At 46.8% G+C, this 1,153,433-nt stretch overlaps 1 protein-coding gene and 2 long non-coding RNA genes across 3 annotated transcripts; 2 read left to right on the forward strand and 1 right to left on the reverse strand.

Moving 5' to 3' along the window:
- Nucleotides 1-109,205: 109,205 nt before the first annotated feature.
- On the forward strand, nt 109,206-115,941 carry LOC144767580 (uncharacterized). Its single transcript, XR_013598266.1, has 2 exons — nt 109,206-113,476; nt 113,515-115,941. It is a non-coding gene; the product is annotated as an uncharacterized LOC144767580 (long non-coding RNA).
- Nucleotides 115,942-244,728: 128,787 nt separating this feature from the next.
- On the reverse strand, nt 244,729-820,831 carry C7H19orf81 (chromosome 7 C19orf81 homolog). The gene is made up of 7 exons (XM_078655301.1): nt 820,641-820,831; nt 820,397-820,461; nt 679,702-679,819; nt 487,363-487,483; nt 401,015-401,095; nt 399,141-399,280; nt 244,729-245,052 (listed from the first exon to the last, which is right to left on the reverse strand). The coding sequence occupies exons 2-7, from the start codon at nt 820,458-820,460 to the stop codon at nt 244,842-244,844; spliced, it is 735 nt and encodes a 244-aa protein (XP_078511427.1). The 5' UTR covers nt 820,461; nt 820,641-820,831; the 3' UTR covers nt 244,729-244,841.
- On the forward strand, nt 733,083-733,966 carry LOC144770618 (uncharacterized). The gene is made up of 4 exons (XR_013598955.1): nt 733,083-733,122; nt 733,229-733,335; nt 733,423-733,527; nt 733,858-733,966. It is a non-coding gene; the product is annotated as an uncharacterized LOC144770618 (long non-coding RNA).
- Nucleotides 820,832-1,153,433: the final 332,602 nt, after the last annotated feature.

Below are 1,153,433 nucleotides of genomic sequence, written 5' to 3' on the forward strand. Positions count from 1 at the left end.
AGGTCCCAAAGGCGAGACCTATTGGCTATGCCAATGCTTGGTAAATGTATGTTGTGTGCACTTACAGCTTGGCACCACGAGATTGTCCAAGAGCATAGAGAGGCTTTTTTGCACAATATGTAAGCACCAATACATAAGTATATATGAAGCACAAGTGTTTATGGTCTTTAATGATGTTAAAGAGGTCTGATAACATTAACACAACCTTTTTCTCAATAGTTTATCATTCCCCTCCAAAAAGAAGTGGGACATTGAACATCGGGCCAAGCAGTTCCAGTGGTGGCTTGCCTTATGCATTATTCCATCTTTCCGCAGCATGTGTGTTATTCAAAACACATGCATATGCAGGTGATAGACATAGTTGGCTGCCTTTTGTACGGTGCACCCAATCGGCAATTATAACCACTTTTTTTTTTTATTCAAAGCATTCTCGGTCCTAGATAATAAGGACGCTTTGCATGCGAGCTGAGATCCACGCATGCAGTGGTGAACAGCGTGATCGCCTAATTTGTAATAATAAAACACATGCATCAGGTTTCACTCACAATACTGCATGAATTAGTTGACAGCCGTGAGGGTTGTAGGAAAAAGCTGGTGATTGTTGCTAGAATTCTGAGACACTTTTTTACCTAAATAAAACTATGAAAAAAGATATATCTGTGAAATGTTTTTGTGTATGTCATGCTTGTTAAGAACATTTACATGTTCAAATGTATGTGCAATTATTTTGACACATTAAAATTGTATTACAGTTTAAGATACTAAGGGCCAGATGTAGGTAAATATCATTTACCGATTCTAAAATACCGAATTTTACCGATTCGGTATTTTAGAATGATATGTAGCTAACGATTCGGTAAATTTTACCGAATCGGTAAATAACGATTCGGTATTTACCGATTCGGTATTCCCCATTCATTCCTATGGGCCTATAGGCCCATAGGAATGAATGAGAATTACCGATTCGAATCGGTAATAGGAGGTAGACCTACAAGGGTGGCAGGATTTCACATTGACACCCTGTTGCACCCCTGTATAGTGCATGGTTGCACATGTGGCAGACATACATGCCCTAAGGGCATGTATGTCTGCCACATGGCACAGTTGAAAAAAGCACAAAATTGCTTTTTTAAGGTTTTCGATATTTACCACCAACTATTAGTTGGTGGTAAATAATGAATCCTTACAAGTGAAAAGCACTCCCTTGAGTGTTTCCTACATTAAGGATTCGGGCCAGATGTAGGAGAGCAAATACCGGTCAGTAACGGCCGAATTCGGCCGTTACCGACCGGTATTTGGTTTTCAGATGTAGGGGCCATAATTTTACAGAATCGGTAAATGTACCGATTCGGTAAATTTACCGATTCTGTAAAATACCGAATCGGTAATTTTACTGATTCGGTAAATCCAAATGTAGGTGACACTCCTGAGAGTGTCACAGGCCCTTAAGAGTCGGTATTTGCACAATATGTAAGCACCAATACATAAGTATATATGAAGCACAAGTGTTTATGGTCTTTAATGATGTTAAAGAGGTCTGATAACATTAACACAACCTTTTTCTCAATAGTTTATCATTCCCCTCCAAAAAGAAGTGGGACATTGAACATCGGGCCAAGCAGTTCCAGTGGTGGCTTGCCTTATGCATTATTCCATCTTTCCGCAGCATGTGTGTTATTCAAAACACATGCATATGCAGGTGATAGACATAGTTGGCTGCCTTTTGTACGGTGCACCCAATCGGCAATTATAACCACTTTTTTTTTTAATCAAAGCATTCTCGGTCCTAGATAATAAGGACGCTTTGCATGTGAGCTGAGATCCACGCATGCAGTGGTGAACAGCGTGATCGCCTAATTTGTAATAATAAAACACATGCATCAGGTTTCACTCACAATACTGCATGAATTAGTTGACAGCCGTGAGGGTTGTAGGAAAAAGCTGGTGATTGTTGCTAGAATTCTGAGACGCTTTTTTACCTAAATAAAACTATGAAAAAAGATATATCTGTGAAATGTTTTTGTGTATGTCATGCTTGTTAAGAACATTTACATGTTCAAATGTATGTGCAATTATTTTGACACATTAAAATTGTATTACAGTTTAAGATACTAAGGGCCAGATGTAGGTAAATATCATTTACCGATTCTAAAATACCGAATTTTACCGATTCGGTATTTTAGAATCAGTAAATGATATGTAGCTAACGATTCGGTAAATTTTACCGAATCGGTAAATAACGATTCGGTATTTACCGATTCGGTATTCCCCATTAATTCCTATGGGCCTATAGGCCCATAGGAATGAATGAGAATTACCGATTCGAATCGGTAATAGGAGGTAGACCTACAAGGGTGGCAGGATTTCACATTGACACCCTGTTGCACCCCTGTATAGTGCATGGTTGCACATGTGGCAGACATACATGCCCTAAGGGCATGTATGTCTGCCACATGGCACAGTTGAAAAAAGCACAAAATTGCTTTTTTAAGGTTTTCGATATTTACCACCAACTATTAGTTGGTGGTAAATAACGAATCCTTACAAGTGAAAAGCACTCCCTTGAGTGTTTCCTACATTAAGGATTCGGGCCAGATGTAGGAGAGCAAATACCGGTCAGTAACGGCCGAATTCGGCCGTTACCGACCGGTATTTGGTTTTCAGATGTAGGGGCCATAATTTTACAGAATCGGTAAATGTACCGATTCGGTAAATTTACCGATTCTGTAAAATACCGAATCGGTAATTTTACTGATTCGGTAAATCCAAATGTAGGTGACACTCCTGAGAGTGTCACAGGCCCTTAAGAGTCGGTATTTTACCACACAATCCTATTGTGTGGTAAAATACCGAATCCAGGTGTGCATGCACATCTGTGCATGCACACTGTGCAATGTGACACACAGACATGCCCTTAGGGCATGTATGTGTGCCACATGTCACACATGCCTTTACTTCGGGTGCTAGAGTGTGTCAAAGTGACACCCCCTGCACCCTTGCAACATTCGGTATTTACCGATTCGGTAAATACCGATTCGGTATTTACCATTGATTCCTATGGGCTTCACAGCCCATAGGAATCAATAGGAAATACTGATTCGGTATTTACCGAATCGGTAAATACCGAATGTTACCGATTCGGTATTTATAAATTAAAAATTAGCTACATCTCCCTCCTTCATATTTACCGATTCATAAATACCGAATCGGTAACATTCGGTATTTATGAGTCGGTAAATGTCCCTCACCTACATCTGGCCCTCGGTCATTTACCGAATCGGTATTTAAGAATTCGGTAATTTACTGATTCCTTAAATTACTGATTCAGTAAATTACCGAATCCTTAAATTAGGCCCCTACATCTCAAATGCCTAATAACGGTCGGTAACGGCCAAAATTCGGTAATTTCGGCTGTTACCGACCAGTATTAGGCTTCCTACATCTGGCCCTAAATGTTAATGACAAATGTGTGCCAATTGATCATGGAGAGGAACCAGTAAGAAAGCAACCTATCTGGCTCCACACAGAACCTACCGATATGTCAATAAGGCCACTTTTCTTGCAACTCCAATTTTGTGCAGGATGTAGCACAAGAGGTAATTGTCATCACACCTCCTTGGGTTATGCTTGTGTCTTTTTGATTTTGGTCCTGACAAAAGCCACACTGACCCTGAGAGGCATATATAATGGCTGAAACATGTATACCATAATTTGGATAAGTGGGATCAACTAAATATCCCACTGATCCACCACTGCTTTTAATATTGACCGAGACTGCTGCTATTAAGAAATTCACAAATTGTGATAGGAAATCTCAAGCCAATTTTAAATGTCACCTTTCACTAACACACACACAGTGATAGATCACAATCCAAAAATAAAAGCCCTGCTGTAATCAGGCGTCGTAGTACACCCTGGAAGCACTCGGTGACCAGGGTGGGAACCCAATGATGAGGTATGTCACCAACCAGGTAGGTGTGTGAGGGTTCTTTTAAAACACCCTGTGGGTTACAAAGCACCAGACCTTTAAGACTATGAGAAATTGTTTGTTGGAACATTAGTCAAATAGTTAGGAGACTCGTTTTTATTTTGCTGTAGTATTGATTGACTGGGAAGGCGAAAGGGTCTTTACTCATGGTTCTCTCTCTCTCACTTTTGTTTATATAAAAAACAATGTCAAACATAGTATTCTTTTGGTAAGGAATAAACATGTAAGCAGCACCGCCATGCAGTGTAATTAATAACAGGCAGTCCTCATGCAGTCACTCCCACACACTCACTCAGTGCTGATACCCGGTGCCGCGGATATCTGGCAGGTCTGTAATGAGCGCACTTGCACGCACACACACAAAAACGCACATACACACATACACACATAGCACCACAATGCTGTGCCACTGATATCCAGCAGGTTAGTTGATAATACAAATGCGGACCCTGTGGCCCAAGCCCTCCTTCACCTTTTAGCTAACCCGACTACCCTATGCCCATGGGGTAGGGATAAACAACCCTCCCCCTGATACTAAGCGCATTGGGAATGGAGCCACACTTAGTCAGAGTCCCAGGGAAGAAGGTGGGGGTAGGTAGCATAGCATGGGGGGTAGGTAGCATGGCTAATTAGCAGTCGACAAATGGAGTTTTGGCACCACTCGGGAAGTTGACCCACAGGATGCGGAGCAGAAGCAGGCTGAGGGAGATAGTCAGCTAATCAAAGGGTTATCCAGTATTAGGGTACCTTTCTTAGATTCACATGCCTGAATCATTCCCCGTCGTCGGGATGGGAGTCCCCGGTACATAAATAAAGTAATGTCCCATTAGACATATAGAGTAATAGGCCAAAGGCCCCACATTAGTAACATATCTATGTCCTTTTGTAAAAAGGACCAAACTCTAGAGAAGAGCCAATCAGCTATCACCTCCCTCTAGAACCCTCCTGGAAGGAGCTCCTGTCCCTCAGATTGTCTACCGTACGTCGTGCTAAGGGAGTCTCCTCTGAGTTCTGCTCAGTTTACTTCTCATCTGGTTTTCCAGTGTTTTTTCTGGCTTCATATTTCATCTCTTGACTGAAGTTCCTTGGTATCCGCATGGCTGAGACACCTAAGAAGGGACTTTTTAGGTCCTGTGGTTCCTGTGGGAAAAAGCGACTACATGTAGATGACCAACATCAAGATTGTCTCTACTGCCTCTATCCGGACCATTCTTCTAAAGATTGCAAGGTATGTCGTACCTTCTCCACAAAAACCCTCAAAGATAGAGAGGGACGCCTTTTAATATGGTTACAAAGGCTGAAGGACAGAGACCAACTGGAGTCTTCTGAGGAGAGTGAGGGCTCTTCAATATCCTCTAAAGCCTCTCAAAAAAGACCAAGGGTGGCATCTCCGTGCCCTTCGTCACAGCCTCCTCAAAAGAAGACACTTAAGAAGTCTTCAGAGGTTCATTCTAAGGCTCTACCATCGAAGGTGTCCTCTCAGGAAGTTACCACCTTCAAAAAGCCTTCTTCCACTACGTCATGACGACATCGTCGACGACGACTTCAGCGACGAAGGGACAGCCTTGGGTGTCACTTCGTCGACGACAACTGTCTCCACGATTAACCTCGTTGATGACGACGACTCCATCGTCGCCACGCAGGTAAGACTGTGTCATTAACGATAAAGATCAAGAAGACATCGTCGACGTCAAAGCAACCGTCGACAAGCTCGACGACGAAGACAGCCCCGTCGATGTCCACACCATCGTCGACGAAGGCTCCGTCGGCGAAAACCATACCGTCAACGAGATCTCCATCTGTGATGACGACAGTGTCGATGACGGCTTCATTGACGATAACTCCATTCACTACGACACCTGTCAACGTTTCACCGTCGGCGACCCCACCGTCGACGGGCTCGTCGATGACGACTTATCCAAATTTGAAAAGCACTTATGTGCATTTAAGAATTACGAATAAGACGTTGACGCCGGCCCTAAAATCTCCAAGTAGGGTCCAACCACTGCCTCCAGCATGTCTTCTGGAAGAGGAGGATTCAGATGAGGGTAGCATATTTCAAACAGCGACAAGCCCTTCTGAACTTAATGTAAAATATCAAGAACGTTCAGATGAGGAAGACCAGGACCAGGAGGAAGAATATCAACCGCCTCCTCCACCCATTGGTTTGTCTTCCAGCCTCCTTGGTATTGGATTTGCAATACCTCATTACAGATTATAAACAGAGGTTTCCAACATCTCCTAAACCTCAACCTCCGGTGGTGTCTCCACCACCAAGACCACAACCTCCACCATTAAACTTAAAACCAGAGCCTGTCATTTTGCCGCATCCTCCATCTACTGATGATGATGAAGAGGAGGAAGATCAGCATGAAGAGGGGAAACTTCAAGACACCCAGTCTAACCATGATGAATGGGACGACTACGTAATTCCCTGTCCTTCTTCTCCAGTACCTGCACAGGCTGACTCACCGCCTGAAGACATCGGGGGGGGGTTCCATAACATTGTTGAGAGAGCAGCTCTACGTTTTCAAGTACCCATGACTTCCCACCAGCAGGATTGCTTTTTTTTTTTTCTTTGGAAAATAATTTTTGTTGCAGATATGCAGTACCACATTACAACACAGGGTAACACCTCGTAGTACTCCCCTCTCACCATTTGCATTGGCTTCTTCACACAGCCTGAAAGCCCACACCCCGGAGGTCGGGCGGCGGTAACCATAAAAATTCTCAGTATTCAGCAATATGCATCAGGTGGAACCCTCAGTCTTAGATACGTGCACGTCTGCTTTTCTTCCAGTCTCCCTCAAAAATCTTCGAACAATTTCGAACTGTTCCCAACCCCCACCTCCACCCCCCATTCGAATGTCCACCACCTACACAGGAATATTTGTCTCTACTTTTACCATGGGTTTCGTCAGGAGTTCATGTCTAGTGTCTACCTAAGTTTGCGATGTCCCCGGTGTGTCGGGGGGGCCGCTCCCAGCTTCGCCCAATGCAGCCTCCTCCTCCTGCAGTGTTCTATCTCTCAGGGCTTGGACCAAAGCCTCCCAAGCCGCCGCCGTGTCCAGTGCTCTATCACTTGGGTTGCGGCGAGCCATCTGGTATCGGTGTGTACTGTCACAAGCGGCCCACTTCAGAAGTTCACTGGCCCATCTCCTGTATGTGGGACCTACTTTCGCCTTCCAGTGACGTGTGATTTCCCTTTTGGCTACTATCAGGCCCATGTCTATAAATTTACTTGTGGTTTTGTTTTTAGATGTAAGGGGGAACCAGTGTAATAAGCAAACTGCTCTATCATATTGGAACGTCCTGTCCGTGACCTCCGCCAAAGTGTCACCTATCGCCTGCCAGTATTCACGGAGGCCAGGGCAGGACCATAACATATGTTCCAACTCCGCTCCCTCTAGAGCGCATCTCGGGCACGCCGCGGCGACTGTTCATTTCTTCCTTTTTCCTGGGGTCAGATAAGCCCTATGCAGCACGTAAAAATGGATCTGCTGAAAGCGCGCATTTCTCGTGCTGTTTCTGGCTCGTCCCACTAACCGGGCCCAAGTCGCCTCGGGGATCTCCCTGTCAAGTTCTGCCTCCCATTTGGACTTTAGCGCCAGCAGCTGTGGTAGATTTTCCCGTAGCATTCTAGAATATAGGCAAGTTACTGCCTTATAAGTTCCGGCTGCCATCATGGTATATTGGCAGGCCATTGTCGTCTTTGGTTCTATAAGTCCCTCTTTCCAATGTGTTTGGATGGCCCTAGTCACCGCGGCGTGCAATAAGTACCCTCCCCTAGGTAGGTCATATTTCTCTTGCAGCTTCAAAAACGGAACAAGTGCCCCATCTTCGTAGAGGTCGCCTACCACATGGATACCCGCCTCCTCCCAGCTCTGTAACTGTGACCAGTCCCCGCCGTGAGGGAGTGCTGTCAGCATCCTCAGGGGTATCTCCGGGGCATATGGGCGTTGCACTCCCGCTCGGCACCGAGATCCGTTCCAGCAAAGTTCGAACGTCCGTTCCTCGGGGGTCAGATCACTAAGAGCAAGTCTCTGCTGTAAAGCTATATAGGCCAGATCATGGCGTGGGGTGCCCCTATCTCTCTCGTTCTCAGGTCCGCGATATACCCTTGCCACCTCCTGCGTGAAGATCTGCAGTTGAGCAGCCAGATAGTAAAGTTCAAAATCGGGGGCCGCCAATCCCCCTTCATCCTTCGGGCGGGTGAGTGTCGCCAGTGCAACCCTACATCTGCCCGACCCCCATATGAAGGAGGTCATCTGAGACTTCAGCTGGGAAAAGAAGGATCTCGGTATCCAAACAGGAAGGGTGCGAAAATAATCGCAGGGCGATCATTTTCAATAATATAATGCGCCCAGTGACTGTCAACGGGAGCGTGGCCCAAAAGGCCATGCAGCCCTTCAGCGCTCGAATGCATCTGCCTATATTACCCTCCAGTATGTCCGTCGCCGTATGGTATATGTGAACGCCCAGATACTGCAAGCAAACGGGCTACCACCAAAGCTCAGGACGGTGGTCGGGTCGTGCTGCGTTCTGTCACAGGGGGAACAGGCAAGTTTTGGACCAGTTGACTTTCAGCCCTGATAATTCCCCGAATCGCTCTAGTAGGCGTTCCGCGCCCTTCAGTGCCTTCGACCCGTCTTCCAGGAATAACAACAGGTCATCCGCGTATAGGGAGATGAATTGTTGGCCCCCTCTGCTATCTATGCCCCGAAAATGCTTACCCGTGCGGACCTCAGCCGCGAGGGGTTCGATCGCCAGGGCGAACAGGAGGGGGGACAAGGAGCAGCCCTGGCGGGTGCCCCGTTCCACCGGATATTGGTGTGATACAAGGGATCCTATTCTCACCCTAGCCACTGCCGCCGTGTACAGTACTCGCGTCCACTTGATGTAACCCTCCCCCAGTCCAAAGTGCTCCATGGCCTTGTATAAATATCCCCACTCCAGGCTATCAAACGCCTTCTCAATATCTATCGATAGAACCAGGGGCGTCTGGGCTTCCATGTGCGGACTTTCCATCAAGCGCGTAAGTCTCCTGATGTTGAGAGTCGTGTTCCGGGTAGGAATAAAACCCGACTGGTCTGTGTGGACTAGGTCGGGCATGTGTTGGAGGAGCCTCTCTGCCAGTATGGCGCTTAATATTTTATAATCCGTGGTCAGCATGGATAACAGCCTGTAAGAGGCCGGGCGTTCGCTCTCTCTCCCTGGTTTTAGCAGTGGGATCACTAAGGCTTCACGCATAGAATGGGGCAGATGGCCGGCCTTCCTGGACTCATTGTATATCGTTTGTAGTCTAGGCGCTAACAAGTCTACATGTTTGCTGTAAAATTCAATAGGTAGCCCGTCCAGGCCCGGCGTTTTGTTGCGGGCCATCCGTTTAACCAACCCTTTAATCTCTCTCAGTTCTATGTCCCTCCCCAATTCGTCCGCTTGTTCCTTCTCTAAGTGTGGCAATTGGAGGGCCGCGAGAAAGACTTGAATGTCGTCCTCTCGTCCCAGCAGGGCGCTCCTATATAGGTTCGCGTAGTAGCTCTGAAACCTGGCCAATATCTCCATCTGGGAGTAATGCAACTGTCCCTCCTCACCCTCAATCGCCAGTATCAGGGAGCTACGCCTAGCAGGATTGGCCAGCCACGCCAGTAATGCTCCAGCCTTGTCCCCCTCAACGTGGGCTCGAAGCATATATGCTTTGTGATCGAAACTGCGGAGGCGCTCTACTTCTACAGCCACCGCCTCCTTGGCTGAGTTGACCTCCTCCTGTAACTCTGGGTGCCCCGGTCTCGCTTTCTCCGCATCCCTCAGCTTAGAGTCCGCCTTTCGTAGATCGTCTAACAGCACTCTCCTCACACCCACATGTTGGCCTATGCACTGCCCTCTGACTACCACCTTAAAAGCATTCCACTCCATCGCTCTAGAAGTCGTGGAACCCTCGTTCTCTGCGAAGTACTGAGTTATACCCTCCTCTAGTGCCGCGTGGAAGAGCGGATCTTCTAATGTCTCGGGGTGCAACCTCCATGTCGGGACCCGAGATGTCTCCGTGACCCAGTCCAGACCAATCAGCAGCAGATTGTGATCCGAGAATGTCCTGGTCAGGTATTCGGTTCATGCCACCGTCTGCATTACCGCTCGGGAGCACAAAATTGCATCAATGCGGACATGGAGGTCGTGGAGACTCGAAAAAAACGAGTAGTCTTGCTCAACTGGGTGATGTGTGCACCATGCGTCTGTCAAACCCCAACGTTCCTGCCAATCTAGTCTCCCTTTCGTGAGGCGGTGCACAGGGGAATCCCTTAGTGGTGGGTGGGGTCTATCAAGTGTCGTATCCGCTACTGAATTAAAATCTCCCCCAATTAAGACTGGGCCCGGTAGGAAATGTGCTAGTGTCCCTGATAGTCCCGTGAAAAAGGTCAACTGGTCAATGTTTGGTGCGTATATGCTACACAGCGTTATGTCCCTGCCCCGCAGCCTGCCCTCCACTGCCACATATCGCCCTTCCGGGTCTATTATGTGCCTGGTCACCTGAAACGGCGTACCTGCCCTAACCCATATCAAAGCCCCTCTCGCAAACGCTGAGTAAGTGGTGTTAAATAACTGACCCCTCCACCTCTTTTGCAGCGCTATCCCCCATGATTTCGTGAGATGTGTCTCCTGCAGCAGCGCAATATGCACCCCCCTGCGGACTAGATAGGCATGTACTTTGTGTCTGCGTGCCATTGAGTGTAGCCCCCGCACATTCCAGGTCATACACCGCACCCCATTTGCACTAGTCATTGTCCCATAGTCCATGGTATAGTCCCATTCGCAGCTCTGTTGTGCTATGAGTGGTGGCGTCTCCCCAACTAAACTCCAAACCGTCTGACATTGTCAATCCTACCCGTTTCAGAACCAATCTTTGCCAAACATAGATAACAACCCCAAGAATACCCTCTCCCAACCCCCCCAAATAGGCCCCAATATCAGGCTATCAGTACCCATCCAAACTAAGGCAATCCCTTCAACTTCCCGTCTAGATCACGGCCGTAACCGTGAGTGCCTTAAGGGCAATCGAGTTGTGGCCTAGGTCCGATGGTAGAGACGTCCGCCCACCCCGTTTCCATTTATTAGACGTGGTTCGACATCCCGGGCGATGACCCCCCACCGCAGTACCTTACAGTTCGTGAATTCTTTCTTCTGCAGGATTGTCCCCCTATCGTTAGGTGCGTCTCAATTGTTCATGATCTCCCCCGACGTATGTGGTGTCACCAGCGGACCCTTGGTGCTGCGTGTCTCCGAGGTCTCCGATTCCGACCCTGTATCTTTAGTCTCCGAGTTCGAGCCCAGCTGCGACGGGGAGGCACCCGATCTCGACAACGATTCTACTGCCTGCAGTGCAGCCTGCCGCTCCGCCTCTGTCTGGGACACCGATGGTTTCTTCGACCCCTGTCGTCGCCAGCACAGCCTCTGTGATTTCCGCGTTTGCGTCTTTGTCCGCTCCCTCTCCTCTCGGACTCTGGCACCGTCCGTGCCCGCTTTATATGTTTCCCACCAGTCCCAGGCATCCGCCGATGTGGGGAAGAAGTGTGTCTTGTCATCTAGGACAACTCTTAGTTTAGCCGGGAAGAGCAGGGAGTATCTAATGCCCTTGTTTCGCAGTTCACGTTTTATGGACAGAAAGGAGGCTCTCAGTTTCTGCGTCTCGAACGTGTAATCAGGGAATAGGGTTACATTACTGTTTGCTACTTGGAATGGCCCCGCATCGTGGGCCCTCTGGAGGAGAAGGTCCCTGTCCTTGTAGTGCAGCAGTTTGGCCACGACCGGTCTCGGGGGCAGACCAGGCTTGGGGGGCCTAGCCGGGACCCGATGAGCTCGTTCCAGGGTAAAGAATGGCGATAGACCCTCCGGCGCCACCGTGGTCTTCAACCAAGTGTCCAGATATCCGATCATATCCTTCCCTTCTGTTTTTTCCGGTAGACCTACTATCCGAACGTTGCTGCGCCGACTTCTATTTTCAGCATCCTCGGCTCTCCTTTCCAGCGTTTGTATCCTGCCCAGGGCGTCCGTGAGCCTTTCTTCCATGTTTTTGTGGACTGGGGCTAACACCTCCAAAGTGTCCTCTACCTCTTTGACTCTGTCTTTGAGTTTGTCGTGGTCAGCTCTCAGGAGTCCCAACCCCGAAACCACCTGCGCAATATCATGTTGCAAAGCGTCTCTAGTTGCCGCAATAGCCTCCAGGATACGGTCCTGTAGCTGCTGCAGGTCCGAGGGTCCCGCAGGGCCACCTTCCGACGACTCCGGGGTCGTCGCTCCCTCGGTTTTACCTTTGGTTTTCACCATGGTGTGAGGTCAGGTCACGCACCCGTGGTCGCGAGCTGCAGGGGCTACCTTCCGGTTTGCGTCGTCTTTGTCCTTATGGCCGTCACAGCTGTAGGGCGCTCTCTCCAGCCCCTCCGGGATCGAGTAGTTCACTCACGCACCCCCACGGGTCTGCGACCTCGTTCGATAGGTTCAGGGAAAGGAGCCCTGGGCGGGGGTCTTGCCCTATCCGTGGGGGAGATCTTGCACCCTGGCGGGGTCTTCCCAGCAGGGAGTCCCTCTTCGTAGCCTTAGTCCGTCTCGCCTTAAGGCTCCTAAGCGGATCTCAGTCCGCACCGCGGTCGTCCTCCGCCCTTGCCGACCGCACAGGCCTTCGCCCTTGCCCAGCCACCGCTCCGTGCTCTCGAGAAGACAAATAGGCCCACAATAATTTCGCCTGGGACCTTAGATCGCCTCAATGTCCGCGAGCACGGACGAGGGTCCCCCAGTCGCTGCCGGAGATCAAGGTAGCAAGCCCCTCCGTCTAATTCACCGTGCCGGGCTCCCCGAAAGCATCCGCTCTCCGGTTCTCACTCTCTGCTCCAGTCTGTATGGGTCGGGTGCAGGGCCCTCTGCGGCCAGCCTCCACAACTTTCTCGCTCGGTCAGCGGCGTCAGCTATTCCGCTTTACCCTCCGATTCCCACGGGGCGGCCGCAGATCTCCCGATGTCTCCCAGGTCTCCTTGGCGGCTCAAGACAAAGTCGCTCCTATGTGCCTCGGGGTGCCGTTTTCTCCGGTGGGGGCGAGCAGCAACCCCCCGGGGGCGGACTCCTACCGCTCTCGGGTTCCCCGTCTACTGCAGCCCCCGGCAGGCTCCTCGCCCCCACGCTCGGCGGTGGAAGCCGCTAGGCGCCCTAAGCGGGCGGGTCCGTTGTGCAGTCTCCACCCCGGTCACAGGGCAGGTCAGGCGCTCCGCTGCCCTCTGGGCGTCTCCCGCCATGGACATCACCTCTCAGCCGCACGGGGACAGGCGGCGCCTCGGTCGCACTCCCAGCAGGCTAGGGATCAGCTGGGCGTCCGCCGCCTCCGCATCTCAGCACTTCTCCGTACCTCTTGCCGCCATCTTAACTCCGGGGATCCAACCCGGTCCCAGGCGAAAGGCAGCACGTCTAACGGGGCCTCAAGACTCGCCACAACGTCGGACAAGCCCTCGCTCCGCTGATCGGTCGTTGCTCCCTGACCGTTCGGCAGCCGGATAAGCGTCTTTCAGCTAGATGCGCTCCTCAGACGTCCGCCATTTTGCGCACCTCCGCGTTCCGACCTGCAGGCACCTTTTTCGCCACTTGTAGGGTAGCTCACCGCTCCTCCGACCGCACCGAGGGTGCAGTCCCGGTTCACCCTGCCTCCGGTGTGCGAGTGGAGGTACTCGCGGGCGTCGCCGCACCGTTTTACAGGAGAACTGCGGGGATCAGGCGCGGACCTCTGAGCTCACGCCTCCATTCCCTTCGGCTCCGTAGCCACGCCCCCTACCAGCAGGATTGCTTCTTATATGATTTTAAGCAGCCTTTCAAGAAGTCAGTAAGATCTATACCCATAATAGAATACTTATGGGATCAGGGGGTGAAGATCATGCAAAATCCTTCCTCGGTTCCTCCGGTGTTGCCTCGCCTGGATAAAAAATACAAGGCACCCGATACTGCTCCAACTTGCTTAATAGGACATCCCAAGCCGGATTCGTTTATAACGCAGGCGGCCCAGAGGAAGTCCAAAAATCTTTCTGCCCCGTTAACAGCTCCGCCGGATAAGGAAGGCCGAAGATTGAATAACATTGGAAAGCGTTTTTCTTCAATTTCTGCGTTGACAGTAAGAGCGTCCAATGCTTTAGCACTCTTGGGACGATACAATAGGCAGTTATGGGCAGACATAGCTCCATACCTGGCAGCCTTACCTGAAGACTCAAAAGAAGAGGCAAAGAAGATATTGCTTGAAGGAGAACGCTCAGCATCATAAATAATAGATTGCGCGATGGATATCGCGTCAACTGGTTTTCTTCAACGGGCTGGAGCAGCAGTGTAGAGACGATAAGGTTGGTTGAAGGCAACTTCTTTTCAACCTGAAATTCAAACGAAGATCTTGGATATGCCCTATGAAGGCCAGTTTCTTTTTGGGCCAAAAATTGATGAGGATATCCAAACTATAAAGAAAGATACGGACACAGCCAGAGCATTGGGAACCCTCCAATTTAAAATTCCTTCCTTTCGTGGATCAAGAGGAAGAGGGCAGTCCTCTTCTAGAGGCGATTACCAATATCGGTCGTCCTACTCTTCTGGTCAACAACATCGTCAACAGTATCAACAACGTAAGCAGCAATCATCTTATAGTAAATAATCCTTTCGTGGAAAAGGTCAACAAAAAGGCGCTACTCGACGACAATGACCCTTCACTTCAGCCAGTTTCCAGTACATCTCTGCCCTCAAAAATTGGAGGAAGAATTCCCCGTTTTCCAACAAATTGGAAGCAAATTACAAGGGACCGTTACGTGCTACAATTAGTTCAATTCGGTCATTCACTGGAATTTGTTCACATCCCTCCCCCAAACCTCTCCCCAACCTATGCTTCACAAAAATCTACGTATACTTTTCCGGGAGATTTCTCTTATTCTCCAGAAGGGAGCGATAGAAAGAGTTCCTCTTTCTCAACGGGGGAAAGGATTTTACTCCAGTTTTTTCTTGATTCAGAAAAAGGAGAAAAAATGGAGACCAATCTTAGACCTGAGATCCCTCAACAAATTCTTGAAAAAGCAGTCGTTTCGTATGGTGACAATCCAGGAGGTTCTACAACCTCTAGATGCGGAAGATTACATGGTGTCTTTGGATCTTCAGGATGCTTATTTTCATATCCCTATTCACCGGAATCACAAAAAGTTCTTAAGGTTTGCAGTTGCGGGCAGACACTTTCAATTCCGCGTCCTACCTTTCGGGCTCAAATCTGCACCACGCATCTTTACGAAATGCCTTTCTCCAGTGGCTGCATATCTCAGGCAACAACACCATCAAGTTTTTCCATATCTGGATGACTGTCTAATCAAGGCACCATCCTTAAAAGACGAGTCCAGGTCTTCCAACGCTTGTCTACAGCTTTTCAATCATCTGGGACTCACACTCAATCGGGACAAATCAGTCCTTCTTCTTTCTCAACGTATACATTTCCTAGGCGCTACCTGTGAGAAGTTGGCCTGATGTGCAGTGTTCACTATTCTAGTGATCACTATATATCAGTCCAAACAACCCTTATTGATGATTGGTTGTAAGTCAACCTTATAGACCAGCTATCCTAGTAGCATGGATACGAGCAGTCTAAGGCTAAGACTCTAGAGGGCGTGTTAAGCCAGCTGTTTTACCATCACATTACCCCTTGAACACCCAGTGAAAGGACACCACACAAGTGTTATGAAAATAAACAATGTATTTATTAGAATCACAACAACCCTGTACTCTTTATGAGGACAGGGTGCTAAGCACACAACAAAACTCTTATGAAAATACTTAAGTTAGCACGTTATACACAAATGCCCGAGGGGCACGAAAAACCATATACTCTAAAAGTGGAATTCGAAATTACTAGCAGGTAAGTACAGTACTAATAGGCTTTGGAATCGCTAGGACTTAACTAGGGAATCGTTAGATTACTTCTAGGAGACCTAGGGGACTCCGGTGCAGAGTGTGCACTCTCACGCGGGATGCGGGACAAAGTCTATGGAGGCTAGTAAAGGCAAAGTTAGTGTTCACGGGCGAACCCGACCTGGTAGGAAGAAAACGACAGTGGGTCCTGACCCTAGGATAGTGAGGCTATGCTGGGACACCGAAGTGCCGAAGTTACCTAGCCCAGGGGCTGCAGCTGCATAGGTCTGAAAAGACGTCGGGGATCTCGTTGCCGGACCAGGAGCCTGGAAGAAGGAGGTTGCTGGCAGGCGACCAGTGAAGAAAAGTTCGATGGATCCAAGCCTGGATCAAGGAAGAAGAAAACCTGAAAGCAGAGGGGACCAAGTTCTTGAATCACTAGCCAGTGATTAAGTGGGCACCAGGATGGCACCGGGTGAAGTCACCTCGACTAGGTGAGTGGGCGACGCTGGCTCTGCAGATCTCACGGACCAGGAGGCGTTGTCGGCGACCAGGATGGAGAGGCGAGCTGTCCCACGATGGATGAAGCTGTCGGCGTCGAAGTTACCCAGGATTGGGCAACAAGCCTTGGCTAATTCAAGCCCACGCGGTGGACTCAAAATGGCGTCTTGCGTGGACCAGGAGGGTCCGGGGTGCTCCTCTTTTGGAAGGGAGCAAGGGCCAGCCTGGAGCAACCAGACCAGCAGCAGAAATGTCGTCGGGCGTCGTTCAGAAGGCCACAAGCCAGCGGGCTAGTAGCCAAACAACGCGGTGAGCAGCAAAAAGCAGAAGGGCCCCACGCAGATCGTGGAGATGCTGGGAGGCTGCACTTCGGTGCTGGAGCTGCTCAGGGTCGGGGCTTCTCGGACCCCAAAGCACTCACCAGGAAATTACTCGGCGGGCTTGCTGGAAAGAAGTCGTGCAGTCTTGAAGATGGCCGGTCCCTCGAGGTCTCGTCACACCCACGAATCTCAGCGTGACTGATGATGCAGGTAGAGGTCAGAGGTGCCAGGGAAGCCGGTTCTCGTCGAGCTGGGCAGTCTTGATCCGGAGGAGAGACTTGCAGCAGACCGCAGTGTTCTTAAGATGGTGCCTGCGGATGCAGGGTGACTACTCCTTAGTCACAAGGGAGAAATCTTAGGAAGAAGTCTTGAGTTCCTTTCGTGGAAAGTAGTTTCAGGATTCAAAGATGATCTGATCTGGAAGGGGGCCAGTTCCTACCTTTATCCTGTAAAAAGGGGCTGGCACGCGACTAAGTCCTGCCCTAGGGGTGGGACTAGGAGGGGGGTGGTTACACCCACTTCCTTGGCGGGCTTTTCCCCAGCACAGGGTCTGGAGTGACCCTGGAACTGGTTCCAGCCAGCCTATGCACAGTGAGCACAGGGGTGCCACGTGCAGTCACCTTCCTCTAAAGCCCTGCCTACCTACAATACACAAAACCCTGTCTGGGACGGTGCTGGCACCGCCCCTGGCAGGAAACCCTTTGTCCTTATCTCCTGCTCTGGGAGGACTCCCAGCAGCAGGAGGGCAGACTTGTGTCTCGGTGGCAGCATCCATTTTGTGGAGCTGAGGCTCTGTTTGACTTTAACCGGGGTTAGGGGTTACATACATGTCGTGTCCCTCTAGAAGGGTGGAATGCTAACCCCGTCGCCAGAATTGGCGAGGGGTTAGTATTCCAATTCGTATGACACCTTACTCAACATGTTTTGATAAAGCGATACCAGAGTTGGCATATAACCGCGAGGATTATAATGCACTTAAGAGTATATGGTATGCGATATCATGGAAACGGTTAAGGGATGGATCCCGAAAGCCGCAGACAGGCTCAGCTCATGCCAGAGCACCATCTCACACGATTCCAAGCACTCTGCCTTCAGGATTGTTAAGGCCTGCCATAGGAGTGACTGATAGGAGATCTGTGTGTCCATTTTTAGGGTTAGATATAGGTATACTATATCTAAAGCAAAGGGTGAGTACGCCACCTTGCCCCAGCTGTCGTGCAGCCAGTTGTGTCAGTTTAGTTAGTCAGCCCAGGGGTGGCATAATACATGCTTCAGCCCCTGGGAGACTTCTGGGTACACCTCAGCCCTGGGTACAGGGACTTGGAGAGGGCCCAGTGCCAATTCAGTACCTGAGTACAATTTGGATAGAGAGAACAGCTAGGCTGTGGGTCTGATTAGCAGGCCCACAGCCAGGGAAAGTCGTAAACCAGTGCAGCAAAAAGCAAAAATCTGGGTGATCATAGGATTGCAGACCCTACTCTCCTACATGACCCCCCCCAAACTTTGGGACAATAAACTAACCTTGACCAGGTGAGTCTTCTTGCTCTAAGTGGAAATACCTGGAGAGCCCATCAGCATTGCTGTGATCAGTACCAGGTCTATGCTCCACTGTAAAATCCATCCCCTGTAGGGAAATGGACCACCTAAGCAGTTTGGGGTTTTCACCCTTCATCTGATTTAGCCACAAGAGGGGCTTATGGTCTGTCTGAATGGTGAAGTGAGTGCCAAACAAGTAGGCCCTCAGCTTCTTCAGGGCCCAGACCACAGCAAAGGCCTCCCTCTCAATAGCTGACCAATTTTTCTCTCTGGGTGTCAACCTCCTACTAATGAAAGCAATAGGTTGATCATTACCATCAAAATTCAGTTGAGACAGAACAGCCCCCACACCCAACTCAGAAGCATCTGTTTGGACAATGAATGGCTTGGAGTAATCTGGACTCTTTAGGATAGGTGCTGTGCACATGGCCTGCTTTAGGTCATTGAATGCTTTCTGACAGCTTGCTGTCCACTGAACTTTCTTTGGCATCTTTTTGCTTGTCAGGTCATTAAGAGGGGTCACTATGGACCCATAATTTCTGACAAACTTCCTATAGTACCCAGTCAGGCCCAAGAAAGCTCGAACCTGAGTCTGGGTGATTGGAGGAGTCCAGTCCTTGATGGCCTGTATCTTACTCTCCAGTGGCTGAACCTGGCCTCCACCTACAAGGTGGCCCAGGTATACAACCTGTGTCTGCCCTATCTGGCACTTTGTGGCCTTGATAGTGAGGCCTGCCTTTTGCAGGGCCTCTAACACTTTCCTCAGGTGGACCAGGTGATCCTCCCAGGTGGAGCTAAAGACAGCAATATCATCAAGATAAGCTGCACAGAAGTCATCCAGCCCAGTGAGGACTTGATTCACCAACCTTTGGAAGGTGGCAGGTGCATTTTTCAGTCCAAAGGGCATTACCACAAATTGATAATGCCCTCCAGGGGTAGAAAATGCTGTCTTGGGTTTGGCCTCTTCAGCTAACCTGATTTGCCAATACCCAGCTGTCAAATCAAATGTACTTAAGAAGTTGGCAGAAGCCAATTTATCTATAAGTTCATCTGCTCTTGGTATTGGGTGGGCATCAGTCTTAGTGACTGCATTGAGGCCTCTGTAGTCTACGCAAAACCTCATCTCTTTCTTACCACCCTGGGTGTGAGGCTTTGGCACTAGAACTACTGGGCTAGCCCAAGGGCTATCTGAGGGCTCAATGACTCCCAGCTCCAACATTTTCTGCACTTCAGTTTTGATGCAGTCTCTAACATGATCAGGCTGTCTGTAGATTTTACTCTTGACAGGCAGACTGTCTCCAGTGTCAACATCATGGGTACACCAATCAGTTTGGCTGGGTGTCAGAGAGAACATATGTCTGAAGGATTGCAAGACTTGCCTGCAATCCTGTTGCTGATGTTCAGTGAGGCTGCCACAAAAGACAACACCATCAACTGATCCATCATCAGGATTCTGAGTGAGCAGGTCTGGGAGAGGGTCACTCTCTTCCTCCTGTCCCTCATCTGTGGCCATGAGCAAGCTCATGTCCTTCCTGTCAACATATGCCTTGAGCCTGTTAACATGGAGCACTCTGAGAGGGCTCCTGGGAGTTCCAAGGTCCACCAAGTAGGTAACCTCTCCCTTTTGCTCAATGATGGTGTGGGGCCCAGACCATTTGTCTTTCAGAGCTGCTGGGGCCACTGGCTCCAGCACCCACACCTTCTGTCCTGGCTGGTACACAGTCAGAACAGCCTTTTGGTCATGCCAAGCTTTTTGAAGTTCTTGGCTGGCCTCAAGGTTTTTGGATGCCTTCTCCATATACTCAGCCATCCTGGAGCGGAGACCAAGTACATAGTCCACTATGTTGGTTGCAGGCTTTTTGAGAGGTCTCTCCCATCCTTCCTTCACCAAACACAGGGGTCCTCTTACAGGATGCCCATACAGAAGCTCAAAAGGGCTGTAGCCAACCCCCTTCTGTGGGACCTCTCTGTAAGCAAACAAGAGGCAGGGGATCAGGACATCCCATCTTCTCCTAAGAGTTTCAGGTAGTCCATGAATCATCCCTTTGAGGGTCCTGTTGAATCTCTCAACAAGCCCATTGCATTGTGGATGATAGGGTGTGGTGAACTTGTAGTTCACACCACACTCTTTCCACATGGCAGTCAGATACCCTGACATGAAGTTTGTACCTCTGTCAGAAACGACCTCCTTTGGAAAACCCACTCTGGAGAACACTCCAACTAGGGCTCTTGCCACCACAGGAGCTGTGGTGGTCCTCAGGGGAATAGCTTCAGGATACCTGGTGGCAGGGTCCACCACCACCAGTATAAACTTGTGCCCTGATGCTGTCTGGGGTTCCATTGGACCAACAATGTCAATCCCCACTCTTTCAAAGGGAACCCCCACCACAGGTAGTGGTATGAGGGGGGCCTTTGTTGTGCCACCTGACTTACCACTGGCTTGGCAAGTGACACAGGAGCGACAAAACTCCTTGGTATTCTCATTCATATGGGGCCAGTGAAAGTGTGAGACAAGCCTGTCCCAAGTCTTTGTCTGACCTAAGTGACCTGCAAGGGGAATCTCATGGGCCAAGGTGAGAAGGAAACCTCTCAGAGACAAGGGGATGACCAGCCTCCTGGTTGCACCAGGCTTGGGGTCTCTTGACTCAGAGTACAGGAGTCCATCTTCCCAGTATACCCTGTGGGCACCTGTGGCATTCCCTGCAGCCTCAGCAGCAGCCTGCTGTCTGAGGGGTTCAAGGGAAGGGCAGCTCAACTGTTCCTTCCCCAGGTCTGCTCTGGAGGGTCCCCCTGAGCCCAGAAACTCAACTTGATCAAGTTCAAGCTCTTTAGGCTCAGTTTCCCTCAGCTCTTCCAGATCAGCCTCCTCAGAGACTTGATCCTCAACCTGGGGCAAGGGGGAAGGCAAAGCCTTACCCTTACTGCTCTTCTTCTTGGAAGGTGTCTGGTCCATCATTTCAGGATCCAGCACCTGTTCAGTGGGGCATTTTCTGGCCTGTGACCTAGTCACAGCAAGCACATGTGCTGGCAAGCCTAACATTTCCATGTGAGTCCTCTGCTCCACTTCTGACCATTGTGATGACTCCAAATCATTGCCCAACAAACAATCAACTGGGAGGTCTGAACTGACTACAACTTTCTTTTGTCCCTTCACTCCACCCCAGGAGAAAGCCACAATTGCCACACTATGACTAGTAGTGACATTGCTGGCATTGGTCACCAGGAAATCAGTACCTGGCATGATCTGTCCAGGGTCCACAAAGTTAGGTGTCACCATGGTGACACTGGCACAAGTGTCCCTATAGGCCTGAGCCATTTTGCCATTTATCAAAGGTGTCTGCCTGTATTTGCCCAAAGTATTGGGACTTATCTCAGGGGACATATCCATATCCCCTGAACAGACAAGGACAGCCTGAGTGAGTGTGCCAACTAAGTTGTCAGACCCCTCAGTACCCAAGGTTAACCCAACTAATGCCTTGGGAGGTACACTACCACTACTGACTGTACTAGGGGGTGCAGTTGCCTTAGGGGCTGTAGTGGCAGGAGTTTGTCCTCCTCTTTTGGTGCACTCACTAAACCAGTGAGATTTACTTTTACAGTACTGGCACCACCTTTTTGACTGGCCTTCTTGAGTCTTCTTCTTCTGGGAAGCCTGACCCCCACCCTCTTTGGTTTGTTGGGGACCTGGTGAAGACTTCTGGTCATTTTGCTCATTCTTAACATTACCCTTCTGGTCTGCTTTCTTCTGACCACCCTGGTTCTGGTTCTGGTTCTGCTTGATCCTTGTCCTGACCCATTTGTCTGCCTTCTTTCCCAATTCTTGGGGAGAGGTCAGATCTGAATCAACAAGGTGCTGGTGCAACAACTGGTTCTGACAATTGTTTAAAATTTGTTCTCTCATCATTAGATTATACAATCCTGTGTAATCTGTAACCTTGCTACCCAGCAACCAGCCCTCCAAAGCCTTAGTGGCACAATCCACAAAGTCAGACCAGTCCTGAGACTGAGTTTTCTGGGTGTCTCTGAACAGCAACCTGTACTGCTCAGTGGTTAAACCAAACCCATCAACCAGTGTATTCTTCAGGACCTGGTAATTGTTAGCATCCTCCACTCTTGTAGTGAGGAGCTTATCTCTACCTTTACCATCAAAGGAGAGCCACAGTATAGCTGCCCACTGACTCTGGGGAATGCACTGCACAGTGCAGGCCCTCTCCAGAGCAGCCATCCATTTCTGGATATCATCCCCTTGCTTAAAGGGGGGCACTATTTTAGTCAGGTGTTTAGTATCTAAACCCTTCTCTCTATCTCTTGGGAGATTGCTGCCACCAGTGGGAGCTAGCCCACTCATCTGCTGCTCTCTAGCAAAGGCAAGCTTCTCTTTGGCCAGGGCAAGTTCTTCCCTTTCAATCCTCAGTTCAGCTTGTCTCATTCTAGCTTCATGCTCTTTTCTCTGAGGGGAAGTAAATCTCCTCTGTGGAGGATTCCTTCTCCCCTGAGAAGAGGCATTAGAGTGCAGAGATCTATTGGAGTCCCTAGAAAGAGATCTATCTCTCCTAACTCCAAGGTTAGGCCCACTTCGGGTTAGTACTGGGGGTCCCCCAGATCCTAGCCCAAGTAAGTCTAAGTTGGCCCTGGTTAGCCTTCTGACTACCTCAAGACCTTTGTCTACCTCATCCCCAGAGAGTTCCTCTTGATCCTCCTCCTCAACTGCAGTAGCAATGTTGGGGAGATCTGGATCCCCAGAGGTTCCCTCTAAGGCTGGCATGTTCTCATGTAACTGAGAAAGCTTTCTGGCATCATATGTCTCTAAGAGACCTATCAGAAAGGGAATGGTGGGGTTAGACCCCTGCTTCAGTTTTCTGGAGACACAGATTTGTCTCATCTCCTGGAAACTGAGAGCTGCATATCTTGAAGTGACCTGTGGAGGGTCAACACTGACCAGGGGAGTCTCAGTAGAATCTCCCTGGGTAGACATGCTTTTCTAGTGAGGTGTAAGTGGTGCACTTACCTACACTATATGTTTGCCTACTGATCCCTTGCTAGAGTTGTAGTTTAGGGTGTGCTAGGCCCTAGGAGCTACAACAGCTGGTTCAGTAGAACTCAGAGTATTCTAAGCTAAGTTATATGTACCTTTAGTACTCATGTGATCTTTCACAAGATATTCTTAGGGCATGTGTGGTAAAACAACAGCAAGCTCAAATCCCAACCGCTGCTCACCAATGTGAGAAGTTGGCCTGATGTGCAGTGTTCACTATTCTAGTGATCACTATATATCAGTCCAAACAACCCTTATTGATGATTGGTTGTAAGTCAACCTTATAGACCAGCTATCCTAGTAGCATGGATACGAGCAGTCTAAGGCTAAGACTCTAGAGGGCGTGTTAAGCCAGCTGTTTTACCATCACATTACCCCTTGAACACCCAGTGAAAGGACACCACACAAGTGTTATGAAAATAAACAATGTATTTATTAGAATCACAACAACCCTGTACTCTTTATGAGGACAGGGTGCTAAGCACACAACAAAACTCTTATGAAAATACTTAAGTTAGCACGTTATACACAAATGCCCGAGGGGCACGAAAAACCATATACTCTAAAAGTGGAATTCGAAATTACTAGCAGGTAAGTACAGTACTAATAGGCTTTGGAATCGCTAGGACTTAACTAGGGAATCGTTAGATTACTTCTAGGAGACCTAGGGGACTCGGGTGCAGAGTGTGCACTCTCACGCGGGATGCGGGACAAAGTCTATGGAGGCTAGTAAAGGCAAAGTTAGTGTTCACGGGCGAACCCGACCTGGTAGGAAGAAAACGACAGTGGGTCCTGACCCTAGGATAGTGAGGCTATGCTGGGACACCGAAGTGCCGAAGTTACCTAGCCCAGGGGCTGCAGCTGCATAGGTCAGAAAAGACGTCGGGGATCTCGTTGCCGGACCAGGAGCCTGGAAGAAGGAGGTTGCTGGCAGGCGACCAGTGAAGAAAAGTTCGATGGATCCAAGCCTGGATCAAGGAAGAAGAAAACCTGAAAGCAGAGGGGACCAAGTTCTTGAATCACTAGCCAGTGATTAAGTGGGCACCAGGATGGCACCGGGTGAAGTCACCTCGACTAGGTGAGTGGGCGACGCTGGCTCTGCAGATCTCACGGACCAGGAGGCGTTGTCGGCGACCAGGATGGAGAGGCGAGCTGTCCCACGATGGATGAAGCTGTCGGCGTCGAAGTTACCCAGGATTGGGCAACAAGCCTTGGCTAATTCAAGCCCACGCGGTGGACTCAAAATGGCGTCTTGCGTGGACCAGGAGGGTCCGGGGTGCTCCTCTTTTGGAAGGGAGCAAGGGCCAGCCTGGAGCAACCAGACCAGCAGCAGAAATGTCGTCGGGCGTCGTTCAGAAGGCCACAAGCCAGCGGGCTAGTAGCCAAACAACGCGGTGAGCAGCAAAAAGCAGAAGGGCCCCACGCAGATCGTGGAGATGCTGGGAGGCTGCACTTCGGTGCTGGAGCTGCTCAGGGTCGGGGCTTCTCGGACCCCAAAGCACTCACCAGGAAATTACTCGGCGGGCTTGCTGGAAAGAAGTCGTGCAGTCTTGAAGATGGCCGGTCCCTCGAGGTCTCGTCACACCCACGAATCTCAGCGTGACTGATGATGCAGGTAGAGGTCAGAGGTGCCAGGGAAGCCGGTTCTCGTCGAGCTGGGCAGTCTTGATCCGGAGGAGAGACTTGCAGCAGACCGCAGTGTTCTTAAGATGGTGCCTGCGGATGCAGGGTGACTACTCCTTAGTCACAAGGGAGAAATCTTAGGAAGAAGTCTTGAGTTCCTTTCGTGGAAAGTAGTTTCAGGATTCAAAGATGATCTGATCTGGAAGGGGGCCAGTTCCTACCTTTATCCTGTAAAAAGGGGCTGGCACGCGACTAAGTCCTGCCCTAGGGGTGGGACTAGGAGGGGGGTGGTTACACCCACTTCCTTGGCGGGCTTTTCCCCAGAACAGGGTCTGGAGTGACCCTGGAACTGGTTCCAGCCAGCCTATGCACAGTGAGCACCGGGGTGCCACGTGCAGTCACCTTCCTCTAAAGCCCTGCCTACCTACAATACACAAAACCCTGTCTGGGACGGTGCTGGCACCGCCCCTGGCAGGAAACCCTTTGTCCTTATCTCCTGCTCTGGGAGGACTCCCAGCAGCAGGAGGGCAGACTTGTGTCTCGGTGGCAGCATCCATTTTGTGGAGCTGAGGCTCTGTTTGACTTTAACCGGGGTTAGGGGTTACATACATGTCGTGTCCCTCTAGAAGGGTGGAATGCTAACCCCGTCGCCAGAATTGGCGAGGGGTTAGTATTCCAATTCGTATGACACCTTACTCGACATGTTTTGATAAAGCGATACCAGAGTTGGCATATAACCGCGAGGATTATAATGCACTTAAGAGTATATGGTATGCGATATCATGGAAACGGTTAAGGGATGGATCCCGAAAGCCGCAGACAGGCTCAGCTCATGCCAGAGCACCATCTCACACGATTCCAAGCACTCTGCCTTCAGGATTGTTAAGGCCTGCCATAGGAGTGACTGATAGGAGATCTGTGTGTCCATTTTTAGGGTTAGATATAGGTATACTATATCTAAAGCAAAGGGTGAGTACGCCACCTTGCCCCAGCTGTCGTGCAGCCAGTTGTGTCAGTTTAGTTAGTCAGCCCAGGGGTGGCATAATACATGCTTCAGCCCCTGGGAGACTTCTGGGTACACCTCAGCCCTGGGTACAGGGACTTGGAGAGGGCCCAGTGCCAATTCAGTACCTGAGTACAATTTGGATAGAGAGAACAGCTAGGCTGTGGGTCTGATTAGCAGGCCCACAGCCAGGGAAAGTCGTAAACCAGTGCAGCAAAAAGCAAAAATCTGGGTGATCATAGGATTGCAGACCCTACTCTCCTACACTACCCTTGACACAAAGCAGAAGAAAGCTTTTCCATCTCAGGAAAGAGAGGACAAGCTTCTGTCAATGGCTTTTCTCATAATTTCCAAGAGGTCCCTGGCAGTTTGCCTCTTCAAGTCCCTACTCTGGATGAAGTCATCATGTATCTTACTGGTTCCACACTGCCGTCTCCGCATGCGCCCTCTCCAAGAAGCGCTCTCAGCACAATGGGTACAATGCACAGGTTCATTCGTTGACATCATTCGAATGACCCCTCAGATGGTCAAGGCTCTGCAATGGTGGATTTGTCCTCAGAACCTTTCTCAAGGCTTGTCTTTCTTGCTTCCAGCTTCGACGCATATCATCACAACAGACGCCTCACTTGGAGGTTGGGGAGCTTTCCTCCAAGAACTGCAGATAAGTGGGAAATGGTCCCCTATCTAGAAAGAGCTTTATATAAATCTCCTCGAACTGCGAGCGGTCTTCCTCGCCCTTCAAGCTTTTCTTCCAAGAATCAGGAATTCTCTAGTGCTTATGCGTACGGACTATACCACGACAATGCACTATCTCAACAATCAGGGAGGGACTCACTAATAATCCACATTTGTAAAGCGCACAATCACCCGTAAGGGTCTCTAGGCGCTGGGGGCCGTCGGGAAGATTAAGCGAGCTATTGCCCAGAGTCACATGGTGCTGGGCTAACCTGCCGCCGGAGCCGGGATCGAACCCTGATCCCCAGATTCCAGCGTCAGTCGCCCTGGCCGCGGCGCCACACCTCTCCCCTCACTCACTAACATTCTCTTGCGAATCGCAAAAAATCTGGAACTGGTTGATCCTGTACAATATCTCCCTTCGGGCGGAGTATGTACCAGGAACGGACAACGTTCTGGACGATTTACTAAGCAGGCAACACACAACGTGTCACGAGTGGGAATTGGACCAGGGGATCCTCAACCAAATATTCTCACGATGCGGCACTCCTCTCATAGATCTATTCACTACAAGACAGAACGCCAAATGCCAAGTCTTCGCAAGCTGGCATCCCCTGAAGGGATCTCTGGGGAATGCATTTTCGATTGCATGTTGCAAAGTCTTTGCATACGCTTTTCCACCGTTTCCCAGAGACCTCAGGAAATTGAAAGCAGAGCCCTGCACACTCATTCTAATAGCCCCAGCGAGGCCGCGCCAACATTAGTTCATGGAGCTTCGCCTTCTCTCTCTGGAACCGCCAATACGGTTGAAGCAGTTTCCTTCTCTCCTCACAATGAATCACCAGAAAGTCCAGCATCCGGATCTGGCATCTCTCAGTTTATCCGCTTGGCTCCTGAGTTCAAAGAGTTTCAGAATTTAAATATTCCGCCGGTTTTGCATTTGGTGTAAAACTCAGAAAATACATCCTTTTTCTTCTTCTCCAGTTCAAATATTGCCTTACCTTCTCCATTTGGCAAACTCAGGTCTGGCTCATGCTTCCATCAGGGTTCACTTGGCGGCAATATCCCGTTTCAGAAGGTCTTCTGCTGGCCCTTCTCTCTGGTCTGACAGATTGATCAAACTGTTTCTTAGAGGCCTCTTCAGGACTTTTCCTCCTGTGAAGACTTTGCCTCCTACTTGGCAGCTCAACACAGTCCTTAAACAGCTCATGAAACTTCCCTTTGAGCCGATACACAGAGCTGATCTCAAGTATCTTTCTTGGAAAACGGCACTTCTTCTCGCCCTTACTTCAACAAGACAAGTAAGTGAGCTCCAGGCTTTCACAATTCAAGAACCTTTCTTGCAATTCAAACAAGACAGAGTGCTATTACGAACAAACCCAAAATTTGTACCTAAGGTCCCGTCGGACTTCCATCTCAACGAGCCTGTAGTCTTATGCTCTTTCTTTACAAATCCTCACACTATGGCAGAAAGGATTTACATTCTCTGGATCTTAAACGCTGCCTAAAGTTTTATATTGAGAAGACAAAGACCTTCCGCAAATCCAGCCAACTCTTTGTGGCCTACAGTAGACCTAGAAAAGGCCTTTACTCACTAAACAAAGTTGTTCGCGCTGGATCGCTGCAGCTATTTCATTTTGTCACGAACAGGCGGGGCAGCTCCTGCAATCTAAAGTACGGGCCCATTTTCACTAGAGCGATGTCCACATCCATGGCGCTCTTCGCAGGTGTGCCTATCATAGACATTTGCAGAGTGGCAACTTGGAAGATGCCGCATACATTTACCAAGCATTACTGCTTGGATACAGAACTCATCAAGGATGCTGCAGTGGAACAAGCAGTACTTCATCATCTATTGCGATCCCACCATCCTTTCTTGTATACACACATTTCACTATTGTATTTCTTAATGATACCTTTGATTACAATTTGATACTTTCTATGTGTCACTTTGATATGTTATTATCTGGTGAATTTGTACATGCTCTACCACCGAAATGTGCTTATCATTGCTTGCTACTCTGATTCAGGCATGTGAATCTATGAAAGATAACCTAATACTGGATAAGAAATGCATTACTTACCTGTTACTGCAGTTATCCAGTATTGGTATCTTTCATAGATTCACATGCAACCCTCCCGCCTCCCCTGGAAGGACTCATCTAGTTCGCTCAGTAATACGCCTACTTAGCATGGTGCTTACGAAAATCTAGAGTTTGGTCCCTTTTACAAAAGGACATGGATATGTTACTAATGTGGGGCCTTTGGCCTATTACTCTATATGTCTAATGGGACATTACTTTATTTATGTACCGGGGACTCCCATCCCGACGACGGGGAATGATTCAGGCATGTGAATCTATGAAAGATACTAATACTGGATAACTGCAGTTACAGGTAAGTAACGCATTTCTTCCACAATTGGCCATTGGCACCAGCTAAGTTCTGCGATGCACAAAGGGGCGGTCACGAAGTCTCTTGACCCACTTCCGATCACTCTCTTGAGCATTACTCAGTCCAGTCAATTACTCTCACCACCCAGGCCTGATCCAGGCAATATTAGCTGGCAACATGAGGTCTTTGGGCCGGGTGAGGAGAGGGCAGTTGGTCCGCCACACTGAGGACACAAAAGGAACAATCAATGAATGGGGGATGAAGCAGGGGAGCCACTCAGCCGAAGGAGGCACCCCATCAGACGCACCCAGGCAATACGGGCACAATGGAACACGAATCAGCTCCTCTGCACCTCCTGAAAAAATGAGGCACAATGTCTGGTTCGCATTGATTCGAGCCGCACCAGACAACACCGGTCACACACAACAGAGTTGCAAATTCCGTACCTCCTTGGAAATGAGGCAAAATATCTGCTTGCGTTGATACGAGTTGCAACAGACAACACCATTCACACACAACAAGGAGTTACAAATTCTTTACCTCCCTAAATATTAGGCATCATGTCTGGACCGTGTTGATACTGGTCGCACCAGACACTACCGGTCACACACAAAGAAACGTTGTAAATTCCGTACCTCCATGGAAATGAGGCACCACGTCTGATGTGCATTGATATAGATCGCACCAGACTCTACTGGTAACACAAAGATGAGTTGCCAGTTCTGTACCTCCCTGGAAATGAGACACAACGCCTGGTGCGCGTTGATATGGGTCACATCAGACAATTGCGATCAAATACACAGGTGTAAGTTTAGCAGTGCTGCATGAGGTAGAATGAGGCGCTACTATGAGTACGCCCTCCCTCCGAAGGTCGCAACCTGTGATTCGGACACCGCATGCAATGAGCATGCAGTCAGCGTGTTGTACGAAAGAGATGCAGCACAATCGACAAAGCGGGCCCACTGGATCCAGCAATCGGTAAATCCACTCACCACCAACAAGACACGTTTGCATATTGAGGCCCACACAATGCAGGGGCCACACTCCTTAGGTACAAGCAATACTTTTGGGGCTCTGCACAAAGCAATCTGGTCGTTAGACACAATATTTAGTTCCACTCTCACGTCGGGATCCAGCAGACAATGTGGGCACTTAAGAGGGCACTGCTCTCCAGATGGCACAAGTAAAAGATGTGGGATGTTCCTGAGACCTCCACAAGAGTACAGAGAGCAAGCCAACAAGCCCTTGCAGAGCATACTTCAGGGTACCAAACAGTATCAGGTAGTCAGCCCAGGCCAGCCACTATTCAGGAAGGGTGTACAGTCCCTTCCAATGGCAATAGTCCTCCATGTGCACAACAGATTCCTCTGACAGTGTGCACCACACAGTTCCAGGATGTCCGGTCTGACGTCCCCACAAGTGTATCCCTACCCTGCTGAAGTATGGCACCAATAGGTATACAAAAGTGTGCCTTTGAAGTTGGGGGATGGTTCAGAGGGTTTCCTTTTGAACCACAAATGTCTCCCCTAAAACTCAGTCCTGTCTACCATGAAGCCGTGGACATGCAGATCTTAATCTTTAGTGGGGCCATGATCTGGCTTCCCGGAGGCCCAGTGTCAAAACCTCTCCCTCCAGCCTATCCAGCCAGGCCCTCAAATCGCAGAGGTCTTTCATTCACTTGCATGCCCAATGTTTATAGTTGTCTCTGGGGAATGCACAGATGTGCTCCCCAAGCCTCCAGTGTGGGCTGTAATCAAGCTAAAAGGCATCTAAGAATTTTAGAGCAGAGAAATGCCTACTGTCTAGAAGTGGCATTGCTAAGCTATTAATGACAAATCCACCTTTACCACAGAAGAGGGTTTGTCATTGTGAATCCAATGATAGGAAACATTATGAGGCTACTCCACCGGAAGCCACTATTGCAGCTTGTTTGTAATTTCAACCATTCCCCCACGTTAACCTATGGGAAGAGCAAACCTCATAGGTAGTGGAAACACACATCGGTATTCTTCACTACCTGGGCAGGGAACACACATGGGTACCTGCCCTACTTTTCACCTACCACTTGCTTTACCCCTCAAGACGTATCCTTGGGGTGCTCTAGTGGTAGTGAAAGGTCCCCTCCGGATTGGACAGTGGTTTAGAAAAGCCAACCTGATGGCAATGGCAGGATTGACACATGTTTAAAAATATCATAGGTGTAAGTGCGCACACACAGGCCTGCAATGGCAGGCTTTAGACATGTTTAAAAACATCAGGTAAGCACCTCTTCCTAATGTTTGAAGGGAGGGTGTGTGCACTTTCACGCTGTATTTACTGTGGGAATTGCCCAGAGCCTAATGTCACTAAAAAAGAATCAGCAAAAGCCAGTGAGTAAAAAGCTAAAAGTTTCGGAAAACTCTACCTCAAGCATATCGGGTCTATCATTTCACATACGTCAGACTCTTCTGGTCTCCAATATCTAAATTGTCTTTATTGGTTTTCCAAAAACATGTGATACCCAAAGCCTTCACTGAGCTGCAGTTTTTTTTTTTTTGATTTTGTGCAGTGTACCAACAATGCATCTATTCATGTGGTAACATTTAGTGAATGAAAAGTAGGTATGAAGGAAACCTATGCATTTTTTAAACATGCTCAAGATAATTAGTTTATAAACAGTGGTAATGTGTCCAAATTTGTGGCTATGCATAATATCATGCGATTCAAGAGGGTATTTGGCAAAATCTGTTCTTTGCTGCACACTGGCTTACATTTAGAAGCAAAAAATAGAGAGAAATTCAATTGATAATAAAAAACGTCCACATATCCTTTGTTCCCAACTTCATCTGATATAAACAATACCCTACTTGTCTGTATGGGTCTATCACCTGCAACAGGAAAGTGCCGAAAACACAAGAAAACATCTGTATTTTTCCTTTGAAATTCACCTATTCTGGTGATGTGGGTAGCTGTGATATTTGGGCCTGGGCTTGGCTAGCAGACAGAGATACCTTCCAAACCCTGATATTTCTGAAAACTAGACAGCCAAGTGTGCGTGGTGTAGCATACATGTATAACATTATGGGGCATATTTACAAGCCCCTATCTCCACCACAACATCACTTTTCCCGACGTTGTGGTGGCGATAGGGCTTTGCCTTATTTACAAGGCAGCGTTAAGCCTCTTAATGTGGCTTAACGCTGTCTTGTATAAGGTGCACGCTTTCATGCTATACTTAGCATGAAAGGGAGGGCAATGGGTGTTGCAGTGGGCGTTCCATGATTTTGACGCGGCACCATAGTTTCAAGGTTGGCATAAATATGGGGCAGCGCCAAAGACCAGGGAAAACCTGGTCTTACCTTGGTGAAACGAGAAGAAATGTTCTATTTCTCCTTGTTTTTGCTGTTTCCATGTGTGCTGCATTATGCACACATGGAACCCACATCACACCCCACCTCAGGCAACTCCACTGGCTCCCCGTACAGAAGAGATACCATAGAAGCTGCTGACCCATGCACCCAAGGCTCTACACCACCAAGTACCCTCCTACATTAACCACCTCCTGAACTTTCACCAGCCATTGAGAAGACGTCACTCCACCTCCCTAACACTTACCCACATTCCCCACATCTTTTGAAGCAGAAGTGGAGGATGTTCCTTCCCCTACATTGAAACAAAGACCTGGAACAGCCTCCTCACTCAGATCCAGACAATTACCACACTTACGAAATTCCAAAGGGCCCTCAAGACCTAGCTGTTTGAATGAGCCTTCCGGGACCTGCAAGCACCTGGATAACCCATTGGGTGATTAGCAGCGCTATATAAATCCTGATTGATTGACAGAAAAGGCCCAGTTGTAACATGGAAACATCATGCCTTTTGCTTTGAAGTTCACCCATTTTGGACATGTAGATAGCTACAGTATATGGGAATGGAATCAGCCAGCACCTAGGTAAACCTACCTACCCCAGACATTTCTAAAACCTAGACACCCAGGGAGTGTAGGGTAGGGTTGACTTGCATAGATCTCATTAATTGTTTTAACCCAGTATTCCCTGCAAACGTCCAACTTTGACTAAAATCGCAGCTTTTCTGCACATTTTTGTGAGGGAAAGTTCCAGAATCTGAGGAGATTTGCAAAATTCCTTCCACCGGGTGTTTACCACATTCTCAAGATAAAAATGCTAGCCCACTTTTGTAGTTGAGCTTATCACCCACAACAGGAACGGATGAACATTCTGACCAAATTAAGTCAATTTATTATTGAGGTTGTCTTTGCATGGTTACTGGTTAGGCCACTTCTTGTCTCAGTCCTACCCACAGATGGGTTACAGTTTTCATCGAGAGAAGCATGGTAATGCAGGTTGGTAAGACTTTTGCCATTCTCTGTATGGCACTGAGATTTTCGGTCATATAAATGTATGGCATTTGATTATTTTCAAACATACTATGACATTTACAGTGCAATCTGGGTAAGAAAGTCAGCAAGGTTTTATGCAGAGACCACCACTACCACAGACTCCACGCAGGGTCTACTTTTCAGAATGTCTGGGGTTTGTAGGTTTTTCTGGTTTCCGGACGATCCTGCCCAAGTATTGTCACACAGTACAATTGTGTGCAGTGTTAAATCTTTCCTGTTCCATATAGAAAGCATATATATACCTCCTATTATATTTGTAGTTGGGAGAAGTGAAAGTAAAATTCGTCATGGACAGCGTAACATGAGACGTGCATTACAATACAGATAGCAAAGTTCACTCGTGACATTTTTTCACTTAATTGCTGTATGTTGATTTAGTCTCTTGACTATGGGATAAAAATGTGTAGGAAAATAGACCCTTTCCTAGGTAGTGTAGGCTGCTTCTACATCCGATCCTCCCATCTAGCACTGGGGAACATTCTTTTTGTGTTTACTGACAGTTTATAGCGCCTGAGTGCCATGAGAGTGGATAGTTTACAGGGGGATCTTTATGCATGAATGCAAAGTAGTTTGGCCTATGGGAGTACTGATGGGTGCAGTCATATGCATGTCATTCCTACCTTGACCATCTGTTTACCTTCACAAGATCCCTATGAAAACATGTCTAGGCTGAACTTTGACTATCTCTTCATGTCTCTGTCTCACTTTGAGGCCTGACTAATGGCCAGCCCATTTAGGTTCAAGAGGAATTGTCTTTCTTGTGCCTTTAGCATGCTCACAGGAGCCCCCTTGGAGAGAAATTTTCTCTTGACTGCCAACAAGACTGCCAAAAATGCCGCCCAACATCTTCGTCTGCGTGGTAAAAAGTTGGGAGTGTCCAAGAATATTCTGTTGATCCATTCGTTGGACAGGGTTGGCATATCTGCAGTTGAAAATTGTGGTAAACCTTACAGAGTAGACTATCCTAAGTTCCCTAAAAACATTTCCAACGAAAATAATAGTTACCTTTGAGTTTGGTGGATAAGGGACTCCATCAAAAGTTGACAGATGTCCCGTGAACTGTTATGTGCCATTGACTACAATACCCTTATAATACAGTGTACAGAACATCCCTCATGTTTTGACAGAGGATGAAGTTAGCGGACAGGTGACATGTATGACTTATGTTGTGCTATGTTAATTTAATTTCTTAAGCGCAACAGTTACCTGAGGATGTCCTGGCGCTGACTGCTGCCTTCCGGTCGGCGAGGTGTGGGATGACCTATGAAGTAAAAAGCCAAGGGCCTTATTTATAAAGGCCTTGCGCCGCCGGTGCGCCACTTTTAAAATGGGAAAAAGTGACGCACCGGCGGCGCAAGGCCTTCATAAATACGGCCCCAAGAGCTCAGTGGTGTTCCTAAGGTAGAAAGGAAACACATTCCAGGCCCTGCTGGTGTAGAAAATAAAACAACAAATATGAACATTGCTGGCGCCATCTGGCTTAGTAAGGGCCTTTACGTGCCTGTAAGCAGCAACCATTTTAGACATTGCGGCCATTTCATACTCTGCTGGTCACCTGTGAGTCACCCCGACCTCGCTATCATCCCCCCGCGCTCTGACCAAGCCTGAACACATGTACCAGGGTCGTAAAACCTTGTCAGCATGACAATGCCCCGGAGTCACTTCCCTGCACCTGGCCACTCAATCCGGTCCCAGGCACTAACCAACCCCTGTGGACATAGTTTATTACCCACACATGGCAGGGCTTGTTTCACCAACAAAGGGGCCTGATCTAAACAAAGACACAAACCCTTAGATCTGACTTATCCCACGTACCTTTAGATCCTGTCGGAATGTCCAGCTGCGAGATAGCGATCATCTGTTAGATCTGGGTGGAGGGAAGATTGCTGCTGGGTCTGTATGGGAACTACCTTGAGGCGGGGATTCCAAGGATGTTTGACTATGCAATAAACTGATGCCAGGAATGTTTGACCATGTAATAAACTGACTAAAAAGTATATAAAAGGCCATGCCACAGAGATGCAGTTAGAGCACCTCCTGAGGATAGCCCCGGTGTCTGATGTTTATTATTTAGATCCTTCGTGATGTTTGCTTGTTGGAGCTTCTCAGTTGGGTGTGTCTCCAAACGAGAGACACTATCTTTCTCCAGAGTTCTTTTGTGTTCTACACAGCCTTCTGGCGGTTGTTGCTCTGTCACAGTTGGAGCTTGGGGATTGATTGATGCTGCAATTGGATCAGTGCAGGCAGCTTGCAGACTGTTGGCTTTTCTGTAGCATTGCACGGCAGGCTAAAAGACCACCCTTCTTTTCCTGAGTTCATATATCATTGCGAGGCGAAGGTGAACTATGCTGACATCCGAGTCGGAGTGCGCTATGCTTCTGCGGTAGTAATGACTACTTTAGTTTGAGTGCCTCTGCTGGTCCCTTTCGAATACCCACTTAGCTGCTAGGCCTGCCGACATGGTTTTAGTGCTATAAAATCATATATAACTGTTTTTAAGATAGTTGGAACCTCTTCCAGTTTTGATATAATAGCTTGACATAACTGAGGGCATAGCAATTGGGAAGTTTGCGGGGCAGCCTGAGCTTTGCTGATTAATGTATTAAAGACATGAGATTTTACATCAACAATACCACGCTATGAGCAGACATCAGTAGTTTTTCCATGACCAAATTTTGCCTAGAAAGGGCCGAGATAATCACATTTATGTGGTCAAGAGCTCATATCAGTTAGAAGAATCATTTTTCCCATCTTGCCTAACATTGATTTCAGCCTCTAGTCGCACTAAGTAGTTCCCTGGTTCGGTAGTACTGAGCTCTAAGTTCTTTATCTGTAACGTAATTGGGGCTCCTATTAGTCTTTGGATTGGAAGCTACAGTTTTTTTATTACTTGAAATTGACCCGACAGTGCCAAAAAGGGTGTTCGCCTCTCGGCTTTAGCCACCATGGAAGTTCAATGGGCTCGGTGGTGAATATTACCAGGAGAATCGCCACCTACCCCCGCCAACATTCTCCCAAAAACGTGAAAAAAAATATGGGTTTTAAACCTGTTTTATTTTTCTTCAGTGTGCCGAGTCTTGGGGGCGGGTCTGGGGGGTGAGAGGCACTGAGGGGGTGTCGTAGGTGCATTGCCTTTACTGCACATGACGGTTTGGCTGGCCATCTCAGGCCGGCCAAACCGTCATGCGCAGTGAAGGTGTCTCCAACCCAAGCTGCCTTGCTGGGTTGGAGACAGCAGGCACAGGCTTCCAGTCTCCCTGGGGGCACTCAGGCCAATCCTGATGCTGTACTCATGCTGTAAGAGCAGTGCTAGGATTGGCGGCAGGGAATTCTGGGAGCCTGTCTGCAGAGGAGAAGGAGAGAGCTCCAAGCGGCTGGCTGAAAGTAAGTTAACTTCTTATTTTTATTTTTGGTGTAGTCCATTGTCGTCGTGCTCCTCCTCACCACCATGCCGCCCACCACTCAGCCCTCACACTAGCGGCCACTGCAAAGAGGTGGGCGAAAATGGAAAGTGTCTTACAGGGACTGATGGCTGACTTGTGATAAAGTGTAACGTCGGCCCAGCCTGGGCTTGCTGTACTTGCTGAGTTCCGCCTTGGTTGACCAACATCCACTGAGTGCTGCAGCCGGTGCTATTTCATTTTTAATTTAGAAAGGGACACCTTTTGCGCTTGTCCATTATCCCCTCTCCTTTTGTATGCTTGCCTCGGCTCTTTAAGCCTTTTGGTTTCCGGGAGTTCAGTAAATTAACCATCATTATTTTATAACGATAGTAAAATTGTAAGAGCCTAAAACGTGGGTGTAATAGTTTGTTTACCAAAACAGTCCTGATTGGTGCCATATTAGCCTTGATGCCCCACACCCTAGTGGAATTTAAGTTATTCTGAATCCTTGCCATGGGAGGCCTTCCAAGAGCTGTTGAGCTCAAGCCTGCTATTTGAAACCCTAACTTTGACCTAAAATCAGGCAGAGGGTGTGGTCCTATCAGTACACCCACTTAATGCAGCTTATGCTGCTATATATAGTAGTTGGCAGATTGGCTATTGAACTCTTAAACCCTTGGAGGCAGATTTACAAGCCCCTTGCGCCACCAGAACATCACTTTTTGTGACGTGATGGGGGCGTATCTTACTGCTCCATATTTACAAGGACAAGAAAAGCCACCCTGCGTGACTTTTCCTGTCCTTGTAAATATGGCACCATCACATGCAGCACTTTGGTGAACCGGGCGTTGCTGTGGGCGTTCCCACGCATTACCCATGGAACCAGACACATTACCAGATTTACGCGGAATCGTAAATCTCAATGTGTCAGTATGCTATGCCACCCCAGGGGTGGCGTAGCATGGCGCAACGAGGAGAAATGTTTTCATTTCTCCTCATTTTTTCCTCTATAAATGCGTGCTGCATTCTACAGCACGCATTGAAAGAGGAAAATGCCTGTAGTGATTGTTTTTGTGCAGGAAGGTGCCACTTCCTGCACAAAAACAATCTCCCCATGACGCAGGCATCCTTGCACCATGGTGCAAGGGTGCCTGTAACGGCGCATGGCAGCTGTTTGTGCGCCAGCACAAGGGAGAGCAAAGGAATGAGACATATTATTTTAAATATGTTGAATTCCTGTGCTTTGAAAGTGCTGCAGCTTAGCTCACCCAAAGGGCTTGTGTTGCCTCGCTGCAGCACTTTCTCATAACTCTGCCCCTTAATGTGGAGAACAGCATTGTGGTGAGCTGAGGTCGGGGAGGGTACGCCACCCTTGGGTCTTACAACTAAGGGGCTAATAACACGCAGCACTCAGATTTGGTTCGTAACGTGCTCTGACCACGAGTGGTCCGAGCACCTTTATTTAAGCCCTCGGCCCGCGCCTGGCCCTACGGATGCATGTATGCAACATTGATGTCTACTGGCGGGGTGGCTCACTACATCCCTCATAACCTTTAATAAAGTGAACAAAGCAGAAATAAATAACACAAAATAAATGACAGGTGCACGGTGTAATAAGACCTTAGCATTCAAAGGGGGAGATATCCAAAGTTTTCGCGCAGTGCAGCAGCTGTAAATGCTACGCTGCGTGAAAAGGATGGAGGAGAAGAGCGCCAAATTTACTAAAATAAGGCACTCTCCTACCTCTCCTTAGCACCAGCGCTAAAATTATCTGGCGTGCTCCAAGGAGACACCATTGCACCTTGGTGCAAGGGTGTCTCCGTGAGTCTAGCAGAGGTTTTGTACTTGAAAGCTAAACTTCCAGTACAAAATTCTGTTCTGAGATTCACTTCAAGCCTTTTCCCTCTTTGTATGAGTGATGTATAGGACAGCCCACATGCAAAGTCGGAAAAGTAAGGAGAAATTAAAGCATTTCTACTAACTTGCACCTACTTTAAAAGGGCGCAGTTTTCTGACGCTAAACTTGGTTTAACAAATTGGGTTTAGTGTCAGAAACCTTGGGTGGTTTGTACGGTAATGCCTATGCTCCACAAATGGTACGCCCCATTGGTGCTAAGTAATGCAAAGAAGCGCTATGCGCTGATTTGCATTACTTACACGTTATTTCCAGCACTAAACAAGTTTAGTGCTGGAAAGTAAATCATGAAAAAAGATTTGGTGCCAATTTGCGTCACTTTTCTGACACAAACATGGCGTAAAATCTTAGTAAATCCCTCCTCAAAGTATCTCAGCTTCTGGCTAGGTTGGGGATTGGCCATCAGCATGTATGGCCCAGCACTCTGCCTCCCCATGTTTGGGGGAGTAGTTGTGGCATATCCATCAACCTGAGGCTGCACCTTCACATGCGGTCCTCCCAGGCCTCGACCTACAGCTCCCTTGCTTCTTGGCTTTCTAGAGCATCTTCGGGTTTTCCACCGCGATGTTCTCCAACCCAGTCTCCACAACCCCCTCCTCTGCTCTCTCTGGAATCTTCTTGAACCAGGATATATTTTTCGATACTTCCTTGTTTCCCCTTTCTGCAGTTATAATTGTACCTTTCTCTCTGACCACTTCTCTTCTCTCTCATTCAAAAGGGGTGCAATACTTCCAACCAGGATGACGTTCTTTGAGGACTACTTTGTCACCCATGCTGACTCCTGACACATGAGCCCACCTATTGGGACTGGCTCGGTTGCTCTGTTACTTCGCTTGGGCAGCATTCACGTCCACTACTCCCAGAGTCCACTAGGGCCCTGCAGGGAACATGTCTCTGCCAGACTGCTTCATGAGATCATCACAAGTGTGGATTCTGGCGATATGCACTTAAAAATTGCTGCAGACATGATTCCCGGTTTTCTCCCTTTCCCACCCCTATTTAGAGAGCTTTTTTCATTGTTCTCATGAATTTCTCCACCTCTCTGTTGGCCTGGGGCCACTGGGTTGTAATCTTTCTGTGACGTATGTTGAGATTGTGGAGGCAGTCCTTAAATTTCCAACCCTGAAAAGGGGGTCTATTGTCCGTCTTCACCTCGTCAGGAATCCCTAGTAGAGCAAAGATACAGTCCAATGCTGGCTTTACAGATTCGAAAGAAGTGAACCTGACTATTTACACTACTGGAGATTTCAAATGACTTTTCATCAGCACCACTGTGAGCCGGTGGTCTGGGAAACGTCCAAAGTCCATGTTGATGGCGACCCATGGCCCGGTGCTCGGATGATCAGTGATGACAGGTGCCATGGGTGATTTCCACTGGTTAGGATACAGGATCGACAGCACTTCACCCACTTCTCTACTTGTTGGTCCATTCTAGGGAACCAAACTTTGCTACTTAATTGTACCTCAGTTTTGGCTACTCACTGAAGCTCCAGATGAGCGAGCTCCACGGTACATAACCACATCTGGTGTGGCATTACAATCTGGTGTCCCTGCAGGACAAGCCCTTCTTCACTCTCACTCAGTTCATCCCCACACCTCCAGAGCAGTGACTGAACTTCTTTTCTTCTTCCGTCAAACCCCGTCACGCATCAAGGACGTTTCTCCAATGGTGGCTTTTTAACACCTCCTTGACTCTCCCAAGGCATGCATCCACTCACATGGCCTCTACAATCTCGGGTATCGACAGGGCATGGTGCTGACATGATCAGTTGTATACAGTCCTCTACCCCTGGATCGTCTTCTCGACGACTGCTGGTACCGATGTCCCCCGGATGCTGGGACAAGTAATCTGCTGAGTTATTGACTCCCGGGAGGTAGGAGACCTCAAACGCATACTGCTGGAGTTGAACTGCCAAGCTCTTGATCTGAGGTGGTCAATTGAGAGCTGTTCCTGCAAATAACTGCACCAAGGGTTTATGATTGTGATCACCGCAAACTTTTGACCACAGAGGTAGAGGTGAAAATGCTTGCAAGCCCATTGGATGGCTTAGCCCTTTCTCTCTCTATTTGAGCATACCGGGTCTCGATTGCTGTGAGAGCCCTGCTGGCGTACGTGCCCATTCACCTCTCTCATGTGGGAGTACCGCCCCAAGTCCTATTGGGCTAGCATCTACGGTCTGTTAAGTGGGTCTGGCGGGACTGAAATACGCCATGGTAGCATTGTGGAGTCCAGCTTCCTTGATTGCCTGGAATGCTTGTGCTGCTTTACAGGCCCACTCCCATGGAAAGACTTTAAGGGTCAAAGCTCAAAGTGTGTCAGACAATGTGGCCAGATTGGGTATAAATCTCCAACAATAATTAGCCATTCCCAAGAAGATTGGTTTCTTTGTACAGCCATAGACCTAATTTCCTCCACCTTTCGAGGGTCAACCTGTATGCCATCCAAAGAGAACTGATACTGAAAGAACTCCACTTTGTTAGTTCAAAACTCACATTTCTTCCAGTGCATTGTCATCCCCTCTCTGCGATCCTGCTCAGGGCAGCTCACAATATGACGTGATGTTCTTCAAGAGTGGTCGAGAATATGTGGATATCATCGCTCATGTTGAGGACACCTACAAGTTCTGAGAGGGCTTCTCGAATGGCCTCTTGAAATACTTCGGCTGCCGAGGATACCCCAAAAACTGATTCTTTTGAAACAGCGGAGGCACACATGAGTTGAAAATGTTGTGATGTAGCACGATGCCTCATCCAACACCAGCTGATGGTATGCTGAATTTAAATAAATTTTGGAGAACCACCAGGCTTCGTTCAAATCTGCCACTATTTCATTGAGTGTGTGGTTTAAATGTCTCTCCCTCCTGATTGCTTGTTTGGGAAGCTTCATGTCCACACATAATCTTATTTCCCCCAGCTACTTGGGTTTTGGGCCGATTAACAATGGCAACACCCATGGAGTGGGGCCGATCACTTTTTCAATTACACCTGCATGTTCCAGTTCCTCTTCAATCAGAGGACTGAGGTGAAATGGTACTCTGCTGTGTCTCAGCGCCACAGGGCGAACTGTCTCATCTATGTGGAGTTTGACATGACCCTTTTAGGCACCCTAGACCTTAGATGAACTCTGGCAATTTCGCTAGTATATTGTCTGCATGTGATTGGTGAATTTGTTTGGCAAAAAATACGAGTCTGAGGTCGTATGACATCCAAGCAATGTTTCAGTTTCACCAGCAGTCACGTGGAATTTGGTCCATATCATGTTACCCCCATAGGCTACTTAAACCTCCACGACTTACTGCAGTGGAATAGATTCAATTCTGCCATAAGTGTATATTTGGGCTTTCTTGTGTGCTAGGCGTGGTGGAGGCCTGATCTTCTTTAGTTGCTCCTTATCTATCACATTCACTGATGCCTCTGTGTCGATGAGAGCTGTGACCTGGGCACCGTTGATATCCTTGTGGCAAATTGGCAGAGGTCTCCTTTTCTGGTTGTCTTTCCCCGTGAAGGAGCTAGTGAACACCTCTTCCTCATCCTCTGTAGGAGTGATGTCACCAATGTCCGTCCATGTGGGGGTAGTCTCTTCCCCCAGAGAAAGGTGTCGGACATTCGCACCTCTTCTGTCTCTTACTGTCATCCCAGCTGGCGCCCTGGTGCTGAGGCACACTTTAGAAATTGAGGTGGCCATACTTCAAACACAGCTTTCCCCCTGTGCTGGGAACCCTCTGGGAGGATAGTGGGTGGATCCAAAGTTTCCACAGGCCCTATCACAAGGTCTTTATGTGAACACTCCTTGTGGACTTGTTGGATATCTCTAAATGGCTTCTACTTGTTTCTCTTTTACTTTTACTGCCGGAGTAGATGGAGAGCCCAGTGACTGGTGGGCCAGGGTAGATTCCATGTTGCCCGCTCTGCTGTCTGCCAGCTTGTGGGAGAGTGGCCCGGGATAAGAATGTCGTCAAGTGAAATCCTCTGCTTCCACAGAATGAGTTTGCAAAGATTAGATGATCAGCACCCTATAATTAACTGGACCCTGATTTCGTCCAGGTTGTCAATACCAGAGCATGTGCTTGCTATCTTGCTCAGTTGAGCAAAAAATGCATCCATAGATTCCCCTTCTACTTGTCATTCTTCTGGAGATTAAATCGTTTGTAATCGAGATTTAATTGAGGGTCAAAATGTTTATTGAGAGTGGCTGCATCAAATTTGTGGTACACCCCAGTATAAGGGAAGTTCTCGAACAAGCCGTACAATTCGTCACCACTCATTTGTAGCATCATCTATCTCTTTACAGCGCCACCCGTCTCCCTCTTGGCATGAAAGTAGTGTTGTAGATGCCCAATCCACTGGTGCCATCTTGGTGCCGCCGTTGCCGGGTCCGCCAGATGACTGAGGGGTTGCAAAGCGGTGACGGGGGTTGTGCACACCAGCAAAACCACCTTGGGTGCTCGCCGTCTCTGAGTCACTGCACCCCAGATTATAGGGAGGCACGGGCAGCCACCGCACAGTTGGCCCAGCGTGTTGCAGTGTGGTGAGCTGAAGTCAGGGAGGGTAGGCCACCCTTGGCCCTTACAGCTGAGTGGCTAATAACACCCAGCACTCTGCTGGTTCGTAATGTACTCTGACCTTGAGTGGTCCAAGCACCTTCATTTAAGCTCTTAACCAAAATCTTAGTTTTTATGTTCAGTAGAACTATTAACTGATACGATACACAAATACCCCTAGGTTTTCTCCTATAATACTATTATTGCCATCCATAAATCGAATGGCAAACAAGCTCCAGTCTTGAACATTTCATAAATTTCCCATTGATGTTCACCAGTTTTTTAGACAGGCATTAAAAATATTCCAGGGTGGTGGGGAATCATTCGAGGTGTTCTCAATATTCACTATGGTTATGACCTCCTGTTTATTCTGTTGACAGTTCCACCTCTAGCATTTCATAGCTTACTAATACAGTAACTGGCAAACCTCTCGCAAAATGAATAAAATTTAGGGTCTCAGGCCTAAGCTAGTGGTATATAGCATATGGAAGTTGTCTTCAAATCCCTACACTATGTTCTCATTTCTTATGAGTGCGGTACACTGGTTGCTCCTAATCACCCTAATCTGCCTGGGGTCGCCCTCTCTTTTACTCAGTTTCCCTGCTTTGTCGCCCATTTTATAAAAGTTTTTCCGTCTAGCTATATAAAGATTCCAAGTTTTCATTTGTGACTAACACCCTGGATTCTTTGCATTTCAGCACCATTGTGACAGAGTAACCTGTCTGCCAAGATCTAAATCAGACCTTGTGTCTTTGGCTGCCAATTATATGTCTTTTGTATTTGTAACATTTACTCTCTTTTCTTCATAACAAATTGTTTTATCTATTTTAATTGTTGTAATTGGATTATTACACTATTGTCCTTGTATATGAATGCATATGCATATTCTTTTTAACTGGTTACAAAATGAGATTGGATAAGAAAAGAAAATTCCTATATAGGAACTAGTTAGTTGTGGTATTGAACCTTAGTATTGTCGGGGGTAAGGTATGAGATTGAGAAAGAAGAGTGGAAGTCTACTATAGCTGTGTGTAAGACTATCAGTACCGCAGTGTGTCTGTGTGCACACATGCATGTTTAGCCATTGTTTTTGCATTTCTATAAAGCTCACACCACTCAAGTATAGCGCTGTAGAAGCAACAAAAATGTGAAAGCCAGCATCACTTACGAAAAGCCTAGTGCAAGAAAAAATAGTTCATAGCATGTGAAATTCCAGCTACCCATATTACCAATGAGAAGAAAAGCAAGTCTAAGGAGAAAAGAGAGGCGAGTTGAGAAGATGGAGAAGTGTGTTGATAGAAAATCCCACCTGACAGAGCAACAGGGGTGCTAGGGGAGTCAAAGCCGAACATGGCAAACAAGAGGAACCTAAGACGTTTTGTCTTGGGGAAGAGCTGGGGAAAGGAAAACACAAAGGTTTGAAGGATAGGCCACCAAATACAAAAGCAGGGACCACACACCTAATTTAGAAATATGCTGAAAAGGTGAGTTTTGTGTCTTTTTTTGAAGATCATCAGAACTCAGAAATTCTTCTCTTAAGAGGGTGTTCCAAATCAAAGGCACAGCACCGGAAACTGTTGGAGAAGCAGCTTAACTTCTATAGAAAGAGTTCTTGGGGCTTCTGAGATTCCTATTAGCTGATAATAACCTAATGGCAGAACAATGGTATTTGGTATCTGCAGATGTTTGGGTTTGTTATTCTGGCTTATAAAGGGAACGAATCCAGATCTTTCCACCCAGGATTACTTAGTGCAACCTTATAGCGCTAGAAATGTGTGTAGCTGCAGAGTGGAATCACCTTCATGGGAGATAATGAAGATGATGGGATCCCTAAGAGGGTGGAGTTTCCATAGTCCATCGCTGAGAGGACTTTAACTGTCACTTGTGCAATGTGAACCATTGAGAGGTGAAGGTTAATTCACAAATCTAAGGATTTAGGGGCAAATTTACTATCATTTTATGCAACATGGCATGAAAGGGAGAGAGTAGAAATGCTCCATATTTACAAAGATATGGAGCATTTCTGCTCTCTCCTTGCACTTGAGGACTGTGGGGCATATTATCAAGGGCTGGCGCTAATATTATCACCGCTTTAGCACCTCTTTTTGGGCGAAAAGCGGCGATAATATTATTGCTTTATTAACAAGGACATGCTAGCGCGTGTTTCCTTGCCTTAGCGCTCGTTGTCAGCACGTCTCGCATCGCATCGTTAATGAGAAGCAAAGGAGGCGTGCCTGCCAAAACTCCATGGAAAAATATCGCTAACCCAGCTTCGTGATATTATCAACGAGGGGGAGCGATATTTGAAATTGCGTTAACTATGCCTTAACGCAGTAATTTAACATCTGTTAAATTCCTGACTAAGGCATACCTAACATGGGAGGTGGATTGTGGGGCTAAGGCCACAGGGCCTTATTATCAAGTTATTGCCGTTTTCCATGGAACATCGCTGGAAAACCAGCAATGTTCCCAGATCTGTGACTGGGGGTGAATGTTTTGCCATTGCGCAACATTCCGTCCATCATCTTGTGCGTTTTGTCCTTCTGGCGCAGGGCTTTACAACATGACGCATCTTCCAGATGCGTCGCGTTGTAAATACCCCGCACCATGGCGCATCTTTTGGGCCGCTGCTGCGTCACAAAAGTGACGCAACGGCGGCGCAAAAGAGGCACAAGGGGCTTGAAAATCTTCCCCTAAGTGATTAACGCTTCTTTGTAAATAAGGCAAAGCCCCTATCTTCCCCACAACGTCGTGAAAAGTGACATTGTGGTGGCGATAGGGGCTTCTAAATATGACCCTGGGATTGCATCACAACACATGTGTGGATGGATGGGTAGGCTCATGCTCCACCCATGTAACGCCTACCCAATGCAAAGTAACGCAAGCCAGTGATATGCACTGTGTTGCATTACTTTGTATTTACTAAACCATGCAAAGCTATGACAAGTGGCTTAACATACCTTAGTAAATGCTAAAAATGCCATAAAAGTGACACAACCCATCGCAAAATCATAGTAAATTTGCGCCTTGATTACCGTTTCCTAACTTTAGTAAGAATTTAACCGAATGTAACTGATTCAGCCAATTTCCATAGGCTTTTGTTGTCATACTGATGTTTGATTAAAATGAATTCTGTTTGCTTTGGATTTAGTTTCAGGAGCTTTGCTGACATTCACTTCTGAATGCTGGGGTGACAGTTTTATAGAACAGCAATGTCATGAATAGATAAGATATTTAATTAAAGTTGAGTATCATCATCGTACTGATGAACAAATACTCCGGACTCTGACATCAGTATTCTCAAAGGTCCCATGTAGAGGTTGAACGGAGCACGCATTGACTCTTGGGGAACACCACAAAGAAAATGGGCTCCATTGGAAGTCGAGCTTCACATTCCTTACCAGCTGGTAACAGTTCAAACCACCTCAGAGCCACCTCCTTTATTCATGGGTGAAACACCAACAGCTGTAAGAGTCTCTGGTAGTTGAATGAGTTGACCACGGTTGGTTTGTGTGAGCGGGTGGATGTGGGTGTTTAAGCTTGCATGTTTGTGTGTCCATGTGGTGGGTGTTCTGTGAGCATTCTATACAAAAGACAATCCTTTTGTCTCCCTCAAGGGTTTTCCTGTGTGTCTTTTATAGTTATTCTTAGCATTGAAAGCCTGCATTCCTGTTTTAATAAATCTCACTGCTGAGATCTGTCTGTGTGTGACATGATGGTCAGAGGTCAGGTCCGAGCAAGGTCAGGTTAGTTTTTCTACTCCCTGTGGTCCATGAAATGCATTCCAGATTAAAATGGGTAACGCTGAATTACATTTTTTCTGTAAAGATTTATATATAACCTTGCCATACAAAGGAACTGTTTTCAATATTGTAACAGAGTGAGTCATTCTCTGCACAGTGATGAATCTCCTGTTGTTCTTCTCTGAACTCGAGTCAGAGCACAAAGCATACATCCCTGAATCCAGGAACACACAGGAACCAAAAAAAACAAACTCAGATGCGGCGAACTGCACAGACAGTCCCACCTCCGAGAACCTGAATATGTCAATCGAAAGGTCAAGGGTGACCCGTTCCTCTGGCGCGAGTTGCCAGCTCCAAGGTCGCGCTGTGCCCTCCTCACAGATGTGTGAGGTTTCACTGAGCCAGGTTATTGCCAGGAGCAGTGGGACAAAATCGTGGGGGAGGGCCGAATCAGGGGGAAGATCAACAGATCCACTGTGACGCCATATTGAAAGTGTGTGAAATAGCATTCAGTGGTGGCACCTGCTGACATCTGTGGTGTTGGAGCACAAGTGGGTGGAGCGAGGAATGTTGCTGGAAAACTAGTGCAACGGGATCCCTCTCCGGAGACACTGTTTCAAAATGCACCTGTGGCTACTGTGTATCTCTACTGTGCAGAAACACCGGAGGAGGCGAAGTATCCAAAGCCCAAGAGACAAACAGCAACAAACGTGAACTTAATGCAAAGGGAAATATAAGATTGAAACATATCCTAACAGCACAGTGACACAGTATTGATAATGTACTAATCTAGGTTTTTGATGCTGTCTGGTCCTGGCAGCAAACACCAGGTGACCGGCGAGCAAGTCAAGGCAGAACATTTTTCGTAACACTTCACAAATATAGATCAGGACATCATGAAAATATATTCTTTACAGTCATGCCTTCCCAGGGAGTGGCATCTTACAAATGAAAAAAGCACCAAGTATACACATATCTGGAACTTGTTCACTATATTTAACAAGGAGGCTTTGCTCACCCTTGTATACCCAACCATCAAGATCCCACTAGAGGGAGTCCTCAAATGTGCACCATAGACAGAAAAAGACAGAAGCAATAGCACCATTAACGCAACAGTGAATACAAACAGTGGGTTCCAGGTGGGAGAACATCCAGGATCTAAACAGGAGGATGCATACAGGGAAGAGACGGTGGGCGGTCCCTGTCCATCCAGTCCAGTAATGCAACAGACAATGTGGACACCCTCAACACATCAATAGTAGCACAATCTGGGCATGGCCACTAAGGTCCATCGGCTCCAACAGACCTGTTCACTAATCCCCAATACACTATCACCTGCTTGCATCCACAGCCGTGTCCTCAAGCATGGTCCAAGGCAACAATTCCATTCTCACTACCGGTTCCTGACCCCTCTGAAGACAAGAATATATGGTTCCCGGGGTTTTCAAAGCCATACCAGCACCTCTGTCCAAAGTGGGGCTGTCGGCCATCTCTCTACCCCCTGCGCCACCTGCTTACGGAACACCAGCCACCCGCCAATTTCCAAGTCATGGCAATTTGCGGTTTGGCTGATGTAAAAGTTAAATCTTGGAAACGTTTCCCAATTTCTCGGATATAGGGCTGAAGAATAAACCCAAGAGGCACACCTCTTAAGTACATGGCCCAACACAGAAGCACTGCACCAAGTCATGTGGCAAACGTCTGCCTCTACCAGTGCACAGAGGGAAGGCGCTTAGGCTCTCCCCCATATATCAGTTTCTTTGAGGTGAGGTAAGTCACATGAAGATAGTTACATTTGATTGCTTTAAACTGGGTATCCCGGGACACTTTTGGCTTGTAAGTCAGCATTTTGATCTATTCCCGATCTGTTACCTCCAAGGCCAGCAACATGTTCCATTTTTGCTGCAGGGGGCTCAGGTCCTTCATATCATCCCATTTAGGGCACCATGAAACCATTTAACCAAATGTCTTCCTTTCCCTAGGGCCAGCAGCAGATGTAAGACACCATGCATGGTTCACCCCCCCTAGCTCTGCAGAGAGCCACAAACGTCTGCGCCAATGCCTCTTAAGTGAGGAACTGTCCAGGAGACAAGTTGTGGTTGTCAACAAGGACCTCCAGGGGCATCAGGATACCTCATAACATTTGCCTTCTGTCACCAATCACACCTCAGTCCATGCTGCCAGCTGCGGCGCTGTGAAGAAAGTGGGGGGTTTCCATGTGGGAGCCCCACTAGAAGTAGTGGAGTGCCACCTCCATAAGCGCGTCTTCCCCCTCCCTGATACATGCCTCAGCAGTCAGGCTAGACGTGCTCCCTGATTGGGCACAGTCCCCAGAGGTGCCAGTTCGGCCAAGTTTGCGCCATCCAGTGAGAATGTTAGCCACTGAAGCCTGGCTGCCAGGTAGTAAAGTTCAAATTCTGGAACCCCTTATACGCCTTCCAGGATAGGCTGCCTGAGAGTGTCTAAAGACACCCTCAGGCATACTTACAAAGAAATGTCAGAGCGCTGCGCTGCGCCAATTTTGGCAGTGCCATGCTCCGACATTTCCAAAACACAGGGATGCTCCGTATTTACAACAATACAGCGCACCCCTGTGTTTTCCCTAGCGCTAAAATTAGCTGCCTAGCGCCAATGCAGGCACCGTTGCATCCTAGTGTATCATAGTGTATAGTGGAGATTTGTGACTTCTATGTGTGCTGCATTCTGCAGCACACACAGAAGTGGCAAATCGTCATTATTAAAATGATTGTTTATGTGCAGGAAGGAACACCTTCCTGCACATAAACAATTATTAATGGTGTTTTGCTCTTTCTTTGTGTGCTACAGAATGCAGCTCACATAGAAAAAGCAAAAAAACGAGGAGGAATGAACATGTTACTTACCTTCGGTAACAATATATCTGTAAGAGACATCGATTAGTTATGGATTCCTCTCCTTAGAATTACCCCCAGGCGTCAGACTGGATCAGGAGAATGTTTCTTCAGCAGTACCCCTGCATGTCGGTAGGTGGCATCGGTTGGCTCTATGTTCGTCATTGGCGTTGTGATTGCCAGTATGACGTCGCAGTATCTACTTAGACAACCCCCTGCGTGCTAATGTTAGTTCTTTACATGACGTTCCACGCCAGAAGCGCAGAGCCATACAAGAAACTGACCACAGGTGCACAAAACTAGGACCTTGAAGGGAAGTCCCTTACCCTAGAAGTCAGTTTGCAGGATGGGAGGGTTGGTGAGAATTCCATATCTAATCTATGCCTCTCTTACAGATATGTTGTTACCGAAGGTAGGTAACTTGTTCATCTGATAGAGACAAAAAGTTATGGGTTCCTCACTTTCGAATAGATACCCCAGCAATACCAACCCCGGAGGTGGATCCGGGAACCAAGTTCACACCAGGAAGTCCTGGAGAACAGAACGGCTAAAGAAGCCGTCTCTCTGGACATGGCTCTCCAGGCAGTAGAGTTTTGTAAACGTGTGCAAGGAAACCCACGTAGCTGCCTAGGAGATGTCATGAAGGGGGACCCCACATCCCAAAGCAGTAGTGGCTGCCGTCGCCCTGGTAGAATGGGCGCACAACCCCACTGAAGGTTCCTTTTTTGCTAAGGAATAGCAGCTTTTGTTGCAAAGAACGACCCATCGGGAGAAGGTTCGGTTTTGCACAGCTCGACCTTTCTTGATACCCACATAAGCAACAAAGAGCTGGTCATCCACCCGGAATTGTTTTGTGCGATCCAGATAGAAGGAAAGCACACGTTTTGGATCCAGACGGTGGAGCCTCTCTTCCTCTTTAGAAGGATACAGGGCGGGAAGAAGGTGGGCAAAGTGATGGTCTCTCCTATGTGAAAAAAGTAACCACTTTTGGGAGCAAAGGAGGCCTAGTGAGAAGGACAACTTTGTCCGGATGAACAACCACGAAAGGAGGTTTTAACCATTTCAATGCGTCGGACGTCCGGGGGCCGTCCAACGTCATGGTGGGCATGGGCGTTGGACGGATGGGTGCCGTCCAATCTGCGCACGCTTGAAATTCGCCCACACCATGGCAGAATTTGCGCCATGGTGAAGAGGTTAAAGAAAGAGCCTGCAGCTCACTCACCCTGTGGGCAGAGGTGATGGCGACCAGAAAGGCAGTTTTAAGTGTCAGGAGTCTGAGAGGGCAGTTATGTAGCAGCTCAAAGAGAGCGCACATAAGATAGGTCAGAACCAGGTTCAAGTTCCACTGAGGCATTACTAAAGGAATTGGAGGATACAAGTGAGTAATGCCCTTAAGGAAGCAATTTACAACAGGGGACTTGCAAAGAGAAGCCTGGTCAGGAAACCGAAGAAAGGCTGAAATGGCCAAAACATTGCCCAGAGCAGAGTCCTGTTGGGCCAAAGAAAGAATGAAGAGGAGAACCTCAGAAAGGGGGGCAGAAAGGGCATCCACAGCTTTTGCTGCGCACCTTGCCACAAACTTGTTCCATATACAGGCGTATACATTTTTGGTGGAGGGACACCTGGCTGCCAAGATGAAGTTACAGACTTCGGGATGAAAGTCAAAAGCTGTCAACTGTCGCCGCTCAACCTCCACGCAAGAAGGTGGAGGCTGGACAGGTACGGGTGGAGGACCGTCCTCTGTTGCTGCGACAGAAGATCCTCCCGAAGAGGGAGTCTTATCGGAGGATCGATGGCCATGTGCAAGAGCTCGGGATACCAGACTCTTCGTGCCCAGTCCGGAGCCACAAGAATGACTTGGGTCCGGTAGCGCTTGATTTTCTTCAGCAGTCTAGGTAGAAGTGGAATAGGCGGAAAGGCGTATAGAAGACCACAACTCCACTTGCAACGTAAAGCATCGCTGAGCGAGTGCCGCCTTGGAAATTCCAACGCGCAGAATTGCTGACATTGCGCATTCTCTTCGGTGGTGAGTAGATCTAACCTAGGCTCTCCCCACTGCTGAAAGTGACCGTGCACCACCTCCGAGTGAAGACGCCATTCGTGATCCATCATGCACCGGCTGCTGAGTTTGTCAACTCTGGCATTCAGAGAACCTGTCAGGTGTTCAACCACCAGTGCCCTGATGGATGTTCCAGCCATTTTCAGAGACGAAGTTCCTCCTGACATAGGGTCCACGACACCAACCTGCCCTGTTTATTGCAGTACCAAATGGCGGTGGTGTTGTCAGTGAATACGTGCACTAATCTCCTCTTAACAGAAGAAAGGAATACCTTCATTGCAAGGCGGTTCGCCCAAAAACTCCAGAAGGTTGATGTGGAGCCTGGACACTGATTTTCTCCTCTCCCTCTCTCTCGCCCCACCCCTGAAGTGATGCATCTCTCACCACTGGGAACTCTGGTTGGGGAAGGGAGAGGGATCGTCCGTTGAACCGATCCTGGTTCGTTAGCCTCCACTGCAATTGGTGTGCAGTGCCCTCCGAGATCTGGACGCAATCGGAAAGACGCCCCTGAAGCTGTGCCCACTGGAACTTCAGGTCCGACTGCAGAGCCCGCATATGCCACCTGGCATAGTCCACCAGCAGGATGCAAGAGGCCATGAGGCCATGAGCCGCAGGGTGATTCTGACCAAAACCCGGGATAGAGGTTAAAGATTGAAACCATAGCCCAAATATACCGGACTTGCTGCTCGGTATGGATAAGCCCGAAACTGCGCTGTGTCCAGAACCGCTCCCATAAAAAGGAGCTTCTGACATGGGATCAGGTGTGACTTAGGCACATTGATGGTGATCCCTAGCGAATGCAGGAGGTCGGCCATAGTCAGGAGGTGAGAGAAGACAGGCTGGGGTGAGCCCGCCTTCAACAGCCAGTCGTCGAGATAGGGGAAAACTGTAATCCCTGAGCTGCGACCACTGCCATCACTTTCGTGAACACCAGAGGGGGGCTGGTAAGGCCAAAAGGGAGCACGGTAAACTGAAAGTGCTCGTGACCTAACGTTAATCGCAGGTAGTGTGAGAAGTTGGCCTGGTATATGATGTTCACTATTCTAGTGAGCACCTTGCACCAGTCCAAACAACCCTTATGGTGATGGTTGTAAAGTCAACCTTATAGACCAGCTATCCTAGTGGTAGCATGGACAAAAGCAGTCTTAGGCTACACTCAAGAGGGCATGTGAAGCCAGCTGTTTTACCATATGCAAACCTTTTAATACCAAATGAAAGGACACCACACATGTTATATATTCAAAATATATATGTATTTATTTCTAAATAAATCCCCTTAAGTCTTTATGAGCACAGGAGCACAAGCGTATAACAAGTAACTTAATATAACATACAAAAGTTGCACAAATATGGATAGGCCCTGGTGGCCCGTTAAACCATTTACTAAAATAGTGGTATAAGAACCACGTCACGAACAATGGTAAGGCCTAGGGCCTTGGGAATCGCTGGGGCTACACTAGACTAACAGCAGTTAGGAAGTAGGAGGCCCACAGGATGCGGGTGCAGTGTCTAAATGCACACGCGTGCACCTATAGAAGTCAATGGGTGCGTAAAGGTAGAAAGTTGCAGATTTGGAAGTCTTCCGACTGGACTAGAACGTAACCACTTAAAACTAGGACACTAGGGATGTAAACCTCTACAGGAGCACCGCAGTACTCGCGTTACCTCACCCAAAAGAAGGGGGTGCATAGGTGTCAAAGTGTGTCGTGTTTCGTCGTGGAGTTCTATGAAGCCTTGGAGAAAAGATGCTGCAGGCGACCAGGAGTCCGGTTGGATCCAAGGGTGGATCAAAGATGTAGAGTACCTGAAAGCAGAGGGGACAGAGTCTGGGTCACTAGCCAGTGACCAGGTAGGAACCAGGAAGGAACCAGGCGATGTCGGGTTGCAATCAGGTGATGTCGTGAAGCTGGTCTCCGCTGCCACGTGGACCAGGAGATGTCGACGATGACCAGGATCTGGGCACGGACTGTCCCACAAAGGTTCTCGCTGATGGCGGTGTCGGTTCTCGATTCAGAATCAAAAGGCCTTGGCAAATGCAACTCATGCAGGAATCGAAGATGGCTTCTGGATCAGACCAGCAAGGTCTGATGGGCTGCTCCTTTTCAGCGGAACAAGGGCCAGTCTGGCGCAACCAGACCAGCATTGAAAATTCGAAGGTTCGTCGTCACAGAGGCCACTAGCCAACTGGCAAGTGACCGGACAGACGCGTCGAGCAGGAAAATGCAAAAGGGCCCCACGCAGCACTTGGTGAGTGTGGAGAGGGGATCTTAAGTGCGAAGAATGCTCGGGGCTGAGGCTTCTCAATCCCCAATGCACAACTTCGAGGGTGCCTCAGAAGTTGCACGGAAAGCGATTCGCTGGCTTTCCAAGATGGCCGGTCCCACGTCTCTCGTCGCCTCCACGGGTCTCAGCTGTGCTGTGGCTGTGGATCGGGCTGTTGGATGTCTGGAAGTCCGGTTCTTGTAAGGCTCTGTCGTTCGAGCTCCGGCGGGAGCAACAATAAAGCAAACCGTTGAGCGCTTGATGGTGCCTGCTTGCACAGGGTGGTCACTCCTTGACCACAAGGGAGATTATTTAGTCTTCTACGTCGAGTAGGATGTCGAAGGGTCCAGAGTTTTGTATCAGAGTTTCAGTCAGGATTATCTAAAGTCTTGGGACACAGCTCCTACTTTTATTTCAAATCACCGAAGATTACCTTCGAGGAGAAGTGTGGCTCAATGGTTAGAGCAGGCAGACCTTGATGCAGAGCTCTGGCCAGGGACCAGGGTTTGATTCCCCACTCGGCGGGTCTCCGGCTCATTAATTCCTCTGACTGGATATTCTCGCCTCAGTGCCTGTTCTGATCATGGCTCCCACGCTGCAACTCTGGGCAATAGCTTGCTTAGTCTCCACAACGGCCCCAAAAGCGCTGGGATGCCTGGCTGCACCTGGGGGGTGCCCAGGAGTGGACATTTCCCAGGAAAGCCAGGAAGGGTTCCTAAGCGGTATACGGACAGCGCCGGGACACCTCCGGTGGAGGTAGCTGTGCGCTTTACAAAATTCCGACATTTACATTTACATTTACATTTAGGTCCCTCCTATGGGTGGGACCCAGGAAGGGGGTGGTTACACCCCTTTCCCTTTGTCCAGTTTCACGCCAGAGCTGGGGCTGGAGTGCCCCAGCACCGGTTTGAACTGGCCTATGCATGGGACACCTTTTGTGCCCCAGGCAGTGTCTCCTTTCATTCAGCCCTCCCTGCCCCAATCCACTATCTCCTGTCTGGAGTGGTGCTAGCACCTCCCTGTGACAGGAAGCCTATTGTCCAAGCCTCCCTCGCTGGAAGGGCTCCCAGCAGCAGGAGGTCAGACTTGTGTCTGTGGCAGCAGCATCCATTTTGTGATGCTGAGGCTCTGGTTAACTTTAGCCGGGTTTAAGGAAAGTAACATGTCTTCTCCCTCTAGAAGGGTGGAATGCTACCCCCGTCGCCAGAACAGGCGAGGGGGTAGTATTCCAAAGCATATGACACCTTACACGACATGTTTTGATGAAGTCAAACCAAAGATAGCATTTAAACGCGAGGTTCATAATGCACTTAAGAGTATATGGTATGGCAATATCCTGGAACAGCTATAAGGACATGGTTCCAAAAGCTGCAGACAGGCTCAGTTCATGCTAGAGCACCACCTCACATAAAACCAAGCACTCTGCCTTCAGGATTGTTAAGGCCCGCCATAGGAGTGACTTATAGGTTTATATGTGTCCAGATATACGGTTAGACATAGGTATACTATATCTAAGCAAGGAGTGATTACACAACCTTGCCCCAGCTGAGTGATCAGCCAGTTGTGTCAGTTTGGATGGCCAGCCAGGGGTGGCAAAAGATATGCTGCAGCCCCTGGTAGGCCTTGGGTGCACCTATGCCCTGGGTACCTATAGTACACTGTACAGGGACTCATAAGAGTGACCCACATCCCAATTGGAGATGTACCTAAAGTACATGGTGTGAAATTTAGAGAGAGAACAGCAGGGCTGCGGGTCTATTAGCAGGCCTACAGCCACATTAAGTCGAAAACCAGTAAAGCAAAAAGCAAATATTGGGGTGAACATGGGATAGCAGACCCTACTCCCCTACATAACCCCCCCAAACGCAGGGACATTAAACTTAACCATGACCAGATAAGTCTTCATGTTCTAAGTGGAAATACCTGAAGAGACCATCTGCATTGCCATGGTCAGTCCCTGGTCTGTGCTCCACTGTAAAGTCCATCCCCTGTAGGGAAATGGACTACCTGAGCAGGTTGGGATTTTCACACTTCATCTGATTTAGCCACAAGAGGGGCTTATGGTCGGTCTGAAACTTGAAGTGAGTGCCAAATAAGTATGGTCTCAACTTCTTCAGGGCCCAAACCACAGCAAAGGCCTCCCTCTCAATAGCTGACCAACGTTTCTCTCTAGGGGTAAGCCTTCTGCTAATAAAAGCAATGGGCTGGTCTGAGGTTCCGTGGTTTTCGGGACCGGACTCCATTTTGTTTGCGTTGTTCATGACGCCATTTTTGTGTTGCCCTCACGTAGGGCGTAAAGGTAAACGAACGAACAAAGTTGCATGGGCTTCGTTGTTCATGTAAGCATTAACAGGCCCTTTTCGACTTACGAGTGAACTGCAAAGATGCTGACCCTGTCACCTGAAACTGACCCTTTGCGAGGCCAATTTTCCTAGCTGATCGTTGACTGGAAATACCAATCAATGTTCAGGATATCGTTAACTTTTAGTTCCTTGCACATATCTTATCCTACTCAACATCTGAATTGTTTCTTTCCTTACGACTTTTCATTACATGGGTATTGCTTTCAATTATGAGTTTGTCCGACCTGTGGAAATTGAATTTGGGACAGTCCTAATAATTAACTTGTGGGTTGGTACAATGTAAAGTGAGCTTTTTGGAATGTAATAATGTATGTGAAATGTATTTCATTGGTCAGAATTTGCCGCAGTGGGTGTGCATTCGTAATTAACTGAAAACAGCATAAAAAGTGATGTCTTGCTGTACAAAAATTGAGCAGTCTCCTGAGTTGTACACCGTGTTGTATTGCTTGGTTTACTGTTACTAGCTGCAGCTAATAAATTTGATCTCTGACGCCACCTAGAAGTATTCCGTGTCTCTGTATGCCAAGACAGGTGAATCCGAAGACTTCGGGTGTGTCCCTGGCACCGCTGGGTTCTAAGAAAACCCGGTTCTTCAGTTGGTGCCCAACGTCGGGCGACATCAAGCGGTACCGGTCCAAGCCCGAGGATCGTGAGGAGCCACGTGAGAAAATTCTGAAGGAAGGCCGCCACTTCATCGACCCCTGTATGTCGACGTGGACCGTAAGTTTTTGCTGCGAGGCTTCCCGCTTTCCGACGGCTACGAAGGACTGCTGCCCTAACTGTCGCCCTGTCTTTGACGCTTGATTAATCCTTTGTAAAGTGAGACGATAGACGGTCTTCTGGTGGCGTGACAGATACTTTGGTTAAGTATAAGTGGGTCGCTCCCATGACTTTGTTTTGGTTCTTGGTTTTGATTTGGTTATTGCAATAGACGAAGCCGAGGGGCTTGTATATTTACGAGTGTATCGATAGTTGATAACTGCATGAAGTTTGAAGCCAGATTAGTGAGCTATAAGATGCCTGGTCTTAGCAAAATTAGGAAATGGTTTAGTTGTGGTTGCAACAGGGATTCCCGATTGGAGGATTCGTGTCCGATCCCTCCGGTTGGAACTCCGACTTATGAGCTCTATTCAAAACACGGAGTGGGTCCTATTACTTATAATGAAGTGTGGGTTCGCTATACGAAGAAAGATGGCGTTTTACGATGGCCCCAACATGGTAGTTTCGAATTAAATATTTTAGATGATTTGGAAGTTGCGCTATTTAAGAAGAAAGCCCGGCCGGCAATGTTTGACTCTTTCCACCTTTGGCGAAAGGAAGCCAAAAAGCGAGAAATTAAGCAAGCAAAAAGAGATAGGAAAGATAAGAATATGTCAGTACTACAAGCTGCTAGGCAGTTTAGAGAAGATGGAGAAGAGCGTGCGAGTGAAGTTTCAGATAGACAGCGTTGCATGGCCATAGATAAATGTTATCCGGCCTTGCCGTCTTCTCCTCCGAAAGTAATTGAAGACCTTGAAAAAGATCCTTTGATCTCTCATTTACTTTGATTGCCACCCCCTTATGTGCAGGGTGCTACTGCGCCTCCATTACCCCCGGTTGTTCTACCCTTTGTTATTCAACCTCCTGCTGTTGTTCAGCCACCCGGTGCTCCACAGATGGTTTTGCCTCCTACTGCGCAACCCACTCTAGGGTCGCAAGCTTTGCTACCAGCTTTGCTTCAAACTCCTTTGCCTTCTACTTCTGCATCTCAGACTCTTACTCCTCTTGTTCCTACTTTGCCTTAAGATATTCATTTTCCTGTTTTTACGCCTACTTCTTCTCCTGCTGCTTGAAAACGAATGACTGCACTTTTTGGGGCACTGAATATGTAGTCAGTTTCCTGGTCCCGAAGAGCGGGCAGTGTTGGATTTATTGGCTCGTAGATGGATTTTAAATGTTTCCAGGTATAATTTACAAGCGGTTATGGATGTTTTCTTTCAGTGGGAACCGCCTAAGCAAAGGTATGTTTTTGATTAAATGTGTACTTTTCTGCGCGAGGAATGGGAAAATAATGAGTTGGGTCCGATTCCGCAGGAAGTGCTAGATGTTCAGTCAGAATTTGCTAAAGGGACGATAGTGGAGTCTGATGTTACAGATGCCATAGAGACGATACTTGCTTTCAGGTCTAGGTTACCGCCTCAGCCGTTGTACGAACCTGATTCTTCTGTTAGGAGGAAAGTGAAGCAGTATCCCATGAGAGAGGTTTCTCCTGTATGGAGAGACGCAGTTCAGGCTGATGCCGCTCATAACATTAATGCCGTTCCGGCACATTTTCAGCGAGTATGGGTACATGTTCCTTGGAAAAGAGCATAGTTCTTGGCTCTTAAGCAGACCTTACCTGACCCCCGTAAGAATCCTGCTGGTTATTACAAGGAGTTGTCCCAGACAGTGGATGCGTGTATTATGAATTTAGCTGACATAGATATGTTGATGGGTAATGTAGTTCCTCAACCTTTGTGGGCGAAGATTCGTCATGAGGATCATGGACCAGAATTAGGAGATACGTGGGTTAATATTGTTGCTGCAGATGGTCGGCAGGTAGGAGGTGCCAAACCTGAGCCCTTAGTTGCAGAATTACCTGGTAGAATTATTAATTTGATGAAAACTATGATGCCTGCTTTGCGAGTGAATTGGGATAAGTTAGCAGCATGCAAACAAAAGAAAGACGAGAGTGTGTCTGATTTCTTCACGAGGTTTGAAGAAACGTTTATCGATCATAGTGGTCAGGACATGAGTACGGAAGGTGGTCAAAGGTTGTTCGTGGACAAATTTCTCTTTAATTTGCTTCCCGAACTTTCTAATAAATTAAAGGACTCTGAGAGTTCATGGGCTGTTTCTTCGTCAGCCCAGATATTGGCTACTGCACAATATTACGAGAATAGTGATAAAGATGAGAAGGATAAAGCAGAGAAGAAAACTAAAGATTTAAAGACGAAAGTTCTTTTGCAGCAAGCTTATCCGCCTCGTCAGAATCAGCCTTAGTTTCAGCAACCTCCACAGTTTCAGAGATTGTTAAAGAAGCCTAAGCCTTATGCTCCGCGATTCTTTCCTGGTCCTAATCAGTGTGCTTATTGCAGAGAGGAAGGTCATTTCAAGAATAGTTGCCCGGCTTTGCTACAGCGTGCGAACGGCGTATCTGGTCAAAGAGGTCGTGGTGGTTTCCAGCAAGCTCCTAGAGGTAGGGGACGTGGTGTGTAACCCCAGATTGAGCGTTCCTCTTCCCTTCAGAATTCTGCGAATTATTTTGACAGACAGAATGTTCCGAGTGGTCAGTCTGCCCAGTACTATGTTGAGGATTACTGTGTCGAAGGTGAGAGTGTTGGTTATAATGATAGTTAGGACAGCCATGGGCAAAGAGAGGGAGTAGTGTCAGTTCCAGTAGACCAGAGTGGACCTTATGTTGAAGTGATTACATTAGGTGTGGCAGAACCTTTTCTTTTGGATACTGGTGCGACAAAGAGTTCTATTATGCACTCTAAACTTCCTGACGCACCTTTGTCTGGCTTGACCAATGTTTCAGTAGGATTTTCAGGCGCCCCAGTTCGTAATCCGGTTTCTAGTCCTTTGTCTCTTTCTATTGGTCCTTGTGAATTGGAAGCTTCTCTTATTCTAACGACTGGTTGTGGTGAGAATCTGTTGGGTTTGGACTTGTTGAAAAGATTGCATGCGACACATTATATTGTTCTCCTTCGGGAGTACATCTTACCTTGGGTAAGAAAGTGATTTCTCCGATGTATTTGTCTAAAGATTGTCTCCCACTGGAATTGCGTTTTCTTCCTGATACGCTTTGGGCTACAGGTCCCAATGATGTTGGTCTTTTGCAGATTCCACCCTATGTTGTCACCCTCAAATCGAATGCTAGGCTACCTCGTATTCCGCAATATAAGATATCTAGTGATGGCGAGAGAGCTCTTTTGGCGATTATCTATGATTTGGTTGAGAAGGGTGTAGTTGAAGAAACGAGAGGTAATGTGTGTAACAGTCCTGTTTTGCCTGTCCTTAAGCGTACTGATGCTTCTCAGCCACCTGTGTATCGGTTTGTGATCGATCTTCGAGAAGTGAATAAGATTGTTGTGCCACAGTTTCCTGTTGTCCCGGATATCACTGCTTTGTTGACTCTGATACCTGCTTCGGCAGCCTGGTTCTCTGTTATCGACTTAAAGAATGGTTTCTTTAGTATTCCGATTGCTGAGGAGAGTAGAGACATTTTTGGCTTCTCATTCGGAGGCCGAAGCTTCCGGTTTAAGAGTGCTCCCCAAGGTTATTGTGAAAGTCCCTCCATCTATAGTCAGGCGTTGAAAACTCAGTTTGATAGTTTTGTGTTGCCTTCTGGTGCTACTCTTATTCAGTACGTCGATGATTTGTTGGTTGCTGCTGATGACGAAAAGATTTGTAAAGAGGCTACTCTTTCTTTGCTACGACATTTGTCTGACCTTCATCATAAAGTGTCACCTTCAAAGTTACAGTATTGCCGACAAGAAGTAACCTACTTAGGTCATCTCTTGTCGAAGAAGGTTGACCCCAGAACGAATTCAAGCGATTGCGCAAATGACTGTACCATCCACACAGAGAGAAGTGCGTGCTTTCTTAGGTATCACCTCGTATTGTAGGCAATGGATCCCTAATTTTTCCTTGCTAGCGAAACCTATGTTGGCGCTGACTCTTAAAGATACTCCGCATCCTCTCCCTTGGTCTGATGAGTGTCAGAAAAGTTTTTCTGAATTACGCGATGCATTGTGTTCGGCTCCGGTGTTGGGTACTCCGGATTACAGTAAACCTTTCACGCTGTATGTGCATGAGAGAGAAGGTTGTGCATTGTCAGTTTTGACGCAACGATTTGGAGACAAGCAACGCCCTTGTGTGTATTTTTCAGCACCGTTAGATCCAGTAGCTAAAGCGTTGCCGAGCTGTTTGAGAGCTACAGCGACAGCGGCTGTTTCTATTCGACAGTCTGCTGGTTTGGTATTGGATAATACGGTGATTGTGATGGTCCCACATGCAGTGGATACCTTATTGAACAGAACTAAGACACAGCACCTTACTAGTGCACGTCTTTCAGGTTATGAGTTGACGCTTTTGGCTAGCCATGTGCACATTAAAAGATGTAATGTGTTGAATCCAGCTACGTTGTTGCCGATTTCTGTAGAGACAGATGCTCAAGAACAGCATGATTGCTTCCTTCGGACAGAGGAAGAAACGAAGGCTAGAGTTGATTTAAAAGATACTCCTCTTACGAATGTTGATGGTACCTTATGGGTAGATGGTTCGTGTTTCAAGCTTTCGAATGGTGAGACGACTGCCGCATATGCTGTCACAACTTTGCATACAGTTGTTGAAACAGCACGCATAGCACAGAATTCTGGGCAAGCAGCAGAGTTGATTGCATTGACTAGATCGTGTGTATTGTCAGAGAGAAAGCGAGTGAATGTCTATACCGATAGCCAGTATGCGTTTGGTGTTGCCCAGAGTTTTGGACGTTTGTGGAGAGAGAGAGGATTTCTTACTTCCCATGGTACGAAAATTCAGCATGGGCAGTTGGTGAATGAACTTCTGGAATCACTTACTCTCCCAAAGCAGATTGCAATTGTGAAGTGTAGTGCGCATAAGAAAGTTGTGGACGATGTGGGTCGAGGGAATGCGTTTGCGGATGAAGTTGCGAAGGAAACGGCGAAAGACATGATGAGCCGTATGTATGTTGCAGGCCCTGCTAATTGGGTTATGGCTGGTGGAATGTGTGAAGACACAATAGAAAGTGTGAAGATGATTCAGGCTGAAGCTACGGAAAAAGAAGTGAGTGTGTGGAGAGAAACTACGGGTATGTTGGATCCAACAGGTTGTTGGGTTGAGTTGTCAGAACACCAGCGGTGGTTGTTGCCAGATGCGTATGTGCTCCCAGTGGTTACTATGGCTCATGGAATGGCTCACATTAGCTCAAAAGGGATATGCAAGTTGTTGGCTCCAGTATGGCAGAACGCTGGAATTCCGAAATGTGCTGAGAATGTGGTGAAGCATTGCATGATTTGTTTGAAGTACAATCCTGGAAAGGGAACTCCAACTCCAGCTGGTCATTTTGCTCCTCCGACGTACCCGTTTGAAGTGATACAGTTAGATTACATTCACATGGAGAGATGTAATAACCTGAAGTATGTCCATGTGGTTGTTTGCGCCTTTTCCAGATGGATAGAGGCTTACCCCCTGAAGGATAATACTGCCTTGTCTACAGCCAAGGTTTTGCTCAAAGAGTACTTCCCTAGGTATGGTTTGCCGAGAATTGTATGAAGCGACAATGGGAGCGAATTTGTGGGCCAGATCATGAAGAAAGTGTATGCGGGTTTGGGTATTAATCAGAAATGTCATGCTGCGAATCACTCCCAGTCCGCTGGACTTGTTGAGTGTTATAATGGCACGTTAAAACTAAAATTAGCTAAGATACAAGCGAGCACTGGTCTTACATGTCCAAATACCTTGCTGTTGGCTCTTTTGTCAACAAGGACGACAGTGCATTCTCGTGTGGGACTTAGCCCATACGAAATAGTTTTTGGTCGTCCAGCGAATGTTTGGGGTGTGCCTCGTCCTAAGAAGTATAGCGACATTGAGTACCCTATGTTAGTGGATTACTTACATGACTTGACTGCTAAATTATGTGTTCTCCACAACAGGTCTATGACAGTTTGCCGACAGCTACTGCAGATCCAAGCCATACGATTCAACCTGGAAATTACATCTTGACGAAGAATTTTCAATGAACCAAGAATTTACAACCGAGATGGACTGGACCACATTTGGTCCTCTTGGCCACTAGAACTGCTGTTAGAGTAGCTGGTAAAAAAATCTGGGTGCATGCCACCCATTGCAAAAAAGTTCCATTGCCTCTACCGTATGATAAGTGGGTGAGAGATGGTATAGCCGATTCCGAATGTGAAAGAATTCCTAGATTCGTACCTTTTAGTGATGCACATTTGACATGGACTCAGTCAGAACGCGAGGATGATGACATTCTGCAAGCTGCTGTGCCTTCCCATCTGAGACTCGACACAACGAATCCGGAGGTCCTTTTTCAAGAACAAACCGTGCCTGGTAAAGAGCGCTACAATCTAAGATCGAGAAAGACTGAACCTATGGACAAATAAAAATTTAATTTTTTCATGTCGTGAATTACACCTTGTCAGATCAAGAGACTTTTTTACTTTTCTTTTTCGATTCACCATCCGGAATCAGCTGCAGGGTCGCTGTACAGCCTTAAGGGGTGAGCCGCGTATTGACACAAGGTCTGTGGTTCAGGGTCATTAGTACGATCTTGACGCACACTTAAGTGAAGAAGGTAATAGCCGTGAGCAGCACGTTAGAGGATGGAGTCTTTTGAGTCTGATAAGGGTGTTGAGAGAACTGATTTTAGAGTGAAAATGTGTACATTGGTTCATAACAAATGTTTTTTAATACTGTGTTTTCTAATGCTTTTGAATATTACGTTGATTTGTGTGGGTTGGATCATCTATGATTCACAACAGACGCTTGCATCTACCTCCCAACCTACTCTTTCTTTTTCTACTGTTTCCCCACATGAGTTTCATACGTTGCGTGAACATGAACAGACACGAAGATTAGAATTTGTGAACAATTCGTTTATACCATATGTTGCATCAGCATCAGCTAGTAGTAAATACTACGAATTGTTGGGTTTGTGGTCTTATGCCATATACGACAGATAAGGGAATGCCATATTTGGTTTTGCCTTTTTCGCCTAATGGGTCAGTATGGGCACTGCAATCAATGTTTATCTATGCGAATGAAGCATCTCCTGTACGTTCCGTCAAACATAATGCGAATAATAATGCCTTGATACAGGGAATAGTAGATATGGTCAGAGATATTGATGCATATAATGCTATCCCTAAAGATGAGGTACGAGCATATGTTGGTTGGAACAAGACGAGATATAGTATTAGCCTGACAGAAAAAGAGAGACAGAAAAAGTCTCCTCCTATTCGGATTGTACCCCACCGAGGTCATTTTTGTCTGCAAGGTAATGGTCAGAATCCGAGAGCTCAGCTTGGTAAGAGTGTGTGTGTTCACACCTATGTCTATACGTCCCAGAAATCTCCACCGTTCGTGCCAGCCAAAGGCACGTATTTTGTTTGCTATGATAGAGCATATACATGGTTGCCTTCTGATTTTTCAGGCACATGTTATGTGGCATTTTTGCTTCCCCCTACATACACAGCTGCTTTCAACTACCATAAGACAAGATATGGTAGAGGTGTTATCGATGCGAAAGATACTGTCGCACAAGAAGCTGGAGACTTCTTTAAGGGTTTCCTGCCCTTTTGGGGTCCTATGGCCAATAGTAGGAATATTCGTCAGCTTACGAAAGTGGTCGAGGCCACTATGAATGAGACTGCAGGTGCACTTAGCAATATTACAGCTGAGCTTCAAGCGGATCGCCTTATGACATTACAGAACCGCTTTGCTTTAGATATTATACTTGCAGATAGAGGTGGGGTATGTAAATTGATCGGGTCTAGTTGCTGTGTTTTCATTCCAGATAATGCCCCGACAGTGTACCAAGCTATCTTGAAGTTGCATAAGTCCGCTGAGTCTATACATGTAGACGAAGGGAACTGGTCGTTGATAGGATGGTTTTGCGAATTGCTGTCTAAATGGGGATGGAAGATTCTGATGTTTCTTGGTATGGCTTTAGCAATCCTTTTCTCGTGTTGCTTATGCATCCAGTGTGGTCCCGCCATTTGTGGCCTTTGTGCTACGATCTGTGTGAGAAGACCTGTCTCGAGAGAAGTGAAGGATAATAAGATGATGTTACAGCACCTTGATGACCTGATGAGAATAGATATAGACCTGGATTCAAATTGACCTGAGTTTAGGTCACTGCCTACGTAATGGCAAAAGGAGGGTCTGAGGTTCCGTGGTTTTCGGGACTGGACTCCATTTTGTTTGCGTTGTTCGTGACGCCGTTTTTGTGTTGCCCTCACTTAGGCCGTAAAGGTAAACGAACGAACAAAGTTGCATGGGCTTCGTTGTTCATGTAAGCATTAACAGGCCCTTTTCGACTTACGAGTGAACTGCAAAGATGCTGACCCCGTCACCTGAAACTGACCCTTTGCGGGGCCAATTTTCCTAGCTGATCGTTGACTGGAAATACCAATCAATGTTCAGGATATTGTTAACTTTTAGTTCCTTGCACATATCTTATCCTACTCAACATCTGAATTGTTTCTTTCCTTACGACTTTTCATTACATGGGTAGTGCTTTCAATTATGAGTTTGTCCGACCTGTGGAAATTGAATTTGGGACAGTCCTAATAATTAACTTGTGGGTTGGTACAATGTAAAGTGAGCTTTTTGGAATGTAATAATGTATGTGAAATGTATTTCATTGGTCAGAATTTGCCGCAGTGGGTGTGCATTCGTAATTAACTGAAAACAGCATAAAAAGTGATGTCTTGCTCTACGAAAATTGAGCAGTCTCCTGAGTTGTACACCGTGTTGTATTGCTTGGTTTACTGTTACTAGCTGCAGCTAATAAATTTGATCTCTGACGCCACCTAGAAGTATTCCGTGTCTTTGTATGCCAAGTGAGGTGAATCCGAAGACTTCGGGTGTGTCTCTGGCACCGCTGGGTTCTAAGAAAACCCGGTTCTTCAGGTCTTGACCATCTACATTTTTTATAAATTGTTTTTATTGTGGCGAAGATAAGAAGAAGGCACAAAATATACAATCATCGACTCAGGTCACATGTAAACAGCAGGAACAAGAAGTCCCAGAATTAATACACAGCCGTGTATGGCCCACATCCCGGAGGCAGGGCGGCGCAGGGGTAAACATACATATGAAGAGGGAGAAAGTGCAATTGTGCCTCAAAGAGCAATAAACAGTGTCAATGTCTACGCCATTTTTCTTGTGTTGCATTCCTACACTACATAACCACGTGAACTATAACGAACTACCCCATAGATGACATTTTAGTGCAGGTCCGAACATAGAAGGAGAAATATACAAGGGCCAGCTAGGGCGCAGTCACTACAATGTTATGTGGCCTACAGGGAATCTCATCTAATCCAAACATAGCTGTCAAGGAACAGTGGCGTGACTACCAGGGGTCGCTGCACCTGCTCAGACACCTCACTCTAGGCCCCCCTCCTCCCCCTCACCCTCACCAGACTCCGAGGACGCAGAGGAAAACAGCTCAGCGCTAGTGGCGTCTGAGTCATCCTCCCTCATCCCTTCCATACACATAGTTCTCCAGGCGAGTAAGTCATCCTGGAGTTTCTCGTCTCTGCGAGAGCGCTGCATGTGCGTCTCCTCCGCCAAGGTCCATTCCTTGACATCTCGCAGCCAATGAGGAAATTCAGGCGCCCTCTGACCCATCCAGGTAATGGCCACCCGCCTCCTTGCCAACACCAACAGAAGTTGCAGCAGTTTATAAGACAGACCTTTCTTTTTTGGCTTAGGCACTAATGCTAGCAGGCAGGGAAGTGGGTCCAGCTGCAAATTAATATGGGTGGTACGGGTAATGAATACCACCAACCTACGCCAAAAATCCTGGACCAATGGACATTCCCACGCTAAGTGTAAGAACCCCGCCCTCGTCATCCCACACCTAGGGCAATTGTGACGTCTATCTGACGATATTCGGTGGAGGGAGACAGGTGTCATGTAAGCACGGTGAACAAAATTAAAGTGTATAAGTTTAAAGCGGGCATTGCAAGACACTTTACGAGTCAACAATCCAATCCGCTTCTTCTGAGCCGGGTCCAATTCTATTCCCAGATCCGTCTCCCATGCCGCCCAGGCCGGCGCTAACGGGGGAGTCGAGTCTCGACGCATGGCGGAGTAAAGGAGGGAAATCAGGCGCCTACCTCTCCCACACGACAAGATGACGTCCAGCGTATGAGTGAGCTGGGGCGCCTCTGGGAATGGGGGCCACGTCGTCCTGGCCACCTCCCTAAGACCTCCATAGTGTAGGTATTGGCCCTCCACAAGATTAAAGGAGTCCCTGGCTCTCTCAAGACCATCTACATTAAGTTGTGAAAGCACAGCTCCCACCCCCAACTCAGAAGCATCTGTTTGGACAATAAACTCTTTGGAGTAGTCAGGACTCTTTAAGAGAGGTGCAGAGCACATGGCCTTCTTCAGGTCATCAAATGCATTTTGACAGCTAACTGTCCACTGAACCTTTTTTGGCATCTTCTTGGAAGTCAGATCATTGGGCCCGATTCACAGAACTAACTTAAGACAAAATCCTAAACTTACTACCTTTGGTATTCACAGAAGTTAGGATTTTGTCTTAAGTTTGTCTTAAGACAGACTTAAGACAAAATCCTAACTTAAGTCTGTCTTAAGTCTGTCTTAAGACAAACTTAAGACAAAATCCTAACTTCTGTGAATACCAAAAGTAGTAAGTTTAGGATTTTGTCCTAAGTTAGTTCTGTGAATCGGGCCCATTGAGTGGTGTCACAATGGACCCATCATTCTTGACAAATTTTCTGTAGTACCCAGACAGGCCCAAGAAAGCTCTGACCTGTGTCTGTGTCTGGGTGGTTGGAGGAGCCCAGTCCTGTATGGTCTGGATCTTACTCTCCAGTGGTTGAACCTGACCCCCACCTACAAGGTGGCCCAGGTACACAACCTTACTCTGCCCTATCTGGCACTTTGTGGCCTTGATAGTGAGGCCTGCCTTTTGCAGGGCCTCTAAAACCTTCTTCAGGTGGATCAGGTGATCCTCCCAGGTGGAGCTCAAGACAGCAATATCATCCAGATAAGCTGCACAAAAGTCATCCAACCCAGCAAGGACTTGGTTCACCAACCTTTGGAAAGTGGCAGGTGCATTCTTCAAACCAAAGGGCATTACCACAAATTGATAATGACCTCCTGGGGTTGAGAAAGCAGTGTTGGCCTTGGCATCCTCAGCTAACCTGATTTGCAATAGCCAGCTGTCAAATCAAATGTGCTCAGAAACTTGGCAGAAGCCAATCTATCAATGAGCTAATCTGCTCTTGGAATGGGGTGAGCATCTGTCCTAGTGACAGCACTCTATAGTCCACACAGAACCTCATCTCTCTCTTACCATCTTGGGTGTGGGGGGTTGGTACAAAGACTACTGGGCTGGCCCAGGGGCTCCCTGATGGCTCAATTACTCCCAACTCCAGCATTTTCTGAACCTCAGTCTTTATACAGTCCCTGAATTGGTCAGGTTGCCTGTAGATCTTACTCTTCACAGGCAGAGTGTCACCAGTGTCCACCTCATGGGTGCACCAGTTAGTCTGACTAGGTGTTAATGAAAACATGTCTAAAGGCCTGCAGAACTTGTCTACAGTCCTGTTTCTGCTGGTCAGTGAGGCTGCCTGCCAAGGTCACTCCATCAACTGAACCATCATCAGGGTTCTGAGTCAACAGGTCTGGGAGAGGGTCACTCTCTTCCTCCTGTTCCCCATCTGTAGCCATGAGCAAGCCCATGTCTGCCCTGTCCACATATGCCTTCAATCTGTTGACATGGAGCACCCTGTGGGTGCTCCTAGGGGTGCCAAGGTCCACCAAGTAGGTGACCCCTGCCTTTTTCTCAATAATGGTGTGGGGTCCAGACCATTTGTCTTGGAGTGCTGCTGGGGTCACTGGCTCCAACACCCACACCTTCTGTCCTGGCTGGTACTCAGTCAGCACAGCCTTTTGGTCATGCCAAGCTTTTTGAACTTCTTGGCTAGGCGCAAGGTTTTTGGAAGCCTTCTCCATATACTCAGCCATCCTGGAGCGGAGACCAAGTACATAGTCCACTATATCTTGTTTAGGCTTTTTGAGAGATAACTCCCATCCTTCCCTTACAAGACACAGGGGTCCCCTTACAGGAGGCCCAAACAAAAGCTCAAAAGGGCTGTAGCCAACCCCCTTTTGTGGGACCTCTCTGTAAGCAAACAGAAGGCAGGGTAAAAGGATGTCCCATCTTCGCCTAAGCTTTTCAGGTAACCCTTTTATCATCCCTTTTAGGGTCTTGTTGAACCTTTCAACAAGCTCATTGCACTGTGGATGGTAGGGTGTAGTGAATTTGTAATTAACACTACACTCCTTCCACATAGCAGTCAAATATTCTGACATGAAGTTTGCACCTCTGTCAGAGACAACCTCCTTTGGAATCCCCACTCTGGAGAAAACTCCAAGTAGGGCCCTTGCCACAACAGGTGCTGTTGTGGTCCTCAGGGGAATAGCTTCTGGATACCTGGTGGCATGATCCACTACCACCAGTATAAATCTGTGCCCATATGCTGTTTGGGGGTCCATTGGGCCAACAATGTCTATCCTCACTCTTTCAAAGGGTACCCCCACCACAGGTAGTGGTATGAGGGGGGCCTTTGTTGTGCCACCTGATTTGCCACTGGCTTGGCAGGTAACACAGTAGCGACAAAACTCCTTGGCATCTTCAGACATGTGGGGCCAGTGAAAGTAAGGGACAAGCCTGTCTCAAGTCTTGTTCTGGCCTAGATGTCCTGCTAAGGGAATATCGTGGGCCAAGCTAAGAAGAAAGCCCCTAAATTGCAGAGGTATGACCAACCTCCTGGAAGCACCAGCCTTGGGGTCTCTAGCCTCAGAATAAAGGAGCCCATCATCCCAATACACTTTATGGGTACCATGTGCATTCCCATCAGCCTCAGCAGCAGCCTGCTGTCTGAGGGGTTCAAGAGAAAGACAAGCTAGTTGAGCCTGCCCCAGATCTGCCCTTGAGGGTCTCCCTGTCCCAAGAAACTCTACCTGATCAGGTTCAAGCTCTTCTAGGACAGTTCCCTCTTGGATCACAGAATCATCCTCCTGGAAGGGCTGATCCTCAACCTGGGGCAGGGGGGAAGGCACTGCCTTAACCCTCTTGCTCTTTCTCTTGGGTTGTGTCTGGTCTATAGTTTCAAGATCCAGCACAGGTTCAGGTAAGCACTTTTTGGCCTGTGACCTGGTCACAGCAAGGACATGTGCTGAAATACCTAGCATCTCTGCATGAGTCCTATACTCCACTTCTGACCATACTGAGTTTTCTAGATCATTGCCCAAAAGACATTCACCTGGGAGGTCTGCACTTACCACAACTCTTTTGAGGCCAGTTACCCCTCCCCAGGAGAAATTAACAACTGCCACACTATGTGTAGTAGTGACATTGCTAGCATTGGTCACTAGGTAATTATCACCCAGTACAATCTGTCCAGGGTTCACAAAGTTAGGTGTCACCATAGTGACACTGGCACATGTGTCCCTGTAAGCTTGAGCCACTTTATCATTTATCACAGGTGTCTGTCTGTACTTGCCCAACGTATTGGGACTCACAGTAGTGGACATAGCCATGTCCACATCACAGATCAGGACAGCCTGAGTAGGAATCCTGACTAGGCCAGGATCCACCTCAGTACCCAGGGTTAACCCCACGATAGCCTTGGGTTGGGAACCACCACTGCTGACTGTACTAGGGGGTGCAGGTGCCTTAGGGGCTGCAGTGGTAGGGGCTGTACCTTGGTGCACTTACTAAACCAGTGAGAGGCAGTTTTACAGTAGTTATACCAAGGTTTCTTAGGACCTTCTTTCTTCTTTTTCTTGGAATTTTGGGACCCCCCTCATTTGAAGTATTTTGGGGGCCTGAAGAAGACTTCTGGTCATTTTGCTTTTGATCTCCACCCTTTTGGTCTGCCTTTTTCTGGTCACCACCTTGGTTCTGGGGTCTCTGCTTAACCCTGGTTCTGACCCATTTGTCTGCCTTATTTCCCAATTCTTGGGGAGAGGTCAGATCTGAGTCAATCAGGTGTTGGTACAACATCTGGTTCTGACAATTATTAAGGATTTGTTCTCTCATTATCAAATTATACAATCCTGTATATTCCTTAACTTTACTTACCAGTAACCAACCTTCCAGAGCCTTAGTGGCACAATCAACAAAGTCAGTCCAGTCCTGAGTCTGTGTCTTCTGGGTATCTCTGAACATTAACTTGTACTGTTCAGTGGTTAAGCCAAACCCATCAATTAGAGCACTCTTCAGGACAGTGTAGTTTTTAGCTTCCTCATGACTAACAGTGAGGAGTTTGTCTCTTCCTTTTTCTGAAAAGGAGAGCCATAAGATTGCTGCCCACTGATTTTGGGGAACCTGCTGTACCATGCAGGCCCTCTCCAAAGCAGTTATCCACTTGTGGATGTCATCCCCATCTTTGTAGGGGGGCACAATCTTGCTCAGGTTTCTATGATCATAGGACCTGTCTTTATCCTTAGGGATATTGCTGCCACCAGTGGAATCTAATCCACTTAACTTTTGCTCCCTTGCTAAAGCAAGTTTAGCTTGGGCCAGGGCTGTTTCCTCCTTTTCTATCTGAACTTGGACAGCTGTAATGCTAGCCTCATGTTCTCTTCTCTGTGGGGAAAGTCATTCCCCTTTGAGAACCCCTTGAGGCATTAGAGAGGAGAAACTCCCTGGAAGGAGACCTTTCCCTTCTATTGCCTGGGAGAAGTCTACAATTAGGTCTGGAAAGGTGAAACTCTTCTCCATTCCCATGTAAACTTAGGTGAGCCTGGCTAAGCCTCCTGACTTGGACCTGGCTATCATCTCCATCTGAATCGTCCTCCACTTCCTCACCATCTTCTGGGGTTATGGAGTCATCTTCTGTGGAGGGGACACCTTCACCTGTGTTATCTAAGGGACCTGGTTTAAAGGCCTTCTCAAGATCACCTGCCTCTAGGACTTCTATCAGGTGTTAGATGGTAGGGTTGGAACCCTGTTTCAACTTCCTGAAGGTACACAATGACCTCATCTCTCGGAAGTTGAGCATCTCATATCTGGAGGGTGCCTTGGGAAGGTCACTTATCACAGGTAGAGAACCAGAGGGCTCACCTGTGCCAGACATGTCTAGTGAGGTGTGGTGTGTGCACCTACCTACACTGAGTGTTTACCTACTAGAACCTCTCTAGGAGTTGTAGTCAGGGTGTGCTAGGCCCTTTCCTCTACAACAAGGGTACTCACAAACTTTCTCTCGGGGGCCACATTTACACTGTGGTTTGTGTCCGAGGGCCGCACCAGTGGGGGCGGGGTCAGTGGGGGAGGGGGCGGGGCTTGAGCAACAAAAAAAACTGACCATGAGGTTGATCACTGGTCCCTGCAGCGGACACCTTCATCCACTGAGCCACCAGACCCGGCATACACACATCTCTCTCTCTCGCTCTCTGTCTCTCTCTGTCTCCCTCCCTCCCTCTCTCACTCTCCCTCCCTCTGTCCCCCTCCCTCCCTCTGTCTCCCTTTCCCTCTCTCACTCCCTCACTCTGTCTCCCTTTCCCTCTCTCACTCCCTCACTGTCACTCTCTTTCCCTCCGTTCCTTTCTCTCCCTCCCTTTCCCTCTCTCACTCCCTCACTCTGTCTCCCTTTCCCTCTCACTCCGTCTCTTTCCCTACCTCACTCCCACATTCTGTCTCCCTTTCCCTCCCTCACTCCCTCATTCTGTCACTCCCTTTCTCTCCCTCCCTTTCCCTCCATCCCTTATCCTCCCTCCCTTTCCCTGCATCCATTTCACTCTCTCCTCCCTCACTCTGCCTCCCTTTTCCCCCCTCTGTCTCCCTTTCCCTCCCTCGCTCTGTCTCCCTTTCCCTCCCTTACTCCCTCACTCGGTCACTCCCTTTCCCTCCCTCACTCTGTCTCCCTTTCCCTCCCTCTCTCCGTCTCCCTTTCCCTCCCTCACTCTGTCTCCCTTACCCTCCCTCACTCTGTCTCCCTTTCCCTCCCTCGCTATGTCTCCCTTTCCCTCCCTCGCTCTGTCTCCCTTTCCCTCCCTTACTCTGTCACTCCCTTTCCCTCCCTCACTCTGTCTCCCTTTCCCTCCCTCACTCTGTCTCCCTTTCCCTCCCTCGCTATGTCTCCCTTTCCCTCTCTCACCCGGTCTCCCTTTCCCTCCCTCACTGTCACTCCCTTTCCATCCCTCCCCATCCCTTTCCCTTCCTCCCTCCCTTTCCCTCCTACCCTTTCCCTCTCTCACTCCCTCACCCGATCTCCCTTTCCCTCCCTCACTCGCTCACTGTCACTCCCGTTCCCTCCCTCACTCTGTCTCCCTTTCCCTCACTTACCCTCCCTTTCCCTTCCACCCAGGGCACAAGTCCTAAAAAAAGAAGTGGGGGGACGCTGACGTCACAACAGGAAGTCCTCTCGCTCACCCCTTAGATGCGATTGCATCAGAGAAGCCAGCGCGTGAGCAGCGTTCTGAATGAGCTCCAATCTCACCCCAGAGAGGCCAAATAGGGAATGTGCTGCTCCATTTGCTCCAGTTATCGAGCTCCCGGTAAAATAAGTGGGGGGGCGCCGTCCACCCACGTGGTACCTCGACTTAAACCCTGCTTCCACCCTCCCTTTCCCTCCTTCCCTCTCTTACTCCCTCACCCGTTCTCCCTTTCCCTTCCTCACTTAGTCTCCTTTTCTTTCCCTCTCCCTCTCCCTCTGTCATCTCACCCTGCCTCTGTGTCAGCCCGGGCTGAGACAGCTTCGGAGCACACACACACACACATAGCCGCACTGAGCACATTAACATGTCTTTAAAAGACCATTAGCATGTTAATGAGGCTGTGTTGTTCACCTCTTAGCGCCCCTGCAGCTCCACTCCAACTATGGCAGGAATCCCCCGGCCGGCCCCCACAGAGCAGCAGAGTCTCGGAGTCGCGCTGCTGTAACTTAGTTTGCAGACACTCTTTAAAAAATAAATAAATTAAAACACTGGTATGATGTGTGCAATGTCCGCGGGCCGCCAGGGAAGGCTTGCCGGGCCGCCACCGGCCCGCGGGCCGTACTATGAGTACCCCTGCTCTACAACAACTAAGTTCAGTAGTCAAAAGCATGGAAAACACAGTGGCAATAATACTATTCAAAACAAGAGCAAATTCATCATCGATGTGAGGTGTCTTTAATGTTTAGACACAAGAAGAACTAGCCGACACGTGTTTCGTCGTGTGTGGTACAATCTGCCTACAACTCTTCAGGGCTGTACAAGAATGGATAAAGTCCAAAGGTCGCTTAGTTGGTGATACTTCCATTCCGACAGGGCTCAGGACTGGATATAAGCATGTGTTTCAAGAAAGGTTTCGCTTATCTCGTACAGGTGATCCTTGTTACGTCAAGGAAAAGAATGAGAAAGTAGAGTGCATCTGGTCTTACAATTCCCGGGAAGGCACGACTGTCAGACGCACCCGTCCTACAGCACGTGTCCCTACAATTTATCCTCACCCCACCTGATACAGCTGGGTCCTTTACGCGAAACCTGAAAAACGCATACTTTTGAACAGTGTCTAATTGTAAGACCAGATGCACTCCACTTTCTCATTCTTTTCCTTGATGTAACAAGGAACACCCGTACGAGATAAGAGAAATCTTTCTTGAAACACATGCTTTTATCCGGTCCTGAGCCCTGTCGGGTTGGAAGTATCACCGACTAAGCGACCTTTGGACTTTATCCATTCTTGTACAGCCCTGAAGAGTCGTAGGGAGATTGTGCCACACACGACGAAAGTCACGTGTCGGCTGGTTCTTCTTGCGTCTGAACATTAAAGACACCTCACATCGATGATGAATTTGCTCTTGTTTTGAATAGTATTATTGCCACTGTGTTTTCCATGCTTTTGTCTCCCTAACTGAATCATATACTGGCCTGAATTTTCAATTTACTTACTCTAGAGTGTGCATGGGCATTTGTTTTTGTCTTGATACAGTGTCAGTCTAGGTTGATACTCCACTGAGGAGTTATAGGTTTTTTTCCCCTTGCCCTCTTGCACCTCATCACCTCACTGACAATCTACTCTTCCTGAGTCTTAGCGTTAATGTAGGGCAGTGCGCCCCAGCCCCAGAACAAAAACCTTTCTTGACCCTAACTACGTTCAGTAGAACTTAAGTATTTTAAGCTTTGTTATATGTACCTATGGTACCTAATGTGATCTTTCAAATGATATCAAAGATTACAATTGGTAAAACAACAGCAAGCTCAAATCCCAACCGCTGCACACCAATGTGAGAAGTTGGCCTGGTATATGATGTTCACTATTCTAGTGAGCACCTTGCACCAGTCCAAACAACCCTTATGGTGATGGTTGTAAAGTCAACCACCAGCTATCCTAGTGGTAGCATGGACAAAAGCAGTCTTAGGCTACACTCAAGAGGGCATGTGAAGCCGGCTGTTTTACCATATGCAAACCTTTTAATACCAAATGAAAGGACACCACACAGGTTATATATTCAAAATATATATGTATTTATTTCTAAATAAATCCCCTTAACTCTTTATGAGCACAGGAGCACAAGCGTATAACAAGTAACTTAATATAACATACAAAAGTTGCACAAATATGGATAGGCCCTGGTGGCCCGTTAAACCATATACTAAAATAGTGGTATAAGAACCACGTCACGAACAATGGTAAGGCCTAGGGCCTTGGGATTGGAATCGCTGGGGCTACACTGGAATAACAGCAGTTAGGAAGTAGGAGGCCCACAGGATGCGGGTGCTATGTCTAAATGCACACGCGTGCACCTATAGAAGTCAATGGGTGCGTAAAGTTAGAAAGTTGCAGATTTGGAAGTCTTCCGACTGGACTAGAACTTAACCACTTAAAACTAGGACACTAGGGATGTAAACTTCTACAGGAGCACCGCAGTACTCGCATTACCTCACCCACAGGAAGCGGGTGCATAGGTGTCAAAGTGTGTCGGGTTTCGTCGTGGAGTTCTATGGAGCCTTGGAGAAAAGATGCTGCAGGCGACCAGGAGAGAAGAGTCCGGTTGGATCCAAGGGTGGATCGAAGATGTAGAGTACCTGAAAGCAGTGCGGACAGAGTCTGGGTCACTAGCCAGTGACCAGGAAGGAACCAGGAAGGAACCAGGCGATGTCGGGTTGCATTGAGGTGATGTCGTGAAGCTTGTCTCCGCTGCCACGTGGACCAGGAGGTGTCGATGACAACCAGGAGCTGGGCACTGAATGTCCCACAAAGGTTCTCGCTGATGGCGGTGTCGGTTTTCGATTCGGAATCAACAGACCTTGGCAAATGCAACCCATGCAGGAATCGAAGATGGCTTTTGGATCAGACCAGCAAAGTCTGATGGGCTGCTCCTTTTCAGGGGAACAAGGGCCAGTCTGGAGCTACCAGACCAGCATTGAAAATTTGAAGGTTCGTCGTCACAGAGGCCACTAGCCAACGGGCAAGTGACCGGACAGACGCATCAAGCAGGAAAATGCAAAAGGGCCCCACGCAGCACTCGGTGAGTGTGGAGAGGTGATCTTCGGTGCAAAGGATGCTCGGGGCTGAGGCTAGTCAATCCCCAATGCACAACTTCAAGGGTGCCTCAGAAGTTGCAGGGAAAGCAATTCGCTGGCTTTCCAAGATGGCCCGTTCCACGTCTCTCGTCGCCTCCACGGTTCTCAGCTTTGCTGTGGCTGTGAATCGGGCTGTTGGATGTCTGAAAGTCTGGTTCTTGTCAGGCTCTGTTGTTCGAGCTCCGGCGGGAGCAATGATAAAGCAAACCGTTGAGCGCTTGATGGTGCCTGCTTGCACAGGGTGGTCACTCCTTGACCACAAGGGAGATTCTTCAGTCTTCTACGTCGAGTAGGATGTCGAAGGGTCCAGAGTTTTGTATCAGAGTTTCAGTCAGGATTATCTAAAGTCTTGGGACACAGCTCCTACTTTTATTCCAAATCAAGGGGCTGGATTACCTGCTAGGTCCCTCCTATGGGTGGGACCCAGGAAGGGGGTGGTTACACCCCTTTCCCTTCGTCCAGTTTTGCACCAGAGCTGGGGCTGGAGTGCCCCAGCACAGGTTTGAACTGGCCTATGCATGGGACACCTTGTGTGCCCCAGGCAGTGTCTCCTTTCATTCAGCCATCCCTGCCCCAATCCACTATCTCCTGTCTGAGGTGGTGCTACCACCTCCCTGTGACAGGAAACCTATTGTCCAAGCCTCCCTTGCTGGAAGGGCTCCCAGCAGCAGGAGGTTAGACTTGTGTCTGTGGCAGCAGCATCCATTTTGTGATTCCGAGGCTCTGGTTAACTTTAACCGGGTTTAAGGAAAGTAAAATGTCTTCTCCCTCTAGAAGGGTGGAATGCTACCCCCGTCGCCATAACTGGTGAGGGGGTAGTATTCCAAATCGTATGACACCTTACACAACATGTTTTGATAAAGCCAAACCAAAGATAGCATTTAACTGCGAGGTTATTAATGCACTTAAGAGTATATGGTGTGGCAATATCCTGGAACAGTTATAAGGACATGGTTCCGAAAGCTGCAGACAGGCTCAGCTCATGGTAGAGCACCACCTCACATGAAACCAAGCACTCTGCCTTCAGGATTGTTAAGGCCTGCCATAGGAGTGACTTATAGGTTTATATGTGTCCAGATATAAGGTTAGACATAGGTATACTATATCTAAGCAAGGGGTGATTACACGACCTTGCCCCAGCTGAGTGATCAGCCAGTTGTGTCAGTTTGGATGGCCAGCCAGCGGTGGCAAAAGATATGCTGCAACCCCTGGTAGGCCTTGGGTGCACCTATGCCCCGGGTACCTATAGTACACTGTACAGGGACTCATAAGAGTGACCCAAATCCCAATTGGTGATGTACCTAAAGTACATGGTGTGAAATTTAGAGAGAGAACAGCAGGGCTGTTGATCTGATCAGCAGGCCCACAGCCACATTAAGTCGAAAACCAGTGAAGCAAAAAGCAAAAAATGGGGTGACCGTAGGATAGCAGACCCTACTCTCCTACAGGTAGTGCCAATGGGCCGGCAGGACAGGTATGTGAAAATAGGCATCCTGCAAGTCCAAAGCTACCATCCAAACTCCAGGGTCGAGGGCAGTCAGGACCTGAGCCAGTGTCAACATTTTGAACTTCTCCTTCCGGAGGAAGTAGTTGACATTCCTGAGATCCAAGATAAGACTCAGGCCCTTGTCCTTCTTGGGCACCAGAAAGTAGTGGAAATAGCAACCACAACCTACTTCTGGGGCAGGAACTTGTTTGATGGTTCCATTGGCCAAGAGGGCTGTAACGTCCTGTTGGAGAAGTGCCAGGTGATCCTCTGACATGTGATGGAATTGAGGTGGCATGGATAGAGGGGTAGTCTCAAAGGGGAGGTGATGGTGTCAAGGGAGGTGATGGTGTGTCCAGTCACCCACTGGCGATTGGTAGCCCTGAAAGGTCAGACTAGGAGGGCTTAGAGGCTGCTGCAGAGGAGGCGCTGGCTCCCAGACCCACGACGGTGGGTCCCACGTCCCCGGGCAGCGCAGGCCTTTGGTTCTGGGTGGAACGTGGCGGGGCACCCCTTCCGTAGCTACAAAAGTGGCGAAAAGCAGACTGCGTGGGGTGAGATGTCAAAGCAAGGCCCAAGGATCTGGCCGTAGCCCTAGAGTCCTTAAAGCGATCAAGCACGTTGTCTGCTTTGTCACCGAACAGGTGACGGCCATCAAAGGGCATGTCCATAAGAGTAGCTTGGACATCGCCCAAAAAGCCAGTGGACCTCAGCCAGGAGTAGCTTCTAAGGGCTACAGATGTGGAAATCGCCCTGCCCAGCGAGTCGGCATTGTCCTGCCCACATCAGATGGCGAACTTTGCTGCGCCTCTCCCTTTGGCCACTACACGGGAGAGTACAGCTCGGGCCTCCCCCAGGCATTGGGGCAGCACCTGCGTGACCGAGTCCCACACAGAGTGGGAATAACAGCCCGAGAGACATGCAGTGTTCATCGACCGCAGTCCTAAGCTGGAGGAAGAAAACATCTTCTTCCCAAGAGGGTCCAGCTTATTGGATTCCCTATAAGGTGGTGCTTTAGGGATTGCTCCCTTGGAAGTCGACTCTTGGACCACCAAGGTCTCAGGGGTGGGTTGCTGGGAGAGGAAAATGAGGTCACCTGGAACCTGGCGGTGGCATCGGGCAATCATCCTATCCACAGGAGCCACGGTCAGGAGGTTAGTCCTAAACGCCACCGTAGGAAGCGTGAGGTTTAAGGCCTCAGCCGCCCTACACAACACCATGCATATGACGCACCCTCCTCTGTAGCCACGGTAGGGGGAGAAAGCACACCAAAGTTTGGGGAAGTGTCCAGACCACTGGCCTCACCCAACTTCCCTCTCAAGTACGGTTCTTCCAACTGGTCTGCCAGAGAGCGACAGACCCCTCCCAGTCCTCCGGTAGCCATTCAGGGCGATAGGAAACAACAGGGGAGAACTGGGGTAAAAAAGTACCGGTCAGCACCGGTCCCGATGTCGGACAACGTGAGTCCGGCTCCATGTCCACATTGAGGGTGAGACCGTGGTCAACGTCAGCTGGGGACACAACTGGCATCGGAGAGGGTGGAGGTGTAGCCAATGGATTTGGCGCCGGAGGAAGTGTCACAAGGTCAACAATCCTGATCCAGGCCGAGGAAATGTCACAAGGTCGACAATCCTGATCCAGGCCTGGATTCCTCGGGCCCTGTGGCACAGGGATAAAGCCGCCGGCATCGAAGGCCTAGAGCCCCCAGCCAAGTCCACGGGGCCCGAAGGAGCGCCAGCAGAGTCGGGCTGCCCAAAGATAGAATGAAGAGCTTCGTAAAAGCTACAAAGTTGGGCAGGCGTCGCCCCGTCTCCCAGAAAGGAAGGGAAGCTCGGGGTTGACGCAACAGGTTCCGCGGGCGGAGCCGGTCGACTACCACCCGCAACCCATGTCGGCCTATGGACGGGGAGAATGTGAAGAGTGACGGTGCTTCTTTGCCTTCTTTTTGTGCTTCGACTTACCCGAAGATGAAGACTTCGATGAGGAGCGTCGATGGCTACGCGACCGGTCCCACGAACTCCCTCTCGACCGGGACCTTGATCGGCAAGGAGCCGCCTGCTGGGCCTCCACAAGCTTTCGGGAACGCTCTCGCAAAGATTACGGGCCATGGCCCGGCAGTCGGAGCACAACTTTGGGTTGTGGTCGTGCTCAAGGCACCAGAGGCACACATGATGGGAGTCCGTCACCGACATCAGTTTATGACAGGAGTCACAAGCTTAAAGCCAGTCCGCCGAGATGATGTCCCTGTGTACCAGGAGTCATAACGTCTCAAAAAGACGTCGACAAAAGTCGTAAAAATTAAGTCAAAAAGTGACTTGATGTACTGCTCTCTTCGAATCTGCGCCAGGCTGGCACGGAAAAAGAAAGAACTGATGTCAGCGCGCAAGGGCGGCGTCTAAGTAGATACAGCAATGTCATTCCGGCGACCACAACGCCAACGACGAACGCGGAGTCGACCAACGCCACCGACCGACGCGCAGGGGTACTGCTGAAGAAAAATTCTCTGGATCCAGTGTGATGCCTGGGGGTAATTCTCAGTTGACGAACCATTAACTAATTGTCTCTTGTCTCTTTCAGATAAAAGTATTTCTCCTCATTGTGTCATTCTAACACCTGCTTTTGCATGGCGTTTTTGGTGCTGCCACACAGTTACACAGTTGCTCAGACGTGAGTCCCTTGCTCACTTTGCCACTGGATTCAAGCAAGCCTGGCTGAAGATGGCTGAAATGCCAGAAACCGGTCCTAGGAAGCTTGTTTCCGGTCCAGGGAAGGCATGGCTTGGCAGTTCGGGCTGGACTGTTCCCATGAGGCACAGGGTCAGACTGATTTGCATATGGTCATGTCTGAACTGGGGTGCCAGAGTGGGCTAAAGAATGGTGATGGATTAACCCAGATCTGTTGACTGGGTGTGAGTGTTATATTGGTTCAGATGCTCCGTCCATCACCACCCCCTTTTGTACCGCTTTGTTCGCCATAAGTTGGCAGGGTATGCTCAGACGTGAGTCCCTTGCTCACTTTGCCACTGGATTCAAGCAAGCCTGGCTGAAGATGGCTGAAATGCCAGAAACCGGTCCTAGGAAGCTTGTTTCCGGTCCAGGGAAGGCATGGCTTGGCAGTTCGGGCTGGACTGTTCTCATGAGGCACACGGTCAGACTGATTTGCATATGGCCATGTCTGAACTGGGGTGGCAGAGTGGGCTAAAGAACGGTGATGGATTAACCCAGATCTGTTGACTGGGAGTGAGTGTTTGATTTGTTCAGATGCTCCGTCCATCACCACCCCCTTTTGTACCGCTTTGTTTGCCATAAGTTGGCAGGGTATGCTCAGACGTGAGTCCCTTGCTCACTTTGCCACTGGATTCAAGCAAGCCTGGCTGAAGACAGTTGAAATGCCAGAAACCGGTTCTAGGAAGCATGTTTCCGGTTCAAGCAAGCCTAGCTGAAGACGGCTGAAATGCCAGAAACTGGTCCTAGGAAGCTTGTTTCCGGTCCAGGGAAGGCATGGCTTAACAGTTCGGGCTGGACTGTTCTCATGAGGCACAAGGTCAGACTGATTTGCATATGGCTATGTCTGAACTGGGGTAGCAGAGTGGGCTAAAGAACCGTGATGGATTAACCCATATCTGTTGACTGGGTGTGAGTGTTTGATTGGTTCAGATGCTCCGTCCATCACCACCCCCTTTTGTACCAGTTACACATCCTTGTAAATATGGGGCAGTGACAAAATGCAATGGGTGGATTGCCCAAGGCAACACCCATTGCACGCCCTTTCACGCAAAATGATGCATGTAAAAGGGACGTGCTTACAAGGCAATCTTAAGCCATTCAAAGTGTCTTGGCACTGCTTTGTAAACATGGAGAATGGCATAGCGCCACCAGAACGTCACTTAAAGTGACGTTCTGGTGGCTCTATCCCCTTGAAAATATTCCTCCCTATGTCACCCTTCGCCCCAAATAAGCTCTTAGAATAGCGAATCTAGCTGTTTGAATCATGAGGCAGGGAGCCAAGCTGGGAGACTGTTAAAGTAATAAAGCAGCCGGGGTAGCATAATCATCTTGCCATAATAGGGAGATGGAGCGAATGCCAAAAGGAATAGAGAGCCACTCCCCCGTTACCCTCCTATATGCCCTCAAGGGTATGATAAATTTGGATACCGAGGTACCGGAACGTGGAGGTGGCCCAGCTAAGATCCGATGGGAAGATCTCAGGTCGGTCCAACCCAGATAAGACGGGAAAGACGCAAGTCTTGGCAAGATTTACCCATAATCCAGAGAACTCATACATTGGTGGCCACATCAGACACGTACAGTAGTAAGTCATTGGCATATAACAATATCAGCGTCTTACATCAGTATACCATGCCCCTTCTACACTGCCTACACATTTCCGCTATTGGCTCGATGGAACTGGCAAACATGAGCGGGGACAGTGCTCACCCATACCGTGTACCTATTCATACTTCCTAGGAATCTGGCCTGTCCAAACCTGAGTATCAGGGTTGGTATACAAGAGACGGACTCATGCAGCCTGCCCATGAGGCCCCTAAATGCATCCGGTGCATGACTACATCCAAATAGGCCCAGCTGATGTTGTCAAAAGCCTTTTCCAGATGCACAGCCATCAGGACCACCCCAGCTTTCATCCATCATCCTGTCGGAGAGCAATCAGTACAGAGAACAAGCTGCTTAGATTAAGGGAGGTGTTACATTGTGGGATAAAGCCACACAGGTCGGGATGAACCAATGAATGCATATGGGGAAGGAGGCGCCTGACTGATCTTGTTTAAAATCTTAAAGTCCATGTTTAACACGGACAGTGGGTGAAACACCCTTAGGCGGACTCCTTGCATGGTCGACTTAGGAACGGAATTGACCATTGTGTAGTTAGTTCTTAGTGCAGTATTATACATGGCAGCAAATCGTGGGGCCATCGACCCAGCAAATGCAAAGTAAAATTCAGGCAGGCGGCCATGTGCCCCAGTGTCTTCCCTCATGCCATGTCTGTAATAGTTTGCTTGATTTCTTGGAGCGTGATGTGGCCGCCCAGCTCCTCCATTGCAGTAAAGGGAAGGCTCCGTAGCAGCAGCTGGGCCAGAAAGGCCTCCATACATGTCCTCGGGCTCTCAGGCCATTTCTCATACAGTCCTGAATAGCACTCCAGCAAAGCATCATTGATCTCCACCTGGGAGTGTACCCGTTGCCTAATCAGACAGTGTCAAACTAGTTATCAGAGCCCCACATGTCTTGGGGCGTTCTAACCAGGCCAGTAGCCTGCCCATCTTACGATCACCCTTGTGAGCCTCGACTATATAATCCTTATAATTATACCAACTGAGCTTTTCCAAAAGGATATTTTACCATTCCCTGGCCTCTCCCAGTCATGGTCCTGCATCAGGGTCAGCCTGCTCAACCTGCCTGCTGGATTGTTTAGAACAAATCTCTTGTAATACAATAAACAAAAATTCAACCTGAAATTTTAATCGGCTTCTTTTACTCAAAAAAAGTAATTTCTTAGAGTTCACAAAAGCATCAGTTTTTGATACTTAAATTTCGACAGAAAATAAATCATGAAATCTATAGACATTGACAATTACAACTTCATGTTTTTGTCACTATATATTTGTGGATATCCTATGCCTAATGCATTCCGTCCCTTCTTTAGGGGCAACACTGCAAAACAGTAAAAACAAGTAAACATTTGTCAGCTATGTACACAGTTATTTGTCTATCAGCACCAAACCCTTGAACAAAAGGTGCAAAATTGGATATTGCAATGTGCTATCGTTTTATACACACCAAATAGATCAATATGAGCCAAAATGTGAATTACTTCCAAGAATAGACATAAAGGGCCATATTATCAAGCAAGGGAGATACATTATCGCCACTTTTATCGGCAGGAAACTGCCGCTAAAACAGCGATAATGGGCTTGATAATATGCCCTTGTGAATTCCCATAGAAGCCCATGTTAACACCACAACATGGGCTTCTATGGGAATTCACAAGGGCATATTATCAAGCCCATTATCGACGCTTTAGCGGCAGTTTCCTGCCGATAAAAGCAGCGATAATATATCGCCCTTGCTTGATAATATGGCCCAGAGTGCCTACATTTAGAATTGTGTTAGACAAAATGAAATTACATAGAAAGCCATCACCAATGTCAGCCATGCATGGTGAACATTTAAAAAAACGTATTCCACGAAAAGCCAAATGCAGGAAATACCAAGACGGAAACAGTGGAATCGACCGTTCTGTTAAAACAAACATCCTATATAAAAAAAAAAAACTACCATAAACGCGATTTCACCAATGCCTCCACAACCATAAACCTTACTCACTCGTGTATGGAGCGTAATCCGATCTTCAACCTAAAACACAAAGGGAACCGGTAATGAGAAAACCGTTCTAGTAGCAGCCTGTACAACTTCCAAATGAACAAATAAGCAAATCGTACAGTATAAAAATTCAGTGAGCAGGTTCTACAAACTCTGTGTCGCCATCAGCTTATTCCTCACAACCAGCAGTGATCATATGACCCAACAGCGTAATGACGTGGTTTCTATGGCAACCATTGTAAACATTGTGCTCCATGTCACGTGCGATGTGATAACAAAAACTTTATTCAATTCCACCTGGATACCACAAAGTGTACACACGCATTTAGGTTTCTCATATATCTCGAATGCTACTCCACAGAGGGTCTACCGCGTCGATAACATCCTGAACCAAAAATAAGCAAAATCGTGTCTAAAGGTACATCCCAATGTTAGCCAATGAAAGTCGATTTGTGCCACCAATATGCAACAGAAATATGTGATCAAAGAAGTGAAAAAGCAAAGGAATATTATTAAAGGAATATGAATAAAGAATAGTAACAATTCAATACCAATATGTATAAAGCGACATTTCTTAATATGCATAGTACATATATTGCAGAGGCTCAATAGACTGTATATGCTCATATCAATACATTTTAATGAAACAACTCATTTCAATACGGTCATTAAGACCCACAGGGCTCATGGTGCCCAAACGTTTTATCCAAAAGGTTTCCCTCTGTAATAATCTTTTTGTAATGTCCATACCTGGGAAATCTGTGACTAATTCAATAATCTGGAATCTCAATTGGGCTATCGAGTGATGCCTCTCAGACCAATGTGTGGCTAGGGAAGAGGTTGTGGTTTTATTGCGTATTCTACTCTTATGTTCTGTGATTCGAGTTTTAAGTTTTCTCTCTGTTTTGCCTATGTGTAACAGCCAACAAGGGCACCTCACTGCGTAAATAACATTGTTCGTGTTGCAATCTCTGCCCGACTCCTAAGCATCAGACCCAGATCAGAGGCAGCTCACACCCCACCTCACTTTACCTATGCCAATCCTTGTATAGGACCACTCAACTGTCCCACTTGTATTCAGAATATACCTGCTCCTCCCACAACTTCTTCCCCTCAGGTATTAGCGGCACACATAAATGTACGGTCTCTACCGAAACACAAATTTGAAATCGCTGATTTCATAGACTCACAGAAAATAGACATATTGTTTGTCACTGAGACATGGGGGGACGACTCATCCGGTCCTGATTTCAGAGATGCTACGCCCAGCAACTACTGTGTCTGCAAGTTAGACAGACCAAAAAGGAAAGGGGGTGGAATAGCAATTATATATAAAGACCACTTCAAAATAACTACAACAGAGTTAAATTACATCGAGTGTGAGGCACTCCTCTTTACTATAGGCCTCTCAGGTAGAACATCATTCAAAGGCATATTAATCTACCGCCCACCAGGATCCAGATCCAAATTCCTCTCGTTTCTAGATAACATCATTGAGGCTTCAGCAGGATCACCCCACTTCACCATCTTGGGTGACTTTAATTTCCACCTTGAAGCCTCAGACGATCCTGATACGGTAACTCTAATTAATGACCTTGAGGCAGCTGGTCTTCTACAAATTGTCAAACAGCCCACACATAGAGCGGGACACACACTGGACGGAGTTTTTACTAGTAACTCAAAGATTGCCATCACTAAGGTTGTCCCTCTAGTTTGGACAGATCACGCGGCCTTATGTTTTTCTATTCCAACCAACTCTAACAATCCCCCGTCTACACCGTTTACACCTACGAAATTTAGAGATTGGAAAAACATTAATCTGGACCTTCTCACACAGATAATGCGAGACAGCCCATTGCCAATTGAACAAGATCCCGTAGTAGCCTCCGCTAATTACCTGAACAAACTAAAAACAGCCTGTAACAAGCTAGCACCTAGCAAAATTTCTCACAGAACTAGAAAACTCCCTTCCGCTCCTTGGTTCACCGAATCTCTCCGACTACAGAGACAATACTGCAGGAATCTAGAAAGGCAGTGGCGTCGCCATTTCAATCCCTGCGAAAAGACTACATACAAAAATGCTCTATCAAACTACAAAAAACTTATAACAGTAGAGAAATCCACTTACTACACCAACCAAATCAATCAGGCCAAAAACAATACAGGTAAACTGTTTCAGGTGGTCAGCTACCTATCCAACCCCCTTGCACCTCGCCCAGAAGGATCACAGGCTCTCTCAGATGCCTTGGCCAATTTCTTCGAAGATAAAGTTAGAGCTATCTTCAACACTTTCTCCCCGGACTCATCACTCACTTCCACTCCGCAATCTACCGCCGAAATTAACCCAGCTTTTTAAATTTTTGAAGCCACCACGCAAGAACTCATCCAACCCTTAATAGCCCGAACCAAATCGGGTTCACCTTTTGATCCTTGCCCCCCGGGCATTTGTAATCTTATCTCTGAAGCTATTGCCCCATCATTATCTACCATCTGTACTGCAATGTTCAAAACGGGCATCTTCCCTTCTGTCTGGAAGGAAGCTACTATTAAACCTCTTTTAAAAAAACCTACCCTAGATCCCCTCCTCCCAGCTAGCTACAGGCCCATCGCATGTCTCCCGTTCCCTGCCAAGATTTTTGAAAAAATCATGAACATCCAGTTGTCAACTTACATACATAACAACAATCTTCTGGACGACACCCAGTTTGGGTTTCGACAGGGCCACGGAACAGAGACTGCGCTCCTAAAAGCAGCGGATGAGATAAGGTCCACTATGGACAACGGAGGCTCAGCGATTCTGATACTCCTAGATCTCTCCACAGCATTCGACACAGTCGATCATGTCACCTTGATCGACCGTGTCGCGGCCATAGGAATAAAAGACAAGGCTAAAGATCTTCTTGCTTCATTTCTGTCTAACCGCCCACAAACAGTGAAGATAGGCAACTACATCTCTCAGACTTTTTCCTTACCTTGTGGAGTACCGCAGGGATCCTCGCTAAGCCCGACACTCTTCAACATATATGTGTCGGACTTAGCGAGGGTCATAAAATCCCACGGAATCTCACTCACTACATATGCTGACGACACCCAACTGGTGTTGTCTGTATACAATGACGGCACTTCTGTAGCAGCCAATTTCCAAAACGGAATGAAGGCAATAAGCTCCTGGATGTCATCCAATTGTCTAAAATTGAATTCTGATAAAACAGAAGTGATGACATTCGGGAGGCTGCAACCTACTTGGTCCCCGCAATGGTGGCCATCTCAGATGGGACAACCTCCCGAACCAGTGATCAAGGTACGAAACCTGGGTGTCATCTTCGATAACAAGATGTCCTTCCAGCAACATGCTAATTCGGTGGTCTCCTCTTCTTTCTACACCCTAAAAAAGATAAAAAAACTAATCCCTTATCTCCCTCCATCAGCAGGCAAAACCTTAGTCAGCACACTTGTCTTTTCTAAAACAGACTATTGCAACGCCCTCCTACTAAACGCACAACAAAAAGTCCTCAACAAGCTGCAGACAGTGCAAAACTCGGCAGCCAGGACACTGCTATCCATTCCCAGGTTTGCATCTATCTCCCCTTACATCAAACAGCTTCACTGGTTGCCGGTGAGAAGCCGGATCAAATTCAAGGCTCTATGCATAGCATACAAAACTATCCACAACCATGGCCCTCTATTCTTAAGACAAGCCTTCCGGCCACTCGAACACCTTAGAACCTTACGCTCATCCACAGCCCACTTACTAAGAGTCCCCCGAACACGAAGAGCTAACTGGGGAGACAAACGTTTCTCTGTCGCTACAGCCAAGTTGTGGAACACGCTCCCCCTCCACATTAAAACTGCGCCGACACTGCTCAATTTCAGGAAAAAATTAAAAACTTGGTTGTTCCCAGCCTGAATACTCCCCGATTCACAGGAAGTTCTGCAACTATAGCGCCGAGACACCCTTGGGTATTTGCGCGCTCTAAAAATTGCTCAAATAAATAAAATAAATAAATAAATCACCTTTGAAGTTTAGTTTAACTTTTTCTCCTGTGTGTGGATGAGAAATGACATTTCCTTGTGTTACATTATTGCAATGTACACAATTTGTGCATTTACATATTCCAACTGTTTCACGATTTTGTGCATTTTTCTTTTTCTTAACAGTTCTTTGATGTTTCTGGATCAGGTATGGGCAAAAAGTGGTCTGTCTATGAAGATATTGTTGAAATCTGGTTATTGCTGCAGCAGTTCTCATCTGCTATTAATGATATTGCGCATTTTTGGGGAATTTTATGAAAATTTCGAAACAAACACATTTAGTTGAACTTCTGTTCTTAGTTTTTTCTTCAAAAGATTACTTCTGTCCTGTTGTAACACAAGACTTGCTGATTCATCCAATAGTTTCGTCGGGTAACCTCGCTTTTCATATTTTGCCTTGTATTCCAATATGTTCTTCAAACAGTTTTCTTCTGATGTTACTAAACTTTTGATCCTCAAGAACTGTGAGTATGGTAAATTTTTCCGGAGACTGGATGGATGGAAACTTTGAAAGTGCAGTAAACTGTTTTTATCCGTAGGTTTTTCATATAAATTAGTCATTAGTTGTTGATTGTTGATCTCGACCCAGACGTCCAAAAATGCGATTTTAATTATGCGTAATGTGTGGTTAACTTGGATCCTGGGGTTCTTTGTATTGAGTTAATTTTTTATATACGATGTTTGTTTTAACAGAGCGGTTGATTCCACTGTTTCCGTCTTGGTATTTCCTGCATTTGGATTTTCGTGGAGTACGTTTTTTTAAATGTTCACCACACATGGCTGACATTGGTGATGGCTTTCTATATAATTTCATTTTGTCTAACACAATTCTATTTGTAGGCACTCTATGTCTATTCTTGGAAGTAATTCACATTTTGGCTCATATTGATCTATTTGGTGTGTATAAAACCATAGCACATTGCAATATCCAATTTTGCACCTTTTGTTCAAGGGTTTGGTGCTGTTTGTAGGAAGGTGGAAATCTGTCTATATGGTTACCCCCACTTTTTTCCTGGTGTTTTGCTGGTTTTCAACTTAGTTGGACTGGGACGCTGCTATTCAGGGCCCCAGTCTATCTCCTTTCTCTATAAAATGGACTCCATGTACGTTAGGTACATACCAGATTGGTTACTGGGTCACCCTTGTGAGTCCCTGTATATGGTACCTTAGGTACCCAGGGCACCCTAGGCCTACCAGGGGCTGCAGCATGTATTGTGCCACCCCTGATTAGCCTTCCAAACTGACACCACAGGTTTGCAATTGCAGCCTGGGTAAGGTGGTGTAATCACCCCGTACTTAGATATAGTGTACCTATATCTATATATATATGGACATATATTAACATATAAGGCACTCCTATGGCAGGCCTTGACAATCCTGGAGGCAGAGTGTTTGGTTTTGTGTGAGAGGGTGCCCTAGCATGAGCTAAGCCCCACTGCAGATTTTGGAACCATCTCCTTATAGCTGTTTTATAATATAGCCATACCATATACTCTTAAGTGCATTATAATCCTCGCGGTTAATGCTAACTTTGGTTTGGTTTTATCAATACATGTCGTGTAAGGTGTCAAACACTTTGGAATACTACCCCCCGCCAGTTCTGGTGGCGAGGTAGCATTCCACCCTTCTAGAGGGAGAAGCAATGTAGTTACTGGTAAACTCAGTTAAAGTTAAATAGATCCCCAGCATCACAAAATGGATGCTGCTGCCACAGACACGAGTCTGCCCTCCTGCTGCTGGCCAAAACTCCGGCAGGGGAGGCCTGGACAATAGGTTTCCTGTACAGGGAGGTGCTAGCACCTCCCCAGACAGGCTTTAGTGTATTGAGGCAGGGTGGGTTGCATTCGGTGAATGCTTGTCAGAGACTGCCTGGGGCACACAAGGTGCTCCATGCATTTCCCAGTTCAAACTGGTTGCTGGGGCGCTCAGCCCCAGCTCTGGCGTGAAACTGAACAAAGGGGAAGGGGTGTAACCACCCCCTCCCCAGGTCCACCCATAGGAGGGACCTTAGAGTTAATCCAACCCCTAAACTTGCTATAAGTATAGAACCCCAGTCCCTAGGACTTTAGATTACCCTGGACGAAACTCTGATACATAATTCCTGGACCTTCGAAATTCCATTTCAACTGGAAGATGGAAGAATCTCCCTTGTGGTTAAGGAGTGACCACTCTGTCCAAACAGGCACCAACAGCATCTTTGCCAGTCTGCATTTCTGAGACTCCTGCTGGATCCCGAAGAATCTGTGACACAGAACATGGACTTCCAGACATCTCCAATACTGATCTGCTCTCCCAGCAAAGCTCAGACCTGTGGCAGACACGAGAGACATGGGACCGGAACTCCTGGACATCCTGCATTTTTACTACTGCACCTAATTCCCGAGGTATCCTGAAGTTGTGCATTGGGGTATTTGAAGCCCCTGCCCCAAGCACCTTTTGCACCGAAGCTCAGAGGCCTACACTCCATGAGTGTCCCGTGGGTCCGCTTTGTGCATTTCCGCTTGAGTTCCCTTTGCGGTCCTAGTCCATTGGCTAGCGAGCCCCCACGAAGGGCCATCTTTGATTTCTTTAGCTTTCCTGGTTGCTCCAGGCTTTCTCCCATTCCTCTCCAAAGGAGGAGTTCCTCAGACTTTGCTGGTCTGCACCGAATTCCATCTTGACATTCTGTGTGGATTGCGTTTTCCAATCCGGATTCCGACACCGTAGTCAACTAGAGCCTTTGTGGGACAGCTCGAATCCAGCTCCTGGTTGTCGTTGACTCCTCTTGGTCCTTGTGGCTGAAGAGACAAGCTTCACCTTTTCACCTGAAATCACCCATCATCAGTTGGCATCTTCCTATCGCCATCCTGGTCACTGGCTAGTGGCCCAGACTGTGTCTCCTCAGCTTTCAGGTTCTTCACATCTCAAATCCACCCTTGGATCCACCCGGACAATTTTCCTCTGGTCGCCTGCAGCACTTCTTCGCAGCTCTCCATTGGAATCAACGACGAAACCCCACACCAAAAGATACCTATGCACCCGGCTTCCCTGGGTGAGGTAACACGAGTACGCCGGTGCTTCCGTGGGTCTTGACTCTCGAAGTGTCCTAGTCTAGAAGGGTTCCATCGTAGTTCACCTAGAAGTGCCCTTAATCTGTAAAATTGTAACTTGTTTGTTCTCCATAGAAAGTCAAAGGTAAACCGCGGCTGTGTTTAGACACTACATCCGTCTCCTGTGGGCCTCCTACATCCTAACCTTTGGTGGTTCTAGGTAGCCCCAGCAACTCCACAGGCCCTAGGCCTGCTTTCTAGCTCTCACGTGGTTCTTATACCACTATTTTAGTATATGGTTTGTGAGGCCCCTAGGGCAAAAAGTATTCTGTGCAACTTATCGTATGCTAATTAAGTTCCTTGTATTGTTCTTTTACCTCTGACCTCATAAAGAGTCCAGAGGGGTTGTGTTTAGAATAAATACATATATATTTGATATATACCTTGTGTGGTGTGCTTTCATTTGATCATTAAAGAGATTATATTTGGTAAAACAACTAGCTTAACTCGCCTCTAAGTCTTAGCCTTAAGGCTGCTCTCCACAGCTACCACTAGGATAGCTTTCTATAAGGCTGACTTTATAACTTACCATCAATAAGGGTCATTGGACTGGTGCAAGGTGCCCACCAGAATAGTGGACATCAGATACCAGGCCAACTTCTCACACTGATAGACAAATAACTGTGTACATAGCTGACAAATGTTTACTTGTTTTTATTGTTTTGCAGTGTTGCCCCTGAAGAAGGGACGAGTAAGTCCCGAAATGCATTGGGCTTAGGATATCCATAAATGTATAGTGACAAAAACATGAAGTTGTAATTGTCAATGTCTATAGGATTTCATGATTAATTTTCTGTTGTAATTTAAGTATCAAAAACTAATACTTTTGTGAACTCTAAGAAAATTACTTTTTTTGAGTAAAATAAGCTGATTAAAAGTTCAGGTTGAATTTGTGTTTATTGTATTACAAGAGATTTGTTCTAAACAATTGTATATCATTTATAGTTGTGCATGCCTGAGTCCAGCAGGCAGGTTCAGCAGGCTGCCCCCAACCCCCTTTTCAGTTTACATTAGGTGTGATTAGGCACAAACCATCAGACATTGCACACTAATCGAACTCTTTTGGAATAATAAGAGATTATGGGTAAAGATTAGGTGTGCCTAGACCACCCCACACCTGCATCAGGGTCAGCATCTGCAAGGTTATCTAGGTCATGAATGGTCTCATCAAGTGCCACCAATTCACGGTCCAATTGCTTCCAAAAGCCCACTGCCGACCCATAAAGTGTCTGCGAATGACCGTGTTAAATGCTTCCCACTCTACAAGGCAGTCTGTAGTCTTGTCTGAGTTGTGTGTAAATTAGTCAATGAGGGCCCTCTGCATCTCAGTAAGAGTTGTCCTCTAATGTGCTAAGACAGAGCCGCCACACAGGGATTGCTGGCCTGGGTGTGCCCAACCAGACACCCACCAACAGCAGACTTTGTTCAAAAATGGTGTGGCCAAGGTATTCAATGTGGTGAATATATTGGCAAAGAGAAGCTGAACAGAGAACCTTATCCAGGTGAACATGGATGGTGTAAAAACTGGAATAAAAGGAGTAACCTCTTTCCCCATCATGTTGAGTCCTCCACACATCCTCAAGTACCCAACCGGCAGTCCAATCCCAGAACTCCTTCGCAACCCTATGGGCCGGCGCCCCTGGGAGCGGTGGAGTAGAGCGATCCAGAGAGGTGCCAGCTACACTATCAAAGTCCCCTCCTAGGATCATGTCCTTGCCATGGAAAGAACCCAGCTGTGCCAACAGACGGGCCAGGAATGATAGCTGGTCCTGGTTAGGGGCATATGCACACCTGAGTAACAGTGGCATACCATCTAACTTCCGGTCCATTAGAACATATGTATCTTCTCTGTCTACACAGACTTGCATGGCCTCAAATGGAACAACCACCTGCATCCAAATCAAAGCGACCCGGGAATACGTTGAATACCCTGTGGTGTAGAACTAACCCTTCCAACATCTCTAGAGGCACTGTACTTCCACAGTCTTAAGATGTGTCTCCGGCAAAAGAGCTATATGTACAACCCTACGTTTGAGGAACATGTATATTTTGTGTTGTCGAGCCCCTGTTCCCATACCCTGAATATTCCAAGTCAGTAATTTCAATTAGGCATATGTTATGCCCCTAGGCATATGGCTTAGTGTGCCCCCAACCACCCCCACATTGGTCGCAAGGTATACACGCCGACCCCGGAAACCACAGAACAAACAGATAAACCCCCAACTCCCCATCCCCAGAGAAGTCTGGCAAAGGCGAGCCGCCCAAACTCAGGCACAATGAAAAGAAAAAACATATAGCACAAGACCATTACCCACTAATCAGTGAACTTGGGTGTGCGTGTAGGGGCAAGCAAGCCACACAATCAACACGCGTCAGTAACCACTCCCATCCCGCACCACCATATCCAGGCAGCATTACCACTCACACTAGCGCCAGAGTACAAGGGGAGCAATCAGGCCCCCATAGCCCTACAAAGGTCTTTCGCTGTATGCAAAGTCACCAGCAGCATACTCTGCTTGTCTAGTGTTGTATCATCCGAGGTAGAGTCTACCGAACGTTTATCAGGGGAAGGTGAAATTTGATGCCCTTAGTGTTGAGGCATCTTCGACTGCCCATAAGAAATCCGAAGAAAACCCCCTACGTGCACAGCAGTAACACTGCCCTTCTTCCCTTTGTATATGTCAGACTGCAACCAACATGCATTCCATACACTTCTGAGTACCTTCGAACCCCCGCCCTCACCACGTCTTCATCAAATGACTGGACCCCATGAGTGCAGTCCTCATGCCAATCCTGAATGAATCAATGTTCACAGCCACCTACCTGAAACCTACCACAGTACTCCCCAACCTCAAAAAGCCCTGAGCAGACCTGAAGGTGCTAGCCAACTACCAGCCAATTTCCCTGCAACCCTACCAGACAGAATTAATGGAAAAGATGATAAACAAGCACCTATCCATCCACTTCAATGACAACGACCTCCTCGACACCATTCAACCTAGATTCAGGCCCAACCATTATACAGAGACTGCCATTATTGCCCCTATGGATGACATCACAATGATCATGGACAGAGGTGACAGAGAGGCCGACATCCTACTAGATCTTTCTGCAGCCTTGTACACCGTCTCCCACCCCATTCTTATCCAATGACTGTACGAAGCCGGCATTCAAGGTCCTGCACTTCACTGGATTTGCTCCTTCCTGACAATCCGCACCCAGTTGGTCAGGGCGGCCGGCTTCACCTCGAGATGCCATTAACCTCATCTGTGGAGTGCCACAAGGATACTCACTCAGTACCACTCTGTTCAACTACTACATGCCCACCATTCACAAGCATCATCCATGTCAATGAAATCAACATCATATCCTATGCTAACGACACCCAGCTCCTACCCTTTCTCTCTGACAAGTCACCAGGACAAATGTGTCTGCCTGCATGACCGAAGTTGCCAGATGGATGAAAACCAACTACCTCAAGCTCAATACAGACAAGACAGAAATAGTAATCTTTGGCAAAGACACCTTGCTCTGAGACTCCAGCTGGTGGTTTGCCAAACTTGGAGTCACACCCCTCCCGGCAACCTACTCAAAGAATCTCGGAATAGTAATCGACATCTAACTCATCATGACTGGCCAAGTGAATGCAGTTTCCGTCTCCTCCTTCCACACACTTAAGATGCGCAAGAACACCTTCAAATGGCTCCCCGCCAACACCTGCAGAACTGTCACTCAAGCCCTCTTCACCTGCAAGCTGGACTAAGGCAACAATCTCAATGCTGGAACAACCATCAACTGATCAGACTCCAGACCATACAAAATTCTGCGGCCAGGCTCACTTTCAACCCACCAACCAACACTCACAATACCCTGCCCTGTCATAGAAACACCACTTATCCCCAAAGCTTTTTATGCTTTACAGTGTACCCTTTGGAATATCTGAATCCAATCTGGCTCCTGTAGTGTAGACCTGGCAAAATAGCCGCTGAGTAGGAGCTGTTCTCGGGAGCCTCCAGGTTGAGGATCTCCAAACTGGGAGATATTGCCCTATTTACCCAACCATCCACCCCCAAACATACCTACATCTTTGACCACTTGAGACCGGATCTACTATTTCTTAGTGGCTTATCTGCCTGAATGAACTCCTAAACTCCGACGTCCCCTACCTCGACTACCTCTCTGCTCTTCAGCAACACCGAGCCCTCCGACTCGGATGATCAGCGACTTCATCACCTCCAGGCGGATTGAAACTACTGTCCTTGCACCATTGGGCATACTTCTCGCATGTGGAACTGTTCTCTCCCGAGGTCTGCATGCGTCGCCCGGCCTCCCTCCTCTGCAAGGAAGACACCATTTGGTCTGGGAAGTGGTGACGCCCTGGTTCCCCCCCGGTGAGGCCATTCGAGCTGCCACCGGAGCTCTGGGGCCCGATTCCTCCACAACGCTGACGCATGGAGCTCTGCCGCAATCGGATTATCATAGCTTGATGGAAGATGTCGGTTCAAGCTAAATCACCGCCGCATTCCCGTCGGGTGAAGAAACGCGAAGCTTCAAAATGGCAGTTGAAAAGAGACCTCAATTAAACCTGCTCAGAAGGTACAGAATAAACAACCGGATTGCTCGCCATGATCGCCCGTTTTGTACGTTTTTTACCGGCCTTATCTTCTGACAATGCAAGATAACTTTTGTTGCCATGATCAGTGTTCCTAGCCTTGCGGCGATCATTTATAATAGTCGCCTGGCCCTAGGATGGCGGCTGAAGTGAGTCGTCTGCACTCTTACACTAAATCAGCTGCAAACTGTCTGCAGTGACCCACTAGGATCTTCCAGCAGGTATGGTCTTCCCGCTGTATGATTTCATTAACTTAATCTAGACATACACAGCAGTTTCCCTCACTCAATCAGCAGCGTATTGCCTGACCCTAGGATGCTGGTTCTTCGTCTATTTTGTGTTGCAGTAGTTCATTCCCCCCTCACACTGACCTAACATCCCCTTGAGCAAGCGGCCCTCACTATTGCTCTACCGCTATCAAGGGAACCCTACACAATTCCACCATCTCTGAGTGGATCAAGCTTTAGCAATTGCAAGACAGCAAAATAGGGACTGCTTATCTTGTTACCGGAAGCTTTGCCACCGAGTGTGCAACAACCCACCAGCAAGGCTCCGCCTGGGTCCATTTTACACAAATCAGAATGAGAGCTGTGCACTTAGCAGGACAGATTCGTGCAGCAACCCCTATGACACCAAAAAGTATCCAACAAGGTAGCAAATTGACTTCACATCAGCTGAGTAGGGCCCAGCACAGGACGAAGGTGAGCAATCTACTCAAATGGTGCTTACCTGAGATGAGCTAGTGGCAAAGTTGCAAGACTTTAGCAAATAAACTGTGCTGGGAGACTGAGCAATTTGGCCGAAGCCCAGTGGAGCTGCCTAGACAGCTATAGAGGAGATCAGCCCGGGTTCACCCCCTCGGCCGTCACCTACCCAGCCGGACTTTGGACACACTTTCTTCCAGTCTCCCTGCTGTGTCCCCATCCTCCCCCTCTCTCTGACTAATTACCATAACATTGCTTCTTTTTTTGTTATGTCTTACTATGCTCTTGTAACGTATGTAATGTGTAACTTGTAACTTGCATATTCTCATGTAAAGCGCTCTGATACCTCTGGGACGAGCCAGTGCTATATAAAACTCTTCAAATAAAATAAAATAAATAAAATAGTGTAAATACTTGATGTAAGACTGAACACAATAATTCAAATCACACACAATCAGTTTGGGGAATCCTGTATCCATATTCTCCAGTTCCAGAATTAGAGCCCTGAGATCTGCCAGCTGCGTTGTGCAATCATCTAGTGACCACGTATAGGTTGTATGAGGCTGGAATTCACCATCCTAAATTCTACCCTTAAGAGCGGAGCACGCCGCAGAGTCCTGGTGTTTTGTCCCTATCGCAGGTTGTTCAGAACTGTCAATATAACTGATGTAATCATACTTATCAAGAGGACTGACTTCATTAACAGAGAGTATTCATTTTCGTATTGCAGGTATGATTGTGTTTGTAGTGTAGAGTCAAATCTGTAGTCTACATCTGTTGCAGTGAGAGAGTTGGCTCACAGTATCCATCGCAGATGCAAAGCCTTATCGTTAGGAACGCTGGCCTTTGTGAAAACCTCAAGGATTTGAACTGAAGTCTCAACAATAATGCGTTTCCCCTGATCAAAGGATCTTTCTCTCAATACAGCAGTCTGTACCGCTGTCAGAATCTTTTCTGACGGTGCAAAACAAATATCGGCAATGGTGTATAAATGAGATTTATATGCAATTGATACAGTTTCTCCCTTGTTAAATGTAGCATAGGTATATCTTGATGCACCCGCAATGATACAGTTCGCCAGGTTTGTTGTGTTTATACGTGCATGTAGGTGTGTTGAAGGTAGCATGCCCGCTTGTACTGAACGTAAAAGTTGTGTAAAAGTTGTCCATTGTGTGCTTGAAAAGTCTGGACGTATCAAGTAGTCGAGCGGTTTAACTCACTATGAATAATTTGGAATGTGAGTTCTGCCAAAACTCAGGAAACCCAATATTGATCGGAATTTCTTTAAAGTGTTTGATGGTTGTAGAAGTGCACAAGTCTCAAGGCAACGTGTTGCTAGGCCTTTGCTTTCACTTGACAACTCATATCCTAAAAATAGCACATTGATGTGGGCTTTTTTTTAAACTTAGCCCATGTGAGCAAATTCAATATTATGTGATCACATTTGCCGAGTGTGTTGAAAGGTCATAAATTGTCAGATACATGTCATCAACAGAGGATAATGCCTGGTTGTCATATTCTTGCAAACATTCTCTAACACGTGCTGAAAACAACCCGAGCTGTTCGTATACCCTTGAGGCAAATGACTGAACTGCTTGTGAGGCCCCAGCACGTAAATGCAGTCAAATACCTGTTTTCAGGCACTATGGTTTGGTAAAAAAGTTCATTAGAGCTGTCTAGGGTGGTTTTGCACTTCTTTTGCACTATTTTGCTCATCAGTGCTGAGCTATGCATGTTTTGTACTGCAAATGTACATGTAGCTGTGTTCAGGTGTCTGTAATCTAATACTTGATTATATGAATGGTCACGTTTCATTACTGGATATAAAAGGGTTATTACTAGGGGAGGTGCCGTTTTCTATTTACACCTTGGTATTCAAGTTATTCAAGTTGTGTGAGTAGCTCTCTGACTTATTTTTTAGCCTTATGTTGAATGGGATATTGTCTTTGAGACTGAGGGGTCGACCTCTCTGGCATCCATCATCCCACCCCCACATGGTTGTGATATAACTCAGGAGCTGATGCTAAAGCCAACTCATTGGCCTATTAATCCTTTACTGTTTCTGGGATGAGGTTGGAAAAAGCGAGCAAAATTACAGTTTCTCTCTATAGGCAATCCATCACAAATTCAGGTTTCGGCTAAAAGAATATTGTAGCCGGATGACAAATTTTCCCAAAAGAAAACATTGATGTATCTTGGTATGTGCCCCTCCAAATGCCGTTGCATATCATATAATCGATGCAGGACGCTCACTCTCGTCTCTGCTGCCACCAGACAATCCATCAGGTTCTGGCGAACTATTGTGACTTCTGCTGCGCTGTCCAGCATGGTCAGAACCCACTCCCAAAGCAGTGTCCTCAATATCTGTAGCATGGTTGACATTTAGGCCAGCCACCTTCTTCCTTCTGAATTGAGCTTTGGACTGACTAGGTTTATATTCCTTTTTAGGTTGAGCCCTGAGTCAGCCTGCAAGCGCTGCTCTGGGGTTGATCTGTGGTAGTTGACTACATTGGCTTGTGTCTTTGTCCTTTGTAAATACTGCCTTTCGATTGGTTTATAGGCTGCTAGTCCCTCCTTATGATGACCATGTCGTCATTTGTGTCCTTCCATGGCTACTGGCCCCTTTACTTCGTGTTTCATGAGCACTATTTTCTCTCCTGTGCCCTCCCTCCCGTTGTCCGTACCTGTTGGACCTGGCCCTTTTTGGCAGGTTCACCCCTAAACTTTTTGCTTTTTCCTAGCCTGTTTCTGGAACCTGGGGTTGGTGATTTTAGGCCTCTGCGCACTTTTTCACTGTGTTACAGTGTAAAGTGCGTGAGCTCTCTGTGTATGTGTGGTGAGTGACCTGCCCTCCCACAGGAATGAATGGGGAATACGTATGACCATGGTAGTTCCTGATGTGTGGGGAGTGCAGGGTCGAGTTTGGTATGTACGAACTCGTGAGATTGAATGCTGCATAATGATATATGCGGCATGATTGTGTCTAGTGTAGAAGTGCCACTTTTAGAAGTTGGCATATTTGTGTAATTTGTGTCTGGCGTGTGATTGGCTGAGGCTGGCTGGTGAGCCTGGCTCCAAGAGTCTGGAAGGGTCTGCCCCGGTGGTGAATGGAGTGTTTAGCATGCTGATGTGAGGGGAGGAGTGAGCCTGGGCCTGCTTGTGGATTGACTGTCTGGACTGAGGGTCCTGAATGAGGCTGGGTTTTCCCCACACAATGCTGGCTCCACCCCCTGGTGTGCGTCTGATGTCCCTAGCCTGGTCAGTGAAAGGAATTCCCTATAACCAGTTCTAGCTGGTTCTCACACTGCCTGCACCCTTTAGACAAAGGATTTTGGGTATAAAAAGGGTGCTGTGACACTCTAAAAATGTTCTTGTTTTTGGACTTGAATCCTGCCAGGGGCGTGCTGCTGCTTGGGCTCAGGGGAAGGCTTGCCTCCCTGAGCCCTGCCCAGCCCCTGGATACCTGATGGACTCTGGAGACCTTTTCCTGGGGTCCCCTGCTGGATGCTGGGACCCCTCTGCTATGGGAGCGCTTCCTTTTTGCTCTACCGCCTGGGAGCGCTGTTGATTGTCCTAAAGCGCTTGGGAGCGCTTTGCCTTGCCCTTGGCGCCTGGGAGCCCTTTGTTTTGCTCCTAGCGCTTAAGAGCGCTTTATTTTGCTTTTGAGCGCTTGTGAGTGCTGTAATCAGCCCCTAGCGCTTGAAAGCGCTTTTATTTTTATATTTATGGCGAGGGTGCCCACCCCTCGTGTTGCACCCGTGTTTCACCGCCGCTGGCCCGGAGATCGAGATGGAGGCGCTGGGCTCGCCTCCCTGCCCGGGGCCGCGCTGCCATTGGCGGCCCTCAGACCCAGGAAGTCAGGCGATGTTTTGCCTGGCGGCGGGCGGGACTTCCGGTTTTACGAGAGGAGTCTCGTGCCCACTGCCGGCACCCAAGAAGTGAGGGGAGAGGTGTTGCGGGGCTCCCATGAGCTGAGGGAGCCCCGTGGTGCCTAGAGGAGCCCCGGGCCCCAGTAGGGGGCCCGGCTGAAGCACCGTCGCCGCAGCCGTTGAGGACGAGGGGGCGCGAGGTGGCCCCCGCCGCGGGCGAGGAAGAGACCGGCGCCAGAGACGGCAGCGCGACGCTGCCGCCCCTCCGAGCGGAGACTGCTCCCTGCACCAGGAGAGCCTGGTAAGTGTGGGGCTCTCCGTGGTAGTGGTGCCGGGGGGGGGAGATGAAGTCAGAGCGGCCCCGTGTGCTCAGTGGGCCGCTCCAACGTGGAGAATTATGTTCTGGGCTAGCAGGCCCGTGATGTGCTCAACTAGGGGCGTGATCCTGGTGGTGCATTCAGGGCGGCCCCGGTTGGCAGTGGGTCGCCCCAACGTTGTCTAGAGCCCACGGGGCTCCCTGGGGGCATTTGTGTTCAGAGCCTCGAGGCTCCCACGACCACGGGGACATTATTGTCCCAAGAGCCTGTGTGGCTCCAGCATTTGGCCATGTGTGGTATCAGAGCCTGTGTGGCTCCAACGCTTGGGGGCATGTGTAATGTCCAGAGCCTGTGTGGCTCCAACGTGCGCAGTTCAGAGCCTGTGGGGCTCCAACAGAGGGCGCAGATTTATTCTAGGGGCTAGTGACAGCCCCTGTCGCAGTTTTGTCTCCAGCTGCCCAGCAATTAGTGGGCAGCTGCACCGTTTAGGCGCCAAGGGAGAGAGAGTCCCTGTGTGGGATAGAGATGGCACAGAGGTGCCAGGCCTTCTACAGCTGCGCAGCACTTAGTGCCAGCTGCAACGTTTAGGCCCTTGTGATTGTTCCCAGGTGCCCAGCAAGTAGTGGGCACCTGCAACGTTTAGGTTTTGCGCCGGTGGCGCACCCCTGACTGGCGCTGCATGGCAGCGCGCCCTGACATTCTGGACACAGGGCTCTTTAGTCCCTTTATTAGATGGGGGCTGGTATGTGATTTTATTTAGGCGCAATGTGATTATCTATGTGATGGTAATTGCCTAATGTGAGTTTTGCGCAATGTGATGTGGTGCTAGGAAATGTAATGCATTTAATATGATTACGCACCTTGATCTTACACCTCTGAATGTTTTTATGCATCATGTGTTTTTGCGCTATTGAGTTATGTTCTGGCACCTCTGAATGTTTTTATGCATCATGTGTCTTCCTTGATTTTACACCTCTGAATGTGTTGGTTGATGCATCATGTGTTTTTCCTTCCCTACACCTCTGAATGTTTGATGCATCATGTGTAATGTGTTCTTACTGATACCCCTAAATGTATTTTATTCTTAGGTGGTTGTTCTTTCCAGTACAGGTGGTCCTAGTGAGGTCCTGGTCCCCTGCGTGACATTCTCCTAAGGTGGTTAGGGTTGCGTAGGTGGTACTTACCTGTTACCAGTAGTTACTGGTTGTGTGCTATACTTGCTAATTTGTGTTACAGTGATTTTATATCCTATATTCTATTTCTAAAAGTGTTGATTCTGACAGTGGCCCATGTGGCCCTGTCCTGTACATAATCCCTTGTGAATATTGCCCGTGCCAGTTGGCACAATGTACATGTGTGATTCCTATCTGATGTGGTTTTGACAATACAAAAGTTATTTTCATATAACCTTGTGTGGAGTTCCTTTTGTGGTGTGCCTAGGATGTTGTTGCTGTTGTATGCTGGCGCAAATGCTTTACACATTGCCTCCAAGTTTAGCCTTACTGCTCATGCCAAGCTACCAAGGGGGTGAGCAGGGGTTATCTTGGCATGTGACTCCCTTGCCCTGACTAGAATAGTGGTTTCTGCCTGGCTTTGGCGTCAGCCTTAGCCTACCAGAAATAGCCAGTTCTAACAGTACCTATTCTCCCGCCCCCCCACTCCCGTTGTTCGTGCCTTCTCGCACCCCAAATATCCAACCACCCGCTCTCCTGTTTGCTATGCAATAGGTCTCGCTTAAATGCGAGTCCTATTGCCTTGCAAATGCTTGTGTATTATGAAGTCAGAAGAATGTTGTGAGTCCTTCTTCGGTTTCACATACTCCTGTGATCTGCACTCTGACCGTCCACTTCTTTCGGAGCGTTTTTCGGATGATTCCTCAAAGGAATGAGATGAACGTGTATCAGTATCCTGATACTTGTCAGGTGTCTTAATATTGTCACGGTTAATAGATTATAGCGCTTCTCTGAGGACTCCTGTTGAAGAGACTTGCCCAGCCAAAGCCGCGCAAAGACAGCCTGCACGAGTTCAACATTGTGCGGGCGGACGGTCATTTTGCCTTTCACACGGTGGTGCCCTGAAAAAGGCTCCCTGCAATGGGAAAGACAAGTATCTTCCAGCACGGCATTGACTCTGAAGCCCATGCTGTGCTGGAACTGGGGGTGCAAGCAGACATGTTGTGCCCCCCTGAATGCATCCCCGTGGTGGGAGGGCCCCACCATGAGCCTCTTTGTGGCAGGCTCACCACCATGAAAAGACTTACAGCCAAACTCTTAATCAGGCCCTTAGTCTTTTCTTTCTGTTTCTTATTATCTCATTTCTTCTTAGAAGATTCGGGCACTTGCTTTGAGCTATCCATTTCAGAATAACTCTTAATTTGTGGTTTTCTAGGTACGGCTCCCAAATTATCGCAGCCTATTGTTGCAAAGTTTTTCTCAATTTTAGGGATCTCCCAGTTTTGTGCTCTTGAATTTAAGTTAGTGAGACGTTGGCGTACCGCCAAAACTACAGCTTCCCATTTAATGTTACTCAACATTATGGCGGATACAGCAGCACAATTGACCATCAATTTTATCCCCAAATCCAGGGCAGGGGCTGCCTTGGACAAATCCTGGTATCCCAAGGAAATCGTGGTAACAGGTTTAGAACCCTTTTGCTCAGTAACTTATGCATACCCAAAGAGGCCACTATTGTTAGGTCGAGCCTATAGCGGCAGTGTGCATGCGCTGCAGCTTTGCGAGGCATGCAGTATTCAGTACGACGTGGAAGCTTTGTGGAAGCTCCGCCCGCTCTTGCCCATCTTTTTCATTGGCTAGTGTCTTAGTCCTTCATAAATGCTGTCTTCTGATTCATTTTGATTCTTGTTAGTCCCTCCTTCTGATGGCTATGGCGATGTTTGTCACCTCCCATGGCTGTTACACCATATGTGGACTGTGAGCACTCCTTTGTGCCCCCCTTTCCTCCCCGCCACCACTCCCGTTGTCCGTGCCCATGCCCCCACCCTCCCTCTCATTGTCCGGTGATGCAATGCAATAGGTCTTGCGTAAATGCGAATCCTATTGCATTGAAAATGCTTGTTTGAGTAGTTGGCGAAGAGCAGGTGGAGGTGCCACAAGTAGATAAGGCTGTTCTGGGAGGGGCCGAAGCGCGGCAATTGGCAGGAAGTGATTCAGGTAAAGCTCGAGAGACAATAGCATGTGGTGGGCATTGACATTACTACATTATGGAGCCCGAGTGTGAGCCCCGACGTCCCATTGAAGAGGTTAATTAACGCACACTGCGCCTGGGGGTGGGGGCGGCGAGTGGATCAACAGGGGCGTGCCGCAGGGAAGCCCAGAGAATCATACGATGGGAGGAACTGGAACAAGTGGGACTGGACGAGAGCGCCCGGCGCCCATATAGCTCCTGGTGATTGCTTCGAGGAGCTAGACAGCCCCTCGCCGCCCTGTCCCCGGGCATCGGTTAGATGACACGGAGCAGCTGCATGAGCAGCGGGTACAGCAGCCTGGAGGAGGACTACCTTCGAGCGAGGAAATCTTCTACACCGCCCGCACTTTCCTGCAGCCCCAACGCGGCAAGGGCCCACGAGCCCGGGAGGTGAGTGAGGGAGTACCGCGGGGTTCACAGTTCAAGCTGCTGGCCCATTTCACTTTAAATACACCCAGATGGGACTGACAACACCATACAGTAATGCTTTCTTGCATGCCACGTAAAGCAGAGTTTTCAAAATGTCATTGTTTATAGTACCTTGTACATACTCTGGATATTAGATTATAGCCCACAGAAAGAAGGGTGGGGCTCTTTATTTTATATGATTCAAGTAAACGCTACACTGGCATTTCATTCCTACTGTACACTGTTTGGGATCTCTGCTTGTATTGAATTCAACCCTCAATGCAAGCGGTATATATTCCTGCAGCTTCCTTGCAGACTCTGCCCGCACTTATGTGTTACATATTATCTGCCAGTTTCTTTGCCATTTTACTTATTTTGAAATCCTTCCCTTCTTCAAGGTGCTATTGGCATGTGCCTTCTCTCTTGGTGGCTGTCACTGAGAAAAGGGTGTGGGTGTAAACACAAACCATAGCGCCACCAGTTACTGTTTGCTTGCTTTTGTCTGAACTTTGCACTTCGTGTATTGCCCTGCCTCACATTCATGTTTTATTTGGAACCGATAATTCCAGAAAAGATAATTGGTTTTTGATACACTTTAATGGAGTGTAGTTATTTTATTTGCAAACTTTTTATAGCGCTGTGCTGCAAGCTAAACTACATCTGGACACTTTTCAGTCCACTTAATAAATCCTGAAAGTTTGACAAACCATTGATCAACAGGGCTTACCTAACTATAGCGCCATCGTAGAAGCTATAATTTGGCCTGTATTTCCGACCACTAACACCAGGAGTGGGTGAGGGGTGGGTATGTAAGTGCATAGCTTCTGTGCAGTCATGGTCTCCCGCAGTGCCGAATACAGATGGAATTTCACAGCAGCACTCTGTACAATAGGTTTGGGTGAGTATTCGTGGGAGGGACCAGCGGGACAAACGCTCACAAGACGCCTTATTTGAATTCTCGAAAAACTGTCTTCAGGACGGTCAGCCAGATTTTTGTTTGGGACGTCTGACTCGCCCGGCCTTCCCTTTGTATAAACACGTTTATACTCACTTTAATGTACTATCAAATCCAATTTTCTTAATCGGAGTGTTATTTCTGGTCGGTAAACTAGCGCAGTGTAACCTGGAAGGTGCAAGTTTGAATCCCCCTAACATAGGTCGGTGGGCTAATCTACCAGCTGTAGTGCGCAGTGTATCAATCAATCAATCAATCAATCAAACCACTTGTATAGCGCACTACTCACCCGGAAGGGTCTCAAGGCGCTTGGGGGAAGGGGTCCGCTACTGCTCGAACAACCAGGTCTTGAGTTGTCTCCTGAAGGCGAGGTGGTCCTGGGTCAGCCGAAGGTGGATGGGCAGGGAGTTCCATGTCTTGGCCGCCAGGTAGGAGAAGGATCTGCCTCCGGCGGTGGCTCTTTGGATGCGTGGTACGGCGGCGAGGGCGAGGCTAGTAGACCGTAGCTGGCGGGTGGGCGTGTAGAAGGTCAGGCGGTCATTGAGGTACTTGGGGCCCAGGTCGTGGAGAGACTTGTGTGCGTGGGTGAGGAGCCTGAACGTGATCCTCTTGTTGACGGGGAGCCAGTGCAGGTCCCTCAGGTGGCTGGAGATGTGGCTGCGTCGGGGGATGTCCAGGATGAGTCAGGCGGAGGCGTTCTGGATGCATTGGAGTCTTTTCTGTAGCTTGGCTGTGGTTCCGGCGTAAAGGGTGTTTCCATAGTCCAGTCGGCTGGTGACGAGGGCCTGGGTGACCGTCTTCCTGGTATCTGTCGGGATCCATCGGAAGATCTTGCGAAGCATGCGGAGGGTGTGAAAGCATGATGAGGAGACGGCGTTGACTTGTCTGGTCATCGAGAGGGAGGAGTCCAGGATGAAGCCCAGGTTGCGTGCGTGGCCTGTTGGCTTGGGGGCGGTGCCCAGGGCTGGGGGCCACCAGGAGTCGTCCCATGCGGAGGGTGATGGTCCCAGGATGAGGACTTCCGTCTTGTCTGAGTTCAGTTTCAGGCGGCTGTTCTTCATCCACTCGGCAACGTCTTTCATCCCTTCGTGTAGGCTGGTTCTGGCGGTGTCGGGTCTCTGGTGAGGGAGAGGATCAGCTGGGTGTCGTCGGCGTAGGAGATGATGTTGAGGTTGTGTTGGCGTGCGATGGTAGCAAGGGGTCTCATGTAGATGTTGAAGAGGGTGGGGCTGAGTGATGATCCTTGCGGGACGCCGCAGATGACTTCGGTGGCCTCGGAACGAAACGGGGGGAGGCGGACTCTCTGTGTTCTTCCGGCGAGGAACGAGATGATCCACTCCAGTGCCTTCTCCTGGAAGCCGATGTTGCTGAGGCGTTGGACTAGGGTGCGGTGGCAGACAGTGTCGAACGCTGCGGAGAGGTCCAGGAGGATGAGTGCCGCTGTTTCCCCGTTGTCGAGCAGGGCTCGGATGTCGTCGGTGGCGGCGATGAGGGCGGTCTCGGTGCTGTGGTTGGCTCTGAAACCGGACTGCAAGGGGTCGAGGGATCCGTTCGTCTCGAGGAAGGCGGCAAGCTGTCTGTTGACTATCTTCTCGATGACTTTGGCAGGAAAAGGAAGAAGCGGGATGGGGCGGACGTTTTTGAGGTCGGTGGGGTCTGCTGTTGGTTTCTTCAGTAGGGCGCTGAGCTCGGCATGCTTCCAGCTCTCCGGGAAGGTGGCGGTGTTGAAGGAGGTGTTGATGACGTCCCGGAGTTGGGGTGCGATGGTGGAGTCGGCCTTGTTGAAGATCCGGAGTAGATGGTGTTCATCGTGCGGGCTGTGTCTTCAGTGATTTCTTCTTGGTGGTGCGGATGAGCTGGTGGTGCTTGCGGGTGGCGTGTTTGAGGGCTGTCATGTTGTCAGCGGTCTGCTTGAGGAGCCAGGCTTTTTCGAGGGTGCGGCAGGTCTTCTTGGAGTCTTTGAGTTCGTCGGTGAACCAGGGGGCCTTCTTGCTCCTGGGCCTGCTGGGAGGGTTCTTCAGTGGTGCGAGGTAGTCGGCGTATGCGGTCAGCCACTGGGTGAAGTTGCGGGCTGCTTCGTTGGGGTCCGTTGTGCTGGCGGGTGGGTTCTGGCTGAGGAAGGTGGTGAGCTGGTCGGCGGTGATCTTGCTCCAGCTTCTGTGAGGGACCTGTTGCGGGTGGTGGTGGGTTGTGGTTTTTCTGAAGCTGAAGTGGACGGTCCAGTGGAGTCCGGTGGAGTGGCTGAAGGTGATGTGCTTGCTGGATGAGAAGACGGGATCAAGCGTGTGGCCGGCGTAGTGGGTGGGGGTGTTGACCAGTAGCTTGAGTCCGAGGTTGGCGAGGTTGTCCAACAGGGCGACGGTGTTGCGGTCCTTGATGTTCTCCAGGTGGAAGTTGAGGTCCCCTAGGAGGATGTAGTCGGCGGAGGGGAGGGCGTGTGGGATGATGAAGTCTGTGATGTCTTCGCTGAATTGTGAGCGTGGTCTGTAGACGAGGGTGCCTCTGAGGGTCGTCTTCGGGTCGGTGTGAATCTGGAAGTGGAGGTGCTAAGCGCGATTATCTCCAAAAGCTAACGCCTGCCCAGAGCAGTTCTTAGCCATGTTATCCAATGGAAGGTGGATAACATGGCTAAGAGCATTGTCACGATAATGCATGAATATCGCTGATTTTACAGCGATATTCATGCATTTCCCGCGATTTTTACCGCTTTTGAGATAAACCTTGATAATATCAAGGTATCTCAGCCGTAAAAATCGTCGGAGCGCGGCGATATTTTAATGCCCGCTAACCAAGCTTAGTGATAATTATCGCTATAGCTTGGTAATATGCCCCTATATTCTTCTATTAAATTTAATTACCCCCTTTTATCTTAACGTAGTTTCTTGGAACTGGAGGTCATTCAAAAAACTCATGGAAACACGAATTACGGCAAAATTCAGCCCTACGTTTCATCTTTGAATGCAAGTCCTGTCATTTTCACTCATGATTTTAATTTGAAGAAACCAATTATGTTATGACATCCCTGAACGTATTCCCAGTTCTTTCTGCGCAGTTTCCACACATTTATTTTTTCACTTTTGCTGAATCAGTTTGCTGCCCTGCTGTAAAGAGAGAAGATTGATACTCCATTGGCCGATTTACCCAGACTCAGTAACGAATAAAACTTCTTCTGCATTTTTGGTATAGAAATCCTTTAGCATAAGCATTAGCAAAACCCATAGGTCTGTCGAAGGTCGGTAGCCATTTGGTTTTGCCACTGCTTGTTTTATTGTGGCTAGTTATTTGCAAAGCTTTGTTAAAGAAGAAGCTGGGCCCTCGTTAATCTAAAGGAAAAAAATGCATAAAGCAATTTCGTCGGGCCTTAAAATGCACATGTTGCTAGAGTAGTTCTTGGCACCTGAAGGAACTGCTTAGTGTGTGAATGTGCTCCTTATGAAAGGGCAGTCAGTGACTAGCAGTGAAGTTAGCCTGGTTAAAGTAGGCTGCCCCCATAACTCCATGCTATATCCTGCAGTGGGTGGAGGAAATGTGAATGACTGCAAAAGACCAATAGATGAAGAGGACTGGTTGAAAAACCCGTATTACAGTTAGCGAACCAAATAAGATGAAGAAGGGGGTAAGGATCTGGCATGGCAGACCTGCCCAGTAAATATCTGCAGGTGGAGGCCTGGAGGCTAATGATGTTATCCCGTGAGTGACTGCTTATACTGAGTAACACTAGTCTGAGTACCATCAAAGAACTTCAACAACTAACTTACTTTCCAGACCCAGCTGCAAAGCCTTTGACGCAGTACCCTTCTCTTCTCCACGCCCATGGATCTTCTCCGATAAGTGTTGAAGCCTCCATGTTAAACAACAGTAGATATTACAGCACCCAGCACAATGTGCTGCATGGATAAATACTTATAAGGTCCCAAAGGCGAGGCCGATTGCATTGCAAATGCTTGTTTATTTTATTGTGATAACTCTGTCGCCAAGTGGCCAAAAACAAATAACATCTTGTGTACTGAAATTAGCCCTTGTACAGGGGTGTTCAAGGTGTTCTGATAGAGTGCCTACAAAGTGGTATTGTAGGCTGATTGTGTTGGAGGAATGTTATCTTGTGGGTGCACTCAAATGAACATGTGTCAAATGTCATTGTGTTTAAGATGAGAGAAGGCAACTTAAGAACCTGAGCATGTAAAGATGGTGTTTCATACCTCCATGTTACAGCACCTCATTTTTGTAGACTGTGCTGCGTACACAGTATGCAGTCACTCACATTGCTTTTAGACAAATGCTGGTTACCCAAGACCCCTCCACTTTCTCACACCTGGTGTGGGTAGCTTAGGCGCGCCAGCCTCTCCTTTTCATGTGCTGCTAGTGGTGTGAGTCCTGGTTGATTGTCATGAATGCTGGAGGCTTTGGGGGAAGTGGCTAATAGAGCCATGTTTGCACTGCATATAGTGCAGCACACAGAGTAGCGATAGTTGCATGACCCTCAGCAGCTTCCTGGTACCACTTACTGATAGTCCTCCTTCCATCTCCATGCCTTCGGAGAAGGCATGTAACCATGCGAGATCACGTATACCGAAATCCAGCTATAAGCCACCATACTGAATACACACACAGCTGATTCAAGCAGTACAAAGCCTTTCCTCTGCACTTGGCTTACAGATCCTTCCTGTGAGAAGGAACTCAACCATGCCAGCTCCAGATTTGCTGCTTCATAATATTTTGCTATGCCACGATTGCGATGGCCCAATGGAGTCCTGCAGCATACCGAGACTGCTAATTGCACGCCACCTTGAAGTACCTCTTTTTATTTTTTTTGGTCCTCATCTCACCTTTCAAGCCTCTGCGGGTCTTATGAAGCCGCCTTCGTTATCTGGCGCCCCTACGGCTTACCGCACTCGCTTGGGTCGTCCGACCAGTCCCATTATTTTGTAAGGGACCCTGGTGTAATCATAAGACCAATGATATTACAGTAATCTTAGGTTCTTACCCCAGCTCACGAGGGGGTGCCAAATGTTCGTGATCTTATCCTCCACTTCATCATACTCCAATCATGCCATAGAGAATGCAACTTCAAGCCAATCCTCCCTTTGCGGGGGTAGGTGTGTCTCCTGTAATAGACATATTTGTGCAGTTGATAGTTCTAAATGTTTAAGAATTAACCTCTGCCTCCGAGGGCACCTTAAATCATTGACGTTCCATGTGACAAATATTATCCCTCTATTTTTTAAAATCACACCTGCCATTGTCCTCTTTTCCTACATGAAAGCAACGACCCTTTTTTGAGGCAAGAATTTACATGGATGTACAGAAGGTTTAGATGAGGTAAAAAAAAAAATCGTTTTTTTCCCACTGCACCCCCACCACGTGCCCCCCCTCCTACCCAAACCCCCCCTCCCATTGCCCCGTGAGGAACCTTCCCTACTAATAGGCAAAAGCCTATTTAGCCATCTCCCCCCCCGAAGCAACTATGTAATCCCAGTTATTTATTTACAAAATTTCTTACTGATTACACTTCATTTTTAATTGAAGACCCATTAATCTGTCTTAACCTTGATCTATTTCGACCCCTGCCCCTCTTTTCTGTCTCTGATCTCGGCTATGAGAGCGTCAGCTTCCTGCCCTGACCTAATCTGGTGCATACGGTTATTCCACATTACACTCAACTGTGCCAGGAATTTTAACTGCGCCTTGGCTCCTAGGCTGTTCAACTCCTCCAGCCTTTTCCCCAACTCCCACTGCCTTGCTGCGGTGATATGTGATATATCGGATCTTATATAGAAGGTAAAGGGGTTCAAGCTGTTGAAATGTATGGGGCCTTCTTTTAGTGCGTTGGAAAGGATCTGTTCTTTTATGGTGTATGTCAAAAAGTTCACCAGGATCTTTCTGGGTTTCTGTTTTGTAAGATTTCTCCTAAAAGGGTCGCGATGTACCCTCTGTATGTCGTGCAACAGGTCTACCTCTCGTGTATCTTTTAATACTGTCCCCTTCAGTAGGGATATGACAAAGCCCTTAATATCGCCCCCTCCATGGACTCCGGCACATTCAGGATTCTTAGATTATTCCGACGCAAATAATTCTCCAAGCGCTCAATGTCTACCTTGAGTTCCTTATTCTGTACAGACAGCTTAGTAACCTCTGCTTCAGAAGTGCTCATCGACTCCTTAATCTTAGGGAGTTCCAACTCCATAGCCTCGGTCCTGAGAGTTACCTCATCTACCCTCTTGGTCAGTTCTTCACATGAAGCTTTTATTGCTGCTTGGTTGGCCTCGGATACTGTAAATCTGTTGGCCATCTCAGCTTGGTTAGTTTCCGATACTGTAAACCTACTGGTGATTTCTTCCTTCATGGCCAATAGTATAGCGGCCAACGTTCCTGCAATTGCTTCTGGTTTATCTTTATGGGACTCAGTGCCTGTATCCGTACTGTCGGAGGGGTCAGATTGATGTTTTGGCGCGTCTTGCGCTGTGTTCAGCATATCTGAGCTTCTAGCCGATGATATGATATCCTGCATGCCACTTGGACCATCCTCCTCTAATGCCAAATATCGATTAGTTAGACCTATGTCTGGATGTATTGTTACCTCTACTTCCACTGGGACGGTACAGTTATCGGTGCTGCTCCCTCCGACCCCTCCCTGTGGCGAACCTCCTAAGGTGTTTGCCCCCGGGGTAACTGAGGTAGGCTGAGAGTGCCGAGGAGATTGATTAGCCTTATTGTTCTGAGCAGGCTGAGTAGAGATTGTATGCTGGGAAGGTCGAGCTTCCAATGTGTGGCAGCTGGAAACAGAGGTTGTAGTGACGGTATTAGACATTACTTTATAGTAAGTTTTAAGTGAGGGGGTAACTTTTATGCTTGCCTCTGCCACTTTAGCTCCTTTGTTTTTACCCCTGCTTTTAATATTTTTAGGGCTTAGATACTCTTCAGAGGTGTTCTGCCTAGTTTTTCCTCTTCTTGCACGTTCCTTTATTTCCAAGATAGGGGGTGATATGCGTGGTGGATATGCAGATTTACCCTTGGATGTATTTAACACTGTCCTTGCCCTTAATGTATACCTGTTTCTTATTTCAGGGAACTGGTTTTCCTCGGTGTTACTAGCTCCGTTTGTAATCTCTTTACCACCACCAGCGCCTAAGCCCTTGTCACCGCTTCCCTCTACATCCATACACCTTACCGAGGTACTCTTAAAATAGCTGTTATTTATTTGGGGGTTAAGTCCTCTGAAAGCACTGGCCCGTGTGCTGCTCTCACCCCCTCTGCCCCCCCAGCAACACTCTGCCTCGAAGCTTACACCGCTTCGCTCCCTGGACACAACGCTACTTGCGATTTCTGTAGTAGCTCTCCCCGCTTCTCCCGCCGCGTCAGCTCTAAAAAAACTCCCGCTGGCTCTGCCACCATTGACCCGGAACTCAAACAAGGCGGAATCACGCCTCGTCCGTAGACTGGCCGCCTCCTTCCACAGCCAATACCGGTTCGTCGAGATGCAGACGTTGACACCATCCCCTTCGCTTCGGTCGTGTGGGTCTCTCCTCCAGCTGGTCTCTCGTCTCTCACCATGAGCGGGCTGACGCACACCAATGTCCGGGGGCATGCTCGATCGGCAGCGGTACAGTGCCGGTACAGTGCAGAATAATGCGCAGGGTTAACAGAAAGTTTTCAAAGAAAATATCATATGGGTCTACAAGTACTCCATAAAAATGCAGGAAAACAGCTGCTCCATGGGGGAAAGAAGGTGGCTACGGCCATTTAGGTAGCGGCCGCCATGTTCCTCCTCTCTGCCGGAAGCCCCTCCCTGAAAGCCACCTTGAAGTACCTCACCCAAGGGCATTTCCTGGATTGAATTTTCTTATTTTTCTTTGCTGTATTTATGCGCTACATCCGTTTTTTTCCCTTTTCCTCCCGTCAGTGCACCGTGACAATATTCATGGGCGTTTATCCTCACCACATGACCACCTTATTCCCATCCAAGAAGCCTTGAATCTTTTTCCACTTGGCTCTTGCTGTGCTTTCTTTCTCCTGTTGCCTCCCCATTGCCAGAGAATCTGGGTAAAAGTTCTGAGACAATGTTCCCTTTTGGGACATTTGTGCATGGCTCTGCTCCTATGTGCGTAATAGGAGTACATGGTGTAATACAAGATACATTCCTATGCGGATAATAGAAGTGTGGAAATCTTAATCCCCTATTCATAAGCCATTGGTGAGTGTGATTATTGAGGTTGGTGGAAAAAGGGCCTTGTGGTTGTTGTTGTACATATGTGGAGTGACTTATCACGTCTCTGTGTTTTCTTGCAAAGGGTCCGTGTAGTCTTTGGGCATCTGTGTACCGTGTTCTGAATAAAGCAACAGCACCTGAGGGGAACCTGGCCACCTATCTTACCATCCAATGGAACAGTCTACCCATACCTTTCCTTCTCCCGTTATTCCTCCTTTTCCCCTAAGGGCTGGTCAACCACACTCTATATTTCTTGGGGTGTTAGGGATTAGCCTGCAGGTGAGAGGATGGACTATCTTCGTTCCTGCGGTACCCGGTTTTCAGGTGAGTGGATCCCGAAACTCATAGAGCTCCACTGGTTCGCAATCCACAAATGCACAATATTCAAGCTCCTCTTGCACAGGTACAGAGTGTTACACAACATTGGGCCCACATACCTCAACATCTGTATAAACTTCTGCAAACCTACCAGAAACCTTAGCTCAGCCAGACTCCTACTTGTAGACACCCCTGCATACATATGCATAACCAGATCCAGCACTTGGGCCTTCTCCTACCTCCTTGCTCTCTCCTAAACCTGAAAGGACCTGCCCGTGCACATAAGAGACACCTACTCAGTGCTTGAATTCCAAAAATACTGAAAACCAGGATCTTCACCTAGCCCTGAACCTGGCTCAGCCCATCCAGCACTAGGATACCCTCCTGGATGAGGTGTGCGCTATACAAATACACATAACACAACAGAACGGAACAAAACTGCCCTTCCTTATAGAGTGATAGTGAGTAGTGATTGGCTCATATACAGGGTTTTAGGTACTCTTTGTGCAGTAAAATTAGACAAATGCTCGATATCCTAGGTCACTGGGTGCATCCCCCAATGGTAGGTCATGGAGGAATGGGGGTTGTGCTGGAGGGCCCCAAAGTCGCTTTACGACTAGGTTTTCCATGTCAGAAAGCCCGACAAGGAAAGCCTGTGGGGAAACAGCTTTGTAATCCGAACGGCGGAAACGCCGTCCTTAAGGGATTACGTGGCGGGTCCAACAGGCCAACGGGCTCCACATCGTATGTCAGCGGAAATAACGGTCCGGTTTCACTTTTGACCGCCGGCATTGTAATGCGGCGGTTGAAAGTGAAACAACCAGTATTTTGACTGCAGGTCGGAGGCTTGCTGACCGACATCAAAATAGGGCCCAAAGTGTTTAAAATCCCCCCAAAAAGGAAATACATCTGAAAAAAAGGAAATCAAAGTTACAAACATTGGTTTATTATAAATAAGGCTTCCAGTTTCCATTTTTACAGTTTTTTTAAAGATAAATACAGACAGAAAACAGTCTATTTCCCGTCTGTGTTTATTTTTAAATGTGGAAAAATACAGAAAATTGTACTTCCTGTAAGTGACTCTGTTGTCCTTCATAAATTCCAGACCAACTGCTAAGCAGATAGACACCATGGGGATTTAAAAACAAGATTGGATTCCCGTAAATACAGGCATATGTTAACATATATTTCTATATAAATGTTAATATTTACCTGTCAGTGTAGTGTTTTGTTATATTTGGCTGCCTAATTTGCTAAAATGTGACAGGCAGCAAGTACATGTGAATTTTTATCAGTGAAATAAAAGAGAAAATATAACATTTTACGACTCCATTTAGTATCAAAACATAAAATAAATAAGAATACATAAAATGGCCCAAAAATAAATATGGATAAATACAGACAGAAATGTTAGAAGAATAAATACTATAAAACCGGGAGCCCTAATACACCCAAAAATATTTCCTTTAAATAAAAACAGTAAATCCAAATGCCCATGCATTTGGAATTCCTGCAAAGTAAAACAAAACACCACCAGCAAAAAAAATGACATTCCCAAAGGTACATATATACATTACACTTAATCATCATAAAACAAGTAACATATCACAATGTAACAAAAACATAGCGATAAATTACTAAAACAGAGTATGAAAACCCACACCTACAGACTAGTGAAAAACACTACAATTAATAAGATCAAGGGGCCTATTAGGATGGCGGACGGACCTGCGTACGTCCGCCACCCCCGAGGTGGAGGGACCGTCCGCAAGGGCAGCGGCGGTCCCTCCAGTGCAATTAGGATGTGACCGCCACCCTGGCGGTCACATTCTGTATGTTTAACCTTGCGGCGGGTGCTGCTTGAAGCAGCACCCTCCGCAAGGGAAAAAATGCATGTTTAACATTTACATGCACAAAGCGGCAGGCACCGCGCTGTGCCTGCCGCTTTGTGCATGTAAATGCTGAGGGGTACCATAGGTACCCCCCATGTGCACCCCACATGTGCACCCCCCACCCCCGACACCCTGGGAAACGCCGAAGACCACATGCTTTTCCGCATGTTTCCCCATGCATCCTAATATGGCTGGCGGTGTCTGATAGACACTGCCACCATATTAGAGCGGCGGACGGTCTCCCCGTCCGCAGATGACCCCCATGCCATGCTAATCTGGCGGGGGGTCTTTTCTCTCACCGCAGCTGTGAATCCGCATCCTCCGGGCCGGCGGTGGCTTCCGCCGGCCCAGAGGATGCGGATTCACCGCAATCCTAATCGGGCCCAAATGTACAAAAAACCCAAACAACATGTAACTAACTACTGTACTTCCCACTACATCCTCTCTACCCTCAAAACCCTAAACAACCCTTTAAATAGGACTTACCTGATCCTTCAAACGGCACCTTACCGTGACCTGGATCCCATAAAATAGACTAAAAATTACAAAACAGAAGGTAACAGTAAAAAAAACAAAATGGCAGCTAAATGAAATTAAGAAAATGCTATCTCCCAAGGGAAAATGGGTGAAAAAAGCTGAATATATATATTACAAAATGTAAATAATTATTTAACATGTAAAACATGTGAAAAAATGTTGTACAAATTGTAAAGTATACATTAAATATGAGTATAAAAAATATACAATTATGTAATATATACTTAAAAACTTATGTTAAAATGATGCTAAAAATATATATATAAAACAATTCAAGAAATGTTAAAAAAAAATGTTAAACAATAGAAAAAAACCTGGGAAATGTACACCATACAATGCTATTTAGATATTGTTTATATTGTCTGTAAAATAATAAAAATGTATTAAAAATAGTTTTATTTACCAATATATAAATGTTTTTAACTAAACATACATATGTTTAAAAAGGTAAAAATATACATTAAATACGCTCTGAAAAAATAAATAAAAATTGAAAATTGTATTACGTCTTTATTTTATGTAAAATATGTAAATAATAATGTTATTTATTACAAATGTGCAATTAACTACTTTTTAAATTCTCTTTCTAAACACTAACAATACTAATGAACTAACATGAACTATTCCTACTACATGGAAATACAATTTAACAAAAGAACTTCACACTAAGGGGTATATTTACAATGAAGTGACAGAGTGCGGTGCTAGCTTTCCTGGCTTAACACCGCACTCCGCCACTTCAGAAATGCAGGGCTGCACCATATTTACAACAATATGGTGCAGCCCTGCGTTTCCGCCTGCGCTGGTGCTAAACTTAGAAGCCTAGTGCCAATGAAGGCACCCTTGCCCCTCACTGCCAGGGCGTCTGCGTTGATGGGAAGATTATTTATGTCAGGAATGTCTTTCCAGCCGAGGGATTACAATGGCAGTTTCCCACTCCCTTTTTGTGCTGGCCTATCCAGCACAAAAAGGCATTGGGGGCCCCCAGCAGGGCCCCCAAGGGTGCCAGGCTGCCGAATGGTGGCCATGCCCCTTCTTGATCCCTGCACCCGGTGGCAGGCACCTTGAAGTGCCTGCCACCGGGTGCAGGGATGAATGGCACCTCTGCCCTTTACAATGTTAGCATGCATTCCGTTCTGAATGCATGCTCCCATTGTAAGTAAAGGCATACGAGCGAACATAGTACGGTCGCATCCTAATTCCTGGGCTGTAACAGAAGACAGGAGGTTGTTCGGTTACAGTTCCAGAACGAGTCCATCCAACATCGTAATCGGGCCCTAAATAGGTAACAATTATTATTTCCACTTCAATCTAAAGTAATTTAAAGAAGGTGTTGTACACTAAAAGAGTGACATTTACTACTCCCACTCTGATTTAAACAAATTTGGAGAAGGTGTTGGACACTAAATGGGGACAATTACTATTCCCACTCCAATCTAAACCAATTTGGAGAAGGTGTCGGCACTACAGCAGCAACATTTCCTATTCCCAGTCCAATCTAAACCAATTTAAAGAAGGTGTTGGACACTAAGTGCTAGATTACAGGTTTGGCGGTCCAAAGGACAGCCAAATCCACAGTAGTGGTCCAGCCGACTGCTGAATTACAATTTAGGTGGTCCGACTGCCGCAACCTCCAGGATCTGCTACGGCACCGCAAAACAAATTTCCCCACAGCCAATCTTTTCATGGAGGTGAGCTTGCCATGAAAATGCTGGTGGTAGGGAAAAAAAGGGGGACCTGTGAAAATCTGAAATAATTTTCGTTAGCTATGTAATTCTTCCATCTTCACTGTTGCTAGCCTTTCTATTCTTGTGTCATCAAGAAAACAAGTTACTTACCTGTAACTTTGGTTCCCCAGTATTGGTAACTTTCATAGATTTCCATGCTTTTGTATCATTCCCCGTCGTCAGAATGGGAGTCTCGGTAACAAAAATAACATAGCAGTAGATACAAAAGAGAAAGAAAAAGGCCTAGGCCTCATTCCCTTTTGTAGCATATCCGCCTCTTTTTTGTAGAAGAGACCAAACTTAGGCATCAGCCAATCAGAAGAGACTCACCCCATAGAACCCTCCTGAAGGAACCTCAGAGCCTCAGATTTTCGTAGCCGTTGTGTAACAGTCACCATATCTGCTGAAGGCTGAGCTTTCCCCGGGGAGGTGGGTGGGCGCATGGGAATCTATGAAAGTTACCAATACTGGGGAACCAAAGTTACAGGTAAGTAACTTGTTTTCTTGCCCCAGTATTGGAACTTTCATAGATTCCCATGCTTTTGTATCAGAGTAGCAAGCAGTTAGCAATAAAAAAAAACACAATTTGGGTCATAAAACATTGCAATAGCCAACACGACATAAAGATACAAAATGTGCAAAATAACGGAAAGTGGGATAGAAAGGAAAAGCTCACCAATTATTGGAATAGGTTCCTCAGGACAGCCTGGCCCACTGACGCATCCTCTTGCTGTAAGGATTCCAAGCAGTAATGCTTAGTAAAGGTGTGGATACTGCTCCAGGTAGCAGCTCTGCAAATATCTTTAACCTGCACCCCCGCGAAGAGGGCTGTTGAAGATGCCACTGATCTTGTGGAATGTGCCCGAACCCTGCCAGTCAGCGGTTTACCTGCTGCAGTATGGCAATGTAGAATGGCACCTGTAATCCATCTTGCAATCCCCTGTTTTGACAGCGGGAGACCCTTGCTTGGACCACAAAAGGCAACAAACAACTGAAAGGATTTCCGAAATCCCTTGGTACGATCCAAATAGAATTTTAAACATCGTTGAACGTCCAGAGAATGTAGTGACTGCTCCGCTGGTGTAGCCGGGTGAGGAAAGAACGCCTTCAGAATAACCGGCTCGTTCAAGTGGAAGTTCTAGGGCACCTTGGGTATGAACCTTGGGTTAGTTCTCAAAATAACAGTGTTTCTTTTAAATTGCAGGAAAGGTTCTTGGATTGTGAGAGCCTGCAATTCTCCAATACGTCTTGCCGATGTGAGAGCAAGAAGGAGAGACAATTTCCATGAAAGGAACTTCATCTCTGAACGATGAATTGGTTCAAATAGGCTTTTCATGAGTTGAGTGAGGACTAGATTTAGGTGCCAGGTAGGAGGCGGAGGCCTCACTGGTGGAGAGACCCGGAACAAGCCTTTTAAAAATTGTTTCACAAGTCTGGAAGACCACAACGAAGGACCTGACTCCGATCGTCTGTATCTTGAAATGGCTGCCAAATGAACCTTTATAGAAGAATGGGCCAGCCCCGACTTAGCCAGGGACAAGAGATAAGGTAGAAGCTGATGACGTTTTGAAGTAAAGGGGTAACTTTCTGTCTCCTGCACCAAATACAAAATCTCTTCCATTTTAAGCGGTAAGTCCTGTTTGTGGAAGGAGCTCTCGCTTGGGAGAGGACTTCCTTAATTTCGTTTGAGATGAGGAGATTCATAAATTCTCGCTGCTCAGGAGCCATGCTGTCAGGTGTAACGACTGTGGATCTGGATGCCAAACCTGTCCTTCGGACATTGTGAGGAGATCTGGAATAGCCCTCAAGGGAAGAGGAGGAGCTAGCGATAGCAGATGGAGCTCCGTGTACCAGAACTGTCTCGACCAAGCAGGGGCTATTAGGATCATCCTGCATGGTTCCACTTTGATCTTCTTGATCAATCTCGGGATCAGTAGAATGGGGGGAAAGGCGTAGACAAATGTCCTCGACCAGGCTATCGAAAGCGCATTTCCCAATGATCCTTGTTGGTGATGTCTGCTTGCATAAGACCGGCATTTCTTGTTGGTCTGTGTGGCATAGAGATCTATTGTTGGTCTGCCCCCCTGGTAAAAGACCTCTTCCAGAACCCGCTGGTTCAGCTCCCACTCGTGACTGACCGAGAATAACCTGCTCAATCTGTCGGCATTTTCGTTTAGAACTCCTGGCAAGTGTTCTGCCTGCAGCGACATTCCATGAAGGATCGACCATTCCCAGATCTCCAGAGCTTCCTGCGACAATGGGAGTGATCTGGTTCCTCCCTCCTTGTTCACATAATGCATGGCCGTGGTGTTGTCCGTCCTGATGAGCACTTGTGAATCTTTTAGGCAAGGGAGAAAGGCTTGCAGAGCCAGTTTTATTGCCCTTAGCTCCAAGAGATTGATGTGGAGCCGACGATCGTGAGAAGACCAATGGCCACTGACATGCAGGTCTTGCATCACCGCTCCCCAGCCCTCCAAGGACGCATCCGTTGTCCCCACCTGAGGAGACGGATCGCTGACGAAGGATAGACCTTGGGAAAAGTTTCTCTGGTCTGTCCACCACCGGGCCGCTCTTTTCATTGACGGAGTGATGTTTACTTTGTCGTCGAATGACCCGTGAACTTGTGTCCACTGGATGTCCATTTGTTCTTGGAGAGGACGCATGCGCAGTCTGCAGTGAGGTATCAGGGGTATACATGATGACATTACCCCCAGCAGAGACTTGTAGCGGCGTACTGAAAGACACCTTCTTCTTTGTATGTCCAGAGACATGGACTGCAGTTTCTCTCGTCTTTGTAGAGTTGGAAAAGCCTTTGAGACTTTTGAGTTCAAGATTGCTCCCAGGAAACGTGCTTCCCTGGATGGAATCAGAGACGATTTGTCCTTGTTTAACGTGAGACCCAGATTTTGAAACAGGTTTGTACAAGCCTGAACCGCGTCCTGCGCAGCTCTCCTGGAGCAACCAGTCGTCCAGGTAAGGAAAGACTTGAAAATGATTCCTCCGCAGGAAAGCCGCTACTGGCGCCAGCACCTTTGTGAAAATCCTCGGGGCTGAGCGAAGACCAAAGGGTAAAACCCTGAATTGAAAATGGCTCTTGGCTACTGTAAAGCGTAGGAACCTTCTGTGCGCTGGGTGAATCGGTACATGAAAGTACGCATTTTCGAGATCGCGCGTGGCCATGAAATCCCCCGGATTGATGAGCCGCAGGATGTCTTGAAGAGAGACAATCTGGAAAGACAGGGAGATGAGATAGGTGTTGAGCTCCCTGATATCTAAAATGGGGTGCCATTTCTCTAGTGTCTTCCTTACCAGGAAGAACCTGGAATAGAATCCTTGTCCTTCTTGGTCGACAGGAACTGGCTCTATCTCCCCTTTCAGGAGCATCTGGTGTGCTTCGAGCCGCAGAAGACGCAGGTGGTTCGATGGAATGGCTGTAGGGGCTTTGGATGGCGGGATTTGAGTGAATTCTAAGGTATGGCCCTTTCGAATGATGTTGAGCACCCGACGGTCCGATGTTATCCTGGACCAATTGTGAAGGTATTGGGATACCCTGCCTCCAACTGATGACTTCCTGGAGGAGGGTACAGTAGGAAGTAGGAAGAGCCAGGAGGCTGCTATTGACGTTTGGAGGCATCACGTCCCCGTTGAGCCTGTTTCCCCTTGTTGTAAGGCCTGGAGTAATTGGAGGATTGGCCCCGGTATTGCTGTGATCCTTAGCCATAGGATGAATATCGCTGTTGCTGATAGGATCCTCCATAGTACGTACCTCTGCCTCTGGATCCTTTAAAAGGCGTTTTGCGGTACTGAAGTGTACCCAAAGATCTGGCGGTCTCCGTGTCTTTTTTGATGTCTTGGAGAGTGTCGTCAATTAGCTTTCCAAATAGTGTTACCCCATCAAAAGGAAGATCTAGGACCTTATTCTGTATCTCAGGTCAAAACCAGGTCGCCTTCAGCCACCCTTGGCGACGGAGAACTGCAGCCCCAGCTAACAAGCAAAACGCCGTCGTAGCAATGTCCATGGCGCAGTCAATGATCTCCATCGAGGTCACCTCCCCCTCTTGTAAGATCTTTTTTGCCTCTGATTTCGATTATGGAGGAAGCTGATCCAGGAACGGAGCGACATCACACCAAAGCTGGCGGTCATATCTGCCCAATATCGCCAGGGCATTGGCAGCTCGTAACAGAAGACTCGCCATCGACGAGAATCTCTTACCAGCATTATCCAATCTCCGTCCGTCCTTGTCCGGAGGAGTTGTCAAGGGAGCAGATGGGTTGCGGGATTTCCTCTGTGCCGCTTGCGAGATAACTGAATCTGGCCTTGGGTGGTCCGTTAAGGCCGCTGGCCCATCGTCAGGTGCTTTGTACCTTTTATCAAGAAGCGGTAGCACAGGGACCACCGTCGCTGGGTTCTTCATAGCCTTAAGGCCTTCCTCCCACAGATGCTGCACTATCGGTATGGATCTTGTCGTCTTTCTATAAGGTTCCTTGAAATCATACAAGAAACACTCAGTGGCCACCACAGGCATTGCCAACTTAAATCTGCCAGCTGCTCTTTCCATTAACTGATGGAAGCCGCCTATATCCGCCGGAGGCGAATCCACCGTGTCCGGACATGGAGATGGAGGGTCCGGAATAATGTATTCATTCCATTCAGCAGCATGATCACCATCGTCTGAATCATGATCCTCATCCGAGGAATAATAATGGGTGTCTACTGGTCTGGAAGGCTCTTCTGGCATTGGTGTCTGTGGTGGAGGAGACACCTGAGCTGGTACCTCAGGAACAGCTGTTGAGGTAGATGCCGTGACAGGAACGGTTTGTACAATTAGAGCCGGAGTAGACCTTGCTGCTCTAGATTTGTAATCCTGAAGCATCAGGTGTAGGTCTTGCAAGAAAGAAGAAGGAACTGAAACCATGCTCTGATCCGAAGATTGATGTGGTTGGGCAGAATGAGGATGAGGATGATAATCACCCTCTTGGTCATACCCTCCTTCTGAATCCGTCTCCTGGCACTTTACCAGAAGTTGAGAGGGACTGTCAGCATAATCATATGAGTCCTGATCCTCCTCCTCTGACTCATCCTCATTCAACAATAGTGATGGCGGCAAGGGGGTTACCCTTCTTGGAGAAGTCATGTCCGGCGTAATTCTGGTCATTGAGATAGTGATTCTCTTTTCTGATGCCAAAATCGTCGACGGTCCTGTCGACGATGGAACTGAAAACGCCGTCGTCGGCGGCTTCGTCGACGGAATATGCTTCGTCGACACTGAGACACTCGATGACAAGATAGGCATCGTCGTCGCTGCCGTCGATGAGACTGTCGACATCCCCGCCGTCGACGTTGTGAATGTTGTCGTCGTCGAGGCTCTTGTCGACGACACAGTCGTCATCACCACCGTCGACGAACTTCTCGTCGTCGCCTTCGTCGTCGACGTTGTCGTCGTCTGCATCCTGGTCGACGACTCCTTCGTCGACGATGTTGTAGCCATCGTCGACGATCCTGTCGTCGTCGGTTGTCCCGTCGACTAGCCCGTCGACGGAAGTAGTGTCAGCTTAGGCTTCTTTGTCTTCGTCGGCGGAGCCTCCATCGGCGACGCTTTCATCGACGACGACTTGGAACTCCTGTCAGACCTTCCTGAAGCTGGGGAAGAGGGTTTTCTGAAGCTGGATCATTCTTCAAACCCTTTGAAGGCGTAGATGGTCCCACCCTCTCCTTTTAACCACGGTGAGGAGATTCGCCTGGACCTTGGCTCTCAGACTCCCTGGGGGTCTTTTTTGAGGCCTTAGTAGGATGTTCCACAGAAGGAGAAGGGGAACCCCCTACCCCTCTTGACTGACCTTCTTGATGAAGACTTAGACGCAGAGTCCTCACTTTCACTGGAGACAGTATCTTTCCTGGACTTCAATTTCTGAAGCCATGTCAGAAGCCTACCCTCATGGTCCCGGAGGGTCTTGGTTGAAAAGGTGCGACAGAACTCACAGTCCGCAGCCTTGTGGTCAGGATAGAGGCAATAGATGCAGTCTTTATGCTTATCCTCAATGAACAGCCTTTTCTTACCACAGGTGGAACATGGCTTGAAAAGGGCCTTCTTTTTCTCCTTGTCAGACATCCTGGAAGGAACAGCTAACAATCTGAAGAGAATCTGAAAAGAATCTGAAGAAAAAAATCTTGAAGAAACTTCCTGAAGAGTAGAAGTTGAGCAGAGCTCAAAGGAGACTCCCTAGCACAATGTGCGGTTGAAAATCTAAGGCTCTGAGGTTCCTTCAGGAGGGTTCGACGGGGTGAGGCTCTTCTGATTGGCTGATGCCTAAGTTTGGTCTCTTTTACAAAAAGAGGCGGATATGCTACAAAAGGGAATGAGGCCTAGGCCTTTTTCTTGTTCTTTTGTACCCACTGCTATGTTATTTTTGTTACCGAGACTCCCATTCCGACGACGGGGAATGATACAAAAGCATGGGAATCAATGAAAGTTCCAATACTGGGGCAACTTTAGTTAACTCCTTCTGTACTGAGCCAAAGCAATGTACGTGCTGAGAAAAGGCCTGTAGCTGCTGAAATGCACCTGGTTAAAGATGTAACTGTCAGATATTTTGTGCTGCTGTGAACTGTTCTGTTCCCCCTCCCACTTTGCTGACTAAGTTATTACCACTCTGCCCATGTCTGACTGTAACTATTTCTGTGTAGGGCTTTACCTTCTATTTGTATCTACATGCTTACTTTGCAACTAAGTCTGCATATAAGCACCATGGTCTGTATAGTCTGTATATTCAATGTACTACCTCCTGCAACACTTGAGGGTGTTGTATTGATGTAGTCCCGCTCATGAGTGATTAATAAACATGTTATTTTGAATTCCAGCTTCAGTGTCAATGTCTTTTTCGTTGGTCTATGTATCACGTGGACATGATAAGGGTGAACCCTGCACCGGTGTGCTCATTAAAAGGCACATTTCCACAGCCCTACAGGGTCGCCTGTGTCCCTTGTGCATGGGTGTGCATGCAGGGGGGCACATGGTGTGCTACCCATCTGCATACACCCCAATTCCTGCACAGCATGGACTGAACCACCATGCGACCCCAAAGAACTGCCTGCCAGACATGAGAAAACTCGTAATCTGGCTGTCAGTCTTCACACAGCTTTGGGGATGTGGGAGCGGGGAGGCAGCACTGCAGCCTCGCTCCCACACGGCTAAAGTCGTGATTGGGCCCTTAGAGAGTGACATTTACAATTTCCATTTCAATTTAAACCAATGTGGAGAAGATGTTGAGCACTAAAGGGGTGACATTTACTATTCCCACTTCAATCGTAGCCAATTAAAGGAAGGTATTGGATACTAAAGGGGTGATATTTACTATTCCCACTAAAACCTACACTAATTTGACGCAGGAGTAGACAACCAAGGGAGTGACATTTACTATTCTCACTTCATTCTACACTAATTTCGGGGAAGCTGCTGGACACTAATGGGGTAACATTTACTAGTCCCACTCCAATCTTAACCATTTTGGCAAAGGTGGTGAACAGTAAAGGGGTGACATTTACCTTTCCCACTCCACTCTATACCAATTTGGGGAAGGTGTTGGACACTGAAGAAGTGACATCTACCATTCCTACTCCAGTCTAAACCAATTTTTTAAAAAGTGTTGAACATTAATGGGGTGACATTTACTATTCCCACCAGTAGTGTAACAAGGGCCTCAGCAGCCCCTCAGTAGGGGGGTGGGGGGGGGGGGGGGGTGAGCTCCAAGGGCCAGTCTCAGCACAGTACCCAGACATGAGAGCTCCGGAGTGAGTACGGAGGGGGGGCCCTCTATGTATTTTGCAGGGGGCCCCCTCAAGTTTCATAATGCCACACATTCCCACTCCACTCTAAACCAATTCGGGGAAGGTGTCACTAAAGGGGTAACATTTATAACACCCATTCCAATCTATACCAATTTTTGGAAGGTGTTGGACATTAAAGGGGCGCCATTTACTATTCCCACTTCATTCTGAACCAATTTGGGGAAGGTGTTGGACACTAAAGGGGTGGCATTCACTATTTCCACTACAATGTAAAGAAATGTATGCACGGTACTGGATACTAAACATTTTATATACGCAATAAAAAATCCACAGCCACACAGAATTTTTGAGCCAGAAAATAAAAACAATCTTAAAAAGCACAATAACCCAAACTAAAAACCTATAGATGTATGATTAAACATTAACATATACAATAATATATTTATTACTATTAATAATTAACCTATTTTTATTAATGTTTACTAATATTCCTAAACTGTGAAACATAGCATGAAATAAATCCATATAAAATAATTTTCGATTTAATTATTTAAAATGTTTCACAATACAATTAATACATGTTAAAAAATATATTAACAACAGATTTTGTTTCAATAATAAACATAAAAAAGTCTTAGTAAAAATGTTGTTTAAAACATTTTTTATAAAAAAGACCCATAACATATAAATATACAACAAAATATAAGTGTATACATCATAACTAATTCATATGTATTCTGTTTTCATAATTTAATTACAAATTTTAAAACCTAAAATAAATGTAAATATAAACATAAAAATTGTTCCAGCAATTTATTTACAACGATGTTATAATTTTCAACATTAAAAAGAAAATGCTTACAAATGTTTTACAATTAAAAAATAATTGTGAAAAATAGTTAAAACATTTTGCATAAAAATAAAGTAACACATGTTCTACTTTATCACATTTATTTTTTAAATCTTTTACACTTTACAAAATGATCTATCATTTTAATAATTAACTTCATATTTACAATATTTTTGTCATATGTTACCAATTCTTTTACGAGCAATTGCGGTTTTTGATGGCGTACTTCCATGTCTCTGGTGGTACTTAGTATGGTGCCGCTAGTGCCTTGGCGGGGGCTTTGTTCTTCTGCGGTAAGCCTACAGCCTTGCTCAAGGACTACACAAATGTTTGGAACTGGGCACTGAGAAGGCACAAGCCGAGCAGTGGGGGCAGGAGGCCCTGGCTGAATTGATCGGATGTCACTTGATGCACTGACATTAGAGTATTTTACTGTGCTGCCTTTAATTGGATTTCGGAAGAGACTCTTCGTACGGCATTTACAAGGTACATTTTAAGGGTTAACACCTTAAAGTGAAATTGGAAACAGAATTGTTTACGTTTGAAAGTCAAGGAGTTCCTTGGATTAACTAAGGCCTCAAGACCTGAGACTGCAGGGCACAACAGCTGTGAGGAACAGCCATTGTTTTAGTGTGTTTATTTTGAGATTACCTTTACAAAAGCAAACTTTTGCATGGCGGATGAGGACTTGTATGTCTTTCCAGTTTGTGACTTCCATACTGCATTGGAAATGTTATCTGAAGCGTTGTGCAGTATGATATTAGATGTGGATTATATGAATGAGATTAATAGCGCTCAGTGGCATTTGCCAAGCACTAATCGATAGTCACCCATTGGGGTTTCTTTATGTGTTATTTTTTTAACTGAGAGGCCTTATATTATTCATTTGATTTATCAATGGTTGAATGTTTAAATGTCTGCACACACGAAAATTATTCAAAACTAAATGAACAGAACAAAGTACAATTTTATGAACTGCTGCAGATGTGAAGTGTAAAGTATATTGTCTATATCTATCGTTTTAGATGTAAAAGTAGACCACGAAAAAGGCGCTTTTTTACGTTGAGAAAGGCTGTTGTACAGCTGAAATGCATCTCTCTTTTCTTTGTTGCTGTGTCCGGTGAGGCCAGATCAATTAAAAAGCTTTCAATTCCTCTTCCCTTTGCCAGGCTTGCTCGCTTACTTATGGAAGGTTAATATAATTTATGTATATATTCAAAATATGTATAAACTATTATTTAGAAAAATTATATTTGGAACACAATTAATTTATACATTTTACAATATTAATTTGCATACCAATAACATAATTAACATTAAACTGAAATTAAAATATTAACTTTTCAAAATTCTCTCCATACCTATCCACTAAAATCCAACATTCTGACACTAAAAAAAGGTATGTATACTTTATTTTTACATATTATTACAACTGAACATACAAATAAAAAAAAAATCATGTTTAATAAATTATTTTATTAAACACTCAATATAGAAACATTAAATATATTAAATCAAACACACTACAATGGACAGATACTCTTTGATTTATGATTTTTAATTTGGAAATGTATGTATAAATAAGATTAGCATTAATATGTGTTGAAATGCATGAAAACAATTAATAAAAGAAATTTAAACAAAAAAACAAACACACTACAATAAAATACATACAAAATAACACTTACAAAAGATATTATATACAAAGATATTTTCTAAATTAATATTTTTATAGCTATATTAATAACAATACTTAAAACAATAATCTTACCTCGATATTCCTGTTGACCATATTTTTGACATCCCAATATTCTTGACACAATATTTTTGTATCACAATATTTTGTATTTAATATTTTGTCCAAACACACACAGAAACAGGTCCGGAGTCTGGGCCTTCACGTACATTGTTCCTAAAGCATGGAACGACCTCCCACTACATGTCAGAACCGCTTTCTTGCTTCTTGAATTTCACAAGAAGATGAAAACCTAACTTTTCGAATAATCCCTGCCTTAAGCAAGGCTAGGCACACATACACACCAGCTCAGCACCAGGATACTGTTGCGGATGATAGCATGCTTTACAAATGCAATTAATGTAACATAACAAGCAAGATGTCTACTTCACTTGTGCCATATGTAGTTGCTACAGTAGAGTTAGATATTGAGATGGGTAGGAAGTTGGGAAAGAGGAAACAGGAAGAGAATATCTGCTATCACAGGGGGAATTTGTGCTTGGCCGGGCTTTGCTCCGCCGAGAGCACATCACCGTCACTTTTTACTGACCTCTGCACCGGCCGGGCTTGGCTCCGCCGGCCCGGAACCACCACTCCCAGCAGCCCCGCAGTCAGGCTCCAGGTGACGCTGCTGCCCTGCCCATCAATCCGCGCCAGGAGGCGCATAAAGTTCAGTGCTGCCCGAGGTCTTTGCGCTGCTATCACAGGGGGAATTTGTGCTCGGCCGGGCTTTGCTCCGCCTAGAGAACATCACCATCACTTTTTACTGACCTCTGCACCGGCCGGGCTTGGCTCCGCCGGCCCGGAACCACCACTCCCAGCAGCCCCGCAGTCAGGCTCCAGGTGACGCTGCTGCCCTGCCCATCAATCCGCGCCAGGAGGCGCATAAAGTTCAGTGCTGCCCGATGTCTTTGCGCTGCTATCACAGGGGGAATTTGTGCTCGGCCGGGCTTTGCTCCGCCGAGAGCACATCACCGTCACTTTTTACTGACCTCTGCACCGGCCGGGCTTGGCTCCGCCGTCCTGGAACCACCACTCCCAGCAGCCCCGTAGTCAGGCTCCAGGTGACGCTGCTGCCCTGCCCATCAATCCGCGCCAGGAGGCGCATAAAGTTCAGTGCTGCCCGAGGTCTTTGCGCTGCTATGACAGGGGGAATTTGTGCTCGGCCGGGCTTTGCTCCGCCGAGAGCACATCACCGTCACTTTTTACTGACCTCTGCACCGGCCGGGCTTGGCTCCGCCGGCCCGGAACCACCACTCCCAGCAGCCCCGCAGTCAGGCTCCAGGTGACGCTGCTGCCCTGCCCATCAATCCGCGTCAAGAGGCGCATAAAGTTCAGTGCTGCCCGAGGTCTTTGCGCTGCTATCACAGGGGGAATTTGTGCTCGGCCGGGCTTTGCTCCGCCGAGAGCACATCACCGTCACTTTTTACTGACCTCTGCACCGGCCGGGCTTGGCTCCGCCGGCCCGGAACCACCACTCCCAGCAGCCCCGCAGTCAGGCTCCAGGTGACGCTGCTGCCCTGCCCATCAATCCGCGCCAGGAGGCGCATAAAGTTCAGTGCTGACCCTCGTCCCGCGAGGGCGCGCGCGGGACGCGCCGGGCTAAGCCCGGGCAAAGGGCGGGCCCTCTGTGGCCCTCAGAGGCACGACGAGGCCGGGACGGGCCTACCCACTAGGCTCCAACGAAGGAGGAGGTATCGGGTTGTCTTTCATTAATCCTTGTTGTTGAACTTTCTTTCATTGTTTTCCTCTCAACATGTCCCTCTGGGAGGAGTTGAACGCCTTGTGTGGTACGAACTACGCCCAGGATGTGTCTTCCCCCCTATAGTGAGTAGAGATCCTGATGCGGAAAATGACAATGATACTGGGAAATCACCAATTGCCGACATAACATGCACTAGCCCCTCATTATCTCCTTCCAATCCACCTTTAATTTCGCCGATTGAGATCGTGACTGACTCTGTATCACCATTTCATTTGACCTTACTGGCCCAGATAGAGCAACTGTTAGTATCTGCTTTAACACCCTTGGTCACAAAAATCGACGCCCTGGGAGACAGGCTGACCATTATTGAAAAAGCAATATTAAGGAGCAATACCCCAACTGAAAAAAACGCTACACCCATCCACCCCATTTTCCCCAGTAAAATTGAAAAGCTTAAGCTTATGACATGTAAGACAAGTACGAAAGCTCAAACCCTTGAACCTCTTATGCCTATACCCAATCCAAGAAGCCGGAATATTACCTTTAACTCTGCACCTGTACCCCTTAGAGTTCCCAGGACCGCACACCGGATTAATTTACCACCGGAAGCCGCCCCCTATGTGGCTGTTCTCTCTGGGGTCCCTGCACCTAGGCAGAGTAAATTGGAAACTCACCAAGACTTGTTACACAAAACTATTTCCTGGCTACAACAAAACAGACCATTGCCATCTGGTCTAGACGGTGGAATCCTGAGTGTCAGAAGGGTGGGGTGGCTAGGCATGTCGCCCAAAGACATCCCGGGCGACTTGATTCTAATTAAATTCAAGAGAGTGAACACTGTCCCCTATTTGCGATCTTCTCTGCCCAAAGAGGGAGATGGCCCCATTTGCATCTGGGACCTGCATGATTTTTATCCTGGCCCCCGACTCAATCTGCCCAAAATGCAAATGACATTGAATCACAATTCTTGGTGAAAGGGGTTCCTAAGAATTTTGTGCCACTAATCCATCTACCCTTTTTGATTTTGCACGTACATTGTCAAACGGATTTTTAGTTGTTACAATAGTTGGATCCTTTTATTCTGTATATGTTCTGCTGAGTCATTTATATATGTATGTATTTTTTATTTGCTGCTTTTATGGTTTAAACAAAATGAACCGAATAAAGCTTATTTGATATATGATATGAGAATGTGAACAGCAGGTACAAGGTCATAGCCTATATATTCTTCACCGATTTAGGACTAAGATGCAGAGTTCGACGATAGTTTACCTACCATACGTAACCTCCTATACCTCCTATCCGTAACTTTACCATACCAACTTGTCATATCAGCATACCTACCTTATCTAACCATGTGGTGCCTGGCATAGGGTGCATGGATGTTTGGTAGGCACTTTATAGCCAAGGCCATGGGTGACAGGGACCCAGCTGGGAGCCCTCAAAGTCAGTTTCCGACAGCCTTTTCATGGCGGTGGGACCGTCATGAGAAGGCTGTCGGAAACTGAAATCCTAATTCCTAAGGGGGTGGCACCACCTCCATTGTAAGGAATTAGGCTCCAACTGGTACCCCGACGTGCCCCTTGAGCCTGTCTGAGCCGGTGGTCTTATCCCTTACCCGATGTGCTCAGGCCGCCGGCATCCTAATCAGGCGGTCGGACTGCTTCCTCAGACTACAGATGGACTATCCAACCAACATTATAATTTGGCCCTTAATCTTTCATGCCAACCTTAGATACCTAACCTATCTACTAAACTTAGCCTACCTTATTTAACCTATCATACCATACACATCTGCCTACCATACCTAACTATCATAGCTAACCTAACATGCCTAATCAACCATACCTATTAAACCTACCTACTGTGCTTACTTACCTATCATACATGACCTACTTACCATACCTAAACCTCATCTGCCTTACCTGCTATGCCATACATACCTACCATACTTAACATACATATTGTGCCATGCCCAACCTACCTCCTCTAGGATGTGCTTACAGCATATGCCTGTTCAGAGATTAATGTTCCAAACTGAGCCTCTGGGAGCTTTTGAAAAGGTTTAGGGTACTTCAGCGTGATAAATACTTGTGTTTAACTAAAGAGACCTCTAGTGGCGGTCTAAAGTCCTGCACCCTGCATCAGGAAAGTGCGGATTGCAGCTTTTGAAGGGCACAACAATATGAATGTAAGGCTTCTTGGAAATAATGCAAACTATTAGCTTTGCCAGTGCTTATTTATAATTTCACATTACTCACACACAATTTGAAGAAGTTGCCAACTGAGAAAGGCTCATCCCCATAGTTTTCAGCTCTTCTCATCCTTCCTTTTAGATTTGTGGTAGACAGAACCTCATGGACCGTGTTGTACTCAAGCCTCAAATCTGTTTGTTTTGTGCATCAAGGCCCAGAATTATTACTGTTCATACAACAGAGTGCTGCGAGCAAAAACTACAGTGCTGTGTTGCGCGAGTAAGGAAACATTTTGCAGTACCAAATCTGGAAAGGGTTGCACACCAGTGATATCATATCACTAGTGGCCACTCTCAAAATGGCACTTTAGCGCTATGCATTGCTCAATAGCACTAAGTCAGGGCATGGCTGTTGTGTGCACTCGAGATGTACCCCTAGGTTCATATTCCTATGTGCTGACAACCAGCGTACAGGAAGTTGCCTAAAATGTAAATTGCTGCATGAATTATATGTCACATGTGAAAATAACACATGATATCCCTCTTGCCCATTGTTTGTGTCTGGTTTTGATTGGTGTTAGGAATTTACGGAAAGCACTGCTGCTGCCTCAACTCTCATTCTCGTCAGGGGTAGTAAGCGCTATATAAATGCAATTACAATACAATACAATAGTGTAACTCTACAGCTGACTGGTTTGGATTCCGGTGAATGGTTTGTCAAATGTTATCACATAGAAAGGTACTCCCCCTCTCTCCCTAGCTCTACACAGGTACAATAATGGTGGCCTTGTTCTCTCATTTACCACTCATATGCCCTCCTTCTAGAGTTCTGTGATAGAACGTCACCACCAATCAGCCCTTGGTATGGTATTTGTACCTAGGAGACGACTCTTCCAAACAAAAAAGGTTTGAAAAGTTTGAGGTTTCAAGTACAAATCCGAATTAATATTGGAAACAACCAGGGTCCTGCTTCCTCCAGTCCACGTTCCATCTTGCCTGTAAAAAAGGTTTCCACTGGATCCTGCTGCAGTACTTGGAATGTTAAACATTGTAACATCGATGATTGGCAGAACAAACCTGGGTATAGTCTTCTGATTAAAAGGAAATAAGTAGGTCACAAGGGATGATATAAGGGAACAGTTCTTGCCAAGCAGCAACGAGAGTCCAGATCACTGCACTCAGCTCCCATCTGAAGTCCGTGAATATTGACGCTGGACACAGCTCTGTGATACATGGACAGATGAGGAGGCGCTAGGTACATTCTGTGCTTTTGGATGTGATGCTCTGGACTTATCTTTCCATGCTGGGCTGCTAATGTGTGGCATCTTCATTGATGACACTTAACACTCCGCATTACACTGCCCTGAATAATCTTGGACAAGTCTGTCACGTGTCTTTCAGCACAAGCCCGCGCTCTGTCCGCCCCTGCCTTTAAAAGTCGTTCTCAATTAGTCTTCAAGGCGCCTTTTGAGGCCTCATCACATGGCCGTACGTGCATAAATGACCCCAGTCTGTCACTGGCACTCGTGGTCAGTGCACTCATTAACTGCCCCAGGGTTTAATGCCCATATGCAATGGCTCCAGGACAAGTGCTTTTCAAAAACTAGTCGCACCTCGCTCTCTGCCCCCACCTCCTCATCTTCTCCACCAGCGCCTCTGAGGCCTCGGGAATTGAATCTCGCCTCAGGCAGTTACATCCTCTTTAGAGTGATGCACAGGTGTGAAGCCCCAGTTCTTCCCATAAATCTCCACTCCATCCTGCCCCTTTTCATGTCTGCTCCCTTGCATCTCAGCCTACCCGACCCCTCTGCCAGGGGCGGCCTTAGGCATGTGCAAGCTGTGCACCTGCACAGGGCCACCAAACCCCAGGGGCCACCACACCAATATATATCCTTAATATAATAATCCTCTGAGGATGGATACATATTTGCGTGGCGGCCCATGGCAGAGATTTGGCAGCCTCCGGCTCTGTTCCACTTCCAAACACCCGGACCTCCCCCCTCTTCACTGGCCTACGTGTTCAGCCCCGCCCCGACCCCCTCTTCCGGGGCCCCCTACCTACGCTCCCTGCCAGGGGCCGCCATGAGCCTAGAGCACTCCATCCTCTAGCGGGTCTTCAGTCTGCCCATGCCCACTTGTACCCTCGCACTTTGCCCGTACTTTATGGCGGCTTCACCCTCCCTCCACCCAATCACCATGGTCCAATATGGTCTGCAAAATGGTGGCCTCAGTCGATGGGAATTCCTCCTATCCCAGTAAAAAAGGCCACAAATTTGGGAGTAGTTTTTGATGACGGTCTTACGTTTCAATCTCAAGTTAATAAGGTTGCTTCCCAGGTACATTTAACCCTAAAATTGATTCAGAAGGTGAAACCTTATATTCCCTCATCTACTATTAAAACACTGGTAACATCTCTGGCCTTAGCTAAATTGGACTATGGCAATGCCCTGTATTTGGTTCTTCAAAAGCAACATCTTGTTAAGCTTCAACAGGTCCAAAATTCCGCTGCCCGGATGCTGCTGAACATCCCCACGTTCCAGTCGGTGTCGCAGGGCCTTAAACATCTTCACTGGTTGCCGGTGAAAAAAAGAGCAGAATTCAAGGCCTTATCTTTGGCCTTCAAAGCCCTCCAAGGGACTGGATCTGTATACCTGAGACAACGTCTACTATGGTATCACCCAAACAGAACACTTTGTTCTGCCACGAGTAAACTTCTTCAGGTATCTAAAATCAGGAGGGTGCGCTGGGGAGGAAATAGTTTCTTTTTCCACACTGTCAAATTGTGGAACAAACTGCCTTTATCCATAAAGAACAGTGCAACTCTTCTCTCTTTCAGAAAGGCGATAAAAACTTGGCTTTTTATGCACTGATTTTTCACCTTTGGTATTTTTCCTCCGCTGTAGCGCATTGACACCCCCGGGCATTTGAGCGCGATATAAATTATAAATTCATTCATTCAACCCCTCGCCCTTCAGTGTTGTAATTGTACACTCGGTCCCTACAACTCATGCAGCTTCGTACTCTGACCAGTGACGTAACGAAAGTCGACACCCCCTCCCCCAAGCCTCCCCACCCATGCTAAGTGCACGGAGGGCCACCTTCCCTGGTCCACCACCTAGCACTTTTGCTGGGGGACCCCAGCACCGCGGGGGATTATGTTACGCCACTGACTCTGCACCTGCACTTTGTACCCAGAATGGGCTCTCCCCAGCAACTGGCGGCTTCCAGCCGCTACTTACCCATCTGTTAGAGATGACAACGGAAGGGCCTCGTGTGCGCTCATCAGCCTGTCGGTCTGAATGATGCTTTCAGGGATTGGCACTCAGTTATTGCTGCCTGCAGCCTTCAGTGCAGGAGCAGGCGCACGCTGTGAAGTGCTCTTTATTCCCTGTGACACCTACGTGAGCTGTCAGCTCTCTGAAGAAATCTTCCTTTCATCGCAGATGCCACGTATGAAGAAACTCTTTTCCTGGACGCAGAGTCCACCCCAGCACAGCTGAGCAGCAAGAAAACTCCTTTCAGTAGTAAGAACGACTCAGAACGGGCTAGTGCCTCCCGTTCTGCATTCTGCGTCAAAACGCATGAAGGAGAGGCTGTGTCCATTGACATTCCAAGGCAATATGGCGGTTGCTTTGGTCATTAAAACAGCAGTTCTAAAATCTCTCATACAACATGGTGACTGAAGGATGTAAGTTACGGTTCTTCAGTTTGTGCCTGTATTCAATGGTAGTGTTTGGTCATTAATGGACCAGCACAGTCTATGCATGTCTGGACAATTTTGTTGGAGCTGTTCAGACTGCGCATGATTATCAGTGAGCAGTGTAAACTGTTAGGCTTATTTATGAGAGGCCTGCGTCACTTTTGCACCATGTACCGTAGGGCTCTCATTTCGATTTATGAAGCCACACAAAGCCACCCTTCGTGGCTTTGAGTCACCTCATAAGTCGCTGCGTTGCCATACTCAGCGCTGGGAAGGTGTTCCATGGGCGTTGCAGTGGTTTTTCCCATGCAACACCCATGGAATTCAATGCTGTCCCAGATTCACAAAGTGATGTCAACCTGAGGAAGCGTCAAATCCATACACCTTCCGAGGTGAGGCATATGTAAAGGGTTTCTTTATTGTATTTATAGTCTGTTCTCACTGTTTATCACACGTCATTATTCTGTGTTCTGCATTTCTACTTTAGTGTTCTAAACCACCGGCACGTGCACCTCCAAACATGTTCTATGTTTGAAGGTGCATCGCTTGTGGTGCTGTCCTTCGCTGAATTGCCCAACAGTTGAATTTGCCATTCAACTGTTATGCTTCATTGAAGACAGACGTACTCCTGTGAATAGCTGCAGTACCTCAATAAACTTAAAGTTTCAACTTACCTGAAGACGTCTCTTCCTTCTTTCGATATTGTTTGTTGGCACCACTTCACATTTGGCGACAATTACAGCGGCTTTGTCACCACTTTTGTATGGATTCCTTGTCTTCATCCTCTGGAATGAATTGTATTTTGACATTTGCATTTGCATTTATTCATTTATTTGACTGATTGTTGGCCTTTTCAGACTTTATACAAGTGCAATACCTATATTATCTATTTTAGATATGGCTTCAAATCAACAAATTTTTCATTTAAATAATTTTCTTCCTATTCGTGGCAAACCAAAAGAGTCATGGAAAATATGGTTTCACAGTTTTGAAAGCTATTTAGTTGCTATACACGCAGAAGAATTTTCACCTAAACGCAAGTTAGCTATTGTGTATAATCATCTTGGCAGTGCTGGTCGTCAAGTATCTGATAATCTTCCAACTATAATAGCACCCTCTGGAGATGGGGAGGGGTGTAATGTCTATACTGAGACTTAACACATTTTTTTTTTAGAACAACCTAATGTAATGTTGGAAAGATTAAACTTTATGAAACGAAAACAAGATTGCAATGAAACAGTTGAAGATTATATTTCAGTTCTAAAGAATTCTGCTGCTGACTGTAATTTTGGTGCGTCTCCTGACATGTACATCAGAGACCAATTAGTTTACAGTTGATTTCATAAAACAATACAGGAGCGCATTCTCAGTTGCAGAGATCCTACATAATCCAAAGTTATCGACATGGTCGAGAGTATTGAGAGATCCATCCTCTCGTCAAAATGTATTTCAAGTGAAAATGCCTCAACTGTTAATTTAATTCAAAATGATACCACAGTTAATCCTATTGCTGTTAAAAACAAATTTTCTAAACCTTTCCTTAAAAGAACAAACACTGTTTGTTATAGATGAGGTTCCAAGTCTCACCTTAGTAATAGCCCCATGTGTTATGCTCTTAGTAAAAAAAATGCATTAATTGTCACAAAATAGGACATTTTCACACTGTTTGTAGGAGCAAACAGAAGGTTCAAGTTTGTTCAGTTTCTTCACAGATCTTTCTGACTCCAATATCACTTCTCTTGGTGTACATTACAGAGTTTTGATATTAATACTGTACACTTAATCTCACAAGAACTTCCTCAGAAAATTGTTTTATCTGTTGATTCTAATGATTTTTTATCCAACATTGAACGCGCTAAAGATCCCATATGTGAAGTTTTAATTGGTAAGAAGTGTCTCAATATGATGGCAGATTTTTTGGTCTTCTTCTGTTGAGTTACAATGCTTAGATATAATTCCCAAAGAGACAAGGACATAGATATGTTGGGTTTTTTCTTTTCTAATTTGAGTTGACGTGGTAGATGCATTAATACCAAAATGTATGTTGCCATAAAGGGTAAAAACGTGATTGGTTGGCAACATCTTGCCAAGATGGGCTTGAAACTGGTTCCTGGCTCAGAGAACCCCATTCAAATTAATGAAGGACTTTGAACCCCTCATTAATTAAATAATTTCAGAATTTCCTGATGTTTTTTAGTACTTGCATAGGAAAAATCAAAAACTTTGAACATCTTATTAGACTCAAGCCTGATGCAATACCCATCACACAAAAACTTAGATCCATTCCATTAAGCGTTAAGGACGATCTTAGAGAATTACTTGATAAGATGGTTACTGAAGGAATAATTGAACATACTGATTCTTCACAATGGTTCAATCCCATCGTAATTGTAAGAAAAAAGTATTCCAGTATTTGTTTGTGTGCTGATCTACGCTCACTAAACCAAAACATAATTGTTGACTGTCACCCTATTCCCAAAATTCAAGATCTTTTAACAGGTATAAGTGGTTCTATATATTTCACTCTACTTGACCTCTGCAGTGCATATCACCAAATCCCCTGCCCCCCAATCAATTAACCACTTTCATCACTTCTTTTGGAGCGTTTAAGTATCTAAGATTACCTTTTAGTCTGGCCTCCGTGGCCAGTGTTTTAAAAAAATGTATGGATTATTTGTTAAAAGACATTACGTCTGTTCAAGCCTACCAAGATGACGTTTTGATTTTCTCAAAGAACAAGAGTGAACACATTCACACCCTGAAAGAAGTTCTTTCTCTTTTCAAAGATGTTGGCATTCCTTTAGGCAGCAATGAATGTACATGTTTTAAAACAGAGGTTGACTATTTAGGTCACTCAATTTCTTCTTCTGGTATCAAACCTATGTAGTATTCAACTCAAGCTATTTCTAATGTTCTCATTCCTACAAACAAAGATTCCTTGAAATCTTTTTTAGGAATGACTGAATATTATTCAAGGTTTATTCAAAGTTATTCTCAAATTGTACAACCTCTGCGTGTTCTTTAAAAAAAAAATGTTAATTTGGTTTGGTCTCCAGAAATTAATGATGCTTTCAATCTCATCAAAAAGGTAATTACTGAAGCTCCTGCATTATCTTCTTTTACTCCAGGTGTTAAATGTTACATTTTTGTTGATGCCAGTCAACATGGTGTAGGTACAGTGCTTTGCCAGTGGTTTGGATCCAAAGAACACACCATAGGTTTCGCGTCCAGAGCTCTATCTCCTGCTGAAAAGAACTACAGCACAATAGAAAGAGAAGCTCTTGGGCTGTTGAAAAATTCAAATTTGTATCTGGGGTTCTCATTTTAATATTTTTACTGACCACAAACCCCTCCTCCATTTACTCAATGGAAATGGCACTGTCAAAGCATCCGCAAGACTGGTTTGTATTTTATCCAGACTTCATGAATATAATTTTGGTATTCAACATATTTCTGGTGGTCGCAATGTTAGAGCAGATTGCCTTTCTAGAGGACAATCTCTTTGACTCTAAATTTGATGATATAGAATGTGTGGTTGCTTCTATTGAAGAGTCTTTCTTTTCGTCTCTTTCTCTTTCACAAACTGATTGGATCCAAGCATACAAAGATGATTCCAACCCCCATGCTGTCAACAAACATGATAACTTCAGGATGGCACAAAGTACGTTCCCTTCCTGCCCCATTAAAATCATTTTCCCAAGTGTCTGATGATCTTTCCATTGTCAACAATGTCATTTTAGGGGGAGATCAATGTATTCCTCCTATATCCCTTTGCAACAAACTTTTTCAAAGTGCACATGAAAGGCATTTAGGTGTAGGTGCCACCTCTAGAAAATTAAAGGAACATTTTTGGTGGTCCGCTTTAGATCGAGATGAGACACAATGAATGAATAATTGCAAAACTTGTCTTCTTTCTGATAAACACTGGAAGACCACCAAACTTCCATTACATACTGTACCTACACCAGAAGAGGCTTGGGTCAAACTTGCTATTGACTTTGCTGGCCCCTTCGAGTTATTACCTCAAGACAAAAGATACATCATTACTCTCATTGATTACCACACTAACTGGGTGGACTTTGATTTCTGTGACACTCCTAATAATAATAATAATAATAATAATAAAACCCTTTCAGTTATTAATTTTCTCTCCAGAGTTTTCAAATATGAAGGCTCACCTAGAGAAATTGTTACTGATAATGGGTCACATTTTTGGTCTTCCATGATGCATAACTTTTTAACCGCACATGATATCAAACATCTAAAGGTTGCTTTATACTCACCTTCTTCAAATGGTCTCATTGAAAGAATGAACAGATTTACTAAGAAAGGAGTTCAGTCAGCCTTTGCATGCAATCTTTCTGTTGAAATTTTTCTCAAAAACAAAATATGGTCGTACCTTGTCACACCACACACCGCTATTGGTATCTCTCATTTCAGATTACTCAAAAAAAGGGATCCCAATGGAAACATTTGCCCTTCTTGGATCAAACTCCTTAAGAAAAATGATGATTCTTGTTTATCATGTCATGACAAACTCATTTAAAAAAAAAATTCTCTCTCAACAAATTGTACAGAAAAAACATACTGACCAACGTTTCACTTCTTCAAGTGATTTTCAAATTCGAGATTGTGTTTTAATTAAAAACCTCATAGGAGTTCCTAGGGGTGTTTCTAAATTTTCTTTACCTACGCAGGTTCTTAAAACCTCCAAAGGGTCACTTTTTCTTGATAAAAAGGGGTGGTGGAATAAGAGAGCTGTGGTCAAGTTATTACCCGAACAGGCCAACAACATTTTAACCTCTAAACAAGTACTTGTGAACGATAATGATTGTTCACATTTTCCTTTAGGTACTTTTTCTGATACTTCCACCAACCCTATTTTCCACAATTCTATGGATCAGACCTCAGTTAAGTGATAATAGAAATGTTTGTTCTAATGAGCTTGCTGATATTACTTCAACAAACCAAACAACCTCCACTACTTCTTTACCTTCCGTTTCAAGTTCACATAGGTCGTTTCGTAATTGTTCAATTCCTACAAGATTTAAGGGTTTTTACATGTCTTAAATAAACCATTATCTTTTCACAGGTTTTTTCTTTATTTATAAAAAGGGAGATGATGTAAAGGGTTTCTCTACTGTATTCATAGTCTGTTCTCACTGTTTATCACATGTCATTATTCTGTGTTCTGCATTTCTACTGTAGTGTTCTAAACCACCGGCACGTGCACTTCCAAACATGTTTATGTTTGAAGGTGCCTCGCTCATGGTGCTGTCCTTCGATGAAGTACCTAACAGTTGAATTTGCCATTCAACTGTTATGCCTCATTAAAGACAGACGTACTCCCGCAAATAGCTGCAGTGCCTCAATAAACTTAATGTTGGAACTTACCTGAAGAAGTCTCGTCCTTCGATATTGTTTGTTGGCACCACTTCACAACATAACAAGGAGAAATATGTTAGTTTTTTCCTCTTTCGATGTACCTGATTTTGCAGCACACACACGTAGAAAGAGGAAAACACCTCTTAGGATTGTTTTTGTGCAGGAAGGTGGCCCTTCCTGACCAAAATGAATCCTGCATGCAACAGAGGCACCCTTGCACTATACTGCAAGGGTGCCTAAGTTGACACTAGGCTGCCGAAATGGCGTAAGGACAAGAATGCACCGCATTGCTTAAATACAGCGCATTCCTGCCCTTTCACATTGGCGAAGAGCAAAATCCCATAAATAAGCCCCTGTGTATGTGTGTGTGTGTGTGGCCATTGCTGGAGCAGCGCAATGTGCATCTGATCATAGGTGGACCAGTGTAGTGTGTCTGGAAATTAGTAGCTGAGCAATGTGTATGTAGTCACTGGTAGAGCAGTTCAGAGTGTGTCTGGTCTTTGGTGAAGCAGTGTAGTGTGTGCTAGTTAAATCATTGCTGAAGCAGTGCATTGTGCATCTGGTCAGAGGCAAAGCTGTGCAGTTTATATCTGGCTATTAGTGGTTAAGCAGTGGATAGTGTAACTGGTCATTGATGGAGCAGTGAAGAGTATTTATGGTTGTTGGAGGAGAGGTGTAGCTCGAGTCTGGTGATTATTGGCAGAGCAGTACAGAGAAAGTGTGTGTGGCATTTATTGGGGCAGTGCGTTTATGTGGGTTTACTGTTAAAGCCCTACAGTTTTGGATACATTTAGTAACAAAAGTGATACAAACCAGTGCAAAATGTTTATTTTAAATGTATTTCCCTGGAATGTCGCCTGAAAGTAACGCAAAACAGCGCCTAGTGTTTCCATGCAGCCATCCATGGCTTCTGAAGCAAAAACGTATCTAGAAATAGTAGACAGGGTTTTGACTAAAAAAATAACACTATTTCGACATTGGTGTGATCAAGAAGAAATGCTTTTATTTGTCCAATATTTTCCACATTTGTATGTGTGCTGCACTGTACAGCACACATACAAAGTAGCACACGTTTAAAAGTTAGTCCAAGCAAAGTATTTTGCACTGAAGAGGGCATTCAGGGATGACTGAACTGTGGTTTTACTTACATTTGGAACTGCTGTTGTGTAAAATGCTGAAGGATTTGGCACACTAGAACTCTTTACCACTTTGAATATTGGTTGGAATTTGCACTTTTTAAAACAATTATACAGCCTTGCATATTAGATACCCTTTAAAATTCTCCATAGGAAATACCAGCTTCCTTTTTCAAGAAAATCAAAAAGAGCTCTCAAACAATCGTATGGGTAGAGAGGAATCCAAGGAAAGCTTTTGACAAATGTGTTCATCCAGTAAATGATGGAGAACTGGCAAAGGGTGACATTAGGCTATACTCGGCGTCTCCAATCTTTTGAATGAGGAGTGCTACTTCTGTTTAATGAACCCATCCTGAGCTTCTGTCTCATATATGGATTAGATCACGGTACATAAAGTCCAAGCCACTTAAATAGTTCCTCTAGAACACCCAGTCCTGCTGCATTGAGCAGAGACATTACTCATGGCATACAACTATACCCTGTACGGTCCCCCAGGACTGCTTTGTCACTTTAATTTTGTTTATGAATCACCCGCGAGAGGCGAGTTTCTGTTTGGAGTCGGCTGTCTTTTTGTCATCAAATACATGGGATGACACCTCTCATTATGTGAGCTAGGAGGTGAAAGACTTTCATTATCCTGCTAATTGCTCTAAAATTCACTGCTTGTTGACCAGATACTGGCCCGGCCTCAATGATTTAATATTAAGTTAATAGTATAGTGACTAGAATAGTACAAGAACTATTGGCAAGGTCGGCCCTAGAGTCTGCTGCTGTAGGAGTCTGACACACTCTCTCTATCTTTGCATGGCGTTTTGAAGTAAACATGTCTCTACAGCCATCCCAAAGCGCTAGAGCATACATTTGAGGCAAAGATGAACACAAAATAATGATTGGAAAGATTGTTTTAGGAAGTAAAACACTCTTGAAAAAGTAAGGAAATGGAAGAAATGAGAGAAAGAAAGAAAAGGCGAATGTGAAAGAATTGCCACAGGAAAAGAGAGCCTTGCCACATCACAGACGCCTTTTGGGGGAAAAGCCACACCAGCGTTAGCACTTGCATACCCTGCCCGCCTCCCGCTGCTCGCTGGTCAAGTCGAGCCGCCGAGTGGAGCGCGGGGCAGGAGACTACAAGCCCCATCAGCCCAAGCGGGCTGCAACGTACCAAGCCGCGCCAGGAGGCGCATAAATCCAGCGTCCGCCCTGACGAGCGCGGAATTGCCACAGGAAAAGAGAGCCTTGCCACATCACAGACGCCTTTTGGGGGAAAAGCCACACCAGCGTTAGCACTTGCATACCCTGCCCGCCTCCCGCTGCTCGCTGGTCAAGTCGAGCCGCCGAGTGGAGCGCGGGGCAGGAGACTACAAGCCCCATCAGCCCAAGCGGGCTGCAACGTACCAAGCCGCGCCAGGAGGCGCATAAATCCAGCGTCCGCCCTGACGAGCGCGGAATTGCCACAGGAAAAGAGAGCCTTGCCACATCACAGACGCCTTTTGGGGGAAAAGCCACACCAGCGTTAGCACTTGCATACCCTGCCCGCCTCCCGCTGCTCGCTGGTCAAGTCGAGCCGCCGAGTGGAGCGCGGGGCAGGAGACTACAAGCCCCATCAGCCCAAGCGGGCTGCAACGTACCAAGCCGCGCCAGGAGGCGCATAAATCCAGCGTCCGCCCTGACGAGCGCGGAATTGCCACAGGAAAAGAGAGCCTTGCCACATCACAGACGCCTTTTGGGGGAAAAGCCACACCAGCGTTAGCACTTGCATACCCTGCCCGCCTCCCGCTGCTCGCTGGTCAAGTCGAGCCGCCGAGTGGAGCGCGGGGCAGGAGACTACAAGCCCCATCAGCCCAAGCGGGCTGCAACGTACCAAGCCGCGCCAGGAGGCGCATAAATCCAGCGTCCGCCCTGACGAGCGCGGAATTGCCACAGGAAAAGAGAGCCTTGCCACATCACAGACGCCTTTTGGGGGAAAAGCCACACCAGCGTTAGCACTTGCATACCCTGCCCGCCTCCCGCTGCTCGCTGGTCAAGTCGAGCCGCCGAGTGGAGCGCGGGGCAGGAGACTACAAGCCCCATCAGCCCAAGCGGGCTGCAACGTACCAAGCCGCGCCAGGAGGCACATAAATCCAGCGTCTGACCCGCCTCGCGGGACGCCGGGCGAAGCCCGGGCCAAGGGCGGGCCCGTTTCAGCCCGTTCCAGACTGTGCAGGACTGGACTGGGCCACGGTATTTACATTTACTTTTTAAGCCCGTAACCTCTATTTTGTGACCCACTGCTGGTTGTTGACATTGTAATTGACTTATAATTACTACTAGTTTGGTAGTATTTGATGTCAGTAATTATGAATAAGCGTACCAGAAGTAAAAAGACCTCCAGCCTATCTGACATCACTGGCCCACTGGACTTATTCATTACCAAGACTCACGAAGTCATAGATAAAAGCATACACATCTTAGAACGCAGGGTATCCCATGAATTGGAGGTAGCAAGAAGGTCGTCCATGGGTCCCCTGGCTTCTGCACAAACCCCTACTCAAAGGGGACCAATTATTCCACTGCTTAAGCAAGCGGACAACACGAACGTATTAATACACACTGTTCCTAATATCGTCGATCTATCTGCTACCCAACTCTCACTGGGGTCTAACTCCTGTGAGGATTTAGAAAAAACACCTGATCTACAATTCTCCCAAAATGAGCAGGATATTGTAGAACCTAACTCTACGGGTAACCGGGAGGGTGCCATAAGTAAGAGGCAAAACACAGAGACGACCTCACACGAGACTATTATAGCTCTGCACAACAACATGACCTCACCCAAATTAAATACTGACACAACCTTACCAGATCAACTGATTTCTTTCAACACTGGTGCTGATTGCATATTAACTCTACATGACGCCGGTCTCCGAGAGCTGACAGAGAACAAAGCTCTCGGGGGTGGCATACAAAAACCATGCACTGCATGTGTAACATTACATGATCTCATCACAAATAGCATGGGGCGGCTGCTAAAACATCACTTGCAACCACTGGAGAAGAGCATCATGATTATCGAGAAGCAATTAGCTAAATTAAATATCTCAGCTTTCAAACAGAACACACTGGGTACACCTGCCAAGGGCCTGAGGATTGCAAAAGACACAAATAATCCGGCGCAAACGCCGTCCTTAGCAGTTACTCGGCCCAAGCCCCAGCCGCTTGAAAAAGTTGTAAATCCGGAAGCCCAAAAAAACGATAGGCAAAACAAACAAATTACCTCAAACCCTGCCCCAACAGAAGGGATTGATAAACGAAAAGGCCCAACTGATAACTCCCAAAAAACCCCGGCTCCTGTGGAGCCAAATAGCCAAGTAGCAAAGCAGAAGGATCCCTTACAGACACTACAAAAAGTCCAACAACCCCAGCCACAAGCCATGGAGAGGAAAGCCCCAAGGCACAGGCGTCCGATACACCTGCCGCCCGAGGCGACCCCATACACTGTTATACTTACTGGGGTTACCGAGCTGGCAGACGGTACAGACGAACCTCCTTGGTCGCTGCGCAACAAGGTACTGCAGTGGTTGAGCCAAAACAGACCTCTTCATCCATCTAATCAAAGTAGAATCATCTCAATGAAAAGAGTGTTCTGGATTGGCGATACCAAAAAAAGTCTACAGGGTGACTGTATTGTACTTAACTGTGAGGACCCCGCCACAGCTGATTATATCTCCTCATGGCCAGCCCTAGAAAAAAGGGGGGGGTCGATGTACAGCGTCTTGCCTTCTTTTACCCACCTCTAAACACCTTTAATTATGGCGACCCTAATAGTTGGGAGGAAGTACAGGATTGGCCTTGGACACAGGTGGGCCACTATAATAGGAACAGAAATAGGAACAGTAACGATCACTGGAATAGAGGATGGGATAATCGCCCCTGGCCACCGAGAAGAGAAAATTCACACCACGACTACTGGAGGGGGGCCCCCACAAGGAATAGGTACGACTGTCTGGACATGGTCGATTGACCAATAATGGCAACAGAATATAAAGGAAACAATCTAGGTACCCCAGTTGAGTCCTGTATAAATGATCATAAGATTATCACTGCCAATATTTTGCCCTTAGCGAACACATCCGATTCCCCATTAGGGGAAACATCCCTTACTCCCTTAATCTCGCGGAAAACCGCGCAACCCCATAGGGAGCTAGAATACAACATAGAGGGCGCTGAGAGGTCAATTCCCCAGACACTAGCACCTGAAACCAGTCAACATAAACTTAACCTTAAAATAACTTCCTGGAACATTGCAGGGCTGAACAACAAAGTAAGGGACCCCTCATTCCTATCCTTCATGGAAAAACAGGACATAATATGTCTACAGGAATGCTGGGACCAGGAGGAGTCCCATATTGAGGGTTTTAGTACCTTTTACATCCCGTCGATACAGGGCAATCGAGGTAGAGGGTCGGGTGGCTTGTGTATCTTCGCTTCCAATTTGTTTAATACAAAACTGTCCACATACTTGGCAAGCGGATCTAAAGTAGAGGTGGCTAGATCTTTGCAAGGACTTATGGTCAAAGCAAAGGGGTGGTCCCTCTTTGTGGTTAACATATATATTAATGTGCCAAAAGTGGAGCCTAAAGCTTTAATAGCGGAGCTCACTACAATGCTCATGAGGGGCGGCCGGGATGCAGACTGTATCCTATTAGTAGGCGATTTTAATTGCCATCTATGTCCTTATAGTGCCACAAAGAATTGTGGCATTTATAACTTAAGAGGGGACCCCACCACACATTTCGAACATTCCATCATGGGTAACATGCTAAACCAATTAATGCATGATTGGGACATGGGGTTTGCCAATGAATTATGCGAGCCTTCAGTAGCTTTCCAGACAACCTTCTTTGGTCGAGGGTCAGGCACTACAATCGATTATATCCTAGTGTCCAATAGGAATCAGGTCTGCCTGGAGGAGTTTACCACGGAAGATTTGGCACTAAGTGATCACTTCCCGATTTGCACCACTATTTCTGCCGGGAAGACTGACAGCCCAGTGTCAAGCATACCTAGTATCCTTCATGGTCACTCAGTGTCATTGGCAAGAAAGAACGGTTATGCCATAAAATGGGCAAAAATCGATGCCACAACCTTCCTGAAGGAATTAGTCCAGAAAGAATTGAAGCAATTTACGACCTGCTTAGAATTTAATATTAACCCTCAGTTAACTATAGAGGCCTATGGAAGGATAACAACCACGATAAATGATAAGTTAACAAAAAAACTAAAGACAGGGACAGCAAAGAGAGCACATGGCTGGTTTAACTCCGCCTGCTCCAAAGCACATAATGATCTGTTAAAGGCATTAAAGACACTCCCTAAAGACATTAGTTTGATTAAGGAGGCCAGGCGCGTCTATAAGCAGACCCTACGTGACAGACAGGACGAACTGAAAAAACAGGCCTGGGAAGCCCTAGTAAAGGCAAGCGCCGTTAGGGATAACATTTCTTTCTGGAAAGAAATTAATGCCCCTTTTTTCTCCACGGACAGCAAGGCTGACTCGATGGAGATAGTCATAACTGAAGACGTCTGGGTCGATTATTTTACCTCCCTATATAAAAAAGATCTAATAACCTTGACCCCAGATTATGATAATAACAATAGGCAGGGGGATCAGCTAGCGAAACACGATAGTTTCCCTTTAAACATAGTTATTACCCCTCCAGAGGTCGAACTAGCAATCTCTCAGAGTGCAAATTTAAAAGCCCCCGGCCCAGATGGAGTCCCCATTGACTTATTCAAAGACAATGTAGACTTATGGGCTCCTCTATTAGCAAATGTAATAAACGCGTATAGCAAAATGGGTTTCCCTGACACATGGCATGAAGCCATAGTTATTCCAATATTCAAAAAGGGGGATAGACAGGACCCAAAATGCTATCGCCCTATCTCGTTGCTAGATACACTGATGAAAGTGGCAGGCAGAGTATTGCTAACCAAACTACAAACCTGGTCTAAGAGTAAAGGGATCCTATCGAAATTACAGTATGGCTTTAAAACGGGCGTAGGCACTGTAGAGCAGGGTTTAAACCTGGCCTTAATAACAAACAAGTATATTAGAAGCAAAAAAGGGAATCTCTTTTTGACATTCGTCGACTTAACCTCGGCCTTTGACTGTTTAGACCATACTGTGTTATGGAAAACCTTGGTTAAGTTGGGGATTGATAAAAACATTCTTTATTTCATACAGGAATTATACAGAGACGCAGGTGCCACAGTCAGATACGGCAAAAATGGTGAGCGAACCAAAAAATTCCCGATAGCAAAGGGCGTTCGGCAGGGCTGCATCCTTGCGCCATTCCTTTTTAATTTATATATCAATGAGATAGCAGACTTTTTAAAAGATCTTGAAGTAGATTACCCCAAAATAAACGGCATCTCAGTACCACTATTACTATATGCTGATGACGCCGTGATCATGGCCCGCACACAGCTGGGTCTTCAGAAAGCATTAACAGGATTCTCAACTTTTATGACTACGAGAGGTTTAAAAATAAACGAGGGAAAAACATTTACAATGTCATGCACCCTGAGGAAAAATATACCAGACTGCAAAACCTTCGTTAATAACACCAAAATAGCTATGACCAAAACCTTTTCGTATCTAGGCATCATATTTAACAACAAGGGCACATGGTTAACAGCAATAACCTCCCAGAACCTGGCCTTTTCTCGCACGATAGGTGCTCTGAAACAATTTGCAAAGAGACTGGGCAGGAAACCTGTGGACATATTACTTAAGATTTACGCAGCTAAATGCGTGTCCACCGCTGTATATGGGGCCGGTATTTGGGGAGTAGCAGATAGTACACCAATTCAAACAGTGGAAAATGCCTTTCTGAGGTACTTATTAGCAGTCCCCCGCTCCACGTCCACTACTGTTTGCCACAACGAACTGGATAGAGTCCATATCATCGACCTGATAAAGATAGCGCCAGTAATGTTGTGGTTTAAGATCTGGACATGTGATGATACAGGCTTCAACAGGGAAGTAATCCAAGACTGTTTAAACTACTCCGCCTCTAGCAAGCAGCCATGGTTAGCCTACGTGAAAAAGTTTTTGTTCTCCATTGGTAAACCAGATCTCTTCTCAAACCCCACATCATGCTCTCAAATAGCAAAAAAAGCCCTAAAAGTGGCATGCCTTGACTTATTGGAGGAACGAAGATGGTACCTAGATGGGCACAAGTCCACCATAGTAGCCCATCGCAACATCTTACATGGTACAGGTCTTCACGCTTATTTAGCCCCAACCTATTCGTGTTATCACAGAATGCTCCTGACTCGAATGAGGACGGAGTCTTTTTATAGGTTAATATCATTCCCTGTTCCGAATGATTGGTCTGCCAATTTGGAAAAATGTCCGTGTGATGACCTATCCAAACAGTCAAATCTACATTGTATTCTCTTTTGCAAGTACTATCAGTGGGGGAGAAAAAGATATCTGTTACCATTGTTAAAGTCATGGGGCGTGAGAACTTGTAAAACTGCACTGGTCAGACTATACATGATGGAAGATGAACTTACCATAGTGACAGCGATAAAATTTTTGGCTTTCACTGTAAAGTGTAGAGGGACCATGGGAAACGATTAGGACTTTATGGACAAATTAAAAAAAAAAAAAAAATTGTAAAATCGTATTATAGTGTACCTTACAACACCAGATAATATGTATACAGTAGACTGTATGAACTCCAAGAGCCTTTTAATGAATTTTTTGAATTTTTAGATGCTTTTTAATGAATTTTACCTGTGTTTTTTCTTCATGCTATGTATTTTTGTAAGAAATTTTATAACCAGAGAAAAATTACTCAGTCTGCTTACGTTTGTATTCTGTATGCTTTTATGGTTTTTTGTCAAAATACCGAATAAAGCTATTTTGAATTGAATTGAAAAATTGTAAAGAAAGAAGGAGCAAAGGAGAGAAGGAACAAAGAAAAGGATAGGGTAAGGAACAGAGGAAGGAAGGAAGAGAAGAAGTAATCAGCGAAGGAAGGAGTGGAAGGGAAAAAAAGGAAAAGATGCAGAGGAAGAAAGTAGAAAAAGGAGGACTAGAAAATAGAAAAAGAAGGGCCAAAGGAATCGTAGACATAAGCAAAGAAAAGGAAGAAGAGGGAAAGGAAGAAGGACCAAATGAGAGAAGAAAAGGAACTAAGGAAGGAAATGAGTAATGAAGCATAGAAGGATGAACAGGAAGAAGAACCCAAAAAGTGAAAGAAAGAATGTGAGATGTAGAAAATGAAAAGGAATTGGAGAACGAGAGAAAGAAAGCACAGAATGAACAGAAAAGAGAACGAACAGTGAGAAAGCAAGACAGGAACAAAGGACAGAAGGTATGAAGAAGAGTAAAATAGAAACACTTATGAAAGTGAGATGCAACAAAAAGAGAAAGTAGAGTGAGAAAAGAGGAGAGAGAAGAAAGTAAAGAATGAAAGGAAAGGAGGGAAAGAAATAAACAAAAAGAAGAAGAAGAAGAGGTAGAAAGGAGATAGTAAGAAGGAGGGAGAAAGAAGAAAAGAGCAAGCAGGAATAAGCAAGAAAGGAAAGGTGAAAGAAAAAGAGAAAGAAAAGATGGGAACCGGCAAGAAATAAATAAAGGAAGAGAGAAAGAAAGACAGAAAGGGAGGAGAATGAAACGAGGAACGGAACAAAAACAAAATATCAGTGTAGTGCAACTTTCAAAAATGTATCTTTAATACATCATAATAGCTTAATGAAATACAAGTTCAAAGAGTGAATATTTATCAGGGTGAAAGTTTACAAATCTGTGCTCTGATCTGAGACATTTCTTTATGATCAGGCTTCTTCACAGGTAGCAGCAAACGATTGTCTATTTAAGAAGAAGGTGGTCTGTGTGGTCCCCCAGTCACCTTTCTTAACGAAGTTAAAAAATGCATCACCAGGGAGTCAACTTCTGACTGCCTAACTCAACTTAGAGGCACTGAGCTACTCCAAGACAGGCTACTGGTAGCTCCCAATCGACCTGATGGAGACTTCTGGGCCATACTACTCGGCCTCTCAGCTACTCTTGATTAATGACTGGCTCTTTGAAAGGCGAGATATAATACAATACAATCTCATTTATAAAGCGCACAGTAAATACCACCCATAGAAGAGGTAGAAAATAGGTTCACTGTATCCTTATCAAGAATTAAAAAGAAAAGTTTTTAATGGCTTTCTAAAAGCAGTTTCAGACTTGATACTTCTAAAACTAAAAGGAAGAGAATGCCACAGCTTAGTTTTCAGAAAAATAGATCTGCCTCCTCTTCTGACCCTGTGAATGTGTGGGATGTAGAAAAGTTTGACATAATTAAATCTCATGCATCTCCGGCGAAGATGGTTTAAAATGGCCTGTAAGGTAAAGAGGAACCTTATGATGGTAGGCTCTGAAAGCTAAGGTCAGAGCTTTGAACTAGATTCTCTTATTGACTGGAAGCCAATGGAGGGCACGTAAGTGACCCAACACAGAAAATAGACACAGGGTCTTCAAACTCAGCTGGGTAGCAACTTTTTTGAATAGTCTGAAGATGCTGAATCAAAAAGACCGGAAGGCCCAAATACCAACAATTAGAATAGTTCAGCATGGAAGTTATTAAGCTGTGGACAATTGTCTTTCAATACTCTATTGAGATGAGATGCAGCATCATTCTCGAAGACCTCAGGGTGAAAAAACAGAAGGAGGATAAAGCCTTAACCCGGGGGTCAAAGATCAAGCCTGAATCAAATTTCACTCCAAGGTTTCTAACCAAGGAGCAGGGCTAGTGGAGGCCCCAGCTCTGATGGCCACCAAAGACTGGGTGATGGGGGACTTAGTACAGAGGAAGAGTCTTTTCAGAATATGGGGCCATATTATCAAGAAAGGGCGATACATTATCGCCGCTTTTATCTGCAGGAAACTGCCGCTAAAGCGGCGATAATGGTCTTGATAATACTCCCTTGTGAATTCCCATAGAAGCCCAGCTTAAAATCCAGAACCTGGGCTTCTATGAGAATTCACAAGGGCATATTATGCCCATCATCGCCACTTTAGCGGCAGTTTCCTGCCGATAAAAGCAGTGATAATGTATCGCCCTTTGTTGATAATATGGCCCTAAGTTCCATACAGCTTGTGTTCATCCAGTCCACCACAGATTTCAAACAGAGTTTAAAGGAGTCAAGGGGAATGGTCATGTTTTCCGGGAAAGCCAAAAGAAGTTGAGTATCATTTGCATAGGATATAACTCTCACTCCCTAGAATTCAACTAACATGCCAGAGGTTCCAAATAAACGTTAAAAAGTGTTGGGCTGAGAGTCGAGCCCTGTGGGACCCCACATACTAAGCGCCTCATTTACAACACCCCTAGCAGCACTTTTGCGCTGCCTGAGCATCACTTATTTGTCGCTCCGGTGGTTTAATGTGCCACAGCATATTTACAAGGCCACGCAAAGTCACTTTGATGGCTTTTCATGGCCTAGTAAATATGTGCCCCTTTTGTGCAAAACACTGAGTGAAAGGGGCGTTCCATGGGTGTTGCTGTGGGTATTTCCATGCAACACCCATGGAATCTGAAGCATTCCTAAATTTACAAGGAATCATAAACCTGGAAATGCATCAGATTCTAACACTACCCCAGGGGTGGCGTTAGAGAGGTGCAATGAAGAGAAATATCCTTATTTTCTCCTTGTTGTTTCCTCTTTCAATGTGTGCTGCATTCTGCACACATAGTAAGAGAAAAACATCTCTTGCGATTGTTTTTGTGCAGGAAACTATCCCTTCCTGCACAAAAACAATCACACCTACAACGTAGACACCCTTGCACCATGGCACAAGGGTGCCTGCGTTGGCGTATGGCAGCCATTGTGCGCCAGCGCACCGGTAAAGGACAGGAATGTGCTGTATCTCATAGATACAGCGCATTCTTACACTTTTCTTTTGACGCAGCGCAGCACAGCAAGATTCCTTGCAGCACTGCCCAGCGCCCAAACCGCGTAAAGGAGGTCCTAAGGATTTAGCCTCAGAAGTGAAAGGGGGAAGGAAAACAGCCTGAGAACGCTTGCCAATGATAGATTTGAGACAGCATAGTTTGCGGCCTCTGACGCTGATCATGTCCAGTCTCTCCAGCAAAATAGCATGGGAGACCGTGTCAAAAGGCGTGGAAAAATCAAAACCAGCACAATGACTAGAGTATTTAAATCAAAATTAGCTCTACGGACTTCTGGTAAAGCAGTCTTGGTGCTATATCCGGCACAAAACCCTGATTGGGAATCATGGACCAGGTGGTTTGCTTCGAAAAAGTTAGATAGTTGTCTATTTCTATTCTTCTAAAAAAGTTAGCGGTTGTGGGCAGGAGAGAAATACGTCTAAAATTGTCGAAGGCCTTGGGATCAGCAGAAGGCTTCTTCAACAAGGGGAGAAGAGGGCATGTTTCCAGCGGGAGGGAACCAACTCCTGGTTAAGAAATTCGTTAAGCAGCCTATTTAGCCAGAGGTTCACCACCAGTTCAATCCAACATTGGCAGTCGTTTAACCACTTAGAACTCAACCAAGACAAAACCGAAATACTTCTCATCTCCAACAAAGAGGAGAACCCTCATATTTCAGAATGGCTAAAAGCTTTGGATGCTCTTAATGGTAATCACACTCTGACCCACTCCATTAAATCATTAGGAATTACCCTAGACTCAAAACTCGACATGGCCACTCACATCAAGAACTCCGCAAAAAGTGCCTTCGTCAACCTGAAGTTACCTAACAAAATAAAACCTTTCATCCTAACCAGCAACCTCAAACAAGCCACCCAATCACTGGTGCTATCCAGACTCGACCATGGGAATGCCACTGGTACAACACAATCGCACCTAGCCCCCCTCAAAACTACTCTCAAGGCAGCAGCTAGAATGGTCACTGGAATCAGGAAATATGATCACATCTCACCAGCACTCAGAGAACTAAAATGGCTCCTAATCAAACTGTGTGCCAGATACAGAACTGCCTCACACATAAAGCCCTGCACTCAGGAAAACCTGAGTATTTGACTGCCAAACTCAAGCGGGCTGGTCAGACAAGGAACCTCAGGAGCTCCAGTATCCTACTACTCATCCCCATGAAAACACGCAAACAAAAAACTGCTGCACGGTCCTTCGTCGTAAATGCACCCAAAATCTGGAACTCCATTCCAGTCAGTATCAGGACTATCCCGTCTTTCACAAAATTAAAAAAACAACTTAAAGTCCTTTTCCTCAAACGCACCCTCCCGAATGGATAGCCGCCATCAATACGCTATTCCCTGCACGTCGTCTCTTCCTGACATTGTAGCTCTAAGACTTTCCATCTCCCTGCTATTCGACCCCCAACTGCTCCTCCCCCCCTTAATTGGTTCAATCCCAAGACAAAGTGCACTCTATGAGGTTATCGCAGGACTCACGTACTACCTCAATGCTGCTCAGCACACTTGGACTGCTGAAATTATATGTAGAATACTGTATGAATCTTGCTCAAAAACTGTTGTGAAGCACTCCGAAACCCTCGGTTCAGGCTAGCGCTATATAGAACTCCTTAATAAATTAATAAAAAATAAATACCACCGGTCCTGGTAGATGGAAATGGCAGGAAGGCAAGGGTCAAGAGGGGATTCTGATTTTCACTTTGCCGATTCTTCAAGTGAGATGGAGGGAAAATAGATAGTAGGGACCTAGCAAAAATATCAGGTGATGCTTGAGTGGTGCAACTCCGACCTGATAAATGTTAATAAATTACTTGAATTTTCCTATGGAAGAAGCTAGAGAGGCACTCTGTGCGCTCCAAAGAGGGGGCAATAATGTTTTTAATGGCCATAGGGGACAGAAAGGAGTTAAGTTCATGCGAACAGTGGCAGCTCCTCCGCTAAGGCTGGAGGAGCATCGCACTACTGCTCAAAAGGAAAAAATAATATCGCATAACGTATCATTACTATAATTTAATTTTTCCCCTTGCAGTCAGCGGCGGAGCGGGGTTGGCCAGAGCAGGAAGAGGAGTGGTTTGTGCATGACTGTTTGGCCGGCCCTTTTGGGCCGGCCAAACAGTCATGCGCACTTTGCATGTTTTCCTACCAGGCTGCTTTACATAGCCTGGTGAGGAATATGCACAGGCGCCCTGCCCCGTCTGAGCACTGATCCATGTGCTCAGACCAATCCTAACACTCTACTGCTGTGTTGTAATTGGCTCAGGGGAGTCTGTCTGCCCGGGTGCTTCCTGCTACCAGCCAGGACTGGAGGCAGGAAGAAGGAAGATGAAGAGAACGGAGGAGAGGCGGTGGCTGGTCGTTGCACATAAGCCTTTTTTTTCATTCCCTCCCCTTCCACCCCCATCCGGTAGCAGCAGGTACTGCACGCGGATGGTTCGAAGCTTGTGAAATTAACCAACCAGACTGATGCATATTTTTCAAGAGCAGCCTAATAATCACTTTTACATTCTTGTCATAGTTCGATACCTATTGCCTTTGCAACTTTTTACATAGGGATTTCTCCACCTTAAGGGAATTGGAGAACCATGGTGCAGAGTGCTTAAGCCTCTTTGAGGAGTACCCTTTCCAGGGTGCAATGGTATCAATCGCTTTCGTAATCCAACCAGTGAAGCTGGATACATCACGCTCTAAAGAACCAGTCCTTTGACAAGGAAAGAACTGAAAAGACTCCAGAAATGGAGACTGACTGATTTTATACCAGGGTCTGGACCACTTCTTTATGGGTCTTTGAAGTTCTGGGGAATAGAACTAGCAACATTGAATGAGATCAAAACGTAGTCCGACCAACTAAGATTCAGAACTGATTTCACCTTGACAGTCAATGAGTTGGCCAGAATCAGGCCCAGTGTGTGACCACCGGTGTGGGTAGGCACTTTAATAATGTGCTCAAGATTAAAAGCTTCTACAGAACTAAGAAATTGCTGCGCACGTTTATGATTAGGGACATCTACATGCAGGTTCTGATTACCTAATACCATGTAATTGGCGTGCAGTGGGAAAGATGACCTAAAGTGTCAGTTTTGCGCTGTGGGGAAGCAGCTATAGAATCCGGAGGCCTATAAGTAAGTATGCCAGAGACAGCAAAAGTAGGGACTAGAATAATAGAAAATTACATTTCCTCAATATTATGAAAATTAGTATGTTTTGCAACAGAGCAAGAGTAGGCTGAACGGTGTATATTAGCCATTCCAACCTCATTTTTGTCCATTCTATGAAAATGCTTAAGATAAGCACCTGAACTGTCTTTCAGTCAAGTCTCAGTGAAGAAAAGTGATTCCAATTTGCTGTCAATTAAAAGATAAAAAATGTCCAGAGCATGCTTAGGTAGTGAACGACAGTTTAACAAACCTGCCCTGATGGAGGTAACTGGGGGAAGAGGTGAAAGAGTCTTGAGGAATCCGACCCTGGATCTTAATGTGTTGGAAGCTGAAAAGTAGAGGGGCTTCAATTGAGAAGTCGCACCTGGGGCAATTAAGACACTCTCCTAGTTTGCCAACAAAGAGCTCACCTGCATGATCACAAGGTAAGGAAGAAGGGCAAGCAGCTCAGCCTTAGAGTAAATACAACGGGGTGTGGTATGGACGGTCGCAAACGGGTTTGCCTTAGCCAAGCCTTTATCGCACCAGCGCCGCGTCCGCTGCATGTCCACAGCATCTCTCAGCGCAACCACAACAAAATGGTGGCTTGATGTCGGAATACCCACTAATCCGGAAGTGAGTATCGCAAAGTGTAAGCATGCTTTTTGAACGTTAAATCAAATCAAATCAAAGCAAGTGCGCATTGAAATCAGGACAAAACAAGTTTTTTAGCAGCACATCGTGATCAAGCATGTAGATTACCGCCTTACTGTCCTTTAGACCGAAATCTGAGGTCCATGCTCTATGGTGGTCAGATATACACAAATATCCCTCCAATTGCCAAAGTAGGTATTGACTGCTGGCACAAGGCACTTAGATGAGGTGAGACGATAAACCTATGTGAAAAACTCCTCTTTGTGTGTGTCACTGACTAACATATACATCGGAATTAACTGGACTTAAGTCTTGGGACACCTTTGGACTCTCCAAACTGGGGGTTGTGTAGAAAGTGATATATAGCAGGAAATTTCAGACATTACATTAAGAATTTCAATGGCATAACTCGCAGATCCTCAGGTGAAACACACCCTAGAGGCTCAGAAACTGGGTCCTGACACACTGCCAGAATTTAGCCCACTGGATGTTAAACTAAGGCCTAAAGACTAATAACGTTTCCCAGATACATTGTATAATAGTTGGAAATGCAGTCAATAATATGCTAACAATCACAACACAATTGGAGGAAGATGTGGGACAACTGGTTGAAGTCAATTTGAGAGATGCCCTAATGGCTCCGAGAGTACTGGCAACCTCTACTAAATTGCGCTGAATCCAAATCAAATACTTACACAGGATAAATTATTCTCCAGCATGACTCTAGCAAATGGACAGGAATATATCTCTCAAATGTTAAAGATGAAATGTAGCTGTTCAGAATGTGTTTGACGCAGTGTGGGAATGTGAGGTCATTTAAAGATATTGGCACAGCATCTGTAGGACACTGACTGAAGGGTTGGGCTGCCCATTGTACTTTCGCCCAAAGTGGTACACTTGGGGTAATGGAGGATAGGTATATGGAAGCACATGGCTCACCAAAGGGCTAGGACTGCTACTTGCAAAGCAAGACAAAGCCAAATAGTGGATGTCTGAAATAGTTCTTCCTATACCAGAATGTTCATCTATACATTTCATAAAGAGGGCACAAGTATGCCTACAGAAGTATAATACGACATGAGGCATTTACAGTGACATGAGACACATAAACATAAGAACTTAAAATTTACTTACCTGTTACTTTGGTTCTAAAGCACGGGCATCTTTCATAGATTCACATCTTTGAATTATTTCCCGCCGCCAGACCAGTAACCCCAGTAACAATGTAAGCTCAGCACAGTAAGCCTTACACTCAGTAACATTGGAATTGCTAAGATCTTTTCTTTCGTAACCTATCCACATCATTATACATTATCCAAACTACAGCCAAACAGTGACCAGCATCCCCAGCTATTCCCTAGACAAAGGCTTCCAATTGTTCAATGTTCTTAGCTCATAACATGTTCCTGTGAGGTTCCTTTTTTAGTTTGCACTATATTCTAATTGTGTTCTGTGGGAATTACCTTTTAAGAACTGTTTGGGGAGCTTTTTAAACTGCATATTGCTGCTATTTTTCTGTCTTTTATTTTGGAGTGTGTTATACTCCTTTAGCCTTTTAACGGGACTCGTTTGGTCCCTGTTGGCCATTTTGGTTCGGCCACGTGCTGCTTGCGGTCAGTGCTCCAGTCCCTGCACGCCGTCCGACCACAATCCCTACTTAATGGGCTGGGATTGGGCACGCATCGCCTGTGAGGTTCATTTTTTTTTTTATTTGCACTATATTCTAATTGTGTTCTGTGGGAATTACCTTTTAACAACTGTTGTTGGCATTTTAAACTGAATATTGCTGCGCTTTTTTTTCTTCCTTTTATTTCGGTGTGTTATACTCCTTTAGTCTTTTAACTGGACTCGTTTGGTCCCTGGTGGCCATTTTGGTTTGGCCACGTACTGTTTGCGGTCAGCATTCCAGTGACTGCAAGCCGCCTGGCCACAATCCCTACTTAATGGCCACTGATCAGACGCGCAGCGAGCACACCGATGGCGCACCAAAGGCACGCCTAAGGCAAGCCCGTCTGTGCCCGTCCGCGCCCAACCGGGACCAGGAGCCACAACCCCTGCTCAAATTCAGGAAAGTCGGATTAACTACACCCCTAAACAACTACTGGATATCCGCAGCTGCCAATGCATTAACTGCCTGCAATGGCACCCTGCTATTGCCGAGACCATGTTGAATAGTTGCGATAAGTGTAATGGCTGATGGCCTTTTTAAAGATTGAAAATAATAAAGGACTTTTTTGAAAAATTCAACAGCCTGTTTGGACTACTAAATTTTGGTGCACCATCCTTTGCTTTAAAAAAAAAAAAAAAGTTGCGATAAGTGTGGCTTCATACTGGACCCTCAGTCCCATAAAACCATATAACTTAAGATATTCTTGATAATCCCCAGCACTACAATAGAGCACAGGATTTTAGAAGCTGACATATTTGATCTCTTGACCAGTGCGCGCCCGGACGCCATCTTCTTAACTTAGACCTGGCTTCACGGGAGCTCTGACCCTGATGTAGCGGCTGCGTTGCTAGCTGGTTACTCTATTGTAAGAAGAGACTGTGAAGACAGAATGGGTGGCGGTCTTGCAATCATTTTTAACAATCGGTACACATGTAAATTTGATAAATTAACCTGCAAGGGATGCGAGGCTATGCTATTTCAATTAGCCTTGCCCCCCCAGTTCACCCTTTCAGGAATGTTACTCTACCGTCCCACTGGGCCGGCTGGCCCTTGGGCTGCTTCTTTTCCTGACCTGATTGTTCCTCACCTGCTTGCAGCAGCTAACTTCACAATTGTGGGTGACTTGAATCTTCACTTTGATGATCCCACTTGCTCTGTCAGTACTTCTTTAATTACTGATTTAGCGGCCATGAGCATTTGGTTTCAAAATAATTGGCCCACCCATATGGCAGACCATTTATTGGATCCTATTTTTTCGACCCTCTATAACATATGCTGCTCTCCTGCTCTCCCTGTCCTGTGGTCAGATCACTTTTTGGTCGGCTTTAGGGTCAAGTTAGATTTGAATAATCCATTTGTTCCCGCCTTAGGCAATAAGCTCAACTCAAGGAATTGGAGGAAATTGGATATTAAACTTTTTAACAAGTTTTTAATTAACAATGTCCCTACCATTAACCTAGTCTCCATGACAGACCTGGAGACGATTAATAACTGGGGGCATATTATCAAGGGATTTATCTCCGCTTTTTGGGCTTTAAAAGCCAAGAAAGCGGAGATAAAATTATCTCCCTATCAGTAACAGGGTGCTAACACGCAAATTTGCATGTTAGCACCCTTTTTCTCTACGCTTCCCCTTGCATCTCTAATGAGATGCAAAGGGCGCGTTCCAGAGAAAAATAATAGGAGAAATATTGTTAAGCGACATTTCTCCTATTATCAAGGATTTCGCTAACCCTGTTAGTGATTAAAAAAAAGCAGCGCTAACCGCGGTTAGCACTGCTTTTTTTACACCTGGTATTTTCCTGACTTAGCCATGATATCCTATGGAAGGTGGATATCATGGCTAAATTTGTGAGCCCCTATCATCAAGCTAACGCCAAACTTCGAGAGATTATCGTTGGTTTTCCAGCGATAATCTCTCATTTGGCAGTTAGCGCGAGGATTTTTATCACTTCTGAGATAAACCTTGCTAATAGCAAGTTACTTTCTGCGATAATTTCCGGCGATGCCTAGCGTTAAAAAATTCGTTGCTCAGCATCGTTGGTAATATGCCGCAGGATTTGTAACTCTATTGATACTTGCCTTCCCCTCTTCACCCAGAAGGTGAAAAATCACCATCCTCCTGCCCCCTGATTTTCACAAAGTTTAAAAATAGAAAAAAGCAAATGTAAAGCGCTGGAAAGGCGCTGGAGGTAGGACTATGCATTTGAGTCAAAAATTGCTTACAAACAAGCAATTAGAGAATATAATTCCCTTTGCAACACTGCCCAGGCTGATTATGTAAGTTCCACCATCACTAATGCCCAAAATGTCCTAAAACTCTATTTAAATTGGTGAAGGAACTTTCTGGCGCAGCAAATCAAGTTCCCCCTCCGATTCTCATGGAATCTCAATGTGAGGACCTTGCAATGTTTTTTCTAAACAAAGTGGAGAAAATTTACTCAGCATTAAACACTACAAATTGTACTATCACACAGCTAACTTCAATCGCTCCTCCTCTATCTGATATTGATTCTCAGTTGGAGGCTCAACTGGAGACTTGCTTAAGCAAATTAGAACATTGGCTTTAGCTAGATATCAATTCTTTTAGTCAGATTTCAGTGAGTTTCAAATCTGGTTCTCCCTTAGACCCGCTTCCTGTTGCTGTGTTACAGAAAATTGAGTTACCTGCCATGAGGTTGATCATAGAGTTACTGAATGCATCCTTGCAGGAAGCCGTGATTCCACCTGAGTGGAAGTATGCTATGATTCTCCCACTTTTAAAGAAAGCAAATGCTGATCCGACACAGCTGTCTAACTTCCGCCCCATTTCCTGACTTAGTATGTTGAGTCCCAAGGATTCTTACATTCCTCTCAATCAGGCTTTTGGAAAGGCTTTTCAACAGAAACCACGCTTTTGGGAGTAACTGAGAATTTGCACAGTCGTTTAGATGCTGATGACACTGTGGCACTCATACTATTAGATTTGAGTGCCGCTTTTGACACTGTATGCCACACTGTGCTATTGCAAGCTTTATGATCCATTGGTGTGGTTGGGCCTGCCTTGAAATGGTTGGCGGATTTTTTGGTGGACTGTACATACCAGGTGTTCTCCTCAGCTGCAACTTCCAAAACCCACGCATCCCTCTACGGGGCACCACAGGGCTCTATCCTGAGCCCTTTATTATTTAATATCTATGTGAAACCTCTGGCAGATATCGCCGCAGAGGCAGGGTTGGCGATCTTTTCCTACGCTGACGACACCCAAAAATTTTTCTCCTTTTCTGTTGAAGGAGTGTCTAAACCATCATCCCTTCAAACAGGGTTATGTAAAATTGCGTGGTGGATGCAAGCCAACTCACTAAAACTTAACGGGAGAAGACCGAGGTGTTGATACTGGGGCATAATAAAGAGCTTTGGGGTCCCCAACATTGGCCACCTGAACTGGGTGCCCTTCCTCAGCCTACCCACCAAGCCCGTAATCTAGGTTTCATTATGGATGATCAGCTTTCTATGAAACACCAGGTGGCAAAGGTGGCCGATACCTGCTTTTGCATCCTTAGATGGCTCAGGAAAATTCTGTGGATGCTGCCAGTCTCTACTTAAAGAACTGTAGTCCAGGCTCTTGTCATCTCACGCTTGGACTTTGGCAACATCCTCTTTCTAGGAGCCAACAAGGATTTGATACACAAGTTGCATGTTCAGGGCCGGACTGACTAGCGGGCGTTTTGGAATGCTGCCGAGCTGGGGGCTGATTTCACTGTGGTGGGGGCTGATTCGTTGATGGAGACCTGCGTGTGCTTTGAAATAAACAAAGCAAAACGAATTTCGTTGAGCACACGCAGGTCCCCATCAACGAAATCAGCCGCCAGCCCAGAAGCATTTCAAAATACCCCCAACGCTAGTCCAGCCCTGTGCAGGCTGTACAAAATGCTGCAGCCCGCCTACTTTGTCACATTCCGAAAACTGACTCCATCTCAAGCTCTCTACGTGAACTTCACTGGCTTGAAGTTGAAACGGTTTAAAATTTAAAAGTTTAACCTATATGTTCAAAATTAAAACTGGCAAGGCCCCGGACTACTTAAACACTATAGTCCAACAATATGTTCCGTCCCTCTGCTCAGCCACTCAAGTGAAATTCACGGCTCCTAGGCACAGACTCTCACCTATGGGCGGCAGATCCTTTTCTTGCCTGGGCCCCACTTTATGGAACTCCCTCCCTCTGTTATTAAGGAAAGAGACCATTTGTGTCCACTTTCGTAAGTCATTGAAAACTTGACTATTAAATCAATAGGTTTCTTCCTTTCTTTTTCTCTCTTTGGTCCCCTCAGGCGGCGCCGGGAAACCCTTTGGTAGCTGTGCGCCTTATAAATTCGAGATAACATAACATAACATCTAGCACTTTATTGAAGCCTCGTGTGAAAGGGAGGGATGTGGGTCACATGTGAGCTTATGAAAGATACCAATCCCAGAGACCTGAGTTCAAGCTAAGTAGCTTTTCTTCCTCCTCCAGCATTGGATCTTTCATACAGTCACATGTTGAATTAAGATCATTATAGCAGTCTTCAACAAATCAGCTGGTAGGCATGAGGCTTACCTTATTTAAAAGGTTTTTTGGTTACTGCCCTTTCTATGGCTGCATCTGTGGTGGTATCCTCACCAATGAATGAATGCTTAGTAAAAGCATTTTGTTGCTACTTTGCAAATATCTTTTAAAGAAAATCCAGCAAAGAGTGGAGTTGTTGTTGCTGCCGTCACTGGAATGTGCTTTAACAGTTTTTGTTAAAGGTCTTTTCAACAGGGCATGAGGTTTTTTAGTACAGGTTGCAATCCATCTTTCCAAGTTTTTTTTGGATATTGCATTGCCCCTTGTAACTTAGCCAAAAATGACGATGGAACTTTAAGGATACACTTTAGATTGGTTGTTAAAGTCACTTTATCCTTTGAAAATGTAAAAATGTCTACACAATAGTGCTTATAATTCACTCACTCTTCTAGCTGAAATGATGGCTAAAAGGTAAGCTGTTTCCAAGAAATTTGCTGGATTGTTACTTTACGAGTCTTCTCAAAAGGTGGACACATTAAGGCTTCTTATACCGTATTTAACTGCAATTCTGGAGCAAGTGTTGGAGCCAGAGGAATCATCCTTAAAAGTCCCTTCATAACTCCTTTACGTAATCTTTGAGAAAATAAAGGCAACTTGTCGAGTTGTCTTAAATGTCGCAATATTGCAGCCAGGTGCACTTTAACTGATGCACCTGAACGTCTGGCTTTGGCTAGTGTCAAAGAATCTGGTAAGTGTTAATGAGAAAGCAATATGTTAAGTTTATGTTTTTTAGCCCACTGCAGAAAAAGTTTCCATTTTAAATTGAAGGGTTGTGACTCAGTATCCTTTTGCGGCGTGTTCACAACAGTTGTGGATCTGCTGACCTGGATTGGTGTTTGTACAGACATGTTACAAAATTCTAGATTTCAGTGTTGACATGCCCATGCAGGGGATATCAGGATCGCTGTGCAGTTCTCTCGTTTTGCACTATAGATGGGAACGCTTTTAGGCCAAACTTGCTGCCCTTAGTTCCAGGATATTGATGTGTAACTGACGCACCTAGTTTGTTCATACACTTGTTTCCATACCTTTTAGATGAGCACACCATCTTGTGGGTGACGCATCCGTAGTAAAGATGGGACCTCACTTGATCCAGTGGTTGTCCCTTAAAGATGTTCCCTGTGTTCGACCACCATTTGAGTGCTTGTGTCATGTGCCCCGTTATCATCATGAGGTCGTCCCAATCCCCTGAAATCTTCTGCCATTGATCGCTCAGTTGTCCCTATATTATTATCCTCCTGTGTAAGCAACGATGGGGGAAAAAAGAATGCAAGAAATCATTGTCCCTGGGTTTACTTTCACTTTTCTTACTGTGGTGATCTTTATTTTAAAAAAAATGTTGCCCGCAAATCAATTATTCGCTTCTTTCCTGAGACGGGTATACTAAACTCTTTTCTATGAAAATCCTTGCACTTATGAAAATCAACTCTATGTCAGGCGGACCGAACTATGCATCATTTTAGCTTCACATGCCAACCCTCTATCCCTAGCCAGCGACTAGTGACTACCGGCCTGTGTGGGTTAGCACCCATTACAGCCGCCTCCATACGCCTCATTTTGCTTTATTCCCATCATTGTAGAGCATGCTCCCAGTGTAAAGTATGCCATTCCTTAGAAAGGGATGCCACCAGACATCAATTTATGAGTGCTGTCTCATTATACACCCTGGCCGGCTACTTTGTCACACGCACCTTGGACTCTCTACCGCTTCATCAATTCTTTCATTTAGGTTGCAGCATTTGTCTTTCTCGCTACTTCAGCGAGCATCCTGGCATGTTACAGCGGGGGCTAATCAATCCCCTCTTTTAGGTAAGTCATTGGATGGGGTGATTTGTAAGGAACATATGCAGTGGTACACTCCTACGGTGGAACACCACCACTCTTCCCCGCCAGGGCAGCCCACTAACATTGGACGTTCCACCAGGTGGCATTGCCACCAGATGCCTGATTATTTGAAATATGGAATTATATGCACTTGGACCTGCTGTCCATTTTTTTAAATCAACACCAATAACGTTTTTATACTCTGTCCTACGCAGGTGCTTGTTTTTCCTGATTGTTGTGAATGTGGCTTCTTAACCATACTGTATTTGTGCTTTATCCCCTCCAGGTGCCTTTTTCCAGAAGGTATAATTCTAACCTCTTGTTTTCACCACTTAATAGGACTATTACACTTGCACAAGGCAGCACACATGGAAAAAGCAAAAACGAGGCGAAATAATGCCTTTCTCCTCGTTTCGCCAACTTAAGATCAGGTTTTCCCTGGTCTTAATGTTGGCGCTGACTCCTATGTACGCCACCCTTGTACATAGGGGACAGTGTCAAAATCAATGGGGTTTGAGGTGGAACGCCCATCGCAACACCCACTGCCCACCCCTTTCATACTAACCATAGCGTGAAAGGGGACCTTATTTACAAGGCAGGGTTAAGCCATGTTAAGTGGCTTAACGCTGCCTTGTAAATAAAGCAAAGCCCCTATCGCCACCACAATGCAGGTAAAAGTGATGTTGTGATAGGGGCACATGCTCCTAAGTTTCCTTATATCTGACGTCACTACACTTAAAACCTTTAAGTCACTCCTAGGTCAGGCTCTTCAGTCCTGAGGACAGAATGCTTAGGTGTGAGGGCACCCCTGTATCAGAGGGACACCCCTATAAACCCTGTAGTCAATTCTCCAGGCTTTGTAAGTGTCGTCAGCCATTTTAAGACATATAGTGGACATCAGTCATTACGAGGTGTCTAACAATATAGTGGCTGCACCGAATTCGGTCATGTTTGGTATAAAACATGTTGGAATCATTCCCCAACAGTGATTCCAGTGTTGGAAGTATGATGCCATGTATTGGGGGGCTCCTTAGGGGATACCTCTGTACTCCTGGTAAAATCCTTTCAGAGTCTGCAAGCAAGCTAGTGCTGCTGTTGACCACAGACACGATTCTGCCCTCCTGCCGCTGAGCTGAGCTCAAGCATGGGAAGGTAGAACAATATGTTTCCACCTCCCAGACAGACTAAGTGTATTGGGCTGAGGTGAGGGAGCTTGCCAGCGCCACCAGACTGTTTTGAAGGGTAGATATGGTGCCCTCCTTGCACACTCCAGTTTAAACCAGTTCATGGCGCCCTTGGCTCCAGCTCTGGCTTAAAACGGAACAAAGGACATGGGCGTATCCTCCCCTCTGTCCTGCCCCACCTCTGGGAGGGACCCCCAAATCGTCCTAACCCTTTCCTTAGGGTATTTAATGGCTCCCCTGTGGGTGGGTTCTCAGATTCATCATGGGACAAGACTCAATCCTAACACTATGTCGCTCTTTAATTGTCTGGACACTTGGACTTTGTTGGACTTTGTCTGGAACTGAGACTGTACCAAGGAAGACTCCTGCTGCTCCTGGTCTCGCTATTCTTCAAGCCTTCTTCGTCGCCTATGTCCGTGCTTCATCCAGGTACTTCAACAGACCTGTGGGCATCAAGGACACCTGAAGAAATCTACCTTGGAGTGAAGGAGTCACTCCCCTGCATCTGCTGGCACTGCGAGGAAGCTGACCGATCTGCTATTTCTGTAGTCCTACAGACTTCCAGAGGCACAGCAACACAGGTCGGGGTTCTGCAACTTCCTCCAGGCCTGACCTGTCCTCTGCAATTTTGAGGCCAGTATCCCTTGTTGAAACCGCTGGGACCAAACCCCTGTGCACAGCATCGACTTGCCATTGACACGGCTTGTTGGTTCTGCACTCCAGAGATCTTCGGGCTACAAGATGCCCCAGCCTGAAGCATCTCTTCTCTCCAAAACCAGCATCCTCACTGAATCCTTTGCAGTGTGGACCTTCCTTCTTGGTGAGTTGCGTGAGGTCCTCTTGCGACTCCTGTCCCTTCTGCCTGATGGTCATCCTATGGGTCATCGCCTGCTTTATTTAGTAGGCTCCCCTGCTTGCCCTGACTCTCCTGCTCCCTTGAACCTTGCTGGTCCGAACATTGCTGCTTTTTCATCGTCCACTCCAGTTGCGGCTACCACGGCTTGTTGGTGATCTCGCCGGACACCGACCACCTAGTCACCGACTACCGACGTGGGACAGCTTGTGCGCAGCTCCTGGTTTTCCTCAGCATCGGCTGGTCCACACAGCTGCAGCAACGAAGTCACCGTTGACTCTTCAGAACTTCCCGACATCCGTGGGCATTGTGTCGCCCTGCCTCCTCGTCACCTGTGAGTGGAATCGACTCTGTTCCCTCTGCTTACAGGTTCTTCAGGTCCAGGATCCATCCCTGGATTCCACTGGACTTCTTCACAGTCTTCTCCAGTGGCATCTTCATCGAAGTTCTCCATTGTTGTCTACGGCAGGTTCTGATGTCATATCACCCCTATGCACCTGACTTCCTTGGTGTAGGTAACCTGGTTCCCAGGGCATCCACAGGTGGAGTAGCTCTCCAACCTCCTGTCTTCCAAAGGGTTTCTTTGGGGTCTCTGTGGAAGGATCCTTATTCTTCAAAACTGCAACTGCAACTGCGACTTCTCCATTTCCACTCTGCACACAGCCTCCGTGGGCGTCCTGGGTACTTACCATGGATGGTTCTTTGTGTCCCCGGCTCCTCTGGGTCTTCTCGTCCAAGTCCCATTCTTCTTTGCAGTTTGCATTCAACTTTCTTAGTTTATGTCTATAGTCAGACGTGTATTAGGAGGCAGACAGAGCACAGAATGGTTAAAGTAAGAAAATGACATCTTTCTAAAAGTGTCATTTTCAGACCTGCACTTTCAAAACTAACTTTTCTTATACAAGATGTAACAATTTCTATCTCCTATTGTGCAGGAAGCGGATGTGAAGTGTCGCAAAGCAGTCAGCGAGGAGGAGGAGGCGGCTGCACGGTTGTGTGAGGGGAGGGCTCCTGGCCACAAGTTGAGTCGTGCATGCCGAAAGGGAGGTTTGGCTGATCCCCTCAGGTCTCAGGGGGTGTCCAGCACCGAGGGCCACCAGGCACCACAGAGCGATCAAGGCCTGGGCTTGGGCCAGGAAGTACAGGAAGCCCGGAGACCAAAGAAGCTTGTCACAAAGTGAGCCAGAGGGGAGCATCGAGCCGGCTGCTCTGGCGCAGGTGTTAGCACTCCCATGGTGGCTCGGCGGGGGCATACAGCCACAATTAGAATCTTGCTTTGGCCCTCCCATCGAAGTTACGGTGGGTGGTGTGTGGCAAGCTAGAGCGACAAGTGTGCATGGGGTTGTGTGGGAGAGCCGTGGTTAGTAATGCAGCCCTAGGTTGAGCCACGAGAACAGCGGAAATGGTCCGATCTGGAATTAGGTGAGGCTTGCGGTTCTAGGTGTGCTCTCGCTCCCCCCCCCCCATTCTACCTGGTCAAAGAAGGAAAAAGTAGAAGCGGCACCAGGGGTAAAGAATATATCAAACAAAAACCAGGTAGACAAGAACACAAATTTGAAGGATTGCAGGGCTGGAGACAGCTTCTCTTTCTTATTTTTCAAAGTCACAACCATTTGCCAGGCATCTATTAGGCCATACGATTCACAAGGCCACAAGTGCAATATGTGCAGGGCGCCAGCATGCCAGACAAGAATTGGAAAGGCACAAGGCACAATGTAATAGGCTGGTTGTGTCGAAGATCGGCCTGAGATTAGTGGTTATGCGGTCAGGAAAATCTAGGTCCTGCCTTCAGACCATCCAGAGGAAAAGAAAGCGGGATATTGCTTCACTGGAGACCCCACGACCGAATAGCGTTAAGAGGAAGATGTTGGCAAAGATCACTGCCGAGACTCCTACTGAGGCTAGTCCCTCATCAGCCATTAATTCAATAAGTGAGTGTGCAAAAAGGGCAATGATCACATCTGTATTGCAGCATGGCTGGAGCCAAGGAAATCAGACAAAAGTCACAAGAACATGATTTCCCATCACTTTTCGCCCTTGTATAAAGAGGAAGGTCTGCACCCCTATAGGATAGCCGTACATATATGGACAATGGGGCAGCTGTCATTACCACCAACCCATCTTAATCCCCAGACATTATTATTTCCAAAAGGATAAACCCCACCGCAGTGGCAAGCCAAGCGTCAGCCTCAATCCCAACTTCAATAATGTCCACGGGACCAGCTTATCATACGGACGCTTAGGACCCACCGGATCACAGCACATGGGATTGAAAGATACTACTTCAAATAATGCCTTCTCAGATGCCAGAGATAAAACAGAAAATAGAGGTCTTCAATATCATTTTAACTCAATCCTTAAATAATTCCCAGCCTTTAAAGATGAAGTCAGCGCACCTTATTTGAACACGTTCGCGAGAGGGGCAGTAGTGAGCCAGTCAGAGTTGTGCTACATTAGTGATGCTGTGTTCAGCTCAAATGAAGTAAAGGAAGCAGACACGCTGGATGCCCTATGCGCAAAAGACCAAAGAACAGAGCGCATAAGGAGAACAAAGAGTATAAAAGAGGCCACACCTGACATCAACAGCTTCTTGGAGGCAGTACTAAACATAATGCAAGCGAGAGTGGAAGCACTGAACGCTCACACTAATAAAATAAATATATAGAAGTGGACCTGGAGAATCAAAATAGCCTGATTCAAAGAGTACAAACAAGAAAAGAATATGAATTTACAAAAGCTCATGAAAGGAAGTAATCGATATATTAGTACAAATACCAGTACTCGTGGAGGAAATGCTTGGAAAAATATGGAATGTATCAAGTGCAACAATACTCCACAGCGCTTGGGAGGGATGTGCATCAGAGGCTGAGCAAATTATGATGCCAACTACTCCACCCAATCATGAAAAGACCATAAGAAACCCCCAAGCCAGTTCAACCGTGCAAGGGTAAGGAAGCTACTTAAAGACAGGGGAGTTCAGGAGCAGAAGCAAGGGACAAGCCCACTGAGATGCCACCATTCAACAAACCAGCACTTCCACGCATGACCAAGTGGAAAAAGAAAGCATGCAAGGAAAGGCAGACATCAAACTTACCCAGTGAGAACCTGTACGGGGAAAGTCCCAGGTGAATACAACAATGAGGTCTCTACCCTACGTTTATGGAGATCAAGCAAAGAGAATCAGAAGCTGAGCACCAAGAGCCTGGAGGGCACTGGGAAAATTGGTCACCTCTACAGCATCCATGGCTCACCCAGCCGGTTATGGATGAAGAGGAACAGCAAGAGACTGTGAATGAGCCTAATGGTATCCTAAAGATGAAGCCACTACAAAGAAGGAAGAGGCAGAACTTATCCCGCAAACAGGAGACCTATTCGCCACAGTAGCACCCCAGGTGGCTCAAAAAATGGAGGTTGTACATCAGAAATGAGGACCAAGGATGTCTGATGCCAGCAGGATTTCGCCCCCAACCCAGGACACGCCTAGAGTACCTGGTTAAAATGTTGGCCCACCACATGACATTGGACTGCAGCCAAGGGGATAACGGTGCTGTACCACAAATGAAGGAGAACATAGGATCTAGTCCTGGTTCGAGGCTGACCTGTGGCTTGTGCAGGAGTCAACCAGAGGAGCGGCTGGTGCATCATGCGATGACTTCCTACACCCAAGAGGGGGAAACATAAAAGAAGAGAACATACGCCCCTTGGAAAGACCTTAGAGAATATTAAGGCTTCTGCTGTCTACATGGGCCAAAGGCAAGACTATTATGGATCCCCGAATACAGATCCAGAGGACCCCATGACATTTTAAATCACTCAAAAATATTAGAACTAATCAAGGGCTTGATAGGCCTAGCGAAAGTTAAATCTAAAGGCATCTTCTCCATCAAATTCCTGGCACTTCACCGAAAACAAGTATCTGAACTCATGGTCATGTTTCACTGTTCACAGATCCAGGCTAAAGTCATGGGGCCTCATTTATGAGGCCGTGCGTCACTTTTACGCCACCGGTGCGTCACTTTTTGTGACGCACCAGCAGCGTAAAAAGTGTGCTTTGTTGCACCATATTTACAAAGTGACGCATCTAGGTAGATGCGTCACTTTGTAAACCCCTGCGCTACATTATACCTACGCCAGGTATAATGTATGCAGGGGGGGGGCGTTCTGACGGAAGACAGGGTCTTAGAAGTGACGCAGTGAAATCTATAAGATTTCACTGCGCCACTTCTAGGACACAAATGCGTCAATTTCTTACGCCTGCCTCACAGCAGGCGTAAGACTGAGGAAGGCCCTTTGACATGGGGCTTGCCCCATGTGAAAGGACACATTGCTGGAGTTGCGTCACTTTTGTGACACACTCCGGCAATGCGTCACTTTTGCGCCATACAGATATGTTAGAAATCCTGCCGTATCTGTAACTCCTTGCGCCATGATGCATCATACTGTAAATATGACGCATCAGGGGTCTCGCAAGGAGGGCGCAGTGAAAAGTGACGCATCGCTGTTTTCACGCAGCGATGCGTCACTTTTCATAAATGAGGCCCATCGCTCCTAAGGAGCTGCTAAAGAGCTGGGGCATAAAAATAGTGCACTTCCAGGAGAGTTATTACCCTCACCTGCTCTTACCCCCGAACCAACCTGCACGGTACAGTGAAATTCATACAACACCCTTCCTGGAACAAAAAAAAGGCTGGATCCAACAGGTACACTCAATTCTAAATGGTGCTGTGGGTTGGTCATTGTCCACGAAAGTCTCAAGGCTGATGATAGCAGCACCAATGGCACATGAAGAGGAAGGCGCTGGGTCTGGACAAGTTACCAAATTGGGTGAATTGGACAACTGGGGTTGGCTACCATCGGTTCTATCAGCGGAGGGTCACGAAGACTGAAAAGAGAAACCTATGGGGTAGAACACAAAAAAAAATGGCAAGCTGAATATTTGTGCTTAGAATCTGGGAGGACTTGCCTCGAAAACTGACGATGCTTCAATGTCGGAATACTTCAAGAAGTTTAATATAATTGCAGTACAGACGACATGGGCACAATCCAGCATCCCATTAATTGGGTTCATTGAATACAATAGATGGGTATGTAAAAGTAGCACCCATAGAAGATAAAAAGGTGGGCTAACAACCTACTTGCATTCTAAACTCACCGTAAAGGTTTTGATGCTGGATATAAATGAATCCTGGTTACTAGTGCTATGCTTGGATGAGTGAGCCAAGCAGTCCATAACTCTACTGGTCCCAGTTAATATTTATATTTACCCAAGAGAAAAATGAAAGATAGTGGAGAAGTTCATTGTTAGAAAGTCATCCTTTTCCCCTCTTCAACCACACTTTTTGCTGAATGATACTGGTAGTAACTGACTTCGTACCCTTGACTCAGCTAGCCAGGCCCAGGGCTATGTGTAAAAAGGTATGTAATAGGGTGCACTTACAATTGTCAATGACAGACCCTATACGTTTCTGGTATATAATAGGGCTGGGGTTTCAAACTGCCTATAAGCCCCTACCATGTAATACGTCTTGGAAGTTTAGAGGCCCAGCAGATATCCTATACTTGCATGTGTGCACTGCTGAGTGCCTGTTGCAGACTGTCTTTACAAGTAAATTGCATGCAAAGTCGACTTTGGAGGTATTGGCACTTAAAATGTGAAAATCTACCTTCTTTTTTTTGACATATTAGGCATCTCTAGGTCTCCCCTAGGTATCCCGGGGCAGGGGCCCATGTAACTATAATCAGGGACCTTATAAAATATGTTTATTGTGCCCTGGTGAGGAAAAACAGCACATTTATTTTCTGCCCATGGAAAATACTTAGCTCCACGGGTTAACATTGCAATATTTTATTTAGATAAAGCTATTGCTAGGAAAGGAGACACAATATAATGTAAAGACTTAAAAGATTGGTATTGAAATATGGTAACAATGTGCCACTGTTGAATTTATCATAGCTGGGACAGAAGAGAAGTTATAGAACTTTCTCTTCTGTCAGTCAAATTCAAGCCTTCTAGTAGTCTCTGCTGATTGTTCTTGTCTGCCTTAACAGTCTTAGCCAGGCTGCTCTGATTAGGTGATAAGTGCCCTGGCCAGAAAAGAGGCTATCTGATGGAGAGAGCTCTGAAGCTGATGAGGAAGGGTCATGCACAGGGGGCTCAATTAATCAAACTGAGCTCAATGAGAGAGGCGTACCTCCCCCCACATCCAGTGCCCCAGTAAGATGGCAGGGTTAGGACAGGAATTTGCAGAGGTTAGGTGGAGGATAGCTAATGCAAATGAGCCACATTGTGGGTTAGTTTAGCTAGCTCTTATTCCTGTGGGGAGAAATCCTCCATGGTGCAGTGCATTGTAGGACAAGAAGATGCCACACTTTGTAGGAAGTTGTCATGCTTTGGGGTGCCCCCCTGCTTGTCGCCCCAGAACCCTGAAAAAATATGAGAGCAGCATAATCTCCCAGATCTGCTTACTGAAACTACAAGGAAATGCACTGCCCTGCTGGAATGTAGATTTGCATGCAAAGGCTACAGGTTAACAGAGCCCAACATCATCGCCACCAAGAGTTCCCATCCTGGAGTGTGTCCAATGGACTTTTAAGAATTTGGCCAGGTGCATCGTGGGAATTTTAGTCTATCCCAGAGACCATTTAAGAGATTCCTGGCCTTTGGATTGGTGATTTGGACACTTTGAACCTACAAGGAGACCTTCAGGAAGTACCTCCTGAAGTGTGGAGAACTTTTGTGAAAAAAGCTCCATGATGTGACTGACCCCACCTTGAGAGCCGACTACCTTCAACTGCGACCAAGCCAGAATTTAAGGGTTGTCCCGCTGGAAGCTCCAGAGCTCCAGACTTACAGGATTTGACTGGGCCTCTTGGAAAGTCAAACCTATGAACCCTCCCCAATTCTGGCCTCCTGTGGAGGGTCAAACGGTGTCTGAAGTAAAAGCTCCAGAAAAGTTCCTACGTTTGAAGGTAACATTTTGACCAGGTCCTTCCGCTTAGTGTATCTGACCATGGCTCCATCACAGTCGGATTCAAACTTTGACTTATCTCGGTCATGTGCGACCAGATGTTCCAGAGTAGATCTGTATGTTTTTAAGCACTATAAAGTGGTTAATCTTTAAAAATTCATATCTCCAGTTCTCTACATTGGATCTTTGATGTTTTGGTGTCTATTTTTGTATTTTTATTATTTATAAGTTTTATAAAGCGCTAGCTAGATTGAAATGTATTAGGGTGCGTTACATAAAAAGAAATAGCATAATGTATCTTTACACAGGATGCATAAAATGAGAAATCGACTAGCGTAGCTCTGTGTAGGATGCTTGACACATAGATTCAAGAGCAAGCCTAAAATAAAGATGAAGAGAGTTGGTAAGCAGGAAGGGTGTGATTACAGTATGAGGATTAGTTTATGACAGCCTAAATTAAAGGATGAATAACATATTATACAGCTGATACAGTCAAATAACCAACTGTCACAAACGGTCAAGTCTTGGAAAGAGTGAGCTATTGGAGCCTACTTTGGTTTTCAGGCGTCACAAGATATTTGCTGACGAGAAGGAGTTTCAAGTTCCTATTAAATAAGTGGAAGGAAGGGTTGCACCGGAGGTTCCTAGGGAAAGAGTTCCATATCCTGGATTCATTTCCAGAAAAAGAGCGAGTCTGGGTGGTTTTCCTCTTCAGTTTCAGAGGAACAAGATGAGAGTCGGAGCTTCTCAGAGTTCTGGTTCTTCCAGCTGTCGTACGTTTATTGTCTAGATAGTTCAGGGTATGTGTGTGGGGGGCTTTGTTTGTGATGTAGGCAGTCTTGAAAATACATCTTCCTTCAATGGGAAGCCAGTGGAGGGACTTGAGGACTGGAGTGATGTGTTCAAATCATTTAACACCAGTTATGAGTCAGGCTGCCGTGTTCTTAGGGGGGGGCTAGGCGAATTTTCGGCATCCCTTTGAAGATGGCATTCCCATAGTCAATCTTAGAGAGGACTGCAGATTGAACTCCCATCTTGAAATCATGGGGGGAATGAAAGGTTTAATTTTCTTGAGGTGTTTTAACCCCTTCAGCGCTCAGGACGAGCTCAGCTCGTCATGAGCGCCGGCGCTCCGGTGCTCATGACCATAGGAGTTACAGATTCATCAGTATTTCTGACGTATCTGTAAGCACAAAAGTGACGCATTGCTGGAGTGTGTCACAAAAGTGACGCAACTCCAGCAATGCGTCCTTTCACATGGGGCAAGCCCCATGTGAAAGGCACCATGTGAAAGAGCCTGCGTCAGTCTTACGCCTGCTGTGAGGCAGGCGCCAGATTTTGATGCAACGGCTTCCTAGAAGTGACGCAGTGAAATCTCATAGATTTCACTGAGTCACTTCTACGAGGTTTTTTGCGGGGGAACGCCTCCCCTGCATACATTATACCTGATGCAGGTATATTGTAGCGCAGGGGTTTACAAAGTGACGCATCTGCTTAGATGCGTCACTTTGTAAATAGTGCGCAACAGGAGGCATGTTTTACGCCAATGTGGTTACATTTCGGGGTGAACAGTATTAATTCCGTTTTGATTTAACTTTAAGTGGTACGATTTAAACCAGGGGCCTCATTTATGAGAAATCAAGCATCGTTGCGTGAAAGCAGCGATGAATCACTTCTCAGTGCGCACTCCTTGCGACATACCCGATGCATCATATTTAATGTATGACACATCATGTCGCAAGGAGTTACAGATTCATCAGTATTTCTGACGTATCTGTAAGCGCAAAAGTGACGCATTGCTGGAGTGTGTCACAAAAGTGACGCACTCCAGCAATGCGTCCTTTCACATGGGGATAAGCCCCATGTGAAAGGCACAATGTGAAAGAGCCTGCGTCAGTCTTACGCCTGCTGTGAGGCAGGCGCCACATTTTGATGCAACGGCGTCCTAGAAGTGACGCAGTGAAATCTCATAGATTTCACTGCGTCACTTCTACGAGGTTTTTTGCGGGGGAACGCCTCCCCTGCATACATTATACCTGATGCAGGTATAATGTAGCGCAGGGGTTTACAAAGTGACGCATCTGCTTAGATCCGTCACTTTGTAAATAGTGCGCAACAGGAGGCATGTTTTACGCCACCGATGCGTCACAAGAAGTGACGCATCGGAAGCGCAAAACTGATGCAAGGCCTCATAAATGAGGCCCCACGTTTGTATTTTGTTAATGTGGCTTTGAGGTGTAGGATGTCACATGGTGATTTGATTTTGTAGTAGAGTTGCGTGTCATCAGAATATAGGGTATACTTGACCCCTGCTTGTTCCAGGATGATTGTAAGGGGTTCCATGAAGAGACTGAAGAGGGAAGGGAAGAGTATTGAGACATGGGGGACACCAAGAGTAACTTGTGTAGATTTGGAGAGCAGGAGTTGATTTTAATTTGTTGTGAACGATGTTGAAAGTAAGATGTAAACCATTTATGTATAGTGGCATTGATACCAGAGTAGATCTTAAGTGTCTAAAGTAAAGCTGAGTGATTGACAGTGTCAAAAGCCGCTGATAAGTCAAGCAAGATGAGTAAACATGCTTCACCTTCATCTAAGGTTTTGAGGATGTCATCAGAGATATTTAACATTGCAGTGCTACAGCCTTGTGTATTCATGATTGGAAGGTATCAAGGTTGCAATCGTCTATATGTTGGTTAAGTTGTTGAAGAACGCACTTCTCCATGGTTTTGTCTAGGAACGGCAGGTTGGAGATAGGTCTGAGATTGTTGAGATCATTAGGGTTTTTAGTATGGTGAGATTTGTCCTAGTTGGAGGGAGTCAGGAATGGAGCTTTAGGCGAGGGATGAGTTGATGATTTTTGTCCAGAACTGGACAATGATGTGGTTGAGGACGATTGGGGACGGGAGGAGATCCATAGTGTGGGAAGTAAACTTTAAGTTCGCAATTATATTGAAGACTTCTTTTTCTGTCATGAGTGTGAACATTGGTGTGAGATTTTTATTGTGAGTTATGTCTTACTTATTTAATGTATTGGTGTTTTTAAATGCTTTAAACAATTGTCTCCTAAGTTCGACCTGACTGCTCATTGTCAGTTACCAAAAACTGAGCAAGGGGCTAATTTACTGATACCTGTACTGGACCCCATACCGTGTTGGTGGCCTTATTTCTAGTGGTAGGTGCATACTTACACTACAAATAACCCAATATCCAACACTGATTAATCTGCTCCTAGAGTGGAAAGTAGATAAACAGATGGCAAATCTGGTAATCACCAGAGATTTTAATCTGAATTTTTATAAAGATACACATGAGTTTGGTGATGAAAAGCTACAGGCGTTGCCAGCCCAAAGTTATCCTCCGCATAGATGATATGACAATCTTGGGAATAAAATCCCGAAGGCTTGTGAATCAGCTGGCCTAGTAATGCTAAATGAACGCCTCCTGGGGACATTCCACCTTCATGGATAAGGCACTCCTGCAAAACGACTTTCTACCTTGATTATATGATGTGGAGTGCCTTTCTGTTCAGTGGGATAGTTTATTTTAAAATTGATTATAGACCGGAGAGAGATCATCACCAACAAAACTTCTGTCTAAGTGCCGACACAACTTCTCATGCTCGGATAGTGCAGACAGAAGCTTACACTGAAAATCTAAAATGCCTTAAATGGAGCCTGGATAATTTTGAAGGCTTGGTAAGCACAGCAGAGGGAATCTTGAAAGATATTATCAACCAGCGAACAGAACCTGACAAAGGTGAGGGAGCTGCTGGGATGGGAAGGACAAGGGGGGACAGGAGGGGGAGGTCAAGGGGGGGGGAAGAGGGGGGAGAAAAATGTAAAAAAACTGGTTAATCTTTCTGAAATGTTTGAACACTCCACACTGTCTTCTTTTTTGCTAGTTGTGAGTACACTTGGTAGGATTCATAGGTTATATGGTCATGTATACCGTATTAAAAATTTGGGGACACTTGGAAAACTGAAAACTTGCAATGAACTGTAGAATTGCGAGTATTAATGTGTGTGGGTTAAATGACTCTAATAAGAGAAACAGGGTAGCGGCGTTGTTAGGGGGGTTGCATCTGGATATAGTTTGCTTACAAGAGACCCATATAGAGGTGGCTCAGGCTTATTTGCTTGGGCAACTAGGGTTCACAGTTTTAGCTAAATCAAAACAGGCTATAAGGAATAGAGGGGTCGCGATACTAGGGAAGATCAGGGATATGATTGTGAATAAAAAACAGGAAGATGAGTTGGGGCGGTGGGTCATGTTGGATTTGACTTTTAGGGGTGTGAGGTTTACTTTGGTAACTATATACGGCTCAACGCAAGATGACCCGGAGGTGTTTCAATTTGTAGACTCAGAGCTGGTTAATTGGCCTGAACCGATCATACTATGCGGAGACCTGAACATACATGATTTTAGAGACCCTATTCTACAGTCAGGGACTCCTTATTCAGGAAGGAAAAAAAGAACCTATAGGGCATTGTGTGATTTGGTTAGTAACAACTCTTTATTCGACCCTTGGATAGAGCTGCATTCAGCTTTAGATGGTAGCACATTTTATTCTGCCCCACATAAACGGATGGTTAGGCTGGATTATTTTCTGGTTTCTGGATCCCTCATTAATGCAGTTTCAATAGAAAAATACCCCCGCCTAATTTCAGACCATAACCCTTTGGTTTTAACAATTAAAATAGGGTTGGATAGAAGGGAAAAAAGGGAGTGGACTTTTGAAAGGGCATTACTGCAGGAGGAGGGGTACAAAGAGCGTATGGGATCATGGATCAGAGACTATTGGGACTTCAACAGGGGTACCGCTAGCCCGGGAATGGTTTGGGACGCCTTTAAGGCGGGGGTAAGAGGGGAGACCATGAGCTATGTGGCAGCTGCAAGGACAAAGGAAAAAAACAAGATCGCGGAATGGAACATGAAACTCCTTAATGTAGAGAGGGAGTTGGGCGAGGCAATATACCAGCAACTCCCCTTAGAGCCAGTGTTATTGAAGACGGTGTCACTAAAGGCAGAGGCCTCTGAACATATGTTATCCAAGGCGGTGGGGGAGTATCTGGCCCGAAAAGAGGGGATATATGAATTCAGCGAAAAGGTAGGGCACTTGTTGGCTGTTCGCACCAGGCAGCGAGCAGCAGCAGCTGATATCCTTGAGATGATAGATCAATTTGGAAATCGAGTGGTAGGAGCAGATGGGATACAGAAAGTCTTCAGGCAGTTCTATGCAACATTATATACGGAAAACATAAAGGGGAACTCGCATGAGATAGAGGGGTATCTGAGAGGGGTGGCTCCAGAGGGTATCTCTCCAGAAAGGAAGGAGGAGTTAGAGCAACCATTCAAGAAAGAGGAGCTTATAGAAGCATTAAAACTTCTTCCTTCCGGAAAGGCTGCAGGTCCCGACCAGCTACCGGTGGAATTTTACAAAGTTTTCTCTGAAATGTTGGCTAAGGATATGTTTGATGTGATGATCAAGGCACAGCTAGGGGAATCAATCCCCGACTCCTGGGGGGGGGCCGATATAGTGGTGATTCCCAAAAAAGGGAAACCGCTAAGTCAGCCAGGATCATACCGCCCAATAACGCTAATGAATGCGGACTCAAAAATCTATTCCAAAATTCTGGCTAGAAGGTTGGCAGGAGTTATTGAGGAACTAGTCGTTCATTCCCAACATGGGTTCATACCAGGCAAGGACACCACACAACACACAAGGCAGGTCTTAACTTTTTTTGACGCAGCTAGTACCCCAGGAGACCCTATGGCTGCGATCTTCTTAGACGCCGAGAAGGCTTTCGATAGAGTCTCCTGGGAGTATTTGTGGGAAGTATTGAGATGGAATGGCATTGGCAACAGATATATCAAAGCAATGCAGGCATTGTATAAGAACCCTACGGCTAGAATTAGGGTGTGTAGGGGATTTTCAGAGGGAATCAGGATTGAAAGAGGCACGAGACAGGGCTGCCCGTCGTCTCCCTTACTGTTTGCGCTGTATTTGGATCCTTTTCTGCGCCGGCTTGAATCGAATGATGGAATTGCTAGGATGAGCTTGAATGGGTCGGAAGCGAAGATCCTGGCGTATGCGGATGACGTGGCCATCCTAACCCCATATCCAGATGAGGCAATGGTGGAAGTAGAAAGGGAGGCCGAGTCTTTTGGGAAAGTTTCTGGGTATAGCTTAAATAAAACCAAGACCCAAATAGTGAGCAATCGGTATGTGCAAAATGAGCAAAACAGCGTAGATTTAAGAAAGGTTAATTCAGCAGTTTACTTGGGGGTAGAGGTATCTGCGAATTTGGAAGTAGCAGTACAGAATAATGTGGTTCCCCTGCTAGCGAAGGTAAAATCAGACCTAGAACGACTTAACAACCTTCACCTGTCCTTGCTGGGATGTACGAATGTGATTAAAATGTTGATACTCCCAAGATTTTTGTATTTTTTTAGGGCAATCCCACTATTCTTTGAAGCAAAGTGGTTTTCAGCATTAGAGAGGATTCTTAATAAATTTATTTGGGCCCATGGGAAAACGCGTAGGGCTTATCGGTATATGACACTTCCGAGGGAAAGAGGGGGATGGGGCGCACCTGACTTCAAGCTGTATTATTGGGCTGCGACCATTCAATATATGCAAGGCTTAATAGGGGGGGGAGATGATTCAAGGGTAAGAGAGGGGTCTACTAGAATCTATAAGGCTGTATTAGGGGAAGAGGCTGAAAATTGCTTTCTGGCTTGTGTGGAATACGGGTGCTATAAAAGAACTAGATATAAGACGGTTGAGGCAGGAGTGAAGATATGGACGGCATATATGAAGAAAGTGGGGCTAGGAAGATTCAACCGCTATACAAGACTGTTTAAAAATAGGTCATTCCCAGACGAGGTGTTCGGAGATAGAGTAATGGAAAGCTGGATGAAAAAGGGGGTAACAAGCATTGGAGATTTGTGGGGGATCCAGGGTTTGGCCACCTTTTCGGAGATATGTACTAAGTTTGGTTTAAATAATAAGGATTTCTTTAAGTATTTACAGATTAGGAGCTTCTTAGGGAATAAGCAAGGAGGTCCGGCTGGCTATAATAAAGTAGAGATAATGGAAAAAATAAGACTAGGGGGGGACTGTTCTATAAGAAGTCTATATGCTAGCTTCGTGTCCGGTATGCAGGACGATTTGGATAAACACAGTGAAAAATGGGCAGAAAAGCTGGAAGGAGAATTAGGGTGGTTCCAGGATTCTTTGGAGCTAGGATGTTCAGTGTTGTGTTCGGCGTCTTTACAGTCGCAGCACTATAAAACTATATACTCCCTATACTACACGCCAGCAAGGATAGCGAAATGGGGAGGAACAGAGGGTATAACCTGTCCGCGTTGTAACTCAGGAGAGGCGGATATAATACATATGTTTGCATTATGCCCACAATTACACACACTGCTACGAAATCTTGAACATTTCATGGAGGCTTCACTTAAGATCAAGTTGGAATTTAAGCCAGTCCACATACTTTTAGGAATAGTACCAGAAGAAGGTGAACATCATGAGTTCGTTTTTTTGGCTATGGCAGTATATAGATTGTGTATTGCTAGGGCATGGCTAGACCCTAACCCCCCGACTCTACAAGTTTGGTTGGCTAATTTACTGTCCTCATACAATCTGGAAAAGCCAATTTATGCAAGGAAAGGTAGGAGGGGGAGGGAAAGAGGGATGCGGATTTGGGAACCAATAGCAGATTGGCGGTCGGGGATAGGTTAGGATATATCTCAAGAAAATCATACATTATGTTGGACAGTGTTTGAAAAGATGATTAAGTCTGAAATGTGTTTTTTTTTTTTTTGTTAAACCGGATGTTTTAAGTCACTGAGTGTACATTTATACATGGTGTGTTGTAACCTAATTGTTTTTTCTTTCTGAATAAAAAAAAAAAAAAAAAAAAAACAGAACCTGACAAAGGTATGGGAGCATCTCTCAGAGACTGGAGAAGTAGTGTATTCGACCAATAGTTCGAAGATTGGCACAATTATTACTCATGAAAGGTTCATCAACTGGAGAAAGCCGATTCGCCTCATCAGGTCCCGGATCAACAAAATGATTTGTCAACTGCGGCTCTCACTACAGGATTCAGCATTACTAAAATGCCCACGTTTGGTGCGTAGGAGGTTAAAAAAAGTGGTATGGCTGCTAAAGAAAGAGAGATCAGAAGCATTGTGGGCGAAGCTACTTTACTCCTCCAATTGAAACTATCACAGAAATTTTTGGAAACTAATCAACAAGCTGACAAGGGTCCCAGGGAGGGAAACAGTGCTATTATAAAGGAGAAAGAATGGATTAACTTGTTAAAAGCACATTATAAGGGAAGTATAGATGACCCTTACACCCCTGGTCGCAGTCCGGTTCTGCCTGAAGAGGATCACAGTACAGGTTCACATGAGATGGCAACCTTCAAAATGAATAGCAATGGTGCTAACAATATCTAAAACCATTCAATGGAGTCCTTGGTAAAAAAATAATTGAGAATGTACATACCAACAGTACACCCGGGCCCAATGGTATACTGACAGCACTTCTCTCCTTCAAAAGTTTTTATTGGAAGTTTCCAAACAAGCAAAGAATAAAAAACATTACAGACAATAAAAACATAAAGAGAAAAGTATACGGTTAAAGTACATACACATAAAGAAATGACCGTAAGAGTGATAATTGGATGGGTGGCATTAAGCATCAGACAATCAGGAACGTAACATAACGTAACGTAATAAAAATCATATGAGTGAACTTATATGTTCCATAAGTAGGAACAGTAGTATCACAGGTGAATATAGACACTGTCGAGGGAGTATTAGTATCCAGTTAGATGACGTGGAGAGCTCAAGTACAACTAAGGTGATGCTAAGATGGCCGGGATCGAAAGTGTAGTGTATATCGTTCATGGTGGTTTGTGGGCGCTGAAGTAGTTGTCGAGAGTGGCCTACATTCATCTCTGAGGAGGACGCCATGGTGAGTTTTGTAGTGATATATTGTCAGCTACTGTTAGGTTAATTTCCCAATTTAACCAGCAGGCAAAGGAGGCTTTGCGGGTGTCTTTTCAATTATTAAGAACTACTTTAACTGCAGCCATGAGGAGTAGATCTAGTAAGGCCCGGTCATTGTCAGTAAGGGACACAGCATTGAGAATGCCAAATACTAGGGAGGATATTTCTCCGGGGAGGGAGAGTGAGAAAACGTTAGTGAGAAACTCAAAGAATTTATCCCAGAAGGATTTCACACACACACATTTGAGTAGGAGGTGATCTAGATCACCGTCACTGTCCTTACAGTTCCAGCAGATTGCATCGTCTCTAATGTTGTGAGCGAAAAGATGCGCTGGTGTGCAGAATGCTCTAAGGAGTAGCCAAAATTTTGTCCGGGAAAGTGTAGGGCTGATTTTGTATCTCATGGTTGATACCCAGGTTTTGGCCCAGTCTGCGTCAGATATTGGAAAGAGGAGTGTGGGTCCCAGAACTGTGAGAGGTGTTTATTAGGATTGGAGTGTTGCAGGAGTAGGAGTTTATAAATCCAGGACACCTGGTGGCCTGGTCTGTTTAGTCTAGAGAAGTAGTTTGGGAGGGAGGGAGGGCTTGCAGAGAGTATTACTCTAATAATCACTGATTTTACCTTCCGAAAGGTGTAGAATTCAAGTGGAGCAAGGCTGTATCTTGTTTGGAGTTCCCTGAAGGAGAGAGGGTAGGCTTCCTTATACAATTGGTGTGGGGAAATAATACCTTTCTTAACCCAAAGGTCATTGTGTAGTGGTTTACCCTTATACAAGACGGAGCGGTTATGCCAGATCGATTCCCACCTAGAGTGTTGAATACTGGTGTCTAGGAGTTTATCGACTTTCAGCAGAGCAATTGTTGTGTTCTGTAAAATGGGTTTCTAGCAAGTGGTTGTGTTAAGGCTCGTGGTCAATACGGCCACTAGGGCGAGATTTCTAATAAGGGTTCTTTCCATATCTAGCCAAACGGGGGTGTAATCTGCAGGAGGTGTCAACCAATAAGAATCTTGTTTGGCGAGGAAAGCTGTTTGGTACAGCTTGAAATCCGCTAGAGACTGGTCCAGCTGGAGTTTCTTTATGCTAATCCTTGCTCTTTTCCCTTTCCAGAGAAATTTAGGGGCATATTATCAAGACAGGCGATAAAACTATCTCCGCTTTAGCGGCAGAAAACTGCTGCTAAAACGGCGATAATGGGCTTGATAATATGCTCTATGGAATTCCAATTGAAGCCCATGTTAGATGTGAAGGAAATCTAACATGGGCTTCAATTGGAATTCCATAGAGCATATTATCAAGCTCATTAACGCTGTTTTAGCGGCAGTTTTCTGCTGCTAAAGCAGCGATAATTTTATCGCCTGTCTTGATAATATGCCCCTCTGTAAGTCGGGTATCATGTTTGTGGTGGAAATCTGGAGATAAAGTGAGGGGCAGCATCATGATGAGGTAGTTCACTAGAGGAGAGATCATCATCTTGATGGTCTCGACCCTCCCCCACCATGTTATGAAGCGAGGGGACCATCCATCTAGTTGCGATTTAATTTTTTCTAGGGTGGTTTTCTCGTTGCGCTGGAGTGTTTCAAGAAGGGTGCTACAAAATTCAATCCTGAGGTATTTAATGAAGCCGGTCTACCAACACAGGCCAGAATTACCCAGCATGTCTCTGGTGCCGTATATGTTCAGAGGTTTAACCTCTGACTTGTCACGGTTCAATTTGTAGCCAGAGTGAGCAGAGTTTCTTTCTATGGTGGTCATGAGAGCCTCGATGGAAGAATCTAGCTGTTCTGTAACCAAAAGGATGTCATCCGCATAAGTGGCCAATTTTACTCGCGTCTCACCGAATTACGCGTCTAGGGTGATGGCAACAGAGGGAGAGATTGTTATTTTGGCTTTTTCCAAGACATGGCAAAGTAATCTGGTGTTATCGTTGGACATGCGGTATTTAAGAAACCCCACTTGAGAGTTGCTAATCAATTTTGGGACAATTGCATTGAGTCTGTTGGCTAGGATTTTTGCATATATCTTGCAATCCAGGTTGATAAGTGAGATTGGACGGCATTTTTTTGTTAAAAGGGGGTCCTTACCTTCTTTTGGGATGACAATTATAGTGGATTCGCCCGTCGATTTAGAGACACCACCTTGTATAGCAAATGAATGGAATAGTTTCAATAGTGATGGGCTAAGAGTTTTTTCAAACGCCTTGTAGAAGCTGGCCCGAAAAGTCATCGGGCCCGGTGTTTTGTTACTTTTTAGGGATTTAATGGCTTAACACCTCTCTTTGCCACTTTGCCATATTACCAAGGATATGGTGTAGCCTAGCGTTTCCCCCTGCGATGGCGATAAGTTTTAAAACTTCATGGTAGCGCAGGCACGGAAGGTTTGTTTATCTACAGGAAGGTGTTCCTTCCTGCATATAAACAAAGCTTAAATGCCATTTTGTAACTTATATGTGTTGTGCTGCTTCATGCATCACACATGTAAGTTACAAATTGGCATTTTTTAAAAGAGGTTTGTTTATGTACAGGAAAGGACACCTTCCTGTACATAAACAAACCTTAGCATTTAGCTTTTTCCATGTGTGCTGCACAAGGCAGCACACATGAAAAAAGCAAAAACGAGGAGAAATGAAGCATTTTTCCTTGTTTTGCAACCTTAAGAACAGGTCTTTCCTGTTCTTAAATTTGGCGCTGCCACCTATTATCGTCTCTCTTGATAATAGGTGGCAGCGTCGAAGTGAATGGGTGTTGCGGTGAAACGCCCACTGCAACACCCACAGCACGCCCCCTTTCACGATGAGTTTATCGTGAAAGGGGCCCTATTACCAAGGCAGCGTTAAGTGAATTAACGTGGCTTTAAGCCACATTAATTGACTTAACGCTGAAACATAATGACCACATAAATAGTTAACGGATGCATTTAAGCTTGTTGAGCGAACCGAGCGTAACAAATAATGTTAACTGATTAGGACTACATAAACCTGATTATGCTAGTAAACTGCCCCAAGTAGGGGTCCGTCACGGCAAGTCATGTAACCAACTTTATGGCATGAAGCCAACTTACGGTATGGACCCAACTAACCTATTTGGCAACTTCTTGTATCAAGGAGTAGCACGTTAAGGGCTCTGATAGGATAAGAATAGTAAAACAGAGATACCAATGGAGCACAAAGGTTCAGCAGTTCAGTGGATAGTTGTGTCATGGGTATCCGTCTTCTTCTTGTTGGATGAGCTGCTAGATAAGTCCATGTTCTGTGGAGGCGAGTCTACTAGATGGCGTGCAAGATCCCGAGGATTTGAGAAGAGATGTGATCTGCCATGATCGATGATCTTAAACTTTGACGGGCCAACGAAGGAGAATTGAATGTCTTTCGCCTTCAGTTTTTCTCTTAGAGCCGTTTCAACCGTCTCTTTGGCGTAATCTTGAGTAAAGATTATGTGATGGCCTTCCCAGGTGATGTGATGTTATTCCTGGCGAATTGCAGGATCGCCTCATCATGTTGCTAGCAGAGTGGCTTACAGATCAAGGGTCGAGGGCCTTTCTTCCCTTGGATAGAGAATGTAGCTGTTCTATGTGCCCTGTCTAGTTCTAGACCGTGTTGGAATTTGATCCCTGTGACCGTTGGAATCCAAGCTTCGAGGAAGGCCACGCAGGAATCCGCATCTTTTTCTGATTCTTCCGGAACGCCAAAAATACATACATTTTCTCTTCTATTGTGATCCTCTAATTCAGCAGTTTGTCGCTTGAGATCAGTTGTGGCGTTCTGAAGGTGTATAATGATGTTGGAGGATTGGGAGGTTCTGTCCTCTACATCGCTTATGCATTGCTCCGCCTCACAGATGCTCTTGTTCATAGAACTCATGTCCGCCCTGATTCCTGTAAGCTCCAGTTGCATGGTATCAGTATTGCTTTTCGTCGACTTAACTAAGTCATGGACTCCAGCCAACTTTTTAAGGATCATGTCCATCGTGCTAGTCAGATCTGATTTGGCTGTGATTGGAGATTCCGACATTGACGGTTCAGGCCTTACTTTCTTATTGTTAGTACTACTGTCCCTGTCCCTGTCCGCCATCTTCAGCAGGTTCTAGGAGAATGGGGATATGCCAGGCGAGTCAAAGAATATTCTAGGAGGTCCAGTTGGTATCTCCCCTTTTACTCACTCTTGTTCTTCTCCGCACTTTCGACCTTTTCTGGCTTGTGGATGGCTTGTGTGCACCAGGTTGTATCTGATGAGACAGTGAGGCTTACTGTGCTGTGGGAGAATGTAGCAGAGAAGTAGTACAGCAGTAACACCACTGGAGAATTAGGAGGAAGAGCTGGTTGGGACTGATGCTTGTGCTGATAGGTAGGTAAGTAGTCACCTCCCACGAGGATTGTGCTGCAAAGGAGCTGACGGGCAGGTTATAAATTGGCGGCAATTTAGGCTCACTGGCACCCCGTTTGTCGAATTGACTTTCGAGTGTAGCCGGCAAGGCCCGGTGTTGCGAGGTGTTGCGAGAACGACCTGGGTCCGTCGGGTTAGAACAAGAATCAGTGTGCACACATTTCGCAGTGCGGCATGTTGGCCGTGTGCAACCAATAGGAACCCCCGTTGTGTACACCTTGTGGGGATGACCAGCCCAGATCCGATTTGGTAGGTGCTCGCAAATGAATATCGTGGGAGTCGCCGAGCAGGGCCGAGGGATTACCACGCCATCTTTGCAGGCATTTAGAGGATGTAGTGAGCACCACAACGTAGGGCAGCAATGTCGCAATGTTGCATGTAGCGGATTTACTTCCAGCTCACAGATTACTCTTTGAGGATTCACCCTCAGCGGTCAGATTGCACGGGATCGGCGATTGGGTGATTCTATCATTTGTCACGTTTTCCTAGCTCCGAGGCAGCCATCAAACAGCAGAGCTCCTTATTCGATAAGCAGGTCCTGGTAGTCACGCAGCTCTTGAGAGTTGACGCGCATTTGGTGCCGGTAATGAACGTCTCGGCTCACACGTAATTTTTCGCCTTCATTAGCGAGTCAGGCAGCGCGTAGTAGAGCAGGGGCCTTGAATGGGCATAATGTAGCTCCTAGGCACTGGCGGGAGGATAGTCAGATCACTTTACTCTTGGATCCAGCGAGGACGTGTGCAGAAGATATATGTAGAGGGCTCTCCCCTGTGCTCAGTGAAGTAGTCTTGCTCGTAGCGCCATTTTCATCTTGGCCGGCACCATTGCAGGGTCAGGCAGTTCGTCTTCGGGGGTACGCGATGAGTGTTCCTGTTAATTTCTGCTTCAATAAGGCACTCACCTTAAGAAATGCCAGAGTGGCGTGAAGAAGTGAGTCCGGTCAGATCATCAACGGGCCTCAGCTTGCGAGTGATGAATTAGTTAATGCCGGGAATCAGCTCCATTTTGGTGCTTCGCGGTAAGCTCAGCAAGGGTCCGCTGACGGTGACGATTTCAACAATTTAGAGCATCTGCCGCTCGAAATTGAGGTGTCGGCATGTTCCACAAGATGTGGGGATTCAAGGCCAGTGATCTTTTCTTGGATAGTGTCTGGTTGTCTCCCAAAAGTAGATGAAGTCGCTCTCCTGCGTGCCGAGCGACGGATTTAGGCAGCCATTACCACCGCCGTGCAGCACTTCTGAAGCTAAATGTTACAACATGGGCCGGTTGTCTGAATTTGAGGTTTAAACAAATATTGTTGATGGGAAGCATACCGGAAAGCTGGAGAGGCACAGTTATCCACCCCATTTTCAAGGGCGAGGTAGACCTGTCCCCAAGTTATTATAGACTGATATCACTGCTTGATGTGGCCCTCAAATATTTTTCAATATTACTACTATTGCAAGACCTACAGAAGTGGGAAACGGAGGCAAATAGGCTGCCGATGAATCAAACAGGGTTTTTCAAAAAGCAAGTAACCACCACAAATTGATGGATGTGGGCCTCATAATGAAAAAGGCGTTTACATCTCGATTCATGTTTTTAGTGGTTTTTAAGGTAGCCTTTTACTGCATCTCTGGAGATTTGCTTTGGGAGAAATACAATGCTGGGGAATTTCATAAAATCTGAGTGCGATTTGGTTATATACAAAAACCAGGGTAAAGATCAAGGTTAAGATCAAGGTGGGAATCTGCATTATTTGTTCAGAAAGGTCAACACCTCCCTTGGACTGAAGCAGCGATGTGTATTGGCACCGCTGTTAAACCTGTTTATCTCTGATCTCCCGCCATCCCTAGCTGAAGTGGTGTCCCATGCACCGAGTCTCAGGACTCAACAGTGGAGTAACATCCCATATGCAGATGATTTATTGTTGTTAAGCAATATCCGAGTAGGCCTGCGAAGGCTGATCAATAGGCTCGCTGTGTACTCAGCAAACAATCAGTTTGAAATCAACCTTAAAAAGACCAAGGTTATAACCCTAAAACGACAAACAGCGAAAAAGGAGAAATGGCGTCTAAATGAGTCTAACACTGATAAAGTTACAACCTACACGTACCAAGGGTCCAAACTGAACTCAAGGAGATCCTTTGCTGCACAAAAAGCTATTACTGCAAAACCTGAAGTGTTACATTTTGCCTTTTCTAATTTGAGTAAAAGTTTGTGGGGTCACAATTTAAATAAATTGACAACAGTAATTAAATCAAAATGGATTCTGACGATATCTTATGGAGGTCAGTCAGATAAAGTTGGTTGAAAATGCGGATTTGCTAGAGAAGTTTGTTATACGAATGTATAAATGAGTGTTTGGGAAGGATGAGGGGGCAAGCCACACCGCCAACCATTTGTGTGTGTAAAAGGCCACTTTATTGAAACAGGTGCACATCACAATCACCCTGCAACATACAATGCATAACTTTCAATAACATTAAATAATACACAATCCTATCACATAACATTTAAAACTCCTCCCCTCCCAAGACTTCCAATCCTATCTGCCTTCTTGCAACTATAACTAACGAACCACTAATGTAAACTTCCAACCTACTTAACCTTTCCCCGCTCCTGTTCACCAACTCCCCAAACTTAACGATAAACTACCAAACTCCAGCCAAATTTGGCCAACTTAAAAAAAACTCTGCCAGCACCTGTTCCAAGCGACAAAATGACAAACAATAAAAAACACCTATGCACCTGTTCCTAACATGGCCCTTGCTGAACAAACCTGCCCTAACAACCTCCCAGAAAAAACGCCAAAACCTACAGTGCTCCAAGCCACCAGGTCAGTAGAAGCTAAAATGGTGGCTGGGCAAGCGCAACATACCACATAATAGCCTTGGGCTATTTTTCAAAATTGGGCTGCCTTTGGGCTACTCCCAAGGCAGCCCAAAGCCACAAAATGGCTGTTCCCATTTATGCCCCCTCCCCCTCCCAATCTGCCCGGGAGGCAGACCTCGCTGTTCTCGGCTGACCCCCAAACCACCCTTGGGAGGGATGAGGGGGCAAGCCACACCGACAACCATTTATGTGTGTAAAAGGCTGCTTTGTTGAAACAGGTGCACGTCACAATTTTATTTAAACTGGCACTTGCCTTACAAAACTAAAACCTCTCTAAACATCAATTTACCTGACCCCTTGACTTTTCCTCCCCCCACCCCGACGATCCCCACATGATAAAAAAAAACACCCTGCAACATACAATGCATAACTTTCAAAAACATTAAATAATACACAATCCTATAACATAACATTTAAAACTCCTCCCCTCCCAAGACCTCCAATCTTATCTGCCTTCTTGCAACTGTAACTAACGAACCTCTAAGGTAAACTTCCAACCTGCTTAACCTTTCCCCGCTCCTGTTCACCAACTCCCCAAACTTAACGATAAACGACCAAACTCCAGCCAAACTTTGCCAACTCCAAAAACAACTCCGCCACCCAGGAAAAGGCGGGAGGGTAGGCGACTACTCCACCTCCCCCTTTTCCTACCCCCCCTGCCCCTCACTCTCTGCTCCGTCGAACCTTGCTCCGTACCCCTTCACGCTCTACGCACCCCCAGCAACCTGGACAGTACTTCTTGTAATTCCAACAAATAAAGGTCCATCCGCATGCGTGAAAGGTGAACACCGTCGCCCCTAAACAATTCCGGCGCATCATACCTAATGTCCCTGTGCCATATTCTCGAGAATCCTAAATGACGACAAAACCTAACCATTTCAACATTCACCTTCCTCCTGGCCTTATCGACTGCCCTAGGCTTCACTGCACCTCTCCGGTGCGGAACAAACTCGGTCCAGACTACCGTGCACCCCGACCACTGCCTCTTGATCTCTTCCAAATCCCTCTTCATGGCCCTCATCAACACCAAACCCGACTCCTTGACCATGTCGTTTTCCCCTAAATGAAGAACCAAAACATCAGGACACCTCCCTGCCACCAACAGCCCATTAAGCGTCGCCACCAACTCCCTCCAGAGCATACCCCCTTTTCCCTTCCAACATACATTAAAAAAATATGGATTAAACTCAAGGCTTTCTCCAAAATAACTGTCCCGGGTCTGCGCCTGGGCCCTTTTAACAAAGGAATGGCCCACGATCCACACTGCCATATCCCTGGTGAGGGGACCCCCCACTGAACCTGAAACAAGAAACAAGAGTAAGAACAGGAGCAACATAAACAACCGAGCAATGCACGTAGTGCCTGTAACATTCGGACAACCACCTGCCCAAACGCATGATGTCCCCTTGCCCCCACCCTAGGCTGTGCGCTTCAGACACCGCGCCGATACGGAAAGAATGCGTACCATAACTCCTCCCATCCACACCCAGCAGAGCTAAAGCTTTCCGCAATATAGCCAGCAGCTGCGAGCCTGTAGCCTCCCGCCCATTCGCATGCCTGAAAACCACCCCTTCCGCCGGTGCCCCGTCCTCAATCTCAACCCCCACCGCACAGGGCATATCCCCTCTGAATTTGCCGCCTGCAAAGACACCCACCGCCCCACGCACCCCTGGTCCACTTTAAACTTTCGGAGCCAAATGCAGACCTCTAAACGAAACCTCGGACCACAAAATCGCAGCACCTCCTCTGGCTCCCAAAAACTCAGACACCCAAAAAGCCCCCGCAAACATCCATGACATTAGTGTAGCGAACAGGCAGTGTTCCCCCGCGTCCCTGCAAACCCGTCGCAAGGCACCCACCACCCGTTCCAACAGCTCCAAGGACAAGGGTTGATGAACCCGGCATACCTTCCGACACTTCCTGGCCCAACCCTCTAACATCCGAGAGCCAAGCTCTCCAGCAGATGGCGCATAACCCCATAGGAGTTTACCCATTAAGGCAATCCCAGCCAGCTTCCGTACTATTGTGATCTGTGTGAGCCCCTTCTCAATCAGTGACAGGATAAACTGTATAACGTCCTCCCATCTCCCCCTCTCCGAAGACCGCCATTGCGCCCCAGACACCAAGAATTCCTCTCATGCTGTCACATACGTCACCTTCGTCGATTGCACCAAGGATCCTAAAACCAGCTGCAACATCCTGTGTTGCCTACGTACCAATGTTGCAGCGGCATGTCGGTCGGGCCCCGATCCATGTCCTTGGCTAACCCACGGAATCTCCCCCACTGCGAACGAGACAAAGCATCCGCTATGTCATTATCAACCCCGGGCACGTGCACCGCGCGAAAAGCAATATCATGTCGCAAGCAGCCCAGTACAAACACTCGCAGCAGCTTCAGCACCTGCGCCTCCCTGGCCGACTGCCGGTTCACCACCGCCACCACAGCCATGTTATCCACGTGGAATGTCACTCGTCTGTGGGCCAGCAAGTCCCCCCACAGCGAGATCGCCACCACTAAAGGGAAAAGCTCCAGAAACGCAATGCTCCTTCCCTTCTACCCCCCACCCACGCGGGGGGCCACTTATTCGCACACCACCTCCCCTGCCAGTACAGCCCGAAGCCTTCACTCCCCGCTGCATCCGAAAAAATTTGGACCATTTGGACATCCCATACCAGATCATCCCCCCTCTGCATGGGGATCCCGTTAAAGTTCTGCAAAAAGAACTGCCACATCCCCAGGTCCTCGCGTACACCCGCAGACAGCCACACATGATGATGCGGAGGCCTTGGCCTGGCTAACGCCCTGCCTAGTCTCTGCAAAAAATCCGCCCCACTAGTACCACTCTGTAAGCAAAATTGAGGTGACCCAAAAGCACCTGTATTTCCAAAACCGTGACTTTATGTTGTGCCAACATAGCCTCCAGCAGCTCCAACATTTGCGGCTTCTTGTCCGCTGGTAAACGGGCCTCCATTGCCCCCGAGTCCAGCTCAATTCCCAAGAATGACAGCGCCATGCATGGCCCCAGTGTCTTCTCTGGTGCCAATGTGTTGGAAAAATCTGTGAGGCCTGCAAAAATAATATGACACATTTGTCCTTCACTGGGAACCAAACACCCTAGGGCAGCGCCTGACTCTCAGAGGGTAGCATTGCAGAGCAGTTTGAGGCTTACTCAAGGGAGGTGGTGTGGGCTAGTAATCGCCATTTGCAGGTGCGCAAAAATAACACTCAATGATTGATTGTCCATTCAGTACTTTGCTTTCTAAAAGTTAGAGTACATTTATTAAACACACACACCGCTTAATACTATACACCAATTTACAAATATACATAAGCTGATGGAATTACTTTGTGACATTGCATAACATCTCCACCCCTACCGCAGGGGGGGTGGGGTCCAGTACCACCACTCCCATGTATGCACATCATCTTGCCCCCAATGCAGTGAGTTGGTCTTAACCTGGAGCGAGGGCCCTGTGCACTGGCACCATCCCAGTGGCGACCCCCCCATTACCTCAACAAGCATTAAACAGGCTACACCTGCCTTGGTGACACATGACCCTGACTAAGCATCTCCTACTGACAATACAGAATGCACCTCTACATCTTAAAGGCTAATAGTCTGGGGTCTTCACCTAAGCGCATCAGCAAGAATACATGTTTACGCACACTTCAGAATGACTGTACTCAGCACATTTGGATATCATTAAAAATGCATTGCAATTACAGCCCCTAAAGGCATCACAGATGATCACAGGATTAAGTTATAAATAAAAAAACGACACCCTAGCATGAGTGTCTAGCCACTTAAATCCACTTTGCTTATGACATCACCTTACACCAATACTTCACATTGAAGTCAGTCCCTCTAAAAAAATAAAGTTAGTAAAAGCATTTGTGGTGTAAATACACCTCTTCACCTCCAGGGGATGCCTTCTTCCAGACATCCACCACCTCAGCCCACTTCCAGAAGCACTTTTCAATCACCCTCAGCTGAAGAACAAAAGTTCCAGCCCAGCAGGTTTAAAAGACATGCTGAGCCCTTGAGGGGTTATTCTCTCCAATTCCCCAAGACACTTAGGGTGGGACTTTTCTTCTTTGGGCTGGGGGAGGCTGCGTTGCTCCTGCAGCTCCCCCTGCCCCTCTTTCGACAAATGAGGGTGACCCCCCTCCTCTGGGGGCCACCAGCATCCAAAACAGCAGAGTTCCTAATGCCTTGCAAGGTATTCTGGGGCGCTTCATGCCGATTTCCCCGCATATTAAATGAGTGGCTCCCCCGCTGTGCTGGGGAGAGCCGTGATGTGTGCCCCACGCCGCTTTGGATGTTTGTGGGAGGGTCCGGTCCCACCCGGACCCCCAGGTGAGTCATTCGGCTCGGGGAGCCCACCCCCAGCGATCCGCCAATTTTCGGGGGCCCGGTCCAACCCGGGGCCCCTGGCATTTCTCTTGTTTGTCGTGGGGGTCCGGGTCCCCTCTGGGACACCCGCATGCCCACGCGTTGGAGGGCAGCCTGGGGAGCCCACCCCCGGCGGCCCCCGCCGGCTCCTCGCATGGCCAGCACCCTTGTGTGCTGCCGCGGCCCTGCAGTTGTGGTCTGCCGCGGGCAGACACGGAAGCTTGTGCCTGCCTCGGGGGAGGGCAACGGCACTCCCCTCTCCTCCGGCCACACTCCAAGGCCCGGGGATGGGGTCCCGGGCCCTTACGCCAATTTTCGGGGGGGACGCGTCAGCCCCCCAACATCCGCATTCTCGTTGGGGCCCGGAGTTGAGGTCCCTGTCCTGCCTCCTCTTCGCACGGGGGCCAGGGAGGGCTCCTGGCCCCCCCCGTAGGGGAGAATCTATTGCGCTCCCCCCGGCTTCGCTTGGGGGCCCGGGGATGCGGTCCCGGGCCCCTAGGGCCCATTTTCCCGGATGGGCGCGCCACCGCCCCCCTTCTCCTCGTCCCACAGCATCTCTTCACCGGGAACGCGACGGCGCTCCCCAGCACCAGGTTTGGCGGGGGCCAGGGTGGGCTCTTGGCACATCGCTGGGGACACTTCACGGGGTGCGCGATGGCGCACCCCGACTTTGCTTTTCCTGGGGGCAGCCCCCGGGAACTGACCTACCCAGGAGGCATCTCTGAGACCGGCGGCGGAGCCCCACACGCTTCATCGTGGGTATTCTCAGGGGTCAAAGGTCACCTACCTTCCGGGGACCATATCTCAGCCCCTGGGGGTCCGATCTGCCCCATTTTTGTGTCTTCTTGCTCCGGTGGCGTCCCCCAGCCACTGGGAGCTCTCTCCTTCATCCTCCCGGTCATTCTGCAGGGAGCGGTCTTCCCTGGCTCCTTGCGCCTCTCTTCTCCCTGCGCGGAGGCCTCTTCTTCTGCGCACCGGTCCTGGGTACTTCCTCTGGTGTTTTTAGGGGCCTGGGGGCAGTCAGGGGTGTCCTCTTTCCAACTGCCCATTGCGCCAGGCTCCAGCACCTTTCGCCTCCGCAGACCACACCCCAGAGAGAGCTTCTCTTCCTGTGTAAGTACTTTTTAAAGGTTGAGTAGGGGGGGCGTGGCGAGCAGCCGCAGAACATGGCCGCAACCTAGAGAGGCTGAGAGCTCCCGATACAGGGCCCAGTCTTTCTGCATAAATATCCGCGACCCAATCTGCCCGTAAGAGTACGGGGAAGTGGCGGAAAATGACCGGTATCATTTGATGCCAGTTCTATTATGATACGACGCTCCCAGAGGCTGCGGCAGAGTGCGGCGTCCTGGGGCCTACATGTGGACGGCAGCCGGGACCCACATTTATAAGAGTGCCCGGTGACGGCAGCCTGGAGGTCGGAACGGGGAGGAGCGGAAGTTGTGGCAGGTGGAGCGCTCCCCCCTCCTCCGAGATACAGTGAGTGGTGGCGTTCCATTGCACGGCGCTGTGGCAGGGGGTAGGGGCGGATGTTGTCCCCACAGCGCGTACTGAATGTACTTTCCTGGCGGTCGGGGCTAGAGCTGAGAAGAATCCCCTGCCGCCATATTGAGAACGTGTGCTGCCGCTTGTTGCGGAGAGACTGCGTAATTGACCGTACTGAGGCGCATCATGCACGTGGTGCTTCGCGGGTGAGCTGCCTCTCACTCGTAGACACTAATTATTACAATAGCGCAGGCTGCCATTGATGCTGCTGTGAACATTTTCCCCCGGGGGCTGCCCTGCTAACATAAATCATTCGGAAGGGAAGATCGCCTGCTATGTCTGTCCAAGGAGCGTGAGCTAATAAGTGCTGCTAATACTCGGGACCTGGTGTCTGCCAACCCACCTATACTCGGGGCGCCCATCCTCTGCACAGTGGTAGGGAGCGGTGGGGGACCTGGCCCTCTGCTTTGACATCCTGCAGAGACACACACTTGGTGGCATACCTGTTCCATAAGTCTTTAAGCAACCCCGAGGATTAGGGGACTGATTCATCCGGCTGGCCGTGGTGGCATAGTGGCCTGTCCAGCAGACGGCAATCATCATCGGCCCTGACCCATGTGGAATCCTCCCATCTGCAGCCACCATGAGCAATAGAAACACAAAAGGGGCCAATCAGGCAAAGCTAGACAAATTCGCATTTACTAAGTCGTAAGGAGATGCGCAGGACAAAGACGTCCCATCATCAGCCGGAGCGACTAGTGGAGTCACGCAGGAGGTGACCCTAAAGACATCATGACCAACCTGAATAAAGTGGATTCGCGAATTGGGACTCTCGCAGTTGATCTTGCTTTGATTTGCGCTGACTTTAACAAAATGTCCACCAAGATTTGGAGTTCGAGACTACCACGGCGGCCATGTCGTCGGACACTTCCACCCTAAAAAAAAGGTACAGCAGCTGGAGGCGGACAACAAACTTCTGGTGACCCGCCTCGAGGATCAGGAGGGGCTATCGAGGAGGAACAACATCCGCCTTATTGGCGTACCGGAGACAACAGGAGGTCCCGCCCTAGAACTCTTTGTGGAAGACTTAGTCACAACTCACCTCCAGCCGCGGTGTCTGTCCAACTTCTTTTCAGTTGAGCGGGCGCACCGGGTCCCAGCTGGCAGACCGTAAAATGGGGCTCCTCCACAACCTATCCTGGCCCGTATATTCAATTTTAGGGACCATGAAGCCATCCTGCAGGCCGCCCGAAAGGCCACCATCATGATCTTTCCAGACTACACCGCAGCAGTCACGGAGCAGCATAGAGGATTTCTCGACGTGAAGAAGGCTCTCCGGGAGCGTGAAATAAAGTACTCCATGTTATTTCCGGCTAAATTGAGAGTGGAAGCTGAAGGAAAAGCATGGTTCTTCTCCACGCCTGAAGAAGTGCAAGACTGGCTGGATGGCTGGCACAAGGCCACAAGATCAGGCCGTACTGGACATCGCGATGCACGACGTAACGATCAACAGGTGGACATGGAACAAGAATGAACATAAGTCCTCGAAAGAAGGCAAGATGTCGGAAGGTGATTGAATCTGCGGTCCTGTGGGGGCATCAGGGCCTCGCTTCCTCAGGACTGTTTACTCTCTGGTATCGTTGTACTGATTCATCCAAAGATATAAAAGTGCAGACACTTCACTTTGCTCCTGATTAGGTATTTTTGGATATAAAATGTGGGTTTGACCTGCCAATATGATATCAGGGGACACTTAGGGAGGCTGTTCTCCTCTGGATCTAATCGATGAAACTCGAAAGGGGCACTGGGTCACTGAGGTTCTCAGTGCAAAGGGCTCTAGAGGGGCGGGGGCTGTTTTCTCTTACCCCCTTCGTTGAAGAGCTGGGAAAGGGTATTAAGCACTCTGCTTTGTTGGGGTGGCGGGTAGTTGTAAATCCGCCGAGCAGGGAGGAAGGGAGGAGGGTGGGAGGAAAAAGGTGGTTCATGGGAGTTGTTATATGTTTCACTGCTTCTATGTACAGGGAACTGATCATCGAAATGTATACATGGTACAGTTTTATGGGCATACTGAATTGGGGTTGGTTTGACACACTGTACTACTCGTGGCTGTAGAGACAAGGTAGACACACTCTGGAGTTGGTACTGATGAGCCCCTGACGTTCCTGGTGACACCCTTGACAGTGATTACCTGGAATGTACACGGTCTGGGTGATGAGATAAAAAGGGGGTTGGTGTTGCAGTATCTGAGGCGAAGTGCAGCAGCGGTGGCATTAATACAAGAGACGCACCTGATGGGTTCGGCGTTGGATCGCTGGGGATACAAAATGGTGGTACATATTGGGGCGTAAACAGTTCCCGCTGATTGTACAACACACTTGGACAGATGACCATGGGCGTTTTGCAGCCATATCATGTCAGTGGGAGGGGAAACGTTTTCATATTGTATCAGTGTACATTCCCCCAGCCCTCCAAGGTGTGGCCTTTCCGGCGCGAAGCACATTCCTATTGAGTGTACCGGAGGGGGAGCTGCTTTTAAGAGGCGATTTTAACACAGTACTAGATGGCGTCAGGGACCGCTACCCCCACAGGACAAATGGAACAGGCGGTTCACCTATGAGGGGATTTATTGACGCTCTAGGTCTCACGGACGCATGGAGGTACAGACATCCCAACAAGCAGCACTACACTTTCCAATCAATGGTGCACAACAGCCTCTCCCGTATAGACTACTTCCTACTCTCCGCTGACAGCCTGCCCCATTTAACAGATGCTGAGATTCATCCCCGTGGCATTTCGGACCATTCACCCGTCTCCCTGACCTATACGATGCACATTAAGGTGAGAAAGCAAGTCTTCCCTATCTCTGCAGGCTACTTGCAAGTCCCCAAGGTCCGTTAAGATATTGTTGCAGTCACAAAACACTACTTTCAAGAGAATGTGTCCTCAGTGCAATCCCCTAGTATTTTGTGGGAAACGTATAAAACTGTGGTAAGGGGGCAGGCAATCGCCTCCATAACTGGCCACAGACGTGCAACGCCGGGCGAGTTAGATGCCTTAGAGACTAACCTTTCTGAAAATCAAGCCCGTCATAAAGAGAATCACTCCCCAGCGACGGCGTAAGCCTTATGCCTTAAACAATGCGCACTTAGAGAACACCAGCGTGAGCAGGTTAAATTGCAGTTACAAGCTACCTGGCACACGGTATATGAAGTTGGGGACAAGGCAAGCTTTTAGCATGGTTGGACAGGAAGGAAAGAGCACAGAGAACGATAGCACAGCTCTGTACTCCGTCTGGTGAAATAGTGACCACCCTGGGGGGCATAGTAGACACCTTGGCTGGGTATTTTGAACACGTATATTCTTCTGACTCTCACATGATGATGGAAGAGGCCCAGACCTACATCAAAGATATCAAAATGCCTGCTCTGTCAGCTGAAGCGGCTCTCTCACTGGAAGCTGACTTCACAACTGAGGAACTACAAACTGCCATCCAGTCCCTGCAGTCGGGAAAGGCTGTGGGACCCAATGGAATACCCACTGACATTTATAAATGAACATCTGATCTGACTGACCCACATCTCCTAACAATGTTCACAAATAGCTTGAAAGCGGGGAGCTGCCACGCGATCAACGAATGGCTACCATAGTGGCGGTGCCAAAGCCTGGCAAACCCCCAGATGATTGTTCCTCATACCAGCCAATATCTCTGCTCAAAGCTGAAGCTAAGATTCTTGCTAAACTAATCGCCATCCGCCTGATCCCGCACCTTGAGACCCTGATTTATCCGGACCAGTCTGGTTTCATGCCTAATAAAGTACCGCGCTTAACCTTAGAAGGGTACAGGCAGTACTGGTGAACATGCCATGTCTTCAGGAACCTGCAATTATCCTCTCTCTTGATGCTCAAATGGCATTTGACATGGTGGAATGGCCTTACTTATTCGCAGTCCTCCGACATCTAGGCTTTGGCCCCAAATTCAGTGCATGGGTGAACTTATTATACTCACATCCTCTAGCACATGTGGTGGTGAATGGACCTATCTCTGGAGACTTTTCCTTAGGACGAGGTACGCACCAGGGCTGCCCGCTGTCTCCATTGCTATTCGCACTGGCACTGGAACCATTGGCAGCTTGGATTCGATGGGACCCCATGATTCGGGGACTTAATTGGACAGCGACATGGGAAGACCGCATCTCCTAATATGCGGATGATGTGCTCTTATACCTGAGTTCCCCCCGACGCTCTATTTTGGTACTTTTGAATATTTGTGAAATCTTCGGTCGGGCATCAGGGTATACCATCAACTGGTCCAAGTCAGTTTTATTCATCCTGAGAGGCCCGCTCCCACTGCTACCGGCGGGCTGCCCACTTAAGATCACAGGAGACTCTTTTAAATATTTGGGTATATGGGTGACACCCAGGTCAGATGACTTTCTCCTTAAAAATGTGATGCCCCCCCTTGAGCGGTTTCGGCGTGATGTGGAACACTGGCATGGCCTGCCACTGACCCTCCTGGGCAAGGCAGCCCTTTTTAAAATGATGACGCTCCCACGGTTTTTATATGTATTGGAGAATGCCCCGTTTCCCGTTCCAGTAAAATATTTAAAAGAAATAGTGGCGGTAGTCTCGGGCCTGCTCTTGGGAAATAAACCGGCGCGCATATCTTGGGGAAAGCTGATTCGGGGCTGGTACGACGGCAGTATTGCCCTTCCGGATATCCAGTTATATTACTGGGCAGCCCAATTGAAAATAATTAAGCAATGGTTACATGCGCCCCAGACGGAACAAACGTTCCAGGCAGACAGGCATCAGGATAGGATAAGGGTAGATCCTCTTCCCTCGTGGGACCAACGGCACACACAATTAACATTTGGTACACGGAGCAGGTTCGTCTTAAGTGCAAAGATACTATCACTCAAATGACTCCACTCTGGTCGGCACGACAGCTGGGAAGACTTCGTAACAGCAAGGGATTCCGGGCATGGGACCTGATAGGCATCTCCATGTTGGGCTATTTATGGAAGAGGGGTGCAATGGTACCATTTGAACAGCTTAAGACCCAATACGAGCTAGCACCCACTGAGAGGTTTCGGTACATACAGATCAGTCATGCATTAGGCTCAGTTCTTACGCCTGGCACCAATATACCGGAGGCCACCCCTTTAGAAGACAGACTCTTTACTGAACACATGCCCAAAAAGACAACCTCATTCACTTATCGTAAACTAATTATTAACATGCCGGACCCGACACTGACACTCAAGCACAGATGGTCCACTGACCTGGGTGAGATTGACGAAGCGGAATGGCAGACGGCGCTGTCATCCCCACGGGAGGTGGCCATATCCTCGAGACTCCGATTGGTGCAGCTAAAGATACTCCATCGCCTATACTACACCAGAGTCACCCTACACACCATAGGGAGGGCCACACACTATTTTTGCCTTAGAGGCTGTGGAGAAGTGGGAACATTTTTGACACTATATGGCAATGCCCCGCAGCATATTGGGCCAAAATCATGCAAACATTGTCACAGGTGGTGGAGGTGTTGGTTGTCCCGGAACCGAAACGTTGTCTACTGAACTTATGGAAGCCAAATGATCTTTCCCACTCTGCTCAGGACTGGGTAACGCTGGGTGCAATGTTTGCCAAACGTAATATTGCCATAAACTGGGGATCCGGGGAGGTACCAACACCTAAAGACTTGTGCGTGGATTTAGATGCGGCTATGATGGCAGAAAGAGTGGTGCACATGCACCGGGGGTGCCCCCGAAAATGGGAAAAAATATGGGATGCCTGGAACAAATTCAGAGGTTATCTGTGGGATCCACCTATGCAAGAGGGAGATAATGAGTCAGACAGAGGGATGGGGGGGAGGGAGGGACTCACGAGATATGCCAACGAGGATAAGTACATTGCATCAGATTTTGTTGATGTGTATGATGTCACTGACGTCTTTTATAATCCATAATACTCAATGTGAATGCCATTTGATTGTAGTATGCCCTGCAAAAACAATTTGAAAAAAAAAAGTTGAGTAGGGGGCTGGGAGGAAGTCTCTGTGTGTCCTATCAAACAGCAACACATCACTTCCCTGCCCCCTCCTTCTTGTCCAGCCCCTGGGTTTGTTCAAAATTGCGTCATCCAGTCTCTCTTGCCACATGGCCTCTGAAACCCAACTCCTTCCCCCCTCACTGTGGTTAAGCTGGGTGCCTGGCACCCAGCGACAGCAGTTGATGGATTGGCTTGTAGCTCCACCTATCTTTTCTCCTTGGAGGGAAGATCTTTGCTCTGGGAAGAAAAGTCATTAATCTAACCTGCCAGGGCCAGACCCCAGCCAGGGACTCAGAGAAATATGACATTTCTGGACGACCCAAAAGCAGTACAAATATGACATTGGACTCTGCAGAATACTCATTTTCACATCCGCTACACTGGACATTAGTGCGTGTCTGGAATCTGTAGGCTTTGTGGAAGTCATTTTAGCCATGGGCCCCACATCCCCATAGGGGAATAATGAAGTGAAAATACAGTAAAACACACTGACTTTCCCTTGAATGTTCCTTCCCAGGGTATAAAGCCTATTCCATGTCACCACCCAATTCTGCATAGGTCCTGCCACACCATTCACTCTGTAGCTGCTCCTGGACTGCGCACGCTAGGAATCTCCCCTGCGCAGCCCCTACACTTGTGCACACGCATGTACACCTATGTCTGCATATAACCAGCAAGGTGCCTCATACTCCAGCTGCTGCGCAGCGGCCTAGTCAAGCCAGGGGGACACCAGTAAAATCTCCATGCAGTCTCCTTCATTAAGAGTTCACTGTGGGTGAGTCCCAGATTATGAGGCTCCCCCACAGTGAAAGCTCAACAATTAGGTGCTCAAAAAGCGAAAAATCCGGGCGGCCCCTAGTGTCAGAGCCACCTTCTAACACAATGGCACACCCAATTCCCCCATGATCTCCTGAAACCTGTCCAGTACAACCTGGCAGTAAGTGGACCCTGGGGTGCCAACCAAGAAAAAGTCATCCAGGTAGTGCGTTACTCCTTGGTGACCCGTCCGTTCCGTAAACAACCATTGTAGGAACGTGCTGAAACATTTGAACAGTGCGCAAGACATGGAGCAGCCCATCGGCAACGCTTTATCCACATACCAGCGGCCAATAAACTGGATCCCCAGCAAGCCCCAATCGTCTGGGTGTACTGGAAGCAGCCGGAAACCGACTTGATGTCGCACTTTGCCATCTCCGCTGTTGCGCCCGCGGTCACCACCAAGGACATGGCTGCGTCAACAGAGGACTAAGACACCGCGGTCTCCCTCACATTGATGTAATCATTTACAGAGCCAACTTCGGGCCACGACAAATGTTGAATGGGGCGGAACTGCCCTTTTTCCTTCCCAATGGGGGACACAATCAAATCCACCAATGGCCATTCACCAAAGGGTCCAACCATGCGGCTCTCACTCACCTCCTTTTCCAATTAGCCCTGCACCATCTAACATCTTCCGGGTGGACAGAGCCAAGGGCAGGGGAGGGGGAGTGGCGGTCGTGGTGAAAAAGAGCGTTTCCTGCTCAGTGCTTCCCTTGAACCCTATCGGGAATGCCGAGTCGCTCGCTTTTACGATTAGACTGTCCCCGGGTCAGGCCCTGAAGGGCCTGCTGGTATATAGGCCACCAGGTCCTGTGGGTTCCTTTTTTGAGGATCTACAGACTGCCGCCTCTGAGTTGGCGCTGACCACACAGCACTGCATTGTGGCCGGTGATTTTAATTTCCACTTGGATGTGGCAGATGACTCCGATGCGGCCAAACTGTTGGATGTTACATCTCCGCTTGGTCTTGTGCCATGCGTGTCGGGGCCTACACATGAGAAGGGGCATACCCTGGATCAGGTGTTTTCATCTGTTCCACCTACGGAGGTTGCTACCCAGCAGATGCTCTGGACTGACCACCGGTTGATCAGCTTTTCGGTGATGGAATGTGCGCGCCCGGATTACAGAGCGCCCATTTTGCTTAGACCGGCCTCGCGAGCGCTGTATAGAGTGACACCTGACATGCTTGAGCAGGCGCTGCTGGATCACCCTTGCCATCTTTCGGGTGATCTGGACAGCGATACGGAGACTCTGCAGCGTTGGCTTACTGACAGGCTTGACGAGTTAGCCCCTAAGGCTGCCTCCCGGTCCACGGTGGCTCGGCAATCTGCCCCGTGGTTTACGGAGGCGCTCCGTGTGGCCCGTAGTCAGTGCAAGGTGGCTGAGAGGGCCTGGCGCCTTATGTACGATGGGGAGGCCAAACTTGCCTATAAGGTGGCGGTCAAGGCCTACCATCGGGACATCCTTGGTGCCAAGAGGGACTATCTGGCGAGGAGGATAGAGGCATCGGCGAACTCCTGTAAGGAGATCTTTAATATTGTGAAGGAGTTTACAACCCCCAGCTCCCATCCGCCCCCGCCAGCTTCGGCGGATGCCTGGGCATGTGATCTTGCTGGTTTCTTCACAAGTAAGATCAAGGCTATTCAGGCCACCTTTGTGGAGGGACCGGATGGAGGCAGTGGTGTTAGGGCGGACCGTAGTCTTCCGCAGATACCTGCGGCGGTGCTGTCCGATTTCCCCACTGTCTCCTGTGATGTCTCTCAGACGTTACTGGCCAATCTTAAATCTGGCTCGCCACTTGACCCCTGCCCTGCCAAATTTTTGGCCGGGATCGCGGCGGTGGTGAATCCTTTGGTCAATTTTATCCTCAATACCTCCTTGAGGGAGGGAAGGGTTCCCAGCTCTTGGAAAAGAGCGATGGTGATCCCCCTCCTAAAAAAAACGGGTCTTGACACCGAGGCTTTGGCGAACTATAGGCCAATCTCGCTTTTACCAGCACTGGCGAAGATAACGGAAAAACATGCCCACGGCGTCTTGTCGAGCTTTTTGGAAGCTAACAATCTGCTCCATTCATCTCAATCGGGTTTCCGTCCTAATTTTAGTACGGAAACGGCTCTGGTGGAGGTCACTGAGATTATTAGGGAGACTCTGGATGTCGGCGGTAGGGCTATGCTGGTCATGTTAGATCTGTCGGCGGCCTTCGACACCGTCCCCCATAATGCGCTTTTAGCGAGGCTTCATGACATCGGCCTCAGGGGGACGGTGTTCAGGTGGTTTACTTCTTTCCTTGAAGACCGCCGCCAGACGGTCTGGGTTTCCCAGAGCTCCGCCGAGATGCCGCCATTGGGAGTTGGGGTTCCACAGGGTTCTGTGTTGAGCCCCACGTTATTTAACATCTTTATGTCCCCTTTGGCTGCCTTGGTGGAGGCGTACGGGGCCCAGATCGTCTCCTATGCAGACGACACGCAACTCCTCTTCACATGCGGGAAAGACCAAGAGTTTGATGGAGAGAGAATCCGGAACTGCCTTGCGCTGGTCTTCGACTGGTTCCAACGGAACAGTCTGAGGGCCAACTTGGGCAAGTCTGAGATTTTATTTTTTGGTTGCGTCGTCGAGCCGGATTGGCAGCATTGGTGGCCGTCCGACATGAATCCTCCTGCTCAGTCCTCCCAGGTTGCCAAAAATTTGGGCGTCAAGTTAGACAACCAGTTGTCGCTGCGAACTCATATTCTTGGCCTGGCCGGCACCTGCTACGGAATCCTGAAGATGCTCCGCAAATTTTTGCCTCTGTTGTCGGAGGAGCACAGGAGGATTACCGTTCAGGCTCTTGTCGGCTCGAGGCTGGATTATGCAAACGCCCTCTTTCTTGGCCTCCCCGATTACCTGGTTCAGCGCCTCCAGGTGGTGCAGAACTCTGCTGCCCGGGCAATTTTCGGTCTTGGTAGACGAGCCCGTGCTTCGAGGTTGCTTCAGACGCTTCATTGGCTCCCTATTAGGAAGCGGATCCAGTTTAAATCCCTGACCCTGATGCATAAAGCTTTGCATGGATCAGGGGCGGGATATCTGCAGCGGAGACTGAACTTTTATCATCCAGTCCGTTCCCTCCGTTCGGAATCCCTCTTTAAAGCTGTGGTCCCACGGGTGAGGAAGGCCCGCGCCGGAGGGCGATCTTTTAGTTGTAGAGCTCCCCAGCTGTGGAATCTGCTCCCACTTTCATTGCGCAGTACTGCCAATCTGCTTCAGTTTAGGAGGGGCCTGAAGACTTGGCTTTTTAATTCTTAGTCTGTTTTTTTATTAAATTGTTTCTTTTTACTTTTCTTCTATGTTTTCTGTTTTTAGCTGTGTTGTGTTACTTTTTATGAGCCACTGGTGGAAAAGCGTCGGGACACTCCTCTCGAGTAGCCGTACGCTATATAAAAACTATGTAACAACATAACAACATAACCATCTCCGGGTGCTCCTTGGCAGACCTCAAATTATCAGCCCACTTCCGAACCCGCGGCCTCTCGTAGCCGAGCCGAAAACCCTACAAAAACTCCATCCGCAACCAATCCGCAGCCCCTTTATCCGGATATTCCTACAGAGCTGCTACCATTCGATCCACCCTAACTGGAGGCCCCTTGGCCCCTCTCCCGCCCCCAGTGTGCTGGAGGGTCTCTACCGGGCTCCCCTGCCTGCCCTGCCTGTCCCCCTTGCTGTTGTCCCGTCGCTCCCCAGCATCTGACCTGGGGGTGTCCATACTTCCCGCAGCCCAAACATTCATGTAAAAACCAGCAGTGTTCTCTAGCGCACGCCCCCTTATTGTAGTCCCAACATGTACCTGTGGAACCCGACTGACCCTTGGCCCCTGCCCCCACCACTCCTCGGGTGGGTCGTCCCTGAAAGGGCTAGTAGATAATAGGTAGCCTGCTTGCGGTAAATATGATCTTACCGGACCCCGCCAAACCCATCGTGTGCTGCCACAAATCGGTGTCCAACTAACCCCATTTCGCCTCGGGGTCCCATGCGATGCAGGCCCTGAACTCCTCGTCGTACTGCGTCCAGGCGAAGCCTCCCCCCCCGTAATCTGGGCCTTCCTGATGATGTCCATATATTTAATTATGGACACCGACAGCTCGGGAAACTTCTGGCAATACACACTGGCGAATATTAAAAAGGCCGCCGTTCAATTTTCAATGGTAAGCGGCACCTTTGGCCTCTTCTGGAGCTCATACTCCTCCTCCTTAGAGCCCTCCTTCACCCTGACTTTTAATATCTCCACATACTCCCCCTTCCAAATCCGCTCCTTGGTAGTCAACATCAAATGTGCCCCCAACGGCTTTGTTACGCCCATATATGGCAGCCGCTTGATCTTCAAGTCCTTACTCTCAGGTTTTACCACATCCTCCCCGGTCGCGCCATCACCTGCCGCGCCTGCCGCACCAGTCCCACCCACGGCCCGCTTCCTTTAGTCTCTTCAACACCCGACCCCGCGGGCCTCTCACCCACATCTTTGCCACCCTCCGGTGCCTTCCCGACAGGCCCCGCCATCTCCTTGTCTGGGCCCACTCCTTTGTCAGACACATACTTCCCCCAACCCCTTCCCCCCCCCCCACTGAGACCATGCGCACCGCTGCCATCGCTGCACGTTTACCTGGATCCAAGGAGGCTGCACGCCGCTCTCCACGTCTATGCTCCTGGGACTCCGTCCTTGCCTCTCAACGGGATGCCCTGGCCGTCCGCTCCAGCTGGCCCCGTGACACCTGAAACACACTACCAACACGATTACTCGGCCCCCCTCCACCCTCACCATCTCTCAGCTCCCCTTCCTCCAGACTATCCCCATCCTCAATCAACTGCACATCTCCATCAACATTGCCCCTTCCGGCCATCGGTGCCGACTGTCCCCTTCCAGACACATTAAAAAACTCCTGGGCATCGCTCCTCCTCAGGTGTCGCTCCCCCAGCCAAAATGGCCCTGGGGGTGTAGAGGTGGGCGAGCCCGCCATGGGCCTTCGTCTGCCGGCCGCGACGGGATCCCCCGCCGGTGCCGGGCCTGCCGCGGGAGGCTCAGCCCTCTCTCCTCCTTGGCGCCGATGGGCCGTCCCTAGCCATGCCAAGTCTGGAGCCCCGCGACGTGTCTCCTCCTGTAAAAAAAATTCCGGACTGGTCCCTCTCTCTGCACCCCGCCTGCCCCCCCATGCTGCCCCATCGCCTCACGAGCGCCTGCCACCCAAGCCCTACCAACCGCACCGAAATTCCCCCCACCCTTCCTCCTCGTCGTGGCTCCATGCCAACCCACCCACCCCCGCCCGTTCTTCATCTGAGGTGGTCCCCCCATCGCCCCAGCATTCTGTGCCCCTCCCCTCCCCGCTTACGCCCCCCACGACCCTCCCCATCCTCCCAGCTCCTCGGACCCCAAAGTCCCGCACCCCAGTTGCATCCCGCCCCCCCTCCCCAAAGTAACCCCTTCCAAAGCCCCTCCCATCCACCTATGCCCGGGAACCCCTACCCCTGACCCTCCCAACACCTTCCCTTGCCCCCCTTTCTTTTTCCTTGACCTTCCCCTGCCTGAACGGCCCGAACTGGGGAGGGGCTCTCCGCCCACCTCACATGCCCACTCATACCTCGCTCTTGACTGCTACCAAGCTCAGGAACCCGGACCTCCCCGCCCCCCTGCTCATCTGCACCCCCTCCCTTTCACCAGCCCCCTTGCCCAGCGAGGCACCCGACTTCACCAGAGCCTGTTGCAATGCGGTGCCACCAGCTCCCACCCTCTGCAGGCCGCCCTCAGTGGCCCCAGGCGCTCCCCCGCTCCCTTGAAGGGCCTGCTGAGCCCACACGAAAACTCCGGGTCCCGCCCCCGCCCCTGAAGTACCGGGGAGGTCAGAGATGCACAACGAGGCCGGCGGGGAGGACTCCCCCGGGCTGCGCTCCCTCAGTCTGCTGCGCTGCGACCGCCCCCAAAGACCGGGGCAGTCAGACATTAGAAGTGCGGGTAGCTGAGAGACGCTCACCGCGCCCCCTCCCAGACTTCCTACCGCCCACACTCCTGCACCGCCTGTGCCCAAAACATCCTCGCCCAGGGCTGTGCCCCTTGCCCCAGCTCACCTGAAACCTCGCAGACTTGCGTGGCGGCGAGCAGGCGAACACAGCCGCAGCCATGCCCGCAGAAGTTCGCCACACAGGGCACAACCCCCCCGGGGGTCCACCAGCAAGTCCATTCGGCCTACCTCGCTGAGCAGGCGAATGGCTTCGAGTACACGGACATCTTCCTCGGCCATCGTAACCACCGCAGCACAGCCTAAAACCACAGCAAACCACAGCAAAACCTCGCCAAAACCACCACAAGGCCCTCGACAAAAACCTCAACTACAGCGCTCCCAGCCACCAGGTCACCTGAACCTAAAATGGTGGCTGGGCAAGCGCAACATACCCCTAAACAGCCGTGGGCTATTTTTCAAAATTGGGCAGCCTTTGGGCTACTCCCAAGGCAGTACAAAGCCACAAAATGGCTGCTCCCGTTTATGCCCTCTCCCCCTCCCAATCTGCCCGGCAGATCTCACGGTGCTCGGCTGCCCCCCAAGCCCCCTTCAGATACCAAAGTCTGCCTCCCATACCCTTCCAGTAAAGTCCGCGTTTTATAAAAATGCATTAAACAAATAAGTTGGCTAATCTCTCCTGGGTGGAGATAAATCTGACAAGGGTAAAAGGTCGATTTTTCATATACAGGAAAGTATTCCGGGGGTTTCTTCACTGGCCGTCAGAACCCCAGGAAGCACAAGACCAGCCTCTCTATCCCGCTGCGCAGGATTTTTTATGGGCCGTCTGAGGACCCACGCAGCACCAATCTTCGGTGCCTCCATTCCTGCTGGGGTGGGACTCAGTCCCCCAGCAGGCTCTCCACGCGTAGCAGGAGGTGACGTAACCGTCCCAATGCCACAAGACCGCCCAAACGCCCTCTCCCGCAGCCTGGGACACACACGGGCGGGAAGATGCTGCCGCCCCTCCCCTAACGTCTGTGATCCGGGGGAAGATACCAAGGCTCGGAGGATGGCTAGTAGTATAGAAGATAAGCTGGATTTCATCTTTTAGTGCCGCATTTTATGAGGTACTGTTAAAACTCTTTTGATACATCTGCTGCCTTGTTATCTGTGAGTTGTGCTGAACGGAACCTGGCCCCTTAGTGCACATTGTTGGCCTGAAGAAAGAGTAGGAGCTTCTTTGTGAGTGTCTTTTTTTCAAAGAAGAGCGGCCTGAGAGTGGATAATCCTCGTTTGAATTGTCCTGGGGCTCTAAATAAACTTGCAGTGCAATTGTTTTGTGCCTTCTTCCTTCTATTTAACCCTACGGCCTTGATATACAATATGGGTAAACGCAAGGCCGGTGAGGCAGTTAATAGCAAAACCTTGCCCAAAAAAACTAGGAGGATAGGGAAAGCGAAGGAAGGGCCCCCACCAAAATTAAAAAAAACTAGCAGACATCGACCATTTATTTGAGGAAGTAGAACACTTTTTAAGTACAAATGAGAATAAGGGGAAGTGTCACCCTCCGAAGGTCCCTGTTATGTTCAGGAGGAGAAAAAGCCACAGCCAACCAGGTGCAATTGTTGATCCACAAATGGCAAGTTTTGATCCCAATGAAATCTTATACTTTTCTGATAGCATGTCCGCTAGTAAAGATAAAGACAAAGCGAGTAGCCTTGAGGGAAAGTCTGACAATGGGTGTTCTTTATATCCTAAGAAAATATAATCACAAATGTTCCATGTCATCATCGCTTTGATGTACTACAGTTGGAGGGCGAAACCCAAATGACCTCAGGTCAACAAAAACGAACCTTAGAGAGGAATCAAGTCTTGCCTGCTAAGGTCATCATCCTTAATACCCCCAATGCGAGAGATTACTTTAATATATTGGAAACCAAATTGGACCAACTCAAAAATCTAGTTATCATATTGTCAGCACAAGTGACCAAGTTGTTAAATAAAACCTGCTCCTTTGACCAAGGCGCTGATGTTAAAAGGGGAATATAAGAATCTGGGCCTGTAGACCAGTTAAGTAAAACCTCTAATATACCTATGAGTAATATACTGCGTCAGGTGACCATCACAAAATATAATAAACCATCTCACGGAACAATGTCCACCTCTGGAAATCCACAAGATTAAAACCGGTAGTAGGCAAAAGCTCTGAACCTTTGTACAACCTTTTCTGGGTACATAAGGAATGATCCATTGTCTTCTCATGCTTCAAATTGTAGTAGGAGTCATTACAATGAGAAAGGCCTAAATTGACGCCCCTGGATCTTTCTTCCCTTTGCATTCCTTGCAGCTGAGGAGATCATGAGACAAAAGCTACCGGGCATCATCGCAGGAAACGGCAACCACTATGACTTTTCAATCAATTTATATGAGACAGGCACCAAAGCTGAAGCCAAATTCCCATGAGGACACCGACGCTTTGACTAACAAAGTAATTCACTGGCTAAGGACTGAGAAGAAGTGTCTTTCAGTGGTAAGATCCGACATTGTGCACGTCAAGAGGTATGCGTCTAGCCAAGCAGTGTATGATCATATACAAGTTGTTGTAAAGTCAATTTTCTTTGCCAAAAGTCTCATCAACTTTGAACTGCGTACCAGCCACCTTAAAGGGAACAGACGATTGGGAATAGGAACGAAGGCATCACCCTGCCAACTGACACCCAGAGGGAGCCTGTACCGGATCACACTAATCTGGAAGAGGTTGACTGACTAATGTATAATCCCCAAATGACCCCATGTCAGCCTCCCCCATATGCACCAGATGAAATATCTGTTTTACATCAGAATGTACTGGAAGTGGGTTGCATGCAGGGGGTCAACGAAGGGTTCAATACAATTGTTAATGGGCTAATTGAATCATGTGTAAATTATGTTACAGATAACAACATTGAACTCGTGGATGGTGCTAAGTAAAGAAGGGGCATATTATCAAGAATGGCGTTAAAAATTATCTCCGCTTTAGCAGGAGAACTGCCACTAAAGCGGCAATAATGGGCTTGATAATATGCCCTGAAGAATTCCAATAGAAGTCCATGTTCTGGTGTGAACATGGGCTTCTATTGGAATTCTCCAGGGCGGTAAATGGTCAAAATATCGATTCCAAAATATAGACAAACCAAAATATCGAGTCCAAAATATAGAATGGACAAAATATCGAATGGACAGAATATAGACCTCAAAAATATCGTTTTGAAGGTAAGTAATGTAATATCGATTTTAAAAATATAGACAGTCAAAATATCGAAGTACATAATATAGTTTATTAAAAATATCGAATTTTTAATAATATCGAATTTTTTAAAGTGTTCTTTATATTAGTATATGTGTGAAAAGTGTATATATTTTTGTAATTTATTTTAAGTAATTAATTTTATGTTATTTAATTATTGTGTAATTTAATTCTGTTGCGGGTTGTGGGTTTATAGGGGAATAGGGTGGGAAGTAATTTAATTATAATTAATTAAATATGTTAATTAATTAATTGGTATTTATTTACAATAAATTGTTAATTCATTTTTAATTGGTAATTAAATAATTCTTAATTGATCATTATTTTTTATTAACTGATTAATTGATAATTATGTGAATTAAATTAATTTATTTTCTGTAGCGGGTTGTGGGTTTATAGGGGAATAGGGTGGGAAGTAATTTAATTATAATTAATTAAATATGTTAATTAATGAATTGGTATTTATTTAGAATAAATTGTTAATTAATTTTTAATTGGTAATTAATTAATTCTTAATTGATAATTATTTTTTATTAAGTGATTAATTGATAATTATGTGAATTATATTAATTTATTTTCTGTAGCGGGTTGTGGGTTTATAGGGGAATAGGGTGGGAAGTAATGTAAATATAATTAAATATGTTAATTAATTAATTGGTATTTATTTTGATTCAATTGTTAATTAATTTTTAATTGGTAATTAATTAATTCTTAAATGATTCTTTTTTATTAATTGATTAATTGATAATTATGTGAAAAATGTTAATTTATTTTCTGTAGCGGGTTGTAGGTTTATAGGGGAATAGGGTGGGAAGGAATTTAATTATAATTAATTAAATATGTTAATTAATTTATTGGTATTTATTTAGAACAAATTGTTAATTAATTTTAATTGATCATTAATTAATTCTTATTTGATAATTTTTATTAATTGATTAATTGATAATTATGTGAATTTTATTAATTTATTTTTACTAGAGTGGGAATAGTGAAATGTACCCCTATGCTATCCAACGCTTTCCCTACTGTTGCACTCTCTGGAGTGGAAATAGTCATTTTTACCCCTACGCATCCAACACTTTCCCTACTGTTGCACTCTCTGGAGTGGGAATAGTAAATTTTACCCCTACGCTATCCAACGCTTTCCCTACTGTTGCACTCTCTGGAGTGGGAATAGTAATTTTTACCCCTACGCTATCCAACGCTTTCCCTACTATTGCACTCTCTGGAGTGGAAATAGTAATTTTTACCCCTGCGCTATCCAACGCTTTGCCTACTGTATCACTCTCTGGAGTAGGAATAGTAATTTTTACCCCTACGCTATCCAACGCTTTCCCTACTGTTGCACTCTCTGGAGTGGGAATAGTAAATTTTACCGCTACGCATCCAACACTTTCCCTACTGTTGCACTCTCTGGAGTGGGAATAGTAAATTTTACCCCTACGCTATCCAACGCTTTCCCTACTGTTGCACTCTCTGGAGTGGGAATAGTAATTTTTACCCCTACGCTATCCAACGCTTTCCCTACTATTGCACTCTCTGGAGTGGAAATAGTAATTTTTACCCCTGCGCTATCCAACGCTTTGCCTACTGTATCACTCTCTGGAGTAGGAATAGTAATTTTTACCCCTACGCTATCCAACGCTTTCCCTACTGTTGCACTCTCTGGAGTGGGAATAGTAATTATTACTCCTACGCTATCCAACGCTTTCCCTACTGTTGCACTCTCTGGAGTGGGAATAGTAATTTTTACCCCTACGCTATCCAACGCTTTCCCTACTGTTGCATTCTCTTGAGTGGGAATAGTAAATTTTACCGCTACGCTATCCAACGCTTTCCCGACTGTTGCACTCTCTGGAGTGGAAATAGTAATTTTTACCCCTGCGCTATCCAACGCTTTGCCTACTGTATCACTCTCTGGAGTAGGAATAGTAATTTTTACCCCTACGCTATCCAACGCTTTCCCTACTGTTGCACTCTCTGGAGTGGGAATAGTAAATTTTACCGCTATGCTATCCAAAGCTTTCCCTACTGTTGCACTCTCTGGAGTGGGAATAGTAATTTTTACCCCTACGCTATCCAACGCTTTCCCTACTGTTGCACTCTCTGGAGTGGGAATAGTAATTTTTACCCCTACGCTATCCAACGCTTTCCCTACTGTTGCATTCTCTGGAGTGGGAATAGTAAATTTTACCGCTAAGCTATCCAACGCTTTCCCGACTGTTGCACTCTCTGGAGTGGGAATAGTAATTTTTACCCCTACGCTATCCAACGCATTCCCTACTGTTGCACTCTTTGGAGTGGGAATAGTAATTTTTACTCCTACGCTATCCAACGCTTTCCCTACTGTTGCACTCTCTGGAGTGGGAATAGTGATTTTTACCCCTACGCTATCCAACGCTTTCCCTACTGTTGCACTCTTTGGAGTGGGAATAGTAATTTTTACCCCTACGCTATCCAACGCTTTCCCTACTGTATCACTCTCTGGAGTGGGAATAGTAATTTTTACCCCTACGCTATCCAACGCTTTCCCTACTGTTGCACTTCCAGGAGTGGGAATAGTAATTTTTACACCTCCGCTATCCTACGGTAATAATATTGTGTATTTTGTATTAGTATTATGTTAATATATATATATATGTTTTAACAGATATGATTGTATTTTTTAATTTTTATAAGTTAAATTCGTTATTTAATCAGTTTAAGGTAATTTATTAATCATTTTAAGGTAATTTAAGTATTTTTAAGTATATTTTAGACATTTATTTTTAATATTTTTTAATTTTACATTAATTTTAAGAAATTCGATATTTTTATAATGTATATATATATAAACGATATTTTGGGGTCGATATTTTGGTACTTACCTGTTTGTAGATAGGAATTCGATATTTTGGAATCTATATTTTGGGTAGTCTATATTTTGTCCCTCGATATTTAGTCAGTGATCCCTCCAGGGCATATTATCAAGCCCATTATCGCCGCTTTAGCAGCAGTTTTCTGCCGCTCAAACCGGCGATAATTTTAACGCCGTCCTTGATAATATGCCCCTTAGAACCAATCTACCTTATTTAGAGAGGAGTTGTGACACCACCACTGAGCATAGGGATTGTGTTGGGGTGATTATAGTTAACATGTTGACCAGTCAAGGGGGGTGCAACCAACCCATGTGAGACGGTAGGCTCAAATGTGATGCCAACAGTTTTATCAGATGGCGGGTGTAGCAGACCGAATTGCTCTCCAGCAACTATCAGACTATTACATTGGAATGTAACCAGGCTTGGGCACAAGTTGGTTGACCCGGAATGGTTGTCCTATATATCAAAATATGACATCTGTTTACTTCAAGAAACTTGGGCAGCAGAGAAGGTATTTTTAAACGGGTATACTACTCTCAGTATAGGTGCAAAACCAGTAGGACATTTTGGGAGAGCGATTGGTGGACTTATGGTTTTAATTAGAAACGCATGCATTAGTACATTTAAATACATGTTTATTGATAGTCATTATTTACTGGGGGTTACTATTATCTTTTCAACAGGATTAAGTATATCTATTAATAATATTTATGTTAGAAATGTAATGGGCTCTGCAAATCCCCTACTTTGTCACTTCTAGAAGATGTTATGGTTAAAGTACATGCTAAATGGAAAACCAGTGTTGCAGGAGATTTTAACACCTCTTTTGAACCTTCCGAGGATCTAAACGAGAAGACTGGAAGAGGAAATCTTCGGTATACCCACATTAGTAGGTGAACATAAGAAAAAACCCTCTAATCTTGCATTAAAACTTGCATCATTAACAACTAAGATTTTAAAACAGATTGCTTTAGGAGGTGGTAATGCTAGGCTACCCAATATATATATTTTTAACCTGATTGATTTTTGCACATCTGTTTTTTGCACTGTGCATGGTCACTTTAAGGTTTTACTGTTCCACCTCATATGGATGCCTATGGAATTATTTTAGTTGATAATAGATGCCATATCACTGAGAACACTGCTCAGATCAAGGAAGAACATCTAAGGATTTATAAATTATATATCACTTTTAGCATATTTACTGTTCTTATGAATTACTTATTTCAAACGATTTAGTCTTATTGATATGCTTTGGTGATTGTTCTTTTTATCTTATGATTTTAGTGTCTTGTGTATTATATAGCAATTATTTTTTTACATTAACTATCCTACATGTTGTATATTGTACCAATGCATGTTTTATTGTGTACACTTTGAGTTATCTAAAACTGAATAAAGTATCTTCTACTACTACTACTACTACTACTACTACATAAAAGTATAGATAATCTTGGTATCATAGATCTACGGCAACGGAACATGAGTGAACATAACTTCAAGAAAACTGCGAACAAATGCATTCAGCAGAAAAGCCTCCTTGTGGATACAGCTACATTGACTAAACGATTGCATGGGTGGCTAGTAATAAACTCTTATAACATCAGTAAGGAACAATCCTACTTTGAGGCAGCACTGTCATTAACTATCAAGGGGGAATTGATAAAGATGTGGTTTGGATGCCTTCCAACACTCAATTTTATACCCAAGTGGCAGAAGAAGGCCCAACCGGAAGATGCATTATGTTGCTAGTGTCGTTAGACAAGAGAAGTGTTTATGCATCTACTCTGTTTGTTCCCCAACCTGCTAGTACATCAAAGGTCACTGCTGCGTAAAGAGTTCTTAGCTTTAGAAGTTTGAACCAGTAGCTCGGCTGTCATGGAGGTTCAGAACTTCATGCTGAACATGCGACTGGTGCACTTTTTAACATTTTCAACAAACAGATACCAACATCTTACATTTAACACTGTCTATGGACTAGAAAGGGATTTATCAATGTTTCCAATTTATGATGGGCTGCCAAGAAGTAAACAAGAGAATTATTGACCCCTATCCAAGAGTTGAAGTGAAACGTTAAATGAAAGGACAGCCAGGGGACAAGTGTGAGGAATACTGTCCTCAAACCTGTTCACTGTTGGATGTTTAGCACTAATTAGTTTAAACAAAACTCTACAGAATGCCCATGGGAAAATATCTATTTATTATTTATACTTGTTCGCACAGGAACCCTGTCCCTTACCCATCCACAGTGAAATGCTCAGCACTGTTTGTTTTAACAAAGCAAAATGGAGTATTTATGGAAAAGGATTACTTATTTACTAAGCTTAAATGCGCAGCAATTTTTTTTTGCACAGCTGTTTCGATGTTTGAACTAGGCATTTGATAATGCTTGGCGCATACAATTTTTACCAGGTTGATATAGAATGGCCAATCTTAATTTGCTTAAATTATTTACACCCCTTTGCAGAGTAAGCCTTTAATATTTGCATGTTGCACCATCTGTATGACACTCCATGAGCCTAGGATTATATATTATTTATGCTTTTTCACACAGAATGCCCTTCGAACGAATCCACAATGTACTTTCAGTATGATCTCCCTGATCACAGTCACAGGATATAGGAAGGTCTATGATTTTAAAACTGTAAAAGTTTCCTTATTGTTACGGTGCTGTTTGAACAACACATTCATCTAGTATGACTCATTGGCATACAACCAGGTAGAAATTCATTAATTTTAAACCTATGCATCTTTATACTGTATGTTTTTAGATGTTAGCACTATGTACTTTTGTATGATCCATTGGTGCTTAGACAGTCCGAAGCACAGATTTACTGATTTTAAATGTATTGTATTGATGTTTAAGTTATGGATTTTGTTTATGGTTTTTATTAACTAATAAACCAATAATGAACTAAAAACTTTATTAAAGATGTGTTTTTAAATTGTTAGTCCAGAGACACAAAGCTCCAATTTCATATCGGCTCCCAATGGGAAGTTACACTTAAAATATGGTTTAAGGCAATCCCCATGTTAAACTACGGGAGAGAAAGGCGCTGCAGTAGTGAAAAATGAATGTAGTTTTTCACGACCAGGACATGTAGAACTCAAAAGTACATATACTACCTTTAAATACACTGGACCCTGCACTTGGGGCTGCCTAGGGCCTTCCTTTAGGGGTGCCTTACATGTAATAAAAGGAAAGGTTTGGTACTGGCGAGTAAGCTAACTTGCCAGGTCATAATGGCAGTTTAAAACTGCACACATGGGCCCTACAGTGAAAGGCCTGAGCCATGTTTAAAGGGCTACTGAGTGGGTGGCACAATATGTGCTGCAGGCCCACTAGTAGCATTTCATTTATAGGCTCTTGGCACACATAGTGCACTCTACTAGGGACTTATAAGTAAATGAAATATGCCAACTGTGGATTAGCCAATGCTACCATGTTCAGAGTAAAGAGCACAGGCAATTTAGCAATGCTTAGTAGTGGTAAGGTGCCCAGAATTCTAAATCCAACAAAAAGAAGGTTAGAAATATAGGAAAAGGAAGGGTAAAAGTTTGGTGATAACCTTGCAGAAAGGGCCATGTCAAAAAAGACTGTTAATAGAGTTTCCTGCTATGCTAACGTGTCAGGGATTCCCAGCCCAAAAGGGAATGATTTAAGCATGCCAATTCTAAATGATTCAATGTTGCATATAGGAAAGTCACTCGTAAATCAACTGATTTGGAAGTCACCAGTATGGTGTAATATTATGTGTAAGTAAATATTCTCTTTGTATGGAGTTGGTGTTCCATGGTGGAGATTCACAAACTAATCCTCAGTCCATTCAAGGGTGGGAAGAGCAAGAGTCCGAGCAAGGCGTGATACCATTATGTTATTGAGCAGTGCCAACGAGTATGTAGCTCTAAAAATGTTGGGCCTCTTGTCAAAGACATTTGGAAGTATGCCCTTGAATGTTTACACCTACATTTGGTGATAGCTTTTCAAATTTCAGGGATACACAAAGGTTCCAGGTATACTTCTAGAAAACTCTGACAGTCGCAGGTATGGAGTAGCATTCCTGAAAACCTTCATACATAATTGTACATCACACACAAATTAACTTTTGAACATACATTTGCATGATTGCCACTACATTGCTTCTTCTCCCCCGCTTCTCCCTTCCCACAGAAAATATTGTTCCCATGAAGAAACTGCTTCCCCAGACCCTAATTTACAACATGTGTAGATTTCCATGTGCATTCCAATGGACATTATTGCTCCAGGAAAGGAATTAAGGGGAAACTGTAGGAAACTATGGCACCAGAGAAGAGCAGATCCTGGATACGATCATACAGTGTTGCAGGAACTGACTCCTCACTTGTACCAGTACATACAGAAGAGTTGATAATGTACACAGACTTCACCAAATAATATACCCTAACAAAAGCATCTTTCAAATTAACAGACCCAGGATAAGCAGGAGGTCAAGCATACCCATGTAAAATGTAACACTATACCAAACAAAGCAGCTTTCTTCACCAAAACCATGGTGGCAGCTCCACATAAGACATAACTTTGAATTTAGGGCTATTAGAATGTGTACTAGATTGTGGTGGGGATGGATATGTATTGGAGAGGTGCTCATGAATAAGTTCAATGCCACCGCCTAATATATGTATTCAGTTTAGCATTGCTAATATTGTCAACTTGAGGAACAATCGAGTCAATTAGAGATGGGCTATGTGTGTGAAGCCAGGATTTTGTGCTGTACGGAACGGCTAGCTGATGGTGGAAAATGAGCTTAGAAATATTATTATCTTAACAGCTGACCTGGCATTTAGTAGAAGTAGGAGTTGGTGCTTGGACTAGAAGGCCTGTGTGTGTGACCACATATAATACTGATGAGGTAATTGGTGTTTGCATGTTGGAAGTGAGAACCTTTGAGGTAAAAGTAGGCAAAATGTGGTTAACTGAGCTGGATGCAGGTACATTGTTAAGTTTGACAGGTACGTTTGACAGCGTGGATATGACAGTGTTGGGGGTGTTGTTTGACCACAGAAAGTTTTGGAGCAAGTCATTAGAGAACATTTTGCTTCCAGTCCCATAGGATGACTTCAGAGCAGCAACAAGTCGGTTGGCTGTGGTGAGGAAAATGTGGTTGATTCGATCAATTGGTTGAGCAAAGATTTACAAGAGAGAGAAGCACAGGAGGAAGACTTACAGAAGATGGTAGAAGAGTAGGAGGAAAATGAGAGAAGATGAATCAAAACAAGTAAGTAGAAATAGTAGAAAAACAGACGCAGGTGGAAAAGAAGATGAGTTGGCAGAAAGTAAAAGAGAAAGAGCAGAGGTTTGAGAGTAGGAGGAATAGAGGAAAAGTAGGAAGAAGTAGGAGTAGAGAGGCGAAAGGGTATAACAATGAGGAGCTTAGGAACAACAGTAGTATGGGTAATAATAATGGTATGAGTATTGATATTATTATTATTATTCTGAGTTTTGTATAGCGCCTGGTTACCAAATAGGCATCCCAGCGCTCGCCAGATAATAACGCTACCAAAGAATAATGCAGGGTTAAACAGAAAACAGGAACGTCGTTAAAAGTTTGCGGATCCGGAGAAGACTAGCTTCCGAGCGAAGTTGTAGGGGCAGTGAATTCCACAAAGTGGCCACATTTATCGAAAACCTTCTGCCACCGGTTCTAGCCCTCTTCACCCTCCCGACCTGAAGAAGATGTTGATGGTCGGAGCGAAGAGAGCGAGAGGCCTTGTAAGGCTGAACCATCTCCCCCAGAATAGGTGGGCCTACCCCATGCAGAACTTTATGGGCTATACAGAGTGATTTGAGTTTCACCCTGTCCCTAATAGGGAGCCAATGCAGAGCCCTCAGCGCCGGGCGAGCAGACTGGCGCCTGGGGAGACCCGTCAAGAGCCTGGCGGCCGCATTCTGCACTTGCTGCAGTTTGTTCAGGGTAGATTCGGGTGCACCCAGGAATAACGCGTTGCTGAAATCCAGCCGCGAGATGATCAATCCCTGGATGAGGAGCCTCCTAGTGGACGCTGGGAGCAAAGGTAAGATCTTCCGGGCTGAGCGGAGCAGGCCAAAACACACGCCAGCAGTCTTTTTAGCATGAGTTTTAAACGAGAGGCCCTGCTCCAGCCACACCCCCAAGCTCTTGATCTCCTGCTTGGGGGTGGGTACCGGGCCCAGACAGTCAGGCCAGCTGCTGGGGGACAAAGATGGAGAGGAGTTCCCCAGCAGCATGAGTTCCGTCTTGGAGCCATTTAACTTTAGCGCTGAGCTGCACATCCACGTGTAGATCTTCTGCAGACACGAGTGCAGCCGGTCGGGATGATGCGCCGACTGGGAGAGGCCAACCACCAGCTGGGTATCATCAGCATAGCTGATGATTTTAATACCCAGCGGCAGTACCACACTCTCCAGGGGGGCCATATAGATGTTGAATAAGGTAGGGCTCAATGAAGAGCCCTGTGGCACCCCACACTGGAGAGGGATTGTAGATGATTTTTCATGGCCTTCCCACACCTCAAATGTCCGACCTTCCAAGAAGGAAGCAAACCATTTGAGAGCCACACCAGTGACCCCCACCCCCGACAGCCGTTGGAGAAGCACCTGATGGTCTACGGTATCAAAAGCAGCACTGAGGTCCAGGAGGATCACTGCCACTGATCCCCCCGAATCCAGAATGCTCCTTGCATTCTCCACGACCGCCAGCAGGGCGGTGTCAGTCCCCTGACCGGGACGAAAACCCGTTTGGGAATCGCCCAGGAGGGAGTTAGCTTCCAGGAAGTCCGACAGGCGACTGTTTACCAACTTCTCGGCCACCTTACTAATACCCGGCAGCAAGGAGATCGGCCTAAAGTTGGCGAGGTCGGCGGGGTCCAGGTTAGGCTTTTTCAGAAGAGCCTTAACCACCGCCCCTTTCCAACTGGGGGGGACTATCCCTTGAGTGAGGGACAAGTTAACAAGGTCCGTCACTGGGCCACCGATGGTAGAAGCCACCTGTTTAAGATATTTAATAGGTGCTGGGTCTTTCGGGGAGCCACTCTTCATGGTCCTCAAAACCGAAAGAACTTCCTCCATCGTGACCGGACCAAGAGAGGCCAACTCCACTGATCGCATCCTAAGTTGGGAACTGAAGTTGTCCTCCAAGGAAGAAACCTCCCCCTGGCGGGGAAGGGAAGCCAGTATGTTGTCGATTTTAGTTTTAAAAAAGGAGGCCAAATCTATGCATTTTTTGCGTGGGTCCTCATGGATGACCTGAGGTTCGGGGATATTCAGTAGTTCCTTTATAACCCTGAACGACTCTTTAGAAGAGTTGGCCGCAGAGCCTATTCTCTCTTCAAAGAATCCCGCTTTTGCCACCCGAATAGCAGATTTATAGCTGCTCAGAGCCGCACGATATTGTTTCCGGCTCGATTCACTCCAGTCTCTCCTCCAAGACCGCTCTAGCCTCTTGCATCCCTTCCTCAGGGTCCTCAATTCAGACGAATACCAAGGCGCCGAACCCACTCTCTTCCCCCTCGTAAGTTGTTTCTTTTTTGGAAGGAGGGTATCCAGCGAGTCCGAGAGCCAGGTGTAAAGATTGGCATCAGCAATGATCGGGTTAGCTCCCTGAGGGGGTAGTGTAGCCTCCAGGTGTGCCGCCCAGGTATCAACTGCGAGCCTCGACCAGGCTCTTTCCAAGATGTGAACCCTTGGGGCCACCGCCACTGGACTATCAAATTGCCACATTGCGGACACCAAAAAATGGTCTGTCCAAGGCAGGGCCAAAGCCGGAGATGAATTGAGATAGTCCAGATTTGAAAGTATGGGATCAAGCAAGTGGCCCTTCTCATGGGTCACACCCGAGTTGGCCAAATTGATTCCAAAAGATTTGAGATCCTCGAGTAGATCTACACCCACGGCGTTAGTGGGGTCATCAAGATGGATATTGAAATCTCCGAGAAGGACAAAGTTGGCAGTTGAGGAAGCAAGAAGTGCGGTAGTTTCTAGGAGAGAGTTAGGGAAATTTCCCAAGGGTCCGGGAGGGCGATAAATCAACAAGCCTACCAAGGACACTGTAGGTGAAAGACGAAGGAAAAACTGACAGCTCCCACAATCAGTCACCCCTCCGATCTGAATCTTACAAGCCAACGTGTCTCTGAAAAGGATAGCAATGCCTCCTCCCCTCCCTATAGGTCTATCAAGATGGGATATAAGAAAACCTGGAGGGAGTGCTCTGACCATATCAGGGCCGGAGTTAGTTGAAAGCCAAGTCTCGGTAAGAAACAACACATCGAGCTCGTGATCCAAGATGAGTGAATTAATTTCAATGGCGTGACTCGGCAAGGACCGGCAATTCAATAAGGCCATGGAAAGGGCGGTTTTCCCCGCCACTGAATTCTGGCCGGACAGACAGGCTCTACACGGTAAAAAAGGAAAGGTTCCCTCCTGTGAAAAACAACAGATGGTAGGGTGGGGCGGACGATAGGAGATAAGAACATCCCTCCCATATCGTAACCTATTGGTAAGCGGCGCCAGAGGAGCGGGCATGATGACAGGCCCTAGGCCCGTCTGGGCCCGGACGGGCACAGACGGGCTGAACTCTGGCGTAACTCCGGCGTCAATTCGGCGTCCCCGCTGCGCGTGACCGCTGCGCGTTGGCATGGCTACCTATATACTGAACCAGCAAGGTAGAGAAAGGACTGATGCACACTGCTCCCACTCACCAAAGATGGCCGCCTCGAAACAGGGCGAAGGACCCGCAAAGAGCGGTGAGTTGTACCAATTAGGGTGCAAGTAGAGATGACAGAGATGAGGGTATGCGGGCCAGGCAATTTTAAAATCAAGGAATAAGTGCCCAAATTTAAACTAAACAAAAATACAAAAACGGGAGAGTTAAAACGAGCAGACTGCTACTGCACACGCACTACTAGTAAATAGCGCCACACGCTGGTCAAGGAACGCGCTGACCGAGGTTGCCTACCTATATACTGAACCAGCAAGGTAGAGAAAGGACTGATGCATACTGCTCCCACTCACCAAAGATGGCCGCCTCGAAACAGGGCGAAGGACCCGCAAAGAGCGGTGAGTTGTACCAATTAGGGTGCAAGAAGAGATGACAGAGATGAGGGTATGCGGGCCAGGCAATTTTAAAATCAAGGAATAAGTGCCCAAATTTAAACTAAACAAAAATACAAAAACGGGAGAGTTAAAACGAGCAGACTGCTACTGCACACGCACTACTAGTAAATAGCGCCACACGCTGGTCAAGGAACGCGCTGACCGAGGTTGCCTACCTATATACTGAACCAGCAAGGTAGAGAAAGGACTGATGCACACTGCTCCCACTCACCAAAGATGGCCGCCTCGAAACAGGGCGAAGGACCCGCAAAGAGCGGTGAGTTGTACCAATTAGGGTGCAAGTAGAGATGACAGAGATGAGGGTATGCGGGCCAGGCAATTTTAAAATCAAGGAATAAGTGCCCAAATTTAAACTAAACAAAAATACAAAAACGGGAGAGTTAAAACGAGCAGACTGCTACTGCACACGCACTACTAGTAAATAGCGCCACACGCTGATATGAATAAGTGTAGTGGTGGAAACGTGATGGGGTAAAAGCAGGGTTAGAAATACATTGGGAATAGGTAAAGGGATGCACCTCCATTTTAGAACAATGGGGATTCACCATCCTTGCATAGCAAAGGAAGCACTCTTGAGGAATACAAGCACCTAATAACTAGTAGTGTGAAGATAAAGAGAAAATACTGCTTTGGGCAGATACAAAATGTGAATTGCACTATTTTTTGTAATCATCTTTAGAGATCTGGCTTACAGATAAAGCTGCCTAATGGACAAATAAAAAAGTAATTGTAGGTGTAATAGTAGGAAACATAACATATTACATCTCATTTGATGAGGATCCTGATGTGGGAACATTGAGAGGGCACTGGAGGTTGGACATCGAGTGCAGGTTGAAAAGAGGTAGACTGAAACCAGCCGGGTTGCATTTCCCCCAAAGGGCCAGTTAGATGTTCAGATAAGCGCGACATAATTTTGGACAATAGTTGTCTGTCCTGATGGAGGACAGGGTAAGGGAGAGAGAGAGAAAAACTCTGTTTATTTAGACCGTCGTCTTTAAACAATGAGATCGAAAATAGAAATGCATCACATCAATATCAAAACCGTACACAATTTAAAAAAATCATAAACATCGTTAAAAAGAATTTTAAAACACATGCTATACATAATAAAATTGGAAGTTATTACATTTAAAACAGGCGATTTCGATATGTTGCTCATTACAGTACTATCTGATGTCTTATGAGCTTGCAGTTCCTAGTAATTTAGCTTTTGCTTTCTGCGCTAAGCGATTCACCTCTTTCAGGTAGTTACCAAGAGCAATTGCTATTTCCAGATTTTCCATTCCTATCAACAAGTTCGTTGCTTGTACACGTTGTCTTATGCCATGTTTTATAAATAAAGGACGTAGGAACCGTTGTCTCACTTTTAAACATGTCAAGCAGTCAAGAAGTATGTGTAACATTTCACACTTGGCTCCCAGGCCACATTTACATATGCCATCTGGGTATAACATTTCTGCCTTAACTCTCCCCTCCATTTGCCATGGGATGGTGCCAATTCGGATTTTCAGTATTTCCCACCTAAAGGCTTAATTTGGCAAGGTTTCTAAGTATGGGTACCCCGTCTCGTTTTCCCATGATTCTATCATATTTACCACTGATTTTTTGTTTCTTAGATATCCTATATCCTGTCTTCTGGAGTACTCCCTTCCTTGTACTCTGAGTGCACTCTTCGTGAACTCCACATCTAGAGAATTTTGGTTTTATCCCACTTTTAGGTTCCCAATTATTTCCTTTATTTTTCTTTTAGTGTCTAATGCCCATCTTAGGTTACTGTGGCGGATTTCCTCACTACACCAGTGTGAGACCTTTTCCCCTACCCCCTGGGATTGGCGTTTCCAGAATCTTATCATCGCCATTTTGGCCAGAGTCTTCCATCCAATCATATCTGTTTCCAGTCTAATAGCCTGTATCATTGATGACTTTGGCAGTGACAGTAATGTTTTCAGGGCCTTACCTTCCTCCCGATCCCAGCCTCCCTTTTCGCTTAGAAGGAGCACTTCTGCACCATACAGTACTTGGGGTGGTATCATGGCCTCATATGCTTTTAATATCGGTTTGTGTGACATATCCCCATAGTTTTTATTGAATTTTTTCAGGCCACAGATGGAGGAAGATGCTTTTGTGTTTTGGTATTCCAGATGTATGTCCCATTTTAAAGAGGATTCAAACCAAAGACCTAGAAATTTATATTCTTTTACCGTTTCTAGTTTTATTCTATCTAGATACCAGCTAAAGTTCATGGTCCCTTTGACGAAGCACATGATCTTTGTTTTTTCCATGTTCACTGTAAGCAATTTATCCTTACAGTAATCATGGAATGCATTTAGTTTTCTTTGTAGCCCGAGTTCTGTCAGGTCAGTGATCACAAGGTTGTCTGCGTACAGCAAGCATGAGACCTTTCTACTATTCATTCTCGGGCTCGCGCTTCTTTCCACCTCTCACGCTGCAGGCAGCTCAGCTAGAAATATGGAAAAAAGGAGCGGAGCTAGGATGCAGCCCTGTCTCAGCCCATTCCCTATTTCAATTTTCTTTGTCAGCGCCCCTTGTATGTCTTTAATGACTTGGGCCCAGTTCCCTTTATGTAATTCTTTCAAGATTTCTAGTAAGCACACCAAGATTTCATATTTGATCAGGCACTCCCATAGTTTCACCCTGTCCACTGAATCAAAGGCTGCCCGGAAGTTGACGAAACAGCAAAACAGGTTCCCCTTTTGTTCTATCGACTTCCGGGCAAGGGCCCACAGGGCATAGCAGTGATCCATGGTGGAGTGCCCTTCTTTAAAGCCCCCCTGTTCCACCGGGATAATTAAGTTCTCTTCCACCCAGTCCTTTAATTTGCCAAGCACTATCTTTGCAAATATTTTCTCCCCGATGTCCAGTAGATTAATTAATCTATAGTTTTTCGGGTTGCTCATCACCCCTTTCTTATGTATTGGTCTTATTATAGCCCCATTCCAGTTATCGGGGAGTTTCCCAGTATCTAGAATGACTTCAAACATATTTGCAAAGAATTCCGCCCACCAATCTACTTGGGTTTTAATTATTTGAGCGGGGAGGTTATCTGGGCCTGCCGCTCTTGTGAGGTTCAAACCCTTTATCGTCTTTTTAACCTCTTGAGCGGAAAAAACGGGTTTTATATCTGCTACCAGACCGCTCCAGTCTGTGTACAGATTTTGTTCCCGGTCTTTCCGAGGGCTATACAGATCCTGTAAATACTCCTCCCATGCTGACTCTTCTACTATGCAGTTCATTTTCCCTAGTTGGCGATCTGCTGCTGCGTGGACTAACTTAAAAAAATTGCATAAATTCTTAGTTTCGATTGCCTCGAGTAATTTTTGCCAGCATCCCTCTTTAAATTCCCTTTTTGCCCTTCAGATAAGCATGCTATATTCTCTTTTTAGGCCCTCTAGGGTGTTTACACTATCTTGGTCTCTCTTTTGCTGAATGCGGCGGGTCATTCTCCTAACTTCCCTTTTTTTCTCCTGGCATTCCCTTGTGAACCAGTCGGTGGGTTTCTCTATCTTCTGGTTTTTTGCATTATTTTTATTTTTGCCTCTATTTATATTTTTTAGACCTATACTAAGGGTTTGGACCACCTCTATTTTTCGTACATACCAATCGAGGTTTCGACCCCTTGCTGTCTTCAGGTCTAAGTTCTGTTGTAATTTTATTAATCTGGAAACATATTCTTCCGTGAGCCTAGTTGTCCGGCGTCTGGGATAGTCCACCTCTTGTTCCATAACCTTTTGGCCAGATTCAAAGTGCACATCCGGGATCTCCATGGCTACCACTTCCATCTCTATTCACAATTCTGAATCCCGAGATTAATCTAAAGTTCCAAGGTGTGGTAAAGGCATAGTCTATGGGGCAGAATTGAGAGCCTGGTTTAAATGTTTTTTTTGGCGGGGCAGTCTAACTGCATCTTCCATTTAAACAGAACAGGTTTTTAGTTCCCAGGAGATTTCCCAACTGCATATCTTTAGCACCAAATATACATTCAGGGAAACTCGCTTGAGGTATTTCATAGGCCTCCAGTATATCTAGAAACCAATAATCTACCTTCTTGGGGTGAAGTTTGTGATTAAAGTCACCAATGAGAATAAGCATATCCCTGCCGTATTTTTCACCAAGGTAATCTATGTCCTCCTTGAAGAGAGCCATTTCCTCTTCATATTGCTCTGTGGTGTCCCATTGCATGTACACATTTATCATTAGAATTGTATCCATTTTTATACACCCTGATAGTATTATTCTACATGCCAACAACCATTTGCATTTCACATTTATTTCAGTTACTCACTTCATGATCTTGGTCGATACCAGAGTCATAATTCCACCAGCAGCGCGCCCGAATCTACATTTCTTTGCAGGTCGGTTTAGCTGGTAGAAGCCATCAAAAATCGGGGTCTTGCCACATAGCCAAGTCTCCTAGATACACATAATTTCTATATTTCCCCCCAGTTCCCTTATAATATTTTGTTTCAGGTCATTTCCTAGGCCATTTATATTCCAGGAGATTATCCTTATGCTATGTGGCATACCTTTTCCCTATTCAATATCATCTAGCCAGCCTTCCTCCCTGCGGTCATTAGTATGTTTCGATGATGATCCTGCCTGGTCAGACTCCTTACTCCAGTTTCCCCATCATGTGCCACCTCTGAGTTGTTAGGGACTATTTTTATGTTTCCTAGCGGCATTTCCTCTTCATCCTCCTGGTCGCATATCCTAACCTGTCTCTTTCCTAGCCCTGCGTGGCATTTTAGAAAGTTGTTTCCCAGCCATCCCTTTCCTTCTACTTCTACTAAGACTTCATTCTCATTTAGTAGGCGGATACCTTCTCTTTGTAGCTCGTTTGCTGCCTTTTCAATCGTGTCTTTTACCAGGTTTGAGTATAGTGTGATTCTAGTAATCTCTTTTCCTTCTCTATTTTGTCTAAAACCCACTACCCTAATGTCGCTCGTTCCTATCGCTTTCAGCTTCTGGCATTTGGAAAAGCCTTGCAGGAGTTGAGACCTAATCAGGGGTCGCCTTTTACCTAACTTTTTTCCCCCTAGCCGTAGCGGGATCTGTTCAAGGTATAGCCTCATATTATCTTTTTCATCTTTCCTTGCCCTGCTGGGAACGGGGGTTCATTCGTATCAGCCTTTTCTGACTGGATATGGGGTCTGTTTACTCTCACCTCCAGTGTTACCCAAGCCTCTAGATTTCCTCCCAGTTTCTTCCCCCCCCCTTAGGCTGGCCTATGTGTTTGTTGTCGACTGTCTTCTTCTGGGGTTTGGGAATGTTGTGTGGGCCTACACTTTTTCCCTGGAACTTTGTGTTGTTCGATTTTGGGATGCTCATCTGCAGGTAGGGACCCTTTTTTTTCCTTTCCTGTAATCCTATCTTCCTCTTCCGTCATCACTACTTCCTCCGAGGAGGGGCACACCTTCCTTACTGGTTTAATTCCTGCACCTCTTACTCTTTTTATTGGCCCTCGTCTTGTCTGCTCAGCCCTTCTTATTATCCTCATTGGCCACTTTGAAATATATATCTGGTGGCCCTCATTGGGTTGTATGTCGGTTTGGGGCGGGACCTCCCTTCGCGGGGCAGGATCAGGGTTAGGGATTTTGCCTGCCATACAGGGTGTATGCTCATTTCCCTTGGGGTTTTTTATGGTTTCTCCCTGTGCCTGATCTTGGGGCTCCGGATCGGGGATTTGTCTTATCATGTTTGGCATATGTGATTTAATCCCTCGCAGCTCCCCTTCTATACTAGCAAGATATGTTTTCTGAGTTTTTAGAATAGAGTTATTTGACAAAGTGACCTCTAAGAGGCCTTGCAAGGTTCTTTGTAGCATTAACATTAGATCCAGCATTGATGTAGCTGTCAATGATGAAAGATCGCGGTTAGGTTCGTGGTTTAGTTCAGATGTTTTATCCAATTCTGCACAGTGTCTTGAACTGATGTTTCCAGTTTCCAATGGGCATTCATTTTGACTCCTATTCTGACTTGACTTTTTACTCGGGGGGGTTTATGTTCCTTTCTCCGTTCCTACCCCAGGGATTGGGCTGTTCAATGGAATTGGGCTGTCCAAGGATCCTCCCTCTACTTCATAGGAGAAGGATAGACGTGGTGATGATGACAGCTGAGGCGAGATTAGGCCCCCCTGATCTAGTAGAAGCTGTAGCGATTGATTAGCCAAATTGAGAGAGTTGGACACATGTATCTCCAAGGGAAGGAAGGCACCTGCGTTCTTCTTCCCCTCTTGGCTTCCATTCAGGGATGCCACTTTACTTGTTGTAATGTCTTTGTCTTTTACAGGTGTAAACACCTTTTTAAAGTGCTTCCCCATAAACTCCTTTATTGAGTTTGACGCTGCACTACCCGGGGTTTTGGCCGTCGCCTTTGATTTTTTGGCTCCTTTCTTTTTAGCTTTCGGAGTTATTTCAAAGCACTCACTGCTCTCTTCCAAGTAGCCTGGGCTTGTCGCATTTATAGTGTTTGCAGCATTAAGTCTTGATCTCAAATTGTGTTGCATCTGTTTTTTCACTTTTTTTCGTGTCCATAATTAGCTTTCTCCCAGCGCTGTTATGGTTTGCCGAGGCTTGGTCTCTGAATAGGGTGAAGTCTGAAGAATATTTACGAGTGCCTACTGGGCCAGAAGATCTTTTTAGGCTCTCTACTACCTTAAGCGTGCCCTGTAGAATGTCTTTACTTAAGTTTGCAGCAGTCCAGTCACCCTATGTTTATTCATTTATTCATGAGGCTCTCCAGGCCAGGATTAGAAAAAGACAGGGTAAACAGGGTACAATGCGGTGTTAAGTTCAGCGCTTTCACCGCCTCGCCGTTCCCCCACTTACCTCTGTGTGCCTGTAGGATCAAGCTTTAAGCCCATGACGTGCCCAGCGTCCGGTGGTTATGTAGGGAGCCGAAAGGCCCCCTCCAGGCTGTCAGGAGGCTTCTTTCCTCTTAGGATGGGCTTAGGACGTACTTCTGCTTCTCCTGCTCCTTACTGCTTGACTCGCGAGTCTACACGCGGCACTCGTGGCACTTCACGCTGCTTCGCAGCACTCACGGCAGCCGCGGGATGCGGGTTCCTTGTTTCCTTGTTTCCCTCTCCCTCGCCCTCCGCTCAGCTTCCTGCGTGTGACGTCAGGCGGGGAGAGGGCGGTACTGCGGGATGATCGTTTCCGGCTCGGCGCGGGCGTTTCCAGAAAACAGAGGGTAAGGGAGACTATACCTGATATGGTCATAAAGCACTTTGAAGACAATGGTCTAGTTCAAGATAAAGGAGCATCCTTGATAAAGGGTAATAAGCAAGCAATATCCAGGGATGATGGATACTTTGGATTGCATTCCATCCGAGATGGGCAGGCGGAGATCCAGAAGCTTGTGGCTATGTGATTTAATATTTAAATTGGGCGGGGTGCGGCTAACCGGGCCAGGTTGTGTTGTGGACACTCCCTTCTGAGCTCCCGACTATCTCACACCGGAATCCGCGGTGCTGGCGGAGCCCAGGATTGCATCACCCTTTCCCGAACGTTCCAGTCCTGCGTAGATGTCTTTGGCTCAAGTTGATTCCCTTTTGGGTCACTGCGACCTTGGAATACATGGGTCGCACTTGAAGCCGCTGGCCTAGCTCCAGAGGACGCGCTTTGAATCACTCAACCTGCCCCCGTGGGCCCCGGAGGATGTGAGGTAAGATTGCGTCGCGCCCTGGGTGGGGAGTTTTAACAACGGCCACACCCAGTCACGCCGAGCCCCCGAGACTGAGAGACACTCATCTCACAAGCTGCGGCCTGACATTCGCCCGTGTGGGACTCAGCTTCAGCCTACAGCAGACCCTGAGCTGATTAACCGCACGGCCTACCGGACAGCGGCGGCAATTGGCGATTTCACCCACCCATAGCTGCCAAGGTATCAGATTACTGTGTGTGACATTTTCAAAATTTCAGAGTAATTATGAGTGACATTTTGAAGACTATGAGTGACACTTTTTCTCGAGCAAAATCAAGCAATGAAGACCAGGGAAACATAAATATCAGAAATTACACCTATTTGAGCAACGAGAAACGCTAAGAAAGTCACTGAGCTAAAGTGCGCTAACAGAAGGCTACTGAAAACTGAGCAGAGTCAGATTGCGTGAATGTCACGCATAATTAAAGTGAAATTATGAAAACGCCACAGTTAGCAATCTGAAACCTTGGTGGCTATGGTGATCAGTGTAGAAATGTGCTCTAATTGAGGTGTGATCCTCTGCACCCGCAAGCTGACCAGCCTGTCAGATGTCTTTACACACTCGCAAGTGCCAAGAAGCTTTCCATCAGCTACAAATGAATGTAATAACAAAATAAATACATAGGATGTTCTCTGCAGAAATCAGGTTAGCTTACTCCAGCACTTTAGAAATGTCAGTTCATTCAAGGTCCAATCAGGCCTCCCGTGATGTCTGGTTACTCTGTGTAAGAATGCTGAAAGTTTTCTTTTAAAACTAATGTGAGGTCAGATTAATCCTTCCAAAAAGAGCTGCTTTCACCTGTGAGTAATGTAATCAGACCGTTTCTAGAATGCTAATAATTACAGTAAGACGCAGTGATCTTCTGTCTGAGGCATGGTGTAGAAAGGGTAAGGGGAGAGCCATAATCCATTTATGCGAAATAGATGGGCTGGTGAGGCCACCTTTTTGAGGGGCTCAAGAAGTAACTCCCCTTCAACTGGCAACAGGGTCTGAAACTGGCAGCTGCCGAGGGCGCCTGAGCACGAACCCCCCATTAACCTGGTCCTCAGAACTTCCAGACGCCAGCAGCTAAGACACTGGCGCCTCAAATGCATTCCGACTTTCTGACTCTGATTTTGCAGATTTCCTTCGGGCGCAGATCTTGGACTACTTCAATACCAATGCATGCTCCGTCAGCTCCCCTACCACAGTATGGAAGGCTGTGGTAGTGACCCTTCGTGGCCAGATAATCTCTTACCAAACAGCTGCCCGCTCCCATAGGCTTAAAGAGGTCCCTTCCCTAGAACATGATCTCCTCATGGCCGATGAAGCCTACGCTTCCAAACCCCACCACCTAGCTGAAACATGCAGCGGATTTATAAAGGTTGCACTCAGGCAGAAACAGATGGACACTGCAACATTTGTCCACCTTGCCTCGCAGGATTGTGGGGGATAAAGCTGGGAAGGTTCTGCACTGGCCGATGAGCAGGGATGTAGCCCTCTGCCTGATCCCTTCCATTGTAAAGGCGATGGGTCTAGACGAGAAGTAACACACCCACACTCAATAGCGCAGGTATTTGCATGCTATTTCAACTGCCTCTATGCTACTACTTCTCCCTCACCTAGCTGACAGTGACAGACAGGACCTCGACGAAACCATCACGGCAGCTGAAATCACTGCAGCCATGGGGGCACTACCCACCGGAAAATCGCCGGGCCCCAACGGCTTCTCTTTGCAAATTTATAAGAAATATGCCTACCTACTATTCACCCCCTGCTGGCAAAGAATGAGGAGGGCACACTGAGGGTGGCCAAAATCCCTTATGACCTCTGTGGTGCCCCACAATTTCTATTATCCTCAAACCTCGGAAATCCCCCAGGAATTGCGGGTCCTACAGGCTCATTTGCATCCTGAATATGGAATCTAATATTGTGACCAAATTTCTGGCAGACTGACTAGCGAAAGTCATCACCTCCCTCTTCCACCCAGACTAGAACGGCTTTATGCTGGAACATAGCACTTACAATTCCCTTTGTCGGGTGCACAATGTGATTGCCCTTTCCGAGGAATGCCAGAGAATCGCGCCCTTGTCTTAATTGACTTTGAGAAGGCCTTCAGCTATGTTCACTGGCACTTCTTGTTGTGCTTGTTGGAGCAGATGAACTTTGGTCTTCTCTTTTGCCGCTGGGTCCAAATGCTCTACTCGGGCCCCTGGCAAGAGTCTGGGGTGAATGGAGTAACTTCCCAGATCCTCCCTGTTGAACGGGGCACAAGAAAGGGCTGCCCTCTCTCGCCCCTTTTATTTGCACTCACTATCAAGTCACTGGTACAGTGTACTCGGTGCGACTCACAGCTCTGCGGCTTCCATTGGCCTGACCGATGCAAGGACAGGGTCTGGCTCTATGCGGATGACTTGCTTGTTCACGTGGGTGACCTAGAGACATCTATTCCCCACTTCCGGCAAATGCTGTAGGTCTAGGCAGATGCTTTTGGCATCAGGGCGTACTGGGCCAAGTCTACCTACATTCCCACCCGGAGCTCTCACAAAAATATTAGGGCCATTACCCGAAACTTGGATGGCCAAGCAGCAGGCTTGGGACCTTAACATCATACCTCTTGTTGCTGGGGCCAGAAGTGACATGGTCCATTGAGCCACTCTTCCTCCTAATGTTGCTGGCAGAGGAGCATTATTTAAAATGATCTTGTTACCGAAATTCCTCTACATGTTGCAAAAGTACTCCTTCCCTATCCCACCTCCTTCTTCCATACACTACAATCTGAGGCGACACGTTTGGGCCGGCGTCCTGCCAAGAATCTCCTTCCGTAAATGAATGCTACACTCAAGTGACAGCAGCCGGTGTTCTCAGACCTTCATATATATATATATGAAGGTCTATATATTATTGGGCTAGCTACCTTCTCCTTATCACTGATTGGTTCTTTATAGATTACATGGACCCCGCCATAGTGGCAGCTCTGTAAGAAAACAAGTTATTTACCTGTAACTTCAGTTATCCAGTATTGGTATCTTTCATAGATTCACATGCCTGAATCATTCCCCGTCGCCGAGGCGGGAGTCCCACGGTATATAAAAAAGCAGTACCAAAGGTAAATTATAGTAGTAGGCCTAAGAGAAAGGCCTGAGGCCTAAACTGTAGTAGCCTATCTACCTCATAATGCCAAAAGGGCCAAAGATTTTGTCCCAACCAATCAGCTTACAGCACCGTCTAGAACCCCCTCTGCAGAGCCAGTTCTCCTCAGATTTTCGTTAGCACAAGTGGGAAATGAATATCCCAAAATTAGAGAACTGACTCTCCGGGGAGGAGAATGGTTGCATGTGAATCTATGAAATATACCAATACTGGATAACTGAAGTTACAGGTAAGTAACTTGTTTTCTTATCCAGTATTGGGGTATCTTTCATAGATTCACATGCCTGAATCAGAGTAGCAAGCAGTATAACCATATACTGTCGTTTGCGGATGGTGGGAGACACTGGTTCATATACTCCCAAATAGCATCCTCAGTGTTTGAAAAAACATCTCTCTCTTTTTTTCTTAAAAACGGAGTAGTCTTGATGAAAGCAAAGCTATATCCAAGTTGAAAGCGATGGCGTAGAACAGCCTGTCCAACTGCTGCATCTTCTTGATGCAAAGATTGAAGACAGTAATGCTTAGTGAACGTGTGGACATTTTTCCATGTCACAGCACAACATATATTTTCCGGAGATACTCCAGCAAACAAAGCTGTCGACGTTGGTAATGTTCTTGTCGAATGAGCTTGGACTTCCCTCTGCAAAGGTTTGTTAGCCTTGCCATGGCATAAATAAATAGTAGATGGCAGCCATCTGGCTATTGTTGCCTTTGCTCCAGCATTTCTGAGAGTTGCTTAACCATAAGCAACGAACAGCTGGTTAGATCGTCTGATATCCTTAGTTTTCTGTAGGTAGAATTTCAAACAGCGTTTAACATCCAGCGAGTGTAATGCTCTTTCAGCTGGAGTGGATGGATCTGGAAAGAATGTTTTTAATCTTACCGGTTTGTTCAAGTGAAATTGTGTTGGTACCCTTGGAATGAACCTGGGATTTGTTCAAAGGGTTACGTAGGCCCAGGCAAAATGTAAAAAGGGTTCCTTTATAGTGAAAGCTTGGATCTCACTAACCCTTTTTCTGAGGTAAGAGCCAGTAAATGGGCAACCTTCAAAGTGAGGTATATGAGATCAGTTTTATGTATCAGCTCAAATGGACGGTTCATTAACTGCGCTAGCACTGTGTTGAGTTCCCACTCTGGAGGGGGTGCTCACACTGGAGGGAAGGCTCGGAAAAATCCTTTCATAAATTGTTTGACAAGTGAAGAAGAGCAGAGAAAAGGAAATTTTTAGCATTTCCTGAATCTGAAAAGAGCAGCAAGATGTATTTTGACTGATGAAAAAGTAAGCCCAGACTGGGCTAGAGAAAGCAGAAAATGGAGAACTTTTTCTGCAGGAGCTTGAATTGAGTGAATAGTATTCGTCTCACACCAACAGCAAAATCGCTTCCATTTGAAGCGATAAGGCTTGATTGTGCTTTGGGCACAAGATTTGGCCAATATTTCACAACAGACCTGTGAAATGTTGAGGTCATTGAACTGTAAGAAATGAGGAGCCACGCGTGCAAATATAAAACTGTGGGTCCGGATTAACCACTTGGCCTCCGTCACTTGACAACATCGTAGGCCAATATTGTCTTGGCCAATGGGGTGCAATCAGAATAAGATGGCAACCCTCGCGCTTCATCTTGCGGAGCACCTCGGAATCTATGGTATTGGGGAAAAAGCGTACAAGCAAATCCCTGACCATCGCAACCCTCTTGATCCCCGTTGAGGGAATCTGCTGGCGTAATATCGGCATTCCTCGTTAGCTCTCGCTGCGAATAGACCCAAGCTTGAAAACTGGGTTAGCCTGTTCCTTTTCCAGCTTCCACTTGTGACAGCACGACTGAGACGTGCTCAGCATGCCTGCCAGGGTATTGTGGAGACCCCTGACGTGTTTGGCTCTCAGGGCATCTTGTGGAATGTGACCCCTTCCCACAATTCCTGATCCTCTTGCGAGAGCATAGCTGATTTAGTTCCTGCTTGTTTGTTGATATAATACATGCTAATGGTATTGTCAGTCTGGACTAGCACAAAGGAACCCGCAATCCTCGGGAGGAATGCTTGGAAGGACAGAAAAAAAGCGCAGAGCTCCAGCCTGTTTATCTGCTGTTGTTTTTGTCTTCAAGACCATCTTCCATGAATCTGCAAAACCTGCAGATGACCTCCCCATCCTTCCATAGAGGCATCAGTCGTAAAAACGAAATCTGGAATGGTCTGTAGGAACGTGAGACCCTGGGTTAGATTCTCTGTGTGCGAACACTAATGCCGAGAATTTATCATGCACAGCGTGACCTTGATGGTATCGTCCAACGAACCCATGGCTTGTTGCCATTGAAGTTGCAGTTCCTCCTGAAGACGTCTTATTTTGAGCCGTGCCAAGGGTATGAGATGTATCGCTGAAGAGCATATCCTCAGGAACGAAGCAAACATTCGGACTGAGACTGTCCTTTTTGAAATTAACCTTGTCAATTTTTTAAGACATAGCTGGCGGCGGTGTGACCAGAATGCGTTGCACTGGACCGTGTCTCACCTTGGTCAGAGAAAAACATGACTTGGAGAGAACGTAACTGATTTGCTGTCGTTGAGAACCAGCCCTAGAGAAGAGAAGAGATGGGTACATTCTGCTGTGGCAATCTTGGCTTCGTGTTCTAAAGAAGCTTTGAGCAGCCAATCGTCTAGATAAGGAAATACTTGTATTGCTCAAGATCTCAATGCTGCTGCCACTGGTGCCAAGCACTTCGTGAAAGTTTTTGGTGCCGATTTGAGCCCAAACGAGAGCACTTTGAACTTCTAATGGACACCAGCCACTTGAAAGCGAAGATATTTACGCTTTTTGTGGTGGATAGGTATGTGGAAATACGCATTATCCAGAGAAGCCATAAAATCTCCTTCGTTTAAACAACTCAAAATCTTGTGAAGACTAGGGGAGGGGGAACCCTGGGCGGAGTAGGAGAAGGCTGTTTGATGAATTCCAGGGTGTGGCCATTGGTTACTAGGTCTAGAACCCATTGGTCTGATGGCATTTCCTGCCACTTGTGAACAAAAGCTGAAATCTTTGGGCCCACGGGTAAGGAAGGTAAAATGGTTGGCGCCCTGCGGAGATCACTGCTTCCGGTTAGTGTCCCGGCCTTGATACTGCGATCTCTTTCGACAACCATGACGGGAGATAATAGTCGTAGACTATTGACGGTATGATGCCTGGTTCTAAGGAAGTACTGGGATTGATACTGCTTATTCTGTTGGTTTTGGTATCCTCTTCTTGATTTAAAACCACGTCCTTTCGCTCCTCTGAAAGATCCGCGCCCGTATTGAAGGGTGACTAATGATCGTGCAGTATCTGTGTCAGTTTTATATAGCTCAGCGGGCTTCATCAATATGTATACCAAACTAAAAACTCTCCATCATAGGCCATGTCTAGAATCTTGGTTTGCCTCTCAGGTCTGAAATTAGTGGCTTTAAGCCATACCTGACGTATAAGCACTGCAGCTCCTGCTAGCTGACGGAAGTTGGTGTTCACGATGTGGAAGGCGCAATCTATAGCTTCCGATGCGGCACGTTCCTTCCTGCCCTCGGTCCTCAGGAATGAGGTCAATGAAACTCGCCATGTCTGACCACATTTGACGGTCATAACAGCCGATTATGGCTAGAAGATTGGCAGCTCTAATAGAGGCCGCTGCCAAAGTAGAGAATGTATTTATTTTGTTTGTTTTTTGCCTATAAGGTCCAAACGATGTTCTTCCTTGTTAGGCGGTGTGGTGATAGGCATTGCTGGATTTTAAGATTGTTGTTGGGCGGCCTGTGAAACTACTGAATCTGGCTGAAGGGTGGCCTATCAGTCAGGATGGGCTGTTAGCAGGTGCGCAGTATTTCTTTTCTATGCGCAGAAGCACTGCTGGAATAGACATTGTCTATTATAGGTACCACTCTCGTGATCTTCCTGGATTCTTCCTTGAAATCATGAAGGAACTATTCTGTCTGTTCGACTGTAACTGGCGGTTGAAATCTAGCTGCTGTCCGCTTCATTAAATTATGTACAGGATGCTGCCATAGATGAGGCCATCGTAGACAATCTCATCGTAGACTTTGCTGTCGTAGACATGGTTATGTAGGCAAGGTTATTGGAGACGGGAACTTCCTCATAGATAACCGTCATGAACAACCATCATAGATGAGGCTGTCGTAGATGACAGTCATAGACAATGCCATCATAGATGAGGCAATCATAGGTGAGGCCATCCGTAGATGAGAGAATTATAGATGAGGTAGTCCTATGATGGCCATCCGTGGATGAGGCCATTTGTGGATAAGGCCATTCATGGATGAGGCCATTCTTGGATGAAGCCATTCTTGGATGAGGTCATTGTTGGATGAGGCCATTGGTAGATGAGGTCATGCATAGATGATGAGGCTGTCATAGACGACAGTCATAGACAATACCATCATAGATGAGACAATCATAGGTGATGCCATCCGCAGTAGAGGCAATTATAGGTGAGGGAATCGTAAGATGGCCATCCGTGGATGAGGCCATTCATAGATGGGGCCATAGGTAGTTGAGGCCATTCGTACATGAGGCCATACATAGAAGAGGCCATTGTCATAGACGACCGTTGTAGATGACCATAATAAATGAGGTTGTCTAGCTGAGGCTGTCCTAGGGAATGCCATTGTAATAGAGACCATCATAGATGAGACCGTCATCGACGACCGTCGTAGATGAGGCCATCGTCGACGACCGTCATAGATGAGGCCGTTGTCGACGACCTTCGTAAATGTAAATGTATGTGTCTTGTAAAGCGCACTGCTGCCCTGAGGCGTCGTGGCGCTGTAGACCGCTGGGGAACCCGTCCTGGATATTCCTGTGAGATGGTCCCTCCTGGGTATCTCCAAGGTGAAACCAGGCATCCCCGGCGAATGTGGGGGGCCGTTGTAGAGATGAGGCAAGCTAATGCCCAGAGTTGCCGAGTGTGATCCCTGGTTAGAGTAGGCACCAAGGCGAGAATTATTGAGTCCGCTGACCCTGGTCCACGACCCTGCCGCGTTGGGAATTGAACCCTGGTCCCGGGCCGTTCTCTGCTTCCGGGTCTGCCGCCTCTAACCAGTGAGCCACACCTCTCCACAACCAGTGAGCCACACCTCTCGTAGATGAGGCTGTTGTCGACGACCGTCGAAGATGAGGCCATCGTCGATGACCGTCGTAGATGAGGCCGTCGTCGACGACCGTCGTAGATGAGGCCGTCGTCGACGACCGCCGTATATGGGTCCGTCGTCGACGACCGTCGTAGATGGGGCCGTCGTCGACGACCGTCGTAGATGGGGCCATCGTCGACGACCGTCGTAGATGAGGCCGTCGTCGACGACCGTCGTAGATGAGGCCATCGTCAACGACCGTCGTAGATGAGGCCGTCGTCGACGACCGCCGTAGATGGGTCCGTCGTCGACGACCGTTGTAGATGGGGCCGTCGTCGACGACCGTCGTAGATGAGGCCGTCGTCGACGACCGCCGTAGATGGGTCCGTCGTCGATGACCGTCGTAGATGAGGCCGTCGTCGACGACCGTCGTAGATGAGGCCGTCGTCGACGACCGCCGTAGATGGGTCCGTCGTCGACGACCGTCGTAGATGGGGCCGTCGTCGACGACCGCCGTAGATGGGGCTGTCGTCGACGACCGTCGTAGATGAGGCCCTCGTCGACGACCGTCGTAGATGAGGCCGTCGTCGACGACCGTCGGAGATGAGGCCGTCGTCAACGACCGTCGGTCGTAGATGGGGCCGTCGTCCTCGACCTTCGTAGATGGGGCCATCGTCGACGACCGTCGTAGATGAGGCCGTCGTCGACGACCGTCGTAGATGGGGCCGCCATCGATGACCGTCGTAGATGAGGCCGTCATCGACGACCGTCGTAGGTGAGGCTGTCGTCGACGACCCTCGTAGATGAGGCCATTGTCGACGACCGTCGTAGATGAGGCCAATATTGGTGAGGCAGTGATAGTAGACGTGGAGTTTTTAGACTCCTAATGTCAGGTTAAGAGGATTTCCCTGATGAGTTGTAGGATCAGCCTCTGAGGAAGTTTTTTCAAATTGCCTCTTTCTGTGAGAAATGCCTTATAAAGACTCGAGGTGAGTCTTTATGGCTTCATGCGCGCTCTCTGGAGGCTCCTGGCGCGACTTTTCCCTTTGACCTCTCCTATGAGGTGAAGGAATCCTCGTTGACCTCATCAGAATTAGCAGATAAAAGTCTCTGTAATCCCAATAATAGCCTCATCTCTGAGAACGTGAGAGTTATTGAGGAAAAGGTTAGACATATTTCGTAGCCTATTACCTTATTTTCTGCCAATCTGCCATATTACTGCCTTAATAGGGTCAGAGAAATTAAGTATGATCCAGGTTGAAGAAACTGAGCAGAGCTCAGCGAGACTCCATTCACACACGACGTGCGGTGAAAATCTGAGGAGAACTGGCTCTGCAGAGGGGGTTCTAGAGGGTGCTGTAAGCTGATTGGTTGGGACAAAATCTTTGGTCCTTTTGGCATAATGAGGTAGATAGGCTACCACAGTTTAGGCCTCAGGCCTTTCTCTTAGGACTACTACTATAATTTACCTTTGGCACTGCTTTTTTATATACCGTGGGACTCCCGCCTTGGCGACGGGGAATGATTCAGGCATGTGAATCTATGAAAGATACCCCAATACTGGATAAACTGGAACGCCACAGCACCATCAATCTATTCTACAGCTCCCCCATCTCTACAACCCTGCTCTCAGCCATCCATTCGACTCTACTTGCCTGGCACCAGGAATGATCAGATGGGATGGGGTGCCAACAGCAATGACACAGCTGTGGGCTTGGTCCTTGCTATTCAAAACTTCTGTCTTGGAGGGTTTTAGAGCATGGGAATCCCCACTGGCATCACATTACAGGGGGACGAGTGACAGGGCACGTCCTTGTGTGTACGTTTCAACACCTACACAATGCTCAATCACAGTTCTTCTGCTTTCTACAGATATGAAATGCCTTGGAGGTCCCTTGCTCCTTTAAAGCCCCTCCTCCAATCTCACCCCCTGAAAGCACACCTGTTGGAATCGCAGTCAGGATGGACATATCCTGCCTCTTCCGCATATTGATAAATATTACTCACCACCCTATGATTACCCTCGGAGAGCAATCGGAGGGGAATCTGGGTCCTTTGAATGATGATGACTGGGTAGAAGCAAAAATTGCTTCTAGGTCCCTGGCAATTTCAATGACGTTCCGCCTCATCCAGTTGAAATATCTCCACCATGTATACTATAGCCCCAAACAGGTGCATGGCATTTGGGGCACTCTATCACTGAGGTGTTGGCGGTGCCTACACCCAAAGGGCAGCATCTTCCACATGGTCTGGGAATGCTCAACCATCCAGGCATACTGGTCACGCATTTGCACTACTCTTTATCATATCAACACAGATCAATTCCATTAGATCTAAAATTTGTTATTTTGGGCCTTCTGGACGCTTAGGGAGGGTGTCCCAATGCTAGGCAACTTGTTGGAGTGGGCTTCATCATTGCAAAAGGGGAAATTGCCCGACATTGGCGCTCCGATCTTGCGCCGACATTTCATGAATGGACAAGGTGCTGGACTTGTTTCTAAGTGCAGGGGATGTCCGGAAAAACACTGTAAAATATGGGGTGAATGGTTGACATATTATGAATCTTTATTTTCTACAGGATGATCTTTCTTATATATACTTCCGCCTCTTGGCTAGCTGGGTATTGTGAGCTGGACTTACTGTTACAGCGCTGTTAATATTATATGTTGACTTGCTTTTGTTATGGTATCTGAAAATTAATTAACATTTATTTTTATAAAAATAGTTAAATTGCTTTTTTTTCTGGGAGAATATGAGAGTGTATTGCTTGGAGTATGACAAAATTATGCTATTCGTATATACGTTTTCTGGCTCAAATGAACTTACAGTTGGTTGGTGTGAAGACATTTTTGTGCAAGGGCCTAGAAAGGACGGGCAAGCACAAAGCGCAAAATAGAGTTTCTGGTGCGGCAGAAAAATCTAAAGCGATGACGTTTTGTTTACTGTATGCCATTTACGGCCCCAACGGTAGTTTACAATAACTAGAAGTGCTAGTTTTAAGGTTAGCTGAGTGATAAAAAGAATATTAACAATGAGGTTGCATTATTCTAAGCATAATATGACTAGCGAAGCCATCAGCCTATTTTTAGGGTGGACATGAAAGCTGTGCTGTAAGGTCACTTGAAGAATCATCTGGATCCGGGAGACGAGAGTGGTTAAGCAAAGGGCAAAGGGAAGTTGCAAGTCTAGCTGAATGACCAATAGATAGAAGATTGAGCTGTGGGTAAGCAGGGCCAAGATAGTGGGTTGAGTTAGAAGAGGAGGTGGATTGGAATAGTAACATATTAGTGCCTGATAGAATAGTTTATGTCAGGGGCTACTGAGGTGAAAGCAAATTTGTATGCCACAATCTGTCATACTAACACAACCTTTTGCTAACTATTACAGTTACTGTACTATTTCTGAGCACTTCTGCCAAAGCCATTGGTGTGTCAGCGCAGTGTGACTTGAAGACTGATGATATAAAAAAAGGGGTGATGTCTTGTTGGGCATTCATGAGAAAGAATACGTAAGGGTACCCCTATTCTTAAAAATGTGGGGCATATTATCAAGGACAGGCGATCCATTATCGCCGCTTTATCGGCAGTTTCCTGCCGATAAAAGCGGCGAAAATGGATCGCCTGTCCTTGATAATATGCCCCACAGTGCTCACTACATGCCAGAAGACCTCTCCTCCACTCTCCACCATTTTCACCTCTTTTTCGTTGTTTATTGACAGCATAGTAGATCACATTTCTATCTTTAAACCAAGCTGCCCAGCCTGCCCTCATCCGAAGAACTGTTCAACATGTCCAAGATCTTCTTCCGAGCCAGCGCCCTCCTCAGGTGCAGCTTATAATCATCCATGATGACTTCATCATATCGACGCAGTGGGAAGAAATCCCCGTTGATGACCAGGCCGGCGCGCAGAAACAGGTTCCGTGTTAAGAAGTCGAGCACGGTAATCAGCCACCTGTGGAAATGAGTTTGAGTGATTGAGTGCAATTAACAATTTGCAGAACTTAGTGAAGGTTTCCCCTACACTCAGAAAAAGCACTGACTGGACAAGTATATATTTGTTATAATTGCGTGCCAGTAAATGGTGATTATTTGTTCATTACTATATTAGACTTGGACAAAAACAGCAATAAGCTTAACTTGAACGCTTTAACCACCCGATACAGTGGGATTGGAGTGCTGCACTAACAAGTGGTGCAGAGATTCAGTTAACAACTAGAACTGTAAATGACCCATCAAGATGAGGAGACTCTGCAAAGAAAGAACCTTTCTGACCAACGGTAGACAACGCTTTGAGATAACCACATATGTAAGAGACTACACGCCAAAAACAGAACCAAGTAGGAAGGTTAATTCTCTGGGTGAGCTTAATCTCATGCTTGAAACCAGACAGTTCACACTTGGCCTGGTTTTGGTCATTAATCGGTCGAGTTTGGCACCGCGGACAGGTGCTCCATAATGAATTGGTAGGACTCCCGCATCGCCAAACTTTCAGTTCACTTAGAAGTGATGGAACTACTGCATTTTGGACAATGGAGCCACAGCTGACTCTGCTGTCGGAAACCCTTGAATCCACGGTCCATACAGCTTAGGACTACTGTTTCATATTGTCGTTATCTCATCGTATTTAGACCATCATTGATTTTCCCTGCATGCTTTGCATCAGGTAAGACATCAAATAATGATCCTCACACACTGGAATATACTCACCTCATTAGATGTGAGAACCATTTTTGTTTTTGTTTTTCTGAAACGCAGTAAAAATGATTGCTGAGCTGTCCAAACAAGCAAGGCATCTGCAAGTAACTTTTCTGTGATTTAAGTATATCTGCTGCACCGGCAAATACACTGAGGGCATAGAAATGGCCACCAGCCAGGCGAGAATCTCTAACTATGGTGGGGATCCCCTGACGGGAAAGCAGAGGCCAGGGCCTCTGCCAACCTGACCTGGTAGAAGACTACCCGCCATGTTCTAAATGAACCCATTACTTTCTTCTATAGACTTGATTGACGTTCAAATACTGCCACAGTGACAGTTGACTAACTTTGACTTTGAGTTTGGAAAGGGCTACCATTGGTGAGCCGGAGGATGCCTCAAGAAGGGTAAAGAATGGCTCTGTTTATAATCCTCAAAATATGAGTACTAATTGAGCTCAATAAATCTTCATAAATCCACTATGTAAATCTTTTGATTAGTCAAGCAGAAAGATCAGAATTAAGGACATTCACAGTTTTTATTCATGCAATGGGGGCAACAATAAAGCATTTTTAGTATTTAAATTAGGTCTACAGTTATGCATTTGGCATAAGGGAAGAACAGTAATAGTGATTGACGCTGTAGCACAATCAAGATCTCTGACAGTTGAATGATGTAGGCTGTGCATCAAAGCTTATTCGTTTGTTTCCCTAGGGTTAAATAGCATTAATCCCACGATTACGCATTCTATTCAATGTGAGAGAGGGTGTCCCTCACTGCCTCTATGACAGATCGCACATGAACTTTTGCATATAGTTGTGACACCGAGATTCACACTCTTCAGAAAATTGGGTCACTGGTTGAGGGGGTGAAACCATTCTCTGTCAGGATGAAACACACGCAAACCCTAAATTAACCTATGCTTAACTCTGTGGTGTTTGGCACAGAGCAGTCAGGCTTAACTTAGAAACAATGTGTTAAATATTCATGCGGCACGTCAGACAGTAATACAGTGAAAACACAACACAAGAAAAATCCCACATCAGTTTAGAAAAACAGAGCTAATCTGAATAAATTATTTGAGGCCAAAACGACAAAAATCTAGGGGTCAGATATATCAAATATTCACGCAAAGCAGCAAGACACCTTACCCCACTGCATGAAAGGGCAGGAATCTGCCGTATTTATCATTATACAGAGCACTTCTGAGGTTCCGTGAAAATCGTCACGACGTTTTGGGCATCGCCAAATATGGACGAGTGTGGTATCTATGAACCGTAAATGACGAGTTTAGTAAGTGTACACGGTATCGCCATGCTACTCAGAAGAATTCATCTCATTTACGTGTTTCTACATCTGAACCCTTGGGTTCCATTTTAGATACGGCACCCATTTTGTTTCTTGCCCTCACGTAGTCAGCGAACAGGCAACTGCCCACATCGTGACCCTCTGTTCCCAAGCTTTACGGTGGAAGTATAGTCCTTTCATGCGTCTTTTATGAGTAGGGGGAGGACGCTGCTAAAGCAGTTGCCTCCGCCCGGAGGTGATCCTGGCGTGCCGGTCTATTGTTTCAGCCTTGCACGTGCTGGGATCAAGCCCTTTTAAGCCACGATTACGCATCCAATATTATCCTCACATTCTCTCCTCCCTGTTGTCTGATTTTCCCTGCAGCTGTTCTTGTCTCTTTCTTATGCTTATTTACAACTCAAGTGGAATGTACCTAATGGTGGGAAGATGTGCTTTTACAGTTGGAACTGGTGATGTTAATGTAATTATGTTCCGGAGCTCTGAATACATGAAAGCGACCCTTTGAATTATACTGTGGGAACTGAGCTGTAACCTTTTGCTTACGTATTGTGCAATGACAAGATCTTGTATAAAAGAGAGCGACACACAAATGCAATTTGAAGCAGACTCTTGGAACCTACACTCTGTTGTACTTCTCATGACTTTTGCATCCCTGCAGTAATAAACACTGATCTTTGACGCCGAAGGAAGTCTCCCGTGTCTCTGTCTTTAGTGCGCCAGAACAGGTATCCCACGAAGGTTTTAGGTGTTGTTCCCTGGCACCGCTGGGCCTTAAATAGCCCAGTCCTTCAGTTGGCGCCCAACGTGGGGCGACATCGGCGGTACCGGTCCAAAGCCTGGCGATTGTGAGGAACTTCGTGTGAAATCTCCGAGGAAAAGGTGCACCCCGCTTCATCGATCCTGTTGTCGAAATAAGTGGTCCGAAGATTTTTCCCGCGAAGATTCCCGCCTCCTGACGGCTGTGACGGACCGATGCCCTGACTGTCGACCTTTTTTCGACGCCTGGCGTAGACCTTTCGTACAGCGAGACGATAGACGGGCCTTCCTGGTGACGCCATTGAAGCTCTCAGTTAAGTATTTGTGGGTCGCTCCCAGTCCTTAGTTGTTGTTTCAGCTTGTTGAAGCTTTGTTGTTAGCATGGTTCCATTGCATTTGTGGTTCTTAGTTGTTGGTTCTTAGTTGTTATTTGACAGTTGCAATTGCCAAAACCGAGGGTTTTGTCTTCCACGAAGAATTAGTGCTTCGGTAACCCTTGAAGTTTGATACTAGGTTAGTGTGCACGATGCCTAGCCATAGTGGTATTCTTGGTTTCTTTAAATGTTGCAACAATGATTCCCGGTTGGAGGACTCGTGTCCGATACCTCCAGTTGGAACTCCGATATATGAGCTCTATAGTCGACATGGTGTGGGCCCTATTATATATAATAAATATTGGGTCCGTTACACGAAAAAAGATGGTGTCCTTAGTTGGCCACCGCATGGAAGTTTTGAACTTACGATTTTAGATAATCTTGAAGCTAAATTATTTAAAAAGAAAGCTAGGCCAGCTATGTTTGATTCTTTTCGGTTGTGGCGTAAAGAGGCCAAACGGAAAGAAATCAAACAGCTTAAAAAGGATCGAAGAGAAGGTTTCGTCCCGATAATGCAAGTTGTACAACAATGTCAGCGAGATAAAGAAGAAAAAGAAATAGAAGTTTCCACTAGACTGCATCACATGAGGATAGACAAATGTTATCCGGTTTTACCAGCTAGACAGGATAAGAAAGAAGAGGATTTAAAGGAGGATTCCTTGTTAGCGTATTTGATTAAATCGCCACCTCCTTATGCACAGGGTGCTACAGCCCCTGTAGTTCCTCCTGTAGTTCCGCCTGTTGTTCTTCCTGTTGTCCCTCCTGTTGTTCCGGCGGCTGTGGGTCAGCCCGGTGTTGGTCCTACGTTTGTCCCACCACCTGTCTCTATTCCTACTGCTCCTTTGCCTGTACCTTCTCAGCCTCTTGTCCCTGCCACCCCGACTACCTTGCCTGCTTCTGCTGTGTCGGCCGTCACTTCAAACGTTGTGGCTCCTGCTCTCCTTTCTCCTTCTGTTCGTAATCGTATCCCTAACACTGTTGCTACCCTTTATTTACCGCTTTCTGGTCAGTTATTTCCATCCGATACTTCTGAAACTCCCCAAAGACGGAGTCAGATCCCTAGTGGAAGGGAAAAAGAGACGTTAGTGACAATGGCACATAGGTGGATAAGACATCCTGCCAACTACCCTCCACGCATGGTTTTCGAGACGTTTTCTCAGTTTAATGAGCCTACACAGAGATTCGTGTTCGAAGAAATGTGTAACTTTTTGAGGGAAGAATGGTATAATAACAATTTAGATAACGTACCGCCCGATATGATTGAACTTCAGAGTCAATTTTTGAGCGGTATGATTGTAGGTGGAGATGTACGACGTGCCTTAGAGCGACTGTTAGCCCATAGGTCGACAGTGCATTCTCGAGTGGCGTTTGATGACGACTCTGAGAATTGGAAAGCGGCTCCTGGTCAGTACCCTATGAGAGAGGTCCCGCCAGTGTGGATGCCAGGTGATCCTGGTGCTGCTCCCCCAGTTTTGCCACATTTTCAAAGAGTCTGGATACACCTCCCATGGAAGCGATCAGAAGTCTTACAGGTCAAACAGTCCTTGCCTGATCCACGCAAGAATCCGGCGGGTTACTATAAGGAGTTGTCCCAATTGGTGGATGCTACTATTATGAACCTTGCCGACATCGACATGCTGTTCGGTAATGTTGTGCCACAACCGGTTTGGGCGAAAATCCGCCAGGAAAATCATGCGAATGAGTTAGGCGGTGATTGTGCTGCACTAATAGAAGCTGATGGCCGACAAGTTGGTGGGGCTAAGCCTGAGCAGTTACTTACGGATCTACCTCAGAGAATAATTACACTTATGAAAACTCTCATGCCAGCGATGAGGGTGAACTGGGATAAATTATCAGCTTGTAAGCAAAAGAAAGATGAGAGTGTCTCGGACTTCTTTACTAGGTTCGAGGAAGCATTTGTCGATCATAGTGGTCAGGATATGAGCACTGAGGGAGGTCAGCGGTTATTCGTTGATAAGTTCGTGTTAAATTTGTTACCTGAACTATGCAACAAATTGAAGAATTCAGAAAGTGCATGGGCTGTTTCAACCACTGCACAGATATTAGCAATGGCTCAATATTATGAGAATAGGGAAAAAGAAGAAAGTGATCGTGTTGATAAGAAAACGAAGGAGCTCAAAACGAAGGTTTTGTTGCAGCAAGCATATCCTCCACGTTCAAATCAAAATGATTCGCAACAGCAATATAGACCACAATCGCAATCCTCCAGAATACAGTCACGTTCTGACTCCTCTGACTTCAGATCTACGCTTGGGTATAACCAGTGTGCATATTGTAGAAGAGAGGGACATATAAAATATGATTGTCCGGCTTTACGTGATCGCCTTAATGGTGTATCGGCACGAGGGGGTCGTGGTGGTCCTCAACAATCATCTCGAGGTAGAGGTTGCGGTACCTTCCAAAATCAGACTGAGCGCCCTAATACGTCCTCGGACGCGATTAATTGTTTTGACCAGCGAAATGTAAGGTCCGATAAATCAGCACAGTATTATGCGGACGACTATTACGTTGAACATGAAACTGTTGTAAACGATCGTTACTAGGACAGCCACCGACAGAGAGCGGGAGTAGTATCAGTTCCGGTTGATCAGAGTGGGCCTTACGTCGCAGTTGCTACATCTGGCGTAGTTGAGCCTTTTCTGTTAGACACTGGTGCGACGAAAAGTTCCATCATGCATTCGAAACTCCCTGGCGCACCTTTGTCCGGCTTAACAAATGTTTCCGTTGGATTCTCTGGCGCCCCTGTTAGCAATCCTGTCTCTAGCCCTTTACCCCTTACAATTGGCCCTCGTGAGCTAGAGGCTCCATTGATTCTATCTACTGGTTGTGGTGAGAATCTTCTGGGCTTGGATTTGTTAATACGGTTATATGCGACATTGTATTGCTCTCCTGAAGGAGTGGAGCTTACATTAGGTCGAAGAGTAATCTCTCCTATGTACTTGTCGATCGATAAACTCCCGCCGGAATTGAGCTCCCTTCCTGCGTCTCTATGGGCCACAGGTCCCAATGACGTGGGACTCTTGGACATCCCCCCTTATATGATCAAGCTGAAACCCAATGTGCGATTGCCACGTATACCTCAGTATCGTATCTCCATTGAGGGAGAACGGGCGCTATTAACGATTGTGCACGATCTGATCGAAAAGGACGTCGTCGAAGAAACTCGGGGAAATGTGTGTAATAGCCCTGTGTTACCCATTTTAAAACGAACTGATCCATCTAAACCTCCTGTGTACCGTTTCATAATCGATTTGAGAGAAGTAAATAAAATCGTGATTCCACAATTTCCCGTGGTCCCTGATATCACGACTTTGTTGACCCTGATTCCAGCATCTGCCTCCTGGTTCACGGTGATCGACCCAAAGAATGCTTTCTTTAGTATCCCGATTGCTGAGGAAAGCAGAGACCTATTCGGATTCTCATTAGGTGGTCGCAGTTTTAGACTGAAACGTGCACCACAGGGCTATTGTGAGAGTCCGTCTATCTACAGTCAAGCCCTCAAAAGTCAACTTGATTCATTTGTATTACCGGCAGGCGCAGCCTTGATTCAGTACATTGACGACCTGTTGGTAGCTGCTGATACCGAAGATATTTGTAGAACTGCTACAGTATCGTTGTTGCGGCATTTATGTGACTTACATCACAAGGTGTCACCTTCCAAGCTGCAATATTGTTGCCAAGAAGTAACCTACTTAGGTCACTTATTGTCAAAAAAAGGGAGAAGGTTGACCCCAGAGAGAATTGCAGCGATTACCCGAATGACTGTGCCAAAAACTCAGAGAGATGTACGTGCCTTTCTAGGTATCACGTCATACTGCAGACAATGGATCCCAAATTTTTCACTATTGGCGAAACCATTGTTAGCTCTCACCTGCAAGGATGTTCCGACTCCTTTGCCATGGACTGAAGAGTGTCAAAAAGGTTTTTCTGAATTACGTGATGCGTTGTGTTCGGCTACTGCGTTAGGTACTCCTGATTACAGTAAACCGTTTACACTGTACGTTCACGAGAGGGATGGTTGTGCGTTGAGTGTTCTGGCGCAACAATTTGGTGGCAAACAGCGTCCCTGCGCATATTTTTCTTCGACCTTAGACCCAGTAGCTAGAGCTTTGCCGAGTTGTTTAAGAGCAACAGCGGCAGCTGCGGCGTCCATTCGACAGTCCGCAGGTCTGGTCATGGATAATATGCTTACGGTGATGGTTCCGCATGCAGTTGACACTCTCTTAAACCGAACGAAAACTCAACATTTGACGAGCGCAAGGTTGTCTGGGTATGAGCTGACGTTACTGGCTAGTCATATACGGATAAAAAGGTGTAATGTGTTGAATCCAGCAACATTATTGCCGATCAACACAGAGTCAAGTGATGTAGCATCACATGACTGTTATCTAAGAACTGAGGAAGAAACGAAGGGTCGTATCGACCTAAAAGATACTCCATTGGTAGATCCCGATGGTACTTTGTATGTTGACGGTTCCTGTTTTAAGTTACCGAATGGTGATGTGACGACTGCGTATGCTGTAGTGACGTTGAGTACGATTGTGGAAACTGCGAGATTGAGTCAGAACTCGGCCCAGGCAGCTGAGTTGGTCGCCTTGACAAGAGCGTGTGTGTTGTCCAGAGGAAAGCGGGTGAATGTGTTTACAGACAGCCAGTATGCTTTTGGTGTGGCACACAGTTTTGGGCGATTGTGGAAAGAAAGAGGATTCTTAACGTCGCATGGCACGAAGATTCAGCATGGACAGCTTGTGAATGACCTTTTAGGTGCACTCACATTGCCTAAACAGGTGGCCATAATTAAATGTAGTGCGCATCGAAAAGTGACGGATGATGTTGGTCGTGGTAATGCGTTTGCAGACGAAACTGCTAAAGAGACAGCTAGAAATCTGACAAATCGAATGTACGTTGCGAATTCAGTAAGATGGCCAGCAGAAACTAGCATGTGTGAGGACACAGTGGAGAGTGTGAAGGAAATACAGAATGAGGCCACTGAAATGGAAAAGACTAAGTGGAAAGAAAGCACGGGAAAGTTAGACGAGAATGGATGTTGGGTTGACTTGTCAGAGAAACAGAGATGGATGTTACCGGATGCATATGTGCTTGCTGTTGTTACAATGGCCCATGGCACAGCACATATTAGCTCGAAGGGCATATGCAAGTTATTGTCTCCTGTATGGAAGAATGATGGGATTACTAAATGTGCAGAGAGAGTGGTTAAGAATTGCATGGTATGTTTGATGCATAATCCCGGTAAGGGCACCCCCACTCCACCTGGTCATTTTGCCCCTCCTACATGTCCCTTCGAAGTTATCCAATTGGACTTCATCCATATGGAGAGATGCAACAATTTGAAGTATGTGTTGGTCGTAGTATGCGCATTCTCCAGGTGGATTGAAGCTTACCCTCTTAAGGATAATACTGCTCTATCCACAGCTAAAATTCTGCTCAAAGAGTATTTCCCCAGGTACGGCATGCCTCGGATTGTATGGTCGGACAACGGAAGTGAGTTTGTGGGAAGTGTGATGAAGAGTGTGTGTCGTGGTTTAGGAATATCCCAAAAATTTCATAGTGCTAATCATCCTCAGTCAGCAGGTTTGGTGGAAGGATATAATGGCACCCTGAAATTGAAGCTTGCTAAAATCCAGGCAACGACTGGTTTATCATGGCCCGACGCTTTGCCTCTAGCTCTCTTATCGACCAGGGCTACTGTACACTCTCGAGTAGGGCTTAGCCCATATGAGATTGTGTTCGGCCGTCCTGCGAACATTTGGGGGGTTCCAAGGCCTAAAGAATTGAACAGACTTGAATATCCGATGTTAATCGATTATCTATATGATCTGACTGCTAAATTGAGTTTGATTCATCAACAGGTCTTTGAGGCTCTGCCGTCACAAACAGAGGGTCCTGGTCATCGGCTCCAACCAGGGGACTGGGTCCTCACCCGTAATTTCGGACGAAAACGTCACCTTGAGCCGAGATTTGTGGGACCCTTCCAGGTGCTACTAGCCACGAGGACGGCGGTTCGGCTGGAGGGACGGAAACACTGGGTGCATGCCACCCACACCAAGAAGGTTCTGCTTCCTCTGCCGGCAGACACATGGATGCGCAAAGGTTTTTCTTCGTCTGAAACTGACGTTCCCCAACGCTTTGTCCCATTTAGTGAAGCTCAAACCATAGGGAACACTTCAGTGTTATCTGACACCCCTGTTGATTCCCCTCAAACAATTTCCCTTCCTTCAACACTGGGAAATACAAGTACTGAACAATTGCCTGGACCATCGAACACTTGTTCGCCATCCAATCCACTGTTTGAAGATCAGACTCAACCCGGGAGAAGTCGATACTTTCTTCGACCGCGCGTTAAGGACAAATAAAAGAGTTCTGTTTTTATCCCCTTTTTGAAATTTACAGTACATCTTACCGTTGTCATGAACATTGTGGACATTTTATATTGTGTTTACCTTTTCCTTTCAGACAGCTAAGAGACTATTATTGAAGTGATTCTAATTCACTTAACCTATCATCTGGGTTGGCCGTAGGGCCGTGCGGGTACTTCCTTCTGTTTAGCAGCTATCGACACTAGGTCGGTTTCTTTTGTCGATTTCTGGGAACTCCTGGGAATTGGCAATCGCTACTCAGAACGAAGTGCGTCAAGAACGTTGCGGACGGTTGTTAGAGGATGGAGTTCTCCAAGCTGTCGAAGCTAGAGGAAAAGGCGGCGCAAAGATCTAAATTGTACAGCACATTTCGAACAAAATGTTTTTTATTACAGGTTTTCATGTTGTTCCTAACTGTTTCTATGCTGCTGGTGGGTGGAGTATATTTTGGTTTTCAATCATTACTGCCTTCTGCCTTACCTACCTCTCCTTCTCACGATCTAAATTTCGTCTCTACCGTTTCTCCACATTCTTTTCACTTACTGCCCCAACATGAGCAAGTCAGACGTGCGGAATTTAGAAACAATTCCTTTGTGCAACTTTTGCATCAGCATCAGTTGGTGGTAAATACTACAAATTGTTGGGTGTGTGGGCTAATGCCACATACCATGGACAGGGGTATCCCATATTTGGTTCTTCCGTACAGCCCCCAAGGGTCAGCTCGGGCATTCCAAATCATGTTCCGTAGTGCACTAGATTCCTACCCCCATCGAGAACCACGCTCAGCAAACTTTGGTCCTGGCCCGTACCATAAGTCTCTGGCGATAGCGATGGCTGATTTAGATAGAGACATTTTTGATGCTTCGCTCATCCCAGAGGAGGAAGTGCAGGCCTATAAGTACCTTAGTGAGGCTGAGTATAGTAAATCAGTGGGTGATAGGCAGCTTAAAAGCTCATCTCCGATCTGGATTGTACCTCACCTAGGCCACTTTTGTCTGCAAGGTCGTGGCCGAAATCCAAGAGCCCAGCTTGGGAAGAGTGCTTGTGTGGATACTTACGTTCTACCGATGCTCTTTTCTCCTGTCTTTCTGACTGCCAAGGGTACCTATTTTGTATGTTATGACCGAGCATATACGTGGTTACCTCGTGACTTCTCAGGTACCTGCTATATTGCAAATCTCTTGCCCCCGACTTTCACTGTTGCTGCCGACTATCACAAAACCAGAGTTGTGAGAGGTGTCATTAGTAAGGAGGATACTTCCGGTCAAGAAGCAGGAGACTTCTTCAAGGGTTTTCTACCGTTTTGGGGCCCTATGGTCAATAGCAGAAACCTGAGACAGTTAACTCGTGTAGTAGAGTCAACCGCTAACATAACTGCAAGCGCCCTTGGTAATCTGACAGCAGAGCTTCAAGCGGATAGGCTTATGACGTTACAGAACCGTATGGTTCTAGACATTGTTCTAGCAGATAGAGGAGGTGTGTGTAAGGTCATCCATTCGAGCTGCTGCATATTCATACCTGATAACGCTCCAATGGTTTATCAAGCCATCTCCAAGTTGCACAAAATCTCGGAGTCCATACACGTGGACGAGGGAGATTGGACGCTTCTAGGATGGTTCTGGGGTCTTATGTCGACTTGGGGTTGGAAGATTCTGATGGTTATAGGGGTTGTTGTGACGTTTCTGTTCACGTGTTGTCTTTGCGTACAGTGTGGTCCTGCCTTATGTGGCCTTTGTGCTACAACGTGTATAAGAAGGCCATCTGTTACCAAAGAAACATTGATGGATAGAATTATGTTCCAACAACATCTGAATGATCTAATGAGAATCGAGATTGACTCCGACTTCGACTAGTTCTTGCCTACATGAGGGCAAAAGGAGCGTCTGAGGTTCCGTGAAAATCGTCACAACGTTTTGGGCATCGCCAAATATGGACGAGTGTGGTATCTATGAACCGTAAATGACGAGTTTAGTAAGTGTACACGGTATCGCCATGCTACTCAGAAGAATTCATCTCATTTACATGTTTCTACATCTGAACCCTTGGGTTCCATTTTAGATACGGCACCCATTTTGTTTCTTGCCCTCACGTAGTCAGCGAACAGGCAACTGCCCACATCGTGACCCTCTGTTCCCAAGCTTTACGGTGGAAGTATAGTCCTTTCATGCGTCTTTTATGAGTAGGGGGAGGACGCTGCTAAAGCAGTTGCCTCCGCCCGGAGGTGATCCTGGCGTGCCGGTCTATTGTTTCAGCCTTGCACGTGCTGGGATCAAGCCCTTTTAAGCCACGATTACGCATCCAATATTATCCTCACATTCTCTCCTCCCTGTTGTCTGATTTTCCCTGCAGCTGTTCTTGTCTCTTTCTTATGCTTATTTACAACTCAAGTGGAATGTACCTAATGGTGGGAAGATGTGCTTTTACAGTTGGAACTGGTGATGTTAATGTAATTATGTTCCGGAGCTCTGAATACATGAAAGCGACCCTTTGAATTATACTGTGGGAACTGAGCTGTAACCTTTTGCTTACGTATTGTGCAATGACAAGATCTTGTATAAAAGAGAGCGACACACAAATGCAATTTGAAGCAGACTCTTGGAACCTACACTCTGTTGTACTTCTCATGACTTTTGCATCCCTGCAGTAATAAACACTGATCTTTGACGCCGAAGGAAGTCTCCCGTGTCTCTGTCTTTAGTGCGCCAGAACAGGTATCCCACGAAGGTTTTAGGTGTTGTTCCCTGGCACCGCTGGGCCTTAAATAGCCCAGTCCTTCCCTTAAATAGCCCAGTCCTTCACTTCGGCACACAAAATGCTGCTTAGCTCCAGGGCAGGCACCCTTGCACCATTGTGCAGGGGTGCCTGCATTGTATGCAGGATTGTTTTTGTCTAGTAAGGGACAGGAAAAACGAGGAGAAATAAAATATTACTCCTTGTTAATCCTCTCCTGGGAAGGCATAGCATGTTGATGCATTCCCAAGTCTATGATTAATGGTTAGTCTGGGAATGCGCCAAAATCCATAGATGGATGCTTGGGAACACCCATGTTCCACCCCTGGACCGCCTTGCTGGGGCAGAGTAACGTAAGGCAGCGACTTGCACTTCTTTGCGTTCCTCCCTATTTACTAAGCAGCGCAAGGTCAAGCAAGTTGGTCTTGCGTTGCTTGGTAAGAAAATAAGTTACTTACCTGTAAACTGTGGTCCTCCAGTGGTCTATAGATCCACATGTTTGAATCATTCCCTGTTGTCGAAGTGGGAGTCCCACAGTGCATTAAAAGCAGTAAGTAATGACGTTAACATTAAAGTTAATAGAGAAAAAACAATCACTTCTATATCTTGTCCTAGTCATTAGGAATTAGAAATGGTCCAGCCGTTTTCCGCCAATGGTAATGAGGAGGAGTACAAGAGATGGGATCCAGTCACACCGAGCAATCGGCGCCATGCACGGCTTGTTGAGGAGAGTGTCTGAATGTCCTGTGGGTCGCACAGCACCCCCACTGGCATGAGTGTGTTAAGGGGCGCTGGAAGTGCGAGGTCTGCTTCTGGTCGAAGGATTGGTATCCTGGCATCCGCATGATACTAATGCTGCGTGAAACTTGACTGCGTAACATAGTAGTAGATGAGGAAATTTGGTACTCTAAACCCACCCCGCTCAAATGGCAATATTAGGGTGTCCCAACGTATCCGGGGCTGTCTACCACCCCATACTAGTCTGATCAAATGCGACGGTATAGTGGAGAAAAAATGGGTATACAATGGGATGAGGATATTTTGAAATAAGTACAGGAATTGGGGAAGGACAACTGTTAGACCTGATTTCACAAATTGACCTCGCACACCAAAAAAGTTATATGATAAACACAGTATCAATGTTCAATCTACATTCGTATTGTGAAAAAGGACAAGATTGAAACCATTCTCCCAAGAAATTTGTTCAAGTCAATTTTCTTCGTTTTATTCTTTCTTTATTTGTTCAAACACTCGCAGATAAAAATAGCCCTGTTAGACCTGTCAGCCCTAGGGTGGTCTTGCCCTGTTTTTTTGCCCTTTGCCTTGTTTTTTCCACCATCTTTTTGTTGGACCTAGGTCTCTGGGCGCCTTACCACAGCCAAACAGTGCCGAGGTGCAGGTGCTCTCTCCCAACAACATGGCTGCCACAGGCCCCAGCTACTGTGGAGTGGCCTGTGTAGACACGCACCAGTAATCAGGAGCAGGCTGGGACATCAGGATACAGTAACACTACCATTACGCCTTTTTAGTCCATAGCCTAGAATGTAGAAGCTCCTGGAACCTTCCAGACTAGGGGAGGGGTTACGCTTTGCCACCTTTAGAGGAGGGTCACCTGATCTAGGGGTATAAGGGGAAAGGAGAGAAACCTGCCTGTCAGTTGGGGCACCACTGGACCTGGGGGAACCTCTGCAGGAGATTAGGCAGTTGGGCCTAGGGGAGGAACCTACACCAATGGGACTGACTGGGCCTAGGCACTGCTTTTCTAAGTTAGGTGAGGGACTCTGCCAGCCTGCTGATCTGGCCCAGCGTTGGGGAACACAGGGCACCACCTCCAGTGTGCCAAGGGAACCATCCTGCCTCTGAAGCCTCCAACTCAACCCCCCTGTTACCCCCTAAGAAACAACACAAGAACCTACCATACATCCCCCCAAGAGAGGCTCTGTGCCCATCTAGCGCTGCACTGAAGTACTGGACTGCCTACTGAGAGCACTGCTGGGGGATCAACCAGGTAACCAGCGCTTACCACCTGAACTGTGCCCCTGCGCTGCCTTGTCTAAGCTGTGACTGTTCCCAAGCGCCACTTTGCCCTGGACTGCCTAGAACTGGTTGCTGCCGGGACTGTCTGCTCCCCTAAGTGCTATCCTGTCCTTGAAAGCGCTGTGCTGTTAAAAGCGCTGTGGCCTGAAAAGCGCTGTTGCCCAACACAATCTCCAAGCGCTATCCTGCCCTAGAGAGCGCTGTGCTGTTAAAAGCGCTGTGGCCTGAACAACGCTGTGGCCCATCACCGCCACCGCCCGGTACCTGAAAAGTGCTGTCTGGTACCTGAAAAGCGATGTGCCTTGGAAAGCGCTGTTTTAACGATCACCGCTGCGGCCCCCCGTGTTGCTGCTGACCCGGCGCTGCCTTGCACCGATCACCGCCGCAGCCCGGATTTGCCTGCGCTGTCCTGGGGCGCTGCTGGGAAGTAAGCTGGGGCCTGTAAATCACTGCCGCTGCCCAGTCGCCTGACCTGCTGCTCACCGCTGTGGCCCGTCGAAGCCTAGTGAGGGCCACCGCGGGATTTCTGTAGGCCGTGCCGGTCCTCTGAAGCCGTTACCACCGTCATGTGACGGGGGCGTCGGCCGCGTCCTAGGCCACGCCCCACCAACACCTCGCAGCCACGCACCCGCAAGCCGCGCTGCTATTGGCGGTGGGGGGCGCGCCTCGGCAAACTTTTCTCCGCATTGGTTCCCGTCCCGGGAAGGCCCGGGACCACCGCTCATCATCGGCGAGGAGGCTCCCAGGAGAGGGAGAGCCCCCGATCGACCCCGGACCTGCCAGGAGCCACAGGAAGTCATCGAGGAGCTGCGGGGAGCCAGCTTAGCCTGCGCGGGCTCCTGCATTGCAAAGCGGCTGGAACTGAGGTAACACACCGATTGGTAAATTTACCGAATAGGCAAAATTTACAGAATCAGTAAATTTACCGATTCTGTAATTTTACCGATTCGGTAAAATTACTGATTCTGTAAAATTACCGAATCTGTATGTTTTTTGAGCCCTACATCTCCATAGCCCAATACCGGTCGGAAACGGCCGAAAATCGGTATTTTCTGCCGTTTCCGACCGGTATTGGGCTACCTATATCTGGCCCTAAGTGTTATAACCGCCTCCCGCAGCGTGGGGGAAGCTCTCCCGATTCTTCCACCACCTGATATACATCAACGAGGTGCGGAGCCAGAAGTGACTTAAACGTCTTGTAAAAGCAACCAGGAAACCCATCGAGCCCTGGTGCTTTACAGCCACCAATGCCATCTATCGCCACAGTTACTGTGTCTTCCGTGAATGGTTCCGCTAAGAATTCAAAGTGTGCTTTGCCTAGCCAGACCATGGCAATCTTGTCCAGGTTCTCCCTGTAAGGCGTCGCGTGTAATAAGTGAGTACCTCCTTGAATATATTTAAGTTATCTTTTATTCGCAATCCATCATGCCTTTTCTCAGCGATATATGTCTGCTTAGGAGTTTGCTGCATTGCCCTGGCCAAGGTCCTACCGGCCTCTCCCCCTCCCCATATCTCCTGCCCACTGCATATTTTCCTAAATAGTGCGCCTCACGCTCCGCCGCTTCACGGAACTCTGCCATTAAGGCTGTACGGTGTTGTAAGTGGCAGGGGTGGGCTAGGGCAGAGTCGTTGCTTTCAAATTCTGCCAGCTGCAGTTCCAGCTTCGACACTGCGCAACGTGGGTCCCTACGCACCCCCAAACTCTTTGAGATGCACACTCCCCTCATGTAAGCTTTAACGGCCTCCAAGTGGCAGTGCCAGAGTTGAGCGAAAAATACTCCACAATCACGCCCGAAGTTCCGACTTGAATACCGTGTCCCCAGGGCCATATTGGGGAATCTCCGGAACGAGGGATCCGAAGCTGAAGTACAACGGGGGAGTGGTCTGAAAATGTGCATGAAAAATGTCGAACTGTACCAATCCATAGCATTACTCCCGCAGTTACGAGCCAGTAATACAGCCGAGTCCAGCTATTGTGTGGAGCTGAGTAATGTGTGTTTTCATTCGGCTTTGATGCCTCCATGCATCCACCAGTCCGTAAACCTCTCTAATGTCGGCTAGTGTACGCTTAGCTCTGGGCTTTGTGTCTGCCGTGGATGCTATGCTATCCCTGTCCGGATCTAGGAGTATATTGAGATCCCCTCCCAAGCAAATCTGGTCTGCCCCCATAAGCTCAATTTGTGTGTGCATAGCACTGAAAAAATCTGGATCATCAATGTTTAGTGTGTAAATGTTAACAAACAGCACTGAGTGCTCCAGCAAACACCTCTTGACTAGCAGGAAATGCCCACTGCATCTCTAGAGACCACCGCCTCTCGAAAGAGGACCCACTTATGTATCAATATTATAACCCCCTTAGCATAGAAACTGTATCCTGCCAAGTACCTGTGGGCACCCCAGCTGGTGCCAAGGTGGATTGGACCGACGTTCCCAAGTGGGTTTCCTGCAATAAAGCAATGTCCACCTGGTGCCTTTGTAAATAATGATTTACTTGTTTAAATGTTCTAGTATTGTTGAGACCCCGGACATTCCAGGACATCATTGTAATATTAGCTATTGGCTGCACTCTATTAGCCATTCTCTATATCAAAACTGTGCGAACTGTGAGGACCTGCCGAACTGTTACTGTACCGCAATAGAAACAATCGTAGAAACTGTATTGCAAACATTCTTTTGATCACCCTGTATTCCCCACCCTCCACCCATCCCCAGCATCAACCATCGGAGGAAAGACCCAACCTTCCATTATGGTATTTAAACATAAAATGAACATACTACAAATTTGTGGTAAACTTTGAAAGTGCATCTGCACTAGGGTGGTGGCAGCGCAACGTTGAGTACCCGGGGAAGCTGGAGCAATGATACCTATAAAGGTGAAGTGCAGTCCACCTAGTACGGTAGTCTCCATCGCAGCGGCACTTAAATCGCAATATATGAGTTACGCAGTTGGCAATAACTCATTCAAGCTAACTACAACAACCATTGATACAGGTGATACTGTCTGTCTAACTGGTAGAGAAGAGATCTGCGCTTGCACCAGAGTCCGGGATATTCGCTGAATGCTGTGGGGAGGCCGATCCACACTGTCACACCGACCTGGAGTAGGCATGGGAGAATTCCTGGATGTCATGCGGGGAGTCCTTCACCATCGTGGTGAATTCCGGTTAGATCGATATGGTGGACCTTCTGCCACTCAAGTGGGCCTTTTTCTCGTGCTATCCATAGTGCGGTGTCTCTATCTTTAAAATTGAGAAGGCGGGCCAATATTGACCTTGGGGGGCAGAACGGATTGGGGTGTGGTCCGAGAGTACGATGTGCGTCTTCCACCACAAAGGTAAAAGTGTAAAAGTCCTGGCCAAACAGATCGGTCAGCTGCGTTTCAATGAACCCATTCAAGCGCCCGGTGTTGGTGAACTCAGGCAGACCAACCACCTGTATGTTGTTGCGCTGCCATGCGCCTCCAAATCCTCATTTTTGATGGCAATCGATTTGAGTAGTTTTTCAATGCGCTCAAATTTTTTCGTAGCTGGGCTGCACCGTCCTCCAAGTCAGAGATCCTGCCCTCTGCTGTCATCAAGCACCCCTCCTGTTGGTCGAGCCTTATGCCCATGGTGTCTAGGCGCCTGTCGGGGGGGTCTAAATGAGTGTCCAGGGCCTTAAAGCCGGCTCTTAGTTCCACGAGCAGGGCATCCAACCCGGCCACTGAGGCCGTGGGTGCACATCTGCCCTCCACCATGCCTGATCTGGGTGCCTATACCAGGCCTCTGGGCAAGGCTGTCTCCTCAAGTGGTGCAGTGCTAGTGTGATCATGGGGCGCCGCAGGCCGGTGTCTACCAGAGCCCAGTCTCACTATAGTTGGGGCAGAAAATATGTCACCCGCAACGTGGTGTGTCCCAGTGTCCTGTTTTTCTTTTATGAGGACATGGGAGGAAGGTCGAAACAGGGGCCAGTGCCTTGAGATGCACCTGCTCAAGCGTGTTGCTGCGGCAGGAGGGACCCTTGGGAGCTGCCTTGGTGCCCGGCCCAATGGCCGGCCCTCAGGCACACCCGTGGATCCTGTCACCACAGGGCCTCCGGGGAGCGCCCACAGGTTTGAACGTCTGGTAATCCCAGGAAGCAGGACGCCCCTGCTGCCGTCGCTCACCTGTTGTTCGCCGGGCCTCCTCTCCACTGCACCGCTCATATTCTTCCCTCAGCACTGTCTCTCAATTTCTGTGGCCTCTGCCTGCGCCATACCATGCAGCCCCTGGCTTTGCAAGTGGAAGTAGGCCTCAGTACACCCTGCCTGCATCGCTGATTCTGTGTAAATGGCGGGTCCTCCAGGGAGATCGAGCAGGACACCGGTGGTCACAGACAGCGCCTCCTCATCTCTGCTGACATTTCGGCTGTCGAGACCGCCACTGAGTGGCTAAATGCCGGGGTTCTCTGCGGAGCATCAACCAGCGCGGCCATTACGGTCGGCAGCTTGGCCATGCCCCTCGCAAACTTATAGTGTTCAGGAACCAAGCCGACAATCGAAGAGATGTTGGGTCTGGATGGCAGACTTGGCCATGATTCATCGTTAACAAGTTCGGTATCGGACGTAACAGAATAAGTTTGTACTCCGATAGAAGGAAAAGCTCTGTGAACCTTAACTGGCGATGCCATCTGGGTGCTATGAGTAGTATTCAGCAAGGTTCCAGCCTCATATACCGTAGCACCCTTGGAATTAAAGGAATCGGAGGATAATCGGAAGCATAAATCTTTGACCAATTTATCAAAAACGCATTCCAGCACGATCCTTATTGGGGTAGCCAGCTGACGAAGAATCGGCATTTGCGGTTCTGACTGGTCGCAAATAGGTCTAACTTCGGTTTGACCCATTAAAGAAAGAGGCGATCCAACGTCGGTTGGTGGAGTTCCCACTCGTGGTTGGCCGAGATTGACCTGCTCAGGGAATCTGCCAGGATATTGGCCACTCCCGGGACATGTTCCGCTGTAAAAAAAAATTTGGTGCTGAATTGCCCAATCCCAAATTTGCTGGGCTTGCAGAGATAGCGTAGTTGATCTTGTGCCTCCTTATTTGGTTGAATAGTGCATAGTTGTAGTATTGTCTGTCTGAATCAAAACTGATGCTCATGAGATTGTTCATATTTAGGGCCAGGACAATTGTCTTTAGTTCCAACCGATTGATGTGTAGGGACGCTTTCAGGCTGTCCCATTTGCCCTTGACTGTCAGACCCTCCAGATGTGCTCCCAACCTTTGAGGGAGGCGTAGGTCGGTATTATGTATTCCGGAAAATCTATTAAGAACGACTGGCCTGTGGCTATGTTCGGGATGTTAGGCTACTATTGAAGCGCCTCCTTTATCTGTATTATTATTATTATTATTATTATTATATTGATTTATATAGCGCGATTGCTGCCCAATGGGCGTCCAAGCGCTGGGCATGTAGACAGAGCTGGGCAGTGCCGAAGGGTTAGAACTGTGGTGTTATCCATATATTATCTTCGAAGGGCCCTGAGGTTTGTAACCACTGACTGTTTAGTTCTTCTTGCAAGGGTCTCATCCGCAAGCGGCAGTTGGGAATGAGGGGAATGCAGGAGGACAGCCTTCTCAGAAGCGATTTGCACTTCTGTACTGAAACTGACTTTTTTACGAGGAGTAGAGTTGCCAGCCTGCAAATATTCTCTTGCCTTTTCTGCAAGGTGAGAACTTTTGCCTGGTGAGTGTCTAAGGTTGCTCCTAAAAACGTACTGACCCTCGAGGGAAAACCTGAGACTTTGAGACGTTGATGGACAGCCCCAAGGACTGGAAAAAGGAGAGGCATCTCTGAGTATGATTGCTTGCCACTGTAAAGGATTTTGCTTTTATGAGACAACCGTCTAGGTAGGAGAACATTTTAATCCCTGCTTGTCTTTGATGGGCCGCCACCGGTGCTAGGAGCTTTGTGAACACTCAAGGCGCCAAACGAAGGGCAAATGGAAGAACCCAGAACTGATAGTCATTGCCAGCCACTCTGAAGCGTAAGAATTTCCTGTGCTTGGGGTGAATGGGGATATGAAAATAGGCATCTTGAAGGTCTAAGGTAGTCATGTGAGCTCCTTGATTCACTAATTGAAGCACTTCCTGAAGTAGGTCCAAAATGGGGCACCATTCTCTCGATTTCTTTCTTATGAGGAAAAATCTTGAATAAAATCACGTTCCTCGCAGGGCACCTGATACCACTTCAGTCACTCCCTTGTGCAACATTACGTTTATCTGAGATAATAATTCAGTTAGATGAAAAGGCGGAGGACCTCGGGGTGGGTAATTTGGAGGGATTTTCTGAAATTCCAAAGTGTGACCATTGGAAACTATATATAAGACCCATCTGTCTGTTGTAATTGTAGACCACTTGGTGAGGAAACAGGAAATCTTTCCACCAACTTTGAGGGGACGGGTGGGGATTGTGGCCGGCACTGGGTGTTTGTCACTGTTTCTTGGTGTTCTCTCTGCCTCTGAAGGTTGTCTTTCCTTTATAATGCTTGTAGGAAGCGATAAGAGGGCTGCTGATGTTGTGTTGATGAATATCGGGATTGCCCCTGACAACGACTGGAACTGTTTGTACTAGTCATAAACTCCCCAAAACGAAGATGAGCCACGTCCTCTGGCTCCACGAAAAGCCTACCTCTTAAACTGCAGGGAGCCTAGTGCTTCCGCAGTATCTGTATTCTTCTTAATAGTTTGCAACGCTTCATCAATGTGTTGACCAAATAAGGATTCACCATCATAAGGCAAATCGATGATCCTTGTATGTATTTCTTGGCGGAGAGAACTAGCTCTTAACCAACCCTGTCGTCTTAGGACCGCCGCCCCAGCCAACTGTCAGAAACCTGTTGACGAAACATCTACAGCGCAGTCAGTAATCTTCACAGAGATCCTCTCTCCCTCCTGAATAATTGTCCTTGCTTCTGGACAGACTATGGGCCGCGGACTACTGACTGACTGACGGAAGTGCTTTCTGAGCGAGCGCGCTGACACAGGTGGGCGAGGTTGTGGCTTGTGGAAGGAGTCGGGCGAGCGGTGAGCGGTTGGTGGCGAGCAGCGCAGAGGCTGTGGTTGCCTGTAACAGGCCTGCGCCAAAGTGCTGGCTGCGTGTGACCCACGGGGGGGGCTAAGACTGAGGTGCAAGGCTGCTGAGAGTCGCTGTGCGAGTCGTTGTGACCCGCTGAGGAAGTGGACGTAGTGACGCAGCGAGGACAGCGAGGAAGGAGCCAAGTAAGTCTTCCAAGCGAGGGGTGAGCGTGGTGGCGTCTGCTCTGTCTGAACGCATCTGCTCTCACTTAAGGCAAGCACCCTGATCAAGATCAAGATCTTACTTCCCCCGGACGCTCTTGTGCTCCTCCCGCAAACCGTCCTAGTCTGTTCCTGAACCACCCTGAACCACTCTTCTTCCTCCGGCCGGTGTAGGTCCCCAGCAGGGCTGCCTGCAACGCGCCACTCAGCGACCGCACCTCGGCCTCGGACCCAAGCCTGCCCCGCGTCCCCGCTACTGACAGGAGTAGCTGGGACCAGCGGACAGGTGTCCGCGAGCGAGGGGTTGGGTAGGGATCAAGTGTGCGGGGGGGTTCCCTCGCACTCAGCACTGGCCACGTAATTTGGCTGCTTATGACAACACAAGTCAAGATAAGACAAGATCAGCAATCTTCCCTGGAGTCACCTTGGCCCTTCACGACCCTCCACGATTTTTCTGACACTTAGTAAATACATTTAAATGCTGCCGGCAAAATAGAGAGTGTCTTGAAGAAAGCCCCTCCTGTCCAAGTCCACAACTTTATTGGCTCTGAATAGCCCGTTCAACAATAGAAGATGAGACCTGGGAAAACAAGAAAAGTCCCCTCCATAACAAAACGGAAGAAACCTAAACAGTTGGGAACTAATGTGGAGTGCCATCCTGTCGACCATACGAGCCCATTGGCTGCTAAGGTCACACTTAAGGCCCCTAAATCACCACTAAATGGATGGCAACACATTAACAATACCAGTACGCATTCCTCATGTGTACCATCTTTGAATGGCTTAAAATGTATTTTATTTTATTATTTATTTTATTTTTGACATTTATAGAGCGCAACAAATACCCGCAGGGGTCTCGGCGCTAACGATTCACAGACTTGTTCAGGATGAAGGCTAATAAGAGAAGAGATAGGTCTTATTGGTTAAACAGCCATGTCTTTAAAAGACTGCGGAACTGAAGAAGTGAGGAACTCGTCCTGATGTTTTGCGGGAGAGTATTCCATAGTTTAGGTGCAGCCACTAAGAAGCGGCGATCACCCCAAGACACTGTTTTGGATCGTGGGATCACTAGTTGGTTTAGAGTGGAGGAACGAAGCTGTCTACAGGGAATGTAGGATTTCAATTGATCCTTGAGAAAGTGGGGTCCTTGATTGTTAAGTGCCTTATAAACTATGCATAATGACTTAAACTTTATTCTATTTCGAATCGTCAGCCAGTGGTATTCCTTTATGGTTTCAGTTATGGCCTCGAATTTGTATTTTCCAGATAGCAGACGTGCAGCAGCATTCTGTATTGACTGTAACTTCCTCGTGACCCTGACCTGGGCATTGAGGAATAATCCATTACAGTAGTCGAGGGACGACAGAACTAGGGAACTGACCAGTGTTTTAGTCGCTGCCTCCGGAAGAAAGGGGCACATTTTCCTGATCATTCTAAGCTTGTAATGGGCCGTGGTAGCTACTTTATTAGCATGGTCCATGAAGTTGAGTCCTTCGTCAAAGGTAACTCCCAGATTCCTGACTTTGGCTGTCGGGGTGGGAGGTGAACCGAAGGCTGCTGGCCACCAGCACGAAGGCCAAGCTGGTAACAGAGGTCCAAAAATAACTACCTCAGTTTTTTCTGAGTTCAGCTTGAGGCAGTTTCTAGCCATCCATTCTCTAATTTCAAGCATGCCGTTTTTAAAATTTTGTGCCACTTGTCCTCCATCACCTTTGATGGCGAGTACCAACTGTGTATCGTCCGCATAAGATGTTAGGCTCATCCCGTGTGCTTTGATGACATTAGCAAGGTCCGACACATAGATATTAAATAGTGTCGGACTAAGGGATGAGCCTTGGGGAACCCCACATGGCAGCGAGAGTTGAGCAGATTGGAAAGGTCCTAAAGTAACCGCTTGTGTTCTCATTGCCAAAAAAGAGGCGAGCAGGTCTCTGGCGGAGTGACAAATGCCCAGCTTTCTGACATGGTCGACCAAGATGTTATGGTCGACCGTGTTGAAAGCAGCTGAGAGATCCAGCAATACCAGGATTGCAGTCCCACCCTGGTCCCGGATAGCTCTGACATCGTCTGCTGCTTTAATAAGAGCCGTTTCGGTCCCGTGAAATTTCCGGAAACCGAATTGTGTCATCCAGCAGTCGATGTCTCTCAATGTATTCTGATAATTGAGAGTTCATGGCCTTTTCAACCACTTTGGCTAAAAAAGGGAGACTGGCAATAGGCCTATAATTTTTCAATTCATTTTTGTCTAAACCTGTTTTTTTTAATAAGGGAGGTTGCAGTTGCAGACTTGTGTAATTACTGGGATAATGGACTATATAACTGGTAGGAGGACTGAAAAAGGACAGGGATCAAGAACAGATCCTGTTTTGATTGTTGAGACCATGGTCCTTGTGTGGTCGTCAGTGAGTGCATGAAAGCTGGGAAAAGCATTTCCCGGAGATGAACTAAGAGGAGCCACATTCACCGTAGGTGGTTTAGAGGTGAAGGCTTGGTATATATCCTTCACCCTTCTGGATTACTTCAAAAAAGCTCCGGGTGGGGTTAAGTTCCCCTCTTTCCCTCAATCCTCAGAGGTAAATAAGCCTTGTGACGTTGATCTATCTGCAGAGCCAAGCACGTACTCGCTACAAACGCTGTCAACATCAACTAACAAGCCCGCTCCTGCTACGGATGTGTTTATTTTTGGGTCTGCACTCGTCGACCAGAACATCGTCTCGGAGGAGTTTGTGCGGGTTATCCAAAACCCCTCACCAAGTTACCAATCTTCACTAAGTCAGCTTCCCCCCCACATGACATCCACATGACATCCACAAGCAAGAGGCCTGCTCCAGCCAATTTCAACCTAACCTCAACCTAAGCCCTCAAGCACTGCGACCACAGCAATCAGAGATCCTCTCAGCACCCCCACCTCAAATCCCTCACGTGCCTAGGGAGGTCACCTCAGCGCCACACTCTCACTTAATCTTCCCACAAATTCACGCACAAAAGGTCCCTGCATCCAATTTTGACATATTCAGTTCCCCCATATTACACGTTCCAAGCCCCTCAGAGGGGAGCCCAGATTCGACAAAACTTCAACAACGCTTACACTCTCCATCAGTAGCAATAATAACCTCTCCAAAATTGCCACAAGAAAACAATTCCAATGACCAACTGTTAGCGGACCTGTCCTTCTTTTTCAAAAACCCTCAGAACTCACCCAATTCAACATCAAAAATAGAGCGACACCAAGATGTCTCCACAAAACCGAGCATCTGGCCCCAACTACTTCAAACCTTTCAATCGACAGTCACCGCCCTAAATTATCACTCGGACAAACTGGACATGCAGGTCGACCTACTGAACACTTCAGCACTGTTCACAGCAGGGATCGACAACAAACTGGATACATTAAATAACTTAATTATAGGAGCACAATCATCCTCAAAATTAGTACAATCGGTCTGCTGCTTCTCACCCAATATTGACTCGCTTTCCTCGCTTCCATCCTTCTTATCCACCGTTATAAGCGAGGTTAAGCAATTGAAGAGAGGCAATCTATCCGAATGTCAACATCAGCTACCTCAAAAATCCACAATTGTGAATTCTGAACTATCCAATCCTTTGTTTAGATCTGTAACTGGGACTCAGCCGAGTGGGGCTCCAGGACCTTTAACAATCCAGACCGATCATCCAGATGACCCCCACCACCCCAAAGGCTCTCCCACCCCAGCAGTGCCGACCGCACCACTGGCCATAAAAAATTGGGCAGCAAGCGGGCATTCACACCCTACCAGCACCAACGTGGCAGGGGTGCCTGTCAACCCAGCCGCTGTCGCCATCCCCAACCAAGAAATACTCCCTGCTCCCCTGCCCCGCATTAGCAAGAGAGAGCGCAAACTCCAGCGCAAACAAAGAAATAAACTAAGACTAAATCCAACAGTCGACCCTCCCAAACTATTTCCGTTGTTCGTAACTGCTGTCAACAAAAAAGTCCCAAGTGCCCCACAATCACTACCAACGGCAACAACCCCCTGTCAAAACCCACCTATGGAAGACTCAACCTCGAGTGCCTGCCAACAGACTTCTGGTTGTAGCCATGATCGTATTACAACATCTGCAGAAGCAGTGGCACAGGAGTCTCAGCCTTCCATCGAACCATTAAGGGTCAAACCAGTGATCTAACTCAATCAATGACTACAGTCACGACAACACAATCCCAACCAGCCCCCCTTCATGCTTACTCTGGTTGGGAAAACTAAACACTGGACCCAACCTTTCAAAAGTAATCTACAATAAAAAACCAACCTCACCCCCAAACACCCTGACACTGAGTAGATGCCCACGAAATCCTCCCCAACTCCAACTGGAACCAGATGTAGGTACTTTAACTGACAAAACACCTCAGCTCAACCCAAGCCCAAGCAGTAAGGGTGCTAAATGCGACCCACAGGGTGCCAAAATACTCTTTGCCCCTGAATACAAATCAAAAGGTCGGCACGACACCCTCAATATGTCAAATATAATAAAATAAGCGAATGGTGTCCCGGGTTTTGAGGTCCTCAGATCGGACAATATTGAGTCCATTGAATTCCTCCCACCAAGAGGCACACAACCCTCCGAGGTAACTCTGGTGTCATTCAGATCCGCCACTTGGGCACGAGCATTCCTTGAACACAAGTTTACCTTTCGGGAATGGGGCATCAAAATGTATCCCTACTCCTTTCCAGGCTATCCCACAGTGCTATTAAACCATCCAGCTATCCTGCTAAAAGCTGAATCCCCTGGAACTGGAGCCAAAACCAGGCCATACTCAATCTTAAAAAACGCCTTAGGAATAACAGAAGCGAACACAATTCCTTTCAGTGCATACCTTAATCCGGATAAAACCCAAGATTGGGGATGGCTTCCGGCTGCCCTGTCCTGTAAGAAAATAGATTGACCACGCGAAGTACCACCTCAAAACCCAAACTGTAAGGCCCCGGTTCAACTAATACCTCAAGCACTTCCACTTGTAAACCCCTCAAACCCTGAGCGAGATCCCTCTTTTACATTGTGTTCATGGAACATTAGTGGTCTCCAACATAAAATTACTAACTTGGAGACACACTCCTTCATATTTGGGCACACTGCAATAGCCGTTCAAGAAACATGGGCTATTCAAAATAGTCCTGTGACCGGCTTAATAGAATTTTGGAAACCGGCAATTAGAGACTGTCCCTATGGCCACCCTAAAGGTGGCCTGCCGATCTATGTTTCAAACAACCTAAAAGGTCCGCTCGTGCCTCTAAATTTCGACGAAGACTGGCTACTTGGTGTTAAAATCAACTCATGGAGTAAACAACCTCCACTCCTACTTCTTAACATCTACATCAACCCGAGTACGGCAACAATAAAGGTCCATCTAACCCGCTTAATGAAAATTGTGTGCGACCTGGCTGTGGATCAACCTTACTCTGACTGTATAGTCACAGGGGACTTTAATACCAACCTCTTCCAGGGTAACACTGAAGATTACGAAGGGCTTATCCCATTTGTACTCACTGAGGCAGAGGAACAGTCCAATCCACCAAATCAAGCCTACTGCGGTCTGGGAGAACTTTCAGCCAGATTCATCAAGCGAAATGCGCTCGCAAAAGGGTCAGATTCTGAGAATCTGGCCCTTTGCAAGTGCAATTTTTGCATTTGGGATTCATCATCCCAAATGCAAAAATCCCTAATAAAGAATTTGCAAATTTGCGAGGATTAGCATTTAAGGAATCTCTATTAGAGATTCCTTAAAGGATATTCATGCAACATTTAAAAATTGCGAATTCGCAATTTAGGACCGCTATTTACCACGAAGTCAAACCTCGTGGTAAATAGCGAAAACTTAGAAAAATGCATTTAAATGCATTTTTCTAAGTTGCATGTTACACACACACATGTCCTTTGGACATGTGTGTGCACAACATCAGTGTAAATTCACATTTCAGGGGTGCTACAGGGTGTCCTTTGGACACCCCTGCACCCTTGAAATGGCATCCTTATTTGCGATTAGCAAATTGCTAATCGCAAATAAGGAATAACTCCCCATTCATTCCTATGGGCCTACAGGCCTACAGGCCCATAGGAATGAATGGGGAGTTATTCCTTATTTGCGATTAGCAATTTGCTAATCGCAAATAAGGAACATGTAGGAATCGCAATATTTTTTGCAACTCCTACATGAATCCCGTTTTGCAAGTCCTTAATAGCGATTCCTTATGAATCGCTATTAAAGACTCGCAAAACGGGTCTTTGATGTGCTGCAACTTCACAGTGCCGGATTCCTGGTAATGAATGGTAGATCCACGAACGACACTCCACCAAAATGGTCCTGGACAAACGGCCGCAAACAATCCTATCTAGACTACACCATCTGCAATTCGGCCCTGCTTAAACACCTGGGTAACTTCAGTATTCACCCCCGAACTGAAAGCGACCATCGTCCCCAGTCTGTAATCCTCAATGTAAAGCCGGAGTTCCACAAACCTGCCTCAACAACATGCACAGAACGTACTGTGAAAACTTGAAGCGCCTAAGATGGAGTGAAGATATAAGCCTGAATGTCATGAAAGCAAGTCTGGCTCTTATATCAGACGGCACTGACCCGGCGCTCTCTCCAGTTGCTGCATGGTCGGCGCTCTGCTTACAATTGATAACCCTCTTCCCAACTAAACAGTATTCCCACAAGGATTCTTCTAGTCGTCAATTCTCAATTCGCCAGTTCTCAATTCCAAGTGAAACAAGGGCGCTGAAGAAATCCAGAAACAACACCTTGCGGTCTCTTACGAAATTCACAGGAAACAACGAGCTCCTGAACGCGTATAAAGCTGCAAAACAATTATTCAGGTAGGCCATACAAAAAGATAAACAATCCCACCAAAGTCAATTCTGGTGCAAACTAATTTGGGAGAGCAGAAACCGCAATGCAAGAAAATTCTGGGCTTTAATCAATCGGTAAAACTCTAGCCAATTCAGCTCTGGGTCAGCTAACATTCAAGAAGCCAGCTGGTCCGCCTTTCTGACAGACCACTTTAGGTCCCCAGAGGGAACCGTGCCTACAGAAACATGCGTCTCCTACTTGACGGAAATAAGCCCGAGCAAGAGCTGGAGCAGGCCTACTGGTTGTTCAGACCCCGGTACTGACGATCTGCAGACCACTCAAGAAATGGTTACTAAAGTATTGTCAAAAGCAAGATCGGACGGAGCACCGGGTCCAAATGGCCTACCACAGAACTTATTCAAATCAAACATAGCACTTTGGTCGAGTCATCTAACTAACCTTTTCAACTTTGCCCTAAGAACTTCAATCATACCGGACTCTTGGCACGGCCCAATAATCTACCCAATCTATGAATCAGGCTCCCACACATCACCAAGCAACTATAGATTAATTGCTCTCTTAGATATCGAGACTAAGCACTACGCAGGCATTCTCTTGAAGGAGATGAGAGCATGGCCGGATCAGAACAATCTGATTCCAATGAATCAAATTGGCTTCACTGCCAAATCTGGGACTCTGACTAATCTACTGACATTGTCCATAATTGTTGACAAAGTTTGTTCTACATCCAGGGCTGTTTTTTGTTGTTTTGTTGATTTTAAAGCTGCCTTCGATCGGGTTCCCAGGGCAGTCCTATGGGAAAAGTTAAAGAAATGGGGGATCCCAGTAAAACTTCTGGAGGCAATTATTCAGTTACACTCAGGCACATGGGTTCAAGTGAAGTTGGGGTCCGGCACACATCTCTCTCGGAAAATCATGACAACCAGAGGCGTCAAACAGGGATGTGTGCTGGCCCCACTTCTTTTTAATCTGTTCATAGCAGACCTGCCGGCAGCCCTACAAGAAACCAACAGTCACCCACCTAAGATTGGAGGCGCGCCTATAAGCAACCTTCTCTACGCTGACAACTTAGGGCCAGATGTAGGTCGCCAAATACCAATGTGAAATACCGAATCGGTATTTACTGATTCGGTAAATACCGACTCTTACAGAATCGGTAATTTTTTACCTACATCTACCTCCTTCCTATTTACCGACTCTTAAATACCGATTCGGTATGAGTCGGTATTTAAGAGTCAGTAAATAGGAATTACCTACATCTGGCCCTTAGTTCTTTTAAGTCTTACATGTGTAGGATTGCAAAGGCTCCTGGACAAACTACACAACTACACCACCGCGAATCAATTAGAGGTTAACCTAAAAAAAAAAGTGGTTACCTTTGGAAGAAAACGCAAACGTCGGGGTGGCTGGTTGTACAACAACTTGAGCCTTGCAATAGGAAGCACATACAAATACTTAGGGGTCAATTTTGACTCTAGGGGCAACTTTGTTAAACAGCGTAAGGAGATATCAGCCAAAGCTGTGACCCTGCAGGTGACCCTCTCCAAGCTCTCAAAAAATTTGTCTGGCCCAAGTTTATCACCTTTACTAGAAGTTATGAGAGCAAAAATTGGTCTGACCCTGTGATACGGCATTGAGATTTTCAGGGGTAATCTAAACACCAATCTAAACCAACACGTGACCAACATTTATAAAAAAGTCCTCCATTTGCCCAAAAATGCTTCTGCTGCCCAGATCAGACTACAACTGGGCTTATTAAATTATGAAGTCTCTAACATCGGCACATGCTTAAACTTTTGCCACAAACTTAGACAAGCAGACATAGGCTCACTAGAGTCACTAGTTTGGTTAGATATCACCGAGAAAAATCCAGGGGGCTCGTATGGCTGCCTTTTTAAGGATTCCATCCGAGAAATGTCTGCGGGCGACCTATGGGCTCTCAACCCCAGTACGACAGCATTCAAAACCACCATTAATAAATGTGTCAGAATGAGCTCCCTTATCATTGATAAACCCCATTTTGCCAAACGCAGACACGCATGGGCAATTATGAATTCTTACGGGTGGCTATCTCCTGCCACCTACCTGTCCTGCACCTACTCCCTGTACCTAAAACTTAGCTTTATGGCTATCAGACTGGGTGACTGGCAATTCCTAAAAGATTTGCCTTGCTTGCGTCGCACGTCAGAAGCTTTATGGTGCAGAGGGTGCGGCAAGACAGCTGAAACCTTGGAGCACGTGGTCTATCTTTGCCCTGCCCTCATGTCACAGCATAGACGCAAAATGAAAACGGAGTGGAACAGGTTGGGTATCCGGACCTGCAGACAGGCAATTATTGCAGCCCTAAGCCCTGAAAACACAGCTTTAAATATAGGCCTTACAACCTATATACGCTTTGCATACCGCAACTTTACGCATACTTCTCCCTTGTCAGCAATAGTTTAAATTAAATTGCACTCTATTTCTAAGCTGCTAAAACTGCTTTTTTTTTATTTGACTGCATTTTACCATAACCTGCTGCTATTGAACTGTCGCTGCTATTTTTATCTGATCTCACTTTTATCAAAACCTGTAGTTATTCACAGAATATTAGACTGTTTTTATAAGCCCAACATTGCTAATCGATAGTACCACAAACTTCTTACGTTTTAAAGCTCTGTTTGATTTATGCTGATTTTGTTTTTTTCTATTCACCTATATGTAATAAGATGCTGCATAACGCAATTTGGAAGATTTGCATTTAACGATTGTTGTCCAATGAATTTTTGTTTTTCTCGTCTTTATAATGTGTACTGTTGTTGGTGCTCTCTTTAAGGATATTATTTTATATCTAAATAAAGATTATTATTATTATTGTCCTTGCTTCTGCCTTCGAGTCCTGAGGCAACATATCAATAAATGGCAAAATGTCCGACCCCATTTAGCAGTCGTACTTACCCAGAATAGCAAGAGAGTTCGCCGCTCTAACAGTGGTTGCTGTCATAGTGGAGAATTTTTTGCCAATATAGTCAAGACATCATCCGTCTCTATTAATTTATTATTCCCACTCCAGGTAGTATTAATTAGGAGTAGGTGCTGGACACTAAATTTAAATATTTACTATTCCCACTCCAGGTAGTATTAATGAGGAGTAGGTGCTGGACACTAAATTTAATTAATTTACTATTCCCACTCTAGTTAGTATTAATTAGGGGTAGGTGCTGGACACTTAATTTAATTAATTTACTATTACCACTCCAGGTAGTATTAATTAGGGGGAGGGTGCTGGACACTAAACTTAAATATTTTACTATTCCCACTCCAGTTAGTATTTTTTAGGGGTAGGTGCTGGACACTAAACTTTAATAATGTACTATTCCCACTCATGTTAGTATTAATTTGGGTAGGTGTTGGACACTCTAGTTAATTAATTTACTATTCCCCCCTCTAGTTACTATAAATTCAGGGTAAGTGTTGGACTCTAAACTTAATAAATTTACTATTTCCACACCAGTTACTAAAAATTAATGGTAGGTGCCGGACACTCAACTTAATTAATTTACTATTCCAACTCAGTTAGTATTAAATTGGGGTAGGTACTGGACAACAAGCTTAATTAATTTACTATTCCCACTCCAGGTAGTACTATTAGGGGTAGTTGCTGGACACTAAGGGCTCGATTAGGATGCCGGTCGGAAAACCATTCCAACTGCCGTGGTAGCAGGAATTAACCGCCCACATGCATCGCGGGAAAAGCAGCGGTCAGATTATGAGGAACCGCCACAAAAATCTGACTGTGGCGGACATATTCCACGAAAGACCGCCGGGAGCGGGCGGAGCAGGTGAAAATCTGTCCGCGGTGGTCGGATTTGCTGCAGAAAGAACCAAAACCGCCGCAAGGCAAGCGGAATGACTGCACGTCAAATTATGATATCATTGCGGTGACAGAAGGATGATTTGCTGTTTCTGACCGCCGCGATCGCAACAATAGATGAATGAGAGAGCCGGCGGAAGGGCTGTTGTATTCCCACGGCCGCAATCACTCCGAACAGTGATGGCGGTTGACAAAAAAACACACAATAAGGACCAAGTGTGGCCATCAACCTGGCTTTGCTTAAAAAACACCAAACACTCCCCATGGCAGGTAAAGAATTACAAATCCCAGGTCAACCCACACAACACACCTAACAGGAATACTCCAACTCCACTTCTGAAGGAACCCCACAGCACAAAGGAGAGGCAAATCACCACACATCTCACAAGCACAACAACACACACACACCACACACATCACCACCCCCACCGTCCCAACTGCACTTTTCACATATTTTCACAACATGTCACAGAAGAAAATGCCCAAATTTACTGACAATGAGTTGTCAGTGATGGTTGATGAGGTAATCAGAGTAGAACCACATTTGTTTGGAAGCCTGGTCCAACAGACACGACAAGCCAGAAAAAATCAAATGTGGTAAAGGATAGTCAACAAAGTCAATGCTATAGGGACCATCCCCCGCTCCAAGAAGGAGATCAGGAAGTGGCGGAATGACCTCAAGAGCAAGGTGAAGAAGAGGAACAACAAGAACATTAGGCTGGCTCAGATGACTGGCGGTGGCCCTCCAATTCCACCACGAACATTCACCGAATGGGAGGAAAGGTGCTTGCCACACTGCATCCAGACAGTCTCACAGGAATACCCAGGGGAGTGGAGACTGGTAAGTACCAACAAATGGCTACCATTACACTGCTATGTATTGTCTTTCACAACTACAAAGTGACACACCCTACGCCCAAATGCATGTATGTGCACCACACTCTCCCCAAAACATGTCTCACAGATCCAGCATCCAATCCCTCTGATACACCCCAAAGCAGGCTAGCGAGATTACCATGGGATGGGGGCTTGTGCAAAGGCAGCCAGTACTACAACTCCCACCAGGCACACCGGTCCCAAAGCTGAGCAAGATGTAACACACCACCCCACACCCACAACTATGTGTCAGCCATTCCATTGCTCACCTTCACCTAACAGGTAGGTAGCCATCTTAATAGGGAGGGGGTGTGTGGGTGGGAAGCCAGCACCATAACTCCCACCAGGCCCCCTTGTCCCATAGCTGAGCAGGATGGAACACTCCCCTCACCCCCAACCATGTGTCAGCCATTGCATTGCTCATCTTAACCTAACAAGTAGGTAGCCATCTTGACTGGGAGGGGGTGTATGGGTGGGAAGACTGCACCACAACTTCCACCAGGCACCCTTGTCCCACAGCTCAGCAGGCTGGAGCACTTCCCCCAGCCAGAACCATGTGTCAGCCATTGCATTGCTCTAATCAAACTAAAAGGTAGGTAGCCATCTTAACTGGGAGGGTTTTTTGTGGGTTGGAAGCCTGCACTACAACTCCCACCAGGCCGCCTTGTCCCACAGCTCAGCAGGATGGAACACTCCCCACACCCACAACCATGTGGCAGCAATTCACCTCAACTGTGTCATAGAACAGGTAGGTAGACAGTGTATGCATCCTGCCATTCCTCAAAAAAAGCATGGATCCAAAGGACCACACCAGCCCTCACATGTCATCCAACTTGGCATAGATCCAATAGGCACTTCCAGTGTGCAGATAGAAAAGCATATGTAACTGTCACAGAAATTAAAGTTTGAACCACCAAGTCACATGTTGAAGAAATTCAGGGCACACTCATGCACAGTACTGAATGCCATGTGTTTGGGCCCTGTGGGCAGAGCAACAAGGCCCATAGTAAAACAAGACATGCATGGTCAGTTGGTAAAAGAAAGTAAAGTACATGATATGACAAAGGTATGCATAAGATTACAATGGCAAGTCCTTGCTCAGGTGTAACGTCTTCCATGCAGTGTAAACAAAAAAAAAGCCTCTCACAAAGTTGTCTGGCTGCTAGTCATTAGATGATGACATGTGCTTGTGATCACACTATCTGTATGTGGAGCATGGTATCTATTGACCTGTCACACCATGGACCAGTAATGTATGTACCTCAACATAATGTCATGATGCTCATTACCGTGCAGCCAAACAAAGGGATATCAATGTAAACTGTGTGGTGTATCACATGTAATATCCAAACATCTAACACCAAGCTTGTGAGGGTGAACTTCAATGACCATTTCACCTCTGTCCAACAGGAGATCAACAATTGACTGCAGCAGTCTCCCCCCCGGAACATGGACCCTCAGATGCAGGCTCCCTCAGTTTCTCGGATGCAGAGAACGAACCTGGCCCATCAGGACTGTTACCAGCAGGGCTGTCTGCAACACTCTCTCGGCCTTAGAGGATACCAACACCACTCAACAATCTGAGGAGGGCAGGGAGAGTGGCAGCGCCACAGGTTTGGGACAGTAGGGCAGGTGGGAGGCCAACTGGGGGACAAAATCGACAGGACACTGGTGCCGAAGCCCTGGCCAACATGCCCGAGTCCTTGGGGCATATGAACAAACCCGGGGACAGATGGGACAGATTTTGGAAGAAGTGCGTGAGCTCTGCCTACTGCTTAGACCCATGAACACGCGTATGGGCCAAATCGTGAACCTCATGAGCCAGCTTGTGGGTGTTCTGAGGGACAGACATGCGGACCAAAGGACAGCTCAACCTCCCACCAGTGGCCAGCAGGACATGAGTCCCACCACCTCAGCTGCGGCCACAGAGAGGGGTGAGCTGGGAACAGGGTGACTTCTCAGAAACCGCTGAGTCCGCAGCAGAAGCCCCCTTGGAAAACGCAAAAAGGGCTGTCCGAGAAACCCTATGGGAGGATCACGTGGCAAAGCACCAGCCACACTCAAATCAAAGAGCCAGCCATGATGGCACCTCTCTTCACCTTGACATTGACTTTGTTGACTATCCTTACCCACACTGCCATGTTGATGGCACCTGTCTGTTGGACTGTGTCATCACATCAATGTGGTGACTACTTTATTGTCTCGTCTACCATCAGTAACAACTTATTGATTCACATTGCACCATTTTCTTAAACCCCACTTGTCTTTCACAAACAATCTTTGTAAATAAACACTCTTTACACACCTATGCTATGTCTTTGCGTCAGCTCCATGTTTATTACAGGATGTACAATGTTGAATCGGATTCCAATGTAACTGAAGCTAGGATTGTGACGAGGCATTGAGAGTCTGAAGGGACCTAGAAAGAAACGAGAAACAACATTTACTTGTCAGGTGAAGGCATCACAGCCAGAACACAGCACTAGCCATCAAGGCACACAACCCAGCACACATTACAATGAGAAACAATATCAACATATACATCATGTGGCTGGTCATGACTACACTGTGCCACAAACATCAGCCATCAGCACAGAGCCAACAAAGGGCGGCAGTCAGAAAGCTCCCCTAGGCCTTTGCACAACCATCAAAGATGGCAGACAATGTCACTATTGTACAATGTCACTTACGCTCAAGGGAATTAGCGGTTGATGAGCTGTTGACGCAGGTCGACACCTTCCTCCTCTCCACTATCCTCGTCACTGGATATATGTGGGTTTGCAGGCGGGGGCATCTGCTGCTCATCATCGTCCATGAGCAGGGGGATCTCTTTGCGCAAGGCCAGGTTGTGGAGCATGCGGCATGCAACTACGATCTGACACACCTTTTGGGGAGAGTAGAGAAGTGTACCTCCGCTCTTGTCCAGACACCAGAATCTAGACTTCAGAAGACCAAAGGTACGCTCCACCACACGATGTGTCCTCCCATGGGCCTCATTGTAGCGGACTTCACTCAGGATTTTGGGATTCCTTAGTGGGCTCAGCAACCAAGGCCAGTTGGGATAGGCAGAGTCACCTATATGTGAGATACACAGACCAATTTTGTTATACAACTGTGGCAGAGGACAGCATGTCACACATACAGCATGCTACTTGACTCTGCATACTCACCCACAATCAATACTCTCTCCGGATGCAGATTTGCCATCAGCTGCGGTACAATGCTGTTACGCAGTATGTAGGAGTCATGTGCTGATCCCGGAAATTTGGCACAGACCTAAGAGATTATCATATCCACTTGGCATCCCACTTGCACATTGATGGAATGGAAATGCTTCCTGTTCCTGTAGATATGCTCACGTGCCTGTGGTGCAAACGGACCAACATGTGTGCAGTCAATGGCACCAACAACATTGGAGATGTGGGCAAGGTCATAAAATTTGCCATTCACAGCTGCCAATTCTTGGCTCCTGGGAAAATGGACGTAGCTGTCCTTTTAGGTCATCATAGCGGACAGGACATCACGTAGCACCATGCTGAACATTGGTTGGGACATCCCACATGTGCTGGACACCATGTACTGGAACGAACCCGTTGCAAAGAAATGCAGGGCTGCCATCACCTTACATGTTGGTGTCAGATCAGTCGGATATGTTCTGCGAGTCCTCAGATGGGGCTCCAACTGAGCACGTAGGTCTTGAAGGATTGGTCGGTCCAAACAGAATTTACCTATGATGTCCTCATCCTCCATGTCTACAAGCAATGTGAATGGACGATGCACATTTGGGGACACATTTCAATTCAATATCCCTATGAGATGTGTCAAACATCTTACATCTTGACCGACACAGCGCCAACAATGACGGGCCACAAACAACAGCTAACGGCACAAGACACATGTAGAGACACCTTGATCTAAAGTAGTTGAACACGTGTCCAGTATGTACATAGTGAGTATCCCCAAAACAGATTCAGACTATGTGAATGCCAAATGGTACATTATGGCATCTTGTGTCACCAGCCCTGAGAGTAATTGACACAGTAGCTGCTGTACCTGCCACAACTTCTTGCGTGATTCGGACAGGGCACCCAATACCAACATCTGAATCCTATGCAAAATTCACCTTTTAATCTACGTATTGAATTCTTACAGTTTTCCTGCGACCGCCGGAGTCTCATTGAGTGCGCCCTGGGTACTGCATCGCCCGGCACCTGGATTGGGGCAGACCGTCGGAGCCCTCCGATGCCCTCTCCGGCGCAGTCCTGAAGCTTCCTTCTCCCAAGGGGATACTTCGGGCTGTGGGAAAAGAGAGACAGTTGATTTGGAACTGAGACATCCCCCTGTGGATTTGCTAGGCCCGACTGGGTAAAGTGGCCTAGAGCCTGGATCTCCTTCACGACCTCCGGAGACTCACTGAACGCGCCCTGAGTGCTCGACATCGCCCTGCTGCTGTATCAAAGCCGACAGTCTGAGCCCTCTGCTGCTCTCACCAGCACGGTTCTGTGGCATCTTTCCCCTAGGGGGACATTTCGCGGCCATGGGCAAAGAGAAGCGGCCTATCTGGGCAGCAGACGAACCCCTGTGGATCTGCTAAACCCCGACTGGGTTTAACCGCCTAGGAGCCTGGATCTCCCTCACGACCCATCAGGGGAGGCTGTTCCCTTTTGGAGCCGGCCTCTCATGTTCTGAGGGCCTCTACTGTGGTTGTGTATGGTGGGCTGGGCACTAGCCCTGCTTGACGGTGCCGCGACCTGGCTGGGCCTCAGCGTCTTTCCCCCCCACTCCTGGTGGGACTCGATGGCCCCGGAGACCCGCCTCCCAGATGTGATTCAAATACGTCGACGCCTCGACTGCTCTGCGTCAGCACCTGCGTCAGCACCAGCCGGGTCTCGGTGGTGCCGCTTCCACGACACACTGGGCCTCACTAAGAAGGAGTACCCCTCTGGACCGAGCGGGCATTACATCCATGAATATAGAAAATGGCGACTTCCATTGACCCAGAACCCCAGAGAACCTCCCGCGGATGCGCCGCCTCGCCAGATTTATTGCCATCAGGAATCTCAGCATCCCGCTGATGCGGCCTCGCTTGATTTATTGCAAACATATTTTATTGATTTTTATCGCAGCAAGCAAATATATCAATAATCAAACTTCCCTCTCCCCCATCAAAGTATTATCTATATGCACAGGTATGCGTCCACTCTTCTGAGTAATAATGTTCATGTCCTATGTTCCCCATGTGCAATTAGGAATCGTGGCATAGTATTTATCAATTTATATGGCAAACAACCGACATTAATAATCTGTGCCATCATACTTCTCAAACCCTAAGGAGCTCCCCCATTCCCCTAGCCCCCCTCGCTTGATTTATTGCCATCAGGTGAGACCCTTAGCCGCTACCTCTGGACCGAGCGGGCTTAAATGCACAAAAAAAAAAGAAAAAAGAAAATGGCGACTGCCACTGCCTCATATCATAGTTTAAACACGGTCCTGTTATGATTCTCAGCTTCCCGCGGATGCGCAGCCTCTCCTGATCTACCGCCATCAGGTGAGACCCATGGCCGCTACTACGTCATCCGGTTTGACATCCTGGCATCCGGTTTGACATCCTGTTACCCCCACAGACCAGGCCTTGATGGAGATCGGGGGTATGGTGCCTCGACACCCTGACTTACCGTCCACGAAGCTTCGATGATGTCCTGGCTCCCGACACTCACTCCTCTCCTCCCCTACCCCTACTTACACTTTTGAGACTCCTCTGCAACGCTCTTGAGACACAGGGTCTCCATGCCTGAGCCTAGCTGATGTCCCGGCTCCTGCCACTCACTCCTCTCCTCCGTTACCCCTACTTGCGCTTGTGATACTCCACTGCTGCGCTCTTGAGTGGCAGGATTTCTTTGCATGAGCCTTGCTGATGTCCGACTGCAGATAATCAATCCTTTACTCCATTACCCCCACTCGAGGCTCTGACTTCTTGCGGACTCCCCTGCTGCGCTCCCGAGACGCAGGATCACTGACAGCTACTCATGTCCTGCTATCGACGCCTTCCTGCCCACAACACACAAACTAAGTAAGGGCTCTGTATTTTCTCTAATAGCACCCGTCACCTCATATTCTACTCAGTCCCGGACCCTCCTTTGTCCTCTTGACTGTTTCTTATCAACCCACCCCTGTTCTTTTAATGACCCTGTCTCCTCACACCTGGAGCCCATGCCATAATCTACTGTCCACTGATGACCCCATCTTGGCTGAAACTCCCTCAACTCCTCACTTCTGGAACCTAGACCATGTTTCTATCGCTGAGCATCGATCCCTCAAGATGTTCGGTAACCGGCATGATCTCACCCCACAAAATGGTGGATGGTCTCCTACCAAGCTCTAAATAAGCCTCCCTGCACTGGCACCTAGAGGACGTCCCTGCTCCTGAGAATGAGGCTTTGCCTCCTACTATTGAGTCAAACTAGTGGACAGCTATCATTCCCACACCCTCACCAATAATTCTGTCTTTGGGCAGAATTGGAACGTTGTTACTACCTCGCTATCAAGACCTTTATTATTATTATTTTTACAATCTATTATATCCTTTTAATTTGCCTACTACCTGATTATTCTTCAAATGCGGAACTACTGTCTCTCTTATCGATGGTTTGAATCCACTGTGTTCTTTCTATTTTGTTCCATTGTGGTTTTCTTCTATTGGCTGCAACTGTAATTATTATCTATTTTACCTATTGCTCGCTATTTATTGCCTGTATTATCCTAGGTTTTTTTCACTAAATCCTCAATTGTCCCGCCTCCCTTATTATGTTCACATGACCCCAGCCTGCTCTCTTCTAATTGAAATCTGTTTACTTCTGCTCTCTCTCACTCTTTGTAATTATCTCCCTTGCTTTACTCTGATTAATACTCTTTCTTACACTCTTTTTTTACACCTTTTCTCTTGCACCCTTTCACAGCCCTCCCCCCACTACTGGCTCTAATCGCTCACTTGCACCCTACAACTACTCTGACCCGCCCACCTCTCTACGTTCTATACCTAGAGCTTCCCTTCTTCCTCCTTCCCCATCACCTCGCCTCCCAAACCTAGTCACCATGCCCCCCCACATACCCCTGCAATACAACAGACTACAGACTCAATCCACAGGATTCCCCCATCATTAGACATGGCCCGAACTCATGGTCCATCCTCTACCCCCCTAATCTCTCCAAAAACTTAAAACAAAACTACTTATTGGTCACCATGAAACTCTTTTTGTCGATAACTACTTTATCCTCTCCTCCTTAATTAAAACCAATTATATTTTTTACTCCAAACGTCCCTCCAAATGGAAAAGCATCTTCCTCCAACACCTCCCCATCACTAAATCATGTAAAAGCCCATATGGTTTTAAATTGTCCTCCCCTTCTCATGCGTTCCCCTGCGAAATAGACATCTCCATTGTCCAATCCGGTAACATCCTCACCCAAGCTTCTGAAAATCACCTCACTATCTTTGAACAACATTTCAGCACCTTTTCCTACTTCTTATCCATCCCACCTCCTAACTCTTCACCCTCTCAACAGGCTGACACCCTCTCATCCTCCCCTTCCTTATCCTCAACCCCTCACCCCACCAACACTTCCACTACGTACTATGATGTCTCACAAACCTTACTATCCATCCCTCTTCTTAACTCTATACCCTCTCAACTGACTGAGCCCCTCCACCCTCCCTTTCCTTGTCCTCAACACCTCACCATACAGACACCTCGTCCACGTATATTGACTCTCTAATTGAATCCTCCAAAATCCCCCTTTGCTAGCACACCTCCCTCATCTGGACACCCCAACAACTTTCCCAACCTCTTAAACGCTTCATCATCCTAATGACTTCTCACCACCCACCACTAGACAACTCCTACCTCAATGCCCCCTCCCAGTACCTTCCCCCAGCAGTTCCTATCATTCAACTGCCCATCCAAACTTCACCTCCCCCTAACTGCTTTCTCCCCTTAACCAGGTTGTTATTCCCCCCCTCTTGACTCTTCCCATCTCAGACTCTATCTAACATTGAAAGTTCTCTCATTTCCCTGTCATCAAAACTCTCCCAGCTCAGGCATGATCATAACCTGTCATACAAACTTGATCAACTCAGGAAAGATTTTTACTCCCTCTCCTCTAACATCCGTCTTAACCATGAGATCTCCCCAAACCATGACTTACAAAACACCACCAAATCTCAACATTGGAGATCCTTCCTCCACTGCAACTGTTCCCATAGGTCCTCCCGTGCCGTGAACCATCTCTCCCCCTCAGACCTCCTCGACCTCTGTACCTCTCACCTCCCTAACTATCCAAGTGACCCACCCACCCCCCACTCTATCATTCCCGTGATCCTGGGGACGAGCAGAATCTTTTCATCCCCCATCTCCCCAAGACCCCCAATACAACTTGCCGTTATCTAAACATGCCCCCCCACAAACAAGCTGATACCCCTCGCATGCATGCTAGTCAACTGCTGCTCAGCTGTCCGGCATGCGACTGAAATAGCTGAAAACATCCTCAGCGAAGATATTGACATTGCCTTCCTCAGGAAAACCTGGCTCAATGACCACTCTACTTCTATCCTTGACCTACTCTCCCCCCCAGGCTACTCCATACTCAGAAAAGATAGACTCGATAGATTTGGAGGTGGTCTAGCCATCATCTTTAAAAACAAACTCCAAATCTCCCTTGTTAAAAACACTGACCCCATCACCTTCGAATATCTCGGAGCTAAACTTAAAATTAAGGGCGCCCCCCCCTATTCTCTACATAACATTTACCATCCTCCTGTAGAATCCCTTCCCTTCGCTGAGAAACTCTCCGACCTCCTCACCCAATCCTCACTCTCCAACTCAAAAAACCTCTTCCTTGGAGACTTCAACCTCCACTGGAATGACAACAAAGACCATGCAGTTAATCTCCTCTTGAATCTCCTGGAGATCAGTGACCTTAAACAAATCTGCCACTCTCCAACCCACTCCAAAAGGGCCACTCTCGATGCCATCATCACTAATGATGATTTGGCCCCCCTTGCCAGCATCATCCCGATCGACTGGTCCGATCATCACCTCATCCTTTTCACGATCAGCACCATGACCCCCCTCCCAGCCACGCCAAAAGCATCAAACTCAAGAAACTGTCCAGAAACTTTGATCTTAGCCCCCCGGCGAACTTGAAATTAAAATCAACACTCAACTTTTGCTAGCTCCCCACCCCCAAAATGCTAAAGCCCTCACTGAACACTATAATAAATCAGTTACTGAGGTCCTTGACCAATTGCCCCCCCCCAAACTTAAAACCCAAAGAAACATTCCTTCCAAATCCTGGTTCAACTCTGATCTCTCTGGCCCTCTCTTAGACAATCTGAAAGAACATGGAGGCAACATCCGTCCCCCTCTCATCCAGCCCTCCTCTGATCAGCTAGGTCCAACTACAAGAAACACATTCTCAATGAAAAGTCTGCCTTCTTCCGCACACAGCTTGATAGGGCCAAAAATAGACCTAGAGAACTATTCAGCATTGTCAAAAACCAAACATCCTCTGACCCACAAAAGCTGACGGCCTCTAAAGAGAAATGTGAAGAAATTGCTAAGTTCTTCTCGGATAAAATCACCAAAATAGACCAATCCTTCATCTTAAATCCGCTCTCGCCTTACCCACTACCTTCTTATAAAATTTCTCCAGAATCTCCATCCCCTTGAAATCCTCCTCCTATCCCTGCCCATCTCCCGTTTTTTTCCTTCCCACCGGAATCCAACCCTTCTCTCCCCCAGCAACATAAAAACAATGCCTCTGGCATAATTTTCACCCTGTCACCAAACATGAAGTCTATAACATCATCGCTAAGCTAAAACCATCCTCCCACACCAAAGACCCTCTGCCCCCTAACCTTGTCCAAGACCTTAAACATATCATTGCCCCTTTTTGGACCACCATTATGAACTCCTTCCTGGCCACGGGGTGTGTTCCCGCCTCCCTCCAACTGGGTCAAATCACACCCATTCTCAAAAATCCTAAAGCAGATCCTAATGACCCAAATAACCTCCGCCCCATCTCTAACCTCCCTCTTCGCTTCAAAGCCCTTGAAAAATGCGCCCTGCTCCAACTAGATAATCACATCAACACTTTTGACCTCTTTGACTCACTGCAATCTGGCTTCAGAAAAGGATGCAGCACAGAATCTACCATACTCAATATAGTGGACGACATACATCATTCACTCGACAAAGGTGAGTCATGCCTTCTCATTCTCCTCGACCTATCCACTGTTTTTGATACTGTTAACCACACTGCCTTACTAAACACCCTTAAAGTCCGCTTTGGCTTCAATGGCCTTGTTCTCAACTGGTTCACCTCCTTTCTCCAACACAGAACCCAAAAAATCAAAATCGAGAACTGCCTCTCCAACCCTACTCTGATCTCTCTCGGTGTCAGCCAGGGATCCATTCTCTCTCCTGCTCTCTTCAGCCTCTTCATGGAAACCCCCACCCTCATCCAAGCAGGAATCAATTACCACCTTTATGCCGACGACACACAACTTTACTATAAGATTAAATCCCACTCTGATATCCTCCACCTAAATGAATGAATGAATGAATGAAGTTAGATTTGTATTGCGCAGACTTAGCCCAAAGGCATCAAGGCGCATAAGATGGAATGGCTGAGTAGAAAGTAAGCAGGGGGTAGCCTAAAGGAAGGCTCCTGTGTAGAGGCGGGTCTTTAGGGCTTTGCGGAAAGGAGCGAGGGACACGAGTCCCTTGAGTTTGTTTGGCAGTAGGTTCCAGAGTTTCGGGGCAAGGGCAAAGAAGGCCTTCCCTCCCCATCTGGCCTTCATAGTCCGCGGGACTGACAGAAGGTTCTTGTTGGCAGAGCGTAATGCCCTTCCAGGGGTATAAAATGAAACAAGAGACCTTAATGTCTTCTGCACCGGATCCATGAAGGGCACAGTGGGTGAGACAGAGAACCTTAAAGTTTATCCTAGACTGCATAGGGAGCCAGTGAAGGTTTTTTCTAATAGAAGAACCTGATGATCGTCTCGGGGCGTTAACAACAAACCTGGCTGCTGCATTTTGCACAACTTGCAAACGTAGGACCAGCTTCTTATTTATGCCTAGATAAAGGGCATTGCAGTAGTCTAGGCGTGAGGAAATAAGGGCAACCAAAAGTTGTTTCCTAGAATCCAGGGAGAGGTAATTTGAGAGTTTTCTCAATATCCTTAGGATTCTACAGCAGGTGGAGACGGTTCTATTTACTTGCTTGTCGAAGGACAGTGTGGTATCAAATATTACACCCAGATTGCGAGCTGCAAGGGTGGGTGTAGGGCAGGTTCCAAGGGCAGAAGGCCACCAGTCAGCCGACCAGACTTCCTGTTTACCTCCGAAGACAAGGACCTCTGTCTTTTCCCCATTTAAGTTGAGGAAGTTTTTGGTCATCCAACCTGCTACAGCATTCATGCAATTCCTAAAATTGGAGGACTCAGTCTCCACAGATTGAGTGAGGGAGACCATAATCTGGGTGTCGTCGGCGTACAACAGTACTTCCAATCCGAAAGACCTTACAAGCCTGGCAAGAGGGGCCACATACATGTTGAAGAGTGTGGGGCTCAAGGATGAGCCCTGTGGGACCCCAGACCAAGATCCTATCATGGTTCCACAAATAACTTAACTTAACTTAACTCTAAAAAAACGAAATCATTCTCTTCTTGCCTAAAAACAACGCATTCCCCATACAAGACTGGATCTCTGATCTTAATGCTCTCACCTGCTCTCTCATCACTTCCAATTCAGTTAAGTCTCTTGGCATCACCATTGATAATAGCCTTGCTCTCACCTCCCACTTAAAAACCTCAGCAAAAGGAGCACTCTTCACTCTCCGTCATCTCAAGAATAATAAACGCTTCATCCCAGCTGATGACTTTAAAACCATTGTCCAATTGCTGCTCTTGTTGAGAATTGACTATGGTAACTCTATCCTCGCGAGGACACCAAAAGTCCATCTAGCTCCACTCAAATCGGTGCTCAACCTAGCTGCTAGACTCATCTCTGACTACAAACGCTTCGACCACATCTCCCCCGACCTGAAAACATTCAAATGGGTACTCATTGAAGGTGGATTCACCAATAAGATTGCATGTATCACGCAAAAAGCCCGTCACCAAAACACCCCGCACTACCTCTCAGACAAACTACACAAAGCAGGCTGCGCCTGACCGATGAGGAACACAAACGCCCTCATTCTTATCCCCCCTGTTAAAGAAGAAATGCACACAAGTTCGCTTTTTCTCCGGAAACGCTCCCTCCATCTGGAATTCCCTGCCTAAAGACCTACGCTGTAACCTCTCCTACTTCAACTTCAAAAAAGAGCTAAAATCCTACCTCCTCAACAAATACTGGGGTCGATAATTTCCTACCTATGACACTGTTCTCACGCTCTGCGCCCCCGTCAGGGTCCCCTCTATTTTCCCTCAAATTCTATCCCCTCCTCACTCTCCCTCCTAAAGCCCCTCCCTCATGCTACTCTTTCCCGCCGAACCCTCCTCCCTGTTCTCTGTATTTACAAATGACCTCTACTCCCCAAATTCATACTCTCTTTGTCTCCCTCCTATCTCTTCTCTCTCACCCTCTCCCAACTACCCTAGCCTATGTTCGAAACTACCCTAGTTACCTAATAGAGTTCTTTTATAAATAGCTTTCATATTTATCTGCTTTGTTGGTTATATTGGTTCTTATTGCAATATTTGTGATCAAGTGTTTTTGTATACTGTACCTCCTCACATTCCTGTAAAGCGCTCTGATACCTCTGGGTCTAGCCAGCGCTATAGAACACCTTTAAAATAAATAAATAAAATAAATAAATAAACAATGTGTGCATAAAGCGTGCATAAAGCTCAAGTATAAACATGATTTCAGCAATCTACACAGTGAATTAGGCACATTACGTAGCCAGTCCATCATTACTATTGGTTGCTTAGCCATCTCCCAATATTGAAATGTGGACATATTTGAGAGTCCATCACACAACATATCTCGGTACATGCACAACAACGTCATAAGTGACATGTGAGGGTGTACATGCCAAAGCATGTAATCCTGTGCACTGACATGACACGTGTAGTCATCTGTGAGTTGAATGTCACACTAGCATTAAATTACACTATCTGGTGGCATGATCAGAGTAAGTGTCTACCGTTCAATGCTGAGAACTAGCCATTGCATTGCCACAGCATAATGTGTTCATCGGTGCCGTAAGTGAGCACCGCCACCGCAATTGCAGACATTGGCACCAATTGAAAGATGTACGATTGGGGTAGCGACCACCTGGCCCCTGCAGTGTGACACCGCCAATGCCCATGCACATCAGCCAATGTCAACCGCGATCGTGGTAGTGAAATACACATTTGAAAATTGCGGTAGGCGTGCTGCGCTACCGCATGGCTAGTCATTGGGCACATTTGAAAAAAGCTGACCTGGAACACCAAATGCAGCAGCTGAGTAACACTGAAACAACTGCAGGGGGCTATATAAGCGTGGGAGAGAGCCACACATTTCCACTGCATCCACACACTGCTGCCTGCCATTCTTCACCACCAACTGCTGCTGTTCCTGTCTCCTGGACCCAGTGATGGCGAGAACTGAGAACATCAGAGCCCATCCTTTCACCACAGAGGAGCTGAAGGTCCTGGTGAACGAGGTGCTTTGACAGTATGGGAGGCTATATGGTGCTCCTTATGTAGTGGTAAGTGTTTCAGAGTGAAAGTTGGAGAGTGCAAAGAGTGCACACATAAAGTTGATCTGATGTAGTATGTGCCTGTGAGTGCAAGTTTGTGTGATACACTTCCTAGGATGCTGACTTCAGGTAAATGGGGTTTGTAGCCTAATTTCCACAGATCCCTGGCTGCATTTCAGGATGGGAGGGACATGCAGTGTTTTTGCAGCCATACAGTAAAACTGCTGGTTTGGAAAGTGGAAGTCAGAACAATCATTGCCTGCGCTAATGGAGTCCATTAGGTTTTCACATGCTCATTTGTGACATTACAAATGTGTTTCGTCCAGAGGGTAATGAAGGATGTGTGTACACTTTTAATATTGCCACCATGGATATGTAAGCATCATGCCCATGATTTAAATGCCTGAGGGTGACACTCTTAGTGGAAATTCACCAATGATACATCAGATTGATGTACTTCTCAAACATCCTCTTTCCATTTTTAGGTCTCGCCTACGCAACGTGAATGCGTTTCTGAAGGAAGAGACCTCTTGGAATTGATAAGCTTTTTCGGGCAAAAACGTGCATTGCCTTCAATGGCAACGCGTGCACGTTTGGCGTTTCCCTTGCGGGAGCGAGCAGCGCCATTTGTTAGCCATTATCGCGCTGGCTCCCACAAGGGAAACGCTGACTGCTCTAGGCTGCACTTCCCCCCACCCCTCAAGTACTCTTTAACTTTTGTGGCCGCGGGGCAGCGCTTGTCATATTTCGAATATGTAGTGTTTTCTTCTAGCTCGAATGACACACATGCCCTTGGCCCGTTTTTGCTACATAGGCTGTCGGTCATAGCCACGTTTTGTGTTGATCTGGGACGCACCCCCACCACCCTGGACCCGGATGCACCAGCCCCCCATCACTTCTCTCTTGTTTCAGCCAGCGTTACTCGAATAAAAAGGAGCTATGCGGGCTCCTGCAGTGACAGCCAGGGACCAGAAGCCGCCGCTGATAACATTATGGGCGCAGGTGCGCGGGGACAGGAGTGACCTATCAGCCCCGGAGGGTCGGCGGAAAAGGGCATTACTTCATTAAATCCATGTTACAGCCCACTAAGCCGTCTCAGAGAGGCTCTGTGCCATTTAAGACAGTGGCGGTGAGGGCCTGTTCTGACGGAAGCCCACGTTTGTTCCCTATCTCCCTCTCTCTCTTTCTGAAAATTGATAATGAACCTTGGCTTTCGTGTGGAGTCGGCGGCTGCAGGAGGTTGATAGGGGAATTGCACCGGAGCAGCGGGTGCGCGTCCTGCACACAATCTGAGCTGTGCACAGCCACCGAGCCGAGGTAAGCGCCGCTTATTCACCAGCTGCACGGCCGGCTGCCGGTGCGGACCCGATGCATCGCCCAGAAAAACGACTCGAGGTTATGGCGAGGCGATGGGGAGCGCAGATAGGGGGAGGCAGCAACGGCGGGGGCCCCGGTGCTGAGAGAGAGCTGGGGGGTAATGCATCTGCGCTGTGCTGCTAGTGCAAAAATATCTAGCATGGCTATCCCTCGCCCCAGGTGACATGCACTTGCACCAGGGTTTTAAGTGGGCCGGGTCCTGCTGGGGCTCAGCATTGGTTGCTCTAAAAAAGCAAGTGTTGCACGGGTCCATATTGGGCTCTCTGTTTTTGCCCTTACCTTCAAGGTGAAAAACAAATCTTAACTGTGCAGCAGTACCACCACCCATTTACTGCCTTTGTTGTAACTTCCAAGAGACTTGTAGTTCTTTCACAGTCTCAGCATTTCAGAACTGAAGCTTTTTCAATAGTATACACGACAAAGTCATAGTTGTTGCTTATTTAGCTTATGCAACTAATACCCATTAACAAAACCAATATTCCTGACTTGTTGTCTGTATCATGTTACTTGTTGTATCATATATCTAGATGAAATGACAGAAACAACAAAATAGCAGTCGGACTTCACACTGCTAAGAATATATTTTTAGCTTAGGTGTTTTTAAGTCAGGCCCTTAATTATATCGACCACGCCGCTTTGAGAGAAACACCAGTTTGTTCATCTCACTTAAATCTCTGACTCGCACTGACGAAGCTGAGGAGGATAATGCACCTGCTGGAGCAAAAGTCTCCTGCAAGGATACCACGGAACCTAACTAGTCGTGAACGCGCACTGAGAGAACTAAGGAGGATAATGTACCTGCTGTGTGCTGTTAAAGCATGGTGGGTAGGACCTATGCTAGGGTTTAAGGCCATCCCTGGCTCTGACTGACACATGCACTAGCGCTGGGGTAGTTGAGTGGGTTACTGCACCTGTCATGTGTTGTTGCAGCACAGGAGTCCGACAAAGGTCAAGGAGGGCAGCCAGAATATATGTCAGGGTTTCAGGCTACCTATAGCCTTAGCTAGCAGCTCCTGACCCCGCACTTGGATAGCTGTGTGGCTACTTGCACCTGCTGTGCAAGTAGCCACACAGCCACACTGCTATCAGAGCAGGAGTGTCCAGAGGGACTGTATCCATGCGAGGGAGGTCTCACCCTAACTGGCCATGACTAGATGGCGCAGTCCCGATAGCTAAGTAGGTTAATGTGCCTGCTGTAAGTTATGTGCTGTTAGTAGGGGTTTCCAGCATGGTTCTAGGAGGGCTGGGTCCTTGCCAGGGAGGTTCCTACACCCTCAATAACCCAGGCAGCTTCACTGAGATAGATAAGCAGGTTAATGTGCCTGCTTGCACGATGTGCTGCTAGTGCAGGAATGTGTAGCACAAGCCAAGGGGAACACAATTCATAATGGATGGATTCCCTGAACATGTGCCATGGGTCCGACCTTCGCATGCCTTAGCTAGACACCATTGGTGTGGCATACAAATTGATATTAGTACGAGTTTAATCACAACATTCCCGTTACCATGTACAATTAGCACCTCCAGCTCAGGGTTTTCCCTAGCAGGCTATTTGTAGCCTTGAATTTTTTTATAGGATTGGCAGGACTATAAGTCCCAGGTGTAAAACTTAAACCTGGCCTGGGTGAGAAGAAAGAGGTGACCCATTCCTGCATGGAACTCAGAAATGCTAGAGGCCTTGTATGGTCCCAAAGCTCTGCCCACTGTTTGGATTTCCAGATGAATCTATGCCATTGAGCATATTGTTTCCAGCTCTGTGCTCTCAATGAACTAACAAGTGCGTTTTGGGATTTGTAGCCTGGGTTCAATTGAACCAACGGCATAAATAATTCTGTAGACAATTATGGTTTTTAAAATAGAGTCCTTTACTGAAAAGGTCTGTCCAACAGGAAATGGAGAGATCTGTAAACCCTTGCCTTTGGTGCGCCACCCACTGTGAATGCGTGTGAGTATCTGAGAGCAGCAAGTTTCCATTTCGGCAAGGATCACTGTCCTTGTTCTTGGTCCATAAACCTGCCCCATGTCTAGTTGGGCAAAGGGTACATCTTAAATCAGCCCCTTGTCGTGAGTGTATTTGCAACATTTGGGTTTCCATAATTTTTATAGTATTAAGTGATACCATGTCAAGTGATAATGTTTAATAACTTCCCTATGAGACGAGAACTTTTCCAATAGAATAATAATTAGTGAGTTGTGATATCGCAAGTGCACCCAGAGTTCATGCAAAAAGTCTGGCACCCGAAACCATAATCTGAGGATCGGAGAGACGTTTTGTTCACTTCCTGTCTGATTTCACAACTGGTCATCAAAGCTCACACCCAAGTTCTCTGCCTCACAATAATTCCACTTACCCATCAGGATATCCTTTGGACTGTCTCCTCCCAACATGGTATATATGAAAAAACTAAGGAACCTCCACCAGTCTGAGGAATACAAGGGTGCACAGTACCGTAGACACAACTGCACTTCTCAGAAAAGCACAACCTCCCCAAATACTGCTACATTGTCCTAACGTTGTCCCTTACTGTCTTTGATCGCACATGGAATAGAGTACCACCCTTGAGTATGTTTCCTTCTGTGGCACGGCACGCCTTAGTGATTTTTAATATATATATAAATCATATGTTATGTCACACATGATTAAGAATTGCCCCAAGCTGCATCTGCTATTACCAATCGGCGGAGGCCGTAGATTCTCATTTTTATCGCCTCCCCTTACCTTGTTCTCCATCACCAGCCACGCACACGCTCTCAACACACGCACCCAAGATCTCTCGTGCACTCATTTCTCTCTCATACACATTTTTCTAAAACACATTTCTCTCTTACACATGCTTTCAGACACTCTCCCTTATCTCACAGACACTATTTCACCCTCACACTTTCTCCCGCTCGGACTCTCCTCTCTCCACCACACTCTCAGCTTGCCTTATCTGATGCGTTGCATCCCATGTGACCCTGGATATTTTGAACAAGTGCAGCACAGGTGCTGCTTCAATTAACAATTTATTTTTGCAACAGGTTTAATGTTACTTTTTCCCAAGCATATGCATGCCACCTTTAGACGGCGACATAAAACGTTTTTTTTCTTGATTTTTCACTTCTTTTCCTTTGTTGTTAGTTTTGAACAGGTAGGACTTCAGTGTAAGTAAGGAAACACAATACTTTAATACGTAGATAATGCACCTCTTGCCCAGTAATTTATTGGGTTTTAAATGTCTTCCTTTAATTTATGAGAATGACTGTATTCTTAATGGGATAATGTGCTGCATGGCTAAATATAAGTTTCCATGGGCGAGACCTATTGGCTATGCCAATGCTTGTTTTCATTATGTTTACTGACTCAAATGTGTAGGCAGTGTTTGCCCTCTCATATTGTACATGCATGTGAATGTTCTGATGGCCCACCTTTTACCTCGGTGTGAGTACCCCTGGCCTGCACAGATACTGCCAAATTCAACAGGGACCCATCAGTATATGGACAGAGTGAGACATATGTGTGGTCTTCCACCCTATTCATCAATGAGGTATCTTAGGCATGAGGATTGCACAAGACAGACTTTGTGAGACGGGTGTGAGAATGTAAGATCATGGCCCTAAATGTGAACTCCATGACACAGTGAGCCATTCACAGGCCAAGGACATTGAGGGGTGTGTAGTATTGGTGAAAGTGAGTCTGCCCGGACACATCATTTACAATGTAATGCATGACTTGCTACCTCACATGAGGGCCTTCTTCACATTGAGAAAACTAGAGATTGAAAGGAGTATGCTAAATCAAATGCAATAATATATCAGTTTTCTTATACGTATTTTAGAATATCAACAATTTATATAAATGCTCCTCAAAACAAGCGAAAATTAACGTTGATTTTTCTTTATTCTGTAGTATGTATTCAATTCAGCCAGCTTCCAGTAGACACATTAATTTATATCACATGAAACCACAATTAACAGATTAACAGCCAACGCGTTTCGTCCCCATCCGGGACATCATAAGGGATTCTAGTGTATTTGTCGGATTTATAATCAAGCAAAAAATGAAATCTTCGTATCCCAAAAATGATATGAAAAGTTCCTGTGGTTCACTGTCATCCAGGATCTTTAAATACAATATAGATGCCTACGAATTTCTGTATTGAGGTTCCGAAATCCCTTTCAATAGTCCCTAGTTCAAACAACGAGTACACCTAAGCCACAGTTCTTAATATCCTGGCACAAAAATATAATGCGTTTCTTAATCTGTGGTCCAATCATGTGCTGCGTGTGCTGCCGCCCAAGCTCCAAACAACAATCAAGTCCAACCAGGTTCAGTGTATAAAATCACCTGATGAATATGCCACTGGTTTCAATAATCACTGTCAATAATCATGTATGAAGTTGTCTGTATGAAGGTGTGAGAATGTAAGATCATGGCCCTAAATGTGAACTCCATGACACAGTGAGCCATTCACAGGCCAAGGACATTGAGGGGTGTGTAGTGTTGGTCACAGTGAGTCCGCCCGGACACATCATTTACAATGTAATGCATGACTTGCTCCCTCATGTACTGCATCACACATGAGGGCCTTCTTCACATTGCTTTCTGTGCTGGCATTCTGCATGTGTATGAGATGGCCATAATTTGTGTCCATCCTTATACCTGCATGCATGTCTATGCGATTATCCGATGCAAATGTATGTGTCATGCTGTATGGCCTCTGCTCGACATTTCTGTGTAGCTGTGCTAAGTTTGTGCATGCTCCTGTACTGAGACACAGTGGGACATGACACAGTGTCACTGAAACTTCCTCTTCTTGTCTCACATGCCTGCAGCTTACAGTCTACCAGTGTAAGGCTGTATGGGGGGGCCATTGCACGCAAGGTGCGGGCTCTGGGTGTTTCCAACCAACGACACACACTGTCACAAGAGGTGGGATGACATCTGCTGGCAGAGCAAAAACGTGGCCTAGATGACGCTGTGGCTGCTCCGTCCTGGCGTGCATGAGCATGACATCACTAATCAGGGCTCGAAAAATGTACTCGCCCGCTCGCAAATGCGAGTCAATTTCTTTCAGGGCGAGACAGTTTTCAGGCCTACTTGACCGGCCTGGCGAGTGAGTTCTGTGGCTGTGCTAAAGTGCAGTGCTGGTAGAAGGCTCTAGAGGGCAGCTGGGTGAAATATTCATGAACTGCCGTGACCAAATGCGGGAAAAGCAAAGGTGTTGATTGGCTGATTGCAACGCGGGCTCGGTCTACTGAGACCTAGTTGCAATCAGCCAATCAGATGGTAGCTAATCTCCGCACAGTTAAGTGTATGGGAGCATGTTTACACGTTTCTCATTGGCTGATTAACAATGAGCCACGGAAGGATAACTGCCTGACAAGAGTGTTAACTGCCTTTGCCAACCCCTGTACCCAAGACTAGAGGCAGGCAATGAACGACAGTGGCGCCCTAGCAGAGCAGAAGTTCTCCTCATGCACCTGGGGTGTTTAACCATGGTCCAGGGAGCCCTGTGAGTGGAGCTCTGCCCGTGAATTGAGCCTGCGCCTGCTGAGGACGGCTGGATATCTCTGCGGGGGCCCTACGGTAAGTGCGCTTGGATGGGGACACAGCCGCCGGTCAGGGGCTCTTTCTCCAATTGCTGAGGGAGGGTGGCTTTGAAGGGGATTAACCCACAGCGGGGGCTATTGTTACCCGGGTTTTATTTCAGACTTCAAGTCTTCTATCCTGGAAAAGCACAAACTTACCGGCAACGTAAATAAACCTACTTGAATAGAAATTAAGCATTAGGCATAATTATAATTAATGTGTGCGATCACATTGGCACTGCGAACTGCCTGCAATCAGAAGGTTGATAGTGCTCAGAGAACCAGAGCTAGATGAGGCACATGAGAAAGGTGTAGTTTGAGATCTCGAAACTGCAAAGCATTCATGAAATCTACTTAGAGGGCGGCACAGGCGGCCAGAGGGTACTCACTGCACATGCCTCGTTCAGTGGTTGCTCATCAAGGAGCCAGATGTCAGCGCAGAAAATTGTGTTTTCTCATATATTAGAAATTGGATTACCCAGCTCTGAAAGGCGGGTGAAGTCGGGGGTGCACCCGCGGTATAACAGCAGAGAGGGTAAACAGCAGCCTACAATTCCCTGTTATTTTAATTAGAAAAATATTTACCTGCATAATACGATCTATAGTAAGGAAGGAGTGAACGGGTGGGTTGGCAAAGATAAAAGTGGTATAAATATAAGGAGGCTGCAGAAAAGTGAACAAGAACGAAAATATACGTGTACTTCAAATTGTGCAACCAACCACGTTAAACGCATATCTTTTTATTTCCCTGGGTGATTCTCTGCAATTAACTATATATGAAGCATGACCGTTCATGAGAAGGACCTGGTCTGTGCCGACTTCACTAAATTAAAAGGCCAGGCCATGGAGCCCACCAGGAAGTGAAACAGATGTAGGGGTAGGTTGTAATATCAATCTATGATGTGAAATCGCAGTAAGAGGCTTCACCGTCTCTTGACAGACAGGTCCCCACGTCAGCGACCGGCAAAGGAGAGTGATGGAAAATGACGATATGTCAAGAGCAAGCAGGGCAGTATTGTCTATATGGCCCACGTTGTGCTTACACACTGGTCTGATAGCAGGTACTTAAAATACAAATGCAAGAGCCCGTAAAAACGTTCCAGTCATAGTTACTTCTGTTACAAGCCATGGTGCAATATGCCCTTTCCTAGGCCGTACTCTAGTATGTTTAAAGTACAGCAGTGTACCAAGTACTGCTAAGAGCATTCATCCAGGGCCACGCTCTAGTTTGTTTAATGTACAGTGTACCCAAGTGGCTTAGAGTGTTTATCTAAGGCAGAGCTCCAGCATGTTTAAGGTTCCGTGGTGTACCCGAGTAATGCTGAGTGTTTAACCGAGGCCGTGCTTGTAACTTTCAAAACATTGCAGAGAGAATAGTAATGATGCTCGAAAAATTGATCATGTCTTACTGGTCATAGATCAACAACACTGCAAAATCTGTATGCAACCAATTAGTGGGTCGTGTGAATTAATGTTAGGTCGAGTAGAACATTTTAGTCACTAGACCTGCAGGTCAAGTGATATTTTTAAGATTTGTCGAGCCCTGCTAATGGCACGCATCTTGGCAGTGACACAGTCAGAGCTGGATTGACATTTGAGGGCCCATCAGCAGCAACTTGGGGATGAGTATTCTGTGAAGGGTGACTTTGGGTGTGAAGTGACTGCATGTATCCCAACCCTGAGTCAGTGCGGAGCTCTGTGATGTTTCTAGTGTGATGCAATGGCTGGTAAGTGGCCTCTGTGTTGAGTGCAGCTGTCATGCATTTTTGCTACATGTACTCCCTCATGTGTTTAATACAATGGCACTTTACATTGCAAGATGAGATGTGGCCCTCTGGCATCTGCTGCATTATGGGTGTCATAGCCGGCACCGGGCAGTGAACAGCAATGTGCATCATCTTAGTGTTCTTTTGGAGATGTGTGCAGTGATTAACTTGAAAATTGTGAGTACTACACATCTGACACCAATGTGCAACAGTCGTTGTGCTTCAAAGCACAACATGGTGGACATCAGTAGCTCATGGCCATTGTAAAAGGACATTTTTGAGTCCGTATCTGTGTTGTCCCTTTAAAGTGACTCCATATGTGACTGAGACAACATTTTGAGGTGTATATCTCTCTCACCTACAGGCATGTAGGTATGCTTACAAAGATGAGTATGTTAGGTTAAAACGAGGCACGGGCCACCTACTTGGCTGTGTAAACTTCACATGGGTCATTGATGTCAACAATGCATGTTTCCATGCATCTTCTGATTTTTGCATTATGGTTGCACATGCAGACTGAACAGGGTGGTGTGCAACATGGGGGGTATCATATTCTAGTTTTGTACGTTGCTTGCATATGATGTCTGTGAGTATGGTACTATATTGAACCTACGTCTCTGTCTATTGCAGCATCTACCAAGGGCACTGAAAGACAGGGGACCGACACCAGTGGTGAAGCTTCTGGCACGACTTCTACACACAACCTCACTGAGACTGATGTGACCAGTGCCTCGGAGGGGGACTCACGCCCAGAAACACCAACATCAACATAATCTGACTCCAGCGGGGACTCCTCAATGTTATTGGGCACAGGGAGTGAGAATGCTGCCTCTTCTTCCACCACACATTGTCCAGTGCACACCCTCCCGGCTACTACCACTAGTGCTGCCCGTGCCCACAGCAGTAAGAAGGGTAGAGTGTCCTGCCCCCCAAGCACCGCTGCCCCTGCCCCTGTCTCCACTGCTGCCCTCAGTGTTGAGGCGGTGGACCTTTTGCACCAGCGTAGTCTCCTGAACGCCTTCCAGGATCATGACAAGAAGTTGGCACAGGTAGTTGCCTACATGGAGGTGATTCATTCTGATGTAGGTGGGCTACACAGAACTGTCCAGTCTTTGTCCTCCACAGTGACGGCAGCCAGTCAGTTGTCACAGGCTCAGAGTCCAGCTCCAGTCCCTTCAGCAACCACCGTGCCAGTGGCAAAATCTGACGTAAGTGACCACACAACACAGCCCTCAGGTTCCAAGTACTCAACACGCAGCAGACAACAGCAGCACTCCAAGCGGCCCAGAGGGCAGACACCATCCCTAAAACAAAAACAGGCACACAGGAGCGCAAAGGCAAAAGTTGATCAGGTGACACTCAGGGGCATCAAGCCAAGAACCCAGCCTCAGGCTCACATGCATCCAAATTAGCCCCATCCAAGGACACTTCGGTCTGCAAACCTGCTCCCAAAGACAAACAGTTGCCCTGCCTGCTGTGAAGCTGGTGCCTGCAAAGAGTCCACAGAAACAGCTCCCTAACGCAGATTCACCCACAACCTCAACTCCCACCCACATGTGAAGATGGGACAGGAGAGCAATGTGGGGGGTTTACCTGGTCAACAGGGGATGAAGGGGAAAAGGCAAGGCCAAGTGAACCACCAGATCCAGCAAATCCCCACAGGGAGGGCCACCACCTGCACCTGATGCACCTTTGGTGGAGAGTGAGGCTGTTCTGCCCACCACACTTTCCACTCCTACCAAGACAATTCTTGGCTATCGAATCCCGAAGAAGTGGAGAGGCAGCCCTCCACATTCACCCTCAAACACTGTGTCTCACGGCATCATGTCTCTGCCTCCCTGTGCCACCATGCCACCCGGTCCAAACAGCCTTCCGGTGCACACAGCCACTGATGCCTCTACCTCAGCTGGTACGCTCTCTCCCAGGTCCAGTCCGACAACTGGCCCTGACAGTCAGCTACCTCCCAGTTCAACTGACAGCCAAGTCTGATGCACAGTCCCCCTCCCAAACCCATCTGTCCCAAAGTGATGCCTGTACTGCCCATTGGTATTCCCGGAGCTGTAGTAATTCCCATGCAAGTGTACGGTGTTACTCATTCCCTGTGCAGTTTCTCATGCATACATGCACATACTTTGAACTATGGACTGGCCAATGGCCTTGCTGTTTGTCACTTTGGATGCCGATTCCCTGTGCAGTTCCTCATGCACACATGTACTTTTTGCTACTTTTTACTGGGCAATGGCCTTGCTGTTTGTCACTTTGGATGACCATTCCCTGTGCAGTTTCTCATGCACACATGTACATACTTTGAACTATGGACTGGCCAATGGCCTTGCTGTTTGTCACTTTGGAAGCCCATTCCCTGTGCAGTTTCTCATGCACACATGTACTTTTTGCTACTTTGTACTGGCCAATGGCCTTGCTGTTTGTCACTTTGGATGCCCGTTCAATGTGCAGTTTATCATGCACACATGTACATACTTTGAACTATGGACTGGCCAATGGCCTTATTGTTGTCACCTTGCATGCCCATTCCCTGTGCAGTTTCTCATGCACACATGTACTTACTTTGAACTATGGACTGGCTGTTAGATTTGGGGGTCTCTGGTTGGCACAGGTAAGTACTTGTGACAAGCAGGGACCCTCTCCTCTAGTCAGGACAAGGGGATTACCCTCCAAAATAACCCCTGCTCACCCTCTAGGTAGTGTGGCGAGAGCAGACAAGGCTTATCTCAGAGACGTTTTCAGGTTAAGCATTTATGACCACATACAGTAACTAAGTGACAACACCACAAATGGACACCACACTGGGAATATATCAAAAATAGTTATCTTTTTATATAAGACTTAGCACAAGACCAACATAACGACAAAAATGACCACGATACTATTTGCAATCAAGAGTTCTTATTAAATGCATAGTTTTTAAGTTCTGTGCGACTCGGTCTCTGGGTTCGCTCTTACAGCAATGAAAATGAACACAAAGAGTCTAATGCGGGCAGCGGATGCTTCCGTCCGATGCGTATTAGGATGGGGGTTCGAGGCGTACACAGTACCTTGATGCGAAGAGTTAGACACGGACGAGGCGCTGTAAAAACAGAAGGTGATGCAGACGCGTTGTCAGCCTCTCACGGTGCGAGCCACGGCTTGTTGCAGTCGTCGGTGCGAGGCGTAGAGCCGCGTGGAGTGAGGCGGACGGTGCTGGATGCGAGACGTTCAGCTTACGATGCGGCGTACGAGCCGTATTGCGGGAGCCGCGGAGATCAGTCTTGGATTCCCCTTTTAGATGCGATCGGCAGCTTTGAACTTCGGCGGCAGTGTGCGGGTCGTACCAGCCAGGATGACTCGATGAGGCAAAGCGTTTGTACGCGGCGGGGTCGGCCAGTCATGTTGCGATCTACAGTTCATTGGTCGCGTTGATTGAGGCGGACAGACGGGGTACGGTGCGTTGCTGGACACGATTTAGTTGTATGAGGCGTAGACAGCACCCGGCCTTGGCAAATACTGAAAACAGCGTTCCCAGCAGCGGATTGCGAGGGGGATGAAGTTCACTGGTCCTGGGACTTCGTTCAGGGGGCAAGCTCACTCACAAGCCCTTGGAGATCTTTTTAGCACAAGTTAAAAGTAAAGTCCTTGAGTCTTTCTCCTCTCCTTTAGCAGCAAGGCAACCACTTCAGGCCAATCCCCCAGGTCAGGGACAGTATTCCTCCTAAGGCTTTCCCAGTTCCTTCTCATAAGGCAGAGAGAGGTTTCTTCATGGTAAATCTGGATCTAATGTCTTGGGAGTAGGGTCCCAATACTTTTACCCCTAAATCCTTTCTTCCTCTGGGGTAGATGGGGCCTGTGACCAGCCAAAACCAGTTCTTGAGCACTTTGTTGATATGTATCTAACTTTTCATTCAGGGAGCAGGCTAGATACATCAGACGCTCCACAGGAGGTGGAGCCAGCATTGTGGTGGCAGAGCACAGCCCTATTCAGTGTCCAGGTGCACTCCTCCCACCCATCTGGAGGTAAATCTCTCTATTCACCACCAGGCTACCTAGCCCTGCCCTCTGGAATCCTCTAGCCCTGTCACTCACAGAAACTAGACAGCAGATACACATCATAGCAGAGGCGGGCTGAAATGGTTAGGCAAGCAAATACCAACTTTCTAAAAGTGGTATTTGCAAACACAGAACATTAAAATAAACTTTACTAAAAGATATATTTTATTAGTCTGTGATCAGGCTCACTAAACTCGAATCTCTACCATGTTCCTTGAGTCTGTTAGGATCATAGAAGGTAACAATTCTAACAACCCATTCTGGCCTATGAAGAACAGGTAGGCTTGCAACAGTGAAAAACGAAAATGGCTGTAATTCACTATTAGGACATGCCACACACATCAGGGCTTGTCCTACCTTATACTTACAATGCACCCAGCCCTTGGGCCTACCATAGTGGTGACTGATATGAAGTAAAGGGAAGGTTTAGGGACTGGCAAGTGGGTGCACTTGCCCAGTCAGCATGACAGTACCAGAATGCACGCAGGTTCTGCAATGGCAGACCTTAGACACCTTTTACCGGGCCGCTTCTGTGGGTGGCACAACCAGTGCTGCGAGCCCACTAGCAGCATTTGGATTTACAAGCCCTGGGAACTCCTGGTGCACTGCTCTGGAGTCTGACAGTAAACCAAATAAGCCAATCATGGAATCCAATCAATACATACATTTTATACAGGGAGCACTTGCACTGTGGCACTGATGATTGGCAGTGGCACAGTGCTTCGAGCAGCTAACACCAGCAAAACACATGAGGCACAGCAACAAAAAGTGGAAGGGAGATCCCCGCCAAGGTGCCAGGTCTAACACGTGTCCCCTCCAGCTGAAATGTGGGGAGAACTACCCTACCCCAGGGAGTTCTCATCACTAAGGCGGAAAAATCAGGTCAGACCGTCAGCATTGGCGTGGTCTGAACCAGGACGATGTTCCACCGTGAAGTCCATACCCTGTAGGGAAATGGACCACCTCAACAGCTTTGGATTCTCACCCCTCATCTGCATCAACCATCTGAGGGGCCTGTGGTCTGTCTGAACCCGGAAGTGAGTCCCAAACAGGTAGGGTCTTAGCTTCTTCAGTGCCCAGACCACAGCAAATGCCTCACGCTCACCTCTGTTCCCGTGGAAGTAACCACCTACTGATGAAGGCTACAGGTTGGTCAAAGCCCTCCTCAGTTATCTGTGAGAGAACAGCCCCTACACCATGCTCTGAAGCGTCTGTCTGCACAAGGAACTCTTTGGAGAAATTGGGTGCCAGGAGCACGGGAGCCGTGCACATGGTAGGGTCTCAAAAGCTTTTTGACAGGTGTGAGTCCAAATCACTTTCTTTGGCTACTTCTTGGAAGTCAGCTCTGTCAAGGGGGCAACAATGTTATCATACCCCTTGACAAACCTCCTGTAGTACCCGGTGAGTCCTAGGAAGGCCCTCACCTCTGTCTGGGTTTTGGGGGGTTCCCAAGCCAGGATGGTTTCAATCTTGGGCTGAAGGGGCGCCACCTGGCTGCTCCCGACTTGGTGTCCCAAGTACACCACGGAACCCTGCCCGATCTGGCACTTGCTCGCCTTGATCGTGAGGCCTGCCCTCCGCAGTGCCAACAACACTTCCCAGAGGTGGCGCAGATGTTCGTCCCATGTGACAATGAACACTGCAATGTCATCCAGGTAGGCGGCACTGAACTCATCCAGTCCAACCAACACCAGGTTGACCAACCTCTGAAAGGTGGCAGGGGCATTCTGTAACCCAAATGGCATAACCCGGAACTGGAAATGCCCATCCGGTGTGGAGAATGCTGACCTCTCTTTTGCCCCATCAGTCAAGGTGATCTACCAGTATCCAGACGTCAAGTCAAACGTGCTGAGGTAACGAGCAGCCCCTAACCGATCATTGAGCTCATCAGCTCTGGGGATGGAGTGCGCGTCAGTCTTCGTGACCGAATTGAGCCCTCGGTAGTCCACACAGAACCGGAGTTCGGGTGTGGCGCCCTGCGCTGCAGTTTTCGGGACCAAGACCACTGGGCGGGCCCAAGGACTGCTGGAGGACTCAATCACCCCAAGGGCAAGCATCTTTGAGACCTACCCTTTGATGCAAGTCCTGACCCTGTCAGTTACTCTGTAAGCCTTGTGCTTCACAGGTAAGCTGTCCCCTGTATCCACATCATGGACGCACCAATCTGTGATACTAGGAACCAGGGAAAACAGATCAGAAAACTGTCCCAGCAACTGGCGGCAGTCATTCTGTTGCTCAGGAGTCAGGGTGGGAGAGAGATTAACTCCATCCACTGACCCATCTTGCTCTGTGGCTGCCAGGAGGTCAGGAAGAGGCTCAGTCTCCTCCTCCATTCCAGCATTTGTTGCCAAGAGCACGCCCACTTCAGGCCTCTCTAAGTGGGGCTTAAGGCGGTTGACATGCAGGACCCTCAAGGGGTTCCTGGGAGACCGCAAGTCCACCAAATAGGTAACAGGACTCTTGCGCTCCACAACCTCAAAGGGGCCGGTCCACTTATCCTAGAGCGCACAAGGCTCCATGGGGACCAAGACCCACACCTTCTGACCAGGCTGAAGCTCTACCAGAGTGGCATTCTGGTCGTACCACCGCTTCATCTCCTCCTGGCTGGCTTCCAGGTTTGCCTCAGCAAGTTGCCTGAAACGCCTAGTCTGGTTCCTGAAGGCCAGCATGTAGGTATATACATTCTGGGGAGGTTTCCTGGGAGATTGCTCCCGGCCTTCTTTGACCAGACTTAGAGGACCTCTCACTGGGTGGCAATACAGGAGCTCAAAGGGGCTGAACCCTAGAGACTTATGTGGCACCTCACAGTAAGCAAAGAGAAGGCATGGTAAGAGGACGTCCCACTTACGCCTCATGGGTTCTTCCAGACCCATTATCATGCCTTTGAGGGTACGGTTGAATCTCTCAACCAACCCATTTCCTTGGGGGTGGTAAGGTGTGGTAAACTTGTAGGTTACACCACACTCTTGCCAAAGGAATTTCATATACTTGGATATGAAATTGTACCCCGGTCAGACACCACCTCTAGAGGGAATCCCACTCTGGAAAAAATTCCCATCAGTGCACGTCCCACCACGGGGGCCGTCACTGTCCTCAGAGGGATGGCTTCCGGGTACCGGGTGGCATGGTCCACCGGGACCAGGATAAACCTGTTGCCCATGGCTGTCCTGGGGTCCAGTGGCCCCACAATGTCAATCCCCACTCGCCCACTCGCTGGAATGAGGTACTGACCACAGGGAATGGCTGGAGAGGAGCCTTCTGCTTCCTCCCACTCTTTCCACTTGCCTGGCAAGTCTGACAGGTCCTGCAATGAACGTCTGAGCTCTTGCGCATTTGAGGCCAATAAAAGTGGGTGACAAGCCTTTCAAAGCGCTTGTCCTGCCCCAAATGTCCTGCCAATAGCACATCGTGAGCCAGCCCCAGTAGGAAGGCTCTGAAGCTCTGGGGTACCACCAATGCACGGGCTGACCCAGGCTCAGCAACCTTAGGCTCTGAATACAGGAGGTCATTCTCCCAGTAAATGAAATGTGATCCAGACTGATCACCGTTGGTCTGGTCTGCAGCCTATTGCTGCAGACCCACGAGAGAAGGACATTCTTTCTGCCCTCTGCAGAATTCCTCCCTGGAGGGGCCTCCTTCCTGCTGCCAATGGGTCAGCTCAGGCAGGTCCCCCAGTTCAGCTATCTGTTCCTCTGTAGGTTCCAGGGCATCCCCCTCAAGGTCTGCTTCCTCCTGGACCGTGGGAACTACCGGGGCCGGTTTCCCGCACCTCCTGCGTCTTCTCTCTAAGGCCAGTCCCTGGGCCTCTCCCTCAGGCTCCAGGATCTCTTGAGCACCCCTACTGGCTGCCATTGACCAGGTGGTCACACACGCCCAGTCAGGCAGACCCACCATCCTTAGGTGAGTACTCTTCTCCACCTTCTCCCAAGGTGAGCTCTCCAAATCGTTCCCCAACAAACAGTCTACAGGCATGGCAGTTCTCACAGCTACTTAAAGATTACCAGAGACCCCTCCCACTCAAAGGGAACCTGAGCCATTGGACACTGACTCTCAGTGTTGTCGGCGTTCACGACTCGGCAGAATGCATGTGGGACAACCTGCTCTTTAGACACCAGATGATGCTTGACAGCTGTCACACTGTCTCCTGCATCTCTAAGAGCCCCCACCTTTTTGCCATTGATGGTCACCCACTGCCCATATTTCTTATTGTTCTACTAAACTGGCGACACTTGGGATCATCGGCAAAACGACCAAGTTCACCACACTTGTAACACTTTTGGGGCCCACTTTGAACCTGTGGGCCTGTTGTGGCCCCGGTTGGTCTCGGGTGTGGGGGAGGCTGAGAACCTTTCCCTTGGTTCCCTTGGGGAGTACTTTGGGGCCTTCTTTGGAACTTCCTCTGTTTACCCTTGTCCCCCCACACTCTTCTGCTGGGGACCCTGCCCACCCTTGTCGGAGTCTCCCACTTGACCCATGTGGACCCTGGTACTGACCCAGCGGTCCGCCTCCTCAGCAAGCTTCCAAGGGTTATTCAGCTTGCTATCAATCAGGTGCTGGCGTAGATCAGGAAAACAGTTACTAGACAAGTGCTCCCACGCAATCAAATCAAAGAGACCTTGAAAATCATTAACTTTGCTACCCTTCACCCAACCATCCAGTGCTCTGCAGAAAAAAGTTACATACTCAACATAGGTACTGTTAGGAATCTTTGCACAACCCCTGAACCTTTGTCTATACAACTCAGGAGTTAACGCATACCTGATCATCAAAGCATCCTTCATGTGTGGGTAAGAATTATGAACCTCTGAGGGCAAATCTAGCAGTGTGTCCCGCCCCTCACTCAGGAACTGCCCCCACAACCCCGCTCCCCCTCTCTCTCAGGGACCCGGTGGGAAGACATGGCTACCTCATAGGCCTTGAACCACTGCCCTATGTCATCATTTAAAAAAAAAATCTTTAACCACTTCCTTTGGTATGTACACCCTTGATTCTACCTGCACTGGCGGTGTGCTGCCGCCAGAGGGAGTAAGCTCCTAACTTTTAGCCTTTAGCTCCATTTCCCTCAACTTCATTTCATGCATTTGGATTCTTCTCTCTTCCAGAGCCAGCTTTTTACTTTCCAGCTCCAGTTGCCCATTCAATTTAACTTTTGCCATCTCCATTTCATGTGCTCGGGTTTCCTTCCTGTCTGCCAACTCCTCAGGCGACAGGACTCAGCCAAAACCATTGATGCTTTCTGCCTGCTCAATTTCCACCACATCCTCAGGGGCCTTCCTTGACTCAATCCAGGCCCTCAGCGCCTTTTGGTAGTTTGGATTGTTTCTACATCCAGACTGGGGAACTCTGAACTTTTTGCAGAAGCCCTTCAGCTGGGGTACGGTGTAGCTCTCTAGTCTCTCGTCATAACATTCTACTTCATCACTGTCAGAGACTACAGAGGCTGGTTTCTCCACAATGACTGAACCAGGCATGACTTTTCTTAAAAATGGAGATCTCTTAGCAAACAAAAAACAAAAAGTATGTGGTTGCATTATGGTCTGAACTCACTAAGTAGTGTTCACCAATCACTGTACATGAATCACAATTGCAAATTCAAAATCCTCACCGCTGACCATTAATGTTAGATTGTGGGTCTCTGGTTGGCACAGGTAAGTACTTGTAACAAGCAGGGACCCTCTCCTCTAGTCAGGACAAGGGGATTACCCTCCAAAATAACCCCTACTCACCCTCTATGTAGTGTCGCGCGAGCAGACAAGGCTTATCTCAGAGACGTTTGCAGGTTAAGCATTTATGACCACAGACAGTAACTAAGTGACAACACCACAAATGGACACCACACTGGGAATATATCAAAAATAGTTATCTTTTTATATAAGACTTAGCACAAGACCAACATAACGACAAAAATGACCACAATACTATTTGCAATCAAGAGTTCTTATTAAATGCGTAGTTTTTAAGTTCTGTGCGACTCGGTCTCTAAGTTCGGCTCTTATGGCAATGAAAATCAACACAAAGAGTCCAATGCAGGCTGCAGACGCTTCCGTCCGATGCGTATTAGGATGGGGGTTCGAGGCGTACACAGTACCTTGATGAGAAGAGTCCGGCACGGACGAGGTGCTTTAAAAACAGAAGGTGATGCAACGCGTTGTCGGCCTCTCACGGTGCGAGCCCAGGCTCGTTGCAGTCGTCGGTGCGAGGCGTAGAGCGGAGAGCCACGTGGAGTGAGGCGGATGGTGCTGGGTGCGAGACGTTCAGCTTACGATGCGGCGTATGAGCCGTCCTGCGGGAGCCGCGGCGTTCAGTCTTGGCTGCGGTTAGAGGCAGATGTACGGAGCATACTCCCCTTTTAAATGTGATCGGCAGCTTTGAACTTCGGCGGCAGTGTGTGGGTCGTACCAACCAGGATGACTCGATGAGGCAAAGCGTTTGTACGCGGGGGGTCGGCCAGTCACGGTACGATATACAGTTCGTTGGTCGCGTTGATTGAGGCGGACAGGCGGGGTAGGGTGCGTTGCTGGACACAATTTAGTTGTACGAGGCGTACACAGCTCCCGGCCTCGGCAAATACTGAAAACAGCGTTTCCAGCAGCGGATTGTGAGGCAAATGAAGTCCACTGGTCCTGGGACTTCGTTCAGATGGCAAGCTCACTCTCAAGCCCTTGGAGATCTTTTTTTAGCACAAGTCAAAAGTAAAGTCCTTGAGTCTTTCTCCTCTCCTTTAGCAGCAAGGCAACCACTGCAGGCCAATCCCCCAGGTCAGGGACAGTATTCCTCCTTACAGCTTTCCCAGTTCCTTCTCATCAGGCAGAGGTTTCTTCTTGGTAAATCTGGATCTAATTTGTTGGGAGCAGGATATGTGTTCCTGTTACTAAATCATTTGCAAAATATTGTTCTAGATGTGGTAGTAGTGCACATATGTCTGATTCCAAATTTCGCTTTGCTTCTAACAAGGAATGTCTTAAGTGTGATCGTCTAGATCATTTTGCTAACGTGTGCAGATCTAAGCCCCGTCCCAGTATTGCTTCCATCCAAGATAGTGAAGTATGGAGGAGAGACTTAAATGATAGAATACTTAGTGTAGATGATCTTGATGAACCTGCAGATGATGATAAGAGAAGAAACAGGCCCACAGCTCTTTTATTGGTTGATGGACAACAGTTCTCACTCATGGTGGACACTGGTTCTAGATACACCATCATTCCTAAGATCATGTTTGACCATGAGTGGTCTGGGAAATCGTTATTACCTAAGGACATTTCTCCTGCAGGATATTAAGGAGAGTCCATAGATCTACTTGAATACTTTGTGGCTCATATTACGTTCTCCAGTAGATTCACCAAAGGGAAAATGTATGTAGCGAAAGGCGGACCTCCCATTTTGGGCTGGATCCACCATATGATCTGCACATACTAGTAAATTCTAGAGCACCCTTTCCAAGTCATGGTCGTAGAAGATGAAAGTTTAGAAGACATTCTTAAAGGAGCTGACATTGTGTTTAGAAAGAGTTAGGCCTACTCAAAGGCTATGTCCACAAAATAGTTTTCCCTAAAAACCCTCTTCCAGTACAACACAAGTTGAGGAGAGTGCCATTAGTAGTCAGAGACGAAGTGAAGTCTTTAATTAAAGATATGTTGGATAGTGGTGTCATCGAGCCTGTGGAAGCCTCCGAATGGGTGTCTCCGGTGGTAATCACCAAGAAGGCCGATGCTAAGCTAAGGGTTTGTGTGGACTTGAGGGGCCTGATTTCACAGAACTAACTTAAGACAACATCCTGAACTTACTACCATTTTGGTATTCACTGAAGGTACTTACTCATTTTGGTATTCAAAGAAGGCACTTACTCATTGATGAGTAAGTGCCTTCTTTGAATACCAAAATGAATAAGTTGCACAAAATTAGTAAGTTACTCAAAATGGTAAGTTACTCATTTTGGTATTCACAGAAGGCACTTACTCATTAATGAGTAAGTGCCTTCTGTGAATACCAAAATGAGTAAGTGCCTTCTGTGAATACCAAAATGAGTAAGTGACTTCTGTGAATACCAAAATGAGTAAGTACCTTCTATGAATACCAAAATGGTAGTAAGTTTAGGATTTTGTCTTAAGTTAGCTCTGTGAATCGGGCCCGAGGTCTTTAAATCGGTGTGTTATGGCTGACGTCTTTCCCTTACCCAACATAAACGAGTTAGTGTCCATTTTGAAAGATGCAAAATGTTCTCGAAACTCGATTTAAAGATTGCATACCACCAAATCAAATTGCACGAAAGTTCAAAACATCTAACCGCATTCATCACCACCGAAGGTACTTTTCAGTTTACATGCCTACCCTTTGGCCTTTTTTCTGCCGCTAGCGTCTTCCAGCGTATGGTCACTGACATTTTTAGGGGTATAGATAAGGCAGTCTTCTTTCAAGGCGACATCCTTATTCTTGGTAGCTCTGTGTGTGAACACAATCAAATTCTTAAATCAGTATTACATAGAATTGCTAATGTTGGCCTAACGTTATGCTAAGAAAAATGTTCCTTCTTGGTGGAACAAACTGAATACTTGGGTCATGAGATCTCATCTCACGGCGGAAACCCCCCCCAAAAATCTTTTAAGTGCAATTGAGTTAGCTCCTGTGCCCACTGATAAAGACCAATTGAGATCCTTCATGGGCCTCATCGAATATTATTCAAAATTTGTGCAATCCTTCTCTGACAAAACCCTTTATTTACGACAACTGTTAAAAAAAGGTGCAAAGTTTGTATGGGATTAACAACACTCTTGGGACCCAATCCCGAACCGGAATGTAAAACGTACAGACTGTCACAAACTGGGATTGGAGTCCGGCCCACAAGTACAGGCTCTGTACAACCATACGAGTACGATGCCATGCGTGTCATTTCCAAACGAGTCTCACAGAGCGCAGTCCGTATGTCCGAGCCGCACGTTAAACAGTGATCCGCAAGTAAAGGGAACGCGAAACATACCGACAGACACGTACCCGGATTGGACCCGAAAGACACATACACGCTCCGTACGAGTGTACGAGTACGATGCAAAGCATGCAAAAGAAAAACGACTTTCACCGAGCACATTCCGGAAGAACGAGAGGTATGGCAAACCGTGACTACCATTGAAAATAGCCTGTTACGACTGATGCGTATGCTAACGCTGCAACACAGCAGACTGTGAGTGTGACAGACTCAGAGTACCTCCCGACTGCCCCTGTATGCATCATTTTCACTCAACTTAACGTCTCCATCATGCACAACAAAACCCACGTTCAAATCCAGAGAAAAAGAATCAAACAAGCAATGCCGAAATCAAAAAGAATTCAACCAAAAAAATGCACAAAGACACACCCAAAACTCCACCTACATAAAGGCCCAAATCCACTACCATGATCCTTTGCCATTTTCAAACACATCACAGCTGAGAAGACAACTACAACCACAACTCACTCAACACACAACATTCACACCATTATAACCTCCCAAACACACTCACAACAAGCAAGAACAACTGACACCCACTCACCCTCACTTACACCCTCACACACACATCCATCTCCACAACCACACAGCACCATGCCCCCCAAGAAGAATCCAAAGTTCCCAGAAAGTGAGTTGGAAGTATTGGTTGATGAAATACTCCGAGTAGAGCCACAATTATTTAGAACCTTGGTCCAACAGAACCCCCTGTCACAGAAAACAAAGATGTGGGAGAGGATCGTCGACAAGGTGAACGCACAAGCACCTTGCATGCGCACAAAGGATGACATCCAGAACAGGTACTATGATGTGCGAAGGAGGGTAAAGAAGCTCATAGCCAGAGAGCATGCCTTAAGCCAGCGTACTGGTGGTAGCCCTCCCGCAAAACCAACATACTTCACGTCTTGGGAGGATAAAGTGCGGGCCATACTCCCACCGGAGGGCATCCATGGATTGACAGGAACACCAGAGCCTGGTGAGTACACAACCAATCTAGTCAACATTGTGTGACAACACACACATATCACTGCCAAGGGGACATTGAAAATAAGTAGCGTTAGCAAAGACCAATTAAGCCTTCAAAAAGTAATTCAGTGATGTGTATGCCAAACACAATAGCTGCTATCTCCGAGTAATATAGCACTAGGTCATAGCATGCAAAAATCTAACAACAAATACAGCAATGCATTGGTAAGAAACACCAACAAACATTATCAGCCATCTTTACAAACCTGTTACACCACCTCCCAAGGAATCCGAGTCACAGGAAGGAAGCTGGGGTATGCTGGGAGTGTGGGTGTATCCAAAAGCCTGATGGGAGTTGCAGTCACACACACCAGACCCCCTCCCACATGGTCCATCAAGCCCACCCTGAACCATATCCACCTAACAGGGAGTGGAAAAAGTACTGACAATATGGCTGACACTGGGCCTTGCTATGGGGAGCACAAGGACCCGGTGGGGCTTGAGCACTAACACACACCAAGTTTCCACTGTTAGCCATCTTGCCAGCACAGTAACACCACCTCCCAGGGAAGCTGAGTCACAGGAAGAAAGCTGGGGTATGCTGGGAGTGTGGGTGTATCCAAAAGCCTGATGGGAGTTGCAGTCACACACACCATACCCCCACCCAGATGGTCCATCAAGCCCACCCTGAACCATGTCCACCTCACTGGGAGTGGAAAAGTACTGACAATATGGGCCTTGCTATGGGGTGCACAATGGCCTGGTGGGGCTCGTGCACCAACACACACCAGGATAGCACCGCCTGACATCCAGAACTTGAGCTACGGCTCCCTGCAATGGATGCAACCTACAGGGGGGATTGGCTGGCCTCTGTGGGAGAAGGTGTGCCTGCAAGTACAACAAATACCAGCAATCCTGCAAATACACACACCTGCACAGCACAAACAAATACACCCCTTGGGACCATTCACACAAAAAGAAAATGCCCTGGCAAGATGCATGACTCATGGGCAAGATGTATGAATTGGCTGCAAGTCCCACCTATTCACTTGCCCCCTCTAAACACTTCACACTGACAGCCATTTCAACTGTATCTTTCCTCTCACTGTCTGGGCCTGTAGTGTGGCAGGGTTACCCCCTGTCCTGGCTGTGAAGGTATGTGCCCTCCATGACATTTGGGCAGGTGCACACAGAGCACATACCAAAACACACCACCCAAACCACATACACAACATTCACAGGTGACACATGACTGTGAATGGAATGGCCACAGTGAAATAGCTGACACCGTAGCATGGTGTGATTTACACAAGGTACTGTGGTGATCTGTATTCCACTACTACATTGCGCAGAGTTGATTGCATCCCTCACACAACACTCCCCTCACTGTCATTTTCACTTGCAACTTAAGGAGTAATGTGGACTGGGTAGGAGTAGGCATACAACTCAAATCAGAATAAGTCAAATATACAAACCCCTGGCCCTGACTCTCATGAGCATTGGAAAGTCTGCGATCTGCCTTGGTTAATCCCCCTTACCATGGCTGAGATCCATCACATAAATGACATCATCACGCACAGAACTCTGTCCCAACATCATTATCTACGGACAACAACATCCAATATGTGAATTGACATGGCAACTAGGGACACAAACAACACAATAGTATTTACAAAGTGAATGCAGCCACACTGTAATGTGACCATGTTGTTCAGACATAACAATGTTACTCACAAATACAAGCACAAATGCCAGCACACATTGTCCAAACGTGCTACACATCGCAAGTGGAAGTTCAGGTATGTCATTGTCAAAGTACTAATGTTCAGAGGAGGGACACACCTGTGTCTGGCACATGAGGACAGATGAGTAGCAATGCCCATGTACAGTCAAAAAATCATGATATGAGAAGTCCATGCACACAGCTCTTTGTGCCCATCAAAATGCTCATGCATCAAATGCCATTGTGCTAAACCCAAATAGACACCTGTCTCTGGCAATGTAGGACAATGCAATGTATGTACACTCTTCATGATGTGCAGGTGCAAATGTAATGTGTGTGAATAGTTCACGTGTGCAGAAACATTACATACATTGTGTGTCTCTCTTCTACCCACAGGGGATGCTGGGGACACAGCAAGGACGGAAGATGAATCCCAGTTCCACACTCAGGATGTTTCAGAGCTCCCACGTGTGGATGCCTCCAAGTCCACTTCGGACGAGGATGAATGACCTGGCACCTCTGGTGTGGCTCGGTTTCCTGCTCCAGCACACTGCCACCAGTGCTGGACCATCTGCAAACACTTCAATCACCCTTTCCAACACAGACAGACCAAGGCAACAGGACAAAACCGGCACAGGTACACCGGGCAGCCAGGAGCTGACGGACAACAACACAGACAGGGGCCCAGTGTTGCCTGTGCCTGCCAGGGCTGGTCCTGCCCATGTGGGTAAGGATGGTGTGAGGTTGGCCAGGGTGAGGTCACATCCTGCAGATGGGGCTGGACTGCAGGAAGATCCGCAGTTGGGATGCATCATAGATACGTACCAGGAAAGCACCGGAGGATTTGGCCAGGTTGTGGGGATCCTCAGGGACATGCCAGAACAGCAAGCTGCACATCATGCCAGAATGGACTCCTACATGTCACGGGTGGAACAACACATGACTCGGATGGAGTAAAAAATTGACAATTTAAATGACCTTACAGCGGTGCATAGGGACATACTGACATGCCACCGCCAGATAGCCAACAACATGACCACACCTTCCGTGTGCCAACTACATCAGTTGCCACTACATCACCAACTGCCACAGGAAGGGAGCTAGACTCAGGCGGAGAGTCCCCTGCACCGCAGCAGCCTGCACATGAGGGACCCCCTGAGAAGAAGAAGAAGAGGGGTCGTCTGAAGAAGGACAAGTACGGGGGCAGATAGCCATGCAAAAACACCAGGACGTGACTACCTGTTCTAGACATCATCCAATGTGTGCAAAGCGTTCACCTTGCTGACTGTTGCTTAAATCCCACACATGTGATGGCAGGTCTATGTTGGACCAATGTTCCAAATGACGTGGACTTTACACTAGAAATTTCATCAATCAACACTACCAACTGCAATGTGAGCTTTGGATTCCTATTGCACTGTACAGCACTTCCACTTACGTACAACTTACCTACACATGCATGTAAATAAATTCACTGTTAGTCATCATCCTGGATGAGAGGCATCTCTTTCCTCACTGCCAGGTTGTGTAGCATGCAGCACACAATAACGATTTTGCACACCTTTTCAGGGGCATATTGGAGGGTGCCTCCGGTCTTGTCCAGGCAGCGGAATCTGGTTTTCAGTAGGCCAAATGTTTTGCTCTATCACTCTCCTGGTCCGCCGTGTGCCTCATTATAACGGAACTCCGCAGGTGTTACAGGGTTCCTGAGGGGAGTCAGCAACCACAGTATGTTTGGGTATCTAGAGCCACTTACATACAAACAGACAAACATTCAATGGGTTGGAGAAGTGGGTGAACCTCTAAAGTTGCCAAAAACACAAGGGAAACAGATATTACACACCAACAAGCTAGGCACGCTGGTTCGGCAGCTGTGTCATGTTTGGTATCTGTCTCATCCGCATGAATTAAGCGTTGTGTACAGAACCAGGCAAACGTGCACACACATGTGAGATGGTCATGCTGCCAGACATACTACCAGTAGCGGTACAAAAGGGGGTGGTGATGGACGGAGCATCTGAATCAATCAAACACTCACACCCAGTCAAAAGATCTGGGTTTAATCCATCACCGTTCTTTAGCCCATTCTGCCACCCCAGTTCTGACATGGCTATATGCAAATCAGTCTGACCCTGTGCCTCATGGGAACAGTCCAGCCCGAACTGCCAAGCCATGTCTTCCCTGGACCGGAAACAAGCTTCCGAGGACCGGTTTCTGGCATTCCAGCCGTCTTCAGCCCGGCTGTCTTGAATCCAGTGGCAAAGTGAGCAAGGGACTCACGTCTGAGCATACCCTGCCACACTTATGGCGGCCAAAAGCGGTACAAAAGGGGGTGGTGATGGACGGAGCATCTGAATCAATCAAACACTCACACCCAGTCAAAAGATCTGGGTTTAATCCATCACCGTTCTTTAGCCCATTCTGCCAACCCCAGTTCTGACATGGCTATATGCAAATCAGTCTGACCCTGTGCCTCATGGGAACAGTCCAGCCCGAACTGCCAAGCCATGTCTTCCCTGGACCGGAAACAAGCTTCCGAGGACCGGTTTCTGGCATTCCAGCCGTCTTCAGCCCGGCTTGCTTGAATCCAGTGGCAAAGTGAGCAAGGGACTCACGTCTGAGCATACCCTGCCACACTTATGGTGGCCAAAAGCGGTACAAAAGGGGGTGGTGATGGACAGAGCATCTGAATCAATCAAACACTCGCACCCAGTCAAAAGATCTGGATTTAATCCATCACCGTTCTTTAGCCCACTCTGCCACCCCAGTTCTGACATGGCTATATGCAAATCAGTCTGACCCTGTGCCTCATGGGAACAGTCCAGCCCGAACTGACAAGCCATGTCTTCCCTGGACCGGAAACAAGCAAACGTGCACACACATGTGAGATGGTCATGCTGCCAGACACACTACCAGGGCATTAATGGAGTGGAAATGTTTTCTGTTTCGGTATGTCTGCTCATGTGCCTGTGGTGGCACCAAAGCAACATGTGTGCCATCTATGGAGCCTATGACATGCGGCATTCTTCACAAGGCATAAAAGTCTCTCTTAATCTCAGTGATTTGTCCTGGTGTTGGGAATTGGATGTACTGGTTCAGGAATAACAACATTGCCTCCAATACATCTCGAAACACATAACTGAACATGGTCTGTGACATCCCACCAGCACCAGCCACAGTGTACTGGAACATACCGGTGGCAAAGAAGTGTAGGGCCGTCATCACCTTTACCTTGGGGGTCAGCGCTGATGGATATATCCGGCCAGGTTGTAAATGTGGTGCCAACTCCTGAATTAGTGGCCTGGTGAGGCGGTACCGCCGGATGCAGTCACGTTCATACATTGTTGCAAGGTCGGGAACAGTCTATGGACAGCTGGTCTCCTGCAGTGTATAGGTGAGCAAAGAAAGTGTGTCAGTGACCCAACATATGTGGCAATGACCATGCACAATATCACATGCAATTACAGAACAAGACACTACAACGTGTTGTGCGTGCTGTTGGGCATGGATAACAATGTCAGCTATATGCGAGGGACATCTCATCTCCACATGTTCACACAACAAGTGCTAAGCTGTGCTGTGAACAATCAATGTTGTCTCTCCCAGTACATCATCACACATGTCACGTACCCAAAACACACCTCAGTGACTAGGTCCAACAGATGTGTCACCCACGTGACTGGAGTTTGTCTGTCACACCCACAACTATCTTGTCTCGTCACAAGGGCAGTGACATTATGTAGCATCAGATGTACATGTCACAACACACCCAGAAAACACACATAATGTGCAACCAGAGTGTTGCATAGTCAAACAATTAATGCCTGTAATGGACAGGCACTACAGCGAATCACATGTCAAAAAGCACATTAAGGTTGATGACGATTCACAACTACCACAAATAATCAGAGACATGTGTGTAGCAAGATACACACATACTCTACATCAAAAACACAATGTCAGATGTGAGACACCCAGTGACACACCGACCATGGCACCTATGAGTCAGGGTGTATGTCACATGTCAGCACACAATAGGCAGCTAGAACTGTGTATATGCCTCGTGGTGTTATCTGCACATTTGGAAATACAGTGGTGATGTGCATTAAACACAATGGTGTCTGTCACCATCACACATAGCAAAGTCTGGGAGTATGAGCCACTGAGTCCAACATACAAGATCCCATGTGTACCCACATAGTCCCACACATAATACTTCCTGAGATGTCACATCAAACACTGTGTGACAGGCTGTTCATATGTTGTTAAGTAACTTAGTCCATGGTAAGGTATTGTCTGTGTAGCATCACATAGCAATTGCCTGCAATGGTGTGCGATGTATATGTGTGCCAAGGAAACGTGTCGTACACTGAGGGAGCGAGACGTGCGCACGCATATGCCATTGCCTGAAATGGTGAGCGATGCGTGTGTGTGCCCAGGAGATGCATCGTACACTGAGAGAGCAAGACATTCACACGCATTGGGCTGTTGACTATCATGGAGACACACGCGGGTGAATTTTTAAAAGACGCGTCACACACTCACGGCCCTTTGCCGTGCGCACGCATAGGCCATTGCCTGCAATGGTGAGCGATGCGTGTGTGCTCCCAGGAGAAGCGGTGTACACTGAGGGAGCGAGACGTGTGCACGCATAGGCCATTGCCTGCAATAGTGAGCGATGCGTGTGTGTGCCCAGGAGATGCATCGTACACTGATGGAGCGAGACTTGCGCAAGCATAAGCTATTGACTATCATGGAGACAGACGAGGGTGAATTTTTAAACGATGCTTCGCACAGTCATGGCCCGAGCTGTGCGCACGCATTAGATATTGGATGTAATGGAAACAGACGCGGATTTGAGTATGCAACAAATAATGTCCATATGAGATTCAGTTGGCTCCCTACAACAATGTATCATCAGTAATGGGGTGATGTAGTTCAATTTTTTAACCATGCAGGAGGCGTGTACGAAGCGTACAATGCAATTAATTGGCCATTTTAATAACATGCAAACGTGTCGGACCTATCACATAGGTCGCCTAGGACAGATTCAGCTCTGCAGCACAGATATAAAACTGTATGTTCCTCAGAGACTACACTTGCCTGCACCAATTGCTACAGCATTACATCTCCAAGACCACTGCTGCTGTCTCTGCATCCTCTGTCCTCAAGAATGGCACGTACTATGGAGAGAGCCCCAGCCTTCACCGAGGAGGACAACCGGGCCCAATTGGACAGCCTCCTCCCACAGTACAGCAAGCTGTATGGGAAACCAGGGGAGCAGGTGAGTGCGGTCCACTGTCTTCCTAATTCTGCATGGAGTCTAACTACCACTACTAGCATTGTGTTCAGCAGTCCCAAGCATGCTCACTGAGTATTTGAAACTCTCTAATTTTGTTGTTACAATTACTGTACAGGTGCAGTGGTGCCAATGTGTAAAAGCTATTTCTTGTCATGCTCAGTTTCCAGTTTGTTGATGCAGGCTTGCACACATGACAAATGCCCATTACCATGGTGGCTCTAACTGTATACAGCAGAGTCCCTTGTGATGACATGTATGGTCAAATGTGTGATGTACAAACATGTTGCATGTGTAGTGATGGTGTCTTACATTGTCATCCTTACAGGTTGATGCCCATCAGAAAGAGGAAATCTGGAAGTCCATTGTCAGTGCAGTCTGATCAGTGGGGGTCTTCAAGTGCCAACGCCACAACTGTCAGACGAGGTGGCAGGCCCTTCGTGGCTAGACTAGGAGGCTTGCCAGGGTTCAGCTGAAGCTGTCACCTCCACACAGACGTGGCAGAGGACGGACACTGACTCCCCACATGCTGAGGATTTTGCCAGTGGTCTTTCCTGACCTGGATGGGCAGTTGAAGACCAGACAGTAGCAAGGAGGGGGTAAGTTCATTCCTCTTTGGTGAACTATGGCTAACGTGATTTTTGCACTCCCTCGGCCTCCTAAAACTCCCACAGTTCGAGTGTTTACTGAGACAACAGTAATATGGACACATTTGCTGAATTCCCATTTCCATCTACTGACCAGGTATGGCCCGTTTTGGCATCTGAGTAGGGAAACTAAACATGTTTCTGCACATAGACAGGTGTCTGACATGGACTCTGTGTGTGCAATACAAAGGTGCTGTAAATGATGATCTGGGGCACTATTATTGCTGTAGGTATTTAGCAGACACACATGCATGATGTGATACAAATGTAGGTGCCTCTGGTGAAGGAATGTCATGGTTGTGACATGCATAGCCACATGCCTACTGTTACCGGTCATCACCAACATGGACCAGGACAGGTATGCCAACTCCACACATATGGGACACTTGTATCTCCCAATCCTGGCTGTCAGCCATCAATGTGAGCATCCAGGCATGTGCAATGTTGTGTCTGCCTATGTGTCATTGTGGACTGGCTTGGCTTCTTTCGCTTGAAGAGTGTTACAAACTTTGTAACAGCTAGCCTTATGATATGTGGCTGGTGTATCAGCGCATGGCTCAAAACATAGGGGCTGAATTACTTGAGCGTGCGTAATGGTGGATGTAAAATTATAGTGCAGGTTGCTACCCTTTATTCCCAACAGGCTGAGGTGTGTACATATTTACTGATTTGTGTGACCACAAACTCAAATGTCTAATGTGGATGCCGTGTGATTATCAGATTCTTGGTGATGTGGGTAGCAGGGGCTGTACATGTGTACTTGAGAGCTACAGAGTTAGCATTGCCCACTAATGCGTTGGTGTGACACCCTGCACACAGTTGTTCTACGTATGCACTGCCTCGGTGACAGGACCGTACAGACTAATTGGCCATACAGGGCTGTGGCATGTTGTGCCACATGCAAATCAGGGTACTGTAGTAATGTCTGTTGTCCTGCATGCACTCCGTCTTAGCATTGGCTATCATGACATGAGGCCATCATGGTGTCCGGGATTGGAATCATATCCATCATGTTGACAGTGACTTTGGCCATCCTATTACTGGACACATGTACAGAGTCACTGGCGAGAGATGTGATATGTGCGTACAGAGACATTACACTCATAATCCTTGCAGACACGTGGCCCATTGTGGGGCATGTTTGCACATGTACTTAGTGACATCAGAGATGCACCAGACGGATGTGTCCATCCCCATGATGGGTCTTTGGTGCATGTGTGCCTGGCAGGATAACAAGTGGCAAGTTCACATATGTGTCAGTCTTGTTTGTTGAGCTTATCAGATGATGCCAAGACCTCCTCTGTGATTTTCTGCGATTAGTCATGTGTCAGCTCAATACAGGTTACGAATGTTAACACCTTCGCTGCGGCGGCTATTCCGCCGCAGCGCTAAGGGGGCGGGGGGCCACGCGGCGCTCCCATGCTGGTGACGGAACCGCTCCGTCCCCAGCCTCGGTTGAGCTGTGCTCATGACAGAGCGGTTCCATCATGGCTCCGCCCGCTCAATAGAACGCGCCGCGCAGGCGCAAAATCAGCGCCGCGCAGGCGCAAAATCAGCGCCGCGCAGGCGCAAAATCAGCGCCGCGCAGGCGCGTCGAGCGCTCCGTCATCAGCACAGCGCTACCGCGGCTGATGACGAAGCGGTTCCGTCATCAGCACGGAAGAGGTTAATATGTTTTTCTCAATTTTTTGCAGCAGCATCAACGACTACAGGAGGAGAGAGCTCCACCGACCAGAGGAGCGGCAGAGCCAGACTGTATCTTCCCGGAGGAGCTGGAGGGACCAAGTGGCACGGAGGGTGAGGTGAGCCACGGATCACTGACATAATATCGACTATCAAAAATATCGGCGACAAAATATCGACAGACAGAATATCGACTTTGTATCTACAAACAGATAAGTACAAAAATATTGAGTAAAAAATATCGTTTACAAAAATATAGTGTATAAAAATATCGACTTTATTAAAAACAATGTTAAATTAAATTAATATAAAAAAGTAATTACTAAAATATACTTAAAAATACTTAAATTACCTTATAATAATTAAATAATTAATGAAAGTTATAAAAAAATTTTTTACAATCATATTTGTTAAAACATAAATATATAGTAACATATTATAATTAAATAATATACAATATTATTACCGTAGGATAGCGGAAGTGTAAAAATTACTATTCCCACTCCAGAGAGTGCAACAGTAGGGAAAGCGTTGGATAGCGTAGGGGTAAAAATTACTATTCCCACTCCAAAGAGTGCAACAGTAGGGAAAGCGTTGGATAGCGTAGAGGTAAAACTTACTATTCCCACTCCAAAGAGTGCAACAGTAGGGAAAGCGTTGGATAGTGTAGGGGTAAAAATTACTATTCCCACTCCAAAGAGTGCAACAGTAGGAAAAGCGTTGGATAGCGTAGAGGTAAAAATTACTATTCCCACTTCAAAGAGTGCAACAGTAGGGAAAGCGTTGGATAGCGTAGAGGTAAAAATTACTATTCCCACTCCAGTGAGTGCAACAGTAGGGAAAGCGTTGGATAGCCTAGTGGTAAAAATTACTATTCCCACTCCAGTGGGTGCAACAGTAGGGAAAGCGTTGGATAGCGTAGAGGTAAAAATTACTATTCCCACTCCAAAGAGTGCAACAGTAGGGAAAGCGTTGGATAGCGTAGGGGTAAAAATTACTATTCCCACTCCAAACAGTGCAACAGTAGGGAAAGCGTTGGATAGCGTAGAGGTAAAAATTACTATTCCCACTCCAAACAGTGCAACAGTAGGGAAAGCGTTGGATAGCGTAGGGGTAAAAATAACTATTCACACTCCAGTGAGTGCAACAGTAGGGAAAGCGTTGGATAGCGTAGGGGTAAATATTACTATTCCCACTCCAGTGGGTGCAACAGTAGGGAAAGCGTTGGATACCGTAGAGGTAAAAATTACAATTCCCACTCCAAAGAGTGCAACAGTAGGGAAAGCGTTGGATAGCGTAGGGGTTAAAATTACTATTCTTTCTCCAAAGAGTGCAACAGTAGGGAAAGCGTTGGATAGCGTAGAGGTAAAATGTACTATTCCCACTCCAAAGAGTGCAACAGTAGGGAAAGCGTTGGATAGCGTAGGGGTAAAAATTACTATTCCAACTCTAGTGAGTGCAACAGTAGGGAAAGCGTTGGATAGCGCAGGGGTAAAAATTACTATTCCCACTCCAGTGGGTGCAACAGTAGAGAAAGCATTGGATAGCGTAGGGGTAAAAATTACTATTCCCACTCCAAAGAGTGCAACAGTAAAGAAAGCGTTGGATAGCGTAGAGGTAAACATTACTATTCCCACTCCAGTGGGTGCAACAGTAGGGAAAGCGTTGGATAGCGTAGGGGTAAAAATTACTATTCCCACTCCAGTGATTGCAATAGTAGGGAAGAACAAGTTACTTACCTTCGGTAACGCTTTTTCTGGTAGATACTATATCTGCCTGTGGATTCCTCACCTTGTGAATACCCCTTGCGTCAGCAACATTCGGAAATTCTTTTTTCGTAGCCTCGCGCCGACGTGGACTCCTGACGTCATAGAGACACGACCTCGCTCGCGACTCCGCTGACGTCACCGACGCCTATAATAGGCCCACGCCGGCGTGATGACATCAGTTCCGCCCTTTTTTCCGTTCCATCGAGGCACTCGGACGGACCAATGACAGTAGAAATATACAAGTATACATAGTACACAATACTCAAGGCAAAACACACAGTGTTAAGCAAAGGCAGGAAAGTAATTTAAACAATTCCTTGACCACAAAATATAAATACATTACATTACACTAACTCTGGCATAGAAGAGTGGACAACGGGGAGGCGGGTGGGCCAGTGAGGAATCCACAGGCAGATATAGTATCTACCAGAAAAAGCGTTACCGAAGGTAAGTAACTTGTTCTTCTGATAGATACATCTGCTGTGTGGATTCCTCACCTTGTGAATAGAGTCCCACAGCAGTCCCCACTCCCGGAGGAGGGTGTCCACTCTTCTAAACCAGGAAATAGGACAGAGCGCGCAAAGTGACCCTCCCACCTCACTTCGGAATCCAAGCAGTAATGCTTCGCGAAAGTGTGGAGGGAAGACCAAGTTGCCGCTCTACAAATATCCTCAACAGGCATACCTCTAGCCAATGCTGAGGTCGAAGACTTAGCTCTAGTTGAATGAGCCCTTATACCCTCTGGAGGTTCCTTACCGGCCAAAGAGTAGCAGATCTTTATGCAGAGGACAATCCATCTCGATAAAGTTCTCTTATGGACCGCCCTTCCTTTCTTGCAGCCAGCAAATCCAACGAAGAGCTGGTCTTCCAAGCGAAAGTCCTTGGATCTGTCCAAGTAAAAGGACACCGCCCTCTTAGGGTCCAGACGGTGCAGTCTCTCTTCCTCCTTAGAAGGGTGAGGGGGAGGATAGAAGGTAGGAAGGGTAATGGACTGCCCTAGATGGAAGGGAGTTACCACCTTAGGCAGAAAAGCAGCCCTGGTCCTAAGAACCATTCGATCAGCATGAATGGTCAGGAAAGGGAGCTTGGAACTAAGAGCTTGAAGCTCACTAACCCTCCTTGCCGAGGTTATTGCAACCAGGAAGACTGTCTTAAAGGTAAGAAGCCTCATGGGACATTTATGGAGAGGCTCAAAGGGAGCACCCATCAAAAAAGTCAATACAAGATTCAAATCCCACTGAGGCACAATAAAAGGTGAAGGAGGGAACTTATTAGTAAGACCCTTCAAAAACCTTAAGACCACAGGAGACTTAAAAAGAGAAGGCTGGTCAGGCAAACAGAGAAATGCCGACAACGCCGAAAGGTAACCCTTCACCGTGGCAACCGCAAGCCCCTGCTGCGCCAGAGAAAGGGCAAACTGGAGAACATTAGACAAATGGGCCTTCAATGGATCAATAGACTTTTCCCCACACCACGAGACAAATTTCGCCCATCTATAAGAATAGATGGACTTAGTGGAATCACGCCTGGCTGACAGGATGACATCCACAACGTCAGGCGGGAGGGAAAAGGAAATCAGGTTGCCCCGTTCAATCTCCAGGCATGAAGGTGCAATGTCTGGAGGTGGGGGTGTAGAACCTGCCCCTCCATCTGAGAGAGGAGGTCTGCCCTGAGAGGGAGACGGAGCGGCGGGTGAGAGGAGAGGTGGAGTAGATCTGTATACCACACCCTTCTTGGCCAATCCGGGGCGACCAATATGACTTGGGCCCGGTCTTGGCGAATCTTCCTCAGAACCCGAGGAATCAAAGGTATGGGGGGAAACGCGTAAAGGAGTTGACCTCTCCAACTCAACTGAAACGCATCCCCCAAGGCTCCTTGCATCGGATACTGGAGACTGCAGAATGACAGACAGTGCACATTCTCTTGAGTGGCGAACAGGTCCACCCGAGGAGTCCCCCACATCTGAAAGATGTCGTGAACCACCTCCGGGTGAAGCCTCCACTCGTGGTCGGCAGAGAACTGCCGACTGAGACTGTCTGCACGAACGTTCAACACTCCGGCCAGATGATTCGCCATCAGACAAATCCGATGGTCCTGAACCCAGGACCAGAGACGCAGAGCCTCTCTGCAGAGACACTGTGACCCTACCCCTCCCTGCTTGTTGATGTACCACATCGCGGTCGTGTTGTCCGCCAGGACTTGAACCGACCGACCGCGAAGGGAAGGGAGGAAGGCCTTGAGCGCCAAACGAATCGCCCGCAATTCTAGAAGGTTGATGTGAAGCAACCTTTCCTCTGGAGACCAAAGGCCCTTGACCTCCAGATCCCCCAGATGAGCACCCCACCCGAGTGTGGATGCATCCGTTATCACTGTGGCCACCGATTGAGGCAATTGAAAAGGCTTTCCTTGTGACAGATTGCCTTCCACGCCCCACCAAGACAGATCCGCTGCAGCCTCTCTGGAGATCCTCACTGACTCCCTGAGATCTCCGTTGTGCTGATACCACTGCCTGCGGAGGCACCACTGGAGCGCCCTCATGTGCCAGCGTGCATGGTTGACCAACAGAATGCATGAAGCCATCAGACCGAGCAGGCGAAGGACCTTCAGGACTGGAACAACCGCTCCATTGTAAAATAAAGGAATCATCTCCTGTATGTCGTGAATCCTTTGAGGGGGAAGGAATGCACGACATACGGTTGTGTCCAGTACGGCACCTATGAACAGGTTGCTCTGGGAGGGCACCAGGTGAGACTTGGGCACATTTATCGAAAAACCCAACCTGTACAACAACTGGGTTGTCTCTCGCAGATGATGGAGCACTCTCTCTGACGACTCCGCCTTGATCAGCCAGTCGTCCAAATAAGGGAATATGGAATCCCTGATCTCCTGAGATGCGCCGCCACCACTGCCATCACCTTGGTGAAGACTCGAGGCGCAGTAGTAAGTCCAAACGGAAGGACCGCAAACTGGTAGTGCTGCGATCCCACCGTAAAACGGAGATACCTCCTGTGCGACTTCAGGATTGGAATATGAAAGTAAGCATCCTGCAAGTCGAGCGACACCATCCAGTCTTCTTCTTGCAGCGCCTGAAGAACCTGAGCAAGGGTGAGCATCTTTAAATTCTCCTGCTTCAGATAGAGATTCAAGATCCTGAGATCCAGGATTGGACGAAGTCTGCCATCCTTCTTCGGAATCAGGAAATACCGGGAGTAGCATCCCTGACCCCTTTCCTGCTCTGGGACCACCTCTATCGCACCCTTTCTTATCAGAGTCAACACTTCCTCCTGCAGGAGAGACAGATGTTCCTCGGAGCAATACCCTTGGCAAGGAGGGAAATTGGGAGGGAATTCCCGAAAGGGAAGGGCATACCCATTTTCTACAAGATTAAGAACCCAAAGATCTGATGTAACCTTTTCCCAATCCTGTAGAAAATGGGTAAGCCGGCCCCCAACCAGACCCACATGATCCTGAATGTCGGATCTAGGGCTGCTTCTCAGGGGCAGGGGGGTTGGAGGAAGTGGAGGAGGAAGAGGCCTGACGTCCACGGGGACGTGCTCTCTGCTTTCCCCTATATGTCCTATACAAGGAGTTTTGCTGCTGCTGCTGCTACTGCTGCTGCTGTTGGCCTTGCCGAAAATTCCGAAAGGAAGAGCGACCAAAACCCCTGAATCTTCTGCCAGTTGAAGAGCCTCTCATCTGAAGACCCAAAGATTTAGCAGTCGCTCTGCTATCCTTAAACCTCTCAAGGGCCGCATCAGCCTTCTTCCCAAAGAGGCCTGAACCATCGAAAGGAAGATCTAACAATGTCGCCTGAACATCAGCCGAAAAGTCAGAAGATTTCAACCAGGCGGACCTCCTAGTAGCGACAGCAGTGCCCATAATGCGCGCCACAGAGTCTACAGTATCCAGGCCGCTCTGAATGACCTGGCGAGCCGCCGCCTGAGCGTCAGAGATGACTTCCTCAAAATCCTTCCTGCTGTCATCAGGAACTTTTGGAACGAGAACACGCAAAGAGTCCATAAGAGCGTGCAAATACCTCCCCATCAAGCAAGTGGCATTTGATGATTTTAACGCCATACTGGCAGAGGAGAAGGACTTCTTTGCCACCTGATCCTGCTTCTTCGCTTCCTTCTCGAAAGGAACCTGAGGGAAAGCGCTAACGTTCTTTTTGGAGCATGCCGCCTGAATGACCAAACTCTCCGGTGAAGGGTGAGAGGTTAAAAAGGCAGGATCCTCAGGGGCAACCCTGTATCTTCTGGCTACACTCTTAGATACAGCTGTAGCCGACAAAGGTTTCTTCCACACTTCTAGAATGGGCTCTGTCAGAGCATCATTAAAAGGAAGGAGAGGTTCCACCACTGAACTCGGAGAATGTAATACTTCAGTCAGGATATTAGACTTGAATTCTGCTGTAGGCAAAGTCAACTTAAGGAGACTGGCAGCCTTCTTCATAATTAAATGATAGGGTTGAACGTCCCTAGAAGGAGTACTAGAGCCTGAGGGTAACTCCCACTCTGGAGAAAAATCCAGGCTTCCTGCATCTGCCAACTCCTCAAAAGCATCTTCATCCAACTCACCCTCTTCAATGTCAGATTGTGAATCCAAAAACCTCCCTTCATCCATAAGGCGTTGAGCCTCTCTTCTGGATCTCATCTTGACACGCTTTGCCACCGGATCCACCACCGGCTCCGACGGATTCGGAATCGACGTCGGAATCGAACTCGATGGCTCAGAGGGATGTGTTCGAGGACGACTCGGAGCAGGCGAAGCCGGAACCGGCGTCGACGGCTTCGGTGGAGCCGGAAAATGCCACAGCGGCGTCGGAGCCGGCATGCAAGGCATAAACGGAGCCGGAGGGTAGGAGTGAGGGACTCCTAAATTAAAAGCTAAGGGACCCATGGGACCCGAAGGTGCACCAGAGGGGTACCACGCCCTCGAAAATACTCCGTACATTGCGTTGAGAAACGCAGATGGGTCATGGCCTGGGGTAGGAAAGGGTGGTTGGAAACCCTCAGGCCTGTCTTGAGGAGCGTTCGGATTCGGCTCACTTAAGGGAGCGGAACCCTCATTCTCAAGAGGCTCCTTCTCATCTCGGACCGGAGACGGCGCCGGAGATGGATTCGGAGACGGATTCGGAGCCGGAGTGGGAGACGGCGCCCGCGACTCAGAAGGGGAGGCCTCACCTTCAGGTTCTGGATCCGAAACACCAAGAGTTACCACTTTCGAACGTACCTTCTTCGGTGACCTCGACCTCGATCCCGACTCCTTACCAGAACGACGTCGGGACTCATGTCTCCTCTTCTTATGTTTCCTCTTCTTCGAAACATGTCCAGAAGTCGACTTCGAGGATGACCTCCCCCAAGATCCAGATCTCGACCTCGATCTTGACTTCGACCTCGCCCTTCGAGAACGAGACCTCGACGACTTCTCCTTTCCAGCTTTCATCTTAGCTACCAAGAGTTTCGCCTCTCTCTCTCTCAGGGCCTTCGGGTTCATCTTTTTACACGAAGAGCAGTCATCCACATCATGGTCCGAGCTCAAGCACCAGATGCAGTCGCTGTGAGGGTCGGTGATGGACATCATTTTTCCACATTCTCTGCAAGGTTTGAAGCCGGTCTTTTTAGAAGACATCTTCGAAGAATAGGATACAGAGAAACAGGAAAAGGTAACAATATAGGCAACAAAGTATCCGTTGGCTACAGAGATTCCCGATAACCGTTAGCGTCGACGACGCGGAAAAAAGGGAACTGATGTCATCACGCCGGCGTGGGCCTATTATAGGCGTCGGTGACGTCAGCGGAGTCGCGAGCGAGGTCGTGTCTCTATGACGTCAGGAGTCCACGTCGGCGTGAGGCTACGAAAAAAGAATTTCCGAATGTTGCTGACGCAAGGGGTATTCACAAGGTGAGGAATGCACACGGCAGATGTATCTATCAGAAAGCATTGGATAGCGTAGAGGTAACAATTACTATTTCCACTCCAGTGGGTGCAACAGTAGGGAAAGCGTTGGATAGCGTAGGGGTAAAAATGACTATTCCCACTCCAAAGAGTGCAATAGTAGGGAAAGCGTTGGATAGCGTAAGATTTAACATTACTATTCCCACTCCAAAGAGTACAACAGCAGGGAAAGCATTGGATAGCGTAGGGTTTAAAATTACTATTCCCACTCCAAAGAGTGTAACAGTAGGGAAAGCGTTGGATAGCGTAGGGGTGAAAATTACTATTCCCACTCCAGAGAGTGCAACAGTAGGGAAAGTAAATACTTCTTATATTATTTAAAAAAATATAAATTAATATCTATAAAAAAATTAATTAAAAGTAATTACCAATTTTATATAATATAATAATTAATCAATTAAAATTACAATTTACAATACATTTTTACTATTAGTTACCTATTCAAATTAATTACAAATTAACAAATAATTATTTAACAATTAAAAATTAATTAACAATTAATTCAAATTAAATACAATTAAATAAATTATTTAATTAATTATAAATAAATTACTTCACATCCTATTCCCCTATAAACTCACTACCCGCTACAGAAAATAAATTAGTAAAATTAACATAATTAGCAATTAATCAATTAAATAAAATTAATTGGCAATTAAAATTTAATTAATTACCCATAAATATTTCTTTAACAATTAATTCTAAAAAAATACCAATAAATATTTTTACATATTTAATTAATTATAAATAAATTACTTCCCACCCAATTCCCCTATAAACCCACAACCCGCTACAGAAAATAAATTAGTAAAATTAACATAATTAGCAATTAATCAATTATTTAAAATTAATTGCCTATTAAAATTTAATTAATTACCAAATATAAATTAATTAACAATTAATTAAAAATGAATACCAATATATAATTTTACATATTTAATTAATGATAATTAAATTACTTCCCACCCTATTCCCCTATAAACCCACAACCCGCTACAGAATTAAATTACGCAAAAAATAAAAAAAACAAAATTCATTAATTATAATTAATTATTACATAAATGCACACTTTTCACACATATAATAACATGACAAACACTATAAAAAATTCGATATTATTAAAAATTCGATAATTTTCACAAACTATATTATATACTTCGATATTTTAACTTTCTATATTTCTAACTTTCGATATTACATTACTTACCTTCAAAACGATATTTTTGATGTCTATAATCTGTCCATTCTATATTTTGTCCAGCCTATACTTTGGACTCTATATTATGTCCATTCGATATTTTGTAGTCGATATTATGTCTGTTTACCGTGAGCCACACTGAGGAACACTCAGCTACAACCACCTTTGCTGAGGACCCATCTAGTACCAGTGATGACTCCCTTGCGGAGGCGGGTGTCAGCAGCCACAAAACAACAGCTACCACGTCTGTCCCCGTCACCATTACTGTCTCCACCTGCCCAGCTGCTCCCACCCCTGATGTCCGTGGAGGCTCCCGTGTTAGGGAGCATGTCTTGTTCAGTCCATGCACCGCACCCCCTGCCGCAGTCTCCCCTGCTGCCCTGTGTGTGGAGTATGTGGACCTGCTCAAGCAGATCCATGTGGGGTAGACATCGATGCTGGGTGTCCACCTTGCTCACACTGGTCTGTTGACACAATTGGTGTCCTTCATGGAGGGCATTTCCTCACACATGTCTGCCCAACTACGGACCATTCAGTCCATGGCCTCCTCACTGACGGCAGCAGTGTCCCTACTCCAACAGTCCCTCATACCTCCCACATCTGCCTCATCCACATTGCCCACTACCCTACCTACCCAGAGCACACTCACACAGGCACAGGCAAGCACATTATCAGACCCTAGCAGCACACAGCAACTCAAAACAAAATCACGACGCACAAGCACACACACTCCGGGGACTGAGGGCACACACACAGGGGATAGGGCACAGACACACAGACAAGCAACCACAACCAGTCCGCAGTCTTCAGATCCCTCTCCCTCAAAAACCCCTTCCCTTTCCTCACCAGCAACACCCACTTCCCAGCAACTCTTTCTCTGTGACTTTGGCCTCTTCCCCACAGCTCAATCTGATCCCACTCACAAGGGGAAAAGGCGGTCACCACGCACAGAGGGGAGTTCCCATGCCACATGGACACCCTCCTCCTGAGGCAAAGGACACTGAGGCCCCCATATGCAAATCCCACATTCACGCACCACCACCACACAGTCTCCGTCCTCCAGCCCCAAGCACACCACTCCTACAGTTCCCCCGCCACACCCTGCCCCAGGTTCCCACACACACAAGTACACCATCCCCAAATTGCTTAGGCCCTCCCCCCTTCCACATGCACTTCACCCCCCACTTCACATCCCCAGCCTGTTCCTGTGACTGATATGGAGTCCGTGTTCCCCTCATCTGACCTGCCCACTTCACCTTTGCCACAAAACACTACATTAGACATTGTCACTGCTGTGGAGACCCCCTCCACCCCGTCTGACGTGGTCACTGCTGTTGTGACAGTGCCCACTGTGTCAGACACCCCCTCTGAAATTGCCACTGACACTCCAGCACCCACCACCCCTCACCTGCCCCATTCTGCTATCCTCTGATCGGGTGCCTGCGGGGCCTGACCCTATTAATGCCCCTCCAAGGGGAGATGTCCCCTGGCATTAGCAGTGCAGCCAAGCAATGTGGGGCACACATTGCAGTGGCACACCTAATGGACAATATTAATGGACTGGCCATGGGCCTTTATGTTCTCTTTGAATTCAACACAACAATTATTTGAAGCTGAAAAAAGCGAATTTTATGTTCAATGTAGTTTTGCATCTGCTGTACATGATGTTGTTAATGTGTATCTTGAGTTGCAGTTGTAATACCTTTCATGTAGCTATTGATTGTATTTTCAATTGTGATGGACTCCATGTTGTCGCTGCTATCTGAGTATCCATAACATCTTTTGCTGCAATCAGAGTGTGTCACGATCCCTACAATTTGGCACAGAGAGCCTCACAATTCCTTTTCTGTGTCACATCTGTTGCTTGCACTGTTGCACTTATGTTGTGCTTACACTTGTGCACAAAGTTATTTCTTGGAACAGTGGGCACTTCTACACTGGACATGCAGGTTTTAGCAAAACATGGTGACCAAGTGATCTGTGGCGTCAGTGCAAATTGCTATACCTGTTAATTGAGTATGTGCAGCTGACTTGCATACCCTACTGTACACAGTCTGATGTGACCTGACCTTTCAGTGTGCTGTAATTGTTGGCACACTTACCACAATTTAGGCAGACATGACAGGGCCCTACATAGACTACTTTATGCACACCTGACCTTCCACAGGAGTGGAGTCACCTAATGGCAGTGTCATTCTGTGGAATTGCCAGAGCACATGGGGTATGTTCTGTGAGCATGTCTCGGTGTCCTACTTTCCATTTTTCTACACAACCTGAGTTGCCCTGTGTCCATCAAACATTTTTGACCTGTGTCTTCTGGGTTGTAGGTGCATGTGAATCTACTGGCCATTAGTGTGTCATCCCGCAGTATGTTTGTTGTTAGGGCCTGGTAGGTGGGCAAACACAAGTGTGAAATATGCAGGATTTGCCAAGGCTGTTTAGTATTTCTGACATCCAGTTGATTTCCCTTTGTGGTATCTTTCCGTGACTGAGTCCCTTGTATGTCTGTGACTGCTCAAACTGCTCAGATGCAAAGCTGCACGGTCTTACTGTTTCAACATATATTCTTTGTGGCTGTCCATGTGTTCCTCTCATTTTGTGGGACTGTGGCAGGGATCCCAATTATTCAGATACATTTGACATAAGGCACATGTACTGCATACTGTGCAGGGTAGCAGACATTCACACAGATTTTAAACTGCCCATGTGTGATGAGTTTGTGCACCTTGGATCGCTCCTGCCACCCCTAGCATTGTCATGTTGCATGTGCAATGTCCACAGGCCATGTGGGATTTGCTGGTGCACATTGGTGCCATTCACGGTGTGTGGTGTTGGGAGTGTCCTTATGTGAGTTGTGGATTGGCTATGCCCGTACCTACATTTTGACATTGGATTACAGGCCAAGGCCAGTTATTTGTGTTCATGTAAGTGTGAATGTAGTTGGTGTGTCAAGACGCATGACCCAGTGTGCACAGGTGACTGGGGTCCATAGTAGGGTCAACATCCCAAATTGTCTTCACAGAGGGGTTATCATACAGGCTGCTGTCACTTCAATTTGGGGTCATTGAGGGTACGGATGGAGTGGGTCTGTCTCTTGCATGTGTTGGTTGCTGTTCCACCCAGCTTGTGTTACCTGAGTCTGTCAGCATCCCACTCATCTGACAATGCCTTCTTGCCCACGAGGGATAGCCAATTAATGAATTACCTTTGTATGGCACTGTGTAGACATATGTGTAATTTGAGCGCAGCACACCATCATGTGTTGCGTACCTGCCTGGGTACACTGACACACACACACATACATGTTGCGTTTGTGATGCAGTGTGAGTCAACCTGTTTGTGCATCTGCACCAGTGCATTGGTATGGGTTTTGTGTGCCATAGACTGGATTGTGTTTTGTGGTTCTCCACTGCTATCCCTGTGTCTCCCACATCATCAGTCAGCTCATTCATCCTGCTTGGCATGTCCCATTGCTGCCATGGTATGTGACTGTGTCACCTCACATCTACAGTCTCCACTGGATACCGTAGTTTGTGTGACATGGTCTTCTTGCCCACAGGGGCATTGTAGAGTCCCCATGGGCAATGTTTTTCTGCACATGGCTGAGTGTTTATTTGTGAGATGCAACAGACTATCCGTCAGGTGATCTGTTTGTGTTTTGAACACAACCACTACTTTGCCACTACATTTCTTGTTGTGTACGTGCCAGGTATGATACCTGTTGTATTGAAGTGGCAGCAGAATTTGTGACCACAGTCACATTTTGGACACTGTAGTGATGGTGTGTTTACACCCCATTACCATGATGTTCCTGGTGTGCTTGTTTCTTGAACACCACAATCCCCTTCTGGTCACTATAGTGAGGGGGTGTTTACACCTCATTACAACACTGTTACGGTGACGTATGTGTGTTTTACCGTCACATTCACCTTTTGGTCACAACTGTTATTGGAGGACGTTATATGTTCCTTTTCAGTGTCACAGTTGCAGGCAGTTGACACACAATATACAATCTTGACGTGATGATAGGGGTGTTGTGTTTGTCCTGCAATGCCTATGAGTGAGGGGTACTGGTAGTGGTAGGTATTCCCCCACTATGAGTTGGGTGTACTGGTAGGTATCTCCCGCCTATGATTGGTGACTGCTGGTAGTGGTAGGTATTCCCCCCTATGGGTGGTTACTGCTGGTAGTGGCAGGTGTCCCCCCTATGCGTTGGGTGTACTCGTAGTGGTAGGTATCTTCCCCCTATGTGTGGTTACTGCTGGTAGTGGTGGGTATCCCCCTATGAGTGGTGACTGCTGGTAGTGGCAGGTATCCCTCCTATGAATTGAGTGTACTGGTAGAGGTAGGTATTCCCCACCTATGGGTGATTACTGCTGGTAGCGGTAGGTATCCCCCTATGAGTGGTGACTGCTTGTAGTGGTGGGTATCCCCCACCTATGAGTGGTGACTGCTGGTAGTGGCAGGTATCTTCCCATGAGTTGGGTGTACTGGTAGTGGTAGTTATCTCCCCCCTATGAGTGGTGACTGCTGGTAGTGGCAGGTATCCCCCCTATGAGTTGGGTGTACTGGTAGTGGTAGGTATCTCCCCCCTATGAGTAGTTACTGCTGGTAGTGGTAGGTATCCCCCTTTGAGTGGTGGCTGCTGGTAGTGGCGGGTATCCTCCCATGAGTTGGGTGTACTGGTAGTGAGTGGTAGGTATCTCCCCCCTATGAGTGGCGACTGCTGGTAGTGGTGGGTATTCCCCACCTATGGGTGGTTACTGCTGGTAGTGGTAGGTATCCCCTCCATGATTGGTGACTGCTGGTAGTAGCAGGTATCCCCAACCTATGAGTTGGGAGTACTGGTAATGGTAGATATCGCCCCACTATGAGTGGTGGCTGCTGGTAGTGGTGGGTTTCTCCCCCCTATGAGTGGTGTCTGCTGGTAGTGGTGGGTATCCCCCACCTATGGGTGGTTACTGCTGGTAGTGGTGAGTATCTCCCCCCTATGAGTGGTGACTGCTGGTAGTGGTGGTTATCCCCCACCTATGGGTGGTTCCTGCTGGTAGTGGTAGGTATCCCCCTCCATGAGATGGGTGTAGTGGTAGTGGTAGGTATCTCCCCCCTATGAGAGGTGACTGCTGGTCATGGTGGGTATCTCTCCCCTATGAGTGGTGACTGCTGCTAGTGGTGGGTGTCTGCCCCCCTATGAGTGGTGACTGCTGGTAGTGGTGGGTATCCCCCACCTATAGGTGGTTACTGCTGGTAGTGGTAGGTATCCCCCTATGACTGCTGGAAGTGGCAGGTATCCCCCCCATGAGTTGGGAGTACTGGTAGTGGTGGGTATCTCCCCCCTATGAGTGGTGACTGCTGGTAGTGGTGGGTATCCCCACCTATGGCTGGTTACTGCTGGTAGTGGTGGGTATTCCCCCTATGGGTGGTTACTGCTGGTAGTGGTAGGTATTCCCCCCTATGAGTGGTGACTGCTGGTAGTGGCAGGTATCCCCCCCTTATGGCTGAGTGTACTGGTAGTGGTAAGTATCTCCCCCTTATGGGTGATGATTGCTCAGTTAAGCTTCCCGGTCAGCTGGGGAGTGTCCGTTAAGCTGCTAGCTCCAATTAAAGTCAGTGCCTTTAATTTACCTGCAGTCTCCGGCGTTGTTTCTTCACTACAAGTACCTGCGGTGTTGTTATCGACGGTGCATTATTGGATGGTAGTGGATGAGGTATAGCAGCGGTAAGGCTTGCAGAGCTGGATCCATTGCAGTCAGGACCGGGTGGAGGTGACCGCGAGTCTGGTTTAGCTCTCCGCAGTAGTGCTTTCACCGTCCCCGGGTTGGTGGGTTCTTCACTGCGGTGTGATGGGCTGGTTGCGGAATCGTGATTTGTACGGTGGATGTGACGTCATTCTGCATGGCGGTGGGTCTCTATTGGCGCCCTCAGCCGCGGTGGTGGGCGTAAATTTCTGGCGGTTCATGTCACTCCGAAGCTGACGGAAAATGGGCTATGTTTGCCCATTGTAATATGGTGGACCAGAGGATGATGTTTGCCCATTGTAATATAGCGGACGCGAGGACTGCTGCTGGAGGGCGGAAAATGACATTTTCCAGCACCGCTGTTGTGCCTCCGCCCGCCATCGTAATGAGCCCCTAAATTCAAATAATTTACTATTCCCACTCCAGGAAGTATTAATTAGGGGTAGGTGCAGGACACTAAACTTTAATAATTTACTATTCCCACTCCACTTAGTATTAACTTGGGGTAGGTGTTGGACACTAAACTTAATTAATTTACTATCCCCACTCCAGTTACTATTAATTAGGGTTATGTGTGGACACTAAACTTAAATATTTTACTATTCCCACTCCAGTTAGTATTAATTTGGTGTAGGTATTGGACACTAAACTTAATTAATTCACTATTCCCACTCCAATTATTATTAATTTGGGGTAGGTGTTGGACACTAAACTTAATTAGTTTACTATTCCCACTCCAGTTAATATTAATTTAGGAATAGTGCTGGTCATTAAATGTATTTATTTAATTATACCCACTGAAATTACTGTAAAATAAATGAAATTGGCAGACTTTTAAAATATTTTTATTATTTTCCCTTTAAATACTTGAATATGACTAACTACACTAAACATAAAATTTTAATTACATGACAACACCTATAATAAATTACTACACTATGGGGCCGATTCCGATTTGGTAAAATCCCATACGAATAGCCGTATCCTCGAACGTCCCCATACATTCGATGTAGTACGATGCGTACTTAAAGCAGTTCTCCCTCCGAATCGTACCAAAGCCCATACGACTCAATAATACATACGAATCGCATTCGGAACGCGCAGTACGCGATGTCCGTACGGATCGAAGCATCATTTTCCAACCCAGCAAGTACGATTCGTCCAGTCAACACTCCGTCCGACTTTTTTTACGAGAGCTCCAAATGTCCGGAAAAGCAGAATTCGACTCGAAGTGCGTGCAAAACGGACCCCCGGTACGGTTCATACACCCCATGATCTTAGTGGTACGGTTCATACACCTACGATCATAGGGTACGGTTGGTACACCCCATGATCGTAGGGGTACGGTTTGTACACCTACAATCATGGGGTACGGTTCGTACACCCAATGATTGTAGGGGTACGGTTTGTACACCCCATGATCATAGGGGTACGAACCGTACCCCTACGATCATGGGGTGTACGAACCGTACCCCATGAGCGTAGGTGTACGAACCATACCCCTACGATCATGGGGTGTACAAACCGTACCCCATGATCGTAGGTGTACGAACCGTACCCCTACGTGATTGTGTGGCTCTCTGTACGAATTGCTCATGCGCGACGTTTACCGTACGAATCGCGTACTTATTCCCCAGTCCAGATCGTACTTGTCGGGTCGTACGGCATGTTTACGATTCTTACGGTTCACTTTCAGCATCCGTATCGTATGGATTTTCCCTTGCTTTTTGTACGGTTTGCAACGATTCTGCCGTATTTTTTTACTACGGATCGTACTAATCGATTTGGTGGATTTGTACGATTCGTACGGAAACGGCTATGAATTTGAATCTTCGTACGGATTTGTTTCCTGATTTGGAATTGGCCTCTTAATTTAAAGTCTATAATTTTCATTCTTAACAAATGAAATATTAAATAATTTCCATTTATTACATGATATATTCTAACTATTTATATATTTTTTTATAATACACAATTCAATATAAATATTAATAGATAAAAATGTTACACTGCATCATTTCTTTTTAATTTTAGTAAATATGTTTTTTCTTTTTACATTTCTAAATATTTCAAAAAAATGTATAGAACTGTAAACAACACTATATCCTATAAACACAACTCCAAACTAATAAAACAATACATTCAATATATAAATCAAATATTACCAAATTCAATATAGAAAATTAATTTTTATCCACTAGAAACTCAACATCCCACTCCTAATTTTTTTTTCTAAATTAGAAAAAATATTTTCTAAATAATGAAATAAAATGTTGAATTTATTATAAATTATTTTTTTTATTTTAAAACACTCCCCACCCGTACCCCCATAAACCCAATATCCCGCTCCTAAATTTTTTTTTTCCAAATTTGAAACAATTTTTTCTAAATTTTATTTTTATATTTCAAATTTATTATAAATTAAAAACAATTATTTTAAAACACTCCCCACCCTTATACCCTATCAACCCAAAATCCCACTCCTAAAAAAATATTTTCCTAAAATCAAAATTTTATTTTCGAAACTTTATTTTTACATTTTTAATTTACTATAAATTAAAATAAATTATTTTAAAACACTCCCCACCCTTATACCCTATAAACCCAACATCCCGCTTCTAAAAAATATTTGTATATATTCGGAATTATGTTTTCTAAATTAAAAATCAAAATTGTTAATTTATTATAAATTAAAATCAACTATTTTAAAACACTCCCCACACTTATCCACTATAACTCCAACATCCTGCTCCTAAAAAATATTTTTCTAAATTTAAAAATATATTTTATCAATTATAAATGCAAATTTCAAATGTATTATTAATTAAAATCAATTAATTTAAAACACTCGCCACCCTTATCCCCTATAAACCCAACATCCCACTCCTAAAAAATATTATACAAATTTTTTTTTAATAACATTACATAACTAATATTATACTCAAAACAAACTCTAAATAAATTAAAATATAGTACAATAACAATATTTTAACGTAATGATAATTTAACATAAGATATTACAAACTTCGATATTTTTAACATTGATTTACATAACATCGATATACTAAACTCGATATTTATGTATATCGTTATTAAAATTTCTATATTATGTGTACTTACCATCTTTGGGTGGAGAATCCATCAGAGGCGGGGTAGAGGGAGATGGTGTTTGTATCTGATAGCCGTCCCACTTGTTAGGTGTGATACCTCATCCAGCTCACTCACCTTATTGCAGGGATTCTGCCCTAAAACAGAAGTAAGCGTAGGATTATGGGACCTTAGTGCATAGGTACTGAGTCATCCTACCACCTTAGTACCCATGAGCCCAAGACCGACTAGCTAGAGGGCCTCACTTGTCCTCCTACTCACTCACAGAGAAAAAAGTGATTAGAAACCCCAGAACACAACACTCACAAATCTCTCATGAATTGCAGTTGCAAGACACACCCTTTTACTTGCACTCTTGCACTTGTTCACAATAAGATCTGACAGAAACACAAAACAATTAAAAAATATTTATTTTAACTAACGTTCTCTAACTTGCAGTACACGTGCCATGACAAGCTGGAAAATGCATAATACATATACAGTCAGCAAAGCAGCTAGTCCATACATCATGAAGGGAGATGTCATCATGAAAATACAATAGAGCCTAACCGCCCTCCCCTTGCTAAAAAGCAGTATCATTATATATTAGGAGATCTCTGGGTTTTGTCTGCAGACTCCATACCTTAGACTACAGATGGTAGTTCTACATCATAGGTTCTGTCTCACTATTCTCCCAGGTAAGGTCCCTCTCCAAGGGGCCTATTCCGATGTCGGACGGACCTGAGTCCGTCGGACATCGGTCAGGAGCTGTAACCGACCGACCTGCTGTGGTCGGTTACGGCCCTGCAAGTACGATGCAACCGAACCCTGTTCAGTCGCACTCGTATTCTTCACAATGGGAGCATGCATTCCGAGCGGAATGCATGCCTCCATTGTGAAATGCAGGGGTGCAGTTCACCCCTGCACCCTGTGGCCGACACCCCAAGGTGTCTGCCACCGGGTGCAGGGATCAACAGAGGGGCACCATAGGTGCCCCGAGGCCGCCATTCGGCAGCCTCACACCCATGGGGGCCCTGCTGTGGGCCCAAAGAGACAGTTTCCGACTGCCTTTTGGTGCTGGGCACACTGGCACGAAAAGGAAGTGAAAAACTGCCATCGTACTCCCTCGGTCGTAAAGAGGCGACCAGGGGAGTACTGAAGGATTTCCGGTTGGTAGACGGGCTCTCCGAGCCCGATGTAAGCCATCCGGAAATTCGAGTCGGATTCCATTCTGACCGAGCTCATCCGAATGGCTCGGTCGGAAAGGAATCCGGCTGACACGTTACGATTCGGTCGGATGGGCTCCGAACATAGTTCGGAGCCCTTCCAACCGGAATCGGAATCGGCCCCCAAGTTTGTGCTACCTATTCGTGTATCTTCATAAGACCAAAGTACGTTGTCCAAACAACAGCTGCATCATTATGTTTTGTCGAGGTGCTAAGGCCTTCCAGAACAAAATAACAAAGGGCATTGTTGTTCGACTTTGCTCACAATGTTCAGACGAAATCCCAGGAACCTGCAGAGAGGGAACACAGGGATGAGTTCTCATGTGAAAAGTATGAACAAAGTCTTCCCAAAAATAAAGCCATGTAGTAACATGTGCAAAGCCACGTCTGCAGAGATCATGCTAACTTATTGAAGACAACAATGTCCCCATGGGCCACGTGATACCCTCCCCTTTGTCAGGTGAGTAGCTTTGAGGCAAACAGAACTCAAAGGTCAGAAGAGCCAAAGCGGGCTGGTCATAGGCCGTAAGCCGCAGCAGTTGTGGTTATTTAGGATAAGATAACTGCCGTTAGAAAGTAGAGTGAGTGTGGGAATGATATCTGGCACCAGGATAACTTTTAAAAAACAAGCCAAAACAGGCCAAATTACGGGCCAAAACATTACAGGCACTGTGTAGTTTCACTTGTTTACAGACCAGAGAGTGTGCTACCGTAGAATCACAATCCTCTCCTGTAAGGACAACTTCCTTATCTGCTCATTGACAGCAAAATGAGAAAGGCAAGGACCATAATTCATGAAAAAAGCTACTACCAAGGGGTCAATCTACCTACCGGATAATGTTTCATGCATGCTGGGAGATGAAACAGTGAGATAGGTAATGAAATAACCCTGTGTATTAACCACACAGCTGAATCAGTTTCTGCTATTGAAAAAAGCAACTGTTCTAGTTTCTCAATGTGTAACATTGAGTATGTCAATGTGTAACATTGAGTGCATCTTTCATTGACACAAGCTTCTGTTTATCTGTTAAGTTAAATGGTAAAAACAAGGCGGAAACATTCAAATCGTCCCCTGGCAATTTCTCACTTTTCAGCGTTTGTAATGTCCAACCAAATTGCATATCAGAGCGTAACTGATTTTGACCATGATACAGTATAGAGACTTCATTCTGAACAATGGCAATGACAGATGACAAAATATTATCTAAAGTATATATATGGGAAGACAAAGGGGGTCATTCGGATGGCGGGTGGACTTAGTCAGCACCGCCCGCCGCAATGCCAAGAAGGCATGTCATGCACTTCCATGCACAACGTGGCAGGCACCACGCGGTGCCTACCATGTTGTGCATGGAACTGCCATGTGCACACCACACACCCCAGAATCCCTGGGGGACCATTACAGGCCCCCAATTCCGTGAACCGCCTGCCTTTCCGTCCCTGCAGACATGCTAATATGGATGGCGGTGTCTCCCAGACACCGCCACCATGTTAGCAGCTTTTCCGCCTGGTCGACTCTTGGACCGGGCGGAAAACCAGCGGACGGTCTTTCTGTCCACCGGTGTCCCTCCCGCATGATAATGTGGCGGGGGGGACCTCCAAAGTGTTAATACTGTTATCAACCATGGCAAGAACTTTATCTAAATTATCTTGATCAATTTGCAGTAAGCGTGAAGCAGCTTCCAACTGAGACAGTTTCAAAAATTCATTATATGCAGCATATGCAAAACGTTTAGTGCGCGGGGATTTCAAACCTAAAAGGAAATCAGCCAAATCAATGTCAACTGATAAAAGAGAAAGGTGTTGTTTTACAGATGACAGGGTGGAATGTTCTAATCATTGTTGACACAATTTACCTACTGACTATGTAGTAACTGTATGGGAATGGGGAAAACGAGGATCCGGTCTACTTAGCATAAACCCTCTGGAGGCATTAGAAAAGTGTAACTGACAAGCATTGTTATTAGTGGGCCACATCAACCAACCCAAAGGATCAATATATTGGAGGAATTAAGAGTACCATTTTGAAACATTCCTGTAAATTCGTCAAGTGTATGGTTGGTATGTGTCTGCCATGTTTCATAGGCAGCCAAAGACGGAATGAAAGGCGTTTTTTAGCAGTGGCTAAACCAAAACTTGTCTGATTTAAAAATATCAACTGAGATGGTATTAAACACACACAATGTAAAGTTTCAGTTCCCTGCACATGCCATTATTTGGTACCCCATATTACTTTTATATCAATCCTGTTCTTCCAATAATCATAACCTTTTAAGGATAAGTAGGTTATGAAGGATCAAGAATATACCAATTTAGGGGGCGATTCCGATCCCGGTTGGAAGGGCACAGAATCGGGTTCGGCAGTAGCGGAACCGATTTGGAGGCTGAATTTCCGTCCAAGTCGTACACAGGTCCGGACGTGGAAGTATGATGCGAACAAGCGCGAAATCTCTGTCCAAATCAGTTACGGGTCCAAACCGCTCCGTACGACTCAGTCACAAGCAAACCGTGGCGCGCAATGGGGACGTTTCACGACCGAGCTAGTACGATGCCTGGTTTGAACAGCCGGATCGAGTCGGAGCGTCTGAATCACAATAGCTCCCGGAGTTGGACTTTGGGGGTCCACGTCGGACCCCTGTTACCCGCAGCCTTACGATTTGGACACAAGGGGAGATCCATGAGTCTCCCCAACACAGGCATATACAGTGCGGATGGCACCGGCGCGTACCCACTGTAGGGGGCGCACTTGTCCGCGACGTGCCCATTCAGTCAATGCGCGCCCATGTTCGCGTCGTACGACCGGCTCCCATTGACTTCTATGGTAGTCTGACCGAACGCAGTCCGACAGCATACGGCCGCATCGTACTCGCTCGGTCGGACTACAGGATTCTGGATCGGTCGGAAAACACCCGGAATCCAGCTCGGTTGGAGAGCTTTCCGACCCACATCGGATTCGGCCCCTTAGTATGGGTCAGCATGAATTTTGTGCGCATAGGTGGATTCAAGTTGTAATAATATGACTTCAAGTCAGTAAGATTATAACCAGAAAAATATACAAATTTACTTTTCTCTGTTAGTGAACTCCCCTGAAATGACGTCGGACAATGTTCCCATTGTGTATGACTAAAAGGTGTTCTAGAGTGTTGTATTTGTTTACAAAATGATGGGCATAATGTTGATAACAGAATAAGTCAGCATAATTTGCAGAATTTAAATTCAGATCTTCAGTTTCAAAAGGAGTGTAATATTTTAAATCTGAAAACAGCGTTAACATCCCAGTCATCAAAGTAAATTCTGGGCATATTAACATCACCTAAAGAAACTCAGAATACGTTTGGAGTTTGTGAACTTTCTGTCGGACCATAGACTTCGAATAGTACTTTATCCCAAACGATACTATCAACAATTTTACAGCAGAGCGTTCAGGTAAATAATGGCCATTCATCAGTAGGAAAAAAGGAGTCACAAAACCAATCCACATGAAGCTAAACACCATTGTGAGCACCATCCAGATGTTTGTCCACGGGGTAACAAGGTAAGCTCTTTTAAACCAGAAGATGAAAACACCAACCGGTGTCGGGGGGTCTGCCATGGAGGATGACGATGAAGATGAATCAGAAGAAAAGTTATCTGCCTCCATATAGTAACCACTAGAACCTAGCTGATATAATGGGGACTGCTCTTCATTAGAAGAAGAATGAATTGCACTTTCAGCAATATTAACTATAATTTTGACAGGTGGAGAAGCATACTCATTTGCCACAGTGGTCGCAGTTGACGGTAAAACAGGCAACAAATCAATTGAAGTCTCCATCTCCTGTCCTGTTGCTGTGGTGTTATCAGAGAGACCAAAGTCATTGGACGAAGTGAAACATCCCACCGGGGAATGCTTGTAGGCATACTATTGAGTATTGGCCATATGTTGTAACTTGACATGTTCGATGGAGATAAATCGATTCTCCTTGCGACCAGAAAAGGGTAGCCACGAAGAGGCACAACAATCTGCTTGCACGCGTCATACGGAGAATCAGCTTAGGCCAACCATCTTCAGTGAACCGTTGTTACCATCAGCAAATGCGAGGCTCGACAAATCGTCAAGCAATGAGGCCAAGACAAGGCTCTACGAGGATGTAGGGCCCCCGGGTTTTGTCACTCCCCTACTAAAAGCACTACAAACCTCTACGGAAACCCTAATAATGCAATCTGACAAATTGGATATCCAGATAGATCTGATGAATGTGATAGCATCTTACATAGCCGGGATAAATATGAAATTAGATAACGTGAGCAACTTAATAAATAGAGTACAAACACAAGCAGACTGCTCTCAACCTCAATCTACCTGCACTTGCGGACCAGTACTCGATAAATTAAGTTAATTACCAATCGTATTAGAACAAATACTTACTCTTAATAAGCGCTTTATCAATCCAGACCCAAAGCTCGATCGGCCGGATACCCTCAATAGTGAGCTCCTACAGCCAGCTGATAATAATCTTAGGTTAGGAAACACTACTATTAGAAGTGATTCAAATGAAATAGTTATGTCCGAGGAAAACACCCCAGAACCAATAAAGCAAGGACTAACAAAGCGACAAAGGAAACGAGAACAGAAGGCCAGGAATAAGAAATGTGATACAGCCTTACAATCAGGCATTGGGTTATTTCCCATTTTTCTAAATTCAAAAGCAAGATTAATAGAAGAAGAAGGCACTATGGATATCCAATCAGATGCAATCAAAAATGACTCCAACACCGCCAATGAAAGGCCTACTAGTAAAAGGGAACCTAAGAGCTCCCAATCATCTGGAAGCATGACAATCCCTTTAAATGCAGCAATAAATAAGCACGACACGCTGCGGAGAACACATCATTCGCCCATTATTAGTTCCGGTAATAAGCCCAGCAAAACAACAAACTTGAACAGAAAAAGTGATCCTCACTCCAATGCAAACATGCAGTTGAAATCAACCGGGAATATGATATCTTCACAAGATATAATTCTCCCTCTCGAAAATAACAACAATGAAGTGCATATAATACCTACGACAATAAAAATTGATTTAGTACCAGAAATCCTCCAAATAACAAATCAAATAGCAGAAAAATCTGGGGTTCCTGACAGTACCAACAGTCAATTATACCCGGAGCAACGAAATGAAGTAGGGGAACAATTAAGCTCTGTTCTTCTTCCCAATCGGTACTAGTAACAGGAAACCAAGATAAGGTTGATAACTCTCGGCGCGACAAATCAAGATCGCTTTTTGGAATACAAAGCAGCTTGACTCAGGGAAAGTTAAGCTTCAGTATAACGAATAAGGATATAACGCACTCAAACCAAATGGATGGCAAAGAGCAAAGGACTAATTCTCCAAAGCCAGGCATCGAAAGTCAGCAAATTATCTGGACACCGGAGTATAAAACTCAGGGCTGCCATGATATACTGAATAGGGGTAATATCTTGAAATTAATGGCCGAAATTAAGGAGTTAAGAGACATTAAATCCAAAGATCTAGAACTAGTTCAATTTCTAACGGGGTCAAAGTACTCAACAAGTGAACAGACACTGACCACCTGGTCAACCCCGGGGATCGTACAAATAATACTAGGAAGATCTGACCTATTCCAAACATGGGGTATTCACCTATCACAGCCCGACAGTCCTCGCTATCCATTCCCGTTAAAGAAAACTTGTAGTTTGCAGCCCATTAGTAGTAATAGTAGTAAAAACAAAGTTTATTTAGACAATAGTCTATAAACCATACACAAGACCATGGATCCACTTAGCAATTGAAATTTTACATCATAATTCATTTTAACATTCTATACACATTTAAAACCATAAAAACACTAAATTGACATTCTCCGTATTTTAAAATCTTAATGTCTTAAAATTTCCCATCTTCCTTGGATGCCACCGTTACAGCTTCTCTTGTTGCTTTCAAAAATTTCCCCAACGCAATTGTGATATCTAAAAACGACATTTCTGTAAGGAGAGCAACCGCCTCCGATCGTGAGTTCACCTTGTATTTTAAAAATATTGGACGTAAAAACATTTTACGCACTGTTAAAATCAATGTACAGTCTAATAGTATATGTAAAATGTCATTCTTTACACCCAGGCCACATTTACAAATACCATCAGGTTGGATCAGGGCTACTTTTAATTTACTATCGATCTTCCATGGGTTTAAGCCTACCCGAACCTTCATGATTTCGTACCTTAACCATTTACTGGGTAACACATCCAAATATGGAAACCGGACCTCCTTTTCCCATTCATTCCTTACCCAGTTCACTGATTTTTTTATCTCCAGGTACTCCAGGTCTTGTGATCTGGAATGTTCGTGCCCCCGGTCACTAAGCATTTTCTTAGTAAAAACTAAATCCAATGATGGTTGTTCGAGGGTCAACTTTAATTGCGCAGTTACTAGCTGAAGGGTTTTCCTCACTTCCCGTGCCCTATATAAGCTACTTGCTTGTATTTCCTTTCTGCACCAAATTGACACCTTCTGTTCATCACCGGGCATCTGGCGGTTCCAAAATCTTAGCAATGACATTTGTGCCTTTACCTCCCATGCTATCAAGCCTACCTCCAATCTAATGGCTTGCAACATGGAACCGTTAGGTAGGGACAACAACATTTTAATTATCTTTCCTTCCTCCCGGTCCCACGCCCTTTTACCACTCAGATAGAGCACTTCAGCGCCATAGAGAACTTGTGGGGGTATCATAGCTTCATATGCTTTTAGTAACGGTCTGTGTGACATGTCACCATAGTCCTTATTACATTTTTTCAATCCACAGACCGATGAGAACGCCTTTGAGGTTTGTGCCGCCACGTGGGTATTCCACTTTAATGCACTGTCAAACCAAAGGCCTAGATATTTATATTCACTTACTACCTCTAATTTGTCTGAACCTAAAAACCATTTAAAATATTTACCCTCTTCCCAAAACATAGGATCTTTGTTTTCTCCATATTCACCGTTAGAAACTTTTTAAAGGGTTTAATTTCCTTTGGAGGCCCATTTCGGTTTGGTCCACGATCACTAGATCATCAGCATATAAAAGGCATGCAACTTTATTACTATTCATGCGCGGGCTCGCACTCTTATCAACTTCCAAAACCATGGGAAGATCTGCTAGAAAGATTGAAAAGAGCAAGGGTGCCAAGACGCACCCTTGTCTCAAGCCATTCTTTACAGGAATTTTCTGCGTTAATGAGCCCTTTGAATCTCTAATGACCTGGGCCCAATTGTCACTATGTAATTCTTTTAGAATATTTAGTATACCCTCCGGCAATGCGTATTTTTCTAGCACTTCCCAAAGGCTACTTCTATCTACTGAATCAAATGCCGCTCGGAAATCGACGAAACAGCAACATAATTTGCCGTTTTGTTCCATCGACTTCCTGGCTAAAGCCCACAGGGCAAAACAATGATCAATCGTGGAGTGGCCTTCTTTAAACCCACCCTGTTCCACTGGCACGATTTACCGAAGTTCCGCCCACGCTTTTAGCTTACCGAGTATCATCTTAGCAAAAATCTTTTCTCCTATATCTAGTAGGTTAATTAGCCTGTAGTTCTTAGGGGCATGTACATCCCCTTTCTTATGCAGTGGTCTTATTATTGCACCCTTCCAGTTTGCAGGTACTACCCCTTGCTCTAGTATCAACGTAAAAATTTTTGAGAAGAATTCCGCCAACCAGAGCTGGTTTGAATTTAATATCAGGGCAGGCATATCATCCGGGCCCGCAGCTCTTGTTAAATTTAAAGTCCTAATTATCCTAAGGACATTTATTACTGAGCAATCATGTTTGAGATCCTCTACTAGATCTCTCCACCGCTTTGGTACCAAATTTTCAGACAACCTCCCCGGGGCATACAGTTTCTGAATGTACTCAGCCCATGCATCTTCCGCCACTACACAGGTCATTGGGGCAATCAGAGGTTCCCTAGCTGACTGTATTAGCTTCCAGAATTGCCGTAGGTTCTTAGTTTCGATGGTTTCCAATAATTTGCCCCAGCATAATTCTTTATGGATCCTTTTTACATTGCGGATTAACATATTATATTCTCTTTTTATTTTTACTAAGTTTTCCGCCTTTGCTCGTGTACATTTTTTACGTAGGCTACGCTCTTCTCTCCTAATTTCTCTTTTTTTCATTAAACAATCCTGATTGAACCATGTTCCTTTCTTACTTTGGGTATTTCCTTTCTTGTTCTGGTCATTTGCAGGGGGGCTTAATTCTATACTTATACTTTCCACTACTTGTTTTATTTTTTCCACAAACCAGAATAGGTCTTGGCCCTTCAAACTGCCTAACAGAATCTTGTGTTGCAGGCTTTCTAACTTCTCGATAGATTTTTCAGATAACCTAGTGGTCATCCGCTTCGGATACTCTGTCTCTTGCCAGATAACTCTGTCAAAAACCATATGTTGTGCTATTCCCAATTCTAACTTTATCAAATTATGATCACTACATTCCATGGGATTAATGCTAAAATTATTCACTAACTCGAAATTGCATGCCGGCATAAACACATAGTCTATTGGGCAATTATGTGCCCCATATTTAAAGGTTTTCTTTGCCGGGCGGTCTTGGACTATCCTTCCATTTAGACAAAAGAAACTTTTATTTGATAAGTAGTTACCCAATTCCACCGCATCTGTAAAGGTTTTTGTTTCCATAAACTCTGCATTTTTTTTATATCATATGCCTCTAGAATTTCTGAGTACCATTGATCAGACAATTTTGGTATAGTTTATGGTTAAAATCTCCCATTAACACAATCAGGTAATTTCCATACTTATCACTAAGTGCATCCACTTACACTTTACAGGTATCAAAATGGTTTTAGTTGTAAAGGTTGTTGATATCATTGTCGACAAGCCACCTGCCGGGCGCCCAGAATTCGATTTTACAGCTGCACGGTGGACTTGTCGAAACCCTTCAACTACTAGGGGTACACCACAGAGCCAGATCTCTTGTATACAAATTATTTCGTTATTTTTTGCAAGTTCTTTCACTGCTTCATGTTTTAAATGTGTTCCCAGTCCATTTATGTTCCAAGAGACCAATTGTGTGCTCTGTGGCTGCCCCCTTGCCTATTCTACATCACTTAAAGGCCCATTCACTGCGGAATCCTCCCTGTAACTATATGAGGGTCCTGCTAACCTGGAGTTGTTACTCCAATTCTTCCATGCCTCCAGCATATCTGTATTGTTTATTACTATATTAAAATGTTCTCTCCCTTCCTCTATTTCCTTCTCTGGGAGCTTCACCTGCCTCTTGCTTAGCCCCGCATGATACCTTAGGAAAGGTTTCTGCTGGGGCACCTTAAGCACTAGCGCTAACTCTTCTTTGGGCACTAGACGAATCCCCTCTTTACGGATTTCTTGCTCTGCGTTTTCTATTACGGACTTCACCAAGTCCAAATAAAGCTGTACCTTGGTGACCTCCTTGCCATCCCCAATTGGTTGGAATCCCACCTGTCTTAGATCTCGAGTACGTATTCCATTTAGATTTGGGCAATGGGCAAAAACATTGAGTAGGTGTGCTCTGTTTAAATACCCACTCTTTTTAAATTTTTTGCCACCCCTTCCCAATTTTACGTGTTCAAAATAAAGCCACTTATTCTCTCTTTCAACCACTTCTTCTGACTTTGTAACCCCTTGGTAGTGTTGTACGTTTAATCTAGGGATCACTTTCGGGCTACTTTCCCGGGTTACATTACTTTTGTTTTTGATGGGGGACTTCCGGGCCTGTGTCTTTGCTAGTTTTGAGGCTACGTGACTCTCATTATCCTGTTGGGTTTGCTACCTATTGTACTCTTTTTTCGCTGGGTAGCTGGCCCATTTCTCAGAGTCTATACCTTTCTGATCCCTCGTTGTTTTCTTCGATTGAGACTTAAGCTTATATGTTACCTCTTCTATTGACATCTTCCTCCCCTTTCTTTGTTTCGTCACTCTTTGATTAAACTTTCTTTGTGCATCACTACCTGTGCTTCTTATTCGTTTAGAATGCTCATAATGCATATATTTGCCTCTCCTTTTTACCAACATTGGCCATCTTGACACATAAACTTCATGGCCATCAATGTGAGCTTCATCAACCTGGCTTACAATTGGGAGATCAGCTAATCTATCATTCCCCTCTCTCCCTTGACCCGTAACCACCGGGTCTAGGACAGGTCTCAACATTGAAGGCATTTGACCTCTAATGCCCTGTAATTCTCCCTCAATTTTTGAGAGGTACGTTTTTTGACTTTTCAGGACATCGTGGTTTAGCATTGTTATTTCTAACAATCCTTGTAGCGATTTTTGCACCATTAACATCATTTCTAACATTGAAACTGCCGGGGATTCTGATACTTCCAAGTTTATATCCAGTGACCGGTCTTCACCATTTATGTCACTGCTTTTGTCCAGGCCTTCCTGGACAATGACTTTCCCCAAGACCTTCTTTACACTTCCAACTGGACAACCGTCTGGGTTCTGGGCAGAATCGTCACTGTGGTTAAAGGCCAGACTGTCTTCCTCTTCCTCTTCCGACGCCTGTTGAGTTAATCTTGGGGAGGTGAAAGTCTCGTTGACATCATTATCCCCTTCTCCCCTATCAAGGACAGGACTGATCGGTTAACCAGATCTATGGAGTCTACCAAATGTCCATCGATTAGGGAGGATCCCTCTTTCCATGTTTCCTCCTTTTCTTCCGTTTCTATAGTCTTTGCAGGAAAAAAACCTGTTTATAGTGCTTTCCCACGAACTCCTTAATTGTACTAGATGCTATGCTCCTCTTGCTTCCTCCATGTTGCACTTCCTTGGGAGCGTTGGGAGTTTTTCCTTTTAATTTTTGGGGGCATTTTGATTTCTCCTTTACCCTCCCGGGAGAAGGGCTCTCCTGGGCAACCTGTTGGTTACCCCCATTCAGTTCTGCCTTCTTTGTATTCCCTAATGTGCTTTTATTTTTCTGTGGCGCCATTTTACTCCCTCTGTGTTTCACTCAACACTTCAGACAGAGTCGAATTTCATAAAATGTTAAATTAAATTAAACTAATATTTCACTTACCTCTGTTGTGCCTTCTTCTTGTGCTTGCGCTCTTGCCCGCGCCATTTTCCGTTTCTCTCTTTGTAGGGTTATAGCTTCTCTCTCCACTCAAAACTTTACTTATTTAGGGTTATGTTTGAGGCTGCAAAGTCACTCCAAAGACTCACCCAAGGCTAAGCTCCAACTTCCTTACCCCCCCTCTACCTTTCCGTAACCCAAATGGGCTCGGGCAGAGGCGTAGGAGCTTTTGCTTGATTCTTTGATTTTTAAACAAGGTTCTACCTGTCCGAGACACTAGCAAGCCACAGCAGACCGGTGGAGGGTGTCTGGAACGATTCTATATTTAGGCGCACTCAAGCGGGTACCCAGGCCATGAGCTCCTTTTTACCTCGGCGCCGTTTCTCACACGGAGTGAGCCTCTCGGCTCGTCACCCGCTCGTCCCCGCTGTTCACTTACTCGCTTCCAGCAACACACCCTCAGTTGTCCTTAGCGTTCCGCGTTACGCTTCCTTACTTGGTTTAGCCCGTTGGCTCTCCGCTTTTCACTTTTCACGAAGCTCTGCTCCCGCTCCGGTTTTCAGCTCCAGCGTTCGGCGCTCGGTCTCCACAACACGTTAGGGCCGTTGGGGTCACAGGGCACGCATGCACACACTACGGCAACAACAGAGGTACACCAACCAGTGCAGCCCATTAGGTTACTGGCTGAATTGGCTCCCCAAAAGCCAGTCTATTCAATCCTATATAATGCCAAAGGTAGAAGTAATGCAGTCCTCACCCAGGAAGGAGTGGAAGCAGAAAGAGGGGGGAAGCAAGATCTCCAACGGAGCTCTGGAAATGGCTTCCCAGTATGTTAAATGATAAGCAGAAGAACTGACCGTATGGAGATATTGTTAATCAAGAGGAAAAAAGCGGTCTACACGTTCTATCGAATGTCTGACATAATATCGACAGACAGAATATCGACATACAAAAATATCGACACAAAAATATCGAAATCAAAAATATCGGAGTCATATCTTCATAAAGGTAAGTACAAAAATATCGAAAAATTAATATCGTAGTACAAAAATATCGAAATTAAAAATATCGTTTTTTAAATGTATAAATAATAATGTAAAAATAATTTAAAAATACATATAATTTTATAAATATTAAATAAAAACATTAAAACATAATTAAAAAATTAAAACTAATACATATACATTTAAAATAAATTAAAAACGTAATAATTTAATATATATTTTTTTTTAAATTTCATTTAATTGATTTAATTTAAATATAAATTTATTTTATTTTTACCCTGTACGCCTGTACCCCAAAAACCCAACACTGACTCTGAACCCTAAAAATACCCCTTTACCCAAAAACCCAAAACTGACCCTGAACCCTAAAAATACCCTTTTACCCAAAAACCCAAAACTGACCCTGAACCCTAAAAATACCCCTTTACCCAAAAACCCAAAACTGACCCTGAACCCTAAAAATACCCTTTTACCCAAAAACCCAAAACTGACCCTGAACCCTAAAAATACCCCTTTACCCAAAAACTGAAAACTGACCCCAAAAATACCCCTTTACCCAAGAACTAAAAACTGACCCTGAACCCAAAAAATACCCCTTTACCCAAAAACTGAAAACTGACCCTGAACCCTAAAAATACCCCTTTACCCAAAAACTGAAAACTGACCCTGAACCCTAAAAATACCCCTTTACCCAAAAACTGAAAACTGACCCTGAACCCAAAAAATACCCCTTTACCCAAAAACTGAAAACTGACCCTGAACCCTAAAAATACCCCTTTACCCAAAAACTGAAAACTGACCCCGAACCCAAAAAATACCCCTTTACCCAAGAACTGAAAACTGACCCTGAACCCTAAAAATACTCCTTTACCCAAAAACTGAAAACTGACCCTGAACCCTAAAAATACCCCTTTACCCAAAAACTGAAAACTGACCCTGAACACTAAAAATACCCTTTTACCCAAGAACTGAAAACTGACCCTGAACCCAAAAAATACTCCTTTACCCAAAAACTGAAAACTGACCCTGAACCCTAAAAATACCCCTTTACCCAAAAACTGAAAACTGACCCTGAACACTAAAAATACACTTTTACCCAAAAACTGAACACTGACCCTGAACCCTAAAAATACCCCTTAAAAAAACGAAAACATATAAAATTTAAAATATTATTATATACTTACCTATACTTACGTTGTAATGGTATGCGTTGTAAAGGTACCTGCGTTGTAAAAACATGCGTTGTAAACACATGCGTTGTAATGGTTTTTGCATTGTAAAAATTTCGTTGTAATGGTAGTGCGTTGTAAAAGTTGCGTTGTAAAGGTTGTTTCCCCGGTGGATAGCGTAGGGGTAAAAATTACTATTCACACGCCAGAGCATGGGTACTCACAAACTTTCTCTCGGGGGACGAATTTACAGTGTGGTTTGTGGCTGAGGGCCGCACTGGTGGAGGCGGGGTCAGTGGGGGAGGTGGGAGGGGCTAGAAAGAAAAAAACTGTGACCATGAAGTTGAACACAGGCCCATGCAGCGGACGCGTTTATCCACTGAGCCAACAGACCAGCATACACACACACCTCTCTCTCTCTCTCTCGCTCTGTCTCTCTCTCTCTCTATCTCCCTCCCTCTCTCTGTCTCCCTCCCTCTATCTCTCTCTCGCTCTCTTCTTCCCTCTCTCTCTGACTCCCTCTGTTTCTCTCCCTCTGTCTCTCTGTCTCACCTCTCTTTCTCTCTTTGTCTTCCTCCTTCTCTTTACTTCCCTCTCTCCGTCTCCCTCCATCTGTCTCCCTCTATCTGTGTCCCACTGTCCATCTCCCTCTGTTTCCCTACCTCCCTCCGTCTGTCTCCCTCCCTCTGTCTGTCTCCCTCCCTCTGTCTCCCTCTCTCCCTCTGTCACCCTATGTCTGTCTCCCTCCCTCTGTCTATCTCCCACTCTCCCTCTTTCTCCCTCTTTCTCCCTCTGTCTCCCTCTGTCTGTCTCCATCCCTCCCTCTGTCTGTCTCCCTCTCTCCCTCTGTCTGTCTCCCTTTCTCCCTCTGTCACCCTCTGTCCCCCTCCCTCTGTCTGTCTCCCTCCTTCTGTCTGTCTCCCTCCTTCTGTCTGTCTCCCTCCTTCTGTCTGTCTCCCTCCCTCTGCCGGTCTCCCTCTGCCGGTCTCCCTCTGTCTTTCTCCCTCTGTCTTTCTCCCTCTGTCTATCTCCCTCTCAGTCTCCATCCCTCCCTCTGTCTGTTTCCCTCTCTCCCTCTGTGTCTTTATCTGTCTCTCTCTCTCTCTCTGTCTGTCTCTGTCTCTGTCTCTCTCTCTGTCTCTAAAGCTGTCTGCATCTACCTCTATCTGTCTCTGTCCCTGTCTCTGACCCTACCTAGCTCTGTCTGCCCCTGTCTCTATCTGCCTCTGCCTCTATCTGTCTGTCTCTATATGTCTTTATCTGTCACTATCTCTATCTGTCTCACCTCACCCGGCTCTCACTCCCTGCTGCCCTCTGTCACCTCACCCGGCTCTCACTCCCTGCTGCCCTCTGTCACCACACCCGGCTCTCACTCCCTGCTGCCCTCCCACCTCACCCGGCTCTCACTTCCTGCTGCCCTCTGTCACCTCACCCGGCTCTCACTCCCTGCTGCCCTCCGACCTCTCTCAGCTCCCACTCCCTGCTGCCCTCCCCCTCACCCAGGCTCTCACTCCCTGTTGCCCTCCCACCTCACCCAGGCTCTCACTCCCTGCTCTGCCCTCCCACCTCACCCGGGCTCTCACTCCCAGCTGCCCTCACACCTCACCCAGGCTCACTCCCTGCTGCCCTCCCACCTCACCCAGGCTCTCACTCCCTGCTCTGCCCTCCCACCTCACCCGGGCTCTCACTCCCTGCTGCCCTCCCACCTCACCCAGGCTCTCACTCCCTGCTGCCCTCCCACCTCACCCAGGCTCTCACTCCCTGCTGCCCTCCCACCTCACCCAGGCTCTCACTCCCTGCTGCCCTCCTACCTCACCCAGGCTCTCACTCCCTGCTGCCCTCCCACCTCACCCGGGCTCTCACTCCCTGCTGCCCTCCCACCTCACCCGGCTCTCACTTCCTGCTGCCCTCCCACCTCACCAAGGCTCTCACTCCCTGCTGCCCTCCTACCTCACCCGGCTCTCACTCCCTGCTGCCCTATGTCACCTTACCCGGCTCTCATTCCCTGCTGCCCTCTGTCACCTCACCTGGCTCTCACTCCCTGCTCTGCCCTCCCACCTCACTGGGCTCTCACTCCCTGCTTTGCCCTCCCACCTTCCCTCACCTGGGCTCTAACTCCCAGCTCTCAGTTCCTGCTGTCCGCTCCTCTCCCCCCCCCCCCCCCTCCTGCTCCCCTGTGTGTCAGCCTCCCGGGCACCCCAGTACTTCACAGGTCTTTGAAAGACCATTTACATGTAAATGAGGCTTTGTTCACCTCTTAGCGCCCCTGCAGCCCCACTCTTGACTGCGGCTGGAATCGCCCGGCCCCCACAGAGCAGTGTCTCTGACTTCGCACTGCTGCTACAGAGGTGTTTGCTGAAGTTCAAAAAAGAACACAGGTGTCTCAAGGTCCGCGGGCCGCCACGGAAGGCTTGCCGGGCCGCTACTGGCCCGCGGGCCGTACTTTGAGTACCCCTGCGCCAGAGGGTGCAACAGTAGGGAAAGCGTTGGATAGCATGGGGGTAAAAATTAATTCCCACACTACTCCCACTTTAACACACAACACACTACACATATAAAAAAGACAATTAATATAAATTTCAATTAATCAATTAATAACAATTAATATTACTAAATTGATGTAATTATAAATGAACTAAATAACACATATTAATTACTAATTAATTAACAATAAATACCAAAGAAAATTACAATCTCTTTAATTAATTACATTTAATTATATCACACCCTATCCCCCTATAAACACACAACCCACTACACAGAAATAAATCATATAATTTATTCACTTAATAATTCTTAATTACCAATTAATTATTATTTAACAATAACAAAAAATTAAATATATTAGCACATTAACTCTAAATAATTTAATTACATAATTAATATTATTTAATTACCAATTAATTATTAATTAACAATAACAACACATTAAATATATTAGCACATTAACTCTAAATAATTTAATTACATAATTAATATTATTTAATTATCAATTAATTATTAATTAACAATAACAATAAAGTAAATATATTAGCACATTAGCTGTAAATAATTTAATTTACTAATTAATATTATTGTTTCCCAATTAATTAATTAACAATAACAAAAATTATATATATAAAAAAATTACTCTAATTAATGTAATTAACTAATTAATATTAATTAATTACCAATTAATTATTAATTAAAAATATGTACAAAAATATATTAATTAATTAACTAATTAATATTAATTAATTACCAATTAAGTATTAATAAAAAATATTTACAAACATATATTAATTAATTAATTATTATTAAATTACTTCCCACCCTATTCCCCTATAAACCCACAACCCGCTCTGATACTAAAACGCAAAATGTAAACAAATTTACAAATTTTCAAACATACATTACAAAACATGTTTAACAAACATATAAACAACACATTAAAATACATAACACTAAACAAAATTTCGATATTAGTAAAATTCGATATTAGTAACATACATACCTTAAAAAAACGATATTCTGTCTGTCGATATTTTGGACATCGATATTCTATACTATCGAAATTAAAACATCGATATTATTGTATATCGATATTTTAATTTCGATATTTTGTCTCACTACCGTTCTATCATGGAACATTGCCGGAGCTAAAAGATTGTTGGAGGACGGATCCCCTTTGGATGAATGGGCAAATTGCGATATAATCGCTTTACAAGAGACATGGCTGCAAGAAGAAATTGCGTTGGCCGGCTTCACGCACTATTCAGTACCCTGAGAAAAAAGTAAAATCCATGGTAGAACCATTGGCGGTCTCTTAGTCTACGTGTCGTCAGCTTTAAAAATTAAGTCTGAACAACTCAATTCTCCCGATCCAAGTATTCAATTAATCAAACTATCTGGCTCAATTGCAAGCAATAATATGACAACTATTCTGATTAATTATTACACTCAACCCAAAAATCGGGTGAAAAAGCTAAAAAATGCCATATTGTGCGATGTGATAACGAAACTACGCAGCACAGAGCCATTGTGGATCATAATAATAACAGGCGATTTTAATTCCAACCTGATATACTCCGTGGAGGAAGATGAAAATTTAACTTCAGATAACATGCACTGGAGTGTTCCGCAACAGATACAAGGCGGGCTAAGGACCCGTGTGGATCGATTAGGCACCCAATTGGTGATAGAACTGGAGTATTTAGGCATGCACATCTTGAATGGAAGGACTGATGAAGATCGACCACCTAAAAAAACCTTCTATGGTCCGCATGCCCAATCAATACTGGATTATACAATTGCAAGTCTCTCACTGTTTCCTCTATTAGATCGTTTTTATATAGAATATACATCTATGAGTGATCATGCAATGCAACACACCATGTTAATTTGTGTGTGGAAAGACTCCAATCCTCATACATACTTGAGGGCCAATTATGCACAATCAACCAAAAACGCATATTCTGGTCTAATTCAAATAAAATCGAGTGGTTCTCGATAATTGAGGAAATAATGAATAATTTGGGTGACACACAAATGAACTGCATACAAGCATGGTCTCTCTTTTTAGAGAATTTAAAGCTCAAAATGAAATCGCCCAATGGGAATGGCAATAGTTGCGGTTCAAACAATAAACTGCCAAAGGAACTGAAAGATTTAAGAAGGGATCTGCGAAAAACACATAAAAAGTTGCAATCGAACAACAAAGACATAACCCAGTTGGACATCTTTCTCTCTCTAAGAAAATTGTATAAAAAGAAGGTCTGGGAACATAAAAGAGGAATATACGAGAGTTTTTGGACTAAATTGCTCTACAGCTCCAAACTTCTTAACTCAATTACATTTTGGAAAATTATAAATCAACTAACAAGACCTCGGAATGTATTAACATCAAATGTGCAGGAAAGCGAATGGACTACTTTTCTTTCATCAAAATTCAAAGAAAATACAATAAAATCTTTAGGGGATCAACTTACTTCGCAACTTCATCCTAATAGGATAAAAGAGATATCGGTTGCAACGCTCGGAGCTTATACTGCGGAGGAGATAACAAAAGTAATAAAAAAGGGTAAAAGCAACAGGGCCCCGGGACCAAATGGTATCCCGCAAGCTGTTTTCAAACACTCACCCGAATATTAGAGCACACCTCTTGAGAACCTCTTTTCAGATGTCCAAACTTACAATCAAGTGCCAGAAAGCTGGAAGGGCTCTATAATAATGCCTATATATAAAGGTGGCGATAGATCTAGTCCACTTAACTACTGACGAATTGCACTGCAGGATGTGGAACCAAAATATTTTGCATCTCTGCTCTTAAAAGATCTGGTAACTTGTTCCGGAGAAAGAGAACTGATCCCAATCAACCAAACAGGGTTTAGAGAGGTGATCGTCACGATTTCAAATATTTTATCCATCACCATGATAGCTGAAAAATGCCAGCGCACAAAACAGGAGCTGAACTTATGCTTTATAGATTTGCAAGCCGCATTTGACAGTGTGGACCGGGAGCTATTATGGGCAAAACTGAGAGCATGGGCTATTCCGGAGAGCATATTGCGGGGCCTGCTACTCTTTTACTCAGATACATGGACACAGGTAAAATTAGGCGATGGTTCCCGCTTATCAAGGAAAGTGCTTACAAAATCTGGCTTAAAACAAGGCTGTGTTCTGGCTCCACATCTATTCAACTTATTTCTTTCGGATCTGTCAGGCAAATTAAACATCTGTAACGCTCACTCACCAAAATTAGGCAATTTGCAGCTTTGTCACCGTGCATATGCTGATGACATCGTCCTCATGAGCTTAACAAAAGTTGGTATGTCTAGGTTGCTAACCGTACTCTCTACTTTCTTGTCCGTAAATAAATTGTCTCTGAATTTATCCAAGACTAAAACAATGCTAATCACCAATCGACGCTCAATCGATTGTAACATCCGTTTTGAAGGAAAAAGGTTGGAAAGAGTATCAAATTATAAATATCTGGGATACTTTATTGATGAAAAACTATTTGACACACAGAGCTGGAGCCTTAATCTTTGCACTCAGCACCCTGTCAAAAAAATTGGAGGGTCCATCTTTTAAACCATTAATATCTGTAATGGCCAGCAAAGCACTTCCCACTTTAGCTTATGCTAGTGTTGCAATGCACAGTAAGGGTTCCGCTCTTTTAAATAATTTAATCACCAAAATCTACAAGAGGGTCTTCCAACTTCCTAATTCTGCATCACCAGCACAAGTGCGCTTAGAATTCGGTCTTATGAATGAGACAGTGGGTAGACTGTATACATGTATTAAGGTATGGTACCAGATTAAGATAAACGCCATCGACAATAATTTAAACAAATTTCTATGGCAGGAATTTGAAATACAAAAAAAATCTGAAGCAAATAAATTCGTGTCCAGCGCATTGAAATTAACATGTACTGTAGAGCTTTGGGATAAAATGTTGTCATTTACCTCATTCAAACAGGCAATAAATAAAGCTGCCAAGTTCCATTCATTGATAACTGATAAGGAAATATTTTCCCATTGCTCCCACGCTTGGGCTGTGATTAACAGTTATAAATCACTTACTCCGTCGTCTTACTTGGCTTCTACTTATTCAGTTTTTATTAAAAAAAGGATGATGGCCCTAAGATTTGGTAAATATCCAACGTTGGCAGACGAGCCTGCCTGGAAACAACTACCATCCGTTGCCTGTCGGCTCTGCGGTCACATCAAGGAAGACTTAATTCACATTACATGTCATTGTAAGAAGCTGAATCAAGAGCGAACACACTTCTTAAAGAACTGCTTTCTGGTTAAGAGACTGCGTACATGCAGGACAGCGGTCATTTGCTGCTTGGACTCATTGGACCCACAAATAAATTGCAAAATGATAAAGTTCCTGCTTGCCTTTGAAAAACGCCTGAAAGTAATTTAATATTTTAAAATGTATTATGTTTTAGGTTTCTGTATTCTTACATCTAACGTTTTATATTTTTCTGTTTTTTGGATTTTACTTTTGCTGTAATTTAATTTTTGAATATTTTTCTTTTATGCAATCTTATTTTTAAACAGTGGTTTGTGAACTGAATAGGAAACTTGTTATGGTTTTAATTAACTAAACAATAAAGATTAAATTCAAAATTCAAAAATTCCTTGCGACCAGGTAGCGGAGGTAAAATCACAGAATTGCGCCTGCACCCCAGAGACTTAATCGCATCACGGTTAGCTTTAGAGGCAAAAGCCACAACTTTGTCTGAATGGAAGATGCCACAGGCAAAGGTCCCTACAAAGACGCACAAATCTTTTATAAGAGTTCGAGCGTCAGCACTGCATTGCGGCCAAACCCAAAGGAATCTCATGCAAGAATTCACTGCAACCAAGATATATTTAAACACATTGTTCAAAGTCAAAGGACCGCAGTGATCAAGATAAATACAGCCAAATGGTTGATTTTAAATGTGAAGTAGAGTATGTCTATGTGTCTATGTACTGTGTCTTGTATAGCACATATATAACCTGAGGGTCTCATAGAGATTTGACGAAACTCAAGAACAGACAGAAGAAGATGGCTGGGGATAAAAGAGATTAAAATAGCCAGGTCTTAAGGTACTTACAAAACTTTTTATGCTCAGTCTCAGTTTGTAGGTGCAGTGGTAGGGAGTTCCAGAGAGTGGGGGCCAATTTCAAAAAAGATTTTCTACCATACTACACTGTTCGAACCTTCGGCATTATTAGTAGGTATTTATTTGCAGAGCGGAGTGCCCTTGGTGGCTGATATTTCTTCAGTTTATTTGCCAAGTACTGGGGGCCCTGTCCATTTAGGGTTTTATGGACAAGACAGCAAGTTTTGAAATCTATTTGCTTCTTGATTGGCAGCCAATAGAGCAACCTCAGGCTAGGGCCAGAGGGAGAGCGGGCAGGAAGGTTCAAGACCAGTCTGGCTGCTGTATTCTGCAAAACCTGGAGCTTATCAAGAAGTTCTGTATTTATGGATGCCAATAAAGCATTCCCATAATTTAGGCGATTTACAATCAGACCCTGGAGCAATGGCAGACGGGAAGACAGTGGGACCCATTTATAATTTTTACGAAGGGCATGCATTATCCCATAGATTAGATTGACATTATCACGCGTAGAAAGTTGGTTATCAACCATAACGCCAAGATTTCTGGCTGTTACTTTCGGAAGGAGTCAGGTACCTAAGGTAGGAGGCCACCAATCGTTTGTCCATAGCGTCTGTGCATTGCCAAAGAGACCAATTTCCGTACTATTTGCATTTAGCTAGAGGTTGTTTGTTGACATCCAGTTGTTTATGTCCAGCATGCATTGCCCAAATCTGTGTTTAGTCCCACAGACATCGGGTCCAAGAGTGATTAACAACTGTGTATCATCGGCGTACAACAGTGTGTCGAAGCCGTAATCCTTGATGATTTTAGCCAACGGGGATACATACATGTTAAAGAGCGTGGAGCTAAAAATGGATCCCTGGGGGACGCCCCTATTTATGGGTTGGCTCTTGGAAGTGAAAGCGCCAATTTGGACTTTGGAAGTGCGGTCACTCAGCTAACTCCTGAACCAGGCCTGTGCAAGGCCTTCGACATCAGCCTCTCTTACGTGTTCCAAAAGAATGGAGTGGGAGATGGTGTCGAAGGCGGACGACAAATCTAACAGGACTAAAATGGCCGATCTTCGATTGTCCAGAGAGAGTCTGATGTTATCCACCACTTCAAGTAGGGCTGTTTTGGTGCTGTGAAAAGTTCGAAACCACAACTGAGAGGGATCCAACACTTTATTTTTTTCTAGATGTTTAATTAGTTGACCATTTATCATTGACTCTTGGATTTTACCAAACAAAGGGAGGAGAGATATAGGTCAGTAGTTGTTTGGTTGTTCAGGGTCTGATTTGGGTTTCTTTAGAATGGGTCTGACTATGGCCTCCTTCCACCTTATGGGTACCAACGAGTGTAATAGTGAGAGGTTGAAGAGCCTAGTTAGACTGGGAGTAATAGCTGTACTGATTTTTAATATAATCTGGGAAGATACTGTATCAGTGGGGAGCCTGATTTTACCCTTTTGAGTGCAAGGGTGACTTTTTCCAACGAGAATTCTGAAAATTCCTTTAGGGTAGAGGGCCTCAAGAAGCAGTTTTCTTCTAATCTCGGAGTATGCAGTTGAACAGATTTGTGAAGACCTTTTACTCTTTTTTTGGGGCAATTTTATCAAAGGCCTGGCAAATAGCAGTGTCTAATAAATTGGCTGTGTCTTTGGGATAATTAGTATTAGATATCGGAGGGATAATAAAATGTGTGGAAAAGGGTACCAGATCAATTTTTTTCCACGGTCTACGCCATATTTGTTCTGATACAGAATTTGTTTGGCAGGAGGATGTGGTTGAAATATTAAATTTCAACAGGTAGTGATCGGTCCACAGAACAGGCAGAGGTGAGTGAGTCGTTAAGTTAGGGGAGTTTGTAAATAAAAGGTCTAGAATGTGGCCAGCTGTATGGGTAGGACCATTCACTATTGGTGTGAAACCTAAGGTACTTAGACTGGAAATAAGATCAATTGAGTGAGAATCGGTAGGGAGGTCAATTTGATAGTTAAAATCGCCAGACAGAAGAAAATTATCGGTTGTTAGCACCTGGGGAGCAATTATCTCCATGAGGTGACTGTAAAAGTGGATTTTGCTGCCTGGAGGGCGGTAAAGTATGGCCCCTTTCCGAGATCCCTTGGAAAGACTATTAATTTTGAAGATGCAAATTTCTACCTAGTCTGTGCTGAGAGAGTCAATAATGGTGAATGTGATATTGGCTCTAAATGTGATAGCTAGTACTCAACCCGTGTTGTCCTTTCTGTCCACTCTACTCAGCTGGTAGTCCGGTGGAAAGGCTATACAAATATCTATGGTGGAGGACTCTTGAAACCAGGTCTCCGTTATAAACAAGATGTCTGGCTTCTCAAAGTCAAGCAGAGTCCATATTTCAAAGGCATGTTTAGGGAGCAATTGAGCGTTACAATATAACCCTGTTATATTTTTAGGTTTGGGCCTAGGGTCGTTTATGACTGGCCTGTTGTGATCCGTTAAGCTGAAGGGTGTGCTAACGTGACTCCTGTTGGTTTCCGGTATGTGAGGAAGATTAATATTTTGTTCAGAGGAGGGAGAATTGTTCCAGGAATGAAGCTGCTTACTTGTGTATCGTATGATGTCCATCGTTATGATGATCACCAGATGTATGCAAATAAGAAACATAAGCTGTGAGATGTAAAGGGCAGCGTCGCAGGCGGTGGCAGGAGTATGCGATGGGCGTGAAACTGTAGAAGGTTTAATTTGTTGAAAAATGTCACTAGAAAGAACATATCTACGCACTTGCTGATATAAACCACAACACCCCAAAAACATTGCTGTAATAGCGAAATTGTCGCAGTCACACAGGCATGGGCAGAAGCCACGCCTTCATGTGCAGCAACGCTTAAAGAAAGTCTGTGGCCCTCGTTGGGAACTAGCCAATCCCCAACGGACAGTATAGTGGAATTTGATCGGACGTCAAGAGATATGTATAACGTGAAGGGAAACCTTAGGGAAACTCAGTTCTCTCCTTCGTCACAGCTATAGCTGCCAGTATGTCATCATCAATGTTAGTCATAGACCTAGTGACTGCTGCTACTGAACAAGAGGCTACTGCAGATTTGGCTGCCTCATCAGCCAGCAAATTACCAACTGCCTGCGTTCCCACATGCTGATGACCTAATGTATGAATAAAATATGTGAGCGACAAACATTCCTTAAGAGTGGCCACTCTGACCCAACGCGTTTTATGCTTTATTGTGCTACCTTTAGAATCATGAAAATCATTTTTGTGACCAGAAGAAAAGTTGTCATTGAAGGATTGCACACTGTAAAAGAAATTGCACACTAGTGTAGGGAGTTCAGGATCAGCGAATTCTAGATCCAAAACTAAAGCATGTAACTCGATCACTTGATCTGTACAATCACCAAGGGATTGTGTGCGCACCAAGGAAGATTTAAAATCCCCATCAACTATCGTGCCTGCCACAATTGCGCAGGCTACATAATAAGCATGCTTTGAAAAAATTGGCTGGGTGTGCAGAACCATCAGTGTAAATAATGCATCTGTACTAATCAAGAGGAAGCAATGACAATGGAGGAGGATAAACATGTTCATTCTGTAAAAATTCCTGTGTCTGCAAAGAAGGGTCAAAGATAAAAATTAACATCAGAAGAAGTCAATGAACTAGCCCACTGAATCCAAGGTGGATGTAAAGGCTTAGAATTTGGAACACTTGCCTACATGACAGCTTCTAAAGCAGGCACTGGAGAGACCATGAAAATGTGTTTTCCTTGAGCCAGAGAGCGTTCTTTTACAATCGCCATCTGTACAGCAGTCAAAGATTTTTCTGTAGAAGAGAAATGCAACTCTGTTGGAGTATACAGATGCGATTTATGCAGTGCATTGGGGCTGAGTCATCCTACCATCTTAATACCCAGGAGCCCAGGACAGACTAGCTATAGTGTCTCACTTGCCCTCCTACTCATTCACAGAGAAACAAGTGATTAGACACCCCAGAACACAACACTCCAGAATCTCTCAGGAATCACAGGTACAAGACACATCCTATCGCTCGCACTCTTGTACTTGTCCACAATAAGATCTGACAGAGACACAAAACAATTTAAAATATTTATTTTAACTAACGTGCTCTAACATGCAGTATATGTGCCACAACATGCATGACAATGCATAATACCATACAAATACAGTTAGCATAGCAGCTAGTCCATAAGTCATGAAGGGGATGTCATCATGAAAAGACAATAGAGCCCAGCCTCCCTCTCCTTGCTAAGAAGCAGTATTAATATATATTTGCAGATCTCTGAGTTTTGTCTGCAAACCCCATACCTTAGACTATAGATGTCTGCAGAGCTCAAACTAACTTAGTGAAGATGACAATATCCTTTTTCTCATCATCTGTAGTGTGATGCTCCTGACCCAGTGGTGGCGGTGCCATAGGTGCTGGAGAAAAAGGAGGAGGATATCTTATTATCAAGGGTGGCTGTGCAGTAGGAGTTTGAGGGACTGAAGTAGCTGGTTCTGAAGGAGGGAATCTGCAGAAGTAATCTTCCATCATATGCTGTAGTTTTGATACTAGGGAAACATGCATTTTAGTTGATTTGTTCCCTTTGTCTATACTGAGGCTAGTAGACGTACTCATCATCACCCTGCTGGCATTTTATTCGAAGGTCTGAAGGACTGTGAGCCACATCAAACATGCCATCATCATCATCAGAGTCTTCATCTTCGTCTTCATAATCAAATATTTCTTCGGGAGGAAAGGGAGACACCTTACCAGGAGAGGTGTGGATAGATAAAATCACTTTACCTCTTCATTGACGTAGTATCGGATCCATTATCTAGAGTTGCGGACACAATCGTCAACGGAATTAACAACGGCGGCGATGTCAAACAAACCGCCAATGAGGATGATGACGTCGGAGTTTTCATCGACGGCTATAACGTCGACAGTTTTGACGTCAATGAAGATCATCGACGCAGGTCCGTGGACCTAGGCTTCGAGTCTATCGACAGAGCCACTGTCGTTGAGTCTACCGTTGACACGGGTACCGTCGGCGAGAGATTCTTGTTTTTCAGAGCCACCGACAGCCGCAGCGGCGGTGAATGCTCCGCCGATGAATCTTTTAACGGTAGTCCTTTTTTCGTCGTCGACGTCATAGATGATACTGTCATCAACGTGGAAGGCGTCACCTTTACAGAAACTATGGTTGATGATGGAGTAGATGAGGATATTTATTATTAGTTTCGTTTGAGGCGATGAGAAGGTAGACATCGTCGTCGTAGTTGTGGCGACGGAAGCTTTTGCCGACGAGGGCGTCGTTGACGGCTTCATCAAAGAAGTGTCTTTCTGAGGTGACGAAAACATCTCCAGTAGAGACCTGGATGTTGACTTTACATTAGAAGAGGATGTAGAAGGAGTAGAGGGCACAGAACGACCCTTGTGAGAGGCAGGCTCCTTTTTAGATGAGGAGGGCTGGTCATCAGAATGATGATGTTTATTAGCATCTTAACAGCCTTGGGAGACACCAACTCCACCTCATTTGTCCTCTTTTTTAAAGCAGTGGTATTGAGAGAGGAATCAATTTCCTCATCAGACAGAGGATTGTCTTTGGTCTTCAACTTCTATAGCCACAGAAGGAGACGTCCCTCTCTATCTCTCAAAGTTTTTTTAGAGAAAGTTCTGCAGATTTTACAGTCTCTCACCTGATGATCAGAATGAAGGCAGTAAATACACTTCTTTTGGGGATCATCTGAGTGAAGTCTGTGTTTCCCACAGAAGTCACAATGATGCTTTTAAAAAGAGACCTTTTTGTAGAAGACATGCTGATCTGAAGAAGAAAAAACTGTTCAGTAGGTCAAAAGAGAAAGTACTGAGCAGAGCTCAGGGCGATTCCCTTCACACGATATGCGGTAGAAATCTGAGAGCCTGGAGCCTCTGTGGAAAGGGTTCTAGAGAGTGCTGTCACCTGATTGGCTGGATTTGGACCATTCCTAATGACTAGGACGAGATATTAAAGTGAATGTTTTTTCTCTATTAACTTTAATGTTAAAGTTATTACTTACTGCTTTTAATGTACTGTGAGACTCCCACTTCGACGACAGGAAATGATTCAAGCACGTGAATCTATGAAAGATACCCCAATACTGGAGAAATCTGACTTAGTGATTATGTTGCCCTTGCAACACCATGAGTGACACAAGGGCAGCACAATCCCTTGATAAACCTGGCCCCAATCAGTAGAAACGGAGGTACGCAAATTTAAAGATTAAAGTGAAAATAGTGCCTTGAAGCACAAAGCGCAAACTGTGGTCATCTGGTCGTGCCGGACTGAGACAAAGTCAAAGTTCAGGCCAACGCAATCGATCAGGGCCGGATACAGGTACCAAGTGAGGCATGCAGAACAAAGTTAATTAAATCCTGGTTTGCGGAGGGTCATCATGCAGTGGCGGTTCTGAGGAAGCTGCTGATCTGTGATGCGGAGTCCTGGGTCGTCGTCAAGAGGCTTGAGATGCGAAGGCCTGCATCGAGGATACAACGCACAGCAGAAGTTCAGTAAAAGCTCTGGGCTGTGATGAGAGGCCCTGCGTCCAGAATGCATTGCGCAGCAGCAGTTCCAACATGGCTGCAAGGAGATGCGTTGTGCTGCTCCGGTTCTGCGTACAGGGTTACAGGTGAGCTGGCAGAGCACCTTCAAACCCACTTCCAAAGGTCCAGGACAAGAGTGACATCACCTTGGGGGTAGAACTTACAGCAGACAGAGTCCAGGTGCTGGGTTCAAAGTGGTTGGAGCTTTTTCTGTCCCTGAGGCTCTAATCAGGAGGCCTGCTTTTGGCTATGCCTTGTGCACACTTTGAAGTGGGAGAAGGCTCTGGAGATTTCCACCACCAAAGGTACTTGGAATTTCCTGCCTCTTTTCCCTGGCCACAGCTTGTCTGGGGTCACAAAAGACTAGTTTTTAACCCTTTGTGAGTGTGCTCAGGCATAGGCTTTATGATGTGCAAGTGTGGCAGGTGATATCTTCTCCCCCTCATCAAGTCAGAGACTGGCCATCGTACCAACACCTATTCTCCCTTTTTCGCACTAGGCCCAATAGACAAAGATAGCTAAACCTAGTCATGTGACCAAAGATACAAGCTGCAGGCACTAAATGGTTAGGACAAGAAAATTGCATTTCTAAAAGTGGCATTTTCAGAATTGAGTCTTCAAATCTGACTCTACCATTAAAGAAGGTTTTAAATTACAATTCTTTAAACAAACTTTACATTCCTGCTTGCTCTCAAATGAAAGTTAGCACTTATTAAACGCAAGAAGGTGACCCAATACTATACTATGGGAGAGGCAGGCCTCGCAGTAGTCAAAAATTAATTTAGGAGTATTTCTCTACTAAATGTATGTAAATGTAGTGTATTTTGTAAAGCGCACAGCTGCCCCAACTGGGGCGTACCGGCGCTGTATAACCCTTCCTGGCTCTCCCTGTGAGAAGCCCCTCCTGGGCACCCCCAAGGTGAATCCAGGCATCCCAGTGTTGTAGGGGCCGTTGTGGAGATTAAGCAAGCTATTGCTCAGAGTTGCAGCGTGGGACCCATGATTAGAGTAGGCGCCGAGGCGAGAATTATCGAGTCCGCAGACATTGAGCTCAAGACCCTGCCGCGTCGGGGCTAGAATCCTGGTCCCGTGCCTGATCTCTGCTTCAGAGTCTGCCGTTCTAACCAGTGAGCCACACTTCTCCACAGGACATGTCCAACTTATTATGTCCACATTTTTGAAAACACTGCACCCTGCCTCTATGCTGTTTAGGGCCTAACATAAGGGTGACCCATATGTATTAAAAAGGAAGGTTTAGGCTTGACAAAAGATTTCTTTTGCCAGGTCAAAATGGCAGTTTAAAAACTACACACACAGGCTGTAATGGAAGGCGTGAGACATAAGTGCTGCAAACCCATTAGTTGCTTTCAATTTACAGGCCCTGGGTACATGTTGTCCATGGTACTTGGGACTTACAATTGATTAAATGTGCCATTTGGGTGTAAGCCAGCATTACCATGTTTAGAAAGCATAAGCACTTTAGCACTGGTTAGCAGTGTTAAAGTACACCGAGTCAAAAACAAGCAAAAATAAAGTCAGCAAAAACAGGAGGATGGAAGGCAAAATGTTGGGGGAGACAGTGCCAAGGATGTCAGGTCCAACACACTGCAATTGAAGTGTTGTATATTTTCGGTTACCACACTGGTTTACTTAGCAGTCATTGAATTACCTGTCTCATGACCATTACTTACTCAGCCACTAAGCATAGAAGGGAATATTTATAAGAGTTGCGTCACCCTTGCGCCATGCAGCAGGGTGCAAGAGCGACGCAAATCTTAAATTAGATTTATCAAGCCACGCAAGTTCACATTGCGTGGTTTGATAAATCTAGAGTAACTCAATGCAGTGCAAATTGCTGCGTTGTGTTACTCTGCCCCAGGAAGGCGTTCCATAGGGTGCAGCGTGGGTGTTCTCATGATATCTATTCAGGGATTTTGGGGTATTCTCCGATTTACCATTATTGTAGACATGGACATGCACCAAAATGCTATGCCTCTCCAGGTGAGGCATAACAAGGAGAAATATCTTTATTATTCCTTGTTACTTCCTCTTTCTATATGTGCTACATTCTGCAGCACACATAGAAAGAGGAAAATGTCTCAGAAGGTGTCTCTTCCTGCACAAATTCAATCCTGCTTACAAAGCAGGCACCCTTGAGCCCAGCGGCGGTTCCTCCACTATGGCGGAGGAGCGTCACCCCCCAAAGCCAGCATGAAAGGAAAAACGACACTCGTTTAATTTTTCGTTTCCTGATGAGTCTTGGGGATGGGGCCAGGTAGTGACAGACACTGAGGGAGTGGTAGTGCACTCCCATCATTGTGCATGAAGATTTGGCCGTCCAAACCATCATGCGCAGTGAAAACTCTCTCCAACCCAGCAGCTGGGTTGAAAGAGCAGGGCACAGACTCTCAGATTGTCCTGGAGCGCAAATTGAGGGCACACAGGCCATTCCTGTAGCAGCTCTCATGCGTGAGAGCAGCTTCAGGATTGGCCGCGCGGCATTCTGGGAGCCCGTGCCTTCTGGAATGGGTGAAAAGGAGCAGCGAGCGCAACGGGATGGATGCAGGTAAGTTTTTTTAGTCTCAATTTTTCGTATTCCTCCGGCGACCCCTAGTGCCCCTTCCCCGCTCCTCCAGCATCCTGCTGGACCATGTGTTCGGGCAAGGCAGCACATTGTGCCCCAGCGTACGAAAAAGACATGAATGTGTCTTATTATGTTAAATACAGCACATTCCTGCCCTTTTCCTATGGCGCAATACAGCGCAGCAAGGCGACTTATTGCACTGGGTGATCATTTTATAAGGAAGTCCTTAAGTATCTAGCTAATAAATCACAAGCCATTTAAACATCAGAGCTTTATCCTCCATAACGTCACTACAGTATCCAAAACATTGCTATTTAATCATCTGCATTGAACAAACAGTATCTAATTTTTGTATTATTGTATTATACCATTTATATATGACATTCATCCCATTGCTGATGTGCAAGTGTGTGCACTATCTGTCCGGTCTGAGGCAACCTTTATAATGTGTATAGTTGGAAGATTGTATGTTTGTAGCGTCAATTATATGAGTGTTGTAGCCAAAGGAAAGCTACCAGCATGCAGGTGCAAACTAGTTGCAGTGTATCAGCATGTAAGAGATACAAAATAGCGTCAGCTTGTCAAGGTAAATTTTTTTTGTATGTTGATCTCCAGTTAAGAGGCTCAAGCTGGGTGCATCAGTAATTGGTTTATTGGGTAATCATATGATGTATGTGGATATGGGATAGATACCAGAGGAGTAAGGACCAGAAGGCATGGAACAGGAAGATCTTTAAAGCACTTCTCAATTCCAGGTGATTAGGGATGTTTCTGGCTAGGGCTTTTAGATTATTCTAGTGCTTCACCCTGTGTATCGCAATCAAAGTCCCACTTATTTTGGGGTTTGTGAACTGAAGTGTACTGAGGGGTTGACAGAACTGGTACCAATCTTCACTTGAGAGCACTTTTAGGGAGAGGGAGTTCAGGTCTTGAAGGGCAGCGGTTTGCAGCTTTGAAACATGTAGAAGTTTGAAAGTGGTGTTCTGAATAAACTAGAGACTGCACAGGACAAGGAACCCAATTTAGAGTTTAGTGGATAGCCCGCCATCTGCCAAGAGAGCGAAAGTAATAGCCTCCCCTTCCCTTGCACACTGCCACCCACCATATTTCGAGATATCCATTGTCCTTACAGAGGTCTTTGTGCCTTCAAAGGAGCTGCTACCATGGCAGCTCCTCTGAGAGGACTGAGGTCCTAATTTAGAGTTTGGCAGATAGGGTACATCAACAAAATGCGGCAGAGTGCCTTGTCCACCAAACTGACAGTCTGTCCGCTCTCTTGAAAGCTCACCAGACCATCATGTTTCTGCCAGTGCCCCCTTCCCCCGCAGATGGTCTAATGGATTTTCTTTTCTCTATGGGACAGCCAGAAAAAAACTGTCTATTCCAAAGATAAAAAAGGAAAAATAACTCCCACACCCCAAGAGGAAAGTCTCAGTGTGTCAGGGTAATTTTGTTTTTGCTTTACCAAACTAAACTCCCATTTTGGGAGTTTATTTTTGGAAAACAAAAAAGTTTGCTGAACGGTCTTATGAAGCATAGCAGAAGCTCAGCAAAAGTTGAATACCTCAAGAGGAGCTGCTGTGGTGGAAGCTCCTCTAAAGAAATACAGATTTCTGCCAGGCAGGTGAAGACCTCTAAATATGACAGGTGGTGTTCTATCTGGGTGATGGCGATCATTACTTCTGCTCAGCTGGAGGTTGGTGGGCCACACACCAAATTCTAAATAAGGGCCTTAAGGGGTTTATTTAGGGTTGGTGGACAGGATGTTCACCACGTAGGAGGTGGAGTGCACTATTTACCAAACTGATAGTCCGCCCACTCTATTTAGAGTTGTGCAGACTTTCATGGTTCTGTCAGCAGTGTCCTCCTGGCTATGACGGTGGAAACCTTACGCTGACTGACTTGGGCCATCAGTGCATACATCAGACTGTTGCCCCTTTTGAGAGCAGATAGTAACGCCCGTAACTAATTTACTGCCACTGTCACTGCGATCGTGCGGAGAGGTGGACCGCGAGTACCAGGAATCCAAGCGGACCTGAAGCGTCACTGGCACGCGTCTGGTGGCGCCTACAAAGTCCTGAGCGGGCACCCGCAGCGCGTGACGCCCGTAACTAATTTACTGCCACTGCGAACGTGCGGAGAGGAGGACCGCAAGTACCAGGAATCCAGGCGGACCTGCCGCGTCACTGGCACGCGCCTGGAGGCTCCTACAAAGTCCTGAGCGGGCTCCCACAGCGTGGGACGTGGGTAACTAATTTACTGCCACTGCGATCATGTGGAGAGGGGGACCGCGAGTACCAGGAATCCAAGCGGACCTGCCGCGTCACTGGAACGCGCCTGGAGGCTCCTACAAAGTCCTGAGCGGGCTCCCACAGCGTGGGACGCGGGTAACTAATTTATTGCCACTGCAATCATGTGGAGAGGGGGACCGCGAGTACCAGGAATCCAAGCGGACCTGCTGCGTCAATGTCACACGCCTAGAGGCGCCTACAAAGTCCTGAGCGCGGTCCCGCAGCGCGGGACGGCATAACTAATTTACTGACACTGCGATTGTGCGCAGAGGGGGACAGCGAGTACCAGGAGTCCAAGCGGACCTGTCCCGCCACTGCCACGCGCCTGGAGGCGCCTGTAAAGTCCTGAGCGGGATCCCGCAGCGTGGGACGCCCGTAACTAATTTACTGCCACTGCGATCATGCGGAGAGGGGGACCGCGAGTACCAGGAATCCAAACGGACCTGCCGTGTCACTGGCACATGCCTGGAGGTGCCTACATAGTCCTGAGCGGGCTCCAGCAGGTCGGGACACCCGCAACTAATTTACTGCCACCGCGATCGTGCGGAGAGGGGGACCGCGAGTACCAGGAATCCAAGCGGACCTGCCGCATCACTGGCATGCGCCTGGAGGCACCCACAAAGTCCTGAGCGGGCTCCTGCAGCGCGGGACGCCCATAACTAATTTACTGCCACTGCGATCGTGCAGAGAGGGGGACCGCGAGTACCAGGAATCAAAGCCGACCTGTCGCGTCACTGGCACGCGCCTGGAGGCACCTACAAACTCCTATGCGGGCTCCCAAAGTGCGAGACGCCCGTAACTAATTTACTGCCACTGCCATCCTGCGCAGAGGGGGACCGCAAGTACCAGGAATCCAAGTGGACCTGCCGCGTCACTGGCACGCGCCTGGAGGCGCCTACATAGTCCTGAGCGGGCTCCCGCAACGCGAGATGCCTGCAACTAATTTACTGCCACTGCGATTGTGTGGAGAGGGGGACCGCGAGTACCAGGAATCCAAGAAGACCTGCCCCGTCACTGGCACGCGCCTGGAGGCGCCTACAAAGTCCTGAGCGGGCCCCAGCAGGTCACGACGCCCGTAACTAATTTACTGCCACTGCAATCATGTGGAGAGGGGGACCGCGAGTACCAGGAATCCAAGCGGACCTGCCTCGTCATTGGCACTCGCCTGGAGGCTCCTACAAAGTTCTGAGCGGGCTCCTGCAGCGCGGGACGCCCGTAACTAATTTACTGCCACTGCTATCGTGCGGAGAGGGGGACCGCGAGTACCAGGAATCAAAGCCGACCTGCCGCGTCACTGGCACACGCCTGGTGGTGCCTACAAAGTCCTGAGCGGGCTCCTGCAGCGCGGGACGCCCGTAACTAATTTACTGCCACTGCGATCGTGCGGAGAGGGGGACTGCGAGTACCAAAAATCAAAGCCGACCTGCCGCGTCACTGGCACGCGCCGGGAGGCGCCTACAAAGTCCTAAGCGGGCTCCCGCAGTGCAGGACACCCGTAATTAATTTACTGCCAATGCCATCATGTGCAGAGGGGGACCGGGAGTACCAGAAATCCAAGCGGACCTGCCCCGTCACTGGCACGCGCCTGGAGGTGCCTACATAGTCCTGAGTGGGTTCCCGCAGTGGAGAGACCGTAACTAATTTACTGCCACTGCGATTGTGCGGAGAGGGGGACCGCGAGTACCAGGAATACAAGCGGACCTGCCGCGTCACTGGCATGCGCCTGGAGGTGACTACAAAGTCCTGAGCGGGCTTCTGCAGCGCGGGCCACCCGTAACTAAGTTACTGCCACTGCCATCGTGCGGAGAGGGGGCCGCGAGTACCAAAAATCCAAGCGGACCTGCCGCGTCCCTGGCACGCACCGGGAGGCACCTATAAAGTACTGAGCGGGCTCCCGCAGCGCGGGATGCCCGTAACTAATTTATTGCCACTGCGATAGTGCCGAGATGGGGACCGCAAGTACCAGGAATCCAAGCGGACCTGCCACGTCACTGGCACGTGCCTGGAGGCGCCTACATAGTCCTGAGCGGGCTCCCGCAGCGCGAGACGCCTGCAACTAATTTACTGCCACTGCGATCATGTGGAGATGGGGACCCGAGTACCAGGAATCCAAGCGGACCTGCCTCGTCACTGGCACGCGCCTGGAGGCACCTACAAAGTCCTGAGTGGGCTCCTGCAGAGCGGGACGCCCGTAACTAATTCACTGCGATCGTGCGGAGAAGGGGACCGAAAGTACCAGGAATCAAAGCTGACCTGCCGCGTCACTGGCACGCGCCTGGAGGCGCCTACAAAGTCCTAAGCGGGCTCCCGCAGTGCGGGACGCCCGTAACTAATTTACTGCCACTGCCACCGTGTGCAGAGGGGGACCGGGAGTACCAAAAATCCAAGCGGACCTACCCTGTCACTGGCACGCGCCTGGAGGCGCCTACAAAGTCCTGAGCGGGTTCCAGCAGGTTGGGAAGCCCGTAACTAATTTACTGCCACTGCCACTGTGATCGTACGGAGAGGGGGACTGCGAGTACCAGGAATCCAAGCGAACCTGCTTTTGTCACTGGCAGGCGGCTGGAGGTACCTACATAGTCCTGAGCGGGCTCCCGCAGCGGAGATGCCCACAACTAATTTACTGCCACTGCGATTGTGCGGAGAGGGGGACCGCGAGTATCAGGAATTCAAGCGGACCTGCCGCATCACTTGCACGCGCCTGGAGGTGCCTACAAAGTCCTGAGCGGGATCCCGCAGCGCGGGACGCCCGTAACTAATTTACTGCCACTGTGATCATGCCGAGAGGGGGACCGCGAGTACCAGGAATCCAAGTGGACCTGCTGTGTCACTGGCACGCGTCTGGAGGTGCCTACATAGTCCTGAGCGGGCTCCAGCAGGTCGGGACGCTCGTAACTAATTTACTGCCACTGCGATCGTGCGGAGAGGGGGACCGCGAGTACTAGGAATCCAAGCGGACCTGCCGCATCACTGGCATGCGCCTGGAGGTGCCCACAAAGTCCTGAGCGGGCTCCGGCAGCGTGGGACGCCCGTAACTTACTTACTGCCACTGCAATCGTGCGGAGAGAGGGACCGCGAGTACCAGGAATCAACGCCGACCTGCCGCGTCACTGGCACGCGCCTGGAGGCACCTACAAATTCCTAAGCGGGCTCCCGCAGTGCGGGACGCCCGTAACTAATTTACTGCCACTGCCATCGTGCGCAGAGGGGGGCCGCAAGTACCAGGAATCCAAGTGGACCTGCCGCGTCACTGGCACGCGCCTGGTGGTGCCTACATAGTCCTGAGCAGGCTCCCGCAATGCGAGAAGCCTGCAACTAATTGACTGCCACTGCGATTGTGCGGAGAGGGGGACCGCGAGTACCAGGAATCCAAGCAGACCTGCCCCGTCACTGGCACGCGCCTCGAGGTGCCTACAAAGTCCTGAGCGGGCTCCCGCAGTGCAGGACGTCCTTAACTAATTTACTGCCACTGCCATCATGTGCAGAGGGGGACCGGGAGTACCAAAAATCCAAGCGGACCTGCCCCGTCACTGGCACGCGCCTGGAGGCGCCTACAAAGTCCTGAGCGGGCTCCAGCAGATTGGGACGCCCGTAACTTGTTTACTGCCACTGTGATCGTACGGAGAGGGGGACTGCGAGTACCAGGAATCCAAGCGGACCTGCTTTTGTCACAGGCACGCGGCTGGAGGTACCTACATAGTCCTGAGCGGGCTCCCGCAGCGGAGATGCCCACAACTAATTTACTGCCACTGCAATTGTGCGGAGAGGGGAACAGCGAGTATCAGGACTTCAAGCGGACCTGCCTCGTCACTGGCACGTGCCTGGAGGCGCCTACAAAGTCCTGAGCGGGCCCCTGCGGGTCGGGACGCCCGTAACTAATTTACTGCCACTGCGATTGTGCGGAGAGGGGGACCGCGAGTACCAGGAATCCAAGCGGACCTGCCGCGTCACTTGCACGCGCCTGGAGGTGCCTACAATGTCCTGAGCGGGATCCCGCAGCGCGGGACGCCCGTAACTAATTTACTGCCACTGTGATCGTGCGGAGAGGGGGACCGCGAGTACTAGGAATCCAAGCGGACCTGCCGCGTCACTGGCATGCGCCTGGAGGTGCCCACAAAGTCCTGAGCGGGCTCCTGCAGCGTGGGACGCCCGTAACTTACTTATTGCCACTGCAATCGTGCGGAGAGGGGGACCACGAGTACCAGGAATCAACGCCGACCTGCCGCGTCACTGGCACGCGCCTGGAGGCACCTACAAATTCCTAAGCGGGCTCCCGCAGTGCGGGACGCCCGTAACTAATTTACTGCCACTGCCATCGTGCGCAGAGGGGGACCGCAAGTACCAGAAATCCAAGTGGACCTGCCGCGTCACTGGCACGCGCCTGGTGGTGCCTACATAGTCCTGAGCGGGCTCCCGCAATGCGAGAAGCCTACAACTAATTGACTGCCACTGCGATTGTGCGGAGAGGGGGACCGCGAGTGCCAGGAATCCAAGCAGACCTGCCCCGTCACTGGCACACGCCTCGAGGTGCCTACAAAGTCCTGAGCAGGCTCCCGCAGTGCAGGACGCCCTTAACTAATTTACTGCCACTGCCATCGTGTGCAGAGGCGGACCGGGAGTACCAAAAATCCAAGCGGACCTGCCCCGTCACTGGCACACGCCTGGAGGCGCCTACAAAGTCCTGAGCGGGCTCCAGCAGATTGGGACGCCCGTAACTTATTTACTGCCACTGTGATCGTACGGAGAGGGGGACTGCGAGTACCAGGAATCCAAGCGGACCTGCTTTTGTCACAGGCACGCGGCTGGAGGTACCTACATAGTCCTGAGCGGGCTCCCGCAGCGGAGATGCCCACAACTAATTTACTGCCACTGCGATTGTGCGGAGAGGGGGACCGCGACTATCAGGAATTCAAGCGGACCTGCCTCGTCACTGGCACGTGCCTGGAGGCGCCTACAAAGTCCTGAGCGGGCCCCAGCAGGTCGGGACGCCCGTAACTAATTTACTGCCACTGCGATTGTGCGGAGAGGGGGACTGCGAGTACCAGGAATACAAGCGGACCTGCCGCGTCACTGGCATGCGCCTGGAGGTGACTACAAAGTCCTGAGCGGGCTCCTGCAGCGCGGGCCGCCCGTAACTAAGTTACTGCCACTGCCATCGTGCGGAGAGGGGGCCGCGAGTACCAAAAATCCAAGCGGACCTGCCGCGTCCCTGGCACGCACCGGGAGGCACCTATAAAGTACTGAGCGGGCTCCTGCAGAGCGGGACGCCCGTAACTAATTCACTGCGATCGTGCGGAGAAGGGGACCGAAAGTACCAGGAATCAAAGCTGACCTGCCGCGTCACTGGCACGCGCCTGGAGGCGCCTACAAAGTCCTAAGCGGGCTCCCGCAGTGCGGGACGCCCGTAACTAATTTACTGCCACTGCCATCGTGTGCAGAGGGGGACCGGGAGTACCAAAAATCCAAGCGGACCTACCCTGTCACTGGCACGCGCCTGGAGGCGCCTACAAAGTCCTGAGCGGGTTCCAGCAGGTTGGGAAGCCCGTAACTAATTTACTGCCACTGCCACTGTGATCGTACGGAGAGGGGGACTGCGAGTACCAGGAATCCAAGCGGACCTGCTTTTGTCACTGGCAGGCGGCTGGAGGTACCTACATAGTCCTGAGCGGGCTCCCGCAGCGGAGATGCCCACAACTAATTTACTGCCGCTGCGATTGTGCGGAGAGGGGGACCGCGAGTATCAGGAATTCAAGCGGACCTGCCGCATCACTTGCACGCGCCTGGAGGTGCCTACAAAGTCCTGAGCGGGATCCCGCAGCTCGGGACGCCCGTAACTAATTTACTGCCACTGTGATCATGCCGAGAGGGGGACCGCGAGTACCAGGAATCCAAGTGGACCTGCTGTGTCACTGGCACGCGTCTGGAGGTGCCTACATAGTCCTGAGCGGGCTCCAGCAGGTCGGGACGCCCGTAACTAATTTACTGCCACTGCGATCGTGCGGAGAGGGGGACCGCGAGTACTAGGAATCCAAGCGGACCTGCCGCGTCACTGGCATGCGCCTGGAGGTGCCCACAAAGTCCTGAGCGGGCTCCTGCAGCGTGGGACGCCCGTAACTTACTTACTGCCACTGCAATCGTGCGGAGAGGGGGACCGCGAGTACCAGGAATCAACGCCGACCTGCCGCGTCGCTGGCACGCGCCTGGAGGCACCTACAAATTCCTAAGCGGGCTCCCGCAGTGCGGGACGCCCGTAACTAATTTACTGCCACTGCCATCGTGCGCAGAGGGGGACCGCAAGTACCAGGAATCCAAGTGGACCTGCCGCGTCACTGGCACGCGCCTGGTGGTGCCTACATAGTCCTGAGCGGGCTCCCGCAATGCGAGAAGCCTGCAACTAATTGACTGCCACTGCGATTGTGCGGAGAGGGGGACCGCGAGTACCAGGAATCCAAGCAGACCTGCCCCGTCACTGGCACGCGCCTCGAGGTGCCTACAAAGTCCTGAGCGGGCTCCCGCAGTGCAGGACGCCCTTAACTACTTTACTGCCACTGCCATCGTGTGCAGAGGGGGACCGGGAGTACCAAAAATCCAAGCGGACCTGCCACGTCACTGGCATGCGCCTGGAGGCGCCTACAAAGTCCTGAGCGGGCTCCAGCAGATTGGGACGCCCGTAACTAATTTACTGCCACTGTGATCGTGCGGAGAGGGGGACCGCGAGTAGTAGGAATCCAAGCGGACCTGCCGCGTCACTGGCATGCGCCTGGAGGTGCCCACAAAGTCCTGAGCGGGCTCCTGCAGCGTGGGACGCCCGTAACTTACTTACTGCCACTGCAATCGTGTGGAGAGGGGGACCACGAGTACCAGGACTTAACGCCGACCTGCCGCGTCACTGGCACGCGCCTGGAGGCACCTACAAATTCCTAAGCGGGCTCCCGCAGTGCGGGACGCCCGTAACTAATTTACTGCCACTGCCATCGTGCGCAGAGGGGGACCGCAAGTACCAGGAATCCAAGTGAACCTGCCGCGTCACTGGCACGCGCCTGGTGGTGCCTACATAGTCCTGAGCGGGCTCCCGCAATGCGAGAAGCCTGCAACTAATTGACTGCCACTGCGATTGTGCGGAGAGGGGGACCGCGAGTACCAGGAGCCAAGCAGACCTGCCCCGTCACTGGCACGCGCCTCGAGGTGCCTACAAAGTCCTGAGCGGGCTCTAGCAGTGCAGAACACCCTTAACTAATTTACTGCCACTGCCATCGTGTGCAGAGGCGGACCGGGAGTACCAAAACTCCAAGCGGACCTGCCCCGTCACTGGCACGCGCCTGGAGGCGCCTACAAAGTCCTGAGCGGGCTCCAGCAGATTGGGACGCCCGTAACTTATTTACTGCCACTGTGATCGTACGGAGGGGGACTGCGAGTACCAGGAATCCAAGCGGACCTGCTTTTGTCACAGGCACGCGGCTGGAGGTACCTACATAGTCCTGAGCGGGCTCCCGCAGCGGAGATGCCCACAACTAATTTACTGCCACTGTGATTGTGCGGAGAGGGGGACCGCGAGTATCAGGAATTCAAGCGGACCTGCCTCGTCACTGGCACGTGCCTGGAGGCGCCTACAAAGTACGGAGCGGGCCCCAGCAGGTCGGGACGCCCGTAACTAATTTACTGCCACTGCGATTGTGCGGAGAGGGGGACCGCGAGTACCAGGAATCCAAGTGGACCTGCCGCGTCACTGGCACGCGCCTGGTGGTGCCTACATAGTCCTGAGCGGGCTCCCGCAATGCGAGAAGCCTGCAACTAATTGACTGCCACTGCGATTGTGCGGAGAGGGGGACCGCGAGTACCAGGAATCCAAGCAGACCTGCCCCGTCACTGGCACGCGCCTCGAGGTGCCTACAAAGTCCTGAGCGGGCTCCCGCAGTGCAGGACGCCCTTAACTAATTTACTGCCACTGCCATCGTGTGCAGAGGGGGACCGGGAGTACCAAAAATCCAAGCGGACCTGCCACGTCACTGGCACGCGCCTGGAGGCGCCTACAAAGTCCTGAGCGGGCTCCAGCAGATTGGGACGCCCGTAACTTATTTACTGCCACTGTGATCGTACGGAGAGGGGGACTGCGAGTACCAGGAATCCAAGCGGACCTGCTTTTGTCACAGGCACGCGGCTGGAGGTACCTACATAGTCCTGAGCGGGCTCCCGCAGCGGAGATGCCCACAACTAATTTACTGCCACTGTGATTGTGCGGAGAGGGGGACCGCGAGTATCAGGAATTCAAGCGGACCTGCCTCGTCACTGGCACGTGCCTGGAGGCGCCTACAAAGTACTGAGCGGGCCCCAGCAGGTCGGGACGCCCGTAACTAATTTACTGCCACTGCGATTGTGCGGAGAGGGGGACCGCGAGTACCAGGAATCCAAGTGGACCTGCCGCGTCACTGGCACGCGCCTGGTGGTGCCTACATAGTCCTGAGCGGGCTCCCGCAATGCGAGAAGCCTGCAACTAATTGACTGCCACTGCGATTGTGCGGAGAGGGGGACCGCGAGTACCAGGAATCCAAGCAGACCTGCCTCGTCACTGGCACGCGCTTTGAGGTGCCTACAAAGTCCTGAGCGGGCTCCCGCAGTGCAGGACGCCCTTAACTAATTTACTGCCACTGCCATCGTGTGCAGAGGGGGACCGGGAGTACCAAAAATCCAAGCGGACCTGCCACGTCACTGGCACGCGCCTGGAGGCGCCTACAAAGTCCTGAGCGGGCTCCAGCAGATTGGGACGCCCGTAACTTATTTACTGCCACTGTGATCGTACGGAGAGGGGGACTGCGAGTACCAGGAATCCAAGCGGACCTGCTTTTGTCACAGGCATGCGGCTGGAGGTACCTACATAGTCCTGAGCGGGCTCCCGCAGCGGAGATGCCCACAACTAATTTACTGCCACTGCGATTGTGCGGAGAGGGGGACCGCGAGTATCAGGAATTCAAGCGGACCTGCCTCGTCACTGGCACGTGCCTGGAGGCGCCTACAAAGTCCTGAGCGGGCCCCTGCAGGTCGGGACGCCCGTAACTAATTTACTGCCACTGCGATTGTGCGGAGAGGGGGGCCGCGAGTACCAGGAATCCAAGCGGACCTGCCGCGTCACTTGCTCGCGCCTGGAGGTGCCTACAATGTCCTGAGCAGGATCCCGCAGCGCGGGACGCCCGTAACTAATTTACTGCCACTGTGATCGTGCGGAGAGGGGGACCGCGAGTACTAGGAATCCAAGCGGACCTGCCGCGTCACTGGCATGCGCCTGGAGGTGCCCACAAAGTCCTGAGCGGGCTCCTGCAGCGTGGGACGCCCGTAACTTACTTACTGCCACTGCAATCGTGCGGAGAGGGGGACCACGAGTACCAGGACTCAACGCCGACCTGCCGCGTCACTGGCATGCGCCTGGAGGCACCTACAAATTCCTAAGCGGGCTCCCGCAGTGCGGGACGCCCGTAACTAATTTACTGCCACTGCCATCGTGCGCAGAGGGGGACCGCAAGTACCAGGAATCCAAGTGGACCTGCCGCGTCACTCGCACGCGCCTGGTGGTGCCTACATAGTCCTGAGCGGGCTCCCGCAATGCGAGAAGCCTGCAACTAATTGACTGCCACTGCGATTGTGCGGAGAGGGGGACCGCGAGTACCAGGAGCCAAGCAGACCTGCCCCGTCACTGGCACGCGCCTCGAGGTGCCTACAAAGTCCTGAGCGGGCTCTAGCAGTGCAGGACACCCTTAACTAATTTACTGCCACTGCCATCGTGTGCAGAGGCGGACCGGGAGTACCAAAAATCCAAGCGGACCTGCCCCGTCACTGGCACGCGCCTGGAGGCGCCTACAAAGTCCTGAGCGGGCTCCAGCAGATTGGGACGCCCGTAACTTATTTACTGCCACTGTGATCGTACGGAGAGGGGGACTGCGAGTACCAGGAATCCAAGCGGACCTGCTTTTGTCACAGGCACGCGGCTGGAGGTACCTACATAGTCCTGAGCGGGCTCCCGCAGCGGAGATGCCCACAACTAATTTACTGCCACTGTGATTGTGCGGAGAGGGGGACCGCGAGTATCAGGAATTCAAGCGGACCTGCCTCGTCACTGGCACGTGCCTGGAGGCGCCTACAAAGTACTGAGCGGGCCCCAGCAGGTCGGGACGCCCGTAACTAATTTACTGCCACTGCGATTGTGCGGAGAGGGGGACCGCGAGTACCAGGAATCAAAGCTGACCTGTTGCGTCACTGGCACGCGCCTGGAGGCACCTACAAAGTCCTAAGAGGGCTCCCGCAGTGCCGGACGCCCGTAACTAATTTACTGTCACTGCCATCGTGCACAGAGGGGGACCGTGAGTACCAAAAATCCAAGCGGACCTGCCGCGTCCCTGGCACGCACCTGGAGGCACTTATGAAGTACTGAGCGGGCTCCCGCAGCGCGGGATGCCCGTAACTAATTTACTGCCACTGCTATAGTGCCGAGATGGGGACCGCAAGTACCAGGAATCCAAGCGGACCTGCCCCGTCACTGGCACGCACCTAGAGGCGCCTACAAAGTCCTGAGCGGGCTTCAGCAGGTCGGGACGCCGTAACTAATTTACTGCCACTGCGATCGTGCGGAGAGGGGGACCGTGAGTACCAGGAATCAAAGACGACCTGCCGCGTCACTGGCACGCGCCTGGAGGCGCCTACAAAGTCCTGAGCGGGCTCCTGCAGCGCGGGACGCCCGTAACTAATTTACAGCCACTGCGATCGTGCGGAGAGGGGGACCGCGAGTACCAAAAATCAAAGCCGACCTGCCGCATCACTAGCACGCGCCTGAAGGCGCCTACAAAGTCCTAAGCGGGCTCCCGCAGTGCGGGACGCCCGTAACTAATTTACTGCCACTGCCATCGTGTGCAGAGGGGGACCGCGAGTACCAAAAATCCAAGCGGACCTGCTGTGTCACTGGCACGTGACTGGAGGTGCCTACAGAGTCCTGAGCGGGCTCCCGGCCAAGGGCGGACCCATCTGCACCCATCCTAGACCGAACAAGGCCGGGCAGGGCCACCCCCCTAAAAAAGTGAGTTTTGAAAATATTTAAAACATCTTGATCGTTAACAGGTACTGTGTCTTCGCCGTTGGAGGTGGTTATGGCCTAAGATGGGCAAAAGGAAGGCAACTACTACCCCCCTGGTCGTACCAGGTGTAGGAGCCCAGAAATCTCTAATAAACTATCTTACAGGGGCTATTGGGGCCATTGATGCACAAATACATTCGGTGGATGAGTCTCTGGCGCAAGGGAGGGTGGGCCCGCTGACTGTAACTGAGTGTACATCTAATACTTCTAATGTCCCCTCAAATGATATGAGAGATGGATCAGTAGCCCAGATTCCCCAAAATAGATGTATCTGAAAGTCCTTTGATCATATATCTGTTACCGACCAGGAAGTTGATTCACAATTACCACCTAAACGCCCCTGGAATCCTCAGGCCCGGCTGGGCACTAGAATTTCGCTGTCTACAAAAAATATGAATAAGCTGGCCTTGAATACAAAATGGAAGAACCCAGACAAACAGGGCAAGATGGGTGAAACCAGGAGGATTTTAGCTTCTGGGACTGACATTATGAATGCGCTAATCATGGGACACACTACAGAAATTGCCACAATTATGAGCAAAATAGATGAATTGCATAATTATGTAACTGAGGCCATGACTCAATTATCAGAAAGAGTGGGAGTTATTGAGGGGTGCTTGAGTAATGGTGATAAGGATACCTATGATGCTATATGTGTACAATCTAGCACTAGGCCTTATGTTGCAACAGCTTCAAAACCGTACGTGGGTAATCCCACTAATAATTCTGCTTCTCAAGAATCCTCTGCCCCTGTTTCTGTGACTGGTAGAGCAACCTCCAGATAGATCTAGAGTTACACCACCTACTATTAAGCTACAGGCAAATGATCAGGGAAACAGACACCTAGGAGACAAGAGACAGGAAGGGCCCACGGCTAAGGCTGGAGAATCATCAGCCACTGTAGCTAATACCTAATTTGAACTACCCCCCTGCCACAACTGCGTACACAGTAATTCTAGCTAACGTCCCTGGTTCGCCCATAGCAGCATCTGAAACCTGAGAGGCCCTGTATAACAAATCTCTTGTTGGATTGGCGGAAAAACTGGCCTATCAGATGCACTTTTTGCTAAATTTAAAATGGTTAGACGGGACTCCTGGGTGGGAAGAGACCACGAAATCCTGCAGGGAAATTGTGTCGTATTGGCTTTTAGCGATCCACGTTTAGTGCATGCTGTTCTTTCTAGGACAGGGAACGTACACATTGTATATAGGGGAATAAATGTTGTCCTTTAGGATTTTTTTTACCAGCTGCCAAATGTCAAACAGCACAAAACCCAGCACAAAACTCATTCTGGGGGCCCGTATTCAAATGCTATGTACAATTATAATGTCCTGGTTTGTAACCAGTTTGATATCTTATCTATACTTGAGGATATAGATTGACTGAGTGTAGTAGGTAAAGCAAGCACTCAAGAGGAGAAAGGGGCAGGGTGCTCCCTACTTATTCCAATAGGAGCCCCATAATTATAACAGCAGAATCAAGGGATCCAGATACCACTATAAACATGGAATCTGAGAGGGCTATAATTAAAGCTGGAGTCCACGAAACAACTGTGTGCCAAATACTATTTTGGAATGTTGCTGGGCTGTCCATGAAATGATCAGATCCCCTTTGGCTAACCTTCATTGAAAGATATTCTATAATGTGTTTACAAGAAACATGGGTGGTGCAGGAAATACATATGGTAGGATATCGAACCTTCCATACACCAGCAGCCACTACGAGCCACGGACGCAACAAGGGTGACCTATGTATCTATGTTTCAAAGACAGTGGAATAAGCTAAAACGTAAAGTTGGAACAGCTTATTACCAGATATTATTATTGTATGTGGAGAAACGGCTTTGTGTTGTAATATTAAATTTTTATAATAATATTCCTAAAGGGCAGACAATTGGCACACTAATGAACCTGCAAAGGGATTTGAATAAACTGCAGGATGAACTGTCAATTGACATGTGTGTAATATGGGGAGGGGATTTTAATCATCTCCTGTGCCAGCAAAGTGGGGTATCTGCGGATTAGACCAATGGAAAGATGATGATCAGTCTCACTTTTCTCATACGCAGACAAGGGATCTATTGAATACAATTGCCTGTCAATTTGATTTGGGCTATGCTGATGATCTGTGTATTCCTCCTGTTCCACATAGACCCACATTTAATGGCAGAGGTTGTAATTCCATCATTGATTTTATCTTAGTTTCAAATAGATATTCTGGGAAAGTACATTTGAAACTCATTCCATTACTATAAGTGATCATTATCCGTTAAGCATTATTTTTGATGTGGTGAGCCCTGAGAAGGGTAAGAAGGCTCTGAATACACAATATGATTCTGAAATTGAACTCCCTTAGCTGGTCTAAAGCAGATCCAAATGATTTTATTGAACAATTAGTAAAGACTTGCAAAGAGGATTTTGAAATATACCTCAGTACGACCAAGGGAAAAAAGGTTGTCTTAAATGCCTTTAATACAATTACTGGGGTGATCCAGAATTTATTAACAGATAAAACAAAAACAGAAAAAATTAAAGGGGCTGGGGTGGTTCGATCAGGTATGTATCAGGGCGCATACTCACCTAAAGAAATTGCTACGTAATAAAGATAAAAACCGTGAGGATGTAAGACTGTAGTGATGACCGGGTTCTACCTGCACACAATGCTATGTTAGGGGAAACATCCTTTACAACGAAACTTTTACAACGCAGTGCTATTACAACGCAGGTTTTACAACAAAAACCATTACAACTCATTGCACTGGGGGGCGCTCTAGGATAGGGAATAGTTTTAATTTACTATCCAACACCTTCCCTACTATCCACGGGGACTGGAGTTGGAATAGTAAATTAAACTATTCACTATCCAGCACCCCAAAGCGCTATGCGTTGTAACAGCATGCGTTGTAAAAACTGCGTTGTAACAGCATGCGTGGTAAAAGCATGCGTTGTAACGTCATACAGCCCTATGTTAGCATAAGTGTATTAGAAGTTTAAAAGCCATTTTGCCACTTTGCCGCTTTTGCACACAACACTACATCTATCTGTTATTGTAAGCTAAACTTCTTGATTTTCTTCACGTGAGAACGGTCTGCTTTCCACATCCTTAGACTTACACGACGACCTCAGTCTGTACACTTTGTGCTGAGGTCTTCAAGGTCAAATAACAATGTATGCTGTTGATTCAGGTTGATCGGCCCACGCTCTAGACACAAATGCACACAGCTGCGAATTACTGAAACCTGAGTGTCTTTAATATTACACTGCATGCATGTTTTCAGGCACTTAGAGAAAAACCTTTCCATCTACAGAGAGCTTGCTCATCCTGTGATGTGATTCACCTCAGCTGATCTTGGAGGTATGGGGTTCCCTATTTGAACCTAGAGACCTTCTATTATTATAAAACGAGCCAGGGGAGGGTGGTACACAAGGCACTATAAGACCTGTTTCTACTATCATTATAACATGATTTCTCCCTTTGTGTTTTATGGCATTGTAACATATGCCTGCTTATGTTAGCAAAAATACTGCATCTTAGAGCACGTATTTAAAATAAACATTTAAAACTTTATCGTGTCTCTGATTACTCATGTTGTGGACTTGTTTGAGAATATAAAGGAAAGAGTGTTCTTGATTCCCACTATTCCTGAGAGTATTCTAAGTTGCTTTTTCTGGTTTGTCTAATCATTGGTAGCTTCGCGGTAGGACGGAGAATAAATGGGACACTGATGCTAGTCGGATAGGGGTTCTGGGTACTGAGGTGAGTGTTTGGTACACCACAATTCACTGAGGTGCTCGTTTCCTGCACATAGTTGCATGAGAAGAATCTCCGCATAATGGCGCACCCAACGTTTGGTTTTATATTCGAGACACTTTAGAAGCTAGTGCTTTTCTTTGTCCACAACACCCTCACTCCTGTTTCCGGTTGACAGAAGTGACGGATTAACCTACCTATATGGATAGATTATAGGTTCATTCGAGTTTGAGATTTAAAAAGGTTCACATTTTGAATTACTACCCTTTTTGTGCTACAATTGATATACATTGTATTTCTTCTCTTTGTCCTTATGGGTGATATTGACATAGCTCAGCAGTTTGGAGTGCCTGACGATGGTATGGCAGTGATCTTTGTGGTGAGTGCCGATGTAGCGTTTCCCTTTGAGCTTTTTTACTCTTGGGTTACGTTTCCTGCAGTAAATGCGGATGATAATACATTCCATATATACACTCACACCGGGGTACCAGTGAATTATGTTCCATATAGGACACTAGAGATTCCGATTTCAGCATGGCAGCATCAAATTTGGTTTAATGGCACCCTTCCTCACACTGTGAGTCCGGCTTGGTTGGGTCCCTTGTCAATCCCTGGGGCCACTTGGCTTGTCTTAGTCGTATTCACACCTTATCCTCGTTATCTAAATACCCCTGTTGACGATTTGCGTCAACTTTATACCTCCTTGGTTGGGGTTCATAGGCCTTTACTACAAAATGTTTCTCGTAACTGCAACCTCCATGTGGGGGCACCTGGGGTTGCCGTGCAGCCAGTTGGACTGGCCGGGATGGGGATGAAGATTAGTCCCGTCATGGTTAATTTGGTTATGGGCAAGCGCCCCCAAAATAAAGACGATATGCCTTATTGGCTTGCTGAGAAATCTGATCAACTGGAAGCAGTATTTCCGAATACAACACCTGTGGAAAAACACAGGATCTATTAGTTTGCAGAAAGACTTAGGGCCAGATGTAGGTAAACGTGAAATACCAATTCCTTAATACCGAATTTTACCGATTCGGTATTAAGGAATCGGTATCTCCGGTGTACGTAAAGATTCGGTAAAAATTACGGAATCGGTAAAAAATAGCGAATCCGAAGGTATCGGTAAAAAAAAAAAAATCCGAAACCCCAATACCGATTCATAAATACCAAATCGGTAAATACCGATTCGGTAATTTAAAAAATCTGAATTTGATGAATCAGCTAATACTGTGCATCCCAATTACCTCCCAAACAGGAAGTGGCCACACCCAGACTGCTGCACTGAACCTGGAGCTGACTGTGAGGCAGCTAGCTGAGCAGAGGAGCCAGGAGCAACACAGCCTCTCTTTTTTACCAAAAAAACCCAAACCTTGGAAAATGGCAAACCAGGAGAGAGAGAAGGAGGGAGCAGAAAGAAAAAGGAACGCGAAGTTCAGTGAGGAGCTGGAGGTCCTCATTGAAGACGTCAGCAAGGACCATGAGAAGATTTTTGGCAAGCAGTCCCTCCATGTGCCAGAGTCTCAGAAAAGACAGATTTGGCTTGGGATCCAGAGCAAGATAAATGCCATTGGGGTCACCCAGCGCTCCATTGAGGACAATAAGAAAAGGTGGTACGACCTGGGAAAGACAGTGAAGGCAAGGATGGCGGCAAGGCAGAGGCAGGCCAGCAAAACTGATGGAGGGAGGAGCAGAGCACCTACACCAACTGCTCTGGAGCTCATGGTAGAGCCACCCTCCAGCCGGAGAGTCTGAGTGGCGTTGGTGACGCAGACAACTCTGCCAGAGCTGCCAGCAAACAGGGTAAGATGCATGCCCAGCATGCTGTGCTTCCTCCTCCCCAACCCCAATCCCCAGAGAGGCATAGGGACTCCCACTCGAGTCCATGTTTTACTCATAACCTGCAATGCATCATGGGAGATGTAGTCATAAGAAACACATGTTCAGAACAGTCAGTCTAGCAAACCCAAAAGCATGTTACAGCAATTAGCAAGCAAAGGATAGTCAGTGTGATTGGCAGGCATAATGTTTCATGCAATGCAAATGCTGCCAGATAAGTGAGTATATCTTCATTCTGTCATTAAAGGGAAGACATCTCGCAGTGCAGCAGAGGGGAGCAGAGGGAAGGCATCCAGGCCAGAGGGGAGACAACAGGAGGAGGAGCAGTCACCTGCAGGGCACACAACCACCGCACCACCACCACCACCAACAACTTCTCCATCCCCACCATCACCACAGCTCCAGACAACACCGCCATCACCACCAACACCATACCCACTGCCACAATGTAAATGTAAATGTAAATGTATTTCGATTTATATAGCGCACAAATCACCCAGGGGTCTCAAGGCGCTTGCTTAGGGAACCCGTCCTGGTATTCCCCTGTGAGATACCCCGGCAGGGTATTCACAAGGTGAAAGCCAGGCATCCCGCCGCGAGGGGCCGTAGTAGAGATTAAGCAAGCTATTGCCCAGAGTCGCAGAGTATGACCCCGTGAGTCGAGTAGGCACCGGAGCGAGAATTGTCGAGTCCGTGAAATTTTTGAGCCCGAGACCCGCCGAGGCGGGGAATCGAACCCTGGTCCACGGCTGATCTCAGCTTCCGGGTCTGCCGCCTCTAACCACTGAGCCACGCTCCACCACAATCAACACCACCACAGTCAGTCAGGAGGCATGCCGTGGCCACCCTCCAGCAGATGGAGGTGTCGGAGGAGGAGAGCACAGGGGGCCAACAGTCACCAGTGGCTGAGCTCGGCAACATGGAAAGATCTGAGACACCATCAGAGCGCGCCCACACATCCTCCAGAAGCCACAGGGCAAGAGCAGCCAGTCCTCCAATCTCGGACCAAGGTGACAGTGTGTTCGCTGGGCTGGAAGGCAACATGCTGAAGGTCCAGCGCCTGCAATGGAGAGCGATGCGGTCAATGCAAAGGGAGATGTCACACATGAATGTGCACATGCACAGAATTAAAAAGGGAATCAGTGCAATTAACAACACCATGTCTGAGGGCATGAGTGATGTGGCGTCGGCTGTGAGGCAGCTCAGCAGCAAGTTTGAGGAGGACCACCTGTCTAGGCGCAGGGAGAGGCACAGACTTGATGCAAACACCAAGGCGGTGGACCGGCTGTCCACTGCTACCTCCCTTATGTGCAGACGGTCAATAGCCATGCAGGAGGAGATGGCACACTGTAGTAGGGATATGGCTAGGGGGATGGTGACAATGACTTCAGCACTTGAACTGCTGCAAACCGAGAAGGTGGCCACTACAGCAGAGGGGGGGGGGTACAGTGAGGAGGCTACTAGCCATAGTAGTATTACGCCCTCTCCCACCGAGACCAGGAGTCGCAGCGAACGCCACAGCGCTGACCAGGGACATACTGGCAGTGCGGACAGTGGGACCAAGGAACGTTGCAGTGCAGCGCGTGGGCGTAGGAAAAAGAGCCAACCAGGATATGGTACTTATGAAATGGGTGATGTAACCCATGTCTGTATGGACACTGGTTTTGATCTTGGTGGTGTGCTTTGATCATTAAACATCATCAGTCAAATAGAGTAACTGACTATGTCTCCTTACTCACTCAGAAATAGTTGCGTGTTATCTCAGCTCGTCTGTGTCTCCCATCCGGTGCTACTGCCACACCAGCTGCGCAGGGCTGTGGCTGTGGATTGTCCTCGCCCTCGTCCTCAGAGTCAGTTAGTTCTACTGCTGTTCCTTCCTTTGTGGCAAGGTTATGTAGCATTGCACATGTTGCTATTATTTTGCAGGAGATGATGGGGCGGTACTGACGTGCACCTCTACTTTTGTGGAGGCACTGGAACCTGCTTTTTAGCAGTCCAAAGGTGCACTCCACAACGTTGCGTGTGCTTTTATGGGCCACATTGTATCTCCTGTCCCTTGGGGTTGATGGGTTGAGATATGGGGTTAGTAGGAAAGACTGTGACCTAAATGTAAAAGAAAGTGCCATTAATTTTTGTCACGAATACGTTAATCCAAGGTATACATCAGGGTGTGTCACATTGATTTACCTAGTAGGTATCCTTCTCCGAATTCACCAGCAGCCAGACGTGTATAGATCCCACTGTTCCTGAATATGTAGGAGTCGTGGGTACTCCCTGGGAATTTTGCAACAATGTTAGTGATGATGAAGTTTGCATCACATATCACCTGCACGTTGATGGAGTGAGTGGATTTGCAGTTGCAGTAAATGTATTCTGTAGCTGCTGGTGGGCAGATTGATCTGTGGGTCCCATCGATGCAGCCTATTACATGTGGGAACTGTGCCTTTTGGTAGTAATCCAGCTTGGTCTTCTACAACTCCGCCAGTGTGCTGGGGAAGCATATGTAATGATGCATTCTGGCCATCATGGCGTCCAGGAAGGTGTTGAAAAAATGGGATAGGCAGCTCTGTGACACACCACCTGCAGCGGCAATTACACCCTGGTAACTTCCTGATGCCAGGAGGTGCAGGCAACAGAGTACCTGTACGTGGGTGGGTATTGCGTGCGCCCTTGGTGTCTGTTGCTTCCGGACCGGTATGGTTCCAGGTCCCGTATCAAGTCAAGGATGGTGTGTGGGTGTAGCCTGTACCTGTCATGGATTTCTGGCTCAGTCAATTGGAACGGTGTGACACGCAGTCTGTACAAACGCTCTTCCCGTCTCCAAAACCTCACTCCCACTGCTCACAAACGTAGCCGCCTTGCTATGACGTAGAGGGCCGCGATTGTGTTCACACTGTTGCATTTTGGGGCTGTTTTTATGCACTGCACCTGATTACCACCTGCTCTGGGTCAGTGGTAATTAATGATTCTTTAATACCGAATTTGGACAAATTTGGTATTACCAAATTTTGCTACATCGCAATTCCGAATTTTTACCGATTTCTTATTTACCGATTCTGTATTTTTTTGTTTCGGTGTTCACTGATCGGTAAATAAGGAATCGGTAACTGTTTCCCTTTAATTTACCGATTCGTTATTACCGATGGCATTCAGTAATACCTACATCGCACAGGGCTAAATACCGGTCGGTAAAGCTGAAATTTACCGAATTTCGGCTTTACAAACCGGTATTTAGCCACCTACATCTAGCCCTAAGTGCCAGAGGTTACAATTGTGAGAATTGAGCTACAATATTTGCAGCAGTATATGTGAAGTGCTTCGGCACACCGTCTATGACTGTACTGCCCTCCGTGATGAAGTGGTCACGCTGTCGAGTTAGAAATGAGGCTTGTCGGAGTGTTTGACTTAGTTTCTGATCTAATCCTTGCCAATGTCAAGGGGGATGCAGTTAACTTTCAGGTGTCTAATGCTTTGCGCCTTCTTCCGGACGCGAGAAACACAGAGCGTTACCGAAAATCATTGCGGAGGATTATAGGAAAGTTGGCTGCAATAGTTTGGGTGTTAAGCCTTTTGCTAATTCAGCAGCACAACCGCAAATTCAGATGGCTAAGTCTACTAAAGATGACCGTCCACATTTTCCAAAGCAGAATTGGAATGGTAAAAAGCAGGGGAAGCAGCAGCAGAAACAAGGGTTGTGTCTTGCATCACCAGTTACGGTGTCTACTGGGCGCACATATGATTTGCACAAAATTTAGGTCTCCTGATAATTTTAGGTTCCTGATCAACGTTCTCCTCGTTCCTCACAGGAAACACCAGGCTCACCAGCCGGTGGAGGAGAATAGGTCGGGGTGCTCCACAAGGATGTGAGAAGCCCCGCCTGGCTGACGGTAAAGGCAAGCAGGACGACTTTCCACGTCAACGCCCTCAGTTTAAAAAAAAGAAAGTTGCTGCATTAACCGCAAGGTATGCCACATATAGTGGGAACACAGCTTTGGAACCTGACATGGGCACTCACGCTGCTGGTCAGCGCAGGTTACAATAGTGCAGCAAGCACTGCGTCCATATCTGAAGGCAACAGCGACTGACACGTTTATTACCGTGGAAACCGCTGACACTAGAGTGGCACCCTCTAACAGACTATATGCAATAGTTATTTGAGTGAAGGTGACATACAACGTGTAATAAAAGGGAATTTTTTGGGGGAAAATCTGACTTCTACATATGACATTTTGTTAGCAGAGGCAGACTGGCCCCCGCCTTTCGTTTTGGCCGCTCTGAGAGGGGAGGAGGTAATCCTCCCTAGTTTCACACACACTGTGCCCAAGGAGCAGGCGCAGAACTTTGCAGAAGAGTGGGCTCTGGTGCTTGCACCGGCGTTGTACCGCACTCAGGTGGGTTGGGATAAACTTTCGCCCAGCCAAGCGATTCCATTGCGGTCTATGCCACAGCCACAGCCACAATCCCAATATCCTATGCGGCGGGAAGCGAAGGCTCCAGTGGCGGAAATCCTTGACCAATTGGAATATCAAGGAGTAATTGAGACATGTGTGTCACCCATGAATAATCCTCTTTTCACTGTAACCACGCCTGATGGGTCGTACCGCTTGGTTTTGGATTATCGGCATTTAAACTCTCATTGTCGTACATGTGCAAAACAGAACACCCACAGTTCTGCACTAGTGGATAATCTTGTGCGTAAAAGGTTTAAAACCAGACTTGACTTTTCCAATGGCTTTTTAGTCATAACCTGTCCTCTCTCATTAGTCAATGGACAGCGTTTACTTCTGGCGGCAAACAAAAACAATTCAAAAGATTAGCCATGGGCTACAAAAACAGCCCAGGCCTCTTTGCCGCCTATGTCGTCTCTTTGTTAGACGGCATTGACCCTGATGTGTACTCGTATGTTGATGATATTTATCTCACAAACGACAAATTATGGCCGCATCTGCGTGACGTTGTCCGCATCATTGTCATGTTTGTGGACTTCGGTTACAAATTTAACTTTGCAAAATCTCATATTGCAGAGTACACAGTGTTGTTTCTGGGCTATGAGCTCAACAACGAAGGTCGAGGTTTAGCAACTCACTTCCTGGAGAAATGCGCACATTTGCGCGCTTCGACAACTCTGAAAAAGTTTCAATCTTTACTGGGCTTTTTAAATTTCGGGCGTATTCACATTCCCGAATATGCCCAGTGTATCAAGCCGCTATACTGAAGTGACAACCACACAAACCTGGTAATAAGAATTGTGCCAGGCGCAGTGGGTTTCACATACTTGACCTTTAATGAAGGAGACACAGTCCCTATTGCTTACAAGTCCCACTTGTACACCTCGGCAGAAATTCGCTTTTCAACTGTCGAGAAAGTTTTAACAGCAGTGCAGATGGCGATTCTAAAGGAAAGATCGCTGTCACAGGGGAAACACATGTTGGTTGTTACACCGTATCTTTCCCTTGAAGCAGTGACGAGAGCCAGTGTACCTAATTCGAAAGCTTTACATCCGCGTTGGATACAATGGGACACTTCACGACATCTCCGGATGCCACATTTATCTTTGATCCCTAATTGCAAATTCAGGAGTTTTTACAGTATGAATTTGTTCATCCTGCTCTTTTGTCCATGCGCCCGCTTGAGGATTACCATTGTATCATTTACACAGATGGTTCAGCTCAGCTAGCGACGGTTTCTAGGCATTCTTAAAAAGCGGCCTGCATAATAGTGGTTGGTACCATAGTGAATGGTGAATGATAGTTGTTAGAGATGAAGGGATTCAGGTAGGGGAAAACAGAGGCACATGAGGAAAATAATTCAGTGGATTGAAGGATGGGACATGGCAGGAGGATAATGTGTTGATGTGGAAGGCTTTGAGAGGATCTGTATGCGAGGGGGTAATGCACAGGGCCACGGATGTGATGCGTGAGGAGGAAAAGCAAGAGATGTGCTAGATTTGGGTTGGTGGAGGTTTAATAAAAAGGGGAAAATTAAGAATAATGTAAAAAGGAGGGAGAAAAAAGAAGAGGGGGAGAAGACAGGATAGGGAATATGGATAATGTTATGGGAGTGATATTAGATCAAATTGTCTAACAAAGAGTGAATTGAAGTGAAAGAGAGGAGGAGGTAGATGGGGTGTGGTGCAGATGAGAGAACACAGAGAGGGAAGTTCAAGATACAAATACAGGAGTGCAATGTAGTCTACCTACGGGGAGTTTAACCGAGGCTATGAAGTTCACCATTAGAGATGGCGAAGTACCCAGAGGAAGATGCAGTTTCCAAGAAAACCAAATATCTGTGGCTTTGTGGCCAACCCAAGACTTATTGACCAGTGCAGTCATAAAAGGAGCAGCAACAAGAGTGAATGGGAGCAAAACAATGGAAGTCACAGCTCATGAGGCAAAGTACCAGAGTTATCTGAGGCTGTGATGCTCACCAAGGAGCAAAAGAGGTGCAACCGATGAAAGATATAGCTTCCTAAAAACAAAAAAATAATCAAAGTCTATGTAGTTCATGTAGGTGTGACATAAATGCAACCAGTGGAAAATGCACTTCAACAATTTTTCATTGATAATCTCAAGACTCACAATTAGTTTTTTATTGAACCACTGAAATCTCCACCATGAGCGACTGAATCATAATTAGTCTTGTCCACCAGCTCTTCATCCATCAACACAAAAATGACAAACTTTAACAAGCCAGCCCCTTAATTAACCACTTGTATGCTAAGGTACCTGATATTCTCCCATGTAATTTCCATTGAAATCAATGGAAACTCCATGACGAGTTACCCTTGTCATTAGCATCCAAGTTTTAATAACCTCTCACTAACAGCCCCTTACCCACCACTACTTTGATAAACAGCATGTCTTTCGCTCCACTTAGAAGTGCCTCTTCTTAGTGTCAATTTCATCTATGAGAGAATCTGTTGTTAATAACTGTGAACCCTCCGTAGAATGTCTGATTTTACATATGAGTCTCAGGGCTATCTGTTCAATGTCTATTTAATACTTATCTCACTTCGGTTATTGCCTCTTGAGCTTTCATTCAGTGTCTACCTCATCTGTGACTGATCTTCCTGTAGTTGTCCTGAGCTTTTATGCAGCTGATTTCCCCCCTATACCTGGTCCCAATTTTCGCACAACTACATTTCCACGCTTACCTGTTCTTACGGCCAGCCGTACCACAGATCACATTGACATTCTCAAACTGGACACTGCAGACCCTCTTTTTTTCAAATGCCTTTGGGACAATAATTTCCACTGCAGTCATTATGTCCAGGTGATTGTAGTCCTTCTCGGGCTAAAGAGGAAAAAGAAAAAGAAGAAGTATGACTATACCACATGTCCCTGAGAGTTGAGGTACACCAGCATTGTTGTGGGTTTTTGGTGTGCCTGGGTGTACATCTATTGTTTTGTTCATTTGAGTGTTTCTCTAAAATATGTGTGATTGACTGTGTGTGCCTATGCTTGTGTTGTCTTCGCCAATTTTTGTAATGTATTTTTGTGTATGGCTATCCGTGTTATGGGTGTAACAATGCAGTATATATTTTTGTGTGCACCTGTATAAATGAATGGCACTGTATTTCTGTTGGTGTCCCTATAAAAGATATCCTTATCTATATTCTAAAATGGTCCATCATCCAATAAATTCACACTGCCCTGGTGTTTAGTTCACTGGCATGAGATATCATCAAATGGGAGTCTCTCTGGTTTCCTTTTGTCTGCCATTATATGTACGGGAAGTACCTCACTGCTAAACGGTTACAAGGTGGTCTTGCAAATGCCGGCCTTCGAACTGTCAGTCTGGAAACTGCTAACACTCCTACACCTATTCCCAACTGTTTGCTAAAAATCCCTCAGCCTCAACTATCCCCCCACAGCCCAATACTGGCAGCCCTACAAAAGTCCTTAGTGTAGCTGTAACCCTCAAACAAACATGCCTCAACATTTAGCCCACCAGCTGCAGCCTCTCTAACTACCACCCTGTAACTAACCACTGCCGCAGTGGCCACATACCTTCTAGAAATAAAACTAATATTCCCAGTGAGTACACATCAAACTGTTATTGCCAGACCTACTAGACATTAATCTGAATGCTATTCTACAAATGCTAACCAAACAGCTATAATCCATACAATTGTTGGACCATGACTACGATACAGACACAGTCTTCAACTAAACAGTCTACGAAGTAGCAATATTTATCTGTCAGCTAGCAACTGTAATCCTCAAGCTGGAGGCCTTCATGGATCTGGTAGGCTCCATCCAACTAAAAATCTTCACAAATTACTCAAACAACTGCAGTCTCCTTAATCCCCTAAATCCAAAAAGCCACTCTCCCACAAATTCCATATGCTGGCTGGGGCCGGACTGGGAACCCAAAGCAGTGCTGGCAATTGTGTCTGACCAGCCCTCCTGGTGTGCTGAGGCGGGGGAGGAGGAGTGTGCACGGCTGCTTTTGTTATTGCAGCAATGCTGTAAAACTGCCCCCCAGTAACAAAACCGTCCCCCACAGCTGCAAAACCAGCCCACATCCTTCCAGCCTCCGAGGGAAACGCCTGATGCCCCTTACCACCAGTCCGGCCCTGATGCTGGCTAAACTTTTTTTCTCCAGCATTTACTGTTACGAGTTTCCAACAGCTAATCCTGGGCCAGCAGTCCCCAAAATGCCAGCAGTGATATGCTATAACACAACAAACAGTGCTCTAACTACCCGTCTCATAGCTTCAAACCTCTATGACAGGTTCTATAACTTGATCAACTTGTAAACATTCACCGTCCATCCACAAACACATACAAATTACACATTGGAGTTTCTCTGGTCAACTGTAAATGCATAACCGCAACCTAACTATTAATTCTAGATGAGCTGCTCCCTTTCAAATTTGACATTAAATTCTGCAGTGAATCATGCAAAAGAGGAGATAGGAAAGCCCTTATCCTCAATTAAATATTTGCCTACCCTAAAGTGTCTTGCAACCTTATCCACTGTTTTGAAAAAAATGTATGGAACTGAGGAAAACAAGCTACTTACCTGTAACTTTGGTTCTCCAGTATTGGAAACGTTCATAGATTTCCATGCTTGTATCATTCCCCGTCGTCGGAAAGGGAGTCCCTGGTATAGATAAAATAGCAATAAAAACCATTACCAAAGCAGAAACTAGGCCTAGGCCAATTCTGTTTTTATAACATATCAACCTCTTTTTGTAAAAGAGATCAAATAAAGTGAACAACCAATCAGATCAGCCTCACCCCTTAGAACCCTCCTGTTTGAAGCTCAGAGCCTCAGATTTTCGAATGGTAATCTATAGAACCTGTTGGGAATTGGCCCCCTGTCCTGCGATATTGTAATTTGTTTGGGTTATGGGAAAAGACGATCTCCTTCCCTTCTATTTTATTTTCTGCTCCCTCCTTCCAATGTAGGTTCTGCGTGCTTGGTGGGGGCGGGTCCTCTGTAGATTTAAGGTTCTGGCATTGTCAAGCCGGCGCTTGGTTTCTCTCCCGGTCCTGTGACCTGGAAGGTCAATCCCTGTTGTGATTCCACCGGATGTCCCAGGCCTTCCTGTTGCTCCTTGCCTGACTTATGGTTTCGAAAGTCAGCGTTTTTTCCTGCATTGAGGACATCGCGTATTCATTTCCCAGGATCAAGCATTTGCTGGAATTATTTGAAAAACACCTGGATCTGTTGCCTGCAAACACTATTTGGAGGATTATTGGACAGTACAGGTAGTTTTTTTTTTTTGTGATCGAGTCCCGTTTTTTGAATCCTTTGTGCAAATTACTATCGGATACCTCGGTAGGGGCTCCTAATGGAGGGTGGCTTTTCAGGCTACGCGGCTGCGTGCCTGTGGGACACAATAGTTATCCTCTTGAGTTTTGTGATTTTTTGGCCCACGTTTTAATAAAATGATGGCTTCTACATAAGTGCACTTATATTGATAAAGAGCTGTATTTTGCGCTTTTACTCTGTGTTTTTTTGTTTACTTATCTTAGTGGTTTTTTCCCCTTTTTTGGTGATGGTTTGTTATGTGTTTATTTTTTCTCCTTTGAATATGGATGTTACAAGATAAGAAAGGATTACTGGACATTGGGTACCTGGGCTCAGTAGAGGAACATTTGATTGGAGATTTACCATTGCATGATGTTTAAAGACTCAATTGTTTAAAAAGAACTGTTGACGCCTTTCAAGAGGGTAAGAACGTATTATATATATAGAGATAGCCTGTCACCATCAAGCACATATGAATGTATGGCTGTATTAATCCCTCTATTTTGTCTTTTATCTTGTTTATTCTAGTATCCTGGGGTTACCAGTCCTTGAGCGAGGTCCAGTAATATCAACACCTTTTTGGTTTCGATTCCCCCACCATCTTCTGTTGTACTGGCCTACCGTCACTGTGACCTTTTGATTGTGTTGGTGGCTAGCCCGATAGAGGAAGAGTGGGGATAGTCACAGCTTCTGCAGTATATGGGCTTCGAGCTTGGGAACAGGACAGAACCAAAGTTACAGGTAAATAACTTCTTTTCTTACTCCAGTATTGGAACTTTCATAGATTCCCATGCTTGTATCAGAGGAGCTAGCAGTTATGAGCACATTTTCAGAACCATGATCATTATAAAACCAAGAACAAAGCAATAGTCAATTCACCATAATGACAACTTCAGTGGTCAATAAGCATTCTTAGAAATATTAGTAATTATAAACACATGAGGTTCAAAAATGTGCAAAAGCTGAAAAACAGTAAAATGGAAGGAGGGATGAAAGGGAAAGCTCACTACTACTGAAAGAGGTTCCTCAGGACTGCCTGGCCGACTGCTCTATCACTCTGCGCTGAAGAATCCAGGCAGTAATGTCTTGTAAATGTATGAGTACTGCTCCAGGTTGCTGCTCTGCAGATCTCCCGGATAGGAATTCTGGCAAAGAGGGCTGTCGAAGAAAAAATCGCCCTCGTGGAGTGAGCACAGACCCGACCTCCCAGGGGCTTACACGCTGCTCTGTGACAATACTGGATAGCGCTGGAAATCCAACAAGCAATCCCCTGCTTGAAAAGGGGAAACCCCTTTGGAGGGGCGCTAAAAGATACAAACAGTTGAGGAGACTTCCTGAAGTATTTAGTACGTTAAAGATAGAATTTTAGGCACCTCTGAATGTTCAGTGAGTGGAGTGCCTTTTCTGCCGGAGCCGTAGGACGAGGGAACAATGTTTTGAGTATGACCGACACAATCAAATGAAAGTCTGAATCCACTTTCGGTATGAACTTTGGGCTGGTACGGAGTATCACTGACCCTATTTAAACTGGAGAAAAGGTTCCTGAATAGTAAGAGCTTGCAATTCACCCATTCTCCTAGCCGAAGTCAAGGCTAGCAGAAGAGTCACCTTCCGGGAGAGGAATTTCAATTCCGCCCGGTGAATAGGTTCGAAGGGATGCTTCATGAGCTGGGTGAGAACCAAGTTAAGGTGCCAAAGAGGAGGCGGAGGCTTGACTGAAGGAAAGCCTCTGAAAAGGCCCCTGAGAAACTGTTTAATTATCCTTGCCGAACAGAGGGAAGGACCAGAATATGTGCGTCTGAAGTGAGAGCTGGCAGCAAGATGAACTTTGATGGATGAGTGAGCCAGCCCCGATTTTGCTAACGAAAGAATGTAAGGAAGAACTTCATGCGGTTCAGGAGAAAGGGGTTGGATACCCTCTTGTTGGCAACAAATGCAGAAACGCTTCTACTTCAACATTTGTCTTGTTGGTACTTGGGGCTCGTGCCTGAGAAGGTACATCTCTACATTCTGTTGAAAGGGTAAAACCAAGAAATTCTCGTTGCTCAGGAGCCATGCCGACAACTGCAGGGATTGAGGATCCGGGTGCCAGACTTGGCCCTAGGACATTGTCAGCAACGAAGGAATCGGCTGCAACTGAAGCGGAAGGTCTAGGGAGAGGAGATGCAGTTCTGTGAACCAAAACTGCAGGGGCCACGCAGGAGCTATCAAAATCATCTTGCAAGGTTCCGTTTTGAGCTTCCTGAGAAGCCTGGAGATCAGCGGAAAGGGGGAAAAGCGTAAACAAATGCACCTGACCAGGCCATCGTAAGCGATGATCCTCGATGGTGGAGCCTGCTTGCATAAAATCAGCATTTCTTGTTCTCCGGCGTGGCAAAGAGGTCTAAGGAAGACCTGCCCCATAGGTAAAAACCTTTTCCAAAGTGGACTGGTCTAGTTCCCATTCGTGGCTGACGGATTTCAGTCTGCTCAGCATGTCCGCTGTCTTGTTGAAAACGCCTGGAAGGTGCTCAGTTTTGAGCGATATCCCCTGCGGGATAGCCCACTCCCAAACTGTCTGGGCTTCTTGTGACAAAAGACGAGATCTGGTGCCGCCTTCCCTGTTTATATAATGCATGGGAGTCATATTGTCTGTACATACTAGAACTGCAGACTGCTGTATTCACGAAAGAAAAACCTGCAAGGCCAGGCAATTCGCTCGGAGCTCCAGCAGATTGATATGTAGAAGACAATGTTGGGGTAGCCCACGGCCACTTTCATGAAGTTATTATCTGAGAAGCTGGGGTGATCCTGAAGGAGAGGCCCTGAGAAATGTTTTCCTCATTCGTCCACCATGATTGGGCGTCCCTCATGAACACGGTAACGAAGAGCTTGTCTTCGAAGGATCCGTCGACTTGGCGCCACTGCAAGTCCAACTCCTCCTGGAGAGGACGCATCAGGACCTGCAGTGAGGAATTAGAAGAATGCAGGAGGAAATTGACCCTAGGAGGGACTTGTAGAGGCAAACTGAAAGTGACTGTTTTTTTAACAGTAGACGGGCCATGGCCATCAGCTTTTCTTGCCTCTCCAGGGTCGGAAAAGCTTTGTTGAGAGACCTGTCAAGAATGGCTCCCAGGAATCGGGGTGTTCTGGATGGACAGAGAATCAACTTTTCTGTGTTGAGAGTTAGCCCGAGATTGACGAAAAGGCGTGTGCACGACGCGAAAGCTCTGCTGCGTGCTTGGTAGAAGCCTTCAGACCTGATGCTGTTGTTTTTGTAGAAAAGCTCCCACAAGAGCTAATACTTTTGTAAAGATCCATGGAGCAGTTCAGAGTCCAAAACGTAGGACCTTGAACTGAAAGTGGCTCTTGGCTACTGTGAAGCGAAGGAAACTACTGTGGGCTGAACGCATGGGTATGTGAAAATATGCGTCCTCTAGATTCAATGTGGCCATGTAATCCCCTGAGTTGAAAAGACGAAGGATGTCCTGCAGAGAAACCATTTGAAATTATTATTTGATAAGTTAGGTGTTGAGCTCCCTCAGGTCTAGAATAGGGTGCCCCTTTTCTAAAGTCTTCCTGACCAGGAAGAACCGGGAGTAGAAACCCTCTCCCCGCTGAGAGAGAGGAACTGGCTCTATTGCACCTTTTAGGAGCATTTGATGGACTTCCAACCGTAGAAGACGGAGATGGTTTGACACAGTGGCGCGAGGGGGTTTGGAAGGTGGTGCATGGACTAATTCCAGGGTATGGCCGCATTGAATGATCTTTAGAACCCAACAATCCGATGTTATTTGCTGCCAGTTGTGGAAGTAATTTGAAATTCTGCCTCCCACTGGTGTTACAGGAGGAGAAGGGACAGTAGTAAGAGCCAGCAAGCCGCTATTGATGCTTAGAGGAGTCCCTCCTCTGGTGTCCTTGTCTTCCTCTGTTCTTCGACCTACAGAAAGAGGATGATTGATTTTGCCGCTGGTTATAATTTGGTCGGTAAGATTGAGAGTTTGATCCATATAAAGAATACTGTTGTTGCTGGTATCCTCCTCTGTACATTGCACTACCTCTATCTCTGGCTCCACGGAAGGGGACCTAGCGATACTGCAGAGTCCCTGAGGATTTTTTGGTTTCTGTGTCTTTCTTAATGTCCTGGAGCGCATCATCAATATGTTTTCCAAAGAGTGCCTCCCCATCAAAGGGAAGAACCAAGATCTTGTTTTGGACCTCAGGACGAAACCATGTAGCCCGCAGCCAGCCTTGGTAATGAAGGACAGCAGCGCCCGCAAGGGAGCGGAACGCCGTTGTTGCAATGTACATTGCACAATCAATTACTTCAGAAGATGTTTTCTCTCCCTCTTGAAGAATCCTCTTCGCTTCCACCTTCGCATCCACGGGCAACTGATCTAGATAGGGGAAAAGTCACGCCACATCTGGCGATCTTAGCGACCAAGTATCGCTAAGGCATCTGCCTTCTTTATCTTGAGGTGTGTTGAGGGGAGCAGAAGGATTTCTGGACTTTCTTTGGGCAGCCTGAGAGATGACTGAGTCCAGTTTAGGCTGACTGACCAGGCAGGCGGGGCTATCGTCTGGAGCCTTATATTTCTTCTCAAGGCGAGGCGGTACTGGAATAACAGTGGCTGGACTCCGCACCACTTTCAAACCTTCCTCCCAGATGTGACCAACTATTGGAATAGAGCGAACTGATTTTTTGTAAGGCTCCTTGAAGTCATAGAGGAAACATTCAGACTGCACCATAGCCATGGGCAGTTCGAATCTCTTTGAGACCCTTTCCGTTAAGTTATGGAAACCCCCAATGTCTCCGGGGGGAGAATCTACAGGCGCTGGCGAAGGAGAAGCCGGATCAGAAATTACATAGTCATCCCACTCTGCATCTGGATCTGGTATAGTGACGTTGCCCTGGTCATCATCAAAGGTATCATCCTGAATGAGAGGGACAATTGGTGGCGCATCACGAGCCACGGGCAGTGGTTGATGTGGTGGCAATAGAGGGGTAGAAGGCAATGCAGGCGGAACAGCTGTAACTGGCACCGCAACTGAAGCCGGAGATTGTGTTGGGAATCTCCGTCTATAGTCCAATAGCATATACTGCAAGTCCGTTAGTAGAGAGGAAGGCATCAAGACCATCTCCTCTGAGGAAAATCAGAAAAATGGTCAGGCGATTTAGTCGATGTTTCTTAAGTAATTTTGCCCGGCGTTGAACGCCTCTAATACCATACGAAGTTTATCAAATAAAGAGGCAGGCGCTGGAGACAGGACGACAGGAAACAAGTTTCATTCCGACGGAGCAGAACACATCAGATCGGACAACAAGGTATCGTCTCGAGGTGCTCTCTAACAGCCTCTCTGAGGCCTGGCCTTTTATACATTGGTTTACGACATGTGACCGCTCTTTATTACAATAAAGACATTGTGAAGTAATGAAAAAAAGACATCCCCGGTATCCCCCAGTTCCGGCTCATTCCAACACGTGGTTACAGTAGAGGTCCTCACCCCCCATACAATAGGAGGGGGCTATCACGCAGCTGAGTGTTCCGCTGATTCCTTTGGAATGTGTGCGCCTGATCGAATCTCAGGGGGTGGGGAGGTCATGATCAATAGTAGCTCCTTTGAAGAGGGGCGAGTGCATACAGTAGTGGGCAATAAACTGTATCCTCAGGCTAAGGGATGACCAGCGGTCCGTGCAGACAATCGGGCTCAGAGGAAGGGGTCATCAAAGGAGAGATATTCATGAAAGGAAGGATCGGTGTGGACAATCGAGCGCAGAGGAAGGGTTTATCAAAAGAGGGGTATTCATGGAAGGAAAGGAGGTGTTGGTCAGGCGCGGGGTGTGATTCCCAGAGACAGAGTCATGCGGAAGGGGGGGGTTCATGACTTGTGCATGTGAGAGCGGGGGCAGCCACGGTGCATGGGGGATGCTTGCAGGGTCAGGGAAGTGCGCTGATGATCGATCGTGAACAGGGAGACCATGGTACCTAAAATGGCTGTCGTGTATGTTCATACGTGAGTCTGAGGAATGGGCAAGATGGCGCAGATGATGTTCAGTTCACGAACTAAAATTCCACAGTCCTCCCTTTTAACATGTCTCGCCAGCTTGTCAATTCGGATCTATCCCCATAAGACCACGTATTTCTATCTCATAGAGGGGACTCATGTGCTCAGTTCTAAAGTCCAAAGTCTTAGGGCACATACAGTTAGAAATGAGTGAACACAAAGGTGGCAAACATTGAATACCTAAGCAACACCCACACAGTACCACAACTGGTATCAGTATAAATGTAAACAACCTCCATCCCCAGTCCTTGAAAGTGTCCCAAAACCAGCTTCCAAGCGACCATCCTTCTTGCTCCTGGTGAACCTCTGAGGATAGTCTGTGGAGGTGTTCGATTGCTTTGTAGACTGAAGGCGAGTTATCTGGCACGTAGGTGCAACAGCTGGAGCCGATGATGCGGCATGCTCCTCCACGGTCGGCCAGAACCACATCTAGAACAAGGCGGTTTTGAAGAGCCACCAGGCGGACTGCCTGAAGCTCAGCCGTGTTGTTAGCAAGGATGCCAGCCGTGATGTTAATGGTTGTTTCTACTGCCTGGGTCAGGTGTCGGATAGCGCGGCTATTTGCCATTGGGCCCCACAGAGGAACAAGTCCCTTCACCGCATCCAGGAACTGTGCTCCGGTGGAGTCGGCTTGTCCAATGTCTCCGGCGCGCTTTTGCCGGTGATGGTAGGCTGGGGCCACATACGTGGGGGGAAGAATGAAGGCGATGTAGCACGTACCCCTCCAACCTTTCGGGAGCCAAGTGTAAGCTTTGATGCCACAAACAAAGTACATATTCGGAGAAGCAACAAAGGAGGGGGGATCAACTGAGACCAATGTTCGGGTGATGTGGCAGGAACTGTGACCCACCAGCTGTGTTCCCTGGCCTTCGAGGCACACGAGACCTGTGACATTGATGACAGACAGGGCCACAGTCAGAGTGGCAGCCGTTCGCTTCCGCAGGTAGGAGAAGGTGGGTCTAGCTGGATTGTGGAGCACTTGCATTTCAACTCGTTCTTTGGCAGGGATGTTCATATGGAAGGCGGAACCTGAGGTCACAGGACAAAAGGGGGCAGACGTCCTTCCTGTTTTGTTCAGCCAGAACCCATAGTAGAAGTGTGACACTGTTTGACCAGAAGCGGCATTGTCCTTGTGGCTTTCCTGCAAGAGGATCAACCAGGCGAGGCAGGAGCCGTGAACTGAGAAAGGAGAAGGCATGAAGGGGATGGAGTGTCCAGTGGCATGCGGGAGCAACCCGCAGACCCAGCAGTTCGTGGCATTTGCAGCAAGGTTGTGCTGGTGCAATAATTGCACGAAGGAATTGTTCCAGAACTCCTTACGCCTTTCTCGGAGCTGAGGCGAAAGGGAGATCAGGTGATGCTCTTTCATGGTGGTTGGCTGTGCAGTGGTCGGCAATATCTGATGAGCGGGTGTGCTTTCCTCCAAGATCCAGTAGGAAGTCATGAGGAGGAGGCAAAGGAGGAAGAGAATGAAGAAGGCGATTGTCTTTGATTTGTGCAAATTGTCAGCCTTTGGGTTCCTGTAGTGGGTATTTCCGGTTGCTTCCATCATCTTCTTATCTGGCGCTTCCATCATCTTCTTATCTGGCGCTTCCATCATCTTCAAGGTGCTCGGTAATGGGCAGAACCACAGACTTTGTTTAGCTTCTCTCCGGGTAACCCTTGGTTGTTTTAGGCCACCGTTCTGAGATTTTAACTTAGTCCGTGGTCTACTTAGCCGAAGCTCCCTCCTTTTCGACGCAGGAAATACCCTTCCCGGGATGGCACAGTGGGATCATAGAATTTTGCAAGTTCAAGTGCCTCGGTATCAGGATAGCAGTTCAGTGATGGCCGGTCTTTGTTCAGGAGCTCTTCTTGGGTGTCGACGTTTTCTGTCGTGGCCAGGGTCGAGGAGACCTTCTTGCAGTGGTGTGCGTGCAGCCAGTGCCTTTTTCCCTCTACTCGAAGAGCCGTCCGAGTGGTGATCAGTACTTGCCAGGGGCCCGTCCACCGGGGTTCCAGACTCTTTGCCCGTTGAAAATTCCGGACTAAAACATAATCTCCCGGTTGGATATCGTGACCGGGACCCCTGGAAGCATCGGGGATGGCCTGCTGCACCTGTTGATGAATGACAGACAACGTTTTAGTTAATTTGTACAAATAATCTGACAGCAGGACGTCGGGGACGTCGTGAATGGAGGTCGGTGTGGGGGCAGTCCAGAGGTTCATTGGTCGCCCAAACACAACTTCGTAGGGGGTCAAGTGGTGCATAGTGGGAGTGGAGCGCATCGATAGCAATGCCAGTGGGAGGGCATCTGGCCACTTAAGTCCTGTGGTGGCCACTATTTTTGACAGTTTCAGTTTCAGTGTAGCATTGTGTCGCTCAACTAGGCCAGCGGATTGGGGGTGGAAGACCGCATGGAACCTCTGCTTTACCCCCAGCCCCTTCAAGATTAGTTGGATAACTTCAGCTATGAAGTGGGGGCCATTGTCGCTCCATAAAATTCGACAAAGGCCGTAGCGAGAGAAAAACTCTTTCAGTAGTACTTTGGCAGTAGTCATGGCAGTGTTATCACGGGTTGGATAGGCTTCCACCCATTTGCTGAAGGCACATACAATGACTAATACGTACTTCAAGCCTTGGCATCTCTCCAGCTGGATGTAATCCATCTGGAGGACCTCAAAGGGGTGGTCGGGGATCCCAAACCCTCCCCGGGGTACCACAGTTCCTTTCCCGGGGTTGTGTTGTAGGCAGATAAGGCACTGCTGGACCAGGCGTTTGGCTGAGTCGGGGATTTTGTTGTTGTGCCAGACTTTGGAAATGAGTTCAATCATGGGGGCAGAACCTATGTGTGCAGGGGAGTGTGCCATAGTCAGTATGGGAATCAAGTATGAGTCAGGCAGCAACCATTTGTTCGTGTCTTTTGTCCGCCAGCAGCCTTCATCGTCCTTTAGACCCACCCGTGCCCATTCAGTCAGTTCGTGAGGTGTGCTGGCCGACTGGATGTCCCTATACGTTTCCCTAGCGTCAGTCCATTTTTCTGCTTGTGACCTGGTCACATATATGCGTGTCGTCGTCCTATTCTCAGCTGTGGTTCGGGCAGTGATGTCGGCCAGTGCGTTTCCCTGTCCAACTAAGTCCGTCACCTTCTTGTGTGCCTGGCATTTGATCACTGCTAATCGTTTGGGGAGGAGAACTGCTTCAATCAGGGCGGAGACTAGATCTCCGTGAAGGATGGGCGTGCCGTGGGACGTCAGGAATCCCCGTTCCCTCCACAAGAGCCCAAAATGATGAACCACCCCGAAGGCATACTGGCTGTCCGTGTAAATGTTCGCCGTGGTTCCTGCTGCTATGATACATGCTCGTGTGAGGGCAATTAGCTCTGCCGCCTGTGCGGATCGTTGCGTGATGCGGGCTGTTTCAACTACTGTTCGGGCTGTCGTCACCGCATAGGCAGCTGATGTGGTGCCGTCTGGGAGTTTGATACAAGAGCCGTCTACCCATAGTTCTCCATCAGGGTCTGTAAAAGCAATGTCTCGGAGGTCAATTCTACTCCTGGTCTGTTCGTCCGTGAGGGTCACACAGTCGTGTATAGGGGGCACATCTGGGTCATTTTCAGGCAAGGGCAACAGTGTAGCAGGATTCAAAGTTGTGCATCTCTTCAGAGTGATGTGGGGTGCGAGTAGAGTCAATTCGTACCCCGTCAGTCGTGCACTAGTCAGGTGTTGAGTCTTGGTCTGGTTCAAAAGGGTGTCAACTGTGTGGGGTACTAACACCGTGAGAGAGTTCGAAAGTACAATTCCCTCACTCTGACGGATAGAGACAGCAGCGGCGGCTACTGCTCGAAGGCAGGCAGGTAAAGCTCTGGCGAATGGGTCAAGAGTGGCAGAGAAGTAGGCACAAGGGCGTTGTTTGGAGCCGATGGGCTGAGTTAGAACAGACAATGCGCATCCCTCCCTTTCGTGAGTGAAGAGGGAGAAGGGCTTGGAGTAATCTGGTGTTCCTAGGACGGGTGCCGAGCAAAGGGCATCCCGCAATTCCTTAAAGGACGCTTGGCATTCGGGGGTCCAAGGGAGTGGGAAGGGAACATCTTTGGCCAACAGGGAAAGTAGGGGCTTTATAATGAGACTGAAATTTGGTAACCATTGTCGGCAAAAAGAGGTAAGGCCCACCAATGAACGGACTTGCTTCTGTGTTTTTGGGATGGGGGTGTCTAGGATGGTTTGGATTCGGTCGGGCGTAAGTTTCCTCCCTTCTTTGGACAGGAGATGGCCTAGGTATGTCACTTGAGGCTGGCAGAACTGCAGTTTCTTTTTGGAGACTTTGTGGCCATTCTCCGCAAGAAAGTGCAAGAGTTGGATAGTGGCCGTGATTGCAAGTGGAGTGGTGTCGGCCGCCAAAAGGATATCATCGACATATTGGATCAACACCACTCCATCTGGTAGCTGGACGGCGTCCAGCTGTCTTTTGAGGGCCTGGCTGTAAATGCTGGGACTTTCAGTGTAGCCCTGGGGAGCTCTACAAAATCGGTACGAACGGTTTTTTAAGGTGAGGCCGAAGAGATAACGGCTGTCTGGATGGATGGGGATAGAGAAAAATGCATTCTTGAGATCAATAACGGTGAAGGTGGTGGCAGTGGACGGGATGAGGGTCAGAATGGTGGTGATGTCTGAGACTACGGGGTACTGTGGCACCACCACTTTGTTGACTTCTCGCAGGTCGATGATGAAGCGGTACGCTTTCTCATCTCCCTCACCTTGCTTCTTAACAATGGGTAGGATAGGGTTGTTGCAGACATTACTAACCACTTCCTCTAACACTCCTGCATCTACCAGGGACTGAATAATCGCTACCAATGCCTTCTCGCCTTCGGGTGATATCCGGTACTGTGGGAGTTTCGGGAGTATTGCGTCTGGTCGAACAGTTATGTGCACAGGGTCGATCATCATTCGTCCTACATCCGAGTCGTTTCTGGCCCATAGGTACAGGGGTAGGGTGTCGAGCAAGGATGGGTCAGCATCAGTTATAGAGTACATATGTCGTGCGGGGCGGGATCTGGACATGCTCGGGTTGTCGTACAGGATGACTCGGACTCCATCTGGGGAACACCTAATAGTAGCTCAGAAATGTTTTAGTAAATCAATACCCATAATGGCGTCAGGGGAGTTGGAGGAGAGCAGAAATGTTGTGTCAGTGGGGTTGTTTCCTAGGTCAAAGGGGATAGGTACAGACAGGGGATTAGTGGAGGGCGTTCCATCGAAACCTATCGATGTAATGTGTGAGCCAGACAAGGGTGCCCTTGGAATCAGTCGCTTTGATAATACACTACGTGTCGCTCCAGTGTCTACCAAGAATGGAGACTTTGTACCCAGGACCTTAGCGGTGACGTAAGGACCTTGCTGGTCAACACAGAGCTCGACTGGATCCCTCCCTTGCCCCTGGCAGTCCTATGCGAAGTCGGGAGTGTTCTCACTGTCAGATAGTTGGTACTGGTTCTGTCGGGGACGGTCAAATGTGTTCGATCTTCCTGGTCTGTCGCTGTTGGTGTCGTTTGTGTACCCCCGCCCCTGCCCTCTAGTCCTGGGGCCATTCGTCATGTCCCTCGTTTCTTTATTTTTAATTAGTTCCAGAAGAACCGGACATTGAGACTTCCAATGCCCGAATCCTTTGCAATATGCACACTGATTATCTTCTATGTCCCTACGTCCAGAGTAGGGAGTGGATGTGCGGTCCTTTGGGGGTGGATTTCTAGGGGCGATTGATTGGTAGCTCCCCCTGTGTAGTTCTTTCCCGACTGCCACCCCTTGTATCTGGGCTATCATCACCCTTTCTTTCAAATCTTTCTTCTTTCTCTCGATTGCCCTATCATTCTCATTCTTTTGGTGTTCGTAGTACTAAGCCATTTGGAGGATAGCGGCGGGTTTGGAGGCCCCCCAACTACTCTCGCTCGTTTGTAACTTTTGGGAAACCTCTTGTGACAGACCCTTTACGTAGTTTTGCACAAATAGGTGTTGTCCGGTTGCGATGGTCATGTCTTGGCCACTGTAGTCGGAGAACACCGTTTCAAATCGGGAGAAGTATTCTGATACGTCTTCCTGGGGTTTCTGACGGCAAGCCGTGACTATTGACCAATCTACCTTTTTCTCTGGGATCAAGGTTTTTAGCTTCTGAACTATTTTGTCCGGAAGTTCCAGTATGTCTTTTATCGGTTTCCTTCCGGGCTCTCGTCGTCTATCTAGCTCACTGAGTTGATTCCAGGTATGTCCGAACAGATCTGTGTGATCGGCTTTCCGGATTTGCTTCCACACGTCAGCCGGCAGACATAACCCGAAAAACAAATCAATGTCCGCTAGAGTCATTATCGTTGAACCCAAGGCTGTGCCTAATTCGGTGTAAAATGCTGTCGGGTTCTTCCTTAAATCAGGCAGGGTTTGCTTAAAGGTTAAAATATCTTGTCGATCCCATGGTTGGTAAACCCAATTGTACACAACCCTCCCTTTTGCATCTGCGTGGTTGATATCGTCGTTTGTTCCCTGACCTCTTGGGGGAACCCAGTAGGGGGCGGCTTCTCTGATAGGCATCATAGTGTTGGCTACTTCTAATGGGGACTCAGCCGTTTCAGGGACTGTGATCTTAACCTCTGGTTTCTGTTCCGTGAGGTGGCGGAAGACTTCAAGCGTTTGCATGAAGAGGTCCGTCACATCACGCTCAGTCCCATCTCCAACATCGACCTTTCTATATAGAGCCGTCAGCTTAGCAGGACCCTTATTTTGATACCTATCCTCGTATGCGTTCAGGGTTTGCTATCTTGTCAATCCCATCCCGCTCGTCTTTGCTCAACCTATTTGGTCTGGCTGTTGGCTGCTTGCTAGTCTCGAGTTCATCTGATGTTGTTACCAATGTGGCCGGTGCGAAGGCCGTAAGAGCCGGGGCACTAGCGCTAGGGTCACCCTCGCCCGCACTCAGAACTGGTAGGTGCTGTGCTAGAGGCTGGCAGGGGGCATAAGGAGGGGGCATGTAGATAATCGGAGGACCTAGCAGTAACTCGTCGTTTGCCCGTTGTTTGGAGGGCATCTCCGGGTAGAGCGTAGAGGGGGTCCTAACAGGGCATTGGCCTGCCGACCCTGATTCTTGCGTTTGTCTAACTTCCTCTCTCCTTCTTATTTCTTCATCTAGTTCCTTAGCGGCCAGGTGGGCTGCCTTTCATAACTCTTTCCCTATTTTTGCTTCTTCTCTTTTCCTTCGTTGCTCTGCTTCTTTGCGCCACATGCCGATACTATCGAGCATGGTGGGCGTTGCCTTATTTGTTCTAACAGCTGCTTCTAACGTTTTTATTTTATGATCATCAAAGGAACCTATCAGTGGCCACTGACTTTCGGGGTCCTTTTTTGTATATTTATGCCATAACTTACTATAAGATATAGCGACTAGTCCTTGTTTAGAGAACATGTCCTTATTAGGGGTGCCTTCCAATGGAGCTGGATGGTTCATCTCTAATAAGCGGTCCAGGTTGTACCAACTACCAATCAGTGGGGAGAAGACAGGCATGACAGATTACAACGGGGGACAAAGGTCCGCACTACCTATCTTTCACTATTTGCAAAGACTAGACAGAATATTGCTATTCTACGTTATTTGCAAGTAGAGAACCTCAAAAGAACTATACTCCAAACAATCTATGTTCGGACAATCAATCAGTGGGGAGAAAAATAGGTACGGCAGATTACAATGGGGGACAAAAGTCCGCGTTACCTACCCTTCACTATCCGCAAAGGGAGATAGAATATTCCTATTCCTCCCCGTTTGCAGGCAGCGAATATCTCAAAGAGCGACAAAGCAAATACTAGTATTTCAATCAATCAAACAATCAATCAATTCGCAATTCGTCGTGTGTCACGACCTTACCCGGACCGCATGGACAGTTTCTCGTCTTCCGCTTCCAGCGCCCGATCGTCCTCTACTCTCTGTTGCTACCGCGGCACTCCTGATGGTTCCCAGTCAGGACCGTAGATCACTCGGGAGAGGTCTGCTTGGAACCAGTGAAGTTCGGATGATCGGCTGTCAGACGAGGGTCTATCGGACAGGAGCTCTCCCGATCGTTGCAGTCGTTCACTCTGTCGTCGGGACCTCTCCCACTGGATCCACGTGTCGCTGATGGGCCCCACGTTTGGGACGCCAATTGAGGAAAATCAGAAAAATGGTCAGGCGATTTAGTCGATGTTTCTTAAGTAATTTTGCCCGGCGTTGAACGCCTCTAATACCATACGAAGTTTATCAAATAAAGAGGCAGGCGCTGGAGACAGGAAGACAGGAAACAAGTTTTATTCCGACGGAGCAGAACACATCAGATCGGACAACAAGGTATCGTCTCGAGGTGCTCTCTAACAGTTTCTCTGAGGCCTGGCCTTTTATACACTGGTTTACGACATGTGACCGCTCTTTATTACAATAAAGACATTGTGAAGTAATGAAAAAAAGACATCCCCGGTACCCCCCAGTTCCGGCTCATTCCAACACGTGGTTACAGTAGAGGTCCTCACCCCCCATACAATAGGAGGGGGCTATCACGCAGCTGAGTGTTCCGCCGATTCCTTTGGAATGTGTGCGCCTGATCGAATCTCAGGGGGTGGGGAGGTCATGATCAATAGTAGCTCCTTTGAAGAGGGGCGAGTGCATACAGTAGTGGGCAATAAACTGTATCCTCAGGCTAAGGGATGACCAGCGGTCCGTGCAGACAATCGGGCTCAGAGGAAGGGGTCATCAAAGGAGAGATATTCATGAAAGGAAGGATCGGTGTGGACAATCGAGCGCAGAGGAAGGGTTTATCAAAAGAGGGGTATTCATGGAAGGAAAGGAGGTGTTGGTCAGGCGCGGGGTGTGATTCCCAGAGACAGAGTCATGCGGAAGGGGGGGGTTCATGACTTGTGCATGTGAGAGCGGGGCAGCCAGGGTGCATGGGGGGTGCTTGCAGGGTCAGGGAAGTGCGCTGATGATCGATCGTGGTACCTAAAATGGCTGTTGTGTATGTTCATACGTGAGTCTGAGGAATGGGCAAGATGGCGCAGATGATGTTCAGTTCACAAACTAAAATTCCACACCTCCTCTTGATTATCTAAGGAGGATCCTATTGCTGTTCCTCCATGTATTCCCCATCACAGTCTGTGTCCTGGCACTTGACGTGCAATTGCGAAGGGCTATCCACATAGCCATACGGTCCTTCATCTCTTCAGAACCCTCTTCTTCGAGGAGGACTACAGGAGGTAGAGGAGTCACCCTCCTGGGAGAAGTCATGTCAGGTCTAATCTGGCGCGTCCTAATAGTAATGGCAATTTTTTCCCTCGTCGACGGGTCGAGAGAGTCGTTGACGAAGATACGGATGTCGTTGATGCAGCCGTCGTCGAGACCGTCGTCATCACAGCTGTCGTTGTTGTAGGCATGGTTGCCGTTGTCACTATCGTTGCTGTCATCCTCTTGAACACCATCGTTGATGACAAACCACCACCGCCGTCGAAGTCGTCGACGCGGAATCCTGAATCGTCAGTGCCAGAGACAAGGAAATCACTGCCGACGAGCCCGTCGACGGAGCCAGAATTAAAGGAGCAGACATAGACTGTACCTTTGACGATTTCGTCGACTGAGTTGTTGACAACGTCATCGATGAGTGAGCTTTCTTCACAGGGGGCTTTTTAAAAGCTTTTGGAGCAGCTGGTGGAGTAGATGGAGGAACAGAGCTGGATTTCCTCTCAGATATCACTGCTGCTGACAATCCTTCCCTCTCCTTTACACCTCGGTGAGGAGATTCACCAGGACTATGCCCTTCAGACCTATGAGAGGTCTTTTTCAAGGCCTTACCAGGACATTCTTCAGAAGTTAAAGGAGAAGCTCTACCCTTTTTACCGTCCTCCTGGAAGACGTAGCAGAGGATGCCTCATCACTGTCACTGGAGACTGGTTCCTTCCTTTACTTGAGTTTCTGGAGCCAGGTCAAGAGACGCCCCTCACGGTCTCGCAAAGTCTTAGTACAAACAGCGCAAAATTTGCAGTCTGCTGCCTTATGGTCTGGGTACAGACAGTAAATACACTCCTTGTGCTTGTCCTCCACACACAACCTCTTGTTAGCACAAGTTGCACAAGCTTTAAAGGGGGCTTTCTTCTCCTTATCAGACATCTTGACATGAAGTCCAAGCAGGTCTTGAAGAAAAACCAGGCTAAAAACTGTAGAAGTAAGATTAACAGGAAAAAACTGAGCAGAGCTCAGTGGAGACTCCCTTGCATAACGTGCGGTAGAAAAACTGAGGCTCTGAGCTTCTCTCAGGAGGGTTCTAAGGTGTGAGGCTGATCTGAATGGTTGTTCACTTTATTTGGTCTCTTTTACAAAAAGAGGTGGATGTGTTACAAAACTAGAATGGGCCTAGGTCTAGTTTCTGTTTTGTTAATGGTTTTTATTGCTATTTTATGTATACCGGGGACTCCCATTCCGACGACGGGGAATGATACAAGCATGGGAATCTACGAAAGTTCCAATACTGGATTAAAGTTCAGTAACATCATCTTCCAGAGTGGAAGACAAATTGCACCATTACATTATTTCAAATACTCTAAAACCCATGGCCCTGTCCAATAAAAGAACAGGGTTATACATATATATAACATATGTAGGCTGAAATTCTTGAATACAAAAGAGCAGTCATATTTGAGGTCCAGTCATACTTGAGGGGCACAACTGACTTCATACAAAAAATTGAAGGGGTAGAATTTGATGAACAGGAACAGTGGATGGTGACCTTGGATGTCACCTCCCTGTATACACAGATACCACAAGATGAAGCACTTGAGGTTATTGAATTGTATCTTGAGAAAAGACCAAGACCTCACAGAGTCTCAACTGAGCTTATACTTAGCTTGGCAGAGGTAGCCCTTAAAAATAATTATTTTAAATTTGACAACGCCATTTACCTACAAACGAAGGGGACCGCCATGGGATGTCCTTTTGCCCCAGAGATGGCGGTCCTCTTCATGGCCCAATATGAGGCCAAATTCATTCTTAATGACAATCCCTTCTCAAGTAATATCAAGCAATGGATTTGTTACATTGACGATGTCTGGTGCCTGTGGTCCGGCCCTATTGAAACTTTAGATAGTTTCTTTGGGTGGTTGAACTCTAGACACCCTGACATTAAATTCAGTTACACTAAGAGTAAAACCAAATTGACATTTTTGGATGTGGATGTCATTCCAAAAGAGAATGGACAACAGTGGCATTACATCAGAAGGAAACAGACAAAAACACGATTTTGCATTACAATAGTTTGCACCAAAAGAGCTTAAAGGAGAATCTCCCGTATGGCCAGCTACTACGCATTTGTAGAAATTGTTTAACCAAAAATAATTTTGATCTATATGCGGGGACCTTTTGCGATCAGATGAAAACCAGAGGATACCCCAAGAAAATGTTGAAATATGCCACGAAGCGCGCATGGTTCACGCTACGTTAAACATTGCTACAAAAGAAAGTAAAGGTGCCACTGGACAGGTTGGTATGTGTGTCAACCTTTGGCCCAGACACAAATACATTTAAACAAATTGTGTTACGTAACTGGCATTTATTAGAAAATGTGGAATGTTCATTCCCACGGCCGTTATTTGCAATGAAAAAAACAGGAGTCCAGGCCAAGAGATAGTGAGGGCAGATATTTTCACAAAGGAACTGAAAAAAGATCTGCGCACACAATGGGGTATGAAACCTGTGGAAGGCCATCACAAGTGCAGAAATTGTGTTGCATGTGAATCTACAATCGAAGGCACTGAGTTTTTACACCAAGGAGTGAAATGGAAGCATACGATGTTGACTAATTGTAAATCCAAAAACGTTGTGTATGCCGTGGTTTGCCCTTGTGGTAAAATTTACATAGGCAAGACGAACCAGCAAATTATTTAAAGAATAACACAACACAGATCTAGAATCAAGAAGAAAGTGAGTACTGCCACTATGGTGGACCACTTCATTAAGGCGACACATTCAGAACATGACTTTAAATGGACCCCTCTGGTCGCATTGAATATATCCAAAAGAATGGCAGATGTTGATTTGTTACTGTTAGCCAAAGAGGCATACTTGATAATGAAGTTTAATAGTGTCCTTACAGGACTGAATGAAATGTCAGAGCTATCTAGAGTGTGATGTCCAGCCATACATATGGTTGTGTGAAAAGAAATCTCAGAAGTTTTGGGTGCAGCTCCTGATATGTTAGGCACTTGGAATTGCACAAAATATGATAATGTAAATAGCCATTATATGTTCAATAATTTGAGAAAAGATGTGCACGATAAATGTAGTATTTATGTATTTAAGCGCGATAAAAAGGAAATAGGAGAAATCACGCTGATATGCACAATATATGTGTCATGTTCTAACCTTCGCGCGACATGCTCGCGACCTATGTCTAGCGTTAGCCTCGTGCGTGCGTATGGTGTACACTGTGACAGTTGGAATTGCCAGTTGATATTTCCCCTGTGACCTGTGCAGCCGCATGCGTTCCTGTTTCCTGTGGGACTCAATAAAGACTGAAATCAAACTTCATTACGAGTGTTTCTTCTTGGATACTACACTCGACTATGGCGACGTAGGTTTGAGTCCCACGAAGAACCCACGGAGACAAAAAATTTAAAAAAAATAAAAATAGTGAGACCGTGTGAAAACGCATAACCACTCACCAGAAGCGAAGCAGACGATCGAGCATGAGCAGCTTTGCGTGAGTGAAATATCGGGGAGGGGGGAATTCTGCTTATTATATGAGGAGAAATAACTGTGCTTTGGCCAGGCGAGTAAACCCTGTGTGTTGGAATCGCTTGTCACGGAAGCGCTGTGCCTCACATCACGTGGCTGTTTGTCCCGCCCCGATCACTCTTCTGGCTTCAAAGACTAACTCCTTCACTTCGAGCGAATTTTTCGCGTTGTGTAAAGGCGTGTGTATCCAGTGAGGAAGTATCGCCTGACTTCACACATGGAAGCGCGGTGAACTAACACAAACAACATACGTCAATGTTTACCCCTTCTTTTCTGGGAACTTTGAAAATTACTGGTAATTGCGGCAAACAAGGATAAATACAAAGCTTAATTAAAAGTGATATTGTCTTGGCGTGCAACGTTATACACGGTGACAAGCACACCTTCTACAGTTTATGAAATAAAGAATTTACAGTTTAAATAAGGAAATCTGAGGGAAATATATAAAAACTATTTTCTGTGCCATTTAGCTACGTTGCAATCCTTTAAGGAGACAAGAAATAACCAGGGAAAATAAAACATTGTGAATACATCTCTTTATCATTTTGAGACAATTTTACATATTAGGATCTTGTCTCTTCAGTGTAATACGACATGCAGTCTGTCCACCCTCCACCCCCATTTCTCGATGCTCCAGGAGAACCGCCCATTGTGTGGAAAAAATGGATTGATGCGTTTGAGAACTATTTGGGGGCAATAGGGGCACATAGATTTCGTCCTGAAAGGACGAAAGGAGTTTTTGTTATTACACTCTTTAGGGTTTGAAGGTAGGGACACCTTAAAACACTTACCTGAACCCGAGAATCAAGGTGAGGAGGAAATTGATGAATACAAAAGCACAGTAAAAAAATTAGAAAAGAGATATGACAAGCAACCCAGTATTGTTGTACAGAGATACAAATTCTTTAAAAGAGCTCAAATGGAGGAGGATGTTGATACCTATATAACGGCGCTCAGAAAAATGGTGGCAGAATGCGAATTTGAGAACTTTAGTGAACAGTTAGTTTGTGATCAGTTCACCAGTAAATGTAGTGACAAGACCATTAGACAAAAACTTTTATCCCTTGAAAACCCCTCGTTGGATGAATCCATTCGTATTGCTAAGAGTATAGAAACGTCACAGACATCCATCAACTAATTGGAAAATAAAAACACTGAATTGGTCACGTCCATGCGCTCATCCAACTTCAAGAAGAAGAAAGAATTTCAACAAAATAATTTCTTCAAGAGGACTGACATTTGTTTCAGATGTGGATACACTCATCACGCTAAAAGTGGTAGACCTTGTCCTGCTAAAAATGCTGTATGCCGTTCTTGTGGAAAAATGGGGCATTTTGATAAAGTGTCTTATAAAAAGGGAAATACTCGAGTGAGTTGTGTCAAAGACTCAAGTGATAGCGACAATGATGACACACTTAGTGAGTTGAAGGAAATGGTGCTGGTGATAAGTGATGATGGTATAAAAAGGGGCGATCCCAATGATTGTGTAGATCCTAATGTGATGGTTGAGGTTGGTGACAAGAGTCTAAGACTTCTTGTTGACTCGGGGTTGCGTGTTACCATGATAACTGAATCAATCTTTTGAGAGAAATGGGGGAAAAGACCTCTTCAACCACTGGATCGCGAACCAGTATCTTATGAAGGGTGCAAAATTGACCTTCTTGGTTTTTTTGAGGATGTTATGGTGTTTAAAAATAGGCGTATTCATGGGAAAATATATGTGGCCATAAATGGTTTAGACATACTAGGTTGGTTTCATCAAGGCCTTTTCAGTATGTTGTTACGTCCTGGGGCAAAAGAGCAGGTCTTAGCGGTACGTGATCATGACCATGTAGAAGAATTACTCAACAAATACCCAAAAGTATTCTCAAGTGAATTAGGCAAAATCAAAGGGTTCAGACATAAGATAAAAATTAGAGATGATGCTGTACCTGTCAAACACAAGATAAGAAGTGTTTCCTTTAGTATCAGGGATGATTTGGAGAAAGAGCTTATGTCCATGCAAAAAAGGGGAGTTATTGAACCCATAGAATCTTCGGATTGGGCTTCATCTTTGGTTATTGCTAGAAAAAAAAATTGCGAATTGAGAACCTGCATTGATTTACGCAGTCTCAACAAGGTCATTTGGGTGGACTCTCATCCCTTACCCAATATAACAGAAATGCTTGGAGTGGTAGCAGGGGCTAAAGTTTTCACTAAGCTAGACTTAGCCTCTGCTTACCACGCAATTGAGTTAGATAAAGATTCACGTCACTTCACTGCTTTTAATTACCCTTCTGGTATGTTTCAGTTTTGCCGCATGCCATTTGGCCTAGCATAGGCCGCATCGGTTTTCCAAAGAGTAATGGTCAATTTACTTAAAGGCATAAAAAATTTAGCTATTTTCCAGGATGATGTTCTCATTTTTGCTAAAGATCAGGCTGAACATGATGTGATTTTGAGTAAAATTCTTTCCATCTTCCAAGAACATGGTGTGGTCCTAAAACGCGAGAAATGTGTATTCTCAAAAAATAAGGTGGAATATTTGGGTCACACCATTTCTAGTGAGGGTGTCACTCCTAAGCCTAGCTTGGTCCAAGCCATTATTGATGCGTCAGCTCCCAAGACAAGGTAGGCGTCAAATCCTTGCTTGGTTTGACTGAGTTTTATGCCCGATTTATGCAAGATTACGCCTCGAAAGTACGCCCCATCTCTAAGTTACTTAAAGAGAGGTGTGAATTTGTGTGGGACACAGAGTGTGAGCTAGCATTTACTTGGCTCAAAGAACAATTGAGCACTGTTAAGGCACTTAAACCTTTTGAGCCCTCTTTGCCATGTATACTGACTGTTGATGCAAGCAGCTAAGGGTTGGGAGCCATCCTGACTCAGGAGTTTGGCAATCTGGAACACACAATCGATTTGCATCAAGAGTATTGAGAGAAGCAGAAGCACATTACTCAGTTATTGAGAAAGAACTCTTGGCATGTTGGTGGGGTATAGAAAAGTTCAAAAATTACCTGTGGGGCAAAAAGTTCACTTTGCAAATGGACCATAAACCTTTGGTAACTATCTTAGGAAATGTCAACAACAGCAATGCTACACCACGTATAGCTCGCCTGGCGTCTAAACTCTTGCAATACAATTTTGATGTAATACACATTGCAGGTGGAAAAAATGTTAGGGCTGATGCTCTGTCTCGTTTACCGCCTCTTTACAATAAGTGTGTGCTTTGTGAAGATGAATGTGAATATGATGACAAAGAAGACTGTATAATAGCAAGTGTAGAATTGGAAAAAGTGTGTTCAGTAATGGAAAGCAGTTGGCATGCAGCCTTGGAAAAAGATGTAATTTTGAGTGATGTGAAGAAGTACATAATGCAAGGTTGGCCAAGAGAAAGAAATGTTGGTGTTGATTTACAACCCTATGTAAAGGTTTGCGATGAATTATCGTTAGAGGATGGTCTTGTGTTCAGATCCGACAAGTTGATACCTCCTGTGAGCATCAGAATCACCATTCTTAATAAAGCTCATGAGGGACATTTGGGCGCCACGCTCACCAAACGTAGAGTGAGAGAATATTTTTGGTGGCCACAAATGGATAGGGACATTGAAGCTGAGTGTCCTATTTGTGCCTCAAGTGACAAGTGCCTTCGCACTTCTGTTCCCCCTCTCACTCCTATACCTCTTTCCGAGGCTCCCTAGGAGAAACTAGGCATTGATGTGCTTGGTCCTTTTCACAGTTTGCCTAATCAGTGCAAATTTGCCTTTGTGATGATGGACTACTACACCAAATGGCCTGAAGTAAGGTTTGGACCCAGAGCTGACTCACAAGAAATTCTTGAATTTTTGAAAGATATCTTCATGAGAGAAGGTTTCCCCAGATATGTTGTATCTGACAATGGGGTTCAATTTGTTTCTGCCGAGGTTGAAGAATTCCTTAAAGAATCCTCTGTAACTCACCTCAGAAGTTCCCTGTATCACACCCAAACAAATGCTCTGGTTGAAAGACTTAACAGGGTTGTGGGTGACTGTGTCAAATGGGCTATACAACACAATAAAACGATACCCCCCACGGTGAGGACAATGTTATGGTTCTACAGAACCACTCCTCACTCTACCACAGGCATTTCCCCTTTTGAACTTCTGAGAGGCAGGAAACCTTGTACGGAATTTAGACCTGCTTGGATGTCAAAATGGTTTAAGTCAAATAGCACTCCACAAGATATGGATGAAAGAGTCAGACACAAGGTTGGAGAAACTCAAGCCAAGCTAAAAGAATACTTTGATGAGAGAAAAAGGGTAGCCAGCAGAGACTTTGTTGTGGGAGATTTAGTTAGAGTGAAAAGACAGGGTTTTGTAAAAAAAGGTGAGTCCAAATTCTGTAATCCTGTTATTGTTGATAAGGTATGTGGAAGTGCTGTTCGCGTCAATTGGCGTAATTGGTGGAACATGAGTAAGATTGTAAAGAGTAATGTCATTAACAGTCATCGGGACAACACTAACGATGACCCAGTAGTTTCTCCTCATGTTATTCCTGGTAACAGTTCAGTTCCTGATTCATGCAATCCTCCTATTGTTCCAAGGAGGAGCTCTAGAGTGATCCGCTTGCCTGTCAGATACAGGCGCTAGTTTATTTCTCCCTTTACTTATTCTTGCCTTTGTTTCGTCTCAGTTTGTACTCAATCTCTCTCTATCTCTCTCGCTCGTTCTCTCTCTCTCTCTCCCTCCTCTCTGTTTCACATTCTTTTCTTTCTCTCGGTTCCTCACCTTGTTCTCTGTTAATCTTCTTGCACCTTTTACTTCTTCTTTGTCTGCTAAGAAAAGGAGATATATGTAATGTTCTAACCTTCGCGCGACATGCTTGCGACCTATGTCAAGCGTTGGCCTCGCGCCGCCTGCGTGCCGGCGTATGGTGTACACTGTGACAGTTGGAATTGCCAGTTGATATTTCCCCTGTGACCTGTGCAGCCGCATGCATTCCTGTTTCTTGTGGGACTCAATAAAGACTGAAATCAAACTTCTTCTTGGATACTACAATATGCCTTTTCACTTTGTAATTAATAATTCAGAGGACCGTCAGAATGGTAGTGTCAGTAAATACTTAATACTAGTGCGGAAAATACCGGAGTGATCAGCTGCACATGAAATGGGTGAACTACAACTCCCAGAAACCAGGCCTCAAATTATCGCTAAAACTGGAAGGTCAGCTAGAGAAACACTTCCGTTGTCAACAGACGTGGCAGTACTGAATAGTGGAAGAGTTCGGTCCATGAGGAAAGGCGAGCGAGGTGTGTATTCTTAATGTGAATTAGGGTGCCGCATGAGGTCTGAACGTGATCTTTAGCTGTATCCACGTTGTTATTCTCTTTGACAGAAACGTGAGATTGATTGGGAAAAGCGGAGAATTACGGGGAAGCGTCATTCAACCGCTTCGTGTATTGCAGATAATTAAGGTATGAAAAAATACTATTGGGGACAACAGCAATAAGCAAAAATGAACCGGTAATGGGTGAAGCGGGAAGCTATAAAAGAGTGTTGCTTCCTTTGACAGATTTGGTTTAACACCAAGGCGAGACCCTTAAAACAGCTGCCTCATCATCTCCAGAATAGTGATTCAAGGTATGTGAAGCAAAAGAATTACATAAGGAGTTTAAAAAGAATAGCTGGGTTCAGGTGTAGCTCAATCAAATTTTGTTTTGTTTGTATAGGATCTACAACAGTTTACCCACTGCCAAATACAGAGAGCTGCTTGGTCATTCAGAATTGGTTAAGAGACAAAAAACGGCAGGTATGAACTTAATGCAAGTGAAAGGTGTCATAAATATCTTGAAGGGTTGAGGGCAGAGAGTAATTATTCGTTTATTTGTGTTATAGATTTTCTCAATGTGTTATTATTAAGAAGCCCTGATGAGAGCCCATTGAGAATTCCGTGTGGCTTGAAACGCGTTGGCAATGTCAAATTAAGATGGCAAATATTGTTATGGATGCACGTATAATTCAGGAAATAATGGACTGAATTGCAGGAACACCAAAGAAAATACAGTGGTGTCTTTTTGGAATATATATGATACATTGGTCTTGTTTTATATTTATGTCCATGATGTTAATAATACATTGGTCTTGTGTTATATTTATGTTTATGATGTCAAATTAATGTTAGTGTAAATCGTGGTTAATGTTCTAAATTTTGTGTAAATTGTCATACATGTAAATATGTATAAGTCACTTTAAATGTGTTTTTCTATAAGGATGTGAGTTTCTCACACAAAACAAAATAGAGTTATTAAAAACATATGGTGAATAACTAACCAATCACTAAAGGAATATAGTGTGGCTGTTGTGATAAATCAAGTGTAGAATTAAGTAGGATACCAGGGCCCCCCCCCAAGTTTTTGCATGAATACAAAAGACAGCATTGCAGTACTCAACCTAAAACCTGATGCAAAGCTAGAAATAGAACGTCAATGATGCAAACGCTCTGAATAGTAGCATGTAATGTACAGTCTGTGAACATGCACTACTTTTTTAAGGAGCTAGCAATTTCCACATTCAATCAAGCGTTTTACTCGCGGTACCATCCTACTACGACTAAAGATGTTTTACTCTTTAAGAAGGAGAGGCCGGGTAGCTAGGACAGACACACGGATTACAAGTAAGTAGCATTTGCTTCTGTATCATGGGATACTTCTTGAAAATATACAACAGAATAGGAAGCTCATTCCAGATTTCTAGCAGCCTCTAAATCCAAACAGCCAAACAACCTACAATCTCCGACTGATAGAAAATAATCTCCATCAAATAAGTTCTTCAGAGCAGCCTGACCAACTACAATGTCAGTTCTAGAGTGAGTCTTGACAATTACTTTTTCTGAATATATGAATAGACTTCCATGTAGTTGCTCTACATGTATCCAACACCATGACATTCCTTGACCGGGGAGAAGTTGCTGCTTTACTTCACGGAGAACGTGCTCTAGGTTTACTAGGAAAAGGTTTGCAGGATAGCTAATGACAGAGTGAAATACATGCCACTCTTTGGCTGGATACAGCATCTTTGGATGTGGCCTATCATTTATGTAGTGGCCCATAGTTTAAAAGGAAATAATTTGGCCACAAATCTAATGAATGTAATGACCTCGCTACTGGAGTGAAGGTATGCTGAAGATAACCAGTAAGACAATGCGCTGATTCATATGGAAGTCTGAGACTGATTTCTTTAAGAAGGATGTATCCTCATAATGACCCTAATGAAGTAGCAACTAATATAGGGGCTGATTCACAGAACTAATCTGAGACAAAATTCTACACTTACTACTTTTGGTATTCACAGAAGGCACTTACGATTTACGGTATTCACAGAAATCACTTACGACTACTAACTTTACGTCCGCACCCGGACGGAATTCCAGGACTTGTGCCGGAATTTCCTCACCCGGGCTGGAATCCCCCCTCTGAGTGCATAATACTCTGATGATCAATTCAAGTGCCTACCATCTCCCACCATGTTCCAACTGAAGTAAATTAACACTAACTGCAAGACCAGCACCATAAACCACATAAAAGCAGCACACATTCAAGTAACAAGTTTGGCCACAGAGAGTTCCTGTTTTCATTTGCTGCTCATCGCTATTGGAAAATGTACAAAATGAGGAGGAAGAAATACTTCACAACTGAGGAGACCACCATGATTGTGGAGTTCATTGTGAGGCACCACAAAAGCCTATATGGTCTCCCACCTTACTGCACCAGTGGCACACAGAAGGCAGCTCTATGGCAGCATTTAGCCACTGCTGTCACAGCATTGGGGGAGGGTAGGCGCACAGTCCAGGACATCAAGGAGAAGTGGCAGGACGATAAGAGGGTGAAGGAGAAGTACTCCAGGATCAAGCTCTGGAAACAGTAGCGCCTTGGACACTGAAACCCCCCGTAAGAAATACTAAAACCGCTCCTTGGTTCTCCAATGAGCTCAAGGAGGTCAAAGCGAAATGTAAAAAGCTTGAACGCTCCTGGAGAAAAAACTATGATTCAGAAAGCAAGCTTAATTACAGAGCAGAACAAAAAAATATCATAAACTCTTGAGAGCTACTAAAGGCAATTATCTCAGGGAAAGAATAGAACTGGCAGACAACCCCACCAAAGAACTCTTCTCGGTATATAAAGAAATTACGGTACCCACTAGACTAGAGGCCCAGGACATCTACTCCAATGAGCTATGTGACTCTATTGCAGACTACTTTGTAAGCAAAGTTGAAAAAATACACACCACCTTTACGAGTGCCACTGATCCACCGTCTGATCACGGTGCGACAGTGGATATTTCAGAAAATAAACCTTGCCTGTCGTGTTTTAAAGTCCCTGACAGACAAGACCTGCTTAGCATCGCTAATAGCATTCAGTCCGGCTCACCCATGGACGTCATCCCTCCGAAACGTTGTAAGGGAATTTTAGAAAGCACTATTCATCATATTGGTCATATGATAACTCTATCCTTCCAAGAGTGCCATGTGCTGGATGCATGGAAAATGGCCCAAGTCATCCCATTAAAAAAGAAACCCAATGTGCAAATTTCCCAGTTTCAGAATCTCCGGCCTATCTCCCCCTCCCCTTCTGTATGAAAGTGGTGGAGAAGATAGCCAACATTCAACTCATGAAACATCTTGAAGATGAGTCTCTCCTTCACTCCACACAGTCAGGGTTCAGAGCCTGTTACTCTACTGAGTCAGCCCTTCTCTTCTCTACAGAATGTCTGAGGCAAATGGCGGATGAGGGACAGACAGCAGCGTTGGTACTTTTAGATCTTAGTGCAGCTTTTGACACCGTGCTGCACACAACGCTGCTGTCTCGCCTCTCAGATATGAGAGTGGTAGGATCTGCCTTTGAATGGATTAAATCTTTTCTTGAAAACAGGAGTTTTCAAATGCATTGTCCTCCATTCAAATCCTCCCCCAGGAAGCTGAGACATGGAGTTCCTCAGGGCTCCAGTTTGAGCCCCACCTTGTTCAATCTCTATATGGAACCCCTGGCCCACATTGTGCAATCTTTCGGAGTGGATATTGTCACGTATGCTGACGATACCCAACTCATGATTAAACTCAATCAGGAAGATGCCACCAATTTCTCCAACTGCCTTCTGTTAGTAGCAGGTTGGATGAATAACAACTGCCTACGCCTTAATGGCGACAAGACGGAGCTTTTAGTCATCGGTAAATCCTTTTGTGACTGGTCACCTGAGTGGTGGCCAACTGAACTGGGCGCAATTCCTTCTCCATCGGAATCAGTCAGGAACCTCGGAGTTATGCTTGATGCTGATCTCTCTTTTAAACACCAGGTCAGCAAAGTAACGGGTAGATGCTACAGCATACTCAAAACTCTTCGCAAAATCCTCTACCTTCTTCCCATCAACGCTAGGAGAAGCCTCATCCACGCATTAGTCACACCTCATCTTGACTACGGTAATGCCCTGCTCTTAGGTTTAAGTAAGAAAGGCTTACACCAACTGCAGTGTGTACAAAACGCTGCTGCACGCCTGGTTCTCAATCTGCCCCGCAGAGCATCTGGGAAGCTGGCTCTGTCAAGACTTCACTGGCTCCCCATCAGGGAGCGTATTAAGTTCAAAGCGCTTTGCTTTGCCCATCGCATTGCCCAAGGAAAGGGCCCAAGATACCTGCAAAAGCTCCTTACCGTCCATCGCCCCATCCGGAACCTGAGATCGGCCGGAGCAATGCTGTTCAAACTCCCTCGCATTGGCAAGGCCAGGATGGGAGGCCGTTCCTTTAGGTTTTTGGCAAGTAAACACTGGAACGAACTGCCCATAGATCTTCGTATGGAGCCCTCAGAAACAAGATTCCGTTCAAAACTTAAAACTCATCTTTTCCCTGCCAACTACAACTAGTGTTTCTAGCTTAATTTCCCCCCTCCCTCCGGTCTTCTGCCTTCTAGGGTCTTACAGCAATTTATAGCGCGGGGACACACTGTTTTAGTGTAACCAGGCGCTCTAGAAATGGCTATATTATTATTATTATTATTATTATTATTATTAAGTTGAACAGGATTCTCCCTGCCCCACAATCTGGAACCTACCAACATTTCTCTCCACTTGAAGAGGATATCTTCACTACAATCCACCCCCACATGCTCCATGGGCTGTCTGTGGGTGATGTTCGCAACGTGGTACCAGGTAAATGGGATGACAAGAACAAGTATACAAAATGAAAGTCTGTGTTGCATTGCCATTGTGAGTAAGAAAGTTGTCCAAAGTTCATATAAAAATATAGTCAGTCAGAGGCTTATGTGTTTCCATCTGTATGTTGCACCACAAGACCCAGAATCCTTTGTATCAGAAATGGCAAATACTTCTCCCACTATTTAAAACATGGGCCCAGTACTGCTGCCGTATATGCCCAACACTGTTAAGTAGCAATTGTCAAAGTACCCCTTCCACTTATCCAGACGTGGCTGGGTCAATCAAGAACGTGGGGCGGGGGGGGGGTACAGAGGAAAATCAACAGACAACGGAATAGGGAAAATAAATACAAATAATCCTAAAGGTAACTGATCTTGTGCCTGCAAAAATCTCAAAGCAGAAGGTGAGAGATTCCATATGTTAAAACATTGCGTTCCCATATTCCGTTGTCTATTTCCCACCCTGCAACGCCATTACATCCCCAAAGCTCCACTGCTCCTACCTGAACCAGCCGTGGCAGCAATTCACAATACTGTTTGCATGCAGATACATGAGGAAATGTCTGACAAGATCCACATGTACATTTTCCATTTGTTGACGTTTTCTCGCTTCTCACCTATTCAGTTCAGTAAATCTTTATTTCGATGATTAAAAACCATAATAAAAATTCATTATACAAAAATCATCAATTACATTTCTGACCCGTGAAACATTAAAAATAAAGTTTATACAGTTTCAAATGTATGATATTATATACATCATGTCTCAACCTCTCGTGTTTCTTAATTTTACTGCAACTTTTAAAAAACTCATGATAGAGCACAGGGTGCGCATATCAGTTGCTCTTTGCAGAAAAAGTAATGCAGTTTTGGCATGGCGAAATTTTAGCTCTTTTAAAATGTCTACAAGAAATCTACGACGAGGGATTCGAAAAAAGGAACATAAAAGTACAAAATGAAGGGTGTCCTGCGGAGATCTATTGTCGCAGCCGCAGGCACCCTTCTGCTCAATTGTTAAAGTAAAACCAAGCGGATAAGCTAAAATATTAGGTAACAAATTGATCCTAAAACGGCACATTAAAAATCTATCTTGCTGATTATACATCAGAAATAAATAGGGTTCCATACCCTCCCCATTACTTACTAAGCGGTGTGCCACTGCTGATGTTTTTAGTAAGTCAGAATTTGATCTACCCAGTTCACATTTTTCTAATAACAATTTTTTGATCCGATGTTTACAAGAGGTGACAATCGAGGTCGGGTCCCTGAAAAGTATCTGGTGATCTATGCTCCCTAGTGTGTCCTTGACATAATTTAACCATGGGATTTGAAGGCACTTGTCTTTTTGTAAACAGTCTTTGACTATTGTCCTGCTTAGCTCCGCTTCCGGATTTACCCAGATTCGGAGCCAAGTCAAAATAGGTCTCACCTTTACCTGTTCGGTAATATATGGGATCCCAAGCTCAGTGTGTGCAATTTCTGCTGGGATACTCTGTGGTGTCTTCAAGATCCTACGTAGGAATTTATCTTCTTCTACTTGTAATTGTCTTACATCCCTAAAACCCCAGACCTCTGCCCCATACATAGCCTTTGCGGTACTTACAGCTCTGTATAAGTTCATTACTTGTTCTGGTGACCAGCGACCCAACCTGCGGGCGAAGTTTAATATTGCACCGTTTGCAGAAACTAGTTTTCTACACCTTTCCTCAATTAAGAAATCAAACTTGATCTCCCCATCAAATAGAAGACCCAGGTATGAGAAGGTGGTTACGGTTTCTAGAATGTGGGCCCCTATTTTAAATACATTTTTCTTAGGGTTTTTTTTGCCCGCCACCATCACAAAGGATTTGCTCAAGTTCACGGAGAGATCTAAGTTGTCCATGAACTTCACAAATCCATCAACAAGATGTTGCAAACTCAGTGCTGTTCGTGCAAGCAGGACCGCGTCATCCGTGTACAACAGTACCGGTATGTGACGCGATCCTGCTTTGGGGCCGTCAGTTTCCAGGGCAACCAATGTTCTTTCTAGGTCATTTATGTACAGTGAGAATAAAAAGGGAGCAAGGATACACCCCTGCCTCATGTCGCTAGTGCACGGGAAGGGATCGGTACCCCCCCCCCCGTGCTATAGCGGACCTTAGCAGTGGTGTTCCAATGTAATTCTTTTAGATTGTTTATAAGTCCAGGATCAATTCCCAGGTTGCTCATTAGGGCCCAGAGCTTGTTCCTATTTACGTTATCAAAGGCCGCAGCCAAGTCCATAAATCCCATGTAAACTGTTCCGTTGCTAGCTTTTGTATATTTAGCAACTAATAGGTAAAGGTTGAGACATTGATCGCTGGTTGATTTACCCGATCTAAATCCATATTGGGTATCTACTAAGGTGTGGTGCTCTTCTGTCCATGCGTTGAGGCGGTTTAAAACCGCCCTACCCAGTAGTTTGGCTGACACGTCTATCAGCGATATTGGTCTATAGCATTGAGGATTGTCCCTACTCCCCTTCTTAAAGATAGGAACAATCAATGCTGTAGACCAAGATCGCGGGAGCCCAGATTTTATCGCTGCATTTAGCACCCTAGTCATAATGGGCGCCCAGAGTTCAATGTTACTTAGGAAAAGGTCTGGTGGCGTGCCGTTGGGCCCTGGTGCCATATTTCGAGTCAGACCTTGGATGGCCTCGGTAATTTCTTGTAATGAAAATTCTAGTTCCGTAGGCCGCGCCCTGTCGCAACCCTCTACCAAAACTGTGTCGCAGGGGTGGTTGTAAAGGCCCTTAAAATGAGTCACCCACTGCTCGGGGAGTATGTTAGTACTGATCACTGGGGCACTGCTATCTTGAAAACAGGGCCTATTGATGATTTTCCAAAATTCAGTATAGTCCCTGTTTTCACCTGCTTCCCTCAGGTCGGCCCAGACTTCCTTTTGCAGCGCGGTCTTCCTCTGTTTGATCTTGGTTTTGTAAATATGTCTACAGAGGGCTACTTTCTGCTTGTCCCTCGGGAGAGTCTTGAGGCAGAGTTTTAAATCTCTCAGTGTCCGAGAGCAATTAGTATCAAACCATCATGGTTGTGTTATTTTCTTTGTGGGACCTTTAGTTTTCAGCAGTCCATCAACCACTTTAGTTAGGGACTCGAACGCTGAGACCACCTCGCTACCCTCAACTGTAGGTTCTAAACAGACATGTATTTGTTTTTTTCCTCTTTCTATTAGGGTTCTGTAAAATTCCTGGGCGTTGATTTTTGACCATCTTAATCGTCTCCCATGATCCGTTGGCCGCACCTCAATGTCTGCCAGATCACTCCTTATTGAGAGACCATTATATAAAATTTCGAGAATTAGGGGATTGTGGTCACTAAAGGGACTCCAGTCCGTTCTCACCTCTTTAACCTGATCTTTTGCAAAAGTAGATATTATCATAAAATCTATAATGGATGAGCAGCCTCTGCCCTTGAATGTTGGTGTGAGAGTACCATCTTTTCTCGGGACCACCAAATCTATTGTGTGCGTGAGAACATAATTGTCTAACAACTTCATTACTAATTTTCCCTCCTTGTTATGCTCAAAATGTGGTCCGCTTTCTATTGGGCAAGATGACCAGTCGGGACTTACGGGGATAAGTTTTGGGCAAAGGTGGCAATTAAAGTCACCCATAACCAGGACAATTGGTTCCACACCCCCTTTCCTTTGCTCGGTTTCATCATTTAATCTACTCTCTAGTTCCTGGATAACTGCATTATTCCCATCTACAGGCCCTGAGTTGTAGAAATTTAATATCAACAACCTCAACCCTTGCCCTTGGAATACCACTGCCTGGAGAGTATGTGATGCCCAGGGAGGTTGTGTCCATGTGCCATTTAAATCAAGATCAACATACAAGGCTAGCCCTCCCTTTGCCCTGCTCGATATGCCTTCTTGTGCTGGCACGAAAAAGTAATTGTAACCATCTAACTGGTAGGGAGAGGAAATCAACCGCCCACGTCTCCTGAAGTGCTATTATGTGGGAACCACAGATATACTTCCTCCAGTCCTCGTTTTCAAATTTCCCCTCCAGGCCCGCTATATTCCAAGACAATAGAGCAAGCCCTGCCCTAGTTGTTTTTTCTCCCTTTAGACCCTGATCATTAGGGCTGTGCTCAACCTTCTTGGGCAACTTAACCCCATAATCGCCCTCTCCACTGGATATTAGGGATTCTTCTGTCCTCTTTACTTCTTGACTTTCCCTAGCCCCCTTTCCAGTAAGTTCAGTTCCCACCCTTATAGTCCTCTTTTCTGGCCAATTCCCTACTGGGGGTAGTCAGTCATTTTCATCAAGGGACTGTAGGGGACTGAATCTATTTGCCCACTGTGGGTAATCTCGAGTTGGTATAAGCTGACCTGTTTGATTGTGCATTCTGTCCCATTGTCTAGGTGGTGCCCTTCCTGTACTCCAGTTGGAATAGGTCGGAGTATAAGTAATCCGTCTCCTCGGGTAAAAATATCCCAATGGTAAGGTGCGTATGGTACTGGTCTGGTTTCTGTTTGGGTTGCCTAGTATATATTCCACTAGGTTGGTGTCCCTAAAGTTCGCCACAATACAATCCCCTGGGATGTCTTTCCTTCTGCCACCTAACCAATTTACTCGTCTTACATGGAGGATCTCACCACATTCCCCACCGTTCAAGGGCCTATGTATATTCAGCTATTTAGTTATCTTGTTTTTTAGTTCTAAGTGTGATTCTTTCTCTACAGCCCTGAGTTCAGGTACCCCAGCAAAGACAATGACGTAAGGGCATGCTTCAGGGGGCAGATTTATGTGTGGTGGAGAATTTTCTGTCTATAATTCAACGGGTGGCCTATTTGGTTTAAATCAGTTAGTCCTTGAGTTGTGGGATTCCCTTTTTGCCCCATTTGCGTACATATTCGCTGTTGAACCTTATCTGTGTTCTTAATTCCCTCCTTCTGCTTGTTTCCCCTCTCTGGGTGTACTGAAGGTTTGGGTGAATCATGTACCTGTGCGATGGTACATTGCATATTACTAACGCAGTTGTTTTTACCCGCCATTTGACCAATTGGCGTATTGGTTATTTGGTTGGGGTCTGGGGTAGAGTTACTACTTGTGGGGCCCTTGGTCTTTCCCTGTTTGGTCAGTTCGTTTACTTTTTTGTCTAACCTACTGACAATCAGTTTTAGCTGACTAGTGATAAAGACTTCCAGATGTTTTTTTAGGCCTCCAATTACCTCATCCATCCATCCTGGTGGTCCTGAATGGTGTGGCACTACTTCTACTGTAATTGCCTCTTCACTGTCTTTTGATTGATGCACCATTGTGCTTGATTTATTTTTTCTAGATTGGCCCTTCCTGCACCCCCGTTGTTTAGGTCTACACATGTAATTAGATTGCTGTCCCTGGTGATGTCTGACCCTGTCTGTACTACCAGCTGTGCACAGGGGATACCCTCGATTGAGTTACCCAGTATCTCCGTATGGGAAATTACAGATGTGTTTACATCCCTAGATTGTGTAGGTGTGACTAGGATAGGTATTGGAGAAGTGGACAGACTCCTCTCCATACGCTCAATCTCCCCTGCGACTTTCCTCAGCATCAGATCAATCGCCGTAGGTTTTGTTTTATGAGACAGTGCTACATTTGGCTCTCAGCTTAAAGAGTTTGGTGTACAGGATAAGTGTGCTTTACTTGTGGCCGAGTGCGTTTTTGGTGGTTTAGACATAGTAAGCCTCGGAGGAGAGTGCTAGAGCTTACACTATTGCCTGGCACTGTCCTTCCTCTAAAAAAACAAATAAAAACGTTCTCTCTATTATGGATCACAATATGAAGGAGATTGGTTCCTTCCCTTCCCACCAGTACATAATAGTCTATGATCTAGTATTTGTGTCGTCCTGATCAGGTATTTCAGCAATATGTGGGCATCATGGTGTCCTCCCAAAACAAATAATCGATTTAAAGTACCTTATGAGGAGAGTCAAGAGTCAAGGGATGTTACCGCTATTTATTCGCCGCTTGGCGCCCTGGTCCCAGGTGCAGCGCTAAGGATGCTGGGATATGTAGTTTGTTTTGCTCGCTGAGCCCCCCTCCACTCGGCGGCCACACGGCAAGCTGGTAATGTGCGGCGGCGGGAGGCGTGAGGTGGAAGGCAGGCTACCAGGCCACGCAGGAGATCATCAGGTGAGGACCAAGTAGAAGTGAAGTTTTCACCAGTGTCCCGGCAGCAGGAGAGTTCCCCGCTCCCCCGGAGATGTTACCGCTATTTATGCGCCGCTTGGCGCGCTGGTCCCAGGTGCGGCGCTAAGGATGCTGGGATTTGTAGTTTGTTTTGCCCGCTGGGCTCCCCCTCCACTCGGCAGCTACACGGCAAGCTGGTAATGTGCGGCGGCTGGAGGCGTGAGGCGGAAGGCAGGCTACCAGGCCACGCAGGAGATCATCAGGTGAGGACCAAGTAGTAGTGAAGTTTTCACCAGTGTCCCGGCAGCAGGAGAGTTCCACCTATTGACACATTCCGCCAGAGTACAGACAATCACAGTAGCAAAGGTCCCTGCATCTTCTGAGAGGAAACAACATCATCCAGAGCAATGCATACCAACCTTACTAACTGGTAAGTCAAACTGGTCAGGAGCTGGTCAAAATGCATACATTGTTAGCAGACAACAGAGGGACATATAGTGTCAGAATCTCAGGTAACCTGAGAGGAAAAACTAGCTTTACAACTATTGGAATTCTCAAAGGACATTTACCTTTAGCAAAGGACATTTATGAATAGCGAAAGACACAAAATAATATATCTAGGCTCATCATACCTTTGTGATTTCTGAACATTACATGTATTCCACCAACAGTTCCAGAACTGTGAACCCAATCCCGGAATAGAGTGCCACAACAAGTCAAAAAGGAGCCTCCACTAGATTGTAATTGTTTTTGTAGACAAAATCAAGAAATCCAAGGTTAAAAAACATAACAATGATGAACAAGAAGTGAGACTCAATTGTTGTCAGGAGGATTGAGAATGCGGCCACTTTCCAACTTTGAATGTTTTTTCCATACATAAATTTGACCAGTCCACCCAGCTGGTTATAGATGTTATAGTCGGATGGCATGTTGTTTGGCCATTTTCAAAACACAATAGCGAACCTTACTTCAGGAATTGTTGTGTCAATTTGATAAATGTTGCTTCTAGGCAGTGAAGCCATTATAAGTTGAATGTGTGATCACTCATGATAATTAGTGCTACACGCTTCTGCAACGGTAGGGCCCACACTGCTTATGCTCATCCTTTGTGCCTGAAATTGAGTGCATCACATGTGGCAGCAGAAATATGAAGATTATCACTTATCATTGTAGGCCCAATCCTTCCAGATTCCAAGCCCGTTAGACTTCTGATACAAGGTTGGCTGTGACATCTGGTCAGGGATCACACACTGGGCAGGTGCAGGTCCATGGTAAGTAAACCCAAAATAATGTACCTGAATGCTCATGCCCATGAAATGTGTCTTTAATCTCCGATGTATGTTGTATAAGTTTTAAATCACTACTGTCATGCATCATGGCACTGAACCACATACCAGATCACACCATGGTGGCTAGTGAAAGGACGACACAAATGTATGACAAGTGAGTGCAGAATGAACATAAAAACAGTATCTAGTGTCATAGGAAGTGTACTAGACACAACTTCAATGATATGAAAACTCCCTAGCAAAATTCCAATGGACAAATCATATTGAAATTGGTGTGCATGAGGCTCGCACTGATGCCACTTATGTACTTTTGTGATGGATGGATGGGCTGCTACGGTGAAACCTCAGGAAGTTACATTTTAAAATCTCTTGGCTCAAAGGCACAACACAAATCCAGTTTAGGCGGCAGCCATCAAAGCTTCGTAACTTACCCTGGGATCTGAGTCAAATGTTGCATTCTGTTTGAATCCTCTTCTATTGTATCCACCTTTATAAGTTAGTGTATCAATCAATCAATCATTTGTAAAGCGCACTATATACCCGCGAGGGTCTCAAGGCGCAGGGGGAGGGCACTACTGATCAAACAGCCAGGTCTTGAGTATCCTCCTGAAGGTCAGCAAATCCTGGGTCTGTCGTAGGCTCAGTGGGAGGGTGTTCCATGTCTTGGGGGCGAGATGGGAGAAGGATCTCCCACCGGTGGTTTGTTCTTCGGATGCGCGGGACGGTGGCGAGTGACAGGTCGGAGGAGCGTAGCTGGTGGTTGGGGATGTAGAAGGAGAGCCGTCTGGTGAGGTAGGCTGGGCCGGTCTTGTGGAGTGCCTTGTGTGCGTGGGTGAGGAGCTTGAAGGATATCCTCTTGTTGACGAGGAGCCAGTGCAGGTTTCTCAGGTGAAGGTGATGTGGCTGTGAATCAGTTGTGCCGAGGCATTTTGGATGCGTTGTAGTCGTTTGATGAGCTTGGTCGGGGCTCCCGTATAGAGGGCGTTTCCGTAGTCGAGTCTGCTGCTGACGAGGGCCTGGGTGACTGTCTTTCTTGTATCTGTCAGGATCCATCTGTAGATCTTGCGGAGCATGCGGCGGAGGTTGAAGCAGGAGGAGAAGACGGCGTTGACTTGCTTGGTCATTGAGAGCACTGAGTCGAGGATGATTCCCAGCTTGCGTGCATGGTCAGTCGGCGTCGGGGCTGCCCCCAGTGCCGTCGGCCACCAGGAGTTGTCCCAGGCTGAAGGGTTGGAGCCGAGGAAGAGGACCTCCGCCTTGTCCGAGTTCAGCTTTTGACGGCTGGTCTTCATCCAGCCGGCGACGGCCGGTCTTCATCCAGCCGGCGATGGCCTTCATTCCTTCGTGGAGTTTGGCTTTGGCGGTGATGGGGTCCTTGGTGAGGGAGAGGATCAGCTGAGTGTTGAGATTATGTTGAGGTCGTGCTGTCGGGCTACGTGTGCGAGCGGGGTCATGTAAATGTTGAACAGCGTTGGGCTGAGGGAGGATCCCTGGGGTACGCCGCAGATGATCTCGGAGGCTTTGGAACAGAATGGGGGGAGGCGGAAGCTCTGGGTTCTGCCGGAGAGGAAGGAGGTGGTCCAATCCAGAGCCTTGTCTAGGATCCCTGCGGTGTGGTGACGTGCGCATAGTGTGCGGTGGCAGACGGTGTCGAAGGCGGCAGAGAGGTCTAGGAGGACGAGTGCTGCGGTCTCGCCGTTGTCCAGAAGGGTCCTGATGTCATCTGTGGCGGCAATGAGGGCAGTCTTGGTGCTGTGGTTGGTACGGAACCCTGACTGGGAAGGGTCAAGGATTTTGTTTTCTTAGAGGTATCGGGTTAGCTGTCTGTTGACGGTTTTCTCGATGACATTGGCCGGGAAGGAGAGACGAGATATGGGCCGGAAGTTATTGAGATCTCTTGGGTCTGCCTTCGGTTTTTTGAGTAGGGCCTTGATCTCGGCGTGTTTCCAGATCTCTAGGAAGGCCGCAGTCTTGAGGCAGAGATTGATGATGTTGCGCAGGTGGGGTGCGATGGAGCTGCTTGCTCTGTTGAAGATGCGGTGCGGGACTAGGTCTGACCGAGAGCCGGAGGGAATTGTGCACATGGTCTTGATGGTGTCATCGATGCTCACGCTGGCACAGGCTAGCAGGGGGTTGTGGTCGATGGTGTGCGGAGGGTCTGTTGTGTTGCTGTCTGTTGGGTCTGTCTGGGTGTTGAAGCTGCCGTGAATGTCTGCTATCTTGCGATGGAAGAAGGTTGCGAGGGAGTCGCACAGGGCTTGTGACGGCGGGATGTCGTGGATGTTGGAGCTGGGGTTGGAGAGTTCTTTCATGATGTTGAAGAGCTCCTTGCTATTGTGTGCGTTTGTTGTCGAGGCGGTCTTTGAAGGAGGTCTTCTTGGCCGCCCTGGTGGTGGTTGCGGATTGCATCCTTGTGTGCTGATTGGCTGTCCGCAGTTTGTTAACTGTGCCATTTCCTCTCCAGTTTCCGTCAGGCTTGCTTGGAGGCAAGGAGTTCTGGGGTGAACCAGCTGGCCCTCTTGCTAGTGTCTCTGTGGGGAGGTTTATTCAGCTGGGTGAGGGTGTTGCCGCAGTCCTTGAAGTGGATGGCTTTGAGAGTCATGCATGCAATTTTTAACTGTATCCGAGCTTCATAAGGAAGCCAATTCAGTTCCCACAAGTCCGGAGAGATGTGGTGGTATTTCTTTGCACCAGTTAAAAGCCTAGCAGCGGAATTGAGGATAGCCCTAAGAGGAGCCGTTCTCAATCTAGGCAGGTCACAAAGTGTTGCACTACTATAGTCAAGCTTTGAGATCACTAATGCTTCTACTGCAACCTTGAGGTCATGAGCAGGGAGGAAGGGTTTGAGTTTCCTAAGTAAACGGATTTGAAAGTTTGCTCCTTTGGTGAGGGAACTGATGTGCTTCTGCATGTTCTGGCTTTTGTCTAGAATGATACCCAGAGATGATGCCGAGTCCACGAGGTGTGGATTGCAGTTAAGAGCAGTCAGCTGATTCAACCATTGTTCCATGACGAGGGATTGGTTGTGGGGTGAGATCGGTAGGAATTCCATTTGAAGAGCATTAAGCTTCAGGTGATTGCGTGTTTGTGTTTTCAGCAGGACTCAGTTGAGGGACTGGATGTCTTCAGGGGAGGTGATCTTCAGGTATAGTTGGGTATAATCCGCATACATATGATAGCGAATGCTGGGTGATTGAAACATTTCGGTCAGAGGCTTAATGAACAGGTTAAAGAGCGTGGGGGACAATGCTGAACCTTGTGGAACACCCAAGGTGACTGGTGCAGGGAGGGACAATAATTGGTCCACCTTGAAACATTGGGATCTGTTCTGAAGAGAACCAGCTTAAAACCATGACAAAGATAAAAATCCCTTTATGCATAGAACCTGCAGTTGGTGTTTAGAAAATTGCATACATATCAGAAGTGTCACATGTGTCTGTTTTGTAAATTAGTAATGCAAATGATTGAGAATGGTGTGGCTCACTGGTTAGAGGCGGCAGACCCGTAAGCAGAGAACGGCCCGGGACCAGGGTTCAATTCCCAACGCGGCAGGGTCGAGGACCAGGGTCAAAACGGACTCGATAATTCTCGCCTTGGTGCCTACTCTAACCAGGGAACACACTCGGCAACTCTGGGCATTAAGCTTGCCTCATCTCTACAACGCCCCCCACAGACGCCGGGGATGCCTGGTTTCACCTTGGAGACACCCAGAAAGGGACCATCTCACAGGGAAAACCAGGACGGGTTCCCCAGCGGTCTTCAGCGCCAGAACACTCCATGGAGTCACAGTGCGCTTTACAAGTACACTCATGCTTTACAAGTACACCCACAGAATGGTGTCACTTCCCTCTACAGCTGCTGGGTCGGGGACCGCTTTGTCAACAAAACCTATGAGGAGCATTGTTCAGCAGTTTACATCAGGGGGATCGCAAAGGGACACAAAGCTGTGGCAGGAGCTGGTGAGTTAGCTTGTGCAATGTACATCTCTGTTTCACCCTTCAGTGCTATGGTGTGAGCTGTCACTTGTAGGGGTACCCAAACCAGGTCACATGTGCGTCATCTGTTGATGCAAAGTACAGTAGATCCAACCCTTGTATTGCACCACATCTTATACTAGGTCAATTACTTATCCTGTTGCAACCTCTTTGTTCCAGGTGATGATGACGATGAGGAGTATGGACCTTCCACCAGTGTTGGGCAACGGGTAATCAAAGGGGGAAATCCACTGCTCCTCCAGGCAGTAATATTGGCTGCAAGTACTGCGCAGGAGGAGGAGGAGGAAGTACCTGAGGAGGATGAAGGATTGAATGATGATGGTGACTATTTGTTCATCCCCTCAGAGGATGAAGATTCTGATTCCTTGGACAGAAATGTTCCCACATCGCCTACATTTTGCAAGGCCTCAAACCCTCCACCCAGCAAAGTTACTCAGCCTCCTCCAAAACAAGACTGCCTGTCCTCAGCATAGAGCTAACCAGCCACAGCTCACACACACCCCAACACAGACACCACTCCCACACAGCCCTCACATTTGGGACAGACGTGGTGGTTCCCCTTCACACTCCTCCCTATACAGTGAATCCAAGGCATTCTCTTCATCGTCTGAGGGAAGTACCAACCCTGTTGTGGTGCAGGTATGCCCTCCTACCCCCAAGCTAACATCAGTACCCAGGCAGAAATCCGGACTCCTAAAATTCTTTTACCTAAAAGACCCAATGGCGGCGATTTATGCACCAACGGTGGAGGCTAGTAAGCTACCAAGCCCCATCGCGCCATCGAACGTTCCTTCTTCATTGGCGAGTAGCCTTCAGAACATGTCAAGCACCAAATTAGAGTGTCTATCCCTTCCATCGTGTTCGGGGCCCCCTCCCCAAGGCAAATTGGCATTAGTAACCGCCCAGAAGGGGACTCATGGTTAAAGCCCCTCTGCCTACCAAATGATTCTCAACTTGAGGAACTTACTGAGAGAATCACTAAGTATATTGACTCACAAGGGAGAGCACCACGAGCAGATTACGGTTTTGATGATCGACATCTGAGTCCGGGTATGCTGGTCTCAACCCCCCGCGGCCCGGAGCAAAAAAGAGACCAACAAAAAGCAAGCACAAACGATAGCATCATTATGCAGGCAAATCAACTACATTCCACTCAGCCCAGGCTAATAACAATTTCATCGGGGAGCACGTCGGTCTTAGAGCTCAAGGATCTGAGCAAAATCCCAAAAGACGAGCCCTCCACGGCATGGACCCAATCCCTGTTAAGCACCCTAGAGCAAGCAATAAGGGTGCTGAACTACCATTCTAATAAAATGGAAGTCCAGATCGACCTGATTACATTAGTGGCCGGGCATATCTCAGGCATAAATGCAAAACTGGACTCCCTATCATCGCTTTTAACAACTCAGGGGAAATTAGAGCGGAATCCCAGCTCGAGTAATCAACAACGAAATTGTGGATGTGGAAGTATTATTGAAAAGCTACGAAGCCTCCCGGCCATACTGATGGATATCCTAGGGGAGGTAAAACAATCACGCGGTCACAGTCAGGCGTTAGAAACTAAGCCCACCCCGGAGAAACCACCCATTCTCAAAAGAAAGCCGATTAATGGCCTTATAAAAAGCAAACAAAGAACGGATCAAGAACAATCACCAAAGGAACGTGGTCTAGGTAAAACAGCCTCAGACATCGAAGAAATACAACTTACCCAACAATCCTTGATTGAGGACAGACCAACAAAGAGACAAAGGAAAAGGGCAAGTAAGGCCAGGCTCAAGTACAAGAAGCAACTAAACGCAGATCCCGGCAAAATCTTCCCCATATTTAAAATCAACATCCATTCTGAAGACAAATCTAAACTTCTGAATGGGTCACCAGTGGGTGAGGACATCCTTGCAGACCCAGTCATCAAACTAAATCCATTAAACACATCAAGAGGTGAAGGCCTCAGGACTGGAGCCAACGCGAGTCCATCTCCACCTATAGGTGACAATAGTCAAATGGACACAAGATTGAACCAGAAATTAAAAGCGCAAGAGCTGGGAAGAGCAAACGTGAACCCAACACAAGTGGCCGAATACAGAGACTGTGAGCAACACAAACTGACATCAGTCGTGGCAAAAAACAGTCCGGGCTCAAAATGCACTCATAAAGAGTGTTTTAACCCTGGCACAAAAATCATTATTGAGCAACAACTAATTACAACACCAGAAAGGAACGCACACAAACCTAATGGACCAGTAGCAGCACCTGAAATTAAATCTGTGCCAACCCCCATGCGAATTACCGTCCTGGAAAAGGATCGCAAATGTTCACTACTACGAAGGGAGCAAAGCACAGTCCAAATGAAGACAACGAATATAGCTCAAACTCAAAAAACAGTAACCTCAACCAAGGTTGTACAGAAAGAACAGGAAACGATCCTCCAAGTTTGCGACAACACTCAAGCTCATAACCTGAGGTTTTGTAAAGCAGGCTCAATACAAAAGGAGAATGGCAAACAGCCTGAGCCGTTTGACTCAAAACTAACCTTTATCCCTGAATATCCAACAAGGGGGACCCAGGATATCCTTAACCGAGGTAATCTGCTGAAATTGTTTAAGGAAATATCGTCTCTAAAAGAAATCACTACCCAGGACCTTTATTCCGTCGAATTCCAACAAAACGTGAATAATGCAGCTATTGAAGACACAGTTACAACTTGGGCATCAAAGGACCTGGTAGAAGGATATACCTTGCAAGATCCCAGTTTGAATCATGGGGAATATCCATAATGCGACACAAGCGTCCGAAGTACCCCTATCCCCTACAATTTAACATACGTGATTAAACCAAGGGGCAAGAGAGCAGAGGGCGACGTGATCAAACCAAGGGGCAAGACAGCAGAGGGCAACTTACCTCCTGTCTACCGGGCGCCCGGGCTTCCACGCCAGAGCCGTTTAGCTCAAGTCACAAACCACAATCAATCGGCCTCCATCACGCCGACAGAACGGATTGGTCCTGGATACCTAACATCCTGAGTAACAAAGCTGCCTAACCCAGACCCAAACTCCTTCTCCACACCGCGAAACGAGATGATTCTGCCTAACTTAAGAAAGAAATCTATAGTTTCAATCTGCTCGTGGAATGTGCACGGTTTTCGAGAAATGGCCTAGGACCAAGAAACCCAAGCCTTTTTCCGTCGACAGGACATCATTTTGATCCAGGAGTTGTGGTAAATAAAATATTACCCCGTCATAATTTCTATACATAAACAATGCATCATGCAGTAAATGAGAGGCAGAGTCTGTGGTATCCGAGTCAAAGGGCTTTATTCCAATAACTCGAGTTAAGGGAGAATCTGTTCCATCACCTCTAAGGTTCAGGAAGGGTCTTCTAAACATTATTTTCTGATTACATATTTATACGTGCAATTTTGTACATAGGAGCGCTCGAGGCAGAGCAAGAGAAAGAGATAAGAGCATGTGGGCATGCATGAGGGTGTGCACTTGATGAGTCATAGGTGAGTCATAGGTGGGTGGATACATGGAGGGGGTTGCATGGCAGGCTGGAACTTTGCCCTACTTGTGCGTGCAACTTGATCATGACGTGCAACTGACGTGTGACTGGGGGGAAAGCTGACATTCAGTCTAGTAGAGAGGCCTTCAGTGTCAGGGCGACCAGCACGTCTGGTATTATCTGATATCTTGAGTCCGGGAATGTTTTATCTGAAGCAAAGGTCGCTCATCACTAAGAGCCAGAGAGGGCATATATTTCTTCGTTCATTGCATGGGGCTGTGGGCTTTCTACGGATGCAAGTTCTGTAATTTACTTAAACGGAGACAGAAAGGCTAGGCCCTATCTTTGCAGACGGATTCTGTTTACCTTCTTCACTGGGCAGGAATGTGATTCTGTAGAACAAGCAGATAACTATTTTGCAAAACACTGTCTTGGCACCCCTTGCTGGGCTTCTTTCAGCTGAGCCAGAAATATGCGAGGTCAGGGATACGTAACTGTAGCTCTCAGAGTGTCTGAGCTTAATTCAGAAACAGGCTCAGGCTGAACCACAAAATGGGTTTGTCGTGATTTATTTAAAAGTGCACAATGCAAATACATGGGCCTTAAATGCTAACTTAATATTTCTTACATGGGAGACTTGATGACTGGCATCCTAATGCAGGACGTAAATGCAGAGGCCTTGTGATTCAGGCCACTTAAGGGAAAAAGCATGTATGACATGCACATACATTAAACATAGGGTACACGCAGGGGACATATTGGTCATGTAAAATTTCATTTTCCTCATTCCCTCCTTGTCCCCTACGTTACCCTTCAGGACACATCTATATTCAAGAGACCGTATAGTTGATCATACAGCATAATTTGTTCATCTTTGATCCTTTGTACACGTGGATGTGGAACACAGGCAGTCGCAGAACAAGGCGGTTCTGAATAACAACAAGTCTCATGGCAGACTGCTCCTGGGTCAAGTTCGCCAGAGCAGACGCAGTCACATTCACTACTGCTTCCAGAGTTCTTGTTAACTTGCGTATTAGTTTACTGTTTTGGACGGGACCTATGAAGAAAAAGAATCCTTTGTTGAAATCTGTATATTGCTCCCAAGCTGTTCCAGATTGTCAAAAGTATCTCTTGCAGTGATGAGCGTGAAGCCATCCCTTTCTTCCCTCTACTTTAATCGCAGTCCTCGTGGTCAGTAACACTAACTTCGGTGTCTTCCAACGTGGCTCAAGGGGGCTTGAACTATCAAAATTCCGGACAAACACGAAATCCCCAGGGACTATGGCATGCTTCTTGACCTGGGTGTTGTCAGGGAAGGCGGCAGCAACCTGTGAACGACAAGAGAGTAGTGCAGACATCAAGGAAGCCAGGTAATCTGTCAGCATGTTACTGTCAACATCAGTTATTTTCTTAGGCATAGGCGTACCCCACATATTTGGCGGTCTACCGAAAACTACTTCATACGGAGATAGGCCTGTTCTGGAATGAGCTACCATACGCATGTAAAAGAGGGCAACCGGCAAGGCTACCATCCAATCCACGCCTTTTTCTGCACAGATCTTTGCTAGTTTCGTCTTGATTGTCTGATTATGTCTTTCTACAAGGCCTGCTGCTTCAGGGTGTCGTACACAATGGAACTTCCAATTATATCCTAACAGAAGAGACACTTGTTTCATTAATTCAGAGGAAAATGGCTGACCATTGTCTGAGTAGATGACACGGGGCAATCCATATCTGGGGAAGAACTCGCGCACCAATTGCCTGGCGGTTGTCACAGCAGTATAATCTGGAACTGGATACGCTTCTGTCCATCTAGATAGTGCACACACAACTACCAAGACATACTTGTAACCTCTACATCTGTCCATTTGGATGTAATCCATCTGGAGGACCTCAAAAGGGTGGTCAGGAGGATGAAATCCGCCTTGTTCCACTGGGATGCCTTTACCTGGATTGAACTGGCAACAGATCATACATGTTCGTACTTTCTGTTTCGCTGCTGCACGCAGGTGCTTGTTAAACCAGATATTCTGTAAACTGTCTATCATTGCCTTCTCTCCCAAGTGTGCTGGACTATGTGTTGTGTTTATGATTACTTGTACCATGGAATCTGGAAGAAACCATGTGCCTTTTCCCTTAGTCATCCAACCTTGGTCAGTCTGGACCCCTCCTTGTTCAGTCCATTTCTTTATTTCATCTGTAGTGGCATGCGTCTGTATGTCGAGTACATCTTGAGAAGGATCCCTGACTGTCATACTTTTTGTCAGTAATGGTACTTCTGTCCTTGTCGTGTCTGTTGGTGTCTGGGCTGTAAGTTTAGCAGTTCGGTCTGCCAGGTCATTACCCTGGGAAATGGTGTCTGTGACTTTGGTGTGAGCTTTGCATTTCAGGATAGCTATGGCTGTAGGTAAATGTATTGCTTCCAACAGGGCTTGAATAAGCGGGCCGTGCTGAATTTTGGCCCCATGAGAGGTCAAGAAACCTCTCTCCCTCCATAGTACTCCGAAATCATGAACTACGCCAAAAGCATATTGTGAATCTGTATAAATGTTCACTCTTAAGTGCTTAGCTCTTATGCAGGCTTGTGTCAGGGCGATGAGCTCTGCTGCTTGTGCTGACAGTATGTCTATTCTTTGTGTCTCTATGACTTCAGTAGCAGTGGTCACGGCATATGCTGCTACTAACTCTCCTGCACTTGTTCTCATGCATGATCCGTCTACATAGAGTGTTAGGTCAGGGTCTGGAAGTGCAATATCTGTCTGGTCTTGTCTTGGTTTCGTCACTATATTCATTACTTCCACACAGTCATGTGGTGGTGCATTTACTGTACTTAAGGGCAAAAGTGTAGCAGGGTTTAGAATATTACATCGTCTGATCTCTATGTGTGGTTGAAATAATGTCAGTTCATATCCTGTCAGTCTCGCTATAGTCAAATGTTGTGTCTGTGTCCTGTTTAAGAGAACCTCTACTGCATGTGGTACCTGTACTGTCAGAGGGTGTCCCAGCACTATCGAGTCACTTTGTCTTATGGCTAGGGCTGTTGCTGAAACCGATTTCAGGCACGCAGGCAGAGCCTGGGCCACTGGGTCTAGTGTACTAGAAAAATAAGCACAAGGCTTGTGCTTTCCTGCTTGATCTTGTGTGAGGACAGATAACGCTGTTCCATCCCGTTCAGTTATGAAAAGCATAAAAGGCTTACTGTAACATGGAGTCGCTAGAACTGGCGCTTGACATAATGCTCTTGTTCTTGTGTCCAAGGGAGGACAGTCGAAGACGCTGCCTCCTGTGTTGTCAATTGTATGAGTGGTTTGGCTAGATAGGCATACTGGGGAATCCATTGCCTACAGTATGAAGTGAGGCCAATGAAGGCCCGTACTTCCTTTTGTGTCTTGGGCTGTGAAAGGCTAGAAATGAGCTATGTATACGTTCTTGTGTTAGCTGTCTACCATCCTTGGACAGCAAGTGTACACCACTTGCTGTTCACAGAACTGTAACTTTGAAGGGGACACTTCGTGCCCCTTGTCAGCCAGAAAGTGTAAAACTGTCAGTGATGCATTTGCGCATTCTGGTTCTGAACGTGCTGTAATTAGGATGTCATCTACGTACTGTAGTAGAGCAGTGTTGGGAGGCATATAAATACTGTCCAGCTGTCTTTTTAATGCCTGACTGTAAATGCTAGGACTCATTGCAAGAGCGAAACTCCTGCCAATTATTCTGTTTACACTACGAGGGAAAAACCATTCATTTGCAAGCATGCTCTTATCTGAAGTCATTACCGTGGACCTGTCTTTACCGTGCCCACGTTTTACCGTGGACCCGTCTTTACCGTGCCCACGTTTTACCGTGGACCCGTCTTTACCGTGCCCACGTTTAACCGTGGACCCGTCTTTACCGTGCCCGTGTGAACGGACACGTCTTTAACTTGATGCATTCCCCATAGTGGTACTCACCGGGAAGCAGAACTTGAAGGCCTCGGAAACTTGATACTTGATACCACGCATGCGCCTCGGAACAGGTGGGCCTCCGGAACCTCGGACCTTGCTCTCTCACGGGTTGGGCTCTGGTTGGGATGATCCGCGATCCTCACCGCCTCGTGTGGACGCCTGGTCGCAGTCCGTCTCCTCCGTGGGCCTGAGGGAGTAAGCAGGAAGTCCCGCTGCGTGTACACTTCGAAGTCCGTCACGGCTGTAGAAGGGGGCAAAGGCTGGACCTACGTCGCCGGCGTGTGGGGAAAGGGATTAGTCCACTATTCGGGCGCCAGATTAATGTGGTAAATAAAATATTACCCTGTCATAATTTCTATACATAAACAATGCATCATGCAGTAAATGAGAGGCAGAGTCCGTGGTATCCGAGTCAAAGGGCTTTATTCCAATAACTCGAGTTAAGGGAGAATCTGTTCCATCACCTCTAAGGTTCAGGAAGGGTCTTCTAAACATTATTTTCTGATTACATATTTATACGTGCAATTTTGTACATAGGAGCGCTCGAGGCAGAGCAAGAGAAAGAGAGATAAGAGCATGTGGGCGTGCATGAGGGTGTGCACTTGATGAGTCATAGGTGAGTCATAGGTGGGTGGATACATGGAGGTGGTTGCATGGCAGGCTGGAACTTTGCCCTACTTGTGCGTGCAACTTGATCATGACGTGCAACTGACGTGTGACTGGGGGGAAAGCTGACATTCAGTCTAGTAGAGAGGCCTTCAGTGTCAGGGCGACCAGCACGTCTGGTATTATCTGATATCTTGAGTCCGGGGATGTTTTATCTGAAGCAAAGGTCGCTCATCACTAAGAGCCAGAGAGGGCATATATTTCTTCGTTCATTGCATGGGGCTGTGGGCTTTCTACAGATGCAAGTTCTGTAATTTACTTAAACGGAGACAGAAAGGCTAGGCCCTATCTTTGCAGACGGGTTCTGTTTACCTTCTTCACTGGGCAGGAATGTGATTCTGTAGAACAAGCAGATAACTATTTTGCAAAACACTGTCTTGGCACCCCTTGCTGGGCTTCTTTCAGCTGAGCCAGAAATATGCGAGGTCAGGGATACGTAACTGTAGCTCTCAGAGTGTCTGAGCTTAATTCAGAAACAGGCTCAGGCTGAACCACAAAATGGGTTTGTCGTGATTTATTTAAAAGTGCACAATGCAAATACATGGGCCTTAAATGCTAACTTAATATTTCTTACATGGGAGACTTGATGACTGGCATCCTAATGCAGGACGTAAATGCAGAGGCCTTGTGATTCAGGCCACTTAAGGGAAAATGCATGTATGACATGCACATACATTAAACATAGGGTACACGCAGGGGACATATTGGTCATGTAAAATTTCATTTTCCTCAGAGTCATGGAAATTACAATCGAGCTAGATTCCAGGGTTTAAAGAACACCAAATTTATACAGAAAGCCTATCCAAGTATGGCCATCCTCGCGGTGGATTATCAACATACGTAACCCATAAATACAACTGGGCATCTGAGGAGATAGACGTGGGCCTGAAGTGGGTCCAAGTGACCAGAATTACTGAAGCACCCTTACCGGGGATTGAACCTTGGAAGATATTGATATTCAATGTTTATATCCACCCTGACAGAAAGTCACAAAAAGAAAAACTCGAGACCTTGCTGTCACTTATTAAGGTCATGCAAAAGACCTACTCGCAATACTCACTAGTCATCTCCGGGGATTTTAACAACGCCCTTATTGACCAAAACAAGGCGAATGTGAAGACGAATGCAAACGGCGGTGGAAAAAAGTTAGTATCCAGCCTAAAAGAATATGGACTGTCAATCTTGAATGGGAACACAAAGGGGGATAGGCCGGCAGCCGTCACATATTTGAGCGGCAGGATCTATTCAATAATCGACTACTCCATAGTAAGTGACGAGTTAATCCCCAGTATCGAATCATTTGCTATAGAACATCGAGTAGAAAGTGACCACTTTCCCCAAATAATAAGCCTGAACTTTGCACCAAGCACGGCACCTACAACGACCTCCCTGTTGCATCACGCATCAAACTTTAACTTGAGGAAACTAAAATGGCGTGAAGAGGGGTCGGAAAAAATCACGGACGCAGTTAAAGCCCATATGGACAACCTAAGAAAAACAAAAGGAGGAAGACCGAGTTTCCAACTGGGAGCAAATGATCCAGGTCCTGCAGCAAAAGTTTCCAGCAAGGCCAGGGATCCATAGAAATCTCAACAACAAGAAGGAGCCTTGGTTCAACATGGACCTAAGAGCAAAAAAAAGAAAGGTCACAAAGGAGGCCAGCGCCGTTGCAAGACAAAAAACATCGGGGTCAGTGGCAAACAAATCCAACTTGAGAGAAGCCAGGTGCATCTACAGAAAGGCGCGGAGGGCGGCAAAGCATCTATATAAAGAAACTATCTGGAACAAACTTCTAACTGCAGGCAAACAACCTAACAGCCGGGACTTCTGGGGCATCATAAATGAGCTTACCCAAGGGGCAAAACTCGAACAAGAAGCCGGGGTTGATGCAGAAACCTGGACCAGACACGTGCAAACTCTATACAGCAGCACAGTGTCAGTCCACGTCAACGGCTCAGGGGCAGTCAAGGACAACACGGAGGAACTAAAAGGTGGGAACTACAAGGAACATGGGAAATCCGAGTGGGAAAAACTCCAGAAGGGGCCAACAGAGCCAGACGACCTAACCACCATAAATGAACTTATGATGATAATTTTAAGATTAAAGTCAGAGGGTGCAGCAGGACCAAATGGGCTGCCAAACGCGATTTTTAAACATGACCCGGACTTGTGGTCAGAGATCCTAACGCCCATGTTCAACCGAATATACAAACAAGCAGAGTTACCCGTCTCCTGGAAAGGCAGCATTATCCATCCCATATTTAAGCATGGCGATCACCGCAATCCCACAAATTTCAGACTGATATCCTTAATCGATATAGAGGCCAAACTCTACGCCTCCTGCATCTTAAGGGAATTACAAGCCTGGATATCAGAAACAAAGATCATGCCAAAATTCCAAACTGGGTTCAGGCAAGGAATGGGAACAATAACGAACCTCACTTGCCTGTCCATCCTAATGGACACAGCGGTAGCAAAGGGCATCCGCTTATATGCCTGTTTTATAGACATTAAGTCTGCCTTCGATCGGGTGAATAGAGAGCGTTTGTGGAGAAAATTAGAGAGCTGGGGGTTGCCACACCAACTCTTAACAGCTATCAAAGCCCTACACCACCACACCTGGGCAAGAGTGAAACTGGGAAATGGAGGCAATACTACTAGGAACATCCAAACGCACCAAGGCCTAAAACAAGGCTGCGTATTAGCCCCGACCCTCTTTAATCTTTTTCTCTCTGATCTCACAAGCGCGATCGAATCAGCAGACAGTCACCCTCCATCTTTGGCAAAAAATCCAATATACTATCTACAATACGCCGACGATATCGTACTGTTGAGTAAAACACCAATTGGACTACAAAGAGCCATCAACAAATTAACATCGTACTTAGAAAGGGAAAGCCTGGAATTAAACAAAGAAAGACCTAAAGTGGTCCGTCTAGTAGACCCGCAAAAGTTAAAGTACAAATGGATGGCCCAAGGGACAACAGTGAAAGAACAAGAGTACTACAAGTACCTGGGAATAACAATATCGAAAAGTGCAAACTACAAGGATCACAAAACAGCATTAAAAGCAAAAGCACAATCTTTAATTTTTGCGCACCGATCGTTAAAAGAAAAAATGGATTGCCCTAACCACAACCATCTATTAAAAGTAATGGCAGCGCAGATTATTCCCACTCTATCTTATGGCCTAGCTACGTGGTGTGGCAAGGAGGCGGATCTCCTAAACGAGCTACAGATTAGAATTTACAAAGCGGTTTTCAACCTACCAAAATCCGTCTCTGCCTCACAAGTCAGGCTGGAATTTGGTCTGCAAAATCAGAAGTTCCGGAGCATGAGCGGCTTCGTGAAACTCTGTAATAAACTTCGCTCTGCAGACCCAGATACACTGGACTGGCTAAGCTGGGAGGAAATAAAAAAACAGGGGGAAACCGACACCCCGAACACCTGGGGAAAGTTTTTTAAACTCTGTGTGGAAAAGTTGGAGATGGAATCAGTCTGGAAATCTGGTATAGACAAAGCAAGCCTAAACAAATTAGCCAACTCAGCAGCAAAAAGGAAATTCTTTTCAGAGGATAAAGAGTCATTGGCAAAACGACGGCATGGCTGGACTGTTATAAACTCGTTTACAACTCCAAAACCACTAGCATATCTAGTAGCCCACTTCAGTGGCCATCTTAAAAAGACTTTTACAGCCTATCGGATGGGGATGCACGTCTCAAAGGACCTCTTACCGTCCTGGAAAGAGTCCCACCAGACGAAAGAATGTCGCCTCTGCGGGTACAAAAACGAAACGCTCGTCCACCTTTTCTGTATATGTCCGGCCTTGATAATTCAGAGACGACTTCTATTGAAACCCATTCTTAACGCATTAAACATCCGTTCTTGCAGACAGGCAGTTACAAGCTGGCTCGGAGGCTCCTCCATAATCCTGGCTTGCCGCGGAGTTAAATTCATGGCAGAAGCAAGAAAACGCTTAGAACTAACTGCACAGGTGGTTTACCCAGTTGGCGGACTATTAGGGACACCCTAACTTTTAGATCTTCACGCATCTGTCCCCAACAAAATAGAGGCTGAGAGACAATCATTTTAGTATTTTAATAAATTATGCACTGTTATTTTATTAGGAGAATTTTGTAACCATTTTAATTAATTATGCAAATAAAACTCTTTGAACTTTGTATGCCCTCCTATCCACAGTCTTCCACATGCCACCCTCCCCCCTGCTGTTAGAACTGGCGGTTCATCCTTGGCCGACCCCTCCGAGAGGGCCTGCACATGGCCATGATACCCAGTGGGAGCAAGAATTCTCCCAACAGCAGGCAGATGTGAGGCAGGACATTCGTGCCATTGGGCCACCCTATCAGACATGTCTGAGACCCTGCGCCAATTCCCTCAGGTGGTGGACAGACAGACCCATGTTTTGGATAGGATGGATAGATCTTGACAAGACATGTCCAAGAATATCAGAGACATCATATCTATCCAAAGGGAAGAGAGTTTAAGACACCATGCCTTGGCCATGAAGATGATAGAGGGCATGATGAAAGTGATCCAAAGTCTCCCTTTACGGTCAACGTAGGAAGGGGAGCCATCACATCTGCCTGAAACACATCACACCCACACACCTTTACCACAAAATGCACAGGACCACAGCAAAAGTACATACCCACCAACGCCCCCTATCCAGTGACTCACCCCTACCTGCACAGCCACTACCACCACCTGCACAACATCCCCCATGTCATGCACAAACACCAAGTGTACAGACTCCATCTGCCTCTGCACATGCACTTCACCCTGTACAGGCACATGCACAACACCAACCTGCATATCGGCGTCAACCAAGACATGATCCCTCACAGCAATCCCCACCTCCGAAATTGCAAATCTGCAAGCATGATCCCCATTGATCACATCCCAGGAACTTTTTGACCAGTGTGAATATGTGTGAATATGTGTGAATAAAAAGAAATTCTCTTCACAAGACAAAACGGTTGCGTATCATGTCCTGGTAGGATAATGTTCACCAATTTTGGTGGTCTAGAGATGTGAGGATGCGTGACACATGTTCAAGTGTAACCCCGATATTGAAGCAAGCCCTCATGTGCAGAGCTGATGACTTCCAAAATACATGTCAATATTTTGTACAAGACATTCACAATGAAGTTAAACAAGATAGAGAAAGTATGATTTGAAATAAGATGTTATGTAAAAAAAAGTGTGGGGTTAGAAAAACAATAACAGTTTGTTTGGAAGGAAAACAAATGATGGGGCATATTACCAACGATTAGCGATATTTATCGCTAACGAGGCTTAGCAACAAATTTTTTAACGCTAAACATCGCCGGAAATTATCGCAGAGATAACTTGCTATTAGCAAGGTTTATCTCAGAAGTGATAAAAATCCTTGCGCTAACTGCCAAATGAGAGATTATCGCTGGAAAACCAACGATAATCTCTCGAAGTTTGAAGTTAGCTTGATGATAGGGGCTCACAAACTTAGCCATGATATCCACCTTCCATAGGATATCATGGCTAAGTCAGGAAAATACCAGGTGTAAAAAAAGCAGTGCTAACCACGGTTAACGCTGCTTTTTTTTATCACTAGCAGGGTTAGCGAAATCCTTGATAATAGGAGAAATGTCGCTTAACAACATTTCTCCTATTATTTTTCTCTGGAACGCCCCCTTTGTATCTCATTATAGATGCAAGGGGAAGCGTAGAGAAAATAGGTGCTAACATGCGAATTTGCGTGTTAGCACCCTGTTGCTGATAGGGAGATAATTTTATCTCCGCTTTCTTGGCTTTTAAAGCCAAAAAAGCAGAGATAAATCCCTTGATAATATGCCCCGATGTTCTTACTGCAGAAGAAGGGAACTTGAATTGGGGTGGGGCAACATAAATATAACACATCAGGGAGCGTCAGGGAACCAGTCTATTTACAAGGGGAAAAGTAAATAATTGTCCACAAAGAAATATCTGTTCAACAGGTCAAGTGTCCTTCTGGTCATCCTCTAGTACCACAATGTCCAAATCCTCTGAGTCCGATGCTGACTCCCAGCTGGCCGGTGCAGGAACAGGCACCATACGGGGTCGGGAAACATGAGGAGCACAGCGGGAAACGGTGTGGGGCAACGGACAGGGGGAGACATTGACGGTGGTGTGGGAAGAAGGTTGGGATAAGAAAGACGACAGGGGAATTGACATTGGCAGTGAGAGTGGCCAGCGCTTGGGCAATTTCCTGTCGCATCATGCGCACCTCTAAACACATCTGCAGCATGATGCGAGAGGACATGTCTGGCTGACCATCACATGCCCACATCAAGTCCTCTGGTACAGCCTAAAGTTCCAAAACAACAACGGCGGACCTCCTATGCGGCACCTCATGCCAATTCCTAAGTATACAGTCGCTGTGCAAACTACCCCTACGCCAGCCGTTCAGTGGCATCACTGTGCTCCAGATCAGAGAATCATATAACAAATTGGAGGTGCGCAGCTTCAAGAAGTCCACTGAACAAATGAGAGTAGAAAGATGACTTCTTTATTCACAAAATATTTCTCATAAAAGTCATTGGGTTTTTAGACAATCCAGCATACCAGTTTCATTCCCATATTGGGAACTTCTTCAGGGCAAACAAAGTGTTCCACATAAGAGTACACTTAAAGAGCAAATAACAGCAACAGTAGGTAGAGAACGAAGATGTTGAGATCAGTGACCCTTTCCAATGACCAGTGTGCTTCTGTATGGACCTCAATGGAGCAGAAGCAACTTCCCCCAGGTATCTAGGAAGAGGAGGTCTTCTGTTGGTGAAGTGGCCTCGCCAGACAGGATCTGCGACAAAGTATAGGCTGTTTAAGGCAGACGAGAGTTTTAAGTCCAGTCTTGGTACAAAAGGGAGGACGGGATACAACCATAATATGGTGGCCCCACCCAAAAAAATCAGTAACCAGTAGAGAGCTGTTGTAATTGCCCGAGAGACTCAAAGACGGAAAAACTATATATATTTGCAGTCGGTGTGGCGACAGCCATACAATGGCGGGAAGCAGAGGTGTTGTATATCCCTGGCACATAGTGGCAGGTTCAGCCACAACATCATCACTCATGTTGTGGGCCAAAATTTGTGGTAAATTCAAATCAGTTGGGGGCAAAAACTCAACAAACCTATAGTTATACATTTTTTTGATACGGACACCCTTTGTCAAAAGGTACGGGAGGGGGTCTCAGAACATATACATCTCATCCTCTGAGTCAATAGATTCCTTAGAGACATCTACTACACTGATTGCTGACATCGGTACATGACCTGATGCACGGTCAATCTTTTAACTCCTGTCAACAGCTGTGGTATACATACAGTTAGTGTGGTTTACAAAGTAGTCTCAGGATGGAATTGTTGGACAGAGTCGTAATTATCCAACTTTCATCATTGACAACACACAGCAAACCACATTTTGTCCATGACACAACAGGTTGCTCATGCGAAAAACGTGGCAACCAGCTGTTCACGGACTTGCATACCCTGACCTCGGTTATGTGCAATGGCCCAGTTGCCCGGATTCAGAGCTAGCTGAGGTACAAGAGGTATGTGTAAGCCATAGGTTAAAGCTATATTGTGCAAAACACAACAGGCTAATATGATCTTGCACACAACTTCAGGGGAGTACATCAGTACACCCCCTTTAGAGTGAAGATTTCTGAAACGCGACTTCAACAGACCAAAAGTGCACTCTATGATGGCTCGAGTTCATATGCGTGCCCGATTGTACCTACGCTGAGGTACAGTGGTTGGATGTCTGTAAGATGTAAGGAGTTAAGGGGAGAGTGCATACCCAGCATCGCCTGCGAAGGGAAGATAGGGCAATAGGTTACATTTCTATCTTGAATTTGAACAGAACATAATCTATACTTTGGTACATGCAGTGTCTGTTGAGACTGTGTATGCGGCTTGGTGATTTTTACTGTACAATGGTTGTTAATGTAAGGTGCCATTCATAGATTTCAGGGCTTATTGACAAGCCCCTTGTGCCGCCGGTTCGTCACTTTTCATATGGGAAAAAGTGAAGTAACAGCAGCGCAAGGGACTTGTAAATAAGCTCTTTCATTTGCACATATCACTTATTTTTAGTGCTTAGTGCTTACCCAGTAGCCACATGTTGCCAAATTCTCCTGCTGCCATCCGCCGGGCAAGAGGTGACATGCGGAATAAGAAGCTGTCATGGGTACTGCCTGGAAACGCTGCATGCACATCTATTAAACTCCCACTGGCATCACAGATACCATGCACATTGATGTAATACCATCGGTGTCTGTTGCAGAATATGTGTGCAATACCGCGGGGTGGCTGAAGGGCCACATGGGTACAATCAATTGCACCCAGCACACGTGGGAAGCGAGAAATGAGATACAAATCCCAGCTGCCCTTTGTCTGCTGGTCAGTGTATGGGGCATTCGTATGTGGAGGTGGGCTCTAGAATTGATGCTGCTCAGTACCAGAGAACAGCCATAACAACGCAGGGATTACCCCGCACTGCCATTACAACGACTTTCGCTGGAGGGCGCTGTTTGATAGGGAATAGTTTAATTTTCTATCCAACACCTTCCCTACTGTCAACGTGGGCTGGAGTTGGAATAGAAAATGTAACTATTCCACTATCCAGCGCCCTCCAGGGAAAGTCGTTGTAACGACTTTCGTTGTAATCCCCGCGTTGTAATGGCATGCGGGGTAAAAGCCCGCATTGTATTGACATACAACCCTCAGTACCTGATGCAAGCACCTCGAATGGCTTGCCTGGGAGATGCCCACGTCACTGGTGATCCTTTGGAATGACCCCGTCGCAAAGAAATGGAGAGCAGAAAGGACCATGAGATAGGCTGGAATGGCATGGGACCAGCAGGTCACAGAGTCAAGTTCCTCCTCTCAATCACATACCATCTTCAAGATGACTTCTGGAGGGAAACGGTATCTGACCCTGACATCTTGGCTGGATATCCCGAATAGGTTGATCCTTTGTCTGAAGATCCTCTCTCCTCCCCTCCTCCTCCTCCGCAACAAACACATTCAGCGACATGTTGAAATAGTTTGTGTGTGTCTGCTCTGCTTTCATATGTGCTGCAGGGCTGGCATTGGCATTTGGGCTGCAGTGTGTCAGCTGATGCATGGTGGGGGATGGTAGGCACTTGGACAGGTGTTTAGCATTGAGGGTAACTGTTAGAATTGGGGGTCTCTGGTTGGCGCAAGTATTCACTTGTGACAAGCAGGGACCCTCTCCTCTAAGTCAGGGCGAAGGATGACCCCTTAGAATTACCCTTGCTCACCCTCTAGGTGCGTGGCGTGAGCAGCCAAGGCTATTCTCCAGGCGTTTCTGAGTTAAGCATTTGTAATAACACACACAGTAAATATACCAATCCCCCCACAAATGGACACCAGGATGTAGTTATATAAAAATACGTTCTCTTTATGTAAAAATATATATGCAGGCAAGTATTTATCACAAGACCATTAATAACGTTTTTCTAAGCCACAAGGTTGTAAATAGGCCAGTGTTCTCTTTGCTTACAGTTCAAATATTGCTTCTTAGTCTCATTTACTTCAAAAGCGCTTCTGTGCGCTTTCCCCGGTGAAAATGAGCGAGACCCTACCGCGACTCACGCATCTCGCGGTGCGGGTTGAATGGAGACCAGCGAGGGGCCTTGAGAAACCCTTGGCCTTTTCCGGAGGTGGGGGCTCTCAGCTGCAGTGAGGAGCAGGGAGGCGATGAGAGGAGCCTCGAGGAACCCAGGGCCTAACCCAGGGCCTAACCCAGGGCCTTTTCCAGATGTGGGGGCTCTCGAGCCTCGAGGAACCCAGGGCCTAACCCAGGGCCTTCTCAGAGGTAGGCACGTACCTTTGTGATCAGCGTATGGGGAAATAAAACGTTGGGGGCCCGAGCCCGGTGAAGATCCTTGGGAGGAGGCGTCTGGACTTCGGGGAATCTGTTCTCTGGGTCTTTGGGGTCCGGTAGGGGCTTCAGGCGGAGCGTGGGGGGCTCACCAGCGAGCCTCCAAAGGCGAGGTGATACAGTGATTTCCCTCAGCGGGGGGAGAGCGGCTCGGCGGAGCGGGGCTCGGCGGAGCGGAGCTCTCCCTCGGCGGGGACGGGGAAACACAGTCGATCACGGCCTCGAGGAGGGGCTGGGGGGCACCAAGGTCACGGCAGCGAGCCTCCCAAGGTGAGGTGCCACGGCGATTTCACACAGCCGGGAAGGGCGGCTCGGCAGAGCAAGGCTCTTCCTCGGCGGAGACGGGGAAACACAGTTGGTCACGGCCTCGAGGAGGGGCTGGGGGCACCAGGGTCACAGCTCCGGCAGGAGCAGTAATCCTCACAGATACCGGCAGACGGGCAGAGAGCAGGTTGAGCCAGATGATCCTGTGGCTCAGGTCAGGGGGCAAGCTCAGTCAAGCCCTTGGAGAAAGTTTCTAGCAAAAGTCAGCAAAGTCTTTTCAAAGTCTTCTCCTCTCCTTCCTCAGCAAGGCAGACAGCAGGCCAGTCCTTCCAGCGTCTTCTTCTCCTTCTAGTTGGGCAGAGGTTCTTTGTGGGAAACAGGATTCTGATTTACAAGGAGCAGGGCTCCTACTTTTATACAGCATTTTCTTTGTTCTCACAGGCCAGGGGGGCCTCTGCATAACTTCATTCAGCCTCTGAGCACTTTGTTGGGTGTACTCTGGTGTCTTCTTTCAGTGCGAGGGGCAGGCACATCAGACGCTCCACAGGGGGTGGAGCCAGCATTGTGTGGACAGGGGCAGCCAGGAGTACCTTGTTGACAGTGCTGCGCCCTTCCTGGGCCAGGTGCCGGCTGAGTCATCAGTCGCTCCCCAGGGGGCGGAGCCATCATTGTGGTGGCAGAGCACAGCCCTATTCAGAGTCAAGGGGCACTCCCACTTCCCACTAAGGTGTAATCCTTGCATACACCACCTGTCATCCCCCAGCCCTGTCACTCACATATCCCAGACAGTCAGATACACATCCAAGCAGAGGCGGGTTGAAATGGTTAGGCAAGCAAATGCTAACTTTCTAAAAGTAGCATTTGCAAACACAGGATATTAAAATAAACTTTACTAAAATAAGTATTTTATTATTCTGAGTTCAGGCATACTAAACTTTATTTTCTACCATGTTCCCTGAGCCTGCTGGGATTATAGAGTGTAATAATTCCAGCAGGCCATTCTGGCCTATGAGAACAGGTAGCCTTACAATAGTGAAAAATGAATTTGGCTGTAATTCACTATTAGGACATGCCACACACATCAGAGCATGTCCTACCTTACACTTACAATGCACCCTGCCCTTGGGCCTACCATAGGGGTGACTAATATGAAGTAAAGGGAAGGTTTAGAGACTGGCAAGTGTGTGCACTTGCCCAGCCAGCATGACAGTACCAGACTGCACGCAGGTTCTGCAATGACAGACCCTAGATACATTTTAAAAGGCTGCTTCTGTGGGTGGCGCAACCAGCGCTGCAGGCCCACTAGCAGCATTGGCATTTACAAGCCCTGGCACTCCTGGTGCACTTTACTGGGGACTGACAGTAAATCCAAAGAACCAATCATGGAAATCAATCACAGTTACACTTTACATTGGGAGCACTTGCACTGCGGCACGGGTTGGCCGAGGCGCAGTGCCCTGAGCAGCGGACACCAGCAAAAACATCTGAGGCACATCAGCAAAAAGTAGAAGGGAAACTCACGCCAAGGTTCCAGGTCTAACAGTAACGCTCTAACGGCCAAAATGCGCGTATTCCGGCCGGATAGAGGAGATTTCGGCCGGATGCGTACATTCCGGCACAAGTGTGGAAAATCCATCCAGGGTGCGGACGTAAAGTTAGTAGTCGTAAGTGATTTCTGTGAATACCATAAATTGTAAGTGCCTTCTGTGAATACCAAAAATAGTAGGTTTAGGATTTTGCCTCAGATTAGTTCTGTGAAGCAGCCTCATAATGTTCCCCCATAGTTATAGACTCATTCTCGCTCATTCTACTGGCTGATGTAATTGCCTTACGTGAGCGATGTCGAAGTAGCACCTCACGCCACAAATTTAGTGAAAAACATTTATGGAAAGATTCCGCAACAGGAGCCATTTCCAGATTGTTTCAGCTTTTAGAGAGATGGCCCTACACCGGGAACCAGATTTGATGAGATAATTCAAAGAATTTGTGTTGTCTGTTAGGATCAGAGCTATGGTATGAAGTCTTTAAGGGTTTGATTGAGTGCTCTCAGTCACTCTTTGGCTGATCGATAGCCTTGCAACGTCTAGCTCTGGGATGCATCTGTCACAATGTTTTGCAAAGGCCTTCATGGATGGTAGTTTGATATTTTTGCACTGCCATGGGATAGAATGTTTTGTAGCTAAACAGACTTGTAATGTGCCTTCCATCTGCATCCCCATCGACCCACTGATCTTCCACACACTACTCGGGAAGCCTCATATGAAGCCATGCATTTTTAACAATACAAATTCAGTATGCATAGACCCTATAAGGACTATGGGCATAGACCCTATAGGGACTGGAGGTGTTGCCAGAATCTGACAACACTTATATAAAATCAAAGACCCTCTCTGCTCCAAAAAAATACACTTTTCCTTGCTTTGTTTTTCGATTCCACCTCTGCTCCTCCTGTCTCAAAAGACAACCCTTATACTCACAAAGGTCAACCTCCATATTCAGCACTGTACCAGCATTTGTCAAGCCATTTCTCCAGGTTGTGGGGCAGATGGGGAGCACTGAGCAATACCATTGTTTGGTGATGTTGTTTCTGATCACTGTCACAGAACACTGTATGCAGATGCTTGCAATGTTTAGCCAAAACTCTCTTCCTTTTTATCACTCTCCATTAGAATCTGAGGTTAAGCATTCAATTCTTTGCCAGAGGCATGTACTTGTTAAGAAATACGTTATCATATCACAGGTGATAAATAAGCCAAGCGAGTCAATGAAGGGCCTAGCACTTACAGTGGGGAAGAAATACTGGAGTAGTTTTCCAAATCTCTATGACAGTGCAGCCCAAATTTCTTAGAACCTCAACCCAATTTTTAGAACTACAAACCTTTGTCATCCTTCTTTAATAAACACGAGGCGATGGTCTTTTTTTAAATAAAAAATAGAAATTGTTTGCAAATGTTGGGACCTTGACCATGCCCTTCAATATTGAACGTTGGCCAAGATATTGACCTGCCCATAAAAAGGGCAGATGGTGATGAGCTGGAACACTTTTCAGAGTGGGATGCTGGCCTGTGGAGTCCATTTACTAAAATGACTATATATATGACATCACTGATGATATCATGAAGGACATAACTGGTGACATTATCCACGGATCTTTTGTTCCCATTACTCTGTACACTAATATGGCATTAGAGGCCTAAATGTAAGTACAGAATAATATGAAGCATCATTAATGTCATCACAGATACAACTCCCTTAGGTGTAGCAAATGTGTTATGTGCAACACTGACACTATACCATACACTTTATCGGTAGCCTAGTTCACGGTAAGTCAACCACAGATATATGAGAAACCCTTATTGGTCATGGTGCTCAATCTGTATATAACTGTTCAAAGAAAGCCAAGTTCCTCAGGATACTCAAAGTCTGTTCCAAATGCCCTATTTCGAAAAGCTTTTATGTTTATCAAAACCCTCACAGTCACCGAACCTACATTGAGAAATGAAGTTGACATGAGTAGAAAAGTGGGCACTGGTGTTTACTCTATGGAGTGAGGTAATTCTGTAGCACACTGTTTGCAGGCAGTAGAACTCTCATGAGAAATACACCACAGAGTATTAAAAAAGCATCTACTAAGAACAGTGTACCATGCTATGCAACACTTGTAAAAGAAAGACACTAGTCACCTAAAATAAGCAAGGTCTAAAGGTGCTATATATATCCTGCTACCTGCAGCCTTCATACTGTCATGAAAACAAGTTCATGTACATAGGTTAATACCTGGTGCACACATTCTTCTACGTTATGTAGAAATTGTCATGCTGAGACGGTACTGTCTAATAACTCAAGGCAGCTTACAATGCTTAGTATGTAGTACATAGAATCTTTGTAATATTGGAAACTTTTTCTGCAATACCAAAAAACTTGTGTGGAACATACTGCACACAAGTTGTCAACTGTCACCTGCACACAGAGTTTCTCTCCAAAACCAAGATTTATAACATCTTCAATACTTCTACACACCTATGTATTAGTAGCACATGCATTTTGTAACACTTACACCCATTAGCTGGACAATAGCTGTATAAAATTAGGTAGATAAATAATATTGTAGTTACCCGCACCTATGTAAACTATAAAACAAAAATAACACTCATTGGATAATGTCATCAGTGATGTCATCAGCAATGTCATTTGAGATGTTATCAGTGATGTCATAAATGATGTCAGTGAACATGTCAAGGGTGATATAATATGTGAGGTGATAAGTAGTGCATGGAGGGGCGCAAGTTAGCTCTGCTCTATTCAAAACGGTAATGTTGGCACTGACATATTCACCTAACTATAATGTCATTAGGTTTTGTTTTTTTCAGTGAATTTCTAAAGACTTTTTAAAAACAAAAACAGATCTTTTTCTCATATCTAACTATAACGTTATTATAACCTATGTTTTTTTCAGTGAATATTTAAGGTTTTTATAAACAAAAACATGTTTTTATTCAGCTGCGGCACGTGCAGGTAAGAGAGGAGTGGCGGAGTGAGGGGGGGATTTCAACAGACGATGAATAATTATTTATTTATTTATTTTCCCCTCGTCATTGTCCGTCGAAAACCCCCCTCACCGAGCCCCACAGCTCTTACCTGCACAGGCCACTGCTGGTTTTATCACCTCATTTTTTTTTTTTTTTAAATACACTTTATTGGTTTTTCTTGGTTTCTCAAGTCATACATGGTGTTGGGTACTTTGGATACGCGATTGCAATAGAATGCCATGCTTTATATCATGTATAAACATCAGTATTTAACAATTGGCAAGTAAAGCGTTACATTACATAAAAATTCCTTGGGTGGCATCAAGAGAATAACTAGGCATGTGTGCATTAACATAACTCCTATATTTCCTAGCACCTCGCCCACCCCTACTGGCTCTACTCCGGCTAGTATCAGTATTGTCCAGTTTTGCCCTGATTCCCACTTTTGTCCATATTAGCGTGCTTGGCATGTATAATGTGTGTAATGGTGCTGTACGTTTGGGCTGCTCTTGGGTCGGGGACCAGTCTGCAAGCCTTTCTCTATGCATCGATCACTGCAGGGATGGGCGCAGGTTCAAGGGCTTTGAATGCCTCCAGTTGTAGGTCCCAGTCCATTGATATCAGGGTTTTGCACAGACCACGGGCTTCTTCCCGTCTAATGGCAGCACTCTCCGCACTACCCCATCGCACCACTTCCCCATATCACATATAAATTGACGGAGCCTTTGCCGATTTCAACTGCATAGTTATGGCACGCCTGGCAATAAGAGAGGCTAAGTCAATGAAGCGTAAATGCACCTTTCGAGACATTGGGCGCTGATGCATCCCGAGTATGCAACTACTGGCTGTCTCCCCTATGGGAATGCCTGTCATAGTTCTGATGCTCTGGAAGACACCCGGGGTGGGAATTCTACCCCACGCAAGCGTGAGCTCTAGTGGGTTTTGATCCCAGAAAGTCTTCCCCAGGTAAGCAGTGTGTGTTACTTGCGTAGCGAGGGGAATGGAGCAGGGTATCCTGTCTATCCTCGTGTGGAGCTGGTGCGTCGGGGACAAGAATGAGTATTCTCTGCTGTTAGGATTTTTAAGACGCCACTGCCCATCCCTCGGACCATCTGCACAGTGCCTCCGCTTGTTTGATGGAGCCGGAATCAGAGGATGAGAGCGGTCCATGGCAATGTCCATGACCGTGTTGTAATCGTAACCTAATATCCACGGATAGGCCGCCCAGTCCACCAACATGGCGTTAAAGCCCACAAGAAATTTATCTTGCTTAATATTGGGGGCATAGAGCTACCTAGCACCACATGCACACTATCAAGCGTACCCCGCACCAGAGTGTTTCGGCCGTGTGGGTCCGTGTGTATCTCTAATGGCACATACGGGACCCTGTTCCTGAACTATATTGTCGCCCCCCTGGCGAAGGCAGAGTATGATGTGGAAAAGAATTGGCCTTTCCATTTCTTGCGCAATTTAATGACATCCTATTCGTTGAGGTTGGACTCCTGTAGAAACATCACCAGGGCCCTGCGCCTGTTTAGCTGCGCATCTATTTAATGGCATTTGTGTATGGAACCAAGTCCCCATACGTTCAAGGTGATTATATTACATGTACTCAGTATGTGATCAAGTGTTTATAAACGCTTCGCTCGGAAGTCCAGGGTATCCCAGCCGATGGTACAAGTCTTGGTTTTTGGAGAGAGCCAGTTCCCTTAAACTCCCTTGAGTAAACATGGAGTACCACGTCCAGAGCTAGAACTGCACTGGTCCAAACGAGAGTCAAAACAGTGTGAACAGTGAACAGGTTACACGTTGCTTTTGCATGCTGGGGGTGCTTCCTATGCCCTGCATGGTGATATAGGTGGTGACATATCCCACAGCTCCGGACTAAATACTTTTGACGTGTCCATATCGAAGCTGGGTGAAGGATATGTGCGCCGCTATCGGCTGTTACCTTACAAGTTACCTTTGCTGATTGTCCGGACTGTTCCATTCAGGCCCTCCCGCCCAACAACACATTACCCCAAAAAATCATCTACAGTCTGAGGAGTCACTGTGCCCGAACAAGGCTATGATGATCTCCGAGTGAGAATGAACAGTGTTCTCCTCCAAGGATTCAGATGTTGATTGAGGGTTACAATCTCTGAGTGTGCTTGCCGCTGCAATCACCTCAGCTCAACCCTTCAAGGTTTGCTCCGGAGTGGGGTTCCTGGCAAGTTCATTACGGCGTGGTCGTCGAGTGGTCGCAGTCTTAGGGCTTTGAGACATGCTTTATGAGGAAGTCCCATATGCTGTTCGTCAGCTTCCCCCGGAGTATCAAAGAAGTGCGCTTTTTGGTCGTGTATGATTTTCAACCGGGCTGGGAATAACATGGCATATTTAAGATCCAGAGTTTTGAGTTTCTTTTTGGTCGCCTGGTACGAGGACCGCTTGCGCTGCATGAGCATTGTGTAGTCAGGGTACAACGATATCTTTTGGTTCTCGTATTGAATTGGGGACGGCTCTCTGGAGCAGCGTGTCACGATCCCTGAAGTTTAGTATTCAAGCAATCATGTGGCGTGGTCGGGCCCATGTCGTCTGCAGCCCAAAGGGGGTTCTGTGTGCTCTCTCTACTCAGAAAAAGTCAGAGAGACCCTCTGGGGCCATGTGTTCTCTAAACCATTGCACCTCTTGAACGATTAGATCCAGCTTGTCCGGAGCAGATTCAATATTCGTTGGCGGGATGCAGTCCGACAAGTGTTGCTGAGTATCAGTGTCCTCTAGCCGTTGCGAACTTGTGGTGGTTGACTCAGGAATTTTGCCTTTTGGGCGCCCCATTTCGTGGTGATGTTCAGTGCAGTGCTGGGATGCAATCTAGTGTGCTCGAGTGGTAAGTATGTCAACCCGGGCATGGTGTCGTTGCTGTTGCGAGGTAGGGCCCTTTCGCAGAGGCCGGGGGGGGGAGGGGCAGTCTGTGGGCCTGTGTGTCTCGTCCTCTACAGGCTCAATATGGATGAGTAAGTTGGCCCTACTCCCGGGTTGCGGCAGCGGCTCCCCAGGGTAATATGATGGCAGATCGCATGACTTCTCCCTTTCAATTCAATGGCAAGGATCCAGGCCACCTTGGCGGCACTAGGAGGAGGTCATGGTCATTGAGCACTCCTGGCGCAGCGGTCACACCGTTCCAAATGGAGGGCATCGTTCGAGGCGTCTGGGCTTGTCGCTGGGTCCTCTGTTGCACATTTGCACACCTCGAAATTGAGCCTCGCATCGCCTGCGGCACAGCTCCTGGGGTGGCGATCCTAGCTCTCCAGAACACCACAGCCCTAAGCGGAGAGCTATTCTTTACCAACAGCAGGACTGGGACGTGTCCCAGGGCCCCCTCAGTCCTTCCGCGGGACCCCATCCCCCGGGGTGTGAATCCATGTGGCCCCTCTCCTCGTGTTTATTTTGTCCCAAGGACTGAAACCCCAGGGGCCCCTATTTTAATTAGGCGGGTGTCCACCCAGGACACCCACCATACATGTTGGGGCACACAGAGGGAGCCCTAGGGCCCCAGCTGACTCCTTGCATGCCGCGGGAGCTGGTATTGACCCTGCCCGCAAGGAGCAGCTATTTATGCTGTCCCCTCCGGGCGGGAGCAATCTGTTTCCCTGCCTACATCAGTGTGGGCAGTGAAACAGATCACAAGTCGCCAAAGGGGGTTGTAACCCACGTGGACTCAAATGAGTGTAAGTGTGGAAATGCCCAATGATAAAACATGCAACATCATGTGGGCCTTGCAGTTCCCAGTTGCATTCCTGTCACTAGTTGGTGCTTACAGAGTAACCCTATTCTTCTATTTGTGAGTATATACTGATAGGAAGGATTGAAGAATAGGTCTTCAGGACCTCTCTCACCTCTTGTGAAAAAGATCTATAAATAGGATTCTCTGAAGGAGAACAAACATCTCTACAAGAGGTCAGGAGAAAACATGCTAACCTAAGCGTCTATAAGAGGCAGAGCTAGAGGTGCAGCCCTGAAGAAAAGGAAATATGTTTTTTCATGCACACAGCTCCAGGTTCATGGACTTCAAGCATGCCCATGTTTGCAGATGAGGATCTGCATCTCTCATTCACATTTTAAACCTGATTTCTTTTTTAAATAAAGAATACATTGCCACGTGTCCTCGTATGTGCATGCTGTAGTTAAAAGCCAATCAGTAACCATACTGAAATGACAAAAGAGAGTGTGAGGGAAGGTTTTGCTTTTCAATTACTCTTTTTGGAGATACAAGAAAAAGAGCCTACAGTCAGTGCTTAATTTGAGCCAGTGTTTTCAGGTGGGGCCCACCGGACATCATTTTTGGAGTCCAGCACTTATTTTTTCTCTACAAACTTGGATCTAGAGCAAGAGGTAGGTAAAAACAAAAAGAAAGGAAAAAGAAGAACAGAAATACAGAACAAGCATTGGCATAGCCAATAGGTCTCGCCTTTGGGACCTTATAAGTGTTTAGCCATGCAACAGTTTTCTAGAGAACAGCCCTGCATCTGAAACTGCACTGCACGGTAGGCTGCAGGCCGTTGCTTTCTCTAAAGGACAGCCCTATCTCTGTGGCTGCCCGAGGCCACGCAGTGGCCATCAGGAGGGCGGCCCCTTAGACACAGAGGGCTTCCCCCCACCCCTCTCTAGCCTCTCTCCTCCCCCGGGCAGGCGGAGTCCCGAGGGGAGCTAGGAGGAGCTGGGGTCACGTCTGGTGCGACAGGCAGGGCGAGGGGTACTTAAGCCCCCCTCGCCATTTTCTCTACCTCTTTACCGCACCGGACGCATCGTAGTGTCCTCGTGGGGACACACATTTTCCTTTCCCTGCTGCCCTGACGCTGTTTGAGGTCCCTTTTAGTGCCGAGGTCCCACGGGGGCACCTCGCTGGTCTGGCGTCGTTTTGGTCGGCTTCTTCTGTGTGCGGTGAGTCTTGCCCCTTATGCCCCCTGGGGTGCGCAATTATAGGTGGACGGGCCTCGTTCACGTGCGGGAATGTGGAGCCTGAGCTCGGAGGTTGTGTTGTTGCTATAACCCATTGAGCATAGCCTGCCACTTCTAGGGGTTTTGTCGGGGGCGGTCAGCTAACACAGTCCGGGTGTGTATTCGCCCGTCTGTTCAGACTGTGTCGTTTGTTGTGAGATACGCCAGTACCACTGGTGTCTGGTTTGTGCGCGAGTACCGGGTAGGATTGTTTTGGATGGTGGCAGCAGGGGTCATTAGCATGTGGGGTAGGTGTCGGAGGTGTCTGCTGGGTCCCGTTGCTCCTATATCCTGGCGTTGTACCCTTGGGGGAAGGGCAGCCTTGTTTCCCAGGTTAGCGGTGCCACGGCATGGAGAGAGTGGGCGCTGAGGCTTTGGCTGCCTGGGGCGGTGTCCCGTTGCAGCTCCACAGATTCAAGCGCCCTGACGTGGGGCAGCGGGTGCGTCGGGCTGTTTCTCCCTTTTGGGGGCGGTGAGTTTTGCGCATGCGGGTCGCGGCCCCCCCAACTTTGGGGCAAGTTGTCTGGTGTCCGGTGTGAGCACGGGTTGGGGTATTAAGCCGAGAGCAGCTCCGCGGGTGCCTTGGCACGATGCGGTCACAGGCGGGTGTCGCCGGTTCACTGCTGCAAACTACCCCGTACAGGCTTAATTTCGGCATGTGGCTGTTGTCGCTGCTGACCCGGACTTATCTTAAACGATCACTTTTCTCCAAAGTGTAGGGGGTGAGTGAAAGAGGCATGAGGTCATTTCCATTAGCGATAGCCTCGGGTTTTTATCGGCTCTGAAATTCGGCAGTGCCTGCTGTGGTTTCTTTAGAAACTCTTCGGACCACGGCGCTTATTTATTTAGCTATTCAATTTTCGTGGCTAATCACAGCATACAAACTCGTCACTGCCTGGGAGCAAGCTCATACTCTGCGGCATTAGGGTTTCCCTCCGAGCTCCTCATTCAGACGGCTCACTGCTTGGGGTGGCGGCTATTTCCAGGGCTTACTCTGCACATCGGTTGTAGGTTTGTTGTGCTGGCACACTTGGGTCAGTGTCCCAACGATCGAGGAACGGCGCGGTTTTATACCGCAGTGTTGTTTGATAATGTACATGTACAAATCCGAATTCCGTGGGTTTTCGGTATAGGGTCCCTATTCTTCGATTATATTGCCGATTAAACCATGTGACCGAGCGCGGGGATGGTACTGGTCTCGGGCAGTTGTTTCCTATTTTATTCCGGCGCACGTGCGTAACGGCGGCCGGGTGCGGCCATTTTTAGGGGCACCATTGTGTGATGTCCGGCGCATAAGGGTAATGGCGCCCAGTGTGGCCATTTTTTAAGGGGCAGCTTGTTTCTCTTTTCCGGCGCAAGTTGTGAATGGCGTCTGTGAGCGGCAAATTTGGGGGCACTTTTTGTTGATGACCGGCGCATGTGGGTAAGGGGCCCGGTTCGGTCATTTTTATGGGCATTTCCTCCGGAATGTCTGGTTTAAGGGGGATACGGTGCCCGTGTTTCCCCCATTATGCTTCGTTTTCTTTCCTCACGGGGAACATGCACGCCGGCTTTTCTTTTGATATTTCAGTCCAAGTGTTCAGGCTGCAGTCTGGCAGAGTTGCCTCTTTAGGTTGGCTATCACAGGCGTTAGACGTTTATGTTGTACCTTTGGCCGCCCGCAGCGGAGCGTCTTTTAGCCATCGCAATCCATGGTTCGCGCCATCGGTTACGTAACAAAGATTGCTGGAGAGGTTTTGTCTTCTTTCTTCTTTTGTACTATCAGCAGTTTCCAGCTGAGGGGTTGGCACCGCCCATAGCGCGCCCTACGCGTGGCAGCACCGCTAGGGTCCCAGGTCGTAGTTGCGGTCCTCCGCGGTCTTTGTTCACCGCATCGTGTAGCATTGCCGTGACCTTTTGTAGGGCAGCGTCGGGCACCCCATGGACATCCGATGCGTGGGGGGCTCAGCTCTTCCGCCTAGGAGTGACTTTGCTGCGGCCGCGCAGCCGTTTTGGCTATGGTGCTCTGTTTTGCCCGTTGTCCCTGATTGGACACCTCGCCCCACCCCTTCTGGCCACTCTCGGCTCTGACAGTCTTGTGCGGGTACAGGGGGCCGTTCCGGGCTGGAACGGCATCTTTCAGCCCTCAGCGGCGGGGGGCATTTTAGCACTTTCCGGGTGCTGGGGTTGGTGGGGCGGCGATTCCGGCGGCAGTGCAGCGTGTCTTACTCGAGTACCCCGTTGTGCACGTAGGGGTGTTTTTGAATCAAGGGTGGGTGAGTGGCGTGTCTAGAGGTATCTCCCGTGTTCCCCCCCGTCCTGCACATTGTTTAGTGTGTGGGGAGTGCTGTCCTGCTGGCGAGCTGCGCGTCGATACGGTTTGCTCAGCAGTGCATAGGCAGCGCAGGCAGGGCTCCGGTTGGTACCCACGAACACCGAGCGGGGACCATTGGGTGTGTCCACATGCACCGCTGGCTCTGTGAGTCGCGGAAGTTAGTGAGTGTCACTCGGCCCCCCTTTTGTTGCTGGCAAGTATCATGCATCTCTTGATGCAGCGATCTCTCCTCCGTCTGCGTTGGTCACATCTTGGTTGGTTCCTTCGAGGAATACCTTTTAGGTAGCCACTGTGGGAGGAACTTCCTTGGTATTGCTTTGGGAGGGACCAGCATTATTTCTCCCTGCCATTTATCCGCAATTTTTCAGTTGCTTCAGACGTTTTAAGTACAGCCACCTGGAGCTGTTTTCCTATGGAGAAGGTCAGCCCGGAACTTTTTTTTTTTTTTTTTAATGCTCCCATTGTCCACCCTACTAAAATACTGTTCTTGTTACCTGTGCAATCACTCTATAATAGGTAGCAAGCAGTGTTTTACAAGAAAAAAGACAAGTGTGCAGGTTAAATTTGTGAACCAAATCAAAGTAATAATTGTGTTCAAGCAGTAAGGGAGTTCGCACACAGTACATTACAGGGTTAATGGTGTAATGTACGCAATCTACACAAGTAGGTGTATTATACAACAATAATTGGTGGGAGCTCAAACAGTAGAACTAACGTTACATAGCAAGGGCGGATCTGGTGCTAGTTGCACATCCAGAGCTCTGCCTATTAGCTAATGTGACGGTGGGCTAGGTATTAACCCGCAGTTGTCCAAATATCTCAGTGCACCTTGTGGGTATGGAAGGTTTTCCTGTTTATGTTCTCGGTGCTAACACCGGGTTCTAGTCTTTACTGACGCTCCGCAACCCTCCGCGGTGCATTGTCACGTACTCTCTCTTATATTGTCTTTAGATAGCGCTGACCTCAGACCGGATCGGAGCGCTTCTCAATAGGAACAGACCTGTTTCTTGAGAGCACTACAAGGAACACCTTACATAGGCAATCTCTCAGTTACATGGAGGAAAGTGACAGACGTGAGCAAACAATACATGTAATGGCATAGTGTGCATTACAGGGGGATAACGTGTATTGAGTGCAAGTTTAATAGCGTGCTATGTACAGTTAGAGGCACTATTCAGGAATACATGGCTTGGCAGGCCCGGGTGAGGAGGTTTCTGGGTAGTATGGTAGGGTGAGAGTCATGAGCAAATGACATGCTCACGACCATAATATCCAAGATAAATATTGAATATTCTTCCTGCCTCATCAGGAGTTTTAGCGGAACAGTTACACTGTCTGCGATGGAGGGTGCGAGTGGTTCATTATACACTTATATTGTAAGCGATCCTTTCTTCGATCCCTGCTTCTAGTTCTAATATCTAACACTTTAAGTCTCAATGACCTATCCTGTACCCTGAATATTTTTCATACCCTCCAGCTTTACAGAGTATTAGTTTGTTCCTTTTATTGCGAGCCCTCGAGTTAAGGAGTGCACTAGCACGGCTCATTCACTACCATTGCTATAGTCTTCCAATTGTGTACCACATATAGGTTTGTCGATGGCATCATTTCTTTCGGCAAGTTTTTCGCATTTGAGCATAGTGTCAATTTAGAAAGAGGTAATATAATCCTGGTTGGTATTCTCATCTTTTTACTGCACACCAGTAACTCCTCTTTTCAAAGTGTGTTTGAGGTCGCTGATAGGTATGATAGGCCCAGCGCTCCTTTATGTAAAAATGCTTATGGTGAACATCAGTACACGTGGCTGACGTCCAGCCCCTCCAAGAGAATCATTTCTGAGTTCTCTTCCCAGCTGTTGATCATTCCTTGAGCAATTTTATATTGGGAGTCTGCTAGGGACCACTTCTTTAGGTATTTTATTGGCTGTACAGGCTCAGGCTGTGGTTTCAAAATCCTCCACTTGTAAGTGAACTAAGTTTAACACTGCAGGTTGTAGACCTACATTTCACTGAGTGGCAGCAGGTGCTACCAACTGATGGCTCAGCAGTTGGGCTGCCTTTCAGATTCCAGAGCCTTGGATAAACAGACAGACAACAGCAGTATTCTGAAAGAGCGAATTGACTATTGTCATGTGACCTTTTCTTCTCATAGGTTAAGTTAACATGGTGCAGGTCCCGGGCTTGTTCATATAACAAGTTTTTATCTGCACCCTTGGTTAAGGCCCCAGGAGATTGACATACGCATGGGGTTATTATGGATCCTATTAGCAAAGGGTAAGACCTGGAATTTGCTTAATTATCCTAACTTTAGCACAGCCTAGACGGACTTCCTTACAGTCAATCCTTTGCCATGACAGCACAGTCAAGCTGTTACTCTATGGAACTGAGTCATACAGAATAGCTACCTAGCTTCCTGGGCCAGGCTGCACCAGGGAGTATCGCAGTGATGGCGGGATAGCTTAGCGCACTGGTGATGGGGCATGCCCCCCTCTTACTTTTCTAAGAGTAGTCTTTTGCATCCATTTGCTATTTTTCCCAAGCACATGTCCTGGCATGCCCCACTTGTGCATCCGCTGCGTTCGGCCACCTTCTCTCCTCACTTTTCCAGCCGTTATGCAGAGCTTTGGCCTTTGCCTGATTGGTATTTGAGGGGGGGGCGGGGCTTCTAATGAATGTTTTTTCTTTACACTACAGGACCAAAGTCGGAGAACTGCCCTACCCTTGGGGGGGCCAACGGAACCACCTTCCGGTGTAAGGTTAGCTCATTGGGGGCAGCCCGCCAAGGTTTGGGTCTGTCGTTGGTTCCCCCCAGGTGTCATTAGGTCCATGGGGTGGGGTAAACAGGTTACACCCCTTGGAGTATTATTGTGTAGTTCAGGGCCCGGAGCTCAGAGGAAGCTCCTATACTATACTCCTATGTGTGCTCTTATAGTACATTCTAGGTGTCGGGTCTGGTGCTGCTTGACTGGGCATTATTGCATCTGTTGTCGGTAAGCAGAGCTGTCTGGGGCCAAGCATGCTGACTCAGGCAGCCTCACTATGAGTAACGGAGTGTGAGGCGTCCTCGCCCGAGCAGACGGGAGGCCAGCCTCGACCTGTATATCCCCTGGGACACCACGCGGTCTTTTCCTAGGTTTACACGGAGGTTCATTTAATGCTGGTTACTCCTGTGTCTTTAGCTATTGGTATTGCTCTTATCAGCTTTTGTAGCCCTTACTGCTGTGCGATAATTTCCTGGCCACCTTAAAATATACATTTTCCATACTTGCCGTCAGGGCGTTTTGCCGGTAGCGCTCATTGGGAAGTGGCCCTCGCACCTTTCCCAGCTTTTGCGGGGGATCTGATTGTTCGGTCTGGTAACTTTTCACCCCCTTTGCTTGTTTCACTCAGGGGGGGTGGCTTTGCTCAGTGTGTTTCTTTTAGGAATGGGATGCTTGGCGCCACGAACACGTTCACGTGGGGCTGGGCTCCCCTGGCCTGTGTCGGAACAGCCTCTTGTGTATACTGGAGTATCCTTAGATTCTCATGGAGCCCCTCCCAATGTGAGCTGTTGGCCTGATGTTTTGTTGTCTCCAATTCCTGGAGGCACCTTGTACCAGTCTAAGCAATCCCTTAAGTGGGTGGTTTTAAGTCAACTTCAGACAAGCTATCTTAGAGTTAGCATGGACTAAGCAGCCTCCAGGCGAAAATCAAGTGAGCATGTGGAGCCTGCTGTCTTTTCCTTTAGATCCTGTTATATCTAATGGAGGTACACCTCACTAGCTAATTATCATAATACTTTCGCCTGTATTCTTTGAGTATAGAAGCACAAGCGTTTAAACTAAAGCACAGTGTACGCCAGCCTCACCCTGAAGCAGTGGTGTCTGGGCCTTGGCCTGCGATAATGTCTGTTACCAGGAATCATGCAAGCGTTGTGGGCTGTTTATGTGTACGAGGCTCGAGTGCAGCAGGAGTACATGACACCCCCGGCTCTCGTGGCTGACAGATATCTTGGGCTTTCTATGCTGTTTTCCTTGGAATAAGTGAGATACCCGTGCAAGCATTAACGTTTAAAATGTAGGTTATGCCGCATATCTCACAGTCATGTTAGAGATGACAGGGTGTGCTACAAACTTCCACGGGGGTCAGAGTATGATCCTTATGGAACTCAGCTGCATAACTTCCTAGCGCAGAGGGATAGCTTTAACCCTTCAGTCTTATGTAAATAAAGTGTGCACAGCGTAGGATCACACAGTCCCTCTATGTCAGCTTGAGTGGCCTTGGCCGACAAGAATGTTTTGGGTAACAGCTTTGGCCTATTTTGCAGGGATAGGTCTCTGCCCTCTTTTGGGAGGGACCTTTCTTCTGTCTGTCAGGTAGCAGTCCGGTTATATGGATACACTGCTACTGGGAAAGGCTATTGGATAGACATACGTACAAAGGTTGCAGGTAGGAAGGAGGCTAAGTAGTGGGGGGCCCGTTCGGCGACGGTTGCCGCCGGCCGGGCTGTGGCGGAGTTACAGGGCAATCCGGAAGCAGAGAAGTTCAGCACTGGACCTCAGCGGGCACATAGGGGTGCCAGAGCCTAAGACCTGGGGCCTCAGGGGAGGTTCCGGGAACACGTGTCGGCGCCCCATTTGTCCTTCGGGCGGTTGTGGGCCTGTGCAACCGGGGGTTTGCCTAGTACGCCCCGCAAGGGGCGTGCGTATTATGTTTACCATAAGGGGCAGCACATGGTGGTTCGCCACGGTGCTGCCTGGCTCAACAGGCGGGCAGGTGGCGAGAATGCGGCCTGCCCTTGGATTGCCCGTAAGATAACCCACTATGATTACGTAACGTTGTATGTAGTAAAATAAACCTGCAGCAGTTTCTTCCCAATCTAACACTGGTGTCTAGTGTGTTATTTGTGGGATGCATGCTAAGTGTGGGGTCCTGTTGCCCTGAAGTGTCTATGCGGCTGCCCGAGGCCACGCAGTGGCCATCAGGAGGGCGGACCCTTAGACACAGAGGGCTTCCCCCCGCCCCTCTCTAGCCTCTCTCCTCCCCCGGGCAGGCAGAGTCCCGAGGGGAGCTAGGAGGAGCTGGGGTCACGTCTGGTGCGGCAGGCAGGGCGAGGGGTACTTAAGCCCCCCTCGCCATTTTCTCTGCCTCTTTGCCGCACCGGACGCGTCGTAGTGTCCTCGTGGGGGGACACATTTTCCCTCCCGGCCTCTCACCCTGTGTGTCAGCTTGTGGAGGACAATTTGAACGTTTTAATGTTCTAATTTTCGTTGCAGGTGGAGTTACAGGGCAATCCGGAAGCAGAGAAGTTCGGCACTGGACCTCAGCGGGCACATAGGGGTGCCAGAGCCTAAGACCTGGGGCCTCAGGGGAGGTTCCGGGAACACGTGTCAGCGCCCCATTTGTCCTTCGGGCGGTTGTGGGCCTGTGCAACCGGGGGTTTGCCTAGTACGCCCCGCAAGGGGCATGAGTATTATGTTTACCATAAGGGGCAGCACATGGTGGTTCGCCACGGTGCTGCCTGGCTCATCAGGCGGGCAGGTGGCGAGAATGCGGCCTGCCCTGGGATTGCCCGTAAGATAACCCACTATGATTACATAAGGTTGTATGTAATAATATAGACCTGCAGCAGTTTCTTCCCAATCTAACACTGGTGTCTAGTGTGTTATTTGCGGGATGCATGCTAAGTGTGGGGTCCTGTTGCCCTGAAGTGTCTATGAAACTTCACAGCACGGTATGCTGCGGGCCGCTGCCTTCTCTAGATGACAGTCCTGTCTCTGAAACTGCACAGCAAGGTAGACTGGAACACGCTGCCTTCTTTAGAGGATATCCCTGCTTCTTAAACTGCATTGCACAGCTGCTGCCTTCTGTAGTGGATAGCCCTGCCTCTGAAACTGCACTGCACGGTTGGCTGCAGGCCGCTGTCTTCTGTAGAGGACACAGCCCTGCCTCTGAAACTGCATAGCACGGTAGGCTGAAAGATGCTGCCTTTTCAAGAGGACAGCCCTGCCCCTGAAACTGCATCGCACCGTAGGCTGTAGGCTGCTGTCATTTCTAGAGCACAGCCCTGCCTCTGAGACTGCATGGCATGGTAGGCTGCAGGCTTCTGCTTTCCCTAGAGAACAGCCCTGCTTCTGAAACTGCATAGCACAGGAGGCTGCACGCCGCTGCCTTCTCTGGAGGACAGCCCTGCCTCGGAAACTGCACAGCATAGCATGGTAGGCTGGAAGACGCTGCCTTCTCTAGAGGACAGCCCTGCTTCTGAAACTACACTGTACAGTAGCTGGAAGACGCTGCCTTCTCTAGAGGACAGCCCTGCCTCTGAAAATGCATGGTACGGTTGGCTGAAGGCTGCAGACTGCTGCCTCCTCTAGAGCTCAGTCCTGTTTGGTGAAATCTGCATTCTCTAGAGGTAAGTCCTGCCTCCCGCATACTGCACAGCAGTGCTTCCTGGTGAAATCTGCCTTCTCTAAAGGCTAGCCCTGACTCTCGCACACTGCACAGCAGTGCATCCTGGTGAAAGCTGCTTTCTCTAAAGGCTAGCTACTCCGTCGTCTAACATACTGCCGACTCTAAGGCAGCTGGCTTCTCTAAAGGTCAGCCCTGCCTCTCACACACTGCACAGCACTGCCTGCTGGAGGAAGCTGTATCCTCTAGAGGCTAGTTAGCCCGGCCTCTTCCATACTGCCGACTCTATGGAAGCTGCCTTCTCTGGAGGCCTGTCCTGCCTGGAGGAGGAAGCTGCCTTCTCTAGAGGCCAGCCTGCCTCTCACTGCACAGCACGGTCAGCTGCGGGCTCTGCTTTCCATTGGGTTTTCGGAGCCCCGCTTCCTGTGTTGTGATTTGAAGTGCAGAGGCAGGATATCAGTGCCAAGCCGGAGCCTGACAAAGAGGAGGCAGAGGGATGGAACGTCGCAGGGACAGAGACTCTTTCACTAACTAAACATGCGGCTGCAGAATAAGGAAGCTCCGAGCATGGAGGGTGCAGTGGAGGAGCTGCAACCTGTCGCCCCAGGACTTGCTCAGCCCCCCACGCCTGAACTCTCAGCTGCCAAGAAGCTCAAGGCTGGGCTCCCACGAGATACCCGCTGAAATCTGCTCCTCTGTAAGGGAACCCCCAAACGTGCACAAGTGGCAATAGAGAACAGTGCAAAACATGCACAAGTTTGACAAAAGTCCTGAATGATGCCATGAGGTCCCTCCAAAGCAGCGCTTGCGCACTGAGTAGGCGAGACCCAAAAACAGTGACAACGGAGTAAGGAGGGATGAAATGGAACCTGAGGGAATAGTATAAAGGGGCAGAAAGCATCTGGTTGTGCATCTAAGCGACATGAGGTGGAATCATGGCAACAGCCCTGGGTTTTGATTCCCTGATCTTCGATAGCACTGCTAGTGGGCACCGGAACTTATTGTTTTATAAATTAAGCACTGCCTACAGCAATCACATAGAATTGGTTCTGCAATCAAACTGGGAGTTACCAAATATTCTCTACGTCCTGTGATAAGGAAACAAAGGGCTTATTGGGATATCCTTCAACAGGTAAAGTCAAACTTTGCCTGATAGTTTCACATTCACAAGGTGAAAAACATAAAACGCACGGGACTTACATTGTTGAAATTCAAACTATTGCCAGATAGTAGCACTGTAACATAGATGTGATCAGTGAGCCAAACTGCGCTAATGATGGCTAAGGTATCACAAATCCAGAATCTAGTAGTCCTCTTTCTCGATATGCACTAAAAAGACTCTACCTCACCGGCACAAAGGTCACTCCACTGAGTTCACTCGGTGCAATAGCGGAATTCAAAACACTCTACCTAAGCCACAAGGTCCAACCTAGGGGTCAATTATGATGGCGGACGGATCGCCACCGCCATGCAGGCGGTGGTGATCCATCCGCCATACTTGCCCGTCCGCCACCTATTTCCCCCCGCCATATTGTAATGGTGGGGGGACAGTGGCGGACGGGAAGACCGTCCGCCGCTTTCCAGACCGCGGAGGAAAAGGTCTAATATGGTGGCGGTGTCTATCAGACACCGCCAGCCACATTAGGATGGGCTGAGGGAAATGCCTTTCCGTGGCGGCAATGCTGCCATGAAAAGGCATATGGTCCTTGCTTGCGGGCCCCCAGGGTGAAGGGAGGTCGGGGGTGCACATGGGGGTAGGTACCCCCCTGCGTTTCAAAATACAACATGGCCTGTCATGTTGTACTTTGAAACGCACAACATGCATTTTTTGCATTGTGGCGGGCGGTGCTTTCAGCACCGCCCGTCGCAATGTAAAAAATGCGGGATGCACCCGCCACTGTGGCGGGTGCATTCTAATTCGAGGCACGGGACATCTGTCCCTGTGTCGGACGGTCCCGTCCTCCGACAGGATGACGGACGGACTTTGTCCGTCCGCCATCCTAATTGACCCCATAGTTCGTTGTCAACCTATGTCACCAATTTCACTGTACCATATCAGATGACAAGGTGCCTAATTTTGGGTAACCAAAACAGCCTCCAGCTACCCAGCAAGATGTGACTGTTTTGGGGTAGATTCTTCCATTTTCTAGACAGTTCCCTCTAAAGTGCTCTTTCTCTTCCTGTCTGCAGTAAAGCATGCTTTATGACAAAAAGGATTCAAAAGACACATTCACCCAGCTAACTGGCTCCTAACCATTGAAGCGACAAACAACGCGTTCCAATAAATCCATCAAGCACCCTTTGAAATACAAACCATGACACTATCCCGCAGTACACGAGCACTGAGGTGGCTAGCTGTCAGTAATAATAATACTCAGAATCAAGTAGTAGGGAGGAGGAATATTCTGTGTCCATTCAACCTTCTCGTTATAGTAGCACAATAAATCAAATAAGGGGGGGGAATGGACAGCTTGTAACTGCGTTGTCACGGTTTCACTTTAAAACCCTCATACACGCATTAATGGAAACGGTGGCGGTATATCTTGGTTCTCCGCCTTCATATATGCGTCATTGCATCATCATAGTGTTTAGTTGTGTTGTATGCAAGCCTCAAGCCTGAGGCAACCACTAGAGAACGCAGTAGTGTCCAGTGATAGATGGTTAATCTCACTTGAGCAACATCGTTTACAACTAAACTTTTACCCCGCACTACCATTACAACGCAGGAATTACAACGACTTTCGCTGGAGGGCGCTGTTGGATAGGAAATAGTTTAATTTTCTATCCAACACCTTCCCTACTATCCACGGGGACTGGAGTTGGAATAGAAAATTAAACTATTCCACTATCCAGCGCCCCCCACCGCAAGTCGTTGTAACGACTTGCGTTGTAATCCCCGCGTTGTAAAGGCATGCGTGGTAAAAGCATGCGTTGAAACGATATACATCCATCTCACTTACTTACTTACTGGGAAAAAAGTTTAAAAAACATTACCACATCCTAAAAAAGGGGAAACTTTAATTAGGGCGTGGATGTGGGAAGTTATTAAAAAATTCTCTGTTGGGTGTATAATTGGAACGTGTGACTGGATCCACTATACCCTATACTCAATTAAGTCGACATGTTTCTACCCCACTGTGCCCGGCCGGGTCTATGGGGCATTCATCAGGACATGAACAGTTGTACTCACACGATTTGTGCAGCTACAATAGTGGACTTTCTTGATGCCACTGTGTTTCTTGTTGAGGTTATGTTGCACCTATAATTTTTGAAACACAAACACAAAAAAATATACACACTCTTACAACACACATAAATATCGGCTTTAATTAAGCCATATTCATATAGGTTACAGTTCGCCTATCGTTTATCTAGGACGTGATAAAATGTCAGGGCAACTTCGGTTTAATAATAGCCACACACAACAAATACAAAATAATGAAAACAAATCAGAACTAGCGGTTTTGTCACCTATTTCCATCTTGTTACCAACTGAATTCTACGAAAGCGGTACGTTCTCCTGAGTCTGACTGTAAAGATGATAACCGGGATGATTGCTCCCCACTTTTTACATTCACAGGCTTGGCGTACTACTGGAAATGCAGCAGTATGCCACACCTAAGCTTAGCAATTGGTTGTGCCTCAGCGGAATAAAGAAATTTGTCTGGTCAGCAACAACGCCAAGCTACCCGAAACTACAGTTATCTATGTCAGGTACACTTGCACCCAATTTGGCTCTGAGCTGCACTTGACCAACTGAATTAACAGTTTAGCCGCCACCGCCAAGGCTAAACTGCAGATTATTACCAGCTTCTACCATAGTTTCAATTCCCCATGAGGACCCTAATTATATCTGAAGAGGTCATGTCCCAGTATTATGAGGGATGCTCATGGAAATAAATAAGACCAACCTGCATGTTGCATAAAACCATGATTATAATGTGCTTAAGCCCCAGGATAAAATGTGACAGATTTTCAAAGCATTACACTGGCCTCCTATCAAACAATGAGCGTGATTAAAGACACTGTAAAGTTTTTCAGCCAATCTGGTCCCTCTAGACATGATATTGGTCCACTGTAATACAAAAGAAGTCAACTGTAAGATCACATGCACTAATAGGTCGACATGCAAAATACTGATTCGGTTTGAGTATCAATCCAATCGATCTCATTAATATTCTTTAGCTAGGTTGCAAATTGAGACTCGGTCTAATTGTCCAAAACCAGAGGGATCATAACCACCATGTCTGTAATTGTTTTTAAATGAATACTTATTTTTTTAACGTTAAATGCTGATTGTTTTCCTTGAAGGAAACAGTGCTGTTACTATATATATATATATATATATATATATATATATATATATACATATATATATATATATATATATATATATATATATATATATATATATACATACACACCCATGTTAGCTTTCTTTACTCTCCGCCGCACCACCACATGTCCCGGGTGCAACCCCCACAGCTGTGAGCTGCTACACAAACATAAACTCCAACATTCCAATCTAAAAGCCAGTCACGGTGGGTTTCAGTAGAATGCTTTAATGGGCAAGTCAAAAAAGTACTGACAGACGCGTTTCGACAGGACGCCTTCTTCAATGTCATCGAAGAAGGCGTTGTTCCGAAACGCGTCTGTCACTGCTTTTTTGACTTGCCCATTAAAGCATTTTAATTAAACCCACCCATGACTGGCTTTTAGATTGGAATGTTGCAAAATATATATATAGCCTTTGTCAATCTGGTTTGCCGCCAAAATACAAGCACTATAAATAGCCCATCCCACTAGACCCATGGATAAACATAGAAAACATACTATCATGTATGCAATCAGCGTGTAACCCAAAACGCCACATATATTTGCTTACTACAGCAAAAAGTAAGCATTGTTTCAGGTGAAATATAACATAGTAAACTACATTACATAATGCAAATACTCCAAAAATACTGTTGTTGCAAGCAGCATAGGCAACTAAATACACATGTAAATTTTTGAAGCATCTGCCATAGTGAGAATAATATGGGCTTATAAATTGCACCTAAATCAACACTACCCGCCCCAAACGGAACTGGGGCTCCGGGGTGACACCCACACAATCACAATGGGAAAATGATATGGACATCGCAATGGTAGCAGAAAAAGCGGTTTACACCCATAGGGGTTGCCCCAAGAAGTGGTCGCGAATATGGGGGAAATTGAATGAATCTCGGGTGAACTTGTGTGAGCCACCGTGTACAGAGCTGACACCTGAAAACAGCCCATGAAAGGGGAGGTCCCTGACGGAGTGGCTGGGAATCCAAAATAGTGTGATAGGTGGGGGGTGGTGGGTGGGGATGCTTAACGGGATAGTTAAAGTCGATGTAATGTTCTTGAACCTTGCTGTGTGCAGGCCGCCGGACCATGTATAAGTGATTATTGTAATTGGAAGTGACTGTACTTGAGTATTACGTAATTATATGTTTGATAAAATGAAAATAAAAATTGTTTAAAAAAAAACAATACCCGCCCCACAAGGCAAAAATGTATCGTACGTAGACCACTTTTCGTTGTCTACCCTACGAGGACCCTGAACGGAACCTTCATCTACTGACCATCTAACAATGAGCCACCTTTACCAACCTTATCATTGACACTGTCACCTCCACAGCCTACATTCTCCTCGGCTACATCAACTTTCACCTGTAAGACCGAAACAACCCCTGCTCCACAACACTCCAAAGCTTGAGCAACATCGGACTCACACAGTGCCTCACAGAATCAACACACACCACAGTACACATACTGGACCCTATATTCACCCCAAGCAACAGCATCAAATACAATTCCACCACACAGGTCACATGTACCGACCACTCCATTATCCACTTTCAACATACCTCAAGTGAACACCCCTACCAGGTTTAGCACTCCAAACAGCAGCTGGAGGAAAATCACAGAAGGAGATTGCCCCGGCGCCCTCAGCACTGATCAGCCTAGCCTGAAAGATGACCTCAACAAGGAAATCAACAACTGGATCAAGCACTGGGCAAACTCCCTCACACCCATCAAGCCCAACAAGCATAGTAGATCAAACAAGAAGGCTAGCTGGTACACAGAAGACCTCCGAGACACCAAACGACACTGTAAACAGCTAAAAAGAAAATGGAGAGCCAGCCACGACACCACCAACAGCGCGCTTTACAAAACGCACTTAACATAACATAACATAACATAACATAACAGAATTATCTACTAGACTGCACTCAGACGCTATCACCTGCAAAGTAGATTCACCAATAAAAAAGCACTAGTGGACCACATTGCAAGAAGCTCCAAAAGCTGCAGGGACATTTACTTAAATCATCAAGGATTTCACCGGGCCCTCAGTCACTGTCAACAACATTGCTGCCTCCCAAAAACTCTACGGTAACCTTTTCAACTTCTTCCACAGCAAAATTGCAACCATCTACACCAACCCAATGCCGGAGGACCCATCACTAACCTACCAGCCTCCAACCAAGACAACCACATGACTGAATGGACAACCCTCACGAGAAACAACATAGTGACAATTATACAGACCATTCACTCAGGGGCCCCAACAGACCCATACCCCCACAACATCTACAACCTGGGAATATCACCAATTAGCCCCACCTTGACTGACATCATCAACACCTCCATCATGTCTGCTACTTTCCCAGAATAATGAGAACTTGCAGAAATAAACGCCTTCCTCAAGAAGTCCATAGCGCGACCCTAATCAACTGAGCAACTTCCAACCCATCTCCCTGCTTCCAGCCAAAGGGATTGAGAAGGCCATTAACAAGCCACTCACAACCCACATCAAACTTCACCACCTTCTAAATAACACACAATCAGGATTAAAAAAGAACCACAGCACCGAAACAGCACTCACTGCGACCCCTGATGACATTCGAAACATCCTGAACCGCGGAAAAACAGTGGCCCTCAATCTGATCGACCTCTCATCAGAAGACTCCAAGACATTGGAATGCAAGGATCCACTCCCAAATGGATCTGTTCCTTCCTCACAAGAAGAACCTAAAGAGTCAGGTGGCCACCACTCACATCTAGGAACAAGAAACTGATATGCGGTGTCCCCCGGTATCCACCCTCCGCCCCACTCTTATCAACATATACATGATACTGTTTGCCACCATCATCTGAGCACAAGACATCACTGTCATCTCCTATGCCAATGATTCCCAACTCATCCTCTCCCTGGCAGACAAAACAAACAACACACCAACTTCACCAATTGCATTACCATTATATAAGACTAAATGCGAACCAACTGCCTTAAGTACAATTCCTACAAGACAGAAGTACTGGTCTACAGCATCAAGACCTCCCCATGGGATTCCACCTGGTGACAGTCGGAGCTAAGACCAACACCCACATACCATGCAAGAAATCATCGTAGATGGCAAGCTCAATATGACGGCTCAAATCAAATCGGTGAGCGTCTCCAGCTTCCACATCCTACGCATGCTGCAAAAGATCTTCAAATGGTTGCCTCAGAACACTAGATGGACTGTCACACGCGCACTCTTCACCAGAAGGCTGGACTAGGGCAACACTATCAATGCCGGTATCGCCAAAGAACTCCTACACAGACTCCAGAACATCCAGAACGTAGCTGCAGGACTCGACATCCCACGCTGCACCCACATCACACCGCACTTCAGGAAGCTTCACTGGCTCCGTATTCACAATCACAGCCACTTCAAACTTCTCTCGCACACATACAAAGCCCTACATAACACAGGACTAGAATATCTGAAAAGCTGCTTGCACTTTCACCAACCCACCAGACACCCTCACTGCCTCACTCACACACACATGCACCCACATCCGCAAAAGCTAAACTGGAGGTCGCTCATTCTCCTACACCGCACCAAAGACATGGAACGACCACCCTCAGCACATCAGAGTCTCCTCTTAGCTTATTGAGTTCTTCAAGAAGCTTTCAACCGGGGAACATCCTTTACAACGCAACTTTTACCCCGCACTACCATTACAACGCAACCATTACAACGCAAGTCATTACAACGACTTGCGCTGGAGGGCGCTGTAGGATAGGGAATAGCTTAATTTTCTATCCAACACCTTCCCTACTATCCACAGGGACTGGAGTTGGAATAGAAAATTAAACTATTCCACTATCCAGCGCCCCACAACGCAAGTCGTTGTAACAACTTGCGCTGTAAAAACGGCGTTGTAATGGCATGCGTGGTAAAAGCATGCGTTGTGATGTCATACAACCCTTTCAACCTGCCTCTTTATATGAGCACCTTGGGAACACACACCTACACACCTTGCCCAAGCGCCTGGATACCCTCTTGGGTGATTAGAGCACTTTACAAATCGAAATAAGAAAACTTAACTTCCCAAATGCCAGCCACCTCAATTGCTATCCCCAACTGCAAGTTCGCAGATGTAAGCTTTCAGCCTGCTTGGCCTCCAATTAACATTAATTCAATGCTGAATCCCTTATCTACCACACTGAATAGTCTATCCTTCAAATTCATGAACTAGGGCCCCCTCATTGATCAGTAAGCACAGACAGGCATATGCATGCATGTACACTTACACATCATATAAGCATGCACATGCATACACAGATAAAATGTTTGGTCCATATTATTCTAAACTCACTGTGCATTCAATGCATAGGGTGAGAGGCTGGGCTGCTGGGGGCTTCTCGAATTTTCGTATGCATGGCATCTCCATGTCCAGAGCTTCATATTCGAGGATGATCTGCTTCAGGTGACGTTTCCTGTGAGAATGTAAGACAAAAAGCATTATATATCAGGTGGCAAACCGTGGCCTGTTTTTTGGCCCAATATTGTGTTGGAGGATGTCTCTATATCGTATCTGCATCTCCTCCTCAGACCTGCACATGCAGAGTCTGTGGGAGCACCCGGGGCCCGTCCATATGGGCTAAGGGGCCTCACCCCCACCTTTCTCCTGGCAAGAAGAGTGTATGTCTAGTTGAACAAAGGTCAGCCTGACAAACACTCTTCTTGTTCAGGTCAAGTAGCCAGGAGCTGCAAAATGTGCAGGCTCCTTGCTACCTGAGATAGACTTTGCCACGCTGTGGATTTCACAGCCCTGTGGGTATAACCTCTTCAGCCTGGCAAAAGTGCCTAGAGGCCCCCACCCCTCTTGTGATGACGGGGAGCGTCACTGATTGCCTTGGACCTGGGCACTTTAGTTTGAAGCCCTGAAGCGCTGAGGGCTGAGTGTCAATCAGTACATCTTGTCACAGAGTGGGGTGGGGTCAGGTAGACCCATCCCACTCTGTGACAAAGATGGGACTGCTGCTTCCTTTGGCTCACCTAAGGTCTGCCAGGGAGGGAAGGCAACAGTCTCAAAACTCCTGGGACCTCCGAGGCTTTCCTCTCTTGGATCTGCACAGTGAGTGTGTGTGAGTGTGTAGCTATACATGTATGAATTTGTTGTGATTGCGTGTTGAGAATATGTGTGTGTAAATGCATGGGTGTGAGTGAGTGATTAAGTGACGGTGTATGTGTGACCCCGTTACTTCCCCTCCTTGGTAAAACTACTAGCCGCCACTTTCAGACAAAATATACAGGAAGAATGCAGTAGGTTCTTAGGCTCTTGGAGCAATATACTAGCAGCAGAGACCGTAGCCCTGGCAACTAAGAGGTCGTTCCTTTATGCACCTCACAGAGAGGACAGCAATCAGCATCTGTGAAAAGGCACCATGACATCGAGAAGGATGGAGCGATGCAGCTGGAAGAAGATTAGGAGCAGGTCACCCCTGCTCTGAAAGAGGTTAACTGATGCCAGCAGGGTGCTATTGGAGCTTGTCAGTCTTGCTGACATCCGATTACCTCTTCGTCTGTCTTCCCCGTCTCAGTCCTTACATTATGAGTAGTTTGTCCCTTTCTACAGACACTGTCTACCCAGTGCTTAATTTGAGCCTGTGGTTTCCGGTGCTCGGCACTGGCACTTAATTGTTAACACTGGCACTCATGACAGTCTGCAACTTGGTGGCACTTTCTGTTTAATTTAAAGATGAGCACAACAACAGTTGTTTCTTAATTCAATATACGTTAATAAAATGGACTATTACCTGCCATCCAAACCATTCTTATAGTGTTTGGCACTTGGATTAGTCTGAATTGTCCAATTTGTAAGAGTGTGATGGTTAGTAGTTGTTTTTGTACTGTCGGTGGTAAGCGCAACAGGTGGTGCAAGCTGCAGTGGCCTCCTGACGAGGGCCTGGCACTTATGCTTTTACAAATTAAGCACTGTGACTACCTAACGGAACCATAAATACATATAATCCACACTTTCAATATGGGTCCGCCTATAACCGGATACCTCAACGTACCTAGAAAATGCATCAGTCCCCACCCCACCCTCCCCAATGGCCCAGGTCCCTCAAGGGTTCGCGCATGCGCGGTGGACGTCTTGTTCTTGGTGCCACAGAGACGTTTGCAGCGCGCGCGTTTTTCCAGTCAGAAATATTGTTGATAAAAGCTTCTTTGTGTGTTGTGTGCACTGGAATCCGTTTTCCGATCAGGCCGGCTTTCCTTAAATTTCCCCTGAAAGAGTGAAATAAACCCTGGGAGTGAAAGACAGCACGGCGAGTTTCTTGCAGGGTAAAACTCTCCATGTTTCATTTCTGAATTTAAAGGAGTGAGGTCTCACAGCTGCTTCCGAATGATGACTTTTATCCTGATAGTAGTTTCTTTGTACAAAGAAGAAAATGCATCCTCCTATCTTCTTTCATAAGTAGTTTGGTGGCGGAACGAAGACATTTCCAGCATCACAACCCCACGGAGATTAATGGCCAGATGTAGGTAATTGCATTTTACCGATTCTTAAATACCGAATTTTACCGATTCGGTATTTATGAGTCTGTAAATGCAGTGTAGGTAAAAAAATCGCTATTTTTTACCGTATCTGTAAAAATCGGAATCGGTCATTCAGAATTTACCGATTTGGTATTTACCGAATCGGTATTTACTGAATCGGTATTTCCCATTCATTCCTATGGGCCTTTTGGCCCATAGGAACGAATGGGAAATACTGATTCGGTAAATACCGTTTCGGTAAATACCGAATACGAAAGCAAAGAAAAGTGAAACTGATTCAGGCAGCCAATCAGGTGCCACCACCCTCCCCCTCCCTACCAGGAAGTGGCTACACAGGCAGCTGCAACTAATTAGAAGCTTCTGGAGAGGCAGTTGGAGCTGAGCTGAGTCCCTGAGCAGCAGAAAGAGTTTTGTGCACTTTTAAATTAGAAAAATGGCAAGTAGCACAGACAAAGATCAGCCAGAGAGGAAGAGGAAACTAAAATTCAGCCGCATGGAGCTGCTGGTCCTTGTTGAGGAGGTGGTGAAGGAGTACAGAAAACTGTTTTGCAGGCAGTCCCTAACTGTGGCTGAATCTGCCAAAAGGAACATTTGGCTGCACATTCAAGACAAAGTGAATGCAGTTGGAGTGACTCCTAGAGACATAGAGGACCTTAAAAAGAGGTGGTACGACCTCAGGAGCCTGACAAAAAAAATTGGTGAACACCACAAGCAGGCAAGCAAAACTGGTGGAGGGAAGAATCCAGCACCCCCCCTAACTGACCTGGAGGAGATGGTGAGCTCAACCATAGAACCTGAAAGCATCTGCGGACTGGGAGAAGTAGACAGCTCAGCCAGAGCTGCCAGCAGAAAAGGTAAGACACATGCACAGCAATCCCCCCACACCATCATCCTTCCCTTTACCCTATGTGGCTAAGTGAACCCCAGTCCAGTACAGCTAGCACTATACAGGAGCAATGCATTATGGGACATGTAGTCATGAAATGAAAGACAATGTCATACAGGGTGAACAACCTTTATAACGCAACTTTTAGCAAGCAGTTCTATTACAACGCAGACTTTAAAACGAAAACCATTACAAAGCATTACACTTGGGGGTGCTCTAGGATAGGGAATAGTTTTAATTTACTATCCAACACCTTCCCTATTGTCCACGGGGACTGGTGTTGGAATAGTAAATTAAACTATTCACTATCCAGCACCCACCAGTGTAATGCGTTGTAATGGAATGCGTTTTAAAACTTGTGTTGTTACAGCATGCGTGGTAAAAGCATGCGTTGTAACAACATACATCCTCACACAGCATAGCAACTAGCAAGCTAGGGAAATGATTCCTGACAGAAAAAAGCGCAGGCAACATGTACATTATTCAAGTGAAAACTATTTAATTGTAGTGGCTGTGAGGCAGTAGCACTTAGCTAATGTACGCTCATATGTCCACAGGTGAGACATCTCGCGGGCGTTCCCGGGAGACTGAAGGCACGGCACCAGAGAGGGATGTGAGTCAGGAGTCAGGTCCAAGTGCACAGAATGTATCAGAGGACATAGGTGCACCAAGTACACAGCCACCATCCCAAGACACAGAAATGGCTCCAGAGTTGCAGGCGTCCCCTGAACGTACACAATCCCCTCTGTTGCTGTCATCCCCAGAAATGCCAGCATCACTGCCTGTGACAACACCTGCCGCACAACAGAGCAGGAGGCATCTTGTTGCCCCACTATTGGAAATGGAGTCATCAGCAGGTGACATGGAGGGGGAAGACACACACACCTTGCCTGGTGAAGGTAGCACTGCCGCACTGCAGTCCAGTGCAGAGGTGTTCCGTAGGGAAGCTGTTCTTTTTGAAAAACGCACATTACTGCTAGTGTGTGTCTAGGCGCGCAGTGTGGCAACTTTTAAAAAATAATTTTTCGTTTTTACATTTTGTTTTAAAACTTAAAATTGTAACTGTGTATTTTAATCCCCACCTTACTGCCCACATACCCGCAGTTAAAACGTGCCCCCACCGCTTTTAGAGCGGATTATAGTGCTCAATCAGTGCTGCTCGAGGCGCCCGGCCGCCATCTTGGGACTGCCATTGGATTCAGTGGGCCACCTGTCAGAGCGCTCTAGTGCTCTGCGTGACATCAGGTGAGCCTGTATTTAAGGCGAGCACCTGGTGGAGCTCGACCTTAGGGAAGCTGTTCTTTTTGAAAAACGCACATTACTGCTAGTGTGTGTCTAGGCGCGCAGTGTGGCAACTTTTAAAAAATAATTTTTCGTTTTTACATTTTGTTTTAAAACTTAAAATTGTAACTGTGTATTTTAATCCCCACCTTACTGCCCACATACCCGCAGTTAAAACGTGCCCCCACCGCTTTTAGAGCGGATTATAGTGCTCAATCAGTGCTGCTCGAGGCGCCCGGCCGCCATCTTGGGACTGCCATTGGATTCAGTGGGCCACCTGTCAGAGCGCTCTAGTGCTCTGCGTGACATCAGGTGAGCCTGTATTTAAAGCTCACACCCTCCCGCGCAGCGGTGACGCGCAGCGGAAGCGCCTGACTCTCGCCTGAGTCTGCGCCCGTCAGCGCTAAGGAGGCGCGAGAGGCGGGAGACTCTGATTATAGTAGGGTCGCCGCTCATCCGGACACCATGGCTCCAGGTATGTCACGTGACTTCCTACTATCATTTCAAGAGCCCCAAATATCCTGTAATTGTGCCACATCGCCCCCCAGCTGGCAGGTCCTTTCCTGCTATGCTCAGTGTCACAGGACCTTATCTCCTGAGCCGGCGCTGGAAACACCCATAGGAAACGTATTAATACGGGGCGGACTAATTAATGCTCGCTCTTTAGCGAAGAATGCCCAAAATATATGTGATCTTATTACAGAATCACACTTGGATTGGCTACTAATTACAGAAACATGGCTTAAGCCGTGGTGTAATCCGGACGTTGCCATTGCCCTTCCTCCTAACTTTCGTATTCTGCGGCAGGATAGACCTGACAAAAGAGGCGGAGGTCTTGCTATCATTTTTCGAAATACCTTCAAGTGTTCTATCCAAGAAATAAAGGACATAAAAGAGGCTGAAGCACTAGCCTTTTCTCTGAAAATACACGACACCTTTGTTTTCTCTGGGGCTTTGATATATCGCCCACCAGGCCCCCCCGCTAAGTTCTTGGACTCAGTAGGGGACGTGTTGAGTGACCTAACACTTAGGTTCTCTAATTTCTCGCTGTTGGGTGATCTCAACATGCATCTTGAGTCCCCCAGTGCCCTAGGGGTGAATTGCTTCATGGACATAGTGGAAGTGTTGGGTCTTACCCTTAGAAACCGTGAACCCACCCACCAGGCAGGACACCTTTTAGACTGTGTCTGCTCAAATTATCAGAACCTGATGATCAAACCTTCTCGCCCCCAATTGTGGACAGACCATTACTTCATCCCTTTTAATATATCTGGAGTTTTGAAACCTAGTACAACTTTTACAAAAGGTAAAAATTGTCTCAACACTAACATTATTACAGACTGGAAGGCATTAGCCAACAGGTCTGATGTTATACAAAAATTTAATGACAGTACGCCAGTCATGACTGGCAATACCTTAACAGACAATCAAAATCTATGCAACTGGATTACTGGAGCGGGTTCTCTGCTAAAAACATCTAGAAAGCAGAATTTGAATCCTAGAAAAAAGAATGCTCCATGGTTTTCGACAACTCTAAAACTCGAACTAGGTGATGTTAAAACTCTTGAACGCAGGTGGCGTAGAAATTACGACATTGATGCTCGCAAGGTCTACATAACAGCAAGGCGGAAGTACCATATAGGTATCAAGATGGCAAAAAAAACCTACTATCTTCAGGCCATAGCTTTAGCAGGTCAGGAACAAAAGACCATATTTAAGATTGTTAAGGAATTCATGGACCCTTCAGCTCTATCGCAGGAAATTCCTCCCTCACAAGAGTTATGCAATGCGATATCTGACTACTTCGTGAATAAAATCCTTGACATTACTAATACCTTCCCACCAATACCTGCCACTACGTCGATGGTCGAAGTTACAGTGAACACGACATCTTCTTCCTGTTTTGATAACTTTGTGCCAGTATCCTTGGAGGAAACTGCTGCACTGATTTCAGCCAGTAAATCAGGATCCCCTTTCGATCCCTGCCCCCCTCCGGTGTTGCATCTTTTAATTGATATGGTGAACCCAATGATCAATCGGATCATTAACTCCTCTTTAGAGACGGCAACTATCCCCAACGAATGGAAACTTGCCGCTGTTAAGCCACTCCAAAAAAAAGCCATTGCCGATCCTACTACTCTTGCCAACCTACGCCCGATTTCCCTGTTACCCATCCTATCCAAACTGACTGAAAAGGTTGTCAATAACCAACTTACCACGTTCCTGGAGAAGAATAACGTTCTCCACCCTAATCAGTCAGGATTTCGGTCAGAACATTCTACCGAATCTGCCCTACTTTTTACCGCTGAAACATTAAGGGCAGCAATGGATCGGGGAAATAAGGCTGTCCTTATCCTATTAGACCTGTCGGCAGCCTTTGATACGGTCTCACACACCATCTTAGTGGACCGTATGGCTGCCGCAGGGATAGGAGGACAGGTTTTGGCATGGTGTAGGAACTTCCTTACCAACAGACGCCAAATAACAGTGCTTGGCCCATATCAATCTGAGGTAAAAGAAGTCAGGTCAGGGGTTCCTCAGGGCTCTAGTTTGAGCCCTGTCCTTTTCAATCTTTATATGGTGCCCCTGATGAAGCTGATTATGTCATTCAATATCAGCTCTATTTCACACGCTGACGATACCCAATTGATACTGGAGTTGGATAGGGAGCGGCCTGGTGCCGAGGAAGAGCTAAAGGACTGTCTCACAGCAATCTTTAAGTGGATGAACATCAACCATTTAAAATGCAACACCGGAAAAACTGAAATCCTTCCTGTAGGTAAGAATAATCTTTTTTCCCCAACAGCTTGCTGGCCTGCAGAGGCGGAAGTGCCCCCTAATACTATCATATCGGCCCGCAATTTAGGCATTAAATTTGACCACCAGTTGTCTTTTAAACCCCAGGCCGTGGCAGTAGCAGGTATGTGCTTTCAGATCATCAAAGCACTAAGGAAGTTTTTCGATCTTCTTCCGTTACCAGCGAGGAAAACTGTCGCAGTGGCCTTAATCAGCTCTAGGCTAGACTATTGCAATGGACTCTATGCTGGAGCAAATAAATCTGTTCTCCACAAATTGCAAATGGTCCAAAATGCGACAGCCCGTCTGGTACTGCGCCTGCCTCGTAGGTCATCGGCCTCTGCAGCCTTAAACACCCTTCATTGGCTGCCAATAGGAAAAAGAATTCTGTTCAAAATTCTTCTAATCACCTTTAGGGCTTTCCATCAACGTGGCCCAACCTATTTATATAATGGGTTTAAAAGACACCAACCAACCCGCTGTCTGAGATCTGCCCATCTGAATTTACTCACCCCTCCTCACTTTAAGCTGATGACAAAGGGTGGTAAATCCCTTTTTTCCCTAGGAACAAAGGCCTGGAATAAACTCCCTCCGCAACTGCGATTAATTTTCCAGGAAGCCCCATTCAGAAAAGCACTGAAAACCTGGATTTTTTCCCTGCCTGATTCCACCGTTAGAACCCTAGTGTAATGTGTGTGCAGAAAATTAGTGACATCTTTCTCCCTTCTCACAACTCTTCCATCTGAGTTGGTCGGGCGCCAAGATACTCCTTGGAGTGAAAGTTGCGCGGTAGAAATGTCCCTTACATTACATTACATTACATTACATTACATTACATTACATTACTGTTTCCAGACGCCGCAGGCTCCGAGAAAGCAGTGTAGCTGCACGTTTGGAGGGTCCCAGTGTGTTCCGTGGCCTGGAGGGGAGCATGGTGAAGATCCAAAGGATGCAGGGAAAGGCCATCATGTCTGTCCAACGCCAAATGAGGACCCTAAACAACAATAGGGAAGGGCATCAGAGAACTAGTTGATGTCAACAAGGACATTGCAGCAGGGATGCATGATATGTCGCAATCGGTGCAGCTTCTGTGCACCAAACTAGATAAGGAAATTGCATCTAGGCGCAAGGAGAAGCAGCGTGCGCAGCAACAAAATAAAGCCATCAACCGCCTGGCCACAGCCACTTCCCTGCTATGCAGGAGATGCATAAACATGCAGGAGGGACTCACGCAAAATAGCAATGAGGTTACTAGGGGCATTGCTAGTCTGACCAGTGCTGGTGAGGTGCTGATAAATGCACAAACAGCACAAACTGCTGCTCTGGATGTGCCAGAGAGTGAAGGGAGCACAAGTAGGAGCAGCATGGCAAGCCCCCTTGTCGTAGAAACACGGAGGAGCAGCAGGCGCCAGGGTGAGGCAGCAGCCCAAACGCCAAGTGAAGATAGCCAGCCACAAACATCTGGCACTGGTAGGCGTGGACGAAAATGAGTAATTCAGTTAATGGGGAAGTGACCCAGGACTAACATCATTCAATGTATATTATTTGAGTTGCACAATTGTGCTTTGGGAACCTGCGTAGCGACAAAATTAAACTACGTTGGGTACATACTCCACATGTCTGTGTCTCTTTACTTACTTAAAAGTAGTTGCGTGTGATCTCTTCCCGTCTGTGTCTGCCATCTGTTGGTATTGCCACTCCTGCAGTGTTGGGTTCAGGCAGTGCTTGTTCGTCATCATGGTCCTCATAATCAGATAATTCCACCTCAGTGCCCTTCTTCATGGCAAGGTTGTGCAACATTACACAGGTTGCAATCATCTTGCAGCAGGTCACTGGTGTGTACTGGCGTGCCCCTCCACTTTTGTGGAGGCAGCGGAACCTGCTTTTCCACAGGCCAAATGTGCGCTCCACAATGGTCCTGGTAGATTTGTGTGCCCTGTTGTATCGCCTCTGGCTGAGGGTTGAAGGGTTGAGGTAGGGTGTAAGGATGAAGGACTGGACGGCATATGCACTATCCCCTATTTAAAAATGAGAAAAACGTTACTCACATGCACACATTCACATACATCTGAAACATGTATCAAGGGAGTGGCACACACTGTTAGACCTAGCAAGTAGCCTTCGCCAAATTCCCCCGCTGTCAGGCGTGCGTAGATCCCACTATTCTGGAAGATGTAGGAGTCGTGGCTACTGCCTGGAAACTTGGCCACTATATCCGTGATGATGTAGTTTGCATCGCAGATTACTTGTACATTTATGGTGTGGGTTGATTTTCTGTTTCTGTAGATGTACTCTGTGGCAGCAGGTGGGCAAATTGGAATGTGGGTGCCATCAATGCAACCGATGACGTTGGGGAAGTGCACAATTTGATAGAACCCTGTCTTTGTCCTGAGCAGTTCTGCGTGCTTTTCAGGAAAGGTGATGTAGTCATGCATTTGCTGCATCATGGCCTCTAGGAACTTCCTAAAGAAGCGGGACAGGCAGCTCTGGGACACCCCACCTACCGCAGCAATGACACTCTGGTAACTGCCAGAGGCAAGCAGGTGTAGGCTACACAGCACCTGCACATGGGGTGGGATGGCGTGTGCCCTTGGGGTTGGATGCTCCAAAAGTGGGTGCAGATCCCTGATCAAGTCCAAGATGGTTTGGGGATGTAGTCTGTACCTTTGTTGGATCTCTGCATCAGTGAGTTGGAAAAGGGTGATCCTCTGTCTGTAGACCTGCTCCTCCCTTCTCCAGATCCTCTCTCCTTCTGCCTGTAGCCATCTCGCAATCACGTAGAATGCTGCCATTCTGGTAAAACTGTTGTATTTTGGGCCCTTTTTTATAGCCTGCACCTGGTTACCACCTGCTTTCAATCCATGGTAAATAAAGACTCTTAAATACTGATTTTCATGCAAATTCAGTATTTTAGAGGTTACCTACATCTCAAAATGCATTTTTACCATTTCTTATTTATAGAATCGGTAAATTTACCGATTCTGTAAATTTACCGACTCTGTAAATTTACCGACTCTGTAAATTTACCGATTCTGTAAATTTACCGATTCGTTAAAGTTACCGAGTCGGTAACTTTACCGAATCGGTAAATTTACAGATTCGGTAATTTTACAGAGTCTGTAAATTTACCGAGTCGGTAACTTTAACGAATCGGTAAATTCATTGATTCTGTAGTTTTTTGAGCCCCTACATCTCGAAATGCAAATACCGGTCGGTAACGCCCGAAAATCTGTATTTTCGGCTGTTACCGACCGGTATTTAGCTACCTACATCTGGCCCTTTGTGAGGTGTTGCATCCTGTCTTACATTAGTAAATTATTATTATTAGCACTATGTAAAAATAATAAAACTTTTGACGAGTGCTCCTTGCCAGTTCATCGAAATACTGACCCGTAACGCATATACCTTTTTTTCAGTCTAAATCTGTACACTGTTCAGTGCATGTATCGAAGTCTATCTTTCCCAGCACAGAACGTGTACTGTTCTGCCAGGTACCTCAGTACTGCCCTCTAGCGCTGCTCTGCCAAATCACATGAATCTATACCTGCTGTAATGTACATAATGCACGGGTTTTAGACCCTGCAGTTATAATCAGACAAAAATCACCTCTGCGGAAAAAGGTAAATATATGTATGTGTACATAAAACACCTCTAACTGGTGATAGAGAGTTTAAAAATTATTTCTTTAGATGATATTGGAACAGAGGCCAAGGGAGCAGAAATGGCTTGCACAAGATCACCCAATGTGATGACGAGAGGGCGCATGATTTAAAGTGACGGAAAACAACCAACACGTGTGCATTTGTGGAAGGGGTAGTATAAATGTAGGGTGTAAATGAAGATGCTTCTTAGCAACTATTTATCATTTTTGCAATTTACCCCCTGTAATCGTATTTTATCTTTCTTTGTCTTGTGTTGTTTATTATCATTCTTCAACACTGTTGCGATTGCAAGATGAACACACGGTATAAAAGTATATCTGGTTTTATCCATGTTCCTGCCCCGTGTTCGTTAGCATGCAACATTTGTCATCAATTGCCCCAAATATTCCTTGAAGTAGAGGCTAATCATCATAATTAACTCAAAACCCAAAAAATTATCTGCCTTCAAATGATGCCATTTATACCTTAATACCATGGAGAACTTGATCCATGGCACTATGTACTTACATGGGGCCAGCCCCCTCGAAACATAAACAACCTGATTCACAAAAAGTAGTAAAACTACACTTACATTTTTAGATTTACGTCTGAGTGTAGTTTTACTACTTTGTTCTATTTATGAACAATTGGAATCTGCAAGGAAAGCTGTGCCTGCCGCATATTTCCTTGCAGATTTCTTAGAAAATCAAGAGACCACACCCTCGAGAGGGGATACCGCACCCTCTCTATGGAGGTCTCCATTCTGGCAAACTCTGCACATAGGGGAAGAAAACAAGTTACTTACCTGTAACTACAGTTATCCAGTATTGGTATCTTTCATAGATTCACATGCCTGAATCATTCCCTGTTGCCGAGAGGGAAGTTCCACAGTAAAATACAAAAGTAGTGCCATAAGTCATAAATAGGCCAAAAGAGGCCAAAGGCTATATCTTAGTAGCCTATTTACGTCCTTATATGAAAAAGGACCAAAAGTCAGCTCCAACCAATCAGCTATCGGCACCCTCTAGAACACTCCCAACAGAAGCAGTTCTCCTCAGATTTTCCAAGCACAAGTGGGAAGTAAATATCCCTAAAATCACTGAGAACTGGTTCCATGGGGAGGAGGGTGGGTGCATGTGAATCTATGAAAGATACCAATACTGGACAACTGTAGTTGCAGGTAAGTAACTTGTTTTCTTATCCAGTATTGGGGTATCTTTCATAGATTCACATGCCTGAATCAGAATAGCAAGCAGTACCTCAATTGTACTGTCATTAGCGGATGGTGGGAGACATGTAATTTAAAACTCCCAATACACACCCTCAATTTTGAAACATTGCAAGGACAATGCATAAGGCAATAATCAGACAGTTGCTATCAACATGATAAATATATAAAATGAGAAAAATTGTAGCATGAAAACTGTAAGCAATGCAACAGTAAAGAAAGCTAATAATAGACAAGGTTTAAAGAAATGTAAAGAATCTGACCTTAGCGAAAGAGATGGCGTAACACAGCTTGACCAACCGCTGCATCCTCCTTTTGTGCAGATTGGAGGCAGTAGCGTCTTGTGAACGTGTAGACATTTTTCCATGTTGCATCACGGCATATCTTGTCCAATGTAACTCCAGCAACCAAAGCTGTAGATGCAGCAACAGTTTTGTTGGAGTATGCTTTAACCCTCACCCTGAGAGGTTTGTTCGCTTTCTCGTGGCAGAATTGATTGGCAGATGCAACCCATCTGGCTATTGTGGCTTTTGTTACAGCTGTTCCCTGTTTTTCTTGACTATAGGCCACTAACAGTTGATCTGTCTTTCTAATATCCTTTGTCTTTTAAAGCTAAAACTTCAAACACCTTTTTACATCTAATGAATGTAATGCCCTTTCAGCTGGACTGGATGGATTCGGGAAAAAAGTTTGTAGCATCACTGATTCGTTCAAGTGAAATTGCGTGGGTACCTTTGGAATGAACCTAGGATTCGTCCGCTGGACTACATAGTTCTGTGTAAAACGTAAGAATGGTTCTTTGATCGTAAAAGCCTGAATCTCACTAATCCTCCTGGCAGAAGTAAGAGCCAGCAAGAGGGATACATTCCATGTGAGATATTTGAGATCTGCTTTATGGGTTGGTTCAAATGGCTGTCTCATCAGTTGTGCTAAGACCAAATTGAGTTCCCACTCCGGAGGAGGCCACCACACAGGAGGAAAAGTGCGAAAAAGTCCTTTCATGAATTGTTTTACAAGAGAAGACGAACATAAGAAGGGAAGCTGTAGAGATTTCTTGTACCTGGAAAGAGCAGTCAGGTGAACTTTAATCAACGAAAAAGTGAGTCCAGACTTGGCTAGTGAGATTAAATAAGGTGAAATGTGTTCAGCAGGGGCTTGAACTGGATGAACTTTATTGGTTTCACACCAACAACAAAATCTTTTCCATTTTAAACAATATGTTTTGACAGTGCTTTCAGCACGGCATTTAGACAGTTTGTCCCAACAGTCCTGTGAAATATTGAGATCTTTGAACTCTAGGTATTTAGGAGCCATGCGTGCAAGTGCAGGAATTGCGGATCCGGATGGACTACCTGACCACTGTTCCGTGATAACATGGTCGTTGTCGGATTAAGGCGAATGGGTCTGTCTTGCGACAACAGAAGAAGCTCCTGGAACCAATACTGTCTGGTCCAACGGGGTGCAATCAGAATTAGGCGGCAGCCCTCCAGTTTCAATTTTTAGAGCACCCTGGGGATTAATGGAATGGGGGGAAACGCGTAGGCATAGATCCCGGACCATCTCATTGAAAGGGCATTCCCCCCTTGACCCTGGTTGAGGGATCCTGCTGGCGTAATATTGTAATTTCTTGTTCTTCTGAGATGCCAACAGATCCTGAGCTGGTTTGCTGTTTGCCCCATGCCAATTGAGTTTGTTCTAATTCCTACTTGTGGCAGCCGGATAGAGATCTGCTTAGCGAATCTGCTAGTGTATTGTGCAGACCCCTGACATGCTCCGCCTTCAAGGATATTCCGTGGAACGTTGTCCATTCCCAAAATTCTTGCTCTTCCTGGGAAAGCGTCATGGACCTTGTTCCTCCTTGTTTGTTTATGTAATAAATGCTGGTCGTATTGTAGGGAGCGGACAATCACTGAGGAATCTGCTATCCTTGGAAGGAAAGCCTAAAGCGACAAAAATATGTCCTGAAGCTCCAAACTGTTGATGTGTTGTTGTTTCTGTATCTGAGACCACTTTCCCCGGATCTGTAAATCCTGCAGATGACTCCCCCATTCTTCCATGGAGGCGTCTGTTGTCAATACTAAGTCCGGGATGTTCTGCAGAAAGATGAGACATTGGGCAAGATTTGCTGTTTGGGACCACCAACGGAGTGCATCCACCGTACGTTCAGTTATTTGGATAACATCCACGAAAGAACCCAATGCTTGTTGTCATTGTTTCTGTAATTCCTCTGGAAGAGGTCTAATTTTGAGTCACAGTAACGAGATCAAGTTGATTGCTGAGGAGCACATCCCTAGGAGCGATTTGAATGTTCGAACAGAAACTGACTTTTTTTTTTAAAATGGTTGTCGCAAATTTTTGAAGGCGCACTTGACAGTCTTGAGACAAGAATGCTTTGCACTGGACGGTGTCCAGGGATGCTCCTAGGAATAAAATGTTTTGAGTTGGAATCAAATTCGATTTGCACCTGTTCAAAATGAGTCCCAGCTTATTGAACAGTTAGAGACAAATTGTTGTGGCAATATTGGCTTCCTGCCTTGACGGAGCTTTGATTAACCAATCGTCGAGGTATGGGAAAACTTGGATCCCCCGGAGCATTTTAGGCCAATTAGGCCAAACGGGAGCACCTTGAATTGGTAGTGGGTGCCAGCCACTGTGAATCGTAGATATTTTCAATGTTTTGGATGGATAGGGATATGAAAATATGCGTCTTACAAGTCCAGAGAAGTCATGAAATCCCCTACGCTTAAGCACCCCAGAATATCGGAAAGTGTTGCCATCCGGAAAGTTTGTTTTTTGAGAAATTTGTTGAGATTACAGAGATCCAGAATCGGCCGCCATTCTCCTGACTTCCTTTTGATTAGGAAGAAATGAGAATAGAAACCTGTTCCTCTCTGTGTGGATGGTACTTCTTCTATTACTTCCTTGAGGAGCATGATCAAGACTTCTTTGCACAATAAGTGAAGGCGAGGGGGAGGGGACCCCTGGGCAGAGTGGTAGGTGGTATCTGGAGATATTCCAATGTATGACCCCTGGTGACTAGGTCCAGCACCCTGCGGTCTGAAGTGATCTTGTGCCACCGCTGTGCATAAGAAGACATTTTTGCACCCACGGGTAGCGGAGTAAGGTTGATTGGCACCCTAATAAGCTCATTGCTTTCTGGCGGAATCACGGCCTTGTTGCTGTGTTCGCTTCTGGCCACCCTGGCGTAGGAAACCAGCCGTCGATGACGGCCAGTAAGACGATTTGTTGTACGACTGTCGATATTGAGGTTGGTATTGACGATACTGTTGATTCGACTGACAACCACCCTTGTATGTAGTGAATCCTCGCCCTCTGGCTCCTCTGAAAGGCATACGTCTACATTGTAGAGCACCTAAAGATTTTGCTGTGTCTGTGTCATTTTTGATTGTCAAAAGAGCATCATCAATATGTTTCCTGAACAGTAAATACCTATCATAAGCCATTTCCAGGATTTTCGTCTGAACTTCAAGTCTAAAAGTAGTCGCTTTAAGCCAACCATGGTGCCGAAGAACTGCTGCCCCAGCCAACTTTCATAAGCTTGTGTTGGCGATGTCCAATGCACAGTCAACTGTTTCGAAGGCAGCTCACTCACCCTCTAATAAAACCTTCTGGACCTCCTCTCTTTGATCCTTCGGGATAAGATTTATCAATCCCGCTATATCTGACCACATTTGGGGTCATAACGGCCAATGATTGCTAAGGCATTAGCCGCTTTAATTGATGCTGCAGCCATAGAAGAGAATTTCTTCCCCAAAAGGTCCATACGACGTCCCTCTTTGTGTGGAGGAGTGGTAATAGGTGTTGCAGGGCTTTTAGAACGCCGCTGTGCAACCTGAGATATGACCAAATCTGGCCTCGGGTGACCTACGAGACAAGATGGAATGTTCTCTGGAGCGCGGTATTTTTTCTCAATGCGAGGTAGCACCGACGTTATGGATGCTGGCATGTTCATGATTTTCACTCCCTCTTGCCAGATGTAATCAGTGATTGGAATAGAGCGTATAATCTTTCTAGTATCCTCCTTGAAGTCATGTAAAAAACAGTCTGTTTGTTTTACAGTAATAGGGAGCTGGAACCTAGTGGCTGCTCTCTGCATCAAATTATGAAATCCCCCAATGTCCTTTAGGAGGAGAATCGGAGAGTAAGTGCGGAGGCGGAAATGGTGTTTTGATGATATAATCGTCCCAAGGAATCTGGGGTATTTGCCTGCTACGGTAATTTGCCTTCCTCAACTTCTTCATCTGAGGGGGAAGTGTCATGGTGTCCAGTGTCAGGTGGACCTTGTGCAGGAGTTGGTGTACTAGGTAGAGTAGGGTCTGGTACTGAAACAGGAACCTCTACTTGAGGAAGTGGGGTCTCTGTCGGAATTTGTTGCAGAGGAAATCTCTGCCAATAATCCGCCAACATAGCTTGTAGGTCTTGAATAAGTGCTGGAGGAAGATGAGCCATTTCCCTCTGACGAGATTCTTGTCTGTGATGGAACTGATATGGATGACGTGCACCCATATATTGCTTATGATAGTAATGCTCCTCCTGGTAATTATCGTCCTCATCAGTGTCTTGGCACTTAACGTTGAGTTCAGATGGACTATGACCCACTCTGTATGGATCCTCCTACTCCTCCTCATCATAATCCTCGTCCTCTATAAAGCCCTCTAACAGGTGGGATGGTGGTGAGGTGAAATTTTACTATAGTCCTGAAAAGGCTGTTGAAAAGGCCTCTGAAATGCCTTTATTTGAGAAACTCTTGTCGACTGGGCCGTTGACGGTGTGGAAATAAGAGTGGTATGAAGGTCCCTCGTCGATGGTCCTGTCGTCGACAGTGGTAGGATAACAGGCACGTTCATAGACTATGTCATCTGCGGGCTTGTCGACGACGGTGCCGTCGTTGATGTTTCTCCTGTTGACGGTGTCATCATCGACGGTGTCATTGGAATATTCCTCGACCGTAGGCTCGTCGACAGTAGTCTTGTTGACGGTGCGTCGTCAACGGACTTCGACGATGATCTTGTCATAATAGTAATCTTTGTCGACGAAATAGGAGAGGTAATAGCCGTCATCGAAATAGCTGCTTTCGACGATGACGTTGACGATGTAACACATATCGTCAACGATGATGTACAATTCGTTGTTGACACAGATTTTTGTGTTTTTTACTTACAAAGTCTGAAGAAGATGATCTTGGACGCTTTGTGAGTGGAGTAGAAGGCGGAGACGAAGCTGGCGCAGAGGAATGTTTAGAACTCCTCTCTTTGTGAACAGATTTATCCTGGGAAAGTTTAGGATGTTTCCTTCCCTCACTTGAGGAGCCTTCTTGAGATCTAGCCCTCTTGCTAGATGTGGAAGCTTGGTCCTCTTCCTCAGCCAAAGAAGGAGGACATTCTTTTGACTTGAGCCATTAGAGTAATTTTGCCTCTCTGTCCCTTAGAGTCTTGCTGGGAAAGGTACAGCAGATTTTACAGTCTTTAGCCTCATGTTTGTGATAGAGGCAATAAAGACAATCTTTATGAAGATCATCAACATGAACCCTCTTCTTCCGGCAGGCCCTGCAGGAGCGGAAGAGGCCCTTCTTGTCAGACATATTTGATTGAAGAGCTGAAGAGAAGAAAACTGAGTTGCACTCAGGGAGACTCCCTTCCACACGACGTGCAGTGACAATCTGGGGAGAACTGCTTCTGATGGGTGTGTTCTAGAGGGTGCAGATAGCTGATTGGTTGGAGCTGACTTTTGGTCCTTTTTCATACAAGGCTGTAGATAGGCTACTAAGCTATAGCCTTTGGCCTCTTTTGGCCTATTTATGACTTATGGCACTACTTTTGTATTTTACTGTAGGACTTCCATCTCGGCGACGGGTAATAATTCGGGCATGTGAATCTATGAAAGATAACCCAATACTGGATAATGGAAGCCTCTGTGCAAATGCACATTTAAAAAAATACTTTTCCCTGTTGAGAAATCCTTCACTATGCATCCCAGTAACTTGGGGGTGATTAATTTCCTTTCCCATCCTGGAAAGTGATTTACAACAGCCCTTAGAATAAATAAAAAGACACCCTTTCTAGGCTGGAAAATGACATGTGAGGAGTTTGTGAATGCTCATAAGTACTTGTTTGTGAGAGGTTCACAATGCAAACCAAAGCAGCTATGCTCTAAATCCCACCCCTCGGGTGAGATTTACAAGTAGTGAGGTCTCCACACTCATGGCCGAGATCTCTCTGGACCCTTCAAAGAGCTTATGCCTGCCAGGAATCGCTCTGCGAATTATTGGCAGACTCAAGGCCAGGTATACATAGACTTCCATTTGCGTTTCCTAATAGTACATTTTTTAGATTTGCTATAAGGAAATCGTAAACAGCTATGTATAACAGTGTGTTGTACACTGTTTGAGATTCCCAATGGGTCACTAGGGACCTGCCTCATTAATATTCATGAGGCAGGTTCCAATTTGCGATCCATTGGAATGGCAGGCACTCACAGGGATGATGGCCAGCAGGGGTCAGCAGACCACCATGTCTGTGACTGCTTTATAAATCAAACAGTTTTTTGTTTTCAAATGCAGCCCATTTCCCTTAAACCCTTAACGGGATGCATTTAAAAAAAGTTTTTTAGGTCAAGCTTTAGCGGCAGCACGCAATCGCTGCTTGCTTTGCGAGGCATGCAGTAATCCAATATGGGGAGACAAGCTGCCCTCACTCTCCGGCCATATTTTTCATTGGCTTCTGTGTTTGTCCGTCGTAAATTCAGTCTTCTGGTTGATAATGGGGCTTGTTAGTCCCGCCTTATTATGCTATGTCGTCATTTGTATCCTTCCATGGCTAATGGCCCCATTTACTTCAAGTGTTACACTGTACCGTACAAAGGATTATTTTTTCCCGCTCCCCCGTCCGCACTCCATTTTCCTTGCCTTCTTGCAACCCGCCCCCCTACTCCCTCCCCCACTCCCGCTGTCCGTGCCTTCTCGCCCCCTGCCCCCACCCGCACTCCTTTTTGCAATGCAAAAGGTCTTGCGTAAATGCGAGTCCTATTGCATTACAAATGCTTGTTCCCTACCCATTAGCGACAACAACTTGAAAAGAAAAGCCACTGAAGCAGAAAACTAAAGTGTAGCGGCCAGAAAGCCTGTGACTGGAAGGGAGGTGCCTGGCTGCACAGGGGCTACTGCATAGGGGGAAGTGACAGAAGCCCGGGCCTGCCGCACACAACACCAGCGCCGCTGCTCCTTGTTCCTGCAGGTGCAGCTCGGCCCCTCTGTAACGGCGCCATGGCTGGCATCAAGGGTACCGAGGGCAGAGGGAGGGCATCTGTAGGGGCGGAGTGATTGGGATGAAATGCCTGGGTCCTTCGTGCTTAGGCCGCAGAAGGAGTTTAGGCGACCTGCAGTTGATCCAATTTCAAAGCACACAGGGGGCAAAACAGGGTACGCACAGCAAAGGGTCTTATTTGTATCTTTCCTAAGCCGAGGAAGCGCCTGGGGTATCTCTATACGTGAGAGTGCTTGTGGTCTTCAATATAGCTCTGCCTCCAGCATTCAATCAAAGATTTGTTGCAAAGTCTCAATATGCCGATCCACTTGCAAACAATGATTGAATATATAAATGCATTACACTGGAAAACAATTTTCCAAAAACACTTTTCTTTTTCTAGGAAAGGCTTGGCATTACTGTGTGATGCTTGAAATTGAGGCGATAATAACGTGTTAAATTACCTTTTGTGATAAAGCATGTTTTTGTTTTGATTTTTTTAAATATATTTATATGAAATTGCTAAAGCACTATTATGGAGCTCTTGCAATTATGGTGTTTTGCGACAACAGTTATATTCTGCAGTTAATTTCGTCAAAGGCTTCTCTGTTGGTAGCCTGCAAAACGTCGCTTACTTGTTCGCGAAATTTCCAAAATAAAAATGAAAGCACTGAAACGTCTATTAAGTGGTGTACGTCCCTTGGCCTCAGAGCCCATCTTTAGAAGAACAATAGACTCCATTGTTCTTGCAAGGATGGTCTGTGATGCAAAGGGATGTACACCATCACAGAGAAGTTTGCTTCCAACTTGGGCTCCCCTTCACAAAATAAAGCTTGGCTGATGAGGTTTGTTTCTGCTTGACTGTAGCGCTTTGACTGAAATGTGTGTAAATCTGTGAACTATTTTCGAGTGCCACAGTGATGATGACTGCAACATCTGCCCAGTGAAATACTCTTGCAATTTTTGGAGGTATAATGTTGGATAAGTTGTGAAAATGAACTCTGCATCTGGTTTTTGCTAACGGCATCCCTTCTTCTGCCCTGTTTTGCCTGCACAATTTGACCATGCAGGAACATTAGGAAATTGCCAGTGCAAAATCGCGAGTTTGAGCTATTGACATTGCAATAACAATGCCTTTTATTTTTGTGTTTAAAATATAAATAAAAGGCACTGTCATTTACAATGCGAATAGCTTAAACTCACGTAAATAAAGAGACCTCTTGCATTGCAAATGGTTGTTTAAAGAGCAGGCAGTGGTCCGTGGTACCACTGCCTGCTCTTAAAAAATGTTGCCACCCACATTCACAAAGGGAAAGGGGTTCAACTTGAAGTTGGCGGTAACTGCAAATGTTTTGCGACCGCATCCCGGATCGCAAACCATTCCTACATACCAGTGCAACTGCTATTAGAAAGGTATGCCCTTTTGCAAATCCAATTTGTGATTCTGTAATAGTTTACCGAATTGCACATAGGGCTTTGTACATTTCAATATGCGAATCGGGCCATTTGCAAGCTAAAAAAAAGCTTTGAACATCTGGCCCCAAGTGAGGTAAATTTAGTTGTTGCAGTTTAGGTTTGTGGCTAAGCCCTATTCTCTTGACCACCAGCCTGTTTGTGCACACAGCAGAGAAAAGCTCATTCACAATTATTCTGTTGCTGCACATAGAGAAAATAATTAGAGGGAACACTGGTCAGGGGCCTGACCTTCCTTAAGTGTTGCAACATTTAAGGGTTAATCATGCCTTTCTCGAGCCATCAATGCAACCAGAGGAGTAGAATTTCTTTTTAAAGTACTACCGAAAAGAGCAGGAAAGTCTCCCACTTCTTGGGGAAGTTCATAAAGGTTTGGCACATAAGTAGAAGGAGGTGGAAAACATTCCTTTACAAGATGTATTTCCAAAAGATACCCTTTGCAGAGGTTTGGAGAAAAGTTCCCCTCGAATGACAAAGTTGATTCCATAATGGCTAATCTCTTTCAAAAGACTACAATAATTTCTGAAGAGGCCTCGCAATCATAGTCAGTTGACAAAAGGTGGATATGGCTTTAAAACAGTCATACTCAGCATCAACCTTTGGCATTCATGCCCCAGCATATGCAAACTACACAACTCAATCATTATTACAAGACTTTCAGACTCTGTCTCAGCAGTTACAGATAGGAAAATGTAAATGTGGGATACTTGTAAAGTGCACTGTTACTCTACCCGAGTGTCCTGGCGCTGTAGACCGCTCGGAAACCCGTCCTGGTTTTCCCTGTGAGATGGTCCCTTTCTGGGTATCTCCAGGGTGAAACCAGGCATCCCCGGCATCTGTCGGGGGCCGTTGTAGAGATGAGGCAAGCTTAATGCCCAGAGTTACAGAGTGTGTTCCCTGGTTAGAGTAGGCACTGAGGCGAGAATTATCAAGTCCGTTGACCCTGGTCCAAGACCCTGCCGCGTCGGGAATTGAACCCTGGTCCCGGGCCATTCTCTGCTTACAGGTCTGCCGCCTCTAACCAGTGAGCCACACCTCTCCACTTAAAAGATTACACTTCCACGCTTTCAGTTATGAAGCAGCAGGTACACTTCCTTCCAGAAGTCTCATTTGATTACCTGAGTGCAGCTGCTGCGGTGGCAAGATTATCACGATATGCAGTAGGCATATATGAATATGCTTCAGTAAAGTTGAAGTTGCCCAGAAAATCATGCTAATGCAGCTTCCATTTATTGGCTCAAGGTTTATGGTATACATTTAGAAGACCTAGTAAAGAAAGTGGCACAAGAAAGAAAATTAATTACCTCTTTAAAACGTTCTGGCGGAGGTTGTGTTTTTTGGGGCCAGAATGGCAATTTGCCCACCATTTTATCCTAAAACTTTTTTTACAGCCCTTTCGAAGAAGAAGTTGTGGATGGGGCGTCTACGTTGAACAAATCTCGATTCTAGGCCATCTGAGCAGCAACCTCACTTCTTCCTCCTCCAAAAGCATGATTATGCCTCCAGACATCCAGAAATGCGGATAGAGGGAAGGATTTATCATGTACCCTTCACATAGGCATCCGCAATCATGGAACAGTGGGCACTGGACATCATTAAAAACGTACATTGTATACAGTTTCTGAAGCCCCAAACGTCATGCTCCAACAATTTAAAAAAGGCTCTATTGGTGCTAGTGAGCTTTCAGATCCTTGTGGTTTTGTTCTGAATGGATAGAAGGGAATTTGTTCCTTGCTACTTTAAGGAAACAGCAATTGGTGGCGCCCTTTCCTTTAATTTGCATCTCTCATACATTCTGAGACTGGTTTATAGTACAAGACAACATGGCATCAATACTGACAATTCTTCATTGATGTAGGAAGGTGCCCCCTTTTGACTTGGTAACCCCCACTTTTTGCCTTAGTTGATGCCTTTTGACTGACAGTGCACTGGGTCCCTGCTAACCAGGTCCACAGTGCCAATGGTGTTTCCCGTCAAACAGGGAAAACGGTCAATTGTAAACCAATTAGCAAGGCCTTTAGCACCGCTGTAAGTCCCTAGTAAATGGTTGCCATGGTACTTAGAGCAAGGGTACTAAAGAGAGTCCCTAAGGGCTGCAGCATATATTATGCCACCCTAAGGTACCCACACACAAATTGCATGCAGAATGTCAGTGCAGGCTGCATGAAATGGTGCAAACCATTTTGAAAATACAATATTGCACACTCCCTGTGTTTCATGCTCATGCACACTGCACATACACCCCTACAGAAGGCCTTAGAACCCTAAGGCAGGGTGCATTATATGAGAGAACATATTTGCATTATCAGATATGCCCCTTTGAAGTCTGGTTTCATTGCTACAACATTGCAAGTGATCAGGAAGCCATCTTAAGCATATGAACTGGGCACTGGTCATTGCGAGTTTCCCAGCTACATAATGGCTTAACTGAAAATAATGGCGTTTGGAATCAAACAACTTGTCTTAATAAATCCACACTGATGCCAGTGTTGAGGTTATTATGACATGCACCAAGAAAGCACCTTTAAGGTACACCCTGTAACCTACCAGTCATTTAGTGTGCTGAATGACTGGCTCTGGTATCAGCGCCACACAGCGGTATCAGCGCCACACAGCAGAGGCTTACCGGCAGTAGCAGAGTGCACAGAGCCATCGGGCGAAGCCGTGAGGGCAACGGCAGTGTAGCGGGGCAGACTAACAGCGGACTTCACCCCCCAGCAGCACCAGGGGCGACACGCCCGTGACGCGGAGGGAGCGCCAGGAGGCGCTGAAAGGGAGACGCCGCCGGGAGCCTCGTGGTATCAGCGCCACACAGCAGAGGCTTACCGGCAGTAGCAGAGTGCACAGAGCCATCGGGCGAAGCCGTGAGGGCAACGGCAGTGTAGCGGGGCAGACTAACAGCGAACTTCACCCCCCAGCAGCACCAGGGGCGACGCGCCCGTGACGCGGAGGGAGCGCCAGGAGGCGCTGAAAGGGAGACGCCGCCGGGAGCCTCGTGGTATCAGCGCCACACAGCAGAGGCTTACCGGCAGTAGCAGAGTGCACAGAGCCATCGGGCGAAGCCGTGAGGGCAACGGCAGTGTAGCGGGGCAGACTAACAGCGGACTTCACCCCCCAGCAGCACCAGGGGCGACGCGCCCGTGACGCGGAGGGAGCGCCAGGAGGCGCTGAAAGGGAGACGCCCCCTCTCGCCTCGCGAGTCGCGCGCGGGAGAAGCCCGGGACAAGGGCGGGACAGTCTTAGACAGTCCTAGACTGGCCGGGACTGGACTGGGCCAACTCCCCTTACTGCCGCACCCAAGTAAGAAATATTCATACTGTCTACCTATTATCACATGTGTTTACATAGTGGAGTCATATACCTTCTGTGGGTTGTATAAATAGAGTTACTCTCTTTGCTGCCTAAAGAGACCTCAGCTACAGGCCATTTCCTTGTTTGAAGCTCTTATGACTCCAGTTGTTTCAATAGCTCTGTGAAGTAGGGGTCCACGTATAACATTTGTTCTCGTCTGGGGAAGTTAACTACGAGACTTTCTCATGTCAAAAAACATGTCCAAGAAACAGCCTCCACCGAATACCAAGACTATTGAAAATTATATGGTCCAAGTGGTGAGCAAAATTAATGACAAAAGGAGACAGTCATTGGGCTTAAGTCAGTCTCTGGTTTTACATCCATTAAGTCCGACTCAAAGCCCCCTCCAGTCAAACTTTACAGCGCCGGATGCTTCCACTGACCTGATAGATCTCATGACCCATTCTAATCCAGACTTGGATCAACAGAATACCCCCACTTTAGATAATGAAGTAAACCTAGTATCTCCAGATCTAGATCTAGAAGCCATTTCCGACTCTGAGCATGTGACCTCGGAACATAAACCCGATGATCTCTCATCACCTGAACAGGAAACTCGACCTGCGAGAAGACATAGAAGAGTTCAGGAAAAACGATCGGGTTTACGATCAGGAAATAGGAAAAAAAAAGTATCACCCACGGGGAAAAATAAGGCAAAATTAACTGAAGAAGGAGAAAATAACATCCCTGAAAAAAGTGATCAGGATAACAGCTATAATGAGGACGACCTGTTGCAGAAAATAGCTGACATCATTGATTCAAAAATTAAAACCATCATCAAGCCACTAGTTGCAAAGATTGATAAGCTAAATGCGGAACTAAAAAAAATGGGTGCTCTCCAGGCAAAGACTGTGGATGGGGTTGACAACTTATCTACTCTGGTGACACAAATGGGAAAGCCAGCTGAGATCAAGGAGAGGAGTACCATAGAGAAAGAGAATGACACGACACTCCCTGTATGTCCTGTCCAAAATGGGTCAAACTCTATTAACCAGTCCGTGACAATAGATGGTGCTCCACTGACAATAAGTATTCCGACAGTGACACGTCAGGATCTAGACCCCCTTCAATTCATCGAAGAAGCTTCGCCAGTGGTATTGGTGCTGGCCAACGTGCCTCCGCCAACGGACACTCAAATGGAATCACCAGCATCTTTGTCCAGTAAGGCACTGCACTGGTTAACAACTAACATGCATATGGGACCAGGAGGCAAACATCAGCTTGCATGTGAAATTAAGTCCGTGAAAAGGGTTGCTTGGATTGGGAATCGGCCTAAAAGGTTTAAAGGAGATTGTGTCATAGTGACTTTTTGCCACGCAGCCGTTTTACCCAATGTCCTAAATCATATCTTTCCCCCACAAAGAAGAGCCGGATCTGTTGTTCCCCTCACTTTAAAATTCTTTTATGGGGAGCAACAGAATGTAACATTTCCAAAAACTCCTGGCCCGCAGTGGGAAACTGTGAGAAATAACAGAGGACCAAGGGCTCCTCCTAATGAATGGGGTGTGGTCCTTGGAAATAGATATGAAGCTCTATCAGGGCTAAATACCTGTGATTGACTGGGCAAAAGGAATTTTGATGTTGATTATCTTGTTCCCAATGGAGGACGTTCCGGGGGGGAACTGGAAGTTCAGACAAATCCTGTAACAACTGATCTATTGCTAAACGCGAGCAGTACACAGGGTGTTTTAGGTGTTACATGCAATGATTATCATCCTACTGGTTGTTTTGTTTATATCGATGAAAGAGATTCAAATGTAAATCTATCCCCAAAACTGGTTGTAAACGTGGATAATGTATGTGTAAACTATCTTACTCAGGAACAGAGGGCTAGTCTACCTACTAGTATTGAACCTACCAACGACAAGGCCTTTGGCCAATATATTCTAACGTCTTAGAATGTTGCAGGTTTGAGAAGTAAGATACCATCACAGGACTGGCAAACTTTCCTGGATTTAAAGGATGTAATCCTTCTCCAAGAAACTTGGCAACTAGACCCAGATCCTATTGAAGGGTATCTACATTTTTATGTCCCGGCTACATCAAGTAAAAAGGGAAGACCAAAAGGTGGTCTAGTGACATGGGTAAAACAAAATAGTTACTATTCAGTGGTTCAATTGGCCACCAATAGTCCCGATATACTGTTGGTCAAGCTACAGCGACCATCCTGTCAGGACCTTTATATTTTCAATGTTTATTATAGGGGCATACCAGGTGGAAAACCCACGTTGGTGGTTGATTTGTTAGATTCTCTTCTAAGACAACATTGCTTCAACGCAAATGTTATAGTTGGAGGTGATTTTAACTGTTGTTTCGAACCTTTGGATAACCACGATGTAGATCTCATGATAGAAGAGGACTACATCTGGGATATCCCCCAGCTTTCCTTACCACCAATTAAAAAATGGTCTGAGGCTGCATTGCAGCTAAAAATTCTCTGTGTTGAGTCTGGGTTGCGGGCCACCAATGGAAGAGTGGTTTCGGATAAACATGGTGCCACCACCTTTTCCAATGGGAATTCACAAAGTCGTATTGACTATATTTTAATTAACAAAGAGAATTGGGCCAGTGTTGTTGATATGTGGATAGAGCCTAGAGTGGAAAGCGACCATGATCCATTAATTCTGACATTTAAATTGTTTGGAGTATTGGAAAAAGACGTTTTGAGGGAAAATGTTCAAATAAATCTCTCAAATGACAACAGACGTATCAGATGGTCAACTTGTGCAGCCAATGAGGAAAGCATAATTGCTATGAGGGACTTAACAACCCAGGCCATTAAAGAAGTAAGGAGCATAACCACTATGGATACTCAGATATCTGAAGTTAGTAGGATCCATGATGAATTTTTTAATAGATTAAATTTTTTTTTTGTTAAAACAGCTACTAAGAAGCAACGTAGGCCAGTAAGAAAGGAAGACCAGTGGTACGATAAAACCTGCAGGGATGCTTACAAGGTATTGTCTGATGCTGTGAAGTCTAAAGATATAAATAAAATAAGGGATGCACGTGTTATGTATAAAAAGGTCCAAACAAGTGCAAAAAGGGACTGGGAGGAAGGCTACTGGAGGGATCTCCTAAAAGCAAGTGAGGAAAGATCTATGACGCCCTTTTGGAACATTGTAAAATGGGGAAGGGGGGCCATAAGAGGAGAACCCATGAATCATGTGTCACCAGAAGCATGGGTATCCCATTATGCGGCCCAGTTCGCTGCTGAGGACACTGTTGGAGAGGAGAGTGTGGCCCTAGTAGATACTGTGGAGAGCCATCTAATGTTCAGTAAAGCTGATGTCCTAAAAACTCTAAATAATATACCTAAAGCCAGAGCACCGGGCCTAGACTCTGTTCCAGCAGACCTTTTTATGCACGATAAAGACCTATGGGCCACGTACATCCACTTGCTAGTAAATGGTATCGCGAAGGGCTCGCCTATTCCTGAGACCTGGAAGGGAGCCGAGATCATCCCCATCTATAAAAAGGGGGCATGCTCGGATCCAGGCAATTATAGGCCCATTAGCCTGATCGCATGTATACAGAAAGTTCTGGCAAGACTTTTACTTCAGCGGATCCATGGGTGGATAGATGAACAGGACATACTGTCACCCCTGCAGGCAGGCTTTCGTAGCCATACAAGTACCATAGATCAAGTGTTTAGATTTGTCTTAATTTACTGGCGTGTAGTTATACTTGGGGGGGGGGGGGATGCTTTTTGCTGCTTTCGTCGATTTAAAATCGGCTTTTGATTTAGTCCCCCGCCACAAGTTGTGGAATACTCTCCAAAATCAGGGTATCCCCAATGAAATTTTGTCCTTATTAATGAGAATGCATGAAAATAATTTTGCACAAGTGCGATGGAACCAACAGGGCAGTGTCACAGATAAATTCCCTATTGCAAAGGGAGTACGCCAAGGATGCGTGCTCGCTCCAACACTGTTTTCGCTATACATCAACAGGGTGATCAGATACTTCGAACATCAACCAACAGATGCCCCAAAATTGGCAGGTAGACTGATCCCCCTGTTGATGTTTGCGGACGATACTCTGCTGATATCTAAGACACAACAGGGCCTTCAGAGGGCCATTGGAGTTTTTGAATTATTCTGTGCAGATCATGGTCTTGTAATTAATACAAGTAAAACAAAATTTATGGTTTTGCATAAACGGCGACACATTAGAGGGAAGGTCATCATGGACGGGGTTCAGCTTGAACAGACCCAGGTTTTTAAGTACCTTGGAATTAACTTGTCCTACAATCTAGACTGGAAACAACATACTAATGAGTTAGCGACAAGACATGCTCAATTAACCGGAGCCCTTACTAAGGAATTTTTTACATCTCAGACCAAACCTATCAGACCGGTTTTAAAAATTTATAATGCTAAGGTAGGAGCGGCAGTTCTATATGGAGCCGAACTCTGGGGGCCCAGTAATCTTACTAAGCTGATGGTAGCTCAGAATAGATTCTTTCGTAACATTACTGGGTTACCAATGTCAACACCCTTGATACCCTTAAAATATGATCTGGGATTCCATAGCTTTGAGGATATGGCTAGATACAGATCTGTAGCCTACTGGAGAAGGATCTGGGTAACCCCAGAGCTCTCTCAGTACGCCCAAGGCTTTTTAGAGATTCGAACCCTGGATAAAGGTTGTAAAATAGTTTGGTTAAAAGAAGTAAGAAGTATATATAGGGTGATGGGATTATCCCAATTGTGGGACGATCCTGTAAGCAATGCATTTCCACCAAAAAAGGCACTTCGAGATTTATACTGGAGCATGATTGAGACAAAGTGTTTTAGAAACTGTACTGATCGATCTTTTACTAACGATTTTCTAGAACTTAAGCATGTTCCGACTCTAGAACTGTACTGGGACTGGATTACTGTACCAGGGGACCGGAAAAGGTACCACCAATTGAGGGTGGGGACTTTACCTTTAAATGCCCTAACTGTGAAATGGCATAAGAGCCAAACCTCAAGGTGTCCTTTCTGTCCGGATCAAAATGAAAATATTGGTCATGTGTTATTTGCTTGCCCTGAATATAGTGTCCCCAGACGCTCATGGCTAAAACCGATCTGTGCCCAGCTAGGCTTAAGAACTGCAAATGAGGCTGCTAGGGTTTTAAGAACTAATACATCTCAGCCTGTTGTTATAGCCATGTCGAAATTCCTGCACTGGATATGGATTATTCGGACACGCAAAATGAGTCTGGAGTAATTATGGGAAAGACATTGTCTGCTGCTATATAAATCCGCACACATCACATTATAAGTGACTAACTATGTACATTGCACTAGTAACTGATAAATTTGTATTTTGGTATGGATGAATTCGTTTTTTATACCTGTTTTTATAAATGTTTTTTTAAAAATAGGCTTAACTTAAGAAAATGTAAAAATGTAAATAGGATTAGTTAGGGTGTTATGTACTCTACTTTTATTGTATATTTTCAATTTTTATCTTCTGTATGATGAAATAATTCATTGTGGATCCTGTTCTTTTGTGGGATAGTGGGTGGGTATCAAAAACAACCTTTTTAACTGTGAAATGTCTTTTATGATTGAAAAATATCGAATAAAGACTATTTGAATTTGAATTTGACTGGACTCTTCCAACCTCCCACCACAGATGAGGTTCTGACCCCTGCTTAGGAGAGCCAACGTTCTCTGAGGTCAGAAACAATGTCCGCTTCGAAGGATGGTGATCACACCAGATGCTCTGTCCATCAACACCCCCTTTTATGAATCGTTTTGGCCACTACAGGTGTGGAAGGGTATGCTCAGACATGAGTCCCTTGCTCACTGCACCATCAGGATTCAAGCAAGCCGGGCCGAAGACGGCTGCAATGCCAGAAACCGGTCCCCGGAAGCTTGTTTCCTTTCCAGTAAAGAATTGGCTTGGTAGTTTGGTCTGCCCTGTTCCCATGATGCACTGGGCCAGGGACAGACTAATTTGCATGTAGCCAGGTTCTGAACTGGGATGGTGCAGTGAGCTAAAAAACGGTGATGGATCAAGCCCTGATCTTTTGACTGGGTAGGAGTGTTCTGCTTAATCCAGATGCTCTGTCCATCACCACCCCCTTTTATGAATCGATCACACCTCTTTCAGCAGAATGGCTAGTGAATTAGCATACCAAGGCCAGAGGCTTCGAAGCATCTGCTGCCTATGACCCCTGCTTCCTACAGACCGAAAGAATGCCACCCCCTGCCCTGGGGCCCATTTGGCACCAGAGCAGGCGGGAAAATTAGCTAGTCAGTAGGTGTGTTGCAATATCAGGCTAAGCACACCCCTAAGGTGGGCCACCTGAAGGTATGAAATGGGGTTTCACCATCTAGTTTTTAGTGAAACTAGGAACTCTGGGTCAGGTTTATGCCAACTCTCTCCATGAATTTGTCATATAGGGGATGTAGTCACCACCGGGGTAGGTAGCTCATTGGCCACTACCTTACACTCACCTTAATGCCTCTAAATTCAGTATTTAGGTGGCCCCCTGACAGCAGGAACTCAGATCCCTCAACTGGGAACCAAAGGAAGGACAAAGCAGAGCAGTGACCGCGAGAACAGAGGATATCATTAATATGTGGCACCAAACCCTGCCTTGCTGCTAAAACCTCGACAATTGCAACAACTTAATTCCTCCAGAAGCTGTGCATCCTTTATAATTTATACTTATACTTTATAACTTCTCTTGAATAGGCTTTAGCCCCTAAATGCATTAATTATGCACATTTTACTATCTTCAACCTACATCTGGACAAATCAGATGACCCTCTATCCATCCGCTTCTTGAAAGCTTAAGCTTCCCTTAGCTTAACACAGGTGGATACTTGCCCTACTCACAGAGTTGGCCACCCCACTGATGACATCTTGTCCAATATAGCGGTACTTTGGGAAAACCCCATACTGACGATTTGGTCAGATCATTTCCTACTCCCTTTTTCCTGGTCGATGGCTGATTTGAATGAAAGTAGACCACCTGTCAGACGCAGGAGAAAAGACCTTGGAATAAGGTCTCTCTACTTGACTTTAAGAAGGTTCTTGATGAATCAAGACCAGTATGCACTAGCAGAGTCTCTGAGGATGACTTAGCTATCAGCACCTGGCTCCTGATGGCAGCGGAGGGAGTGGCATCCGTGAGGGGCCCTCAGAAGGGAATGAAGGCCCATTCAGCTTCCTGGTTTACCCAGGACTAAGTCCTGGAAACAGCCTCTGGCGGCAACAGTATCGGGGAGAAGACAAACCACACTACAAAGTGGCCCTCAGTGTTTATAATAAAATGTTAAAATGAGCTTGCTGCTCCTTTTATACCCATCGGATCATACGGGCTGATAATAATGGGAAGGAGATTAAATAAGTTACGTAACTGCAGTTATACAGTATTGGTATCTTTCATAGATTCACATGCTTGAATCATTTCCCGTTGTTGAAGTGGGAGTCCCATGGTAATATAAATAAAGCAGTAATTAAAGAACTTTCATAGGATATCATCGAGGCAACCATGCATTTACTAGCCTATCTACCTCCTTTTCTAAAAAAGGACCAAACTTAAATATAACCAATACGTAACCAGAACCCTCTAGAACCTTCCCAAAGAGAGGCTGAGTCCCTCAGATATTCCAGCACAAGTGTGGACAGTAGTACTGAATTGTAAGGGTAGCCTCTCCAGGGAGGAGGGTGGGTTGCATGTGAATCTATGAAAGATACCAATACTGGATAACTGCAGTTACAGGTAAGTAACTTATTTCTTCTCCAGTAATGGGATATCTTTAATAGATTCACATGCTTGAATCAGATTAGCAAGCAGTAATGGAAAATAAGTAAGTACCCTTAGTGGATGGTGGGTAGTGCCAATAATATTTCAAAATATATTCACAAAAGGAGTGTTTTGTGAACGTGTTGGTGAAAATTAAATGCACATAAAAGTGTTGACATGTGAAATAAACATCTGTAGTATCAACTTAAACAAGTATACCAACTTTTAAAACCAATAAAGATACATTTTCAAATGCATTTCGTTATTGACCACAGAAAAGAAATCCTCTAATTAAAGAGGCTCACCTTACAGAAATAAATGACGTAGAACTGCCTGTCCCACAGCAGCATAAGCACGCTGTATCGACTCCAGGGAGTAATGGTGCGTGAACGTATGCTTTTTTTTTCCAGGTCGCAGCTTCGCAGATTTCTTCCAGTGGAACCCCAGCGAGCATGGCAGCCAATGTAGAGACTGCTCTCATGGAGTGAGATTTCACTGTTCTTGTCAAAGGTTTGCCTGCTTTATTGGGCAAAGCTGAATTGTGGCTGCTATCCATCTTGGGATGGCAGCTTTACAAACCACAGTGCCCTGCCAACTTTGTCCATAGGCTACGAACATTTGATCTGTCTTGCGGATAGACTGAGTCTTTTGTAGGTACAATTTAAAACATCTCTTGATGTCTAGAGTGTGTAAGGTTCGTTCCGCAGGTGTAGAAGGATCCGGGGAAAAAATCCTGAGCATGGCAGGTTCATTTAGGTGAAACTGCGTAAGAACCTTAGGGATGAATTTGGGATTCGTCCTGAGGATAACCATATCATCTGTAAAACGAAGTAAATGATGTTTTATGATGAAAGCTTGTATTTTCTAACCCTACTAGTTGATGTTAGTGAGAGCAAGAGAGCTACTTTCCACGTTAGATACTTGCTATCTGCCCTATGAATGGGCTGAAAGGGTTGCTTCATCAATTGGGATCGGACTACGTTTAAGTGCCACTCAGGTGGTGGGGCTTGGACATGTGGATAAGTATGAAATAGGCCTTTCATGAATTGCTGTACAACTCTATCAGAGCTAGAGAGATAGACCTTTTGGGGAGCATTGATATCGAGAGATAGCTGCGAGGTGAACCTTAATGAACAAGTTACTTACCTTTGGTAATGATATATCTATAAGAAACATTAGTAGTGATAGATTCCTTACCTTAGAATTAACCCTAGAAATCAGTGCGCAGAACAGGGAGGAAGGGTGGGGCGGTAAGGAATCTATCACTACTAATGTTTTTTACAGATATATCATTACTGAAGGTAAGTAACTTGTTCAGCTGAAAGAAACACATAGTGATAGATTCCTTACCTTAGAATAGATAACCCAGCAATACCAACCCTGGTGGTGGGTCTGTGAACCAAGATCACACCAGAAAGTCCCAGAGAACAGAGCGGCCAAAGAAGCCGTCTCTCTGGACTTGGCTGTCTAGGCAGTAATGCTTAGTAAACGTGTGCAGCAAGGCCCAACTGGCTGCCTGACAAATGTCTTGCAGGGGGACACAACGTCCCAATGCAGTAGAGGCTGCAGTTGCTCTAGCGGAATGAGCACGCAGTCCCACCGGAGGTTCTTTTTTAGCCAAAGAGTAACAGGCTTTGATACATACGATGACCCAGCGGGAGATAGTCCTCTTATGGACGCCCAACCTTTCTTGGAGCCCATGTAGCCAATAAAGAGTTGGTCATCCACCCGGAACTGTTGTGTACGGTTGAGATAAAATGAAAGCGCACGTTTTGGGTCCAGATGGTGGAGCCTCTCTTTCTCTCTGGAAGGATACGGAGGCGGAAAGGTAATAGTCTGCCCAATGTGAAAGGCCGTAACAACTTTTGGCAAAGAGGAAGGACGGGGCCTGAGCACAACCTTGTCCGGATGGACCGACAGAAAAGGAGGCTTACAAGAAAGAGCCTGGAGCTCACTCACTTGCCTAGCGGAGGTGATATCAACCAGGAAGGCAGTCTTCAAGGTCAAGAGACGAAGAGGACAGTTATGAAGGGGCTCAAAAGGAGCATACATGAGATAAGTAAGAACCAGATTCATGTCTCACTGCGGCATTACAAACGGAATAGGAGGGAAAAGGTGTGTAATGCCTTTGAGAAATCTATTTACAACAGGGGACTTGAAAAGAGAAGGCTGATCAGGGAGCCTGAGAAAGGCCGAAATGGCAGAAAGATAACCTTTGATAGTGCCCAGAGCAGAGCCCCGCCGGGCTAAAGAGAGATGGAACAAAAGGACCTCAGAAAGAGGGGCACAAAGTGGATCCACAGCCTTTGCTGTGCACCACGCCACAAATTTGTTCCACCTGCAGGAGTATACCACCTTAGTGGAGGGACGCCTTGCTGCCAGAATGACATCACAAACTTCAGAAGGCAAGTCAAAAGGAATCAGCTGCCGCAGCTCAATCTCCATGCAAAGAGGTGGAGGCTGGGCAGGTTCGAGGACCGTCCCCTGCAACAGAAGATCCTCCTGAAGAGGCAGTCTGATCGGAGGATCGATGCTCATACTGAGTAGCTCGGGATACCAAACTCTTCGAGCCCAGCCCAGGGCCACAAGAATGACCTGGGCCTGGTCGCGCCTAATCTTCTTCAGCACTTTGGGTAGAAGTGGTATAGCCGGAAAGGCGTACAACAGACCGTAACTCCACTCGCGACGAAAAGCATTGCCGAGCGAGTGCCGCCTTGGAAATTCTAATGCGCAGAACTGATGACATTGAGGGTTCTCTTCGGTGGTGAATAGATCTAACCAAGGCTATCCCCACTGCTGAAAGAGACCTTGTGCCATGTCCGAGTGAAGACGCCATTCGTGATCCGCCCTGGTGTTCAGAGAACCTGCCAGGTGTTGAACCACCAGGAAAATTCCCTGATGTTCCAGCCATGTCTAGGGGCGCAGTGCCTCCTGACATAGGGTCCACAACCCCACCCCGCCTTGCATGTTGCAGTACCACATGGCGGTGGTGTTGTCGGCGAACACCTGCACTACTCTCCCCTTGACAAAGGGAAGGAATGCCTTCAGTGCAAGTCGGATCGCCCGAAGCTCCAGAAGGTTGATATGGAGCTTGGACTCCGCCGGAGACCACATGCCTCTGATCTCCGCCTCTCCCATGTGGCTGCCCCATCCTAGGAAGGACGCATCCGTCAGTACTGTGAACTCTGGTTGGGGATGGGAGAGGTATCTGCCGTTGATCCAATGCCGGTCCATGAGCCACCACTGCAACTGTTGTGCAGTGCCCTCCAAGATTTGGACGTGATCGGACAGGTTCCCCTGATACTGGGCCCACTGGAACTTCAGGTCCCACTGCAGAGCCCGCATATGCCATCTGGCATGATTGAGCAGCAGGATGCAGGAGGCCATGAGGTCATCTGGGATAAGGGCTGGAAAATCGGAATCAGAGCTCGAATATCCAGGACTCGCTGTTCGGGAGGATAGACCCGAAACTGTGCTGTGTCCAGAACCGCTCCGATGAAGAGGAGCTTCTGAGAGGGAATCAGGTGCGACTTCGGCAGGCACATTGATGGAGAACCCCAGCAAATGCAGGAGGTCGGTCGTAGTCTGGAGGTGGGAGACGACTCTCTGGGGGGAGCCCGCCTTCAACAACCAGTCGTCGAGATAGGGGAAGACTGAAACCCCTGATTTGCGCATATAAGCTGCGACCACTGCCATCACTTTCGTGAACACCCGAGGGGCGCTGGTAAGGCCAAAAGGGAGCACGGTGAACTGAAAGTGCTCGTGGCCCACCGTGAACCGCAGGTAACGCTGGTGGGCTTGCAGGACTGGGATGTGGAAGTAAGCATCCTGTAAGTCCAGCCGTACCATCCAGTCTTGAGGATCGAGAGCAGACAACAACTGAGCCAAAGTGAGCATCTTGATCTTCCCTTTGCGGGGAAAGCGATTGACGTTCCGGAGATCTAAGATAGGATGCAGGCCCATTCTTCTTTGGCACCAGAAAGTAGTGGGAATAGCAACCACAACCTACTTCTGGTGTGGGAACGCGCTCAATGGCCCCCTTGGCCAAGAGGGCCGCAACTTCCTGCTGAAGAAGTACCAAGTGATCCCCCGACATGCAGTGGTATAGAGGTGGCATGGTAGGAGGGGTATGCTCGAAGGGGCGGGAGTAGCCCCTTCCGACTATTTCTAAAACCCACCTGTCCGATGTGATGGTGCACCAGTGGGGGAGGTGATGGCAAAGCCTGCCGCCCACTGGCGTCTGATGGGCCTCAAAGCTCGGACTAGGAAGGTTTGGAGGCAGTGGTGTGGATGAACTGACCCGCCCGCTGGCCTCTTGGTCCGCCACGGCGGAACCCGTGTCAGTGTTGGGATAGTTGCTGCAAACGCTTGTGGCTCTGGTGCAAACTCTGTGTGGCGCCTCTTCCTGTGCTACGAAAGGAGCAAAAAGCAGCAGGCAGAGGAGGGCGGACTGCGGAGAGTCCCAAAGACATGGCCGTAGCCCGTGAATCCTTAAACAGCTCCAATGTGTTGTCTGCTTTGTCGTCGAAGAGGCGACGGCCATCATAGGGCATGTCCATAAGTGTGTTTTGGACATCCCCCAAGAATCCAGTTGTCCTCAACCAGGCGTGGCGTCGAACCGCCACCGTCGTTGCAATCGATCTGCCCAGTGAGTTGGCGGTGTCTAGGCCACAACGAATCATGAACTTAGCTGTGTCTTTCCCCTCTGCAACAGGCTGGGAGAGAGCTGGCTGTGTCTCCTCCGGACACTGAGGCAGCACTTGTGCCACTGTATCCCACAGAGAGTGGGAATAACTGCCCAAGAGGCATGCAGTGTTCAAGGACCGCCGCGCAGATTTGGCAGAAGAAAAAATCTTCTTTCCGAACTGCTCCAGCTTCTTGGATTCCCTATCTGGTGGTGTGGAAGGGAAGGCAGTCGGGGTAGCAGAGGCTTGGACAACCAAGCTCTCAGGGGTGGGGTGTTGGGAGAGGAAAATGGGGTCACCCGGGCGATGGCGTCGGGCCACGTTCCTATCCACGGGAGCCCCAGGTGTGGGCCTGGACCAAGCTCCCAAAAGAACGTCAAAAAGTGCTTTGTTGAAGGGAAACAGCGGCCTGCAGAGGTGGCTGCTGGCTGAAGCACTTCCGTCAGGAGGTTAGTCCTGACGTCCACAGTAGGGAGCACGAGGTGTAGGGCCTCGGCCGCCCTACGCAACACCCCTGCATAGCTAGCGCCCTCCTCCGTAGCCACGGTAAGAGGAGACAGCATGCCATGGTCTGGTGAGGTATCCAGATCACTGGCGTCCCCCAACTCCTCTGCCCAGTCCTGTTCAGACTCGCAAACAGCTGCGATAGGGTCCTCAGACCCTTCCCAGTCCTCCCCTTCCTCCTCAGGCTAGTGTACAGAAGTAGGAACATGGGGATAGAAATCCCCAACGCTGCGTCCACTACGGGCCTGAAACTAGGGTCTGCGTCGTCCCAAGGAGCGGGCGATGTAGGAAGTGGTGCCGGTGTGGTTGACGTCGGTGGAGGTGTTATAAGGTCAACCGGCGTCGACCAGGATCAAGGCTTGGATCCAGGGGGGCCTACGGTGCCGGGACTGGAGCCGACGGTGATGCCGGGGCAGGAGCTACCGGCGGTGAAAGGCGAGGATCCCCACTTGGGACTGCGGGCCGAAGGCACATCGGCGGGACCAGACGGCCCAAAGAGGCGAGCCATGGCCGACAGGAATTCCTGTATCTGGGCCGGAGTCGCCGACGAACCCGGAAATGGCAGGTAGGCCGGCGGCGACTGCATAGGCTCCGCCTGACATGCGGGGGAGGCACCATCCACACCCTGACCCGCGTCGTACGACCTGCGAGGGGAAGTCGAAAAACTATGTTGTTTCTTCGACTTCTTGTGCTTCGCCTTACCTGACTCCGAGTATGAAGACTTTGATCCCAAAGACCGATGGTGATGACTCTGCGCACGGTCCCTCGACCTCCCACGGGACCGGGACCTCGAACGGCGTGGAGCCAACTGCCGGGCTTCCAGCAACTTTCCCGCAAAGTCTTCAGCGCCATGGACCGGCAGTCGGGACACGACTTGGGGTCGTGGTCGCGCCCCAGGCAGAAAAGACACACTCGGTGCGGATCCGTCACCGACATCATACGGTGAGACTTGAACCAGGCATCCTAACTGCACCTTAGGAGTCGAAGACTCGATGAAAAAATGAAGACAAAAAGCCTCAAAAAGTCAGTCAAAAATTGACTGTCGGTTCCTGCTCCTCCCAGATCTGGCGCGGAAAAAGAAAGAACTGACGTCAGCGCGCGTGGGCGGCATCTAAGTAGCGCCTGCGATGTCATCTCGGCAAACACAATGCCAATGACAGACGCGGAGCCGTCCGACGCCACCTACCGACGCACAGGGGTACTGCTGACGAAAACTTTCCGAATCCAGTCTGACGCCTGGGGGTAATTCTAAGGTAAGGAATCTATCACTATGTGTTTCTTTCAGATTGAGGAGTATACCAATTAAGTTTGAGCTAAAGACAGTAGGTACAGTAGTATTTGCTCCGGAGCAGAGAGGTACAGATGTACTTTGCTTTGCAGGCACCATTAGCAGAACCGTTTTCATTTCAGTCTGTACGTCTTGTTGATGCTATCTGCTTGAGATATGGCGATAGTGTCTTTACATTCTTGTGCGATTGTCAAATGCTTAAATTCAAAGAATTCAGGAGCCACGCATGCAATCGAAGAGATGCTGGCTCTGGGTGACACATCTGACCGTGGTTCCTGGTCAACAGGGTTGGCATCAGAAGCAGACGGATGGGCTGGGCTTCCGAGAGGAGGAGAAGCTCTGTGAGACAGTGCTGCATGGGCCTTCTGGGGGCTATCAGAAGAAGGCGGCAGTATTCCATTTGCTTTGTCAGTACTTTGGGTATCAGTGGAATGGGAAGAAAGGCATAAGCATATATTCCTGACCAATGCATTTAAAAGGGCATTCACCCGAGAATTTGGGAGAGGGTATCTGCTTGCGGAGAACCGGCATTTGGAGTTTGCGTGTGTCGCAAACAGGTCCAGCCCTGGTTTTCCCCCATGTGAATAAATCCTGTTCAGTTGGTCTTGTTCGAGCTCCCACTTGTGACAGTTGTCTTTGGTCCGGCTGAGGGTGTCTGCCAGAGTATTCTGAAGCCCTGTAACATGCTCCGCTGTTAGGATATCCTGTGAAATGCAAGCCAGCTGAGAGAGAGTGAGAGATTTGGTTCCTTCTTGTTTGTTGATATAAAACATGCTTGTGGTGTTGTCAGTACGGACCAACACCGATGAACCATTTATCCAAGCGAGGAAAGCTTGCAGGGAGAGAAAAATAGCCTTCAACTCCATCCTGTTGATATGCATTTTACACTGGGACGAGGACCATTTCCCCTGAATCTGAAGGTCCTGGAGATGACCTCCCCAACCTTCCATGGACGTATCGGTGGTTACTATGAATTTCGAGTTCGAGGGAAGAAAGGAGAGGCCCTGTGAGAGATGTGACTTCAAGGTCCACCATTAGAACGCTCCTCTAATGTGTGAAGTGATAGTTATCACGTCGTCGAAGGATCCTGAAGTTTGAACCCATTGAAATTGGAGTCCCTCTTGTAAAGGCCTCATGTAAAGACAAACCAGTAATACTAGATCTATTGTGGAGGAGAGCATGCCCAGTAGAGATTTGTATGTCCTCACTGAAGTGCTCTTTTTTTTTGATAGTCTGAGAGCCAACGTTTTCAACCTTCCCTGTCTTTCTTGTAGAAGGAAAGCTTTGTTCTGAATGGTATCCAAGTCGGCCCCTAGGAACGTCATTGGTTGATGATTTCCGTTGGTTTATAGAATGGCCAAATTTTTGGGACAGATCTATGCAATCTTTGGTAGCTGCAGTCCCTAGACAAGCCTATTGAGCTTTCACGAGCCAATCGTCCAAATATGGAAATACTTGGTGACCCTGCTTTCGCAAGGCGGCTGCTACTGGGGACAGAAACTTGGTGAAAATCCATGGAGGCATATTTGAGACTGAAAGGTAGGACACAGAACTGATAGCGGTAACAGCCACTGTAAATCGGAAGAACTTTCTGTGTTTGGAGTGTAGAGGAACATGGAAATAAGCATCTTCTAAATCCAGCGATGTCATGTAATCCCCGCTGTTGCGGCGCCGAAGGATGTCCGAGAGTGTGACCATTCTGAAGATTATTGAGGAAATTGAAATTGCTGCTGGTAACCCTGACTATATTGCGGCTGAAAGGATTGATACTTTTAGGTAACCTGGAAAGTACCTCTATAGCCTGAAAATCCACGTCCTAGTGCACCCTGAAAGGGCACTTTGGGATATTATAGGGTACATAATGCTTTGGCTGTGTCTGTATCCATTTTCAATGGCTAGTAGAGCCTTGTCTATGTGTTTTCCAAATAGATGGTCCAAATTGTACGCCATGTCCAATATTTTTGATTGCACTTCTGGACGGAAGGACGTTGCCCTAAGCCATCCTTGGCATTTTAAAACAGCCGCACCAGCTCGTTGATGAAAAACTGTTGTGGCTATGTCCATTCTATTACAAAACACTGACCGGATAGGTTGTTACAGATTCCGCATATAGGAGCTTAGACTGACAATTCTAAGTTCATGTGATTTATTTCACATCATTTGTGACTCATTTCATGCACATGTCGATTAGAACAATCATTAATGTCACAGGGTGGATAGCACAGCATTCATTATACCATGCTTATGAGAATATAACACAATACAACATTAAAACTAAAAAACATAAATGATAAACATGTGAAAAGACATCAATGCCAATACAATTATGTGTCCTACAAGTTTCCTACACATAACCAGTCCATATTTGACACATAAATAACAGGCGGACCATTGACAGTTCCAGCTATCCTGCCTGTGTATGGGGCAAAGGGCTAAATAGTTATCATGCGGGTTGTCTGCCCACTGGGATGGAATTTTCTTTTGACCAATTCCCATCCAGTAACCAAAAAGCTCATTTGCCTTTTCCCAGATGTCAACGGGTTTCAAACCCTGATTGATTCTAGGGTTTTCCTCAGGACTCGGACTGGGGATCTGTGACTAAAAAACTGAAAATTACGAAGCGTGGCGTCAATAAAGTTGGAGACCCCTGTTTTTAAGTTACAAGAGTGTGATTATTGCCAATTCAAAAGTACCTTTTATTATGGAAGCCCAGACGTTTGTATGTTGTAACGCCAGTCGTGTGCTTGTTTGTTATTTACAAAAGCTGTGGGAACAAAAATCAATCTTAGAAACTAGGCAATGGAGGGATGTGGTACACTAGGGACAATTGGAACTGCTATAAATTAAATGATCGTACCTTTTCCGTGTTTCCGGGATTATATACAGTGTCCATATCGTCAAACCAATGGGGGTTGCACGTACAAGGAAAAATTCCGGGAGTTCAATTGTCAGAGTTACCCTGTGAAAGACAGATCTGTCTTAAGTATTGTGAATGCGGGCCCTGGAGTGAGCGTGCTACCGCTCACAGTGGCTGTGCAGTGTTCAGTGATAAAGGCATGCTCTCTTATCTATTGGGTGTTAGATTGTCACAAAATTGTATGTTATGTGGCGCGGACCACTCATGCATCAGTAAAACAGTCGCGCTTGCAGTACGGTACCAACCGGCGCTCGTACCGCGGTAGCCACTTGCCTTCTGTTTTCAGAGAGAAAGCATTCTTCAGAGTGTCGCAGTGTTCCTCAACCACTACAACTTGCGAGGGGTGGAGCCTGCCGGTCAGGCTTTAAACTGAAAGACCTGGACTAGATTTCCAGTAGTTTATTATATCTGTCGATGCGTGATTTCAGAAAGTTCATTGAGCCCACGAATGACGGTGTCAAAACTAATTCTTTCTTGTTAGCTGAATCGAAGGATCACCACCCTGTCAGAGACAAATTATCTTCGAAGTGTTCTCTTGCCACGACTTGCACAGGAACAGGTGGTGCCTTTTTCCCAACTCCGCCCCCAGAGTACTCAGAGTCTGTTATTATTTAAAACTAGACTCTCCAGAACCCCTGAGGGGGAAGGCGGAATTGGGTAAAATAATTAACCAAGAAGAGACTGCTCCGGATCTGTTCTGTTCGGCTTCTTCTTTCTAAGTCGATTTTCTTCTTACAACATATGGAAGTCCTAATGCACACATAACAAGGAAAACTTAAATCTCTTCTTAACTCTCCTGAAACTTCTCCCTGTAATTCCAACTCTTCTTACCTAACTATTCAGATCCTAGCGCTACTCTTCTGTTGTCTTTAATGTCTTCTCACTTATTTCATTTCTGAGCGTCTCTCTCATAAGCTCTTATTATTTGTAAAATCTCTGGATGTAAGCTTGTCTTTTTATTGTAGCTCTCTTTATCGTTAGTGACTCTTCCTTCTCTGTATTTCAGGTTTTTCTTTATGCACACAAGACTTCCTTAATTGTTTATCTAATAGCCTTTTCTTTCTTTATTCTTGTCTTAGAATGAGTCTCTAGAAACTTGTCAATGTGCTGTTATTTCCTAAACTGTACTAGAACAAGTATTTGACAACTAACGGTCAACAGTAACTTATATTTGCTCTTTGTCTCCTTCCTTTAGGCAAACTCGCGATGCTCCTCGAGTCTTCTCTTCTACTCTGTCGAGTATATTCTGGTATTCTTTCTCCTTCAAATTTCGCTGGTCGAACTCTAGATAGAATGCGGGATGAACTCTGTAACGCTAAGAATTAAGTAACCTTTAAAACCCCCACTCGACTAAGGCTCTTTTTCTGAATTTTCACTGGCATTCCGAGATGCCGACTGGTTCTCTCAAGAAACTCGGTGAAGTGCGCCTTTACTGTTGCGCAGGCACTTCACCAAGGCTCCAGCACCTGGAATGTAGAGAAACACTAGACCGCCGACTCGTTTTTCGAGTCGGCGGCCATCCTGGAATTCCGCTCGCGAACCGCCGAACTCCAACGGCGGTTCAGGGCGTTTCCCTCCTTGTTGGATCTCCTTTTTCTGTTCCTCTGCGCACAAGTTGTGTGGTTTTGCCTTGAAAGTCCTCTGACAGCCCCCACAGTTCTAACACACCCCTAGGAGAGGTTTTAATGGCTGCTAATACAGTCCACTTAAAATCATGTTGTGTGTGATTCATCGCGACAAAATGGTCCACCAGTGGAGCGGCAGCTGTCTTATTTTTTAGCCTAGATTGATGTTCCACAAAGCGCTGGCGCACCTCCTGGCTCGTTTTGCCAATGTACACATTTTTGCGAGGACAAATAATGGCATATACGAGATTCTTCGATTTGCAATTTGTAAAGTTGTTATGTCGCCAGTATTTTTGTCCATCGTTAAATAACGTTCCTTCCATCATAGTTCCGCACACAGAACATGTGCCACATTTGTGGTGGCCTTGTATTGGTTGAAGGTTGAACATGGTACGGAGGTTGTCTTTTTTTGAGGGAGGCAAGGCAAAACTGATAATTTGCTGGCCAATGCTGAAGTTCTTGAAAGCAAACAGTGGTGGGCCAATGTCTGGGATGGCACCTTTAATCAAGTGCCAATTGTTGCAAATGATTTTCTTCATAGGCTGAGTATGGGGTCCAAATGTTGACACACAAACAATCCATTGTGTAGGTGATTTAGATTTCCTTGTCAAAAGATGTTCCCTCTGTGTCTACCAAGCTCTTTTTAATGAATGGCTCAAATGTTTGCGGGGTATAGCCTCTCTCCACAAGTTGGACACCGAAGGAACATCTTTTCACAAAGAAATCTGGTTAATAAAAACCTACAATGTCCTCTGGAGGTGAGTCAGCAGGATGACAAGGAGGAGGAGATGGTGTAAGTATAATACAGCTATCTCATTTATCTGTGGGTGGAGGAGGATTGTGAATGTCTCCCTCTTCAGGCTCTTCTTCAGAAGAGGATGGATCCTCTCTAGGAGGAACAGGGATGATGGGTCATGGCGCCATCCTAATAGTAGCAGGAGGAGGCAGTATTGGTGTAGGCAGTGCTACAGGGGGTGCTGATGGAGCGGCTGTGGTACTGTCACATGTTCCTCTTGCGGAGGGATGCTTTTTCTGTAGTCCATGAGCATGGCCTGTAAGTCTTGTATTAAAAAAGAGAGTAATTGGGCAGGTTCTTGCCTTGGTGGATCAACATAATATCTACAATGCTGCTATTGTGTAGGAGGAACTGGTTAGTGTTGGTAGTACTGTTCCGATGCTCTGGACACTCTGGATTGTGTGGACTGCTTTTGAAGTGATTTTGGAGATGGGAGAATCATCAACGAGACAGTCAGTGACCCTGATTTTCTTGTAGACGGCAAATCCGCCGTTGAGTTAGTCATCAAAGCCATTGAAGGAGTGCTCGGTGACAGTGGAGCCGTTCACGGTGGAACTGTCGTCGACGGTGTCGTCGTTGCTGGCGTCTACGATGGCAACCTCGTTGCTGATGTCTTCGTCGACGAGATCGAGAGGTCAATGCTGGCTGTCGCAGGCGCCGTCGACGGTCTCAACAACGAGAGTAGTCGTCGTTGGTGTTGCTGAATAGACGGGCATCGACTGTGAAACTGACACTGACACGGATCTGTGGGTGAATTTATGCTTGGAAGATCCTGAAGATTCCAATTTTGCATTAGAAGTCCCAGAATGATGAGGCAAGACTAGCTCCAAGGAGACTTTAGATTCTTTCCCGCTTTTACGAGCTTCTTTTGCCAGATAGGAGGTTTTCGGTGTTTCTTGACTTCCTCAGACTGACCCTCAGCTGACCTGCGCCTCTTATGGGATTTAGAGGACGTGTCACTCTCCTCCTCAGGAGACTCTCCTTGTGTCTTCTTAAGCCACAACAAAAGTCTGCCCTCTCTATCGCTAAGAGTCTTTGAGGAAAAGGTGCAGCAGATTTTACATTACATTGCCTTGTGATGAGGATGAAGGCAATAGATGCAATGCTTTTGGGCATCACCAATATGAAACCTTTTTTTCCCCACAGGATTTACAAGGGCGAAATAGTCCTTTCCTGTCAGATATTGTCCAGTAAGAAAAATAAGACTTATTAGAGAGAAATGATGAAGAACTGAGCAGAGCTCGGGGAGACTCCCTTCACACACAACATGTGGTGAAAATCTAAGGGACTCAGCCTTTCTTTGGGAAGGTTCTAGAGGGTGCTGGTTACTGATTGGTCGTATATAAGATTGGTCCAATTATAGCTAGGCTATTAAATGCATGATTGCCTCCATGATAGCCTATGAAAGTTCTTTAATTACTGCTTTATTTATATTACCGGGAGTCTCCCACTTCGACGACGGGGAATGATTCAAGCATGTGAATCTAAGAAAGATACCCCAATACTGGATACATTTAAGATTGTCTCTAGCTTCCTTGACCCTAAAACACTGGTGCTCCACTGGATAAAAATCAGGAGCTTTGTGATGGACTCAGTGATTTCTTTGAGGAAAATATCACCCAATCCAGGCCAATTTGGAAAGTCCTAGTCAGCGTTTTGATCTGATACCAAGCCCAGGTGTTTTAACAGGACCCTCAGCTTAAACAAAGCTGACTTGCTTTCTCGCTCCTATGACTGATAAATTGAGGGTGATGTTAGCACTTTGTAGATCATGGTCCCCGGAAGATTCCTGTCCACCTCAGATCCTGAAGACCATAGCTGACAACACAGCCCTAATTTATCAGGAGTTGTTTTCCATCTTTCTCCACTCAGATGTCATACCTAACTCCTGGAAGAGAGCAAATGTGGTCCCTTTCTTAAGGCTAATGCGGGCCCAGATGTTCCAGCAAACATCAGACCTGTCTCCTTATTGCCAGCAGCAGCAAACGTTCTGGAAAAGGTAGCGAATCGTAAGCTCACTACGTTTCTGACCGACATTAATCTCTTACACTAATCCCAAAATGGCTTTAGAGCCTGTCACAGTACAGAAACAATTTTCCTTGAGGGCTCTGAATCCATCAAAACTAGTCAGGATTCCGGCCTCAATGTGGCACTAGTGCTATTGGACATGTCAGCAGAATTTGATACGGTGGGTCACAGCATTCTATTACAAAGGCTGAAACATCTGGAGTGTCGGGGGCTGCACTTGGCTGGCTAAGCTCCTTTTTGGAAAACCGTGAACAGGTTGTCTGGATGAACCCCTGCTCTTCCAGAGCCACATGACTGAAATGGGGTGCCCCACAGGGCTCCTCTTTGAGCCCTAGTCTTTTTAATATTTATATGAGTCCACTGGCCCGACTGGTAGATGTTTTGGGCATCAAGATTGTATCACATAGGGGTGATAGGCAGCTTCTGCTCTCTTATAAAAGGGATTCAGCGAGTGCCCAAAATTTTTTTGCCCTCTGTATGAAGGCACTGTTGAACTGGCTTCTGTCTAACTAACTACAATGCAACCCAGACAAAACTGAGATCCTATTGTATGGGTTGAACCCTTTTTCAGGGTAGACAGGAGTTTGGCCCAGTGATGTTCCACCGCCTCCCATGGCAATAGCTAGAAGCCTGGGTGGGATGTTTGACTCCCAACTCTCCTTCAAGTCTCAGATTTTGGCAGTGGTTTGAACATGTCTCTGGATCCTCTATGATCAGGAAATTCTTGTACCTCCTCCCCTATAAATCTCAAGTAACGGTTTTCAACGCAATGATCTTGTCTTGAATGGATTATGTCAACGTTCTGTATCTGGGTCTTCCTGAGTACTTAGTCCAGCATTTACAAGTGATATAGAACAAGGCAGTACACCTCATCTACAGGCTACCTAAATATGCCTCAGTATCTCTCTTCCGTGAGAAGCTATATTGGCTTCCAGTGCACAAGAGCATAATGTTCAAATTTCTGACCCGGGCCCACCAAGTCCTCTACAATAGTGGTCCTGCTTACTTAAATGAGAGGATCAAGGAGACCAGAACGGGAAGAACGCTGACTCAGACGCCGGCGCTTCATCAACACGTTGTCGATACTCGACGTTGGTGACACCTGAATCCATCGACACCGCACCGTCGTAAGGAACATATGCCTCACTACCGCTTTGACGTCACCTCCCCGACACAGTAAGGAACCGACGTCTCGCCTCCCCTGCACTGCAGTACGGAACGGAGGCTTCACCTTCCCTGGGGTCGTAAGGAACCAACGCTGCTCAGCACCAATGAAGCATCCCCCACCCGACGCCATGCAACGTCCTTGTTTTCATCATTTCCAAGGTACTGTACTTTGTGGGTCTGTTTGACTCTACGCCCAATGCTGCGTACCTCATACTTTGGGATTTCTATCTGTCATGACGTTGTGATAACTCCAGGTGGAGTTATTTGTTGTTAGAGACTTAAATTAAGAGAATCACCTATTTTTGTGGATATTTCAATAACTGGATTGTGGATTTTTGTTGTTTGGTCTTGTTTTGGTTTAGATAAAGATTATTTATTTTTCTAAACTGGTGTGGTGTCCCTTTGTAGTGTTTCCACTGTATTACTGTATGTGTTCACACATGCTTTACACACTGCCTCTGATATAAGCCTGTCTGCTCGTGCCAAGCTACCAAAGGCGTGAGCATGGGTTATTTTAGAAGTGTATTCCCCTTACCTTGACTAGAAGCAAGAGCCCCTACTTTGACACAGGTACCTACCTCTGCCAACTAGAGACCCTCATTTCTAAAGCACATCTTTTAGCAAAGGTGGTTTTTAAATTGTGTTTGAAAATTCCACTTTTAGATAATAGCTATTTTCTTGTTCAACCATCCTTTGTGCCTCTGCCTGTTTGTGGGTTGACTGTCTGTCTTTGGAGTGACAGGGGCTGGGGAGCTGCAGTGGCCCCAGGAATCAGGATGAGTCAGCACTAGTCTGAATAGGCCTGATCTGCATTTGGAGTGGTGGGAGGAGTAGCACCTGTACCTGAATAGTTCTGTGCCTGCCTTCTACAATACTGGCTCCACCCCCTTTTTTGTGTGTGGCTGGGGCCAAGGCTCACAATGACAATGGATGTTGTTGTGCACTTGCAGAGTGCCCCCCAGAACTGGTTTGAACTGGGCTCAGAGCCCCTTACACAACAACAACAAAAACATTTTGGGGTATAAGTATTAGACCTAAAACCCCTGAACTTTAGATCATTCCTGGAATTCAAGAGGAACCTTTGTCAAGGAAAGGAGCTGGAGAAACTGAGGAGAAGTACTGCCCTTGCTGTGTGTCTGGGGATGGCCTGCAGTTGCTGTTTCTGCCAAGGAACGGAGAAGGACTTTCCTGTGTGCTACGTCCCCTGTTTCAAGGAGATCTCCAACGGCCTGAATTGAGCTGGCCTCCAGTTCTGAAGTCTCAGGGACACAAAGATTTCACCCCCAGCTCCCCTGAACTCTTCTGCTGTGAGTTCTGACCTGCCAAGAGGTGCCGGTGCCTCTGGAGGTTTTGCTGCTACTTGGGAGCTGGAAGCAAGAAGAAACTCTAAGAACTACAGAAATCGACACATTGTTCTTCTTGCAGCTGTTTTCCTGACGCATCTCCATGGCTCAAGAAGAATATCCACACATTGCCGCGCAGCTGCGGAGACCGCCGCAGCGCCTGTTGCCTCTGCAAGAACCGACGCATCGAGGGATTGCGGCTGGGACTGTTGGTGATTGCATGCTGGATGCACTAACATTTGTTAAAGTAAGTAGAGATTACAAGGATGAATCTTTAGCACATGAATTATAGTGTATGGCTAGATTCCAATTAATCATATGCAAAATGGTACAGATTTTTTGTGACGCCCAGTGTAACCCTTTGCCCTCGGTGTATATTTCTGACAAAAGATCTAAAAGGGAGTTGTTTGTGTTGTTGTCATTGTGAAATGGGTGGTATTTATAAGAACTCTCTCAAGTTCTATTTTTCTTCCTAGATTCATACCCGACTCGTTAAAAAAACACAAGCAAACCAAACTGTAGGCCATCAAAAAGGGAATCAGCACGTTTTATGAAACTATGAGTGGTTGCAGAAAATGTAGAATTTAGAAGGCTGCACGTGTTATAGCCGCTCGCATTTATTCGAGGTTACATTGACAGATTTTAGTTCAGTTTACTATTCTCCTAATTTTATGTAGCTGTCTAACAACGCACTCTTTTTTTTTTTTTGTTTTAGCATTTTACTAAGAGACACTCTTTGAAGGTGATGGTGTCCTTTATTTGTCCTTTTAAAGGTGTTTTACCTCTTCCTTTGTTCTCCTCTGTTCTCGCGCTGTTTCTTCAAACTTTCCTTTTCACATTTCTCGGGGTTTCATTTCCCCTTTCAGTAAAATGTAGCGTTAATGACACATTTCCTTGAGTTTTCTTTCTGCAGAATGTTTACCGAACAAAATAGCATATGTAGGAACTCTGTGGGCCATATTATCAAGCAAGGGCGATACATTATCGCCGCATTTATTGCCAGGAAACTGCCGCTAAAGCGGCGATAATGGGCTTGATAATATGCCCTTGTGAATTCCCATAGAAGCCCAGGTTCTGGTGTTTACCTGGGCTTCTATGGAAATTCACAAGGCCATATTATCACGCCCATTATCGCCGCTTTAGCGGCGGTTTCCTGCCGATAAAAGCAGCGATAATGTATCGCCCTTGCTTGATAATATGGCCCAGTGTCTTTAAGAAACAGTTCAGGATTATGTGGTTAAAATTGTGACCTGACAAGGAAGACTTTCGTGCTTTTCCCTAGCACAGAGGATGTGGTAGAAAACAGGCTTTTTACTCTGTAACGGATGTTCCCGGGGCTTGGGATCATGTAAGATTGCTTGACGCCTTCAGGCATTTGTTTGCGCTTTATAAGTTGTTTTTGTTTAATTTCATTTCTGGGTATCTTTGCATGACTTCACAAAAGAATTATGTCTGGATGTAGATGAATGAAATGAAAAGGGATGGTGAATTGCCAAATGTAATCTTTTTATATTAAGGGCCAGGCTCATTAACACTTTGTGCCTGTGCAAAGTCAACAAATACGAAGCAAACTGAAGCGAACGTTGATCTGGAATTTACTTTCCAGTAGCCGAAACATAATGCTTTCCCAGGTCTATCACTAATGGTAAATCTGGGACTGCACCAAAATCTATGGGCAGTGCGTGGCAACACCCAAGCTTCACCCCTGGAACGCCTTCCTGGGGCAGAGTAATTGTAGGCTGGCTTGCGTAACTCCAGATTTATCAAACTATGCAGGGCCACGCAAAGTGGCCTTGTGTGTGGCTTGATAAATCTCACTTAGATTTTACGCCATCCTTGCTCCCCCTTACGTGACACAAGGGCTTCGCAAAACCTTGATAAATCTGACCCAAAGTCTTTCTACTAATATTTGGCACCAAAATAATATGGGTGAGTTTTATTAACAGTTTGCACCAGTACTAACAGCTCGATACATCAAGCTCAATTGCGCTCGCAAAGGGCCAGATTCTGAGAATCTGGCCCTTTGCGAGTGCAATTTTTGCATTTGGGATTCATCATCCCAAATGCAAAATTCGCTAATAAAGAATTCGCACATTTGCGAGGAATTGCATTTAAGGAATCTCTATTTGAGATTCCTTAAATGCAATTCATGAACCATTTTACATTGCGAATTCGTAATTTTTGGTCGCTATTTACCACGAAGTCTGACTTCGTGGTAAATAGCGAAAAAATAGAAAAAAGCACTTTAGTGCATTTTTCTCATTTGCATGTTACACACACCCATGTCCTTTGGACATGTGTGTGCGCAACACCTGTGTAAATTTGCATATCAGGTGTGCTACAGGGTGTCCTTTGGACACCCTGGCACCCTTGAAATCGCAATCTTATTTGCGATTAGCTAATTGCTAATCGCAAATAAGGAATGACTCCCCATGCATTCCTATGGGCCTTTAGGCCCATAGGAATGCATGGGGAGTCATTCCTTATTTGCGATTAGCAATTAGCTAATCGCAAATAAGGAATCAGTGGGAATCGCAATAAATATTGCGATTCCTACATGAATCCCGTTTTGCGAGTCTGTAATAGCGATTCCTTATGAATCGCTATTATAGACTCGCAAAACGGGTCTTTGATGAATCTAGCTGATAGTCACCAAAAATAGTGCAAACCGGTACAAAGTATTGATTTTTAAATTACTTTCCACTACAAAACTTGTTTTGCGCTGGACAGTTGGTTAAATGTTTGAATTACTTTCCAGCAAAGGGGGCATCCCATGGGTGGTATGTGAGAGTTCCCATACAAAACCATCCATAGTTTTTTAAGCAAACCCCTAGCTGCTAACATTTGTAGTTAGTGCTTTGTGTCAAAAAATGACACCTCCCAGGGGCAGGTATAAAGAAGAAGAATTTGCTACTTTTCTTCAGGCTTTTTTAACTTTGCATGCATCCTGTACGGTAAAAAACAAGGGGAATGTTCAAAAGTAAAGCCTTTTTTTTCTGGAACATAAGCTAGAGGCATACGCCTTGGTACAATAGTACAAAGGCATGCGCGTGGTGCTAAGCACTGTGGGCCTTATTTATGAAGGCCTTGCACCGCCAGTGCGTCACTTTTAACATGGGAAAAAGTGACGCACCGGTGGCGCAAGGCTTTCATAAATGAGGCCCTGTGATTGTGTACTAGCGCTTGGGAAGAGAGCAGCAGTTCCATATCATTGCACAGATGGTGCTGTTCTCCTCTCTCCCTTTCACGCACCGCAGCACAACTTTGGATGCTGCAATGCGCTGTGTGACAAAATAGTACATTTGCACTTTGATATGTAAAGGAATGACTCTCGTTCGTACAGGAATATTATGATTGCCTTAACTTAGCATCCTTGTACAAGAGTACAGTGGAATACCACATTCCACATGAATGGTACATTCCACAAAATGTGATCACCATCGGAAACGGATACAACACATCACATTTTACAGATTGGATACTCTCAGAGGAGCTTTTTGGACTATTTAAGAAGAGAAGGAGCTGAGTGTGTCAGAAGCATCAGCTACAGGTGTGCGGAAGTTGAGCGGATGCATGCACATCAGCTATGAAGCTTGCCGTCAGCCTTTCACAGAGAAGTGACAATACATGCTGGTGGTGTTCGCTGCCGTCAACACACTTTCCTGTTGTTGCCTGTAGGTTGTCAGGTGGAGGCAACAGGTGCCTGAAGCCAACTGGAAAATACTGCTAATCCCAAGCTACTGTCACCCTGCCATCAGTTGGAGCACCACGTGTGTGCTAACAGATACAAAGGCTTGGCATAGATATAGAGTTGTGTGGAAGCAGAGGGCATTGTGAGCCTTCGGTCCATTATGGCTCCAGGGAAGATCTGAGGGCGATAGAGAGATAGGAAGCTTAGAGCATGTGCAAAAGGGAGTGTGAGACAAGCTGGAAGTGGGGAGGAGGTTCAGGGAAGAAGCCAGACCTGTCAGTCAGCACTGACAAATTCACTTTCAATACACCACTAACTCAGTTTCTAGCCCTGATTCATCTGTGTATGCCCAAGATTGTTATTTAGATACCTTGCCTAACCCTAATAAGCCTAATACCTGATCATGTAAGCTAATCATGGGCCATTGCACTCCACTGTTTTGCTCACAGTCGTTCGTGCACAGAAATGATTCAGTCTGTGTTTTTAAGAGTAACCCAAGCTACTCAGCCCTTCCACGCACAAGGGCCCCACATTCAAAAGCCTCCCAAACAGCTTGCTAGGCTACCCATTGTTAGACCTGGCTTATCTTGGTGTGATTACACCAGGCTTTTTTGCCTCTAACTCCTTTTAGATGCTTTGGGTACTTTGTCACCGCTGATCAGTGTCAAAGTACAAGTGTTCCCTATGTAAAGTGTAATAGTAATTCGTTGGCCATGATTGGTATGTGTGCCTTACTAGTAAAGTCTCTAGTGATGTGCACTGTGTGTGCCAGGGATAGTAATGCAAAGGTGCGCAGAGAAGGGAACTCAGGCCTGCAGTGTAGGGCCTGCAGCAGTTTGCTAAGTTAGCATGTTGTCCTGACAAGTGTAACCACTTGTCAGGCCTTACTTTCCCTTTTACATACACATTGGGCACCCCTGTGGTAGGTCCCGGCAAACCCCTGGGCAGGGTGCAGTGTAAGTAAAAGTCAGGCCATATACTGAGGTGTGTGCTATGTCCTGACAGTGGAAAACACTCCATTTTGTTTTCACTGGAGAAAGGTCATTCTGCCCATAGGACAGAATGGGGGAGGCTGGGTATTGTGTTTTGGTAGCCTAGTTTCCTGTAAGTTTATAATGGAGAGGTGAAGTTTAGTATGTATAAACTCACAGTGTCATTACACATCTTTCTATGAAACCACTCTTTTAGAAAGTGGCTGAGTTCTGTGCTTTAAGCATTTCTGTGTGTCTCTGCTGAATGTGGATTGACTATCTGGATCTGAGAGGTGAGAGGAGCTCGGAGAGGTCTTGACCCAGAGAGGGGTTGAGATGGCACCAGGGTGCCCTGCATCTGGAGATTAGGGGGAGGAGAAGCCCGGGAGGTGAAAAGGCCTGGGCTGGTGCTATAAACTGACTGACCCATCTCCTGCTGAGTGATTAAGGATCCAGACCCCATTATCAAAGGGAGAAAGGTGACACTGGGAAGGAGACACCCAGAACTGATTTAGGGAGGGGTCCGGGACCCCTGAGCATAACAAACTTCAAAGACATCAAGGGGAATAACTGTGATAGCTGAAACCCCTGAACGTTGGGATGAAACAGAAATAAATTGAGACTGAAAAGGCTTGGACCCATTTTATGGTCAAGAGGAACCTCTGCCAAGGAAGGAGCAACTGAAGAGACTGCTCGGGAAAGACCAACCCTTGCTTCATGATCTGGGACTGGTCTGCAGTTTGCTATTCCAACCAAGGAAGAGGCTGTTGGGACTGTGCTTGGAGGCGCTGGGTCCCCTTGTTTGACAAAGACTGTGCTTTGTACTGTGTCTTGTAACCCCAAGGGCCCGAGGTGAGCTGGCTTCCTTGTTTGGAAACACAGGAACATAGAAGTTTCTGGAGAAGTTTCAAGTGACACGGTGGGCGCGTGTTGTGGCAGCTTGAGACCCTCGGAAGGTGTGCCCCGTGATCTTGGACACACGAAGGAGGAGTGAGACTCAAACGCTCTGGGTGCGGATTGTGGTGCACCACAGCAGGGCTCGACAAATCATAAAAAACGCTCTAGACCTGCAGGTCTAGTAGACTACAAACTCTCCTCGACCTAACTTAAATGAACTTGACCTCAAACTCTGAAAACTGAGCAAATGTGACAAGTTAACAAGATTTAAAAGCATTTTTATTGCTCATTTACTTTATGAGCAATAAAGATGCCTTTAAATCTTGCTATCTTGTCACATTTCCTCTGCTTTCAGAGGCAGAGGTCAAGTGTCAAGTTTGTATTCCTACTCGCCAGGAAGGGCGAGTAGGACCTAAAAATAGCTCGTTCTTAATCAATCTCACTCGCAAATGCGAGCGGTCGAGTGAATTTTTCGAGCCCTGCACAGGCGTTAGTGAAGAGTGTCTAGTCAGTGTGCACTGAAACTGAAGTGAGACTCGGACGCGGAGTGTGTGTGTCGAGGTGCACCGCAGGCGTTAGTGAAGAGCACCTGGTCAGCGTGAGCACCGAAGCGAGACTCGTACGCGGAGAGTGCGTGTCGTGGTGTACCACAGGCGCTGGTGGGGAGCACCTGGTCGGCGTGTGCCCCGGATGTGGAGTGAGTCTCGGATGCGCAGGGTGCGTGTTGGGGTGCATCGAAGGCGTTGGTGAAGAGCGCCTGGTAATCGAGTGCACCGGAGGAGAAGTGATGCTCGGACACGTTGAGTGTGTCGTGGTGTGGCCGAAGGCATTGGTAAAGAGCACCTGGATATTGGGGCTCTGGAGTTGGAGTAAGTCTCAGTAAAGCAGTGTGCATGCTTTGGTTCAACCTGGCACTGTGGAGGTGTTGGAAAGTGGGTTATTGGTAGCGGCAAATGTAGGTCTGCCACTGGCAATAAGGCCACTAACACATGATAGGACTCAGCATAGGTCTTAGAAAATTATTCCTTTGCTCAACCCTTGGTAACGTGGCTGCGAGCAGACAGGCTTAACTTCAAAGACAGGTATGTAAAGCATTCAAAAACCCAATTTCAGTAAATAATTAAGACACAACACAAAATAATAATCCAACACCAATTTATGAAAATAGGTAATATTTTTATCTTTTAAATGACACCAAAACGAAAATAATCCACTGTAGGGAACCAGAGATGGCTAAAAACACACCCCCTGAGATTGCTTATTTCCATGGATTCTCCCCCTACCATCTGCACATTCCTTCCTTAAGCCTACCCCTGACTCTGGGTTAAGACTGTCCGAGTGGACTAAAACCCAGGCCTCCCCTCTACCTTTGAAGCGGATGGTTTACGACTCCACCCCCTGGCCTGGCATTCCTATAGACCAGCACACTGCCCTCTCAGCAGAGTGATTAACCCGAGGGGTTCCTTATCAACTCTTCAAAGCAGCCTGACTAATCCACTAAACTCTGACCAATCAGGGCAGACCACTGGAAGGCTGAATTTGGAATTACAAACAAGAAAGTCTCATAACTTCTTGTATGTACACTTTAGGAGAAATTCAACAATATAATATTCTTGGATTTGCTACTACCATTCTGGGAAGTCTTTGAATGGTCCGGCTAGTCCTCTCCTATCAATATTTATTAATCAATAGCTTCCTACCATGTTAACCTATGGTCCATGGGGTTAGCAGTGGGGAAAATGACTGGGGCCACTTTTGTAGTGCCAGGGCTTATAAAACCATATTTTATAAGTATTTCCCTAATTTCTAAAGGACCCCCACCCCCTGTGCACCTAGGGGAGACTTCAGGGGTTCTGAATCTGCAGAAATCATGCAGATTATCCTTAATCAATTCTTCAAGCATCAAATTCGAATTTGAGCAGCTCTTTAACACAATGCGGGGTAAAATTTCACTTTACCCAGGCATATAAAAACTCATTTTATAAGGGCACTCCTTATAGATATCTGACCCCCCCCACCCCTGGGATACCTAGGGGTGACCCTGGGGGTCCCTAATATGCAAAAACATGGTAGGTTTTTCATTTGTAAGGGCCCCTACCCCCAAAGTCGAGTTTGAGCACAATTTAAGCTGTCCTGGCCACCAGGGATTCTTTTAAACTGACCTCAGGCTTCAGCACTGCACACATGCTAGTGCAGAAAATCTGCTGGCCTCTAAACTGTCATGCCCCAGGATACTGGAGACTTCTAGGTAGTTTCAATCCCCTGCCCTATTACATACTAGGGGCTTAAGGGGTAGGTCATGCCAAATACAGGGGTACCCCACCATACCATAGTGTAAGTAAGTAATATTTATTTGTATATGATTAATTAAATATCTTTACAACATTGTAAAACCTCCAATAATCGTTGTTACTTAAACATAACAAAATTGGAATGCATAACAATACACTATTGTTGGAAACAATTTTATGATTATCCTCAAGGGATTTAAAAGTTCATCCGGCATGGTTAAGTCTCTTTCTTGTTAGGTCAAAGAACTTCACACTTGGCATAGTGTATCCTAGTGTTTGTTGGGTGTCTTAACTGTATTCTAATGTGTTCCTTTTAGCTTGGCACTGGCACTGGGCCTGGTTAAACAGAGTCCAGGGTCAGTCAGAGTCAGTTACCAGCAGTTCCAGTCAGCAAAAAGTTGGGGGGTTCCCAGGGCACAGGATGACTTTGCAACAGGAGGTGATTGGCTGATCATCGTGTGCACCGGAAGAAAGTGAGTCTCTGCAATGCGGAGTGTGTGTCTTGGTGCCAACTGAGACCGCAGGAAGGAGTGCCTGGTGAGCCTGCACTCGGAGTCGACGTGGAGTCCCATCAGCGTTGTGTGTGAGGCTTTGTGCCAGAAGAGACCCGGAGGGTGCGGTGGTGAACGTGCACCCGGAGTAAAAGTAATCTCAGGGGTGTGTGGTATGTTGTCCTGTGGCCGCCTGAGACCTTCCTAACAGTCGCGGCCCGGATCCGCAGTCCCGGAGGAGCTCAGCTACCAGGCCGAGCCGCTGAGGCCCATTGAGAGAGTTCTGCATTGACGGCCCAGTTCACGGAAGGCAGAGAGGAGAGTGGGGTCGCGCCCACAGGTAATGTGGATTACTACCTTGGTGGGTGCGGACTCGGAGGGACACTCTCTCGGCCTCTCAGTCCTTCTTACGACGTGAGCCTTTGCTTTGGCTCAGACGGGGGCCCGTACTGACGAAAGGAGTGGCAATACAAGGGCCAGAGTAAGAAGCGTTATTCTGTGTCATTGTTGAACTGTATGGGGGGCTACTGTTATCGAAGAGGCTGATTGTTTTAATAGACACTGCCAACATTGCTGCTAACGAACTGCCGGACTGTCTTATGACGCCTGACATTATTATTGCCTAACGAAGTACACGGTTTTAGTGCTATGCATTGCATTATTTCTCCCTTGCCAAGTACAGGAGTGTAGCAGCCCGTATTGCATTATTTCTTCATTGCAAAGTACATGATTGTAATTACGCATTGCATTATTCCTTAATTGCAAAGTACATGATTGTAGCGGCCCGCGTTGCATTATTTCTTCATTGCAAAGTACGTGATTGGGGTGTGACGCATTGCATTATTCCTTCATTGCGCAGTCATGAACGTAGCGGTAGGCATTGCATTATTTCTCCCATTGCAGGTACCGGGGTGTATCGTTAAGCATAGTTTTATCTCTCCTTTGCCCAGCACTGGATTGTATCGTTACGCAGTGCACTATTGTTTGTCCATTGCAACGTGTGTGATTCTAACATTATGACCAGCGTAGCATTTTGAAAGCGGTGGTTGGGATTAGAACCTACCTGCCAGCCGGAACGAATATTACCCTTTATTGTATGTTGGCTTATGTATCGTGGGGTCTGATTGTATATCTTTTTGTACAAAGTTTATACTCGTTTTTATCAAACTCCTGTGGAGTCCATTTGTGGTGTCACCAGGGGGTTGCTGTGGGCGTGCTTGCAGATACAGAATACTCGTTCCTTGGAGATAGGCCGGCTACTCGTGCCAAGCTACTTAGGGGGTGAGCAGGGCTATCTCAAACGGTATCCTTACTTGGCCTAACGTTGAGTGGGGAGCCCCGGGTCTCGCACTAGGTGACAGTAGTGCAGGACTGGGACTCCAGCTTCCATCATTTGGCGGCAGAGCGGTGGGATATGATCCTAACGTAATTAAAACCTGTATGTGCAAAACCACTCACAGTAGTTTGTGTACATCATAAATTGATCGCAGACCACGATGAAACAATATATTGTTTGGATTTGGTGGTTCTATTGTTGAGTAAGCTTTAAACCCCACATCATGTCTCGGGGGGGGGGGGAGCCAGATAGCCAGTGAGCTGCAGAATTAGTGTTTAACGTTGAGGCATTGTTTACCTACAAGGTTGATCAGTTGAGGAAATTCTGCAGAGTTTTGGGATGTCCCAGGAAGAGTAGCGCCAAGAATGAGAAGCTGCAAGTGGCCTTGAGGGCCTGGTGGGAAGCCAAAGAGGCTTGGGAGACGTGTGATGTTGAGGTGGATGAGGATGACCCAAGGAATGGATTTGGTTCACAAGATTTGCCAGTGGAGGGACCAGCCGCAGGGGCTGGTAGTAGCCATTCAGGGAGAACTTTTTCACCAGAGGAGTTGGAGGGAAACCAAAGGGTCAGACTGCATGAGTTGGAGGTGTTAAAACTTAAAACCCATGCAGAGGAGAGCAGGAACGCTCTCATGTTGAAAGAGAAACTGATTCTCTCCGCTCATGAGTTAAGCATGAGGGAACTGGGCACTAAGGGTAGACAAGCCGAGCCCAGTTCAAATCATGGCAGCGCAACACCAGTGCCAGGAGGGAAGGTGTACACATTTATGCGTGTTTCACGGAATATGAGATCGCAGTAAGAACGAGGTGTCTGAAAAGCATTGGGGGCGGGCCAATGGAAACACTTTGAGGCTTCGGGGAGACACGTTCTATCACCTTTAGAGAGGGTGGGAACCCTGACCTATGCCAACATGAGGGAGGATTTATGCCTCCGGTATGGGCTCACTCCTGAACAATATCAGCAGAAGTTCAGGACCTTCAAGAAACTAGAATCCCGTACTTGGGTAGAATGTGCGAATGAGTACACACGGGCACTGGATGGTAGGATGCTGGGCAGCAAGGTCAATGATTTTAAGGGCTTATGCAATTTAATCAGTTGGGAGCACTTATGTAGTCAGTAAGCTTGCTGAGGAGGCGGACCACTGGACTAGTACCCGGGTCCACAAGGGGATTGGGAACACCACTGCCAAGAGTATGCAGGGCCCCCCCGTGGGGGAGGACAAGAGTAACCACAAGGAGTCCTCTAAAGAGCCCCAAGGTTGTTACCCCAAGAAAGGGTCCCAGTCTACCAAGGCCAGGAGGGCCTGGGCCTCCAAGGGCAAGAAGGAGCCCTGATGTCCTCCTACGTGTTACTTCTGTAAAGAAGTGAGTCATATTTCCCCCTAAATGCCCCAAAAAGTCATCTGCACCCACTGGTGCTCCAACACCTGGTTTAGTGAGTGAGCGTTAGGGGAGGAATTGAGTACTTGGAATGGGGAGCAGCAAGCAGTTATGACCCTGGCCTCCTTAGGAGACCAAGAGATGGTCAAGGAAATCCCTCTGCCTGAGAACACTAAAAAGTACAAGCACTGGGTGACCATCAATGGGTGGAGGGTGGAGGCTCTAACGGACACGGGTGCCAGTTTGACATGTGTCCGGTGTCAGTGAGTGTCTGAAAAGCAAGTCATTCCCAATGTGCTTCACCCTGTAATGTCAGCAGACAATTCAGTGTGCCTCTGCAAGGTGGTGCTGGTTCCCGTTGAAGGGGAAGGGGTCTCAGCATCCTTCAAGGTTGTTGTAATTCCGTCCATGCCTGTAGACTGTCTGATAAGGAATGACCTGGAGAGTTCCCCTGGAAGGAGGTGGAGCGCCAGGCGCATTTGGAGATGTTGGGTCTACCTGAGTGGGCTTGTGTGACCACTCGGTCTATGGTAGCCAGTAAAGGTATTCAAGAGAACCCTGAGCCTGAAACAGTGGTCCAGGTGCCTACCAGTAAAAGAAGAGGCAGGAGGCACTGGAAACCGGCCCCCACAGTTCCCACGGTCCAGGAGGAGGCACCCTTTGAGGGGGTGCCCTGGAACCTACGGGGAAAGAAGTGGCTGAACTGGGGGACCTACCCGGGCTGACCGAATGGGAGCAGGAAGGGGGGCCCTCCAGGGAGGAATTCTGTGAGGAGCAGAAGACGTGCCCTTCTCTTTTGGGTTTGCGGCAGGAGGCAGCAAACCAGGCAGCAGGTGATCAATCGGGATCACACTTGATTTACTGGGAAAACGATCTCCTGTATAGTGAGCCTAAGATGGCTGAGTCTGGGTCGGCTAGGGCACCGGTGGTATCACAGCGCTTCAGAGCCTTCATATTGGGCTTGGCTCATGATGTACCAATGGCGGGACATTTGGGGCAGGACAAGACCTTTCAGCAGCTTGTCACCCACTTCTACTGCCCCCAGATGCACTAGAATTCTGATACTCATTGCAGGACCTGTCAGACTTGTCAGGCGAGTGAGAAGGAAGCAAAAGGCTCCCCTTCAACCTTTCCCTGTGGTCAGCACACCCCTTGAGAGAGTGAGCATTGACATTGTGGGCCCTCTGGATCCCAAGATGGCCATGGGCAACAGGTTCATCCTGGTCTTGGTGGACCACGCCACCCGGTACCCAGAAGCCATCCCTCCCCAGACGATGACAGCCTCGTGGTGTGCCGTGCACTGATGGGGATTTTCTCCTGTGTGGGGGTTCCTCAGAGAGGTGGTGTCCGACAAGGGTACTAATTTCATATTGAGGTATATGAAATTTCTGTGGAAGGAGTGCAGTGTAACTTATAAGTTCACCACACCTTACCACCCCCAGGGTATTGTCTGGTTGAGAGGTTTAACCGGACCTTGAAGGGCATGAATACACGTCTGGAGGAACCCAAGAGGCACAAATTGGCACGTCCTCTTGCCATGCCTGCTGTGTGACTATAGGGAGGTGCCACAGAAGTCATTGGGGTTCAGTCACTTTGAGCTCCTGTATGGGCACCCGGTCAGAGGACGCTTGAGTTTGGTGAAGGAGGGCTGGGAGAAGGCTCCTACTAAACCCCCCGAGGATGTATACAGCTACATGCTGGCCTTCAGGAACCAAACTAGGCGTTTCAGGCAGCTCGCTCAGACGAACCTGGAAGCCAGCCAGGAGGTATGTAACGGTGGTAGGACCAGAATGCCACTCTGGTCGAGTTTCAACCTGGGCAGAAGGTGTGCGTTAATGCGCTAGTGGAGCCTCGTGCGCTCCAGGATAAGTGGACTGGGCCTTATGAGGTGGTAGAGCGCAGGAGTTAAGTGGCCTACCTGGTGGACTTACGTTCTCCTAGGAGGGTTCTCCATGTGAACTGCCTAAAATCACACTATGAGAGGTCTGAGGTGACCATGCTCTTGGCTACAGATGACGGGGCGGAAGGGGAGAGTGAACCCCTTCCTGACCTCCTCTCAGCCTAGGAGAAGGATGGGTCAGTGGATGGGGTGTACCTCTCGGCTACTCTGACACCGGAACAGTGGAGGGACTGTCGCCAGGTATTGGGTCAGTTCGCTTCACTGTTCTCCCTGACCCCAGGAGTCACCCAATGGTGCGTCCATGATGTGGACACTGGAGACAGTCCGCCTATAAGACAAAGATTTTACAGGGTAGCTGATAAGGTCAGGGCGAGCATCAAGGAGGAGGTTTCCAAGATGCTGGTGATAGGGGTGATTGAGCCATCCAGCAGCCCCTGGGCCAGCCCGGTGGTCCTTGTGCCAAAAGCTGCTGCGCCAGGTGCCACTCCTGAACTTTGGTTCTGTGTGGATTACCGTGGGCTCAATCCAGTCACTAAGACTGAAGCGCACCCAATCCCCAGAGTTGATGAGCTCGTGGATCGGCTGGGAACTGCCCGGAAACTCAGTACATTTGATTTGACATCTGGGTACTGGCAGATTGCCTTGACCGAGGGGGCCAAGGAGAGGTCAGCGTTCTCAACGCCTGAAGGGCACTACCAGTTCAAGGTTATACCCTTTGGGTTGAAGAACGCCACTGCCACCTTCCAGAGACTGGTTAACCAGGTGCTGAGTGGGCTGGAGGACTTCAGCGCCGCTTACTTGGACGACATTACAGTGTTCAGCTCCAGTTGGGAGGAACATTTGCAACACCTCTGTGAAGTATTGAAGGCCTTGCAGAGGGTGGGAATAATTATCAAGGCAAGTAAGTGCCAGATAGGGCAGGGTTCTGTGGTATACTTAGGACCACTGTTCCCACTAACGTGCGCGTGTGGGCGCGCGCTCACGATGGTCACCAGGAGCGCGCAATGTCCTGGATTCAGCGCGCACACTGTGACACATCCCCACAAGACCTTTCGCGCCACCGCTTTTTAAACGCGAGCGGCACGAAATGCAGGCGTGAGGCAGAGACATGGTTCTTGCAGGAGGGCAAAATCCATTGTGCTTAAAGGGCTTCTGCTTCAGGCCCCCACACCCCCGTCGTGTGTCAGCCCGCAACAGCCGCACCGAGTACTTCATGGGTCTTAAAAAGACCATTTGCATGTAAATGAACTTTGTCGTTTTTTCGCCCCTGCATCTTCACACTTCCTACTGCCTACTGGGATTAAGAGGACTTCCTGTGCAGAGGCCGAGTACCATGGCATTTTACACTTCGGCTGGACTGGAGCATGAGGAGTCTCTGGCGTTGAGATACTTTGGGAACAGAGGATGTTCCCGACAATCACAACCTTTTTGATACAGTCCAGGGATTAGGGCATGGCTCTCTCAGTGCCATTCCTTGTCCTAGAGCAGTCTGTTCACGATCAAATGCGAATGAAGGATTCTCGGTGTGTGTGAAGTATGAAAAACCCTAGGTGTGATATTTGTGGTAGGTGTTAGTTTTTTGCAAGGCCTTGGAGAAGACCTGTATTTTGGACTCCTCTTCGCATTGGTCCCTGGACTACCAAAAGCACCCCGGCCCTCATCTGCAGTCTGCGAAAGTCACTTCAACTTCCTTGATGCTTATCTGGATGGAGGATCAGGAAAGCCTCAGCACTTATTCCTAAAACGCGCCTATGATGCCTTTTGGTCTTCTTGCATCAAAAAGCTTCACAAGATGAGCAGGCAGACTCGTGATGGTCACGTAGGTGGCAGAGGTCACGGACAAAGTCGGTTCAACAAGAGAAATTTAATATTGTAGTTGTGCCCACATATAAATGACGTTCTCCATACCGTTCTCATATGACCGGGTCCAAGGCTTCTTGATCCTATTCCACTCTAAAGTGGCTGAAAGTAGTATGAGGGTCTATAGAGTGAAGCAGCTGGGGTTCCCACAAACAACTCGCATTTTAACTTATTTTTCCACAGCCTCGATGTCATAAGGAGCGCCTTGAAACCGAAACTGCCCTTTCAAATAAAAAGAACTTGCAACATCCAAACCAAAAACTAGATAGCAGGATCGTGCACAGCAAGAAATGTACCTCAGCACATGCTGCAAATTTAACTCTTACTGTGCAAAGTTCCAGAATCCAGCCATGTGCCTCAGTTGAATGAAAGGAAGCGGAACGACCAGAACCGTTAAATACCAAAATAACTTGCCTTCTGAAAATGCAGGAAAAACCTTCTGCTTATGAATGCGTTATTAAAAAGAAAAAAAAAACAGAAGAATGTTGCCATCTTCTTTTCCTCATTGTTGCAGTGTTATTACTTCTTCCTGACACGCCATGCATTTACCATTAGGGCGTCACTAGACTATCCTTGTATAGTTTAAGGCTCCATCCAAGAAGGGGAAAAGAAAAAAAAGAATCAATCAATTCTTGTTGCGATTTTCACTACTGCTAATAATCAATTTTACGGTGCCCAATATATTTCGCCAAATGTAAGAAACTTTAAAAATGTAAAAATACTATCACGTTTGTTAAATAAGCTTTTAAGCTATTAGCAAAATTGTTTCACAGCAATAGAAACCGTTTTTTTAGTGTAGTTCAATTGCCTTCAAGATGTAAACCAGGAGCAGAGACAAAGCATAGTGCACCACATATCGGCGAGTGTGAAAAATCAAACTTGAAGTGAAGAATTAAAACTCATAGCTGCTTTCTGTTTTAAAAATAAAACTGTGCCAAATGATGAGTAGCTCTGACCCCTGCGTAACGTAAGCTTTTGGCACTGGTGACTGATGACATATTTTAATGCACTTTGGCAGAGTGAATAGGTTTGGCTTACAAATAGAGTGAAGTCACAGAGGGGCCTGGCAGACTATGCACGCACAAACACAGATCCCCAAGCACAAAGAGATAAAGATGCAAACAGACAAATGGACATCTAGGCATACCAAGACATATGTGCATCAGAGCAAACAGACAACACATATGCACCTACAGACAACAGTACAAAGGCACACATGCAGTCTCAGACATACAGGAAGAGGAATGCACAACTGTGTGATTAGATGGATACGTGTGCAACTGTGAATGCACACATGATTTAATGTATACATGTGTACACATGGGTGCATGAATGGATTACCAAATATACATTTGTTTTTTAGGACTTGTTTTTTGGCTTACAACGGATTGGATTTGTTTTACTATGATGCGATTTTGCAGTTGTTTGCGTTGTAAGAGCAGAGAACAAAGATGCTGTCACTTTTTCTGTTGTTTACGTTTTACTACGATATATATGCTTCAGAAGCAGGTTCTAAACATCAGTCTCCTTTAAGAGCATTCGGCAGTGAAAATATCAAACAAAACATTTGAATGGGACAAGAGAATACATAAGTATTCACTACACGCCTTTACAGAAAGCAAGTCTGAAACACATTCAGGCAATTACAAAATGTGTGCCCTATCGTGGTATCTGTTAAGAAACAACCCCTTTATCAATCATAGATCAATGGCATCTAGAGTATGCACATAATGCCTTATTAGCCAAGCACTGTCCACAAACGTATAATAATTATATAGAACAACCCTCAGACACTTATAGTATAGTATGGAATTAGCCAGAGAGTGAAGCAAATGCAGCGGCAAAAATACTCTAAATGCTGGGCTCCACCTCAAACAGCACTCACTATAGCTTATAATGGGCTACAATAGAGGAGTGTGAAATGAATAATTAGAAGGAATAGTCAATAATACAAATTAACAAGCATTCTACTTTGAATACACAGTATAAATAGTTACTCAAGTATTTTGTTTTAAGGGAAAATAACGAAGTTCAATGTGGTTATCATAAGATTTTTTGTCAGCATATCTGAAAAAGAAAGTGCATAGAGAATGTTTTACAGCAATTTAAATCCAATAAAAAATACACTTGTCAAAAGACCTCTTGTGGGTAATACTGAACAGTGGGCTTTTGGGTTAGGAAATTGTTTTAAATTGGTTTGTTCTAAAGTCAATCTAGTTAGCTAGTTTCTTACTGGATGGCTTTTGTCGTTCTTGTGTTATTTATTCTCCTGGACCATAGTTTCTCTACCACCCTTTTGATTGCATGACTTGTATCCATCCACTGCTCATATTCAGATAATGAAATTATTATTATTTTTAGCACTACATAGGAGTGAGCACATGTGTTTTTTGAGTTCTCTCCTTTGCCTTGTGTGTTGACTCTCTGTTCACCCTTCCGCCCCCTTTTTTTCCGGTCAAATAATAACTTTGGTGATAAACGTAGCATTTCATAAAAGCACACACAGTACATCAACAGCACATTAAATATTATATAGTCTCTTAAAATCTACAGACTAGTGTTGTCCTGGGCACTGTCCCAGAGCCCCTTCCCCATCGCACAGGGCTGTTTATTCCCCATTTGACAATTAAGGAGACTTTCAGACATGGTCCATGCTAGTCACCATGCAACAAAGTTTAATTCCGGCCTTAAGAATCAATATGAGCAAGCCTGACTGACTAAAGCAATCTTCTCTGACCGGGCAGCCGCCGAGTTCAGAGAATATAGAGGCATGTCTTCTCAGGTTCCGGTCTCACAATGCAGGAGGGTTGTGGCATCTAGCAGACCTCTCTGGATGATGCATCGGGACAAACTATCTCTGACGGGATATCCAGACATTAATCCGTAGCTTGCATGTCTAATTGTAAATATGTTATGTAATTGTGTATATATGTGAACTCGTATAGGCTCACAACATTCCCCACCCTATGAACAGTCCTTTTGCTGAGCATCTTCCGTAAAATCTTATTATGATACCACCATTGGAGTCTTGTGCTTTTCTAAACCCAAAGTGTACTTGCCTGTGTAACCAATTCATGTCATTGCGTATGTATCTGAATTTAAAACCTGCCTTAAGACACTTCATGTGGCGTTACATGTGTGGAAATGCACTCTCTTTTCACTTTTTTAGCAAAGGTTTGGAGTGAAACTTGGCGCTGCACCACATACGCTGTCTGGTTCCCGGCGCACATAGCCGTAGTTGCAGCGCACAGAGACCTTATACTGCCGCACACAGAGGAAAAAAATTAGAGGGAACATTGCTTAGGACACCAGCTGGCACCCCTACAGATAAAGATTGATACCATCCTGGCCTGGGAACCCTCCAAGACCCAGACAGGAATGAAGGCCTTTCTAGGATTCACTGGGTATTACAGACGATTTGTGAAGGGGTATGGCACCCTCGTTGCCCCCTTGACGGAAGTGACTTCCAAGAAGCAGCCCAAGAAGGTGGTCTGGACTGAAGCCTGCAAGACCGCCTTTGATGCCCTGAAGACTGCCATGTGCATCACACCCACAGGCGCCGGATTTCTCCAGAGAGTAGTGCGGGAGCAGTACTCTCACAGTTGAATAACGAGGGCTTGGACCAACCTGTAACTTTCATTAGCAGAAGGCTACTTCCAAGGGAACAGAGGTAGAGTGCAATTGAAAGGGACGCATTTGCTGTGGTCTGGGCGCTGAAGAAACTGAGGCCCTACTTTTTTGGGACCCACTTCTTGGTTCAGACCAACCACCGGCCCCTCAGATGGTTGATGCAGATGAGGGGTGAGAACCCAAAGCTGGTGAGGTGGTCCATCTCCCCACAGGGGATGGACTTCACGGTAGAACACCCTCCAGGAACTGAACACGCCAATGCTGATGGTCTGTTCAAGTTTTTCCGCCTTAGTGATGAGAACTCCCATGAGGGTTGGGTATGCGTGTTAGACCTGGCATATTTTGTCATGATTACCCCAGGCTTTTTTGCCTCGATCTCCTTTGTTTTTAGATACTTTGGGTACTTTGATACTGCTGATCAGTGTCAAAGTACAAGTGTTCCCTATGTAAAGTATAATGGTAATTTGTTGGCCATGATTGGTATGTTTGGCTTACTAGTAAAGTACCTAGTGATGTGCACTGTGTGTGCCAGGGCTAGTAATGCAAAGGTGCGCAGAAAAGGGAACCAGGCCTGTAATGTAGGGCCTGCACACAGTTTGCTAAGTTAGCATGTTGTCCTGACAAGTGCAATCACTTATTAAAAAATCAGAGGAGGAATGGATCACTTGTCCTGAGTCACCAGGCTATTATAGTCTTTCGTTTCATGTTACCGATAAAAAACCCTCAATCACGTGCCAAAGGATCGGGTGGCGGTTTATCTTGGTTCTCCGCTTTGCTTTTAGGTACGTGGCAGCATCATCATTGGGTTAGTTTTGCATGCTTCCTCCACCCGGAGGTAACCACTGGTTGGTACAGTAGTGATCAGTAATAGTGAAAAATAACGTGATAAAATAGCTTGAGTGGCCAGATTAAGATTTTGTTTTATTAAGCCCGAGTTCAGGCTTGTTTAAAAACTTTGGTGTGCGTAGGAAGAGGAGTTAGGGATCTTCCGCACTGTTCTTTGTCCATAAAAAGGTCAACATGTTTCAGCCTTTTAATTGCCCAGGGGGGGTCAAGTAGGCTTTCTTCAGGACCTAGAGCAAACTGATATTGGGAGTGATAGAGCCCTATATTTAAAGGGTCTTGAATAAGTCTAGGTGTATTAGCCTGACTCTGATAAGGCCTGTAAGTAATGAGGAAGACAAGACAAGACAAGACAAACAAATATAACTGCCGTCAGTGGCGCTGTATCAATGGTAATTTGCTGTACTTGTACCATTATTTGAAACAGTATTTGAGAGAAATTTAAAAGAACTAGAAAATGGCAATTCTTTTCTTATACAAATGACAAAACGTTCACTCATTCCCTGTGGCAAAAATTCTCTCATTGTTCAGAAAAAAGATGAATTCCCACTCATCTCATTTCATAAAATGTCGTGGTTTAACTATGTAGGAGAGTCTGTGTGGTTGTCTCTGGGTTCTTAAGGTAAATCAGTATCTTTATTGTTAGTGTACCCAATCAGTTCAAAATAGGTATGTTTGTCCATAATCTGGAGCTTGTGGTATTGAAGTTATTTGGGTAAAGCGTTATCTGGGTGTGTTAGGTCAGTCCGTGATATTGATTGTATGGAGGCAGACTCGGTAGTTAGAGTTTGTGGTGCACCGTTTGTAAACGGGCCCTATTTTTGGAAGCGAGCGTAGTATGAACATCGCGTTGGAATAAGGTTATGAACACCCTGAGAGCTGAAGGTTGGTAACCCTCCCGTTTGTGATTGAAAATTACAATGCGAGTCAGAATAGTCTTCCGCACCTAGAACTACGTTTTTATTCAAAGGCAGTACCGGATTGTTTAAATAGTGGAAGTTCAAGATTAGTGATAAGCAGAGAGGCGGTGAACATTAGTATCGATATAGCACCCGCCATGCCCCATCTGTGCATACCTTGTTAGTGCCAAAATTCCAGCACCATCGGGTGAACCGGAGAGGTTGGTTCCTGCTGAGGAAACAACATACTTATACAGCAGATTACAAGGGGGGTGAGGGAATACATTACGGTTACGTCGCCGTGGTTTCACAATCTCGTCGAGTCTACCTCTTGTGCTGGATTTGCGCAACTTGTGCTGTCTCTGCCTCTCGGTCCCCGGTGCTAGTAGGGAACTTCTTCCTATCCTTTTGACCTGAAGTCGATTGTAATAGAGAAAAGACTATGCCCATACTTTACATGAAAGTAGTTTAAGTTTTTTTGTTAGAAACGGGCGGTTGTTTGAAAAAAGGTCCCGTATATTGTTGGTTAAAAAGGAATAGCACTGTGAGTTGTATCCCTCTTTACTGAGGATGATCCCTCCACCTTTGTCCGCGGGTTTGATCACGATATTGGCATTTCGCCGTATTTCATCAAGTGCTTTTTGTTCGGCATTTGTAGTACAGCAAATTACCATTGATACAGTGCCACTGACGCCAGTTATATTTGTTTGTCTTGTCTTGTCTTCCTCATTACTTACAGGCCTTATCAGAGTCAGGCTAATACACCTAGACTTATTCAAGACCCTTTAAATATAGGGCTCTATCATCCTTATCAGTTTGCTCTAGGTCCTGAAGAAAGCCTACCTGACCCCCCGGGCAATTAAAAGGCTGAAACATGTCGACCTTTTTATGGCCAAAGAACAGTGCGGAAGATCCTTAACTCCTCTTCCTACGCACACCAAAGTTTTTAAACAAGCCTGAACTCAGACTTAATAATAAAATTTCTTAATCGTGCCACTCAAGCTATTTTATCACGTTATCTTTTCACTCACGTTGTTATTTACTATTACTGATCACTACTGTACTAATCAGTGGTTTACCTCCGGGTGGAGGAAGCATGCAAAACTAACTCAATGATGATGCTGCCCCATACCTAAAAGCAAGGCGGAGAACCAAGATATACCGCCACCCGATCCTTTGCACGTGATTGAGGGTTTTTTATCGGTAACATGAAACGAAAGACTATAAAACCCTGGTGACTCAGGAAAAGTAATCCGTTTCCCCTCTAATTTTTTGATGATTGAAACAAGGAAGCTGAATAGATCACAACCACTTCCTTCTCCCTCCTCCTGATTTGATAAAGTGCAATCACTTGTCTGGCCTTACTTTCCCTTTTACATACACATTGGGCGGCCCTGGTGTAGGTCCTGGGCAGGGTGCAGTGTAAGTAAAAGGCATAAAATGTACTGAGGTGTGTGCTATGTCCTGACAGTGTAAAATACTCCATTTTGTTTTCACTGGTGAAAGGCCATTCTGCCCATAGGACAGAATGGGGGAGGCTGGGTATTGTGTTTTGGTAGCCTAGTTTCCTGTAGGTTTATAATGGAGAGGTGAAGTTTAGTAGTTTAGTAGTGGTTTTGTCACTGTGTGTTCAGAAACCACTCTTTTAGAAAGTGGCTGAGTTTTGTGCTTTAAGCATTTCTGTGTGTCTCTGCTGAATGTGGATTGACTGTCTGGATCTGAGAGGAGAGAGGAGCTAGGAGAGGTCTTGACCCAGGGAGGGGTTGATATGGCACCAGGCTGCCCTGCATCTGGAGAGTAGGGGGAGTAGAAGCCCGGGAGGTGAAAAGGCCTGGGCTGGTGCTATAAACCAATTGACCCATCTCCTGCTGAGTGTTTCAGGATCCAGACCCCCGTTATGAAAGGGGGAAAGGTGACACTGGGAGGGAGACACCCAGAAGTGATTTAGGGAGGGGTCAGGGACCCCTGAGCACAACAAACTTCAAAGACATTAAGAGGTATAACTATGAGAGCTGAAACCCCTGAACGTTGGAATGAAACATGGATTGAGACTGAAAAGGCTTGGACACATTTCGTGGCCGAGAGGAACCTCTGCTAAGAAAGGAGCAACTGAAGAGACTGCTGGGGAAAGACCAACCCCTGGGGGATGCTCACGCTATTGTTTGCATCTTTGGAGGAAGAAACTGACCTGGGGCTGCCCTCTTCGCCTCGCCTTGTGGGTTCTTGTTGTTGCCGCCACCTCTCGCCGCAGCTGGTGGCTGACCCTGACACTTCTTCTCTGGACCGTGTGTGAGTTGGGGAGCCAGCAGCAGCTTCAGGGGTGGTGCGCGGCAGGGAAACTTTTGCCCAGGAGTCCCTGCATAGTCTCGGTCATCTCGGCCGCGCCCCCGGGTACCACGCCCCCCGCTTGCGACGCTCTTTCATTTCAACGGCCCGTGTAACGCTCAGCGGGACGCCGAGCGAAGCCCGGGCAAAGGGCGGGCCCTCTGTAGCCCTCAGGAGCCGAAGGAGGCCAGGCTGGGCCCACTCCCTGATATTTCTTCCATCAGCTCCTGTATCGCAAGGTACCAAGTTCTCATATGTGTTGTCCTCCACTATGACTATTGCCCACTTAGCCTCCTAGCTCCATTGGGGTTATACTCTAACACCGCTTTGCTTGATCCCATCCCGGATATTTGTTGCTGCGCATCATGGCACTAACCAACGCAAAAAACTCAAGTACTTTTAACGAAGGGACTTTGGACAATTTTGTGTTTAAGATCTCCTCAGATACGGACAGGGAGAGTACCCTTGCAGAACGACGAGCAGAACGACGTCGCTCAATCGAACTGATTAAAAACAATCTGGTCTCTCCCGTGCGAACACAGCCAGAAACTATAGTACATGACAGTAGCCTTGCTGGAAACCAGGATCCAGACACAACCACTAACAGTATCCCTATCCTCTTACGAGATGTAACTTCCACCCCTGAAATAGTTAGTATACCATACAGTCCAGTCCTAACACCTCTTGCTAATATACCATCAGAGATTGAACTCATCCCTGACACGCCCTTACCTGTAGTAAAGGTCACGCGCAAAAGCGTGAAAAATTCTAAACACGCTAGACTACAAGGATCACCGCCAAGGAAACGTAGAAAAAAAGGGAATGAGTCGCAGAGGAAAAAAATTAGCCATACTGACTTCGGTAAAACTACCAAACCTCACACCCCAAGCACTGTGACGATACCCAATCCAGGCACGCCTCCATCACGCCGGGCACCAGAAACTCCCTGTAAGGATCTAATGGGAACAATTGAACATCTGATTAGAGCTTCCACACTGTCACTAATAGAAAGACTCAAAAAAATAGAAGACAGGCTCAGTTCCTTAGAGGAAAAACTAGTTGTAAATACAGGACTACTTGATTGCGTCTTCAGGTCTATTCCAGCTAATTTACCCATGGTACTGTCTATAAACGGTACTGCTCAAAATGATTCACTAACCCCAGAGATAAGTAAAACGAAATCCATAACCCCAGAGACTGGTAAAATAACGCACCACGCCGCACAACACGTAGATGCAGAGGCTCCAAAGAAGAAGACAGTTTCAAACTTAGAAAAGACACAAAGCAAACTCGACAAAAACACCTCAGAGGGACTAAGAAAGGCAAGGTGGTGCCGAGTGGAACTGCCACCGGAAGCGGTTCCACTAGTGGTGGTATTAACAGGAGTTCCAACCCTAGACGAAAGAAAGAGGGAAAATCACTCTCAGCTAAAAGACAAAACTATATACTGGCTCAGGCAGAATCGGCCCCTCCCTCCAAATCTAAACGGCGAGATACTACATGTCTGCCGTCTTCCATGGCTCGGTTCCAGAATAAAGGACAAAGAGGGAGACATAATTGTCATCAATTTTAGAGACCATAGAACAGTTGGTTACATTTTAAACTGGTTCCCTGAAGAGGGAAATAAATTGATCTCGCCTTGTGACTTGACCTATTTCTACCCCAGGTCTTTAATGGTTCCTCTCCCCAATCTTAGAAGTCATAATTCCAGATTCAATAACCATTTCCAGGATAAATATCCAATTATTCATCAAAATCGGTATGAGAGTCTTTATGGACTAGAGGGAGTCGATTGACTGCACCACACATCGCACTAAATAGCACTCTGATCTCCGCCTCTAAAAAAAACGAGACAAACCCCAGATTATCTCCCTGTGATTCTCTAAAAAAACAAAATGAGCCCCAGGTCGCTATTAAAGATCCTGCGATCACAATTATTGCCATTAATCAACCTCCCGCTGTAATCGGTCCTTCACAGGACCTAAAAACTACCCCAGTAAATATAGAAAAAAGGAGAGATAAAGGGAGAGAACCAAGTTTTTCCCTCCTTGCCTCATTCTGGAACATAGCAGGGCAACGCACTAAAGTTTTGCTAGAGGAATGGGCGAAATTTATTTCCAACTTTGACATCATTGCCCTCCAAGAGACATGGTTACTAGATCCCATACACATTGCCGGGTTTAAGACTTATTTCTCACCAGCAATATCATCGACGTCTGGACGAGCAAAGGGAGGCTTAACTATTTACATCTCCAATCTTATGACAGAGATGGAAGTAGACACCATAAAACTTGAGCCTAGTTACCAGATCATTGCTCTAACTTTAAACAATAGGGACAAGTTCCTTATAGTAAATTTCTAAAACAATCTTCCAGAAAAAGAGGCAATGAATCTTGTATCTTCGATCCGCTATACCCTCCGAATCCACACAGAGAAGGGTAATAGGGAAAAAGTGATAATTTGGGGGCGGGGGGGGGGACTTTAATCTGGGCCCTTGTCCAGCTGGCAACAATAACACATGTGGAATTCTTGACGAAGGGGATAACCCCATATCTCATTTTAGACATAGTACTCTAGGAAGTCAACTCAACGAGACTATGTTTGAGTTAAACCTTGTCCAAGAAAACAATTTTAACAATGATAAGGCAATATTGGCCCCCACTTTTCATGGTCAGGGACATCAATCAACGATAGACTACATTCTGGTCTCAAACGGGGAGAGGACAGGGGATATAGTATTTACAACATACACCAGTGCCCTTAGTGACCATTATCCATTAAGCATCACATATCCGTTAACAAGCAATCCCAAAACTAACCCTGGTTCTATTTTAGAGCAAAACAATCTGACGCTGAACAGACTAAATGGCTATGAGCTGAAATGGGGGAAAGTGGACCCAAAGAAAATAACCACGCAAGTGATCACAGGGGCTCTTCCTTCCATCTTGAAATGCCTTGACCCAGACACTACAGATGAGGAAATCATCCCTAGTTTTGGAAGGATCATTAAAACCATAAAAGATGCCTTATGGATAGAACTTAAACACAAGCCCAAGCCGAAAAAGGGCTGGTTCAATCATGAATGTACGGTCACATACCAAGATTTAAAAATGGCATTAAGGAATACGGTGAGAAACCCACTGGAAATAAGGAACCTTAGGAATAAATACAACATAGCTCTAAAAAACAGGAAAAAAGAGCTAAAGTCTCTTCTCTGGGCACAACTGCAAGAAAGCTGCACTCTTAAAAACTCTGCTGCTTTTTGGCAAGTCATTAAATCTCCTTTTTCAGCAAACAACATCGATCACCCTAAAATAGATGTTGTAATAGGCGAAAATGAGTGGGTACAGCATTTTTCTAAGATATTTAAGATCAACCCAGATGATCCTACGTTCCATGATCATTCCAACCAGGACACCCAATGAGTGGGTACAGCATTTTTCTAAGATATTTAAGATCAACCCAGATGATCCTACGTTCCATGATCATTCCAACCAGGACACCCAATATACAGATAAACCTGATAATCCTTTTCCGATTGACCTTCAGTTTTCAATGAAACAAGTCGAGCTGGCCCTACGTGAAAGTAAAAGTGGCAAGGCACCGGGCCCGGACGATGTCCCCATTGATATTTTTAAAGCTCAGATGGACATATGGATCCCACTTTTAACCAGAGTACTCAATGCAACATGCTCTATAGGTCTCCTGGCCTCATGGTCCAAATCCATACTCGTTCCAATTTTTAAAAAGGGAGATAGGAGGTCGGTAGCTTGCTATCGTCCTATCTCACTCCTGGATTCGCTGGGGAAGGTGGCAGGTCGGTTGATACTCGAGCGAATACAGGACTGGGTGGACGATGGCAGGATCATTTCGGACCTCAAATATGGATTTCGCCACGGTCTGGGTACCATAGAGCAGGCTCTGAATCTGACGCTATTAATAGATAAATATGTCCATATTAAAAGGGGTGACATGTATATGGTCTACGTGGACCTATCGTCCGCGTTTGATTGTGTGTCCCATTCGAAACTCTGGACTCTATTGAGTGGAATGGGTGTTCCACAAAACTTGCTTAAGATTCTGAGGGAACTCTATTCTAACGCCACAGCCAGAGTCCGCTATGGGGTGCAGGGAGAATTAACAAGGGAATTTGTTGTAGAAAAAGGAGTAAGGCAAGGTTGTGTCCTGGCTCCCATCCTCTTCACACTCTACACCAAAGGCCTGGAGGATGTGATGATTGGGGGATCCCAGGACCTTCCTATGGTGAATGGCCGACCAATACCTTCGCTCCTTTACGCTGATGACTCAGTCATCTTAGCCCGTACCCCCCTAGAACTCCAAAAGAGCGTGGACAGATACTCGGCTTTTATGGCAGGTCTTGACTTGAAAGTCAACACAAGTAAAACCTTCGTTATGAGGGCAGGCACAGGTCATAAACGAAAAATGAGGGACATTCACTTATATGGCCAAAAACTAGAGACCACGCAAAATTATTCGTATCTAGGAGTAGCAATAGACAATAAATTAGCCTGGAACACAGCTGTCGAAACTAGAAAGCTACTCTTTTTAAGAACCACAGCAGCACTTGTAAACTTCTCTAGAAAGTTGGGCAAGAGACCCCCTAGAGAACTAATCAAGATTTACAATGCCAAATGCTTATCAGTGGCTCTCTATGGAGCAGGGCTCTGGGGGTTCGTGCCTCTATCTGAAATTCAGAAAGTGGGAAATTCCTTCCTGAGGTATCTTTTGGCAGTCCCAAGGAGTACTGGCACCATGGCCTGCCATATCGAGCTGGGTCTCCCACATGTCACTGATTTAGCAAAGGCTGAACCAATATTACTATGGCATAGAATTTGGAGATCCGATAAAGCAACCCTCACCCAGTCCATCCTCACTGACTGTTTAGCATTGGACAAAGTCCACAACTCTAGGTGGTTGTGCTACATCAAGAAGTTCCTGCAAGATCTAGGACAGGTGAGGTACTATCATGATCCCTCTTCAATGTCCGAAGTTTCAAGTAAGGCATTAAAAATTAAATGTCTGGCCCATTTAGAGGAACTGAGACTAACGAAAGAGGCAACAAAATCTTCAGTAGCACACATCCTTCAAATACAAACGACTGCCTCCATTCAGCCATATCTCATACTTACCAACACAAGCTATGAGAGGTATCTTTTGGTAATGTTCAGACTGAACTTATTTCATCGTTTGGTAACGTTCCCCATTAGAAACAATTGGGCCAAAGATCTTCCGTTATGCCCTTGCGATGACACCTCCTCACAATCGACCATGCACACCGTCCTTTTTTGTAAATTCTTTCACGATTTTAGGAAAAAGTGGCTGATCCCATTGCTGCAGCAAATTGGATTCAGACAATGTCGTTTAGCATTTCAATTTTTGCAGCAGTTGGAGGGAGAGAGGATAACCTATTTCGTCGTGAACTTTCTCAAATGTACGGTTAGACATAGAGCATTTTTAAGCTAATCATCTGTCTTTTAATAATGAGTCATGTTATGAATTTTTTAGCGAACTTCTCAAAAAGTATTAACTAAGTTTTTAACAAACCTAAAAGCGAGAAGTCATAGGCTCAGCTCCTTACTTTCATCCTACAAGCTATAAAGAATAATAACTGTGCTTTCAATTGAGCCTTATACTTGTGAGAATAATTATGTCTCTTTTATTTGTACAAATTGTTTTTATTGTAAACCAAATGTATTGTAATATGATTGTTGTTCGCTTTTTATGATTTATATTCTAAATCGAAATAAAGCCTAACTGACTGACTGACTGACCAACCCCTGCTTCGTGATCTAGGGCTGGTCTGCAGTTTGCTGTTCTAACCAAGGAAGAGGCTGTTGGGACCGTGCTTGGAGGTGCTGGTTCCCCCTGCATGACGAAGACTGTGCTTTCTGCTGTGTCTTGTAACCCCAAGGGCCCGAGGTGGGCTGGCCTCTCTGTTTGGAAACACAGGAACATAATAGTTTCTGGAGAAGTTTCAAGTGACGCGGTGGGCGCATGTTGTGGCAGCTTGAGACCCTCGGAAGGTGTGCCCTGTGATCTTGGACACACGAAGGAGGAGTGAGACTCGGACGCGCTGGGTGCATGTCGTGGTGCACAGGAGGCTGAAGGATGAAGAGCGCCTGGCCAACTTGGGCATCGCAAGTGGAGTGAGTCTCGGATACGCAGGGTGCTTGTTGTGATGCACCGCAGGCGTTAGTGAAGAGCGCCTGGTCAGCGCGTGCACCAAAGCTGAAGTGAGACTCGGACGCGTAGTGTGCGTGTCGTGGTGCACCGCAGGCACTGGTGAGGAGCGCATGGTCAGCGTGTACACCGGAGGTGGAGTGAGTCTCGGACGCGCAGAGTGCATGTCATGTTGCACAGGAGGCATTGGTGAGGAGCGCCTGACCAATGTGTGTATCAGAAGTGGAGAGAATCTCGGACAAGTAGGGTGCGTGTTGGGATGCATCGAAGGCGTTGGTGAAGAGTGCCTGGTCATCGAGTGTACCAGAGGAGAAGTGAGGCTCGGACACAGTGAGCGTGTCGTGGTGCGGCCGAAGGCGTTGGTGAAGAGCGGCCGTATATCGGGGCACCGGAGTTGAAGTAAGTCTCAGTAAAGCAGTGTGGATGCTTTGGTGCAACCTGAGACTGTGGAGGTGATTGGCTAATCATCCTCTGCACCGGAAGAAAGTGAGTCTCTGCAGCTCGGTGTGCGTGTCTTGGTGCCAACTGAGACCGCAGGAAGGAGTGGCTGGTGAACATGCACTCGGAGTCAACATGGAGTCCTGTCAGCGTTGTGTGCGTGGCTTCATGCCAGAAGAGACCCAGAGGGTGTGGTGTTGAACGTGCACCCGGAGTAAAAGTAATCTCAGGGGCATGGGGTACGTTGCCCTGCGGCCGCCTGAGACCTTCCTAACAGCCACGGCCCGGACCAACAGCCCAGGAGGAGCTGAGCTGCCAGGCCGAGTCGCTGAGGCCCGTTGAGAGAGTCCTGCATGGACGGGCCAGTTCGCCGAAGGAGGAGAGGAGAGTGGGGTCGTGCCCCCAGGTAACATGGATAACAACCTGGGCTGGGTGCGGGCTCGGAGGGACACTCTCTCGGCCTCTCAGTCCTAATGACGACATGAGCTTTTGCTTCGGCTCAGAGTGGGGCCCGTACTGACAAAAGGAGTGGCAGTACAGGGGCCAGAAAAGATGCTGTACTCTGTGTCATCGTTGAACCGTGTGGGGGGCACTGTTATCGAAGAGCCTGATTGTCGTAATACACATTGCCAATATTGCTGCTAAAGAACTGCCAGACTGTCTTATGACGCCTGACATTATTATTGCCTAGCGAAGTACACGATTGTAGCGCTACGCATTGCATTATTTCTCCCTTGCCAAGTACAGGAGTGTAGCGGCCCGCATTACATTATTTCTTCATTGCAAAGTACATGATTTTAATTACGCATTGCATTATTCCTTAATTGCAAAGTACATGATTGTAGCGGCCCGCATTGCATTATTTCTTCATTGCAAAGTACGTGATTGGGGTTTGACACATTGCATTATTCCTTCATTGCGCAGTAAATGAATGTAGCGGTACTCATTGCATTATTTTCCCCATTACAGGCACTGGGGTGTATCGTTACGCATTGTATTATCTCTCCTTTGCCCATCACAGGATTGTATCGTTACGTAGTGCACTATTGTTTGTCAATTGCAACATGTGTGATTCTAGCATTACGACCAGCGTAGCATTTTGAAAGGGGTGGTCGAGATTAGAACCTACCAGCCAGCCGGAACGAATATTACCCTTTATTATATGTTGGCTTATGTATTGTGTGGTCTGATCATATATCTTTTGGTATAAAGTTTATACTAGTTTTTAGCAAACTTGTGTTGAGGCCATTTGTGGGGTCACCAGGGGGTTGCTGTGGGCGTGGTTGCTCATACATAACACTTGTGCCTTGGAGATAGGCGTGGCTGCTCGTGCCAAGCTACTAAGGGGATGAGCAGGGCTATCTCAAATGATGTCCTATATTAGCCTAACATAGAGTGGGGAGCCCCAGGTCTCGCACTTAGTGACAGTAATGCGGGACTGGGACTCTGACTTCCAACACCCAGGCTTCCTCAATTTTTCAAGATGTCCTTCGACATCCACGTGGCTGCCAGGGGAACACCTAGTCAGGTGGCAGGGGACTGGGAAGTGGGACCTATGCTAGGTAGGCAGGACTGAACAGTGAAAATCTAATCTAGCTCTGGAAGAATGAAAGAGACAACTGGAAAAGTAAATGTTACTGCTCACGCAAACCCCTGACATTTATTTGGCCCTGTCATTAATGTTATCCTCTTCTCAATATGCCAAACCTAGTTCTTGTCCCAAACAGATATCTACAGAAAACCTCATGCGACTAGAACACACAAACTGCAGGAGTACAACCCACTCCCATGGAGCTCAAGGATCTATAATGGGCTCTGATGAGGATCCATGCCTGTTGCAGAGAAAGCAAGCCTGATCGGTCACAAGGGAAAAGACTGGAATTAAACTACCTATGTACAAAACTAAGGATGTCTTTTTGTCATGGATTAGCCAAACTGAATGGTGGAGTTCAACGAGTGTCAGAAAAATACAGCCTAACTGGTATAATAAACCATGCCATGAAGTGTCCCTAGGTTTTCCAACTATCCTACAAAGAAAAAAAGATAAGAGACTTATGAAAGAAAGATGGTAGACGATCTGAAATGGAGTTAGAATGCACCTGATTTCCCTAGTAATGAAGGCTTGTGTAGGCGAAAGCTCAAGCCCAGGAGAAATCTCAAGCCCAGGGCAAAGAATTTCTGACTTACCAGGTTTGCTTTCGGAATACAGAGGAGGGAACATCGAGGTCACAGAATATCGAGACCAGAATATTGTTGACCAAAGTATCGACAGTTAAGTATGTACATATTTGGGTTGTATGACGTTACAACGCATACTTTTACAACGCATGCCTTTACACCGCATTTTTCACATCGCAACATCCTTTACAACGCATTCCATACATCGCATGACACTACATTTCATTTTAAGAAACTACCTTTACAACGCATTCCATTACATCGCATTCTACCTTTACAACGCATACAATTACAACGCATACCATTACATTGCATGTATGGTAAGTATTGGATAGTATAGGGGTAAAAATGACTATTCTAACACCAGGGGGTGCAACAGTAGGGTAAGTTTGGATAGTGTAGGGGTAAAAATTACTATTCTAACTCCAGGATGTGCGACAGTAGGGTAGGTGTTGGATGTTGCAATGTAATGACTGCGTTGTAATGGTAGTGCGATGTAAAAGTTGCGTTGTAAAGGTTGTTTCCCACATATTTGTGATACCTAACACTGCATAAACATATGTTGATGATATATATCTTTTAAAGGTACGTAGATATGGAAACCTAGACATTGCATGTATGGTAAGTATTGGATAGTATAGGGGTAAAAATGACTATTCTAACACCAGGGGGTGCAACAGTAGGGTAAGTTTGGATAGTGTAGGGGTAAAAATTACTATTCTAACTCCAGGATGTGCGACAGTAGGGTAGGTGTTGGATGTTGCAATGTAATGACTGCGTTGTAATGGTAGTGCGATGTAAAAGTTGCGTTGTAAAGGTTGTTTCCCACATATTTGTGATACCTAACACTGCATAAACATATGTTGATGATATATATCTTTTAAAGGTACGTAGATATGGAAACCTAGACCTCCCTCTGTGTACTTGCCTTCTCGATACTTGATATTCTGGTCACAATATTGAAAATGAATTGCTGCTAAAAAGAGGGGTTATTTAAGAGAGTGGATTTTGGAGGAGTAGGAGCAGGGAAAGAGAGAAGAAAACGATCCCTCATATGTACTGGAATGCAAGGTCTGACATTAGCAGTAGAAGGATACTTTATCCAATTCAAAGGCCGAACTTGTAAGTTGTGTCTGTCTTACCCATAGGCAAGAAAGATGATGAATTAGATGTACAGGAGTGAAAAAGACAAGAAAGCCATCCAGTGATGAGCAAGGACCGGACCCAAACCCCACTCTATATGGAAAAACGAGGTCTCCTACTGACAGTTAAGGCTGCATGTAGCCGAGAACGTAACACATAACAACCTGTTATCTTAATTTATTAAATCTGGCGACTAAATTCAGTAAGGCACATGAAAGAGTATCTGTCCATCAAACTCGTTATGTTTCATAGCTAAAGTATTTCATCAGGCTGTTCTCTACCTTGTGAAATTCCAGAATGGAAAATGATTTGGTGGGGGATGGGGTGCTAAGTAGTGTTTTGCAAATGGCCATACAATTCTGCCAAGTATGCTTTGAGTCACCAGGACCCACCGTAAGAAGTTGAAATAAAAAACAGGACATTGAAAGTCTGGGCTTAGGGGATGTGAAGGCCATTACCATTGTTTTTCTCAATGGTGCTATTGGATATTTCAACAATTTGAAAGACTTCACATTGCAGTCCCTAATTTAACTCTTAGGATGCTGACACTGCCCGCCACTGCCCGTCACTCCGTATTATGTACAAGTAATGCCTAGGGACAAATATCCAAACTCTACAGTAAGATGAAGAACTACTTGAATTATTCCTTCCTATGAGTTTTACTCTCTAGAAAAATGTACGTCTTATTTCAATCATGGTCAAAAAGCAGTTCAAACAAAAAGTCTTAAAAGCTATTTTTTTAAAACAAAACTTTTTTTTATATTTTTTCAAATTTCAATATGTGAGTACATATGCAAAAATCTATTCTTACATACAAACACTCACAATACAAAAAACACACAATATTTACACTTGATCAAACATATTTCTACTACTCCTCATAGCCCTATTAGTCAGTAAGGATGCTCTCAAATTTTTCAAGAACAAGCATTCCTTTTTTAAGAGGATCACCCTTCAAAGAAGTACTAAGAGGTATATTACTCCAACCTCATCCTTTTTACAGTACTTTCAAATGGTCAATGAGATGTTTCGACCAGCCTGTGCTACTACAGCTATCCCAGCCTCCCAGTTACTTTGCGACTCATTGGCTATGGCCTTTGAAGATAAGATCGCGACCAACTTGAGTAACTTGGGCCCCATGACAACAGAGTCCGACCACTCTCTTACATCTGAGTTGGGGACTGGGAAAGCTAGGCTGGACAGTTTTCCTCTTCCGTCCTTTGCAGAGTTTGGTGCTTTAGCGGATAGTGTTTCATCAGGTTCTCCACTTGATGTACTCCCGCACAAACTCTGGAAGGCTTTTAGGGAAGAGTTGTTCCCTCCTCTCCACGCAGTCTGCTGCCAATCTCTTGACTCCGTACAGGTCCCAGACAGTTGGAAGTTGGCGGTTGTCTCCCCTTTGCTGAAAAAAGAATCACTGGACCCCTCCTGCCCCGCTAACTACAGACCCATTTCATTACTTCCCTTTCCAATTAAGATTCTGGAAAAACTGGTCACGAAACATCTGTCTAGTTTTTTGGAAGCTAATGGTTGTCTGGATGCGGCGCAGTTTGGTTTCAGACCAGCACATGGGACCGAAACAGCCTTGGTGACTGTTTTGAATGACCTTCGTTCGCGGGCAGACCATGGACAAGCAGCCTTTTTAGTGCTGCTTGACATGGCGGCAGCGTTCGATACGGTCAGCCATGCCATCTTGACCAGGAGGTTGGAGGAAGCTGGGGTGTCGGGCCTGGCTCGGGACTGGTTGGTATCATACCTGACCAACAGACAGCAGGTGGTGGCCCTGCCCCCCTTTAAATCTGCCATCAAAAGGGTTGGGCAGGGAGTTCCCCAGGGCTCGGACATCAGCCCCATTCTTTTCAATCTTTACCTCCACCCCCTGGTCAAGCTAATTAAATCTTTTGGCATTTCAGTCACCAACTATGCTGATGACACCCAGCTCATCTTCTCCTTTGAGGGGGAGAATGCGGTGTCTCGGGAGACCTTTCACCGTTGCATGGTCACCACTGCCACCTGGCTGAGTAACAACTCGCTGCAATTTAACAGCGCCAAGACTGAGGTGCTGCACTGCTCAGTGGACCGGGCCCCTCGACCATTACCTCAGGACTTTTGGCCCCCTTCCTTCCAAGGCACGTCAGCTGCTGCTACATCAGTTCGGAATCTGGGTGTAACAATGGAACCGAACTTACAACTAGATGGTTTCATTGATAAAACAGTTTCCACCTGTATGGGCTTGCTGCGTACCTTGTGGAAGATTCTCCCTCTGCTTCCTGCCCATGCGAGACCGGAAGTAGTGCGCAGTGTCATCTTGAGCAGACTCGATTACTGCAACGCACTGCTTCTGGGGGGCACCTTCCACAGCAATAGGAAAGCTGCAACGAGTGCAGAACTTTGCGGCCAAATTAGCACTTTCCCGCCGACGTTCAGACTCGTCTGCCATGGCACTCAGAGACTTGCACTGGCTTCCTGTCCCCAAGCGGATTGAGTTCAAAGCTCTATGCTTGGCATTTCGGGCCTTGCATGGACTGAGGCCTCTACCTTTACAGGAGCTGTTCTCCTGGTATACCCCCACCAGAGCCCTTCGGTCAGCTTCTGCCTCGTTGGCTATTGTTCCCAAAGTTCGGAGAAAGCGAATGGGGGGCCGCTCCTTTGGTTTTGCGGCATCCAAACTGTGGAACGACTTACCACGGTCACTTAGGGGCTCTGAAAACTTTCTGTCTTTTAAAAAAGAATTAAAAACATACCTGTTCCCTAGACTAGTATATACTCTTCTTTTTGCTGACAAGGCTTTAACTGTGTTGGGGGACCTGCTTGATCACAGCGCCAGGATGCCCGTCGGGTGACAGTAGCGCTCTATAAGTGGGTTATACATACATACATACATACTTTCCACATATTTAACAATGCTTCAAATTCACATGGGTGTCTTCAATTAACAGGTCGACGCGTTTCAGCCCCAATGGTATCGGGCATCAACAGGACTAGGGCGGTTGAGTATAACTTTTTCAAAATTGTCCTACAAAAATTTAATATGCTTGTCTACCTATACAATATAGGCACTAATATTTACACACACATACATATATATATATGGGAACATAAGATCCAAAGGCCTTACATGGATTTCGTTATTCTCTATTTCTCGGGGTGGCGGGCCACAAACAAATACCCAAATGTGTACTATCACATACCTCGTGATATTAAACACAGAGAAAATAAAGTGTGTCCAGTAAAAAACCTCTGAACACCATTATCCTTAATGTGATTCCAATCTAACCAGTGACAACCCAACACGGGAAACACAAAACTACATTTACCACTTCACGGGGACTTTCAATGGCCTCTACGTTCGTCCAACTCTGTATTTCATACCGCAGGGGTACTGTGAACGAAATTACACTACAATGAACTCCACTGAAACCTGGAGACACCGATGTCTGATTTAATTACGTCCGCTTCAATTACGCGTGCATACTTTTCCCCTTATATTTGTCACTCCAGCACCTATCCACCCCCAACGCCTTTCAGCTGGTTATGGACTAGATCACCTACTATTGAGGATCTGATGGGACTGAACTTTCCAAAAACTCCAGAGAACCTTTTTTTGGGCTCTGAGGGTGTCTTTTCAGTTAGAAGTCATTTTGTTTTTTTAGTCGTTTTGTTGCTTTCCCCAAGAACCACTGTCCTAGTTCTAAAACTCATATTTTTACTTTCCTTATGAAAGTTTCATAAAAACGTAATACTTGATAATGTTAGTTTGTGTTAGACCTGGCACCACTGGCGTGGGTCTCCCTTCCATTTTATGCTTTGCCTCCTGTGTTTTTGCTTTGTGTTGAACTCCGTTTTGCTGGTCTAGATGCTTTGGGCTCTTTGCCACTGCTGTTCAGTGCCAAAGTGTAAGTGCTCCCTTTTTAAATTACTGTTATGGATTGGTGTTTCCATGATTGGCTGATTTGATTTACTAGTCAGTCCCTAGTACAGCGCACCGTGTGTGCCAGGGGCCTGTAAATTAAAAGCTGCTATTGGGCTTGCAGCACTGATTGTGCCACCCACAGAAGCAGCCTGTAAATGTAACTCATGGCCTGCCATTAGAGAGCCTGTGTGCAGTTTGGTACTGCCATGTCGACTTGGCAAGGGCACCTACCCTTCCTTTTTCTTACATGTCAGACACCCATAAGGTAGGCCCAAGGTACCCCTGTGGGCAGGGTGCAGTGTATGTGAAGGGTAGGACATGCCCTGATGTGTGTGGCATGTCCTGATAGTGAATTACTGCCAATTTAATTTTTCACTATTGCAAGGCTACCTGTTCCCATAGGACAGAATGGGGAGTTTGTTTATAACATCTTATAAACATAACTGGTCCTGGGCACATGGTAGGAAAATAAGGTTTACTGTGCCTGAACTCAGAATGTTAAAGTGCATCTTTTAGTGAGGGTGATTTTTACATTCTGTGTTTGAAAATACCACTTTTAGAAAGTAGGTATGTTCTTGCCTAACCATCCAGTGTGCCTCTGCTATGTTTGTGTATTGTGGGGGCGTGGCCAAGCAGCGGACCGCGATGGCCGCCTAATTCGTTTGCTCTGAAACCCCTATCTCCCCTACGCCTATCCGCTACCACGATCCAAGTCTCAAAAGAAGCAAACCGCAGCGGAAGGTGTGCGGAACGGTTATTGAGGGCTCCCGGGATCTACTATCCGTGTCTGCCGTCGCTGTGAGTCGCGTTCCTATTGGGCCTGAAGCAACATTGGAGCCGGGGCCTGAAGCACCGGGTGTGGCCGACGGAGAGACCAAGGAGGGCGGGCCGCCGCGGCGGCAGGTCCCCAGGTCGACTCTGCGACTCACAATGAACCCATCGCAAAGCGGAGTGAAACCCAGCGGCCCTCCCAGACAATGCAACAACGGGTGGGGGGGCCCAATATTTGCAGAGAAGTGGGGCAGGAGGTGGGGCCTGCACAGCATCGAGGTGGCGCTGGCACTCTCATAAAGCGCCAGAGGAGATGGTGAGGAGAAATGATATGACTGTGGTGGGACCCATCGGGGATCGTTGTTGCTCCTCCAGGGGGGCCCCCCTACTGCCCCCATGCTATCCTGCCGGTGATCTGAGTGTTGTAGGGGTTAAATAAAGTGGAGGCGAGCCTCATTTGCTGAAGAAGCCATGTACTAGCCCTGAGGATCGTCACGGTGATCAGCTGGAGCGGGACGAGGTCCAGAAGACTACCTGAGCCACCTCCACTGTGCACCACGTTTTCTTATAGTGCACCGGGCGAGGGGACCTGTATTGCCCTCTACCCCCAGAAGCTACTCCTGTGCAGAGTGAAGGAGTGCCCTCCGCTGTCCTGGGAACCCCTTTGCCTGGCGGGCCCGCCGGCTTCCGGCGCCCAGAAACTGCTCCATAAACATCGGCTCCAGTAACCCAGAGGTGAATGGAGACTGAATTACGCTATCCTGGGTGCGAGCATACACAGCCATGGACAGGACCAAAACTACAGGGTCAAAGGGCTTACAACACCGTCCAGACCAACAAACTTAACCGTTACACCATCCCCAGGGACTCGCCACAGGAGCCTAACACCAGGAGTAAATCAATGAGCGATCAAGCAGGCGAAAATCCGGAGTTGACTCTCAAAGACATCATGGAAGCCAAAATTGTCATAAAGACCTCCCTGGAGCACAAGATGGACTCCCTTTCCATTGAAGTAAACCTAATCCATGCAGATCTTACTAAACTAAAGCAAGTAGAAATCATGGCGACAAGCCTAGTTGGAGATGTCTCACAAATCCAGAGTGACGTCCAAAATCTACAGTCCTGCAAATTTGCCGAATTCAAACTAGATGATTATGAAGGGCGGCTTTGGCGGAACAATTTACGCATACTGGGGTGCCGGAGAAGGCAGAGGGGCAGGCACCGGATCTTTTCGTAGAGGACCTCTTCCTTAAACACCTGCGGCCCAAAGGCCTCTGCAAATTTTTGGTCATCGAGAGGGCGCACAGGGTTCCAGGCCGGGGGTTCCTGCGCCCGAAGTTGGCAAGAGTCCTAAATTTCAGGGACTGGGATGTGATCCTTCAGATTGCCAGAACAGCGCCTCCGCTCTCCTTGGACAATACCGTGATCACCCTTTTCCCAGACTTCATGCAAATGGTACAGAAACAGAGACGGTCCTTCCTGATGGTAAAGAATAAACTCAGGGAGAGCGGTTTTAAATATGCAATGCTCTTCCCGGCGCGCCTTCGTGTGGAATCTGAGTGGCGAGCCTGGTTCTTTGAACACCAGAGGCGGCATGTGACTGGCTTGAGAGCTGGACAGACCAGCTCACCGGTAATCACAACGGCAGCGACGACTCGGCATCCTAACTAAGGGACTGAGGAAACATAACACCCGCGGACATACATGAGGCCCTGGGACTAAAGATTCAGGTATTGGGGACTCATGGTGGTTGCTATTTGCAAGGGACCCTCTCCCGAGGCTCACCACCTGACACCTTTGAAAATGACTCTTTTTGGGAACAATCTTACGACAATTTGGAAGGGGAGAGCAAGGAAAGGGGACAATACGCCCCACATACATCTACCTTTAGTTACTTACTAGAGGGACAGACACTCTGCAAGTTGTCAATGGGCAGTTCTACGCCCAAAGTGCAGGGAAGCAGGGAGGGGGGTTGTTGGGTCGGGCGTTGCTGTTTGTTTAATGTTGTGATTTTTATATTGACAGTACATATTGACCTCGCCGTAGAGGACATAGAAACCCATTTTAGAATCAATGAGTGCGCAGTGGGACAAGAGTGCTAAAATATTAAGTTGGAATATTAACAGGCTTGGGGACAAGATTAAACGTAGTGTTGTTCTCCAACATGTTAGAAGACATGCACCCGACATTGTCATGCTCCAAGAAACACACTTGGTTGGCATTCGTGTAAGGCGATGCACAGATGGGGCTACACGATGATCGCACACTCTGGCTTCACATCTAGTTCGCGGGGTGTGGGTATTATGATGAAAAAGTAATTTCCTCTCAAGGTAAACTCCACTTGGACCGATGATCGGGGCAGGTATAGTGGGGTCACAGGTACATGGGAGGGACAGACCATTCCGCTCATGTCAATGTACCAGGTCTACAAGCCACCACATTTAAAGACCTTAGCGGTATTTTACTAGCATTACCGGATGGGTTGCTAGTACTTGGGGTGAATTCAATTCCGTAGTTTCAGGGACATTAGATCGCCACCCCGCGTGTAATAGGACAGACTTCACCCTGGTTGCCGGATTCTCTGGATGCCATGGGACTTGTTGATGGGTGGAGAACATACAACCTAGATAAAGAACAACATACGTTCTATTCTGGTGCACACGTATATTCATGAAATCAGACACTTAGCGAGTGACATTTATGACCACTCCCCATTATGGGTACATATAGTCCTCAACCGAACACAGGTGGGGAGAATTGCCCCCATCAACCCGTGGTACCTACGGGAGCCGACGATTCGTAAAGACCTGATCATATCCATAGATGACTATTTCCGAGAGAATGAGGGGACAGTTAATTCTCCTCAAACATTATGGGAAGCCTTTAACTCAGTGATCCGGGGTCAAGCCCTATCATTAATATCTGGGATGAAGAAGGATAGGCAAAAATATATCTCAGATGCTGAGGCGGAGATTTACCAACTAGAACAAGAACTAGAAACAGACATTACACTTGAGGCACTCCACTCACTCCGCCTTAAGCAAGATAGCTATAGGGCGCTAGTGACCGATAAAGCCAAAACTTTGGGGAGGGACAAAATGGGCAGAATATATGATCTGGGCAACAAGGCCGGGAAACTTATATCCTGGCTTGTCAAAAAGGAGTGGGCTAGCAGACTGGTCCCTGAACTTAGAGATGCGGAGATGACTGCCATAACTGACTCGCAGGCCATTGTCAACCAATTTGCCAGCCATTTTCACACCATGTATACGACCATATCACCATACAATGAAGACGATTCCTACAAACTCTTGAGGGATATCTCTCTCCCCACACTTTCGGTTGATGACCGTAACTTTCTTGACAGCACCTTGACTATAATAAAAATAATAATAATATTAATCCACATTTGTAAAGCGCACAATCACCAGTCAGGGTCTCTAGGCGCTGGGGGCCGTCGGGAAGATTAAGCAAGCTATTGCCCAGAGTCACATGGTGCTGGGCTAATCTGCCGCCGGTGCTGGGTATCGAACCGTGATGCCCAGATTCCGGAGTCAGTCGCCCTAGCCGCGGCACCACACCTCTTCCTGTGACTACAGATGAAATAGCACTTGCAATACCGTCATTAAATTCCGGTAAGGCATTGGGTCCCAGTGGCATCCCTATTGAACTTTACAAACTTAGGCCAGATAAACTGGCTCCATATTTGAAGGCCATGTACGAGTAGAGCCGGGAGAGGGGATTATTGCCAGTCGATCAAAGGGTAGCCACTATTGTTACCATCCACAAAGAAGGTAAATCCAAAACTGACTGTGCTTCATACCGCCCTATCTCACTCCTCAACGCAGAACCTAAAATCCTGGCCAAACTGCTGGCTAATCATTTAGTAAAAGTAATTGGGGGCCTAATACACCAGGATCAGTCAGGCTTTATGCCGCACAGAAATACAGCACTGAATCTACGTAGTGTCCATGTTGTTCTGGGCAGAGCGGCCATGATCCAAGAACAATCTATAATTATCTCCTTGGACGCCACCATGGCATTTGATACTGTTGAGTGGTCCTATCTCTTTGCAGTACTTGCGAAGATGGGATTTGGCTCATGTCTTATACAGTGGATACGCCTCCTATACCACGAACCAATGGCGCAGGTTATGGTCAACCATAAAATATCAGACACATTTCAGCTCAGTCGTGGGACCCGCCAGGGGTACCCTCTATCACCCCTATTATTTGCGTTGGCCTTGGTACCCCTTGCAGCATGGATCCAGAGAGATTCAGTTATACACGGACTGCGCTGGTCCCGATTGGGTAGATCGTATATCCCTTTCCGTAGATGAGATACTGCTGTACCTTGGCTCCCACAGGAAATCCCTGATTGCGGTCCTTGACATCCTGGCTATATTTGGCAGGAACTCTGGGTTCAGTGTCAACTGGCAAAAATCCCTCCTTTATGCCCTCAGGGGAGACCCGCCCCCGCCAGTGCGAAACTGCCCAATACAAATACTACAGAAGGTTTTAAATATTTGAAAATATTCATCTCCCTAAATTAGAAACTCTGTTATAACCGTAACCGTAAGAGGCTCAAACGAGATCTAATTAGCTGGATAAGACTTCCATTCTTGATGTTGGGAAAAGCAGCTCTTTTTAAAATGATGTTGCTACCCGGTTTTATTATGCATTGCAGAACTTGTCTGATCCTGTCTCAAACTCGTACTTTAGAGAAAATGAAGGGCTCCAGCGAGATCTATTGTGGGATGGGAAACCACGCATTGCACTGCACAAAATCACACTCAATTGGTATGATAGGGGCATCAGTCTACCAGACATCAAGAAATATTATTTGGCAGTACATCTTGCTGCTATTAACCATGGCATAAATGGCCGACTTAATGACCCTGGATATAACATGGATAGGTGGTTCCTACCCGGGGGACTTACAATCGGGTGCTCTATTCAAAACCTGGTCGATAGCCACTGATGGGCCCTACTAAACCTTCAACCGACATCTGGCATGCAGCCAACAGATCGCTTGGATGGGGGCAGAAACCCACGCTAGCAACTCCATTGTGGGACTCCCAAATGCCGGGTGACTTATGGAGATCAAAGAGATTTGACAAATGAGAACTTATTGGGATTTCGCGCAACAGGGACCTCTGGGACATGGGCGGGGTGAAGCTCTTTACCACACTTCAACAACAACACGAGTTAGCGAATTTGGAACGTTTTCGATAAGCACAGGCCCGCCATGCACTTCGGTTGCAAAGGGATCCTCCCCTCCTGGGTTCTCCCCTCTGAAGGACAGGATACTTGACTGTCATTTACCAGAAAAAAACATATCTTTAATATATAAACAACTCATAAACAACATGGAAAATCCACTCAACGTGCTACGGGAATAACGGGTCAGGGATGGTATTGAATTGGACGATGAGGAGTGGCATGAAGCAGTGTCCTCCCCGGGAATAGTCGCAATCCCAGCATGCCTTAGATTGATACAGCTCAAGTTCCTCCACAGAGTCTATGTCAGGGGGCCTCGACTGCTGCATATGGGAGTGTCAGGGGTGGGGGGGTGAACTGTAGAAGGGGGTGCACTCAGTTAGGCACATTTATCCACATAATTTGGGACTGCGAACATATCCAATCCTACTCTCGAAGGTGCATCATGTAATCAGTGAAGTACTAACAGTCATCCTACGTCCGGAAGCTCGTAGAAGCCTCCTAAACATCTGGAAGCCCACAGACTTAATTAATCATCAAACACAATGGGTTACACTTGGGCTAATGGTAGCTAAAACAAATATTGCACAGCTCCGGGGAGCAGTATATACACCCATGATTGTAGACTGGAACAAAGATGTTGATTGTTGCATGTACAGGGAAAAGACAGTCTACATAGCTCAAGGTTGCCCCCAAAAAAGGTCTAAAATTTGGAACCCCTGGAATTCTTATCAGGGGAATATATGTACCCCGCCCCGTAGCATTGAGTACGATGATGCCCCTACTCTGTAGCATCCAATTAGAAGTAATGTTGTATTTGTGATCGCTGCTTGCCTCCACTGTATACGCACATGCTAAATCCTCTGTACTGTATGTTTTATGTCGATGATTGTTAATTAAAAAAAGTATTTTAAAAAAAGTTTGTGTATTGCATGTCTAACTTTTGGATGACAGGGGCTGGAGAGGGGGAGTGGCCCCAGAGGTCTCATGAGTAATGGCTGGGCTGCATTTAATGTAGGGGGAGGATATTTCCTCTCACCTGAATGGGCCTGGTCTGCCTTACACAATGCTGTCTCCACCTCCTGCCAGGATAGTATTGGCTGAGTACAGACTCTCTGCCTTCAGAGAACAAAGGATTTTTGTGTATAAAAAGAGGGGCCCATACTTTTAGATCGCATCTGGGAATGAAGAGGAACCTTTGCCAAGGAGAAGAACCGGAGAAGCTCAGGAGGAATACTGCCCCAGTGCTGTTTGATATCTGGGGTTGGCCTGCAGGAGCTGCTTGCTGCCAAGGAAAGGAGAAAAAGGACTTTGATGTTTTCATTGTCACCTGCTTGAAAAAAGATCTCTAAGAGCTTGAAACTGAGTGTGCCTCCTGTTCTGAAGTCTCAGGGACACAAAGACTTCACCACCAGCTCCCCTGAATTTCCTAGCTGGGAATTCTAACCTGCTGTGAGGTGCCTGCTGCTGTTCTGGACCTCTAGAGACTGTTTGCTGCTCGGAGATAGTAAAGCAACACAACTTCGAAGAAGCTAGACGCATTCGCACCTGCTTCTGATGGATCGCCGAAGAAACCGTTGCAGCGCCTGCCGCAGCTCGAGAAATCGGCGCACGCTGCATATAGTGCACCGATCTCCGAAGTCCGAGATCATTGCACTGATTTCGAAGCAAGGCCTGCTGTGTGGCTGCACGAGTTCACGCATCGTCACTGGATCATCACATCAAGGCGCCAAGTCTGACGCAGTAAGAAACCGACGCACCACCTCCCTAGACAGTAAGAAACCAGCGCATCACCTCCTCTTCGGTAAGGAACCTACGCATCAACCCCCCTGCGCTGTAGTAAGGAACCGACACATCACCTCCCCCGAAGCAAGGAACTGACACATCACCTTCCCTGAGTGTAAGGAACCGATGCATCACCTTCCCTGCAGCCCGTTTTGTTTGTTTGCTTGACACATTCCAGGTACTTTGTGAGAAAAGTGTTGCATCTGCAATTTGCTTAAACTGAACTATTTTCTACCATCTGAAAGTCATATTTTTATAACTGTATTGTGGATTTCTGTTGTTTGGTCTTGTTTTGGTTTAGATAAAGATTACTTATTTTTCTAAACTGGTGTGGTGTCCATTTGTAGTGTTTTCACTGTATTACTGTATGTGTTCACAAATGTTTACACACTGCCTCTGAGTTAAGCCTGTCTGCTCATGCCAAGCTACCAACTGGGTGAGCAGGGATTATTTTAGAAGTGTATCCCCTTATTCAGACTAGAAGCAATGGTCCCTACTAGAGACCCCCATTTCTAACAGTGTGGGACACAGAAGCCCGAGACACTACACGCTTCTCACTCGAATGACATCTCTTGATGCATGGTGCTTGAATCTCTGGAGCGCCACAAGCATGAATGCTGGTTGGAGGTCCCTGGGAGAGAGTTGCTCCTGTACATGCTGGCTGGAGATCCCTGGGAGAGAGCAGTTCCTGCGCATGCAGGTTGGAGGTCCATGGGAACGAGCTGCTCCTGTGCATGCTGGATGGAGGTCCCTGGGATAGAGCTGTTACTGTTCATGCTGGTTGGAGGTCCGTGGGAGAGAGCTGTTCCTGGAGGAGAAGTGTGGCTCAAATGGTTAGAGCGGCAGACCCTGATGCAGAGGTCTGGTCTGGGACCAGGGTTCAATACCCGCCTCAGCGGGTCTTGGGCTCAATTTCCTCGGACCTGATAATTCTCGCCTCGGTGCCTATTCTATTCATGGTTCCCACTCTGCAACTCTGGGCAATAGCTTGCTTAATCTCCACAACGGCCCCAACAGCGCTAGGATGCCTGGCTTCACCTTGGGGGTGCCCAGGAGTGGACATTTCACAGGGAAAAAGCCAGGAAGGGTTCCTAAGTGGTATACGGACAGCGCCGGGACACCTCCGGTGGAGGTAGCTGTGAGCTTTACAAATGCAGGCATTTAATTTCATTTCATTTTCCTGTGCATGCTGGTTGGAGGTCTGTGGGAGAGAGCTGTTCCTGTGCATGCTGGTTGCAGGTCTGTGGGAGAGAGCTGTTCCTGTGCATGCTGAATGGAGGTCCATGGTAGTGAGCTGTTCCTCTGCATGAAAGTTGGAGGTCCCTGGGAGAGAGCAGTTCCTGCGCATGCAGGTTCGAGGTCCATGGGAATGAGCTGTTCCTGTGCATGCTGGATGGAGGTCACTGGGATAGAGCTGTTCCCTTTCATGCTGGTTGGAGGTCCGTGGGATAGAGCTGTTTCTGTGTGCAGGATGGAGGTCCCTGGGAGAGAGCTGTTCCTGGGCATGCAGGTTGGAGGTCCGTGGGAGAGAGCTGATCCTGTGCATGCTGGTTGGAGGTCCCTGGGAGAGAGCTGTTTCTGCTGACCTGCTGTGGACACCAACTAAAACCACTCCATCTGACAACAAAGAATAGGTGGTAATAAGCAGAGCAGTCACTTAGAATCAAGGTCAAAGTCAGGGGAAACCTGGCAGAATGAGTACAGTAAAGACACAGATCAAGAAAGGCTCTGACGCACATGGATCACCAGAAGAGCAACTCAGTCGCTTGGCAGGAGAAAAGGGTGAACATATAGGAGATAAGTGAAACAATAGGTTACCACAACCAAGAACGACCAAAAAGCAGCGGATATCTTTATTTCTCATTGTTACTTCCACTTTCTAAGCGTGATACATTCTGCAGCACACATAAAAAGAGGAATATGCCTGTAAGGATTATTTTTGTGCAGCAAGCTATGTAGGTAGCTTCTTGCACAAAAATAATCCTTACACAAGTCCTGCACAAACACAATCCTGCCTGTAAAACAGACACCCTTGCATCATGGTGTAAAGATACCTGCATTTGCCCATGACAGCACACAGTGTTCTAGCAACAGGAGATGGCAGAAATGCACCATTCAATCTTTTTTTATTATTTTACCCTTTGTTTTTCTAAGTGTGTATTTGTGTATTTTTTCTACTTTAATGTGTGTTTTTGAAGAATGTTGAACTTTTTTATCTTTTACCTTTCCTACTTCCTTATTACCCAGTCCTTCCTTCCTTTCCCCCTTTTTCTTTTTTTTGTCTCTTCCCCTCAGCCCCATGGCAGATAAGGGCGCACCAAGGCGCGGCCACCTTGCAGAAGGCGGCGTCAAGCAGGGGCTTAGCCCAGTGCCCTGTTTTCCGAGATAGAGGTGGCAGTGCTGGTTTTTTATATTTAGCGCCACCTCCCCTCCACCCTGACACCAGGCGGCAGGCCTGGGTCTGGATACGGGAAGTAGGAGCGCCAGGAGTGTTGGGCAAGGGTGCACCAGGCGTTCTACCGCTTCTCTGGGGTCCGGCGCATTCATCAGCAGTTGGCGCAATGCTGGTCCGACATCCTGGGCGGCGAGCAGGACCTGCTGGACCTGCTAGGAGTTGAAGTTGCAGGGCTAGGTGAGAAATTATTAAAATTATTAATTTTTATTATTACTTGTGTGCTCTATGCTATAGCTAATATATTTTCCGAAATAGCAGCAAGCATGCTGCACACATGTTAAGTTTTCAAATATTATAATATTAAATATTATAATATTAAGTCTGTCATTCTAGACAGGTGCTTAGCTTACTTGGTGCCACCCACTTAACCTAGTTATCGATTCATACTTATTGCTGCATGCTTGGGCTGATGTGATTAGTGAGGATTATGTAAAACGTTCTGTAATCAGTTATTTATAATTTCGTAACCGCATGGTGCATGCCACACGGACCTAGTAGGGATGTTTGAAACAACAATATCCATTTTTCAATGGAAGCTTGTGCTCCGGGCCTTTTTCGCCTGCCACACAAGCTTCCATTGACAAATGGAGGTTTGCGACAGCCCTATGGGCGATTGCATTGATTGGTAATAAGACTAGTGCGGTCGTCGTGACCGAGTCGCCGACCTAAGGTCGGGCAGTTCCAGAACCGCAATGGCGTCCGCCAGACATCGTCGTAATCATTATAATTAGTGCATTGGTCCGTCAATGGGGGTTGACTTGAGACTGAGAGATTTCAATTCAATTCAAAAATCTTTATTCGGATAAAAGTATATCCATAAAAGCACAGGTCGCATAGCAGCATAAAAATACACAAATCTTGTAATCGTAAGAACAATAAAAGCAAATACCGTAAAAACATTTCATAGATATACATGGAATTGTGAAGGGATAAAACAATTTTCCAGTTAATGCCCTCTTGATTTGTGCCATTCATGATCATTGTGAATGAATACAAACAAATCTGCAGAGAGGGTCCGCTTAGATCGTGTTAATCATAGTGACATTACAAATATAAATTATATGAGAACATCCTTTATAAAGTACGCATTGTATTACGAGCACGACTTTCAAAAAGGAGTCTACGTGGAGAACTAATTTATCATCTTCTAATTTAAGAATTTTCATGTAAGCAGCTTCGAGAGGGACAGGCAGGATTTTTTTTTAAAAACGTATCAAAAGCCATTTAGCATATTTTATAAAAAAGTTGCACTTTGGGAATACCCGTGGTGCCTTTGTCACTCCGAATGGAAGGACTTTGAACTGGTAATTTTGTCCTTCCAGTACAAACCTTAGATACTTTCTGTGAGCAGGATGTATAGGAATGTGGAAGTAGGCGTCCTTTAGGTCTAGTGTTGTAAGGAAAACGCCTTGTTGCAGCAGTGAGAGCACTTGTTGTAAGGTGATCATATGAAAATGATCTGATTGTATGTAATGATTGAGGGGCCTGAGGTCGAGAATTGGTCTTAGTGTCCCGTCCTTTTTGGGAATTAGAAAATACAGTAAGAAACCCCCTGTTTCTTGTTCTTGTAAAGGAACTATTTGTATTGCGTCCTTTTGTAGAAGTGACAGAACTTCTTGTTTGAGCAGAGTAAGGTGTTCTGTAGACATTGGACGCTGCCTGGGTGGTATGTGTGGAGGGGTTGTTGTAAGTTCTAGACAGTAGCCATACTGGATAATCTGTCTTACCCACTTGTCTGTTGTGATGGAATTCCAGACATGCAGGAATTGCGTTAATCTGCCCCCCACAGGAGTGGAAAGCTGTTGGGGGAGCAGAGGGAAGTCACTGTTTTGTGGTGGAAGAGCTTTGATTATTGTTGTTACCCCGACCTCTTCCTTTGTTGTTATTCCCTCTATTTCCTCCTCTAAAATATCCCTTATTAGAGGATGTTTGTGTGTTAGATTTGAAGGATGTTGTATTGTCTGCACCAGTTTGTTTGGAGCCTCCTCTGTAGAAGGAGCAATGAAAATAACTTTTAGCCTGTGTGGACTGTAAAGCCCCCATGGATTTGGCAGTGTCTGTAGCCTTCTTCATCTTTTCAAGTGCTGTGTCTACTTCTGGTCCAAACAATTGGTTTTGAATTAATGGTTGATTTCAAATGGTAGTTTGCACTTCCTGTTTAAATCCTGAAATGCGTAGCCACGCATGTCTCCTAAGTACAACACTAGTATTTACAGCTGTAGATGCAGTGTCTGCTACATCTAGTGCGCACTTGATTGAGGCATTAGTAATTAGCTTGCCTTCTTGTATAAGGTCGTGTGCCTGTGTTTTATATTGGTCAGGTAGATGTTCTAGTAGTTTCTCTAACTGATCATAATGACCCCTATCATATCGTGAAAGGGGGGCTTGTGTGTTAGCTATGCGCCATATGTTGGTAGCTTGCGCAGCTATTCTTTTGCCTGAAGCATCTATTACCTTGGATTCTTTATCAGGTGGGGGTGCCTCACCTGAAGTTTGTGAGTTTGCCCTTTTCCTAGCATTTGACACAACTTGTGAATCTAATGGTAGTTGTCCTTTAATGTAGGTTTGATCTGCAGGTGCAGGCCTATATTTTTTATCAATTCTAGGGTTTAGGATCCTAGTATGTACAGGGTCTTTAAATATCTCTGGAGCATGTTTGATGACCCGTTTAATCATGGGAAGAATTTGAACAGACCTTAGCGATTGTTCGAATGTGTCTAACAGAAAATCTTCCTCTCCCTCATCAGAATGCATAATGACCCCATGGTAAATGGCAGCTCTGTTCAACAGGTGACCAAAACCAATGTTATCTTCTGGGGGACAAGGTTTTGATGGGTATGATTGTGGGTGAGGAATATTTGGCACATCCTGTGGGTTTGGGTACTCCCAGTCTGTATCATCTATAGGGTATGGGAAAGGCTCATCTGTGTCTATCCCTTTCCCTAAACTACACTCATCATCATTTTGAGATGAGTGTGAAGATAAAGGAGGAGAATGTGGAGGATATCTCTGTGGTGAATTGTTAAGAGGAACAGGGGATGAAGGAGAAGGAAGTATAGGAGAAGAAGGGTGCTTAGGAGATGTGGCAGAGTCCTTCTTCTTGGCAGGAACTACAGGTGGGGATGTTGCATCTGCCGTTCTCTTCTTGTGTGGTGTAGTGGACACATGACCTGTCTTTGGGTCAATGAAGATCTTCTTTTGCAGAGGATCTGGTTGAAAAAGGTCTTCTCCTTGTGGAACCTTGGTCGTCGCCGATTTTTCCGGTTCCGGACGGGGTTGCTGTCTGTATTTAGCCTTAGGAGGTGTTACAATGTCCTTTGGCGTAGTTTTCGACACCGAAGGTGTTGTTTTCGGTGTCGTAGGCTGTTTGAGGGCTTTTACGCGTCGGAATCAGGCCTTGTCGGTTTTGGCTAAGCGTGGGCGTAAAATCCGTTTTGGTTGCGGAATTTGCGGATTTTTGGCAAATTCGCGGTCCGCGAATCGCGCAAATTTGCCCACAAATCCGCAAATTCACAAGCTGCGGATTTTTTTGCTTGGTCGCGCTTGAAAAATACAATATCAAGTGCGCTGCGTTGACTTACCCTGATTCTGAGTCCGCCGAGTTGTTTTTCTCCCGGTTTGCGTGTGCTACCCCATTTTGGATCTTGCTGCTTGATCGCGCGAGAGTTTTTCGAATGCAATTACGTCATCGCGGCTCGCCATCTTGCACAGCGAGAGTTTGACAATGCAGTACGTCGTAAGGGCCCGCGATTACGCATTGTGGGAGTAAACAATGCCGAACACGTAGATGCGGCGCGCAGCTGACTTCCGGCGGGAGATTTGAACAGCTCGCTTTCCCGAAATTGCAAAAATTGCAATTCTGCACAAGAAATCCACAGCAGGAAGCATAAACCTGAAAATGATGACTTTGATCAGAATAACTCCTCAGATTGACATTTGGCTGCACTTTTTGGTGCAAGGAGTCCATTGGGGGGGGGGGGAAGGAAGGATGTGCCCCAGAGTCTCCAACTTCCTGTTCCTGTCCAGCAGGCTCCTCCCAGTGCTTTGTCCATGTCCTGGTCACTTTTGATTTGGATCTGGAGCTGGAAGGATTTCTTTTTGTGGCTGCTGCTGGATATTTGTATTTGAGGACTTTTTGGACTTTGGATCACTTTTGGACTTGAGATTTTACAAGTAAGTTGGTGTTGTTTGTTTGGGGCTTTGCAGTTGCTGCAACTACAGTTTTAAAACTTTTTTCACAAGTTTAAAACAATATATATTGTGGGTAGCCACAGTATCCAGTAGGCCCAGGGTTAGTCATGGGTGCATGATACAACTGTTTCTGTGATTTGTTTTTTAACTTAATTCTCATTTATGTCATGGAATTTTAGCTCACTGTTATATGTTGATTTCTTTTTTAAGTTTGGGGTGCCTGTAAAGCCTCACTAGCCAGTAGGCCCAGGGGTAGTGAGTGGTGCATGGACCAAGTCTTCCTGTGTGGTGTCTTGAATTTAAACATCATTGAGGGCATGGATGGCATTGGATTGTGGTGATTTTTGTGTGTTTTTCGACTTTTTGGGGTGTTGTTGGGGCCTTGCCATGTGGGTGGGGGCCATTTTGAGGCCAGTTCCAGGTAGCCTGGCCATGTGGTGGGGGTCAAGGGGCCATTTTGAAGCCAGGCAGTGTGCTCAGCCCTGCACCCAGTTTGCCTTGCTTTCACCCATTATGCCCAGGGGTAGTCAGAAGTGCATGGACCTAGTCTTTCTGTGGGGTGTCTTGAATTTAAACATCATTGAGGGCATGGATGGCATTGGATTGTGGTGATTTTTGTGTTTTTCGACTTTTTGGGGTGTTGTTGGGGCCTGGCCATGTGAGTGGGGGCCATTTTGAGGTCTGGTACAGGCAGGACCTGGCCACGTGGTGGGGGTCAAGGGGCCATTTTGAAGCCAGGCAGTGTGCTCAGGCCTGCACCCAGTTTGCCTTGCTTTCTTCCATTAGGCCCAGGGGTAGTGAGTGGTGCATGGACCAAGTCTTTCACTGGGGTGTCTTGAATTTAAACATCATTGAGGGCATGGATGGCATTGGATTGTGGTGATTTTTGTGTGTTTTTCGACATTTTGGGGTGTTGTTGGGGCCTGGCCATGAGGGTGGGGGCCATTTTGAGGCCTGGTCATGTGGTGGGGGTCAAGGGGCCATTTTGAAGCCAGGCAGTGTGCTCAGGCCTGCACCCAGTTTGCCTTGCTTTCTTCCATTAGGCCCAGGGGTAGTGAGTGGTGCATGGACCAAGTCTTTCTGTGGGGTGTCTTGAATTTACACATCATTGAGGGCATGGATGACATTGGATTGTGGTGATTTTTGTGTGGTTTTTTTCGACTTTTTGGGGTGTTGTTGGGGCCTGGCCAAGTGGGTGGGGGCCATTTTGAGGCCCGGTCCTGGCAGGGCCTTGCCATGTGGTGAGGGTCAAGGCTCAAGGGCCCATTTTGAAGCCAGGCAGTGTGCTCAGGTCTGCACCCAGTTTGCCTTGCTTTCATCCATTATGCCCAGGGGTACTCAGTGGTGCATGGACCGAGTCTTTCTGTGGGATGTCTTGAATTTAAACATCATTGAGGGCATGGATGGCATTGGATTGTGGTGATTTTTGTATGTTTTATGACTTTTTGGGGTGGTGTTGGGGCCTGGCCATGTGGGTGGGTGTCATTTTGAGGCCTGGTACAGGCAGGGCCTGGCCATGTGGTGGGGGTCAAGGGGCCATTTTGAAGCCAGGCAGTGTGCTCAGGCCTGCACCCAGTTTGCCTTGCTTTCTTCCATTAGGTCCAGGGGTAGTGAGTGGTGCAGGGACCAAGTCTTTCTGTGGGGTGTCTTGAATTTAAACATCATTGAGGGCATGGATGGCATTGGATTGTGGTGATTTTTTTGTGTTTTTTGACTTTTTGGGGTGGTGTTGAGGCCTGGCCATGTGGGTGGGGGCCATTTTGAGGCCTGGTACAGGCAGGACCTGGCCATGTGGCTGGGAGACAAGGAGGCATTTTGAAACCAGGCAGTGTGTTCAGGCCTACACCCAGTTTGCCTTGCTTTCTAGTGAGTGGTGCATGGACCAAGTCTTTCTGTGGGGTGTCTTGAATTTAAACATCATTGAGGGCATGTTTGGCATTGGATTGTGGTGATTTCTGTGTGCTTTTTGACTTTTTGGGGTGTTGTTGGGGCCTGGCCATGTGGGTGGGGGCCATTTTGAGGCCTGGTGCAGGCAGTGCCTGGCCATGTGGCTAGGGGTCAAGGGGCCATTTTGAAGCCAGGCAGTGTGATCAGGCCTGCACCCAGTTTGCCTTGCTTTCTTCCATTAGGCCCAGGGGTAGTGAGTGGTGCATGGACCAAGTCTTTCTGTGGGGTGCCTTGAATTTAAACATCATTGAGGGCATGGATGGCATTGGATTGTGGTGATTTTTGTATGTTTTTCGACTTTTAGGGGTGTTGTTGGGGCCTGACCATGTGGGTGGGGGCCATTTTGAGGCCTGGTACAGGCAGGGCCTGGTCATGTGGTGGGGGTCAAGGGGCCATTTTGAAGCCAGGCAGTGTGCTCAGGCCTGCACCTAGTTTGCCTTGCTTTCTTCCATTAGGCCCAGGGGTAGTGAGTGGTGCATGGACCAAGTCTTTCTGTGGGGTGTCTTGAATTTAAACATCATTGAGGGCATGGATGACATTGGATTGTGGTGATTTCTGTGTGTTTTCGACTTTTTGGGGTGTTGTTGGGGCCTGGCCATGTGGGTGGGGGCCATTTTGAGACCTGGTACAGGCAGGACCTGGCCATGTGGCTGGGAGACAAGGGGGCATTTTGAAGCCAGGCAGTGTGCTCTAGCCTGCACCCAGTTTGCCTTGCTTTCTTCCATTAGGCCAGGGGTAGTGAGTGGTGCATGGACCAAGTCTTTCTGTGGGGTGTCTTGAATTTAAACATCATTGAGGGTATGGATGGCATTGGATTGTGGTGATTTTTGTGTGTTTTTAAACTTTTTGGGGTGTTTAACTGATGTTCCTCTGGCTTCCATTGCTTTTAGGTGCACAAGAAACCTAATGGTGTTAGCCGCGCTTTACAAATTAATTTAACATAACATAACATAACAAGAGAACCACCAGTGCCAGGAAGAAGTCCTGCAGCGGTGTGTGCAGCACAACGTCACGTGACGTCACGTGTGGCCACAGACAAGACAACTCTGCAACTCGTGCAACTGCGGCCTGCTGTTCTGACATCTGAAGAAGATGGGCCCAAAGAAAGGTGGCCGTAGCGCCTCAGCGAAAAAAGTTGCCAGTGCCACTGCCAGTAAGAAGGAGCAGAAGAAGCAAGTGGCACCAGCTACCAAGGAGACTGGTGTGCCCACCGACACCTTTTTTGGGAAAAAAAAACTACGCCTGCAGCAGCGGTGTCCGCCGGGGACCAAGCTGGAAGCAGCACCTCCGCTTCATTGGGCTCCGTGCCACCACGCCAAGTTAGGTCCAAGACCATGAGTGCTGCTGCGGCAGCCACTTTGGTTGTTCAATCACCATCGACCAGTGATGTTGGCTCATCACAAGAAAGTACCATCCAATCAACGCCGGGTGTAACTCAGCTGACGAGTGTTCAACAACCACAGCCGCAATGACAACCACAGGTGCAACTAGTACAAGCGCAAGTTCATGGGCAAGGAGAGGCGCAAGGAGAGGCGCATGGAGAGGCGCATGGAGAGGCGCATGGAGAGGCGCATGGAGAGGCGCATGGAGAGGAGCATGGAGAGGTGCAACTAGAGATTCATGGAGCGGCACAACTGCCTACAACGCTTCTTCCTCCAGAAGTAGAGGCACAACAGGAAATTGATATTCAAGTGGAGGTATCATCCGAGGAAGCCGCCACTCCTGAGGATGATCCATTGTCTTCCAGATCCCCAGCAAGAAAAAGGTCAAGGAGGTCTACTACTACTACAAGTTCTTCTTCAAACCCTCTTCATTCTGATGACATTGATCCTGATTGGAACCCACAAATGCAGTCTGAGAGTGAGGCACGCCATGAGCTGACAAAGGTAGCTAAGCCTAAAAGGAAGGTTCCCGCAAGGCTTCGACTTATGTGTGATGACGACGAACAAGAAGTGGTGTCTTCTGCTGCTGATGAACAGTCTGACGACGACCCAGTCATCACAGACGTCACTCCAGCCCTAGCGGGCATGCAGCAGACAGACATTTTCACCCTATCCCGAATGGCTGCTGAGCGGGATGTGGGCGGCGTGGCACTGGTACCACCCCCAACGCAGTTAACTACAACACCAACACGGCCTACAGCTTCCATATTTTTTAGTCAGAAGGGCCGGCAGGGACCTCCGTCCAGCTCGACCTCATTTACCTCAAGTAGTGGTGCTGTACGTGAACAACAAAAACGAATTCAGCCACACCCATCCTCCACTTCATCTGGCATTGAAAGTCAAAGTAGCACCTCTATCACCAGCAGACATTTCCAGTCCCCAGTTTGGGACTTCTTTACTGTTAGCCAAAGGGTGGAAAACATGGTCGTTTGTTCGATTTGTAAAGTATTAGTTAGTCGGGGTAAGCTTGGCACCAACTATGGTACCGGAGGCCAGAGAGGTCATCTCCAAAAACACCACACTATCCGGTGGGAGGCGCACCTAAGGAAGATCCGGGAAAACCAAAGTAGAACTGATCCAAATGTATCCATTCACATTGCATCTGATGCTGACGAGGGGCTGATTGTGCAGGGGGGAAGTCAAGAACCGACCGACATTTTTTCTGGTACACCCAGTACCCCTGGCAGCAGCATTGCTGTGGTAGCGCCCACACCCTCTACCCCTGCAACATGTATGAGTCACACTAAGAGTCTGGGAGAGACACCAATGCGAAAAACTACATCAATGAGCCTAACTGGTTTGAAGTCTGCATCATCATCATCATCACGTAAAACGGCCCAGCCCACCATTAGAAGCATGTTTTGGTCGGATGCGCCAATTTGAATGCAACCACCCAATGGTACGTCTGTATAACGCAAAGCTGGCTAAAATGCTAGCGCTGGACCTTCTCCCTTTTTCTTTCGTGGAAGGGGTGGGTTTTCTAGAATTTGTGGCAACAGTCTGCCCTAAATGGAAGGTTCCTAGCCGGTCCTATTTTGCCAGACTTGCGGTTCCAGCACTACATAAAGATGTGCTGGAGGTGATTGGGGCAGCTTTGCAGAAGAGTGCTGTTCACACTGTGCACTTGACAACAGACATGTGGACCAGTTGCCAAGCCCTTGATTACATGTGCATCACTGCACACTGGGTCTCTTTTGCAGGGGTCAGAGACAAGACAAATGTAGGTGTTCACCCGGACGCACTTTTTCAAGCTACTCGGAAACATGCAACATTAGCCATGTTTGCCATGGAGAAAACTCATACTGCACCTATCCTTTTGGAGGAGTTTGATAGGAAGGTCTCTGAATAGCTGCATCCAAGAAATCACATAGTTGGTTATGTTTCCACGGATAATGGCAGTAATATAGTTAAGGCCATGCATCAAGGTGGCTATTTCAGAGTGCCGTGTTTGGCGCACAGTATAAACATCGTGGTGCAAGATTTCTTGAAAAATAAAAACACAGTCAGCAAGTTACTGACCACCTGCCGAAAAATCTGCACACATTGCAGCCATTCTTTTAAGGCCCGGAAGAAGCTGAGGAGCATTCAACATGAACGTAAACTGCCAGTCAAAGGACTAATCCAGGAGGTGGCAACACGTTGGAACTCAACCTTTTACATGCTTGAGCGTCTGTCTGAGCAGTGGGGGGTAATAAATGAGTATGTCTATAAACTGGGTTCTACTATGAAAGACATGAGGCTAGAGTTGGAGGAATGGAACCTAGTTGCAAGCCTGACAGACATGCTTAGTCCTTTTGAGGTCTTCACGCGTGAAGTCAGCAGGGAGGACTGTTCTTTGGGCAAAACTATTCCATTGTTGCGCATGCTAGAGCACCAACTGAAGGAGGTGTCTTCAATGTTCCGAGATGATGCTGAAAAGCAAGAAGCATATCATTTGGCGGAGAGGTTATTAAGCCGCCTAGTTGACAATCAAAGGCTTAAAAACATACATACAGAACAACATTACATTTGTGCTACTATTCTGGATCCACGGTATAAAAAGGCAGTGGCCAGCAAAGCATTCATTCCTTTTGATGAAGCAGATGTTTCAAAGTACAAACATTGGCTAGCTGTGTCAGCCAGTCGGTTCGAAAAAGAGCGGCAGAAAATTCAAGGAGACGGCAGAAGTACAACTGAATCAGCAGGCCATCCGGCGTAAAGTTCCACTTCTGAATCTGTTGCCGAAGGGAGTCACTTTCCCTCACAGCCGTTAACGACACCAGGAGCAACCGTATCATCGCCCTCACCTGCAACAGGCCGAGCCATAAAATGGTCGGAAGAGGATTGGCTAACTAATCAAGGGTTTGCTCGTTACAGTGCTGCAAAGGCCACAGATGGTACGCAAAGTTGAGCAACCGGAGAACCTTGAGTCGATGGTGCAGGCCTATCTGGATGACCCAACAGAGGTCTTTGTTAATAAGAACCCATTGCTGTATTGGTACAGGAAAATGTCTCTATGGCCACTGATCACCAACCTGGCTATACATTATTTGTCTTGCCCACTCGCAAGCATGTCTTCTGAACGTGTTTTCAGTGCTGCTGGTGCCATTGTAACTTCAAAAAGGACCCGCCTCTCGCCCAAAAATGTGAAGAGGTTAACACTGATCAAGATGGATCAGCACTTCATACCACCAGATTACAAAATACGTGAATGCACGCAGGAAGAAGAGGACACCGACTTAGGTGACGGAAGTTCTTCTCTGTTAGCTGACCTACCCCCGTCTCAATTCATAGCGTTTGAGGACCAGCTCTACTTCCCTGACACCGAGGCCTGAAAATGACTTCCTTTTTTCCGTCCTTATTCACTTTTATTCCTGTGTGTCTTTCTTTGTTTTGCAACTTTTACCACAACAAAACTCTAATCACCTAATCACAAGTCCATCAGCAGCACTGTCTTCATCTTATTTTCCTTATTGATTTGAAGGTGCCGCAGTCTGCATTCCTGAGGTTCACAAGTTCACAACTCAATCATGCTCCTCTATACCCATCCTCCAGACTCCCCCTATCCATTTCCCTCAAGGCAGATGGATGGATTACGACGAGTCCCCTCAAGTGGAACTGAAATTACTGACTGACTACATGCTTGCTGATTGCTGACAGAGTTACTTCTGATATTGACAGGAGAGGCTGCCCTGTGGGCCCTCACTTTCCGAAGAAGATGCAGACAAAAAGTAGGACAGGTAATGAATAATTGAGAAGATGGCATGCAGTGGACAGCAATGGCTGTCTGGCTCTGGTGAAACCAATTGCTGTTTGTTTTTTGTGCATGAAATGATGAATCATATGTCTTATCTTAGTTATTATTTAATCTTTTACACAGTAATTCTAACTCATGTCAACTACTCTGTTTTTTTTTACCTTGTTTAATTCAAATTGTACTTCAAATTCAGGGGCCACTATGTTGCATTTTACAATATGCAAAATGTCCTTGGAGTGGACTCACTTGCCAATATACCATGATGATTGATTAAATAATATATCTTTTTTCTTTACAGTCACTCACTGGGATCGATGGATCATCAGCGCCGGTTTACGGAAGAACTATGGCCAATTCGTGAGTGGGAAACAGGTAAACCAGTCTACAACAACTACTACAGCAGAACTACATGTCTGTCTATTCGTGGTATGTAGTGGTCGAGGGCGAGGCAGTGTACTGTTGTTGTTATGTCAGGCAGAGTCCACTATAGACAGCAGTTCATGTAAAATTGGGGCTATGTGGCTTGCTGCATACAATTAGATATGCTTTGTCTGTCTGACAAAGAGCCTAGGTATGCTACATCAGGTTGCTTCACTCAGTGGTGCCTGCCTTGACCGTCTGCATGGCACTGCTTCAAGCTTGTGCCAAACATCCGTTATGTTTGTGAAATTAGCGTTTTTTCGCAAATCTCGTGAAATTACCGAAAAAACGCAAATTCTTGAGCGGAACGGATTTTTGGCCCATGCTTGCGGCAGGACCATGCAGACGGTGAAGGCAGGCACCACTGAGTGAAGCATCCTCCTGATGTAGCATACCTAGGCTCTTTCACACAGACAGACAAAGCATATCTAGGGTTTAGGGTTCAGTGCGATTTACTAGGGATTTTGGGTTTAAGTTGGTAGGGTTCCCGCTGAGTCTAGGGCTCAGGGCCCGATGCAGGCTCGTTCATAATGATATTGGCAAGGTTTTAGGGGGGTTTGGTGTTCTTTGGTCCAGAATTGGCAGAATTTTTCCCTTTTTTGGTGTTTTGCGGGCGCGTGTGTTTGGGTGAAAACTAAGTGAAAACTAGTCGTAGACCTTCTTCTTCTTCTTCTTCTTCTTCTTCAAAGAGCGCAGTGGTTCGATTTTGTTCTGCCTTGCTGAGATTCTTGGGAATCGCTGGAACAAGTGTCCAGGTAAGTTTCAAGAGGATCGCAGTGGTATAAGTGCTGAAAACAGTAATTTTTTGTGAACAACGCAATTTGCCATGTTTTGAATATACCAGTATTGCATGTTTTTGGGGAGCTGTTGGGGGGGGGGTTTAGATTTGTGGGGGTCTGGGGGTCTTGGAGCAATGCTGGGCATGCCTAATTTTGGTTGCAAGTGGTTTGAAGAAAATCCATGGTTGGAAAGGGGAGTTAGGGCCTAGCTGCAGAGCGCGTATGGATTGATCAGGGAAGTAGGCCTACATTTTTCTAAGTATGAGATTTTGCAGTTTTGCTTTTTGCCTGTTTGGGGGTGTTCTGCGTTTTTGCGGGTGGGTTCAGGGATCTGGGGGCAATGCGGGGAAGGACTAATATCGCAATCAAGTGGTTTCGGCAAAATCCATGGTGAAAAAGTTTTTCACTTTTCAGACTTTTCGCTCACTTTCGTGTTTTCGGGGGGCTGTTTGGGGGGGTTCCTAGTGTTTGGGGGGTTGGGGGGTCTTGGAGCAATGCTGGGCATGCCTAATTTTGGTTGTAAGTGGTTTGAAGAAAATCCATGGTTGGAAAGGGGAGTTAGGGCCTAGCTGCAAAGCGTGCATGGAGTGATCAGGGAACTAGGCCTAAATGTTTATGAGATTTTGCATTTTTACTTTTTGCCTGTTTGGGGGTGTTCTGCTTTTTTGCGGGTGGGTTCAGGGGTCTGGGGGCAATGCGGGGAAGGTCTAATATCGGGCGCAAGTGGTTTGGACGAAATCCATGGTGAAAAAGTTTTTCAGTTTTTGCTCACTTCCTTGTTTTTGGGGGGCTGTTTGGGGGTTCTAGGTTTTTGGGGGTGTGTTTTGGGGTCTGGGAGCACTGCTGGCACAGTCTAATTTTGATTGCATTTGTTTTTAAGGAAATCCATGGTGTAAAAGGGGAGGTATGGCCTAGCTGCAGAGCGTGTTTGGACTGAATCGAAGGAAGGCCGAAAATATTCTAAGTGTGAGATTTTGCATTTTTGCCTGTTTCTGGGGTTCTACTTTTTTACGGGTGGGTTGCCGGGTCTGGGGGCATTGCTGGGAAGGTCTAATATCGGGCGCAAGTGGTTTGGACAAAATCCATGGTAAAAAAGGGGGGTTTGGGCCTAGGGTTAGAGTTAGGGTTGGGGTTCTAAAATCGCTGTTTACACTTTACACATAGCTTGAGGGGAAAGTTCCGCAAATTTCACCCACACTTATTTATCCTTGAAAAGGAGACTCAGAGTACGCACTTTCGAAATGATGCTTGTATGTTTTGTAATACTGTCGACTCTGAAACTGAAAGTGTTATTTTTGCACTACACAATGTACCTTATATTTTTTTCTCCGTGGTGTTTTAATATCACTTCCTGTTTTTCCATCAACAATTACAGGCCGGCTTTTACCCTGTGCAATGACAAAAAGGATGACCTCAGGCTTAGCGACCCGCAATTCAGCATCTGCCAGGCAGGCAGTGGACATGGTGTCTTCTGGTCCCCAACATTGATCGGCGGAGCGTCAGATGGAATGGAGGAGTACCGCGAAAGAGGAATGGCTGGATGCATGCAACTTCCCAAATTCAACAGGGCAACTACAACAACATACAGTTACAGTATCCATCTTCATTTCGACTTATCTTTTAAGTAATGTTATTGCTGTGAACTTCTGTGAGTGTGACACTGTGCATTTGTTTGCTCTCTGCTTCAATTCATCCCTCCAGCCATTGTATACTTTTTTCTTTGCTATTTTTTAAACTAATTTAATGTACTAAGTGGTTCTTCTCTCTGAGGGCAGATAGGCAAGTGAAAATGCGTAATTACTGCAGCCCTGTACTGTCACATTGTTGTTTCTTCATAGTACATTGTAGAAAGTACTACTTACTTTACAGAAACCTATCCATTTAGCAAACAACTTCCTGCATGCAGTAGTGCATGCACTTCCTTTATGTCCCTTAAAAGATTTATGAATAGCTTCGTATCCAAAGATTTGTTTATCTTCATTTGTTGTTTGTCCATGCTGTGTTTTTTTTTCCTCTCTCCACAAAACTTTACCCACAAACCCCATTCCCATCCAAGTTTCAAACCCTAACCCTCTTCCCCCGGGCTGTGTGGTTTTCATTGAGGTGTGAGTAAATTACAACAATAATTCCACACACTTGCTGGGGAGGATAACGTGCAAGCAACCTCCTCAACTCAATTTTAAGGCAGCTAGATGAATCCTAGGATATTGTAATTCTTGTTAAAAAAATAACAATGAGTATTTTAAAATAAATTCTGAATTTCATGCCCACCATCGATTGGATCCATCGTCAACATCATCCTCCTACATGTCAAGAAGACTTGTAGTGTTACGCTGCTGTGTCACTGTTCTTGTTGTAGCCATAATCATCCATGCAATTCTTTTTTCCCCATACTTATCTTCAGCATTGCAAAGGATACTGTTCCTTCTAATACGCCTCTCAGGCCACTCAATGTCTCATTTTTTTACTTTGTTTTTCATATGCTGCTACTGCTAGTGTGGTACCACTCATACTAACACCACAACAACGGAATTTTGGTCCGGGATGGTGTAATCGCCATTTGCCATGCAGCCAGCGCTGTGCCTAGCTCTATTCTCAAACACGAATCACAGGTAAGATAAGCATTTTGGGGAGGTAGAAAGATGGGCTAGGATGCAGAGGAGAGACTGATAGTAGTACAAGTTAAGTACTAGTAGGCCAATTGAATTCACTAACTCTGTTAGTGGCACTCTTGAACATTTTTGGACGTTTTAGATAATTCATGCTGGTAAGTTTGAGGAAAACCAAACGTGCCGCAACTCCCGCCCACCACCCCACAAAATAAGATCAAAGCGTACACTATGTTGAAGTATGTAAAATGAATAATGATGTATTTCCCCTAACAAAAATAAACTAGTCCCACCCCTCCCTAACCCAAACAATTGTCCATTTCAAGTAGTCCAAAAAGAAATAATCCCCAACTCCCGATTCCCACCCCCCCAACAGTCTTTAAAAAAGGGGCAAGGGACACAGTCACTTCTGGCGGTGTTTGGGCAGGCGGTCCTTGCGGAGGTCCCGGAGCTTTTTTTCTAGGTTGTCCACCTTGTGCTCCAGGAAGTCCACTCGTAAGGTTAGGCGGCACACGGCTGCCTTCCAGGCTCTGAGGGGGCCAGCTGCTGATGGTCTTGCAGCTGAGCGGCGGCGGGGGGCTGTCCGAGCACGGCGCTGGGATGGAGGCTGCTGGCTGGTGGACACGGGGGCAGTGCTGGAGAAGGTTGTTGATGTTCCCTCCTTGTTTTCCCGAGCCCACAGCCGGCAATATTCAACCCGAATGGCCTCCATCTTCCGGGCCCTGGCCCGGACAGCCATCTCCCCTCTGGTGAGCTTTTTGGGAGCATCTATATGAAGAACGAAAGAAAAATAATGTAACCAATACTCTTTAACAATAACACAAAATAATTCAACAGAAAGTTGTCTCACAGTAACACTAGCAATTTGCAAGCACAGTATAACATTTTGGCATGTACCTTTCCGCTGTCTTTGTAGGCCTGTAACAGTGGGAGTTTCAGGAATTCTACTACCAGGCAGCACTATGGACTCAATACATAGTCAGAAAGTCAGAGAGTACACCAGTATTTGTCTTTTTTTCTCTACTTTTGCAAAAGAAATTACTTGTACTTGAACTTGTGGTAGCCGGCATAATGCCAGCTCAGTCAGCTTGCACCCAAGAAAAAGAGACACAAGCCATGCTGACGCAGACTTGCATGCATTACTTTAAGCAGTATATGCAGGTGGGTATAGGGAAGCTCTTACTTTTGTATAGGGGTGGCACTGGCCATACTCGGTTACATCAAGGGCTACTCCTCAATGTAATTTATATTTCGCACTGCCCCCCCCTGGGCCTTCAGTACTACAAAAGGAAAATGAAGATTATTCATTTCTGATCATGTCTCCAGCCGATCACATGATCTCTTTGCTTATGTGATGCATGACTTTAGGTGCTTTATTCTGATAGATTGAGTGAACAACAGGGATAGTCCACCCATGATTAATACAGCAGAAAGAAAATTATGAACATAGGGAGTGAGTGTGGTAACCATAATTGCCGGAGGAAGGGACTTGACTTGATATAATTGTCACCTATACAATACATACACAATATATGCTGTGCTTGCAAAGTAAACTACTGTACTGTTACTTTAGGCAAGGGAGAGTTTCAGAACAATCACAACTTGTAGTATTTGGATTCCCTCTACTTTGCTACTCTGGCACGGACATGCTGTTCAAACAAAGTAACACTCTTCATGCACTGAGCGTCTGCTCTACATACACCTCTGCTATGTATGAGGAAGAAGATACCATCCAGGCTTCCAAAGTAAATGTCTATCAATCTTCTGAATGTCTCAACTGTATCAACTTTACTTTTTCTCAAAAACCAAATAACACCCTTTTCATTTTATTTGGTAAACCACCGTCTTGACTTGCATTTGAGTTTCACCCAAATGATATATTGCAATGCACACCACACATGAATTTTCTGATTGACCGACACAGGCAGTCATTTTTTCTTTCTCCTCCAACCATCCTTGCTTCAAGCAGCCATGCATCTGATTCCCTCCTATCAGCCACCTCTTCCTGCATTCAAAAACACGTATCATTCTTTAGTCATAAATGTTACGACTCGCTCGTCCTTCCATTGACCCTAAGTTCTTTCCCTTATCGTTCATCACATCCCTCAAGTTAATCTGATATGTCTTGGCTTCACGATAAAAGTTTCCCAGCTGATTTGAAGTCAAATAGAGGTGGGCCATTGCTTACTCGAGAACTACCACCGCTAATGCTATTGCTAAGTCAAGGGTGACTGTCTTCTCCGTGATTGGCTAAAAAAAAACATGGTTCTAAATCAGTAACTGTTCTTAACAGTACAGTGTACTTGTAGTAGTGTACTTTCTACTGTACAGTACATCATACACTCCTTTGCGAGCCTACTCTAAAATGTCAATAAGTAAGGAGTAAAACAATAACTTACCACCGTCCGTCGCTGCTGAGCCATCCCCCTCTGCTCCTCCTGGTGGCGCCGCCGCTTGAGTGGACCCCTCCGCGCTGCTGGCCCCGGCACAGGTAGTGGCAAGTGCTGCATCAGATGTTGTGACGCCTAGAAAAAACATGTCATATTTTTAGATGCCATACACCACCCGCTATTTCGTCTCGTAATGGAAGAGAAAATGTTAAACAATTTTTAATTATTGGGACTGAAAAGAAGTCACGGTATTGGGCGGTGTTAACTTATATGCTTAGCCATAACATGCAACTCTTTTTGGCACAACTGATGAGTGATTGCTCTTTAACGTCCAACATTTTTATAATTACAGACAGAACCAACTACTCCTCATCACCACCAGGAGGACTTGAAGTTCCAACAAGGTGAGGGCTCCCGAGTGCAGCACAGTATGAGTACTGAGGTATGTGGAAAGTTGAACTGCACCTATCATCAACAATGTCCTATTTATCTTGTCCATACTTCTGTATGTGCAGAATAGTCCCTGAAACACTAGCGGTATGGTATGTGCTACTATAAAATCAAAAAGACATCTACTAGCTTATTCTTCGTGGACATTGACATTTTGTCGTTGGAAATTGTTAAAGCACTAACATTAAGAAGACTGAAATAGACAGCAAGGGCAACCCAGAGGACTGCACTGAGTGCCTCTAGAGCTATTGCTGGATCAGAGTTTTGTTTAACACCGTTTGCTGACTAGGCAAGCTTAGCTACCTACACAGACCGACTCATAAATAATAGTAAATAGTAGTAGCACAGAGAGTGATGGTAGAGAGACAGGATAAGAATGTAGAAACAGTCTATAAGAAGATCAAAGACTATTTAGTAAAAAATAGAGTTAGGGAAGTATAATTATATTAACAACAGAACTACTTACTGGGACCAGCAGAAGAACCTGCAGTGGACCGTTCCTTCGGCCCACTCTGTTCCACCGGAGTCTGGGGTGGTGCTGTGCTCTTGCCCCTGGGAGGTGCTGATGATCATGAAATAAACACAAACATGGATGATTGTTTTTTGGAAATATTTGATTTCTTTGACCACAATCCTAAATTATCTCGGGGAAACAAATTAGCAAGAATTGCACTACATGTATTGACCTATCTGATCTGGTCAACTAGGAGGATACTAGTACAGTATTGCTGGATTCGCAGACCGTCTACTTGGAAAGTTATGTAAATCACTAACTAAACCAACAACAAAAAGGTTCTACTACGATTGCCAGACACAGTCCTTCATCATGATTGCAGAGCACTAAAAAATGTCCTACTACTACTACTAATAACAAGTCATAATATACTCAACCTGAACCTATCAATCCATCACTATCTCTTCTTCTTAGTGGCAGCAGGAGTACAAAGGAAGGACTAGACTTGAGTCTCTAATCTCTCAAGCATTACGCAGTTCTGTAAAGTACTACACTCATACATATTCAGGCCAAATGAGCTCAAAGTTGCAAACAAGCATAGTAGCAACGCCATTGAGCAGGCAAGCACCTGCAATCACAGAAGCTATTTAAACGTTAATTTACCTGCATTCTTGCTCTTCGGGAAAAACATATATTAGCAATATAACACAGAGCAGAAGAAAGCAAAGTAGTTATTAAATAGCTACTCACCAGGGCCAGGGATCTCCACACCGAGCAGGTGGAGCAGGTCCTGCTCGCTTGCGGTCAAGGAGGTCCGACCACGGGTGCGTCGCTTGCTGGTAGGTGCGCAGGACCCCTGACTCCCTCCGCATGGCCCGGCACACCTTTTCCCACAGCTGGCGACGTTCCCGGAGGCCATACCCTGACGCGAGCCTGTCCCCTGCTGCCACGGTCTTGGGGAGGTGGCGCTGCACATAAAAGATCTTTGCGGCCACCTCCACCGCGCTGAATATCTCCCTGGAAATCATTTCCTCCCCTCGTAATCGCCCGCAAGGGAGCCGGGTACGGGGTGCAGGACCCTTCCCCTTCTCCTTCCCGGCTCCCTTTGCCATGGTCCTGTACAGCAGAAAGAAAGAAAAAAGGAAAGAATAGGGAAAAAGTAAAGAAAAAAAAGTTTAAAAAAGTAGCTTTAAAAGTAACGAAAAGTTGAAAAAAACACAAAATATAGATCTAGAAAAAAAGAGGGATAGATATAGAAAAGATAAAAAAAAGTCCAAAGAAACAAAGGATTGCACAGATGAAAGGAGGATTAGAAAGCATGCACAGAACCATAGCAATGAATGAAAAACAAGATGGCCGCGCCCATTGAGGACCGCGTGGGTAAGTTTGCGCGATATTTCCCCCGCGAGCACGCGAAAACGCCTGCGAATACAGAATCGCGCGCCGCATACGACGCGAGCATGCAACTAGCGCTCGGAAACAGAAACACTTCACGCAAACAAGATGGCCGCGCCCATACACGACCGCATGGGTAACCTCGCCGTGCAAGCGGCCCGCGAACACGCAAAAAGCCCCACGAACACGCAGAAAACCAAAAATCCGCAAATTCGCATGAATTTGCGGATTGCAAATTTGATTTTGAGCGAATTCACGGAACGCAAATTCGCAAATTTCACCCATACTTAGTTTTGGCACAGAAGACGATGGTTTTGGAGTGGAAACTGGTCTCGCCGGCTTCGAGGCGTCGGACGCTGGCTTCATACCTTTGTCTTTAGAAGTCGACGGTTTCGGAGCCGAGACTTCTTTCGATGCCGAATGAATTTGTGGGATCGGCACGTGCAGATTGCTCGGTACCGAGCTACCGGAAGGCTTAATGGCTTTCTTCGGAGCCGGGCTTGATGGCGGGGCTGTCGAAGGGGTCTATCGGTCCCGACTGGGCCCCGGAGGCGGAGTGTTGACCTTTGCCTTCGATCTGGGTGCTGTGTGTGGTGCAGGGGCAGTAGTACTCACGCGCTGACCCGATGGTATGGAGTCATCTGAGTCGTCTGCCTCTGAAACGATTTGGAGATCATCGGAATCTTCTTCGGGAACGAGCGGAACCTCCTCGTCGAAGATATCTACCGGTTCCGGAGCTGATCTCTGCATGTCGTGTCGACGGGCCCTCCGATCTCGGATGGTTTTCTTGGATCGAAAGGACGCTCAGGCTGTACAGCTGGATTCGTCGTGTTCTGGCGATAAGCACAGGTTGCAGACCTCGTGGTGGTCACTGTGTGGAAACTTTGCTCCACACCCGGGGCATCTCTTGAATGGCGTCCTTTCCATGAGGTGTAGGCCTCACGGCGTGGATAGGCCCAACGGCCCGCGTTGACGACCGGAATCGAGCTGATGGAGTCGAAACGATGTTAGTCGATATCGAAAGTAGTTTGATAAGTTTTTAGTACGTTTTTTGCTCTTCGAAGTGCTTGAAAAGTCTATTTCTAGCTGAAGCGGAAAACTCTCATCCGAACCCAGTGGCGGAAAAAAACAATCTAAGGATGGAGCCGATGCCCATGCGCACTATCGTCCAAGGGAGGAGTCACCTATCTCATGACTACAAAGACTTTTTCCAAGATGACAACAACATGCAATCACCCAAGCCCAACACCAGGCGGCGATCTATTGCTAAGTGTAGTATCTGCAGCTCATATGCCTCGAACATATAATTTAGTGTGTGGTCACACTTGTTAGTGTTATTAATATTATTATTATTATCTCAGTTATCAAAACAAATAACAATCCAGTGTGTAGCCATTTGTGAGACTTTGACAACAACAAGGGCTTTCATGGTGTACTGTACAGTACACTCAGGAAGGGTATCGTGCATCACATGGGATGCAGCATTCAGGGAGCTGCAGCTGACAAATGAAAATGGATGAAAGCAATAAGCCAAGGGGGAACAAAAGGCCTATGTCAAAAGCACACTAACTGCCACCACAAAATGGCCACCAGCCACATGGTCACTCACAACAAGAACAAGCAGGAGGTCTGGATAACAATGAACTCAAGAGGCCTATATGGGCCCAGGCTTATCAATATGCCCTCTAGGCCACCTGGGGAGGATCAGCCGAGGAAAATGCTGGCCTACTATTACAAACACACTCACACACTGGCCAGACAAAGGAGAGATGCTTAACAAGACATCTTTAATGCACCAATGCCAAAAACGAAAATCCACAGGGCTAAAAAAAGGTTTGCGAGTTATATCCACACACATCCAACAAAGGCATTTATTTAACACACATGAAAAAAGTGAAATACTTAAAAAAAATCCAGTGCCATTCATGCTCTTAATGATGTTTAAATTCAACAGACACCACAGAAACAGTTGTTTCATGCACCCATGAGTAGATCGGGCCCACTGGCTGAAAGGTCTATTGGCAGAAGACTGGGCTACATAGTGAATTAAATAAATATTGCAAACTGATTTAAAAAGTTAGAGACAATGTAGTGAACTGTGCAACATGTTTCCTTTATAAAAGCTACTACTGAAACTTTAAACGCTGAAAAGTACAAATAAATCTACGTGCATGGCCCAATTTAGCAAACAACACCAATTTTCCAACTTACTTGTTGAAATCTCAAATCCAATGATATATGAAGCAGCAGACACAAAGTGTGATCCTTCCAGCTCCAAATCCAAATGAAAAGTGACCAAGGGATGGACAAAACACTGGGAGGAGCCTGCTGGATAGGAACAGGAAGTTGGAGACTCCGGGGCACTTCCGTCCTCTTAAAAAAAAAAGGAAAAGGAGTCCTTACACTAAAAAATACAGCCAAATGTCAATTTGAGGAGGTTTTTTAATTCCAAATCGTCATTTTGAGAAGGTTTTGATGCTTCTCGGGGAAAGAACCTTCTCCAGATTGCAGTCGCAGTAGATTCTGCGCGTTCGGGATCGCATTCTTCACAAAACTTTGTCCAGAAGTTCCATGGCGCGACTGAATAAAGTGTTCATGATCGCAAACTTTTGTGGGACCATGCGGCTGCCTAGCTAATCTTGTGGTGCTCATGAACGGATCTGGAAATCCCGTCGGCGGTCACAGGTAAGTTGCTCCTGCGCACGCGAAAATGCATTTCGGGCACGCGAACAAAAAAACTCAGCTGATTTTTTCGGCAACTCTGCATTCTAAGCGGAACAAGGAGTTGCCAAAACTCCGCAAGGGGAGAGGAGTTTGACGCCCAGGATTAATCTTCACCAAGCACATGTCAAAGGGTGGGGTGTCTCTTGAAAGCAAAAAAAAAACATTTAAGTTTATATGCAACAGTGAAACTGTAATTGTTAATGATCAGATGCATACATAAAAAATATTAAAAGAAAAAAAAAAGTTTATATGCAACAGTGGCCTCAAGTAAAGGCTTTTATTTCCGAGTATTCTATTAAGCTTAAAATAAGTGAACTGACGGGACAGTGCTGATTTTGTTATTCATAAAGGTGAAGTAGCAGATCTGCACAGTTCACTGCCCATGTAAGGGGTTACATTTCTTATTTTAATTGTTCAGTTTTAAACACTGTAAAAACAGTGGCGTTTTAAGTCAGTTCTTTAGTACGGATTTGGCCAAATGGCATAATACGTTGGGCCTACAAGCAATGTTTTCTTTATTTTAATGCGTTTCTGAAATAAGAAAATGTATTGTAGAAAGTGCTCAGATGACTCCAAAAGTGTGCAGATATAGTTCCCTCTTTTTGTATGTCAGAGAAATATGTCTCTTACCTTAGTAATCAGCGGGGGCCACCTGATCCTTGACATTTTTTTCTAATTCTTTGATTTCTTCAAACTCATTTTATAGAGGTACTTGAGCCAAGAATCCACCACCACATAGTTTATTAAATATTTACCGAAACAGTGGATTAATTGATGGGAAAACAAAAAAAGATGTACATTTAATATCGAATAGAAGTGTTCAATTTGTTTCCCTGCTTCAAGTGCTCATTTGTGAACGTTGATATCCTTTGCGATAGCATACATGATGTATTGTGGTACTGAGCGTGTAGGAATGTGCGATACTCTGTCTAAAGTGTGCATTATGAGGGTCAGAGTCCAGGTTCAGAAAGCATCTGGGGTGTTTCTGTTGTGTCCATTCTTGAAATGGTGACACGTTTCCTTGATTTGATGGTCTAAATCAGTTGAGCATGAGTCTCCATGTTGTTTTCCCACGTGAGTAAATATCACAAAATTCACCTTGAAATGCATTTAGTATCATTCATCTACTTTTCAATTGACGGCAGAGTTGAACTGTGGTCCCTAACTGTGACATCATAAGGATGTGTGAGGCTACAGGCAAGATATATTTTGGAGCCCCCTGTTTGGAACAACTTTGATTATATCGCTCTTTTTTGGTTCACTAAAGCCATGGTGGTGCCAGACTGAATTATACATTAAGCCTTCAAAAACAGAGGCTCCTAAGAAATCAAACGTTCAAGCTACCTTGTAGTGATCAGCCAAATAGTACCAAAATAAATTAAACTGGGCATTGAGAAAGCCATTTATTTTTTAATTTGCTCCTAGTTTTTTTTTACGTGCACCTTTTTATGTGAAATTCAGTGTCTACCAGCTCAGTACTCCCACTGCAGGAAAACATCCTGAAGGTGACACTATAGATGTTTAGTGGACTATACCATACTATTAAAACAAACATTGGCAATACCAATAGGCCTAGCTTTAAAAGAATGTTGTGTGGTAATGTGAGGAGATCAAACAACAGGAGTACACCCATAAACCAGGTTGAGACCTGGGTGATAAATGTATGTAACAAAAAACAATGTCTCAACAGGTAATATTTGACAGGCTGTTAAATATATAAATAAAACATGCACATATAGTTGCAAAAGGGAAAAACAGGGAGACTAAAGGGTTGAGGGATGTGCCAGGGGCACTCTATATTCAGAACATGTACAGAAAGACAACAGCATCAGCACTGTTTACACTGAATGTGGGTATAACTCGAAAAAACTTGTGCACATGGGTGCTTGTGAAACATAGAGTGGACGCCGCAAGTGACACAGTGAAGAGAAGCGCAGGATGAGCAATAGTGATATTTACAAGGTACTTCAGGTTCACAAATACTTATTTACAAAAATTAGTAACAAAGGATTGATATATTGTGAACCAGAGAGTTGTGGCAAAAGTTGAGCTGGGGGGCCAACGACATTTCGACCCGTAGTAAGTTATGGTCATCTTCAGGACAGGGTTAGAGTTTTGTTAGTGCTGTACAAAAAAATAGAAGTAGGAGTAGATAAGGTAGGGGTCAGGCAAGGAGTGTGAAAAGGAAGAGGAAGCCGGAATAAATATCATTGGTACCTGATGTAGGAGTGCATGGGGATCAATGAATCATGAAGAGTGGGTGGGATACCCGAGTCAATGATGCCCAGCCAGCCAGAGTGCATGAGGGTTATTTGCTGTGGGAGAGGGGAAAAAGAACTTGGGTCGAAACAAGATGTTGGAGTGAAAAAAAGGCAGAACTTCAAGGTGGGATCGGAGCGAGGTGTGGATAGAAAACAGGGTGGTACGGTGGAGATTCACCAGGAAGAAGCAGGGATGTGGTATCTCTGTGATAAATTACGGTCCGGCAGAGTATGGGAAAGACGGGTGTTATCGCACGGACACCCGGTGTGTGAAGATTAGGAAGCTAACTGCTCAATGCGAATGCGTCCGGAGACCGTGAAAATTAATAAATGCTAATAAACAATGTGGACAAGGCCTTTAGCAGGTTTAGGTTTGTGGTTCTTGACCTAAACTCTTGTGAAAAGGAGTGCAAACAACACAAAGTTGTTTTAGGAAACCCCTCACCCATCTACCTAGTAGGTGGCATGCTTCACAGGGTCCCAGATGGACCACCTAATGTAATCCAGGGACAAAATATTGACTACCCAAAATATAGATTCCAAAATATCGACAGACAAAATATCGAATTCCTATCTACAAACAGGTAAGTACCAAAATATCGAACCCAAAATATCGTTTATATATATATATATACTTTGTAAAAATATCGAATTTCTTAAAAATAATGTAAAACTAAAAAAAATATTAAAAATAAATAGCTAAAATGTACTTAAAAATACTTAAATTACCTTAAAATGATTAAATAACTAATTTAACTTCTAAAAAAAATATACAATCATATCTGTTAAAACATATATATATATATACTAGCAGCCCGTCCCGACGTTGTCCGGGAGCAATTAGGCTTCAGGGCCCCCGCCCGCCCCGACGTTGTCCGTGGGTCCCCCGGAGCCTTCCTCCATATATTGCAGTATTATACCTTTATGTTTACTTTGTACGCTTTTGTAACCTGCACACGTAACTTTTTCTTCCTGTAATGCACCGTTTGGCTCACTTTTTTAATGCTCCGTTTGCTTCCTCTTGCTACCTGCACACGTCACTTTTTCCTCCTATACCTCTATGTTTACTTTCTACGCTTTTGTAACCTGCACACGTAACTTTTTCCTCCTGTAATGCACCGTTTGGCTCACTTTTGTAATGCTCCGTTTGCTTCCTCTTGCTCACGATGTACGCTTTTGTAACCTGCACACGTAACTTTTTCCTCCAGTAATGCACTGTTTGGCTCACTTTTGTAATGCTCCGTTTGTTTCCTCTTGCTCACGATTTAAATTTTTGCTTCATTTTTCCGCCGCTCACCGCTCCTAAATAAATAAATAAATAACCTACCTCATCCGCCGCTCACTGCTCCTCCCCGCCTGTCCGCCACTCCTCACCGCCTGTCCGCCGCTCCTCACCGCTCCTCCCCGTGCCATGTCCGCCGGTCCTCCTCGCGCTCCTGGACGCCGCTCCTCCCCGGCCTCCTCACGTCGGGCACGCACGTCGCGGCCGGCGCTTCTTCCAAGGGACTACTTTTTTTTCCGGTAAATTTTTTAAATAATGTATATTTATTAAGTTTATATAGCCTATGTCCATCTGCACACCCTGACGATTACAACGATGTATCGGGTGTGTGGATTGGTGCTGTGGTTCCCGAGTTTACCCGCCTCAAAGGTTCAAAGTTCTTCCTTTATAATAGTAGTATAGATATATATATATATATATATATATATTAACATAATATTAATAAAAAATACACAATATTATTACCGTAGGATAGCGTAGGGGTAAAAATTACTATTCCCACTCTAGAGAGTGCAACAGTAGGGTAAAGCGTTGGATAGCGTAGGGGTAAAAACGTACTATTCCCACTCCAAAGAGTGCAACAGTAGGGAAAGCGTTGGATAGCGTAGGGGTAAAAATTACTATTCCCACTCCAGAGAGTGCAACAATAGGGAAAGCGTTGGATAGCGTAGGGGTAAAAATTACTATTCCCACTCCAGAGGGGGCAACAGTAGGGAAAGCGTTGGATAGCGTAGGGGTAAAAATTACTATTCCAACTCCAGAGGGGGCAACAGTAGGGAAAGCGTTGGATAGCATAGGGGTAAAAATTACGATTCCCACTCCAGAGAGTGCAACAGTAGGGAAAGAGTTGGATAGCGTAGGGGTAAAAATTACTATTCCCACTCCAGAGGGGGCAACAGTAGGGAAAGCGTTGGATAGCAAAGGGGTAAACATTACTATTCCCACTCCAGAGGGGGCAACAGTAGGGAAAGTGTTGGATAGCATAGGGGTAAATTTTACTATTCCCACTCTAGTGAAAATAATTTAATATAATACACATAATCATCAATTAATCAATTAATAAAAATTAATTATCAATTAAGAATTAATTATTTATCAATTAAAAATTAATTAACAATTTATTCAAAATAAATACCAATAAATTAATTAACATATTTAACTAATTACAATTAAATTACTTCCCACCCTATTCCCCTATAAACCCACAACCCGCTACAGAAAATAAATTATTTTAATTCAAATAATTATCAATTAATCAATTAATAAAAATTAATTATCAATTAAGAATGAATTAATTACCAATTAAAAATTAATTAACAATTTATTCTAAATAAATACCAATTAATTAATTAACATATTTAATTCATTATAATTAAATTACTTCCCACCCTATTCCCCTATAAATCCACATCCCGCTACAGAAAAAAAAAATATTAACTTAATTCACATAATTATCAATTAACCAATTAATAAAAATTATTTATCAATTAAGAATCAATTAATTACCAATTAAAAATTTTATTAACAATTTATTCTAAATAAATACCAATTAATTAATTAACATATTTAATTAATTATAATTAAATTACTTCCCACCCTATTCCCCTATAAACCCACAACCCGCTACAGAAAATAAAATAATTTAATTCACATAATTATCAATTAATACAAATTAATTATCAATTAAGAATTAATTAATTACCAATAAAAAATTAATTAACAATTTATTCTAAATAAATACCAATTAATTAATTAACATATTTAATTAATTATAATTAAATTACTTCCCACCCTATTCCCCTATAAACCCACAACCCGCTACAGAATTAAATGACGAAAAAATTAAATAACATAAAATTAATTACTTACAATAAATTACAAAAATATATACACTATCCACACATATACTAACATACAAAACACTTTAAAAAATTCGATATTATTAAAAATTCGATATTTTTAATAGACTATATTATGTACTTCGATATTTTGACTGTCTATATTTTTAAAATCGATATTACATTACTTACCTTCAAAACGATATTTTTGATGTCTATATTGTGTCCATTCGATATTTTGTCCATTCTATATTTTGGAGTCGATATTTAGGTTTGTCTATATTTCGGAATCGATATTTTGACCATTTACCGTAATCCAGCTGTGCTTCAACGCCTGAGTTACAGCGGAGCAGGTTGTTAGTGTGACAAGAGTGACGTGCAATGTGAAGTGCAATTATATGTTAAAAAGATCTCTAGGAATGTCCCTTATTAAAATTTTAATGGAAGGGTCCTAGGGCATGGGTAAAAACATCATCAGGATCAACGTGAGGTTTAAAATGTACCTCTTTATCCCTTTTGGTTTTAGGTCTACTACTTTCAGCCTTCAGGTATGGTAAAGAGGCTTTCGTCAGGACCAAAATGAGTGTGTGGCGGAAAAAAGAAAAGCCACAGTGGTGCAAGAAACAGCAAACACCCTAAAGTGTGCTGTGAGTGTGGTGGGACCTTTTAACTTACAGGTCCTTAAAGTGGAGTACCTGTAAAGGAAAAGATTGTTAAGTGTAGGCACAGCACGACATTATAATTTATCGTGCATATATTATTTAGCATTGTTTAATAGCGCTCCTGTATGCTTGAAATGATGGCATCATGCATGTGACTGTGTGAAGGCTATCGCTAAAATAGCTCTGTGTGGCTACAATGTGCCCCAGTGTTAGTTACTCTTAATAAAGTCCAGAAGTTAAAGGAACACAGAGATGATGGTGGGCTAGGTATCTGCAAACACTAGGGCTAGGTATGGCGCGCTGTGGCACATTTAGTGAATATTATTTCAAAATAAAATAAAAAAACTGTTAAAAAACTATTGTATCCAGTGGTAGCGCGTGATATTATTCAGGCAGGAACACATGTAACTTGTGCTGAGACATCACGATGACTGACAACACAACACAAAACACAGAAGTCTCACTTTGACTCAATGAAGGCTTTGCCTCATGGATCCATACAAACAAGCTTTACCCCGTTCCGACCCTGTGAAAAACAAAGGGCCAGGACAGTGGTTGCAGCAATAATGGCATCGTGGCAGTAAACTTAGAAGAAGAGCAAATGCCCGCATGTGTCCGTACTCACATTTGTCGTGGTAAGAGGAATCGATAAGACCTACGCTGATCGTAAGGATGCCGCCGGTAGCGCTGGGATGTTGGTGTATCTGCAACAAGTAGGGATGGGGCGGAAATGCGAGTACCATCACGTGAGTGGAAAAGGAGCACTGTGAAACTAGAATGCTAACTTGGAGGCAAGGTGCGGTGCATGCGCATTGCAGCGTCCACGTTTGATGTGATTACATTTTTGACATTTCAAGCCTCCAATAGTATGATGATGGTATAAATTAAGAAAGATTTTAATGGGAGGAGGAGCTTCACGGGTAACCAAGATGGCCGCGTGAGCACAGGGATCCCGAGACCCTTGCAACCTCCCGCATCTATCCTGTAAATTATCCTGATCACATTGACGGGTTTTATGGGCGGATTCGAGGCATAGCACATTTGGGGACCCTCGGGGGCAAGGTGGCAGGAATTTATTGTTTACTTTGGTAGATACATAGATGATTGTTTTATAATTTGGACAGGCTCGGATGTGGAACAAAATTTTTTTTTTGATTATATGAACAACAATAATTATAACATGTCATTTACCATGTCCTCAAACAAAGAGAGAATTGTTTTTCTCGATATTGAATTGTTTGTAGAGGAGGGCAAAATTAACAGTGTACTACATAGGAAAAGCACTGCGTGCAATTCTACACTTTTTGCCACAAGCGTTCATCCTAAGGCTCAGAAACATGCAATACCCTATGGGGAATTATACAGAGCACGAAGAAATTGTAGTAAAGACGATGATTTCTTGCTCTGCTCACTTGATATGGAATCCAGATTTTTGGCAAGAGGATATGACTGTGATACCATTAGAAAAGCTAGGGACAGATCATTCAAATTAAACAGGAAGGACACCTTAAAATCAAAAGTAAGAGTCACGGACAGGGTACAACCAATACGTCTAGTGACCAATTATCATCCGTGGTCCCACAAAATATATAACATACTAAAAAAATTGGCATTTGTTAACATCAGATCAGACGATCAGCCAATATATTTCTAAATTTCCTTGTGTCACATACCGTAAGGGTACCACTGTAAGGGGACGAATTAGTCCAAGTTATCCTATGACCAAGAGTAGGGACCGAAATTGGTTGAGTAAATTGAATTGCGGTTCTTTTAAATGTGGCAGATGCAGTATGTGCAGACTAGCGGAACATGGTATTAAGGAATTTCAATATAACAACTCGCCATGCTATAAAATTTATCAACATATTGATTGTGGGACCAAGTATGTTGTTTATGTCATCAAATGTAATTGCTCAAAAATATACGTAGGCAGTACGATAAGATGCCTTAAGGAACGTATAGCTGAGCATTTCAGAGCGATAAAAAATGTGGATGGACGTTATCCATTAGCAATTCATGCATGTGAATGCCCTAGTCAGGGGAACAGCAAATCGTTTTCCTTTCACGGTATAGAAAGTATACCGAGTGATGTCAGAGGAGGAAATAGAGAATTACGCTTACGACAATGTGAAGCACGTTGGATACTTAAGTTACGTGCAGTTGAGCAGGGAATTAACATTGATTCCGAATTACAATATTTTTTGGGAAGTTGAATAGATACAATGTATTTTCTTCAGTTCTAACTGTTAGTACAAGCTTATATGAAGATTTATTACAGATCAATGTTGGCTCTCTTCTGTTACAAATGGATAAGCATGTCTCTATGTTTTTTCTCTATGTTTATGACAACTGTTAAATGTGTATATTTACTATTCGATCTAGGTCAGAATAATCTTGAATATAGAAAGATTATAAATGTATATTGTATGTGGGGCTTAATACTTTGCTTCATTTCTTTGCTCATATTTCTGATATTCTTTCCCTCACTCTTTTCGGGTTAAATCTATATTTTTTCTACCTGTTTGCCTCTCGTAACGACTGCCTAATTTATTCTTTCTTTATGGCTTGGGATCTAAGATTTTTAATTTTGATTTAACCGAGCAATTTACATCGTGGTTAATTGATAGTAATTTAATAACTTGCTTCTTAGTAATAATAACAGCCTTTTTTCATTGTCTTATAGACTGAATTATCATTTACTTGTCTATGTTTGTTAAAAAGTGAGTTTTCGTAAATATTGCCACATTGGTAAACAATTGAAACCTGACTGTTGTAAAATGGCGCTCCTAGTATCGGATAGTTTGTCTGCTAAGTCCGTTGTCGATCGTAATAGTTCCGACATAAAATACCTTTCCAAGATGGCGCTGGTGCTACACGCCGTATTGGAATAGGATCGGACACACGAGGTTGCTTATAGGACCTGAGGTGAGTGCCACTAAAAGGTTTTTCTCGTACTATACGAGTGATATAGGTTTTAATAAAATATCTGTACAAACTGGGGGCATTGTCCGTAACACTCGTTAGGCGGTAACAATCCTATACGAGTGAGATAGGGTTTAATAAAATATCTGTACATACTGGGGGCATTGGCAGTAACACTCGTTAGGCGGCAACAATCCCTGCAATTAGTTCTGTGTTAATCGGGGCATGCCGTGGTAAAATATCGATCATAAGTTTTACTCTGGACATGGCGTACTAATAGTGTTCTTTGGTGAATATTTTGCAGGCACACGGTGTTCACTGATATTAATTAACTGTTGCTCGGTTTTTAATTTGACATAAATGATGGTTTCGTATCGTGAAGCCTATATATTGCCTGGAGATATATACAAAAAATCGAATTAAGGAAGACAGATATTACTGGGGTAATTGAGAAATTAATTTTTTATGGTAAGAGAGTCTGATTATATATTATTAGGTTGGTTTAATACTGTTTTCATAAAGGATGATATACAAGCCTGAATGACTTGTATTGTTTTAATCTTTTTTATATAGAATCAAATAATTAAGGTCCTTGATATGACCTCAACTGTATGATACTGAGAGAAAGGACAGCTTAGGGTGAGTCCTGGTTATTTATAATAGGTGTTGGAAATGTAGCACCTTCTTTTCTGCACGTAGCTAAATCCTTAATCATTACACTGGTTTAATAGTTTGATTAATTTTGAAGCTTGATTATATTTGTTGAGTTTGGGATTGGTGCTTGTTAGGTGCGTCTCTCTTTTGTCTTCCCTTTTTCACATTTTTTTTCACATTTTTTATCTTTTATGGTTGCACGTTTTGGATATATATATTTTTTGGTCATTTTGGTCATCCTTTTCCTGTTAATTTTTCTTTTTTCTTTTATATTCACCATATGCTCTGATAAAAGTTTCTTTCTATTAGTTCTATTAATCTTTATGATCTTTTGGTAATGGTATCTTGAGACAAGACTTGGCTCCCCTATGTATGGGGATTATAATTGGGTACATATTTATTGTTACAGCCCTGAAGAAGTCATCTGGTTATGTCCCTTGACGAAACACGTGTTGGCGTTTGGCTGTTGTGTATTGTGTCAAGAATGTACTGCTGTATCCACAAGTCTTCATGAACACCCATGGACTAAGAAAATAAAAAATAAGGACTTTCATACTATGAATGCGTGGATATGGACAATTAATTGTGAATAGACACCATCTGCAATACTTACAGATACGTGCAAATGTGCTCGGGGAACCCTCTGTGTTTTTCACATTGACGGGTTATTGAAGACGAGTCATAGCTGAGGCGGACACTGTTGTCCAAATTTGAATCGGACTTCAGGAGCCGGAATAATATCGACTTCAATATTGCGGCCTGCCCCTCGGAGTTGCCCGGAGCTCGAGTTGGTGAGATGTCCGGGCAGTAGTGGAACAACAGCGGCCTGAGGAGACACTGATCTGACTTTCAGTTTCGTTTTCGAAGCATCAGTCTGATCCTACTCGAGAGCTAGCCTACTACTAGCGGAAGCTACTTGACTGCTAAGCGATTGTAGGTGTTGTGTGTTTTGGGCCCAGACGAACCGTGCCTTCTGGTCGCCGCTGCCGGTTGGATTGCAGTTCCCGGTGCGGCCATTTCTTTCGTCGCCCACCACTCTGGAGAGTCTCCATGTCCGAGATGGCGACTAAGCCTGATGGCGACAAGCAAAAATCCAAGATCACTCGGCGAGGCGGCTATACCCAGGCGAACTATATGGATCGATATGCTCAACCTAAAGGATCCCCTGGTGGACCGAGTAGATCCCTAGATGGTACTAAGGAGGGTCTGGCCTCGTCGACAGAATTGACCTTGCAAGACGTCATGGGTGCCATTGACGGGATGAAGGCTTCCATCGGCCAACAATTTGAGACTCTCGCCCACAAGCTGGACACCGTAGCGATCGACGTTAATTTGATCCGAACAGATCTATCAAAAACCAACGAAAAGGTCAAATCCTTGGATTTGAAAACTTCCAGCCTATCGGGTGATGTGTCCGATTTGCAGACAGAGGTCCGCAATCTGAGGACCTCTAATGACTCTTTTGCCCGCCGGTTGGAGGACTTTGAAAGCAGGGCCCGGCGTAACAACGTACGCACCGTAGGGGTCCCGGAAAGATCCGGCAGCTGATCTTTTTGTGGAAGATCTGATTACCAAGCACCTTGCTCCTAAGGGGTTGAGCAAGTTCTTTGCGGTAGAACGAGCCCACAGAGTACCGGGTGGTAAACCAAAGGTGGGCGCACCGCCGCGGCCTCTCATTGCCAGAATCTTTAATTTCAGGGATAGAGACGCTATCCTGCAGGCATCGCGGACGAATGGACCCACGAAATATGACAATACCACTGTACGTTTCTACCCGGACTTTACACAGACTATCCAAAAGCAGAGACTTGGGTTTCTGGGCGCCAAACGCCGACTGAGAGACATGGAACTGAAGTACGCAATGCTTTATCCAGCCAGGCTGCGCGTTGAATTCGAGGAACGAACATACTTTTTTGATCGTCCGAAGGTGGTGGGGGACTGGCTTGACAATTTTCACCACCGGCGTGGCAAGGAGGAGCATTCTGGAGGAGCGGAGGGTGGCCCGACGGAGCAGGAATAGGAGTGTGGCTTCCGGTCTCTGAACTTTATTAAACACGCTGACTATGGTTCGATAACTTTTATTGTATGCTTTGATATTCATACCCGGGAGTAGCGGGGAACTGGATGGGACTCTTTCCTCCTCTGGGTTTCTTTTTGTAGACTAGTTTGAAGTTAGGGCGACAGGCACACTGCAAGTTGGGGTGGCTATTTAGTCTTACGCAGGGGTGCAGGGTGGGGGGGTTTGTACCGGGGTTTTGGTCTGTGGGTGGGGGGTTGTTTACATGGGTGTGTTTTGGTTTATTGCAAGGCAACATATTGTTCTGTCAATCGATTTGGATGTTGAGCTCCGAGGGGGGTTGGATCCGCTTTCACTTCTGGGATGGGGGTAGGGGATTGAGACTAATGAGTTGGAATGTGAATGGATTGGGGGACAGGATAAAGCGAGGGGTTGTGTTGCAACTGTTGAAGCGACTTTATCCTGATGCAGTGTTGTTACAGGAAACGCATTTGATTGGTAACATGTGTCATGCCATGAACCAGAGAGGGTATCGCCTGGTCGCTCATGCGGGGTTCTCCTCTGGATCTAGGGGGGGTGGGTATTCTAATTAGGAATTCTCTTCCCTTAGCAATCGATGCCACACTTTTAGGTGATAGGGGTCGCTATGTGGTTATCACTGGACGATTGGAGGGTAGAATTATATCCTTACTCTCAGTTTATGTCCGCCCGGGTCTGCAGTCGACAACCTTTGCGGACCTAGGACGGGTGATATTGGGGCTTCCTGAAGGGATTCTGATTGTGGGCGGAGATTTTAATTCAGTCGTTTCTGGTAGGGATGATCGACACCCACCCAGAGACCTCGCTGGGTCACAGAATTGGCTTAACAGACACTCTGGGGTTGGTGGACTGCTGGAGATTGCAGCACCCGGCCCAGAACCAATACACTTTCCACTCTGGTGCACACGGTAGCCTTTCCAGGATCGATTACATTCTAATGCCAGTGGCGCATGCCCTCTCTATTACTGAGGTTCGACATCTAGCTCGGGGAATATCCGACCACTCCCCTTTGTGGCTTCGGATGGAGTTGCGTGTGGGTGCAGAGGGGCGGGTGGCCCCAATTAATCCGTGGTATCTCCGTATGCCTAAGACCCGTGCGGTGTTGATTAAATCCCTCCACCACTATTTTGTCGAAAATCAGGGATCGGTGGCTTCTGCGGTGTCGCTCTGGGAGGCCTTTAAGACAGTCATCCGAGGTCAGACGTTGTCCTTGATAGCCGGCGCGAAGAAAAGTAGGAATGAGGAGGTGGTGAGACTAGAGACAGAGATCACTGAATTGGAACGTACTCTGGAACAGGGAGTCACCCGTGAGAAGATGCATATCTTGTGTCTTAAACAACTTGATTACAGGGCGTTGGTCACAGATGCCGCGAAAGTTATGGGCAGGGAGCAGCAGGGTCGACTGTATGATGTCGGGATAAAGCTGGCAAGTTGATAGCATGGTTAGACAAAAAAGAGAGGGCTAGTCGCGTGGTTCCTGTGATTGAGAGAGTGAATGGTATGCGTGTGACTGATCCCGATGTGATTGTCCAGAGTTTTGCGGAGCATTTCCAGGAAGTGTACTCCCCCGTATCTGATAGACCGGAGGAAGACTCCCATTTCTTGTTGCGGGATATAGCACTACCCAGCTTATCTGACTCCGACAAAGAGTCCCTGGATTCCGTAATAACCGCGGATGAAGTAGCTCTCGCTATTCGCTCCATTCGTTCTGGAAAAGCAATGGGCCCTAATGGTCTCCCCATTGAACTTTATAAGCTGCGCCGCAACAAAGTAGCGCCTTATCTTCTTGACATGTTTTTGGAATCGCGAGATATGGGCTCCCTTCCTCGTGATCAGCGTCTTGCGACCATAGTGGTGATTCACAAGGAAGGGAAGCCAAGGGACCGCTGTGCCTCTTATAGGCCGCTATCACTCCTTAATGCAGAGCCTAAGATTCTTGCTAAATTGTTAGCGAACCGTATAATAAAGGTGATTGGTGACTTGGTTCATCCGGACCAATCCGGTTTCATCCCTCATAGGAATACGGCTTTGAATCTGCGACGGTTGCATGGCGTTCTCGCGAGGGCTTCGACGCTGTGTGAGCCGGCCATCTTGGCCTCCTTGGATGCCACGATGGCCTTTGATACTGTTGAGTGGCCATATTTGTGGGCCGTGCTGGCCAAGTTCGGGTTTGGTCCTGGCTTTATTAGCTGGGTCAAGCTACTTTATGAATATCCCTTGGCACAGGTTGTGGTAAATGGTCGGGTCTCTAAGCCTTTTGTTCTTGGAAGAGGTACAAGACAGGGTTGTCCATTGTCTCTTCTTTTATTTGCCCTTGCCCTTGAGCCCCTAGCTGCATGGATTAGATGGGAACCGTCGATGAAGGGTATTCGGTGGGCCCCAGACTTTGAGGACCGCGTCTCGCTCTATGCGGACAATATACTGTTGTACCTGACGTCGCCCCGGAAGTCTTTAATAGTTTTGTTTGATGTCTTTACATCCTTTGGTAAAAATTCCATCTTAGTTATTAATTGGACTAAATCTGACTTATATTTCATTTCGGGTGAAGTCCCTCTGTTGCCTCGCGATTGCCCCATCCAGGTTGCACACGCGGGTTTTAAGTATCTTGGGGTATACGTGTCATTGGACCCGAATGTCCGTTATGAACAGAATTTGCTCCCGCCGCTGAACCAGTAGAAGCTGGATGTGGTGCGCTGGCGCAAGCTCCCGCTTACGCCACTCGGTCGTGCGGCGCTTTTTAAGATTATGACATTGCCACGCTTTCTCTATGCTCTTCATAACACCTTTGATGTGGTCCCTGCAAGTTATTTTCGGGCTATTGAGGGTCTCCAGAGGAAGTTGATTTGGGACGGACGTTCGCGTATCGCCCTTGCTAAGCTGACGCTACCTTGGTACGATGGCGGTATCGCTCTCTCCGACATCAAGCGGTATTACTGGGCGGCTCAATTAGGGGCTATTAATCATAGTATGCATGGCCTCGATTTTAACCCTGCTTTTGCAATGGATAGGTCATTGTTGCCGGGAGGTGATTATTATAGAGCGCTTTATTCTAGACTAGATGGCGGGAGGCTCTCGGGGCCCACAAAGATTGCAGTACGGATATGGAACTGCGCAAACAGTGCGATGGGTTGGAAAGATCGACTGACCAGGGCGACCCCGCTTTTTGCTTCCGAGAAGCTGGGTAGCTTATGGAAAACGAAAGGATTTGAGAAATGGGATGTGATTGGGATCAGTAAGGTGAGCGACATCTGGGTTAAAGACAAGTTTAAAACTTTTGAGGAATTGCAAGTCGAGTTCCAACTTAGTGAACGGGAATATTTCCGATATGCCCAGGTCCATCATGCTTTGCGGTCGGTTTTTCCCGAGAGTGCGAGTATTCCGGAATCCTCTCCGCTCGAGGATAGAATACTAGACGGTCATGTGCCGGATAGCACTATCTCCTTAATATACAAAAAACTAATCAACGATAGAGCTGACCTGTTAGTGCTCCTCCGGGATGTATGGACGGTCTTGAATTAGACGACGAGGACTGGCAGTCCGCGATCTCTTCTCCTAAGGAGGTTGCGATCCGGCTCGTCTTCGGTTGGTGCAACTTAAAATTCTACACAGAGTCTATGTGACTGGTCCCCCTTTGATTAGAATGGGTTATTCGGAAGATGGTCTTTGTAAGCGTGGTGGTGGGTTGCTCGGGACCTTTTTCATATAATTTGGGAGTGTCCCGTTGTTGCTGCCTTCTGGACTGGGGTGCACAATAAGATGAGAGAGGCTACCGGTGTTGCTCTACTACCTGAGGCTAGACGTTGTCGCCTGAATGTCTGGGGACCAACTGATTATAATGTCGCAGGGCAACCCTGGGAAATATGGTGGCTAAGAGAGACATAGCACAGTTGTGGGGTTCCCAGAGGCCACCCACGGTCGAGGCTTGGATGGAAAACATGGATTGGTGCATGTTTAGGGAGAAGACTGTTTATGTGGCACGGGGGCGACCCAGAAAGCGGGGAAAGGTCTGGGGTCACTGGAACACTTACCGTGGGCATATTTGCACTCCTCCTCTTCCGGATGTCCCCGAAGTTCAACTTTCCCCCTGACCCCCCATTCCCGTAATGTAGAATAAATAATTGCTCTGGAACTCGTCTCTCCCCTGTGTCCGTTCCATGATATAATTTATAACTTTACTGTATTATTTTTGCCTAATTCCACGCTCGGACTATATCCTAATGTACTGTATTTTTTGCCTTGTATGTTATTTACCTTCAATAAAAAGATTTACAAAAAAAAAAAAAGATTTTAGTAAGAAAAATATTGTGTGCGCTGGAATTGGCGCGGCGTTTATAACTAGGGCTGTTTGTCTAAGGTGTTGCCGAAGCCGATGTGTAGAGATACTACCTCGGTCAAGGTGTGCAGTATTATAGACTAATAAGAAAAAGAAAGATGCCACTTGTGGCGTACAAATGACTATGTGCCTTTTTAGTGAAAAAGATATGAGTTCAGGTTCTTAATTCATTGCGTGCTTGCGGGGGGCACCATGCTGGTTAGCATTCTTTATCAGTTGTGTGCATTGTGATTTGGGTGGGTTACTGGAATTGCTGGCTCCTAATATGCTGCAGCTTCATAAGAGTGTTTTGCTAACCTGCAGGCTATATTATGTCTCTAATAGAGCTGTATGACTAATAAATGGTAGGAGTACCCTGTATTCAATAAATGCATATGGGATTGGTTAAGTGCACATGGGATTGGAAATATATTCCCTGAAGTGATAGTATGTTAGGAAAGCCCTTGTGTGTTGTCATCTTATTTTTTGGCCACCAAATGTGTGGGTGTTACTGTTTTCGTTGTATGGAATTCCATGGCACGTTGTCATTGAGTCCGTTTATGTGAGTGGCGAGTCTGTACACCCAGCGTTGCTCCTTCTCCAACAGTTGGTTTTGTAAGTTACCTTTTTGAGTGTCTAGTTGTTCAATGACTACCCAGGTCATCTCATTTGGCATATGTCCAGCCCTGAGGTAATGGTCGGTAAGTTTGGTAGTATTTTGTTTGCACCGGATGTGGCTCCGGTGTTCGTATATTCTGGACTTGATTTTGCGGCTGGTCATGCCAACACATCTCAGTTGGCAAGGGCATGTGATAAGATAGATGACGTTGGCAGAATTGCAGTTCGTGTATCTCCGGATATTCCATATTTTGTCCTGTTCCAGGTGTAAGGTTTTTCTACAATTGGTTAAGTGGCAAACACTGCAGTTGCCACATGGGTAATGGCCGGTGACGTTTGGTAAGCCCTATGCATTGAGCACAGTATTGTTGGTTGTTGCGTCATTTTCTTAGGGCCTGTTAATACCAGGCTGTGTCTTAAGTTTTGTGATCTTTTATAAGAGAATAGCGGTTTCTCCCATTGCAGATTGCCCGTAGTCAAAATTTTCCAGTTGTTCTGGATCATTTTCGCAACTGTTTGAAATAGAGTTTTATGAGTCACACAGGTTAAGGGGATGGTAGAGTCTGTGTGCTCTTTATTTTCCAGTAGACTTTCACAATTTTGATTTCTTGCTCGCTTCTGGGCTTTTTTGATGAATTTATTCAGATAGCCTCTGTGCTTCAGTTTCGATGTTAGTAGTTCTGCTTGTGACTTGAAGTCTTTGATTTCAAAGCAGTTGCGTCTTAATCTGAGGTATTAACCATATGGTAGATTTTCCCTCAATGGTCTCGGATGAAAACTCTCGAAGCGCAAAAGAGAATTCTTTGCCGGAGTTTGAAATGGGTCTTTGTTGTCAGTCAGCCATTTGATGCCTCTATGTCCAGATCCAGAAAGGTGATGCTCTATCTGCTTGTTGTATGTGTGAATCTTAAGTTGGGGTCGAGGTTATTAATCCATGCCAGAAAGTTTTGTAGTGTATTTTCGCTGTTTGTCCATATGAGGAACACATTATCTATATATCTCTTATAGAAAGTGATATCTTTACAAAGTGGAGACTGGGAATTCAGGATGTGAAGTTCTTCAAAATTAGACACGTACAGTCCCGCCACACTTGGCGCAAATGTGCTGCCCATCGAAGTTCCGTATTGTTGTAGAAAGAGGGTGCCCTCATATTAAAAAAAGGACAAATGATTTGGGTGTTCTGTAGTTTCATTCTGTGTTATCAAGGGATGTCCGAAGAACCCCTAGTGTGTCATCTTGAGGAAGACTGATATACAAGCTTTCAACATCCATACTAACTAGAATGGATGTTGAGGGATTAAATTGGAGGTTGTTTAAGTGGCTCAGTAGGTCTTTAGTGTCGTTGAGATATGCCAGGGTGGTCTGTACCACCGGTTGCAAAAAGAAATTGCGGGACAAAGGTTCTAGAAGAGAGCCTATACCGCACACAATCGGTCTACCTGGTGGTGGTATTTTGTTTTTATGAATCTTTGGGATTGTGTAAAACTACGGTATTTTGGCGCAACCAGAAGTCAGGAATGTTGCTTCTTGTTTACTGATGTCTCCATTTGATTCTGCCTCATGTACTAATATTTGTATTTTAGTTTTGAGGGCATCGCTTGAGTCTTCTTCAAGTTTTCTAAGGATTTTGGGTCGTCCAGGAGGCGTAAGCATTCGGTGTGGTATGCGCTTTGGTTTTATATACCACCTTCTTTGTCCGCCGGTTTTAAGATAATTGGATCATTTCTCTGCATCCCTGTGATGGCGGCAAATTGTTTCGCACTCGTGTTTCTGAAAACATGGTCTTCTGTGGTGTTTTCAATCCCTTTGTAAATGGCTTGTTCAAAGGTCAATAGTTCCACGGGTGTTGTACACGGAGGTGGAATGAAGGTAGATTTAAGTTTCATCTAGTCTTTTTTTGTAGGAAGTTAGGGTGGTTTTGAAGTGATTTTCTGTTGCTTGGATCTCTATCAGAATCGCCTCAGATAGTCTTTTGGCCATTTGAATTATTAAAATGATCCAGTCTCGGGTGCAGTGCCAGGCGATCTGGGCCGAGTCGCGTCTGAAGACTACATCATCCAAGAATATGCGGGGGCATTTGTCACGATCAGTCCTTTTGGGGCTCTGTTAGATCTTAGATATTCCATCAGTATCACGCCATGTAATATTGTCCTGATACGGTTTTTCTTTTTCTCAGACAGATTTTCCCAATCAGTACTCTGTGAGATGGTTTGTGCACATTTAAATCTGCCAAAAGTGGTGATGCTGCTAAGATGTTGCTAAAATCTTCATCAGTAAAAGTGAGTCCTGCATTCTCAGCCATGTTGTCAATAGGGTCTTGGAAGTCACGTATACACTGGATATGCAAAAGTTAGTTGAAAGAGAGAATTGACTCCCACAGCTGCACGCTGTCTTCATGCATAAGAGCAACTAGAGTAAGGAAAGAGTTTACTTGTCCTTTTCCCTGGGTAATATACCAATAAACAATGTGGACAAGTCCTTTAGCAGGTTTAGGTTTGTGGTTCTTGGCCTAAACTCTTGTGAAAAGGAGTGCAAACAACACAGAGTTGTTTTAGGAAACCCCTCACCCACCTACCTAGTAGGTGGCATGCTTCATCATCGGGGCCCAGCTGGACCACCTAATGTAATCCAGTTGTGCTTCAACACATGAGTTACAGTGGAGCAGGTTGTTAGTGTGACAAGAGTGACGTGCTATGTGAAGTGCAATCATATGTTAAAAATGTCTCTAGGAATGGCCCTTATGCACAAGTTACTTAACTTCGGTAACGATATATCTGTAAGAAACAGTAGTTAGTGTTTGATTCCTTACTTCAGAATATCCCCAGGCGTCAGGCTGGACCTGGAAAGTTATCGTCAGCAGTACCCTTGCACGTCTGTAGGCTCCGTCTGTGGCTCCGCGTCCGTCGTCGGCGCTGTGATCGCCGGGATGATGTCGCCAGAGTACTTAGACGCCGCCCTCACGCTCTGATGTCAGTTTTGTACATAGCTTTCCGTGCCAGGAATGCAGAGCCATGATAGAAACCGACACTGGTGCCATGAAACTAGGGCCCTGAAAGGGAGGTCCTTAACCCTAGATATTGGTTTGCAGGAATCTAACACTAACTACTGTTTCTTACAGAAATATTGTTACCGAAGGTAAGTAACTTGTGCATCTGAAAGAAACAGGTTAGTGTTAGATTCCTTACCTTAGAATAGATACTCCAGCAATACCAACCCCGGTGGTGGGTCTGCGAACCAAGATCACACCAGAAAGTCCTGGAGAACGAACGGCTGAAAAAGCCATCTCTCCGGACTTGGCTGTCCAGGCAGTAGTGCCTAGCAAGCGTGTGCAGCGAGGCCCACGTAGCTGCCTAACAGATGTCCTGCAAGGGGACTCCCCAACGCAGGGCAGTAGTAGCCGCCGTGGACCGAGTGGAATGGGCGCGCAGCCCCACAGGAGGCTCCTTTTCGCCAAGGAGTAGCAAACCTTGATGCGCAAGACGATTTGGGTCCGGATGGTGGAGGCTCTCTTCCTCTTTCGAGGGTTGCGGAGGCAGAAAAAAGGTGGGAAAGGTGATGGACTGCCCGATATGAAAGGCTGTAACCACTTTGGGCAGGAAAGAAGGACAAGTCCTCATAACAACCTTGTCCGGATGGACAGAGAGGAAAGGAGGTTTAGAAGATAGAGCCTGGAGCTCACTCACTCTCCTGGCAGAGGTGACGGCAACCAGGAATGCAGTTTTAAGAGTCAGAAGACGAAGAGGACAGTTACGAAGTAGCTCAAAGGGAGCGCACATCAGATAAGTAAGTACAAGGTTCAAGTCCCACTGAGGTATCACGGAGGGAACCGGAGGAAACATGTGTGTGATGCCTTTCACAAATCTATTTACAATAGGGGACTTGAAAAGAGAAGGCTGATCAGGAAGCCTTAAGAAGGCTGAAATGGCCGAGAGATAGCCTTTGATAGTGCCCAGAGCAGAGTCCTCCTGGGCAAGAGAAAGAAGGGAGAGGAGAACCTCTGAAAGGGGGGCAGAGAGTGGATCCACAGCCTTTGCTGTGCACCATACCACAAATTTGTTCCACCTGCAGGCGTATAGCGATTTTGTGGAGGGACGCCTGGCTGCCAGAATCACATCACAGACTTCAGGAGGCAAGCCAAATGGCCTCAACTGCCGCCGCTCAATCTCCACACATGTAGGTGGAGACTGGACAGGTTTGGGTGGAGGACCGTCCTGCTGCGGCAACAGAAGGTCCTCCTGAAGAGGCAGACAAATCGGGGGATCGACTGATATGCTGAGTAGCTCAGAATACCAGTATCTTCGGGCCCAGTCCGGAGCCACAAGGATGACTTGGGCCTGGTCTCGCCCCCACTTCTGCACTCTGGGCAGAAGTGGTATAGGCGGAAAGGCGTACAACAGACCGCAGCTCCACTTGCGACGAAAAGCGTCTCCGAGCGAGTGCCACCTTGGAAATTCCAACCTGCAGAACTGATGACATTGCACGTTCTCTTTGGTGACGAATAGATCTAACCAAGGCTCTCCCCACTGCTGAAAGAGACCTTGCGCCATGTCCGAGTTCAGACGCCATTCGTGATCCATCATGCACCGGTGGCTGAGTTTGTCCGCCCTGGCGTTCAGGGAACCTGCCAGATGTTGAACCACCAGGGTGATGCCCTGGTGTTCCAGCCGTGTCCAGAGGCACAGAGCCTCTTGACAAAGGGTCCACGACCCCACCGGCCTTTTTGTTGCAGTACCACATGGCGGTGGTGTTGTCCGTGAACACCTGCACTACACTTCCCCGGAGAGAGGGAAGGAATGCCTTCAGTGCAAGTCGGATCGCCCGCAGCACCAGAAGGTTGATATTGAGACGGGACTCCGCCGGAGATCAGAGGCCTCTGATCTCCGCCTCTCCCATGTTCAAGTTCAAGTTCAAGAATTTGTATAGCGCACTACTCACCCAGAGGGTCTCAAGGCGCTTGGGGAGGGGGTTCATTATTTATCGAATAGCCAGGTTTTAAGTTCTTTCCTGAAGGAGATGTGGTTCTGAGTGAGGCGGAGGTGAGTGGGGAGTGAGTTCCAGGTCTTGGCCGCTAAGTAGGAGAAGGATCTACCTCCCATGGTGGACCTTTGGATACGCGGGACTTTGGCGAGGCCTTGATTGGAGGATCTTAGTTGGCGGGTGGGTGTATAGAAGTATAGTCTAGTGTTGAGGCATTCGGGTCCTAGTTTGTAGAGGGCCTTGTGTGCGTGGGTGAGGAGACGGAATGTTATTCTCTTGTTGACGGGAAGCCAGTGGAGGTCTTTCAGGTGGCCGGTAATGTGATCTTGGCGGGGGATGTCTAAAATGAGTCTCGCCGATGCGTTTTGGATGCGTTGGAGTTTTTTCTGTAGTTTGGCTGTAATTCCGGCGTAGAGGGTGTTTCCGTAGTCTAGTCGACTCGTAACCAGTGCGTGGGTGACAGTCTTTCTTGTCTCGGTGGGGATCCAATGGAAGATTTTTTTTGAGCATACGGAGTACGTTGAAGCAGGAGGATGAGACGGCGTTGACTTGTCTGGTCATCGAGAGGGAGGAGTCTAGGATGAAGCCTAGGTTACGTGCGTGGTCTGTGGGTATGGGAGCGGAGCCCAGATCCGAAGGCCACCATGAGTCGTCCCAGGCAGAGGGGGATGATCCTAGGATGAGCACTTCCGTTTTGTCTGAATTAAGTTTTAGGCGGCTGTTTTTCATCCATATGGCTACTTCTTTCATGCCTTCGTGGAGATTGGTTTTGGCGGTGTTGGGGTCTTTGGTGAGGGAAAGGATCAGCTGGGTGTCGTCAGCGTAGGAGATGATGTTGAGGTTGTGTTGGCGCGCGATTGAAGCGAGTGGACTCATGTAAACGTTGAAGAGGGTGGGACTAAGTGATGATCCTTGTGGTACCCCGCAGATGACTTTGTTGGCCTCTGATTTGAATGGGGGGAGGCGGACTCTCTGGGTTCTTCCGGCAAGGAACGAGATGATCCAGTCCAAGGCTTTACCTTTTATGCCGATGTTGCTGAGGCGTTGTATGAGGGTGCTGTGACAGACAGTGTCGAAGGCGGCGGAGAGGTCGAGTAGAATGAGGGCCACTGTTTCTCCGTTATCCAGTAGTGTTCGGATGTCGTCTGTTGCTGCGATGAGGGCGGTTTCGGTGCTGTGTTTGGCTCGAAAGCCGGATTGTGATGGATCGAGGGAGTTGTTGGATTCCAGGAAGGTGGCGAGTTGGCTATTGACGGCTTTCTCAATGACTTTGGCCGGGAATGGGAGGAGGGATATGGGGCGGTAGTTTTTAAGTTCAGCGGGGTCTGCTGTGGGTTTCTTCAGGAGGGCGCTGACTTCGGCATGTTTCCAACTTTCTGGGAAGGTAGAAGAGTTGAAGGAGCAGTTGATGACATCCCGGAGATGGGGTGCGATGATGGAGTCTGCTTTGTTGTAGATGTGGTGGGGACATGGGTCGGTTGGCGAGCCAGAGTGGATGGAATTCATTAGGCGGATGGTGTCTTCAGTGGTGATTGGGTTCCAGGCGTTGAGGTAGTTGGAGGGCGGTTTAGGTTCTGAGGGCGGTGGAGAGGATTGTTCGTTGGAACTGTTTTCGAAGCTGTTATGTATGTCGGCGATTTTGTTGTAGAAGAAGGAGGATAACGAGTCGCAGAGGTCTTGGGAGGGAGTGATGTCGTTTGAGGCTGTGGTGGGGTTGGTGAATTCCTTGACGATGTTGAATAGCTCCTTGCTGTTATGGGCGTTGTTGTCGAGTCGATTCTTGAATGCTGATTTCTTGGTGGATCGAATCAGCTGGTGGTGTTTGCGGTTGGCTGCCTTGAGGGTGGTCATGTTGTCGGTGGTTGGGTTTTTTCTCCATGTTTTCTCGAGAGTACGGCATAGCTTCTTGGATTTCTTGAGGTCATCGTTGAACCAGGGGGCCTTTTTGCTGTCTTGTTTGGTGTGATGGTTTTTCAAGGGTGCTAATTCATCAGCGCTGTGAGTGATCCATTGTTTGAATTTGATGGCAGCTTGGTTTGGTTTCGGTGAGAGGGCGGGTGGGTTCTGGTTGAGCGATGTGAGGAGTTGGTCGGTGGTGATTTTGTTCCATTTTCTTCGGGGAATAGGTTGTGGGGGATGTGGGTTGAGGTGGTTGTGTAGCTGAAGTGAACACAACTGTGGTCCGTCAAGTGGAGAGCTGTGGTGTGATCGAAGGAGATGTGTTTGCTGGAGGTGAAGATTGGGTCGAGCGTATGTCCGGCTACATGGGTGGGGGTGTCAACAAGTTGTTTGAGGCCGAGATTAGCCAGGTTGTCGAGAAGGGTGGTGGTGTTGCTGTCGTTTTTCTTTTCCATGTGGAAGTTGAGGTCTCCTAGTAGAATGTAGTTCTCGGAGGCGAGGGCATGTGGACTGATGAAGTCAGTGATGTCTTCGCTGAATTGTTTACGTGTTCCTGGTGGTCTGTAGATGAGGGTGCCTCTAAGTGTGGTTCTGGGGTCGGTGTGGAGCTGGAAGTGGAGGTGTTCGGCGGTTGTGAGGTTATCGTCGGAGCTGGTCGTGATTTTGATGGTGATCTTATGGACAATGGCGATGCCTCCTCCTGTTTGGACGGTGCGGTCTTTCCGGATGATCTTGTAATTGTCAGGGATGGCAATGGCGATGTCGGGTGTTGATGATGCGTTCATCCATGTTTCATTAAGGAAGGCGATGTCCGGTGATGTAGTGTTGAGTAGATCCCAGTGTTCGGTGGCGTGTCTGTGGACAGAGCGGGTGTTCAGCAGGATGCACTTCAGGTGGTTAGAGTCGGGGTTGTGTTTGGGGTTAGTGGGTGTGGTGTGGGTCTTATCGCAGGAACATTTGCAGGAGCGACAGGCGAAGGGGCCGTGGGTACGTCCCGGGGCAGCTTCGTAGCATTGTGGTGTGTGTCCGTGGTTAAGGGCGAGGAGAGTTGCGGCGTCATACGTGAAGCGAGTGGGCAGGGTAAGGCGGGGACCAGGGGGTCTGGCGCTAGGCGCGGTCCAGGTGTGGACGGGCGTAGACGGGCTTACCTTTGGCGCACCTTCGGCGCGCATGGGGCGCGACCGCTGCGCGTGGACGCTGCGCGCAAAGGCATCTGTCATAAAAGGAGAGTGGAAGGGGCGGAGCGTGACAGGGGCCGCTGGGAGGCGGGAGTGGGGGGGAGGGGCTGGAGGCACAACACAAAATGGCAGCAGACAACAACAACAGGCAAATAGGACGAGATTGGGGCACGATGCGCAATGAGCGCTACAGCAGCTGGGCAGGTACAAATATAAGCAGGCAAATAAATTCAAAGTCACTGCGAGCAAGCACAGGGTCGATTTTGGCAGCAGTGCTAGCGCTACGGTACCAAGAGGCACTAATTAAGCAGGCAAAAGAATTCTGAAAGGGGTACGATATCAGAGGCACAAATTAATCAGGCTATTAAATTCAGAGTCAGTGCGAGCAAAGCACAGGGACGATTTTGGCAGCAGTGCAAGCGCTACGATACCAAGAGGCAGGGAGGCAGGGAGGAGCGACCGCGTCTGCAGGAGTCAGGCTGGTCACAGGGCTTCTCCGGACGGGACGTTCCTGGTAGCCAGTGGGTGGGAGGGGCCGCTGGGAGGTGGGAGCGGGGGGGATGGGCTGGAGGCACAACACAAAATGGCAGCAAACAACAACAACAGGCAAATAGGACGAGATTGGGGCACGATGCGCAATGAGCGCTACAGCAGCTGGGCAGGTACAAATATAAGCAGGCAAATAAATTCAAAGTCACTGCGAGCAAGCACAGGGTCGATTTTGGCAGCAGTGCTAGCGCTACGGTACCAAGAGGCACTAATTAAGCAGGCAAAAGAATTCTGAAAGCGCTACGATATCAGAGGCACAAATTAAGCAGGCTATTAAATTCAGAATCAGTGCGAGCAAAGCACAGGGACGATTTTGGCAGCAGTGCAAGCGCTACGATACCAAGAGGCAGGGAGGCAGTGAGGAGCGACCGCGTCTGCAGGAGTCAGGCTGGTCACAGGGCTTCTCCGGACGGGACGTTCCTGGTAGCAAGTGGGTGGGAGGGGCCGCTGGGAGGCGGGAGCGGAGGGGATGGGCTGGAGGCACAACACAAAATGGCAGCAGACAACAACAACAGGCAAATAGGACGAGATTGGGGCACGATGCGCAATGAGCGCTACAGCAGCTGGGCAGGTACAAATATAAGCAGGCAAATAAATTCAAAGTCACTGCGAGCAAGCACAGGGTCGATTTTGGCAGCAGTGCTAGCGCTACGGTACCAAGAGGCACTAATTAAGCAGGCAAAAGAATTCTGAAAGCGCTACGATATCAGAGACACAAATTAAGCAGGCTATTAAATTCAGAGTCAGTGCGAGCAAAGCACAGGGACGATTTTGGCAGCAGTGCAAGCGCTACGATACCAAGAGGCAGGGAGGCAGGGAGGAGCGACCGCGTCTGCAGGAGTCAGGCTGGTCACCATGTAGCCCCCCCATCCCAAGAGGGACGCATCCGTGTCAGACGAAGCCTTCCTCGGAGTCTGGATGCGATGATAAAAGGGCCCACTTCTCGATACCTTCAACTCTGACTGTATTACTTACACAGAGTATTGAAGTGATCAAGCGGGGGGGAAGGGAATTAGGAAGGGAACAGCTGGGAAGGAGAACTGCAAAGGAAAAGTTAGCTACAAATAACAAACAATAACGCAATTTGCCTTTTGCGTGATAACCCCACTCAGAATGTGTCTATACATTCTTGCTCAATATTGACCACATAAATGAGGCTTTGTTTCACTTTGAGTGAATAGAATTATACGCTTTTCTGAATAATGCAGCCCAACACTTAACTCTAGTATCAGCAGATTCTTCTTACTAAATGGCTAATGTAGCATTAGACTAAAACTAACCAAGATTTCTATTGTCGAATAACATGCACAAAATCCACTCAGTTTAGCATCATATAAACATTAGCACTATAAAACATCTGTGAAAACATAAATAAACACTCTGGTCCACAAGCCAAAATACGCTTTAACAAACACAGCCCTCTCTGGACTGATAGGTGCTCAGGTAAACAAAAAGTATAAGCTGGTCAGGTCCTACCTGTAGAGTACGACCTACTCTACGCACAAAGCGATGTCTGCGCTGAATGACTATAAAGGAAACCCAGCGGAATGTCAGCCATCGAAGCAAGAGTCGACCTGGGGAATCTGACTGCTCCAGAATTTGCCTCCGTCTCTGATCATGCAAAAGACTCCTGCGAACAAGCTGGCGCTAGAGGACTCACCACCACTGCTTTCTAAGAGCCCCAAAACCAAGTGAAGGTCAGAGCTCCTGGACTAACCTCCTTCTTCTCCAAGAACACCGAATAGTGAGCACAGGGAACTGGGCGCGGCCGGTGACGTCACCGTAGGCACGCCCATGCCAAATCTCGCGCATCTCGCGTGAGATGCCAACTCTCGCGTGAGATGCCAAATCTCACGCATCTCGCGTGAGATGCCAAATCTCACTCATCTCGTGTGGGATGCCAAATCTCACGCATCCTGAGTGGGAAAAAGTTAGTAAAGAGAACAAACATACTAGGACACATGAACATGCACAAAAAAGGATATGTACATAATGGAGACCACAGATTAAAATTCAACAAGGTGTGGTTTGCCTCTTTAAACATTTACGCCACCACAATCCTCCAGAGGCTACTCTATGGCTTTTACCACATAAGGGTTGATCGCACAGGAACAGGCGTATGTGCCTACAGGATGGGGCGGGCCCTAGACCGCAAGCCGCCCTAGTCCTGACAATCCGTCACTACTACGTGCTCCAGTTGGGGTAGGGAGAGGGATCTGCCGCCGACCCAATCGTGGTTCATGAGCCAACACTGCAACTGACTCGCAGTGCCCTCCGAGATCAGGACATGGTCGGACAAGTTGCCCTGATGCTGTTCTCACTGAATCTTCAGGTCCCACTGCAGAGCTCACATCCGCCACCTGGCGTGATGCACCAGAAGGATACAGGAGGCCATCAGCCCCAGGAGCCGCAGCGTCAACCTGACCGAAACTCGGGATAAAGGCTGAAAGATCGGAAGCAGAGCCTGAATATCCAGAACCAGCTGTTCGGGGGATAAAACCGAAACTGCGCCGAGTCCAGAACCACTCCGATGAAAAGGAGCTTCTTAGAGGGGCACAGGTGTGACTTCGGCACGTTGATGGAGAACCCCAGCGAGTGCAGGAGGTCGGCCATAGTCTGGAGGTGGGAGACGACTGTCTGGGGAGAGCCCGCCTTCAACAACCAGTCATCGAGTTAGGGGAAGACTGAAACCCCTGATCTGCGCTGATGAGCTGCGACCACCACCATCACTTTCGTGAACACCCGAGGGGCGCTGGTAAGGCCGAAAGGGAGCACGGTAAACTGAAAGTGCTTGTGGCCTACCGTGAACCGCAGGTAGCGCCGGTGGGCTGGCAGGACGGGGATGTGGAAATATGCGTCCTGCAAGTCCAATGCTACCATCCAGTCTCCAGGGTCTAGGGCAGCCAGGACCTGAGCCAAAGTCAGCATCTTGAACTTCTCCTTCTGGAGGAAGCCATTGATGCTCTGGAGGTCCAAGATAGGGCGTAGGCCTCCTTTGTTCTTCTTGGGTACCAGAAAGTAGTGGGAGTAGCAACCATGTCCTACTTCTGGCCCAGGAAAACGCTCGATGGCCCCGTTGGCCAAGAGGGCCACAACTGCCTCCTGCAGAAGTTGCAAGTGATCCCCTGACATGCAGTGGCACTGCGGTGGTATGGCTGGAGGGGTCACCTCGAAGGGGAGGGAGTAGCCCCTTCGGACGATTTGCAGCACCCACATGTCCGACGTGATGGAGCGCCAGTGGAGGAGGTGATGGCGGACCCTGCCCCCCACTGGCGTCGAATGGGCCTGAAAGCTCGGACTAGGAAGGCTTTGAGGCAGATGCTGCGGGAGCGGATGTGGACTGGCCTTGCCGTTGTCCCCCGGCACCGCCACGGCGGTTACCACGTCCGCGTTGAGGCTGGTTCTGCGGCCTGTGGCTGGCAGGACGTCTGGGGGTGCCACATCCTTGGCCACAAAAGGGGCGAAAAGCAGAAGATTGCTGGCACTGGCCAGACAGGCCCAAGGACTTGGCTGTAGCCCTGGAGTCCTTGAAACTCTCAAGCACACTGTCCGCTTTGTCGCCAAAGAGGCCACGGGCATCGAAGGATATGTTCATGAGCGTGGCCTGGACATTGCCCGAGAAATTGGCGAACCTCAGCCAGGCGAGGCGGCGAACCGCCACCGTCGTGGAAATCGCCCTTCCCAATGAGTCCATGGTATCCAGTTCACACCTGGTGGAATAACGTGCTGCATCCCGCCCTTCCGCAAGGGCTTGGGCGAGCCGGCCCTGTCCTCCTCCGGGCACTGGGGCAGCACAACCACAAGCGTGTCCGACAGGGAGTGGGAATAACGGCGCAAAAGGCAAGCAGTGTTGATAGACCGCAACCCCAAACTTAATGAGGAGAACAGTTTCTTCCCAAACTGATCAAACCTTTTGGATTCCCGATCTGGGGGAGCGGTCGGGAATGCGATCTGGGACGTAGATGCCTGGATCACCAGGCTCTTGGGGGTAGGGTGTACGGACAGAAACTAGGGTCGCACACAGCCGGGAGGTGGCTTCGGGCCATGTTCCTATCCACAGGGGGCACTGTGGAGGGCTTGGACCAGGTGCCCAACAGAACATCCGTGAGTGCCTCATTGAACGCTTGAAAACTAGTACTTGTCAAGCAGGAAATGGAAGGAAAAACATACACGGAGGAAATGAATTGAATGCAAAAAAGTTGTTTTATATTAAGTGTCGAAGCATCTTATAGGGAGATACATAAATTGAATCAAGCAAAGCAAAATTATGAACAGAGATATAGATTCAATCAACTCATGAGTTCATAACAAAAACATCAACTCCTGGTGAATTTCACAAACAACCAAAGAAAATAATTAAAAATGAACGACTGCAAAGTTCATTCGCTTGTTCACGTCGATGGTTGCCGTGCTCACGACATTTTTAAAATAACTGTGCCTCCATTCAAAGCGCACAAAGAGTCCCATTTGGGCGGGTTTAACTCCACGAATATTAGTTGTTTTTTCTATCGCTGTTCAACAGATCACTCTTACTCAGCCGACTTTCACACTGCAATTCGTCTTGATATGGTCCTACGATTCAAATTCCCATTTCTCTCCAGATACAGGGGGTTGTCCCAGCAACGATCTATGTTTGTCCTGATGATGGTCTTCTTGACGACAGCAATATAGACTGAAACGTCGACACTTCCATCATCTCCAAGAAGCGTTGCATTGGCACCAACAGACGACCATTTTTAAATATTTTCTTTGGTTGTTTGTGAAATTCACCAGGAGTTGATGTTTTTGTTATGAACTCATGAGTTGATTGAATCTATATCTCTGTTCATAATTTTGCTTTGCTTGATTCAATTTATGTATCTCCCTATAAGATGCTTCGACACTTAATATAAAACAACTTTTTTGCATTCAATTCATTTCCTCCGTGTATCTTTTTCCTTCCATTTCCTGCTTGACAAGTACTAGTTTTCAAGCGTGAAATCAAATTTGATTCACTGGAGGATGATACTTCTGTACTACTCCTTAATATAATTGATTGTTACTCTCAAGCAAATCCCTTGTAGTACACACTGACCTCAAACGTTAGCTGCCCAAACCTACAAGGGTATATTGGGTTCCCCTGTTTTTTCCTTGGCCTCATTGAACGGCATTAGTGGCTCCAAGGATCTTACTGGCAGCGGAAGCACCTCAGTGAGGAGATTAGTCCTCACGGCCGCCGAAGGAAGCTCAAGAGCCAAGGTCTTGGCTGCACTGCGCAACACCACACCATATATAGCACCCTCCGCCGTAGCCACGGAGGGAGGAGAGATCCAGTGTCGGACAAAGTGTCCAAAACACTGGCCTCCCCTAGCTCATCTGTCCAGTCCTGGCTCAACTGGCACTGCTGTGCCAGAGGGTCCTCAGACTCCTCCCAGTCCTCCCCTTTATCCGTGTCCTGGTATACAGGCTGGAATGATGGAGCCGGTTCGTAGGTAAAGGCCTCACCCATTGACGCCGGAGACGGCGCCAAGGGGCGCCGTTCCAACGCCGGATCCGGACCGGGGCTGAAACTGGGGCCGACGTCGTCCAAGGACGGCGCCAGGAGCAACACCAGGGGGGTCGGCGCCAGCGGAGGAGTCGTAAGGTCAACTGGCATCGACTGGGATCCAGGCGCGGATCCCATGGGGGCTGACGGCGTCGGGACCAAAGTCGCTGACGATGCCTGGGCTGAAGCACCCAACGGTGCCGGGGGCGGAGCCACTGGCCCACCGAGGCCCCCAGTCGGGTCTGCGTGGTCCGAAGGCGCGGCGGCAGGCCTCAGCGGAGGTACGTGAGTCCTCATGGCAATGAGGAAGTCACAAATCTCCTACGGCGTTGCTTGCAGGCCAGGGACCGCAGGGGGCCTGGAGGCCGCGCCTGCGGCTCCGACGGTGCCGCGTGGGCGGTGCCGCCCGAACCCTCTGCTGCATCGTGCAAGCGGCGAGGGCAGTCAGAAGAGCGATGTCGCCTCTTCGACTTTTTCTTTGAGTGCCTCGACTTACCGGAGAACTTGGAGCCCTGTCGAATGATGATGATGATAAGACGACGAGCGACGACTGCGGCTCCGCGACCGGTCCCTCGACTTCCTCCTCGACAGGGACCTTGAGCAGAGCGGAGCGGACTGCCGGATCTCAAGTAGCTTGCGGGACTGCTCCCGCCTAGCTTTCGAGGTCAAGGTCCGGCAGTCGGGGCATGACTTGTCATCGTGGTCAGCCCCGAGGCAGTAGAGACACCGACTGTGGGAGTCGGTCACCGACATCAGGTGGTGACAGGCGTCGCACGGCTTGAAGCCAGGCATCCCTACGGCACCAGGAGTCGGAGTCGACTCGAAAAAGAGATCCAAAATTGATCAAAAAAGTTTGTCAAAAAGTGACTAGAATACTGCTCTTCTCGGATCTTGCTGGCGTGGAAAAAAGAAGAACTAACATCAGCGCGCGAGGGTGGCGTCTAAGTTCTCCGACGAAATGATCCCGGCGATCACGACGCCGACGACGGACACGGAGCCTCAGATGACGTCTACCGACACGCAAGGGTACTGCTGATGAAAACTTTCCGGATCCAGCCTGACGCCTGGGGATATTCTAAGGTAAGGAATCTAACACTAACCTAAAGTTTCTTTCAGCTAAAAGTTTCAATGGAAGGGTCCTAGGACATGGGTAAAAACATCATCGGGATCAACGTGAGGTTTAAAATGTACCTCTGTATCCCTTTTGGTTTTAGGTCTACTTGTTTCAGCCTTCAGGTATGGTAAAGAGGCTTTCGTCAGGACCAAAATGAGTGTGTGGCGGAAAAAAGAAAAGCCACAGTGGTGCAAGTGTCAGCACACACCCTAAAGTGTGCTGTGAGTGTGGTGGGACCTTTTAACATACAGGTCCTTAAAGTGGAGTACATGTAAAGGAAAAGATTGTTAAGTGCAGGCACAGCATGACATGATAATTTATCGTGCATATATTATTTTGCATTGTTTAATAGCGCTCCTGTATGCTTGAAATGATGGCATCATGCATGTGACTATGGGAAGGCATGCATGATGGCAGTCGCTAAAAAATATGGAATATCCGGAGACACACGAACTGCAATTCTGCCAATGTCATCTATCTTATCACATGCCCATGCCAATATGTTGGCATGACCAGCGGCAAAATCAAGACCAGAATATGCGAACACCGGAGCGACATCCGGTGCAAACAAAATACTATCAAACTTACCGACCATTACCTCAGGGCTGGACATACGCCAAATGAGATGACCTGGGTAGTCATTGAACAACTAAACGCTCAGAAAGGTAATTTACAAAACCAACTGTTGGAGAAAGAGCAACGCTGTGTGTACAGACTCGCCACTCACATAAACTGACTCAATGACAAAGTGCCATGGAATTCCAAACAACGAAAACAGTAACACCACCACATCTGGTGGCCACCAATAAGATGACAACACACAAGGGCATTCCTCACATACTATCACTTCAGGGAATATAAATCCAATCCCATGTGCACTTAACCAATCCCATATGCATTATTGAATACATGGTACACCTACCATTTATTAGTCATACAGCTCTGTTAGAAATATAATATAGCCTGCATGTTAGCAAAACACTCCTATGAAGCTGCAGCATATTAGGAGCCAGCAATTCCAGTAACCCACCCAAATACCAATGCACACAACTGATAAAGAATGCTAACCAGCATGGTGCCCCCCGCAAGCACGCAATGAGTTAAGAACCTTGTAGGACTTGGCCCTTACCCCAGAATTTTTCGTTTTTTATTCCTTTAATTTAGGGTGCCCCCTATTGTAACAAAAGGGTATAGGCCTTGTGTAGTGAAGAAAGCCCTGTGTATGTCAAACTAATGTTAAGGTGCAGGTGCTTTCTTCCCCTAACATGGCTGCCATTGACCCCTGCTACTGCAGCGCGGTCTTTGTGGGCGCATTCTAGTGGCCAGGAGCTGGCTGGAACCCTCAAACAATGTATCAATACTAGCCTGCCAGCCTGCCCATAGCCAGAATGGTGGAACCTCCTAGAACCTCCTGGAACCTTCTGGAACAGGTGAGGTGACACCAACTGCCACTGCCAACTGTCAACTGGCACTAAATAAGGAAAGGGAGGGAAACTTTCCTGTCAGACTGAGGGAGCACAGACCTGGGGAAGAACCTGCGCAGGAGTTTAAGGCAGTGGGGCCTAGACAGGGACCTATGACACTGGGAGTGACAGGGCCTAGGTGCTGCCTACCAAGTGTTGAGGAATGCTGAACTTACCCCCTGATCTGGCCCGGCGGGAGGGGAACCCAGAGTCCACCTGAGGAGACCGGCTGAGGAGTTTTGGTACCAGCCATCAACTCCAAACCCCCCCCTTCAAGGAACCCAGAGACTGCTATTTACAAGGGCGCAAGAAACATAAAGCGCAGAGAAGAAACCAAATCACCACAGGACTATTGAGAAAACAACCAGGTATTGGCGCTGAGTCACCCTCCTGCGCTCCCTGACGCCACCTGGGTCCCTGCGCTAACCTGCCACTGTCGTGTGGCCTGTCCTGTCTGATCTGCTGGTTTGCTTCCAACTAAAATAAACTGCCTGCTGGCTAAGCGATTCTATTACCTAGCGCTAGCACCCTGGACTACCTGTCCTGCTGGCGCTACCTGAACTGCCTTATTTATGGGAATGGCCCAAGAGAAGCGCTGTGCCTGCGAAGCGCTGGGGCTGTAACTAACCCTGAGTGCCCAGCGTGTCATTTGAGGATCTGTGGCTGCCAGGAGCGCTATTGTGGAAACTGCCCAAGCGCTACTGCTGTCTGAGCGCTAGCTCCAAGAACTGCTGTGTCCCCTGCGAAGCGCTGTACCAGAGAAACGCTATCTCCAGGACTGCCATATTCCCTTCCCCTACAACTGACACCAGAAAGCCATTACCAGCGCTGTTACTGCGAAGCGTTGTGAACCTGAGAGCTCGGCTGCTGACTGGGGACCCTTGAGGTACTGTGAAGCGCTGTACATCCAGCATCTGTCATTAACTTCAAGCGCTGCATCAGCGAGGCGCTGTGTGCCCAGGACCTGAATTTGCTGCCTGGTGCTGTGTCAGAATGCTCCCTGAACTGGGGAATAGCCCCATTGGCCCTTCAAGTACTGGAACTGGGCCAGGGCCCCCCCAAAAGACACCGTGGGGGCCTCAGCTAATAAAAGTTAACCCCTGCCTGGGGTACAGTTGCATGCTAGTTAGTGTAGCCCTATGCATGTTTATGGCTCAGTAATGCAGCGTTTATTCTCTCATGAAATGTTGAGCCTTTTTATGGGGTACTTACCTAATGGAATGTTTTATACTCCTGCCCCAGTGTTCTAACTTCTACCTATCCACAGGGATACTCTTGAATACTGAAATGTTTTATCTCTGCGTCAAGAACTGCAGAGCAAGGAATTGGTTAATTGTGCCTGTCTAATGAAAGGTTTTGTTCCAACCTGAGAATTCCTGCTCATGTGCCATTGTCTTACTGGTTCTTAGGCACAGGGTTTAGATATAATTAATGGAAGGTTGATCCCTGCTTGAGGAGAATGTTATTCTGGATACATGAAATGTTTAGTCCTACATAAGGGGCTGTTATTTTTAAGCTGCAGGAGCTAGGAAAACCTTATTACTGGCCCTGCCGATTCGAGGAGCTTGCTGCGCAAAATTGCTAATGGGGCCTGGGTTCTAATGACCTGTTTATTCCTGATTAAGGAAATGGTTACTTCTGCTAATTGAATGTTTTAATCCTTATTGAAATAAGTTATTGCTATTGAGAATATGAAGGGCTCTACATGAAATGTTGTTCTCACCTGTGAACAGGATAATTCCTAATGGAAGGTCCCTACTAGATTAAGGGGGTGTTTACTCTGGTATTGGACTGTTTTAGAGGTCCCAAGGCCCACAGTTTATAGGCCTCAATTCATAAAAGGATAACCCCTGATTAGAGGATGTAATAGAATGCCTACAGTACCAGGATGAAGAGTATTAGCGAGGGCTAGGCCCAAACCCAGGGATTGTCCATATTTCGTCTAGTGTCCTGCTCAGCCTAGGCCTTATGCATGGTTCACCTGTTATTAAATGTTTACTTCTGCTCAGAGAAGTGGTTACTTCCTGGATGAAATGTTGGTGCATAACTAATGAAAAGTTCTACTTCTACTATGGAACTGCTTAATGCTCATTCCTGCTGGGAGTGATTCTTAAAATGGTTAATCCTGCACAAGGGGTTGTGTATCCTTAATGAAATGTTTTCTCCCCTTTAGTGCTGTATTTACGAAAAGCCTACAGTTATTTATTTACATGTTTACTGCTGTAAAACGCTCACCCTTGCTTGGTGAGAAGTGGGTAATATGCCTACAGAACTAATATGATGCAATGTCATTTGGTTGTCTTTGTGATGTATTCCTTACAGGTTCTGATAAGAAGCAAGGCGGAGGTCAGGCCTGTGGTTATTTATTACTTAATATTTAATATTTATTCCTCTAAGTATTTATTGCCAAGTGTGGAAATACATGTATTTGAAAGGAAAGCTAATATGGTAATAATACTGTAATTTTTGATTACCCTGATCCTGCTCTATATAAAAGTTACTTGCTTTTTATACCAACTCAATGGAGTGGCGTCAGTCATTGCGTGCCCAATTTTACCGTCTCAGTGGATGCGTGTGCTGTATGTTCACTTTACACATAAGCTTTTGGATGCCTACCCGCTCGTGCCATGCTACCCACGGGGAGCTGGTGACCCCAGTTCCTACATATTGGTGTCGAGCGGTGGGATCCAGGACCTGTGACCATGCAGCACCCTCCAGTGGGACAGGGTGCACAGCAATTAGGCTACACACTATTGTGTGTGCAAGCCTAAGTATTTGACCCCTCCACTGTCTAGCCTGTAGAGTGTATCAAGACCTGTTTGACTTAATCCTGTCACCCAAGTCCTGGTATCTTTTCCCAGATTTATCTGAGTCTCCACCTGGCATAATGGAGTTTTGTCAGGGGATGGGGGTGCCTGTTGGGCGGAGAACGAGGAAGAAGGAACTCCGTACCGCTTTGATGGCATGGGTAGGAGCCCACCCAGAGGGGAGAGGGGATGGGGAACAGGAGGGGCAGGTCACACCCAGGGAGGCGGGCACACCAGAAGACCCAGGCCTACTCAACATTGTTGTGTCTGACAATGTGCTACCGGGAAGATGTTCTGGGGCAGCGAGTAGAGTATCTGGGGGGTGTGCGTCGTCGAAGATGCTAGAGCACGAGAGGGAGAGTGAGAACCTTGCAATGGAAGAAAGGAAGCTGTGCACAGGCTTTAGCTAAAAGAGTTAGAGCTGGAAGCCTTGGAATTATGTGTGCCAGGTACTTCTAATGGTGGCAGCGTACCAGAGGTTTGGGGTTTAGACCAGTCACAGGGTGTAGAACCTGGACTGGGGTTTCAGGTTCAGGAGTTGCCTGACCTGGAAGGTGGGGTACCGGTAACTAAGGACCCTACCGGTGTGACTTCCAGGGGTACCTCTCCGGGTAGGAGGGTGCGGAACCCTGGAAGGGGGTGCGGAGGGAGGAAGGACTCTCCTCTGGCACTGGTCCAGCCACAGGGTGCAGATCCTGGGTTGGGTGGCCAGGTTCAGGGGTTGCCTGACCTGGCGGGAGGGATCTCTGTAATCAGAGTCCCCCCGGTTGTGACTCTTAGGGGTACTACTCCAGGCGGGAGGGTGCAGAACTCTGAGAGGGGGTGCAGGGGGAGGGAGGGCTCGCCTCTGTCACCAGTTCAACCTAAGGGTTTAGACTCTAGGTTGAGAAGAAGAGTGGTCCAAAGGTACCACGGGCCTGGGGCTATTGCCCCCCCCACTCTGAGAGAAAGCAAGGGCCAGAGGCTTCTGGATTGTCTAGAGGTCAGTCCTGGCCGCATCCCACTAGGAAACACCAGTGGGGTGGTTTGATTGGTGAAGAACTGGCGGATGCCATTGAAGTAACGGGCCTGCATCCACCTTTTTCCGCCCCAAGCAGGGAAGCCCATCAAGGTGATGATCAGTCTACCCTGGCTTTTGGCTGGGGGGGAGACGTGTAGGACTTGGCCCTTTCCCCAGAATTTTTTGTTTTTTATTCCTTTATTTAGGGTGTCCCCTATTGTAACAAAAGGGTATAGGCCTTGTGTAGTGAAGAAAGCCCTGTGTTTGTCAAACTAATGTTAAGGTGCAGGTGCTTTCTTCCCCTAACATGGCTGCCACTGACCCCTGCTACTGCAGCGCGGTCTTTGTGGGCGCATTCTAGTGGCCAGGAGCTGGCTGGGACCCTCAAACAATGTATCAATACTAGCCTGCCAGCCTGCCCATAGCCAGAATGGTGGAACCTCCTAGAACCTCCTGGAACCTTCTGGAACAGGTGAGATGACACCAACTGCCACTGCCAACTGTCAACTGGCACTAAATAAGGAAAGGGAGGGAAACTTTCCTGTCAGACTGAGGGAGCACAGACCTGGGGAAGAACCTACGCAGGATTTTTAGGCAGTGGGGCCTAGACAGGGACCTATGACACTGGGAGTGACAGGGCCTAGGTGCTGCCTACCAAGTGTTGAGGAATCCTGAACTTACCCCCTGATCTGGCCCGGCGGGAGGGGGACCCAGGGTCCACCTGAGGAGACCGGCTGAGGAGATTTGGTACCAGCCATCAACTCCAACCCCCCCTTCAAGGAACCCAGAGACTGCTATTTACAAGGGCGCAAGAAACATAAAGCGCTGAGAAGAAACCAAATCACCACAGGACTATTGAGAAAACAACCAGGTATTGGCGCTGAGTCACCCTCCTGAGCTCCCTGACGCCACCTGGGTCCCTGCGCTAACCTGCCACTGTCGTGTGGCCTGTCCTGTCTGATCTGCTGGTTTGCTTCCAACTAAAATAAACTGCCTGCTGGCTAAGCGCTCCTATTCCCTAGCGCTAGCACCCTGGACTACCTGTCCTGCTGGCGCTACCTGAACTGTCTTATTTATGGGAATGGCCCAAGAGAAGCGCTGTGCCTGCGAAGCGCTGGGGCTGTAACTAACCCTGAGTGCCCAGCGCTGTCATTTGAGGATCTGTGGCTGCCAGGAGCGCTATTGTGGAAACTGCCCAAGCGCTACTGCTGTCTGAGCACTAGCTCCCAGAACTGCTGTGTCCCCTGCGAAGCGCTGTACCAGAGAAGCGCTATCTCCAGGACTGCCAAATTCCCTTCCCCTACAACTGACACCAGAAAGCCATTACCAGCGCTGTTACTGCGAAGCATTGTGAACCTGAGAGCTCGGCTGCTGCCTGGGGACCCTTGAGGTACTGTGAAGCGCTGTACATCCAGCATCTGTCATTAACTTCAAGCGCTGCATCAGCGAGGCGCTGTGTGCCCAGGACCTCAATTTGCTGCCTGGCGCTGTGTCAGAAGGCTCCCTGAACTGGGGAATAGCCCCATTGGCCCTTCAAGTACTGGAACTGGGCCAGGCCCCCCCCAAAAGACACCGTGGGGGCCTCAGCTAATAAAAGTTAACCCCTGCCTGGGGTACAGTTGCATGCCAGTTAGTGTAGCCCTATGCATGTTTATGGCTGAGTAATGCAGCGTTTATTCTCTCATGAAATGTTGAGCCTTTTTATGGGGTAATTACCTAATGGAATGTTTTATACTCCTGCCCCAGTGTTCTAACTTCTACCTACCCACAGGGATACTCTTGAATACTGAAATGTTTTATCCCTGCATCAAGAACTGCAGAGCAAGGAATTGGTTAATTGTGCCTGTCTAATGAAAGGTTTTGTTACAACCTGAGAATTCCTGCTCATGTGCCATTGTCTTACTGGTTCTTAGGCACAGGGTTTAGATATAATTAATGGAAGGTTGATCCCTGCTTGAGGAGAATGTTATTCTGGATAAATGAAATGTTTAGTCCTACATAAGGGGCTTTTATTTTTAAGCTGCAGGAGCTAGAAAAACCTTATTACAGGCCCTGCCAATTCGAGGAGCTTGCTGCACAAAATTGCTAATGGGGCCTGGGTTCTAATGACCTGTTTATTCCTGATTAAGGAAATGGTTACTTCTGCTAATTGAATGTTTTAATCTTTATTGAAATAAGTTATTGCTATTGAGAATATGAAGGGCTCTACATGAAATGTTGTTCTCACCTGCGAACAGGATAATTCCTAATGGAAGGTCCCTACTAGATTAAGGGGGTGTTTACCCTGGTATTGGACTGTTTTAGAGGTCCCAAGGCCCACAGTTTATAGGCCTCAATTCATAAAAGGATAACCCCTGATTAGAGGATGTAATAGAATGCCTACAGTACCAGGATGAAGAGTATTAGCGAGGGCTAGGCCCAAACCCAGGGAGTGTCCATATTTCGTCTAGTGTCCTGCTCAGCCTAGGCCTTATGCATGGTTCACCTGTTATTAAATGTTTACTTATGCTCAGAGAAGTGGTTACTTCCTGGATGAAATGTCGGTGCATAACTAATGAAAAGCTCTACTTCTACTATGGAACTGCTTAATGCTCATTCCTGCTGGGTGTGATTCTTAAAATGGTTAATCCTGCACAAGGGGTTGTTTATCCTTAATGAAATGTTTTCTCCCCTTTAGTGCTGTATTTACGAGAAGCCTACAGTTATTTATTTACATGTTTACTTCTGTAAAACGCTCACCCTTGCTTGGTGAGAAGTGGGTAATATGCCTAAAGAACTAATATGATGCAATGTCATTTGGTTGTCTTTGTGATGTATTCCTTACAGGTTCTGATAAGAAGCAAGGCGGAGGTCAGGCCTGTGGTTATTTATTACTTAATATTTAATATTTATTCCTCTAAGTATTTATTGCCAAGTGTTGAAATACATGTATTTGAAAGGAAAGCTAATAAGGTAAAAATACTGTAATTTTTGATTACCCTGATCCTGCTCTATATAAAAGTTACTTGCTTTTTATACAAGCTCAATGGAGTGGCGTCAGTCATTGCGTGCCCAATTTTACTGTCTCAGTGGATGCGTGTGCTGTATGGTCACTTTACACATAAGCTTTCGGATGCCTACCCGCTCGTGCCATGCTACCCACGGGGAGCTGGTGACCCCAGTTCCAACAAACCTGAACTCATATCTTTTTCAATAAAAGGGCACATAGTCATCGTACGCCACAAATTGCATATTTCGTTTTCTTATTAGTCTATATTACTGCACACCTTGACCGAGGTAGTATCCCTGTACATCGGCTTCGGCAACATCTTAGACAAACAGCCCTAGTTATAAACACCGATTTCGTTTAGCCAATTCCAGCGCATACAATATTTTTCCTAATAAAATCTTTCTTAATTTATACCATCATCATACTATTGGAGCCTTGAAATTTCAAAAATGTAATCACATCAAACACGGACGCTGCAATGCGCATGCACCACACCTTGCCTCAAAGTGAGCATTCTAGTTTCACGCTGATCCTTTTCCGCCCACGTGACGGTACCCGCACTTCCGTCCCCGCCCTACTTCTAGCAGATACACCAACATCCCAGCGCTACCGGCGGGATCCTTACGAACACCGTAGGTCTTATCGATTCCTCTTACCACAACAAATGTGAGTACAGACGCATGCGGGCATTTTTGCAAACGAGCCTCGTTGCTCTTTTTCCAAGTTTACTGCCACAATGCCATTATTGCTGCAACCACTGTCCTGGCCCCTTGTTTTTCACAGGGTTGGAATGGGGTAAAGCTTGTTTGTATGGATCCATGAGGCAAAGTCCTATTGAGTCAAAGTGAGACTTCTGTGTTTTGTGTTGTGTTGTCAGTCATCGTGATGTCTCAGTCCAAGTTACATGTGTTCCTGCCTGATTTATATCACGCCTTAACTGTTTTTGAACTGTTTTTTAAATTTCTTTTGAAATAATATTCACTAAATGTGCCACAACTTGCCATACCTAGCCCACCATCATCTCTGTGTTCCTTTAACTTCTAAGCTTCATTAAGAGTAACCAACACTGGGGCACATTGTAGTCACGCAGAGCTATTTTAGCGATAGCCATCATGCATGCCTTCACACATTCACACGCATGATGCCATAATTTCAAGCATACAGGAGCGCTATTAAACAATGCAAAACAATCTATGCACGATAAATTATCATGTCGTGCTGTGCCTGCACTTAACAATCTTTTCCTTTACAGGTACTCCACTTTAAGGACCTATATGTTAAAAGGTCCCACCACACTCACAGCACACTTTAGGGTGTGTGCTGACACTTGCACCACTGTGGCTTTTCTTTTTTCCACCACACACTCATTTTGGTCCTGACGAAAGCCTTTATACCAAACCGGAAGGCTGAAAGAAGTAAACCTAAAACCAAAAGGGATAAAGAGGTACATTTTAAACCTCACGTTGATCCCGATGATGTTTTTACCCATGTCCTAGGACCATTCCATTAAAACTTTTATAAGGGCCATTCCTAGAGACATTTTTAACATATAATTGCACTTCACATAGCACGTCACTCTTGTCACACTAACAACCCGCTCCGCTGTAACTCAGGCATTGAAGCACAGCTGGATTACATTAGGTGGTCCAGCTGGGCCCCAATGATGGAGCATGCCACCTACCAGGTAGGTGGGTGAGGGGTTTCCTAAAACAACTCTGTGTTGTTTGCGCTCCTTTTCACAAGAGTTTAGGTCAAGAACCACAAACCTAAACCTGCTAAAGGACTTGTCCACATTGTTTAGTGGTATATTACCCAGGGAAAAGGACAAGTAAACTCTTTCCTTACTCTCTAGTTGTTCTTATGCAAAAATGAATAAATGACCTAGACTGCGAACTAGTTCATATAGGTGATATGGAGTGAGTCAGGGGTAAGGGGCGGTATGTGGTATGGTGCTCACCTGGAAAAGGACTGGTGTCATCACATGGACAGCCAGTATGAGAGTATATGGAAGCCCGCTGCCAGCGTCAGTTGGGATGTGTCCGGGTGCTGGGCAAACAAATAGCCGAAAGTCAGAGCGAGTCATAGTAGGTAAGGAATGATTTTGAAGAAATGGCGGGACCGGGTGTGGCGCTTACCTGAGGAAGGGGTAGGCAAAATTCAATTGTCCGTATTCGAAGTCCAGGTGGGATCCGCTTGGGGCTGGGAACCGTAATTGGCGTGACTCCGTGTTGGTTAGGCAGAGGGTGAAAGAAATCAGGAAATAGCCATACGTCAGCTGGAATTAGGTAACGGCGTGAGGTGTTTATGTCAGGGTCGGTGGGACTGTGGAGAGGTGGACAGCAATTGTCAATAAAGTTAGTTGTGAGCCCAGATGCGAATAGGAGAGATTGGAAAGATAATAGTTGGTAAAAGCAATGCTGCCAGAAAGCTCAGCAATGTATTAACACTTGACACTTTAAGAGAACATTCGTAATGTAATATGAATACAATCCATGAACTAACAATCTGAATATTTAAAGCGAGGTTGTCAGTATGCGCATGGTATACTCTGTGGCTATGCATTGGATGCGCGATGTGACGACATGCAGCCCAGATGGAAGGGTAGGTGGGCTATTTAGTGAAGAGGAGGCCTACATTGGGGGACCCCCTCTGCAAGGGTGAATCCATAAAATGACAAGTGTGAATAGGACATAGAAGTGAATCCATACAATGACAGATGTGAAAGGGGACATTGCAGTGGGGACAGTTATATATAAGAGGGAGCAACTGGTTAGATGCAGTCAGGGGTAGGGTGTGAAAAACACAAGGTATATCTAGCAGTATACCAGGTTGAGTCTATAGAACTGGTACTAAGGCATTAGAGATGAACCATGGTGTGCCATTCATCTAGGATGTTCAGACCTTGATTCACAGAGTTGTACGTGTGATCCATCTTCAGTCACACTTGTTAAGGAGTTGCTGTTGATTGCCGCCTCGGGCGGGTAGTCTTGGTTGGTCGATTACTTGCCAGACCATGTCAAGCTCACTGTGCTGTTTTTCAAGGTAGTGTGCAACAAGGGGAGCATTGTCAACTTTACAATGGATGCAGCTCTCATGTGTGAGGCCTCAGGCAAGATATAGTTTGGGGCACCCTTTTTGGAACAACTCTGATTTTATCGCCCTTTTTTTGACTCACTAAAGCCGTGGTGGTGCCAGACAATAATGAATTATAAGTTAAACCTTCAAAAACACAGGCTCCCAATAAGTCAAACCTTCAAGGTGCCTTGTGGTGATCAGCCAAATAGTACCAAATTAAATTAAACTAAGCATTGAGAAATCCATTTTTTTTAAATTTAATCCTAGATTTTTTTTTTACGTGTAACAATATTTTATGTCAAATTCAGTGTCTACCAGCTTAGTACTCCCACTGCAGGAAAACATGCTAAAGGTGACTCTATAGATGTTTAGTGGACTAGTGCATAATATTAAAACAAACACTGACAATGCCAATAGGCCTAGCTTAAAAGAATTGTGTATGGTAATGTTGTATGGTAGATAGCATGGTAATGGATATGTATTTGTGCAAAGAACTGTCGAATAATTTTAGTGTAGGTTAAAAATCCATGTAGGTTAATAACTGCCTTCCTCCCATCTGTGCTGTTGCCAAAGGAAATCACCATCAATTATCTATTTATCTAAGACAATTTAATAGCATGTGTGTGCCCCTGAAAATCCAAGCTCAGGAAGCTGGATAAAAAAATTAAATGATCACAGCTGTGTGAAGGACCAGCAGCTTCTGTGGAAGCACACAACTTCTGCCAAATCGAAACATGTACTCCTGACTCCCAACATCTGGATGGAACCAAAGGCCCTCTGCTGGCTATTCTCACATAATTACCTAGCGACAGCGGCACTACCAAGTCACACCATAATAAGACACATGCACATACTGCATGAAATTATATCTTTATTTGCTAGATTTCTGTAACCATAAATATATCTCCCTTCACTACTGGCCTGCTTGATGCATCAGTGAAAACCAATGCACTGCTCGAAGGACTTTCCCTTTCCATCATTTAAATCCAAATACTTCTCTCCTATTTTCTCTCCCCCCGCCCTTCTCTTTTCATGTGTGCATATCTTGGGCCAGATAGTTACCGGTGACCCTGCTGAGTGAGACGAATGGGGTGGAGGCATAAAGAGAACAGTATAGTAAGAGACATGAAGTAGAGGGAGAAGAGGGTAGAGATAGATATGCAGAAAGATAAGTGATGCAGGTAGAGATGTAAGGCAATAGAAATGGGTGAGTAAGGTACTTAAGGCATATAGAGATATAGTGAGGTGAGGTAAAGACAAGGATGAGGTTATATGAAACGTAAAGTACATGGAAATATTTTCAGAGAGGTCAGGTGGACGAGGGTCAGTGAGGTACAGAGAGAGGGATGAGGTAGAGAGAGGTGATTGAGTTATAGATATAGAAGAAGGTATATAGAGTATCAGAGAGGTATGGACGGATGAAGTAAACAAGATCAATTGAGTATATTGAGAGAGATGTGAGGTACACAAAGGTGAGATAGAGAGTAGAAGAGAGAAGGGGAAAGTAGAAGACGTGATGTGAAGTTAAAAAAACGGGAATATATATTTTAATTCAATTGCCCCCAAATACAGGGACATTTCTGCCTCTTCTAAAGTGCAGAGATTTGTGCTGGATGCAAGCCTTTATAACATGCTTACTTCAAAGGATCTCAGAAGATAGCCCTTATTTACTGCTTTGTTTGGAAAGCATGCAGATTGGAGCACATTCAAGAGTCCCACAGACATCTGGCCATGTACACACCGTTTAACCGCATAGCTGTGCAGAACGAGTGCTGTCTACTATCATTCTTCTGACTGCTTCACATACAGTTGCTGTTGTCGATTCCTATGGGTGTTGTACAGAACCATAAGCCTATAAGGATTAGTTACTTACCTGTAATCCTAGTTCTCTTCCAGGGGTATACTCATTCATTAAAGTCATAAGCACTGAATAATCTCCGCCCATGAGCGGGAACCCGGAACATATAATAAGATATATATATATATATATATATATATATATATATATATGTGTGTGTGTAAATACATATAATAGTAGTACATAGTAGTAAACAAATTATACACATATATATGTGTAACCAATAAAAATGCAGCCCAACATAACCCATAGGCTAATAAAGCCATAATTACATATTTTCTGCAGTATGAAAATTAATCATATAAATAATGCAATAAAAAGGTATGAGCCTCAAAAGCATTCCATAATCAGCAGAAAACCTTTATTTTCATCAAAGAATTTGTAATAAAAGGCAATTAGCCTAAAAAGGCTGCATACAGAAAACCTATCCCTGTATAGAAAATCAGACTGACACCTCGCCTTTAAGGCATCAGAGAATCTGAACACTTTGCCTTTAATGCCTCCAGGGGAACTCTGTTCCCATCATGCACCACAGGTGACAGTTCGGTCAGTTCTTTTTTCCGGCTTGTTCTGTGAGGAACCTGGAACTTGAGCTCGGCTGAATTTGACTGTTTTTTAGTCAGAATTTGGTTTTTTCCTGTCTTTTTTGACAGTATTGGCTTTTGGTGGTGTTTTTCTACCTTTTCTGACTAAGTTTTTAGAAAAATTTGGTCAGTTATGCCACCTTTATTCTATAAGTGTCCTTCCTGTGGGATTAAGACTCAGAACTCAATAGACCATTCCAAAGCAATCAGTACTTCAATGCCAGACTACTTTTGCTTCTAAAAAGAAAAAAATACCCTGATGTCCCCTTCCCCTATGATCGAATCAACTCCTTCACTCTGACGTTGGGTTCTTGTTCGATCGGATAAGGTTTACCCTCCTCTTCTAAATTTTCCAATTTGGACAGTACTAATTGTGAGACATTGGGTTACTGGTTGAAGGCGGGGAAACCACACTCAAGCACAACCACAATCTTTGTCAGGGTGAGGGAGAAGCAAGATCCAAATAAACCTGTGCTCAACTCTCTGGTAGCCTGGCACAGAGTGGTCAGGCTTAAATTAGAGTGTAAAGGATGTATGCAGCACTTCAAAAAGTAATAAAGTAAAAACACCACACAAGAAAAATTACACACCAACTTAGAAACATAGAGAACAATTTAATAAATAAATCAAGGCCAAATTTGCAAGAGTCAGATAGGACCAAAGCACCATTCACGGCTATCTATGTGCGAGACCCACACAAAGTCACAAGTGCAGGCCGACCGCGATGGAGCACGGGTCGGATACAGGGACCCGGTTACTCCAACTGAAAAGTTACCTTCTCAGTCCAACACAAAGAGTTCCGTACGCAGTAGAGGGGGCCGTGAGGAGCAGGGAAGAGTCATGGACAGACGTCGATGTAGTGCCAAGAGCAGGCCTGGCATTGTAGATGTTGTTGTAGCGCGAAGATCCTGTGGCCATCACAAAAGGTTGGGCCGGAACTTCACGGTGGTGCTCCCCACGAGTGGCAGTAGTGCGAAGCGTTGGGTTGGCAGAACTCCGCGTTGGTGGGCACTGCAAGTGACAAGGTTTTTGCACCAATGACTTGTGAGGAGACCAAGAACTTCAATTCAGCCTCCACTGAGGCCACACCAAGGGTCTGAGACCTGGGAAGCATCACTTGGGGGTCAGGGGCTTACTCCAGCTGGATTTGAGTGCTGCTTCAGCTAGTTGAAAGTCTGTTATAATCCTGTGGCTCTAAACAGGAGGCTAGCAGACTAGCCCTTAGAGTCGCTCCGTGGCAGTCCTTCTTCCGGGCAGTCTCCACAGGATTAGAAGTGTACTGAAGAATTGGTGTCTGAGGAGCGGTGTCTAGAAGTGTCATTTTTAAAATTGTAATAAAAAAATCCAACTTCACCATAAGATAGGATTTTCATTACAATTCGAAAGACTCCAAACATGAACTATTTACCTCGTTTCCATTTGGAAGTTACAGCTTATTAAATGTAATATGGTCATTCTAATGTTATCCTAAGGGAGAGTTAGGCCTTGTAATAGTGAAAAACGGATTTAAGAGTTTTTCACTATCAGGTCATGTAAAATATAAAAGCACTTATCCAACTTTTTAAATACACAGCACCCTGCCCTCTGGACTGTCCAGGGCTTACCTTGGAGGGGTGGGAGGTGAGGTGGTGAGACTTATGTGTATTAAAAAGTAAGGTTTGGGCTTGAAAAGGTTTATTTTGCTAGGTCAAAATAGCAGTTTTAAACAGCACATGGGGGCGTGGCCAAGATGGCGGGTGGTTGAGATGCGCCTCTCTGTCTCTCTGTCTGATACACCAGGCCCACACGCCAAAAAGCATCTACAGCGGAATAGAGAGCCCGAATCGAGAGGGGATTGGCCTAGCATCTTGCTGGGCACCCCCTGTGCGAGTTAAGGGAGTTGATTGCCCCGGGACACAAACCTGGCGGTGCTGCACCAAGGCCTGGTCGCGCAGAGGGGGGAGCACCCAGCCTGCAAACCAAGATTCCAGTTGTGTACTTGCCTGCCTCCCGTACGAGGCAGAGTCAATATCGGATCCCTGCCGGTGCCTGCCCGGGACTGGGATGCGGGGCTGGGTACTGAATCGAGCCCCCCTCCCCCACTGGAGTGAGCCGAGCAGCCCAACGACCCCACCCGGTGTTGAGGGCTACCTGCAGAAGTGCAAAGCGGCTCTGCCAGGGCTACAGTGAGAGCTGGAGAGAACCCAGCTGCACGGAGGAGCTCCCGTGGCCACCTACCGCTAGATGTTGAAAGTGAAGGCAGTGTCATCAAGGACACATTTGATCATCGGACCCCCTCCCCTCATGTGGAGAGGATAAATGACCTGCCGGAGGTTGGGCTGGGACAGGCCGGGGTGAGGCCTGCAACACAGACGCCGCCGCGGCTGGCGCCACCCATGGTGGACACGGACGTCCTACCTTGCGCTTCCTGACCAGGAAGGCCCTTCAGATAGAGGGCACTGCGGGGTCTTCTGGCGCTCAACGGCCGTATGGAACTCAGATAAATGTAGATTAATGCATTAAGGCTACATAACGCTGCTCTAGGCGTTTTTTTGGCATCCTGTTGGTGCTCAGGATACGACCCCATCATCGTGAGCTGCCTCGCTGGCATGTGGCTAGAGCGACGGGGTATAGAGGACTCAGGCCAGGCTATTGGCACAACTCCTGTGGATATTAGGCCTGGGCGGTAAATTCCGTTCTGCTCGCGGAATTTGGGTAATTTTGCGTTCCGCGGAGAGGCGAAATAGCCCAAAATGCTGCATTCCGCGACTTCGTGACATTTTTTGCTTGTTCGCGTTCTCAAAATGCATGTTCCCAAGATATTTCCCCCCGAGCAATTCCGCGTGTTTGTGGAATTTCTGCGTGTTCGCAGAGATTTTTTACCGTTTCGTGGAGATTTGCGTAATGCGATTACGCAAATTCCGACCACCCCTAGTGGATATCTGACCCCACAACAGCGACATCCACCACTGGGCACTGCAGTTTGACACTGGAATAAGAGACATTTGGCCTCGGACCTACATACTTAGTCTTCATTGAACTGTGAGTGCGAAGGTGGATATCAGCCCCATATCTTGTATTGACAGAATCCCCATCCATATCACCTACAGAACCCAGAGGCCTTTTTCCTAGCACGTCAGGCTCCATCTGTATAATTGTTTAATCCTGGGGTTATACTTTTCGGTCTCCCAACTGCCATCGAGATACCCATCTCAATTACACAACGGACTACTCACCAATATCGCTGTGAGACCACAAGCACTTGCAAGCCATGGCCACAGGAAAGGGGATGAAAGGCCATTCTGTGAAGGATATGCTACCTAGTTCTCATACAGAAGGCTACTCCCACCTTTGGTAGAAGTGGAAACAGCAGACTCTGACGGATCCCTGTTTACCTCTTTAAGTGAGGACCTTAAGGCAATGAAAAAAGAGTTTTCAAACGATCTTAAGGAGGTCATAGATGCCCTTGGTGACTGGGTGTACATGCTACAGGGTCATGAGTCGAGCATAGAGGAAGAGATCGAACAACTCCAACAAGAAATCTTTCACCTACAAGACCAACACCTGGATTAACAGGCTTACGCAGAGGACTTGGAAAATAGATTACGCCATAATAACATCATTATTAGGGGCATTCCATCTGGCACACAGGGCTCGGACATCACTGCGTTTGTGACTGACTTCTTTTGCACAATCTTTGAAGCATCTCCGGAGTTCAAAATTAAATTGGATTGCACCCACTCAAGAGGGGTGGCCAGTCTCCCTCTGCCAACATCTGGACGTGCGTCCATGAATTCCCTTGAAAAAATGCATTCTTCAAATGACCGAGATAAACACCCAATACAATTCTAAGGACACAAGCTGACCCTTTACCGGGACCTGGCCCCATCTACTCCCCGATTACTTCTCATCTCCGGTCCACTGGCGTGTCCTACTCTGGGGACACATTTTTCGACTGATCTTTTGACACAATGTGTTGTGATTATCCCTTTAAGTACTGTTGATGCATTCAATAGAATGTAGAGTGCATCATCAGAACCCAGGGACAGTTGTACTGGAGGATCCTTTTACCATCGGTTGCCTGCCCGTGTCCTCAGGTGGTTGCCTAATAAAGAGACATCTAATTACTTTAATATTGGCGACGACGAACTGGCACCACCAATTGAACCCTGCGTGCGATGAGGAGACACAATGCTTCAACCTACTGATTGGTAATCTCTAACCTGGGCAGGTGAGTTACCATATGAAGGTCAGCTGTGTTGTGGACACGAGATTGCGATTAGCAGAATGTATCTTTAGTTTAATGCCGGAATTTGCTTAAGAGACTTCTTTTTTTCAACTAACAGCGCACGCATGAGTTGTTTCAAAAGCAAACTCGCCGTGTTTTAAACAGAATTGTACTTCAATTGACTTTGCGCATGTGAGTTATTTCAAAAGTAAACTTACCGCATGCTAAGGAGACTTGTATTTTACTTGACGGTGCGCGTGTGAGTTATTTCAAAAGTAAACTCACCGCATGTTAAGGAGATGGGTATTTCACTTGGCGGTGCTCGCGTGAGTGATTCAATTTAGCTCAAGTCATTTCTCTAGCCCCCACGCCTATTAATAAAGATCAGATAAAGTCGTTCCTTGGACTCTCAGAATATTATTCTAAATTCATCAGGAATTTAGCTATTTCCTGTATTCCAAGACTTGGACACTTTGATGTAACTAAAAAAAAGGTGCTGTTCTTTCCCAAATGTGTGATGGTCAGGAAAAGGTTGTGGGTTTTGCTTCACGTTCACTTAAGGGAGTAGAAGAACATTACTCCATTATTGAACGTGAGGCGTTAGCTTGCATGTGGGACATCAATCACTTCAGATTCTATCTTTGGGGTTTACCTTTCTTAGTCAGAAGTGATCACAAACCTTTGGTTCACATGTTTGTATGTAGAAAAGTTGAAATCGCCACACCCAGGATCAAGAGGTGGATTGAAAGTTTGTGGGAATATAACTTTACTGTTGAATATTTACCTGGTTTAAAGAAGGTTCCCACAGATTTTCTTTTGAGAATGCCTCTAGACAAAGCTTGTACCAACAATGTGGACAATTCTGTGTTGTAGGTGAAAGAACCAGTCAGAGAAGGAGTTAAATTTGGCTGAAGATGAATCAAGAAAAACTGTGATGGATTTTGTAGTAAATGGTTGGCCTGCTTTAAGTCTTGTTCCCCAATGTGTGAAAAGTTTCTGGAGTGTCCGGGATGAACTAAGCATTTTTTAAAAGAACCTCTATAGAGGTGATCGACTAGTTCCACCTTCCAAGTTATGTCAGAAAATTATCAATCTTACACACGAAGGCCATCTTGGTCGCACTTTAACCAAGTCAAGAATCAGTGAATCTTATTGATGGCCTGATCTTGATCGTCATGTTGAGGATGTTGTTAAAGACTGCGGGGCATATTACCAACGATTAGCGATATTTATCGCTAACGAGGCTTAGCAACACATTTTTTAACGCTAAGCATCGCCGGAAATTATCGCAGAGATAACTTGCTATTAGCAAGGTTTATCTCAGAAGTGATAAAAATCCTCGCGCTAACTGCCAAATGAGAGATTATCGCTGGAAAACCAACGATAATCTCTCGAAGTTTGGTGTTAGCTTGATAATAGGGGCTCCCAAACTTAGCCATGATATCCACCTTACCTAGGATATCATGGCTAAGTCAGGAAAATACCAGGTGTAAAAAAAGCAGCGCTAACCGCAGTTAGCGCTGCTTTTTTTATCACTAACAGTGTTAGCGAAATCCTTGATAATAGGAGAAATGTCGCTTAACAACATTTCTCCTATTATTTTTCTCTGGAACGCCCCCTTTGCATCTCATTAGAGATGCAAGGGGAAGCGTAGAGAAAAAGGGTGCTAACATGCGAATTCGCGTGTTAGCACCCTGTTGCTGATAGGAGATAATTGTTTCTCCCCTTTCTTGGCTTTTAAAGCCAAAAAAGCGGAGATAAATACCTTGATAATATGCCCCTGCATTTCTTGTGCTAATAATGTGAAATCGAGGAAGATAAGAGCAGCCCCTCTTTCACCTGTTGAGCTTCTGGAACGACCGTGGACGAAACTGGCTTTGGATATTGTAGGTCCGTTTGACATTCTAGCACCTAATGAATAGTTTGTTGTAGTTCTTGTGGATTACACATCAAAATGAGTTTCTGCATGTTGTATGAATTCGATTGTCACAAGAACATCATTGAGTTTTTAAAATATATTTTTGTATACAAAGGCATTCCTGACATAATTGTCACTGATAATGCAGTACAATTTACTTCTTCAGAAATTGATGAATTTTTTAGAGATCTTTCTATCACACATCATCGCACTGCACTTTATTTTCCACAAGCCAACTGGCTTGTTGAGAGCATGTCTAGGTTGGTAAGAGCCATTGCGCAGTCTGCTGTGGATACAAATGTTTCATTAAAGTCTGTTTTGAGAGAAAAACTGTGGGAACACAGAAACACACCTAACAGTGTTTCTGGTTTATCTCCTTTTAAAAGGCTTAGAGGTAGACTAGCTGGAACTAAACTCACACCATTATGACCAGAAAATTAAAAATTATCAAACTACGTACAAAAAAAGATATGATACAAAATCTGGCAGCTTACACGTCCAGCGCTCATGGCGCTTCCCATAGACACTATGATTGCTCCCGCACACTCCCATCCTGATGACAGCAGATCTTAAGCTTCTCACCCTTATTGTGAAGGGTTGGAAGAACAATAGTTACTTACCTGTAATCTGTGGTTCTCCAGTATTGGTGTCTTTCATAGAGTGACATGCCTGAATCATTCCCCGTCGTCGGAGTGGGAGTCCCACGGTACATAAATAAGCAATAACTATGCACATAATAACCAAAAACCTTGGTAGCATCAAATCAGGAAGTAAAGTATCCCAAAGCTACAAGGAAAAAAAGTTCCACATCTATGACTATCATAGTCATTATACATAGTCTAAACTGCAGCCAATTAGGCGACAGCACCCTCAAGAATGTTCTCCTCAGAGGCTCAGGCTCTCAGATTTTCTCGCACAAGTGTGTAACCAAGACATAAGAGCATAAACCAGCCTCTGAGGGGAGGTGGGCGGGTTGCATGTGAAACTATGAAAGACACGAATACTGGAGAACCACAGATTACAGGTAAGTAACTATTGTTCTTCTCCAGTATTGGGGTGTCTTTCATAGATTCACATGCCTGAATCAGTGTAGATAGCATTACTCAAATTATGCTTGGAAGACGCTATTTGTAACATAAACATGTGTATGGAAAGCATATGCAATAACATACTAAGAATGCTATAAATATGCATAAAGACATGCAAGATTGCAACCATAGGGCAATGCTATTATATAATAGGCATGATAGTAAGCGTCTGAGAAGCAGTACAGAGGAGGAGGGAAGAACAGAGGCTCACCTTATTTTAAAAGATTGCGGAGAACCGCTTGTCCCACTGACGTATCAGCATTGCTGGCAGCCTCCAAACAGTAGTGCTTGGTAAAAGTGTGTCTGCTGGACCAAGTCGCTGCTCTGCAGATTTGTTGAAGAGGAACACCAGCAAAGAGAGCAGCAGAGGAAGAGACCGCCCTCGAAGAGTGTGCTCTTGGAGTTGTGTGCAAAGGTCTTCCAGCTTGTTGATGGCAGAAGTCAATAGCGGCAGAATTCCAACGAGATATGGTCTGTTTTGACACTGAATGTCCTTGCCATATTCTTCCGTAGGCAACAAACAATTGATCAGTTTTACGAATAGTAGAGGTCCGTTGTAAATAGAATTTGAGACATCTTCTAATGTCAAGGGTATGCAACGCCCTTTCCACAGGGGATTGCGGATTAGGAAAGAAACTCTTTAAAATGACTGGCTCATTGAGATGAAAGCGGAAGGCACTTTTGGCATAAAACTGGGATTAGTGCGCATCACTACTGAATTGGAAGTGAACTGAAGAAAAGGTGAATTTATGGTGAAAGCTTGAATGTCGCTGACTCTTCTAGCTGAAGTTAAGGCCTATAGTAGAGACACCTTCCAGGATAGAAGCTTGAATTCCACTCTATGAATAGGCTCAAAGGGGTGCTGCATGAGTTGCGCTAGTACCACATTGAGATGCCAGGATGGAGGTGGACGCCGGATAGGAGGAAACATTCGAAACAGTCCTTTAAAGAATTGCTGTATGATCCTAGCCGAGTAGAGAGAATTGGAACCATCTTACTGGAACCTTGAAATGGCCTCCAAAAACACCTTTAAAGTGGAATGAGAAAGGCCTGACATATGCTGCATGATTTAAACCAGAGAGTGAAGGGAGCTGTGTGACTGAAACCAGGGAATGGTGCCCCACCAGGGGTGCATACATGGGTGCTAGAACATACCAGGGAGAAATATGGCCTGCTCCCACGAGGTTAGTAGATTTGAGCAGTGTTTCCGCAGAGCTGCAGAAACTAAATATGCCTATTTCAAAGTGGAATACTATGCTAAAACAGGTTCCATTAATTTAGGGCTGAAAAGGAATGATTACGAGTAAAATAAAGTGCCGCAATAATGCTGCTAAATTTTCATTTTTGTGCCGCTAAATTTCAATTTTTGTGCCGCTAAATTTGCAAATTTAAACCACAATATCCTGGGGGGTCTGATTATTTATGAGTCTGTAAGTTATACTTTTCCTTACATTTACCGGGAGCAGTATAGCATCCGTGTCATTTTCTAATATAGCAGCATCATCTAAAGCCGCTTGAGCTGCTGCTGCAGCTCTCTCTATTTCGGTATCACTATCCGACATTTTAGTCGGCTGAGAGTTTGCAGAACAAGTTTCAAGGAAACAAAGATTAGGTGCACAATATTTTGCAACACTGTATCCTTCAACGTTGAACAAACAAAAAACTAATACATAGGATTTTTCGTCCAACTCAGTTTTGGCAGATATTATCCTTTCACCCACTCCAGACGTCTTTTGGAGTTTTTACGGGAAAAAGGGGTCTGTGTGAAAAACACGACTGAGTTACTTTAGTATCTAGCGTTAAATTATCGCCTTACCAAACGTTGGGCGCCATGTAGTGTAGTTCCTATATTCCCAATAGGCTCTGCGCATTGGAATAATATATCCTGCAGCTTAGACGTAGGACTTAAGTCGACCAGGACTCTGCCGAATATATTAGACTTAATTGTGAGTGCCATCTAGCTCAGAGGTCACTAGAAACTTTCTCGAAGATACAAGAAGGGATTAGTCTCTGACAACCATATAACATGATAACTTTGTTTCCCCAGAATGAAACATATCTCTAGAGTCGCGGAAACAATAGACGGCTATTTCACTCAGTCAGAAGTACATGCTTCGTTTCACCAGAGTTGCTTAGAAACAGAGAGACAGGCGTTTTCAATAAAAGTATTTATTGAACAGTCTTATTTCTTAAGCATAAGAAATGCACTGCTACAATTGAAATGCTAGTTAAGAAGTACATGCATATAATACAAATAGTATTATAAATTAGTACTGTAAGAGCATGATATGGTTTCTAAGCCATAAGCATAGAATACATAAAATGCATAAAAGACATACAGTGATAAAATAGTGGCTAAAAGTACTCAACTGGTGCTTCTAAAATACGCCTACCCCGGTGTACCTAACCTACGTCTAGTACGAGGGAGGAGTAAGTGTGGTGTAGCTTAAGTCTAGTTATTTTCTGCCAAGGATCTGTTCCAAGAATTCTCTAAGGGTCCAATCAGCTCTGTACCTTGGTTTTAGAACATAGAGGTCTTGTATCTCTCTCTCAGGACTCGATCTTCCAGCAACCCGCAAGGGTAGCCTGGAAACACCGGAGCTGGATTTCTCGGCAGGAGAAAAGACAGCGTCTTCTCAGTGCGTCAGTTGGAGGGTCGGCTTCCTTCAGCACTTGCAGCAGCAGGGCGTCGGGAAAGTAGTTAGTCGATCTGCTCCTAAACCATTGTGTGTTTGACTGGGCAAATGTAGGCATATTTATACTACGAAGGTGCCGAGTTTGACGTAAGATTGGACATAATATCGTCACTAGTGCTTCAATTCCTTGAAAACTCCAGGAGTTCTTGGATAAATTAGTATTCAAGCAGGGGAAAGTCCCTGACTGCTGAAGGCTGGTTTTTCCAAGAATTTATTGTGGATTCTCTGAGTTTAGTGGAAGTAGCCATGCCGTATTTGGGCTGCACAGGCTAAGACTAAATAAGGCGATGATTCCTATGCCTATATAAGGACTGGGTGAATTATACCTATATATGGGCATGAATCGGGAATTTTATACTAGGGTCCTAGATTCCCACATAACAAGTTGATGGACCGAATGCAGAACAAATCAAAACATTCACCCAGATCTGGGTTAAATCCATTATTTTTGCTCACCATGCCACCCCAGTTTAGACCTGGCCATATGCAAATCAGCCTTGACCCCATCACTCATGGGAACAGTCCACCCCGAACTGCCAAGGCTGGTCCTCCTGGACCGGAACCAAGCCTCCTAGGACCGGTTTCGTGGTTTCATCCCTCATCAGCCAGGATAGCTTGAATCCAGTAGCACAGTGAGCCCAGGACCCACATCGGGGTATACCCGGGGGGCACTTAGGGCGAGAAAGCAGAAGACACACATTTGATGGGCGTAATGCAGAACAAATCAAAACATTCACCCCAAGAAGAGATCTGTGTTAAATCCATCATTCTTTTACGCACCATGCCACCCCTGTTTAGACCTCGCCATATGGAAATCAGCCTTGACCCCGTGCCTCATTGGAACAATCCAGCCCGAAATGCCAAACCAGGTCCTCCCCGGACCGAAACAAGCATCCTAGGACCGGTTTTGGGGTTTCAGTGATATGGCCCATTCCACCACTTGGATCAGACCTCTGTCCCCATCCCCAGGAAAACTCCGTCCATAAGGTGAGCAACCAACATAAGCCACTGACAGCTGTCAGTGTCAAATTGATGGCCCCAGGCCATCTAGTTTTCTCTGACCTCTGAAATTTCTCAGAGGGGGGCACCCTGCTTTTATCTTCCTTCCACCCAGTTCAGGAGTGGTACCTTGAGACTGGCCACTCACCTCAGCATCTGGACCCCAATGCTGAGCATGTACCTGGTGAGCCAGGACTTCCCCGGGGAAGCACTCCTACTCCCCAAGGGTGACACAGCATGTGTCTGCCTGGTGCAGGACTCCAGCCCTCTGTCTCTGTGACAGCACAAGAAGCACCCCCTTATCAAAAGTAGCCTCACTAAGGTCCGTGTTCGGGTGCTCTGTTCTTAAAGCTGGAAGCCCGTGAACCATTTGTTTTCCAATTTTGGACTGGTTCCACCTCCAGCCCCTCCGTCTGAGCCTCCATACTCTCCCTTTGGGAGCAGCACCCCCAGAAACCAAAGCTTTCAGGGTGCCCTGGCAGCCGCTGCTTCCAGCTCGACTGACACTAACCCTTTTCTCTCACAATACACTGGGACCTGTCTGGGTTACTATGTTCCTTCCCCTCACTCTTGACCACCCTCCTTAGGAACCCTTCTCAGTGCCTTTCCAGACACTCTGGAATTAACCCAGAGGTCTGCATCCTTTGCAAGCTCCTTGGGGTCAGTAGGCTTGCAGTCAACCAGGTCTTGGTGGCTCTGGAAAACAATTAGTGAACATGTTCTCTCTGGTGATCAAATTGTAGAACAACTCGTAGGTGTTTACCTTTCTACCCTTCACCCAACCATCCAGTGCCTTGGACAGATTATCCACGAAAACCCCTCAGGTCTAGTAAGACAGTTTGGACTGCCCCTTAACCTCAACCTATACTTTTCTGTGGAGAGATAATATTTCTTGACAAGGGTTTACTTCAGGGGGATACCTCATTCTGTACCCGTTTGTCTAGGACCAGTAGGGCACCCCCTCTCCTTAGGTATACGCCTTCAGAGGCCATCTCCCCAATCCTCCTCAGGGATCCTCTGCATCTCTAGAGCTACTTCTTATGCCTCAAACCACCTGTCTGTGTTATCCCCTACAACAAAGTCAGGCACCATGTCACTGGATATGTGGATCCCTCCTTCACCACTGGACACTGTATTTTTGCTTCCACCATTTCTGCTGGACTCCAATAGCTGTAGGTCCAGCTCCTTAAAACTCTGTTCATAAGCAAACAACATGTTCCTATCTTCCAAGGCTCTCTCTTCTTCAGCCTTCTTTTGCTCTGCCTCCATGGCCAGTTTTTCCTTTGCTAAGACCCTCTCAGCCCTTCTATCTTTCGCGAAAGCTTTTCAGCCTCAGCTCTTTTTTCTTACGCAGCCAGTCTGGCTAGCTGCAGCTTCAAGTCCCTATCAGCCTGTATGTTTCTCAACTCTTCAAGAGATAGGGTGTGGTAGGATACACTGCTTACTGCATTGGATCCAGCAGGGGAGACTCCATCTCTATGGGCTCTCTGATCTCCTCTGGAGCCACTGCTACAATTTTGCCCCTCCTCATCATCAACCTTCTTATTTCCGTTCACAGTGGAGGGGTCACAAGCAGCAGGGAAGCATTGCTAATGGTTGTCAGTATAGCTCTAAGTGCAGACCTGGCATTGTGGACAGTTGTTGCTGTAGCGCAAAGATCTTGTTGTTGTGAACAGTCCGGCCAGAGCTTCGCAGTGGCACTCCTAGCAGGTGGTTGATGCTGTAGAGAGAAGGGTTGGGTTGATGGAACCTCGAGTTGGCGGGCAGTGCGAGCTTCAAGGTTTTGGCATCAACTGGCCCATTTGCTGTAGAAAAGAGCTCAATTACACTCTACTGAGGTCCCACCAGATGTCCAGGACCTTAGGAGCGCCACTTGGGGGCCATGAGCTTTCTTCTGCTGAATCTGGGTGCTGGTTCAGGTGGTTTGGAGCCTTTTATGTTCCTATGGCTCTGAACAGGAGGCCAGCAGACTACCACTTGGAGTAACTCTGAGAGTCCTGGTTTCGGGTGCAGATACAATGTCTCTGTCTCAGGCAGGAGGGCAAAAGGGCAGAAATCTAGCAAGGCAGCAGTCCAACAAGGCAGTAGTCCAGCATGGCAGCAGTTCAACAGAGTAGCAGTCCTTTCAGCAGCACAGTAGTCCTTCTTCCTGGAAGATCAATCAATAAATCAAGTTACTTGCATAGTGCAACTACTCACCCATAAGGGTCTCAAGGCATTGGGTGGGGGAGGGGGAAACTGCTGATCTGTCAAAGGCGATGTCGTTCAATCCAAGAGCCAGGTCTTGAAGTCCGTCCTGAATTGGGGCAGTGATGGTGATTGCCTGAGGTGGAGAGGCAGGGTGGGCCTGATCTTTGCTGTGAGGTAGGAGAAGGATCTTCCCCCGGCTGTGGTCTTGCGGATAAGTGGGACGGTGTCCAGGGTCAGTTGAACAGAGCAGAGGTCTCGGTGCAGGGAATGCGAACCAGTGGAGCCCATGATGAGGACTTTGGTCTTCACTGAGTTTAGCTTGAAGCAGCTGTCCATCATCCAGGTTGCGACAGCCTTAATCCTGTCGTGGAAGTTGTTCTCGGCCACTGAGGGTTCGAAGGTGACAGAAAAGATCAGCTGGGTGTCCTGGGCGTAGGCGACGGTGTTAAGTCCGTGATTCCAGACGATGGCTGCGAGCAGGGCCTTGTAGATGTTGAAGAGAGTGGGGCTCATGGAGGAGCCCTGAGGCACTCTGCAGCTGATCTCCGTGGGTCCAGAGTGAAACGGTGGTAATGGTGGTAATCATGTTGTTGCGGTTGCCGGCGTTGTGGGATCTTCTGCATAGGGTGCAGTGGGAGACGTTGTCGAAGGCGGCCGAGAGGTGCAGGAGGATGAGGGCTGCAGTTTCACCTCGGTCGAGGAGGGTGCGGGCGTCATCTGTGGCGGTGAGGAGGGCAGTCTCGTACTGTGGCTGCTTCGGAAGCCAGATTGGGAGAGGTCTAGGATGTGGTTTGCTTTGATGAACTTAGAGATTTGAGCAGTGATGGCCTTCTCGATGATATTGACTTGGAAGGGGAGCAGAGAGATGGGTCTGAAGTTCTTGAGGTCCTTCAGGTCAGCAGAGGGTTTCTTCAGCAAGGGGTTGATCTCTGGGCATTTTCCAGTCTTCCGGAAAGTTAGCAGAGTTGATGGAAGAGATGATGGTGCTGCAGAACTCAGGGTCGATGGAGGCTGTTGAAGAAGTGGTGTGGGCACAGGTCAGAGGGTCGTCCGATGTGGATGCTCTTAATGATCTTGAGGGTGTCCTCAGAGGTGAGGGGAGTCCAGCTGATCAGGGTCTGCTGGGATCCAGTGTCATTGTGTGTGTTGGTTGTGAGTGGGGTGAGAGGGTCTTAGGTATCGGGGTTGTTGAAGCTGTCATAGATCTCCTCAATCTTGCGTTGGAAGAATGTGCTGAGGTTGTTGCAGAGGTCTTGAGAGGGGAGGATGTCTGCTGTCTCTGTGCTGCGTTTGGTGAATTCTCTGAACAGTTCTTTGCTATTGAGTGCATTGGCGTTGATCCTTTCTTGTAGAGCTGCTTTCTTTGTTGATCTAAAGAGGTCGTGATGTGTGGTGAATGTGGTTTTGAAGGCTGAGCAGTCTTATGTGGTCTTGCTGTTTCTCCATCTCCTCTTGAGCACTCTACAGATGCGTCTGGACTCATGAAGGGCGGGAGAAACCAAAATGATGGTGATGACACTAGGTATTAGAGGGGGGACTGACACGAGTGCGATGGTGCTCTCCAATTTGTAGGATTGCATCATAATCATGGGTAGTTTGCACATACATATATAATCCTTTGTCGTGTTAACATTTGGTCATTAGAACGTGTATTGTAATATTGTGTACAGTGAAGTAACACGCCTTTTTGTATAAAATGGAAAATTAACATTGTAATTGTACTATACATGGTGAAGCTTTAATGTTTGATTTTACAAGTAACTAATGACATTAATTCACTGTTATGTAATGCATTTATTTAAACGTGGACAGTATTAATGTACATGTATACGTGAGATTAATGAAGTTGCATATTGATTCTTATGTTAGCTGAAATTGTAAGCCTCATGCGTATCTCTCCCTGGCTCTCTAGACAGCTTGCTAGTAAAACTCATATGTATGCAGAATCTTTTCTTTCTCACGTTTGTTGCAGGTGGAGAAATTGTCTTTGTTAGTAAGAATAACACTTTTGTTTTCGGAGTTAGGCTTAGGGAGGAGAGGATACATTTGAACCAGCCGCTGAGATAATGCGGGACGGTGTTCTTCTCACTGGAGAAGGCCTAGGAATCAAGGTAATCAACCAAGATGTTGGAAGCATCAAAAGCTCATGGATATTTACCTATGAGGAGGTATCTGACTGGGGGAACATCACTTACAACGCAACTTTTACCACGCAGTGCTTTTACATCGCAGCTTTTACAACGCAAACCATTACAACGCATTGCGCTGGGGGGCGCTATAGGATAGGGAATATATTTAATTTACTATCCAACACCTTCCCTACTATCCACGGGGACTGGAGTTGGAATAGTAAATTAAATAATTCACTATCCAGTGCCCCAAAGCACTATGCGTTGTAATGGTATGCGTTGTAAAACTCGCGTTGTAAAAGCATGCGATGTAAAAGCATGCGTTGTAATGTCGTACATCCATCTGGCTGTAATGGACAATCGCGTGACATGATGATAGGTGATTCCTGAGGTTTTGGTCTTGGGGTTAGGGACAATGCCCCGGTGGATCGAGTTAGGAGAGGAGACCTGATTGAGCGAGAAAGACCATCTTAGAACGGGTTCCATAGCTTTATGCTACTTGATTCATTCCACGTGAGTGCACTTCTTAGGAACTTTTAACGCACTGACACCTTTTCCTGAACTTGCCTGGGAAATGCTAAGTAGGGATCTCACGTTAGTGGTAGTGTAGGGACAGACCTTGCGAACTTCCGATGAAAAAGACTTTTGATGTCGTCGCAGTTATCTTCTGCGTCTTGAGTCTAGAATTGGCTTTTCTTTGTATGCTTCACAGACTAAATTTCGTCCGTAGGTTTGGCTTTGCTTTAGTTCTGATGTATTTCTACATCCTCATCTTGAGGTGTTTGTATGTCCAATTGTTCTTGGCTTTGTAATAAACTAACTAAAATTAGAACCATGGTTTGCTGCCAGTGTGAAATCTAATTAGATAAGACATTTCTCCCCTATACACTGCAGGAACCAATGATCCCTCCCTCAGGGTTTTCCGACTAAATCTGGAATGTGGAACCCAGCCCATCATTACCTAAGTGTAGTTGCTGTGAAAATGGTTTGAGATATATTGTTTGAGAGTATGGGTTACCTAAGTGTACCTTTAATCTTAAACGTGTTTCAGTTCATTTACATTTTTACACATTTTAAGCCTTGCTAGTTTTACAGTACTGGGAACTGGATCCATGCTTCCAGGGCATACCGTATCTACACATGGCTTTTTTCTGGGAAATGTGGATTGTTATAGAGCATTCAAGACCTCTGGTTGGACCAACGAATCTATTGCTGCACATTCAATTAGTTCTTGACTTTCTTGCACAGATCATTGCACACCTTCCATATGAGAGCTCTGAAGCAAAGGAGAAGTTTTTTTTTTTGCTTTCTATTCATCGTTTGAAATCAATTTGCTCCATTAGAATGGCGTCTGGACGGGACGAAGAAGAGAGGGGAAACCAGACGAACATGAAGAGAAGACAACTGAAGCACTTCACAATGTTCACATGGAGGATTAAAATCCAGAATCCATTGCCAGGGAATCTTTCATCATTTCATCCGGTGAACCGAAATTATAATCCAAGTATGTGACATGCACTTTATGCAAGAAGAACTGAGCAGGCGGAGCCAAGAAAGATACAGCTTTGGAACATCTTCATTGCACAAGCATCTTTAATGCTTTACTTAAACCATAGTTCAATGCTGCAAAAAACGAGATGGGTGCTAAAGAAGTGAATACATTTTATTCGGACACAAAGAGCAAGAACACAGATAAAGCAAGTGCTTTCTCGTCAATAGACATGTAAAACCGATTGGTTTCCCATTTTCACGTTGCATTTTTTATTTTGTACTGCCCAATAAAAATAGAAAAAAAACTAAACTTCTTTAAATTGGAAAAACAGAAGAGATGAGTGAAAGATATAGTTACTGAAAGAGTGAGTTAGATAGTGCATGAAATAGGAAGTGAGTGAGAGGAATTGCTCAGTGAGGGTTAGCAGCAGGGCATGACCTCTGGTCAAGTCCTTTTCTCAACCCGCTGCAGGAGGCCAACTTCCCCTGAGAGCATCTTTCAGACATGTGCAGCATGGGTAGATCACAGGAACTGGCCTCCGGCCAATTCATTCTGCATACCCACCACAGGCAACCAACCCCAGCTATGCACAGCCTTCAGCAGTAGCCGTTGACGTCAGGGCAACCAAACCCGGTGTGAGCAGGAGGAGTTAGTCACATGCATGAGGAGATGGCCAGAGACAGCTATGCCTCACTAGAGATTTGGCCATGCAAAGTGGGGTTAGACCTCAGGAAATGACCTCCTGCCAGGCCCAACAACCAACCTGTTGCAGGCAAGCAATTTCACCTAGATGTTTTTCCTCAAGGCGTATATCCTTTGGATATGTGGATGGCTGCAAGGCCTGGCCTCCAACCAGGCCCTGTGGCCATCATGCCACAGGTAGCCAATCCCCGCTGTGACTAAAACTTACAAACACAACAGTGATGGACAGAATGTGGATCAATGTCACACATTCACCCCAGTCCAAAGATCTGGGCCCAAATCCATCGTTTTTCCACTCCACACCACCCTGGGTTAGACAATGGCGATATGCAAATCAGCGCTGACCCTGTGCCCCATGGGAACAGTCCAGTCCGAACTACAAAAGCCATGTCCTTCCCAGAACGGAAACAAGCATCCGAGGACCGGACCGGTTTCGAGGTAACACCTCTCATCAGCCCGGCTAGCTTGATTCCAGTGGTGTGGAGTGCCTGGGACTCACGTCTGAGCATCCCCAGTACACTTAGAGCGGTAATTGCAAACACAACAGTGATGGACAGAATGTGGATCAATGTCACACATTCACCCCAGTCCAAAGATCTGGGCCCAAATCCATCGTTTTTCCACTCCACACCACCCTGGGTTAGACAATGGCGATATGCAAATCAGCGCTGACCCTGTGCCCCATGGGAACAGTCCAGTCCGAACTACAAAAGCCATGTCCTTCCCAGAACGGAAACAAGCATCCGAGGACCGGCCCGGTTTCGAGGTAACACCTCTCATCAGCCCGGCTAGCTTGATTCCAGTGGTGTGGAGTGCCTGGGACTCACGTCTGAGCATCCCCAGTACACTTAGAGCGGTAATTGCAAACACAACAGTGATGGACAGAATGTGGATCAATGTCACACATTCACCCCAGTCCAAAGATCTGGGCCCAAATCCATCGTTTTTCCACTCCACACCACCCTGGGTTAGACAATGGCGATATGCAAATCAGCGCTGACCCTGTGCCCCATGGGAACAGTCCAGTCCGAACTACAAAAGCCATGTCCTTCCCAGAACGGAAACAAGCATCCGAGGACCGGCCCGGTTTCGAGGTAACACCTCTCATCAGCCCGGCTAGCTTGATTCCAGTGGTGTGGAGTGCCTGGGACTCACGTCTGAGCATCCCCAGTACACTTAGAGCGGTAATTGCAAACACAACAGTGATGGACAGAATGTGGATCAATGTCACACATTCACCCCAGTCCAAAGATCTGGGCCCAAATCCATCGTTTTTCCACTCCACACCACCCTGGGTTAGACAATGGCGATATGCAAATCAGCGCTGACCCTGTGCCCCATGGCCAACAAGCATCCGAGGACCGGCCCGGTTTCGAGGTAACACCTCTGGAGTGGAAAAACGATGGATTTGGGCCCAGATCTTTGGACTGGGGTGAATGTGTGACATTGATCCACATTCTGTCCATCATTGTTGTGTTTGCAATTACCGCTCTAAGTGTACTGGGGATGCTCAGACGTGAGTCCCAGGCACTCCACACCACTGGAATCAAGCTAGCCGGGCTGATGAGAGGTGTTACCTCGAAACCGGGCCGGTCCTCGGATGCTTGTTTCCGTTCTGGGAAGGACATGGCTTTTGTAGTTCGGACTGGACTGTTCCCATGGGGCACAGGGTCAGCGCTGATTTGCATATCGCCATTGTCTAACCCAGGGTGGTGTGGAGTGGAAAAACGATGGATTTGGGCCCAGATCTTTGGACTGGGGTGAATGTGTGACATTGATCCACATTCTGTCCATCATTGTTGTGTTTGCAATTACCGCTCTAAGTGTACTGGGGATGCTCAGACGTGAGTCCCAGGCACTCCACACCACTGGAATCAAGCTAGCCGGGCTGATGAGAGGTGTTACCTCGAAACCGGGCCGGTCCTCGGATGCTTGTTTCCGTTCTGGGAAGGACATGGCTTTTGTAGTTCGGACTGGACTGTTCCCATGGGGCACAGGGTCAGCGCTGATTTGCATATCGCCATTGTCTAACCCAGGGTGGTGTGGAGTGGAAAAACGATGGATTTGGGCCCAGATCTTTGGACTGGGGTGAATGTGTGACATTGATCCACATTCTGTCCATCATTGTTGTGTTTGCAATTACCGCTCTAAGTGTACTGGGGATGCTCAGACGTGAGTCCCAGGCACTCCACACCACTGGAATCAAGCTAGCCGGGCTGATGAGAGGTGTTACCTCGAAACCGGGCCGGTCCTCGGATGCTTGTTTCCGTTCTGGGAAGGACATGGCTTTTGTAGTTCGGACTGGACTGTTCCCATGGGGCACAGGGTCAGCGCTGATTTGCATATCGCCATTGTCTAACCCAGGGTGGTGTGGAGTGGAAAAACGATGGATTTGGGCCCAGATCTTTGGACTGGGGTGAATGTGTGACATTGATCCACATTCTGTCCATCATTGTTGTGTTTGCAATTACCGCTCTAAGTGTACTGGGGATGCTCAGACGTGAGTCCCAGGCACTCCACACCACTGGAATCAAGCTAGCCGGGCTGATGAGAGGTGTTACCTCGAAACCGGGCCGGTCCTCGGATGCTTGTTTCCGTTCTGGGAAGGACATGGCTTTTGTAGTTCGGACTGGACTGTTCCCATGGGGCACAGGGTCAGCGCTGATTTGCATATCGCCATTGTCTAACCCAGGGTGGTGTGGAGTGGAAAAACGATGGATTTGGGCCCAGATCTTTGGACTGGGGTGAATGTGTGACATTGATCCACATTCTGTCCATCATTGTTGTGTTTGCAATTACCGCTCTAAGTGTACTGGGGATGCTCAGACGTGAGTCCCAGGCACTCCACACCACTGGAATCAAGCTAGCCGGGCTGATGAGAGGTGTTACCTCGAAACCGGGCCGGTCCTCGGATGCTTGTTTCCGTTCTGGGAAGGACATGGCTTTTGTAGTTCGGACTGGACTGTTCCCATGGGGCACAGGGTCAGCGCTGATTTGCATATCGCCATTGTCTAACCCAGGGTGGTGTGGAGTGGAAAAACGATGGATTTGGGCCCAGATCTTTGGACTGGGGTGAATGTGTGACATTGATCCACATTCTGTCCATCATTGTTGTGTTTGCAATTACCGCTCTAAGTGTACTGGGGATGCTCAGACGTGAGTCCCAGGCACTCCACACCACTGGAATCAAGCTAGCCGGGCTGATGAGGTGTTACCTCGAAACCGGGCCGGTCCTCGGATGCTTGTTTCCGTTCTGGGAAGGACATGGCTTTTGTAGTTCGGACTGGACTGTTCCCATGGGGCACAGGGTCAGCGCTGATTTGCATATCGCCATTGTCTAACCCAGGGTGGTGTGGAGTGGAAAAACGATGGATTTGGGCCCAGATCTTTGGACTGGGGTGAATGTGTGACATTGATCCACATTCTGTCCATCATTGTTGTGTTTGCAATTACCGCTCTAAGCGTACTGGGGATGCTCAGACGTGAGTCCCAGGCACTCCACACTACTGGAATCAAGCTAGCCGGGCTGATGAGAGGTGTTACCTCGAAACCGGGCCGGTCCTCGGATGCTTGTTTCCGTTCTGGGAAGGACATGGCTTTTGTAGTTCGGACTGGACTGTTCCCATGGGGCACAGGGTCAGCGCTGATTTGCATATCGCCATTGTCTAACCCAGGGTGGTGTGGAGTGGAAAAACGATGGATTTGGGCCCAGATCTTTGGACTGGGGTGAATGTGTGACATTGATCCACATTCTGTCCATCATTGTTGTGTTTGCAATTACCGCTCTAAGTGTACTGGGGATGCTCAGACGTGAGTCCCAGGCACTCCACACCACTGGAATCAAGCTAGCCGGGCTGATGAGAGGTGTTACCTCGAAACCGGGCCGGTCCTCGGATGCTTGTTTCCGTTCTGGGAAGGACATGGCTTTTGTAGTTCGGACTGGACTGTTCCCATGGGGCACAGGGTCAGCGCTGATTTGCATATCTCCATTGTCTAACCCAGGGTGGTGTGGAGTGGAAAAACGATGGATTTGGGCCCAGATCTTTGGACTGGGGTGAATGTGTGACATTGATCCACATTCTGTCCATCATTGTTGTGTTTGCAATTACCGCTCTAAGTGTACTGGGGATGCTCAGACGTGAGTCCCAGGCACTCCACACCACTGGAATCAAGCTAGCCGGGCTGATGAGAGGTGTTACCTCGAAACCGGGCCGGTCCTCGGATGCTTGTTTCCGTTCTGGGAAGGACATGGCTTTTGTAGTTCGGACTGGACTGTTCCCATGGGGCACAGGGTCAGCGCTGATTTGCATATCGCCATTGTCTAACCCAGGGTGGTGTGGAGTGGAAAAACGATGGATTTGGGCCCAGATCTTTGGACTGGGGTGAATGTGTGACATTGATCCACATTCTGTCCATCATTGTTGTGTTTGCAATTACCGCTCTAAGTGTACTGGGGATGCTCAGACGTGAGTCCCAGGCACTCCACACCACTGGAATCAAGCTAGCCGGGCTGATGAGAGGTGTTACCTCGAAACCGGGCCGGTCCTCGGATGCTTGTTTCTGTTCTGGGAAGGACATGGCTTTTGTAGTTCGGACTGGACTGTTCCCATGGGGCACAGGGTCAGCGCTGATTTGCATATCGCCATTGTCTAACCCAGGGTGGTGTGGAGTGGAAAAACGATGGATTTGGGCCCAGATCTTTGGACTGGGGTGAATGTGTGACATTGATCCACATTCTGTCCATCATTGTTGTGTTTGCAATTACCGCTCTAAGTGTACTGGGGATGCTCAGACGTGAGTCCCAGGCACTCCACACCACTGGAATCAAGCTAGCCGGGCTGATGAGAGGTGTTACCTCGAAACCGGGCCGGTCCTCGGATGCTTGTTTCCGTTCTGGGAAGGACATGGCTTTTGTAGTTCGGACTGGACTGTTCCCATGGGGCACAGGGTCAGCGCTGATTTGCATATCGCCATTGTCTAACCCAGGGTGGTGTGGAGTGGAAAAACGATGGATTTGGGCCCAGATCTTTGGACTGGGGTGAATGTGTGACATTGATCCACATTGTGTCCATCATTGTTGTGTTTGCAATTACCGCTCTAAGTGTACTGGGGATGCTCAGACGTGAGTCCCAGGCACTCCACACCACTGGAATCAAGCTAGCCGGGCTGATGAGAGGTGTTACCTCGAAACCGGGCCGGTCCTCGGATGCTTGTTTCCGTTCTGGGAAGGACATGGCTTTTGTAGTTCGGACTGGACTGTTCCCATGGGGCACAGGGTCAGCGCTGATTTGCATATCGCCATTGTCTAACCCAGGGTGGTGTGGAGTGGAAAAACGATGGATTTGGGCCCAGATCTTTGGACTGGGGTGAATGTGTGACATTGATCCACATTCTGTCCATCATTGTTGTGTTTGCAATTACCGCTCTAAGTGTACTGGGGATGCTCAGACGTGAGTCCCAGGCACTCCACACCACTGGAATCAAGCTAGCCGGGCTGATGAGAGGTGTTACCTCGAAACCGGGCCGGTCCTCGGATGCTTGTTTCCGTTCTGGGAAGGACATGGCTTTTGTAGTTCGGACTGGACTGTTCCCATGGGGCACAGGGTCAGCGCTGATTTGCATATCGCCATTGTCTAACCCAGGGTGGTGTGGAGTGGAAAAACGATGGATTTGGGCCCAGATCTTTGGACTGGGGTGAATGTGTGACATTGATCCACATTCTGTCCATCATTGTTGTGTTTGCAATTACCGCTCTAAGTGTACTGGGGATGCTCAGACGTGAGTCCCAGGCACTCCACACCACTGGAATCAAGCTAGCCGGGCTGATGAGAGGTGTTACCTCGAAACCGGGCCGGTCCTCGGATGCTTGTTTCCGTTCTGGGAAGGACATGGCTTTTGTAGTTCGGACTGGACTGTTCCCATGGGGCACAGGGTCAGAGCTGATTTGCATATCGCCATTGTCTAACCCAGGGTGGTGTGGAGTGGAAAAACGATGGATTTGGGCCCAGATCTTTGGACTGGGGTGAATGTGTGACATTGATCCACATTCTGTCCATCATTGTTGTGTTTGCAATTACCGCTCTAAGTGTACTGGGGATGCTCAGACGTGAGTCCCAGGCACTCCACACCACTGGAATCAAGCTAGCCGGGCTGATGAGAGGTGTTACCTCGAAACCGGGCCGGTCCTCGGATGCTTGTTTCCGTTCTGGGAAGGACATGGCTTTTGTAGTTCGGACTGGACTGTTCCCATGGGGCACAGGGTCAGCGCTGATTTGCATATCGCCATTGTCTAACCCAGGGTGGTGTGGAGTGGAAAAACGATGGATTTGGGCCCAGATCTTTGGACTGGGGTGAATGTGTGACATTGATCCACATTCTGTCCATCATTGTTGTGTTTGCAATTACCGCTCTAAGTGTACTGGGGATGCTCAGACGTGAGTGAGGCACTCCACACCACTGGAATCAAGCTAGCCGGGCTGATGAGAGGTGTTACCTCGAAACCGGGCCGGTCCTCGGATGCTTGTTTCCGTTCTGGGAAGGACATGGCTTTTGTAGTTCGGACTGGACTGTTCCCATGGGGCACAGGGTCAGCGCCGATTTGCATATCGCCATTGTCTAACCCAGGGTGGTGTGGAGTGGAAAAACGATGGATTTGGGCCCAGATCTTTGGACTGGGGTGAATGTGTGACATTGATCCACATTCTGTCCATCATTGTTGTGTTTGCAATTACCGTGACTAAAACTTAGACACAAAATTTGGCATTGACCAGTCAGTGGTTATTTCATTGTATTTCTTTTTTTTTTTTTTTACATTCCGTGGATCCTCATTTGGTATCCAGATCCCAGAACAATGTTCACTGTCCCAAGTGTTGGTGAAGTTCACCTTAGGTTTGCAGTACTAAGCTACGAAGCGTAACCTGGAACCACAGTATATTTTTGTGTTTCATGGCTCCGCTTTACCACCATTGTTGGCTGGAGTCCACAGTACCTTTGTTGATACTGCTCACCAAGCCGCCAATTTAGGTGTTGTGGATTTGTGATTCTTGAAAATGTAACGCGGATCTCACAACTCCTGCAATTTTTTAATTCCCATTGTGAGGACCAATCCATTGTTTCTTTATTTTGGCCGATGGGGTTTGGGTGTTCCCACCATACATCATTATTTGGCCTTTTTTTCTGGCTGCCACAAGATAATTTTCCCAACATTCAACGAGTCAGGCTAAACAGTTCCAACACCACCTCACTCTCGCTTTCCATAACCAATGTAACATGATGAACTGTCGGAAAAAAGCTACACTCTTAAGATGCAAGCAAGCCCAGAAAAACAAAAGTATCTCAGATGTACAACAAGCCAACCCCTCCTTAAAAAGAAGCCAATATGCAATTATCTTTGTTGTCTTTGCTAGATGTGACTCAGTTGTAGTGCCACAGATTGGTTCCAGCTCCGTACAGGTACAAGACTGGAAGATGGCCAACCACCCAAGCCGGCCAAACTGCATGCTTCCCCGACAATAATCTCATTGAGAAACATCAAGGAGGATGACTCAATTTAAACACCCATTAGCCAAATGGCAGCCAAGAGTCTCAAATCTCGTGGAGCTGCCAACTCTAGAGACGTTCCCACAAGAAAAAAGGAAGCAGCTTACGATTGCACAGAGGCAGTACCTCCTGCCTCCTTTCCTCCTTTTGTATTTTTCTCTCTCTCTTGTTATGGGTCAAAATCTGCCTTGAAAAAAAATCGAAGTCAAGGTTTCTAAAAATGAGTTTTAGTCGGACCCAACTGCAACCACCAGCTCAAACTAAGCCCTACATGTGGAAGAAATTAGGCCCTATCCAGGTGTGAAGGGTTGTCTCCCAGCTTCTCACTCCACTAATGAGCGTGTGCTTTGGTCATTAATGTCCTACATGGATTGGAAAAGGGAAAGCATCAGGCTGAGAGGAAAGATGAAAGGCCTCAGGTCCAAGAGCTTTCAGAAAAAATGTGAAAACCCCGAGCAAAAGATCCTCTTCTACTGTGACATTGCCATCTTGGAAAGGGTGATCCTGGGAGAAATAGTCCAGCGAGTAGAAGAATAGGAAACATCCTCATTCCCACTCAATATCTATGGTATCAGAGTCAGCAAAAGGTACTGCACATTCAGACTCTCACAACCCGATATCGCCAGCTAGCTGGAGGGTGCACAACTTCATGTTAACTTATTAATGTTGGAACACTGCTTGATACGCAAAGATTGATGTTGCAGCTCTCATCGTCGACATATTAATCAGTGGGGTGGGGAGGGGGGTCAGACAACGCCCAGGAAAATGCTACTGCTTTCGTCTGTACCAACTGAAACCCCAGTGCAATCTTGGCCTCTGCCCTACACTATTTCAGTAGATGACCCAGGACTAATCCAACTGTAACCTTTCCAACTACCTTCAATAGATGTGTGCAGTGGACACACCTACAGAATGCATTCTAGGTGGTGCAGTGTAAGCATTGTTTCCTAGTTTTAAAATTTGAAACAGCTGAAAATTAGGAAAACAATGCAACAATGCAAATACGGGGTTGTTCACACACTTCGATCAATATGGATTTAAAGTGTTCCTGTGTTCCAGCATACTGTGGGAAATATTCTAGTGTTTATGTCTACCAATGAAGACCGTCTGATGCAAAAATACATTTTTAAATCTTCATTTTGATCAATTTTACTGGGTGCTTTAAAAACCTCTAGCTGGCATACAGTCTGTCATCTTTCTTGCACAAACCATGGCCTTGCAGTTCACCAAAGAAAATAAATATGATAAGTATGAATAAATATATGATGAAAACGAATAACTAAAATATGTTAAGAATTTACATAAAGCCAATAAATAACTCATGAGACGTTCCTAAGTCGTTAATAGATTCAAGCCATTAAAAGTTCAAAATGACTTTGCTTTGGTACTCTTTCCCACTAGTAGCTTTCCTATACATTACATACTCGGTTGAAAATAACGTCGGTAAGCTAGCAATATTGAAGTAGTTACATGAGGACTGTTGATTTCTCCTCAAGTTTCCAGGCTGCTGATGAAAGAGGCAACGGCATGGTGTACATGTAATGCTCGCGTCTGCAAACGACAATTCTCTTGTTTTATTACACGCATAAACTGTTTTCTTAGACTGGGTTGTGAGCAATATATGAAAAAGTATCCACAAAAAGCAGCATTTACAACGAAAAGTTTTCAAAACTACCTTGTGGGACTACCCACCAGCCCACAATTAAGCTGTCAATCTGAATGATCAATTGGATATGGAGGGGTATTTGTAAAGCGCATACGTTCGCTCCGAAGGGAGCATCTTGGCGCTATGAAAAACCTGGGACCAGCTCAGAGGGAGGGCAGTGGGGGGTTTAGATGGCTGCTTTAGTCCAGTCGTCAGAGAGATTAAAGATCCATGTTTTGAGGTGTTTCCTAAAGGGTTTCTCTTGCGTCTGGGATCTAAGATGTTTTGGCATACTATTCCAGGCTCTGATAGCTAGGGTGCAGAGAGTTTTTCCGCCTTTGGTTTTTAGGTTGAATTTGGGGAGGGTCATGAGATTTTCTTGAGAGGATCTAAGAGTGCGACCCGGAATGTAATGAGGGAAACGTTTCGCAAGGTAAACTGGGCCAGATTTGTGGAAGGCTCGGAAGGCTACGACGAGAATTTTAAATAGGATTCTCTTGTGCAGGGGGAGCCAGTGGAGGGATCTGAGGGCAGTGGAAATAGAGGATTTACGTGGGAGTTTTAAGACCAGACGCGCAGCAGTGTGCAGGACACTTTGCAGTTTTAGTTGGGTGGATTTCTTGGTCCCTGCCAAGAGGCCGTTGCAGTAGTCCACCCGAGAGAGAATGAGGGCTACTGCAATGGTCTTTCTGGAGTCGAGCGGGAGAAAGTCGCAGAACTTTCTCATGGATCTTATAATGCCAAAGCATTTACCCGCCACGGTAGTGGCATGAGAATCAAAGGACAGATCGGAATCGAAGATGACTCCGAGGTTTCTGGCCGATGAAACTGTCTGGGGTGGAGCAGCAGAGTTATCAGGCCACCACAGAGCGGGACAAAAGGATGCGTTCTTCCCAATGGGCAGGATTTCGGTTTTGCTGGAGTTACAGCGAAGGTGATTGTTATCCATCCATTGAAAGACCGCTGTAAGGCAGCATTTAAGGTTGAGTTCGGCCAGGTTGGAATTGTCTTCTAGAGGGATGACAAGCTGAGTATCGTCGGCATAAGACGTGACGATTATGCCAAACGATTCTATGAGTGAAAGCAAGGGGATGAGGTATATGTTGAATAGAAGGGGACTTAAAATGGAGCCCTGGGGTACTCCACACGAAATTTTTTTTTCTTTGGATTGGAAGGGGCCCAGTGAGATGGTCTGAGACCTGTCACTGAGGAAAGACCTGATCCAGGCTAAGGCTGAGTGGGTAATGCCGATACCCATAAGTCTGTTAAGCAGTATGGAGTGGGAAATAGTGTCGAAGGCCGCCGTGAGGTCAAGAAGAATCAGGATGGCCTTCTTCCTCTGATCTTGAAGGTTTTTAATGGTGTCGGTCAGCTCGATCAAGGCGGTCTCGGTGGAATGTCTAGACCGAAAACCGGATTGCTGGGGGTGAAGTAGGTTGTGGGCGTCGAGGAAGGCCTTAAGTTCTTTATGGACTAATTGTTCCGTGATTTTGCCCAGTGCGGGTAGTAGGGTGATGGGACGAAGGTTAGTTAGATCAGAGGGGGGTTTATTCGCCTTTTTCATTAGAGGTTTAACCGTACCTTTTTTCCAGGTAAGTGGGACAGAGCCAGATTTGAGGGAGAGGTTGATTATTTCGTTGATGATGGGGTTTATTTCATCAATAATGATATGAAGGATCTTGGGGGGACAAGGGTCAGAGGGAGAGCCTGATTTGCATGAAAGAATCACTTCTCTGTTACGCCTATTATGCTTGGAACACATAATTTTCAACTCATTTTCCCAAAGTGTCCTAGAATGAGAACCAGGAGGGTAATATTTCACTCGTGTCGAACAATCAACTCTTACGGAGGCTCAGGAAGCACAGGGACCTAGAATCACCTAATTTGCTATGAAAGGATGAGAGGGAAACATGAGTGTGGCGAAGATGATAGGAACAGTGGTGGATTGCGACTGAATTGAAAAGAAAAATCAATGATGCATCTGTCAGTGATTGATCACAGTCACGATTCACTAACTCTATTGACAACACACTCATCCGATACAGGGCCAGGGCTTTTTTGGGCTATGAGGCATTTATTCTGGAAGCAGCTGGAATTCAAAAAGGAAGCTCAGGACAGCATGTTCTTGGAAGACACAAGCGGCCTTATTTATGAGGGCCTTATGCTGCCATTGTGTCACTTTTTGTGATGCTGCAGCAGCATAAAAAATGTGCCACACTGCACCATATTTACAAAGTGACGCATCTAGGTAGATGCGTCACTTTGTAAACCTCTGCTCTACATTATACCTGCGAAGAGTATAATGAATGCAGGGTGGGTGTTCCGACGCAAGAAAGCCATGTAGAAGTAACGCAGTGAAATCTACGAGATTTCACTCCGACACTTATACGGCATCAGTGCGTCAAATCCTTACGCTTGTTTGAAGCAGGTGTAAGAGGTGACGCAGTGCCTTTCACATGGGGCTTGCCCTATGGGAAATGACACATTGCTGGAGTTGCATCTGTTTTCAGACACACTCCAGCAATGTGCCATTTTTTTGCACCTACAGATACGTCAGGAATATTGACGTATCTGTAAATCCTTGAGACATGGAGTGCTGTACAGTAAATTTGGTGCATACATTTTGTCGCAAGGATAGCGTTATGAAGAGTGTTGCATCGCTGTTTTCCTGCAGCGATACAACACTTATCATAAATGAGGCCCAAGAAGTTTAGGGTGGGGGCGGAAAGAGCTGCTGACTTACGTGGATTTAAGGATGCAGGATCTCCCCATGTTGTTGGCGTGGATGGTATCAGAAAGAAGATTGAGGCTTGCAGGAACCTTGTTTGTACTGGCACTGGTACTGGGGTCTTGCCTGAGATCTAGACAAAAAAAAAAGTGACTAGAGCAAAAAGATCTTTTAATAAAACGTGTCACACAGAAATAAAGAGCAGTTTTTACAGCCAGAATGGAAGTGAAGTCACAAGAATCTCACATACAGAGGCTCTCTACTCAGCCTCAGGAGCAAGATGGCTACCTGAATGCTAGGCCTACCAGGACTCTCAGATAGATCCAAAATAACCGTCCTGATGAGCTCTTGTAAGAGAAGCAACGCAATAAACGCTATCGACAGCGATGCTCACTTCACATTCCATAATGACGACCCCCAAAATATTCCAATAGAGTTTACACAGATAATGGCAGTAACAAGGAGGCTACTCATCAAGTCACATAAACAACAACTGCTTGCACATGAATCCCAAACACAGAGGGTCATATTTAGAATAGAATGGTGGAGCGCGAAGTTAAGCTAAAATTGCTAACACCGCGCTCCGCCATTCTGAAAACACACGGATGCGCCACATTTACCATGATATGGCACACCCCTGCGTTTTCCCTAATGCAGGCGCCAAATTCAGCTGCGTAGCGCCAACAAAGGCACCCTTGCATCGAAGTGTAAGGGTGCCTATGTTGAGGGAATGATTGTTTATGTGCAAGACGGTGAGCCTTCCTGCACATAAGCAATCACTAATGGTGATGTGTAACTCCTATGTGTGCTGCATTGTGCAGCACACAGAAGTTGCAAATCGTCATTTTTTTAATGATTGTTTATGTGCAGGAAGGTGCCCATTCCTGCACATAAACAATCATTCCTGGCGATTCGCTGTTTCTATGTGTGCTTCACAATACAGCACACTTAGAAACAGTAAAAACGAGGAGAAATATATAATTTCTCCTCATGTTGCCATGTTAAGACCAGGTAATATTTGGTCTTAATTTTAGCACTGCCCCATCTTTACGTCACCCTTGTAAATAGGGGGCAGCATCAAAATCAATGGGTGTTGTGGCAAACGCCCACCGCAACACTCATTGCCCACTCCTTTCACACTAAGTGTAGGGTGAAAGGGGGCCCTTGTTTACAAAGCGGCGATAAGCCACATTAAATGGCTTAACTCCGACTTGTAAATAAGGCAAAGGGTTTAACGTCACAGGAATGTCAACAAAAGGAATGTTCCTGTGGCGATAAGCCCTTGTAAATATGTCCCAGTGATTGCAAACACATAGTCACACAAATAAGAAGACACCCCAATGAGTTCTACATGGTGTGTGATAGACAATGGGACATGACAACAGTGATGCCCTCACTGATTCCTGCTAATAGCATGCCTTTCTAATGAGTTCTACACATAAAGAGGCACAATAACAAATTCTATCAACTGCTAGTATCCTCTGCTCTAGAGTCCCAATGAAACAAATTGTGACCAGCGTCACTAGCAGTTAGGCTTCTCTTTGAGTCCATCTAACACAAAGACACTAAGGGCCAGATGTAGGTAATTCTATTTTACCGATTCATAAATACCGAATTTTACCGATTCGGTATTTATGAATCGGTAAAATAGAAGTAGTCAGAAGTAGGTAAATTTCTTTTCACATTTACTGAATCGGTAAGAATCGGTATTTACCGAATCGGTAAATACCGAGGGCCAGATGTAGGTAATTCTATTTTACCAATTCATAACTACCGAATTTTACCGATTCGGTATTTATGAATCGGTAAAATAGAAGTCGTCAGATGTAGGTAAATTTCTATTCACATTTACCGAATCGGTAAGAATCGGTATTTACCGAATCGGTAAATACCGAATCGGTATTGCCCAATGGGCAATACCGATTCTTTATTTACCGAATCGGTAAATACCGAATCCTGCAAGGGTGCAGGGGGTGTCACTTTGACACCCTCTAGCACCCCAAATACAGGCATGTGTGCCATGTGGCCCTTAGGGCATGTATGTGTGCCACATGGCACAGGTGTGCATGCACAGATGTGCATGCACACCTGAATTCGGTATTTTACCACCCAATAGGATTGGGTGGTAAAATACCGACTCTTAAGGGCCTGTGGCACTCTCAGGAGTGTCACCTACATGTGGAATTACCGAATCGGAAATTTTACCGATTCTGTAAAATGCTGGTGCCGAATCCTAAATACCGGTCGGTAACGGTCGAAATCGGCCGTTACCGACCGGTATTTCCTCTCCTACATCTGGCCCTAATTGAGGCCCCCTAACAACAAGGTTGTCCAATGTGTCAATAAAGCTTTCCCGTGAGTCCTTTCATTAATGCTTCCCAATGATAGTACTGAAGAAAATGATCATCATGAGTCTTGCCAATAGTAGGGGTACCTCACACAGTAGGATTTGTTTTCAGCCCAGTCAGCTATTTATCTCTAACTGAAGAGCTTATTTTTATTTATTTTAAACAAATAAACGTCAACATGTAACAAAGAGATCTACGAAGAATCAATAACAACTCTATGCAGCCCCATGTTTTCTATTCCTATTGTCACACTTACATGGAAGCCATAAAATAATATATTATTTTAAATGAACAGTCTGATTTACGTCAGATCTTAAATCGTTAAATCAGTATTTTGGAATCAATATGTTTTGATCTACACTAATCATTAAAGTTTGTTCTCCCAGCTCACCAGAGTTATGAAATGTCTCCCTTGGAAAAATTACCTCACAGGAACATAGGTACTCAAGGGAGTAACTAGAAAATAAAAAAATAAAAAACACTTCGAACCAAAGCTCTTACGGCACCAAGCAAACAAAGCAAGACATCACAACTCTCCCCAGAAAAGCTTTCTTGTCTCTTCCATCCAACCATCTATCCATTCATACTTTCATCCTTTTATTCACCTGCTGATATCCACCATTTTATCTTTACGTAACATCATCCATTCATTCTTTCATTCATCATTCAGTCGTTCACCAATCCTCCGGCCGCCTATCCATATCTAAATCTATCCATCCAGCTCCAAACCTATAAATCCATCCATCCACTGATCCATCTATCCATGATCTCTCTAGCCACCCTTTCACTCATCCCTCCCTCCATCCATCCATCTTTTGTCATTCATCTATCCATCCATCGTTTCGCTCATCCATCCATATACCCCTTCACTCCAACCATCCATCCACACACCCTTTCACTCCATCCATCCACCTCCCTTTCACTCAACCATCTATTCCTTCATTCATCCATCCACCCTTACACCCATTAATCCACTCATCCTTCCTTCTACAATTTTACTCATCCATCCATGCTTTCCCTTATCCATCCATCCATTCACCCTCTTTCACACATCCATCCATTTTTTCACTCATTCATCCACCTTCCCTTTCACTCATCCATCCTCCCTCCTTTCACTCATCCATCTAGCCTACCATCCATCCACCTTCCCTTTCACTCATCAAATCATCAATTCATTCATCCTTTCTTTTCATCCATTCGTCCTTTCACTCATCCATTCATCATTTCTATTATCACCCATCCACCTTTTCACTTATCCATCCATCCATCCACCCACCTTTTCACTCAGCCATCGATTTTTCCACTCATCCATCCATCCACCCTCCCTTTCTCGCATCTATTCACCTATTCATTATTTCATCCATCCTTTCTCTCATCATCAACCCATTCACCCGTGCACTCATCTGTCCATTAACCATTTCACCATCCATCCACTCACTCCCCTTTCATTCATTCATTTTTTCACTCATCTCTCCATGCATCCTTTTATCCAACCCTCCACCCTCCCTTTCACTCATCCTTTCTTTCCCTCAACCATCATTCCTTTCACTCGCTCATTCATACATCCTTTTTCTCATCATCCATCCATCTACCCTGTAATCCATCCATTGTCACTTTCATTCACCCATCCATTCTTTCACACATCCATCGAGCCACTCTTTCACTCATCCATCCATCTACCCTTTTATCCATCCATTGTCCCTTTCACTCATCCATCCATTCTTTCACACATCTATCCATCAAACCTTTCATCTATCCATCCACCTTCTCTTTCACCCAACAATCCTTATATCCATCTTTTTATTCAGTCATCCATCTATTGTGCACTCCATCTTTTCACTTACTCATTTTTGTCTGCCAAGTTTCAGACAGAAGAGGCCCATGAAGAACTCCACCCCGCTGCAGCTGCTAAAGCAGGGGGGTTCACGGTGTTCCTGGATGTACTAGTCTAGCGTCCCATGCCACTCATCAACACAGCTCCTCACATAAACATGCACTCCTCTTGCCCTTATAGATATAGTTTATGTCAAATAAGCATAAAAGTATTGACTTGCTGTTTCCATCAGACCCTTCAGGTTCCTAATTTGTGTATGCAGGTAAATCACTGCAACTGGTGCTTAAATATCAGAGCTATGTTACCAGCTTCACAACAGATGTTACAAAGCATAGCTATTTGCATAAGATCGATCTACCTTAGAGAGTAGAGGACATGTGTAAGAAATTGGGTTATTGGTTGAAGGGGTGGATGCCCTGGTCAGGCATCAACCACAATTTATGTCAGGGTGAACCAAAAAAGTCACTACATTAACTTGTGCTTAAACCTCCGGTAGCCCAACACAAAAGCAGTAAGGCTTAAATTAGAGGCAATATGTAAAGTATGTATGCAGCACTTCAAACAATAATTAAGTGACAGCACAACACAAGGAAAAACCCACACCAATTTACTGAAATAGAGTAATGTTTAGTAAATTATTTGACCCCAAAAATAAAACTCAATTAGTAATATCAGAGATATTCAATTTTAAAGATTTTGGTAAAAATAGTGCTCAAACGCACAAAGCGCCAACTGGAACAAAGTAACAAGTTCAGCCCTATCACAATGGAGTGCGGGCCGGCTAAAGGATCCAAATTAGGCTAACTTTACAAAGTACCTTAAATCCTGGTTGAGGAGCGTTGCGAGATCCCACGTTGAGGATGCCTCAAGCAACTCCGGTTCCGATGAACTACGGGCTGAGATGCGAAGCCCTGAATCAAGGATGCTGCACAAAGGAGGAGTTGAAGGCTGCAATGTAAGCTCCTGCTATAAGGGGATCTCGTGCAGCGGTGGTTCCAAAGAGCTGTGGGGTCCTGCATCAGGATGCTCCCTATGCAGAGCTATGAGGAGATGTGTCACAATGCCTCAGTTCTGCCCAAAAGACTACCTTCAGGCCCACTTGCAAGGATCCAGGACTGAGGTGGCACCACTTGGTGGGGCAAGACTCACAGCAAACAAAGTCCAGGTGCAGGGTTCAAGTTGGTAGGACCTTTTCTGTCCTGACGCTCTTCTCAGGAGGCCAGGCAACTAGCCCATGGAGTCACTCACGTAGTCTTGGGTTCAAGATGCAGGTCCAGTCCTTCTCACTCAAGCAACAGGGCAGCAGAGAAGCTGTCCTTCTTGCAGCACAGCAGTCCTTCTTCTGAGTCTTCCAAAGGTCCAGATGTGTATGGACGGGTTTGGTCTGAGGGTCCAATATTTATACTTGGTGCAATTTTGAAGTAGAATACGTTTTTAGAGGGTTTCACCCACCCCAGGGTTTTTTGGAATTCCCTACCTGCCTGACCTGGTCCCAGCTTGTCTGGGGTCACAACAGTCTAGTGTGAAACCCTTTGTGAGTGTGCTGAGGCATGGTCTTTGTGATGTGCAAGTGCGGTAGGTGACAGTTCCATCCCCTATCTAGACAGAGATGGCCTATCTTTGCAACACCTATTCCCCTTTGTCTCACTGTCTTTGGAGTATTACACAAAGACCAACTGCCAGCTACACTGAGTCACGTGATCCAAGCAGCCTGCAGGCACCAAATGGTTGAGACAAGACAATGCCAACTTTCTACAATGGAATTTACGCATCTTCCTGGCACAGTCCACAGACTGTCTTTTTGCTTCTTAGCGCTTGAGTTCTCCAAAACTTTAAAATTACATATCTACTATTCTACTAACTGGATTTTTGTTGTTTTGGTGTCAAATAATTTATTACAAATCATTCTAAATTGATATGGGACATTTCTTGTGTTGTGTTTTTACTTTATTACTGTTTGAAGTACTGCATAAATACTTAACACATTGCCTTTGTGTCAAGCTGCCAAAGGGCTGAGCACAGGTTAATTTGGGGTTTACTTGTGCTTCATCCTGAATAGAATTATGGTAGCTGCTTGAGTAGGGTTTCACTCCCCCTCATCCAGTAACCCAAATTCCTACAATGATAACAGTGGTGGGAGTTTCATCCCTAATTTGTATGTGTCATTGAGGGGCCTTTGGTCTGTCTAAACCTGGAAGTGAGTCCCAACCAGGTATAGTCTCAGCTACTTCAATGCATAGACCACAGCAAAGGCCTCCCTTTCAATAACACTGCAGAGTACAGGGACTAAAACACCTCATGGAGGTGGTACAGGTGTCCCTTCCCGCTGGAACTGAAGACAGCTATGTCATCTAGGTAGTGGCATACTGTCCACCAACCTCTGGAAGGTGGCTGGGGCCTTCTTTAAGCCAAAGGGCATCACCAGAAATTGGAAGTGACCCTCTGGGCCAAGAATGCTGACCTTTTCCTACTTGCCTGGCACATGGGATAATATATTCAGAATGTATCTAGGCTGTCTTCATCCAGGGTTAATAGAATTGGGGTGCAAGCCTAGCAAAGGTCTTGTCCTGGCAGGGGTATGTCATGAGTTGGACCTAGTAGGGAGTCCCTTTAACAGTGGGGGCCCACAAACACACATTCACTTGGGTTTGATGGTAGCTTAAAGCTGCAATGCCATGACCGGGAAGCCAGTGTAGGACTTCTCGAGAGCTGTTGGGTATGTAACATAAATAAATGGGTATCGACAGAGAGTGACCTCAGAAATGTAGTCAAGCAGAAGATATGTCTAATGAACAAGTTACTTACCTTTGGTAACACTTTTTCTGGTGGATACAGTATCTGCCTGTGGATTCCTCACCTTATGAATATCTCCTGCGCCAGCATTCTGCGCAAATGTTTCCCAGCTCTCCACGCCAACGAGGTTGTCACAATGCCTTGGCTCCGCATGCGGCTCCACATGACGTCACTGAAGCCATAAGAGGACCACATCGACGTGATGACGTCAGTTCCACTCATTTTTTTCGTGCCACCGAGGCAAAACAGGCGGACTGACCATAGAGACAATGCATACATAGTACACAAAATTCACATAAATACTCCCAGTATAAATTGAAATAAGAAAGCAAAGAAAGCTCACATTTAAATAAGTCCACAAATAGAGGTAATATAGTGTGACTACATAAAATCATTAAATCAACCAATATCTCTTTTTAAGGTATAAAAGGGTGGACTACGGGGAGGTGGGTAGGTCAGTGAGGAATCCAGAGGCAGATAAAAGAAAAAGAGTTACCAAAGGTCACTAACTTGTTCTTCTGATAGATACATCTGCCTGTGGATTCCTCACCTTATGAATAGAATCCCACAGCAGTTCAACCCCCGGAGGAGGGTGTCCACCCTTCTATACCAAAATGTCTTGCATAACAGAGCACGCAAAATGGCCGTCCCTCCTCACCTCAGAATCCAAGCAGTAATGCTTCGCGAAAGTATGGAGGGAGGCCCAAGTTGCGGCTTTACAGATGTCCAACACAGGAACACCCCTGGACAAAGCAGAAGTAGATGATTTAGCCCTGGTGGAATGAGCTCTAATGCCTTCAGGAGGCTCCTTACCAGTCAGGAAGTAGCAGATCTTGATGCACAAGATGATCTACCTGGATAAAGGTCGCTTGTGCACCGCCTTGCCCTTCATACGTCCAGCATAGCCGACAAAGAGCTGATCATCCTGACGGAAGTCCTTTGTTCAATCCAAATAAAAACTAATCGCCCTCTTTGGATCCAAATGATGAAGCCTCTCCTCCACCTTGGAAGGGCGAGGGGGAGGGTAATGGACTGTCCTAGATGGAAGGGAGTTACCACCTTAGGCAGTAAAGCAGCCCTGGTCCCGAGTACCATCCTTTCAGCACCTTTTGGTAACAGAGCAAGAACCTCCCTCTGAAAGAGAAGTAAATGATCCTCCGTGCAAAACCCTTGGAAAGGTTGGTAAGGAGGAGGAAATTCCCTGAAAGGAAGGATGTACCCATTTTATACCAGATCTAAAACCCAAAGGTCCAAAGTGATCAATTTCCAATCTTGTAGAAAATGGGTAAGCAGTCCTCCCACGGGACCAACATGATTCAGGATAGCAGATCTAGGGCTGATTTCCTGCATTACCAGGAGTGGTTGGAGAGGTAGAGGAGGAGGAGGAAGGTTGACGCCCAGTTCCACTAAGGCGACCTCTGCCTTTACCCCTGTAGCTCTTCTACAAGGGGTTTTGTTGCTGTTGCAGAGGCTGTCTGAACCCACGAACGGAAGACTTCCCAAAGCCACGGTATCGTTTATACCCATAACCTCTTGTCTGAGTCTGCAGACCCAAAGACCTTGCTGTTTCCTTACTGTCTTTAAATCTTCAGAGTCCACCTTTTGACAAAAAAGTCTAGACCCATCAAAGGGCAAATCAAGAAGAGCAGCCTGCACATCAGGAGAGAACCCAGAAGATCTTAACCAAGCTTGTCTTCCTGTCGCAATGGATGAACCCATCACCCTGGAAACAGAATACGCCGTATCCACGCTAGATTGGATGACCTGGCGAGCTGCAGCTTGAGAATCCACCAACACCTCACTCAGATTCCCCCTGTCCTCCTCAGACAACTTAGGAAGAAGCTGTTTAGCAGAGTCCATTAAGGCATGAATATACCTGCCCAAGAGACAAGTGGCGTTGGTAGATTTCAGTGCCATGCTAGCTGAAGAAAAGACCTTCTTCGCAGACTGTTAAAACTTCTTGGAATCCCTATCTGCAGGAGACTGCGGAAAACCCCCTGAAGATTGCTTCGAACAAGAAGCCTGCACCACCAGCTTTCAGGAGAGGGGTGAGAAGGAACATCGGATCTCCAGGAGCAGGTCTATATCTTCTTGAGACTGACCTTGAAACCGCAGGAGCCGAAAGAGGGTTGTGCCACACATCGAGGATTGGCTCAGTCAGTGCATCATTAAATGGTAAAAGTGGTTCAACCACCGAGGACGGAGAATGAAGCACTTCCGTGAGAAGATTAGGCTTTAATCTGCCATAGGAAGCTGCAAATCCAAAAGCTCCGCAGCCTTCCTAATAACCATATAATAAGGAGCAACATCCTTCGAGGGAGAAGCCTTCTGAGAAGCAAAGTCCCACTCTGAAGAAGTGTCAAGTCCACTTGCCTCACGCAAATCCTCAAACACATCTTCTGTGTCATACACTTCTCCTTCCTCCCTCACTTCAGCCTGGTACTGCTCCTCATCCAATAAGCTCTGAGCTGCTTTCCTCGAGGGCATCTTTGGTTGCGGCGTCGGCGGCGCCACACGCGGCGTCGAAGGTGGATCCACTGTAGTAGCCGGCGCCAATCGAATCCGAGAAGCTTCACGGGATGGAGCCGGGGACTGCCCATACGGCTTTGACACCCTCGGAGCCGGAAAGTACCAGGATGGCATTGCTGGCATGAACGGCATAAAGGGGGCCTGAGGATACAGAATTAGGCACAGCCAAACTAAAAGCCATGGGACCCGAAGGTGCACCAGAGGGGTATGAGAGTCCCAGAAAAAACAATTAGCATCGACAGCGTGGAAAAAAGGGAACCGACATCATCACTCCGACGTGGTCCTCTTATGGCTCCAGTGACGTCAAGCGGAGCCACGTGCAGAGCCATGGCATTGTGACGATCTTGTCGGCGTGGAGAGCTGGGAAAAATTTCTGCGGAATGCTGGCGCAGGGGATATTTAATAGGTGAGGAATCCACAGGCAAATGTATCCATCAGAAATGTTGGTATTAGCTTTAGATGTAGTGGATTACCCCTTTGACAAACCATCACAGTGATAGGAGCTTTATTTTTAAGTGAGTTTGACATTACTGACGGGAAGCAGTTAAGCACTTTTATGAGTGATACTCATTGAATGCAGCCACGTCCGATACTGAATCTACTATGTTTATACCCAAGAGGGTTTGTTTTTCTAATGTTTTTTATTTGTCATTTATTTAACTCTGAAAACAAAGTTATTTGAAAAAAAATATTGAGAATAGAGGAAAATGTAAAAGTAGACTGTTAAAGTAGTCTCATTGGCTGAATCCTAATACTGAACCTAGGAGGTCTAGGAGCCAATTATTCTGGCCAAACTGGCATATATTCCACTTTGTCAGTAGGTGCTACAGTCACCATTAAACAAATTCTAAGGAGCAAGAAAAAAGGAGAGAAAAACACGTGTGCAGAGAACACAGACTACGATGCATAGAGCTCAGTCAAAAACTGGTCAACAAAATCCAGATCATCTCTTTATGGATAACCATCAAACAGACCAAGTGATCAGTCCTATCATTTGGCCGTCCAAACTGTGACCTGGCAGGTCCTTTGATCATCTAGACCCCATGCCACACAGTAAGTTGTTGGTACTGGATCAGGTCCACAGTTAGCTATGAACCACCAATTGTTGGCCAGTTTATGATGGTAGAGAAAAAATAGTGAAAACACAGTGCAACAAACCGGAAGTGGTGAATTTAAAATAGGGTGATATGTCTAAACAAACTTTTTAATGGAAACAAGGCACATCCCCTAATTAAAAAACAGGAACAGCGCAAACGACAGTATGGAACAAATGACTGTCGCAATTTGGGCCAACATGTTTCTGCCTACCGGGCAAAACGTCCCTTGGCTTTCATCAGGGCCACTGCTCTTTAATAGTTGCTACTGTTTGAATGTGTAAAACAAATAATACACCAACCTAATAAGTGAAAAGAATATATATATAATAACTGTAGGAACGATACAACCTGTACCTACAGTTATGTACTCATCCTCCTTGTCAATGGATATTAAACGTGATCTAAGGAAAAATATATATGTATTACTCACGTTAGAACGATATGTTACATGATTCACAGGCACAGGTACTCTCATCATCTCTTATATGTATTGAAATAAAAAAAATGTGCTCACCCAGAATGACAGGGGACTGGACCTCACCTCACTTGGACCGTGCTCAGGTATACGAGGCCCCGCACTGTGGATCAAATAAATGCAAACAGGGGGAAGGCATCAAATCTCCACTAATTATGTAGAATCCAGAGATGCCTATCTATATTCCCTGCTAGATGTATCATATTTATCCACAAATAAACTCAATGACAGAACAACCCCCAATCTCTGGAAGACACCCCATAGACCTGCATTAAAAAACGCCTGTCTTTCATCTCAAACACACACAATTCATCTCAAATTGGCAAAGTTATCTCCCTTGAAGGTAGTGAGCAATGCTGTTATGTTCACTCCTTCAGTCTATAGTGAGTTATTCAGTCCAGATCACTCCTAATCAATCATAGGTCATCCCTTTCAATAATCAAGGCCAGTCACTAGCTACATATGACATCTATAGTGACTATCCATCTAGCCTGCTATCTCACCTCTCCGTCGGTGCCACCAAACTATCCTGAGGCTTGGGGGAGGCGCCGGTCCGGAGGAGCTATGCGTGTATATACTATTTCACCAAAGGGGACTACTTTTCTTTTGTGTGTATATGCCCCGTTTTTTCTCGTTTGTTCAGCAATGCAGTAAAGCCAACACCACTCCACAAAGGGTCCCTCATCCTCTTGGATGACTTAGTTAATTTGATAACCCCCGTTTAGCTCTATACCCACGGAGAACCTTTTGGTAGTAGAAAACGAGCGCGCAAAACCTTCCGCGGAACTACAGGATGACGTAAACACGGCCATGTTTGTAGTTCCGGAAGCGTGCGTGCTCTCACATATGCCGGTATCTTACAAATCAAAGTTTTTAGCAAGAGAAACAATTTCTATTAATGTGTTCAGTTGTTGTTCACTAGAAGAATGGTCGAAAGAGGAATTATACCGGATATAACCAATCCTGTGTCTCGGCTCATACCATATGGCTGGGAGTAAAACTACAAGATGACCACAAATCGGCCATTTTTGTACTTCTACCGGTATGCGGTAGAACTTAATAGGTATTGTCTCTAAGGAAAGAATAAATATTCTAGCCCCACTGATATGTTAGACGTAATGCGCATGCGCTTGCCCAATCATAATTGGTCGAATCAAATAATGTATATGACTGTGTAGCTGGGGAAGTGAACCAGTAGTAGGTCTTTAAACTCGTTTTCCCTATGACCCTTCTCTCTCTGTTTGTTGTGATGAATCCTAATACTGAAATTAGTGCCTTTGCCATGTGAAATTTAGGACAGACCCTCTTGAGAATATTTAATTCTTTGTATCTGGCAGCAGGACATGTGGGTTGTGACGGATTCCATTTGCACTTTGGTTTGTAGCTGATAGTATTGGGGTAAGATTATCAGGGAAAATCATAAATACTATCCCCATGTTAGATTAACTCAGTATAAGGAAAAGGTAGCAACCCAATGACAGCGAACAGAGAGGCAGTGAGGCACCTAAGACTGAAGATGGCAGGTTGAATATGGAAAGGAAAATAAAAGGTATTGGTATCATTTGCATATAGAGGATAGAAAAATTCAGGATAAGATGATGTCACCGGTGGACATGGTGTTGGTTGTATGTCAGAAAATCAAGTACAACAATTTTGTAACCAGAATATTGAGTACTAAAATATTGTGACGGGTAGTATACATTGGTAAATAAAGATGTACCACTCTTAACTGTACAGCTATGTACTCAGACAGGATCTACATTGTCAAGAGACATATACATGGAGAATGGTAAATCTATGTTCACCTACATATACTAACTTTCAAGACATTTTGGTAGTTGATATTCAGGCTACAATATTCTAGTAGTACAATATTTAAAACTCAGTTCTCTGTTAGAGTACCATGGGGAATAAGATAAGAGGAGATAGCATAAACTTGATCCTTGTGAAACATCAACTGGTAGATATGTAAGTGAGGGGAGCAAGGAGCATTATGAGTCAGAAGGATCCATCAGAGAGACAAGAAGAAACCCAGCTATGTGCTATGCCCTTCATGTGAAGTGTGAATAACATGGTGGAATGATGATAAAATCTTACACCATAGTGTAGGCTTTTGGTATGGCACATTTTACTGATCACAGCCTCAAAAGCAACAAACGGGTCAGGAAGTTGAGGAATAGAGTGATGGGGAGCTCAAGTGAGGATGTTGATTAAGTGAGTGTGTGGTTTAGAAGAAGGAATAAAAGAAAACATAAGTTGCGTCCACACATTCAAGCATTTTTACCACCCTATTATTGAGACATGGCGACAGAGAGAGCTTCCTTTGTCTCTGCCGTCTGGCATGTAATGCACCGATGTTAATGCCATCAGAAACAGTAGTGAACTGGCTTGCGCTTTCAAGGATGAATAGCTTGCCTCTATTTCTGGCCCCATCAATAGCACATAAGTCCAGCATGCAAACCTTGTTGCTTCACCAAACTCAGTCTGTTCTTTTGAACATTTGAGCATGTCAGGGACCAGGGCAATATGGGCACAAATAATGTACCTCTATTTATGCGGTAAACTGCCAGCCCTTGAGTTTCTTATTCTAGGAAACATTACACCTAACTATAAGTGTATGCAGAGATTCCCCCTCCTCCCTACCCCCCACCTCCCATTTAACTGGTGGATGGAAAGTCTGCCATAAAAAGCCTAAATAAGGTCGTAAGTCTGTCCTTTATACATAATAAAAGCCCGGATTGTCCTTGGAGTCATGAATTGCTGCTGTACCTTACGCAGTCTGGGTAATGGTGCATGGTGAGTTATTTTGACTGCAGCAGGTAAATGGCACATATATGCCCCATCTCCCATAATGCCAGTCTAATTTAAAGTGCATGGCGTCTATATATTTTCCATGACTGGAAGGTTTCCCCTTCAGACAGGAGGTCAATTGTTTGATGAAAGACAGAAGCTTTTCAAACATAATCTGCAAACACATTAATCAGGCACTCCATCTCTTAAAGTGTGTGTAATGGATACAAGGGACAGAAGCTTGCCAACTCCTCTGCAAAAACAATAATCTGTGCCAAAGGGACTGCAAGATATAGCTGAAGCTGAAGCTGCAGCCTCGCTGTGCTCCCACTCAATATCCCAGAGATACATTGGCTAGGTTTATCATTCAATTACCACTGCAGCAAACAGAATCATTGATCTACCATGGCCCAAAAGGACTCTGTCACTGGACAAAGAACCTGCCAGCAGCACGGTCAACTAACGAAGGTGAACATCAGTGGACCGATGATAGGCAACTAACACACAGGTTATTCCATAAAGATCATCAATGTCAGAGGGAGCACTAGGCATTATCAAAGATGAGAGTGATGGTACTCTGCTTTAAAGAGGACCTTGGTTAACTCAAGAGAACATTAGCCCTCAAGCCTCCTTCACCCACAGTGTAGACGTGGACGGGCAGCCAAGGCTACTCTCAACGGAGCTGTCATGGCGCGAAGCGAGGTATATTAACAACACAATTCATGAAGTTGCAATAAAGGTGTGATTGTCCATCCAGAGTTGTAAGTGCATATTACTTTATTAATATCTTAGAACATATAATTATATTTACACCGCAAATGGAAATTTAAATAGTAGAATCTACAAAAAGTAAACACAAACCCGGTAATGAAACATAATGCAGTGGGGGGCATGGCCACGACCACCACCGGTGACCGCCACCTAGATGGGTGCACACTTGTGAGGCTCCAGCTCGGCGGTTTACTACTTGCAATGTGCCGCAGCCGAAACTTTTACATTTCGGTGTGCACAAATAGCTGGGAAGCAGCGTCGGATTGGTAATGCAGGCACTTGGACAATGGCCGAGGGGTCAGTATCCAAGTTCCAGCTGCAGGCTGCTTTTTTTAGCAGCCTGGGGGGCCAATTTGGCGGTTTCTGCATTGTTCGATCCCTCCAGCGGCCGAGTGGGAGCCTGTGTGGCCTTTCTGGAGGCAGATGGGCGTCCATTACCTCCTTTTTATGAATAAAGGAATGAATACGCACTTATATAGCGCATGGCTACCCAAGGGCATCCCAGCGCTTCTTGAGACACATTATCATTCACCACTGCTCATGGAAAGAGAAAAGTCTTCAGCTGCTTCCTCAACCTGATATAGTTCTGTTCAAGACGAATATGGTCCGGAAGCTGGTTCCAGAACTTGGCCGCATTATAGGGAAACCGTCGACCTCCCGTCCGTGACCATTTATTACTGGTGACTGCAAGAAGTTGCTTATTGTTAGATCTAAGAGTCCGATTGGTGTGATATAATTGCACCATCGACTGAATCAAAAGGGGCCATTGCCAGTAATGGACTTATGGACAACGCACATTGCCTTAAACCAAATTCTATCCTAAACAGAAAGCCAATGCAATTGGCTCAGGGCTAACTTAGCAGAGTTACGTTTTGGGACATTCATTAAAAGGCGAGCCGCACAATTCTGGACAGTCTGTAAGATCTGAGTAGTTCCTTGTGGCGCACCCAAATAAACTGCATTCGCATAGTCCAACCGTGATAAAATAAGGGCTTGGACCAGCATCCGCCTAGCTTCAAAAGGAAGAAGGGGCAGAATCTTTCTTATCGATCTAAGAAGTCCATAGCAGTTAGCGGCAACTTTACGTGCTTGAACTGTGAAGTTGAGGTTGGAGGCAAACTATACGCCCAAACTCTATATTTGTATCTTAGGTGCAGGAGGGGGACCAAGACAGCTAGGCCACATAGAATCGAAATTTGTGGGGGTCGCATGGCCTAATATAATAATTTCTGTCTTGGCACCGGTCAATTTGAGAAAAGACAGATCCATCCACTCAGAGACCTCAACAAGGCAGGAAGTTAGACCCAGTTCAGCTTTATCTTGCTGGCTGAGGGCCACCAACAACTGGGTGTTGCCAGCGTACATGACCGTCTGGATCCCCCAGGGTAGTACCACTTCCGCAAGGGACCTCATGTAGCTATTAAACATGGTGAGACTCAGCGAAGATCCCTGGGGGACTCCAAACTGCAAGGGAATCCGCTTCGAGAGAACATCTTCTTCAAAGACCGCAAATGATCTGTCTGAGAGGAAGGACTGCAACCACTTAAGGGCAGTCCCTGCTTCTCCCACCTCCATGAGTCTTTGGATCATATTTTGGTGGTTTACCGTATCAAAGGCTGCGCTGAGATCTAACAAGATGATCACAGCACAGCCTCTGTTGTCCAAGATTTTTCTGGACTCTTCAACCACTGCGAGAAGGGCGGTCTCCGTGCCATGATGGCGTCTGAAGCCAGTCTGAGTGGGATAGAGACATTTATTTTCCTCCACAAAAGCTGCCTGTAAGGAGTTAGCATATTTTTCTGCAAATTTACTAATTCCTGGCAGCAGAGAAATGCGGCAGTAATTAGCCAGTCCTCAGGATCTAAATTGGACTTTTTCAGAAGAGCTTTGACTCTTGCCTGGCTCAAGACCTGGCTGTTCGAGCAGTAGCATACCCCTCCCCCAAGCGCCTTGAGACCCTCCCGGGTGAGTAGTGCGCTATACAAATGGCATGATTGATTGATTGCTTGCTTCCAGAGGAGCGGGACCTGTTAAGAGGGAGGAATTTATTACGTCCAAAATTACTGGAGAAACGATCTCAGAGACCAGATTGAGAATGGACGGAGGGGCGGGGTCTGCCGGAGATCCCGATTTAAGCTCCCTCAGAAGTTTCTGCAGGGAGCGTAGGGTCAGCGGGGCAAATTCCCCCAGCCTCACTTGTTGAGTAGGGGGAGGTATATTTAAGTCCAGATTGATTTGTGAAAACGTAGAATAGATATTGTTGACCTTTGTGGAGAAGAAATTTGCCATTTCATCGCAGCGCTTTTGAGCGTCAACAGATTCAATAGGAGGACTGGGAGGAGTAATCACCGATTTCATGATTTTAAAAATGTCCCTAGGGGAACTGAAACCAGAAGCAATTTTTTCATGATAGTAGCTAGTTTGAGAAGCTTTTATTTCATTTTTGTAGAGCCTAAGTGCTTCTCTATAATTGCTCTTGCTAGTCTCTGTAAAAACCTTCCTCCATTTCCTTTCAAATTGTTTGCAGGATTGTTTGAGCTATCTGAGTTTATGAGAGTACCATGCTTTCTTATTGGGCCCGACTTGATGGCATAATTTTTTCTTGGGAAGAGCAGAGTCCAAAGAGGACTCCAGCCCGCCATTAAAGTTGTCATTAGCCATCGTAGGATTCGGGAGGGATAAAGGGGTGGAGTTTATAAGATTGGTTGCCCAACTTTCCACCAAAAGTTTGGACCATATACGGCCAAACCTCTTAGTCCTAACAGAAAGTTGTAGCAAATCTCGGGGAGTCCAGATGAATGATAATAAAAAATGGTCAGACCAGGGTACTGCAATAGTCTCATCCAAGATAATGTTTGTGAGGTTTGTAAAAAAAGGGTCAAGCAAATGGCCTAATTCGTGGGTCGGGCCAGTCACAATTTGCTTAAACTCGAATGCTTCCAAGCCTACAGTCAGGTCCTGCGAAGGGGGAGAATCAGGATCATTGGAATGTATGTTCAAGTCGCCCAGAATTGAAAAATTGGGAGCAAGACTTGCCCCAATAATAGCTATGTCTGGGAGATCAATGCAAAAATTGCCAAATGCTCCTGGTGGACGGTATACAAGAATTCCTGAGAAAGTGCAATTGGGTGAAAAGCTAATACCAAAGGAAAAGCTCTCACAATCAGATAAAGGGCACATAGTAGACCTACATCTACAAATATTTTTATATATATAATGGCAATATCGCCGCCACTGTCACGATCTTGTCTAAGAATGGCTTAGTTAGGGGGAAGCGACTGAACCACATCAACGTCGAAACACTTGCTGATCTAGGTTTCAGTCAAGAAGAGAGCATCAGGGCTCGTCTCTTCTAGAAGTAAATGAATTTCACTAGAGTGTTTAGGGAGGGATCGACAATTAAGAAGTAGTATTGATTTAGTGTTACCTTTGCCATCTTCGGGGGGAGTAGTATAAAAAGACTTAAAATTAAAATTACAGAGAGGGCAAGAGGTATTTCCCTCTTCCAATTACATAATATGCGGAAACGTATTCCTCATCTCACTGCTAATCCTGAGGAGCTGTTTCCTGTTATAGCAATAGTCAACTGAGAGAAGTCGGACCGGGGTTCTGGCCCCTAGCACCGTCCTGGCATGGCAGAGGTGTCAATTCACTCCCTTTCTCTCGCTGGGCCAGCACATTAATATATGCATATTGAGCGGGTGCCTGAGCAAAAGTGGTCTCACTTGTCTTCAGGTGTGTTTCGCCAGTATAAACTAATCCTTGAATTTTTTTTAACCCCGCCCCCCTTTTTGTAATACAATTTCGTCGAATCAGTGTTTTGCGGAAAGGCAATATGCAAATTGGGGCCACTTTTTTTAGCATGCTCGGGCCGATTTTGATCCCAATCCAACTCCAACCCTGCTGGGAAGCCAGAGACCTAAAGACTGTGCAAACAATAACCGGCCGGGAGCTGTACATCCTCAATTAAGGAGATGAGAGAGGGAGGCTAGAGCAGCGGACACAGCCTTGGACGCCCCGCGGTGAGAGGAGCCGCAGGTGAGCCTGAGAGACAGTTCACCCGATCTCGTCGATCGCTGGCACCCTCCCTTCCTTCCCCGGGCACTACACTGAGCTGAGGGACCAGACACACCATCCCTGAGGACGCGCGCATGTCTCTGTTTGGCCGCAACCGTGAGGAGATAAGTGGCTGTGGTCTGCCGGAGCAGGGCCGGACTGGGAACCACAGCAAAGTGCTCGACCGCCCCCCCCCCCGACCTCTCTCGGGGGTGTTGGAGGTGCCACCGAGCTCTTTGCCGGGCTGGGTTTCGGCTGATTTTGGTACAGGGCGACTTTGCAGCTTTGCTGCAAAATCGGCCCTGTAACAAAAACGCCCCCCAGGGGCCCAAAACCGGCCCCAACCCGTGCGGTGCCCGCTATGTCCCTGTGCCGGAGAGACGCGACCGGAAGAGACCAGACCTGGTGCGGGAGTGGCGGGCTGACTAACACCATTCGAGACCTGCTCCCTGCCGACTCACCAAGCCAGAGCGTGGCCGCCGTGTGAACAGAGCAGCGCATACGATGTTCGGGTAAGTGCTCTGCTGCACAAAAGCACAGGCCTGCCTGCACAGCACCGTTATGTGAGGCAGGCATGAGATCGCAGCAGACCGCTGCTGCCAGCCAGGGCCCCCCCAGTGCAATCAGACCCCCACGGCCCTGACGACCGCGCTATAGCGCTGGCTTTGAACGAACCTCCCACTGCCTCCCTCACTATCTCAAGCACACAAATAAGTGTGCTACGCGCTTACTTTATTTAAGGCCCATTTTCCATTAACCTTCTACTAGCACCCCACCAACTGGGGATACAAGACACGGAGTCGGCCAACTATCCATCAGAAGTGCACACCGTTGGCTGACGGAGGCAAGACCTGTGGCCTCATTCTCCATACCTTTCCTTGTACAGTCAGGACAGCGGAGTATAGGACAATAAAAGAACAAAAGCCTGATACCACCCTTGGGACATTCCCTGCATCAAGAGCAAAGCATGGAAGCACAGACTCTAAACAGAGGAGGCTCACTTTTAACTGTGCGGGAACTAACGTGCCTCAGTGTACCCAGTCTGATTCTGAAGAGGCTCATAGCTGCCACACCACGGAGACACCCCCATGTGATATATCTACAATAATAACTGAACTAAGGGCTGGCTTTGTCGCCTTGGAGGCGCGGTGTGATACACTCGCAGGCAACATGGACAAGATGGGTGAGCGAATGGATAAGCAGGGAGACCGAATTGATGGCGCAGAGGAACGAATCTCAAGGCTAGAGGACAGCACCACAACGCCTGAGAAACATCTGGATAAAATGGAGAGAATACTAAAACAGGTGTGGAAAATTAGTACGGTTTGGTAAACATTATCTGCGCCATCTTGCCTTTTCCCCTGATGCCACACTTTTTGTCGTGCGCACCCGCCATTTTAGGTGCCTCGATCAGAACCACCCTCTGCACGCCGCTGGCCCCCAGCACAGCCCTTCACCCTCACAAACCCTCCCCCCCCCCGCTCTCGCATGCCTTGGGTCATAAACCCCTCTTCAGCGCAGCTCTGCCTCGGAACCCCATCCTGTTCCCAGCGCGACACCTCCCTTCATTCCTTTCATGGTCCCAGGCCCTTTGATACAAACCCCCTTTCCTGTGTGCCCGTTTGTCTTCCTCGTTCCCAGGCTGCCACCTAGCTCTGCGGATACTGTTTATTGCCCCCCCCCGTACAGTAGGAAGCTTCCCCCAATTAAAGGACCCTCGAATTGATCAAAGCCCCCACCCTATGATATCCGATCAACCCCACACATTCCGTGAATCGGCGGAATGTCCAGCTGCGCGATAATCATCACCTATTGTGACCGGGGTGGGGACTTCAACTGTAAATGCGTGTGGGAACGGGCCTGAAGGGGAGATTCCGAGGATGTCCTTTCATACTTCAAAGCATTACAAGAATGTGTTACCTGCAATAAAATTCATAAACTGTGTATAAGAGGTCAGGCCTCAGAGATGCGGTTAGAGCACCTCGTGACGATACTGGCTGTCTGAACTGATGTATTCTCCTCCGGAGAAAATAAACCTTGTTTCCTGCCTTCCAGTCTCCAGCGCCTGCCTCTTCATTGATTAATATTTTGTGGGTTAAAGAGGCGATACCGCCGGGCAAATATTGATTGTCCTTGACCTGTTTTTACAATTGGCGTCCCAAGCGTGGGGCCCATCAGCGACACGTGGATCCAGTGGGAGAGGTCCTGACGACAGAGTGAACGACTGCAACGATCGGGAGAGCTCTTGCCCAATAGACCCTCGTCTGGCAGCCGATCATCCGAACTTCACTGGTTCCGAACAGACCTCTCTCGAGTGATCTACGGTCCTGACTGGGAACCATCAGGAGTGCCGCGAGGAATACGAGGAAAAGAGGACGATCGGGCGCTGGATTCGGAAGACAAGAAACTGTCCATACGGTCCGGGTAAGGTCGTGTAAACACGACGAATTGCGAAATGATTGTTTAATGGTTCGGAAAATACTAGTATTACTCTTTGTTGACTTATTTGGAGATTCACTGTCTGCACACGGAGAAACAACAGGCTCTTTCTCTTTGCAAACAGTGAAGGATAGGTAACGCAGCCAGCGTGCCTATCTTTCTCCCCCACTGATTGATTATTTGTTCACGGATTGTTTTCGGGAGATTTCCCTCTCCCACACTGATTAATTGTTTTTTTCCCCGAACTACTGTTCGCGGATTGTTTTCTGGAGATTCTCTGTCTACAAACAGGAAAGAACAGGTTCCCCTTTGCAGATAGTGAAAGGGTAGAGGACGCGGACCTTTTGCAGGCCTACTTATTCTCCCCACTGGTTGTTTATTAACTGTTTTGATATTGGTTCATGAGGTATTCACTGCCTGCAAACAACGTAGAATAGAAATATTCTGTCTAGTCTTTGCACGCAGTGATAAGATAGGCAGTGCTGACTTTTTGTCCTCATTGTGAGCCGTCATGTCTGTCTTCTCCCCACGGATTGGTAGTTGGTTCAGCCCGGACCGTTTATTAGAGGTGGACCATCTAGCTCCGCTGGAAGGCACCCCTAATAAAGACATGTTCACAAACTATGGATTAGTTACCATAGCCTATAGTAAGCTGTGGCACAGGTATACCAAAAAAAATCAAGAGAAACAGTGGCCACTGATAGGATCCTTTGATCTTGATAAAATAGAAACGTTAGAAATAGCCCTTTGTAGTAATAAGACAACGCCTATTATGCTCGACAGTCTCGGTATGTGGCGCAAAGAAGCAATACAACGAAAGAAAAGAGACGAAGTCAGAGTAGGTAAAGGAATATATCGACAGGACAACCCCAAGACACAACGACCCGAAAGTAATCTCCCGACACTACGCACAGGACGACCAGACTTAGGGCAAAACCAATGTGCTTTTTGTAAATGTTCCGGGCACTGGAAAGCCCAATGCCCGACTCTACTGAACAAGGGTAGGAGCAGAGGGCCGACAGGAATAACAGGCCGGCAGAAAGGGAAAAGGCGCGAGACAAAGATGAATCAGACTGACATGGACAGGCCAGATAGAACCACCACGTTTGATTATGCCCGATGGCACAGATTTCCCCAGACCAATTTCAGCGACATGTTTGAGTCTTCATAGATCGAACAACGCTAAGACGGGAAACCCAGTCTAGCTCTAAATTACCCGGTGACGAACCCCGTACTACCGCTACTGTTCCCTAAAAAAAAAAAAAAAAGCCACCCCTTTCGGATAACTTACAGAAACAATACACAGAGTAGTCTCGGACAGATTAGTATACATTCCATTAATGAACTCAAACTTCGAGTGCAATAGGACTGATTACTCTCTGCTGCCCCCCCCCCACTCTGTAAAAGAAAGGAGCAATTACAGGCCTGCATAGACAACCCCCCATTACCCAGACATGCCTGTCCAAACAAAATACCTACCCCCACTCCGGAAGTTCCCGAAATGCCGCAGGTCACCGGTCACGCCCATCCGGAAGGTGAAACACACAGCACGTGTGGGGCGGGGTCTGCTGACAGCCATCGATCGAATCGCCAGTGGGGTGTCCAGGAGGCACCACGGGCCCGGCATGAAATGGCTGTCCCATCCTCTTCTTCGTGGAGTGGGCTGGGAGGGAGAGGCGACGCGAACGAGCCTCTCCCACCCCCTCGGGTAGGAGGTTTCCCAGCCCCGGTCCGGCCTCACAAATACCTCTGCTGAAATTGGTACAGGGTGGGCTGGGAGGGAGAGGCGACGCGGACGGGCCTCTCCCACCTCCTCGGATAGGAGGTTTCCCAGCCCCCGGCCCGGCACCGAAATCCTCCAGCCGGGCGGCGCCCATACTTGCGCAGCACCGAACATACAACAGCGGTGCCCATACTTGCGCAGCACCGAACATGCAACGGTGCCCATACTTGCGCAGCACCGGACATGCAACGGCGGCCATACCTGCGCAGCACAAGACATACGATGGCCCTCAAGAGTACTTGTGGAGCCCGGGATGTGGAGTGGCCATCATGTATGCCCGTGAGAAGGGGCGGTGTGGGGTGCACTGGGAGAGGGAGACGGCGCGAACGAGTCTCCCTCGCCCCCCCAGGTGGGGGCACCACAGCTGCACCCTAGCCGAATGTCCTGCTCCTACGGCACGGTGTTCCATTTCTTTCACCCTAAAGGGCCTCTTCCACTCTTGCAGACTCGACGAAGGGCGGCTGCTGCAGGGCCTCAAAATGGCCACTAAAGTAACTCTGACCAGCAGTGTAACCCGGACGCTTGCCCACCGGGGCACGAGCCCCCACCTCCGACAGCATCCCCACAGCCTTGAAGATTCTACAAAAGTCCCAGGAGCCCTCGGCCCCTGCCGGCTTCCGGTGAGGAACAACTGCCTTGGTCGCTAACGAAATAACCACAACGTAGCCACCCCTTCTGTTAGCATGAATTTTTGAACTGCCGAAAGGGACTCTGGTCCAACCGCCGATTGTAGGAAACATTTTTTTTTCCCTGATGCTACTTCCGGACTAACCCGGCCCCGCCCAAAATGGCGCCGGTATCAATGAGAACTTACGAACACCTCGTGGTGTTTTTAGCTAAAAAGACTCGATGTTCTGAGATATATATATGATCCTTTGTACACTTGACGAAAACGAGGGAGGGTTCACTCGACGAACATGTAAAAGGACCCCGTGAAAAATGTTGTTTTCAATGTACGATTTATTATATTATTGTAGCCGATACATAACCTCGCTTGTGACACACGCCCACGGTATGCATATAGGAAATTTGATTACAACTAGCCTGACTGTGCTTCCAATTATGAAATGAATGCTCCTTGATCCCTCACCTATCGATAGACCTTTTTAGTTTCCTGCAAATGACTACATAAACCCTTTTTAATGTTTTCAATGCTGCAAAATACCCCCCCTTACTGTACGTGCTTCAGCCATCGCCGTGTCCGGCCAAATACGATTACACTCTCATATCTACATGCTGAACGATTGTGCAAATAAAGGTTTTCCAAACTATGAACAGGTATTGCATGCTTTTTTTAAAAATGTGGGATCAGCGGGAGAGTTTTTTGTGCACCCTGCTTTGTTCTCTTTTTAAGGTTATTAAAAGATGGTTGCTCAGCCCCAGATGGAGGATCGAATCTAAGACACGATACTCTGCCTCCAAGTATGCGGCTGGCTCAGGAACTAACGCATGGAGAAGGACCTCGACTTCTGAGGACGGGTAAAGTGAAGCGGTGTAAATGATAGAATGTTATAAAGGTACGGCACTCAAAGGTACTAGGGAACAGAGTTGGCCGAAGAGCTGATATGCCTTAGAACATCACAGCGTTGAAAAAGATTTAAGGACCCCGACAGCTAGATACATCTACCAACTAGATACCTCGCACTAAGTGCCTCTGATTTTTTTAACGTTTCCCTACACACGGCCTATAAGGACACACTGCCCCCCCCCCTGGCTTCAGAAACCAAGACCCCAGGGATTCTATCCCGAGGAGATAAGACGAGTATGTGGTAAGTAAAGGACTTTCGTGCCCATGCATTTGATATGCTCGAATGTTGTCCCCCTCCTTTCCCCTCTTTTCCTCCCTCTACAGGTTACATTGGAATCACGACTGAGGTATGGTGAAGAGCTGAAGCCTCGCCATGTCGGATACATGAAGCGGACTAACGCTGCAAGGTGGCACCTAAACACGCCCACAAACTGCTCTTGTAACGAAAGAGCCAATAAGTTGTATGATATGATGAAACACGATCACCCCTAATCCGTGTTGCGTGAATGGGCACATGTCACGTATGTCTGAGACTATGAGAAAACGTTTTTATGCGACTGAGGCGTTGACTTAACTAATCAAAGGACCGAGAGTGCGAGAAGTGCGACACAACGGTGCCTTTTTACTCAATGCATGTCCCCTGTACCCGGCCTAATGCTCGTCCGTCCCAAACTGCATGCTTTCAAAATTCTAACACAGACCCGTAATGTCTCATGTTGTGTAATGCACTGAATAGCCTATCTTAATACACGGCCACTCCCCATGCCGCACGTGTACTATTTAGCCTATTGTTGCACCTCTCTCTCTCTCTCTCTCTCTCTCTCTCTCTCTCTCTCTCTCTCTCTCTCTCTCTCTCTCTCTCTCTCTCTCTCTCTCTCTCTCTCTCTCTCTCTCTCTCTCTCTCTCTCTCTCTCTCTCTCTCTCTCTCTCTCTCTCTCTCTCTCTCTCTCTCTCTCTCTCTCTCTCTCTCTCTCTCTCTCTCTCTCTCTCTCTCTCTCTCTCTCTCTCTCTCTCTCTCTCTCTCTCTCCTGAACGACTAGCACCTAATTGGCAAAGCCGCCACCCCTGGTGCACCACCCAATTGGCTCCAGCTACCGCAAGTATTTGCGAAAATTTGTCTTAAATAAAAATCACCCTGATGCCGTGTCACTACCTCTCCTTTCTGCTAAATATTGATGAAACCTAGAATTGGCCAAAAAGGAAAGGACAGGTAAGACGACTGAGGTTCCCTAATCTGACCCGTAATAAGGGAACTACATGTCAGTGGCTTCTATGATAAACAAAAATGCCTCAGATAACGCGACCTTCCCCGTCCCGAATTGTCTCAATACCCAAACAGTAAAAGTGACCGAAACATCCCCATCTTCCCAGAACGCCCTCGGTTTTGTATCAGCTGCCCCGGACGAGAGTTTTTTAAATGTCCCTCACCCCCGGTTGTAAGAGATGGGTCGTCTTACGACTAACACAGGCCAGCCGTTGTTTCTAGTAATGATTTGTTGATGAGCAAGCTACAGAGTTTAGAATTCGAGAAATGTCACTGAACGCTTACCAACTGAACTGTGGCCTTCTGCTAGATAACGCCCTCATGACACAAAGCAAGACGATAGTCCCTCACCACAGTTTGCTATGTTCCTAGTTGTTTTCCATAAGACCTCGTTTTTTTTTTAATGAAGTAGTCAGGTTGTAAGAGACCATGTAGGAATTAGAATGATGTTTGCAAAGTTAAGATTAGACCAAAATGAAGAAATTGTTGCAATAAACCCTGTTAGAAGTAAAATGTTTAGCTGAAAGGTAGGATGCATTGATCGAATGGAAAATTGTTTAGCCTATGTTCGCTCCTCATTAAGATACCTATCAGACCATGGTGATAGCACGTTGCACTTTTTCGTAAAATATAAAGCCCTGGAGAACGGTATAGCTTCGTAAGGCTCGTACTAGGAAAGTGGGTCTCTGCCAGAAGAACTGACGTAACTGCAATAAACAAAATGCAATGAATAGGTACCAGATCTCGTACCACGACAATGAATGTAACACCAACAAACACCAAAGAAATAGTCACGAAGGAAAGTTATAGTAAATCCAGCAAGCCCATCATCAATTATTTATATGTTGGTTATGAACCCCAAAATAACGGATGTTTCTCATTTACTTGGAGCTGGGAGAGAAATAGACTTATGTGATTACCTTCCTCTGCCAATTCTCTAAAGACTGTCTTTTCAAACTCATTTAAGGGTACCACTGTCGGTGGAGAGAGAGACCGGATGTGGGAGCACGCGGCCTGACTACAGATCGTGGAACATCTGCGACATTGGCCAAGGCGAGACCGCGACAGTAAGGATTTGCAGGACGAGGCACTGTTTCCGACAAAATGAGAGGAAAGGGCTGACCTGATGCCCCTGCTCGACGATCAACATGTGCCGAAAAGTCCCCGCTCTCTGAACTCGGTCATGGGCCCGCCTACCAAAATTTTCCGTCCCTCTGGTCTGTTCCCGATCTGGCCCTGCTCCATCCCTTTTTCTCCGACCTACCCTAAGGACTACTCACACACACACTTCTTCCACCTGAACTTTTTGACAATCGACTCAAAAGGACACAGGGCGAAAAGGACCTTTTAGACCAGGAAAGCGAGGAAAAGGTCATGCCCTGCAACGCAGGACCTAGAATAGAGCTGGACACATAGCTCCACCGCCGGTGCTCCACCGTGCCAACAGAAGACGACAAAGAATGCTGAGAACTCACTAATAATGGTCCATGACAATAGGACCTCCCCTTCGAACAATGACACCCCCGATTATTGTTTTTTTCCTACGTCTCATTTCTCTCCCAGCCACCATTGTATTGATTATGCTCCAACCAAATATGAACAGAACTTACATATGTAATAACCTATCAGTTCACATTCCGAATGACTATAAGCATCTATGAAATGTACTCAATGCTCTCACTACAGAATCGTTTTTGTCCAATATTGCATTACTATGACTTTCCTGCAAACGAGTTTATCGATAGACCCGCCTCCTAAGACGAAAGATTTTAAATGTAATGTTTATAGCTCCTCCACCTGGGTTCCTACTTCTTTACTTATGACCACCACAGTAGACATGGATAGGAAATAGGCCAGCAAGATGTCTTGGATATGTTAAAGGGAGGACTGTGGAAAATTAGTACGGTTTGGTAAACATTATCTGCGCCATCTTGCCTTTTCCCCTGATGCCACACTTTTTGTCGTGCGCACCCGCCATTTTAGGTGCCTCGATCAGAACCACCCTCTGCACGCCGCTGGCCCCCAGCACAGCCCTTCACCCTCACAAACCCCCCCCCCTGCTCTCGCATGCCTTGGGTCATAAACCCCTCTTCAGCGCAGCTCTGCCTCGGAACCCCATCCTGTTCCCAGCGCGACACCTCCCTTCATTCCTTTCATGGTCCCAGGCCCTTTGATACAAACCCCCTTTCCTGTGTGCCCGTTTGTCTTCCTCGTTCCCAGGCCGCCACCTAGCTCTGCGGATACTGTTTATTGCCCCCCCCCGTACAGTAGGAAGCTTCCCCCAATTAAAGGACCCTCGAATTGATCAAAGCCCCCACCCTATGATATCCGATCAACCCCACACATTCCGTGAATCGGCGGAATGTCCAGCTGCGCGATAATCATCACCTATTGTGACCGGGGTGGGGACTTCAACTGTAAATGCGTGTGGGAACGGGCCTGAAGGGGAGATTCCGAGGATGTCCTTTCATACTTTAAAGCATTACAAGAATGTGTTACCTGCAATAAAATTCATAAACTGTGTATAAGAGGCCAGGCCTCAGAGATGCGGTTAGAGCACCTCGTGACGATACTGGCTGTCTGAACTGATGTGTTCTCCTCCGGAGAAAATAAACCTTGTTTCCTGCCTTCCAGTCTCCAGCGCCTGCCTCTTCATTGATTAATATTTTGTGGGTTAAAGAGGCGATACCGCCGGGCAAATATTGATTGTCCTTGACCTGTTTTTACACAGGTGCAATCAAGAATGAAGATCTGGAGGCCAGCTCCAGCAGGAACAACATTCGCATATCTGCTATAGCAGAAACTACCAACATGGGGCGACCAGAGGACTTTGTAGAGCGACTCCTAACCACTCTCTTCAAGCACTGTAGATTCTTGATGACCTTAAGCTGTGGAGCAGGTGCATCGCTCCCTAGGGCAGCACGCTCCCGAAGGAGCACACCCAAGGTATCTTGTAGCCAACCTCCTCAATCACGCTTAGGCTGGCATGGGAGAAGGGGCCCTTGCAGTACCAAGTTTCAACCATTTCTATGTTCCCAGACTTCACCCCAACTGTACAAGAATCTAGGAGGAAATACAACGATGTGAAAAATGTACTTTGCAAGCTAGGTGTTCACTATTCCATGCTCTACCCAGCGCACTTGAGGGTGGAAAACGAGGGGTGAGTGAAGATCCTAGATACCCAGGCTGCTACAGGGACCTTCTGTAAATATATCTGTACTAGATCCCCTGTGACCAGCAGTCGTGCCGGATTTGGGAGAAATAGGAGCCCCCTCATCAACTTCTTAGGGCAAAGTAACATGAAAAGCCTGACTGTGTGTTGAGAAGCAAGAGATGTTACAGATGTGGACACATTTGCGGGACACTGTTTTTCCCATATTGCATCCAGCTAAAGTTATCACACTTTGCAACGGTGATCGCATTATACTATCATGAACACTTGCCTTTTTTGGGACTGCCAGTGTCCGTGGTGTCCCCACGCCTTTATAGTGTTCACCAATTCTTATTACTTGGCATTATGTGTTTTTTTTAACTGGTTAAACGGAATTCACTAAATGTTCTTAAAGCTGGTGTGGGTGGGGGAGGGGGATACTGTTGGAGAGATCTTCCCTTCGGGTTAAAAGGTTAACAGACAATGCACCTCATGTTCTTATACATAATGTCTTCATTGCCACATATCGCTTAGGTTTCCGGTCTGAGACACACCTCGATAAAACTGCTATATTGTGCGGCTAAAACAATTGACCTATCAGTCATCTCTTGGAACATACGTGGTAATTACTACCTGGGAAAAGGGAAGCAGGGACTGTCCTATCTTAACAGGCACTCCATTAAAAGTAACTTTCTCCAGAGACACACCTTCTCCGCGCTACGAGCACACATTCACCAAGAATTGGCGCACCCAATGCTACTTTTTCTGCTATAGTTCATACACCAGAGGTACCTGTATACTAATTCACAGACCAATACCTTTCCTCTGTCACTTCCACTACTCAGACACAGGAGGCAGATATCTGTTACTGCACGGAACACTCGGGGCAAAAATATTCTGTTTGCAAACACCTATGCCCCTAACACTGATGACCCTGATTTCTTTAGAGACCTATATACCCGCTGGATGGTTTCAAAGTGGATGATCTGATAATTGGCAAGGGCCTTAACATGCCACACTGCCTGGGAACGGACTCTACTAGCACACAACCAGCTGATAAAGCCCGGGCTAGGGAGGTATTTCGTGATATCCTTGATACCTATGCACCACATGGCGGACCCATCAACACTCCATCCTCGGCTTCACATTTCACTCAGGCCCCACTGAATTTGGTCACTGTTAGGTCACTGTTAGATTACTGGTTCCTGTCAGCCGCTGCTCACATGTGGTGTCTGGGATCACCGCACTCCCACGGACACTCACAGACCACCACCCAGTACTTTTGAAACTCCAAATCCCACACGGATGTGGCCTTGAATATAACTGGTGATGTGCTCAGGGACCAGGTGTTCCGTAGCGAAATGCTCTGCTCCGTCCTTGAATATTGCGTTGTACTAGATCACTTAACTACATGGCGGAACTCTGAACTACAGACGGAGAAACTGTCACAAGGAGGGAACACTAGATTTTCGTCATATTACCAAGACGCATATACCCCTCATGCCTCCTCTGACCCCAATACAATAGCTTCTTATCTCGCAGACATTGCAATGGTATGGCTGCCAGACAGCCAGAGACAATTTCTGTGAGAACTGCTAACTTTGGAGGAAGTAACACAAACAATTGATATATTAGATGGATCCAAGGCCCCAGGCCGTAATGGTTTAACCGGGGCTTTTTATAAAGCTTTTAAAGCTCCGCGAACCTTGGCATTGTACAATGACACCATAACAACAGGCACTCTGCCTCCCACACTTTGTGAGGCTGTACTAACTCTGCTTTTGAAGCCTGGTGAAGACCCCAGCGATTGTGTCTCATACTGCCCCCTGTCACTGCCGAACCTAGACAATAAGATACTGGCAACCCGCCTGGTGCTGTTGATGGAACAGCCCAGTCAGGCTTTGCCCCACACAGATCCACCTCTCTTAATCTTAGAACCGTCTTTGCAGTGCTCCATAAAATCTCCCCTTCCACCCCCGCGGCAGTGGCTCTGTTAGATGCCGAAAAGGGCTATTCTGTGTAAGCTTCGTATTCCCCCGCCCCGTTTATTGCACTGATCATGCTATTATATACCAACCCAATGACTAGGATACGGGTAAATGGCGCCTTATCGGACGCCTTCCCGATTATGCGGGGCACCAGACAGGGATGTCCGTTGTCTCCCCTCTATTTCATTAAGGCAATGGACCCCCTGGTGCGGGCAATGCAGGAACATCATGATTACAGCTTACTCATGGGCCTCTTCTGATGTAACTTTACGTGGATGACATCCTGTTATTTGTCCGGGACTTCCACCTAAACCTGCACCCACTTATGCAGGAGATAATGCGCTTTGGTGAACTTTCAGGCCTCTGCATAACTGGGCTAAATCAGAACGGTTTCCCCTGACTGAGGCAACTCACCCACCACAGGAGGACTTTCCCCTTAGGTGGACCGTGGATGGTACAAAATACCTAGGCATACATATCCATAGTGCCAAAGAACATTTTTTTCCAGTGCAACTATGGCCCAGCAATGGCTGATCTTAATACGCAGGTAGATGCCTGGATCGGACTCCCTCTATCCGTGGCTGGACGAGTGGCCATAATAAATATGATGGTCCTCCCCAGTTTCCTGTACCCCTTTACTAACATTCCTGTACCATTGCCACAAACCTTCTGAAAACTCTGAAGAGTCCTAATATGACTGATCTGGATGTGTGCTTGACCTTGTATTTGTTGGGATACACTCACACTCCCCCTGGAATGAGGAGGCGTTGGGGTCCCGGATTCATATCTTTACTACTTAGCTTCCCAATGCCACTACACAAATCGCTGGTACCACCCGGATAACATACCTACACCTGGAACGGGCAATGCTGGAGGTAATATTACACTCTCAGATCTTACCCAAGGGCATACCAATAGACACTGAAGACATACACAGTATCCACCACATGCTGGGCATGGCAATGCCTGCGACTTGTGTTGGGAGGAGGCCCCTTATACTCAAATGCTATTCCGATACACGACAATCCTTGGCCCCTGCTCACCCGGGAGAAACTAGTCCACTGTACGCTACATCAGCATGGCTTAAACAATGTGGGAGAACCTGTTCCCAGAGGGACACTCTGCGCCATTGGTGGAGGATCTATGGCAGGGGGCGCATCATACATGGACTGTTTCATTCTTAGACACCTCCGCAACACTCCGAGATCGATGGTACCTACCATGTGCCAATTGCCCCCCGAAGACTTCACTGACCGTAACAAGTACTGCAGAAGCGCATATGACCGCAAGAATATATCGAGCGTGTATGGCACTGAAACCTGATACTACTGGACGGGTGCGGGAGATATGGGCTGCAGAACTAGAGATGACAGTAACAGCCAAGATGTGGACATACTGTTGCAGACAAACTCAGCGCATATCAATTAGTCAAAGACACAAACTCTCACACCAGCAGCTATTGCAACTTTTAACCACATTAGAACCGACAACTGCTTGAAGTGCGGGGGGAGGGAGTCGACTTTGCACACTTCACTTTCACGTGCCTGACTGTACATACCTATTGGGTAGCAGTGTTCAAACACATCTCTGCCATGACTGACTATGAAGTTGTGCCTGATACCCTGGTTGCACTGCTGGGCTACACCCTTAATATACCACGCTCTAACTGCCAGCTGGTCACTCTGGCACTGTTGCTGGGTAAACAGGTGATAGCACTGCACTGGGGAAGTTCTCGCCCGCCTGCTGTTTTGGACTGGCTTTGGAGCATGAGCAGGTGCGAGAGGGTAGGGGACGATTATGCACTTCTCCAGCCACTCACCTCGTGCCCCAAGGATATTTGGTCACCTTTTTGTGCCTACCTACGGTCCATAGAGCCAGAAACTACTGAGTGAAACCCTACTGGACGACCATGTGTGGTTACACGATATTCCAGGTCGACAACCAAATGAAGGTTAGTCACATTTTATTTCGAATTCAAAAATAGTTGGACATATACAAATCTCAGCACGAGAGTATAAAAATACAAAGGAAACAGATGAATCCGAATCCCCTAAAGAACAAGTTACTTACCTTCGGTAACGCTTTTTCTGGTAGATACAGTATCTGCCTGTGGATTCCTCACTTTGTGAATATCCCCTAGCGTCAGCAACATTCGGAAATTCTTTTCGTAGCCTCGCGCCGACGTGGACTTGGACGTCATAGAGACACGGCATCGCACGCGACTCCGCTGACGTCACCGACGTCTATAATAGGCCCACGCCGGCGTGATGACATCAGTTCTGCCCTTTTTTCCGTGCCTTCGAGGCACACGGACGGACCAATGACAGTTGAAATGTACATAGTATACACAGTACTCGATAGTCAAAGTAACACACACAGTGTGAAGCCAATGTAAGCAAACATTTGAAATAACACATTTTCTTTAACCATAAAACAAATACAATACAGATATTCTGGTATAGAAGAGTGGACAATGGGGAGGCGGGTGGGTCAGTGAGGAATCCACAGGCAGATACTGTATCTACCAGAAAAAGCGTTACAGAAGGTAAGTAACTTGTTCTTCTGATAGATACATCTGCCAGTGGATTCCTCACCTTGTGAATAGAGTCCCACAGCAGTCCCCACTCCCGGAGGAGGGTGTCCACCCTGCTATACCAGGAAACCCTGGAGGACAGAACGCGCAAAGTGGCCGCCCCTCCTCACCTCAGTATCCAGGCAGTAATGCCTCGCGAAAGTGTGGAGGGAGGACCAAGTAGCGGCCCTACAAATATCCTCTACAGGAACACCTCTAGACAAAGCCGAGGTTGACGACTTAGCTCTTGTAGAATGAACCCTTATACCCTCTGGAGGATCCTTACCAGCCAAAGAGTAGCAGATCTTTATACAGAGGATGATCCATCTTGAAATAGTTCTTTTATGAGCCGCTCTTCCTTTTTTGCAGCCAGCAAAACCAACGAAGAGCTGGTCATCCACACAACAGTCTTTAGATCTGTCCAAGTAAAAGCTCACCGCCCTCCTAGGGTCCAGACGGTGTAACCTCTCCTCCTCCTTGGAAGGGTGTGGTGGAGGATAAAAGGTAGGGAGGGTAATGGATTGACCAAGGTGGAAGGGAGTCACCACCTTAGGGAGAAAAGCAGGCCTGGTCCTAAGAACCATTCGATCAACATGAATGGTCAAGAATGGGGGCTTGGAACTAAGAGCTTGAAGCTCACTTACCCTCCTTGCCGAGGTAATAGCAACCAGGAAGACTGTTTTAAAAGTCAAAAACCTCATAGGACACTTGTGTAAGGTCTCAAAGGGAGCACCCATCAAGTATGTTAAGACAAGATTTAAGTCCCATTGAGGCACAATAAAGGGAGTAGGAGGGAATTTATTAATGAGACCCTTCAAAAATCTTAAAACTACAGGAGATTTGAAAAGAGACGGCTGGTCCGGCAAACATAGAAACGCGGACAAAGCCGAGAGATAACCCTTGACTGTGGCAACAGCAAGTCCTTGCTGCGTCAAAAAGAGGCTTTCAAAGGGTCAACAGATTTCTCTCCACACCAGGTGACAAATCTAGACCATCTATATGAATAGATGGACTTAGTGGAGTCATGTCTAGCTGAAAGAATGACATCCACCACATCTTGTGGGAGAGAAAAGGAATTCAGGTTGCCCCGTTCAATCTCCAGGCATGAAGGTGTAATGTCTGGAGGTGGGGGTGTAGAACCTGCCCCTCCATCTGAGAGAGGAGGTCTGCCCTGAGAGGGAGACGGAGCGGCGGGTGAGAGGAGAGGTGGAGAAGATCTGTGTACCACACCCTTCTTGGCCAATCCGGGGCGACCAATATGACTTGGGCCCGGTCTTGGCGAATCTTCCTCAGAACCCGAGGAATCAAAGGTATGGGAGGAAACGCGTAAAGGAGTTGTCTTCCCCAACTCAACTGAAACGCGTCCCCCAAGGCTCCTTGCATCGGATACTGGAGACTGCAGAATGACGGGCAGTGAGCATTCTCGTGAGTGGCGAACAGGTCCACCCGAGGAGTTCCCCACATCTGAAAGATGTCGTGAACTACCTCTGGATGGAGCCTCCTCTCGTGGTCGGCCGAGAACTGCCGACTGAGAGTGTCCGCACGAACGTTCAGAACTTTGGCCAGATGATTTGCCATCAGACAAACCTGATGGTCCTGAACCCAGGACCAGAGACGCAGAGCCCCTCTGCAGAGACACTGCGACCCCACTCCTCCCTGCTTGTTGATATACCACATCGCGGTCGTGTTGTCCGTCAGGACTTGGACCGACCGACCGCGAAGGGAAGGGAGGAAGGCCTTGAGCGCCAAACGTATCGCCCGCAATTCTAGAAGGTTGATATGAAGCAACCTTTCCTCTGGAGACCAAAGACCCTTGACCTCCAGGTCCCCCAGATGAGCATCCAATCCTAGAGTGGATGCATCCGTTATTACTGTGGCCACCGGAGGAGGCAGCTGAAAAGGCTTCCCCTGAGACAGGTTGCCTTCCATGCCCCACCAAGACAGATCCACCGCAGCTTCTCTGGAGATCCTCACTGACTCCCTGAGATCTCCGTTGTGTTGATACCACTGCCTGCGGACGACCACTGGAGCGCACTCATGTGCCAGCGTGCATGGTTGACCAACAGAATGCAGGAAGCCATCAGACCGAGCAGACGAAGGACCTTCAGGACTGGAACGACCGCTCCATTGTAAAATAAAGGAATCATTTCCTGTATGTCGCGAATCCTTTGAGGAGGAGGGAATGCACGACATACAGTTGTGTCCAGTACAGCACCTATGAACAGAATGCGCTGGGAGGGCACCAGGTGAGACTTGGGTACATTTATCGAACAACCCAACCTGTACAACAACTGGGTTGTCTCTTGCAGATGTTGGAGCACTCTCTCTGACGACTCTGCTTTGATCAGCCAGTCGTCCAAATAGGGGAATACTGGAATCCCCGACCTTCTGAGATGTGCTGCCACCACCGCCATCACATTGGTAAGACTTGAGGCGCAGAAGTAATTCCAAAAGGAAGGACCGCAAACTGATAGTGTTGCGATCCCACCGTAAAACGGAGATACTTCCTGTGCAACTTCAGGATTCGGATGTGAAAGTACGCATCCTGCAAGTCGAGCGACACCATCCAGTCTTCTTCTAGCAGCGCTTGAAGAACCTGAGCAAGGGTGAGCATATTGAATTTCTTTTGTTTTAGATAGAGATTCAAGATCCTGAGATCCAGGATTGGACGAAGTCTGCCATCCTTCTTGGGAATCAGGAAATACCGGGAGTAGCATCCCTGACCCCTTTCCTGCTCTGGGACCAACTCTATCGCACCCTTTCTTAAAAGAGTCTGAACCTCCTCCTGCAGGAGTAACAGGTGTTCCTCCGTTCCTTGGCAAGGAGGGTAATTGGGAGGGAATTCCCGAAAGGGAAGGGCATACCCATTTTCTACAAGATTGAGAACCCAAAGATCTGATGTAACCGATTCCCAATCCCGTAGAAAATGGGTAAGCCGACCCTCCACCGGACCCACATGATCCTGAATGGCGGATCTAGGGCTGCTTTTCTGTGGCTGGAGTTGGAGGAGGTGGAGGAGTAGGAGGCCTGACGTCCACGAGGACGCGCTCTTTGCTTTCCCCTGCAAGATCTGTACGTGGAATTTTGCTGCTGCTGTTGTTGTTGCTGCTGCTGACCTTGTCGGTAATTCCGAAAGGAAGAGCGACCAAAACCCCTGAATCTCCTGGCCGAAGAACCTCTGATCTGGAGACCTAAAGATTTAGCAGTCGCCCTTCTGTCTTTAAATCTCTCCAAGGCCGTATCAGCTTTTTTTCCAAAGAGACCAGATCCATCAAATGGCAGATCCAGCAAAGTCGCCTGAACATCTGCCGAAAAGTCTGAGGATTTCAGCTAAGCTGATCTTCTAGTGGCAACCGCAGTGCCCAAGTCACCGAGTCCGCAGTGTCCAGACCACTCTGTATCACTTGGCGAGCCGCTGCCTGTACATCTGAAATTACCTCCTCAAAATCCTTCCTGTTGGTATCAGGAATCTTAGGAGCTATAGTACGCATAGTATCCATAAGGGCATGCACATACCTCCCCATTAGACAAGTGGCATTAGTTGACTTCAACGCCATACTTGCAGAGGAGAAGGTCTTTTTAGCCACCTGATCCTGTTTCTTTGCCTCTTTATCACCGGGTGTAGGAGAGTAGGGTCTGCAATCCTATGATCACCCAGATTTTTGCTTCACTGGTTTACGACTTTCCCTGGCTGTGGGCCTGCTAATCAGACCCACAGCCTAGCTGTTCTCTCTATTCCAAATTGTACCCAGGTACTGAATTGGCACTGGGCCCTCTCCAAGTCCCTGTAACCAGGGCAGAGGTGCACCCAGGAGTCTCCCAGGGGCTGCAGCATGTATTATGCCACCCCTGGACTGACTAACTAAACAGACACAACTGGCTGCTTGACAGCTGGGGCAAGGTGGTGTAATCACCCTTTGCTTTAGATATAGTATACCTATATCTAAACCTAAAATGGGCACACAGATCTTCTATCAGTCACTCCTATGGCAGGCCTTAACAATCCTGAAGGCAGAGTGCTTGGAATCGTGTGAGATGGTGCTCTGGCATGAGCTGAGCCTGTCTGCGGCTTTCGGGATCTATCCCTTAGCCGTTTCCATGATAGCGTCAGACCATATACTCTTAAGTGCCTTATAATCCTCGCGGTTATGGTAACTTTGGTCTGACAATATCTAAACATGTCGTGTAAGGTGTCATACGCTTTGGAATACTACCCCCTCGCCAGTTCTGGCGACGGGGGTAGCATTCCACCCCTCTAGAGGGAGAAGACATGTTGGTAGCCTGTAACCCCGGTTAAAGTTGGACATAGCCTCAGCTCCACAAAATGGATGCTGCCACCGAGACACAAGTCTGACCTCCTGCTGCTGGGAGTCCTTCCAGCGAGGAGTGCTTGGACAAAGGGTTTCCTGTCAGGGGCGGTGCTAGCACCATCCCAGACAGGGTTTTGTGTATCCCAGGTAGGCAGGGCTATAGAGGAAGGTGACTGCAAGTGGCACCCCGGTGCTCACTGTGCATATGCCGGCTCAAACCAGTTCCTGGGGCACACCAGCCCCTGAGCTGGGGAGAGACCGGACAAAGGAGAGGGGTGTAACCACCCCCTCCTAGTCCCACCCATAGGGCAGGACTTAGTCGCGTGCCAGCCCCTTTTCTCAGGATAAAGGTAGGAGCAGGCCCCCTTCCAAATTAGATCATCTTTGAATCCTGAAACTACTTTCTACGAAAGGAACTCAAGACTTCTTCCTAAGATTTCTCCCTTGTGACTAAGGAGTAGTCACCCTGCACCCGCAGGCACCATCCAAGCATCGCGGTTTGCTGTAAGTCTCTCCTCCGGATCAAGACTGCCCAGCTCGACGAGAACCGGCTTCCCTGGCACCTCTGACCTCTACCTACATCATCAGCCCAGCTGAGATTCGTGGGTGTGACGAGACAAAGAGGGACCGGCCATCTTCAAGACTGCACGACGCTTGCCCAGCACGACCACCGAGGGATCCTTGAGTGAGTGCTTTGTGGTTCGATAAGCCCCAACCCTGAACAGCTCCAGCACCGAAGTCCAGCCCTCCAGCATCCACGAGATCTGCGTGGGGCCCTTCTGCTCTTTGCTGCTCACCGCGTTGTCCAGGACACTTGCCCGTTGGCTAGTTGCCCTTCTGACGACGAACCACGACGACAACACCGCTGGTCTGGTTGCTCCAGACTGGCCCTTGCTCCCCTCCAACAGAGGAGCACCCCGGACCCTCCTGGTCCACTCCAGACGCCATTTTGAGTCCACCGCGTGGGCTTGCATTTGCCAAGAGTTGTTGCCCCAATCCTGGGTCCATCGACGTCGACAGCAGATACCACCGTGGGACAGCTCGCACCTCCATCCTGGTCGCCGACAACGCCTCCTGGTCCGAGAGACTGCAGAGCCCAGCGTCGCCCACTCACCTGGTCGAGGTGACTTCGCCCGGTGCCATCCTGGTGCCCATCTAATCACTGGCTAGTGATTCAGGACTTGGTCCCCTCTGCTTACAGGTCTTCATCTTCATCGATCCAGGCTTGGATCACATCGAACTTCATCACTGGTCGCCTGCCAGCAACTTCTTCTTTCAGGCTCCATAGACTGCAACGAGGATTCCCGACGTCTTTTCAGACCTATGCAGCCGCAGCCCCTGGGCTAGGTAACCTAAGCATTTCGGTGCTCCAGCATAGCTTAACTATCTAAGTGTCCAGATCCTTTTTCGTTTCAGCTCTACCTAGTCGGATTAGTCCGATAACACTAACTTTGCATTTACTAGCCTCCATAGACTTTGTTCCGCATCCCGCGTGAGAGTGCACACTCTGCACCCGATCTCCCTAGGCCTCCTGCTCGTAATCTAAAGGTTCAGTAGTCTAGTCCTAGCGATCCCAAAGCCTCTGAGAATAGTTACTTACCTGCTAGTAATTCGCATTCCACTTTTGTAGTATATGGTTTTTCGTGCCCCTCGGGCATTTGTGTAAATTGTGCGACTTTCAGTATTTCTTTAAGAGTTTTGTGTTGTGCTTAGCACCCTGTCCTCATAAAGAGTCCAGGGCTGTTGTGTTATAAATAAATATACTTTATTTTCATAACAACTTGTGTGGTGTCCTTTCACTTGGTGTTCAAGGGGTAAATGTGATGGTAAAACAGCTGGCTTAACACGCCCTCTAGAGTTTAGCCTAAAGACTGCTCTTGTCCATGCTGCTAGGATAGCTGGTCTATCAGGTTGACTTACAACCAATCATCAATAAGGGTCGTTTGGACTGATACATAGTGATCACTAGAATAGTCAGCACTGCATATCAGGCCAACTTCTCACATTGGTGAGCAGCGGTTGGGATTTGAGATTGCTGTTGTTTTACCACACACGTATCCTAAGAATATCATTTGAAAGATCACATAGGTACATAGGTACATATAACTTAACTTAGAATACTCTGAGTTCTACTGAACCAGCTGTTGTAGTGTGTTAGGGCTTAGCACACCCTAAACTACAACTCTAGCAAGGGATCAGTAGGTAAACCCATAGTGTAGGTAGGTGCATCACTTACACCACACTAGAAGCATGTCTACCCATGGAGAGTCTTCAGAGACTCCCCTAGTGGCTAGTGACCCTCCACAGGTCATCTCAAGATACGCAGCTCTCAGTTTCCAGGAGTTGAGACACTTGTGTACCTCCAGGAAATTGAAACAGGGGTCTAACCCCACCACTCCTTTTCTGTTAGGTCTCTTAGAGACATATGATGCTAGGAAAGCTTCTCATAGAGATGGGAGTATGCCAGCCTTAGAGGGTACCCTTGGTGATCCAGACCTCCTTGACACTGAAAATGCAGTTGAGGAGGAGGAAGAAGAGGAACTCTCTGGGGATGAGGCAGACAACAGACCTGAGCTAGTCAGCAGACCTACTTAGACCTACTTAGGGAAGGATCTGGGGGACCCCCAGTACTGACCCTAATGAGGCCTAACCTTGGAGTTAGGAGAGATAGATCTCCTTCTAGGGACTTCAATAGATCTCTGCACTCTAATGCCTCTTCTCAGAGGAGAAGGATTTCTCCCCAGAGGAGATTGACTTCCTCAGAGAAGAGAGCATGAAGCAAGGATGAAACAGGCTAATCTAAGGATTGAAAGGGAAGAACTTGCCCTGGCCAAAGAGAAGCTTGCCTTTGCTAGAGAGCAGCAGATGAGTGGGATAGTTCCCACTGGTGGCAGCAATCTCCCTAGAGATAAAGAAAGGAGTTTAGACACTAAACACCTGAGTAAGATAGTGCCCCCCTTTAAACAAGGGGATGACATCCACAAATGGATGGCTGCTTTGGAGAGGGCCTGCACTGTCCAGTGCATCCCCCAAAGTCAGTGGGCAGCTATACTGTGGCTCTCCTTTGAAGGCAAAGGTAGAGATAAGCTCCTCACTACTAGAGTTGAGGATGCTAACAATTACCAAGTCCTGAAGAATACACTGGTTGATGGGTTTGGCCTAACCACTGAGCAGTACAGGTTGCTATTCAGGGATACCCAGAAAATTCAGTCTCAGGATTGGTCTGACTTTGTGGATTGTGCCACTAGGGCTTTGGAAGGCTGGTTAGCAAGGTTACTGATTACACAGGGTTGTATAATCTGATCATGAGAGAACAGATTTTAGGACAAGACGGAAGTCCTCATCCTGGGATCCTCACCCTCCGCCTGGGACGACTCCTGGTGGCCCCCCGCCCTGGGCAGCGCACCCAAACCAACAGACCACACACGCAACCTGGGCTTCATCCTGGACTCCTCCCTCTCCATGACCAGACAAGTCAACGCAGTCTCCTCGTCATGCTTCAACATCCTGCGCATGCTTCGTAAGATCTTCCGATGGATCCCCACCGAGACCAGGAAGACGGTCACCCAGGCCCTCGTCACCAGCCGTCTGGACTACGGCAACTCCCTCTATGCCGGAACCACCGCCAAACTCCAAAAGAGACTCCAGCGGATCCAGAACACCTCAGCACGAATCATCCTGGACATCCCCCGCCGAAGCCACATCTCCGGACACCTGAGAGACCTGCACTGGCTTCCGGTCAACAAGAGAATCACTTTCCGGCTCCTCACCCACGCACACAAAGCCCTACACAACCAAGGCCCAGGATACCTCAACAGCTGCCTCAACTTCTACGCTCCCAAACGCCAGCTTTGATCAACCAGCCACGCCCTCGCCGCCGTCCCCCGCATCCGAAGAGCCACCACAGGAGGAAGGTCCTTCTCCTACCTGGCCGCCAAGACCTGGAACTCCCTTCCGACCCACCTCCGCCTGACCCAAGACCACCTCGCCTTCAGGAAGCAGCTCAAGACCTGGCTGTTCGAGCAGTAGCGGACCCCCCCCCCCAGCGCCTTGAGACCCTCCGGGTGAGTAGTGCGCTATATAAATGCTTTGATTGATTGATTGATTTTAAATAACTGTCAGAACCAGTTGTTGCATCAGCACCTTGTTGATTCAGATCTGACCTCTCCCCAAGAATTGGGAAAGAAGGCAGACAGATGGGTCAGAACAAGGGTCAAGCAGAACCAGACTCAGAACCAGGGTGGTCAGAAGAAAGCAGACCAAAAGGGTAGTAACAAGAATGAACAAAATGACCAGAAGTCTTCAACAGGTCCCCAGCAAACCAAAGAGGGTGGGGGTCAGGCTTCACAGCAGAAAAAAAAAGACTCAAGAAGGCCAGTCAAAAAGGTGGTGCCAATACTGAAAAAGTAAGTCTCACTGTTTTAGTGAGTGCACCAAGAGAGGAGGGCAAACTCCTACCACTACAGCCCCTAAGGCAACTGCACCCCCTAGTGCAGTCAGTAGTGGTAGTGCACCTCCCAAGGGAATAGTTGGGTTAACCTTGGGAACTGAGGGGTCTGACAACTTAGTTGGCACACTCACTCAGGCTGTCCTTGTCTGTACAGGGGATGTGGATATATCCCCTGATGCCAGTCCCAATACTTTGGGCAAATACAGGCAGACACCTTTAATTAATGGAAAAATGGCTCAGGCCTACAGGGACACTTGTACCAGTGTCACAATGGTGACACCTAACTTTGTGTTCCCTGGACAGATCATGCCAGGTGCAGATTACCTGGTGACCAATGCCAGCAATGTCACTACCAATCACAGTATGGCAATTGTTGATTTCTCCTGGGGAGGGGTAAGTGGCCCAAAGAAGGTTGTGGTTAGTTCAGACCTCCCAGTAGAATGTATGTTGGGCAATGATTTGGAAACATCCCTATGGTCAGAAGTGGAGCAGAGGACTCACATGGAAATGTTAGGCTTGCCAGCACATGTCCTTGCTGTGACTAGGTCACAGGCCAAAAGATGCCCCACTGAACAGGTGCTGGATCCTGGAACAATGGACCAGACACCTTCCAAGAAGAGGAGCAGTAGGGATAAGGCATTGCCTTCCCCCTTGCCCCAGGTTGTGGATCAAGTCTCCGAGGAGGCTGATCTCAAAGAACTGAGGGAAACTGAGCCTAAAGAGCTTGAACCTGATCAGGTTGAGTTTCTGGGCTCAGGGGGACCCTCCAGGGAAGACCTGGGAAAGGCACAGTTGGACTGCCCCTCACTTGAACCCCTCAGACAGCAGGCTGCTGCTGAGGCTGCAGGGAATGCCACAGGTACCCACAAGGTATACTGGGATGATGGACTCCTGTACTCTGAGTCAAGAGACCCCAAGCCTGGTGCAACCAGGAGGCTGGTCATCCCCTTGTCTCAGAGAGGTTTCCTTCTTACCTTGGCCCATGAAATTCCCCTTGCAGGTCACTTAGGCCAGAACAAGACGTGGGACAGGCTTGTCACACACTTTCACTGGCCCCATATGAATGAAGATACCAAGGAGTTTTGTCGCTCCTGTGTCCCTTGCCAAGCCAGTGGTAAGTCAGGTGGCATTACAAAGGCCCCCCTCATACCACTACCTGTGGTGGGGGTACCCTTTGAGAGAGTGGGGATTGACATTGTTGGTCCAATGGAACCCCAGACAGCATCAGGGCACACGTTTATACTGGTGGTAGTGGATCATGCCACCAGGTATCCTGAAGCTATACCCCTTAGAACCACTACAGCACCTGTTGTGGCAAGAGCCCTAATTGGAGTGTTCTCCAGAGTGGGGTTCCCTAAGGAGGTCGTCTCTGACAGAGGTGCAAACTTCATGTCAGGATATCTGACTGCAATGTGGAAGGAATGTGGTGTCAACTACAAGTTCACCACACCCTATCACCCACAGTGCAATGGGCTTGTTGAGAGATTCAACAGGACCCTCAAAGGGATGATTCATGGACTACCTGAACCCCTCAGAAGGAGGTGGGATGTCCTGATACCCTGCCTCTTGTTTGCTTACAGAGAGGTCCCACAGAAGGGGGTTGGCTACAGCCCTTTTGAACTTCTGTTTGGGCATCCTGTAAGAGGACCCCTTTGTTTGGTAAAGGAAGGATGGGAGAGACCTCTCAAAAAGCCTGGAACAAACATTGTGGACTATGTACTTGGTCTCCGCTCCAGAATGGCTGAGTACATGGAAAAGGCATCTAAAAACCTTGAGGCAAGCCAGGAACTCCAAAAAGCTTGGCATGACCAAAAGGCTGTCCTGACTTTGTACAAGCCTGGACAGAAGGTGTGGGTGCTGGAGCCAGTGTCCCCAGCAGCACTCAAAGACAAATGGTCTGGGCCCCACACAATCATTGAGCAAAAGGGAGAGGTCACCTACCTGGTGGACCTTGGAACTCCCAGGAGCCCCCTCAGGGTGCTCCATGTAAACAGGCTCAAGGCATATGTCGACAGGAAGGACATGGGCTTGCTCATGGCCACAGATGATGGACAGGAGGAAGAGAGTGACCCTCTCCCAGACCTGCTCACTCAGAATCCTGATGATGGATCAGTAGATGGTGTTGTCTTTTGTGGCAGCCTCTCTGAACATCAGCAACAGGATTGTAGACAAGTTCTACAATCCTTTAGACATATGTTCTCTCTGACACCCAGTCAAACTAATTGGTGTATCCATGAGGTTGACACTGGAGACAGTCTGCCTGTCAAGAGTAAAATATACAGACAGCCTGATCATGTCAGAGACTGCATCAAGACAGAAGTGCAGAAAATGTTGGAGCTGGGAGTCATTGAGCCCTCAGATAGCCCTTGGGCTAGTCCAGTAGTTCTAGTGCCAAAGCCTCACACCCAGGGTGGTAAGAAAGAGATGAGGTTTTGCGTAGACTACAGAGGCCTCAATGCAGTCACTAAGACTGATGCCCACCCAATACCAAGAGCAGATGAACTTATAGATAGATTGGCTTCTGCCAACTACTTAAGTACATTTGACCTGACAGCTGGGTATTGGCAAATCAGGTTAGCTGAGGAGGCCAAGCCCAAGACAGCATTTTCTACCCCTGGTGGGCATTATCAGTTTGTGGTAATGCCCTTTGGTTTGAAAAATGCACCTGCCACCTTCCAAAGGCTGGTGAATCAAGTTCTCACTGGGTTGGATGACTTCTGTGCAGCATATCTTGATGATATAGCTGTCTTTAGCTCCACCTGGGAGGATCACCTGGTCCACCTGAGGAAAGTGTTAGAGGCACTGCAAAAGGCAGGTCTCACTATCAAGGCCACCAAGTGCCAGATAGGGCAGACACAGGTTGTATACCTGGGCCACCTTGTAGGTGGAGGCCAGGTTCAGCCATTGGAGAACAAGATACAGGCCATCCAGGACTGGGCTCCTCCAACCACCCAGACTCAGGTTCGAGCTTTCTTGGGCCTGACTGGTTACTATAGAAAATTTGTCAAGAATTATGGGTCCATTGTGACTCCACTTAATGACCTGACAAGTAAAAAGATGCCAAAGAAAGTTCAGTGGACAGCAAGCTGTCGGAAAGCATTTGATGACCTAAAGCAGGCCATGTGCACAGCACCTATCCTAAAGAGTCCAGACTACTCCAAGACCTTCATTGTCCAAACAGATGCTTCTGAGTTGGGTGTGGGAGCTGTTCTATCTCAGCTGAATTTTGATGGTAACGACCAGCTCATTGCTTTTATTAGCAGAAGGCTGACCCCCAGAGAGAAAAATTGGTCAGCTATTGAGAGGGAGGCCTTTGCTGTGGTGTGTGCCCTGAAAAAGTTGAGGTCATACGTGTTTGGCACTCACTTTAAGATTCAGACCGACCATAAGCCCCTCTTATGGCTATATCAGATGAAGGGTGAAAACCCCAAACTACTTAGGTGGTCCATTTCCCCACAGGGGATGGATTTTACAGTGGAGCATAGACCTGGTACTGATCATGGCAATGCTGATGGGCTCTCCAGGTATTTCCACTTAGAGCAAGAAGACTCACCTGGTCAAGGTTAGCTTATTGTCCCAAAGTTTGGGGGGAGGGGGGTCATGTAGGAGAGTAGGGTCTGCAATCCTATGATCACCCAGATTTTTGCTTTTTGCTTCACTGGTTTACGACTTTCCCTGGCTGTGGGCCTGCTAATCAGACCCACAGCCTAGCTGTTCTCTCTATTCCAAATTGTACCCAGGTACTGAATTGGCACTGGGCCCTCTCCAAGTCCCTGTAACCAGGGCAGAGGTGCACCCAGGAGTCTCCCAGGGGCTGCAGCATGTATTATGCCACCCCTGGACTGACTAACTAAACAGACACAACTGGCTGCTTGACAGCTGGGGCAAGGTGGTGTAATCACCCTTTGCTTTAGATATAGTATACCTATATCTAAACCTAAAATGGGCACACAGATCTCCTATCAGTCACTCCTATGGCAGGCCTTAACAATCCTGAAGGCAGAGTGCTTGGAATCGTGTGAGATGGTGCTCTGGCATGAGCTGAGCCTGTCTGCGGCTTTCGGGATCTATCCCTTAGCCGTTTCCATGATAGCGTCAGACCATATACTCTTAAGTGCCTTATAATCCGCGCGGTTATGGTAATTTTGGTCTGACAATATCTAAACATGTCGTGTAAGGTGTCATACGCTTTGGAATACTACCCCCTCGCCAGTTCTGGCGACGGGGGTAGCATTCCACCCCCTAGAGGGAGAAGACATGTTGGTAGCCTGTAACCCCGGTTAAAGTTGGACATAGCCTCAGCTCCACAAAATGGATGCTGCCACCGAGACACAAGTCTGACCTCCTGCTGCTGGGAGTCCTTCCAGCGAGGAGTGCTTGGACAAAGGGTTTCCTGTCAGGGGCGGTGCTAGCACCATCCCAGACAGGGTTTTGTGTATCCCAGGTAGGCAGGGCTATAGAGGAAGGTGACTGCAAGTGGCACCCCGGTGCTCACTGTGCATATGCCGGCTCAAACCAGTTCCTGGGGCACACCAGCCCCTGAGCTGGGGAGAGACCGGACAAAGGAGAGGGGTGTAACCACCCCCCTCCTAGTCCCACCCATAGGGCAGGACTTAGTCGCGTGCCAGCCCCTTTTCTCAGGATAAAGGTAGGAGCAGGCCCCCTTCCAAATTAGATCATCTTTGAATCCTGAAACTACTTTCTACGAAAGGAACTCAAGACTTCTTCCTAAGATTTCTCCCTTGAGACTAAGGAGTAGTCACCCTGCACCCGCAGGCACCATCCAAGCATCGAGGTTTGCTGCCCAGCTCAACGAGAACCGGCTTCCCTGGCACCTCTGACCTCTACCTACATCATCAGCCCAGCTGAGATTCGTGGGTGTGACGAGACCTCAAGGGACCGGCCATCTTCAAGACTGCACGACCCTTGCCCAGCACGACCACCGAGGGATCCTTGAGTGAGTGCTTTGGGGTTCGAGAAGCCCCAACCCTGAGCAGCTCCAGCACCGAAGTCCAGCCCTCCAGCATCCACGAGATCTGCGTGGGGCCCTTCTGTTCTTTGCTGCTCACCGCGTTGTCCAGGACACTTGCCCGTTGGCTAGTGGCCCTTCTGACGACGAACCACGACGACAACACCGCTGGTCTGGTTGCTCCAGACTGGCCCTTGCTCCCCTCCAACCGAGGAGCACCCCGGACCCTCCTGGTCCACTCCAGACGCCATTTTGAGTCCACCGCCTGGGCTTGCATTTGCCAAGAGTTGTTGCCCCAATCCTGGGTCCATCGACGTCGACAGCAGATACCACCGTGGGACAGCTCGCACCTCCATCCTGGTCGCCGACAACGCCTCCTGGTCCGAGAGACTGCAGAGCCCAGCGTCGCCCACTCACCTGGTCGAGGTGACTTCGCCCGGTGCCATCCTGGTGCCCATCTAATCACTGGCTAGTGATTCAGGACTTGGTCCCCTCTGCTTACAGGTCTTCATCTTCATCGATCCAGGCTTGGATCACATCGAACTTCATCACTGGTCGCCTGCCAGCAACTTCTTCTTTCAGGCTCCATAGACTGCAACGAGGATTCCCGACGTCTTTTCAGACCTATGCAGCCGCAGCCCCTGGGCTAGGTAACCTAAGCATTTCGGTGCTCCAGCATAGCTTAACTATCTAAGTGTCCAGATCCTTTTTCGTTTCAGCTCTACCTAGTCGGATTCGTCCGATAACACTAACTTTGCATTTACTAGCCTCCATAGACTTTGTTCCGCATCCCGCGTGAGAGTGCACACTCTGCACCCGATCTCCCTAGGCCTCCTGCTCGTAATCTAAAGGTTCAGTAGTCTAGTCCTAGCGATCCCAAAGCCTCTGAGAATAGTTACTTACCTGCTAGTAATTCGCATTCCACTTTTGTAGTATATGGTTTTTCGTGCCCCTCGGGCATTTGTGTAAATTGTGCGACTTTCAGTATTTCTTTAAAAGTTTTGTGTTGTGCTTAGCACCCTGTCCTCATAAAGAGTCCAGGGCTGTTGTGTTATAAATAAATATACTTTATTTTCATAACAACTTGTCCTTTCACTTGGTGTTCAAGGGGTAAATGTGATGGTAAAACAGCTGGCTTAACACGCCTTCTAGAGTTTAGCCTAAAGACTGCTCTTGTCCATGCTACTAGGATAGCTGGTCTATCAGGTTGACTTACAACCAATCATCAATAAGGGTCGTTTGGACTGATACATAGTGATCACTAGAATAGTGAGCACTGCATATCAGGCCAACTTCTCACACCGGGGACCTCAGGAAAGGCACTCATATTCTTTTTGGAACAGGCAGCTTGTATGACTAGACTCTCTGGTGATGGATGAGACGTCAAAAAAGCAGGGTCTTCAGGTGCAACCCTGTACCTTCTCGCCACACTCTTGGATACTGCAGGAGCTGAGAGTGTTTTTTTCCACACCTCCAAAATGGGTTCCGTTAAGGCATAATTAAACGGAAGCAATGGTTCTACCACAGAGCTAGGCGAATGCAAAACGTCTGTAAGAAGATTGGATTTAAACTCCACTGCTGGCAATGTCAATTGTAGAAGTTCCGCCGCCTTCCTCATCACTACATGATAAGGCTGGACGTCCTTAGAAGGTGTATCAGAGCCTGATGGCAACTCCCACTCTGGAGAGAAATCCAGGCTACCAGCGTCAGCCAGTTCCTCAAAACAGTCCTCCTCCAGTTCACCTTCCTCCATATCAGGATGTGACTCTATATACCTTTGCTCTTCCAAAAGGCGTTGCGCTTCCCTTCTGGACCTCTCCTTTACACGCCTCGCAGCCGGATCCACCAACGACTCCGACGGAGCCGGGATCGACGTCGGAACCGAATCCAATGGCTCAGTGGGATGCCCTCAAGGTCGATCTGGAGTGGGCGACGCCGGAAGCGGCGTCGACGACCTCGGCGGAGCCGGATATTGCCATGGCGGCGGCGGAGCCGGCATATAGGGCATGAATGGAGCAGGAGGATAGGAGTGAGGGACTCCTAGATTGAAGGCCAGAGGACCCATGGGACCTGAAGGTGCGCCAGAGGGGTACCACACCCTTGAAAAGACGCCATAAACGCAGATGGGTCCTGGCCTGGGGCTGGAAAGGATGGCTGGAAACCCTCAGGCTGGTCTTGTGGAGGGTTCGGATTCGGCTCTTCAACAGGCGCAGAATCCACATCCACCTGAACCTCTTCCTCATCTCGGGCCGGAGACGGATTCGAAGCTGGAATCGGCGACTGTACCCGCGACTCCGAAGGCGAGGCCTCACCTTCAGGATCCGAGACATCCAGCGTAACCACCTTAGTACGTACCTTCTTCGGTGACCTCTACCTCGAGCCCGACTCCTTACTGGGACTCATGCCTCTTCTTCTTATGCTTCCTCCTCGACTTCGAAGCATGGTCTGAAGCGGACCTCGAAAACGACTCCTCTCGAGATCCGGATCTTGACTTTGACCTCGACCTTCGAGAACGAGACCTCGAAGATTTTCCTTTCCCAGCCTTCAGCTTCGCTACCAGGAGTTTGGTCTCTCTTTCCCTCTGGGCCTTCGGGTTCATCTTCCGACAAGATGAACATCCATCCACATCGTGATCAGAGCTCAAACACCAAATGCAGTCCTCGTGCGGGTGAGTTATGGACATCATTTTCCCGCACTCCCTGCAGGGCTTGAAGCCGGTCTTCTTTGTCGAAATTGTGAAGAGACAAGAAACAAAGAAGCAGAAAGCTGTAACAATAAGGCAATAAAGTACCTATTCTATCTATCCTTACTCTAACTCTAGAAGTGACACTCATAAGTTAGCTTTCAAGCAAGAGGTTCCAAAGAGAAAAGGTGTCAGTGGTTTGAGTCTTCCCAAGAAGTCGCTCTACCATCGGATGGGTCAGCAGCATGAAGCCACAAGCAGGAAAGAAGCAAGCTAGCACCCAGGTGCTCTCTGTCAGAGGCAAGATGGAATGAGGCATCTGTCTCTCTCTACAATGCATCATATATTCAAAATTGTATTCAGTAAATGTCCCACAATGATTTTCTCACACATAGTCTACAGTAGGCACAGCCACAACATTTTCCATGACGTAGATTCTTTTCATGGCTGTCTCCATGTACGCCTCTCTGCAACAGTTCGTCTTTGGTCTCTTCTCTCCTGTGTGAACGCACCCCCCTTCACATTATCTTCGCAAGGCCAAGTTAACTGTAACTCCTTCATTGCTCAACTATCTAATGGAAATAATACTCTTACTCTTCACAACAGAGCGTTTGTCCACCTGCAACGCAAAGCATGGAAACAAGTAACATTCTACAAGAATCACATAGGAATCTAAGCATTAATTACAGAAATAAGAACATTTAAAATTTACTGTGGTTTCCGGCCTAGAGATTAAGCTAAAATAATGACTGCACCATATTATTTACTTTTAGCAGAAACGCTCACTATACTACATTACTATGTCTATTTCATCCACATCATTTGCCTAATAAACATTTGAAATACATTCAGTGTGTCACTGCGTCACATCACTAATGAGCCGAATATAATTGTGCTACATTGTTTATACGTGGCCACTACAATTCTGTGAGTAATTTGTTAGGATGCACGCTGAATCGTGTTAATTTCACAAGAGCATTTTACTTTATTCACATTTCCTCTAAAATCTAGTTTCACCAATAAAACTGAATAATATGTGAGAGCATACTACAAGAGGTTACATTACACTCCTAACAGTTACCCCATGTAGGATAAGACATTCCGCCCTATAACTGGCTATATAGCCTATTTTACTGCAGTAAGTGATTAAGAAAAATTGCACCATCCTGAAAGTAATGACACAGTACTACATCAGCGCAGGGCACTGTACTAGTATGACAGTTTAAACTATCCTCAGTACAGTTGTTAGAATGATGGAATGGCTCACTTGGTCTGAGCTCTAAGGTTTGCAAAAACCTGAAAACAAACAGGAACCACGTAAAAAGGGATGACAATTGATTTTACAGTGCTCCCAGTAACCAGCAGTGCCATACTATTCTGGATGGAGCAGGAGCAGCAGACTCCATGCCTGCCAAGGTGTTCAATATGCTAGAATTACCTCAGACTACAGGCATTTGGGCCATGGATCACCGCATTTCAAAGTCAATGCATCCAACAGAAAATGTCCATAAATGTATTGGGAACAGCTGCACTCCTCCTGGGACAGGACATTACTGTGGTCACATCCTGCGTGCAGATAACCATGTATACAGCAGCAAGGGGGCTGCTCTACTGTGAAACATTGTTTCCAATGATGGCAATGAACATTGCAAACGTGTATATTCATATTCTCAAGTGCACAAAAATTATAAACGAAGGGGTATTTGTGTGTACCAAACCTCTGGACTTAGGACATGGTAAGACCAGCATCTGTATCCCCTCACTGCAGCTACTGCATGCTACCACTAGTCCGTGCTTGTGCAGAAGGGCTAGATCCTGGAGACATTGTAGAGTTATCAATAGGGAGCACATTTTTCAGGTAAACACTAAAAGAGTGTCCTTGGGAAACACAGATTTGAAGGTTAAGCCATCCATCAGGACCAGGGGCTCAATCCATATAACAATAGAGGAACTTTCAGGGACAAAGGGTTATAGTTTGAATATCACAGTTGCCCATGTTGTCTTGGATTTTCATCCTTTCCACCACCAAGAGATAGATCTATCTGGGAAGATCACAAACAAAAAAGAGGTCTACATGGGAAGATAATCAACAGTGGTCAGGTCTACGGGTAAAGATTGTCAGAGTAGTGAATTACTGAGGATGAGAACCAGCGGACAGGTTTACCAGTAAATGTTCTTATCAGGCGGCAGTCTACTGGTGTGGAGCATCACAAGCAAAATGCTATATCACCTTAGGTAACCACCAACAGAAAAATCTACTTCTGATGATTTCCATCAGCTTGGAAGAATACTACTAAGGAGTACACTCAAAAGTTGTCTACTACAGATGATTACTACCAAGAGAAACATCTGCAATTGAGGTATAAAACAGCAAGATAGACCAGTGATTACTACCATAGGCCGAGAACATGTCTACATATGAAGATCACAAAAAATAGGATGTCAACCAGTGAATAGTATGGTTAAAAATGATCTCTACCAGTGAACATCACTAACAAAGTGTTCTACCAGTTACGATCCCTAACTGCAGAGAGTTATACACTACAACGTTACTCGAAGGAGAGAGGTCTACAATTGAAGAACGCAGACATTGGAGTGGAATCTGGGATCCCTATACCAACTGCTGCAGGCTGCCAGCCCATCTTTCTCCAACCACTCCCAAAAGATTGACTCCGATCTGATAAGAGTTGCTTGTGCAGAAGTATTAACAGCAGATGGACACAGCATTCTTCCCTACCCCCTCGTGAGTTCTTTTTGGTTTAGCACTGTTTTAGTATCATGGTACTGAGTTTTAGTATATTTGTGAATACTTAGGAAAGTCAAACCTTCAAGGAGAATGTTTTTTGTCTTAATTTGGCATAGAATTACCCATTTCATAGGGAGTCACAGATATCATAGAATAGGTAATTCTATGCTACATCTTGGTGGTGAGCAAACTACTATCAACTCTCATTTCGACTACTACACTGGTTTGGTTTGGGGAAGTTTCCCTTTGATGTTAAAGGCTTATAGATTTGAAATCTCTGTCAAAATAGAGAATTAATAATTGAATAGTAATGGTTACTGTACTTTGTTTTTGGGTTGCAGCCCTGAGGAAGTCAATGGTCAAATGGGACCAGACGAAACACGTGTTGGCTGCACTTTGACTGCGTTTTGATTTTGATGAATATATTGAAGACTGTAATTCAATGAAGTGTTGGATGTACTTTGGCTGCATTTGATTTGACGGATATATTGAAGACTGTAATTCAATGAAGAAGACAAATTGAATCAAGAAAAATAAATAATTGAACTTTATTGCTTGAAAAAGTATTTGTGGACTTTTGAGTGCTCAATGGAAATAGTTAAATTTAACAACGTATGTACTTAATTAAAGATAAATAAAAAGGAAAAAAAATTTAAAACGAGAAAATCTAATTTATACTCATGAATTTAAAAAAAATGGGTTTCCATGTTGTATGAAACTGTTATTATTCCCCATGTTCGTGTAACAAGGCAAGCCCACAATTCAGGCGCTATGCCTTTAAATCTGTAGTGCACGTCGGGATAGCGTTTCCAAACGCGGAAGTGTGTGAGATGATCACGAGCACGACCCGACTTATGAAGGTACCAGCATTCCTTTACATTGTTTACACTTTAGAAAGCATCGGAGTGTTATTCCTCCGTTTTATTTCAGTCTAACACTAGTTTTTGTAATCTTATTTCGATTTAGGATTATGAGGCTTAAGTTATTGATTACACCGCTTGATGTTTAACGGTGGATTCGCATACCACAAGCCACGGAGACCAAGATTCTCCTAGTGAAACCACTTGTTATCGGTAAGTGGTTTACTTTTTGGCAATTCATTACAGGCTTAAGCGTTTACATTATCAGACAGGTACATGTTTTTTCCTTTGAATTTTCAGAGTGCATAAAAAAATCTCGTTGTGAAGCAGTCTTTACACACTATAGATTACCCTGCGTTTGGCTCAGGGCAGAGAAATCCTTTACTTTGACTGCAAAGAGAACGGGTAAGAGAACTAGTTGTTCAACCGGACAGGGTTATGGCAGCATGCCAACACATTCCCAGTATAGAGGTATCAGTCTTAAACACATGCACTATCATCACCTCGCTTTTGTTATTTTAAACGATTTGCACTATCAACACACCGTTATTCACTCTTTGGGTTCCCCACATCATTTTCTGCTTTTTTTCCCTTTCCCTTTTCCTCATTTCTTTTCACACGTTTTACATATTCTACGAGTGCAAATTCTATTTTCACTAGTTTGTAACAGGTGAAGGTTTGTGCATTATGATGCATACAGCTGAGAGCTGACAGATGTTAACTCTTGTGTTGCAGGTTTCCTGCGGATGATAAAATTGGAGGATTTTGCTGATTTTTGAACATCTGTTTACCCATTATAATATTTTTTTTTTCCCTGATGAAGGGTTCATATGTTCAATGCATTGGGAATTTCGTTCATACTAATCAACATTTACCTCGTTGTACTATTGTTCAGCGGAACTTTATAATTGAATGAGACACATCAGACATTTGTTTAAATTGTTTATTGGTTATTATTTATGACTATGTATTAGTTATGTCTTCTTGTTGAAATTTACAGATAAACAAGGAACAAAGTTCTGAATGAATATTTGAATTCTTTTGGTTTATTGCTCAAAACATTCTGTAGATTAATGGAGAGACAACAGATTGTTGTCCTTTAAGCTGTGCACCGTGTCCAGACTTTGGGAGTCCAGAGCCTTCTTCACATTTAAGGAGATTTCTTCCATGTCATTTGGTCCTGCTCAAATATTCAAACTTATTGGGTTGAGATCCTGAGGGAACTGGGGGAGGTGCTGGAGACCACTCTGCCGCTAGAGCCCAAACTGGTCCTATTAGGCATGACTAATGAGGTAGACCTGGCCCGCCCACTGTTGATTTTTCTAGCCCTCATTGGTGGTTGCCAAGAGAGATGTGGCAAGGAGGTGGGGGTAGCTACTTTGCCACAGCTGGAGGAATGGAGGAGAGGTATGGACTTATATATGGCAGCTGAAAGGGTCACGTACAAGGCACGGGGATGCCCTAAAAAGTTTGGTAGAGTGTGGGGCAAATGGCGTAGATATCATGGCCTGGATGGAGGACTCTGAGCTTGCAGGGGCACAACAGTATCTCACACAGGACAGGGGGAAGATGTTATTGGACTATATGATGTACATGGGGAGGGTCAGGGATGAAATCGGTTGGTGCTAGCTAGGATGGAGGAGAGTGACTTGCTTTAAATGATGAATCATGGAGGGTGGGGGGCGAAAGGATGGGGTGTGTTGATCAATGCTGACATGCTTGTTATGTTTATGTACCATAAAATGCAAATTAAAAAATCTTTAAAAAAATATATATATATCTGTACTAATATAATAAAGAGAGAGCCCAAACCTTTGAGGCGGGTAATCTCAGGAATCACACCCAATACAGCGTAGGAAAGGGCAGTTGCAGCAGAAGGACATAGGCTATGCAGATGCCCACCATATACATTTAAAAGGTAAAAGAACCGTGCCAGCAAAGTAGTCTCTTGTGGGCGTGTCTGCGTTGTGCTGTGGGCGTGTGCTGGGGGCGTGACAAACGCTGGGTGCGTGTGGTACGTTCCGCCCTTCATGCCATGTCTCATATCTTGTGCTGTGGGCGTGTGCTGGGGGCGTGGGCGTGTGCAGGGCTCGTATTACAGAAAAAAAAGCGAGCGTTGTGCCCAATATTTCATTGTTTTTTCTTCTCAGGTTCTGTACATTCCAGCTCCGGGTGTCCACCCTGCTCCCTTTAAATACCCCTGCACCCCATAATCATAACCCACCCTTACTCCTTAAAATACCCCAACACCCTTAAACACTAACCCATCTTAACCCTATAAATATACCCTGTACCCCAAAACCCAAACCTATCCCTAAACCCTAAAAATACCCCTGTACCCCAAAACCCAAACCTAGCCCTGAACCCTATAAATACGCCTGTATCCCAAAACCCAAACCTACCCCTGAACCCTAAAAATACCCCTGTACCCCAAAACTCAAACCTAGCCCTGAAACCTAAAAATACCCCTGTACCCCAAAACCCAAACCTACCCCTGAACCCTAAAATACCCCTGTACCCCAAAACCCAAACCTACCCCTGAACCCTAAAAATACCCCTGTACCCCAAAACCCAAACCTAGCCCTGAACCATAAAAATAACCCTGTACCCCAAAACCCAAACCTACCCCTGAACCCTAAAATACCCCTGTACCCCAAAACCCAAACCTAGCCCTGAACCCTAAAAATACCCCTGTACCCCAAAACCTAAACCTAGCCCTGAACCCTTAAAATACCCATGTTCCCCAAAACCCAATCTACCCCTGAACCCTAAAAATACCCCTATACTCCAAAACCCAAACCTAGCCCTGAACCCTAAAAATACCCATCAGTGTCATCAGTGATGTCATTTGAGATGTCATCAGTGATGTCACTGACCATGTCATGAATGATCTAATATGTGACATCATCAGCAGTGGATTGCGGTTGCGCGAAATAAAGTTAGTACAACTAACTATATAGGAGCAATTTCATTGGTTTTGTATGAGTAAAATGTCCAGCTAACTAGAACACCACTAAAACTTATAGTTTTTTGAGTGAATTTCAAAGGTTTTTTAAAAACGAACTCCTCACTATATAACTCCTGAAATCTATGTTTTTTTCAGTGAATTTCAAAGGTTTTTTTAAATGCTAATTCCTAACTATATAAGGCCTGAAACCTATGGTTTTTTCAGTGAATTTCAAAGGTTTTTTAAATGCTGATTCCTAACTATATAAGGCCTGAAACCTATGGTTTTTTCAGTGAATTTCAAAGGTTTTTTAAATGCTAATTCCTAACTATATAAGGCCTGAAACCTATGGTTTTTTCAGTGAATTTCAAAGGTTTTCTAAATGCTAATTCCTAACTATATAAGGCCTGAAACCTATGGTTTTTTCAGTGTTTTTAAAAAAAAAAATTGATTGGTTAACTGGCTTATTAAGTGTATCTTAGTGAATACATATATTAGCGAGTAATGTTTAAATATTTAAATATATGCATGAGTGATGTAATATGTGACATCATCAGCAGTGCATTGCAGACGTGCAAGTTATAGTGAGTCCAACTAACTATAACGTGGGAATTTCAATGGTTTTATGCGAGTAAAATTTCCAGCTAACTATAACTGGTGTGAAACCTATGGTTTTTTCAGTGAATTTCAAAGGTTTTTTAAATGCTAATTCTTAACTATAACTGGTGTGTAACCTATGGTTTTTTCAGTGAATATATATATATATATATAAAATTTCTATGGCAAAATGAAACCCCTCATTTTGTTCCTTTTCAAATTAAATGTATTAAGTGTTACCACTTTATTCCAATCAAGATGACTTCAGGTGTGCCATACTTTTGTCATAAGTAAGACTGTTAGCGTTCTAGTGGTTCTTTAGAACACTCTGGGACATTCTGTCATTGGGCTATAGTTGGGCTACATCTGGCTGATATTTGGGCTACATTTGGGCTCTTTTGTCTCTGGTGGCCATCTTGGGAGACTGCATATCAGAATGTTTTTAATGAAATATAAGCGGATTTGAGAAGTCACTCAAAATGTGCCCTAATTTTTCTTTCTTCAGCACTAATCATAATTTCTATGGCAAAATGAACCCCCTCATTTTGTTCCTTTGCAAATTAAATGTTTTAAGTGTAAACACTTTATTCCAATCAAGATGACTTCAGGTGTGCCATACTTTTGTCATAAGTAAGACTGTTAGCACTCTAGTTGTTGTTTAGAACACTCTGGGACATTCTGTCATTGGGCTATAGTTGGGCTACATCTGGCTGATATTTGGGCTACGTTTTTTTTTTTTTTGTCTCTAGTGGCGATCTTTGGGCTACATTGGGCTACATTTGGGCTCTAACATATATATAGCCCAATGTAGCCCAATATATATTTTTTCAAAGTTAATTTTCGTAAAAACCACTGGAGCACATATCTTGAGACATAGCAAAGGCACATCGGGCTACCAGTCCCTACAATTTTGCCAAGTTTGATGGAAAACCATTCAGCCGTTCGGGCTAAAAGTGAGTCCAACCGCCCTATGGAAATTAACATTGGGAAAACACGTTTTGGGACCCCCCTTTTATCCCGGCCCCCGCTTGACGAATCCCCCCCAAACTTTCAGGGAAGGAGCGGAGCGCCGCGAGGCAAAGTTAAAAGTTAAGGAAAATTTCAGGAAGATTCCTCAACCGGCGCCAAAGTTATTCCCAATAGAATGTTGCGATTTCCGTATGGAAAACAATCCTAACTATATATACCTACTGGCTATCGCCAGTAGGTAATATATATATATATATATATATATATATATATATATATATATATATATATATATATATATATATATATATATATATATATATATATATATATATTGCTGGCAGCCATTACAGGACTCGGGGACTTAAGTCGTCTGTTCCCGAAGCTAAAATATATATATATAAAGGGGGTACTGAGAGGGCACTCTCCCTGTGCCCAAAAGGAAAAAAAAATATCTCAATTTTTCGCCGCAAACATGCGGGACTCCCGCAGGATTGCAGCAAAAACAAATGTAAAAAAATGGAAGCCACTATTTTTTTTAAATATATGGTGAGGGAAGCATGAGTAGGGCCCCCTCCAAGAGCCCATTTTGAGGCCCGGACACCCATCCCTGAGGCCAGGTATCTTCATTAAGGAGAGGGGGTGCGCAGCCCCCTTCCGAACCACGAAAGGCCCTGCTGTTATATACTCAATCAATCAATTAATCTTTATTTCGCATCATTTCTATAGCATATAAAGTACATCAAATAAAAACACCAATTTAGGTTAAAACACATCAAATTACAAAAATCATTCCAGTATAATACATTTCAGATCATCATAAAAGATCATTATACAACACTTCATTAATCAGCACAACATTAAATGTCATCAAAGAAGACCATAAAAATTACGCCAAGGAATAACATACAAGAGGATCCACTCTCTCAGTGTCTAAAATTATATCTACTGAGTAGGGGCAAAATCCACCATTTTTTTTTTATGTAAAACTGTTTGAGATGACAACCTGTCACAAGGGCATAAAGGCATTTCTCCTAAACAATAGACATGACCTGGATACCCCAGCATCACTGGGATATCATTTAACCGGAACCACACAAAGATAAAACAATGCTGGAGGTTCGTTAGTATGCTAAATAGGTGTGCAAATTCTCTGTAATGGGTGGAGACATTAGATATGACATCACCGAGGACTTCTTGAAATTAACTGCCATACTCTCTTTCCCCGCCTATGCTAAAAAGATTTCCTTGATTCTCTGCTTTGTAATAAGCTAGCATCTGTGTGGATTCTCATATAATTCTAATAACCCCAGTAACCTAAATGGACATTTTAGATATTGCAACCTCCTTCTTTTGTGTACAGGACCCAATTTCAGACAATCCCTAAGAATACTCTGGTTCAAATTTACCGTCTTCATTCTCCAAATCGAATGCCACAGTAGCAAGGACACTAAACTGATTATTTCTGATAAAAATGATGCTCCAAGTTCCATATGGCAATTAAAATTCGAACAACTGCGGGGAAGACCAGTATAAAAACCATCCTCTATTCGCTGCAAAATATCAAGTGCCACCATGCCCCAGACTCCTGCCCCATAGGTGGCCCTAGATATAGCTTTTGCATGATAAACCTTTTTTATTTCCAGGATAGGTCTAGACCTAAGTTTCTTAATGAAGGTAAAAATTGCCAATATGTTTTTTTTCAAACAACAAGGCTCTACTAGCTACCATGTTATTCCAGGTGTGCTTGGCGTTAAATAAGATCCCTAATTAGGAGAGGGAGTTCACCACCTCCAGCTTTCATGTATTTACATAGAAGGGTGGCAATTTCTTAGGTCGATCTGAGATTAATACAAAAGATTTTGCCTCGTTAATTCAAAGGTCCAGCTCCATAAAATTAGTGTATACCCAATCAATTTCTTGCAACGCTTTCCCTGATCTCGCAATTAGCATGGCATTATCTGGGTATAGTAAAATTGGAATGGGGGCGAGATTAATGTATGGAAAGTCAGGGGTAGAACCAATCAATGCAGAAACCACCCCATTAGGGTAGATTGAAAATAAATAGGGGGCCTGGAGTCTGGAGGGACCACCCTACCTATAGCTTGAAAAATATTGCTCAAGAATGGAGCCAAAAGCTCTTGATGTTCTAAAACAAAATGTATTGGGACCCCCTTCCGGCCAGCAGCCTTATTCAAGCTACACTGGGCTATCGCACACCTCACCTCTGCCAAGGCAAATGCCAAATTGTCCTTAGATTCAGCCATCTTCGAAGAATTTGGAGCGTCCTCCTCCTCACCACTCAGGTTTCTTCATCCACATGTAAATCTAAGGCCTGGTCATTATCCTATTTAAGGTTAGGGGCGTCATTCACTTTCCAAAAGTCCCAACTATTTTTCGATCTCAGGCTCTCCCAGGCCTCTTCTTTCAGGAAGTTTAATTGAGCCGGCAAGGCTTCCTTATATTGTATGTGCAAACTCTTCACTAATCTCTACGCAGCATGTAAGTTCTTTAAGGACTTTGAACAAGTGGAATCGAACCAGCGCACACTTGGCATCTGGTTGTGGGAACAGGACCTTGTCAGACTGCTTTTGGTATAGCCCAGAATATCCTTGAAAGCTCTCAGACTCTACCAAATCCGGGTTGATCTCGAAGCATATCAAGACATTATTCAGTTACTGGGCAAATATCGAAGGGTGAAACTTATCCTTATTAACCATCTCCCTTTGAGATGAACACATTTCTACAAAGGCTCCGGGAACTTTTCACCTGAGAACTTAAGCTTATCGTGCCAATTCTCTAGACAGATGAGTGCAGCGTGGTCACTAAAACTAAGGGGGGTTCAATTTAATTCATAAACCCTTGTCAAAGTCTTCTGATGCCAAAACATAATCAATTGTTGATTCACTCTCTATGCTTCCATACGTCTTTGTTAACTGCCCTATATGGATGTCTATTGTATTAATCATGGTTACGTTTCAAATAATAAGCAATACCATATTCATTATGGAAAAAATGGGGGGTTGCCCCCCCATCAACTATCCCACATACACGCCTAGTAAACTGTTTGCAACTATGTGCATTAAAATCACACACCCATAAAATATTAAGGCTTTAAGGGTGCACTACACTAATAAAGTCTACTTCCTTTTCCAGGAGGGCAACCACATCTTGCATGTTTTCTTCAAAATCCTTGTAATGGAAATTAATTTAAAAAAAACAATCCCAATCATTAGAAGCTTTACATAACAAAATCTGAAAGGGGGATTCGTTTTGGAATTTTCAAACCTTAATTCTAAATGTGTTAGAAATCAGAGTAATGATTCCTCCTCTTGCTCTACCTGCCTTGGAAGGCAAACATGTGGTTTGGAAAGAAGTATCGTGAAGACATAGAATATTATGGTTAGTCGCTAAGCTCACCCAATCAGGGTTCCCCAATTTCTGCCTCAAACTTGTGACATTCTATGAAGTCAGTTTCAGCATAAACCTACCCATCTCACTCATCTTTACTTCCCTGTGACTTCTGGAGGTAGGTTGGTTAATCGTTGGACAACTCACTAAACCAGTGTCCAGTTAATCACTCCACGCCAGAGCCTCCAGTGGAACGTACCGAATATTTCAATCCTTATTTCAGATCTGGCAGGCTCTAGGATTGGCAGGGGAGGGTATTGTGAGGAAATATACCTACCCCACCCAATCAAAGGAGGGGCGGGGCATTTTTGGTAGTCTGTCAAAAAACAGAAAACAAAGGCAAGGCAAAAAGTTTGAGAATCAATTAAAGGGGCGCTAGGTAACATCCTCAACAGATCTCCAACTAGTCTGTGATCATAAAAATTAATCACAATACAATCACCATCAGTTTGGGTACAGACCTACCCAATCCACTCCCTCACCATTATAATATGGTTCCTAAGTGCACAACTCCAACTGGCAAATCTTGATAGCCAATGAGTTCATTTTGCTATATGCTGCTCTGTTCACTCTATATGTCCCCCTCTCAATTCAGGGACGTTAGCCAGGATTAAAACATAGGGGCATGCAGCTGCGGGAAGTTCTAACTTTCCCCTACACGTTACCCCCCACTCTTCTATGGGAGCCAACTCCCTCCCTCATCCCTCGATCAACCATACCTTCCCTTTGTTCATTTGTCAGAGTAACTCACTGACCCTGGGTTATTCTGTCTCTTCAATGGATGCGACCCTAAAGTAGACTTTGCTGCTTCCCATTGGCTATCTTTACTTGGATTTTACAACCCTCACCCGATGGTGCAGGGGATATGGGTGTTCCCACAAGTCCATCCTCTGCCCCAAATTCACTTTTAGCTGTCATTCTTGAGGTCGCTGTGAAATAAACGGCCAACTGGCCCTGGCCCCTATTTGGCCTTTTTTGTCAGAGTCCTCTCCCTCCTCTATCATACACCCATTGGCAATGATGAGGGCAGTAAGGCTGTCTTCGATTTTTGATAATCTACACATTAATGGCTTTATTAGTGATGAAAGGGCGCTTTACAAGTCTTTGGCATAAATCATGGATACATGTATTGTCTTTTGGTTCCTCTTTAATGGTAGCAGTCTTGTGTTCCTTATTCACCTTTGAGGCTGTTTTATTCTTCGGTCCTCCCTATTTTCTCTTGACTGGCAGTTCACATGGCAACGCTAAGTCATCATCACAAGAGCTTATATGCTGGCTACTTAATCTAGCTTTCTCTTTCCAATAACACTGCAGGATCCCGAATGTCCTCCACTTGGGAAGTCACAATTGCATCAGAAGAAATTCTTACCTAGAGGCGTTGCTCCGTTAATTCTATTTCTTTCAATAACAAACCAGCAACCCGAGTTAAGACCAAGTCCAGAGTATTAATAGTATCTCCCCGTGGTCAGTTTGATTAGCTTTTCTCTTACCCATAATCGTACACAAGATCCAACAGCTTAGAGGGGGGCCCAGCCTCCTACAGGCGATGACGGCCATGGACGTGCCCATCCTTGGCCTAGGTTTCACCCGGACGCCTCCCGCCCTGCGCGTCACGCTTATCAGCACATGTGAATACCGCAGGGGCTGATGTGGTCCTTCTTCTCCTCGCAAGTACCGGTCTCCCCCAGCTCCTCCGAAAGTTTTCCAAGCGGCTGTTATATACTCATTATGATTTGTTATATTGTTCTATTATGCAATAACTATTATCTGGATTTCTTTCATGCTCTCTTGTGTCGCGTTCTCCCTTTCCCTTTTGTCCTCTCTCGACACCCATCCCCCCCCCCCTCTGTCATCAGCTGAGCGTTCTGGAATGTTGACCAGACGACATCCCGGTTCTTCTCACTGGCCTCCATACTCTGTGTTGGAATATTCTAATAAACCACAGTTATACTTTTTTCGTGGATTGTCTTCATTACAAACTGGCGACGGGCTTCCAACACAGCCGAGTCAGCGTGCAAGCAGGAAGCCATCTCTTTAACTTTCAATGAATTAGAAATAAGTGAGGAATCTACTCTTCACCACTACGAAGGACTCAGGCACCTCTCGTATCAGGTCAGTGAATACGGAGGACAAGCTCGCGATTTACTAGAAAACGGGATCCATCCTACTAAGGGAGTTTACTTGTGAAACCTCGTAAATTAAGTTTCACATTTACATCAGCACTTTGCTCACTGCATGAATCCCTCATGTAACATTTATTGTTGGTTCACAAACATTTATTTTGATCTTCGGGGCGAATTTGCAGCAATTGTACCTGTTTGTGTTGTTCGCCACAGTTGAGAGCTTCAACTGTCAACCTGCCAACCATCTGTCAGCTGTCAACCAACTGCTCTCCTCCAACCGACGCCAACTGCCTCTTGTCAACCGTGACGTTTCACGTCTTTCACACGCTTTGGTGTACAAATCTTAATAATTCAACGCCGCACCACTCCTTCATCTACATGACGTTGTGATGCACATAACATACGAGGTGCCATTTTCAGTTCCACTCAGCACTTCACGGAGTCTTAAAGCACCAATGCAGCATTTATGGCCAGGGACTACCGAACATCCCCCTCCCCCGCCTTGTGTTTAACCGACATTAATTAAAGATGGACATGAGAGAGGGTTTCTTTGGAGGCGGGGGTCGTACAACCCCCGGCCGTATTTATTAAAACATAAAATCAAATAAAAATTGAAATAAACAATATTTACACAATGTTTTACACAGAAAACGTAGCATGACATTTGATTACAATTCATATGTACAGATATCAGATGGCTAACCTTAACATACTTCTAATACAAAGTATTTCCTATCCGAGTCTAATATCTGAACCATAATCACATTAATCACTTTTCTGCGTATCCTATTTGGGCCTATCGCAAGGTCGCTAACTGGTTTCAGATCCTTATCAATTAGCCACGCCCTCCCGTAGGAGGGGGCATACGCAGAGGGCCCATTTACCGACAGGGTACTTCCCTCCCCCGGTTACCCCCGTACGCTCCATGAACTCCACTAAAAAGGGGACCCCTGCACTCTGCGCCGTTTAGCGACATCATTGTGCCAACCAGCCTACAAAAAGCGTGACGCCCCCCTCCCCTGCACCGATCCAGCCAACCAGATTTACCGCCCCTGGAGTTCTAGGAGAGGCCACTTGTCCCTCCCCCTGGGCGACCCCATTCAAGAATGGTGCCGCCCCCTAAGCACCTTAAATTTACTGCTCACCAATCATGACCTTACCGCCTGACCAAGGAATAGCAATAAATACGACGATTGATTACCTACAAATGGGAAAAAGTTCTAAGGAACAAAAATAATCATACGACACACCTGTCACATTGGGGAAAAGCCATATTAACAACCTTATAATACAATAACCAATATCTGCTTTTAGGGGATGGTGGGTGTGAAAAAGATTACAGCCTCCTAGAAGGCTGGGTAGGGCAGGCCTGGGAGCGCGGGAAAAAGAGACCGTCTCCTGCGCTCCCCGCCCTTTAAAACCCCACATTGGTCAGGCCGGTTCTAACCGGCCTGACCTCTGCTCCCCCATGACCCGGAAGAGATCCAATAGTTTCCGGGTCACTTGGGAGCCCCTTTGAGCCAATCGATGATGAGGCGCGCCCCCCGCGTTATGATGACGCGGCGGGGGTGCGCCCCACAATGGAGAACAGGCGAGGGGGGCCGTTACCACGCCATACCTGCGGCGAGGCCAATGACCGCCCGCCGTTCTCTATGGCCAGGGACTACCGAACATACCCCTCCCCCACATTGTGTTTAACCAACATTTATTAAAGATGGACATGAGAGAGGATTTCTTTGGAGGCGGGGGGTCATACAACCCCCGGCCGTATTTATTAAAACATAAAATCAAATAAAAATTGAAATAAAAAATATTGACACCATTTTTTAAGCAGAAAACGTAGCATGACATTTGATTACAATTCATATGTACAGATATCAGATGGCTAACCTTAACATACTTCTAATACAAAGTATTTCCTATCCGAGTCTAATATCTGAACCATAATCATACATTAATTACTTTTCTGCGTATCCTATTTGGGCCTACAGCAAAGTCACTAACTGGTGTCAGATCCTTATCAATTAGCCACGCCCTCCCGTAGGAGTGCGCATGCGCAGATGGCCCATTTACCGAGAGGGTACTCCCCCCCCCGGTTTCCCCCGTACGCTCCATGAACTCCATTAAAAGGGGGGCCCTCACACTCTGCGCCGTGTAGTGCAGTCATTGTGCCCGTGCGGGGTGGCCAACCAGCCTAAAGAAAACGTGACTCCCCCCCCTCCTTGTACCCATCCAGCCAACCGGATGTACCGCCCCTGGAGTTCTAGGAGAGACGACTTGTCACTCCCCCTGGGCCGCCCCATTCAAGAATGGCGCCGCCCCATAAGGACCTTAAATTTACTGCTCACCAATCATGACCTTACCGCCACAGGCCAGCGTAGTTGCCCGACTATCTGGCCCCCCTATCCTCCTACACTGAAAGGTCATGCCCAGCCTTGACACTCCCTAGCCAAGCCATCATATTTTCCAATAGGATTTCTTTACCTAACCTAGTCAGGTGGACCCCGTCTTTTAAGAAGTACAGTTACCCCCCGACACACCCATGCGCTATGTTTTGCAACTGAGGGGACCTGAACAATTTCCCTATTTTATTGTTGATCCTCCTCACCGAGTGATTCAACGCTTTCACAGAATCTACCCCCCTCCATTTGAATATGAGTATTTGTATTTTTGTATTTGTATGTGTATTTGTAAAGCGCGATTGTTGCCCGGGGGCGTCCAAGCGCTAAGGATCCAATAGATGTTTTAGGCAGAGGCAGGGATAGTAGCAGGGATTACTGTGGGGAGTTGAATAGAAGTGTCTTGAGCTGCAGTATCATCTGAGACCAAACTATGGTGCAGCCTTGGCATGCCTTAGCTAACCAGCCTACTTCTGAGATTATATCCTCCATCAGGACCCTTCTCGCCAGATTTACCAGATCGTTCCCACCCAAATGTAAGATAACTATTGTGGGTGGAGGACTGTGTCTACTCAACAGATCTGTAACAAAACCCCTAAACTGACTGAGGCATGGAAAGAAACCTTGAAACCATCCTGCTCAGGTCTTTGTCTGTAATTACCTGAAAGAAAAACAAATTTCATGCGCCGTATATAAGAATGACCAATGACCCATACAACATGTGCTCCCTTGTCCTGTGGATGTGGCCGCAGTTGTGAAGAATCTTGCTGGTGATGTGCCGACGGCGGTTCCCCCCTACGTGACAGGTACGAGAAACTTAAATATAAGCAAACAAACAGGACAGGCATCAGTCCACAATTTCATTGCCACCATCACAACATGTGCAGCCACACATAGCGCTTGAAACAATTAGAAGACCATCTTCCAATACTTTTCACACTGTTGCTGTGCAACCCTCTAGCTGGTGCCTCTGTGGCAGCCCCTATTCTGAATGAATGAGGCCCAAAGTCCTTTGGATCCAAACCTGTCCTGTCGATCGCCATGGCCAATACCCTTTTAAATTGGAACCTGGTAAGCAGGGTACCGTCAGCATGCATTAGTAAAGTTGCCCCCCACTGCACTATTCCTCTGTCGGAGGAAGGCTTCTAGGTGCATCACTTGGCAGCATGGATTATCTTGTGCCCGGTGAAGTACTATTGTTTAATGGTTATTAGCAGTGTGTTGCCCTGTATTCTCGAATTCTCCAGCTGGAGCCCGCCTAGCACATCCTGTTTGTTGCGCGCCACCAGTTCACCCACCTTAAATGCCCCATAAAAGGCCAGTGCAAAGGCGGCTCTAAACAGTAATGCCTCTCCTATTGAACTGCAAATGCCACCCAGGGCTGTTAGCAGTGATGTCAGCCGCTCTAAGCCAATCGGTTGTCTCGTGTCCGGGGCGGCCCCCTGGAGGCGCCACCACCCCTTTAGTGCCTTCCTCACAATGAAACTAATCGTGGGGTCCCTGGTGTCCCTGATCTGTGCAAAGAAAGAAACCGCTGCCACATCACGCCTGGCTGTCGACGCAGAGCGCCCGTCTTTATTCAATGCGTCTAAATACTGGAGGAATGCCCCTGACTTATGCAAGCTATCTGCCCAATCCTGCCCCAAAAAAGCGCAGTAAGACCAAAACGCCCCTGGTCCTGGGCACTAGGCTAGCTGCCACGAGGTTCTGTAGCTGGGGGCACCAATCTGCCAGAGTGCTTCCAGGAAGTGTGTTGGTGTCGCCTCTGCAGACGGTAGGTGTTCCCTGAAAACCTGCATCTTGAAGCGAGAGAGTGCGTCAGCAGCATTATTCAGCACCACGGAACATGTTTAGCCTTAAACTGTACGTTCAACTTCATACACAACAGCACTATCTCCTTCAACAGGCAGAGGATCATTTTACACCGGGCAGCCAGTTGGTTGATGCATTCCACCACTGTCATGTTGTCTGACCAGAAAATCACAGAATGATTACGCAAATGATGAGGCCAGTCAGTGCAACCCAGATGGGAAAGAGTTCCAGGAAACCTATTTTGGCTGTCAGACCACTCTCACCCCACCCAGCCGGCCACTGTTGAGCCACCCATTCGTTCCCGAGTATGGCACCAAATCCCACACTGCCTGCAGCGTCAGTCCATAAACCTAACTCCGCGGAAGTAGTGGGGGGACTGGGCCACACTACCCTGCCGTTGAAACCTTCTAGAAATGCGATCCAAATTCGCATGTCCTGGCAAACCTCAGACGACAGTCTTGTGTGATGGTGTTTCTCTTGCAGGCCTGTCATGGCCTGAGAGATGGAACGGGAGAATGGCCGTGCCATAGGCATTACCCTTAGTGCAAAGTTCAACTGGCCAACTGTCTTTTGTAGCTGATGTAAGGTTACTTTATCTTTTGCCAAATATTGCTGGAGTGCTGCTCTAAATTTCCATATTTGTTCTTTAGGTAACCGAAAACATCACTGTACAGAGTCTAACTCAATGCCTAAAAATTCTAATGTGGACCCACCATCTTCCCTGGCGCCAGGTGGACCCCAAAAGCACGCATGAGCACGCAAAATTCCTGCAATGCCCAAGCGCTTTCCCGGGAGCCCGCTGACGCCAGAAATAGAAAGTCATCCAGATAATGCATGACATATTGGTGCCCCGTTGCCTGTCTCAAAACCCATTTCAAAAATGAACAGAATTTTTCAAAGTAAGTGCAGGAAACACCCCATGGGCATGCACATATCCATGTAGGAATTTGCCCTGAAATGAAAAGCCTAAAAGGTGGTGATCTAAAGGATGTACAGGCAGTAGCCGGAAGGCGGATTCAATATCTGATTTGGCTAGCAAGGCCCATGGTCTCAGAACCCTTAGCATATCAACTGCCTGTTCAAAAGAGGCATATTACACGCTACAGATTTCTTCGTTGATGGCGTCATTTAATGAATTGGCTCTAGGGGCTGACAGATTATGAATCAACCTGAACTTCCCTTCCTCTTTCTTTGGGACCACCACCAGGGGCAAGCAGACAAAGTTGGGCACAGGGATGTGATCAAAAGGACCCGCTATTCCACCCAGGCGGAAGTTCTTTTGCAATTTTCACTGCTGCTACCCCCCGGATTGGTCCTTACAGACAGCTGATTTTTACACTCTGGTGTCCCTGTGCAGTCAACTGCTGGAATCCTAAAGCCGTAAAATCCTAGCCGTGGCATAGTCCGGGTACCTGTTTAACCAAGGACTCATAGTCAGAACATTCGTTCCTTCTCCTTACTCCTGTTTCTTCCTCCCCCTATTGCCTGAGAATCTGTTACCTTTCTTGAGGCATTTTGATTCTGGATGAGAGGGGTGATTTCATATGGAGCATGGGCGTCTGAATTTACAAGTGCCTTGGACCCTGGTGCAAGTCCGTCTATTAAAATCCCAGCATATCCCTTTTCATCCCCCCCCCACTCCCTGGACTAGGGGCCGTGACCCCGCTTTGTGGTGGCCGAAAGGGCTGAGGTGCTTGGGAAGTTGGGAAGTGTGACCTTTGTTCCAGTTTTCCTGGGCCAAACTGATCAAACCACGAGATTGAGTCAACCCGGTCCCAGGTAAGTGAGGGGTCAAATTCCTTAGCATTCCTGAAATTCATGTCATAGTCCTTCCAACCTACACCCCCATATTTATCATAAGTCATAGTAACCCTGCTCTAGTAACACGCCATTTCTGCTTGCAGATTAGGCGAACGCTCAGCTATTATAGCCATAAACACAGAGAAAGCCCTAATCCAATTGTTCAAAGTCTCCTCCACCCTGAATCTCAACATTTTAACATGCCATTCACTAGGGAGCATCCAATCCTTCGGCTTCTTGGCATACTCCATTTCCCTGTTATCCACAAGCAAGGAGAACATATTAATGTAAGCACCAGACCATACCAATTGCTTTACCTCCCGTGTTACATGCCTAGCCAGATGTTCCCTCCACGTGGGTAGCACACCCACGCCCAGCGGTGGCAATAACACTTCCTTACCTATTGCCCCAGCTCCCGCTGGCTCCGCCATCTTGTCTTTTCCAGTGCCGCTCTCCTGTAGCGCGGGTTGGGGTAAAATGGAAGTACCTGGCCCAGTGCCTGGCACCCCGCTTGGGCCAGCAATAATCTTTGCCACAATCCTCAGTGCCTCCGCTAACGGGTCCTCCCCTACTTCCTGTGCACCCACTGAAGACGGCTACATTCCCCCTCTTCCTAACCATGGATAGCTGCCGCTATCTGAGCCGCTAATTCCGGCGGTACCTGATGACGCCCTGGTGGTGCCGGAGTGGGGGGCCACTGATGATGCGGGGCTAGGTGTGGGCACCACACGGATTATCATTGGGACCACCGGGATTGAAATCGGAGGTACCAAACTTGGTGTAGGCACCAGCGGGGTAGGCACAGAGATAAATGGGACACTTGCCGGGATCTCTGGTGAAAGTGTGGGGGTCACCGGTGTCACCGGAACCCCTGAGGGACCCTCCCCCGAAGGAATCTCCCCTAAAGGCTGCTTTGGTGTGGGATCCTGATTCTCCCCCTTCCTGGGTCTAGCTCGCCTGGGTAGTGGGTCCAACTCCCCTCTGGCTTTGGGGGCACTATGGTTCGCTTGGGCCTGCCTGCTGGGCCACTCTGCCCATCTACCTTCTGTCTGAGCTCCGCAAGGCTATGCCCCATTTGCTCTACCTTTCCCCATCTCCTATCCATTGTCGCATCCTACGCATCATTGATTCCAACATGTGTTCCATGCCGGAACGCTTTGCGCCACGTTTACTGGCCATGGCTCCTGAGACACCAACTGAAAGGTAACGTACGCACTGATAGGCAATAACTCCGCGAGCGCAATGTTATCTGTTACCTAAATGGGACCTGTCCAGGTCCTTACCTGCGCAAGTTGGAGGTCCACAAACTGTCCGTAAGCACCACGCAACTGGGACCGCGCCACACCAGCTAGCCTGGGTGTTGGGCGAGTAAACTCTAGCCCGGCGGCCCACAGAAGCAGTGAAGTGCAGGCCTGTCTGTGACCCCTAAAAGTAATGTCCTCTGTTTCGCCTCTCGCTGAAACCGCGAGGTCAATACCCATGTGTGCACTCCTATAATGAAAATTCACAGGTTACCATATGTTTTGAGCACACAAAATTAAACACCTTTGATTCAAAGAATACAGTAATGTTAGTTTACTTAGCGCACCCCTGGGTGCTACACAAATGCCCACCCCCCTTCCTTGCACACACAAGTTATTTTAAGGTACTGGGGAGATGTAGTGATTTGCCCAGAATCTCAGGATGTCAGCGTTATGTTACTGCTACTTGAGCAATGCAACACGAGCAGTTCACTTATAACAACCTTCCCACACAGTTCTGTGGTTCAACAATAGCGGTAGGTGAATAATTTTTTCCAGATGCTCTTGCCCCTCATGCCTGTGAGCAGCGTGATCGCTACTCTCACCCGCCTCTATTTTCCAGAGTATTAGAAGTCTTGTGGACAACGGACCATGCTTTTACGCTGCCGCCTTGTCCCCGACCGGCCCCGATACCGTTCCCGCTGTGCACCCCCCACTTTGGTACCTCCGAGTAACGCGAGCGCTGCTCGTAACATCGCTCCCTGCCAGCAATCTTCCGACCGCTGCCTTGTGTAAGAGCGCCCTTCCTTCCTTTTAACAGATGCGGGCCCAATTTTCCACGTCCTGCCGCCTGCTTTCTGTTCGCCGGGAAACCTGCACGAAAACAAAAGAAAACACCGCTCGGGAATTACCGCTGCCTGGAAACACTAGCAGTTCTTTTCTCCGTCGATGCGGGCCCAACAAATCCACCGATCACCTGCAGCCACTGCCTGAAATAAAGGAACATACCGTCCTGCAGCAAAACCGTCTCTCCTGACCCGTACTCCCTTCACCCCACCGGATACGGTTACCTGCAGGGAAACAAAAAAGAAAAAGAAAAAAAAATTACAGCCTCCTAAAAGGCTGGGTAGGGCAGGCCTGGGAGCGCGGGAAAAAGAGACCGTCTCCTGTGCTCCCGTGCTCCCCGGCCTTTTGAACCCCAGATTGGTCAGGCGAACCGGCCTGACCTCTGCTCCCGCTTGACCCAGAAGCGATCCAATCGCTTCCGGGTCACTTGGAAGCCCCTTTGGGCCAATCGATGATGAGGCGCTTCCTCGCCTGAAGCAGCGGGGGTGCGCCCCACCATGGATAGCAGGCGAGGGGCGGCGGTGCCCCGCCATACCTGCGGCGGAGCCAATGACGGCCCCCGCCTTTCTCATCTGCGCTGCCGACCTTCACTTGTATCATCGAGGAGCTTCTTTGGCACACGGAGTAGAGGTAAGTTTTGAAAATCACCACGTTTGCGTGCCTTTCTAAGCTGATAGGCACAGCAGTACTCAGCTCACGTTCTGGTTCCTGCTGTACACATTTTGTGTGGAATAGGTTTGTGACACCACACCAACGTTTTTGTTTTCCTCTATGCTATAGGCACAACATTACTTGACTCTGGTACAGTTACTTTCTATGCACTTCCGCCCTCCTTAAGCAACTACTTACTTGAACATCAGTCCACTTACTAGTCACCACATTTGCTGCCTTCTCATTCTTCTAAAATGGCTACTGGCTACCTGTTAAACTTGACACAAAGGGGTTAGGTAGTTTTCCACCATAGACCTAAAGGTGGCATACCATCAAGTTCCGTTGCACCCTGAAAGCAAGAGCTTGACCACTTTCATCAGCCCCTTTGGGTGTTTCCGCTTCAAAAGAGTTCCCTTTGGTTTGGCATCTGCCGCTGCTAAGTTCCAAAGGCTGATGCAGGAAACATTTAAAGATGTCAATGTCATCCTCTTATTTCAGGATGACATATTGGTAATGGGGAAAACAAAAAAAGAACATGATGATAAATTGGTGCAGGTGCTGGAGATTCTTGAATCCAAGGGGCTTACTGCCGAACATAGCAAGTGCAAATTTGCCCATTCAGAAGTAACATACTTGGGGCACAAAATCACAGCAGATGGTATAAAACCCAAAGAAGAGCTTCTAGATGCCATCCTCAATGCTCCAGAGCCCAAAAACAAAGATGAGATGCGGTCTTTCCTGGGTCTCATCGAGTTCTACTCAAAATTTATTGAGAAATTTTCAACCAAAAGCTATGATTTGAGACAACTCCTCAAAAAAAGAAACAAATATGTTTGGTCTGACGAATGTCGTAAATCATTTTGCTTGGTGAAAAATTAGATGTGTTCTGCTCCACCCCTTCAAGGTTTTGATCCCTCATTAACCAACATTGTAACCACCGATGCCAGTGGAAGAGGTTTAGGCGCAGTGCTCACCCAAAGAGATTCGAAGGGCACAGAATGCACCATCGCTTTCGCCTCTCGTTCCCTGACACCGACAGAAGAAAAGTACTCTGTCATTGAGCAAGAAGCTTTGGCATGTATTTGGGGATTGCAACATTTCAGACAGTTTGTATGGGGAATAAGGTGATTTTAAGAAGTGACCACAAACCTCTCACTAAAGTGTTCAGCACAAAAGGACTTTACGCACATCTCCAAGACTAGCAAGAATGCCTGTTAGGTTATTTGATTTCAACTATGAAGTACAACATGTACCCGGAACTAAGAGCGTGGTGGCAGATTTCTTGAGCCGCATGCCTGTTTTGAAGCAAGATTCCAATAGTGAGTCAGACAAGAAATTCTGTGTTGCCAGTATACATGAGGAGACACATGGCATTTCACTAAAGGAGTGGTTTGAAGAACAAGGTGATGATGCAGTCCTGAGCAGGATCTGCAGTATTATAGTGAATGGTTGGCCTAAGAAAAAAGATGTTGATAAAGAGCTTTTGCCCTACTAGGAAGTGAAAGATGACCTCTCACTGGAAGAAGGGTTCCTTTTGAAAAGTGGAAAAATTATTCCCCCAGCCAAACTCAGGCACACCATACTTAGGATTTGCCATGAAGGACACCTGAGAATGGGTGAAACCAAAAGCAGAATTAGGAATCTGTACTGTGGCCGGGTGTTGATCTCGCAACAGAGAGAATTGTAAGGAACTGCCTGCAATGCTGTAAATCTGATAAGTCTCAAGTCACATTCAGGCCCCCACTCCATCCTATCCTGTGTCCCAACATGCCTTGGGAAAGAATAGGAATAGACATTATGGGACCAGTCATAGATCAAGGGGAACAGGTCTTTGCCATTGTACTAATAGATCATTTCTCGAAATGGCCTGAAGTGGGATTTGTAACCAAAACCGATGCTCAAAGTGTTGTGAAATTTCTGGATGAGGTTTTCATTAAAGAGGGGTTAGCCAAATATATTGTCAGCAACAATGGCCCCCAGTTTACCGCAGAGTTATTTGTCAACTACTTAAAAAGGAACAAAATCTCACACAAAACCTCATCGGTTTAACATCCTGCGGGCAATGGGGCTGTTGAGCGCTTCAACAGGGTCATTAATGGTATTATACAGCTAGCCACTAAAAACAATTTGACATGGAAGAATGAAATTGGTGACGAGCGTGGCCAAGATGGCATCTACCCGCCGCTCCGTCCTGCTATCCGGGCCCAGCCTACATAGCGCTGACCAGCGGAACCCGGTATACATTCACGGACCTCCCTGGGGTCCGGACATCGCCCAGGCTAGGTTGGACGCTCCTGGAGGCGGTAGAGACCCGAAACTGCAGCATCGGGAGCCAGACGGCTCCGCCGCGATCGAGTCCCCGGGCCGCGCAGTGCAGCGCGGTGGGGGGGGGCTCACCTCCTGAGTGCTTGCAACGTCGGGGGCACAGCGAGACTGGAGCCCAGAGGTGGCAAGTACAGCAGAGCGGCCTACCTGTCTGAATGAGGTGGCAAAGGCTCCGGCAGATCTGAGGACCCAATAGCGGCAGCGTCCCTTGACGCCGTGATCCGGCGGTGAGCGGCTACCGGTTGACCTCGGTCTACAGCTACTGTCGCGGCTGCTGCGGCTGCCTGCGCCATCTTGGGGACTGGCCTCTCCACTGGGGGTCGGTTGAGCCTTGTGCAGCTGCGGCGTAAGGCCACGGGGGCTGGAGCCGGCTCCCGTGTGCAGTGAGGCCTAGTTGACTGGGCGGCTCGTGATCTAGCAGCGTGTGAGGCCTGGCTGATTGCGAGTGGGCAGTTGGAGGAGCCATATAGCGGTGCAGCGCCCTGGGAGCACAGATTGGAAAGCCCTGCGACGGTAATTGACAAGTGGTGAGTGTGGGCCTAGTGGATTCAGAGACGTGCGGCCTGGGCGCCCTACCCCCCCACACCCTGAGGCCCCCCCACCAACATTGGCCCAGGAGAGGGGTAATTACCAGTGGGCACACTCGCGGCTTGGTGACCACTATCTTGACACTCTCTCATCACCCCTGGGTATACCATCACAGGGATGGGCCTACTCCACCTTTCGGGCATCAGCAGTAGCTCTGAGTGAGAGGAGCCCCCACCGCGAGATACACCACGCGCAGCGCTATAGGGAGTAGAGTCCGCAGCCTGCACCTCGCTCCTCTTCGCAACGTGGCCCTGACTCAGGTGAGGACTCTTTTGCGGGCTGATCCTTGAGGCCTACCACACTAAACTAATCGCTGCGCAGCGTCCCTGCATGCCGCTCCTTAGCTGCAGGCCGGGAGTGGAGGCGCTTACAAATGGCCACTGCCAGAGCCCGTAAGGATAGATCTGTTAAAGACTTGTTGCTTAAGGCAGGGGCTGGTGGACTGGAGATGATGCTGCGTACCGGAGGGGCCGCTGAGGGGAGGGATTTCAAAGAAACACGACGGGCCTGTCACCCGTAGCGTCATGGAATCACTCTTCCCAGACCTCACCAGAGAGTTCCACACTATGAAGAAAGATCTTACTGCCGAAATCCGCGCATTGCGTAAAGACATTGATTCAGTGGGGGAGCGAGTGGACGACCTAGAGAACCAGACACCAGCCAGAGATGAAGAGGTGTCCCAGCTCCAGCAGGAGGTGCTCTGGCTGCGAGATCAGCATCCGGACCTTCAATCACATGTGGAGAATCTGGAGAACCGCTCTCGTCTCAATAATATACGGATTCGGGTGGTACCTCAGGGGGCAGAAGAGAAGGACATTGAGGTCTTTGTTGTGGATTTGTTCCGCCACATCCTGGGAGATCCCGCAGACCAAGAGATCCGACTTGATCAGACACATTGGGTAGGCCTCAAACGATCCCCAACGGCCCCTTCGCCCGACATCTTGACATGCGTCCATGATTTCAAGCTTAAGGAGCGTATGCTGCGCAAAGCATGGTCCAACCACCCCATTGAGTTTCGCTCTTGTAGGCCTCTTCTCTTCCAAGACTTGGCAGCTTCCACTCTACAGAAACGACATGACTTTCGCCCTATTATTGCATTTCTCCACTCCAAAGACATCGCTTACTCCTGGGGGAATCCATTTCATCTCATCTTCAAATGGGAGGGTAGACTCCGCCAGTTGCTCTCCCTGGAGGAGGCAACATCTCTCCTTCCACTGCCGGAGGCTGACCACGCCGGATCGGAGAAACCTGCTGCCTCCAGCCGCCGTGCTGACAACAACCACTGGCAGAGAGTCAGCAGCTTGCCGCTGGGCTCGCACCCAGATCCAGAAGGGATGGCCAAAGAACGCTCAGCATTTCTTCAGACCTTGTCAGAGGACTCCCAACACCCCAGACTGATCCACAACTTTTGAGGTGCCGACTTTTGCTTTCTTGATGGGTTGAACCGGCTGTTGTGGCCAGGTCCGGGGCAGGGAGGGGCAGCGGGGGTTCCTGCTATCCATCCTACTTTTCACCACTGGAGATTCGTCTGGGATTCTTGTGGACTTTCTACATAATTGTTCTTTTTTTATGTTCTTTGTTTGGGGTTATTTTTTTTGGGGCCACTTCCTCTTCCTTCGTTATTTGTTAAAGGCTACATCATGCTATCACACCATGTCTCCAACCCCTACAGGGGCAGCATCGTCCAGCCTGGAGAGTCTGAGTCCAGACTCCTACGGCTCCTGAAATCCATATTGTGTCCCTGAATGTGAAAAGGCTGAATAATCCCATTAAGGGCTGGGCCCTTCTGTCCTACCTGGAGCGCTCAGATGCCCATATTTGCCGACTCTAGGAGACGCATTTGCTCCCTGCTGATACCCACCGACTGAGGTCGAAGGCATTCCCTCACCAGATGTTCTCCCCACCACTTCCAAAACTGCTGCGGTAGCCATCTTGGTATCTTCTAAGTTCCCGGGGCATGTTGGTAGCAAACATGCTGAAATCAAGGGGAGGTTCTTGGCTTATACCTTTACCTATGTTCCCAACAGTGGACAAGAGGGCTTTATTAAGACAGAAATTTGAGAGCTTGCGGGCTTGCTCGACAAAACGATTTTGTTAGGAGGGGACTTTAATATGGTGCTCGCTGGCGACATGGACCGCTCTGCGCAACGATGGGGCCAAACAGGGACCCTGTCCAACACGGGGAAACGATTATTGGCTGAGGCTGGCCTTACTGACATTTGGAGGCATCGACATCCCAACACTAGGGCATTCACATTTTACTCCCACCCCTATAAAATGTACAATAGAATTGATTATTTCGTTACTTCTGACCCCCTCACAACACAGGTCCACAACGTGGAGATCCTCCCCTGCCCCCTATCTGACCACTCCGCGCTGCGTCTTTCGCTGACCCTGCCTCTGAGGCGTTCTACCCGCTGTTTTTGGTGCCTTCGGGAGACTATGCTTCAAAGTCCCTCCGTAGTGCAACAAATTCAGGAGAGCATAGAAGACTATTTAGTCACAAACGATACCCCAGACGTATCTTTGACGACCTTATGGGAGGCGAGGAAGGCAGTGATTCCAGGGATCTTCATTGGCATAGCATCAGCCGACAACAGGGACAGTCGAGAAAAGCGAGACTGCTTGATGAGCGAGGTCACTGAGCTGGAACGCATCCACCAGCGAACTGGCGCACCCAGAGTCTGGAAGCTTCTAAAGGTGGCCCGGGCACAGATAGCGGAGTTGGATGTAGATCGAGCTGAATATGCGGCCCTGCGCCTTAAGCATGCATTTTAGGTAGGCGGAGATCGCTGTGGATGCCTTCTCGCAAACCTACTTCGAGCGCAAAGGCAGGCTCATAGAGTTGCTGAGGTACAGGATCCCCGGGGGGGAGAATGGAGGGAGGACACTGAGATTGTGGGGGCTTTCCGACACTTTTACGCAACACTATAGCTCTACCTGAGACTGAACCGACTACTCCTGTCCCAGACAGCTGACTTAGAAGCCCCCATTCGACTGGAGGAGGTCATTTCGGCAATCGTTCGTCTGAAACTTAACAAATCGCCATTTCACCTCCGGTTTTTATAAAAAGTTCTGCGGGACACTGGCCCCGCTTTTAGTACGCGTTTTTAACTCGGTCAGGTCGTCGCCGACATCTTCCTTTACGCCTTCTATGATGGAGGCCTTAATAACAATGATTCTGAAACCAGGAAAAGATACTCGTCTCTGCGGCTCCTACCTCCCCATATCTCTACTCAATGTAGACCTAAAGATTTTTACTGGGATTTTAGCAGCCAGACTCTCTCGACATCTCCAAGGTCTGATAGATCTGGACCGATCAGGCTTCGTTCCTGGGCAACAATGCTCTGATAATACCAAAAGGCTCTTCCAATTGATGGACCGCTAGGAGCGCTTCCTGGCAGAACGCATGAGCCGTTTGGTCGACAGCGAAGAGGCATTTGACAGGGTTCACTGGCCGTACCTCCGGGCAACGCTGGTTAATTTTGGCCTGCCGGATCGCTTTATTGATTGGATCTTCCAAAGCTATGCGAATCCAACAACTACGGTGCAGGTGAACGGTGTGGCGACAGCAGCGTTCTCAATTTGCAGGGGAACCAGACAGGGGTGCCCTCTGTCGCCGCTCCTCTTCACTCTCTATATGGAGCCTCTAGGTCAAAGAGGCTGTGATGATCCCATTATTAAAGGTGCACGCTTTGGGAGATCGGAATACAAACTCTGTTCATATGCCGATGACGTACTGGCGACCTTGGAGCATCCCCGGGAATCTTTGCCAGCGTTCTTAGACAAATTGACCCGGTTTGCACTTGCCTCAGGCTTTCAGATCAATGTTCATACGTTACAAGCTCTTAATTTGTCATTAGAGCCCGAGATGCTGGAACTCCTACAGCGCAATTTTCAGATTCAATGGGTCCGTGACTCTATTATTTACCTAGGCCTCCGAGTGGCTCCCACCATCTCTGCCACTAGACAGTCGAACTACACAGCACTTTTGAAACCTGTCCGGAATTCCCTACGCAGTTAGAGACCCCACTCCCTTTCGTGGCTGGGCCGGATTGCGGCGGTGAAAATGGTGCATTCTTTACCTATTTCACACCCTTCCGCTGATGCCCCCATCCGGAGTTCTACGGGCATTGCAAAGGGACATAGAACGCTTCATCTGGCGGGATCAGAGGGCTCGGATGCGTCGCAACCTCACATACAGGGACCCAGTGGATCCGGGTCTGGGAGTTCCCGACCTCCTGGCATATTGTCGGGCGGCTCAGCTGAGAGTACTAGTGAAATGGTCATGTCCCGAGTCCGAGAAACGTTAGTTGTTAATGGATAGGTCCCTAGCAGCCCAGCCATTGTGGGGAGTCCCCGTTCTTTCACGCAAGGGACGCCCTCGCAAACTATATCTCTCCGAGGTAACTCTGCCCATAATGTCGGCTTGGGACAGGACAGCCTTCGCCAGGGGGCTCACGACATTCCCATATCCCATTACGCCCATTGTCCAAAACCAAGTCTTTTCACCTGGCCTAGATTATAGGGAACTAGCAGCCCGTCCCGACGTTGTCCGGGTATGAATGGCTGCCGGCCAGTAGTATATTGTTTTGTAGGATTTCGTTTTGATAGCATTTCTTATCTGTGACAGGCCTGTGAAACGCTCCGATTCACAGTGCACTGCTGATGCACATATGAGTGCGCGTTCAGTAGTGTGTGAACTCGAGTTTCCCTACTTTATTTTTCCTTGCAATATTATATAGCGCGAACTCGACAACATGCCATGAGCACAATTTACATTACAGAAGAACACATTCATTTGTGGTAGGCACGGGGAGACAAAGCAATTTGCCTGGAATCACAGGATGTTGAGCTGATGCCGAGATTCGAACGTAGCTCCCCAGCTCTAAAGTTCGCAATTCTAGAACTTGTGGCATGAGGTGTGTCTAAAAAGTGTATGTCGGTGCTGGCCATCAATGAGAGAGACCTGTGCATTTTTCAAATCGGTGGTGACAAAATATGAGTATGTTGCTGGAGATGGGGGCCGCCGTGCCACCAATGTACTTACCGAGGGGGGGTAAACACCCATTATTCCGCAACTTTCTTTCCGCATACCATCACTCCGCATCCTTTCATTACAAAATTACCATGATTCCGCAATGTCATTATAACGCATGGCATTACATTTTATACGCTTTACCACGCATACATTTACAACAAAATTCGTTGTAAATGCATGAATGGTAAAAGCATGTTTTTTTTTAAAATGTTTGGATAAGGTAAGTATGGGTATAGGGGTATATGTTTTGGGGTACTGAGGTATATGTTTTGGGGTGTTTGGGTATTTTAAGGGTTCAGATATAGTTTTGGGTTATGGGGTACAGGGGTAGTTTTAGGGTTTAGGGATAGGTATGGGTTTTGGGGTACAGGGGTATTTTTAGGGTTCAGGGCTAGGTTTGGGTTATGGGGTATAGGGGTATTTTTAGGGTTCAGGGGTAGGTTTGGGTTTTGGGGTACATGGGTATTTTAAGGGTTCAGGGATAGGTTTAGGTTTTGGGGTACAGGGGTATTTTTAGGGTTCAGGGCTAGGTTTGGGTTTGGGGTACAGGGGTATTTTAGGGTTCAGGGGTAGGTTTGGGTTTTGGGGTACAGGGTTATTTTTATGGTTCAGGGGTAGGTTTGGGTTTTGGGGTACAGGGGTATTAGGTTTCAGGGCTAGGTTTGAGTTTTGGGATACAGGGGTATTTTTAGGGTTCAGGGGTAGGTTTGGGTTTTGGGGTACAGGGGTATTTATAGGGTTCAGGGCTATGTTTGGGTTTTGGGGTACAGGGGTATTTTTAGGGTTCAGGGATAGGTTTGGGTTTTGGGGTACAGGGTATATTTATAGGGTTAAGATGGGTTAGTGTTTAAGGGTGTTCGGGTATTTTAAGGAGTAAGGGTGGGTTATGATTATGGAGTGCAGGGGTATTTAAAGGGAGCAGGGTGGACACCCGGTGCTGGAATGTACAGAACCTGGGAAGAAAAAACAATGAAATATTGGGCACAACGCTTGCTTTTTTCCGTAATCCCGCGCCCCGCACACGCCCCCAGCACACACCCACAGCACACGACATGAGACATGGCATGAAGGGCAGAACGTACCACACGCCCCCAGCGTTTGTCACGCCCCCAGCACACACCCACAGCACAACGCAGACACGCCCACAAGAGACTACTTTGCTGGCACGGTTCTTTTACCTTTTAAATGTATATGGTGGGCATCTGCATAGCATATGTCCTTCTGCTGCAACTTCCCTTTCCAACGCTGTATTGGGTGTTGTGATTGGTGCTGTGGTTCCTGAGATTACCCGCCTCAAAGGTTTGGGCTCTCTTTATTATATTGGTATAGATTTCACCACTGGACGACTGAAGCCAGCCGCTCCATAGGACATTTCTTTGACCTTTCCGTTCCGCGCGCTTTCGTCGAGTTCCGTACAGATCATGGACATCCCGAGACGAAGCGCTACCGGTACCTACAAATCAGACATTGGGTACTCCATAAGGAGGAGAGAGAGGGTGCAGAGAGACTGCTTACACCGTTTGAGAAGTGGTTAATCACCTGCCATATCGATACACGATTGACCTCAGACCTATATAAATTCACTCGAAACACCTCTGACACTGGGAAATCCCCGGGTCAGTTGCACTGGGAGGGGGAGTTGGGCAGGGAACTCACACCGAAAGAATGGAGGGATATCTACTACCGGGCCCGGCGCACGGCCCGCAATGTTGAACTATCGAAACGGCCACTAAGTTGGCCACTTATTTACACTTAACTCTAGGGTGACTTCACAGGGGTAACCCTTCGCGCTGCCCACTGTGTAGGCGAGCCTGTGGCTCGCCGGGCACCCTCACACTCTTACCCTGGGATTGCCCCGTCCTGGGGACTTACTGGCAACAAATCTTAGACGAAGTTGACTCCCACTTTGATACTCAGGTCCCAAGATTTCCGGTACACATCCTTCTGGGACTCCCCAATGCCATCACTTTCCCGCTTACATCTAGGAGAGGCAAACAAATAGCTCTAACATTAGGTGCAGCAGTCCAGAATATCCTGACACACTGGGGTTCTACAACAGTTCCCACGCGCTTAGGCTGGCTTCATAAACTATGGTCCATTCTAGGGATGGAGAAGATTTTTCTCTCCTTAACTAACCCCGGGGCTTCCTTCCACGACCTGTAGGCGCCTTTCTTTGCGCTAATAACATCCGAGTTTACGGAACTCACCTGCCCCAAATACCTTAAACTGCTGAGATTGGGGGATGCTCCCCCAACACCTGCCTCTGGTGCATCCGTCTCACACTAACCTATGGGGATTGACCATTGGCCCAACAAACTGCCCTTTCTTTCGTTAAGTCCACTTTTCTTTGAGGAGGAGGAGGGGCAGAGGGGTTTTGTTCTCTCTTTTGTTACTTGTTTATGCCTGATACAGGCGACAGTGACATGCCGGGTTGCAACCTGATGATTGTGGAGCACAATGGCTCGTTTGTTCTTTCCATTTACAAAACCAATAGAAGAAATTTAAACCAAGAATGAAATTGGTAAAACGTTATGGGCATACCGCATTACACCATGCAACAGCACAGGTCACAGCCCATTCGAACTCAAAAGGGGCAGGACCCCCATGTCCAAAGACAATGTGGGCTGGCTAACTGACACCGAAAGGGTAGAGTGGTCACCAGACAAGGTAAAACACAGTTTGGAAAGAACTCAAGGAGACTGCAAAGCCCGCTACGACATGAAACACAGCTGCAAACCTGTACAATTGTGTGTGGGTGACGTTGTACATGTGAAAATTAGTGGGTTTATATCAAAAAGTCAGAATAGGTTTCCAAACCTCTCTTGGTCAAAAAGGTGTTTTATAACACAGCCTTACTTAGTGATGGTAGAGTATGGCATTTCTCAGGTTATCTGTATGCAAACCTGGTTACCTAGACGGACAAGAAACCATTGACACACATCATAGTCAGGACTCCAATACCACAAAGGGAGGAATGTGCGATTTCTGGGAGGATGATGAAGATAGGGAAGATTCACATATCACCGAGCGTACAGCTTCAATGTGCGCAGAGGGCGTCTATCCATCAATGGCAGTGGTAAACTTTTAAGAACCAGAGTAGGACAATTTGTTGTTACTCCAAGAAAACTCAATGATTTTGTATGTGGTTAACTGTTTCCTCTCTCTTATTGTTTCTGTAAAGCGGAAGATGTGTTGGGTTCTCCCTTTCCCAATTGTCCCCTCTCACCACCCATTCCCCCCTCCTCCTGTTATCAGCTGAGCATTCTGGAATGTTGGCCAGAAGATAGCTGATAATCACTGTGACCGGACGCTCCTCCCGGTTTTCCTCACTGGCCTTTATACTTTGTGTTGGAATATTCTAATAAACCATAGTTATACTTTCTCAGTGGATTGTCTCCATTACATCTTGTGAGAATCTTTGTATGGCATATATGGTGAGGGTGCTGGAATGTGGGGATTGTTCAGGCATTTGGGAGACAGAGTTTGTTCTGTGCGGTCGTGTTTTTTTTTTTTATACACATCGTCCCCCAACAATTATTTTGAGTTTTCATTAAATGACCAGGAACGACATACTACAATTTTTGGGGACGGTTTTCTTCAAAAGCCACCGACTGTACATGGCCAATGCACGACTATTCTGAGCGTATTCATATACCTGGCAGTATAAGTCTCAAGCATTAACCTGATTTCAGGGACAGTGCTCTGTGTACAGCGCTCTGCGAGTATGGTTATATATAATTTATTTATATTTGATAACCTAAACTTACTGAGACCAGTTAAGGGAGGATAGAGACGTCCCCAAGCTCCCCTGCTTGCCAAGTGCAGCCTTTCATTGAAGTTAGCTAGAGATCATCAGTTCAGCGCTGTTATTGTTTAAGATTGAGCCTGTCAGTTCCCAAGAGCATCAGTACGCATAACGAGCACCACGCCCGTGCGCATTATAAGCTCAACACTCCTTTGAAAAAGGTAACAACCACGTTTCAGCAGCTATTTTACCAGGATGCGATATGGTTTATTGACAGTACCAGTTCCTACGGTGATTGTATATAGTAGATTGACAGTGCCAAGTAGTAGTTCGAGAATGTAACTGTAACGAGCACATCTTTCTCCCTATTGGAATATTTTACATTGACGGTCCTTAAAAAACGGAGATAAGCACACCATTTGACTGTATTTCACAGGAATTTAGTGATTATAGGCACTCCTCAAATATTTGCTATACTACTGTTGCTTGTCTTAGTGGTGATAGGCACAGCACACCTTTGTAGTTGTCTCTGTTTGTGGTGACAAGCACACCTTGGTATTCATGCAGCTCTGATATTTTGTATATTTAATATGGCAAGTTCCAAACATGTTGTTTAGCCACCACAGTTTTTACAATGCCCTGGAAGACCACAATTACTATGGAGAAAGTGGGTTTGCATCTTCAAAAACAATTTAGTTGTGATTGATATGTCTAAGTATGATGCCACTCGACAAACAGCTCTGTTGTTTAACCATCCTGGGGAGACTAAGAAGCAAGTTTTGATCATCTAACGGTGTTTGATACTCCTTCTGATTCAGATTCATGGGATACTTATAAGGAAGAATTAGCTCATATGAACAAACAATATTCTGATGAACCATCTGTAATGTTTGGAAGACATAATTTCTATAAAACAGCAAATGGTGGATGAAACAGTTAAGGACTATTTAGCAATGTTAAGGGGTTTAGCAGCCAAATATGAGCTTGCTAGTAATATTGATGGTTATTTGTTTTAAATTGTTCAAAAAAGAAGATTCAGGAAAGAAGATTATCTTGTGAAAATCCATCATTAGGTGAGGTTATTGATATCGACAATAGTATTGAACGTTCATATTTGAAGTTACACATAATGCTCAAGTAGCATTGGTGAGTGAATCGGACTGAATGTGTGTGCCATTTCAAACAAAAACAAATTTATGGTTTAAATCTTTTATTGAGATTTCAAGAAAGACAAAACAATAGGACCTCAATCTTTCCATCAAGCGTAGCAAGGCAAGCACCAATGTAATAAAGATAAGCATATTCGGTGCCTTAAGGAGCTGATCAGCGATGCATGTCACATATAACACCCTTAAACAATGCAACGTGGACCTCCCCCTCTGTCCACAAAGCAAAAGGATAACCCCACTATGGAAAAAAAGGAAAGAAAGTGAAAGAGTCATCAGTGCGTGGCTTTTTGTTTGCGCGCGGATGCCCTCTGTTCCGGAATTGGGGTATCTGCCAAACGAAGAAGGCGTAGATATTGGGGACAACTCATTACACGGAATTCCCCTGTGAGCAGTGTCAAAAAGGGCCGCCATAATTCCGGGAACTCCTCCCCCCTTCCGTCCCGTGCCACGGACAGTTTCTCCATGCCGAGCACCATCCACAACCTGTGCAACCAGCCTGTATGTTGGGGGCCTGTGGTGTCCCCCAATGTGCCGAAATGTTTTGCGCGGCCGCCCCTAGTGCAATAGCGATGAGACGGCCTCTCCGTGATTTCAAGGGATACATCAGGGCATTGGGCAACCCCAGCAGAATGTAAGCAGGGAACCGGGGGAGTTGGGTGTCTAGATGGGAGTCTATGTCATCCAGTATTGTGCCCCAGAACCCCTGTAGGCGGTCGCAACTCCATAGCAAATGTTCCAGCGTGCCTTGTTCCCCACACCCTCTCCAGCAGTGGTTGCTAATGCGGGGGTCAATTTGATGAAGGCGCTCAGGCGTATGGTACCAGTAAGTGGCCATTTTGGTCAGGGTTTCAGTCAGGCCTGCATGATTTGCGGAGTGTCTAGCTCTGTGGTAGCTACCGCTCCATTCTTTGTGTGTAAGGGCCCTCCCCAGCTACCGCCCCCACCGACACCTACCAGCGTTGTATGTGTAAATGTTCGTGAGGAGGAGGTGTTGGTACAGGTCAGAGATTAATTTTTTATCGGAAGTGGGAGTGACTAGCCACTTCTCGTAGGGAGTAAGATGTCGTTGCGCTCCTTTTCTAACCTCTGGGTGAAGTGCCCAGTGACGCACCTGCATATAGGGTAGCCTATCACCCTCTGGGATGCCATAGTCCTCCCTCATCTGTTGAAAGGAGAGAATACCTTTCAGATTAAAAAGATGTCCTAGGGCCCTGCAAGGGGAATGTCGCCAGGTCGCAAATGCCTTAGGATCGAGGCCCGGGATGAAGTCGGGGTTGGCAAATAACGGTGTCAGAGGGGAGGGGAAGGATGTTAATTCGTGTTTGGTGGCGACCCGATCCCACACCTCCATGACAGTGCCTGTGATCTGGGACGCGTAGAGATTAGGCGGCCGGTGGCGCTTGGGGAGAAAGGGAATCCACTGTAGGGGCATGCCCGCCACAGCCTGGTACTGGAAGAGCCAATTCTTGCCAGATTCCAACTGATGCCATTCCACTAGGGTACGGAGCTGTGTCGCGTAAAAATAGAGTTGGAGATCCGGTATCCCTACTCCTCCGTGGCCAGGCGGAAGGACTGCGATGGCTTGTTTAAAGCGTGGTCGGCAACCCTGCCAAATGAAGCGCGCCAGTTCGGACTGTGTCTGTTGGATCCAATCCGTCGGTGGTCGTAAGGGTAGGGTCTGAAATAGATAAAGTATCTGTGGCAGGAATGTCATTTTGGTGGCGGCTATCCTCCCTAGCCAGGAGAGGGAATGGCGCTTCCATCTCCGGAGTTCTCCGCGGAGCTGCGTGTGAAGTCTAGTATAATTAGCTTCTATGGTGGCTGGGATGGTGGGGCCCAGAAGGACTCCCAAGTAAGGGACCGTGGTACAAGACCACTGCATATCGTGTTCCCCCTGCACCTCGGCCAGCGTCTCGGAAGACAGGGAGACATTGAGGGCAATCGATTTGTCGGTGTTAATTTTGAACGCGGAGGCGAGCGCAAAGCTATGTAGTTCGATAAAGAGTGCACGGAGAGATTGGACAGGCTCGGTGAGGGAGAGTAAAATATCATCAGCGTAGAAGCTGATCTTGTGTGTGTGTGTCCCGAATGGGATGTGTTGGAAATGGGATCCCCGGCTGGCCAGGGCTTTCGCCAAAGTCAGTCAGAGACCACCACCCCCAAGTCAGGGCAAGGGAGTTACACGCCAAGATAACCCCTACTCACCCTCTAGGTAACGTGGCGCGAGCAGCAAGGCTAAACTTGGAGGCGATGTAAGTTAAGTATTTGCGCACGCACCCCAGCAACAACAACCAAAGGCCCACCACAAAGGAAACTCCACACAAGGTTATATAAAAATAGCCTTTGTATTACACCAAAACACATTAGATAAAACACACACTTTACAATGTGCCAGAGGCACGGGCAGAATTTACAAGGGATTATTTACAAGACAGGGCCACCTGGACCACTGTCAGGAATCAGAAGTAGCACTTTCAGAAATAGCACTTAGTACATAGAATATAGCACAAAATAGCACACAACCAGTAATTACTTGTAACCAGGACCTCACTAGCACCACCTGTACTAGGGAGAAAACAACCACCTATGTATCACAATACCTGTAGGGGTGTAAGAGGAAAACACATGATGCAATGCATAACATTCATTCAGAGGTGTAAAGGCACATGACGCATAAACAATACATTCAGAGGTGCAAAAACAATAACAATTGCGCCAAACTCACGTAAGTCACCACCTGTGACTGTCCCTAGGCCAACTGGCCTCTCTGGGGCTAGGACGCCCTGTGTCCAATGTCAGGGGGGGCCTAAACGTAGCAGTTGCCCACAAAGTGCTGGGCAACTGGTGCAATTGAGGTTTGAGCCTTCTAGGGCTCAAGAACAACAAGGGGGCCAATGTGGGAACCTCGCTGGGCTCTCAGAACACTGGTGGGGCGAAAGGAAATGCCCCCTGGAGCCTCCTCTGGGCTCTAAACACACATGGCACCCAAATAGCCTCACTGGGCTCTAAACACATGGACTGCCCCCTTGAGCCTCGCAGGCTCTGAACACCGGAGGGGGGGGGGGCGCGAGCACCGACAATGTGCCCCGACAAGGTAGAGCCTCTCTGGCTCTAAACAAATGACGGGCCCCTCTGAGCCTCTCAGGGCTCTTGGCCAACAATTGCCCCCTGAGCCCTCCTGGGCTCTCTGCAATGAAAGGCCCCCACTGGTTGGAGCGGCCCCTGGCAACCGGGGCCGCTCTGTGCGCACAGCGGAACTGTCCCGCCCTCGGGGAGAGAGCACTGGGGGGGGGGGGGGGCGGGCACCGGCACGGCAATGTGCCCCGACGCCTCCCCCCTTCTCTGGGCAACACTGCACTCACCTCCTCGGAGGCTGCGGGGACGCTGGCAGTCTCCTCTTCTTGGGCGGCGGGGCTCTCCTCACCGCAATGGGGCCCCACCTACACCTTTCCGCCGCCTCTCCTCGCTGCTGGGCTCTCCTCTCCGGCGGCGAGGCGGGACTTCCGGTTGCTTCCCCGGGGCCGCGCACGGATTGGCCGGTCGGCCCTTCACTTCCGGGTCACCGCGGGCAGCGCGGCGGCCCGATTCAGGCAGGCAGGCGGGGGATGAATTTACCGAGGGGTGGCCTCCCTCGAGGTAAATTGTAAATCAAAAACAGCGGCAATGTCCCGGGCAGGGTGGGCACCTGCCAGGGGACTCCACAATCAGCAAAAGCGGCGTGGGCAGCCGCGGAAGGACAACGACAGCGCTCCCAGCGCTCAGCTGATAAGCAAAGCGCTTCTAAGCGCTAGGGCCGCAAATAAAGCGCTTCCAACGCTTCAGGGGTAAGAGAAAGCGCTCTCAAGCGCTAAGGGCCACAAGGAAGCGCTTCCAAGCGCTAGAGGCAAAGTTCAGGCCCCAAAGTCCTTGTAGGCAGGCAGGGGGCAAGGCTGGGCCCAGAGCCAGCACACTGGGTCTCCAGGCAGGGAGACAGTCCAAGTGGCGGTCCTCTGGCCCAGCGTCAGCAGCAACAGCCCCCTCAGGATCCTGGAAAAAGAACAACCTCTGTGGGGACACAGCCCCATTTTTATACAGTGCATTCCTTTGTTCAAGGGTGCAGAGTGGGGGCGGAACCAGTCGCAGCTGGTTCTTGAGTACTCTGTTTACCTCAACCACCCTCTCTATTCACTGGCAGGGCTTGGGTCATTAGACACACCACAGGGGGGCGGAGCCAGCATTGTGTGGGGAAAACCCAGCCCATCCAGGACACAGGTACACTCCTCCCACACATCACTCATGCTAATCTCCCACTCACCACCGGGCAGACCCATCCAGACTTCCTGGAGCCTGGCATGCCAGCCAGCTCCAGCCAATCACACGCCAGCACCCTCACAGCACACGTACAGCCATGTCTAGAAATGGCGCTTCGCTACTAGACACATACATGCTGCATACACCGTTGCGCAGCATTCACTCACACGAGTTCACACATACCAGACTCAAGCCTGTACACCCCACGCATCAGGAACTACCAGGGACACATACATTCCCCATGCATTCCTATGGCCGGGCAGGCCTAGCTCAGCACATGCACTCAGAGTGCGCACGCACTTTCCACTGGGACACAGTGAAAGTGCGCAGAATCCAAAAATCACCATCTCCAGGTCACCATTTCAAGCAAAAAGTCTAGGGGTGAACCTGCCCTAAGGGCCAAAGTCCAACATAACCCCCTTCCAGCCAAAACGCAGGGGAGACCAATCACCACCGTGATGGACTTCCCTGCTTGGGGCGATAGAACACGGACGCAGGCCCGCAACTGCAGGAACACCCTCCTGTTCTACGCCACGGTGAACCCATGGGATTCCTTCTAAACACACTGTCTGGACCAACTGGGCTACCCCACTGGTACTCCCAAGTTGTCCGCGGCCAGGACCAGGCCCTGGGCCACCCAGGTGCCACTGGTCCATGCCAATTCGCAGAGCGGGGGGTAGTAACCCCTGGCACATAGGAGCCATTCTCCACTCTTCCTGTCTGCAAGGCAGGACTAGACTGCCACTGGTTCTCCAGCCTAAGGCCTACAACCTCAGGCGGACCAGGAGTCTCAGGGAAGGCTCTCCTCCCCTTACCTCTTCTTCTAGGGTTCCTTCTCCTCCGGCGAGGGGTACACCTAGAACGCCATTCCAACCCAGGACTTATCCACTCAGGTTGCACCGGGGTCAGAGGTGGGCTCTCCCACCCTCTGCACCCCCTTCCAGAGGTCTGCCCTCTCCCACCTGGAGAAGTTCCTCTGGAAGAAGAACCGGTCAGGACACTGGTTACAGTCGTCCTACCCTTCAGGTCAGGCTGACCCTGAACCTGGCCTCCCAACCTCCGGTCTAAAACCTTTGGTGGAACAATTGCCTGGCACTCCAGGACTTCTGGGGACTCACACACAATCCCCCTGAGGCTAACAAATGACACATCTGTTGTGTGATTGTCTGTCTGGCGCAGATCTCCCGCCCTCTGTCCACCTGACAGTGCGTGACGATCCCCCAGACCAGAAATGGCGCCACCCGGGTCACTACACGGGAACCTAGCCCAACTGGGTAGTCCCTGACCCACTGGTCCTTCCACTGGGGAACTCCCCCAATCACTCCTCACTCTGGACTCCTGTACCCTCCCTACCGGAGCGGTACTGTCAGACTCTAGAACCACAGGAGCTCTGTTTACAGACACTCCAGGTCCTCTACTCACTAGGAGATCCTCCTCAACTGGGCTAACAGGACAGCCTAGGTCCCCAACCTGGTGTTCCCTCAAGAAACCACCCAGGTTCTGAGACAGGGCTTCGGGCCTCTGGGGGCTCTCAGCCACCCACTGACTCCTGCTCCACTGAGCCAGGCAGTCAGCCCCTACACCCTTCTCACTAACCAGGGACCTAGCTGGGCTACACTGAGCCTCTTCCACCACGCTGGGCTGGAAGATCCCTGACCCACTACTTTTGGAGTCACTCCCTAATGACTCTACAGAACCCCTGGTACCTTCCCAGCGGTCTGCTTCCTCTGCAAGGTCCCAAGGACAAAAACATTTCAACTTCAGCAGGTGCTGGCGCAACTCTGGACACACAACACTGAGCAACTGCTCTTTGAGGAACATACTCACTACTCCGTCCCTCTCATCGTCCGGGTTAGCCACCAGCCAATCCTCCATTGCATCAGAACAGTCATCCACAAAATACCCCCACTTCTGGTGAGGCGGTTTCCTATGGTTCCTGAACTTCAACCTGTTCTCCTCCTCTTGGGAAACAGGTTCCAGACTGGGGGAACTGGGACTGGGATTTAAATAGCTGCCACCACTGGACCCAACCCTCCCTGGGGGATCCAGAAACTCAACACTGCACGCAGGGGATAGTCTACCCTCCAGAGCTACTTCGCCTCTGGTGGAGGCCCTCTCAGCCTCCTCTATCCTTTCCTGCGCTAAGACCCTCTCGGTCTCTAGCTGTTGCTTCTTAACCTCCAGCTGTTGCTTTCTAATGCCCAGCTGTGCCATAGCCTGGGCATGCTCCAACCTGAGCTTCTCTAAAGCCAGCTGGTGCTCCCTTTCTCTCCTCCTATCTTCCAGCTCCTCTGGGGACAGGGAAAGGGATGAGGCGCTGCCTCCTACGCTGGACCCAGCAAGGGACTCCCTATCTATGGGGTCCTCACTATCTGCTGGCGTCCCTGTGCTATCATTTTCTTCCTCCTCCTCAGACTCTTCAGGGCTCCCCTCTGACCCACCACCCTCATGGTGTGAGACCCGGGCCCTCTCCGCACTGTGCTCACGCTCCCAGTCCTCCTTCTGCCATTGGATTAGGTTACCCCTAAGTTGGGACTGGGTGTCTGACTCATTCACTGCAATGTCTCTCTCTTCGCAAAACTCTCTCAGTTCATGCAAAAACAGACCCCAGACATTAAAAGCAGACTCCATCTTGGCAAGATGATCACAGACACGTGCAACACAGGGGACTGAACAATCTGAAGTAAGAGGACTCAATTCCAAAACTTCAACAATCTCCTTATCAAAGAGAACTCATACTCATGCGTCCAGGAAAACACACCATTCATCCACACACACCCTCCCCTCGGATCGGTAAGGCAGTTTCTACCACCCCTGACTTCTCAACCTGACCAAAAGCGACACAGGTACCAAACTCTGGAAGCAGGGCGGGGGACAAATGTACTGAACACAATCAAATGACACTCTTCAGGAGAAGAAAATAATGAAACTTCCAAAACAATACAATCCCCTAAAAATGTGGTCATCTAAATGCAGAGCTTTGTGGTATGGCCAGTTACTACTAAGGTACAACGCAAACACAAATCCTTATCCCGCCGCTTGCCGCCAATGTTGGAAATGGGATCCCCGGCTGGCCAGGGCTTTCGCCAAAGTCAGTCAGAGACCACCACCCCCAAGTCAGGGCAAGGGAGTTACACGCCAAGATAACCCCTACTCACCCTCTAGGTAACGTGGCGCGAGCAGCAAGGCTAAACTTGGAGGCGATGTAAGTTAAGTATTTGCGCACGCACCCCAGCAACAACAACCAAAGGCCCACCACAAAGGAAACTCCACACAAGGTTATATAAAAATAGCCTTTGTATTACACCAAAACACATTAGATAAAACACACACTTTACAATGTGCCAGAGGCACGGGCAGAATTTACAAGGGATTATTTACAAGACAGGGCCACCTGGACCACTGTCAGGAATCAGAAGTAGCACTTTCAGAAATAGCACTTAGTACATAGAATATAGCACAAAATAGCACACAACCAGTAATTACTTGTAACCAGGACCTCACTAGCACCACCTGTACTAGGGAGAAAACAACCACCTATGTATCACAATACCTGTAGGGGTGTAAGAGGAAAACACATGATGCAATGCATAACATTCATTCAGAGGTGTAAAGGCACATGACGCATAAACAATACATTCAGAGGTGCAAAAACAATAACAATTGCGCCAAACTCACGTAAGTCACCACCTGTGACTGTCCCTAGGCCAACTGGCCTCTCTGGGGCTAGGACGCCCTGTGTCCAATGTCAGGGGGGGCCTAAACGTAGCAGTTGCCCACAAAGTGCTGGGCAACTGGTGCAATTGAGGTTTGAGCCTTCTAGGGCTCAAGAACAACAAGGGGGCCAATGTGGGAACCTCGCTGGGCTCTCAGAACACTGGTGGGGCGAAAGGAAATGCCCCCTGGAGCCTCCTCCGGGCTCTAAACACACATGGCGCCCAAAGAGCCTCACTGGGCTCTAAACACATGGACTGCCCCCTTGAGCCTCGCAGGCTCTGAACACCGGAGGGGGCGCGAGCACCGACAATGTGCCCCGACAAGGTAGAGCCTCTCTGGCTCTAAACAAATGACGGGCCCCTCTGAGCCTCTAAGGGCTCTTGGCCAACAATTGCCCCCTGAGCCCTCCTGGGCTCTCTGCAATGAAAGGCCCCCACTGGTTGGAGCGGCCCCTGGCAACCGGGGCCGCTCTGTGCGCACAGCGGAACTGTCCCGCCCTCGGGGAGAGAGCACTGGGGGGGGGGCGGGCACCGGCACGGCAATGTGCCCCGACGCCTCCCCCCTTCTCTGGGCAACACTGCACTCACCTCCTCGGAGGCTGCGGGGACGCTGGCAGTCTCCTCTTCTTGGGCGGCGGGGCTCTCCTCACCGCAATGGGGCCCCACCTACACCTTTCCGCCGCCTCTCCTCGCTGCTGGGCTCTCCTCTCCGGCGGCGAGGCGGGACTTCCGGTTGCTTCCCCGGGGCCGCGCACGGATTGGCCGGTCGGCCCTTCACTTCCGGGTCACCGCGGGCAGCGGGCAGCGCGGCGGCCCGATTCAGGCAGGCAGGCAGGCGGGGGATGAATTTACCGAGGGGTGGCCTCCCTCGAGGTAAATTGTAAATCAAAAACAGCGGCAATGTCCCGGGCAGGGTGGGCACCTGCCAGGGGACTCCACAATCAGCAAAAGCGGCGTGGGCAGCCGCGGAAGGACAACGACAGCGCTCCCAGCTCAGCTGATAAGCTGATAAGCAAAGCGCTTCTAAGCGCTAGGGCCGCAAATAAAGCGCTTCCAACGCTTCAGGGGTAAGAGAAAGCGCTCTCAAGCGCTAAGGGCCACAAGGAAGCGCTTCCAAGCGCTAGAGGCAAAGTTCAGGCCCCAAAGTCCTTGTAGGCAGGCAGGGGGCAAGGCTGGGCCCAGAGCCAGCACACTGGGTCTCCAGGCAGGGAGACAGTCCAAGTGGCGGTCCTCTGGCCCAGCGTCAGCAGCAACAGCCCCCTCAGGATCCTGGAAAAAGAACAACCTCTGTGGGGACACAGCCCCATTTTTATACAGTGCATTCCTTTGTTCAAGAGTGGGGGCGGAACCAGTCGCAGCTGGTTCTTGAGTACTCTGTTTACCTCAACCACCCTCTCTATTCACTGGCAGGGCTTGGGTCATTAGACACACCACAGGGGGGCGGAGCCAGCATTGTGTGGGGAAAACCCAGCCCATCCAGGACACAGGTACACTCCTCCCACACATCACTCATGCTAATCTCCCACTCACCACCGGGCAGACCCATCCAGACTTCCTGGAGCCTGGCATGCCAGCCAGCTCCAGCCAATCACACGCCAGCACCCTCACAGCACACGTACAGCCATGTCTAGAAATGGCGCTTCGCTACTAGACACATACATGCTGCATACACCGTTGCGCAGCATTCACTCACACGAGTTCACACATACCAGACTCAAGCCTGTACACCCCACGCATCAGGAACTACCAGGGACACATACATTCCCCATGCATTCCTATGGGCGGGCAGGCCTAGCTCAGCACATGCACTCAGAGTGCGCACGCACTTTCCACTGGGACACAGTGAAAGTGCGCAGAATCCAAAAATCACCATCTCCAGGTCACCATTTCAAGCAAAAAGTCTAGGGGTGAACCTGCCCTAAGGGCCAAAGTCCAACAGGATGCCTTTGATGAGGGTGTGTTGCCGAATTCTCTGCGCCAGCGGTTCCATATTAAGGGTGAACAGGATCTGGGACAGGGGGCATCATTGTCTGGTCCCCCTGCCAATCGGGAAGCGAGAGGAGGTGTGCCCATTGACGCGCACTGTGGCATTAGGCTGCCTGCACAGTTCAAAATATGGGTACAGAGAACATCCCCGAGGCCAAAGAGGTGCAAGACCTGATCTAAGTAGGGGCAGTGCACCCTATCGAAAGCCTTTTCGGCATCTATGGCGAGTAGCATGCAATCTGGCCGCGTACGCGACCCTGCTTCAATGAGGTGGAGGACCCGCCTAGTGTTGTCACTGGTCTGTTGCTGAGGTATGAAGCCGGCCTGATCCGGCTCCACCAGCTGTTGCATATAAGGTGCTAACCGGGCCGCCAGAATGCCTGTGTACAGTTTGAAGTCAATGTTTAAAAGCGAGATCGGCCGGTACGAACTACAACGAGTCGCTTCCTGGCCAGGTTTCGGTATGACTGAAATTGCTGCTTCCAAAAGTTCTGCGGGAATCGCGCCAGGTTGGGCAAAAGAGTAAAAAAGATCCCGTAATAGGGGGTCCACTTGGTGACAGAACAATTTGTAAAAGATCGCCGGGTACCCATCGGGCCGGGGGATTTCCCATGCTTCAGGCGTGAGATCGCTGACACCACCTCCTCAAGGCCGATGGGTCTATCCAGGAAATCCGCCTGGGCCGAGTTCAAAGATGGAAGGCGCGCCCCCTGCAAGTATCTCTGACCTGCTTGCGAGTCCAGGGTGTCGCCGGTGTAGAGGGACTCATAAAACGCCCCAAAGGCCTCCGCTATTGCAGCTTCGTCCGACACTAAGTCACCTTGGTCGGTCCGTATGTCCTGTAGCCCCTGCCTCTGGCGTTGCTCACGCAGCTTATTCGCTAGCAATCGTCCGCATCTGTCCCCCCCCTGTGTAATAGGCCGCATATTCCGCTGTGTTTTGGTCCAGAGCGGCTAACATCTTCCTCTCAGCGCACCGTTGGCGCCACGCCCGCCCTGCCCCCGCGCGTTGGTGCATTTGCTCCAACTCTGCTATACGTTGCGCAATTTTGGACCGTTTCTGCGCTTGCTCTTTGTTGTTGGCCATAGCGATATATATAAATCAGCCTCGTAAGACAGCTTTAAGGGCAGTCCACTGTGTGGCCCGTGTAGTGTCGGTGTTGTCGTTGTGGGTCAAGAAGTGTGTAATAGCGGATTTGATCCGATCTACCGTCGATGGGGTGTGGAGGAGGGCTTCCATGAGGCGCCAGTGTCGTTGTGGGGTCGGTGCGGCTGGTAAGAGGAATGTGGCCACCACCGGGGAATGATCAGATAGTGAGGCCAGCAAGATGTCTACGTCCTGTGCTCGCGGTACCAGCGGGGAGGCGCAAAGGAAATAATAGAGCCTGGTGTAGGACTTATGGGCCCCTGAATGGTAGGTGTAGGCGGTACGGCGTGGGTGGAAGTGTCTCCATAGGTCAATAAGGCCTAAATCCCGGAGGTGTGCGTGTCCAGACTTGGAAAGGGCTCCCACCTGACCTGACCTTTGGCAGGAGCGGTCTGCCGTGTTATGGAAGACTAAGTTAAGGTCGCCCCCAGCAGTAAATGTCATTCGGTATTGGCTGTTGCCGCTGCTAACGCTTTCTGGAGAAAGGCTTCCTGCCCCTCGTTGGGCGCGTATACCGAGACCACCAGTATTGTCTGCCCTGCTATTAGGAAGCAATATACCAATAGTCGCCCTTTTATCTCCGCCTCTCGCTGGAGGACTTTGCCCGTAAATAATTTGGATACCAATATTGCTACCCCTGCCACTTTCTTTGGGGAGGACGAGAAAAGTTGCGTGGGGAAGGCACGGGTTTTAAGGCAGTGCTAATCTTTCGGTAGTAAGTGAGTCTCCTGGAGGAGGCAGAGATCAGCTGTGGAGTGCTCTAAAAGGGACAGAACCGCTCGGCGTTTAATGGGGTTGTTGAGCCCTCTCACATTGAGGGAAAGAATTTTAAGTCTGGAGTGCGTCATTGTCTTTCAAAGTGGACTCCGGAGCTCTGTGCAGCCTGTGGGAAATAAAATAGAAAAGAAAGGTGGACAGAGGGGTGCCCCCCCAAACAAAACCAAGCCCTCCCAGCCACCCCCCCCAACCTTCCCAACAACCCCCCAAACCCCCAACCCCAACTTCCCCCCTCCCATCCCCACCCACTCCCCCCCGCCCCCGTGTAGTGCCCCAACTCGTGAACATAGTCCCAGTCCTGCACTCAAGTAGTGCAGGGCTGTGGTGAGTTACCTGTGTGGGCGTACTGCCACGTCGCTCCCCGCGGCTCTCCCCTCCCGGACCAGCATAATGACTGATGCTAATGCATACTCCCCTCGGAGACCAATCAGTCTGAAGATGTGGTGTCCTTGGCCACCTCTTGGATGGCGTTGTCCATCTCCTTCTTGATGGTGAGTGCGTCGGGCTTCGAGCTTGCTCCTTGCGAGCGTCGTCTAACAATTTGCCAGCCATCCTGGATGGCCGCCGAGGTGGTTTTGATGATGCACCCTCCTCCGCCTGAGAGATGCCCAGCAGTGTGCATGTCTCTTGGAGGGAGCGAAGCTGATGCAGGGCACCGTTCCACTTAAATATCAGGCGGAAAGGGTGCCCCCAGGTGTATGGGATCTCTTTACCTCTCAAAAAGTCCGTCGCAACCTTGAAGGCCTTACGTTTTTGGAGCGTAATCGCTGACAGGTCTTGGAATACGGCTACTGAGTGGCCCTGGAACTGCAGGGGTTGTTGCCGCCGTGCTTCTCTGAGGATGCGTTCTTTGAGAGGGCAGTCCGGTAAAAAGGCTAGAATGTTCGGAGGCGGTGCCGATGTCCGCCTCGCCAACCCCACTCTGTGAGCTCTGTCAATTCTGATCGCAAAGTCCGCCGGTTCCCCCAAAACATCCCGGAATAGGGCTTGCAGATAGCCCGTGATGTCCGTTCCTTCTTCCTTAGGCGGGACCCCCCGGACCCGAATGTTGTTCCACCGGGACCTGTTTTCCAAATCCTCTGCATGGGCTTGGAGGTCCACTTGTTGTTCCTTCAGGCGTATTATGTCCTACTGCAGCTGCTCCACTTCCTCATCTCGTGCGCGCCCTGCGTCTTCAAAGGTGGACACCCTTTCGCCGAGCCCGTCCACCTCTCTCCTGATCTCCCGGACCTCCCCTGCGACCTCCTGCTGCAAGGTGTGGAAGTCCTCGCGAAGAGAGTTGAAGAGAGTCTCTAGAAAGGATTTGGTGATGGGAATCTCTCCTTCACTGGAATCGTGCTGGGGCTTGGACGCTCCCGGGGACGACTGTCCTTTGTCTCCTTTTGTCTGTCCTTTGCCTAACAATTCCGGGAGGGTGCGGTCCCCTTTCTTCCTCTGGCTCGCCATTGTGCGCCTCACATTGGGGTTTATGGCGCCTCAACCCCTACGTCTCCACGCGGGCACCCCACTCGATAACCTTCGCCGTGCTTGCTTGCAACTACACGTGGAGGGGAGGGGGGGCAACGACGTGTACCTCTTCTCCTGGTGACTCCTGGCACCCCCGCACGGCAAGTTCGCTGTGAACACGGCCCCCGCGCCGGGGCCGCGTCCCCCGGTGTCTCGGCGCTTCCTGCTCAGCTCTGCGTCTCTTTCCGGCTGCTAGGGGGGCAGGCGGCTGCGTGGGGGACTCCCAGCCCTTCCTTGGGTGTTGCTGTGGCGTCACTTCAACGTCCGGTGGGGCCCACCCACGGAGCTGGACAGCGCGGGCGTGCCCGGGCACTCCCGATTTTAGGCCGCGGCCTCATGGTCCCCCTCAGGCCACCAGTAGTGCAGGTGGTCGCCGGGGGGCAACTCCGCCACCCTCTGTAGCCGCTGTGGTCCCCTTCAGGCGTCCCGTGGGGCCAGGCCGCGAAGCAGGTCAGTGCGGGCAGGCCCGGGTGTCCCCAGATGTAGGCCCCGTCCCCGGCCTCGATTTCCACTTCCCCCCCGACAGCCACCACGGATGCAGGCTGCCGCGAGGGAGTCGCTCCCCGGGCCCTCAGTAGTTGCTGTGGACCCCTGAAGATGCTCGATGGGGCCCGTCTGCGGGTCAGGGCAGGGCGAGGAGGCCGCGGCCCTCCCAGTCGTAGGCCGCGCCTCCGGTCTCAAGTGTGGCGCCACCACTCACCGGGTCTCTCCGGGCCGCAGGGCCGTCTCCCAGCGTCTTCTCCCTGTCGTGACACCCCTGAAGGCAGCAGCGGCGCCCCGGGTATCAGTGCAGCACTGGTGCCGCGGCCACGAGGTCTCCCAGGAGCGCACCTCAGTGCCAGTTGCTACCGCCGGCGTCAGTCCGCTCTCGCCCCCGCCGGTCCGGAGTCAGCAACACCGGGTCACTATGCAGCTAGGGCAAGTCTACTCTCTCTCCCGCCCCCGTTGCAGTGCTGTGGGGGGAAGAAGCGCGGTTTAAGCGGTCTGGGAAAGGCAGATGCTGAGGAGCTCTCGGGATGTGCGACTCCTCACTCCACCATCTTGGCCACGCCCCACAAAAACAAATTTAAAAGAAATTTAACATAGATAATAATATGCCATGTACAGCTCAGGTCAAAAAATGTATATTTGTAAGAACTTTGAGCATTTTGAGAGTGTGTGCAAGTCAGGAAAGTTAAATGCTTGTATTACCCAATCAGTACAGTTGAAAAAGATATTTGAGAAGGTTTGAACAAAGTTTTGTTGACCGTAAATGTAGTGGAAATATTTCTCAGAAAAGATGTAAAGGTCCAATATGTATTGTGGGTATTGGCAGGGTTGAGCTTGGGATTCTGGCTGATTTGGGATACCCTATAACCCTTTAAGTTTAATCGGATATCACATTCAGTAAAACAATGGTCCAGTGAACTCCTAAAACCCTCAGATGCGCACCCTAAGGCTTTTGGAGAATATGATGTAATAATGAAAGAATACTTTTTAGATGTGCTAAAATTCAAAGAAAGAGAGATTATCACTAAATCCTAAAAGGCAAGAACATCATTTGTTGGCAAGTTCGTGCCAGATTGGGCATCCAGTTAAGGCCAGGACATGATGAACGAGTGGTGTTGGGAAACATGCTAGTTATGTCAATTGAATCACCTTATATGGATAATGATCTATACCAATATCCGGTAGTAGATATCCCTCCATTCTTTCGGTGTGAGTTCCCTGCCCAACTCCCCCTCCCAGTGCAACTGACCCGGGGATTTCCCAGTGTCAGAGGTGTTTCGAGTGAATTTATATAGGTCTGAGGTCAATCGTGTATCGATATGGCAGGTGATTAACCACTTCTCAAACGGTGTAAGCAGTCTCTCTGCACCCTCTCTCTCCTCCTTATGGAGTACCCAATGTCTGATTTGTAGGTACCGGTAGCGCTTCGTCTCGGGATGTCCATGATCTGTACGGAACTCGACGAAAGCGCGCGGAACGGAAAGGTCAAAGAAATGTCCTATGGAGCGGCTGGCTTCAGTCGTCCAGTGGTGAAATCTATACCAATATAATAAAGAGAGCCCAAACCTTTGAGGCGGGTAATCTCAGGAACCACAGCACCAATCACAACACCCAATACAGCGTTGGAAAGGGCAGTTGCAGCAGAAGGACATAGGCTATGCAGACGCCCACCATATACATTTAAAAGGTAAAAGAACCGTGCCAGCAAAGTAGTCCCTTGTGGGCGTGTCTGCGTTGTGCTGTGGGCATGGGCTGGGGGCGTGACAAACGCTGGGGGCATGTGGTACGTTCCGCCCTTCATGCCATGTCTCATATCGTGTGCTGTGGGCATGTGCTGGGGGCGTGGGCGTGTGCGGGGCACGGGATTACAGGAAAAAAAGCGAGCGTTGTGCCCAATATTTAATTGTTTTTTCTTCCCAGGTTCTGTACATTCCAGGTCCGGGTGTCCACCCTGCTCCCTTTAAATACCCCTGCATCCCATAATCATAACCCACCCTTACTCCTTAAAATACCCCAACACCCTTAAACACTAACCCATCTTAACCCTATAAATATACCCTGTACCCCAAAACCCAAACCTATCCCTGAACCCTAAAAATACCCCTGTACCCCAAAACCCAAACATAGCCCTGAACCCTATAAATACCCCTGTACCTCAAAACCCAAACCTACCCCTGAACCCTAAATATACCCCTGTACCGCAAAACTCAAACCTAGCCCTGAAACCTAATACCCCTGTACCCCAAAACCCAAACTTACCCCTGAACCCTAAAATACCCCTGTACCCCAAAACTCAAACCTAGCCCTGAACCCTTAAAATACCCCTGTACCCCAAAACCCAAACCTAGCCCTGAACCCTAAAAATACCCCTGTACCCCAAAACCCAAACCTAGCCCTGAACCATAAAAATAACCCTGTACCCCAAAACCCAAACCTACCCCTGAACCCTAAAATATCCCTATACCCCAAAACCCAAACCTAGCCCTGAACCCTAGAAATACCCCTGTACCCCAAAACCCAAACCTAGCCCTGAACCCTTAAAACACCCATGTAACTCAAACCAACCCCTGAACCCTAAAAATACCTATACCCCAAAACCCAAACCTAGCCCTGAACCCTAAAAATACCCCTGTACCCCAAAACCCATACCTATCCCTAAACCCTAAAACTACCCCTGTACCCCATAACCCAAAACTATATCTGAACCCTTAAAATACCCAAACACCCCAAAACATATACCTCAGTACCCCAAAACATATACCCCTATACCCATACTTACCTTATCCAAACATTTTTTTTTTTAAAACATGCTTTTACCATTCATGCATTTACAACGAATTTTGTTGTAAATGTATGCGTGGTAAAGCATATAAAATGTAATGCCATGCGTTATAATGGCATTGCGGAATCAAGGTACTTTTGTAATGAAAGTATACGGAGTGATGGTATGCGGAAAAAAGTTGCGGAATAATGGGTGTTTACCCCCCTCGGTAAGTACATTGGTGACACGGCAGCCCACATCTCCAGCAACATACTCATATTTTTTCACCACCGATTTGAAAAATGCACAGGTCTCTCTCATTGATGGCCAGCACCGACATACACTTTTATACACACCTCCCGCCACAAGTTCTAGAATTGCGAACTTTAGAGCTGGGGAGCTACGTTCGAATCTCGGCATCAGCTCAACATCCTGTGATTCCAGGCAAATCGCTTTGTCTCCCTGTGCCTACCACAAATGAATGTGTTCTTCTGTAATGTAAACTGTGCTCATGGCATGTTGTTGAGTTTGCGCTATATAATATTGCAAGGAAAATAAAGTAGGGAAACTCGAGTTCACACACTACTGAACACTCACTCATATGTGCATCAGCAGTGCACTGTAAATCGGAGCGTTTCACAGGCCTGTCACAGATAAGAAATGCTATCAAAACGAAATCCTACAAAACAATATACTACTGGCCGGCAGCCATTCATACCCGGACAACGTCGGGACGGGCTGCTAGTATAGATATAAGGTCGCTGCTTCAAAGTTTTGACAAGATATTTCGTTTTAGTGTGGGTCTGGTGAAAGGTTTCAAACATAGAATCAAGCTGAAACCTAATGCTGTACCTGTAACTCAAAAGGTTAGACAGATTCCTATGTCAGTAAAAAAAATAATGAAGGATTTGTTAGAAAAGATGTGCAAGGATCATATAATACCACCCGTGGAGTCGTCTGACTGGGTGTCTGCAGCCATTAGTGCAAAAGAAATCTGGTGACATACGCTTGTGCTCTGACCTTAGAGTGCTCAATCGTGACATTGTTGTGCACTGCCACCAACTTCCTAGAATCTATGACATGTTGAGAAATTTGGGGGGTACTAAGCATTTTTCAACAATATATTTACGGTCAGCCTATCACAAGATTCCTCTGATAACAGAATCACAACATTTGTGATTCCTAATGGGGATTATATGTGTTTGAGGATGCCATTTGGTTTGGCCTCTGCAGTTAGTGCATTCCAACATATGAGGGATTAATCATTTGGTCAGGAGGTTGGGATACAGATGTTCCAGGATGACATCTTGATACAAACTGAACATGTCGAACAGCAGTTGGACAAACTGTAACTGGTTTTGGAACGACTTGAAACATGAAATTACTAACAACTAACAAGAATTTACATGTTTGACTGATCAGGTCGATTATTTTGGACATAATATAACATCTGATGGTATTAAACCTAGATCATCTTTTGTTGAAGCAATAAGATAAGCCCCTGTTTCGAGGGATAAAGATTTACTTAGGACTTTTTTAGGAGTAAGTGAATATTAAGCTAGATTTATCCAAGGATATGCCTTTTCTGTGCAAACTTTGGGAGTGCTTCTGAAGAAAAGTGTCAAGTTTGTGTGGTCTCCAGATCAGCAGGATGCTTTTGATCAGACCAAAGGGTTGATTGCTAATCCTCAGGACATCAAGCCTTTTTCTCATGAAAAAAAAAGACTAATAAAAGTTGATGTGAGCTATAACACTACGCCCTATAGTATCACTGGGATTTCTCCATTTGTATTGTCAAGAGGAAGACATCTTTTTCTTCAATTCATCCAGTATACATTGAGTGAAAAGGTTGGAGTAAAGAATTACAAATTAAAAGTGGGCAACATTCGTAAACATGTGAAAAGCAAACAGGATTCAAGTAAAAGGCATTTTGATGAAAAAAGAAAGGTCAAGGAATTAGAGCTAGTCCCAAAGGATTTGGTTACGGTAAAAAAAATACATCAGTGCCCAAAGGTGAGTCTAAATTTTCAAGTCCTACTAAGGTATTGAAAGTTTTCAAACCAACTGTGTTGTTGTAGGACATGGGTTGGTGGAACAAAAACTGCATTGTCAAACTGAGCAAGAAGCAGGTAAGCATTATGTCTTACAAAATTCTGGATTGCCCGAACAATCTAAATTTGAGTGGAAGTGATTGGTGTGATGCGCAGAATGTGGTGTGTATCACTTACAACGCAACTTTTACGTCGTAATGCTGTTACAACGCAGCTATTACAACGCAGGATCCATTACATCGGATGCCATTACAACGCATGGCATTACATAGCAGATGGTATTACAACGCATACCATTACATCGTAAATATTGGTAAGTATATAATTTTTTTTTATTTTATTTAATATTATATAATTGATTTAATTATTATTAATTATAAATAAAAATAAATAAAAATATTTATTAATGTATTTAAATATTATAAATTAAATTTATTAATTTAAGTAATTTTTAAAATAAGTATGAGTATAGGAGTATATGTTTTGGGGTACTGAGGTATATGTTTTGGGGTGTTTGGGTATTTTTAGGTTTTAGGGAAGGGTTTGGGTTTTGGGGTACAGGGGTGTTTTTAGGTTTTAGGGCAGGGTTTGGGTTTTGGGGTACATGGGTGTTTTTAGGTTTTAGGGCAGGGTTTGGGTTTTGGGGTACAGGGGTGTTTTTAGGTTTCAGGGTAGGGTTTGGGTTTTGGGGTACAGGGGTGTTTTTAGGTTTTAGAGCAAGGTTTGGGTTTTGGGGTACAGGGGTGTTTTTAGGTTTCAGGGTAGGGTTTGGGTTTTGGGGTACAGGGGTGTTTTTAGGTTTCAGGGTAGGGTTTGGGTTTTGGGATACATGGGTGTTTTTAGGTTTCAGGGTAGGGTTTGGGTTTTGGGGTACAGGGGTGTTTTTAGGTTTCAGGGTAGGGTTTGGGTTTTGGGGTACAGGGGTGTTTTTAGGTTTCAGGGCAGGGTTTGGGTTTTGGGGTACATGGGTGTTTTTAGGTTTTAGGGCAGGGTTTGGGTTTTGGGGTACAGGGGTGTTTTTAGGTTTCAGGGTAGGGATTGGGTTTTGGGGTACAGGGGTGTTTTTAGGTTTTAGGGCAAGGTTTGGGTTTTGGGGTACAGGGGTGTTTTTAGGTTTCAGGGTAGGGTTTGGGTTTTGGGGTACAGGGGTGTTTTTAGGTTTCAGTGTAGGGTTTGGGTTTTGGGGTACAGGGGTGTTTTTAGGTTTCAGGGTAGGGTTTGGGTTTTGGGGTACATGGGTGTTTTTAGGTTTCAGGGTAGGGTTTGGGTTTTGGGGTACAGGGGTGTTTTTAGGTTTCAGGGCAAGGTTTGGGTTTTAGGGTACAGGGGTGTTTTTAGGTTAAATTAAATTAATTATATTATATTAATTACATTTCTTAATTAAAATAATTAAATTAAATACATTATTTTAAATAATTTAATTTAATTACAATCAAAAAAATATTTAAATTAAATTAATTTAATTATAATTATATAAATTTATTAAATAAAAATAATTACTATTTTAAAATGTATTTTAATTAAATAAATTTAATTAAATTAACTTAAATACATTTTTTTTAAAAAGGTATACTTACCTATACTTACGATGTAATGCCATGCGTTGTAATAGCATCTGCTATGTAATGACATGCGTTGTAAAGGTTTGCATTGTAATGGTTCCTGCGTTGTAAAAATTGCGATGTAACGGTCTGCGTTGTAAAATAACGCGTTGTAACATCATAGATCCGCAGAATGTGCATAGTGCTGCAGATAGGCAAGAGAATGACATTAGAGAAACAAGATTATCACTTGAAGAAGCTGGAGGAGATTAGTGTGTAACGTATTGAATCTTTTTAAATTGTTACTATAAAAGGAGAGATGTGTTATAGACTCATTAAGGTTTATTATGTTATTATATCATGCAACAACTCTTATCTGCATTTATTTGATGTTCTTGTGTAAAAATCTTAGTATGTCATATGTTGTGACATTGGGGAATTGTTAGGGGCAGCATTTGTTCCAAGCTGTTGTGAGTTTTATCTTTGGAATAAACTTGGAGGTTTTTTTATATGCATCGACTTCCGATGATTATTTGGAGTTTTCGTTCAGTTCTTGAAAACCATGCACTACACCCGGGGACCCCATTCCCCGGGGTCGATCAGTGAGTAAAAAAGGGGAGGAGGCTGTGTGGCCCGCCCGAGCCTCAAAAGTCTCGGCGGACCCTATCCACAAGGACTGGTTCAAGTACTCTGCTCAAGGGAGCCACCCACGGGACACAGTAGTTTCCCTACCTGCACTAGTGCAGACAGGGAGACATGCATTTACTCCCGTCTGGCGGACGCAGATTTAAATCTTCCGTGAAACAGGAGCAAAACGGCAAGTCTGTTCCCAGCCGACGGGAGATTTAAAAATGCTCCCGCCGGCAGAGACCAGAATTGTGTTCTGGTTCCCTGCCCACACTGATGTGGGCAGGAAAACAGAACACATGTTGACCCCGCCCGGATGGAGCAAGCATAAATAGCTTCTCCCTCCGGGCAGGAGCAAAGCTGGCACCTAGCTCTAGCCCTGTGGTATGGGGGCTTTGGGGCCAAGAAGGCTCTGAGAGGGGGCTGTGCAGTCTCCCTCCCCTTTTAAACAAAAAATGTCTCAGTGGTTGGGGTCCACAGGGCCTATGAAGGCAAGGGGAGGGCAAAGCAGCCCCCTCCCCTTTTGTGTTAAATTAGGCCCAGCGGAACGGGTCACAAGGTCTATGAAGGCTCGGTGAGGGGTGGCCACACAGCATTCCTCCTCTTTTTTATTGCTTTGGCCATGGAGATGGTGTTCCCTTTTATATTGGAACTGGCCCAAGATAATGGGGTCCCTGGGTGTCAAATAAGGGTCGGGAGGGGGGTGGTTACACACTCCCCTCCACCTTAATATATATGTTTTGGCTTCAGATGACGGGGTCAGCGGGACCCAAAGGCCAACCATACGCTGGGCATGTCAAAGACTGTGCGTGGGATTGGCAGCCTGCTGGGGGTCTGGCCACAGATCCTGGTGGTAGGCCAAGTCCTATGGCCAATCCCCAGTTGTGCACGGCCAAAGCAGCATGAGGTTGGCTTCCTGAGGGGAGTTGGACTCAGAGCCTGGCTGCAAGCCAGGCCCTGCGGCTAACCCCATGTCATGCATGACCAGAGGCGTGTGCGGCAATGGGATTGGCGGTGTCAGGGTGGCTGCCTGCAGGGAGTTAGACACATGTATTTGGCCCCCGCCACACACTGTCTATAACCTCCTATTTTACAGCACTTGTGACATGCTGTATGACAAAATGACATCACTGATGGCATCTCAAATGACATCATTGATGACATCACGGATTGCATCACTGATGACATCATCCAAGCTGCTTTTGTATACATTACTCTGTAAACTAGTATGACATTATAGACCTCAAAGCATATTCATAATAGCTCAGAATAATATGAAACAACATTAATGCCAAGGGATACAACTAACTTAGGCGTAGCACGCATGTGTTATGTGCAACATTGACCCTATATCACACACTTCAGGGGTAGCCCTGTTTACTTTAACAGTAAACCACAGATATATGGGAAACCCTTACTGCACACAGTGATCAATCTGTATACAACGGTTCATAGAATGCCAAGTTCCTTAAGATTCTCAACATCTGTTCCAAAATTAAAGCCCTATTACGGACAGCTTTTATCTGTACCAAACCCCTCACATTCACAGAACCTACATTGAGAAATTAAGTTGATATGAGTAGAAACGTGAGTTCTGTAAACAATGGAGAGTTTACTCTGTATCACTTGTTTGCAGAGAAACCCTCATTAAAAATACACCACAGAGTATTTAAAAGTATCTACTTTGAACTGTGTACAGTCTATTCAACACTTGTCAAAAAAAGTCATTAATTGCTTAAAATAACCAAGGCGCTAAAGATCATGCTACCTGCAGCCTTCATACTGTGGTGAAAACTTTATAGAAAGCCCATATTAAAGAGCAAAGCAAGCACATGTACATAGATTGGTACATGGTGCACACAGTCTTCTTTGTTGTGTAGAAATTGTGATGCTGAGAAAATAATTAGTATGCAGTATGTAGAATCTTTGCCATTCTGGAAACTTTTTTCTGCAGAACCAAAAAACGTGTGAGGAACATACTGCAGACAAGCCATCAACTGTCACCTGTACACAGATGTACTCTTCAATATAAAGATTTATAACGTCTTAATAACTCTACACACCTATGATGTATTAGGAACACATACGTTTTGTAAACAGTTACACCCATTAGCAGGGTGTACAAAATTAGGTAGAGAAGTAATATGGTTGCTACCCGCCACCATGTAAATTGGATAATGTCATCAGTGATGTCATCAATGATGTCATTTGAGATGTCATGAGTGGCTTTGAACTAGTTTCAAGCCATGGGAAAACACGGGCTGTAGAAGGGGTTAAAGTGCTAATCATATCCTGGCTACAGAAGGTGCAAGACCCTAGATGGCTCTCAGTTTCAACTGTTGTTCCTGACCCTACCGTCAGATATTTTGGTTTGTTGATCTGGTCCTGTTCTCTTTGTGATGTTTGTTTGCATTTTGCCTTTAGCGGAAGCTACCTTCCATTGTAGTGAGAAGAAAACGAGTTACTTACCTGTAAATTCAGTTATCCAGTATTGGTATCTTTCATAGATTCACATGCTTAGAATCATCCCCGCCGACAAGGTGGGAGTCTCGCGGTACAATAAAACATATACATTATAGTCATAATAACATTATACCATAGGCTACAGTGTAAGGAGAAGTCACTACAATAGCCTATCTCAGTCTTTTTGTAAAAAGAACCAAACTTGGAAACCAGCCAATCAGGCAGTAGCACCCTCTAGAACCATCCCCACAGAAAGGAAAACCCTCAGATTTTCGTAGCACTAGTGATAGTAGTACGATAAGGTAAGCCTCTCCGGGGAGGAGGGTGGGTCGCATGTGAATCTATGAAAGATTACCAATACTGGATAACTGAAGTTACAGGTAAGTAACTCGTTTTCTTATCCAGTATTGGGGTATCTTTCATAGATTCACATGCTTAGAATCAGAGTGGCTAGCAGTAAATAACACTTATATGCATAGTGGATGGTGGGTATCATAAGAAGTTCAAGAGATACCATGTCAAACCAATGCAAAATTCACAAACATTTCTATATTGTGAGAAAGAGCAAGTCATACTCCTACACAACAATGGTCATGTCAAATAGAGAACTTTTACAATATCAGTTACAACACATTCTTGTCAGGCTTACCTTATCTAAAAAGGTTTTGCTGTACTGCTTGTCCAACTGCTGATTCAGCTTCTGTTGCCAGATCCAAGCAATAATGCCAAGTGAAAGTATGTACACTCTTCCAGGTTGCAGCTCGGCAAATCTTGTCCAAGGACACACCAGCAAACAATGCCGTAGATGAGGACATTGCCCTGGTAGAATGAGCTTTTGGCTTGCTTGACAATGGATGGCCTGCCGTGCAATGGCAGAACAGAATAGCAGATGCAATCCACTTTGAGATGGTAGCTTTTGAGATGGCTGATCCTTTTTTAGGGCCAACATACGATAGAAATAACTGATCAGATTTTCTGAAGGGCACAGTCCGAGATATGTAGAACATTAGCCCTCTTTTGACATCCAAAGTATGCAATGACTTCTCCGCCGCAGAAGACGGATTGGGGAAGAATGTCCGCAACACTACAGGCTCATTGAGATGAAATGAAGTTGGAACTTTAGGTATGAATGTGGGATTAGTTCGCAAAAGGACGTAATCATTAGTGAATTTCAAATATGGTTGTCATATAGTGAACGTCTGTAACTCATTGACTTTTTGGGAAGAGGTGAGTGGCAACAGTAAAGCTGTCTTCCATGAGAGATATTTAATATCAGCCTTATGAATGGGCTCAAATGGATGTTTCATGAGCTGCTGTAGAACTACATTTAGTCTCCATTCTGAAGGAGGAGTTTTAATAGGAGGGAAAGTTCTGAAAAGTCCCTTCAGAAATTGTTTAATGAGACGATTTGAACAAAGTGATGCCATACCTGAAGACCTTCTGTATATAGAAATAGCGGCTAAATGCAATTTAACCGAAGCGAATCTTAGACCAGACTTAGAGAGTGATAACAAATAAGGTAGCACCAATCAGGAGAACATTTCAAAGGATGTAGATTATTATTAGAGCACCAGTGACAGAATCTTTTCCATTTTAGAGCATAGGTCCGTAATGTAGAAGCGGCTCTTGCTTTGTCTAGAATGTCTCTGCATTCCTGAGGAAGTGCTACCTCCTGGAAATCTGTGAGTCCAGGAACCAAGCATGGAGTTGCAGTTGAGCTGGGCAAGGGTGAAGAATCTGCCCTTCGCTCATTGATTAGTAAATTCACAACGGGGTGATAGCAGATTCAGCTGTATCGGAATGCGGAATGGCTTGCACTTGGAAAGAAGGAGAAGTTCCGTGAACCACTGTTGACGTGGCCATTTCGGTGCAATCAGAATCATGCAACATGGTTCCTTCTTCATCTTGTGCAAAAGTCTCGGGATTAGAGGGAATGCGTATGCAAAAATTCCCGTCCACCTCATCATGAATGCATTCCCCCGGGAACCCTTCTCCTGTTCCCAGCTTGCGAAGAAAGGGCACTTCCGGTTGCTCTTGGTGGCAAAGAAAACCAGATTCGGTTTGCCCCACTTCTGAAAGATGTTGTCCAGTACTGATTGATCCAGCTCCCATTCGTGGCACGATTTTGTTGGTCTGCTGAGAGAATCTGCCCATGTGTTCTGTGCTCCTGGTAGATGCTCTACCTTGATTGCTATTTTGTGCAAGAGAAGCCACTTCCAGATGTTCTGAGCCTCTTAGGACAGAATGTGAGACCTCATACCACCCTGTTTGTTTAGATAATGCATACAAGTGGTGTTGTCGGTTCTGATTAGAACTGTAGATCCTTGCAGTCGGGGAAGAAAGGATTGCAGGGCTAGTGAAATTGCCCGAAGTTCCAGAAAATTGATGTGCATTCTTGCCATTGCTGAAGACCACTTTCCCCTTATGCTGAGGTCCTGAAGGTGGGCCCCACAATCTTCTAGGGAAGCATCTGTAGTGATGATATAATCCGGAATTGTAGGTTGAAAAGTGAGCCCTACGGAGACATTCTTGGAACTCCACCACCAAGAAAGCGTTTCTTTCATAACTGGAGTCACTTGCACTATGTCGTCGAACGAACCCGAGATTTGGAGCCATTGGTTGTCCAGCTTCTCTTGAAGTGGCCTAATTTTTAACCTCGCTTGAGGTACTAGTAGGATTGCTGACGACAAAATCCCCAGAAAAGATTTGATCATTCTCACTGAAGCAGACTTTCTTTTTATAAGCTCTGATGCCAGAGAGAGAAGGCGAGATATCCTGTCTGCAGACAAGAATGCCTTGTCTTGAAGAGTGTCCAATTTTGTTCCCAGAAATTGTACTACTTGAGACGGATAAAGACATGACTTTTGTGCATTTAGTGATAGACCCAGCGAGTGAAACACTTGCAGGCATTTTGTCGTTGCAAGAGAAGCATGGTAAAAGAATGGACCCTTTATTAGCCAGTCGTCCAGGTATGGGAATAGTTGGAAACCTTGCAGCCTGAGATGCGCGCCTACTGGAGCTAAGAATTTGGTAAAGACCCGTGGAGCCAAAGGGAAGTACTCTGAATTGGAAGTGCGCACCTGCCACCGTGAATCTTAGAAATCTTCGATGCTTGGGATGAATTGGGATATGAAAGTATGCATCTTGCAGGTCCAGGGTTGTCATGAAATCCGCATGATCTAGAAGCTGAAGAATCTCCTGGAGTGTTACCATGCAAAAGGATTTCTTCTGAAGGTACTTGTTCAGCATCTGCAAGTCTAAAATTGGCCTCCAATCTCCTGACTTTTTCTTTATCAGGAAAAAGCGAGAATAGAATCCCTTTCCTATTTGAGAATGAGGAACTCTCTCTATCGCCCCTTTTGAAAGCATAGCTTTCACCTCTTTCCTGAGAAGAGAAAGATGTGGTGGATTTTTCTTTAGAGGTGGATGAGGAAGAGGAAATTTGGTGAACTCCAGGGTGTGCCCAAATTTTATGATATCTAATACCCATTTGTCCTTGGTTATTTTCTTCCAATTGCCGAAATGCTGTAAAATGTTGGGAATTTTGAATTGAAGTGGCAAGTCTGGTGCAGGTGCAACAGGATTGTCACTGCCTTCTGGCAGAATCTCTGCCCTGAGATTGACGTCTCTTGCCTTGTTGCCTATAGGCCGCTGACGGAGGATTCCTGTAGTTTTATTGTTGCTGTTGATAATTGTATCCATAACGACCCTGGCTACCTTGTTGCTGATACTTTTGGTAACCCCCACGAAAGGAGTAGGATCCACTGCCCCTTGCTCCACGAAAGGGCGTTTTACGATACTGCAAAGAACTCAAAGATCTTGCAGTATCTGTGTCCTTTTTTATATCTTGTAGAGCGTCGTCTATATGTTTTCCAAACAGGAGGTCGCCATCAAAAGGCATATCCAGGATCTTAGTTTGAATTTCAGGGCGAAAATTCATGGATTTAAGCCAGCCCTGACGTCTTAACATAGCTTCTCCGGCAAGTTGACGAAAGCCAAGAGACGCTATATCCACAGAAATATCTATGATTTCAGAAGCCGATCTTTCTCCTTCCATAAGGATCTTCCTTGCCTCTATCTTTTTGGCCTCAGGCAAATATTCCAAATATGGCGACATATCTGACCACAATTGTCGACCATATCTACTCAAAATGGCCAAACAGTTTGTAGCTCGGACCGTAGCGCCTGCCATGGTTGTAAAACGTTTTCCAATGTTATCCAGGCGCCTCCCATCCTTGTCAGGGGGAGCTGTTATAGGAGTGGAAGGATTCCGGGATTTTCTTTGCGCTGCCTGAGAAATTACAGAGTCTGCTTTAGTGTGACCTGTAAGGTAGGCCGGAGCATCATCCGGCACCTTGTACTTTTTGTCAATCCGAGGCAGAATTGCAGGAATAGAAAATTGAGTTTTCATGATCTTTACTCCCTCTTCCCATATGTGATCAATTATGGGAATAGAACGTGTGGTCTTTCTGTTTAGGTCTTTAAAATCATACAGAAAACACTCAGTCTTTTGCACTGGCATAGTCAGGTGAAATCTTGTAGATGCTCTCTCCATAATGGCATGAAACCCTCCTATGTCCTCAGGATGAGTCTGCAGCCGGTGGAATCGGTGAAGCTGGATCTGGGATCAGGTATTCGTCCCATTCGTCTACGGTAGTGGGCGAATTAGGAATCTCTCTGTCCTCTGCTACTGTGTTATCGTCATCGTCTTACAACAGCTGTGAAGGTATTGTCACCTGGGGCTCAGAAACTGGTGTTGCAGGTGTAACAGTTTGCATCTGTACAGGAGTAGAAACTTGCTGTGGAGGAGGAGGTGGAGGCGGAGGAAAACGACTATTATAGTCCCTAAGCATTGCTGTAAGGTCTTGTAGCAAAGCTGCTGGCATTTGAACCATTGGTTCTTGATGGTAAACTTCTTGAGGTTCTCTCAACGACTCACATGGTTCATAATACTCTTCCTCTACATCCTCCTCTTGATACTTTATCCTGAGCTGTGAAGGGTCACGTGCCTGCCCATAGGGATCATCATCATTTTCAGATTCCTCCAAATAATGGCTGGGAGGTAAAGGTGAAATGTGGGACACATCATGATAAAATTATCTGTTAGACGACAATTTAGAACTCATAATAGAAGTAAATTGCAAAGGCGAGGGTTTTTTACGCCTCAAAGTAGCAGAAATATATGTTGAAGGTGACTCATATTCCGCTGAAATCGCTGCAACAGTTGGCATCGTCGACGTCATGGTTGAAGTCGTCGTCGACGGTGGACTCGCCAATGAGGGAATAACGATCGTCGACGGTGAGGTCATCGACGGCATCGTCGTCGACGGTTGACTCGTCGATGGTTGGCTCGTCGACAGTATCGTCGTCGATGGTGGGCTCGTCGACGGTATCGTCATCGATGGTGGGCTCGTCGACGGTATCGTCATCGACGGTGGGCTCGACGGGACGCTCGTTTATGACGGTGGAAACTTCGTCGCCGGGATCCTCCACGACAAAGCAGGCGTCGACGAATGTATTATCGACGGCGTAGGGACTCTCGTAGACGGCACCGTCGACGAAGACTTCGTCGACGGTGTAGTTTTCTTCAATGCTGAACCTTTTGTGGTGATTTCCTCATCAACGAAGATGTTCTAGCTGTCGATGGAGGGACCTGAAGAGATTTTGAGGTAGTTTTCTGAGACACCTTCACCTTATCTCTAGATTTTTCCTCAGAAGAGACTTTCTCTTTTTTTGAGGAAGAGTGACCTGCTTTCAGAAGATGAAGTTTTCAAGGTCTTTCTCATTTTCTCAGGAGGATCTCCAGATCTACCTCTTTTCTTGGAGATGGGGGTGGATGCTTGACTTCCTTCACCTTCAGAAACCCCTTCAGATGATTTCAACTTCTCCAACCAAACCAGCAGTCGTCCTTCATGATCTTTCAAAGTCTTTACAGGAAAGGTTCTGCAGATCCTGCAGTCTTTGACTTTGTGTGCTGGGTAGAGGCAATAAATACACTCTTTATGTGGGTCCTCAAAGTGAAGTCTTTTCTTCCCACAGGAAGAACAGGCAAAAAATAAGCTCTTCTTAGAATCAGACATATTCTTTCCTCAGAAAGAAAGGCAACAGGAAAAAACTGAGCAGAGCTCAGGGAGACTCCCTAACACACGAGGTGCGGTAGAAAATCTGAGGGTTTGCCTCTCTGTGGGGATGGTTCTAGAGGGTGCTACTGCCTGATTGGCTGGTTTCCAAGTTTGGTTATTTTTACAAAAAGACTGAGATAGCCTATTGTAGTGACTTTTCCTTACACTGTAGCCTATGGCATAATGTTATTATGAATACAATGTATATGTTTTTATTGTACTGCGAGACTCCCACCTCGTCGGCGGGGATGATTCTAAGCATGTGAATCTATGAAAGATACCCCAATACTGGATAAACACAGCTACTGGTAAATGTGAAATGGTTCATTAAAAAAGTAGTTAATGTATGGGCTTTTATGACTGAAGGGTTGGCAGTCTGTGGGATTCTCTCTGTGCATCTTTCACTTGGTCTATGACCTAAGTTGTACAATTGTGCGTTTTGCCTTTTTACAGGTTGAGCTCTAAAAATTATTTAGCCTTAACAACAGAGACTATTCCCTGTCAGCCAGTCTCATTCTCTTCTGAATATCCCTGTTTGGCTTCAAGGGTGTATCATTAGTATCACAAGACCAACAAACGATGCATCAAGTTCATAAGTACTACCAAAAACTTGTTTGCACCCAAAGATTATGACCAACAGAAGGGTCTGCAAGATAAATGGTTGTCATCAACTGAAAAAATTACTCATGAAAATTAAATTTGTAATCAATTGTAGAAGTAGTCTGCCATTAAAGGAGGGAGTCTATCATTAAAGGAGGGGCAGAGAAGTCTAGCAGTGGACATTAACAGCTGCCAAAGTATTGGTCAGACCCGAGATTCAACAGCAGACATAAACACCAAAGTCCAAAACGCAAAAACAAAGCAGTATCCTAGAGAAGGTTACCAACAACAGAAGAGTCTACTGGTGAAGATTACTATAAGGAAAGGTCTACCAGAAAAAAACACAACCAACAGGAGGAAGTCTACAGTGAGGATCGCTGCTAGTGGAGGTCAACTACTGAAAATGAGCTTCTGCATAACCAGTACTAGCAAGAGTTCAACCAGTAAACATTTACACCAAAGAGTAGTCTACGTTGGTCCTTATTATCTTTGTAATGGTCCACCGGAGGAAAGAACGAACAGAGGCAAGAGTGTGAGTTGAAAGTAGGTGTGTATCACAAGTGAAGGTACAAAGAGGGGGACTCTTGGATACAGACACGAGAGAAGAAGTCGCTATGCCTGCTAGGCATTTCATTAAAATAACCAGCAGGTAGGTTTAAACACAATTTATTTCGCCAGGAGGACTGGACATATGGGGCAAGATGTAGGTAATCTCAATTTACCTATTCTTAAATACCGAATGTTACCGATTCTGTGTTTAAGAATAGGTAAATACCGATTCAGTAATTCTCATTCATTCCTATGGGCCTAGAGGCCCATAGGAATGAATGGGAATTACAGATTCAGTAAATACCGATTCGGTAAATACGGAATCGGTAAATACCGAATCAGTAATAGGGGGAACCCTTTCAAGGTTGGCAGGGTGTCACATTGACACCCTGTTGCAACCCTGAATAGTGCATGGGTGCCATGTGGCACACATACATTCCCTAAGGGCATGTGTGGCACTGAATAAAAAGCAAAAAATTGATTTTTAAAAGGAATTTGTTATTTACCACCAACTAATAGTTGGTGTTAAATAACGAATCCTTAAATGTAAGAAGCACTCACTTGAGTGCTCCCTACATTCGAGATTCGGTAATTTACCGAATCAGTATTTTAAGAATTCTGTAATTTACCGATTTCTTAAATTACCGATTCGGTAAATTACTGAATCCTGAAATGTGGCCTCCTACATCTGAAAAGCCTAATACCGATTGGTAACGGACGAAGGGCCAGATGTAGGTAGGGTTTTACCGGTCGGTAACGGCCGAATTCGGCCGTTACCGACCGGTAAAAGGAATTTGAGATGTAGGGGGCAGAATCGATAAATTTACCGTTCGGTAAATTTACCGATCGGTAATTTTACCGATTCTGTAAAATACCGGTCGGTATATTTACAGAATCTGTAAAATCGATATGTAGGTGGGACTCTTATGAGTCCCACAAGGCCTAAGAAATCGGTATTTTACCATCAAATTCAATTTGATGGTGAAATACCGATTCAGGTGTGCATGCACATGTGTGCATGCACACCTGTGCCATATGACAGGCAGACCTGCCCTTAGGGCAGGTCTGCCTGCCATATGGCCCCCGAACCTTTTTTGGGGGTGCTAGAGGGTGTCAAAGTGACACCCCCTGCACCCTTGCCAAAAATCGGTATTTACCGATCGGTAAATACCGACCGGTAATGCCCCATTCATTCCTATGGGCTTCAAAGCCCATAGGAATGAATGGAGCATTACCGGTCGGTATTTACCGAATCGGTAAATACCGACTTTTAAAGAATCGGTAAATCCACATCTGGATTTACCTACATCTCGGTACTTCATATTTACCGACTCTTAAATACCGAATCGGTAAAATTCGGTATTTAAGAGTCGGTAAATATGATTTACCTACATCTGGCCCGAAATTCCGTAATTTCGGCCGTTACCGACCGGTATTAGGCTTCCTACATCTGGCCCATGGTCCCTTTTTTTTAAGCCATACACTAGACGAAATGTTTATTTAGTGGAAGTTTGCAAAGGGAGGCTTAAATAAGCCCCAAATTTATACCATCCTACCAAGAGTTAATTGCTGGAACGCTATCAAAATAAAGAAAAGGTATCACGTTTTCCAGTGCAATAAAAAATATACACCGCACTGAAATAAAGCTAGATTCCTATCTGAATTGGGGTTGGCAGTGCCTGTGTGGTTGTTCCTTCTGGCTGGTCAGCACTCACAGAGAGGGCAGGTGTCCCCCTTAACTTGTTAAGCACTTGCTTAGAATGTTTTTTCTGACTCCATGCACCATATGACAAAGATGAAGCAAACCAATTACTATTTGATAAAGAGAAGCCTTTCACATATATAGTTATGATATTATCTGATATACAATTATGATTTCCGCCTTTTGACCATGGCTTGGTTATTATTTGATAAGGTACTTAGAGTCTCATAGATAATGTCAAATGATCTTTGCCCTGATGGAAGGACAAGAGCTGACTAAACACCAGCAGTCCTATGTCAGATAGTTCTTATGTTGTTTTAGATGTTAGGGACGTGACGCAGGACAAAGGTACATGTATACTCTATGTTTTATATTGGGAGTTACTGGATGAACTAAGAATTTGAACCCTTCTATATCTGTTCATACTTTCCAGCTGCCAAATTGGACATTCAGGCCTCAAGCTGCAAATGTGCATAAATATACAAGCCTTTTTCTTCATAAAAATCATTCTGTGAATGTTCGATGGGATCTTTATCTTCGTTGGACAGGTAAGTGGTGCATGCTAATTAGCGGTCCTTACAATGTTGCTAATCTTCACCTGATCTAATTTATACTTAGACTCCACAGGCAGAATTCTCTTTGAAGAACAGCAGTTCAGATCTGCTTATATAAAATGTTCTCTGCTACTTGAATTTAGGTTAATTCTGTATTTCAAATACCTAATAAAACAGCCTCTAGCTCAGATACCCACACAGACAGACAGACACTCACATTATGCAGAATGTGCTTTATCCCTCCAAGTTATTTTGCCGACATTGGAACCTGTGATCTAAAAGATGCTGCACATAGGTCACTGCAGCAGACATCCAGCCTTGTGATGTAGCTCAATAAGAATGGAACCGTTAAACTGCATGTGACAATTTACTGCAGATAACAGATTCCATAGCATGTGCCCAGCTACCAATCGATTACCGGCTGTTACCAAGATCTTCCTGTACAACACACAAATATATATATTTAAAAGTCATCAAGGTTGATGGTTATTTTTCAGAATCTCACTGTACCCCCTTTAACACCCTTAACAGCCCAAGGCTCAACTCTCCGAATGACAGCCATTCAGCCCCCCAAAAAATGCTGACGTGCATCTTTTTTAGCGGAGTACACTGCGGAGATGGTAGGGAAACCTCAGGCTTACATTCCCCAGATCTCACTGAGGAAGCTATGCCACTTCATCTTGGGAGTTGAACTAAAAATGAATAGAGCACTCTTTCACATACCCTATGATCCTACGCACATAAGTGCCAACCCCTTACTCCCTCCCTATCTCGTTCCCAAACTTACTGGAGAGGAAAAGACGTATTTGGAGTTCTGCGCGACTATTGTCTGCTTTTGCAGGGCATGCAGCATATGCCAGATACGTACACTGCTGCAAATTAATGGAACCTGCAAGCACTCCTATCAGAAGCCATGATGGAGCAGGAGATGGACCTTTTTTCTTCACCCTAACTTTATCTTGCATTCTTATTAGGCTTGGGACGACTTTACAGAAAAGTGCATCATAGTCCGAGCAAGCTCCTGTCCTGTGCACTGCAGTGCTGAAGGCAGCAGCGTGCCCAGCATGTCTATGAGTTGTGGTGGCCTGAGGAAAGTGGGATTGAAAGGCGGCTCCCATAGTCATACACAGTGCATGTACCCCTTGGTATCTCCCTCTCCTGCTTACATCAGTGGTTCCCAAACTTTTTTGACCCGTGGCCCCCTTGACATATTGGTCATTGGCCGCGGCTCCCCATTAATTTACTTTTTTGGCAGGTGGGGGGGTTGTACGCCCAGCCTCGGGGGTACTTTAATTTTTCTCCCTGAAAATAATTGGGATGAAGCCAATGAAGGTTTTATACTCATAGATGTAACAAAAAAATATATATCAGTTTTTAAATATAAAACTTTTGTTGCTTGAGTAAGTCAGAAACAATACTCTTAAGCACTGGGGTCTGCATATGGATTTTTTTAAACTATTTTTTATTTTAAATAATTGCATCTAGCTAAAGATGTGGTACAACCTTGTTCAAAGGTGGCATGGAAAAAAATAAGATGCTACCCTAAATATTTGCTTTCCACTGATCACTTTCTCTTTCTCGAAAAATATACCAGAAAAACGAAAAGTTAACTCCTATTTTCCTTGCTTAAACTGGTGTTGTTACAAATGCCCTGTGATCTGCCTTTCATCTTGGCTGCAGGAATTCGCAGTAGGCCTGTGATTTCTGAAATCAGCTGTAAAAATGTATTTACGTTGAGAAGTTCACAGGTGACTAGAGATGTCACCAGTTAACTGTAATTAGGAAGTTAAGAGGCTGGCCTTTATAAAGGGATTGCAGGATGTTATATATTTTGAAGATTTATGGTGACTAAAGGACGTTTAAGGCAATTAAGCCGAGCACAGGAGTAATACAACCCTTTCCCCTTGAAGTAAAAATTGGGATGGGCTGCAGGAGTATTTCGTGCACAGGTGTTTGCAAAGGTGGGCAAGTGATACTCACTGCTGCTGTCCTAGCGCTACTCTAATTCTGTGAGGCTAATCCTTCGGGTGGCGCTATCTTGCAACCACTCCCATCCCCTCGTCTTCCCTGCTTCCTGCCTCTGATGCCTCCTTGAATTGCTAGGTTGAAAATTACTAAAAACACTCACAGCCCTTTTGAAAAGAGGCCCAAAGAAGCCCAAGCACGACAATATCAAAAGCCTTAGCACAGGTAGTATGCACTGGCAATGTACAGACACATTTCAGAAATACCTTCTGTACACTGCGTGACCAATTAGCATGAATGTATTCTGCTAGAGTACAGTAACGTACACAGGCTGTTTGTACTCAAATGTTTAGGGTCCTGAGTTATGGTGTGCACAACACATGTATTCACGTTACAGGGCTATGCAAAGAGATTACTGCGTGCACATATTTTGTGCACTTTATGCACATAGGAGAGCATAGTTACAGGATGACCAAATAATAGCAACCGTAGTCTAAAATGATAAAATATTTTGGGCTAAAAAAATCATCACTCTCCCCCGTATAAAGTCTAGATACGGTCGGTGACAAAAATATACACATTCCCACCCCGTTCTCCTGGCAACTTGTATTGACGTCTGGCACCTGTTGGTTGATGGTAGAGATTGCAGCCTGTTCTATGCTCAAGGTACGAGACATACACATGTTCCATGCAAGAAAAGCGGTGAATATTAGCAATCAGGGCAATTGGAAAACGTCGTACATGTGTAAAGATATAATACAAACATCTAGAGTAGAGAACACGATGATGCACAAAATGCCGGTCACACAGAATGAGCAATGTTTTTTTATGAAAACGGAAATGGCCACAAAGCCATGTGTTTTGCAGGTCACATCTCAAGCATACATTCGCACTCAAACATGTACCATGCACACGTTCAGCACATAAATTATGCAATATTTCGTGACAGACTTAGCCCCCCCTCATTAACTGTGTGCATGTAGCATGCAAATTCTGGAATACTCCGTGAACATGAGGCCGTAGGCATGGACATGCATAGGCGGTCCGGTGTGCATCAAATGCTGCATGTGCATTCACCATATATGCTTGGAGCACTGGGGTCCTCTTGTTTTCCAACCAAGTGACCCAGTTGCTATGTCCACGAGTCTGCCCTTCGTCCTCCGGGACAGCACAGACAGTGCAGGGGTCCCACTCCTGGGAGCAAATGTTTCCTGAACCCGTCCCATCCCCCAGTAAAAGCGCATCCTCGAGGTCGGCCTCTCTAACCACGGGAGCAGTATGAAGGAGTGCTGTCAATCAGCCCGACGGATGAAATGATTCGCTGCATGCAGACTGAAGGTATGAATGCAGGCACCGACCACTAACACAAGCTTGCACTCCTAACGAACGAAAGACTGCACAGTTGTAGAGTGAGTGGATGCATGGATGACCAGGCAACCCACCCCAGTCTACAAAACTCAAGCCACAGCTTTTGCGGCGCACCTGCCTAGTTTTCACGGCGTACCGGGGCGCCGCGGCGCACAGATTGGAAACTGCTGGCTTACATGTACACTATGCAATCAGTAATATATATGCCTCTGTGACAAAAATAGAGTAAAGTTTAATACATTATTTGACACTAAAATGATAAAAATCCAATCAGCAGAACTGAATGTATACAGTTTTAAAGATTTCAGGTAAGTATAGCGCCTGAAGGCACACAGAGCCCCTTGTGGTTATCTGGTTTTGTGGTGAAAGTCACAAGTTCAGACTGTGATGGAGCACGGGGTGGATACACACACCAGATTAGACCCATTAAATAAGATACCTTCTAAAATCTAGCGGAAAGAGTTCCGTTCGCAGTGGAGGTAGCCGCGAGTAGTAGGGAGAATGTCGTGGACGGTCTTTACTGTAGTGCAAAGTTCCTGTTCGGTGTCACAGAAGGTCGTTGCTGCATTTTCAATTTAGCGGTCACCACAGGCTGACGAAGATGAAGAGCAAAGTGCAGGTCTTCCATTGCTGGTCATCGCTGTAGGTCGAAGGTGTCGGGTTCAGCTGAGGTTCAAGTTAGCGGACAACAACATGGTGTAAACTTGACAGTTCGCTGCTGTTAAGAGCCCAAAACTTCAGGATTTCTCCTTATTTCAAGGGGGAGCTCAACTGATTCCACAACAAGGGTCAAGGAACAGGGAAGGGGGGCTCCTCAAGGAGATCAGTAACTCACTCCAGCAGATGTCAGCATGGCCCCGGCAATTTCAGTTGCAGCAGCTTAGCTGGGAAGTTGCACAGGGCCCTCTAGAGCTTGTTATGTCCCCGTAGCTCATAAAAGGAAGTCTGTCAGCTGACCCTTGGAGTCACTTCAGCCTGGGATGTTAGCAAGCAGGGCAGGCCACAAGCAGTGGGTGTCCTTCTGCAGCATCCACAAGTCCAGGAGTGTAGTGAAGAATAGTTCTGAGGGTCCCTTTGTTAGATCGAGTCGAGCGGCAGCACGCATGCGCTGCTCACTCTGCGAGACTGCTGTAGTAGAGTATGGGAGAGAAGCCGCGCCCACTCTCCGCCCATATTTTTCATAGTCTTGTCATTATCTTTCGTAAATGCTGCCCTCGGATTCGTTAATAGGCTTGTTAGTTCCTCCTTAGTACGGCCTTGTCTTCATTTGTAACCTCCCATGGCTACTGGCCTCTTTACTACAGTTGTTACACAGGACCTGGTATTTAGTCTGTAAGCACTATTTACTTTATTGAGTTTCTCTTCCTGCAAGCCAGACATGTGTTCAGCTGAAACCGCTTGTGTGTTTTTTAAGCAGCATGGCCGCCCCCGTAACCCGGGCAACTGCTTTCAATCACTTTAACCCAGCATTTTCTCATCTGTTTCAGCCCACCAAGTAAAATGGATTTAGAAATGATTAGAAGATTAAGTCGTGTTAATTCCAGGTAGCACATAATCCCGTGCTAATGCGCTGAAGCTGACAACAGCACATCTGTGTTACATTGTTGTATATCGATTTAGATTCCGTATGAATTTCCCGATTCATGCCCCTATATAGGCATAGAAATCCAGTCCTTATTTAGGCATAGTCCATGCTATCAAAATACAGGCATGGCTGCTTACACCCGTTCATCTACGTCACAACGAGTTCCAGGAAATCCAGACTCTTAGGCCTTTAGGACTTCCCTTTGCTTGCATATTGATTTCTCCAAGACCTCATTAATTATGCATGAACAGCTATTCCTGACAGGTTAACTCATGACGTTCATATACCGGACTTTTATGTAAATACTGGCATTCCTAAACACCTTCAAGGTATAAATATACCTTCACAGGCACGGTGCGGTTCCGCTATCTACTTGCACGACGCGCCTCACCACAGCAAGTCCCGAAGGAAGTCATCTCCCCAACTGATGCACTGACCTGACGCTGTCATCCTCCCTGCCGAGAATCCAGCTCTAGTGTTTCTGACTCCCCTTGTGGGGTGTTAGAGAATCGAGTCCCGGGGAAGAGATACCAACCTCTCTCATTCTAAGGTATGGAGCTGATTAGAAGAGAGTGCTTTCAGTCGTGCATGTTTTTTAAGAAGATTAGGCTGCTGGTGAAGAACTAAAACAAGCTACGTTGAAGCAAAACGAAAATACACAAAGAACGCCTGGCAAGTTTTCCGGTGAAAGTGAAAGGAATTACAGGCTTGAGAAAAGACATAAAAAGAATACTATTTCGAAAATAGATAGGAGTTAGTGATATGCAAGATTCAATACCAGCCCAATAACCCTGACGGATCGTTTGTCTGCTATTATCTCACTGGATCGTAAAGAGGAATAAAGAGAGGATACCACGAAAACTAGTAGCAGTGAAATTGGAACCTTATAAGATCGGTACCTCTATAAACTTATACAGAGATATTGCCACTGAGTATAAGCTTTTGTGTACTCCTCTTGTATCAAACCAGTAACATATTCAGAAAGTAACTGGTCCTGAAGAAGATGGTGTAAGAAGAAATTAAAGCCCATCGAAACGCACGTTGGCCAGTCTGTTTGATACACCCTAGCTCACAACACAGCATTAGAGGGTTGAGTTTCTCACCCCTAGGATATCATCTGTGTATGTAGTTTTGAGGTGGGGTATGTAGTGTGAAAGTGAGGAGTGCAAGATATGCTGTAGTTTTGTGTGTAGAGGTATGTTTGAGCATTTCTGGGGGTTTGTAAATACATATGTTTTCAATCAAGTTATATAGTGAAAATAATTAACACTATTTTACTGAATATGCAGATTTTCTCTAGAGCAAGTATCAAGATGAAATTTTGATTGTGGTACAAATGTAAAAAATGTAAAATAATTACCTGTACAGTTGAAAAAGATAATGTTATATAATTTAAAATGAATATATACAGTTGAAAACTGGAAAAAAAGACAAACAAATAAAATAAAATGTGAAATACTTTCAATAATAACTTTTTGTGTTGTAGTGCATTGTTGCTTTCTTCCTCAAATTAAGAGCTAATCTTAGCCGTTAGTAAAGAAATATAGGTCAAGAGGGATTCTTTGTATGATGCTGATTAGAACCTAGACAAACTTTTGGCAATTCTTGGCGAAACTAAACTAAACTAAACTTATGCTGAAACAGCACCTACTTCTTCCCTCGTACTAGACTTAGGTTAGGTACACTGGGGTAGGATTATTTTAGAAGCACCAGTTGAGTATTTTAGCCTGTGTTATTTATGTATGTATTTTTATATATGTCATAGCAACAGATCATGCTATTACAGTATCATTTTATATTACTGTTTGCGCTGTACGCATTATACCTTGCATTCTGTCTAACGATTGTAGCAGTTCATATCTCTTGCATGAGAAAGAAGACTGTTCAATAAACCTGCTTTATTTAAACGCCCCGTCTATCTATTTCTCTGCAACTCTGTAGAAACGAAGCATGCGCGATTGACTGAGTGAAGTAGTTATCTATTGTTTCCACGACTCTGAATATATTGTTCCGGTTCTAGGGAAAACAAAGTTGTCATGTTTATGCGGTTGTCAGAGACTAATCCCTTCTCGTTCATTCAAGAAAGTTTCTAGTGATCTCTGAGTTAGCTGGTACACACATAATTAAGTTTAATATACTCGATACAGACATACTGACCTCAGTCCTATGTCAAATCTATAGTGTATGTTATGCCAATGCGCAGAGCCTATTAGGGATATAGGAACTACACTACAACATGGCATCTGTACTAAAGCCACCTGATGTGTTGTTTGTTTCCAAAAGCTTGTTTTACTAACAACAACACCATCACCAATACCACCACCTCCACTACCACCACCAATACCAAAACCACCACCAATACCATCACACCAATACCACCACTACCAATACCATCACCACCAATACCATCACCACCAAAACCACCATCACCCCCAATACCACCAGCACCAATACCACCACCAACACCACCACCAATTCCACCACTACAATACCAATACCACTACCAACAATACCACTACCACAATACCAGTACTACCACCACCAATACCCCGGCCACCACCAATACCACCACCACCACCACTAATAACACCAATACCATCACCACCACCAATACCACCCCCACTAATATCACTGCACATACCAATGCCACCACCAATACCACCACCACCAAATCCAGCAGTACCACCACCACCAATACCACCACAATTACCAATACCACAACCACCAATACCATTGTCAATATCAATACCATCACCACCAGCAATACCACCACCACTACTCTCACCACCAATACCACCACCATCAATATCACCACAACCAACAATACCACCACCAATACCACCAGCAATACCAACACTATTACTAATACCAGCACCAATACCAGCACCACCACCACCAATACCAGCACCACCAATATCACCATCACCCATACCTCCAATATCATCACCACCAATACCACCCCCACCAATATCACCGCCAATACCAATATCACAACCAATGTCACTACCACCAATACCAACACCACCAATACCACCACCACTTTCACTAAAACCACCACCAATACCACCATCAATACCACAACCACCAATACTACCACCACCAATACAATACCACCACCAATACCATCACCACCAATACCACCACCACCAATACCACCACCACCAATACCACTACCACCACCAATACTGCCAATACCACCAATACCAATATAACCCACACCAATAGCACCACCACCAATACCACCACCACCAATACCATCCCCACCAATATCACCGCCTATATCAATACCACCAATACCACCACCACCAATACCACCATCAATATTACACCCCCAATTCCACCCATACCACCACCACCAACACTACCATCACCACCACCAATACCACAACCACCAATATCACAACCACCAATACCACCACCAATACCAGAAAAGCCACTATCAATACCACCACTACCAATACCAATGCCACCAGCAATACCGCCACCATCACCCTCACCACCAATACCACAACCACTAATACCACCAATAGCACCACCACCACCATCACCAATACCACCACTAATACCACCAATACCATGACCACCACCAATACCACCCCCACCAATATCACCGCCTATACCAATACCAACACCAATACCACCACCACCAGTACCACCACCACCACCAAAATCCCCACCACCTACTAAACCACAGCCACCAACAACACCTCAATCACCAATACCACCGCCAATCCCAATAGCACCACCAATGTCACTACCACCAATACCAACACCACCAATACCACCACCACTTTCACTAAAACCACCACCACCAATACCAGCATCAATACCACAACCACCAATACTACCACCACCAATACCACCAACAGTACCACCATTACCAATACCGTCCACTAAAACGCAAAGTTGGAAACAGATTGATTGACTTGGCCCTGGGTCTTGCTAAGCGTAGAATTGCATTCGTTTGGAAATCTGCACTGTGACCTAGGGTTGATCACGGGAAATCGAGATGTGATTATTTGGGTGGGTGCTGAGGGTAGAGCACTGAGTTGGGAAGAAGCTAGAGGACTGCAGCAGCGTCCCATAGCGGACCTTTGGAAAGAGATGATGATTTCCTGGGAATAACCGGTGCACACTAGTGAGGAGGATGGGGAAGTGGAGTGGGATGCCCAGAATGCTGACGTTGGGCCATGATGGTTTGTGTCTACCCCCACACAGATAGTGGCATACAAGTCACTTCCTTCGAACTACTTGTTGTGAAGATAATCGCGTAGGTCCATTCTGGACAAGGCTGGGGAGGGAAGATTCCCCCTTTCACTTGCTAACTTCAGTGAGCTATATCCCCTTAGACTCAGATACCTTGGATAGGAATAGCTGATCTCTACTCTATACCACTCCACTGCACAGATTTAGGGTGTTATAACTGGTTCCTTTTGTTATTTCTTCTCCAAAAAGGTACATATCTTATATTGTCCTATTCTGTCATCTAATGCAAAACTTATATGCTAAGAAATAGAAGAAGTCATTGTACAATCAGACCCTGAAGGTTTCACTTACATGATTATTAGCCTGTAGTACAGTGTTTTACAGGCACACCATTGAACGGTACCCCTTTGGGGTGATATCTCCTGTATGACCATGTTGACCCTGAAGAGGGCATTGATTGTGGGTTTCTAAAAAGTTTGTGTCCTGAACTGTGACATAAGAAATGCCAATAAAAATAAGTTTTAAAAAAAAGTATGTGGTCACGTAATGGTCTGCACTAAGCTAGTAGTGTACACCAATCACTGTAAGTAAATCACAAATGAAAGTCCAGGATCCCACCGCAGCCACCAATGTTAGAAACGGGGGTCTCTAGTTGGCAGAAGTAGGTTCCTTTGTCCAAATAGGGACCCTTGCTTCTAGTCAGGGTAAGGTGAATACACTTCTAAAATAACCCATGCTCACCCTCACAAGCTTACCTCAGAGGCAGTGTGTAAAGCATTGGTGAACACATACAGCAATACAGTGAAAACAATACAAATGGACACCACACCAGTTTAGAAAAAAAGTAAATCTTTATCTAAACCAACAAGACAAAATACGATAAAAATCCAACATACAATCCTCTTGAAAAATAGTATTTGTGCAAAATAAAACACAGTTCTTCCGACTCTGTAGCTCCTCCTGGGATTACAGCAATACTGAATGCGACAGAGTCAAACAATTCAAGCCGATCGCGTCGATAAGGGCCAGCTAAAGCGACGACAGACTCGGACACAGTACCTTTCTTGTTGCGACCAACATGTCAATGCTAATCGGTCGGGGCAAACGTCATTTTCGCGTTGTGAAGTGGAGCGGTGCAGCAGGCAGTGTTCTCACGATGCGGTGCAGGCAGCGGCTTGTTGACAGAGTCGGTGAGACCAGGGCTGCGTTGAAGGGTGAGACGGTGCTTGCTGCAGTGCTGGTAGGTCAGGGTGCGGCGAAGGAGCCGGCCGAAATTCGGGTCGTGCAGAGACAAGTCTGTGACGTACTTGCAGCGTGTAGCGAAGCGTTGCGAAGTGCGGTGCCCACAGGAGGCAGTGCAAGCAGCGGCTCGTTGACGGAGTCGTTAGACCAGCTTTGCGTTGCAAAGCGATGCGTTGCTCTCGATGGTGCTTTCAGGACACGGAATCCTGCGACGGATTCGAAGACAGAGTCGGTTACCCTTTTCTTCTGCGGCGACGATCAGAGACGGTGCCCACAAACACAGTGAGGTCTTTGCTATTCCTGAGACCTCTAGCACAGGGGGCAAGCTCAGTTCAAGCCCTTGGAGATCTTCTCTTTAAGCAAGGGGACAAAGCAGGCAGTAAAATGCTTTTCTCCTTTCCTTGGCAGTAAGTAGCCACTGCAGGCCAACCCCAGACTGCAAGCAGCACAGGGGCAGTATTCCTCTTCAGATTCTCCGGCTCTTCTCCTTGGCAAAGGTTTCTCTTGATTTACCCAAAGTGATCATCCATATGTCACTCTAAACTCTCCTCAGATAAACTGCTCATGTGCAGTAGAAAGTGTCCTCATGTAACTGCCTACATGCATCATAAACTGTCCACATGTAATAACTTGCATATGGTTGAAACTATCCTCATGTAACTGCATACATGCAATAGAAAAGTTCCTTGTGTAAATTGTTGAGATGCAATAGAATCTGTTCGCACATAAACTGCGTGAATGCATTAGAAACTTTCTTTCTGTAAAGTGCTTTGATACGCTTAGGTCTTGTTCGCTCTACATAAAACTGCAAAAATAAATCAATTAAATGTATTTCTCCTAAGAGAAATTCGAATGTCAGGAACTATATCAGGATATTGCATAATGAACCAGTTTACTGTATATGCATGTCTATTAGTACTCACACTAACTGCAACCAAAATGTTGGTGGGCCTACCAATAAGATTTTCCCAAACAATTTTCTTTGTCTACTCTGCCACACTACACCCAGTGTAAAGGGCTTGTTTAGTCCCACCTAAGAAAGCACATGTGCTGTCTCTTGCAAAAACCTTTCATTATTTTATAATGTGCTTGCAGGTTGCCCATTGCTTATCATCGGTTCGCTTCACTGGCTTGCTTCTTATTTGTCAACTTCCATAGTGATGGACTTGGCCCTTTTGGCAGGTTCACCCCTAAACTTTTTGCTTTTGATATGTGACTTGGTGTTAGTTGTTTTTGGCTTCTGCGCACTTTCACTGTGTCCCAGTGTAAAGTGCGGTAACTGCAAACACAACAGTGATGGACAGAATGTGGATCAATGTCACACATTCAACCCAGTCAAAAGATCTGGGCCCAAATCCATCGTTTTTCCACGCCACACCACCCTGGGTTAGACAATGGCGATATGCAAATCAGCGCTGACCCTGTTGCCCCATGGGAACAGTCCAGTCCGAACTACAAAAGCCATGTCCTTCCCAGAACGGAAACAAGCATCCGAGGACCGGCCCGGTTTCGAGGTAACACCTCTCATCAGCCCGGCTAGCTTGATTCCAGTGGTGTGGAGTGTCTGGGACTCACGTCTGAGCATCCCCAGTACACTTAGAGCGGTAACTGCAAACACAAGCCGGGCTGATGAGAGGTGTTACCTCGAAACCGGGCCGGTCCTCGGATGCTTGTTTCCGTTCTGGGAAGGACATGGCTTTTGTAGTTCGGACTGGACTGTTCCCATGGGGCACAGGGTCAGCGCTGATTTGCATATCGCCATTGTCTAACCCAGGGTGGTGTGGAGTGGAAAAACGATGGATTTGGGCCCAGATCTTTGGACTGGGGTGAATGTGTGACATTGATCCACATTCTGTCCATCACGGTTGTATATGCAATTACCAGTGTAAAGTGCGTGCGCACTCTGAGTGCGTGTGGTGAGATTGGCCCGCCCTCCCATAGGAATGCATGGGGAATGTATGTGTCCATGTTAGTTCCTGATGTGTGGGGAGTGCAGGGTCGAGTTTGTATGTGCGGACTCGTGTGAATAAATGCTGCGCATTGATGTGTGCGGCGTTAATGTGTCTAGTGTGGAAGTGCCTGTTCTAGAAGTTGGCATGTCTGTGTAATAAAGGTGCAGTGACTGTCTGGCTTGTGATTGGCTGAAGCTGGCTAGTGAGCCTGGCTCCAGGAGTCAGGATGGGTCTGCCCCGGAGGTGAATGGAGAGATTGACAGCCAGATGGCTGGGAGGAGTGCACCTGGGACCTGAATAGGGCTGGGCTTTCCCTACACAATGCTGGCTCTGCCCCCTGTGGTGCGACTGATGACCCTAGCCTGTCCTTTGAATGGGGAGAGGGGCTGAGCATAACAAAGTGCTCCAAAACCAGCTGCGTCTGGTTTTCCCTCACCCTGCACGCTGAGACAAAGGATTCATGTGTATTAAAAGGGGCTGTGACCCCATGTAAAATGTTCTTCCCTGATCCCAACTTGAGGGGGGCCTGCTGCTGCTGGGCGCCAGGAGGACCGCCACTGGGGACTGCCTCCCTGCCTGGAGAGCCCTGTGAGTTTGCCCATGGGCCCAGCCTTTGCCCCCCCCCCTTTTTCCTTCCGTAATATTTTGGTTCTGAACCTTTGCCTACAGCGCCTGGGAAGCGCTGGATTCCACTTGCGAGGAGCGCTTTAATTATTCCTAAGGAGCAACGTCCTCGTGGGCTAGAGGGCAGAGCTGCAATCCTCTGCAGCAGGGGACCCCCAGCGTGGAGATTCCCCTGCCATCGAACAGCCGATATCGGCGCGGGTGCCCACCCCGCATATCTGCAGATTTTGAAGTCCCTAGCGGGTGCCCAACCCGCCAGGGACTCTGTGCCAATTTTGTTAGCTCCCTAGCGGGTGCCCACCCCGCTTTATAGGTTTATTCGAGGGAGCTCACCACTCATCTTCTGCGGGTTGAAACTCACCGCCGCGACCCGGAAGTGTCCCTGCCGCGAATGAAAAGTTGCCGACAAGAGGGAGTACGGGAGCCTACCCCGCCTCCCAGGACGTCGCGGTGCCAAAGGAGAGGTGCCGCCGCCAGCGAGGCTCCGGTGAAGGAGAGCCCCACCCACGGCACCAGTGAAGCTATCGAGAGCTCCGGCAGACCAAGTAGACAGCCAGCGTCCCCGCCGCCTCCCGAGAGCAGTCCGGTGAGTGGAGCTGCCAGGGAGGAGGGGGGCGCGAGAGAGAGGTCCAGTAATATTCAGAGCCCACGGGGGCTCCAGTGGCCATAGTCTTTCCGAGTCCCCAGAGGGGAGACTCCAGCGTTTGAGGGCATTTTGTACTTCCGAGCCCCGTGGCTCCAACGACGGGGGCATATTTGTTTCAGGGCCCAAGAAGCTCCTGGGGGCATTGTGGTTTCGAGCCTGAAAGGCTCCAACGTGATTTGGGCAGCATCTTTGTTTAGAGCCCACGAGGCTCCAGCGGTCACAGTTTTTCTATTCCTAGGGCCTGCAAGGCTCCCACGTGTTCCTGGGCACTGTTGGTTATTTGGCAGCCCAGAGGAGGCTCAGAAGGCACGCTGGTGCTCATACGCCATTCCACTGCTGCCCAGCACTTAGTGGGCAGCTGCATCGTTTAGGCCTTGCGCAATCTTCTTTTGCTGCCTGCGCAGCCTACCCTGACTTTGCTGGACACAGGGCGTTTCAGCCCCTGGGAGGCCAAAGTGGCCTGGGGACAGTTCATGTGTTGTGCTCTTGCGTGGGGTGCATGTTTTTGCCTAATGTGATTTTTGCGCAAATGTGGTTTATGTGATGCTTGTTGCCTATACCTCTAAATGTATTTTTATGCCTAGGAGGTTGTTTTACCTAGTATAGTTATACTAGTGAGTTCATGTTCCCTGCGTGATATATGCCTAAGGTGGTTAGGGTTGAGTAGTGTGCACTTACCTTTTACCAGTGGTTACTGGTTGTGTGCTACATTTGCTATTTGGTGCTACAATCATTCTATGTTCTAAGGTTCTAAGTGCTATTCCTACAAAGTGTTATTTCTACTAAGTGCTAGTTCTACCAAGTGCTTATTCCTGACAGTGGTCCATGTGGCCATGTCCTGTGTATATAATCCCCTGTAAATTCTGCCCGTGCCAGTGGCACAGTGTAAATTGTGTGTTTATTATCTAATGTGTTTGGTATAATACAAAGGCTATTTTTATACATACAGGATGCAACCATAAAAGTTTTGACAGACGTCTTAGAAAATACTGCATGGGAATATACTACCTCCCGCTCTTTTGTGCTTGACTGTGCCACGCTGGCTCTGAAGAGAAATTTTTTTGAATACCAGGGCCAGATCTTCCTTCAGAAGACTGGCACATCGATGGGCAGCACATTTGCCCCAAGCATTGCGGGGCTATATGTCCACAATTTCGAATGCAAATACATTCTGGCAGATTCTAATCCATACAGTGAAAATGTAATTCTTTGGCAAAGATACATTGACGACGTTCTGTTAATCGGGAAGGGCTCAGAAGAAACTTTACTGGCATTCTTTGATTGGGTGAACACCTGTGACCCCCATTTAAGATTCACCCATGAGTTTTCGGCAAACACCATCGTGTTTTTGGATGTAACCATCACGAGAGAGTTGAATCATTTACAAACTAAGACTTACTACAAGCCTACCACCAAAAACAATTTACTGCACTTTGGGAGTTTTCATCCCCGTCCTCTTCGTGAAAACCTGCCATTTGGGCAGTATCTCCGTATACGGAGAAATTGTAGCAATCTTAGTGATTTTAAACAACAGGCAGGTGATTTGACAGAAAAATTACAGAAACGCGGATATCCAAAGAAGGTTCTTAGTAAGAGTCTCAAGAGGGCGAAGAATCAGAACCGTGAGGCCCTACTTGAGAACTATCCCAGGAATCCAGCGACAAACCCTCCCCTGACTTGCGTAACTACTTATAGTAGTATTTCCAACGCAGTCAGCCATTGCATTACAAAACACTGGAAGATCTTGACAAGCAATCGTCACGAATGGGAAAAGCCCCTGTTCTCATACAAGAGAGAACGCAGCCTACGTGACGTTTTAGTACATACTAGACCTAAAGAACAAGCACCCATTACCGAGCAGAATGTACTATCAACTTGGGGTTTTCCACCAGTGAAAGGACACTATCCTTGTGGCGACTGTGCGGTATGTCACCTTACGACGAGTTCAAAGACATTGGCTTTGGAAGCAGGGAAAGTCTGGGAGCAGAGAGGCCATACAAACTGCAACTCGAACAACGTTGTTTATCTGAATGTCTGCCCATGTGGCTTGAAATACGTGGGCATGACATAGAGGAAGATCAAACTGCGGATTGGAGAACACCGTAGTAGTATCCAGTGTCGGAAGAACACTACAAAACTAACGCGACACTTCCTAGAAGCCAACCACACACCGAATGATGTCAGATGGACAATTATTGAACAGTTGAAAAATGGCTCAGAAACACAACTCTTCGAAAAAGAGCAACAGTGGATATACCGTTTGTCTACACATAATCTGGGCCTTAATGATGCAATACCTTCGGGTTCTATCCTGAAAAAAAGATGAACTTCTAATGAATATGAACTCCATACACTGGGCTCTTTAGCGTAAACAGCGTTTAGTGACCTTTATTTCTATTTTATAAAGTCTAAATTTGCATTACACCCATAATCAAGATTCATCACTATCTGAGTGGATCACTATAGTGATCCCGGCCTCCTTGCCATTAAACAAACAATCCCCTATGTTTTCCCTTCCTTATAGCTAATTTAGATTTCCAGCCGACGATCAAAACTTCAAAGTAACCAGTGAGAGAGGGGTTAAACAAATATCACTGTCATTAATTCGTATAAAAGCTTTGAAGACGTGCAAGCATCTTTGTAAATGTCAAGCGTCTCTGTTAAATAAAGTTGATTGACGGTGCTACGGTGAGAGCGGCCTCCTTGCTAATAAGCAAACGATTCCCTGTGTTTTCCCTTCCTTATGTCTAATTTAGATTTCCAGCCTGCGATCTAAATTTCAAAGTACCCAGTGAGAGAAGGGTTAAATATTACTGACATGAATCCGTAGAAAAGCTTTGAAGATGTGCAATCATCTTTGTACATGTCAAGCGTCTCTGTTAAATAAAGCCAATTGACGGTGCTAGTCACTTTGGACTTTTTGGAGCGATGTTCCTTTAAGAAGAGAGGGAATCGAGATCACGTGGGTGTCACGTCCTAACGTTACATAACGTCAGTCCCGGAAACAACCAGCCACCATCCGGGGCATGGATGTGCACTCCGTAGGTCCGGAGAGGGGAGACGTTCGTTTGTCAGTAAGTGTTCCCAAAACGATATAGGTTTAAACGGGTCATGACTATTCATTTACCTCCCCTTTTTCATTTTTTCCGTTCATGTTAAAATCCTGAGCTTCGGGGTTTATATATCATACATCGATTGTCCATTGGGCCATTGCCGCTAACGTTTATGTCAGGACACGGGCACTGTAAAAATAACACGCATTTGGGGTTTGTTCTTGGTTTCTCTTAGTTCTCCAATTTTTCTATCTCTTCCCTATTTCCGGATAGCTTAGAACGGACGTGAAGAATACCCCTGCCATGCACCATTGAGGCTTCTACAAGCAGCCTGTTAAGTAAGTGGTGCATGTTTAAAATACATCACTCATCTGACACTGACTGTACCTGACTGAAAATGATCGTTATTGAGGTATCCAATTATAAACGGTCTTTTTCTCTTTCATAACTCTTTCATACGTTTTCCTTAAAATGATGGCTTTGCAGACAGTTGGCACATGCACAGTGTTGTTTTTAATCATTACACTGACACAGTAGTTGTGTGTTCAGTGTATTGTCTCTGGCCATTAAGGTGGGAGGGTACCCAGCATGTTTAAAGGTGGTGGACAGGAGCTGGGCCTTTGTCACATACACATCGATGTGTGAAGGGTGAATCTAATATTAACAATAGATTACCTTATGCAATTTGATGAGTATTTCAATTTGTTGAGCAGGTGCCATTTGAACATTCAGTTCTTATATTGGGGAGAGTTTAGATACAAATGTAAGAACAGTATTACCATGGTACTTATGAGTTTATGATGTTTGGGAGTATAAGACCAGGATTGAGGTTTTGTCATCACTCATATGCATTCAATCCCACACAGAAGTTGTGTTACACTTCACTTGGATATTTGCTGTTATTAGGATTTTGTTTTCCTTTACAGACACAGGCGTACTAGCAGCAGCCAAGGCAACTCACGGAGGAGTAACCGTGAGTGGGTGAATCACCCTCCTTTTTCTTGAGGACAGCGAGAATTGGACACACGTTAGAGTGTGTTCCTTTTTAAGCTGTTAAAACAAAAGTTTCTTTTTTCGGTCCTGATGAATGCTTGAGTGATTGTTGCTCATTAGTAAGCAGAACCATGTTGACCATTTTTTCTCATTTAAAGGACATCAGGTTTCATTGTTATGCCTTCAAAATGTCCGTTGTTTTCACATGCTTTTAATAGAAGTAGGCTATCCCTCTATTAAAATTGATATTAGGAACTGCTTATCTTCTTTTTAAACTTGCACTTTCACTGTGGGCCCTATGTGTTGTCACTTTTCCGTTTTTTTCCATTTTTTCATACTTGGAAAACCCAATGATGATAATTAACACCTACTTGTTTGGTGTTTGAGGGATTTTCTTCTTATCATTGTTCTTTTCTCTCCCTACTTTCATTGCTTGCTCACTCCCCTCGTTTTTCCTCTTGGTAAGACTGTTTTCTGAGGGTTTTACTGGGTTTGGAGTGTGTTTTTATAGATTCTGACGCTCTTTCATTGTTTTGATTACCGAATAACCTGGGGACTGAGAGCGTTTCTGCCACAGCCCTTTCTCTCTCTTTGTTTTGTAGTATTTTTATACATAACCTTGTTTGGAGTTTCCTTTGTGGTGGGCCTTGGGTGTTGTTGCTGGGTGCGCGCGCAAACGCTTTACACATCGCCTCCGGGATAAGCCCGACTGCTCGTGCCAAGCTACCAAGGGGGTGAGCAGGGGTTATCTTTGGCGGGTGACTTCCTTGCCCTGACTAGAGTGGTGGTTTCTGCCTGGCTTTGGCGCAAGCCTTAGCCAACCGGAAATCCCATTTCTAACACATAGCCTTTTCTTCCTTTTTTTTTCCAGCTTCTAGATGCATTCCTGTGCCCTTCTACAGCTCACTTTTTCAAGCGCTAGTCTTTCTTTTTGTTTAAACACTGTGCTGCCACAACCCCTTCCACCCACTCTCCTGTCCGTGTGCTTCCAAAAACCCTCCCACCCACCCTCCGTTGTCTGTGTGCCTGTCTGTTTGCTGTCCCAACCCCTCCTGCCTACTCTATGTTGTCTTTGTGCCTCACAGCCCTCTGTTGTCCCTCTGCTTGCCCCAGACCCTCCCGTCCCCCCTCTCTTGTCAGTGTGCTTGCTCCAGCCCCTCCTACCCATCCTTCGTTGTTTGTGTGCTTCCCCAGCCACTCCTGTAGACCTTCTGTTTTCTGAGTGTTTTCCCAACCCCTCCAGCCACTCAGTTGTCCATGTGCTTGCCCATGCCCCCTGCCTCTGTTCTCTCCACATACGTCTTTCTCCACCCTCACTCCCTCCATGTTGCCTTGTCCCCTAACTCAGTCGCCTGCCAACAAACACGGAAATGGTTGGGGGATGAGGCAACATCTAGAGAGGGGGGGTGGGAGAAAAGAATGTGGTGGGTACAGGACAGGTAAGAGTGAATAGGGAAGCACACTGCTAAAAATTATTTTTTTAAGTGCCATGGTGCGGCAAGCGCTAACGTGCTTTTTTCTTCAAGTGCATTAGCGCTGGCTGTGTCAGCTCCTTAAAAAAATTTATTTTCTGACATGCTGCAGAGGAGCCTCACTGCTATAAAGCATAGCCACAAATCATTGTCAACGCCAATAGCTCTTAAAGGTCAGAACTATTGGCTTTGACAATGTTCTTTTTAAAACGTGGGCTTATATAAAACATTTATTATCTCATTTATCTGACCTTTTCTTTCTGTTCCCTCTCCTGGTGTAAGAACATGCTGACACAGACACTGATTTACCAAAAAGCTAGGTGTATCTCAAGTGACAGAAAATACAAGAAATACCCTGCGGTCAACACACAAAAGAACAAAGAAAAACTGACGACTGCCTAGACTGATCACGGAAATACGCAAAATTTGTACGGATTCCCATCACTTTGAAAACATCCTTGGGCTCCTCCATCACTAGGGTGGAGTGTCAGCCCTATAAAGGAGACCCAGATGATGAAGCATGTCACCGGGACCGGTGAATGATGGGAATCCGTACAAATTTTGTGTATTTCCGTGATCAGTCTAGGCAGTCGTCAGTTTTTCTTTGTTCTTTTGTGTGTTGACCGCAGGGTATTTCTTGTATTTTCTGACTAGTTAGTATTGGGGCTGTATATCCTGCAAAGTCGGTAAACCTTGGCCTCTGACCCTACTCCAAGTTTGATGTGTTTTGTATCTCAAGTGACATCACAAACAATTGCATCTAAAGCTATCATAGTGTTGTTGACCCCCTCGCCCATCTTTTGCTGCTTGACAACTTCATATTTTCTCCAGAGGGGTTAAGGGAGGATGAAATAGTGCACACTACAGATGGTAGACATGGCTCCTATAGCTCCATTCAATTTCTGTTCTCACCACTGCCATAGTGACCTCTGACACCAGGGGTAGCGAGTGCAAAAAGAACAATTGATGGACAGAATGCAGAACAATGTCATACATTCACACTAGTACAGAGATCTTGGCCTAACTCCATTGTTTTTTTGCTCACCATGCCATTCCAGTTTGGACCCAGCCATATGCAAATTAGTCTTGACCCTGCGCCCAATGAGCACAGTCCAGCCCGAACTTCCAGGCCAGGTCCTCCCTGGACTGGAAACAAGCATCCTAAGACCGGTTTGGGGCTTTCAGGCATCATCAGCCAGGATAACTTGACTCCAGTGGCATGGAGCTCACTGCACCACTAGATTCAAGCTAGGCTGGCTGTTAAAGGGTGATGCCATGAAACCGGTTCCAGGATGCTTGCTTCCGGTCTGTCCAGGGAGGACCAGGCTTGGCAGTTCGGGCTGGACTGTTCTCACAAGGAACAGGGTCAAGACTGATTTGCATGTGGCTGGGTCCAACTGGGGAGGTGTGGCGAGCAAAAGATTGATGGATATAACCCAGATCCTTGTGACCAGGGAGTGAATGTTTGTATTGTTCAGCATTCCGTCCATCAATTGTTTCTTTTGCACCAGGGGTGGCAAGGGCAATGAGAAGTAACTAAAGGGCATGTCAGAGGATAGCAACTACTGCCCCAGACTAAATCAAACGGTCACCCATGCTTGCTGCTCCTGTAATTAGTTCCAGTGTTGTGAGGTGGTTTCCGCTCTTGGCACCTTGTTTTTCTGGGGTGTCACACTGCCAGAAGCTTGCTCTCTCCGCTCTCTGACCCAATGATCTCCATCCTGTGCCTCAGTGTTAGGGCATTGCTGCCTCTCTAATTCCAAGCTTGGGCTCTTGCCTCCTCTGTTGTCACTAGCTCTTCATCACTTGCTATCAATGACGCTGGCCATGCAGTGAGAGCAGGACTTAAATGCCTAACAGGCCCATTCAACGCAAATAATTTCTGCATTTTACTACACAATAATAGCAGTCGGGCAAATTTGTCCTTGCCTGTCCTGCCAAGCGTCACGCAACAGTTGTGACGCTCACGCATTTCAGTGCGGTGATCCGCATCACCGCACTGAAATGCATTGTCACGCATTTTCGACCTGTGCTGCCAGGCCGCGTGCCAGCGGCGCTCCTGTGCCCGGGCTCTGTGTTCTAAGAGGTGCTGCCAGCCGCCCGAGTGCCTAACACTAACAGTGAGACGCACGCTGAGAGCGCGGCACCGCGCGCTACAATGTTTCTTGCCAGCAGCTGCCCTGTGTCCGACTGAGAGGCTCGTGACTGTTACCCTGGTAACATAAATTATAATGCGCAATCAGGGAGGCCGGCGCGGCTAGTAGTCTGCAGGGAGGCCGGGCTGCCCACAGACTCTCAGTGAGTCGGATATTCTTATGTCAATCACCGCAGGTGTGCCCGCCGCAAAGTTCCACCACGTCCGGAGGAAGTGGTGCTCGGCGGGGGATTTAGCGAGTGCAGGCTGTGCCCCACCGTTCCTCGCACTCTGCTTTCTTTGTGGAAATACGTCCCTGCCACCGTACGGGGCTGCTGGAGACTTCTCGTCGTCGCTTGGCTCTCCGTGACACTCAGGTCAGACTGTAATAATATCAGACTTTAAAAATATTTAATTTTAGAGCGTCACTGAGCAGCGTCCGCTCAGCTGACGCATAATGACGATGGTACCACTTCACCGCCGGCTGCTGGTGAGCGTGGACCACACGGAGCAGGCTCAGAATGTAGCCGGCCCTTCTGAGTTTGTGTATTTCATCGAGGGCCCAGCCCGCCGAGACTCCGTGGTATTGCAGGCTTCGCATATCAGCGGTGGGAGAGGCACTAGGGGCACGAGGCTGAATGGATTTCTCAAGGAGTGCGAGACACGAGACTGGAGCCAGTTGCTGCTTCAGGTTGTATCCTAAAAGAAACTCACTCCCCTGACGCTCTCCGAGTTGCGATTTTAGTTGCACTGAAAGGACAAGCATGTAATAAAAGTCCAGTTGCAGCAACTCAAACTAGCATCACAAATAATCATTTAATACAGTCCTCTGTGCAGCTCTCTACTTTGCTCAGCTGAAAGTATGACCACTGCCGGAGACTCATCGCGCCATGGCACACATTTACTTAATGTACAGCTGAGCGTGGTTGGCATTAGCCTTTCGCTCACTGCTTGTATCCTCGGGCTACACCGAAATGATGCCTCTGCAGGCTGGGCACTGGGCAGCGAGGTCAGCTACAGTGGCTCTACATAACTGTTTTATATTCTAGCAGCTGAGATCTTTTACTGTGTGATACGATGACTTTTGGGAGCAAAGCTAAAGTACTGCTTAAGACAACTTATAAAATATGTTAGCAACCTTCCATTGTTCCTGCTTTACAACACTTTGTACAGCTTCTTAGAATTTCCTGTTGTTCAAATGGATACAATTAGTGATATTTATATATTAGCCTAGTCTTCATTGCTTGATTTGGCACGCGAAAAAGTGTCACTCATACTTGTTGAAATGTCACTCATAATTACACTGAAATTATGAAAACGTCACTCATAGCAATCTGAAACCTTGGCAGCTATGCCTTGCTTCTTCTCGTGCCCTCATGGTAGCCAATGCTTACATCCATCCTCTCCTAACTCCTCCCAAAAGCGGGTACCATAGAGCTGTTCTGTTCTGTCTTCAGCGTCTACTCAGCACTACACGTGCCGTCACTCACCTGATTCCCACCAGCCAGAGATGGCGCTTCTTGACTTCTTACCGTCCCAATGTAAAGACTGCATCCTGAGGAGAAAGACCATGGACATGATGAGCGTCTGAGCACAGGCTCTCACCGGGGACATGCGCTTCAGTGGGCGCGCGCACGAGGGTAAAGGTCACTGTGTACGGAGCACTTCTTCCGGTGTCCCAGTTTGCGCTCCGCACCCAAGCCCCCACGCCAGCGCCCCTCGCGTTGTCCTTACCTGTGGACAGGGGGCTGTGACAGCGGTACAGAGCCCGGGACCCTCCCCTCTTCGCCCTGTGCCGTCACCTCACTTCCTGTGAACTGCGTCAACAGTCGCTCTGCGACGGAAGGCGCGGGTTTAAAAAGCAGGCCGCGAGCAGGAGCTGACGGTTCCACCACCAGCTTCTGGAACAGAGAGAAAATGGACGAGGAGGAAGAGGGTGCCTGGGAGAGAGCGGGGGCTCACACTGTGGACCAATAACAACCATTACCTCCCGTCCCTCCCTCGCCTTCCTTCAGCACAATTGAGGCCCCGCCTCCCACCCAGACCCACCCCCAGCATAAAAACTCTGCCCGCCCCCACCTCCTGTTTTTTTCTGTCTCCCTAGTGTGACTTACCTTTCAGCTCCTCTCTGTGGCGGTGCCGGGGAGTCTTCGGTCTGGTTCTCTGCTACGGCGGTGCCCTCTGCAGCGTTCTCCTGGCTGTGCCTCCTCTCCTCGTCTCCCTCGTGGTATGGGGGCGGAGCGGTGGTTCAGGAATCCTCGGCGGTGTCCGGCGGTCCTCCTGTGGCTGGGGCTGCGTTTCCGGGTCGGGCTGTGTGGCTGCCTCCTCCCGGTATGCTGTCTTCCCGGAGGCCAGGTAGGGCGGGTTTCTGCCCGTTTTCTGTTGTTTTTCCCCTTCCATTCGTTGGCGCTGATGCGTTTTCCTGGAGGCCGGGGTTTGTATCCTGCCTGTGCTCCTGATGCTTTGGCCTGTCTGCCGCTGGGTCGCTTGGGGTTGGTGGGGGCATGCTGTTGTCCTCTTCCTCTGCGGCTGGGACTCCGGTCCCCCTTTGGGCGCCCTGGTCGCCTGGGCTCCGTGGGGGTTGTTCTGCCTCTCTTGTCTGGCTGGTGCTCTCCTGGATTGAGGCTGCTCGGCAGGGCTCGTGTCGGGGTACCACGTGGGTGGTCGCCGTCCCCCCGCTTTTTTCTCTGGGGGCTCGTTTACTGGAACGCCTGGAGCCGCACATTCACTCTTTGGCCTCTCTGGCGCGAGTTCGGGGCTCATTCGGACCGCTGCTCGCGTGCTGGCTTCTCTGATGCAATCGGCGTCCCCCCTCTTCCTTCTTTAGGACTTGTGCCCTGCTGCTGTCCTGTGTTCTGGTGTGTGGAGGTTCTGTTGGTGCCTTCTATCCCCTCTTCGTCCATCGGTTCCTGTGGGCGGCTGTTTCCCGTCTGGGTGCTTGGATGCTGTGGATCCTTCTCCCGCCTCTGGCTCTGTCTGTGGCTCCAGGGTGGTGGGCGTGCAGGACGTGGGTCTCTGGGCTCCTGTGCTGGTCGGCTGGGTTTTCCTCTTTCCTGCTGGGCTGGGACTCTGGGTTTCTTTCCTTGGTGTTCCCGGCCCTCCCGGTTGGCCTTGCCCTTTGGTCCCGGGGTGGGGGCTGGTGCGATGTGTGTGGCGTGCGTTGCTCGTACTGGTTGTATGTGCTTTCTGCTTGTGGCTTTGTCCACTGTGGTACTGGCCTGCTGACAGTTGCTTGTTGGTTGCCTATGGGCCTGCCGTATGGGGTCTCTCCTCTGCCCTCCGTGTTCCTTCTGCGCTGTGTTGCTCCTGGAGGGTTTTCAGGTTTCTTTACACGCTCGGTTGGTGTCTGGGGTTTCGCTTCTGTGCTGCTCATCCCTCTCTTCCTCCAGTGGCTTTGCTTCTTGGTGGGGGTCGCCCCTTTCCTCCCGTTGTGCTGCCGGACTCTGTCCTGGCCGTGCTGCTTGGTGGGTCTGCTGTTCTGCTTGGCTGCTGCTGTTGCGCTGGGTGGCCTGTTCTCTGCTTCTTCTGTGCCCTCCTTGATGTGGGGTTTCCTGGATGGGGCGTCCTGCCTTTCCCGCGTGCCTTTCACTGGGGCCTCCCCGTTCTCCCCGCTGTGGGTGTCTCCTCTGGCTTTCGGGTGTTCGTGGTTTTGGCCATTTGTTCGCCCTGGCTTGCTGCCTCCTTTTCTGGGTGCCGTGCCCTGTTGGGTTCCTGTCACTGCTGTCTGGTCGATTCTCTGTCTGTGGGTGGTCGTCTTTGGCATTTCCTCCTCTGTGGCTGCGGGACGTTTCTGTTGACGGGGTCCTGTGTGCGGTGGTTCATGGGTGCTGGGTCGGCTTGGTGCCGGTTCCTCCGGTTCGTTGCGGGTTCCTCTGCCGGTGCCCGTCTCCGGTTCCTGCTGGGTGGCTCTCCTGGACTGGGTGTCCTGTTTGCTTGCCTTTTGTTCCCTCTGCTGGGTTCCTGTCGGTGGGGCTCGGGTTTTGGGCCCGCACCGTTATGTTGCTGGGGCTGTGGTGTCCGGTGGCTTTGTGCCTGTTCCAGTTCTCCTGGGGGTCTGCTCCTGGCTTCGGCCAGTTCCCTTCCGTGTGTTGGCCTTTCGGGTGGCTTTTCCGCAGGCTCTGCCTGGTGGTTTTTGGCGTGCCCTGGGTTTTGGGGGGGGGCGCTTCTCTCCGCTGACGCTGCTTCTTTTCTGCGTTTCCTGTGGTTCTCTGTGTGGTACCCTGGGTATGCGTCCTTGCCCTTCGGCCTCGGGCCTTCGACTGGGTCTTCCGGCATGTCCGGTTGCTCTCGTGGCTCTCCTTCATGCGGCAGGGGTGTTCCCTCTTCCTTCTCTAGTCGGCCTCTTGCGACTTACGGCTGGGGTGTCTTTTTGCTCGGTCTGTTCGGGAGATCCTTTGTGGTTCTTCTGGTGGTCGGGTTTTTGGTGGCCCGGGGTGTGTCTTCGCTGATCCCCTCTCTGGGCCTGGGGTTTGTCGGGGGCCGTATTCGGACTGTGCTCTGCCCCGTTCCCTTGTCCGGGGGGCCTGGTCTCTCTTCCTTCGTGGGTTTGGGCCTTTTTGTCCCGGGCTCCTCGGGCGGTCCTGTGGCTGGGGGTGCTGGGGCACCTGGCTTCTGTGGTGTTCTGGTTCTCTGGGCTCGTTTTCTTCTTCTCTGCCTGTTTGTCTGGCTCCTGTTGGGTTGGTCTCCGGGGTCTGTTGTCCCTGTTGCCCTTGTCGGTCCGTCCCCGGGGGTGCTCTCCTGGTGGCTCGGCCTCTGTTGCCTTCTGGTTGGGTGTTCGCTGGCTCTTCCGGCTCCGCTTGTGGTGGCTTCGGTCGCCGGCCTGTTCTGGGCTTGGCTGGGGTCGGTTCGGGTTCCGGTTCTGGTTCCTGCTGCTCTCCTGGGGGTCCTCTTGCTGGCGGCTGTTGTGTCGTTGGGGCTTGCCCTGGTGCCCTTTCGGGGGTCTCTGCGGTTCTGTGGACGTTCCAGTGGCTTGGTCCTCTGCCTCGGTTGGATGGGTCCTGTTTCTGGTCCTTGTCCTTGGTTGCCTGGGTCCTGTTTCTGTGGGCTGGGGTCTGGGTGCTGGGTTTGTCAGCTCTCTGCCTTGGTGGGTGGCCTGTGTGCTGGCTGTTTTGCTTTGCTGGTTTCTTGCTTCGTCCTGGGTTTTCTCACGATTTCCCTTCCCGGCTTTTCCGCTGCTCTGGCCTTTCCTGTGCGGGCTCCCTGGGTCTGTGCTCGGGGGTTGCTGCTGCTCCCCGTTGGCCTTAGGCTCTTTGTTTTTCTCTCCTGTCCGGGCTGTGTTGCGCTCGGTGGAGGTTCCTTCCGGTGGCTCTGTGCCCGTTGGGGTTTCGGGCTCTTCCCCTGGGTTCTCTGCGGGCTTTGTGCCTGCTGCCTGGTGGTTGTGCGCCTGGATTCGACTGATTTGGGGGTTCCAGTCTGGTTGGCGGTGGCTTGCGGGCTTCCCGTCGGTCCTCCTCTTGGCTGACCTGTGCTTGGTGTTTGTGGGCCTTTTGGGCCTGGTGTTCTGCTCCGGGTGTTGTTCCCGTGATGCTGGCCTCCTTTTGGTGGGGCGGTTCCCTCCTGCTGGGGCTCTTCTGGGGTTGTCGGTGGCCCCTCTGCGAGTGCGGTGGGCGTCTTTCCGGCTTCTTGGTGCTCCTGTCTTCCTTGTCTGTTGCCTGGTTGTTTTTCCGGGTCTGCTGTGTTTGTTTCCCTGCCTTGTCCGGTCCTTCCCTTCGGGGTCTTTGCTCCTGGGGTTGGTTGTCCTGTCCGGTCCTCCCTCTGGGCCCCTTGCGGGTCTTGGGTTTTCGGCTCTTGCCTTTTGGGTTGCCTCCCGCGTGGGCCTGGTCGGGGGGCTGCCTGTCCTGCTGTGCGCACTGTGGCGGCCTGTGTTCCGTGTCTTGGTCCCGGGTTCGTGTCCTCTTGGCCTTTCCTCCTTGGGGTGTCGGCGTGGTCAGCGACTCTGCTTTGGACTGTCGTCGCCCCTATGGGGTCTTGTGGGCCCTGTCTGGGCCGTTTCCCTTCTGTCTGGGCTGTTCGGATCTGTTGGTTTTTGGGTCTGGTTCCGTCCTTTGTCCCTCCGGTGACTCGCCGTTTTGGCTCTGTCTCGGGTTGGTTTTGCCTGTGTTCGGTCCTGCTCCTTCCTTGGCTGTGGCTCCTTTGGTTGGTTTGTCTGTCAGGCCTCTTTTTCTGTGGTGCCTGCTGGTTGTGGTGACCTTCCAGGTGGAGGTCTCTGTTTGTTCGCTTTGGTCCGGCTCGGGTGTTTACCTTCCCCGCTCCATGGGGTTGTTGGTTTCGGTCCCCTGTCTTGGTGGCTTTTCCTCTGGTGGGGGTTCGGGCTTCGGAGTCTTGTCCTCTTTGCGAGGCCAGGGATGTTGATCTGCTGGGTTTGGGGCACTGTTTGTGTTCTTTGTCACTCAGTTGTCCGTCTCTGTGTTTTTCTGCTTGCTATGTCCTCAATTGTGCTGAAGGAAGGCGAGGGAGGGACGGGAGGTAATGCGTCCATTTCTTACGATAATGGCATTACTCCTAGTCCTACTCCCTCGCCTTCCTTCGAGGACCCTCCCTCCCTCCCGGTGCGGTTCAACTGAGTGCTAGCTCGGCTTGTTTGTGTACAGGTGGAGGTGGGGGCGGGCAGAGTTTTTATGCTGGGGGTGGGTCTGGGTGGGAGGCGGGGCCTCAATTGTGCTGAAGGAAGGCGAGGGAGTAGGACTAGGAGTAATGCCATTATCGTAAGAAATGGACGCATGTTACCACCCGACCTTCACTCGGCCACAAAGCAAGGAAAGAGAGTAGGGACAAGGTTGGATTGGATTGGAATTAAAAATCGTCCCAGGCGCGCTAAAAAGTGGCTTGCTTTTTCATGTTGTCTGTTCAAAAAACCGTGCTTATGCGAAGTTTTAAAAATAAATAAATAAAAGGGGGGTTAAAAAAAGCACGGATTTGTTACACTCGTGAAGCACACCTGAAAACAGGTGAGGCCACTACTGCTCAGGTTCCCTGTCCCTGCTCCATTTGCATATATTAATGGTCCGGCCCAGCGAGAAAAAGGGAGCGACCCCTCGGCCCGTTCCTAAATGGGAGGTAATGGTACCTATCTACTTCAAACAAGCATTGGCATAGCCAATAGGTCCCACCATTGGGACCTTATAAGTATTTAGTTATGCAGCAAAATATCCTTACTGCAACAACATTAACTGTTGCATGGCTAAAAACGTATAAGGTCCCAAAGGCGAGACCTATTGGCTATGTCAATGCTTGTTTTCTATGTTTTAAGTGACGGTGTATCCGTCGCAGCCGAGTTCCACTCTTGAAAGCAAAGGGCAGGCCAGTGAACCCTTTTCTGCTGACGTGGCTCGCACACCCTTGGCCCAGAATTTAAGCTTAAAGTTGAAAACACTGACAGCAGGCCAGGAATGGAGACAATGTCAATTATTCAACTGTAGTAGTTTGTGTATCAAACGTTTTGCAGCCCTTACAGACACCTACAGACAGGGTGGGCAAGGCTAGCAAGTTCAGACTCCAAGGGCTATTATTTGGCAACAACACAGGTGTAACTGGGTGCATTTGTCACTGGTCATGTAATGATGCATAAATAACTACGACAAGAAATAGTGGCATTCAAATTCAGAACAGTGTGTTTAGGCAAAGTTCAGAACATTTAAGGTATAGGCAGCCTCTACTCTCCTTTAATTTGTATCTGGAACTAGCTAGCTGACTTGCGTACACGATGGTTCTCTCTGCGTGGCTGTAAGGCATACACTTTCCCCAACCTTCCTAAATGCGCAACTGATGCAGCACCCAATCTGCCCAATACGGTAGCAGAGGGTGTAGCCTACGTCACCGCACATTCTGCATATACTATGCTGGCATAGTGATTTTACACAACTTCTCATCCCTTTTGCTAATTACTATGCTCCTGAGTACACCACGTGGACCCCACCTGCAGCAGAGCTTATTAAAGATGGAAAGGTTTTGTATCAGATTTCGGGGCAGAATTATCTCAATCAAAACAGTATCTTGCAAGACAGAATCAGAGGACACGCACCTGCTATCCCCCAACACTTCAGCTCTTCAAATTGTAAAATACCCTTTGGCAACACTGGCTTAGAGGGCACCTGAGTGATGTCATTGTGTCTGAGAAAAGGGAAAACACTTCAGAACTCAGAAAGCAGGACTTGACTATTAATAGTGTAGTAGGTGCTGTGACACGGGGGAGGGGTGGCAGGAGTTTGAAAGGCCCTTTGAACTCCATTTATAGCTGTCTATCCTTACCCAGCAAAGGAGCAGTGCGGGGTACTTTTTTTGAAACTTGCATTAGGCCGTAAATCACCCTAACTATGCCACTGTCAGAAAATTATACAGGAGCATTTATTATGACTTGAATTTACAGGTGTCAATTTCCATTTTATAATTTATTCTACTAATAGTGCATTTTACTGATTGAATTGAATTTGCATTTATATAGCGCTTACTACCCCATACCAGGCGCTGAAGTGCTGGTATTGTAATTACAAATGCGTGTTTAAAATCAGATTATTAGGAGAGGCAGCACTGTAACAGATATTCGAATTCCCATACCACGGTCACATCTCTACAGTTCTCCAGGCGGCTTGCTTGTTGTTTTGTGCTAATCCTTTGGCCCTTTCAAGTGGTTCCTGCGAGCCTCGCCTACTCTGGGCAGGTATGATTTGCAGAAACGATGATGAATGCGCAGCATTTGCTTCATGAAACAGCTGTTGATTGCGCCATGGCCCGCCTCCTAGATGAATGAGAAGAAAGAGAGCGAGTCTGTGGGGACCGGCCATCCCAACCGGGGCTGCAGCTGGCCTGTCAGGGGTCGTGTTGTTTAAAGAAAGTCCCGCTGCAAGCCAAGCACGCGGCACACAGTATCACAACAACCCTATTCACTAGAGTGTGAGGGAGCAACCGGCAGTGCGGGGGGCAGCCACGGGAGAAGCACAAGGTCAAACGGACTTCTCGAGGGCGGGCTGGCCTATTGAAATGCAGCGTGTTGCCTAGCATTGACTGGTGCAGGAAGGAAAAAGGGAAAGCAGGGTTTCCTATAGAAAAAAAAACTAAGAATGGAAAGAACTCTCACCTCTTCCAAATGCACTTAGGCTCTGAACTTGATTGTGTTCCGTGAAAGTTAAAGTGAAAGGGAAATAAATGTGTCTTGAGATAACGTGTGCAGTCTCTTAGACTGCGATGTTTAAAAAGCGTGCGCGCCTCGCGCTGCAAGTTTTTACAAAAGGAGGCATGTCTGGCGAGTGGTGTGCATTGTGTGTGGGGTAGCAGTTTCTGAAGCCGACTTACTAAAAGTCTCGCCAGAGCAGCGCAAGCGCTGGCTCAGGCGAGACCTAAAAAAGCCACTCGGGCACCCACTGGGCCGCTGGCGGTATCCGAACAATGCAGAAACCACCCAAATCGGTCCCCCAGACTGCTATAAAAAAGCAGCCCACAGCTCGAACTAGCACACCGGCACTGCCCGAGTGCCCGCGTTACCAATCCGAACCTGAGTAGGGGTCACGCATCCTTGGATGGACCACCCACCACAACCCAGACAACTGCTAGACCAGGGAAAAGGGCTCGGCCCACATAGCTGCCTCATTACCCCTACACAATTAACACCAATCAATGAGGTACGGAAGAGGGAGTGGGAATTTGGTCTGGCAGCAAGTGCTTTGATTGACCTGTCAGGCTTCTATTCTGTAATGAAGAATTTAAAGCAATTTGCGCATGGATATTCTGATCTGCCTAGGAATTAGGACTGAAGTTCCCCCCCAGTAAGTGTATGTGGGCAGGTGCACACCTATAAGCATTTTAATGCAAAAACTATTCATAACCCCTGCTTCCACTCGTATATTTGCACTGGGGAAATTGGTGGAACCCAAATAAAAGAAAGCAGGTCGCATGCGTTATGATTCAGGCTTCCCCAACGCTGTCATAAGACAGGAATTCATTAGCAAGCAAATAGCTGAGAGTTTTGAATGGGACTATAACACATGGCAGACAGATCCATAGCTTAAATGATCCCTACTTACATGACGTCTTTGTGGGATGCTCATGGAGAAGAGACAGAATCTATTGGATGATAATTTATTGGTTTGTATACCACATGCTACTGCAGTTTTTCAATTTTGTATTTCTACGCCTTACGCGTGCAACTATCAGCCAAGTTAATATGAGTATCTGCCTCAGAAGCATGAACGACTGAGTAGGCCCTGCCTTCTCATGAGTTGGACTAGTGACATGCCATCATAGCGTTAAGCTTATAATTCACTGAGTTGTCTTAGAATGTTGCTGGGCTCCTCCAGGGATTATCCACAACTCTTCATTTCTTATAGAGGGATGGATAGTGATCCCAGAGAGACCTACTCTTTACATGGGTTTCTGACAGGAGAAAGTACAGTTAATTGAAAGCTATCTTTCTGGGAGGTTGAGGGAAATCGTTTAAATGCTTATCTGAGCAAATGCGGAGGAAAGATATGCTTTCACTGAAACGATTTTGACATGTATAGTTTTGAGTAAACTGAACATAGAGAGTAGCTCCTCTCCTCAGGGCACATAGATCTGTGGTCAGTAAGAGCACCCTTCTTTCTTGGAATGTCTGTGCTTCTGTGGTCAGAGAGAGGCATCTCCGTTCATCAGAGTGTGCGTGTTTCTATGGTGATTAAGAGGCATCTTCCCTTTTCCCACCTTACAATAATGCAGTCTACTTAAATAGCACACCACATTCTGAATTCTATTTGTCCTGCTCCTTTGTAACAATAATTTGGAGATGAGCTTTCTGAAGAGCACGCTTTGAACTGAAAATTACTTCTTTGGCATTGGAATTGTACACTTCTCATTTCCCTACAGGAGAGACCAAGCCAGAAGATAAGTTTGGCCTGATGGGCCATGGTATCCTTTGGGATCAAAAGCATCCTTCAATATGAAAAGAACTTCAGCATCTGGCCCCAGAACTGCCTGCTTGCCCCAACTCAGTGACTGTAATGCCAGTCCACGACATGACCAGTGGATCCACACTGAGTCACACACCTAGTTGACCAGAACGGTTACGAAGCATGGACAAACATTCTGGACTACATACTCCATTAGTGAGTACACTACTCTGCATCAATCATAGGCCATCTGACCTCCTCGGGCACCATCACACCTCACACTCTGCCATGTTGTTACTGAATGTGGAGCCATGACCGCTTGTGATACTACAGGTTTATGGAGACTTCAGTTGGATCCAACTCAAGAGGAACACCTAAGAACCGTATGAGGAACGGCAGCTTCACAAAAGTATTTCTAGGCTTTGGTATCTGACTCCACGGAGACCTCTAGTAGTGACTTCAGGTACTGCAGGGTTGAGGAAACCATTGTGTTGTAACTTAGAATGCTCCCCTCGCCTTTTCCCCGTTCCCCCCTTCCTCCCCGGTACTTTGGTACAGACCGTTCTGACAGCTCGGCGCCTGCTATCGAATGTTGAGATAGCAGTCGCATCCTGTGTTGGCAAGCTGGCGGCATCGTTATGACTTCTACTCAATAAATTGAAGCATTCTATCAACCCATATCGTTTCCTCTTTACTACATTTTATGGCGACGAGGTGAGGAGACTGTGCCAGGGACAGTGGATGCCGTCCCGTGGAAGGAGTTTATTGCTTGTCGACGGAAGAATTTACGGAGAGAGAGCCCACGACAAACAGCGGATGCGAGCTCAAGGTGAAACAACTGTTGTGGTGAGACGGAAGGTAGTGAAGGAATATTACAAGGTGACTGAAAACATGATGACCCTGGAGAGTGTGAGTCAAGGAGCTGTGTGATGGTACGGAAGGGAGAGGGGAAGGAGGTGTACTCGTGTGTCAGGTCGGGCACAGGTGGCGTTTGATCGCTTTTGTGTGCAGCGGCGGGGAAAAGGACATAACGGACTGAGGCGGCGCACAGTTGCGCTAGGAGAGCAGCGAGGCGAGGGGCTGGCCGGCGGAGCTGAACAGATTGACTTTCAATTTATGCGCTGCGCCATCGTCACCTCACGGCACTCAGGTCCCCAGTCCCTGCTCGCTCAGGAGACTCGCCATTCTTGAGAAACAGTTACGCGAGGCCGGCGCGAACTGTAGCAGGTTCCCTGCCGTGGGCACAGTGTTTTCCCCGACGTTCCTTCTCCAATCCAATCGGTCACAGAAATAAAGTCACTAAACGAGCGCTGAAGGAAATTAGGCGGAACTTTACTAAAGCAACAGTAAATAAGAGCGGAACGACTTTACCTCCGCAGCGATTCAAGAGACAATCTCTCCACCAGCAGCTCCGCCCTGACAGGAACTTTCTCTTCAGAGATCCCTCCACAGGAAGTTCCAGCCAACACGGGGAGGGGGGCTGTGTTCCGATTGGTTCCTCTGACAGAGATCGGTGGTAAAAGAAAGGGGACTATTGAACCAACATTGGGGTTAGCAGAAGTAACATCCAGGTTTAGGAAGCGGTGCACTTGTTGTGGGGAAATTGTAGTTTTACAGGCTTGTTTATAGGTGAAAGTTACTCGGTGTACTCTTTATCAGATTCCAGATATTATCTCTCCACTTTCTTATCCCTTCATTAGTGAATTGGGAATTTAAGGGCAGTTCATGGCAATGGCTGGAGCAGGCATGAGTCAGCCTCCTCCTTTCCTGAATGAATTAGGAGAACCGGTTATTCCCTGGAAGAGGTGGGAAGGCATTTTTAAATCTTATCTCATTGCCATAGGAGGAAGTAATTATTCAAACATACGGAAGCAACACATACTACTTCACAATTTAGGCACACATGGGAGGAAAATATATGAAGATATTACAGGGAGGTTGGTGGAGGATGATCAAGAGGAAGTAGTAGAGGGAATCAATGTCTATGAGTGCACGTTAAGGGAGTTGGAGTCTCACTTCAAGGAAAAAACTAATGTGGTGCTGAAAAGACATACGTTTTTTAAGAGGGTGCAGAAGAGAGAGGAGAGGGTGAGCGCTTACATAGCAGTGTTGAGAGGCTTATCAGCCACCTGTGAATTTGGGCAGCTCACAGACTCGTTGATTAGAGATCAACTCGTGAGATGCACCAACGATATAAAGACACAAGAGGAATTGCTCACCAGGAACCCAAACTTAGAGGAAGCTATCAATATAGCAAAGGGCCTGGAACACACCGCGCGGTGTATGAGGGAAATGAAACCACAGGAGGGGACAAACAAAGAGAGGGCGGAAAACAAGATCCACACTGAGGGAGAATCCATTTGCAAAGTAGGGGACAAGAGTAAGGAGATGGTTTGCAGTAAGACAAGCACCATGGTGTGTTTTAAATGTGGTAGTTCCAATCACTTGGCCAACAATTGGAAGTGCCCGGCGAGAAATGTACAATGCAGGAAGTGTAACAGGTGGGGGCACTACTTCAAGGTGTGTAAGACACCCAGCAAAGCAGTTCATGCCATAGAGGAGTCTCCCCAGGAAGAGGCAGGAGAGAAATCTTATATTTTCCAAGTGGGGGAGGAAGATGAAAATAATGATGATATCTATCCTAAATGTGATGTTTTACTTGATGGGGTAAAGTTCAGTATGTATGCTGATTCATGTTCACCCTACACGTTGGTAGATAAAAGTGTGTTTGAGGAAAAATTTGCTAATCATCCTGTTAAAATGATGCAAGCCGATATCAGCCCGAAGGGGTATAACAATGGAAGAATCTCATTAGAGGGCATGGTGACAATGAGAATTTCATTTAAAGACAGGCACACAGTGGGGAAAGTGTATGTATCCACTAGCGGCTCGACTATTGGGATGGAAGCATCAGAGGGAGTTGGGAATGAAGTTAGACCCGAACAACAAGGAGCAGGTGTTACTCATCAACCCGGCAGGCATAGCAGGGGACCTCACCGAAGAGTTTAAGGAGGTATTTAGCGAAAAGTTGGGTGTATTTAAGAACTATATGCACAGGATTATTCTTAAGGAAGGGGCAGTACCCGTGGTACACAAGACTAGATCCATACCATTGCGAATGAGAGAACCTCTCCAGCAGGAACTCCACAGGTTGGTTAGTCAGGGAGTTATTACGGAAATTGAGAGTTCAGCATGGTTGGCCCCGATTGTTATCACGGCAAAGGATGGAGGGAACAGTATAAGACTCTGTGTGGACCTGAGAGATCTAAATGCCAATATCCTGGTAGACAGGTTTCCTCTTCCCCGAATCAGTGAGATGTTAAGCGCAATCCGGGGGGCCAAGTATTTTAGTGTATTGGACCTGTCCTCTGCATACTACCAAATTAAGCTGCATCCTGATTCGCAAATCCTAACGGCATTCACCACCCCATTTGGCAACTTCAAGTTTCAGCGAATGCCATTCGGTTTGGCGGCCGCGGCCGCGGCCTTCCAACGAGTCATGCAACATGTGTTGAAAGACTGCAAGAACACAATATGTTTTCAAGATGACATTCTGATCTATGGCGGAAATGATGGAGAACACAACGAGATGGCAGGGAAGGTGTTAGTGAGGTTGAAAGAGGTCGGGTTCACCACCAAACCAAGCAAGTGCAAGCTTGGGGTAAGCTCGGTGGACTACCTTGGACACACCTTATCGGAGGAAGGCATCAAGCCAAAGTGCGACTTGGTCAGAGCAGTGAGAGACGCTCCCACACCAAATAACAAAGAGGACATACTATCGTTCTTAGGCCTTGCGGAGTACATCGCTAAATTCATCAAGGACTTTGCCATGGTGTCGCAGCCCCTTAGAGAATTGATCAAGAAAGACAGTGTCTTTGCATGGGGGAAAGAACAAGAGATGTCCATGAAGAGCATAAAGAAGGCGATCATTGAAGCCCCGTTTATAGGTAAATTCGACCCGAATGGAACCACCATCATCTCATCTGATGCCAGCAACAGAGGAATCGGGCCACATTGGCGCAAAGAGAGGGAAACAAAGTCAAGGTTGTGGCTTTTGCATCAAGAACCCTCACTTCATCGGAAACAAACTATTCAACCATTGAAAAGGAGGCACTACCAGTCTACTGGGCCATCCGACACTACAAGTTCTTCATCTGGGGAATTCCCTTCGAAGTACAGACTGACCATAAACCTTTGGTCTCACTTTTTACTAAGAAGGACATGGAGAGCATGACGCCCCGCATAGCTAAATGGGCTGTGGGCCTGCAAGCCTACAATTTCAGTGTTACCTACATTCCAGGGCAACAAAATAGGGTTGCAGATTTCCTATCCAGAGCACCAGCAGGTGGAGAGGAGGTCGAAGAGTTGAATGGTGACACAATCCTGGAGGTGAGACTGGCTGCGGTGGAAAAGAATGAATGGGTAACCCAGATGGAACAGGATGGAGTACTGAAGAAAGTGAAGAAACTCATTATTACTGGATGGCCAAAGAAATGCAAGGATGTGGAGACTGAGATCCAACCGTACTGGAATGTGCGGGAAGATCTATCAGTGGAGGGGAACTTTATACTCAAGTCCGGAAAGCTGGCCCCCCCGGAAGCTTTAAGAAGTCAGATCGTGGAACTAGCGCACGAAGGACACCTGGGCCGTAGTTTGAGCAAAGCTAGACTACGTATGGACTACTGGTTTCCAGCAATGGACAGTGAGATGGAGGACAAAGTGCGGGACTGCTACGCATGCAGCCTGAGTGACAAGTCTAAAGTCACTAAACGAGCACCATTGTCACCGGTGGACGTTCCCAATGTTCCATGGGACAAGTTAGGTTTCGACATAGCAGGGCCCATCCATGGCAAGGGGCCCCAGGATTGGTACTTACTGGTTCTGGTGGACTACTATTCAAGCTGGATAACCTGCAAGATCGTACACAATGTGAACACAAAGTCAATCATTGAGTTTCTGAAAGAGGTGTTCTCGAGAGAAGGCATCCCGTTAACGCTGGTTACGGACAATGGGGTACAACTGGTCTCAGAAGAGATGAAGGAATTTCTGAAAGACTGCTCCATAACTCATGTCCGCACGCCACTGTATTGCCCCAAGGCCAACGGCAAGGTGGAAAGAGTAAACCGCATGTTGAAAGAGTGCATGCAATTGGCCAACCAGGCTGGGGAGAACATTGAGGAAGCAATAAGAGACATGCTATGGGCATATCACACTACGCCAAAGTCCACTACTGGACGCACCCCATTCGAGTTACTGAGAGGGAGGAAAGCAGGAACGAAGCTGACCCCCAATTGGATGGGAAGAAAGCAAATAGAAGAGACTGATCCAGAGGAGATCAAGAGGAGGATTGAAAACAATCAATGGAAATACAAAGAATGGTACGACAAGAAGTGGGGAGTCAAGGAGAGAGAATTCCAGCGAGGACAAAATGTCTACAACAGGAAACCGGAGAGGCTAAGGAAAGGGGGTGACAAGTTTTATGCCCCTAGTACCATCAGAATGCCGAAGAGGAACACTGTGGTCATGGAGGATGGAAAATTATGGAGCCATGACCGGGTAGTGCCAGAAGGGGGGGAAGAAGCTAGGTCAACCACTAGAAGGATGGAGGGTGGAGACATCAACAGAGGTGTTAGACAGGACAGGAAGAGTGATAGACTAAGGGTCTCCCCTCACTGGCACAAACAATACATAATGAGATTGTGATCTGAAATGTGAACCCAATGTGGGTTAGAGTTACAGAGGGTCTTCTGTGAAAGACCATGGGCCAGGATTATGGTTGGGATGTTTTGTTCCTGCCTCTACTCTTTGTCCTTCCGGCTCCTAACCCTCCCCATCCTTTCCTTCCTTTTCCCCTAGGGAGGATGATGTGTTGTAACTTAGAATGCTCCCCTCGCCTTTTCCCCGTTCCCCCCTTCCTCCCCGGTACTTTGGTACAGACCGTTCTGACAGCTCGGCGCCTGCTATCGAATGTTGAGATAGCAGTCGCATCCTGTGTTGGCAAGCTGGCGGCATCGTTATGACTTCTACTCAATAAATTGAAGCATTCTATCAACCCATATCGTTTCCTCTTTACTACACATTGGTTGTGGCTTCTGATCACCATTTGAAGTACTGCAGCTTTGTGAAATTGCTTTATGGAGTTTGCATCTGACTCAAGAGAGAGACCTCTAGCAATGACTTCACGTTCTGCAAGTTTATGAATATCTTATTTATTTATTTATTTATTTATTTATTTTTTGCATTTGTAAGGCGCACAGATACCCACAAAGGGTTTCCCGGCGCCAGGCCTATGGAACCAGAGCTGTACAAAAGCAAAAACGACTAGAGACCAGATTATTTATTGAAAAGCCAGGTCTTAATGCTTTTCCTGAAGTTGGCAAAGTTTTCCTCCTTTCGTATAACAAGAGGAAGGGAGTTCCAAAGGGTCGGTCCCAAAAAGGAAAAGGACCTCCCTCCAACTCTAGCCAGTCTAAATCTGGGCACTGCAAAATTCGCTGCATTTAAGGAGCTGAGATTGCGTGTGGGGAGATAAGGCCTAACCAGTTTTTGCAGATACTTTGGTGCGGTACCTGCCTTTATTTTAAACATATAACTCAGGGCCTTGAACCGTACCCGGTTTTCCACCCTGAGCCAATGTAAGTCCTTAAGGTGTTTAGAAATCCTCGCTGTTCTAGGGATTTTGCACAACAGCCTGGCTGCAGAATTCTGGACAAGCTGGAGACGTCTAATAACAGCTTGGTTGGAACCCAGGTAAAGGATGTTACCGTAGTCAAGCCGTGATGTAATGAGGGCATTGACTACGGTCTTCTGGGTGACGAAGGGCAGCATCCATATAATCTTGCGCAGCCATTTAAGAATTGTAAAGCAGATGCCAGCTACTTTATTGGCCTGTTGTTTCATCGATAATGTGTCATCGATGTGCACCCCTAAGTTTCTAACCTGGGTAGCTGGTGTAGGAAAAGCACCCAGGGATGGCGGCCAATGAGTGTCCTTCCAGAGGTCCCTATTTTTACCTAAGAGAAGAATCTCAGTCTTTTCCCCATTGAGCTTCAGCTGGTTATTTGACATCCAGCTGAAGACTTCATGAAGGCCAAGTTTAAGCACAGATGGAGATGAAGGGTCAGATTCTGAGAGAGAAAAAATAATCTGCGAATCATCCGCATAAGTCATTAATTCTAAGCCAACTCGCTCCGCTAAGTCAGCGAGGGGACGAAGGTACAGATTAAAAAATAGCGGGCTCAGAATTGAACCCTGAGGCACGCCATGGGGTGAGCTGAAAATGTCCGCCTGAGATGACGCGATCTGGAAGGTACGGTTGCAAAGATAGGATTCAATCCAATCCAGCGCTGCCCCTCCGACACCATCCTCACCCAGCCTGGCAAGCAGTCTGGAGTGAGAGATGGTATCGAAGGCCGCACTAAGATCGAGCAGGACAAGTGCAACCGTTTGCCCATCGTCCAAGAGCTCCCTAATCTTCTCAGTAACTCCCAGAAGGGCGGACTCGGTGGAATGTCCAGCCCTGAAGCCTGACTGGGAGAAATGGAGCAAGCCGTTTTTTTCCGTAAATGTGCTGAGAGCACTGTGAATATGCTTCTCCAAGATTTTTGAGAAGGCAGGAAGTAGGGAGATAGGACGGTAATTGGCTAACACCTCAGGGTCGGCAGTAGGCTTCTTCAGCAAAGGGCTCACCATGGCGTGTTTCCATGCCGCTGGAACTTTCGCGAATCGAATAGAGGCATTAAGTGTCTCAGAAACGATAGTCAGGGCGGGGTCATCCAACTGGCTCAGAATACTGATAGGAAGAGGATCACATGGGGAACCTGACTTGATGGAGGTAGCTAGAGATTTCAAAGTGTCCAGCGTAATAAGAGGCCAAGACTCAAGCCGACACCCTCCAGTTGTGATCGGAGGAAGGTCCTCTCTGTCATCCGTAGTAGGAGGATTAATGTTAGTGATGATGGTCTCAATCTTTTCCACAAAGTAAGTGGCCAAGTCTTGACATTTCTGGGTAGTAAGAGGACACGCAGCAGCCATTGAGTTAGCTCCAGCTAGTTCTTTCACCGTATTAAAAAGGGTACGTGATCTATTTGCAGCAGTATTGATGGTTTCCGTTAAATAACAGGCTTTAGCTTTCGTGCAGGCCGAATGATAAAGATTTCTAGCCTTGCGATAGGTCTTTTTTTTAAAGGGTCATAGTGTTTACGCCATTGTCTTTCAAGCGCCTTACACTTAGATTTTTCTATTTTAAGACTTTCAGTGTACCAGGGAGCAGGTGGACGATGAACATTCCCTCTACACCTAGCAAGGGGCAGGCAAGTATCAACCGCCTTCTCTAACCATGTATGAGTTACAAGCGCGTTATTATCCATGTCGCAACCCAGAACAGGGGGAGATTTCTTCAATGCAATCTGCAATTCAGTCAAATCCAACCTTTTCCAATTTCTCATGAGAGTCGGTGGGCGGGTGGAACATGAGTGTGTGGGTTCTCTAAGGGTAATGCTAAAAAGTGTTAGAAAATGATCTGACCAGCAAATGGGGTCGGTTTTTAGCCACTTTAGCTCCTTTATATTCGATATGACAGGGTCTAACAAATAGCCAGCTTTGTGCGTAGGGCCCTCATTTCGCAAAGTCATATTAAAAGCGGCGAGGTCCTCAAGGAGGTTCGTAACAATAGTGTTTGATTTATCCTCCAGGTGAAGATTTAAGTCTCCCAGTATGGTTACATTTTGGGCGTTGAGATAGTAAGGTGAGATAAAATTGGCAAGATTAGCAGCCCAAGCATTACTATTTCCAGGTGGCCGGTAAATTAAAAAAACAGAAAACATAAAATTTTTAAAAATGCTGCTTCGCAACCAGGTATGTCAACCGATTCAAGGTAGCACTTAAAATCCCTGTTAAAGATCACAGCAATGCCACCCCCTACTTGTCTCACTCTGTCCACTCTAGCAATGGCATAGGTCGTGGGCAGGGAGGCAGCTACATCTGGACCTGCACTTTCATGTAGCCAGGTTTCAGTTAAGAACACCGCACATGGTTTTTCATCAGATAATAGATGGAAAATATCTAGTTTATGCTGTGGTAGGGATCTACAGTTAACAGTATAGAATGTGAAAACACGGGGATCAAGGTCAGAGGATTGAGTAATTGCACTATAACTAATTTTAACCTCAGGATGAGGCTGAAAATTAGACAGAGTAAAAGCACAGTGAGGACAGGCTTGTAGACCGGAAAGGGAAGGTTGTAAAACAGTACATTTCCTATTGCTAATAGGGCGTAAAGCCCTAAGCTGATCCGCAGAGATCATACCTGTAGCAGCGTTTCCTGCCCCGTGACCCGGCCTGGCCCGGACGGGCACAGACGGGCTGATCTTAGGCTCGTCTTTGGCGCAGAATGTGGCGCCTACCCTGCGCGCCATCGCTGCGCGCTGGGGCCGACGAGGGGCTAAATAGCCTGCAGGAAGCGGAGGTCTAGAGCGCTAACCGCTCGACTCTCCGTGAGGTGGCGCCCCTGTCCCGCCCTCCACAACCGCGATTGGCTGAGGTGCCGGTTGCGTTTCAAGACAGAGAAAACAGCCCTGATAATATGGTTTTAACTGGGGTCCCTGGTGAGTGCAAGTAAGTGCTCCAAAGTGCAGCGTGATACTTAAAAACACATCACAATCCAAATAACATTATTAAGAATCACTTTCAATATAAAATACGAGCGTAACAATATTTAAAATACACTCGGGTGCCACGAGCTAAATGAAATGGCCCCAGAGCGAAATGCTTGATTTGTACAGGCTCGGCGCCAAGCGGGGAGTAGCTGCCACCAACTCCTACTATCTTGCCAGCCTCAAATAAAATAAAAATATATATATATATATCTTATTGTAGTTGAGACTGTTTCCATTGAAAAAGTAATGTTTGATTTCCTTATAACTTCTCAACCAGTGGATAGATTTGCAGAAAACTTGCCAGTCTACTAACTCATTGCGCTAGGTTTTGGCTGTCCACGTTTTGTGAAGATCTGTCCACAGAAAAAAAGATACAGCGGTCGTGAAAAAGTGCATTTCCTATTTTAGCTACTAAAGGAAATGTTGCTGAAAAATAGAGTACAAATTGAAAAACAGATTTACACCAGCATTAACATACAACTTCACTCAGAAAGTGTTTTTTTTTTGGGTGTGTAAATCCATTCAGTAACATCTTTACAAACTGGCTGGTTCACTGTCGGCTCATTTCGAAAATAATAATCTATCAATTTTACTGGATAAGTAAATAATACAGTGGTTTTATCAATACAATAAGGTTATATTAAACGAGGCGGTATCATAAACATTTGAAATAAATGAAGTCATAATATTTGTATTCGTTGCTATATTAAAAATAATATAGTTGTCAAATTGTGATCTCAGTACACAAAACAGCAAGAGTGAACAGTGTGTATACATTAAAACTGCAGACTCTGAACTCAGTAATAATATTCAGAAATTATGGTCTAAGAGCCTAGCTGTGTGCGTCAATGGCGTTTCAGCCCCATCGGCAATATAGAGGTCATCATCAGGTCAAAATAAAGTTTTGAACAATAGCTAGGTGAGTCGGGAGATGGTTCCTACGGCAGAGGAACGCAGTAATGCAGATAATGAAAATCAACATGCTCTCAAGGATATTCTAAGGGCGTCTTCACTAAAGAGACAAGCTAAAATAGGGTATCCGAATTTCCAGGCGAGTACATAGCCCAAGTTCATTTAACCAGGCAATGCCACTCAAACCACAAGTAGTGTTGTGTGTTAACATCACAAATAAAGGAGGGGGTTAGAGGATAGTCATCATTGAAGGAATTTAGATGAGATGAGATAAGAACACTGTTTAAGATAAAGGGAGTGTGTCTATTTTGAGTCGGGTGGACGACAAGATTTACACTACTGTTTAATCAGGTGCATGAAGAGTAAATGAATTTTACATACTCAGAACACTACTGTTTAATCAGGTGCATTAAGACTAAATTAATTTTACATACTCAGACTCTGCACGAGTGCAGAAATAGTAATACCCTGCACAGACTAAAGCCAAGGGGGGCCTTTTGAGTTTCATGGATATGTGGGATCAGCCAAAAAAAGCAGACTCCTCAGATTCCCTTTCGCTTCTCTCAGCCCAGTGATAGGCGGAGGAATCACAGAGTTTCCACTGGCTCTGCACGCAGAAAACCTTTGGCCTGCCTGCCCACTGCTGTGCCGCAGGGTTACAGGAAGGGTCACTCAGCCCTATGTAGAGCAGGATGACCATACCTGAACTTCCTCGTTCATGGCTTCCATTGTAGTCATGGTGTGCCCGGACAGGGGGATCAATCTATGAACCTGGCGTGCAGATAGAAAACTCCATGCACACCATTGCTTTTTTGTTTTTCTAAAACTCTTACTTTCAAGGTTACATTTTTTTTTAAATGTTAGCTAAGCGGGGCCCCCATGGGCTCACTCGGCAGTCTGCACTGTGCCTAAAATGCCTCCGTCAAACGGATGACGGTATTGTAGGCAGTGAGATTGATCAAGTAGACAGGCATGTCAAAGTGTGCAAGCCAGCCCTCTGCCAATGGAGGGGAGACGATGGCCTCCACTGACTGGCCGGCTGAAGGGTCGTCATCCAAGTTCAAAATGACCTCCTAACTCTGTATGGGTAGAAGTAGAGACGTGATTGACTGACTCTGCCTTATGGAGGCTTCGATCAGTAGCGCCTTGAGACCCTCACAGGTGAGTAGCGCACTTTACAAACCTGATTGAATGATTGATTGATATGATGGGCTAACAGGTAGATGGACCTGGTTAATGGATAGGTAAAAACCTTTGATTGGCTGAGATATTGAAGATACAGGGATGTGACTGTTAGCGTTTGAACACAACAGCAATATGTAAATGTCTCTGATAAGTTGACCCATTGCAGTACTGAATATTTCTTATAGGCTGACCAAGAACATATAGTGGAGTTTAAGTGTTGTGGAAAAGTGGCCTCCTTGGGGAGCCTGAAATAGAGTTGTAGGGTGGGATCTGAGTCAGGAGCTGAAAGGAACAGGGGAGAGAAAAAGTGCCTCAAAAGGAACTAATACAGGGCTCCCCACCTTGGAACTGGATATGCGTGGGGTGAATGTGCCTCAGCCTCAAATTCAGATGTTCCACTACAAAAAATATGACGATTACGTGGCATTGATAGGGTACCTGAAACAAATAGACCTATGGGCACTCATGGCAAAACGCAATACCATGAAGAGCATTCATTCTGTAGATAAACATCTTAAACCACTTCCAAGGAACAAACACTCTTTTGTGCAGTAGCCCTAATTAAAAGGAAATGGTTAGTGCAGTTTGATGGGGCCCATTGTTCTCATTCTCAGATTAGGTTCTCCGACCAATTCTGGGCAGCTCTGCCCTTTTGAGATTTTCATGTAGAATGTTCCAGCCACGGTATTTGTGACAAATATGAGCAGGAAGGCTGAGGGTCTCACCCCAGGATTAACCCATAACAAGAAAACAATGGCAAGTGAAGCTGCCCCACTTAACGGCCTCCTAACTTGCGAGTTGGTAGCCTTTCTCAGATATCAATGGCATGGGAAGGGACATATGGAACTCACTGGCTTCAAAAGGGCCCTCTGTCCCAGATTACCCAGATAGCTAAGGCATGTTGGTGTGCATATGTGGCCCTTGGCGAACGAAATGACACCCTGGTAGCTGAAGAAAGTTCTTGGGATTGAAGCCACAGCAGTGGAAATGGGTCAGAAAGGGAAGGACACATGGCAACTACATGATGTGACGAGGCAGCCTGAACCCTAATCCTGTTCTATTCTATTCTATGCACATTTGTAAAGTGCATGGCTACCCTAGGGCATTCCAGTGCTGCTAGAGGTGGTATTCTGTATGCAGAAGCCCCGGGGTGGAAAGAGGGGGCAGTCTCCTACCTCAAATGGATGTGGAAAGACTGCAGTTGGAATTACATTATTAGGTTGGCATCGTAGAGAGAGCAAAACGCTGCATAACCATCTTTAAGGCAACCCAGAAAAACAGTTAGAATGGAAAGAGCAGTTTGGTCACTCTGTGGTCAGTGGTCCTCTCCCAAATAGAGAGGAGTAGGGGATCACCTGTAGGTCCTCCCTGTCAGGCTGTCTTTGTTGATCTGCATTAGATTTATGTGCTGGATAGCGTGCAGATGAGAACACACTGCATAGATGCAACAGATGGACTTCATGTCTCCCAGCTGAAAGTCTATAGACGTAGTTTTGTGCCTGCTGCCCCAGACAGGCACAGCCCTCCGCAGATGCCTTTCAGGCTCCTGGACTAGCAGCACTAGGTGGTCTCTAGTCAAAGTGAGAGGGCAGGTCATGGAACAACTTCACGTCTCACACCAAGCACAAAAACAGGTGGATGGAACCCATGACCTAGGCCCCTATATGCTCTCTGCTGGGACAGGGAAGGGTCCCTACATGGTTCTGGAAAGATTTCGTCCCCGCCTCAAAGTCTCAATAGCAAGCTGAAATCTTTTTGACCCCCCACATATGCACATGTCACAATCGTGTGCGTGTGCTGAGACTTTTCCATGAAATGGAGTGAGACACAGAGCAGGGCTCTGCAGTTGGTAGGGCATACCAAGAGCGCCCCCCCCTATCTTAGGACGGCAACTACTGTCATCTCCATAGAGTCTAGAGGGCTGAGAGTAGTAGCAGCAAAGTGATATAGTGCAGGATAGTGTTTTGTCCAGTTACCTATCTGGAAGAGCATCATAAGGACCGCCCCATTGTTTTAAAACTGTTCTGCCAATCTCCTCTGACTGGGCTCGCCCATCCATGAGGTGTATGGATATTGCATGCGTGTGTATTACGGGTATGTATATGTTGCACAGATGTGCATTGCTTGTATATGAAGGATTGTGTGGAGAGCAAAACAGTGCATGTGGCTACAACTACTGTATTTTGTATCAGGCATACTCTGGTGGTAGCTAAGTGTTGGAAAGTGGGTAATTGATAGGGTCAAATGTAGGTCTGCCACTGGCAATAAGGCCACTAACACATGATAGGACTCAGCCTAGGTTTCAGAAAATTATTCCTTTGCTCAACCCTTGGTAACGTGGCTGCGAACAGACAGGCTTAACTTCAAAGACAGGTATGTAAAGCATTTAAAAACACAATTTCAGTAAATAATTAAGACACAACACAAAATAAAAATCCAACACCAATTTATAAAAATAGGTAATATTTCTATCTTTTAAATGACACCAAAACGAAAATAATCCACTGTAGGGAACCAGAGATATGAATTTTTAAAGATTAGTCACTTTCTAGTGCTCAGAAACCAACAGCGCCCCTTTAAGTCATTTCATTTTCTCTGTCAGGGACACACCTTTATAAATTGTACTGAAGAATTCTCACCACTGTAGTGGGCCGCCTTCTTCAGCAAGCGGGGTCCAGTTAGAACACCTTCCTGGCGTTCTGCTTGTGGGTCCCAAAGTATCCAACACACAATCCAAGGTTCTGGAATCTCCAAGAGGGTCCTTGAAAGTGTGAAACTTAAATTCAGCAATCCACTTGAACAAAACCCTTACAAATCCACTGGTACTCCAGGCTTTGAATTCTTTGTGGGGCTGTCCATTTGAGCCTGTTAACCTGTAGCTTGCAGGGAGTTCAACTGTTGAGTCCTTTGGCAGCAAGGTAATCCACAGGGCTGCAGTTTCACTTGGTGCAGTCTTCAGAGGTCAGGCCTTAGAGTTCCTTGCACAGCAAAATCTCTTTCAGCAGGGCACTTCTTGCTTCAGTAAGTTTCAAGCAGCAGATCTGGAGGGCTCTGCCCCTCTCAGATACTTATTCAAAATTCTCTGGGTCAAGCACCAGGTCACTGCTGACCAATGAGAGCAGGGCAACTCCTCATAGTTATGACCACATCCTGTAGAGTGTGGCATTAGTTTGTCCCAGAGTGCCATCATTCTTCCAAATCCATAATGGCTGATTTTCCAGCAAGGAGGTAAGAGCTGGCTAAACACACCCACTGGGATTGCTTATTTCCATGGACTCTTCCCCCTACCATCTGCACATACCTTCCTTAAGCCTAGCCCTGACTCTGGGTCAAGACTGTCCGAGTGGACTGAAACCCAGGCCTCCCCTCTGCCTTTGAAGAGCATAGTTTACGACAACACCTCCTGGCCTGGCATTCCTATAGACAAGCACACTGCCTTCCCAGCAGCCTGGCTAATCCTCTTAACTCTGACCAATCAGGGCAGACCACTGAAAGGCTGAATTTGGACTTACAAACAAGAAAGTCTCATAACTTCTTGTATGTACACTTTAGGAGAAATTCAACAATAGAATATTGTTGGATTTACTACTACCATTCTGGGAAGTCTTTGAATGGTCCGGCTAGTCCTCTCCTATCAATATTTATTAATCAATCACTTCCTACCATGTTAACCTATGGGCCATGGGGTTTACAATGGGGAAAATGACTTGGGCCACTTTTCAAGAACCAGGGCTTATAAAACCATATTTAATAAGTATTTCCCTAATTTCCACAGGACTCCCACCCCCTATGCAACTAGGGGAGACTTCAGGGGTTCTAAATCTGCAGAAATCATGCAGAGTATCCTTACCCAATTCTTCTAGCATCAAAGTCGAATTTGAGCAGCTATTTAACACAATATGGGGAGTGACATGTAAAATTTTACTTTACCCAGGCATATAAAAACTCATTTTATGAGGGCGCTCCTTATAGATATCTGACCCCCCACCCCTGGGATACCTAGGGGTGACCCTGGGGGTCCATAATATGCAAAAACATGGTAGGTTTTTCATTTTTAAGGGCCCCTACCCCCAAAGTCGAGTTTGGGCACAATTTAAGGTTTAAAAGCTGTCCTGGCCACCAGGGATGCTTTTAAACTGACCTCAGGCTTCAGCACTGCACACATGCTAGTGAAGAAAATCTGCTGGCCTCTAAACTGCTATGCCCCAGGATACTGGAGACTTCTAGGTAGTTTCAATCCCATGCCCTATTACATACTAGGGGCTTATGGGGTAGGTCATGCCAATTATAGGGGTACCCCACCATACCATAGTGTACCCTAGTGTATGTTGGGCGTCTTAACTGCATTCCAATGTGTTCCTTTTAGCTTGGCACTGGCCCTCGGCCTGGTTAAATAGAGCCCAGGGTCAGTCAAAGTCAGTTACCACCAGTTCCAGTCAGCAAAAAGTTGGGGGGTTCCCAGGGCACAGGATGATTTTGCAACGTAGCCCCCCCCCCCAAACGAAAGGTGATGGGTTACTAACCTGGTAGTCCTCATCGGCTACGTGGAAAAACCTGGAAAGTCTACCTGCATTGGCATGGGCAACCACTGTAAAGTCCATTACCTGTAGGGAAATGGACCACCATAACAGCTTGGGATTCTCCCCTCTCATCTGCATGAGCCACCTGAGAGGCCGGTGGTCAGTTTGAACACGAAAATTATTCCCAAATAAATATGGTCTCAACTTTTTCAGTGACCACACCACAGCAAAAGCCTCTCTCTCAATGGCACTCCAACTCTGCTCTCTGGGAAGAAGCCTCCTGCTAATAAAGGCAACTGGCTGGTCAAGGCTCCCTTCATTCAGCTGTGACAAAATGCCCCAATCCCTTGCTCTGAAGCCTCAGTCTGAACTACAAATTCTTTTGTGTAGTCAGGGGCCAGTAACACTGGTGCTGAACACATAGCAGCTTTCAAAAGCCTTCTGACAATCTGGGGTCCAAATCACCTTTTTGGGCCTCTTTTTAGAAGTTAGTTCTTTTAGAGGCCCCACAACGGTCCCATAATTTTGAACAAACCTTCTATAGTACCCTGTCAGTCCAGGGAATGCCCTAAACTGAGACTGGGTAACAGGAGCTGTCCAATCCAAAATAGTTTGGATTTTAGCTTGGAGAGGCTGTACATGGCCCCACCTACCAGGTGGCCCCCAGGTACACCACAGAGCTCTGCCCTATTTGGCACTTGCTTGCCTTAATAGTCAGGCCTGCTTGCTGCATGGCCTGAAGCACTTCCCTTAGGTGGTTTAAGTGATCCCCCCTGGTAGAACTGTATACAGCTATATCATCCAGGTAAGCTGCACTGAACTGTTCCAACCCAGACAAGACCCTGCTCACCAACCTTTGGAAGGTGGCAGGTGCATTCTTTAATCCTAAGGGCATTACCTTGAACTGATAATGTCCCTCTGGTGTGGAGAATGCTGACCTCTCCTTTGCTCCACCAGTGAGGGCAATCTGCCAGTAACCTGAAGTCAAATCAAAAGTACTCAGATACTTAGCAGCCCCTAACCTATCAATGAGCTCATCAGCTCTAGGTATAGGGTGAGCGTCCGTATTTGTGACTGCATTCAAACCTCTGTAGTCCGCACAGAACCATAACTCCTTGGGTCCCCCCTGAGGGTTAGGTTTAGGTACCAGTACCACTGGACTGGCCCATGAACTCTCAGACGATTCAATTACCCCCAGCTCCAGCATCTTAGCAACCTCAGCTTTAATGCTGGCTCTGACATGGTCAGACGACCTGTACAGTTTATTTTTGACAGGTCGGCTGTCACCAGTGTCAATGAGGTGTACACACCACTCAGTGATGCCTGGGGTCAAAGAGAACAGGCCAGCAAATTGCTCCAGCACCTGCTTACAGTCTCTGTGCTGCTGGTCTGTCAATTTGGGAGAGAGTACAACTCCCTCCACTGACCCATCTTGCACATTAGTGGAGAGGAGGTCGGGCACAGGCTCAGTTTCCTCCTCTACACCCTCATCAGTGACCAGTAACATGGTCATGTCTGCCCTGTCATGGTGGGGTTTCAATCCATTCACATGCAGGACCCTGTGAGGGTTCCTGCGGATGCCAAGGTCAACCAAATAGGTAACCTCACCCTTTCTTTTCTAAGATTGGATAGGGTCCACTCCACTTGTCATGGAGGGTCCTGGGAGCCACAGGCTCCAACACCCACACCAACTGTCCTGGAGTATACTTAGGCATAGTAGCCTTTTGATCATACCAGTGCTTCATTAGCTCCTGGCTGGCCTCCAGTTTCCTGTTTGCCTTGTACATGTACTCCACCATTCTAGATCTCAAGCCTAGCACATAATCAAGCACATTGTCCTTAGCTTCTTTAAGAGGCTTATCTAAAGACTCTCTTAGCAGGCTCAATGCCCCCCTCACAGGGTGTCCAAACACCAACTCAAAAGGACTGAAACCAACCCCTTTCTGTGGCACCTCCCTGTAGGCAAACAGTAAGCATGGGAGGAGAACATCCCATCTCCTCCTGAGATTCTTTGACAACCCATTTATCATGCCCTTCAGGGTTTTGTTGAATCTCTCATCAAGACCATTTCCTTGTGGGTGATAGGGGGTGGTGAACTTGTAGTTGACACCACACTCATCCCACATAGCTGTCAGATAGCTGGACAGGAAGTTTGTGCCCCTATCTGACACCACCTCTTTTGGAAAACCCACTCTGGTGAACACACCAAGAAGTGCTCTAGCCACTGCAGGTGCATCAATGGTTCTAAGAGATATGGCTTCAGGGTATCTAGTAGCATGGTCAACTACCACTAAGATATACCTATTCCCTGATGCAGCAGGTGGGTCCAAGGGACCAACAATGTCCATCCTCACCCTTTCAAAAGGAACCCCAACCACTGGCAGTGGTATTAGGGGAGCCTTTGTCTTGCCCCCTGCCTTGCAACTGGCCTGACAGGTGACACAGGAGTTGCAAAACTCCTTTACCTTTTCAGACATATTGGGCCAGTAGAAATGGTTCACCAACCGGTTCCATGTCTTTGTCCATTCCAAATGTCCTGCCAAGGGGATATCATGACCCAAAGTCAGGATGAACTCTCTGTACTTCTGGGGCACCACCAATCTCCTGGTGGCCCCCTCCTTGAGGTTTCTGGCCTCAGTATAAAGCTGTCCATCTTCCCAGTAGAGGTTTTGAAACCCACTGTCATCCCCCTCTTCTTGCTTAGAAGCAATCCACCTCAAGCTCTCAAGGGTGGGACAGTCACGCTGTCCCTGACTGAACTCCTCTCTGGAGGGTCCACCTGCTCCTGTCAGTTCTGCCAAATCTGACAGCTCTGGCAGGGATGGAGTCCCTCCCTCAGAGGCCAGATCCTCCCCATCAGGGTTATATTCTTCCGGCACCTCTGGAGTTCCCGGGCTGGCTCACCAGGCCCAGTGCCCTTGTCCTTGGATGCTTGGCCCTTTGTTCCAGGGTCTGAGTGTCCAGCTCCTCCCTTCTGGCTAGTCTGTGACCTAGTCACAGCACATACCCACTCAGGAGCTCCAATATGGAGTCCTCTCGCCACCTCTGACCACGCAGAGGCTTCAAGGTCATTGCCCAGTAAACACTGGACTGGGAGCACCCCTGACACAGCTACCTTCATAGGGCCTGTCACACCTCCCCATTCCAAATCCACCACAGCCATGGGATGGAGTTTGGTAGTGCGGTCTACATATGTCACCTGGTGAAACTCACCAGGTAACAACCTCTCTGGCGGCACCAGTTCATCCAGGACCATAGTTACACTAGCCCCAGTGTCTCTAAAAGCCTCAACCTCAGTCCCATTCACTCTAGGCCTCTGCCTTTATTTGTCCATGTTTGGAGGTAAGGCAGCAAGGGTGGCAGGGCAGCTTCTTGGTGCAGACAGCATCTCTCTGCTTATTCCCTGGCTGGTTACAGTCAAAGCACTTACCCACCTTTGAGGGATCAAAGAACCTACCAGGCTTCCCTTGGAACACCCTCCCTTTGAATTTGGGTTGGCTCGGGCCCCTCCTCCTTGTGCAGGTTGTTGTGGGTCTTTGGAGGACTCCTTAGGTTTTTGACCTTCATTTCCCTGGGCTTTTCCCTGGGGAGGAACCTGCCCTCCTTTCTTCTGGTCACCCCCCTGGTGCTGAATGGAAACCCGGGTTCTCACCCACTCATCAGCTGATTCCCCCAGCTCTCTGGGGTCTGTCAGCTTAGAGTCCACTAGATAATGGCGTAACTTCTCTTCTGCACAATGAGTCAAAATGTGTTCTTTCAGCAAAACACATGTCTCTTCCTGCTACACAAACCAAGATAAAGAATAAATAGAATCTCTAAACGACGTACCTGTTGTAAATTTGGGGTAAGAGCACTTTGTTAATACTATTCTTAACTATGCATATATAGCCCAAACAAATGTTCCTAAAATAGATGTCTTCCCTCCAGGGATGTATTATTGGTGCTAAAGAGAAGCCAAAACTCGTACAAAGAAGAAACAATACGTAACTAGGTATCACTAAACTAAAGGTGAGAGTACACTAAACACTGAGACAATTCACTTTTGATAGCAGCAGGCGCATTGTATATCTTACTTCATATGAATTGATATAATGTGCCTTAAATGAGTGGTCTTTAGTTTGACAATATGTTTTAATTTTGTGTGTGCCACACTGTATCGAGCCCTGTCTATCAGGCCCCGTATTTATCTTTAAAGATTGTCCTTCATTCGATTAGCGTTGCTGTCCTCTGGTGCAAAGTGGTATCTCATAGCAAGCATATAAAGAGTTTTGTAGATGAAATACGATAGATTAAGTCACTTGTCCTTCAACTGAGGTTATGTTACAGGTACATTATACTTTGTTTGTAATTTCAGGTACCCTGCACACACATGCTGAGGGGAGAATAAACTATTTCTTATCTGGTCCTGAGGAAGGTGGTCAGAATCCACCGAAACGCGCGTAGACCTGGCGTGGAAATACACAAATTATATCTGTGTTACCTCAACCTTAGAAATTGTTTTTTTTGGGTTTGGAAAGAGTGTAGAAATGTATGAATGAGTAAGTGTGTATGTTGTTCGATGTGTGGCAGACAGGGTTTTGTTCTTCACTGTATGAACACTTGTTTTTTAAATATATTGTAAAGATAAAGGTATTTCTCACTGTATTTTAATGTTGATCTGATTATAACCTATGTTTATGAATTGATGAATACATAAAGGAAAAAGACTTAAAAAGAAGAAAAAAATATTTTTGATACACTACAGAAAAAGAATAAAACTAATAAAATATTTAAAATGAGAGAACTAACTTTGTTGTACCTGTGTTAATATGAAGGCTAACTGACTGACTTTATGAGCCATGCCACATAAGAAAGTATAAATTGACCACAGGGGAATTTCATTAATTTTTCTTAGATGTTGTCCTCTCTTTTCCCCGGTCACTAATTGAACCATAGAGGGGGTCCCAAAATGTATGCTACTGACCTGCTGGAATATCCAAGGAGCAACATGAGTATAAAGATGTGTCAGAAACTTTCAATCAGTGTGCAAACATGTCCTGACCAGAAGGCTTGAGTCCCTCCTCAGTGATAAGCAGGAGGTTCTTGTGAACTACTGGGTCAGGTTGCTGACCACTAACTCCCCATTCCAGATTCAAGACAGTTATTTGGAGAATATTCAACTGGATTGCCAGATGCAGCTGCCTGCAGCTAACTTTGAAGGAGAGAGCTGATGAATGCACTAAAAGGGTATTGAAGGTGGCCATGCATATATGACCTGGCGCCCCCCCTAAAGTCAAGCCGACATAATCCAATTATAGTGCCCATTGATAGTGCACATAGAAACTGTTGTTTTGCATTTGTTGATTAATTCATAGTGCACTATACTAGAGTCTTACATTTGTTGGATATGGGTATGGGGTGCATGTGTTGCCCCCTTTTGGGTGGAGCCCCCTTTGATCAAATTATAACTTTTTTGGGGAGCTCCTATGGGCTTTTTTCGTGTGAATGTTCTGGATGGATGATGAATGCATGTGAGTAGGTTGTCGTTGCGTGGGTTGTCTGATAAGAAATAGAGAATTGTTTTCTAATAATATTTGTTAGGGTGATATTTTGGTATTGCTTTTTTGTTAAATATTTTGTGGTATAATATTTATTGTTCAAGAAAAAAACACATTTTGAAAATAAAACATGTGGAGAAATTGACTTTTCATTGGGACCAGTGATAAATTTACATTGGACTCTGCTGTAGTAACAATTGTCAAACAAACTCAGTACTGGCTTTTGTGTTGGTTTTTGGAATATTGGCTCAGCCTTTCTGAGTACAGAGTCAAGGCCCTTGGTTGTTCCTTGGCATGCATATACGGGAGGCAGCTCAGAAGAAGCCAAGTCTGTGAAGGTGCTGAGTGAAACCACTACTGTGATATGTGGTGCGACCCACATCGAGAAACCGCAAGAAGGTCCGGAGGCCAGATGTGTCTCCCCAAATTGAATCAACACTTGTACTGGGGGTGTCTGGGAATCTACCAGGAGGAAGGTTTCCACTGCGACCTGGCACCGAGAAGTTCCAAAGCACTAAGATGAATTTGACTGTTGGATACTGTTGGACTTCAAGAAAGACTTTAAGTCCTGAGAGAAAGTAATCAAGGAGGAATGTTGCCACTGTGACCCAGAGCGGTATCTCCTTGTTTTGAGATTGGTACTGAGGAAGGCCCTAGAGGCAAGATGTGTATGACCGCAAGCTCTACGACCCCCAGTGTGTTGCTGACTGGTGCTGCAGTGACATATCCAAGGTTGCAGGTGCCAGTACTCATCGTGTTCAGAAATACGTAGGACGATCTTGGACTTAGCCCTTGATACTTTCGGGTAATTGTTTGCGCTGAATTAATCCTTTTAACATAACATAACCAACTATTCCACACTGGGCAGAAAGATGCTGTAGTATTACCCCCACAATGGATGAGAACAATGAACTTATCTGCTTAACTAAGACTTTGAATAAGGGAAAGGGCAAACCACACCAGAGTCATTCCAGTAGGGCGCACTGTGATTTCCCACATTGGGCCAAAGACCAATGCCATTATCTAAATAGACGCTCCCCAAATCACCTCAGGTAGTATTTCCCACCGGTGACCCCATAATTAGCACGCTTAGGGGCCGATTAGGATGGCGGACGGACTTGCGTCCGTCCGCCATCCCAGAGGTGGAGGGACCGTCCGCATGGACTGCGGAGGTCCCTCCATGCAAATCAGGATGTGACCGCCACCCTGGCGGTCACATCCTGGATATTTAACATTGCGGCGGGTGCTGCTTCAAGCAGCACCCGCCGCAATGTTAAAAGTGCATGTGTAACATTTACATGCACAAAGCGGCAGGCACCGCGCGGTGCCTGCCGCTTTGTGCATGTAAATGCTGGGGGGTACCATAGGTACCCCCCATGTGCACCCCCCACCCGCCTACGCCCTGGGGGCCCGCAACGGGCCCCCAAAAGCAAAAGTACACATGCTTTTCCACGGCGGAAAAACCGCCGCGGAAAAGCATGTTTACTAATGCTTCCTAATTTGGCTGGTGGTGTCTGATAGACACTGCCAGCCAAAGGAGAGCTTTTCCGCCGCGGTTGTAATCCGACCGCGGCGGAAAAGCAGCGGACAGAATCCAAGACCCACCAGCCATCGTAATGCGGCGGTGGGTCTTTGGTGACTCCGCAGAGGATTTTCCGCCTCCTCCGGGCCGGCGGTGGCTTCCGCCGGCCCGGAGGAGGCGGAAAATCCTCTATCATAATCGGCCCCATATGTGTCTCGCGTGCTGTATAATTTTCCAGTGTTTGTCATTCGAAAGTACTTCTTCCTTAACCATAAGCACTGACTTGACAGCAGTTTATTGATTGTTACTTGATCTTTATTGAGTGCTGAATCTCTACCTCCACGGCACACCTCCTGGATTGCTGCCCGTTGTTACCTTAAGAGTCAAGTGCTAACGGGTTGTACTTGGTGATCAGTTCTGGGTCAGTAGTAGGAAGAAACCCCAAGACACTATTGATAAACGGCCCTGGTTGATCCAGTCTGGGGCTAGTAACTCTGACTGTCCAAGGACTCCTGAAAACGTTCCGTCACTCTCCTGTTCCCTTGGCTATTGACGTCAATGACACCCAGCAGAACCAGGAAGCGCTCTACTACCGACCACCTCACATAGAAGCCAATCAGGGCTGGCTGTGCTTACATGTCAACTATCTGTGACTAAAGAGGTATGATTCTTCAGGTTTCAAACTCACAACTTTGTATAATGATGGCATAATTTGGGGGTCGTGGCCAGGCGGTGCACCAAGATGGTTGCTCGTCTGTGAAGCTCCGGAGCTGCCGCAAGATGAATGCAGCAATGTTCAGCTTCCATGGTACTCCAGCAGCCACACAGTAGACCGATGGACGGTGCAGCACTTTGGGAGCGAACCGGTGCCTGGGGTGGGCTGTCTCCGGCCTTTACAGCGGCGCGTAGCTACTCATTTGCGGGTGGCCTGGCGCGGCCTTCAGAGGCCCACCGGCACGTGTGAGCCTGAGGGCGGGGCCGGGGTGAGTGGCTGCGCTGTAACTCGAGGCGTGGTCGAATGAGAAGCGCAGTAATGTGGCGGCCAGTAAGCCTCACCTGCTGCTATGGCTGGAATCGCAAGGCCGGCCTGAGCTGGGTGAGTCCTGTGCTTTTCCCGTGAGCCTGGACAGCACGTGCAGGCACGGCGCTTGGGGGCTGCCCTTTGAGGCAGCCCGACCTGGAGCTTGGTAGTTTGGTCTGCCCTGTTCCCATGATGCACTGGGCCAGGGACAGACTAATTTGCATATAGCCAGGTTCTGAGCTGGGATGGGGCAGTGAGCTAAATAACGGTGATGGATCAAGCCCTGATCTTTGGACTGGGTAAGAGTGGTCTGCTTAATTCAGACACTCTGTTCATCACCACCCCCTTTTCTGAATCATTTTGTCCACCATAAGCATGGAAGGGTATACTCAGACATGAGTCCCTTGCTCACTGCTCCATCAGGATTCAAGCAAGCCGGGCCGACGACGCCTGAAATGGCAGAAACCGGTTCCCGGAAGCTTGTCTCCTTTCTGGTGAAGAATTGGCTTGGTAGTTTGGTCTGCCCTGTTCCCATGATGCACTGGGCCAGGGACAGACTAATTTGCATATAGCCAGGTTCTGAGCTGGGATGGGGCAGTGAGCTAAATAACGGTGATGGATCAAGCCCTGATCTTTGGACTGGGTAAGAGTGGTCTGCTTAATTCAGACACTCTGTTCATCACCACCCCCTTTTCTGAATCATTTTGTCCACCATAAGCGTGGAAGGGTATACTCAGACATGAGTCCCTTGCTCACTGCTCCATCAGGATTCAAGCAAGCCGGGCCGACGATGCCTGAAATGGCAGAAACCGGTCCCCGGAAGCTTGTCTCCTTTCTGGTGAAGAATTGGCTTGGTAGTTTGGTCTGCCCTGTTCCCATGATGCACTGGGCCAGGGACAGACTAATTTGCATATAGCCAGGTTCTGAGCTGGGATGGGGCAGTGAGCTAAATAACGGTGATGGATCAAGCCCTGATCTTTGGACTGGGTAAGAGTGGTCTGCTTAATTCAGACACTCTGTTCATCACCACCCCCTTTTCTGAATCATTTTGTCCACCATAAGCGTGGAAGGGTATACTCAGACATGAGTCACTTGCTCACTGCTCCATCAGGATTCAAGCAAGCCGGGCCGACGACGCCTGAAATGGCAGAAACCGGTCCTCGGAAGCTTGTCTCCTTTCTGGTGAAGAATTGGCTTGGTAGTTTGGTCTGCCCTGTTCCCATGATGCACTGGGCCAGGGACAGACTAATTTGCATATAGCCAGGTTCTGAGCTGGGATGGGGCAGTGAGCTAAATAACGGTGATGGATCAAGCCCTGATCTTTGGACTGGGTAAGAGTGGTCTGCTTAATTCAGACACTCTGTTCATCACCACCCCCTTTTCTGAACCACAGCTTCTGCATGGAGCCTAGCCCCTAACCCATGGCATATCACCAGAGCACAGTGCTAAAAAAAGAAGGGGGGGACGCTGTCACTGGAAGTGACGTCACGACAGGAAGTGATTTCACGAAAGGTGGCTTGAACCATCAGGCTCATTGCCTCCCCTTGCTCACCCCTTAGATGCGATTGCATCAGAGATGCCAGCGCATGAGCAGCGTTCTGAATGAGCTCTGATCTTGCCCCAGAGAGGCCAAAGAGTGAAGTCCAGCTTTTGGGCAGTGGGGGAGGAGGGCAGCGTCCACCCGGTAAGATTAGTGGGGGAAAGCGTCCTCTTGCATGGTACCTCGACTCGAGCCCTGCATATCACACATAAGGGCAGCTGGGTGGCCCCACTGCCACAATGCCATACCAGCATACAGACAATAAATGGTACTACATGCAACAGTGGGTAGAGAGGGGACTGCTCAAGCTATTGCCATTGCACCCGCATAACGAGTTGAATACTGGCCTTGCTGGATGGAAAAGATTGGGTTTTAGATACCCTGTGACTGATTTGCCCCACATTTGTCAAGATAGGGAGGTGCTTCATTACAAGGCAGTCCGGACGGCACTGTGAGCTCTCCTTTGCGACGTTCACCACCAGCACATGTCATCTCTGTGGTCCCAGCGCCATTGCAGCTACCGTTTAAATCCCAACATGCCATAGGTTGTGGAGACCCCAAACAGCATAAGCTGCCGTTTGACATATCTAAAACTCCCAGATGGAAGACAATGAGAGGTCCGACCGAGGGAATCGATCGTTGCTACCGGACACTTCTGAGGCTGGTTTTTTCTTTGCAGATAGCGTTGCTACCATCAGGACAGAGCTGCGAGACAGTTTCAAGGCGGTAGGCATGAGATTCGACACGCTAGACTCTCGCCTGGATGACATGCAGAGCCGGATGGACCAGCATGAGACCTGTATTAACACCTCTGAACAGCTCATCTCTGGGATCAAAGACACCCAGACAACAGTTGTAAAGCGCCTTGAGAAACTCCTGAAAATGACGGCTACCAAGGCGGAAGACTTGGAAGCCAGGTCCCGGCGCAGCAACATCCACATAGCCAAGGTACCCGAATCCACGAACATGGGGCCCATGGCAGCCTATGTGGAGTGGCACCTAGTGGAACTCTTTGACAGGGAGACTTTCTCCCCAACGTTCGCGATTGAAAGGGCTCACCGGGTGCTTGCCCCTTGATCAGTCCCCGGCACCACACCGCGATTGCTGATAGCCCGTCTCCTGAATTAATATGATCGGGACAGCGCCCTACGTATGGCCATGGAGCGGGGTGAGCTCTAACATCAGGATATGTCGCTCTCTTTATTTCCCGACTTCACCCCCTTAGTCCAAGAAGCACGGCGTAAATTCCAAGAGGTAAAGAGCCTCCTTCTAGCAGCAAACGTACGATATTCCATGCTCTATCAGGCCCATCTGCATGTCCAAATTGACGTGAATGCTCATATCTTTGACTCACCCTCAGAAGCTGCTGGCTTTTTGAAGTGCCATAAACTGAACTCGAACCCCCATCCGGGAAGTGACCTGACGACTTATGCTGCTTGGCGATTGCGCTTTGCTACGATTGAAGTTTCTACGAGCTGGTGTTCTGAGTTCATTTTACTACTGCCTGTTTCATTATACTGCAACCTATTTCTCTCTCTCTCCTTCTTTCTGCTAATTTCCTCACATGCTGGCAGCATTTGACTTAATGTCACTATGAATATTGATGACATGGCGGCCTCCTCTGAGTGTTGCCACCCCCCAGGAGATCTCCTAAGTGTTAGCATTGGGTAGATGGGATTCACTGGATACAGGTTGGGTGGTTGCCCTATGTGGGTGGGGCAGGGGGGTCAGAGGTTGTTGTGTTCTGTGTTGACATGTTTGGCTGCCTTATACAGGGTGTTGAAGGTATAGATAGCAATATGCCAAGATGTATGATAAAGCTTTTTGCTTGTACAATTATGCCAGCGATTACACAGTTGGGTGGGAGACCTGAGGCACTAGAGCTGACGTGTATGTCCTGGAATGTGAGGGGGTTATCGAACCCCCGTAAAGGGAGGCAAGTCCTAACTTATCTTACTCGACATGCGGTGAAGGTTGCCTTCCTGCAAGAAAGCTATTATCCCCCATGTCCGATGATCGCTTTGCCTCAAACTGGGGAGACAATTGTTTCTTTGCCAATTATAGCACCTATTCCCGGGGGGTTTGCATCCTGATACACAGGTCGATCCCATTCAAAATACATACAGTTATTAAAGACCCAGAGGGACAATATCTATTGGTTGCCGGACATCTTGGAGCACAACACATCTTGCTGGTCATCATATACGCCCCTAATGTGGACAAGCCTGATTTCTTTCCCAGCATTTCCGCAAACATCTCTAACTTACATGTTGATTCTATCATAATGGGGGGGGCGATTTCAATTTGATACTTCAACCTACCCATGACACCATGGGACCTGACCAAGTCACCAAACCACACTCCATGAAAGCGCTCTAGGCGCTGCTGCTGGCCCACGTATTGACCGACGCTTGTCGCCATCGATATTCCACTGACAGAGGGTTTTCCTTTTTTTCAGCACCGCATGGTGCATGGTCCCGGATAGATCACTGGTACCTGTACCAGGACCTTCTCACTCACACACTCACCCTGGACTACCTCACCCAAACTTTATTGGACCATGCACCACTACTCTTATCCCTTGCAACCCCAGCATTGGTAAGCCGTTACTACCAATGCGATTTCTGTTGGAAGCCTTGTTTGACCCTGTTTTGAATAGCGAAGTCAGAGAAGCCATAATTGAGTATTTTCAAGTAAACATGGACTCTGTGCCCTATTATGCCACTGTATGGTAGGCATTTAAAGTTTATATAAGGGGAATATGCATTGGCAAGCAGGCCAGACTTCTTCGGGCTATCCATCGTGACCTAGATGTACTCGAGAAGAAGCTCGGAGACCGAAATGCCCGGGGCCCAATGGACGGCTGTCCCCCTCCTTTTCCTCAAAGGGAGACTCTACTTGCAGAGTTCCAGGAATTCACCGCCCGCAAGGTCAACTATCTGGGCAAATACACATGTGCTCGAATATACGGGAGGGAGAACGGCCTGGCCAGACGCTGGCTGTGATCCTCCACCCCTGCCGTCACTCTTCTTTATCACGCAATTGCATCTGGATGACGGGACTACTCTCACCCAGAACTCTGATATTTCCGCTGCCCTCCGCTCTTATTATTCACACTTGTACACATCCCCTTCTCCCCCGGCTGATACCGCCCTCACTGACTACCTTCCTGAAGTGGCTATGGTATGGATAGAGGAGGGTCACCGCCAGTTTCTGACTACACCCATAACTGCGGATGAAGTGACGCAAGCTATAGAGGATCTCAATGGATCGCATGCCCCCGGCACGGACGGTTTTATCGGTATTTTTTTTACAACCTACAAAACATTGTTAGTCCCCCATCTCCTTGAAGTGTACGCTGAAGCCTTGGAGGCTGGTGCATCGCCCACTACGATGCAGGAAGGCGTCATCTCCCTGCATCTTAAACTGGACAAATCACCTGACAGATCCGCATCCTATAGACCTTTATCTCTACTTAATCGGGACTACAAAATGTTAGCCAACGTTCTTGCCACCCATATCTCTCTCATGGTGGATCAGTTTATTTCCACTGTCCAGAAAGGCTTTGTCCCTAACCAGTCTAAGTCAGTCAACTTACGTATGATCTTTGCGGTAATCAATCAAATTGAGCCAACTCTCCCTGCTGTTGCGATATTGTTAGACGCTGAGAAGGCATTTGATTCTCTAGAATGGTCTCTTTTTCATGCCACACTGGCCAAGTTGGGTTTCCCCCGTGGGTTCCGTGATCCTATACGCCTATTATATACTAATCCGGTGGCCAGACTTCGTATAAACGGAGAAATTACTGACCAATTTTTGTTATCGCGGGGCACCGGGCAAGGATGCCCGCTTTCACCACTCCTATTTATTATTACAATGGACCCCCTTGTACGCCACCTCCAGGAACAACATTACAGTGGGTACTTCGGTTCCATAAAGGTCCCCTGCTGGCTTCGCTCTACGCAGACGACTTGTTACTCTTTGTTCGGGAGCCTAGCCCTAATCTTCCTCCACTCCTCTGAAAGGTGTTCCGGTTTGGCGTGTTTCTGGATTGGTCATTAACTGGTGCAAGTCGAAGATATTCCCCTTGACCAATGCCACCCTTCCCGTACAGATGGACTTCCCCCTGTGCTGGTGCGAAGATCCCTCTCGATAACTAGGCGTTTTTTACACCACACTCCCTCAGAGGTTATTCACCTCAATTACAGGCCTGCTATTGACCGGCTATCGTCCCAAAAATGGTAGTGTTGCCTTGCTTCTTATATCTCTTCCTCAATATCCCCATCCCACTGACTGTTTAATTCTTCAACGTATTGCAGAGTATGCTTATTAGCTTAACCTGGGCTGGTGGTCAGGCACTTATCAGCAAACATTAATAATGCCTTTTTAACATGGGGGGTTTGGGGTCCTGGATCTTTGTTTTATTTGATCGCGCAGGCACAATAAGCATATTTCTGGTTTTATCCAGATGCGAGGCTGCAATACCTGAAGCCTGAGTACTTGCAGGTTCGCCCCAGCTATTTGTCCACCATTCTTCCACGTGGACTCCCAGGATCCCCCTACGAAATCCACACGCTCAATACCACGTCATGGGCTTGGGAAAAATATTACGTTACATGGCTGCGGACTCTACGCACTTGCAGTTACAAGATAATACATGGATCCCCCCACGTGTGAAACTTTGACGAAGCAGATATTGTCCCGGTGTGAATTACATACAGTAGGAGATCTTTTCCGAAATACCAAATTGCGAGCTGTGGGGAGCCTGGCAGAGAGCCCACCTGTGTCCCCGATGGATAGATTTCTTTTGCATACAACACAGATCTCCACACAAACTGAAATGGGCTCCTCGACTACAGAACCGGGAGACATCCTCCTGCGCTTGCTTATTCTCACATCAGCTAATAACTCACATTTAGTCTCCCGAATGTACCAACTAGCGCAGACGCTCCAAACCCTTGTGGGAGGGAAGACCTGTGTGGCATGGGAGAGGGATGTGGGCCACTCCGTGACTGACAAGATTTGGACTTTCTGCTGTGAACAGACATGGTATGTCTCTAACAACTACAGGCTCACAATTCTCCAGTTTAAATACTTACACTGGGCCTACATCACACCAGCACTATTTGTCAAAATGGACCCTACTAGATCCCATAATTGCCACCGATGCGCAAGTGATAATGCCGATTTGATACATTAGGCAAGGTGTGGCCCTTTGATTCAGACTTTCTGGGGGGAAGTGTTTGGCTGCCTCACTTCCATTACTGAAACTGACCTGGCTCCCTCCCCGTTGCTGGTGCTGTTGGGATATGTCCAACATCTAGACACTGGACACTTCTCTCTAAGAGGCAGGTGTCCAAAATCTGGGGCACCCCTACGGCCCCTGCAGTTAAGGTCTGGCTGCGAGACTTAAACTACTGCTATAGGACTAGTGATATCTATGCAACGCTACAGGCCCCCTCCTCTAGGCCCAAGAATATCTGGCAACCCCTTTGTTCTTATTTATTGCATCCATCCTGAGGTCACGGACTGAGGGGGTCCAGCCCTGGTCACCCCAGTGACCCTCTTTGCAGTGCTGGGAGTGGATTCTGGGACTCGTCACACGCTTGCATATACTGGTTGCATACTTGGGCTCACTGTGGGTACATTTTCTCTCCCCCCCCCCCCACCGCTATGGACTCTGTAGAGTAGAATAGCTTTCAAAGGGTTACTGGCATCCTATTTCTGCTCAGGATGCTGGCACTGTACCTTTTAACAGGTGCAATTTGCAGCTTCCACAAAACAATGAGATGAATGAAATGATCTGTAGACTACAGTGTGGCAAAATTGAGTATTCTACTACTTAAATCCGAAGGGTTGGCAAGTATGCTTTGGATGTACAGTTTCTCTTTCGTAAGGCTTCCAGCAGGTCAGACCCTTCCCAGTGACGGCTGGTTCGGTACAGTGCAGTGGGTGGTAAAAAAAAGAAAGTTTTCCTCACCCCTGCATGGCCGCCGCCTCTTGTCAGGACGCACACAGGCTCCCCTAAGCCAATCACAATGCTGTTTTCATCAGCATGAGAGCAGCGTTTTGATTGGTCTGAGCGGCCTGGTTCGGTGCTCAGACAGGGAGTGGGAGCCTGTGCATTTTCTCTGCCCAGGCTGCGCAATACATCTGGGTGGAGAACATGCTATGTGTGCATGACTGTTTGGTCGGCTCAAGACAGCTGGCCAAACTGTCATGCGCAGTTAAGTGCACCAACCACTACTCCTCCTGCTAGCTGTGACAACAGTCAAACCCTGCCCTGCCCCACCCCACCCCAAACCTGGCTTCAGCATAGACAAATAAAATGATAATAAAAATGTGTTATTATTATTTTATTTTTTCCTTTTTTGCACAGCTGAAAAGCAGTGGTGCAACGCTCCTCCGCCTTAGCAGAGGAGCTGCCATTGTCTCCTGCCCCTTGCCCATGCCAGGGAAAAGAGTAACTTCTTAAGGAGCCGGGTTCCACATTCTAGACTTACTCTGGAACCCCTGGCAGATGGTTCTTTGTTACCTCCTTTGTAAGTGTGGAGGAGAGAGAAACTCATCTGTCAATTATATATTACCAGTGCCCATGACGCAGAAGAAATTCAAACTCCTAATCCAAGTTTAGTGAATTTATTACAACAGCAAGAAAAGTTGAACATACAAACCCCTCATAACGAGAGTGTAAAGATATATGTGCACAAATACAACACCAAATATAAATTTAGGTGGTGCAACATGCACAGAATCACCAATTCAAGGATCAAAACACAAATGATTATAGAGCCTACATCAAGAGATCTCTTCATTAGCAGTTCATAAGTGAAAGTATTTAATCTGTCCCTACACTACTTCTAACGTGACATCCCAACTTAGCTTTTCCCAGACACGCTCCCAGAAAGGTGTCAGCACGTGAAGACTTCCTAAGAAGCACACTCACGTCAATCGGGTCGAGTAGCGTAAAGCTACAGAGCTTCTTCTAAGATGCTCTCCTCTCTACAGGTAAAGCAAAAGAAGTGTGTTTAAACTCTGTCTCTAACACAAATACAAAAGTCGAATACCACGAATACATCATAAGACCACTTCTTGTTAGTTAACCTTCCATTCGGTAATGGACATCCAGTCTCTTGTTCGATGACTTCGGTTCCCGGGCCTTTCCAGACAAGAATGACATCCTCCTACTTTATCGGCTCCGCTTGTTGAAAGGCATCCTCTCCTCCCTAGGTCTGCCAAACTCCTAAAACAAAGATGTTATTCAAACTAACGAGGACAAATTCCTGCACCTGCATCGAAAATGTGGAAGGAGAGAATTTCACAAGCAATAAAGTCTAATCAACAACCTTCGACCCGAGAGCGAACAGGGAGAAAGGAAAGTTAGACCTTACCAAGTCTTCAGCTAATATAAGAACAGTACACACATTTAAAATACATGCATATATGAACTATTAATAAACACACATTATAGGAGCCTTTATAAAAGGTATGTTCATTAGTGATGAATATACTTCAGACATATATGGTTACCTAAATTCATACATTTACTACATTCATTCTTTGGTTACATGAAGAAAAACTTCGCTTACATATTATTACAATTCACGCTATAATAACATAATACAACTGATTATATGTGGATGCGGACTAAACATGATTTTAACGCACCCCTACAAATTAAAAGAGAAGTTGCGCTCTATCAGCACCCTCTCTGAAGACTAGTGTTATCACAATCAGTTCATTTCTCTGTAAAAATGAACTCCCTGCAGAAAAGACTGACCTAGATGGACGTAGTAGCCATTTTTCCCTGTCTAAACGTTTCCATATTTTTGAGATTCTCATAGTGATTGTCCTGCAGTCTCCTTTCCTCTCGTCTAAAAGAATTCTCAACCTGTCTTGTTCAAGGCCACTTATAAACTCTGACGGCACCCAGTTATATGATGACACAGATCACAATTATTATGATCGGTTTCAAGATATAGCCAAGAAGTCCCTTCCCGAGATTTGCAAACCAACTTCCAACCTTCCCAAATCCTTGGTCAATTTTATCCCAGATTCCCTCTATTGCCAGATCATGTATCTCATGATGTATCTCAGTGATGTTACTTATATATTTCCTGAGATCCATACTATGGTCTGTGATATAAGTACAACGGCTGGTGCCGTTTGTGTGGAGGGTGAGACGTGCCGCCATCTTGGGGGTAGCCGGACCAAACCTAGCGGTCTAGTCATCCCGGGAGGCAGGCCATAAAACATCTCTTGAATCAGGGCCACTCGAGAACGCTTGGCTGGTGGCAGCAGCCTGGCCCTCGCGAACCCTGCTGACCACTTCTTTGCAGCGCAGTCACTTAGTAGAAGCGGGTGTTGCTCTAGCGCGATTAAGGCACTAGCGCGACGAAAAATTTTAATTGCCATTTTAAAATCACTAAATCATTGTTTTCTCACCACTTACTGAGTGCACTGTTGTTTTTTGTTGTCGTCCGCCCCGTTCCATCGCGGCTGGTGCCGTTTGTGTGGAGGGTGAGACGTGCCGCCATCTTGGGGGTAGCCGGACCAAACCTAGCGGTCTAGTCATCCCGGGAGGCAGGCCATAAAACATCTCTTGAATCAGGGCCACTCGAGAACGCTTGGCTGGTGGCAGCAGCCTGGCCCTCGCGAACCCTGCTGACCACTTCTTTGCAGCGCAGTCACTTAGTAGAAGCGGGTGTTGCTCTAGCGCGATTAAGGCACTAGCGCGACGAAAAATTTTAATTGCCATTTTAAAATCACTAAATCATTGTTTTCTCACCACTTACTGAGTGCACTGTTGTTTTTTGTTGTCGTCCGCCCCGTTCCATAGCGGCTGGTGCCGTTTGTGTGGAGGGTGAGACGTGCCGCCATCTTGGGGGTAGCCGGACCAAACCTAGCGGTCTAGTCATCCCGGGAGGCAGGCCATATAAAGAATGTGCATCCAGGAGCGCAGCGGGCGCGACGAATGCGCGCCGAAGTCGCGCACAAGTCAAGCCCGTCTGCGCCCGTCCGCGGCAGACCGGGGCTTGGGGCCAGAACCCCTGGTCAAAATTACAAATACACAGCTGCATCGCTGCTGTCATTAAGACCCTCTGACAGCGCTAGTCTCTCCCCACCCGCTCACATTCTAAAGCGCGCCGCCACTTATGGTATTTTAAAGCCTGATTTTATGCTTGCCAAAGCTTGCAAGCCCTTACCTGCTCCCTTACCCCCACATGAGCCTCAGACCACTCTCAAATGTCTATATCTAAACACCAGGTCCATGGTTAAACACCATTTGGACATCTTCCTTCTGCTCCAGGCAGAACAACCAGATCTTTTATGTCTATCTGAGACTTGGCTTAATGAGCATCCTTACCCGACATCCTGGCTGCAGTTCCCTCTGATTATTATATACTGCATGTCGACAGGCCAGCCGGCAAAAGGGGCGGAGGGGTTGTTGCGATTCTTCGCAAAAACCTTAAAGTCTCTCTCTTACCATCTCTTGATCTGACAGGATCAGACAATTTAATTTTCAAAATGGATGTGGACACTGGATCACTTCTTATGATCCTTATATATCGCCCCCCTCAAAATATGCCCTCTTTTGCTGCATCCCTAGCGGAACAACTTGCCCCTCTGATTATCTCCCATAACAAAATTGTACTGCTGGGCGATTTTAATCTCTGGCTGGACTCGGTGGAGTCTGACTCTCAGGCAGCTACGCTGAAAGAAATCTTTCTAGATTTGAATCTCATCCAACACATTCACCTCCCTACTCATGAGAAAGGGCACAGCCTCGACCAAATTTGGTCTCAAAACATCTCTCTGGCTGTCAACTCCATCTTGCCCTGCATCTGGTCGGATCACTTTTTGATCAACTTCATCATGACCATTGAAAAAAACAGTAAACCCGTGTTTCAACGAGGCGGGAAGGCAAGAATGTGGAAGAATGTTGATATCCCGGCCTTTCTTGAATCTTTAACCTCTACCTGTCCCTCATTTGATCAGGACATAGGAAAATCAGAAGAAGTTTTTTCGGAGTGGCTACTCCAGGCAGCTGATGCCCATGCTCCCTGTATCAACTTCTCTCGCTCTCGCCCCAATGACGCTCACAGGTGGTTTACACCTCATTTGAAAACCCTCAAACTTAAGGTTCGTCAAATGGAGCGTAAGTGGCGAACAGCCTATTCAGGACACGACAGAGCCAATTTTTGTAAGGCTCGCAGGGACTACCAAAATCTTATTCTGAAATGTAAAACTGACTACTTCTCGGCAAAAAATTTTAAGGCCCAAAATAAGTCAAAGGAGCTGTTCAATATTGTGGAAAATCTTAGCACCAGTGACAGAACTTCTCTTCCAATGGTCCCTACCCAAGAGCTTTGTAACACACTCAACTCTTTCTTTTTTGATAAAATCTGTACTATCAAACAAAGTATTCCCATCACTCAGCCCCCTCTTTTGTTTGCGGACACTTTTTACAACTCTGCCACCTTAGACTCCTACCCCCTCATAGGCAATGTTAACTTACTCAAACTTTTAACTAAAGTTAAAACTGGCTCCCCTGATGACATTTGTCCCCCCCACATCTTGAAAGAAGTGGGCACCAATCTTCCTGGGTGCTTACTTTCTATATTGAATGGGTCACTTGTACAGGGCAAAGTTCCATGCAATCTGAAAAAAGCCCTTCTCGTCCCCCTCATAAAAAAGGCAGGAGCAAACCCGTTAGATCCCCTTAACTATAGACCCATATCTTTGTTGCCATACTGTGCCAAATTGCTGGAGTCACATGTATGTGATAGTATCTCCAGCTTTTTGGAAAAATCTGAGTATCTGGCACCGAATCAGGCCAGGTTCCGACCCTGCCATTCCACCGAGGCGGTCATTCTCTCGGTGCAAAATACTCTGAGGCGGAACGCAGATGCAGGAATCCATCAGGCGCTTGTGCTTCTGGACCTCTCTGCTGCATTCGACACGGTCGACCATACCATCTTGGTCGACCGTGTCGAACAGGCAGGTCCCAGGGGCCCTGCATTGAGCTGGATCCGCTCATTCATCACGGGCCGTACACAATCGGTCAGACTGGGCTCCTTCTCCGCTCCCACTATACCTACCACCTGCGGGGTACCACAAGGTTCCTCGTTAACTCCCCTGCTTTTTAACGTATACCTACGCCCCCTTCTGTACTCCCTTCGGAATGCAAAGGTAACCATTTTCAACTACGCGGATGATTTGCAGCTCATCTTTCCTCTTAACACCAAGGACTCTGTGGTTGAATTTCAAAGAACTATGTCCCACATACTGAGTTGGATGAGCTGCAATCACCTGAAGCTCAACCCAGGGAAGACCGAGCTGGTCCTGCCCGGACAGAGCACACTTAGTTGGAATCCCAGCTTCTGGCCTACTAGTATGGGTGTTCCCCCATCTAAGTCATCCTCGGTCAAGAGCCTGGGTATCTTCATCAGCGAGGATCTCTCGCTAAAAAGACAGGTCGGAGCAGTGGTATCCTCTAGTTTCTTCCAACTGAAGAAAATAAAAAAAATCGCCCGTTTCTTTTCCTCAGCAGCCCTCACACAGATTGTCATCTCCTTGGTTCTGTCCAGGCTGGACTTTTCTAACAGTCTTTATCTCGGTCTCCAAATTGGAGAGCTCAAACGTCTCCAGCTTGTTCAGAACCAAGCAGCCAGGCTCCTTCTGAATATACCCAGGAGGCAATCCATCAGATCTGGTCTGAAGCAGCTACACTGGCTGCCAGTTGAGCAACGTGTGGCCTTTAAAGCCGGGTGTATTCTGTTCAGGTCTCTGAATGACACTGGCCCGTTATTCATCAGAGACTTATTAAAAAAATATAGCCCCTCCCGTCACCTCCGGTCCACTTATAAATCACTCCTGATTGTACCCCCATTCAAAAGGAAGCGCCTTGGAGGTAGTTGCTTCGACCACCTTGCTGCTGTTCTTTGGAACTCTTTCCCCCTTCACCTAAAGCAGAGTGACAACATCCTCAGCTTTAGACACTCCTTGAAAACTTGGCTCTTCTCTCAAGCACACTACTGAGCTAGTACAGCTCCACTTACTGACTGCCTTGCCTGGTTCTTTCCTATAGCGCCATGAAGCCTTCGGGCGTACGAGCGCTTAACAAATACCGATTAACATTAACATTAACATTAACACTGTTGAACCCTCAACATGTTACAGACGTCACCTTCCTTTGCTAGCAAAACTTCTAAAGCAAGACGGTTTTGCATCAGCATAATCCTTATCAAACCCATTTCTCTATCTATAAGCAACAAAGCCTGAGCTGTATTCACTGAGAATATATCCACAAGAGTTGACAATTGTCTAATCTTCACATCATTCAGAACCACTCCCAAACTCAGTATCATTGCTCCAAACACAACTCCCACGATCTCTCCTGAACTTGTATCCCGTATCTTTTGATGAGACTGCTTCCATTCTAATGGCCACACATCCTCCACAGGGTAAATCTTAGGAAATATGGCAGCAATATAATATGTACCATACCATTTCAGAGGCAATCAAACATACGCATTCTTTCCGCAAACAAAATACACATTCATCACCACCTTTATCGTGTCCTGCAAGGATTTCTTCACGGAATCTTCAATCAAGAAAATATGATCACATACACTCTCACCCACAAATACCTTATAAAAAACCTTATAATATGTCTGTGGCTGTCTAATGCAAAGCTTCCCTTGTTGCTGTAAGTCTAGAGCTATCGGACCATAACTTCGCTTTGCCTTGTGGGTTAACTCCTCCTTAGTCCACTCAATCTTTTAGTCTTCAATGTCTGATCCGAACAGTGATTGCCTATACCTATCTTTCTAGCTGGTCTACAAATTTCTTTTCTACGTCGGTCAATATGCAGGTCAGATTGTGTCGGTGTGCATCGGCTGTCTCTAATGTGATAATCGGAGCAAAGTACTTGGCCATTCTCTCTTCTTGTTTATAGTAATCATACTTGTTCAAGTGCTTGTAAGCTGGAACCTCTGAAAGCACTACATCATAATTTGAAAAAATGTCCCTTGCCATAGAACATACTAAGCAATACACTACAAGTGATACCATATGTCAGGGGAAGGTAATGATAGCTAATTCCCTACTCTACTGACGCGGGCAACTGGATGCACACATAACAATCGGTCACATCCATCGTACTCATATACTCACAACAGCTTTGCATACGTATTCAAGTAAAATTACCTCTAGATAAATCTACATGCAATGAGCGACTAGTTTCGTTTATCATAGCCTTATCGGATTTTGAGGTACCTTACTCAATGCTTGAGATAGAAGGTGTGGATGCCCCTCATACTTCCACCCTCTCAGCCTTTTTTTTCTGAAACTCGACCATTGATATAGTAATGACTATTGCTATAACTATGACTATGCCTTCTATAAGTGTGCCTAATATTAGTTTCTGCCTATGGTTCGAATTTCCAACTCCATTTTGGATCAAATTTGGTTCGTAACGTGCAAGAGGTTCAAACAAAGTCCTTTTCTGCCTCTCATTTGTTATGCACAGAGTTCATGCAATGATTTGAAGTCCTGGAATTCGGTCTTACATAATTTACAATGCAGTTGAAAGACTTCCCTAGCCCTCTTTCTTCTTCTACAGAAAAGTCCCTGATTTTTTTCTTCTTCCACTCGGGACTAGGTTATCTTCTTAAAATCTCATCAATTATTTACAGTTCCATTTACATCGTGAATGAGATAGGAGCCAAGCCCTTTGATAAAACGTTGCAAGATTTCCATCTTTAAGGCTATCAACTCCTGAGCTGAAGGCAGACGCCCAAAATTTGGAAATGAAAGTTCGCTTAGAATCATATCTCGCAAGCCACTTAGTCTCAAAGGGTCTAGTACAGTCAGTGTCAGAAGTCCGCGAGCTTCTACTCCAGGGACCAAGAGTTCAATTTTTAGCACTGACGTGCCACACCTCACTCGTCCGGATCTCAGTCTCCTGGACCTCGCTGTTCCCTGCAGCTGCACCACCAGTCCTGACATCTCCGGCCTATAACTACAGTGCAGTCTTTGGTCAACCTGTAAGGCAGTACACAATAGCTTCATGATCATACTGTGGAAATGAGTTACTTTGCCAATGTGAGACAATCACACCTCCTAGTTGGATATGCTCAACCCATCGTGAAAAGATACACGCCACTACCTAAACGTACCTCAGTCCATTGCACCTGGGCATCTCAATGAAATCTAGCTGGATCCTGTCAAAAGGACCTCCCGACTTCCCAATAAGACTCAAGGCAACCACTGTTTTCTTTCCAGGATTCATCTGTTGACATTTAACACATCTGTTGCACACTGCTTCGGTATACACACAAAACTTAGTTTGTCTGAATACTCGCACCCTAGCATCTCTCCCAAGGTGAACTGCTCCATGAATCTGCCTTGCCATAGGACTCAGCAAGCAGTCTGGTGTCTGGTAATACTGCTCGACCATCAGTTGATACCCAAATGCCATCATGTCACCTTTCACAACCTGTCTTATTCCAACCAGCTTCTTGTCCTGACACTTCTCCCTGCAGTCGCTTGACTTCATCCCAAGTATCCGCTATGACTAGCATTATGCTACCCTCGATCTTTTCCATGCTCTCTCCTATGTATTCTCAATTGAAGATGCAAGCATGTACAGCACAAAAGCACACAACCTAATCTTCGTGACAAAATCTTCCCCCCTTCCATGAGCAGTGCATTTCACTACGGCCACTTCCTTTGGTCGCTGCAAAGCTTACAATAGTTGTCTCACATATTCCGCATTCCTGATATGAGATCCTGATGATGTTAAGAACCCCCTCTGTGACCATAGCTGTCCTTAGTCATGAACTACACCGAATCCATACTGGCTATTGGTATAGATGGTTACTCGTATTTGATCGGAAACAAGGCATGCACGGGTCAAGGCAATGATTTCAGCTACCTGTGCGGAGTATACCCCCTGTAAGCAAGCAGCTTCCACAACTCCAAAAATGGTGCAGATAGCAAACACTGCTTTCAAATGACCCTCATTGTTTCTTAAACATGAACCATCAACAAAAAGGACTTGATCTGATTCAGACAGTTGTTCATCAAAAATGTCGGCCCTCGGTTTGGTACAAAGTACAGTCATATCCAGACAGTCATGGTTCTCACAATCTTCCTCTTCAAGATTCGAATAGGCATCAAGGTAGCAGGGTTTAACATGGAGCATCTTTTCAAGGTAACTTTCTCTGAGGCCAATGTGACCTGCTTGTAATGGGTAAGCCTATTGTTAGTCAAATGTTGCGTTTTGATTCTCGTCATCAGGAGCTCAACTGATTGCGGAACATAAACTATAAGTGGATGACTCATTATGATACTTTCACACCTTTCAATGCTGACACCTGTTGCAGCAACGGATCTGAGACATCCGGGCAACGCTGGATCTAATGTAGCTGAGAAATTTCCCCTTACCGAGGACAAAGTCACGTGCATTCCGGAAGTGATATACGTTTCACCCGGATGTTTTTATACTTTGACTTTGAATTGCTCGTGCGTAGCGGGCACAGAGATTACACACAAGTGGCCCCACTTAGGGAAGACAGTATATGAACCAGTGGAGCAGTAAACCTTTTACTGAGATGCTGAATCTATCAGGAAATAGACCCATGCGGGATTGCTCAGGAATTCAAAGTAAATGTGAACAGTAGAACCCCAGGGGGACCGCTAAGTGAACTATATAAGTTTAGATTTATTTATCCTAACTCACTCTATGATAGACCGCTTTGATGGTTACGTCCTTTAAACAGGCGGGATCAATAGTGGTACTGAAGACCAATGAATGAACTTTTAACCCCTTGGACGCTCATGACGAGCTCAGCTCGTCATGGAGTTTCCATTGATTTCAATGGAAATTCAATGAAGAATCTGAAAGTGCCTTAGCATCCAAGTGGTTAAAGCTCTAACCTGGGAATGTAAAATGTACTCGTAAATGGCAATTACTAAGGAATCTGCTTTTAAACTTTAACAACTTTATCGCTATGGGGAGATAGTAGCCTGATAGTTCTATCTTGTTGTCTCCTGGATAGGCAGCTCTACCCTAAAAATAATTGGGAGGATAATACTACATGACTTCTGATTTATCTGAACAAACGTATGAAACTGGCAGAAAGCAAGCGTGCCTATTAGCACTTAACCAACAGTGCACCCTCCTAAGGTAACTCTATTTTGAACCTAGGGCACGTCTTAATGTAATTAGCCACTAGAATCTGTGCCTAGATATGTGATAGATGTAATTTTGATTCTGCCTACACAGGAGAACGCTTAATAGTATCCTTCTGAGACGGAAATTTGTAAAAGAAATTCTACTGTGAATGTTCTGGGTCCCAAAATAATTCCAACCAGACATTTGGCATTATTCACAAACTCCAATATGGAAGGTGCCTTCCTTGTCTGATTTAAAGGTGAGGTATTACATGGCATTCCTTTCTATGGTCCAAAGGGTGCTGATGCAAGTTTGAGAATGCAAGAAGAAAGAGTGCTGTGAGTTCAAGGAGAGTATGATGTTACGGTGTGATAAGATTGTACCATAACAAACATGGAATATTGTTTTTATTAATGCCGTAGAGGGAGGAAATAAACTGGAAAGAGTTGTTTAAGAGGGTTTGTCCCGCGGGGCACCATATTGTTGTTTAGGTACTTATTTAAATAGTTGTCTCAAATGGGGGATTTGATGGGTAGCTTCTAACAATAGTTTAACTCTGTGAGGGGGGGCACCATTAGTCTCTATTCATTTTTCCTAGCTTATAATTGTGTCTGGTATATAAAAAGCATATGTACATTTGTCTCTTTTAGTTAAAGTTTTGTCTTTTCTTTACAAAATTTAGTCAGATATTCCAAGGTTCAATTCTTAGCTTAAAAGGAATTGCTAGACAGTGTTATAAATATTATAAATATTAGGATAGGATTGAATCTCTGTTTCTATTTTTTTATTTTTTTTTAATAAAATCAAAAATAATGTATTATTGTATTTTTATTATAGGTGATCTTACAAACCATTTTCATATATTATAGCGAGCATATAATTTTGTCTTGACAAAGATGGAAATATAATTTCGACCATCGAAATGCTTCGACGCCTCAATACAAATACGCAATCCGTCAACAAAAGGCATTGTTTAGAGTACCAATCATGAAATTACTGAATTCCTTGCCACAAATATTGTTACATGATGGATGTGTAAGATTTGAAGACATAGTGTACCTGTCTAATTCTTTCATACTCTCTCTGTCTTATGATGTGCTATTGATTGATTTTTAACTTGTTATTTTATTACTATTGGGATGTATTGTATATGGATGGTGTTTTCTATTGAAACCCAAAATCTCTTTTAAAGATCAATAAATGTATGCATTTATTTTTAATTGATGTGGTTTGTGTTATTCCGTTGAGGTTCTAAAATTACTAATTCGTTCGTGCTCAGCCTCCATTTTGTGGTCGCTGCCATTTTGTTGCCCTCACTCAGGCAGCGCGGCGAACGCAATGTTTTTGTCGTTTCTGCATTTACGTGTCAGGTGGCTTCTTTGCCTGTGTTTACTAACTAGTGTCAGGGTCTGGCCAAGTACACTAATTCCTGTCTGAGCTGATTAATCCCCGTCCGGACTATTTGTTGGTTCACACCATTCTTTCCTCCAAGTTATCTTATCTGCTATCCTTCGTAATATGTCTCTTGCATTCTCCTGTTTCACGATTGTCCTTCTACAACACGCAGCTGTGTTTTCTCTGCTTGTAAATCGAATTGTGTGGAATCACTTGTGATTTACCCAAGGGGTCGAATGACAAACATAACCAGGAAACTTGAGTTGCTTTAGACTTAAAGTATTGTTAATAACATTTGCCCATGTCTTATTCTCTTGTGTGATTGTATTTTGCATTGTATTGTACCGTATATAAACCTGTGCGCCACGGAGTTAAGTGGCAGTCTCTTTTGAACCTCGTTTTACCAATGACTTCTAAGACCACTGTACTAGCTGCAGCTAATAAATACTATCTTCTACGCCAGACGAAGGGTCTGTGTCTCTGTTTCTGACAAGGCAGGTGAATCCAGGGGATTTCAGGCGTTCCCTGCGCCACCGAGCCTTAAGGCTACGGTTCTCCAACTGGCGCCCAACGTGGGGCTACTTCAACGGTAGCAGTTGAGCCCGAGGGTCGTGAGGAGCCCCGCAAGAAAATTCCGGAGGAAGCGCACCACGTGATCGACCCCTGTATGTTGGAAGTGGACCGACGGTCTTTGACAGTGCGGCTACTCCTCTCCTACGGCTGCTGACGACTGCTGCCCTGACTGTCGCCCTGCCTTGGACCCTTCTGATGATGTTTGGTAAAGCGAGACGATAGTCGGACCTTCGCTGGTGTAGGACGATCCTTAGTTAAGTATTTGGTGGGTCGCTCCCACAAAACTTTGTTTTGTTTTGGTTTTTGGGTTTTTATTCAGGTATTGCAATACCCGAAGCCAAGGGGTAAGTACGTTTGTACTGTTTCATTGATTTATACCCCTTGTTGTTTTTGAACAGTCTAGAGAAATAACGATGCCTGGACTGAGTAAGTTCAAAAGAATTTGTTGTTTAGGTTGTACGAGGGATTCCCAGTTGGAGGAATCATGTCCGATCCCCCCAGTTGGAACTCCCACTTATGAGCTCTATTCGAAACATGGTATTGGTCCCATTACCTTTAACGAGACATGGGTCCGATACACGAAAAATAGTGGAGTTTTGAGATGGCCTCAAAATGGTAGTTTTGATCCCGCCATACTAGATAATTTGGAAACGATTCTGTTTAAAAGAAAAGCCCGGCCGGCAATGTATGACTCTTTTCGCCTTTGGCGTAAGGAAGCCAAACAGAAGGAAATACAACAAGCGAAAAAGGATAAGAAAGCGCAAACCTTGTCAATTATTGAGGCTGCTCAGCAGTTTAAAAATAATGAAGTGGATGGTGCGAATGAGATCTTAGAGAGGCAACATCGCATGGCAATAGATAGATGCTATCTGATGCTGCCTACTTCTTCGTCAGATAAAAGTAAGGAATTGAAAGAAGATTCCCTCATGTCTTTTCTATTGAATTCACCTCCGCCCTATGCCCAAAATCCTAATGCACCTCAGTTACCCCCTCCTATTGCTCAACCAATGGTTGCTCCATTGCCGATTGTTCAGCAACCGGCACAGCCTATTAATGCTTCCTTGCCTGCCTCTGCTCCGTCTTTTCAGCCTGTAATTCAGCCCCCACCTCCTCTCCAATTCCCCGCTCTTGTTTCTCAGTTGGCCACATTTCAGTCCCCGTTACCTTCTATGTCTGTAAGGCCTCCTGTTCTCTCAAGGGATTCCCCTACTTCACACAGGAGACTAGCAGACGCTGTTTCAAATTTCTTTTCTCCTCTTCTTGGGTCCTTGAATCTGTCCCCAGCTTTCGCTAGACGACAATCTCGTTGTCAACTTCCTCTTACGGATGAGAAAGTAGTTTTGGGTTCCCTAGCTCGTAAATGGATTAAGAATGGACCAGAATACAGTACAGGGGACATTATGAGTTCCTTTCATCAATGGGCAGAGCCCACACAAAGATATGTCTTTAATGTTATGTGTCAGACTCTTATCAGTGGTTGGGAAGATATGGAGTTGGATACAGTTCCTTCGGAGTTACTGAAATTACAAGCTGATTTTGATAAAGGTTTTATTGTAGGACCACAAGTTGAAGAGGCGGTGAATAAACTTGTTGCGTTCCGAACTATGTTTTTGTCCTTGTCCTTTTCCGAGACTGACCCTGCCAAAAACAAAGGCATTAAGAATTATCCGATGCGTGAAGTTCCTCCAGTATGGAGGGAGGCGGTGGTTGGCCCACCTCCTGTCCCTGCTCATTTTCAGCATATATGGGTTCACAAACCTTGGAAAAGGTCTGAAGTATTGGCACTTAAACAAACTCTTCCGGACCCTCATAAAAATCCGGCTGGATATTACAAGGAGTTGTCTCAAACTGTTGAGGCCTGTATTATGAATTTGGCCGACATTGATATGTTATTTGGAATGTCGTTCCGCAAGCATTATGGGCACGGATTCGTAGGGAGAATCATGTTGGTGAATTAGGTGGTGATTGGGCTGCTATTAGAGCCGCCGATGCAAATCAAGTGGGCAGTGCGAAGCCTGAGGATTTGATTACGGCCCTACCAGGCAGAATAATAGAATTGATGAAAACTATGATGCCCGCGGTGCGAGTTAATTGGGATAAGCTGGCTGCATGCAAGCAAAAGAAAGACGAAAGCGTCTCGGATTTCTTCACTCGTTTTGAAGAGACGTTTATTGATCATAGTGGTCAGGATTTGAGTGTAGAGGGTGGTCAGTGATTGTTTGTGGATAAGTTTGTAGATAACTTACTTCCCGAATTGTCAAATAAACTGAAGAGTTCTGAAAGTGCATGGGCTGTCTCTTCCCCTGCTAAAATACTGGCTACTGTACAGTATTATGAGAATAGAGATAAGGAGGAGAAGGAGAAACAAGAAAAGAAAAATAAAGATTTGAAAACGAAGGTTCTTTTACAACAAGCTTATCCTCCACGTTCTGCACAGCCTCAGTTTTCTCAACACCCTCAGTTTCAGAAGGTGCTCCAGAAACCTGAATACTTCGTACCACGTCCTTCGTTGGGTCCTAATCAATGTGCGTATTGTAGGGAAGAGGGACATTATAGGAATAGTAGTCCAGTTTTATTACAGCGTAATAATGGGATGTCTGCTCCACGGGGTCTTGGTACTGCCCAGACCGGATCTAGAGGTAGAGGACGAGGTGTGTCCTCTCAGGAGCAGCATTCTTTTCCTACATCTACTACGAATTACTTTGATCAGCAGAGAGTTCAGTCCACGCAGTATTATAATGACGATTATTGTGAAGAAAGGGCTGACGATTTTCAGATCGAATAGGATAGCCATGGACGAAGTGAGGGAGTTGTGTCGATTCCAGTAGATCAAAATGGGCCATATGTCACTATCAATACTATGGGTGTTTCAGAACCGTTTCTTTTGGATACTGGTGCGATGAGAAGTTCTATTATGCATACTAAACTCCCTGGGGCACCTTTGTCTGGCTTAATAAATACCTCAGTAGGATTTTCTGGCGCCCCAGTCCGTAATCCGGTTTCTTGTCCCCTGCCCGTTTCGATTGGACCCTATGATTTGAATGCTCCACTTATTTGACAACTGGTTGCGGCGAGATCTTGCTGGGTCTGGATTTATTGAAAAGGCTACATGCAACATTGTATTGTTCCCCTTCTGGTGTGCATCTAATGTTGGGGAAGAAATTGACGTCTTCTATGTATCTATCTCGAGATCAGTTCCCACCCGAGTTGCTTTCTCTTCCTGAAAGTCTTTGGGCTACAGGCCCGAATGACGTAGGTTGTCTTGCGATCCCATCGTATGTTGTCACAGTTAAGGAGAATGTGAAGATGCCATGCATTCCCCAATACCGTATCTCTACTGATGGAGAGAAAGCACTATTGGCTATTGTCGATGATTTTATTCAGAAGGGTGTGGTTGAAGAAACGAGAGGCAATGTTTGTAACAGCCCTGTTCTTCCGATCCTCAAGAGGACGAATCCTTCACAACCTCCTGTTTATCGATTTGTTATTGACCTTAGAGAGGTCAATAAAATTGTTGTGCCACAGTTTCCTGTTGTTCCGGACATTACAGCTTTGTAGACGATGATTCCTGCTTCGGCAGCTTGGTTTTTAGTCATAGACCTTAAGAATGCTTTCTTCAGCATTCCTATTGCTGAAGAAAGTAGGGATATCTTTGGTTTCTCTTCAGGTGGCCAAAGTTTTAGATTTAAAAGAGCACCCCAAGGCTATTGCGAAGTCCCTCAATCTATAGCAAAGCTCTTAAGTCGCAACTTGATGCTTTCTCTTTGCCTCCAGGTGCTACGCTTATTCAGTATGTGGATGATTTGCTGGTGGCTGCTGATACGGAAGATGTGTGCAAGAGTGTGATTGTTGCATTGTTACATCATTTAGCTGCTCTTCATCATAAGGTGTCTCCCTCTAAGCTGCAATATGCCCGCCAAGAGGTTACCTATTTAGGTCATCTCTTGTCGAAGGAGGGAAGGCGATTGACCCCAGAACGCATTCATGCTATTTCACAGATGTCTGTACCCACCACGCAGAGAGAAGTGCGTGCCTTCTTGGGTATCACTTCCTACTGTAGACAATGGATTCCTAATTTTTCACTTTTGGCTAAACCTCTATTGGTACTCACGTTGAAAGATACGCCACATCCGCTCCCTTGGACGGATGAATGTCAGAAAAGCTTTGTTGACCTACGTACTGCTCTGTGTTCTGCTCCAGTGTTGGGTACCCCAGATTATAGCAAGTCTTTTACATTGTACGTTCACGAGGAAGAAGGTTGCGCATTGTCAGTTTTGACACAGCGATTTGGAGATAAGCAAAGGCCATGTGCCTATTTCTCCGCTACACTAGACCCAGTAGCTAAAGCTTTGCCCAGTTGTCTCAGAGCTACGGCAGCTGCGGCGATTTCTATTAGACAGTCTGCCGGATTAGTGTTGGATAACACACTCATTGTTATGGTTCCACATGCAGTGGATACTCTGTTGAATAGGACAAAAACACAGCACCTACCAGTGCTTGTTTGTCTGGATATGAGCTGACACTTCTAGCGAGTCATGTACATATCAAAAGATGTAATACGTTGAATCCAGCTACACTGTTGCCACTCCCAGAGGAAAAAGACGCTCAGGAAAAACATGATTGTTTTCTTCGAACGGAAGAAGAAACGAAGGGTAGGATTGATTTAAAGGACACTCCGCTCAAGGACCCGGATGGGATCCTATGGGTGGACGGTTCTTGTTTCAAGCTTCCAAACGGGGAGACTACTTCTGCTTACGCTGTTACTACCTTATGCACAATTGTTGAGACGGCACGTATTGGACATAATTCAGCCCAAGCAGCTGAATTGATAGCCTTGACTAGAGCGTGTGTGTTGTCAAAGAGAAAGAGAGTGAATGTGTACACAGATAGCCAGTACGCTTTTGGCGTTGCACATAGTTTTGGTAAGTTATGGAGGGAGAGAGGATTCTTTACCTCTCATGGGACAAAGATCCAGCATGGTCAGTTAGTGACTGATCTTCTTGAGTCACTCACCTTCCCTGCACAAATAGCGATCATAAAGTGCAGCGCACATAAGAAAGTCACAGATGACGTGGGTCGTGGAAATGCATTTGCAGACGAGGTAGCAAGAACTACAGCTAGAGACACCGCTAGTCGAATGTATGTGGCAGGTCCTGCGAACTGGGTTAGGGAAATTGGAATGTGTGAAGACACGATTGAGAGTGTGAAAACGATTCAAGGAGAGGCTACTGAGAAGGAATTGAAAATGTGGAAGGAGAGTACGGGAATGTTAGACTCAACGGGTTGTTGGACGGAATTGTCGGAACATCAGCAATGGTTATTACCGGATGCTTATGTGTTGCTGGATGTTACTATGGCTCATGGTCCAGCTCACATTAGTGCGAAAGGCATTTGTAAGGTTTTGGCTCCTGTATGGCAGAATGAAGGAATACCGAAATGTGCAGAGAATGTGGTTAAGCATTGTATTGTTTGTTTAATGCATAACCCAGGAAAGGGTACCCCATCTCCGGCAGGTCATTTTGCTCCCCCGTCATATCCTTTTGAGGTGTTGCAGATCGATTACATTCATATGGATCGGTACAACAACCTTAAGTATGATCTGGTGGTGGTATGTGCCTTTTCCCGCTGGATAGAGGCCTACCCCTTGAAAAATAACACTGCTCTGTCAACTGCTAAAGTGTTAATTAAAGAGTTTGTCCCCAGGTTTGGTTTGCCGCGAATTGTCTGGAGTGACAATGGAAGTGAATTTGTGGGTCAAATTATACAAAAAGTGTGTTCTGGTCTTGGTATTAGACAAAAGTTCCATGCGGCAAACCATCCACAGTCAGCGGGTTTGGTTGAGTGTTATAATGGTACACTCAAGCTTAAACTAGCTAAGATTCAAGCCAGTACGGGTCTTGCTTGGCCAGACGCCTTGCCCCTAGCTCTTTTGTCAACCAGAACTACTGTGCATTCTCGTATGGGACTTAGCCCATACGAAGTGGTATTCGGACGCCCAGCTAATATTTGGGGTGTCCCTCGTCCCAAGAAATACTCTGACATACCATATCCTCTGTTAATTGATTATTTGCATGACTTGACTACTAAATAAAGTATTATTCGTCAACAGGTACAAAGTGCTTTGCCAGAAGCCTCCACAGACCCAGGTCACACCATCTTGCCCGGTGACTGGGTCTGCGTCAAAAATGTTCAACGTACCAAGAATCTGGAGCCTCGCTGGTCCACGCCTACGCAAGTCCTGCTTGCCACCCGCACAGCTGTGAAGGTGGTCAGCAAACGAAACTGGGTGCATGGCGTGCACTGTAAGAAAGTGCCATTGCCATTACCCTTCGACCAGTGGATTCGCAGTGGTGTAAGGGAATCGGACACTGCAGCAGTTCCTTGTTTTGTGCCTTTCAGTGATGCTCAAATTTATGGAACTCAGTCTGAGAAAGCAGATGACGATATTCTTCAAGCTGCTGTACCTGTGCATCTTTGAATAGACACTACGAATCCAAAAACTTTATTCAAGGACCAGACGGTGCCTGAGAAAAACTCGCTACAACCTGAGGTCGAGAGCTGGCTAAAGGAACTGAACACTTTTGAACACTTTTTTTCTTAATGATCAGAGACATTTTTTTGGTATGATATTTAGTACTAGATGTGCCATCCATCTCCGTCACAGGGTCACGGTAGGAGACTCAGACTGTAACCTGATTTTTGTTCTTTTAGTAAGTGGCTAGTGCCTCAGGATATACAGAAGTACGTAGCTGAGTGATTGAGGAAGATTGCCGTGAGCGACTTTTTTTTTTAGATAAAGATGGATGGCACTACAACCGTAGGTAGGGAAAATAGGAAGCAGGAAATGAGATTGAAATATTGTAAATTATTGCGTAGTCGATTTGGCGTAACTTGTTGTATTTTTATGTTTTTGTGTATTTTAATAACTTGCATAGGTTGGTTAGTACATATTCTACACCCGAGAAATGTGGCTAACTCTACAACTTCGTTGCCCTCTCGCCTTTCTGTCTTTTTACATAAAATGCATACTCTACCCCCTCATGAACAGATAAGGAGAGCTGAATATATGAATAATATGTTTATCCAATTGTTACACCAACACCAGTTGGCTATTAATATGACTGACTGCTGGGTGTGCGGTCTTATGCCACACAATGCACAAAAGGGGATGCCATATTTGGTTCTTCCCTTCTCATATGAAGGTTCAGCTTGGGCTTACCTGACTATATTTTCAGCCGCATACCACAATAGACTTCGAAGTCCTCTTAAAACTTCTGGGAATGGATTGGATTTTAGCCATAGCTCTTTGATAAAAGGTATAGTAATGATGGCTAAAATTGTAGAGAAGAGTAAGATTCCGTTAGATGAGAAGAAAGCTTATGAAGGATGGAATGTTACCCACTATGTTTCTAGCCCTGGTGACAAAACTAGAAAGGGTGAGTCTTCTCCTGTATGGACTGTGCCCCATCAAGGTAATATTTGTCTCCAAGTCAACAGAAAGAAAGATGACGTCAAGCAGAATTGTTTGCACACCTACATTTTTTCGGCCCCTGATTTCCCTCCGTTGGTTCCGTCTCAAGGAACCTATTTTGTCTGTAAAGATAGAGCTTACACATGGCTCCCTTCCAACTTTTCTGGAACCTGTTATATAGCTTTCCTCCTCCCCCCTACATATATGGCTCCGTCAGACCACCACAGAGTTAGATATAGCCGAGGTATATTTGATGTCAAGGACACGGCAGAACAAGAGGGAGGAGACTTCCTTAAAGGATTCCTTCCCTTTTGGGGCCCGATGGTCAACTGCAGAAACATCAGGCAATTGGTGTGAGTGGTTGAGACCACTATTAACGTTACTGCTGGTGCAATAGGTAACATTACAGCAGAGCTTCAGGCTGACCGTCTTATGACGTTGCAAAATCGAATTGCGCTAGATGTGATCCTAGCAGACCGAGGAGGCGTCTGTAAATTGATCGGGTCTAGTTGCTGCATTTATATTCCAGACGATGCTCCGGCAGTATACAAAGCCATTTCCAAATTGCATACCATCTCCGAGTCGATTCATCAAGACGAAGGGGATTGGTCCTTTATGGGATGGTTTTGGGGAATACTGTCAACTTGGGGATGGAAGATCCTAACGTTCCTTGGAGCAATTTTGGCCGTCATATTCTCTTGTTGTCTGTGTGTTCAATGTGGTCCCGCAGTGTGTGGCCTGCTGGCTACTTTATGCGTTCCACATCCTGCAACTCAGAGGACAGAGAATATTAGGATGATGGTGCAGCAACAGCTTGAGGATTTTATGAACATCGATGCTGATTCCGACTCAGATTAGCATAAGTTGATTTTTGCCTGAGTAATGGCAAAAGGAGGGTCTGAGGTTCTAAAATTACGAATTTGTTCGTGCTCAGCCTCCATTTTGTGTTCGCCGCCATTTTGTTGCGCTCACTCAGGCAGCGCGGCAAATGCGATGTTTTTGTCATTTCTGCATTTACGTGTCAGGTGGCTTCTTTGCCTGTGTTTACTAACTAGTGTCAGGGTCTGGACGAGTACACTAATTCCTGTCTGAGCTGATTAATCCCCGTCCGGACTATTTGTTGGTTCACACCATTCTTTCCTCCAAGTTATCTTATCTGCTATCCTTCGTAACATGTCTCTTGCATTCTCCTGTTTCACAATTGTCCTTCTACAACATGCAGCTGTGTTTTCTCTGCTTGTAAATCGAATTGTGTGGATTCACTTGAGATTTACCCAAGGGGTCGAATGACAAACATAACCAGGAAACTTGAGTTGCTTTAGACTTAAAGTATTGTTTATAACGTTTGCCCATGTCTCATTCTCTTGTGTGATTGTATTTTGCATTGTATTGTACCGTATATAAACCTGTGCGCCACGGAGTTAAGTGGCAGTCTCTTTTGAACCTCGTTTTACCAACGACTTCTAAGAACACTGTACTAGCTGCAGCTAATAAATACTATCTTCTACGCCAGACGAAGAGTCCGTGTCTCTGTTTCTGACAATAATTATAAAGAGAAAACAATATCCCAAAAGGTATAAATGAAAGGACAATTTATATTGCATGCACAAAGCATTACATTGATCAAGAAAAAGGAGACACTTATTCAAAATAAATTAGTTTTCAAAATTAATCTGTTCTATTTTGATATTCATCAGAAGGGAAGGAACATTCATAAAGACATAATTATGTACAGCACAAATTGCAGTAATTCAAATGACAACCGGAGAGACTTGGTGCTCAATATGTACAAGTGATATATGGCGACGCAAGTGCAAAGGTGAACAGCGATGGACGGCGCAAGGTGAACAAGGTGAAGAATTTACAGTGAATAGCTCAAAATTGTGACATAAAAACAGTGACTTTATATAATGTAGTTCGCAATTTCAATGGAGTCACGGCCAGATGCGCCTATAGTTTGCGCTGTAGGGTCGACGACGTTTCGGTCCTTATATAGTGTGGACCATCTTCAGGACGAGGTTGTCTCGTTTTGGGGTGCTGTGGGGTAAGAGGAGTACAAAAGGGGGTGGTGATGGACGGAGCATCTGAATCAATCAAACACTCACACCCAGTCAAAAGATCTGGGTTTAATCCATCACCGTTCTTTAGCCCACTCTGCCACCCCAGTTCAGACATGGCTATATGCAAATCAGTCTGACCCTGTGCCTCATGGGAACAGTCCAGCCCGAACTGCCAAGCCATGTCTTCCCTGGACCGGAAACAAGCTTCCAAGGACCGGTTTCTGGCATTCCAGCCGTCTTCAGCCCGGCTTGCTTGAATCCAGTGGCAAAGTGAGCAAGGGACTCACGTCTGAGCATACCCTGCCACACTTATGGCGGCCAAAAGCAGTACAAAAGGGGGTAAGAGGAGACTGGGTTAGGGTCCCCGAGTTTAAACATCCCCAGCGATGGGGGAGGGTGAGAGGGCAAGGATACGTGAAGGGCGAAAGGGTGGGACAGGACAAAAGTGGGGGAGAGGGAGGGGAGCAAGGCTCAGAGGGACAACCAATGTAAACTAATGGTGCATGCAGAGTTTGTTAATGTAAATTAATGATGCATGCGGAGTATGTAAGGAGGTAGGTGTCCAGTAAGCCAAGGAGCTGTCTCCCAAGTCATGGAGGATTAAGTGACCATGTTGGACTTGATCCAAAGCAATTTTGAGAGGGCAATCAATTATTTCGAGTCTAAGTGCCCCAATGAGGAAACCTAACACCAGGGGAGGGAGAAGCAGGGGACGCTGGAATTTAAAGGGAGTTCCGAATTGGTCTTACCTGCACGTTAGTGATTTAACAGCCCTGATCCATAGGACCCGGCGAGAGTCAGTTTGCCGCCCGGGTGCTAAAACAAGACGGAGAGGCATTTTAAGTAAATTGAGTCCCTGTGGGGTCAGAAGTACACAACAGCAGTTTGAAACAATTACCTTGGTTTTCTGGCGGGTCAGGGTGGATGTCCCGAGCGAATCACGGTAAAGTTTTAACAGCCAGGGAGCTAAAATAAGACGGAGAGGTATTTTAAGTATATTCGGTCCCAGAGGGGTTAAGAGGGCACAGCAGCAGTGTGCGACATTTACCTTAGTCTTCTTGCGGGTCAAGATGGAGGTCGCGAGTGAGTCGCGGTAAAGTATTTTCAGCCAGGGACCTACAATTGAAAAGGACCCGTTAGCCCCAGAGTTGTATCTTAAGGGGAAGGAAACAAAAGACTGAACAAGCGTCTCGGTTACCTGGAAAATCCACGGTCCGGGAACGCAATTAATCCGTTTGAGCAGCCCAGCCAAGGGTTAGGGAGCCTCTGTGTTAGCGTATGGATCACTAACAGGGTCAAACGCGGAAGCGAAGGGAACGGAAGTAGGGGTGTGGGCAAGGCAGGTGAATCCAGGGGATTTCAGGCGTACCCTGCGCCGCCGAGCCTTAAGGCTATGGTTCTCCACCGTGTTTTATATGGTTCGATTGTCTGGATGGTGAACAAACGAGTTGGGTGAGGGTAATATTTGGTCTGCGTGTGGCAACCAGACTGATTGTTGGTTAAGAGTGACTGACTGTTAGACTGACTGTTGCTGCTGTTTCGTTTGGGAGCAGGCTGCCATTAGTTCTCCTTCACCGTCAAACTCCCCTGGACTACTAACTGCTCGCCGGACCCGCTTTGCGGCTCCCGCTTCGCAGTTTAAGGAGGGAGCTTACTTGTATCTGGAGCAGAGCGTGAGGGGCATTGAATCATCTCCGGCAGGGCTGCGAGCAGAGCAGGAGGGACTCCGTTTCCCAGGAGCCCCTGCTCAGATCATTGTCCACACCTGGTCCGCTCTCCCTGCTGGCCACGCCCCCGCCCCTTCATAGCTCAAACAGGACACCGCTGCGCGGGAGCGTCCCGGGAGAAGCCCGGGACAAGGGCGGGACCGTCTGTGGCCGTCCGTGGTTGATCGAGGTTGGGTTGGGCCACCCCCCCTGCTTGTTTGTATATTTGTTTTTGTATTTATCGTTGTGCCAATATTGTACGGCTTCTGATATAATTATGCCCTTACGCTCTGGTAAAGAACGCATTGTACAGATGCAGACCACAAAAGGGGTAGTCTCTGGCCCTTTAGACGCTTTTATTACCAGAGCCAAAGGTATCCTTGAAAAAGAGATAGCCATGGCCGAACAAAGCCTCTCAATAGATCTGGTTAGTGGGAAACGCTCTTCATTGGGAAAGTTGGCCACAATACCTAGCCCTGATGCACGGGCCCCGAGTTCGAGTCGCCATCTTGTTGAAACTGCGGTGGACGTGCATCATGAGGTGGAGGGGGCAGGCCTACCCCCGACTATGTTAGAGAGCGATTCTAACCCCGATGATACACAAGGTAGTGGGGGTGAGGTCAGTGTGTTCCTGGCCAGTCAATCTCAGTTGGACTCATCCACGGATGAGGACTCTTTGAGAAATGTATCACGCAAAAGAAAAAGATGTAAGGGCCATCAGAGGGGGGGTGCCACTAGGATTCAAAAACCTGATGCCCCAGTACATCCCACTGTCCCAACCCCCGAGGTCAACCCCACCTCTCATCCTGTCCTAGTATCAAATGATCCCCTGAGTCCTCCTCCTCACTTCCCCTTTGGGTCCTCTGACCCATGCCCCACCTGTTACAGTAGTGATGACAGTTTGCTGGCCAAAATGGAAGCTTTGTTTAAAACTCTTTTACTTCCTGTACTCGAAAGAACACGTTTGATGACCGCGAAATTGGACGTACTTGAGTCTATTGTAAACACCAATACTGGTCTCTTAAAAAAGATAGCAAACTCTCAAATTGTTCTAGGGAATCCTAGTTCTTCCTCGAGTAATTCTAAAGGCCAGAAAAACGTAACCATAGGTAAAATTTCATCGTCAGTAATTGCTGGTTCAGTACATACTAATTCTGATCCTAAAAAAAACAAGGGCTCAGTGGCAGGGGGGAGTTCTGGGAATAATGACTGTACGCTTGATTGTACGCCTGCACCAGCTTCTTTGCTGCAGGTACCTAAGAAGGCTCTCTCCAAACTTAACCACCAACGCCAGCCGAATACCCCTACACCTCCCGTGGCTACTCGGCCTCAGGATAGTGTTATGGATGCTCCCAGCACATCGTTTCAGCCCAAATCAATCAATGGTGCAAAGGGGAGCAGATCCATCAATCCCCATATTCCCCTTGTGAAAGCCAATAAACAGGTACCCCCACGTACGGACCTACCTCTAGAAGCGACTCCATATACGATAGTTTTAACTGGTGTTGTTCCTCTTAGGGAGGGTTCCAGTGAATCACACGGGGACCTCCGAAACAAAGTTGTATTTTGGCTAAATAAAAACCGCCCTCTCCCTCCCTCCTCCTCGACAGAAATACTATTTGTGAGAAGAGTTGAATGGGTGGGCCACTGTACCAAGGATCTAGAAGGGGACTGCATTATTATACCCTTTAAGGATTCCTGGGTGGTAGACTTTCTGCGTAGGGAAGCCAGGTTTGGGAGGCTGGGGGATGTGCAGACCTTGGGCCTCGGGTATTTTTTATCCCAGACGACCCTGTGAGTTCCCCCCTAGCCATACCCTCCCAAGAATACCTGTTAGAAGATACCATGCTGATAAATCACCTTACATCCCACAGCACCCATTATTGTTCAATCGCTATGAACCCCTCTCTGGCCTGGAATGTATCGATTGACTTCACCAGGCAGATGGCAACGGGAGGGTTCTGGGCAACCGAGTAGGTGGGGCTGACGGAGTGTGTACTGTGGTGTCTATTCAGGGGGACACCAGTATTGAGAGGGAGATGGTGGCGGCATCTGTATACCCTCACTAGGAGGATATCATGGTGGCGGGTGCACAACTGAGTATAGCCGCACCCCTCGCAGCGGATCACAGTGGTATGCATGGTATTACAACATCCAGTCAGGTTGCGACACTTAAATTAGCATCATGGAATGTGGCAGGGATGAAGGGACGTTTGGATTCAGAGGACTGGTTGGAGTTTATTGATACCTTTGATGTTTTGCTGTTTCAGGAAAGTTGGGCCCCTGATCCTATTCATAGGGTCGGGTTCCTAAACTTTTTTAAACCAGCAATAAGGGGCAATAGGGGTCGGGCATCGGGAGGATTAGTGATCTGGGTAAAACAGTCCATTGGCTATCGACCAATGGAAATCTCTGTGGATAACCCGGACCTCCTGGGAATTAGACTAAGCATAGAAAACTGCCAGGACATTGTAGTCATTAACATCTATGCACGTGGCCAACCGGGTGGGCGCTGTCCTAGTATCCTAGATGTGTTAGACTCCTACCTTGAAGGGGTAGGGAGAGATAAGTTACTTGTCCTAGCAGGGGACCTCAATTGTACCTTCGAGCCGCTTTATGTTGCGGGGGAGGGCCTGGGGTTTGCGGAGGATACTGTCTGGAACATTCCGATGCTGTCTCTGGATAATATCAAAAGAGGCTCTGAGGCAGCCTTACATTGGATGGGGCTGTGTTTAGATTGGGGGCTAAGGGCAACCAACGGTCGCACATCCTCTGATAAAGTTGGCAAATCCACTTTTGACAATGGGGTGAGAAAAAGTCAAATAGACTACATCCTGCTAAAGATGGAATATTGGCCACTTCTGGTTGACATGGAAGTAGTGTCTCGCCCGGAAAGCGACCACAACCCACTGTCATTAAGTTTGAGACTCCCAGGTGGACTCGGTAGGCCCACTTCTGCTGTTCATATAACAGGGGATGCTATCTTAACAAACGATAGAAGAAGGCTTAGATGGTCCAGGGTTGTGGAGAACCCGACCCTTCTTGAAAGCATAATGAAGGTAGTCTCGTTGACTTTGAGCGACATTACGTCCCTTGCACATACCAGGGTTGTTGGTGATCAGATCTGTGACCTTCACGAACGGTGTTTTGCTCATCTTAAGGTCCTTTTGACGCTTCCACCAACGCAAGGCACCGTAACGGTACATGGTTCTCGGGAGAAATAGTACAATAAAAACTGCAGGGAGGCACATAGTCGCTTAGTTAAAGCAGTGAAATCTAGGATTTCCAGCGATATAAAGGAGGCACGCTTAATGTATAAAAGAACCCAGTGGGATGCGAAAAGGGAGTGGGACGATCTTTATTGGTCTGACCTACTGGATGCCTGCATTTCTGCCAACCAGATCAAGTTGTGGGAAATTGTTAAGTGGGGCAGAAACCCAGACTCTCAAAACCCAGTTAACCATGTGTCTGCAGAAGCATGGGTTGATTTCTATTCTGGTCAGTTTATGGACCCTGACTTAGAAATCGACACAGATGCAACAAGCCAGGCAACCACCTTCATTCCTAACCAAGAGCTAAACTTCACTCCACTGGAAACAGAGTCTGCGCTTCGCCTGGTCCAAAGGGGGAAGGCGCCAGGGATGGATTGCATCCCGGCAGATTTATTCAAGGTCAATCCCCAACTCTGGGTTCCCTAAATAACCGCGATAGCGAATGCCATTGCTAAGGGGGCCAGGATCCCTGTGTCCTGGAAAGGGGCGGAGATTTTCCCAATCTTTAAAAAAGGGGACCTTTCAGTCCCGGGAAACTACCGCCCAATAAGTTTATTGGACTCACTTCAAAAGGTCATTGCAAGGATGGTCCTTGCCAGAGTCCAAGGGTGGATGGAGTTGGAGGGTATTCTGTCCCCCCTACAGGCTGGCTTCAGATCAGGTACCAGCAACATCGACCAGGTCTTCAGATTTTGTCTGATTTACTGGAAGGTGGTGCTGCTGGGCGGCGGAACGACCTATGCCGCATTTATCGATCTGAAATCGGCCTTCGACCTTGTGCCAAGGGTCAAACTCTGGACCGTTCTTAGAGATTTGGGACTGCCATTAGAATTACTGGACCTGATTGTTAGATTACATGAGGGCAATTTTGCTAGGGTGAGGTGGGGTGGACAAGGGCAGGTGACGGATTGCTTTCCCGTAACACGTGGCGTCCGTCAGGGTTGCGTTCTGGCACCCACGCTTTTCTTACTGTTCATTGATCAGGTGGTCAAGATTTTTGCAAACATCCCTACGGATGCACCATCTTTGGGCGGGACCAAGTTCCCTATGCTCATCTTTGCTGATGACACTTTACTTCTCTCAAAGACTCGTAGCGGCCTGCAAACTGCATTGACCCGCTTTGAGGAGTTTTGTACTGCCAACGACCTAAAAATCAATGTAAGCAAAACTAAATTCATGGTCCTTACTAAAAACCGTCCCATTAAGAGCTCAGTGAGCATGAACGGAGTGGGCTTGGAACAAGTTGAGGTTATGACCTATCTAGGAGTAACCTTGGACTACCGTCTCCGCTGGAAACCACAGGTTGACACACTACATCTAAAATTTGGTCGCCTCACGGGTTGTCTTTTACAGGAGCAAAAAAGGTCCCTAACCAAACGTGTTAAACCCGCACTTAAGATTTATGCCACCAAGGTAAGCTCCGCAATATTGTACGGGGCAGACCTTTGGGGACATATGGACCTATCAACCCTGGTGAAAGTCCAGAACAAATTCATGCGGAAACTGGTAGGACTCCCACAATCGGCTCCAACTAAACTATTATGTCTGGATATGGGCTGTAACCCAATTAACGAAATGGCTAGATATGGACTAGTAGCTATGTGGAGACGTATCTGGACCTCCCCAGACCTAAACCTCTTTGCTAGGGAACTTGAGGAAGTAAGATCTATCTGGGGGTCTAGCAGCATACCTTGGTTGCGTGAAGTGAAATTGATCCTGGTTGACATGGGTCTTAACCAGCTGTGGGTTTCTCCGGGGTCTACCAACTTTCCTTCAAAACAGGAATATAAAGCACTCTATTGGGCCTCTGTCCGCAAAGGGCTAGTGAATGCTTCAGATTCTGTTAACTTAACAGGAAGGTTTTTGTCCCACAAATTGGACCCTCTCCCAGAGAATTATTGGGACGTTATAACTAAGCCATTAGACAGGAAGCTCTACCACCAGTTCCGAGTAGGTTCTCTGCCCTTAAGATCCTTTACCAGGAACTGGTCCAACCGAGTGAGTGATTCCTGTCCTTGGTGCACTGGACATAAGGAGAGTGTGGGCCATCTCCTATTTGTATGTCCGGCTTATTATGCCCCAAGAAGCAAATGGATAGGGCCCATATGTCGCCATCTTAAAGTCAGAGGGAGTGCAGAGGATATATGGGCACTTCGTACCAATACCTCCGAGGTGGTGGTTGTGGCCGTAGCTAAATTCCTGGGGTGGACTTGGGTGATTAGAGCAAGATATCTGCAGACACCTTGATTTTGTCCCTGTCTTTTAATTCTTAAACAGGTTTTTTCTTTTTACTTGTATTAGGTCTTTATTATACTGTTTAATTCTAATATTAGTGCTGAAATGCTTTTTGAAACCTATGAAATTATAAATTGTAACTGTGATGGTTTTTTTAATCAATTTTTTAACAACATCATGTATGCTCAATTTCTATTGCTTTTAATTGTCTTTTATGATACAAAAATTGAAATAAAGACTTTAAAACCTGAAACCTGAGTAGAATAATCTACTCAAAGGGAATCTAGCTGCTGAGAAATAAGCCACTGGTCTGCAGACACCCCCATGTGTCTGGGTGAGTACAACTAGGGTGTAACCCTCTCATTGACCCAGTGCGGGGTCTCATGGTTGAAACCGTTCATTTGGCACGACTACTCTGCCATTTTGATTCCAGTTTACCTTTTTCAGTCAATCTTGTAGTGGATGCAGTATGTGTATGATAGTGTGAGTTGGTGTATGATTGAGTGTGTTTTTCCCAGGGGTTTATTTAATGTATTTTGTGCTATCTGTGTGCATTGACACTATTATATTGAATGTTTCCCTTTTTTTGTGTAATTGTACCTATCTTTATAATTGTAATTGTAATTGTGTAGAGATGACTTTCCATAAAAAATGAAATTATACTGAAAATTATAAAAGTGTTTACAAGATGAAAATAATACAAAATAATTTTGTTTTTTATCTTTGAAGAATAATTAAACAGCCCTTATTTGTGTATCTGTCACCTTTTTCTTTAATTAAATTTGTGATATATACGTGAGTTAAAAGTATATGGCCCATGTGGAACACCCTTTTCTAGTGTTAACCTTTCTTGCCCCTCTGTTCCTTGGCAAAAATTAATTTTTTGAGGGGGTCCCATCTATTGTGCTAGTAACCCTCTCATTCCCCACAGAAGAGCGAAAAGGTTTGTTGTAATCAGACAATCCTAAAGCCGGAGCGCGACACAGGCTCTCTCTATTCTCCAGGAAGGCGACCAAGCAGTAGTTATACCATGGTACCAGATCAAAGTTCTTTGCATTTCATTCTCTGTAAAGGCATCACTTTCAATGAAAAATTGGGGATCCACTGTCGACAGTAGGCGACCATTCCCAAGAACATCCGGACTTCTTTCTGTATAGTAGGCAGATTAATTTGCATAATCACCTCAATGCGGTCCGTTGACACCTTTTTCTTGCCTTTCTCAATGTGATGACCCAAGTACTGGACCTCTGGCAAACAGTACTGAAGTTTGCTTGGGGACTCCTTGTGCCCATTATCTGCCAGGTGGTTTAACAGAGCAACAGTTTCAACCCTATAAGCTTCTTCGGTCTCTGAAGCAATCAGGAGAACATCAATATATTGCACAAGCACTGACTTCTGAAGCAGTGTTAGACTCTCAAGTTTTTTTTTATAATATCTGATTAAAGATAGATAGACTCTTGGTATACCCCTGTGGGATATGACACCATGCTAACATGCATTTTCCAACTGGAAATAAAATAAAAATTTGCTTTCACTGTGTAAGGGTATCGAAAAGAATGCTTGACACAAATCAATGGCAGTAAACCACTCTGCTTCGCAAGGAATTTGAAAAAGGATCACAGCTCGATTCGGTACCACAGGACAACATGGAATCACAATCGCATTGATTTTTAGCAGGTCCTGAACAATCCCATACTTGCCACTTGGCTTCTGCAACCCCAGAATGGGAGAATTGCGTGGACTTGCTCTAATTTCCTTTAGAATGCCTGGTGCAATCATGGACTCAATTACAGGTTTTATTTCTTCCACCGTTTCAGGGGTCAGGTTGTATTGCGGTGTTCTCGGAAATTCAGCATTGGGTTCGATCTGTATCTGAACTGGATCAACCCCTCAAAGCAATCCTATGTCTTCATCTGTAAAGTCCCACACCATTGGAGAGACAGCGTCTCTCAAGTCATTTGGCAGCTCATCCACTGTTAGCACAGGAAACATTTCTGCACAGAGATTTTGATTCACCACCTTAAATGCAATATCATCATTGTTAGTCTGTAATTCTATTTCTTTGCGCGTGCAATAGATGGTACAATTTAACTTACACAAGAGATCACGTCCCAACAAACAGACTGGACTTGAATCGCACACCACAAACTGTTGTTGATCTTGGAATGTTCCTATCCTTACAGGTAACTCATCTGTCAAAGGATTTGTCATCCACTTATTATCAATCTAGAATGTAATGCTATGACCGTTAACATCTGCCTCCACAAACGGGCCTCTCTGGTCTACCTCCAAGACTGCTCCAAGAGCGCAATCTTCTTCCCCCCTCAGGCACCGTCATAATGACGGGTCCAGATTGAAGTCATTAAAAGCCTCAATGAAAAGCATCTGTTGGTATACTTGGTTACTCTGTGGGGTCCTCGGAGGTTGGGGTACCTGCATCTGCTGACTCATACCTCCCCCGTTCATGGATCTAGGCCTTATTACTGTATCATAACATCAGGCACTTGTATTATCTCTTCATCTTGTTTCTGGTTTTCCGGATTTGCTCTACATTCGTGCTTCCAATGTCTGTATTTGTGGCAATAATGACAGGCAGTGGTCTTCTTCAAGGTGCCTATGTCTACTCCTAACCTGGGATCTGTTCCCCGTCCTCTTCCCAGTCCAATAGGAGCCGAAACATTTTGCGTCCCTCCCTGGTTATTTCCCTGCCTCCGACCCAACGTTCCTCCAACTGTCTGGGTCTGCTCTCCCCTATCTGCATTTCTCATCTGCACCAGCATTACCTTATTCTTCATCTTCTTCTGCGTGGGCTACACCTCATCACTACAGTATCTGGCTTAACATAGAATTTCATCCACGGGTTTATTCTGCCAGCAGATCAAGTGCTGTTGGATCATTAAGCTAATCTCTGGTTTCAATCCTAACAAACTTGGAAACAATCTGTCTCATATCCTTCGGGTCTAGAGTATCCAGCCCACTGTACTTCTTGAAGGCTTATAAGAGCCTCTCATAGTAAGCATGCACTGTTTCCTTAGACTCTTGGGTCGTTCGGTCTATCTTGACCCAATCAATATCCTGTGGCGCGACCTTAGACTGTGACCATGTGATTACTTGCTCAAACATTTTCATAACCTCAGGTGAAGGCCCATGTGTTACAGGATCTCTTTCTGGTACAGCAGATGGCCAATCGACAGCAATTTTACATGCGACCCATAAATCACTTGGGACCACAATATGAAACAAGGTATTCAGATCAATCCACAACACCTGCTAAATTTTTATAAAGCGATCAACTTGCTTGTACCATTCAGTAGGTTTCTCCCTCAGCCGAGGAAAATCATTTGTAAATTATGTTAAATCACCCCTGCTCCAAGGCACATGCACATATCCTTCGCTCTGTACCTCTCACAATGGGTAAGTGTTAGACCTGTCTGGCTTCTTGCGTAGTCCCTCCAATTTATTATTTATTTTGTCCCCCTTTTTGCCCCTCATACCTTTAATAATTTTTGTCCACTAACTTTTTCTAGATGTTGGTAAAGGGAATAGGTGTTCTTTTTCCCCCTCATAGTTTTTCACCTCAGGCCCAGAGGCCTGTTCTGACAGGAAAATAGTTAGGACCACAAAATGGTGGCTACCAACTGCCCTAACTGCCAAACCCAGAACTTGCCCATAGACTAGTATAGGGCGTTCCAGAACCTTCTGGTCCCTTCTGGACTCCTGAGGGTCAGCCTATAAAAGGCGGAATGCTGGTCAGCCATTTTGTCTACCGGAGAGAGTCAGCTGGAGGACAGGCTATCTTGGAAGGTGGGGGGAGGCTAGTGAAAGGGTTGATCTCCTGGACTGGGAAGCAGCCTAATTAATCCACTTCTCTACTCCTCCTTTGGGATCCTTGTCCTGTCCCCGCTGTGGATGATTTAGGGAGACCCTGGGCGCCTGACTAATCCCTGAACTGAAAGAATAGGGAGGTGGACAGGAGAAGGAGACTACAGCACTGTGGGGTGCAGTCCTCTGCCCAGTGAAAAGACTTCTGCTGAGATTCCCTCGAACGGAGGAGGGCTAATCCTTGTGGCCCCCCCCTTTTTATTCAGACCTCAATAAAAACCTGCCCATGTTACAGCGACTGTCCCCTAGTTTAATCACCCCACAGAGTGTCATCTCTCACCTGCTGTGGAGTGAAGCCAGCGCCTGGTGAGCTGCACTGGATCAGTGGTTGAGCGCCAACTGAGAGGAGCGGCGGGCGCTGAGGGAGCAGAGGCCAGGAGAGATCGGGCTGTTCCGCCCCTGTGACAGCGTGGGGATCGGTGCCGAGTTGTGGCTGAAGAGGCGACTTGGAGGTGAGGAGCGGACCTTGAGGAATCCCTGCGGACTTCCTGAGTGGGCGGAGTTGTGGAGAAGAGCACCGGTAGGAGAGCGCGGGCTTCAGCGGGGAGACGCTTCCCCTTCGCGCATGCCCGGTGGTGCGTTCGACTCCCTGAGGCGGAGCCAGCCGTGAGGAGCAGTGTTACCTTCCGATCAGCGCGAGGGAGTTGTGGAGGGTGACGCCGGGAGTCCCACGGCGGCATAGGCGAGTGGCAACTTCTCTCCCCTGCTCGAGCGCCGCTTGTTGTGGCTGGCGTGAGCGGGAGGGGAGGACTGTGGAGCCCAAAAGCGGCTTAGGAGATACGACTGAGACTGCTTCCTTTATTTTGGCGCCACGCAGAGGAGAGCGGAGGGGCCCCAGAGGCTGGTGAACCTTGCCAGCGTGTGGCTCCCTTTGGTCCTGCCGAGTGTTTTCCCCCACTCTCTGGCGCAGCACAACTGCCACCGCCCGTTTTGGTACAAGTAAGGAGGTGAACTGCAGGGGGAAAGGGGCGCTAGCGCCTACAAGGGAGTGCCTTAGACACTGGTCGTTCCTACATTGCTTGACACGAGGTGGGGAGTAGCTTGGGGGGAATCATCTGCAAATAGAGGGCGGAAGGAACCTGCTGGTTAAGCAAAGGCAGAAGTTTCTCACAGAGTTTTCTGGTGTCTAAGGAAATTTCGAGTTTAACTGAAATTTCTCATCAAAGTCAAATCTGGTTAATGTTGGTGTCTGATTAAATGTCATTTTGATAATAATTACTGAAATAAGTTAACCTCTCTGAAAGTAGAACTACGGATTCCAAGACATCTAAATGTAATGTGCTGTTAAGTTAATAGAACACTTTTGACATTATTTGGCAATTTTAAAAGTACTGGTTCTTCTCCTGACAGAATGCATTATATTGAACTGTGAATTCTAGTGTGAAAAGAGCAAAGATATTATTTTTATAAACAAGTACTTATTTTTCTAACATTGGTGTAGCGTCCTTTTTATGTGTTATTGCGTGGATTTCCTGCTGGGTGGTTTGCAACCTTCACACTTGTGCCTCTAGAATTGCATGTCTTACCCTAGGCCAGGCTACCCTAGGTGACCTGACATCCCAGGTTCCAACAGTAAGCCTCCACTCCTGCCGCTCCCCATCCAGGAGTTGGTGTATATCCTATCCCCTTTCTGATACTCTTCTTCTTAGACCACCTTTTTTCCCACTTGTCAAGCCTGCTCCATATACGTATTCCTATGACCAACTCACGAATGCGTATTTTCAAACCCATAATTTTCTCTTCCAATTCCTGATCACTGTAATTCAATCTATGATTTCCCTGTAACATTTTAGCTTTGGTCAGGTCCACATTATACCTTTGGACCAATTCGGTCAACTTCTCATGTACTCGTCTTGCCTTACAAGTAATGTCCTTCGCCACAAACAACAAATCATCCTGCTCACACAGTTTCATCCTATCCAAAGGCAATGTTCCCTCAATGATCTCGTCTAATTCTGCTTCAATTTCACCACGTCTAACAATTTTGCCCTTATTGCAGCTTTGAGCGTTCCCTGACATCACACTCATTTGTCCTTCCCTTTCACAACTCTTATCCCTCCCTTGATCTTCGGATACTGTATTCTGCAAGACACGCCAGAAGCTCACTGACTTCCTCCCGTATCCTCCCCATGGGTCCTCCAGCTGGAGCTTCCCACATTCTCAAATCTCACTGGGAATTCGCCATTGAACCTGTCCGTACTGTTTAAGACCACACTCACACCCTCAAAGGGTCTGCCGTTGCTGGCAATGGTGTACTTGTCTCCACGGCACTAGAAATGTACCTTTCCCATCCATTGTCACATTTCCCCCTGTGCCTAACAAAAATGAATGTGTACTCATGTAACGCAACTGATACTCGTGTAAAGCGCTCTGATACCTGATACCGTCGGGTCAAGTTTACGCTATATAAAACTCCATAAATAAATAAATACATTGATTCTTTCTCCCGGTCCTGACTCTTGCTGACTGCTGCTTTCCCCTAGGTTCAGCTCATACACCAAAACTACAGGTCTATTGGTGACCGGTACCATAAGGGCTTCCGGTAGCCGTATGGCAGTGCTGACTCTGCTTGTCTAAGCCCCTCCAAATGTTGGCCTTTCTGTTCCTTCTGCCCTTGTCGAAATCCTTCCCACTACTCTCATTCTAGGGGCTGGCTGTGGCGCTTCCATTCTTTCCATGCTCACTGCATCTGCCAGTACCCGTCTTCCATCTTCTGTAAAGGGATTATAGGGTGGAAGACGCTCTGCTAAAAGTTTATCTTAGCCTTCTGTCATCTGTATCACTTCCATCATGCCCCTTTTGGTTACTATTTTTCTCCTTCTACTAATAGTGGATACAGCCTTTCTCCTTTGATGATATCTACACTCCACCTCTTCAACTGTGCATCCCATCGGGCGTCCTGGTATGCTTTCATCGCCCTTTTCACCCTTCCCTGAGATTTTTCCTTATTCTTCGTGTGTGCTGCTCGCATCCAAGCGTCTAATGCCTCAAACTGTGTCGGTCTAGGTGTGGGTTGTAATGAAGACATCATTCCCCCAACTGGTGAAATACATCCAATCGGAATGACCCTTACCGTGGAAAAGACAATTCTCCCTCCTTCTCAGTTAACCTATACCAATTTTGAAGCCAAACTATAGTATGGAGACCCACATTTATCGCCATGTAATGTGCCGGAGTATCCTCGGGCTGTGCTTCCTCACCCACTCGAGTTACCACACCTGTCTCCTCTACACAGGTCTCGTAACACCCTAAAGCATCGCATAATTAAGCCAAAATTATTTTCGCTAAAACATTCCTTGTTTCTGCTTCCTGATGACAACCCACCAAATCGAGCACGGCGTTACACCAACCGAACTTTCACAGCGCGGCATACTCTGACATCACCTCGCAGCGGTTCACCCATCTTCTCAATTGCACTGTACACATTCACTTTCCCATTCATAAAACCAAGTAACTATCTGCCTTCCAAATGACCAGACAGTTACAGCAAACCACAACAAGTAATTGTCTGCATTACTTAAAGATCGATAGAGTACACTCACTCAAGAACATACACGCACCGTGACCCATGACCTGCGCTGGCCACTCAGATCGTTGTAGTCTACCCCTGCACATGAGGCTTTCCACACGATTCTCACAGATCCACGCACACAAAGTTCCCTGTCTCAAACGGGTCGTTGATAGCGCTCAAAGCGATACAAAAGGGGATGATGGACGGAGCGTTTGAACAAATCAAACACTCACCCCCAGTCAGTTGATAGCGCTCCACAACCTCCCAACAAACCAACGGTCAGACAATTACAGCAAATCGGTGTTTTCTACACCAAAAATATATCCCAGGATCCTAGGCTGCTCTTGAGCCCGATAAACAAAACAAAAACAAAACTCATTTACCACGCGAGGCTCGACTCATCCCAATTCCGCAAGACATCACACAATCAAATCACCACAATCTAATACACACATCCTTGTTCATACTCACGCCAGCATTCACCGCTGTCTTTGCCGCACTGTCAATCTCTGCCAGCTTCTGCCAAAGCCTGTCGTTCTCCGCTCTTAATGATTGGGCTCTGTTTTGGGGCTCTATGGGTCTAAGTCTATTCTAGATTTTCTGGATTCTCCCCTCACTTCAAGAGGTAACCATCCTACTCTGCCACCAACTGAAGGAGCTGGGTTCCACGTTCTAGACTTACTCTGGAACCCCTGGCCGATTGTTCTTTGTTACCTGCTTTGTAAGTGTGGAGGAGAGAGAAACGTATCTGTCAATTATACATTACCAATACACCAATTCCCCTGACGCTGAAGAAATACAAGCTCCTTATCCAAGTTTAGTATATGTATTACAACGCCAAGAAAAGTTGAACATACAAACACCTCATACCGAGAGTGCAAAGGTACATGGGCACTAATACAAAACCAAATCTACTAACTAAATTTAGGCAGTGCAACCTGCACAGAATCACCAATTCAAGGATCAAAACACAAATGATTATAGAGACTACATCAAGAGATTTCTTTATTGGCCATTCATAAGTAAAAGTATTTAATCTGTCCCTAACCTACTTCTAACGTGTCATCCCTACTTTGCTTTCCCCAGGAAAGCTTTCTGAAAGGTGTCAGCACGTGAAGACTTCCTAAGAAGCGCATCCACGTCAATGGGGTTGAGTAGTGTAAAGCTACACAGCTCGTGTTAACATGCTCTCCTCTCTTCAGGTAAAGCAGAAGTGTATTTGAACTCTGTCCCTAACCCCAATACAAAAGTTGAATCCCACCCCCCGAATACTTCTTAAGACCACTTCATCCAATTAGACACTTCTAGACAGGTAACATTCCATGAGGTAATGGACATCCAGTCTCTTGTTCGATGACTTTGGTTCCCAGGCCTTTCCAGACACGAATAACATCCTTCTACTTTATCGGCTCTGCTTGTTCCAAGGCATCTGTAGTGTCCTGCAGGACACATTCTAGTGTGCCGCAGGAAGCTATACCCCCCAGCCACTCCCTTGAGGGCTGGACACATTTGCACCCCCACACCCATCCATCACGGGTGTCACGAGTGACGTGGCCCCGCCAATGAAAGGGCACGTGCTTGTAGCTAGTTACTGCATTCCCTCGCCTGGTGTCTGTGTCATCATTAGCATAATGTGGGCCTGAGGCCCAACATTACACTGGCGACGAGGCGGGTCGATTAGCCTGCATGCCTACTGGCCTGCCCTTCATCGCTTCGCGGGGAGGAGAGGAGCGCGGCAGGCAACACCCCAGTGCCCTCTTTCACGCCACCCGTGACGGAGGTGGGAACTGTACCCCTCACGTCACCTAGACACACGTCCTGGCCCCGAGAGGATCGGCGGTGTCTACATAGTGACACACACATGCCCCCTTGCCAGCATGCGGGCCTCAGCCCCGCTGTAGAGGAAGGAAGGCACCGCATGCCCACACTGCCGATGGTGCAGCCCCGGGGCTGTCCTGCCCGCTGTGTCCTCACTGAGAGCAAAGAGTGAGGGGGATGTTCCCAGCAACCGCCCGAGTCCAGGGGGAGCGCCAAACCCCCGCAACGATCGTGTGGTGCCCACAGCTGCAGCGCATGGCCCGCTGACCCCCAACAGGCAGCGGTAGAGAACCACTCGCGGACCCATCCCACTCCCTCTTACCGTGCAGCCCAGAAGCGCAGGACAATCCTGCCACACTGACGGCTGCCCAGCGTAGCGGTGCCACCAGGACGAGGCAAGAAGAGGCCCGCGCCGGTTGCTGGTGGCATGCATCAACACCCATGAGCTCGAAGGAAGCCGCCGCAACGGGCAAAGAGACTGAACCTGCAGGCAGTGCCATCTAGCAGCCGCCTCCGCAGCCAATCAGCCCAGTGACCCACTCTGCAAATATAACTGGGTCCCTACCTGCCGGTGAATGGGTTCCTCCACCAACGCTGTCAGCGACCACCAGCTCCCAACAAGGGTCCCAGGCCCCTCGCCTACACTTGCTAGGCAAGCTCCTGCCCGCATCGCTAGACCCGTGTGGCCTGCCTGTAGAGGGGAAGCTGCTGCACTACACGCTGTAGATGCCAGCTGCACCCTCGAGCGCGCACCCAGACTCCATTGAGGCCCGCATGAGTGTGTCACAGACCTCTGCGGGACTCCACCAGAATCTTCCGCCCCTAGGATCGATTGCCTCTTCAGCGCCAGGAGCAGCAGCGTGTCTGCTCCAGGAAGGAGCACAGAGCACCGGCAAGAATTGCCCCCCAAAGACTGCCGTGATCCAGGGAGAGCAGAACACAGCGCCACCTAGCGGTCAAGTGCTTGCACTGCATCTGGAGAACCAAAGCAGCCATTGGACACAGGCTTTAGTGGAAAGGCCCCAACGCCCCGAAGCCCAGCGAGGCACTAACCGAGAGAAGCCCCAAGCAACCTGGCTAACACGGTGTTCACCCATGCACAAGGCCACCACACGAAGGTAACGTTGCTGCTGCTACAGGCATTACCATTAGCGCCACCTGGTGGGTCACGCTGCAAGCTAAATCCGTTTCCACCTGCACACATGCTGCCCCACGTGTCAACACCGCACAGAACCCTGCACCAGCTCCACCAGCACCCAAAACCGGCAGCATTCAGGGCAAGCCACCAAAACGACTGCTGCACTACAGGGTAGCCCAACAGGAGGAGTGCGCTGGAGAATGGATTTACGGCGTGGCCAGAGCAGATAGCTAGCTGTACCCCATGCCCATCGTCCCAAGCAGCAAGGCAGGCCGGAAGATAGGCCCTGGTGCACCACTATCCTGCTGGGAAAGGCACGATCAGCAAGCAGAAGGTGCACAGGGATCCTAGCAGGAGGCTCCACACTGACACATCCAAATATAGTCAAGCACACTGACTGCCCGCCACAACCGATGTCAGCAGGCAAAAGCAGCAGGCCAGTGACAAGCGTAATTACACTAACACCGGCAAGGATAGAAGATCCACAAGACACCAACGTCTCAAGGTGGCCATCCCTGCCAAAAGGTAAAGAATTACTGGTGCAGAGAGCACGCACCACACGTGACGCCCAACGCCACCGCAGAAGAGGTAATCGCGTCATTTGCTTCTCCCGGGGTACAGACATCACCGCAAACTACACCCCAGGCACACCACGTGCCAGAAGAAAGCATCTCAGAAGAAGACGGAGAGCACCACATCAGAAGCACGCAGAAGGCAGTGCCAGTGAACCTGATGCCCGAGCAAGCGCCCAGGATACAGAGACATCTCCACAAAGAAGCACTGCTGAATGCAGGTAGGAGAGCAGCCACGCCTCCACCACCCCAGCAAAGCCCCACAGTGGGCTGAACGCAACACAGAGTGTCATCCCTCGCACCGCCTCAGGATGGAGTCGGCAGTGACCCGCGACAGACAGGAGAGGAGTCGCACACTCCAAGTGGCTGGCCACCACAGCGGCAGACGCTCTGACAACTGGCGACAAGCACGCCGAAACGGAGACAGAAGCCGATGCCGCAACAGCGCCGCATCAAGGTCCAAGCACAATGCCCTCAAAGAAAGAAACCCCGAAACCCGGATGAACACAGGTGGGCTGAACAGACCAACAAAGGGAGAAGACCGAGAACTCACACAGCAAGCCAAGAGCATACCCTGACATGCCAGACAGCCACTAAGGCGGACCAGCGTCCCTGCATACAGCCTCATGGGAGAACTGAACATACGCCGCAGCAAGCGCAAACCGAGTCTCATCCCAACGCTTCCCCAGGCGAGCGTCAACTGGCTTCCCTGGATACAGCATCACGGGAGAACCGAACATAAGCCGCAGCATGCGCAAACCGAGTCTCATCCCAATGCTTCCCCAGGCGACCGTCTGTCCCAGAGTGACAGCAGTCTAAGTCAAATGACATCAATGCTCCTGACTGCAGATGCCATGGGTGAAGATCAGCACCGAGTGTCTTTCCTCACACCGCCTCAAGATGGAATCGGCAGTGGTCCCACGCCAGGCAAGAGAGGATGTACACACTCTACGTGTCAAGCAGCCACTGAAACTCAACCTCAGCAAGACGGAGGCACATGGTTGCCAAGTCCCTCCTGTATGACAAATAACAACAAGCGAACCTGCTGAGCCTCTGCGCACTGTTGCTGATCCAGAGTGGATCCCTAAATCAAATTAAATTAATTTCAATGAAAATTCCAGTAAAAAATGTTTAGACGACACAAAAAGCTGCGTTTCATATATATATTTTGTAAATGTACACAAATGCACTGATTTGATCTCAGTATCACTATAACATGATCAATACATGTAGATGTATAAATTCATTTGTTCGTATGAACATAAACAACACTTAGTTATAAGGTAAATAATACATTCCTTAAGTTTCTGTTAACGAGTTTGCCCTGCCCAATGCATTTCGGGCCCCCAGGCCCTTCTTCAGGGGCGGTACCTAGAAACAAAATAAACAAAATACATGATAATCCTGTAGTGCTTAAACTACTCTTGACCTTCAATGAACAAGATAATGGACTTGCCACTGTGTAGAACAATTATTCATGATAGTGATTAAACACACGTAATCATTTCTGTTTGACAGTAAAAGTAAATAAACTTACATAGATTGTAATAATGCGTTGTGATACGTTTAAGTATGAAACACCGGTCTGGGTTGATGTTAATCAGAATGTGAGGAATCTTAGTATTCTCTGAAAACGAGAATGAAAAATACGTAAGATACATGCAAAAAAATATATGTGCGTGTGCTCGAAAGATAACAGTAAAGATTCTGCTTACATTTACCCAACGAGGGTGGACAGTGAAGAACCTGTCAGTTTAGAGCAAGTACTGTGAAGACGGCGGAGGTGTGGGGGCAGTGCGCCTGTTAGTCTTCGGAAACGTCCCAATCTGCAAAACGGAAGAATAGCATAAACTAGACTCCGCGCCGGGTGCACAGATAAATATTACCACGTTTTGTCAGGATCAAAGTAACAAGTACAACACACCGCCTGAATACTTGTGGCTGATGACACAGCCGTGATTCTAACTATGCGAACTAACCTCGTTGCGCTTGTGCGTTCTGCACCATCAACGAAACTCCAATATATGCGTCAAAGAAACCAACCAGGGAAGTTAGCCTGTAAAACATGAAGCACCTTCCATGAAAGCGGGTCTACTACGCTATGCGGTACTCGTCTAACGAGACGCGGTAACGGTTACCTCTCAATTCCTGAATATGTTCCAACACAGCTTCCGGCCCTCCGTCCAAGCAACCCCGAGTGGCGGCGGTGATTACAAGTTCAATGCAAGGCGCGACGGCTTTATGTGATGACATCAGGTAAAAGCACTAAACATAAACGGCGGACCAAAAGGCGGTCCGGGCCAGAAGTAAAAATAGACGACTGAGTTCAGGGTTTAGATGAAAAAATGAAAAAAAGTGTGTGGTGTGGTTAAAAAAGTGAAAGGAAAGAAGGGGCATACCGGTTTCCAACACATACATATGCAGACATGATTAATTAATAAAATGATGTGAACAGTAAACAACATGACGAATTCCTAACAAGTCCTGCAGCGTGGAATATAAGTGCAATGTCATAGATAACAACTTAAGTCCGCTCTGTCATTGATCCCGAAAGGATCTTGAGTATTAAGACGTTTGATCCAAAAGATCTCCCTCTGTAACAAAGTTTTAGTGTGATTTCTTCCTGGGGTGGGTATCACCATTTCCAACACCTGGAACTTCATCTGTGCAATCGTATGCTTATTTTTGTCCCAATGTCTCGCCAGACTACTGTTGGGATTTATGTTGCGAATTGTACTTTTGTGCTCTGAGATGCGGGTCTTAATTTTTCTCTCTGTTTTGCCCACATACAACAAGCCACATGGGCACTTAATGGCATATATCACACTAGAGGAATTACAATCTGCACTGATCTTAGTGGGAATCAGTTCTCCTGTATGTGGATGTCTCACCGTGCTTGTTACCATTACATTGTTGCAATGTACACAGTTGGTACATTTTCGCATTCCTTTGAAAACAGTGGTTTCAGATATCACTTTAGGTTTGATTAACTCCCTGATGTTCTGCGATCTCCTGTAGGCAAAAATAGGTCTGTCCCTGAATAAATCCTTGAAATCAGTCTCGTGACTTAACAAATCCCAATGGCGATTAATGATCTTTTTTATGTTTGGTGAACTTGTGGAATATTTGCTGACAAATACCTGCCGTTGGCGTGGTTCTTTAGTACTTTTTCTCAATAAGCTTTCCCTCGAGACATTGTCAGTTTTGTTTCTGGCTGTTTCTATTATGTCAACAGGATATTTTTTTGATAGATACTTTGAAGTTATTGTTTCGAGATTTGTTTGCAAAGTCTCCTCTTGTGAACAGATCCTTTTTGCTCGAAGCATTAAAGAATACGGCAGATTATCAATGAGTTTCTTTGAGTGAAAACTGTTATACTGGAGTGCTGTGTTCTTATCTGTGTCTTTATGATACACTTCAGTTTCCTAAGTGTTGTTCTCGATTTTAACCATCACATCCAGAAATGGAATCTTAGTCTCACTGATATGGTGTGTAAATTGTAAGTTCTCATCATATTGATTGATTCGTAGAATCTTTTGTTCCAGCATGGTTCTGGAGTTGTTCCATATCAAAAAAATGTCATCTATATAACGACAGTACATGGTCGTGTTCTCCATCCAATCCTTGTCAGTCATCAAAAATGTTTCTTCAAATCTCGCCATATAGGTATTCGCATATGCTGGGGCCCCAGAAAAACCCATGGAGGTCCCCTTGTTCTGCAAAAAGAAAGCATCATTCCACTTAAAATAACTGTGTCTTAGACTGAAATGCAAAAGTTCTAGCAAAAAAACTTTGTTCACTGGCAGATCCTCCTGTTTAAGTAAAGCCCATTCTACAGCCTCTATTCCAGCATCGTGCGGAATTGAGGTGTAGAGGGCTCTGACGTCTAGAGTGCACAGCAGCATGTTAGGGCGAATGGTTACTTTCATGAGTTTTTGCAGAAAGTGAGTGGTATCTTTCGTGTAGGAGTACCAAGCCTGTACAAAAGGTTGAAGAAATCGATCTATATACTGTCCCAGTGGTTCGAAAATGGTCCCACACCCAGTGACAATTGGGCGAAATGGTGGATTGGAAAGATTTTTATGGACTTTCGGCAGCATATAGATTCCTGGCTGCTTTGGATATGGTGTTGTGAGGAATTGGCGGGTTTTGGTATTTATCCATTTCATTTCTTCCGCTTGGTCCAAAATGATCTCCAAGGTGGATTTGAGTTCTTTTATTGGATCACAATCAAGTTTCAAATATGTGTCGGTGTCAGATACATGCTCATCTACCTTTGATACATAATATGATCGATCCATGACCACAATGGCGCCGCCTTTGTCGGCTTGTTGGATATGAATTTCAGAATTTTCCGCCAATCCTTTCAATATCATCTTTTCAAATTTTGACAGATTCCAATAGCATTTTTTCTTGGTGTTGATTTTTTTCAAGTCTTTCAATACAAGATTTTCAAAAGCATCCAGTATTTTGTGAGAAGTTGGTGCTTGGAAGGTGGATTTAGGTTTGAATTGGAGATACTCTACGGGTTGTGGTTCGGTGGTTTGATCAGGGAAATTCAAAAAGAAATATTTCAAGCGGATTAATCTCATGAACTTAAATAAATCAATTTCCATCTCTAACATGGTGGTTTGATAGGTTGGTACAAAATTAAAGCCCTTGTTCAAAACCTGTTGTTGCTGGTTTGAAAGTTGTTGGCTGGAAATATTTATGATCAAGTTGGACGGGTACTCCGCAAGTTTGGTTTGGTTACCTCTTTTGCTTCTCCTTGTTTTCCTTTGGGTTTGCCTGGTGGTTGTGTTGTGTCCGCGTCCTGGGCGGAAAAAGACGTCTTAGAGGTAGAAGCCCCTGATGTAGTCAGCGTTTCTTTCTCTCCTGCTCCAGTTTCCACAACTATTGGTGGGGGTCTATTTACATTAGTGTCTCCTTCAGATGCCATACTTTCTTGTGAGGAGGTATTGGTGGTTCTTTTTATAAATGTTCTCCTCTGGGCATAGACCTCTGCCCACGTGTACACTTCGTTAAGCTTGTAGTCCAAAGTGTCACGTTTGTATTTCCTAAGTTTACCCTCTTGTATCTCCTTAGTGTGTTTGTCCATTCTCGCATTCATCTCCTCCAGGAATTTTGACCAGTCCTCTGCATCCATTCTGGATTCAAGGTTGGTTTCAATTGTAGCTATCTCCTCTGTGATCTCTTTAATAACTACTGCCAGTTCTTCTACCAGTAATAGGATAAGGTCCAGGGAACACTTATTAAGAACTGCATACCAGCGGTCCATAAAATCTTTCTTCATATGAAATCTGAAGAGCATGGGTTTGATTGAAAAAATGTCTTCTTTTGATGCCATCACAGGCTTAACTGATAATCGAGCCAGTACTTTGGCTTATACTAATGATCAAGCAGCAGAAATTTATTCATTAATTCAAGACGTTAAATCCTTCAATGTACAAGGAAGCAGCTTGCCGCAGCAGTTAAAACAACTCGAGTTTTTAACAAAGAGACAATTAAACCAACGCCTGTATGCGTCTACATTGGTGCAATATCATCGCGCAAAAAGAATTCCAAGAGGCTTAAGGATGCCAATCAAACCCATGCTCTTCAGATTTCATATGAAGAAAGATTTTATGGACCGCTGGTATGCAGTTCTTAATAAGTGTTCCCTGGACCTTATCCTATTACTGGTAGAAGAACTGGCAGTAGTTATTAAAGAGATCACAGAGGAGATAGCTACAATTGAAACCAACCTTGAATCCAGAATGGATGCAGAGGACTGGTCAAAATTCCTGGAGGAGATGAATGCGAGAATGGACAAACACACTAAGGAGATACAAGAGGGTAAACTTAGGAAATACAAACGTGACACTTTGGACTACAAGCTTAACGAAGTGTACACGTGGGCAGAGGTCTATGCCCAGAGGAGAACATTTATAAAAAGAACCACCAATACCTCCTCACAAGAAAGTATGGCATCTGAAGGAGACACTAATGTAAATAGACCCCCACCAATAGTTGTGGAAACTGGAGCAGGAGAGAAAGAAACGCTGACTACATCAGGGGCTTCTACCTCTAAGACGTCTTTTTCCGCCCAGGACGCGGACACAACACAACCACCAGGCAAACCCAAAGGAAAACAAGGAGAAGCAAAAGAGGTAACCAAACCAAACTTGCGGAGTACCCGTCCAACTTGATCATAAATATTTCCAGCCAACAACTTTCAAACCAGCAACAACAGGTTTTGAACAAGGGCTTTAATTTTGTACCAACCTATCAAACCACCATGTTAGAGATGGAAATTGATTTATTTAAGTTCATGAGATTAATCCGCTTGAAATATTTCTTTTTGAATTTCCCTGATCAAACCACCGAACCACAACCCGTAGAGTATCTCCAATTCAAACCTAAATCCACCTTCCAAGCACCAACTTCTCACAAAATACTGGATGCTTTTGAAAATCTTGTATTGAAAGACTTGAAAAAAATCAACACCAAGAAAAAATGCTATTGGAATCTGTCAAAATTTGAAAAGATGATATTGAAAGGATTGGCGGAAAATTCTGAAATTCATATCCAACAAGCCGACAAAGGCGGCGCCATTGTGGTCATGGATCGATCATATTATGTATCAAAGGTAGATGAGCATGTATCTGACACCGACACATATTTGAAACTTGATTGGGATCCAATAAAAGAACTCAAATCCACCTTGGAGATCATTTTGGACCAAGCGGAAGAAATGAAATGGATAAATACCAAAACCCGCCAATTCCTCACAACACCATATCCAAAGCAGCCAGGAATCTATATGCTGCCGAAAGTCCATAAAAATCTTTCCAATCCACCATTTCGCCCAATTGTCACTGGGTGTGGGACCATTTTCGAACCACTGGGACAGTATATAGATCGATTTCTTCAACCTTTTGTACAGGCTTGGTACTCCTACACGAAAGATACCACTCACTTTCTGCAAAAACTCATGAAAGTAACCATTCGCCCCAACATGCTGCTGTGCACTCTAGACGTCAGAGCCCTCTACACCTCAATTCCGCACGATGCTGGAATAGAGGCTGTAGAATGGGCTTTACTTAAACAGGAGGATCTGCCAGTGAACAAAGTTTTTTTGCTAGAACTTTTGCATTTCAGTCTAAGACACAGTTATTTTAAGTGGAATGATGCTTTCTTTTTGCAGAACAAGGGGACCTCCATGGGTTTTTCTGGGGCCCCAGCATATGCGAATACCTATATGGCGAGATTTGAAGAAACATTTTTGATGACTGACAAAGATTGGATGGAGAACACGACCATGTACTGTCGTTATATAGATGACATTTTTTTGATATGGAACAACTCCAGAACCATGCTGGAACAAAAGATTCTACGAATCAATCAATATGATGAGAACTTACAATTTACACACCATATCAGTGAGACTAAGATTCCATTTCTGGATGTGATGGTTAAAATCGAGAACAACACTTTGGAAACTGAAGTGTATCATAAAGACACAGATAAGAACACAGCACTCCAGTATAACAGTTTTCACTCAAAGAAACTCATTGATAATCTGCCGTATTCTTTAATGCTTCGAGCAAAAAGGATCTGTTCACAAGAGGAGACTTTGCAAACAAATCTCGAAACAATAACTTCAAAGTATCTATCAAAAAAATATCCTGTTGACATAATAGAAACAGCCAGAAACAAAACTGACAATGTCTCGAGGGAAAGCTTATTGAGAAAAAGTACTAAAGAACCACGCCAACGGCAGGTATTTGTCAGCAAATATTCCACAAGTTCACCAAACATAAAAAAGATCATTAATCGCCATTGGGATTTGTTAAGTCACGAGACTGATTTCAAGGATTTATTCAGGGACAGACCTATTTTTGCCTACAGGAGATCGCAGAACATCAGGGAGTTAATCAAACCTAAAGTGATATCTGAAACCACTGTTTTCAAAGGAATGCGAAAATGTACCAACTGTGTACATTGCAACAATGTAATGGTAACAAGCACGGTGAGACATCCACATACAGGAGAACTGATTCCCACTAAGATCAGTGCAGATTGTAATTCCTCTAGTGTGATATATGCCATTAAGTGCCCATGTGGCTTGTTGTATGTGGGCAAAACAGAGAGAAAAATTAAGACCCGCATCTCAGAGCACAAAAGTACAATTCGCAACATAAATCCCAACAGTAGTCTGGCGAGACATTGGGACAAAAATAAGCATACGATTGCACAGATGAAGTTCCAGGTGTTGGAAATGGTGATACCCACCCCAGGAAGAAATCACACTAAAACTTTGTTACAGAGGGAGATCTTTTGGATCAAACGTCTTAATACTCAAGATCCTTTCGGGATCAATGACAGAGCGGACTTAAGTTGTTATCTATGACATTGCACTTATATTCCACGCTGCAGGACTTGTTAGGAATTCGTCATGTTGTTTACTGTTCACATCATTTTATTAATTAATCATGTCTGCATATGTATGTGTTGGAAACCGGTATGCCCCTTCTTTCCTTTCACTTTTTTAACCACACCACACACTTTTTTTCATTTTTTCATCTAAACCCTGAACTCAGTCGTCTATTTTTACTTCTGGCCCGGACCGCCTTTTGGTCCGCCGTTTATGTTTAGTGCTTTTACCTGATGTCATCACATAAAGCCGTCGCGCCTTGCATTGAACTTGTAATCACCGCCGCCACTCGGGGTTGCTTGGACGGAGGGCCGGAAGCTGTGTTGGAACATATTCAGGAATTGAGAGGTAACCGTTACCGCGTCTCGTTAGACGAGTACCGCATAGCGTAGTAGACCCGCTTTCATGGAAGGTGCTTCATGTTTTACAGGCTAACTTCCCTGGTTGGTTTCTTTGACGCATATATTGGAGTTTCGTTGATGGTGCAGAACGCACAAGCGCAACGAGGTTAGTTCGCATAGTTAGAATCACGGCTGTGTCATCAGCCACAAGTATTCAGGCGGTGTGTTGTACTTGTTACTTTGATCCTGACAAAACGTGGTAATATTTATCTGTGCACCCGGCGCGGAGTCTAGTTTATGCTATTCTTCCGTTTTGCAGATTGGGACGTTTCCGAAGACTAACAGGCGCACTGCCCCCACACCTCCGCCGTCTTCACAGTACTTGCTCTAAACTGACAGGTTCTTCACTGTCCACCCTCGTTGGGTAAATGTAAGCAGAATCTTTACTGTTATCTTTCGAGCACACGCACATATATTTTTTTGCATGTATCTTACGTATTTTTCATTCTCGTTTTCAGAGAATACTAAGATTCCTCACATTCTGATTAACATCAACCCAGACCGGTGTTTCATACTTAAACGTATCACAACGCATTATTACAATCTATGTAAGTTTATTTACTTTTACTGTCAAACAGAAATGATTACGTGTGTTTAATCACTATCATGAATAATTGTTCTACACAGTGGCAAGTCCATTATCTTGTTCATTGAAGGTCAAGAGTAGTTTAAGCACTACAGGATTATCATGTATTTTGTTTATTTTGTTTCTAGGTACCGCCCCTGAAGAAGGGCCTGGGGGCCCGAAATGCATTGGGCAGGGCAAACTCGTTAACAGAAACTTAAGGAATGTATTATTTACCTTATAACTAAGTGTTGTTTATGTTCATACGAACAAATGAATTTATACATCTACATGTATTGATCATGTTATAGTGATACTGAGATCAAATCAGTGCATTTGTGTACATTTACAAAATATATATATGAAACGCAGCTTTTTGTGTCGTCTAAACATTTTTTACTGGAATTTTCATTGAAATTAATTTAATTTGATTTAGGGATCCACTCTGGATCAGCAACAGTGCGCAGAGGCTCAGCAGGTTCGCTTGTTGTTATTTGTCATACATGTTTCTTCACCGCAATTTGGACATTGCGTTATCCTCCGCAGCACGCTTGTGTTGAAGTGTTTTCAAAAAAGTTTTTGCATAAATTGTCAAATAAGGTGTGCATCTCCCACCACTAATTATTGCCAAGTCCCTCCTGACATCCAACTCTCCCAGCAAGTCACCACCACCTGTCATCCTGAGTCACCACCTGGCTGCGAACCCGACATCACGCCAGCCCTCAGCACATGCGTCAAACACCAATCCCAGAGTCCTGATGGACTGGAGTTGCCACACCAGCAGACAAAAGTTACCAGAGGCTACCTGCGAACCTGACATACCCTGGAACCGTGGCAGCGAGACCAAGTATCGGCCAAGATGCATTCACCCTCGAGGGTTGTGCGTGCGACTATGTAACGACTCCTCGGTGGTCCTGCAGCTGCCTCCAGTCGACACAAAAGCGGCCCCAGTGCAGCCCTCCTGCAGTCGCGCAGCAACCCCGACAATGGGCCTCCTCAGGCGGGAGAGTGAAAGAGACTTTGCCCCACCGACAGGTCATCGGTTGCAGCCAAAAGGTTCCACAGTGACAATTGATCAGACAACGCCTCTATGAATTCTCGCGTGGGACTCCACCCACGTTCATGTCGCTACCCACTATAAGGAACTATTAGAAATCACCACAGACCATCACCAACGTCAGCAAAGTGGAAGCCATTCAAGACCGCAAGACATGTCATCATCAGTGAACTGACGTATGCGGCGGATGTCTCCAAGCCGACGGTTGTGTCCTGAACCCCTCAGGTTAAACAAAGCGTGCCTGCCGAGATGGTCCTGCTGCAAGTAAAGTCACCAGCTCATGTCTGATGTCTTCCTGCCACCCGACTCAGAAGACTGATGGAGCCTGTGGTATCTAGTTAACTGTTCGTTTTGTCCCCACAGGTGGGACTAACGTTTTGTTTGTTTTTCAATAAAGTTGGGGAGGAATGTAGTGTCCTGCGGGACACGTTCTAGTGTGCCGCAGGAAGCTGCACCCCCAGCCACTCCCTCAAGGGCTGGACACACATGCACCCCCACACCCATCCATCAAGGGTGTCACGAGTGACGTGGCCCCACCAATAAAAGGGCCCATTTGCACGTACTCGTGGCTAGGTACTGCATTACCTCGCATGGTGTCTGTGTCCATCATTAGCATAATGTGGGCCTGAGGCCCAACATTACAGCATCCTCTCCTCCCTAGGTCTGTCTAACTCCTAAAAAAAAAGACGTTATTCAAACTAATGAGGACAAATTCCTGCCCCTGCATCGGAAACATGAAAGGAGAGAATTTCACAGGCACATAAATTCTAATTAACAACCTTCAACCCAAGAACGAACAGGGAGAAACAAAAGTTAGGCCTACCAAGTCTTCAGCTAACATAAGAACAGAATACACAATTAATATACATGCATATATGAACTATTAATATACATACATTATAGGAGCCTTTATAAAAGATATGTTCATTAGTCATGAATATATTTCAGACCTGGTCAGTGCCCGTCGCTCCACCTGCCGCGTGGCCCATCCTGCGTGTGCCCAGTCCCCGTTTGCCGCCGCCACTGCCGCCACTGCCGCCACTGCCACTAATTGTTTCTGCCTGTATTTGTATTGTGCGTTGTGCCAGTAATCTGTATTTTCTCCCGCTGTTGTGCCCCTGTTTTTTTTGCCTGCTCTATCGCTGTTTTTCTCACGCTGTTGTGCCCCTGATTGTCACTGTTGTGCCCCTGATTGTATTTTCTGCTCTATCGCTGTTTTTCTCCCGCTTTGCGCCCCTGATTGTATTTTCTGCTCTATCGCCATTCTCCCGCTGCTCCAACCCGCTCCCCGCTCCCTGCCGCTGCTCCCCCGCGGCCCCACCCCCGTTTCCTTCGGCCTCACCGCATCGCATCGCTCCCCTCCCCACTCGCCACCCCGCTCCCGCCTCCCAGCTGCTCCTCCCTCCCACTGGATGCTTAAGGTGGTGTCCGCGAGGCGGGGAGCTGTGACCTGACCTGACCTGGTCAGTGCCGGTCGCTCCACCCGCCGCGTGGCCCATCCTGCGTGTGCCCAGTCCCCGTTTGCCACCGCCACTGTCAGTAATTATTTCTGCCTGTATTTGTATTGTGCGTTGTGCCAGTAATCTGTATTTTCTCCCGCTGTTGTGCCCCTGATTGTCACTGTTGTGCCCCTGATTGTTTTGCCTGCTCTATCGCTGGTTTTCTCCCGCTGTTGTGCCCCTGATTGTCAAGGTTGTGCCTCTGATTGTATTTTCTGCTCTATCGCCGTTCTCCCGCTGCTCCACCCCACTCCCCGCTCCCTGCTGCTGCTCCCCCGCGGCCCCACCCCCGTTTCCTTCAGCCTCACCGCTCCCCTCCCCATTCGCCACCCCGCTCCCGCCTCCCAGCTGCTCCTCCCTCCCACTGGATACTTAAGGTGGTGTCCGCGAGGCGGGGAGCTGTGACCTGACCTGACCTGGTCAGTGCCGGTCGCTCCACCCGCCACGTGGCCCATCCTGCGTGTGCCCAGTCCCAGTTTGCCGCCGCCACTGCCAGTAATTGTTTCTGCCTGTATTTGTATTGTGCGTTGTGCCAGTAATCTGTATTTTCTCCCGATGTTGTGCCCCTGATTGTCACTGTTGTGCCCTTGATTGTTTTGCCTGCTCTATCGCCCATTTTCTCCCGCTGTTGTGCCCCTGATTGTCACTGTTGTGCCCCTGATTGTATTTTCTGCTCTATCGCCGTTCTCCCGCTGCTCCACCCTGCTCCCCGCTCCCTGCCGCTGCTCCCCCGCGGCCCCACCCCCGTTTCCCTCAGCCTCACCGCATCGCATCGCTCCCCTCCCCACTCGCCACCCCGCTCCCGCCTCCCAGCTGGTCCTCCCTCGCTCCGCCCCCCCACTCTCCATTTATGGCAGAGTCGGCACGTACACGCAGCTGGTGCGCCAATGGTGCGCCAAAGGCAAGCCCGTCTACGCCCGTCCGTGCCTGGACCGCGCCCCAGCGCCAGACCCCCTGGCCCCCGCCGGACATACGACTCCGCCACCCTCAACGCACTCAACACCGGCCGGATCCCTGGCTGCCACCGAGCCACCCCAGGGCGCACCCACGGACCCTTCACCTGCCAATCCTGCAAGTTCTCTTGCATCCGGACCTGCACCGCACCCGCCAAGCCGAGCACCAGCAACAACCACCTGAAGTGCATCCTGCTCAACACCCGCTCCGTCCACAGACACGCCGTGGAACTATGGAACCTGCTCGACTCCACATCTCCAGACGTCGCCTTCCTCACGGAAACTTGGATGAACGCCTCTTCAGCGCCCGACATCGCCATCGCCATCCCAGACGGATACAAGATCACCCGGAGGGACCGCGTCAACCAGACAGGAGGAGACATCGCCATCGTCCACAAGAACACCCTCCGCATCACGACCAACTCCGACGACACCCTCACAACCGCCGAACATCTTCACTTCCAGATACACACCGACCCCAAGACCACACTCAGAGGCACCCTCATCTACAGACCCCCAGGACCTCGCACACAATTCAGCGAAGACATCGCAGACTTCATCAGCCCACACGCCCGCCCCTCCGCTGACTACATCCTCCTAGGGGACCTCAACTTCCACCTGGAGAACAACAACGACAACAACACCACCACCCTGCTGGACAACCTCGCCAACCTCGGACTCAAGCAACTGGTGAGCACCCCCACCCACTACGCCGGACACACGCTTGACCCAGTCTTCTCCTCCAGCAAGCACATCTCCTTCAGCCACTCCACCAGACTCCACTGGACAGACCACAGCTGCGTCCACTTCAGCTTCAGAAGGACCACGACTCACCACCACCCGCAACAGGCTCCCCGCAGGAGCTGGAACAAGATCACCACCGACCAGCTCACCACATCACTGAACCAGAACCCCCCTGCCAGATCAACGGACCCCAACCAAGCAGCCAGCAACCTCACACAGTGGATCACCTACTGCGCTGACGACCTCGCACCCCTGAAAAACCATCCCAGCAGGCCCGGAAGCAAGAAAGCCTCCTGGTTCAACGACGACCTCAAGAACTCCAAGAAGAACTGCCGTACCCTCGAGAAAGCATTGCGAAAAAACCCGACTACAGACAACATGACCACCCTCAAGCACGCCACCCGCAAACACCACCAGCTGATCCACACCACCAAGAAGACAGCATTCAAGGAACGACTAGACAACAACGCACACAACAGCAAGGAACTATTCAGCATCGTCAAAGAGCTCCCCAACCCCAGCGCCGGAAACAACGACATCACTCCCTCACAAGACCTCTGCGACTCACTCGCCTCGTTCTTCCGCAGCAAGATCGCAGACATACACAACAGCTTCGGCGCACAGACCACGCACCCAACCACAGAACCAACACCCCCCACCACCACCCTCCGCGCCTGGACCCCAGTCAGCACCGAAGACACCATCCAAACGATGAACACCATCCACTCCGGATCTCCATCCGACCCATGCCCCCACCACGTCTTCAACAAGGCCACTCCGTCATCGCACCCCAACTCCGAGACATCATCAACTGCTCCTTCAACACCGCCACCTTCCCGGAGAGCTGGAAGCATGCCGAACTCAGCGCCCTCCTGAAGAAACCATCAGCAGACCTCACCGACCTCAAGAACTACCGCCCCATCTCGCTCCTCCCGTTTCCTGCCAAAGTCATCGAGAAGATCGTCAACAGACAGCTTGCCGCCTTCCTCGAGACGAACGGATCCCTCGACCACTCGCAGTCCGGCTGCCGAGCCAACCACAGCACCGAGACCGTCCTCATCGCAGCCACTGACGACATCCGAGCCCTGCTCGACAACGGGGAAACAGAGGCCCTCATCCTCCTGGATCTCTCCGCAGCGTTCGACACTGTCTGTCACCGCACCCTAATACAACGCCTCAGCAACATCGGAATCCAAGAGAAGGCACTGGAGTGGATCATCTCGTTCCTCGCCGGAAGAACCCTGAGAGTCCGCCTTCCCCCGTTCAGATCCGAGGCCACCGAAGTCATCTGCGGCGTTCCACAAGGATCATCACTCAGCCCCACCCTCTTCAACGTCCACATGAGCCCCCTCGCAGCCATCGCATGCCAACACAACCTCAACATCATCTCCTACGCCGACGACACCCAGCAGATCCTCTGCCTCACCAACGACCCAGCCACCGCCAGAACCAACCTACACGAAGGGATGAAAGACGTAGCCAAGTGGATGATGAACAGCCGCGTGAAACTGAACTCAGACAAGATGGAAGTCCTCATCCTTGGATCATCACCCTCTGCCTGGGACGACTCCTGGTGGCCCCCTGCCCTGGGCAGCGCACCCAAACCAACAGACCACGCACGCAACCTGGGCTTCATCCTGGACTCCTCCCTCTCGATGACCAGAAAAGTCAACGCCGTCTCATCATCATGTTTCAACATCCTACGCATGCTCCGAAAGATCTTCCGTTGGATCCCCACCGAAACCAGGAAGACAGTCACCCAGGCACTCGTCACCAGCCGACTGGACTACGGGAACACCCTCTTCACCGGAACCACAGCCAAACTACAGAAAAGACTCCAACGCATCCAGAACGCCTCCGCACGACTCATCCTGGACATCCCCCGACACAGCCACATCACCGGATACCTGAGAGACCTGCACTGGCTCCCCGTCAGCAAGAGAATTACGTTCCGACTCCTCACCCACGCACACAAGGCCCTCCACGACCTGGGCCCCAGGTACCTCAACAACCGCCTGACCTTCTACACTCCCACCCGCCAGCTGACCAGCCACGCCCTCGCCACCATCCCACGCATTCGAAGAGCCACCATGGGAGGAAGATCCTTCTCCTACCTGGCAGCCAAGACTTGGAACTCCCTCCCCATCCACCTCCGTATTACCCAAGACCACCTCTCCTTCAGGAAGCAACTCAAGACCTGGCTGTTCGAGCAGTAGCGGACCCCTCTCCCCAAGTACCTTGAGACCCTCCGGGTGAGTAGCGCGCTATACAAATTGTTCATTGATTGATTGATTGAGACATATATGGTTACCTAAATTTGTACATTTACTACAATAACTCTTTGGTTAAATGACGAAAAACTCTAACACTTCTCTTACACGTTATTACAATTCACATTCCAATAATAAAATACAACACATTATATGTGGATGCGGACTAACCATGATTATAACGCACCCCTACAAATAAAAAGAGAAGTTGCGCTCTATCACTTTGAAGTTAGATATTGGCACTAAGGCCATCAAACTTTCCAGGACTAGGTGGTAAATAGCAGGACAAATACTAGGTTCCCAAAGTCCAGATTGGAACCAAGTGAGCTTTAGAAGCGGTGCAGATAGATATAGGTGACAGCAGGGCACCTGCTCACAAAAGGGTTAGTAACCCTGTGAAAAGCTGGCTTTGGCCCAGTTCAGGGCTGGGTAAAGGCTTGTGATAGGATGAACATAATCAAGTTCAAGGGTAGACAAAGACCTGTGATAGGCCGGGACAATAAATGGATAGGCAAAGACCTGCGATAGGCTGACACTGACTCTACTATAATAAATAAAGAACTGTGATAAGCTGACCTTAGCCCAGTTCAGGGATAGGTTAAGACTTGTGGTAGGTTGAGCATGCTCATGTTCAGGAATAGGCAGAGACCTGTGGAAGGCTGACATTGACCCAGTACTATAATAAATACCTGTGATAAGCTAACCTGTACTGGGATAGGCAATCACCTGTGATAGTCTTGCATCATCCCAGTACGTGACAACATCTGATAGGCTGGCCCTCTGCAAGCACAGGATAAGGCCTATAAATGACGGATCAAGCCAGCAGTAGGCGATAGGTAAAAACATTCTGCGCTTTAGCTGGTGCAAGGATAGATACATGCCTGTCGTTGGATGATTTATAACAGGTATAGGTAAGAATCTGCACGATGCAGACTCTTGTCCAATTATGGATAGGCAAACTCTTGTGATAAAATATCCTGTCCTTGGATATACTAGGTAACGCGCTTGTGATAAGCTGATGAATTGACAGAGGCACAGTAACAACATGAGGTAGATCCTGGCTCATAGGAGGATAGGTAAAGACCTGTGTTAGGTTAACCCTGACCGGGTACACCTATAGTAAAGCCTTGTAATTAGGAGAACCTCATAAAGGGGCAGTACAGCTTGTGATAAGCTAGGCATGGCTGGCACAGGAACAGGTCTAACCTGTGATAAACTGGCCCAGCACATGCATGCCATAGAGTGGGCCTTACTGTTAAAGGGATTGGTAAAGAACTGTGGTAGGCTGGTTTAGACGTAAAGGATTAGATAAAGACCTGTAATAGGCTGAATTTAGCTAGTGTATAGATCGGTGAAGTCTTGTGATAGGCTGGGTTTAGGTGGTAATGGGATTGGTAAATACCGGTGATAGGCTGATTTTGGCTAGTGCATGGATAGGTGAAGTCCTGTGATAGGTGAAAAGATACGGGGGTCAGTAAAATCCAGTGATTGGTTGACATTGGACGCCACGGCGTCGCCCGGCTGTGTGTTTTTCCAGACAAGGGTCCAGCGGATCTTTGGCACGAACGAGCGTCCGGTGGCCGAGCCCCGCATCTCTGCCGTCTCGCTGTGAGGGAAACAGGATTAAGTGGGCAGCGCACACTCTGTCCCGAAGGGAGGGGGCAGCACCCCACGCCTGCCGCCTGCTAGCTGAAATTAATAGCTCTTGTTAATTAGAGTGCTCTGTCTTCCCGGCCAGGCAGCCAAGGCCCAGCTCTAGTAATAAATAGTTCATTTTTTTTCCCTGCATGGATATTATTGGCAGCGCATCAAGAAATAAGACATTTGCTGGCTCAGCATAATCCTTTCCTAGACGTGATGTAAGAATGAATCTTATCAAGAGATACTTGTTCAAGGAGGCAGAGTGGAGCGGCCTGTCCTGACTGCACCACCCGCCAGGGAAACGTGGAAAATTACAGAGGCGGACGCGTCATTGAGGCAGTGGGCCCTGTCAGCCGCCCCAGGGCCCTCGATGCAAGGCAGCGTCTACCTCAGGGACGGGCCCTGTCATGCCCGAGAAGCTTGGGAAGTCACTGCGACCTGATACAAGCCTGAGGGCCTGCACCATTCAGCCACTCTCAGGAGATGGCCCGAGACTGAGAGGTATACAAATCAAGGACTTGGAGTACACCTGCCCTTACAGTCACTCAGCGAGGTATCTCAGGCCTCAAAGTGAGGAAGCCGCCATTGCAGCCAAAACTGCAAGGCTTTAAGTGCGATGAAAAAACTGTAGGGGCTCTCAAAGGGACGTGCCTAGTGAATTAAGGCCGTGGCTTAAAAACACCTAAACTAAAAAATCTGTGCTTAGCATAGTGTTCCGCCCGACTTGTATTTTGTTGTTTCTGTCATTGGATCTAGATTTATGATACAACAAATAACATCATACCTAAAATAAATCAGGACGATTGGCTTTGTCAATGGTTGTTAGTTGCATTAGATATATAAGTAGCAACTATGGCTTGTTGTATATAATATTGAAAAAGCTTCCACTTAGAGCCCTGGTGACACCAAGACTGCGTTGCTGCTCCCGGGATTAAAAAAGAAGGGAAATCCAGAGAGAAAATGACTCTCTTTAAAGGATTTCCCTTCCCCTACAACACTCACCTGGCATGACGTCATGCCGCAACTCCTCCATTAGTGAGAAGGGAGCAGTGTGAGCACGCACTCATCAATGTGCCTGTTGTCACTGCAGTCTGGGAAAGAAACGGACCGCCAGTGCCAGGGCACAAAACAGAGCTCGAAAGAGACCCGTTCGAGGCCCCCTTTAAAAGACTACCGGTGCTCAGACCCGGTGAGACCCGGCCCACTTAAAGCCCTGCAAAACGGCACAGCATTAGGACTGCGCAAGGTGACCGTGGCATGGAAGGACCCGCGCCCTCCGGCTCCTAGGCCTCAAAAGACGGGAGGCTCCCGTCATTGCAGACAGTCTTAGTAGACCACCCTGTATGGGACGTCACAAGCTAGCCTGCGACATGGAGGAAACGGGCCCTTACAGCCACTCAGAGGCCTCCCGTGCCTCAGGGGGAGGGAGCCGACACTACAGCCAATCTGTTGCATGCCCTGTAAGGGACTGCACGCATGACTTGCCTGAGGAACAATGAAATCACTGTGCAAGTAGGACGCAGGCCCTAACAGCCGCCTAGTGCATCCTCCCAGCCCTCAATTTATACCCATCAACTCTCATTAATATAGAGTGTACCTCTCTTTTTAATCATGTTCACTTTTCTTTAAAGCAATATTCTTTATAGAATTCATGAGGGTCATCTGTTTTGTGTGCAAATCTGCTGCACTCTCCTTAAAATGGTTTAGTCATCATTCACTTTACTTTAATCACCCTCGTAAATGTAAGACTTTACTCTCATTCACAAGCCCCTCCTGTCGGGGACTGTACCATCTCCCTCAGCTGCAGTTAAAATCGCTGGGGGACACTGGCTCTAGCAGCTGCCCAGAGAGGCGTCCCTGCCTCAATGGGATGAACCGACTCCCCCTCTTGGGGCTATGTGTTGGAATGCACCATCTGTCTAAGGACCATGGAAATCAGCGACTTGGAGGAAGCAGGCCTCAACTGTAGCGAACTCTTCATGCGATAAGTTTTAGAGATGTTTTTTTTATTTATTTTGTAACTAGCCAGGCTGCACTCCAGGAACGAGTGGTTGCAAAAAAGCAGCCACTTTGTAGAAGTGGGCCGGACTGCTGCCCAGTGAGTTGAAGTGGGCTATACAGCGGATCTTGTGTGGGTGGGGGAAGGCGGTCCAGGCTCTGTGAGAGGGAAGCTGTCCGGACATATCATTCCTCTCTGCGCCAGAGAAGGGATGTGGCCCGCTTGAATGTCCTCAGGCTCTGACCCACTGAAAGGGAGGTGGTCCACACCCATGGTCACCGCCCTCACTGAGAACAACTGGGCCTCTCAAGTGCTCTGCGCTTCACTCAGGAATGTCATATATACAGGGACTGTCAGACAGTCACCTCGGAGGGAGTGCAGGGGCGGCTGGTGACATTTGAAAGTGGTGAGGCGTAAATACTGCACTGTGGCGAGCGCGCGCAGCGAGCGAGGCCCAACCACCTATGGGGGATTCGGCGGTTCTCCCACGAGAACATTTTGAAAAAAGAGTGGGCAAATGGTGCATTCTTAAGCACATTTGAGAAAGAGGTATCTTGGCCAATACATCTCTGGGAGTAGCCAGACAAGTCTCTTTGCACTTGCACAGATACATCTCTCTCCCTGCATTCGCATAGGCACAGTCACCCTGCACTCATAGATCCATTACTCACCCTTCCCTGACACATCACTAAGCCAGCATTCACCCATCCACATCACTCACTCTGGACTCACACAGGCACACTGCTCAACCTGCACTCACACAGACATCACTCACCCTGGACTCACACAGGCACACTGCTCACCCTGCGCTTACACAGACATCACCGACCCTGCACTGTCACAGACATCACTCACACAGGCACACTGCTGACCCTGCGCTCACACAGACATCACTCACCCAGGACTCACACAGGCACACTGCTCACCCTATAGTCACACAGACATCACTCACCCTTCAATGCACTGCACTCAATAGGTTTCATGTCTTTCAGCCTGTCTAGGCCCGACATTGCCTGGTGACAGACTCCAGTACAAAACACCACGTCAGCTGGGGCCTCTGAGCAGCTGGGGGTGCTCAGCACAGACCCAAGAATGCAAGCAGCCCCCCCACAGACACTGGTGTTATTGTAGGCTGTTCGTCACTGCAACAGCCTACACTGCAAAGGAAAGTGGGACCGTGCTGGCATTCAGCCACTTTTTCCTGTTCCTTGGTATCTGGCCTTTTTTTTTAGCTCATCACTTTAGTCCCTTTGCCCACCCTTGCGTTGTATCCAAAAGCCTCAATAACATGTGGGAGTGACAGTGAGTGTTGAGGCCTGTAGTCTCTCACACACAGGCTCAACTAAGCACTGATCTTCCCTCGGTGCCTGGAAGCGGTCTCCTGAACAGTGGTTACACGCCTTATCTTCATCTTTAACAAACTGACAAATCAATGCAGTACTCGTGAGGGGGGGTGGCGCGGGGGTTGCGTGGGGAGGGGGTCACGGTGGGGGGTGCGCCAAGGGAGAATAACATTAAGAAAACTTACCTGACCGCCTCTGCTCCTGGTCCGCGTTGGCGTCTCATCTTTAAACAGGAACTGGAACAGGAACAGCAGCACAGAGTGGCAACCCCTAAGCCAATCTGCAGCGCCAGGGCACAGTTAATCCTCGCCCGCAGCACGCTCATTAGGAGACCGAGGGGCTCCTAATGGGCATGCGCTAACAAGTTAAAACACAAGTGCGCATGAGTGGGGACGGTGCGAAAATTCGCCCTCCGTCCCCACTCATGCGCACTTGTGTTGTGCTGCTGCCTGCTGCTCCCATGTCTGACAATGCATGTCAGTCAACATGAGGCCAGACCGCCCAGGGGGTGGGCGGTCTGACGTCATGCTGGCTGGCATGCATTGTCAGTTCTCCCTCGGCGTTGGTCTTTGAACTTAAGTAAACTATTCAGTTTACTTAAGTTCAGAAACGTCGAATATCAAGAACATTCACTGCTCTAGGCCACAGCAAAGGAAAGGGGTCTTCACTGTCACTCAGGGACCTTAGCAGCGGAAAGAAGGCTCCCAATCCCTATCAGGACTCGGGCAGTGAAAGTATCCGATCTTAGATTTTGCTATCCGCATCTGGGCCATTGACAAAGAAGAGGGACTAGAAGATGGAATGCCCTCTGCTGCCTTCCTGAGACAGAGTGAGGAAAAGAGGCGCGTGCTGACTCTCCAGCGCCTAAGTGATGACCCCAGGTTTCAAGAGGTGTAAATAAGGAATAACCAGGTCACTGTAAATTGATTGCTCCTGTACATGGTCAGCCCAGTCTGACTTTCCCGAGCGGAGGCCTGTTTATTTTATTTATTTATTTAATGCGATTTTATATAGCGCGAACATTACCCGAAGGTGTCAGAGCGCTTTACAAAAGAACTAATTGCGATACATAAGGATTTAGGATTACATGAGTTACATAAAAGACACAAACAGAAAAAATTGCAAATGGACAGTCACACAAGGAAGAGATACAAATAGAGAAAATTTCAAATGTACAAGTTGTAAAGTCACTCAAGGAAGATATACAAATGGATTAACTCTAAGAATCACATGGGAATGGTAGTGAGTACAAGGGTCTACTACATATACTAGTTGAGTCTGCGGGTTTGTGTGCCAATTCACCTCCATGGCCTACATGTGTTTCCAGCTGCCTTCTGCCAGGAACAGCGCTGTCACGCCTAAGCCCACAGCAGAGCCTCATCTAGAACTACAGTTCTACATTTTAGCTTTTGAACGGCGGTCGCTTCAGGCTTCATTTTTGCAAGTATTATGGAATTGTGAATACGAGAAATCAGGTTTGGAATCTGTTTATGTGACGTTTTTTAGAGGCTTTATGTTTTTATACCTTACTAGCAGCCCGTCTCGACGTTGTCCGGGTATGAATTGCTGCCGGCCAGTAGTATATTGTTTTGTAGGATTTCGTTTTTATAGCATTTCCTATCTGTGGCAGGCCTGTGAAACGCTTCGATTCACAGTGCACTGTTGATGCACTTAAGAGTGCGTGTTCAGTAGTGTGTGAACTCGAGTTTCCCTACTTTATTTTTTCTTGCAATATTATATAGTGCGTACTCGACAACATGGCATGAGCACAATTTACAATACAGAAGAACACATTCATTTGTGGTAGGCACGGGGAGACAAAGCGATTTGCCTGGAATCACAGGATGTTGTGCTGATGCCGAGATTCGAACGTAGCTCCCCAGCTCTAAAGTTCGCAATTCTAGAACTTGTGGCGGGAGGTGTGTCTAAAAGTGTATGTCGGTGCTGGCCATCAATGAGAGAGACCTGTGCGTTTTTCAAATCGGTGGTGAAAAAATATGAGTATGTTGCTGGAGATGTGGGCCGCCATGCCACCAATGTACTTACCGGGGAGGGTAAACACCCATTATTCCGCATCTTTCTTTCCGCATACCATCACTCCGCATACTTTCATTACGAAAGTACCATGACTCCGCAATGTCATTATAATGCATGGCATTACATTTTATATGCTTTTACCATGCGTACATTTACAACAACATTCGTTGTAAATGCATGAATGGTAAAAGCATGTTTTTTTTAAAAATGTTTGGATAAGGTAAGTATGGGTATAGGGGTATATGTTTTGGGGTACTGAGGTATATGTTTTGGGGGGTTTGGGTATTTTAAGGGTTCAGATATAGTTTTGGGTAATGGGGTACAGGGGTATTTTTACGGTTCAGGGCTAGGTTTGGGTTTTGAGGTACAGGGGTATTTATAGGGTTCAGGGCTAGGTTTGGGTTTTGGGGTACAGGGGTAGTTTTAGGGTTCAGGGCTAGGTTTGGGTTTTGGGGTACAGGGTATATTTATCGGGTTAAGACGGATTAGTGTTTAAGGGTGTTGGGGTATTTTAAGGAGTAAGGGTGGGTTATGATTATAGGTTGCCGCGGTATTTAAAGGGAGGAGGGTGGACACCCGGAGCTGGAATGTACAGAACCTGGGAAGAAAAAACAATGAAATATTGGGCACAATGCTAGCTTTTTTTTTCCGTAATCCCGCGCCTCGCACATGCCCACGCCCCCAGCACACGCCCACAGCACACAATATGAGACATGGCATGAAGGGCGGAACATACCACACGCCCCCAGTGTTTGTCACGCCCCCAGCACACGCCCACAGCACAACGCAGACACGCCCACAAGGGACTACTTTGCTGGAACGGTTCTTTTACCTTTTAAATGTATATGGTGGGCGTCTGCATAGCCTATGTCCTTCTGCTGCAACTGCCCTTTACAACGCTGTATTGGGTGTTGTGATTGGTGCTGTGGTTCCTGAGATTACCCGCCTTAAAGGTTTGGGCTCTCTCTTTATTATATTAGTATAGATAAAGTCACCCGCTGCATGTACATGGAGGGATTATCCACATAGATGCCCCAATTCAATACTGATGCACTCCAGCACAACGCATTGCCTAAACCTACCAGTATCCATCTTTCAATTTCTGCTCTCACCACTAATCCTACCCCTGGGGAGCCCACCTTCTTACTGCAGATCCTAAATATAAGGCGGGAGAACCAAGCATACGCTTAGGTGCAACCCAGTGTCAGTGCTATGACACTGGCAACAGGACACTCAAGAAGCAAAGGTCCAGCGTTTCCACACTTGAGTTGTCAGTTCATTGAATCATGTCACTGATCATTCACTCAGTGGATGTACAGCTCGAGTGTCTTGAGTAGGCCTCACTTCTACCATGCTGGCTGGGAAGGAGTTACCCACTGGTCTCTAGGGTCTGTCTGAACTGGGGTGGGGAAGTGAGCTAAAGAACGATGATGGCTTCAACCCAGATCTGTGACTGGGGGTGAGTGTCTGAAAAGTTTCAGCGCCCCGCCCATCATCTCCTTGTGTTGGATATAGACCCGGCCCTTTGACTGCACTCATTCCTGGGTGAACCACACGTTCCAGTGTTAAGGATTCGTACCTGGTGTTAGGAATCAGCCTTGACTTGTGTGCTTAATGTGGTTCTGACACTTTTTTATGGCCCCTTATTGTCAGAGCATGTACTTTATTGACATTCCCTAAGGGGAATAAGGAGGAGCAGAGCCCTCCCGTCATTGCTTGGCTTACTTTCTTGTGACCACGCCCCCTCCCCACTTCCTGGTTCCTGCTCGAGTTTGGTGCTGGCGTCTGAGGACTCTCTGCTGGAGTTCTGTTGTTTAGACGCTGCTATTCCTGGTTGCTGCCCTTTTGCCCTTCGAATTCTCCTCCTCGAGGGTGTGTGTGTGCCTGACTGTTAAGCGGTAAAACTTCGCCGCTTCTTTTACCGGTGAACGCGACGCCCTGCTATATCTCACGCATTTTGCGGGCGTCGTCCGTTCACTTTCCACAGTCTCCTTGTTTCTTTGGCTGCACTACCTCCTTTGCTTATTCCTTTCTATTGGGTTTCCTATCGAGAGTGAGCGCTCCGCCCTGACTTACCAGGGGCCGGGTGTCTCACCTCCTGAGTGGGTACTGCTCCGCTGTACTCGCCCCCTGTGCAGCCGGTCGGTGCCCCTCACTCCTTTTGTTTTGAGTTGGTTTGCTTGTGTTTGGTGATTGGTGTTACTGCTCCGCTGCACTGGCCCCCCTTCAGACAGCCGGTCGGTTCACCTCACCTTCCTTTAAACTTTGGTTTGCGTCTGAGGTGTGTTGAGTCCTTCGTGAGTCCTTATTGGCCCCCTCCCTTTTGCCTGGACTCATCGATGACGCTTGCCCGACCTACAATTGGGGTAAGATCCATTATTAATCACACTTGTCAATGTTTTGCTGTGTTTAGAGTAACCATAGGGAGTGTGACTGTTCATAACGTGCTTTTGTTTCCTAGCCTGGACCATCCCCAGAGACGCCTTCTGCTATTTTGTTACCCCTCGTATGAGGAGAGTGGTGGACACTCCTTGGGTAAATTCCCTCATACTTTTAGGAGACAGTAGACAGGAGTGTCGTATACTCTGTTATCGCATTCCTGCTGCTGTGTCTTGGAGGTGGAGGGATTCTTCTTCGCTCCTGTGGAAGTTGGCCCTTCTCCTAACAGAAAGCCAAGCCCACGAATTATCCTTCCCCTGAGCGAGGATGAATCCTGACCCCGCTATGGAGGCTGCGGGCCCTGCCCCCCAGACCCTTACTATGGAGGATTTAATGGCCGCTTTTGTGGCCCTGCAGACAGAAGTAGGCAGATTAGGAACAGAAAACCAGAGACTAGTTGCAGAAGTCCATCAGTTGAGAACAGGCACCATTCCTAAAATCCGCAAAAGCTATATTCAGCCTGCCAAATTCACACTGTCCCCTACAGAACAAGACCCGAGAGCTAGCGCTGATCCTACTGCTTCCCCTGTTCAAGTCACGGTGCACACCCTGAACCCTGTGCCCTTAGCCATGCCCGAGAGGTTCTCAGGAGATAGCTCTAAATTTGAAGTCTTTATGAATCAATGCCAACTCCAGTTCTTATGCAAAGCGGCGTCCTTTCCTGACGATTCGGCCAAGGTGGCTTTCATCATATCATATCTAGCCGGGAACGCAGCAGAATGGGCTGTTCCGCTAGTACAGAACAACGATCCCTTGTTGTACGATCTCGATCAGTTTAAGGAGAAAATGAGAAGTCTTTTTGCTAAGCATTCCTACATGCAAGCTAGTGACACTGAGTTGTTATGTTATGTTATGTTATGTTATTTATTCTTTTATATAGCGCACGGCTACTCAAAAAGAGTGTCCCGGCGCTTTATTGGAGAAGGAAGGCTGCCACACAATAACATAACACCGATAAAAGAAAGAACAGAAATACAGAACAAGAACAAACAGGAAAACCGGCTACTGAGTAAACAACCAGGTTTTCAAACCTTTTCTAAAAGCAAGGAGACTAGAAGCTCCCCGCAGGGCAAGCGGCAAAGAATTCCACAACTGTGGCGCCAGCAATCCAAAAGAGCGGCCTCCCAGGCGCGCTCTCTGCACACGCGGGACGACCGCCAAGAACAGAGATTCCGACCTCAAGGACCTAGTCGGTTGATAAAAGACCAGTCTCTTTTGAAGGTATTTTGCTCCCACCATGTGGAGAGCTTTGTAGGCCAGCGTCAAAGCCTTGAAGGCAATCCGTTTTTGGATGGGAAGCCAGTGCAGAGTTTTCAACAGGCCCGATGCACTGGCCCGCTTGTTTAATCCGAAGATTGCTCTCGCGGCTCTCTCGTTACTTAATCTCAGACACGGTTCGAAGGATCTGCTCTCTTATATAACCAATTTCAACCGCTTGGTAGCCGAAACCCACTGGCCCTAAGACAAAAGAACCTCCTTGTTTTACCGGGGGCTATGTGAGGAAATAAAAGACCTACTCTCTCAGATAGTGAATCCCCCCGAGGACTGTGCCTCCTTTATTGATCTGGTAGTGAAGTTAGATCATAGGTTGCATGAGAGAAAAGGAGAAAGGAATCGTACTATTGTGCCCAAGATGGTCTTCCACAGAACTGAGAAACCCATATCGAAAGATGCCCCAGAACCCATGCAAATAGGGGGAATTCGCGGGCCTCTATCCACGGAAGAAAAAGAGAAGAGAAGGAAACTAAACCTTTGTCTCTACTGTGGAAAAGGAGGGCATTTCGCTAGAGAATGTCCTGTGCGCCCTAAAACCTCAAACAATCAGTAAGCAGTCTTTCGAGTTCGGAAAACTCGAAAGCTTGAGGAACATAGAGGTCGATTCCTTAAGCTCAAACCATCCACAGATCTCCTCCAAACCAGTAATAGTGGTTAAGCATTTCACTGTACCCATTACTCTCACTTATTTGGTCAAAAGGCAATATACCATGTCAGTTCTGTTGGATTCCGGAGCTACGGGGAATTTTTTTGACATCCAACTAGCCAAACAATTGGGTCTTACCTTTGTAGCTAAACCTCAGCCTGAATCCATTTGGGCGGTGGATGGTGCTGAGTTATCCTCCGGAATGATTAGTTATCAAACTCCACCACTGACTATCGTGTTCAATAACGGTCACTCCGAGAACCTTGTTTTTGACCTGATTGATGCCCCCAATTTTGGTGTCATCTTGGGAGTCCCATGGTTGCAGATACACAATCCTGCTATAGATTGGGTGAAGAGAACTGTTACATTGAGTTCTCCTTTCTGTAGAAAACACTGTTACCAGGAAGCCAGAGAACCAGACTTGCCGTTATTTTGTGCAGTACAATCAGGGGTGGACTCGTGTTTACCTGACCAATATGCAGAGTATTCCAACGTATTTAGTGAGCAGGAAGCTACCAAATTGCCTCCACACAGGAGCTATGACTGCAGGATTGACCTGATACCCGGTGCTGACTTGCCCTGCAGTCGCATTTATGCCTTGACTCCCTCGGAAAACGACTACCTAAAAAACTATCTGGATGAAATGCTTGCCAAAGGATTCATCAGACCTTCCACGTCACCTGTTTCTTCCCCTTTGTTTTTTATCGATAAGAAAGAAGGAGGGCTCAGGGCTTGCTTGGACTATAGAGCCCTGAACAAAATAACCATAAAAAACAAATATCCCCTTCCTCTGATTCCTGTCCTTCTAGACCAGATTAAAGGGGCAAAAATATTCACCAAAATCGATCTCAGGGGTGCTTACCATTTGATTAGGATAAAACAGGGAGACGAATGGAAAACTGCCTTTCGTACCAAATTCGGACTCTATGAGTATTGTGTAATGCCGTTCGGGTTATGCAATGCCCCGGCGGCATTCCAATACTTCATTAATGACATTCTGAGGGAGTACATCGATATTTTTGTCATAGTCTATATCGATGATATTCTTATCTTCTCCCAAAACGAAACAGATCATGTAGAGCATGTACAAAGAATATTACACAAGTTACAGGAGAATCAGTTATACGCCAAATTGGATAAAAGCACCTTTCACACCACAGAAGTTGATTTCTTGGGTTTTACCATTAAACCTGGTGGCCTGCAAATGGACCCCAAGAAAGTAGAGGCATTGGTGCAATGGAAAAGTCCCACTTCGGTCAGAGAAATACAATCCTTTCTAGGATTCGCAAATTTCTATCGGCGATTCATTGATCGGTTTTCTGACACTGTTTCCCCCATCACAAAACTCTTGAGAAAAGGGGTGCCTTTTGTTTGGACCCTTGAGGCAGAACAAGCATTTTGTGTCCTAAAAGATAAGTTCACTTCAGCTCCTATTCTCCGACACGCAGACAATACTCAACCTTTTTATGTGGAGGCTGATGCCTCGCAATATGCTGTAGGGGGTATTCTTTCCCAACGAGACACTGATACCGGTCAAATGCATCCCATCGCTTACTTTTCCAAAACCTTACTGCCTGCGGAAAGAAACTACACCATAGGGGAGCGAGAACTGTTGGCCATCAAATTGTCCTTTCAGGAATGGAGACATCACTTATTAGGGTCTCCTCATGTGGTCACCATTTATTCTGACCATAAAAATCTTCAATTCTTTAAATCAGCCAGAGCGCTCACGCCCAGACAGATGAGGTGGTTATTGTTCTTCAGTGAATATGATTTTGTGATCACTTACAGGCCCGGCACACAACAGGGAAAAGCAGATGCATTGTCCCGTCTAGGATTGGACGACCGCCCCAACCGAGAACAACCACTTCCGATCATCCCTGAAAACAAGATCCTTGGGGTGGGGGAAAAGGATCACACACTTCTTGAGGACCTCAAGGGCCTACTCGTAGCTATCCCATCGGATGAGTGGTTACAAAACCCCCTCCACACCATCAAAGAAGGGATATATTATCATGACAATAAGATGTTTGTGCCTGCCTCTCCCTTGAGACAAAAGATCATTGTATGGTGTCATAGTAGCCCTTTGGCAGGACATACAGGTGGGCGTAAGACTATTGAATTATGCCGCAGATGGTTTTGGTGGGACACTTTGTCTCAAGACGTTTTGGAATATGTACACGCTTGCGCGATATGTGCCCGCCAAAAGGCTTCTCATTGTGCACCCACAGGGCTTCTAAAGCATATAGCCATACCCCCTGCACCATGGCATACTATTAGTATGGACTTCATGACGGATCTACCACCATGTCAAGGCTATACTACTATCTATGTAGTAGTAGATCTGTTGTCCAAAATGAGTCATTTCATTCCTCTATGGAAAGTACCTTCCTCTAAAGAACTAGTGGCTGTCTTTTTGGACACAGTGGTGAAATTACATGGGTTGCCCACAGTTATCATCTCGGACCGAGGTCCCCAGTTTGTCTCTAAGTTCTGGAGAGGAATGTGTGAGGTGTTGGGAATTGATCACAGGCTTTCTACCGCATATCACCCCCAAACAGATGGGCAAACCGAAAGAACTAACCAAACGTTAGAACAATTCCTGCGGTGTTTGTTAACCACTTTTCCATCTACATGGGTTCAAGCCCTCCCTTTAGCTGAATTTGCTTATAACAATTCCAGTCATGCAGCCACCAAGGTCTCTCCCTTCTACTTTGTACACGTCCAACACCCTAGAATGCTCCCCATTGTCTTACCCCCCGATGACACATTACCCGCTTTAGATGAACAACATGCCCTCATCCAGAGCACATGGGAAGCAGCAAAGACAGAGCTAGAAAAGGCTAAAGAAGCAATGAAGAGACAAGCCGATAAGCATCGTAGAACAGAGCCAGTATACACAATAGGAGAGAAAGTGTGGCTGTCCACAAAAAACCTCAGAATGGAGGGGTCGAAAAAATTCCAACCACGCTTCATAGGGCCCTTCCCCATAGAGAAAATACTCACCCCTGTCACCCTAAAACTCCAGCTACCCCCATGCATGAAAATCCATCCTGTGTTCCACAGTTCCTTGATCAAGAAATACATACCTTCCCTGGTCCCTGAAATCCCTCCCCCTCCAGTGCAGATAGACGGAGAGACAGAATATGAAGTAAGCAAAATCTTGGACTCCAGACGAATCCGAGGTAAACTCCAGTACTTCATTGATTGGGTAGGATACCCCCCTGAAGAAAGATCCTGGGAACCTGCGGAAAATATACATGCAGTGCGGTTGATCCGACAGTTCCACAGATTGCATCCCTCGAAACCAGGTCCAGTAAATAGGTCTTTAAGGAGGGGTACTGTTAGGAATCAGCCTTGACTTGTGTGCTTAATGTGGTTCTGACACTTTTTTATGGCCCCTTATTGTCAGAGCATGTACTTTATTGACATTCCCTAAGGGGAATAAGGAGGAGCAGAGCCCTCCCGTCATTGCTTGGCTTACTTTCTTTTGACCACGCCCCCTCCCCACTTCCTGGTTCCTGCTCGAGTTTGGTGCTGGCGTCTGAGGACTCTCTGCTGGAGTTCTGTTGTTTAGACGCTGCTATTCCTGGTTGCTGCCCTTTTGCCCTTCGAATTCTCCTCCTCGAGGGTGTGTGTGTGCCTGACTGTTAAGCGGTAAAACTTCGCCGCTTCTTTTACCGGTGAACGCGACGCCCTGCTATATCTCACGCATTTTGCGGGCGTCGTCCGTTCACTTTCTACAGTCTCCTTGTTTCTTTGGCTGCACTACCTCCTTTGCTTATTCCTTTCTATTGGGTTTCCTATCGAGAGTGAGCGCTCCGCCCTGACTTACTAGGGGCCGGGTGTCTCACCTCCTGAGTGGGTACTGCTCCGCTGTACTCGCCCCCTGTGCAGCCGGTCGGTGCCCCTCACTCCTTTTGTTTTGAGTTGGTTTGCTTGTGTTTGGTGATTGGTGTTACTGCTCCGCTGCACTGGCCCCCCTTCAGACAGCCGGTCGGTTCACCTCACCTTCCTTTAAACTTTGGTTTGCGTCTGAGGTGTGTTGAGTCCTTCGTGAGTCCTTATTGGCCCCCTCCCTTTTGCCTGGACTCATCGATGACGCTTGCCCGACCTACAATTGGGGTAAGATCCATTATTAATCACACTTGTCAATGTTTCGCTGTGTTTAGAGTAACCATAGGGAGTGTGACTGTTCATAACGTGCTTTTGTTTCCTAGCCTGGACCATCCTCAGAGACGCCTTCTGCTATTTTGTTACCCCTCGTATGAGGAGAGTGGTGGACACTCCTTGGGTAAATTCCCTCATACTTTTAGGAGACAGTAGACAGGAGTGTCGTATACTCTGTTATCGCATTCCTGCTGCTGTGTCTTGGAGGTGGAGGGATTCTTCTTCGCTCCTGTGGAAGTTGGCCCTTCTCCTAACACCTGGAGACTAAGTGCTTCCAGTCAATCCACGATCTCTACAGTAGATACACTGTCCGAAACCTAAAGGGTGGCACACTCTGTGCCAAGCATGGGTCTGTTTGTTTGAGGTCTCCTGTCACCTGCCTCTCAAGACAGCACATGCAGACATAGCCTTAGAAGAGGCAATCTCAAGGCCCTCTCCTGTCAAAGGAGGTAACCCCTGGTCTCATTCCTTACACCAGTCTTGTACCCCTTACTTTCCTCCAGAGCCTCCAAAACTGAGACCATCAGAGACCTGAAGTTTGGCAACCTTGGTGCTCTCACTCTCAGATTTCCCTCTTGTTTGTGGTCTTTACAGCCTAGGATGCAGTCTACAGGTAAATCTGAGTCCAGGCAAACAACTTCTCTCCTCTGAGAAACTGTCCTCCTCTAATCTAAGGTGACTACGGCTACTGGGTAATCTTACTCTGAAGATCTGACACTTCACATAATGCTCTGAAGAAACCAACCTCCCCTTCAGCAGAATCTGGCTGGCACAGGTATCCCACTAGAGCCTACCTCCCAGGTAAGGGACACAAGGGCATATGCCACTTCCCCTCCCCAGAGAAGTTCTCTGTTCCCAGAGATACACTAGTCATAGCTGAGGGCTGCTCACCAGTAGGGGGGTTCTTATTGCAAACATAACCTCTCCTGTGTTTTTTGGCTGCAATTAGCCAAAGCACCAGCCATTGTTATAGCGCCTTTTCCACTCTGGTGCTCTGTCTTCTGTCCAAAAGTTTTGGGGGTCTCCCCTTCATTAACAGAAGTTTTGGGATCTGTTGGATAATCAGAGGTCTTTTTGTTAGAGCCTGACCACCCTTTTTTGCAACCCCCTCGTGTCCTGGTACCGACTCACAGGTCAACTCACTTCCCACGTTTAGTGGCATCAGTGAGCTTTGAGTCAGGTGGATACTGATGCTGCTCTGTAACATTTATTACAAATGTTCTCTTGCATAAGTAAATCATGCAGCCCACCATAAGCTGTCATACTGCTGCTCTTAGCCATGGGGTTCCAATGACTTCAATAAAATAGCTACAAACCCGCGACAGGATTGTTGGGTCTCTTGAGTGGTATCCCTGATATTTATCTGGTCAACCCAAAAGTGTGCATCAAAATTTCATTTGTAGCTTTATACTCTGTCTATTTTGTAGGATTGCATATAAAATTGGCATTCTTCCATCTATAGAGATAACTGCAGGTAACTTGTCCAACAGTGTCACCCCCCCAATGTTCCTTCACTACCTGATGCATGTCACAGACTTACTCAAAGTATAATAACAACTTTTCAAAAATCCCTGTGGGTAAGCTAGGTTTGGGCTTACCCAGTGTTGCTAGTCCACTCGCCACATTGATGCTGCATCCTTAAACATTACACATGGAAACCTTATCTCTTCGAAGGCAAGAACAACCTTCATTCCCTTTGCAACAACTTTCCTCTCCTCCAGAGGCAGAGCTAATTTTCTCCCCTCAGCTGCGGGCATTGTCAACTTGAATTCATCATTTTTAAACTGTTCTGTCCTACAAGTCAAGCTTGTTGCCTTCCAGCACACTCAGAGACAGATTGCATTCTAAGCTGGAAGGCACAAGGAAAGAGAAATGGCTCTGGTCTCCTTCTTGCAGCCCTCCTTCCACCTTTTCTTCCTCGTCTGCTGAAGGTATCCATGCTTGCCTGGTCTTGCATTTGGGTCTTTCTGCAGGGATATCCCCCAACTTTTCGCTTTCACCCTCCTGTTTTCTGAACCTGTTGTCGTTGGGTTTTAGGACTCTGTGCACTTTATTACTCTGTGCTTGCTCGAAAGATCTTCCAATGGATCCCCACCGAAACCAGGAAGACGGTCACCCAGGCCCTCGTCACCAGCCGTCTGGACTACGGGAACACCCTCTACGCTGGAACCACAGCTAAACTCCAGAACAGACTCCAGCGCATTCAGAACGCCTCAGCACGACTCATCCTGGACATCCCCCGCCGCAGCCACATCTCTGCCCACCTGAAAGACCTTCACTGGCTCCCCGTCAACAAGAGGATCACGTTCAGACTCCTCACCCACGGACACAAAGCTCTCCACGACACGGGCCCGAAGTACCTCAACAACAGCCTCACATTCTACTCACCCACCCGCCAGCTCCGATCCGCCAGCCTCGCCCTCGCCTCCGTCCCACGATTTTGGAAATCCACCGTCGGAGGAAGATCCTTCTCCTACCTGGCGGCCAGGATGTGGAACTCCCTCCCCACTCACCTACGGCTGACCCTGGACCATCTCTCCTTCAGGAAACAACTCAAGACCTGGCTGTTCGAGCAGTAGCGTCCCTCCCCACCCTCAGCGCCTTGAGACCCTCACGGGTGAGTAGCACGCTATACAAATTTCTGTGATTGATTGATTGATTGATTACTGGTAAACAGTGCTAAAGTGCTCGTGCAATATCGAAACCAAACATATAGTGATACAGGAATATTGTGTCAAAAATATAAATCACAAAAATATAGTTTTCTAGTCATATATTGGTAAGTAGAAATATATAAAGAAAAATATAATTTTACACTTATATTGAAGAAATATATACAAATATACAGATTTTTAATTACCTACTGGCGATCGCCAGTAGGTAGTTGTAGTTAGGACCTAGTTTCCATAGGAAAAGCGTTTTTTGATTTGCCAATAACTTTGGCGTAGTTTGACAAATCTTCAAGAAAATTTCAAACCCAATGGGGTGGTCATGTCGGCTGCTGTCTTGAAAATTTCGAAGTGATCCGTCCAGCGGGGGCCGAGAGACAAGGGGGTCCTAAAACGCTTTTTCTCCGTGTTAATTTCCATTGGAAATGTTTGACATGGCTACAGGACGAACTGCTGAACGGAATTACACTAAATTTGTGAGAAAGATAGCTCTTGGTCCAGAAAGCACTCTTTGTTAAATGATGTAAATCTGTTCAGTAGTTCCTGAGAAATGTAAAGATTTCTCAGATATACAACTGTGGGTGCGGTGGATCCGCAAATCCTTCCGAACTCGTGCCTGCGATCTGATTGGCTGCCAACATTTCAAACCAGGAACTGTTGGCAGCCATCTGATGACTCAGTTGACCAGAGTCACAAGCAAAAGTGTAAAAAAATGGGGCAGGGTAGAAACACCCAAGGCCCAAAAAAAGCATTAAAAACAGCAGGATTCGCAGTCGATCTGCGAATCCGGCCGTACATTTTTTTAAAAAGGAAGTGCAGGCTCCCGCTTTTCCTTTACTGTAGGCCCCCGAGTGGGCCAGTTTCTGGGGGCAATTCAAAATAAAGCTTCGGTCCCGGGGATCGCCACCTCCCCGGGGCTATATTTTATTATAATGGCTTTGGGGGCCCCAGCCCCCCACATGCAGCCCTCCCCGGGGCTAATTTTGTGAAATGCAGGAGCCACACGGGCCCCTGCAGCCCCGGGGACCGCCACCTCCCCGAGGCTATATTGAAATAAGATGCTATATTGAAGCCGGCCTGGGGAGGGGGGCCTCACATTCCCCCGCCCACTTAAAAAGTAAATATAAATAAAGGCCTAGCCCTGGGGTACCCAGGGCAGAAATCAGCCTCGTGAGGGGCGGGCCGTGTGGCCCCCTCCTTTTTCATTTAATAACAAAGATCAAATAATGGGTCAGACCCCAGGAAATGGGATTCCCAGGGATCAAAAGGGTCAAGAGAAGGGGGGCCCACAGCCCCGCTTTCTCCCAAAAAAAAATCAGAAGCCGGCAACTGGCTGGAGGCCCACCCCCTTTCTCCACTACTCTGAAAACACGCTTCTGGCGTGATCTTGTTTGGGGGATGAAATTCCCTTCGCTGCTGATGGTCCTTAGGGGCTACTAGCCCACCTGGTACCTCCAGTAAGTCCCACACAGTGAGATTGCTGAGAGGTGGTTGCAGGCCACACACCTTTCTCCACCACTCTGCAAACGCACCTCTCCATGCACTCCTGCTGGAGGATGAGGTCCCCTTGCCTCCTGAAGGCCTCCAGACTAAAGTGGACTTAATTCCTCAAGCAGCAGTGCACCAGGAGGTGCATTGGCAGAATTGTGGAGAAAGGGGGCGTGTCCTCTGACCGCCTCTCAGGAATTCGGATGCATGGGACTTACTGGAGATAACAGGAGGGCTAGTTGGCCCCCAAGGACCCTCAAGAGCCTAGGGAACTTCATCCCTCAAATAGTAGTGCTCCAGGAGGTGCATTTGCAGAGTGGAGAAGAAATGAGTGACCACGGAAAACCTCTCAGCAAACTCACTGTGTGGGACTTGCTGGAGGCAACAGGAGTGGTAATTGGCCCCCAAGGACCCTCAATAGCCAAGGGACTTCATCCCCCTACTAATAGTGCGTCAGGAGGTGCATTTGCAGAGTGACGGAGAAAGGGGACGTGGCCTGCTATCAGATCTCGGCAATCCTGCTGTATGGGTCTTACTGAAGGTAGTAGGAGGGGTAGTTTGCCCCCCAGGACGTCCTTGGGGGCCAACTACTCCTCCTGATACCTTCAGTAAGTCCCACACAGCAGGATTGCTGAGAAGTTGTCAGAGACCACGCTCCCATTCTCCACCACTCTGCAAACATGCCATGCCTCCTTTTGCACTACTAGTTGGGGGATAAAGTCCCCTTGGCTCCAGAGGGACCTTGGGGGCCAAGAAGCCCTCCTGGTTCCTCCAGTATGTCCTAAGCAGCGGAATTCCTGACAGCTGGTCTGAGACCCAGCCTCCTTCCCCACCATTCTGCAAATGTGACTGCTAGTTAAAAAACCTTAGAAATTCACTAAAAAAACTAAAGGTTACAGGGATGTTATAATTAGGAATTAGCATTTTAAAAACTTAGAAATTCACTGAAAAAACAGAGGTTACAAGGACGTTATAGTTAGCAAATAGAATTTAAAAAAACGTAGAAATTTACCCAAAAAAAACAAAGGGTACAGGGATGTTTTAGTTAGGGTCAGATTTTACTCATACAAAACCAGAGAAATTCACCCGTTATAGCTACCTGAGTTAACTATTACTCACACCACCGCTATGCACAGCTTATGACCTCGCATATTAAATCACTCATGACATGGTCTGTGACATCACTGATGAAATCACTCATGGCATCTCAAATGACATCACTGATGACATCACTGATGACGTCATCCAGTGACTGTGTTTTAAAAAGTTTATGAGTGTTAAATATACATACCAAGGTGTATTGGTGAATCGGTGGGTGCATGAGTGACTGTATGGATGACTGAGTGGGTACGTGACTGACTTTATAAGTGAGTTATTAGGTGTCAGAGATGCTGTGGATGATGTCATCCCTAATGCCATTTGATATGTCATCAGTGATTTTTTAGTGAATATATAGTTAAAAACAGTAAATATGAAATATTTTAACATATAACATTATTATAATGCAAATTAAATATATTTAAGTATTATTTAAAGATATATAAATACATAATTAAACAAACACCCAACCATATATCCGAATGTTTATATATTAATATACACATATATAATATAAAACACAAAGTAACACAGATTCAGGAAAGCTATACATAGGTGCTGACAAAAAGAAAGGACTATTGATTGACAAGTGGTGGCAGAAACTACGGCGGCCATTTCTAAGTGTATCGAATACAGTGAAATTCATTACATTTGAATGCACAAGCAAACTCATCGACGGGTAGATATAATGCATTATGTTCTAAGTCACAATAACATGCCCATAGTCAGCTGGAAAACATTTTAAAAGCAACGTGTGACAGCAAGTGCCTACCGGAGCCAAAACCACCAACGGGGACGCGTGACTAGCGCGACAAAATAGCCTAGCTGCCTGGGAAGATGTACTTCTTCCAATATCAATACAAATGTGTTATACTATGAACGCGGCATTGTGCCTCTTGCATGCCAAAGTTGGGGTGGATGCAGCAGTGTCATATTACTCAACGCAAATTGCATAACTGTGTTGGGAGCAATTGAACTTCCAAAGGCAGATTATTCCCAGGGAAGATTACATTATTAATGGAAATATACGCAGCAGAATGCCATAATTGTGCTTTCCCAAGGAGTATACATGTAAATGCATGAGGTGACTTGTTTGCAGTTCCTATATATATCATCCATGTGTGATATATCCCAACTTATGAGCAATACCAGTAAACCGCGTTCACCTCCTGCATTTACATGTATACTCCGGGTTGCAGAGGAATTAATTCCCCAACGTAAACCATGCCACAGGGTGTGTTTGCACACATGTCAACTCAGGCCCCGCCCCCCTCCCTTCACCACTGTGCAAACGCACCCCGTGGCACGTTTTAAGTTGGGGGATTAACTCCCCTTGAATACTGAGGGTCCCTAAGTGGCAACTAGCCCACCAGGTACCTCCATTAAGCGCCACAGAGGTGCCTTGCAGAGAGGTGTAAAAAGGGGCGTGGCCTCAGAACACCTCTCTGCAACGCAGCTCCCTGGAGCATACTGAAGATTACTGGTGGGCTAATTGACCCCCAGGGACCTCCAGTATTCAAGGGGAATTAGTTGCCCATCTGCAGAGTGCTGCAAGGAGGGGGCGGGGCCTCCGCCGCGATGACGGTCTTTTAAAAAATTTATTTTTTAAGAAGGGGGCTGTGTGCCACCGCACATATTGTAGAAAAACCCCGGGGGTTGCGGTCCCCGGGGCTGGGGAGCCCCTCTGGGCCCCCCATTACATAAAAAATATTGCCTCCGGTACTTTGGTTTTTTTTCGCGGCCGGATCCGCGGATCCTCCACTGATTTTGCTGTATAAAAAAAAAAAAAAAATTTAGGGGGCCCTGGGTGTCCTTGTGGGACCCCCTTAGTAGGCCTAGGGGGTCAGGGTGTTTCATCCCTGCCCCCTTTTTGTGTTTTGCGCATTTCTTTTACTGATTTCCTGTGCCTCGGTTCTACCGAGGCACAAGATGGCTGCCAACCCTTCCTGGTTTAGAGTGTTGACAGCCAATTAGCAAAAAGCTCGTGATCTGGAGGGTGCGCAGATCTTGCGCGGCCATAGATATCGAAACTTTTTTCATTTTGATTTTCTCAGCAACTACTGAACGGATTTACACCATTTAACAAAAAGGGATCTTTTTGAAGATGAACCAAGGGCTACCTTTTTGACAAATTTGGTGTAATTCCGTTCAGCAGTTCGGGCTGTAGCCCTGTCTAAATTTTCCTATGGGAAATTGCATGGGGAAAACATGTTTTGGGACCCCCCTTTTTTCTCGGCCCCTGCTTGACGAATCACCCTGAAACTTTCAAGAGAGGAGCGGACCGGAGCGCCCCACGAGGTTTGAACATTTCGCAGAGATTCATCAACCGGTGACAAAGTTATTGGGAATAGAATGTTGCAAATTTCCTATGGAAAATAGATCCTAACTATAATTACCTGCTGGTGACCGCCAGTAGGTAATATATATAGATATTAAAGCCAAAGTCAAAAGGTAACACGCACACTCAAAAGTCTTTTCAATCCAGAGCACACCTGATCAAGCCATTCATTTGGCGAAACGCGTAACGTTTTGGAGAAATACATTTTCTGCTCTGGATTGAAAAGACTTTTGAGTGTGCGTGTTAACTTTTGACTTTGGCTTTAACACATAACCGGCGGTGGTTCCACCGGTACCATGCACTACCTGACAGCGGGCTCTATCCCGGAAGGAACCGCTTGTTTGTTTTGATATATATATATATATATATATATATATATATATATATATATAATACAAATATATATATATTTACATAGACATAAAAATAAGTAATAAATGTAACACATAAACTGCAATTTTCTAAAAAACATTTCCAATTTAATTATATATAAAAAGTAAACAAAAGATAGATATGTTTCACTAAAAATACGTTAAAAATTACATTAAATACAAAAACACATAATAATAAATATTTAAATAATACTAAAAACAATGAAAGAAATATTAATAAATATACTATTCCCACTTCAGTATGTGCAGCAGTAGGGAAGGCCACTGAACTGAAGGGGTAAAATTTACTATTAGCACTCCCGTGTGTGCAACAGTAGGGAACGTTTTAGACACCAAATAAGTAAAATTTACTAGTCCCACTTCAGTCGGTGTAACAGTAGGGAAAGCATTGGACTCAGGAGGGGTAGCATTTACTACACCCATTCCAGTCTTTGCAACAGTAGGGAAAGCATTGAACTCAGGTGGGGTTTCATTTTCTATTCCCACTCCAGTCTGTGCAACAGTAGGAAAAGCGTTGGTCTTAGGAGGGGTTAAATTTACTATTCCCACTTCAATCTGTTCAAATGTAGGGAAAGCGTTAGACTCAGATGGGGTAAAATGTACTATTCCCACACCCTTCAGTGGAACAGTAGGGGAAGCGTTGAACCCAGTAAAGGTTAAATTCACTATTCCCACTCCAATCTGTGCAACATTAGGGAAAGCGTTGAACTCAGGATTGTAAAATTTACTATTCCCACTTCAGACTGTGCAACAGTAGGGAAAGCGTTTAAGTCAGGAGGGTTAACATTTACTATTTCCACTCCATTCACTGCTACAGTACGGAGAGAGTACTTCACTTCAAACAAATAGCATATTGTAGCAACTCTATTGAATACCCAAAAATAAACAATTCTAAATATAAAAATTAAATGGCTAAATTTTAATAAAAAAAATAATCTAAACAAAAGTTTTAATAATTATCAATTATAAAGCAATATTATCAATATAATTAAAATACCAAACTATATTCCCACAAACATAACAGCCGATAATTAAAATGTAATGTAAATAGGCAAAGTATAACTCAATTAACTTATTAAATAATAAAACAAATGTTAATAAATGAATAACTATTTTTTAATTTCTAATTACTTAAATACCTTCCCACCCTATTCCTCTACTAAGTAAGCAACACACACCTAAAATGGAACTAAACTAATATTATAATAAGTTCAGTTAACACAATTTTCAATTGAATAATTAACAAAGTAATATTTAATTATCAATAAAGGAATTCTTAATTAACTTCCTACCATGTAACCCTAAAAACATAACCACACCTAAAACATATAATTACAATTATAATAATGATACAATTTACATAATTATGTACCAATTAAACAATTAATAATAAATAACTAATAATTCATTATAATTATTTAATTTCTCACCCTTTACTCTACAAACCCAACACCCCACACCTAAAACATAACTTGAAAAATAAATTAATTACTCAATTTGCATAATTAATTATTAATTACGTAATTAATAATAATGGCAAATGTATTATTCATTAATTATACTAAACTTAGTTCCCACCCTATACCCCTGCAAACTCTACAACCCGCACCTAAAACATAACTTGAAATATAAATTAAATGCACAATTTACATATTTAGTTATCAATTAAAGAATGAATAATTGCAAACAAATTAATAATTAATTATAATCAATTTACTTCCCACCCTGTACCCTTACAAACCCCACAACCTACACCTAAGACATTACTTTAAAAAAATTTAATTCGCAATTGACATAATTCATTATCAATTAAAAATATGAATAATTAAAAAATAATTACTAACTAATTATAATTAATTTACTTTTCACCCTGTACCCTTACAAATTACACAACCCGCTACAACACAAAGAATTACAACAAATAATAAAATACATGTAAAAACAACAAAAAATTTACAAACAATATTAAAAAAATTAACAATAATTATCCATACAATATATAACTTATACAATTAAAATATATACTAAAATACATAAAGATAATTAAAAAACAATATTATTAAAAATTATATTTTAATAAACTATATACAAACAGATATATATATATATATTTTTTTTAAAACCTTTATTGAGACAAAATTAGGAGATACATGCGCAAGCCCACAACCATCACGGCCGGCTGCAAAGACAGATGAGAAAAACAGGAGAACAATAGGTCAATTTATAATCAGGATATTGCAAAGTACGCCAGAAGTGAGAACGGGGTGCGCAACACAGGATAGGGGGTTTTCAGTTTTAAGTTTAGATGAAGCGAGGGGGCTGCAACAGAAAGGACTGCACATCTCACATAAAGGGACACAAAGGAAACGCAGCAAGAGGGGCGTACCCCATTTACAATCGAAGATAGGCTAAAAATACAGCAACTATATAGGCTAAGCAACCGCGACAATAAGACCGGATAACAAGCAGAATTACAAAAAACAACAATTCCAAGCGTAGTCCCAGAGAGCCCATCCCTAAGAACAGGAGACAAAAATTTGTTGGAACACAGGAAGAGAAAAGGTGCAAGACCCAGAAACAGCCAACCCCTTGAAGAGGAAAGAACCCTCCCAAGCCGGAAAAGAGCAATAGGGACCATAGAACAAAACAAACTAAAATAACAAACCCCCCCCGCACCCACCACCCTGCACCCCTGTAATGGCTACGGCCAAACCCACCAACAGTGTGCCTGTCGCCCCGGAACTGCCCCACAGTAGGGAAAATATAATGTGAAATATAGTTAAAGAAGAGGTAAAGAGAGAAGAAAGGATGGAGGAGGAGGACAACCAACACATGTATTCTCAGCCGCCCAACCCCGGACCCCCGACCCGATGTAATACCAACGTTCATCCCAGTCCATGTATCGCCTATCCGTCACAATCCCAGCAGTGCAAGCAACAGTAATCAAGGAATCGTCCTCATCCTTGCCCCCTTCGATCCGGTGCGTCGACGAAGTCCAGCCGCGCAGACGCCATCTTAGATGAGTTAGGCGTACGGGAAGGCCACAAAAGAACGGGGTGCTGTCCAACAAAGTTTATCCAAACCAACACTGTACATCCAGGAACAGTACAGTAAGAAGCAACGCACAGCAGCAATCCCCCAAGGCCGGCTGGCCAGAACAGCAGCAGCAGCTCCAGGAAAGGGCGGGGAGGCACGCCATAATACCACAAAGGAGTTGCCGGACATGGTGTCCGGAGACGAGTCCCCAGCCACTGCACGGATCCACGTACACCAGACCTCTGCATAACCATTGCGGTCAATACCGCGGCTGTATCAAGACCCCTCTCCTCCGATGCCTCCGTAAATACCCGGACAGTTAGTCCACTGCACGCGGACACAGGGTGTGGCGCAGTGCCCCGCACCCGAGAACAAGCACAACCAGTCGAGGGCACATCTCGTAGAATAGCATCCAGCCGGTCTCCCAGGTTCCGGGCATTATCGTGCAGGGCATCCCGCAAAGCACCCAGAGTGCCCAGGATATCGCTGGTCACCAGCTGTGCCCCAGGAAGAAAGGATGCAGCATGCGACTCCGCCCGGGGCTCACCGGCATGTAATGGCCCTCGAAGCTGATCGCCAGCACCTCCTGCGATCAGCCGGTCACCCCGCCGACGCCTTTCAGAGCACATCCGGGCCAGAAGCGTAGGAACAGCAGACTCCATTCCTTCACCACACACAGCGCTGATCAATGCCGGCAATTACCTGGACCTTCAATAGTGCCCAGGGTCATCAAACACAAGTGCAGAGTGTGCGACATACAAAATGGCTCCCACCACGGCGTAGGGAGAGATGAAAGAACTGTCCGGGTCCTCCACGGGCTGGGGAGATGATACAATGTATCTCGTGCAGCAGCAACACCCTCCAAGCGTGCCGTCTCACGGAACAGGGGAGATCTCTGCAGCGGGAATTGCAGTGCGGAAACCCCTCTCCAATCGTCCGACTCCTCCCGCCTACGATGGCCGCCGCTGTTGTGGTCGGGGCTGGCTGTCCCTCACGCACAAAGACCCGGTCTCACCGCCATTAGGAGCCGGGGAAGAAGCGAGGACAATTCACCCCCTCCGCAGCTGGAAGCACGCCGGGGAACACACCATTGAGATCGGAGTCACTTCCCCGTCCCGAAAACTCGGCTCACATGCAGGATAAAGTACAGGATAGATTGCAATGCGGGAGGAAAGCGAGAGGGTCGGCGGAGCCGAGGGTTTAAGCGGCCATCATGGTTGCCGGCTAAGCTCCTCCTCCCCAAACAGATATTTTTAACATTAGTATTAACAACATAAATATTTTTGTGAACAATATTAACAACATAGATATTTTTGACTTCTATATTACTTAGCTTAGAAAATCGATATTCTTGTCAACGACACTCCTACATCGCAATATTTGTGGATCACAAAATTAAAAACTCGATTTTTGTGTATCTTGATAATTTTTACTCGATATTTTGTCAGAATAGCTGATGTGCCGTTATTGGAGCTCCTCCTCCAAGAAAGGGAGATCCTGACGTTTTGGGCTTTTTGTGACTGCGAACGGGCCTGCTGCCCGTGCAAACCGGGAACACAAAGCTCCAGACTCTTCGCGCTACAGCAGCTGCCAGTGATGACTAGCACAGCGTGTTTTGTAATTCTCGCTACAGCATCAACGGCCCGCAGTGACCACCAGTGCAAACGTCCAACAACAACTGTCCACGACGCCCGACAGGATCTTCGTGATATATCGACGAGCATCTGCAATGCCCAACCTGCTCTTTGCGCAATATCGACAACCATCCCCAATACTTGTCCTGCTCCTCGTTTCCCCCTCCACCACGAACTGGAGGCTTCGTGCTACACTTTTGAAGGTAACCCTTAAAGCGGGCCTAACCTGGTCCCTGTCTCCGGCCTGCACTCCATCATGGTCTGCCTGAACTTGTGACACTTTGTACTTTCAGGTACTATACTCACCATAAATCTTTAAAATTGCATATCTCTGATTGTACTGATTGGAGTTTTGTCATTTTTGGTGTCAAATAATTTATAAAATGTTACTCTATTATTCTAAATTGGTGTGGGATTTTTTGTGCGTTGTGTTTTCACTTAATGTACTGTTTGAACTGCTACATATAAACTTTACACTTTGCCTCTCAGTTAAGCCTGAGTGCTTTTGTACCAACCTACCAGCGGGTTAAGCACAGGTTAATTTAGGGTTTACTTGGGTTCACCCTGAGAAGAATTGAGGGTGCTGCTTGAGCAGGGTTTTGCCCCCTCAATCAGTAATCCAGTTTCCTAAACCTGGTTTCTGCTCTGACTCTAAGGATCTTATCCAAGCAATTTGTCTTTTCTTTGCTACTAATCTGAAGCCCTCTTTCCTCAAATAGCACCTTTATAACTGCTACTAACAGACCTGACAAGACTCCTGTCAGTGAGCATATAAGGTATGGGATCAGTGCTCACAACCCATCTAAGGAAAGGCTGTTAGTTTATGCAAAGTGTTGGGACCACCTTGCAGAAGGCTTTGCACTTCTAGAGGGGGCACTATGCAATAGTACACATCAATGAACTACAAGATGAAGAATTCTGGAACTCTCATGATATTTATAGATGCCAGCAGCCATCTTGGATTACTAGTATGCATTTCCTAATTTTCAAATCAAGTTGCTATATTGCTTCAGCCAGGACACTTGCTTGATGGATTAGCCCTTCAAGTTTGAGGCAATTATCTTCTTTGTTAAGAACAATCACAATACATGAAAGTATAATGGAACCCAACCTGTTTGGGGAAATCAAACTTTTGAACAGTTTTTGACTAGTCATTTAAAGTCAAAGTCTGGAAACTTATTACAGTCTTATAAACTTTAATTTTGTTGGTGCTGGAACTGAAGGAATTCTATAATCAAAGCACGATTAATATTCTTATGTATATATTATGAGCACTAAGGTATTAGTGATGTTTAGTTAGTGATATGAGTGTCATCAGGATATGGGTTTATGGAGCATTAAAAATGTACTTTCCAGTTGTATCAAGCTTTATCAAAAAAGATCCAACAATTCTAGAAGTTCCTTGCACCACTGGTGCACCAGTTTTTCTGACTCATCGCTGGCGCAACCTCTGCTCCATATTTACAAGGACACGTAAAGGCACCTTGCGTGGCTTTTCCTGTCCTTGTAAATATGGTCCCTTCTCACGCAACATTCTGCGTGAAAGGGGCGCGACATGGGTGCTGCTGTGGATATGTAGTCTGCCTCATTTGTAGATTTACGAGACTCCGTAAACCTGGAAATGCGCCAGAATGCTACACCACTGCAGGTGTGGCATAGCAAGGCTTCGGGAAGTTCAGGAAGGTTCCCCCCTGCACTAAAACAATCTCCCCGCAATGCAGGTACCCTTGCACCATGGCGAAAGTGTGCCGGCGTAGCGCATGGCAGCTGATTGTGCGCCAGACAGGGGAACGCACAGGGATGCATACAATTATTGTAAATATGGCGTAACCCTGTGTTTTGGTAGTGTCTCAGCGTGGCACAGCCAAAGGGCTTGCAGTGCCGTGCTGCAACACATTCTTGTAAAGCCCCTAAGAACCTGTGAGTTGGTTACACTGAAATATTTTAAAGGAATAATCTTTCATTGTTGACAGGACAGGCTAGAAATTCATTCCTCCATGTCGAGCATAGTGATGTGTCTGAGAGTGATAACTAGGATCTCTTTTTCCTCTATTATACAATTCCCCTTTCCCAGCTTCTAGTATCTGTCACACATCATATGAAGGTGGATGTGCACTTTTAGTTACCCAGCTCTATTTCTTTCAAGAAGCTCTTTATTAAAATTAGTTTTCCTCTTTACACATCGGGAGTACAACGTAGAATCCTCGGGGTACCAACCCCCTTGGGATAAGGGAAGAACAAATCAGAAACTCAATCTAAGTCTCTCACAAAGGAAAAGCTCCCCATGGGATAGCCCACGGACCAGAACCAACACTGTCCTGTTATGGGTCTGAAAGTGATGAGTCCAGGTGTAATGACTATGTAGGACCCCTGTAGGCGGCCAGTTGCACCGGGAAAGGAGCATAAACATGGCATCAAAAGGCAAACATGGGAAATAACTAATAATGTCTGTGGAGTGCGGATCGTCTGCAAGAGAGTGCTACAGTGTTGTGTGTCCCATCTGTCGTTGGAGTGGGGAGGAGAGGAAGGAGGAGCAACTGCCAACCCTGCGTGGGGGGGGAGTCAACAAGGAAATAATAGAATCCCCTAGTTGTCGCATTTGTGAACATGGGTTAGAAGCAGTCGGGGCAGGGAATCAGCCCTGACGTCCAAGGCCTAGTAGGCAACCAATTAAAGAGCGCCGCCAACCAGTGGACCCCTAGTGGTCCACAAAACACTGTATAGAAAACTTCCTGTCTCAGGTGGGGTCTCTCATCCATCTGAACCGACAATCTGTCTACATACGCATCCCAAGCGTCTAGCGAAAGCACCGCTCCATGCTGCAGGGAGAGCGAACGCCATGCTATTGTCTCGGTAGACACCCAGTTAAGAAGGTCCTTAAACCAGAGCAACAGCATTGGTGCCCCCACGGACTTCCAGGTCATGCCTTTACAGCATTTCAAGAGAATGAACGTCAAGTTGATGAACCTGACAGCTTATCTGTTGCTATGCACATGAGCGGTCAGACCCAGGAAGCAATGGAAGAGGATCGAACTGTATGGGACAGCCCGTGATGTCAGACAGGATCCGAATGTCCTGTTTCAAATAGCCATCAATCTCTAGGCAGGCCGACACCATATGATAAAAGTCAGCCTCCAGGTAGGAGCACCCTGAGGGCGGGCTCGCCCGAGGGATTAAATAAAGGGGCGCAACACCACTTGGTGTCTTGGCCCAGTAGCCATAAGTCTGTGTGGTGTCCTTCATTGCTTTGCTGCGTATTCAAGTCTGAGGCCTAACCTTGCGCAGCGAGCGTCCATCCAGACCTGGACGCCACATTGGCGACGAGGCGTGTCCCACCCAAGCCTTGTATGTGTGCCTCACCCGCTGAAAATCCCTGTGTGGTGTGCGCGGTCTGCTCCACCGGATCTGCGTGTACCGTCCCTGCGGGAGCCCACCCCACGCTGTTTTGGCCGTCCATCAGAGAGAGGTGCAAGGGCGCATTCATCCGCGGCAGGTGCCCACCCCGCAATACACCGCTTCCTGCCTGAAGCAGCAGCCCGAGGTGAGGCCGACCCTGCCCTGCGCTGCGTGCGTCCGCACTGACCGTGCTTGTCGCGCCGGTCCCTGAAGAATCCCGCTGACGCCCCAGCATTGTCAGCACCTGCCGCACTCCCACGATCACAGGGTCTAGCCGGAGGGTGAAATACACGCCTATCTCAGAGTGAAAGAAGATTGGGCCTCGCAGCGGGTTGCTCTCACACACTTGTGCTCATCGCACCTGGCCTATAGCATAGGCTGAAGAGTCTGAGGCCATCAGACATAAAAATCAACAAAAAAGGAAAAAGCAATAAAGGGAGAACGATGGGAGCGCACAGTCTTGCAACCCTTGTTCCCTGCAAAGTGGAGCTTTCCCCCATCACAGGACTGGAAATACATGGGCCTACCATGCTCCACAGGCAGCCCTTTCAGCGACACACCAGCCCAGTGCTGGCATCAGGGGAACAGCCCGGGCGGTGGGAGTCGTCGCAAGTTGCAACACACACTCCGCGTACTTGCCCCACACTCACAGCAGCAGCGGTGCCATTGATACCACACGCAAGTTCACGCCCATCAGCATACCCTGCCGTCACAGCCCTGGAACATTGGCAAGTGCGCTGAAGTCCGAAGATGAGCAGCCAAGATGCAAAAAAGGGGGGAGGGGGAGGCGGTGCCCCTGTGGTGCAACCACCATCTCCTCAGCAGGCGGACCCACCTGCCCATGCTTGGCCTGGTCAGGCCGTGGCTGCCCTTTACCGCCCTCCAGCTAACTCTCCGACCCATCCACAGCAGCGGCGCGCTGAAAATCCTGGATTGGCCGCCTAGACCATTACTTCGTGGGGGTGCGAGAGACCGACGGGAGAGTGAAAAGGCCACTCCTCATGTGCTACGGAGGAGGCGAGCTGTACGATCTATTTGAGACATTGCCCGACAAAGAGGCAGACAACGACTACAACGGGGCGGTCGCAGCCCTGAGCAGGCATTTCGACCCCCAGATAAACCCCGACTTTGAGCGATTTAAGCTCCAGCAGGCAAGACAAGGGAAGGTCGAGACCATTCGCCTACGGAAATTGGCGAACTCCTGCAGGTTGCCGGACCAGAGGGAGGAGATCAGGGCGCAAGTCATTCAGGGGTGCCGCCTGATACTCTGACAATTGGGCATCAGTTTGGATGAGATTCTCGTACTCGCCAGATCCCACGAGCTGTCCAATGCTCACGAGATGGAGGACGCCCTCCACTGGCCTACGCCACAGCCCGCATCGACACGACCACCCATGATCAAAGAGGAGAGAGTGGACGATATTCAGAGACGACCGGCACAATCAAGACCCCTCCAAAGAAGCGCATGTGGCAATTGTGGTCTGGACCACCCTTCAGCAGGGAGGTGTTTTGCGAGAGGAAAAACGTGCTCCCAGTGCGGAGAGCTTAACCACTTTGCGAAGGTCTGCAGGAGTGGCAGAGGAAGAACCAACGCCCAGGCTCACGTGGACCGACGGCAGTGAGACAGCTGACGCTGGAGGACCCTGCGGATCAAGTGGACAATACTCTGCCAGGGTTTGGACTGGGAGCAGAGGACGACGACGCATTTTTCGTGTCGTTTGTCGGTCGCGAAGGTACAAAGCGCCGACTACCACCCATGTGCACTATCACAATGGCTGGTTCTATCGTGAGTGCCCTCATAGACACAGGGGCTTCAGTGAATGTGATGGACAGTGATCAGTATGAGAGGTTATCACCACGCCCGCCGCTCCTCCCGTCTAAGGCAAGGATATACACATATGATGGAAATGAGCCGCTTCCCTTACAAGGAGTCATGGAGGTTGAGGTTGCCAACAAGGACCATCATCTCAACACAAGGTTTCATGTCACAGAAGGAAAACGAGGCACCCTCCTTAGTTGTCACATGGCAGAGGACCTGGAGTTAGTCTTCTTTGCAAACCACGTAAATGATCTACACGCCCGTGAGATGCTCAGAGACTTCCCCAAGTTATTTGAGAGCCTGGGCTGCCTGAAGGGAAAAACTTTCAAATTGTAAATTGTCCTGAGCACAACTCCACATGTGATACAAAGAAGTCCAGTCAATCTTCTTTTCTGACGGCGATTTTATTCTTGGAATTCAATAAAATCTTCTGTTAATCACAAGTGACTCTCTTCAGATCATCTATAGCCAACCCGTGTTTCGTCAGTTGTGATGCCTCCGCATCTCTGTCTTCTTCAGGGCTATAAGCAGATTTAACAAAAATATTTCTATGTCATACAGAATTATTTACACAAAATCACCTCCACCATAACACCCATGTGCTCAACGGTGATCACAAGGTGATTTACAAGTGAATAGATCACTTGTTAGTCAACATCTTGGTTTACTTAATCATCCAAAGTAAATCTTACGCAGAGGGGTAATGATGTAATCATTACATCTACATGTGCAGAGACAGTTTTTAGACAACGTGTATAAGCCTAGCTTCTAATAAGATTGTGTATGGGCCAAAGGCCCCAGGACCGTAAATAAAAATCCCCAATGCCGATGTTCCAAGAGAGAGGAGCTCACCTATTCAAATATCCATCCACATTGTTATTTACCATATACAACATACTTCAGGAAAAAGATTCTCAGCGTAGTAAATCGTATTCAACTGGAGCAAGAACAAAGATATGATATAACCAACTATTCTATTCCACAACTATTAGTATATAGCACACAAAGAGAAACTCTAAAAATAGGTGATGTACACCCTTACCGTTCGTTTTCTCATAGTCCCCCAGCATTGGATCAGGCGGCTGCGACTAATGACAAGGCGAGCCAGGATCACAGGGCACAGCAGATGAGCATCCGAGTTGGGGACAGAGTCATCGTGAAAGACCGATACCCAGGCTGGAAGTATCGCACCCCATATTAGCCGGAGGTGTGGGAGGTCATCAATGTGCACGGCACCATGGTATCGGCCATGAGAGGCACTCGCTTGGTCACAAGGAATGCTTCGTGGTTTAAGAGACTGGTGAGCGCGCCTCTGGCAAGGGACAGTGCCTCGGAGGAGCCGGAGGAAGGAGAAAGGGCGGTCCCAATGAACACCTCTGTCAATGCAGGGTCCCACGTCCCCCGAGTCAGAGACAGATACAGAGAGGTCTGGGATGGAGAAGAACTCCTGAAGCCAGAGGTATGGTCTGCTGGTGGAGGTGGCTGAAGCCATCCGGGAGTGCTTTGATGCCGGCGGGAGAGCAGCATTAATTTTGCTTGACCTCTCGGCGGCTTTCGACACGGTCCCACACGTTCTTTTCTCTCATGTCTGGCTAAGATCCGTCTGTCAGGCGTCGTGTGGGACTGGTTTAGGTCATTTCTGGATGGACATGCCGAGCAGATCTGGATCCCACCATCCTCCTCCTCCCCTCAACCGGTAACAGCCGGTGTTCCACAGGGTTCCTCACTTAGCCCCCTTCTTTTTAACATCTATGTGACCCCGCTGGTCTATTTGGCAGAGGAGTTGGGGGCTAAGGTGATGGCATATGCAGATGATATCCAGCTGCTTTTTACCTGGGACAAAGAGGCGGACACGGTATTACCGGTTCGGTTCAACACTGTCTGTCCTCGATTTTTAAATGGCTGGCTGAGGCGCAGCTTAAATGTAATGTAGAAAAAAACGGAGGTTCTGTCTTTGGCAAATTTCCCCTTAATTATAGAGAGCAGCTCTGGCCTCCTGAGTTTCCTTCACCCACCTCATCAGGGAATGCTGTAAAAAACTTGGGGGTTTGGTTTAATGAACGTCTTTCCTTCTCGACACACATCAACAAGCTGGCTGGATGTTGTTTTCGGCCTGCTTAAAACCCTCAGAAGATTTTTCCCACTCCTCCCTCTAGCAGCGAGGAAAGCTGTTGCCTGTGCTCTGATCCTGTCTAGGTTGGACTATGCGAATGCCCTCTATGCTGGTGTTCCTGGGTACCTGCTGAAAAAACTGCAGGTGGTTCAAAATACAGCAGTCAGACTTTTGTCGGGCTTTCCGGCTAGAAACAGTATCCGACAACAGCTATGCTCTCTTCACTAGCTCCCCATATTGGAGCGAGTCAAATTTAAATCCTTGATTTTGGCCCAACGTGCCCTGCATGATCGTGGTCCTCTCTATTTACAGAGCCGCTTTTCTTTTTATGTTCCTGCACGTCCTTTGTGGTCCTCGTCCCTTTGCTATGCTCTGACCCCTCGCTTTAAGCTTCAGAGAATAGGGGGCAGTTATTTTACGGTGAAGGCGGCGGCTGCCTGGAACGCCCTTCCTCTTGCTTTACGCACTATCCAGGACCCTGCTGTTTTCAGGAGGAAACTGAAAACTCATCTATTCTCCTGCTAGTACTCCATCTCCTCCCCCGCCAGGCTCCGCGCCGGGATACTCATGAGTAGCTGTGCACGCTATAAATTTATGTAACATAACATAATAGAGATTCTTTTGGTATTTGCAGTTTATAAGTTAAAATCCTAACATTGAACAGTGAGCTATTAACCGTCATCAAAGAACTGCATGAAAACTTCAAGGTATAGATTAGAACGTTTTGATTTTTCCCCAGTCTTTCCTCATCCTAATGTTGGAAAATTGATTAATTAGAATAGAAATCAATTCTGGTTAATAAAGAGAACCCCCCAACCATGGTGTTATGTTTTAAATTCTGAGTTTGTGCTTCTTTAGTGGTGCAAAGTCATCCTGTGCCCTGTACACTCCCCAAAGTTTTGCTGACTGGTACTGGTGGTACCTGACTGACTGACCCTGGCCTCTGCCTGAACAGGCACAGGGCCAGTGCTATTCTGAAAGAGACACTTAAAGATGCTGTGAAAACACCTACATACACTAGGGTGCACTATGGGTTAGGGTACCCCTATGACCTCTCCTATATGGCCTTAGTACATAATAGGGCAGGGGGATTAGAACTAGCTTTAAGTCCCTAGAATATAATAGGGCATGGCAGTTTAGAGGCCAGCAGCCCTTTCTGCGTTTGCATGTGTGCACTGCTGAAGCTAGAGGTCATTTTAAAAGTAGCCCTGTGTTGTAGGACTGCTTTTAAAATGCAAATTGTGTCCAAACTCGACTTTTGGGTTTGGCGTACTTACAAATTAATCAACTACAATGCTGGAACAAAATTCAGTTAAGTGGAAAAATGTTTTCCACTTAACTATGGCTGTATCATATTTGCCACATAGTACATCATCTGCTGCATAATCTAACGATTTTACCCAAAACAATTTTGTAGCTCAAACGGATCAAAAACTACTAAAAGAAATGTGACTTATGTTGCTGTGAAGTGTAGGGCTCTTTGCAAAGGTTGACTGGTCACCTTTCCCAATGCTGCATTTGTATGTTACACAGGTACTAATGATGCAAAAGCTTTGCAGAGGCTGTTAGTATGTATAAATATGTCAAAATAATAAAGTATCATAAAATGCACCACATTACGCTGCAGCCTTTTTATTGTTGCATAATTTAGTCAACACTGCAACATATTTTTGGCCTCCATTACTGCATAATTCCAGTGGCGCGAAAGCAGGCTGCACATGTTAAAAGTGTTTGTGAATGAAGCAGAGGCCATGAAGTTTGCAAAATTAGGGGCTGATTACGATGGCAGACGGACTTCAGTCCGTCCGCCATCAAATCGGGGAATGGATCCGCTGGCCTTCAAGGTGGCGGCCCCACGATAGTAATTACAATGCGACCGCCACCATGGCGTTTGCAGTGCCTATCTTTTACATTGCAGCAGGTGCTGCTGGCTGCATCATCTGCTGCAATGTAAAAACTGACATGTTACATATATCACTGCACTACGTGACAGGCACAATGCGGTGCCTGCCACATGGTTCAGTGATATGTAGGGGGGCATCTTAGATGCCCCCGGGTCCCATGCCTGGGGGGGAAAGGGGCCTGCTATGAGCCCCCAACGTCCCTTTCCGCCAACTTTTCCATGGCGGGTGAACCGCCATGGATAGGCTTGCGGGTAAGAGGTATCGTAATCCCTAGTGCGGTGCCTGGTAGGCACCACTAGCATTGAAGGAACCACGAGCCTCTCCGCCGCACTGGAGGGCCCAAGGAGCCAGTCGGGTGCGTGGCGGTTGGTCTTTCCGACCGCCAGTGAACCACCCACCATTGTAAAATGGCTGGTGGTGATGCAGTCACCGATGGCGGTGGGGCCACCACTGATGGGGTGACATGGCGGTCCCACCTCCATTATAATCACCCCCTAAGTTTGGTGTGCATGCAAATCCTTCATTGCCGTTTCCTGGTGAGTTGCACTACTACTGCTGAAAAAGGCCAATGGAGGTACCAATGGGTGCGGTGGACTGGCCTCAAGGATCTTGTGACCTCAGTGTCACTGTCGGTCTAGGGTGTGCTTCTTTGTATACCTGCTCACAAGACTGGAGGTGAACTGAGTATGGAATGTGGTTGACAGGCCTTCAAGGTTAACTCACACTTGCCACCGTTAGGGTCCACCTGCGGGTGCTAAGACACCTGGGCTTCTAAGGTCTATTGGGCCTTCTAAGGTGTAGCATCAGAATCAGTTCTGTCAGGAGTGCGGTCTGGTGGACTGGTCATGAAGGCTGAAAATGGTGCGCCAGTTTCAGATTCAGCAGCTCTGGCCAGAGTGCCACATCCTCTCCCACACTGAACACCATATTGCCCCACTGAGAGAAATTTGCACTGCCTTCAGCTACAACTCATTTGTGCTGCGACTAAATCCACATTATGCACTAGACAACAGTAAAATGCTGCCTGAAAAAAATTAATCACCCTGGAAAAAGTAAACACTCAAGGTATGCAAGAAGAAGCAAAGCATGTGAAATGTATTCAGGAACAACATGGTTACCTTAACAGTTTTAAACTCATTATTCAGAAATCAGTAAGTGATTTTGCCTGAAAAATTCAGGACAGGACTACAGGATTAGGAAGGGACCCGTTTCAATGTCCATTGCTTAAATCCTTTTAAAATGTAAGCAGTTTGGTTTAAAAAGGACCACATCCTCGGACACAGAGCCGCAGTACACATTTTATAAGCTAAAATAGTTGAAAACGATCATATTAAACATTTCCACTCCACCCATCAACCAGGTATTGCAGTCCCTTTAAGGAATGGTGTACTTACCCACCCTGAAAAAACAATGTTGTTCAAAGAAAGAAGAAAAAACAAGCATTTACAATGCAACGGTTTCGCCTTTGGAAAAGTTAGAGCTATTGGCATTGTAAATGACAATTTGTATTTATGTGTTGGTTTTGAAAACAGATAAATAAATGGCATTGTCATTTACATTGCCAATAGCTTAATCTCTCGCAAATGTGAGACCTAGTGTACCCTACGGACGAGCTCAGCAGACAGCAATTACTACCACACACACACACCTAGAGCCACGCACACACACCCAGAGCCAGCCACACACACACACACACCCAGAGCCACACACACACACACCCAGAGCCACACACACACACACACCTGAGCCACACACACACACACCCAGAGCCACACACACACACACCCAGAGCCACACACACACACACACACACACCCAGAGCCACACACACACACACCCATAGCCACACACACACACACTCACACCCAGAGCCACACACACACACACACACACACACACACCCAGAGCCACACTCACACACACACCCAGAGCCACACCCACCCACCCAGAGTCACACCCACCCACCCAGAGCCACACACTCCCACCCAGAGCCACAGCTATTCGTTTTAGACAACTGTCCAGTGTGCTCATTTTCTGCAACTCTCTACTCCTGAGAGGTTCCACAAGACATAGATGGTTAATGATATTAGAATATCCAAGTGATGTTTTCACTAATGGGTGCCATGTTGTAGCATGCTTGCCAGTGCCCCAAATGCAAGCATGAACCAAGTGCCCCATGCACCTGAGCTAGTGTTAAAGGACAGGCCTCCTCGGGGTGAAGGGACTCCAGTGCCACTGTACCTGCTGCACAAAAGTTAACTATGTTTCTGAACGGGGGTGGTTATTCATATCCAACTTAACAGAACTCATTTTGTTGTCCTGTGTGGACTGAGACTGTGTAGACTCCCTGCTGGGCATCGAGCCTGTGACCTCTTTGTTAAACATTTACTGAGTTCCTTCCACACTTTGCCGCCTGAGAGCCACAATAATATTGTGCGTTCGGGGCCGTTGTATGGCATGAGCGTCAAGCAAGACATTGGCATTTAGTTCTCCGGCTGCCATTTTCTGAGGTGGATCCTTGACTTCCGGTTTGGGAGAACGCCTTCCTTGCAGTCCCTAGCGCTCGCTGAACGTAGGCACTGCCTGGGGAGCGGAGGTAAAACCCATCAACAGCCGGAAAATTGTAAAGCTTCACAGCAGGGAAAGAATGACTGCAGAGGAGGGGGATTCTTAAATGCCATGGTTGCATGGGAGTAACAGGTGAACTTGTACTAATAATGCATACTTTTCAGAAAGCGTGGGAAACGAAATCTACACTTGGGCCAAGAATGGAAGAAAATGTTAAACTAGTCAGATTTGTGTTTCTGGTGTTAGCTGTGACTGCGCTGTAATCTGGAGGTCTGTGGTTGGTGTAAAAAATACACGACACCACACAGACTCTCACTAGCAGGCCGAAGTCACTGGTTAAACGACCCCCGTACCTGCTCCAACTCCGGTCAGCGTGAGGTCTTCATCCGAGTTCCGACTCACTTCCAGGCCGTCCGTGCATGTCGAGTATCCGGCCCTCCCAGCGAGACCTTACAGGACCACTAAAATCGCGCAACCCACCCCTTCCAAAGACACTTTGAATATGACCAAAACATGACGGCCAAAAAAAAAAAAACATCCGCCCACCGCCGCAATGACGTTCACAGAGGGGCGGAGAGGGAAAAAATCGCCGGAACGCCCACGAATCGCCTCGGACAATGATGGACGCCTCTCTCTTTCAATGGAAAAGAGAGGCGGGACAAAGCCACATACTGTTCTCAAAAGATTTCGCCTGCGTGAACGCTGCTGGGCAGCGGATCGCCAGGCAAAACCTGAAAAACACTATATGGAACTTGGTACAGAGGATATGCATTTCCAACAAGCAAATTGTGTGATTTTACAAGTAATCCGGATGAAAACCTACTTCAAGTTCAGCTTTTTTAATTTGCATTGCCAGAGGAGTTAGTGAAATCAATAAGTAGTAAGGGGCAGATTTATGTCGGACTTGCGGCACTTTTGCGCCGCCGTTGCGTCACTTCTGTGACGCAGCGGCGGCGTAAACCCTGCGCCACATTGCGACATACTTACATCATGACGCATCTATGGAGATGCGTCACGGTGCAAGGCCCTGCGCCACATGAAACCTGCGTCAGGTTTCATGTGGGTGTTTCCACGCAGAGGGGGGCGTTCCGTCGCAGGAACGCCCCTGAAAAGTGACTCAGTGAAATCTACAAGATTTCACTGAGTCACTTTCCCAACGCTGATGCGTCAAAACCCTGCGCCTGCTTGAAGCAGGTGTAAGGCTTGACGCACCACGTTAGAGATAGGGCAAGTTGGAACAGTGCTGGAGTTGCGTGCAGCACGCAGCACAACTTCAGCACTGCGCCAACTTCACGGCCTAGATGCGACACGCATCTGTTCATTCCTGCGCCATGGTGCGCCGCATTGTAAATGCGGCGCATCATGGGTGGCGCAGGGATGAACTTGAGTGCCGTATCTTTCCTGGCGCATCTCTGCCGATTTGCAGAGATGCGTCAGGCAACGTAAATCTGCCCCTTAATGTATACTCGGAAGTAAATGTAAATAGCCCAGAGAACATTTCCTACTTTTTAGTGTGAATGGATCACTAGATGTTCTACTGTTCAATAAGTGCCCGGAGCTAATCAGTATCTTGGCACGAAGGAGAAGTGGCAAATTATTCGAATATTTCATCACTGAAATTTACAGATTGCAGAAAATACGACAATTCTAGAACGCCGTTATAAAGAGTTCAGCCTTTTGGTTGGCTTTGGACTTCTGTTAACAAATATTAAGCACTGTACAGGAAGGATTAAGCCAAAATGTGTCCTTATTTTCAACACAAAATTTACTTTTTGCTTCACAATAAATGGCCTGCATTGGTAGAAAAAAAATTATGTGGTTTGAAATACTGAAATGCTAAAACTTCTTTAAGAAGCATGGACAGAAGTTCATCTGAACCTGTCTGTGCTCTCGTAGTTCTGGCGTTTAGCTGATCCCAATTGCATTCTTAGTGTGTTCCACACCACTTTACAAGATACATATCCGGGGCTGTCAATTTTTAAGCAAGGTGCTCTGATGTCCTCTTCCCTTCTCCAAAAGTACACCTTATCACAAAACAAATGCTCACTGGAGATTGAAGGGTCCTTTGCGGTCGAGTGTTTCATTGTGATAACAGCTTCCACTCGCCAGGTGATTTCCTCCACACATAGTTATGTGCAGGATGCCAGAGTTTGTCCTTGGAAAACTAAACGTGTTGCCAGCTTGCAGAAAGTAAAGTAAAAAGTCCACATTTGTAAAGCGCACAATCACCCGTAAGGGTCTCTAGGCGCTGGGGGGCCGTCGGGAAGATTAAGCAAGCTATTGCCCAGAGTCACATGGTGCTGGGCTGACCTGCCGCCGGAGCCGGGGATCGAACCGTGGTCCCCAAATTCCAGCTTCAGTCGCCCTGGCCGCGGCGCCACACCTCTTCCACTAGAAAGGCTAGGCTAGTTAAAATATCGATGTGTTTATGCCATGGCTAATGCTGGAGAAACAGAGTTTATTGAAAAATCTGGTGTGCATTAAACATCTGCAGTGTTATCGCTTACCATCTGCCTTTTTAACTGACAGAAATGATGTAAACCATTCTGCAGCTCAGTTACGAGGAGCCGCTCAACACATGGCAAGGAAACAATTATGTGCATCTTCTCAACTCAAAACATAACACTTTCTCTTTTTCAGAATGTATGCATACATTTTTTTGACACATTTTGTTATTGTGTGTGGTTTTTGAGCTTAGAGTGTCCTCATTTCCCAGGACTGTCGCCTCCGTGGGACGGGAGGGGGATCATCCATACCCTGAGGAGCGGCCCGGCTAGTCTGGTATACTGGAAGAGGGTGGTGATGGAACTGAGTCGGGTGGAGGGTGAAACCATTCCACTCGATCTGAAGTGCATCCTGTTGGGACTGTCGAGTGATGTTGAGATTCCAAGGGCGCAACTTCTCTTCTACAATTTAACGTTACAACGATTTAGAAAGTGAAAATGAAAACAAGTGGAATTGGACCCTGACCTTGTATTCCTGACCTTGAGGTTTCGATTTTAGAAATTGCCTTACCTTTATTATCCATTCGGATTGTCTTGGGTCACAGCTTTGTTTTAATTGAAAAAGGCTCCTGTGTTGCGTGGGCGAGTGTGTGATCAGGCAACCTGCAGTACGTTATCTCATTACAGAGTACGACGTTCTCCACATTTCCTTTTCACTGGATCGTGCTAAGTTTTCGGATAATAAAAAACGTGTTCCAAAATTAGCATGAAACACTACGCAGACTGACTGCAACTGTCATTTGTAAAGAAGGCGACCCTGTACTGTACTCCCTGTTTACTCACGGTCATGTTCACACTTCTCAAGCAGGACGTCCTGCGGGGCACAGACTTGCTCCGTTTGGTTGTGGAGAGACGAGACGGTCTTGATGCACCGCTAATGAGAATAGACCCCTCCAGACAGCTGCAGGGTCACGCGCACACACGCAGAGCAGAGGCAAGGCGCTCACTCAAAAAGTCATTAGGTGTGCACTGATTAAAGCCAAAAAAATGAAAATGCTATTAATCGCCGCATACAGATCAGAGAACAAGCAACTGGAGAAATTAGCGCAGCACGGAGGAGGAAAGCCATGAATTAACGGGGTTCTATATGCAAAAACGCTTCTCTTCCACTCTAGCCAATCACCTACAAAGTTATAGGATGGGTCCGTAATTTTATTTTCTGTCGAAATATATGTGTGAACGTTTTCAGTAATCACATGACGTCATCTAACACAGACACAAGTTACTGCAAGCAAACTCGTTTTAAGGACATCACACGTTCGCGCATAATAAGCCTGCCTGACAAACAATATTTGCACTCTTGAGTCGTTACATTTCCAAGCAAATTCTTGCAAGAGCAAGCATGTCTGCAGTTGTGGATAAAAGCAGAACTCATCCATTATGAAAGCTTTGAATGGTGTTTCATTTAAAAATGGAAGCACCTTCTTCAGTTTTGTTCGGGTGTTGGGCTGACTCATTTGCAAAAACAAGTGTGATTCCTTCTGAATGAAGAAAAACTCAGAGGCTTGGATGGGATGGCGATCAAAGCAAGCTCGAATTAGTCATATATATCTGATACAGCTAATGCCGTGGCCTGATAAAGTCAAGGCTATTTCAAGGAGCTAAAAGGCTAAAAAAAACAAGTCAGGTCCCGGCCGCGCTGTGATTGGCTGACGTCACGGGGGTGTCCCGGGCCGGCAGCCAATCACAGCGCGGCCCGGGAATGACGTCACGGGGGTTTCCCGGGCCGGCAGCCAACCGCAGCGCGGCCCGGGACAAAGGGGCGGGGCTTAAAAAAAGCACCAGAAACGCCCCCGAATCGCGTTTTCGAGAGAAAGCGCGATTGACAGCCTCTGTCTCCCAATGGCTAGCCTCCATTTATGGAGCTAGCCAATTGGAAACAGAGGCGGTCCGAACCTCACTACTAAAAACAAAAGATTTCGATCTGGGAGGGGCTTTGCCCCTCGCCAAGTCGAAACCTAAAAAAGAAAGTAGCGTTTTCACTGGCAAACTCTGTAAAGTGGCGCTAATGTGTGTGGGTGTAAATAACAATCTGGCCTGTCTACTGACCACTCTGTGACGCTTTCTTTAGATATTTAATCATTTTTTTCTCTCTGTCTGAGGTTTTTCTTTAGAATTATACAACAGTCAGCAAATGCGGACATTTCCAGCCAAAGTGTTCTGCTCATTTTTGGATCCATTTCACAGGGAAACAAATAAGGAAAAGGTGAAGCAAGAGAGAGTACTTAAGAGCTGTCTCTAGAAATCAGAACTGAAGGAGGAGCGAGACCGAGACAGAAAGAGATGGAGGAATAAAAAGAGGGAGGGGGGCGGAGGGAAGCTGCCAGAGGCAGATCAGGAGTGGGCACTGTCCTTTCCTTCCCTGGGCATGACGGAAAAGAGACAGAGTTTTTTTTCTTCTCTGCCCTTCCCAGACCGCAGAGCCTTCATGCAGCATAACAAAGGGCAGAGGACGGGTGGCCTCTTTGAAGACTTTGACTCAGTCCAGGCAGGTCAAGTGCAGGGCCATTAGGTAGTACTTACACGTGCTAATGGCCCTTTGAATAACAGAAGGCAGAGGGGAAAGTCTTTTGTCGCCTCGTTACCCCACCCTTGTCCCCCGTGTCCCCCCACTCCAAAATCTGGGGGGGATATATCCCCGCGTCCCCCACGCTTCCTACGCCCATGGCCCCCAGACAGAGACTCACAGACTTCGTGTGGTGCATGAAGAGAGACTGAGAGCGCCAATGTGAAGGGTCTGTGTATCTAAAAGATTGGAGGGATGGAGTTACGGCGCACCCAGCCCGTTTACGCCTGGCTAGCATGCACGCACGCACCCCGAGGGATAAAATAACGGGGTGCAAGACCGCTCTGGGTCTTGGCCCAGTAGCCATAAGTCTGTGCGGTGTCCTTCATTGCTGCGTATTCAAGTCTGAGGCCTAGCCTCACGCAGCTAGCGTCCAGCTGGGCTTGGACGCCACACCAAGAACTAGCCCTTGTGAATGTAATAGCTCTCCCCGCGGTTCTGAAAGACATCAGTTCATGTTCACACGGGTCCCCCAACGTTAGGACACCCACCCCCATCCAAGTGCCCATACAGTAACGTCTCACAACCTCACGAAACGCCAGGATCACCTATATGTCACAAAAATGCTTAGCCACTCTGGCAAGGTACCGCGCCTGCAGGATGCCATTTTGAGGGGCCATGAGCAAGTCCAGGATGCCCCGTCCCTCCTAGTACCGGACAAAGCAAGCCTGCTCGGGACTGGGGACTGTCACCATCCATCGTGTGGGCCACTGTAGGTGCGCAGCAGCATAATACAGCTCATAGTACGGCGCTCCCAGGCCTTTTCTTCAGAGGGGCAAACAATTTGTTTAAGGCTACTCTTTTCCTCCAAGTAGCCCAAATCTAGTCAGAGAGCAGCGTGTTCAGTTCTCGGAAAAAGTGCTGCGGTAGGAGGACGGGCAAGGCCGAAAAATGGTAAAGTAAGCATTTTTGCAGTGGAGACCCTGCCTATTGGGGAGAGCGGTAAGGAGTTTCAGAACATCAGGGAATAGTGTACTCCTGCCAAAGCCCTACTCAGATTGCCATCACTGACGTCCCGCTCTGTATGGTAAACATTCCCTCTAGTTACCTAGCTCCTAATGTACAGTAGTTTCTGGGCACACAAGTCCATTTATCGGTATTGCTGAACACCAGCAAGAGAAACTGTATTCCTTAACTTTGAGGAACGCCATCCACTGCTCTCTCTAGTTAATAATCCATTGCCTTGCAGTAGATCAAAGAGGTCATTGATCTGTTAAAGCACAGAAAATGCAACCTGAAGTTTGGAGTCAAAGTATCGCAAATCTAGAAGTTTCATCCTTACAGATGTGTACTCTACGAATCAGAAGAAACTGAAGCTTACACTATGTGGAGATTTGAAAGGGCTTTTGGGCATTTTCCATATTGAGTGGTGATCCCCAGAATCTGTTCCCAGTTGGATTGCGATCATCAGACGCAGTCCTAAAGGATTTCCCATCCCTAAACATGCACCACCAGCCCTATATTCAGATATGATGACAAGAAGGAGCCAGGACATGAGAGCTGACAGTGTCCGAAGTCCCAAGAAGCAGCCCAGCAGGGATAACTAAGAAGGAAGTGGGAAAAGGTGTTTTGTGAGGTCATTGGGCCAATCTGACCCTCTCCATCTTCCAAGCCCATTGGTCATTGCACATCAGTTACTTTTCAAATCTCCAGGTTGAACAACACACAGAAGGCCGTGGGCCCCACAGGCCACAGGTTCCTCATGGTCAGAGAGCCAGCATAATCACTGTCTGCTGACAGGAAGGGAATGGCGTAAGGACAGGAAGGGCGGGTGTAGTAGCATAGTGGGATAAGGACATGTGAGGAATAGCACGAGAAAGAGAGGGAGAAGTATGTCAGAGTTTGAAAAGTAGAGTTGAGTACCTTGGTAGGAAGGTAAAGGCAGGAAGTCAATAGGAGATGTGAGGAATAGGGTAAGAAAGTGGTGAGCTGAGGAATGGTAGGAGGTGAACATGAGAGGTTAGAAATGATGTGAAGAAGTGGGGGTGGGTAGAAAGGAAAAAAAGGAGTGAACCTTAAAGCTAAGGAATGGATTAGGAATTGGCAGAGGAAGGGAAGGATGTCAACTTGAAAAGTAAGAAATGGAGCAAGAATAGGTGGGGTGCATTCCGATGCATTTAGAATAGCAACAGAGAAGCCACGAACACCAGAGTACAGATCTAAAACAGACAGGATGAAGTTGTCCCATTGCACATGAGACACATTGAAAGTGCTCCAGAGGAAGTGACACATGCTGTCTGTTGTTGCTTACAGATAGGCGTAGCACCAACAACAACCGAACGGTTTCGGGTTGAAAAGATCACAATAACCACTGCAGGCATGGAGATTTCTCCTCTCCACTTTCTCCTCTTACTCCCTCCCTTCTTCTTTTTATCTCAATTCCCTTTTCTCACCTACTTTGTTCGCTCCTCTTCTTACCGTCTGCTAAGTAGGATACCCTGGAGAATTCTTGTACAACAGACCAAACAGTAAAAGTTCACAGATGGAATGCACAGTACCACTTCAAATGTACATGTACCTAGTTAAGTGGCTTGTTTCTTATAGCCCAGGATAAGATAATACATCAATTGGTAATTATCTTTATGATGTTAGGTATTGTTTATTAAGTAAGGATCTATTTATCAATTTGTAAAAACAGTGTAGTAGTCCACGCATATTAGATCACACTATGAGGTACATAAGCCACGCCTTTTGTAAAAGGTCCCTAGTTATGCTTTGTTAATCAAATTACCTTTTCAGACCCCAGCTTTTTTGTTTACCTTGAAGAACTGGTGGTGTTGCTTTTGGCTCGCTCTCCAATGTGCAGTCAGATGGTGTGGTATGAGTGTAGTCTGGTCAGCAGGCAGGGTGTGGGTATTGGAGTAATCTCTGATTTGCAGTCAGTGTGTGATAATCATCGAAGTCATCTGGTGTTTGCATTTGGTGTGTGGCTATGTTTATGGGTTAGTGAGGTTTGCAGTCAGGATATAAGTGCCTCTGGCCAGGTTGGCTTGCAGTGAGGCTGTGTGTTTGAATCTCTGCCGTGCATTCAAGTAATGTAGTTCTTGAGTCTGTCTCTTTTCTGTAGTTAGGTGATTTGCGTGTGGTGGGTAGTTTCACCTGTTGTCTTCGGTTCAGTGTATGCATATAGAAAATTAGAGCTCAGCAGTCAAGAGATCCATACACACGTAGAGTAGTTTCTGTTCTGCAACCAGGCGGAGCACATGCAGCAAAGCAGTGAGCGCATGGGCACAGGCAGTGCGCTGCCTGTTATATGTAGACATGGTTTTGCGTGTACATTTGTGTGGCTGCCTGTGAATGTCTGTGATTGAGTTTATCAGTTTCTAGGTATGTGCATGTGTGTTAGTCAGGAATAGCTAAGGCAAGACTAGTGCTAAGAGAGGCTGGTATCAACATTCAAAATGCGACACAGCCAGGTGATAAAGAACTTGATTGTGGGCCTAATTACGAGTCTGGTGGTCTGAGGATCGCCAGACTCGCGGGGCGTGGCAGTGGCGGTCCAGCCACAGTCACACCGGCAGTCCAACTGTCCAATTACAACTTTGGCTGTTGGACCGCCATTGCACCGCTGCAACTGCCCGGAAACTGCCTTTCCCTGGCGGTGGTGCAGCAGTCAGGGGCTCAGTAATATGCTGGTGGTGCCGCTGTAGCACCTCCATTCATATTATGAGTTTCAGGACCGCCGGCAGTGTCATGGCAGTGCTGAAACAAAGGCGACCTTACAGGGCTGCCTATTGCTCATGTGCTTGGGGATGCATGCAGGGGTAAACAACATATGCCTCCCTGTGTGCATGCACCCCAGTTCCCCAGTCCATGGACTTTGCAGTTCATGCCACGCAGGAACTGTTTTTGGATTCCAATTGCGGAGCCCATTTTCAGAGGCACCCCTGTGGGACTTCCCCAAAAAAGCCCGCCAGACACAAGGAAACTTGTAACCTGGCGGGCGGTGCCCACATGGGTTTGGCAGTGCAGCAGTGGGCTGCCGGCATGGCAGTGCAATCCAGCACCGACAAACTTGCAATCGCCCTATTTGTGTGTGATGGCATGTAAGCAGAATGTAGTGTGTGCCTATTTGCCATTGTGTGTGTGTGTGTGTGTGCGTGCGTGGTGTATGTGTGTGCACGAATGACTTTCTGCCCAGCTGTGTTTGTTGTTGTGTGGATGTTGTATCGCATATTCCTGTTTAGATGCTGTTTACCTGCACATGAAGGTCAGAAATAGAGTACAGGAAGACAAGATATCTGTGCGTTCATATAATGGCAGATCGACCTCCTATATCTATAAAGAGAGAGCGAGTGAGAGATGTCCTGGTTTCTGTCTCCAGCAAAGCTATTGTACAAGGAATGCTCGGAGCTCAAGGTCACAGCTAGATTCAGCCTGAGCTGGTAGACGTAGCCACCAGTTCCTGAAATGTCAGGCTTTCCACGGAAGAGTGGAACTAAGAGGTATGGCTTCTCCCAGGAGAGTGGAGTATCTAAATATAAAGTTAGTAAAATTCAAATGTGCATGAAGGGCATTATAGGCTGTTATAAGGAGCAACACCAAATAAAAGAATGTAATGAAAATAAGTACATAAAAGGTAGGGAGAAGTTTAAGGCTTGTAATCAGATCAAAATAAAATAAGGCAAGCCACATGGTCGGCGACTGGCTGCCGCCCCCCCCCATCCGACCACACCAACCCCAGAAACATGAACATGAGGCCTGGTTATCTTTGGAAGGCGGGGGCTAGTCCCCCGGCCGTATTTATTAAGATATGAAATTAAAAAGGTTTTTAATTGCATGGTCAACAATTTATACAAAAATCATCAGGACAATATCGTCAACAAGTTTGAGAGGCTAACCTTAACAAAACTCTAATACAGGTTGTTTCCTAACCGAATCTAACATCCTCATCTTGATTTTTGTATCCTACATTTCTGGCCATATGGCAAGGTCGCTAACCGGTGTCAGGTCCTACTAGCTGCGCCTCACCTAGAGATGTGCGCATGCGCAGCCGGGCCTGGTAATTACCCGGTCCACGCCGTGAACTCCATTTACTCACTTAAGTAGGGCCCTTACTGTGCGTCATCCGGTGACGTCATAAGTATGCGCGCACGGGGTGGCTACCAGCCTAAGGAAAGCGTGACTCCTCCAACCCGCGCCCCTTTGAAGCACCAATTACCTTGCCCCTGAAGTTCTAGGAGGGGCCAATGGCCTCCTCCCCCTGGGCGGGAACCTCCATTGGATGATGCCCGCCCCCTCAGACCTTAAAATAGCTGCTCACCGGTCATGACCTTACCGCATGCCCCATACCTAATAAATACGACGACCTATGGGAAAAAATTCTAAAGGACAACTACTCTGACTAACACATCAAAGCATCACTGTAAGGCTACAAAGGGAAAAAAGGTCCTAAACACAATTGCCAATTATCAAATATTTCAGCACAGTCCCCTAAAAGGAGAAAAAACTTCCTAAACACAATTGCAAATTATAACATATTTTTCCGTTCACTAAAAAGGGGAAAATTCCTAAAGAAAGCATCAAATATTTCAGCACAGTCCACTAAATGGAGAAAACTTCCTAAACACAATTGCAAATTATAACATATCTACCGTTCACTAAAAGGGGAAAATTCCTAAAGAAAGCATCATCCGCATAATATATAACCCGACAATTTTCCATGTGCATAGCCAGGATGGCAACAATCACCCCAAAATTACACCTAACACGACTAATACAGCATCAACCATTTTTTGTTCCAGGGATGGTGGGTGGGTTAACAAAGAAACCCCGAGCACGGGGCACAACACGCTGTGGGGGAGCGTCCAGGGAACAAGAAGGGTCTCCTGGGCGCTCCCCGCCTCTTTATTCACAAGGGGCCGGGTGGGGATGGCAACGCCCCCCGCCCAGCCTCTCCAGCAGCACGCCCCCCCTGACCCGGACATCCTACCCTGGTATCCGGGTCAGGGAGGCCGCCGGCCAATCTGTGGCGGGTCGCGCCCATGAGGGCCCGCCCCACCATCGAGAGGCACTAAGGGGGAGGCGGTCGCCGCGCCGCCATGCGGGCGGGGGGGCCAAGGGCCCCCCTTTTCACATGGTCGGCGACTGGCTGCCGCCCCCCCCCCATCCGACCACACCAACCCCAGAAACATGAACATGAGGCCTGGTTATCTTTGGAAGGCGGGGGCTAGTCCCCCGGCCGTATTTATTAAGATATGAAATTAAAAAGGTTTTTAATTGCATGGTCAACAATTTATACAAAAATCATCAGGACAATATCGTCAACAAGTTTGAGAGGCTAACCTTAACAAAACTCTAATACAGGTTGTTTCCTAACCGAATCTAACATCCTCATCTTGATTTTTGTATCCTACATTTCTGGCCATATGGCAAGGTCGCTAACCGGTGTCAGGTCCTACTAGCTGCGCCTCACCTAGAGATGTGCGCATGCGCAGCCGGGCCTGGTAATTACCCGGTCCACGCCGTGAACTCCATTTACTCACTTAAGTAGGGCCCTTACTGTGCGTCATCCGGTGACGTCATAAGTATGCGCGCGCGGGGTGGCTACCAGCCTAAGGAAAGCGTGACTCCTCCAACCCGCGCCCCTTTGAAGCACCAATTACCTTGCCCCTGAAGTTCTAGGAGGGGCCAATGGCCTCCTCCCCCTGGGCGGGAACCTCCATTGGATGATGCCCGCCCCCTCAGACCTTAAAATAGCTGCTCACCGGTCATGACCTTACCGCCACAGGCCAGCATTGTTAACCGACGATCTGGCCTCCCCCTGTCTTGACCTACCCTAGAAAGTTCTCACTTTAGCAAAACCCTCCAACCAGGCCCAGACATTATCTGACCACAGGACGTACCCTTCCTCAGTCAAGTGGACCCCCATCTCCCAGGTAGAATTTTGCACCCCAAATACACCCATGTGGGATCCTACCCTAGAAAGTTCTCACTTTAGCAAAACCCTCCAACCAGGCCCAGACATTATCTGACCACAGGACGTACCCTTCCTCAGTCAAGTGGACCCCCATCTCCCAGGCAGAATTGTGCACCCCAAATACACCAATGTGGGATCGCCTGCAACCGGGGGGGGGGGCTCGGAACAATTTGCCCAACTGTGTGTTGATCCTCTTTACCGAGTGATTCAACGCCCTGACCGAGTCCCCCCCTCCCCACTGCCACCGAGGGATAAGTTGAGACCATATTACTGTGCAACCCGGGCAAGTCCTGGAGACCCACCCCGCAGTGGAGATGATCTCATCAATGAGTATTCGCCTCCCGAGTTTGGCCAAGTCATTCTCCCCTAGGTGAAGTATCACCACTGACGGGGGGGGGTCGGGCTGCTGAGCTAAGAGCCCTGAAAGAAGTTCCTGAACTGACCAAGGCACAGACCCCCTCTCCTGAAGAATGAGATGTCTAACCCCTTCAATGCCACCCTTCTCTTACGGTCTGCTGAAAGAAAACCTTTTGCACCTGCCTTACATAAGAGTGGCCCCCCAAACCAGATCTTCCTTGTCCCGCGTCCCGCCTGCTGTTTGTGCTGGGACGTTGTAGCTCCTCGACTTCTGGCGATGAGTTCCCCCCCTGCGTCACAGGTTTGAGAAACTGCAAGAACCAGAAAAAGACCAAGAAAACCTGGATGACAATTCCCACTTCCACCTTAGGGAATGGGTAGCACTTACACCTGCCAGCACCGCTTCTTGAGCCCTTGGGTGTCCTCTTTCTCCTGATCTACAATCTTGAAGTCGCTGCTTGCCGTCGCCGTGCCTGACGTATGCTTCCTTTTTGTCGTCCACCAGCTGCTGATGTTGCGGTGTGGAGCACCTCTCAGATCTCCGCCATGGACCCAGCCGTGAATACAAAGATAGACAAACACAAACAATTAGTGTTTCCGGCTTCGTGGCGAAAACTGCATTACACAAGCCTGTCTTACATTGCCCGCACAAGGCATGTCTTAGCCATTATTAACACCCAATGTATTCCCAGGAACCCTTCCCACTGGAAATAGTAACAACTTCATTCAGCCTTCTGTTAGCCCATTGCTATACGTGCCGAGCTGTAAAATTGACCCTAAGCCCTTTATCAATCTAGTCATAGCGTTGGCTCTTAAGTTACCTACCGTCAAAAAATTACCTGACATGGTTCAAACCACCCCTGACATGTGTCCCTGCCATTACAAACCTCAGAGAGGTATAGCTCTGTCCAAGCCTGAGGGAGCATCCATTCCCTTGCTTAAACAATTCCTTTGGTTCCTTTTTAGGCAGTTGGTCAACTTTCCAGAGCCTGTGCATTGCGCATAAAGCCACAATTCGGAATGGCACTCCAAGTCCTATTCGCCTAGTCGGGACCTCCGGTCTGCCCGTGTTTTAATAGAACCACCATGGGAGGACGGGCTTTCTCAGTCGCGATCCCCCAGATCTGGAATAGACTTACAGCTAATAGCGATAGGGAACCCTTCCTACTGTCATTCCTGAAAAAACTTACAACCATCTTGTATATGAACGCAGGCAAGCGTGCAATGGAGGAATGGGCGGAGCAGGCAGTAGCCGGTAGAACTATATCTTGAAGTGAATACTCCTGCTCAAACTAATTGAGGCTTCGGGACCTCAAAGTTTGGCATACCGGACGTTACCCTTGATATGTGCGTGTTGACCTTGCCCCCCAGGGCATGTCTAGAGCTCACCAGATGAGGCTACAGCCACCCCTGTGTCATGCGCATGTGAATTTAACATTCTATGAGGTTGTTGCCGTTTGTCTGACCTTATTGCAACGGTGAGTCTATACTGATCATCATTGCCCACTACTGTATGAACAGAAAGTTCGCCGTGAAGCAACTATAAAACCATCTACTGGACAGACTTCTGCTGAGAAAAAGTTTGCGCATTGTTAATGCGGTCCTGCCTGCCAAGACGTTGGGCCCACTGAAATATGCTGAACTTGTCCCGGTGAAACTTTCAGACAGCTAAACAAATTCAGCAGCTCCTGCATGTTGCCTGCCTTCGTTCCGAACAGCAACGTGCAGGCAGCAGGGGGGGCTTTGTTATTCCAGCTGGGCCTAATACAAAGGTCAAATTAAGGGACCATTAGGCCTCCTTTTGTTTCAGTATCTTGGCTGGGAGCTATCTGGAGCCTCACACCTAGATGTAAATACAATGGAGGCGAAACAAAGGCACACAGCTGAATATTGCTTTACAAGTACCTGAGAGAGGCATTGTTTTGCCTTTTTTCAGTGCCGATATATGGGAGATATGCATGCACTGTCAAAATGTCAGATGTGTTTTTCTGTCCCAGAATTTACTCATATTTCAATTTAAAACCCACAATTTTCTTTTTGTAGTGCTACTCATCTCAATGCAGGGTGTCAGAGCACTTTACATTACACATACGCCTTATACATTGAAAACAAATTGTGTGTGTAAACCAATGAACTGTGTGTGTTACTTAAGACCAGGGCCACTGAAATTATGCGGCAATGAAGGATTAAATTACGTAGCAGGGCTTGCTAAATTATGCAGCATAATGCGGCACATTTTGGGTTAGTACCAGTTCTTTATTTTGTCATATGTTCACATCTTAACACTATCTGGATAAACGGTCTTATCTTATAAGTACTAATTTAACACCCAAATACACAACATGCAACTGAAAGGTGAACAGTCAGCTTTTGCAAAGTGCATTCCGCTTCATAGGAACATGCATTTTTAGTAACTTTTGATCAGTTTGAGCTAAGAACAACTTGTAAATTATGCAGCAGAAGATGTAATATGTGGCAAATGTAGCAAATCCATAACTATGCGAAAAATGCAGTGGCAGCAGAATCACATAATGCCAGTGGGCCTGCATGAGATAGTGAGGGATACATGATGTAGGAGACACACGTCCTTCCTAGCTCACTGTGCAATGCTAGAAGGGTTGTGATTTATGCACTGCAAATAACAAAAGGAACTCTGTGCTAAAAGCAGTTAACCACTTACCTACATAGATGACAAAATCTGTCATCTGCATATTACATGATGAACTTTGTAGGAGAAACATTAACCCTCTACGCTACTTTAATCTAAAACTGGGATTAGAGAAAACATATATTTCTCCAGGAAATGTGGTAACCCCCAGAGTTATTTTACCATTACTCTCATTGACGTTTACTGGACACACAAAGTTCTCCGCAGCAGATGCTCTAACCTTACAACATATTTTAAAATGCCGACTTTGCAACCAATTAAGCAGAACAGATTTACTGTCACAGTAAACAGCACTTGTTTTCATTATGTATTATCCACTCCTTCTTCCTGGCTGACTAACAGCAACTAGGAGCCTGCTGAGGGGGGAAGGGGGTGCCAAACAAGGGGGTCGATCCTGTGATGTCACGATGTTAAAGGGTCATTTCGTATGTCTAGGCCCAGTGATGTAACTGACGTTACCATTGATCTTCAGACTAAGGGACAGTCAGGCCATTCAAGTGTGCAGCGAGCTGCCGAGGGAAAGTGAGGCTCCGGGAGACAGGTGGACGGACGCTTCCGCGTTACGCCGGGCAGCCGTCCCTGACAACCAATCGCACGCGGTCAGTGCGCTGAGCGAAACGTGCTTTCACGAGGGATGAGTAAACACTACCGCAATCTTTGACAAACTGAATATGAGAAAATTAAAATCTAACAACTGCCACCAATGTCTGTGTGAAAATGTGTTAGGTACGTGTCTCACCGGTTCCTAAAATCTCTCGGGCATTTTTCCTTTATTGCTTTGCTTTGTACTGCTGTATAAGTACCGCGCGCTAACCGATTGCGCCACTGGAGCTCTTTATAAGAAAAGGCAACACGGGACCGAAGTTTACGATCGTTTTAAAACTGTCTTTGTTTGTTCTCATTTGCAATATTTACCTCATTCGCGGTACTTCACAACACACATGTATTGTGAACAACATTGAAAAGTACCACTGAGTAAATAGTCTCTATTTCAGGGAGGAAGGATAGATAGTGCCAATGTTCCTTCCAATGTTCCATCCCGCTTGTAGTATTTAAAGCTGTGTGAAATAATTAGAAGTAAATAATCTAGGGGTCGGGGGTGTCTGGCCAATTTATTTAATCAATTTACAATATTTACAGTAAATATGAATACCTCTGACTGGCGTTAACAAATGTGATGCCTCAATTTAATGTCGGATGATTGTTCTAAAACACCCACACCACTTTCTGACATCACATGATGGATTTCATCATAACTCCACACGTGAAAGAAGCATCAGTAAAGATTCCAGGAGAACAGAGGGCTCGTACCTTTCATGCGCGAGCTGTCCCGAGTCCACGCGGAGGGAGATTCTTGTATGCGGCCTGCCGCGGCATTGGTTATTTAGAGCAGGAAGGAGGGCGACTTCTATGTAGCGTAACCCTAAACCCGTCCCGCCCCGCATACCTCAGGCGACCTGCCTCCCTCCGGCTGTGCTGATCAGGGATCCAGCGCGAGCTAACACGGGAAACATCTCTCTGTCCTCATTTTAGCAAAGTTAACAAAATAATATAACAAAGAGTGCAAACGTTTGAAACGACCTTTTGAAAGGTCATGCATGAGCACAACGCGGCACCACGGCCAATGGCTCACCTTGATTGCCCGAGCCCGTGTTAAGCCCACACCCGAGCCCTTTGCCGGATCGGCGTTGTCCCTGCTTGCCGCTGCCCTCCCGGAAATGCCGAGCAGCTCTCAACTCCGTCTGGACCCTCCCTCCGACTCTCCTTGTGCCATCCGTCTTGCTCCTGTACCGCCGTAGATCTTCCGGCTCACGCTCTCCCAACGGAGCTATTCCCAATCGCGACGACCTTCTCCAGCCATCAGTCGATACCTGCAAAACAAAACAAGAAATTTACAAAAACAAAGAAGCCCCGAGCACGGGGCACAGCACGCTGTGGGGGAGCGTCCAGGGAACAAGAAGGGTCTCCTGGGCGCTCCCCGCCTCTTTATTCACAAGGGGCCGGGTGGGGATGGCAACGCCCCCCGCCCAGCCTCTCCAGCAGCACGCCCACCCTGACCCGGACATCCTACCCTGGTATCCGGGTCAGGGAGGCCGCCGGCCAATCGGTGGCGGGTCGCGCCCATGAGGGCCCGCCCCACCATCGAGAGGCACTAAGGGGGAGGCGGTCGCCGCGCCGCCATGCGGGCGGGGGGGCCAAGGGCCCCCCCTTTTCATAAAGTTCATGACGTCCCTAAGGGCTACTTTAAGAGAGTACGGGCACTTCGACTCGGTAATTGCTATTGGGGAAACGCTAATGCCAGAGTGTGCTGAATCTCCAAGGGTTTCCTGCCGCAAAACAATTGTTCATTGGGGGAGCCGCAATGATGCATAATAACTGGTATCAGAGCTTGTGCACCCAAATAATGGATTATTTTCGTCTTTCCGTTCTTTTTTCCCGTACAAATTATGTAAGGATTTTTCCTTGGGAAAAATAATTCAGAAGTGTGGACTCGGGAGCGGCTCCTCCGTTGGAGCCGAGTAGTGTCTCCCCACTTCAATTATCCCCCAAAGCTGGAAAATAGAATGGTAGCATTACCATTTTATTGTTCAACCTCCCGTCCTGAACCGAGTTTCAGGATGGGGCGGGCCGCTTCTAAATGACAGCAGCAGGTAGGAGGGTGAGCTGTTCGTGCACTTTTCGAAGTGCAGGTCTCTTTGGCCGGCCATCTAGCCATGGCGAGCAAGACATGCGTAATTTGAAACCTCTAACGCAGCTGTTCAGGCTTCCAGGGCGCTGGGGAGCGCAGAGTGAGGCCGCTGCATCCGATCGGGGAGCTGCTCTCACCACCTGAGAGCAGCACCAGGATTGGTGCCCACATTGTGTCGGGCGGTGCTCACAGCACCGCCCGCCACAATGTTGTGGATGGCCGTGGCGGTGGCCTCCTGATTGCCGGTGCAGGACCGCGGCACCACTGGCGGCTGGTCCCAGCACCACTATGGTGACAGGCGGACAACAGTCCACCCGCCATCCTAAAAGACCCCTATGTTTTTAAGAATGCCAGCCAGTGGCAGACTTATTATAAAACCTGATTTGCTAAACCCAAAACATTATTTAGTAATATTGCAAATGGTACATGCTGAGTAAAGGTGCTAAGCAAAATATTTTCAAATAAACAAATTATTCTTAACAATTATAAGCCAGATGTACTAAGCATTTTAACAGTCACAAATGCTCGGTTTTGGCGTTTACAAATGTTAAAATGCTTCTTCTTATTTGCTAATCCCACTTTTGGAGTCTGAAAAGTTTTTCCTACCTCTGATTTGTTATCTGGAAGGGTCGTAGTTCGCATCTCTTCCATATGCTGAGTCGGTTTCTTGCAACAGAAATCTGGACACAAAAAATGTTTTTTTACAGACACCTCAAATGAGGTGGTAACCCATTCTCAAATGGTAAGAGGTTCCATTGGGTCCCTTTCCCCTTTGTCAATGTAAAAAATAGTTTTTTTTAAAGGAGGCAGTGATCCAGAGAAACGCCTGCAAAACGGAGTTTCAAGACAAGTCAAATTAACCGTTTTGGACAGATGTGTTTGTCACAACCCTTTTATGTTGCACATGGACACCGTTTTAACAAGGAGATTACATCGTCTAAGCTTATGAGCACATATATATTATTTTTCATAATTTTCCCTACAACAGCCATAACCTTTACTGGATATCCACATAAAAGTGAATTGAGCAATGTTAGGACTGTGTCGATGAAGCATGGCATATGGAGGTAAATTCGATACCTCTGTAACTGCATGCATAAGACATTGTATGAGGAAGCAACTGTGTGATGTGGGCCTCTGGCCAGACCAGTGCGTGTGCGATGTCACATTGACAATGACCACCATAAACGAATGGCAAATTAGATGATTTACCGATTTGAAACAACATGTGGCTAACAAGCAATGAGAACTCCCTAGTGACAGATGTAAGACACGTGCTACAGCCCCATAGAATGGTATGTGCCACAACATGAGGGCATCAGAAAGTCGAATTTCATATGTTTCACCTCAAATTGAACAGCAGTTTCCAAATGCAGTAGAAAGAGCCCACCTATGTGCATGTGAGCATGACCAAAGTGGCTTTTTATTTTTACATAGTATACACATCTCTATACGGCTTACATACAATTGCGTATTCCAACGTGTGGCTGCTAATGTGAAGTGTTGAATACACAAGCTGGGGCTTTCAACATTTTATCACCTGCCATGTTGTATACACTCCCTTTACCTCAATGCACTTTCCTCTAAGCGTAACGTGACCACTTTACATACAGTCCTGGGCAGTGCCTTTGTAGGCAAGACATGGTCAATGTGCATTGTGATGTGTGGCAACAAGTCCTCGCCTGGTCCCTGTATATTGTGAAAGTGACAGAAATGATCAGAAGCATATATGAATGAACACATCTAGTAATACATGTTTGCGGTGTTTGTTGTAAGAATTAGCTGCTATGTTGCAACAGCATCTGACCAATGCACACATTCCATGATCATTAAACTTTTTATTTTCTTCTTTTCCAGCTGGGTGGAGCCAAACAGGAAGTCTCACTGTAGTATGCTTCAATAAAGTAAGCATGAGCCCGCAGTTGGGTTTCACAGATTGAAGCTTTGAAAAAACGAAGTCAAAATCATCATTATTGGTGTGATCATGTACATCATCAAGAGGCATGCGTGATAAACAGTCTGCTCTAATGTTCGTACCACTGGGGATGTACTTAATATCTAAGTTAAATTCTTGTAACCTTGCCAGAAGTCTGATGAGTCTAGACAACGCTTTGTTTGAACAACTGTCACCTAACATATACATGAGTGGTTTATGGTCAGTGTAAAGTTGGAACCTGGACCCCCATATATACATCCTGAATTTTTCAACCGCCAATGAACATGCCAGAGCTTCCCTTTCTATTGTGCTATAATTGAACTCAACATCAGTTAGCGTCCTGGACGCTAAAGCTACTGTGTACTCTTGACCATCCATGATTTGACTGATCACAGCCCCTAAAACCTATGAGCTGGCATCAACTGTTACAATACTCATTTGACCATGCGTTAAAGGTCTGATATTACACGTAAAACAGCCAAGTAATCCTCAATTGACTCATCTTGAGTTTGTTTGCATTTGAAAAACATATGTCGCTCAACCATAACAGATGGTTCATCGACATATTGTTTGCTAATGCAAGCCAATGCTTCTGAAAAGACATTCAATGTCTCATCACCACATGGGGCTGGTACAATAGGCAAATTATCAAAAACCTCTTGGCCTGCGCTATCCAAATGGTTAAATAATAGTGCTCTCTTTCTGGAAGTAGAATACTTTGATGCGTCAATAGCTTCCATATAATTGTCAACATTTCTGTACCATTTGTGCCAGGGAGTTAAAGGTTTATCAAGTTTTTCCAAAGATGGAGGTGGTAGCATGACATTGTTAGAGGAAGAAGACATACTGGGTAGTGTGCAATAATATTATATAGAGACAACCTGAAAAGAATAGTAAATAAATGACTGTTACAATACTAGCAAGCTATACCAGAAGAAATCTAGAAAGTCACCGCAAACTATGTCGAAAGATGAAGTTGAGTAGCAGAATAAGCTGCAAAGCATAGGATGTGGGTGCCCATCACAGCAAACAGGCAACAGAGGTCCGTAGAAATTAAATGGAAGGATGCACTGAGTCAAATGTGTGTGCCCGTCAGGGAAGACAAGCGGCTAACATGATAGGTTGCCATGGATACGCGTAGCCGTTCTCCTGAAGTAAAGATGGCTGCTTGAAACGTGATCGACGTGATGACAATCAATGTGCACGATCTGCTGTTTCCGAAGTGAGTGGGGCACAAAAGTGACGCAACAGCAAGGATGACGTCGAGAGCAAGAGACAAATGAGGAATCCAGAAGTTGAAAGACACAATGTCGGATGCAGTGGAATACCAAGACCCATTCAATTACAAGCAGAGCAGCAATGGCACCAAAGATACGTTGGAGGCAAGGTAAACTCACTGTGTGAAGCAGTATAATGTTGATTATAAAGTTGCGGATAACAACCAATCCGGTCACAGACTTCCAGTTCTCTTTGTTACAATTAAAGATGTGGACGATTGGCAGTCCAAAACAGATCCAAAGTTCAGTTTGTTCTGAAATTAAATAAAAGAGAGTGAATCGGTGGCAAACGCACATAAGAGGCAGTGCTTTCAGAGGTTCAAATCCAAGTTGAATCGAGGAAGTCCGTATAGTGGCAATAAAACAAGAAGGGATCCTTTAAAGTAAAATCCACAAATACGGTTGAGTCCAGTAAAATGCAGGGAGAGTCAGCAGAAGATAATAGCATGGGTCAGTGGAAAGAAATCGTTGCTAATGAATGTAGTATGCTTCGATAAAGTAATCACGAGCCTCCAGTTAAGTTGTCATAGTTTGAAGCTTTATTCTGAGTTGGGAAACCCATGACTGCTCCATGAGGTAGACAGGTACATAATGACATTGGCACTATGCGGAATCTAGAACTCTGATGAAAGAGAACCTGAGGATTCCCATTACATCACCATACAAAGAAAGAGAACTTTATTCCACATTGTTATTGTACAGAGTAATGTTTACCACATACACACACTGGTCAAGCAGTGGACGCCTGCAGTCCCGGAGCAGGCAATCAGCATGTCTGCGTGGAGGAGAGTGAAGAAGATGAAGATCGGTCTGCAACCACCTGGAGAGCTCATACACTACCATTTTGGTGTCTCTAAGACTTTAGTAGAGAGGACAGGCAGTCACACTCGGCATAACCGTATCTCAGGAAGAAACAGCTGAGGCAGATGTTCCTGGATCTGAAAAGACAGTCGTGCCTCCCGGGAAGGCTGCTATCTCTTCACACTGTACAACCTTTTCATGTCTCTCCCTCGCCCATACCACTGGCTTACCCTATGGAAGCTTGTCATTGACCAGTTTACTCATCTTTTCCGTATTGCATATTAATAGCCCTACTTCTCTATTCTGCAATGCATCATTGTTAGACCTGGCATCATTGGCGTGAGTCTCCCTTCCATTTTGATGGATTGCCTCCTCTGTTTTGATATGTTTTTGCTGGTTTTATGCTTTGGGCACTGTGCCACTGCTATTCAGTGCCACAGTGCAAGTGCTCCCTATGTTAAATTGATGTTCTAATTGGTGATTCCATGATTGGGTTCTTTGATTTACCTGTCAGCCCCTAGTACAGTGCACCACGTATGCCCAGGGCTTGTAAATCAAATGCTGCTGGTGGGCTTGCAGCACTGGTTGCGATACCCACAGAAGCAGCTTGTAAAGTGTGTCTCAGGCCTGCCATTGCAAGGCCTGTGTGCAGTCTACTACTGCCATGTCGACTAGGCAAGTGCACCCACTGCCAGTCCCTAAACCCTCCCTTTGCTTCATGTTAGACACCCCTATGGTAGGCCCAAGGGCAGGGTGCATTGTAGGAATGAGGTAGGACATACTCTGATGTGTGTAGCATGTCCTAATAGTGAATTACAGACATTTTCCTTTTTCACTATTGCAAAGCTCCCTGTTCTCCATAGGCTAGAATGGGCAGTTAGATTATTACATTCTTATAATCCTAACTGACTCAGGGAACATGGTAGAAATTCGAATTTAGTATGCCTAAACTCAGAATAATAAGATACATCTTCTAGTAAAGTTGGTTTTAATCTTCTGTTGTTGAAAATACCACTTTTAGAAAGTAGTTATTTTCTTGCCTAACTTTCCAGGCCTGCCTCTGCTAGGTTGTGTATTCCTTGTCTGGGTTTGTGAGTGACAGGGCTGGGGGATTCCAGGAGACAGGCTGGGGCAGCCCAGTGGTGAATAGAGAGATCTGCATCTAGATGGGAGGGAGGAGTTGCACCTGGGACCTGAATAGGGCTGGGCCTTCCCTCTACAATGCTGGCTCCACGTCCTGTGGCTTGTCTGATGTCTCTGCCCTGCCCTGCGAAAGAAGAGAAGGAATCATGTCAACAAAGTGCTCCAGAGCTGTGCCTTCCCTCCCCTGTGCTGGCTCCACCGCCTATGGGGCATCTGATGTCTCTACCCTGCACAGTGAAAGGAAGGAGAGAGTCATGTAAACAAAGTGCTCAGGAACTGGTTTGGACTAGGCAGAGGCATCTCTGCCTTCAGAGAACTAAGGATTTTGGGGTATAAATATTGGGACCCTGATCCCAAGAAATTAGATCACTTCTGGAACAAGAATCCTTTTGCCAAGGAGAAGAACCAAGGAAGCTGCAGGAGTTTGACTTCCCCTCTGCCAGTGTGCTGTTTGCTGGGTTGGCCTGCAGTGGTTGTTTAATTGCCAAGGAAAGGAGAAGGAACGTTTTAAGGACTTTCATCATTTACAGAATATTCTCCAAGGGCTTGAACTGTGCTTGCCTCCTGCTGAAGTCTCAGGGACAAAAGACGTCATCTCCAGCTCCCCTCTGAATTTCCTTGCTGGGAATTCTCAACTCCAGACATTGGCGTGTCGCTGGGAGCCGGAAGCGCGACGCATCGAGAGGAAGCGTGTCGCCGCCGCAGCTGAAATCATCGCATCGCCGGAGAAGCGAACCTTCGCCACATCTCCCTGGAAGCGTGTGTTCATCGAAGCTGCCTGCTGTCGCATCACCGGAGAAGCGTGACGCCATCAAGAGAGTCGCCATCGCATCACCGGAGAAGCGTGTCGCAGGGCCTGTCGCGGCTCCAAAGTACAGAGTCGTCGCAAAGCTGCCAGGGCATCTACGCATCGTCATTGCATCGCCGCATCAAGGACGCCATCTTCTTGCCACCTTTGCGAGCCTTTTGTTTACTTTGCGTTACGCATCCAGGTACTTTGTTGAGAAATTTGTCACATTTATCATCAACTTGAACTAAGTAACTTTTATCATCTTGACAGCAATCTTAAGTGTAGTATTATGGATTTTTGTCATTTGTGGTCTTGTGTTTAAGTCTATATAAAGAATACTTATTTTTTATAAAACCTATGTTGTGTCCATCTGTAGTGTTTTCATTGTATTACTGTGTATATTCACAAATGCATAACACACTGCCTCTGAGATAAGCCTGTCTGCTCATGCCAAGCTACCAAGGGGATGAGCAGGAGTTATTAAGGAGTGTAATCCCCTTAACCTGACTTAGAAGTAAAGGTCCCTATTTGGACAAAGGTGAATACCATTGCCAACTAGAGATACCCAGATCTAACATTGGTGGGCAGCGGTGAGGATTTGGACTTTGCATTTGTGTTTCGTATACAGTGATTGGTGTACACTACTAGTGAGTGCAGACCAAACGCGACCACATACTTTTTTTTAGAATCTTTTTACTTGGACTGTTAGTTTTTCCTGAAAACTCCCAATTTTTACTACCATGAGTAAACCAGCATCTGTTGCATCTATGGATCTTGAATTTGAGGAAGAGAGGTTGAATACCTCATATAGAAATAAAGAAAGAAAATGTGCGAGGTCAGTAGGTTATAGATTGTTTCGCTCCAATTAGTGACACATTCTCGTTTGACATTTGATTTAGGATGGCTCTTTGATACTCTGTTCTTCTGTCGCCCTTTCTTCTTTCTTTTTATGTAGATTCAGGAATAGAGGCTCCCGAATTCTGAGTAATTGTCCCTCTAGGAATGATTTATGTGGTTTAATCCCCTCAGGTAAGACATGCATTTTTCAATGCTTTTGAATTTCGTCACTAGGGCTCCCTATCTAGTCTTATTACCATTAACTAGATCTCTTGTTCATTTGCAACACTGGGACAGCATGGATTCCCTGTTCAACTGGCCTATCCTAACAAGTCATAGGTTTAGCAGCACTGTATACTAGCAGGATACGGAATAAGCCTCTATGTACATCTTGCCCCTCTAGATGCTGATATTGGTGTTAATACCGAGCTGAGGATTTCTTTGCAGACCCGGTTTCTATTCTTAAAGATGTATATCGGCACCCATTAAGTAGGTGCTTATACCCAGTGTTGGAGTAAGTATACCTACGTGAACACACAGGCATGTTTTATAATCTGTTTGGGCACATACATGGTGAGTATGTTGGTGATGGTTAACTTGCACTGTCTGGGTGTTGTCTTTGTTTACTCCATGATGGCCTTGAGTAGGTAGGGCTATCTGGTTGTTGGTGTTGATTTGCTGTTTATCACGCTTCAGTATCTCAGATGTACTACGTCAAAGCATTTGAATATTGTTTTCCCAATTGTTCAGATTTTTGCTTCAAATTATATGCTGTGGGTTCCCTGGCCTTTATATACATGTTTTGACTTTTTAGGTGTGTGATTTTACCGTTCCCGGGTGGAGTGGCTTTTTCCCCCCTATTCTGGGGCAGTATATCTGGCAGGTCCTGATGAAGGTGGCATTCCAACAGCTTGCAGCCACCGAAACGCGTCGACCACTGCCTCTATTACATCCTGCCCTTGTGCAGATTTTGTCTTTGGTCATCCCAGTTACTTTGCCATTCTGTAATTGTGTTCCCCAGATATATTATGAATGTGAAGGTGTGTCTGAATATGTGTGAGTTGGGTCTGATTGGGTTGTTGTGATGTTTCTGGTTGTCTCTTCCCGGGTTTTCATGACTTAATTATATGTATCGTTTTTCTTATTCATGTTGATTTGTGACCTAATTATGTTAAAATATGTTATTTGTAAAAATATTTATGGATTTGTATAAGTTATGAAAAAGTATTTTATAAAATGAAATGAAAATAAAAATTGTATATTTTTCAGGTATGCTGTTAATATTTTTTTGAGTGGGTTCATACATTAGCTTGGGCGCTCACAGTCGGCTACTGGGATTAATTCCTATGTATAAATAACTTTGGTCATGAGGGAGATTTTTCTTTAGGTTTAGAGGTTGGATACCTACACCGTGAAACAGCTCAAAGATCTGTGCAGGAAATTGAAAGTTGCTACACCAGGCATTTTTAAAAAGGATGACTACCAAAAGGCGCTGAGGGCCTGGGTAGAAGCAAGAAATGCCCTTGATCTTGTGGTGGAGCCAGTTGAGGATACAGATGGGTCCGTTGAGATGCCAGTGTTTTCAGCCAGGGGAGGAGGACTTTCTCCACCTGGCAGCAGTATCTCTTCCAAAGACCTATCCCCCAGAGAGTTGGAAGACAGGGAGAGAAATAGGGCACTCAAGCTGGAGTTGGCTAAGCTTAACATGGAGAGTCAGAGGGAAACAGAGAATAACAGGTTGTCTTTGGAAAGAGAATGAGAATGGAACATGAGAGGATGTTGAGGGAGTTAGAAATCAAGGCCAAGGGCTTAGAAATCAATCCCTCTGGTAGTAGCGCACCATCTGTGCCTTCAGAAGGCAGGATACATATTCCCAAGGATGTCATCAAAGATTTCCACAAAAGGGAAGATATTGGGCAGTGGTTTGCAGCCTATGAGATAGCAATGTTGTCCCACCGGGTCCCTGAGAAGGATTGGGGAGCGGGGTTGTGGGGCCGCTTTTTAACTGAAGGTAGGGATACTTTGTTAGACCTGCCCAGTGATCATAGGATGTCTTATGCCCACATGAAAGAAGCACTGCTGACAAGGTATGGTTTAACTCCAGAACTCTACAGACAGAGGTTCAGGAATTGTAAGAAGTTGGAGGGAACCACTTGGGTAGAATATGTGTCTTTCTTTTGCAGAGCTATGGATGGTTGGGTGAGGGTAGCAATGTTGATAATTTTCAAGAGTTCTATGATTTGATTGCTATGGAGCACTGGTCTGCTAATTGTTTTCCAGAGCTACGCCAGCACCTTATTAGTAGCAAGTTTACTAACCCCAGAAAGCTTGCTGAAGAGGCGGACCGCTGGGTCAGTACCAGGGTCCACAAGGGTCTTGTGGGTGACACTGTCAAAGGTGGGCAGGGCCCCCAGCAGAAGCGTGGGGGGGGGCAAGGGTAAACAGAGGGAGTTCCAGAAAGGTCCCAAAGTAATTCCCAAGGGAACTAAGGTAAGGGTCCCCAGCCTCCCCCTGAGAAGAAGTCAGGACCCCTGACAGGTAAACCTGTTCATAGGGGGCCTGTTACCTGCTTTCAGTGTAAGCAGGTGGGACACCATTGGTATGATCCCCAGTGTCCCCAAAAGGGTTAGTATGTGCCACCCCGTGCACCACACCGTCAGATGGCCAGTGTAGCCCTGGGTGGGGAGGAGATGGGGTCCCAAGGTGGGTGGGGTCCCACAGGAATGTCCCATGTCTCATTAGGAGACTTTGAGATGTTACCTACAACTCAGCTGCCTGATAACACTAAGAAATACAGGCAGTGGGTGACCATCAATGGCCATAGAGTGGAGGCTCTGAGAGACACCGGAGCCAGTGTGACAGCTGTCAAGTGTCAATTGGTGTCTGAAGAGCAGGTAGTCCCTAATGCATTCTTCTGACAACACAGAGAGCCTTTACAAGGTGGCTCAAGTTCCCTTTGATTGGGGCGGGGGGTCTCTGATACTCTTCAAGTAGCTGTGAGGACAGCCATGCCTGTTTATTGTCTGTTAGGCAATGATTTGGAAAGCTCCCCTTGGATTAAGCTGGAGAAGAAGGCACAGTTAGAGATGTTGGTTTTGCCTGAGTGGACGTGTGTGACCACTCGGTCTATGGCAGCTAAGGGTGTTCAAGAGACCCTGTAGCCTGAAAGTATGGCCCAGGGATCTGCATAAAAGAGAAGAGGTAGGGGGCGTGGGAAACCAGCCCCCATTGTTCCCACGGTCCAGGAGGAGGCAGACCTTCAGGGGGATGTCCTGGAACCTACAGGGGGGCATGTTTATGAGCTGGGGAACCTACCTGAGCTTACCCATTGGCAGCAAGAAGGGGGTCCCTCAGGGAGGAAGTTTGTGAAGAGCAGCAGAAGTGACCTTCTCTTGTGGGTTTGAAGCATCAGGCCACAAACCAGGCAGCAGGTGATCAGTCTATATCACATTTGATCTACTGGGAGAACGGTCTCCTGTATAGCAAGCCCAAGGTTGCTGAGCTTGGGTCAGCCTGTGTGCTGGTGGTACCCCAGCGCTTCAAAGCCTTCCTACTGGGTTTGGCTCATGATGTTCCTTTAGCTGCTCATCTGGGGCAGAACAAGACCTTTGAAAGGCTTGTCTCCCACTTTTAATGGCCCCAGATGCGGAAGAGTTCAGATTCTCATTGTAGGACCTGTCAAACTTGCCAGGCAAGTGGGAAAAGTGGAAGGAGACACAAGGCCCCTCTCCAACCTTTCCCTGTAGTCAGTACCCCCTTTGAACGGGTGGGCATTGACATTGTGTGCCGCTGGACCCCAAGACAGCCATGGGCAACAGGTTTATCCTGGTCTTGGTGGACCATGCTACCCAGTACCCAAAATCCATTCTGCTCAGGATAGTGACGGCCCCCATGGTGGGACGAGCACTGATGGGGAACTTCTCCCATGTGGGGTTCCCCAGAGAGGTGGTGTCTGACCGAGATACAAACTTCATTTCTAATTATATGAAGTCTCTGTGGAAGGAGTGTGGTGTAACCTATAAGTTCATCACTCCTTACCACCCACAAGGTAATGGGCTGGTTGAAAGATTCAACCGGACCCTCAAAGTCATGATCATGGGTCTTGAGGAACCAATGAGGCGTAAGTGGGACGTCCTCTTGCCATGCCTTCTGTTTGCCTACCGTGAGGTGCCACAAAAGTACCTAGGATTCAGCCCCTTTGAGCTTTTGAATGGACACCCGTAAGGAGGACCTTTGAGTCTAGTCAAGGAAGGCTGGGAGCAATCTCCCAGGAAACCTCCCCAGGATGTATATAGTTACATGCTGGCCTTCAGGAACCAGACTCGGCGATTCAGAGATCTCGCTCAGGCGAATCTGAAAGCCAGCCAGGAAGAAATGAAGCGGTGGTACGATCAGAATGCCACTCTGATTGAGCTTCAACCTGGACAGAAAGTTTGGGTCATGGCACCTGTGGAGCCTTGTGCACTCCAGGACAGGTGGACCGGTCCATTTGAGGTGGGGGAGCGCAAGAATGATGTCACTTATCTGGTGAACTTGCAGTCTCCCAGGAACCCCTTGTGGGTCCTGCATGTTAACCGCCTGAAGCCCCACTTAGAAAGGTCCAAAGTTGGCATGCTCCTAGCGACAGATGATGGAATGGAGGAGGAGACCAAGCCTCTTCCTGACCTCCTATCTGCAACAGAGCAAGATGGGTCAGTGGATGATGTCAGCATCTCTGCCACACTGACCCCTGATCAGCAGCAAGATTGTCGCCAACTGTTAGGGCAACTCTCTGATCTATTTCCATTGGTTTCTGGTCTTACAGAGTGGTGCATCAATGATGTGGACACTGGAGACAGTCCTCTTGTGAACCACAAGGCTTACAGAGTGACTGACAAGGTCAGGGCTTACTTTAAGGAGGAAATCTCCAAGATGTTTGCTTTAGGGGTAATTGAGTCCTCAAACAGTCCTTGGGCCAGCCCAGTGGTCTTTGTCCCAAAGGCTGCCATGCCGTGTGCCACACCTGAACTCCGGTTCTGTGTGGAGTACAGAGGGCTCAATTCAGTCACCAGGACTAACGCACACCCCATCCCCAGAGCCGATGAGCTTATTGATCGGTTAGGGGCTGCACGGTATCTCAGCACATTTGATTTGACGTCTGGGTACTGGCAGATCGCCTTGACTTGTGGTGCTAAGGAGAGGTCAGCATTCTCCACACCAGATGGGCACGACCAATTCCGGGTTATGCCCTTTGGGATGAAGAATGCCCCTGCCACCTTTCAGAGGTTGGTCAACCAGGTGTTGGCTGGACTGGAGGATTTCAGTGCCGCCTACCTTGATGACATTGCAGTGTTCAGCGCCAGTTGGGAAGAACATTTGCACCACCTCTGGGAAGTGCTGATGGCACTGCGCAAGGCAGGCCTCACGATCAAGGTGGCTAAGTGCTAGATCGGGCAGGGTTCCGTGGTGTACTTGGGTCCACAAGTAGGAAATGGCCAGGTGGCTCCCCTACAACCCAAGATTGATACCATCCTAGCATGGGAACCCCCAAAGACTCAGCCGCAGGTGAGAGCCTTTTTAGGACTCACGGGGTACTACAGGAGGTTTGTCAAGGGGTATGGCATCATTGTTACACCCTTGACTAAGCAGACTTCCAGGAAGCAGCCCAAGAAAGTGAACTGGACTGGGTGTCAGAAGGCTTTTGACGCCCTGAAGACTGCCATGTGCACAGCACCGGTGCTTCAAGCGTCCAACTTCTCAAAATAATTCATTGTTCAGACAGACGCTTCAGAGCATGGTGTGGGGGCTGTTCTATCACAGATTAAAGAAGAGGGCCTAGACTAACCAATAGCCTTCATCAGTAGGAGGTTACTTCCACAGGAACAGAGGTGGAGTGCAATTGAGTGTGAGGCATTTGCTGTGGTCTGGGCACTGATGAAGTTGAGACCATACTTGTTTGGGACTCACTTCCTGGTTCAGACTGACCACAGGCCCCTCAGATGGCTAATGCAGATGAGGGGTGAGAACCCAAAGTTGTTGAGGTGATCCATTTCCCTACAGGGTATGGATTTTACGGTGGAACACCGCCCTGGTACAGAACACAACAACGCTGATGGTCTGTCCAGATTGTTCCGCCTTAGTGAAGAGAACTCCCAAGGGTTAGGGTAGTTCTCCCCACATTTCAGCTGGAGGGGACACGTGTTAGACCGGCATCATTGGCGTGAGTCTTCCTTCCATTTTGACGGATTGCCTCCTCTGTTTTGATATGTTTTCGCTGGTTTTATGCTTTGGGCACTGTGCCACTGCTATTCAGTGCAACAGTGCAAGTCCTTCCTATGTTAAATTGAAGTACTAATTGGTGATTGGATTTACCTGTCAGCCCCTGGTACAGTGCATCATGTTTGCCCAGAGCTTGTAAATCAAATGTTGCTAGTGGACTTGCAGCACTGGTTGTGCCACCCACAGAAGCAGCTTGTAAAGTGTGTCACAGGCCTGCCATTGAAAGGCCTGTGTGCAGTCTAGTACTGCCATCTCGACTTGGCAAGTGCACCCACTTGCCAGTCCCTAAACCTTCCCTTTGCTTCATGTTAAACACCCCTATGGTAGGCCCATGGGCAGGGTGCATTGTAAGTATAAGGTAGGGCATACTCTGATGTGTGTATCATGTCCTAATAGTGAATTATATCCATTTTCGTTTTTCACTATTGCAAGGCTACTTGTTCTCCATAGGCTAGAATGGGCAGTTAGATTATTACATTCTTTTAATCCTAACTGACTCAGGGAACATGGTAGAAATTCAAATTTAGTATGCCAATACTCAGACTAATAAGATACATCTTTTAGTAAGGTTATTTTTAATATTCTGGGTTTGAAAATACCACTTTTATAAAGTAGATATTTTCTTGCCTAACTGTCCATGCCTGCCTCTGCTAGGTTGTGTATTCCTTGTCTGGGTTTGTGAGTGACAGGGCTGGGGAATTCCAGGAGACAGGCTGGGGCAGCCCAGTGCTGAATAGAGAGATCTGCATCTAGATGGGATGGAGGAGTTGCACCTGGGTAGAGCTGGGCCTTCCCTCTACAATGCTGGCTCCACCTCCTGTGGCTTCTCTGATGTCTCTGCCCTGCACTGTGAAAGGAGAAAAGGAATCATGTTAACAAAGTGCTCCAGAGCTGTGCCTACCCTCCCCAGTGCTGGCTCCACCTCCTGTGGGGCGTCTGATGTCTCTGCCCTGCACAGTGAAAGGAAGGAGAGAGTCATGTAAACAAAGTGCTCAGGAACTGGTTTGGACTAGGCAGAGGCCTCTCTGCCTTCAGAGAACAAAGGATTTTGGGGTATAAATATTGGGACCCTGATCCCAAGACATTAGATCACTTCTGGAACAAGAAACCTTTTGCCAAGGAGAAGAACCAAGGAATCTGCAGGAGTTTGACTGCCCCTCTGCCAGTATGCTGTTTGCTGGGTTGGCCTACAATGGTTGCTTCATTGCCAAGGAAAGGAGAAGGAACTTTTTAAAGACTTTCATCATTTACAGAATATTCTCCAAGGGCTTGAACTGTGCTTGCCTCCTGCTGAAGTCTCAGGGACAAAAGACTTCATCTCCAGCTCCCCTCTGAATTTCTTTGCTGGGAATTCTGAACTCCAGACATTTGCGTGTCGCTGGGAGCTGGAAGCGGGACGCATTGAGAGGAAGCTTGTCGCCGCCGCAGCTGAAATCGTCGCATCGCCGGAGAAGCGCGCCTTCGCCGCATCTCCCTGCAAGCGTTTGTTCATCGAAGCTGCCTGCTGTTGCATCACCGGAGAAGCATGACGCCATTGAGAGAGACGCCATTGCATCACCGGAGAAGCGTGTTGCAGGGCTTGTCGCGGCTCGAAAGTACAGAGTCGTCGCAAGGTTGCCAGGGCGTCTATGCATCGTCATCGCATCGCCGCATCAAGGGTGCCATCTACTCGCATCGCAACCAGATCATCGTTTCGCATCAAGGCACCATCTTGCGCACCGCAACGGGACCGCAGGCCGAGAATCTATGCATCACCTCCTCACCGGTAAGGATTACGACGCATCCCCTACTCTGCGCAAGCATTGAGGGACGACGCATCACCTTCCCTGGATCACAGAACCGACGCATCTCCCCTTTTGCAAGCCTTTTGTTTACTTTGAGTTACGCATCCAGGTACTTTGTTGAGAACTTTGTCGCATTCATCATCAACTTGAACTAAGTAACTTTATTCATCTTAGCAGCAATCTTAAGTGTAGTATTGTGGATTTTTGTCATTTGTGGTCTTGTGTTTAAGTCTATATAAAGAATACTTATTTTTATAAAACATGTGTTGTGTCCATCTGTAGTGTTTGAATGAAATGAAATGAAATGAAAAAGAAATTTCTAAAGCGCACTGCGGCCAAGCGGCTTCCTGGCGCTAAGGAACACATCAGTATCTGCCGAGAGTCCGAGGGGGATTAGCCGGGAAAAGCCTGGAGAAAAAGAAAAGTTTTGAGGGCTTTACGAAAGTGGGAAAAGATAGGGATAGAGCGAATGGAGAGAGGGAGATTGTTCCAAATCTGAGGGGCCCGCACTGAGAAGCGGGTGCCCCCAGTGCGGGATTTACGGAAGCGGGGGACGTGAAGAAGAGAAAGAGAGGAAGAGCGGAGAGAGCGACTTGGGGCATGGGAGGAAATTAGAGAGTTAATGAAAAGCGGGGCAGAGCGGGCGTGCGCCCGAAAGGCCAAACAGGCTAGTTTAAACTGGGATCTAAAATGGACAGGGAGCCAGTGAAGGGTTTTGAGGGCCGGAGTGATGTGGGAGGATTTGGGAAGACGGAGGATAAGACGGGCCGCCTGGTTTTGGATGGCCTGGAGACGGCGAGCTTCGTAGGCAGGAATGCCTACGTACAAGCCGTTTCCATAATCCAGGCGGGATGTAATGAGGGCCGTGATAATGGTTTTGAGAGCATCAACAGAAAAGAACCGGGAGATTTTGCGAATGAGACGGAGGGAAAAAAAGCAGGAGGACACAACGGAACTAATTTGGGCATGCATAGATAGATCATTACTGATCTTGATGCCCAAAGTCCGGACAGAGGAAGCTGGGGAGGGGGGAGGGCCAAAAGAAAGGGGCCAGTGAGCTGAGGACCAGGGATTAGACGAGCCACCAGTGAGGACGAGCTCTGTCTTGTCGGGATTGAGCTTCAAATGATTGAAGCTCATCCACTGGGAAATGAGAACAAGAGTAGAGCAAAACTTGGGAAGAGAGTCAGTTGGGGAGGAAAGATCAAATACGAGCTGGAGGTCATCTGCGTAGTTATACACAGAGACCCCCAGCTCGAGAAGGGAAGAGATGAGGGGGCGGATGTAAAGGTTGAAGAGAAGGGGGGAGAGGGAAGAACCTTGAGGTACCCCACATGTGACCGGAAGGGGGGAGCGGAAAAGTCAGAAAGGTGAACTGCCTGTGATCTGCCCTGAAGAAAGGACGCGATCCAGGAGAGGGCAGTGCCTTGGATGCCCGCTGCGCTGACCCGGTCGAGGAGGATGGCATGGTCGACCGTGTCAAACGCAGCGGACAGATCCAAGAGGACCAAGGCCTGGGGGAGGTTGCTGTCGGCCTTCCCCTTAAGTTCATCCAGGACCGCGAGGACCACACCCTCAGTGGAGTGGCCGGGGCGAAAACCAGCCTGGTGAGAGGCCAGGATATTGTTCTCCTCAATGTAGGTGGAAAGACAGGATGTCACGTAGCTTTCGAGAATCTTCCCTAGATAGGGGAGAAGGGAGATCGGCCTGAAGTTCGATGAAAGGGAGGGGTCCAGGTCAGCTTTCTTCAAGATAGGAAAAACAATAGCAGATTTAAAAGAAGAGGGAACACGACCCGAAGCCAGGGAAGAGTTGAGAAAAGTAAGGGGAGGGATGGGACAACTGGTGTAGAGAGTTCTGAGGATCCGTGCTGGAGCACAGTCCGCGGGGGAGCCGGACTTGACCTTGACAAGCAGGTCGAGGAAAAGCTCAGATGAGATTGGTTCGAAATGATCCAAAGCAGAGGGAGACGGGTAAGAGTGATCAGGCAGATCAGGTTGAGGCACAATGGGAATGTTGGCCTTGATGGTAGTGATTTTATTGATAAAGTAATCATTCAAAGAGTGACAGAGAGATTGAGAGGGGGCAGGGGAAGGGCATGCACGGTCAGAGGTAGCAAGACTGTGAACCAGTGAGAAGATCTCACGAGATTTGTTGGCCGAGAGGGCCACTCGCTCAGTAAAATATTGAGACTTGGCCGCTAGGATGGCTTTTTTATAGTTATTGAGGAGGGCTTTGTATTTGAGGCGGAGGGTAGGGCAGTAGTTGCGACGCCAGCGACGCTCCGAGCGCCTGAGCTCTAATTTCAGGGATTTGAGGTCGTTGGAAAACCACTTGTGGGCGTCATGAAGGCGAGCTGAGTTGATCTTTTTGAGTGGGGCGACCTGGTCACAAGCAGAAGAGAGCCAGGTGTTAATGGCATTCGCCTGACTTTCCAAAGGCAGGTCTGTCAGGGTAGGAGCCGATGAAGACAATAAGGAAGAAAGATCGTTGAGATCAGTCTTGTTCCAACTCCGAGCCAAGATGTTTTTAGGCAGGGAGGCTTTCTCGGCTTGGCCCAAGTGGATGGAAAAGGAGATCATGGAATGATCCGACCAAACACAGGGGAGAATAGAGGTGGTCGAAAGGTTACAGCGTAAGGACCAAATTTGGTCCAGGATATGACCGTGGGTATGGGTAGGGACCAAAACGTGAGGTAAGAAATTGAAGCAGCGAAGTGTGGCAGAAAAGTCTTTAGAAGAGGAGTCCTCCCTCGGATCACCCGGCCAAAAGTTGAAGTCGCCGAGCAGGAGTAGCGAGGAATTGTTTACCGCCAAGGTGGCCAAGAGGTCCTGCAGGGTAGACACAAATGATGGCATGCTTTGAGGGGGGCGGTACATGAGTACCACCGTAAGGGGTACCGGGAGATTAAGGGAGCGGGCCACCAGAAAGTCAACACTGGGTATGCGAGGGTGCGGAAGAAGCTGGAATTTCATAGAGCAGCGAACTATCATAGCCGCACCACCTCCAGTTTTTCCGTTGGGGCGGTCAGCGCGAAGGGCATAGTGGGTACTAGGGAGAATGGCAAGGAGGTCCGGAAGTGAGTCAGAAGAAAACCAGGTTTCGGTGAGGAAAAGAAAGTCCGGGGAATCAGTGTCCAGAAGGTTGAAAAGGGCAGTTTGATTTTTAACAGCAGAGCGAGTGTTAAGAAGGATAGCAGAGGCGGTAGGGGAACCGGAAGTAGGGCCAATAACAGAGGGCGTGGAAGAGATAGAGAAAGAGAGAGTGGGAGAGACGGGACAAGAGCGAGGGGGGGCATAAATACCGTGCGAGGATAAGTGTTGGACTGCAGAGGGGGAAAGGGGAGCAGAAGCGGAGATGGACAATAGTTGGGCAGAAGAGTACGCCAGAGGAAGGGCAGGGTCTGAGGCCCCTGGTCCCGGCCCGTCGCGGACGGGCGCAGACGGGCTTGCCTTAGGCGCGCCTTGGGCGCGCAAACGGCGCGCCCGCTGCGCCCGTCCGCTGCGCGAACGGTGGAGGCACATGATTTATAGAACAACTAGGAGGCGTGGCCAAAGAAGTGGGCGTGGCCGGGGGAGCGTCCGCTGAAGGCGGCAGGCGGGTGGTTGTGAGGCCGCGGCAGCGTCAACTCGGCTGCGCGGGAAGGCAGGGTCGAGAGAGAGGTCCCTGGACTCAAGGTGAGGAAGTTTGTTTAAAAAGCGCAAGCTAGCGCTGAATTAGGTAAGTGCTGGGTTAAAATGTCAGGCTATAGCTAAAGGCTCCCGCGGAAGGCAGGGGAGTGGTCCAATGAAGGAGAGCTCGTAGTCAGCTCTTAAGTAGCAGCCCAAGTGGGCGTGGCCAAAGAAGTGGGCGTGGCCGGGCGAGCGTCCGCTGAAGGCGGCAGGCGGGTGGTTGTGAGGCCGCGGCAGCGTCAACTCGGCTGCGCGGGAAGGCAGGGTCGACAGAGAGGTCCCTGGACTCAAGGTGAGGAAGTTTGTTTAAAAAGCGCGAGCTAGCGCTGAATTAGGTAAGTGCTGGGTTAAAATGTCAGGCTATAGCTAAAGGCTCCCGCGGAAGGCAGGGGAGTGGTCCAATGAAGGAGAGCTTTATTATTGTGTATATTCACAAATGCTTAACACACTGCCTCTGAGATAAGCCTGTCTGCTCGTGCCAAGCTACCAAGGGGTGAGTAGGGGTTATTAAGTAGTGTAATCCTCTTATCCTGGCTTAGAAGTAAGGGTCCCTATTATGACAAAGGTGAATATCATTGCCAACTAGAGACCCCCAGATCTAACAATCATCCTTACAGTCAGAAGGTCTGTTTAATGGTTGCCATAAATCACTTTTTGAACTGCTGTGACAGCTCCACTTCTGTTGTTTACTTGGTACAACGGGTCGTAGCTTCAAGCATCACTTGCTACCGAATGACTGGCATTTCTGGCCTGTGGCCATGCTTGGGTGCCGTATCTGCCAAGCGCTGACCATTTCTTACCCCTCTGTCTGCCCTCAAGTGTCTCTGCCGTGAGGCATTCTAAGGACCTTGTGCCGGACAATTGTCTCAGGTGACCCTACTGTGAGGCATCCCTAGGACCTTGTATGGGCAATTGCCCTTTTTTCCGTCCTTGTGTGAAGATGTTTATTGTCAAAATGCACCCCCTCTTCTCCCTGCGGCTGGGAAGCCACCGTTATTCGGTGTGGGTGGGTGGGAACAATTTCTTACGGCGACAATGCTGGGAACTGCTGGCCCATTGCATTATGGCTGTGCTCGTGGCTACATCCTTCCTTCCTAGTTGGGCCCTTTAAACCCAAACTTACGTCAGCCATTCACTGACCCTCTGGCTGGGCCCACTCGTTTGCCCTGCTGCTGCTGTGCTGTTTGTTCCCCGCCTCCGGGGAGGGGGATTAGCTGCCTTCCCAGTAGGGTTGGCCTCGCCTCCTGGTCGGCTGTACTTCTCTCTCCTTCTTTCCTCTCTTATATTTATCTTTTTGATACAGTCCCGAAGGAATCCAGACTGGTAAATGGATGGATAAAAGGCTATTCTGAAGTCCCAGGCAGAGCTCGACCTTGACAATAAAGATGACTTTGCTGGGTTTTGGGAGAATACTGTTTCCCAGTGCAGGGACCTTAGCAGTCTGATGTGCTCCTCAACTGCTTTCTTATCATCCCAAACCTCCTACTCTTCCCAATGTGAGCCGACCATCAGCACAACCCATCCCTCAACTGCCACTCCCACTTTCTTCTCATCCCAATGTTGCAATGCCAGGAACTAACCCACCTGCACCTAAGCAGGTGGGTGCAGTCACCTTCATGTTGGGTAGTTATGCAGTGGCACTTTTTGTGGCGAATGGGGAGTGTGATATCAAACTATAATTTTCAGAGTATCTATGGACATGCATGTAGTGTTTAAATATTGAGTCCAAAAAGAGCTCTCCTCTGGAGTACCTAATAGAAAATCTATACACAATGACATGATATTTGTAGAAATAATATTTACGAAATGATATTTTTGTCAGGCAATGTATCTATACATAGTTCTCTAACAAACTGCTTAGGCTACCCTAAATCTCACATTAACTCTTTTGGACTGTTGTTTTATGAAAATTCACACATACATTTTTATAATGTTAGAAACGTTTTATTTGTCTTTCAGTAGGGGATGTACAATGGTGTGTACTATGACATGAGCGGTGCAGGATACATAGGTGCAGCCTGTAGCAGGGGTGGAGTAGCCTATAGGCAATCAGATAGTGCCATATGGGTATTCTCAGATCCTTCTGTGGGCTGATTTTGCAGGAGTTTGTGGGCCTGGGTTATCGCTAAATGGCCCAGTGTTTCCGGTTGATTTAGCTGAAATTAGAAACAAACATTGCCTGCTGCAAACACAAATATATGCAGTCTCCCAATTGTGCAATTACTCATACAGTTTGTCTTTACTATTTCAAAACTGGCCTAATTTGTGATGTGTAACACTTTTTTAGCTATCTGATTCGGTAACTTATATTTCGACCCTGGGCCTATTTTTTCCCATTCTGATCCTGCTTGTGAGAATAGGGATCTGATAGATATGCTCAGAGATTGGCGGGCTGATGTCTTCATCATCAGTGATTCTGCACTAGGCCTTGAATATGACTACGAAAGACATGACTAGATTTGAAGTTTGAACCTGCCTCGTCTCATATCAGTTCCTAGGGCTACAGATGATCATCTTGTGACATCCAAGTGCAACACATTTACAAAAGATTTCCTTGGACTCCTGAACTCAGGGGAATATGTTTTAACCCTCATATATGAAATCTTAGAACTTTTCTGGCACAGGTTACATCCGCATGGCAATTTGCAACTATGGAGCATCACTAAGAAACTTAAAGCAGTGTGTTAAAATCTGGATTGTGGCGTAAACATTATCGGCGCCATCTTGTCCTTTTCAGATCCATACGTGCGCGTAAGCAGCAACCATTTTGATTGCCATGGCCTCTCTGCCCACTCCCGATAGCCAGCGTCTCTCTCTCCCCCTCACTCCCCAGCCTCACAAGCATCCCCGACAGCCCCCGGTCTCTCCTGATTGGGTCATAAACGCACCTCCAGCGCGACCCTGTCTCCGAGCCACATCCCGTGCTGAACCCCCCTCACTCTTTCATCTCATTCATAGAACAGGCCCGTTTGATAACCTCTTCCTCCCTGCCCGATTGTCTGGCCTGACCCCAGGCCATCACCTAGCTCAACAGATACAGTTTATTGCCCCCTACAGTAGGACCCCGCCCCACATCAAAGGAGCGGGGATTAATCAATGCCTTCACACCCCTAGATCCGACCGATCGCCCACATTCCTGTTCCCAGCGGAATGTCCAGCTGCGCGATAGCCATCATGCTGAGATTTGGGTGGGGACCTCTACTGTAGATATGTGTGAGAACGGGCCTGAACCGGGGATTCCAAAGATGCCTTTTTGAACTTCAAAGCAATACCACGGATGTCATAAATGTAATAAAGCCATAAACCTGTGTATAAGAGGCGAGGCCTCAGAGATGCGGTTAGAGCACCTCGAGAAGATACCCTGTTGTCCGATTTGACGTGTTCTGCCCCGTCGGAATAAACTCCTGTGTCCTGCCTTCCAGTCTCCAGCGCCTGCCTCTTTATTTGGTAACCGTGAGTTGGGTGAGAGGCGACTAACGCCGGGCAAACCTTGAAAAGGGGTAATCGACCTGATCTGCCTGACCCCTTTTTGTACAATTGGCGTCCCAAACGTGGGGCCCATCAGCGACACGTGGATCCAGTGGGAGAGGTCCTGACGACGGAGTGAACGACTGCAACGATCGGGAAGTGCACCTGCCCGATAGACCCTCGTCTGGCAGCCGATCATCCGAACTTCACTGGTTCCGAGCAGACCTCTCTCAAGTGATCTACGGTCCTGACTGGGAACCATCAGGAGTGCCACGACAGAAGATAGAGGACGATCGGGCGCTGGAATTGGAAGACAAGAAACTGTCCATGCGGTCCGGGTAAGGTCGTGTAACACGACAAACTGTGGAATATATGATTGATTGATTGGAAAATACTAGTATTACTCTCCGAATTGTTGGTTCTCTTGGAGATTCTCTGTCTGCAAACGGAGAGGAATAGAAAGTATTCTCTCTTCCTTTGCAGGTAGTGAAGGGTAGGTAACGCAGGCCTTTGCCCCCATTGTAATCCGTCGTGCCTATCTTTCTCCCCCACTGATTGATTGTTTGCCCGAACATTGTTTGTTCGAGGATTGTTTTCTCGAGAATTCTCTGTCTACAAACGGGGAAGGATAAAAGTATTCTGTCCTCCTTTGCAGATAATGAAGAATAGCTAACGCAGGCCTTTGCCCCCGTTGTAACCCGTCGTGCCTATTTCTTTCTCGCCACTGATTGTTTGATTGAACGGACATTAATTGTTCGATATTGGTTCTTTGGAGGTATTCTCTGCTTACAAATAACGTGGAATAGAGATATTCTGTTTAGTCTTTGTAAGCAGTGAAAGGGTAGGTATCGCTGGCTTTTGCGCCTATTTGATTCCTCATTTGATTGATTGATTGTTTGTCCGAACATTGACTGTTTGGAATTGGTTCTCTCTTTGGGTATTCCCTACTTGCGAATACTGTAGAATAGAAATAGCAAAGTAGTGAAGGATAGGTAGTGCAGACTTTTGTCCCCATTGTAACCAGTCATGCCTATCTTCTCCCCATTGTTCAGTAGTTGGTTCAGCCCGGACCGCTTATTAGAGGTGGATCATCCGGCTCCTCTGGAGGGCACCCCTAATAAGGATATGTTTTTAAAGTATGGACTAGTCGCCGTAGCTTATAGTAAGTTATGGCATAAATATACTAAAAAGGATCAGGAAAATCAGTGGCCACTGATAGGATCCTTCGATGAGGCAAAAATAAGCGTGCTGGAAACAGCCCTTTGTAAACATAAAACAACGCCCACTATGCTTGATAGTTTCGGCATGTGGCGCAAGGAGACGGAACAACGAAAGAAAAGAAACGAAGTCAGACTAGAGAAAGAATTGCGAAAAGCAGCTCATTTAGCCGCGAGCAAGTTGAAAGAAGAGATAAAGGAATGAGAGGGAGCTAGACTGAAGCAAGAATCCGAGACATCAAGCCAATGTCCCGTTAGAACACCCTCTACGCTTTACCCTGAGCTACCTTCGAAGCAGCGAGCGAACGATGATCTACTGCTAGGTCCCCCGATCATCTACATGCCCCCTCCATACGCCCCTTCCCAACCTCTAGTGCAACGCACGCAACCCCCTAGCAAAGATGAGAGCAGTGCCAGAGCCTCGGTCCTCACGGCCTCCGCGCCGGCCGAGCCCCTTGTACTCAGCGCAGCGCAAGCAGCAACATTAGATGAGCCCGAAACTGAGAAGAAAGACTCTGCTAGGCTCCATCGATTGAGTAAGAATGAACGAGCAGGGATTGATAAGATCGCAAAGACGCTAGTAGAACGGAAAGAAAACGAAGATTACGTGACAGATATATGTAATACATATGCTGATAACCACAAACGACACTTTGTTGCACGTTTCTGTTACCACACCCTTAACGCCTATGAAGACCGGTATCGTAACAAAGGTCCTGAAAGCCTAACGACACTGTATAGAAAAGTCGACATTGGAGACGAGGGCGAAGGTGATGTGACGGACCTCTTCTCGCGCACGCTTGAAGTCTTCCGCCACCTCACTGACCAAAGATTAGAAGCCGACACCACGACCCCTGTAGCGACTGAACCTCAAACCGAGAGAACTGACACCATGATGCCAATAAGAGAAGCGGCACCTTATTGGGTCCCCTCACGAGGACAGGGAACACACGACGATATTAACCACCAAGATGCGAGAGGGAGGGTAGTGTACAACTGGGTCTACCAACCCTGGGATCGGCAAGACATCCTGACTTTCCGAAAGTCCTTGCCCGATCTACGAAAGAACCCCACTGCCTTCTACACAGAATTAGGTACCCCCTTGGGTTCGACGATTATGACCCTAGCGGACATCGACTTGTTTTTCGGGCTATGTCTGCCAGCTGATGTGTGGAAGCAAATCCGGAAAGTCGACCACCTTGAGCTGTTCGGACATACCTGGTCATAACTCGATGGCATAGACAAACAGCGAGAGCCCGGACAGAAACCCTTGAAATCGATTCTAGACCTGCCAGACAAAATAGTACTAAAACTGAAAACCATAGTACCAGAAAAGAAGGTGGACTGGTCGATAGTAACGGCTTGCTGCCAGAAACCACAGGAAGACGCCTCAGAATATTTCTCCCGGTTCGAAACGGTGTTCTCCGATTACAGTGACCAGGACATGACCTCTGCGACCGGACATCACTTGTTCGTCCAGAACTTTGTAAAAGGCCTGACACCAGAAGTCTCGCAAAAACTACAGACTAGTGAAAGTAGTTGGGCTGCCTCCAAACCCGCGGCTATCCTTCAGATGGCTCAATACTACGAACGGCAAAAGAACGAGAACGATAGGGCGACTGAGAAAAAGAAAAAGGACTTGAAAGAACGAGTGATGATTGCTCAATTGCAAGGAGTGACGACAGGAAGGGAACAGTATAGAGGAAACTACCAGTCGAATGCTCCTAGAAATCCACCCTCTAGAGACCGCACACCCGCACCCGGCGCTCCACGAACAGACCTCGATGAGAACCAGTGTGCGTTTTGCAAAGGATTTGGGCATTGGAAGTCCCAGTGCCCGGTCCTGCTAGAAATGTACAAAAATAGGGACGCAAAAGACGTAGCGGGTGGGCCGAAAAATAGAGGACAGGGACGAGGGCACGCAAACGACGCCAGAAATGACAGATCAGGCAGACCGAACACTTTTGACCACCCCCGACAGAACCAATGCCAGCAGACTGACTGTGACGATGCCCGCGACTGGGCATAGGACTGCCTAGGGCAAGGGAGGGATCCAGTCGAGCTCTATGTTGACCAGCAAGGTCCTTATGTCACCGCTAAGGTCCTAGGTACGAAGTCTCCATTTCTGGTAGACACTGGCGCAACACGTAGTGCGTTATCTAAACGACTGATTCCAAGGGCACCCTTGTCTGGCTCACACATAACATCAATAGGCTTTGATGGAACGCCCTCCACTAACCCCTTATAAGATGTCCCCTCCCCACTCCCTTGGACCCCCGAATGCCAATCTTCCTTCAAAGAACTTCGAGACGCCCTTTGTTCTGCACCAGTCCTAGGAACCCCCGATTACACCAAGCCCTTCTCTCTCTACACTCACGAAAGGGAGGGGTGCGCTTTGTCTGTCCTGACTCAAACTATTGGCCCCAAGCAACGACCATGTGCCTATTTCTCTGCCACCCTTGACCCCATAGCGAGAGCCTTGCCTGCCTGCCTTCGAGCCGTAGCTGCCGCTGCTGTCTCTATCCGACAAAGTGAGGGGATCGTACTATCGAATTCCCTCACGGTATTAGTGCCCCATGCTGTTGACACCCTCCTGAACCAGACTAAGACGCAACACCTGACTAGCGCACGACTGACTGGATACGAACTGACTCTGCTTGCACCCCACATCACGCTGAAAAGATGCACCACACTGAACCCAGCCACATTGTTGCCTCTGCCCGAAAACGACCCAAATGTCCCCCCTATACATGACTGTGTGACCATCACAGACGAACAGACTAGGAGTAGAGTTGACCTCTGAGACACCGCCTTCACAGACCCTGACGGAGAGCTATGGGTAGACGGCTCTTGCATTAAACTCTCCGACGGCACCACCTCAGCTGCCTATGCAGTAACGACAGCCCGAACAGTAATTGAGACAGCCCACATCACACAACGATCCGCACAGGCGGCAGAACTGATTGCCCTCACACGAGCATGTATTATAGCGACAGGGACCACGGCAAACATTTACACGGACAGCCAGTACGCCTTCGGAGTGGTTCACCATTTTGGACTCTTGTGGAGAGAAAGGGGATTCCTGACGTCCCACGGCACGCCCATCCTCCACGGAGATCTAGTCTCCGCCCTGATTGAAGCAGTTCTCCTCCCCAAACGATTAGCCGTAATCAAATGCCAGGCACACAGGAAAGTGACAGACTTAGTCGGACAGGGAAACGCACTGGCCGACATCACTGCCCGAACCACAGCTGAGAATAGGACGACGACACGCATGTATGTGACCAGGTCACAAGCAGAAAAATGGACTGACGCTAGGGAAACGATTAGGGACATCCAGTCGGCCAGCACACCTCACGAACTGACTGAGTGGGCACGGGTAGGCTTAAAAGACGATGAAGGCTGCTGGCGGACAAGAGACACAAACAAATGGTTGCTGCCTGACTCGTACCTGATTCCCATACTGACTATGGCACACTCTCCTGCACACATAGGATCTGCCCCCATGATCGAACTCATCTCCAAGGTCTGGCACAATGACAAAATCCCCGACTCAGCCAGACGCCTGGTCCAGCAATGCCTTATCTGCCTGCAACACAACCCCTGGGAAAGGAACTGTGGTACCCCGGGGAGGGTTTGGGGTCCCCGACCATCCCTTTGAGGTCCTCCAGATGGACTACATCCAACTAGAAAGATGCCAAAGCCTGAAGTATGTATTAGTCATTGTGTGTGCCTTCAGCAAATGGGTAGAAGCCTATCCAACCCGTGATAACACTGCCATGACCACTGCCAAGGTACTACTGAAAGAGTTTTTCCCACGCTACGGTCTTTGTCGAATTCTATGGAGCGACAACGGCCCCACTTCATAGCTGAAGTTGTCCAACTAATCTTGAAAGGGTTGGGTGTAAAACAGAGGTTTCATGCAGTCTTTCACCCCCAATCTGCTGGCTTAGTTGAGCGACACAACGCCACACTGAAACTAAAACTGTCGAAGATAGTGGCCACCACAGGACTTAAATGGCCAGATGCCCTCCCACTGGCATTGCTATTGATGCGCTCCACTCCCACTAAGCACCATTTGACCCCCTACGAGGTTGTATTTGGGCGACCGATGAACCTCTGGACTGCCCCTAAACCGACCTCCATTCACGACGTCCCGGATGTCCTACTGTCTGATTACTTGTGCAAATTGACTAAAACATTGTCTGTCATTCATCAGCAGGTGCAGCAGGCCATCCCCGATGCTTCCAGGGGTCCGGGTCACGATATCCAACCGGGGGATTATGTGCTGATCCGAAATTTCCAACGGGCAAAGAGTCTGGAACCCCGGTGGATGGGCCCCTGGCAAGTACTGATCACCACCCGGACGGCTCTTCAAGTGGAGGGGAAACGACACTGGCTGCATGCACACCACTGTAAGAAGGTCTCCTCGACCCTGGCCATGACAGAAAAGGTCAGCACCCAAGAAGAGCTCCTGAACAAAGACCGGCCATCACTGAACTTTTATCCTGATACCGAGGCACTCGAACTTGCAAAATTCTCTGATCCCACTGTGCCATCCAGGGAAGGGTATTTCCTGCGTCGAAAGGAGGGAGCTTCGGCTAAGTAGACCACGGACTAAGTTGAATCTCAGAACGGTAGCCTAAACACAACCAAGGGTTACCCGGAGAGAAGCTAAACGAAGTCTGCGGTTCTGTCCACTACCGAGCACCTCGAAGATGATGGAAGCGCCAGATAAGAAGATGATGGAAGCGCCAGATAAGAAGATGATGGAAGCAACCGGAAATACCCACTACAGGAACCCAAAGACTGACAGTATGCACAAATCAAAGACAATTGCCCTTTTCATTGTCCTTTTGCCTCCTCCTCATGACTTCCTTCTGGATCGTGGAAGAGAGCGCACCCGCTCATCAGATATTGCTGACCACTGCACAGCCAACCACTATGAAAGAGCATCACCTGATCTCCCTTTCACCTCAGCTCCGAGAAAGGCGTAAGGAGTTCTGGAACAATTCCTTCGTGCAACTGTTGCACCAACACAACCTTGCCGCCAACGCCACAAACTGCTGGATCTGCGGGTTGCTCCCGCATGCCACCGGACACTCCATCCCTTTCATCCCTTCCCCTTTCTCAGTTCATGGCTCCTGCCTTGCCTGGTTGATCCTCTTGCAAGAGAGCTACAAGGACAACGCCACTTCTGGTCAAACAGTGTCACACTTTTACCATGGGTTCTGGCTGAACAAAACCGGGAGGACATCTGCTCCCTTTTGTCCTTTGACCTCTGGTTCCTCCTTCCATATGGACATCCCTGCCAAGGAACGAGTTGAAATGCAGGTGTTCCATAATCCAGCCAGACCCACCTTCTCCTACCTACGGAAACGAACTGCTGCCACTCTGACTGTGGCTCTGTCTGTTATCAATGTCACGGGCCTCGTGTGCCTTGACGGCCTGGGAACACAGCTGGTGGGTCACAGTTCCTGCCACATCACCAGAACATTGGACTCAATTGATCCCCCCTCCTTTGTTGCTTCTCCGAATATGTACTTTGTTTGTGGCACCAAAGCTTACACTTACTTGGCTTCCAAAAGGTTGGGGGGGTACTTGCTACATCGCCTTCATTCTCCCTCCAACGTACGTGGCCCCAGCAAACCATCACCGGCAGAAGCGCGCAAGAGACATTGAACAAGCCGACTCCACCAGAGCACAGTTCCTGGATGCAGTGAAGGGACTTGTTCCTCTGTGGGGCCCAATGGCAAACAGCCGCGCCATCCGACACCTGACCCAGGCAGTAGAAACGACCATGAACATCACGGCTGGCATCCTCACTAACAATACGGCCGAGCTTCAGGCAGTCCGCCTGGTGGCTCTTCAGAACCGCCTTGTTCTAGATGTGGTTCTAGCTGACCGTGGAGGAGCATGCCGCATCATCGGATCCAGCTGTTGCACCTACGTGCCAGATAACTCGCCCTCAGTCTACAAAGCAATCGAGCACCTCCACAGACTTTCCTCAGAGGTTCACCAGGAGCAAGAAGGATGGTCGCTTGGGAACTGGTTTTGGGGTACTTTGAAGGACTGGGGATGGAGGTTGTTTACATTTATATTGATACCGGTCGTGGTACTGTGTGGGTGTTGCCTAGGTATTCAATGCTTGCCACCTTTGTGTTCACTCATTACTAACTGCATGTGCCCTAAGACTCCGAATTTCGAAGCTGAACGTATGAAAGCTTTGTATGATATCGAAATACGAAATATAATGGGGATAGACATAAATTGACAAGCTGGCTAGATATGTTGAAAAGGGAGGACTGTTAAAATCTGGATTGTGGCGTAAACATTATCGGCGCCATCTTGTCCTTTTCAGATCCATACGTGCGCGTAAGCAGCAACCATTTTGATTGCCATGGCCTCTCTGCCCACTCCCGATAGCCAGCGTCTCTCTCTCCCCCTCACTCCCCAGCCTCGCAAGCATCCCCGACAGCCCCCGGTCTCTCCTGCTTGGGTCATAAACGCACCTCCAGCGCGACCCTGTCTCCGAGCCACATCCTGTGCTGAACCCCCCTCACTCTTTCATCTCATTCATAGAACAGGCCCGTTTGATAACCTCTTCCTCCCTGCCCGATTGTCCGGCCTGACCCCAGGCCATCACCTAGCTCAACAGATGCAGTTTATTGCCCCCTACAGTAGGACCCCGCCCCACATCAAAGGAGCGGGGATTAATCAATGCCTTCACACCCCTAGATCCGACCGATCGCCCACATTCCTGTTCCCAGCGGAATGTCCAGCTGCGCGATAGCCATCATGCTGAGATTTGGGTGGGGACCTCTACTGTAGATATGTGTGAGAACGGGCCTGAACCGGGGATTCCAAAGATGCCTTTTTGAACTTCAAAGCAATACCACGGATGTCATAAATGTAATAAAGCCATAAACCTCTGTATAAGAGGCGAGGCCTCAGAGATGCGGTTAGAGCACCTCGAGAAGATACCCTGTTGTCTGATTTGACGTGTTCTGCCCCGTCGGAATAAACTCCTGTTTCCTGCCTTCCAGTCTCCAGCGCCTGCCTCTTTATTTGGTAACCGTGAGTTGGGTGAGAGGCGACTAACGCCGGGCAAACCTTGAAAAGGGGTAATCGACCTGATCTGCCTGACCCCTTTTTCTACAAGTGGGTCTCTATTTAATGAGAGTGAATGTAAATGTTTCCTAAAATATATCACAGAAATATAACACCATTCTGATTTTAAGCCAATTACATGGTTGAGCTTTATCTGTCCATGTTCGTGTAGGTAGTTCAATGGATGGAATACAAACATCTGTATTAATGGTGGATGGTGGATGGAATGCTGAACAATGACAAACACTCACCCCCAGACACAGATCTTGGTTAATAACAATGGATTAAACTCAGATCTGTGAGGAAGTGAGTGTTTGAAAAGGTTCAACACTCCGTCCATTATTTTATTTTGTGATGTTGCTATGTGTGCCCTAAGGGGCTAAGAAAATGCCCAGAGGTGGGTCCCTTGCTTGTTAGGCCACTAGATTCAAGCTACATGAGGAGTTATAGCACAAAACCTATCCAGGATGCTTGTTTCCTGTCAATGGAGGACCTGATCTGGCAGTTCTGGCTGGTCTGTTCCCATGGAGAGGAGGGTCAAGACTGATATATATATATGGCTGGGTCCAAACTGTGGTGATGTGGCGAGCAAAATAACAATGGATTGAACCCAGATCTGTGACTGGGGCTGAGCGTTTGAAAAGTTTCAGCAGTCCGTCCATCATTTTATTTTGTGATGTTGAATCATGCACTTTGCCATGTACTGCGTGAATATAGGCACACTCCACACACTTCAACAGGTCCATGGTTATCAGACCTGATTTTATTACGGCATTCATGATTGATACTCTGAATCGTCAATTTTAGTCTTTCTCTTCAGGTCAGAAAGTAGACAGGCTACAGATGAATCCTTCAGCATTAATGCCGTCAGTGGAGACGTCCAGTGTGATGTGCAAGGCCTTTAAGTACTACATACGAGGTGTGAGTATTGCAGAATGTGGTTCCAACAATGCACAAGGTAAATACACAAGGCAAGTACAATAATATAGCCAACATTCTACAAGTCATATGCATAACTAATATTACATCATCTTCCCCTATCCAAAACAAATGAAAATAAAATCCACGCAATTAAAAGAACAAGTGTGTACAGCAAGAAAGCGAAGTGTGCAAATTTGCTGGTAGATTAACTTTGTGAACAGGTCTACCTTCATTGCAAACAAGCCCATCAACAGGGGACGGAACATTGAAAGGCAAATTAGATTTGTCCAATTGCTCCATTGTGAAAACTAATTGCCCAATGGAACCCTTTTCCAAAGAGAAATCAGCACTTGACCCTGTGGAAGGTTCAATAGATGGAGCATCATCTTTTCCAGTGGTGTGCAACCACCATGAACAATCAAGTTGGCTAGTTGACACCGGAGAGCTAGAAGAGCCCACTCGCAAATTTAACAAAATTTCAGTCTGCTCCAGCGTTAGTTTCATCAAACGTTGTTTGCTCCACCACCCTTTGCCATCAATCAGCACAGCACCTTTGGAAACTCAGAGAATTTTCATGGGTGACATGAATTGAGATTCCCCTTTCCGTATTTTATTAATGTTTTTTTTAACAAGTACCTAATCACCAATATTCAAGACAAGTTCTTTAACCCCTTCTACGCTGATGACGAGCTGGGCTCGTCATGGCATAGCCTCCTCGCACGCTGATGACGAGCCCAGCTCGTCACTTAACATGCGCTTTAGAAAATCTCAGCGTACGGGCGGAATTCCGCCCGCACGCATGCGGTTAACATTGTGTTTTCTATCAAAATACTCTTTGGAATGTTTCTGCGGAAACAGCACATAGGGGCATATTATCAAGGGGGTTTATTTCCGCTTTTTTAGCTTTAAAAGCCAAGAAAGCGGAGATAAAATTATCTCCCTATTACCTAGCTGTCGCTAACACCAGTTAGAGACAGCTAGTAGGAGATAGCGACCATCTTGGGCCCCACTTTGCATGTCAGTGATATTTATCACTAATGACATGCAAAGTGGGCGTGCCAAGATGTTAGCGACTGGAAACAGTTGCTAACAGCGCTATCTCCTATTACCAACTTTTGGAGATATTCGCGCTAAGCGTGAATATCTCCAAAAGCTAACACCTGCCCTGAGCAGTTCTTAGCCATGTTATCCAATGGGAGGTGGATAACATGGCTAAGAGCATTAGCTCGGTAATGCATGAATATCGCTGACTTTTCAGCGATATTCATGCATTGTGGCCGTTTTTTATCGCATTTGCGATAAACCTTGGTTTAATAACACCAAGGTTTATCTGTGATAAAAATCGCCGCAGGTCAGCGGTAAAATTTTGTCTCTAACCAAGCAATAGCGATACTTATCGCTATTGCTTGGTAATATGCCCCATAATTCATTAATTTATCACGTATCTTTGCTTCATCAAACTCTGCAGAAAATTAGTCTTCAACCAATCAGAACACAAATTAGACCTGGGAATATACTTTCTCAGAAGCTTAGATGGAGAAATTCCAGTGGTGCTACGTGGCGTGATGGAATAACCCTTAATTTTTGTCTCCATAAATCCTCCACATCCGGACCCGTAGCTAGAGCAGTCTGAATACCCTCTTGCAAAAATCTTTTAATTCTTTCCACCAAACCATTCTGAAGTGGGAGAATACAAAGCTACGCGCAGATGAGTAATCTGATTAGAGTCAACAAACTCACTCATAGGAACAGAAGTGAAATGTGTACCGTTATTTGTAACCAGAACAAAAGGGATACCTTCAACTTGAAAAATCTTCCTAAAAAATGTAATCACGAGAGCAGTAGTGGGAGCTGCAGCAAAATCAAAATATTCCCACTGCGAAAAATAGTCAATTAGCACTAACAGAAATCTTTTATCCGAAGGTAAAGCATCAAAAGGTCCTGAGATTGTGAGGGATGGACACTATGTTTAAACATTACTATACACATACAGACGCGAGTTGGTGTGGAACCCTGGGGTCCATATGCATTACTATTGCTTGACTAACGAAGCTATGTTAATTATACTCAATTCAATTATTGCCATTTTAGTTCAAAGATTTTATTGTGGATGGATATAACTGATAATTGTTATGCTTGACTCATTTAGGTGTTGCTCTGTAATTACTGAAAATTCAATAAAAACAATATTAAAACCATACCTGGTGTCTGAACCACCAAAAGACAATGAAACAACCAAGAAATATTATCAAAGCGCAGTATATGAAATAAATACGTTTTTGAAAATAAGTGCTGTCCCATTGGCAGTCACAAAATAGGAGATGAGGCCGAGCCCTATGAAGTCAATTAGGAAATCCAACACTTAACTTTAGCAATTGTGGTCACTCACAAGTGGTAAAGAAAGCATTGCAGTGAATCTGAACGTTATATTGTGACCAGCAATATTATATGTCTAAAACAAGATGTCAACTGATATAGCTCTATTCTAAATGATGGTTTTCTCACCTTTTGGCATTTTCAACAACTCTTTTAGGTTGCATGTCCATGAAATTCCCAAATCAATCAAACAAAATAAATAACCCAAAATTAAAGATGATAACAATTACAATCATCCTGCGTGGTGCCATCACCACACTCGCACACTTCTGTAACAGAAAAAAAGGCACAGATATAAGAGTCATTAAAAGGGCCAGGTTGTACAGAGACAAAGGTACAAAATAATGTGTGCACACATATGCATGCCTGGGTTTGCATGACTCATGCCATTAAAGACTTTTTGGTTTTGCCAATGCTTATTGTCAAAGTGTTAGAGGTCTGTCGATTTATCAGTTTCCATTTAAGGCATATGAAGAGTGCATCATGGTCAGGATTTTGAAAGAAATGAAGAACTGACTTGACCAATCCAATTTATGAAATTAAGGAAAATGGACAGAATCATTATAGTTCGCAGGTTCAATATTATAGTACATGGGTTCTTAACCTATGGTCCAGGGACTTCCGCAACCCCTACTCAGCATGTACGTGACTGCTTAAAATATTAAATATTAATAACAGATTTATAAGTTATATATAATTAAAGAAGCAAAATTGAACATTTTAAAATGTTCTCTAAATGTGGCAGAATTTGAAATTGGAGGCTAAAACTTAAGTGGGTATCCTCAGATTGATTCCTAGGAGCCATGCATGTGCATCACGCAGAACACAGTATGGGCGATGGGTGGCATCAATTGAAATTAGTAAAGCTCCAACCTTCTCATTAAAATTAAAATGTTGTTTTTTGTATTTGTTTGTAAATTAAATACAATATTTCCTTATTTGTGTATATGTTTGATGAATGATTGTTTCCGTATTTTTGTGTATTGTTTTTCAGTTCAAATCATTGAAATTGCTTAGGCTGGGATCCCCAAATCTCAGTAAGGATTTAGTGGGGGGTCCAAAGAAGTCAAAAGATTATGGACCACTATTATAGTAGGTTATCTGATAATAATGATTTGAGAAGGGATGCATGGGTCACATGCGGAGGTGATTTGATTAGTTCACACTAGAATATAACAGGTGACTGTTTTTATGGTGGTTCTTATTTTGTATATCATCATGGCTTGTGGAGCCCATTTTTGTGAACTGTTAATCGTTTGACATCCAAGTCTATTGCCATTCATTTGTGCCGCTTGGCTACTTTGGAGTGATCAAACCTTCATGGGGGCAAAAGGCCATGGGTCTGGGTCTGGGTCCGGGTCCTGCTACTTCCCCACACATTAAAACGACTTCCATTGGGCGATCAGTGTTGTGAGCAGTGAGATTACGCTCTCTGAGTGAAGGCTGCCCATAAACGCTGGTGTTGGTGGTAATCAGAAATGTAGTGGTGGACCCAGTCAGTCAAGTCCCCTTTTGGTGGATTGCTTACCTGTCGGGCATCTCACCATGTGCATTCCCATAATGCCAGAATCCCTTGATGTCGCCTAACCACTCTTCCTTAAAAGTAGTAGCATCACCAAGAAAGCGGTAGACTGGCAACAGTATTGCAATTATATCATCTTCGATCCGACTCCTCAGTCAACTTCCTCTCAGGACGATGAGTTAAGGTCCTGTCTTCTCCCCCATTGTATCTCCATCGAGAGAGGGGCCATCAGCATGTGGCTAGCGACAACTCAATTGGAAGGCTTTTTTGATCAGTTTAAGACTTGGCGTAAGTCTGAAATTTGCCCCTTGCTATTGCATTTGGACACCCTGGAAACTAAAATAGTTTTGGCCCTGTTGTGCTTTTGCTCATTAACCCTGCTTCTAAAGATAACTCCAGTCATCCAGCTGTTTCACGATGCACAAACACTAGTTTGTCTAACAGCTAGGCTCCTGTCCTCGAATCTAACACTGAGGCGTGCAGGGGCTCAGCTCATCAGGAATCCCCCACATGAGGAGCATGTCAACCAAAACCACCTGGAGGCCAGGCCAATTGGGGCCACCCTACAGGATACTCGCGTTACTGTTGTGCCAACCACTAGTTGGGGGCACCCTAGTGTGAGTTTTCTAGCACCCAATGAGTTTAATGTGATTGCTGTTATTATTTCCTCAGGCTCCCCTCTGTACCGATCCCACATAAGATGTGGAAGGTATTCGGGAATGAGCTTTTGCCATATCTCTTCCAAATCTGTTGTCAATCCCTAAATAATGGCACAGTACCTAATTGCTGGGAAAAAGCAGTGGTGACCCCAAACTAAAGAAAGCAACACTAGACCCTCAATGCCCATCTAATTACAGACCTATCTCCCTGTTGCCCCACCTGATTAAGATCTTAGAGAGAGTAGTGAGCAAATCCCTATCAAAACATTTGGAGGAAAATAATTTCTTGGACGAAGTCAAATTTGGTTTTAGGCCAGGACATGGCACCGAAACTGCTTTGATGACAGTTCTTGGTGACCTGAGAATGCGGGCTGACAATGGCCAAATGGGCATTTTAGTGTTATTGGACATGTCAGCCACATTCGATACGGTCAACCATCAGATCCTGATTAGGAGACTTGAGGAGACGGGTATTGTGGGCAAGGCACTGAATTGGATGCAGTTCTATCTTTCTAATAGACAGCAGGCAGTGTCCTTGGTGCCTTTTTTCTCTAAAGATAGACCCGTAAAACACAGGGTTCCACAGGGCTCAGCGATTTAGCCCAATTCTTTTTAACCTATATCTGTGCCCTCTCATTTCTCTTATAAAATCTTTCAGCATTGATGTCATAAATCATGCAGATGATACTCAGCTTGTCTTTTCCTTTGAGGGTAATAATGCAATCTCTCTGGAGAAATTCCATAATTGTATACGAAGGACAGCTGACTGGCTCAGAGACAACTCGTGGATAAGACAGAAGTAGAAGTGGAGGAGTGTGGCTCACTGATTAGAGCGGCAGCCCCTGATGCAGAGGTCTGGCCCGGGACCAGGGTTCAATTCCCGACGCGGCAGGGTCCTGAGCCCAAAATGTCCACGGACTCGATAATTCTCGCCTCGGTGCCTATTCTAATCATGGGGTCCCACGCTGCAACTCTGGGCAATAGTTGCTTAATCTCCACTACGGCGGCCCACCCGCTGCGGGATGCTTGGCTTTCACCCTGGGGATACCCAGTAGGGGTTATCTCACAGGGAAAAGCCAGGATGGGTTCCCAAGGCAAGCGCCTTGATGCCTTCAGGTGATACGTGCGCTATATAAGTCGCAATACATTTACATTTACAAGTACTCTGCTGTACTGCTAGTGGAGTCCCTCGCCCCTACCAGCAGACTTCTGGCCAACCCCTGCTATTAATCCTCCATTGCCTGTTAAGAGAGCACGTAATTTGGAAGTGCTACTTGATAGTTATTTACAACTTGATTCTTATGGGAATAAAACCGCGAGAAATTGTCTATCCTTGCTTCAAGGCCTCCGAAAATGACTACCTTTTTTACCCGCCTCAGCTAGACCCCAAGTGGTTAGGAGTATTATCATAAGCAGATTGGATTATTGCAATGCCGTACTCCAAGGAGCTCCAGCTTATCTGCTGAAAAAACTACAAAAAATACAGAACATGGCAGCGAAGCTCGCGCTAATTAGACAACGTAGTGCATCAGCTGTGTGTGCCCTAAAGAATCTTCATTGGCTGCCTGTGGTGCAGAGAGTACCGTTTAAGTCGCTGTGTATCGTCTATAGGGCGATACATAAAAAAGAACTTAAACATCTACAGAAGAAATTTCAATGGTATTTTCCAGTCAGAAGCTTATGCTCCTCCTCAGCCAATTTGGTATGTAGTGCTCGTGTTAACAGAGCCAGAATGGGCGGCAGATCCTTTAGTTTTTCTGCATACCGTCTCTGGAACTCTCTACCAATTGAGCTGAGACAAATGAATACTTTGGCACGCTTCAGGAAGGAGTTGAAAACTAGACTCTTCCCTAGAGATTAATTCCTAGCTGCTCTTCAATTTCGCTACACACAGTGTCTTTTTTTCTGGTAATCCCAGAGCCAGGATACCCATTGGGTGGCAGCCGCGCTATAAAAGTCCTACCTTACATTACATTAGCTAAGTTGACCAAGATTCGCCATAGGGCCCAAGTTGGTGCCCAACAACACCATAGTCCTGTGGCGTGTCCATACGTGGCGGTACTTATTGGGGTCCTTCCTTTGAGAAAGGACCAGTCTGAAGCATATGACGAACTATATAATAAAACACTGGACTGGTTAGTTCGGCACAAAGGGTTCCCGTTAACTAACGCCAAAAATATATTAATGGTGCGCAGATGTGCATGGGTTGGACCAGACCCTGGAGACCCCTCCAGTGTCTGTATCATCATCGACAATTTTAGATTTCTGTTTTTATTTTATAATTTATTGTTTGTCTTTTACTCGCCCACTGCTCTGAGGAGCGCTGTTACCTTGGTCCCACTGGGCTTCTTTTACAAACCACCAACTGTCTATCATCCGAGCGCTAGGGATCCTCCCTTTATTCAACCTAGAGTTGTTGACGATTTTCGGCACTTGCCCTCCCCTTGTCAAATCTCCCCGCATATCTTTGGAATATGACCTGGGGCTCCTTCCCAAGCTCCTGTATTCACCTCGGAACAGCCCCCCACTGTGCTGTTGACAATCATGCCTAGCAGCTCCCTGCTCTTGTGGTAGGGCTATAGGTGGGCTTGCAGTTTGGGTCCGTGTTAATCTCTGCGTGGCTGTGATACCCATTGTCACCGGGTCTTCAGCTTTCCAAATTATAAACGTCCAGGATAGATCCTCTCGCTTAACTTTTTATGTAATACATTTTCATTGTAACAACTTTGTTAATTCTGAATGTACTTATTTTGCTCAGTTGTTTATTTTTTTTGTCCAATTTTAAGCTATCAAAGGATAATGTAAAGTCGCAGCCTCCATATATCCTGTGTGGCGATTTTAATGCAAAAATAGCTGAGGGAGGGCTCCTGAAGGTGATAGCTACAGGGGAGCTCAGCGAAGCAAGGGGTATCGAGCTGGTAAAGTACTTGGCTTCACACAATCCTATTGTTTTAGTTGATTATTTAAATGAAGATAAGTGCCTCATGCCATTTTATTTGTATTTATTTTCATTGGTATTTATAGAGCTCATCAATCCTCCCGAGGGACATCACGGTGCTTAGGACGGGTTTTAGTGCAGTGCAAGTTGGTCAGTTGAATAAGATCAGCATCTAAGAAACAGGGTGTTTTTTTATTTTTTCCTGAACAGAAGGTAATCATCTTTCAGGCGAAGATCAAGGGGTAGGTTATTCCAAAGGACCGCAGCTGATTTGGAAAAGAACCGATCGCCCATCCTGACTTTGGAAGTGCATTTGACTGAGGCTAGAGCCAGATGACACGATCTCAGATTGCGCGAAGGGACATGGAATTGTAACTTATCTTGTAAGATGTGGTCCTTTTTTATGCAATGTTTTATGTGCAAAACAAAGGAGCTTAAAACCGGCTCTCTGGCGGACTGGTAGCCAATGTGGTATCTTCAAACAGTGTGAAGCCGAGCTGTGTTTTTTTTTTTTACATATTAATTTAGGGTGGAGTTCTGGACCACCTGGCGTCTAGAAAAAAGGTAATCGGCCATGCCAACAAAAAGGGCGTTGCCTTAGTCCAGTCTGCTTAGGAGCAGAGCTTGTGTTACTGTTTGTCTGCAGTTTAATGGGATCCAAGGAAAGAGTTGTATGAACAGTTTCAGTGTGGAAAAGGCTTTTCCGCACAATGTGCATACTAGGTCCTCCATAGATAGGGTGTCATCAAAAATGATTCCTAGATTTTTAGCCGCACGTTTTGATTCTTGAGCGGAGCCAGGGGCCACCAACTATTGTCCCAAATCGCCTGGGCACCCCGAAGAGCATAATTTCAGATTTCCCGGCGTTTAGTTTTAAACAGTGCTGGGACATCCAGCCTGCGAGTTCAGTGGGACAGTTTATTAGGTTGATCTTAGCCTTGGTATTGGTCAGTCTGTTTATCAAGGGATCACCACCACCAATCAAACATTTATGATATTTTTGTAACTAGGAATTTCATGGATTATTTTTTTAAGGGGGAGGTCGTGCAAATGGACTGGGGGGACAATAATGCATTGTCTACCACATGGCTGCTTCCTGTGAGGAGGCTTAAACCAACTAGTAATGTCATACCTACCCAGCATTCTAGAGATGGACTTAGGCTGCTCTGGGGCCTCAAAGACCCTTTAATCATCCTTACTTCCATTCTAACCCAGTCTCAGTATTTATTTCTCAATTGTTTATCAGAAGCCTGTGGGTGTGTTAGGTTAGACCACTATGATGCATTACTTCAGACCATTAAACATTTTCTCTCCAAGCCAGTGCGGCCAGACAAGGGGTCCCTCGATGGTTCGATGAACACTGCTCGATGGCAAACTGATGCCTAAGGTCAGCTTTAGCTGTCTCCCCCAGAATGCCATCTGGGGCGCAGCTTGCTAGTCAAGGATAAGCTAACTCTTATAGCCAGAAAGGAAGCCTTTCATAAGCTGGACTGGGATATTCTGGAAACAGCTGCTGTTGGTAATAATAGTAAAACAATTGAGATGATGTTAATAAAATCAGGTCAAGAAATGCCTTTGATAATTCTCTGCTACAATGTAATATTATTTGTTCTGAGTGGGTGGCTCACTTCTCTGCTATTTACCATCTTGAAGAAGAAGAAGAGGTAGTTGATCTCTTACACAGCAGATTAATTAATTCTCCCCCTATGATAATATCTCTGTCAGAAGTTAAATTGGCTACACTTGAGAGCATAGATGTTAAGGACCCTGGCCAAGATGCCACCCCTATTGATTTAATAAGATGCAATGTTGCTCTCTGGGGTACTTTGATCACTTATTTTTCTAATGGTTCGTCAAATACTCCCATCCCTCAATCATGGAAACTGGCAACAATTGTACCTACATTCAAGAAAGGTGATCGGATTGTCCACACTTGACCTCTGTTCAGGGTGACACCCATAGAGTAGTTGACACCCAGGAGCCTGCACCTCTGTATGTAGACGACGTGGCCCTACTGGCCCAGACCCCAAAAGCACTGTGTGTACTAGTGGACCGCTTTGTCCAGTTCATGGATTGCCTCTACCTGGCCACCAACTATGGCAAATGCCATATCATGGCCTCTTGACCAGGTAGAATTGATGCCCGTTGAATTATCATAAAGGGGCAGCCCTTGGATAGCGTAATAGATTACAGTTACTTGGGCGTCACTTTTAATTCTTCGTGTTCCAACTGTCCAGTTCATGCCTCAAACTTAGCAGTTCAGCCAGAGCCAATCTCAATTTAACTAAATCAAGATCACACCACTTTCAAAAATGTACAACGCCTAAGGCATCCTGGCTGCTACTTATGGGGTGGGAATATGGGAATTCTAAAATGGTCCCCTCTTCAGCTTGTAGAAAATAGCATATGAAGAAGATTTTTACAGCTTTCCCCGCCACATCTAGTTTTATTCTACACGCAGAGTTAAACCAGAGTTATATTAAGGATAGTGTTCGACTGGCCCCATTGTTACTCTTAGTCAACATATGGATGAACCCCCAAGCAAAGTTCAATTATTGTCTTAGTCTGGATAATTGGGGCTCTATTTCCCAGATGAAATATATCTCTTCAACACTCCAGGAGTTGGGGTAATCTTCTCTGTTCTTGTCCCTTATAAATAAAAATTAAAGAAAGCAAATAAATCACAGGTAAACAGGCTCTTTTTGGAACTTTGTGTTGAAAAAAGGTTGCAAAGGGAATTGGTGAAAAGTACGGTGATGAGTTATTATCAGACTCTTTCTAGCCTGAAGTCTGTTTTATACCTCTCACTAGTATTAACACAATGGGAAAGGTCTCTCCATTTCAGATCTAGATCCGGTTCAATATGGCGGCTCATGAGCTTCGGATAGTCAACTGATGCTTTGGGAGGAACTAACCGGGCGTGTCGTTGTGATGGGGTCTCGACGCAATCACTACTGCATTATATGTCCTTTTGCAACTATTTTAGTTATTCACGAAGACTTTTTCTTATACCCCTATTAAAAACTTTAGGGTACAATAGATGTGTACAGGCCTTGCACAAGTTGCAATCACTGACTACGCCAATTATCTGTTTTAGGTTGACCTTTTTTCTTGAAGCTAGAATTCGAGCCAGGAAAACAATGGAAGGATAGCAATATCTGTTTTATTGATGTAATATTTCTTTAGTTTTAGTTATTTATTGCTTTTGACCATGTAGTTTTCATATCTTATATGGACTTTGCATTTTTTACTAAGGATGCTAGTTGTGATCTATAAGCTGCAGTTATACATTTCCACATGTTTTGCCTGTATGAATTAAAGGTCAGTGGATTATTTTATTGCTATTTCATTTTAAAGTGGATGATGACGCCCTTTTTAAATCTTTTTCGAATGTATTATATTGATATGTGTCTTTTATTGCTGCGATTGGCCGAATAAAGATTCTTTGATGATTGTGTTTGGTTCTATAATAAAGGAAACGAGCAATAAAACTCTGTTTGCTGCCGCTTGTGGATTATAGTAGGTTCTTGTGTTTGAAATTGCTACAATTTGTTATAATTCAATCGTTCTGCCTTTGGAGAACTCTGTACATAGACCATCTGCAACCTGGAAATCACCATTAAAACGTATCCCTCTCTGACTTCTGCCTGCTTCCCATTCCAGTCTTGTATGCAATTGAAAACCTACATTTGCTTCCATGGACTTCAGGTTCCTAAATGCACTGCAAAGTATTCAATATGACCTAGAATCTGCTGTGCATTGCTTGCTATGGGACTATTCCTGCTCTTCCTCCAGGACTTTTAAGAGACTGGAATTGCACACACCTGTGACAAGTCTTGTGCAGCTCAGTCATATGAATCCCCCCTGAGCCTGCAGCTACCTGGCACTGCTTATAAGCTGCCACTTGCTCACATTCCTTGTTAGTGCATTGACGTTTGTTTCTCTGTGTACCGAATCTCTTGTTGGTTGAAAATCTGTATCTATTCTTTCCTGGTGTATGCCTTTGTCTTCTCCTCTGCTCCGGTGCCCTACATCCATAGGAGATATTCCTTGACCTTGAGGGGTGCTCTGCCCGAGGTTTTGACACAGTGACGCACTGGAGGAAGAAGGTTATTTACTTATTCAGTTACATTATGAACCTCCTCCATAGACAATCTCCCACTATTTTTTTTGCTCTATCGAGGTGAAGGATGTTCTGTCCAAGAGTGAGATAGTGGCATAAAGCATGAGTAGAACAAGGTTTTTGTCAGTGCAATAGTATTAGAAACAAGAGACCCACAGCTCTGAAGGCAGATTTGATGGGATGTATAGGATGTGTGTCAGAGGGTGGGGCAATTCTTCTGAGGTTGCTTGGACATACTGTTTTTTGTATGTTTTGGATGCCTAACATAAGGGATCATGGTATACGATGTATTTCGGGGTCTGTGATCACATTATTTGGTGCAACCGCGATAACAGCATGTATCAGGAACATTGGGGTTGCTGTGGAAGTTGGGATCAGAAGAGGGTATGCCGAGAGGGGTGTAATGGGGGCAGTGGAGCAGTCCTCGGAGAGGAGTGCTTGTGGACAGAGATGGAGAGTGTGGTTTCAGCATCTTATACAGGTGAACGAGCTTCTGATTAACAGCAAGCAATTCATTTTAAAGACTATAGAAAAACTCTGGCCAGTACTATATGCCTGATATGAAGTAAGAGGCAAGTAGTAATTACTTCGATTTGTTGAGTTCATCTGTGGTGAGTCTGTTTCAGTGTGGTTGTTTTGATGTAGCTAGAGTGGATAAGAAGGTTGGTTGAGAAACAGACTGTATCAGTAGACAGTCGTGGCTACCATGAGGCCCCTTGATAGATAGATATCCATCCACTTCACAGCATTCAGGGGGGAGCGGTAGGCATGTACTAAGGTACGTTGAGGTTTGTTGGAGGGACTGTGGACATTTGTAGATGGCTCTAAGTGTGAAACATGAGTGGCTGCTCTTGGATAGAACCAAAGAATGCCTCTGAAAATCTGGGATCGCTGATAGAATATTGGAAACACAAATATTGTGTGGACATAATATCGCATCAAAAGTATTGAGGACCAAAATTTCAAAAGGTAAGTGCAAATAGCTAAGTATAGATGTATTATTTTTAACTCCACAACTACGTACCTTGAAGATATATATATATATATATATATATATATATATATATATATATATATATATATATATTGACTGTGATCAAGGGCATCCGCCCGAAACGCGTCAGTTCACGTTGCTGCTCAGTTTGCCTCATTAAAATCTTCTTAGCCTCATAATGTATTCGTTTGGTCATCTGTGTTGTTCCTGGGGACCTGGGGCTGCAGTTTGGCTGTTGCTGTGCATTTATTCCGCGGAAGGTGGTTGCTTTCGCCACGAATCCACTCCCTGAAAGCAGTCTGACATCGTCAACCAACGTGAAGTTTCTCTGTGGAGCAGAATTTGACGGCGGACCCTGCCTACCTGCATTGAACACACCCATCTGTGAATCGAGTTTGCCGAGAACGCCAAACGCCGAAAAAGCACGCCGTTTGAAAATCAAAGGAGACGGGTCAGTCGGCAGTTATCGGCACGGCATTCTGCATTGGGGTGAGTGTTCCGAAGAGCATATTAGGCGGTGGGGAGGAAATCGGCGCTTGCGTGAGGGGGAACAATGAAATCGAAACCCCTCAGCTTCTATTCAATGTGAAAATAAGCAAACTGGGCAGCAGTGATAATGACGGAAGACACAGTAAAAGGGCGAGAGGCGGCCTCACTTAAATTGTTTTCTAATTTTCCCAAAATTCCTCAAAAGGGAGCTGCAACTGCAGCTGGGACATCGGGGGGTACACAAACACCCCCCCCTTCTGATGAAATGAAAATTAAGACTCTGATGAAACGCCTGGAAAAAATTATGAAGAACGAAGTAACCAAATGGTGGGAGCACAAATCTCTCACAATGTACATAGCAGAGGGTCGTGTTCCGTGGGGCTGCAAATTTTACTGGTCCCAAATTATGATAAACCCCATCCAGAAATATTGAAGAAGTGGGGGCAGAGCAATTTGGATGCCTCCCGTAATCTAATACTTATTTTAATCGAATATGCTGAAATAGATCGTGCACTGCTGTTGAAAGAAATGGAGGAAATCAATGATGAGCTGCTCAAATTTGAATCAAATGACCTCATCACTACTATGAGAAAAGATATCCAGGAAAGGTTCAATATGCATGAGGAGAAAATTAAGGTACGCAAAGCATGGAAGTTTGCGCGCAACAAGGATGATTACGAACTCGGCAAAATATACACGTTCGCGCGCAAATTTGACAATGCAAAACGTCTCAAAAGCAGTCAGAAAAGAGCTCCAGCACTAGCAGCAGCTGGGGCGGTTGCGACAGAAAAAGATCCTCACGGAGCCACTAGTGAACAAACACCAAGTTCCAGTGATTCAATTTCAATTTTGAGCAGCAACAGCAGTATATATTCGGATGACAGTTTAATAGTAGGGGGTGAAGGTGAAGAACCTCAAATGGTACTGGATTTAGGCGAAGAGGTTGATTTTTTAGTAAATGCTCGATTGCAGACTTTGCGCCCACGAAACCAACAACAAAAACAGCAGAGAAAAGGGCCAGAATCAACCGTTGCCGCAAAGAACCGCGCCGAAAACACCAATTCAAGCAACAGCAACAGAAAGAACATTTTTTGGCGCAAGAACAAGACATGAATGACAAAACTATAGTCAATCTTTCTTCTGCAACACTAACAACAGCAGAAAAACAATTGCTAAGTCTTGGCCTCACCTACTGCCCCCTCACGGATTTTAACTACATGGCTACAAGAATAGATGTGTTCCGTTACATTCGGAAACTTAAGCTGTACAAATTTTTCAACATCATAAAGGGTTCAAATGTCGCGGAATCCGAAACAGCAGAACCCACCACACCAGTTCTTCAAGCTCATGACATCAGAGGTCTTCTCACCTTATGTCAACTGGGTGAGGGCAGTAATGACACAAATACTGACATGTCCACACAGGAGGAACTAAGAGATGCTGAAATTCAGCAAATCGGAGCAGGTTCAAGTCCATTCAAACCATCATCCAGCTTCATGCCGACCATGCCCAGGGATGCCATAGATTCATTTCATGATGTGGTGACTGCAGACCTCAAGAAATTATATCATCAGGTGAAACATCGCAGGAGAATTAAGCAAGACCAAGAGAAACAATACTGGGCACTGGTAACTAAGCAGAAAAATGATCATCAAAATGTGGTATGCGGTTCTGACAAAGGAGGAAATATTGTAATCTGGCCTCAAACACAATACATTGCTGAGGCGACCAGACAACTCTCAGATTCTGCATGCTACATTAAAACGTGTTTGAAACAATATGACTTGGCAAGGGAGAAACTAAGAAAACTCATCTTTCAATATAAGAGGGAGGGTCTGATCTCCATCCAAGAATTTAAATCTCTTCACGTCGAGTTACCAATTATGTCACCTCATACCCAAAGTCCATAAAGGACTAATACCAGTTCCAGGACGGCCCATTATATCGGCCATCAATAGTGTTGGGGAACATCTTGCTCAATACATAGACTATTTCCTGCAACCCCTGGTTACCAGTCTGCCCACATACATCAAGGATACTGAACATTTCTTGGACAAAATTAAAAATATCACATGGACTGAAAACTTATTGCTGATAATATCGAGGCTCTGTATACGAGCATAGAGCATTTCACTGGACTAAAGGCTCTTGAATACTTTTTGAGCACCAGACCGGCAGATTGTTACAATCACAATAAAATGCTGGTAGAGTTGGTGTCGTGGAGCCTGCACCACAACTATTTTATGTTTGGTAAGGACATTTATCTGCAAAAGAGGGGTGTGGCCATGGGGGTCTGCTTTTCCCCTAACTATGTGTGCTTGCACGTGGGCTATTGGAAGAGGCAGGTCCTCATAGGTGAACACTATGACATTGTTTCAGAACATGTGCAAATGTGGGCACGATTTATAGATGATGTGTTTTTAATTTGGAGGGGGGATGAAGCCAGTGCCATGAATTTTGTTGAAAAGCTCAACATCAATGAGTTTAATTTAAAGTTTACACATCACATCAGCAAAATTTCAGTGGACTTTTTGGATGTTAGGGTTTTCCCTAGATCGGACAGGTTGGCTACCACCCTATACAGAAAGGACACCGCGGGCAACTCCACCTTGCACGCTAGTAGTGCTCATCTGCGTCACATAATTGAGAACATCCCTTACGGGGAATTGCTCTGCTTAAAAAGAATCTGCAGTAGCGTTGAGGAATTGGAAAAATGCACAGTGGAAGCTCTCACTAGATTCAAAGCTAGAGGGTACCATGATGAAACCCTCAAGAGGGCAGTCAGTAAAATGAAACATAGATCTAGGGATTCCCTATTAGAGCAAAACAGTGAGATCACTAGGAACAGCGAAGACCCTGAAAATTCAGTTATCAGGTTTATAACACCGTACAGTTGCCAAAATAGAAAAATTAGATCTATTCTAACCAAAAGTTGGCCTATTCTTCAAACTGACGGTGTTCTAGCCACTGAACTCCCTGAAAATCCCAAAATCACGTTCAGGAGGGGACCCTCCTTACGTAATCATGTCTCCAATTCCTTCCCTGAGCTGCTAAAGAAAAAATCCTGGTTTCCGCAACGATATGGGTTCTTCAAGTGCTCAAGTTGCCGGGCATGTAAATTCGGTGTTAACACCAGCACCTACATGACCCCATTCAGTCCGGTGCCATTGCAGATTAAGGGCAATTACAGTTGCAGGACAGAATATGCTGTTTATGTCCTGGCGTGCACATGCGGCCTCTGGTACGTTGGCAGTACTCGGCTTGCAGTGCACGCCAGGATATTACAGCATCTTCGGGCAATTGTAAATAGTGATAGCTCGTATCCAGTGGCGAGGCACTTCAGGAGTGTGCATAACAACAACTTGGAGTGCCTTAGTTACTTTGTGTTGACATCTGTCCCTCAACCGCGTAGGGGAGGGGACAGAGACAAAATGCTGCATCTACTTGAATCCAAAATGATACTCGAGCTGGATACTAAGGTACCGAACGGACTTAACACCACAGAAGATTTATATCATTTTTTATAGGGTCTACTTATTAATGATAATCTCTTCACGAACAGTATATTTGTGTATTATAGCCCTCACCCACTGAACTGTAATATCATCAACCATTGAGGCCGCTCCTACATTGTAACATTTGTTTTCTTTGCCCAAAGGTAATTTCTTTACTGTTTATTTTTTATTTTCCGTTATTCACCCTTAGTTTTCATTGACCTGTAGAAAATGTAGATAGTGATTGACTTACCAGTCTACATAATGAATTTAGCACTCTTCATTATAGGTGTTAGGGGCACATATAGTTCATAGAGATATTTTTACTAGACGTAGGCTCTATATCTGAGAATAGAGGGGTTGCCATCATTAGTAGATGTCCCCAATGTGTCATCACTAGCCAATATAAGGGACTGCCATCAATTTTAGATGTCCCCGCAGGATTGTAAATAATACATTTGGCCTCAACAGTATAGTATTTATTAGCATCTTTTGCACAGAATGTTATGTTTACATTGCGTAGCAGTGCACATCAATTTAGAACAAGTTTTTAGAAATAACAATTCATTGTGTATTGAATTTTTTTTTTAAGTATGTACATTATACTTTTAAACCAAATTGTCTTGTTGCACTGAATACGAAGCTTTTAACAACTCTGATTATTTGCACTAGATGTATAGTGACAGTATTATACTATGTTGACCATATTCAAGCATTTATGCAGAAACAATCTTGCCATTGTTTATGAATTGATTCAGTTATCCACTTATATTTGGGTGATTCGAACATTAAATTTGGCTATTACTTACCTCTATACTTGGATGTGCCATCAAAACGTAGTAGTATTTTTTCTATGTTTAATACAATGACATGGTGTGCACTAGCATTTTAAAAACTCAGGCATGATGGGTAAACAATTGACTGTGATCAAGGGCATCCGCCTGAAACGCGTCAGTTCACGTTGCTGCTCAGTTTGCCTCATTAAAATCTTCTTTGCCTCATATCGGATTCGTTTGGTCATCTGTGTTGTTCCTGGGGACCTGGGGCTGCAGTTTGGCTGTTGCTGTGCATATATATATATATAACACTTCAAAACACTCCCGCCGACGTGTCATCTTGCTGTGTGTGTTGTGATTAAACATCCAGTGCTATAACCGGAGTGCTTAAGGTCTTCTTTCCAACCGGTGAGGGGACCGTGGAGCTTCAATATATTTCGCGACTGCCAGCGCGAACATAGCACCCGCCATTTGAGTGCCCCGAGATTTCTGGTCGGATCGAGCTTCTTTGTGTTTATTGGGAGCACCGCTGTGATACATGGACCGAAACTGCGAGGAGTGAGCGAGGAGGGAACAGAGGGGCGCTCGGCTGTGATTCTAAACACCGGTAAGTCGCATTTCCCGCTTCAAAACACTCCCGCCGACGTGTCATCTTGCTGTGTGTGTTGTGATTAAACATCCAGTGCTATAACCGGAGTGCTTAAGGTCTTCTTTCCAACCGGTGAGGGGACCGTGGAGCTTCAATATATTTCGCGACTGCCAGCGCGAACATAGCACCCGCCATTTGAGTGCCCCGAGATTTCTGGTCGGATCGAGCTTCTTTGTGTTTATTGGGAGCACCGCTGTGATACATGGACCGAAACTGCGAGGAGTGAGCGAGGAGTGAACAGAGGGGCGCTCGGCTGTGATTCTAAACACCGGTAAGTCGCATTTCCCGCTTCAAAACACTCCCGCCGACGTGTCATCTTGCTGTGTGTGTTGTGATTAAACATCCAGTGCTATAACCGGAGTGCTTAAGGTCTTCTTTCCAACCGGTGAGGGGACCGTGGAGCTTCAATATATATATATATATATATATATATATATATATTTATATATATATATATATATATATATATATCGCCATGGTACATTTATGTGGAGATATGTATAGTAAAACCGTGCTTACCTTTAGAAATTTACCTTCACAATATTTTTGTCCTCGATATTTTTGACACAATATTTTGTCCCACGATGTTTCTGTTTCTGATGTTCTGTCTAAACTCCAAAAATCTGTGTACCTGAAAGGTATGATGTTCTTGTGCTAATAGGGCTGTGGTTTCTTTTTTGACAGGACCCCAAATAGCCATGAAAAGTGAACAAAGCTGTTTAAGATTCATTTTTATACGTTAGTCCAGTTCAGTAGCATTTTACATTTTCTTGACTTCTTAATATAGTTCCTGTAGGCCAAGGATAATCAAAGTATGGCCCATGGGCCGCATGCGGCCCTCTTGACCTTTACTTGGGCCCCCCTGGTCAACAGCAGTACTGGGCTGCTGTTTACTCGATTCAGCACTAACATTACAAAAAGTTAAATAAACAGGCAAGCATTTATTTAAAGGTTTAGTGAAGTTAATGAAAGGAAGCAACTAGTGTCTTGCACCTCTTAACTTTAGGTGCCTGTAATTTTTAAACACATCTTGAACCAGAAGTGTAAAAAAAGTTATAAAGTCTCTTCAGAATTCAAAAAGTGTATTTCATTAACATGCAGAACAGTTTCTCCTTCGTACATCAGATTATATCAGTGAGCTGAGAATTTTTTCTTTGTTTAAAGTGATAGCTTTCAAACATGAATTTGAAAATATTCATTCCCCCTACTGTGACAACAATGCCAATATTGAACCAAGAGTTAAGCCAGTTATGTGCATCCTATGGGTCGCCTGCATTCCTTTTACAAATGAACGTTAAAGTATAGTGCCCCAAGCACAGGAGAGGATTTTTTTACAGCACATATCCTGAAGTCATATATTTCAAGGTCTTTTTAAATGTGATAATCAAGAAAAAGGAGGGAAAGTGAAAATCATTTCCTAGGATCACACAATTTGGTAAAGTGGGGAAGCCGAGATTAATCCTAGTTTTTCTGATTTCACATTATGCAGTTCAGTCACTATATAGATGTATCCCGTAGGCCCACTGTACCACAAACACTGCCCTCCTAAACCCTTACTGCCCGACCACCACTCTGCTGGCATCAAAGCGGCCCTCTGCCACATATCAGACCAAACATTATGTCCCCTGGATCAATCCCTGGAGGTCTATTTAGACTTCATAGAACTCCCAAGGGACAGGAAATTATATATCCAGGGTCGATTTGGCACCCTTCCCCTATATTACTTCACTGGAAAATGGAATAGCTGCCCAGCACCCACACAAAGCTGACCTGTAAGTTAAGTTATGTTTGCCTGCCCGCTGTATGCAATGCCTAGGAAAAACTGGCTGAGCCCAATCTGTGAACAGTTGGGAACTAATAAGCATAGGGATGCGCTGTGAATTTTGAAGTCCGATGCCAGGCCCTCGTTTGTATGTGCAGTGGCTACTTTTTGGGCCAAATGTGGGGTATTAGGAGCAGGGTGCAGAGGTTGAATGATAGTTGATTTTAATTAATGATTTTAATAGGGTATGTGACCCCTAACATTTGAGGAGTAGTGGCCTATATGGACACATTTTATGTATTATTCTGCAAGTATTTTAATAATCATCTTTAATTTTATTTATAGACACTGTTAGACTTGGCTTTTTCATCTAGTTTACCCCACAACCTTTTACTTTTTGGCATCCTATTTTTGCCCCTGTTTTTGTTGGTTTTAGGGCTCTGGACACTTTACCACTGCAATTCAGAGCTAAAGTACATATGCTGTCCATGTAAATTATGTCTATGGATTGGTGATTCCATGATTGGCATAGTTGATTTGCTGGTAAGTCCCTAGTACAGTCCAATGTGTGAGCCCAGGGCCTGTAAATCAAATGCTGCTAGTGGGCCTGTAGCACTGATTGTGCCACCCACATGAGTAGCCTACAAATGCAACTCAGACCTGCCACTGCAGTGTCTGTGCACAGTTTTGTACTCCCATGTTGACCTGGCAAGTGCCACCACTTGCCAGGCCCTTAACTTCCCTTTCCTTACATGTCCCATAGGATAGAATGGGAGTTTATTTATCACATCTTATAAATATAACTTCTCATTGGGACAAGATAGAAAGATGGAGTTTAGTATGCCTGAACTCAGAATATAAAATGCATCTTTTAGTAAAGATGATTTTTATATTGTGTGTTTGAAAAGGCCACTTTCAGAAAGTGAGTATTTTCTTGCTTAGTCATCCTGGGTGCCTCTGCTGGTTTGTGGATTAAATGTCTGGCTTTGGAGTGACAGGGGCCGGGGATGTGGTATGTGCATTCTCTCGGACAGCCACTGGGGAAGGGGGTGGTTGATGTGTGTCCTGCTTTTCCTGAATGAGTCAGGGCTGGGCTGAATAGACCTGGGCTGCATTCAGAGTAGTGGAAGGAGTTTTCACTACCACCTGAATAGGCCTGGTCTGCATTTAGAGTGGTGGGAGGAGATTTCCCTTGCACCTGAATAGGCCCTGTCTGCCTTGAACAATGCTGTCTCCACCTCCTGCCGGGAAGCCGGGTCAGAGAGGACCAAACTGGTTTGGACTGAGCACAGACACTATATGCCTGAGAGAACAAAGTAATTCTGAGTATAAATATTGGGGCCAAGACCCCAGAACTTTAGAACTCGCTGGAATCAAGAAGCCTGCAAAGAATGAGAGCTGGAAGAGCGGCCAGGAGGAGTACTGTCCCTTTGCTGTGTTGTTGCTTTGTTGGGTTGGTCTGCAGTTGCTGCTTCTGCCTAGGGCTGTGAAAGGACTGGACTGAAATTTCTAAACTTGTGCTGGTATCCACAAGCGCTTGAAGTAGAGCTTGCCTCCTGTCCTGAAGTCTCAGGGACTAAAAAGACTTCACCAACCTCTGGGTAGCGCTTCTGGAACTGTTCTTTCAGTTGCCACAGAGAAGGGAAAAGCACCCGACTCTGTCACAGACTCCCTCGCTGCCTCTGTGTCCTGAAGGCACCGCAGAGGGCACAGCCGCATCTCCCACTGCAACCTTGGTCTCACGATGACGACTGTTGCCGCCACCGCCTCCTAGCCGCTGCTTGTACTGTGATCTGTGGGCACTGCACTGTGCATCGCCTCACTTTACTTCGCCGCCCTGGTATCACCGATGCCGTCGGTGCCTTCTGACTTCGACACCTGTGATCGCATCATGGCTGGTGGCACCGCTCGTAAGTTTCACGATGCACTGCTTTGTCCCACACTGCAGTCTGGGCTGACCGACACCAACTCCCCGCAACCAGCTCTGTCGCCTGCACCCCGATCTGTCACCACCGCGTCGAGCAACGCCTTCAACCCGCACCACACACCTGGTCTCACCGATGCCTCTGGACGACCGTCACCAAGCTGCTGCCTGCACCCCGCATTGAGGGCCCCGCATGCTGCACCGCTACTCTTTGCATCGCAACCGCAATGGTTGCCATGACCGGCCTGCACCCATGTGTCGGCCACAGCACAAAAGGTACTGTTTAGGAGTCTGTCAACGCCCCTGACTGACACAGTCAGACGGAACTGTTGGATTTTGTTGTTCACAGCACCGCGGTAGCACCAGGCAGAGCTACCGACTCCATGGAACTGCATTTTCAGTGTTATTCTTAACAAGTGCATATTTTTAAGGACTGTATGGTGGATTTGTATCGTTTTGGGCTTGTTTTCAATATATAAAGTATTGGATTTTTTTCCAAACTGGTGTGGTGTCTGTTTGTATTGTTTTCACTGAATTACTGTTGGTTATGTGCAAACGCGTTACACACTGCCTCTGAGATAAGTGTGACAGCTCATGCCAAGCTACCAAGGGGGTGAGCAGGGGTCATTTTAGGAGTGTAACTCCCTTACCCTGACTAAGAAGAAGGGTCCCTACTTGAACAAAGCTACCTACCTTTGACAACTAATGATCCCCATTTCTAAAAGCCACTTTATGTAACATTGTTGAGCAGCTCTTAAGGAGTGGTGATTTACATGGATAAAATCGAATGTATTACTTTGCAAGTATTTTACCGTCCCACTGTACATATGGGCAATTTTGTACGTTGGCCAGTTTTAATGGTTCTAGTAGAGCTGAGATCAATTTATGTTTTATTGTATTCAAGAGCTACACGTTCCAACGTGTATGTTTGTTGTGGAACTTTTATGACAAACTGTCGAAATAAAGTAAAGTAAATGTTTGTGAGTACCATGGGCCTTATTTATGAAGGTATTGCGCCACCAGTGCGTCACTTTTAAAATGGGAAAAAGTGACGTACCCGTGGCGCAAGGCCTTCATAAATGAGGCCCCATAGCTCTAGGCGAACAACTACGACTGTTTTGTTCTAGCAAAATCCTGCGAGAAGAAGGAAGCTCCTTTGTTAGGATGATGAAACAACTGTGAATGCAAGCAGCAAGCTAGCACACAAAATATGATGGAAATTCTCAGCAGGTTGCAAGAACAAACCGTTACCACCTGCTGATAATTGCTTTGTGCAGGCATTACCATACTTTCAAGAGGAGGTATCACAGAGCTCTTCTGAGCTTGTGCATTTCTATTCAGCCAGGTGTTTTTCATTGGGTGTAGAAAGCGTATTAGTGGCTGATGGAGGGTGACCAAAGCTGCCTGGAAAGGCGAAAGTAATCAAACACTGACATAGCGATGAAGGCCACTGCTGAGACTGCAGTTCAGCTTTAAAGTTCGGCTGCTGATTAGTTGCAAGGCATTTAGGTCATCTGTGTCTGTGAACATCTTTTTATTCAGTGATGCTTCAGCCCTTTTGCACCCAGCAGCATTTTCACTTTGAAGATCAGCACATCAATGACAGCAACCTCCTCTCCCTTGTAAAGAATTTGAAACCGTTTATTATAGAGTACAGTGTCATGGACTGAAGCTAGAAAGGCCAAATGAGACCGCATTAAAGGCAATGGCCTTGATTCTATTTTGTGTGGAATTTGTGGGGCAATGTTCATGAATGCATACATCTGATCAAATTATCCTTCAAACAAATCAACAATGTAAAATTTGTGGAGCTCTGCACAGAATTAGACTGTAGCCTGAGCTTCACTTATATTTCTTTGAGACAAAGAAGCCAAAAGCTGTTATTAGTGCATGTATTACTCTACTGGCCCCTTTCAACAACTGAACATCCCAAGACTCAATCCAGATATCCATTTTGGTGCCACAACAGTATGTTTCTGCACCTTCCCTTCCTCTGCCAGTTCCATAGCATGTCAATGACGCCTCTGGCAGTAACAGATCTAAAGAGCCTCGCAGGCCCAGACCCCGGTGTCCAGTATCTACGGCCTTGGAAGATCCAGACCTGTTCTGGGCGGTGGCACCAGTGCTACTCCCAAGGTACACTCACCAACAGCACCAACGTGGGTATGGTGGGGCAGCAGGTGGCTGGGTTAGTGGAGGGAGAGAGGCCAACAGCAACTCAGCAGAAGCACTATTGACTGTATTTTGGCTTGTCACCTTCAGAGTAGATGTGTTGCATGGTTGTGGTTGGAACTACCTGGACTTATACTGGCATTTTGCTGTTCGTTTTATTCCCCATACTGCAAAGATAAAGTAGTGATAAAGGAAGATCTAGTTGTGTCATAGTAAGTAGAGATGATAAGCATAGTATCAGTGTTAATATCCCTTGCCATGATAAAAGCTTTTAGGGCCTTCAAGGTATCAAACAATCGGGAGAGGTGTGGCGCCATGGCCAGGGTGACTGACACTGGACGCAGGGGATCACGGTTCGATCCCCGACTCCGGCAGCAGGAGTCTGCCCAGCACCATGCGACTCTGGGCAATAGCTCGCTTAATCTTCCTAACTGCCCCAGTGCCTTGAGACCCATTCCCGGGGGTGATTCGTGCGCTGTACAAGTACTGGATAAGGAGACGGACAGCTGGTGATTATGTCACGACCTTTCTATTTTTATAGAGGGCAATGTGTAACTCACATGTCTTGTTAAGATAACCTGAAATCTTATGGTTTTTGCATACAAGGAAGTTTTGGGTCAGTGCTTGAAAATTATTGTATTTGAATTGTTTTTCCATTGACCAGTGAGGAATAAGGTGTTGTTACATGCATGTTGGAGTCTGATAAGATAAAAATGTGTCTTTGTTTTAGGTTAGGTGGTTGTGAAAACATTGGGGCATTGATTGAAGGGGGTGTAAACCATTCTCAATCAACATCCACAATTCTTGACAGGATGAACCACAAAAGTCACTAAATTAACTTGTGCATAACCCTCTGGTAGTTTAGCACAAAGGCAGTCACACTTAGCTTGTAGGCACTGTGTTAAGTATTTCTGCTGCACATAAACAGTAATAAAGTGAAATAGAATAACATTTTGTAATAATGTAAATAAAATTAGCCTAAAATGAAAAAATAAATCTAATCAGTAATACCAGAGACATACAGTTTAAAGGTTTATTTAAAAAATAACACCAAGAAGCAGATAGCGCAAACTGTGGGTATCTGATTGCGCTAGATAGGGACAAAGTCAAAAGTTCCGGCCAACCGCAATGCAGTGCAGGTCCAGGTTAGCTCCACTGAAAAAGTTACTGTTGGAAATGACCCTTCCTGCAGGATCAACCCAAACATTTTGCCTTCTGTCTCACCTTAAACATAGTTTGTTTGACCTTTTCTCAATTGGCATGTTTAATTTAATTATAAGCCCCTAGTAAAGTGCACTTAATGTGCACAGAGCCTGTAAATGGAATACTACTAGTGGGCCTTCAGCACTGATTGTGCCACCCACTTACGTAGCCCATTAAAACATGTCTCAGGCCTGCCACTGCAGATCCTGCATATGCAGTTTACACTGCCATGTGGCCTTGGCATTTAAAACCCCATGCCAATCCTTAAGCTCCCCTTTCATTACATATGTCACCCCTTAGGTAAGCCCTAGGTAGCCCATAAGGCAGGGTGCTATGTAATTAATAGGAAGGACATGCCATTTTAGGTTTTACATGTTTTGGTAGTGATAAACTCCCAAATTCGTTTTTCACTACTGTGAGGCCTACACCTCTCATAGGTTAACATTGGGGATTCCTTGTTACATCTAATAAGTGTAATTCCCAATTTGAAGGGGTAGAGCTATCAGGTTTAGTAACTATGGAATTATAATGATGAATCCTCTTTAATAGTAAAATTTAATTTGTCATTACAATTTTTAAAATGTCACTTCTAGAAAGATGGTGGTTTTCTGCTCTTAGCCCTGTGTGCCTGATGCCTGTCTCCAATACACTGCAGGGGTGAGTGACAGCTGGGCCTTGTGCATTCCCTCTAGACAGCTACGCACAAAGGAAGCTTTGGTGTGACGGAGGAGCCATTCACATCCTAATGGGAGGGAGGAGCTGGGCACAGCCTCACACTTTCAGCTAATTAGGCTGTGTCCTTTCCCCACACAAAGGACTGCATTAACTCCCTGAAGTGAGTCTGGAGCCAGGGCAGGAAGGGACATCTCTGTGTACTGCAAAGCCCCTTTGTCAGGTCTCTCCCACTTCAAAGGCAACTCTGGGTATCAAAACTGGATTTCTGACCATACCAACTCAGTACTCTTCAGGACCGGTAGATACTCTGCCAGGAAGAAGGACTGCTGTGCTACTGAAGGATTGCCACTCTGCTGGACTGCTGCTCTGGAAGAACAGCTTTTCTTCTGTGCTGACCTGGCTGCTGCCTGCTGCCCTCCTTATGTGGGTGAAAATTACTGGACTTCTCTCCTGTTCCGAAGTCTCAGGGTCATCAAAGACTTCCAACATCCCTACTACAGCACCTGGACTCTGCCATTTGTGAGTCTTGCCCTGTCAAGTGGTGGTAATCCTGTCCTGGACCCTTGGAAGTGGGTATAAATCGCTGCTCCAGCAGAAATCCATGCATCAACTCCCTTGTGCTGTTCAGAACCAGTTCATCTCCATTGACGCCGATTCATCGTCGCTGCTGCGAGGACCAAGTGCATTGCACCGCCAACGGCGCCACGCATCGTCTCCATTCCCGATGCATCTTTGATGTTGCGTTGCTCGGAGCCGACGTATCCCCTCTATCCCAAGGATCGACAACGCGTCACCTCCTTTGCTCCTCGCATTCAATCCTTGATGTCTACGCAACCACAAACCAAGATACTGTTTTCAGCAGGTCCTGATATCCGACCTTTGCTCCATCGTGGTCGGCCAGAGCTTTTGAATTTGACTCAGTCTAGTTTAACCAGAGTCCATCTTATGGCGCTTTATGCTATTAAGCACTACATTTCAAGATATTCTTTAAAAATGAATGTCTTGTTCTAGTTATTGGATTTTTGTCATTGCGTCTTGTTTTGCTCAATAAATTAAGCTCTAAAAGTCTGGGGTCAGGTCCCCTTTTTAGGTCTCGCGACCTGCGTTGCACTGCGCAGCAGTGCCCGCGCAGGCGAGAGTCCTTTTGTCTGGGGTTCAGAAATGGACCCTGGAAATGAGCACGCTTGTGCGTTTTTACTTTTGCGGCCTGCTATTGGCCTTTGCCTGCGTGTTCCTTTTAAAGATAGGACACAATAGGCCAGAGGAGGGCGCATAGCTCCGCCCCTGGCCTACTGGTGTCTATTACGCACATTTCTGCCATATGGTTTCAATTATCGTGTCCAGGCACGGGCGCGATAATTGAAACCATATGGCTCACTGTGGCACGCGCACACCACTCACAGCTTTATCTGTGTCGCGAAAGTGAAAGCGATCGCTTTCCTTCTTTACTTTGGCTTGAGAAGGAAAAGTGCTGGTCATTATATCTCTTTTCTGCCCAGTAATACCATCTTTTACTTTCTATTCTAATTCTGGAGACATCTGAGCTGGAATAACCCAGAGGTAAGCGAAAGGCAGAAATATGGCTGGTGTCTGAGGAAAGGGAGTTGGCCTGTGACGAACAAGCTTAATGAGACCCGGAGCTTCAGGAGGCGGGGGACGTGCGGGGTTGTTTTAGCAGTTTGCAGAGCCCGTCTTGTCGATGCACTGACAGAGCAGCCAAGCAGCAGCCGACACCGCGCGTGCTGGACAGCAGCCTGGACCGGCTCCGCTGCCAGCTTAGGGTCTCGGGTCCTATCGCTATCTGCGGAGAAGGAGCCGGTGTAGGAGCCCCCTGAGGTGCCTGGCCGTGGGCTCGCTCTGCCTCCGCGGGCTGCCTCCCTCACTGCACAGTCTATGAATGAAGCTGTAATCTCCACAGAGGAGGGTCTGAGTGACCATTCTCAGTCGGTTAGGAACGGCGGGCAGGGCGTTCTTTCAGGTGCCCCCAGGGTGTTCCACATGGTAGTGTGTGCTGGGGAATGGAGTGTGCATGGGGAAAGGCTGAATCCGTGGGCGGCACCGACTGAGCTATTCCTGCAGACCATGCTACCTTCGTTCTCAGTTGCTGTTGGTCCCGGACTGGAGAGCCCACGGTCCCAGCCCTGCACCTGCCTTGGGTACGACTTTCATCTGCTGCTTTCCATGCAGGGGTCGCATCTGTCTGCTCGGCGTCCCCGAGGGGCTTGTAGGGTGTAATCCCAATGTTGTGCTTCGATTCACTTGTCACACCGTCTTTATTAATTACACGAAGCACGGTTTGTTGTTCGATAATAGTTTAATGAAACTGCTATGAGCGAAATGTATTATTTAGAGGTGCAGGCATCCATTCATTTACCTTCAAGGCGCTAAATATGCATCAACTGTACAGAGCGAAGTAACATCTGGCTGCGCCATTACCTATGAAGATTAACAGGTTTATTCACAAGCCCCTTGCGCAGCCGGTAGGGCACTTTTTTCCCACAACCGCCGCCCCCTCATCATCTCCCATTACACGGCCTGAAAGCTCGCTCAGCTCTACAACTGCACTCACAAGGTTCTACACAGAAAGGACAGAGCCTGACTCACGGAGTAGACTCCTTGATCAGCAACAGGTGCAATTGAGTTGGAAGGAATCTCCTGCAAGCCAAAGAGAGGATCACCCCAGGTGACCAGTTGCAACTGGATTTTTTCCTGGACTGTGCAGGTGCACTGTGGAAAATTGAGCCCTACACCCCAAGAGGCAATCCCGAGTCTCTGAACCCTTGGCCAGAGCCAGCAGACATTTATTTTTTACAAAAGAACTCAGAAACAAGATCTCATAGTTTGAAAACTTTCTACAAATTTTGTAGAACAGCTCCAGGAGGAGACCGGCTAGATGTCGAAATTCAAGCCACCATCATCGACTCGCAAATCGATCTGACTGCACTGGTTTTCCCTGCTGAAAGCTCTGGCGGTCCTCTCCATCAACGTTGAGGACAAAGCATTCCAAAGGCTCACCAAGCGTCGTCCAATTGAAAGCTGGATCCTAGGAACCGGAGGACTCGTCATCGGGAGAACAGCTCCAAGAATAAGACTAAGTCTGAAGTTAAAGTTTTTACTAGGAACTAGTCCTCTGCTTATCCGACCCGCGCTCCATGGCGGTCGGTTTAAAACTATGACTTTGTCCCATCCGGTGCGACCAGATAGCTGCGGGTAACACTTGCTTTTGGTACGAGAATGCACTATTTTTTATTGAATCTTTAAAAATTCATATCTCTGATACCTTACATTAAATTATCGTCACTTTGGAGTCATTTAAAGATAATAATATTCTCTATTTTAGTGAATTGGTTTTGGATTTTTGTTGTGTTGTGTCTTTTACCTATTTACTGCTTTGGTGGTATTAAATGCTTTACCCATACCTGTCTCTTAAGTTAAGCCTGACTGCTCCTTTGCTAAGCTACCAAGGGTTGAGCAATGAATAATTTACTGATGCTTGACTCGACCTATTAGTGAGTGTGGTATTATTACTAGCTGAGAATGTCTACCCTTACCTACTGATAACCCACTTTCCTACAGGTGCACATACGTATGTCCTTATATTTTGTTAATAGCACATTGAGGTGCAAAATCATGTTTGATGTAAGATCCATAAGAGTGTGGAAATATTTTTTAAGGAACACAAACGACATTTATGTGCAAAATCACATATAGGTGCAATAAAATCACTTTTAGACGCAAAATCATTTTTAGACATAAAATATGGTTTACACACATAAGCATCCTTGGTGCAAAGTCAGCAATGATGTGCTTTCCCATTCAGGAGCAACTTACCCTTGGTGAAACACCAAGAGTAGGAAAACACTTGACTCAGCAAAAATCACTCTTAGGCTCAAAAACATTTAAGCACAAACTTACTTTTAGGAACAAAATCACATTTAGGTGTGAAATCTTTATTAGTGCGACATGTGTAGATCAAAAACAGGTTAAGATTCAAAATCACACCTATGAGCAAAAGTCACAACTATTTGAACAGAGTAATGTGCAAAATCACCTTTGGTGTAAAGTCAACAGAAGTCTTTTAGCACATTTAGGTGTGAAATCACTTAGTAGAGGGAGACAACGTGATATAATGTAATGTATGAAATGTGTGCAGTGGTATCACCATGGTGAAACATCGGCATGAATGTGAAAATATCATAGGAGCATGTATCACTTTTATGTGCAAAAACACATTTTAATGCAAAATCAATTTTAAATGCTAAATCGTTTTTAGGTGTAAATTCACTTTTCAGTACAAAATCAACCCTGATGAATAGTCAGCAAAATGGTGGTATCACATTTAGGGGCAAAATCACATTTCATTACTAAAAAACATTGGTGCAACAAAAGGAGTTTGAAAACACTTGCCAGAGAAAAACAAAATCCCATATGGATGCAAAACCCCATATAGGTGCTGAATTTCTTTTAAAAGAAAAATCATATTTAGATGCAAAATCCTCTTTGGTGCAACATCACCCAGAGTTTGGAAATATGTTCTGGTTCAACCGCACGCTTAGGACCAAAAATTACATTTTAGTGCACACATTTAGGTGCAAAATCATCACTGCTTCAAAGTTCGCAAGGGTTTTGTATCAGCTTTTGATGCAAAATCATTCAGGACAAGGAGAAAATACAGCAGTATATTGTCATATCAGTTGCATCTGTATGACAACACATTTGATCAACATCATGCTGAGGTGCAAAATCAACCTTGATTAAACATCAGTTTGAATGTGGAAATCTTTTCAGAGGGTATATCACTTTTCGGTACAAAATCAAGTTTGGGTCAAAAATCACTTAGGTGTAAAATCATTATTAGCTTTAACCCCGCCTTTATGTACATATTCAACCTTGGTGCAGAGTAAGTGTGATTGTGATATCATATTTATAAGTAAATTGTAAGGTAGGTGCAAAATCTAGAAGTTTCAAAGTACTCCCAGTGTAAAAAGATGTCCTGTGCAAAATTATTAAAATAGCAAAATCTTTGTTGGTGTATCATCCAAAAGAGTGTGGAAACAGGTTTTGGTTCAAAAACGCATTTAGAAGCAAAAGTCACATATAGGTACAACATCTGCCTTTGTGTGAAGTCACTAGGGGTGCTTTATCACAATTGAAGTACAAAATCACCTTTAATACTACATCAGTGTTAATGTGGACATCTTTAAGTAGAATAACACATTCAAATGCAAAAATACTTTTAGGTGTACAATTACTTTTAGGTACAGAATCAATGCTGGTGAGAAATAGGCAACATAGGGGTATCACTTTCAGGTACAAAATCACATTAAGGTACAATAATACCCTTTTTCAAAATTAGTAAGAACACAGGATCATTTTTAGGAGTACAAATCACATTTAGGTGTAAAATCACATGTGCAGAATAAACATGAGTGCGGAAACACTTGTAGAATCACAAATCACATTTAGTAGCAAAACCAATTTTTGATGCACAATTAATTTTGGTGAAACATCAACAGGCGTGTGAAAATGTTGGCAGTAGCAAAAATCACATTTAGGTAGAAAATCAAATTTAGGTGCAAAATCAATTTAAGGTGCAAAAGGACATTTAGGCACTGTTGGACTTGGCTGTTTCTGCAGGGTCATCCCCAAACCGGTTCCCTTCACCCTCATTTTTTTGGAACCTGTTTTGTTGACTTTTAGGACTCTGCTCACTTTACCTCTGCTAACTAGTTTGAAAGTGCTTCTGCTCTCTCCTTTAAACATGGTGAAACTGACTAACACATAATTGGCATATTTAATTTACTTGAAAGACCCTCATAAAGAGGAACTACACGTATCCATGGCCTAGATATTAAGTGCTACTTGTGGGCCTGCAGCACTCATTGTGCCACCCACATAAGTAGCCCTTTAAACATGTGTCAGGTCTGCCATTGCAGCCTGTGTGTCCAGTTTCAAACTTGGCCTTTGACCGTGGTGAAATAAACCTTTTGCCAGACTTTTAATACATATAAGTCACTCCTAATTAGTCCCCAAACAGCCCGTAGGGTAACGTGCAGAGTATTTAAAAGGTTAGACATGTACTTTTAACTTGTACATCTCCTGGTAGTGAAAACTAAAGTTGCTTTTCACTACTGCAAGGCCTACCTCTCTCATGGGATGACAATGGGCTGCCTTAATACATTTAATAAGTGATAACTTTCAATTGGGAGCAGATAGGAAGGACGAGTTTAGTGTCTAAATAATTGTAATCTAAAACACTCTTTAATGGTAAAGTTGTATTTTAAATCACAATTCTGAAAATGCAATTTTTATAAAGTTGCCATTTTCTTGATCTGGCCATTTGGTGCCTGCATACTAGGTCATGTGACTAGGTGTTGCTGACACTGGGCCTTTGTGCATTGCTACCAGACAGTAAGACAAATGGGAAATAGGTGTTGGAAGAATGGGCCATCTCTGACTTGATAGAAGGGCAGAGCTGTCACCTACCACACTTGCGCATCACAAGGGCTCTGCCTCAGCACCCTCACAAAGGGATTGAAACTAGTCTTTTGTACCCCCAGAAAGGCTGGGGCCAGGGCATTGAGGAAGGAAATTCGAAAGACCACTAGGAGTGGAAACCACCGGAACCTTGTCCTACATCAAAGCTGCACCAAGGATCAATAGTGGACCCTAAGACTCAACTCTTCAGTACACCTCTGGACCAGTGGATACTACAGAAGAAGGAATGCTGTGCTGTCCTACTGACAGTAGGATTGCTACTCTGCTACCCATCTTTATTCATTGTTAACCCTCTGTTATTTCAAAAAAATATTTGTCTTTCATTGATCTGGAATATTTATAAGACACTCATAACAATGTTACAAACAGAAGGAGGGCTGAACCTGCACCCTTCATCCCATGCTGCAGTGACTCTAAGGGTCAGCTGTCTGACCTCCTGCTCTTAACTACTGGGACATACCAAGCTTCAGAGACCTCCCTGCATCTGCCGTGCTGACCTGCTTCCCGGACCTGCAACTGGACCTGTCTACCCTGCTGGCCTCTGCTGGATTGAGTTCCTGGCTTGCGCTCCATTGCAATTGGCCTGAATGTGTGACTTTCATCCGGTGCAGCATGAGCAGATAACAACAACAGAAATTGTGATTGCTGGTTGAGTAGGGTTTTACCCCCTCAACCAGTAACCCAATTTCCTACAGGCATGAACCCACTAATGTTACAATATCAAGAATGAATGACTGAATGAATATACACTTATAGAGCGCTTGGCTACCAAAGGTCTCCCAGCGCTAGAGACAGAGCCATCAACCGAGATGTAGCAGAGGATTCAAGGGAACAGCAGAGACTTCAGGGGCTTGCAGAAGGAAAGATAGTTGGCCTCAGTCGAATATGGTCTGGTAGATGATTCCACCATTTCGCCGCAATGAAGGAAAACAGCCGTCCACCACTCCAAACTCGGACTACTCTGGGAACGGCTGCTAGATGTTTAGTCTCGGAGCGCAGTGATCTTTTTGGGAGGTATGGGAAAATGATAGATCGAAGAATCGGTGGGGCCCTAGACGAGAGCGACTTACGGGCAATGCACAAAGCCTTAAACTGGATTCTTTCAGCCAACGGCAGTCAGTGCAAAGAGATGATATGAGGTTTAGCAGATTCCTGATTATAAGCCTGCATGAGGAGTCGTGCAGCACAATTTTGAACTGTTTGCAATTTTTTTAAGGTAGATCAAGGAGAGCCTAGGTATAGCGCATTGGCGTAGTCGAGCCGCGAGAGAATCAAGGCTTGCACCAATAGTTTCCTAGCAATAAAGGGCAGAAAGGGTGGAATTTTCCGAATCATTTTCAGGATACCAAAACAGGTACCTGCCACCATACGCGCCTGCTCCTTAAAATTTAGGTTGTGGTCCAGCCAAACCCCAAGACTTTTTATTTGATCCTTGATCCTTGGGAGGCATAACACCTAGATATTTAGGCCAGAGTATGCTGGTATCAAGGTTAGTGGTTTTACCCAAAAACATCAGCTCGGTTTTAGCTGCATTCAGCTTTAGGAAAGAGCCATCCATCCACGCGGAGAGCCTTTCCAAGGAGTTGGCCAGATTGATCTTAGTATTGTCCAAATGATTGAGGGACACAATCAGCTGAGTATTGTCAGCATACGAGAAGATCCTAACCCCAAACGGCTTGACCACCTCGGCCAAAGGGTGCAGATAAACATTAAAATGTGTGGGGCTCAGGGAGGAGCCCTAAGGCACCCCACATCGCAAAGGCATCCTTTCAGAGATGAAATTGTCCTCAAAGACCTGGAATGACCTATCTACCAGGAAAGACTCAAGCCATTTGAGTAGAATTCCTGTAACCCCAATCTCTCTGAGTGCTGCGATTTGTAATTGGTGATTATCTCGATGTAGGGTTTTTTAATAAACAGGAAGCTTGGTGCACAGGCTGATGTGTTGGGTGTCTCATCCGCCACACGTCACACAACCCTCATCCCTCAGCCCATCCACAAAATGCACTCGCCTGTTTACAGACCTCCGTCCCATGGAGGGGAGGATGCGACCTATCCAGTACAACATTCATTACCGCGTTACAATCCCCACCAATTATCCATGGGTAACTCTCCCAACCCGTTAGGGCAAGAGACAGCGTACTCAGGAACTTCTCCTGCTCTAAGTTTGGCGCATATATAGAGCCCAGGACTACAGGCTGGCCGTCTAAAGTGCCCTGCATTAGAGTGTACCTCCCTTCCTGGTCCACCCTCTGATCAACTGATGTAAAGGGGACTCCATGCCTGATCCAAATTGTAGCACCACACGCAAACCCGGGGCATGTGGTAGAGAAAACCTGGCCCTTCCACTTGTTACAAAATTTCCCCACTTTCGCTCAACCATATGGGACTCTTGCAGGTACACTATCTGCGTCTTGCGCCTCAGTAACTGCGCATGTATCCTATGGCGTTTCTGAACCGAGCTCAGGCCCTGAATGTTCCACGTTAGTATGGTATATTTATTCTGTGTGTGCATTGTGTACCCAAATCTGACCGCCATGCGGTCAGTGTAACATGTTTGGTATAGTGCCAACCCAGGACAATGCGCAGAACAGGACCATTTCCCTCCCAATAATACCCACTACACGGTCCGGTCGAAGAACTATAATGGACCACACAACTAAACACAAAACATAGAAATCTAAATTGCATCCATACAGAGCCTTCGCTTTTTCGGCTACGTTGCCAAACCTATCCATACAGCGCATACTCCTATTCAGGTGAATAATGGTATTCAAATGGCCCCGGGCCATATTTACAAGCAGTTTGATGCCATAATAACAATTGAGATAATAAGGATACAGTGACTGGGTACATTACTGTTCAGTTCCAGTTCCACTACACAGTTCATCCAGCTAGGGAATCAGTCCATCCACTGTCTGCGGGGTCAAGGAGGGGAACAGGGCTACACTCCCTTCAGAGTCCGATCTTTGAGTGTCTACTTCGGAGGTAGTCAGGTCGCCAATCTGTGTCATGGTTCGAAGCAACAGTGAGGATCGCCTTCTTCTTAACGCTCTGCATTTGTTGGGTTGTTGGGCGGAGTTGCGTATTTCTTTTACGCAGTCTTCGCGAGCTGTGTTGTCCCGACATCCGACCATCACGGGCAGTTGAATTCGAAGTCTGGGAGGCCGTCCTCTATTGCTTCTCTGGTTCCATCACTTTCAGCCATTCCTCCACGTCCCCAGGGCTCTCGAAGAAATATGTCTTCCGCTTGTAGATATTCTTTAACCTTGCCAGGAAAAGGAGGGCGTATTGTAGATTCAGGTCACGCAATTTCTTTTTAACTGGCAGGAAGGAGGAGGGTTGCTTCTGCACCATGAGTGTGTAACCGGGTATAACGAGACCTTGGTGTTCTCGAAGTTAATTTGGGGCAAGTCTCTTGATTTCTGCAGTAGCACATCCCGGTCCCTATAATTCAGCAGCTTAATTATGAGTGGTCTCGATGGGGGCTCTGGTTTCAGCTGACCCGTAGGGATTCTGTAGGCCCGTTCTATGCAGAATTGCTCTGAGAGGCCCTCAGAGGTGATCCTTGAGCCACCCCTCCATATAGCGGGCAGCGTCATTCTCCTCACTTCTCTCCGGCATACCAATTATGTGTATATTTTTCCTCCGCGCTCTCCCCTCTGCGTCCTCCACTCGATCCATCAGGGTGGCAACTTGGGTCTGTAGTTGTTTTATATGGGTGGTGTGTTGGGGTTTGCTGAGGGGAGAGGACATCCAACTCTATTGTGTGGTCCTTCACTCGGTCAGCTAGTTTGGCATGGTCGGCTCGGAGCAGTGACAGACCAGTCGTGAGGGCTCCAATTTGAGTTTCTATGGCTTTTTTTTAGTTTCTCACTTCCCGCAAGATTAGACCTAGCTTATCCGATGTCTCCGTTGTATTAGTAGGCGGAATACAGCTGGCCAGTTGGGAGGCGTCCATGGATGCTGCAATGTCCGGGACGTAATCCAGACCTGCATCTCCTTTTGGTTGCTTGCCTTTGAACTGCCCCTTCATGGAGTTGCAAGAAGCCCTGTCCGCTGCAATAACGATGTAGTCGCACACTATGGCTCCGAGGTCACCCGCCCTGTCTTTGCCGGCCCGTGTCGTGCCCAGTTCTCCCCCTCCTCAACTTCACAGTGCTCTTCGTTTCTGCAGGTCTAGACCGCCTCAGTGGATCGGAGGGTAGAATCACCCTGTGTTTTCTGTCCTATGCTTGCCCAACAAGACAGTCCCCTTGCAGATTATGCCACTGCGTGCTCTACACTGCCATGTGCGTCACTTCCACTCCTCGTGTACTGTTTGTCACACCTCCGCCAGCCCTAGTGCAGTCCCCGTCAACTTTACACCTACATGCAGCAATCAACCCACTTGAGGGGTCCAGGCAGCTTTACCACATCAGGGGCCTGTCGGTCTTCGCGCCCCACATTGTTGCGGGGCCTCCTCTCCTTCACGGTCCCAGCTGCTCCTCCTGTATGCTTTTCACTCCTCTCCACTCAGCCTTCTGAAGCCGATTACAGTAGGCCATTACAGGCCGCGCCGCGTCCCCGGTGCTCGCGTAGTTGCGATCCCAGGCTACATGCACTAAGCCTACAGCCGCTCACTTCCAGGGTAGTGTCTGGTCCAGGGTGTCGCTCCGCCTTCACTGCTCGATGCCGGCAGGCCTCCACAACGCCAGTGACCCTATTTCACTGCGGCGCTCCCTCTCTTCTCTAGGTGGTGTTTTTATTTTGGCGGGCCGCACCGCAGCAACGGCCCAGGATACCACGATTCCCCACTGTCCCGCAGGCCCTTCTGTGGAGGATCACACAGCTTTCCCGCAGGGGCCTCACGGGGGTCTGGCTGCAGCTCCGATCGTCGGCACAGGTATCTCACGGCGGCGCCCACCCCCCAGTGGTCTGCAATTATTACAAAAAACGGCTATTGTTCACGATATTGCTGCCCGGGCCGAGAGCTCCCTCAAGAGGCGACCGCCATGTTCAGCGGCTGGCCACGCCCCCGCCTTGTAAGCTTTATTGAGTTCTCTATATTTAGTTTTCTCAATAATAGAGAAGTCCTTTCTCCAGCTTCTCTCAAGGCGCTTACATAGTTGTTTCAGCTTTCTGAGTTTGGGGGAGTACCAGGCTGAACAATGCCCGTCTTTTTTACTGGTGATCCATTTTTTAGGGATTAGCGTATCTAACGATGATTCCAGCCATTGATTAACTTTGTTGTTAGCAGTTTCAAGATCATTACCTAAGATGGGTCTGGTATTATCAAGGGTTGATTCCCAGGAATCAATAGACAGTTTAGACCAATTCCGACTCCACATTTTTATCCTTTCCCGTGGCTGACCGCCGTCCTGTTGAGTCCAAACAAAGGGGTTCATGTAGTGGTCTGACCATGGCAGGGAAATGTGCTTTTCCACAACAAGACTATCAATGTTGGAAAAAAGTGGGTCAAGAAGGTGGCCTTTTTGGTGAGTGGGGTCGGACACTTTCAGCTTCAGTGCCAGAGCACCCAAATTGTCAATTACAGTCTCAGCATCAGAGGAGGATACCAAATCAAAATGGATGTTAAGATCACCAAGCACGGAAAATTTTGAGAAAGAGCTAACTGATTTGGATATAGTTTCCGGAAGATCCCTACTGAAGAGGCCAATTGATCCTGGTGGCTGACAAATAAGGACACCAGAAAAGGTACACGTAGAGGAAAAACCAAGTGCAAAGAAACAACTTTCACAGTCAGGGATCAGGCTATCTGAGACACAGCAGTTGAATTTATCTTTATAGATAATGGCCAAGCCCCCACCTCTGATTAATTCCCGATCTTGTCAGTGAATCAGGTATCCAGGGGTCAGGGCTTGCACTACCGCTGGGTCTGAAGTGCTGGAAAGCCATGTTTCGTCAGAAACAAGGCATCAAGGTCTTGTTCTTCCAGCAGTAAACAAAGCTCAGTGGTGTGCTTAGGTAATGAGTGGCAGTTCAAAAGGGACATTTTAAGAGTCAATTGAGAGGCCGGGGTTGTGTCTGCAGTAACCGTGATAGATGAACCTAATTCAAAGGGGCATTGGGGACATTTGTTACCACTATTGATTGGCACCCTTGTGTGAACGCATTTGAGGGTGATGGAGCAAGGTGGAAACAAAACTTTTTGTATACCCCTTGTGAAAGTAAATTCCATAACAGTAATATGTACTAAATGTAAATAATGTATAAATCTTAAGTGAATCTGTACTCCTGAGGCGGAAGCCGGGAGCTGTACTTGTTTTTATGATTTGAGTGTCACCACTTGTGTTTTTAAACCTTCCTTACCTTGACAAAGGCCCCTTGGGATAGTGAGTAGACCCTGGTAAACCGCGCAGCGGCTCCTAAACGCTGACAAACGATCTCTGGCTGACGCCATTGCCGGCGTGCACCAAGGCCACGCCCCCTTCCAGGCCACGCCCCCTCGCCCAGCTTAAAAAGGCGCTGAATAGGAGCGCTTTTCAGAATCTGTACTCCTGAGGCGGAAGCCGGGAGCTGTACTTGTTTTTATTATTTGAGTGTCACCACTTTGGAAATTGTGTTTTTAAACCTTCCTTACCTTGACAAAGTCCCCTTGGGATAGTGAGGAGACCCTGGTAAACCACGCAGCGGCTCCTAAACGCTGACAAACGATCTCTGGCTGACGCCATTGCCGGCGTGCACCAAGGCCACGCCCCCTTCCAGGCCACGCCCCCCGCCCAGCTTAAAAAGGCGCTGAATACGAGCGCTTTTCAGAATCTGTACTCTTGAGGCGGAAGCCGGGAGCTGTACTTGTTTTTATTATTTGAGTGTCACCACTTTGGAAATTGTGTTTTTAAACCTTCCTTACCTTGACAAAGGCCCCTTGGGATAGTGAGTAGACCCTGGTAAACCGCGCAGCGGCTCCTAAACGCTGACAAACGATCTCTGGCTGACGCCATTGCTGGCGTGCACCAAGGCCACGCCCCCTTCCAGGCAATGCCCCCCCCGCCCAGCTTAAAAAGGCGCTGAATACGAGCGCTTTTCAGAATCTGTACTCCTGAGGCGGAAGCCGGAAGCTGTACTTGTTTTTATTATTTGAGTGTCACCACTTTGGAAATTGTGTTTTTAAACCTTCCTTACCTTGACAAAGGCCCCTTGGGATAGTGAGGAGACCCTGGTAAACCACGCAGCGGCTCCTAAACGCTGACAAACGATCTCTGGCTGACGCCATTGCCGGCGTGCACCAAGGCCACGCCCCCTTCCAGGCCACGCCCCCCGCCCAGCTTAAAAAGGCGCTGAATACGAGCGCTTTTCAGAATCTGTACTCTTGAGGCGGAAGCCGGGAGCTGTACTTGTTTTTATTATTTGAGTGTCACCACTTTGGAAATTGTGTTTTTAAACCTTCCTTACCTTGACAAAGGCCCCTTGGGATAGTGAGTAGACCCTGGTAAACCGCGCAGCGGCTCCTAAACGCTGACAAACGATCTCTGGCTGACGCCATTGCTGGCGTGCACCAAGGCCACGCCCCCTTCCAGGCAATGCCCCCCCCGCCCAGCTTAAAAAGGCGCTGAATACGAGCGCTTTTCAGAATCTGTACTCCTGAGGCGGAAGCCGGAAGCTGTACTTGTTTTTATTATTTGAGTGTCACCACTTTGGAAATTGTGTTTTTAAACCTTCCTTACCTTGACAAAGGCCCCTTGGGATAGTGAGTAGACCCTGGTAAACTGCGCAGCGGCTCCTAAACGCTGACAAACGATCTCTGGCTGACGCCATTGCCGGCGTGCACCAAGGCCACGCCCCCTTCCAGGCCCTAATTTACGATATCATACTCCAGAGACTCCCTGCTCCTACTTAATCAGCCCCTCCAGCCTTCCTGCACTAACATCCTCAATGGTGAGAGTTCCCTTGCCCACTGTCCACATTGCCCGTTCAAATTCACTCCAGCAATGAAAATTCAAGCACCCCGGACTATTATCAAGATGGCCTTGCTAAACTGCAGATCCCTGCCTAAACATAGCCACGAAATTCATATGCTCCTAGAAGAAGAGCAATTCGAGATACTGTTCCTCACGGAGACATGGATTACTCCAGACTCGGACTATGACATAGTTCAGGCGCTACCTCAGGGCTACCTTATGCAACACCTAGACCGAGCGAAGGGAAAGGGAGGAGGGATAGCCATCATCTATAGGGACCAACTCTCATGCAGATTTCATGACAGCCCCCTCATGGACTGCGAAAACGTTCACTTTAGTATCCAACTCTCCCAATGTAACTTACTTTGAGGAGTCCTTATTTATCGCCCTCCAGGCCCCCTGGGTGAATTCTGTAGTTCCCTCGTGGAATTTTCAACTGCCATGACTAGCACTCTGCCCAATCTGCTAATTCTAGGGGACCTCAATGTCCATTTTGAGAACAAGAATGACAAAACTCTCTCAGAGCTGCTCCTAGATCTAGCCACTCACAATCTTCATCTTCAAAGTGACCAACCCACACACAGTCTTGGACACTTACTCGACCCCATCTTTTGTAACATCAATGCTCTGAAAACAAATGCCCCGATCCCTCTGCTCTGGTCGGACCACATGCTCATCCCCTTTAGATGGGAGATCCCGACCACGTCTACCCCCAACCACCCTCTCGGTAGACCGGCTCACCCCTGGGCCAAACTAGACACCGTAAAATGGGAGCAAGCCCTGGACCACTAAAAGCCCAGCTTTGCGACTGACCCCGTAACAGCTGATGCAGAGTTTAGATCCTGGATTGAAAGCTCTCTCAATACCATCCTCCCATAAAAAACGTATCAGGTAGCTCGTAAAAAAACCTCCGCCCCATGGTTCTCCCAGGAGATCCGTCTTATGAAAAAGCTATGTAAAAGGGCCGAGAGAACGTGGCGGAAAGACTTCGACCCCAATAGCAAAAAGGACTACAGACTAGCCATACTTAACTACAAAAAAGCCTTGAAAAATGCGCAATCTGTCTTCTTCCAGGAGAAAATTAGTGCTGCATCTTGCTCATCAAGGGAGACTTTCCGAATTGTAAGACAACTCTTGAAAACTCCAGAGCCCACATGTCCGATCGACCCCTCGGATAATCACTGTGACAAGTTAGCCACCTACTTTGACCTAAAAATTCAAAATATCCTTCAGCAACTCCCGCCCATCACCCCTTGGGACCAACCATCTACACCCCCAAATCAGGCCCACAATCCCAATATCAGATTTGATACATTCAATCCGATAAGTAAGGATACCTTGTCCCCCATTCTCCAATCTCTCAAAAGTGGCTCTCCTTCTGACCCTGCCCCAGTCCAAATCTTAAAGCAAGTAGCACCTACCATCCTTGCACCCTTGGTAAAATTAATTAACGCCTCCTTATCAGTCGGAGTAGTACCCCCCAGCTGGAAAAAGGCGAAGGTCAGAGCTTTACTTAAAAAGCCTAACCTAGACCCCCTCAACTTAGCCAACTTCAGTCCCATCTCCCTCCTCCCCTGCATCAGCAAGATGACAGAAAAATGTATAAATGCCCAGCTGTCAAACTATCTCGAATCCAATGAACTACTCAAATCATCCCAGACAGGTTTCCGCCCTGGTCAGGGCACGGAAACAGCTATGGTGACGGTGGTCGAGGAGGCCAGGAAGATCATAGACACAGGAGGATCAGTGGCAGTGATCCTCCTGGACCTGAGTGCGGCCTTCGACATGGTCAACCATCACATCATGGCCCAGCGACTCAGAGATCTTTTGATCACAGATATTGCCCTGTCCTGGCTGATATCATTTCTGCATGACCGCTCCTTTCAGGTTATAGAGGGTAGTTATACATCTAAAGAGACCCAAATACGTTGCGGAGTACCACAGGGCTCTTCCTTGAGCCCTACGCTCTTCAACGTATATATGTCCCCTCTGGAAAATATAGTCACCCCCCATGGTATTAACCTCTTAACCTACGCGGACGACACACAGCTGGTCGTCTCGCTCTCCCAGCAGGAGAATCACACCACCGACCTTTACTCCTGCCTGAGAGAAATAGATAGCTGGATGGACAGATCTCACTTGAAGCTAAATAGTGACAAGACAGAAATACTGGTGATGGGGAATCAATCCCACTTTTGCCCGGACTCTCTATGGCCCCCATGCATGGGTAAACCTCCCACACCCAAATCCGAGATCAAAAGCCTCGGAGTATGGCTGGACCAAGACCTTACGATGCATACCCAGGCAAGGAAAACGGCCGGAGTCTGTTATGGGCTTATGCGGTCCGCCCGGAAAATGTTACCACTTCTCCCTCTCCTTTCAAGGAAACTCCTGATCCAGGGCCTCATTTTGTCACGGCTGGACTACGGAAACGCACTGTATCTGGGCGCCCCGCAGAAAGTAACTACTAAACTACAGGTAGTACAGAACGCGGCAGCACGGATCCTTACCAACACCAAAAGCCGTTGTTCGGCCAAGCCAGCCATTAAAGTGCTTCACTGGCTGCCCGTCCTGGAAAGAGTGCAGTTCAAGGCGCTCTGTTTAACGCATAAAATCCTCAACGGGAAAGCCCCTCCTATCCTCAGAGACCTGGTGACTCCCTATACCACCTCCAGACCCCTTCGATCCTCTAATGCCCACCTAACGCTGACACCCAAGATCAAGAGATCACGATCAGGAGGTCGGCGTTTCTCCTACAACGCCTCCAGATTGTGGAACTCCCTCCCCTCTGACATCCGCGCACAGCCCAACCTACTGGCATTTCAAAAATCTCTGAAAACCTGGCTGTTCCCATAAAACCTTCCTCTCAGATTCCATCTGTACTTATTCAGCGCGGGGACGCTCACGGGCAGCCAGGCGCTTAAGAAATCTGTTAACAATAACAATAACAATAACAAGTTTAGGCACTCCGCTATAGTCCCGCGGCTCTCCTTTTGGTCTTCACTGAATCCTCGGAGCAGAATAAATGTGTGAATGAATGAATGGTAGAAGTTATGGGCCCATTTGTGAGGAATTAGTGAATTGCTCCGTGGGGTAAGGTGAAGGGTTATAAATAATTTTTGGAGCCGCGCTGCACCAAGGGGTAGAGTCTCTCTGAGATGGTACAGCTGGTCAGTAGTGTAGGAGAGCTTACCTCTTGTTGGAGAACCAGGGGTCCTGGCCTCTGGGCCCGGTCGAGCGTGGACGGGAGCAGACGGGCTTGCCTTAGGCGCGCCTTCGTGCATCCGCTGCGCAGCCGTGTCATCCGCCCCTTATGAGGAGTGATGAGCGTGAGCGCCGTCGCAGCTAGACTGATGATCTACATTTAAAATGCCCGCCTAATAATTCCCCCGGAGCATTAAACACAGCTCTTTCCCCGGTAATCAGTACAAAGAGCAATTCAAGTACAAAATACAATGTTAAAAATCAGTACAAAATAAGTATCTTAAAAAGATAAACAGGTTTCTCGCAGAATACCTTTGAAATCCTGAACCGAATCACTAATAATCGGTATAGACTTTATCTCGGTGCGCAGCCGTGTCATCCGCCCCTTATGAGGTGTGGTGAGCGTGAGTGCCGTCATAGCTAGACTGCTGACCTATGTTTAAAATGCCTGCTTAATTATCCCCACGGGGCATTGAACAGAGCTCCTTTCCCGGTAATCAGTGCAAAGAGCAATTCAAGTACAAAATACAATGTTAAAAATCAGTGCAAAATAAGTATTTTAAAAAGATAAACAAGTTTCTCGCAGAATGCCTCTGAAATCCTGAATCAAACCGCCAATGATCGGTATAGGCTTTGTCTTACAGAAGCGTGTTAAATCTTTTTTAGAAGAAATGTGCTTCCGCTGGAGAGCATGGACTATCTTTGCTTTACCAAGCATTGCACTGGGAAGGGTTCTTGTGGCAGCCCTCAATCTTCACAAAGGCTGCTGATGGTTCAGTAGCACTAGGCACTACCGGCCGAGGTACTCGTGGGGTGTATCCCTAGCCAATAAGAGCGTGCCACGCTCCAGGGGATCAACTCATTCATTGTGGAGCTTTTGTTAGCAGTGTCAAGAACTGAGGTTGCTGTCCATATAAAATATTCAAGTAGCAAGCCAGAAGCCACAAAATGGAATGAAGGTGTTGAGTGTGCGATTCTTTGTGAGAGACTCCTAAGTGTGAGTGGACTTGTGTGACTTTGTTAGTGTTTAAGGCTGTTCGTGTTTAAGTGTGTATGCGACTGTATTTATCAGATTTTGTGTTCCATGCAAATCCATGTGTATATATGTGATTGAGTGTTTCTGTGTGTTATTATTTCATTGAGATACTGTATGAATATCTGGGCATGATTTTTTTGTATGATGTGTTTGAGCGGTTCTAGTGGCACACATGTCTGCAATTCTGGGGCCCTTGGCGCACTTTTCCTGCTAGTGCCACAGCACAACTTAAAACAGGTGTGTCTGGCACAAACAGAGAATGTGTGCCCTATTACATAGAATGCTCTGTCTCCACGGTAGCCTCGAAGTTGTGCTGCCCTGGGGGAAGCTGATTCAAGTGGAAAACTAACGGTTTTGAAGCAGATGGCTCTGTGTTTTACTGTGCAGGCCAGGCCCGGTTCTAGGATTTGCGAGGCCCTGGGCTAAAATGGAATGTGCGAGACCCCTCTAATGTAGATAATTGGCCCCTTTCAAGGAGACCATTCACAGACACTGTGGGAGGCCCATTGTCCAGCATTTTGGCGCCCCCCCACAGTTTTAACTTTCAGCCCACAAGCATTTCTCTCACCTTCAGTTGATAGGTGGAAGAATTGTTTGTGGGCTAAAAGTTAAAACTGTGGGGGCGCAAAAAATGCTGGATAATGGGCCTCCCACAGTGTCTGTGAATGGGTCTCCTTGCAATTGAAGGGAGCTTCTCCCTCCCCTATGCCTCCAGACACCATCCCTGAGAGGCCCGGGGAGGGGGGCCCCTCCAAAGGACCTTAATTGCAAGGCAACACCTTTCTTTGAAATAGATCGCCAGGGAAACAACAGGACACAGCCCACCAGCATGGGGCAATGCACTGGTGATGAGTGCGAGGCCCTGGGCAGCTGCCCATGCTGCCCATGCCTAGCGCCGGCCCTGGTGCAGTCAGCAACCCGCCTGCACTTTTAAGAGGGCAGAGAGATCCCCTTGTAGGTGGGTGCAGGGAGTGACTGCACCTGCCTACAAGAGGCTGTCTGGACCCCTTTCTCCCTCTAGAGGGTTTTCATCAGGCAGCGCACTGTCAGTGCACCTCCTGGCAGCTTCTTTGCCTCTGTGCCAGATTCTGGGCAAATCACTTAATCTCCGCCTGCCTGAATGTGTAATGTAAATACGTTGCTTATGTACAGCGCTCCAATACCTTCGGGTCGAGTTCGCGCTATATAAAATATGCAAAAAATGTAATAAATATGCGTGCCAGCGCAATCTATATTACAGAAAGTGGTGCACGAGCGTCTGCTGGCACACTTTTCATAATACGGCCCCTGTGTGTATATTGAATGTATGTATGGATTTGTGTATGTTTGTGAGGGGGGTATTGTGTGTTTGAGTACCTGTGTTTTTGTGCATATGTAATGAGACTGTGTGTGCAGGTGTGTGATTATGCGTCTATATGAATATATAATTGCAATCCTTAATGCCCAAGTGTGAACATTTGTGTTTTGTGATTTTAAATGGATAGTACTTGCTGGTGATGCGTCTGTACGTGATCGTGCGTGGACTTGCGCGCGCTCAGACAGAGAGCGTGGCGCAGGCACGGCCCTGTCTTGGGCCGTAAATCGGCTAACCTACAATTGTAAAAACCATTCTGTTCAGGAATCTGGATCGCTATTGTAATAAACTATAATCAATTCTGATCCAATAGAGCGCGCTGGCGGAGAGCAGGGAATAATATGTGTCGGTGTGCGTACTGCAGCAGTGTACTAAGCAGGCTTCTGGGAAGAGGCCTGTCTGAGGCGGGGAGGCGGAGATGGTAACAGGGGGAGGCGGGAGGAGGAGGAGGGTGAAGGCTGGGACGCGGCGAGGCGAGGGGGGCAGAGGCCGCGTGCCAAGGAGGGAAAGAGCGGCGGGAGGAGGGCTGGAATACAGAAGGGAAAAAGAGCAGGGAGCGAGGGTGGAAATGGAGGGTGGTGAGGGCCGGTTAGCGAGGGTTGGACGGAGGGTCTGATAGCAGCGGGGTGACGGCTGGGGGGGACGGGGCAGAGCAAAGGCAGTAGTCCGTATAACAGTGGGTTCCAAGATGGACGAGGGCAGGACTGGGGACCGAAAACAGCTCCTCGTTCCAACAAACGAGTAAGGCGAGAAAGGAAGGGAGACAGATCCGCTTTAGTGGGGTCAAGGGTGGGTGGAGGAAGGAGGTCCTTCCTCAAGGCAGAGTTGGAAAAAATGTGTCCAAGGACTCCTCCATATTTCATGGTCTGTGGCAGAAGAGTGAGATTTTCCCAATGGAGGCATCCGTGTATTTCCCTATAAAGAAATTGTGTGCCAGATGCACAAAAAAATGGAGGATGCAAAGTGGGCAAAGATGTATGACTTTGAAGAAGGGCAGTTTTTTTAAGTAACTGAATGATATCAAAGTAAGTGTTGCATTTAACAGAGCGTCAAAAATGTTGCGCTGCTGATATGGTGCTGAATGTGTCATCCTACCAGGGGTGCTGTACGTATATACTCGAGTGCTGCTCAGCATCCCAAGCGATCACGTGATCAGCGAGTCTCAAAAAGGCCATTGCTGCTGATTGTGACAGAATGCAGCTCACTGTGCCAGTGAGCTGCTCTGAGTGCCAGGGCTGCTGTTCATGGTGCTAGGACTAGTTCATATATATAGCTCTCTCTGTGGCAGTCCCCAGGCTTTGTAATTGTTTTCCGCTGTGCCTGTGGTCCCAATTACCTTGTGCAATTTTCAGAAAAAAACTGAAAATCTGGCTCCTAAACCAATAATCCACAGTTCTTTTGGAGTTTACTTATTTTCTTCAGGGTTTTTAATGACAGGTAGCTCTGTGTCAGTGCATGCTACAAATATATCATATTTTGTTTTATTTATTTATTTAACACGTTTTCCATTGCGCTCGCTAGACCTGAGAGTATCAGAGCAATTTACAACATTATCAAGGCATTATCAGTCAATAGCAATACAGTATGATTGAAGTGCCGAGTGTCGAACCATTGTAGAGTCCTTGGGAGAAGCATGCATAGAACGAGGTAGTGTTTCTAGAGTGTGATTTCCCAAAGGGTTGAGCTGCTGATTGAGAAGGATTTCTTTTAATTGTCTCTTGATAGTCATGAAGGAGGGGTTAGTTCTGTTATATACTGTGAGAGAGTTCCAGATTTTGGGAGTGAGAGAGCACAAGTCTGAAAAATGTATAAGTGCACCATATTTACAAGCACGTAGTTAGTTTAAACATGCTTTTGCACACGAGTGTTTTATATTTAGAAGTGAAATACACAGAGTGTCTTATATTCAGTAGTGAAATGTATAGAATGTTTAAGTAGAGTAACAATAATCATAACTGTGTGAGATTAATGTAGAAATGTTGGAATGAATATGAAAACCTCATGTTCTCATGTTAAAGGAATCATGTTAGAGTTGAATAGAACTCTAAAAATCCAGTATATTGTGTAGGCCTTAGGGCAATTCACAGCAAATCTAAACGTGCTGCTAAAATAATGTGAGATGGAGTTAACCTGGTTCTTCCACAAATGTATTATCGAATTAAGTTTAAAATATATGCTTTATAGATGTGTTATTTTAGAAACGTATGCTAGTTAAGAATGTTGCTGTTTAAATCAAGTTAATGTTTTAAGAGTGCAGGGACCTGCTTCATGTAAATCAAGTAGGCCTGAACTGATAATGTCATATCGTTTGAACTGCCATGTGCTCGTTAGGGAAGAAGTCGAGAGGTGTCTAGCACCGAGCTTTGAGTGTGTTTTACGACCTAAAGATATGGTGGAGTCTGGAATTTGAGGCCCACTGCAGGACGAACTGTATGCAGGTGCGAGGGTCCTAATCAGCTCGAATGAAAGGGACTTTTTTCAGTGGCGCTTGGCGCAGGCCTGTAGGAGTCTCCAGGAATTTCAGGGGGTATCGGCGCACTGGAGAAGAAGCCTGAGAACCAAGGTCAACTTTAACGAGGGTCTTGAAGAGTACCATCATGGAGTTTACCGCGCAAAGATGTACCACGTGAGGGGCGTCCCAAGGGGCGTTCCTATCCGAAATGTGATTTGGTATTAGGGAAAGAGACCCGGGAGGAGAGCAGAGCAGATGATTTTGGGAGCCTAAGGAAGCGGATGGGTAGGCAGATAGGCTGATCAGGAGAGACCCATTATCAGAGAAGAGACAAAGAGAAGTGTGTGATCTTCTTAGGAAGTCACCACGGCTGACACCTAGAGGGTTACAAGATCTTGTTAAGTAGGGATGTCACTTAGTATAGTGTAGGGACAGACTAACCTTAATTTTCTTTTCTGTAATGACTTTGAGGTTGCAACTTGTATCCATTTTGGCAACGCTTATGTTATTGGAAGTTGTACTCATTATTCTGTTTTTCAGACTCAGACTATTCAAAAAGTTCATGTTCATAGTGATACCAATTTATCTTCTGAATCTCATTTTGAGAAGTTTGTATCTTCAGTTATCTTTGACTTTATAGTAAATCTTTGAAACTTAAATTTTGGTCAGTGGTCATTTAGAGTGGTGTAAGTTCTTAAATTGATTGACTTATTGTTAGATTACCTTTTACTCAATGACAGGTACCAACGATTCAGTCGACTTAGTTTGGGATCTGGTAAGGTAACTAGTAACCAGTAATCCCGCGTTAACAGTTGGTAGCAGAGTGAGGATGGTTATCTTCTTGAGGAAGGTAATCTAGAGAGGTTAGTTTACCCCAAGGCCCCTAGACGTCGAGAGACGAGCAGCGGAAGAATCGTGTGCCGAAAGGTGCAGACGGTGCGAGAAAAGCAGCAGTATCGGAGGAGAGTGAGTATAAAAAGGGTCATGCGTGAACAGATTGCGGTGATTTGTGTTGTATTTGTATTGTAATGTCTTGCGGAGTTGAATGCCTGTAGTGTGAATGAGAGAAGGTTGTGAGCGCGCGCAACCTGGTAAGCTGGTTACCTGGTAAACGGGTGAACTGGTGAAATCTTAAGTTCAGGCCAGAGCTTAAGTGGTTTTGGGTGTATCGAACATCCAGGGTAGTTGTCGACCATAGTACGGAGGTCACGAGGTACCATTGACCGCCGTGGATCCAAGATAGGGGGAGAGTAAGAGTGAGTGTATGAGTAACGGACGCTGGTCGAAAGTTACTGTGTGTGAGTAACCTATCGGAGAAGGCGATTGTCTGGAAGTAAACGGAAAGACATTTCGCCAAGTTAAGGTGACAACTACAGAAAGACTGTGGGCGTACAGTCAAGAAAGGTGATCGCTTGGACGGAAGTAATCATTTTTTCAGAGTATGAATGGGACGCGTGCATGACCGAGGAGACGAGCTGAGAAAGGAGGGGAACTGCTGCGAAGGGGGACGGGTGACGTCGGCTAGAGCCGCGCTGTGATTGAGCGGTTGGTGTGACGTTAGCTAGAGCCGCGCTCTGGTTGGGCGGCTAGAGTGACGTCGGAGGAAAGTCGCGTACGGATAGGCCAGTTAGTAAAACGGGGCTGAGATTGGTGGAATATCATCAGGAAGTAAACGAACGCGGAGAAAGAGCGAAATCATGAAGTGTTTTAAGTGTTTGAAAGGGATTTTTAAAAGAAAAAGAAGTGAACATTATTACGGGGAAGAGGCTCCGCCGGAGGGTACGCCAGCTCATTATATGGCAACGAATGTTGGGCTGCATACGATATTATGGATTGGGGCTTGGAATAAGCTTACGGAAGGGAATGAGGAAATGCAGTTCCCGAGGTACGGGACGTTTAAGTTAGAGGTGTTACATCGGCTAAAAGCAACCATGTCCTCATTGAAACCCTCGCCCAGACCAACACAGTTTGAGGCCCTTAATGCATGGATTAGGGCTGCACACGACAGAAATTTGAACAGGCGTCAACAAAGACTGACGCGATCGGTAAGAGCAGTGCGAGATTCTAAATGGGATGAGGAAGCAAAGCGGTGGAGGGTACAGGTTATTGAGGTGGAAAAAATGTATCCGATGAGGGAGGTGGCAGGAGGAGGAGGAAACCTCATGGAAGAAGACGAGGAAAGCGAGTCGGAGGACAATCTGATAAACAGATTGTTAATGGATAGACCACCTCCGAGAGTGGGGGTGATAGAAGATAGAGGGCTCGCAAGGGAAGATGGGAATGCCATTGAGGGGTATACACCACTCCCTATATCGGAATGGACACCTACCAAAGGTGGGGAGACACCTCAACCCAGCACAGTACAGAGTGTAGTGGGAAGGTTTGTGGTGCAGAAAATGCCAGCCACTGAAAGGGTTGAGTCCTTTGGATTGCCAGACGCTCTTCAAGTGCCTGTTACCATAGGATCTATAGTATCGATCTATAACCCAGAGAGAGATAGAGAGGAAGAACAGAGGCAATTGGATAGAGAAAGGATCGAGATGGAAAGGAGGAATAACATGACAAATGCATGGAAGCAATTGCCAGGTTCGGTAACGTGGAATACCCCATTAGATACATCTGTAGGTCCCAACACAGGACAGGGAGGTCAGAGAGGACCGATGGACCTAAGGGGACCGCGGCCAAAGCCCTATACAGAATTAAGAGCTGATTTGAGGGAATGGGATGGGTCCGCAGTAACCCCGAGTAATAGGTCAAGAACAGAACCAGAATGGGAAAGCAGGGGTAATGGGACTGTATCTCATTGTGGGGCCAGCGAAAGTAGTCAGGGGCGGGAAGGCCAAAGTCAGGAGAATAGAGGAGTTACACGTCCTACGGAGGAGAGGGAACAGCAGGAGCAAAATAGTAGGAGTGTAGAGTGTGAGGAGATGTCCCGTCTCTGGGAGAAAGGAGGAGATGAAATGGTACGAGCTTTTCAGAATAGATTTAGGTGCCTTCATCATGTACTCGGAGAAGATGTTCAACATTGGAGAAAGGAGAACAGCGATAGGTCCCGCCACGCCTCGAATAATCAGGAATCACAGGGAAGTAGGGAAGAAAGAGGGAGTAATGGAACATCTTACCCTGCATCCCGTGAAACTAGCCAGGATGGGGAGAGAGGGGCTATGAGGCGTGAAGGAGTGTTTCACCACCCACCCCGAGAAGATGGAAAGGCATGGGACCTAGAGAGATGGGAACAGGGGAGGACTCCCTATAACTCACCAGTACCTAAACGTAGATCTCGGAGCTGGGATGGGAGAGATGTGGATGGAGGCGCTAAATTGAGTGTCTTGAAAACTGAAATTAAGGCAAAGAGGCTCGATGTTACTAGTTTAAAATCAGATGTTGATGAGATAATAGATGGAACATTGCCTTTGGAAAGGATAGAATTGTATGAACAGGATGAGTTATTGTTCATGGCAAAGGATATTACTAGGAAAGCTAGAGCGTTTCATGAGAAACTGACTGATTTGGCAGACAGGTATGCCGTGGATTTGTCTAGGACAAGGGCATTGCAGAGTAACCACAGATTACAGTACGCAGACCAAGATCTAGATGAGAAGAGAACTACTGGACTAAAAACACACATAAGAGAGCTGGTATCAGGGATAAGAGTGTGGAGAGAATTGGACAAATGGGAAGAAAGGTGGTCGAAAAAGGGCACAGTTAGACGAAGTGCAAAGGTGATGACCCCCGAGGGAAGGGTAATGCATATGGAGGCATTCCCTTTGCGAGAAATATCAAACGGAAATTATGTACATGTGCCCTGGAGTAGAGGAGACTTAGCTGCATTTACCAACTCATTTCCGAAGTTAAGGGACAATCCAGTAGAGTGGTATAAGCAGGTAGAAAGGTTTGTCAAGATCTCGAAAGTATTGTGGATTGATTTGAACACGTTGTTTGACATCGTGGTCCCATCTGATTTGTGGACCCCGTGCAAGACTAGTGTTGAATGGCCAAATACTGAACCAGTGAGGGATGCTCGGACTAATGGACCGTCCGAGGTTGTCATGCGAAAATATGAAAGGGTAATAGCATGGCTGAAAGATAAGGTACCACCACAGGATATAGATTGGGTGAAAATAGACCGAACAAGGCAGGAACCCAAGGAGACAGTTCACGAGTTTTATGAAAGATTATTGAAAACATTCAAGCAATACAGTGGACTCGATGTAATGGATCCCAAAGATATAGGGCAGTTTGTGTCAAAGTTTGTCTTGGGGTTGAGACCTGATATTTGTTTGATGATACAGCAACATTTAATCTGTTGGCAGAACAAACCACTAGATGAGATTTTACGTTATGCGAGATACTGTAGTGACGAGATAGATTCTAAAGCCAAGAATCTAAAGGAGAAATTGATGGTGGTGCAAATGCAGTCCGCTGGGAAGGGGGGCCAGCAGAAGCAGGGGATGGGACGAAAACCAAACGGTCAGAACAAAGATAATGAAGAAGGGCAGAGACCTAGGATAGACTTTGCCACTTTAAAGAAAACGACGAAGTGCCATCAGTGTCACCAGGTGGGGCATTGGCGACGCGAGTGTCCCTTTAACCCTGAAAATGGAGAGCTAGAAGTAGAAGAGCAGGTTCAAGAAGTCCCAACTCCAAAGGTGACAGTTCCAGGAAGCAAGGTGGCCAAAGGGGGGACTTCGGCTCCATGGGCCCAGTTCCCACAGCCACCGAAGGTAGCGACAGGGGGAAAGGTCTTTAAACAAATGCCTCTATTCATCGAGGAAGAAAAGTGTTTTTACATTGATCCATTGACAGGACAACGTGTGAGCAGTGAAGAGGACTGTACCCTCGGGGCAGTCCTAGAGGTGGATCAGAGAGGGCCATTTGTTGAGGCAGAGGTGGCAGGGTGTCCCACTACGTTCTTGGTGGATACTGGGGCTACCCGATCAACTCTGAGATCGGCGGTGGTTCCAGACTTGCCGATGTCAGGGGAAACAATTCAAGTGGTAGGAGTCGCGAACAAAAGGCTGACTAGTCCCTTGACAGAACCAGTGTCTGTGAAGATAGGAAACCATATGAACGAGCATCAGTTTGTGGTTTGTGACTCGAGTCCGGTATGTCTGTTAGGAAGGGATTTGTTGTGCAAATTGAACTGCACCATATACTGCACCCCGCAAGGAGTGGAGGTACAGACTACCGACGATGATGCTACCTTTAAGGTGGCCAATTCAAAATCCTGTGTAGAACTATATCCTACTCTGACAGTAGAAGATCTTCCCCAAGACTTACGAGATGCAGTGGCGTCAGAGGTATGGGATTTCACAGGAGAAGAAATAGGATTGATTAAAGGGGTAGAACCGGTAAAAATACTGGTAAAACCAAATGCCGAGTTTCCAAGAACGCCTCAATACAAATTGTCCCAGGAAACGATTGCGGGGATAAAACCTGTGATCGAGTCAATGATACAACAGGGAATACTGAAAGAAATCGTGGGTAGTCCTTGTAACTCCCCGATTATGGGTTTACAGAAACCTAGCGGAAAATTCAGGATAGTGCAGGATTTACGAAAGATTAACAACATAGTCGTTTCATGTTGTCCCGTGGTACCGAATCCTTCAGTGATACTGTTTCAAATACCATGTCAAGCAGAATGGTTCACAGTGATAGATCTTTGCCAGGCCTTCTTTTCAATCCCATTGGATGAAGAGAGCAGGTATCTTTTTGCTTTTAAAATGGAAGATCGCGTTTTAACATGGTGTCGAATCCCACAAGGATTCACAGACAGCCCATCCATCTTCAATCAGTTGTTGAAAAAGAATCTCGAAAATCTAGTACTGCCCCAGAACTCGGTTCTGGTCCAGTACATAGATGACCTACTTGTTGCGTCAGAGACAGAGGAAGCCTGTAAAGCAGACTCAATTGCCTTACTGAACCATTTAGCCGAAAATGGACATAAGGTATCTCCGAGCAAGTTGCAGTATTGTCTGACAGAAGTACAGTATTTAGGGCACCGGTTAGAAAAAGGAAAACGTAAGGTGTCACCAGAGAGGATTGAGGCGATAATGAAGATGAATGCGCCTAAAACACAGAGAGAAGTTAGAATGTTCCTAGGAATGGTGGGTTACTGCCGACAGTGGATAGTTAACTTTTCACTGAAAGCGAAACTCTTACAGAAACTGACGCACAAGGAGGTGAGTGATCCGGTACCATGGGACGAAGAATGCTTGGTGGCGTTCTTGCAGCTGAGAGACGATTTGTGTCGTGCTCCGGCTCTGGGAATGCCCGATTACGAGAAGTCATTTTCACTCTATTGCTGTGAGAGAGAGGGATGTGCTTTGTCAGTCTTGGCACAGACCCACGGAAATGCCCGTAGACCAGTTGCATATTTTTCGGCTCCATTAGATCCAGTAGCCGCAGCGTTGCCCGGATGTCTCAAATCCGTTGCTGCAATGGGTGTCAGCATTGAAAGGAGCGAGAGTATTGTGATGGGACATCCAGTGGTGGTGTATGTACCACATTCAGTTGAATTGTTAATGACCAGGACGAAGACGCAGCATCTGACCAATAGTAGGCTCACGCGCTACGAGCAAGTTATTCTTGCCGCGGAGAACGTGACTCTCAGGAGATGCTCTGTCTTGAATCCTGCTACTTTAATGCCATTACCTACTGTAATAGAAGGCGAAGGATGTGAAGACCACGATTGCCTTGATGTGACTGAACTATGCACGAAACCCAGACCAGATATTGTGGATGAGCCGTTGTCTGACCCCGATGAAATTTATTTTGTTGATGGCTCATGTTTAAGAGACGATACTGGTCGGTTGAGAGCAGCTTATGCTGTTTGTACCATTACTGGAGTTGTGGAAGCCGCTTGCCTGGAAGGAGTACATTCCGCACAGGTAGCAGAAATCATTGCCCTAACTCGTGCCTGCATAGCAGGAAACGGAAAGAGAGTCACCATATACACTGACAGCCAATATGGTTTCGGTGTGGTTCATGATTTCGGGCAGTTGTGGTCTCAGAGAGGTTACATGACCTCCTCTGGTTCGCCCATTCGAAATGGAGAATTTGTGAGACTGTTGTTAGAAGCATTACAAGGTCCAGTTGACATCGCAATAGTAAAGTGTGTAGCACATACTAAAAATACAGATTTTGTGTCACAAGGCAACAGATACGCTGATGAAGTCGCACGTTATTGTGCGGAACAAGATTATTCGTTTTCAAAAGTGGAAATAGATGGTGCTGAAGAAAAGACAGAATTAAGTATGATGTTAGAAACTGTAGACACTTGGGAGGATTTAAGAATGATGCAGGAGAACGCACCTGAAACAGAGAAAAAGGCATGGGAAATAGCAGGTTGCGTGCGAAGCGAAATGGATTTTTGGGTTTCAGCAGATGGGAGGGCTGTGTTACCTGAAGAATTAGCTAATCCCATGGCGAGAGAAATACATGGTCCAGTACACCTAGGAAGGGATGCTATGATGAGAGTGTTTAGGCAAACTTTGTATTGCCCTAAATTTAGAATAGCAGCAGAATCAGTATGTAAGCGATGTGTTACCTGCCAACAACTGAACGTAGGCAAACGAACACCAGTCACACTGAGTCACATTGGGAGGTCGGGGGGGCCTTTCAATAGAATGCAACTAGATTTCATCGAAATGCCAAGAGTTAATCGCCTTCGGTATGTGTTGGTGATTGTATGCGTATTTTCCAGATGGGTTGAAGCGTACCCTACACGTAGGTGCGATACACTCACAGTGGCTAAATTATTGCTCAGGGAGTTGATACCGCGCTTCGGGGTGCCTGCCTCTTTGGAATCGGACAGAGGAAAACATTTTAACAGCGAAATAGTGAAGATGTTGTGCTCCACACTGAATATCGATCAAAAGCTGCATTGTAGTTATCGACCAGAAGCTTCAGGAATTGTGGAACAAGTGAACGGCACTTTGAAGAATAGATTGGCTAAAGTAGTGGCATCCACATCTTTGAGTTGGCCAGATGCTCTTCCTTTAGTGCTTATGAGCATGCGCAGCACCCCTGACAGGAGGACAGGTCTCTCTCCACACGAGATTCTGATGGGGAGGGCCATGAGACTTCCCACAGTTCCAACTGCTGCCCTATTGAATATTACAGATGATCTGATCTTGGATTATTGTAAAGGACTGTCTGACGCCATCCATTCTGTGTCCCTTCAGGTGCATGCGGCTGAAGTTCCAGCATCGAGGAACCTGTGTCATGACCTGAACCCAGGGGACTGGGTGTTGGTTAAAAAACACGTCCGGAAGAACTGCCTAGATGTTCGCTGGCGTGGGCCCTTTCAGGTAATCCTGATAACGAACACCGCGGTGAAGTGCGGGGGGCTACCAAATTGGATCCATGCTTCCCATACTCGAAGAGTTCCAGCACCTCTAGAAGAAACAGCTCCTATCCCAGACGAAAGCCCGGAAGTGGAAGAAGAGTCGCAAGAAGGGATTGAGGCAGCTGAGGGGGTGTCGGGAGAAGTTGGGAACGCATCGGATTCAGAGGAAGAGCGAAGGCAGGACGGCAGTGAGACTGAAGACGCAACTGAAGGAGAGAGCAGCAGTGAATACGAAACAGACACGGATCAGTACCAAAGTGATCAAGAACCGAGTGTGAGGACGAGATATAGGAGAACAAGGTGTGAGGCTGCCACTTGGCCGGGAAGAGACAGGAGGCTAAGTTTGAGGTCGGCCCAGGAAGAAACACTTGTTCCTATATCCGAAGACTCGGATCACGAGGAAGATACCCAAGAGGGAACCGAGGAGGGCCCTAGAAGATCAAGGAGGGTGCGAGTGCCTAGTAGAAGATACTCTACTCCTGATTGGACCTACCTCGTTGCAGATGTCGGTGGGGCACAGAACCGGGAGGGTCAGGGAAGTGAACCTGATCAGAACTGACCCAATCATCACTGTACAAATTCTGTTCCTGCTACCGGGGGCGGAGACTGAAAGGTTGCTGACACTCAACATCGTCTATCCTCCTCTCCTAAGCGGAATAAGAAAATTGATTTTAGAAACAGTTGAATTTCCAGTTTGCTGTTCACGATATCCAGTGTTGGAGGGAACTCTCCTTCGGTTAGAAATGCTTGAGCGAGTAGTGGAAGCTCTTGGAATGCTCATTGTTTTGGACTAACACTTTGTTGTAAAAAGACTTTTTGAAAGGACTTTGAAAAATTACTGCAAGATAACCTAGCGCCGAGTGGAAGAAGAAAATTGGTAGGGGTTTCCTTTTAGCGGATGGAGAAGGGCTAGGGTTGTCTGTTTTCTACAGGACTCTAAAATGTTTTGTGGAGTAAATTGTCGGCTTCCAAGTGTTCCAAAGAGGGACAAGATGTAAAAGAAAGACTTTGTACAGAGAGAAGAAGAAGCGAATGCTGGAAGAAAGTCAAGAACTACACTGTTTGAGAACATGGAGGCTGGCAACCCGAACCGCAGGGCAAAATGTATAGTTGGCACATTGTTGGGAGTGGTGATTTCCCTGATAGTTTTAGTGGTTACTGTCTCATACATAGTGGGACACGAGAGAGATGCAACTGCAGTCAAGGAGGTCAAGGGAGTGTCAACACCGAGAACCACTATTGTTAATGATAAGGGAAACATCAATGATAAAGACAAAGCGTTGTTAGATGCAGAAATAAAAAGGTTACACACAGATGAGTCACAGGGAAATTACAGGTCAAATGCTTATGCTAAATTGCTTTATGAATACGTTGATGCCATGGAGGTGAAGAATTGCTACGTTTGTATGCAATTACCAGCTTCTGTGGAGGAGGGTATCAGATACCATCATCTTCCATTGACATATGGAATCACATGCAGTTTGTTGTTGAGCATATTTTATGGACGAGAAGGATTTGAGTATTATTTCTCGAATTTCGACTCGACATTGCCAGAGGTCCCGAATTTCAAGCATTTGAACAAGTGGGACTACTACAAAAGCGAAGACAGATTACACAAATGGTTTATTCCATGGAAAACGTTAGATACTTCACATGCTCGAAGAAACAATCTGACTTGTCAAGTGTCAGAAATTGAGAAAAAGTTTATAGGGCAGGTAGATACTAGATACAGGAGGCAGAAGATTCTGAAGGCCTCAGGACAATGGGAAACAGATTGGACCAAGGAGGAAAGGGCACATAAAAGAAAGGGTAGTATTGGTCCAATTGCTTTAGATAAGGAGAAACGGGGGAAACTGTGCATCCACAGGAGTTACTCCTATTATGAGAATTTTTATGTAGGTCAAGTCAATTGTGAACATGCCTTTCAACTGGAGTATTACTCTAAGGATTTTTTGAAAGGGATGCAAGCAATTCCAAATGTATATTTTGTATGTGGAAGAAATGCCTATGTGAAGCTACCAGATAATTGGTATGGATCATGCTATCTGGCTGTTGTCTTCCCTAAAATATATCATGTTGAGAATTTAGAAACGACAAAGAAAGAAATACCAACTAGGTGGAAGAGAGGGCTGGGTGCAGCAGAAGTAGTTGGAGATGTACTCGGTGCTGCATTCCCTATCTTAGGACTGATATTGAATGACATTAAGATCAGGAGGTTAGCTACAGTCGTAGATAGGCTATCTGCCAGTACTGCTAGATGCTGATAGAAGGTGAGATGCAATCGATTAGGGCAATGGTTCTTCAGAACCGACTTGCTTTAGACGTTCTGTTAGCTAAAGAGGGAGGAGTCTGTAAGGCTTTGAAGGTCCAGGAGTGCTGCACTTACATTCCAGACAATTCAAAACCTCTAGAGAAGTATATACGAAACATCACTGCCATACACTACGAAATTGAGGATCTGACAAAGATAAACGTGTGGGAAAAAGTAGGTCATGGAATGGGTAAAGTTGGAGGTTGGTTTGCCAACTTAGGAAAGGGTATCGTTTGGTACATACTGAAACCCATCATCATAATTGTGATTTGTGTAATCACTTTGTGGGGATTGGTGCGTTTGTATCAGTGGTATAGAGCAAATAGGTTACAGAGCACTATGAGGAAACAGGAGGAAAAGTTGACAGCGATGCAGGACACCCAATACAGGAGTCTAAAGGCATTAGAGACAATGAAAAGAGGTGGCACTGCCACGACTTCACTTTGAAGGGTTCTACATTTTGTGATGGTGTCTTGATGGTGATGACCCCTGAAGGTCATCAAAGGGGGGATTGAGAGAGCACAAGTCTGAAAAATGTATAAGTGCACCATATTTACAAGCACGTAGTTAGTTTAAACATGCTTTTGCACACGAGTGTTTTATATTTAGAAGTGAAATACACAGAGTGTCTTATATTCAGTAGTGAAATGTATAGAATGTTTAAGTAGAGTAACAATAATCATAACTGTGTGAGATTAATGTAGAAATGTTGGAATGAATATGAAAACCTCATGTTCTCATGTTAAAGGAATCATGTTAGAGTTGAATAGAACTCTAAAAATCCAGTATATTGTGTAGGCCTTAGGGCAATTCACAGCAAATCTAAACGTGCTGCTAAAATAATGTGAGATGGAGTTAACCTGGTTCTTCCACAAATGTATTATCGAATTAAGTTTAAAATATATGCTTTATAGATGTGTTATTTTAGAAACGTATGCTAGTTAAGAATGTTGCTGTTTAAATCAAGTTAATGTTTTAAGAGTGCAGGGACCTGCTTCATGTAAATCAAGTAGGCCTGAACTGATAATGTCATATCGTTTGAACTGCCATGTGCTCGTTAGGGAAGAAGTCGAGAGGTGTCTAGCACCGAGCTTTGAGTGTGTTTTACGACCTAAAGATATGGTGGAGTCTGGAATTTGAGGCCCACTGCAGGACGAACTGTATGCAGGTGCGAGGGTCCTAATCAGCTCGAATGAAAGGGACTTTGTTCAGTGGCGCTTGGCGCAGGCCTGTAGGAGTCTCCAGGAATTTCAGGGGGTATCGGCGCACTGGAGAAGAAGCCTGGGAACCAAGGTCAACTTTAACGAGGGTCTTGAAGAGTACCATCATGGAGTTTACCGCGCAAAGATGTACCACGTGAGGGGCGTCCCAAGGGGCGTTCCTATCCGAAATGTGATTTGGTATTAGGGAAATAGACCCGGGAGGAGAGCAGAGCAGATGATTTTGGGAGCCTAAGGAAGCGGATGGGTAGGCAGATAGGCTGATCAGGAGAGACCCATTATCAGAGAAGAGACAAAGAGAAGTGTGTGATCTTCTTAGGAAGTCACCACGGCTGACACCTAGAGGGGTACAAGATCTTGTTAAGTAGGGATGTCACTTAGTATAGTGTAGGGACAGACTAACCTTAATTTTCTTTTCTGTAATGACTTTGAGGTTGCAACTTGTATCCATTTTGGCAACGCTTATGTTATTGGAAGTTGTACTCATTATTCTGTTTTTCAGACTCAGACTATTCAAAAAGTTCATGTTCATAGTGATACCAATTTATCTTCTGAATCTCATTTTGAGAAGTTTGTATCTTCAGTTATCTTTGACTTTATAGTAAATCTTTGAAACTTAAATTTTGGTCAGTGGTCATTTAGAGTGGTGTAAGTTCTTAAATTGATTGACTTATTGTTAGATTACCTTTTACTCAATGACAGGTACCAACGATTCAGTCGACTTAGTTTGGGATCTGGTAAGGTAACTAGTAACCAGTAATCCCGCGTTAACAGTAGCATTGCCTGAGAAAGAGCGAGAGAGGACTTTTTGTATTTGGGGGAGGGGGGGAAGGGTGATGAGAAGAAGTGTGTTGGAGCTTCTTAGATTTCTCATTTGGCCCACCATTGTGAGTTTGGATGTGAGGTAGGCTGGTTTACCAGTGTGTAGAATGTTGTGGGTGACACAGGCAGTTTTGAAGCAGCAGTCTGCTTCGACTGGTAGCCATTTTATATGTTTCAGTAAGGGGGAGATGTGCTTGTATCTCTTTGCTCCGGTGACCATCCTTGCTGATGCATATATAGTGGATCTAGGTGAGGCTAGGTATGATTTCGGGGTGCCTGTGACGGCGGCATTCCTGAAGTTGACTAACTATAAAGAGGAAACCGGTCTATTTGGTATGACAGAAGAATCTCCAATACTTGGAAGTATACAATTCACCAGTTTAACATAGTTTTTCCAATACCTGGCTTGAGAAGAGTTTCCATCAGCCCACCCATTTGGCGGAACTTCGTCATCTGGAAAACTCAGAGAGAGGGGTCACATGTAGCCCACGTTATTTCCGGGCTAGTGTGCATGGATGTAAAACCAACTACTCTCAGAGATATCAGCCACTGGGGTTGTCCAAGGTATGTGGAAACTGATGGAGTGCAGTGCAAGTGATAGACATGTGTGAAAATAAAAATGACTAAAAGGACAAAAAATATTTTTATTAGGGATTGTCCTAATGCCATCAACCGCCTGATAGTTTTAAGAAATTGTTACTATCTTTTGGCTATACGTGAGGTCAACATGTTTCAGCCGTGTAGCTTACTGGCTCGGCTTTCTTCAGGACCTTAAAAAGGGACATGTGCTACTGCAAGAAAATTTATTGAATTACAAAACTTATCAAATTAATTTTTTTCATCAGAAGAAAATAGATCAGTGGTATGATACCACCCTACCAGACATGCGTCCCATGTGTGTGTAGATTGAGAGCTATTTCTTCATCCCTAGGGAGTTGGAAATTGTTGTCAAACAAAGTGATAGTACTTCACATGGTGAAAAAAACATATACTTCAAGCATGGAGATAAAACATATCAATTAGTCCACAAAACCCTGTATTCGACTATGTTTATTCAACACATATTAGTAGCTAGAAAAATAATTGACATTTGAAAGTTACTCACCCAGCTTTTTGTGGGGGTAAGCCTCACCTCAACCGGCAACTGATCGGTGGCTGAGGCCCCGCTCTAATAGTAAAAAGAGAACATGGACACAGAGGGTAATTGCATTATCCACTTTATATACTGTGAGCATGCTCTCAAAGCTATTTCAAAACCTAAATCAAAAAGACCATTGACCATGGTATTTAACAATATTAGCGGCTGCGAGCTGACATTGACGTAGATAGTGGCATGATTTTTTATAAAATGAAGATAGACTAAGTACTAGTCTAGTTTCTCGCAGTCTTATATTGTGCACACTTATCACTGTCAACACAATCAAAATATGGAATGCTAAAGGCATACCATCATTAAAGATTTGATTACAAAATATATATAATGATTGGTTACTTATGTTGTAATGTTCAAATAAATGCAAAAACCTTAGGTGAGGTATTGAGACTCAGCCTAGTGCAATAATACTCAGCACTAACTCTGGAGCCCATAGTTCAAGGTAGACCTCATGGACAGAGGTCTAGACTGCTAAGTAGTCTACTGCAAACGAAAACCAACAAGACCAACTGAGTAATACAGCCCAACTGCTAGTGTTGAGCCCTGATTAAGCCAATTAGCTCCACTATAAAAAGGGATGAGAAACCATCCTCTGTACCTCCCATACTGCTCGTAGCCTGTGAAGAGGTACCGACGGATAGGTAAGTCAACATTAGCAGTTGGGCTGTATTACTCAGTTGGTCTTGTTGGTTTTCGTTTGCAGTAGACTACTTAGCAGTCTAGACCTCTGTCCATGAGGTCTACCTTGAACTATGGGCTCCAGAGTTAGTGCTGAGTATTATTGCACTAGACTGAGTCTCAATACCTCACCTAAGGTTTTTGCATTTATTTGAACATTACAACATAAGTAACCAATCATTATATATATTTTTTAATCAAATCTTTAATGATGGTATGCCTTTAGCATTCCTTATTTTGATTGTGTTGACAGTGATAAGTGTGCACAATATAAGACTGCGAGAAACTAGACTAGTACTTAGTCTATCTTCATTTTCTAAAAAATCATGCCACTATCTACGTCAATGTCAGCTCGCAGCCGCTAATATTGTTGAATACCATGTCAATGGTCTTTTTGATTTAGGTTTTGAAATAGCTTTGAGAGCATGCTCACGGTATATAAAGTAGATAATGCAATTACCCTCTGTGTCCATGTTCTCTTTTTACTATTAGAGCGGGGCCTCAGCCACCGAGCAGTTGCCGGTTGAGGTGAGGCTTACCCCCACAAAAAGCTGGGTGAGTAACTTTCAAATGTCAATTATTTTTCTAGCTACTAATATGTGTTGAATAAATATAGTCGAATACAGGGTTTTGTCGACTAATTGATATGTTTTATCTCCATGCTTGAAGTATATGTTTTTTTCACCATGTGAAGTACTATCACTTTGTTTGACAACAATTTCCTACTCCCTAGGGATGAAGAAATAGCTCTCAATTACACACACATGGGACGCATGTCTGGTAGGGTGGTATCATACCACTGATCTTTTTTCTTCTGATGAAAAGAATTAATTTGATAAGTTTTGTAATTCAATACATTTTCTTGCAGTAGCACATGTCACTTTTTAAGGTCCTGAAGAAAGCCGAGCCAGTGAGCTACACGGCTGAAACATGTTGACCTCACGTATAGCCAAAAGATAGTTTTAAGAAATTGTTACTATCAGGCGGTTTTTATTACATGGCATTAGGACAATCCCTAATAAACATATTTTTTGTCCTTTTAGTCATTTTTATTTTCACATGTCTATCACTTGCACTGCACTCCATCAGTTTCCACATACCTTGGACAACCCCAGTGGCTGATATCTCTGACAGTAGTTGGTTTTACATCCATTCACACTAGCCCGGAAATAACGTGGACTACTTGTGACCCCTCTCTCTGAGTTTTCCAGATGACGAAGTTCCGCCAAATGGGTGGGCTGATGGAAACTCTTCTCAAGCCAGGTATTGGACAAGCTATGTTAAACTGGTGAATTGTATACTTCCAAGTATTGGAGATTCTTCTGTCATACCAAATAGACCGTTTTCCTCTTTATAGTTAGTCAAGTTTGTATTTAGGGGTGAGGAGTAAATCTGGTCTCTAAACATTGCCCCTTAGACCCTTCCCCACCTTCTGTATTTTGGCGTTCCTGAAGCCCAGTTTGGACAGAACCAGACCTTGCATGGCAGTATTTAGGTCATTTGGTGGGAGGAAGGGGTTAATTTTGTTACGAAGTTGTAGGGTGTACAAGGCCCCCTTTACTGTAGTCTTTATGTGTGTGCTCATGTTCAGAAGTGAGTCCAGGGTAATCCCCAGAGATTTGGCAGAGTCCACCAGAGTCAGCTTCCAGCTTAGAGCGTCCAGGTTATTTACCCAATCTTGGATCTGGGGTGACTGGCTGTGGTTGGACAGAAGAAGAATTTCCAATTGTCTTAGTTGAGTTTGAGGTGGTTGTATGACAGCCAATTTTGGACTTTTATGAGAGTGGTTGTTAGACTTGGCATCTTTAGTGTGGTTTCCCCAGGTGTTTTGCCTCTACCTCCTGTTATTTTGATGCTGTGCTGGATTTCGTTTTTGCTGACTTAGATGCTTTGGGCACTTTGCCACTGCCGATCAGTGTCAAAGTGCAAGTGCACCCTGTGTAAATTGTTGTTACAATTGGTTCTCCCTGAATGGCATATTTGATTTACTGGTGAGTCCCTAGTAAAGTGCTCTGAAGTGTATCAGGGCCGTTAATCAAATGCTAGTGGGCCTGCAGCACTGATTGTCAGACCAACATGAGTATCCCTAAAAAGGTATTTCAGACCTGCCACTGCAGTGTCTGTGCACAGTGTGCCCCCCTGCTTGAGGAAGATCTCTAAGGGCTTGAGTAGAGCTTGCCTCCTGTTCTGAAGTCTCAGGGACAAAAAAACCCTCGCCCCCAGCTCTCCTGAACTTCCTTGCTGGGAGTTCTGACCTTCCAAGATGTGCCTGTGACTGTTCTTGCGTCTGTTTTTCCGAGGGAGCACTGCTTTGCGAGAAGAATCTCCACGCATCGCCGCGCCACGCCAAAACTGATGCAGTGCCTGTCGCCGCTGCAATTTCCGATGCATTGAGAGATCGCGGCTGTAGAAACTGACGCAGTGCCCCTCGACGCATGGATCGCCGACGCATCCCGCATTTCCACGCTTCATACCTGCGCAACAAGTTTTCCAGACGAATCACCCGTGGCAAAGAACTGTCTCGGAACCGTTTAAAAGTCCTCATTTTAATGCTTGTATGTTGGATTTTGTTGTTTTGGTCTTGTTGAGTTTGAATAAAGATACTTTATTATTTTTCTTTAAACTGGTGTGGTGTTCATTTGTGGTGTTATCAATGCATTACTGTGTGTTTTGAGTACAAATACTTTACACATTGCCTTTGGGATAAGTCTGTCTGCTCGTGCCAAACTACCCAGGGGGTGAGCAGGGGTTATCTAAAGTGTGTATCTCCTTACACTGACTAGAAGCAAGGTTCTTATTTGGACAAAGGTACATACCTCTGCCAACTAGAGACCCCCATTTCTAACAGTGGTGTTAAGCTGGTGTATGTCATCCAAAGAGGATATTTCCTGGTAGATCTGGGTGTGGTCCACATGAAGGTCGAAGGTGATGTTTGCTTATTTTAGTATTGCGGTGAGGGGTTTCATGTAGATGTTGAGTGTAGGTGAGAGGACTGAGCATTGGGGGACACCTCGGGGGATGGCAGAAGTATCGAGAGTCGAGTTGTTTATTTTTATTTGTTGAGAGCAGTTATGCAAAAATGAAGTGAACCAGCTTTAAACCATGACGTCTGCTCCGATCTGTTGCTGTAGGGAGTCCAAAAGTAGCTTATGGTTGACTGTGTCAAAGTCCGCTGATAGGTGAGGGTGATTTGACCCTGTTTGAAGCAGTCAGGCATAATCCTATTGCTCACTGAACTGTTCATTAGCTTGGTCCAAAGGGAGTGTATAAGGCATAGTTGAGACGTTCAGCAAGGGAGTCTGGAAGTGGGTCTGCATAGTGGGAGTGCCATGTCAACTTGGCAAGTGCACCCACTTGCCAGGCCTCAACCTTCCCTTTTCTTACATGTAATTCACCCCTAGGGTAGGCCCAAGGTACCCCAGGGGCAGGGTTCACTGTATGTTAAAGATAGACATGTACTGGTGTGTGTGACATCTCCTGATAGTGAAATACTTCTAATTTTGATTTTCACTATTGAAAGGTTATCTTGCCCCAAAGGATAGAATGGGAAATGCTTTGTAACATCTTACAAGTATAACTTCCCACTGGGACAAGATAGATAAATACATTTTAGGCTCTGTGAACTGAGAATTTAATAACACATCTTTTAGTAAAGATGGTTTTTAAATTGTGTGTTTGGAAATGCCACTTTTAGAAAGTAGCCATTTTCTGGTTTAACCATTCTGTGTGCCTCTGCCTGTTTGCGTATTGACTGTCTAGTTTTGGAGTGATAGGGGCTGGGGATGTGCATTTACTGTAGACAACCACTGCGGGGTTGAGGTGTGCCTTGCCCTTCCTGGATGACTTAGAACAGAACTGAATAGCCCTTGGCTGAATTTAGAGTAGTGGGAGGAAATTTCCTTGCACCGGAATAGGACCTGTCTCCCTTGCACAATGCTGTCTCCACCCCCTGTGGTCATACTGCACCCGTGAGGACAGAACTGGTTTGATTGTGCTCAGAGACCCTTGCTCAAAGAGAACAAAGGCATTTTGGGGTATAAGTATTACACCTGAAACCCCAGAACTTTAGACTACTTCTGGAATCATGAGGAACCTTTGCCAGGGAGAAGAGCTGGAGAAACTGGAGTTGGAGTAGTGCCCCTTTGCTGTGTGTTGTCTGGGCTTGCCCCGCAGTAGCTGTTTCTGCCAAGGAAACAATAAGGACGTTGCTGTGTTCTGTCCCCCCCTGCATGAGGAAGATCTCCAAAGGCTTGAGTAGAGCTCTCCTCCTGTTCTGATGTCTCAGGGACGCAAAAACTTCACCCCAGTTCCCCTAAACTTCCTTGCTGGGAGTTCTGTCCTGCCAAGAGGTGCCTGTGACTGTGTTGGGCCTCTGGAGGTTGTTCCTGCTGTTGGGAGCTGGAAAAGCAACACAACTACAAAAAAATCAACAACAGTTCTGTCCCGCCAAGAGGTGCCTGTGACTGTGTTGGGCCTCTGGAGGTTGTTCCTGCTGTTGGGAGATGGAAAAGCAACACAACTACAAGAAAATCAACACATCGCTCTTCTTACGTCTGTTTTTCCGATGCAGCACTGCTGTGCGAGAAGAATCTCGACACATAGATGCCCCGCTACCGAAACCGATGAAGCGCCTGTCGCCGCTGCAAGAACCGATGCATCAAGGGATCGCGGCTGAAGAAACCGACGTAGTGCTGCTCGACGCATTGATTTCCGACGCATCCTGGATTTCCACGCTTTGTACCTGTGTGGCAAGTTTTCCCAAGGCATCACCCGTGGACAAGAACTGTCTCGGCATCGAGGCATCACTTCCGCCTACAGACCGGATTCAACGCATCACTACTCCTGCGTGCAGCAGAACTGGCGGATCGCCCACCCCATAGTCTCAGCAACTGAGGCATCTCTTTGTATTTGGACACTTCCCATCTCCGCGGCTGTTTGGCCTTGTGAATTTTGTTGTAACTACAGGCACTTTGAGTGAAATCACACATGCATAGTTTTCTATGGATTAAGTTCCTTGAACTCTTTTAAGAGTCATATTCTTAATGTTAGTATGTTGGATGTTTGTCGTTTTGATCTTGTTGAGTTTAGATAAATATACTTAATTATTTTCTAAACTGCTGTGGAGTCCCTTTGTGGTGTTATCACTGTAACTCTGTGTTATTTGAGTACAAATACTTTACACATTGCCTTTGGGATAAGTCTGTCTGCTCATGCCAAGCTACCCAGGGGGTGAGCACGGGGTTATGTAAAGTGTGTATCTCCTTACCCTGACTAGAAGCAAGGGTCCTTATTCGGACAAAGGTACCTACCTCTGCCAACTAGAGACCCTCATTTCTAACAGTGGTGTTAAGCTGGTGTATGTCATCCAAAAGAATATTTCCTGGTAGAGATGGGTGTTATCCGAATGAAGGTGGAAGGCGATGTTTGCTTGTTTTAGTATTGCGGTGAGGGGTTCCATGTAGATGTTGAGTATAGGTGAGAGGACTGAGCATTGGGGATACCTCGGGGGTGGCAGAAGTATCCAAAGTCGAGTTGTTTACTTTTATTTGTGGAGAGCAGTTATGCAAAAATGAAGTGAACCACCGTTTAACCTTGAAGTCTGCTCCGATCTGTTGCTGCAGAGAGTCCAAAAGTAGCTTATGGTTGACCCCGTCAAAGGCCCCTGATAGGTCTAGCATCCAGAGATTTATGTATATTGTCTGCTATATTTAGTATAGCTGTTTCCATGCTGCATCCCTGTCCTGAACCCTGATTGATGTAAATGAAGTACGTTGTGTGTGTCAATGTGACGGCTGAGTTGGGAGAAAACACATTTCTCAGGAATCTATGCCAGGAAGGGAAGGTTGGAAACACTCCTTGAAATTATTGAGGTCATACAGGTCTGGCCCTGTTTTTCTTAGTATGAGGGTAATTTTACCCTGTTTGAAGCAGTCAGGCATAATCCTATTGCTCAGGGAGCTGTTCATTATCTTGTTCAAGAGAGTGTATAAGGCATAGTTGAGACTTTTTGCATGGGAGGCGGGAAGTGGGTCTGCATAGTGGGAGGAGTGTCTGGATTTTGCAATCACCTTGGAGATGTCATATTCCGTGAATAGGTTGAATATCTTCCAACTCCAGGGTGCTGTTGAGGATCTAGTTGAGTCCGTTGGTCATTTGTAAAGAAAACTCTGCTTGGGCAACCGAGGAGTGAGTTGGGGTGCTGTTAACCTCTGTTGTGGGGGTTAGGCTGCCAGTGGAAGTCCGTGTGCGTAAGTCTAGGGAGAACTCAATCTTCCTGATTTTATCATTTAATAATTTGGTAAATATGTTGCAGTGTTCTTAGGAGATGGGTGAGGGGCTACTTTGGTTGGTTTGGTGTTGAATGGTGTTGAAAAGCTCTTTGAGGCATTTTTTTGCTTTATCAAGTGCACTGCAGAGAAAGGTGGCTTTTTCCTTTAGTGTGTGATATTTCTATTTCCTACGTTCCCCTCTAAGATGGTAGAGATGTGTTAACCCCTTCCGTGAGTCAAAACCAGTGGTGCAGGGGACACCTAGAATCTACAGGGTTCTTCTTGCTCAAATCATACATTACCAAGGAGACCAGGACAACCAGCCGTGGTGGGAACTAAGTTATTTATTAGCTCGAGCTAAGGACAGAGGTCCCAGAATGGTACAAAGACAATTCAACAGAGACTGCTGTTTTACTCCACAGCTTACACATATTTATAGCGCTAGCCACGCCCATTTGTACAATACACAGTTCCACATTTTGATAAGTTCCTCACTCTGACAAGTTCTTCGTCAGTCTTGTGGTGCAATCGTGGTCAGGGACATCTGTTCTCTGATTGCACAATGTCCACAGCCTCGGGCTCCCTTGCTCAATGGTGTGGTGACGGGGCACAGCCCGTGCTTCCTCTATTAGTTGGTGTGGTCACAGTACACAGCCTCGTGCTTCCTCTATCAGTTGGTGTGGTCACAGGGCACAGCCTTGTGCTTCCTCTATCAGTCGGTGTGGTCACAGGGCAGCTGGTCGTGACAGGCTGAGTTAGCAACAATGGACAGGATGTGACTGAGTCTCTGGCACAACTGGGGGGTGAGGCACATAGGCACCTTCTAGGAATCGGCTCGACCACAAGGAGCAAGGAGGGTTGAGCAAGTTTCAGCAGGGACATGAAAAGTAATTCTTCATCAGGTTGCCGGGAGCATGGCAACACAAAATGGAGTCTTGATGGTCATTTTTAAGCACAGTTCAACAGTCCCTCCTTTTGCCATGCAGAGGCAAAAATCAGTCGTCATCTAGGTCAATGTCCATCATCTCCTGGACCTCTTTCTCGACCATCATCATGGCATTCTGGTGGTGTGTCAGGTGTAGGTGCAGACCATCATGTGTACTTCACTCAACAGCATCAGTAGATGTCGATGTCGTGTCCCTCTGACACTTTATGATGGGCTCTCATGGATCATGGAAATGGTCTGGTCTGTCCTCTTTTTGACTGCTGTGTTGCTCAGGTCCTCTGGTGACAGATGGTCATCATTTTCTGGTACCGTCCTCTCAGGCGTTGGGGCGCTGCCTTGCATCTTCTCCCCTCAATCCATTCATGGCGTGGGTTCACCGTCTGTGGTCCAGTCTACCTAAAAACAAAAGAAACAGCTTTTATTTTTCTCGCAATGACCATGTATTCATAATCACTTTAGAAGTCTTTGCCCCATTGCAGGCAGTCCTAAATTCAGAGCATCAGGCCCTTTCAGGAATGTTGCATCAGTTGCTTTTACTAAGAATTTATTTATTTATTTTTATTTTTATTTTGGAGTTCATTTACTCCTCCTGGCCTCAAGTTGGAGGGTGGTATGGGGTATGCATGTTATACTTTATTCCCAAAAACCAACCTCTTCAGCATAAATGTAGTCACTAAGTTATATCCTTTTATCGCTATTTATGCCCTGGTGGGTCCCTAGCCTTGGAGAGATGGCTTTACTGAAGTACTGCGCCCCAGTAGCTGCATTTTTCTTCCCTGTTGGATACACCTCCATTCATTTTGAAAACATATCCACCCACACCAGCAAATATTTAAATCCATTCACTGGGAAGCAACATGCATCTGCGCATTCATCCTCCCTTGTGCAATATCAGAGGGTCCCTTTCCAGTCTTGTAAGGGAAAGGAACATACTGCGTGGGGACACAGGCCTCTATCTCATCCTGGTAGGCCCATACTCTCTTCATTATTCAGCTCACATCCATCGTCAATCCTCCCTCTATGTTCATCTGTTGTTGGAGACCATTGTGCTTCCTTTACATTAGCTTACAATAATTGTCTCTGAGTAAGCTGTATTTTTTTTGGAATGCTTTGTTCATTAGTCCCATCTGCACTGGCTGTAACATGTTTTCATTTAATGTTGTGTCAGCAATGGCATCATCTTTGGCTAACTTAGTATTAGCTCCTGTGTAGGCTTCACGTTTTATTAACGCTATCCTGATGTACAATAATATTGCTTTTAACAAGATCCTTACTAAAGGACCATTTTTAATAAGGCGCCCTGCTTCTGTTATGCATCCGTGGTATTTCCACAGCTGGCCACAAATAAGAACTGCAAAGCATAATGTGAGTCAGTTTAAATGTTAACAGTTTTACCCTTTGACTAGTATTCATGCTTTTGTCACAGCATACAGCTCATCTTATTGGGTAGATGTTCCAAGTGGCAGAGCTGCACTTCAGCTATTGCTATAGCATACCCTGCTCTGTAATCAGTGTCTATCAGTCTGCTGGAAGAACCATCAGTGTACCACTAATAGTCTGTCTTTACTAATAGTGTCTAATCTTGGAGCGGTGCTGTTTTCTACAATCTCGTCACCAACTTACTTGGGGGTCTTATCTTTTTCTAAGAGAATGGATCTCATCAGAGTAACCTATTACAGGTAATACTTTTGACAAATTAACAGGTGGTCATCTTACATGATGCCATTATAACCTGTGTGCCTGCTAGCAGAAAAATGTTGTGTCGATCCAGACAGCAACAACTGCACCAAATATGGCACCTAGACAATACAGGTATAGTCCAACACAATGAGAGCCATCCTATCCACTATCACAGCTGCGGGCCCCTAGTCACTGCAGAAAGCAAAGTCACATCGTTCTGTCCCACAGGCCTTTCTTTTCCAGCTGAGTAAGCACATCATTGGCAGCATCACTTCATTTGCAATGTTATTTTGCTCTGAAACAGAGATGGAAAGGCAGTTTGTTGTCTGGCAGTCCTCATGAAGGTGCAGTACACAATGTCTCTTTTAATTTCTTGAAGCAGTTTGCAAGTTCATTTTGTAACAGTTATAGCATCTGCATTCATTATACATTGGTGGCAGTAGTTCATTATCCCCAGGAAGGACATCATTCGTTTCTTGGTGGGCAGGAGCTGAATGCCCTGAAACAATTTAATTCTGTCAGGCGATATGCTGCGGGTACCTTGGAATATCACAAAACCCAGGTAAGTCATCTCTTTTTGGCAGCAATGGCATTTTGACAATGAGGCTTCTCTTCTCTCCTGGAGGTAGTTCAGCAGAGCTACAGTGTCTTTTATCACAGACTTTCACAGGCCTCAAGTGATGGAGATGTCTCAAGGAGGTTATCAGCTTACTGCAAGACAATGTACAACCTTCCAGTCATAGGTGGACCAAGTGTTTCCTTACTGCCTGCATTGGCACTCACTGTGAAAGAAGTGGACTTGGTATCCCAGTATGACGGCAAAGAGGTTTTCACCCAGTTGATGGACTTTAATGCTAAAACCCACTGAGGAGAGAAAAATACTCTGCCTCTACAGGTATAAATAATAATATCATACTGGTGTCAGGCACAACAGGCTCTAAGGGAACCATAAATTCAAGGTAATCACTTTATGGGGACAGCATGTTTTCACCAGCCTCTCTTTTTAAAAAAATTTTTAATTTATTTTAAATATCACTTTGTGGTGAGGACATTATATCCTTCTGTATCAAGTTCGCGCTATATAAAACTTTATAATAAATAAATATATCCAAAACCTCCCCGTTCCCTAGATCTATAAACTTCTTGTTAGTTATGTGTACCTCCATCCATTTCCTTTTCATATGTAACAAACTGCAGTCTGACAGCATCATTCATCATCTCTCAACACATCCATACGTGCTCTACAGAGGTTGTATACAATAGAGAATCCTTACTGAAGCTGCAAGCAGCAAGTGCCCTGTCCTAACCTATCGTTAGGTATTTTGTGAGTAAATTCCCGATTATTAAAAATATGTATGTATATATATATATATATATAAACTGTTGCAAAATTATATTTATTTATATTAAAGTTGTGAAATGTATCCCTTTAACTCCCACGTTAGTGGAAACATGTTCCACTTTAGTGGAACCATGAGATTCTCCTTGGGCATGTCTGATATCTTCATCCTGAAAAATTGTGCAACAATAAAACTGATACCATACTCTTATCTACTCTCTGGTTACTACGTAGCCCCCCTTGCTAATGTTATTCAGTGGAATAAACCCACCCTGCATTTCTCCTGCAAAGTTATTATTTCTAAAAAAACCCAGTGATATCCTAAACAGATCTGTGGTGTCCAATATAGTTCCAGGAAGACTAATGTGATATCCCTAATATTATTACCATGAATTGAGAATTAATTTTGACCCTAATTTCCCTAAGCACATTATAGATTTAGACATCATTAGAGCAAAATTTTACATTTACCTGTAGTGATGTATCCTGCAATGGTAGAACCAGGATATTTAATTAATATAAAGGAATTTAAGTTGTTTAAACTACTCTTCAACATTACGAGCAGGTATTATATCTATGTTTTTTCTTTTAGGACAAGTTGCACTGGAGTTTGCATTTGATTAACACTTATTTGCTCTAGGCCGAACCAGAAACAAATCTGCTGAAATTGAATATGTTTCCCCTTCAATCAAACACAGCCCTGTACACACACACACACACACACACAGTGGCTAACCGCAGCAAAAAAATGCTCAAAACTCCCTTCGTGGACAGACTTTACATTACTTGTACAGGACTGCAGACACTTCTACAATTCTTTCTCTCAATGAAAGCATCTACATTGTACGCTTAGGACCATGCTCTTATGTTATAGGAGCAGCAGGAAAATCCCAAACTGCTAATTTTACAGGTATTCTAGTGGGTACATTTTCTTCAAGAATGTTTGCTAAGGAACACACGGGCATCTTGCCTGCGTTCTACTTTTCATGATCCAAACTATGCAGACTACTCATCCTCTCAATTAAAACATCAGACAGGATGGGCAGTAGCATAGCACATATATATATATATATATATATATATTCACTGAAAAAACCATAGGTTATAGACCATATATAGTTAGGAATTAGCATTTAAAAAACCTTATTTTACTCACACAAAACCATTGAAATTCCATATATAGTTAGTTGCACTAACTATATATCGCGCACCTGCAATCCACTGCTGATGATGTCACATATTACATCATTCATGACATGGTCAGTGACATCACTGATGACATCACTGATGACATCTCAAATGACATCACTGATGACATCACTGATGACATCTCATTTGACATCATTCTTGTGCTAATACGATAAACCTCTTCAGACTCTAATATAACCTTAGATGCACTCAGTGTATACAGACACTCACACACTGTCACTCATCCATGGAGTTACTCACACACCTAGTCAGTCATGCAAAGAAACAATCTCACCTCCATTTCTTCAACTATACAGTTATACACACCTTACTTATTCAAACATATACTAACACATATTTACTCTCTTATACAATCCCTGATACAAGTTCACAATGATCCATACAACCACTCACACATTCAGTGGCTCTCATGCACAGTTATTTATATATGCCAACTCTCACATGTACTGTGTTTTACATATGTACTTACTATGACATGTAGCATTGAGATATCCATTCACTCATCAATACACTCATGCACACAGTCAACTGCCCATGTAGCTGTTTCCACATGCACTCTTGAACTCATACACCTAGTGAATCAACTGCTCACACATCTATGCACAGAGTCACACACCTCCCAGCCACCCCCACACAAACTCAATCTCCCATACAAATACTTGGGCAACCAATCAATAACACATATAGCCTCTCGTATAGCTAATGATCAACACATGCAGCAGTTTACATCACAACAGACATAATGATGCACAAATTAAGACAGTTTAGTCACTAACCCATGCATTCAGTGAGACACATTTAATCACTCACTCATACAGTCAGTCACGCACCTACTAAATCCTTCATCCAGACACTTATACATCCACTCATTCTTCAATATGTAAGACATATTTTAACTTTACAGAAACATACAGTCACTGGATGTTGTCATCAGTGATGTCATCAGTGATGTCATTTGAGATGTCATCAGTGATGTCATCAGTGATGTCACTGACCATGTCATGAATGATGTAATATGTGACATCATCAGCAGTGGATTGCAGGTGCGCGATATATAGTTAGTGCAACTAACTATATATGGAATTTCAATGGTTTTGTGTGAGTAAAATAAGGTTTTTTAAATGCTAATTCCTAACTATATATGGTCTATAACCTATGGTTTTTTCAGTGAATTTTCAAGGTTTTGTAAATGCTAATTCCTAACTATATATGGTCTATAACCTATGGTTTTTTCAGTGAATTTCAATGGTTTTTTAATAGCAAATATCATAAGCTGTCGAATGTCAAGTACGTGGTAAGTGAAAACATTTTCGTGTTTATGCACACTGATCTGCTTTGAATGGTGCCCCCCCCCCTCATTTCTATTAGGAGTACTCTCTCTTTGCAGATAGTGAAAGGTAGTTAACGCAGGTCTTTGCCCCCATTGTAATCCGTCGTGCCTGCTTCTCTCTCCATTTGATTCATTGTTATCCAAGTATTTACTGTTTTAGAATTAGTTCTCTTTGGTTCATTCTCTATTTACAAACAAACACAGAGTCGCAATACTCTGTTTAGTCTTTGCAGATAACGAAAAATCGTGTAAAAAAAAAGAAAAAGAATCGAGCAAAATCAGTAGGCCACTAATGGGATCTCTTTTTGACCTCGCAAAAATAGAAACATTAGGAACAACCCCTCATGACAAATACAAAACTAGTGAGATGAACTGAACTCCACACAATGATGGCTGCAAAACAGCTCGGCTCCGCCACCCACCCCGCCCAAAATAACGATAAAGAACGGCTGCCATGATTGGTTGCGGAATGACCACGACGGAGCTACGAAATGGTGCTGCTCTCATGCTAACCCCAGCTTCAGTCTGAAACATCCAGAAACACTGTAGACTACCAATTCGATCAGTTCCGGTAGCGCCCCAATGTAACCCGGTAGAGAAGAACTAGCCCTCCCCTCTTTGACTGATGGTTCTTGTTGCCTGTCCCTTCTGTTGTCATTTAACAGAACTATTTAGCCTGCTGAAAGGGGTTGTGTTCCGACCGCTGGTTGGTGGAGACATTTTGACTATATTCTGTACCTGCGTTGTCGCGTAATGCGTCATATGACGCGCCGCGTTAGCGCATCCGGAAGTCATCCGGGGCGCGCAGCGCGTAACGTAAGCATAACAAGTCATGTGACTTGTTAATAAAACTTTTCATTGGTTCATTTTACTTTTCTTATTGTAATGATGAAAGGCTTGATCATATGACCTAAAAATTACGCTTTTCATTACTTCCGAACATTATTTTTTCTTAAATATATGTTATAATGTTCCAGGCTAATGTACTTTCCCGGAAATTTTACAACTGTCCTGCAAGTAAAATATATTCTTTTTTCGAGAAAAAGAGCGTTTCTTCGTCCCATGACGGAGCCGTTGAGCAAAAGAGGGTCGACCTGCTGTCTTAGTCGCCGATACGCCTGAATATGAGATTCTTATCGATCACTTTATATTGCAGGAATAGAAAACACAACAGCCCTTGACCATTTATCTTTACTGCGTTCCTTCGTATTATACCTTTTACCCTTCATGTAATTGGTCTGCTTTATTTCACTTGCCTTTTAATGATTCTAAAACAGTGACTATTATTAAAAACTTTACCAATGTATATACTACTACCATGTTTTCTTTTAAAAACCTTTATTGTGAAAATTTCATTATACAAATACGAGCCTATAACCACGTGGGCCGGCCACGGAGCAAACTGTAATCGTATATGATGAATAGACATTTACACTGTAGAGGAACGTAACGGGCGGGCCATTAGGTTGCAAGAACTAAGGTGTCTAACAGTTACGGAATCGGTGGACGTACATTTTATAATTAAAATACGACAGGGCCAGTTACAATAAAATTATCTAGATATACATTTGCGGGCAAGTACCATGGGTGACGTTAATTCGAACTTTCAACAGTACAGTAATCAATAACACATCAGAACTTAATATCAATAGGGATGTCGAAATATTCAATCAATTCTCGTCCCCGCCCGCCATGTGCTTCAAAACTGCATACGTATCTCGTGATTTCAAGGTTCTGCAACCAGTACACAACAAGGAGTTACGAGTCCCATTTATTCTGGCGCCATTTTGGGCGAGGACGGGCAGGTCCAGGATATAGTCAAAATGTCTCTACCAACCATCGACTATGATGATGTTCATATGCTGTATTTATTAGAGTAACACTCAGATGTCCACATGAAATAAATTTGCCACAATCTAAACATGTCATTTTAATCTTTCCAAAGTTCTTCTAAATATTTGGGACCGTTTCCCTTGCCTCTGAAGCTCTCAGTGCCACTTCTTTGATGAATGTACTAGCAGGTCAGGGGTTCTCCTCCAAATCTCTCTTTTATGCAGCACTATAATTAATTGTTGCCACCTCTCCATATGACGATGCATGGTATAGTTACCACAACTATATTTTTTTTCGGTTCCTCTAGAGAGTTCATCGTGGCAGATGAAGCGTGTAACGTACCGGGCATTTACCTTTTTTTGCATGTACAGGAAAGGAAAAAAAAATCGAGCGTCCGAGTTCTAAGGTGTCCCAGGGCCATTTTAGTGGACCAGGCCCAAATCCAAAGAACAGGCCGCCATTTTGAGAGTCCTGTTGCAGCCGCCTGTCGCTGTAGCATCAAGAGCAGCCGAAACTCAGCTGAATGGCAACTGAAACGGTAAAGGGGCGCCCCACTACAGCAGACGAGCCAGGCCCAAATCCAAAGAACTGCTATCTCACAGGCTAATGGGGCGACCCACGCCGAGTTTCAGCATTGTAGGATGACCACACAAGTACAGCAACTTGCTAGACATCACCTCGGTGCCATCCGGATCTCGGCGCCCCACTGCAGATGAAGTGCCTCTCAACTATGAAACCACCACGGTGACATCCGGATCTTGGCGCGTTGTGCTGCCTTCGGCCTATTCGCACATCGGTCCGCTACTGACGCCATCTCACAGGCTAATGGGGTGACCCACGCCGAGTTTCAGCATTGTAGGATGACCACAGCAACTTGCTAGACATCACCTCAGTACCATCCGAATCTTGGCATCTCAACGCCTAGTGGTATCTTCCATACAAAAAATATTGTTACGCTGCCTTTGGCCCCATTCGCACACCAGTCCGCAACTTAGACATCACCTCGGTGCCATCCGGATCTTGGCATCTCAGCGCCTTGTGGTGTCAGTCAGAAAATATTGTTGTGCTGCCTTCGGCCTATTCGCAAATCCAAAGAACTGCTATCTCACAGGCTAATGGGGCGACCCACGCCGAGTTTCAGCATTGTAGGATGACCACACAAGTACAGCAACTTGCTAGACATCACCTCGGTGCCATCCGGATCTCGGCGCCCCACTGCAGATGAAGTGCCTCTCAACTATGAAACCACCACGGTGACATCCGGATCTTGGCGCGTTGTGCTGCCTTCGGCCTATTCGCACATCGGTCCGCTACTGACGCCATCTCACAGGCTAATGGGGTGACCCACGCCGAGTTTCAGCATTGTAGGATGACCACACCAACTTGCTAGACATCACCTCAGTGCCATCCGAATCTTGGCATCTCAACGCCTAGTGGTATCTTCCATACAAAAAATATTGTTACGCTGCCTTTGGCCCCATTCGCACACCAGTCCGCAACTTAGACATCACCTCGGTGCCATCCGGATCTTGGCATCTCAGCGCCTTGTGGTGTCAGTCAGAAAATATTGTTGTGCTGCCTTCGGCCTATTCGCAAATCCAAAGAACTGCTATCTCACAGGCTAATGGGGCGACCCACGCCGAGTTTCAGCATTGTAGGATGACCACACAAGTACAGCAACTTGCTAGACATCACCTCGGTGCCATCCGGATCTCGGCGCCCCACTGCAGATGAAGTGCCTCTCAACTATGAAACCACCACGGTGACATCCGGATCTTGGCGCGTTGTGCTGCCTTCGGCCTATTCGCACATCGGTCCGCTACTGACGCCATCTCACAGGCTAATGGGGTGACCCACGCCGAGTTTCAGCATTGTAGGATGACCACACCAACTTGCTAGACATCACCTCAGTGCCATCCGAATCTTGGCATCTCAACGCCTAGTGGTATCTTCCATACAAAAAATATTGTTACGCTGCCTTTGGCCCCATTCGCACACCAGTCCGCAACTTAGACATCACCTCGGTGCCATCCGGATCTTGGCATCTCAGCGCCTTGTGGTGTCAGTCAGAAAATATTGTTGTGCTGCCTTCGGCCTATTCGCACATCGGTCCGCTACTGACGCCATCTCACAGGCCAACGGGGCGCCCCACGCCGACTTTCAGCATTGTAGGATGGCCACACCAGTACCACAACTTGCAAGACACCACCTCGGTGCCATCCGGATCTTGGCATCTCAGCGCCTTGTGGTCTCTTCTACACCGGAAATATAGTAGAAAATATTGTTGCGCTGCCTTTAGCCCCATTCACACATCAGTCCGCTACTGACACCATCTCACAGGCCAACGGGGCGCCCCACGCCGACTTTCAACATTGTAGGATGGCCACAGAAGTGCGACAACTTACTAGACACCACCTCGGTGCCATCCGGATCTTGGCGCGTTGTGCTGCCTTCGGCCTATTCGCACATCGGTCCGCTACTGACGCAAACTCACAGGCCAACGGGGCGCCCCACGCCGACTTTCAGCATTGTAGGATGGCCACACCAGTGCGGCAACTTCCTACACACCACCTCGGTGCCATCCGGATCTTCGCGCGTAGTGAAGCTGCAGCAGCTGCAAATAAGCTTCAGACAGTGTTACAACCGCTGCTCAGAACTCTCAACTATGACACCACCTCGATGCCATCCGGATCTTGGCGCGTTGTGTTGCCTTCGGCCTATTCGCACATCGGTCCGCTACTGACACCGCCTCACGTGCCAACGTATTTTCTCCACATTTTATACCCTATGCCGCATAACAGGTCATGTGACTTCTTTATAAAACTTTTCATTGGTTCATTTTACTTTTGGTTTCCTAATGATGGAAGGCTTGATCATATGACCTAAAAACAACACTTTTCATTGGATGAAAACTTTTTTTTCCCCCCAAACGATGAAAGCCCCACCTTGTTTCTGGATGTTTCAGACTGAAGCTGGCGTCACCATGAGAGCACCACCATCTCGTAGCTCCGTCGTGGTCATTCCGCGAGCAATCATGGCAGCCGCTCCCCACCAGAAGCCTGCAGGAGTCGGGGCCCCCAAAACTTTTGATGAATTCTCAAGGCGGAGGGGACGCTTTCGAGAATGGGGTCCAAGACCTAGCAGACAAGCGTCCGATTTCCAAGGTGTCCCAGGGCCATTTCAGTGGACCAGGCCCAAAAAGGAAACAGCCTGCCGCCATTTTGAGAGTCCTGTGGCAGCCGCCTATCGCTGCACCGCAAGAGTGGGCGCAACTCAGCTGAATGGCGGATTTTGACACAGTGGACCAAAAGCGGACGGAATGGCAACTGAAACGGTAAAGGGGCGCCCCACTACAACAGATGACACTCCACCTGGAGAGGCCCGTTCACGCCGCCTCCCCCGGGGCGCCCCACGCCGTTATTCGGAGCAGCATTGTAGGATACCAAAACCAGTGCGGCAACTTACTGGACATCACCTTGGTGCCATCGTTCTGCTGCCTTGGAACTATTCGCACAACAGTTTGCTACTGATGACCCACCCCCCGCGACGCCCCACGCCGTTATTTGCTGGGTGGCAACTTACTAGACATCACTTTTGTGTCATCTAGATTTCGGCGCGTTCTGCTGCCTTGGAACTATTCGCACAACAGTTTGCTACTGATCACCCACCCCCCGCGACGCCCCACGCCGGAAATCTGGACGTTGTGCTGCGTTGGGACTATTCGCACAGCCGACCGCTACTTCGTTGTTTTTCTCTAAAAATGTTTATATGTTATTACTATTTTTGTTTTCTTGTATATATTTATAAATTATTAAAGTTTTATAATCTTACTACTTTGTCGGAGTGCTATATATTTTTAATGTGACACATAATTGTAAAAACTTTGATGTACAAAGAGTCATCCCTGGAATCTTCCGCTTCACGCTCGGTCCCCTCCCCAATCACAATACAGGATGGTTTTCAGATAATAGCAACGCTTCTGCTGTGACGGATCTCATCGAGTGTGGGCCTTGATCTACTATAACTCCTTTGAAGACGGGTGATTCTTTACAGCTGTGGCCATAAACTACATCTGCAGGGCTAGCTGATAGCCTAGGACCGGCCTGGACAATCGGACACAGAGGAAAAGGAGTGTCAGAGGGTGCGGTAGTGAATAGGGCGAAAGGGAGGTGTCGGGCGGGCACAGGGTGTGATTCTCAGGGAAGAACAGCGCAGATGGGGGGAGGTTTATTACCCATGCATAAAACAGAGAGCGGGGGTGACCACTGCCTGGGGGAGATGCTTGCGAGGGTGGGGAGCCATGGTAAGGATCGACAGCGTTCACAGAGTGGATCTGGTCAAGGCATCTAAAATGGCTGCCGTGCACGACAAAAGTGTGGCATTTGAAAAAAGACAAGATGGCGCACACAATGTTTTTCAACAATTCCTGATTTCCTTCGAATCGAACGTTAACAGACGTTGGGGCATATTACCAAAGTTAAGCGATATTTATCCCTAACGATGCATTGCAAAGATTTTTTTACCGTCAGAAATTATCGCAGATAAACCTTGCTATTATCAAGGTTTATCGCAAATACGATAAAAAACGAGCGCAATGCATTAATGTCGCTGAAAACTCCGCGATATTCATGCATTACCGAGCTAATGCTCTTAGCCATGTTATCCACCTCCCATTGGATAACATGGCTAAGAACTGCTCAGGGCAGCTGTTACTTTTTGGAGATATTCGCGCTTATCTCGAATATTTCCAAAAGTTGATAATAGGAGATAGCGATGTTAGCGACTGTTTCCAGTCGCTAACATCTTGGCATGCCCACTTTGCATGTCATTAGTGATAAATATCACTCACATGCAAAGTGGGACCCAAGATGGTCGCTATCTCCTACTAGCCGTCGCTAACTGGTGTTAGCAACAGCTAGGTAATACACATATAATTTTATCTCCGCGAAGCGGAGCGCTGTTACAGATATATATCTTGTTTTTGAACGTTAATTTCTCAAAATGCACTGAAGCACATATATTGAGACATAGCAAAGGCACATCGGGCTACCAGTCCCTAATATTTTACCAAGTTTCGTGCAAATCCATTCAGCCGTTCGATTATTATTATTATTATTTTTTTTTGCCCCGCGGGGCCCTTTTAAAACCTCCACATCAAACCTAGGGGGTCAGCGAGGATCTACTATGCCCCCTTATGGTCATCAGCCGTTCGATTATTATTATTATTTTTTTTTTTGCCCCGCGGGGCCCTTTTAAAACCTCCACATCAAACCTAGGGGGTCAGCGAGGATCTACTATGCCCCCTTATGGTCATTTGCCCCTTCGCTTTGGCCTCCTCTTGTCTCTCGATCCTACCGAGAGACAAGATGGCGGCCGCTACGTACTGTTTGGAATGTTTACAGACACCGGAGAGCCAATCAGCTTCGCTTCGCAAAGCTCCGTAACGCGAAAAGTACGCGAAGCGGTGCGCTGTTACAGATATAAATCTTTTTTTGAACGTTAATTTCTCAAAATCCACTGAAGCACATATATTGAGACCTAGCAAAGGCACATCGGGCTACCAGTCCCTACAATTTTGCCAAGTTTCGTGCAAATCCATTCAGCCGTTCGATTATTATTATTATTATTTTTTTTTGCCCCGCGGGGCCCTTTTAAAACCTCCACATCAAACCTAGGGGGTCAGCGAGGATCTACTATGCCCCCTTATAGTTATTTCCCCCTTTGTTTTGACCTCCTCTTGTCTCTCGATCCTACCGAGAGACAAGATGGCGGCCGCTACGGACTGTTTGGAATGTTGACAGACGCCGGAGAACCAATCAGCTTCGCTTCACAAAGCTCCGTTGCGCGAAAAGTACGCGTCCTGGGCCGCTGCCCAGTCCGCTGTTACAGATATATATCTTTTTTTAAACGTTAATTTCTCAAAATCCACTGGAGCACATATATTGAGACCTACAAAAGGCACATCGGGCTACCAGTCCCTACAATTTTGCCAAGTTTCGTGCAAATCCATTCAGCCGTTCGGGCTAAAAGTGAGGCCAACCGCCCTATGGAAAACTCAATGTTAAAAACACGTTTTGGGACCCCCCTTTTTTCTCGACCCCCCCTGGACGAAACCCCCCCCAATTTTCAGGGGCTGCTCAGAAACAAAATGTGCCATTTTCCTGAAAATTTCAGCCAATTCCGTCCACAAACGCCAAAGTTATTAGACATAGAATTTTCAAAAAACCCATAGAGAAAAAATCCTAACTATATATACCTACTGGCGACCGCCAGTAGGTAATATATATATATATATATATATAAAACGCTCCAACTCCTCCTCAGATAATGAAGAAGACAAAACAGCACTCGAAAGGGAGTTATGCCAATCACGCTAGTTTTTATTTTTCGCGGAAGGGGCTCACACAGACGCGTTTCGGCGTGCTGCCTTCGTCAGTGTGTATTCAACACTATTTGTTACCGACATGTTTAATAAAGCATTTAGATGGTAATAAACATGGACAAGGGACTAACATCACGTTGTTTAAGGTGAGCGCCATCTTAGAGTGACATATTCTATCATGTAACTCAGCAACACACACACAAGAAATTGAATGCAATAAAGCCCACAGATGGGCAATCATACTTCCAAAACCACAGTGATGTGATATTATTCAATTGTTTTTCATATAAACACAAATCAAGCCGTGGATCGGCTAGTGTCCCTTATCAGTGCATGTTAACATATCCATCTGTATATGTGATGCCAGCGAAGAAAGAGGCAAAGCATTGCATTGCTATTATCAACTCAAGAAATGAGTAAATCATGTAGGGTTGTATCATCGTCATTGTCATAAAATAATAATACATTATGCAACTCCGAATATAACAACTTAACTCACTCATTCATGAAAAAAGAAAGAATAGTTATTCACACTTAGACTTTCTAAAACCAAATAATGTCAGCATTGATAGGTTTTCCCAATTCATTGTCAAATCAATGTCAAATCGCGATTTCAATTATTGCTATACAGTTGGCATAGTTCATAACTCTAACTACAATTGCCATAGTCCATAAAGTTGAAGATATGATAAAATTCCATATCATATAATCAGCAGATCGTAATTAATCATAACCTGATCAAATCAAATCCAAATCAGTATTGTGTGATCAGGATTCCAATTTCGAGCTACAACAGTCATCAGATACTTCTGTCAGAACTTATTACTAGGGGAGACATATTTACATATTTACATTTCATATTTACATTTCACGGCAGTTCTCATTGTCAGGAATCAGGCTTCATGGGCCGCTGTCCGCGCAATGCGTGGTAAACGGCAACCACGTTCTTTGAAACCACAAACCCCAGAGGGTCTAGGGTTACACTGCGCATGACGTCAGACGCGCAGTTCCGGAATTTAAACCAGAAAACAATGGAGAACAGAGCCGATAATTGTCGAGGGTGAGCCACGACTTGGAGAGGACCTTTGTTACCGGAGCAACTGTGAGTAAGAATCGTTACTGTGTGTTTACCGGCTGGAGGCACACGGACCCTGGAACATGTGGTACTCGCGTGGTGCTTTACTGAAGACACACACGACGGTGTGTGTTAGAAACGCCAGGGACATTGAGAAACCTGTGTATGTTTTCCCCGTTCTTTGATGATAAATAGCTGCTGCGTTCTCTTGCGGGGAAAACCTTGTTAAAACTCGCTATTTGGAAAGAACATATCAAGAGACTTTTGTGCGAGTTGGAGTGTTTTGCCTGGGTGGTTTCGTCATCGCTACCCAAGTCTCACCCTAGTGAGAGTACTTTTGTATCATTGAAGAGTGCGGTGCTAACAAACTCTTCCCTATGTACATTATTATCATTTGTGGATACGGGGATAAAACAGGAGAAGAAGGTGAATTGAACCTGCAGTATATTATTTGTCATTTGTTTGTCGACAACCTTTTTGTTCTTTATTTTACGGTGCAGGAGAGGAATCAACCGGGGGGTACCTAGGTAAACGGACGAAGTGGCGTAAGGCAGAGCATGGACACAAAGTGGTATGTGAAGTGTTGGAGTAGTTTTATGCACATGTTGCAATTGTTATAAAATCTCATACTCATTTTCGTTCCGTTTAGCTGATTGCTGCCACTGATAGGACCTCTCCTCCCTCTCCTGTAGACCAAGACTATGCATTTTCCTTTTCAGGTATGATTAGAGGGGGAATTGAACAGCTCAGCTGCTGGGAACAGACACTTCTTTGCACTATTACAAGTCTATAAAGCGAAGATTCCACCACTTATGTCATATGCCTCAGAATATATCCTTACAAAACAATGGGTATATATGGACCAACAAGAAGGCAAAATATTAAAAAAACTAATGAAAGTTTCCACATCTACACCGGTACAGGCATTGAGAATAGAATGTTCCATCACGAGTGCATATGCCACTTCAATAACAAGCATCATCAGGTGGGCTTATAATTTACTGCATTCAAAAGAAGGAACTTTGAGAAACTTGTTAAAAGTTGAGACATTTAAAAAAGATTCTGCTCACTTTACCTTTTTTAAAAACATGGAAGATGCATTCCAGCTTGCGAAACTTAGTCTGGAAATTTTGTCAACCTGGACGCCGGCACAACTAAAACTCTTCTTAAAAAACTTCTCGCCCAAATTGAGCTATGAGCTTGACCATAAGCATTGTAAAAAACTATCTGTGTACAGGACCTATGCAGACTCTCAGGAATACAAACAAAAACAGTTGTATTTAGGATACACTCTGGTACACGGTGCAAGGCGAGCGATCTTGATGCTGCGTCTAGGTATACTCCCAGTATTAACTTTTAGTTCTTCGTGGAGTCCGGATAGAGCTGTGGAATGCACCCTCTGTCAAGGGGGCATACAGGATTTGGCACACCTTCTTTTTATTTGTCCAAACGAGAAAATTGTAAATGCAAGGTTAACATGTATAGAACCCATCTTCCGATCTTGTAGAATTGCTAACACTAAGGACTTCTTAACACTATGTAAAAATCCACCTAATGAATACGTCTGTTATAGAATTTTTAAGTTTCTGAAAATTTCGCTGAAAATGTATTAATTGTATGAAATTTTATTGTTTTTTTATTATATTTTATCAAATTTGTGGTCCTCAATAGAGTACCGTAACAAATAAAAACTTTTTGACTTTGACTTTGACTTTGAACAGAAAGGGGTATTATTAAAACTGATTGTCATTCAGATCCCTAGAGTAGATAGGGAGGGGTGTGAAGCTAAACACCTTGTCTTTGTCGTTTCAGATCTCCCTCCCCGCTGTCCCTTTCCTTTCCCGCGCTCGCGGGATCATCCTGTTGGTCTGTGGTATACATATATCGGGCCGCTGGGTGGTCGCGAGGGTTTTCCCCGAGGAGAAAACGAGCGGAGCCTGACAGAATTACTGTCCTCCTCTTGGCTGTGTGGACAGAGAATGGCTACGCTTGATGACGTTCTGGCTGCCTTGGCTTTGGTACAAACGGAACTGGTTGCCTCCAATAGAGAGGTCGCTGCTTCCCGAACAGAAAATGCACAATTAAAAGCTCTCATGGACAGGATGCAAGGGAATCCGTTTGATGCTGGGGCTAGTACAACCTCTCCCCCCTCTCTAGTCGTAGAAATGCCCACTCAAATACCGCTAGCCCACCCTGAAAGGTTTTATGGGGATAACAAGAAGGTGCAGGTGTTTATGACACAAATACTCTTACACTTTATGTGCAAACCCAAGATGTTTTCGACAAACCAGGCCCGAGTGGCCTTTTTGATTTCCGACCTAGGTGGGGAGGCAGCTCAGTGGGCGGTTCCAGTGGTTAGGAGAGACGATCCCTTACTCTACGATTGGGACGAGTTCAGGGTAGAATTCGGGAAAACATTCGATCGTAGAGCGGAAACGTTCTCAGCAGACCGTGAGCTGTTGGTGCTTAAACAGGGCACCTCGGACCTGGTGTCTTATTTGAACAACTTCCGTCGCCTGATAGCGGAAACGGATTGGCCTGAGGTCAAACAGTTGGCGTTATTCTATCAGGGATTAAATGAAGAAATGAAAGATGTGCTGGCGCACATAGACCCCCAACCACGTACCTGTTCGGCGCTTGTTGAACTCACTCTCCGTCTAGACCACAGAATAAGGGAGCGCAAAGGCGAATTAAGAAAGAAAGAGCCTGTTGTAGTGGGTCATGAGCGAGGAGGAGGGGGCAACGAGAAGCCAACAACTACGCAAGATGCAATGGAAATAGGAGCGGTCAGGGCTTCCTTGACTTTTAGTGAGAAAGAGCATCGCAGAAAAAATGGGCTCTGTTTATACTGCGGAAAGAAGGGACACTACCTACGGGAGTGTCCAGTGAAACCAAAAACAGGAAGGTATAGAACAGGTCAAGCCGCAGCTGGAACCGTGGAGAAGAAGTCGGAAAACCCCAGTGCTTGAGAGTGGAAGAAGGGGAACCCTCAAGCAAGAACGCTATCCCTTCAATCACAGCCTGTTGTGATCAAGAAAAGAATCATGTATACCTTTCCTTGTCGTTGTTGCTGGAAACCGGAGAACAGGGAGTAAAAGCCATGGCGGACTCCGGGGCCACTGGGTGTTTTATGGACTATACCGAAGCAGAAAGGCTGGGTATTCAGCTCATAGCAAAGACACGGCCCGAACCAGTGTATGCGGTCGACGGTAGTGAACTGATCGCAGGACCCATAAGATACCACACACCGGAATATTGTTGCATATGTAATGGCTTGCATCAAGAAACAATTTCGTTTAACATCATCCAAGCGCCTCAATATGGCATCATTTTGGGGCTTCCTTGGCTTCAGAAACATGAACCCAACATCCATTGGACCTCGAAAACGATCAGTTTCGACTCAGAGTATTGTAAGGAACACTGTTTGGTGACTACTGAGAGTCCGTCTCATGCCTTGGCAAGGGTGTTTAACATTGCCACAGCCGGCGAGAAAGAAGTAGAACTCCCGTCCTGTTACTCCGCCTATGCTAAGGTATTCAGTGAGGAACAAGCGGAGGCTCTTCCGCCTCACAGAGACTTCGATTGTCGTATCGATCTAGTTCCAGAAGCGATAATTCCGAACGGCAGGCTCTATGCCCTTTAAGTGCCGGAAAACGAGTACTTGAGAGCATATCTGGATAAGTATCTGGCTCTAGGGTACATACGCCCTTCTCGGTCACCTGCTTCATCACCGTTGTTTTTTATACCAAAAGCAAATGGTGAAAAGAGGTGTTGCATCGACTACCGTGCTTTGAACACCATCACGGTAAAGAACCAATACCCTTTACCCCTGATTCCTGTTTTATTGGAACAAGTTAGAGCAGCCACGATCTACACCAAGTTGGATCTGCGAGGGGCATACCACCTGGTTCGTATAGGAAGGGGCGACGAATGGAAGACGGCATTCAAGACGCGGTATGGGCTCTTCGAATATTTAGTGATGCCCATTGGGCTGTGTAACGCCCCAGCCGCGTTCCAATTCTTTTTGAATGACGTGTTGAGAGAGTACCTCGACCTCTTTGTAGTCGTCTACATTGACGACATTTTGGTGTACTCGAGCACAACAAGAGAACATCAACAGCACGTGAGCCAGGTGCTAGAAGCCCTGATGAAACACCATCTCTATTGTAAGATCACAAAATGTGAGTTCAACGTGACCACCGTGGAATTCTTGGGAGTGATGCTTACGCCATCAGGCCAGGTAATGGCTGAGAGGAAGGTACAAGCCATAAAGAACTGGCCTCGTCCATGCACAATCAAGGATATTCAATGCCTCCTGGGGTTTGCGAACTTTTATAGAAGGTTCATTGGGGGGTTCTCGGCGTTGGTGACCCCCTTTACCCGTCTGACAAGAAAGAACGTCCCGTTTATCTGGAGTGGAGAGGCCCAGCAAGCGTTTGATGGGTTGAAAGAAGCCTTTATCAGTGCTCCTATATTAACACACGCAAACCCCGACTTGACGTTTATAGTAGAGGCTGATGCGTCTGAAGTGACCTTGGGAGCGGTTCTTTCACAAAGACAGGAAAACACGGGTATTCTACACCCTATCGCGTTTATGTCACGAAAACTCAGCCCGGCGGAAATCAATTACACAATAGCCGAAAAAGAGTTACTGGCTATAAGAGACGCCTTTGTGGAGTGGAGGCATTGGCTATTGGGAGCGGTTCATCAGGTAACGGTCTATACGGATCACCGTAACCTACAGTTCATAAGAGCAGCCCGGCATCTCACGCCCAGACAATTACGCTGGATGCTGTTCTTCGAGGAGTATCGATTCGTTGTTACTTACCGACCAGGAGTGAACAACAAGAAAGCAGACGCTCTGACCCGGCAAGAACATCCAGTGTTACACACCCTGACTCCGAACAGATCAATCATAGACCCATCGAAAGTAGTATGTGCTACCCAATCAAGTGACTTTGTACAATCCTTGCGTTCAGGGATACAGACATGCGTTTGGAGAACTTGGCTTCGTCATCATCCAGAATGGAGGATAAAACAAGGAGTAGCCATGAAAGGGAAACAAGTGCTTGTGCCCACCAAGACCTTACAAAGAACAGTGTTTCGATGGTGCCACAAAATGCCTAGTGCAGGGCATATGGGACACGTGAAGACACTGGAAAAAGCTTTGAGGCAGTTCTGGTGGCCCTCCATCCGCCTGGATCTAAAACGCTGGGGAAACCAGTGTGTGCAATGCACCAGAATGAAATCGGATCGCCAACAACCCCAGGGATTCCTACAACCTTTACCCACTCCTGAAATGCCTTGGAAAAGCGTGTCAGTAGATTTCATTGTCGGATTGCCGAAAGACCAAGGGAAAACCGCCATTCTTGTGGTAGTGGATTTCCTCACGAAAATGGGCCACTTCATCGCTTGTGAGAAAGTACCTACAGCGGGTCAGTTAGCGCATCTCCTATTGACACACATAGTGAGGTTACATGGACTCCCGAAAGTGATTGTGTCGGACAGGGGGGCCCAATTCACTACGGGCTTTTGGAAGGTACGGTGTGCTGAGTTACATATATCATCTTCCCTATCCACCAGTTATCATCCACAGTCAGACGGCCAAACGGAGAGGCTCAATCAATCATCAAAACAGTATCTCCGTTGCTATGTTCAGGCAGACTCAGATTCCTGGGTGGATTGGTTGAGGGTGGCGGAGCTGGCATACAACAGCACACAACATTCTTCGACAGGTCATGCCCCTTTCTTTAGCACATATGGCCATCACCCAAGAGTTAATCCCTTGATCCTCCCCAGAGACACGGTCAGGTTGCCAGACGTCAAGGCAAGATTGTTGCGCATTCGTAAGATACTTCTGGCGACGCGCAGGAATCTTGTTCAAGCAAAAGGGTGATATAAAACACAGGCGGATAAACACCGAAGACCGAGTCCTGTGTACAAAAAAGGGGATCTGGTGTGGTTGTCCACCAAATATATTTCCTTCAAGAGGTATAGCGTGTTCAACCCTAGATTCATAGGTCCTTACCGAGTGGTAAAAATGGTTAATCCGGTAGCGGTGAAGTTGAAGTTGCCTGCTCATTTCAAGATCCACCCTGTGTTTCACGTGTCCCTCCTGAAACCCTCTCGGGTTCCGGTTCATCGTCCTCCGGTGCCTGTATGGGTGCAGCAAGAGAAGGAATACGAGGTGTTGAGGGTGTTGGACTCTAGATGGGTGAGGGGGCGGCTTCAATACCTGCTTTCTTGGAAGGGCTACGGGCCCGAGGAGAACTCTTGGGAACCTGCGGTGTCTGTGCATGCTCCCCGTCTTGTGTCCTGTTTCCACCATAGGTGTCCTGATAGGCCGGCCCCTGGACAGCGCCCCTTGTGAGGGGGGATGTACTGCCAGGAATCAGGCTTCATGGGCCGCTGTCCGCGCAATGCGTGGTAAACGGCAACCACGTTCTTTGAAACCACACACCCCAGAGGGCCTAGGGTTACGCTGCGCATGACGTTAGACGCGCAGTTCCGGAATTTAAACCAGAAAACAATGGAGAACGGAGCCGATAATTGTCGAGGGTGAGCCACGACTTGGAGAGGACCTTTGTTACCGGAGCAACTGTGAGTAAGAATCGTTACTGTGTGTTTACCGGCTGGAGGCACACGGACCCTGGAACACGTGGTACTCGCGTGGTGCTTTACTGAAGACACACACGGCGGTGTGTGTTAGAAACGCCAGCGACATTGAGAAACCTGTGTATGTTTTCCCCGTTCTTTGAGGAGAATAGCGGCTGCGTTCTCTTGCGGGGAAAACCTTGTTAAAACTCGCTATTCGGAAAGAACATATCAAGAGACTTTTGTGCGAGTTGGAGTGTTTTGCCTGGGTGGTTTCGTCATCGCTACCCAAGTCTCACCCTAGTGAGAGTACTTTTGTATCATTGAAGAGTGCTGTGCTAACAAACTCTTCCCTATGTACATTATTATCATTTGTGGATACGGGGATAAAACAGGAGAAGAAGGTGAATTGAACCTGCAGTATATTATTTGTCATTTGTTTGTCGACAACCTTTTTGTGCTTTATTTTACGGTGCAGGAGAGGAATCAACCGGGGGGTACCTAGGTAAACGGACAAAGTGGCGTAAGGCAGAGCATGGACACAAAGTGGTATGTGAAGTGTTGGAGTAGTTTTATGCACATGTTGCAATTGTTATAAAATCTCATACTCATTTTCGTTCCGTTTAGCTGATTGCTGCCACTGATAGGACCTCACCTCCCTCTCCTGTAGACCAAGACTATGCATTTTCCTTTTCAGGTATGATAGGGTATTGAACAGAAAGGGGTATTATTAACACTGATTGTCATTCAGATCCCTAGAGTAGATAGGGAGGGGTGTGAAGCTAAACACCTTGTCTTTGTCGGTTCAGATCTCCCTCCCCTCTGTCCCTTTCCTTTCCCGCGCTCGCGGGATCATCCTGTTGGTCTGTGGTATACATATATCGGGCCGCTGGGTAGTCGCGAGGGTGTGGGGCAAGGTCTTTCAGCACAGCCCCGAGGAGAAAACGAGCGGAGCCTGACACTCATACAGTGTTCAGCTTCTACATTTCTTATATCATTTTACCTATGAGCTATGCCTCTTATTTGCCCAGATGAAATGCCATCTCTCCCCACTATTTAAGCCTTTAGGGTGCTTCGTAGAGAGGTCAATTATATATCTCGACTCTAACGACCGGAGTCTCCTCAAGCGGTCTCCTCCCCTCACATTTGGGGGTACAACATCTATTCCAAAATATTGTAACTTGTTTCGATCCCGCCCGTGAGCATCAGCAAAGTGGCGAGCTACTGGATAGGCTGGGTCGGCTTTGTCTATCGCTCTAAGATGTTCTAATATTCTTAGTTTGAGTTCTTTAATCGTACTTCCGATGTAGCGGAGGCCACACGGACAGTGTAGGCAATAGACCGCATACTGCGTAGTACAGGTGATAAATTTGTTGATGGTCATTTTCTTCCCTGTTTCTGTTATTGTATACGCCAAGACCCGTTTACTGCCTGCGCACGCTTTACAGCGGCCGCAGGAGTAAAAGCCTTTCTGCTCCCTTAAGGTGTTGGTTCTGGGAGCCAGTTTGTCGAGATGGCTCCTGACCAGCATATCTCCGACTGATCTAGCTTTGCTGAAGGTTAGTAGTGGGTAAGTTGGTAAGTCTTCCCTAAGTACATTATCAGTTAGCAGAATGTGCCAGTTTTTCTTGAGCATCATTCTCAAATCTGATGCCCCTGATGAATACGGGGTGATTAGCCTGAATTTCCCTTTATTCTTCGTTGCCTTTTTCTTACATTCCTCCCTGCTGGAGTTGGGAGTGAGAAGGGTTTCCCTCTTGATCTTCCTTACTTTAGTCAGTGTTTTATTGAGCAACTTTTCGCCATATCCCCTGTACTTAAAACGGGATACACACTCAGAGGCAGCCGCCTCAAAGTCAGAATCTCTGGAGATATATATATATATTTATTTTATTAATGTTAACACTTTTTAAAACAGTATTACTGAATAACCTATTAAATGTCTCATGGCTATTTCATAGACGGTTTAGACAGGCTCAAAAGAGATTGAGGAAAAGAGAGAGCAACCATATGTTTTCTTACCCTTAATTTGTAGAGGAGCTAGCCTCCTCCCCCCATTTTGACAGTAGGAAACCTGAAACAGGTTTCACTTCTGTCAACACTATCAACCCCTAATTGTAGCAACTGGGCATAAACAAACTCTGAGGAAGTAAATAGCATATTTAAGCTATTTAAACATGTGTACCCACCCAGCATTTCCCTTAGCATCACGGCTACCTCCTACTCTATGACACGTCCTGGGCCAACAGCTGCGGCCAAAAGCCTCTCATTCGACTGATGGAAGTTCCAGTGAGGCTATGTATAATCCTCCTAGTAACATGAGGATGTATGCTAGTATTTCCCAAAATATCCATATTGGAAAATCAGTTTAACCAGTTTAAATACATTTATAGAAAACAAAAATAAACAAGCATTGTCAAAGCCAGTAGGTCTGAAATTGGAGGTCAGTCTTTTCATTTTTCTTTTTCAATACATGCCTTCTTCTAGGCATGTTTTTTTTTTGTTTTGTAAAGCCATATCAGTGTTGGAGCTGCTGGGCCCTCACCATTCTAACATGCATTGGCAAAAGCACAAATCGTTTTTGTTCTCAAAAATTACACATTGCCACAGGAATTCTGTGCACTGTACAAAACTACTTTGTGTGTCAATATGCTCCTTGTGAAACAGCAGAATACTGTCACTCACAGTGATGCCAGCTGATAGAGAGAGTGACAGGCATAATTGTAATATACGCAAAAGGTGCATGTGTACATCTAAGTTCACTTTTCCTCCAACTACTTTTTTCTAATCCTGGAAGAAGTTTTATGTCTGCCACTGTCAAGAGTACATTTCCAACCCCTCTCATTATGAGATTATTTTAGAAGAATTGGTGCAAACTCTTAAACACGCAAGTCACTAGGTTTGCACAGACTCAAAAGGGCATTCCAACCCTACTTTGTACTTGCTTTACTGTTCATAGTACTTAACATATTTTTATACTTCATATTCTTACCTTCATTTGAATTTTTCTCTCCTGATGTTTTTTTTTAACAGCTTTCTAGTGCGCTTACCATTATTTTCATCTGAGATCCTGTCTCGTGATGTCTGCTTTGTACTTACAATGTGCGCGTACACCCTGAAAGATAAATTCAAAACATCTCCTGCAAGGGAAAAGTCACCTGCTTCACTACTTCCTATATGTGTAGGTACACATAAATTATTCTCTAACCCAGGCTCTCCTGCAGTGCATCCACATATCAATTAGTTTATTGATACAGAGAATTGTTTTAAAAACATTCTCTCCAGTCCCCTGTCTATTTTAAATGCCAGTCAATGCCCCTTTTATTAATACTATGTGTTAAATGCATATTTGAAGACTTCATAATTAGTGGTCCCCAGAGGAGGAATCTGACAAGATTCCTCCAATGTGGAGTGCCGTGTACAACAACAACAATACCATTTCCGGAATTTACAAAGTCCAGGCATCTCTAGAAGTGTATCCTGGATCCAAACGTCAAAGGGTACTATAGAATGTTTACAGCCTATAACTGTGCTTACCCCTTGGCTTCGGCTTTTGCAAAAGTCGAATCAAATACCAAAACAAATACAATTCACCAAAGAAGTGGGTCACTCTCACTCTTACCTGACCATTATTCTTCCATCACACGGCAAGTGTCACAAAGGTCTCGATCTCCAAAGACTAGGAACCAGACCTGCTGCATCAGTCGGGGCCGCAGTCAGGTAGCTCATAGGAAGGAGGAATCATGCAATCGGAGACCTCGGGCCCACAAAGCCAATTTTCAGCAAATGTAGTGGCGCGCCTCCCTTGGAATTCGATCACGGACCCCTCACGAACACCTGGCTTGATGACGACCACCGAAGACGCCCCACGTTGAGGCGCCAGATTGTAGAACCGGTTTTTTGGAGACCCTCCCCCACTAGGAGAGTCCAATACAGTGGTGCAGGGGACACCTAGAATCTACGGGGTTCTTCTTGCTCAAATCATACATTACCAAGGAGACCAGGACAACCAGCCGTGGAGGGAAGTTAGGTATTTATTAGCTCGAGCTAAGGACAGAGGTCCCAGAACGGTACAAAGACAATTCTACGGAGACTGCTGTTTTACTCCACAGCTTACACATATTTATAGAGCTAGCCACGCCACTTTGTACAATACACAGTTCCACATTTTGATAAGTTCCTTATTCTGACAAGTTCTTCGTCAGTCTTGTGGTGCAATCATGGTCAGGGGACATCTGTTCTCTGATTGCACAATGTCCACAGCCTCGGGCTCCCTTGCTCAATGGTGTGGTCACGGGGCACAGCCCCGTGCTTCCTCTATTAGTTGGTGTGGTCACAGTGCACAGCCTCGTGCTTCCTCTATCAGTTGGTGTGGTCAGAGGGCACAGCCTTGTGCTTCCTCTATCAGTTGGTGTGGTCACAGGACAGCTGGTCGTAACAGGCTGAGTTACCAACAATGGGCAAGACGTGGCTGAGTCTCTGGCACAACTGGGGGGTGAGGCACACAGACAGCTTCTCGGAATCGGCTCTACTACAAGGAGCAAGGAGGGTTGAGCAAGCTTCAGCAGGGACATGAAAAGTAATTCTTCATCAAGTTGCCGAGAGAATGGCAACTCAAAATGGAGTCTTGATGTTAATTTTTAGGCACAGTTCAACAGTGCTCCCGTCGGGCGTTTTTGATATTTATGACTTCTATATTTTAAAAATCGATATTACTTACCTTAAAATCGATATTCTTGCTGACGATGTTTCAATATCACAATATTTGTTTAAATAATATCTTTGAATACCACCTCGAACTATGTAGTTTTGTCGGGTTATAGCTTCTTGGGTTTCTAGCTGATAAGAGGTGAGTCCCAAGGCACTAGTTGCCACATTCGCTACCTCCACTAATGTTCTAGCCACAGTCTTGACTGTACAGATTGTGACTCACATCTCATAAATGGGAAAGAGAATGGCTGGATAGTAGGAGCTAGATCGGTCTGTCAGCAGCTAGTGATAAGCTCGATTTCTGTGCTCATATGTTCCAGTTTGTCCTTCTAATTTACTTTGATCATACAGTACACATGGGGAAAGCTGAAAATAAGCAAACCCTGGAGCATTAAAAATGGTAAGGCTTGAAGTTGGGAGAAACACTTACTTTGACCCACATAGATGCTTCTATTATGTTATTCATAGTACGTCCAGAGTAAGTGAGGTAACAGTTATGAAACTCTGGGTGGGAGACAAAAAACCACAACAGTGAAAGGAGTTAGGTAACTTTCATTATCGCACTCCTCAGGAAAGAATCCTTGAACAGCAGTTCAGATTTTGATCCTCTATATCAACAGCACAACAATCAAGAGCAAATCTCTTTGTGCATCAGTTGGCAGGAATATGCAAATCCACTAAGATTAGAGGTTAAAGTCTTGATGATACTGTTCCAATAAGTGCAGGAAAGGGTCCTCACAGTAAATAGACCGTTGGTTCCATTGATGGGCAGTGGGCACAGTGTGATTCATTTTTGAACACCCATTACATGTTTTTCTTTGAGATAGTATTACATTATGCCTAGAAAAAGATGGTTGATTTCAAACATAGCTGGTCACACCATTGCGAGATGCTGTAATGACAGGTTTACTAGGTGACGTAGTTGGAGCTGGTAGTGGTGAGGAGAAGAGACTCCATTCTGAAGTGCAAGAAACCACAGCAACACAGCAGCAGCCACAGTGTGCATTGATTTAGTGAAGAAGAGCAAAGGTATGCACAGCAAGTGCAGAAAAGCTGGAATGTGGAGAGTTGATTGTCCTTTTACAGTGTGAGCAGTGAATGCGGACAGGAATTGCACAGCACTTTGCAGCTGTCTTTCTAGTGAGCAAGATCTGGAACTGGCAATTCCACCTGGACTGCCAGACAAACTTTCACTGATGCACTCAACAAGTATCCAGTCTCCTGGCTGTCGGTTGTGGCTGTGTTCAGTGCGCTTGTCAGGCAGGGATGCTTGAAACTGAGAATGGAAACTGTGGTGACAGTGCATCAGCTGCCTTTAGCACTGCTGAACTACATTGTCATTTAATAGCAAATCGAGAGCAGCTGGAGAGACTAGAGGGATATAAGGCAAGCATCATGGATTGGTCAATGATAATCTTATATAGACTGAGTTTAGTTTTCTGAGATGGTATGACTCAAATTGACAAGTGTGCCAAGGGCAGTGCCTCTGGTCACTTAAGTCTGGTTTCAAGTGTTAACAAATTAATTCTTTAAAGTGTATTTGTAATGTTCAACTTTCTAGGGTGTCTCAGGATGATTGGCACAGTGGGAATGCTGTTTAACCCCTAACCCTTTACATAATTCCTGTGCTACTGAAGAGACAAAATGAGTACCTTGATCTCTGAAAATCATTAATGGTAACCTGAACCTGGAAATTGAGGGCCATATTACCAAGGTGAAGTATCGCCGCTTTTTCGGCGAATTGTGCCGAGAAAGCGGCGATACTTCTAGCGCCCTATTAACAAGGGCATGCTTACGCCTGCCTCAAGCCCACTTTGCATGTCAGTGAGAAACATCGCTAATGACATGCAAAGTGGGCGTTTCCACGTCCAACCACATGTAAAATGTGGTTGGAGGTGGTAACACCCTATTACCAAGGCAGGCGTTGGGAGAAGGAGACCTGCGATAAACTCGTTTATCGCAGGTCTCCCAACGCCTGCTCTGATCAGGTGTTAGGCATTGATAACATGGGGGTGTGGATCATAAAGCTGACTCCACCCCCCCATATTATCAAGGCACACATTAGCGCGTGAAAACAACACTTGTTTTCACGCACTAATGTTCCCGATAGCCGGCAATAGGGAAATGTGCGATGTGCGTTTTTTAACGCACATCTTGGTAATATGGCCCTAAATCCCATAGCAAGTTATTGGCCAGCATAGTAGCATTTGTTCTTGTGCAAGCTAAGACTGCATACAATCACAAGTATATATGAATAGGAGCAACATTTAGGCATCTCAATAAGGACCACCTGCAAGAGGACAAATGTGCCCCTAAGAGGTAGGCGGGCAGTGGGAGGCTGTTTAATCCCTTTTTAGGTTTCGGACTAGTGAAGGCTGCGCTTGCGGAGTCTCGCTCCGAGATTTTATGTCTACAGTATGGGGGCTTGAACCCACCCCTCTTCTCCATTGGCTGGCTTCCTAAACGGAGGCCAGCCATTGGAGGAGAAGAGGGGCGTCACTCCATTGAAGACGGGATTCGGGGGTGTGTTTTTTACTTTCTTTCTGTTTTCTTTCTCTCCTCTTCCCATTGGTTGGAATTTTACATTCCAGCCAATGGGAAGAGGAGAGAAAGAAAACCACGCCCCGAGTCCGAAAATGACGCTGCTTTCTTCGAGGCATTTCTGCTTCGCCTCAGAGAAGGATGGTGGTGTGCATGGCGTTGTCAGACCGGCCGCCCTGAGCCGGTAACTTTTTTACTACTGTGCAATTTTACTCCTGGTATGTCTGTTCGTATGCACAGTCTAGGGAAATCCACGCAGTCCATGATTGCATCCATAATCATGCTGCAACTATTTAATTTTAAAAGGCGGTGTCTGGGGAACTCTTTTACATTTAGATCTTTTGTGTTTTCGTGAATAGATCTTAGAGGCATTTTCATCCCGGACCTGGTCGCAGTGATGGCCGCCATTTTTTGATCGGCAGCGGCGCCCGGCTCTAACGGCGCTTATCGATGCAGCTGATACAGTGGGACCGGGCCCTGCGCTGCAGCGAATCCCTACCTGTTGGGTCACCCGCAACGAAGAGAAGACGGAGCACTCCGCAACCTCCCTCGGAACTTGGGAAGCCTGCAAGACATGGCCGCCTGCCTGGGAGATAAAGGATCAGTGCACCGGGCCTCTGAGGGCGAGTTGGGATTCGTGCCTGGAGCACAAATGGCCAGGAGATAAGCCCCCCTGCTTTATCTGGGCACATGCTGTGGCTTTCGGAGTCCCAGGAAGGACAGGCATGGACACATGAAGTGTTTTTTCCCTGTGTGAAGGCATCGACCACAACTGCCTTGGCGCTGGAATGCCATCAGGACAAGCTATCCTCTTGCTGGGCTTCCGGGGGCCAGCCCGATAGAAATCCCACGGCCCCCGGCAACCTGGAATATGGACAGTTTTTCAGGAGACAGTAAGAAGTGTGTGGTACCGGGAGGAGTCTGCCGCAGTTGTTTAAGACACGTGGATAGACAGGGGCTCGGTTTTCAGCGGACCCGCCACCATTTCAGAAGTAAGTGACGTGGCCTTACGCCTGAAACCCAGAATCGGTATACTTCGTGGGCTGAAAAGTTTGCACTCGCCGCCCCGTGACTCGCGTTTCAGACTTGGGGCGCATCGTGCTTTACAGTCTGCGCTTCTGAAGTCGAGTCAGGGGGCAGGGGGGTGGTCACAGGGGGTTGGGACGAGGGTCATGGGTACCCTGTGGAAGGCGGTTGCGGGGTTCCTGAAGATGGCTGGCTGACTGCTTGACAAGAAGGGTTGCTGTAGTGGAGAAGTAGGAGGGATTACTCCACCAGAGATCAAGAGTGGGAGGTGTCACTGGATGTAGAAGGATGTCGCATTGGAGTAGCAGAGGCTTGGTGGGGTTGTGGGTGAAGAGCAGGGTATGGGGGCGAGAGACGGTGGAGTTTACAGGGGCTATGGGGTTTATAGAGAGGTTGGCTCAGACGGCAAAGTTCAGGGCTGGGAGGTATGCAGGGTTCTCGGATTTGCAGGGCTTGTGATGATGGTCAGTGGAAAGCTGCTGGATCGAGGGCCATGGACGGGTACACTTAGGAAGGTGGGTTGTGGTCTATTTTTGAGGGTTCAGTTGATGGGCACGGTGAGGGTGGTGACTTGAGATGCGGCTGCATGTGGATAGTAAAGTCACACTGTTTCCAGTGCGCGGTTTTCCCCTATAAACCATTGCCATCAGGTGTGCTAGTGTAACTAGTTCGGTGGCCTGAAATCGTGACTACAACAACCAGAATACAGTTTGTTGTCACATAAAAGCCCAAGACATACAGTAAGGGGGTCACTGAGTGCAATTTATGTATGATTAAATAGGACCGTGGGATTCCATCCTCACACTCCCTCACCATTGGCTCTTCCTTCAGACCACTCTACCTAAGCTTTCAATCAGGCTTTTACACCTCGCCCCCCCCGTAAATTTTGAGCCCCTCTCCCTGACTGGTATGTCTCCTCCTTCATGCTCCTTCAGCTGTGACCCCTTCCTTTTACCCCCAAATGTCACCTCCCCCACGTTCCCTTAATGTTGTGACCCCACCCTGTTATCTTCACACTCGTTCTTTTAACAGCCACACCTTTGGGCACCCGTTGACACCTTTCCTCTTACCGCAAGCCCCAACCACTCCACCCGGGTGGCGCCTGTTTCCAACGCCCTGTCTGACTCTCATCAATCCACTGTTGTTTCACTCTCTGGCAGCACGTCAGGAGTCTTGCAGCCTGGAGAAGGGAGACTTGTATCTAGAGGACATTTATCACTGGTGCACAGGAGACCCTCGGCCGGGCCGGAGACTTCTCTGTGGGATAGAACTGCCCCCCCTCGGCAGCACAGAAGACCCCAGCCATTGGATACCATGCGCAGGACTGAGCACTTTACACGGGACACGGGAGAACCCCCCCTCTTCAGGATCGGAGACCACGAGGGACAGGAGATCTCCTTCCTCTTCTGATGAGGGAAGCATGCAGGGCAGGACCCCCCCCTTCACAGGTGAGAAGACTTCCGCCACTGGTGATTTAGAAGCCAGTCTGGGGAACAATGTTGTTGCTGTGGATGTTACTCTTTCAAGTATTTGCATAATTCCCTACCAGTCAGTTTCCAAGACCTTTAGGCCGGAGGATCATTAGATTATGTGGGGCTCTGTGAGTGTGTGGGGCTCAGTGTTTGTGTGGGGCTCTGTGTTTGTGTGGGGCTTTGTGTGTGTGTGGGGCTCTGTGTGTGTGGGAGGCTCTGTGTGTGTGTGAGGCTCTGTGTGTGTGTGAGGCTCTGTGTGTGGGGGGCTCTGTGTGTGTGGGGGCTCTGTGTGTGGGGGGCTCTGTCTTTCTGTGTGTGGGGCTCTGTCTGTGTGTGTGGCTCTGTGTGTGTGGCTCTGTGTGGGTGCAAATGCAATAGTTCTCGCATTTGCAAGCGATTAAGCTATTGGCATTGTAAATGACAATGCCATTTATTTATGTTTAAAAAAAAACCATAAATAAAAATAATTTCATGTGCAATGCCGATAGCTCTACCTTTATTAATGCCAGGACCATTGCATTGTAAATGCTTTTTCAATATTATGAGTCTGGTAGGATGTGCAGGAGAGGCAGAGTAAAAAAAGAATGCGTACCAATGGGTCGTACCAGCACAAATCATACCATCCCTTCCAACATGACCATGGTAGAAGCTTTTGAGGTTAGCAAGCATTAATATCAGGGCTACCAGTTTTCCTCCACTGTCCCTTAGCACTCCATTGGTTTCACTTTTACATTTCTGTTTAATCCATGCCTGTTTTTCAATCTCAGATGCCAGCACCTTTAACACAGATAAATCCTTAATTGTCGAAACAGGAAATGTACCCATTTGTACAACATACATTGTTATTTCACAATGAGAAGACAAAACTTTTTTTTGGTCTATGTGTCCACAAAGGGGTTTCCTTCTCCGGAACACTTGGTCATCAGCAAATTGGTGAGCAGCACATATGACAATATCAACTTTACATGGCTGCATAGTAGCGTCTGCGAAGTTATTTACGTATACACAATTTTCTATGAGTTGTGCCGCAGAAGGAAGAGAACCCCTTTGCATTCATAGGAGCATAAAGTCATTGGCCATACCAAAAGCATATTTTGAGTGAGTAAGCAAAATAACAATCCTTTGCAAGGCTAAAATACTAGCCTGAGTGACCGCAATGTACACAATGTCCATTGCCACTTCAGCAGAGAAGATTTGAGGCAATGAATGACTTTTAACAAATCATATAGGATGCATACCTCGTATCCTGCCACAAGATCTCAAACATAATTTCTAAGGCAAGAACCATCTATATAACAGACAAATTCACTATTGGGTATTACACATCAAGCATTTCTAGGCTTAGTTAAGATGTGGAATGATGAGCAGATAACCATGTGGTCTACTATCTTGCAAGGGGACATCAGGGAAGCAGGGTTCAGTGCGGACGATGTACTAAAGTGATGTGAGAGGCTGATAACAACCTGATAACGGGACAACCTCACTGTGGATAAATGTTGAGTTTTAGTGGTAGCAATAGGGTAGCTCTGGATTGTGGCACTGCTGCTATGAGAGTGAGGTCCCAAAAAATTAAGGGTGTGCGGTAAACTCTGCTCCATCAGAGAGGTTAGTGGAGTTTGTCACTCCGCGCTATGCTCAGAGCACGGAGTTTGGCACAAAAACCCTCCCAATTGCTGGTGGAGCAGAGTTTGCCTGCGAGGCAGGTCAGTTAGTTTAAATGAATGAGATTTGTCTGATGGATCATGTCTCCCGGGGGAGGGGCGTGGGTTGCAGCAGCGAGCGCAGAGGGCTGCATGGGCTGCAGTGGTCTTGTCTGCTTCCCAGGCAGAAGTCTGACTTAGTGGAAGCCTTGGAGTGGTAATGAGCACGGGGATGTGGGGTAAAGAGCACCCTTCTAGACCAGAGAGGCCAAGAGGGGAGCACTTTTCTGACAGAAAAGAAATATATGGTGGAATGACTTCTAGTGCCAGTGATATACTTCCACTGCTGGCACAGTACGAGCAGGATGCTAGCACTCAAGCTCTTTCCTACAGGAGGACTTGTGTCATCACTGACCTGCGCTCTAGCTACAACCTGTGATCTTACTGATTATGCTAAAAAAGCTGCCTCGGAGTTTGCAATATTATCTGGTTGTAGCTGACAACGCAAATTGCTTAAACAAATTATTGCTAGCCCTCCTCCTCTGAGTGTTGGGTGGTCAAGGCGGGGTATAGCGTAATTAGGGAGCACTGCATTAACTATATATCAGGGGCAGATGTTTCTGTTAGCCAGGATTCAGTTAAAAAAAGGTCATCAGGCCAAATCTCCAAAAGAAGATCTGCTATCCCTGTCCGTTCTGTCTAGTCTGGTGATGTTATAATTAGGGGGTAGCATGATGTTCATGATGGGAGTAGATGCTTCATTTAACCAAGTTTCTGTCAGGATCAGAATGTCTGGTTTATTAGTGAGTAGTAGGTCAGCTATATCGGCTTCATGTCTGGATGAGGATCTGCAGTTTAGGAGAATACAATTTAGCCGCGTCGTGTTGGATACTGTGGTGGGTTCGATTGTGAGGGGGATTCTAGTGAGGTTATTCTCAACTATGCCTCTGGAGTTGTGTCTGGTGTCTCTGTAAGTGGTGATAAGGATAGATTGTATTCAGGAGTCTGTATGTGAAATAGCTGGAAGCCCAGCGTTATGTGGAGGGGAAGGAAGCTCGTACGAGCAAAGGGCTCCTAATTCTATAGTAGATAGGTTTATCATCCTGATAGGGCGGGATAAGGCATTAGGGTGCGGAACTGCGCTCCAACATGGAGACCACTGAGCCTGGGTGCTTGCAGGTAGATGTTGGGTGCGACTAGAGTTCTTGGAGTGTGGGAAAGATCTGTATTCCTGTTTAGTGAGAGTGAGCTTGGGTTGTTGCATGATAAGGTCGTGTAGGGTTCGGATGTCAGTTTGGATTTGCCGAAGGGCTGATAATATCCGGTCAAGTCTAGGGTCAGGCGTTAGAGTGTCCTTATTGGAAGGATGGACTGAGGGAGTAGGCGGAGTAGTAGCATCTTTAGTGTCGTTTGAGGGGGAGTCGTGGTCGGGGACATTGCAAAGTGCTCTTTCTGTGTGTATGTCAATGGAGGGGGGGAGTGAGGAAGTCGGAGGGGACTGAGAGACGGCTAAGCCAGGATCAGTGGGGGTATAGGAGGGGCTAATGGGCTGATGGGAGGTGCTGGGAGTAATGGTGAGAGGGAAGGGTGGGGGAGGAAGTGTAGGGTGAGGGGGGAGAGAGATGGCTATGCCAGGATCTGTAGGGGCTGAGGGGCTGAAGGGAGGTGCTGGGAGTAATCGTGGGGGGCGAGGGTGGGGGCTGTAGTGCAGGGTGAGGGGACTGAGAGACGGCTATGCCAGAATCAGTGGGGTTGTAGGTGGGGCTGATGGGTTGATGGGACGTGCTGGGAGTAATGGTGATGGGGAGGTGGGGAGGTAGTGCAGGGTGAGGAGGGAAAGTGAGTATATTGGGAGTGTTAAGGAGTGAGGCGGTTATAAGGTGGAATGAGTTCTTAGGTGGGGTGTCGTTGAGGTCTAGAGTTTGCACCGGAGCAGATGTGGACAGCTGTGAACCCTGAATTATTACGGGATCAGGATGGGAGTTGAAAATTTCGGAACAATTGGATGGAGAGGAGGGGTGAGTTAGAGTGACTCTCTCCTTGATGAGCGGAAATATGTGATCTATCATATTAAGGTTGCGGTCGGTAGATTGGATGAGGATGATTCCATTATGATAGATATTAACAGTGGCTGCAGCATTGAAGCATATGGATGGTAGGATAGATAGTGTGAATCCGTGCCCTGTTTTCTTCATGAGAGAGACCTTAAAGAGAGCGAGAAAGGCTTTTCTCCATTGAGCTCTTCTTTTAGTAAAGAAGATGATGTCATTCTTGATGAGCCCTTTGTTCATTGAGAAGTATGGGTCAGAGATTGGGGTTTCAGGATGAGATTTTAATAAGTTGTGGTTGAAGCCTTTAGCTGCTTTTTTTTAGAGGTTTGGGGGGTAAGTGATGGAGTAAGTGAAGTTACCGGTGAGCTCCATAGTGTGGGTAATACTTGATTAGCGGTGGATATACAGATGGGAAGATATATTTGTAAAGTGCTGCCCTTTAGGGGGAAAGAGAAACAAGGCAGTCAGTGAAGTCAGTCCAAGATGGCTGCTCTGTTAGCTGACTAGAACAATGCTAGCAAGGAAGCCTGTGGAGGCAGTTGAGTTCTTCCCCGATCCAGGAATTCGGGTTCATGGGAGGGATTCCTAGATTATAACCATCAGGTTGAGGTGGATCTGTATGCCTTCAGTCAGGAGTAGAGCAAGTGACCCCTAGCATGAGCTTGGCAATGTGGCAAGCGTGTGATCAGGGAGTGGACCAAGATGGTAAAGCCCAGGAAGCTCTGCCGACCCCAGCCGAGGAGATAAGGGCTGGGGTCCCGCCCAGGCCCCTCAAAACACCCTCAGGCTGAGTATTAGACAAGTGGCAAGTTTAACGATATGAAGGTAAGCTTTAGTGTGAGACCACTGTGTCTTGATATGTGGCAGACTCGTTCTGCAAATATCTGCAAATCTCAGACTATGCCTGCTGAGCACTTTAGGCTGCACCATATTAAAGGAGGCTCATTGTCTTTTGGCCTCTGATCAGAGCTGGCATACCTTCCTCCGCTGTTGAGAGGAGGTCCGGGGGCTGCCGTTCTGATATCAGACCAAAGTTTGTGGATCTCGTGCTGAAGAAATACGGGGGAGGGGGAGGAGTGGGGAGGAGTGGGAGGGGGTCACGAAAGAAGCGTGCTCTGCAAGGACTCTGGGGTGTCCTTTTTTAACATAATCTTGAAGGTGTCTGACCGTAAAAGCAAACCTCAATATACACAGTCTACAGTAACCTATCATACCCAAAATGGGGCCTATTCACAAAGGTAAACAAATACATGAATAAATCTACATGTGTAAGTTTACTCTTACAGTTTTGAGCAACTTTACTCTACTATGTTAGACTGTTCCCCATCTACAAGTGTAAAGTTACTCAAAAGTGTAGACTTCCATGTCCCCTGAATTCAGGGGGTGGTGCCTTATTTACGAGTGCAAGGTTACTACTTGCACCTTTTCACATCTAGTCAGAGATCTCCACCACTGAGGTTGGAGGTCTGCCTATGGTAAAGTGTAGGGAAACGTTTAAAAGTTTGTTTAATTATTTTGGGGATCGAAAACATATTTTAGTTTTAAATATTAATGTTTATTGATTTTATGTATTTACTTACTATGTAGAGTAATATAAATGATATAACATTGCATCATGAACTTATTTTTAAATAAATTATTGTGAATATATTAAATTCAAATAGTTTTTTCTGATGTTTAATTAAAAAAACTCCAACTTAAAGTAGAAAAACTATATTTTTGTTATGTATTTGACATTTGACATTATTAATAGTGAAGCATAGAACTAATTAACAGTTTTGGAATACATATCAATATTACATTATGTTTTATATCCAAAAAGGAAGAACATATTTTAAATAAATTAATAATTATGTTTTATTTTTAGAATTTAGTTTTAACATCAAATATAATGTATTTATAATTGTGAATTAAACAAATAATTTAACTAATTTTAACATTTGTTCCTATGGGGTTTTATTTTAAGTCCCTACCTTCATTTTTTTCTATGGGAGGATGTTTCAGCTGGAGACCATTATGATTGTTTTGGGTCCTTTTTGGTTGCAGTAACTATAGAAGGGAATTTTGTGAAAAGGATGGGACTTGCTATTTTGTAGTAGAATGCTTGTCCTCCCTAAACCCCTCACAAGCCCTCCCTTAACCCCTCCTTACTCCTTCCTTAACCTCTGTCCCTATTTATTTAGTTATTTGTAAAGCGCACGGTTACACCGCCGGTGTGTCCCCGCGCTAGGTATTAGAACTCAAGAGATGAGCAGAAGAGAGTCTCAAGGTCAACGGCAAGGTATTCCATCTCTTGGCTGCAAGATAGTGAAAGGATCGTGTTCCAATCCTGACTTTTTGAAATGGCCGCACCATAACCAAGTGAGATTCTGTAGATCTTTAATTGCGTGTAGGTGTGTAAGAAGTTATCATCGAATGGAGATAGCTCGGGCCATTGTTCCACAGAATTCTGTGGCAGTAGCACATGGCCTTAAAAGTAATCCTTTTCTCCACCGGGAGCCAGTGGAGAGTCATCAAAGCCTTCCTAATAGATGCTCTTCTTGGGCGGTTCAGGACAAGGTGTGCTGCTGCATTTTGATTTGTTTGAAGTTTGGTTAGACCTTTTTTAGTCATTCCCAGATATAGGATGTAGCCATAATCCATCTGGGACACCACCAAAGCATGAACAATATTTTTCCTGGCATTGACTGGTAATTGAGCCAGGAGTTTCCTTAGGACTTTGAGAGTCCCAAAATATTTCCCTACTACCTTCCTGATTTGGCACTCAAATGTGAGTTTAGGATCCAGCCAGACACCCAGATGTCTTCTGGGGTTTGCCCCAAAGCCTCAGGCCACCAGGCAGATGGCCATACAGAGAGTGCTTTCCTGAGTTCCATTATTTCGGTTTTATTTCCATTAAGTTTTAAGCAGTAGTTAGATAGCCACTAGGCTAATTCCTTTAAGCACAGAGAGAACTGAGATGCGACCTTCAATGAGTCCTGAGATAAAGTAAAGATCAGTTGACCCGCATATGATACAATTGTTTATCTACTAGTTCTGCAAGTGGGCTAATGTAGAGATTGACTAGAGTAGGACTCAAAATAGAGGTTTGTGGGACCCCTTGCTTAAGGGGAAAGCTCTACGATATAATTGGGTGCTGGGCTACCTGAAAACTCGGAGGTGCTAAGAAAGAGGTCATTCTACGGAGAGCTAAGCCCCTGACCCCGCAGCTATTTAATCTTTTGAGCAGTAAGTTATGTGATCCTATATCAAATGCTGTGCTAAGGTCTAGTAGGACCTGCGAGGCAGTTTGCCCTTCATCAGCACATTTCCTTAAAGTTTCGGTTGCCAGGAGTAGTGCTGTCTCTGTGGATTGGGAAGCTCTAAAGCAAAATTGTGAAGGATGGAACAAATCATTCGACTTGATATGATTCACAAGTTGGTTGTTCGCCACTTTCTCTGCAATTTTTGCAAAAAACGGTAGCAGCAAAATGGGGCGTACATTTTCCAACGGCATTGGGTCTGTTGACTTTTTTTCTGTAAAGGAAGTACTATTGCTTGCCACCATTTCAGAGGAATTTCTCCTGAGATGAAAGACTGAGCTAATAACTGTTGAACATGAGTAAAAATGATGTACATTCCTTGCATCAGAATTTTAGGTGGGGCAGGGTCACGAGGAGATCCTGATTTAATACTCCTGGCCATATCCTCCAGATGTTCCAATGTCGGTGTCCTAAATTCACGAAGGATATTACCTTAAAAAATAACTAAAGGTGAGAAATCAGGATTTAAACCATTACGTGCTTTGGCCGGAAACATGTAGTAGATTTTTGCTACTTTAGATGCGAAGAAGTTGGCAATAGTGTTGCAATTCTCAGAGGATATTGTAGTCACAACGTGTTTTCCTAATGAGCACATGATATTGTTTGAGCTCCTTTTTATAGTGGTTAGTATTTCCAATTGTCCAGCCACTCCCCTCTGTCCTTTCCATGTTTACAATAATAATATATACTTACATGTGCGGAGTTCTCCGCAGACAGGGTGGAGCTCGCAGCACATAAAAGACAGAGAAGGCAGGAGTGGCACCCTCCACACGCAGGTATGTGAATAGCATTTGGTAGTATGTTAACATACTATCGAAGTACTACTAGATGTACTACAAAATTCCGTTTGTGAAAAGGCCCTCAGTTGCATACCATGCAAATTCAAACTTGGTGAGGCAGCGTACGGATGGCTTTGAATTTGTCAGCAGAAAGGCAATGCTCCCCAGCTGAGATGTTATGGCCTAAATCTTGAACACAGAATAGTCTTCTGTCCTTGTATAGTCCATTCAGTTAGCCGATACAGCAAGTCAACATTGTATTGGTTCTGAGTAGCAGAAGCAAGTACGAATCATCTACACATTGAACTAATGCAGAACCTTCCAGAAAGACTCAGGTCCTCATTTACAATATTTTGACGCACGGCAGTGCAGCAAGCCTTCCTGCTGTGCTGCCGTGCGTCAAAAGAAAAGCGCAAGAATGCGCCGTATCTGCAAGATATGGCACATTCCTGTCCATTTCCTCTGCCCTGGTACACAGTGGATGCCACTTGCCATCCCATGGAACATCTTCCGGCACAAAAACAATCATGAGAGGTCTTTCTATGTGTGCTGCAGGAAGCAGCACACATAGGAAAAGGAAAAACTAGTATGGGGGGCGTGGCCAGCCAGCAAGCATGGCGGACGTACCTTGCTAGGGCTCCGTCTTTGATACCCTAATTCTCCTGTAAAACATCCTTTGGAGGCGGTTGGGTGATCCTCACGCGTGCGGAATGGTGTGAGGGCACAGAGGGGAGCCTGCGCAACCCGGAGACTCCCGGCCGATGAGCAGAGAGGAGGGAATCGCGGCCCGACTGTTGTGGAGCGGCCCCTGGGGCTGTGGGTGTGAAAAGAGCTTGGAGGCTCAACGGCTGCTGATGTGCCCTGGGGCGGCGAGGCAACACTATCGTAGTTGCCAGAAGTTACTCAGGTGTTGTGGAGGTGGAGATCGGAGCCCCCGGTGTGAGTGGCTGGGCCGAGCGGCGGGCGGGACCAGCTGAGCCCACTGTACGGAGCTGCTGGCGGAGCGCGGCCCGGAGCGAGTGGCGCGCGCGCAAGGGAGCCGAAACAGCGGAGGGAAGGCCAGGCCCGAGACTGCTGAGGCCCACTGCGGTGGCCTAGACGGAGTGCAGGGGCAGGGACCTGCAGTGACAGTCAGCGCTGGCGTAGAGGCTGACTGGGAGCTCCTCGTCGCCCCCCGCATCCCAAGAGAAGGAGCTGAGGACTGGGCCTCACGTCGTCCGACGTTGGGACCTGTGGAGAGCTGAGGGCCGGCCCGACTGCAGACCCAACTGCAGACCCTCCTCACCTGGGGCAGAGAGCAGGCCCGGGGGCCTTGGTGGCGCCCTGCCCTGCAGGAGACAGAGACACCCGGTAATGCGCCCGAGACCTGTGGCGGCCGCCTGAGAATCCGGGGGACTGGCTGTCACTGACTGGCGGGAGAGACGCTGCATGGATGCGCTCTTGGAGGCCTGAGGGCGTCTGCAACACTGGTGGTCTGTGGCCTCTGATTAGCGAACCTGGAGGTGGCTGGGGCCTAGTCCTGCCCTGGCCCACTTATGCGGTGTGTCCCAGGGAGGAGGTGTGGGCCCACGATCTCCCCGCAGCTGGAGGCAGAGTGAAGCTTGCAAGGGCCTCGGTGGACAATGGAGGAGTGACGCAGCCCTGGTGAGGGCCCAGCCTGGAGATTAGGGGTGGCAGTGAAAGACATGGGGTGCGCTGGGTGTGGAGAGGACTCCCCTCCGGAGGGACAGTAACTGTGATGCCGCGCCGTGCCTGCTGTGTTGGCTGTGGGGCAGTCTGGGAGCGCAAGGGCACAACTCTCCTCGTGGGTCGGCAGATGCCGGAGACACAGTGACAACCTCAACCCGTGTGGCCTGGGTGGTGGTGGCCCACCATCTTGCGCCCTGGGCGCCATCTTCGAGGCAGAGGCTTATCGGGCGCAACTGCAACAGCAATGTCGAACCCCCGGTGTGGGAGATAAACTGTGTGGTGTGGAGGCCTTGAGAGGACAGTGGCGGATGGGGTGGGCTGTACCTTGAATGGACAAAGAAGGCCTGGGTACGCTGGACTCCACTCTGCGATACAGTAGAGCGAACTCTCTGGGGATCTAGGTGGGGATCTAGGTGGGGACCTGAACGGTGCCTGTCAGCAGGGGGGGGGGCAAGAGAGGTGTTGCCCGGATACAAGAGAGCAGGCAGGCAATCCTGGTGCAGCACGGGGAAGCGGGGCCACCACTCGCGCTGCTCTCGGAACTAGTCTTCCCAACCTGTGACACGGTCCCTGGTAATGACGGCACTCGCTCTGGGGAGAGTGCCTTCTATCTTCTGTTGAAACCGCTGTGGCGCCAGCGTGGCTCGGCCATTTGAGTGGAGGACTGCGCACGACCGCCTTAGTGATTAGCTGCAGATGCCTACAGCGCAACGGATGTATGACATTACAACGCATGCTTTTACCACGCATGCCTTTACAACGCTGTTTTTACAACGCATGCCTTTACAACGCATAGTGCTTTGGGGCGCTGGATAGTGAATAGTTTAATTTACTATTGACTCACTCCTCTCCTCGAGCCGAGTGGTCGCTCCCAGCGTCCCCTGCTGGTTCTGGTATCGTAGCGCTGCTTTGCCTGTGCCTCTGCCGAATACAATTGCCTGCTGCCTGCCTCTTTGCCTGATTTACACTGTTTTACATTGTTTTGGTGATTGTCAATCTGTTTTGCGCGTCTAAACTGTAGCGCTCCGCTGTGCTCCCCCCTCCGCCTCCATTTTAAGTGTTGTTGTTGTCCTCGTGTGCCCGCCCCGCCTCCCAGCTGAGACGCCCTCCCACTGTCCTGAAAAAGCGCTTCTCCCCCTTAGCTCGCTGTGACTCACTCCTCTCCTCGAGCCGAGTGGTCGCTCCCAGCGTCCCCTGCTGGTTCTGGTATCGTAGCGCTGCTTTGCCTGTGCCTCTGCCGAATACAATTGCCTGCTGCCTGCCTCTTTGCCTGATTTACACTGTTTTACATTGTTTTGGTGATTGTCAATCTGTTTTGCGCGTCTAAACTGTAGCGCTCCGCTGTGCTCCCCCCTCCGCCTCCATTTTAAGTGTTGTTGTTGTCCTCGTGTGCCCGCCCCGCCTCCCAGCTGAGACGCCCTCGCCCCTCCCCCTCCACCATCCATATATGACAGCTCCTCCCGCGCGCAGCGTCCACGCGCAGCGACCGCGCCCAATCCGCGCCTAAGGTGCGCCAAAGGTAAGCCCGTCTACGCCCGTCCGCGCCTGGACCGCGCCCAGCCCCAGACCCCCTGCCCCTCGTGCTCCCCAGCCCTCCCGCATTACCTACGATGCCGCCACCCTCCTAGCCCTTAACCCCGGTCGCGCCCCCAACTGCGTCCAAGCCGCTCCTGGACACACCCATGGACCTTTCTCCTGCTACTCCTGCAAATTCAGCGGCACCGACAACATCTCCGCTACGATCACACCACAGACTCTCGACCCCAACCACCTACAGTGCATCCTTCTCAACACCCGATCGGTCCACAGACACGCCATTGACCTATGGAATCTACTAGACACCATCTCTCCAGACGTCGCCTTCCTAACAGAAACTTGGATGAACGCTTCCTCCGCCCCAGACATCACCATTGCCATCCCTGATGACTATAAGATCACACGCAAGGACCGCACCGACCACACAGGAGGAGGAATCGCTATCGTCCATAAGAAATCAATCCGCATCTCAACCAGCTCTGACGCCAACCTCGCCAACTCCGAACACCTCCACTTCCAGATCCACATCGACCCCAAGACCACACTCAGAGGCACCCTCCTCTACAGACCACCAGGACCCCGCGCAAAATTCAGTGAAGACATCACGGACTTCATCACCCCACACGCGCTCCCCTCCAAAGACTACATCCTTCTGGGAGACCTCAACTTTCACCTCGAAAAGATCAACGACCGCAACACCGCCACCCTCTTAGACAACCTCGCCAACCTCGGACTTAATCAACTAGTCACTTCCCCCACCCACATCGCAGGTCACACACTCGACCCCATCTTCACCTCCAGCAATCATGTCTCCTTCAGCCACACTACGGACCTCCTCTGGACTGACCACAGCTGCGTTCACTTCACCTACAACAAGCCGAAACCCACCAACCACCTCCAACTAACTCTGCAAAGAAACTGGAACAAAATCACCACGGACCAGATCTCCGCCTCGCTCCTTCTAAACGACCCAGCCCACTCCTCTAACGCTAACGAAGCCGCCGCCAACCTCACCCTATGGTTATCCAACACCGCCGACACCTTAGCACCACTGAAAAAACGTCAAAGCAAACCTGGCAGCAAAAAAGCCTTATGGTTCGCCATCATCCACAGGGACACCATCCGCATCACGACCAGCACAGACGACATCCTGACCACCGCCGAACACCTACACTTCCAGATCCACACCGACCCGAAGACCACCCTCAGAGGCACCCTCATCTACCGACCCCCTGGACCACGCACACGATTCAGCGAGGACATCGCCGACTTCGTCAGCCCGCATGCCCTCCCCTCCGCTGACTACATCCTCCTGGGGGACATCAACTTCCACCTGGAGAACAACAACGACCGCAACACCACCACCCTGCTGGACAACCTCGCCAACCTCGGACTCAAGCAGCTGGTGACCACCCCCACCCACCTCGCTGGACACACACTCGACGCCGTCTTCTCATCCAGCAAAGACATCACCTTCAGCCACGCCACTGGACTCCACTGGACGGACCACAGCTGCGTCCACTTCACCTTCAGAAGAACGACGACCCACCACCACCAGCAACAGGTTGCCCGAAGAAGCTGGAGCAAGATCACAGCCGACCAGCTCGCCGCTGCCCTGAGCCAGCACCCTCCCGCCAGCTCAGCGAACCCCAGCCAGGCCGCCGACAACCTCACGAAGTGGATCAGCAACTGCGCGGACGTACTCGCCCCACTGAAGACCCCGCCCAGCAGACCCGGCAGCAAGAAGGCCCCATGGTTCACCGACGAACTCAAGAGCTCCAAGAAGAACTGCCGAGCCCTCGAGAAAGCCTGGAGAAGGGAGCCAACACCGGACAACATGACCACCCTCAAGCTTGCCACCCGGAAGCACCACCAGCTGATCCGCGACACCAAGAAAACTGCATTCAAGGACCGACTGGACAACAACGCACACAACTGCAAGGAACTCGTGAAAGAGCTCTCCAACCCCAACGCCGGAAACAACGACATCACCCCATCGCAAGAACTCTGCAACTCCCTCGCCTCCTACTTCCACAACAAGATCGCGGACATACACAACAGCTTCAACACCCAACCGACGAACGCCACGCCCGACTCAACCGAACCACCGCCCCCCACCACCACCCTCCGCGCCTGGACTCCTATCAGCACCGAAGACACCGTCCGCACGATGAACTCCATCCACTCCGGATCTCCGACCGACCCTTGCCCTCACCACGTCTTCAACAAGGCCGACGCTGTCATCGCACCCCACCTGCGGGACATCATCAACACCTCATTCGACACCGCCACCTTCCCTGAGAGCTGGAAGCACGCCGAACTCAGCGCTCTACTCAAGAAACCAACAGCGGACCCCACCGAACTGAAGAATTACCGCCCCATCTCGCTCCTCCCGTTTCCAGCCAAAGTCATCGAGAAGAACGTCAACAAGCAGCTGGCCGCCTTCCTTGAGACGAACGGATCCCTCGACCCCTCACAGTCTGGCTTCCGAGCCAACCACAGCACCGAGACCGCCCTCATCGCTGCCACCGATGACATCCGAACCCTGATGGATAACGGAGAAACAGCGGCGCTCATCCTCCTAGACCTCTCCGCGGCCTTCGACACCGTCTGCCACCGCACCCTAGTGCAGCGCCTCTACGACGTCGGAATCCAGGAGAAGGCACTGGAATGGATCATCTCCTTCCTCGACGGAAGAACCCAGAGAGTCCGCCTACCTCCGTACAAATCAAAGGCCACCGAAGTCATCTGCGGCGTACCCCAAGGATCCTCGCTGAGCCCAACCCTCTTCAACGTCTACATGAGCCCCCTCGCGGCCATCGCACGCCAACACAACCTGAACATCATCTCCTACGCCGACGATACCCAGCTGATCCTCTCCCTTACCAACGACCCCGCCGCCGCCAGAGCCAACCTCCACGAAGGAATGAAAGAAGTAGCCGAGTGGATGTCGACCAGCCGCCTGAAGCTGAACTCGGACAAGACGGAAGTCCTCATCCTGGGATCCTCGCCCTCCGCCTGGGACGACTCCTGGTGGCCCCCCGCCCTGGGAACTGCACCCAAACCGACAGACCACGCACGCAACCTGGGCTTCATCCTGGACTCCTCCCTCTCCATGACCAAGCAAGTCAACGCAGTCTCCTCGTCGTGCTTCAACATCCTGCGCATGCTACGGAAAATCTTCCGGTGGATCCCCACCGAGACCAGGAAGACTGTCACCCAGGCCCTCGTCACCAGCTGACTGGACTACGGCAACGCCCTCTACGCCGGAACCACCGCCAAGCTCCAGAAGAGACTCCAACGGATCCAGAACGCCTCAGCCAGACTCATCCTCGACATCCCACGACACAGCCACATCTCCGGACACCTAAGAGACCTGCACTGGCTCCCGGTCAACAAGAGAATCACCTTCCGTCTCCTCACCCACGCACACAAAGCCCTACACGATCAAGGCCCGAGCTACCTCAACAACCGCATCAACTTCTACGCTCCCAAACGACACCTCCGATCAGCCAGTCACGCCCTCGCCGCCGTCCCCCGCATCCGAAGAACGACAACAGGAGGAAGGTCCTTCTCCTACCTGGCTGCCAAGACCTGGAACTCCCTCCCGACCGACCTGCGCCTGACCCAAGACCACCTCGCCTTCAGGAAGAAGCTCAAGACCTGGCTGTTCGGGCAGTAGCAGCACCCCCCCCTAGCGCCTTGAGACCCTCCGGGTAAGTAGAGCGCTCTATAAATGTCTATGATTGATTGATTGATTGGTTCAACGATGATCTTAAGAAGTCCAAGAAACTCTGCCGCTCCCTTGAAAAAGCCTGGAAAAAAGACCCAACCACTAGCACCAAGGACGCCTTCAAAAACGCCACCCGCACTCACCACCAACTAATCCGTAAGGCCAAGAAAACAGCATTCAAGGATCGACTTGACAACAACGCCCACAACAGCAAGGAACTTTTCAACATCGTCAAGGAATTTTCCAATCCCTCGGCCAACTCCAACGACATCACCCCCTCCCAAGCCCTCTGCGACTCCCTAGCCTCATTCTTCCACAACAAGATTGCAGACATCCACAACAGCTTCGACAACCAACCCGGAAACCAACCCACCCTACCATTTGCTGAACATCCTCCCCCCGTGAACACCCTTAACAACTGGAACCCAATCTCCACTGAGGACACAATCCGCCTGATGAATTCCATCCACTCAGGATCCCCCACAGACCCATGCCCTCACCACATCTTCAACAAAGCAGACTCCGTCATAGCACCGCACCTCCGAGACGTCATCAACTGCTCCGTCAACTCCGCCACCTTCCCGGAAAACTGGAAACACGCTGAACTCACCGCCCTTCTGAAAAAACCCACAGCGGACCCCACCGAACTCAAAAATTACCGCCCCATCTCGCTCCTTCCATTCCCGGCCAAAGTCATCGAGAAAGCTGTCAACAACCAGCTCGCCGCCTTCCTCGAAGCCAACAAATCCCTCGACTCCTCACAATCCGGCTTCCGAGCAAAACACAGCACTGAGACCGCCCTCATCGCAGCAACAGACGACATTCGAACTCTACTGGACAATGGAGACACAGTCGCCCTCATCCTCCTCGACCTCTCTGCAGCATTCAACACAGTCTGCCACAGCACCCTTCTACAGCGCCTCAGAAACATCGGAATACAAGGGAAAGCACTTGATTGGATCACCTCCTTCCTCACCGGAAGAACACAGAGAGTCCGCCTTCCACCATTCAAGTCCGAGGCCACTGAAGTCATCTGTGGCGTACCACAAGGATCCTCACTCAGTCCCACCCTCTTCAACGTATACATGAGCCCCCTCGCGGCCATCGCACGCCAACACAACCTCAACATCATCTCCTACGCGGATGACACCCAACTGATCCTATCACTCACCAAAGACCCCAACACCGCCAAAACTAACCTACACGAAGGAATGAAAGAAGTTGCCGAATGGATGAAACAAAGCCGTCTGAAACTTAACTCAGACAAAACAGAAGTCCTCATCTTAGGTACATCCCCCGCTGCATGGGACGACTCCTGGTGGCCGGAAGCCCTCGGAAAAGCACCCATCCCGACAGACCACGCACGGAACCTAGGCGTCATCCTGGATTCTTCACTCTCAATGAACAGACAAGTCAGCGCCGTATCCTCTTCCTGCTTCAACATTCTTCGCATGCTCAGAAAAACATTTCGCTGGATCCCCACCGAAACAAGGAAAACAGTCACCCATGCTCTGGTCACGAGCCGACTAGACTACGGAAACACCCTCTACGCAGGCACTACTGCTAAACTCCAGAAGAAACTCCAACGAATCCAAAACGCCTCAGCCAGGATCATATTAGACATTCCACGCAACGAACACATCTCTGGTCACCTTAAAGACCTCCATTGGCTACCCGTCGAGAAGAGGATCACTTTCCGACTGCTAACCCACGCACACAAATCACTCTACGACATCGGACCAGAATGCCTCAACTCACGACTGTCCTTCTACACCCCCTCCCGCCAACTACGCTCTTCCAGCCAAGCCCTCGCCACGGTACCTCGCATCAACAAGACCACCATGGGAGGCAGATCCTTCTCTTACCTGGCTGCTAAAACATGGAACTCACTCCCCGCTTACCTTCGCCTTACCCAGAACCACCTAGCATTCAGAAAGCAACTTAAAACGTGGATATTTGACAAGTAATCCTCCTCCACTTTCTAAGCGCCTTGAGACCCTCTGGGTATGTAGTGCGCTATATAAATTCTCTGACTTGACTTGACTTGACTATTCCAACTCCAGTCCCCGTGGATAGTAGGGAAGGTGTTGGATAGTAAATTTAACCTATTCCCTATCCTAGAGCGCCCCCCAGCGCAATGCGTTGTAATGGTTTGCGTTGTAAAAGTTGCGTCGTAAAGGCACTGCGTGGTAAAAGTTGCGTTGTAAAGGATGATTCCCCAGCGCAACAGCTGGTGATGGGCTGACTAAGGGACAAGTCGCAAAATATGCAGCTGAATGTTGATGGTCTTGGCGCTTCTCACGGGCACCAGAGCGGTAATATGGAGCTTCCGGGGGCGACCCTCACGGCTAAGATGGACTCTGTGCTGGAGGCGGTGGAGCGCATTGGCACTACACTGGAGCAAACTAAAGTTTCACTGGAGGCCCGGATCGATAAAGTCACATCCGACTTCTCCACGCCGACCATCGCAAGCTGGCGGAGTCGGTCGCCATGCAGAACCAATCGCTCCAAGAACTATAGCCTGTGGTGCAAAACCAGACGTCAGCGCTCCAAGACATAATTGACAGGGTCCATGTGCTCGAAGATCGCAAAGAGGACGCGGAAGGGCGCTCTCTGCGGAAGGGCGCTCTCTGCGAAACAATGTCCGGGTGGTAGGCCTTCCGGAGGTAGAGGAGGGGAAGCACCCGGAGCAGTATGTTGAGAGCTGGTTTAGAGAACTCCTGCCCGGGAGGTGCTGTCCCCAAACTTTGCAGTAGAAAGGGCGCACAGAAGCCTCGGCCGGGGGCTCGCCTCGACCGTTCTTCTTCAAACTCCTTAACTATCGAGATCGCGAAGTGGTGCTCCGCGAAACCAGGAACCTGGGTGATCTCACGGTGGGTAACAGCCGGGTGATGTTTTTCCCAGACTACACAGCAGCAGTACAACGGCGGAGGAGCACGTACATGGCGGTGAAACGATAATTGCGAGAGCTAGAGCTGCCCTACTCCTTGTTGTTCCCCTCTCGCCTCCGCGTGGTCTCGAAGGAGGGTGCCCGCTTTTTTGATGCCCCATCAGATGTCTGGGACTGGCTGGAGGAGACGGGGCAATGGAAAGGAAAAAGACCTGCAGACCCGGAGGCGGATGGATGCCAGGAATAGAGGTCGAGGCGGGGCAGGAGGCGGAGGGCTCGCCGGGACACAGGCCCTGGCCCAGTTGCTCCCAGCCCAAGATGAGACTGGAAAGGCAGGAAGTGCTTGAGGCAGTGGCGACCCTTGGAGCAGCGAACAGCACTGCCGGCCTGGATCTCCAGGCACGAAGCGACCTGGGAGCGAGTGGCTCGTCATCCCCGTCCACTATATTCTCCGAGGACTTGAACATGCTAGTAGTGACACCCCAAATGGCTGATCAGCTCATGTGACTGAACGGTGCAGTACGACAGCCCCGCAGGGCCCATGCCCCTGCATACCCTGTATTCTGTATCTTTCTAGCTATGCCTATATGTGCGCTGTTGCAATGTGCTATGTGCCAAGTGCGTTTGCTCTGTCATTCGATGCAATGCGGTTAAATACCTGAGGCTTGACTTGACGGCCAGAGGCTAGGAAGCGCTGCGCAGTTGACACACCCGTGGGCTCTTCCGGTAGTGCCCTGCATTGGACCTGCGCGATTGACCTACCTCTACGTCACCACACACCCCTCGAGTGCCCGGGAGGTCTGCGACAGGGGCGTAGTACTGATTGGTTGCTGACATAACACACTCCCCGGCAGCTATTGCGCTGGACTAACACTTCATTGTTGGTGGTTCACCTTGAGGTTTGGACGTATGCCCCTTCGGGAACTCGCCCCACTAGTTGCACTGTTTGTAATAGTTTTTATGTTTCAGTTACGGCACACTGATACTCCCCTCCCGGACGATACCCCTTTGGCCCCCCTTGAGACGTTCCCACGGCCCCGTGCGGGTGCGACGCGTCCGGACACATGACACACACTAACATAATAACCTGGAATATCCGTGGCATGCACACCCCATCGCAGCGCTACTCTGTCTTCTCCTATCTGCAGCAGCATGCGGTTGGAATTGACCTCCTACAGCAGACCCATATGACCCAAATAGAGCTTGACAAACTCCGTAGACGCTGGAGGGGGCATATCTATAGCACGGTCTTCTCTGTGCATGCACGCGGCACCCTGGTGTGGGTAAGAGCGGGCGTCCCCTTCATCTGCAAGGAAACAAAGGTGGATCAGGAGGGTAGGTACTCCCTAGTACGGGGCAGCTGAACAGTATGGAAGTCCTCTTAGGTTCACTCTATGCCCCGAATGCAGACCAACCCTCCTTTCTAAAACAATTGAACCAGGTCCTTCACCCATATGCTGGTCTCCCCTGGCTGCTCGGCGTGGACTTTAATATGGTGCTGGATGTGCACCTAGATCGCTCCTCCCCCCCCACTGATCTGCAGCGGTGGCGTCTTATGCGCAAGCGTTCCAGAGCTGGCTATCACACTGGGAGGTACACGACCTATGGCGAGCGCAGCATCCATTAGACAGGGTCTACTGCTATTACTCATCAGTCCACGACTTGCATGTCTGGTTGGACAGGGTGATTGGCACCCAGTGCCTGCTCCCACTGCTTGAAAAATCAGAGTATCTGGGGAGATCACACTCCGATCATAACCCTCTGTGGTTCCAGGTTAGCTGGGAGGCGGACTGCCCCCCTGTCCCCACGTGGAGGCTACAGCCCACTGCACTGGAAGATGCAGAGTTCCGCTCCTCGCTGGGCACAGCCATCCTTGCCTACTTTGAGGTCAATGCAGGGACTGCGAGTAACGCCATAGTAGAGTGGGATGTACATAAAGTAGCTGTCCGGGCACTGTATGGGGGCCACGTGGAATATACGCAAAACACTTTCCAACTCCCTGACACGTCTGGAGGCTGAGCTCCTACAGTATGAGTGGGAGGGTGAAGGGGTAGGTGAGCATTCGCGCGAGCTAGGAGACCTTCATGCTCGGCACGCGGTCCTTTTGCAGAGGCTGAGGTGCCACAACTATGCGGTACACACAGCCAGAATGCACGGTAGGGCGGATAGAGCGGGCCGCCTACTGGCCTGGTTGATACAGCGGGAAGGGCACGGTGCCCCGATAGGAGCCCTCCGCACCGCGGAGAGGGGGATGGTGTACAGGCAGCGCGAAATACATCGTGTCCTGACAGGTAATTATGCGCAGCTGTACAAGGCGAGAGGCACCGGCCCCAGACATATGTTGGAAGGGTTTCTTGACTCTGTTCTTTTGCCAGGAACAAAGGGACTTGCTTAGTGCCCCTCTTACGCTAGAAGAAGTGGGAGAGGCGATTCAGTCTATGGCGTCAGGGAAAACCCTAGGGCCGGATGGCCTACCTGACGAAAACTATAAAGCAAACCGGGAAATCCTCACGCCCTTCCTTCTCGAATTGTACAATAGAGAAGGGCTCCTTGCCTCCCTCTATGCGGGAAGTGTTCCTGGTCTCCTTGCCTAAGCCGGACAGGGACCCGACAGTCCTGTCTACATACAGACTATTGGCAATGCTTAACGTGGACTATAAGGTCTTCGCTAAGATCCTTGCAGAACGACTGGCACCGGTGGTCCCCCACTTAGTACACTGGGACCAAAGCGGGTTTGTGCCAGTGAGGTCCTTAAACCTCAGGAGATACTTGAGAGTGGTGGCTGAGGCAGTGCAGGAGTGGCCTAGGGCAGGGTGCCTGAGATTGGATCTGGAGAAGGCGTTTGACTGCCTGGTGTGGGGTTACCTATAAGCAGTGCTAACGCTCTACAAGTTTGATATAGAATTCCTGCAGATGGTCGATCTCCTCTACAAAAATACGGTAGTCCGTGTGCGGCTGGGTCCCTACATCTCAGAAGCGGTGGTGGTAGGCCGGGGCACCAGGCAGGGATGCCCCCTGTCCCCGCTGATGTTTGCGTTGGCTATCAAACCCCTGGCTGCAGGGGTTTGTTAATCTGCCTTTATTTCTCCCGGCCTCTTTCTTTTCTATGCTCAATAAGATACTGCGGGACTTTATCTGGGGCGCATCCAGGCACCGGCTGGCGCTGGCGAAGTTATTCCTGCCAACGGACAGGGGGGGACTGGTTGCCCCCTGCTTCGAACACTACTATCTGGCTGCGCAGTTGCAGTGGGTCACCCGCTGGTTGGCAGATAGGGGCAGAGATGATACTGCTGCAGCAATGCCGCCATACTCTCTCATACGTGTAACTAAGCTTTTTCACCCGCTAGCGGCACCTGAGCGCCCTACTCCGCTTTTGCTGGCAGTGGCGTATAAGTGCTACCGAAGAGCCTTGTTCCTTACACGTAGCGTGTTTACATACACACCTGCCATACCTCTGGAGGGCTCCCCGGGTGGTGAGGGGGTACTCACAGGCTCCATGCTCACAGAGTGGCAGGAAGCTGATGTCCAGACACTTGGCAATCTCTATATAGATGGGTGCTCGTGCCATACAAGACGCTAGTAACAGAGGAGGGTCTCCCCCGGGGGGTTCTTGCTGCATCGCTCATGGATAGCGAAGCTGACTGCCTGATGGGGAAATGTAGGGACGGAGCCTGAACAACACCTAACCATGCAGTACCTACATGTTATAGGAAGAGGAAAGCACCTGGTTCGCTGGTTTGCTGCGTTACTACGTACACATGCAGGGACTAGTTTAGCCCCTCTCAGAGGTAAGTGGGAGCGGGACCTGGGAAGGCCACTCGCGGACAAAGAGTGGGAGAGAGCCCTTAAAAGCCTGGTGCACATTCCCAGAAATATGCGATTTCGTCAGATACAGCTGTACATTGTTCATAGAGCCTACCTCACACCTGAGCTAATTAACAAATGCTTTCGATGCTCTGACACGTCCTGGCCCAGGTGTAATGTGGTGGGAGCGGAGCTCCTTCATTCTCTGTGGAGCTGTCCTGGATTGGGCACTTACTGGAGTGCGATCAGTGAGATGCTCAGACAATGCACTGACCGTACTATACTCTTTGATTGGCCCGAGTACCTTTTACACCATTTTAGGAGGACACCAAGGGATAAGGTGTCGTCCCGTTTCCTGGACCTGGGGCTGGTGGTGGCAAAGTGCCTCCTCACGAGGAGGTGGAAGGCACGTGAGCCGCCAGGCGTACAGGTGTGGTCCTCTTCTTTCCAGGCGTGGGCCCGGGCTGAGTGGACCGTCATGCGGAGGGAGGAAACACTAGGTCTCTGAAAGGAACCTATAGCGGAGCGTTGGGAGCACATGCTTAATGCCTTGCAACTGCCAGAAGGGGAGGGTGTCGCGGGTGGAGCAGAGGATGCGGAGGGAGCCCCTGGGGGCTGAAGCATGCCACGGGCCGTTCGCCTGCCGAGATAGTTTGCTATGCATAATCCCTGCTCCAATGGGGCACAACGGTTAAAGTACAGGTGCAGCTGTGGCAGGGGGTGCGCGCGCATGGGGGGGTGGGGATCGGGGGAAGACGGGGGGTAGGATGAGGGTGGAAATGTGACTGTGGTTTCGCCGCTGTTGTTACAGTTTTCTCTTGTTGTTGTTTTATAAATATTTTATCTGAATGCAGGTCTAAGCCGGGTGGCCTACCCAGAATCCAGAATCTTGCTAGTGGAAAAGGGCCCGGCGCGTGGGCCTTCATGGACAGCGGAATGGAATGGTAATGCCCTCATGTATAATGTGTTGATCTACATGCAGCACAGGTGTAAAATAGGTGCAATATGTATATATCTGTAAACGTTGGATAAAAGTTCTATGACAGAAAATTATAAAATAGAACTTATTATTCCACAACACTTGTTTGGTGTATAATTTTATTAATATTTTCTTGTAATTTGTTGGAAAATAGACATTTTCCCGCAGGAGCAGTGCTTACCACAAGTAGGTTTCGTCTACTTAGCCACTACCTTCATGGACAGCCCCATAGTCTTTTTCCGTGTCAGGAACTCCACGATCCAGCCAGCCTTGGGCAAATACCCCATGACTCGTAGCTACACAGCCTAGACATTGCGAACCTAAAATGTAATGTTATTATGTTTATGAATAATTGCCCGATGTGCCCAGGTAGTTGTGCTTACGTGGATGATGCTCCTGTTGTATTATGAAAATTTTAAATGCCAATAAAACAGATTTGACAAAAAAAAAAGAAAAGGAAAAACTAGGAGAAATAAAGGTATTTCTCTTTGTTGCGACTCCCTTACACCATCTCTCGGGAGGCTTAGGAATCTGATGCATTCCCAGGTTTACAAAACCTTGTAAATCTAGGAATGCCTCTGGTTCCATGGATGTTGCGTGGGCACACCCACAGCACACACATGGAACACCCCTTTCACACAGAGTAATGCATGAAAGGGGGCCATGTCTTCAAGGCTATGAAAAGCCAGGCAGGGTAACTTTACGTGGCCTTGTAAATATAGGCAGGCACCCTGCAACACTGCCTCGCCTATGCGTCAAAAAATGCGACGCACCAGTGGCGCAATGGGCTTATAAATAAGCCCCTCAGTCATGAAAATCCTCTTTGAGGGCTAGAGAGAGGAGTGCCACTGACCTAGCCCAGGATTTTGCGACATACCAACTGCATCAGAAGGTCACACAAGCAACCCATACAAAAGGACATCTACTCTACCCTATTTTGTCTAATATGGGTGAATTAAAAGGGAAAGTTCCCATCCCACTCCGTTGGTCGGACCATTTTCTTGTCCCTTTCTTCTGTTCTCTGCTCACCACGAGACCACACACCCTGCCGACCCACACTCACATACGTTCCTTGGCCCAAGCTCCCCATAGAGGATTGGACCCGTGAACTAGAAAAGACCATACCAAACCAAGACTCCGACCCAGTCGCAGCCAACAGGCGTTTCTCCACCCGGATTGAGAACTCACTCGACATGGTCCTACCAAGAAAATGAATGCAGAAGAAAGTCGGACCTAACAAGTCCGCATGGTTTTCACCCTAACTTCGTCTCCTGAAACAACAATGTAAAAAACTAGAGAGAACATGGAGCAAAGACTTCTCTCCCGACTAAATTAGAATATCGGGCGGCCATTTTAACATACAAAGCAGAAATAAAAAAAGTGCAAGCCTCTTACTATGAGAATTTTATTTAAATTATCATCCAATTCCTCTAGAGAAATGTTTCGCATCGCAAAAAAACTTATTAAGGTCCCCAACCCCCCCCCCCCCGGCGGTACCAGACATGTCCGGACGCCGCTGCAATGAACTTGCAGAATTTTTCTCTACCAAAGTCCAAAACATCCTTAAGCACCTTCCCCAAACAGACATTGACTCAATACCCAAGCTTACAAACTTGAAACTGCAGTAGAGTAATCACTACTTGGAGACTTATACCCCACTTACCCAGGAATCACTCCTACCCATTTTATCTTCCGTCAAGATTGGGTCACCCCTTGACCCGGCACCACTAAACATTCTGAAATTGGTAGCACCTACTGTTGCTCCTCTCAGTACCAACCTCATCAATGCTTCACTAGCATCCGGCATAATCCCACAGGTCTGAAAAAAAGCTATGGTGAAAGCACTACTAAAAAACCTCACTTGGACCCGGCCCAAAATGTATTAAAAATACGTCAACCACAAACTTTCTGCTTTCCTTGAGTCCCATAAACTACTCCACCCCTCACAAACAAGCTTCCGCCCATGCCAAGGCACCGAAACTGCCTTGTTAGCGGTGGTGGAAGAGTCGAGAAAGATTCTAGATTCTGGAGGATCCTCTGCCATAATCCTTCTTGATCTGAGTGCAGCCTTTGACACTGTGAACCATGGCACTTTGGTTCACCGTCTCAAGAATGTGAGAGTGACAGACACGGCCCTATCATGGCTACAATCCTTCCTGGAAGAAAGATACTTCCAGGTATTTGAAGGTTATACGTTATCTAAACCCTTCCCCTTGCAGTGTGGAGTCCCCCAGGGCTCATCCCTGAGCACCACTCTTTTTAATGTTTATATGGCCCCTCTGGCGGATATCGTATTCCCCTTTGGTATCCATATAGTCACATATGCTGAAAACACTCAGCTGGTCAAAGCGCTGAGCCAGGCTGAACAGTCGCCCACTGATCTTCATTCTTGTCTTGAGGAAGTGGCAAATTGGATGAGCTTATCTCATCTAAAGTTCAATGGTGATAAAACTGAACTTATGCTGCTTGGCAATTAGTCAAGTTTTTATACTAGCACCATGTGGCCGGCCTGTATGGACCCGGCACCAGTCCCAAAAACCGAGATAAAATGCTTGGGTATTTGGTTAGATCAAGATCTTACCTTCAAAGTCCAAGCTAGGAAGACTGCTGCTGCGTGCTATTACCTGCTCAGGATGACTCGCAAAATAATCCCGCTACTACCCTGCCAAGCTAAAAAGTTTCTAATCCAAGCCCTAATTCTCTCCAGGATAGACTATGGCAACGCTCTCTACCTAGGTGCCCCAAACTCAGTGGTTGCAAAACTGCAGATCGTTCAAAATTCGGCAGCAAGACTGCTCACGGGTATGAACTATCGCTGCTCAGCAAAGCCCGCCCTAAGCTCCCTCCACTGGTTTCCGGTGCAGGAGATAATCCATTTTAAAGCTCTCTGAGTTGCTCACAAGTCTTTAGAAGGAAAAGGACTACCCATCATCAAAGCCTTGATCAGACCCTAAAAGGCTACCAGAAAACTTTGTTCTGATGAGCTCCACCTAGCAGAATCAAGAAGGCCAGAACGGGCGGCTGTCTTTTTTCATGCAACACTGCCAAGTTCTGGATCTCCCTACCGCTTTTTATCCGTCGGGAATATAACCATCTTGCATTTCGAAAACAGCTGAAAACCTGGCTCTGACCATAAAGACCACCCCCTCTGGCTCACGCTGCAGCACTGGGAAGCCTCCGGGTAGCCATGCGTTATAAAAATGCCTTTTCATTCTTTGATTTCATTCAAAGGGGATTCTGTATAGCCTTGAAGAAGACACCAACACGATAGCTGGTCTCCTTTGAATTATAACACAATAGAACCTGACTCTCTTCGGGTATAGGAATGGAAAATAAATCAGAGCATAAGCCAATACCTTAAAGCATCTGACAGTGGAAGGTATTGATGAAGCAAGGTGAAGAACAAAATTTTGTTCAAACTTGTGAAGTTAATCTCCCATAATGAGTAATTGAATTAATAAGCATGTGGTGAAATTATTAATCAACTTAGTTTAAAAATGCAAACATTTATACACGCGGGATTAACTAATGTGCTTTATGTTGCAATCGCAAAGAGAATAAAATAATAAACTAACCATGTCTATTGTCTTTGTCAGTATTAAATGCGGCTGTTTAACTAATGGCATGTGCTTATTTTGTGTGCTTATGTTATGTCCTTTCTGTGACAAAAGCTCGAGGAGTTTGTTCAGTTCCTGAAGGAAAAGTAAATATAAAGCTGCTTGTATGTGCTTCTGCTAGGTAACATGATTAACAGGTTTAATTAGAAATGGCGGTGGGTAACAGAATGGGTTTCAATTCTCTAATTAATTGATGTCTTGTGTTTGTTTAATAATAGTTTCCAAAGTAAGGCCTAGAAAAATGGTTGACAGAACTGCAGATGCACAGCCTTGTCCAGAGTGAAGCCTTCGCACACGCGTAGCTGTGGAGATTTTTGCCGCACAGTCATCATTAATTGAAGAAGCAGTTCTTTGGTTGAATAGAACGTGCTCTTGGAGAAAAAGGCTCAAGGACAGGAACTTAAAGTGTCTGCCAAGGCTAGGAGGTCAAAGTTTGAAACTCGAGGGAAAAGTATCTTTTTTGAGGTAGCCGAAAGACGTGGAGGTGAAAGACAATAGGGCTTATGTGAAATGGGGGTGGGGTCGCACACTACTCACACACCGGCGGTGTCGCCCCTAAGGACTCTGGTCAATGTAGTAAAGTGTTCGCGATGCATCATCTTTCGATCTTCTGCTATCTTCACTGTCTTCGCCATCCCTGGACACGTGTTTCGGGGTATCACCCCTCGTCAGCAGGGATAGGCCGTGTACTGGGGTTGCAGATGGCTGCCAATATCTGCCAGGTATAGTACCACTCAGCCGCGTAGGTGCGGGATCCCAGGCTCGTCAGCCCACTGCTCACGGGAGCTTTAAAGTTACAAATGGGGGGGGGGTCGCACACTACTCACACACCGGCGGTGTCACCCCTAAGGACTCAGGTCAATGTAGTAAAGTGTTCGTGATGCATCAACTTTCGATCTTCTGCTATCTTCGCTGTCTTCGCCATCCCTGGACACGTGTTTCGGGGTATCACCCCTCGTCAGCAGGGATAGGCCGTGTACTGGGGTTGCAGATGGCTGCCAATATCTGCCAGGTATAGTACCACTCAGGCGCGTAGGTGCGGGATCCCAGGCTCGTCAGCCCACTGCTCACGGGAGCTTTAAAGTTACAAATGGGGGTGGGGTCGCACACTACTCACACACCGGCGGTGTCGCCCCTAAGGACTCTGGTCAATGTAGTAAAGTGTTCGCGATGCATCATCTTTCGATCTTCTGCTATCTTCGCTGTCTTCGCCATCCCTGGACACGTGTTTCGGCTTATGTGAAGCCTGGATTTGGTCAAGAATCGGACATGACCTAATATTTTATCATGGACTGACACTGGACAGCCAATGAAAAGCTTGGATTCTCTCGAAAGAATGTAAAATGTAGAAAGTTTAGCTAGAAAGAAAGGTATAAAACCTGACATTTGGAGCAGGGAAAAATTCCATGCTTTCCGATTCCTGAATGACGTGACATGCTGTTGGACTTTTGGCGCACGTAAGGACAGCAGACTTTAAATGATTTTTTCCTTTCTAGGTGATGCAAGAAATTAGATAGGGAAATAGATTTAGGGAATGGAAACTATTTTTCTACTAATGATTCATGTTTCTGAGCTTGCTTTGAAAATATCAGTTTATTAAATCACTTCCTTATTAAAATGCTGCTTTCTTATTTACCTATAAAATAAAGATTCTAAAAACGTAAATGCTTTAATTCTTTGAAAAATAAAGTTCATAAAATTAGATTTGAAGTAACAAGCTGGTCTTGTTTATTCATGGTCTAGTTTCCATTAGCTGATCCAATCGCCTTTAGTGGCTTGTTTATAAATGATAAATCTTTTAAGCCATGGTGAAAACAGTTAAACTGCAGTTGTATAAAATAGTGTAAATAGTATAAGCGTAGACTTAATTAATCAGGCCACATGATTCAGTCGCTCAAAAATCGTCTCATGGGTATTATGGGCCTAATTGTGTTTCATGATTAATGGTGAGTATTTTGGTGATAGGTAGCGTTATTGAGACAGTTTTTCAGTCAGAGCGCTGGATCAATTTCTTGGTAGCAGAGTTCGGTTACTATGGTAACTAGAATGTTACATGGTAAATTCATAGGATTGATGTCTAAAACATGTTAAGTTTGTTCAGTTGTTACATGTAGTCGAAAGGTATTTTCCAGCAGTGTGAAAATTCCTGGATTGCCGGCAAGAGAAGTGTGACAGGTGAAGTTACACAGTGCATTTGTTCTGTTTCAAAATAGTGGTATCGCCGTATATCACAAGTGTTGTGGACGTACAGCACAAGTTTAGGGTTTTCTATTTTAGGTGTGTAAGGTAGAATGTATAGTGAGGATTGTCTATGACATCGTAGCTTTTGAGTATAGGGACTACTGTCCTGTTTTAAAACTCATTGTGAAAAGAGTAGTAGAATTTATCCACGCTTGAGTGAAGGGTAAGAAAGCGTCGTCTATCTTACTGGCGAGTGAGGATTTTTGTTAGTAGGTTAAAGTCCTACTAAAAGATTTATATATGCATGGTTAGGGTTTTCTCTGTATGGATGTGCGTAAATGAATTTGTAATGAACGATCGAGTTAAACTCTGAATTGTCTCTAAGGAGGTATAAAATATCTCTGTATGTGCATTTAGAGAGAAACGAGCTTGTTATTACCTGCTAGAAGGGTAAAGTAGCCTTACTTTATCAACGAATCAAAATATTCTGTGAAAATAGCGTCGTCTATTTCACGCGAAAAGAATACTTGAATGTTTGAGAAAGCTATCACTTTATTTTAGCGAAACAGACAAATGGTTTGTTTTTATGGAGTTATTAACTGAATTCGATTGACGGATTTGTAAATATGGCGGTGTGAAAAATATTTTGTAAAGGAGGTGTGAGTTTAAGGAGCGGAGTGAGGGACAGAGAAGCTGCAGCGGCAGCATACGTCACAGGTGTCGCGCTGTGATTGGCTAACATACGTCGCAGTGTTCGCGCACTGATTGGTTCACATGACTAAGGCAAGCTTACAGCTGATTGGCTCATCCTGAAAAGCAGTAATTCTATTGGTTGAGCAGGATAGTGACGTAGACAAACCTGATTGGTTGGTTAGTGAGTTTCGCGCACGGATTGGTTGGAGTTGCGGAATAACAAGGAAGTTGTTACGATCTTTTCCGAAGTAAGGGAAATTGTTTAAAAACATGGATTATTATTATATAAAGGAGAAAAAGAAGCTTTCATGGTTTCAGAAATTGAAAAACAAAATGAAACTTGACAAGAAAATTGCAACGTGAGGTGGAAGATTACTTCATAAGTACAAAACACCTGCAGCTCATATGTTGGGTGAATATGGCTATCATACTTGTCTTTGTATTGAGAATTGGATGAAATATACCGAAAATGATGGTGTATTAGCTTGGCCGGAAGATGGATCATTTAATATAAGAGTTTTGAAAAAAATTAAGAGAAAAGATGACAAATCTTGTACCAAAGCCTAGACCTACTCAATTTGAGGCTTTAGCTGAATGGGAGGATGAAATGTTTGAACTAGAACGAGAGAGTAGAGGTATACCAAGAGGTACTGGATTAGGTCTTGATAGAGAAACACATGAGAATAGAATGCGTCGATGGAGACGTGCAGACATGTGTGATGGTTTGTACCCAGTGAGACAAGTTAATGAGGCAACTGGACAAAAGAGTGCCCAAAAGAAAAAGAAAAATAGTGAAGAAAGTGATCAAGAGAACGCGGTATTATAAGAAATTTATACTAGAAAACCGCCACCTTATCAACCAGTTTGTTCATGGTCTTCCCCAAGTGCCCCTCCAAGAGAAGTTATTGCCCCTCCAAGAGAAATTATTGATGAGACACCTCCTAGATCAAATCCGAATAATTGAAAAACACCTGAAAGAGTAGAAACAAGATGTAATTCTAGTATATCAGGAGAAAATAGAAATTATGCTGAAACCCCAGTTCAAAGAAATGTAACCCCAAGAAATGAAATGAGAACAGAAAGGTGTGAGGAATTACCAAATACCTCAGAATATTTTCGTTCAAAGGATGAATTAATACAGCAGCTAACTAAAAACATGGAAGCAGTAACAGTACCAGTAACGATTGGACCTGTTCTTCCAGTATTTGATCAAAAAGAAGTTAGACATTCAGCTTTAACTGTTCCATTAAATGCAGAAATACAGAAAGTGACTGAAATTTTTTATTCAGATTTGTCTGAAATTCATTGAGAAAAAATGATGATGCCTGATTTAACTTTTAATCAAGGTTCGTTGTTTAAAACTCCATCTGGTGCAGAATCCGACTCTGGAACACCGGAAAAGAACCTGAGTAAAATAGATTTAACACAAACCCCAGAATCTAAATTACTTGATGTTGCAAAATTAAAAGCAGATTTAGAGGGATTAATAATTGGAACGATTGGAACTGACAGTTTGAAGCTATATCAGGATGATGAATTATTATTTCTTTGCAAAAGCATAACATGGAAATCGAAAAACAAATATGATCAATTGGAGGAAATGGCTACTGAATTAGAAGTGGATTTAAGTAGACAGAAGAATTTGCAGAAACATTATAGGGTGGATTTCTCTGAAAAAGACATTGAAAATATGAATACCACAGGAAGAATCATTCATATAAAATATTTAATTGTGATTTTGAAAAAATTAGGTGAATTAAGTAAATGGAGAGTGAAATGGACAAAGAAAAGAGATGAAGACAGAACAAGTTTAGCATTTCCTATCAGAGAAAAGAAGGAAGAAGTAGTAAATGAGTTTCCAATGAGAGAAATACCTAGAGGAGGGTATGTGCATGTTCCTTGGACAAGACAGGACATTTTACTGTTTACAAATGATTTTCCTCGATTGAGAGAAAAACCTGTAGAATGGTATCGACAGGTAGACAGATTCGTGAAAGTTTCAAACGTTTTGTGGGTTGATCTTGATGGATTCTTTGACATAGTTGTCCCATCAGATCTATGGACAGAATGTAAAATTTCTATAGATTGGCCAAAAGAAGAACCTCCTCGACATAAAGTAACAGGTGCTCCTTCATCAGATGTAATGACAATGTACGAAAAAGTGATTGTGTTTTTGAAAAATAAGATTCCCCCAAAAGAGATAGATTGGGTTAAAATAGATAGAACAACCCAAGAGCCAAAAGAATCAGTACATTCATTTTATGAAAGATTACTGCTGGTATTTAAACAATACAGTGGTTATGAAAGTTTAAGTGAAAAAGATATGAGCCATTTTATAAACAGATTCGTTTATGGCTTGAGACCTGAAATTGGTGAAATGATTAGATCTGGAATAGTTGGTTGGCAATCACTCAGAGTAGATGAAATTTTGAGAAAAGCAAAATACTGTAGTGATGAATTAGACGCAAAACAAAAGAAGCTAAAAGAAAAGGCTATGTGGGCACAGGTAAAAGTGGCTGAGCAACAAATAGCAACTTTAGGAAATAAAAATGTTGAACAGAATCAAGCAAAATTTAAAGGTAATTATATTAAGCCAAAATTGATAGGAAATATTGAAGAGTTAAAACAGAAACTCCCATGTTTTAATTGAGGCGAAATTGGACACTGGAAGCGCGAATGTAAGAATCCGCCCAGAAATTTTAAAAATGCATCATTAAATCCACAGATGCAGAATTAGATAAATCAGCAGCAACAGCTACAGCGACAGGTAGTGTTTCAGCAAAGTCAGATACCTCAACCGCCACTTCCAAACTGTGTAAATGTGCAGAGATACAGTGCAGAAACAGGATTCAGCGGAGGTGAACAGGTAAACAGATCACCAAGAGTGAATGTGTCAAATGTATCTCAACAATTTTGGTTGAAAGAGGATGGAGGGAGTGAATCTGAGGATTACTTCTGATGGTGCCTGAGAGAGGAGGAAGAGTGCGTGCTTGGAGCCACTCTTGAGGAGATCAATCTGGGCCATTTGTAAATGGTAAAGTGAATGATGTAGAAATTACTTTTCTAGTGGATACAGGTGCTACCCGTTCTACTGTTAGATCAGTGGAAATAGAAAACCTTCCTCTCTCTGGTGAAAAGATCCAAGTAGTAGGTGTAGCTAATCAGCAAATAAAAACAGATTTAACTGAACCAGTTGAAGTTGAAATTGGTAAATTTAAAGATATGCACAGATTTGTAGTTTCTGACAGCAGTCCTGTAAATCTATTAGGAAGGGATATCCTCTGTAAAATGAATTGCGCAATATATTGTTCACCGGATGGTATTGAGCTTCAGACACCAGAAGAAGATGGGCTTTACAAATTAACAATGTTAATGGTGGAGGAAGAAGAAAGTAAAGTATTTCCTGTATTTGATAAGAATAATCTACCTGAAGAATTAAAAGACACAGTGAATGTGAACATTTGGGATTTCACTGGAGATGAGATGGGTTTGATGAAAAATGTAGACCCAGTAAAAATATCAGTAAAACAAGGAGCAGATTATCCAAACATTCCGCAGTACAAAATGAAAGCAGTAGTGATTGAAGGATTTACTCCTGTAACAGACAAATTCATAAAACAAGGAGTTCTAAAAGAAATTGAGAGTAGCCCATGTAATTCACCGATTATGGGAATTTAAAAGCCAAATGGAACTTTCAGAATTGTTCAAGACCTGAGAAAGGTTAATAAAATTGTAGTTTCATGTTGTCCAGTAGTACCAAACCCAGCGGTAATTTTATATCAGATTCCGTATGATGCAGAATGGTATACAGTTATTGATTTATGTAATGCATTCTTTACTGTTCCATTGCATCGAGAAAGCCAGCAAATGTTTGCGGTCCAGTTCAAAGAGCGCATATTAGCATGGTGTCGAATCCCTCAAGGGTAAATCGAAAGTCCATCTATTTTTAATCAGTTGCTAAAGAAATCATTAGAAAATCTAGATTTACCTGGAAAATCTACGTTAGTGCAGTATATTGATGATCTCCTTGTGGCTGCAAAAACGAGAGATAATTGTGTAACAGATACCATTACTCTTTTAAATCATCTGGCAGATGAGGGACATAAAGTATCTCCTGCAAAATGACAGTTTTGCAAACAAGAAGTGAAATATCTTGGTCACAGAATTGCAAAGGGAGTTAGACAAGTGACAACAGAAAGAATAAAAATGATTCAAGCAATGCAACCTCCAAAAACATAAAGACAGGTTAGAATTATTCTAGGAATGGTTGGTTTTTGTCGCCAATGGATTAGTGGATTTTCAGTAATCGCAAAGCCACTGCAAAGACTGACAAAAGTAGACATAAAAGACCCGATTATCCTAACAGAAACTGAATTAGAAGCTTTTGAACAGTTAAAGAAAAGTTTGTGTGAAGCTCCAGAATTGGGTATGCCTGATTATGAAAAAGAATTTGAGCTCTATTGCAGTGAAAGAGAAGGATGTGCATTATCAGTTTTGATTCAAAGACATGGAAAACTGAGAAAGCCAATAGCATATTTCTCAGCTGTTCTTGACCCTGTTGCAAAAGCATTACCAGATTGCTTAAAAGCAGTAGCTGCAACAAGTGTAAGTTTGGAACAAAGTGAAGGAATAATAATGGGATTTCCTGTAAAAGTATATGTACCACATTCAGTTGAAATTCTCCTTACCAGAAGCAAAACACAGCATTTGACAAATAATAGGCTAACAAAATATGAAAAGGTTATTCTTGGCTCAGACAATGTCTCAATTGCAAGATGTGTGAATTTAAATCCTTCCACATTATTACCGGATGGTACTGAAACAGAAGTCAGAGATGAGATTGATTATGAATGCCTGGATGTATTAGAATATTGCACAAAACCAAGGCAAGATATAAAAGATGTCCCATTAGCTGAATCAGATTATGTTTTTATTTGTTGATGGTTCATGCCTAAGAACGGATGAAGGTGTTCTGAATGCAGCATATTCAGTATGCACAGTTGCAGATGTGATTGAAGCCTCTTGTCTCAAAGGAATTCGTTCAGCTCAAGTAGCAGACTTGATTGCTTTGATTCGTGCATGTGAATTGGGAAAAGAGCAAAGCATTACCACAGTGACTGATAGTCAGTATGGTTATGGCGTAGTCCATGACTATGGTCAGCTCTGGTCTCAAAGAGGTTATTTAACTTCTGCGGGATCACCAATCAGAAATGCACAGTTGATAAAAAGATTAATTGACGGAATTCAGCTACCAGAAAAAATTGTAGTGGTAAAGTGCACAGCACATAAAAAAGGTGAAGATTACATAACAAAAGGAAATTCATATCCTGACACAATAGAAAAATTCTGTGCAAAAATAAAATGTGGCAATTAATAGGGAAAAAGAAAATGAACATATTTTGAACTCACTTATGCTTACATCTGTAGTTGAAACTTGGCAGGGAGTAAAACAGTTGCAAGATGAGGCAAATGATGAGGAAAAAGACACATGGTTAAAAGCAGGATGCAGACAGAGAGAAGAAGATGAGATTTGGGTTTACAAAGATGACAGACCAGTAATGCCCGACAGTATGATTTCAGATATGGCACACATGTATCATGGCCCAGGACATATTGGGAGAGATTCAATGATTAGGTTATTTAGACAAACATGGTACAATCCAAAATTCAGAATAATTGCAGAATCTTTTTGTCAGAGGTGCTTGATCTGTCAGCAGATCAATCCAAACAGAAAAACGGTTGTGAGCATGGGAACCATAGGACGGGAGGGTGGTCCATTTAGAAGAATACAGCTTGACTTCATTGACATGCCACCTCACAACAAACTCAGATATGTCTTGGTGATAATCTGTCTGTTTTCAAGATGGGTTGAAGCGTTCCCAACACGTCACAATGATTCAGTTACTGTGGCAAAATTGCTTTTGAGAGAAATCATACCAAGGTATGGATTTCCAGTGACGGTTGAGACAGATCGTGGAACACATTTTGAAAACAGATTGCTAAACTTAATTTGTGAAGTACTGGATATAAAACAAAAATTATACTGTGCTTACAGACCAGAAGCATCAGGTGTCGTTGAGCAAGTGAACGGTACAATAAAAAACAGAATAGCAAAGATGTGTTTAGCGACAGGAATGAAGTGGACTGACGCACTTCCACTTGTTTTGATGTCTTTGAGAAGCATTCCAGATAGAAAAACAGGTTTGAGCCCTCATGAGATCCTAATGGGCTGGGTCATGAGGCAAGCATTTGTTCCAGTTGATAAACTGTTGAGCATTAATGATAGCGTCATTATGGATTACTGCAAAAATCTATCTGATGTGGTGACTTCTGTGTTCTATCAGGTGGGAACTGAAGCAATTACAAAAGAGAAATAACAAGCTCATGACCTGTTACCAGGTGACTGGGTGAGGACAAAAGTTCACCGGAGAAGAAATTGCCTAGTACCAAGGTGGCAGAAGGCAAGACAGGTGATATTAGTCACAACAAATGCAGTAAAGTGTAGAGGATTGAAGAGATGGATTCATGCTAGCCATACTATTCGTGTGCCAGCACCTGAGAATCCTGACGAAGGTGATACAACAGCTGATTCAGATTCAGAAGTAGAACCTGAAAGAAATCCAGATCCTGAAGATCGACAAGAAAGTCGACATTTGGAGAATTCAAATGCGAATGAGGCATTGAATGAAGAAAATGAAGAGATTGTAAGACAAGATTCTGAAAATGATGAAGATCTGCTAGATCGAGTAGCAGAAAAAGAATCTGAACAAAAGGTGATTCAAGATCAGGAGAGTATTGAAATGCAGATTGGAAGCTCTGGAAGAAGGAACGAAAATCCTGAAACTGGTGAATTGGAAGTAATTGAAGAAGAAGAAGAAATTCCAAGTACCAGCTATAAGGATGATGTTCCTAACAGGGTGAAACTGCCGAGTAAAGAAGTACCTGAATCTAAAGCTGATAACACAGAAAGTGAAACAGGTGAAAGTGGAGATGAATCAAGAGTGAAAAGATCAAGAAAAAGAGCTTGGAGAGTGGAGTATAATCTTGCTGAACCGAAAAAGAAATTATCAAGAAAAGGAGATAACTGGCCAAATGAAAATGAAGGCCTAAAATTTTAATTAGTAAATAAAACAAAAGAGCAAGTCAATGAGATTTGAAGTCAAAATGAAGAAGACTCAAATAAGAAAAATCAAGCAGGAAAGAAAATTGAAGTGATAAACAGCAGGGCAAAGAGAGTGATAAAGCCAAATCCGAAGTACAAGTCGCCTGAATGGACCTACATAATAATTCCGCCTGTAGTAGAAGTAAACAGTAGCCAAATAAATTTAGATGATGCAAGTGACAATGATTAATTTTGTTCATTAACCGACACAAGGTTGAAGAAATTGTGTTAGGTGACACAAGGTCGAAGAAATTGTGTTAGCTGGAAAACATATTGATGTATGACATAAGGTTGAAGAAAAGCTGTTAGAAAATAAGATTATCCGTTTAAAAAAAAAAAAGAGGGAGTATATTTAGTAATTTTTAATTTTTAATTTTTTTTCAAAGGCTCTTGTTTGTAAGTAAAAGATGCCTTCTTTTAACAATAATTCGAGATGCTCAATTTTCAAAAGATGTTGCAAACTGTCTTCAATATGTGTAATCTTGATAATTTTAGGTTTAAAGCATTTTATTAAGACATAAAAACACGGGGGAAGGGAATTAGGAGGTCAAGTTTACATACAGTACATAAGGAGACATGTTGCAGCGATTCTGGTGGAAAGCGGGGAGGTCGGCAGTCCCGGAGGGGGAAAAAGGCAAATGCTGTAAGGCAAGAAAGCCGTGCGAATAACCCTCCAATAGTCCCCAACTTCCCAATCAAAGCTAAGCATGAGTAGCGACCCGCAACACAGCATAAACAACACAGTCCCTCCAAGCCCCCCATCCCCAGAAAAAAAGAAAAAGAAGAAAACAATACCCCAACATCCCCGTCCAATAGCCCGTTATAGAAACATTGTCCCCAGCCACCCACCCCCAGCCCCCAGTCCCCCCGATCCCATCCTTCTCAATCCGCTGGAGCCGCCGGCGGCGTCAGCCTAAGAAGGCGCAGGTACCTCGGACATGTGATCTCCCGAAATTCCGTGGACAACAGTGCCAAGAAAGGGTGCCAGAGCTCCTCGAACTGGTCAACATTACCAGCCACCGTGAGCGACATCTTCTCCATACCCAGTACCTGCCAGAGTCTGTGTAACCAGCCAGTGATAGAGGGGGCAGTGGGGGTGCGCCAGTGCACAAGGATATTTTGAACCGCTGAGCCTAGCGCAATAGCAATCTGCCTACCCCTGCGGGACTTCAGCGGGTACATCAAGTCGTTGGGGAGGCCTAGCAGGACATACGCCGGGAGGCGCGGGAGTTCAACCTCGAAGTGCCTGTCCACCTCATCTAAGACCTCCTTCCAATAAGCAAATAGTATCGGGCACCCCCAGAGAATGTGCGATAGAGTACCCTCTTGTCCGCAGCCTCGCCAGCAACCCTTGTCGGTGAGTTTGTGCATCTCGTAGAGCCTCTCCGGGGTGTAATACCAGTAGGTGGACACCTTGGTAAAAGTCTCCGTCAGCCCAGTGTGGTACGCAGAGTGCCTCGCCCGATATGCGATCCCGTCCCACTCCTTGTGGCTCAGGGTTCTGCCCAATTCTCTGTGCCAGCACTCTCTCCCCGGGTTGTGGTAATGAAACGGCGGGGGTTGGAGAAATTTGTATAGATCAGTGATAAGCTTGGCATCCGAGGTCCGAGTCACCAGCCACCGCTCGTAAGGTGTGATTTGGCGGGCTGCGACGTCACGCACTTGGGGTTGGAGAGCCCAGTGACGGACCTGCATATAACGCAGTCTGTCCACCTCCGTCAGACCAAAGTCCTGTCGGAGTTGTTGGAAAGGGAGCACGCCCTCCGGCCCGTAAATCTGAAAGAGCGCCCTGCAGCCCGCCCGCACCCAGTGAGAAAAAGCTCCTGGGGCCAGGCCCGGAGTAAAGTCTGGGTTACCAACTATGGGCGTGAACGGTGATGGGAAAGTAGTGAGCTCGCGGAGTTCACAAACCGCATCCCACACCCGTAGCGGAACCCGGGTGACAAAGGAGGCGTAGAGATTAGCCGGGCGGTGTGCGCGCCGCAGGAATGGAACCTCTTGAAGGGTGCGACCTGCAACCGCCTGATCTTGAAAAAGCCAGTGCTTGTCCGATTCCCATCTGCTCCATTCCACCAAATACCGGAGTTGCGCCGCTTGAAAATACTTCCGGAGGTCCGGAACACCGAGACCCCCCGCCTCCGGTGCAAGCGTGGAAAGAACCCTCTTCATCCGAGGCTTGCGGCCCTGCCACACGAAACGGGAGATGTCAGCTTGCGCTTCCTGTATCCAACCCACAGGGGGCTGGAGAGGTAAAGCGCGAAAAAGATACAAAATCTGGGGCAGCACCGTCATCTTCACCGCCGCGATACGGCCCAGCCACGAGAGCAGGCCCTTGCCCCATCGGCCGAGTTCCTCTTTAATCTTCTTGCTAAGGGAAGAATAGTTGGCCTTGACCATCTCGGGCAGCGAAGGTGCAAGCAGGATCCCCAGGTACGGCACCGTGGAAGAGGACCACTGCATAGGGAAAAGACGCTGGAGGTCTCGCCTGGTGTCCGCGGAGAGCGACACATCCAGAGCGGCCGATTTAGACATGTTCATTTTAAAGCCGGCCACGCGTGCAAAGGCGTTCAGTTCGCGAACGCAGGCAGGGAGTGACCGCCTGGGGTCATCCAGGGTCAGCAGGACATCATCCGCATATAGGCTAACAGTATGGGTATACCGACCCATCTCAACCCCAATAGCGTCCGGATTGTCGCGAATCCTCTGGGCGAACGGCTCCATATAGAGGGCGAACAAAAGCGGCGAGAGGGGGCATCCCTGTCTCGTACCACGCTCAATGACAAAACTACTAGAGCTGTGTCCGTTGACCCGCACCGATGCTGACGGTCTCCTATAACAATTGAAGACCATGGAGCGGAACTTCTCGCCGATCCCCAGTTTCCTGAGAACCAGCTCAAGATACGGCCAATGAACCCTATCAAAGGCCTTCTCCGCATCGACCGACAGCAACATCCGTTCCCCCGGGATGCGTGAGGCCTTTTCTAACACGTGCGTCACCCTCTTGGTGTTGTCGACTGTCTGCCTACCGGGCACAAAGCCAGCCTGGTCCACCTCCACCAGGCCCGGTAGGTGCAGGCCAAGTCTGGCCGCCAGGATCCCCGTGTAGAGCTTAAGGTCCACATTCAAAAGCGAAATAGGCCGATATGAACCGCACAGGGTCCGGTCTTTCCCGGGTTTCGGAATAACCGACACCGTCGCGGAAAGAAGGTCCGGCGGGATGGCCCCCGGCACAGAGAAGGAGTTGAACAAGCGAGCCAGTATAGGCGCCAGAGTGGAGCAGAAGGTCTTGTAGAACAAGGCCGTGTAGCCATCCGGGCCCGGGGCCTTACCGTGCTTCAATCGCGCGATAGCGGAGATGACTTCCACCACATGGATGTCCCTCTCCAGATGGTCCGCCTGGGCGGGCTCCAGAGACGGGAGGGTCACAGACTCCAGATAGGCCTCAGCTTCTCCCGGCGGGGAGGGCTCCGCGGCGTATAGCGCCTCGTAGAAGCTACGGAAAGAATCCGCCACATCCGCGTCACCGGAAACCGGGACCCCATCCGCGCCCACTAACTCCTTCACCACATTGCGTTGCCGCGCAGCCCTGAGCCGATGGGCCAGGAGCTTACCGCATCTGTCTCCGCCCGTATAAAAGGCATGCTTCAGACGCAACGCTGCGTATTCCGCCCGATCTAGATCTAGCGCAGAGAGGAGTTTCCTCGCCGCTTTCAGCTGCCTCCAGACCCGAGGAGCTCCCGTGCGGCGGTGAACCTGCTCAAGTTCCCTGACTTGCGCCGTCAGTTCGTCCCTCTTACATTGCCGCTCTCTGTTCTCCGCCGAGGAAATGGAAATAAATTCCCCCCTGAGGACCGCCTTCAAGGCTGCCCACTGCGTCGCAAGAGACGTGTCGGAGTTGCTATTGTGGACCAGGTACTCCTGAATGACCTCCTCCACTCGCGTCACCACCGACTTCCTATGTAGAAGCGTATCCCGAAGCCGCCACATCCCTCTAGAGGGGGGGGCTGCCGGCCAAGCAAAGACTCCCGAAACCGGCGCATGATCGGACAGGGACAGGACCCCGATGTCTGCCGCCGTGGCGGCCGAGCGAAGCGGTCCGCTCACCAAGAGGTAGTCCAACCGCGAATAAGTGCGGTGCGCATGGGAGAAGTAGGAATAGTCCCTATCGGTGGGGTGCATAGTGCGCCAGAGGTCATGCAGATCCATCTCAGCAATCTGGTCTCGCACCGCTCGAGAAAGCTCCCCCGTCTGCGGGAAGCGTTGGGCAGACCTATCCAAAGCTGAGTCGAAGACCATATTTAGGTCTCCCCCCAGGACAACATGGCGATCGGGCGAGGCAGTGACGTCCACCAACACTGATGCCAGGAAACGATCCTGGTGGTCATTCGGGCTGTAAACGGAGCCAACCGTGAAGGTGATACCCCCAAGCCGCATGCGATACACTAGGAGCCTCCCCTTCTGCTCGGCATATTTATACAACACCTCGCCCCTGAAGGAGCTGGCTAAAAGAATGGCAACACCCGCAGTCTTGGTCGCCGCCGAAGAGAAGAATAGGGTGGGGAACTTGGCAGAGCGCAACCTATGACAATCATTGGAAAGTAAATGGGTTTCCTGCAAAAGGCAAATGTCCGCCTTCGTCCCCTCCAGCAGGGAAAGGATCGCCCTACGCTTCACAGGGTTGTTCAGACCCTTAACATTAAGGGTCACCACCTTCAAGGACGGCATCGCTCCCAGGGGATCGAAGCGCTATGCAGCAAGCGAAGGAACAGTGGAGGGGGCGCGCGGGGCAGGGGTGCAGGGAAGGCCAGAACCGGCCTCGCGCGTTCATGGGCAGCATCGGACGGGACCCCACCAACAACAAACCAACTTCTAAACCCTCCCTGAACCAACCCACGGCAACTAGCCAAAAACAGAAACAAAGAAAAACATCCCATTGTCTCAGTCCGGCCCGAACGGGCAAGTCTGCAGAAATCAATCAAGTGGACGTTCAGCCACTCACCTCCGACTAACCCCCCCCCAACCCCCCAGTCCCAACCCAGCATCGTAGAGGCTAAGAATCTCTCCCCCCGGAGTGAAGTTAGGCCGTCATGGCCACACCGCTGGATTCAGGCGAGGTCCCGGCCGCCGCCCTCAGGGCCTCCGCCATCTCCGCTCTGACGGTAGGGGAATCAGGGCGACTCGCAGTCGCCGGCGATTGTCGTCTCCTCGATCTTCGCCGGCCCCGTCTCTCGGGACGTCTCCATGCGGGCGTTGCTCCGTCCTCCTCCGTGGCCGTGAGTCCCAACACCCCGCAGATGTCTTGGAGGGAGCGCAGCTGGTGTAACACTCCATTCCATCGGAAGATTAGACGGAAGGGGTGACCCCAAGAGTAGGGCGTCTCATGTTCCCGCAGAAAGTCTGTAGCGATCCGGAAGGACCTACGCTTCTGCAGCGTAATGGCGGACAGGTCCTGGTAGAGCGCCACGGGCCGCTCTCTGAAGGTTAAAGGCTGCTTCCTGCGGGCTTCTGTCATAATGCGCTCCTTCAAAGGGAAGTCCGGCAGGAACGCCAGAATATCAGGGGGGGGTGCCGATGACTGGCGCTGGCGGCCCACTCTGTGCGCTCTGTCTATGCGAATCGGAAAGTCCGTGTCCTCTCCTAAAATCTCCCGGAACAGGTCCTGCAGATAGGCCACCAGGTCCGATCCCTCATCTGTGGATGAAACACCCCGCACCCGGATATTGTTCCGCCTGGACCTGTTCTCAAGGTCCTCAGAGTGGGCCTGGAGCTCGACGCATTGCTCCCGTAGGCGGAGAACATCCTGCTGGAGATGGACTATCTCCTCATCGCGGCGCTGGGCTGCCGTTTCCACCGTGTCAACACGCTCGCCAAGGCCCTCGACCTCTCTGCGCACCTCTCGGACCTCGCTGGCTACCTCGCTCTTGAGCGTCTGGAAGTCCTCCCTGAGGGAGCTGAATAGGCCCTCCATGAAGGACCTCGTGACCGGTGGCTCGCCTCCAGTGGCGTCTGCCGAGGCCCGAGAGGGCCCCGGGGATGGTTGCGTCCTGTCCCGCTGCTGCTGGGCCCTGCTGAGCATGTCTGGCAGGGTGCGGTCCCCCTTTTTTGCGCCCCCTCTCCCAGACATCCCGGCCTCCTCAATGGGCGAAGCTCAGGGCTGGCCGCTGCAGATGCGTCTAGTCGCTCGTGGGCACCAAATGTGAAGGCCCCGCCAGGGACAAGGGTGATGCGTCACAGATGACAAAATGGCGGCACAGTCCAGGGCGAGACGATCACCGCACCGACCAGAGTGGTAAGCAGGGCCAAAGTCAGGGCTCCTTAGTAGGTCACTCTCGGGGAAGTCGGAGCGGAAGCCAGGGCGAAAGGAGGCACTCGGTCAGCAAGGGCGCCGGGTGGGTCGCCAGTTCCAGCTCCTCGGTGACAGGATGGCGGGAGAGCGGGACCCGGGAGGGCGGCCCAGGCCGACAAGACCGCCGTAGACCGCCGGGCTGCAATGGGCCAGGAAAGTACAGAGCAGGTGCCCCACAGTCGCACCGGCGGGCGCGCCCAGATCGGCCGCCGCTGAAACGCCTCCGTCCCCCGCCTCCAGGTCCGGGATCAACGTCGCTTCGCTCGCCGGCACCAGCGGCGAAGAATCAGAGCACCAGCGAGGGTCCAGGGTCTGCCACCCATCGGCGATTCCGGTCACGTAGGCTCCGGCCGGAGGGTCCCGCACTCAGCAAAGCACTTCGGGTCCGGTCCCTCGGGAGCACCAGCACTCCGCACTCGGCCCAGCCGAGGCGCCCGGACAGCGCCGCAACACGCTCCGCCCCCAGGCTCCTCTTCGCGGCCCAAGCCCTTCTCCGTGGAGCGATCTGCGAGCAAACTTTAGGGCACTTCCTCCGGGGCGACAGGAGTCAAAGTGGCTTCAAAATGTGCCCCAGGAACTCCGGCACAGTCCCCTCGCCCGCAAAGCAGCCGCGGGGGGAGAGAAGCGCAGGAACCGGGGCTCGAGCCGAGCCCGGACGGGGGAGCTACGGGAGGAAGCGTCCGCTCACACCGCCATCTTGGCCACGCCCCATCTTGATAATTTTAGTATGGTTAATTTTAGGTGTCATTTTTCCTTTTGGAATAGATAAAGAGATGTATAAAACCAACATGACTAGTAAAGTTGTGGTTAATCATGATAAAGTTGAAAAATCTGATAAAATCATTGTACATAAACCAGAAATTCATCAAGATAGATCTGTAGGTGATTTTTCTAGTAATACCTTTTCGAGACTTTTATCTGAATATGTTAAGGTGATGGATGCAAAAGATTGCTATATTTGTGTGAAGTTACCTACTTCTGTATCTGAAGGTGTAACGTATAATATGCTTCCTCTTACTTATGGCGTAACTTGTAGTGTAATAGCTGGCTTGTTTTATCAAACAGCTCAGTTAGAGTATTTTTATTCAGATTTCGATGAGATTTTTGCAAATTTAAAAGTTGAAAATAGCTTGAATAAAGTAAAACATGCCAAACAGATGAGGGAATTTTTCCTAGTAACTAATGAACTCACTTATGAGTATGCTTTTAGAAATAATTTAACATGTAAATTGAGAACAGAAGAGAAAACGTTCTTAAATATAGTGGAAGAGAGAAGGGCAATTTACAAGCGAAATGAGATGCTGAAACAAACTAAGTCAAAATTTTGGCAGATGGAAGATGAAAAGCTCAATGGTAGAAATGAAAATGTTGCAATTCATATAGATAAACCTGTTAGTGGAAAATTGTGTATAAGAAGAGATAATACTTTGTTTGATAATTACTTTGTAGGTGCAAGTCAATGTGAAGACACTTATCGTATTGTAGGGGGTTGGGGATTTAAAGGAGGCAAAGATCCAATTTTTCCTGAAATTTATTTTGTGTGTATTGGAATAAAGCTTATTACAATTTCCCAGACCACTGGTATGGGACATGTTATGTTGGTTTAGTTTTTCCAAAAATTGTTCATGTGGATAGAAATGCAAAAGGTTCATTTGAAATTGGCAATCGCCTGATTGGATTTAAAAGGGAAAGCTTTTCAGAAATAATGGGAGACATTTTTGGTGCACTAATACCTATGGTAGGAATAACTCTGAAAGCAAACAAAATTAGAAGAATGTCTACAATTGTTGATAGATTGTCAACTGATACTGCTACTGGATTTCAATTAGTGAATACAGAGCGTATTGCTATGAGAACCATGGTAATGCAAAATCGTCTTGCTTTAGACATTTTGCTGGCAAAGGAGGGAGGAGTCTGTGGAATTTTGCATATTCAACATTGCTGTACATATCTTCCTGACAAAAGTAAGGATATAGAAATGTATATTAAAAATATAACTCAGTTACATGATGAAGTAGAACCTTCAGAAGATGATAGTTTTTCAGAACGTTTGAGTAAAAGATTTGCAGCAATAAAACACTGGTTTCTAGAGATTGGTAGTTCAATCATAGGTAAAATAGTTTTTCCTTTAATAGTCATAGCTATAGTGATACTTTTGTTAAAAATTAGTTGCATGTTACACAGGAGAAGAAAACATGTAATGGAAAAGAAACCAATTTACAAACTGAGAAAGGAGAAAGAAAAAGAAATAGAATTAGAAGAGTTTCGGAGAACTCAATATGAAAGTTGCAGAAAAGTAAATGAAACCAAACTTTAGCGATACTAATATTAAGAAAGTCCAAAACATGTTCAAGGGTTGAAAATGTATAAATTTTGGGGTATTATTTGGTGATTTAGAAATCACCAGATGAGGGAGTTGATGAAGCAAGGTGAAGAACAAAATGTTGTTCAAACTTGCGAAGTTAATCTCCCATAATGAGTAATTGAATTAATAAGCATGTGGTGAAATTATTAATCAACTTAGTTTAAAAATGCAAACATTTATACACGCGGGATTAACTTATGTGCTTTATGTTTCAATCGCAAAGAGAAAAAAATAATAAACTAACCATGTCTATTGTCTTTGTCAGTATTAAATGCGGCTGTTTAACTAATGGCATGTGCTTATTTTGTGTGCTTATGTTATGTCCTTTCTGTGACAAAAGCTCGAGGAGTTCGTTCAGTTCCTGAAGGAAAAGTAAATATAAAGCTGCATGTATATGCTTCTGCAGGTAACATGATTAACAGGTTTAATTAGAAATGGGGGTGGGTAACAGTTGTTTGATAATAGTTTCCAAAGTGAGGCCTAGAAAAATGGTTGACAGAACTGCAGATGCAAAGCCTTGCCCAGAGTGAAGGCTTCGCACATGCGTAGCTGTGGAGATTTTTGCCGCACAGTCATCATTATTTGAAAAAGCAGTTCTTTGGTTGAATAGAACGTGCTCTCGGAGAAAAAGGCTCAAGGACAGGAACTTAAAGTGTCTGCCAAGGCTAGGAAGTCAAAGTTTGAAACTCAAGGGAAAAGTATCTTTTTTGAGGAAGCCGAAAGACGTGGAGGTGAAAGACAATAGGGGCTTATGTGAAGCCTGGATTTGGTCAAGAATCGGACATGACCTAATATGTTATCATGGACTGACACTGGACAGCCAATGAAAAGCTTGGATTCTCTCGAAAGAATGTAAATTGTAGAAAGTTTAGCTAGAAAGAAAGGTATAAAACCTGACATTTGGAGCAGGGAAAAATCCCTTGCTTTCCGATTCCTGAATGACGTGACATGCTGTTGGACTTTTGGCGCACGTAAGGACAGCAGACTCTAAATGATTTTTTCCTTTCTAGGTGATGCAAGAAATTAGACAGGGAAATAGATTTAGGGAATGGAAACTATTTTTCTACTAATGATTCATGTTTCTGAGCTTGCTTTGAAAATGTCAGTTTATTAAATCACTTCCTTATTAAAATGCTGCTTGCTTATTTGCCTATAAAATAAAGATTCTAAAAATGTAAATGCTTTAATTCTTTGAAAAATAAAGTTAATAAAATTAGATTTGAAGTAAC

This window comes from Lissotriton helveticus, chromosome 7 (genome assembly GCF_964261635.1).
Source record: "Lissotriton helveticus chromosome 7, aLisHel1.1, whole genome shotgun sequence".
Taxonomy (NCBI): Eukaryota; Metazoa; Chordata; class Amphibia; order Caudata; family Salamandridae; genus Lissotriton; species Lissotriton helveticus.

Bases quoted from the DNA above. Each gene is read 5' to 3' on its own strand.
- C7H19orf81 (XM_078655301.1), bottom strand. From the start codon at position 820,460: ATGCAGTCTTTACATTGGGACGGTAAGAAGTCAAGAAGCGCCATCTCT. The intron at 679,820-820,396 runs GTGAGTGACGGC...TTTTTTGTCTAG, and splicing joins CTCTGGCTGGTGGGAATCAG to ATCTCAGGCAAGACCCCAGT. The intron at 487,484-679,701 runs GTAAGTCAGCAG...ACATTCTCACAG, and splicing joins TCCTGCATCCTTAAATCCAC to GAAACGTCACCTGAAGCAGA.